Source organism: Peromyscus californicus, unplaced genomic scaffold (assembly GCF_007827085.1).
Source record: "Peromyscus californicus insignis strain IS unplaced genomic scaffold, ASM782708v3 Scaffold_12__1_contigs__length_115047231, whole genome shotgun sequence".
NCBI lineage: Eukaryota > Metazoa > Chordata > Mammalia > Rodentia > Cricetidae > Peromyscus > Peromyscus californicus.
Window position 1 is genome coordinate 135099 of NW_026294413.1, and position 984001 is coordinate 1119099.

Consider the following 984001-nt stretch of genomic DNA (forward strand, 5'->3'; position numbering starts at 1 on the left):
TAAAGAAAGCCAAGAAAATACAATCAAACAGATGAAAGAAACAGTTCAAGACTTGAAAATTGAAATAGAGGCAATGAAGAAAATACAAACCAAGGGAATTCTGGAAATGGAAAATCTGGGTTAACGATCAGGCACTATAGATGCAAGTACAACCAACAGAATACAAGAGACGGAAAAGAGAATCTCAGGCATTGAAGGTACAATAGAGGAAATAGATTCATCAGTCAAAGAAAATGTTAAATCCAACAAATTCTTAACACAAAACAACCAGGAAATCTGGGACACCATGAAAAGACCAAACCTAAAAATAAGAGGGATAGAAGAAGAAGAGTTCCAGCTCAAAGGCACAGAAAATATATTCAACAAAATCATAAAAGAAAACTTTCTCAACTTAAAGAAGGCTATGCCTATGAAAGTATGAGAAGCTTATAGAACACAAAATAGACTGGACCAAAAAAAAGTCCCCTTGCTATATAATAATCAAAACACTAAACATACAGAATAAAGAAAGACTATTAAGAGCTGCAAAGGAAAAAGACCAAGTAACATATAAAGGCAGACCTACCAGAATTACACCCAACTTATCAATGGAGATTCTGAAAGCCAGAAGGTCCTGGACAGACATTCTGCAGACATTAAGAGACTGTGGATGTCAGCCCAGACTACTATACCAGCAAAGCTTTCAATCATCATGGACAAAGCAAACAAGATATTCCATGACAAAACCAGATTTAAACAATACCTATCAACAAATCCAGCCTTACAGAAAGTACTAGAAGGAAAACTCCAACCCAAGGAAGTTAGTTGCACCCACAAAACACAGGCAATAGAAAACCTCACCCCAACAAACCCCAAAGAATGGAAACACACAAACACTACCACCACCACCAACAAAACAAAAAGTAACAGGAATTAACAATCACTGGTCATTAATATCTCTCAATATCAATGGACTCAATTCATGTATAAAAAGACACAGGCTAACAGAATGGGTATGAAAACAGGACTCATCCTCCTGCTACATATAAGAAACACACCTCAACTCAAAGACAGATATCACCTCAGAGTAAAGGGTTGGGAAGATTTTCCAATCAAATGTTCCTAAGAAACATTCTGGTGTAGCTATCCTAATATCTAACAAAATAGATTTCAAAATAAAATCAATCAAAAGAGATGGAGAAGGACATTTCATATTCGTCAGAGAAAAAATCCATCAAGATGAAGTCTCATTTCTGAAATCTATGTCTCAAATACAAGAACATGCACATTTGTAAAAGAAACATTACTAAAGCTTAAATCATGCATTAAACCCCACACACTAATAGTGGGAGACTTCAACACCCCACTCTCACCACTGGATAGGTATGCCAGACAGAAACTTAAAAGAGAAATAAAGGAACTAACAGATATTATGACTCAACTGAACTTAACAGACATCTATAGAATATTTCATCCAAACACAAAAGAATATACCTTCTTCTTAGCACCATGGAACCTCCTCTAAAACTGACCACATATTCAGTAACAAACAAAACCTCAACAGATAAAAAAAATTGGAATAAATCCCTGTATTTTATTGGATCACTGTGGCTTAAAGTTAGAATTCAACAACAACACTAATGGCAGAAAGCCTACAAACTCATGGAAATTGAACAATGCTCAACTGAATTACCACTGGGTCAAGGAAGAAATAAAGAAATTAAAGACTTCCTAGAATTCAACAAAAATTAATGCACAACATACCCAAACTTTTGGGACACAATAAAAACAGTGCTAAGAGGAAAGTTCATAGCACTAAGTGCCTACATAAAGAATGTGGAGAAATCTCACACTAGCAACTTAACAGCACATCTGAAAGCTCTAGAACAAAAAGAAGCAAACTCACCCAGAAGGAGTAGATGACAGGGAATAATCAAATTGAGGGCTGAAATCAATACAATTGAAACAAAGAGAACAATACAAAAAAATCAATGAAACAAAGAGTTGGTGTTTTGAGAAAATTGACAAGATGGACAAACACTTTTCCAAACTAACCAAAAGGCAGAGAGAGAATATCCAAATTAACAAAATTAGAAATGAAAAGGGGGACATAATAACAGACACTGAGGAAATCCAGAGAATAATTAGATCATACTTTGAAAACCTGTACTTCACAAAATTGGGAAATATAAATAAATGAACAATTTTCTGGATAGGTACCACACACCAAATCAAATCAAGACCAGATAAACAATTTAAATAGATCTATAACCCCTAAGGAAATAGAAGCAGTTATCAAAAATCCCCCCCCCCCCCAACAACAAAAAAAGTCCAGGACCAGATGGTTTCAGCATAGAATTCTACCAGAATTTCAAAGAAGAGCTAAGATTAATACTCCTCAAGTTGTTCCACACAATAGAAACAGAAGGGACATTGCCAAACTCTATTATGAGGCTACAGCTACCCTGATACTCAAACCACACAAAGATGCAGCTAAGAAAGAGAATTACAGACCAATCTCCCGCATGAACAGTGATGCAAAAATGCTCAACAAAATACTGGCAAGCTGAATCCAAGAACACAGCAGAAAAATCATCCACCATTATCAAGTAGGCTTCATCCCAGAGATTCAGGAAAGGTTCAACATACAAAAACCTGTCAATGTAATCCATCATAGAAACAAACTGAAAGAAAAAAAATCATTATCTCATTAGATGCTGAAAAAAGCCTTCAACAAAATCCAACATCCCTTCATGATAAGGTCTTGGAGAGATCAGGGATACAAGAAACATACCTAAACATAATAAAGGCAATATACAGCAAACCGACAGCCAACATCAAACTAAGTGGAGAGAAACTCAAAGAGATTCCACTAAAATCAGGAACAAGACAAGGCTATACACACTTTCCACAACTATTCAATATAATACTTAAAGTTCTAGCTAGAGCAATAAGACAACGAAAGGAGATCAAGGGAATACAAATTGGAAAGGAAGAAGTCAAACTTTCGATATTTGCAGATGATATGATAGCATACATAAGTGACTCTAAAAATTCTACCACAGAACTCCTACAGTTGATAAACACCTTCAGTAATGTGGCAGGATACAAGATTAACTAAAAAAAAATCAGTAGTCCTCCTATATACGCATGATAAATGGGCTGGGAAAGAAATCAGAGAAACATCACCCTTTACAGTAGCCACAAACAACAAAAGTATCTTGGGGATAACTCTAATCAAACAAGTGAAGACCTGTATGACAAGTACTTAAAGTCTTTAAAAAAAGAAATTGAAGAAGATATCAGAAAATGGAAAGATCTTCCATGCTCTTGGATAGGTAGGATCAACATAGTAAAAATGGCAATCGTACCAAAAGCAACCTACAGATTCAATGCAATCACCGTCAAAATCCCAACACAATTTTTCACAGACCTCGAAAGAACAATACTCAACTTCATATGGAAAAACAAACAAACAAACAAAAACCAGGATAGCCAAAATAATCCTGTACAATAAAGCAACCTCTGGAGGTATCACCATCCCTGACCTCAAGCTCTACTATGGAGCTATAGTAATAAAAACAGCTTGGTGTTGGCAGAAAAACAGACATGTGGATCAATGGAATTGAGTTGAAGACTCTGACATTGATCCAAATACCTATGAACACCTGATTTTTGACAAAGAAGCTAAAATTATACAATAGTAAGAAGAAAGCATCTTCAACAAATGGTGCTGGCATAACTGGGTGTCAACATGTAGAAGAATGTAAATAGATCTATATCTATCCCCATCATAAAACTCAAGTCCAAATGGATCAAAGACCTCAACGTAAATCCAGCTACACTGAACCTGATAGAAGAGAAAGTGGGAAGTAGCCTTGAATGAATTGGCACAGGAAACCACTTCCTAAAGTAGCACAGACACTGGTAGCAACAATTAATAAATGGGACTTCCTGAAACTGAGAAGCTTCTGTAAGGCAAAGGACATGGTCAACAAGACAAAATGGCAGCCTTCAGAATGGGAAAAGACCTTCACCAACCCCACATCTGACAGAGAGCTGATCTACAAAATATATAAAGAACTCAAGAAACTACGCATCAAAATACCAAATTATCCTATTAAAAAATGGGGAACAGAGCTAAACAGAGAATTCTGAACAGAAGAATCTCAAATGACTGAAAAACATTTAAGGAATTGCTCAACATCCTCAGCCATCAGGGAAATGTAAATCAAAACGACTCTGAGATACCATCTTACACTTGTAAGAATGACTAAGATCAAAACCACTGATGATATCTTATGTTGGAGAGGATGTGGAGTAAGAGGAACACTCCTCCACTGCTAGTGGGAGTGCAAACTTGTACAGCCACTTTGGAAATTAGTATGGCAGTTTATCAGAAAATTGGGAATCAACCTATCTCAAGACCCATCAATACCACTATTAGGCATATACCCAAAAGATGCTTAATCATACCACAAGGTCACATCCTCAACCATGCTCATTGCAGCATTATTTATAATTGCCAGAACCTGGAAACAACCTAGATGTCCCTCAACTGAAGAATGGATAAAGAAAATGTGATACACAATGGAGTATTACTTACTAGTAAAAAACAAAGACATGAAATTTGTAGGCAAATGGATGGAACAAGAGAGAATCATCCTGAGTGTGGTAACCTAGACCTAGAAAGACAAACACAGTATGTACTCACTCTTAAATGAATATTTAGATGCAAAGCAAAGGATAACCAGGCTAAAATCCACAACCACAGAGAAGCTAGGTAAAAAGGCGGACCCTGAGAGGGACACACATGAATGACCCTAGGAAGGGAAAATAGTTAAGATCTCTTAGATAAACCGGGATGGGGGTTAGAAGGGAAGGGATGGTGGATGGCAATAGGAGGAACTGTGATGGCTGAGTGGAAGGAGCTGCTGTGGAATGTTCTGTATGGCAAATGTGTTGCTAATTAGTTAATAAATAAAACACTGATTGGCCATTGGCTAGGCAGCAAGTGTAGGCGGGACAAGGAGGAGAATAAAGCTGGGAAGTGGAAGGCTGAGTCAGAGAGACACTGCCAGCTGCCACGATGAGAAACAGCAGGTGAAGATGCCGGTAAGCCACGAGCCATGTGGCAAGGTATAGATTAATGGAAATGGATTAATTTAAGCTGTAAGAACAGTTAGCAAGAAGCCTGCCACGGCCATACAGTTTGTAACCAATATAAGTCTCTGTGTTTACTTGGTTGGGTCTGAGTGGCTGTGGGACTGATGGGTGTCAGAGATTTGTCCTGACTGTGGGCCAGGCAGGAAAACTCCAACTACAAGGAGCGACAGAAAAGGTGAACAATTAAAGAGATATCTTGGGAGAGGGAACCATTAGGGGATTAGGGAGAAAAATGGTGCTAGGGAAATACCCAGTAACCCATAAGGATGACACCAGCTAGGACCCATAGCAATAATGGAGAGGGTGCCTGAACTTATCTTCCCCTATAATCGGATTAGTGACTACCCTAATTGATCATAGAACCTACATCCAGTAACTGATGGAAGCAGATGCAGTGATCCACAACCAAGCACTGGGCTGAACTCCTAGACTTCAGTTGAAGAGACGGAAGAGGGATCACAGGAGCAAGTGAGGTCAAGATCATGATGAGGGAAAGCACAGAGACAGTTGACCCAAGCTGGTGGGAGCCCATGGACTCTGACCTGTTAGCTAAGGAACATGCATGGGACTGAACTAGGCCCTCTGAACATGGGTGAGTTATGTGGCTAGATCTGTTTGGGGGAGCCCCTAGCAGTGGGACCAGGACTTATCCTGGGTGCATTAGATGGCTTTTTGGAACACATTCACTAGGGTGAGATACCTTGCTCATCCTTGACACAGTTGGGAAGGGCTTGGTCCTGCCTCAACTTGGTATACCAGACTTTGTTGACTCCCCAAGGGAAGCCTTACCCTCTCTGAGGAGTGGATGGAGGATGGGATGTGAAGAGGTGGGGGTATGGGAGAAGGGGAGGGATTCTAAGTTGGCCCATAAGAAAATTCATAAATGTTGACATAACCAGTCAGAAAAAAAAAATCTCTGTAAGAGATAAACAATGGTTCTCAAAGTAGACCAATTAGAAAAAGATTCTCTTCCTAGTGTAGGCTGATATTTTCTTACCAGAGTAGCAGTTTGGCAAGTGAGGGCCAACTGTACCTTCAGTTGTTTTTAACACCTAAGACCCTGGGTTAGCTGCTGCCTTTGCATTTTTATTATTCTGGGGTTACAGAATGATGTTTTGCTGAAATGCAACTATATTTTCCATAAAAGTTAATCCCATCTTTATTTCTCCTAAAATCTATTGATTCCTGCTGCTCTTAAAATTCACATTTAATTTGATCAAGATAGTGTAAGTTCTGTCACAAAGTCATGTTAAGTAAAAGTTTTATATGATACCATTCCATATGCAATTAGCAAGATGGCTTTCCAGCTTCCTCTACCTGAGCATATTTAAGCCTTATCTAAAAGTACTAGCTTAACAGATTAATATCAGATTAAATTTACTAATGGGCTTTTATCAGTTGTATCCAAAATCTTGGAAATGCCTGTATGAACATCCTTTTTTTAAATTTTTTATTTCTTTTTTTTCTTTTATAATTTAATTTTACATATCAGCCACGGATTCCCCTGTCCTCCCTCCTACAGCCCTCTCCCCAGCCCACCCCCCATTCCCATCTCCTCCAGGGCAAGGACTCCCTTGGGGATTTAACCCAGCCTGGTAGATTTAGTCCAGGCAGGTCCAGTCAAATTCTTATCTTAGGGTTTCTCACTAGAGAGAGCTAACCTGTTACCATACAGATAAGACATCTTGGGAAATCTACTTCTGAGCTTGGAATTGGTGATGTTCAGCTGGCCACAGGAAAGTCATTATATAGGGGAGCAGTCCACTTCTATGTAAGTACCTATACAGTAATGTTCTTATGCCCCAATTAAACCATCAAAAAAAATCCCCTAATATCCAGGTTAAATATGTTATTCTTAATTTTGGAACATATGTATCTCTCCACAAATAGCAAAATATTTAGGTATCTGTGTTGATGGCTCAGCTGATAAAGAGCTTGCAATACAAGAACGAAGATCTGAGTTAGGATCCCATGTTCCCAAGTACCCACATGAAAAGCTTTGTGTGCCTATAATACCAGCACTGCTGGGGAGATAGAGTCTTGGAAGATCTTCAGGGCTCCTTGGACAGCCAGTCAAACAAAATTAGCAAGTTATGAGAGACCCTGCCTCAAAGAATAAAGTAGAGACTATCAAAGAAGAAACATCATTATCTACCTCTTGCCTCCCCGTTCCCACAATCATGTGCACATACAACTACAAACAAAGAAAAACATACAAGAAATTGTGAACCAGGTGGTGGTGCACTCCTTTAATCCCAGAACTCAGAAGGCAGATGCAGGGGAATCTTTGTGAGTTCAAGGCCAGCCTAGTCTATACAGAGAATTTTAGGACAGTTAAAGATGTTACACAGAGAAACTTTTGTTTGAAAAACAAGCAACAAGCAAACAGAAAAACAAACAGAAAAACCAAAACAAAACAAATTGTGAAACTTCAATTCTCCTATAAATTTGAAGTGCTGGATCTAAAGTTGTTTCATTAAATAACCACAGAAATTAAGGAATTGATTCAATGTATGGAAAATGTCATTCCTTAGTCTACTTCAAATCTGGAGAATAATGTTTTTCAGCAGGGGACATTCTAATTTGAAAAAGATAAAACAAAATTGTGGGTTAATAGGGAGATAATAGTATAGCTTGAAGTATATAAAAGTTACCATTGTTTTGCTTTGTTCATTGTCAAGATATTTATATTATGTTGAAACTTACATAGAATTAAAGAAGGTTTAATGTATTTATTAATTTGAGGCATGGATTACAAAAGTTTACAGGCATTGATATGATAAACCATGTCTTATAGGTCTGAAGGTTGCTTAGGGCCAGTCCCATTAGTGAACAGTTATCTACAATCTACCTCAGTGGAAATGAAGTGGGGTCCTTGGGATTCTTGTTGAGACAGGTAGAGAATTCAGAGTTTGCTGTCAGTCACAGATATGTGGGACAGGATAACATACATTTTGGTAAGAAATGAAGCCTTGTGCCACATTGACAAAGGAAGCTCATATTTCTGAAGATTCATGAGATTCCTGCTTTCCTTTGTATCTCTTGACATGTTCTTCATGGTTTTATTAACGCAGTCTCTGAACATAATAGGACCAAAGAGAAAATTTTTCTTACATTATTTTCCAGTACTTATAAGTCAAAAAAAGTGATAATTAGTTCTGCCTCTCACCTTCCACATTCTGAGTTTAGATACAATTAAGGAAAATGGCCATTATGAGTGAGAAAGATGGAAATGAAACTATTGATTATTCTACTGATAAAATTATTTAAGGAATAGAAATGGCCTGTATAAAATAATTGACTTCCCTCAATCTGGAACTTACAGAGTTTGAATCTAGGGAACAGATAACATGAACCTAGACTCTAATGCCACATTCAGCCCTGTCTTGGCTTGGTTGTCACTAGAAAATTAAGAGTTTAAGGAAAACAGTTTACTTATGAAAAAGACAGAAGAGGAGACGTAAAGTAACATGGTGATAAGTCAGTTACTCCAGTGAGACACTATGTGTGGTGGTACTGTGTTCCCCAAAATATTGTGCACCCTAATAAACTTATCTGGGGTCAGAGACAGAACAGCCACAAAACTAAACATAGAGGATAGGCAGTGGTAGCACACGTCTTTAATCCTAGCATTCCAGAGGCAGAAATCCATCTATCTGTTCAAGGATACAGCCAAGTATGGTGACTCACATCTTTAATCCCAGAAAGCAAGCCTTTAATCCCAGGGAGTGATGGTAGAAAGCAGAAAGATATATAAGGCATGAGGACCAGAAACTAGAAGCATTTGGCTGGTTAAGCTTTTAGGTTTTGAGCAGCACAGTTCAGCTGAGAGCCATTCGGATATGAGGACACAGAGGCTTCCAGTCTGAGGAAACAAGATCAGCTGAGAAGTTGGCCAGGTGAGGTTAGCTGTGGCTTGTTTTGTCTCTCTGATCTTCCAGTTCACCCCAATACCTGGCTCAGGTTTGATTTTATTAATAAGAACTTTTAAGATTCATGCAACAACTGTGTCTTGGTCTCTCAAGGAAATTCTAGAAAGGATGTAAGATGCATGCTTTATCATTATCCCTCCCAAGAGTCAATGGAGCTGGAGTATTTAATGGTAGGGAAATTCTCCAAGGGAGAATTAATTCTGAGACTTTCCTGTGAGTGCCTAGGCAGAAGGAATGCCTGTGGTTTGGACAAAAAATACCTCAGGCTAAGAGGTGGAAATACTGGTGACTAAAGGTCAACTACAGGAGACAATGAAAAAGATGTGTTCAGGGACTGATGTCTACTACAGGCCCACAGAGTGTTTAGAGAGGGACTATTCTCCAGTCTAGCAATGGGCTGTGAGCTGGACCCACTACTTTCAGTATGAAGTAGAACAAGCATGAAGTCTTTAAACTTCTTAACAGATGTGTTACAGAAGGAGAAAAGAAAGGGGAGTCAGAACAAATTATTTGAGAGTCATTTCTTGGACAGTCTGGGAGGGGGCAAAGTATGTAGCTGAAGAGACCTTCCCAGAGTAGTCCTTTTAGGAGAGGAAAGTAAGTTTTGTTCTGAAAAGGATCAACATGAGAACATGAGGGGAGGAACCAGTTGTTTTTGGCTACAATTGGGATGTGAGATTTAGAGTTATTCATTAAATGTAATAATAATTGTTGGCACTGGTAATAATAAAGGAACAAGCACCCAAACAACAAAATTTTTCATGTTTTAAAAGGAAGTTTTCCTGATGAGCAGACCCCAAGATCTCTGTACACATGTTGATCATTTTATGTGACTAGTCTCTTCCAATCCCTTTCCTATGAGTTCTTCTTCCAGGAAGCAAGGTTTTGCCATTGTGCTTCAAAGTCCCAACCTGCCATAAGCCACAGTTAAAGGGCTTGGGAGCAGAACAGAGAAGGAAGTGGGGTGTGGTGATATTTTCTTTGTATACCTCAATAAAGTTTATCTGAGGATCAGAGGAAAAAACCAGCCACTATATTAAACATAAAAGTCAGGCAATGGTAGCATATGTCTTTAAACCTAGCATTTGGGAGGCAGAGATCCATCCAGATCTCTGTGAGTTCAGGCCACACTGGGAACAGAGCCAGGCATGGTAGCATACACCTTTAAATGCCAACACTAGTTAACCATAAAGGTCTGGAGGTCTGTACAGACAAACAGGAAGTGACAGAGCTGGGCAGAAAGAGGAAGTGATGTAGCTGGGTGGAGAGAAGAAGTTAGATGGCAGGGACAGAAAGGCATATAGGTGTGGATATATAGGAAGTAAGTAGTCTATATACTTTTTTTTTTTTTTTTTTTTTTTGGTTTTTCGAGACAGGGTTTCTCTGTGTAGCTTTGCGCCTCTCCTGGAACTCACTTGGTAGCCCAGGCTGGCCTCGAACTCACAGAGATCTGCCTGGCTCTGCCTCCCGAGTGCTGGGATTAAAGGCATGCGCCACCACCGCCCGACTTATATACCTTTTTTTACTTCTTACTCCATGGCTGGTTGTGTGGCTGGGTGGCTGGCCCCTAATGTCCTCTCTCCTTCTTTTCTTGCTCCTCTATTCCCTCTTCCTTCCTATTTATTCTCTCTGCCTGCCAGCCCTGCCTATTCCTCTCCTGCCTCTCTATTGGCCATTCATCTTTTTATTAGACCAATCAGGTGTTCTAAACAGGCAAAGTAACACAGCTTCACAGAGTTAAACAAATGCAACATAAAAGAATGCAACAAGTCTTTGCATCATTTAACAATTGTTCCATAGCATAAACAAACATAACACATCTTTAACTAATATTCTACAACACTGTTGTTTTTAACTTATCAGCTCATGATATTTTGTTATAGCAATGCAAAGAGATTAATATAGGCTCAATCAAGTTAAAAGTTCCTTTTTAACAGTTCAGAGGCAGACAAGTTGTCCAGGATGGCTGAATGACTCTGTTCAAGGTTCTAGGTTGAGTCTACCTTGTATTCCATTGTTTTCAGTATGTGATTCTATGCTTGTTGTCCCATCTGCTCCCACCATGCCTTCTAGCTCTCAGCAAGGATGGGACAAAGAAGTGGGAGCTACACAGATTCTTTTGAAGATTGTGAGGAGGAAATTGTCCACATCACTTCTCACATATCATAGGTCAGATGTGATCACGTGATCATGTTTAAAACTATAATGGGGGTTAGGAATTACGTTCTTTCTCAGACTACTTCTGTGTACTTTCAAAACTGTGGTGGCAAAATTATTACTAAAAGGCAAAATAGAAGAGCAACTATTGGGAACAAACAGAAAAAGCATGCCAAGATCTGCTTGCAGGGTTTTGTTGACTGATTTCATGAAAGTTCTGTCCCATCTTTAAGTAGAATATATTATGTCCTGAAGTCCTGATCATTATACTTTTATATTTGCTTACTATGACATACTGAGGGTAAGTTTAACTTCAAAGTGAATTTAATAATGAATACCACATAATTTTGCTATAGCCTCATGAAATATAGTAATATGATTTTTAAAGCAATTCATTGCAGATTTTACTGTCAATTTTACAGTTTTAGTATCTCATCTTTATTCATAAGCATTCAAGACCTGTATATCTTTTCATATTAGTTTTCATTTTTACTGAGTAATATTGACTTGAATTTAGTGTGACTGATCAAGCATTTGACTTTCTTCTAAAATGAAACTTAAATAAGAATCTGGAACTCAAGTCAACATGATACAAATTGTGGATCTTCCCAGATCTGAGATCCTAGACTTCCTTTGGTCTCTCTTCTGTCACTGGAAATCTGGTTCCATTTCATAACTTAGTATCCAACATTGTGCTCTCTATAGTCACTTTCAGAGTGGATGCTCAGTTGATACTGGTTGCATGACTGATTACTATGGCCAGAACCCATCAGAACTGTGTTAATCTTTTCCATCCTAGATAAAAATGAGCTTTTGCTGATGGTCATTCAACAATGTAATGGCTTATTTCAAATGAATAAATAATGTATTAGTAAATATGGTGGAGAAATATAACATATCAATTTTTAGATCTTCAGAAATATTTCCCTTTTTAAGCAAAACAGTGCCTAGTATAACAGAGTCTTAGAAAGTGGGACAAAGAAATACGTTTTTCACCAATAGGTAAGAAAGGACACCACTGACAATCATTCTTTATTTTAGTGTTAAATGACTTTATGGAAATATTTCTCTTTCATGATTCAGAGAAAACAGCAATGTGTAATTTCAAGAAATATTGGTTTGAGAAATACCATTTACACAGAGTTAATATATTAACATTTTTAATAATTACCCAATTGTTACTCTATTTTTGAACAGGTTACTCAATAAGCTTTTGCAGAACCTTACAGCCTGGTAAGTTTGCAGGACCTTCATAAACAGTGCTTTTTACTCAACTGTTTCTCTGGCTTTTGCCCAGTGGAACTCTATGGGGAATTCTGGAACCACCTGGAAAATAGTAAAGAATATTACAGATATAGCATAAAATATCTGTCTCTAATTAATGCAAAATTTAATCTACTTGTTTGACAGTGGTTATCTCATTCTTCCTCCTTCAAAAAGTAATTCCATTCTTCATTTTCCACAGGCTTCTTCATAGTAAGTCATTGGCAGTAGATGCATGTGTTCCTCTATCTCCCAAACATTTTAGACCATGTTTAATATTAGCAATTCATTTAAAATTAGCAATTTAATAACATGATTATTTTGACACATAAATCCATTGCCATTTGACCCCTAATTCTTTGCCTTTAATCGCATTTACACGTTTTAATTCTTCTATATTTTGTAAAATTCATTGATGTTTCCCAAAAGAATATTTGTAACAAATTTTAGCATTTGGAAATGCTTCTTAACTACTAGCTAGAATAGGCAGGAGTAGGGAAGATGTTTATTGTTTTTTTCTGGACAGATGATTAAAAAAAACCAGTCTCTTCAATCAGTCCCTAATTCCATAAAAATTTATCTACTTACACACCTACTATTTTAAAGAAAGTTTGATGATAAAGGTAATAGTTTTAATGTTTTTTTGACAATTAACTTGTAATTTCTAAACAAAGATTAGAGTTGGCTTTTTAATATTTTTTTCTGTTGAAATGGAATCAAACTGACACTAACATTAACATACTTACCTAAAGAGAGTGAGAGTGATCTGTTTCTCTGTTCCTCAATCCTCAGCTCACACATAGGAATTGGCACCAACTTTTATGAGTTGTAGGAATGCTGCAGTTATATTATTCTTTGTAACAATCTCTACTGCTTTGTACATTGTATTCCTCACTCTAACCTGGAAAAAAATCAACAGCTCTGCCGCAAATCCTTAGACTTTCTGGGTAAATAGAAGGCTGGATTAGATTGTGCCTGCTTTGCTGAATGATATGTTGTAGTCTGTGTGATAGGCATAGAGTATGGAAAAGGGTGAGTTTAATGCTGGTTCAATTGGAAGGCAGAAACAAGCCCTTGGTTAAAGCATGAAATTAGGATACTTTCTGTCCAGGAAAGTATTTCAAAGGAATGGACTATTTGTCTAGAAAAGGCATAAATGTCATTCTGTACATATGACCCTCTCCACAAAAAAATATGCTTTTCCATCTAGATTTTGGTGTTTGTCCTTTTTTGTTGTTTTTTTTTGTTTTTGTTTTTGCTTTTTGACAGGGCTTCTCTGTGTAGTCTTGGCTGTCCTGAAATTCACTCTATGGAACAGGCTGGCCTGGAATTCATAGAGATCCTCCTGCCTCTTCTCCTGAGTGCTAGGGTTAAAGGTGTGTGTCACCACTGCCCAGCTGGTGTTTGTCCTTTTAATAGGCTGTTTCTAGAAATGTGTATTGGCCATCCACCTGGTTTATATTTTTCCATGAACATGGTAAGTGGGAGTCACTTCCCAAGAAAGAAAGGGACTTGAATTTTCCTAATATCTAAGGTGCCTTAATGCTGCTTTTGAGGATGGAGAGTGGAGTTGGTTTTGGCTGTGTGCAATGCCATTAAACTCCTCCCCCGTGTATTTTCTAAGGTTTATTCATTATAATTGTTAATTGTACTTTTTAAATTTGCTTTTAACAGCAGGATATGAGGCTGACTCTAAGAGCCAGCAGCAAGCATATGAGCTGGCTGAGGAAGGGAGAGGGTCTCTGGGGTTGTGCTGAGCCTAGCTGGGGTTGGTGGAGGAGAGCACTCTGGAGGGGTGGCATACACTGCAGTGACAGTCCCTCCCAAGGCTGGTTGAGGCACCTCACTGGTGACGGGTCTGAAAGCACGTGGCTACGTCATGGAAAGCCAGTCTTTTCAATGCAAACTTCAACTCCTCCTCCTCCCTCTAATGCCTGTAACTCACAGCCAAGGCTGGGCGAGGAATACGGAGGAGAGATTTTCCTCATGCTCACGGTGCCTGGAGACTGGAAGGAAGAGTGTAAGGAAGGAGGAAGGAAATTTGTGGCGCTTCTACCTACTACGAGACTGACAAGGGGAGGGGGCATCTTCTCTTCGTGATTAAGAACTGCAGTTTCAGTCCGATCCCACGGAGCTCTGGTGATTGCTTATTTTTCAAAAAAAATTGACCGCGGGAGAAAGAAGGCTCAGTCTTTGGCGGCCAGACCAATCTAGGAGGTGGTATTGGTGTATGAGTGTGTGTGGTGGTGTTTTGTTTTTTTTTCTTTCTTTCTTTCTTTCTTTTTTCCTCCCCCCCCCCCTTTTTTCCCTTCTCTCCTAGGGGCTACACAATGGCAGTCTTCTCTCGCTAAGATGAAGCCGGTTTGCCTTCTGCAGATCCGCCCATCCTCAGTTCCATTGAGTAAAAGGCTATGATTTTCTCTTTGGGGATCTTTTGTGCATTCCTGTTCTTCCTGATTAGTTCTGGTCTCGGTTGGGATTTCTTTGCTTTTTTTGGTTTGGCTTCATGTGAAAAAGGATTTTTTTCTCTCCAACCCTTTGGTCATGATCCAGTGGTGATCAAGAGGGAATAAATCATTCACCCTGGCCGAGAAAAAACAATCGCTGAGAAGTCTCAAAGAGATATACCACGTGAGGGGAAAAAACTGGGAGAAGATTCGGAATATTAACGTTTTTCCTATGGTAAAACCGGTGCCCCTCTTCAGGAGAACTGATTTCAAGTTATTATTATGCAACCACAAGGGCCTCTTCTTTCTCAGGGTGTCTAAGCTGCTGGGTTGCTTTTCGCCCAAATCAATGTGGTTTCTTTGGAACATTTTCAGCAAAGGAACGCATATGCTGCAGTGTCTTTGTGGCAAGAGTCTTAAGAAAAACAAGAACCCAACTGGTAAGCAAAGCATGCATCATATTCTGTTTTTTCCTCGTAATATCCTGTCTGTTGCTCACTGAGCTAGGTCTGCAGTTTTGCTATGCAGGATGCCAGGGAACATGCAAGGAACCCGGACAGTGTTGCATACAGAGGTGTTGCATGAATAAACAAGTAGCCACCGCCGGATCTGCGTCCTCTCGACCCGAAAACCGTGATCAACAGCTCTTAGCTGTGACACAATCCATCACTAGGAGGAGGAAACTTTTTTTTTTAATCCCCCTACTAAATGGATTTGGTCTCCCGTGTCTGGTGGAATATTGAAGGGCTTATGGCTTATGGCTGTGCCAGGAGAAAGAGCAGAGAGCTTGCTTTACTTCTGCTCCTCCAGGGACATAGCTTTAGACTTTCTGATTAGCTTGCACAATATTCGCCATCCCATCACCTTTAGCAAAGTAAAAGCGCCCCCTCTCTCCTGGCCCGGCTCATCCGTCAGCCCCCGCCTCCCCCCCCCCCAGCCCCCCTCGTCTAGTGTTATTAACTCATTCCCTAGTCTGCCTCTGACACATCCAGCCTGCGAACAGTGAACACTGGAGCAGGGCTTGTACCTGGGGGAACCAGGACCCAGAGGACAAGCCCAGTCCCTCCAGTACATGCCATTTAAGTCCCTTCCCCTTTCAAAAACCGCGAAAGGAAACCCTGTGTGTAGGTCCCAGGACGACCAGCGGGTCCCTAGCTTATACCTCCTGGCGATCATGCGCCCCGATTTCAAAGGGCTCCAACAGGGAAACTTGCAGTATATTACATAAGAAATGCAAATGCAGGTGATTTGGGGAGCCGTTCCCAGGGGTTTACTTCCCTGTGTCTAGTCTGAGGCATTTCGGAGCAGTGGAGTCGTGGGCGAGCAGCCCTTAAACAGCCAGGCCTGAGGGCTGCCTGGTGGTGGCAGCTGTGGCAAAGGAGGCTGGGTTCAGTCTTTCCTGAAATCATTCCAAGAGTGTGCGGCATCCCTTGGCTGGGATAGGGTGGGAATTGACCTGGAGCGGTTTTCTTTTTTCTTTTCTTTCTTTTTTTTTGGTCTGTAGTTGTGCTTGAGGGGCGGGGGATCATTTGTCCTGCCGCGGCAGCAGGGCGACTAAGGCTGCTGAAGCTGGCACTGCGGTGCACTAGATCATGGCTCTCCGCGGCAGCCTTGACACCTGGAGCTCAGAGCCGGCCACGCTGGCATCCAGAACTCCCACGGCTGGGCAGCAAGTGGCTGCTCGCTCCCAGCCTCTGAGCCTAGCAAATGTAGCATCACAGAGATGACGCGAGCAGAGGGGGCTGCAGCCCAGTGGCTGCAGGGAGAACAGAGGAGCGTGGGTGGGCGGGGTTGGAGGCAGTGGGTGTGGAGGTCTAGGACATTTTGCAGCCACTACTTATGCAGCAAAAGGCAAGGTGCATGCGAGTTGTTAAGAGTGTCCAAAAGGGCTGATGTTCCTGTGCTCCGGCCAAGGGAAGTTGCTCCTAGCTGGGAAGCTTAGAGGACTGTGGAGGTTCTGAGAGGAGCCAGCTATTGGCTTCCAGGAGGGTTCCCTGCTGCAGTGGAGTTGTTGTCACTGTCCTACAGCCCTGGTCCCTGAGTTCTAGATCCACGCCCTGTCTAACCAGCCTCCTTCACTGTCTCCTGTCCTTTTACCCTTTTGTTCCTTAACTACTCAGCGTTTAGTGACTCTGGAATGGTGTTCTCATCCCGAGACTTGTCTAAGGGGACAGCAAACTGGACACCTTACTTAGCAGAGCATTACTGATACGGCTCAGGGTGTACTCCTGGTCCTTGGCATCCAGCCGAACACTACAGATGCTTGGTTCGATTACCCACCTACATCTGCAGCACCGGTTCATGTCCTGGGCATGAAATAGCTGTCTGTAGGACTTCCCAAAGTGGGACAGGTCAAAGGCTGTAAGCCTTCTTGGGTTATTCTGTGAAAAGATTTAGCTCTCTTCTGAGAAAGGAGCACATAAAAAGCCTTTCTTTTTTGAGACGTGGCCATTTGTCTAGGGACCTTGAAGCTAGCCCTTCCATAGTATTGGTGAGTGGGAAATAATTCAGCAGGAAGAAACAGTAAGTTTGTTCCAAGGCCTTTATGTTTTTATTGTAAATAATTTTTTACCGGAAATGCCAATCCCTCCACCACTAGGTTAAAGTTCTTTTTTTTACACTTCCCCCTCCCCACCCACTTTCATCTCTCTAGAATAGTTTTCTCTTTCCAAAGTGTTTTGGAAGGTGTTAAACAAATGGTTATTTATTTTAAGAGCAATTTATTTTGCAGCTTATATATGCTAATGTACTTGAGTGTTGAAGTGATGGGTTAATCCATGGGTTGTCTGACAACATCACCAAATACTCTAATAGGATAGTTATGTCTTAGATTGCCAGTGATTTGAGTCCAAATTGGGAGTCAGAGAATTTTGGAGATTAAAAAAATGGAACATTGATGTATCAAACTATGTAGCTGGCATTTAAAAGGCTTTGATCTTTTTAGTTGGACTCAAACCCGTGCCTGCCATTTCCTCTGGATATTGTACTTGGTGTGGTCTATTCTTCTGCTGTTAACACAAAGCCTATAATCATTTGCAGTTTTTGATCCCAAGATAGCAATACAACTAAGAATTTAATTGGGTAATTAAAATAAAACAAGGACTAAAATCCTCTTAACTGTTAAAAACAAAAAGAACAGATTGACTACTACCTATTATATTATCTTAAATCTAAAAGGAGGACAATTAACTGGTTTCAAATGAAAAAGTTTGACAGAATGCTGTCAAGTACTAGGGAATTGGTGCAAAGCATCCCTTATGATTTCAAAGACAGATTTTAGCCTGTGTTTTCTTCCTTATCTTTGCAAGTTATAAAATAATTTACTGATTTTTTTGGTTCTTGAAATCATCAACAAGTGTGGGGAGTTGGGCTACAGGTTCCTGGGCTAAAGGTTTTAGAGCAGGTTAGTGTAAAAATAAGCAGATAATAGAGGTATGGGTTTACTACTTTGTCCTGTAGTTGTGTTGTGTGATATCTAGTGAGAAAAGATCATGTAGCATGTGTTTGTGCTACATATTCTTTTAAAAACTGAATCACAGTGGTTTAAAATATTTGGATGTAAAGTAAAATCTACTAATTTCAAAAAAGTACTTAGTATTCCAAAGTACAGTGATTATCAGAGAACACATTCAGGTGCACATACATGCTCAAATGTCCTACTTTCTATTTCCCTAGCTGAGCAATAGCTGTGCATTTAGAAGAAATGTTACCTGCTGTAGCTTTTGCTGTATGAGTCATGAAAGGTGACTATATTTTAGGCAAATCAATTAAATAGGAATACTAAGTACAAGGTGCTCTTTTTGGGGGCCTGGAAAGGGCTTGGTATGTTTTTTTGAACCAGTATAACAGTTTAGAATGTCCAGTGTATATAATAGGCTGATTTAGAAAATAATCTAGGTCACTGCTTTTGAAGCAAAGAATGATAAGGTAAAAAGTATGATTGATAAGTACTAAGGTTGTGTTGTTGCTGTCTCTCCAGATTCGTAAAACAAGCAAAGGAAGTCAGGGACTCTTTCACATACTGTACCCAATACACCACAGACAAGACCCCCAAGCCTTCTCACAATGTATGAGAATCTTCTTGAGTACAGACGTCTATGGTGGGAAGATATATAGGAAGTGGATTACCTAGACATAATTCCACAGAGTGCACTGGAAACATTCCACAGATTCATGGCCTTTGGTGTTCCCATCATGGCCTTTTGAAATGAGAAAATAGGGAGATAGGGAAGGAAAAAAACACCAAGTGTGCAGCAAATGAAGATATCAAATTCAGATAGTGTAGACAGAATAAGAAACAGGTGGAAAGTTCTTCTTGTAATGTTCTTAAACTGAGTTGGGCCTGGTTTCCATCCAGGAAGGTTTTAGTTACTGAGGTAGTAAAGTGAGCTATACCAAGCAGTGCCACTTCATGAACCTTAGGTATTATTTTTAGCAAGACTTCCAAATACTGAATTGCTGGAAGAGTAGACTTTTTTAAATTTTCTTTAAGTTGACATCCAAGTTAACAAGTGTAAAACCAATGCATGATAATGTGAACTCTCCTTTAACAATGAAGATGATGTTTAAACAGTGCACCACTCTTCGAATGTGTTAAAGCTAACTCTATACTGTGCTTCACATTTCCCACAGTGAACTATTCCTTTACAATGGTTGAACCCAGCTTTCCATATTTTAGCAAGATACACATTGGAAACTTTTGTGTTTTCATACAAATGGTAACAAGGACAGTAGTCAATGCTTTTGCTCCTTTGCTCATTTTGACATCTTGTCTCATTCACCCTCACTCATAAGTTTTCTATAAATACTGTGTATATGTATTAAAATGGAAGCATTTATTCCAAATAGTTTCTTATGCTTTATGGGGAAACAGTTGAGACACTTGAAGAGTGTGGCAAAAATTCTGCCCCTGTGAAGTTTATCTAGCCATTGCATTATGCCTAGAGTTAAAAAACAAGCAAAAACCTTTGAACCCAACTTAGCCCTACCCTCAAGTCAATGTGGGTCAGGGATAGTCTATATTGTTCCTTAAGCTTTGGTTTATGCGCCATGCATTGAATCCAGGTGTGAGCTGAACCTGGGCATTGACTGGCTGGGCATTTTCTGAGGGAGATGGCTCAATTTCTTAATTTATTCCTGAGATGCAATTCCAGATTTTTGCTATTCTGTTTTGGAAGAGTCACTAACCCTGATGTTTTCCCTGTGTATTTCTCCAGTCACTACAAAATAATGCTTTTACTTTGGTCAAAGATATACAGTGATCAGGGAAGTCAAAAAGAGAAACTCCTAGGATTTTGTGAACATGGAGGTCAAAAGAAAGAACAAGGAACACATTTACAGAGAATCTGTTATATAGGGAACACTGACAGTGGTTTTAGACATTACTGCACTTCCTTTTTCCTGATAAAGCTTCTGCTTGAGTCAGACTAAACTTGACACACATTGACTTGAGGGTAGGGCTAAGTTGGGTTCAAAGGTTTTTGTTTGTTACTTAACCCTAGGCATAATGCAATAACTGGTTTAAAATTCACAGAGGCAGAATTTTTGCCACACTCTTCAAGTGTCCCAAGCTTAGCACATTTGTAAAACGTTACAGTAAGATGAATAGTGAAAAGCTGATAGTTCTAAAAGCTGAACCATGGAACTGTGTCATTGGCAGTATGATAGTTGGCCAAGTTTATTCAGCGTTCACTTCTGTTCTGAATTATGAAAACAAAAAGAAAGAAACGAAACACATAAACATAAATAGGTAAGCGAAAATGACAGCAGTGGCATCAATGTTTGGCTCTTTGCATACTTGAGTGATTTTACAGAAATGACCTGAATCCAAAACCTGAGGCCTGCAGTCTCTTCCTCATACCTAACCCTTCTCTAAAACCCAAGCCACGGGATTATTGTATACTCTCTGTAAGCTTACCCTTAAAATCACAAATGAAGGTTGGAAGCCCTCCCAGTTCCCTCTGTGGCAGGGTCGGCTTCATTTTTTTTCCTGGTCATTTTTTCTTTCCTTTTCTGCAAAAGTTGAGTGTTTTGTTCTTTTTCTCCTTGGAGCTCCTTTCTCCAAGGCAATATCTAGGACCCTCCTTTATGGCATTTATTTATTTATTTATTTATTTATTTATTTATTTATTTATTTATTTATTTATTTATTTATTTATTTTATTATTTATTTATTTATTATTTATTTATTTATTTATTTATTTGTTGTTGTTGAGTTGGCAGCTGTCTCTAAAGAAGCCTTCTCACTTCTAGTTTTTCTTTTGCAGTTTAAAAAGCAGGGATTTTCCAACTTTTTTTGCTCCATCTACTACCAACCACCAAACTAGTTTGCTTCGTTTTTCCAGGAGCCAGTTTAATAGCGTGGAGGATGCTAGGACACAGTGCCTTTGGAATGAGAGGCTTGGAGTTTGTGTCAGGCAGGGACGACAAAGCTTGGCAGAAGCTATGGCTTTGGGTGGAGGTCCCTGGCCTCCAGAGAACTGTTAACATTATTTGTTCTGTTCAAAGCCGTGAGTCGTGAGTCTTAAACTCTGCAGCTCTGATCTGTTCACAGCGTGGAAACCCCTTGGAGATGTGACTGAAGCTGGTGAAGGGAACAGGTTGAGAGGGGCAGGTTTCCTCCCAGCCTGGCCTGACCCAGCAGTCCCTTCCCTCCTAGGCTTTCAGGAAAGTGACTCGCAGTTTCCCGCCTCAGGGACTCTGCTTATCGGCGGCGGCGGCGCAATGCGGCAGAAGCAGCTCGCTGGAGCCACCTTCGCGTGGGAAGTTTCTGTTGCCACGGAGATGACGGAGATGACCTCTGACCCCGAGAGCACCTCCGGTGGCCCCTTTGCTGGTGCCGCGGTTGCTATGGGAACTTCAGTGGCCAGGATCCTGGGGCTGGAGCAACTAGTGAGCAAGGGCCAGGGCTCTGGCAGCCACTCTGCCCTCTTCCTCCTGGCGCGGGGCCATGGTTGCCCTGTGGACCCCAGTGGAGGAGAGTTCCACCTGCAGATGACAGCACAGGCAGGGAACCTTGGTCCCAGCCCACAGGTGGCCGCCTCTGCCTGTTCCTCTCCCAGGCTGCTTTATAGAGAGTGTGCTGCAGAAAGGAGCTGGGCTGTCTGCTGTGTGTGCAAACCAGAGACTGGGAGCCTTTTTTGGATCTCAATTCTGGGCTCAGTTTTCCCATTAACTTACAGGAGACTTGCATATATTCTTGAAGTTTTATGTGCTCCAGTCTCAGGTGCAATCCGAATGATTTTGATTGAGAATAATTTCAAGGCAGCACCACCTCGCATAGTTTTGATTTCTGAAATCTTTACATTTACTCTACTCTCTTCTCCCCTGTCCCCTTCCCTGTGTCTTTCCTGGTCTTTGTTGACTGCATTTAAGTTGGGTTTTAAAATTAGTATTTATCAGATGTGGGGCCACCTTCAAGCTCATGAATGGTTTGCTTCTTTTCCTAGTGTGCCAACTCTTCACTGGGAATACTAGTGACTGCTTGCAAAAGTTCATAACTGTAGGCACAAACACAGACAGCGACTCTCAGCCCTAAAAGAAGAAACTACAGAGAGCTACTCAAGCGTTTTCTAGAGCTGCGAGTTTGCTGTTGAGATGGTGTTCCACTTGACTCATTCTGTCTCTAGATCCTTTTCCTGGGGGACTGCTAAGCATTTTGAAGGATAGGATGTATACACTGCCTCCCTTTCCTCTTTGGGCTATTGGGAATAATCACTTTAAGTTTTAAATATCTCAGTTATAAGTTTAAAAAGAAGATTTCTCAGGTCTATCTCCAACACTGAAATTTATGAAGTTGTTCAGGACCACAGGCTCTTTGTCAAGTATATATTATCCCTCATCGCCATATATTTCAGGCTGACCTAGACTCACCATTCTCTTGCCTCAACATACAGAGTACTGGCATTAGAGGCAGGTGCCCAGCACATCTAGCTGTTTTCTTAACTTAATAGACTTAAGTTCTCCCATGTCTCAGGTGTTGTTGCAGGAGAAGCAAAATGAAGAGTTCTAGCATGAATAATTTTGGAGTAGACACAAAGAATTGGGTTAGCTCTGATGGTTCAATACTAGCTCAGAGCTGTAGGCAGAGGAAAATAAGCTAAGGGTCAACAAAGATGATACAGAAGGCTTGCCATAGTGAACAAAACTGAATTATGATGATTGGCTATGAGTTAGTCACTAGAGAAAGTGGGTTGGCATGGAAAAGTCAGCATGTTTTAAGCTTCAAGCATATGAGAGTAGTGCATACTAAGAACTAAGATGAAGAGAAGTTGTCAACAGGGAATGGCAAGCAGTGCAGCTAGAAGGTAAAGAAGAACAGATCATGTATCAATGTGGCAGCCTTTATGCCACAGTGTGGAAAACAGCTTTGAGTCAGGCAAGACTGAAGAAAGGGCATAGAGGAAGCAAATAATATTCTAAGAGATACTATGGTCCCAAAAAAGGCTCTAGAGAGGAAGTGGAATCAGTCTGAGTGAAAAGGTCAATTTGGAAAGGAAGTTAAAGGAGTCTAGAACTTTCTGCCAATAGGCTTTTAAGCCTTCAGCAGTTTGTCAGTAATACATTGCTTTTGCTTTGGAATCTGTAAAGCTGTCCAGAGTGCTCTGTTGAGGACCCAAGGAACTTAGTAACAAGTAAGAAACTTTGACAAGTTTCTTTTTATTTTATTATTAATATTTTTTTCATTTATTTTACAAACCGACCACAGTTCCCCATCCCCAACTCCACATCTACTCTGCTCCCCATCCACTCCTCCTCCATCTCCATTCAGAAAGAGGCAGGCCTACCATGGGCTTGAACAAAGCATGACACATCAATTTGAGGTAGGACTGAACTCCTCTGCTAGCATCAAGGCTGGGTGAGGTAATCCAGAATGGGGAACAGGTTTCCAAAAGCCAGCTAAGTGCCAGAGATAGGTCCTGATCTAACTGCTAGGAGCCTTACCAACAGACCAAGCTACACAACTGTCACACACATGCAGGTGGATCCCAAGCAGGCTTTGTAATTGTCGGTCTAGAGTCCATGTGCTCCCATGAGCTGTCTCTGCGGGTACCCTTCATGACCTTGACCTCCCGGGCTTATACAATCCCTCCTCCCAGAGCTTGGCTCAGTGGTTGGTTGTGGATCTCAGCATCTGCTTCCATAAGTTACTGGTTAAAGGCTCTCTGATGACAATTACGGTAGTCACCAATCTGATTACAGTAGATGGTCAGTTCAGGCACCCTCTTCACTATTGCTAAGAGTCTCAGCTAGGGTCATTTTTGTGGATTCCTGGGGGTTTCCCCAGCACCAGGTTTCTCTCTAACCCTGAAATGGGTCCCCCATCAAGACTTCTCTCTCATTACTCTGCCCCTTCATCTTACCCCCAACCTACCTCCTGCACCCAGCTTGCCCAACATGCCCCCTCAAGTTCCCATCCTCCCATCCCCCCAACTCCAGCTCCCAGTTTACCCAGGAGATCTCTTCTGTTTCCCCTTCCCAGGGAAATACATGCATCCCTCTTTTGACTTTTCTTGTTATCTAGCCTCTCTGAGGCTGTAGATTGTAGGTTGGTTATCCTATACTTTACTACTAATATCTATTTATGAGTGAATACATATCATGTTTGCTTTTCTGGGTCTGGGTTGCCTGCAAATTTCATGAGATCATTGTTTTTTACAGCTGAGTAATACTCCATTGTGTATATGTACCACATTTTCCTTATCCATTCTTTGGTTGAGGGGCATCTAGGTTGTATCCAGGTTCTGTCTATTATAAATAATGCTGCTATGAACATAGTTGAGCAAGTATCCTTGTGATATGATTGAGCATCCTTTAGATATATGTCCAAGATTGGTATAGCTGGGTCCTGAGGTAGATTGATTCCCAATTTTCTGAGAAACTGCCATACTGATTTCCAAAGTGGCTGTATCCTTTCCAACATAAGCTGTCCTCAGTGTTTTTGATCTTAGCTATTCTGACAGGTGTAAGATGGTATCTCAGAGTCGTTTTGATTTTCATTTCCCTGAAAACTAAGGATGTTAAACAATTCTTTAAGTGTATCTTGGCCATTTGAGATTCTTCTGTTGAGAATTCTCTGTTTAAATTTGTACCTCTTTTTAAAAATTGGATTATTTGGTATTTTGATATCTAGTTTCTTGAGTTCCTTATATATTTTGGAGATCAACCCTCTGTCAGATGTGGGGTTGGTAAAGATCTTTTCCCATTCTGTAGGCTGCTGTTTTGTCATATTGACCATGTCCTTTGCCTTACAGAAGCTTTTCAGTTTCAGGAGGTCACATTTATTTATTGTCAATCTCAGTGTCTGTGCTACTGGTGTTATATCTAAGAAGGGGTCTCCTGTTCTAATGTCTTCAAGGCTGCTTCCCACTTTCTCTTCTATCATGTTCAGTTTATCTGGATTTATGTTGAGGTCTTTGATCTATTTGGACTTAAGCTTTGTGCAGAGCTACAGATATGTATCTATTTGCATTCTTCTACATGTCAACATCCAATATGCCAGCACTATTTTTGAAGATGCTTTCTTTTTTCCATTGTATAATTTTAGCTTTTTTGTAAAAAATCAGGTGTTCACAGGTGTGTGGATTTGTGTCAGGGTCTTCAATTCGACTCCATTGGTCTGAGTGACTTTGACAGGTTTCTAAGTCAAAATTCAAATAATTCTGGGAATCTTTCTGTGGATAATGAGTTTCTTTTTCTTGATTTTACTCTGAAAATCATAAGGATGGAAATGCTTTATAATGATGACAAACCAAAGTGTCTTCTATGATTATGTACAGTTCTTCATCAATAGCAGGCATTTTTGCATATCTTTTGTTTAATTTGAGAAGCCAAGTAGTACAATTAAAAGTCAAGTTTTCAGATGATTGTTCCGGTCTGTTGGTAAAGGAGAAAGAAGCCCAAACCTTGCTGGATTTATATATGTAATGTATTCTTGCTTCCCAGATGCAAACGAAAGTGCTTGTAATTAAAATGTCTTTCCCCTTCCATAGCATTTTGTTGTCTGAGCAATTATAGTGGATCACTGAAGTGAGCCATAACCTTTTCTTCAAAACTGCCTCTTAGATAAAGTGTAGCTTGGAAGGATTCATCATCTCTGTTCTTCTCACTTTCTGTATGTAGTACAGTAATGTATTGTACTTTAAAAAAACACAAAAATAAAAAAGGCTAAAGACCAAAACAAAAATAATATTCCTTAATTGTGGGATTAAAATAAAAACAGTCTGGACCTAGTCTTCTCTCATTGTGTTCCTTTTGAACATTAAGTGTTATAAGTATTAAGCAATGAAAGGCTGTGTTTACTGGGAGATCTTGCTAAGTTTGCTAATTAAACATTCAGCAGTCATCATCGATCTGCATTACAGTTTTACTCTCACTTGAATTGAAAGCAGAAACCTAATATGCTAAATTTTTGCTTTTATGATTAATGTGATTTGGATTTTTTTCATTAACTTAAAGATATATTCCTATTTACATGGTAACTAAATGGAGTAAAATTCCTTGCATTTCACATATATGATAATAGATATCAAATAAAAGACTTAAAAAGTTAATTAAATAAAATATAAACATTATATGTTTTAAGTGGTACTGTGGGGGTATTTTGATGGATGAATACACTATGCGATAATATAGGAGATGCTTTGAATAAAATAGATGATGAATGGTAGAAATCGTTTTAGGGTACATTGACCAACTTAATGTGAGGTGGTAGCTTCTCTTCAATTGCTACAGCAATATCAGCCTGGTTAATTTGCTGAGGAGAAACTGTCAGTTGACAGCTATTTGGGGAGGGACTATCATTCATTTATGTTTTAGAGTGTAACCACTGATAATGCTCCAGTGGATGTCCCTCCACCTGTGTACATTTGGGGAGCATTAACTGGACTTAGTGGGATAGCAAAGAGAAAAAAATAGAAATGAAGTTGGGGAAGCATGTTGAGGGGAACAAAGGAGTTAGAAGCAGAAGACAGGGCTCAATACCATATCTTATTGTATAAATATATGAAATTCTCAAAGAATAAAAGTACAATAAAAATTATGAAGCCTAAGCATAAAGAGTTTAGGAGTCTCCAGGCTGGAAAGTGAAAAATCTGAGTGTACACCAAAGTGACCTAACTCTAGAGCAAATACCCTGAAGTTCCTATACTGAAGCTCTTTATAAAACCTGTTAGGCATATATGTAAAAGTCATCAATATTTGTCCTTGTGTTTTTGTGAATCATTTTGACCTGAAGCTAAAATGAACTACCACAAATTCAACTTTTAGAAACCTGAAGATTTTAATACTTTCTTTTTGTGATATGATTTAAATTAATCTAAATGTACATTATTTATAGCCTGATGGATTTTGACAGTTGTGGGTTATAGTGATAAACAATAATCTAATCAGGAATTAGACCATTACTGATCACTCCATAAAAAAATTTTCTCCTTTCTCTTTCAGAAGTGTTCTAATTTCTCCATCTAACTTAAGCTGTAGTTGAATCACAAAATCCTCACATTTCATAGATTGCTTCTTTTAGTCATCATAATGCTTTTGTTGAAGTAAAACATTGCCTTTGATCAAAAGGAACTGAGTGATATCTTCTTACCTAAATGTAAGTAATAAGGCCTAAGAACAGGGATTCTGATGACTCTAAATAACTTGTTAATCTGTGGAAAAGATTACATTATCTTTTATAGTCACAGAACAGAAGAAAATAACAAGTTAGCACATTTAACAAATACTGGGGTCAATGGGAGATAGCAGGTTTTGAATGTTATAACATTTTTAGCTTTAGGGCTGGTGAAAACTAGTGGATAGCTAAGAATACATTGTAAAAGTTTCACAGGTAACCACAAAGATGTTAGGTCAGATGCAAAGGTTGAAAGTAATTGGCTTTTAGATAGGATTGAAAGTAGCCAAAGACAACTTTGGCTCCATATGCTCCATAGGTCAACTGTCACAATGACCTATGACAAAAGTTCTAGGAGTTAATTTTCTGCAGGATCTTCATCAAAGAGTGGCTTCTTCAGAGAGTATCAGTTCATGTTTTTGAGATACATCTGTGTCGTTGGTGTTAGACCTGTAGGTTTTATGGGGCAGCTTTGGTTTTTAATTTGTAAACTGGAAACTTCTAACTGAATAAATTGAAGCTAACATCTATAAGTTGTCAGGGTATGGAATTTTCAAGCTTGTCACAGGTTACAAAGATGCTACTGCAAGAAAGGAGACTACTGGGACATGGAAAAGGGGCTTGATTACTCCAGAATAACAGGAAGACTGGGCTTCATGTCCTCATCACCTCATTGTGTCCAATATGTTGCCCAGTTCCTCAGAGGCAATGTCCAATAGTGCAGTAGACATATGTATAAAGGTGGATCTGTGTAGCAGCTAGAATATAAATTTAGAAAACCTCAGGCTTTTAAGAGGCTTCTAACAAAGTTGCCTATTAGAATATGAAGGCAATATACTCATTATCCTGGTCAGCAAACAAATATGTCCTCACATCATGGGTAGATACTGTCCCTTGATTACAAGATGTTTTGCTCATACATCTTTGCAATGATTGTCTGGTTCAGAAGTTGTTACAAGGCTTGGAGAGATAGGGTGGGTACCTTGTCTTTAAATCTACTTTCACAAAGGAACTCTTTCCTATGATTCTCATGACCTCCATGCCATTCCTCATAATTTCAAAGCATACATTGAGGCTATTTTCCAGTTGAAATCATGGATAATATGTTGAGCTTGTAAAGTGGGACCTGTAGCTAGTGGCTGAGTTCATGCCCTTCATAGTCATGAAGCTGAAAGATAGTTGTGCACATTCTGGCATAGTTTAGGGCCATATCTCTAGTTCTGGCAGCTTTGTAATTCTTCACATTGTGGAATGAACTACTATGTACTTACTTAGCCCTCTAGTAGCTACCTGCTAATTTTGCAAGATGATGTTTTCTACTGAAACATTCAACTGGGAAGGAGTAAAAATGTAAACAGGTTATTTGGACACAAGAACTCTTTCACCAATTCATATCACATTGTATTATATTATTTTCTCATTAGTGTGACCAAATATCTGAAAAGAAGCAACTTAAGGGGGAAAATGTTTATTGTGGCTCATAATTTAAAGGTATGGTTATCATAGTGGGGAGCATGAGGCTGTGGATCATATTATATTGACAGTCAGGAAGCACAGGATGCTAATGTTAAATGCTAATGCTCTTTATTCTTTTATTTCTACTTAATCTGGGACCCTACCCTGTTGCTGGAGTTTTCCTGCCTGGCCCACAGTCAGGACAAATCTCTGTCACCCCGCCAGTCCCACAGCCGCTAAGACCCGACCAAGTAAACACAGAGACTTATATTGCTTACAAACTGTATGGCAGGCTTCTTGCTAACTGTTCTTATAGCTTAAATTAATCCATTTCCATTAATCTATACCTTGCCACATGGCTTGTGGCTTACCGGCATCTTCACATGCTGTTTCTCATCATGGTGGCTGACAGTGTCTCTCTGACTCAGCCTTCCACTTCCCAGCTTTATTCTCCTCCTTGTCCCACCTATACTTCCTGCCTAGCCAATGGCCAATCAGTGTTTTGTTTATTGACTAATCAGCAACACATTTGCCATACAGAACATGCCACAGCACTACCCCCTGGGATGGTGCTGCCCACATTCACAGTGGAGCTTCTTTCCTCAGTTAAACCTCTCTGGAAACTTCCAGACACATTCAGAGATGTGTATCTTAGGTGATTCAAAAGTCTATCAACCTGACAATATTAACCATTACAGGAATCTTTTTCTTTCTTTCTCTCTCTCTCTCTCTCTTGTTTGTTTTGTTTGTTTATTTATTTATTTATTTATTTATTTTATTAAGACTTTTTTCATTCATTTTACACACCAATAAAAGGTCACCTCTTCCTTCCTCCCACCCCCAGCCTCTCCCCCCAACCCACCCCCCACTCCTCTGAACAAGAAGGCAAGGCCTCCCATGGGGAGGCACATCCAGTAGAGGCAAGTCCAAGCCCTCCCCCTGCCTCAAGACTGCATGAGGTGTCCCATCATAGGTAGTGGGCTCCAAAAAGCCCCCTCATGCACCCAGGATGGATTCTGATTTTACTGCCAGGGGTCCTCCCAAGCAGATCAAGCTACACAATTGTCTCACCATGCAGAGGGCCTAGTCCAGTCCCATGTGCTCAGTTGGTAGAGCATGAGACTCTTAATCTCAAGGTTGTGGGTTCGAGCCCCATGTTGGGTGCCAATTGTAGACAAATTTCTAAGTGGTCTTATTAAATAAAAAAACATGGAGCCAAATACAAGAGTGAAAACCTTAGAGATCAGGGAAATAGGAATAGCCACCAGATAACCTTACCTCACCTTGCTGCAGCTTACAAAGTGCCACGACTTCCTGTCTACCCAGGCTTTTATTGCCTTGCTGTTCTGCCCTCTCATTGGTGCTTAGCCCAGCTACCTCACTTCCTTGTCACTGCCTGTCTATACAGAACTCTGAGTCTCTATGGCTGGTACTAGGATTCAAGGCGTGTGTCACCATGATTGGCTCTGTTCCCTATTAAGGTCTTGAACACACACAGACTCTGCTGGCTAAGTGATAGGATTAAGGGCATGTGCTATCACTGCCTGATTTTTGTGTTTACCTAAAATGGCTTGCTATTACCTCTGATCTCCAGGCAAACTTTATATTAACATACAAATAAAATATCACCACACATGCAGGTTCCACAGCCATTGATCCAACTTTCATGAGTTCCCACTAGTTTGGTTTGGTCGTCTTTGCAGATTTCCCCATCATGATCCTGATGCACTTGCTTGTAGAATCCCTCCTCTCTCTCCTACTGGACTCCTGGAGCTCTGCCTGGTGTTTGGCTGTGGATCTCTGCATCTGCCTCCATCAGTCATTGGAGAAAATTTCTGTGATGAGAGTTAGGGTATTCACCGACCTGATCACTGGGGCAAGCTAGTTCAGTTCAAGAACCCTCTCCACTATTTCTGGTAGTCCAAGCTGGGTCATCCTTGGGGATTCCTGGCAACTTCCCTAGCCCTGGGTTTCTCTCTCTCCCCATGATGTCTCCCTCCATCATGGTATCTCGCTCATTGCTTCCCCACTCCATCCCTGTTCCATCTCATTCCCTTATGTTCTTTTTCTGCAGTGATTTATGGTGTTATTCTGGCTCCAACAGTGCTGACTATTGTTAGTGGAAATATACATTAAGGAACACTTTACTACAGGAACATTTTTGGGAATGAATATTTATTTTGTACTATTTTGGTTACAAAATTTCAATTGTGTGTTAGGATATCAGTATCTTTGTCTTAGATGTTTTAATTTTTGAAATGGTACAAATTTATAACATGAATATTTAAGAATGATAACCTATTAAAGAGGAAATCTTACAGGTAACTAACCAGTAAGTCCTTAAATTAGAAGTCACATGGTATACACATGGCCACATACATATAGGAATGGGAATATGTTTCTTTTAGATGGTGATGGTAGTAGATATAATGTTTTGGGAGTCAACACAACTTAAATCCAAATTCTGTGTTGGGTGGGTGAGTGAGTAGTGATTGAATCAAACCTTCTTTTTTTTTTTTTTGGTAAATTAGGGAGAGAGGAATAGACTAACTGCATAATGTCACAGGACTGGATGCTAAAGTATCAACCCTGACTAATTTATCTTAACATAATTCTGAATAAAAGGTGTAATGTACACTCTGCTCAAGTAAAGATGCCACATCAGAATCATGGTCCAATCTGTGTCATTTGGGTAAGTGCCCATCACTATATCCATCCCCTCAGGTACTGACTGACTTTTGAGAACCCACATAAGGATGTTTAGGGTCATTCAGTTAACAATGAGACTTACAGCTTTCTTCTTTCATGCTTCTTAGTCAATGAAGACAGAGGTGGTATCTATCACCCTTCATCTTGATATCAGTCTGACTATACTTTTCATTTTAGTATTAAAATTTTAATGTAAGACAAATCTTTGTACTTCTTTTATATTTCTTAACATTGCTAAATGGTAGAAATGCTTTGATACAAGTGTATATTTTGTTATGGATGATTTTATCTGTCTCAACTTTAGAATTATGAAAATATTATGGGAAACAATAGATGTTGATACTATATATATATATATATATATATATATATATATATATATATATACAGACTCAGTTACAGAAAGGTGATTTTCAGATAATAATACAATATGTTTATTTATTAATTGTTATATTACATTTTGACAAAGTGTCTATATTTATATAATGCATAGTGGCATGCTACTTTAACATAGCACCTCACAGGTTAAATTGTGGTTTGTAATTTTCTAAGTTTCAGGTAAACACTAAGTAGTTAAATATACTTATGGCTATGAATACATAGTAGATAATTCACTTGGACATTTGTGTCCTCACCCCATCTGTTGGACATCACAATATTTTACACAAGAGAGCCACAAAGACAGTGTTCATATTAACAATAATTTAAAAGAGACAAGTAAAAACTCAGATGTAGGTTGGTACAACTGTTGCTATTTCAGTTCTTAGACTTATGATCATGAAAAACAGTTTAATAGTTATACTAGACAGTTTGTGGGCTTTCATAGTGTTGTAGTTTGAAAGAAAATAGCCTGCAAAGGGGAGTGGCACTATTAAGAGGTGTGGCTTTGTTGGAGGAAGTGTGTCACTGTGAGGAGGGCTTTGAGTTCTTCTTGCTCAAACTACTCCCAGTGTCACAGACCACTTCCTGTTGCCTGTAAGATGTAGGACTCTCAGCTATCTCCAGTACCATGTCTGCCTGCACGTCACCATGTTCCATCATGATGATGATGAACTGAACCTCTGAACTGTAAGTGAGCCACCCCCAATTAAATATTTTCCTTTTTAAGAGTTGCTGTGGTCATGGTGTCTCTTCACAACAATAGAAACCCTAACTAAGATGCATAACTATTCCTGAATTTTGTTTGGTTTTAATGACATGGATTTAATTGTAGCCCAAGCTGGTCTTGAACTTAAAATCCTCTTGCCTCAGCTTCCTGGATGCTGAAATTATGAATATGTGCTACCAAGCCTGGCAATTTTTTTTGTCCTTTCAGGTAGTCTACCTGGAGTTCAATATGGGAATCCCTTGACAAAATGTCCCAAGTCCTCTAAACTTACTTTTCTGAGGGTCTTGTTTTGAAACAGATCATCCTATATTCTAATGAAGGGATAAACTGATCTTTTCTCCTTCTCTGCTCTTCCCTACTCTCCTTTTTCTCATGTCCTTAATATTAATGTCATGAGATCCTATTCATTGGATTAAATTAGCAAAGGATTTGAACTAAATCAAGAGCTCATTGCTCTTAAGATCTGAGAATAAATTCCTGTGTTAGCTTTCTCTACTGTAACAAATATCAAGATAATCAACTTATAAAAAGAAAGAGTTTATTCTTGCTCACTGTTTTGGAGTTTTCAGTCCATGGCTGGTCAGCCTCATTGCTTTTAGGCCTGTGGTGAGTCAACTGACTTGGGCAAAAGAGTAGGATGGCACACAAAGACTCACTTCAGTGTCAGGACACATACAAAAAAAAGAGGAAGGGGTTGGAGTCCTACTGTCTCCTCTTTTGGTATGGTCCAGTGACACAAAGACTACCTGTTAGTGCCCCCCCCTTAAAGGTTCCACTTCCTTCCAATTGTACCTTTCTGAAGACTGTCTTTACTACGTGGACCTTGGGGAAACGCTAAGTTTTAAACTACAACAGCTGGGCACATTCGAAAATGACAATGGATCAGTGAATAAATGTAAAACAGGTTGTGATCTGAAACTGACTTATATTCCACAAAGCTGACTGATGATATCTGTGGGGGCTGTTATTCATTGTAACTGATTCTGATGGAACCCAGGGCCTCACATGATAGGCGGGTGCTCTACCACTGAGCTACTTTTGCAGTTTTTTTGTTTTTTAAATTTGCTTGCCTAGAATGACATAATCTGAAAATTCTGTTTCTTCTACACCTTTGATGATATTTGTCACTGTCTTTTTTATTCTAGTCCTTCTAGCAGGTGTAAGTTCATATGTCTCTTTGGTTTTTGATTGTATTTTCCCAGTTACTAGTGATACTGAGTGCCTTTCCATGTTCTTATCGGCCTCTTGTGTATCTTCTCTAGAGAAATATGCACTTACATTCTTTGACACTTTGAATTGAGTCATTTATTCTTTTAGTTATGAATTGTAAGGAGCCAATTATATATTCTAGACACAGATTTATTATAAGGCTTATTATTTACAAATATTTTCTTCCATTCTGCTTATTTTACTCCCACATTCTTGATGGTATCCTTTAAAGTGTTTTCATTCTTTAGGTCTAATTTATCAATTTTTCATCAATCATATATATATATATATATATATATATATATATATACTATTTATATCTATGAAACCATTTCCTAACTCCACTTTACAAGGATGTATGTAGCCTTAATTTTTTTTTGGAGAGATGTAGTAATTACATTTAAGTCTAGGATCCATTGTGAGTTAATTTTTTCACATAGTATGAAATATGTGTATTTTTTTTACATGTTGGCATTTATTTGTTTAAGGAATGTTTGGAAAGCTTATTCTGAGTTGATATAAACCAAAGTAATGTTTCTTTATTTCTACAACCACTTTTAACTAATTTTATCAAAGAATGATCTAATATTGTCTCAGTATTTCAAAGAAATAAATTATATGTGTCTAATGGACCTACAGTAGAGATAAGGTGAATTTTTTTTATGGGAGTGCATGTCTACTTTTACTATATCTTATTTCAAAAGAGCTTTTACATCAATAGCTTCCTGCAACGTGCAAGCATTTTCAAGAAATCAAATAACATATTCTTAAAACCATTCAGGGCTCCAGAAGAACATACCTTAGTCTAGGTGTTTATAAACAATAGAAATTTATTTCTCATAGCTCTACAGGTGGGGAAAACCAAGGTTGAAGTGTCAAAGGGTGCAGTGTCTCCTGAAGGCTTGATCTTGGATTCAGAGATGGAACCATTTTGGCTGTATCATCATATGATGTAAGGAACGATGGAACATCCTTCCTTTTCTTTTACAAAGCTCTGTCCTGGAGGCACAAGACCTGATCATGACCTGATCGCTTCCTAAAAGTCCCACTTCTTCTTAATACTGAATTGGGGATTAGAATTTTGAGATAACATAAACACCAGTACTGTAAAAAGTGCTTAGACTACTTGTAGCAAGTAAGCAGGATGAACAATTTTTGTTGCCATATTTTATTCAAAATTGCTCTGATTGTTCTCAGTGATGTTTATTTTCAAGGCACAGACATTTCATTAGTATACTGACTATAGATACTATATTTACCCATAATTTTTCTAGTTGTAAAGGTGAAGACATGAAGGTCAGGATTCAATGAGATGCAAATTACATTTCCTGTATTTACATTTATTCTAATTCACTTATTAAGTATCTCATGCAAAACATATATTCCTTGATATGAGTGTCATCTGAGTTATAAGAGAATTACATCTTCCACTAGATTACTGTATTTTGTTAAAAGAAACTATCCTCTGCTGTGCAGGAGCTCCAAGCTGTGCCATCATTAAGAAGACTCTCCTGAATGGGTAGGCAGCTGAAGCATCAGTCAGTGAATGATGCAGATGTGAACATGAATCCTGAAAGATGTGATTAAACCAATAACAAAATGAACTTTCTGATTTTTCTGATGCTTGGATTTGGCTATTTAATGAGGCATTTGTGGGGTAGGCTGGGAACTGATTATGGGGGCATCCATGAATTGAGCTTTAAAGTACCTAAGCTTTATCAGGTTATCCAGTACCATATCATTATGTGTTGATTACTTTTGTACTATGTATAAAAATACTCAGTTGCTTTGGCTGTGCTCTGAGGATTAAGAGAAGGGACATTTACTGTTATTTGAGCCAGAATACTTAATTCAGAACCCCAATATTAGTGAGATATCCAAATGGGAAGATAATTTTTAGGAGATACACTGTGAGAAGCTTTGCTGACTTTGCAATGAAATTTTAGAGGATCTTAGTCTGATTTTCTTAAGGAGTATGGCATGTGATCTCTCAAAGGTAGACTTTTTGTTTTATGATGTCAAACTTTTTTCTTTTGAAATTACATCACTAAAGAAGAGTATCATGGTGTTAGATAACTTTCACTCACTTGCTCTGATTTACTCTCCTCCCCACTTGCTTTTCTTTCTAGTAATAGCTCACTTTATAGATTGGTCTGTCTTGGAAGGCACCATGTAATTTAGCCTCAAACTCATAATTTTTTGTCTTAGCTTCTTGATTGATGAGATAAGAAGTGGACACTTAACATCCTAATTTCCTTCTTAGACAGGTAAGAAATGTAGCTCCCCAATTTAGAATGGGATATATTAGACGAGTATGTTGACATGTTGTTGGTGTTTTATGTTAATCTGTATGTGCATTTAGCATCAAGAAACAGAGAGTGCACAATGTTGAACACTGAATTTGTGTGTGTGTGTGTGTGAGAGACAGAGACAGAGACAGAGAGAGAGACAGAGACAGAGAGAGAGAGTCCAGTTCATTTAAGTGCACAGGTAGATCAGAGAAGCAAATATGAGGATACCTCTCCTTTCTATTCCTATTTTTCCTGTGACAAACTTCCTGACATTGAGTGGATTTGCTTAATTAATAAACTAATTTTGATTTTCTTGAAATTAGTGGTGATATTTTTATTAATTTTACATACCTCCAAAATAAGCTTAGGAGCAGAGCTCAAGACCAAATAAGTGATTTAATGATGTTTTTGATGATACTCATATAATACTGAAGAATAAATCACTTAAAAATCTGAATTTTAAATTTGCATTAACAGAAAATATCCTGTAGACCAGATTAAAAAAACACTTTATTTCTCCTGTGCTACAGATAAGTCTTTTGGAGCAACTCCTACCTAGATGCTGTATATTTTATTGTCTTGCACTTACCCAAGTGTCCTCCAGCCCTCTTGATCTACATGGTCTAGTTTTGTCAGACCTTCATTTCAGGTCACTAAATGCCTGTTTACCGACTTCCTTAGATAATTATTGTTGGGTTGTATATATTTGAAAAATCAATTTTTATTCTTTTTATTCTCATCGATTAAAAAAAAGTCTTTGGCCGGGCGGTGGTGGCGCACGCCTTTAATCCCAGCACTCGGGAGGCCAGGCAGATCTCTGTGAGTTTGAGGCCAGCCTGGGCTACCAAGTGAGTTCCAGGAAAAAAAAAAAAAAAAAAAAAAAAAAAAAGGTCTTTGATGTTAGCATTTAAAATCTCATTTGTGATTTGCCTGTGCCTCGGGGTTTTTTGTTTTGTTTTGATTTTGATAGGAGAGAGGGTAAATACTACTTTTACCTCTTTGCAGTGATCAGAAAAGAATACATATACATAGAATAACTAATATAAATTCTAGCATGCAGATCTTTGTTTACTAGCTCATTTCTCCTAATTTTCTTGTCAGTAACAATGTTAGTTTCTTTCTTATATTCCCTGTTAAGATGAAAGACTATGCTAAAATTAGTACTAAATTCATATTTTGAAGATTTTCCTCTGTAATTAGTGCTATAGTAAGTAAATTGTGGTAGTAAATAAATTCTTTTGTTATGACTTGTTTTTGATTCTGGGAGGTTTAACCAAAATCTTTGTATATCTTAGAAAACATACCACTGAGCTATTAACACAACCCAGTAAATTTACTTTTAAAGAATTTTTTAAGAATAGTTTTATGCTCACAGCAAAGCTAAGAAGGACAGAGATGTTTTATATTCTCTGTGCCAACATATGTGTGGTTCATTATTGACATCCTTCACCAGAGTGGTCCATTTGTTACAAACAATAATGGGAAGTATCATCACTCACAGTCCAATACTTACATTTGAGTTCACTAATGGAATTGTGTGCTTTGTGGATTTAGACAAATACATAAAGTTCCCACCATTGTAATATATGTAGAGTCTTTGTCACTGCCTTAAAAATTCTTGTGCTTATAAAAATGTCTAAATAAAGGTTAATGGTAGACACATTTAGAGACTTAAGAAAGTCCATGTTCTCTCACTGAACCCCATTTTGTACTTTTTGGGCATAATTGGCTTTTTACTTATAAAGGTTTAGTGCTTAAGAAACCTAAAACATTTTGTGTTTGCTGATCCTAGTGGTATTTGGCTGCAAGCAGATAGTTTTTCTTATATTGTTCCTGACCTTTTAAAGAGCATAATAATATGTGTGCTGGAATATTAGTACATCTTCTCTTTTCTCATATATTTTCAAGATACTTATTAGTCATGTATGCATGCCAAAATGATGATTTATGAGGCTTCAAATAGGTGTCTATATACTCATACCTTTTCTATATTGTTGTCATCACCCATAATTCCATAATTACTTTGACTTAATAAAAATTACTGTAGCTGAAGTTTTCTTGTGTCCCACCTGGCCCATGGTCAGGACAAATCTCTTTCACCTGCCAGTCCTACAGCCACTTGGACCCAAGTAAACACACAGAGGCTTATATTAATTAAACTGCTCAGCCATTAGCTCAGGCCTACCACTGACTAGCTCTTACATTTAAATTTACCCATAACTCTTATTTATGTTTAGCCACATGTCTTGGTACCTTTTCTAAGTTCTGCCTTCACATCTTGCTTCCTTTGTGTCTGGCTGGTGACTCCTGACTCAGCCTTCCTGTTCCCAGAATTCTCCTCTCTACTTATCCTGTCTGTACTTCCTCCCTGGCTACTGGCCAATCAGCATTTTATTTATCAATCAGAGCAACAAATTTTTATAGCATACAAAAAGATATCCCTAGCACTTGCCCCTTTCTTTTTTTCAAAAAGGAAGGTTTTAACTTTGACATAGTAAAATTACATATGTCAAGCAAGAATTACAGTTACAATATCTAGTCTATTTGTATTTTGTAAAATCCATTTGTAGCTGAAGTTTTCCTGTTTTCTACTTGGCCCATGGTCAGGACAAATCTCTCTCACCCACCAGTTTTATAGCCAATTACCTCAAGTACTTTGAGGTAAAATTTGTGGCTACTTCACTTTTTCTGATGCCTTTTGTTTTAGTTACAAATGAATGAAGCAAACACCTTTAAAGAGACCTTTCTTATTATTTTTGCCCTCTGAGAGATTCCTGTTTCCTTTTTCCTTTGGATCAGAAGGAATTTCATTGTGGCTTTGAGTTCTTTTTTTATTTTCCATCATGGCTTATGTTTCTGCCTAACTCCTGCTATTAGTGATTTTGCTCATACCATCAGTTTTTTTCCAATTATTCATGTAATTTTTAGCCATTTCCTTTATACTTTGGGCTCTTCTATTTATTTATTTTCCTGGGAGGGTTAAGCTATCTAGATATGTGAAGTCTAGCTTACATTTGCTTGTTTCACAGCCTGTGTGGAAAATCTCTACTCCGTAAGTTAGCATCCCATCACTACAGGGGACAGGCTGGACCTTGTAAGTGTAGTTCTCATTTCAGCTTCAGACCACTGGGAATGTTTCTCACAGCTAGCACCTCTGGCCTCATGATGGGTGCTAAATGCTTAAGGATGACAATAGATAATAATAATAATAATAATAATAATAATATAGCAATATGCTCCTATCATTAGAAATATCATTGGAAGACATCCAATTAATTAGCCATTCATAATAAATATGATTTATAGACATGGAGATAGCTCAGTCAGTAAAGTAATGGCTTTGTGAACATGAGGACCTGAATTGGATCCCCATAGTTCACTTTAAAAAAAGCTGTGTATTGTGTGTATACTTGTAATCCCAAAGTGATAAGGTGGGTACAGGTGAATCCTGGGATTCTCTGCCAAATAGCCTAGTCTATTTGGTGAGTTCCAGTTCAGATAGTAACCCTGTCTCAAAGAACAATGTGGACTTATAATAGTTATAGGAGAAATGACTCTGCTGGTTTACTTCTGAACTCTACACACATGTTTGTGTATATCCCCTACCCACAAGCAAATATGGTTTAGAGGATACATGTCAAGATAGTCTGATTCAAGATGTTAATCAGTGGATTAAATAGTTGACTTAGGATATAATCTTATAATTTTTTTTTATTCTATTGGTACAGACTAGAGATAATAATCTAGGGGTCTGAATTGGGTTCATTTTCTCTGCCAGTAAAAGAATTAAAAGGCAAGAAAATTTGAAGTTCAACAGGTAATAGCCACAGAGAAATCTCAAGCACTGCAAATAAAATCAGCAGTTAGGAAAGTCATTTATTGTGGTTGAGGAAATGAACACATACAGCAGACACAATGAGAAAAAGACCTTCTGTGAAGCAGAAGGACAACTGAGGAAGCCAAAAAAATCTAGTCTCTTCTCCAATGCTGTGGATTTTAAAGCCTCTGAAAAGTTTTCCTCCCCTAATTTAAGGTTGGCCCGTTTGAAGAGAGCTAAGACAGTTTATTTGCCCAGAACCCTGTGTGACAAGTCCTGATCAGGCCTCAACAACTTGTTGAATGGGTATGGTGGTATTGTGTTCCCCAAAATATTGTGTGTCCTAATAAATTTATCTGGGGTCAGAGAACAGACAGCCACTAGATACAGAGGCTAGAAAATGGTGGCACTCACGCCTTTAATCCTAGCATTCCAGAGGCAGAAATCCATCTGCTCAAGGATACAGCCAAGCATGGTGACTCACACCTTTAATACCAGAAAGCCAGCCTTTAATCCCAGGGAGTGATGGCAAAAACAGAAAGATAGATAAGGTGTGGATACCAGAAACTAGAAGCATTTGGCTGGTTAAGCATTTGGCCTGGTTAAGCATTTGGCTGGTTAAGCTTTCAGGCTTTGGAGCAACACAGTTCAGCTGAGATTCATTCTGGATGAGGACTCAGAGGCTTCCAGTCTGAGGAAACAGGACCAGTTGAGAAACTGGAAAGGTGAGATAGCTGTGGCTTGTTCTGTCTCTCTGATTTTCCAGCATTTCACCCCAATAACTGGCCTCAGGTTTGATCTTATTAATAAGAACTGTTAAGATTCATGCTACATCATGGTGGGAAACAAAAACTGCCAGGCTGTGGTCTCAAGTCAAATGATTGAGGAAAAAAACTACCTGTCTTGGAAATTTGACACCTTTATTACAGAGCCATGGTTCCTATCCCTATCTGTTTGCCTGCTAGGGAGTCAATACAATCCTGGTCCCTCACTATTAAGTTTCATTCAAAGGTGCTTGTTACTTTCTTGACTATTGAACTGCTTTATTTAATGTAATTCTATAGTATTTGTTTCCTATAGATGCTATGATGAGAAAATACATTCTATGAGAGTGTTAGACTAGGTAGTTGTATGCCCAACTCAGTAGAGAGTTTGTGCTTCACAAAATAGGACAGAACTATCAGAAAGATTTTTTAGAAAGAATGGGCACACAGAGAAGAGAGCTGGAAAGGGAAAGAGCTCACAAGAGGGTACTAGAAATAGTTAATTGTATCCACAACAGCACCATCTGATTTATTTCTTAAAGTGTGGATATCATTGTGAGCAATGGACCCCCAACTCTATAGCTTCAAAATTAAGAGATTTAAACACAAATTCCAGTCAAATTTGAAGTCAGTAAAGTAAGAAAATAATTTAAACAAAACATACATTAGTATACTCTATTATTTTGATCATGATTTTTGGCTTTATGTATATGGTTTTAATCTGTTGTTGATCTTTGAAAGGAGAAAGATTGATTTTGATAAAAGGATAGACAGGGAATGGTGAGATGACTCAGTGTTTAGAAGTGCTTGCCTTGCAATCCTTACAACATGAGTTCCATCCCCTTGAGTGGAAGAAGGCCATGCACTCCAGAAATTTATTCTGTGACCTCCATAAGTGTGTGCCTGCACACACACACACACACACACACACACACACACACACACACACAGAGTAAATGACATTGGCATTTTGTTTGTTGATTTGAAGTTGGCTTTCCTCCAAACTAGCAACTGGACAAGTTTTAGGGAAGAAACTCAGGTTTATGTGAGTGGAATTTGGAAGACATAATCCTAAAATAGAAATGTGTTTATACTAATGAATGTGGCTTTCCAGATAAGTAGTCTTACTATCTTCAAGTATTTATTTGACTTCACTTAAAAGGTAGATCTATCTATCTATCATCTATCTATCTATCTATCTATCTATCTATCTATCTATCTATCATCTATCTATCTATCTATCTATCTATCTATCTATCTCAACATGCATATATAACATATATTAACACATATATTTTACTTATAAAGTCTTCTCTCATCTACATTATTACTTATTATTATTATATAATTATATATTGTTGACTCTGTAGACTTGAATGCCTCCAGCTAGCACAATTTGTTATCACACTGGACACTAGCTCTAATTTTATCACAGACGTGATTATGCATAGTGTTAGAATAATGGAACAAGGAACACAAAAATTTAATCCTGCTTCCAGAACAGTGTCTATCCTTAGATTGATCCTGAGCCCAGCAGTGGAGATTAACTAAATCAATCAATGGGTGTAGATTTTATTTGGGGGCATAAGCATGGCAGTGGGGCAGTAAGAGTGTTAGTTTTCAACAGCATAAGTGACCTTTTCCATCGTTCTGTATTTCTACTTCCATTTGGGTATTCTCAACTGAAATTGCTGACCATGTGTTGTGTCTCATTTAGCTAATCTTCCTTGAATTCTGGCTCTGTTTCATGGCTCTGCCTCTCTAGACTCTGTTTTATTTCTAGTAAACTAACAAAAAGTTTAGTTTCTTGAAGTAGAATTTAGCAAATGAATGCTTGTTAATTTTCTCATACCTCAAAAACTCCTTATCCCCATGGAATCAGCATAATTCACCAACAAGCTTTTATTTTGTGTAAATTAATACAAGTTACTAGAAATGTAATAAAAATTACATAAACTACCAATATATCTTGAGTCACTTTAAAACATTTCACTTTAGTGTTGGTGGAGGGGCTGACTGGCTCCTACATAAGATTCCTTTACAGTCCATATATTTGGATATGTATACATACATATGTCATACTTTAGAAATTTGAAATTTCAGTCATATTTATTTTTCTTAAGAAAATATGTGAGGATAGCAGGTGGTGATGGCTCACACCTATAATCCTAGCACTTGGGAGGCAGAGGCAGGTGGATCTCTGAATTTGAGGCCAGCCTGGTCTACAGAGTGAGTTCCAGCACAGGCTCCAAGGATACAGAGAAACTCTGTCTCAAAAAACCAAAAAAAAAAAAAAAAAAAAGTGAGGTACCGGCTTTTGCACCGAAATTAAAAAAAATATTAATTCTGCCTCCTGACCCCTTTTTTGTCAGTGGATGCAATCTCAGGCTTCAACCCTATATACCTATTAACCTGCAATTTCCAACAAGCTCTGAGGTTCTGGTTAATTCACTGAGCATTCAATGCCTATAAGAGTATAATAGAGGCTCAATAGAAAGTTAACAGTTGAACATATGTAAGTAATCAACTTTGATATCTCTTCAGTATATGACCAGAACCTAGGGAAGAAATGCAATTCATAGTGGCATTCTCTTTGTTTTTTGAAACTTCCTTTTGGAAAATAATATGACTGCAATAATATATTCCTAAATTGCATATCCAAAGAAACTTCAGGCTTGATCTAGTGAAAATTATACAAGGGCCACACAGATGACCTACTTTAGACTGAGTTAGAGGCATCTGAAATGCCATCAAGGCCAATTTAACCTCCTGTGCTTCCACAGCAGTGATCTTATCTTAGCCAAACATGAGAGTGACTTCCCATTTCTTAAGGATCAACAGGTGTGGAACTCAAGTAAATGCTGGCATTTTTTTTTCCAGAGCTGAGGACCAAACCCAGGGCTGGCATTTTTAAAAGCCCCTTTGGTGACACAGGTGATTCCAAAGTACAACCAAGTTTTGGAGGCACTGTTCTATTACATTTCTGTAGAATGTTTCCCAACTCTGATGAAAACCTTACTATCAAATCCAGTTTTGTGCTTATTTCATTTATTAAAATAGTAACTTTATAAGATTGTTTAATTATAAACTGGTTAAATGATACAATGCAAATCAGTTTCATCCATTTAAAGCTCAACTGTTGATAAATAGCACTGAATAGCAATATCTAAACCTTCTTTTAAGGCAGAAATTTTTGAATGTCTTTGAAAAGGTTGATCATCGTAACTGCTTCAATCATCTTCAAATTTGACACTAGCCCTAATCAAGTTATTTGGTATGACTCAGATGAAGATTTTGTTATACCTTAAAAAAAATCATTTCATTTTTCAGGACCTGGAGAAACAGAAAAATGACAGATCATTTTTGTTTTTACCTGTATCTTGGCTGAGTTAATTCATAATGTTTAATGTTTAGTAAGATTCTTTTGACAATGTGCTTGCTTCTTTGAAAAGTAACAATCTATATAGAAAAACAATCAAATATACTGGAAAGATTTAACAAGTGGTGAAGATTTAGTTGATATTTTTGTGTTTATTTTTATTTTGCATTTTATTATATTTATTGGTAACATATTCACAACTTTTATATATGTTGTATTACTACACACAATTTTTGATCCTAGTTATTAAAATGTCTCTCCCTATTCATCTCATATCTACAACAATATTCAATTTCAATTAGTTTGATCTTGATGTGTCATCTAGTAAGATGGAAAAACAAACATTGCAGGCTCTGGGCTAGATAATAAAGTATGTGTAAGTCTTTTGAATTCTTAGATTGATTAATATGAATAAAGGAACCAATTCTTGATGTTGTAAAAGAAATGTGTTCATCTCCAAAGATGGTTTTGAGTATAAGCCAGCCTACTTGGGCAGGAGGAGCAAGCCTAATCTTTGATAATTCCACGACTATCAGTTGCGGCTTTCCATTCATCCATCACACTGTTTTGTGCAGGACCTATTTTATCATGACATCATTTTTGGAAGTGCAGTTGTTGGTGTATCTCAATTTCCTCTAGGATGAGAACTCAAACCCTAGGAACTATAATTATAACCAAATTTATTTCCATGACCTACAGAGTAACACAGATAAAAGTCTCAGTCTATGGCCTGACTTTAGGAACCAAGCATACTGCCTTAGTCTGTTTCAGATAGTATAATGTTTAATTTCAGAGAAATTTTCTATAGAAGGTTTCATGTGACCACACAAACAAATGTATTCCTACATAGAAACTTACATATCTGGAGACGATCTGCCTACTTCTATGTCAACTCTTTTGAACACATTTTCATTTACTTTAGTCCTTTAGTAGATTTTGGCCACTAAAAGTCTGTATATAAGATCATTTAATGTGTGTGTTCTGAAGTCAGATTGAATTGGGTTTGTTTCACCTCCTCCTTCCTCTCTGTATGACTTTGAGTAAAGTATTATTTAGCTAAGCCCCAATTTCCTTTTAAATAGCAGAGGTGGTATTGTAGACCATGTAGGGATATTTAAAGGCAAATGGAATAATGGACAGAAAAATCTCATAATAGCTATATAGAATCAGGTTGTATATGAACGTGTGTTTCTGTATGCTATTTCATGAAGGCATTAAAGTCACTAAACATATGGACACTCTCCTCATAAAGAGCATTCAATAAATTGATTTAACATTCATTATTAGTGTTTTATATAACAATAATTGCTGTTATAGTACAATATTATAGTATATCAATAAATAAATTATTATTATCATTATTATTATATGTGTGTGTGTGTGTGTGTGTGTGTGTGTGTGTGTGCACATGATGTATATGGGTATGAGTGCCATGGAGTACCTGTGAATGTCAAAGGGCAATTTTGTGAAGTCAGTTCTGTCCTCTTACCTTTGTGTGGGTCTTGGGAATTGAACTCAAGTCACAAGGTTTGTATTGTAGTTGAGACTACTCGCTGAGCTGTCTTACTGGCCATATAAACTGTTAAGTTTAAATAAGAAACACACAAAATGTGTATTATGGGGCATGTATTTCTGTCTACACTTCATTGTTATTTTGATAAATCTGTTAGGTGTCACAGGAATAATACAGGATGTGTACTAACAAATCCATTTTTCATCTAATTTAGTATTAATCCAGGTATTTGTTACATATATTAAAATAACCTTCATCTTATGTAGCATCTATCTTGTAATTGTTACGATTTACTTTCAAGTATAATTATTTACTTTTGTGTGTGCATGTGTGTGGGTGTGTGTGTTTGTGTGTATGTAAGTAGAATTGATCTTTTCATTCTATAGTCAAGAAATTCTGTGCTAGGGAGGTCTGAGGTAGACTTCAAGTTCATGGTTGTAGCTTTGGTGCTCTATGCTTGAATCATAAAACCCAAGACAAAGAGATAGCAACCAGTGATTGTAATAGAAGGATTTTCACGCTCCAAAAGGAGGATGACTATGTACAGCACAATGATATAGTATGTATTGTCATATAAATTATATTCATGTACTTTCTTTTTAATGTATAATCTATCTTTAACTTCCATTTGAAGCTGATTTAAAATGTTGCTTGATTATGAGTTTAATTTATAAGTTCATTAAGTAAGGTACATCAGTTGGTAAGGTTTTGGTGAGATTCTGGAGCACAGTGCTTAACCTTGAACAGGTAACCACATTGCTAAAGTGAAGGGAGAATTTGACGTTCTGATATCTCCTTGGCTGCTGTTGGCAGTAGGGTGCTGTTTACCATGACTCAGCAACACTTATACATTGATTTCACAGCATGGGGGACATACAGGAGAGTGGGCTGGGATGTCACGTGACAACTCATTGGAAACAAACACCTATGTCCTCATTGGTTTATGGCTCTTACTTTCCTTCATCTGGATACAGCTAGGAACACAGAATAGATCTTAACAATTTATTTTCTCACCTGCACTGAAGAAAGGGAAAACAAGAAAATGCATGCTCTTCTACTAATTTGTTTTTTTTTTCATGTCAGAGCAGATGTGTTAGCTATTGCCAGGAGTCAGTCAATGAAGGACAGTGACTAAAGAACACTTGATTATCAGGATCCACCATGTGTCTGAAAAGTCATATTCCACTGACACCAGCCTCCTGTTGCTAGGCTGTGTAATCTGGGCAGGTGAATTGTGATAAGCTTTTCAATGAACTGTCGATGAGCTACGCTGATCTGCTAAGAGCCCATTACAAACCCATAATGGAATATCATGAGAGTGAAGAGTGTGATGACTATTGTCATGTGAAACAGTTGGATTCTTTTAAACAAAATGATTCCCACTATTGCCTTTTATTCACTTAATACATCTAGTTATATATCAGCCTTTTCAATTAATGGATTTAGAGACCACACAGGTCATTGCATCTTACACAGTTATTTTTGTGAAATGAAAGAGCTGATTGAAAAGAAGGGTAGCATTTGCAGACCTTAAATAACATTAAACAGGAGGCAAACATGAGTTAGAGAGATAGATGGCTTAGTGGATGAGTGCCTTCAGTGAAAGCAGGAGTGTTAGATCTCCCAGCACACATGTGAACAATTGAGCCCTGAGGCATTCTCCTGTTGTCTAGTGCTGGGTGGCAAAGACAGTTGGAACCTCAGGGGCTTGCTAGCCAGCCAGCCTAGTATAATTGGTGAGTTCAAGCTCAGTGAGAGAACCTGTTTCAAAAAATAAGATGGAGTAGTGGTTGAGGGAGACACTTAACATCTGATGCTTCTGGCTTCCATGCATGCATGTCTTGGAGAGCGTACTGGAATACACGTGCAAAAATACATTGTACACATACAAAAGACACCCCTCCTCCATACACAAAGAGGTGCAGTGCATTTCCTTTATTTGTAAACAAATCATGACTTAGGGTAATCCTGAAATGACATCATTGTCAGAATAGGTTAGTACTTTAATGAAATTGTCCTCATTACTGACACGCAGTTGTATTTTGTTATTAAATAGAAAACATGTTCTTTTTGCTGGAACTACCAAATAAGCCCGGTCTATCAGTTCCCAGGGATACTGAACTTGGGATGTAGAGGTAGCACAGTTTCAATGGGAGGAAAAACACTTTCTGCATTACTTATGGTCACAATTAAGTGGTGGTGGAGATAAAAACCCTGAATATTTATCAGGTTCTTACTATATAGTGAGAATTTTCATGACTTTTGTCTCCTTCACCTTTGAAAATGATTCTGTGAACTAAATTTGATTCTAGTTCCTTGCTAATGAGGAGATTGGTGGCATTCAGAAGATTCAGGCACCAATAATCACCTATCATGATCTATTATGTATTAGGTATTGTTAAAATCTTAACATATGTTTTCTAAATTTATTCTCAAAAGAGATATCATTACTTTATATTTGTGAGTTAGAATATGCTAGGTTATATTGTTACAACAAGCAGACCCCAAACCACCATGGCCTAGGAATAAGACAGTGATACCAAGATCACTAGGTGCCCATGACCTTCCACAACATTTCCTCTCTGTAATTACTTGGCAGTGGAGGCTATTGGAAGTGCCATGGCTCTGTAGTGGCAGCTGTGCTTCTCAGAACAGGGGCCCTGTGGATACTGTGCAAGCAAATGCAAACACAGGATATCATACGGGCTTTTAAAGCTTTACATGGTTATCTTCACAGCCTATTGCCTAAAGCTCTGCCTACAAGAAACCAGCTCTCCATCATTAGGATGGAAAACGTTAGAGACACATGTATAGAGATGAACATCACCAGGCCTGGCCTTTAAAGATGGGAAGGATGAATTCGAGATTTAGATTGTATACTATTTATATTTATTAACTGGTAAATTTTGTTGCTAAACATAGTTTTCTCTAAGCCTGAAGAGTTTTCAGGCCCTCCAGCCTACCATCATAGTAAATGTGTCTGTGGTAGCCAATCACCAATGTAGATCCTGTGATTTGGCCTCCTGTAGCTGAAGGGTAAAGTGTATAAGTTTGAAAGACATTGTAAGATAGTTTTCTGTTGTTAACACAAGTTAGGATAGAAAGTGAATTAGGTACATTTTGGACTCACCAAAATAAAATAGATAATGAAATATTTTCTCTAAATTTGTCAAATACAAATGGACTAGACATTGTTGATGTATTTATTGCTTGTATATATTATATATAGTTATTGTATTTATTGTATAGTTTATCTTATATTAGTTATAACTTTTTATTTTATTTAGACAAAAAAGGGGAAATGTGATATTTTATTTGTGCTGAAATGTGGTGATATTTTATTTGTATCTTAATAAATAAAGTTTGCCTGGAGATCAGAGGTAATAACAAGACATTAATACAAAAGTCAGGCAGTCGTAGCACATGCCCTTAATCCCGATCACGTGGCAGGCAGGGTCTCTGTGTTTTCAAGGACACACTAGGGAACAGCCAAGCATGGTAACACACGCCTTTAATCCCAGTACTAACCATAGAGACCTGGAGGTCTGTACAGACAGGTAATGACAAGGAAGTGAGGTAGTTGGGCTAAGAGCCAATGAGAGGGCAGAACAGCAAGGCAATAAAAGCTTGGGTAAATAGGAAGTAGCTCTCTTGGGCATGTTGAGTTAAGGCTAGCTGGTGGCTCTCACCATTTCCCTGATCTCTAAGACTTTCACCCCTATATTTGTCTCTATGTTTCTGATTTAATAAGACCATTTAGAAATTTGTCTACAGCCTCCTGTGAATTAAATGAAGTATTGCAGAAATGGTGGTGTGACTTTGGAGCCAGTCATGACAGACAGTGGCTTCACTTTGTTCTCTGTTGGATCACTCACATTGGAGAAGGCTAGCTGCAATCATAAAAGGATGCTAAGAGAAGCCCCGTGGAGCTCCCCCATGGCAAGAAATGTAGGCCTCCTGCCAGCAGGAAGAGCCAGCCTGTCATCTGTAACAGTGAATCATCTTGAAAGGAGAACCATCAACTTCATCATCTTTCAGATGACTGAGCTCAGACCAAGTCTTAAACAACCAAATCCCAAGAGCCAAGTTACATTCACTCTCCTAAGTTATTCCCAAATGTTTCTTGGCACACAGAACTGTATGAGATGACCAACACTTACTGCTGCTTTAAGTTGGAACTTTATGGAGTTATTTGTTCTGTGTAGTTGTGGTTTAGATCCTCAAGGTCCCGCTAAAGGCTCATGCATTGAAGAGTTGTGGTGTGGTTTGACTGTGAAATGCCCTTCACAGGCTGAATACCTGGTCTCTAGCTTATGCTGCTGTTTCAGAGGTTGTGGAACCTTTGAGATATGGAACCTAACTAGTGGAAGTAGGTCATGGTGGGCCTTTGAAGGAAAGATTCGCTTCTGGTCCTGGGCTGGGCTCTCTACTTCCTGGTCAATCACCACATGAATGAGTCTTTGCCACATGCTCCAGTCATCATGAACTGTGTTGTTTTCCCTGTAGTGATGGGACTGATTGAAGTCCTTTGGAAACTGGGAGTCAAAATATGTCTGTGCTACTGGAATACGGTGGAAACTTTGTGAGGTGGGATCCATGGGAACTCTTTGAGGCCATGCACTTGAAATAAAATGTAAGATCTTGGCCCTTCCTTTTCCTCTCTTGCCTCTTGGCCATGAGGCCATGATTTGCTGACTCATTAGAGGTCCCAAACCAGTAAGACCAGTGGATGAACTACCAAAAATCTTCAAATATATAAGCCAAACAAGTATTTTTAAGTTGATTTACTCAAGTGTTTGTTACAGTGACAGAAATCTGACTAACAAGTTTGGTGATGGATATTAATACCAACCCTTTTTGGACTGCTTACTGTGTGGTTTTTTTCTTCAGACTCTACTGCTTTATGACAGTGCATTTTCAAATCAGCAGAATTACAAAGTAGTACATTTCACAATGACTACTACACAACTCAAATATCTTTTGACCTGCAATTCAGTTTATGAATGCTCCAACAAATGCTTTATAAATTCAATATATCCTAAATTAAAAAAATCTATTATACTTAACCTACAAAACTTAGCTCAATCTTCTTCAAACATGCTCAGAACACTCGTATTAACTTATAATTGGGCAAAATAACCTAGTAACAAGTCCATTTTCTAGCAAAGTATTGCATACATATGTCAATTTATTAAACAGTATACTGAAAGTGAAAACACACTGGTTTCCATTCCATCCTAAAGTAATCATATCCTACGTGGAGGTACTACCAACAGGAGGTTACCAGAAGTATATTAGGAAATTTTAACTATGTCTTACTATCTGCCTTAGTAGTTGTAGACTAGTTCAATATGATAGTCTATATTAAAATATTTTATATTCTACTACTTCTGAAGAGAGAAATTTGAAAAATTTATTTTCTAACAAACACATACCTTTCTGCTTTGAGACATTGCCTGTTTGAGATTATTTTATATTTTAAATTACGTTGTTCATGAATATGAATAAGCCAAGGGCATTTTTGATAATAGTTTATTGTCAGCAGAAAGACAAAATATAGGAGTGTCTGGCTGTTTCTTGGTATGCAGAAATGTTTTCAATGCTTATCTCTGAGGCAGGAGAATGGACTGCATGAAAAACAAAATCCTGCAACAGAGAACAACAGTCTTATTACTACTGGTCCCATGGTGAATCAAAATATTTACCTCTTCCACTCTTGCGCCATAGACTTAACAACAGTGGTGTACCTCAGCATTATTATGTGTTGGTGTTATCGTTGGTACTAGAAGATTATATTTATAAACAGTTGTCTTCTGAAGTATTATAATTCAATTTCCCAAACACCAGTAGGATCATATTAATTTTTTAAAAAAATTAAAAATTTTAAACCATCCCAGCTTTATTCCTGAATGTGGTATAATCTTTCCAACATCCTGCTGGTTTAGGAGTCTTGCTTCCTAAGATAGCAGTGAAAGGAAGTAGGTTTGAGCCAGCTGTGGCCAGAGTCAATTGTGTATGTAAATGACAGTGGGAATGGGGTATTATTTCTGTTTCATATAATACTGGCTTACTATCTGTTTCAAAATGTTTGTTGTAATGAACAACATAGCATTTTCTTAATAAGAGTCTTTCATTGACTCTTTCTGCTCACGTGTTCCTTTTTCCCTTTAGTAAATGCTGTCTGTGTGGTATATGCTCCTGATTGTCCATCTTGGCTTCATTTTGTTGGAAGGATAAATGACAGAGAGAACATCATTTACATTGAGCAAATATTATTTGTAGAAAGATGATCATCTCATAGAAACATAGCCAACTCAGGATAGTGATGAAATTTACATCACATTCAAATACACAAATTTTATATGTTTACATGTGCAAAACCAAAAACATTGTAAATTTCCATTTATTCAGTGAAAGTTTATAACAGACCAGAGGTAGTAAGATCTCTAAAAACTGAGGCTTAGACCTAAGGAATTTAGCAAGGTAGGTATGACAGTGAGACTTGACTATCTGTATTAAAGGAACATCTAACAGATTTTAGAAGACTAAGAAACATAGACTCAAGGACAATTTCAAAGTTTGTAACTGTGTGTGTATGTGTGTGTGTGTGTGTGTGTGTGTGTGTGTGTGTGTGTGTATACATATATGTCTATCTATCTATCTATCTATCTATCTATCTATCTATCATCTGTCTATCATCTATTATCTATCTATCTATCTATCTATCTATCTATCTATCTATCTATCTATCTATCTATCATCTATCATCTATCTATTGATGGTTACAGCAGGAATTATGAACATCCTTTAAAATTATGTTTTTGAAATTATAATTATATCATCTCTCCCTTCCCTTTCTTCCCCCTAAGCTGTCCACATACCCTTCTTCGCTTTTTTTCAAGTCCATGGCCTCTTTTTTCATTAATTATGATTATATGCATATATGTATATACATATGCACATATGTTCCTATACATAAATATAACCTGCTTAGTTTGTATGTTACTCATGTACATGTTTTCAGGGCTGACCATTTGGTATTGGATAACTGATTTATGTAATATTCCCTAGAAAAGACTTTCTCCTTCTCTCAGCATTTTTTGGTTGACTGTAGTTCTTTTTGTAGGGGTTGAGATCTCATGAGCTTTCTGCCTTCCATGTTAGCATTTCTGTTAGTGTTGTCTATGTTCATGGTCATGTCTTCTTCAGAAAGTCATGTTGGTGAGACTTTATGGGTGTAGCTTCTAACATTTCTAGAAAATATACTTTCAGAGCCAAATCTGTATTTTTATAGTTTTTACAGTCTTTCTGCTCCCTCTCAGATTCAGGAGTTTTATTGTAGGTTTATCAATTGGGATTGTGCTCCACAACTCTGTGTTTTGATTAGCTATGTTTTTCTGCAGTGTTCTCTGTCTAATTGCAAAGAGAAAATTCTTTGTTGAGGGATAAACATCATCTTTAAATGAGAATTTTAATTGATTTGCTGAAGGTTACACCATTCATAAAGGACAAGACAGACTTAGAATCTGGAGGTTCTGATTTCAGATATGATTAGAGATTTCCCCAACTTTAGGGATTCTTTAATTGTTGGGTCCATACATTGACCATACAGGATCCATGTAATGCGGCCATGGACACAAGTGCTTATATGTGGTATTTTCTGACTAGAGGACCCATATGTATGTTCTTAAAGGGCTCAGGATTAACAGAGCCTAAGGGCTCTTTTCTTATTGATGCCTGCCAGATTCTTGTGACTTAAAAGATGATGATGTAGAAGGAAGGGAAGATCCTACTTAATACTCAGATAATGGAAAATTGCACCCAATGGGGTGAAGAATTCTGAATATGAAACCAAGAGCAAAAAAGCAAGAGTGTAGAATTTAGGTAACTTTGGAAGAATTTGGGATAGCTCTTTATCTTAATCCTAGTTAAGAAGGAGGCCAGATTTTAAGCCTTGGCCACACAGATGTTACAAATAAACAATAAGGCATTGGGCTTTACCACATAAACAGGGATTTTGGTTTATTTGGACAATTTTGGACAGAGAAAAGTGGAGAGTCTGTGGTTTCTGACCAATGCAGTTTCTGTAGAGCTGCTGTGGGTCTTAACATGGACAGGTGGCTTTTGATAAAAGCTAACTTTGTTATTAAGAACCCATCTCTGATGTTACATAATTAGAAGCCAGAGAGATCTATTTTTATTCTTTAAGTCATATATTATGTTTAAAAGGAACTATGTAGAAATATTAGTTGATTCCCTTTCTATCCACCAGAATAAATAGGACCCATTCTTAAGCATGATGTAATAGAACTAAAGCAGTGGGCTGAACTCTAAAACGTCATATAGAACTCTAGTTCTGTTGGACTTACCATGAATATTCTGAATTTTGTCCATTGTGAGGTTCTGTTCTGCTGACAAAGTTTTGAAACTGAAAACAATTGATATTGAAATGGTATAATGTACATCTCTGGTGACTCTTGACTTTGAACACAGTGCTCCAAAACCTGCTTCACAGCATGACTGACTTTGGCCATCTGAATGCTTACCAGGGAATGCAAGACTATATCATCCAATTACAAATGGGCACATTTGTGCTATTGACAATCAGTTTAACATGTTGATAGCAAAATCCAATGATATTTACCAACTTCTCTATTAGAACAGAGTAGCAATATAACATTTTCCTTTGAATTCTTTGTCATTGACTGGTCTACCCAAGTGGTCTAAAATTGCTTTCCTAGGTCTGCCTTCAGCTTCATTGGAAACAAAAAGATAGATGTGTATTTGGGGGCTGAGATAGTTACATGCAACCAAATCACAGTCAAGACCTTTCTTCAGGAAAACATTCACTGAGAGGCTATTATCAGGACTCTGCTGCAGGGTGTTGATCCCTTGTGCCCCCCCCCCAAAAAAGTGTAACTGGCTGCTTAACACTAAATACCCAGGTAATGAATCTTTCCTAAGAATCTGTGGTGATAAATACAGATAAAAATCCATCAAATTGTTCAAAATGGAAAGGAGACAAAGTGCCCTGATAGCTATCATAAATAGTTGAGAGACATCATGTTAAAAAATAAAAGTATAATGTGTTTCTCCTGCTCAAGAAAATGCCTTTTGCTTTTACTTTTGGAATAATGACAAACACTGATTTTAATAGTAGTCTACACTATGGAAAAGATATCATTTATGGCATGACATGGTATGTATTTGAACACGAGGCATTCTGATCAAGCAAGCATACCCTCTACATTTTTACAGCTCTTTACAGTTTACTAAACTCTGAATGCTTGTTATCTCATCCAAATAGGATGGACTCTAATCTCTGATTTCCCAGTTGACCATGCAAGATACAGAGCAACACAAACCTTTTCATAGGCACTTGCCTTCTGGCAAGTGAGAAAACCAGTGCTATCCAAAAGGAATACAAATATTTTCTATACAAAGAAATTAGCAACCATAATAACTGAAGGCCACAAATAATTGATCTAAATATTAATCCAATTAACCATTTAATCTGAAATTCACAGTGAGTTAATTTTGCTTGTCATTATGACAGCTTGGTGTACACTACACTGCAAGTTCTTTGAATATTTAATTTCATGTGTACACCTCTTAAAATAACTCTTTATTGTATTTAATGTTTTTACAGGGTGTATTATTAAAGTCAAAGCAAACTGCTATGTTAAAAAGTGTTATGGTTTAATTGTTTTCACTTTTCAAATCATGTTCATTGTTTTAAATTCACATCATATAAAGTAAATAATTTCTTTTCAACATTTCAAAGAGGTAATATTTTTCCACTTGGATTTAATCAACATATTTCCCTTTCTCTCATAAAGTAATTAAAAATAATTTAGTATTATTTTAGTATTTTTTTATAATTTTATCCAATATAGGTATTTAATTTTGGATTTTATTCTGTCCTTGAGTGTAGCTTAAAAATGAAACTCAAATTGAATTCCTTTCTATTCATTCTTTTGGCTGCAAATGAAACCTTGTGAAATTTGTCTTCTGAGGGGACTCATAATTTAATGAGAGAGATAGAAATAAACATATTTAGTGAGCACGTATTTTCTATGTTAATTACATGCTATGATACACAGAAAGAGAAGAATGAATTCTTTATGCAGACTAGATTCAACCCCCAAATCTCTTCTTTATAGTACAACTATATTTTGTCCATCTTTTTCCTGAACAAAGACTTGCCACATCACAGACAAGGTTTCCAATCTCTTAGGAAAAAGAACTTTTATTTATCTCAATATCTGTGGTTGCTTAATTTGTTGTTGTTATTATTTTGGATGTATGTTTGTATGCACATGTGTATATATGCTCCTATGTGTGTGCACATGTGTATACATATACCTGTGTGTAGAGGTACAGATCTTATAAGAGGTAGTTTTGGTCCAATGTGTTGGGTAAAAGTTAATCAATCATGAGTCACTATGGGGTAAGTATGTAGGTAGAGTTTTCCTGCCTGGCCCACAGTCAGGGCAAATCTCTCTCACCTGCCAGTCCCACAGCCTCTCAGACCCGACCAAGTAAACACAGAGACTTATATTGGTTACAAACTGCATGGCCGTGGCAGGCTTCTTGCTAACTGTTCTTACAGCTTAAATTAATCCATTTCTATTCATCTATACCTTGCCATGTGGCTCGTGGCTTACCGGCATCTTCACATGCTGTTTGTCATCATGGCGGCTGGCAGTGTCTCTCTGACTCAGCCTTCCACTTCCCAGCTTTATTCTCCTCCTTGTCCCGCCTACACTTCCTGCCTAGCCAATGGCCAATCAGTGTTTTATTTATTGACTAATCAGCAACACATTTGCCATACAGAACATCCCACAGCACTTCCCCCCCCCCTTTTTTTTTTCAAAAAGGAAGGTTTTAACCTTAACAAAGTAAAATTACATATAATTTGGGAATTTGGGTGTAGCTTCTCTTACTACTTCCTGCTGGAGGGGGGTGCTGTATCTTATGGGGACACAAAGAAAATTTTAGGATCATGGAGTAGTCCGTGAGGCTGTATCGTCTGAGCCAGTTGCCTTGAAACCATTCTGGATGTTGAATCATCTGGGCCATGGTGTCATCGGAGACCTTTCAGGGGGTCTTGGCTGGTCAAACCTGATGTATCTTAATCTGGAACAAATTCATAGCCTCTGGCTTTCTGTGGGAACAAAAGCAGAGCCTCCTTTCCAAAGCAACATATCCTTATATCCAAATTTTGAAGTCAAGGTACCTTTAAAATATACATTTTGGCATAACTCAACAGCTTTTACAATCAAATGTTTTTCTGCAGTTAAAAATCCCAAAGACAACACAATCCAGATTCTCTGTGTAATATTCATCTTTTTGTGGCTTATTTTTTTATATTAATTTTACTGTCTGTTTAAAGACTTTATTTTTTAAAACTATGTATTTGTTTATATAACTGTATATATCACCATATATCACCTTTTTTGTCTCTTTCAAGCCTACATATATTTTACACACATTGTAAACTATTACATCTGAATCTGTCTTATTGTGAATCTCTTGCTTTAAACTGCAGCAGCTGTGACTGCTGGCTCCACCCACCTCAGCTTCCCAACATGGTTAAGTTTACTGCCAGCTCTGGGAGCTATCATGGGTCTATGCTTTTATCCAAGCAGCGTGTAGCCCAGAAACCTCTTTTTTTGTTTTGTACTAACAAAGGCTAAATCCACCATGCAGCTTAATGTGCCACTTGCAGAGGCCTCATTCCCACCATACTGCAGGTTGAGCGTGCACGCTAGGAACCCACAAGTAGCTCAAACTGGCAGCTGCCGCTCATTTGAGAGAGACAATTAGGAAGCTGTTTTTAGCTCTGTTTTAGAATCTTTTCTCAGGTTTTAGGTGGAAACTCTTGCCACCACGTTGGACGCCATTTGTTGCTGGAGTTTTCCTGCCTGGCCCATAGTCAGGACAAATCTCTCTCTATTTTTTTTTTTTTTTTTGGTTGCAACTGTATGGCCTTGGCTAGGCAGGAAGTATAGGCGGGACAAGGAGGAGAAAAAAATGGGAAGTGGAAGGCTGAGTGAGAGAGACACTGCCAGCTGTCACGATGACAAACAGCATGTGAAGATGCCGGTAAGCCACGAGCCATGTGGCAAGGTATAAATTTATAGAAATGGATTAATTTAAGCTGTAAGAACAGTTAGCAAGAAGCCTGCCACGGCCATACAGTTTGTAACCAATATAAGTCTCTGTGTTTACTTGGTCGGGTCTGAGCGGTTGTGGGACTGGCAGGTGAGAGAGATTTGTCCTGACTGTGGGCCAGGCAGGAAAACTCCAGCTACATAAGTATGAAGTAAGAATTTTGATTTCAAAGAGAATAAACTTTATATTGTCAGAATTTTGGGCCATGGTAAGCAGAGGCAATATGAAGTCTTATCTTGGATCCTGGTTTGAACAAGCAATTGATAAAAGAAAATTTAGGGACAACCAAATGGAATTAGAATATGGAATAGGCATTAGATAATGCCAAGAACATGATTCATTTCTAGGAATGATAAAGTTAGTTTGGGATAAGGGGAAATATAATTATAAAGTTCATATTAAGTGATTCAGATGTGGAATAGTCTGGTGTCTGTAATTTATAATGATTCAACATACAAAAAATGAAGGGAAAAGATTGGAATATGACACAACTCTCACTCAGACCTCAAATCAGTCAGCTGTTCATTATATATAGCTACTTCTTAGTGATCTGTACCATCCTGTACCATAGAAAGAGTACCATCCTGTTCTACTCCTCTCACTGTACAAGATACTTTCTCTAAATAGGTCACGTGGTGGGGAAAAAAAAGCCTTATTGGCTGGTTGTCTTAAAGTTTCTTGTAATTTTGTAGATATGTCTAACTTCTTAGAGTTTTTTTTTTTTTAACCAAAAGGTTTACATAGTACAAAGCAAACCATGGGATCACAACTCCAGCCTGTCCTGTTCTATATTATTTTTATTTAATTATCTCAGGAGAAGAGGATCTGGGGGTTCAATTTAGGAATGCTGATACATTTCAAGTCCCAAAGAAGGGCTAAAAAACAACCCAAGGTGCATCTGACTCCATTGTCTTTTTCAGGAGAACCTTTGTATTTAGTTGAGGAGTGAACTGGAGTTGAATATCATCCTTTTCCATTTGCTCTTGTCCTTCACAGCTTCTGAAGCTGAGTTTGATGAAGGGTTTCATCATTCAGCCAGACCTCTCAGCCTTACCTTCTATCTCCCAGTAGAACCCTGACCCCAGTGTCTTAGAAATGGCTGCCACGATACCTGATGGTCCATCCATTCCCACTGTTTGTTTCTACTCTGCTTTCCCCTCGCTCTATTTGGTCTTTAGAATAAGGACTTCATCTTGGTTCTCATCTCTAGTCTATTCCACATTCTATGCTGAGTGCCTTTTACGAATCCCACCTGTCCTACTCTTACCTAATGTTAAGCTAAGTTCTTTTCAATTTCTCTTTACTATAGACTCAGCTACACATTCCTATTACATGTGCCTGCAGGTGTTATAGTAGAGAAAATTATACTCATTTCTGCTTCAGATTGAGACTTGCAATCTCTGTGGCTAGGCTGTGAATTCTGGCCCCATTTCTTAGCCCATTTTTTTATGCTTTGAACATTTTGGATATTTTTTAAAAGATAAGTCAGTTTCCTGCCTTCTCCATGCCACCTTTCCTAACTCTGTTTTAAAATTACCACAAGGTTTGACAGAAGGCAAGATCGAGACCTTTTTCAGTGAGAGTATCTTATACAGCTCATCTCATTTGTGTGAATGCTAAGACACAGTGTCAAGTATTATTAATGATTACCCAGAAAAGAAAACAGTCGGTAACCAATCAATATTTGCATGTGCTATGGCTGCTTCTGGTAACTTATAGCTCTTTTAATTTTGTTTTAGCAAGGTTTTAAAGATACCATAATATTTTTGGTCTGTATGATATTTTTACTCCAAATGCAGTCTACTCATTCTGTGTGTTTTCCATATATTATAACATTCTCTCCATTATATTTAAGTCCCAAGAAAAATGGTAAATATAGAAAGTAAATTGTTCTTCCTGAGGATGCCTTGTGTTTCTCAACATAAAGCTAATTTTGGTTTATTTCCCTTCTAAAGTACTGTAGCAGTTTCCAAAGGGTTTATGTTTAGGCTTTCAGAAATTGAACAAACAGAGACAGTGAATTTTCTTCCTCCCAGCCTACCTAATGCAGACATTTCATCTCATAGGAGAATTTCACCATGAAGAACTGAAAATGAAGCTTTTATAAGAAAAGGCAGTATGCAACTTTTAGCTACTTCTTTTTTCAGATGTATTTTAGCCAATTTATAACATCTTTTTTTTTTCTGCCTAAGGGAAACTGAGTGTCAACAAAGCTGGTTTTATCTAGTAATAGAGGGATATGCAAAAGTTAAAACTAGAAATGGTTATACAAATGAATTTCCATGGTTTACAGATCAAATGAAAATATAGAAACTGTGTCTTATAGCTATGTGAACACAGAGATGAAAGTTCAGGTCAAGGAGCAGGTTATTTTTGTTTTGTTTTGTTTTGTTTGTTTGTTTGTTTGTTTGTTTTTGGATCTATTCAAAGCACATTTAATGCTGTCTGGCATGTATCAGATGAAACAAATATTATCCAAATCTTATTAATTGTCTTGGTCAATGTTTGATTGCTGTGAAGAGACACCATGACCATGGCAACTCTTATAAAGGAAAGCATTTAATTAAGACTTGCTTACAGGTTCAAAGGTTTAGTACATTGTTATCATGGAAGGAAGTATGGGAGCATGCAGGCAGACATGGTGCTGTAGAGGCAGTTGAGAGTTTTAAATCTGCATGGGCAGGGAGCAGGAAGAAAGAGAGAGAGAGAGACTGGGTGTAGCTTGAGCATTTGAAACTCCAAAATCCAACCCCCAGTGACACACTTCTGTAGCAGGAATCTTAAAAGGTCTTATTAATTAAATCAAACCTAAGGCCAGGTATTGGGGTGAATGCTGGAAGATCAGAGAAGCAGAACAAGCCACAACTACCTCACCTTGCCAGTTCCTCAGCTGATCCTGTTTCCTCAGACTGGAAGGCTCTGAGTCCTCATCCAGAATGAATCTCAGCTGAACTGCTTCTCAAAAGCCTGAATGCTTAACCACCTAAAAGCTTCTATTTTCTGGTCTTCACGCCTTATATGCCTTTCTGCTTTCTGCCATCACTCCCTGGGATTAAAGGCTCACTTCTTGGGATTAAAGGCATGTGTCACCATGCCTGGCTGTTTCCAATGTGGCCTTGAACTCACAGAGATCCAGAGGGATTTCTGCTTCTGGAATGCTAGGATTAAAGGCGTGAGTGCCACCATTTTCTAGCCTCTGTATCTAGTGGCTGTTCTGTTCTCTGACCCCAGATAAGTTTACTAGGGTGCACAATATTTTGGGGAACACAATACCACAACACACTTCCTCCAACAAGGCCACATCTCCTTAGAGTACCACTCCATGATGACCACCAAGAATTCAAATCTATAAGCCTATGGGGGACATTCTTTTTCATACACCACATTCCACTCCCTGGCCCCCATAGTCTCATAATCATATCATAATGCAAAAATTCATTCAGTCCAATTTCAAAAGTCCCCATAGTCTATAATAGCCTCAACACTGTTAAAAGTCAAAAGTTAAAAATTTCTTTTGAGACTTATGGCAATCTCTTAACTATAACCTCCTGTAAAATCTAAATAAAAATGCAGATCATTTATTTCTAACATTCAATGGCACAGGATATACATGAAGGAAATGGAACACAGTGAAGAAATACTGGACCAAAGCAAAACCTAAATCCATTTCCATGTCTGATGTCAGAATGTCCTTCAGATTTCAAACTCCTTTCACCTCTAAGCCAATCCAGGCTTTACATTCACAGCTTCACAAATGGCCTTTCTGGGCCTCCACACAGGGATACCCCTGCCACATGCCTGATCTCAGCAGCTTTCCTTAACCATGGAGGTTTGACTCTAAAACCAGAACCATATGACTGATGTTGCCAAGTTCTTCTGTTTGCAGTGGCTGGAACAACATTTTCACCATCTTTCTGTTTTTGATGATTTTCTTCACTGCCTAAGCTAGGCTATCCTGGAACTTACTCTGTAGACCAGGCTGGCTTCTAACTCATAGATTCACCTGCCTCCTACCCTCAATTGCTGGGATTAAAGTTGTGTACCACCACACCCAGTTCAAAGATTTTCTTTAATTCCTTTTCATGAGTTGGAAGCTTAGCTAGGCGGGGACTCACCCTGAGGCCACCACTCCCTTTATTCCATTTAGGGTCAGGCTTTTCTTTAAACTATTTTTATCTCCTTGAACACTGGACTTAGCTCTATTATACTTCCTGGTGTTCCTTTTCTTATCAAGTTGTACATTTTATATTTTTCCTTTCTTAGCTTGCTCCATTTCATTATAGATTTGCATAAGAGTCACCACTAGTAACAACAGGCTTCCCTGAAATCTTCTCTGTCAGGGCTGTTAATCTGAGATTCTACCAATGGTGCAAATTCCTGTCCACTGTCTTTCATCCCCTAAGGGTTTCATTATCTCTCAATTATGCAATTGGCCAGGAGCTAAGCCTTCTCCACACTGACCTTTGGGAAACACTAGTTCAGATTGCAGTAAACAACTAATTTGTGTTAAGAGATATGTTTGTATGGCTATGCATAGATTGCTTTTGCATCACAGAAGTAAAAATTTGTACAAATATGCCTGCTGTGTGTAGCATGAATCTTAAATGGTCTTATTAGTAAAAACAAAGCCAGAGTCAGATATTGGGGTGAATGCTGGAAGATCAGAGAAGCAGAACAAGTCACAGCTTCCTCACCTCTCCAGTTCCTTAGCTGATCCTGTTTCCTCAGACTGGAAGCCTCTGAGTCCTCATCCAAATGGATCTTAGCTGAACTGCTGCCAACAGCCTAAAAGCTTAACCAGCCAAAAGCTTCTAATTTCTGGTCCTCACGCCTTATATAGCTTTCTGCTTTCTGCCATCACTTCCTGGGATTAAAGGCGTGTGTCACCATGCCTGGCTGTTTCCAGTGTGGCTTTGAACTCACAGAGATCCAGACAGACAGATCTCTACCTTCAGAATGCTAGGATTAAAGGTGTGTGTGCCACTATTTTCTGGCCTCTATATGTAGTGGCTGTTCTGTTCTCTGACTCCAGATAAGTTTATTAGGGTGCACAATATTTTGGGGAACACAATATCACCACAGCTGTGCTTTTAGGTGGAAGAGAGACAAGAACACACACACACACACACACACACACACACACACACACACACACACAATTATGACTGACTGATAATTCTAAATGAATTAGCATTGGCAGCTTACGCATAATCCTCACAGTGCCCCTTCACCTTTGATTGTCTGCTAGTACAACACTGCTTTGAACCTTCTAAGCAAGGTAACGCGTAGTTAAAGGCTATATTTGGAAATTGAGTAAGTTCTTTGGGGATATACATATGATTGAGATATAAAGTCCTTCTAATGGTGATGATTTTGATGTCTAATAAATACCAAACCTAATTTAAAGTGGTCCTCAGTAAAGATTATGGTGTAGATGGACTCTGAATCACAGAGGCTCCATTTCAAGATGTCATGGTTTTATCATTCTGTGAAACTGATAAATGCTAAGCAGTAACACCACTTAAATTTTTTGAATTTTGCTCTTTTCCTAGTCTGGTGACATATGGAGAAGCTGGGCAACTCCATGATTGAGGAAAGCAGCTATATTACTATGACATGCTATGATGCTAATCTATAATATTCCAGAAGTTAGTGGTGCTCAGTGTATATTTGGCTCGTGAAATGTAAGTGACCTACTCCAATTAAATATGTTCATTTATAAGAGTTGCCATAGTCATGGTGTTCCTTCACAGCAATTAAACCCTAACTAAGATAAAAGTTAGTACAAGAGAGTCGGGTATTGCTGTGTTAGGCCTGAACATGTTTTTGTTCAGAGGAATTTGGAGTTTGGTATTTTGGGTTAGGAAAGAAGTGGTACGCTTTAAGTGCTTAATGGGCCACACTGGTAGGAACATGGAAGACAGTGGTGCTAAGAATTGACCTGTCAGGGGCTGGCTCAAGAGGTTTCAGAGGAAAGGAATTTTAGTATGTGGCCTAGAGAATAGTCTTGTGATATTTTGATGAAGAATGTGACTGCTTTTTACCCTTGTCTGAATAGTCTGCCTGGGGCTAAAGTGAAGAGTTTTGGATTAATTCCCTTGGAACAGGAAATTGCAAAACAACCTAGGATAGACTCTGCTGTGTGGCTATTAGTGTTAACTCTAATAAAGATTTATAAAGAAAAGGAGCAAATGGAGCAAATAAAAATACAAAATGTACTGACTGTCAAAAGGGGCACCAGGAAGTAGAACAGAGTTAAATCCTGTGTTCAGGGAGATAAACAAATTAAGAAATGGAATAAAGGGAGTGGTGACCTTAGAGCAAGATCCTACCCAACTAAATTTCCAATTTGTGAGAAGAAACAACCACCACAACAAAAGCTTAGAGGCAAAGGACACAGTAAATAAGACAAAACGACAGTCTAGAGAATGGGAAAATATCTTCACCAACCCCACATCTGACAGAGGGTTGATCTCCAAAATTTATAAAGAATTCAAGAAACTAGACATCAAAATAACAAAGAATCAAATTAAAAAATGGGCTACAGAGCTAAACAGAATTCTTAACAGAAGAATTTCAAATGGCTGAAAGACATTTAAGGAATTGCTCAACATCCTTGGTTATCAGGGAAATGGAAATCAAAATGACTCTGAGATACCATCTTACACCTGTCAGAATGGCTAAGATCAAAAACACCGAAGATAGCTTATGTTGCAGAGAATATGGAGCAAGGGGAACACTCCTCCACTGTTGGTAGGAGTGCAAACTTACACAGCCACTTTGGAAATCAGTATAGCAATTTCTCAGAAAATTTGGGAATCAATCTTCCTCAAGACCCAGCTATACCATTGTGGAGAGGGTGCCTGAACTGGCTTACCCCAGTAATCAGATAGGCGAATACCCCAATTGTCATCACAGAGCCTTTCTCCAGTAACTAATGGAAGCTGATACAGAGATCCATAGCCAAACACCAGGCTGAGCTCCAGGAGTCTAGTCGAAGAGAGAAGAAGGATTCTATGAGTAAGAGCATCAAGATCATGATGGGGAAACCTACAGAGACAACCAAATCAAACTAGTGGGAACTCATGAAATTTAGATCAACAGCTGTGGAGCCTGCATGGGACTGAGCTAGGCCCTCTGCATAGCAAGACAGTTGTGCAGCTTGATCAGCTTAAGGGCCCCCTGGCAGTAGGATCAGAATTCATCCCTGGTGCATGAGCAGGCTTTTTGGAACCTACTACTACTACTATGATGAGACACCTACCACAGCCTTGAGGCAGCAGGAGGGGCTTGGACCTGCCTCTACTAAGAGTACTTCCCTATGGAGGCCTTACCTTCTTGTAGGAGGAAATAGGGGGTGGGTTGAGAGGGAAATGCTAGAGGGGTGGGAGGAGGGAAGAGGGTGATCTTTGACTGGTATGTAAAATGAATAAAAAGTTTTCTTAATAAAAAAAATCACCTAAAAAAAAAAAGCTTAGAGCCAGGTATGGTGGTACATATCTTTAGTTCCAGCACTTGGAAGGCAGAGGCTGGTAGATATTTGAGTTTGAGGCCAGCCTGGTCAAGAGATCCAGTTTCAGGATAGCCAATTTAGGCAATGAAAGACAGAACACTGGTGAAGGTGTATTGAACAAGGGGGCCATGTTTTAGGCCTAGTAAGCAACAGAATTTGGCAGTTTTGGCCACATGGTTCTGGAGTTAAGGATAGAAGAAAGGGGCTATGGAATTTGCCCAGAGACTAAGGAAAGCCACTGAAGCCAGGTATGTGTCAGGGATGTCCCTGAATGGGGGCTTAGAAATGCCATGTGTGAAGCTATGAAGTTGAAGCCTGCATTGCTTTGGAGACCCCAAGATATTAGAGATGCCAGTGTTGTGGGAGAGCTGCTGAGGAGAACTGCTAACAGAGAATGGAACCAAGAAAGAAGTGTGTTTCAGTCAACAAAGCTGAAAGGAGTTGAAGATTTGAAGAGCATTTTGACATCAGACATGGAGATGCAAAGTTTGGAGTTTGCCCAGCTGGCTTTTGGTCTCATGTTGGTCCATTATTTCCTCACTATGCTCCTTTCCCTACATTTGGAAAGGTAATGTATATCTTGTGCCATTATATGTTGAAAATATGTGATCTGTTTTTTTTTAAATTTTTATTTTATAGGGGATTACAGTAAAGAGATTGTATGAATCTCAGAAGCAACTTTGAACTTTAGATTTTAAATATTGTTGAGACTGTAATAGCCTATGGGGACTTTTGAAGTTGGACTGAATGCACTTTGCATTATGATATTGTTACAAACTTATGGAGGCCAGAGAGTGGAATGTAGCTGTTTGTATGCAATTGCCCCCCTCTAAGCTCATAGGGACTGGCACTATTAGGAGATGTGGCTTTGTTGGAGTAGGTATGGCCTTGTTCAAGGAAGTGTGTCACTGTGGTGGCAGACTTTGAGTTTTCCTATGTTCAAGATACCGCCCAGTGTCCGAGTCCACTTCTTTGTTGCCTGCAAGATGTAGGGCACTCAGCTCCTTCTCCAGCACCATGTCTGCCTGTATGCCACCATGTCCCACCATGATGATAATGTATTTAACCTCTGAACTGTAAACAAGCCACCCATTAAATATTTTTCCTTTATAAGAGTTGCCATGGTCATGGTGACTCTTCCCAGCAATAGAAACCTTACCTAAGACACCCAGAATCAGTGTCAATTCAGAACCAGTATCCAATAGACCCTGGGATTTCTAATTGTTTCCTTTTTACCAGTGTACAGTTACCCTTGTAAGAGGCCATAGATTACTCTGGTGAATAACTGGAGAAAGAATAACAGTAAAACTTTTAGATGTTTTATCAAAGTGTGTCACTGTGGGACACTTTCCTCAGGGGAACCTAGCTTATAGCTGGTGGGGCAAGATTTGACTTTAGGCAGTTTGACAACCAAAGTGCCATTTTGACTACTGTCCTGAGTTGCTTTCATTGCAGAAATAACAAGAACCCTTGAATCTTTCAGTATATATAGTTATTTCAGACCCTCGGTGGATGCTGATGATAGGGCCACTCAGAGCAGATCTCTGGGCTCCAGTGCAGAATGTTCTACCCTGGTGTGCACACCTGGCTGACTATTTGTGGTAAAAGTCTCACATGGCTACAGTGAAGGGCCATGTGGTATATGACTCTGGAGGCATGCACCTAACAGATAGCCTTGCTTGTATTCAAGGAGTTTTCTGTGATTAGGAGTTGGGTACACGACCTAAAAAAAAAATCATTTTTTAAAATTCATTTATCATCAAACAGTCCAGGTTTTGTGATTTAAAGTGTACACTTGTTCTTTTTCCTCTACTGCTTCCTGCAGAAAACTTTATTTTTAATAGTGATAAATGGAACTTTCCAGACATTCACAATCTATATAAGTGAATCTCTTCCTATCTCTTCACATATGTGTTATGCTTGTGGATACATAAATGGATTTTATAGTCTGAAGTCACATTTTACATTCACAATTATCTTTGTATTTTAGAAGTCTGTGTTGGCATATTGAGAAGTATCTCATTTTAGGAAGCAGTCACTGAGTAATCCACACAGAAATCTTTGAAATAGAAATAATAAATTCCATTTAAAGTAATAAATAATTTTAATGGATCTTGTCCAATTAGATATTGGATTGTGTCCTATCAGAATGACTCATTAGAACAGTGGGCAGTATCTACCTAGAATGCTTGGGTGAAGGAAAATGACCTTGTCTTTATGTGTTTGGATTTCATTTATCTTGCCTCATGTCATGCTAGACAGTTACCCATGTAGCAAATTCTTCAGGTTTACCCCTGATAACAGGTTTCTTTGTAATACATAAGCCTTTGATGGTTCAGCTTAATGAGTGTTATGTGGTTAATTGATTCATTATCCTACTATATTTTTGCCAATTACGAGTTGGGAATCAGCTTTTTAATTCTGTGTTTTTAAAGATCAGGAAATACAAAAGTTATAAATTTATGTCTAATTGCTTTATAATTAGTCTCACCTTTGAAGGAACTCTTCCACCTGCTGAAGGTTGTTTGATTGGGTCTTAAATGGTTTCGAGTTACACTGAGTTCGAGAGTTACACTGAGGTTTCGAAACACAGTGTTTCCTGTACCTGCATTTGCATTCAGCATAGATAGCCAAGGCAGTCTATAGCTTCTCAGCAAGGACTCATTAATGTTTTCTTTCTGTGTCTTTGGTTGATATATTCATCACTTTTTTCTCTCCATTTTGCTACTTAAACATTTGTTATGACCTATGGCCAGATAGTGAAATTATTCTGTAAAAGTTCTAAAAATAATAATCCTGAGTAAGTGACTTCCAATTGGCATTAATTGATGTGTTAGAGGGACGGAGGCCTATGGTAACACCATGGTCACTCTGACTGTAAAGCATCATGAAGCATTAACAACATGGATTGTATTTGAGAAGGAACAGAAATCTTGGGACTGAATTAGTCCCAACACAGTTCTCCACTGCATTATTTTGTTGATTTGGGATAAAAACTTTCTATAACCTTTATAAAAATATTAATATTAGTACAAATACAGTCACATATATTCAGTATTTTGCACAAGGCTTTCATATTATGAAAACATAAGTTATAACATGTTATCATAAAGTATGAGTATGTCAATAGAGTAGATCATGTATAGTTCTTTTCTTTCTACAGAATAATTCCTATGATTTGACTAAGGTAGTCACAAAGACAAGAAAAGAGAAAAGCACTGCACCAGTTATGAAACAATGGGACAGGAGGATACCCAGATAGGCAGGGTAACCTGAAAGATTTTATACATGTTGTTACTCTTGAGCTATGTCCTGAAGGATAAACATATTTTACAGACAAGTGAGAAGAAACGTTTTTTTTTTTTCTCTGCAAAACAGACACAGGAATATGTTCTACTCAGTAGGTTATGTCAGGGGAATGGCAAATTATTCTTTGCATACTAGTGGTGAATTGTGTACGTAACACATAACTTGGATGCTGCCCTATGGATGGGAATTTTCTTGGAGGGAAGAAAGTAAAATGACATCTAAGTAGAATAAAATACAAGTAACCCTCATGTAGTGATGAAAGTGAATTTATGCTCTGCCTGTTGGTGGAAGTGGAGCCCAAGAAGGGTTTGAAATAGATGACTTGCAGTCAGGAAAAAGATCCTGGTTGTAAGGTGAGAAAAGGAGCTGAGATGTCAATATAGGAAGGGAACAGTTAATTCAGAGCCATAACAAACAGTAGTCCAAGTGAGAGAGGACAAAGTCCAGGAAATAAAGGTGTGCTTTGCAAGATGAAAGGATAGGAGTGTACAGGTGACTGACTCAGTATGGGAACAGTGGAGGTGGGAATGGAAGATTGAACTTGATGTAATTGCGCCCAAAGGTGCTTGAGGAGAAACTGGAGAGGGACAGCACTTTTTGTCTAGGACACTTTGAATTTGAAGGACCTCTGAGGATTTGAGGTCAGAGTTTTCTATTAGATAACCAGACAGAGCCCAGGAGAGAAGCCTGGCCTGGGGCCCAGCACTGGAGTGATCACAACTGAAAAGACCACTCTGGAGAGTATTTCACAAGAGCAGAACAGGAGCATACACAGAAACTTTCTGATATCAAGAGAGAGGAGCTGCATGGTTAAGGGAAGCCAGCAAAGACATCAAAAAGAGTTTCGGGAAGATGGAACAAGCAGTGTGTTAGAGTCCTAACTCCCTCCTACTTTTCTGCTTTCATGGTTTGTACCTAATACACACACACACACACACACACACACACACACACACACACACACACAGGGATTAAATACACCTTTTTGCTAGATACGAAGAATTTATTTTCTTACTGTTATTATTGTTATTGTTGCTGTCGTTGTTGTTTTTGAGACAGTATATTGCTATATGGCCTTGGCTATTTGGTTACTTGCTATGTTCCTGGCTGGCCTTGTACTCACAGCATGCTTTTCCACAGCTAATAACTACTGAATTTTAAATGACATCTTTCAGTGCCTTGTGGTCTATGCACTAGATTCCAATTTTTTCAGATAAGATTCTTTAAAATGTGGGCTCAGCACTTCCATGTGGCATCAACATGGGAAAGAAAGAAATGAATCCTTTTTTTCAGGACAACAGAGACTCACAGAGGGAGTGGGAAGGAGAGGTGGGCTTTACAGTGATCTATTATGAGAGGATATTTTGAGAGGAAATTTTTACTTCCCAAAGATTCATTGTTCTTTCCCCGTATCTTAAAAGAAGCCCTATGGTGTGCAGCAACTGCTAGTGCTGGTGGGTTTGTCTTAGGTAAGAGTTGAAAGCCATTAAAATAACGTGTGTCCTTAGTAGCTAGAATTTCTCCCATGTTTTCATCAATAAGTCATCTGATTATGCTACTTTCTTTATAACCCTGAAGGTATTCTATGAATATTTAAAAATTCTAATTAGTTAGAGGTGTGAGAGTGTGAATGCATATTCATGTGTACGTACATGGATAGATTCTGCTTTTTTTATAATTGTAAAATCCTTAAATGTGTGGCTTTTAATAAATGCTGAAGTTGTAATAACATGCTAAAGTATTGGCCATATTTATACAATATTCCCTTACAGAAAAAAATGTATTTTGAACATTCACTTGTAGGTAGGGCATAGAACTGTTTTTCCCCCTATGGAAATGACATAACCAGAAATTACATTGCTTCCTACTGTGGTTTGAAACATTTGAGATTCTTAGTACATCCATCCTTCAAATGGTGAAGCAGATTCCCCTCCCTTCTTTGGCTGTAATGAGTTCTCACAAGCAGTAGAAGTGACTGAGTGGCCTTCAGAGACTAGATTACAAATGCCTCACCCCTGCTCTCTTTTCTTCCTTTTCCCTGAATCACTGGCACAAAAGGAGCCCTCCCTGTCCTGTTTGAAGTCACTAAGGGAATATGGGAAAGGGTCTACAAGGAGAGGATAAGAAGCTTCCTGTCAGAACCCTTGTGAATGAACTGCTGAGAGCCTCAGATGTCTGTCCCAGTGGATAATCTAGTAGCACCTTCATGGGGACTGAGTCAGAATCACTCAGCTTATCTGAGCCTGAGTTTCTAGCCCACCAAACATCACATTTTCTTCTTATCACCTGTGTTGCTGTAAGCCTCTGTAGGGAAATTTGAATTCTTTTTAAACATGGATTTAATTTTATCATACCTATGGCATGATGATGTCCTATCTTATCTAAAATTCTACCATTTGTGACTTCAGTCATCTAAGATCAAGTGAAATTTGAAAATGCTTAGTGAGAAATTCAATAGCCAGTCCACAAGATTTACATTGTGTGTTCTAAATCACTTTCTGTTTTTCTCTGTCCTGCCTGCAACATGAGTGAATTATCTCTTTGCTCAATGTATCCATATTGTATATACTATCTAGGCATTAGTTAATCCATAGTTATTTTAATTATGGGATCAACTACAGTTTTAGCATAATGCTTGTGTTCAAATTTCTATTATTTTACTTAATAATATCTGTACATCAAGGAGTTGTACTGAAGTTTGAGTATGACAATGAGAAGTTGTGAAGTGATTTCTTCAAGTGAAAAAGCAAAAGGACAACAAGATGTTTTGAAAGAGATATGAGGAAAGGGAGAGAGTGAGGAGAGGCCACCTTTATTAAACTTTTAGTACAGTATGTTATAATAATTTCTATTTTATTGTTAACTAGTAGGTCCTTGTTATATCTAAAATTTAACTTTGTAATAAGTATTTGTGTTTACAGTGTATATAAGAGTTGGTATTAGCTTTGGTTTCAGGTATCCACTAGGGGGTCTTGGCATATATCTCTGTAAAAAAGGGGGAAGTCACTTCTTATAAAAAGAGAGTTATTTTTATTTTTTTATTAAGAAATTTTTTTATTCATTTTACATACCAATCATAGATCCCCCTCTTCCCTCCTCCCACCCCTCCAGTCTCCTCCTCCCCTTCTTATTCCCTCCTACAAGAAGGTAAGGCCTCCCATGGGGAGTCAGCAGAGCCTGGTACATTCAGTAGAGGCAGGTCCAAGCCCCCTCCCCCCATCTCAATGCTGTGCAAGGTGTCCCACCATAGGTAGTGGGCTCCAAAAGCCAGTTCATGTACCAGGGATGGATCCTGATCCTACTGCCAGGGAGGTTTTTTTTTGTTTGTTTGTTTTTTGTTTTGAATTTCTATCATGAAGAAATACAATGACAGGCTGGAGAGTGAGAACAATGATTTTCCTGAGATGAGTGTTGAGCTCTGTGATGAAAATTTTGGAATGGTGCTATTTATAGCAGACAGTGAACATGGAGGTGGGTGGGATCATAGATGGCCCACTCTCTGAAAAGGAGTGAAGGTGGTATTGATGGAAAAGCGTCATCCTTAGGAGAGGAGAACATCTCTGAAAAAGAATGGGTTGGAAATGGGTTGAACTTAGGGTGGATGATATTATGGCATTAGCCTCTGGCTATTGGTGCACAGGGAGCTGAGCATGCTTCGGAGGAGGAATTGTATGAAAAATGGATGTAGCATAAACCAGTCCTTAATTTTCTCATATAAACTTTGATACCCCTGCCTTGTTTCTTTTCAGTTCCTGTGTCTTTGTTTTGTACCTGAGAACATGATGATGGCCAATAAATACTGGTCACCTGGCCAGCCTCTTCTGCTTGTTCTCTGAATAAAGTCCAGGGAAGGTAGCTTTATTTTGCTGCATTTATGATCTCCATAAGTTCTTGCTAAAAATGACATAAATTAATTACACAAGAAATAAAAGTATAGTTGATAAAATGAGCTGCATTCAGAATTCTCACTTGGTCATAGTACTTGGAAGGCTGAGGCAGGAGGATTGCTGCAAAGATGAGGCCATGCTGGCCCATGCAGTGAGTTCCTATGGTAGCCTGGGCTATAGAATGAGACCTTGTCCCAAGAAATACAGAAAATCAACAAGAAAATACTTCTACCTGACTTGGAAATATAGAGAGGCAAGCCTGCCTTTGTTCTAAGGATGACTTTTGAAATGTCTGGAGCTGATTTCTTCCTACCCTTTGGAGAGGTGAACTTTTGAGTATGGCTTTGGTGGCACTGGGAGCAACCAAACAATTATCCATGAATTAGACTGCCTGTTTTTCTCCATCACAGAACTCTGGTAAATATTGTATCAACTTATTACTAATGTTTTTCTACATATATGCTTCTAGCAAGTTATTGTAGCCCACAGTCACACTTGCCTTCTTTTGCTTTTCAGGTGCATGTCTGAAAATATCAGGAGGAAATTCAGTGTGTACATTTAATTTTTTATTTACTTACATCTGTTGGTTGGTTTTGATTTTGTTCTTCTCTTAGTAATAGTTTTGACTCTGAAGGAGACAAATGGAGTCTATCAACCTATAGAAAAACTGATTAGTGAAAGTAAGTCATTTGAAAATACTTGACATGTTTTCATCAAGTAATCAGAACCTGTCCTAGTTCCACTTAGACCTGTGCTTTCATAATGCATTGTATTTAAGAAAAGCCAGGAATCAAACATGTTCAAGATTTTAAAATGTCTCCCTAGAAAAAGCCATCTTTTAGCTTTCTAGCTTTGGAATTTTTACTGATACAAAAAAAAGAAAAGAGAAGGAGAAAGAGGAGGTGAAGGAGTAGAAAGAAAAGAAGGAAGGAAGAAAGAAAGGAAGGAAGGAAGGAAGGAAGGAAGGAAGGAAGGAAGGAAGGAAGGAAGAAAGAAAGGAAGGAAGGAAGGAAGAGAGAGAGGGAGAGAGGGAGGGAGGGAGGGAGGGAGAGGAGAGAGAGAGAGAGAGAGAGAGAGAGAGAGAGAGAGAGAGAGAGAGAGAGAGAGAGAGAGAGAGAGAGAGAGAGAGAGAGAGAGAGAGAGAGAGAGAGAGAGAGAGAAAGAAAGAAAGAAAGAAAGAAAGAAAGAAAGAAAGAAAGAAAGAAAGAAGAAAGAAAGGAAAGGGAAAGAACTGTTTCTGTAGAGATGTATTTTTATCATCTTGGCAGAACTAAAAATTTTCAGATGTGTGACTCCCCACTAAGTGACACTGTTATGTAAACTATATTATCATGTTTGTTCAACATATTCAAGTCAGGAAAGATGAGGGGACTTTGATATGGTATTGAGGGTTCACATGCAGAAAGCCTCTAAGAAGGATGGGTTATGTCTCTCATGAAGAATCAAGGAAATAAAACGTTCTGAGCATGAAGGGAAATTGACTTTATCACAACTACAATTTCACAAGTTCAGGTGCAACCTATTTTGTCTGGAGGTACCAAAGAACTATGCTAATATTTGATGTGCATCCTCATCCACCATTACAACAGACCTAGACTCAGGTTTCTTAGTAGTACTATTGACACTTTGATCTGGAAAGATCTCCAATGGAAGGGGATTTCCTGTGAATCCTAGAACATTTAACAGCATCCCTGCCTTCTACCCAGTAGCTACTAGATTGAGGCAGAATCCTGTCTTTAGGTTCACAGTGAGAGGCAATTGCTGAATGAGAGGTACTATTTGCTAAATCAGCAGTTCTCAACCTATGTACTGCATTTCCTTTGGGGGTCACATATCAGATATTCTGCATGTCAGATATTTACATTATGATTCATAATAGCAGTAAAATTACAGTTATGAAGTAGCAATGAAATAATTTTACAGTTAGGGGTCACCACACATGAGGAAATATATTAAAGGGTTGCAGCTTTAGAAAGGTTGAGAACCACTGTGCTAAAGGAATGCAAAAAAAAAAAAGAAAGAAAAAAGATGGAGAGAAATGAGACCTCTCAATGAGATCACCTACACAGACCCACCTTCAAGATATTATGTTTCTCAGTTCTTGGACATCTTCGTAAGTTTCATGGTATCTTTCTTCATGAATATCTTCAGGAGTGATGCTTTCTGAACTTGAATGGCATCAAAATCACTTGGAAGGTGCATGAAGCCATAGAGTACCAGCACTCAGTTTATGATTCCATAATCTGGCGGTGTGTTGCCTAAGAAAGATGACACATATCTACTTAGCTGCTATGTGAAGCTGAAGCTTGTCCAAGAGACCACATCTTGAGAATCACTGTTCTAGAACCATCTGTCCTTGGCACTATCTGACATTGGGCTTTCTTTATTACCTTTGTTTTTTCTTCATAACTTGGCTTGCTATACCTATGTGATCTGATCTTAGGAATGCTCCTTTTATGTAAGGTTTGTGTCACCTGCCACATATAGTTCCTTCATTCCAAGGGGAAATGCTTTCCCCCATTTTTCATTTCACATTGAGCGTATTTTTTCTTTATTTTAACATCTGTGAACATACTTCCACTCATGTTGATGTCTGTGCCATTTTTCATGACTGTCTGGTTTTTAGGAAACTTGTTCCCTAAGGGTGGGCTATCTCCAGACACCACAACCATCAATCATCTGGGGTTATTTAGCATTTTACATACTATTTTGTCTATGGTAATACATTTTAAAGGAGTATCTGACATGTAAGTGAGTATCTGAAAAGTAAGTGATTTCTTAGAACTGATTTTTCTGCAGGGGACATTTGAATTATTTTACATAAATGTATAATTTTACACTTGCCCACATCTAACTTATCTGTGAATTTCATGCCCACTCACACATCCTCATGTGACATCCTTATCAAACTGCATTTCATTGCCTGGGAAACAAAATTCAGATTGTATGTATTCTTAGAGATGCACTATAGCCTATTTTTTCATTAAAATTTTTTTAACAACTGTAGAATGACTCTTTGGAAGCCATCATTGTTTTGTCTTTGTGTGTGTGTGTGTGTGTGTGTGTGTGTGTGTGTGTGTGTGTGTGTGTGTGTGTGTGTGTACGTACCTGTATATGCATGAGTGTGGCTGTGGAAGCCAAAGGTTGATGTCAAGATTCTTCTTAAATCCCTCTCCACATTATTTTTTAAAATTTTATTAGTAGTGTGTGTGTGTGTGTGTGTGTGTGGGGTGTTGTTGTGAGTGTGCCACATGTCAGAGGACAACAGCCTTGTGGAATCTGCTTTCTCTCTCTCAACCTTTGTTGGATTCCAATGATTGAACTCAGATCACCATTGAATAAAATCATCTTACTGTTGAGCCAACTTGCCCACAACCTCCACCTTATGTTTGAGGCAGGGTTTATCACTGTTTCAATTCGACTGGACTGCTTGACTAATAATCCCCATAGATTCCCATGCTTCTGCCTCCCCACCTCTGGGATTACAGGTAACTGCTGTGGCAACTGGCTTTTTAAAAATGAATCCTGAGGATGGAATAGAGATTCTCATGCTTACATGCAAGCACTTTGCACAGTAAGCATCTTCCCAGCCTAGAATTGCTTTTGTGTTCATTCCCTTGGCTTCATGTTGCTGCAGAAATTCATGTCCATGACAAAACATATTCACATTCTATTTTTCTTCAAAAATAGACTGTTTGCTCCCTTTTGTCACCTGCTTTTCCTGGGCCTGATTCCTCTTAATGAGCCAAACCAGGTGTCTTACACTAAAGCTCCCAGTTCTCTTACTCTGGACCTTGCAGTGCAATAGTCTGAATTGTGTTTCATGGTCAGTTCCCATTGGATTGCAAGCAACCACTGGGGGGCAATTGCTTTTTATGCCGTATTAAGCGCAAAGTCATTGGTTTGTGCAGTGGTTCTAGCTCCTCCCACACCACTCACTTCTAAAGACTTCTTTTGTCTGTAAAGTCAGTACATGCCTTCTTTGCCAAACCAGCTCCTGGTACATCTTCATGTGTTTCCACTCTACCTCACCTCAGAGGGACTTCCATGGTACTCATGCTATGCTTCTGTGCTTGATCTTCAAGATGCTTCTTATGGTATAATTAATCATTTTTAATAATTTGATGACTCACTCGTCTCTGAGTTCTTTGAAGACAGTTACTATTTCTCAGGCTATTGTAAATCCTGGATGGACCTCAATAGCTAATCCTGTTTGCTATCTTCAGTAAGAACAATTACAAACAAACAAACAAAAAAACAATAATAACAAAAACACCTCTTCTAATTTTTCCCATTTTTACTGGCTGTGGTCAGGTGTAGCTGGAGAGTTTTCTCTCCGGGTCTGCCAAACCCCAGCAGTCCCTTAGCCCACTTATAAAATAAACATACAGACACTTATATTATTTAAACTGCTTGGCCATTAGCTCAGGCCTATCATTATCTAGCTCTTACTCTTATATTCAGCCCATTTCTGTTAATCTATACTTTGCCACGTGGCTCGTGACTTATTGGTACCTTACATCTTCCTTGTCCTGGCAGCGGCTGCAGTCTCCCCCTCTGCCTTTCTGTCCCTCAATTCTCCTCTCTGTTAGTCCTGCCTATACTTCCTGCCTGGCTACTGGCCAATCAGTGTCTTATTTATTAACCAATCAGAGCAACACATTTGCCATACAGAACATCCCACAGCAGTCAGGTCTACTTTTCATTTTCCTCCCCTGCTTGAATTCTCTGAAAACTCTCCCATTATTCTGATCATTCTTTTAGAACATGGTCTCCAGCCCTTTGCCCATCCTGGCTCTTCACTTTCAGATGTTACTTTCAAAACACTCTTCTAAGTATTAGCACAACCTGTGACAGTCTTCTCTTCTGTTATCACAATTTCTCTTCAGTATTCTTCAGGACTGTTTTAATTGCTTTAGCTCCCAAGTTACTCTGATGCATAGCTAAATGTCAAACACTAGAAGGTCCCAACTATTACATTTTCAGTAATACGCGGTTATTAGAAAGCTCTCAAAAAGTCAGGAGAAAATAGTATTTTTGTGTGTGGTATATGCATTTCTATGTACAAGTACTGTAGGGTCCATGTGCCCATATGTGTGTATGTATGTGCCTGTGAATATGTATGTAGAGAACAGAAGTTGTTACAGAGTGTTATCCTCTGTGTCTTTCTACCTCATCTTTTGAGTCATATTTTCTCACTCAATCTGGAGTTTATTGATTCAGCTAAGCTTGCTGACCACTGAACTTCTAGGACCTCCTGCCTCTGCCTCTCAAGGATGAAATTATAGGTAAGAGGCATTATGCCTTCTAAGGATACGAACCTAGGTCTTCTTGCATATGCAGCAAGCACTTTACCCAGTAAACCATCTTCCCAGCCACATAAAACAATTTAAAAATATCTAAATAATATACTCTGTCATCCACAAATATTTAGTATTCATTTATATATGGAACAACTTTAACTATGAACCATCTTCTCATGTGTGTATATGTATGCATGTATAATGCATGTGTAAATGTATCCTGAGTTGATGATTTCTTTCTATATGTGGCTTTGCATACTGTCTTATGATGTGACATTATGTCAACAAACATAGTTCTAGTCTTCTTTGGGAATCAATGAAACAGTGATAAGGAGTTCAGGACTTGGGTTCAGATGGACCTTGTCCCCACATCCCAATGCTTATTAGATGTTTTGCCTGGAATATATTGCTTACCAACTAAAACTGTAATTATACAGTTATTTACAGTTAAATAATTACTTCATACATAGTTATGCAACATTTAAACAGCTGTATAGTATCCCATTTTATGGGTATACCTATTTAAAGAATCTTTAAATTAGTTCTTCCCCATCATATAGTTTAATTTTTTGAATTTTAAAAGCTGATTTTATACTTTTATGATTGTTAAAATTTATTTCCAATATAAATTCAATTATTTCAGGCTTTGAATAATTTTGAATCATGTTTCAATCTTTGTCTCTTGGGTCTGTGTGATATACCCATCTGATAAGCAGAATTTTATTTTGTATGAGAGATCAGAGATTGTTTTTTGTTTGTTTGTTTGTTTTGTTTTTGTTTTTCGAGGCAGGGTTTCTCTGTGTAGCTTTGCACCTTTCCTGGAACTTTCTTTGTAGACCAGGCTGGCCTCAAACTCACAGAGATCTGCCTGCCTCTGCCTCCTGAGTGCTGGGATTAAAGGTGTGAGCCACCACCACCCGGCCAGAGATTGTTTTTAGATACCTCTACAGTCTGTCGTTATCACTACTAGAGTACTCCTTCCTCACTGTTCCTGTATGAACAATATGCTACTAACCAACACATTCGTTGCATTACTAATTATATAATCTACCGAATTGATTGCTACTCTCCTGATAAGATGCCTTGCTGGTTCCAATAAAGAAAAAAAAAATCACACAAGAAACCTGATGAAATGACAGTAACTTTATAATGTTTGCACAACATTTATCTCCAGTAGGTTTTGTAAAGGTAAAGTCTGGGCCAGCAAGACATCTCAGTGGGAGTGGTACTTGCCAATTTGTCTCATGACCCTAGTTTAATTCCTGGGACCCACACAGCAGGAGAGAACCAATTCTGGAAAGATGCCATCTGACCTCTACATTTACACTGTGCACATTCACCCCACTCTTCCCATTGACACCCACAAAAGATAAGTAAATGTAATAATTAAAAATATAATGATGAATTTTTAGTGAACTCACACTGGCTCCTTAAGATTTTAATGAATCATACACTTACATTTTCTTTCAGTAAACCTCCTTTGGTCCTAATGCGTAGACTGCCCAGTGCTTAACCTTGAAAGGCATTTAACTCTGAGCTTGATGTGGCATTGCTTTTTCCCCTCATGTGTCTCCATTACTTTGCTCTGTATATTTTGTATATCCAGATCCCAAGTTGTAGCAAGTACTATAATATGAAAGTGGGTTAAAGTAAGAAGTTGTGTCAAATGAGATTTGTGAGGAAACCTGAATCAATAACAGATAAAAGCTCTTGGGCAGAATCTCATTAAGGAGAAAATTATTTGTATTATCATATATTTAATTGTGTTTTTTTTATTTTTTAATTTTTGTTTTTGAGACAGAGTCATCTTATGTAGCCCTGACTTGACTGGAACCCTCAATGTAGACCAAGTCTACCCTAAATTCATAGAGATCCATCTCCCTTTGCCTCCCCAGAACTGAGATTAAGGGTGTGCCCCAACATGCCTGGCCAAATTATTAACATTCTTTATAAATGAGGTGTGTTACATTCTTACTGACTATTAGGTTTGGTAAGGTTCTTTAAGTAGGTGATTCTATTTGAATTCAAATTCCCTGGGGGACAAGGCTCTATCTCAGTTGGTAGAGTGCTTGCCCAGCATACATTAAGCCTTGGGTTTAATCCCCAGCACTGTGTAAAAAGGGCATAGTGTTGTTTGCCTATAATCCCAGCACCCAGGAGGCAAAGCAGGGGGAACAGAAGTTTAAGGTCATCCATAGCTACATTGTGAGTTTGAAATTAGCTTGGGATATATGAGAGCCTATCACACAAACAAGAAAAGATTAAAGGATTCCTTCAGAGATTGGAGCAATCTACCTACTTTGTTCTCCCCATTCTACTCTTAAGTTACTTGATTGATTTAGTTTTTAATACATATGAGGAATTTATAAAATAATATAGGTTATTTTTTTGTGGACGATCATTTACCACGATCTTTTGCTACACATAGAAAAAGGTATGTGGATTACTGCTGCTAGCTTAATAATTTTACTGGTAAGTAAGAACAGAACAGATCTTGCTGTTATATAACTAACTTAAAAAGCATTGCATAGCCTTTTTGTGACATAGTATGGAAAACACATGACAGAGAATGTGGTTATTAGACAAATTTTCCTTGCAAAAGTTTAATGGCATTGTATTTCACAGTGTAGTTAAAGATTTTGTTAGAATAGATAATTAAAACAACCACTCAAGAAATCTAACTTTACATTAATTTTGAGTACCCTTTCTTTTTCCTGATAAGAAAATCTAATAGAAAATTAAAAAAAAAATGTTAACCTTAAAACTATGTTTGGATTCTATTCTGCTTCTAAAGAAGCAATATGTCCATGAGAGCTATGTTTAGTAGAAAGTTTGACCCATAGACTTTGCAGAAAGAGGTCATTTAAATTTAGTTTGAAAGGAAACATTCCCATATGACAATCTTGAATATCATATCCTTAATCCATTCTCTACACAGCTGGTGCAATTACCATTCTAAAAGCAAATCTAATTATGTGATTGATCTGTTTAAAGCTCTGTAGTGGTAGAATGTAGATGTCTTACTTTGGTGGACCAGGTCATCCCTCAGCAGGGTCTGTACCATGTGCCCTAGAAATCTGTGTTGGAGCTCTAACACACCTCAGCCATTTGCTATTTGCTGTTATTTTCCAACCAGCTCTGCCTGCCTAGAGTGCATGGTCTCTTCCATCCCTGAGCAACTGAGCCCTCCTTTGTCTGTACCCACAATCTATGACAACATCACTGGTATGTCAAGTGACTTCCAGAAGTTTACATATTATTAGTCTTATCTCTCAGACTCCAAGCGTTTATTATCTCTGGGTGGTCCTTTTCTAATGAGATGTTCTGAGAGGCACTTAGTTGAGTCTAACTCATAAATGAATCCAGCGATATGTGACAGACTCTTGAATGTTTCTGTTCTCAAAAACAGTATCCTCCATCAAAATTTTGCAAGCAATTTAAAAATAAATTGTCTTCATTTTGAATATTCTTGAGCTTCCCTTGCTATATTTATGGATTTTATATGAATGCTATCATTGAAAACATTTAATATGAGTAGTGATGGTTTTAAACTTTTAACTCTTACTCAAATGTATTCAGAAAATCAGGCTAGTGAATAAATGTTTCAAATTCAATCTTAACATTTTAATTCATTGAAATGTGCCTTCCTGAACATGCCTTTTGGCCCACTGATGCTAGATGGGCTTGGGATTTTATGGAGAGGAAAGGCACCAACATTTTTAGCTGTATTATTTATAGCTAGGGTTGCCTATTTTCTATAGCAGTACTTCCCAACCTGTGGCTTGTGACCCCTTTAGGGTTTTAACAACTGTTTCACAGGGATTGCCTAAGACCATCAGAAAACACAGATATTTACATTATGATTCATGACAATAGCAAAATTCCAGTTATGAAGTAACAATGAAAATAATTTTATGGTTAGGGGTCATTAAAACATGAGGAACTATATTAAAGAGCTGCAGCTTTAGGAAGGTTGAGAACCACTATCTATAGGCTTAAGAGTAACCACTTAACTAGATGCTGTTCTTGGGATGTACACAGTATTGGAGAGTTAACTTTGTGTACCTTTCTCCTCTATTTTTTTCAAATGAAGAAAACTGAAGCCCAGAAATTTAAGCAGAATATAGAATTTCATATCATTTTCAAAGAGCAATAAGAAGCACCATATAAAAACTATTTCCAAAATATTTCCTTTGCTTTGTATATTTGGTTTCATTCTTGTGTACTTTAATATAAAGGCTCTCCAGGGTACATCAGACTTGTAGCTCTGTGAATTACACCATCACTTACTTTCCACCATATTTTATTATTTCCTTGCAGCAGAATACCATATGAATAGTTAATCTTCAAGGGCCTAAAAAACTGAGATGCACAACTACCTCATAAGTTTTAGGTAGAACCTTAAAGTATCAGAAACACCAAGTTTCTATTTGAAATAGCAAAGACTTTGACCACATGAGGGAAGATTCCAATATAGATACTTCTATTAACACGTAGAGCTATTGCCTTTCTTCAAATTTGTGAATATCCATGTAGAGTAAGATCAGTTAGAATTATAACATGGGATCATAGATAAAGTAACAACATAGGAAAGGGAGAGAATTGACTCAAAGAAAAATGCAAATAATCTTGGGAGTTTCTTCTAAATATATTCACACACCAGTCTCCACATAGCACCTACCTTACATTCTTTCCCAGTAGGTTAACTATTCTTGCTATATAATTTTACTTATTTTGCATTCATGTAAGAAACAGCAAAAACACTAATACCCCTATATTGATTGCTTTTCCGTCACTGTGATCACAGAACTGAATTAAGGAAGCAAATTTTTTTCTGGCTTATGATTTTTCTACTGTGGCAGAGAAAACATGGTTGGTCTTCAGGTTTCTAATGTTGGCCATGAGGATGATGTGCATCTTCATCCAGAGTCTTTCTGGGACACCTCCCAAAGTCTGCACCCCAGAATTTTTTAAGCCTCTATTATGGATTGTTTTTGATTTGACAAACAATTTCAACAACTTTCCAGTTTGAAATTTTTTTCTTCATGTGAGGGAAGCTGCTTGTATCATAGTGGATCAGGAATTAGAAATAGGCATTGGGGACCAAGGATAAACTTTACAGTCCTGTCTCTATTGACTTATTTCTTCAGCTAGACCACACCTCCTAAAGGATCCATAGCTCCATGAAACCTGAGCCTGTGGGGGGCATCTGCTGTGGGATGTTCTGTATGCTGTGAATGTGTTGCTCTGATTGGTTGATAAATAAAAAGCTGATTGGCCAGTAGCCAGGCAGGAAGTATAGGTGGGATAAACAGACAAGAAGAGTTCTGGGAAGAAGAAGGCTGAGTCAGAAGATGCCAGCCTGCTGTCCAGGGAGCAGCATCTAATGGCACACAGGTAAAGCCACAGAAAACATGGCGACATATAGATTAACAAAAATGGGCTGAGTTTAAGGGTAAGAGCTAGTCAGTGGTAGGCCTGAGCTAATGGCCGAGCAGTTTTAATTAGTATAAGGCTATGTGTGTTTATTTGGGTCCAAGCGGGTGAGAGAGATTTGTCCTGATCGCGGGCTAGGTGGGACACAGGGAAACTCCAGCTACAGGCATCTCAGATTTAAACCATAGCAACCACATCCATGTGTCAGCTTTGAATTTTATGTATATTTTATGCATAGTAAGAAGAAAATGAAAGGGCTGTATGAATGCTTTGTATTTCAAACAGCAACTTTGTCAGTTTTCTTGCTTGGAGCTCATCATGTGGAGAGTGGGAGGGTGGGAGAGGGGAAAGAACAGCTTTAAATTACATACCAGCAGCACTTTCAAGGAGAAACCATATGTATTTGTGTCCTTCAAAGCCTGTTATCATCTTACACATACAATTGATACATAACGTGCTTGTCAAATGTGTAGGTGATGGGAGGACATTGTACATCTGCTAAGTGTCTCTGTGAATGACACACGACCTTGACAATAAATTCATCTCCTTAAAAGTATGTCCTGTCTTCCCTTTCTATTTCTATAAATTAAATAATTGTCCTTTTATTATTCTTTAGTTTCACAAGAACCATTTGCTCTTCCCTTTGCTCTGGATTGTATTCCATTTTACTTCTTTGTGATTCTTACTCCAGCTCTCATTGTACTGGCCCCATGAGAGCTTCTATTCCGCCATGCTTCTTTTTTTGGATGCTCTGCTTCTTCAAGGTGTGGTGTGTGTGGGGGTGCCTGGTACTTTATTTCTTTCTTCCATTCTTTTTTTTTTTTTTTTTTTTTTGGTTTTTTGAGACAGGGTTTCTCTGTGTAGCTTTGCGCCTTTCCTGGAACTCACTTGGTAGCCCAGGCTGGCCTCTAACTCACAGAGATCTGCCTGGCTCTGCCTCCCGAGTGCTGGGATTAAAGGCGCCATTCTTAATGCTTTGTAGCTTAGCTTAAATCCTTTGAGGATGGTCACCTTCTTATATAAAACGGAAAAATATTCCACATCAAAATATCTTTGATTAGTCTCTTTTGAGCTGATATAATTGATGAGTCCTTTCTTCAAATATGGTGATTTTTCAGACAATTATCAGAAACAAATATTTTGTTTCTGTCAAGGCTTGAAGAATCTTTCTTTGTCATTTTTGCTTTTTAAAGTTTTGCATCAAGGTACAAGGAAAAGACAGTTCCCACTGGTCATCTACCTTATCTGTTTCTAATTATGCAAACTAATTTTCTTCTAGTAATTATAGGAAACAATGTAACAGCACATAACTGAGTACCTAGAAATTAGCTCATTAATTACTAGTAATCACTCATTAACTAATACATGATTCTTGATTGACCTAATTATTAGATGCATATGAAGTACACATGTTCCTTTGAGTCTGTCTGATTGCCATTTTATTAGACTCTAAATTCCCACAGACCTACATTCATCACAGTAATTTAATTGATTATCTTGTCTTTTTGAGGGGGGCTTCAGCTATGGTAATAAGAAACGCTTTACATCTTTATTATTAATTTCTTGACCTCTGTATTGATTTTAAGGTTTGTTTGTTGAGTGTTATACTTTATTCCTATTCTCAGACAATGGGTCATGCAATCTCCAAGTTACTATTTCAGAACTAGGAACCACAATTTTCAAATAGACCAATGTGATGATAGTGCATTATTGGTTTAAAATTCCAAGATATTTTGATGATATATTGCAAGATTCCAATATAAAGAACCTGCATATTTTGTGACACTTCTGGGATGAGATGATGGACCTCTTCTTTGATGTATGTGTGTGTGTGTGTATATATGTGTGTGTGTGTGTGTGTGTGTTTGTGTGTGTATATGTGTGTGTGTGTTTGTGTGTGTGTGTGTGTGTGTGTGTGTGTGTGTGTGTGTGTGTGAGAGAGAGAGAGAGAGAGAGAGAGAGAGAGAGAGAGAGAGAGAGAAAGAGAGAGAGAGACAGACAGACAGACAAACAGAGATAGAGCACTTACTCTTTGAGGATAAAGGTTAGATAACAATCCTAGCTGTAGTCCAAAGGAAAAGCAAAGTAATAAATATTAATATCTGCAATATATTTTATTTTCTTAGATTCTCTCAAAGAAAATTTCTGATATAGAACATGACTGCATCCAATCCCAAACCTCATGTTTCTTCTTTAATGGACCTGTCAAGATTTAGGAGGAAGTGGGCCTGGGTCAATTTGCATTAAAACCAATATAATTGACAAGAAACAACCTTCCCCTATTGGGTATAATTGCAAATGAACTGAGTTCCATGGAATCTCTCTAAGAGGAAAACATGCTTTGGAATTTGAAGACAGAGTTGTTTTAGATTTTTCTCCCCTAGTGAATTTTAGTGAATTATACAGATCCAAGTGCTTTTGGAAATCCATTAAAATTTTTAGGCAAGCCTACTTTTCCTTTGAGTATATCATTAACCTTTATTTCACTTCCAGAACCCCTGCCCCCCCCACTAACAAAAATGGAAAAGAACTTGAGATAGACATTCAATCAACTTTGTAGGGTGTGTCCTTTTTTTGTTCCTGCTTACTGTGAATCATGTAGCCCATGCTGGAAATTTCTTTCATGTTTTAAAACATGAATCCTTTTAGCTCCCAAGCCTCATGTGATTTCTGGAGAAAGCGAGGGGCAACTGAAGCAGTGTCTAAATGTGTGTCCTGAAAGTGGCAGGCTCAATTTCTCCGTAGAATGCCTCTGGCTTCACATGGATAATCAGAAAATATGTTATACTGAAGGGAGAGACACCAGAGGATAAATGTTTCTCAGTGAGACTCTCCAATTATACAGCTATTTTCAATCTTTTCACTCCACAGTGCTTTTATTTCACGGTTTACCTGAAGTTTTCAACTCCTGAGCTCTTTTGGGGCTCTTAACGACATATTGGACAGTATCTTACTGGTACTTCTTTTATGCCTACTTAGATCCTTTTTCAAACTGTATTTAAAATTATAAATATCATACTAGTTTTTAATTTTGTGTGTATGAATATTTTATCTGTATGCATTTATGTGTACCATGTGTGTACAGTGTTCATAGAAATCAGAAGAGGGCACTAGATCCCTTGGAACTTGCACCCATATGAGTGCTAGGAATCCAACCAAGGTCCTCTCTTAACCACCGACTCATCTCTCTGCTCCCAATTTAAAATTTTTTATTTCATTTCTGGTATCAAACTTGGGGCCTCGACCATGATAAGAATGCTCTACTGCATGGTTTCAACTGTGTGACAAGCTTCAGTTTTCTTCTGCTAGAACTGCTTGTTCTTCAAAGACTCCTTATTGAGAAATCTACAGTTGTATATAGATAAACTGTTGGATAGACACAGGTGTGCAGACAGTGCCATAGAAGAAAATAGTGAAATCTAAATCTAACAGGATTTTCAGCAGGAAAAACCAAACTACTGTTTATGGAAATTATCAAAAATGGTGAAATGAAGGTTAAGATGGTACATTAATGCATTTATGGTGAAGCTTTTTTCTCTTTCTAGTAGCTTCAGAGGTTGGGCCAAATAGAGCAGGGAACCTAAGAGTCCAGACAGATGTATAAATTGAGAGGTATTATTAAATTTTCATAAATTAGTTTACATGTTTAGAGGTTCAGAAAAGACTCAGAAGGAATGGACATGGGCACACACTGCCCAAGTGACCCTAGATTCTTGATGGACTTTTGTTATCATATGTATACTGTGAAAAACTCTAGGCTACCCTTCACATCATAATCTCAAAACTAATTATGAAAGGAAGACACATTTCAGGAACTAAAAGGCAAACTTTGGAATGTCTTCTAAAGCTAAGTCACCTCAATAGAGTTTATAAATAAATATTGTGCATACAACATGAAGTTAGAATTCTGTTTACAGAAACCTTATAGGAATGTTTGCTATGATTCTAATCTTCTGTTAGAAGGTCATGACTGGTCATTCTTTGCAACAGATCATAAATCATTGCACAACAGGCTAAACATCTCATTTGATTTTATTTCACCCTAGTAGAGATACGTGATTCTGCTGTTTCTAAAGGGTGTTGTCATTGGCATGTATTGCTGTAGACAGATAATTTTGAAGCAACACTAACATTTCATTAGAGAGGCACTGAGCATGATGTTGAGACAGGTTTCACTTGGCAGGTTTGTTTTGCAATGTGCATTTGCATTGACTCACTGGCTCTGTTTACCTCCATGACTATCAGAGGACAAAGCTAACAGGTTCAAATCAACTTAAGCTTTGCCTAGGAAAATCAACCTTAAAACAATTGTACCAACATCAATCCATGATATGATTAGCCCTGGCTGTTAAAAGAGCAGCTGAGTGGGTGGGCTGCTCTGCTGGGTCTTATGGTTCACCTCAGGTGGCTCTTTCCCAGGGCTAGAGCACACTCCTCTTGACATCATCTTTCTGCGTGTGTTTGGAGAGCATGGGGCCTGAACAGATGGCCTAGATATGGACTCCCATGACTACCAGGCATGCCAAGCAGGCAGATGAGTGATCTGGCTTGTTCTTTCTCTTTTGAATTGCTGTGAGCTGGGGGGAAAGTGGTGAAAATAAATCAACGGCTGCCTCCTTCAGACCCAGCATGTACCTTTCAGTAATCAAAATAAGCAACATTCTGAGGCAGCTGTTGGGTGTTTTCTCTGGTAGGAAGAGCCTTTCATACTCTGGAGAGTCATGTAACAAATGATCGAGTTATGCCTCAGAAAAGCTGCGGGTGTGCATGTTTTGCTAGGGACCAAATGTTGGCACTGGATGGACAGCAGCAGGCTTAGAGGAAGTGTTGTTTATTCACTTCTAGACGTTCTGCGTCCTTTATCACTGGGTTAAGTATTTTTGGTAACTGGTTGGTGACTGTTTACATCTCCCATCATGAGAACATAGGATATTATAAACAGAAACCTTGCTGAACATCTCTGGCAATGCCTTTGCATTCCAGCTGCATGTAAATCTCAGGATCCTCTTCTTGGGTGATACCCAGAGCTTTGATTCTTACAAAACAAAACTGGGGTTCAGCTTAAGAGGACAACATAAGCTTTAACACACATTTAATCTTCTGATGAGGAATTGACACCAGGCTGAACTGTTTCATGTTCCAGCTTCTTTTTGTTTGGAATAAAGGTCCCCTTCCTACCTTGCTTAGCAACCTATGGCTCATTCTCACAGATGCAAACTGACTTTCTGGTTATAAATCAGGGACATCTGACATGTTTTCAAACAGTAAACATACCACATATGTGAGAGCCATGTCATGTTAAGATGGAAGGAAAATTTTTATTTCATATATATATATATATATATATATATATATATATATATATCTGTATATTCCAAAGACTCTTCAATTTTGGAAGTCTCATATGGCCTGTGGGTGGCAGTTGGATATCCCAAGATTTACTTAGCACAGTATGGTAATCTAGTTCCCAAATTTTACATAGTTCAACATGTAGAATTTGTAATGTTTCTAGAAATATCATAGGTAGAAATATCTTCAGGAAGGGCTCCATGTTTTTCTTTATCTTTAGTTGACTTTCATTAGTTAACTAGACTCAACAGAGGACAGTCAGATTGAGGAACTGATAGACAGACATCTGGTCTCATTTGTGGTTTTGTCATGACTGAATCTTTTCTTTGAGAGATGTCATTTATCATAGCTCTCCACTGATGATTTAAAATATGCATGCAACACCAAGCAATCTAACTTATAAAGCTTCAGAGGGATTTCTTTCATAAACGTTAGTAAACATACAAGTCCAACTAGTTATTATTGACTGAAACACATAGACTCATTAAGAAAGATGGCAATGTTTCAACCAGCCCTGGAGAGATGACAGGTCTGCTGTGAGTTAGTCATCTTTGGTGGATAATATATTTGAGGATATGATGCACAGACATTGAATTTATAAAGAAATTGTTGGTAAAGTTCCTTTTAGAGGAATCATGGATTATAGCATCATATGCCAGGAAATGGAATTTTCCCTGAGGCTTATAAATATGACAGAAGAGAACCATAGTATTTTTATTTTTGAATTTTCATTAATGTTTATTTTATATACACAGAATCAGTGAAATCTATGATAGTTAAAAATGCTATGTAGATTTAAGATGCATTTAAAGTATCTACAATTAATGGCATCTTGAGGAAAAATATATTTCTTGTGTTTCAAATATGGCTTTCTTTTAGAGATGGACATTCAACTGCCTATTCACATTTTCCCTTTAAAAACCTGCTTTTGTTCTAGCTTTTGGATAGGATAGGACCCTTAAGCTCCAGTACCATAGAAAGCTTCCAGTACCCGGGAAATCTTAGCACAAAAATTTAAAAATTTGTCTTTTGCTAACCTTACAAATTATAATCAGCTACCTGGCATGGCTTAAATTGATGGGTTCTTTTGAGACTGACATTAAGTACAAAAGTGAGAAAAATGAGACCAAAGATGTGAAGTAACTAAGCATAGATGGAGCAGAACCAAAACCGGAGTTCAGGTCACTATACTACTATATTTGCTGTTCTAGGTCCTATGTTGAGGGCTACTTTGTGTCTTTTCTGTTATGACAAGCTGTCTATTTCCCTGTGGGAGCTTTGTTCTCAGTCGGGTACTTTCCTTCCTCAGGCAGCACTTCTCTAATGCCTAGTATTTTCCTATAAGCTCACTGTACTGCCCCAATTTCCTAATTTTTGTGGTAAAAATCTCCAGTTGACAAATCTAAACTTTGATGAGTCTGTCACCCTTTTATCAAGTAGGCTTGAAAAATGAACTTGAACCCTGAATATGTTTCTTTCTGTAATTCATGCAGCTCATGTTCATCCATCAAGTTGTGTTTAATTTGTTCATTTAGTTATTTTATCGGCTTACATTCATTATGCATAATATTGGGTATTATAAGGATATTTTCATACAAGTTTATAATATACTTTAACCATAGTCCCTCTCCCCTTTTCTTTCTTTTCTCTCCTCTCCCCTGTTAGACCCCTTTGTTTCTCTAGACAGTTTTACTACTACTTTCATGTCTTATATAAATACATTTTATGTACTTATATAAAATCAAGAATCCACCTTAAGAGAAAACTCCTGGTATCTGTCTTTCTGAGTCTGACTTATTTCCACATTTTACAATGGCCTCCATTTACATCCATTTGCCTCAAATTATAGGAGGTAAGGCTGTGAGGAAATTTCATGGAATGCCATGATGGTCAGAGCTTTAAAGAACAATAAGGCAGAGAAGGGAGGATGGGAGCTATAATTCTGGGTAGAGTGGTCAGAAAGGCCTGTTCAAGGTCACATTGTACCAAGTTGGTGTCTGAAGGCTGTGCTGCTACTGGGGCCAAGCCAATTTGAGTAGCCAGTGGTGCTACCTGGGGCCATGGTATAGTCCAGACCAGGGCTGCTGCCAAGGGCCATGTCTGAGTCTGTGGCCCTAATACAGCCAGGGTCTGTGCTGATGTGCAGAACTCCTGAGACCATTAAAAGCCAAACTGATTTGGAAGATCTGGGCCACCACCTGGGGCCATGTTGGTGTCCAAGGGCCACTTTACTTTGGGGACCATGGCAATCATAGTGGCCTGCACTGCTACCTGGGACCATGGTGACATCCAGGCCCAGACTGCTGCCTAGGACCATGTCTTCATCTGTGGCTTTACAGCAACCAGGGTCTGAGTTGATATTTGTGGTTTCCGTTAACACCGTGGGCCATTTGGATGACTGGGGTCTGTCTGATCAGTCACCTGAGACCATTCCAATGTCTGAGGACTATGCCACTGACGGGGCCATACTGATCTGAGTGGCCTGTGCTGCCATCTGGGGCCATGGAGACAACTGGGCATGGGCCATTGCCTAGGGACATGTCTGGGTCTGTGGTCCTGTTGCAGCTGGGATTTGTGATGATGTCTGTGGCCCACGTTAATGCAGGGGGTCATTGGAATCATGCTGTGCCGAGCCAGCACTGCCCTTCACTAGTGCTGGGATAGCTGGCCCTGCCCCTCTCTGCATACCTCCATACCTATGCATTCAGGAAAGATGGCTCCAGCCCTCAACACAGGCATGCACTTCACTTGGGCAACACACTAGAGTTGACCCTGATGCAGGTGAGGCAGGGCATGAGAGCAACAGAGCTGACCCTTCCCCCTTTTGTCTGCCACACAGTGCCATGGGTGAAGGAAAGAAGCTCTCCTCCCATTTGCCCTTTGTTACCTGCAGCAGGCAAGTGGGCTGGCCCCATGGTTATGAGAGTGAGAGAACTTCCCTGGCTCTCACTAGATGCAGCACACAGGAGAGCAGGCCCCAAATCCTGCCTGGGCAGCACACTAGAGCTGATCCTGTTGTTGGGGTATAGGTGAGCCAGCCTTAAGGGCATGAGAGCAGGAGAGCTGATCCTGTCACCTCCCTAGTATGCCCCCTACAGCAAATGGAAGAGAAAGCCCTATACCTCACCTGGGCAAAATAGTAGAGCTAGTCCTGGTGGTGTGTGAGTGACCCAAATCTGAGGACCTGAGAGCAGAACTGGCCCCTCTGCTTGCTGCAGTCTATGTTAGGTAAGCTAGCCAAGGCAGTGTTTGAGAGCTTGTATAGTGACAATTGAGGGAAAACTCACAGGCTGATCAAACCAGCTACCACCCAGGCCTGGAACCAGGACTATGCGTTGTCCCACCCCAATATCCACCTCATCTATGAACTGTTGGAACATGTGAAAGGAAAGAAACTATAGATCCAAAGCACAATATCCACAACACAGGACAAAACAGGATACCCAAGAGGAGGCCCAGTAAGAGTCCATTATCAGTGGTAGTGGTGTAACAGAAGTTAATTGGTAAATAGTCATTGTGTATTAGAGAAGGAAATGATGAGAGAAAGAGAGCAATAGAAGAAGGAGGAGGAAGAATAAGAGAAGAGAGGAGGTGTTGTGTGATATTTTGATTGTGTTCTGACAAATAATGCTTGCTTGGAGTCAGAGGGTGAAGATAGACACTAGTTGACCATAGAGGTTTGGAGGACTGTAGACAAAGAAGAGACAGGAAGTAGTAAGGTGGGGCTGAGAGAGGATCTCAGGCCCTTTTGGATGGAGGGATGGTAGAGGTATGAAGTGACTGGCAGTTGCTCCCTGCTTCTCTGATCTTTCATGTTATTACCCCAATGTTTGACTCCTGATTTTTATTCTTAAAGATTAATTAGATTAATGCTTTATCTGGCATCCAACTTTTGGGGCACAAATTCATGAGATAGTTGGTTGCCTGTGGCTTTGCAGCTGCTGGCACCTACCAGAGCTTCATGTGGAAGCTGCACCTGTTACTGGTTAACTTTTTGTCTTCTTTCCCAAGCCCTCTGAACAAGTCTGTGATATTCCTGTTGCAACCTCTCTACAGGAATCTCCACAAGCCCCAAACTCCACAAGCTCCTAGGATCCAAATGCCACTGGAGTTAACCCCTCACCACTGGCCAGTTCTGCCTTCAGGCAGCTCAATGCTCTCACTTCTTGCTTTGTCTGTTGACAGTTGCTGTCCTAATTGGACAAGCAGAACACAAAAGAAAGTGACTGCTGAACTTTGCCAAGATAAGTTGGGACAGTCCTTCAAGAATCCTGCTTCACAGAAAAGTCTGTCAGACATTTTAGACCTGTAGGCTGAAGATGGATACCCCAATGTTGCAGAGGAACCTTGGGTGACTGTCCAGTCAGCCAGCTGTTTTTGTCATTTCTTAGTTCTGGAAGTTGTTTTCTCTGCACTTCCTGTTTACTCCTTATATTATATCCTTCTCGGGTCTCTGATGGAGTTGAAGACTAGATAGTTATGATTATCCTTGTTACCAAATTCAGAAAAGAAACTCACAACAGAGATGTAAAGTGTATAAGGTTGAGAGGTAAAAAAAAGATAGTTTTGGTTTGGTAATATAAGTTAGGATAGAAAGTGAATTAGGTACAACACTTTGGACTCACCAAGATAGGATAGATAGTTGAGTATTTTCTATGAATTTGTTAAATGCAAATGGACTGGACATTGTTAATGTAATTTTTGCCTGTATATATTGTACTTACTGTATATAGTTTTACTATGTTAATTAAAATCTTTTCTTTTTATTTAGACAAAAAGGGGAAATGTGTGATGTTTTGATTCTGACAAATAAGACTTGCTTGGAGTCAGAGGACAGAGCTAGTCACTAGATGACCATAGAGGTTTGGAGGACTGTAGACAGAGAGAAGACAAGAAGTAGTAAGGCAGGGCTGAGAGAGGATCTTGGGCCCTTTTGGACATAGGAACAGTAGGGGCAGAAATTGACTGGTGGCTGCTCCCTGCTTCTCTGATCTTTTAGGTTCTTATCCCAATATTTGACTCCCAATTTTTTATTGTTGAAGATTAGTTAGATTAATGCTTCAAGGAGGATGGGAGGGAAAGAATGGTAATGGAGGAAAGGAGAGGGAAGAGGAGAGGAGAGGAGAAGAGAAGAAAAGAGAAGTCAAGTGTTTCAGCCATGTTCTTGATTAGGACAGGTAGAATGGGAACAGATACAAAGTGAAGGATATGTACATACAGAAGAACATAGAAAGCTTTGTAATAAGTAGGGGGAAAGCAGAAAGTCAGAGCACAGGTACTGGTATATGAAGAAAGGGCTTGTGGGCATTTATTCTGGTGGTTCCTATGTTCTCATTGAAAAATAATCTTGAGCTGTGCTTATAGGTGTAGGAGGATGTGTTTGAAAAATAAAGAGGAGCCGGGCAGTGGTGGCGCACACCTTTAATCCCAACACTCGGGAGGCAGAGCCAGGCGGATCTCTGTGAGTTCGAGGCCAGCCTGGGCTACCAAGTGAGTTCCAGGAAAGGTGCAAAGCTACACAGAGAAACCCTGTCTCAAAAAACCAAAAAAAAAAAAAAAAAAAAAAAAAAAAGAAAAATAAAGAAGAAATACAAAATTGAGTGTTTAGACATGTCTCTTATTTCTAGTCTGCCAGCATTGAGGGATCACTTGGGCAAGTGGACAAATATTTAAAATGAAAACAACAGATGTGCTTGTAGGTTTAAATTCAAGGGTGAGGACATTGTTCAATCAAGACCCAGTATTCACAAAGTAGATTTGGGAGAAGTTGAGTTTAATTGTGATCAGGATTTTGCAGGATGAGTGTAATAATGAGATGATAACCATAGAATTTGAGCTGGGGAGTTGAGGACTAAGGACATAAAAGGATATGTGAGTATTAACTATGGGAAGAGTAATGAGATCAATGGGTTACATGTCATGGCTGTGTCAAGAATGAGGGAGTAAGATGAGAACAAGAGATAATGGCCAGAGGGTGAGATATGCTTGACAATGAGGAAACTTAGGGGGCAGTGTTCTTTAGGATATAATCACAGGTAGAGAAGCTAGAAGGAAGATATGATACTTCATTGAAAGTAGGCTTCAAGGAGCTTCAAGACCTCTGTTATTTATTGAATAAGGAGATCACTGAGAATCATTTCAGTTAGTACAATTTTAAGGATTTTTTTAAAAATAGCATCTACATTCTCTCTCTCTCTCTCTCTCTCTCTCTCTCTCTCACTCACTTTTTTATATCTTTATTTTTATTGTATGAATATTTTTCTTTCATTTATGCCTGGTCTCTGTTGAGGTCAGAAGAGGACATCTGGATCCTGTGGAACAGGAGTTACAAATGGTTGTGATCTACTATGTGGGTGCTGGAAATCAAACCAGGTTCCTCTGTAAGAGCAGCCTGTGCTCTTAACTGGCAAGCCATCTCTCCAGCTCCTGGTTATCACCCCTTTTAAAAAGTGCTTTTTAAATTGGAGGTCTCATGTACCATGGGCTAGCTTCAAACTTTCAATATAGATGAGAATGACTTTGATGTCCTGATCCTCTCACCTCTACATCCTAAGTGTTAGGGTTATAGATAAGTACCACTGTGCTTGGTTTGTGAATGCTAGTGTTTGAACACATGGTTTCATGTATGTTAGGCAAGCACTCTACAAACCTCCAAACATGATGATTTTTGCCTATTGGAGAAGTCAACAATGAGTTAAAGATTAGAGAATTCCACTGAGGAAAAGGAGAGCTCAAGCCCAGCAGGTATTTATATATATATTGCAAATTGAATATAGATTTTATAGGGGTAGTCATGTTAAGACCACAATGAATTCCCCTTCACAGGCAGAACTGAGGAAATAGAGATCTTTCTAAGGGAGAAAGAAGGATGTTGTCAAAGAGGAGTGAGAAAAACATCTACTTTATTTTGAACATCATTTGGGTGGAATAGGGAGAATAGCAGCCCTCACTCATGGATTCAAGATGAATCGTCTGATTCCCCAAATGAAAGCACAAGAGTCTCAGCTTTGGAGAAGGAATATGAAGCCAAAAGTCTGGGAAGGGGAGCCATCTGTGGCATTTTATTGGTGGCTGTGAGCTTGATGGACACAGTAGAAGAGGCTGGAGAAGCTGAGACTTTGTAGATAGGGTCAAACAACTATGAAGAACCATAGAAGTTGCCACTCTCACAGTAAAGGAGTGAAGTAGAACTAACCCTGGGCTTCTAAAAAAAGGAAAAGTATGTGTTCCTGTTTGGAGCAGGGTGAGCTTATGGCTTAAGCTGATGAAAGAAAATGCTGGCTGTACTTTTGGGAGGGGAGGTTAAAATCTTTTTAGATTATGGTTTAGCCTATAGAAAAATGTCTGCCATAAATCAAACAGTGAAGGGGAAGATGAATAGGAATCTCACTTATACAACTTAAGTAAATCATAGCTCTCTGAACAGACAAAGATAGGTTTCTTCTATATCCCAGAATCTAATCAATATTTATATGTATAATTCAGCTATTATTTGGCTTAAAAGGGCTTATTGGGAAATGTTATCATTTTTACTATTTTCTACAGAGAAAATATTTTCCAGTTTCAAATAACCCTGGACTTTTGAATTATAACCTGTTTTTATGTTCAAAAATATAAAAATAAAAATAAAAAGAGAAAGAGAAAAAAAGAGTAGGAAATGCTCTTAATCACCTAAAAAACAAATAAAAAATAAAAAAGGAAAAGTAAATGTAATCTTAACTGTTTCTAGGCAGAAATTATGACAAAGCTGGGTGTGATGGGGGAGAGGGGTTGAGAAGCTTGTCAAGAGTAGAAAGGTTTCAGAATATTCCATCCTGTTGATGGTGGTGTGACGTTCACTAGGATTACCACGATATCTGGAAAGCTCATCTAAACCTGGAATATGAACCATGTGAAGTCTTAAATTATATAAGATATTTGTACTTAGGAACTTATTTTTTTATTTGGGGATGCTCAGCTATGGAACTAGGCTTTTTTTTTTCACTTTACCAGTCTGTTATTGTTGTTCTTTAGTGCATCATTCTGTATAGTTCTAGTCTAAGATTCATAATGTACCAGGCAGTGCATGAGCTCTTTAAGTGAAGGGTTGGATGAGATCCCCATAAATAGAATCATTTTTAGAGGAGTTTATGGGCTAAAAGGGGAAGAAAATATACTAGCAGATAACTATGACAGAGACAGACACCTATTATTGGAACAATAGAGTAAAGAACAAGTTTATTATTCAAAGAAAATGAGAATGACCTATAAAAAAGGGTATTGCTTATGTTTGTATATTTCACAAGGGCATGGGGTAAGAGGGGTGGTAGAAATAAAGGAGATGAGAAGGAAGGATCAATTTCCCTAGAAATATAGAAGATAGAACATTTTATCTGGTGGACAAATTTTTTAAATCTAATTTTTTATTTCTATATTTAAAAATAACTTTATGGAAGCATAATTGATGCAGGAAGGTTGATGTGTATTTATTATATGTACCACATGATGCATTTAGCCATAAGCTTTGACAGTACCATCACCACAGTCACCATCTTATAAAGGTCCTTTGCATTTGTTTATCTGACTTACTGTTTTAAAAATATTTTTATTAATTTTTTGAGAATTTCATACAAATTATTTTAATCATATTACTCCAAATCCTCTGCTTAACTCCTACCAAATCCATGCTTACCTCCTACCCTTCACTTTTATGTCCTTAAAAAATCCTTAATAATCCATCAACTCCAATGTGTACTGTTCATATACTTCTGGCTGTGGGGTTATTTACTGGAGAGTGGTTGACCTACTTGGAACCACACTCATAAATTAGCCTAAAACTCCCTCCTGCAGAAACCCTGAACTGTCCATAGATCCTCAGTTAGAGTGGTGGTTCATGAATCCCTTCCCACTCCATGTTAGAATGTTGACTGGCTTGATCTTGTGCAGAATTTATACAGTACCACAGCTGTTATGAGTTCATGAGTACAGTATTTCTGTCATATCTAGAAGATACTGTTTAGACCACTATTTGGTACTATTCCCTGAGCCTTGGAGAGGGTGTGTGATATAAATGTTATTTGTGGATCAGCACTCCACAGTTACTCATTCTTTGTGTTTTGATCAAATGCACTAACCATCACCCACTACACAAAAAATTTTCTTTAATGAGACCTATAATCTGTACTAATCAAGAGAGACAAATCTGATAGTATTTAACAGAATAATAGTAGTAGGTTCACCCCAGGGACTGTGAGCTTCCTAACCATGAGTTGATTTCACCAATCTTACCCAGCTCATTAGAAGAATTTTGTAGCTACTTATGAGAAACTTCAGGACAATTATATATCATTTATCCAGTGTATACTTATTTAAAACATATTCTAAAACAAAATGCATGAGTGGCTGGGTTGTAGCTGGAGAGTTTTCTCTCCAGTCCCGCCAAATCCCGGCAGTCCGACAGCCCACTTATAAAATAAACACACAGACACTTATATTATTTAAACTGTTTGGCCTAATGGCTCAGGCTTCTAGCTATCTAGTTCTTACATCTTAAATTAATCCATTTCTATAAATCTATACCTTGCCACGTGGCTCGTGGCTTACCGGCATCTTCACATGCTGTTTGTCATGGCGGTGGCTGGCAGTGTCTCTCTGATTCAGCCTTCCACTTCCCAGAATTCTCCTCTCTCCTTGTCCCGCCTATATTTCCTGCCTGGCCACTGGCCAATCAGTGTTTAATTTATACAGAATGATATCCACAGCACTGGGTAAATAAAAACTCCATTTATGAAGGACTTTGATCATAAAGCTGAATAAATTGCAGACAATTTTTACTTTTAAATTCTAAGGCTCAGGGAACTTTACAGAAGAGGGGTGGAAAGGGTTCAAGAGCCATAACTTAGGTAGAAGTTCTGCAAAATAGGATCTTCTGGGCAAAACACAGTCATTGAAGTTACGAACTCACAGCAGCTTCAGATGCCTGCACTGAGTGTGTAAAAGAAAGGGCCTGTCAATAACCAGGCCTGGTTGTCTCTGTAGGATTCCCCATCATGATCTTGATGCCCTTTGCTCATAGAATCCCTCTTCTCTCTTTTCGACTGGACTCCTAGAGCTTGGCTTTGTGCTTGGCTGTGGATCTCTACATCTTCTTCCATCAGTTACTGGATGAAGGCTCTATGATGACAGTTAGGGTATTGATCGATCTGATTACTGGGGTAAGCACCCTCCCCACTATTGCTAGTAGTCTAAGCTGGGGTCATCCTTGTGGATTCCTGGGAACTTCCCTATCACCCGGTTTCTCCCTATCCCCATGATGTCTCCCTCTATCATGGTTTCTCTTTCATTGCTCTCCGACTCCGTCCCTATTCCAGCTCAATGCTCCCATTCCCTTATATTCTTATCCCCCATTTCCTATCCTTTATTGCCCCCCACACTCAGTTTACTCATGGAGATCTCATATATTTCCCCTTACCAGGGTGATCCATACATCCCTCTTAGGGTCATCCTTGTTAGCTAGCTTCTCTGGAGCTGTGGGTTGTAGTCTGGTTATCCTTTGCTTTACATCTAGTATTGGCTTGTGAGTGAGTACATACCATGTTTGTCCTTCTGATTCTGGGTTACCTCACTCAGGATGATATTTTATAGTTCCATCCATTTGCCTGCAAACCAAACTAGTGAGAATTCATGAACTTTAGACCAAAAGCTGTGGATCCTCCATGGAACTGGACTAGGTCTTCTGCATAAGCAAGACAGTCGTGTAGCTTGATCTGCTTAAGAAGTCCCCTGGCAGTAGGATAAGGATCCATCCCTGGTGCATGAGCTGACTTTTTGGAGCCCACTGCCCATGGTAGTGGAGGTGTCCCATCATAGTAGTAGATGTAGGCTCCAAAAAGTCAGCTCATGCACCAGGGATGATGCACAGCCTTGATGCAGGGGGAGGGGCTTGGCCCTGCCTCAACTAAATGTACCAGGCTCTGCTGACCCCCATGGGAGGCTGTACCTTGTTGGAGGATGGAATGGGGGACACATTAGGGGGAAAGGCTGGGGGATGAGAAGAGAGAAGAGAGGGGGAATCTCTGGTTGGTATGTAATGTAAAATGAAAGAAAAATAAAAAAATAATCAGGCCTAGGTGAAAGTGGGGCTCAGGGGGCCTTCCTTATCCCTTACTGTTGAACTGTTAGCTACTGGTAGACTTAGAGAGTGGGAAAACCTCTGCTTTCAGTTGTGCTCTCACTAATGACCTACCTGGTTCCAATGGACACCTCAAATCCAATAGCCATGGTTAAACCAAACCATAAACCCAGTCAGAAGTTTGTTTTGATGATGGTGCCTTGAGCTGTGGAATCAAAAGCAGAGAGCTAGTCACTCATTTAACTCTCTTGTTTTGAGTTTTTGAGTTTATATTGCATTTGCTCTGGACCTAGTTGAACTATTTTTCTCATCTAACATGTGAACCAATATCTTCCTCCAGGTTCTTTTCTAAGTGTTATTGGGTTTTCTTGATTTTTTGTGCTATTCATAATTTCCTGGTGTGTAGTCTGTATTTTAGTCTTCATAGATCTTCTATTTCATTCAAAAAATCTCTAGAACCCTAGAGAGTTCCTTTTCTTCAGATGTATTTCTCTTCTCTGATTTATCTGTCTATTCAATAATATAGGCATGAAGTACCATATCAAATTTCAAAGTGCCAAATCATCATGGTCAACTCTTTTCTTTTGTGCATACCAGTCATAGCACCTCAACACTACCTCATAAGTAAAGAATAGATGTATTTTTCTGCTTCTGAAATGAGGCAGTGCTACATATTGATGTAATTCCCTGTGTATTTAGTAGTCTGTGGCAAGGGAAGAGTTTACTAGGCCAAAGAAATCATTAGCAGAGGTCAGCATCCTCTTGTTTTTAACTTATTTAAATTAAACATAGGCAATGGAATAATTCTCTGCTAAGCTTGGTCTAATTATCCTGACAGTCTTGTTTGGCATTGTGCAGTTTATACCTATGGGACATATGATGGCATTGAAGTATTTGGCTGTCATGTTTTAGTAGAGAGATTTCTTGTTTCTGGTTGCTTGCATTTGACTTTTAGTTATTGTTTTTGGGTTTCTTACTCTGCAGTTCCTTATTATTTAATATTAAGCTTTAAAATTTGAATACTGCTCATAGTGACAGTGATTTATTCCCATTTTCATCTCATATATAACATACACAATGAGCTTTTATTTTTCCCTTAAACATGTCTATTTAAAGAACAAATTATTTTTGTTATTTTGATATAGCTACCAAGAAACATTTTTGTTTTGTTTTTAATCACCTTGATCATGTGTGTCTATTAAAGTCTGAAAAAGTTATTGCTATTTTCAACTTCCAACACTTTTTGTTTGCTTGTATCAATGACTGTTTATAAATTCATTGATACATCAATGAACAACTGACAAAAATAAATAAAAGTCTATGCCTTCATTTAGATCATATTCAGTTTGGAGTACACAAAGGCAAATACACAAAATAATTAATAATAATAAGTATAATAGTTACCTCTAGTGCAATACTGGCTTGACTATTATAGGAATAGCCAACTGTTTCTGGTTGAAGACCTTTCCACAGGAAGGAACCCATACCTGGTTCTGTAAACCAGGTCAAGAGGTTTAGATCCCAAAGGAGAACCTATCACTGCTGATTTGCTAAATGGCTAATGTCAAACTGTCTTCTAAATAAGTGTATTTGTGCCAACCTTCATCAGAGATACTTCTTATTGTAGTAGGCAGCAGTTAATGCAGAAACATATAACTGACCATAATGCCAATCACTATATTAATTCCTTAAAGACTCCAGGAAACATCATGAATAAGGGAACGTGGAGCCAAGAAGACATGCTCAACAAAAAGACATCTGGACTTGATGTAACTCATGAACTTACTAAAGTTGTACACAATACCCGCACAAGATTGGGCCTGTAAACATTTTACTATAGTAGTAGAGGAACCCATGAAGTCCCACCCATTCCTATGGGACTGTTGACAGTTGGGGGAGGGAGTGTCATTTTTTTCAGTGGTATTGCCGTTGATAAATTGTCCTTGCTTTTGTGACTTACTTCCCACACAGTCTAGGAAAAGAAAGTCTAATTAAACCTGCTAGGGAGAGGGAGGGGAATGTAGGGTAAAAATGACGTTAATTCATTATTTAAATGTATAAAACTTTCAAAAATGAAAACATTAAAAATAAGTGTAATAGAGAAGATATTGAAAAGGTTGGTGGAATTAAGAGGGGGGGAAAGGAGGATGGCATCACCAGCAATGCTGGGTCAGGGGTGAGGTCAGAAATTCAACAATAGTTACTAAAGGAGGTAGTCTTCCCAAAAGAGGTGAGGATATTTCCTTAACATGGTCTTGAAAATTCACTCAGATGATTCCAGAGCAGGAAACAGGGCTCAGAGCCCTGTGAATCAGAATACGGTAGGAGATAAGATCACATAGACTAGAAATAGTTATTCAAGGAAGTTGCCCGCTTTTGAATGGTTCAACATGCTGTTGCAAGGGCTTCTGATATTGCTTCTTATCAATAATAAAGGAAGGATGTCACTTTTTTTAATTTTTAAAGCATTGTTTTCTTCAGATGATGAAATTAGTTTCTGATTGGATACTTGGATCCTTTTCAAAAGTCTTTGGGGGGAAATATACCTCCAAGTTTGATTAGAATCAGTCTATATGGCATCCTTTTACCATGGTCTTGTGGTATGATGTTTTGTAGCTGTTTGTGGAAATCTGGCCCCCTTTCTTCAATTTCCTTCCATCCCCTTTGAGAAGTTTCCCTGTGATATTCTGTCATTGAAAGATTAAAACCAAACAACAAAATAAAACATTATTATGTCATTTTATTCATTTTTATCAAATAGTATTGAGAATCACAGCAAAGTTTTGAAAAATTCACTTACACATTTCTAAAATCTCCAATACAAATGACAGATGCTCATGGATGGTCATCAGTCAGCATTGCACAGTGAAAGGAATGCTGTCTCTAGGTACAGTGTTCAGTGGGTTCAGCATTCAACAATTATTTGTGCAATGAATGAACAAAAATTCCAGGTCCTTAGATGAATAAATTAAGGCTTGGTGAGATTACATATGTGACCCAAGAGGATGCAGAGTACATTATGGATTATATCTGAAGCCAGGATGCAGAGCCCAGAGTCTAAGGTCTTGTTTTAGTTGTAAAATATGCAAAATATAAAATTTAGCATTTTAGACATCTTTGGTATATATTTATTATATGTCATGATTAGTGTCATAGAAACAATTAATTTTATGTATATTATACTGTGACTATATATACTCACAATATACCCTCTTCCTCCCCATCTTTTTTCCCTTCAACCCTCCTTTACATTAGTTTCACTTCTGCTATCAAGTCATATACATGAAATGCAATACACGCACACATAAATGCATGCATGCATAAATGCATCCATACATGCACTATGCACACTATCCAGGATATACAAATCACAAAGTACAGGAAATATCTGTCCTTATAAATCTGGTTTATTTTGCTTAATATGATCTCCTGTTGTGTCCATTTTCTTATTAGTGGCTGAATAAAGCACATTGTATGTTCGGGGCTGGAGAGAGGCTCAGTGGTTAAGAGCGCTGGCTGCTCTTCCAGAGGACCAGGGTTCAATTCCTAGCACCCATATGGCAGCTCACAACTGTCTGTAATTCAAGTTTCAGTAAATATGACAGCTTCATACAGATATAGATACAGGCAAAACACCAATGCAAATAAGTAAAAATTTTACAGAAGTACATTGTGTGTGTGTATGAAATATCATTTTTATCCATCCATGAACCACAACACTACTAGACTCTTATTAGCATTATTGTGGGGCACAAGAAGTTTTTCCTCCTCCATTCCTAAGGTTCACAGCTTCTCCTTAAATTAATTTCTTTTTCAGAGAATCAAATTATGTGCTATGAATTCCTTAGCTATAATTATTGTCCTTAGCTGTAAAAACAGTCATGCCTTGTTCTCCCTCCACAGCACCAGACAAGGAAACACATGGCAATGGTGAAAATGTGAGCATGTACACATATGGCAACATGTGTGTGTGGTTGATATATTGTGCACCCCAATAAACTTTCACTGAAAGATCAGAGAAACAGAACAAGCCACATCCAACCTCACCTTGCCAATTCTTTAGCTGATCTTGTTTCCTCACACTGAAAGCCTCTGAGTTCTCACCTGAATGGATATCAGCTGAACTGCTGCTAAAAGCTAAAAGCTTAAAAAGCCTCTAGTTCATGGTCCTCATGCCTTATATGCCTTTTTGCTTCCTGCCATCACTTCCTGGGATTAAAGGCATGTGTCTTTCCCAAGCAAGACATGAGATCTCAAGTGCTAAGATTAAAGGTGTGTGTCACCATGCCTGCCTATTTCCAATGTGGCCTTGAACTAACAGAGATCCAGATGGATCTCTGCCTCTGGAGTGCTAGGATTAAAGGCATGTGCTACTACTGCCTAACCTCTATGTTTAATATAGTGGCTGTTCTGTTCTCTGACCCCCAGATAAGTTTATTGGGGTGCACAATATATCAACCACATTGTAGATGGATTTCTAAATGGTCTTACTAAATAAAAAACATGGAGCCAAATATAGGGGTGAAAGCCTTAGAGAAAGAGCAGGGAAATAGGGAAAGCCACAGCGAAGCTTACCTCACCAACAGGGCAGCTTCCAAATGCGAGTTACTTCCTGTCTACCCACGCCTTTATTGCCTTGCTGTTCTGCCTCTCATTGGCTCTCTTAGCTCAGCTACCTCACTTCCTCTTCCTACACAGCTCTGTCACTTTCTGTCTGTCTGTACAGGTTGGTCTGTATGGTTGTTACTGGGATTAAAGGCATGTGTCACCACGCTTGACTCTGTTCCTTAGTGTGGCCTTGAACATATAGAGATCCTGCCTGCTAAGTGATAGGATTAAGGGTGTGTGCTACCGCTGACTAACTTCTTTGTTTACTTAAAGTGGCTTGCTATTTCCTCTGATCTCCAGGCAAACTTTATTTATTAAGGCACAAATAAAATATCACCACATGTGTGGATGTATGTACACACACATGCAAACCACTTGTATCTTCATTCATCTGATGCATCTTTCTTTAAATCCTGTTAAATACTAGTTTAAAGCTGAGGTAAATGTTTATTAATCTACACACAATTTCTAACAAGTGTGGGAGGAACATAGTGATTTCAAAACTGGAATTCAAATTCCTCTATTATCTGGCATTGTTTTGTCAATATTTCTTGGTAAAATGTTGGTTGTTGTAAGATGTGTATTTTTTCAAGACTCAAAGTTAAAAAATAGAAGAAATACTATTGAGACCTTACTATTTATAGTGACAAACCAATATATGTAAAAAAAAAACCCAAATCTTTTTGTAAATCAATTTAGATTTCTACATGAATAGTGCAATATCAATAGTATTGTAAGTATTCAATCTTTATCAATATTATGTTAATCAATGCCTTTTGAATGGATGACCAATCTTTTATCATTTTTCAGGTGACTTACCTGGCAGTTATGAAACTGGTTTTTCAGTGGTATTCACTTATGTTCTTCATCACTAACAAAGACAAGACAGCAGAAAAAATGGGTTTAATAAGCTATAAAAATATAATCTTCTAAATCTTTGTACCTACATACATGTAATCATGATCTAGCTTGTCAGAATTCCATGTGTTCTTGGTGATGTCTGTGGCCAGTGCAGCTCCAAACATCTCACAATGACACATATCTTTTTTTTCTTTTTAATATTTTCATATGTTGTGATGACACATCAAATGCTGATACTCTAGTAACAACAATTTAAAAACAGATATTTCATGACTTCTATTACCTTACACTGTGGCAAAAATCATGCAAAAAAGGAAGAAAAAGAAAGACAAAAGAATGAAAGAAAAGAAAAATAAAAAAGTCTATGGTCAATATTAATCAAGTTTATGTTATATTCAAAAACGTTGGGCTCTGAGCTTACTCTTACTCTGTTTGTCAGGTTAAGCAGTGGATCAGTCTAAAGTTATCAGTTTGTGAGAAAGCAAGAACGAAAGAATTCAATGCACACAATGCCTCTCCAACTTCTTTTCCTTTTGTTCTTAATATAGCAAGATGAAAATTACTTTCAAATATAATGCAATGGAAGGAGGTAGAGGTTAGTCAAGGTGAAAAAGGAGGAGGCAAGTCTATATCTTTAATGGGCACAGTGTGTCTCAGGAATTATTTATCTACACTTCAGTGTGAAATCAAATGTATTAAATCTTCTGAAGTAATCAGTGTTCCATGTTGGTATATGTTTGATACTACTTTTGTAAAGTCAATGATGATAATTTTACCAAAAGTAAGTTATTCAGAGAATAGAAAACTTTACTTATAAATATGAAAGGACTTCATATTCCAGGTAAAGTTTTAGGTAACATTTTTGTAAGATTCTGAGCATTTTGAGTCAATCAGGAGTCACAGAACAGTTCTATATTCATAAATACTGATGAGCCACTCCAGCCACTAAAAATGACAATTATAAGACTCTTTAAAGCCACATGAGTAAATTATACATTGGCATTGTGATGTATAGAGTGTTTGTCTTTTCCACCTACAGGGGTAAATGTATTATCCATTCCCTACAGCACCATGTAAGCTTCAATCCTGTGAGAGAGGCTGTCTCAGGCCATTGTAGCACAGTGCTGTTAAGTCAAGTATTAAGCCATTGAGTTAACTGCTCAAGTAGTTCAAGGTAATACTCTGCACATCACAGTGTGACACTGAAAAGCTACATGTAGGTGTGTTTAGTAAAGTACCACTTCAGCTCTACCCAGAAGACAGCTCCAGCAGATTAGGTTTTCATTTTAGTCAATGCTGGAGCAGAAGTGCTTAGCAAGTTTCTCTTTTTGTGTTCTAGTGTTTGGATGCTTCTCTCAGATCTAATTCTGTCTCCCAGGATCAATCCATGCCTGTCTAAGTCAGACCAGGATTGGGTTGGATCCACCTGATGAAAATTGGTCTGTTCTTTATATAGTTTACGAGGAAAAAAAAAAAAGATCATTTGAAGATGTGAGGTTGAAGAAAATGTGTGTGTGTGTGTGAAAACCTGGAAATAATTATGAATTTTATGCCTCTCTCTGTAAACCAGACATGGAATTTAACTATGTTGTGTTTTGATGCCCAGTCTAAATTTAGAAAACATATTAATGCTTAATTAAAATTAGTGAACTGTAAGCACATTTAGTCAGTTGCCCAAATGATCAGTCGCCATCAGTCATAATCAAGGTTGCATGTCCAAGTATACACTCAATGCACAGGAGAAGTCAGATCAGAAGAAATCATCAAAGAGTCTCACTAACTAATACTTTAAGAATCATCAGTAAATGAAAAATTTAGTTTATAATGAACTCAAGAGATATTCAATTTATTAAAAATTCATATTTGGTGTGATTACATTGTTAAATATTTTTGCATTGACTTTGAAATTGAAAATTAAACTAACCTAATATGTGAAGTTACCTGGTAACACCAAAACAAACACAAATACAAGAAAAAATTCTGGTATTGTCTGCCTTGTCTGTTCTGTGGAGATTAAAATAGTATGAAAAACTTGAATCATAACTTTAGGCTTTTTTTTCTGCCTTTTATATCTCTTGCTATGTATTTACACACATATGCTTATATAGTTAACTATCAGTCAAAATCAGTCTGCTTAACCAGCTAATTGACAGAGCCAAGGAATTAGGGCTATAGATTTCAGTTACGGTAGTTTTCAATTTTACTGGAGAAACACCCTGATCCACCACAATCAAAGGGCTTATTCAAGGATGGATGGCTGCTTGGCAGTTAAGAAGTGACTCCTAACTTGAAAATTGGTGTGCTTAGCTCTGCAGCTGTCTTACTGGAATCAGACATTCCAACAGTTTTGAGTAGCCTGCGTTTCTCTCTGTCTGAGCTGTGCCAAGTAACTAGGTTATAATGACTCTTTTAATTTTTTTCTTTTTTTAATCAATCAATTAATTAATTTTCCCCAGCCTGATCAGAATTTTCTCTCCTCTTAGTCCCTCCCTCAAATCTCCTGCCTCCCCCACCCCATCTGTTCCCTCTCCATTCCATTCAGAAAAGTGCCGGCCTTCCATGTATATCATCTAGCCATGGGATATCAAGTTGTAGCAAGACTAGGCACTTCCTCTCCTATTAAGACTGGAGGAAGCAACTCAACAGGAGGAAAGGTCCCAAAAGTAGGCAACAGAATCACAGACAATCCTGCTCACTCTGCCAGGAGTCCCACAAGAAGATCAAGCCACACAACTGCAACGTATGTGCAGAGGGCTCTGACAAGTCTCATGCAAGTTCTCTGGCTGGCGGTTCTGTCTCTGTGAGCCCTCAAGAACCCACATCAGTTGACTCTGTTTTCCCATGGTGTTCTTGGTCCCTCTGGCTCCCAAAATCCTTCCTCCCCTTCCTATACAGGATTCCCTGATGTCCGCCTAATATTTGTCTGTGGGACTCTGAATCTGTTTCCATCAGTTGCTCCATGAAGCCTCTATGATGACAATTGGGTTAGTCAAAGATATATGCGTATCGTGGAATATTATTAGGAATAATCCCTTCTATTTTTTCATTAATTACAAGAATAGAACTTAACTAGTTAACTAATAAATCACCATTCTTTATGTTTTCTGTAACTGCTTTGAAAATACCCACGTGCACGCGTGTATACACACACCCTACAAACACACATAGATACAAACATAAGCATACATTTTAAAAGCAGAAGTCATATAAATGTGTGTCTACACTTACACTTTGTTAGGTGCTCTCAAAAGCACCTAACAATAATATGCTTTGTAATACTGGAAGTTATATTTCAATGGCAATTGGAGCTATCATCAAAGTGGTTTTGATTAGTTTGTACATGCAGACTCATATATGTATGTGTTCACATAGCCTTTAGCTCATCTAAATTTATATTTACATCTCTGCCTGTGTCTGTATATATACAAACAGACAAAGGTACACACATGCACACACACACACACACACACACACACACACATATACATGCCAGTCACTATTTTCAGCTAGTGCACCAAGTATCTCCAGGAAATGGACAGTAATTCTGAAGCATAAGATTATGGAATGAATTGATTTAGAACTGAGGGAAGAGCAACATCACAATCTTGGTGCATATATAGAACTTTCCTGACTTTTAAGAAGCAATGAAAGCCCATCACAACCATGTTTGGCTTGTGGTAGTGACAGTAAAATTGTTATATCCCCTTATTTCGGGCTCCATGTGGTTGCCAATGGCCTTCATTCTGGTTGTGCTCATCTCAGAGATTCTCTGTTGTGTTATGTCTTTACATTGTGTGAGGGAGGCTGAGTCCCAGAGACTGAGTGACATACCAAGCTCTAGAGCTGAGGAGCCTTGGTGCATGCAGGATCCTATTCTCTATCTTATATTCATTCCCAGGTCCTGTGTGAGATTCCTGATGATGTCTGAGCACCTGATCCAGGCAGTAGGTATTCTTCTCAGTCTATGAGTGTAGTTTCCAACCTTTGCTGATTGTCATTAGACATGTAATTGTATAGCTAAATTTAGTCTGCCATTTGAATATGTGTTTAATTATAATAAGGTTAGTTCTCTTTAATCTTCTTTTTCTATAAATCAAATTACTCAGGGATTCTTACATGACACTAAAATCTTTTTATAAAGTGCATGTGACATTTTGAAGGATAAGACTAAGCACTATTTATAGCACTCCAATGTCAAATTCAAGCCTCCTGCTATGATCAGACAGCAAGGAGGGCCTCAATCTTTCAAGAAACAGTCTCAGAACAGTGTCTGCTGCATCAACTTCTCTTCCCAATAATGTTCCATGAAAATCATATCACCTCACACAAATTACTTCTTTAGAAAGATTACTCATTAATGTATTCATTTATTTAAGATATGTATTGAGTACTAGCTCCTATGTGACAGGCTCTCTCAGCTAAGCCTCAGATATCTGCAGATTCATTCCTGGTGTTGTGGGCTAAATCACATCCCTTCAAAATTCATATATTGAAGTCATAAGCCCCAATAATTCACAAGATGACTTTATGTGGAAATAGGGTTGCTGTAGATGAAATTATTTGAGATGAGGTCATGCTGGAGTAGGATAGACCATTTCCAGTGTGACTATGTCCTTACACAGAGACAGTATTTTGAGTTAGATACAGAAGGAAAATACTGCATATATATGAAAACAGAGATCTGGAGTTGCTTCTACAATCCAGGAAGTATCATAAGTTGTTAGCATTAATTAGAAGTTAGAAAGACATGGATCAAACCCTCTCTCTTAACCTTCAGAAAGAATCAATCTTGTTAACATCTTAATCTTGAGCTTCCAGCTATATAGCTGTGAGGTGATGTTTCTGTTTTCACAGCTACCATTTCATGATCCTCTGTTACAGAAGCTCTACCAAAATGACACATCTGGGTACTCAGTGTGGATGGGGTGAGCAACTCTAAGGTTGAGGTTTAGGTTAGGATGTTCTTTTTTTCACAGTTTACAGGGTATCCAGGAAGCTCTTTGTACATAGAGCCCGAGCTGCATTTTGACTCCTTCCAATGGTCTAATCCTCCTCTAGCTCTGAGTCCCAAATACTCATATGAGAGCTGAAGGGTTGATCTTATCAGCCTTCAAGCTATCTAGGAAGCCTCAAATTAACACAACTTTATCTGGCTCCATTTAGTGAAAACGCCAAGTTCTATTAACAATTTCTATGTAGGACAGATGGTAAAGTAATGGAGAAATATTTGAGCGTGATTATGTTAAATTTTTATTTCCAAGCACCCAGAGTGAAGACCAAGGCTCATTACAACATTAGACTTTTTTGAGGCCATGGTGTTCAGTTCCACAAGTGTTGCAGGGGACTAAATTTTGGAAAAAGAGGATTTATGTGAGTTGAGAAAGGGTACTGCAAATAGGGAAGTTTATTGGTAGGAACCAAGAAAGGCTGCACTGGATCAAACTGGGATTTAGAACCTGGCTGCTTTCCAGAAAATATGGAAGTGAGGCAGGAAATCAAGCAACAGGCAGAAGGACAAGCAGGCCAGTGGTCAGTCACGTTTGGTAGAAGATTGGTCTGTCCCCAAGAATGAACAGGAGTGCAAATCCTTAATAGGAAGAAAGCTGTATACAAGCTTCCTGTGGTGGCTCAAGCCTCAAGAGTACATAAGGGTGTGTTCCTATGGTAAGCATCTAGAAAAAAATCAAAGGAGGCTTAGAATGTCTCAAAGCTATGAATAAAAGGTTATTCACTTATTTAAGGTGAAATAACACGAAAAAATGTATAGGTAACTAGGAAAAAGTAGACATTCCGAAGTCCTCCTTAGGTGTGTATAATTGAGTAAATGTGTTTATTGACCCATAATACATATGTATGTATCTTAATCTCTTTTAATTTGGAGATTTTTTTATAATAATTATTCCCATGTTATTAAACACTGTTAGAAAGAGAAATAAAAACAACTGAATATAACTTGCTGAGTGCATGATGTGATGGTATATTCAAATACTTTACTTATAGGAAGATGTTAAGAGTCTCACTTACACCTTACTCTTGCTTTAGTCACAAAGTAATGAACTGCTTTGTGAAATCCCATGGCTTCTTGAAGTTTAGATATAGTAGGGGTTAGTATAAGGTAAACCATCAGAAAGGAGCTTTCGGCAATACACACTTCAAAAGGTAAATGATTGCATAGCATGTATTTATGAATGGGAAAGGTTCAAACATGATGCAAATCAACCATACAATGCACAGATGTGTGATGCACCCAGTCTTCACACACAAGAATTAGTCTTCAACATATTCATCATCTTGGAAGATGCTATGTAATCATAATAATTACCCTGGAGAAGGATCTCATTGTTTTTACTATAATCTTTTAAGTGCTTCAGAATATATATATATATATGTGTGTGTGTGTGTGTGTGTGTGTGTGTGTGTGTGTGTGTGTGTGTGTGTGTGTATGTGTGTGAAACACGAATCTTAAAAAGTCTTAATAAAAACAAACCCGGAGCCAGGTACTGGGGTGAATGCTGGAAGATCAGAGAAGCAGAACAAGCCACAGCTACCTCAACTTGCCAATTCCTCAGCTGATCCTGTTTCCTCAGACTGGAAGCCTCTGAGTCCTTAACCAAATGGATCTCAGCTGAACTGCTTCTTGAAAGCCTGAAAGCTTAACCAGCCTCTCGTTCCTGGTTTTCACGCCTTATATACCTTTCTGCTTTCTGCTATCACTTCCTGGGATTAAAGGCTCACTTCCTGGGATTAAAGGCATGAGTCACCATGCCTGGCTGTTTCCAGTGTGGCTTTAAACTCACAGAGACCCACATGGATCTCTGCCCTCTAAGTGATAGGATTAAAGGCATGTGTGCCACCATTTTCTGGCTTCTATATCTAGTGGCTGTTCTGTTGTCTGACCCCAGATAAGTTTATTAGGGTGCACAATATTTTTGGGAACACCACCCACACACACACACACACACACACACACACACACACACACACACACACACACATTATATATATATATATATATATATATATATATATATATATATATATATATATATATAATATAGCTTAAGGGGCTGAAGAGAGTTAAGAGCATTAGCTGCTCTTGTAGAGATTCACGTTTGGTTGCCAGCATCCACATAGTGGCTCACACCATCCATAACTCCATATCTAGGGAATCTGACTCTTTCTACTGACCTCTATAGACACCAGAAACACCCATGGTGCACATACATGCACATAGGCAAAACTCAAACACATAAAGTAAATATATATATGTGAGCCATATATATATATATATATATATATATATATATATATATGAACCAAATATACATCATAAATATATGTGAACCAAATATATATATATATATATATATATATATATATATATATATATATATATGAACCAAAAAGTAATATAAGGGATTGGAGAGATGTCCAGTGATTAAGAGTACTCACTATTCTTTCAAGGAATCTGAATTTGGTTTTCAATACCCACATTGGGTGGCTTACAACTGCTTATAACTCCAGCCCCAGAGGATGTAATGGCTTCTTCTAGCCTTCTGGTACCCACAAACATGTAAATGTACATGCACATGCACACATATATATACACAAATTAAATAAATAGTTAAAAATGATTTAAAATAAAAAAGTTCTGGGTCTGAAAATACAGCACAGTGGTAGAATGCTCACCTAGAATGGATGAGGCCCTAGATTCTGTCTCCTGCACTTCAAACATAACATAAATTAAAAAAAATTCTGTTTCTCCAGTTTTTCTCCAGAAAAAGTTCTGCTCCAAGCATTTGAACACCAAGGAGGCAAGAAATATAACACTATAGCTGAAAACTCACAAGGCAATATTTAAAGTATTTTATATATTCAAATAGTTCAAGGAGATTTAAGGTAACTAGTAAGTGTATCTTCATGTGTCATAAGTAGTTTTCTCTCTCCATATATAAATATTTATGATTTATATTATATTACTTTGTATTTTACATTATATATGTAAAATAAAATTTTCTTTGCAGCAGTGCCTCACCTATTACAGCTTTGAACTCACAATATAGATCAAGTTTGCCTTGAATTTGGGGTGTTTCTCCTGCCTCTGCCTCTTGAGTGTTGACACTACAGTTTTCCGTTTCCATACTTGGCTTTCAATGTTTTAATAGAGAACTGGAGTGATGCTCTGTCTTAGTTAGGGATTCTATTGCTGTGAAGAGATACCATGACCATAGCAACTCCTATAAAGGAACACATTTAATTGGGATGGCTTGCAGTTTCAGAAGTTTAATCCCTTATCATCATGGTGGGACACGGAAGCTTGCCGACAGACATGGTGTTGAAAAAGGAGCTGAGAGTTCTACATCTTGATCCACAGGTAGCAGAAGGAATCTGTGTTCATGATGGGAATAGCTTGAGCATAGGAGACCTTTAAACCCACCCCTACAGTGACACACTTCCTCCAAGACCACACCTCCTAATAGTGCCACTCCCTATGAGCTTATGGGGGCCAATTACATTCAAACTACCTTATGCTTGGTCATTGCATATAAAAGGCATCCCCTTTTGGATGTTTGGCCCTTGCTATTCTTTCTTCTATGCTAGAAACCTGCTGTGAAGCCATTGGCAGAAGTAAGGTTAGCAGCTAATACTGGAGTTGGTTTAACTTGTTGAAAACATATTATCTGCAAGTTTGAAAGTTTCGATATAATTGGTAGCATTGCTTTTGACATGTTCTACAACTGTCAATTACTCTTAAAATACAATGAAAATAATGACTGAACGTGGCTAAAGTATCAGGAGTTTCAGACTCAAGAGTAGGGGCTGTAGAGATGGTTCAGCAGTTAAAAGCACTTGCTCCTCCTGCAAAGGAACCCCTATAATGGCTCAAAATTTTTAGTGACTTTAGTTCCAGGAGTTCTGATGCTCTTTTCGGGCCTCTGTGATTACTGCAAATATGTGGTGCATATACATTCATGCAGGCACAATCTTATACACATAAAATAAAAATAAATCTTAAAAAATATTTGAAAGTCATTTTTTCTACAGACATAAAACTTATACATCTGCTAATTTTTTTATATACAGCAGTCCTGTGGGTTTAAATGGGACCGTAGGGGGGTCTTTTGTTCTAAATCCTTCCCCCTCAGCAGGGCCACTTTCCCTAACTTGACACACTGGCTGAAAGCTTGTTTTCTTTTCTGGAAAGTACAATTATGGAATGAATGATAGTTAATATGTACCCAAGTAGTTATGTCCTAGTTTCTGCTTTTTTACACAGTTGGTGTATTCGTGAAGGAGTTTAATGTAATATTCAACAGAGGTTCTTTTTTATAGTATCCTGGGATATTGGAGAAGGGAATAATTTGCTTGAAAATTAAGAAGAGGGAATTAAAAATTCAATAAATCTGTGTTAGACTCTCTGCCTTGCTGCATTTGAGATCTTACCTAGTTTAATTCAGGCCTAGGGTTCTCCCTAAGGAACACAAGACCCAAGCTAATGTACTTTAGTGGTATGGTATTTGGGGCAGGCATTTCCAACTGTAGTTTTTGTGATGTGCTGGAGGTTCCTCAACTATATCAAGAGGGATCACAAAATAGCTTAAAAGAAAACACATTTTCAATTACTTTAATAAACTAGCAGATCAGTTGAGCCCTCCTCTCTGCTGTGATGGCACTTCAGCTGGACTGTGCTAAGTCTCAGACATTTATGGAAAAAGGGCTCACAGTGACAGTTCCCATGCAGCATAGTCAAGTCAAACAGGTCTGAAAAACAGCAGCCATTACAGACTCTGCTTACAGTGAGGGTCTGATGATGTCGTTTCTTGACTCTTAGAATTGAGGGATTGTTCTAGTCGTTTGTACTCAGTCTGGACCAGGACTGGAAGTTGTTTCTTATGTATGTAAATGACTGACTCACAGCATTCTTTTGAAGACTCTTTGTCAAAGGAGGAATAGCAGGTCTTATACTACTTTCTCTTTGTTTGTTAAGAGAGGCACATGTGTATGTGTATGTGTGTGTGACATACAGTATCCACATAATACAAGAATATGTTATGTATATAAAATCACATAATCACATAAAACCTATATATGTGTACATATATGTTTGTATATATGTATATATGTGCATTGTAAAATTTGTTACATATTTTGTTGTTATATCTTATCAACAAAAGATATTTGTTAACATATAATAATACAGTATATGATGCATAAGCACAATACAATTTACATACATGTGGTATATTTTTAGCCTATGTATTTTTAAAGCTAAAGGTAACGGTAGTGAGATTATTAAAAACTACATTTACTTGAATGTCCAAAATGTCCACTTAAACTTTCTGATAGAGTTCACCAACTACATGCTTTCAGAGCCTCTAGTAAGAAATTCCTAGTCAACATATACAAGGCAATTCTTTTCCAATACTAAAACACACTTTCTGTGAAAATACCATAGTGAGATATAATACCTTGTATGCTAAATAAAGACAAATAAAAGACCCAAATGTTTATTCCCAGACACGAACACATGCACATATTTTAATTCACTTTCTTACCATAGACTCTAAATTTTAGACGTGCATAACCATGAAGCATCTGAATGTTACCTGGTTCATTGTCAATGTGGGAACCTGTGAGTGGCTCCTTTGGTTTAATAAATTAACCTACTAAAAGCAAAAACTAAAAGCAGTGCATAAACATTCAGAAAAAGAGTGCTAAGTATTCATTTATTGTATATCCATCATCTGTTTATTCACTAAGTATTTCTGAGTGCTTTTCATGAATAATTACCTTACAAATTACAGTGGTAATTCTAAATGTAGATTGCTAGTTCTCTGAGCATAGGGATAGTTTCCTATAAACTGGCAGATTCAAGCATAGTGACTGGACAATGTAGATGTTCATCTATTCTGGGTTTGGTGAACTGCTTTGTGCTATAAAGTCATGCAAATGGTACCTTTAGTTAAGGAGATCTGTGCAACACAATTCAGGAAATATTATATAGGTAAGATGTTAATATAGGTACCTGCTGCTTAATTGGTGTATGCAAAACACAGGAGAATTATTGTTCTCTCAGTAAAGCCCTTAATGGCTTCAGTTGTAAATGACTTTAATTTAATATAGATATTCTATTGATGCACAAGTTATAGAAAGGAATTTCTATTGCTAATATTTTTTTCAATTTACCTTTTAGAAAACAAATCATTTCTTATCAGATGATATTTCATGAAGCTGGCTGTCATGGCCCCAGAGTGCTTGCATATGTGTCTTTAAGTGGAATGAAGATCTTGGTAGTCTGTATGCTACCTGTGTCTTCTGGTCCATGCTACCTGATTGGTGAGATAATTGCTGCACTTTATATCCCAGTGATGGAAAACAAGTTTGGCAATTTAAGAAAATGTATTAGTTTGTGAGCCATTTGGGAAGGGTTGGGTGACATTTGGAGGTGCATGAAGAATAAGGTTTTTTTGTTTTGAACTTGAAGTGTTTTAGTGAATATTTGCCCACCACCGCTCCTGGACAGCTGGTATATTTTTTGAGAGAACCCAGAAGCTGTTTATTTGGGTCTTTAATTGTAGTTTCTACATTAACTTTCTTGTGATCTCTAAGCTCGTTCATGAGTAATGGCATACTTTTTTTAAATGAGCTTTCCATGGTTAAAGAGTCTTTTCACTAGTTCCGATGATACATTTTCTAACAATGCACTCTTCATCATTTGAGGTGAAGTAGAAATAGTACCTTCTAAGTTAACACAGGCAGTTTCTCTGCTTCTGCAGTCATTTATGAAGAACCTTAGTCTACAACTGAAATGCTATCCCTACCTCCCCATCTATGAGTTCTTCCAATTTCAGGATTGTGTTTTACATTCTATAATACTATTCAGAGCTGGGGGTTAACTCATTATGGAATAAGATGGGCTTGAACCTTGCTTGGTTTCTCCTCCTCACAGAACTATAAGTCTCTCAAGGCTCTGAAAAGGCCCTACTGTTCTTAAACTAGATTTCTTCCTATGGCTGAAGCTCAGGAAGGGCAGGTTGACCTACAAGCCTCCTGCCTGAGGAGGAAGACTCCTTTGCCTTTGTCCACTCTGAATTTCCTCTTCATTCCATTTGATTTCTTACAAAGCCCTGAGTGAACACAAGGAGATATCTGCACTAAAAAGACATGGAAAGGTGTAGTCAGACCAGAATTGGTCTGGGATGTAAGGACTTAGCTTCTTGATGTTCTGCGTATTCTGAGGATGTAACTTGCTGTGGATATCGTTCTGTATAAATAAAACACTGGCCAGTGGCCAGGCAGGAAGTATAGGTAGGACAAGGAGAGAGGAGAATTCTGGGAAGTGGAAGGCTGAGTGGGAGAGACACTGCCAGTCGCCACCATGACAAGCAGCATGTGAAGATGCCGGTAAGCCACGAGCCATGTGGAAAGGTATAGATTTATAGAAATGGATTAGTTTAAGATATAAGAACAGTTAGCAAGAAGCCTGCCACAGCCATACAGTTTGTAAGCAATATAAGTCTCTGTGTTTACTTGGTTGGGTCTGAGCGGCTATGGGACTGGCGGGTGACAGAGATTTGTCCTGACTGTGGGCCAGGTAGGAAAACTCTAGCTACAGTAACTGATGACACAAATTCATCAATAGGAGCTTATAGTTTATGAAGCTTCCAAACACATGCCTCCCAAAGAACAGTACAATTATTGTGTTATGTTTTCCCAGGGCTGGTATTGAGTGTTTTTATCCATTTAAGTAAGCCAAGAGGTGTCTGCTAATAGCTAGGTTGGGAGTGCATGTTGCCATTAGTATGTTTTCATGGGAAATAGAATTTCTAGTGAATTTGATTAATCATACAATATAGAAAGCTTAAGTTTTTGTTGTTGTTGTTGCTGTTCTGTTTGATTTTGTACAGGGCAATTGAACCTAGGGCCTCATGCTTGCTAGGCAAACAATCTACCATTTAGCTATATCTCTAGCAGAATATAGACATTTTGAACCAGTGGTTAGAGTTCCAATTCAATTTATCCTCTTTTTTTCTTTCTGAGAGATATTATATTTTTTGATGACTTTGAATAACCATTGTATTTCCCCATTGATAAAACACTGATGAATACGAGTCCCTGAAGTCTGTTGTTAGTATAGTAAATGATGCAGATGAAATTTTGAAAATAAGCCCTGAGTATTGGCCACACTGAGGTTTCAGATACAAATTCTTTCCAACTTGAGACATTCTTTTTTCTCTTCCATTCAAAAAACAAGCAACTTTATGGTTCTTTGTCCCAGTCTTGCACATTGATTTTGATATGGGAACTCTAGACTAGAAAAGATGGGACAGTAAATGTTTCAAAAATTATAGATAATCTCAAAGAGAATGGGATTCTTTATTTAGTGGATGAGAACTGAAAATCAGAGTACATAACTTATCAAAGTCTAAACAGTCCTTCACAGCATAGCCAAGCTAAAACTCAGGTTGCTTAGTTACTACATTCAAACTTCATTGACCTGTAAAAATTAAATACTATATTGTATGAATTAAGTCTCACAGAAAGTGGGACACACATAAGGTCCTAGTATCATCCAAATACTCATTTATGTAAGGCTTACCTCAATGTTTGTAAGAGATTTTCATGAAATAAAGCTTTCTACATACTGTTATTTTTATTTGGCAAATGTGGCATGCCTTTTGTAATTATAAGAAATACTCAGGGAAGGAGACAGCTTGTTCTGCTCTCACCTTCTCAAATCACAGAGATTTGACAAGACTGTAGTAGCTGTGCTTGAGGGTTGCACCATCTTTGTTTATTTAAAAAAAATGTCTCATTGTATACTGACATTTAAGGTCTTTATTAACTTTCAATCTCTCTGTTTATTTCCTGGCCCCCTGGTCCTTTATGTATCTCTGGTTTTGGCTATTGGTAGTGTGAAAGCACTTCTGGGACCACTGTACTTTTTTCTATGCATTTGGAAACTTTTGTTTTGAGACAGAGAATGGCTATAAGCTCAGGCTGGTCTTGAACCCATAGCAGTCACCTTGTTTGAGACTTCTGAATGCTAGAATTACAGACAGGATTTGTAATGCCTAGCTGTATTACAGTGTTTTTCCACAGCTCCAATCTGTCCCAAATACATGGAATAACTTTAAAATTTGCCAGACTCAGCTTTGCAGATGAGTGACTGAGGCATTGTTGCTCATGTTAAGGCACGATTGCACTGTTCCTTCTTCTGAGCATCATTGATAAAACCTAGTTTTGCTTTAAAGAGCTTACATAAAAATTGTTTTCTCCAACACTCTTCAGATAAGTGCACATTGTAGATCATACAGCTCAACTCTCCAGAGCCAAGAAACCAGGACACAAGTAACTTCTAATACAATGTGATCTGTTCATGACCTTCTTAGAAAAGAACACCTCATGCTCCCTGAGGATTGTGAATCCACACACATCCTGTCTCCCATCCTGCAGAAATATCGTCTCCCCTTGGGTTACATAGAGCCTAGTGATTAGAACAATGAATCAGAGTGCAGAGAAACAGCCTAATAAAGTAGCTGGCCATACCTCTTTAAAGTGTGTGTGTGTGTGTGTGTGTGTGTGTGTGTGTGTGTGTGTAAACCTGTGTGTATAAGTATAAGCAGAAGTCAACCATATGGGACACAGTTGGTAATATCAAAAGAGGAAATGCTGGCATCATGGAGGGACACAGGCTGGAATTAGGTCAAGCTCTGGGTGCAGCTCCAGCTCCTGAAGATGAGACCCTGGCAGTCTTGTTTTGCCCCCAAGGGGGAACAATCTGGCCTAGGATTTGGCTCCAAATGATCAGTTTTCTCCTCAGTTCATGGAAACCAGCTCTTTTGGAGATTAGGCAATTTAAGGACTTGAGTCTTGCTACCTCAGGTTTGTTACCTTATATTGAGGAAGGGGCATTTTCTGGTAGTTATACATACAGAGAAGTGAAGCTTTGTTATTTTTCTAATTTCTTAACCCAGAAGGATGTTTTTCAGCCCTTTACACCAACACTCTTCAAGAGGAAAGAATGTTTTAATTCAAAAGACCCATTCTTTTCTCCTTCAATATCCATCATCTCTACTCTGCCTGCTCTTCGAGGTTACTTCCACTTTGCACATTCTGGATTCTATCATAATCATTGACTTTAAATAGTTGTGATTTAAATACAGAAAAAATGAGAACACTAATAAGGAAAGGCCAAAAAATATTTTGTTTGTGGGCTGCAATTTAACAAATATTAAACAGGGCAAGTGTAAACCCCCACTTAGAATTAAAGTACTCCTAAAGTTTTCCCAGCTTAAAGCCACACCACTCTAAAGCAATTTGATCACAGAATCCCAGGGCTGACAGGAATCAAGCTTTCCCATCTTATACGGTAAGAAAACAAGGTCTAAGTTGTTGAAGTCACAGATTAGAGTAACCGAGGGATGTTTGTGAACAGAGAGAACACTATATACCTGTGAGATGTGTGTATGTGGGTATGACATATAAGACACCATGGAACCCCCAGCAGTGGTTTTTATTGAGTTTTTTAGATGTAAATTTAACTGGTTCAAGAATAATGGAGACTTAAAGACTCATCCAAAGGCAAAAGAAAGATTCAGAAAGATCCCCATCATCATATATGGAGAAGGGAAAGAAAAACTACCCAGGATACACTGGCTAAGGAGAAGTTTACCCCATTCTGTAGGATTTTCATTACCATAAGCCTGTCCACAGATGAATTTGTAACTGCACTCAATAGCATTAATTTTATCCCACCTTTTCCTGTATATTGTAGTGCTTGCCTGATTTCTGCAGTTCGTTATTGACTTTGTTTTCCTCTGATCCTGTGCTTTGTCACCAAACTTCATGGTCCTTTTATGTAAGAGACATCACTAATGAAAAACAAAAAGCAACTTTGTTGTTATTTTTAGCAGAATCTAGGCAGAATTTCCTCTGTTCCTCAATACTGCAATGCAGTCTGTGGCCCAGCCTTTCCGGGACCACCCAGTACAGGATGACACGCCTTCACTTCAGTCTGACCACAGCATCAGAGTTCAGAAGAGTTCCAGTGTCATGTTGGAGAGGAAATGGTAGTGTCTCCAGGCCTGCTATGAGCTTAGTGAGCCTGCTGCAGTGCAGCAAGCTTGTGTAATAGTGCCAGGTTGATGGACTCGATTCTCCACTGGAAGGAATGCAAGCTCTAGATCATAGATGTGCAAAGGGATGTATGCATATCATATGCATGTATGCGTTTGTGTGAATGCATGTTTACATTTCTTTAAATCTCATTAACTAAGTATCAAGCACATCTGCATTACTTACTTAGCAAGGTTACTATTTCTGGTGTTCCATTTAATTCACCACTTTTTTGCTGATATTTTAAAGTACGCTTTTTCAGGATCTGGTTTTATTTATATGTATAAGAAATATATATGACTATGTGAAAATCTATATGAATCTATCTATCATCTATCTATATCTCTATCATCTATCATCTGTCTACTTATCTATCTATCATCTCTATCATCTATCATCTATCTATCTGTCTATCATCTATCTATTTATCTATCTATCTATCATCAATCTATCTATTATCTACCTACCTATCTGAATAACTGGCCATAGGGCTTGAATATTTGCCATTTTCTGCACCTGGTACCAGCCCTTATACTAGGCCTCACACCAATTCTGCAAACATCTGTCGACCACACTGTCTGTAGCTAACATCTTCTTGGTGCAAAGGAAAATTGGCAAATTTCAAGGAACAGCAACATACAAATAAGACTAAGAAGATACTTGATATTTTGTGGTCCAATCTTTTTGTTTTACAAATGAGGAAATGGAAATCAACACAAGAAGATATTTATTCAGGTCACTCAGGATGAGCAGGTGCTACAAGGTGGATCTGTCCACTTTTGTTCTAAATTTTTTTGTTTATATCATTGTATTGAATTTTTTGAGACCAATGTAGATGTAACAGTCTTATTAAATAAGAAACACAGAGCCAAATGCAGAGTTAAAAGCCCAAGAGGTCAGAGTAGTAGCTGAGAGCTGAGACTAAAACCCTTTCTTACCCTTTGCTGCCACTGCCGTCCTTCCCCTCAGAAAGAGACCTACTTCCTGTGTGTCTATCTTTTTATTGACTTTCTCTTCTGCCTTTTTATTGGTTGTAAACCCATCCACATGACCTCCTCGCCACTGCCTGTCTATGCAGACTTCTAGGTCTCTATGGTTGGTATTGAGATAAAAGGTATGTGTCTCCATGATGGCTGTATCCTTGAACACACAGAGATCTCCCTGTCATGTGACCAGGATTAAAGGTGTGCGCCACCACCGCCTGGCTTCTGATATGCCTGGTTATTAGCTCTGACCCCCAGGCAACTTTATTTATTAATATACAAATAAAATCACATTTCAGTACATATGAAATATCACCATAGAACATCATGACAGGTCCATTGAATTTTTTTAATTCTAGCCCCTTTAAATTCCTCAAGTTTCTTAGAGTAATGGCTGATTTTATCAACTAGATGATTGAAGCTATTTTGTTTTCCCTTGAAGGTTACATTCAATATTCTCCTACCTGTTTTGATATTTGTATTTAGTATATTGATCTGCACATAATAGGTGTTTAATGAATGCTTAATTAGTCTTGTAATCAGGATTGTACTTGAAAAACAATAGATGATATTGGGTTTTTGTTGATGGAATACATACTCTGAGTTTCTAGTTGATATATGCAGCTCCTACTGCCAGAAAACAGGGTCTCCAATGTCCTTAGGGGGACATGTGGCTTGATCCAGTGAACTGAAACATGTATAAAACACAAACCTGTGAATTTCTGAAGAAGTCTAGCCTTCCTGGTCTTCTCTGGAACATACTAGATAGTAATGAATACCTGTTATGAAGTCAGTTCCAACTTTAGCTGTACTATGTGATTATTGTGAGATTCTGAGTAAGTCACTAACATCTCTAGGCTCATCTTCAAGATGAAGTGCTACTGAGCATTGGTGTGTTAGTGGGTGGGAAGTGCTTAGTACATTAACTGTAATGCTGTATGCTCCCCATAAATGCCTGTTTCTATGAGTCAACTGGTAGAGGATTAAGTGATTCCTATTTGTGAGACCTTGGCATTCCTCATCTCAGTCTCAGTTCCCTCATATTAAGAAATAGGGATAATAATAGATGTTACCTTATAAGATTTTGAAGATTAAATGAATACCTTTATGCAAAACTAGGAAGTGCCTATCAGATGCTAACATATTTTACATGTGCTCCAAATAGGAATTATTATTGCTGTTTGGAGCATTTGGTATAATAACTGGTAACGCTTCAAGAAAGAATAGCTTTTATGACTACTTTTATCCTTATTCCTTTGTGGAACTCATCTACAAATTAGTGGTGTTATTATAGCAGCATTTCTATATGTTATATAATCTTTAGTTTTCAGGTTTTTTTAAATTGAGTTTCAGTATACTTTTACAAATAAACTTTTTAGTATACAAGTACACAATAATTTCCTGCTACAAAAATTTTGTTGAACAGCAAGGATTCCTGAAAATGAAAATCTCTATGTATGGGCATAACAAGTTCCTTGAGACTAGATGTGAGTCTACTTTTGGGTACTAGGCTGTGCTCTGGTTTCTACTGCACACAAGAAAAGTAAGACAGTTTGATGTCATCTATGCAAATGGTTAGGCTCTGGCCCTGTCCTCAGGCCTGGATACCCAGACAGACAGAAGCTCCCTGCAGCTCAGTGGATTTGGAGGTACAAGCAATGTCATGTGATAGGAGATCCTCTTTCCCACCATGATTTGCTGAAGTCATACTCTGCTCTAAACCTGGCTAGGTAGGCAGCCTGTCACAATCCACCCTCCAGGCTCTGTGCAGCCTCTACTGGTGGAGGATTTAAGACTCACTGGCAAGTTTGACAACAGTGAGGCTCTTCCTGATGACTGGGCTGAGGCCACTGTGATGGTGGGGGTGAACCTGCTTGCCTCCTACCCATAGGAACAGCTCCAGCAGGCAGAGGTAGTCTACTCCCTGAGCTTTTCTATAAGAACTTTGAGACTAAAGGGTCTGGAGCTAATGTCCACAGAACAGCAATAGGTCTCTCTGGGAGGCAGTACAGCCCAGAAGGTGATAGGATATATTCCAGATAGTGCCTTTCTGCCCAAATGAAAGACATTTATTCTGAGATTCAAACTCAGGTCCTCTTAAGGAATAGCAAGTGTTCTTAACCACTAAGCCAAATATCCAGCCCCTGTATTTAGTGTTTTAAGTTCAAGTTTTCTCTGTTCAGTTTTGGTCTCATGGACCTTTGGAGACACATTTACTGTTGATTATTCCTTTGGCAGTGCTTCTTGTGTACAGTCTCATTTCATAGAAAAATATAAGTTTACAGTTTCAGGTTCTCTCTTACCTTATCTTTCAGATGACCAATTATTTAATGACTAAGATCAAAGGTCATTATTTTTCATGACAGCTTTCCAGATAACAGCCTGTTAGTTAGTCTGTCACTTACTTCTTTTCAGAGTATTCAGTTCTTCTCTGTCTTCTCTCAGTCATGGTAGCTTTCCCCATCCCACTATTGCCTTGTGCATTGGCTGACCACAAACTCCTCAAGCCAGAGTTATTGCTTAGCATTGTACATCCTTGGAGCCTAATTATTGTATTAAAGATGAATCTGGGATGGTGTTGGTTGTCTTTTAGTGTGTGGGCTAGAGAATGAGTATTTTTCTCCTCATCTAATTTGTCATTTAACAGGTATCTATCAGCCAACACAGGAAAAAAAATGTGGCCAAAGGCAGAGCCATAAATAGACATAGTTAGGCCCCTGGGAGTTTACAGCCTAATTTCTAGGGAAGGATCAAAGTGGTATATCTCTGACAAAATGAGTGTGCATCCCTTAGGAGGAGATAGATGCTAGGAGCTGTATTTGAGGGCAGGAAAGGCTATTGAAATTATTTAACTTTTACCTTCTAAGTGTTTCCCCCAGAGCTTCTAAAGAGAAGCCAAATATTATTCCAGTTCTTCTGTCTTCCACTTTGGATTTATAACCCTATTTCCTATAATGTGTAACACATCAAGAGCAAAACAAATGCTGATGACACTTAGGTACTTCTCTATGTTGGGCATGCAACCTTTCACTTCTTCTCTTGAAGATCTGAATACTGACAGATTTTCACTCTGGGCCTGTCTGGCTCACATTATTTTGCTTTTTAAAAATTTACTGTATGTGTGTACATGTGCACAAATGGGGGTATATATGAGTGTGTTACATGTGTACATGTAAGTGGAGACCAGAGGCCAACCTTTGGTGTCATCCTCAGTAACATCCTCTACCTCCTTTGAGTCAAGATCTCTCCCTGGCCTGGAGTCATTGATTGAACTGACTGGTCAGAAAGCCCCAGGAATTCTGAGGTCTCTTTCTCCCTATCTGTGTAATTACAAGCTGCTGCTATCACATCTGGCATTTCAGGTGAGTTCTGGGAGTCGACCACAGGTCCTCAAGCTGTGCTTGCCAGTAGATACTTTACTGACTAAACTGTCACCTCTGCTCTTGAGCTGATTTGTTTAAAACTACTTCTGGGAGAATGCTGCTAGCCAAAAAAGAAAAGGATTATCTGAGGGTGGTAAAAATCTCTCTGTAGAGGACTATTTACATTTCTAATTGGCTTCTTGGAGCAAACTTATAATCACATAAGAAAGTACGACACAGACCTCCTTACTGTGGTATCCCAGAATGAGCACCAAGATTTCAACCTTAAGGTGAATGTTTCTGTGGTGGTCTTGATGAGGCTGCTTTCCTTCACAGTTGTATCTTGACCTTCATTTTGCAGCTTCTGTATTCACACTTTATACCCTAGGCAACCCACGTTTAATTGATTAGCATTATATTTTAAATCATTGTTACTGTGTTAGCATCACTACCTCATGTTTCTTAATGATTTCCAGAGTTCAGAATTCTAAGTCTTAAGAAGCCTTTCTTCCCCCATAGCTTGGCTGTTTCACACACTTATTGAAATTCATCAGCTACCTGTGAGGAAACTCACATAAACATTATAGGCTTAATAGAAAAACCAATTCTTATTGATCTATCTTATATACCAAATCAATTTTCAATGCTATGTTGAAATTTTTTAAAATATTTATCCCCCCCCCCACCCCCCGCCACAGCTTCAGCCGTCAACTTCACATAGTCCAAGTTATCTAAGGAAAGTTCAGTGGTGATTGACTGGACCAGACTGGCTTGTGGGCATATCTTTGGGAGCATTTTCTTGCTTGCTTATTGATATAAGAGGGCCCAGCCCACTGAAGGGACTACCATCCATAGACAGGTGGGTCTGGACTGTGCCAGAAAGCTAACTGAACGTAAGTCTGAGAACAAGCCAGTAAACAGCTTTCGTCCATTTTTCCCTCTTCTGCTCCTTCTTGAATTCTGCATTTGCTTCCTCAATGATGGACAATGACCTGGAGGTTTAAGCTGAAATAAATCCTTTCCTCCCCAAGCTGCTTTTGATCATAATATTTATCACAGTAATGAAAACAAACTAGGACAAGTTGTTTCATTTCTCTCTCTCTCTCTCTCTCTCTCTCTCTCTCTCTCTCTCTCTCTCTCTCTCTCTGTGTGTGTGTGTGTGTGTGTGTGTGTGTGTGTGTGTATACCATGGCATATGGCTAGAGTTCAGAAGAACTTGCAGAAGTTAGTTCTTTCCTTCCACCCATTGGGTACCAGTGATTGTATTCAGATTGCTAAAGTTGACAGGATGGGTCTATACTTGTGAGACATCTTGCTGGCCTTGGGTTGAAATTTTTTTACATGATTTTCCTTGCTTTAAGACTCATGATCAGGCTGTTCATGTAGATCTCATTCCATTTCTCTGTCATTGGGCGATCCCCGTGTCTTTCTTGGGGTCCTGTTTTCCAGGTAGCCTCCCTGGTGATGTGAGTAGCAGACAAGTCATCCTTGTTCCACATCTAGTATCCTGCTATGAGTGAGTACATACCATGTTTGTCTTTCTGAGTCTGGGTTACCTCACTCAGGATGATTTTTTTCTAGATCCATCCATTTGTCTGCAAACCTCATGATGTCATTGTTTTTCTCTGCTGAGTAGTATTCCATTGTGTATATGTACCACATTTTGTTTATCCATTCTTCAGTTGAAGGGCATCTAGGTTGTTTCCATGTTCTGGCTATTAAAAACAATGCTGATATGAACATAGCTGAACAAGTGCTCTTATGGTGTGGTTGAGCATTCCTTGGGTATATGCCCAAGAGTGGTATAGCTGGATCTTGGGGGAGATGGATTCCCAATTTTCTAAGAAAGCGCCATATTGATTTCTAAAGTGGTTGTACAAGCTTGCATTCCCACCAGCAGTGGAGGAGAGTTCCCCTAGCTCCACATCCTCTCCAGCATAAGGTGTCTTCAGTGTTTTTGAACAGCCTGGACATGAGTGGGGGTAGTGAAAAGCAAGGGTCGAGGGAAAGAGAGCTTGGGGGAGCGGGAGATCACAGCTGGATCAACAACAGAGAGGGAGAACAAGGAATAGGAGACCATGGTAAATGAAGACCACATGAGAATAGGAAGAAGCAAAGTGCTAGAGAGGCCCACAGAAATCCACAAAGATAGCCACACAACAGACTGCTGGCAATGGTCGAGAGACTGCCCGAACTGACCTACTCTGGTGATGGGATGGCCAAACACCCTAATTGTCGTGCTAGAAACCTCATCCAACTACTGAGGGATCTGGATGCAGAGATCCAGGCCCTGGGTGGATCTCTGGGAGTCCAATTAGCGAGAATGAGGAGGGTTTATATGAGCCAGAATTGTTGAGACCAAGGTTGGATAAAGCACAGGGACAAATAGCCAAATGAATGAAAACACATGAACTATGAACCAATGGCTGAGGGGTCCCCACTGGATCAGGCCCTCTGAATGGGTGAGACAGTTGATTGGCTTGATCTGTTTGGGAGGCATCCAGGCAGTGGGACCGGGTCCTGTGCTCATTGCATGAGTTGGCTGTTTGAAACCTGGGGCCTATGCAGGATTGCTTGGCTCGACCTGGGAGGAGGGGACTGGACCTACCTGGACTGAGTCTACCAGGTTGATCTCAGTCTGTGGGGAAGGCTTTGCCCTGGAGGAGATGGGAATGGTGGGGGGGGGGGGCTGGAGGGAAGGTGAGGGGGATGGGAGGGGGGAGAACAAGGGAATCCGTGGCTGATATGTAGAACTGAATTGTATTGCAAAATAAAAAAAAATTTAAAAAAAGACTCATGATCTTTTAGATTTTTTTACCCTTACAATGGATTTTCTACCTGCCTTGCTTTAGTCATTTTTTTGGTGCCTCAAGTCATTTCCATCAAACTCAGTGGCATTACAGAAGAATAAACTCTTAACATTTCAAATAGTTTCTGTGGGTCAAGAAATCATGAGTATCTCAGGTTGCCAGTCTTACTCTTGATCATTCCTTATTTTGGAGTTCAAGTGCAAGCTGAAGGTATATCCTGCTGTACATTGCCTGTATGGAATCCACTTTCAGAGCAGCACCTGCCCCTGGGTATCAGGTCAGTGCTAGATGTTGGTAGGAGGTTTTAATTTCTTTTGTTAAGTGGACTTCTCAACAGGGATGGTTTGCCGATCTCATCACAGGCGAATGAAAGAACACAAGACAGCTACTGCAGTGTCCTATCTAGTTTTACTTCAACTTCAAGGCCTATCTTATTTAATAGAGGAGGGGACTATCAAATAATATGAATACCTGGAGGTGAAAATCCCTGCAGTGTCTCTGGAAGGTAGTGATCACCATTTAGTCATTTTCTTCTTAGGTCTATTCTGTATAATTCTAATTTTGCATACTTTGAAAATACGTTTAAGTTTTATTTAGGCTTGATGAGAGAGTCATTAGGTAAGATTCAGAGATATCAGCACATAGGGTTAACAATGCTGTAAATTGTAGTTCTGGATTTAGAATCAGAGCAGCAGCAGGAATCTGGGTCAGGAAGACAAGTCCAGAAAAGAGCAGGTACTGAACCACACAGTACGTCTGGCAGCTCCATCCTTTTAGCAAGGGTTTGCTAGGTTTGGGAAGAAGATAAACATGAGAATAGGTTACAGCTAAGAGGGCTGCTAATCAAAACCTTCTTCTTCTTTTTTCTTCGGAGATGCTATATAATCTTTCTTTTTCTGGTTGGTATAGTTAATGATGGTGGGCTAGATATGATAGTGCTTTGGCAAATAGATTTTAGCAACTTGAACATTAACCTCAGCATATGCCTATTACTTTTGTGGAGCTAAGACAGTGCTCATTCCACTGACAAGAGAGGTATCATCCACTTCTCAAGTAACAAAAGAGGATCAGTGAATATCTATGTTGGCAAATGTTGTGCCTAATAATCTCTATGGGCTTTTGGATTTGATCTTTCTTTCAGCTTTTACCTATTGTGTGAATTTTGATTTTTAATAATAATGATTGCAAATGCCTATTAAGTATTTAAAGTACATTAAGGTCATTATCTAGACTCATTGTAGTGGCAACAGTGAGATCTCCTGAGTCAGTTTAGCAAACCAATAGGCTACAGAGTGAAACTAACTGAAGTGTCTATTTCGAGACAGTCTCATGCTTACTGTGGCTGTTGGAAGTTGTGACTCCCATATTTTTCTCTTTGGTAAAGTTGAGGTTGGAAAGAAGTTGCTTCAATGATTACTGTGGGGGTTTAGTAAGATAATACATATAAAACATGTAGTGTGCTTTATGGTTACTAAGCACCTAATATGCGTTACTTTTTATTATTCCCAACAACTTCCTTCAAAGAGTTTTAACTTAATTACTTAATGATTATTTACTTATTTCTTTTTGCACTGGGCTTCTTTGGGCTTCATGGTAGTAGAAATGAAGAGTCAAATCCCCTCTGTCCTCCTGGTGCAATGTTTATGGCCATCAATTAAGCATCTATGGTAAGTAAGATGTTGATAAGTTCTATGAGGAAAATAAAACAGAGGAAATAGAGGCAACTGCTATATTTGTAGAATGAGTGGTCATTTCTGTAGACAGGTTAAGGAAGTCCTTGCTTTTAGCTTCCCAGAAAATTGGGAGGAATAAAGGGAAAGGGTATGACTGTGTCTGTGGAAGCTAAAAATATATTTAGAAAAAGGAACAAAGTATATCTCATCTGGGCAGAGATGCAGATCATTAGAAACTGTAGTTGTGGGAATGCATAGTGTTCATCTGATGGGTTCTTTATTCTCAGTAAAATTAGAGAAAAGGGGCTTGGTGGTGCATGAACCAAGGCTCCGAGAAGAAGAGAGGCATAAAATATTGAAATCTGCTGAAAGATTTCCTTCCAGCTGTAAAGACCTCTTGAAGATAGCAGACCTGGACTTTAAGGAAGGACCTAGAGACTCAAAGTGGTTTTCTCTAGTTTTATGTTCATTCCTGTGAATGTAGGTGTGAAGTAGGTTATACCAGAAAGTCAAAGTGAGTGAGGGGCTGAGTAAAACAATATAAGATGACCAGAGATAAGAGAGCTCAGAAATAAAAGCTTCTATTCTTTCATCTTGTCATAGATTAAGCCTACCTCTTCTATTAAATTATACCTGTCTTTGTTTTCCCCAGTTGCTATGAGCCTGTGTCTTATTCTTTTGATCATTTCAACACAGTCTATTGCAAGTTTTATTTTCTTGCAGAACAGGAAATCAATAACTGTCAATTGGTTGTGCATTCATATTTTCTCAAGTCATTCTACATCAGTTACATTATGTAAAGCTTTATTGAAACCACTTTTTAAAAAGTCAGCACCATGTAAATGCAAGGAGCTACTCTGTTCCAAAATGCTACTTTCAAATATAGATGTGTTCACAGAGTTGAGGTAAATTAAAATTTTAACAATGTGGTCAGTTTTCTTTTCACTTAAGTAGATGGATGAAACGAAAAATTCAATAGAAAATTTGGCTTGAACTATTTCATTTGAATGTTTCCATTTTGTCAAATTGAACTGGTGCTTGCCAATTTCCCATTTTATTCTGAGGAAAGCCCAAATGATGAAGAAAAGGACAATCACTTTTTTGTTTCTTTAAAATAATCTCTGTATGCTGACTATCACTTTAAACTTTTATGTAAATGAGGTATATGTTTGTGTGGAGGCATTACTAGGGTCAGGAAGGGAACATGGACTGTAATGAAAAGTCAAGTTATGAATCACTGATTGTCAAAGGTTCTCTAAAAATATCTTCTTGTGTAAGTATTGTAAATACAAAATCCTCAAAGAAATTAATTATCTTGAAGTATAGTAATAAATAAATAAAATCTAAAAGTATATTGTGTATCTCATTGTGACTAGTATTGCAGGTAATGGAAGAAAGATATTAGACACACAAATAAGCAAACTAAAGATCCTTGATATCATGGGGCTGAACCTCTGATGGCCATATGTGGTAGAATCCTTGCAGACAGAATGGGCAGATGTTAGTAACTGCATAGACACACAAAGTTAGGGAGGAAAGATTATAAGGATCTCAGGGAGTTAAGGAGATAATGGTTCAGTGGGTAAAAGCATTTGCTGAGCAAGCACGGGGACCTGAGTTCAAATCCCTCATCCCCATGCAAAAGCTGGGTGTGGTAGTGCATGTCTGAAATTCCCTTCTCAGGTGATTCTAGGCTATGTCAAGTTGACAATTAAAGATAATTGGGACAGAAGCAGAAATTTCCAGGTGAAAGTAAGGTAGGTTTGAAGAAATAACAAGAAGGTTGATCGAAGAGAGTAGTTGTGATTCAGGTTCTAAAGATAAAATGCTGGCAGTTGCTCATTAATGGAAGAATCATATTTCTTATTTTTGTGTGTAGTTGACTGTAATTTTTAAGTATGACTATTGAAAGTCTTTCATTCACACATCAGATTTGAAATTATAAAACTGTAGCAATAAATAGTATATGCTAACATTTCAGTTTCAATGACTAACACAAAAATTGATAAAACTTAGCTTCCAGTGTATGAATGTTGAATACATTTACAAACAGAGATTTGTTTAGGGATAATGTCAGTGAACTTCTAAAGACTCAACTCACTTACTTGTGGGTTTAGTGTACATATTTGCTTTTCTTCTTTATGTTCCTAAAATATAGCTGAAGGCCACTCACCTTCAGTGTCATCTAAGTTGCTGTATTCTCACTCTAACCTTCCTCCTAACTTAGAGAATTTTCACATGATCTCATCTCATCTTGTTTGTCTTTTCCTTCCTGCTGACATTTCAGCCTCATGGATAATGCCTGGGGAAGCAAAGCAGAGTAAGGAAGAAAGGGGGCATTGAAGTCTTGGGATTTTACCCGGGTGTCAGGACCCTTCTTCCCATTTCACAGTTATCCTCACCTATGCTGGTAGAAATGGGAAATGCCAGATGCCTGGAGAAATACAGCTAGTTCCAGTGCTTTCTGCCTTACTTGATTTTCATCTGCTCATTCCTGGTCATAGGCTGTTACTATGGAAAAATAAACAATCCAGTCAAACTATGCACACAACAAACACTCTCATTGCTTAATCCTAAAGCAGAATGATTTTGCATTATCTGTGCTGCTCTATATTCCCAAATGGAAAGTTAGCTTTCATTTTCACTACCTTGGAGTTATTTTTCAAGTATATTTTTATAAATGCCCTATTTAAAAAATTATCCCTCCTAAGTATATTCCAAACTAAAGCACACTATTTTATATGGACGTTTCTCCTCTTTTGGTAACACCAGTATTTGTAAGTAACCAGTTAAATCATTGTATTGCTAGAGATTCTTGCTGTTATTTTGGTTAGAAAATTTCAACCACTTAGTATTATTCAACTGAATAGGATGACTTTCTTTCACACAGAGAAACAAACAGCTTTGTCACCATCATTTAGAAAGATGGATTCTGTTAGGGAAGGCAAAGTGTGGGAGAGCATTTGCTTTTAACATGAAATAGGAAATAGATTCAAGTCTAGGATAATCTGTCGGGTACAGAATTTATTACTGAGAAAAAAATACATCACATGTATCTAGTTTTCATCTAGACTCCTTCTTAGAGTGTTTCAAAAATAGAGTCACTTAAATTTAAGGAAATAATGTTTTCTTAGACACTGAATTTAAAAATACCTTTCGGCTCCTTTGCTCCTTGGGAGTTTTCCTACAGCATCCACCTAACACACTCCACAGCTCTCTGAGAAGCCACTTTACAGAGTTCACTTCATAAGCAGCACAGCACAATTAGAAAATCATCCTTGTGTCTGGATCCACCATGGGAAGATGGTGACAGAATGGGTTTATTATAAAAGTACAAAATAAAAGTCTGAACTTGACAAATGAAAGGAAATTTCAAAAAGAATGTCTATAGAATTTTGATGCATGGAAGACAAAACTAAAAATCACCTCCAATGGTGTGTCTTGTTTTGTCCACTGGAATCACTAGTAATTTCTAAATTGAAAAGTTAAGAAAAGAAAATAAAACAGTGTAATTATTAAAAATTATACACATACACCAAAACATTTTATTTCATATTAAAAATATAAATGCACCTGTACTCTGAGGTAAGTCTATGGTGTATTCTTTGATACAGTTCAAATGATTTGAGTTCTTGAAGAAATCACACCTTTGGATGATCAATTATGATTCTAATGTCTTTAAATGAAATATAACTTAAATGAAGAAGGGAAGCTCAGTGTAAATCCTTCTTGATTTTCAAGGCATTTGCCCTTGTTTTTTTTTATGGAACAAGGACACACATATTCAAATTTTCCTTTATCAAATTTTTCTAAATCATTTAATATATTTTCAGTAAAAATAACAATGCCCCTTAGCACATATATTAGTTATTTCAAAAATAATTCAATTACATAATTTAAATTACAAGTGAGACATGTATAAATAAGACTAGGGGCATGTGTTGGTTAGAATAGAATTCTATCACGAATGGTCATGCAGATATCTTAGCCACCAGTCTGGCTTACTATGAGTACTTCCACACTGTTGTATAAAACAGATGTAGGAGTATAGTTTGATTGGTCAAACGATTATGACAAAACAGTAATTACAGTAATTATATAAATCAGTAGTATGGATAGAATTAATTCTCATTTTAAACTGATTTCTTATCTCAGAATACCTTTAGGTTTATACAAATATGCAAAGAGAGTGGAATGAGCTACAATTAGATCCCATTTTAATTTTACACAAGGTGTAAGATATATGATTTCTATAGTGTGATGGCTTCCTTTGTTAAACAAGGTGTCAGTTAATGAGCCAATAATAGATATATCATTATGAATGCATCTACACTTCCTTAGAATTCTCTCAGCTTTTACTCAATGTCCTGTTTCTTCTCCAGGAGGTCATATATATACTGCACTGCCTTTGTTTAGATAAAGTGCTATTTCCCACGTGTTAGTGATGTCTACTTTTGTACCAGCAGGTCTCGTGATACTATTACTGTTCTTTGTCATATGGCTGAAACCTCCCTCATGACATGGTGTCCTAATATTGGATGCTTTTCATTAGATGATTGTGGTGGGCACACCATACGGTGTGTACTGTCTTTACATGGTTTCTATAGTGTGATGGCTTACTTCACTGAACAAATGAATTCTTTTATCCATAGTGTCTTCATGATGGAAACCATAGTTTGGCTTCTTATGAGGATGTTATATAAAACTAAAAAGTCCTTTTTATCATCTTATTAAATTTCACTTTTCCTGTGTTGCTCCTGTTTCTTGAGTTGTAGAATCCAACAGAAGAAAACACATGCTCCAACACTGTCTAAGTTTGGAGGAAGCAGAGCACAGTGGTTATACTATGTATGGTTGTGTGATTTGGGATTAAAGTTCAAGACTATAGTATTCCTTGATTCAATTATATTTGAGTCTATTTTTGGTGGAATTTTTTTCTTATTATTCTTGAGTGTACTTGACAAAATTCATCGGATAATTCTCTTACAGAATACCATCAAGTGACTAAGGCCAGTCTGTATTACAAGTTCATTACTTTGTTCAGCAGATCATATCTCAGCTGGAATGTAACGCCAATATGATAAAACAAGGGATCTGTTTACTAATCTGAAAAATGACAGTTAGTAATCCTATACTTTATGGAAGAAGCTGCTGAGATCCTAAAGTCATTTTAATAAACAGTCAGACTCCTACACTATATGTGTCTATTGGAAAACATTTTAATATGGAACACAAAGAGATCTTTCTCAGAGACAGTCTGCTGACTTTTTGAGCCTAGGAAATGAAGATGCCACAAAAGCTTCCTTGTACCCAAATATCTGTGAAGAGAGAAATCAAAGAGAAACTATTTACCTTACTTAAATGATAGTGATTTTTCTAATTCCCACAAATGTACAGAAATAGACTTCTGATGGTTTAAACTGATACTACATAATTGATATAAAACAAAACAAGGGAGACCAAATCTTTTGGTTCTCATTTCTGTGTTCCAAATACATTTATTTTCTAGCCTACCTTAGATGAATATGAACTTCATCCATCTGTCTCCTCAGTATCTCTATCATGAAGGCAGTCTCAGTGTGAATTTAACATGGAGCTCCTGAATGGGGTAAATACCTTGGTGTCTGTTATGTATTATATACTGTTTTCTTGCAGATGTCTTTGGTTCTGTGTCCATTGAAACTTGTGTGAAGCAATGTGCTCTAGGGAGAGGCAGTGAGGAGCTGTGACGACTCTTGGAGAAGAAATCCTAGAGTCTGGGCTATGTGTCTCTCTAGCACTTATCATTCTGCAACCTCAGACAGAGTCCCTACCTTCCATCCTCATTATCTCAAAAGAGGATGATGGGACAGTTGTGACTACCTTGCCTACTTCTAGGAAGTCAGTTTTAGAATCTTGTATGTAACACTGTATGAATGTGTTCCAAACCATATGGTACTGAATAAGTCACAGAGATGACTTTGAGGCTACCAGAGGCGATAAAAATCTACAACAGTAAAGGATTCCTTTTGCATTCACAGGAGCTGTTAGTGTGGGGTAGGCTGAAGATCTATACTGTTCAATACAGTGGGTAAGAGGGACAGAAAAGAGATTGAGTGTCCAGAACATCATATTCCAAAGCTCACAAGAGGTGTTATCCACAAGCAGTGTGATCAACCATCAAATACTCAATGATGATTGCTGCATTGATGAAGAACATGGTATAGACATGTAGTCATTGCATAGTTTGATTTCTAGGGTTCTTTCTGTCTTTGAAGATAACTTGGAATAAATCAATTACTTAAGCTAAAGACATCTATAGATTAGTAAAGACAAAAGCTACAGGAGAATAGTATTTTAAAGACATTTTTAATGATATTATTTTCACACTTAAATCACTTTAGCTTTCAGGATGAAAACACAAAAACAAAGTTTGTTTTGTCCCAGTCATTGTTCTATGTGCTGTGGTGACATGTTTAATGGCCCCAGGATTTTTAGCAGATAGGTAAGAAAACTGAGACACAGGTGCCAGGCAGTGGTGGCACACGCCTTTAATCCCAGCACTCAAGAGGCAGAGGCAGGTGGATCTCTGTGAGTTCAAGGCCAGCCTGGTCTACAAAGTGAGTTCCAGGAAAGGCACAAAATTACACAGAGAAACCCTGTCTCGAAAATCCAAAAAAAAAAAAAAAAAAAAAGAAAGAAAGAAAGAAAACTGAGACACAGAAAGAAGATATCATTTGATAGAGGTTGTGCAGGCAGTTGTGAGACTGCCAGAAATTGGAAAAAAAAATCAGTGTAGAATGTACAACTTCAAAAATATTCTAGAGAAAGATTTATAGAAAGCAAAAAAATTAAACAGGGGCAAAGGGGCCTATTCTAGGAAAATTAATTACTGAAAATGAATAGGAAGGACAGTTGATAGTGTCTGAGTACATGCCTTTTACTGATTTGAGTATGTAATTTTGGCCAAATCCTTCATAGATTTTTGACTAAAAAAGGCACTTTTGTAATGATTACATAAAAACTGATTTGTTCCAATTCTTTTTTTTTAATTGCATGATGTTTATGGATGTTATGTGTTTACCTTTTCATAGCTCAGGTACCAACATGTACATTTTTACTCCCAAGTACTCATGAAAAATTATTGTACCTAAGACAGGCTGCATGATCCACCTCTCCTCAGTGCACCCAATTTGTGTGTTATTATATCTTGTGATATTTTTAATCAAGTGTTACTGATTCCAAGCTGCTACCAGCAGTGGATGCCAGAAATATTCATTATAACACATCTCAGCATGTGAGTGAAAGCACTTCCAATCACAAGGGCAGAATTGCAGCCATTGTCTTTTCTCTTTTGCATATTATGTAGCCAAAAGAATGCAAGACAGAGAAGGATTTACTAGAAAATAACATGGAGGGAGATGTGGCAAAACAAGATTGTTTTGTGACAGTTTCCAATAATTGAATTCTGAGTTGAAGTTACCTTCTCAGAAACTTTTGTTCTCTTTCTCTTAATGTTTTTCAAGCAGTTTTTTTTTTAAAGTCTTCAACTTTTTTTAAAAAGTCTTCAACAAAGAGAAAAGGAAAGATGAAGTCTGGAATACCTTATATTCAGCCTCTCTGTATTGCTATTCACAGAAGCACAGATGTAGTACTCATGGTAGCTAGGAGAACAAACGTTTTGTTTGTGACAAATTAATAAACAAGGTTTGTCATCTTTTAAGAGGGAAGAGTGTTGAGCCTGCAACTCTTGGCCACTTTAATATAAATCAGTTAAATTTACAATATAAGCTTAGACTTGGAGGCTAGCTGACAAGACATCAGGAAAAGTCTCACCAAAAGGGCCTCCAGTGACAATTTTGGACATTGAACTTTCACTCTTACCAGTTTTGTCTGGAGGAAAAAAAACGAAGAGCCTTTTTGTCTGGGACAGGGGTTAGGATGGATACCAAAGATGGTAAAATTAAGGCTAATGAGAAACAGACCACAATTTCTTTTTTTTCTGCCTGAAAATTTTGTGTTTTTAATAATATTGCTTCCTTTTTTCACTAATTCTGGAGATGCTGTGAGCAAAGGGCTCGAATTAGTCAAAGGATACACAGTGCTGTGACCTTTGTTACTTATGTCAATCAAAAGCGTGATCCCAGCTGTCCTCTCAGCTTGCCATCTTTGACCTCACCTGCCTGTTCTTGACTGTGTGGTTTGTCTCTGTCATTTTCAACAGTGTCCATATAGAGATATATTTATCCTGCTGGGTGTTAAGCCCATGGTGGTTGGTGAAGTGGCTCCTTGATTGGTAGATAATGTGTTGCTGACTTTGCCTTAGACCTCACAAAGTCTTACCAAAGCCTAAAGGAAATAGTTCTTGTTTATTAGGCTCTTAGTAGGTAGTTTTCAGTAAGTCCTTTTTGAATGAGACCCCAGAACAAGGCAAAGTATATACATAAATAATTTCATAAATTTATCCTTATAAATTTATATCATTCAGACTTCAGTTTCCAACAGCTCTTGAAATTCTAAAAGATAGTGTTCTAAAAGATTTACCATCAAGAAAATTACTGTATTAAATTATGTTGCTTTGAGAAATGCTCAGAAATTTCCATATTTATTTTTATTCTAGAGTATCATCCCATATTGTTTTAGAGTATTAGGAGAGGTTTGCCATGTAAACTGTGACTTCATTCTAAAGTCTATTGAGTTTCTACCATGGAATGTTAGTGAGACATTTTCAAAACAGACATTTCAAAAATGTCTGAAATGACATAAGAAAAAAGACAGGAACATTCTGTTGACCATTAATTCATGTGAAGTAATTAAGAGCAAGGCAGGAAGACAGAGCTGTGTAGTTTTGGTCAGCTGCCTGGCCCTTCTACAGAAACTTGGTTGAGCAGAGGGAGTCCAGATTGCAGAGAAGTCCATCCCAAAGTCAGGCAATTGTGTAGTCAACATGCTGACTCAAGGCAGCAGCTCTGAAGCATTTCTCTCATCTTTTAAATACTTCCAAATTTTGTATGCAGAGATGTGGAGACAGCACAGGGCACATCATACAGACAGGCAAGCAGGTCAGTGCAACTGTGGTTCCATTCCAGTGGTCAAAACAAGAATATCACCTTCCAGGGACCTGTTGTATGCTGTTAGAGGCCTGGTAGCTGTCAGTGTCTGAGCTATGACTCCCCCCACCCCCAGCCTCTTTCTTAGCATTATATTTTATTAATTTTAAATCTTTACAAACCCATTGCTTCCATGTGTAGCACTGCATCATGTAGCACATTTCAGCTTGGTGAATGGTGACTTTTTTGGTTCTGAAATATTTTATGTATCAATCCATCTATTTTAATTAATATGAATTTATTTATTTATGTTGGTGAACAGTGAAACCATGTATAAAATGGGGAAGAAATAAGCTTCTCTGAGCTTTCTCAATGTAGCCATGTAAACTTAAACACCTTTCCCCTTCCAAATCTTCCAAACATACTGACAAGTTACACTTTACATTTCATTGGGAACCTGAAATACAATTTCCTTGCTCTGAAAGCATATCAAACTCTGGGCAAGATAGGGTGATGTTGCTAAAGACAATTTAGAAAGAAGAACATATTTAGCTTTACTTTATGGATGATCCTTTACTTGGAACATGGATAATTTGACTGGTTATTTTGAGCTAATTAGTAAATAATTTTAAGTTTGTAGCTGAAAGAAAATCTGTATCAATTATGCTTTGTAGCAAAGCATTTTTTGCACTGCTTTTAGATGCTTGCACACACAAAAAATTACACAGCTCACTACTTACAAAATGACCATTACTCAATTTCAATGCTTTCTTTAATTTTGATTTCTTAACATAAAAGTGGTAAGTGAAAAGAGCTAACGGTTTTAAATGCTCTGCGTTTGGGCTGGGAAGATGACTCAGTGAGTAAGGTGCTTGCTGCACAAACATATGGATCTGAGTTCGGATGCCCAGAACTTATGTAAAGCCTGGCTCAGTATGGCATGCCTGTGATCCCAGTGGTCTTATTCCCATGAGATGGGAAACAGAGAAGACAGTCTCCAGGAATTTGTAGATCAGCTAGCCCTGCTTATGCAATGATGAACAAAGGACTTTGGTTGAAAAACAGGTGAATGATGAGGATCAACACCTGAGATTGTCTTTTGACCTCCATACATGCACCATGGCATGCTTGTGCCTGTACTTACACACACACACACACACACACACACACACACACACACGAGAGAGAGAGAGAGAGGGAGAGAGAGAGAGAGAGAGAGAGAGAGAGAGAGAGAGAGAGAGAGAGAGAGAGAGATTGAGATTTAAGGAGTACTCTGGATATTCTAGGTTCTACAAAATGTACAACACTGTATATTCCTCTAAAAGAACAAGGTCAAGCTATAGGTTTGCACAGGTTCATAATGTCACATTCACAAAAGGAGGGGAAGTCTCTGATGCAATATGGTATGCCAATTTGTATTTGTGCAGTAGAAGTAGCAAGCAGTGGTGATAACCACACAGGTTGAAAATAACTATGTGATTTAAATAAATGATTGTGGAGGTGGCCTTAGATATCTGCTCAAGGTTATAGCCTGTTATTCAGTCCAGACTTCATTTGGAGTCTGTAGCCAAATCTTACCAGTGTAGAGGCACACAGTATCCAGTGGAGATCTGGCTTCAGGCACAGTACTAGAATTTAATTGGGAAATTGGAAGTTGCCACCAGAACAAAGTAGCTCAGACTACAGACCCCAAACTAGTTGTTTCTCTCAACCACAGAGGCTGATGACACTTGTGGTCAGAGGCTTTGCTGGCCAGGGAGTGAGGACAATTTTAATAATGTGCTGTGGGGCATCTTTCCATTTGTCTTAGTCTGCTAGGGTTGCAATCAAAATATCATAAGCTGGATATTTTATAAAAAGAAAAGAAATTTACTTTTTACATTTCTGGATACCAAGACGTCAAAGATCAGTCAGGGCACCAGTAAAAAAGCTCCCTTGGGGCTCATAGAGGATGCCTTATTTTGTATTCTCATGTAGCCAAAGGAACCACTATTAGATAGCTTCCTAGCATTTCTTTTATATAAGACTAATCTTATTTATGAATCTCAATTCTCATGACCTAATCACTTTCCACAAGCTCCACCTTCTGATATCACCCCCTTGTTCATTTGGATTTTAACATGATTAGAGGGATATAAACATTGTTTCCATGTATCATTTAACTTATTTCTCTAGGTTTTCCTTTAACAACTAAGTTACTTTCTGAATATCCTGAAGTTAATAGAAATAAGCAACATTCTTTAAGGCTGGCATGCTTTTGATTTCACTATCATTTTGGAAATAGATAGGTAGATAGATAGATATGATATGATAGAGGATAGAAACATTAACAAATTCACTCAAACATAAGTAAGTAAACTTTGATATTAAGAGAACCATTAAGAGCAGTGTTTCATCTATTAAATATATTCTGGTACCTACAATGTGTATGGTACCATGGAAGGCTTGAGGCTCTGTTCCAGCAAAAGATGAAAAGAAACCTGTTCTATTGTGTCTCAGATGTGTTAGTGCAGGGATTAGCAAACTATTCCACCTGATACTGTATAGCCCAAAAGTCAAGCATGAAAAAATTGACTAATATTTTTGGTAGATAGCCAATTATATAAATTTAACTTAGATATATAGATACCAAGATTAAAAATTTTAGTAGAATGCATCCACGCTTCATTTGTGTGTATTGCCTGTGAGAATTCCATGTTATGGTGGCCAACTTAATTTCCACTATGGAACTGTTGTCATACAAAGAATATGATATTTAACATCAGCTGGTTTTCCTCAAAGAGTTTGCAATAGTTTTTTTTTATTGGTCTAGAAAGCTATTAAACAGATGGTCACACTTGGTAACTTGGTATGGGCTAAGTGCTGGGAAAGAAGGATGAGCAAAATGTGAACACATAGAACAAGACTGAGAAATGCTGTGTTTGGAAAGAGACTGCAGCACCATGACCACTAACATCTTATTTGTTTTATGTGGCTTCAAAGATAAAATACTCAAAAAGTGGAGAACAATTTGTAGCTGGCCATCCTGTGCATGTGTATCCTGTTGCTGAGGAGTTCTTCACTGACTCCAACTGCTCTGTTGTCAAAGATCATAATGTTTCATTACAGCAACAGAAACACTGACCAAAACAGTAGACATCACTATTAAAACTATGAAATCACAACTATTGTCAACCATGGATCAAAAACAGGAGGACTGACCAGTGTAAAAGGTGTTCTCACAAGGCTGGAGGGAAGAATCTCCTTGTCTTCTCTGAAAAATTCTGGGGATTATGCCCAAACTGTAGCCATGTCAGTCTTAAGAGGAAAGGAGGATTTTGTGGAAGAAGAAATACCTGATCAGTTCTCATGTGATAGGAAAGTTTTAAGTGGCAGGAAGTCTTTCCTAAGGGAGGACAGAGGTGCGGGAGAGTGATGCTAATGTGTAAGTGTTCTATGTCCAGTGATGAGAGTGGGTGAGGAATTTCCTGGGGGAACTATGCAGCAACTTAGTAGCAACCCAGGTCTCTCAAATCAAAAGTATCTGTGGATGAGATTAAATCTCCTGAGCTATGGGACCTATTTTGCTTTCAGTCAGAGCATATTTTTTGAATTTCAAATCAATGACTCAAAGACATAGGTTTGATGGGGGAGTATCTTTCTGTATGCTGCAAATATGTGTTGCTCTGATTGGTTGATAAATAAAGCCATTTGACCTATGGCAAAGCAGCTTAGCGGTAGGCAGGAAATTCAAAGAGAGAGACAGGAAGAAGGCAGGGAGAGATGCCAGCAAGCTGCTCCAAGGAGCAACAGGTAATGGGTCACAGGTAAAGCCACAGAACATGTGTTGATACATAGATTAACAGTTATGGGCTAATTTAAGATATAGAGCTGGCTATCTAAAAACTTGAGCCATGGCCATGAAATTATAGTTAATATAAGCCTCTGTGTTTACTTGGGTCTGAGTGGCTACGGACCAGGCAGGGACACAGAAAATCTTTCAGTTACATAGGTTCAAGTTAGTTTTCATAATTTCGATATTCTTTTGTCATGGGCCCCTGTTCCACAAAGGGCACTCTTTACTCAACACTTATCACTGGCCCCTTCCAAATTTTACTATAGTCTCTGCAACTATACCACCTTTTCTTTGAAGGGTCTGCTTTGGGTCTGTGCCTTTCACTACTAGCTGATTAAAATTGAGTGATACCTGTCTCTGCCTCCATTATAAATTTTCAGATTTGAGGAAAATAATGAGAGATGTGTTTAGGATATTTACAACAGTGTCAGATACTAATTAAGTGCTAAGAAATATTAAAAATGATCAAAGTATTTTTGGCTCATTTACAAGTATTTGACTTCTTTAAAAACTGACTCAGCAAGCTTAAAAGAATACAGTTTATGGAGGAAAATCATTAGAAAGACCAAGATAGTGTTCTCTCAAATGGTTTAATGCCAACTTAGAGAATAAAGATTAAGTGGTCTTTACTCTCTCTGTATCCTCCCAGGGCAGTGAAGAAGCAGGTTTAGTATTGGTGTGATAAAGGTCTAGCTGGCATTCATAATACCCATTGTTAAGTTCATTCTGGTTTCTTAAATCCACGTATGCAAATCATTGAAGTAAATTTATTTGCTTCATTTTTTTTTATCTCCAGAAACACAGCTACCTGCGATACATTTCATTCCACACAGAAACACTCTAGACTCTGTTCTTAATGTAGTAATGAAATCCTCCTAGACAGAACACACATAACCAAGAAAATATAACTAATATATATTCTAAGAACATCCATTAAATTACTATGGAACTATGAATGCCTCCATGTAGAATATTATTTTAAGATGTGTAAGATTTGTTTATGCTTTGGAACATTTGTTTAATGATACAAAGATGTGTTGCGTTCTTTTATGTTGCATTTGTATAACTCAGTGAAGTTGTGTTACTATGCCTGTCTAAAATACCTGATGGTTTAATAAAGAGCTGAATGACCAATAGTGAAGCAGAAGAAAGGATAGGTGAGGCTGGCAGGCAGAGAGAATAAATAGAAGGAGAAATCTGGAAGATAAAGGAAGAAAGAGCAAGAAAACAAGGAGAGGAGGATGTTAGGGGCTAGCCACCCAGCCACACAGCCAGTCATGGAGTAAGAATGAAAGTAAGGTATACAGAAGCAAGAAAAAGAAAAAGCCCAGAGGCAAAAGGTAGATGGGCTCATTTAGGTTAAGAAAAGCTGGCAAGAAACAGGCCAAGCTAAGGCTGGGCATCTATAATTAGGAATACGCCTCTGTGTATGATTTAGTTGGGAGCTGGATGTTGGGTCCCCCAAAAGAGCAAAACCAACCAACAACATTTTGACATTCCAATGTGGGGCCATAGAAAGCTGAACTATATTATCATGCCCAATGTGGGGCTAGAGTAAAAGAAAATCCAACAACATTTTGGCATCCAATGTGTGGCTGAAGTAGAAAATTCAACAAAACCTCTATGGCTCAAAATTCCCAGTATATGAGATCCATTTCTTTTCCCTTTCATTTTTGTGCCTTTGGCAACCCACTTTCCCTTCATTTTCATAAAATATTTGACAATATATAAGGCTCAAGCAAGGAGATATGTGAGAGGAATGGGGGAGTTTGAGAATCAGAAGGTGCAGACTCAAATGTTGATTTCTATGCCTTCATAAGCAATGGTTGTATTAGGGCTTGATTCACTAATAAGTTGGTGAGAGATCTAGTTATCTTGTGTAGCTTCATTTGCATTAAAACTATCAATAAGTGTGTGATATTTCAACTGCAATGATTCAGTTTGATGTTATTATTCTATAGATGACTCACTTAAATGTGTTTCTGTACTTGTACTCAATGGATGGAGTTGCATTTAATCTAAAAAGTGTTCACACTGAAATCAATATCAAAACTCAATTTCTTAAAATTTGAAAGCAAAACAAAGTATCTAGACCAGAGTTCACTGTTTCTGAGGAAACTGGAGCTAAATGTCACTGCTTGATCTTCCTTCTCATCTGCAAAGGTCATATTTAAGTCCAAACACAGTTTGCTCCTGGGTTTCCCTTTTAAGCCTGGTTGCATTCATAACCTCACTAGCTTCTGTCCTGTTAGTTAGCACATGAATTAAGGACTGAGTTCTCAGAGTTCTTCATGAAGAGGCTGTAAATAGACTCAAATGGTCCATATGATTATTCTTTCTATACATATTATTTTATTTTTAGTTCTCATCCTAATCAAGGGGTTTCATTATGACATTTTAATTCTCCCTCCTCCTTTCCTCCCTCTTTCTTTCTCTCTCTCTCTCACACACATACAAAATTGTACCTTATTTTTTTTCACTTCCCCCACTCCTATGTCCTACTCTCTCTCACCACCCTTTGCTGATCTTTCTAATGCCGTTTCCCCATCCATGTCATCTGTCCTTCTGATATCATGTCATACATATTCTATTATCACCTCTTATTCCTCTTTCCTCCTTCTTTAGACCTCTTTCTCCATCTCATACCTCCCATTCTACTTTAACGTTGAACATCTCCATATACACATAAATATATGTACATATACACATATAAATGCATGTATATATATACATATAAATGTATGTACATATAAACTTAAGTATATATTCTGCATATGAGAAAAAATAATGATTTTCCTCATGAGTCTATATTTTCCCTACAATATAATGCTATCAATTCCATCCATTTTTCTACAAGTAGCATAATTTAATTTTTCTTTGCAAGTGAATAAAATTTCATTGTGTAGATGTATTGCATTTCTTTATCTACTCATCAGCTGATAGACCTCTAGGTCTACTCCACATCTTGGATATTGCATGCTATGGGTAAGAACTGTAATTCCTGCAATGGGGAGGTTGAGGCAGGATGATGATTGAAAGTTTGAGGCCACCCTGAGCTATATATAGTGAGTTCTGAGCCAGCCTAAGTGTGGTTATATATTGTGTACCCTAATAACCTTGCTGAGGATCAGAGGACAGAGCCAGCCACTAGATTAGACATAGAGATCAGGCAGTTGTGGCACATACCCTTAATCCTGTCATTCAGGAGGCAGAGATCCCTCTGGATCTCTATGAGTTCAAGGCCACACTGGAAACAGAGCCAGGAAGTGGTGGCACACACCTTTAACCCAGTAATGGGAAGCACAGATGCCTTTAATCCCAGGAAGTAATGTCTGGGCAGAGAAAGGTATATACAATGTGAAGAAATGGGAACTCTCTGTCTTCAGACTGAGGATTTCATAGAGGTAAGAAGTAGTGGCTGACTGCTCTGCTTCTCTGATCTTTCAGCTTTCACTCTGATATCTGGCTCTGTTTTATTTATTATTATTAAAAGACCATCTAAGATTCAAACAACACCTAGACTACAAAGTGAGACTGTTAAAAATGAAAATGTAAAATGATGCAAATGACTATTCTTCGTCACTGATGTGAGATGTGGAGAGACTTTGTGTGACTGTACATCTGGGTTTATATGTGCAGATACTGGGGGTACAAGGGTTTACAAAAATATTTTTCCATAACCTGGCAACAAGCAAAGGAAATTATAAGGAAATGTCCTACTTGTTCTTTAAGCAATCAAACTCTACTACCATTGGGATGTAGCATAAAGGGTACTCAGAGGAATGAAATCTGGCGGATGGATGTTTTTCATTATTGAAATATGTACACTACACCATAATACCGATTTTAATGGGCAACTGCTCTGAGTTCTGAAAAGACTGATTCTGTAATCATGAATTTGCTAGAAGTTCTGACCATCATGGATATGCCTGTACAAATTAAAACTGACAATGCCCTACCATATGTCTCTGGTAAAATGAAACAGTTTTTTTTTTTTTTTTGCTTATTACAATATAGAGCACCTTACAGGTATACCACACATTCCTACAGGCCAAGCAGTCATAGAAAGATCAAATCAAACTCTAAAGGATATGCTAAATAAACAGAAAGGGGTAACAACCCTCCCCAGAAATAGATTACATAATGCTTTATTAACTTTGAATTTTCTCAGTGCTAATGAGAAAGGAATAACAGCTGCAGAGAGACATTGGATAATAGAAAAAACTACAGACTTAAATCAGCCTATATTCTTTAAAGTTGTGCTGACCTCAGAATGGAAACCAGGATATGTGTTATGTTGGGGACAAGGTTTTGCTTTTGTTTCTACAAGAGAAGAAAAGCTATGGATACCATCAAAATTGATAAAGGTTTGATTTGAACAAGAGAGACCTCTTAATTAGAAGGGGTGATAGTTCATCAACCAGCATGGCCATTCAATTACAATGTTTTTCATTTAATCAGATATAACTTTCCAAAAAGGAACCTCCCCAAAGTTAAGGTTGGGGAAGGGTTTTGTTTTTGTCTTTTAAGAGAATGAAGGCTAAGGAATCTCAAGAACACTGGACAAATGAGACATCTGAAGAAAAAGGACAAATCATCCAGAAAAAAAAATGTCCCAAGAAAAAGAATAAACTGGCCTATTGGTATATCACATATCTAACAGGATAAAATTTCATAAGTCTTCCTAAATGTTTGCTTCTGCTGTTCTCTACAGACACATAGCACAAATGGTCTTTGTGTAGTCCCAGTTCAATTAAAAATTAAAGCTGGCCAGGAGGTCCAAGCCCCTCCTCCCTGCACCAAGGCTGCGCAAAGTGTCCCACCATAGGCACTAGGCTACAAATAGCCGTCTCATGCACTAGGGACAGGTCCCATTCCCACTGCCTGGGGGCCCCCTAAACAGTTCAAGCTAACCAACTGTCTCACTTATCCAGAGGGCCATAAACAAACACATCTGTCTCACTTGTATGTGAATTTGCTTATATCTTTAATAAATGATAAAATGATATGCTATATATACATGAAATGATTGTTTTCAAAATAAATCATTTTGTGATTTGTTAAAAAAACAAAACAAAACAAAAAAAACAACTGGCCGGGTGGCAGAGCCAGGCAGATCTCTGTGAGTTTGAGGCCCGCCTGGTCTACAGAGTGAGATCCAGGACAGGCATCAAAACTACACAGAGAAACCCTGTCTCAAAAAACCCAAAAAACCCCAAAACCAAAAAAAAAAAAAAAAAAGAAAAGAAAAAAAGTTAAAGCTGGCTTTGAAGTTGGAGTGTGTCTCTCTCTTTCTCTAAACCCAAGAATGCTTGTTAAAAGAAAATGCAAAATCTCTGTATCATGTCAGAAGAGCCACCTGATATGGAACAGAAGAAAAACCAAAATTAAGGGATTATTCTATTGCTATTAATCTCATGATCCTTTGGTTTTATTTTGACTCTCTGAAACTTTTCTTAAGGTATGAATTTTATATCAAAATTTATAAAATTAACAGACATATTTTAAATTTTGTCATGATATTAATAGTCATATAAAGTACTAACTAATTTTAGAAAAAAGGCTTCATCTAGCTTCCTGTACATGATTTGGGGTTTGAGTCTATATCAGTTTTCTGCAGTGAACCATGACCATGCCTAACAGCAACTTTGAAGTCTTCAAGAAGATGATGGGACACCACAACGATGATTCCATCAGGACAATGATAATGCCACCAAGCTGACAATCACCATCCAGAGATCAGCTTTGGACTACAAACTGCTCAGGACAATATAGAGATGGCTAGCTAAGATGATACAGCCTCACAGACTACTCCAATCAGAACTTGACCACAATCCTAAATTTTCTCTGTGTCCTCATAAGACTACCAGCACCCCCAATCAGCAGGAAGTAGACTAGAAAACTATGGCCACATTTCCAAAAAATATTTTACATTGGGTTGGATTTTTGTATACGGTATATAAATTTTGTATATTGATACAAATTTGAGATTATTTTTGTTAGAACACAGTGTACATAACATTCCAACTCTTATTTAAGGTATTATACCTATACAGCTCATTTAACAATGTAATGAAATATCTAGTCCTTGAAAGTTATTACCAACTATTTAGGATAATAAAGAAATGCAGGTCAGTAGTTAGTCATTGCAATTGAACTTGTAGTCATATTAGGTATATTTTCAAGGTCAAACAGCGATATATCGTAGATATACAGGTCATCTTCAAACACTTCAGAGATCTACAGAATATGACATTTAAGATGTTTTAATAACATAGATTCTTTTTTTTTTTTTAATGATAATGAGTCATGTCTGCTCCTGGCAGCAGCAACCTATTTTGGAGAAGACGATGGGTACTGAAGAAACTCCATATGGAGTTTACTTTCTTTGTGGCCAAAGTTAGCCATTGGGCAAGAAAGTTCCCTTGACTCAACTGCTGACAGTATACTGTCCAAATGGGCAATCAGGACACAAAAGAAAGGTCTGCCGAACCTTGCTAAGATAAGGTAGGAAGGCCCTTTAGAAAATCCTGCTTCACAGATGAATCTGTCAGATATGCTAGGCCTGTAGACCAAAGATGGATGCCCCAACGTTGCAGAGGACCCTCGGGTGACTGTCCAGGCAGCCAGCTGTTTCTGTAATTTCTCACATTTTTTTGAAGTTGCTTGCTTGCACTTTCTGCTTACTTAGGTAATATTATTTCCTTCTTTGGTCTCTGAGGGAGTTGAAGACTAGATAGTTATAGTTTTCCTTGTTATCAAACTCAGAAAAGAAACTCACTGATGAGGTGTAAAGTGTGTAAGTTTGAAAGACATCAAAAGTCTTAGGTTGATAATACAAGTTAGGATAGAAAATGAATTAGGTACAACATTTTGGACTCATCAAAATAGGATAAATAATGGAATATTTTCTCTAAATCTGTCAAATGTTAATGGACTGGACATTGTTAATGTAATTCTTGACTGTACATATTGTATATACTTATTGTATATAGTTTTTCTTATATTAGTTATAACCTTCTTTTATTATTTTAGACAAAACGGGCAAATGTGGTGATATATTGTGTACCCTAATAAAGCTTGCCTGAGGATCAGAGGACAGAGCGAGCTACTAGATTAGACATAGAGGTCAGGCAGTGGTGGCACATACCTTTAATCCCAGCACTTGAGATCTCATGCCTTTGCTTGGGAAGCACACACACCTTTAATCCCAGGAAATAATATGACAGGGTGAAGAAAGGTATATAAGGCATGAGGAGACAGAAACTAAAGGCTCTTTTTGGCTGAGGCCTTTCAGGTGAGGACTCAGAGGATTTCAGTCTGAGGATCCGTGGAAACAGGATTGACTTAAGAGTTGGTGAGGTGATGTGGCTTGCTCTGCTTCTCTGATCTTTCAGCTTTTACCCTAATATTTGGTACTGGGTTTTTATTATAAGACCATTTATGATTCAAACAACACAATTTTCTTGGCCTTCAGAGACAGGAGGTGTATAAAATTGTCCTAGAACCCACTTACAACAACACTTTTCAACAATCCAGTGGCAGTTCTGTGTCCACAACACTCACCTTTTACTACATTTTCATCAAACATGTGGACATTGGTAAAGATCAGCTAATGTAATGCTACCTTCTTGCAGATAAAAATAAGGGCCAGCTATGAATGTCCACATACTGAATGCTGGCATTGCATTTTTCTGTGTAAACCCCACAACACCACTGCAAGGGACACCTGTTATTTGTATTTAACAGAGGGAAAGATATGTGGAAATTGAGATACAAAAAGATTAGATAATGTTATACAGCTGGTAAATAGCAGACCTGAGTTTAACGCTAAGAAATTAAATAAATAATTGAATACCATTAAGATTTTTCTTTTGAGGATACATATTAGTGAAAAGAAATTATAGTTGCATTTTCTCAATGTAGGGTGGTTGAATTGGTTTGGAGAACACATTGAGGTCAGAGAAATTGTTTGATGTCAGTCCTTGGAAATCTGTATTTTAAAATAAAATTTTAAAAATGCTTAGGTGATTGGAATCCATGCTTCTCTGAAAGATGCAGAAACAGAGGAAATAGGCAAGCCTTAGCAAGACTTTGCTTTTCTAATGTGAGCCTTGGAAGAAGCTTAATAAGGATGGTGAAGATATTTCCTTCTAGCTCACTTAATGTGTATCCTTCATAGTTGTATTCCCATTTATGAGGCTAAATGGGTATTGTGGCTATTAGAGAGGTAAGAAATTCTTCCCATTTCCCATTCACTTATTTTATATTAGTAGAGGATTTAAACTGAGCACAATATTTGCATTTTCCAATGTCTCTTGGAGCTAATCATGGCTGTGTAACCAAGTCACGGACAATAAGATATGCCTGCAAACAGTGTGAACAATGTACAGTACATTTGCTTCCAACAGAAGGTAGACTATTCTGTTCCCATTAAGTGAAATGTGAGTATGATGGCAAGAACTAAGGCAGTCATCTTTAGACAATGAATACAATTTATCTTGAAGACCTTAGAGTCACAAAATAGTAGGTGCCTAGTCCTCATGAGGAAACCATATGCTAGCCTTCCATGGTTTACATGTGCCCAGAGAAAGCAAACAGCATTCTGTTACTTAATGTATATAACATCTAATCTCACCCTTCATATCTATTAAAATATACAACTTAATAAAAAGGATCTGTGAATAAGAATATTTGACAATTCAAAATAATCAAAACCAGGCAATTTTATAGTGTTTTGTTTTAATTTCAGGGCTTCTCAGAACTTTTATTTCGAGAGAAAGTATGCAGAGTTTCTAGTATTTGAATATAAACATTGCTTTATAAATGAAGTACTTCTGGACTTGATTTGATAACATGCATTTTGAGAACAGTCTATTCAGAAAGTACAGTTTTAGGAAACTCCTGTGGTCTGAGCTTGAGATCAGTGTTGAGGGTTGGGCATGAACCTGAGGGATGTGGTCTAGGAAATCCAAGTAATATAGGATTATGAAGTACAAGTATCCTGCAAGTTAAGGTACATATCTTTAGATGGGAACATGAACACATTACATGTACCCAGTTAATTGTGATACTAAGATATGTTAAGTAATTTTGAAACAAAAGTGGGTTAGGTTGCTTATGTGATACCTACTTCCTGTGTGTATGTCTTTATATACTCTAGCTGTTCTGCCTTCTCATTGGTTGTAAACCCAAACATGTGACTGCCTCGTCACTGCCTGTATGTACCGCCCTCCAGGTCCTTAAAGGCATGCGCCACCGCCACCACGCACTTGCTATGGCTCTAATAGCTCTGACCCCCAGACAACTTTATTTATTAACATACAATTAAAAGCACATTTCAGTACAAGTAAAATACCACCACATAGGTTCCTTCTAAAACTCAACTGATGTGGATCAGGCTGAGCACCTAACCTTGTAAAAGGTTACAGATATGCTTATCCAGTTAATGTCCTTATGTTCTTCCAACTAGATGGTTGATTTTTGTTTGCTTGTGTTATTTTCTTCCTTGTCTGCCTGATGGAGCTACTATGTGTAGCCACTACACTGTCTACTCAATCATCTTTCTCCTCTCTTGGAGCCTTCTGTAAGTCTCTGGGCTTCATGAATGTGTGCCTCAGAGGCAGCCAGACTCTCTCTGGGTTTTCTAGTTTTCACAGGACATATCTCCTTGAGTCATACTGCTTTTGTTAAACGGTCTACACAGGTATTTTCTTAAACAAAGACAATTTTCCCTCCTCAGGGAAACTGGTACCAGCTGTGAAAGTGGCATTTTCTCTAACCTGCCTTTAAAGATAAATGTTATTTATTTTTCAGTGACTGACATTTCTGCAGAAATAATTGCCCATTTTTCCTACTGCATGTGGTCTAAGTTGGGACTATTATTTGAATGGAATGAAGAAAGGAAATAAAATGATTACTTAATATATTCAGGCCTGCATATATGTTATACTTAACTATGCTTGTAATACCATTTACCATGTACACACAGCGGTCTCCTGACATATTAAATCACACAATCTAAGGTGCCAAGCCTGCTCCTAAGCAGCATCATGACCCAAAGACATGTCGGCATTCACCAGGAAAGGGGATGCTGATAGCAGTCGTGGGGCCTACACACTAATCTCATGGAATTCCCAAAGGACCATTTCCTGCACAAAATATTAATAATTTTAAAGTCTCAGACTTTTAGACTATATTTGTTTAAGAGGCATTTGATCTTACTTTACTTATCTGTTTGTTTGAGAGAGCAAAACTGAGGCAAAAAATTACCAATTTGCACCCATTGGGGACCATTAAAGTTACTTTTTGTGTGTGTGGTATTTGACTTTATCTAGCATATAATGCTGAAAGATAGATCAATATTCTGATTTTCAGATTACAGCTGTAGCAGTGAGAAAAGTGAGCATGCATTATTCTGGGGTCACATCTGCAATGGATAACAGTTGCGTTCACTCTGATACCAGCACATTGCAATTCTCCATTATCCATTTCTTGAATATCTGACTGTGTGATGTACTATTTCCTTGAAAAATATGAGTAGAACTCTTTGCAGTTCCTTAAGAGGAGTAAGACAGATGTCTACTGGAGAAAGAGAGAGTGAAGCTGCTTCAGTGACAGTTGAGTAAAGATGATTACTTTCCTCTGTGGGACATTTTCCTGTTTGTTATCCAACTGTATCAATATTCCTATTCTTACATGCAGTTTAGAAGATGGGGCTTCTATTTAAATAGCATACTTAATAAATGTGGTAACATGTACTTTGAAAAATGATAATGCTTCAGTGATTCAGATCAGGGCCCAGGCAGTCAGGTTTTGATGCCCTGATCTAGACACCCTAGGAACATTGCAGTGGGTTTAGTTTTTTCTTCATTTTGAAGATGATAAAGGACAACAGTAGTTCTATACCATGAAATTATTGTGAAAAATGAAATATGGAATATGGAAAATTCTTAGAATAATAATTATTGTATAAGTATATAGTATATAAAATTGACCGTAGTATTATGGATGGATGGGGCACAATAGCACAATAGATATCAAGTGGAAACTCAACATTGGAACCTTGAGACAAAAAGGATGGCAACTGAACTGATGCAGCAAAAAATACACATTTTGAAAATTCTTTTTCCTAATTGTAGTGTTATTTTAGCAGCCAAAAAGGAAATTGGTATAAACTTCTGACAACAGATGAGTAATTAAATAGATGGGCTCATACTTGGTGGCATCTCCCAAACATGATGCTTTACCCAGTGTGTCCCCATCTAAATATAGCACATGGCAAGGATGAAAACATTTCATTAACCTATCTAAAGACATCATCTGTCTATCTGCTTGCTGTTCATCCATCCATCCATCCATCCATCCATCCATCCATCCATCCATCCATCTATCCATCCATCCACCCACCCACCTACCAACCCATGCATATATACAGGACCAAGAACAAATACTACTGGATATCAATCATAATATTTTGTTGGAATTTGCATACTTAAATATTATGCAGAATTTAAATTTAATTTTCTATCTTCTTTCACTTAGTTTCAGTCCATTTGAAATAATAAAAATCATTAAAATAAAACAAATGATATTGACTTCATCAATATATATCATGGAATAATAAATATTGTTTATTTGCATCGTGTCTGCCTTGTGCAAAACCATTGTGAAACAAAGGGCTTCAGATTTCATCCTTGCATTAAGCAGATAGTATTCAATCTTCTGTTATTAGGTGGATTCTAATTTCTTCCTTCACAGTTGCTATTAGCTTTTATCATTTAAAAACTTAAGAGCAATACACAATTTAGTAGGTGGGTTTTTTCTTACTATATATTTTATTCTAAGGTTTACTTTGTTGCTTATGTGTCTAAAACCCTAAGTTTTATAGTTAATTGACTTTCTGAAGGAATGATATACATTTAATCTGTATTAGGTATCTCCAGTTTAATGTACCTAATCAGCTGATTGAATGCATTAGCTCACTACAGTGGCTGTGGGGATGGCAGTGGCTGATGTTACTACCTATAACTGTGTCATTCTCTTTTATAAGAGAAGCTGCCTTTGTAAATGTCTTAGCTTGTCTTTGCCTATCAAATAATGGATAATCCTGAGCCTTAGAAGAGGGCTGCCACTTAATTTTGCACAATTCATTTCATCTCTCTGGATCTCTTTGTTTGTCATCTGAGAATACAGGTATTCTCTAGAACCCTTAGCCTATGACTCAGGTGGAATGTCTTTAGACTTTTGGTGGCAGTGAGATACTCTGAGAAATAACAAGTGTATGTTATGTCATTTTGTTATACTTGAACTGCAAAGCCTGGTTATAGAGCTGTTTCAGTTGATCCAGAGGCTCTTTCCTGGACTACATTTCCTAATGGACTATCCAAAGCACCCTCCACCCCAGCCCAACAGAAGCATTCCATTGAAGGTTTACATTTGGTTTGTGTCTAATCACTCTGAAAAAATAGTTTATCCCAAATGTACACAATTTGCAGTTATAGAGAGTCAATGACAAATGGCACAGGGATTTAAGGATGTAAACTGAATAAATTCATGCATTCAGTTAGATGAGACTCATAAATTAGGCATTCAGCACTTCTTGTAAGGTCAACATGAACAGAGGGAGTGAACTACCTGTAAGCTTAGTGGAAAAACAGTACAGAATTCAGACCTCTTCCCATTTTCCGTAGTGAGATACAGTAAATGACTGAATTGAGACAAGTCCTCCCTCTTCTGGCCTTCTCTTTCCATTGCTGGTTTTCCTCAGGATCAAGGAAGCTGGCGGAGTGGAACCTGAGGTAAATCTACAAGAACCCCCTCCCCCGGGGGACTGTAAGGGTTGACTAGCAAGGTGGGTGCATAAAGAACTTTCTCATTAACCCCAGTGGCTCACATGAGGCCACACAGCTATTCTCAAAAATTCAGAGACCTCTGTGTCCATGGGGCATTCCTGGAGGAGAGACAAGGATTTGATTGTAGTACATTTTTTTCCTTTAAGACAACAAGATGCTGTTTTTCTAAGTCCAGAATAACTTTCTCTTTTGGTAAAACTTGATGACTGATGAGAAATGTATAAACTTAAATGCAAGAGAATTGTTTATTTTATTTTAGATTATAATTATGTAATTCCCATGCCCTTTCCTCCCTTCTTATCCTTCCATATGCCTCTCTTTTCTCTCTTTCAAATACATGATCTCTTTTTTTTATCAATTTTTGCTACATACATATATGTATACAATAATACATGTAAGCCTGTGTATAAATATACATATATAGTTTAAATAAAAATTTTCCATTTAAGTTGACAATGCTTCCTCCAAAAGTCAAAGACCACCTAAGAAAAACTCAGTATTAGACATGAGAAGCACTTTTTTTTAGATGTTAGCCAAGATACTCACAAAACATTGCAAGCTATTACTATTGCCCTTTGTTGCTCCCCAGAAGTTGAAGATAAGTACCTGTTGCTGAAGACACTATGTACTTCGAAAACGGGGCCTAGATGCCCCTAAGCTGAAACTGACCTGAATTTCTCCTCCTTGAGGATGAGTTTTCATGGTACCAGAAGGCACCATATAAGCTTTCAAAGAAGGGAGGCAATCAACAGTTCTATTCAGTTATGACGCCTATGAACCACATCAATGACCCGCATGGCACAACAACCCTAAAGTTGCCATAGTATCATGCATACCTTGGCAGTAACCAACAGCTCTCTAATTGGACATAAGACCCATTTCATTATTTTAAATGAAATGTAAAGTCAATGGTGATTTCTAAAATAGGTTTTCTTTTTTCTTTTTCTTTTCTTTGGTTTTTTGAGAAAGGGTTTTTCTGTGTAGCTTTGTGCCTTTCCTGGATCTCACTCTGTAGCCCAGGAGGGCCTCGAACTCACAGAGATTCACCTGCTTCTGCCTCCCAAGTGCTGGAATTAAAGGCATGTGCTACCACCGCCCAGCTTAAAATAGGTTTTCTTGTCAATCGTTACAAATTAGATTTTTATCAGTCAACATCTTTTCAATGTCTATTTCCATTTATAAGTAAAGTAGGTAAATTTGCTGTACTCTGGGGATGTAGCAGTTGGCAAAATAAATGCATAACATATTTGAACAGATAAAATAATAGAAATAAAAATGGAAGAAATTATATTAAGCTATGTATCATTTTTAGGTGGTAATGCTTGTAGCTTGGCTTAATAGCAGTTACTTCTTTGTTTCAATCATCTTCATATTGGCAGTCAACACAGATGCCCATCAAAACTCTACTAAATTAGTCACAATCTTTTTATCCTATTATTTATGATGATACTAAGAACTTGCAATCTTTAGTTTTTTTGCATCATTTACTGTCAAATTTAAAATGTCGTGTTAGTAACAGAACACATCATTTATGTGCTTCTGCCTGCTTATATAAGATATTGCTTATATTAATTTTTTTTCCAAAAAACAAACAAAACAAAATCTTAAGATGTGTAAAATATACACATCTCTGCAGTGTTTCAGAAGGAAGATTGTTCTATGCTATGACAGTTATGTGGTTTTTAGGCCACTTGAATAATACACCAAATGCTTCAAAACTCTTCTTAAAAGGAAAAAGAATTCTTTGAACTGACAGTGAATAAGCAATGTTTTTCAGAGCTACAGAGTTTTTGTCTGATGGCCTGCATCAAATGCAATAAGCAATAAGGTGTCAGTACCTTGGATAAGATTCCTGGAGACACTTGTTAAGGTGCTTTTGGTTTCAGCAATGATGAACTAGTGGCATGTACATTAGCCTTTAAACTAGGCAGACAGAAATTTCTAGAATGCCCCAGTTAATAGTAGTCAGTAATTAAGTAGTTAAGACAGACCACAACTCTGCAATGCTGTTCACTTATTTTAGTGACCATTCTCTAAAGAATTTTTTATTAATCCTTATTAATGATGAAAACATCAGACAGAACAGTTTAAGAACATGCAGTGGGGTCAAATTCCGAAGTTGGTAGTCATTTTTCTCTCCTTTAGCAATTCAAAAGCATATGCCACTTTAATCTATGCATAGTAGAAAGATAGTAGCTTAAGATATACAGCAAAAGTTCTTTGTTATATTTTCCCTGTCTGTTGTTAATAGGTTGAATTTAAGGTTATTACAAATAAGCAGCATTCTCATTCTGCTTTGTTTCTCTATTTCCAAGTAATTCTCCTGTATGCTACTCTTGGAAAGATTTTGGAAATAATTAGATTGAAACCAGAGTAGTTTATTGGGCTGAGTAGACATAAAAACTGGAAAAGGATGTTTTCTTTGAGGATTTAGAATCCTGTAGACTCATGAAGATATAGAACAAGATTTAAGAATCATTGATGCTCTGAAGTCTGCAAGTTCATTAGAAATACAAGTCTGAGGTACAAATTCTTTTTTAAATGTATTATATTTTAATAAGTATGCATTTATGTGTGCATGTGGGTATATGCATGTGTGAGTGCAGCTACCTGTGGAATCCAGAAGAAGGCATTGGAACTCCTAAAGCTGGAGTTATAGGCAGTTATGAACAACTGCAATTGGTTCCTGGGAACCTAACTCCAGTTCTCTGCAAAGTACTCTTAACTGCTGAGCCATTTCTCACACTCTCTAGTCCTCAAGGACTTGAAATGTATTGGGTTTGAGGTCGTTATTTCCCAATGAATTCATGTGTGTGAATAATTAGCTCATTATAATGAAATTCATTTTAATGTGAAATTTCATAGAAGAACCCCTATAGGTTTAAATGAAAAATTTCAAAGGTTGTAAAAATAAACACCACCTACTGCAGACATCACGGTTTAAGTTTTTATTGGTATTTTTGCATATTTAAAATATACTGAAGACAGATTCTGAAATTCTAGAGTTTAAAAAGAGAGCTACTGTCTCAAAGAACAGGTGAGTGATGACTTTGTGCAGGTTAATATTGGAAATATTGTCCACATGTCAAACTAAGAAAGAAATCAGTTAATTCCAAGTATAATTGAATATACTAAGGAGAAAATGTTTTAAATTTGTAGAGGGATTTTGGAATAGGCAATATGTAATCTTAATATGTTCAAGTAAAATGATATACTTTTAATTATTGTGGATTTTGTGAATATTTGCAAGTTGAGTGGTATTGTTGTTTGAATAATCTATTAAATACTTATGAGCAAAACAAAAGCTCTGCATTGGGCTCAAGATAAATAGGTATAATTTTTCAAGTTCATGGCTAAGAATCAAAGACAGAGCATGCTGTGTGAGGCATAGCCAATATGCAGGTAAAATATCAGTGGCCTTAACATTTCTTCCATGAAGCACCAAGCAGCGCGCGCGTGCGTGCGTGCGTGTGTGTGTGTATGTGTGTGTGTGAATGTGTGTGTGTGTGTGTGTGTGTGTGTGTGTGTGTGTGTGTGTGTATGTGTGTGTGTGTGTGTGTGTGTGTGTGTGTGTGTGTGTGTGTACACCCTTGGTCAGACAAGCATTGCCTCTTAATAAGCTGCAGTCATGTGAAAGGATCTGTATCTGAGTTATTTTTTTCTCCTGGTGGGTGGTGGGCTCTCTCTTTAAACTTCCAACTACAAGGATCAGTTATACAAATCATTAAGAGTTAGTGGAAACTTCCAAGTAGCACTGTGAAATTGTCATTTTAGTCTTTTACTTAATTAATCCACCCAATCTTGCTAGAAGCATTCCTCAAAGATTGAAAATGCATGAACCTTGAGGTGAAGGGATTAATAAAGGCATTTCACTTAAGGCCGGTTGGTCCAAAGTCCCATATTCTCTGCACGTTGTTCAGTTGTGGGTTTCTGTGTTAGTTGCTATCTACTGTAGGAAGTTTCTCTGATGAGAACTGAGCAAGGCATTGATCTTTAGGTATAGTGTTATGTCTGTACAAGTCAATTCATTGCTATGCTTCTTTAGCAGAATAATAACAGTAGGTTTTCCCTTGGACCCATGACCTATCTAGATTAAGATGAACCTGATTTTTTTTTTTTTTTTTTTTTTGGTAAGGTTTCTACAGCACAGCCCTTGAAAATCTCACAGTGGGGTTTTTTTTCTGTTTTTTTTTTTTTGTTTTTTTTTGTTTTTTTGTTTTTTGTTTTTAACCATTTTTAATGAAGTCCATGAATGAGGTCATTCACAGAAGGTCACATAGATTTACTGGATTTGGATTCAAGTCAAGATGTCTAGGGAGTAGTAACTAGAATAGTTATGAATAAATGATTAAACTAAAAAATAGAGAAAAAACAAAGAAAGGAACACTTAGATAAAAAAGACATTAAAATGGACTTAGTTTTTTTTTTTTTAAAGAGTTGAAGACTTTAAAGAGGAGAAAAACATTTACTATGGAAAGCAGAATTGGTTATGAAGCAGCATGAGAAAGAACATTATTTTCTGCTTATTAAATTTTAAGTGTTCTAAGTTAGTACACACAAAATGTCTGTTGCTAAAACTAAGTTAGAAGCTGGGTGGTGGTGGGTGGGGGGGTGGCAGCGGGGGCAGCGGCGGCTGCGCACCTTTCATCCTAGCACTCGGTAGGCAGAGCCAGGCAGATCTCTGTGAGTTCGAGGCCAACCTGGTCTACAGAGCGAGCTGCAGGACAGGCACCAAAAAACTACACAGAGAAACCCTGTCTCAAAAAACAAAAAACAAAAAACAAAACAACAACAACAACAAAAACTAAGTTAGAGAATATAACTATTTTACCACTTCATTCCTAAGATCACAAAATTTAACTTTGCTTTAGCCCAGTTCTAATTTTTTTTTAACCATGTAACACACACAAATGCCACTGTCATTCTGGGTGTAGATCATACTAAATCAACCAGAAACAAAACCTCTGAACAGGTGGTGAGTCTTCAGGTTTCCTCTCAGAGAGGCTGTGCACAGGGAAGGAAATTATATGTTGTAGATTAATTCTCTCCCATGCTGCTATTTTTTATTCTTGCGATTTCTATTTCCTATAAACACCATTAGCTGACGGATCAGTAGCTGCCTATAATTAACTAGGTTGTGGGTATTTGTCAGTGACCCTGTCCAAAAGTCACTCAGCATGGCTTGAACCATGCCATATGTCCAGTGTTGGTACATTTTGGTCAAATGATGCAATTCTACAAGGTTCTGAATGTTTCTTCCTGTGGAAGGGAAAGAAAGTCTCTATTTTTTAACTGGAAAGGATCTCTTACTTAATTAGTTTTTGTTTGTGTCATGAGTGTTCCTAAAATACAGTGTCGACAGTGGCAACTTACACAGCTCTATTTGTAAAAATCCCCTTAGCATGTCCCATTGTGTTAAATGAATGTGCATTTATTCTAGGTTTTAAGATCTTGCTTAGTCAGGTATGCAAGGGGATGACAAGTCTAAGACCAGTCTAAGCTGCACACTAAGACACTCTCTTGAAATTGAATGATTAATTTTCCCGTACTACTTTAAAGTGGGAGGTATGTAGTCCAGTATATAGCCCAGAGGTATAGGTTATCAGTTATGGGAGACCTGATTCCTGCTTTTAGACTCATGCCCAGTCATCTACAGAGCCCTGGTCATGCCACAGGCAACACCACAAATATGTAGAATCTAAATGGATGGATTCTATTCATGTTTTGAACACTGTCGGATTGATAAACTAGATTTGCTGAAAAAATTCATTATCTTTCCTCCTGGTTTATAGTATAAGCTCATTTTTCCTAAATATTGCCTTCATAAGAGATGGAAAATGTTGATTCCATTGTTTTTTATAGTAATCCATCAAATTCATAAAGTATATTTGCATTTTCTGGTCTTCTCAGGATAACCTTTCATGTTGTCCATGCTTAGAGATGCTGTTGAAGCTAACAAAAAGGCCTTTGCTTTACAAGTTGTAGACTAGTGCTGATCACGCAGTCTCTGAGATATTTATGGGCATTTTCCCTGTTGCATCCACATATGTCCAGTTGGTCACCTCCTAGCATTTTTTTAATATGTTGCCTTTCATTTTTATGCACATTGGTACCTAATAAATCTCTTACAGCCTGTTCCTAGCTATATTTTCCTGTATTGACATAATTTTAGTCTTAAATTATGATTTTCTCATTTAAATGCCGTTTGAACACAAAATAAGAAGGTTTGAGTGTCCCAGATTGCTAATAATTAGGTGACACATTTAAAAAATCAAACACTTACCCTCCCAGTACAAATGGAATTTCTCTTCTCAATGACCTGTTGCACCATCTTCCTGAGACAGAAGATGAAATGGATTGCCATGGAGATTTTTTCATTAAACTTAACATGAGATGAGTCAGACTTCTGATGTAAATATTTTCCTTAATTTGTATCTATTTGAATAATGTAGCATGTGTTTTCCTATATATTTCAGAATACAAATTAAAGGTTCATGGCTGTAAATTTCCAGATGACATGGCTTTGCTTATTTTCAATTTAAATGATGTAAATTATAAAATGAACATACTACAAAAAATAAGACCTAACAAGCAGGTTAAAAATGAATCATAAAATTCTATTCTTTAATCATTTTGCATTTTATTCATTAAATCTTTACTGACCTCTCTGACTTAATTGTGTACATGTGTATATAGTAGAATATATAGATTTATATGTATGTATTTTTAATACTGTGTCTTTTATATGACATGAATATTTTGTTTTTATGCAATGATATCATAGACTAGAATTTTACTGTGTTTCTATTTAATAAAATATCATGCAGGACTTTTCATTTTAGACAATTTTGGGTCTTTATCATTTTCACAGCTGCATATTATTCCTTTGAATGAGTTACTATAAATTATTTCCACAGCTCACAAAGAATGAGCTTGTAAATTCCCACAACACATGGGAATAATATACAGAAGGCAGAGCTGGGGCCAATTTTCAGAGCATTCACACTTCTGTGACACTGGTGTATCACCCTGCAGGATGCCATTCAGTTCTTCACTATTACAACACTTCTTTTTATTAACAGTTGATTTTACAACACACACATTATTATGACCTCAGAAATATGTTTATTAATATTCTAATGTCATAGATGCTGTGGGGTAATGCTTTTGTACACTGGTTTAATAAAATGCTGATTGACCAGTAGCCAGGTAGGAAGTATAGGCAGGATAAACAGACAAAGAGAATTCTATAAAGAGGAAGGCTGAGTCAGGAGACACCAGCTCACCGTCCAGGGAGCAGCATGTAGTGGTACACAGGTAAAGCCACAGAACATGTGGCGACATACAAAATTAACAAAGATTAACAAAAATGGGCTGAGTTTAAGTGTAAGAGCTAGTCAGTAGGAAGCCTGAGCTAATGGCCAAGCAGTTTTAATTAATATAAGCCTCTGTGAGCTTACTTGGGTCTGAGCAGCTGCAGACCAGGCGGGACACAAGAAAACTTCAACTACACATAGATGGACAGAGTAGTTCAAGTTATTTTCATTTCCTTTTAGTCTGTTTTTGCCTAAATTGAGTGTGTTGTTTTGCACTTTTTGAGACACAAAATGATGTCATCTGAAATAGTCAGCTTTTTAAAATAGTTTTCTTAATATTTTTAGATAACATACCCAATAACCCTTTACAATTTCTGACTTCCTTAAAACTATGTCGTGTTTTGCCCTGATCTTTTTATAGTATTTAGAATTGTAATACTTGCATTCTTCTGGGATTATAATTCTCATGCCTTTTTAATCTAATTTTTCATTTATGATGACTCAGCACTAGTGGTCTACCTTGATTTATTGCACATTATTTGACTCAACATTTGATTTTTATATTATAGATATGTTTATATATATCAAATGCACATATATAATACATATATATGTGCACACACACACACACACACACATATATATATATATATATATATATATATATATTAGAGAATAGTCAGCCTATTCCACATGTCCTTAAATCAGTATAGATTTAAGACTCATGATTTTCTAATAGAATTTATCAAGTGTTTCTGTACTATTTTGGGCACTGGACATTGGTGCCACATGTCTAAGGCTACTCTTAAATGTTTGAATATGCTTTTCCTACCCCCGCCCCCAGGGTGCGAGGAAGAGTGCTAGGAACCAAAAGTGCAGGGTGGATGAATTTTAGGTCTCTTCACTGAGAAGTCCTCTTCTAGAAGGCCTCTACACTCCATCCTAATCATTGTCTTGTTTGTTATCTCAGTGGGAAACCAGGAGATGGTTCTTTTGTACCTTGTACCTTTTTGTCTCCCTCTTCTGGGAGGTAAGAATCAACCTTTGTCTGTTTCATCCCATTTAAAGGTTCACAAATCAAACTGGTTAGTCACTCTTCTATTGCTGTGAGGAGACACCATGACCAAGGCAACTCTTACGAAGTATTTAATTGGGGGCTTGCTTACAGTTTCAGAGGGTTAGTTCATTTCCATCATAGCAGGGAGCATAGTTGTAGCAGTAGAAAATAGCTATATTCTGATTTGCAGGCAGCAAAAAAGTGGCACTAAACCTGATGTGAGTCTTTGAAAGCCCCAAACCTACCCCCTGTGACACACTTCTTCCAACAAGGCCACACCTCCTAATTCTTCTATGACAGCTAGTATAGTGAGAACTAAACATGCAAATATATGAGCCTATGGGGTCATTCTCATTCAAATCACCACAGGTGGTTTGTTAACTTACCAGTCACTTAAAAAATAGTCACAATTTAAAAAATAATATTTAGTTATTATGGTGTATGAGCATGCATGGATGCCACAGCACATACGTGGAGGGCAGAAGAAAAATTTCAAGACCAATTCCTTTCTTCCACTGTGGAATCCAGTGAGTAAACTCAGGTCATCATCAGACTTGCAAGGCACATTCTGAGCCATCTTAAGAGATCCTGAATCTTGGTCAAGTTTAGAGAGATGAATTATCCACATTGCCTTCTCATTTCTGTACCAAGTGCCCTGTATACTCTTAGTTTTACTAATGACATTTTTATAGCTTCATAAAAGCAATTTTATCTTATTTCAAATTATTTTCATTAATTTTTAAAAATGGCAACATAGGAAGCAAGCAAATATTCTTCAGAGATCTTCATTAGTGGGCTTTAAAATAGAGCAATCAGTATTTGTACTGACTTTAAAAATATTTGTATTGATCAAAACACAATTTTTAACATTTCTAGTTAGCTCATAAGTAAAATGTTTTCAATCCATAGGGATAAATACATTTGTGTTAAAAATACTTTGGTTTCTTATTTTGACTTCTCCACTCACCAGCTGGGATTCTTAGTCATTTGATTTTTCACAGTCTTAGGGAACAAAAATTCCTACTTACTTACCAGGCTGTTTTATGAAACTCAAACACAACAACTCAAGAGTGTTGGAAATGCCACCAGCTTCAGTGCATGTGTCGGGCACAATCAATATTTACATTTTACAGTGCAAACCCAAGTCATGGCTCAGAAGAGGACTTTAATTTATAGATTTTAAATTGTGTTTTAAAAATAAATTAGACTTCTTTTCATGATTTCAAAAGACATAGTGATTAATTAGAACTATTCTAAACTGTTACTTTGGTTAGCATTTCCTTGCAGTACTGAATGACATCAGCCTTATGTGAGGCAAGCTTCTGTTTTCCCCCTTCAGTCTCCTCTTTGTTCTGTTCCATCCAGTGCCATGTCCTTGGAAGCTGACCTTGACTTTGACCATTGTATCAACAGAGAAAACTGAGGCTGAGGGCACAGTCTTCTTTTTTTCTGATTGATCCTCACTGCAGTTTATAGTTCTACAAGGGGATTTCTCTGATTCCAGGTTTGGGTAAACTTTCCCTCCATTTGGAACTTAGGAGTCTTGTGCCCCACCCTTGTCTGCATATGCACCTCCAGGGTGCTATTGTTGTCCCTATAAATCCTGTGTAACCACTAAAGACTCTTGCTAGTGATTTTTTTCAAGACTTTTCTTCCTAGGTTACCCATGTGAAATGTGTTGTCTCCTGCTAAATCCAAGGATGTTACAGGAATCTATACATCCTTTCCATTTACTCAGTTAACAAAAGTGTCTTGTTAATGTCTGGCATTCCCACAGAGAACATAGATGGCTTACTCATCATATAGCTCAATTAGCTTAAAAGAACATTTAGAGTTAGTGTTTGTAAATTACATGGACACTACCTTGAAATAGATTCAAGGTCAATAGTAGGTGCTAATTTTAGTGAATATGTAAAGTGTTTTAAGTATCCACTTTGTGTTTACTAACAGTGCCCAATACTTCATGACTGGCATAATCATGGTAAGAAGTTTATATTTTCCCTCATTTTAAGATGAGTGCCATGAGGATAAGGGAATCTGAAGTTGTTTGTCCAATGAGCACAATGAACTTTTGTCTGATTCTGGTATTTTTATTATCTTCAGCAGAAACCATGTATCAAAGAGTAAATTGCATTGCTAAGAATATTTATTATGATTTTTCTTTTTAGGTCATTTTTAAAAAAAGATTAAAAATTTTAGCAATTTTGCATGAATCAAAGACAATTAAAACTAAGTACTGAAAACCTTTTCTAGAAACATTGTATCTCTAACAATATTTATTAACTAAAAATATACTGTTGTTCACCATCTCATGAAAATACATAGAGACTAAATTACCAATACTGACAAAGTAAAAGCTGTTAGAGTGTTTAAAATAAAAGTTCATAGAAACAAGAGTGATAGCATTTAATAATCTTCTAAATTTTGTGCCACAATAGATAGTATATCTATTGTGGGTTGTTTCAGGTTTTTGGGATTGAAGCAAATTTTAGGCCCATAGGGTCTGTGAGTGGATCTTAGTTTTGTTCATCAAATCACAATACCACATAATTTTTCACTGTCCACTGTTCCATTTTACCATCTTCAAAGCAGCAAACATCTATCTGATTTAAGCCCAAAGGAGTATCTATCAAATTTTCTCATTAAAAATAATTCAATAATTTCTAACATGATATGAAATGAAGGCATCAATAAAATACAAGCAAAAATGAATTGTTTAGGGCCTTATTGAACTACCAATGACAAACATATTTTCTCCTCAGCAACTGAGATTTCCATGGCTTGTTATGCTTATGAGAAACTAGCACTAAGTTTGTCTTCACCTTGACTGTATGGATCATTATTGCATGTGGTACGTGAATGAGTGAGTTGTTTTGGACTATACATACATAGAATTCTGTCATGAATAATTGTTCCCAATAAGAGCTTCAGGAAGACTACCTGCCCATCCAAAAATAGCAGATCTGAAAGTGCCTCACTGATAAAAACTGTGGTGGCATCCTTTTTCATAAATCTCCTCTTAGGGACAGTGTGGGCATGAAACAAAAAGTAAACCGTATATTCCTAACTCTGGAAAAAATACTGGAACACTGAGTTTGGAAAAGGTAGTCAAGAAAGAGTGGATAGAAAACAATGGCTTGAAATTTTTGTTCCACTGCCAGCAGTCAATAATCAGAAAAACTTTCAAGTGTTTAACTTAATCTTTTCATCTTAAACACCTGCAATAAAGGATAAAGACATTAAAAAGTTTTATCTTCCACATTTACAATATTAGGAAATATGAAAGTATTTCTAGTAGGCACCATGGATAAAATGATTTTCTGCACTATGTGATACTGAAGTTTGCCCTCTGTTTTAGAAAGGCCATGTCTATTTTTCCATTGGAATCTTCCCAGGCCTTTGGCCACAGATGGTGCTGAATGAATGCATGAGCTTGAATATTCTATGGTGGATCATGTATCCAATCACCAGGGACCTGAAATGGTCTTCAACCTTTACATTCCTGACACCTTAGCTAATGAAATCACTTGGCTCATCTCTGAATCATTTTGGAGAGTCACACTAAAGAGGCAGTGAGTGAAAGACTCCTACATATCTACATCTCCATGAAATCCATGAGTTGCCTTCTATTTTTAGGGTGACAATCTCTTCTTTATTTGAAATGCAGTAGGAAAAATCACTTTGTCTCTTAAGCACTACAAAATTGAAGATAGAAGGTAGCCAAAGTGAATTCTAGGAATATGCAAAGCTGATAGCCTCTCTGTGCTAGGAATGAGCTTGCTATCATCTTTGAAGTCTGCTGTCATCTTCCCTTCATTAGTCTGAGAAAATGAGGGAAGTATAGCAGGTTATTTTGGAACATGCAAGACATGCTGATGAGTTATAATTACATAGCAGCATCTTGGAAGCTGCTATTTGGATAGTGCTTCCCAGCTGATTTATAATCCTTTAAAGATACTATATTCATGTAGCTGTGCATTTACTCTCACCTCCCCCCCCCCCATTTCTTTAAAACTGGGCACATTGCTGTTGGTTTAAATGCCACAAAGATTTTCTTCCACAAAATGCCACCAGCTGAATTAGTTCTTGAAAAGTACAGAAGCTAAAGGTAAATCTCCTTAAACATATCCTAAACTGGGTTGATTGTCTCTTCTAAACCTCTGCTTTGTTTTTGGTCCTTGGCTAGGTCCTACTGTGAGACAGTCAGGATGGATTTTGCCGAAGCTCTTGATGGAGGGCTGGCATCATTTTTCCAGATATTGGTCAAAAGGAAATAACACAATTTTGTTGAAATAAAACAGCTTGAATCCATTTCTCTGATATTTGATTTTTGTCTGCCAATAGGAAACTGAGAGTTTAGTGGGAAGAAACAAGGAAAGAACAGTCAACAGAGTAGTGCTATGGGAGCAGTTTGGGAGGGGGACTCTCACTCATTCATGAGGTGTTCTCTAGGAAAGTAAATTCTCTGCTGAAGCATATGGTGGGATGATACCTGTCTAAAAAAGAATGAACAGAGGGAACCATATGTCTAATAAGGAGTGATCTCTATGTAGGATAAAGGTTCCAAGGACTAATTCAGTCTATTTCCAGAATTTCTTAAAAGATAGGCCATATCTTTCTCTCAATACTAGGATTTATTTTGCTTTTGCCTCTTTTTTTTCTTAAGACAGGATCTTGCTATGTCTCCCAGGCAGATTTCAAACTTATGGTCTTTCTTCTTCTCCCTTTCCAGTATAGAATTATGGGCCACAAAGAGCCAAAGTCAATGTGATAGAGGGAATACTTTGTGTTTACACTTACCCTATTAGTATATTGTAGTGAACTGGAGAAGAGAAGTGACTGAAGGTTTGTATATAAAAACCAAAGCATGGCAGCTACTGATACTCCCTTTTGAATTATCCTGAAGACTCAGTGCAGAGTCTCAGGGGATGATGACAGGTGTCTTAACATGATACAAGGTCCCCCAGGTTGCCACTTCCATCTGCGCTTGCTCAGTCTTCCTCTGACATAGAAACTGATTTTGTTTCCCAGAAAATAAAGTCAGATGTCCAAGATACATAAAGTGCTTATATGATTTTCTGGTTTTGTTTTGTTTTCTTTTTTTATTTTCTTTGTTTCTTTAAAAATAATGTTTTATTAATTCTTTGAGACTTTCATACAATATATTTTGATCACATTCAACCACTTCCCCCAACACTTCCCAGATTTTTTTTTCTTTTTTTATTATTTTATTTTATTTTACAATATAATTTAATTCTACATATCAGCCACGGATTCCCTTGTGGTTGTTTTCTTTTTTAAAGTTGAGACAAATTGAGTTTAAGTTTTAATTTAAGCTATATGAATAATTGAGATAAATTGCCTTGAACTATACTTGAGAATTTACATAAAATTATCCTCATCTTTTTCTCCTTCCCCCTCCTTCTCTTCCTTCCATGCCTCACTCTCTGGCACCTCACATGCTCTGTCACATATTCACTCTTAACTAGTTTACAAATCGTGGATTTTATGAAAACAAAGAGTAATCCCACAGAATGTGGGAGAACTGATTCCTCTGTCCAGTGACATCCACAGAGTTAATATTTACACTCGTGTTTTAAAAGACACAAAGAAAAAATAAAAAAGAGAACAGAAAGGAAGAAAGCAGTTCTTTTTGCTGTTATTTCAGGGAAGTTGTAAAGAAATGACACAGAGAGAAGATCATTAGGACCAGAGGCAGGAGTCCATGTCTGTCCCTGTCCTCACTAGCTCTATGACATCCTAGCTGTACTTGTGTATCAATATCAGGACTATAGAAGCTATTTAGTTCTCTCCGTTATTGTCTCTTCAATGAGACTCTATCTCATAAGTGTTCCACAGCCTTCTGAAATCATACCACTAATTAGAGACTAAATGTTCAAACACATGAGCCTATGGGGGACATTACGTGTTCAAACCACAACTGGGCTCTGAGGAAGGTAAAGTTAGAAAAGTATGATTTTCTTAGATGAGCTCAGGGAGGTCAGAGCTCTTGCACGGAGGTTATGTATCCAAAGAGCAAACACGAGGCAACAGTGGAGATATAGATGAGATGATATACACCTGTAGCTATCAAGATAAAATATCACCTAACAGAGACTTGACCAGCAAGGCTGTATTGAGGGACATTTTTACAAGGGAAGAGATATTAGAGGGTCACACGGTGCATTAAAGTTATCTAGGTGAAGTGAAGAAGAAATATTCCCAAAGGGAAGTATGAACCATTTAGGAACTATGAGTAAATCAGCCAGCTGTACAGGACATGCTTGTCAATGCATGGTGAACATGGCACTAGAAAGTTAGCTGATGCCAGATCCTTCACTCCATTCTCATTCTGTCTATAATACTTTGGCTCTTGCCTGGTGCTGGTGGGAGCCACTGAAGTCTTTTTCTATAAAGGATGAGTTTGTTATACTTACATTTTGTGACTACCTCACTGTGCGTTAGCTGTCCTTTGTAGAAAATAAGCAGATGTTGGTCTTTAAGTTTTAGATTAGGCTTTCTTTAAAAATCTTACATGTGAGTAAAATTACATGTAAAGTTCACAGGGTTGTAAAAGCCTTCAACATCCAACTATGGATCACAGCTTAGTAACTTCCCAGTCATACTTCTTTATTTTTAGTCTTTTCTTAACTTCAGGTCAAGGATGTATGTCCCATTGCTGGGCTGATCCTGACAGTTTCACATCATTGTATGTTCATCCATTCAGATAATGCATTTGAGAGCTCATCATTCACCAGTCCATGTTTAGATGTTCTGGCGTTATCCACAGCACAAAATAAGCAGAATAAATAATTCATTGAGACAGCTGTCACTCTAGGGACCTCTATTCAGGGCACATGGTGTATCTTCCATCTGCTGCCACCTGCTACTATATTCTTCCCATATGGTTACAGTCCTCGTGAAGTAGGGATAGGGTAAGAGATGACCACTAAAGAAAGAGCTTGTCAAGACATATCTAACTGGACTGTGTCCAGGGCAGTGTGAAGAGGAAACTAAGACAGGGTATCTGAGCTGAGACGGACATAAAGAAAGGAAGAGTCAAGGCAAGAATTGTTCATGGCTACAACGCCTTTTAACCCCTGCGGAAAGGGCAATGTATTAGTTAGGGTATTTTAGAAAGACAGAAATTGTAGAATGAATCTTTCTAAATGCTTAGAAAGGGGACTTATTAGAATTATTCCCAGGATACTGTCCATCTAATCCAACAATGGCTGCTGTGGATGGAAAGACCAAGAATACAGTAGTCACTCCATCTATGAGTTTAGATGTCTCACCTTGGTCTTTAGTATATACTGGAATCCCAAAAAAGTAGGCTCTATTGCCAGTAAAAGAATGGACTTGCTAGCAAGGTGAGGCAGGCAGAGAGCAAAATCTTCCTTCTTCCATGTCCTCATATAGGCTTCCAGCAGGGGTGTGTCTTCCTGCTTCAAGATCCAGAGTAAAAGTGGATCTCCTTACTTCAAATTAAGCAAAATTCCCTCGCAGGTTTGTCCTCCATTTGGAGGTTTTACTTAATTCCAGATGTAGTCAAGTTGATGAAGAAGAGCTATCAGAGGCAGGCAAAATGGATAAGCCACTGTTAGCACTGGCAGTTGTTGCTGTTGCTCTATCATAGGTATTTCTAGCTGAGGAATGGTGACAGGGAAGGACACTGGTTATCTCAGCTTGAAGAACTTTGGGAAAGAATAGACAGAAGAGGACTCATTAATTTGAAATTAAAGCAGATCCTCCAGAAACACTGGAGAACATATAGCCTTGCAAAACTCTTCAATTCTTACAAGACATTTGCTTATCCTGTGGTTTGGTGGAAGCAATAGGCAAAATAGAAGTATTGATGAACTAAGGGCATAGCATTTTACTAAATAGAAATGTACTTATATACAAGTAGGTGGATAAAACACATGATACTAAGACTGTGGGCCTAAGAGAGGGCTAGAGATGTAGATCTGTGGTGGAGTACTTGCTTGGCATAACTAAGGCTCCAAGTTTAATCTCCAGCATACCCTCCTCTCTCCCAAAAGATTAAAAAGCCTATTTTCAGGGGACTGAAGGGGCAGCTCAGTGGTTAAGAGCACTGCTGCTCTTACAGAGGACTTAATTTCAGGTTCTCAGCACTCACATAGGACAGCTCACAATGCCAAATAACTCCACATCCAGGAAATCCAAAGACCTTCCTGCCTTTGTGGTCACCTACACTCATTTGGCATACACTTATGTAGATTCACATATGCACATAACAAAAATTCTATTTTTAGAAAAATGTTATTCTAAAGACTTATTCTATGAGGTAGTAAACTTTTGGGCATGTTATATACATTTTTTTTTGAAAAATAAGTTGTATCTGTCCACCATTACTTACTCTGGACACCATCATGAGAATAACATTAATTTTTGAGCCAGCTGATAGTCTTTTTTACAGCTATCTTATTACTTGTGTTAAACCAAATGTGCAAGTCCTCTGTTTTTGATACACCAATCAGTTTCAAAGTAAATTGCCATATGCAAATACATTTGCTAACTTCATTTGAAAATTGAAGGCAAAGGGAATTATTTTACTGTTTATAATAATTTTTTAAAGATTTATTTATTTACCATGTATATAGTATGCCTGTATACCAGAAGAAGGCACCAGATCTCATTATAGATGGTTGTGAGCCATCATGTGGGTGCTGGGAATTGAACTCAGGACCTCTGGAAGAGCAACCAGTGCTCTTAACCCCTCAGCCATCTCTCCAGCCCCCTGTTTATAATAAATTTTACAATAATTTAAATTACACGTATTTCCTTCTTTCTTTTTGTATGTGTGTATACATGTACTCTGGAACTAGCCAGCTCTGTAGACCAGGCAGGCCTTGAACTCATAGAGATCTGCCTGCCTCTGCCTCCTGAGTACTAGGATTAAAGGTCTAAGTCACCACTTTCCAGCATCATGTTTTAATCATATTCATCCCCACCTCTTTTCAAATGCCCCCATTTGTCTACCCATGCTACTTACAAAAATATTTAACCAATCAACACTAAATTATGCTACCTAAATATTCTTGGATGTATGGTTTTCCACTATAATATGAGGGACTGCCATGTAGTACCAGGGACTACATTCTTAGAGAAAATTGTCTTTACTTCAGCAGCTCACAACTGCCAAAACTCCTTGGCTAGAGTTAGGCCTTTTTGCCCAACTATTTTCCACATGCTGGGAATTGATCTGGCTTGTACTTGCACAGGTCTTGTGTATGCTGTCATAACTTCTATTAGTTAATATGTGCAGCTACGCTGCTGTGTCCAGAAGATACTGTTTCCTTATAGTCATCCACTGCCTTAGGATCTTACACTATTTCTACCCTATCTTCCACAGTGATTTCTGAGTCTTGGTTAAAAAAGGGTCTAATATATATTTTAGATATAAGGATGAACATTTTTGAAGTCTTTTTGTCTGTACCTTGGACAATTGTGTGTCTATGTGTTAATCAACATTAGCCACTAATAGAAGCTTCTGATTACAGTTGAAAGATGAATTGATCTATGAGTATAATGATAAGTCATTAGAAAACAGCTTAATATCACATCCATTTAGAAGAAAAATCTAGTGATAGGGTATCCTCTAGGGCCTACAACCTGTTTAGCCACAGGTTCAAGATCAGATAACGATGCAAGGTATGGATTTCATCTTGTGGAGCAGAACTTGGGCATTTCTTGCTAGGTCAGTCAAATGATATGCGTTGGGAAGATTTTTCAGTTAATATTCTGCTGTTTAATTCAAACTATCCAGATTTGATTTATAAACTTGGTCTTTGCTTGTCACACAACTTAAACTCAAACTATGTTCTAATAGACCCATATAGTGCATGATCCACATATATTCTTCCTTTTAAATTAGGTAATGCACACATTTACTATTTCTTTATGAACAATTGCTCATATCTGATATTTTAGGAAAAAATTTTAATAAGCATTTTAAAAGATTTTTATTTTATATATAAGAAGGTTTTACCTGCATGAGCATATGTGCACCACATGCATGCAGTGACCACAGAAGCCAAAAGAGGGCACCCAATCCTCTGGATCTGGAGTTACAGATGATTATGAGCTGCAGTGTAGGTGTAGGGAACTGAACTAGGTCCTCTGCAAGAGCAGGAAATGTCTTGATCTTTGATCTATCTCTCCAGTCCAAGGGCAGGTTTTTTAAGAATTAAATTCTACATAAGATGTGGGAAGTATCAGAAGATGTGTTAATTCTTTAGGACATCTAACTCAGTAGCTACAAAGAGACTTGGAACCATTCTAACAAATATGACCAGGTACTAGGTACTCCTTAGTTGGCTTTTTCATCATCTCATAGTATTTCTTGAATATATATTCTACAGTCTCAACATTATTTTAATTTTCACCCTCTTAAATAACTCATGTTTCAAAATCTAAGTACTACTCCATCCAAAATCTAAGTACTAAGTAGTACTCCATCCAAATGTAGAGTTTGAGTGAGTGTTGTGTTCACTTACTTATCAGAGATCAATGGGGAGTTTGGAATAATTTTCTTAAAATTTGAAAAATATATCTATTTCATTATTGCTAAATTCTAAAGTCATACTATAAAGATCTCTTGAGGTATCATAGTTAGAGAAGGTTGCAAAGAAATCTAAATGAATGGACCAAGGTTACAGTCTCAAATGAGTTTACTTGCTCACAGATTATCCTTGTAGAAATGAGGTGAAAGCAACTGTCATTTCCCTCCTCTGTCTGAATTCAAGTAGAAGGTTGGTAAGTCAAATGGTAATGGCCATTGGTCTCCCAACCTGAGTTCTGAAGCAGAATAAAGTCTGAGATAACTATTCAAGCCTACAATGAAAATTACACTACTTTTAAATCCTTTTCTTATTTACAAGCAAAGGAAATCTTTCACTGAATCTGTCTGACTGTATCTTGCCTATGAGTCATCATGACAACTGGTTGTATATGATAATTTGTATTCCTTCCTGGTTTAAAGTTAAAATTTATTTTGCTAAATAGATTGTTACATCCTCCAACCCTGCTCTCTCTTTCTGTTTCTCTTTCTCTCTGTCTCTTCTTCCTCTCTTTTCTGTACATGTGTGTATTGAATTAATGTAGCTAAATAAAGTTTTCTTATTACTAAATTTAATACTAAAGCATGACTGGACATAAGATTTGCTTTTGGTGTAGATTTTCCATTCAATTTCTTTCAAGCTCATTCACTTGAAATATTTTCTCATTCACTCAGAATAAATGGCCCTAAGAGTTAAAGGCTATGAAAGAAATAATTAGAACAAAAAAGGGAAATTTTGACATGACTTACTTTATAGTTATGATTGATAAGACCTAAATTATTCAGTTTTGATCAAGGTAATTCCCACTTTGAAAAAGGACCAGAATAAAGGCATTTAAATCTTTAATTCATTTTTGGTTACAGACATCATTACAGTGGATTGAAGTAGAACCATCTCAATTGGACGGTTCCTTATAGGTGTCATTTAGCTATTTTTCGGAACTGTTGTATTAACAATTAATAGAAAATGAAGCAAGTTGGTAAAAAGGAGTCAGTAGCATGCAATCTCTGTTACATTTTCTCTATGATTTAAGCTATACCAGTGACTCTCAGTGACAGCCCTTCTCCATCAGGAGATATTTGGTAATGTCTAGGAACATTTCTGGTGTTGTCATAATTGCAGGATGGTGAGAGAAGGCAGAGACAACTCTGAGCTTCTTCTCATGCTTAGAAAAATCACCCACCACAGAGAATTATCTAGCTCCAAATGTCAATAGTGCTACCACTGAAGATCCACAAGCTGTATCAAGAGCTATGGCCAGATGCTAGTGTTTTATTATCCTCCAAGAGAGAGGTCTTCTGGTGAGCTCAGAGCATACAAAATCTTAGGACTTTCTTCATATAGTATGAAACTGTTTCTGTGGGCCAACAAGGTGACTCAGCAGTTTAAGACACTTGAAACCAAGCCTGATAACCTGAGTTCTATTCTTGAGATCAACATGGTGGAAGGAGAGAACTAACTCATGAAAGTTGTTCTAAGACCTGCACTTGTGTGCCATGGCAGTCAAGCAGTCAAACAAACAGATAAGAAAAATAATGAAGGAAAGAAAGAAAGAAGGAGGGAGGAATGGAGGGAGAAAAGAAGAAAGGAAGGAAGGAAGGAAGGAAGGAAGGAAGGAAGGAAGGAAAGATAGGGGAAGAAATGAAGGAAGGAAGAAAATATAATTTTAAAACACCCTGATTCTGGCATGAGGTTATTTAGGGAGACAAAGAGGTCTCTGGCTCTCCTGGAAGGTCTTGCAAACCTGACTGAAGAACCTGATTAGGCCTTGGACTCTCCTATAGCTTATTTCCAGTTGTCTCCTTTGTATTAATATCGAGCTTTTGCACCCATCTCCCTAGTGTGACTTGCCTTCCTCCAGAATCTTGAAACAATTTTAGAGTGGTTGAAGACCTTGAATTTGAAGGATCCTAACTGTAGTCACCTACCATGATATTAGGGAAACTATTAACTGGAATGTGATGATGACTATTCATGGCATATTTTTGGCAGTTTGGAGTCATTAATGGAGTCAGCACTTTCTTACTGAGGATGCAAAGCTATGTTCCTGTTTGTTCTATTATCTGCTTTGAACCTGTTCTGTGCCAACATCACATGATGTGAGAAAGATAATCTGCATTTTACCAGGATGTGAGGAGGTAGTAGCAGGGTAGGGAACTGTGTCATTGCTATGGGCATTTTTCTGTCTTAGGTCACTGTAGCACAAATCTTAAAAGGTTGTATTACTAAAAACAAACCCAGTGCCAGTTATTGGGGTGAATGCTGTAAGATTAGAGAAGCAGAACAAGCCACAGCCACCTCACCTTACCAATTCCTCAGCTGATCCTGTTTCCTCAGACTGAAAGCCTCTGAGTCCTCATCCAAATGGATCTCAGCTGAACTGCTGCTCAAAGTCTAAAAGCTTAACCAGGATTTAGTTCCTGGTCCTCATGCCTTAAATACCTTTCTGCTTTCTGCCATCACTTCCTGGGATTAAAGGCGTGAGTCACCATGCCTGGCTGTTTCCAGTGTGCTTTGAACTCACAGAGATCCAGACGGATCTCTGCCTCTGGAATGCTAGGATTAAAGGTGTGTGCTACCACTGCCTAACCTTTATGTTTAATATTATGGCTGTTCTGTTCTCTGACCCCAGATAAGTTTATTAGCATGCACAATATTTTGGGGAACACAATATCACCACATTTCCCCTTTTTTGACTAAAATTTTAAAAAGCTTATAACTAATACAAAAAAGCTATATCCAATAAGTATATACAATATATACAGTAAAAAATTACATTAACAATGTCTAGTCCATTAACATTTGACAGATTCAGACAAAAAACTTCATTATATATATTAACAATGTCCAGTCCAATATCATTTGATAAACTCAGACAAAAAAACTTCATTACTTATCCTGTTTAAAACAAGCAGTTCCTTTGTAAAAGTAGATTCAATAATTGACTTTTTTTAATCTTATCATGTCCATATTCTCTCTTTTTTCTTTTCATAATAGAGTCAATAATCTACCTTTTGTCATTTTTATATCTTCCTTTTTTCTTTTTAGAGTAGATTCAATGATCTACCCTTTTCTATATCTTCTTTTTACTTTTTCTTTTTTTAAACCAAGAACTCTGTATCTAATCTCCTTTGTTTAGCTTTTTTTTGACCATTAACAATTAACAACCTATAACTAACCATCATAAACAATAACAATTATCCACAAGCTATTGAACAACCAAAAATCACCCACCCTACCTCTTGGGAATGTGGGCATCATTTTCTTAAAATTACTTCCTGCTTTCTGGGGGTGAAGACATCTTTAGGGAATCCTGAAAAGAAAATTTTTGGGTTAATTGTCAAGTCCTGGGAGAGGTAGCTGTTATCATTTGTTGTCCAGTCTCTGCATAACGGGAAAATGTTGGGCTTGTTTCAAGTCCTTGCTCTAGTTGTCTGTGAATCTGGACCATCTCAGTCAGCTAGCCATCTTGAAATTGTCCTGAGCAGTTTGTAGTCCAAAGCTTATTTTTCTATGATCTTTCTGTGGTGTTAATCAGCTTAATGGTTTTACCATAGTCCATGTGGAATCATTATTGTAGGATCCCATCATCCATTTGAAGATTTCAAAGTTGCTGTTAGGCATGGTCATGGTTCCTGCAGATTTTTTTTTTTTTTTTGTGTGCCTCCTCTGTGGTTTGGATCAATCACATTCTGATAAATGTCTGTCTCTCAGAACCATGAACATTCTTCCCTAGAAGAGAAAATCTTCACAGCAATTTCTCCCCACCATTTGTCTTGCCAAACTTTTCTAAACTGACCTTTGCCGATGCTTTCTTGTAACACGATGGTCCTGGCAATTCTTCTCGAACAAGCAGCAGTAAACCCTTCGTCCCAGGTAATAGCATCAGTGCAGTCACCAACACAATGAGAAGGAGCCAGCAACTTGGAGCAGCAGCCGCTGCCTCCATGGTCCCACCGAAACCGTTTGTGGCTCGGCCCAGGCTGAAGCTTCTCCTTAGCAAGCCTCCTAGGCCGGCCTCAAACTCAGGATCCTCCTGCCTCTGCCTCCTTCAGTAAATCCAACCAGCGTGCACCACCACAACTGGCAACATGTAGCTAAGGCCTGAGCTGGGGCCCACAAAGCCCCAAGCAAGTAGCTTTTTCTCAAATTCGTACCACAAACATTGGGCGCCAGATGTAGATATAATTCTAAATGGTCTTATTAAATAAGAAACACAGAGCCAAATAAAGAGTTAAAAGCCCAGAGACTGAGCAGTAGCCAAGAGCTAAGACCACCTTATCTTACCACTCACTGCTGTCCTTCCCCTGACAGAGAGAGACCTTCTTCCTGTGTCCTGTCTTTTTATAGCTTTTCTGTTCTACCTTCCCATTGGCTGTAAACCCAACCACATGACTTCCTCTTCACTGCCTGTCTATATAGACCTCCAGGTCTCTATGGTTCGTACTGAGATTAAAGGTTCAGGTCACCGCTTGGCTGTGTCCTTGAACACACAGAGATTCTGCTTGCCATGTGATCAGATTAAGGGAATGTGCCACCACCACCAGACTTCTGCTAAATGACTTGCTCTCAGCTCTGATCTCCAAGCAACTTTATTAACATACAAATAAAATCACAGTTCAGCACAAATAAAATATCACCATAGGTCACTTCTAATAACAAGGGCTCCAGGTTTAAGCTTGATGCTTATTCATATAATTTACAAAGATTTTTACCTCCACCATTTTAAGTAATCATTACTTTGTGAAGAAAGTCTCATCATCCTCACCATATTTCAATGATGAAGAAACTGAGCCCAGTGAAGCTCTCCAAACTTAATAGCAAAATCAGAAATGAAGAACTCATTTCCCCCAGAAATGAAGACTCACTTCCCCCAAGTGAGTCTCCAACTCAAGTTCTTCTTAATGTGACCTGACAGTTGTGTAACCTGATTTAGTTCTAAATACAACCTACATTTGCTAAGTGCCTTATCTGTTCTATTAGACTGCGGAATGTATGTAAGGCCCTCTACTTTCTTGCCATGGTCTAGACAGATTGGATTAATGCCCCCCAATTTTTTTTTTGCAAAAATATATTTGCAGGTGTTTGGAATAAGTTACAGGTTGTAACTGCCTGGTATAACATTATTTTGACTTAATTAATTTTTATCCATTTGTGGTTCATAGCCTATGTAGGCTGAGAGATAGAGAAAGAAATAAAATGCATTTTGTGTATTGATAAATTTAATTTCAAACTTATCAATGACATTTAAATAATGAAGCAATTTTGCCAATATAGGAAGTATAATTTGGGGATTAAATGAGTCTTAGTAGAAGAGTAGATTAGTATTAATATTTGGAAGAAAAGTCCAAAGATAGTCACACAAAGAAAATGGCATCTAATTTCTACTGAGGTGCCAAGACTACTGGGTTATCACCAGCTCTGACAGCTGAGAGAGTTTGGATAACTCTTCTAGATAGTAAATAAAAGTACATTTTGGAGTATAGAGACTCAGCAACATGTCAAATGTCTGCAATGTTGCTTTTCAAGACTTGTTCAGTAAAATATTAGATTGCTAGGATGCTAGTGCTCTCTGAAAAAAAAATCTGATAAATAGTTGAAAACTAGCAGTATTGCAAAAGTAATCAGATGTCTTTGTAGCAGGACTTCATAAGGGAAGTTTACTTGTTTTCATGAATGAGAGTTCCCCTACAGAGGAGTACCACATGCAGTGCCTGCCACAGTTATATGTAAATTCATGATTAACATTTCATTCTACTACATGGCCCTTTTACACATATAATGATGTGTTTTCCTTTTCCCTGTTTAGAGACTTGAATAGGGCCAAATCCAGAAAGCAAATACAACATATTGTATAGTAGTAAAAATCCTAAACAAACACATTAATGAAATATAGAATTTCTCCCAGAAAAGATGTGGCTCAGGTTAGAAACCCATGTCACAGGCGAGGTTGGGTATCCTTTTATTGCATGCTTCTCTTTTTTTGTAGCTGCCTCTGAAATTACTGAGTATGAGATATAAGTGGGATAAAGGGTGAGATAACTGACTCCACTTTGTTGTTCTGGTTCATCCTAATCAGTGTCAAAGCTTCCCTTTCTGTATATCTTAAACACCCCTCTCTCTTAGCAGTGTTTCAGAGGCTTCTTCTTCTGGATCATTGACAGGGAACACAAATCTCTTTAGCCACAATCATATTCTCTCCATGCCTTCTGACTTATTCAATGAAATTCCTTGTATATTTGACTTCCATGGACAGAACCAAATCAGTTAACCTCTCCTGAATGTCTCAAAACTGCTACAGGGAGAAGTCCCATACCTTCCTGCCCCTGTAGTTTACAAGTGCCAGCTGGTCTGTGTCTCCTTACAGAAAGGATTGTCATCCTAAAATCTATAGGTAATCTTGTTCTGATACTAGAGGCTATTTTTTTGCCTCTCCTATGTTTACCATCTACACAAGAGCACACTCATAGGCTCTAAGTGACATCTATGCTTTCATACTGAACATACTACAGTAAACTGAACATCCTCTCTTCTTACTGGAATATTTGCTCTCTCAAAGAAGGACTATGCACTCTAAACTTCTGTGAAATATTAATAATTCTATGTGCTGAAGAATGGACAATATTTTCTCTCTCACATATTCCATGATGCTTAATATAGTGCCTGGCCAATACATTTCATTATCCTGATGTTGACTGACTGAAACATGATAAAGCTGGCCATAAATTATCTGGCAATCTTTGATATGATGTTTCAAACAAAAGATACAGAGATTGATACTGAGGGGTGTCTGAATCAGGAGACTATGAAGATTGGTCCATTATTGGCAGTATCCTAGGATTTCAAATAAAACAAATTAAAGCTTCTATGAATACAATATAAGAGTATAGAGAAAAAAGCCAAAAATAAAACAAGATTTCATGTGTCTGAACCACAGAATGATATAACTTCATAATAATATCTCTTTGATAACGGAGCAGAAAAACTGCCAATTTATTCTGATTACATAAATTGTGGAAACTGCCAGCTTTCTCTGACCAGTTGTCTCCACTTAAGGAATGGCAGCAGAGATATATGGAGAGTTGAGAGAGAATAGTAGAGTACGTGGGCAAAATGTTAAGGCAGAAGTGCTATGGCCTAATCATGGAAGCAGCATCATTTTATTTTCCATCACTGCCAGTGACTTAGGCACATGGCTATGCCTAATTGCAAAGAAGGCTGAGGAATATATTATTCCACAGTGAACTAAGTGCCTGGTGCAAAAGCTTAGGTTGCTGAAATAACTAGCAGTCTATCATGCATTACATAAGAAAGTTGTTCTGAAAAGGTAGGGTTGAATAAATAAGTGGATTCACAAGCAAATTACCAAGAAAGAGACTAAATATGTGAAGTAGATGTGTGTAGAAGAGAAATATCATGCACTGTGTTTGAGTATTTGTTATGGAAAACATGGATTAGAAATACAATACTGGGTTGTGGAGTCTGTTGTGAGAAGTGCTTATACTATGAGATCTTTGTATTCATGTTATTATCAGGGAAGTAGCTATATTATAGCATAAGTGGAATCTTTTTCTCCCTCATATCTTATCTTTATTTTTCTATCACAAGATAGTGTAGCAAGAAGGCCGTTGAAAGATTATGACCCTAACTATTGACTCCTACCCTCCAGAAAGAGGAGTATATTTTTCTGTCTAATACAAATTATGCAGCCTGAGGTATTTTGTTATAGCACTACAAAGGAACTAAGGCACCGTTTTACTTCACGTCCTATCTAGGACTTGGACTTTGCTATGCATCAGATTCCTTTTGTCATAATTATAAACTTAAATACAATATAAATGGAACATTTTCTCAAATGCCTGAGGAATACTAGAAAATGGGAGTAGAGGTAGAATCAGCCAGGACCTCTTGGAGCTAATGACTTACTTATGCAGTTAAAAAATAATCTTTAACATGTGTTTTATTTCATTTTATCCTAACCAAGTATGTTATTGTGACATGCTCATTATACAATTGCACTGTATTTAAAATTCAGGTGGATGAGGGGAAAGAGGAGGGGTTGTAAATTTTCTATAATGAAAGGCCACTGTACCTTCCACTATCCTGACTTTGGGTAAACTCTTAAAGCCTGAAGTGGGTATTTAGTTTATTTTCCAATCTTAGGTTGCCAGGAGCAAAGATTCTTTAAGTCTCAACTAAATACAGAGCAAGGAGAACTTGCATGGCTTGTATAAAATCATTTCCTAACAAAAATAAGACTTCCTGGCAGGGACTATTTGCTGGATCAGAGCTTTAGGGCTTTTCATTGGCAAAACGGTCTCCAGTGGTTTGTCTCTTCTCATTGTGCTCTAAACAAATTTTTTCTTCATTAAGTGGATGTTTCTGTAGGTAATGAGATGGCAGGTTGCCTCATACTTATAGGAAAGATTTGTTTTTTAATAGTGGAAAAATAGATGATCTTGATGCTAAAGTTCTTGAGTGCAAATAAGCAAGGTAGGTAGAAGGATCATGATTCTCTGAAGTGTAACTCCTGGGGGGATTCTGAACTGTTTTTGGTAGTTGTCCTAGTTCCTTTTGACTCAGACTCAACAAAGAAATGTGAATCTTTTAACTTCATTGTTGTTTCTTCTGAAAGGCTATTTTACAGTGAGGGGGAAATAGCAGCTACTTATTTGTCTGTGCATGCTGTATAGGGCACAATTCCAGGACACCCTGAGAAGGTGAAGGTATCAAAGTGACCTTTAGAAGATGTTTATACTATTAGGACAAAGGGATATGTGTGACTTGGGCATGATGTCCCATTTTTCTCTTCCTTCCTTCCTTCCTTCCTTCCTTCCTCCCTCCCTCCCTCTCTCTCTCTCTCTCTCTTTCTTTCCTTTTACAATACATGATCAGGGCTCATCCTTTCTATGAAACACACACACACACACACACACACACACACACACACACACACACTTGATGTTGTTGACATAGACTTTTGTATTTAGGATGTTCCCCTTTCTCTGCAACCATCAAACCATGCAACTTTATCATCAAGCTGATATGAAATATGCATACCAATTATTTAAATTTGTGTTGTCCCAATCGTACTAGCAAAATTGGACCTCTTATATCTGTTGGACCTGCCTTTTTTCTTCACTGAGAATTCCTTTACTAGATTCCTGCTTGTTGTTATGTTTGATGTGTGGCTTTTGTTTGTTTGGGTTTTGGGTTTTCAAGGCAAGTTTTCCTGGAACTTGCTCTGTAAACCAGGCTGGCCTTGAACTTAGAGATTTGCCTGCCTCTGCCTCCAGAGTGCTGGAATTAAAAGGGTGTGCCATCACCTGGAAGGCATTTTTCTTTTCACTTAATGACTTGTAGAAGCACTGTATGTGTTTGATATTTTCCAAAAGAATCAGGTAAAAATGAATTTTCTATAGTGCCTCTCCTAATTTTATTTTTCCCATTACTGCTCACATTTTTTATTCGTTTTGAATTTATAGATGTTAGTCTGCAGAGCTTTTCGGCCTTCACTCCCTATAGCTATTTGCTCCAGCAACATTTACTCAACTGTGACAGTGGTTTTGGAATGTATAAACTATATTTTTCATGATTCTGCTCTGTACAAGAGGACAACTGTGACTCAGATACAGTGGAGAACATGAATCTGTTCATAATCTTTTAAAGACACATAGTCATCTCTCAAAAGTGTTGGAAATGTTAGCTATAGTTAGGTGCTGTTAAAGGAGAGTATGTAGAGGAAACATTCTCTATAAAGTGAAAAACATGCATTTTTATTATATGAAGTGTGAGTTGGAGAATAACATCATTTTATGAAGTAGAGAATAGCAGAAATAGCAAGAAAACCACATTTGGCCAACCACTGGTGTTCTTTGCTTGTGGGAGCCCGTTTTCAGGTTCCTCGTGGCTTTACCCAGCAGGTCCATATAGAGGATGATTAGGACCACAGGCCTGAGTGCAGGTGTCTGAGATGGTGTGCACTTGGCTGTGCTGGGGGAGGTCTTTTGCTCCACCCCTTGGCGTCTCTATAAATACCCTGAGGCAGAGACAGTCAGGGCCAGTTGGAATAGGTTCTAGGCCCTCTTGAGGTTATCTTTTATTTTCTATCTGTTTATTTCCACAATCTAAATCCTTCTAATATTTCCTGCTGCTCACACTCAAGAGAACTCTGGGAGCTGTGGGGTTGGTGAGTAAACGCCCCGCATTTGCTGCCTTGAATTGATTGATATAAATAGAGATATCTTATGTACAACTTTTAAGTTTTGGGTTCATAATCTTGATGAGGGTTAAATATGTTGTCTATAAAAAAGTATTTCTTCCTAGGATGCTGATTCTGGTAATACGATTGATCTGGGCTGTGCTGGGAAGTAGTAAAAGCTCTGTATGTTAAATTTCCATCATAAAATAGCATATTTGAGGAGATTTACTTTGAAAGAATGGGTCTTATTATCAGAATAAAATGCTGATATATCTTGCATTCACTCTGTGGAACTAAACTCTGGATTTGTTATACTAATTGACTTCTTCTGGTTGACTCCCAACTTGTTCTAACTATGTATTAAAGGTCTGTCTTCTTCATAAACTTTGTGTTGAAGGAAAAGGCTTACTTGTTTTTGTGAAAGGTGAAGTACTCTGAGGAGTTGATTAATATATCACTAAAAAATTCTTGTAAAGGTTCCAGGAGGAAAGGTAGAAACTAAATTATCAAATCCGGAGAAATGATATTGGGTTTCCTTGGTGACTCAGTGCCTTCACCCACTTGCAGTAGTTCCAGAAGCCAAAGGGACTTTCTTCTTCTTTTAAATTATTCTTGTTTTTTTGAGACAGGGTCTCTCTATGTAGTTCTGGATATCCTGGAACTTGCTGTGTAGACCAGGCTAGCCTGAAACTCAGAGAGATCTGCCTGCCTCTGCCTCCTGAGTACTGGGATTAAAGATGGGTTCCACAGTGCCCAGCAATTAAAGGGACATTTTTAGTCAGAAACTTCAGCATTAAAAACAAAACAAGAAACTTCCACTCCACCACTGCCTTAGGAGATGAGGAGGCAAGGCTATTAATACATAGATTCTGTTTAGAATTTTAGCCTACCCAATCCTGAAATAGAAAATAGGTCCCACCTTCCTCCTCATGGTTCAAGGACAGCACAAGCTGAGTACTTACTTGCTAGGCATGTCCCAACCTGAGTGAGAATCTGTGTTCTTTGAAGGATTCATGTTGAGAACCATTGTTCTGTGCTGCTAAAGCAGTAAACAGACCTGGACCTTCATTTCTGTCAACTGTTAGCTCAACCAAAAAATGGTTATTAGCTATTTACTTGAACAGAATTAAACAAGCAAAAACCAAACAGTACTCCCAGAAGCAAAAATCAAAACAACTTTCCAAGTCTGACTAACAAAATATAAAGAAAAGGAGACATCTAGGTAGTAACCAGGAAAGAGAAACTACAGTAAAGTTGGTGGTTTAGGACTTTGAGGTTGGCAGATTTGGACAGGAAGCTTGGATTTTCCGTGAACTAGCTTAGTTGCTAGCAAGTTATTTAATTGTCTTCTACCACAAATAAAGTAGGAGTTTTGATTCCCAGACCCACAGCCTCTGACTTCACTGCACTTTCTCCACACTGAGTTTATCAACAAAACAGTTTGTGGATGTAAACACTGATGCTCAGTCACGGTCTTATTATCAGTAACTTCTGTTTAGTTTTTTATAAACTGCCCTTTGAAGGGAAGACATGTAAATCAGACACATAAGAAAATAATTGAGCTAGAGGTAGGGGAAATTGAAGGGGCATTTAAAAGCCCTATAAGATTATTTTAATAATTATCATGAAAATGTCTCCAACTAATTGGTTGTTAAGATGAATCAATGGCCTTAGCTGTACTTTTATCTGACCTCTGGGTTATAGTAATATAGGAACATTGCTGCTGATGATATGATGCTCTGACAAAGAGACAAAATGTAGATATGTATATAATTCTGGTTGACATCCATAGACATATTTTAAGATGTGCAAAGAAAAGTTCAGTGTCTCTCTGAAAAGACATCTGTAGGAGATGTGGGACACATGCAGATGACTTTTAATTGAAAAAGATATAATGACATATGTTGGTGACATATGCATATTTTCTGTTTTTTGTTTGTTTTTTGAGACAGGGTTTCTCTGTGTAGCTTTGTGCCTTTTCCTGAAACTTACTCTGTAGCATATTTTATAATATGAAGTATTCCTGAATTATGCCTCTCTAAAAAATATAGCTGTGTTAAAGGTTCAGACAGAAACATCAGTGGTAGGACAGAGGATGGAAACACTTTTTTTTAAATTTTTGTCTGTCAGTATGTGTGTGCACTGCATAAGTTTATGTGTATAACATGCTTGCAGTGACCACAGATGTCAGAAAAGGGCATAGGATCCCCTGGAACTGGAGTTACAGTCAATTGTTAGCACCATTTTGATGTGGGGGACTGAACCTGAGTCCAGTACAATGTTAATACATGTTCTAATGGCTGAAACTATCTTTCTAGTCACACATTCCACACATTTTAAATCATCTCTGGAGAAATGTGTACAGAATGTTTTATCTTGAACTAAAGTTTTGTTAATCATTGCATTGTATTCTCCTAAAGGTGGTATTATAATTTCTCTTTTGCTAAGTAATTTCTTCAATAGATTTCAGCATACTTTAACTCAGAACAACCTTTACACATTTCTTATGTCCCAATTATTTCACTTAGTAAGCAAGCATGCCAATTTAGTTAAAAGACAAATTTAATGATGATCAAGAAAATGTAGCATATTAAGTTCATACTGGGTACATAAATGGTAATTAAGTAGATTTGGGAGGAGTGTAAATGACTGCATAATTAAAACTTAAGTAAATCTAAAACACAATTAATATGCAGCAGTAAGTGTCCCTAACACCAGCTTAAACTAGAAAGAATGTTGATTTCCTCCTTCAATGCCATCTGAAACTCCCCATGTGACTTCATGATAATATATCACATCACTTTTCTATTGAATTCACCATTTTTCTTTAGGGTGTGTTTTAGATTTGGTATTAGCATTAAGAATTGTCATTTTCAATTTGTAGAAGGAGATGCAGTTTGGGGAGTTACTTCTTAAGGTTTGCTTCCAAATACAGTCTCAATATTGACTTTCTTCATACCCCTACCTTGTAATCCACAGACCCCCAAGAAAAGGCTGACATGCTACCTTCCATCTATAGTACTCATTGTCTGTTCTCTGTGCCTATACGAACATCTGACTCATATTCCAGAGTTTCCTGCTTAGTGAGTGAAAAGGCACAGCTCTGGTGACAGGTGCCTTGCTTTGCTAATATCCTGAGGCCACCATGTTGAGGCTGGTTGAGGTTGCCAGTAAAGTTCTTCTTTCAGCATCCTGAAGTTCACAGACTGTGGCCCATTCCCAAGGAGATACATTATACTACATTTTGCCCCTGCTTGTCACATTTCTAACAGGGTTAGGCACTTTGTGGAGTTACCATAAAGATGGGAAAGGAATGACTGTCTGTTGAGACCTCCTTGTCTACATGGGTTATCAATCACTGTTATTATTCACTGCAGAATGACTGTTTTGGGATGTGGCAGAGGGATTTTCCTTCTGGAGGTGCCTGTCATTTTATGCCACCTCTAATTGTTATTACTAATCTCTTCTCTGAAAACTTACTTAAAGAAACCAGACAGGTAAGTCAATGTTCTGCCGTGATCTAATCCTGGTTGGTCATCAATTTGGAAAATATTTATTGCAAATTTTTGCATATTCACTCCTTCATAGTGCTTCTCAAACTTCAATGTGCATACAAGCTTTCAGGGATTATGATGTCTAGTGGAGTCTTTGAGATTCTATATCTAACAGTTCCCAGATGACCCTAGTCAGCTGGCCCATGAAGCAAACTTTGAGTAACAAAGACCAAAAGCAAAGAAATTTCAGTGAATAATTTCATTTAGTTATCTTGATAGCTGAGTAAGGATTAGATATATGAATTATTCATTATTTCTAATTTATTCATTTGTAAAACTTTAATGATATGCTGTAATTTAATATTACCCTAATGATTTATATTATTTGGTGGTTAAGCAGTTAAAGCATGACACTGAGGTATGGGGCCAGGTAAGGCCTATTAAGGAATGAAATCTATAAGGTACACTCACAACACAGAACAGAACTGAGATCCAGCTGCTGATTCAGCTGCTGCTGTGCTGCCATTCCACCCAAGGGTGATGGAACCAAACTGCAAGCCATGCTTCTCCGCCACTGGCTCCTGCTCCAATCAGACTAAGAAAGAGGGTGTGAACCTTGCTCCATAGTTTTTAAAGGGTCATATATCTTCAGAGAAGACCATGCCCATAAGGCCAAAAACAAACAAATAAACAAACAAACAAACAAAAAAGCTCCATTAAATTGGCCATTGGACTGAATGGCAGAATTCCCACAACTAGAAGTATAGAAAAATAGTCATAAATCCCAACATATAATTTCTGAAGCAATAAATGTCTTCAATAACTGTAGTATTTGTTTTGGTATTGGAAGTTCACTGACAGCATATGTAATAGTATTGGGAAATAAACCAAATTTATAGAGGTCATATTCCTCTGCTAGCAAAAATATATTTCTTTATTCCAACACACTTAAAGCTTTACCTATTACTACAGCTTTTTTTATATGCACTATTTTTCCATTTTCAGAATGTGAATGAGATTCTTAGTTCCAATCTATCAAATTCCCATTTATCATTGTGAGGTATAAAAAATGTTTAGCTTCTATGAACTCACATATAATTCATTAATAATGTACTTTTAATAGCTGATACAGACATACATGTATCAATAAAATGGGCATATAACTTGTAATAATTCTGAACTCATTGAAGATAATGCTATAACGTCTAGATAAATAAATAAAATTGTTCATAACTATGATTTTAAAATTGTGTCATTAAAAAAGTACCATTCTACTTAAAAGTCTACAGTCTTGTGTTAATATGATTTTTACATTGTTGTACAAACATCAACACTCTCCATCTCTAGAATTTTCTTTGTCATGCAAATCAAAGTTCTGTACCCATTTAATAGCTCCTTGTTTTCTCTTCCCTATCATCCCTGAAACTTACCATCTGACCATCTGTGTCCATGATTTGACAAGTCTATATACCACATACATGTGGGAAACAAAAGCCTACTCTCTGGAAGTCAGAAGCTGAAGAGCATAGTTAATTTAATATTTTATTCATTTAATTACTTGACAGGAAACCATGATGCACATACAAAAACACACTGATGCAGTCTCTCAAAGATCTTATTGTTTGTTGATGTTAACAACATTAAGCATTCTGTTGAAGCTGCTGGATTTCTATTAACTCAGAAATAGAGTGATATCTTAGGAAAATCATACTGGATCTCCCTTTAGCTAAGGGACTTCAGATCTTACTGTATAGGATGAGATTATGAGATTGGGCCAGAGGTGAACTTCCAAGGCCATTTGTTTTTTCAGCGATTTAATTTGAGTTTTTCCCAATGCTAATCTCTGTTACAGGTGGTGAGGATCCAACAGAGAAGAAAACTTTCATCCTAGTATAGAAATCAAGTATGATATTAAGTATGAGAGATGCTTGGATTTAAAAAAATTAAGTAAGAAAGGGAAAAAAAGAAGATGTGAGATGGGATGAGGGGGCTGCCTTGAGAAGTTGAAAGGGTGAAAACTTTAGGGCAGAAAGAGGGGCTGTGTGTCACTCTCACACAACAGGGATTATAGCTCTGACATGACATCTCCTTAGTATTTACTTTTACATTTTATACTAAGGTATAATTTTGTGAAAGCACTATTTCTTTTCATTTAGTATTTTTAAATGAAATACTATCAAGTAATATTTTTTTTATATTTATATATTTATAAATATATTTATATTATATTTTTCAGTATTTTCTAAAATTCATATATAAAGAAAAGTTTATTATTTTCATGGGGTATGCTTTGCAGCAGTATTTACTATTAAAGTGAGGGTAAGTAGAAATGTCAATTAGAAAGTTTAAAATGATAGAAGGTCAATGCTTTTGAGGATTGGTCTAATTTGCCCAATGTTTTTCATTAAGAAAGAGGTGAAGTCAAGGGTCGGAATTCAACCTCTTCTCCCAATGTCAGTGGACTGTTAAGAACTTCCATGTTTCCTTCTGGTTCTCATGAGTAATGAGTTAACTATTGGGCAGAGATCAAAAGAGAGGACACGGGTGTTCTATCTTTAGCTGGTTTTCTACTTGCTGAATCCATAATAAGCAACTTAATTCCAAAGCAGCATAATTGGGATGTTATGTCATGAGTATCAAGCAGCCTGCACTATAGTTCTCTGATTCTGTGTGTGGAGATATCTTTACTCATGAACACTGCCATCTGCTATGGCTTTGCATTTGTCTTTTCTAGCTCTAAACATTTCTAGCTCTTTCTTGCAGCCAGTTCTCCTGCTGCCACTGCTGTTCACAGGGGGTATTTCCCTGGGTTGACAAGGTATCCAAAAGTCAGTGAGATCACTTTAAAAAATAAACATAAAAATGCAAAAGCAGCTGCTTATGTTTTGTGACCTTGATAAGCTGTCAACTGCAAACTACTGCTTCATATGCAGTTCTTTTCCCATTTATTTAAAGTTCAGGATTTAAGAAATTATTGTATACTCTACTCCACAGTAAATCTACATCTGAGAGGGGAAAATGACACCAACTCCTTGGTTCATCAGATTAGCAGACATTGAAGTATGACATTACAGGAGAAGAGAGGGGACATAGTTCAGTGGAAAGAAGTTTTTTAATCAAGATGCTTAGGGTTGGATTCAGACTTCTGCACCTATTACCTCTGAGATTTTGCTTCCTCAGCAAATGCATAATGATATTTTGTTTTGTTATCACATTGACTTGAACATGAATATAATATATAAAAAATTTGCTGTAGGGCAGCAGTTCTCAACCTGTGGGTCATAACCCCATTGGGGGTAGCATGTCAGATATACTACATACCAGATATTTACATTATGACTCATACAGTAGCAAAATTACAGTTATGAAGTAGCAGTAAAATAATTTTGTGATTGAGGATCACCACAACATGAAGAACTATATTAAGGGTCACAGATTAGGAAGGTTGAGAACCATTGCTCTAGGATTGTCAAGATGGATCAGTGAGTAAATGCATTTGCCACCAAAGTTGGTGACCTGAATTCAAACCTCAGATCTCACATGATAGGAAAGAGAAAACCAACTACACAAGCTAACCTTCACACATGTGCTATGGCATGCATATACATGTATACACACACTAAATAAATGTAAAAATTTAAAATTAAGACTTTATGCAGTTAGCTATGCATTTATTTAGTGTGTTTGAGCTAGTATCATTTTGAAATAAGTATGATACTATATGCAAGAATGAAGGTGGCTTGCAAATAAATGCCTAGTTTAGTCCAAACTGTTCCCTGTCTCTTTTTTTTTAAATTGTAATTTTTTTATTGGAAAACAAATATACAACTTGGAATGGATTTGAGGCAAATTGTGCCATAAGCAGATTTTCTTTAAGTGGCTAAACAAAGTTTAAAAAGCAAGTAACAATAAAAGAAAATGTTTCTGGTACAACACCAGCAATACAAAAAAAGAGTGTACGAGTACCTGGATAAAACACCTGTTTTGCAGTAGTGCAACTTGAAGTACACATTGTTGACTGTCCACAGTCCATGCTTCAACAACAACATGCTGACAGTTCCTACAACGACTTTAAAAGGCAAAAACCCAGATGTTCCCTCACTTGACCAACTCCATCTAAGTTCAGATGTGCACATGGGCTTGGATATATCCAGAGTAAGCCACATGCAACATGTTACTTGTTTTCTAAAAGAAGGTTTAAGGACAATGACAGAAGATAAGGGAAGAAAACATGGAGGAATAAAGTCCTAATTACTATACATGCATATTCTTTTGACAGTAGGGGAATCTTTTACAGATAAGTTACAAACAAAGGCAAATAAACAATTTTGTACAAGAAATTTAACACATTCTGTACAATGTCTTCACTTTACTGTCATCATTTGTACAAACTCTTCATAGTTTACCTGACTGTCCCCATCGATATCTGCTTCCCTGATCATTTCATTCACCTCTTCATCTGTTAGCTTCTCTCCGAGGTTTGTCATCACATGGCGAAGCTCTGCTGCACTGATATACCCATTACCATCCTTATCAAACACGTGGAATGCTTCTCTAATTTCCTCTCCACTGTCTGTATCTTTCATTTTTCTTGCCATCATTGTCAGAAATTCAGGGAAGTCAATTGTGCCATTACCATCTGCATCTACTTCATTGATCATGTCCTGTAGCTCTGCTTCTGTGGGGTTCTGCCCCAGAGACCTCATCACAGTCCCCAGCTCCTTTGTTGCTATAGTCCCATCACCATCCTTGTCAAATAGTGAGAAGGTTTCTTTGAATTCTGCAATCTGCTCTTCAGTCAGTTGGTCAGCCATGCTGCAAGGGCTACCGGTTTCCGAGATGCGACCACACAAACGCTCGGTTCGCTCACTGTGCTCGGACTACTGTTCCCTGTCTCTTAAGCTTAGGTAATTCGGGGGCTTTCAGGAAGCAACCAACACTAGCCCTCTATGAACTAATGAAGGTCTAATACAAGGGCCTTTTAATTTTAGTTTACAGTGATTTAACTACCCAGTTATACTGTTCACTTTTTAAGGGCAGATTATATGCCATCTATCTTGCTACATCAGTGATTAGCACATGTTAGATAACTGAGTCTTCCTCCTATAATAATAGCTTCCACAGCACATTTTAAAAATTTTTACCTGAAGTTCATCTGTGATGTGTATGCTGTCATAGCCCAAAGTTCATCTGAAATTTAAGCTCTTCATTTTTAGTCTAAATCTTCAACCATGGCCACTGGGAACCATTTGTATGCCTATTGAAATAGCAAAACCTACTTTTCTTTCTTTCTTTCTTTCTTTCTTTCTTTCTTTCTTTCTTTCTTTCTTTCTTTCTTTCTTTCTTTCTTTTTTTTCTTTCTTTCCTTCATCTGTTTCTATCCTATCCATCATCTATCTATCATCTATCTATCTATCTATATATCTATCTATCTATCTATCTATCTATCTATCTATTTATTTTACATCTTGACCACAGTTTCCCCTCACTCTTCTCCATTTCCTTCCCCCACCTCCCCTTCACTCCCCACCATCCACTCCTCCTCTGTTTCTGTTCAGAAAAGGACAGACTGCTCATGGGTATCAACAAAGCATTGCATATTAAGTTATGGTAAGACTAGAGCATTTTTTCTTGTACCATGACTAGGTCTTGAGAAACTCTGAGGATGGAGTAAAAAAAGAAAAGAAAATTAAGAAAAGGAAGTTAATAAAAAAAATGGCAGCCTAGGAGAGTATCATATCCTAAACCAAGAGAGCAAGGTGTCCTAGGGAGGCTGCCCACAGTTTGCCAGTAAATCCAGATCAATTAAATATTTAGAATCTTTCTTGGTTGCCACCACCTGTAGCAAGACAACACATAAAGAAGGATCAATAGACTCTTAGCATGGGGCTTCCTATCCCCAGTCCATTACCTTTTGCTTCACTTTAATGAAACATTGTCAACCATAAGCTGGGGGCTTGTTGAAGGATAAAGTTGGGAAAATCGCATGGACTTGCCTGTGTAGAGACATGCTCATTAAAAGTGCTAAATGAACATCAGTCATCAGTTCTGTTGTTGACTGTGTGATCCCCACAAAGTTAAGAAAACAGAACATAATATCACTGCCTAAGATTCTTGTCGTTAGCAAAAAAGAACATCCATAAAACTCACAAAGCCTCCTGTGACTGAGAACTCCCACTTAGTGCTGGCTTCTTCCTGTCTTCTAAAGATGGACTCTGACATCTCCTGGGGGTAACAGCAGCTAAGAGAGGCAGTTTTTATTTTTTCCCTCAAAATAGAAAGGATTCAAGGTAGGAAACAGAAGATAGAGAAATGAAGTCAGTAGAAAAGCAAAAATAAATTTCAGTAGAATCTTGAGAAATTTGGGGTTAAATCAACCCAAAATGTATTTGAGACTGCTCTAAAAAGTACCTTTAAGCACAGGGAAAGATTTATACTTTAATGTTCATCTTAGGAAGGACAGAGGGTATGGTCTGAATGCAGTTTAACAAAGCTCCCAAGAACATGTTTCTCCACTCAGAAAAACCTGAATCAAATCCCAACACTAGTATTTACACATTGGGCAACAATAGATTTCTTAATTTATCCATGAATCGTTCCTCTTATTTGTAAAATGGGAATTATTGTAACTAACTCTCTGAGTTTACCATGGACAATGTTAATGAAGACTATACCAGAAGACCAGTCTGTAGCAAAGGTCAGAAAAGGTTGATATTATTGTGACAATATTAGAGATGGATAAGTATAAAGGCAGGTAGAGAGAGATGTAACTATTATTTTCAGCTCCAGTAAAATGTTTGTGAAGTGTGGATTAGGTTATTCTGATTTTAGAAGTCAGTCCTTGCTTGAGTTGAAGGGACAAAGCCATCATCAGTGTCAGAGTAGAAGGGAGCTATGACTAACTTAATATTTGTCAGTTTTGTGTTCAATGTTTTCTAAAAGGGAGTGGATGAGGGAAGATGAATAACAACATAGTGTGAACTAGGACTCTGTTGTTCCTGGCTTGGATTTTGAAAATTAAAATAAGTTCCCTGTACTAAGAGGAAAATCATAATGAGAAGGCAGTGAAGGGGTAGAGGAGTGAGGACAAGATATGTTGTTAAAACATAAATTTACAACTGGCTATTACTCATGACTTACTTCCTGCAGCCTGTACAGCACCTTCTAGTGTTATAAAAGTTAGCCAATGAGAGTCAGCTTCCTAGTCAGTACCACCTTTGTTTCTTTTTTTCCCATTTCCCTGTCTTTTTTTTTATGAAGAGAATTTCTATTCATTTTACATATCAACCACAACCACAGATTTCCCTGTCCTTCGCTCCCCCGCCCCCCAGCCTTCCTCGCTCCCAATCCACCTCCCATTCCCACCTCCTTCAAGGCAAGGTCTCCCATGGGGAGTCAGCAGAGCCTGATACATTCAGTTGAGACAGGTCCAAGCCCCTCCTCCCTGCACCAAGGCTGTGCAAAGTGTCTCACCATAAGCACTAGGTTCCAAAAAGCCAGCCCATGCCTTTGTTTCTTAATGTCATATGGTCAAAATATGTGGTAACATCAAGTTCAACTTGGAAACCAAGAACAATGGTAATGACCTGTATTGTTCATAGGTCTCTGAGACACTCCTGACAAAAACTCAAGGATAGATAACCCATTCCCTGCACTGGGATTTTTATTTGGAAACCTATGGCTTTTGAGAGGAGCATTATCATACCCTGTTCATGATAACTCCAATTAAATTCATATATATATGAAACTTATGTAAAATATTAGATTACCATAGAGCTTTTTTTTCAAACATCCTTAGTTTTAGTTACCACTCTCCACCCTCTCCCCCACTTACTCTCCCATATCTCTCATCACATAAACTTCCCCCACCCCAAGTATTTCCCCTTTGTCCTTCATATCATCTGTGCTATAATGACAGTCAAAGCAAGACAGGCCTATGGGTGCAATAGTGGATTTACTGTTATAAAAATAACACATGCCTGGCACTGCAAATCTAGCCAAGAACCCATGGTTGAGGAGCTTGTACCATAGAGTGAACCTATTATTATTTATCCTGGTGACTATCAATGAAGAAAGGTGCTGAAAAGTATCAGGAATGACATTTTGGTTTAAGGTTGAAGGCAGAGGTTTGATAATCATTGGAATCAAAGCAGTAATTGCAAGCATGGGAGTAGATGGTAATGCCTAGGTGTAGATGTAACCGTCTTATTAAATAAGAAACACAGAGCCAATGCAAAGATGAAAGCCCAAGAGGTCAGAACTAAGAGCCTTACCCTTCACTCCTGCAGCTATCCTCTTCAGCCAAGAGACCTACTTCCTGTGTTTTTGTCTTTATATAGACTTTCTGTTCTGCCTTCTCATTGGTTGTAAACCCAACCACATGACCTCCTCGTCACTGCCCATCTGTACTGACCTCCAGTTCTTCTATGGTTGGTGTTGAGATTAAAGACGTGTGTCTCCATGCTGGCTGTATCCTTGAACACACAGAGATCCGCCTAGCTCTGCCTCCCAAGAGCTGGGATTAAAGGCGTGTGCCACCAACGCCCTGCTCCGCTATGGCTTGCTATTAGCTCTGACCCCAAGGCAACTTTATTTATTAACATACAAATAAAATCACATTTCAGTACAAATAAAATATCATCATACCTAGGGAGATCAGATGCAGTGAGAACAAAAAGATAAAAACCTGAAAGAATAAGTAGATTTAAGTGATAAGAATAGACTTTATAATGGAGACTGAATAAGATTTAGAAACAGAAGAGGAAAACTGGGAAGAAGCATTGTTGTTGAAGTAATGAAGCTGAAATGTTGAAGAACATTTCAAAAATATTATGCTCTAAAACATTACCTACTGTCAAAAAAAACTTGAATAGGATAAGAAATGAGATAATATTGAAATAGACATTATCAGACAGTAATAAGAATAGCTTAAAACAGTAAGTGGGATAAGCTTAAGGGGAAAGTAGCTAGCTATTTTTATTGAGCCTTTTCTGTTTCATAATTTTTGTTCTTCAGAATTTCATACACATATACAAAAAAAAACCAGGATCATATACATTTCCATTTCCCCCTCCAACCACTTCTATATCTCCCTAGCATGTCTCCCTCTCAACATCATACCTTCTTTAAGAAACATTTTTTGATAACCTACTTAGTCCAATTAGTGTTGCACACATATGCATGGGGGTGGGGTCATCCATTTACACCTGGGAAATCACCAGTGGCCACATCTGGAGCCTCATCTTTGTGCTTCATATAGTCATTAAAATTCTCAAAATGCTCTAGTTATTAGGTAAGAAAAAGGTACAGAGAAGTTAAACAGCTCCTTCAAGAACATATAGCTAGAAGGCTTTCTTGGCATGCATGAGACCCTAGATTGTATCTATGGTACCACAGTAGAACTTAGATACCTGATAAATGACACAGAGTACAATTCTTTAAATACACAGAGACCAGTTCCTTAGCCACCTAGTGTAGCAACTTAGGATAAGTTAATTATGTTATTAGAAAGTGTGCTTCAATGAGAGGGCAGCTGTTTCCTCATGGACACAAAAATATTCTGGTATCGCAGACACAGTAGCAGTTGGATTGAATCAATAGCCTATACCCGGACTTCAAGTGGCTCTATCATAGCATGTCTAGCTGGATGTGGTGATTCATACCTGTAATCTAACACTCAGGAGTCTGATGCAGAGGACTGCTGAATGTTAGGGGCTATCTTTGGCTATAGAGTGTGTTCTAGGCTAGCTTGGGTGTAAAATCAAACAATGATAAATGAAAACCAAAACAGACCACTTCAAGTCATGCTTCTATAAATAAACAGAAAAATACAATGATGAGGCCATAGCCTTAACTCAGGGATTGTCTTAATGACAATTGCTACAGTGATTAGTTATAATTTATAAAATCTTAAAATAAAAAATATAAGGCAGAGCATTTCTTTATTAACAGAATAAAGAATTTACTTTATTAGCTGAATGTTCATTTCTTCAAGACACCTCCCAGTAGCAGTGTAGCTTACAAAATAAGAGAAAACAAAAAGATGTGTGGCTTGAAAGAATCATGTGATGATATCTTGTGTACTCTAGTAAAATTTAAACTTTTTTGACTAAAATAATAAAAGAAGGTTATAATGAATATATATTATTATATTATGAAAAATATATATTATGTATATATGAAAAACTATATACAATAAGTATATACAATATATACAGTCAAGAATAACATTAACAGTGTCCAGTCCATTAACATTTGGCAAATGCAGAGAAAATACTCCATTATTTATCCTATTTTGGTGAGTCTAAAATGTTGTACCTAATTCACTTTCTATCCTAACTTGTATTACCAACCAAAAACTTTCTTTTCATGTCTTTCAAACTTATATACTTTATACCTCTTTAGTGAGTTTCTTTTCTGAATTTGTAAGGAAAGCTATAACTATCTAATCTTCAACTCCCTCAAAGACCCAAGAAGGAAATAATATTACCTAAGTAAGCAGGAAGTGCAAATAAGCGACTTCCAAAATATATGAGAAATTACAGAAACAGTTGGCTACCTGGACAGTCACCCAAAGTGACCTCTACAACATTGGGGCATCTATTTTCAGCCTATAGGCTTAGCATATCTGACAGACTTATCTGTGAAGCAGAATATACTGAAGGGTCTTGTCTTGGAAAGGATCAGCAGTCCTTTCTTTTGTGTCTTGATTGTCCATTTGGACTTCATACTGTCAGCAGTTGAGGCAAGGATACTTTCTTGCCCAATGTATAACTTTTGCCACAAAGAAAGTAAACTCCATATGAAGTTTCTTCATTGCCCATCTTCTCTGAAGTAGATTGGTGCTGCCAGGAGCAGACATGTCTCACTGTCATAAAAAAAGAATCTATACTATTCAAACATCTTAAATGCCTTATTCTGTAGATCTCTGAAGTGTTTGAAGGTGACCTACTTATCTACAATATATCTGTTTGACCTTGAAAACATACCTAATATGACTACAAGTTTGGTTGTAATGACTAACTACTCACTTGTATTTCTTTATATCTAATTAGTTGGTAATAACTTTCAAGGATTAGAAAATTGCATTAGATTGTTAAATGAGCTGTATAGATACAATATCTTTTGAAGAAGATTAGACATGTATGTGCAGAACATTCTAACAAAAAAATCTCAAATTTTTATCAATATCCAAAATTTGTATACAATATACAAAAATCAAATCCAATGTAAAATATTTAAAACTAGTAGTTGCTTTTTAAAAGTAGATTCAGTAATCTACTTTTTATCTTATATCCATATACTCCCATTTTTCTTTTCTAAATAGATTCAATAATCTACCCTTTTATCCTATCATTCTATACCTTTTTTTCAGATTCAATAATCTATCTCTTATATATAGCCTTTTTTCTTTTTCTTTTTTTTCAAACAAGAACCCTGAATCTAATTCTTTCTTTTTTTTTCAAACAAGAACTCTGAATCTAATCTCCTGTGTTTAGCTTTTTTTCTTGACCATTATCAATTAACAACTTGTAACCAACCATCCTAAACAATGACAATTATCCATAACCCACTGAAAGGCCAAAATTCACCCACCCCACCTTTTGAGAATGTAGGTATGGTGTTCTTAAAATTACTTCCTGTACAGGCATCATTAGGGGATCCTAAAAAGAAAAATTTTGTGTTGTCAAGTCCTGGGTAAGGTAGCTGTATCATTTGTTGTCCAGTCTCTGCATAATGCTAAAGTACAGGGCTTATCTCAAGTCCTGGTTAAAGTGGTCTGTGAGGCTGTATCATCTTAGCTAGCCATCTCAATATTGTCCTGAGCAGTTTGTAGTTCAAAGCCAATCTTTGGGTGGTATTTGTCAGCTTGGTGGCATTATCATAATCCTGAAGGAATCATTGTTGTGGGATCCCATTGTTGTGGAGACTTCAAATTCACTGTTAGGCATGGTCATGGTTCTCTGCAGAAAACTGATACAGACTCAAACCCAAAATCATGTACAGGAAGCTAGATGAAGCCTTTTTTCTAGTATTAGTTAGTACTCTATATGGCTGTTAATATCATAACAAATGTTTAAAATATATATCTTATAAATTTTGATATAAAATTTATACCTTAAGCAAAGTTTTAAAGAGTCAAAATAAAACCAAAGGATCATGAGATTAATAGCAATAGAATAATCCCTTAATTTTGGTTTTTCTTCTGTTCCATATCAGGTGGCTCTTCTGACATGATACAGAGATTTTGCATTTTCTTTTAACAAGCATGCTTGGGTTTAGAGAAGGAGAGAGCCACACTCCAACTTCAAAGCCAGCTTTAACTTTTTTTTTTATTTTTATTTTTATTTTGCAATACAATTCAGTTCAACATATCAGCCATGGATTCCCTTGTTCTCCCCCCTCTGGCCCCCCTCACCTTCCCCCCAGCCCACCCCCAATTCCCACCTCCTCCAGGGCAAAGCCTCCCCCGCCGATTGAGATCAACCTGGTAGACTCAGTCCAGGTAGGTCCAGTCCCCTCCTCCCAGGCCGAGCCAAGTGATCCTGCATAGGCCCCAGGTTTCAAACAGCCAACTCATGCAATGAGCACAGGACCCGGTCCCACTACCTGGATGCAGCTTTAACTTTTAATTGAACTGGGAATACATAAAGACCATTTGCACTATGTTTGTAGAGAAGAGTAGAAACAAATATTTAGGAAGACTTAGGAAATTTTATATATGATATACCAGTAGGCCAATTTGTTCTTTTTCTTGGGACATTTTTTCTGGATGATTTGTCCCTTTTCTTCAGATGTCTCATTTGTCCAGTGTTCTTCAGATTCCTTAGCCTTCATTCTCCTGAAAGAAATAAAAACCCTTCCACAAGCCTAACTTTGGGGATGTTCCCTTTTGGCAAGTTATAGCTGATTAAATAAAAAGCATTTGTTAGTTGTATAAGTTAATTTAAATTGGATGATCATGCTGGTTGATGAACTATCACCTCTTCTAATTAAGAGGTCTCTCTTGTTCACATCAAATCTTTAGCAATTTTGATGGTATCCACAGCTTTTCTTCTCTTGTAGAAACAAAAGCAAAACCTTGTCCCCAACATAACACATATCCTGGTTTCCATTCTGAGGTCAGCACATCCTTAAAGTATATAGGCTGATTTAACTTGGCAGTTTTTTTTTCTGTTATCCAATGTCTCTCCACAGCTGTTGTTCCTTTCTCATTAGCATTGAGAAAATTCAAAGTTAATAAAGCATTATGTAATCCATTTCTGGGGGGGTTTGTTACCCTTTCTGTTTATTTAGCATATCCTTTAGAGTTTGATTTGATCTTTCTATGACTGCTTGGCCTGTAGGAATATGTGGTATACCTGTAATATGCTTTATATTGTAATAAGCAAAAAAACTGTTTCATTTTACCAGAGACACATGCTAGGGCATTGTCAGTTTTAATTTGTACAGGCATATCCATGATGGCCCTAACTTCTAGCAAATGCATGATTACAGAATCAACCTTTTCAGAACTCTGAGCGGTTGCCCATTGAAATCCTGAATAGATATCAATGGTGTGGTGTACTGTAGCATGAATCTCAACAGGTCTTACTAATAAAAACAAACCTGGGGCCAGGTATTGGGGTGAACGCTGAAAGATCAGAGAAGCAGAACAAGCCACAGCTACCTCACCTTGCCAATTCCTCAACTGATCCTGTTTCCTCAGACTGGATGCCTCTCAGCTGAACTGTGGTGCTCAAAAGCCTAAAAGCTTAACCAGCAAAAGCTTCTAGTTTCTGGTCTTCATGCCTTATATACTTTTATGCTTTCTGCCATCACTCCCTGGGATTAAAGGCTCACTTTCTTGGATTAAAGGCATGAGTCACCATGCTTGACTGTATCCTTGAACACACAGAGATCCAGGTAGATCTCTGCCTCTGGAATGCTAGGATTAAAGGCATGTGCTACCACTGCCTATCCTCTATGTTTAATATTGTGGCTGTTCTGTTCTCTGATCCTCAGATAAGTTTATTAGCATGCACAATATTTTGGGGAACACAATACCACCACAGTGTACATATTTCATTATTCTAATTTCTACAAAATGAAAAATATCTATCTGCCAGATTTCATTCCTCTGATTACCCTTTGGGTTACATCCAGCTGGTAGTTGAGTTTGATTGCATAAAGAACAAGTAGGACACTTTCTTGTAATTTCCTTTGCTTTTTGCCATCTTTTTTTAAACCCATACTATTGACACGATGGGTTTTTTTTTTAATGAAATTCTGAGACTTCCAGCAATTTCCTATCAATAATTGATCGATCTCCTCATTACCTTGTGCTAGAGGGCCTGGAAGACCCGTATGAGATTGGATGTGTGTTATCTATAAGGGATGATTCCTATTCCTGATTATTTCTTGTAACTGAGCAAATAATGAAGTTAATTCTGACTCATCAGGAATAAATTCAGCAGTTTCAATGTATAAGACCACTCTTGCTGCATACTGAAAGTCAGTAACTATGTTGAGAATTTCCAAAATATCCATTAATACCATTGGAATAGCATATATTTCCAATTTTTGGACAGAAGTATAAGAACTTTGAACCACTTTACTAAATTTTCTAGTTTGTAACCTGCCTTTCCTTTTGGTTTGCATAAGTATAAAATGTAGGGGCTCTAGATATTGGTGTTTCTGATACTATTCAAGGCAGGATCCATTGAGTTTTCTTTATAAGTTTAATTCTGTTGCTTTTGGAGTATTTGTTGTTAATCTCTCCAAAAAATTACTTCAAGCTCTTTGTCAAGGTTCACTTTCTGCCAATAATTTGTCAATTTTTTCATTAGTTAAAGGTACTACAATTTCTGCTGGGTTTATTGCTGCTAATTGACCAAGTCTCAATTTTCCTTTTAAAATCAACTCAGAGATCTTTTCACATAAGTTTTTAATTTTTTACTCTGTTTATTTGGTAGAAATATCCATTCCAATATAATATTTTCCCTCTGTATTAAATTTCCTGTAGGAGAATGCTTAGAGAGTAAAATAATCAAAATGTAATCAAGCTTTGAATCCAAGTGATCCACATGTATGTCCTGTATTTTCTTTTTCACCAAAGCCAATTCTCTCTCAGCTTCAGCTGATAATTCTCTTGGAATATTTAAGTCCTTGTCACCATCTAAAGTTTTGAACAAATTACTCAGTTCATCATTCTTTACCCCAATAGTGGTTCATAGATTGGAAATGTCTCCTAATAATCTATGAAAGTCATTAAGAGTCTGTAATTGATCTCTCTTAATTTGCACTTTTTGGGGTCTAATTTTTTGTAGACCTATTTTATATCCTAAATAATTAATAGAATCTCCTCTTTGTATCTTTTCAGGAGCAATTTGTAATCCCCAACAAAGCAAAATTTTCTTCACTTCTTCAAACATTTTTTCTAAATTATCTGCATTTGAATCAACTAGTAAAATGTTGTCCACATAATGGTAAACTATAGATTGAGAAAATTGTTTACATATTACTTTCAAAGGCTGTCATACAAAATATTGGCACAGGGTTGGGCTATTTAATATTCCCTGTGGGGGGAATCTTCCATTGATATCTCTTAACTGGCTGAGAATTATTATAATTAGGCACTGTGAAAGTAAATTTTTCTCTGTCTTTTTCTTGTAAGGATATTGAGAAGATATAGTCTTTTAATTGATAACTATAAGAGGCCATCTTTTAGGTAACAGAGAAGGCAAAAGAATTCCAGATTGTAGAGAACCTATTTGCTGAATTACCTTGTTAACAGCTCTTAGATCTGCTACCATTCTCCACTAACTGGACTTCATTTTAATAACAAGTACAGGAGAATTCCAAGGGTTGGTTGATTCTTCAATATGCTGAGCATTTACCTGCTCTTGTGACAGCTGTTCTAAGGCTTGTAGTTTCTCTGTTGTTAAAGGCCATTGCTGAATCCATACAGACTTGTCTCTTAACCATTTTAAAGGTAGGGCTGTTGGTATCTTTGAAAGATTTGCAGCTGTTATGCCCTGTTCTTGTGCAATCTGGATGGTCAGTGACTGTTCTCTATAATTACTTCTAATATTTTTTCCTAGAAACATATGTTAGTTTATAGTTTGTTTCTAAGATTGGAGGAATGTTAATTTGGTTATTCCATTGTTGTAATAAATCATATCCCCATAAATTCATAGCTATATTAGCTACATATGGCTTTAATTTTTCTCTCTGTCCTTCTGGACCTATACATTAGACCTATCTCAAGCTCTGTTTTACTTGGGATAATGTTCCAATCCCTAAAAGCTGAACTTTTACCTCCTGAAGAGACCAATTTAGATGCCAAGATTCTGGCGCAATTATTGTTACATCTACAACTGTGTCTACAAAACCTTCAATGACAATGTCATTTATTTGTGTTTTTAATTTTGGTCTGGGTTTGCTTATAGAAGTTTGTCAAAAAAATTGCTTTATGGTTTCTCCTGAATTTTTTTGTTCTCTCTATTATAACTGTTCTATCACTCCAAGCAGTATGGTCTTTTACTAGAGGCATTAGGTTCTTTAATTGCTCTTGGAAGGAGTTTCTTCCATGGTGACAGGAAAGGACTGAACCAAATTTGGTATGGGGATGTGTGAGAGGCCCCTCAGGGAGTTTCCTAATGGCAAAGCAAAGGATTACCTTGTCTGTCCTTTGTTGATCTACATTCATTAGTCTAATGTCTGTCTTTGTCACACCTTCTGCATAATCCAGAAGGGAGGGGCATTCTGTTGGAATTATTCCTTGAAAAAACATTATTTCTAGGAAAGTCCTATTTTCTGTCCCTTTTTAGTTGACCTTGTTTGCTAACATAACAATTTTTCTTCAAACCTCTGGAAATCACCTCTCCTATCCAAGCACCATCATGGCCATGAGATTCAATATTAATTATATCTCAGATCCATTCCTCCAAGGGTGCTGATGTTGCCTTTAACAGCCTAATTACCCTTTTGCATTATGCATTAATATTTTCAAAAGCCAGAGATTCAATTATTATCTGTCTAGCTTCTGAATTTGGTATCATTCTATATACTGCTGAAGTCAGTCTTTGTAAGAAATCAGTGAAGAGTTCTTTTGGGCTCTGTATAACTTTTATAAATGACTCAATTTTCTTTCCTACTTCTTCAATTCTGTCCCAAGCATTCAAGGCTGCCATTCATTATCATATAAAGATTGTTTTTGTATATCAGCATAATCTCCCTCTTCAAGAAGTTGTTCTTGGGAAATTTCCATTCCTCTAGCTCTGCTCCATCGTTCAATGGTCTTAGCTTCATCCTTCCACCAAGTCCTCCATTGTAATTGGCAACCAGCCTCTAAGACTGCTGTTACCAAATCTCTCCAGTCTTGAGGGATAATTCTATTACAAGTTGACCACAAGTTTAACATCTGTTTTACGAAACATGAGTCTATTGCTTCTTTGAATCTCCTCAAATCTAACATTTGCACAGGAGTCCAGTCAACTCTTACTTAGCCTTGAGGATATCAATCACTGGGTAGTTCCTGTAAGGTTACTGGATAGATTAAGGTTGGCTGTTTAAAAGCCTTAGACTGTTTCTCTGTAACCTTATAATGCAATGTTGAGGTTGGTTCTCCTTTAAATTCTTCTGTCTGGGTCTGAATATCTCTATGATCTGTTTTAACAGGTTTTTCTAAAACTTTTATCTTGGCACTCATATTAACCAACTTTTTAAGTGATAAAACAGAAATGATCAAACAAATAATATTTATAATTGACATTATATAAATCCCATCAACATTAATTAGCCTCTCATTTAATTGTTCCATTTTCAGACTATTCAATGTATAGTCAAACAGAGATCAAATACCTTCCATTGTAACAATGTTTCCCATTTTTTAACGTGGGAAAAAAACTTTCTTTTAACTAATTCTTCCTTTTAAGAAATCCCAATTGATTCACCAAATCTGCTGACAGTGACAATTCAGATGATGGTGTGGCAGCAGCCCAAGGAAGGGGGCCCAAAGAAAGCCAAAACCCACTGGAAGAGGAAAGAAGTGAAAGATCCAGCCATCTGCATAGGAGAAATGTGCAAAAGTGGCGAACTCCTGTGGTTTTGGAGTCCAAAACCTATGGAGTTTCCTGCAGAGAGGCAGTAATAAAAACTTAGCCAGTGGGGTAAAGACTCTGGTCCAGGCAGAATAGAGACTCTGGCCATGGTATAGTTCCAGCCTAAACCTGTTTTTTTTTGTTTTTTTGTTTTTTTGGTTTTTTTGTGAACTTGTGCCCTAAAAGAAGTTGGATGCCAGATGTAACACAAATGTTGAAAGGTCTTTTAATAAAAAAACAAAAACAAAAAACCTGGGAGCCTGATATGGGATAAATGCTAAAAAATCAGAAAAACAAAGGAACAAGCCATTGCCATGTCTAACCTTGCCAACTCCGTGAATCCTGACTGAAATCCTTTGATTCCTCACCAGAAAGGGTCTTAGCCAAAATGCCTTGAGTTCCTGTCTCCTCATACCTTATACATCTTTCTCTGCCAAGCCATTAAAGGCATGTGTGCTTCCCAAGTACTAGGTTTGAAGGTGTGTGCCATCACTGCCTGACTCTGTTTCTTTCCTAGACTGAATCAATCTCATGAAGTCCAGGGTGGCTTTGACCTCACAGAGATTCAGATAGATCTCTGCCTCCTAAGTGCTAGGATTAAAGATGTGTGCCACCACTGCCTGGCAACTATGTTTAATCTGGTGGCTTGTTCTGTCCTCTGATCTTCAGGCAAATTTTATTAGGGTACATAATATAACACCACAGAATCAAGATATTTTCTATAAACATTTTGAATTAGCCATTTAGCTTATTCTATAATTTTCATCCACCCTAAGTGTGTACACAGAGAGACTAATATTATCTTGTTAGAGGTGATTAGAAAGAGGTAGAATGAGAGTTGTAAATCAGCTAACTGTAGCAGGGCTCGGTATTTGAAATAACTCTTATTAAGAACTGACAGGTACATCCCATTCACATTCATAGAAGCTTGTTTTCTCTGCTGCATCATTAAATAAAGGAAAACAAAATAATGTTTTGTAAGGCTAGACATAATTAACCCATCTAGGGCGTCCATATGTCTAGTCTAGCCCTGAATGACTACAGTGAGACTGTATGTAAATATGTAACATAGTAAAGTGTGTGTGGACATGTTTCTAAGTATATGGGGGAAGCAAGATGAGAAGATTCTATGAAGCTCAGGGGCTTGTCTGTGGGGTGAGATAAGGGTCAGTAAAGATGAGAGACAAGGCCCGGTTTCCATTTTGGGAAGAGGTGGGATTCTCATGGAAGCAATGGGGACTCCTAGTGAGGAGGAAGATGGTGCTGGGATGCTGGCAAGGGTGTGCTCTTTGGGGAGGCTGGCGGAGCTACTCAATGCTGGGACTTTTTACCAGAGAAGTAACAGCAAACTCTCCCATGGAGAATTGGAACTAAATGTATGCATAAGGTCTGGAACATAATTTTCAGTGATGCTGTGAAGAAAGGGGATCAATTAGTCACTAAAATATAATTTCCTAGAGTTAAAGACCTGTTTACAATTCTAATGTACCAACTTATAACATGGTATGTTAATGAAATTTTTACTTTTCTGTGGCCAGTGAGAAACAGAATGGATGCTATGAATACTAATTTTTTAGTGATTGAAAACACTATGCATAAAATGCATAGTAGGATGTGGTAAACTTGTTAAAATTCAGCTAAAACATTAGATTTATCAGGTCATATTTTAAGATAGCTATAATTATTGAGTATTGATGTATTTCCTCCAAAAATCAAGCTACAGTTGCTGTTTGAGTGAGTGTAATGAATCTTAAGTCTGATGAGAATGTGTTCCATAGTGCAGTGGCTATACAGTGGAGAAACAAAGATATGTAAAGGCAGCTTTTCTGATGTTCTACAATCTATTTGGCATACAAAAAAACAATTTATGACAGTAAAAATACTACCTTTTGCAGTGCTTTGTAAAATTAATGCTTTGTCCAGTTTCATTGAAGAAGACCTTGAATATTGCCTATTCTTTGTCTTCTTTTAGCACCTGTAGAAATGATAAATGAGATCTATTAATTCAATATAGCAACAACCTACCCTGTCACATGCTGGCACACCAGAATCAACACCCCAGAAAATCTGAGCACAGTACAGTTAAAACACTTGATCATTTATAGAAAGAGCTCTCCTGTAGAAATAATGCTGAAATAATATTTAATCATAAATTTCTTTTCAAGCAGTCTGTTTCACCAAAATGATATAAGTGTTGATGTCCTTCAACCAGGGATTGTTGCAATGCTCAGAAATGCCCAAGAACATTTTGGATGTTCTTGGAGTGATGGCAGGGAGAGGGGAAGAACTGAAGGGGAAGGAATGGAGGGTGAGTTTGGTCAAAACAGACTGGCATGTATGAAATCTTCAAACAAACAAAGTTGTATGCAATGTGTGTGGGAATATGTGTCTGTGCACATGCACAAAGGAAAGAGGAGGACTTTGAGTACCCTGATCTATAATTTCCCCCCTTATTTCTTTGAGACATTGTCTCAAATTAGATCTGGAGCTATGCTAGTGACCAGAAATCCCCAATGATCTTCCTCTTCCACTTCCCCCTACCCCTGAAATGCTAGGGCTACAGGTATGCCTATGGGTATGCATGGCTTTTTATGTCTGTGCTGGAGATTTGAACCCAAGTCCTCATGTTTATACTGTAAGTGCTCTCTTCTGCTGATTGATCCCCCTGTCTCCTGGGTCCAAACTGGAATATGTTCTAAGTTATGCTTATGAACAATAGAAGTGGAATTCAGCATAGATATCAGTGGAGATTGAAACAGAATCCTTGTGAACTTTGGTGTTGCATTGAAAAATTGCTTAGCTTCTAATAACTTTTAAATATTTAAAGCAGTGTGAAACTTGTTTAAAAGTGATATTCCTCAACAGATGATTGTCACAGTACAGAGGGAAAAAGCAAAGTAAAATTGTTATTTCAAATTTAGATAAGAGCAAGCCTAACATATTTAGGCCCTTTGTTAATTCTGAAACCATAAACTGACTGGAGTTTTTGCTGGGGAAGCTGGTGCAGCACTAGAAACTGAATTCATTTGCAAAGTATAAAACTATACATACTTTAGTCCCTCAGTGAATCTCTAGTAGCTATGGCAATTTCCCCTCTTGTATTGATAAGCATTATGGATTGCTCCATGGTCCTAGACAAACATGTGTCCCCATGTCTGGTCACTTACATGATTTATAAATAATCTCCTAAAATATGGTTTCAATACACCATAGTTTAGGGAAGTATTTAGAGACCAGTTTCTGACAAGTCTTTTCTATTATCTGTAGGGTACTATCTGGGTCAGATAAACTGCTGTGAAGCATGTTACCTCTTATTTTATTTAAAATCTCATTTTCTACAGTTCCAAATATATATTTCAAATTATCTAGAGGAAAATCATCCTAGAAAATTGCTAAAACCAAAAGTCTACAACCTCATCAAAATTCAGAATTAACAAGGTACAAGAACATTTCTACTTTCCTAAAAATACGGCTGAGGACTATAAAAACAGCATCAGTGACCAGACATAGGGACACATGTTTGTCTGGGACCATGGGGCAATGCATATACTATACAACAACCACAAAGGGCAAGGATTCTATGTGTGTCTGCCTGTGAGTGTGTATGCAGGTGTGCATGACCATGTATGTGAGTAGAGGATGAAGGAGGATGTTCAGTGAGTTTTCTCCTATATTGCTGTCTACCTTATTTCCTTGGGGCAGGTCTCTCACTGAGTCCCAGCAATCCTCCTGTTTCTAATGTCCACCTCCACCCTGCCTTGTGGAATTATAGGCATGTATAACCATGCCCAACTTTTCATGTGGGTTGCAGAGATCTGAATTCAGAAACTGGTGCTTGCACAGCAGACACTTTACCCACTGAGTCATCTTCCAGGCCCTTAAAGGTAAGCATTCTTTAAGGAAGCATGCATTTCAACATAATTCTTTAAAAAAATACAGCAACAAATCCTAAAATCAATAAAAATTTGTACATAATCACAATATAATTTTACATTTTTTTGCTTGAACTTTGTATCTAACCTACTATCCCACCACTTTGTATATTATCTCTTAGTGCAAAAGTCTTGCAGTCGCATTGCATTTCACCATACATTTTCTCACTTTCCTGTGAGATTTCATGTCTGTCAGTCCCCTCTCAGATCTGTATTCCAAAGGCTGAAGTGGCTGTCAGTGTTACCTATCATGTGAAGGTTCCTTTCCACTCCGTTGTGCATTTTCTGTCTCTGCAAATGCTCAGCTCTTTGTGTATGTGTATTCTAGCTCATTTCTTTTGGATCCTTTTTGATGAAAAAGAGTTAGACAACAGGTTTAAAGTTATTGGCTTATCACATTAACTTGTTACTTTGCTCTACTTTAGCTTCATATGGTGGCCTTTTCACATAGAAAATGCAGAAGCACCAATGATGGAATTTTCTGATACGGATCTTTCTTTCCTTCAAGCTGAGCACAGTGACTCATAATTTTACAGAAGCATTGCTGCGACATAGCCAGCCTGGGTTACATAGTGAATTCCAAGATACACACACACACACACACACACACACACACACACACACACACACACATACTTCCAGGAGATCTGTACTCTCTAAAATTCAACTAAAAATGCTACTTAATCCAGTTATAACTTCATGATCAAGATTTATTTTATAATCTATAATTCTAGCTTCACATACCCAGATTTACTTGGCAGGTCATCTGTGAGCTGGCAGGGTGGGGAGTAGGAAGATGAGGGACACTCCTTCTCTGGTGAACCTACACTCCACATCTTGGTAATATTTACTGAATAATCCAGGAGAGAGGAATCTGCTTTGTGGTTGGTAGTTTCCATTCAAATAGAGCTCTGGTTTGGGAAGAAAAATGGGTATTTGATGAAAGGTCTCACTTTGAGGTGAGATTGATTTCCTCTTGGGATCAATACTGCATTTGCAGAGCTAAGAAAACTGAGCTGCTAAGGTTCCAAAAGCAGATTGTGTGAGTTAAAAGTGGATCATTGGATGCCAGGGAGCACTCTCTAGAGATAGGGTCAGGATTTTGTTTTAAAGGGGAATTTTAAAAGGATTTAAAATGCTAATTCTTTGGTGGTTTTGTGTTGCCTTTTATGGTTTTTATTTTTACTTTTGTACATATGCAGCCTTGGCTCCCTCTACACAACAGTAGGGATCCTGGGTTGGTCCTGAACTTCACTCTTCTTTGTGGTTCTCATAGGTAAGTGAGAACCAGTCCCTTCAGTCCACTTGATGGACTAACCTCAGTGAACCTCATTGACAGAGGATCTTGCAGTCCTTGAGGAGGGTTATATGTTGTTGTTTTTTTCCTGTGGAGCTGTATAAAGAGGAAAGGAATGACATGCTTATGAATTACCTTTGGCTTTTTGAGGCAATACATTCTTTCTGTGGATCTCATGTTTACCATCCTCCAAGGTGCTGCCATGCTAATTTTAAACTGACAGAGTAGGCTTTTATTTGATCCTCATCAATAAGATAAAACAATTTCTTGGCTACTCAAATGTCTATTCATCTCATTTTTAGCAAGTAATTATGTAACAAAAATTGTAGTTTTGCTAGTTATGAGAAAAAGTTTGGCCATGGAAGTTTCCAGATTACAATGTTTCTTAGAACTAATGTTTCCTGCTGTGAAGGTTTTTTTTCTTCTTTTTTTATTAAGATTTTTTTTTAAATTTTATAATGAATTTAATTTTACATATCAGCCACGGATTCCCCTGTCCTCCCTCCTCCCACCCCCCCCTCCAACCCACCCCCCATTCTCCCCTCCTCCAAGGCAAGGACTCCCCTGGGGATTCAGTTCAGCCTGGTAGATTCAGTTGAGGCAGGTCCAGTCCCCTCCTCCCTTCACCTAGACTGAACAAAGTGTCTCAGCATAGGCCCTAGGTTCCAAAAAGCCAGCTCATGCACTAAGGACAGGTCCTGGTCCTACTGCCTGGGGTCCTCCCAAACAGTTCAAGCTCATCAACTGTCTCACTTATCCAGAGGGCCTGGTCCAGTTCCATGGGGGCTGCTCAGCTACTGGTTCACAGTTCATGTGTTTCCACTAGTTTGACTATTTGTCCCTGTGCTTTTTCCAATCATGCTCTCAATATCTCTTGCTCATATAATCCCTCCTCTCTCTCGCCAATTGGACTCCTGGAGCTCCACCTGGGCCTTGGCCGTGGATCTCTGTATCTGCTTCCATCAGTCACTGGATGAGAGTTCTTTCATGACAGTTAGGGTGTTCGGCCATCCGATCACCAGAGTAGGTCAGTTCAGGCTTTCTCTAGACCATTGCCAGTAGTCTGTTGTGGAGGTATCTTTGTGGATTTCTGGGGACCTCTCTAGCACTTTGCTTCTTTATGCCCCGAACACAAGGGCACCCACATATGTAAAAGAAACATTACTAAAGCTTAAATCACATATGAAACCCCACACATTAATAGTGGGAGACTTCAGCACCCCACTCTCACCACTGGAGAGATCTGCCAAATCAAAACTTAACAGAGAAATAAAGGACTTAACTGATGTTATGACTCAAATGGACTTAATCGATATCTACAGAACATTCCATCCTAACAAAAAAGAATATACCTTCTTCTCAGCACCCCATGGAACCACATTCTTGGCCACAAAGCAAATCTCAACAAATACAAAAAAATTGGAATAACCTCCTGTGTTCTATCAGACTACCATGGTTTAAAGTTAGATTTCAGCAACAACAAAAACTACAGAAAGCCTACAATCTCATGGAAACTGAATAATGCTCAACTGAATCACCAATGGGTCAAAAAAGAAATAAAGAAAGAAATTAAAGACTTCCTAGAGATCAATGAAAATGAATATACCACATACCCAAACCTATGGGACACTATAAAAGCAGTGCTAAGAGGGAAATTCATAGCACTAAATGCCCACATAAAGAAGTTGGAGAAATCTCACACTAGTGACTTAACAGCACACCTGAAAGCTCTAGAACAAGAAGAAGCAAAGTCATCCAAGAGGAATAGACACCAGAAAATAATCAAATTGAGAGCTGAAATCAATGAAATAGAAACAAAGAGAACAATACAAAGAATCAGTGAAACAAAGAGTTGGTTCTTTGAGAAAATCAACAAGATAGACAAGCCCTTATCCAAACTAACCAAAAGGCAGAGAGAGAGCATCCAAATTAGCAAAATCAGAAATGAAAAGGGAGACAAAACAACTGACACTGAGGAAATCCAGAGAATCATCAGGTCATACTTCAAAAACCTGTACTCCACAAAACTGGAAAATCTGCTGTGAAGGTTTTAAGAATGTCTTTTCTCCTTATACTTAGATAACAATAAAACTAACCCTCTCTCTTCTCCTCTCTCCCTCCTTCATCCTCCCCACTTCAGCCTCCCCCCATGCTTTAATTTTCAAAGTTTTGGAGAATTGTATACTCTAAAATGTCCATAAGAGAATATTTTCACTCCAGAGAATTAGTAGATAGCTCACAAAGTTTTAAATTCCTTTTCAGTAAATATGCTCAGGGTTCAATCTTGGTACAATGCTTTGTTTCAACTATTTTGCTATTGCTAGTAAAATGCACATTGCTAGTAAACCTAATTCTTAGAACATATACCTCAGTCCAGTCATGAACTGATGAGTGTCCTTACTTCAAGGATGAGAAAATGGAGTTAGAGGAAAGCCAAATGACTTGTTAAGATTATGTGGCCAGTTCTTAGGGAGGCCAGGTATAGCCTGTTCTGTCTGGGTCAACAGTGCAGAATTCCAGAGACCTATCATTTCCCTTCTCAGAGCTCTGAGATTTAAGATGAGGCACATCCCCAACTTGGGCTGTGTGTGCATAGTGTGACACAGAACCTGGCTATATCTCCTAGCAACATAAACCCCCTTTCTTCTCTTCCCAGGCTTCTGCAGGCTTTATGACTTTTCTTCCTCCCACCACTTAACTTTATGCTCCATTTAGTATCCTGGATCATTTCTATATATAATCTCTTTTTTTTTGGTTACTTCATTTCACATTTTTTGGTTTATGTGGACTTCCATCTCTGACTTTTCTTTCTCTCACTCCATCTGTTCCAGGCACTTAAAAATTAGAGTGTCAAGTTCAAGTCAACATTGAGCAAGAACAGGAAGAAAGGAACAAAGAGACATGTACAAAATAACACTCAGAACATTATTATACTACTTCCACTCAGAGACAAGAGTCATCAGCCAAACTCAGAGGGATATTGTATATATGACCTGTGCCTGAAAAAGCAAAATTTGAAATGACTCTCTAACTCACAGTCTGCTTTTGAAGAGCATGTCATCTCAAGATCAATATACTGTTCTATTTTTATCACCAGCCTATCTACAAACACAGAAGCATGGGTGGTGAATGTGTTGCTGGGCAGAATGAAGGGACCTGGGGATGAGACACTTGTTCATTGGGTTGTTCTGGATATTGGGAACACACACACTTAGAAAGGCTTGAGGTGCGTGCACAGACTAGATGTGATCTGTATTTGGGAGTATTGGGTGTCTAGGAGAGTTCTTACCTTTTCTGAGTTCTGTGCCAAATTGCTTGAAACATATGTTGCATTTATATTTTAGTTTAAGAGGTATAGAGGGAAAAGAAGTAAAAAGAAGCACCAACATCTGCTCAGGAGCCTATTTTTAAAGATGGAATCAGATCAGTGAACCTCATGTACATGTGCTGTGCTGTCAGTCACTCTTACTCTACACTCAGGAGATAATAATGCACCATCCAGTGACAGGAGCAGGGTGACCTCAGGGACTCTTCCTGCCCTGTAATCTCCCAGTGTCAGGTCCCAACAGCTGGACCAGAGGAAAATTAGCTTGTCGGTGTTGTCCATTTTTGGTACATTATAATTTGCATCTAAACAAAAGGAGGTAAATTGTGAAGTTTTATACTTACTTTCCCTAGAAGAGTGAATAACTGAGCATCTTCTTCACAGAATGTGGGTGGTGACATTCAGTTGCCACCAACAAAGAATATCTGTTCCTGTTCCTTTGCTCTCAGGTGAGTTGTTCTCCAAGATTTAAGGGAATGCTTCAGGCTGATGAACACAGCGGTCTTTCAATCCCAAATGTGAACAAGAACATCTGGAATTATCTTCCTTACTCTTGACAGATGGCATCTAGGGATGGAAAATTCCTATGAAACTGTTCTATATATGGTCAGACATTTAGTGGTATTCCTTACCACATTACCATAGATAAAAATAGAACCTTTTGAGTTGTTGGCAACCAAAACCATCTCAACAGTAGAGAAGAGTCCCATGAAAGAAGGGTTAATGGTGAACAAGGAACCCAATAACAGCTCAGAGGAAGGGACCTCTGTAGATGGCTGTTGCACTTCAGCAGAGAGTGATGGGAGCTGGAACTCAGTTGAATCCAGGAACTGTGACTTTGCTTTTAAAGGGTGGACTTAATAAAAACCTTCTTGCCATCTTGGGTAATAACAGATCTGCTCACACAATTTCAGAAATTGTGAATTCATTGTCAGGCTACCCAGTGACTTATTGCTCTGAAGTAAAACTCTCTTTTTCTAGATTTTTATGTTTCTGAATCTTTTAAGGTCAGATCTTCAAACTAAAAACAAAATGGGACAATGAAATAGCTCACCACTATTGCTTAAACTAAACAGATTGTTTTTTCTTTCAAGTAGCATCTATTCACTATTTGGTTGTCAGTAACTAACAGCAGAAAAGGGGGATTACTGAAAAAGGTCAGAGTGGAAGAGTATGCCTCAGTGGTGAAAATATTAGTAGTATCATTAATCTTATCAGAGGTAGTAGAAGCTATTTAGTGTAATTCAGGACAGTGTCAGTAACTCACTAGTGAGCAGGTCTAATGCTGTTTTTACAACTTGTCCCACACTTCTGGACTTGAGTCCTACATTCTGTGTTGAACTTTCATCTGGAAGGTTTCTCAGATGAACAGTGCCTCAGTTTTCTTCCTTTCTGGGGCTGGAGCATTCTGGATAGTCCCTCAGCATCTTAGACTGAAATGCCACTTCACTAAAGGTAATGTGTTGCATGGTAGCTCTTCATTAGAACAATGTGGATTGTGACTATCCACAGAGGTCTCTGGTACTTGGGTATGAAAAGTGGTACTATCTACCTAGGCTTGGTCATTGGCAGAAGGAAACATTGCTGATCTCCTTGTCCGGGAAAGAGGATAAAAAATTATTCCATTTAAGTTATTGGGCCCATTTCCTCATACTCATCAGTGCCAGGCTTCTGATTTATTGCTTTTCTCATTAACATTGACAACAGCAATAATTATCTAAATAAGTACAACATTTCAGGGTTTACAGAGAACTTTCTCTCTAGACCTTGATTTACTGACAGTACTCCAACAGATTCTTAACTTTATAGACAGCTGAAAATTTTGCCATCCTCCTGAAAATTGGCTAGATTCTGATCCTCCAGGACAACTCTTTCACCATTTAAATGAGTCTTTGATCTGTCTCCAGTCTGGCCAAAACCTGAGAAATGCAGAGCTTGGACAATACAAGTGAAAAGATTTTCTAGAAAGGCTGATATTATTTTCCAAGTACAAGTTTCTAAATTATTTTCATTTTCATTTCCCTCAAGGGTGACTTATTATATTAATATATGATATCCCTTAATGGAAATGAATCAAAGATCTGCTTCTGTATATGCTCTTTATGAAGATGATGGCAGAAATCTTGAGGCAGTTCAGCAGGAATCTCTAGCTTGTGGGGCTGCTTCAGAGTCTAAGAATCTCCATATCTGTCACTGATTCAAGGTGCTGAATAATTTCAAAAGTGTTGGTTGCAAAATACGTTTGAAAAAAAATGGCACTGGTAGCTGGCAATATTCTACAGGTTTTTCTGTTCCTGTCCTGGGAAGATTTGCACTGTGGTGAGTGGAGCATCAGGTTTCATTTAGACATAGGTGTGTGGGACCTTCTATAGAATAAAGTTCTGGTGGAGACCCCTCTTGCCTCAGTTGCATTACTCTGTGTTGAGAGACCTGCACTTAACATGGATGTCTGATGTTTAGAAGGGGAAGACAAATTTCTTTTCCCTATGGTCCACCTAGTAACTAGTTTTTGTTAATGCCAGGATCATAGTTTCCTCTTTTTCTTTCTACCTTTCCCTTCCTTTATCCTCCCCTCCCCTGTCCTCCCTCCCAATCTTCCTCTTCTCTGTTGAGAGGGGCTTTACAACAGGTGCTCTTCAAAATCTTTCCCTATCCTACTGCTAACTCCCATTTGTATATCAAATTTATTTTAATTGATCATTTATATTATATGTATAAGTGTATGAGAGTTTACCCTGAATATATGCTATGTACTACATATATGTAATACTTATGGAAGCCCCAACAAGATGTTAGCTCTCCTGAAAGCTTAGTTATGGAAGGTTGTGAGCTGCCATGTGGGTGCTGGGAATTGAACACATTTCCTCTGGAAGAGCAGCTGCAGCTAGTGCTCTTAATTGTTGATCCATCTCTCCAGACTCTCTGCCTTACCAAAGAGTGGATAAGAAAAATCCTACATTTACACAATGGAGTATTACTCATCTGTTAAAAACAATAACCTCCTGAAATTTGCAGGAAATGGGTGGGACTAGAAAAAAATCATTCTGAGTGAAGAAAACCCAGATGCAGAAAGACAAACATGGTATGTACTCACTCATAAGTGGATATTAGGAGTAAAGTACAGGATAACCAATCTATAATCCACAGCCCCAGAGAGGCTAGATAACAAAGACAGACCAAGGAGGGATCCATGGAAAGGGGAAATAGAAGAGATCTCCTAGGTAAACTGGGGGTAGGGGAGGGGAGATGGGAGGAAGGGAACTGGAGGGAGCAGGTTGAACAGGCTGGGCTCAGTAGGTAGGTTGGGGGCAGGACTGAGGGGGAGAGTAATGAAAGAGACATCTTGATGGGGGGCCATTTAGGGTTTAGGAAGAAATCTGGTGCCAGGGAAACTTGCAGGAATCCACAAGGATGACACCAGCTAAGACTCCTAGCAATAGTGGAGAGGGTGCCTGAACTGGCCTTCTACTGTAATCAGATTGGTGATTACACTAATTGTCATCAGAGAGCCTTTACCCAATAACTGATGGAAGCAGATGCAGAGATCCACAGCCAAGCACTGGGTGGAGCTCCAGGAGTCCTCCTGAAGAAAGGGAGGGGGTATTGTAAGAGCCAGGGGGGTCAAGGTCATTATGGAAGAACCCACAGAGACAGCTGACCTGAACTCATGGGAGCACACGGACTCTGGACCAACAGTTAGGGAGGCTACATGGGACCGACCAAGGCCCTTTGTTTGTGTGTGACAGTTGTGTAGCTTGGTCTGTTTGTAAGGCTCCAGTGAGATCAGGACCTGTCCCTGGTGCTTAGCTGACTTTTGGGAACCTGTTCCCCATGCTGAATTACTTCACCCAACCTTTATGCTGTGGGAGGAGCTTGGTCCTACTATATTAACTTTGGAAAATAAAATTTAATAAAGTGCTAGTCCCAAGAGGAAAAAGTTAAACAGCCCACTCTGCTTCTCTGTGGTGATATTGTGTTCCCCAATATATTGTGCAACTTAATAAACTTATCTGGGGTCAGAGAACAGAACAGCCACTAGACATAGAGGCCAGAAAATGGTAGCACAGTCACCTTTAATCCTAGCATTCTGGAGGCAGAGATCCATCCAGATCTCTGTGAGTTAAAAGCCACACTGGAAACAGCCAGGCATGGTGACACATGCCTTTAATCCCAGGAAGTGATGGCAGGAAGCAGAAAGGTATATAAGGTGTGAAAACCAGGAACTAGGGGCTGGTCAAGCTTTTAGGTTTTTGAGCAGCAGTTCAGCTGAGATCCATTTGGATGAGGACATAGAGGCTTCCAGTTTGAGGAAACAAGATTGGCTGAGGAATTGGTGAAGTGAGGTTGGCTGTGGCTGGTTCTGTTCTCTGATCTTTCAGCGTTCATCCCAATACCTGGCCCCAGGTTTGTTTATATTAATAAGACCTTTTAAGATTCATGCTACACTTCTCCATAAACTAAAGGCATGATTCTAACAAAGGAAATTTGCCTGTGATTTATAGATTTTTCTGAGTTGATTTGGTGTAGTGAAGAGTTGTACAGATGGCTGCTTCTACCACAAGGTGAGAAAAAAGCCACCAGTTTAAGGTTGGTGTTATGAGCAGGTCATTTCACTTCTTATAAACAGAAGAATAAAAAGTTTGGGTGGGTGAATGTGGTGGATTGAATAGGAACGACCCTCATTACTTGGCCCATAGGGAGTGGCATTATTAAGAGGTATATGGCCAAAGTGTGTCACTGTGGAAGCAGGCTTTGAGGTCTTATATGCTCAAGCTAAACCCAGTGTGGCTCACAGTCTCCTTCTGCTTCCTATGAATCAAGATGTGGAACTCTAGGCTCCTTCTCTAGGCCTATGTCTGCCTGCATGCTGCCATGCTTCTCTCCATACGGATAATGGACTAAACCTCTGAAACTGTAAGCTAGCCCCAGTTAAATGTTTTTCTTTTTAAGAGTTGTTGTGGTCATGGTGTCTCTTCACAGCAATAGAAACCCTAACTATGACAGAAGTTGGTACCAAGTACTGGGATATTGCTGTGATAGCCCTGATTATGATTTTGTTTGTAAGGGTGTGGACTTTGGGAGTTTGAATTAGAAAAGTAATTGAAGGCCGGGCGGTGGTGGCGCACGCCTTTAATCCCAGCACTCGGGAGGCAGAGCCAGGCGGATCTCTGTGAGTTCGAGGCCAGCCTGGACTACCAAGTGAGTTCCAGGAAAGGCGCAAAGCTACACAGAGAAACCCTGTCTCGAAAAACCAAAAAAAAAAAAAAAAAAAAAAAAAAAAAAAAAAAAAAAAAAAAGAAAAGTAATTGAATGCTTTAAGTGAGCTTAATGGGCCATAATAGTATGGACATGGAAGACATTGGAGCTGAGGGTGATTTGAACTGTGAGGGCCTGGCTCAAGAGGTTTCAGAGGTGAAAAATATTAATATGTTGCCTAGAGATTGTTCTTGTGATATTTTGGTGGAGAATGTAGCTGCTTTATGTCCTTGTTCTAAGAGTCTGCCTGAGGCTACAGTGAAGACATTTGGATTAATTGCTTTGGCAAAGGAAATCTCAAAACAGCCTAGCATAGACACTGTCATGTGGTTACTAGTGTTCACTCTTATGGAGATTTATAATGAAAAATAGCAGACTGAGCAAGGGAAAATACAAAATGTACAGATTGAGGATAAAAGGAGTACCAGAAAGCAGAACAGAGATAAATCCTATCTTCAAGGAGATAAACAGATTATAAAAGAGCTGGATGTTAAATTCAATAAGGGGAGTGGTGACCTCTGGACCAGACCCTACCAGCTAACCTTCTAATCTGTGAAAAGTAATTAAAAGAAAAGCTTAGAGCTGGGTGTGGTGATGCACACCTTTAATCCCAGCACTTAGAAGGTAGAGACTGGCAGACTTCTGAGTTCAAGGCCAGCCTGATCTTAACTGTGAGTTCCAGGACAGTCAAGTTTAGGCAGTGAAGGAAACCATCAAAAACAGAAAGTTAATGAAGATGTAATTGAATGAGGGGGCCTTGTTCAAGCCTCAGCAAGCAGCAGAACTTGGTAGCTCTGGTTCTGGCTTTATAGTCGAAGAAGAACAAAGGGGTTATAGGATCTCCCTCAGCAACTAAGGAAAGCTACTGAGACCAGGCATGTGTCAGGGGTGTCCCTTAATGGATGACTAGAGAGAGATGTGATTTTACCTTCCAAACATTCATATAGGGTGGTCATTATTAATTTTTAGTAAACTTGACTCTCATTTCTAAAGGAAAATGTTATAAAAGTTAAGATTGCACACAGCCATCAGTATTTATGAAATGTTTTTAAAGCATTCTCTCAGTTAAAAAAATTATGAAATGATTTTTAACCTGCTTCTCTCCTATTTCTGGTAGGCCAGGTATGAAACCCTTTCAATTAGCTTTGTCAAAAATCCAAATTTCTTTGATGACTGTCTCTTGATGGGATTTAGATTTGTAAAGTAGTTTTTTAGAGAGTCTTTGCATTAAGTGAATTGAGAAAATGTTGACTTCATAGTGTGGTAGTGAATGATTTGTTTTGTCAAACACAGATTTATAGGTATTATTGACAGGTAGATAGTTAATGGTTTGACCTGAGATTACCTGTCGGGTGGATGCTGTTCCTTGTGGCTTCTCTACAGACTTGCTAGCTACTGTTTACCTCTTCCCACTTCTCATTTTGAATACATTTCCCCATGGTTTTTAATAGCATATGAGATATGAGAGGAGGTAAAGTTTCTAAAATCCTCCAACTTTACTTGGGAGGATTGAAATGTGCTTCATGTTTGTCTCCCTTTTCAATGGTAGTTAATAACTTGTTCATCCAGTGTTCTCCATTTTGAGGGACCCTTTCCATTTGAGAAAAACATTTCCATACCAGCAAAATTTACTATGCTATATAACCCCTCCATCTCTGGTCTATAATAGATTGAGATCAGAGACCAAGTGTTATAATTTGTATCAGTGATAATATAATCTATACTAAACATATGGCATCTCTGTTATAAATGTGACATCTCCAGGTATTTTTATTACCCAAGACAGTAGTAATATTCACTATTGAGAAGGGTCTTGTTAATGTGTGTACTCATATGTGCTTGTGCTTTCTTTTAAGTTCAGCATTTAGTGCTTACATCATTATATAACATCAGCAGTAGAAATAATTAAAATTTTCTGGGTGAGAGAATCAAAGTTTATGAAGGGAAGTAACTCTCTTGGGTTAGTGAACACCATTCAAAGGTAAACACACAGAAACTAATGCCATCTGCAAAAACCTTCCTTAGTCTGCTGGCTCTGTAAGCTGGCAAAAGAAAGTCATCCAAAAAGTCCTAAAAATGGTGCTAAGGATGTGTGTGTGGAGATGATGAGTACATCACTCAGATTGCACGAATCTCTCTGGAGTCCAAAATCAACCCAATTCTTACTTAGATGTCTCACCATGTTTTGTTTGTTTTTGTTGTTTGGGTTTTTGTTTTTGTTGTTGTTGAATGTAATTCAACTGTCTACATTATTTCTTCATAGTTTCATGACTGCAACAGTCATAGAATAATCTATGATTTTTATGGCAAAAATAGATCTGTCTGTTTTCTGTCCTAATTTTTATTATAATTATTTCCCACAATAAAAATAGTAGAAAATTTATAAGCTGTTAGCAGGTTGGCATGCCCCATTTTATCATGTTCCTGTGCCTCCATGACCATACAGTTATCAAGGAATCTTGAGGTAAGTTAGCCAAGTGACAGATGAAATTCTCAGTCCACTCAGTACAAATTTCAACTGACCTATTAGAGATGGGTTTTGGGGAGGAGTGGAGGGTTCTCATTCTCGGAAGATGGGACTATGGTATCTGTGGTTGAGACATTTCTGGAAATCTGTAACACTGTAAACAATCAGACATGGTTGGTTGAAGTGGGCAAGAGGTGAGAGTGCCAAACACAACGACACTCTCCTATTTTTACAATGGTAACCTAACATCTGACTGAATTTAAAAGCTAGATCAAATGACACTTCTGGATATTGTTGTCATTGATAAATTTACAGTATCTTAATGAAAATAATTTCCCCCATTATAGTACATAGATTTCATATCATTTTTAAACAATTAATCAATGGCAGTTATTACATTGTTATATTACTTTCTTACTAATCAGAAATTCCTAACCACTTCATAATAATAGAGCAATTTTGTGGAGTAAAGTGAGGTTGTAGATCTTCTGGTTAGGGTATCTCAGACATACCACCTATCTCAGAAGACATGTATGGAGCAGGCTGACTCTAATGACATGAAAAGGGGATGTTACTATGTTACCTTTCCTCAGGAGGGTATAGTGAGTGGAAACAATCTAGTTACAAATCAAGACTATCAAATTGATAGTGGCTCCAAAGCACCATTCTATGAAAGGAATGATCTCTATTATTTCTGTCTTCCCAGAACCCTTACTACTCTCAAGCTCTCTCCCTTCTTGTTGTAAAACATGTATGTGTAGTTTGGTTGTTGTTGACTCTTCTAGGGCCACAGAAGTGAGAAAGTGACCTAGGAAAACCATGTAATTCCACACCCACCCACCACATTGATTAATGAAGAAATGATCCACAGTCCTCACTGTACCAGAGCTCACTCAGGACTACTTGTAGTCAAAGCAGGCTAAAACAGGCTGCCATTGCTTTTTTGTATCATCAGAGTAGAACTTTAAAGAACTGAAATACCTTTTTTCTTCTGTGATTCATTATTTATCCCTTATTTACAGTGAAATGCTTGTTTCACCACAATTTGAAAAAAATAAGAATTGTTTATGTTGTTAGAAAATAAGAGAATACTTCCTGCCTCATCTAGGAAATGAAAGAAATAATAGGTTCCTTAAAAGTGCTAAAATGCACAACAGCTTAGGCATTTATCTCTTATGACTCTTCTTTTATTGAAAATAGCTTTTTCCCCATCTCAATAATATATCCTAATTATGGTTTCCCATCCCTCAATTCCTCCCAGTTCCTTCAAAACTCACCTCCCATTCACCCTTCTGTCTCTCATTAGAGAACAGCAAATTTCCAAAATAAAATAGTAAAATAAATATAATAAGATAAAACAAAAGCTAATACATCAGAAGAGGACAAAACAAACAAATAAAGGAAAAAAACTCAAGAAAAGGCATATGAAACAGACATAGACACATGTTATCACACTCAAGAATCCCATAAAAACACTAAACTGGATACCATAATATACCATATGTGCATATTATTTTGGTATAATAATATGCACATAAAGGACCTATAGGGTATTTAAAAAGTCCTTACAGAATATTAGGAGACAAGATATCTCCAATGATGCCCTTGAGTTCATTTTCTGTTGGCAATCTACTGCAGGAAATGCAGCCTACCCTTAAGAGTAGTTTGGTTCTGCTGTGAGACTCCCTAGGAGCAAGTTACATTTTCATTTGCAAGTGATTATCGATTGAAGATAGCTTCTGGGTTAGAGATGAATGCATGTATTTGCTTCCTTCAGTTCTAGGTCCCCATTTGGTGCAGACCCAGATCAGACTTGTGCAGGCCCTGTGCAAGTTGCCTCAGTTTCTGTGAGTTCATATGTATATTGAGAATGTTGATTTAGAGGGATTTGCTGTTTTGGGATCCTCCATTCCCTTTGGCTCTTGCACTCATCCTATCTTCTTTTCCACAGGGTTCCATGAGTCCTAAGGGGAGGAATCTGATGGAGACATCCCATTTAGGGATGAGTGTTCCAAGGTCTATCACTCTCTGTATATCGTATGGCTATGGTTCTCTGTATTTGTTTGCATCTTCCACAGAAGGAACCTTCTCTGATGACCAAGGCACTGATCTATGAGCATAGAAGAATGTCATTAGAAGTCATTTTATTGCTACTTTTCCCCACAGAACAGTAGTATTTGAGATTACCCTAGGACACTGGGTCATCTAGTCTCAGGTTCTTGGTCACCCAAGCAATGCTAGGTGTGGGTTCCATGTTGTGAGTGGGCCTTCAGTCAAAGACTTGGTTGGTTACTCCCACAAGCTTTGTGCAACCATTGCAGTAGCATATTTACAGGCAGGACACCATTGTAGATCAAAGGGTGGCTGGGTTTCTCCTTTGGTAACATGCAGAGTGTTTTCCTGTACCAAAGATGCTAACACATAAGGTTGAAGGCTCTATATAGGCACAAGCTTGACTTCTCCATGTTCCATGAGTTGTATATGTGCTATCTTCAGCAATGGGTCTTGCTATCAGTTTGTGGAGCTCAGAAACACACAAAATCTATTTCATTCTGTAAGTCTGGAAACTTCTGGTAACACAGTGGCTGACCACACAGCCTTCTCCACTGAGTATAGTCAGTCTCTATGTTCTAGAAGAAGTCACTACCCAATTAAGTGAAAAATGCACCCTAGGTAACAATTAAGCTTCAATTATCAGTCATTTCTAACTGAACAGCCAAATGTTAATAGAAGAGGGGTGAATGGTACTACTGAGTTAAATTGTATTTGCCATAATATAAATTGGTGTCAAAACTCGTGTTAAATTGGAGAAAAAGAAATAAGAAATTGCAACCTAATTATAAAAAGTATACATAAATAAATAATTATAGAAGGAGGATATGAATTTGGGAGAGAGATATGATGGGGTTCTGTGGTAGGGTTGAAGGCAGGGACTGAGGGGTAGATATGATCAAAATGTAACACAAACATGTGCACAATTTTCAAATAATAAAGTTAAAAATAAGAGCAAAACCAGAAATTGCAACCCCATTCCAAAATTAAACAGTTAGATTCCAGAAAGTACACTTAATAGCACAGAAGAAAAGTGTTGAACATATTTAAGCTTGTTTTTCTGAACATTAGTATCTCATATTTGAGACTGTTAGATTTTAAATATAATAAACACAATTGGATTCTGGTAATTTCTTCCTATTGAGTTATGAAAATCAATAAACCATGTAATTTACTTTCAAACAGGAATCAGACGGATCTCTTCATAGCTTGAATAGGGCCTCATCTGTGCCCTTGCTCATAGCTACTCAGTAACCAACTGCAGAGAAAACAACTCTATAGTTGTTTCAACACCATCCCAGAGTTATTCAGAATTCATTTTTTTCTTTTTAATTTTGTATAAAAATGCAAAAAACTGCATTGTACCACTATCAGATTTATTATTTATAAATTTGTCTTTAAGAAGTAGATCTCTTTGGCCACCACTACTCTGAAAGCTGCCTTACTTAATTTACTGCTGGTATGTACATGGCAAATACAAACTAGTTTTTGTAATATTTGCATGTTCAGAAGGAAACCATTCTCCATCAAAACAAATGAAAGTGCACTGTATACATAGTCTAACTGAAGTAGAGCACAACCCTCTCCCCAGAACCAATGCCTTGTAGCTCTTTATAACCATTCTGAATGGGGCTACAGTTTACATGCTTTCTATTTCTGATGGATACAAGTAAATTCTCACCTTGTACTTGTTTAATCTGCCCTGAAATTGAAGCAATTGGGAGATGGGACTGTGATAATCTGGGTCAGCATTGCCTTCAAAGCACCCACAGGAAGTCCCACTAGCTGATTCTCTGCCCCCTCATAGGTGATCCTGGATGGATTCTGGAAACTGCAGTATTCTAAATCCGGGCTCCCTTCTTGCTCTTGGTTAGAGCAATGCAGTGGAATTTAGAGATGGATATTCCCACTAACTCATCTACTATCAAAGAAGAGCTCTTCTCTGCAAAAATGTTTGCGATGAAGAGGAAGAAGAGTTATTCTAAGTATACCTGGTCATACCTTTTCTGAGATGAACTTTCCCTCAGCATGAAGGCTTGTCAATCAACAACAGATGCAGGGCTAGGAATATGATGTATTATTCTGTGAACCAGCTGAGTGAAATCCCCTCTTAATACAGCATCATATGATTTGACATCAGAAGAATGCTTTCTATGTATTATTAACATCAACTCATGGTGACTCAAAAGGCTCCATAGCTTCTTCTGTGTTGCCACCAGGCTAACTCATTGCATACTGTGTGTGTTGCACCACAACATTGGTTCTTACAAGTCTCCTTTCCTTCCATAGTAGAGCAAGCATGCAAATCCTCTCTACTGTCCTACTAATCTATGTCTGCAACATGATAGGCTCTTCACACTGAGTGACTTTTATGAGAACTATGATACATTCTTCCAGTACACTGGTTTATGGGAAGTACAGCTGTCCATTCTGTCCTCCATTTATAATTGCAGTGAGAACATAATAGTTTTTAGTCTCCAGTCCTTGTCTCTCAGTGGATAGTTGCATGTTCCTATTAATCTCAGGATAATTTTTTATCACATGAGCTTAACAATTTTTAAACACCTCATCTTTCCATCCCCTCCAGTGAATCTACCTGTCAGGTCTGTTCAGCAGCTAACTCCTGGGCCATCCAAGACTCAGCATCCTCTAAACTGTTGGTTAAGAAGCAGATACATGTATCCAAAAGATATTTTTATCATTTCTCTAGGAATGTTTTTCAATGAAGGAACAGAACAAGACTGCAGATTAGACACTGAAGAAAATTTTCAGCCAGTACCTAAAGAAATGAGTAAATATTTGGAGGGAAAGAGAGGGTGGTAGCATCTTTGCTTTGGACAGTGATGGATGCCATTGCATCCCCTTGTGCTGTGAATTGATCACAGGTAATATTTTACTAATACCTTCAGAGACTTTGGTATTCTCTCCAACTCTTATCATATTCTTATGCTCTCCAAAGTGAGGAATCTTAAGGTTGAGATGGCCTCAAAGAAATCTCAGTAATATTTATTAGCATAAAAAGATTGTACACCACATCTTACATTTCAGTGTTTTCACTTAAATGTTTTTCTGAGTAGACTTTGAATGGAGAATACATTAGACTTTTCCTTCTTACTCATTTGTGATCTTCTCAGTGATATTGTTTGTCTGCTTACATCTTCAAGTTGTCAGCACTGTTTTGAATTTCAGTGATACTCTGCAAATAAAGTTGAAACTCCATTCACCGGGTGCCATCCACAAATGATGAGTGCATTTTCTGAATGTCATTAGTTTAAAAAAATGAATTCCAATTCATTAAGGCATCAACCTGGTAGTATAGCCTGGTATAAAAAGTTCAAATGAGAACTAGAGATCTACATCTACGAATGACCAGGTACTTGGTCAGTCACAGGGTTCATTTCTTCAACCTTTACATTTTTCTGGTATATAATACAGAATAAAGGTTTTTCTCCAAGGACTCTTGGAAACATTTGTTGTAGTATTTGATGGACACTCTTAGTGTTTATAACACTGTGCTAGTACCCAAGAGGTATATTAATAGAAGAGCTAGTTAATCTATAAGAATACAAGATCTGATTGATAAAACAAATTACATGTAAATAAACCAATTAAGTAATAGACACGCTCTATAGACTCCATAAAGCATTTTATGGCTTGCAAATTTTGTGTATATATAAAATTATTTGTATCTAGAAATATATTTGTAAATAAATATTACATAAGGACTATATGAGCTGCATGTATGATATATATTAAGATTTCTTCTCACTTAGATTCCAAGCATTGTAGTCGTTCTCCTGGAGTAAGCATTCTTTTCTTATAAGAGTGTAGGCATGAGCCCCCACTGGGTAATAGAACTGGTAAGTGTAGTAGCATGGGTTTGTTTTTTTTGAGGAAGTGGGGTTTAAGAAGAACCTTGGAATATGATTTTGAGATGGGGAGAGAATTGTTTGTTAAGAGATGGAAGAAGAAAACACATCTAAAGTATCAACATGGAAATAGATATATATTGTTTAATTAAATACATGAGAATAGAAATGGGATATCCTCCATGGGATTGACACAGAGGATTTGTGAGTTGGGATAATTTTCCTGAAGGATTGGGCTATAAGAATGATGATATACAATCCAAGATAAAATCAACAAATGAGGGAGAATATGATGGAGACTCCATGAAACAACTATGAGGTCAAAATATATACTGTGGGACATGACACACAATGTGCTGAGAGGAAAACTTGGACCAAGAAATATGGATAGAAGAGTATGGTGATATTTTATTTGTACTAAAATGTGATTTGTATGTTAATAAATAAAGTTGCCTGGGGGTCAGAGCTAATAGCAAGCCTTAGCAGAAGCTGGGCGTTGGTGGCGCACACCTTTAATCCCAGCTCTTGGGAGGCAGAGCTAGGTGGATCTCTGTGTATTCAAGGATACAGCCAGCATAGAGACACATGCCTTTAATCTCAATACCAACCATAGAAGACCTGGAGGTCTGTACAGATGGGCAGTGACAAGGAGGTCATATGGTTGGGTTTACAACCAATGAGAAGGCAGAACAGAAAGTCTATATAAAGACAAACACACAGGAAGTAGGTCTTTCTTGGCTGAAGAGGATCACTGAAGCAAGAAGGGTAAGGCTCTTAGCTCTGACCTCTTGGGCTTTTATCTTTATATTGGCTCTGTGTTTCTTATTTAATAAGACGGTTACTTCTACAGAGAAGGCAGAACAGAAAGTCTATATAAAGACAAACACACAGGAAGTAGCTCTCTTGGCTGAAGAGGATAGCTGCAACAGTGAAGGGTAAGGCTCTTAGCTCTGACCTCTTGGGCTTTCATCTTTGCATTGGTTCTGTGTTTCTTATTTAATAAGACGGTTACTTCTACAGAAGAGCCCTCTGAAAGACTTGGTAATGAATCCATTTGGTCTAGTGTTAAGCACTGGGATTCTAACTTTGCCACTTACTAGCTTCATGGCCAGCTGAGTTACTTCGTTCTGTAGTTGTGAAAGTAGAACAGTCTACGCAAAGCTAGTCTTAACCCAACATTGAGCATTTTTCAAACACTCACTGAATTGTTAACAATTTTCGCAAGTATTGATAAAGATAAAGTGATAAGAGAGGATCCTTAGAAAGACTCTTTCTATGAAAATGCTTTAATTTCTTAGAAATGAAAATGATGCATTAAACCAAGGCATTAGGCTATTTCAACAAACAAGCACCTCAACACCTGCCTTCTTTGTGGATGAGATTTAGTCTAATTTGATGGTCCTTCATGCAATATTAGAGAACTATGGCAAATAGGAAAACACCTCTTTACATAGAGATCTCATAATACTGGAATGATGGTGTTTTGTGTTATGATTTGCATTGACTTGGGCCAATTCTTTTTGTGTTCCTGGGTAATTATCAGCACTTAGACATCAGAAGTTAAAGTGGGGCTTCACTGAGTGGGGTTTCAGATATAGAGTTTGTAAGAGTGAGGAACAAGTACCTGCTACTTATTTAGTGACTTGAACTGGTTAAGCCTCAGGAGGCAGAATATCTGATCCCTCCACATGCCTACAGGGAAGGCAGGGGTGGTAAACTTATCCCACAGGGCTGGTATTTTAATAATTCTTTAGTGTCTCTGAATAATCAGACCACTTTGGCATTTTCTTCCTAATATTTAAGTGACAGTTCATTCCAAGAGCAATATTTTAAAAGTCCAAAAGGAAATATATTTTTTCAGACTAAGCAGAAATCTCTGGCCACACAGGAGGGACTAAAATTACCATATCCTCTTTCCCCCACTCAAAAATATGTCCTTTTCAATTTTAGTGTAAATTTCCTGCCTGAAATCAGAGCCAAGCCTCCCATAATTCCTTATAGGTGTTGTCTGGAATAGGTGACTGCCATTACAATATGATTTTGGTGGAAGCAGAAAAACTCCACTCTTGGATTTTTCCACAGTGGTTAGTGATCCTCAATAGCTGGTTACAATTAAAATTAGAATATCTTATATTTGCCGTTGGTTGGAATTATGATGTTGGAACTCCCCTCAGGTACCAAGCAGGTAGAGTAGCCTAACTTCCTGATCCAAATTTCTTTGAATCCAAATTTCTTTGCAGTTGACATACTCCTTGCTCTTGTCCCTGTCCCTTCTCTCTCCATCAGCTTCCTTGGAGGAAATGGCAGAGTGTAGATTTTCAGCCAGTGCCAGCAGGCCTATAGGCCAGGACACTTAACTCAGTGTGATATTGTCAGTTTTGTTGCCAATTGAAATCAGAGTCAGTAGTATCTTAATTCTCTTGCCTAAACAATTATCATCATAATAGCTCTGACTAATTTCTAAAGGCCTTTGGAAAACACAACTTTCTAATCCTACAAACTTTGAACATGCTGTTTAGTTTACCCTAATTAATCTATTAAGAGACAAAATACTTATCTTGCTTCCTCCTCCCAAAGTGACATTTATAGATTCAATTTCTTGCTGGTTTCTAATGTTGTCTGTAATGCCACTACTTATTTAATTCTGTCTTCTGTCTGTCTGCAACTAATTTAATCAGAAGGAGCATTAAACAAATTTGATGTTCTTTTCCATGGCTGAGACAGAGGCTCTAGCTTCAATAGACTTTTAATATGATCTTACTTGAATAGCAACTGCTTATACACATTTGTGAAGGATAGGGATGGTAGTACATTGCCTAAGCTGTTACAAATATGTGCATGGGGGAAATTAGTCTTTTACCAAGAACTTGGAATTTTAAATGACCCCAGAATAGGCCTCTATACTTAAAGTCTAGGAAAAGGGGTGTCTAGACATTATCCTTGAACCAGGCTATGAAATAAGTTGACCTTAGAATGTGTGAGGCAGCTAGTTACCCAGTTACAAACTCATTAATACCTAGTCTGCATAAGCTGAGCTCTTGAGGGGATACAGACTGAGGAAACAAGTAAGTTTAAGACAACAGGGAACATGGGAGTGTAAGCAGATGCGTGAAAGGTTTGGGAAAATACCCCATACTCTTACCCTGGCAACCAGGCTTGATTATTTGGGGGAAGCCTTCATCAAGGTTTTCTCTGCTCCCTCCTCTGTGATCACCTCTCCCTGCACCAGTTCCCTTTGTCTGCCTATTTTTCTGCCAGCAAATGTATTCCTGGACTCTGGACATTATGGCTTCTTGTAACAAGGATTCAACAGACTTGAGTGGGTTTTACTTTTACTGTTCAGTTGTCCTAGGTAATGTTGGGCAGATGTCTTTGCATCTCTAGTCTTGCTTTCTAATCTCTCCAAACTGGGGGAAAGAATAGTGTCTCCTTCCCAGGGCTTTGTGAAAGTCAACTGATTTCAGTTACCATCAACCATCATGCTTATTGTCACACTTCCTGTGGCTGTGATAAAATATAGTATCTGTTTTCACCTGTTGCCAATCTTTCTGGTGTCATATCAAAGAAACTAGTCCACTGTCATATAGAATTACATTTATGATTTATTTTAGGTGTTTTGAATTTTGAGTTCTTATGATTGTTTTTGTTACATTTGGAATTAATTTTCATATATGATGTGAAGTAAGTGTCCAATGTCTTCCTTACTGAAAATCAATTGATCACAAAGGTTAGTGTTATTTCAGACATCAGATCCATTCTGGGTTTCTATCTGACTGGACATGGGCAAACACTCTACTACCATGATGACTTTAGCTTTTTAGTACATTCTGAAATCACAAAAGGCATTTCTCCATTTTTCGTGATTTTATTTTCTATTTTTGGTACCATGAATTTCAACATAAAATTGAGGATCAGCTTTCCAATTTCTTCAACAGAACCAGGTTGGATTTTGATGATGATAATTAGGCAAGTTGGGGAAATTATCAAGCTGTTAGTATTGTCTTCCGATTCTTAGAAGTTGACTCTTTCACCTTTAGTGTATTTAGTGTATAAGTTTTATGCTTTTCAAACCATATTCTTGAAGGATATCTTTTTTCTTTTTTTTTTTTGGAGATAGGGTCATACCATACATCCAGGCGGGCCTTGAACTCCCAAGCCTCTTGTCTTGGCTCAAGTGCTGAAATTGCAAGCTTATGGCACCTCTTCTGAGCTTAGTTAGTGTTACCTATATATGTTTGAGTGTGTGGCTATCAACTGGAGCATGGGCATCTTATCAATGACTATACCCCAAAGAATAACAGTTCCTTCTCCCACAATAGCTGCCAAGTGCCAATAGCTTCTCAGGGGTGAGACCTGTTGAGCTCCTCCCTGAACCATGTTGGAATTTTGGTTCTTTTGTTCATGTTGTGGGTTTTATGAAGGCAAATATTGTAGCTTACACTTTTGTGTTTTTATGGGATTTCTTAGTGTGTGAAAAAGTGTGTCTCTGTTTCTTGTGCATTCTCTTGGGCTCCTTTCTGTTTGTCCAATTCCAATATGCTAGTTTTGCTTTATCATTTTATATTATATTATATTTTATTATATTATATTAATATTATTATAACATTTAGAAGACTTCTTTTTTTAATGAGAAAGAAAGGAAATGGGTCTGGATGGGAGGGGAAATAGGGAGGAACTGGGAGTGGAAACCATAATCAGGATATATTATGTGAGAAAAAAATTCATTTTCAATAAAAGGAAAAACATAAAAATTATAATGCTACATTATAAAAATTTCAAAAGATTTTAGGAATAAGAAATAGATATAAATACAGAAGAAATATAATAATCAACATAATTATTTAGTGTTTGAATATATTGAATATAGGAGTAATATAAATGCTATGCTATGTGAATTTATAATGTACTTACTAAATACAAATCCAAAGATTAAAAAAAAAGTTATTTTATATGAGAGTACTCGCTTTCTTTACCTATCATTTTTTTATGTTACTAACATTCCTCTTCATGCTAAATTACTGTGAAGCAGCCCAACAGGTGGATGTACTCTGGCTTACTTAAGCATATGCCTAAGTTGTATGAGACCTTGTCTCAAAAAAAAAAAAAAAAGAACAACAGAACCTCGGATGAAACTCTATTTTGGTGTTTGTTTTAGTCATTGTTGTATTGCTGTGAAGAGATACTGTGACCAAGGCAAATTTTATAAGAGAAAGCATTTAATTAGGGTCTTGCTTACAGTTTCAGAAATTTAGTCCATCTATTATTAGCACAATAGGGAGCATGGCAACATGCAGGCAGGAGCTGGAACAGTAGCTAAAAGCTACTGCCTGATCTGTCGGCAGAGAGAAAAGGAAGCAGGGCCCTACTGTGAGTGTTTGAAACCTCCAAGCTCACCTCCAATGACATATTTCCTCTAACAAGGCCACACCTAGTACAACAAGGCCATATCTCCTAATCCTTCTCAAATAGTGCCATTCCTTGGTGACTAAGTATTCAAATATATGAGCTTATGGGGGCCATTCTTATTTAAACCACCACAGTTTATTGTTATTCTCAGTTGACACAGATATACACATAAGATTTACATAGAACTAGCATGGAATTCAATCCTTACCTTTGTTTCATGTTTGTCTGCTGTTCCATCCTCCCTGTTCACCTGTATATTCTCACTGTCCATAGAAATATGTCTAGGATTATATCATGGATACCATGACTAAAACACCAGGGTTTTCTGGTGATGCTTATACATCCATTTTTTATTTCATTTCCTCTTTAACTTTCCATTCTTCAAAATGAAGGCTCTAAACTCCCAGTAGAGCAATTAAGCTGAAGGTTTGAAGTTATCCAATTCACAATTAAATGGCAATTTGTTCAAATTGTTCAATTTAGCCTTACTGGATATCTGGTCAGAATTTCCAAATGCTAAAGAATTCTTTGAGAAATGGATTCTGTACACATATAAACACATCTCTTTGTAAAATATAAAATATTTATTTTCTCATTCTTTAATATTTCTACTAATACCCTGTGTCCTTAGGGTTACTATTGCTATAAAAAGACACCATGACCTTGGCAACCCTTATGAAGTAAAACATTTATATGGATGGGGGGCTCACTTACAGTTTCAGAGGTTCAGTCCATTATCATGGTGGTGTGCAGACAGACACAGCTGAGGGTCCTACATCTTGCAGGCAACAAGAAGTTGACTGACACTGGCAGTAGCTTGAGCAAAGGAGACCTCAAAGCCCACCCCCAGAGTGACACACTTTCTCCAACAAGGCCACACCTACTCCAACAAGTCCACACCTTCTATTGTCACTCCCTGTGAGATTATGAGGGCCAGTTACATTCAAACTACCACACTCTGGTTTTGATATAATGATGCACATATATACCCATGTTATGAAGCTATGGGTAGAATTTGATCCCTCTGTCTCCCTGAAGTAGGTGCTTCTCCATACTAATTTTAATACTGGGTTATATGATATTTCATTCCAATTGTGCAACATGCATGTGTTTACTGTTCCAGTTCTCCTGTGATAGTACACACAAACTAAACAAATGAAGTTCGGAGATTAATAAGTATAGTCACTGTCAAGATGGGTACCTTTATCTTAATTCTTTTTAAGAGCTCCACTATAAGCTTTACAATCAGTATGTTTTAATAAACATATCATTTTTACACAAAATATTCAGAGATAGAAGGTCATTTTAAACATTTTCATTCAACAGATTTAAAATTTTCTAGTATTTAAAACCATATGTCAAAGCACTTTGAGTCAGACAGCAAATATTTTAGGCTTTGTGGGTCAAGATGCAAAATTGAGGACATTATTTCAAGAGAACAATAATAATGACAACAACCAGGAGTAATTGCATTTTGTAATGCAAGCCTATCACATTAATTTTATAGTCTATCTACAACAAACTCACAAACAAAATACAAAATACAAATGTGTTGTCTTATTGTTTGATTCTAGGAGTTAAAAGATCAAAAGATTCCTCACTGGACTGAGGTTAAATATTGGTATTGACTGTTCAGGACTCGTTCCTAGAAGAAGATGTGAGAATAATCTGTTTCCATGTCTCATGTAGACTCCAGAGATAGCCTGAATTGTGTAGCTCTGGGCCCCTTCTTCTTTACCCAAGTATAGCAAATTCTGCTTCCATCATCATATGTCTTTGCTATAACCTGGAAAGGCACTCCTATTTTTTTTTTTTTTTTTTGCCTGATGTAATTGATTTTCTGGGACTCACTTGGAGTATCCAGGCTAATATTCATAACTCAGTTCCCAGACTACAAAAATGAAGAACCACCAATTTGATATTGAGACAGTAATCATTAATTTTCTTGTGTTTCTTTGGTCTAAAAATCTGAAATCAATGTCCCAAACAGATTCTAGATAGATTCTTTCTCTGTAGTTTCCGGTGGAATCCTCAGTCTCTAGAGGTCTGTTCTTCACTGCGTTGCTCCAGTCTTTACTTCTGCCTCTAAATGGCTTCCATCTCTTTTGTTTCTGTCACTTCTCCTTCACTGTGAACTGTAGCATGAATCTTAGAGAGTCTTATTAATAAAATCAAACCTGAGCCAGGTATTGGGTTGAACACTGGAAGATCAGAGAGACAGAACAAGCCACAGCTAACCTCACCTGGCCAACTTCTCAGCTGGTCTTGTTTCCTCAGAATGGAAACTTCTGTGTCCTCATCCCAATGGGTCTCAGCTGAACTGCTGCTCGAAAGCCTGAATGCTTAACCAGCCTAATGCATAACCAGCCAAATGCCTAACCAGCTAAAATGCTACTAGTTTCTGGTCCTCACGCCTTATAAACCTTTCTGCTTTCTACCACCACTCCCTGGGATTAAAGGCTGCTTTCTGGGATTAAAGGTGTGAGTCACCATGCCTGGCTGTTTCCAATGTGGCCTTGAACTCACAGAGATCCAGAGGGATTTTTGTCTCTGGAATGCTAGGATTAAAGGCGTGTGCTAACATTTTCTAGCCTAAGTATCTTGTGACTTTTCTGTTCTCTGACCCCAGATAAGTTTATTAAGGTACACAATATTTTGGGGAACACAATACCACCACAGTGAACAATTGTCACACCAAGTGAGGGCTCCTTTGATAGCCTCATCCTAATGGCAGTACATCTGCAAAAATGCTATCACCAGTTGGGCTGGGATATCTATGTGGGAGTCAATCACATGATTACAAGGACCTGTTGGGTAATTTGAGTATATTTTTCCAGATTTAGGGATCAATATTTATTGTTAATTTATTTCAAATGACTCCTAGTGTCCTATTATATGTGTTTGTTTCTTCAGGCTTACGAACACCAGAGTTATGAGATGTCATAAACTATATACATTTGTTTCAGATGATTCTCGACAAGCAGGGAAATATTGCTGGTCTTCACACTTCAGAAAATACAATTGTTGACAGTTTGTACCTTTTATATAAAGTTGCTCATTTTAATTGGTATTGAAAAATGTCAATGTTTGCATGGAATTGTAGTGTGGAAGTGGTACTAAATCATCCTAACTATTGACGTTTATACCGTCAAGAGAAAAACATCACCAATTTCAAGTAGCACATCCTTCAGAGAAGGAAACAGTATCTGTTGACATTTAACTGGTTAGACCACAGTCTTGTCTTAGAAATCAATATTAACCTTTCTCTTGATTGATTTTCACAGAGATTCTCATTACTTCAGAAAAAAAAATAACCAACAAAACAAACAAACAAAAAAAACTAGCAGTAAAGTATGAAGCTATGGCGGTCTAGTCAGGATAGAGTTTCCTGAGAGTTGTGACTGAAGATGGAGAGAATCATCATATCTTCATTTATCTTCATTATATGTGGTTGTGCCTGACTTACATAAATGACAAAACTATTTATATTTTAGTTTATTGGGTTCCAAGCAGTTGAAAATGAAACATATATCATTAAAAATCAGGAGACACTGGCATAGAAAACAGACGACTTTTATCTTTTGTCAGGATTTACAGAAAATGCTTCAAGGATAAAGATGTAATGTGCATGCAGTTTAAAGCCACGATTGAAGGTAATTTGAGTCATGTTGAAGTCAAGACTTGAACATGAGTGAGGCTTATTATTAATTAGGAACATGTCTCTCAGCTCTCAGTGACAACCATTTACTGACTTTTTATGAGACTGTTACCTTAAATAAACTAGCTATGTTAACCATGCCTAGTAACTAAAAACCATACTTTCTTTTCAGGGGAGAAAATCAAGTCTTAAGTTACAGGCATAGAACTAAACTGAGAAAGGACTTTTTAAAATGAATTTATTTTATTTTATTTTTTGTGCTTGACTATTTGCCTGCATGTTTGTATGTTCTTCACCAGCATATCTTGTGCCTATGAAAGTCAGAAGAGAGCATAAGATTTTCTGAAAAAATGGACTTACAAATGGTTGTGAGTCACCATGTGGGTGCCAGGAATATAAACCTTGCACTTTTTAAGAGAAACAGTGCTCTAGAACACTGAGCTATCTCTCCAACGTTGGATGCAGATCTGAAAGTGTGGCTGAAATGTGTAGAGATAGTAAAGAATTGGTATCTTTGCCTGGCTCTAATGTACAGATTCCTTTAATCTCCAGGAACTGTTCACAGGACAGCAGTGCCTGCTATCCTGTAATCAACAGCATTATGCAAACATAAGCCTTCATACTTAATGGAGAATAGTGGGGAAGTTCAGGATTTATTGTCCTCAGTTTGCATCATATGTTTCCTCTAGTCTATGTGAAAAAAATCAGAAATGTGTGGTTCATGTTTTTGAATCTGTTTTTGATATAATTGAATGTGGTTCAATGACTATATGTCTCCAAAGCCATGATAAAAAAGGAAAGGAAATTGAATTCAAAATTATGTATATGTGTAAATGTCTGGTTCCTTTTCTTTATTTATTGTTTTAATCCATTCCTTCATGGATGGTTATAACTGACCTTTTTTAAAACCTTGTAAGTTGAATCTTCCTTAAGTATATTGGGATCTTTCAAACCATGTGTTTATATGTCTAATATTCCATTACTACTACCTTAATAAGGGCCTCTAATGAAGTTTTCAAAGCTCAAGACTTCATGGAACTAAAATTTCATATGTAGACAGTTGTTGACTCAATGGGTTTAGTGAATTCCTTAGTTGTCAGACTTCTGGTTTACTATTTAGATAGAGAAAGGAGGTGAAAATTAATTCACAAAGAATTGTTCATGTAGAGACCCAGAAATTAGAACTTTAGTGTTAAGTATTTAAATTAAAGTTATTATTTTTATCTTTTGAATATGAGTGTTTTATCTATATATATGTCTGCACACCATATCCTCATTTGGTGCCCATGGAGAACAAAACAATGCACTGGATCCCTTAGAACTGGAATTATGAATGCTGTGAGCTACCAAATGGTGCTGGGAACTGAAAGAGTTCTTCCCTCTGGAAGAGTAGCCAGTGTACTTAATTATTGTGCCATCTCTCTAACCCCATAGATATTTATTTTATCCATTTGTAAACATATTACTTGAATTTTTCCAAGAGAGATGATGTAAAGAAAGTAGCCTGAGAATATGGAAGTATGTCGCAAATATATTTTCTATGATTCTGAGCAAATCTTATGTGAGAAAGAGGAGTTCTAGTTTGGATTTTGATCATGTTGTTCTGATATGTACTGTAGCTAGAGTTTTCCTGCCTGGCCCACAGTCAGGACAAATCTCTCTCACCCGCCAGTCCCACACCACAGCCACTCAGACCCAACCAAGTAAACACAGAGACTTATATTGGTTACAAACTGTATGGCCGTGACAGGCTTCTTGCTAACTGTTCCTACAGCTCAAATTAATCCATCTCCATAAATCTATACCTTGCCACATGGCTCGTGGCTTACCAATATCTTCACATGCTGTTTCTCATCATGGCGGCTGGCAGTGTCTCTCTGACTCAGCCTTCCAGTTCCCAGCTTCATTCTCCTCCTTGTCCCACCTATACTTCCTGCCTAGCCAATGGCCAATCAGTGTTTTATTTATTGACAAATCAGCAACACATTTGCATACAGAACATCCCACAGCAATGTACAAATGGTAGCAAACATTAATTTCTTTCATCTCTTTTCAGTCACTTTCTGCCTAGCTTCCATTAATTGCTCTCTGCAATGTCACTAGAGCACAGAGGATTCTCAATATTCGTGGGTTTGTAGCTTCTTAAGTCACCCACAGTGAGTTAGTAAATGCCTCAGGAGATACAGGGTTAGGTTCCTATGAGCTCTTGGTAACATTTTTCTTAAACACCTGGTTTCTGTTTAATACACAGTGTGAATCTGTTAATATTAAAGTCATGGTCAGCAACTCTATGATTCATGCCTTAACAAAACCGGTCTACTTCATGAGGAGCATCATAGTCATCTTGTACTTAGGCAAACCAGATAACAGGTTGGGTCATTTTAAACAGCAAAGCTACCAATAAAAATCAAGGCAAAGGCCGGGCGGTGGTGGCGCACGCCTTTAATCCCAGCACTCGGGAGGCAGAGCCAGGCGGATCGCTGTGAGTTCGAGGCCAGCCTGGACTACCAAGTGAGTTCCAGGAAAGGCGCAAAGCTACACAGAGAAACCCTGTCTCGAAAAACCAAAAAAAAAAAAAAAAAAAAAAAAAAAAAAAAAAAAAAAAAAAATCAAGGCAAAACAAACCAGCCTTCCTAAAAATGTGTAATTATGTAGATCACACAAGATCTATGAGTACAGTGTAAGAGCTACAAGAAAGCATAATGAGACATTGCTCAGTCTCAGAAGTAAGCATTCTAAACTGTATGTGTGTCTGTTAGTGAATGAGAAAACACAAGTATTAATTTGAGGGTAAAAATAAATTTTAGTGAACAGTAATATCTATAAACACAGAATTCACAGAACACAAGAATAACCTATATTCATGAGAGACACAGAAATTAGAACTTTTATACTAAGTATTTAAATTTAAAACATTTTATTGTTTTACTTTATGAGTACAACTGATTTGTCTACATATATGTCTGTGTACCATATGCCTGACTTGTGCCCATGGAGAACAGAAGAGGGTATTGGATCCCCTAGACCTAGAGTTATAGATAGTTGTTGAACTACTACATGGTGCTGGGAACTGAACCCATCTCCTCTGGAAGAGCAGCCAGTGTTCTTAACTGCTGTTAAGAACATCTCTTCAGCCCCTTTTCTCTGTTTGCAATGGACATTTTGAACTGGCACCATTCATTTCTGTGTGGATGCAAACATTCCTGACTGTTCTCTTCTAGCCTCATCCTCATAATGTTATGTTGATTCTTCCTTCTTGTTAACACTATTGTGCTTAATTGCTTTAATATTATTGTTACCCTTATATTTTCAACTTTTAAAATTCAATAAAAAAGTTTCCCAAAACTGTAGTGCTCTCTGGTCCTATAAATTTTCTCATCTTATATTTCTTTGCTCATTTTAACACTGTACAGTATAACATTTTGCAATGTTGGGAATGTTCTCCATTTGCCTATTAGGTCTATTGACTGCTAAGTGCTTAGATCAGGATTCTCTGGCTTAGGGACTGCAACAGCACCATTATTTTTTATGAAATAGACACTATTTACCTCATAAAACTACTCTATTCATCCTGTTCCTCAAAATATACAGAATTTTCTACTTTCTTTATTTTTTTGCAATAATAATAATAATAGTAATAAATAATAATAACATTATGTGTATGTGTGCTCCTTCCAGTGGCTACATCCTAAAATATGAGTGATTATCTTTCCCCAAGTAACTATCAACTGCAACTAGCTCCTCAGTAAGAGGTGGGGTCTGGATTTAATGCATCTTATCTATGTAGGAATTTTGGATGATTTGATCTTGTACAGGTAACCGTGGCTGTTGTTGAATTCTTGAATGTGATGACTATATCATGCTGTTGCATTTTATAAAATTCCTATCATCTGGCTTTCTTTCTGCCTCCTCTTCTGTGATGTTCCCCTAACCTTGGCGGTGGGGGGGTTAATATAGTTGTCACATTTAGGAATGAGCATGTAGTCTTTTATCCTTAGTAATTTGACCAGTTAAGTGTCTGTCTACTGACTGTTGTCCAATATAAGAAGAACATTTTCTGATAAAGATTGAGAACATCCCAGGTCTATGTGTATAAACATAAATATTTAGAAAACACTTTGACAACATTGGTACTTAGCAAAATATGAATAGCAGGTTCTGCCTTTGGAATTATGGTGTTTCCAGTCATGGGCTTTTGACAAAGACTAAGGTACAAGTCGTGAATTCCATCCTGTTGAATAGTCCTCAAATTCAATCAAAAAGTATTTAGTTACTCATGATGGTCATTCCACTATATATAGCGCTATTGGGTACATTTTGCCTGGCAGATTGGGATTGTAGCATACAGGGTACGGCATTGGATAAGACTATTGATTTGTTTTCTCCTCTAGCATCCTATATAGCACCTTCCAGCACTATGAAAGCTAGCCATCAGGAAGAAAGAATCCTGGCTAGTGTGAGATTCTCTATGTAATGAAGCCAAAGTATACCATATCTTCTGCAATAGAATCTTAGCAGATAGTTATCATGGGCAAACAAGGTCATTGACAATAGTCTGTACTGTTTAGGAGACCTCTGGAGATTATATGACCAATAACTCATAGGGAGGTGTCCCACACCTGGCAAAGATTTTCATGTAATAAGCCCTATGTTGCAGGAGTAACATGAATTTTTGATCTCATCATATTTGTATGGTTCTATGGCTGTTTTCCTTCTTGATAGAAACTTGTGAATTATCGAACCTTAATATTGCTTTGCCCATATTGACAACCTTAGAACCTGGCATCATGCCCCTGATATTGGTGTTTTGTGGGTCTTTTCTCTATTCAGGATGAAGATCAAGACTCCCCAAGGAGTGGAAATTTCACATTTGGTGTGCAATACCTCTTTTCCCAAAAACAACTTATATAATAAAAGTAGAGAGGCAGACTATAATACCCATAAGCTTTCTAGAAAGCTCTTATTACCACAGATAAATCTTTTTATGTAATATCATTGAGTTAGGCAGAAAACATTTAGAAGTATTTATATTTACAGACTATTTGCCTTGAACCTTGCACTGTACTTTAAAAAATGAAATCAAACATTTCAAACATTAGAGAAAACTTTTATAAATTATTCTGCATGAAATCTAGGAGTATATTTTTATAGCATATTGCTTATTGAGAGGCATTTTCTAGTTCATTGCCTCAATCACTAGGCCATGACTTATAGATCTTTACAGGCATTTTCAAGTCAGATGACTTTTCAGAAACTGGAGATACCATTCCTCTTTTTAATTGTCATTTTTCACTCATCCCTGGGTACTACAAACCACTGCTATTGACCAGAGGAGATTACCAAGACTTACAATCCCCTCACCTTTAAATAGCTACTAAGCATACAATAGGAAAATCTAGACACTTGTTATACAGAAAGACAAAATTTCAATGACCTCTACCCAGTGAACTCTTGTTTTGACTTCTTGGATAATTTCCTATCTCAATTATTTCAACATTAAGCCACAGATCACGTTCCCCCTTTTTGTAACCTAAGGTCTCATGAATGCAAAACAAGTGTTCCACCAGTGAGCTCTACCCCAAGGCCTGCAGTTCATTCACAGTTAACATATAATGGACTGTTTGGTATGAAGATTGGAGCACCTCTCCAAAAAGATGTAAAGTAATATTAATGAAAACTTTTGATTCACTACTTTGTGATGGTTTTAATGCTGCAAATATTCATTTGTATTCCTGGAAACTGATCCTCTTTTGCCTTGTATCTCATCAAGCATTTTTTTAAGCAGTGTTCACTTATATTAATGGCTTTAGAAACTTTCTCTATGGGCTTCATAATAACAAAGACTAGAATAGCTTGTAGTGACTTTTGCCAAAAAAATTGTTTTTCAAAGAGATTTCTCTTCAAAATGCTTTCCAGTAAATGTACTTCTGTGGTCCATTCTTATAATTTATTATGAAATGCTGGAAACAGCAGTCTTTCTTTGTTCAGCTTTGACCAAGAGAACCAAAACTTGCCAAAACTTCATTTTTGGCTGAAAAAGTATTGGTGAGAAGCCTCACTCCTGCCTGGCTTCAGTAATGAAATCTGTAATGGATTCCAATACCATATTCTGGGTATTTCTTAAAAGCCCAAGCTAGCATACCCCCATGAGCTTTTAAATTGATCAAATGTCTCCCACCCATCCAATTGGGCTGTTCTGTGTTTAGAATCTGTTACACGTTAATATTAGAGTATCATGAATGCTCATTCAGATATTCCTAAACCACTGATAGTGACCTAAGGATGCATGGCAGAAGGCAATAAAGGATATACATTTTTATAAGACTGTCAAAGCTATATCTGTAGGGAGCACTATCATTCATTCATTGACTCATTCCTCTTCTTTTTTGCAATGTCTTTTGGGTACAACATGGTGGAAATGCAATGATAAACCACACACTTCTATTACCTGCTTTTTCTTCTTTGGATAATAAGACTAGTGGGAAATTGGCTGTACAAAGAAAATTTATATTTATAATTAAAATATTATTTTTAAAGGGTTCCAGAAAGTGTTCCTTTTGATTCTTCCTTTCAGTCGCATGAACAACTTTACCTTGATCATAACTATTGCCTGTCATTTGCTTTCTGCATGTTCTGCTGTTTCCCATCTCTTCATCAGCAGACATGGTAGGCAGGGGTGACAATACAGTTACAACCAAACTAGTGGTGACTGATACAAGAGGATTAATTTTCTTTTAATAATCATGACAATTCTTGCTTATGGCGAGGAAATTTTTCATAAAACCTAGATACAGTGTTCTGGAGTCATCTCTTTTTACTTTTCCCTCTACCTTCATACTGGATTTTATTTCTTTTTTAATATTATTATAGCTTGACTTCTTCAAAATATTTGTTAAATGCCTAGTACATTGTACAAGACAATTTTACATTTTCAGTCATTTGAATTTTGTGGGGAACAAGATTGTACTTTACACCAAGTCTTCATCCTCTTTATTTATCACAGGAAAGCTGTATATTCTTCTTCAATGGTTTTTATTTGTCTCACTATCAGTATTATTTTAATATTATCCAAGCCTAAATGCACATATAATTTGAAAGGGCTCCAAGATTATCTAACTGAAGTGTTGATGATCACTTTTGTATTCCTTTGTTGAGTCAATTAATAAGGATTGGACTGCAGCTAGATGGGAAGATTGAATGAAAATCTAGTTTTACCAACTACAGCTACTTTTTTGGCACCCAAAGACAGGTGTGTATATCAATATTTATACATTCTAAGTCACAAAAAAATGACTGTCCAGCATCCCCAGGTTCAACTTGTCTCTACCCACCTCTAGGACCAAGGTTACAGGTACATGTTTCTCCTGAACCAACATTTTACATGGGAGCTGGTAACTCATGTCCACACAATAGTAAGGCAAAAATTTTTCCATCTTCATTTCATACCATTTGGAGCCATAGCTGAATGCCTAGAAAATTGAGAAAGGTGTGTGAGGGAGCAGAGCACCTTGGGCAGAAATACACCCACTTTGAAAAGGAGAGATTAGTAAAAAAAATTGCATGTGGGCCTACACCATTTGATTGTAATGGCAAATATTCTGCATAGCTTAAGAGGATTATGAAGCATAACTCATTTAGGAGTGTTGAAATAAAGCTGTGTCTGTAGTACATCTCATTAAGATGATATTAATAAACTGGTTATAAATGCTATTTTTCTTGGTATGTTACAGGAATAGCTTTTAATTATAAAATTTCTTCCAGGGAAAGTTTGAAAGAAGAAATAAAACATTAATAGAAATTCAGCTACCACTTACTATATGCTGTAATTTGTAACTTAATCAAATGTATACAGTATTCTAATATGGCTCTGACACAGGGTGCTTCATGTGCAAAAATGAATCAGACAGTCTTTCTTAAAGCACAGAGCACATAGTGCTGTTACAGTCTGGTAAGTGATAGCAGAGGAGGGAATGATGGGATGTGTTCTAAGTTTGTTGTGACAGGTCTTCTGAAAATCTAAACTTCTATGGTAGATGTGCTCACCCACAATCCCATTTAAATTAGAATTAAGATGGAGACCTGGAAGTCTTCACTCAGATCTACCATATCTACTGATGCCCAGTTCTGTCCTCTTTTCTGTTTATTTTGAGAAAAAGTAATCATCCTTGAAGGCCCACCAATGAGATCTCTCTGGACTGCTGTGTAGAATTAATGCATTTTTTGTCATTATAACATTTTGTTCATATTACTAATTACCTCACTCACCACATTTTATTATGATTTTTTTCATTTAAAAGATATAGGTAGATTCCTTGAAGTATGTTAACAATGGTAAATAACACAGTTTTGATTGTTAATTAACAATTTATAGTAGTTTCCCAATACACTTGCTCTGATTTCACAAATGAAAAGTTATGTATTGATTTGAAAACCTCCAAATCAAAATTTTGGAATCACCAAACTGGTGGTTCAAAAGTTCAAATTTAGCCTAACTTTGGGGTTGGGCTTATTGTTAAAATCCTGGCCTATTTGTTCATTATTTTAGACTGAATGAACATGGAAGAGAATCTCAAAGAAGGTGAGAAATTTGCTCAAGGCCATGCAAGAAACACATGGTAAGACTTGAAGATATAATCCAGACTTTGTGAGTTAAGACTCAGGGTCTTTCTTTCTTTTTTTGTGTGCATATGCAAGTATGTGTGTATGTGTGTATGCATGTAGAGGATAGAAGTAGACATCAAATGTTTTCTTCGTTAAGTCTCTTCCCTATATATATTGTGTCAGTGTGTCTCACTGCACAGACAACTTGCTGATTTGGCTGTTCTAACTAACCAGCTTACTCTGGAGATTGACTATCTCCATCTCTCACATGTTACCATTATAGTTAGCATTTTATTCCTGCTTAAAATTTATGTAGGTTCTCAGGATCCCAACTCTAGTCCTTATGCTTACATTTCAAGTGCTGTTAATGCTGAGTCATCTCCCCAAACCCCAAGTTTTCTATTTATATATATTTTTCATAGATCAGTTACTGTCAGCATCATTTCAAGAACAATACACATGACTATTGGGGATATATATATATATATATATATATATATATATATATATATATATATATGTGTGTGTGTGTGTGTGTGTGTGTGTGTGTGTGTGTGTGTGTGTGTGTGTATTTCTTTTCTGGTTCCTTCTTGTACCCCATCAGTAATACAGCAGCTAATTTTTAGATTAGTTCTCCTCTCCTCTCTGTGATGCTATTTCTTTCTCTTCAAGGCTATTTCCAACTTTAGAAAGTGTCAGACACATCTAGAAAAGCTTTGTCTTGTTTGAGATGACTGAATCAGTTAATCTTCATTTATAGGGAAATCTCAAGCTAATATATTTGTAATAAAAATGATCTGGGACCTTTCATCTCCCAGCAGTTGCACTAAAGCTTCACATTGTCTGATGTGAGCAGGAACCTGGGCCTGTCATCATGTGGGAGGAGAATAAAGTCATGTAGAAAGTCAAAAAGTAGCTTCCCAAGAAGCCAAAAACAGACTTCTGGCTCAGCCCCCTCACATTTTTAAAATTAAATGTTCAGCAGAACTTGAAACATTAGTAGATTAACATGTCAATAGATTTTCCACATCACTGCACAAAGGTAAGCTCCAAGAATAAAAAGTACTGTTTAAGCATTTTTAAAAGAGATATAAAAATTATAGGTAAAAGCAGAGGATGGCATAACTCTAAAATGAGCTATTTTGGAGCTGAGGTTTAGTTACTCACAGAGTCCAGATCTGAGCTCTAGCAAATTCCTTGACACCAGTATTATAGATTAGAATGGACACCACATCACATCCCCGAATTCATAGTTGAAGTTGTAATCCTTAGAATCCTAGACTGTAATTGTATTTATAGCTAAGAGCTGAAATTTTATTAAAGTGGGTCCTCAGAGTAGGCTTTCATTCAATGTGACCATTGGTCTTATGAGAACATGACCAATTCACGAAGAGGGGAAATGGTGTGGAGTAACAGAGACAAGATGATTAACTCAAAGCAGGAGATGATGCACACTCAGAAGGAGCCAATATTGATCTTGGGCTTGAATCTTTCAACTGTGAGAAAGTGAACCTTTGAGCTAATCACTATGTAGCATTTGGTTGTGGCAGGCTAGTGCAATTATTAAGGCTCAGATTAGTGTGATGACATTTGAACTTACTCCTCTGTGTAATTACCCTATCCCCAATTACAGAAACATTCTAGAGTTCTAACTGCTAGAGCATGAACCTATGGATTTAGGGTAACATCAGTATCAAGGGATTTGTTAGAGCTTAGATCTAGAATGCACAAGTAAAACCTGAAGTCCGAAAGAGGAGAGTCTTTACAGAATTATACTATGAAGCTTTCATATTGTTAAGAGCTTTCGTCAGGTCTTACATTTCCAGTGAAATGATGACACACTGTCATTAGCAACAGGGAACTAGACTTGGTAGATAAAACCACTTTCATTTTCAGAAGCAGGGAACCAATATCTCCATCCATGAGTATGGGGAATGATGGGCTACAAGCATCAGCCGTTTGCTTTATGTTGGGCAGTGTGAAAGTGGACAGTGAGAAGTCACAATTGGCTTGAATACTGAGAATCCTAGGAAATTATACTTCATGTGTAATGTTTCGTTAGTACAACAGGCTAATAATGTATTAGAAGATAGTACTGTGACACAGTGAGCTGACACTCATGAAAATAAGGTCATGTATTATCTGTATAAGTAATACAGATATAGGTCACTATTTTACTTTGCTCTTTCCCTTTTCTTGAAAGTAAAATGGCAGAATGTGGAGTCCGGCTCACCTTCCACATACAATTAAGCATTAGTAGGGCTTATCCTTAACTTTTCCCAGGAGGGGGGGGTGGCTTTTAAAATAAAGCTTAAGAAAGTGGAAGTTGCTTAGAGAAGATGAGAAAGTAGGGTGACAATTGTGTTTGCTTGTGCTGGACCTCTCAGCGTTATGCCATCAAATGATCCCACAACTGATATTTCTGTATGGGTTTAAAATTTCTTCATGATATGCAATAACTCATTAAAGCATGGAAAGAATCTAAGGGCTTGGAAATTAGTACTATGACGAGCTGTCCCTTGGTGCTATATCATAATAAAACTTCAAAAGCAATTGGATTTTGTAGTCACACTTCCTGCTCTTCTCTGTCACCTCATTTCAAAAAGAGTTTTAAAGTAATATAAGTTCACTGAAAAATCTTTTAAAATACAGAAGAGCCATGTTGTGGGATGTTCCATATGCTGTGAATGTGTTTCTCTGATTGGTTGATAAATAAAACACTGATTGACCAGTAGCCAGGTAGGAAGTATAGGTGGGATAAACAGACAAGGAGAATTCTGGGAAGTGGAAGGCTGAGTCAGGAGATGCTAACCTGCCATCCAGGGAGCAGCATGTAATGGCACACAGGTAAAGCCACGGAACACATGGCCACATGTAGATTAACAGAAAAGGGCTGAGTTTAAGTGTAAGAGCTAGTCAGTGGTAGGCCTGAGCTAATGGCCAAGCAGTTTTAATTAATATAACCTCTGTGTGTTTACTTGGGGGATGCGAGTGGGAGAGATTTGTCGCGACCACCAGTGGGCCAGGCAAGGCACAAGAAAACTTTCAGTTACAGAGCCAAAATAAATTTTGTTTTGCTTTATGAAGTATAGCACTCAAATCTTACTCCTGATTGTTAGTGTAGCTTTTCTTTATATTTTTCAGAACATCTTTGCTAAATTGTCAATGCCAAGCAGGTCAGAATTTCAGCAACCTCAGTACCAATATTAGGCTGTAGCTGAATAATTACTTGTGAGGTGTCCCTGTGCTTCCTGGAGACTTTTTGTTTTGTTTTGTTTGTTTGTTTTTTGTTTGTTTTTCGAGACAGGGTTTCTCTGTGTAGCTTTGCACCTTTCCTGGAACTCACTTGGTAGCCCAGGCTGGCCTCGAACTCACAGAGATCCACCGGCCTCTGCCTCCTGAGTGCTGGGATTAAAGGCGTGCGCCACCACCGCCCGGCTGTTTTGTTTGTTTTTTGAGACAGGGTTTCTCTGTGTGGTTTTGGTGACTGTCTTGGATCTCGCTCTGTAGACCAGGCTGGCCTCAAACTCACAGAGATCCACCTGCCTCTGCCTCCTGGGTGCTGGGATTAAAAGCATGTGCCACCACCGCCTGGCCTCTGGAGGCTTTTTAAGGAGCCCTTAGTCTCTACCTATAAGACACCTGTGCATCTCTCTCCCCTAAGTTGGAACCATCAAAAATTATTTCATGTTGTTAAATTTTCTTTAATGAAAAATTCACCCACAGTTAACAACCACAGACCTAGGTTGATGGAAAGATGCTTTGAAGACACCAGAGAAAAATGTGTGAATAAGTCAAGCAGCTTGCCATAAGAATGAGAAAAAAAAAAAACTATATTCACACTCAGGTTGCTACCATCCTTTCTTTCTTTCTTTCTTTCTTTCTTTCTTTCTTTCTTTCTTTCTTTCTTTGTATTTTGTTTTGTTTGTTTGTTTTGTTTTTTGAGACAGGGTTTCTCTGTGTAGCTTTGCACCTTTCCTGGATCTCACTCTGTAGCCCAGGCTGGCCTTGAACTCACAGAGATCTGCCTGCCTCTGCCTCCCACATGCTGGGATTAAAGGCATGTGCCACCACTGCCAGGCACCATCCAATTTCTTTACTCCTTGAGTTGTCATGTTCAAGAAAGCAGTATAATTAAGGATGGAGTGAATGTGCCCATACAGCATGGAGAGTGAGTTGTGATGTGAAGACTGCAAGAATGGTGGACACTTGGGAAACCCAGAGCCAAAGTTGTCGTGCTTAGAGAAGAAATGGGCCCATTACATTGATGTTAGTCTTTTACTTACATTAACGTCTCAAATCAGTCTTAACACTTCACATCACAACATTTTCTGCAGTTTTTGGAAGAAAACAAAAGGCAAACAAGAACCAGTCTAGAAAACCCAGACCCTGAGGGCTTTCTATTTGTCTCTTTTTGTATCATTGTGACAAAATACTACACATAGAAGGGTAAAAGGAGGAAGGACTTACTTTGTTTTATAGTTTAGATGGTTCATCTCACCATGGTGGGGAGAGCACAAGAATCTGTATAACAGTGGGCTAGGAAACAAAGAGAGAGGGGGCTATAAAGTGGCCAAGGACAATATACCAGTAAACCCAATCTCCACTGAACTACTTCCTCCAACTAGACTACACCTCCAAAATTACCAGAACCTTCCAAAATAGTACTAACTAGCTGAGACTCAAACATTCAATATGTGACCCACAGTAAACTTTTCAGATTTAACACACTCCATTGACTTTACCCACTTAACCACTCTCTATAGCTCTGTGAGATGCAGAGATGTTGTGGGACTTGCTTATATTTACAGATGGATTGAGAAAAAAATTGTTGATTCTCTGGTCAATGTTCTTTACTCTGTTTTGTGCTGCAGAAACTTCAGTAGCATTTTATAATATGTATGTATATTAGAAATTCTAATATATATACATATATATCTAAAATTCTAATAGATACATATATTATAAAATTTAAAAACATGTATAATATACATGATCCATCTGAGAACATATAGACTTTCTTTCTGAGATTGTATGACCTTGCTTAATATTATATATATATATATATATATATATATATATATATATATATTCTATACATATTCTAAAAGAACAACATTGACTCAAATTACAAGATGCTGAAAAGCACATAGAAGGTACAATATAATTTGGATTGAAAATTTTTTATAGTGAGCTTGCTAAGGAAATTTTACCAATTTTTTTACACAAAGTAATTCTGGTTGTTTACCAAATTCTAAGTACAAAATGTTAAAAATTATCTCTTCTCTAAGTTTTGTTTAACTTAAAAAATTCTAGAGTAACTGGAGAGAGGACAAATGAACATTCTAAATGAGATAAACCTTTTATTGTTTATGCAATGACTTTTGATATTATCTACTATAGTCTTTGTGCCTCTAAATTTGGAAAAATATTTTAAGTCATATTAGTAAGTGTGGTGATATTGTGTTCCCCAAAATATTGTGCACCCTAATAAACTTACCTGGGGTCAGAGAACAGAACAGCCACTAGATAAACACAGAGGCCAGAAAATGGTGGCACACACACCTTTAATCCTAGCATTCTGGAGGCAGAGATCCATCCAGATCTCTGTGAGTTCAAAGCCACACTGGAAACAGCCAGGCATGGTGACACGCCTTTAATCCCAGGAAGTAATGGCAGGAAGCAGAAAGGTATATAAGGTGTGAAAACCAGGAACTAGAGTCTAGTTAAGCTTTTAGGCTTTTAGCAGTAGTTCAGCTGAGATCCATTTGGATGAGGACATAGAGGCTTCCAGTCTGAAGAAACAGGATCAGCCAAGGGATTGGTGAGGTGAGGTCTGTGGCTGGTTCTGTTTCTCTGATCTTTCAGTGTTCATCCCAATACCTGGCTCTGGGTTTGTTTTTATTAATAAGACCTAACAATTTGTGCTACAAGTAAGCGACAAATTTTCTTAAAAAAAAATAAACATAAAAAGAAAAAGAAAAAAGCACTACATGATTTCCAGGTGTGAAGAATTTGCTGCATTTTGGGCTTTAGCCAAAGTTTGGAGAGTAATTATTCTTTATATTGTGCATACTTACATGAAATTATCTGTGTGACTTAGCACACAGAACAGACTGTATCAATTTTTGCCTGTTAAAATTTAATATGAGAACCAGGTTCCCAAGGGGGAAAGCACCAGACCGTTGCCCCAAAGGTAAATTAGTGAATTCTGGCTTTCCTGCCCTATTTGGTCTCCTGTTGATGATTTCTCTTTTCAGGGCTCCTCTAGAGCTGCTACCTTTCTGCCCAAGACTTGGGATCCTGTGCTCTATTATTTGAATTTCCAAAGTCTAGATAGGTAGTACAAAAAAGTGAGAGACATTTCTTTGTACATTGGCATGGTGTGTTCTGAAGTTCAGAATCCTAGGAGTTTAAGGATTTAAAACGGTTCTGATATTGTTACTAACATTTCAAGCTATGGCTTCAACTCATCAGGAATTACCATCTTTCATTGTGGTCTTTATTATTCTGTAATGCAGTCATAGAGGCAGTCTCTAAATCAGTTGGTGAATGAACAAGGGTATTATTTTACAGCATTTAAACTCTTTTGAATGTGCCATATATGAAACATAAAGGGCCCATGTTATCACATAGGTAGATCCCATGATTATGGTGTATGAGTCCCTGTCTTAGAATTATGTGGCTTTGGTTCTAATATCACACAATGTTTCTTCATCGTTAGCTTTCATCAAATAGTTGCTTAGAACACAACAGGTTACTAAGAACAACTGGATCCAGTTTAAAGCAACATGTGCTATGCACAAACTACAGGTGTGCCAGCAGATCTTGTTTGTTAACTTGACATGCCTGTAAAGAGGGACCCCCAATTAAGAAATTACTTCTGTCACATTGGCCTATGCTTTCTTAATATACAGTTCTTTTTACAGTTCTGTTCACAGTATAAACCAAGGGGTATTGAAAAATAAACAGGAACTATTTACAATATTGGTTTCTGGCTTGTTTCTTTTATAGTAAAGATATTTCATTTATCTTACATTCAAAGACAATAATATTTATATTCATCCCCACACACTTTCTCCCTTTTGGCAGAATTTCACATTCTGAGTGTGTCTTGGATAATAAGATACACTGGTTAGTATATTTATTAATGCTCATTAATTTCCTGAGGTGGTATTTGAATCCAATGTACCTCTTTGAAGGAAGTATTGTATATCATTGGTTATTCATGTAGAGCAAGAAAGCTACAGAGATGATTTACTATATAAAAACTGTTATTAAGTGGTTCCATTAAAGGAAAGTACATATTTACAATAAAGAAGGGTCATATTATTGACTATATATTTTTTTTTTTATTTTTAAAATATTTTTATTTTATAATTAACTTAATGTCACATATCAGCCACGAATTCCCCCGTCCTCCCTCCTCCCCCCCAATCCACCAGCCCTCCCCCACAATCCACCCCTATTCCCACCTCCTCCAAGGCAAGGTCTCCCCTGGGGAGTCAGCCCAGCCTAGTAGACTCAGCCAAGGCAGGTCCAGTCCCCTCCTCCCTACACCAAGGCTGAGCAAAGTGTCCTAGCATAGGCCTCAGGCTCCAAAAGCCAGCCTATGCACCAAGGACAGGTCCCAGCTCCTCCACTGCCTGGGGGCCTCCTAAACAGTTCAAGCTAATCAACTGTCTCACTTATCCAGAGGGCCTGGTCCAGTTCCATGGGGGGTCCTCAGCTATTGGTTCACAGTTCATGCGTTTTCACTAGTTTGGCTATTTGTCCCTGTGCTTTTTCTAATCATGGTCTCAATATCTCTTGCTCATACAATCCCTTCTCTCTCTCTCTCTCGCCAATTATTATTAATCGAACAGTGGTTCTCTGATGGTATCTTACATTAATATGATGTTAAAAAGTGTATAAAAATAAAGATTACTCAGCCCATACTGAACCAGAATTTAAAAGATATCCTCTGATGCTGTTGATAGCTTGCAAATGTATTTATGGGAAATACTGTTGCAAAATACTGACAACTATATGGCATAATTAATTAACTTTTCCAATATCTTCACCAAACTTGAGAACCCTCTGAGGAGAGATTTTTGCTTATTTGCACCTAACTTAAAGATAGGGGTGGAAACCCCAATCATGAGGAAATTTCCTCTCTGCAGCAAGAGTCACCTAGGCAAAATTGTCCTTAGATAAAATACTATGTTTCCTTTCTCCTGCATTGTGGTGTTTCCCTCCTGTCTTAATTACTTTTCCTCTGCTGTGTTAAAACATCATGGCCAATGCAATCAAACTTTCTTGTACTGACCGCCTCTTCCCAAATTCCTGGCAGCTGCTCCCCAAATTACCATACAGAGGCTTATCTTAATTATAGATGTTCAGCCAATAGCTCAGACTTAATACTACCTAGCTCTTAATATTTTATGTTAACCCATATTTCCTATTTACACTCTGCCATGTGGCAGTACCTTTATTAGCATGGCACATTCATCTCCTGCTCCCTCTGCATCTGGTGACTGCTGACTCTGCCCTTCTCCTTCTCATTATTCTTAGTTTGGTTGACCTGACTATACTTCCTGAGTGAATACTGGCCAATCAGCACTCTATTAAGCTAATTTGAGTGACAAATCTTTACAGTGTATAAGAGGATTTTCCACAGCATTTCCCCATTTTTGTCTAATTAAAAAGGAAGGTTGTAACTTTAACATAGTAAGATTATAAGGAAGTTATCAAGGAAGAATTGCAGTTATAATATCCAGTCTATTTGTATTTGAGAAAATCAGAGAAAACATTTAATTATCCATCTGATCTTGGCAAGTCCAAAGTTTTTTTTTTTTTTTTTTTTTTTTTTTTTGTTTAAATTTCAGATTGATTTTATTTTCTCAGCCAATGACAGTGAGAATGCAATACATGACACAGAATTGACAGTACTCAGTAAAGACTGCATGCATTTTCTCTCTGGAAACCACGAATTCTATAACATTTAACATTCTTATAAAATAAAGTTAATTGAGAATAATTCCTTAAATTACAATGAAAAGTTCATCTTCCATCGCAGTAAGCATGGCGGTAAGCACTGTCAGATGACAAATATTTTGAAAATTAAGATTCCCTTTGGAAAGATTTTTTAGGATTTAATACCAAATTTTTTTTTTTTTTTTTTTTTTTGTGTATCAATTCCTTGTTTTTATTGATACCTGTTATCATATATAAATATCACCATCAAAAGACATTTTGCATATCACATAATATGATAGGTTATTACGCACTATATGAAAATATTTTTCTCCCCAAGAAGCTCAAAATTTTACAAACTTTTCCAAATATTTGGTTATTACCTTCTTTTCTCTAGTACAGTAGGAAAAGTATTTGAAATTCAGTTTGCAGGTTGTATGTCTATCTAAAATTAAGACCTATTCTAGGTAGGGAAGCTTAATTAATTCTACAGACAGAACCAAACCTGTTCTATCCAGTTAAGAGTGGCGAGTTGCTGGGCCTAACTTCCACCCTCCCTCTGCATGCTTTTCTTCTTCAATAAACTGCTGATTACTGATACTTGAAGCCATTGTTCTAAGACACTGCTTTCTTTTCCATTCTTTTTTTTTTTTTTTTTTCCCCCTTTTCAGTTTTCCAAAAGGGAAGTCCGGAGCAAGACTATATTTTTATTATGAAAAACTTCACAAAACTGAACTAATTTTTTCTTAAAAATAAGTGAGGAGTCTGGAGGTAGGATAATTCTAGAGTTGGTTTACTCAGCAACTCAGTAATGGTCACACTATCTACCAACATGGGTAGTAGATTGGCTTCTGACCTCATGGTTATAAGATGGCTGCAGCAGATCTGCTTATCATCCAACAATGTTCAAGCACCTTTGGAAACTCTACCAGCCTGAACTGGGTTCCAGGCACATTCATAAATCATTAATTGACAAGGAAAAACATTGACCATGACTTTCAGGATTTAATTAGAGTCACATATTAGTGCTAAAGAGTACACCTTACACCAAATAGCATGATTCATAGTGCCACTGATAGTATTTCCAACAAAATTGAGGTTCTGTTAGAGTTTAAGAAGGGAGCTAATAACTGTTAAAAAAGCAAGGTCATCTATCATGATAATCAAATAGGATGCTTGTTTTGGAATTTATGTATCCATCATCACAAGGTAATTATATGGTAGAACTTATTCATTTAATTTGATTAAAATTGGTAGACCAGTAGATGCTAGAAGGGCAATAAATCACCCTTGAAATAATTTGACATAATATTTAGGTACTTTCCTCCCTTTTCTGTGTGTGCGCTATTCCTTCAGAGGAAAATTGCTGGAAGAACATTATGTGATGTTTGTGGCATAAACTTATCAAGAGGAATGGGCACATACTTCATAGAACATTTATAAGAATTAGAAAAAAACTATGAAGCTATGAATGCTTCATTCGTGACCCAAAAATATGGGCATGGAAATTGGCCTCATTCTTTGTTGATCACAAAAAGCAAAATTTATCATCTTACGCAGAGATTGTCCAAAGTAGGACTCAAGAAGTAACAAAAACTTGAAGGGATACTTTAGAGATCCTAAAAAGACAATATTTGAAATTATTATTTTATAATGTTTTTGACAATTTCATACATACATAAATAGAATATATCTTTATCTTATCCACTCCACTATTCCCCTAAAATGATCTTGACAACCCCAACATATCTCCCCCTTAACTTCATATTCTCAATTCAATTTTTATTAGTATTATAATTTTAAACCATTGAGTTTAACTGGTGCTTTCCATATTGGCATGGGTTTAGGATCATCCACTGTGGTACAGGAAACCTATCAGTGTACACATTCTCAAAGAAAGGTAATTTTCCTTCTCTCCATCAGCAACCATCAACTGCCAATAACTCTGCCACCTGGGGTTGGGCATTGGTGATTCTTCTCCCCTCCACACTGGCTTGATGATGGTAGGTGTTGTGCAGATTACCACTGTTTCTGTGAACTCATATATGCAACACTCATGTCATTCAGAAGACAGGGTTATTTTAAAGTGTGTCTTAAAATCTAAAATAAATAACATGTAGTAATATATAATAAACAACTTTAACAGATGGCAGATCATAAACTCGTGCTGCCAGTTATTATTCAGAGGAACAAATCTCAATGAACTATTCCACACATAGCTATAAAAGCTTAATTTTCTTGTAAACTCTGATGAATTATAGAAGTTATGATTCTATGCTGGGCTCACTCTTCTTAATTTAGGTTTGCACATGTTCATGTCTATAAAACTGCAAAGATTTTGTAACGTGTGGATGCCTCACTGTGCTTAATTTCAGGCAAGGATGAGGAACTCTGCAGTGTAGCAAAACCTATGTACACATCATGACAGTGTTGCCATTTAAATGGCTATGGATTTATTTAAGAGTTTAGGTATTAACTGTTCAGACTACAGTGAATACATGTCTGTGGAGTGCTTAGCCACAAATGGGACATATATATCATATCCTCTACACAAAGCTCAGGGGATATTGCCAAAGAGGGGGCCAGAATATTGTAAGAGCCAGAGGTCAGGGAGGACTAGAGTGAAGCAGTGTCTTCTGGACAGGATAGGACTACTACACTTGTAAATTTATAACAGGTATAAATGTATGTACAAGACCTGCACAAGATAAAGTCAGTCAGCATTGTAGCATGGAGGGAGAAGGGCTCAAAGTTTCCACCCCTGACTGAGGGACTATTGATAGTTGATGGATTCTCAGGGAGAGAGACTCAGTTTTCTTTGAAGGTGTAGCTTCTGCAGGGTCAACCATGCTCCAGGAGTGGCCCTGTACCCAAAAGCATAAGGAAAACACGAATTGTAGTCAATGGTTATTTAAAAAAAGACATGAAGTATGGGGTGGCAAAGTAGAAATGGATCTGAAAGAAGTTGAGAGTAAATATGATCAAAATACATTGTATAAAATTTGCAAAGAATTAATAAAAATATTAATTGCTATAGTCTAGGTGGACTAAACATTGGAAAGCTACTTTAAACAATTCTGTAGTTGAAGTTCAAGGTCAAGGTGCCAACTTTGTAAAAGGCTGCTTTCCTTTTGTGTTCTTACATGGTAAGGCGAAGAAAACAAATTCTTCATTATTTTATACAGGTGAATCCCATCTCCAGATACTATTCTGGTGGTTCTGTGTAGCCCTAATTGCCTCACAATGACTTGCCTCAAAATACAGCCTCCATGTTTCAGGGTTAGGGCTTCAACATGTGAGTACTGACGACTCAAACCTCTAGTCTGTTAGTAGATAGTAAAAGGTTTGATCAGAAAACAGATACTGTGATGGTTGAATTTTTATCCAAAAATAAACCACTGTTGGTTTTCTCTCACAATCCTGAGTCAGTGTAATTGACTTGTGTGGAAAACTATTAAAAAGCAGCTACCATTCACAACTACTTACTTCAGTGATTTTGGCTTTTTTCAAATTCTCTACAGTTGAGGTATAATATAAAAATTGACTGGAGTAACTGAGAGATGATTCATTACTTTCATTCTTTGTATAAATATGGGCTCACTCTCCTTGACTTACTCTGCAGTTTTCATATATAATGCATTTGTGTTAATAAAACATGACTTTAATAATTAATATACTCTTTTAATTTGTTATCTTTTGAATAAATTGTTCAGTGTAAAATTATGGATCTCATTAAATGTTTTAGGAGTTCAAGTATGGAAAAAACATCCATCTATGATAGAATAATTCAAGGAATAGGTGTTAGTGTACAACTGGTTTGGATTATTTTATTCCTTAATCACATTTTTGGTGTGTGATATTTTGGTTTTTAGGACTGAGAGCATTTCTCATGAAGACCTTATTTACAACTAGTTTTAGGATACTGCATAACAAGAACTACCATGGCAACAGATAAACCTTTTGGAATCTGCAAACTCATATTCTCCATGTGTGACAGATGAAATAACATGAGGGACTGCAAGCATCTGCCACCAGATACTAATGATCTGGAAGGAACTGTATTGTGCTCTCATAGGTGTTGCTGGAGTTATCTCCAGTCCCGCCTGGGAGTCACACATAGGTCACACTTTACAGGGACATCCTTGACATTTTCCACACCCCTGACCCTTTCTTCTCCTTCCCTGTGATTTGACTTTAAAATCTGGCATGAATCTCTTTCTTCCCTGTTCTTTCTAAAACGTCTACCTCAATGTGAGAGCCACACTGCCCTAGACAAGACCATTCTATTTTGCCTTTGATTTTTCTTTGCTTAAGTCTGAAACACATTTCTTTGTTACTAAAAAATAAATTTGAAATCAATTTAACTCTATCAGGTTCGTGGAAACATGGACTGAACTTTGAACTTTTAAAACTGATTCTCAAATCTAGGAACTGCTGGGCAAATATAAATGCCTCTTTATTTCCAATCAATTCATTGATTGTTGTATAATATTAATATGTAAAATGAAAATCAGGTGTTTTCTTTTTTCTTGGAAGAGAGTGAATTAACAGTATGTTATAGTTAATATCTGTGATTAAATTCAGAATTTTTATCATACCTCTCATAGTTTCACTTATGAAGTTTTTTGATACAATAATTTACTAGTTACTGAAACCAATATAAATACTAAAATACATATATCACATGGCATACATATGCAAATCAAAAGTTGAGAAAGGCTAATATTGATTCTGTACAGGGAAACAGTTCCCTCAGCTCCTGTGAAAGCCATCGATATTGAAAGATCCTATAGAAGATGGTATTTGACAGCATCAGAATGGAAAAAAATAGTTAAACCCTGGCTCAGGTCTCCGGAGCTATATATTTATTTAAAACAATACCCACTGTATGTAAATGCTCACAAATGGATAAATGACTATCAGTGTCCTAACTGCCATTTTCTGTGTAGTTTATAGATGGCCATAGACTCTGGTGGCATCTCAAGAGATAAAAACTAGATCAAGAAAGGAAGTACATTCTAAGTAAAAGGACTTTTGAAGATAGGGTCAGATTTATTGCCATGGAAGGCATACAAGCTTTAATAAATCATCTGTAAAAGATTTACAAAACATACATTTTAGGGGATGGAGAAATGGCCCAGTAGTTAAGTGCACATACTGTTTTTGTGGAGGACCTGGTTCAGTTTCCAGCACTCACCTTGTGTGGCTCACAAGAGTTAGTAACTCTAGCCCCAGGAAATTCAGTACCTCTGGCCTCCATGGGCAGTTCATTCATGTGTGCATACCACCACAATAGCAGACACAATCACACATAATTAAAAATAATAAAGATAAATTTTAACAATTTTTAAAGTGCTTTTTAAAAGAAGACATTGAAAGGGACTACATTGAGTGACAGAAAATCTAAAGCTTCTAGTGTATAATCTTCAAGATTTGAATTTTAGAAAAGTCTCAAAAAACCGAGGACAATTAATGTTGTGTTACATTCTTGACAATACTGTTCACTCCCCAGTAGCAGCTTGTTTGTTTGTTTGTTTGTTTTTCTTCTTTTTTCATTTTCATAGACACCTAAACTAAATCCAATTACATCATCTGAGTAGGCATCCTTCTCTGCCTTTAAGGGCATCTCAGTAAACTGTGTACTCTATTTTGGCTTTATTTTTGGTACAATTTTTGCCTCCAGATAGGGCTTTATAAAATAGCTGTAAACAAATCAAGGCAGAGAGCAAATTTGATTGCAGTTATGAGAGCTTGCCAGACACCCAGGCTGACAAGATTGAGAACCATTTGCTTATTAGGAAGAAGCTAGGCACTGCCCATCCCCCCTTTCCCCTCCTTTTTAAAAGCTAAAAGAGCTGTTGAAGCTAAAGGTACTCTCCAAGTGTAACTCGGGTGTATCTCTCTGTTAAGATAGTAACCAAACCATATCTTGTTTTTATCCACAATGCTGCATCTGATAAAGAATAGACACGATATATGAGCCTGATATCTACAAGATAATCGGTTTTGTGAAATAAAAACAAAAATGTTTCATGGTTTTTAAAGATATTGACGCTAAAGATTTTCACTATGGACCAGACAAATAGTAATATTTTTGCCAGGGAACTGTAGCTGGGACAGTATTTTATGTTTTCCTGTCTCTGATAATCACTTAACTTCAATCATTTTATGTATTCTGCATTCTTATGAGTAATTGGTGCTTCTTGTTCCTTTTGAACTTGAGTATTTTGTGAGAGTGAGACAGAGAAAAGAATCAATGGCACATGCTTCAGTATGACTGTTTGATTTTTCTTCTGACTTAAAGAAAACACACATGTCTAAGTATTCAAATTCAGTCTCTCAAATAGAAATTTTTCCATTTTCAAAGCCTGTTTTTCCCCAAACCAGCCTTATTTGTGCCCTCTAGTGGTAGAAGCATGAATGTGTTCAGTAAGTTCGAAAAAGCAGGCCAACTAACCCCCCCCCCCCCCCCCTTTTTGGTACATAATGATTCAGCATCCATGTACTTAAATAATAATGCCAACCATACACATGCATAAACAAAAAGCATATGTAATTTAGCTCAGTGTATTTTCCAAATGCATTGGATTGAAAAACTAAGTTTGACTCTTGCACAGTTGAAGTTCTTAGATAGCAAAGATATATATAATTTTAAAGACCCATTTGTCCAGCAACTTTCTTATAATTTTAGAGAAAAATGCTTCCATTTTCTGCAAATGTGTTTTCTCTTCCCAAAATCAGTTTCCTGGGAACTCTTAAATTGCTGCCATCAGTCAACAAATCATTTGCTTTGATTTGAGGAGTCTCATTACAAAGCTACATGGAACTGAAGATTATCTTCCTCAACACACCAGGGATTAGTTCTGATAAAAAATGTCCCAGGATTAGTGGATCTTGGCTTCAAAGCTACACTAGACATCAAGCTTGATACCCAGCTTTTTCTCCCTCCTAAAGTAACCACTGAATACATTGGGCACATATGTTTTCTTGTATGACCAAAGTTAAGTGGGCCAAGAATGGACTACTTGTCTAAAACAAAGCCAAGTAGAAAGTTCCTTTGGGACTTTTGAAACTGAAACTGAGAAAGAAAATAATCTGTTGTTAATATAGCAAACTTTAAAAGCTATGTCAGACTCTGTTTCCCTTAGCTCTATCTCCTTTTCTTTCTCTCTCCTTCTCCCTCCAACTGCAACTATTGGTGATCATGCTTATGGCCAGAAGCATTTAGTAAGATGTGTGACATCAAATAATGGAAGGTAGCTTTGGTCATCTAAGTCAATCTGCCTTGCATTTATGCTGACATTGTTTAAGCCATCTATGGATTTGGAGAACCAATACCTTCTGAGATTATTTAGGCTAATTTGAGTTTGAACTTTTTTTAAGATCATTTTTTAAACAAAACTATCATAAAAATATTTCATGCTATATTATCCATTATTGTTAAATCTTTTCACAGTCTAATTCATAGATGGAACATTATAAGAGAAGAGGCAGGGTGCCTGCTAACATCATAGGTGGTTCATGCCACAAAATTGGGACCTCTTTCATCTCCTTTCTGAAGGGTTCCTAAGTTTAGTTTCTGCTATTTCATCCCCATTTAGAAGCATCATCTCCTTATTTATACACCTTGTTTTGTTCTTTTTCCTCATTCTTTTATTATGGGAATCAGGTAATGTTACACTATAAAGAAACCAGAGCACACTCAAAATATTGTGTTTACACTTTCCAAGCAGTTTTCAACCCTTTATGACTAAAATTGTGAAACAATAAAATGTGTCTTCTTCTGTAGTGATTTTGAAATGAAAATGGGAGAGATAGATAAAGACCTCTGGTAAGGGGGGGCACATACTTCCTTTTCTCTGAAATGATACAACATTGAACAATAGACATAGAAGTCACTTAGCATTGATGAAATGTAAGTGAAATAAGTTAACATGAGCTGAAGCAATGACACAGCAGGTAAGAACACTTCCTGCTCTTGCAGAGTCCCTGAGTTTGGCTCCCAGAAATTATGTGGTAGCTGGCAACTGTCTGTAACTCAAGTTCCAGGGGATCCAATGCCTTCTTTTGACTTCCTCAAGCCTCAAGCATGTATGTGGTGCACATATGTGCATTCAGGAAAAACACAGGCATAAAAAGTTATCATTTATCATCTGGCATATGCAAGATTGGGTAGTCATTTAACTTATATCAAGTTTTCATGTACACAACTTTTAAAGATAAGCATTATTGTCTCTAACATAAATGAGCAAATTTAAGAGCTTGCCTAAGACCATACAGCTAATAAGAAGCTCTGCTGTCTGTAAATACCTCTGTTTTTTCATTTTCTATCAAAGTGCCAAGCATGGATAAGTGATAAGTTTGGGAGGTCTCAAGAACTTTGACCAAAAGCTGCCACCATGAACTATGTGATGTTTCAAGATTTGTATACAATGAAGTTTGTGTGAAACTTTCTCTCCACCACATTCAGTAAAACAGAAATGAATCAGAATGACAATGTGTCGTATGTTAGACACTGTTGAGAGACATATCATGCTTTTATGTCCTGGTTTGTATCAGTATAGAGGTGCCAAAATTTAATAAATGAAATAATGAATGAATGAGCTTTCACAGATAACATTTCCATTCTGACCACCAACTGTTTAAAATATTTTGAAACAAAACTTCCAGTCTTTTCTATCTTCTGGCATAGCTCACTATTGTCTGATTTCCTGCCTTCTACCATCCTCTCTCTGACTCTACAATGAAGGATCTGTTCTAGATCCTTCTCCTTCTACTAATAATATCTGCTTTCTTTTCTTTGGCAGTAATGAAATTTCCATCCATAAGGTTTCACCTTGGTGACATACAAGGCAATGAAAAGGCTAACCTTTCATTTTTAATAATTTTATTAACTACTCAATACTTTGTTCAACATTGTACATATTTTATTGCTATTTTTAAAGTCTACCTTGATAGTTTTGTGCTATTTCCCACTTCCCAGATGAGGAAACTAATATCCAAAGGAGTTAGAATTATTCAGCCTCCTCCAAACTCCAGTGTGGAGGAGCTAAGACTCACATTGAATCCACTGAACATTGGTATTATCTTGAAATTCTGTTTTCAAAAAGGCCACAAGAACACACAGACATATTGCATAACTGTAGCACACAGCCTGAAATGTCAAAGGAATTCTATATGTTTGGGGAAATAAGTATGATGTTCATCTTACAGTGTGTACAGCCATGAAAAATTTAGAAACAAACGGCACTCAGGAAAATTGTGTGTTTTAAATTTGGTCATAGTTTCCATAACATCTACATAGCGAGAGTCAATACAGGAACAGTTGTTTGACTATGTAGAAGACAATAGCAATTACTCATTTGTGTCAGCTGATAATCACTTAATAACTTTCATGTTGTACAATAAATGTTTAGCTAGTGTAATAAGCCATTCTTATATTCATGACCAGATTAGCACCCTTTGACATACCACAAGCTACTTCTCTTGAGAAACAAACAACATCCCATCCCTCTGTCCTGATCAGTGTACTGAAGGTCTGACTCAGATTTGAGTCATTGTTGAGTTCTTCTCACAAATCTGGCCCTCTCTAAAGACCACTTGTAGATGTAACCAACCATCTTATTAAATAAGAAACACAGAACCAATGCAAAGAAGAAAGCCAAGAGATCAGAGCTAAGAGCCTTACCTGCCTGCTGCAGCTAGCCTCTTGAGCCAAGAGACCTCTCCGAAAAAGACCTACTTCCTGTCTGTTTGTCTTTATATAGACTTTCTGTTCTGCCTTCTCATTGGTTGTAAACCCAAACACATGACTGCCTCATCACTGCCTGTATGTACAGCCCTCCAGGTCTTCTATGGTATTGAGATTAAAGGCGTGTGTCTCCAATGCTGGCTGTATCCTTGACCACACAGAGATCTACCTAGTTCTGCCTACCAAGTTCTGGGATTAAAGGCGTGCGCCACCACCGCCCAGCTTTTGCTATGGCTCTAATAGCTCTGACCCCCGGGCAACTTTATTTATTAACATACAATTAAAATCACATTTCAGTACAAATAAAATACCACCATAACCACTACCACTGTTGTCACTCCAGACTTTGAGAGCAGACATCAAACTACACTGTGCTTTCCGTGTAAATGTGGACTCTATCCTTGCCTTCCCATCACAAGAGCCAATGAGAAATTACAACTGACTTTGAAAATAATGGGGCAGAGTACCACAGAGAGGATAACACAGGTTTTTATTTTACTTTTCCCCTCACCTTATGCCTTAACTTTATCTGGCAAGGGACACTCCATTTTGCTCTAAAGATTTCAGTTCATCAGAGTCCAGTTCAAACTAAAATTACAAGGCTAGGACAATGTTTTTCTCTCCTATCACCTTAGACTAAAGCCACTCCCCTAGGCTACTATCTCCTACCTTAGGAGTCATATTTTCCATTGTTTGCAATGGGACCATCAAAACACCATTCTCTTGAAGAGTGTGACTTGTCTGATGGCCCTTATAAGACAATGACACAATAGTGTGCCACATATGTATTCCATAAGGATTGTGTAATCATACATAAATGGCATGTCCAAAATCAGGTCCATAATTTCTCATTGTTAGCTGTGATGTAGGAATTGCGAATAATCCATGCTCGCATGGACAGCACAGTGCAGATTTGGATGTCTGTTACCCAGTGGAAAAGACACAGCAGTAGAGATGAGTGGTTCTCAGGGAGGACTAGGTATGTGAGTGCACTCTACCTGAAATGCAGAGATGAATGATTAGAGAATATTGATTTATTAAACCAAGACATTCAGAGGGTTAATTGAGGAGCTATAAGTAATTATTCTGAAACAGTAAACAAAAACAGATGTGTGCTTCACCATGTACATCTGGGACATTAATATTGCAAAAGTAGCTTGGGTTGCAATAAGCTTAGGTTCATTATTTTCCATTGATGACTCATCTAGACTTAAAATATTGGTGTCTCATTATTTGAAGACACAGCAAACATGCAGCTAAATGCCTAGCTGCACCTTATTTGAGTATTATGAAAGAATCTAGCTTTGGTGTATATAGGCAGATTGTCTCCAGTTACTCCTTTTGTTCAAAATCTTTGTTTATCCAGAATATGTCTCCAGAGGATAATTAATTCTGTGGAAACAGTAAAGAGTGTTTAGTCATAGATTTTGGCATTTAACCTTTGTCAATTATCCAGATGAGGTTGCTGGAAATGGCTGAAGAGGGGTGACTGTAGTATAAATACACTGACAAAATAAATAAAAACTAACTTTTTAGGGCTGGAGAGATGGCTCAGAGGTTAAGAGCACTGCTTGCTCTTCCAAAGGTCCTGAGTTCAATTCCCAGCAACCACATGGTGGCTCACAACCATCTGTAATGAGATCTGGTGCCCTCTTCTGGCCTGCAGGGATATGTGCAGACAGAACACTGTATACTAAATAAATAAATCTTTAAAAAAAAAAAAAAACTAACTTTTTAAAAAAATGTGTCTGGCAGACAGCAGGTGCTGAAGTATCATGTGACTGTGTGATACCCAGTAGGACAGTGAGCACCAAGGCCACATTAGAACCCCAAAGTTGGCATAGTTTGGAACTGACCTCATTGCTGTTTCTAAAATATAATGGGCAGAGTGGCCTACTTTTGGATTCTTGTTATTATTTCAAATATTTTTAAGTGTTGACTACATTAATGAAATATTCCAGTTTCATTATTTTTTTGCTTCAAAGTGTATTTCTGGTCCACTAGGCAGACATGGCAGAAAGGAAGAGAAGGACTGGATTGTGTGTGTGTGTGTGTGTGTGTGTGTGTGTGTGTGTGTGTGTGTGTGTGTGTGTGTGTTTAATAAGCCACATGTCTGAGCTAGTTGAGATCATAGAGATCATAGATAAGGGGATAGGATGTTATAGTCTTTGCTGTCTAGAAGCAGTAAACATTCATGCTAGGATGAATTGTATTTACTTTGGAATATTTCATGTCGTGTATTCAAGCCTGCAGAATCACTTTATCAGTCTCTTAGCATTTTAAATTTATAATTTATGTATTTAATCTATGGACTTTTTTATGTCCAAGCATGTTGCCTATGTTAGTCCTAGGAGAACTATTTTTCTAAGAAGACCATTCTAGTTGCTATAGTGCTTTTTGCACTAAAATCATTTTGAATAGAGAACCCATTTTAAAAGAAATACTGTGGGTGGGTGTGTAGGAGCTAATTATTTTTTATTAGATTTTTGTTTTTGTTGTTGCTAATATGGGGACAAAACAGTAAAGCAGTTGTGAGCTTAAGCTTGTAAGAACAGCCAATCAGGTCACCTTAACCTTTCTGTGCCTCAGTTTCCTCAATACAAAATGATGATAATAATAATACTTCCTTCACAAAGTAGTTATGAGGATTATGTGACTTAAAACTTATATAATGTCTAAACCAGAACTTAATGTGTGTTAAATATGTGATAGATGTTAACTATCAGTTTTTGCATTCCAGATATGAATAACACTATTACTGCTAGGTGTAGAATGACATAATAAACTGGTAAGATGTCTCATTGGGTAAGGTTGCTTGCCACTAAGCCTGATACCTGAGTTGTATCTTCAGGAGCCGCATGGTGGAAGGAGAGTTGTCCTCTGACCTTCATATATATGCACCTCTCTCTGTCTCTCTTTCCCTCCCTCTTTCTCTCGGGATAAAATTTATGTCTTTTTAAACATAAGACATATAATGGCTCATTGAATTTAGAAGTCTACCATTGTCTAAAGAGTTCTGGGTAGAACGTATTTTCTCTTTGGAAATTTTGCTTCTTACTCTTGAAATATTCTCTATCTCAGCAAAGTAGACAAGCTGAGATGTCTAAAACATGTAAAGATACACAGGTTTATTTAAATTTCACTGAAATTAAGTTTGAAGTCCCACATGTGGACAAATTCTACTTATCAGCAGTCTTCTAAATATCATGCACTGGGTTCCAGAGCTGTCATCCAAAGTCCTGGTTTTAATGGTTTGCATGCTGCTTTTGCTAGAAACCCAATTTCAAGCTTTTCTAATAAAGCATTAGAACTAAACAAGATAACTTTTTTAAAAATACTTTCATTTCTACAAGTGTGGTATTTGCCAGTATGGAGGGAAAACTAACTTCTGCTGGGCTTCTTTGCAGTGCAAAGGACTTGGTTTTGGATCTCAGCTGGGTCCGAGGGAAATGCCAGGCTCATTAAAAAAAAAAAAACTGACATGTTTTTCTAATGTGTATGTGAAGACAGCTTCCAGGAATTCTCTCCTGTGAGTTGGTAGTTTAAATAAAAGAACCTAATCATACCTTAAAGAGGTTTCTTCTTAAAAATCCAGAAAATCACCATAAAAATTCATATTAATGGGAAACTTTGTTAAATTTAAATAAAAATTTAAAAAACCTTGATTTAAGACACTTAGTAAAAAATACAACCAATAAATAGTTTCTCTAGCTCAAGACGCCATTTCATCTGCCATTAATAGACAGTCAGCTCCAACAACCAGTTAGGCCACTGTGTCACTATCAGGAAACCTGTTTGTCAGTTTGCTCTGTGGAATTTTCCTTCAATTTCCATGCCAAGATGAATAAGATCATTAAGTTGTATGAAAAGATCTAAGGCCTAATAGACTAAAAACATATTTGTTACTCATACTTGTTTTTACCAAAAATATCCATGCATTTTACGTGATTGTTTGTGTGAGTGAGGCTGGATGCCAGTCATAACATTGAGTTTCCATAGAATAACTTGTAGAATATTATTTCAAGGTGTGTTACTTTTGTTTATGCTCTAGGACATTTGTTTAATGATGCAAAGATGTGTTTGATTAAATAAAATTCACCTGTGGTCAGGAGGCTGCGTCAGCAAATACTGACATGGAGTGATAGGAAGGAGCCAGGTGAGAAAGGGTTTATAAGGAGGATGAGGAGCAGTACAAGGGCTTTTTGGAGGATACGAGCAAGGAGAGGAGGTGAGCTATTGCTATTTGGCCTCTGAAGAGCAGAATTCCACCTTAACCTTTGAATCTTGAGTTCTTTAGAGGGTGAGAGATTTAGTTAAGTTCTCTTGGTAGCTTTGCAAGAGTTGGAGCTGGAGCGAACAGATCCCTGGCTACAGCCCTTGTGGCCTAAAAGTTGCTGTTAGCTGCAGAGTTGAAGTTGCTGATTCAAACAGCTGTGTCTTAAAAGGCTGCAACCATTTAAATAAAGGACACTAACTTCTCCTAATCCAAGGTTAGGAGGGCAGCAGCATGCCTGCTCTGCTCTCTTAAACACATTGAGGACGAGCTCACCCATCAGGTCAGGAAATGCTGCCTCCTTATCCCAGCATTAGGAAGGGCGTATGCTCAACTTGTCTATATTGCATAAAAGCTTTAAAAATAAACTTAAAAAGAAGTTCTAAGGAGGCCTGAAAGGCCTGTTCTTTACCAGGAACTGTGACCTTCTTTAGCATGCATGGCACCTGCATTTTGTTGTTTTTGCTGTTTAGTGCTAAGTGTCTTCAGCCTAGTGTCTTGCTCCAGACATACAGACGGTATATGTCTTTTAATATAATACATCCTTTGTAAGAGGATGATAGAGACAAAATAAATGGAAGCTCTTTTAGGTTATTGCTTTTGATTTCTGTTTCAGATATTTGATGAATTTGTGTGGTTTTATAAGAAAAAAAGTCAAAAGAATTGAAGTGTAGCAGTTTTACCAGAATAGACCACAATGAGACATGTCAACAGTCCTCTCCCCAAGCACACAGACTAGTCTCCTAATGTAGCATTGATCTCTACAGAACAGAGACCAGGGAGTTTAGAGCCATGCAGCCCATGGCCAATTCTGTTGTGTGACAAATAGAAGCTGAAAGCATGCTTTTAAGAAGTGCCAATAAGCTGCTCACTAAGCAATAAATACTCCTTGCTTAAGAACTAACTGATCAAAAGTGCTAGACCTGTATTAACTCAATTTTCATCTGAATGTGTTATGATTGACTGCAATGATTGGTTTCCACATTCTTAGGAAATGATACTTTCTCAATCTTCATGTGTAAATGCCTCTTGCTTCATGAATTATTTCTTGTAAAAGATATTTTCGTATAGTCTTTTAAAAAATACATATATATGATTTATCTAGGTCTGTATATCATATATCTTTACCATATAGATACCACACAAGCTGTATATATGTTAATATATATACATGGACAGTCACATATTATAAAGAACTGATGTGACAGTTGAATTACAGCCCATTCCAGTGAGACTTTTGAAAGGCTAATTTTCCTTTCTTTCTTACGACATAAACAACTGCTATATCTAGCTTTTTATGTATGTTCTTGTTTAATTAAGAAAAACAACTCTAACTTGGTCATAGTATTTTATATTTAAGTAAATTATGATCTAAGAGCTATTTGAAACAGCTTTCTAGATTATAAGCAGCAGAGACATAAAATCACAATAGTAAAAATGATCATTTTAGAATAACCCTTTCAGTAAAATATCATGGTTCTGTGTTGAGAACATGATGAGGATCAGGAATAATGGCCTGAAATCCATTCCAATTGTAATTGTAGGAGCTAGATAGAAAAGCTTTGGTTTTGGTGGACTTGGGGGCAGATATTTCAAAGTCCTCTGCTGTCTGTGTTTATAGGTATGAAGGTAGTTGCTGAGATGGAAATATTCAAGCTGACAAAACACCTGGAGATCTTTTTTTAATAATTTTACCAAATGTTACCTGGTCCATTTTAGATTTAAATAAAGGGGAAGTAATATTCTATAAAGTAAAACAAAACAAAACTAAACTAAAAACAAATAGCTTTTAAGAAACAAAAACTGCTTATTATTTTCTCTCTCTTTTTTATTATTTTATAATTTAATTTAATTTTACATATCAGCCATGGATTCCCCTGTCCCCCCCACCAACTCCCCCCCCATCTTCCCCCCCCCAGCCCACCCCCCATTCCCATCTCTTCCAGGGCCTGCACTAATCATACAAACTTAAAGGGTACTGTGTGGTTTTTCAATGCATCTAATGTGTCAGTATCAAGTCAGGGTATTTAAACAAAGATGCTCTCAGCATCTATGTACCCTCACCTGTTTTCCATTTGCTTACTTAGTTTAGATCTCCAATTGAGTTAATCATGCTTCCAATTGAATAGTATTATGCTATAAACAATCATTTTAAGGTTCCAAGTCTCAGTCTGTTTCTCGTTCTTATGCTTATTTTTTCCCATATACACCAAATAGCCTAAGATGTACCAGTACATAGTGTTTTGTATATTCCCTAAAATGATAAAGATCCTAAATTCTAAATGTTTTTAGAATCTAAATGATGAAGGTTTGTTGTTCCTTTTTCTTTGGTATTGTATATCTGTTGTCTCCATTTGCTGCATGCTCTCCTGCAGTGTATTTTCAGTATAATACATTCCGCTCCCCATCTCCATACCTTCTGGATTCTATCCAAGTAGGTGGTAAAGATTGCCTTGACAAATGTCCTTGTGATATGTCCTGGTAGATCTGTAGAGAATATCTCTATGATATATTCCTGGGGCTACTGTCTATCAGCTTTACAGTTCAATGTGTGAGCTGTTCATTTAAACAGAGCATTTAAGCTTTAAGGTTTCAGTGTCTGCTGCTTTGAGCACCAACTTAGGGAGAGGCAATGAGAGAATTCATAATTATGTGAGAACACCAGAATCACATTAGTTGGAGAATTTTGCTCTCAATTTCAATAGATTTTGAGTTACTCCCTAAGATGAGCTGACTCCACAGTCCATAGCTTTGCTATGTGTTTGTTCATTTAGCAGAAGCTCAGTCTAAGAAAACAGAAAAAGAAGCCATACATAATTCATTGCCATGAGGTCATATTTATCCTTCCCATAGACTTTCAGACAAAAACCTTTGAAGCATTTGCTCTGTAATTATAGCCTGTTGATATAGTGCATTTCATCTCTGTGGCTAATAGTTACCTTCATTTCATTATGGAAGCATAGATATTCAATATGCTCAGCTTTTTTCTTTCTTCTTCATTTCTATAACTTAGATCAGGGTAAATACACATGATATTTAAAGATGACATTTTGAGCACTTGATTTCTTTGCCTTGTTTCTTACATATGCTGTATAGAATAATAGCCCATCCAAATTTATGAGCCCAGGAGAGATTATATTTTGCCCACAGAATTAAGGTTGCTGATCTGCTGGAATGAAATAGGAAGTGTTATCTCCAGAAAGTCAGACAGATCCAATGTAATCATAAGGATGCTTGAATGTGAAGGAGGAGGCAGAATAGAACAGAGTGATGTCATGGTTAAGGGTTATATCCCACACATCATTTTGGAAAAGGTAGAGAAAAGAGACATAAGCTCCAAAATACAGGTAGTCTCTGGAAGCTAGAAAAGGTAAAGGAACCCAGGAGATGCTATGATGTTTAGCCCACTAAAGCCCATTTTATACTCCTATCTTGCCAAATGGTAAAACAATTATTTTAAATTTTAAACATAGATATATTTTCAATTGGATACATAATCTTTAAACACTTCAAAGACCTATAGAATATTGCATTTAAAATGTTTTAAGAACTTAGACTTTTCTGGACATTGAGACATGTCTACTCCTGACAGCACCGGTTACTTCAAAGAAGATGATGGGTATCAAAGAAACTCCATATGGAGTTTGCTTTTCTTTATGGCAAAAGTTAGCCATTTGGACAAGAAACTGCTCTTGCCTGGACTGCTTGACAGTATGTTGTATAAAATGGACATGCAGGATCCATAGGAAAGTGACCACTGAACTTTGCCAAATCAAGGCAAGTTGGTTTGCCTTCAGGTTCATGCTTCACAGAAGAAACTGCCAGACATTCTGCAGGACACAGAGGAAAGAAACTGATGAACTTTGCCAAAATAGGCAAATAGTTCTTCAAATTTCCTGCTTCACTGAAAAATCTGCCAGATACTCTAGGCCTGTAGACTGAAGATGGATGCCCCAACATTACAGAGGAAATTTGGGTCACTGTCCAGGCAGCCAGATATCTCTGTCATTTCTAGAATTTTGGAAGTTGCTTACAATGCACTTCCTGTTTACTCAGGTAATATTATATCCTTAATAGAGTAGCTATTGTAACTTTTATTCTTGCTTGATAACTTTTGTTATATGTAATTTTACTATGTTGAAATTAAAACCTTCCTTTTTGGTTAGACAGAAAAGCCAAAGTGCTGTGGGATGGTCTTTCTGTACTCTGTGAATATGTGTTGCTACCATTGGTTAATAAATAAGCTGCTTTGGCCTATGGCAAGGCAGCTTAGAGGCAGGCGGGAATCCAAGCAGAGATACAGAGAGGAGAAAGGAGGAGTCAGAGGAGAGAGACACTGGGAGCTACCAGGAAGCAAGATGTAATGTAGCACAGGTAAAGCCAGGAAAAAATGTGGCAATAAATACATAGATTAATAGAAATGGGTTGAGTTAAGTTGTAAGAGCTGGTTAATAATGAGCCTGAACCATAGGCCAAACAATTTGTAATTAATAAAAGTCTCTGAGTAATTATTTTATAAGCAGCTGTGGGAATGCAGGTGGGAGAGATTTGTCTGGACCATGGGGCCGGGCAGGACCAAGAAACTTCTGGCTATATCACTATGTTATGATTTTTATAGGAATTAGAGGAAATAAATACACACATTTGCATAACATACTTGATTGATTTTCAGGGTGAAGTAAAACATGTTTTATAATCCAATAGAACAAATGTAAAATGAGGATCTTTAATTTACAAGGCTATGGCTTAATTCTTCTACAATATTTTTGGGGGAGGGGCAGGTAAGACTATAGATTGAATCTAGGGCCTCATACATGCTTAAGCAACATTATACCATGGGACAATATTTCCAGCTCTTCATTTTAAATTTTGAAAACTATTTTGTACTAAATTTCCCAGGGTAAAATTTCAATTGCAATCCTTTTACCTCAGCCTCTGGAGTAGCTGGGACAATAGGTCTGTGCCAGTAGTCCTGGCTATTTACCCTTTTTGTACACATTACATTACTCTGCTATTTTTCCCAAAGAAAAATTAAAATGTATAACATTGAATAGGTTATAAAAGATTGAGGGATCAACATATTCATACAATATACATCCATTTTATATCAGAGATTAAAATCTATTCAAATAGTAAAATTTTAATATCAATACACTCTTTAGATTCCTATAAAAGGAGATAATCTATTTCAGGATCAGGGCTCTGCTACTCTATGAAATTTTTCAAGGAGATATAGAACCATACCATGATGCAATTATTAATGAACCTTTCTGCTTCAACATTTAATCAGTGTTCCCAGAAACCAGTCCAACGTGGAATGAATGAGTTCTTTAAGCTGGAGTTGCAATTTTCAAATTATAAGGGAACTTAGCATTTTTAAACAGTCTGTTTCTGACCAAAAAAGAGCCATTTCTTGGAAAATGAGCTGCTGGTTTTCAGCTCACACCTCAGGAATCCTGGAACCATCTTCTGGTTTCCTGTAAATCCCTTTCCTTTCTGATGCTATGATCTGGAGTTATCAAGTACTTACGGAAAAGTGAGATGAGGTTTCCCCAAATCTGCACCCACTGGGGTGAGTTATGTGGTTTATCTTTGTTTTTTTTTTTAAAAAAGCCTAGTTTGAACTGTTAAAGTTATGTTCAGCTTCTTTTTAGTAGAATATTGATGATAGTACAGACAGCCATGTGAGGATTAGGAAATTCACTTTGGCTTTGTTGCCATCAACATTGCTGGGAATACGGGTGTCTTCTACCTCTGTGTGGCCAGTCCTTTTGATAATAGTCCTATTTTTCCAGGTCCTTATAGAATCTGGGGTTCCTGAACAGATTGCCTTGTTTGTGAGATAGTATTGATGATGGTAATGATACTTGCTAACAACCACTAAGCTCTGAATATGGACCACCCTCTAGAGATATCCCCCTTTATCACTTAGGAGCTAAGTTCCCTGTTAGGAAATGGTGGCATCAGAATATAATGTATGATAGTGCAGAGTCAAGACTGCCCTTTACTGCTGAGCTGCCTGCCTCGGGGAGAATCTGAGGATACCCAGGCTTACAAAGGTCCTACTCTCCTGGTGTAAAGACAGATGTTTCTGCCTCAACAAAAGTGGGTGGGGGAATAAGCACCAGAAATATAGCAAGTGAGCTGTAGCTGCCTGTACTGTTATTCATAGGCACTCACTTGAAAGCTATCAATTAAGAAACCATTTAGCACGATAGAAAAATCATTCTGATTTATGGCATTGTTGATTATTGTAAACACCATTCATTATATTATTTTCCATTCAAGTCACTGACATTGTTATTGACATGTCCTATATTTTATACTTACAACAAGGAAACAATAGAACTTTGTGAGAAGTTAAGTGTTTTTTTAGAAATTGTGATGTCTTTTTTTTTCTTTCTTTGGATTTGTTTTTATTATTTTCTGTATATGAGTGTTTTGTCTACTTATATGTATGTGCTCTCAGAGGCCAGAAAAATCCATACGATCTCCTAAGAATGGTATTGTAGACAATTATTAGTTGGGTGTCTTTGTGAAAAAAAAAAGAATTTGCTTTATAATGCAATAGTTTTGTGACCTTGGGTAAAGTTCTATGATCTTCCTAAGACTTGATTTGTACTTGATCTTGAAAACTGAGCATGATGAGGTCAGATCTAAATTTTTGAGAAGTCAAATATGAGATAAAATGTATGATATCATTGGTCTGTTGCTTAGTACAGAAGTTTTATTTCATACATAATAGTCATTTAGCATTATTTTATTTGTGGTTCCCATTTTAATATATTTTGTCATGAAAACAATGTGAGTTTTAACTCAATAAATTACTATTTAAGGTTTTGGTGACATTGGCTATATCTAAAACACAAACTTCTTTACATTGTAGAGCAATGTAAAGGAAGGAAAACAATGAGAATGCTGGAAAACAGAAGGGCTAGAACTAGGGAGTTCAAAAGCTGCATATTGTTCTAATTTGGAAAATTGAGCCAGCCCTTGACCCCATTTGGTTTTTAAAATGCATATTAGTAAATCTTTGCCTATTTTTCTAATATTCTGAATGTTAATGTCCAGGCTGAGCTCTGGGAGTTCAGTTGAAGATAGGGAAGAGGGATTATATGAGCAAGGGTGGTCAAGATCATGATGGGGAAATCTACAGAGACAAGTGAACTCACAAACTTTAGACCAACAGCTGTGGAACCCGCATGGGACTGGACTAGGCCCTCTGCATATGGGAGACAGTTGTGTAGCTTGGTCTGTTTGAGGGGCCCCTGGCAGTGGGATCAGAATCTATCCCTGGTGCATGATCTGGCTTTCTTGAGCCTATTACCTATGGTGGGACACCTTGCTCAGACTTGATGCAGTGGGGAGGGCTTGATCCTACCTCAACTGAATGTACCAGGCTTTGCTGACTCCCCATGGGAGCCCTTACCCTTTTGGAGGAGGGGGTGGGGGATGGGTTGGGGAAGGAAGGCTGGAGCGGGAGCAGGAGAAGGGGTAAGAGGGGACCTGCAGTTGGTATGGAAAATGAATAAAACTTTTCTTGAATATATAAAAAAGAAAAAAATCAGTGTTTAGCTAATCTTTCTCTCTAGACTAAATTCCTATAGCAATAGCATTATATGCATCTTAATTAAATACTTTAATGCTTCTCCAATATCTTATCTTCTAGCTTAATTTAATTATTAATTAACCTTGAATTCTTTCCTACAGTCTTTGTAAATTTTACTTAGGAATACTTAGAAATACAGCTTCTTCTCAACAGAGTAGCAAGCATGACTAGCTCCATGTGACCTAGACTTTCTGTTGCAGATTTAAATTCATGATCATCACTAAGTTCTCTTACTTTTGCTTTGGTTTTGGTATAACCACTCACAACCTACATAATATGGATGCCTCTTCTTCAGTATATCTATCTATGTCTAGCTATCATCTACTGTCTATCCATCCCATCATCTCTCTACATAAATTATTCATAAATGCTCCCTAGCTTGAGCATAAATCCCAGTTAATCCTTTGTTTAAATAATTAGGTGTCTGACAAGATGAATTTTGTGGATGACTTGTTATCCTGTGTAGACAGAGGGTGGGCTCTGGAACCAGACAGTCTGATTTCAAGCACTTATCAGTTCAGAAGCCTTGAAAAATTTTGTTAAAATTTCTCTTTAGAGTCTATGAATGGAGAAGACATGAGTATCTGTATCATAGATTTTTTTTGTGACTTCAAATACTTTAATAAGCATGAGTCATATAAAATAGGCCTTGGGGCAATTAAGTCCTTAATCAATATTATTATTGTTGGGAGTAGCTAGAGTTTTCCTGCCTTGCCCACAGTCAGGACAAATCTTTGTCACCCGCCAGTCCCACAGCCGCTCAGACCCAACCAAGTAAACACAGAGACTTATGTTGCTTACAAACTGTATGGCCGTGGCAGGCTTCTTGCTAACTGTTCTTATAGCTTAAATTAATCCATTTCTATAAATCTATACCTTGCCACGTGGCTCATGGCTTACCGGCATCTTCACATGCGGCTTGTCCTGGTGGCGGCTGGCAGTGACTCCTTCTGCCTTCCTGTTCTTTCTTTTGTCCTCTCTGTTAGTCCCACCTATACTTCCTGCCTAGCCACTAGCCAATCGGTGATTTGTTTATTGACCAATCAGAGCAACACATTTGCCATACAGAACATCCCACAGCACTTCCCTTTTTTTTTTGCAGTCTTAATATGTAATACTACTCTTTCAGCAGTTGGGATTATTTGTTTTAGAGATTGGAGAGATGACTCAGAGGTTAAAAGCATTTTCTGCTCTTGGAAAGGACCTGGGTTTAGTTCCCAGCATCCATATCACTGATCACAAACCATTTCTAACCCAAGTTCCAAGGAAATCCAGTCTCTCATTTGGTTTCTGCAGAAACTGCATATATGTTGTACACATACATACATATAGACAAAACATATACATTAAATATGTAAAAATAGCTCTATCATGATCTAATTACTTATTTTAAAATATCTGTGTTTTAATTATCAGTAATGTAAAGTGCTGCCCAATAATCAAGCAGGTATAAGCTGAAAAATGCCCATTGTCTTGGAGGCTGTCCTTTCAGTAAAGGGTTTTTTGTTTTTTTTTTCAGAGAATGCCTGAAAAATTCAACATTCATTTCTTCTGCTAAAATTTCTACAAAAGGAAAAATGACAGATGCAGTGAGTGTGGTCTAGGGGCTTGCCTGAATGGAACCATGAAATAACAATTTTAAGATGCCAATGAGATTGAAGTAGCAGGCTGAATGCCATGCAGGCTCTAGGATAATGAAGTTTGAACAAACTTATATAGCAGAAGAGAACTACAGGGAGGTCCAGGGGCCCAGGCAGTTACATGTGGATAGTCCTCTGGCATGACAATATCAGCCTGATAGACACTGGGCAATTAGATAATTCCTGAGTAAATGGAAGTCCCAGTGTATTAGACAACATTTTGCTTGGATGTCTTCTCGAGAGAAATAATTTGCTTTTTAATTGGTCATTTTTAAATAATAAAAAAAACACCCAACCCTGAAGAATAAAACTCATGCTTCTAATGCCATCCTGTGGCTTGCTAGCAATTTTGAACATGAATGGCTTCTTATTTTATCTTGGTCAATTTGCATTTTTTTCACTAAATCGAAATGATACTTTTGAATGACAAAATGAGGTTCACTTAGCAGAAACAAGTTTTCTTAGGTAATTTTAAACTTATTTTTTATGCTGCTTCTCATGTTTAATTGCATTTACACCAAATTAAGTTTACCTCTGATTAGAAACATGATAATGGTGACACTCCATTAGCTGTGCTCCAAACACAAACATGCTTTGGCATTTTCACCCCAATTCAAAAAAACAGGATTAAGGCTGGACGGTGGTGGCCTTTAATCCCAGAACTCGCACTCGGGAGGCAGAGCCAGACAGATCTCTGTGAGTTCGAGGCCAGCCTGGTCTACAGAGCAAGATCCAGGACAGCACCAAAACTACACAGAGAAACCCTGTCTCACAAAACAAAAACAAACAAAAAAAGGATTAAAAAATTACTTGTGTATTCATAATTTATATTCTACTGTCTTATTTAGGGTTTTTATTGCTTTGATTAGATGTCATGACCAAAAGCGAGTTGAGAAGAAAAAGGTTTATTTGACTTACACTTCCCCATCATAGTCCATAACTAAAACAAGTCAAGACAGGAACTCAAGCAGGACTGAAACCTTAGGCAGGAGCTGAATGCAGAAGCCATGAGAAGGTACAGCTTACTGGCTTGCTAATCATGGTTTCCTCAGCTTGATTTCTTATAAAACCAGGGGCCATCAGCCTAGGGATGGCACCATCCTCAATTTGCCCTCCCTCATCAAAAATTATTTAAGAAATATTCTATAGGCATGCCTGTAGCCTGATCTTATTGAGGCATTTTGTTATTCGAGGTTTCCTCCTCTCAGATGACATTATTAGCTTGTGTCAAGTTGATGTAAAACTATCCAACACATTCTACAATATTTCAGATCAAAACAAAAGCATTGTTTTTATAGAATCAAATATTTTTACCCAGATACTTTAAAAGCTCTTCCCATTTTGGAATGCCAGCTGGCTTGATCTTGTGCAGTGAATCCCGGTTTCTATGAGTTCATGAGTACAGATATCCTGTCATTTCTAGAAGACAATGTTTTACTCCAGTCTTCCCCACACCCTGGCTCTTAAAATGTTTAGGCCTATTCTTCTGTGATGGTTCCTGGGCCTAAATTATTAGCTCCAGAAATTAGATTTTTTTAGATGTTTGTCATTTACTTAGTGAGATAAATGGATAAGTAATGAATTCCAAACACTTTAGCCTCTGTGTTAGGGGAGAATTTTGCCAACACCAGACATCTTCAGTTTTCCCCTGACAAGTTCTCACATGTATGCATTGCTCATATTATGATACATCAGTGTGAGGTGTTCCTTTCCATTGTCAAGGGGGAGAAACTCACTGGGGAGGTGACAGTGGCAAGGGGCTCAGAAAGAGCACAAGACCTCATCAGCAATGCTAATTCTAGAAAATCTGTGTCAGAAAAGACTTCACTATGAGGTAAGAACTAAGAATCTGATTCTTAAACCATTCTGAGTGCATTGGAAAGTGTTCATTTGTACTCCAGACTACATTTCCTAGTTGAAGGGCCTCTCTTGTAGAAAGCATGTGAGGTAAACCATCTAGGGCCTTGCACTCATGCAGCTTCCAAACTTCCCTTCTCTCCTGGTGATAGTATGTTATTTGTTGTTCCACTGAATTCCTAATAACATGAGTCGTCTCTTTGCAGTTCTGAGTCTTGTTACTCAGTTGACTACTGCTTCATTTTTTGCTTCAGATTACCATATCTGCTGGCTTTCTATTTCTTTTTCATATTTGTGCCTGGCAATTTTCCATGACACTGCTTTTCTTGCCAAATGTCTTACTGATAGGATTTCCCCCTGGGTATATTAAGAAGGACTTTGTAGTAAAGAAATGACTCCCCCATGAGAATATGGAGGTTTAAATCGTGGAGGGCCTAGACTGTTTAGGTTGCCAGAATTTAATGATGCTGGCTGGCTGGAGATGATGTGTGAATAGAAAAAGAATATACCACCCTGGATGTTCATCAATAGCACCTAGTGGTTCATAAGAGTACCAGTGCCCAGGCATCAGCCCAGTTAATTCTGAAGCTTTATTGGTGAGCCTGTTTATTTTTCTGGCTTTTAAAATAAAAATGTTCAAACATATAGAAGTGAATTAAAGCAATTAAACCTTATCCATTACCCTGTTTCAACAGTTACATTTTGTTATAGTTGGTATGTATACACTCAGGCATTGACGCACACTTATATATACATGTATTAAAACACATATTTGTGCTAATTTTAGTTCATGCATTGGTCACATGTCTCATCTGTCTCCAAATCTAAACAAGTGTCTCTGATTTCCCCACCTCTTCAACCAATGATATACCCAGCCACTTGTCTTGCAGAATATCTATTTTCAGTGTACAAGTGTTAACTAATTTCTAAGTACAAGTGTTAACTAATTTGTTTCTCTGTCTTATACAATGTCCAGAACAAGTACATTAAGGCTAAATTCTTGATTAGATTCAGCTTAAACCTTCTCAAGAAAGACCATACTTTATGCTGTGGACTGCATGTTATAACACAGCAGAGATCCACAATGTCATGATTATACATAATGAAGGCAATGATGGTATGATCTCTTTGGTTTAAGACTTTCACATCTAACCACAATGATTCCCTGGATGTACCTTCACTGATTTCATCAGGGATTGTAGAAGTTGATTTTTAATCATGATTATCTCCCTTCATTAACCTATAACAGACAGTATTTATTTCATAAACTATGGGAATAATTGTCTTCTTTGGTTACCAATTTTTAGGGCAAGGGTTAGCAATCAGCCACATTCAATGTTCCAAGTGAATGTTTTTATTTCTTTTGGAAAGGTATGGACAATAACTATATATGCATATTTTCTATTTAGACTGTAGTTTCAAAACCTTTTACTATTTAATTTTTTTCAAAGTTGGGGAGAAGTAGATTTTGGGTGTTCACTAATAGTCTTTCTGAAAATCTCTGGCAATGTTTAGTAAGGGAATAAGTGTTTTCTCTCTGGAAAAACATGTCTTTGGGTCCTCTAGAACTTTTGCTAATGTGGATGGAGTACCATTAATTATTCAAGAATCTTGGAACCCTGGGAGTACATAATATCATTTGTTAATTTACTTTATGATAAAGCCCATCATGGACACAGGAGTATTATTGATTCTAGACCCTTTCAATTATTAACATATACAACATTTGTTTTTAAACTATACTTATCATATGATGAAATTTTTTTAAATCATTTGTTTCTCTTACTGACATTATCAGTTTTAATTCTAAGCAATAACATTTTTAAACAAAACAACTCCAATACTAACATTAAGATTACTGATAGAATGGCATATTAGATTTTCTTTTGTCTTGAACATATACACAATTCTGTGTTAAAATTCACTTGAAATAATTATTTTGCATTAAGATTGCCTACAAATTTGGCATCATTTTAATAGTCATTCATTATGTTTTATGTTTCCAATATTTAAAACATATCCCTGGCACAAAGTCAAAATTATAAAAAAGACCCACCCTAAGAATTATTTCCTTATTTTCTTAACCCTACCCATGCTTTTCCAAAAGTAACTATCTATTTATTGATTTGAAAATCATTTTTATACTATATATTCTGAGAGAAAGAAAGAACTTATTAATATTTAAATAGCTTTACTGTCTCTGTTTCTTTATGTAAATGTAAACAAACACATCTACATAGCACACACATTTTTTCATCATTTTCTTTTTAACTCTATAAAAGGAATTTTATCTATTATCTATGTACATATCATCTATATATGTATACATATGACAAGTCATTCATCCTAAGGATCATTCCATCATAGTATCATTCTTCATTTCTATCTCTGCCTTTATAGTAGAGTAGATGTACATTCAGCCAGCACAGCAGGGATGATCATTTGAGTTATTTGCAGAGTTTTTTTTTTTCTTATTCCAGATAACTAACCATCTTCTTAGGTATATGCTATTTTGTATTTTTGGACCCTAGGTTCTTGTCTGTAAATTTTTACTTGAGCATAAGTTTTAAAAACTCACCAACTGGTTTCTAATATGAAACTATGTTAGGATTCCGGCAATAAACATTAAAAAAGTTATGAATTGGGTGACATGAAGGCTAGTGCTTAGAAATAAAGAGGTCTGTGTTCCAGGTATCAGAAACACAGAGCCTATTGTACATCAGGAAGAACAGGGATGTTCAAGGTAAAAAGCCATGGACTGATGAAAGGTAGACGCTAGTACATACACAAGAAGATACAAAAGTCCTGTGTGGACTTCCCACTGTGCCAATCACCAGCAACAGAATTAGGTACAGAAACAGAAAAGGCTGAGGTGGAAGGGAGGAAAAAATAATGGAGAGAGGAGTCAAACCAGCTGACCATGACCTTTGGCACCGAGTCAAAATTTTGGTTCTACTAGAAAGTTTTTTTACATTAAGAAAAGGCCTTTCACTCTGGCTAGTAATGGATCCCTAGACAAGATCAGTGACACTGTGTCCTTAACTTCCTGCTTTGCAAAATAAGGTGGTGGGTGAATGAGGACACATAGCTCCTGATTTTGTTTGTTTGTTTGGTTTTTTTTTTTTTTTTTTTTTTGGTTTTTTTTCGAGACAGGGTTTCTCTGTGTAGCTTTGCGCCTTTCCTGGAAGTTTGTTTGGTTTTTTAATCTCCTTTGGAGTCATGGATTTGAAATGCAGTTGTACAGCAGTATCCTCTACTGGACTTTAACAAATACAACAAAGAGATTCTGTATCAGTATGTCTAGTGATAGACTTAGATGGGTCTAATTTGGTGAAGTTCCTAAAAAAAGTTCTCAAACTTTGGCAGATTCGCTATAGAATAGTGATATGTCCACCACTGAAGTATAATCAAAATACTCTGCTAACAGTGGTCACCGACAGTAATTCCCAGAGTTCATTGTGGTTTTAGTAAGTTTTCCACACCATGGTCTGACCCTTCTGAGCTTTCTAAAAATTGATCAGTGTCCCATTCCTGAAATATGTACACTTACTGAAAAGGGGCAGGTTAACAGGTAGACAAAGAAAGCAATGAAAAAAAGTCCTAACCCAGGTTCCCAATGAACAAAGTATCCAAACCAAGTATGTTATGTGATATTTTGATTGTATTCTGACAAACAAAGCATGCTTAGAGTCAGAGAGTAGAGCCAGCCACTAGCTGACCAAAATTACCCACAGAGTTACTATGAGGGTCTGAAGCTAAAAGTATAGATTATCAAAACTGTTAATTATAAATTAATTTATTACTATCATTATGAAATATTTAATTAAAATTATGCAGCACCATTACTATTTTGTTATATCTATATTATGTCAATTTGACAAACAAATTTATTTAGTCCCAGCACCAATTCCCATAACCTCAGTACAAATTCTAATTCTGCACTGGGACCACAGGGACTTTTCAGAAGGGTGTGATGGTGATAATTCCTTGACACGTAGGGAACACCAGCAAGTTGAACTTCCTTGGCCACCAAAATACAGAAAACTGGCCTTTGAACATTAGCCATGAAATTGGAAAGTCAAATATATATATAAAGGCCCTTGTCATACTATCTCCCTCAATGTGAAAGGAAATGATAGGAAATATAACAATTTTTTAATAAAGGGAGTAAGCAAGTCATGGTGTTTTAGAAAAGGTAAAGTGTTCTCATGTAGAAAGAAATAGGAGTAAGAAAGCAGAAGAAAGGACTCTTAGTAACTAAGACACAGGAAGAAGGGGGCCTGACCTAGCAATGAAAAGAAGATGCTGCCATGTTGGAAAGTTTCCAGGAAGATAAAGGTGACTATGAAACAAGGGTACATGAGTTGAGGACCATAGTGACAAACATCTGTGATGAATGCTTGAGAAGTCAATGAAAGGCTAGATATGGATCCACACACTTGTTCTATTCATGGCAAATAATTAAATACCCTCAGCTTTGCAGGGCCATGTGGTTCACAGTTCTCTATAAAACACAGCCACAGACAGAGACTTAATAAAAATGTAAGGTCAAAGATTATTGATTCAGATCTCCCTCAGTGTATCTTTAATCTATTTATCCATCTCAAATATCTATTTACCTTGAGCATGTACTAATTGGAAAAGCAGTGTTTTGCATTCTCCAAAGAATACAGAGAAGAAATTTTAAGCTTCCTAAATTCAAAAAATTTTAAGACAATTAAATTTTTATATATTTTGGTGTAAAATATAGTATTTTGAAATGCATGCCGGGTGGTGGTGGCGCACACCTTTAATCCCAGCACTCAGAAGGCAGAGCCAGGTGGATCTCTGAGTTTGAGGCCAGCCTGGTCTACAGAGTGAGATCCAGGAAAGGTGCAAAGCTACACAGAGAAACCCTGTCTCGAAAAACCAAAAAAAAAAAAACTATAAAAAACTATATATAGTTTTATATATATATAGTGAAATTATTAAACCAAGCTAACATATATATATATATATATACATATATATATATATATATAATTTTATAGGGATATGATAGAAACAATTAAAATCTATTTCAAGAACATATCACAAGTCATCAGTACAGCATACTGTACAGTGATTTCTTGAATTGACTCCTTTTATCTAAAGGAAATTTGCATAATTCAATAAACATTTCCCCAGCATCACATCTCTACCTCCACAGCCTCAAGTTCTTTGTAACTACTGTTCTGCCATCTATTTCTATGGTGCTGCATCAAATCCTGATTTTAACTTTAGTTATCATTGAGTTTTAATACATTTATTTGGGGTTATTTATTGTGGATAGTTTTTTTTTTAATACTCTGATATTTCTGAGGCTACCATCTTCCTTAGAAAAATGTATGCACATGCATTAATATACATATGTAACATTAAATGTAGGTTTAAAGAATTTTAATTATGTGTATATGTCTTTATATGTGTGTATGTGTGTGGGTATGTGTGCTTGAGTACGGGTACCTGTAGAAGCCAGAAGATGATTCTGGATCTCCTGGAACTGGAATTATAGGTATTTGTGAGTTACCCAATACATATATTGGGAATTCTGTTACTTTGCAAGAGCAGCAAGATATTATAATCAATGAGACAGCTTCTACATGCATGTTTTTAAGAGATATTTTATTATTTTTAATTAATGTGTATGTATGTATGAGTATGTGCACATGAGTGCAGATGTCCTTGAAGACCTGAGGCATTGGATGCAGCTGAAGTCACAGGTGGTTGTGAGCTTCCTGATGTAGGTGCTGGAAACCAAACTTGGGCCCTCAAAGAGCTCTATGTGCTCTTAACCACATCTCCCAGCCTCTTGTATATTTTTAAATTAATTAATTAATTTTATAACTTTTGAGATTATAATATAATTATAACATTTCTCCCTTCTCTCCAAACCCTCCCATATATTGCTCTTCACTGTCCTTCAAATTCTTAGCCTCTTTTTTCACTAATTATTTTGCATATATATATATATATATATATATATATATATATATATATATACTCCTAAGTATAACATGTTCAGTCCATGTAATATTACTTGTATGTGTATTTTCAGAGCTGACAGTTTGTCATTGGACTATCAATTGGTGTCTCTTCCCTGGGAAAGACTGTCTGTCCTCCTCTCAGCTTTGTTTCTCATTTGCCTATACTTTTTGCAAGGGGTTGAAACTTCATGGCTATTCCATGTCTATTTGACATGTCCATTGGTATGATCCTTGTTCATACCATATTTGGGCAGTCAAGTTGGTAAGACTTTATGAGTATAGATTCTGTTATTACTAGGAAACACAATCTCACAGCAAATTCTGATTTTCTGGCTCTTACAGTCTTTCTTTCTACACCTTCTTCCACAATGTTCCCTGAGACTTAAGTGTAGAATTGTTTTCTAAATGTATCCATTGGGCCTGGGCTCCACAACTTAGAATTTTGATTGGTTGTAGGTTTTTGTAGTGGTCTCCATCTGTTACAATGTACATATGTAAGTATATGATATGTATACATGTAAGTATAGTTTCACAGATTTTACAACTACTCAAAATTCTGCTCAAGAGTCTGTTTAGACTTTGTCTTTCTGAATGATCTAAATGTTGAGTCACATGTAGATACCATTGGCATTGTGTACATCAAAGAAAGTAGGACTAATGTAAAACAATATTATGTTAGACTGAGAAACCTTATTGTGTTCTTATTCATATAAACTTTTTAAAGCCCAAATGAGACTCCCTTTGCAATCCTTTTGCCTTATATTTCTTGTTTTACTACACAAGTCAGAGTACAAAATAAATCATGTCCTTAAGAATGGAAAATCTCCTCATCTGTGAAGAAGGATTAGTCAATCAAATGTTTATAATTACATCTGTCCCCCTGTACATATTCATATACATATGTATCTATGCATATCCTTTGTGTAGATTTAAATATATACACAACCATCAGAGATCTTGAGACATACAACTGTTTTCAAGAGCTAAGAATCTTTGCAAAGAGCTATTGTAATGTCTCAGCCTGGTTCAGAGAAATCTAGCTGATGTTTGATTTGACTCCTTGAACAGAACCTTTTCTTTGTAAGCATTTCTAATCCATTGTATGCCTTATCTGGTACGCTCTTTCAGATAGTGTAGTAGGGATGCAAATGTATATAAAGCAAAGTCTCTTGGGGCAGATCATTGGAAGAAAATAGACAAGGCTAATTAGGAAGATTTGTGGTATTCATAAGGAGTGTAAATGAGTAACATAGAGTTAATAGCATGAATGGAAAATAAAGGCAATTGTACTGATTTATTACCATATTGATACAATAGATAAAAAGCAACATATAATATAGTTAATTTAAATCATTATCAAATACAAAATCACATAAGCAATGTAATCTATATATTTAATGACTCCATATTTAATTGATTTTACTAAATGTAACTTAATTTCATGTTATTGGGTTTTAAAATGCTAGAAAATGTAATCACATTGATGGATGATGTCACTCTGCATGTTGTGAATGTGTTGCTCTGATTGGTTGATAAATAAAATGCTGATTGGCCAGTAGCCAGGCAGGAAGTATAGGTGGGATAAGCAGACAAGGAGAATTCTGGGAGGAGGAAGACTGAGTCAGGAGTCACCAGCCAGCCAGAGAGGAAGCAAGATGTGAAGGCAGAGCTGAGAAAAGGTAACAAGCCATGTGGCTAAACATAAATAAGAATTATGGGTTAATTTAAGTGAAGGAGCTAGTCAGTAATAATGGCCATACGTTTGAGCTAATGGCCATACAGTTCGTAAATAATGTTAAGCCTCTGTGTGATTATTTTATAAGAAGCTGTGGGACTATCAGGTGAGAGAGATTTGTCCTGACCATGCAGGACACAGGAAAACTTCTGGCTACATCACATAATCCATTAAAATTATTGAGAATATCTTGCACACAGAATGAGTTTCAAATTATATTAATTCTTTCTGATACTCCTATAAAATAAAGCTGTATCTTCAAGCAAATCAAAAATATCTCCTTTCCTAGTTGTGTCAGTAACAGTTAAACCTATGACCTACCCTGTCATTTCTGTTGCTTGTGTCTTTGACAGGTAGTTATAGCCACCTGAAGTTCTTTTCTTTATTTATTAAACTTTAGAATCTTCTGATTTAAAGGAGTCCAACTGCCAGCTACTTTTGAAGACTTCCTTTTGTTCACAATCTTCAACAGCACATCTTTGAGATGATGAGTACCTTCCAGTGATCCTGTGAAATTTTCAGATTGACCCCAATCTGTGTGTGGGCCACCCAGTTTTTAAATCACTTGCAAAATGCATTTAGTTTAAGTCAAAATGAAAGAAGTTCAGAAGCCTGCCATGGCCATACAGTTTGTAAGCAATATAAGTCTCTGTGTTTACTTGGTCAGGTCTTAGCGGCTGTGGGACTGGCGGGTGACAGAGATTTGTCCTGACTGTGGGCCAGGCAGGAAAACTCTAGCTACAAATGGCATCCAACGTGGTGGCAAGAGTTTCCACCTAAAAACTGAGAAAAAAGGTTCTAAAACGGAGCTAAAAACAGTTCCTAATTGTCTCTCTCAAATGAGTGGAAGCTGCCGGTTTGAGCTACTTGTGGGTTCCTAGCGTGCACGCTCTACCTGCAGTATGACGGCAATGAGGCCTCTGCAAGTGGCACATTAAGCTGCATGGTGGATTTAGCCTTTGCTAGTACAAAACAAAAAAAGAGGTTTCTGGGCTACATGCTGCTTGAATAAAAGCATAGACCCATGATAGCTCCCAGAGCTGGTGGTAAACCACAGCCATGTTGGGAAGCTGAGGTGGGCGGAGCCAGCAGCCACAGCTGCTGCAGTTTAAGGCAATAGATTCACAATAGGACAGATTCAGATGTAATAGTTTACAATGTGTATAAAAGATACGTAGGCTTGAAAGAGACAAAAAAGGTGATATATAGAGTTATAGAAACAAATACATAGTTTTAAAAAATAAAGTCTTTAAAGAGACAGTAAAGGTAGTATAAAAAATAAGCCACATAAAAATGGATATTACACAGAGAATCTGGATTGTGTTGTCTTTGGGATTTTTAACTGCAGAAAAACATTTGATCATAAAAGATGTTGAGTTAAACCAATATGTATTTTTTAAAGATACCATGACTTCAAAATTTGGATATAAGGATATGTTGCTTTGGAAAGGAGACTCTGCTTTTTTTCCCACAGAAAGGCAAAGGCTATGGATTTGTTCCAGATTAAGATACATCAGGTTTGACCAGCCAAGACCCCCTGAAAGGTCTCTGATGACACCATGGCCCAGATGATCCAACATCCAGAATGGTTTGAAGGCAACTGGCTCAGATGATACAGCCTCACGGACTACTCTATGATCCTAAAATTTTCTTTGTGTCCCCATAAGATACAGCACCCCCCCTCCAGCAGGAAGTAGTAAGAGAAGCTACGCCCAAATTCCCGATTACATGTAATTTTACTTTATTAAGGTTAAAACCTTCCTTTTTGAAAAAAAAAAGGGGGAAGTGCTGTGGGATGGTCTGTATGTCAAGTGTGTTGCTGATTGGTCAGTAAATAAATCACTGATTGGCCAGTGGCTAGGCAGGAAGTGTAGGCGGGACAAGGAGGAGAATAAAGCTGGGAAGTAGAAGGCTGAGTCAGAGAGACACTGCCAGCCGCCATGATGACAAACAGCATGTAAAGATGCTGGTAAGCGACGAGCCATGTGGTAAGGTATAGATTAATGGAAATGGATTAATTTAAGCTGTAAGAACAGTTAGCAAGAAGCCTGCCACGGCCATACAGTTTGTAACCAATATAAGTCTCTGTGTTTACTTGGTCGGGTCATAGTGGCTGTGGGACTGGCGGGTGAGAGAGATTTGTCCTGACTGTGGGCCAGGCAGGAAAACTCTAGCTACAAAGTTCAGTAACAATTAACATTCAAAGTTAATTGTTACTTCCCCTATTTCTTCCAGAAAGCACGCAAATACATTTTTCTCTTAAGCCAATTTTGTCAGAAATATGTGAAGCTATAAAGATAGTCAGAAATGCTTGCCTTTTACCATGTGCCTTCTGATTGTGTTCTCTACAGCTAAAACTTTTGCAGTTATTAAAAGTTATTTGCTGTGAGATCTTTTATATTCTTAGCAGAACATTTAAATTCTTTTGGATAGTTTAGTATGAACTAGTCAGTGCTTTATTAGCTTACTGAAGATAAAAATATTCAAGCTAAATACTTTATAAAAAGAAATAAGCTTATCTTGGAAAAACAAAATTTGAAGTTTGAACCATTTTTTAAAGCTCCTTTTGTGGACTGTTATAAATTCTGTTGATTCATTTGGCTCTAAACTACTTGATTTTTTTTTACTTTTATTTGTGTATATGTATATATGTCTCTCTGTGTATGCCACATCAGTGCATGTTTCCACAGAGGCCAAAAGAAGCCATCAGATCCTCTAAAACTGGAGGTAAAGGCTCTTATGAGCTGGGAACCCATCTGAGCTATCTATCTCTTTGGATAAAACCTAAACTATTTCAAATCAACATTCAGTAATTAATGTATCATCTATAGTCTGAACCCATCACCATCATTGATGAATGAACATTGACTAGGAAAATATTATTTTTCATATTGCAATATAATAGCTACTACCTGATGGCATTGATTAGCTAGGATGAAATGCATTATGTGTTTAATTCACCATCTCATAAGATTCTGGGTGTCTATTTGTGGAGTTCACAGAGCATTCTGAAAATTAAGTTCACAGAGAACAGGTGACTCCTGAGTAATAGTTTTTACTTACAATGTTGCCGCTTCTGAATCACTAATGCACTGTAAGAACAGTGTGTCAGCCAGGCCCCCCACCCCTGCCAAAAAAAAAGTAATAATTGAAGTGGGCTTTCTGTCCCATTTAGTTCTATTTAACACTGCACTAGATTATGCCTTTGGGGACCCACTCCTTATCAGCACAAAGCCTCAGATGGAAACAGTGATGCTCAGTGATAAAGATGCCAGTGGTTTCTTAAAGTTTCCAGTAATGGGGAAATCATGAACATTTATGAACAAATTAAAATATTTTCATCATCTTTTCATTATTGGAAAAGATATAAAAATGGAATAAAACAGGTCAGTGGTTTCTCATAAAAATCTAGTTGTCTCTAATAAAGGTCAACCTTGGTCAATGAAATGGTTAGTGAAAAATATCTCATTATTTCTCTAGATCTACTTAATCCTGGCATCAATTTTCTCTTTTTCTCTCCAAAATATGAAGACATTGAAAGAAACAATGATAAAATACTCTACATTTTCAGTTAAAAAGTAAAATTCTAACTGTCCCTAGAAGATCACATACTGCCATCAGTACACAGTATTAGTTTTCTGATATTAACAAACAACTACGTAGCCTCAGGTTTTTGTTTTTGTTTTACCAAATTACCTAGTGAACTCCTCTCAGTGAAACCAGCAAGCAGTAGTGTACTGGTGCAGAGCCTCCTTGTATTATGAAATCAGTATTTTCTTTGTATATATATTATCTTGCCATACATTCTGGATTGGTTTTGGACACAGTCCTTGCTGTAACCTCATTTGGATTCTAAAAACACATGTGACCTTTGATTTAATCACTTAGTGCTGCATGTGTGCAGTTTGGGCACTGTCACAGAGCTTGTAATTTTCATGGCAGAGAGGTCTTGAAGTTCATGGCAGCTGCGATTTCACCTGGTAGCTCCCTTCTCTTAAGGATTACTAGCTTTCCAGAATGCAGATGATTTTGGCAGTTCTTAAACTGTTGATATCTGACAGTTGGGGGTAAGTAAATAGCTGTCAGTGACATGTGGCAGGTGATTTCCTGCCTTTAATTTTCTTATCTGCAAAATGGCATAATAAGAGAACTTCTGTGCGTGTGTGTGTGTGTATTTGTGTGTGTGTATGTTTGTAAGTTACTATTATTAAATTATTAAGAGGTTTGAATGGGGAGAGTGATTAACTCAGTGCCTATCACGAGACACATACTTGATGGATGTTACTTGTTATTTTCTTTTATTATTGAAAGTTCTTTGCAAGTTTGGTACAAACATAGAGCTTAGTTCATAACAAAAGCTTGCTGGTGAGTATGGGGTTTGATAGAAATATAGATGACTGGCTTAGGAGAAGGAGGAAAACTGGTAGGAAATACTGTTGGCAGCATTTTTTAAAATGATTTTAGGTCAACTTTTCTTGATGTCATTTTATTGGAGGGGGTATGGAATCCTGGGAAGGAACATCAGAAAATAACAAACAAGTGTGGTGGTACTGTGTTCCCCAAAATATTGTGCACTCTAAAAAACTTACCTGGGATCAGAGACAGAACAGCCACTAGATACAAAGGCTAGAAAATGGTGGCACTCACACCTTTAATCCTAGCATTCCAGAGGCAGAAATCCATGTGTTCAAGGATACAGCCAAGCATGGTGACTCACGCCTTTAATCCCAAAAAGTGATCCTTTAATCCCAGGGAGTGATGGTAGAAAGCAGAAAGGTATATAAGGCGTGAGAACCAGAAGCTAGAAGCATTTTTAGTTGGTTAAGCTTTCAGGCTTTTGAGCAGCAGTTCAGCTGAGATTCATTCTGAATGAGGACTCAGAGGCTTCCAGTCTAAGGAAACAGGACCAGCTGAGGAACTGGTGAGGTGAGGTAGCTGTGGCTTACTCTGTTTCTCTGATTTTCCAGCATTCACCCCAATACCTGGCTCCAGGTTTGTTTTTTTTTTTATTAATAAGACCTTCTAAGATTCCTGCTACAAACAAGCACTATGTGATAAGTGAAATGAATTCTGAAGGAAGGCATAATATAAATAATACAGGTTCTGCCTCTGTCTCTAACTTGACAGATTACTAGAGAGATGGTCCCAAGAGCTTGATAATGCAGAACAAGCCCTGCAAAATGATTAATGCTTAACTCCAAGATGGCTGGTGATTTGTATATTTCATGACTTGTAAATTATCCCCTAGCAGAGAAAGAGTATAAGGCAGAAGGACCAGAACCTAAAGTCATTAATATTCTACTATAATCCCAGAATAGTTTGTCAAACACTCGCTGTGCACATGTTTCATCTGGAGACCTGTTCCAATGTAGCTCCTCACTGAAGAGGTCTTATTGGGGTTCACTCTATCTATATTTTATGGGTCTCCAGGTAGTGCTGTGACTGCCTGCATGATGGTCACACATCCAGTGGCCAGGCATTTAAACCTTTTGATTTACTGTGAGCCAACTAAGTCTGGAAGGGAATAGAAAGATGATTTTATTTATAAAAGCTGAGGCACCTTGTACCTTTAGAAAACAAGAACATGGATGTAGTTATCAACCAGAAAAGTCCTATTGATGTGCTTGCAGAAGATAGTGCATATGTAACCATCTTATTAATTAAGAAACGCAGAGCCAATACAGAGATGAAAGCCAAGAGGTCAGAGCAATAGCTAAGAGCTAAAAACCTTACCCTTCACTGTTGCTGTTGTCCTACCTCACCAAAAGAGAGCTACTTCCTGTGTGTTTGTGCTTTTTATTGACTTTCTAGTCTGCCTTCTCATTGGTTGTAAACCCAACCACATGACCTCCTCAACACTGCCCGTCTGTACAGACCTCCAGATCTTCTATGGTTGGTATTGAGATTAAAGGCATGTGTCTCCATGCTGGCTGTATCCTTGACCACACAGAGATCCACCTAGCTCTGCCTCCCAAGAGCTGGGATTAAAGGTGTGTGCCACCAACACCAGGCTCTGTTATGGCTTGCTATTAGCTCTGACCCCCAGGCAACTTTATTTATTAACATACAAATAAAATCACATTTCAGTACAAAATAAAGCATCACCATATTTCCCCTTTTCTATTTTAATAAAAAGAAAAAAGGAAAAAGGTTATAACTAACATGAGAAAAAATATATGCAAAAGTACAATAACTATATACAATATATACAAGTAATAAATACCTAAACAATGTCTAGTCCATTTGTATTTGACAAATTCAGAGAAAATAATTCCATTATCTATCCTATGTTGGTAAGTCCAAAATGTCCCTAATTCACTTTCTATCCTAAGCTTCAACTATAACTAACTAATCTTCAACTATAACTAACTAATCTTCAACTCCCTCAGAGACCCAAAAAGGAAATAATATTACCTAATAAAAAATAAAAACAGGAAGTATATGCAAGCAGCTTCCAAAAAAAATGTGATTTGACAGAAGCAGCCAGCTGCCTGGACAGTCACCTGAGGTTTCTCCACAGTGTTGGGGCATCATCTTCAGCCTATAGGCTTAGCATATCTGACAGACTCATTTATGAAGTAGGATGTATACAAGGTCAATAGTTGGACTTCACATTGGGTGAGAGCAGTCCATGTACCAGAAACACCTGATTTCCACTAGTGTCATGTCATGATTCAGGATTTTAAATTCTGGAAATTGTTGATATTTATTGAATTCAGCTGTCCATTCTTCTTGGCTGTATATATATATGGCTTCATCTCGGCATCCCATTCTTCTCCACATCCCTCTATTAAATGCCAGTCTACTATTGAGAGGCATGAGCTTAGTTACTTTTCAAGAATAACTGTTTCAGCTGCTGTTCCATTGCACATCAGAAGCAATCGGCCCACTGCCTATTCAGCTGCCTTCAAAGAAAAGGGCACTGTACCTTTTCCAAATTGTGAAGGCCACTTCAGGGATGGTGCCATATTGTCCTGGCCTCAGAAGATGCCTTTTGATAAAGCCATAACCACACTTGTTTTGGCAAGAATCAGTAGTCCTTTGTTTCGTGTCCTGTCTGTCCATTTTGTCCTGTTGTCAGCAGTTGATTCGAGGATATTTTTGTTGTCCATTGGCTAACTTTTGCCACAGTGAAAGTTAACTCCAATATGCAGTTTCTTCAATGCCCATGTTCTCTCTGAAGTATATTGGTACTGCCAGGAGCCGACATGCCTCATAGTCATAACAAAAAGAAAAATTTTCTAAGTCATTCAAACATTTTAAATGCCATATTCTGTAGATCTCTAAAGGGTTTGAAGATGACCTGTCTATCTAAAATATATCCACTCAATCTTGAAAACATACCAAATATGACTACAAGTTCTATTATAATGTCTAACTACTAACATTCATTTCTTTATATCTTAATAGTTGGTGATAATAACATTCAAGGATCAGAAAATTGCATTACATTGTTAAATGAACGGTATAAGTACAATTAGAAATATACATATAGCATTTTCCAACAATATCAATTTCAATATATATATAATTTGTATATAATATAAAACAATCCAATCCAATGTAAAGTATTTAAAACTAGTAATTGTCTTTTTTCTTTTTCTTTTCTTTCTTTTTCTTTTTTTTTTTTTTGCTTAGCCCTTTTCCTAACCCTTGACAACAACTTGTAACCAACCCCCCTAAACAATGAAAATTATCCCAGACCAAAACCCATTAAAAGACCAAAAAACCACCTGCCCCACGCCACCTCTTTGGGAATGTGGGCATCATATTCTTAAAATTGCTTCCTGCTGGGTATCTTTATCCTGAAAAGAAAAATTTTAGGTTAATTGTCAAATTCTAGGAAAGGTAACTATATCCTTCATTGTCCAGTTTGTGTATAATGCCAAAGTTCAGGGTTTATCTCAAGTCCTTATTCAAGTAGTATTTGAGACTGGATCATCTCAGCTAGCCCTCTCAAAATTGCTCTGAGCACTTTGTAGTTCAAAGCTGATCTGTAGATGAGGTTTGACAGCTTAGTGATATTATTATTGTCCACGTGGAATTGTTGTTGTTGTGAGGTCCCATCTTCTTCCCAGAGACTTCAATTGATGTTAGGCCTGGCTGTGATTTCCTGCAGAAAACGGATAAAAGACTCGAACACAAAGACATGTATAGGCAGCTAATTGAAGCCTTTTTTCTTTCTAGAATTAGTACTCTATATGACCATTAATACCTTAACAAAGTTTAGAATGTGTGTGTATATATATATATATACATATACATTAATATATATTAATCTTGTAAATTTTGATATAAAATTCATACTTTAAGAAAAATTTAAAGAATCAGAATAAAATCAAAGAGTTGAAATTAGTAATAGAATAGTCCCTTAATTAATTTAGTTTTTCTTCTGTCCCATAGCAGAAGATGGCTCTTTTCTTCTGGCATGATACAGGGAGTTTGCATTTTCCTTTTAACAACATGCTTGAGTTTAAAGAAGGAGAGAACCATTCTCCAACTCCAAAGCCAGCTTTAAATTTTAATTGAACTGGGACTACAAGAAGACCAATAGTGTTAAATTTCTTAAGAGAAGACCAGAAACAAACATTTAGGAAGACTTATGAAATTTTTTAGATTATATACCCATAGGCCATTTCACTCTGTTTCCTGGGATAGATGATTTGTCCTTTTCCTTCAGTTGTCCAGTGTTCTTCAGATTCCTTAAACTTCATTATCCTAAAAGACAAAAACAAAAACCTTTCCCCAAGACTAATTTTGGGGAGGTTCCTTTTTGGCAAGTTATTATCTGATTAAATGAAAAGGCATGTGTTACTGGTATAAGTTAGTTTAAATTGGATGTTCATTCTGGTTGATGAACTATCACCTCCTCTAATTAAGAGGTCTCTCTTGTTCAAATCGAACCTTTATCAATTTTGATGATACCCACAGCTTATCTTCTCCTGTAGAAACAAAAGCAAAACCTCGTCTCCAATGTAACACATATCTTGGTTTTCATTCTGAGGTCAGCACATCCTTAAAGTATATAGGCTGATTTAGTTCTGTAGTTTTTTCTATTATCCAATGTCTCTCTGCAGCTGTTGTTCCTTTCTCATTGGCATTGAGAAAATTCAAAGTTAATAGAGCATTATGCAGTCTATTTCTGGGGGTTTTTGTTACCCCTTTCTGTTTATTTAGCATATACTTTAGAATTCTGTTTGATCTTTCTATAACTGCTTGACCTGTAGGATTATGTGGTATGCCTGTAATATGCTTTATATTGTAATAAGCAAAAAAACTGTTTCATTTTAACAGAGACATATGATGGAGCATTGTCAGTTTTAATTTGTGCAGGTATACCCATGATGGCCATAACTTCTAGCAAATGCATGATTACAGAATCAGCCTTTTCAGAACTCAAAGCAGTTGCCCATTTCAATCCTGAGTAAGTATCGATGGTATGGTGTACATATTTCAATTTTCCAAATTGTACAAAGTGAAACACATCCATCTGCCAGATTTCATTCCTTTGAGTACCCTTTGGGTTACATCCTGCTGGTAATGGCGTTTGACTGTAGAAGGAACAAGTAGGACATTTCTTTACTATTTCTTTGGCTTGTTGCCAGGTTATGGAAAAATCCTTTTTTAAACCTTTACTATTGACATGATGTTTTTTATGAAATTCTGAGACCTCAAGCACATTTCCTATCAATAATTTATCAATCTCATCATTGCCTTGTGCTAGAGGGCCTGGCAGACAAGTATGGGATCTGATGTGAGTTATATATAAAGGATGACTCCTTTTTCTGATTGTATCTTGTAATTGAATAAATAGTGAAGTTAATTCTGACACATCAGGGATAAATTCTGCAGTCTCAATATGTAATACCACTCTTTCAGAATACTGAGAGTCAGTTACTATGTTGAGAGGTTCTGAAAAATCCATTAATACCAACAGAATAGCATACAATTTCGATTTTTGAACTGAATTATAAGGACTTTGAACCACTTTACTTAAATTTTCTGATTTGTAACCTGCCTTTCCTTGTTTGTTTGTATCTGTATCAAATGTACAAACTCCAGATGTGGGTTTTTCCCATACAATTCGAGGCAAGATCCAATAAGCTCTCTTTATAAGATCAATTCTATCGCTTTGGGGATATTTGCTGTTAATTTCTCCCAAAAAAATTACTGCAAGCTCTTTGCCAAGGTTCATTTTCTGTCCATAATTTTTCAATGTCCTCTTTAGTTAAAGGTATGACAATTTCTGCTGGGTCTATTCCTGCTAATTGACAAAGTCTCAATTTTCCTTTAAAAATCAAGTCAGAGATTTTTTTCCACATAAGTTTTCAATTTTTTATTCCGTTTATTTTGTACAAATATCCATTCCAATATAATATCTTCCCTCTGTATTAATATTCCTGTAGGAGAATGTCTAGAAGGTAAAATAACCAAAATGCAATCTAGCTTTGGATCAATATGATCCACGTGTCCTTCATGTACTTTCTTTTCTACCAAGGCCAATTCTTTCACAGCAACTAATGATCTCCCAAATCAGGTGATAATTCTCTTGGACTATTTAAGTCCTTGTCACCTTCCAAGGTTTTGAACAAATTATGCAGTTCATCATTTTTTACCCCAACAATAGTTCGTAGATGAGAAATGTCTCCAAATAATCTTTGAAAGTCATTAAGAGTCTGTAGTCTGTCTCTCCTAATTTGCACCTTTTGGGGTCTAATTTTTTGTAATTCTATTTTATATCCTAAATAACTAATAGAATCTCCTCTTTGTATCTTTTCAGGAGCAATTTGTAATCCCCAGCAAGACAAAATTTTCTTTACTTCTTCAAACATTCTTTCTAAAGTATCTGTATTTGAGTCAGCTAGTAAAATATCATCCATATAATGATAAATTATAGATTTAGGAAATTTTTACATATCATTTCCACTGGCTGTTGTACAAAATATTGGCACAGAGTTGGGCTATTCAACATTCCCTGTGGGAGGACTCTCCATGGAAATCTTTTAACCAATTGAGAATTATTGTAAGTAGGCACCATGAAGGCAAATCTTTCTCTGTCTTTTTCTTGTAAGTTATTGAAAAGAAACAGTCTTTTAAATCAATAACTGTGAGAGGCCATCCTTTTTGTAACAGGGTAGGCAAAGGAATTCCAGATTGTAGAGAGCCCATTGGCTGAATTACTTTTTTAATTGCTCTAAGATCTGTTACCATTCTCCATTTACCAGATTTCTTTTTAATAACAAATACAGGAGAATTCCGAGGGCTGGTTGATTCTTCAATATGCTGAGCATTTAACTGTTCTTCTACCAGCTCTTCTAAAGCCTGGAGTTTCTCTGTTGTTAAAGGCCATTGCTGAACCCATACAGGCTTGTCTGTTAACCATTTTAAAGGTAGAGCTGTTGGTTTCTTTGGGAGATCATCAGTTGTTGTGCCCTGTTCTTGTATAATATGGATGGCTGGTAACCACTCATTAGAATAATATCTTCTAATATTTCTCTCAGAAACATGTGCTAGTTTATGATTTGTTTCTGAGGTTAGAGGGATGTTAATCTGAGTATTCCATTGTTGCAACAGGTCTGGACCCCACAGGTTCATAGGTATGTTAGCCACATATGGTTTTAATTTTCCTCTCTGTCCTTTTGGACCTATACATTCAAGCCATCTTGCACTCTGTTTCACTTGAGATAACATTCCAATTCCTAACAGTTGAATGTTTACCTCCTGAGGAGGCCAAGTTGAATGCCAAAATTCTGGTGCAATTATGGTAACATCAGCACCTGTGTCTACCAGACCAAACAACAAAACACCATTAATTTTTATTGTTAATTTTGGTTTTTGTTCATTTATAGAAGTTTGCCAAATAATTTTCTTTATGTTTTCTCCTGAATTTTCTATTCTCTCTGTTTCATCATCCCGAGCAGCATGATTTATTCCAATAGGCATTTGGTTATTTAATTGCTCTGAGTAGGGGTTTCCTCTATGACTGCAGGAAAGGTTTGAACTGGATTTGCTGTGGGGGCCTGCCTGAGGCCCCTCTGGGAGTTTCCCAAAGCCCGAGGCAAAGGATTACCTTGCCTGTCCCTTGTTGATCTACATTCGTTGGTCCAGTGTTTTCCCTTACCACACCTTCTGCATACTCCAGAAGGAAGGGGCATTCTGTTGCCATTGTTCCTTGAAGAAACATTGTTTCTAGGAATGACCTGTTTACAGTCCCTTTTCAAATGTCCTTGTTTTCCATATCCAAAACATCAAACATTCCTCAAACCTTTTGAAATTACTTCTCCTACCAACATGTCATCTTGGTCATGAGCCTCAACATTAAATGTGTCTCTAATCCAATCTTCCAAGGGTTCAGATCTTGCCTTTAACAGCCTGATTATTCTCTTGCATGCTGCATTTGCATTCTCAAAAGCCAAAGATTCAATTATTATCTGACTAGCTTCTGAATCTGGGACTATTCTCTTTACTGCTGAAGCCAGTCTTTGTGAAAAAATCTGTGAAAGATTCTTTTGGGCCCTGTATAACCTTTGTAAATGATTCAGTTTTCTTTCCTGGTTCCTCAACTCTGTCCAATGCATTCAAGGCTGCCATTCGACATAGAATTAAGGTTTGAATATCATATAAACATTGTGTTTGTACTGCAGCATATTGGCCTTCTCCAACAAGCTGATCCTGGAAGACTTATATTCCTTTATCCCTCCATTGTTTTTCTATGTTTTTAGCCTCTTCCTTGAACCACATTTGCCACTGAAACTGTTGTCCGGGTTCCAAAACAGCATGTGCCAGCTCCCACCAGTCCTGTGGTATAATCCTATTATAAGTTGACCAGATGTTTAACATTTGTTTTACATATGGGGAATGCATGCCATAAGATACTATTGCCTCCTTAAACCTTCATAAATCTAACATTTCAATTGGAGCCCAAATATTTTGTGTATTCACTTGATCAGGTAACTGCTTCATGGTTACTGGATAAATTAAGGGTGATTGTGTGAAAACAGGCTTTCTTTCTGTAACCTTATGATCCAATCTTGAAACAACTTCACTGTTAATTTCTTCTGTCTGAATTTGAATTTCTCTATAATTCATTTTAACAGGTTTTTCTAAAACTTTTATCCTGGCACTTAAATTGACTATCTTTTTAAATAGTAAAATGAGGATAAGAAAAGTAATAACATGCATAATTGGATCAATATTAATCTTCTCATATAGTTGTTCCATTGTCAGACTGCCTAAAATTTCAAACAAAGCCCAATTTTGTTCCAATGTACACATAAAACCCATTTTTTTTAATGTGGAAAAAAATTCTCTTTTAAATAGTTTCCTTTAAAATATCTGATATCTTAATTGACTTACCAAGTCTGCATAGAACGGTAGAAATCTGAGGAATTTCAAAACAGCCACCTAGTGTCCGAGGTGTGAAGAGAGAGAGAGAGAGAGAGAGAGAGAGAGAGAGAGAGAGAGAGAGAGAGAACGCAAGAAAGCATAGCCACAAGTTCTGGCTAAAAGCATAAATCCAGCCATGTGTTCCTGCTTGAACCGAGTCAAGCCTGGGCTCCAGCTTCCTTAAGCTCTGACCCCGTGAGTTGGCTTTACAGGCAGGGGCCCTGTTAGGCAGAGGCCCTGTTCGGCAGGGCAGGCCTGAGTTGTTTGTAGCACTGGCTTTAAGCAAGTAGCTTCAGCTGCGGGTAACCACTTGGAGCTACAGTCAGTCTGGTCTGAGACCTAAGCCAAGCTGGGCCCAAGCTAGGGAGCCAGGCCACCCAGGTGGGAAACCGGACCTGCTGCCAAGCCAAGCCAAGCGGTTTTTAATGGATTCTTGCCACATGGGCACCAAATGTAGATGTAACCATCTTATTAAATAAGAAACACAGAGTCAATACAGAGATGAAAGCCAAGAGATCAGAGCAATAGCTAAGAGCTAAAAACCTTACCCTTCACTGTCGCTGTTGTCCTACCTCACCAAAAGAGAGCTACTTCCTGTGTGTTTGTGCTTTTTATTGACTTTCTAGTCTGCCTTCTCATTGGTTGTAAACCCAACCACATGACCTGCTTGTCACTGCCCGTGTACAGACCTCCAGATCTTCTATGGTTGGTATTGAGATTAAAGGCATGTGTCTCCATGCTGGCTGTATCCTTGACCACACAGAGATCCACCTAGCTCTGCCTCCCAAGAGCTGGGATTAAAGGTGTGTGCCACCAACACCAGGCTCTGTTATGGCTTGCTATTAGCTCTGACCCCCAGGCAACTTTATTTATTAACATACAAATAAAATCACATTTCAGTACAAATAAAATATCACAAGATAGAGTACCAGTGTGTGACTTTCCCAAACAAACAAACAAAAACCCAAACCAGAAAACATCCACAATGCTTTGAGTACATTGTGAGTCAAGGCTTTTGCTCTCTTGCCGTAGGACTTCTGACCTGACTCCAGGTGACTATTTGCATAACTGACTTAGAATGCTGAGATTTCTATGCTTCTAGAACTTTCACCATCTTCCTGAGTAGAGATACTTTTAGCAGAACTAGAGCTGTGCACCCACGATTTGCATCTAGTATTCATGCATGACTTGATTTTTTTCATAGATAGTTTGACTGAATTCATCTACATATTCTTCCTGCCATTACCACCTATCCATGCCCTCTCCTTCTCAGCGAACCCTACAGTTTTAAGGATGGTAAGCTGTCAGAACTTCAAAGCTCATCAAATGAGCTTTCTGGAGCAATAATTGTCATACATATTTCACCGCAGTTCCCTTTTGAAATAGATCTTTCTCATTCTTCCTTCCTTCCTTCCTTCCTTTCTTCCTTCCTTCCTTTCCTCTCTCCCTCCCTCCTTTCTTCCTCCTTTTCTTTTCTTTGGCCATGTGTTGAAAATAGAGATTGCAGGCTTACAGCATGGCCTAAGTATCCCTAAAATGTAGCTGAAGTTTTCTCCTGTCCTGCCCAGCACCACAGACCCCACAACCACTTATAAAATAATCACTCAGAAGCTTATATTAATTAAACTGCTTGAGCATTAGCTTAAGCCTACCACTGACTAACTCTTATACTTAAACTCAGCCTATTTCTGTTAATCTATATGTTGCCACATGTTCCATGGCTTTACCTGTTACCTTTATATGCTGCTTCCTGGATGGCAGGCTGGTGTATCCTGACTCAGCCTTCCTGTTCCCAGAATTCTCTTCTCTGCTTGTCCCACCTATACTTCCTGCCTGGCTACTAGCCAAACAGCATTTTATTTGTACAGAGCGATATCCACAGCACTAAAATGGCAAGAAAAAAACATGGTATGACTGATACCCAAAGGTCTTTGGAGGTATAGTTGATGAGGATCCAGGGGCAATGAGACCAGGACATGAGGTGCTCCTTTGCTATTGTGTGACTCTCCATACAGGTCACCTCATGTACAAAATGATATAGTAATGCCTGTTTCACTTATATAATCATAGAAAAATGCTGTGATAAGTTCATTATGAACATTCCTTATTAGCTTGTATACCAATTTGTTTTGTGTGGTGAATCTGTCAGTCACTTACTTGCTGACTTGGATATTCAAGGGCAGGGTTAGGAATTCATAAGGTGTTGAGTGACCCTCAAGGCTGATGATATTGTTGGTAAAATACTGGCTGTCTCTCTTCAAGATTTCTCCTGTTGAGGGGACCAGGCAATAACTTCCACTTCTGAACTTTGATAATTACAATAACAAAAAATTTGTGCTTTCTTCTGTTGATATCAAGGTAAAATTCAATTATCTAAAATGGCACTTCCTTTATCTGATTTCTATTAGGTTGTATTAAACAGCAAATAAGTACTTCTCTGAAATGATGAAGAAAAATCATCTAACATATCTTGTTTACCTTTGGGCAGGAAAATAACACCTTGTTTTCTTAGAAGGCTGCCAGGGGATATTCTTTGGGAGTATGGCCACTGGTAGGTTTCTAGTGCCCCAGTGGATGACCTCAGGCCTGTGTGCCTATGAGCAGCATTAATTGGACTCAATGGATTAAACTAAATTAACTTAACTATAAAGTAATATATGGAGTTTGAAGGAAGATATGATTGGGTATCCTAGGGAGGATTGCAGGTGGGGAATGAGGAATGGATATAATCATTATACACTCAATATTTATATAAAATTTTCAAATAACTAAATAAATAATTAAAATACATAATACTCATTATGCAATGATTCTTGTGTTTGGAAGATAATAAGTATGTAAATAATAAGCTTGAAATATATCCCTTCTTGTGAAGTGTGCCACTCTGATTGCCATCTTTATCTTTGAGTTTCCACATTCAGAGGAAATTCTCTTGAACAAAATAATTAAAGAGAAAGACTAGCCATAGTTACATTCAGTGAAATATTTTATAGTGTTTGCATCCATACACACACACACATACACACACACACACACACACACACGTACACACACACATACACACACACACACACACACACACACACACACACACACACACACACATACACAGAGCTGTTCATCTTCTACCTGGATACACAAGTTAGCTTTAATTTTAGCCCTCGATCCCTAGTCTGGGACATAATGCTTCATTCTTCTTTACAATAAATTCTCTTCCATCAGATGAGTAAAACCTGGTTTTTAACCTTATGTTTTAGACCCTATTACAGATCATCAGGATTGTTTGTATTTGTCTGTATCTTGGTTTAAGATCTGAGTCAGGTTAGTTTTCCAGAAGACGTTAAAAGCTATCTAAATCCAAACCCATGAATAAATATTCTATGGAGAGATATTGCCTTGGAACCATCCTAGGTGTCCAAAAACAGAGGTATGATTAAAGAAAATGTGGGGTCTATAAGTAGTGAGATACTTTTAGCCATAAAGAGGAAGTTATGATGTTTATTTATTTATTTAGGAAAATGGGTGCAATTGGAGAGAATCAATTAAGAGACTCAAGCAAGTCTCAGAAAAACAAATATTGTATATCATATATTAGGTTCCTAGATTTCAGAAAAATACATAAAATCATATATGTGTACATGAAAAACTTGCATTACTAGGATCTTGTGAAAGATAATAGCTATGTGTCATCATTATTTTATTAATGACTCTATGAAAGACATTTTCAAGGATTTTAAATTCAAATGCAATTCCAATAAAGACATTAGTGAATTAATATATAACTTGATAACAAATAGGACATTTTGTTTAAAATATAAAGTTTCACTCTTGAGATATTTCTAATGAACTGGAAAGAGTGTGGGCTTGCAGCTTGGGAAAGCTGGGTTGAAATCGCTGCTGCCACTCTCTCAGATGATATTATTTTTCAATTGGGAGAAATGGTGATAGTGAGAATGTTGTAAGAATGTAAGGTATAATTCTGTAACATTCCTTGCAGGCTTTCTGTTTTATAATAATTAATGAGTTGCCCTCATCTTTGTCATGACAACCTAGTTCTAACCAGCCACAAGTAATTAAGATGCAGGAGGTTAAGGACAAGAGACAGTGAGTTAGAGAGAAACATTAAGGAAACAGTGACTAGCCATGCATGATTATTGTTTCTTTATTCATAAATACTGCATTTTCTAGCAGTCAACTATTTCTGCCCTCTTTCTCTTAACTCTAGTCCCTGTGAAATACACAACCCTTTTCCACTCATATTCTCCCTACAAAAATGACTTTTAGGACTATGTAAATATGATGTACAACTAGAAAAATTTTATCTGAGACTGGAGAAGGGAGAAATGACCTTACCTATGGCAAAGATATGGGGTAGTCACCTCCAGAAATGTACTCTCTGTGTTTTATTTTCTTTGAGTAGACATTTACTGTCAACCTGACTTAGCCTGTGATGGGTTCCTATAAGAAAATCAGTTTCTGTTTTTTTTTTTTATCTTAATTTTTACTCAAGCCAGTATGTGTCTCCACTTAAAGTGTTTATATTGTAGAGTCTGAGTTTAAATTGATGGGAAAGATTCTGTGCTTGCTGAACTCATTTTAGAAAGTAGGTGAATTGGAGGTAACCTTAACAGCAGGGTAGCTTTTACTGTCTTCAAAACACACTAAAGAATGTCCCTGGCAGGTGTCCTCCAAAATGAGGGCTGGCATATGCCAAGGGTACATACACCATGATTTAACTCACTAATGATTTCTGACCTCTACTGCTTTCTGAACTAATTTTTGCCATATCTTGGTGTATAAATCTAAAGTAGCCAATTATGGAGCAAACTAGTATAACTCTCTATATATTTCAATAGAATGAAGCAAGAATAAATTATTAATTGCTTTGTGTGGAATACCTTTCTAAACTGTCAGTAGCATATACTTTTGCATAAAAACAACATGAAATTTACATATGAAATCCTTAAAACAAATATACATAATCCTAAGAGTGGGCTTGGGAAAAAGAAATGAATATGCAGAGATTAGGAGATTATCTATTGTGGTAGTTTGAAAGAAAATAGCTCCCAAAAGGAATGGCACTATGAAGAGGTATGGTTTTGTTGGAGAAGATATGGCCTTGTTGGAGGAAGTATGTCACTCTGGAGGCAGGCTTTGAGATCTCATATATGCTCAAGTCACACCCAGTAGTTCAATTTACTTCCTGTTGCCTTTGAATCAATATATATGGTCACTAATTTTCTCAGGGCTGCTTCTTAACATGTTCAAAATTTTTCCCAAGCTCCAGAAACCAGCTTAAATCCATCTGGACAGGTCAGATCTACTTCAGGCTTTTTCTGTCTCACCAGCATCTTGTCAGACACAAAAGCGGACAGAGTGCCAAGTCAAGAGGGATAGACGGCTCCAGAGTAGCAGGATGGTCCACAATCCTAGGATGCCTGTCTACCTCAGAAGGTCCCCTTCCCAAACCCCCTAAGAGCCAACTAATGCCCACCAAATCAGCTGGAAGCAGTTTTTCTGGAAGAAACAACGTCCCTATTCCTATTCACTCGCTTTTTTTATAATAAGCAAAAAGTCTGGAATGTTATGATCCTGCCCTCACTTCGGCACATGTGCAGCTCATGGTCTTGCGTATGGGGGGGTGCTGGTGACTGTGCATGGCGTAGTCACCTTAAAAGTTGGATGCAGACCCCACCCTCTCTCTCTGCTCCCTGCTCTTCTCCCTCCTCCCAGGCCTGGCTCCCCTCTCTCTCCTCCTCCCTTTCCCCCTAATAAAGCTCTCTATAACTCTGTGGCCATGGCTCGTGACTTTTTTGCTGGTAACCAGCGCCACCACCAGCGCCGTTCATCCTTTCCTTTAGCTCTAGTATCGTGTGCATGCATGCTGCCTTGCTTCCTGCCATGAGGATAATGGACTAAATCTTGGAACTGTAAGCAAGCCACCCTAATTAAATGTTTTCCTTTATAAGAGTTGACATAGTCATGGTGTCTCTTCACAGCAATAGAAATTCTAAGACAGAAGTTTGTACCAGGGATTGTGATACTGTTGTAATAGGCCTAAACATGCTTTTGTTTGAAGGAATATGGACCTTGGGACTGTGGATTAGAAATCCAGTTGAAGGGTTTAAGTGCTGCTTAATGGGTCATACCAGTAGGATCATGGACATAGACAGTGGTGCTAAGAGTGGTTTGAACTGTGGTGGGTAGGCTCAAGATGTTTCAGAGGAGAAGGATTTTAGTATGTTGCCTAGAAATCATTCTTCTGATATTTTGGAGAAGAATGTGGCTGCTTTTTGCCCTTGTCTAAAAAGTTTGCCAGAGGCTAAAGAGTTTTGGATTAATTCCCTTGGCAGGGGGAATCTCAAAACAGCCTAGTATAGACTCTGTTGTGTGGTTACTAGTGTTAACTCTAATAAAGATATATAATTAAAAGGAATGATTCAGCAAGGAAAAATATTTGAGGAATAAAGGAGCATCAGGGAGTGGAATGGAAGAAAGTCCTGTATTCAAGGAAATAAACAGTTTAAGCAGTGGAGTAAAGGGAGTGGTGACCTCAGGGCAAGATCCCACCCAGCTAAGTCTATAATTTATGAAAAGGAATTAAAAAAAATTTAGAGCTGGGTGTGGTGGTGCATGCCTTTAATCCCAGAACACAAAAAGTAGAGGCTGGCAGATGTCTCTGAGTTGGAGGCCAGCCTGGTCTACAGATCCAGTTTCAGGACAACCAAGCTTAGGTGGAAAACAGAAAGATGGTGAAGATGTAATTGAACAAGGGGACCATGTTCCAGCCCAAGCAAGCAGCAAAACTTGGCAGCTTTGGCCATGTGGTTCTGACTTTAGAGTTAAGGATAGAAGAAAGGGGTTATGGAATTTGCCCCCGTGACTAAGGAAAGCAGTGGTGTCATGTGAATGAAGGCCTAGAGAGGGCATTTTGTGAAGTTGTGAAGGTGAAGCTGGTTTGCTTTGGAGACCCCAAGATGTTAGAGATGCCAGAGTCAGATGCCTGCTGAGGACAGCTGCTAACAGTGAGTTGAATCAGCCCAACAGAAAGAAGTATGTTATAGCCAACAAAGATGAAAGGAGTTGGAGATCTGAAGAGTGTTTCAACATCAGACATGTAGATGCAGAGTTTAGAGTTTACCTAGATAGCTTTCAGTCTTATTTTGGTCCAATATTTTCTCACTAAGCTTTCTTCCCTACATTTTGGAATAAGAATGTTTATCCTGTGCCATTATATGTTGAAAGTATGTGATCTGCTTTTTATTTTTATTTTATATGGGATTACAGTTAAGAGATTGTATGAATCTCAGAAGAGACTTTGAACTTCAAACTTTTAAATAAGTTTGAGACTGCAAAAGACTATGGGGACTTTTGAAGTTGGACGGAATGTATTTTTGCATTGTGCTATGGCTACAAGCCTTTGGGGACCAGTGAGGGCAATGTGGTGTTTGAAAGAAAATGGCCCCCAAAAGGAGTGGCACTATTAGGAGGTATGGCTTTGTTGGAGTAGGTATAGTTTTGTTGGAAGAGGTCTGTCACTGTGGAGGTGGACTTTGACATCTCATATATGCCCAGTGTCTCAGACTACTTCCTGTTGCTTGTACAAGATGTAGAACTCTCATCTATCCAGCACCATGTGTGCTTGCATATTGCCCTGTTCCTGTCATGATGATAATGGGACTAGACCTCTGAAATTGTAAGCAAGCCACCCTAATTAAATGTTTTCCTTTATAAGAGTTGCTGTGGTCATGTTGTCACTTCACAGGAATAGATACCCTAACTAAGAAATCTATACATTATATCCACCAGAAATATCATGCATGGGATCATTCTAAGTGTAAAAATCCAGGAAAAAACATTTTCTAGAAATGAGGTCCTAAATAAAAAAGAAAATTGGTGACATATTATAGATTCAGGGATCATGATGAGGGATGAATATTCTTGTTTATTGATAATGGTGAGATAATTTAGAGCTAGATGGTGGGATTTCCAGATAGCCTCAGCAAATGTACAATACAATGAAATATCTCTGGTCATGGGAATCTAAGTAACAATGAAAATGGAAACTAGCCAATTGCAGAAGACAGCAACATGTGACTCTAAAGATGTATTTAGGTTGCCCTGTGAGTTGATGATTCCCTTAGGCAACCATGTCCCAGTTCAGGCTAATACTGTTTTACTTCAGTGAATACTCACTGTGACAAATGACAGCAGAGTTTTTAACTCATGGTCTATGTGCCAGTGTGCTCTGAAGCACTGAGGAAAAGCATAACACATTTTTGACAGTTGCTTTCTGATCATCCTAGCTCTGTCCATGAAGAACAGCTTCAAGCACTCCTCAGAGTATTGTTTGACAGCTGTGCATTAGGACAAGAGCAATTTCTCTGTAAAGGAGGTAAGGCTGCTGATTTGGAATGAAAAAAAAAAAAAAAAAAAAAACAGGAAAGGCTTTCAATCATTTTGCATACCCAGGGACTCTTTGATGTCAATAGTTTGGTCCTCAATTCCAACACTACTTCTATGCATTGATGCTATTGTGTTGATCTAAGATTTTAGAATCTTAATCATTCAGACTGTACAGGATATATACCTGGGTGCCAACTATTGGTGAAATTATTAAGGCCACTCCACGTAGATAAAAGGAGATTTATTTAATGGCGTAACTTACAAAGTAAGGGATAGGTAGGTCGCGGAGTCTGGGGAAGGTGTATCGCAGTCCAGCGGTGTTCTCTGGAGCTCTGCTTGGTACACCTCTCCAGTCCAGGGTCCCGCAACAGAGAGAGCCCGCCGATCCAGATCTCAGGTCCCCAGGCGCCTCCTTTCGCCCCGCCTTGTAGGCGTGGCAGTTGCCGAAGTCTCAATGGGGGTTGGAACTTCCAGGTCAAAGCTGGAATGGCTACCCACTACATCTCCCCCTTTTTGTCTAAATAAGAAAGTTCTAACCTAATACAAGAGTATCCCCGCCTGTCACGCGGGAGACCGGGGTTCGATTCCCCGACGGGGAGCCAGGGGAGGGCCTCTTTCGTTGGTCTCGGGGCTAAGCTAGGGAGCTGAGACCGGACTAGCTGCTCCCTCTTTAGGGAATGGAACCCTGTAGGCGTTCCCTGGTTATATGGAACTTTGCAGGCGGGTTTAGGTACCCGCTAGCCGGGGAAGAGGCTGAGGGTGGGAGCCACCCAGGCCTTTGGAATTTGCCCCACGTTGGGCGCCAGATATTGGTGAAATTATTAAGGCCACTCCACGTAGATAAAAGGAGATTTATTTAATGGCGTAACTTACAAAGTAAGGGATAGGTAGGTCGCGGAGTCTGGGGAAGGTGTATCGCAGTCCAGCGGTGTTCTCTGGAGCTCTGCTTGGTACACCTCTCCAGTCCAGGGTCCCGCAACAGAGAGAGCCCGCCGATCCAGATCTCAGGTCCCCAGGCGCCTCCTTTCGCCCCGCCTTGTAGGCGTGACAGTTGCCGAAGTCTCAATGGGGGTTGGAACTTCCAGATCAAAGCTGGAATGGCTACCCACTACAGCCAACTCTACAGACACAACTACTGGGAGTATGATAAATATGTCTGATTTGGTACAAGGCTTATAGACAAACAATTTCATTAAAATGACTATAAATTAGTCTGAAAGCTTATTGGGAGTATATTTTTCCTTGAAGATTCATTGAGAACTGTAGGTTTCTAATAGTGTCTAAAGACAAATCCTTTAGTAAGTATGCCATCACTAGGAATTTGGAAAGATGTTGACTTCTGAATCTTCCTATATAAACTCAGTCATTTGGGGACTGCATGCAAGGCAATTTTAGGAGTTGGAGGGGACAGATATTAATCTGTTTTCAAAAATTCTAATGATAATTTCTTAGATATTGAATTTCTCATGACTATATGAAGGTCCTGGCATGTACCTGCCTCAGCCCTTCATGCCTGCCTGAAATGTCTGTGGTTCTTATTTACTTTCCTCAAAAAATGCAGTTACACAGTTTGGAATAAGGGTGTGAGGGATAAAATTGAGCATCCTTGAAAAGTCAATTATAGATGAATTTCTAAACAGTCTTATTAATTAAGAAACACAGAGCCAAATACACAGGTAATAGCTGAAGAGTTCAGAGAAATAGCAAAGAGCCACTGACTAACCTTAGTTTACCATGACGCCATAGCTTCCCAAGAAAGCTTCTTCCTATCTAACCTGTACTTTTATTGTCTTCCTGTTCTGCCTTCTCATTGGCTCTAAGCCCTGTCACATCACTTCCTCGTCATTGCCTGTCTGTAAAGATCTCCAGGTCTCTGTGGTTGGTACTGGGATTAAAGGCATGTGTCACTACACTTGGCTGTATCTTTGACCACACAGAGACTCTGCCTGCCATGTGATCAGATTAAGGGTGTGTGCTACTACTGCCTGACTTCTGTTTATGGCTCACTATGATCTCTAATCTCCAGGCAAACTTTATTTATTAACATACAAATAAAACATCACATTTCAGCACAAATAAAATATCACCACAGTCAAGCACCCTAGGTCTCTTAGACTTCCAAAGCATCAAATAGCTCCATTTCTTTTTACTTACACACTGAAATCATAAAATTTTATGTGAAGACTCAGGAGTAGAATATATGATGCAAATCATGTTTTCAAATTATGTTTTCAACTGTTTTGATTATTCTTATGAGGCATAATTTTCTCAATTGCTCATTGATCAACTGACTATTGTCCAAATTGTTTATTAGAATTAAGGAGGACAGACACTTTTAATAAATTCCAAAAGACAGAATTAAGTCTGGACTGCTCTTGGCATAGCAAGATACAGCTCATTATTTTTCAAGGTCTAATACTCAATTTTAATGCCTAAGTGAGGTCACAAATTCAATATGTAGTTGCTTGGCTCCTTATTTGGACAAAGTATAAATGATCATTATAGCATTTATAATTTTGTTTATTTATATTTGATCATCCTTGACCCATACAACTTGTCATTCATTCCTGATTTTACAAATACTTTTGAGATCACTTTTGCCACTGTCTAACCCAGTGGTTCTTCTTTGGCATTCTGGATATTCAAAATAATGTCTCCCAATCCTAACACAGATATTTAAGGTTGAAACAGATGATCTTTTATTTATACAAATGCAGTAAAGATAGTCATGCAATTTTTATTCATTTATGTATATGTCACTGTCTACAATAATAGTTTCCAAAGTGAAAACTCACATGTATATTGTACATATGTATTCTCTTCTTACTCCGGTTGCTTTCTAACCACTTCCCAATCCCTAACAAATGCTTTCTAGTCTCAAACCATCATTGTCTCTGGAGTAATTTGTCGAGGTCCTCCAGAGTAATTAGATTGATAATCATATTTACTCTTAGGGTCTAGTATAGTTCATTGCTTAAGGAATGGCATATTATGCTATTATTATATATGAATATGTATTGATATTAATCTGTGCATCAGATCTTAAAGTATGTTTACAGTGGCCTGGTGAAATAGCTCAATTTGTAAAGTGTTTGCCTTATAAAGCACCTTAGACTGATGTAAAAATTATGTGTGTTTGTAATTCTAGCACCAGTGAAGGTGAAACAGAGACAGGAGGGTCCCTGAGGTTTTCAGGACAACAGTTCTAGTTTAGTTGATGTGTTCCAGGCCAATGTCTCAAAGGAGGTAGATGATATTCCTAAGAAAGACAATCAAGATTATCCTTTGGCATCTATATGCATAGGTGCATTTGCACCTGAATATTCATGAACACATGCATAAACATATTTACAAGGGCTAATAATTTATTTTACTATATTAACTCTCAGAAAACATGTCTTCATTCCATCTCAGATCTTCAGATTTTTATCAAGTGATAAGAAATCCAAGGAAAGCCGGGCGGTGGTGGCGCACGCCTTTAATCCCAGCACTCAGGAGGCAGAGCCAGGTGGATCTCTGTGAGTTCGAGGCCAGCCTAGGCTACCAAGTGAGTTCCAGGACAGGCGCAAAGCTACACAGAGAAACCCTGTCTCGAAAAACCAAAAAAAAAAAAAAAAAAAAAAAAAAAAGAAATCCAAGGAAAAGCTCTGCCAGTATGGAAAGTCAGTGTGTGACCTGTTTCTTAGTTCATAAAACAAATGGTTCCTGTTGCTGTGGTCTTACTTGATTTAAAATGGATAAAACAACATATGTGTATCCAAAATCAGAGTATTCCAGATTTTGAATTTTTGGTCTGCTTTTGGATATTAGTAGTTGGGAATGGGACTGAACCCCAAACACAAAGTTTTGTTACTTTTAATACATATCTTTACATGTAGCCTGAAGGCTATTTAATACAATATTTTTGGAATATTTTTTAAATTATGTATATATAGGGGCGGTGATGTCCAGGTATGAGTGCAGGTATTCACAAAATTAATAAGAGGTCATTGAATCCCCTAGAGTTGAAGCTATAGGTGGCTTTGAGCAACCTGATATGGGTTCTGACAACTCTTCCAGAGTAACATGTGCCCCTAACTGCTGAGCTATCTCTCTAGCACTAATAACATATTTTTGTGTGCCTATGTTTTCACAATCTTCTCTGTGATAAAAACACATGGACTGTCCTATATAGGAAATCTTTACATGTCTTACTTGGTTGTCTGTTACATAAAATTACAAAGGTTTATTTCAGCAATTGAAAGACTTTACTGAAAACAAAACTATTCTATAAATAAGGGAAGACTGTGATTTATATTGTTCATTTCCCTGTTTTTGAAAATAGCTCTACCAAGTCACCAGTGACAATGCTGGTGCTGGCTTACTAAGTCACCAGTGTGCCATTGTTATGCATAGCTATTACACTTACAACAATTTCATGTGGATGTAAACAATCACTTCATCACTTCTTTTTTCACATATTCAAATTAGAAACAATAATGCTAGCAGTATTTAAGGTAATGCCAGAAACAGTGTTTTGGACACAAAAGCAATGAAAATGAGACCCAACTGAGTGTTACTAATACAGCCAAAGCATTGTTAGGGGTGGGAAGGGCTATAAATAGCAATTGGCTGCCCCCAGACAAAGGAAGAGAAAGTCTTTGTATTGGTTACTGGGGTGAGGTATGTTCTGGTAATTTCCTGGTGGTAATGAGCATGCCACTTTTAAAGAAATTTCTTCTTGAGTCAGGCATGAATCTTGGTCAATGGAGACATTGTGGCCCCATCCCAGTTGTTATGTTGTACCTGTCTTATCTGGTATGTGAGATAAGAGTGTGAGGATCCAGAAAGATACATAGCAGATACTGTTAGGAGAATGGGTAAGAAGGCCGGGACAAGAACTGGCTATGCTAAGGCCTTGGAGCTTGTCTGTTCTTTGACCTTATGGTGATATTTGACACTAGCAAGGGAACATAAATGACAGTGATCATTTGAAAGATATTTTAAATATTATAAGTCATTTAAAAATTACAAATTATTTAAAAGTACCCAGTTAGTAAATATGTAGGCTGGCTAGATGTAGCTGCACCTCTGAGCCGCCAAGGACTAGGATACATTGTATTGCCTCAGCTAGAAAGGGTTTCCCTGCTGTTGCAGTCTTCCTCCATGGTTGTCTTAAACTTTTCAGCCCTACTCTGCAGGCTTTAAAGACACACAGAGGAAGTTAACAGTCTCTACAGGTACTGTCTGCACTGTTTCCAAGGAGGAGGTTGGCGATCTATGTAACTGTTACAGACAAACCCTGGGCTTTTTATGAAAATCATATTCAGGAACACTGGTCAATACTGTTTAATTCTGCATCAACTATGCATTTGGAGAGGGGTCACAAATACAATGTACAAATGTATCTAAGCCTCCATTTAACATATGTAGTCCCTAACTGCAGAGACTCTGGCACTAACCTATGACCACAATAATAGCTAGTGAGAACACAACTCCACATTTTCTGCTTTTGTTTTCACATAATTCCCTATCACTCTGCCTTCAAAAGTAACATACACAAAAAAACCCTGATTTTTTTCTGCCAGATTATTCTTGTAATCATACAATTATCTGACAGTGATTTATGGAAAGAATCATTACATTACTCATGTAAATGTCTGGCATATATTAAAATCAACTGTTGTATGTTGGTAAGTGTATCCATAACAAATTTTTGTTATAATGGTAATTGTGAAGTTGATCCATTCTGATCTTGAATATGTTTACTAGTGTTTCTGTTGTATACACAGTAAAGCTACTTACTTAACTTTAGTTACTTGCTTTATTGCTGTGGCAAATATCTGATAAGCAACCTAAGGGGAGAGGGGTTTATTTTGGTTCACAGTTACAGAGGATATAACCCACCACAGTAGGGAAGATATGGCATGAGCACTGTAGCTGGCGTTTTCTCTCTAGGTCCTGCCGAGACCCGGCAGTCCGACAGCCCACTTATAAAATAAACACACAGATGCTTATATTATTTACAAACTGTATGGCCGTAGCAGGTTTCTTGCTAACTGTTCTTATATCTTAAATTAACCCAATTTCTATAAATCTATACCTTGCCACATGGCTTGTGGGTTACTGGCATCTTCACATGCTGCTTGTCCTGGCAGCGGCTGGCAGAGTCTCCCTCTGCCTTCCTGTTCCCTCAATTCTCGTCTCTGTTAGTCCTGCCTATACTTCCTGTCTGGCTACTGGCCAATCAGTGTTTATTTTATTTATTTTTTTTATTTTTTTGGTTTTTCGAGACAGGGTTTCTCTGTGTAGCTTTGCGCCTTTTCCTGGAACTCACTTGGTAGCCCAGGCTGGCCTCAAACTCACAGAGATCCGCCTGGCTCTGCCTCCCGAGTGCTGGGATTAAAGGCGTGCGCCACCACCGCCCGGCAATCAGTGTTTATTTATATAGAGGGATATCCACAGCAGAGCACCAAGCAGCTTGTCACATTGTATCCACAATCAAAAAACAAGAAAGAGTATTTAAGCTCCGTTTTATTCAATCCGGGATCCAGCACTCAGAATTCTCCTTCTCCTGACTTCATTCAGTATAGGACTTCCAACTTTAGTTAACTAATCCAGATAATCCTCCACAGACATGCTTCCTATGTGAAATGATGTTTATTCCTTGAACAGGCTTTCATAGCTCAGAGAAGAAGTACCTGGAAGATACAGTCAGAAGTAAAAGACTGGGAACACTTGTATTATGGATAAGTACTCATCTTATCAAAATCACCATTATTTTCTCTTTCTATGTCTTCTAAGATTTGATGAAGCAGATGGCTTTTGAAGACTTGATGTCACAGGGAACACTGTTTATTGCCACCTTACATAACCCATGCTCTTCTTAGCAGAACTTTTATAATCAAATGCTAAATGTAAATTTCCATAAATATAAATATTAAGGAAAGGTGGCATCTTTAGGTATTGATGCAGATTGGAAACACACTTTTAGGTGGGCTGCTAAAATTGGGAATCTGGGGGCTAGATAAACTTGCTGCTGCTCTAGCAGAGGGCCCAGGTTCAGCTCCCAGTACCAACCTCAGCAACAACCACTTGTAATTCCAGTCCCACTGGGATCCAACACCCTCTTCTGGTCTCCGTGGGCACCAGGCATGCATACAGTGTACACAAATATATACAAGCACACATACATAATAAATAAGTCTTTAAAAAGTTAGGAATAAAAAAAAAGTTAGGAATCTGCTAAAATACTAGTGATTTCAAACATCATTTTATTCAGCAATACTAATACATCTTATATCCACTTTACAAAGCATGAAAGAAAACACATTTTACTCCCCCAAATGCTGTTACATTATAGCTTGTTTTCCTTCTATCTGAAATAGAAGGAAGGTACCTAGGGAATATTCTGCAACAAATTTGTCAGTGATTGCTTTTCTCTCATGTACTTGCTTCAAGTTTCCTGCTTCTTCTGACTATATATAGCTCATACTATTAATACAGTGATAGTTACATCTCAATGTCATAGCAGAACTTAATTTTATGTCTTAAATAATCAGCAGATAGAGCATTAGGCATCTCAACGACCCATCTATAGCCAAGATTTCTTCTTGAATTTCTATTCAAACTGGAAATACGGAAGTTGAAATGTGTTGTTATTAGGGAATTTTAAGAAATAATATCAATGGGAAAATTAAGAGAAGTATAAAGGTATAAATAGTGGGAAAGTTAAATTGTTTCTCAAGTCATTGATAATTTTTCAACAAATATTTACAACCAAATAGTTTTGGTGCAAGGAAGAAATCCATGAATCCAAACAGAACAATATGAAATTTATATTCTAGCTGGGCAAGAAAAATTACAACAAATGATACCAGTATAGAATGTATTAAAAATAATGAGTATGAAGAAAAATGTAGATAGAGGTAGGTTTTTGAGAAGGGTGGAAGTAGTTACAATTTTACATTAGCTTCTTTGAGAAAATGATGTTTAAGTAAATACTTTGAGGCCAAGACGTTCACCTTGTGAGTGTGAGGAAAGAACTTTCTGGAATGTGAAGCTGTTTTGGGAGTGGCTGGGAATATGAGTCCCATGGAACAACAGCTAGTTCCTGGTGTGAAGAGAGGAAGAGAAGGAGATGAACTCTGAGAAGTCTGAGAGACAAATTGTGTAAGACCTCCAAGGCAACAACTAGGACCTTGATACTTGTATTGAATATGATGTGACATTGTTTTATTATTACATGACTTTGAACAAGGAGTTGACAGTCTGCTTTAACTTTTAAAGAACTTTACAATTCAGAATAGACTAAAGGAAAACAAGGTGTCAGGATAAGTCAACAGAAGTTCACTTGCTGGGCATGCTCCACTGTCCTTGTTTTCCTTCCCAGCTTGGGTAGGAGGCACCACTGCATAAGGACAAAGGCAAAAATAATACCTGAAGAAATCACAATGACAGTGCTCGTCACTTCAGTAATTGAAAAAAAAGATGAGAAAAGTGTGGCAGTGAGGCAATGGTAGTACTGACATGGGATGCTGGTGTGTTGGAAGACAGCTCGTCAAAGTTCCTGATGAATTTGGGGTGGTATTGAGAGACTGAAAATGACCAAAGATTAATCACAATTTCCTGATTGAAGGGATGAAATATTTATGAAAGAGGGTAAAGAAACTGAAATTTTGTATACAAATTTTGTATACAAATTATTATATATGAAAATGAGTTTCCTTGAGTTTTTTTTTAATGAGGTTTCTGAGGTAACCCTCAAGAGATAGCCCATTATTTTGAGTTTAGAGTATTCTACTTAACATTCAACCCACAAATATGTATCCAACTACTTGTTGAATGATGACATTGTTTTCTATATTTCTCTGTTTTGAATGGGCAAGGTTTTAAATCCACTGTGGAAATATCCTCTTAGTCATTTTGTTGTTGTTGTTACTGTATTGGGGGCCTCCTTGATTTTAATTCTGATTTCTTTGGTTAATTTAGTGACACCTACTTTGGGAGGAGATGAAAGAAAGTCGTTTTACAAAGGCTGTCTGTATTAATTTCTGTCACAGCATTCTTGTCAACAAGGAACATCCAATAATGAGGACATATGGCTTAAATTTTTTGTTATAATATTAAGATCAACTTTTGGAGGGCTTGCTAGTTCCCAGCTGAAGTAAATTATACTATAGGTGTTTCTTTTAACATCCTTCTCTGAGATAATAGAATTTCACAATGATTTTCACACTCCTTTGTATCACAATTTCTTAGGAAGTGTGGCTGAAAAAGTGTTCCACTCCTAATTTGTTCATTTTTCATTTTCAAGTTTCACCATAAAGTTTGGGGTGATAATTTTATATGTAGTTTTTATAGTAATAATATAATGCATAAATTCTAAACATCCTAGAATTTGAGATCTACTGTTTGTATTAGTTGTTTAAATAATTATAGCTATTTTTCTTAATTTTGGATTTCTTAAGTAAACAAGTACTATCTGTGAAGATTTCAGTTAAACAAAACTGGTTTTATTATTAATTCATTCATAGAAATTAAATTTGAAACACTAGAATTATACATTTGGAAACTCATTCAACTTTTACAATATTATCACTCATTTCCTTAATTAATATGTAGATCTGAGAACGTTAGTTGGAGGAACTCAACAATCAGATATTATCTCTAAGTATGAAAAGTTTATAGTTTTATATAGAAGACAAAGACACATATTCATCGTAATGTAAATGAATGAAAACATAGGTGGTGTATTTTGATATTTTTTGCCTCTGCTTCCTGCTCAGAGACAAATTTATATGGTTTTTAATTGACTTATATAATATGATAAATGTAGAAAATGCACCCTTTGAAAATACAGGTAATCATTATCCCTAGAACATAATGAATTCTTCTGGAGCCAAGCTGATTCCTCATTCTTGTCTGTACATTGAGAATTTGTTCTGGATAGAGTAAAGAGGCTATGCAGACATTTATCCTTTGGGTTTATAACTACCTAGCATAATTTTAAATGTAAATTAGACTACCCGGTAGTGATCTCTAATATGGGTACTGAGTACTGAACCTGGCTCCTCTGCAATTGATCTTAACCAATGAACAATCTTTCTAACCCCAGTGAATGATGTTTGTAATGTCCTCAATTCAGTTTGCTAGCATTTTGCTGAATGCTTTACATCTTATGTTTGTTAAAGAAGGAAGAAATTGGTCTCTATTTTTTTTTAAATTGCTATAGGCTGGTCCTTTGAATTGAGTCTGGAAGTATCTCTTCTTTTTTTTGTTTTTTGTTTTATAAATATTATTTTGAAGTTACAGAATAAATTTGTCTGGTTTATTGATCTGTTTTTAGTACCTAATATAGTTCCTACTTCACATTAGACTGTTAATTTTTGTTGAATAAAGGTTGCAGTTCTCTAGATGCCAATATTTGGAAGTCAGAATCTAGAATAATATTCCCCAACTAAGGAATTGAAAAAAAAGTAAGGCTTTTTCTTTTTTTCAGATGGAAACAAATATGTTGAACAGAGATTTGTGAACCAACATTTCCACTGACAAAACTTTTTCTTAGACTTTATTGGGTTAAGAGACAAAGATTAAATGCAAGAATAATATAAGTAATTGTTCTACCTTGGAAAATAACTTTCATCAGGATGTTTCCGTGGCTCTAGGAACACTCTCACTGCCCTTTGACCAGGTCTCTAATACTGCTCTGAGCAACAACAAGTAGTTTATTCAGCACTGACCATGAATCTGTGAGGAATAGCTCTGGCTAGAGTTTTCCTGCCTGGCCCACAGTCAGGACAAATCTCTCTCACCTGCCAGTCCCACAGTCACTCAGACCCAACCAAATAAACACAGAGACTTATATTGCTTACAAACTGTATGGCCGTGGCAGGCTTCTTGCTAACTGTTCTTATAGCTTAAGTTAATCCATTTCTATAAATCTATACCTTGCCACGTGGCTTGTGGCTTACTGGCATCTTCACATGCAGCTTGTCATGGTGGCGGTTGGCAGTGTCTCCCTCACTCAGCCTTCCACTTCCCAGAATTCTCCTCTCTCCTTGTCCCACCTACTTCCTGCCTGGCCACTGGCCAATCAGTGTTTTATTTATTGACCAATCAGAGCAATTTGACATACAGACCATCCCACAGCACTTCCCTTTTTCTTTTTCTTTCTTTCTTTCTTTCTTTCTTTCTTTCTTTCTTTCTTTCTTTCTTTCTTTCTTTCTTTTTAAAGGAAGGTTTTAACTTTTACACATCTCCAAAGTCAGCTTGGTATATTTGGGAATTTGGGCATAGCTTCTCTTACTACTTCCTGCTGGAGGGGGGTGCTGTATCTTATGAGGATACAAAGAAAATTTTAGGATTATGGAATAGTCCATGAGGGTGTATCGTCTGAGCCAGTTGCCTTCAAACCATTCTGGATGTTGGATCATCTGGGTCATGGTGTCATCGGAGACCTTTCAGGGGGTCTTGGCTGGTCAAACCTGATGTATCTTAATCTGGAACAAATCCATAGCCTCTGGCTTTTTGTGGAAACAAAAGCAGAGCCTCCTTTCCAAAGCAACATATCCTTACATCCAAATTTTGATGTCAAGGTACCTTTAAAATATACATTTTGGCATAACTCAACAGCTTTTGCAATCAAATGTTTTTCTTCAGTTATGAATATCAAAGAGAACATAATCCAGATTCTCTTTGTGGTAGTCATCTTTACGTGGCTTATTTTTTATATTACCTTGAGCCTGTTGCTTTAAACTGCAGGATTCTAAGACTGAAACGGCGCTGTGGTTGCTGGCTCTGCCCACTTCAGCTTCCCAACATGGTGGTAGTATGTTTTCTGCCAGCTCTGGGAGCCATCAACTCTCAGAAATAGTGAGTCTATGCTTCTATCAAAGCAGCCTATAGCCCAGAAACCTCTTTTTTTTTTTTGTACTAGCAAAGGCTAAATCCACCATGCAGGTTAATGTGCCACTTGCAGAGGCCTCATTCTCGCCATACTGCAGGTGGAGCGCAAACGCCAGGAACCTGCCAGTAGCTCAAACCCATGTGTTGCTGTGTCTAGCTACCTGTATGAGATGTGAAGCAGGAACCTGGTTTTGGCTCTGTTTAGAATTGCTTATTAAATATTCTCAAGTTTAAGGTGGAAACTCGAGCCATTTCACTTTGTTTTCTAGGATAGATGATTTGTCCCTTTTCTTCAGTTGTCTCATTTGTCCAGTGTTCTTCAGATTCCTTAAACTTCATGATCCTAAAAGACAAAAACAAAAACCTTTCCCCAAGACTAATTTTGGGGAGGTTCCTTTTTGGCAAGTTATTATCTGATTAAATGAAAAGGCATGTGTTATTGGTATAAGTTAGTTTAAATTGGATGTTCATTCTGGTTGATGAACTATCACCTCCTCTAATTAAGAGGTCTCTCTTATTCAAATTGTACCTTTATCAATTTTGATGGTACCCACAGCTTATCTTCTCCTGTAGAAACAAAACAAAACCTCGTCCCCAGTGTAACACATATCTCGGTTTCCATTCTGAGGTCATTTTTTAAGGCTGATTTAATTCTGTAGTTTTTTTCTATTATCCAAAGTGAGGCCAGTAGCAGTCCCCGGCGTGGCGGGCCCAGGTCTTCCCAGAGTCAGGTTGCTTGGGAATGCAGCCCAAAGCGGGTGGTAAACTCCATCTAAGGCTAAATACTGGCACGAGACCGATAGTCAACAAGTACTGTAACGGAAAGTTGAAAAAAACTTTGAAGAGAGAGTTCAAGGCCACATTGGAAATGGCCAGGCATGGTGACACATACCTTTAATCCCAGAAAGTGAGCCAGAGAGTGGTGGTAGAAAGCAGAAAGGTATATAAGGCATGAGGACCAGAAACTAGAAGCATTTGGCTGGTTAAGCTTTTAGCTGGTTAAGCTTCAGGCTTTCAAGCAGCAGTTCAGCTGAAAGCCATTGGGATGAGGACACAGAAGCTTCCAGTCTGAGGAAACAAGACCAGCTGAGAAGTTGGCCAGGTGAGGTTAGCTGTGGCTTGTTCTGTCTCTTTGACCATCCAGTATTTCACCCCAATAACTGGCCCCAGGTTTGATCTTATTAATAAGACCTTCTAAGATTTCTGCTACAAATAGCCTGTTTGAGGAGGTGTGAATGCTCTTGAGGGAATAAACGAGGGATAGGAAGCATCCCAGCACCATCAAAAGTTAGGAGCCTCCACAGCTTATGTCTGAAGAGTGCTGGTCCAAAGAGTCCAGTGAAAATTGGTGACATGGGTAGAGTTACCTTATGGACAGAATGACCATAGAAGAAATACTTCACTGTTGTAACATAAACAAGTAGGGTGCTAGAAAAGAAACTGCCTAGTCACTCCTTCTCAGTGTACTCTGGTCTTCTCCAACTAGAAATCAAGGGTAAGTTCTAGGTGGTACAGCCTACAAACAACATTGCATATTATACTCTGGCATACATAAAGACAAGAAAGAATGGTGGATGACATTGAGGGTTGTGGTGGTATTTTACTTGTACTGAAATGTGATTTTAATTGTATGTTAATAAATAAAGTTGTCTGGGGGTCAGAGCTATTGGAGCCATAGCAAGTGCGTGGTGGCAGTGGCGCACGCCTTTAAGGACCTGGAGGGCATACAGGCAGTGACGAGGCAGTCACATGTTTGGGTTTACAACCAATGAGAAGGCAGAACAGCAAGACTATAAAGACATACACACACAGGAAGTAGGTCCCTTTTCGGAGAGCTCTCTTGGCTGGAGAGGATCCCTGAATCAGGAAGGGTGAGGCTCTTAGCTCTGACCTCTTGGCTTTCTTCTCTGAATTGGCTCTGTGTTTCTTATTTAATAAGACCGTTGGTTACATCTACAGAGGGTGGATGAAGAGTTTAGAATAGACGAGCACCTGGATTCTCATGGAGAACTTAGGTGCATGCTTTATATCTCCTTCTGAGAAGATTCTTAGGATTAATCAGGCAACATATGTAACCTGTCTATGAGAACTGAACATGGTTTTCTACATTTCCTTTCAGGACCATCTTTTGTCTCCACCCTTCTTCCAGAACTTCTCTCCCCTATTTGTTATAAGTCATGACTTAAGTACAGTTCTTGTTCCTATAGGGGGTTCTTGGTCTGTCTAGACTATCAAGTAGAGCTGGTTCATAAGCAACAAGACAGTCCTGTACCCTGCTGAGCAGACATCATGCCCAGATAGGCTAGACTTTGCTTTCTTTTCTAGAGCATGCAGTATTTTTTCAGAGACTGAAGATAACAAATTTGTCAAATCCTGGAGTCACTGTCCACTGCTGCTTCCTACAACACTAAATATTTTGCCTATAGGGCAGGTAGGTGTAACTGACACAATTATGATTAAGTTCTCAAACATCTAGCATCAGAGATTCTTATCAAAGAGTTCCTTTTCAAGCCCTAGAGATGTTACCTTTATGGGATTGCTAGGTTATCATTGGGACACCCTAAAACTAGAAATGTTTCATTCTACATCTGGCATTTATCTTTGCATGTGTTCTATCTGTCCAGACTACTTATGGAGGAAACTCAGGAGATGATGTCACACCATGCTCTTTGGGTAACACTTTGTTAAGGTTTTGCTATATACAAGATGGGACGCCCATTCAGCAAGGTTACAGGACACACAGAGAAGGCCTTGCAACTTGTTCTTCCCTGCATGCTTATCAAGACATTCAAATAGGCAATTTCTATGGAAAGAAGTATACGATTATTAGTTGTGATTCAATTGTCAAGGTCACATTAAAAAAATGACCTAAATTGTAAATGTAAGCTACATGCTCACATATGTGAGTACCACAGTTTTCCCTCAAGGAACAGAATAAAGCCATTGAAAATTAAGGAGTTACACCAAGTCTGAGAAATGGGTCTCAGCCCTAGAAATACTTTAAGTCTCAATATTCCCCCATTGTGGGAGGAACTTCTGCCTGACCTCTGAAGAGCTCATTCTGGCAAAGCAGTGGAAGGCAGCTGGCAAGGACCTTTTATCTCCTCTGCGGCATGTCTTTTTTTAAGGAAGTTAATTTTATTAGAAGAAGAGACTAGCCAGACAACCAGTGTAAGACCTGTTTTGAGACCCCCTGAGAGAGTTCTTTCCAGGCCACTTTTTGTGACTCCTGGATATTTTCTAGTGACCTTCATTTTGGGCAATGAAAATTTTTAAATGAATGAAATCTCTTCAATCAGAGTTTCTTGTAACAACAACAATTTTTAAAATCAACTCAGTCAAAACAATGGCCTCCCACAGTGTGCTTAAAAGGGTCAATGAAAAAGAAAAGTTTTGTTTTAAGTGGATATTTAAAATATTCAAAGCGAGATCCATTTGTGCCATGTGCTATAACAAGAGTTAGCTCTCACTTGCTTTTATTACTGTGTGATATTTGAATGCATTCATATGTCAGAATGACAAGCCATATTCATATCATTCTTTTGACTGTCTCTCTGTCTCTGTCTTTCTCTGTATCTTTCTGTTTCTGTCTCTCTGCCTCTCCCTGTCTTCTCTCTCTCTCTCTCTCTCTCTCTCTCTCTCTCTCTCTCTCTCTCTCTCTCTCTCTCTCATAAACACACACACACACACACACACACACACACACACACACACACATGCACACACATGCCACTGGGAATTTAGTATTTCCCAAGATGATCTCAAGCTCCTTAACTCAAGCCACACTCCTAATTCAACCTTCCAATATTGCTGCTATATCCAGCTCGTTTTTTTAATTCCAGGTAAATTTTTTATAACTAAGATTGCTGATTTGTTAAATACCTAGACACAAAAGAGTGAACTTTGCACACAGAACTCATTGAATTCTGTTGTCAGTAAGCACCAAACAAGTATAAATTGAATAAATGAATGATAAGACTTATCTCATGAAAGAAGGTCTGCAATAGTGATGCTCATGGTAGGTTTTAAGAGCAGAAAAAAATGGATGTGCATATACTTCCCAGAGAAACTGTAATGGAGACCTTGTGACATTTGCTTATGTGGATGAACTCATATTATTATAACACTTTTCACGAACATTTTATTGTGAGGATTTCAAATTATTCAGTGTTTTTTTGGAAACACAATTTTGATGGCTATATGTCAATTTACAGGCTACTAGAATTAATTTAGTTATTATGCTATTCTATTGGGATTCAGTTTTTTAAATCTGTATATACAAATGCTCTGGACATCCTGGTTCATATATACAAATTATTTCCCGATTCTGACTGATGTTTTAATATAAACTCATTATTGTGGAATTGTTATATCAAGGCAATGTTAAAAAACCAGACTTTTTATGCTTTTTTTGTGAAAAATTTCTTCATTTCAATAAATTAGAAATTAATATCCCCATATACTTAGGATAAATAAACAATCCAAGTTTTTGCAATCTTTATTGATTTTCAGGGCAGTATTTTGAAAAGACTGAATTATTGTTTAATTTAATTTCTAATTGGTACATACACAAATTATATCCTATCCATGTTTTGCTATTGGAATGTGGATCATATGTTTCAGTAGAGACTTTAAGCTGGTAATAATAACAACATTTTTTACACATATTTTATTGGTACTTCCCCTTTTTATTCTTTTCTTTTATTTATTTTCTTTTACTTATTCATTTTATTTATTTCAGTTACAATGTGTGATTTGGCACATATATATTTACTGACATATCTTTTCTTAGAGTAATTTTTTTAACACTCACCATATTAACAAATCAGAATTTAGTATTGTAAAAAGGCTTTAGGAAAGTGCTACCTTTAATAGTCTATTTCACTAGTGGTTTTAAAAAATAATTTTGAACAAAATATCTTTCACTTTATTAGTTGCTTCCAAGGCTGGGGCTGCATATATCAAACCATTATTTCATTAATTCAGACCAATATATTATCAAAGTGCATGTTGAATGACAAGATTACAACTTTATTATATTATAATTTTATAATTGTTGTGAATAAATTATTTAAAAGATAACATTCCATAATGATTATTCACACTAACATAAATTTAGTACAATACTTAAAATATTAATTTGCTTTTATAAATAATGAAATGGCATATGCTTTATAGAAAAATTTTAAATAGTACATTCAATATAAATATGTATTAATCTTTGTATCAATAAAACATTGTGTTAAATAATGTATATTCAGTAAATATATATTCATTGTATTCTTCAGATCTCAGTAGTACAGATACATTCTCTATGATATAAACTTAAAAAGTAGGAATTTTACTTCTATGATTTTGTTTTCTATTTTTTTAATTTATTCTTCTCTCATATATTGAATTCCAACTACAGTTTCACCTCCCTTTACTCCTCTCAGACCTTCCCCCTGTCTCCCCTCTCCTCCAGATCCACTGTTCCTCCATTTCCCTTCAGAAAAGATCAGGCCTCCCAGAGATGTCAACCAAATACAGCATTACAAGTAACAGTAAGACTAGGCACATACCCTCATATCAAGACTGGTTGAAGCAACCCAGTAGAGGAAAGGGGTCCTAAGAACAGGCAAAAGAGTCAGAGACACACCTACTCCCACTGTTAGGAGTCCCACAAGAACACCAAGCTATACAACCATAACATATATGCAGAGGACCTAGCTCAGATCCATACAGAGTCTATGATTGTCACTTCAGTCTCTGTAAGCCCCTTTTAACCCTGCTCTAGTTGATTCTGTGGGCCATGTTCTTGTGGTGTCCTTGACCCCTCCTGCTTCAACAATCATTTGTCCCCCTCTTCCACATGGTTGCCCAAGTTCCACCTAATGTTTGGCTGTGGGTCTCTGCATCTGCTCCTGTCAGTTGCTGCATGAAGCCTCTCTGATGTCAATTGGGCTAACCTTTGATCTATGAGTATAGCAGAATATCATTAGAAATCATCTCATTGACTTTTTTTTCAGCCAGTAATCTTTGCTTCTATTCTAGGTCTCTGGACTCTTTCCCTCCATACCCACCCAATCCTACCTGATTCCTCCTGATCCCTTCCCCTCCAGCCCCAAGTTCACCTGTGAAATCTCTTCCATTTCCCTCTCCTAGGGAAATCCAAGCATCCACCTTGAGACTTCCTTGTTAGTTAGCCTCTCTGGGTCTGTGAACTGTAACATGATTAATTTTAAAATAAATATTACTATTAATAACTGAGAATTTCATATAATTAATGTTGATAATAATCACCCCCAACTCCTTCCTTAACTCTTGTAAGTTCCAATCCCACCTCCTTACCCCACAATTTAGTGTCCTACTTTTTGTTTTAATTTAATGATCCATCAACTCCAATTTGTACAATCCTTATAATTCTGAGTGTAGGATCATCCACTGGAGCATGGATGACCTACTAGGAGTCACATCTCTAAAGAAAACTGACTGTCCTTTATCAAAATCCATCAACTGTGCATATATAGAAAATCTGAAATGTATATTGTATTAATATCAAATATTTTGCTATTTAATGCAATGCCTTTCCAAAATTTTCCATAATGTTCTCCACTCTTATTTTTATTAACTTCATAAAAATATTTAAGACTCATCTAGAAAATACTGAAAGCAGAAGGAAGAAATATCATATCCATTTTAACAACAAATTGGCATAACATGTTGTCTTAATTAGGGTTCTATTGTTGTGAAGAGACACCATGACCACAACAACTTTTATAAAGGAAAACATTTTATTGAGGCTACCTTACAGTTCAGTGGTTTATCACATCATTGTCATGGTCAGTAGCATGACAGCATACAGGTAGACATGGTACTGGAGAAGGAGCTGAGAGTTCTACATCTTGATCTGTAAACTGCAGAAACAACTGTGTGTGATACTGAGCTTAGCTTGAGCATAGGAGACCTCAAAGCCCACCCCCACAGTGGCACAGTCAGTTCCTACAAGACCATATCTACTCCACCAAAGTCACACCTCATAATAGTGCCACTCCCTACTGGGGCCATTGTCTTTCAAACAACCACAAATGTATATAGCCTATCTATTTGTTTTTCTTTTATTTGAAAGAGATATTTCTTCTCATATATGTGTATCATATATATATATATATATATATATATATATATATATACACACACACACACACACACACACACACACACACACACACACACACATCCATTACAAGGTTTCCTCCTGTAGCATATGGCAATGAATATAGAAACCCACAGCCAAACAGTTTGCAACAGGATATCTCCATCAAATCCCTCCCCGCAGGACTCAGAGAATCTTGTGGAAGAGGAGGCAGAAACAGTGTCTAAATAGTTATAAGGAATGAAGGACACCAGGAAAACAAGCCCTCTAAATTAACATGACCAAAGCTCATATGAACTAACATTCTGAGGTAGCATTTATAGGCATTAAGTGGGTATCCACCAGATGGGGTCCTAGAGCAAAATGAGAAGTGGACACATGCCCCCATCCCTGACCCAGAAGCTTTCCCCAATATATAACCCTTTGCAAATGAAAACTTTGCTTTTTCCAAGGAAGTCACTGGGAAAACAAACTACTCTCAAAGGTAGGCCACCTGACCAGCAGTAGATGGCCAAAACAACAAATCAAACTTAATGATCTTTGGAGGTTCCTTGCCTCATGATGTTGTGTTAAGTCTTTTTATTTTTGTATTTTTTCTTTATCTTTTTAAAAAAATTTTAAATTTTACTTCATTTTTTTTTTTAAAAATTAGATTTATTTTGTTTTATATGTATGAGTGTTTTTGCCTGCATGTATGTTAAATGCATTCCATGAGTTCCTGGTGCCCCTAGAGTTAGTAAGAGCAGGGACATCTCTCAAGCCCTTTTTTTTGTAATTTAAAAGTATATTACTTTATTTATTATGTGTATACATGTATGTGTGTGAAGACAAACATGAACTATATTGTACTTTTGGAGGTCAAATGGCACCTTGTGGGAGTCAGTTCTCCTTACACCATGTGGGTCACAGTGATCAAGCTCAGATTGTCAGCCTTGGTGAAAGGCACCCTTAGTCATGAAGCCATCTTTCCAGCCCCTCAATTTAATTTTTATTATTAATTTTTTATTATTAAAGGTTTAAGTGTAAATATTAATTTTCCTTTATAGAATTTTAATGTAATTAATATTGCTATAAAAATATACAATGATATGAAATACTTTCTTGTATTGACTTAGTATGTTTTCATTAATATTAACACAATTTAAGTTCAAGTATAAATATGAATTTCTTTTTCCTGACACAAAGTCTTGCACGTACTCTAGGTTGGCCTTGAACTTCTTGTATAGTCCAGGCTGACTTCCAAACCACAGTCACCCTGCCTAAGTTTCCTGGGGTTTGTGATATGCTCCACCACCACACCTGGATATAAATATTTATTTTTTAAACATGATATAATCATAGGCCTTTTGTCGTAAGAATGATCACATGACAATAAGAATTCCTGCTTGAAAGCTATTGGTTTTGGCAATTGACATGAAAGATATATCCAATTAATAAATGACTCTGAAACAATAAATCACTGATTTTAAATGTATTAGTTTTTTTTTCCTGAAGTAAAGTTGGCAAAAAAAAAAAAAAAAAAATTACTTCCCTGTGCAGCTCACTAAGGGAAATAAGCTTGTGTTCAGTATCCCAATCCCAAAGCAAAAAGGCTTTGCTTGCTGGTACAGCAATACAATAGTATATAAATTGTGGTTGTTTTAGCTTACCACCAAGGCAGTGTTAAATTCATGGGAGGTGTATGGTAACATTTGTGGCTTGCTACATGGCAAATAAGGACAGGGCATAGCCACTGTAAAGCTGAGTGTTAGTCATGGACCTGAAGTCTACTTGATGATCCAAATAGCCTGCAGAGATTTAAAAGTGAACCTGAGCCGGGCGGTGGTGGTGCATGCCTTTAATCCCAGCACGTGGGAGGCAGAGGCAGGCGGATCTCTGTGAGTTTGAGGCCAGCCTGGGCTACCAAATAAGTTCCAGGAAAGGCGCAAAGCTACACAGAGAAACCTTGTCTCAAAAGACCAAAAAAAAAAATGAACCTGGGAAAGGGAAGTTAGAGTTCAAAACTTGCCACCCCTCTAGTGGTGAATAGGCAGCTGATGTGTTCCAGGCATTTTGCTCCTATGCCCCCAGATGGGTGTGAGCTCTCTGGTACCCACAGACAACCCTACTTTCTGTTCCTTTGCATCAATCAATTCATTTTGTATTACTAGTTTCTGCTAAAGGAATTTGATTTAGAGACCTCAGTTTACAACTTCAATCTCCCCATACTTTGTTTTTAATCTTTCTATTAGATTAGTGAAATTTGGAGTAATGTTTTCTCAGGAAATGTCAATGAATAATATGGAGGTCAGTCTTCCCATATGAAATATGTCTTTCTGTTTCCTCCCACAAAAAAAGACAACTTAGCTGGGGGTGAGGATTAATAAACTATATACAAACATACACACACACACATATATATGTATATGTGTGTGTATATATATATATATACTTAAAACATAAAAAGCTGGAAATAGACATTTTGAAGAGACGGAAACTATTTGGTGCCCAGCCCCTAAGAGTTATGTTCAGACCTACAGCATGGACAGGGGACTTGTACAGGACAAAGGACTTAACTTAAATTATATATATATATGTGTGTGTGTGTGTGTGTGTGTGTGTGTGTGTGTGTGTGTGTGTGTGTATGAATAGGTGAAATCTCCATGAGTAAACTGGGGATGAGGGGGTCAATGGAGGGTATGGGATGGGGGATGAGAACATAAGGGAACTGGATGGTCTATCTGGAACAGGGATGGAGCAAGGAAAGAGATACCATGATAGAGGGAGACATCATGAGGATAGAGAGAAACTGGGTGCTAGGGAAGTACCCAGGAATCCACAAGGATGACCCCAGCTTAGACTACTAACAGTAGTGGAGAGGGTTCCTGAACTGGCTTACCCCAGTAATGAGATAAGTGAATATCCTAACTGTCATCATAGAGCCTTCATCCATAATGATGGAAGCAGATGCAGAGATCCACAACCAAGCACCAGACTGAGCTCCAGGAGTCCAGTTAAAGAGAGAGAAGAGAGATTCTATGAGCAAGGGCATCAAGATCATGATGGGGAAACCTATAGAGACAACCAAACCAAATTAGTGGGAACTCATGAATTTTAAACCAACAGCTGTGGAACCTCCATGGGACTGGACTAGGCCTTCTGCATAAGTGAGACAGTTGTGTAGCTTGATCTGCTTAAGGTGCCCACTGGCAGTAGGATCCATTCCTGGTACATGAGCTGGTTTTTTGGAGCCTACTACCTATGGTAGGACATTTTGCACAGACTTGGTGCAAGGGGAGGGGCTCGGACCTGCCTCAACTGAATGTACCAGGCTCTGCTGACTCCCCATGGGAGGCCATACCTTGTTGGATGAGGGAATGGGGAGTAGGTTGGGGGGAAGGCTGGAGAGGCAGGAGGAAGTAAGAGAGGGGGCTCTGTGGTTGGTATGTAAAATAAATTTAAAAAAATCCTTAATAAAAAACAAAAATAAAAATGTTTATTTCCATAGCTTAATGACTGCCTCTGTTCTTGATCTTCATGATTCCTCCTTAGACCTTTAGTTCTTAGAGTGGCTTTCCCTGCCTCCTCCTACTTCTGATATTCTTTACTGTTACTATGTTTACAAGTGGATTTTTGTTTTTCTGTAGCTTTTATGGAAAGTGCTGAAGGTTTCCCTCCAAAAATCTGTGACAGAGTTTGCTCAGAGTTCATCCTACCCTGTGGCCTCAAATGAGGATGGAAAATTTTCACTCAGTATTCTCTTTTCTCTCTCTTTCATCTATATTTGCTTTATATTTGAGGTGGTTTGAATAGGGAGTGGCACTCTTAGGAGGTGTGGCTTTGCTGGAGAAAGGACATCTCTGTGAAGGTAGGCTTTGAGGTCTTATATGCTCAAGCAATGCCCCATATGGGACACATACTCCTTCTGCTGTCTGTGGACCAAGATGGAGAACTCTTAGCCTCTTCTCCAGCACCATGTCTGCCTGTATGCCACCATGTCCTGCCATGGTGATAATGGACTAAACCTCTGAAACTGTAAGCCACCCCCAATAAAATGTTTTCCTTTATAAGAGTTATCACGGTCATGGTGTCTTTTCACTGTAATGTAAACACTAAGACAGTATTTTTTGCTTTTGCATGAGGTTTTCCTCTAGAAAGTCTGTATACATTCTGTATAAAGTCATTTCCTCCTGTGAGGCTTTAGGGCAGCAGGGCACTCTACCTTTCAGTTTTAATGATTTCTGTCCAATTTTTGATGGAGATCTGTGGAGGCCATAGCATTCATAGTTTCCTCTTTGTTTGAAGTGGGATGTGATTTTAGACCCATTTTCACTTCTTTCTAAAAGCAAGTCTATTTACAATAGTAAATTATCCCATGACTCCCATAGCAGGATTTCATCTATTATTTTGGGGACTAAAATTGGACTTCCTTTCACCCTACTGCCCAGATTTCTCTAGTTTCATTTGGGCTAACAAAAATCAGAAACAAGAGCTGACATATTATTACCACATAGGTTTCTTCTAAGGAGAGATGAAGAACAAAGACAGATGGATGTGTCTAGTCTAGTTATCTACCATCAGAGTGGACGTAGCTTGGAGTGGATATCCTGTGTGTTACAGAAATGAAGAAAAAAATAAATGAGCCTCCTTCTAGAGCATCAGGGAAAATTTCTCATATCAATGCTTATAAGAAAGAATGATCTTTCTGGGTCTGGGTTACCTCACTTAGGATGACTTTTTCTAGTTGCCTTCAAATTTCCTGATGCCATTGTTTTTAACAGCTGAGTAATACTCCATTGTATAGATTTACCACATTTTCTTTATCCATTCATTGGTTGAGGGACATCTAAGTTGTTTCCACATTCTTGCTATTACAAATAAAATTGCTATGAACATAGTTAAGCAATTGTCCTTGTGGTATGATTGGTCATCCTTTGGATATATGCCCAAGAGTGGTATACTGGGTCTTGAGGTAGATTGATTCCCAATTTTCTGAGAAACAGCCATATTTATTTCCAAAGTGGCTGTACAAGTTTGCACTCCCACCAGCACTGGAAGAGTGCTCCCCTTGCTCCACATTCTCTCCAGTTTAAACTGTCATTTGTTGTTTTGATCTTAGCCATTCTAACAAGTGCAACATGGAATCTCAGAGTCGTTTTCATTTTTATTTCCCTAATGGCTAAGGATGTTGAACATTTCTTTAAGTGTTTCACTAATAAATGGATATTAACTGTAAAGTAAAGGATAACCATGCTAGACTCCACAGACCCAGAGAGGCTAGGTAACAAGGAAGGCCCAAGGAGGGATGTATAGATTTCCCTGGGAAGGGGAAATAGAGATCTACTTGTTGGACTAGGGGCATGTGGGCATGGGAACTGAAGGATCAGATTGGGGGGTGGGCAGAGGGGGACAATGCTAAGAGAGATGACTGGAAAGGGGGGCTCTATGGGGTTAGATAGAAGTCCAATGCAAGGGAAACTCCCATGAGTCCACAAGGATAGCACCAGCTAAGATTCCTGGCAGCAGTGGATGCATAACCTGAACTGGCCATCCCCTATGATCAGATTGGGAGCCATATGTAAAATGGTCTTATTACTAAAAAAACCCAGAGCCAGATATTGGGGTCAAAAACTGAGAGATCAGAGGAATAGGACAAGCCACAGCCACTCTCCTCTCACCAGACTACCATGGTTATCACCAGGGAGCCTTCATCCAAATAATGGGGGCAGACTCAGAGATCCAAGGCCAAACATTCGGTTAAGTTTCTGGAATCCTGCTGAGAAGAGAGAGGAGGTATAGTAGTCATCGGCATTGCAGGAAAACCCGCAGAAATGCCTAGCCTGGCTTATGGGAACTCACAGAGTCTGAACCAACAACCAGGGAGCCTGTATGGGACCAACCTAGGCCCTGTGCATATATGTGACAGTTGTGTAGATTGGTCTGTTTGTAGGACTCCTGGTAGTGGAAACAGGGGTTGTCCCAGGTGCTTTGCCTGGCTATGACTCTTGGGAACCTGTTCCTCATGTTGGATTGCCTTGCCCAGCCTGAATACAGGGGGAGGTGCTTGGTATCCCATGCTTTGCTGGTGCCAATGGGAAGCTTGCTCCTTTCTGAACAAATATGGAGGAGGGGTGGATTGACTGAGGGGGCGTTGTTCAGAGAGAAGGGATGAGGGAGAAGAAGGAGAGGAGGGAGGGACAGCTGCAATCTGGATGTAAAATAAATAAATAACTAAAAGATAAAAGAGTGATCAATCAGTATATTGTTCCTTTTGCTCTGTTGTTTAATCTTTACATAAATATTACAAAACACACAAAGGAAAAGTGGATAAAATAACAAAAGAAAAGAAGTAGAAAATGAGAGTGAGTCCTGCTGTGGGATGTATGGCAGGAATAAGGCCTCTGCAAGTGGCACATTAAGCTGCATGGTGGATTTAGCCTTTGCTAGTACAAAACAAAAAGAGGTTTCTGGGTTACATGCTGCTTGAATAAAAGCATAGAGACCCATGATAGCTCCCAGAGCTGGTGGTAAAACATACCACCGCCATGTTGGAAAGCCGAGGTGGGCAGAGCCAGCAGCCACAGCTGCTGCAGTTTAAAGCAATAGATTCACAATAAGATTCACATGTAATAGTTTACAATGTGTGTAAAATATATGTAGGCTTGAAAGAGACAAAAAAGGTGATATATGGTGATATATACAGTTATATAAACAAATATATAGTTTTAAAAAATAAAGTCTTTAAAGAGACAGTAAAATTAATATAAAAAAATAAGCCACATAAAGATGAATATTACACAGAGAATCTGGATTGTGTTGTCTTTGGGATTTTTAACTGCAGAAAAACGTTTGATTGTAAAAGCTGTTGAGTTAAACCAATATGTATATTTTAAAGATACCTTGACTTTAAAATTTGGATGTAAGGATGTGTTGCTTTGGAAAGGAGACTCTGCTTTTGTTTCCACAGAAAGCCAGAGGCTATGGATTTGTTCCAGATTAAGATACATCAGGTTTGACCAGCCAAGACCCCCTGAAAGGTCTCTGATGACACCATGGTCCAGATGATCCAACATCCAGAATGGTTTGAAGGCAACTGGCTCAGACGATACAGCCTCACGGACTACTCCATAATCCTAAAATTTTCTTTGTGTCCCCATAAGATACAGTGCCCCCCTCCAGCAGGAAGTAGTAAGAGAAGCTACGCCCAAATTCCCAAATTATTTGTAATTTTACTTTATTAAGGTTAAAACCTTCCTTTTTGAAGAAAAAAAGGGGGGGGAGTGCTGTGGGATGTTCTGTATGGCAAATGTGTTGCTCTGATTGGTCAATAAATAAATCACTGATTGGCCATTGGCTAGGCAGGAAGTATAGGCGGGACAAGGAGAATAAAGCTGGGAAGTGGAAGGCTGAGTCAGAGAGACACTGTCAGCCGCCACGATGACAAACAGCATGTGAAGATGCCAGTAACCCACGAGCCATAGAAATGGATTAATTTAAGCTGTAAGAACAGTTAGCAAGAAGCCTGCCACAGCCATACAGTTTGTAACCAATATAAGTCTCTGTGTTTACTTGGTTGGGTCTGAGCGGCTGTGGGACTGGCAGGTGAGAGAGATTTGTCCTGACTGTGGGCCAGGCAGGAAAACTCTAGCTACAGAGTCCAGTAACACATCAGATAGATTGCTTCTGTATAAAAGTAAATGTCTCTGAAGGTAGCAAGGGACTTCAAATGATCCATCCCACATCATCATCCTATGATGCTCCACAATGAACTATAATACAAAGGAAGCCCTCTAGTACATTTGTCTTTGCTTGTCTACAGTGACTTTATGGGTAATTTCTTACCTGCTTCTCTCTCTCTGACTGTTTTACTGTTATTTTGCTGAAGACTCTCAATACTTGGGGGCTTCAAAGGACAGAAATAGTTTTTGGTCGTTTTTATTTTTTTTCTCTTGTGATCTTTACCTGTGACTTGGAGAGGAAGTATAGATTGAATGATTTGAGTGCCTGTGTGTTCCCAGTCTTAGTTATTTGGATGCTGTCATTTCCCTTTGAGTAGGTTAGAAAAGCTTTTGAGGATTATCTTTGTCTGACCAGTAAGAACAGAGTCCTTAAAGCACCTTTTACCAGGGAGTGCTAACATATTCGTTGTCTTTGTAATATTATTATTCATGAGAACTGGGTGTGACTTCATACTTAGCTGGTATGTCATATTTATGTACATATTTTCTAGCCTAGCTCTGCTCCTTTGTCAAAATATTTCTGTTCGAATTTAAGCTGATCTGTTCTCTTTGTAGTTATTTAATTTGGAGCAAAAGGAGCAGATATTCAGAAGCCTTTCAATGGATAGTGAAAGTATCCTCTTGCATCCTTTTTTTTATCATTATCAGTGTTTCGTGATTATCAACAATAGTATAAAATTATTGAAAAAATCTATTTCTCATTTATTGATATCCTGCTGAGTGATTGTGTGCAAGCTCTTTAATTGACATTCCCTGCAACTGAATGCCTATATCAACAGAAATGAACTAGGCCATTTTCACATTTTATCTTCAGATAATGCTGTGACTTATAATAAATGTGAATCTTACATTCACAATGCTTGTTTGCACAAACTTCGGTTGGAGAAGAATTAACAGTAAAAATGGTTGCCTTTAAGTAAGTAAGTGTACTCTGGAGTTTGTGTTTGCAGTTTTGGGCAGAGAGACATGACAGAGCATTTGTTGGTAAGCAATTAGCATGTGGTAAGAGCCCCACTTGTATCATGCTGTGGAAAGCTTTGAATGAGGATTTTAATTTTTTTCCTGTAAGCCATAAAGAACCTCAGAGGAGGCACATTCCATCAACCAGGTGATAAGTTAGAGGTGATGTGGATGGGGATGGACTGAAGACACAGATCTAGGAGTTCTACACATCTAGAAATGAAACAAAGAACAGGAAGATGTAGAGGAGGCAGGGTTTGTGCTAAGGAGAGATTTAAAAATGTATTTATTCTTTATAATTGCATATGTTCATATAAATGCACACATATAAACACGTGCAATGTTCTTTTGTCAAAATCCCTCTCTTATCCTCTCCCATTTTGTTTATCCTCCCAAGAAATCCTGTCTTTTCAAGTCCCAGGCTCCCCTCCTACTTTCACATCATTTTTTTTTAAATTTTATGACCCATTGCATTCAGTTAGGGTTGCTGCATGAGCATGTGTTGGGGACGATTATTTACTTGAGCAGGGTCAATGTACCAGTAGGTATGTCCCAGAGTAATGTGAATTTTACTCCCTGCAGCCTTTAACTGTCTGTAGCTCCTCTGGGAGGCAGATGGGTCTTTGTGAGCCCCTCAATCATCCATGAAGGAGGACAAGTTCCAATAAGAACCGTTCCTTATTTAGAAAAAGACACCCAGACTCAGGATTTAAAATTCAAAGAGAGAATCTTCTTAAGCATATTTCCTGATAGAATCTTTGGAAATATTGAGTGTACAATTCAGAAATTCAGAAGCATATTGGAGAGAATATACCATATAGTATCTTACCATCATAATGTACTATAAAAGAGTTTTGTAAACATGAATTTATAGGAATAATCCATATTTGGCAGTAAAATGCTCATGTATGTAAGAATTGTTTCTGTTCACAGTCTTTAATAAAATAGTGTCCTTCCTGATACAGTAATTTCAGTGGTTCTCCTGTTTTTGAGTACCTAATTTGTTTCTAGTTGAAAATTAAGAACCTGATGTAAAATATGTCAGAAAAAGCAGTGGGTTTTTAAGTTGTTCTTGAATCACACACCAGTAACAGTGATGAAGAACTCTCAGCACTTACTAGACATCAAACAGAGATTTATTTCTCAAAATTACTATTATGAATTAGCCATCTATTTTAAAGTGGGAACATTCTACCAGGATAATTATGGACTTATAACATATTAATAACCTCCTGTTTAAAAATTAGGGTATACATTAAGTTGAATGTTATTATTAATGTATTATGTGTATTTTTATGTGCTGAGGTGCTTTACTTATTGTACATGAAACACAGTTAAACAGAACTGGAAGCTACATTATATTTAAGGTATGTATCTTGAAAATTACTCCTTTTTTATGTTGGAGGTAAAATTGCCTAAACTGTGTTATTCAGTATCCATAGTTAATGATTTAATGTTCTCAATACATATTATTTCAGGCCTGACTGATTAAGGAGCTTATCCCTGGGGAAGACTAATTCTCCTCTCAGCAGTCATTAGTTGTTAGTGGTTCTTAGTCTAGGGGTGGGATTCTGTGAGATTTTTCCCCTTCCACTTTAGTGTGTTTACTGATATTGTCCTTGTTCAAGTCTTAGTTAGGCATTCATATTGTTGAACTATCATGAATGGAAAGGGAAGGGGGGAAATGATGTAACTATATTTTAAAATAAGCAAAAATGTATCAATCCATTAAGTGTTAATATATGTATGTATGTGTATATCTCAAGTATGTGTTATTTCTTCTCACTATAGTCTTCCTGCCTCCCTTTTCTAAATGTGAGGATTATAGGAATGCACCACAATGCTAAAGCACTGTCTATATATTTTAAAAGAAACTATTCTCTTAGACCTTTGGAACTGATTTTCATAGTTGTAGAGAAGCTAATATAAGAAGGTGTTAAGCTGGATCACTCACTACTCACAGACTATCATTGCGAGTAAAGTAAGTGATGACTGCAAGATCAGATTCTGAGATCACTTCACCTCAGCTCCTAAAACAGAGTACAAGGAATGCTGCCTGAGTAGTCTGCCTCTAGACTTAGAGTAGTCTGCCTCTAGACTTAAGTTACACACACGGGTTTTCAGAGTAATGGTGCGTAGTTCTTTGGGAAAATTTCTGCTTCTTTATTTTTTTCCATTTTTTTTAAAGTGCTATTTCTATGCTGGAAACTTCTAAAAATCCTGTGTATGAAATGTACCCTGGCCGAACAGATAATGATGGACCTCTTAGCTTGAACACAGCCTGTATAATCATTTCAATAATGCATTCCTTGGAACAAAGGATAGTGCTTGAACTTTTGGAATTGTATTTCATGGAAAAGTTTTAATTTAAAAGAGAGCAACTAATGTCTCCAGACACATATGACAGAAATTGCATTCTGTTACCTTTTTCATCTTCCATATACTATAAGTAGACTCAATTGTACACATTTGAATTGTATGTTTTATAAAATGACTTGACTTTAAGGCAAGCTTTTTCGTAAATATTTACTTAACATGTTTACCTTTTTACAATTTTCATTATGAGGTAATATGTTTTCTTCTTTTGAATTCTTCAAAAACTATGTTGAAGTACTTCAATTTATTTTAAATGTGATGTAAGAAAATGCAACTTAGACATGATTGACTTTCTGATAATGGATTCTAAGAGTATATGTATAATAGTCTGGAAGTTAATCTAAGCAATAGAACACATTTAAAGCTTTCAAGAAATTTAAACATCTGCTGAGCCCATAGTTACAAAACAAATTGTCTTCATACTTTTGAAAAAAATAGGTGAGAGTTATTTTCTATATCCTACTTCAGCTATCTGTTGTTTTCTAAAATCATTATTTGTTCAGATAATACAATTGACTTTAATCCCAGAACTTGGAAGATAGAGACATGTGGACTTCTCTGAGCTTGAGACCAACCTCAACTACATACTGAGCTCCAGGAAAGCCAGGGCTATGTAAAGGGACTCTGTCTCATGAACAAAATATTACCAATCAGTAGTTACCAGTGAAATACTATTAAAGCTACATTGAAATGTGCTCTCACCCCAGTCAGAATGTCAGTCATCAAGGAAACAAATAGCAATACATTTTGGCAAAGTGTAAAGAAAATCAGACCTTTTATAAAGTGTTGATGAGAGCATAAACTAGCACAGCCATGATAAATGTCAATTTGAAGGCTGCTCAAAAGCTGAGAGAGAGAGCTCTGCTATAGACCCCAGTTATTCCACTCCTGGGTATTTACCTAAAAGACTTCAAGTTAAAATACCTCAGAGATTCTTGCATTAGCCTTTTGTAATAACTAAGTTATGGGACTTGTATAAGTGTCTATCAACAGGTATGAGTAAATAAAATGTAGTGTATATACAAAATGGAATTTTATTCATCCATAAATAATGAAATCATGCATCTTCAGGATAGTGGATGCAAGTAGAAATTATATTAATCTAGAAAGAAAAGTACCATATGTTTTCTTCATTTGTGGAATCTAGATTTTATATAGACACATACAACCTTGCATACATACATACATATGTACACACACACACACACACACACACACACACACACACACACACATATATACACAGGCTGTGAAGATGCAGCCTGAGAAAGTATGTGCCTACCTCTTTTGGGCAGAGATCATATTTTTATTTATTCAGATATTATTACATAAAACTACTATTTTGACAAATCTTAAGAGTCATTGATTTTAGGGAATAACTTGATCAGATTCCTGAGAAGAATTATAATAATTTAGCATGAAGTAAATATTTGTCTTTTTGTTAATATTTCTTAAAACTAGTTATCATTGGAATTATATCCCATAGTGGTTTGAGGGACTCATGGTGGAATACAGGCTTGGCAGTGAGATGTGAGCTGGTTGTTAATAGTATTTTACATTTCTTCTACTTGAATCAATTTGTCAATTTAAAAATATTCCCATATTACTTATTTCATTCAGAAACACTTATCCCCTTAAATTATGATGATTTTGAAAACACCTTGTATGTATTTGTTAATTACTTTATTTTTCATTGTGTTATTTTGTTACTTTCTAATTTTTTAGAGGTTAAGAGGGAGGCACTGTTGTATCCATTTTGCAAAACCCCCAGAGACCACCAAGGGGTCGGTTTCCATTGCAAGCACATAAGGGTCCTTTTATTCAGGTTCAACCTGGGCCGCCTCATGGTAGATGGAATGTGGCAAAAGCCAGGTGTAGAGGGCTTTTATAGGGAAAAACCACAAACCGGGAATTGGCAATTTGGGATTGGGTAGAAGGGGCAAGGTGATTTTTTGAAACTATTGGTCTAGACTTTTGGCGGGGAACCACAACCCCCTGAACAGGATTATCTGGATTGCTCAGCAGGATTATCTAGATATCTCCAAGGGCCATAAACCACAGAGAGGATCCTGTTAAACTTTCCTTTAAACATCAGACAGGATGTCTGCAGGAGTATCTGGATCCTGTTAGGCTTTCCTTTAAACAGCAGACAGGATGTCTGCAGGAGGATACTGCTCTGTATCCATTCGAGTTATGGCATATTCCTGAGCCTGTAATGCTCTTCCTTTGTGCGTTGATAGTTATATATTTTCTATTGCATTTACATTTGTTATGCTCATCTTGATGTTTTTCTTTCTTCATTAATTTACTGCATGATCTATTACTTTTCATTATTTTTGGCCTTTTGTAGTGATGTTTGAGGCAAATATGAGTAGCTGTTTAAATAGATTTTTTTTTACTATAAACAAATAAAAAAATATTGTCATGTTTACCTGGGTATTTAAAACATTTAAATTTATTGGCTCAATTCTATAATTGGTTATCATCATGATTTCTATGGTTTAGTTTCTTTGCCAATTCTTATCAGTTCATATTTTATGCAGAGAATTTTGGTAACCATTGCCTAATTATTTATTGCTACATAATAAATGGCTACACATTGTAAAGTGATAATAAACACTTTTTATGACTCACAAAGACGAAATAGCTAGATTCAGCAAGGAAGTTCTGGTTTTGAGTGTCTATGCAGTTACAGCCAATAAAGAGGTTTCATAAGCACCCTCAGATTCCTGAAGGGTGGTTGAGATGTCAGGAAGTTGAAGCAGAGTATCTAGTAACAAAACTTGTGTAGACATTTCATTTGAATTGAAACACTCCCTCCTAGAGTGTGGAGAAAAGTTATAAAACTTGCAAAGCTCAAGAAATTCAGGAACTTATAGGACTCACAGAATTTCCCCCTGCCAAGGTGATAGAAGGAATGATGATTGCTAGGGAGAGGCAATTTTGGGGTTGCTGTTATTGTGAGTTGTTGCAAAGTATCAAGACATGGGTGTGTGGGTTCACATGGATCTGTGGTAAGAAGACTCAGAGGCACCTTAAGAATGAATCTAGTTTTTTTGTGGTTGCAGAGTGATCCAGTCTTTAAGGACTGAAACACTTGCCCTTTGCCCAGGGCATTTTTATTTTTTTTTCAATATTTACATTTTATCCAGTTGATTTCCATATCTTCAAAACAACCTGAAAGAAGCTCCCCAAAATACCAATGTCAAATGCAAATTCCTCCATTTATTAGGTACCACAATTTTCTGGGTTTCTGAACCAAATTTTTGCATAGGCCATTGTATCCTTGGGAGACTCAGACAAGACTCACATAGAGGGCAACAAGAGAAACAAAAGGTATCTGCTAAACAAAAGATGGATTAGGGCTAGGTGCTACTCTCTGGAGTCAGGCCAGAAGGAGCCCGGTGGGAATGCTGCCACAGTGAGTCATCAGGTTTTTCTGTGAGACTGCTCATTCTCCTTTAAGTAATCCCTCACCCATGCTCCTGAAAATCACTCCAATAAATCCTAGAGTTGTGAGATTCTTTCTTTCATCTGATGTTGGTGCTTGTGTGGATAATAATGCACATTTGTTCATGTCTACACAGGAAATGTCATACAACATGACATGATCTTGCCATGTAGAACCAGTGTTCCAAAAGCAAGTCAGGTAAAATTCTGTTGTCTTGTTTTAGATGACCTAGCACTAAGGGTCACATAATGTCACTGTCACCTTGTTCTCTGTCATTGAAGTGATGTTAAAGACTCATCAGGTTCTAGAATGTGTGAAAAGGAAACACTGTTTTCTTATTTCCTCTTTCTTGTTTATTTAATTTAAACAATATTTTTATGAAAATAAAGACAATTATCAAAATTGTGAGGTAGCTAGCAATTTCATCACACTTTAAAACTTATGTTGGAACTTATTTCTATCTTTTAATTGATTTCCATCCTTAATAACTTGATTTATTTCTTCTGCTGAGTTTCCTTCATCTTTTGTCAGGCACCAGAAGTCTTCTTGCCTAAGTAATACAGTTTTTTAAGTCTTTGAATGTTTTAATGTTTACTGTTGTTTTCTACCCTTCTTTAAAATGACATGTCTCTTCATGAAATCTTTGAGTTCCAGAGCTTCACTTTAGGGGCATTTGCCTTTCACTTTAATTGGTGTGAATGTCATACCAGAAATGTGACTGATGTACTCGATATGAAGACTCTAGTGTGAAGATGACACACTGTGTTATCATTTTCCAGAAGACTTTTCTATGTCCAACTCCTGTAGGGGCATGGGACCTTAGATACTTCCACTTACCTTGTTGACAGTCTAGAGTTCTAAAAGACATTGCCTCTCTTTAATCCCATTCATAGTTCCCTCTGCCTATAACTGGTCCTGATATGTGAAGTAACATAATTTTAATGTTAGTTTTTAGTTAAGAGAGAAGAACTTCCTGACTTCCTTAGAAATTTGGTTTCCTAAGAAAAATACATGATTAAAAAGCATTGTCAAGGCCCAACAGTATATGATCGTTCATTGTTTCCCAGTTCAGGTAAATCAGCAGCAGTAGAAATTCTTGGGCAAATTGAGGCCATGTGTTGATGACATAAGAATTCATTGAAATGGAAAGTAAAGTCATTCTTAATTGAAAAACTTAAAAATCAATACAATATATTCTTTTGTTTTAAAGTAATGCATATATCTGTAAAATATATACATTTATATTGAGATTGATACTGTGAGAGGCAATGGTGACACTCTCAGAATGCAAAGAATATGATTTGTTTTCTGCTCTTTCCATATATTTCTACCTTTCTACAATGTGCACATGCTACCTTTTAAAATGCTGAAGTACAAGTTTGGGATTGTTTGTCTTTCAGATTTTGGGAATGGAACCCATGGCTGTGCCCATGCTGGGCAGGCTATATCATCAGATTCCATTTCAGTTTTTAAATGGGGAAACATAAACATTATTAACTTCATGGAACCATGGAGCTAGAGTTTTCCTTCCTGGCCCAAAGTCAGGACAAATCTCTCACCTGCCAGTCCCACAGCTGCTCAGACCCAACCAAGTAAACACAGAGACTTATATTGGTTACAAACTGTATGGCCATGGCAGGCTTCTTGCTAACTGTTCTTACAGCTTAAATTAATCCATTTCCATTAATCTATACCTTGTCACATGGCTCGTGGCTTACCGGCATCTTCACATGCTGTTTCTCATCATGGTGACTGGCAGTGTCTCTCTGACTCAGCCTTCCACTTCCCAGCTTTATTCTCCTCCTTGTCCCGCCTACACTTCCTGCCTAGCCACTGGCCAATCAGTGTTTTATTTATTGACTAATCAGCAACACATTTGCCATACAGAACATCTCACAGCACTTCCCCCCCCCTTTTTTTTTTTCAAAAAGGAAGGTTTTAACCTTAATAAAGTAAAATTACATATAATTTGGGAATTTGGGCGTAGCTTCTCTTACTACTTCCTGCTGGAGGGGGGCACTGTATCTTATGGGGAAACACAGAAAATTTTAGAATTACGGAATAGTCCATGAGGGTGTATCGTCTGAGCCAGTTGCCTTCAAACCATTCTGGATGTTGGATCATCTGGTCCATGGTGTCAACGGAGACCTTTCAGGGGGTCTTGGCTGGTCAAACCTGATGTATCTTAATCTGGAATAAATCCATAGCCTTTGGCTTTCTGTGGGAACAAAAGCAGAGACTCTTTTCCAAAGCAACATATCCTTATATCCAAATTTTGAAGTCAAGGTACCTTTAAAATATACATTTTGGCATAACTCAACAGCTTTTACAATCAAATGTTTTTCTGCAGTTAAAAATCCCAAAGACAACACAATCCAGATTCTCTGTGTAATATTCATCTTTTTGTGGCTTATTTTCTATATTAATTTTACTGTCTCTTTAAAGACTTTAGTTTTTAAAACTATGTATTTGTTTATATAACTGTATATATCACCATATATCACCTTTTTTGTCTCTTTCAAGCCTATATATATTTTACACACATTGTAAACTATTACATCTGAATCTGTCTTATTGTGAATCTATTGCCTTAAACTGCAGCAGCTGTGGCTGCTGGCTCTGCCCACCTCAGCTTCCCAACATGGCGGTTTACCACCAGCTCTGGGAGCTATCGTGGGTCTATGTTTTTAGCCAAGCAGCGTGTAGCCCAGAAACCTCGTTTTTTTTTTTTTTTTTTTTTTTTTTTTGTACTAGCAAAGTCTAAATCCACCATGCAGCTTAATGTGCCACTTGCAAAGGCCTCATTCCCGCCATACTGCAAGTCAAGCGCGCACACCAGGAACCCACCAGTAGCTTAAACCGGCAGCTGCCGCTCATTTGAGAGAGACAATTAGGAACTGTTTTTAGCTCCGTTTTAGAATCTTTTTTCTCAGTTTTTAGATGGAAACTCTTGCCACCACGTTGGACGCCATTTGTAGCTAGAGTTTTCCTGCCTGGCCCACAGTCAGGACAAATCTCTCTCACCTGCCAGTCCCACAGCCTCTCAGACCTGAGCAAGTAAACACAGAGACTTATATTGGTTACAAACTGTATGGCCGTGGCAGGCTTCTTGCTAACTGTTCTTTCAGCTTAAATTAATCCATTTCCATTAATCTATACCTTGCCACGTGGCTCGTGTCTTACCGGCATCTTTACATGCTGTTTCTCATCATGGTGACTGGCAGTGTCTCTCTGACTCAGCCTTCCACTTCCCAGCTTTATTCTCCTCCTTGTCCCGCCTACACTTCCTGCCTAGCCAATGGCCAATCAGTGTTTTATTTATTGACTAATCAGCAACACATTTGCCATACAGAGCATCTCACAGCAGAACCACCTAAAGAATCTTTGATACTTGTTAAACAACCAATTTTCTTCAAGAAAGACAGACAAGCAGACCTTCAGGTTGTTATGGAAATTGTAACAGGCATTTTTTAAGTGAGTACCACATTTCTAGACTTTATCTTCATGTCATGTTGTTTTCATAGTTTTTTTCATGAGAATCTTAGGAAATTAGGGAATTGTTAATTAGTCTTTTGTTTTCTTCTGTGTTTGACTAAAATCTTTGCTTGTGGGACTTGGAGGTAGCTCAGCTAGGGGCTTACTGCTAAGATTGAGTACCTCAAAAACCTAGAACCCACATTTTGAGAGAGAACCAACTTTCAGGTTTCCCCTGACGTCCACATGTACATTCACATATGACATACACACATAAGCATAATGCACACACAGAGAAATAAATTAATAAACAAATAAAAGTAATATTGGTACTTTGTTTTAAACAAATAAACAAATATAATTTCTGCTTATATTAATAATACCTAGATCACACAAGTAATATTTATGTGTGGTGACTGGTGATGTCAGAGGACCTTGAATTCCCAGTAGCAGTGCTTGATTATTGATTATGTACTTCAAAACACATGCTAACTATTATTAGCAAAAATGCCACAGATTTCATGTTCTACTTTGAACACACTCTTGGCAAATGAAATGATCCAAGTTAATAACTGAGACACATGTGCAATGGAGTGGTTTGGTTGTCGTTAGAGTATTACACAGGCTGCCACAAAAATGACTCAAAAATCTTCAGTGGTGAAGACAGTGACTCGAGATTCAGTGTAAAAAGAATCTTAGGCATTAAAATAATTAAGCCAAGCTTAAAATCTAAAATAAAATTAAATCTAAAATTCTCATTAAGTGAATTGAAAATGGTTTCTGCACATTAGACATTGTTTAATCATTTGCCTGGTTAAACAATTACTCACTCAAGAAATACTTTTTAACAAATATCGAATTAAGCAAGAAGGACTTACTATTTATCAAGAGGAATCCATGGCACCAGATAATTATGATAGATATTTTAATATATGCTCAACAAATAGGTTCTCATTGAAAATGTTCTTTTTTTCCTGTGTGTCTTAGTTGCTTTTCTATTGCTGCGATAAGACACCACAGCAAAGGTAACTTTTAAAAGTGAGTATTTAAATTGGGATTATAATTTCAGAGAGGTAGAGTCTATGATGGCAGAGCAAAGGGATGGTGGCAGAAACATCTGAAATCTCACATCTTGATCACAACTAGGAGATAGAGAGGACACTGAGAATGGCAGGAGTCTTTTGAAACCTCAAAGCTCATCCCCAACCTCCTCCAACAGGTCACACCTTCTAACCTTTCCCAAACAGTTCTATCAACTGGGGCCAAGCATTCAAATATGTGAGCCTTTAGGGGCCATTATCATTCAAAATTATATTTTCCATATACTTTAATGTTTACTGATAATGAAGCTTAAGCAATATATTCCTAACAATTCTAGTTGAGGGAGTCAGTTAATAAAATTATAAGAAAACAATACTACTATGAATAAGAAAATCAGTTCTTCCAGTTGTGGACCTAACATGACTATAAATTGAAACTCTTTAGAATACATCTAAAGAGTTAAAGTAATCAATCAAACTCATAAAGTATTGAATAAAGTAAGTACCTTAACAAATATGCCTTTACAATGAGGACATGTTAAAATATATATATAGAACTATGACACTTGTATAATTGAGTCAGCAGATTATTAAAATTGACAAAATTAGTTATTGTTCCTTATATTCCTATGTTCTATTAATGATCCAATGATCTCATATTAATAACAATTAAAATATTATATTTTGTAGAAAATTACAGCATTACTCTAATTTATTTTTCTTGCTTTTATTTAATCAAAGTCACTAAATGAATGAATAAAAAATATTCATAGAACTTATTTTGTTGGTAGCAATGATCTAAAGATTCAGAAACAGAGGTGTAATTGTTTCCAATTTACAGATTATCCAAGTATGTTTTTTTAAGCCTGAATTGAAAAGAAAGATTGAAAAATTATATTTCTATGGAATTTCCTAAACAATTTCTGTTTTAAAATATCGAATTTAAATTACCTATAATGTTAAAAGGGAAGATCAAAATTATAGTTTAAATGTAGACCTATTTTTATATATAAAATATACAATTTAATTTTGTGTCTAGATTTTATTTTATTATACAGATATATAGCTATTTATTGTTGAATATTTAATGAAGGTCAAGAACTAATATCACACTTCAGGTGTTACATCTTGACCTACTGATAGTAGCACAATCCTAATTAGTCTTAATAATAAAAACCCAGAGTCAGATATTAGTAAAAGCTGAAAGATCAGAGAAGCAAAGGAACAGCCACTGTCACTTCTTACATCTCCAACTCCTCAGACCAAAAAAGGGCCAAGCTCCTGTCTCTGCCCCACCTTGTCACTTCCTCTCTCCACCTAGCCATATCACTTCCTGTCTCCTGTCTGTACAAACCTCCGAACCTCTATGGTTAACTAGTGGCTAACTCCACCCTCTGATCTTCAGGCAAGCTTTATTTGTCAGAACACAAAATATCACAACATTTCCCCTTCTTTGTCTAAAATAAAAAGAGAAAGTTATAACTAACATAGTAAAATATATACAATAAGTACATATATAATAACTATATACAAATATATACAGGCAATAATTGCATCAACAACATCTAGTCCCTTAACATTTGACAAATTCGGAGAAAACACTCCATTATCTATCCTATCTTGGTGAGTCCAAAGGGTTGCACCTAATTCACCTTCTATTCTAATTTTCATTACCAACCCAAAACTATCTTTTGATGTCTCTCAATCCTATATACTTTACACCTCTTTAGTGAGTTTCTTTTCTGAATTTGTTAACAAGGAAAACTATAACTATATAGTCTTTAACTCCCTCAGAGACCCAAGAAGGAAATAATATTATCTGAGTGAGCAGGAAGTGCAAGCAAGCCACTTCCAAAAAAATGTGAGAAACGACAAAAACAGCTGGCTGACTGGACAGTCACCCGAGGTTCCTCTGTAACATTGAGTCATCCATCTCCAGCCTACAGGCCTAGAATATCTGACAGCCTTTTCTGTGAAGCAGAACATTCTAAAGGGCTGTCCTAATTTATCTTGGCAATGTTAGTCAGTCACTTTATTTTGTGTCTTGCTTGTCCATTTTGGACAGCATACTGTCAGCAGTTGAGGCAAGGGCACCTTCTTGCCCAGTGGCTAACTTTTGCCACAAAGAAAGTAAATTCCATATGGAGTTTCTTCAATGCCCATTATCTTCTCTGAAGTAGGCCAGGAGCAGACATGTCTCATTGTCATAAAAAAAACCTGTTATTAAAACATCTGAAATGCCATATTTTGTATATCTCTGAAGTGTGTGAAGACCATCTGTCTATCTAAAATATATGTTTGACCTAAAAATTATACCTAATATGACTACAAGTTTGATTGTAATAGGTGACTAACTACTAATCTGCATTTCTTTATTATCCTAAACAGTTTGTAATAATAACTTTCAAGGACTAGTAATTTGCATTACATTGTTAAATGAGTTGCACAGGCACAATACCTTGAACAAGAGTGGAAATGTATGTATAGTATGTTCTAACAAATATAACCTTAAATTTGTATCAATATACAAAAATCCATATCAATGTAAAATATTTAAAACTATAGTCACTTTTTTGGTTTAAAAGTAGATTCAATAAGCTAACTTTTTATCCTATCATTTCTATAACACATATACAATATAACAAAAATAACCTCACTGGTTAAAACATGAGACTCTCAATCTCAGGGTTCAAGCCCCACAATGGGTTGTCAGATGTAGTGTGATCCTAATCAGTCTTAATAATAAAAACCCAGAGTCAGATATTGAGATAAAAGCTGCAAAGGAGCAGCCACAGTCACCTTTTACCTCTCTGACTCCTCACCAAAAAGGGCCAAGATTCTGTCTCTGCCCTGCCTTATCACTTCCTCTCCCTGCCCAGCCATATCACTTCCTGTCTCCTGTCTGTACAGACCTCCAGACCTCTATGGTTAACTAGTGGCTAGCATAAGACAAGCTTTATTTGTTAGAATGCAAACAAAGTATCACAACAACTGATACATAAATTTGAGACTAAAATAAATGTTTTAGCTTACAAATGTTTCTTAGCAACCATTTACATGGTTGCTATGCCCAATGTACTCAATAGTATTTGAGTCACAAATGAGAACACTCAAAAAAATGAGCAAATAAACACTAAACATTCATGAGGAATGTGATTTTATTATTATACCTGTTTTTACTGCATCCATACTAAGAGGAAGGCTTTAAAATGGAAATTACTGTGTCATTTTTTATATCTAAAACACCTGATCTTCCCAGGACTCTAAAGAATTTCCATAACTCCTGTAGGTGATGTAATACTCAGAACAAAAGCTTATTTTCAGGATGAAAGAAAGTAATTTGGGCAATTTTTTTTGTTGTTGTTCTAGATAATCACAGTAGTTTAGTTTAGGAAGCAGAGTTACATCAAGGTCTGACAAGGCCAAGTATTTTTGCTCTCAGGGCTATAGTATTTACAAGAAACTTTGTCACTGCTGTGCAAAAACATCTTTATGGAATATGCAAATGAGTGGGTATGGCTATGTTCCAATAAAGCTTTATAAATGTGCAGGATGACTCTGATTGCAGCTGTGGTTTTACACACCCTGCCTGGGCCGTGCTGTCACCGATGGTGGATCTCACATGGGAGAGGCACAGTATTATCTCACATATTTGTTATGGGTGTTATGATTTATTATGTGAGGACCCCAAGGATATCCCGTGCATGCAAGGAACCATGCTGGCGTGCTGGGCAGATACAGTGGCGGGCTGGCAGGTGAACCACTTCATGCGGGCATGGCGGCGGCAGTAGCCAGAATACATAACCCAGACACTGCATCCACGTGGAAATGGTTTATTATAATAGAGAGATGAAGAGAAGATAAGAAAGAAGAGAGAAAGAGAGGGGTCGAGGGGTGCACACCTCGTGGGAGTAGAGGGAGAGTGAGAGAAAGGGGCAGACTTTTTCCTCAAGAAGAGGCTTCTACATCAGGATGCAGGGCAGCCCCAAGTGGCAGGATCAGAATAGTAACAGTGGGTCTCATTGGTTCCTATGTGGTGATGAGTGGGCACAAGAAGGAGGCCCCACTATATACTCTTAAAAGAAGCTTGGCTAGTAAGATGAGTAAATAGATTATATTTCAGTCTCAGCAGATCAACATCCCCCAGAGGGCATTCAAAAGGAAAACTTTTAGTAAAATTTAGTATTTGAACTTAGAGCAGTTTAAAAAATGAATAACATACTTAAACGGTGGGAAATGAGTTTAATCCTTCTGAGTGAAAGCAACACATGTTTAAGATGGCAGATGGTATTTGTTCTGGATCATGGAAGATTACTTGCACCTGGCCAGGCACTGAGTCAAGGAAATGTATTTCAAACATGGGGAATAGTATATATAGAACTAGAGATGCAGAAAGGACTAGCATATGTTGAAGGTGATTTTTAAAAACTCAAATTGAATAAAACTTGCATGAGATAAGTGAATGGAGATAAGACTTAGAAACTAAGTTTGATTCTTAACCAAATGGGGTACTGAAATGTAAGAAACAATCATGGAGCTAGCCAAGTATTTGAGTGGTAGAAGGGAGCTTTTATTATTAGCTAGAAAATAGGGGTGTTTGAGTAGGGAATGCTCTGTAATAGAAGGAACTGACCCTGGTTTTACAGTCATCCCAAAAAATAATGATAAAATGGAGACAAGGAAGTATAGTAGTAGGAAGGGAAGAGGGGAGCTGGTCTGAGAAGATACTGTGCACATAACACTGATGGGAGCTACTGATTGACTTTTATCTTTGAGACTCAGGTTAAAGGACGGATAATCTCAATGACTATTAGAGAATGCAAAAATAGTCCATTTTGTTGGAAGATAAAGTAGAGAAATATAATGACTATATTTAGAGACATATTTTGAACTTAGGTTGAGACTTTTAGGGCTAATGTCCAGTAAGATGTGGGAAATAAGAGATAGAGAAATATTTGGGAATCATTAGCAATAAGTTGTAACTGGGGCCTTGCAGAAGGCTGAGAACATCCAAGGGAAAAAACTTAAAGATCAGGAAAACAACAGAGAATGACAGGGTAGTTAGCACTAGCCAATAAACTGGGCAGAGAGGTGTGGAGGTGGGGCAGAGAAAGAGACAGACAAAGACATAGACAGAGAGACAGAGATAAAATAAAAGCCATAAAAGTGGGATGGGAGACTTTTTGAAGAGAATAAAGGGATTGATGGAAGTGGGAGGAAGATAGGATGATTTTGGATGAATATGATCAAATACATTGTGTATGAAATTATAAAGAATATACTAACTTATATACATAATAGCGTAGTCATACATTGAGGTTTATTATAAAGTCAGGGCCTTAGAGTATTGAATTTATTATTTCTCAAAATATAAACCTACTGGTTAAGTCACATCTTTAAAACGTCACTCTGTATTCCCTTACATAAGTTATAACAAATTGGGTTTTCTTGCCTTAGTTTAGCCATTAAATGAATGCTGCCTATAGGTCTGTGGTTTATAGGAATTTGAGCAATAAAATTTTTTTCCTTAATTCATTTAAGACAAAAGTTAGTACTATACTCTAGGTACTGTGCTGAGTACTTGGAACATGATGTGAATAGTGAAGGTGGTGAGTCTTTTCTCATGAGAACTGTGCTCCAGTAAAACCTGAAGAAACTAAAGCAAATACAATTTTGAAGTATTAATGTGCTTTGGCATAATGTTGTTAAATGGAATATGTTGGAAACCTCAACCTTAATGTACCTGGGTATCTATGTCTTTCCACAGATTTAGACAGTCTTTTGCTATTATTCATTTAATGAAAATTTCAGTACTTTATCTGTTTCTGAATTCCTATGACTTAAAGTTTCTTTCTTGTTGGATGCTGCCTTACAAATCTTGTGAACATTTTCCCCCATCCTACCCCATCCCTCAATTACATGGTTTCCAAACGTCTGTTTTTAAGGTCATAAATTTCTCCTGTTCCTTGATCATGTATACTATGGATCCATTCTATTGAATATTTAATTTCACTCATAGTATTCTGCAGTTCTAGAATTTCTGTTTGATGTTTTCCTTTCTTTATTTCTTTGTTTTTTTCTTTTTTCTTGAGTCCAAGATAGATTTTTATAGCATTTAAAATATTTACTTATTTATTTTACATCCTGGCCATAGTTTCCTCCCCCTTCTCTCCTCCCAGTCCCTCCCCAACCTCTCTCTGTTCCTACCCCTCAATCCACTTCTCCTCCATTTCTGTTTATAAAAGGGCAGGTCTCCTATGAGTATCAACAAAACATGACACATCAAGTTGCAGTAATACTCCCCATGTATTACGGCTATGCAAGTTGACCCATTATGAAAAGTAGGTTCCCAAAAGCTAGTAAAAGAATCAGAGACCGCCCCTGATCCCACTATTGAGAGTCCCACAAGAGGACATAGCTACATAACTGTAACATATATGCAGAGTGCATAGGTCAGTCCCATGCAGGCATCCTGGTTGTCGATTCAGTCTCTGTGAGCCCCTATGAACCCTGGTTAGTTGATTCTATGAGTTTTCTTGTGGTGTCCTTGACCAACCCCACTACTTCTGCAAGATTTCTGAACTCTGTCTAATGTTTGGCTGTGGGTTTGCCCTCTGTTTCTACCAGTTGCTATATGAAGCCTCTCTGATGACAACTGGGGTAGATACCAATCTGGTCATAGGAGATGGCCAGTTCAGGCTATGTATCTATATCCATATTGCTAGGAGTATTAGCTGGGGTCATCCTTGCAGATTCCTGGGAGATTCCCTTTGCAGCAGGTTTTTAACCTAACCCTGAAGTGCTCCTCCTCCCAATAGTCTCTTTCAGTAATGCCCCCACCTCGCAACCTGATTGCTCATGTTTCCATCCCCACCTGTCCTCAGTCCACTCACAAATCTCTTCTACTTTCCTTTCCTAGGGAGAACTGGGTGCCCCTCCCCCACGAACCCTCCTTGTTACCTAGTCTCTCTGGGTCTGTGGATTGTAGCATAGTTATCCTTTATTTTACAACTAATATCTACTTATGAATGAGTATATATCATGTTTGTCTTTCTCAGTCTGAGTTACCTCAAAAGGATGATTTTTTTCTAGTTTTATCTATTTGCCTTAAAATTTCCTGGTATCCTTGTTTTTAACAGCTGAGTATAGTCCATTTGTGTAAATGTACCACATTTTCTTTATCCATTCCTTGCTTGAGAGGCATCTGGAAATTTCAATGTTTCTTAGAATTCTGGGTTACTCAGTATTTTATAGGTTTCATCATTTTCTCTATCTTATTGATGTTTGCTTCAAATCCTGAAAAAAAAACTGCTGTGGATATCATTCTGTATAAACAAAACACTGATTGGCCAGTGGCCAGGCAGCAAGTATAGGCGGGACAAGGAGAGAGGAGAATTCTGGGAAGTGGAAGGCTGAGTGGGAGAGACACTGCCAGCTGCCACCATGGCAAGCAGCATGTGAAGATGCTGGTAAGCCATGAGCCACGTGGCAAGTTATAGATTTATAGAAATGGATTAATTTAAGATATAAGAACAGTTAGCAAGAAGCCTGCCACAGCCATACAGTTTGTAAGCAATATAAGTCTCTGTGTTTACTTGGTTGGGTCTGAGCGGCTGTGGGACTGGCAGGTGACAGAGATTTGTCCTGACTGTGGGCCAGGCAGGAAAACTCTAGCTACAAAAAACACTCATTTTGAATAATTTGTCAGATAGTCCATATAGTTCCATTTTCTTTGAAGTCAGCCTGTTAGCAATTCTGATCTTCCCTATGGGGTCAATTTGTGTTCTTGGTTTTTATATTTGCTGCTTTGCATTGATGTCTGTACATTTGATAACTCAGTCATCATTCCCAAACTCTATGGACATTTTTCATTATGAACAGAAATTCTCCTAGGATACCTGTGTATAGGAGAGTAGGATGCTTACTGTGCAGTTCTGGCACTAAAAAGCATGGCCAGTGACGTTGTCTTTGTGCAACTGAAATCAATGTTGAACTTCCTCAGCAGCCAACATTAGATGCCCAAAGAACTAGCCAATGTTTGTGTCTTTGGTGCTGATGACTGATAATGTCTTTTTGGTCTCTTTTACTTAGAGTAGAGAAGTAGTGGCCGAGACATTTTCTCTTGACAATTGATCTAGCTTGTAGGTTCCCTTCAGTGGCTGAAATACTGGTATTTGATAAGGGATACCCATGTAACGGGGGGCTTCTGGCTCAGCTGAAGCCTATATGCATGAATGGAATGACAATGGCTCTGGAATCTATAACAGAAAGGTACTAGTGCCTGTAGGGTGGCTACCCACCATCCCCACTGCTCCCTAGACTTTTCTTGAGTGAGAGTAGCAGGAAATATTAGAGGGATTTAGATTGTGGAGATAAACAGATAGAAAATACAAGATAGTCTCAAGAGGGCCTGGAACCTATTCCAATGGGCCCTGACTGTCTCTGTCCTAGGGTATTTATAGAAATGCCAAGGGGTGGAGCAAAAGACCTCCCCACAGCACAGCCAAGTGCAGACCATCCCAGATACCTGCATTCAGGCCTGTGGTCCTAATCATCCTCTCTATGCAGACCTGCTGGGTAAAGCCATCAGGAACCTGAAAATGGGCTCCCACAAGTGCCTGGATGCAAGTCACATTGTTGTCACCAACTGCTGTCAGTTACCAATGTAACTGAATTTGAGATATGGATGTTTGTGAAGTTGACAGAAGATCCAATAGTAGGAATGCAGATGCATTTATAGTCCAAGGTTGGGGCTGGGTCTAGCTCTATGATGGGAAGTTGTTCCTTGGAGCACTGGAACATGAAATTCACTTTTTTATAACTGACATGTGAAAAATACATGGACCCAATATAGCCATGGAGATTAGGTCTAGAGTGCAGCATTTACCTAGTGTCTTATCTTCATGATTTGGGCATGCAAAGGTTTAGTAGAGGTAGCAAATCCTCTCTTGAAGTGATTAAATAGAAGCTGCGTCTTAGGTTGGGGTAGGGTGGGAGCTACAATTGCATCTTTATGTCTGGAGTTTCCCAGTGGAATGACTGTTGGTTACCTCAGTAGCCAAAGAAGCCATGATCCAATTCAGAGCAGGAGTCTAGGGAGCATGCTAGTTCCTGATGTGTAATTTTTGGTGATATCTTAAATGTTCCTTTGTTCCTAGTGGCCTTCTGGTATCTGTCATCCTGGATGTACTAGTCATCCTGAGCAACTAGGTTTTTTTTTTTTCTGTTTCAGTGTGTTGCTGCAGTTTTTGTTATTGTTGTTTTTTGTTTGTTTCTTTGGTGTGTGTGTGTGTGTAGGATGAAATATCCTATTCTTGCAACTTAGTTGATTCCACAAATCTGCATTGACTTTCACGATAACAACTAGATGGAATTCTCAATTAATTTTATTTCTAAATCCTCCTTATCAGCTAGTATCTTGACATCTTTAAGATGACTATTTTTTTTTAATGTCTAGAACATTAGGTGTAAGTAAAGTTTCTGTTCATTTAAGTTCTATGATAATCTGTGAACATCAAATGTTATAGTGAGTGATGGAAGCTATAATAACCACAAAATATAAATCCAGAAAACTCATGTCTTTGTTTTCTCAAGACCCAAGGAGGCATGTGTTCAAGATCCAGAGGGCTTTCAGTGCTCTTAAGTTTATAAATCTCTTTACTTGCATAGCTTGCTACTGCAGAAGAAGTCAAGTACATCCCAGAAAATTCCCATCTAAGTTCCCCTTAAGATGTTGAATTGTCCACTTAGCCTCAAAGGTAACTAAGCTACTTTGGCCTTTGTATTGTTATTTCATTGTACTTTTACAGCTGCTTTCCCTGAGAAACATTGTACTGAATCTTGGGGCATGTTTCTGAGATGCCTGTGAATTAACTTACTAGGAAAGTGATTATACTAACAGTGCAGGATGCTAGAATTTGGAGGTTCTGAGGTCAGTGTGTCAACAAAAACATTTAGTTTTGGTGCTGTGAGACAGAATCTCTTCTTTGCTTATCATCTATATCCTAGTAGTTTTCTGGATTCTTCAGGATTTTTCACTTGCAGATGTCTCTTTAATGTCCCAATGGTGGTCTCTATGTCTTTCATGTTCTCTCTTTATATATACACATATATTCTATAGGGCACTGGACATATTGAATCAGTAAAACCTGCTGCCTCCCACAGTGTGATTTCAGCTTAATTTGACTAATTATATTTTCATTGTCCTCATTTCCCAATAAGGTCACATTCTTGGTTATGGAAGCTAGAAATTTAATGTATAAAGTGTAAGAGGACATAGAGAAAACATAATAGTCAAGCAAACCAACAATGCATCCTTAATGATGATCCACATTATTTTTTTTGTGCCTTTGTCTCCTAATTATTTGCTTATTTTTAGCTTGAAGCAGAACACACTAAGAGAAGACTCATTCAAAACAGAATTCTGGGTCTCATAGTGACACTAGACCTAGAGACAATGAGTATAGACTAGGGGCTCTGTTTTGGAGCAATGATTTTTAAAGTCAGTAAGAAATTGAATTTTTCAGATTCATTTAGGTAGAGAAAGAGTACATTTACTGGTTATTAAAATCAAGAATGTGAGCATAATAAAAAAGACATTTAATCATGTAAGTCAAATATTATGCCCTTCATTAAAAAATTATGTATGGCCTAAGGATATACTGATATGTTTATAACTAATGGCTTCACAAATTTATACTGAATGTATTTTCCTTCTGGAATGTTCTTTCTTATAATTGACAAGAATTTCTTTGACTATTGATTTTTAAACATTTTCTCAAAAATATTTTTAATTTTTATTTTATATTGTAACTTTTATTGCTTTATCTTTGGAAATTTAAGCTCCCATTATCAGCTTAAAGAAGGCAATATCAAAGACAAAACTAATCTTTTATGGAGGGATTTCATTCATATTTAAGCAATTAATAAGATGTATCTGTGTAATTAGAGTTTGAATCTAAGAAAATCCTGCTATCCCAACATAGCTAGTGATGCAAAGACTTAAAAATACTGTAAATCAGGGTGGAGAAGGGCCCATAAACCCCACATCTAGCTGAGGAGTGGCTGGCAATTGGTGGCTGATGGGGGAGAGTCAGTTTCCTTTAGATATGGTCCCTGATAGGCTGCTCTATAGGATGTCCCTTCCCACATATACATATAGACAGCACTAATTATATTCAATGTGTTTTTAAATGAGTGCATGAAGTTGGGAGGGAAAAGTGGTGGTGGGTATTGGAGCAGATGGATGAAAGTAATGAGGATGGATTTGATAAAAAACATGTACATGCATAATATTATCAAACAAAAATTTTAAGATACCTCTGTGAATCTCAGGACAATCTCTAATCTGGATGCAAGGTATGGTTTCTGGGAGTTTCGAAGGTCAGTGCCACTCTCTCGGCAAGGTTTACATGTAAAATTATTTAATTAAATAATATGAATCTATCCCCTATCACATGGTCCCTAGTTAACATTTGACTGCTATGTTTTTTGGCTTGTGGGTGGAATAAAATTTACAGGAATGGTAAATGGTTTGTAGGAAGGGATGAGACTGTGATAATTTTGTGGTTACTAAGAAGCCAGTGTTCAATTTTCTTTTTGCCATTACCTAACACGATGGTCTAATTTTGTACTCTTCTACATCAGTATCAATTTTAATTCTGTGATGTCTCCAAGTCACTACAGGAAGGCTGCCATAGAAGTCAAGGAACAAAGTTTGAAATACTTCAGTAATATTTATTAGCTCAATTTAAAAAGTGCAACCAGAGCCATTGTGAGGCAGATAGATATCCATTTTGCATAATTTAAACTGTATCTGAAATAAATTATTATTACTGAATGGAGACACATAATTTGATGCTCTTTCTTTTCCTGGATCACTGTGTCAAACATATGTCTTATATATCCCTGTTATCCTGCCCAGTGTGGCTATTTTCATTCTCCTCCAGCTTTTAAAGAAATTTCATGATGGTTATCACAGTTGGAGCATAATAATCACTATCAGAAAAATGAGTCATGCATCTTACCTGAGTTCTATCCCAGCCTTCTGTAATATTTAGAAAAATTTCATTACTATTCATGAAATTTTGAAGGCTTGTGGCTTGTGGAAATGACTTCTGTGTACTGTGGTCAAGCTTGTTTGTCTTGGTCTCTCACCTGCAAAAAAATTTTGCTTCCTATTGTGACATCCTCGGTCTATCTATGCTCTCATCTAGGTACTGAACTGAAAGTGTCTGAGTATATCTGACTTCCCTAAATTTAACCTCAACATCACCAGATGTATAGAAAACCCAACACAGTTTCTGACCATTAACTTTCTTACATAAATGAGGAATGTTAATGAAATTGTAGCCACAGATACTTGTCAGCTCACTGATTCTTATATAACATGATGATAAGACTCCTGACCATTGTAGGGTGTCTGAGCACCGTTTATATGGCAGATCTTGGAATTTTGTTTGATATACCCTACTAAAGTCTCCATTAGACTGAAAATAATCTACTTGTGTCTGATTAAATAATGGGCTTGAAATTTAGTGTGGAGAAAATGGAAAGGGGCAAACAAGGTGCTTTCTACCTTTTCTTTATTGCTGGAGGATGCTTTCAGATTGCATTCTTTTCATAAAAAGAACAATTGTATAGCTTTGTTGAAACATGTAATAGCAAATAATTTATGCAGTGCTCACTCAATAGAGCCTTTAAAAACTGAGTTTAGCTTGGTTTCCTCAAGTATACCCAGGCCATCTAAAAGCTAGAGAAGATGTTGTCCAGATGCATTTTATAAAAGGAGGGGAGTCCTTGATTTCATTTGCCATTCAAGAAGATTCATCTTTCAAGGACAATCTGTATTCTAGGATCTACCAATAGCACAGACATTTATGGACTTCTTTTTTCCATATTTATTTTCATGAAAAAACAAAACAGTTTTCATGTTGACAATTGGAAAAAGAAGGCAAAAAGTGTTTCGATTGGATAGTCTCTTAGATAACTAGCAATTATATCAACAGGGTCTGAGGGAGGGAGGCCTCTTTGGAAGTGGAAGAGCCATTAAAAGGCACTTAAGTGCAGCTCTTTGCAGAGCTTCAGGGATATCAAGTGCCTATCAGCTAGCTATTCTGAATGTAGCTTAGGTAAGGCTCACGGGGAACCACCATTGTTAAGGAAATGTTTCCCTAGCAAAAGAAAGGTTTCAAAATCATTCAGCACAATTGGCAGGAGTTAGCCTTGGAATTTGTCTTTCACTTGATAGTGCCCTTTCTATGAAGTTCATGCCTAGTATATTGGGTGACTTTGTGTGTCAATTTGACACAGCTAGAGTCATTAGAGGAAGGAGCCTGAGGAGGAAATGCCTAATTGAGATCCAGCTATAAGGCATTTTCTCTTTTATCAATCAATGGGGGAGGGCCCAGCCCATGGTGAGTGGTGCTATCCCTGGTCGTGAGTTCTATAAGAACATGGGCTGAGCAAGCTATGGGAAGCAAGTCAGTAAGCAGCATGCCTCCATGGCCTCTTCATCAGTCCCTGCTTCTGGGATCCTGCTCTGTTTGAGTTCCTGTCCTGACTTCTATCAGTAATGAACAGCAATGCTGAAGTGTAAGCCTCATAAACCCTTTCCTCCCGAGCTTGCTTTTTGGTCATGGTGTTTCATCACAACAATAGAAATCCTAATTAAGACATCTAGTATCCTAGAATCAAAGCTTAGCAGGACATGAGCATTGGAAGCTCAGAGATCTTTCTGCCTGCCATGTTCTGTCTACAAGAACAGTCTAGCAGTGAAATAAAACATGGCAGTTGTTCTGACATTGTATAGTGTTCATTTGTTTATCCATTAATTATAAGCTAAAATTCTTACTCTTTATACTTGGGATACATACTAGAGGAAACACTCTCCTCGAAAGCTATATGTCCTAAAGTGTTAGCAAGGATATCAGAACAAGAATGGGAGAGGGGAATTACATGCAAATAATCTGTTCAGAGAATCTGTGTGACCATGAAAGTTAAACATTAAAAGTTAAAATGTTAAGTTCTTAGTCCAGTTGCTATTTGCATAAGATTTTCCAAAGGGAGGCCCTAGCAAAGTGCTTCACAAACACATTACCTTCTGATTTATACTAGAGGAATATTCTTTAAATTTTTGGCTTATATTGAATAGCACAAAAGAGTGTGTCCATTTGAAAAACACAAGTTTGTGTTCTTTTTAACAAGGTTTTTCTTTCTTGAAGTTTGACAGGAATTTGAAAGTTGGAGGATGAGTGAGTTAGTTATTGGTGTGTAGAGCTCCATATTTAAAAGATATCTGTTTAATGGACAGTGCATACCAGACAAAGCACAAAATCCTTTTCTGTTTTCCTCTACAAGGGCCCAAACCTCCTCCAGGAGCATAGCTTTACTCAAGGAGCTATGCACTGAAGTGAAAACTCCCAATTTCTGCATGACTTCCTCACCTTTCATCAGCATCTGCAATAAAATTCTGATTTTCTCATTTCTTCCAAGTTCTATTACTTCATGACACATATACTGAGTCAGGAACTCATGACCAACAGCCCATAATGAATAGTAATAAATAAATAGAGCCACAGATGTGTGACATAGGGATCAAGTGTATTCTGGATCTTAGGTGTAGTTCCAGAAAGAGAAGTAATCTGAAGAAAACATTCTAGAACAAGCAATTTTGTTGGATTTGTAGATGGATGATAGAGGCCAGGAACCAAAGAATGCAGGAGACCTCAACACACAGGTGATTGGAGGGAAAAAGACTTTCTCTTGGTGACTCTGAAGAGTACACAGCCCTGCTGATACCTTCAGCTTATCTTGTAGAGAACTGTTGGACTTTGGGCCTCTAAAATTAATTATGAGATAGTAAAATTTAATAAAAACTTGTTAAGAGTAACACCCTTTATTTTGATTGATAATAGTAACTAATTACCAATAAATTCTACTGACCCAAGACTGATTCTTCCCAAATGCTGCTTGCTCAACATATCTGAATATAAACACACTCCTTTTGTATTTAGCTGTGGTCACTATCAGTTTTAGAGATTGCGAAGAAGAAAGGATATGGACATTGTATTCTCAAAATCCTTTCTGAAACCATTAAAGCATAACAATAAGCATAGTTATAACATGAGATATAGTTCAGTGGTACAGTGCTTTCATAACATTCATAAATCTCTGGAATCAATGTCTAATATGTCAGAATAAACACTGCATATCCTTTTCTTTATCCAAATTAATATTGTCCTTTGGTCTCATATATGTTTATGATACGGAAGTCTGCATTTCTTAGAAGCAAAATGTAGATGGCCGTAGCTTTGATCTGGGGACCATTTGTCATTACTTCTTGTCAAAGGAGAACCATGAGAAACTCTAATTCCTTCATCTCTCAGGAACTTAGGGTACATTCAGTAAACTGTAACATATGTGTACACACTGTTTCCACCATTGCCTCTCCTCACCACAGTCAGTCTGTGCAGAGCTCAGCCACCTTCCTTTCTGCCACTTTGAAAGCACTTTCAGTAGTCAGAAGTCAACTTTGTGTCTCCTTTTGCCTAGCAGAATCCAATCTTAGGACAAATAGTTCTGCATCATATACTTACCACATTCCTAGGGACATGGGAATTGGTGTGAAGGTAACTGTCACATCCTCATTTCCCAAATACTCCTGCTATGCTCCTACCTGTTCATAGAGTTGTTTGATTCCATTCTAGTCATTTTGTTGATGAGATAAATAATTTAGTAGAAACATCTTTAATGAAAAGCATGGATACTGCACTTTTAATCCAGTAGGTCTCAGACTTAAGAGAGGATCAGAATCATCTGAAGAATTTGTTGAAATGAATTTCCTGTGTCTGTCCTATGAGGGTTCATCTCAGCTGCCTTTTTAGGGCATCTTCCTAGACACACAGATGGAGGACTAGTGGTGACTATCAGGGAAGAGGATATGGTTATACACAAAAACATCAATTGCAGTCTAGCTTGGAACATGGGTAAAGAAGAGAGTACTATATCTATACTGACTCAAGAGGAAGATACTAGAGTAAAAGAACTTTTAACCTAAGTGCTAAGATGTTATTGTAACTATCTACCTTTCTTTTTTTGTGGGAATAATCAAAGATGCTAAGACTAGCTCCAGCAGTGAAAATGACAATTAGGAGTACAGTCTAAAATGTAGGTAGAAGTCTTAGGCAGATTTTGCTAAATTGACTGTTCTGGGTCAACCAGAGGGCCTGGTGCAATGGTCCCAAAGTAGTGGTAGTAAAATCAGCAGCCACTTAGTTAATAGCGGTCATATTTATTTTTAGGTCACAGATATGTCTTCAGCTATGGGCATTTGGAAAATCTAGAGATTAAGTTCAGAGAAACCTTGATCAAAATTGTTGTTCTGCATTGACAAGTATTTCAAGATATTAAGCTACTCCAGTAGTCATACAAATGAAGAATATTATTGGCCTGGAGCATCTAGTGTAGTCTATGATGTGGAGATCTTCTTTCTGACAGGTTCATGTAAGAAAAGAGCTACCTAGTGGACCAGTCTTCATAGAAACATGTGGCTTCAGGTAAATAAGTAAATAATATAAAAATAGGACATTGCATTCTCCTCTGCCTCTTCTTCCTGTGCCCAGTTCAGATGCCTATTTGATTATCATCAGAACCTTAATTTTGACATGAGTTTCACTGTCAGGCTCAAATTTTGTAACAAGAATTAAAAAAAAAGGAGCAACAATTGGTTGTTAAACTATCAGCTTAAGTATTGGAGAGCCCCATCTGACTTCTTTGCCATACTTCAGTTCCAGCAGTACACTGAAGGTTCAATACAGGTTCCATCATTAGGAGATGGAGTCAGATGCCTGGGTCTCAACTATCACTAAAGTTCTCAGCTTATGAGAATTTTACTTACTGCAAAATGAAAAAACAAATAATGTTTGCCTCAAAAGTTTCTGAGAATAAAACAAAATGGTGCTCAAAGATTCTGGCCAGCCTTGAACTTTACTCTTTCTCTGGGGCAGTGATGTTCTCTATTTATGAAGAAGCTTCAGGACTTTGAGGTAATGCTTCAACAGTCCTCTGAGGAACAGGACCAGGTATAGACAAGGCTGGTTAGCTGAATGGCTGTGGTACAAGTACAGGATTGTTTTTAATTAAAAAATTTTTTTGATTGACCCTTGTGGCACAGACCTATAACCCCAGCTATTTGGGAGACTGAGGTAAGAAGATCACAAGCCCAAGTCAGCTTGTGCAACTTAACTCATTTAAAAAAAAAAAAAAACATTTAAAAGTATGGGAGAGGGCTCATGGTAGGACACTTACCTAGAATGTGAAAGTCCCTGAGTTCTATCCCAAGAATTACACACACAGACACAAACACATACACAGAGAGAAGGGGATGGGTGAGTAGGTAGTTAGATAGAATGGATGGAGGGAGAGAAACTTTGTTCATGATAACCACTTTGGCATTAATACTTATTGTTATAAGCACTGTGTTGGAATTGTCTTATTAGCTTTTTCAGAACTATGCTAAGCCCTCCCTGCCGCACTGATGAAGGAGGAGCTAGAAGAAAGGTTTTCCTTATTTCACTATAGAAAGTATAGATGTTATGTGTAATGCTGCCACCACTCTTGTGCTTACCAAACAGCCAGCATTATGAAGATGGAAGCTATACAAATTGCCAGCCCCACCACTCAGCTTCTCTCTCTTCAGAGCCTTCCTAGTCATTACTCTCCCCTCAGCAAGGAAATACTATGTCTCCACTGACTTCTAAAGAGATGGCTTGTCATGCTCCACTAGTCAGATCTATCCCATTATGATGGATCCTAGGGCCTCTGATGTAATTGGGGGGACAATCCCTAGAGAAACTGAATTATAGCCTCTGCATTAACATTCTCTCCTTTTGTATCAGATGTCACATTACATGGTCTTCTCCTTTCCCACTGTTACATAGAACAGTGCTTAGTTCCCAGAAAGAAGGGAGGCACAGCTGTTGAAATCATGGCAAAAGCCATGCTTGCATTCCTCTGACATGTGATCCTCATGTTCCTAGATTCATTCTCCTGAAATATAGCATTGTACTATGAATGTCTTTTCAGGCAGATGGCATGCTGGCACTGTGCAATATACACAGTCCACTTTGCCACACCTCACATTTCTTTACTGGTGAACAGAGCTGATAGGAAGTGTTAATGTTGACTGCAATTCAATGAAGCTATTTCAATGTCTATGATTTGCTGAATCCACATAATTTTTAGAAAAAAATATTTCAAGTTGATATAAATACCTTAGAATCAGAGCAATATGTTGTGCTGAATAGACAATGTATATTTTTAGTATAGCTAAATGCTAGGTTCTGCTCTCCTTTCTGAGAATGTATTTCAGCATGCATTTCTCAGATCTTGTCCTAAGAGGAGTGTTATAAACCAGAAGAAGTTGATGCTTAGCTGATAAGCCTGAGTGTAGCTTCTAAGTCCTTCTGAACTTTATGATTGTGTGTATTCGTGTGTGTATGTGTGTGTGTGTGTGTGAACATGCACACATGTGCATGCATGTTTGTACACATGCATAGGTAAGATCAAACATTTATTTACATTAATATGTTAAACTTAATGATTTATTAAAACCCTTTCATAGTAAGAGCCCCTTAGCCTTTTACTTCTCATGATGATCCTATTACAGACTACCTCATTTCACTTGTATTTCATGATGAGACTTGCTACTGTTTGACACATTGTAGATTTTTTAACATGGTTAATTACAGCCAGATGTGATTTTAAATGTTCTATAAATTGCCATATACTTGAAATGCCTTTGGAGAGTAATGCTGATAGTAGAAAGTTTATAAATACTAGCATATATATTCATGAGATTTGATTCATGCTCCTGACTTTTAAAATCAATACAGATAGCATTCAAATATTTTTTGTGAAACATTTTGCTAGTGTTTGGAGAAATCTAGAAAGTAGTTACATATTTAGGATCAACTGCTGCTGCTGCTGCTGCTGCTGCCATTACGTTTATTCTTTTGAAGAGTTTTTGGGCCCAGTTTGGCTTCTATACGCTCATGATTATAATTTATTCCTTCCTGCATAAATTTTATAGAAAGAACTCTGATGGGATGAAATATTGGGTGGGTAGTGTAAGATAATACATGACTAGGATATGAGGTTTCTTCTTTTGGGACTTTTCCTCTGGGGAGCCATGGCATGATGCCTTCCTGATTTGGATATCACAATGTAACTGCAAGTGACAGCATTGCTCTTGGGGAGAGATAGATAATTTATGACGATCTGTGTCATGTATGGATCCTCATGCAACTGTGCAACACTTTATACACCTTAAATATATATGTATATACTACATGTGTACATGAATTTTTATGTATACATATGTGTATATACAAATAAACAGGCAGCACAGACAAACACACACACACACACACACACACACACACACACACACACACACACACACATACACACACACCACGTGAATGACCTGCATATCTCACCCCTAAAGCATTAAGGATTAAAAATGTAATGCAGCCATGTAACCAATATATTTCAAAATAACTCAAGATCTGTATAGAATCTTTTAGTTCCATGAAAGGAAAATACATAATTTCTCAAAGTATCTCACAGGCTTATCAGTTATCTCCCCCACACTCCTCCTTCCCACACTGAGGTTTCTGTCTCATTTTGCTTCTAAGTTTTTGATAATTTTTTTCCTGTAAAACTCCTTCAGCTCTGTCTCTTTGCCTCTTCTATTTTTTTTTCTCTTCATACTTCTTTCCAGTTCTCAATCACAGGAACTAGTCAGATCCAGAGGGTTCTCTGTGGTAGCATTGCGTTCCCCAAAATATTGTGCACCCTAATAAACTTATCTAGGATCAGAGACAGAACTGCCACTAGATACAAAGGCTAGAAAATGGTGGCACTCACACCTTTAATCCCAACATTCCAGAGGTAGAAATCCCTCTGGATCTCATTGAGTTCAAGGCCATATTGGAAACAGCCAGGCATGGTGACACACGCCTTTAATCCCAAGGAGTGGTGGTAGAAAGCAGAAAGGTATATAAGGCGTGAGGACCAGAAACTAGAAGCATTTGGCTGGTTAAGCTTTCAGGCTTCTAGCAGCACAGTTCAGCTGAGAGCCATTCGGATATGAGGACACAGAGGCTTCCAGTCTGAGGAACCAAGACCAGCTGAGAAGTTGGCCAGGTGAGGTTAGCTGTGGCTTGTTCTGTCTCTCTGACCATCCAGCATTTCACCTCAATAACTGGCCCCGGGTTTGATTTTATTAATAAGACTCTCTAAGATTCCTGCTACAGTTCTCCTTAGAGAGAAGGAAAGGGAAAGGACGAGGCAGTCAAACAGAATCCTATGTAGTTTGCTCTGTAGAAAGGCTGAAGAGAGCTAAGTTTCTAGGTGGTTTGTTTTGTTATTGCTTTAGGCTCCCAATGGGTAGGACCTTGGCTGTGCTTGCTTGATGTGAAGGGAGCTGTTGCCTTACAGGAGTTTTAGGGCTTAGAGATTACTAACTTCACTAAGAATTACAAGAACAGCATATCTATGACTTTCATGGTATAATTAGAAATTCAAGCTCCACCCTCATCATTTTATAATTCTATTTCCAGAAAGATAAGTAAGTAGATGTGTAGGTGTGTAATTTTAGAAACATTAATTATATTGTTACTATTTTAAAAATCAATGTACAGGTGGATGTAAACTTTGATCTTTAAAGTTTCACTACTTTATAAAAGGTTTCATCAAACACCACATGAACAGGTTTTTCTGTAGATTTTTGTCACGGGCTGTGCACAGTCTTTTGTCTTATAAAAATTTCTAAAGTTGCTGTGAGAGCCTTTCATGATTTTAAATTTATTGAAATAAATCCAAACAGACTCTTCTGATGTTTTATGGGATTTCAGCCATACCTAAATCAAATAAGAAAGCATAACTTTTCATTCCTTAACCTGGAGATGTTATTGTGATTTCATAGTGAGTTGAAGGTGTCAAAATTTGCAAACTGCTATTAAATAGACAAGAAGAAAAACTTTGAGTGAAGTGAGCATGGGCTTCCCAGCATCTGAGACCTGTGTACTAGCTATCAAGGATGAATAACTTGTCCTTTTTTAACTTCAAGTATCTAAAGTGCATAAGAATACTTTTCTTAATGTGCAAAATAAATTACCTGTAATATGCTACCCACTGTAAGCCTCATCCACCTCCTTCAAATAGACTATGATTTAACTTTCATTTCACTCTAGAAAGCATTTCTTACTTGAATATTTTTTGTTTCCTAGGACTCCAGTTAAAATGACCCAAAATGAATATGTTGAAGGGGAGGAAAATTAACCAGTTACACATTCCTTTGGGGTTTGTTACATAATATCTCAGTACACAAAGAACTTAGTAAAGTCTAAATATAAAACCTGAACATGAGTACTCCTTAGGATCTTATGTGACTATTTGGGAGACATAGAAACCAGTTTTATTTTGGCTCATGCTATAAAGCTATTGCCAGACATTTTGTGTTTAAGTCAGAATTCACCTAGAGATAGTAACAACTGGTCTATTTCTATGGAATGTGAGGGTCTCTGATTCTCTGTAAGATTATAATTACAACATAATGTCAGCCAGTTCACACAGGCCATTTTTTTTTAATTGAGAATTGCCTCAGGGTCCTGTGGGATTGTTGTAAGACTGAAGGTGAAACAGTCACTCAGGAGGAAGGGAAGTGGGTGGGGATGTTTATGGATGAGTTTTACACCTGCTTCTGCCATGGTCTTCTTTACTCCTGGCTTCTCTATATTCCTGGGGCTGGTCTCAGCGTAGTTTGTGGTTAAAGCTAGAAGCCACATGATCTTTGAAATGATTCTTTCTATTTTATGTCATTATCTGTAGCATTTATGTTCACCTTCCCCTGAATACTTTAATATGAGCCTGAGCTTACTGCCTGGTGACCATCCTTGTTAACTTCTCTCCACTATATCAGTTAACCCTTTCTGTTACAGGCAGCTTGGTTGCTGCTATATCACATGATGATGCCTGTAGCTGTGTCTACACAGGCTTCCTCTGTGGTTTCCTTATCCAATCACTGAATACATGTCAGGGCATAACCTAACAGGAACTCTGATTTTCTGAAATCTGGTCTAACATAAAATAGGAAAGTATATAAATTTTTACTGCTCCAAATGTTTTATAATGCCAAGTTTTATATTGTCTTCAACAAGTTTGTCCAAAAACAGTTTATACACAAAAATAATGGAACAAAAATGATAGTAGGCAGTTGTGGATTTATAGTTTAATGTTGCTTATGTTTGAGTTACTTGCAATTGCATAATTCATATCAAACACAATAAGTGGTATTTGAGTGACTCAAGTTTCATTTTTCAAAATGCACTGTTTTGTTTGATTAGATCTATTGAAGTTGAAATATCTTTGATGCAGTAACAATTATTAGAAGAATACTTCTCTTTCTGTTGCTTCTTGAATTGTTTTAAACAAATATTAAAAGAAATAATATATTTTGTATTTCCTCAAATTCATATGCTGTATAAAGAATGAGCAGTTTAAATCAAATACTTTCTCTCTAAGTCTCAGAGGTCATAACAACTCATAGTAACCAAGCTCTCTTTGTAGGTCCCAAGTGTTTCAGCAGTAAGCTCTGCTTTGCAACAGCTTAGGATGAAAGCCTATTTCATTTTGCCAGCTTATCCTACAGATGGATGAGTGTGGCCAGAGGAAACTCATACAAATAATAGTTCATAATTGTAGGTTCTAGTTAATGATGAGATCAAAAAATTTTGTATCCTAGATTATACTGTTAGTAAAGGAAAAGTAGTTGGTATTATGAAGGCAACTTTGAGTTAAGAATATCAGCTCTTTTGAGTTATGAGTATTCTAAGTACAGCTGGAACCTGATTTTGAAGAAAGATACCCACATACAAAGCAACACAAGAATCCTACTTTGCTCCCCCTACTTTAGTGTGTATGCTAGTTGACATTTGGATCATTTCCCAAACCAGTGATGTTACATGTGCTATGACAATCATATCACCATTGCTTATATATAAATCAGGCATGTTTATTTTCTGTGCTGCCAAGCTGTGCATTTCTACTGTGCACAAAATTATATAACACTGAGCCTTGTATTAAGCTGAGCCCTCCTTCCCCTGTGGAAAAAGAAGATAGATCCCTGCCTCTAAGCTCTCCAGTCTAACAAAGCACTGTGCTAACAAAGTCTGGGAGACCCAGTTGCTATGCATAAGATTAACCACCAAGCTGTTAAGTAAAATTATTACGTGAATTTTATTTACAGGTCCTAGTTTCTCCTTATCCAGTCTTTGTTTATTCTGAAAGAAAAATGAATAGTACTTAAAGCTTAAAAATGAACAGTAACAAAATCCCTTATTGTGAATACCAAAAGTCCATGCAATGACATACTTTTGCATTACCTTGCCAAATGTTTTAAATGGTTTATAACTATTAGATAAACGCTTGAAGAAATGTAAATATTTGATTAACAGTGAGCATTTGAAACATGTTTCAGTTAGTTCAGATTACTATAAAAAATGTCATGTACTGGATAGCTTATAAACATCCTAAATTTATTTTTTATAGTTCCAGAAGTTCAAAAATACAGTATCATATTATCAGGAGGTTTTCTGTCTGATGAAGGCTTACTTTATTATTCAAAGGCTGTGCCTTCACCCTGGGTCCTCACATGGTGGAAAGGGAAGAAGCTTCTCTGGGCCTCTATCATAAAGGCACCAACACCCTCAAGGCCTAATCACTATTCTCTAGTAATGCGGGGATTTATCAAGGTAACTCCATGTAGTTAAAAAGGAGGTTTATTTTGGGGTAACTTACAACCAGTAAGGGATTGGTTAGAGGACCCAGGAGAGGTGAGATGCAGTTCAGTGGGGGTTCTCTGGGGAACTCTGACTCGGTCTGTCTTCCAGCATCCAGGATCACCCAGAACCAAGAGGGCCACACATCCAGATCTCGGGTCTTAAGGGCTCCTGTCTTGGCCCCACCCCAGGGACAGGCCATAGGTAGGTGTGGCAGTTACCAGAAGCCTCACTAGGGATAGTACTTCCAGGTCAAAGCTGGAACAGCTACCCGTTACACTCTAGTCCCACCTCTTAGCCATATTTGTAATTTTAACATTTCAATATATGTGTGCATAGACTGTGTACACTTTCAGACCTTAGCAGCCAGGATAGAAAGAGGAGAGAAAAGGAATTTATGCTACCATCATTTGCTTCCTTCCTCTCTTCCTTTGGAGTGATCTAATAGGGACAGATGGCAGAGCTAAACTATACTATAGAAAATAGGTGGAGAGAAATTGAAGTTTGCTTAAATACATGAAGAAATGAGACCCAAAAAAGAAAGTGGGAAGACTTTAAGAGCCAGAGGTAGTAGATAGACATCTGCAGCTAAATAGTATTTGCTGGATCTCATAGCAGTTGCACATACAAACACATAGAAACAGCATGTATAAGACATGCACAAGATCAAGTCAGCTCAAATGCCAGCGAGGTAGAGGAAGACCTAATGGAATTCTACAACTACCCAAGGGTTTATTGGCAAGTGATCATTGTTGGAAGAAGGAATATCAGTTTCCTTCAGAGATTCTTCCCCTAGAGGCTACCCGTGCTGAAGTAGATGGTCCTATACCTATGCACACTTAGGAGACTCAGTGAGTTTTACAAAGAGGGCACATGAAGTTGGTAAGGAATAGTGATAGGAGGGATGAGTAGCGGTTAGAGGGAGGAAAAGCAGATTTTATCAAAATGCATTATGTGCATGTATGAAATTCTTAAACAATAACAAAAATGAGAGATAGAACTGGCCTTTCTCTTTGCCAAATAAAGTATGATGAGTCATCATACTTTATCAGCTCCTATTAGTTTTCAACTGATAGAAAAAGCATCTCTAAGAATTGTTTCCTGTTGGATAGAGTGCCCTAATAGCAACAGTCAAACATGGGTAACCTAGCCTATAAAGAACACATCAGTCTTGAGGTAGAGAACTCAATAGCATAGGTCAAGTGAAAACACACAGTAAAACTCACTCTCCAGGTTACCCTATTCCTTTCTCTAAAAGGCTTTAGATAGCAAATAAAATTATAGTAATCCAAGCAAAAGATTGATAGTTAAAAATGTGAGGTTACTCAAAAGCCAAACATTGCAGAAATTCTGGCACAGTTTTGACATTTTTCACATATCTATGAAAATATAATTACCATTTTGACTTTTAAGTATGTGTGGGATAGAGAAACTTAGAGGCTCAAAATAGTTGCAACCTGTGGAAGCAGATGTCATCAGTGGTAATCTGCTGTATATTTTATGTGAGTGATGTTGCATGTATGTTTGAAAATATCTCAGTGTTTATGTGGAACTTTGCCACCAGGCTATAAACTAAAGGGTTCCCTCCCTTTTTTTGCTAAAGAGCCTAGCACAGAGCTTCACAAAGGATAACTACCCTGATTTATTAGCAGATAAAAGCATTTACTTCCAGCATCATGGAAGTAGATGATCTTAGTGTGCATTGTGATATATAAGAGCATTGATTTTGAACCAAATTTTATGTCGAGGCTTTTAAAATGATTTTCCCCTTTTTGTAACTTAAAATGGAACTTACCATATATTTTATTTCATACTGTCTTACCCATGTAATTCTTCGCACTGTAATTAAATGACTTCTTTGCTATTCATTTGGTTATTAAATTGAGAAAATCATGGATATAAAGCTGAGACTGGGTCTTCTACTGATCTTCTCTGAGTTTCTGGCTATACATTTATACCTCTCCAGCAGTCTTCATGACAATTGAGGAAAGAGATATTTGACTCCTTATTGGTGAAATTATTAAGGCCACTCCATGTAGTTAAAAGGAGATTTATTTAATGGCATAACTTACAAATTAAGGGATAAGTAGGTCGAGGGGTCTGGGGAAGGTGTGTCGCAGTCCAGTGGTGTTCTCTGGAGCTCTGCTTGGTCCACGTCCACTGTTCAGGGTCCCAGAACAGAGAAAGCGCTGGTCCATCCAGATCTCAGGTCTCCAGGCGCCTCCCTTGGCCCCGCCTTGTAGGCGTGACAGTTGCCGAAGTCTCAATGGGGGTTGGAACTTCCAGATCAAAGCTGGAATGGCTACCCACTACAACTCCTATGGACAGATTCAGTGTGGGAAAAATCAAATGCCAACAACAATTAGGGGCTGATATCACCATCTTTTTAAGAGAGGCTCACTTGCCATGTTGATTGGCCGTGATTCCTTGCTCTTATGATCTGAAGTCAAACTCAGGAAGGCAAATATCACATTTTCTATTATTTGTGGATCCTATATTTTATAGTGAGTTCCAGGAAAGGCGCAAAGCTACACAGAGAAACCCTGTCTCGAAAAACCAAAAAAAAAAAAAAAATTGTATATGCATATATGACATAAAAGTAGAAATGAAACTATCTAGGGGAATGAAGGTCTAAAAGCAGAAGGGAGGGAAAAGGAAAAGTGTGGGAAGGGAGTGAGATTGGGAGTCTGGTCAAAATACAAAAATACAAAATATCAAAATGTTCCTATGAACCTCATGCAATGCACAACCAAGATACACCCATGAAAATCTTCCAGCTGCCCTTACTTTGCATTCTTTCCTCTCACTTTTATTTAAATCAGAGATGCATTCAGGCACTAAGAAAGAGTCATGCCTGTTTGCCATGCTTTAGAGTATTAGCAGAGATAACCTGTTATATGCTCTAAAGAACAGACCTTTTTCCTATTCTCATGTGGTCTTCATTTGCCATGGTCTCCTATTCCTTGTTCTCCCTCTCTGTTGTTGATCCAGCTGGGATCTCCCGCTCCCCCAAGCTCTCTTTCCCTCAACCCTCGCCTTTCATTACCCCCACTCATGTCCAGGCTGTTCATGTAGATCTCTTCCATTTCTCTGTCATTGGGTGATCCCTGTGTCTTTCTTGGGGTCCTGTTTTCCAGGTAGCCTCCCTGGTGATGTGAGAAGCAAAGTGCTAGAGAGGCCCACAGAAATCCACAAAGATACCCACACAACAGGCTGCTGGCAATGGTCGAGAGACAGCCCGAACTGACCTACTCTGGTGATGGGATGGCCAAACACCCTAATTGTTGTGCTAGAAACCTCATCCAACTACTGAGGGATCTGGATGCAGAGATCCATGACTAGGCCCCGGGTGGATCTCTGGGAGTCCAATTAGCGAGAATGAGGAGGGTTTATATGAGCGAGAATTGTTGAGACCAAGGTTGGATAAAGCACAGGGACAAATAGCCAAATGAATGGAAACACATGAACTATGAACCAATGGCTGAGGGGTCCCCACTGGATCAGGCCCTCCGAATGGGTGAGACAGTTGATTGGCTTGATCTGTTTGGGAGGCATCCAGGCAGTGGGACCAGATCTTGTGCTCATTGCATGAGTTGGCTGTTTGAAACCTGGGGCCTATGCAGGATTGTTTGGCTCGGCCTGGGAGGAGGGGACTAGACCTACCTGGACTGAGTCTACCAGGTTGACCTCAGTCTGTGGGGAAGGCTTTGCCCTGGAGGAGATGGGAATGGGGGGGGGTTGGGGGGAAGGTGAGGGGGATGGGAGGGGGGAGAACAAGGGAATCCGTGGCTGATATGTAGAACTGAATTGTATTGCAAAATAAATTAAAATAAATTAAAAAAAAAAAAAAAAGAACAGACCTTTTATATCTCAATGGGTAAAGCTGCTTGCCCCTGAGCCTAGGGTCTTGATACCTGAGTTTGAGCCTTGGAACCCACATGGTGAAAGAAAAGGAACCAACTTCTGCAAGTTGTCCTCTATGGAACATGTTTACCCTGACTCATACAAATAAATAAGTGCTAAAACAAAATTTTTAAAAAGAATAGAATTTTCCCCTCTTCCCTAAGTTTCTCATTGTTGGAAACTACTAATTCTAATATCTTGTTTATGGATCTACTTTCCCTCCAGACTTCTTAATTGTTTTCCTCCTGGGACCACAACTCAAGCCTGTTTAGAGCCCAATATTTTCTGAACATTCATTTCCTCATTTTCTTCTTATGTGCCATTCCAGTGGTCTTCATTGCTGATGCCCTAAAGCTAGCCTGACTTTGGGTACTCAATGTGTTCCTGCACTCTGGTGACTAAATGTTATTAGAGAAACTTATAAACATTCAGAAACATGAACTCATAACCTACCTGAACTGTACTCTTGGCACTACCCAAATCCCTGTGCCCAGTTATTTTCCTAAGTACCTGATCTGTCCCCTACTGTCTTTTTTACTATCTTCCTTCTGAGATACTTTCTTTCATTTCCTCACCATTCTGCTACTAAAACCACAATGTTAGGCCATATCTGAAGCCAGTCACACATTACCCCTGTAGCAAGCCCATTCTTCCATTTTTCCTTTCAAGTGACTAAGAAATGTCACTTGAGTAAAGTTCTAATTAGTTCAAGATGTATGCAATGACAAGGACAAGCTGCTTGTGGCAAAAACATGTTTCTCCATAGAGGCATATAAAGGATAGTTTAAACATTTAATTTATTAACAAAAGCAAGCAATAATGAGTAATCTGAAGTAAATTCCCTCCTATCTGCTACACACAAAAACATATTCCAAGAACAACTCTGTGTTTTGACAAAATTGAGGTCACAAGACTCTTGTCTTGTTTTCTTGGAATGTTCTCAAGCACTCAGAATTCTTCTCACATGACTCCATTCCTGTTCCATGTTCCAACAATTGTGTTTTCCTTAAATGTTTTTATATAACACAGTCTTTTTAAAAATGCTGAAGTGAAGTACTTAAAAAATGCACTTTCTCTCAAGGGACAGGCAGGGCCATAAGCCCCAGTGAAGGCTTGTCCAGGTGAAGATGCAGTGCTTAGGCACTATACAAATGGAAGACAGGCATCATTCTCTAGACTTGGAAACCAAGATTTTAGAAAGTCTTGATTAGCAGAGGAAGGAGGGTGGTCAGGTGTGTGGATACCATGCCCCTGTCTGGAGGAAGGGGCAGCAGAATCAGATTTACCAGGAAGACAGAGCATCAGAAAATGAATCATAAGCCATGTTAATTAATTAATTAATTAATTAATCTATCCATCTATCTATCTTTCTTTCTATTTATGTATTTATTTTGGTTTTTCAAGACAGGGTTTCTCTGTGTAGCTTTTGGAGCTTGTCCTAGAACTCACTTTGTAGACCAGGCTGGCCTCAAACTCAGAGATTCACTTGCCTCTGCCTCCCAAATGCTGGGATTAAAGGCGTGCATCACCACTGCCTGGCCTGTCATGTTAATTTTTAATATAAGAGACACTGATGTCCCTTCTGATGAATGTTGGAATGGATTCTAATTCACTAGAAGTTTCAACTGATGGGGTGGAATGGGTTAGAATGCAAGAATAACTATGAGCAACTAATTGTAAACTCAAAATTGTCCTGACTATGTTGGGTTGGCTCATTATATAGCTAAGCATATTATCAAAATAGTGTGAAATATTTTTTCAATGAGTTAAAGACTAGAGTTGGTCTCTTGTCATCCTGTGTAGAAGGTTGATGCATAGAAGATTGATGCATAAGGAGGAATTTGAATGTGGTACATTATGCTGAGACATTGCCTCCACTTAAGCTAAGCAGGAGTCTCATTAAAGATATCTGAAAAATGTTCATATTTGAGCCCTGTTCTTGGAAGATATGTTTCAGCAGATGTAGATGTTCTCTGGGAATCTATACCTCTATAATCTCCACAATGCTTGAGATATCCTGCAGTTACAAAGGTCTGACATATTTGATGCTGTGACTGTTTGGATTAAAAGCTCTCTGATATAGTTTATACAGACTTAGCCTGTGGGTTTACATAAGTCTGGTCCCAAAGCAAAAACTCTCAGCAAGGTCAGCAGTGACAATATAGACATTTCAGTTCTTCTACATTATTATTTGTTTCTTCTATGTGATCTTATCTTGTTTTTTAAAATGTCAAATATATGCTTTGCATTGTGGTTTGAATTCCCAATCAGTTTTAAAATGATCCTGATAGAGGGTCAGTTAAGTAATTCTACATGCATGTAGTTAAGCATATTGTACCATGGGAAGAGAATTAGCTGAACTTTCTAAACTTCTCTAAACCTTCATTTTCTCATATATAAAATTATGTAGATAAAACTGAAGGACTTTCTAGGATCACTTTCATCATTGAATTTTTTAAACATATTTTTAAATGACTTATCTTAGCCACTGAAAAATTAGTTGTTAATCATAGGAAAAGATGAATTTCATTTTTAACTGAAAAAAATATTATTTATGCCAAAATTCACATAACTGTCTTGCAGAGGACCTTTGGAGTTGGAACTAATGGGTCCATACCCTTCAGCTGAATTGTGATGACTAATGATCTATCAAATTTCATAGAATATTTCAGCATTTTTTGGAGATAATTTTAAAAACTTCTTGCTGAGAATGCTACTAAAGCTGTAAGGCTAAGCCTGAAACAAGACTGCTTCCATTGTCTACCTGGAAAAGGAATATAAGCTGTGAACGAGCAGATATTTTCCATCAGGGCAACAGTATCCATTAAACTCTTGGTCTTTTTTTTTTCTTTTTATTTATTCTTCTCTCATACAATACACCTGGACTGTAGCCTGCCCTCCCTCCATTCTTCCTATTCCCCCGATCTCACCTCACCCACAGATCCACAGCTCCTCCATTTCCCTTCAGAAAAGAGTAGGCTTCTCAGGGATATCAACCAAGCACAGCATAAGAAGATGAAGTAAGACTAGGCACAAACCCTCATATCAAGACTGGATGAGGCAACCTAGTAGAAGGAAAAAGATCTCCAAAGTAGATAAAAGAGTCAAAGATACCACCCACTCCCACTATTCCGAATGCCATAAGAACACCAAGCTACATAACTATAGCATATATGCAAAGAAACTAGCTCAGACCCATACAGAGTCCATGATTGTTGCTTCAGTCTCTGTGAGCCCTATGAGCCCGGCTTAGTTGATTCTGTGGGCTGTGTTTTTGTGGTGTCTTTGACCACTCTGGCTCCTCCAATCCTTCCCTCTCCTTCTTCCTCAAGTTTCCCTGAGTTCTGCTTAATGTTTGGTTGTGGATCTCTGCATCTGCTCCCATCACTTGCTTAAGGAAGCCTTTTTGGGCTAGGCTCTGTTCTATAAGTATAACAGATTATTAAGAATAATTTTGTTGCCATTTATTTAATTCTCTATCTATCATCTATCTATCTATCTATCTATCTATCTGTCTGTCTGTCTGTCTGTCTGTCTGTCTGTCTATTTATTTATTTCTGGCCAGTCATGTTCAGTTCTATCCTAGGTGTCTGGGCTATCCAGCCTCTGGATAACTATGGATCTATTTTCATTTTTCTGCATGCAAACATTCAGTTAGACCAGCACCATTTGTTGATGGCTTTTTTCCCATTGTGTATTTCTGGCTTTTTTAAAAATCAGAAATCAGGTTTCCATGGGTGTGTGAATTTATGTCTGGGTCTTTGATTTGATTCCATTGACCAATGTATCTGTTTTTATGCCAATACCATGATGTTTTTATTCCTATAGCCACATAGTACAGCTTCAAATCAGGGATATGATACCTCCAAAAGTTCTTTTATTTGTTCAGGATTGTTTTAGCTATCCTGGGGTTTTTGATTTTCCATTTGAAATTGGGTATTGTCCTTTCAAGGTCTGTTAAAATTGTGTTGGAATTTTGATGATGATTGCTTTGACTCTGTAGATTACTTTGGGTAGGATGGCCATTTTTACTATATTGATTCTCCTGAATCATGAGCATGAGATATCTTTCTGTCTTCTGATATCTTCTTCAATTTCTCTCTTCAAAGACTTGAAGCTTTTGTCTTACAAATCTTTCACTCACTTAGTTATGGTTACCCCAAGATATTGCATATTGTTCGTGGCTACTGTGAAGGGTATTATTTCCTTGATTTCTTCTCAGTCCATTTGTCATTTATATGGGGGGGGGGGCTACTGATTTTTTTTCATTCATCTTGTTTCTAGCCACATAGCTGAAGGTGTTTATCAGGCATAGGAGTTCTCTGGTAGAATTTTTTTTTGGTTGCTTGTATGTAATATCATATCATCTGCAAATAATGATGCTTTGACTTCTTCCTTTCCAATTTCTATCCCCTTGATCTCCTTTGTCTTATTGCTCTAGCTAGAACTTCAAGTACTATAATCCCTAAGGAAATAGAGGATGCTTTTAGCACAGACTTCTACCTGACTTTCAAAGAAGAATTATCCCCAGTACTACTCAAATTATTCCACAAAAGAGAAACAGAAGTAACATTGCCAAATTCACTGTATGAATTCACAGTCACCCTGATACTCAAACCACACAAAGACTCAACAGAGAAAGAGAATTATAGACAAATTTTTCTTATGAACATAGATTCAGAAATATTCAACTAAATACAAACTGAATCCTAAAACACACAAAAAAATCATCCACCATGTCAACTAGGCTTCATCCCAGACATAGAGAGATGGTTCAACATATGAAAATCAGTCAATGTAATGCACATATAAACAAACTGTAATGTCTAACTACTAACTTTCATTTCTTTATATCCTAATAGTTGGTATTAATAACATTCAAAGATTAGCAAATTGCATTATATTGTTAAATGTAAGTACAATATCCTGAACAAGATTAGAAAAAATACATACAGTATTTTCTAACAATGTCAATCTCAATATATATAATTTGTATACAATATATAAAAATCCAATCCAATGTAAAGTATTTAAAACTAGTAATTGTCTTTTAAAAGTAGATCCAATAATCTACTTTTTTATCTATATCATATCTATATCCTCTCTTTTATTTTCAGAGTAGACTCAATAATCTACCTCTATCATTTTTATATATCTTTTTTTTTTTCTGGCTGATATTGTCCATCTTGCCATAACTTCCCAAGAGAGCCTCTTCCTGTCTAACCTGCGCTTTTATTGCCTTCCTGTTCTGCCTTCTCATTGGCTCTAAGCCCAGCCACATCACTTCCTCATCACTGCCTGTCTATACAAACCTCCAGGTCTCTATGGTTGGTACTGGGATTAAAGGCATGTGTCACCACGCTTGGCTGTGTCCTTGAACACACAGAGAATCTGCCTGCCATGTGATTGGATTAAGGGTGTGTGCTACCACTGCCTGACTTCTGTTTATGGCTATGACCTCTGATCTCCAGGCAAACTTTATTTATTAACATACAAATAAAATATCACATTTTAGCACAAATAAAATATCACCACAACAAACTAAAAGAAACACATCATGATCATTTTATTAGGTGCAGAAAAAGCCTGTGACAAAAATCCAGCACTACTTCATCATAAAAGTCTTGGAGATATTAGTGATACAGGGGACATCCTAAACATAATAAAGCAATTTATAGCAAGCCTATAGCCAACATCAAATTAAATGGAGAGAAACTCAAAGCAATTCCAGCAAAATCAAGAACAAGACATAGTTGTCCCCTCTCTTCATATCTATAAAACTCTCAGTCTTATTAAGAGTGATGCCATAGGTTCTTTGGCATGTGTTGTGAGTGAAAAATCAATGATGAGCAGTCCAGAAACTATATCCAGGGACATAGGATTTAGAAACAGTTTATCTCAATTTCCCCTCAGAATTATTGTTTTCTTGATGTAGGGAGCCTCAGAGTTGGCATAAAATATACCCAGACATAAAATTTATAGCACACAGGAGATTTATTACCCTGGAGTGGACAAGTGATATGGGTACCTCTGTATTGGACAAAGGCAGCAGCAGGTATCTCTGCAGAAGTGGTTTTTAAAGGGAAAAACATGAAGTCTGTGTTAGGATGAGTTGGTAAGTTCTGATTTATATGATAGTCAATGTAGCCAAATAATTAATTTTGTTTTCTAGACCTTGGAGTTTTAGTCAGACATAAGGAAGTGGCCAAATAAGGGAATAGACCCTGTGGGCTAGCTTTAGGAATGTAATCTAATGGTTTAGCAAATGAGAGGGAAGTTCTCTATGCTCATGCCTATTAGAGAGCCTGTCATTTGATGCCTTCCATCCACACAAAGTATGGCAAATATGTTATTTAAGTGTAATTATTAGTGTATTCTTTCATTGATGGTCTTAAAGGTGAATGATGTTTGAACTTGTTCTTTGGTAACTCCCTGGTATCCAAAGACTTTGCTTTTACTGAGCATGTTTACAGAAGGTTAATAGACTGAAGTACTCTTTTGTTGAGATGAAAGGATAAATAGTCCTTTTGCCAGAGTAAAAAAAGAATGAAAATGTAATGAGTAAAGTGGCCATCACTGGAAACAAAGACTGAATTTAGCTGAAGACCTTTGTTATGACTTTTAGCAGGAGAAAATAATATTGAATGGAACTAGATAGCTCTAAACTATATCTCACATATATGACTTTCATTCATACCTATCTACTGTTTTCATTAAGAATGATTGCAATTATATTTTTGAAAGGGAATATTATATTTTATTTATTATGGCTTTTAGCTATTTTATGCATGGATATAATCATGTGCCTTGTAAAGTGAATTGTTACAGACTAAAAAATGGGAAACTTTTGGCTTTGAATCAACAATAACTTTGCACTTTAAAAATTCTAATTAGTCAATTAAATTTAATTTAATTTAAAAAAATTAAATTAGTGAATGAGACCGGAGCATATTTTGAATTACTTCAGTTATTCTGGGGTCCAAGTCATCGCATTTTATATGATATACAGTATGTGCACAGTCTTCATGATTTCTTGCCTATTTCTCACACTTAGCTAATTAGAGACTATTTTACTTAATTACATTCATTGCTAATGAAGGCATCTGGTTCTTTATGGGTGCTAGTTTGAAGGTTTAGAATTGATGTACACCATGCCAAGTTCTTATCTTGCTTCTCTCTCTCTCTCTCTCTCTCTCTCTCTCTCTCTCTCTCTCTCTCTCTCCCCTTCCTTACTTTCTTCTTCTCTCATTCCTTCTCTATTCCTCTTGTGCTCCCTAGTCATCTTTTTTCTTCTGTTAACTTAACTAACTATATCAGAGATTTAGAAATACCTTACAATTTAAAAAATAACCAGCTTAGTTGAAAGATGACATTTTAAGTGACTAGGGATTCTGGGTACAAATTATATATGATCTTCATATATTTTCTCCCTTACTCATGAAATATTGACAGTTTAATATCTTTAAAAGACAACATAACCATAGTTACAATTTCTGATATGAATTTCTCACCTACCAGAACATGTCCATTCAAAAGATATGTGTTCTTACAGTTCTTGTCTATTAGAGTTGGTTTTTACTGTGTCAGAGACTATGCTTAACATTGTAAGAGACCAGCTAAATACTAATAACAGTATTTTGTATTTTTTTTTTTGGGGGGGTTTTGAGACATGGTTTCTCTGTGTAGCTTTGCGCCTTTCCTGGAACTCACTTGGTAGCCCAGGCTGGCCTCGAACTTACAGAGATCTGCCTGGCTCTGCCTTCCTAGTGCTGGGATTAAAGGCATGTGCCATTACCGCCCGGCATTTTTTTTTTTTTTTTTGGTATTTTTGTATTTTTACTATATTATGGTTTTGAAAGCATGTGTAAGTACACATAACTGTTGAATGCATATGAATGGACACATATATGACTATTTACCACCTATCACTACCTACATCTAATCTCTCTATATACATATGTAAATGCTTAACTATATGCATACTTATATTGTCTTCTCAGCAACTTTGTGGTTTGTTGTTGCCCTGAAGAGAACACCAGTGCTCAGAGGACAACTAAGCATTAAAAAAGACTTTTCAGCTAGTGAGTGTTTAGATTAGTGGGAACACAGCACTTTCCAGCCCAGGGACTCTCACATGGTGCTTTTACAAAAGAGAGGTCTTGCTGCTGAATTACATTATCTCTCTCCCCTGATCCCTTCCATTAAAGAGGATGAATTTCTCCCAGAACTTTCAAGGTTAAAGTTTTTACATGCACTTTCCAAGTTATAATCAATTAGACGTATGTGACATTGCATTGGGTACCATAAAGTTGCTAAGCAAGGCAAATGACTTTTTACCATTTTAAAAATAACTATTACTTTCATTTTAACTATATCCATCAACAGAGAGAGAGAGAGAGAGAGAGAGAGAGAGAGAGAGAGAGAGAGAGAGAGCAAATGGGGGGCACTTTGAATGGGTAAACTGATCACATGATTAAAGCCATCAATATCTTGAATCAAATCAATCAAATCAGATGTGGAGAGGACTGTGCTCCTACTGAATTTTACACTCAGAATCCCCAGTTTGGATATGTCTTATCTTCTTTCTTTGTTCAACTTTTGAAGGCCCTTGACTTCAGTTTTGGTTTTAATATATTTGGTGACATTTATTGGAAGCTCCATGAGAAAAGGATGAAAGTAAGTTACCATAATAATTGTTTCCACATAATTTGGAAGAATATCATAGGATATTAGGCAATTAATAAAATGTTGTTTTAACAAAACCATCTTAAATTCTTTGATTCTCAAAGTAACAAAATATAACAAAGACAACATGTTTGCATTTTAAAAACATGTATCCATGGAAATAGGACTCCTGGAATCTCATAAAGGGTATATCATTAAAATAATACACTAACATGAACAATGGCATTATTAAAATAGAAAATGGAGACTAAGCACAGTCACTTCTTAAATTTAGCATTTTTACACATTCAGTGGTTACAACAAAATCCACTTTGATTTTCTTAAGTCAATTTTCTTCACATTCCCTTATTCTTTATATTTATATTCTTTAATAATGTATCATCATTTCTCATTTATCACCATTCTGCCCTGTGTTTACCCATTATCTGTAATACAGTGACCTGATGAGCAGAGTGCTACTATTATCTTTATTTTACAGAAGAAAAAGTTGAAATTAACAGAGATTAACCTGTCCTATTATCCAAGCTGATAAGTAGTGCAGCTGGATTTTGAACTTAATGCTTCTTGATTTGGGGGCTGGAGAGATTACTTAGTGGTTAGAAGCACTTGTTCCTCTTTCAGAGAGTTTAGTTTTCAGCACTTATATATTAGCTCACAACCATCCATACCTCCAATTTCATGGTATCTAAACCCTTCTTCTGACCTCATGCATGTGGTAAATATACATGAATGCAAGCAAAACACTCAAACACATAAAATAAATAAGTATATGAAAAATAAAGCATAGCTTTTGAATGAAACTGAGCTATGGTCATCTACCCAGAATTTATTTTCCATAGAAGGAAATACCATACCAAAAGAAAAGTTCTACTGTTGCTTATTTTGTAAATAAACACATATATTTGTCTTTTTTAAAACATCTTTTAGTTTTGAATTACATCATCCACTTTCCTTTTCTCCCCGAAATCCTCCCACATGCCCCTTCTTGCTCTCTTTCAAATTCATGACCTCTTTTTTCATGAATTGTTGTTATATACGTATATGCCTATGTCTTTTATTCTTTTTAATAAAACACTTTGCTTCACTTTGCTGTTTACACCCATGAGCAGGAAACAAATTTGAGGTTTGGTAGCTAGTCTTTTTTTTTTTTTTTTTGGTTTTTGGAGACAGGGTTTCTCTGTGTAGCTTTGCGCCTTTCCTGGGACTCACTTGGTAGCCCAGGCTGGTCTCGAACTCACAGAGATCCACCTGGCTCTGCCTCCCGAGTGCTGGGATTAAAGGCATGTGCCACCACCGCCCGGCCATTTTTTTTTTTTTTTTTGCTTGGTAGCTAGTCTTAGTTGTGTAACCTAACAGGCACATCTCTGCACGCTAAAGGGGGACTAAACTAGGTAACATTTTTTCTGAAGAGGCTTCTTCCCCCTCTCAGGAATATCCCCTTCTTCCTTTCCACTGGCACCATATGCTGCCATTTTAATGGTTTGACTTGATGACTTTACATCAGCTTTATTTTCTCCTTCAGACCAGTTACATAACACAAACCCACTGTGAGAGAATGTTCTGTTTCTAACGTGAAGTGAAGAGTTTTGCTATTTCAACCATGTACTTAGTAAAAAGAGAATGGTTTCTTTAAAGTGTGAAAGTAACTAAAAAGAGCCAAGGGTAGCAGCAGAATCCTCTCCTTTTCACTACTGGAAAAGTTTTTCTTCTATTTCTATTTTTTCTTTTCCCAGACAAACTTGGAAAGTTTGGGAATCATAAAATGTGGTCAATTTCAGCAGGGATTCTCTAGCGAAAGGGAGAGAATTGGTGAGCTTTGCCTCACCTCTGCTTGGCTCTAGAAAGTTTTGGGTAAGATGCCTTACTACAATACAGTGCTATCTGTGATGGGAAAGGATAGAAGGACATGTATGCACTATGCTACTTGATTTTGTTCAGAAACCTGGAATGTTAAGCAAGATAAAAACTTTGTGTCCACATACAATATCCAATAATTGTGAAGATAAGCAAAATAATAAACGTATAGTCTGGTGATTAGTGTTTAATTTAGTACACAATTATTAAAGGGAACTTTGGAAACCTCTTTAAAATATTTATGAAAATATGTACTTCTACTCAAACTTTCTTTTCCACAAGTCATATCCTAATAAACTAATCAATAACATGTGTACAGGTAAGGCATCTATGTTTGTTATAATTCAAAGTGAATCACAAACCCTTACACACCAAACTCAGAAACAAATAATTCTGACCAATTCACAATAAGAGACTGTTTAGAAAATTTAATAGAAAAAAAATTACCGTATAGCTAGCTGACATTATGTTATAAGCACTTCTCATCTCTATCAAATGTTTATAACATAATATTTAATAAAGGCTACTACAGATATAATTTAACTTAACTTATAAACATACAATATATAACATATATTGTAGCTAGAGTTTTCCTGCCTGGCCCACAGTCAGGACAAATCTTTGTCACCCGCCAGTCCCACAGCCCCTCAGACCCAACCAAGTAAACACAGAGACTTATATTGCTTCCAAACTGTATGGCCGTGGTAGGCTTCGTGCTAACTGTTCTTATAGCTTAAATTAATCCATTTCCATAAATCTATACCTTGCCACGTGGCTTGTGGCTTACTGGCATCTTCACATGCTGCTTGTCATGGCGGCAGCTGGCAGTGACTCCTTCTGCCTTCCTGTTCTTTCTTTTCTCCTCTCTGTTAGTCCCGCTTATACTTCCTGCCTAGTCACTGGCCAATCAGTGTTTTATTTATTGACCAATCAGAGCAATTTGACATACAGACCATTCCACAGCAATATATGCTCGTAATAAAGTCTGAGACAGCATACAAGGTATTAAAATAGCAAAACAATACATATTTTGAACATTTACAAAAACCATGTTGTGGTTATATTTTGTGTATGTACCCTAATAAAATTTGCCTGAAGATCAGAGGACAGAACAAGCCACTAGATTAAACATAGAGGCCAGACAGTGGTAGCACATGCCTTTAATCCTAGTACTTGGGACACAGAGATACATCTGGGTATCTGTGAGTTCAAAACCACCCTGGATTATATGAGATTGACCCAGTCTAGGAGTAAAACAGAGCCAGACATGGGTGGCATATACCTTTAATCCCAGTGCTTAGGAAGCTCACATGCCTTTAATGGGTGCATGAAGAAAACTATATAAGGCGTGAGGAGACAAGAACTGGAAGGCTTTTTGGCGGAAGTGTCCCTTTCAGCTGGAGGCTTTTTCAGGCTGAGGAGTCCTAGAGGTAAGACATGACTTGTTCCTTTGTCTCTCAGATCTTTCAGCATTTACCCCAATATCTGGCACTGGGATTTTTTATTAAAAGAACGTTAGAATTCATGCTACATCTGGCATACAACTTTTGGAGCATGGATTCATGAAAAAGCTGCTTGCTTGTGGCCTTGCAGTCCCCAGCTCAGGCCCGAGCTGCACGTGGCTAGAGTCTCTACCTTGCTGACTAAGTTTCTGTTGCAGCCTCTCTGAAGGAAACTCCATAGGTTTTTGGGCTCCAAAAACCACAGGAGTTACCCACTTTTGCACACTTCTCCCATACAGATGGCTGAATCTTTCACTTCTTTCCTTTACTGGTGGGTTTTGCCTTTCCTTGAGCTCCCTCCTCAGGCTGCTGCCACACCATCATCTGAATTGTCATTGTCAGAAGATTTGGTGAGTCAATTAAGATTTCTTAAAGGGAAAAATTAGTTAAAAAAAAGTTTTTTTTTCCCACATTAAAAAATGGACAACATTTTTACTATTTTTTTTTTTTTTTTTTGGTTTTTCGAGACAGGGTTTCTCCGTGTAGCTTTGCGCCTCTTCTGGAACTCACTTGGTAGCCCAGGCTGGCCTCGAACTCACAGAAATCTGCCTGGCTCTGGACAACATTTTTACAATTGAAGGTATTTGGTCTCTGTTTGACTATACATTAAACAGTCTGAAAATGGAACAATTAAATGAGAGGATAATTAATATTGATGGGGTTTATGTAATGTCAATTAGAAATATAATTTATTTGATCATTTCTGTTTTATCATTTAAAAAGTTGGTTAATATGAGTGCCAAAACCAAAGTTTTAGAAAAACCTGTTAAAACAGATCATAGAGATATTCAGACCCAGACAGAAGAATTTAAAGGAGAACCAATCTCAGCATTGCATTAACTCACATTTCAGCACAAATAAAATATCACCATAGGATTACAGAGAAACAGGCTACCTTTTTAAACAGCCAACCTTAATCTATCCAGTAACCTTACATGAACTACCCAGTGATAGATATCCTCAAGGCTGTGTAAGAGCTGACTGGACTCCTGTGCAAATATTAGATTTGAGGAGATTCAAAGAAGCAATAGTCTCATATGACATCCACTCATCTTTTGTGAAGCAGATGTTAAATTCATGGTCAACTTGTAATAGAATTATCCTTCAAGACTGGAGAGATTTGGTTACAGCAGTCTTAGAGGCTGATCCCCAATTACAATGGAGGACATGGTGGAAAGATGAGGATAAGACCATTGAACAGTGAAGTAGGGCTAGAGGTATTGAAATCTCCCAAGATCAACTTCTTGGAGAAGGTGATTATGCTGATATACAAAGACAATATTTATATGATGATGGCAACCTAGCTTTAAGCTGCATGGCAGCTTTGAATGCTTGGGACAGAATTGAAGAAGTAGGAAAGAATATTGAGTCATTTACAAAAGTTATACAGGGCCCAAAAGAACCCTTCACTGATTTCTTACAAAGATTGACTTCAGCAGTAAATAGAATGATACCAAATTCAGAAGCTAGATAGATAATAATTGAATCTCTGGCTTTTGAAAATGTATATTTGAAGAAGTGTATAAGTTTGAAAGATATCAAAGGATAGTTTTGGGTTGATAATACAAGTTAGGATAGAAAGTAAATTAGATACAACAATTTGGACTCACCAAAATAGGATAAATAATGGAGGATTTTCTCTGAATTTGTCAAATGTTTATGGGCTGAACATTGTTAATGTAATTCTTGACTATATATATTGCATATACTTGTACTTATTGTATATAGGTTTTCTTATAATACTTACAATCTTCTTTTATTATTTTAGACAAAAAAGAGGAAATGTGGTGATGTATTGTGGACCCTAATAAAATTTGCCTGAAGATCAGAGGACAGAATAAGCCACTAGATTAAACATAGAGGCCAGACAGTGGTGGCCCACACCTTTAATCCTAGTACTCCAGAGGCAGAGATCCCTCTGGATCTCTGTGAGTTCAAAGCCACCCTGGATTACATGAGATTGATCCAGTCTAGGAGTAAAACAGAGCCAGACACTGGTGGCACACACCTTTAATTCCAGTACTTGGGAAGCACACATGCCTTTAATGGGTGTGTGGAGAACTGTATATAAGGCATGAGAAGACAGGAACTAGAAGGCTTTTTGGCAGAAGTGTCCCTTTCAGCTGGAGGCTTTTTCAGTCTGAGGAGTCCTAGAGGTAAAATGTAGATTGTTCCTTGTCTCTTTGATCTTTCAGCATTTGCCCTAATATCTGGCACCAGGATTTTTTATTAGAAGACTGCTTAGAATTTTTGTTACACCATGTATGTTATCTCAAAGGATGATTTTTTTCTTCCCTCTCCTCACAAACAAAGAGTATATATATATATACACTATTTGGCCTAAAATTTTAATTTTCTGTGAATCATGGTAGTTATATTTAATACTCACTGCTGTAGGCATAGAAATGGTCAAATTAGTCCAAGAAGAGAACTGTCTATATAGTAACTGATAACTGTTTCTCAGTCTTTTCTGTTTAACAATGTTTAGGCTGGGGGAGGGTTTGGATTGGGTGTCAGTTTTACTGGTAATAAAGCATGTCCTCTGAGAATGTGATTGATTAATACTAGGTAGATGGACTCCAGTAACAAATTACAGAACATTAACCTTTATATCATATCCATATTGTCTCTGCTTAAGAAAAGACTCAAAACATCACATGAGGTCTTGGAGACACACATCCATCATCTTGCTGTTTAAAGATTCACTTACCTGAATGTCTGATCCAAAGAGAACAGGCAGATACATGAGTAAACAGCAGTATCACCATGTTTTCTGTGTACAGAATGTCAGCTCTTTCTACAACCTTCTATGAAACACACATTTTAACAGCAAGGACTCATGTAATCTCAAAACATCAAAATGTCTTAGTAAGTGAAAAACAACATTGTTCCTTTCTGAGATCTCTGCATCAAGTGGATGTCTGTGTAAGCCACTTTAATAATGATGGAATGATTTGGAGATGCCATGTACACTTGGAGAAGGTAAATTCAGGAAGTGTGGGCAGTATAGCATGGCTTAAAGTTTGGCAGGCAGATAAAAGACTATCCCAAGATTTTTATCTATGGAAGATTTGTACTGTCAGCAAGGGATACAAACACAGTAGTAATATTCCATCAATGAGGTGGCAATTGCTCATCTGGTATTTTTCACCTTTTGTCTTGGTGCTTAAAGAGAATTGCCTAAGAAAGTAGAATTAGAGGATATCTAAGTGCTTATAAAGCTTGTATTTGCCATTTTTTGTGATGATTTCTATCTGAATTACTAATAGAAATACAAGAGATACAATGACTTGCCATCTTCATCCCTTGTGCAATCAAAGGTTCCCTATTTTAAACTAAGATCCCCTGCTTTCATTTACTTCATCTTCTTTGCTCTGATATAGCACATAATGAATGTCTGGACACAGTAGAGCCCCATTTTAACTTTCCAATTATAACAACTTAAACCAGTTACTACAAAAAGTATGTTCTCAGAGCATGACAATACAGTAAGAATTCAGTAAACCAAATAGTTACACTATCCTGATGGAAAATAAAATAGGCATTGTTATGTCACTGGCCATATCCCAGTTTTCAGTAAGAATGAACTCTGCATTTCACCATGGCACAAAAGCTAATTGACAGGAAAAGTCTAATTTTTCTTGGGCAGAAAGAGAAATGGAGAGACTTACATAGTCAACAACATACCCATGATTTCTGATGGGTAGTATAAGGGCATCTGTCAGCCTCATATCTGTATCCCTTTCTTAATTGCTGGGGTTCAGAAACATACTGATAATTCTACACTCTTTATACTCTGAATTGTATCCCATTTTTGACATCAATATTGTAAATACATGAATGGATTTTGTGATTTTTAGTTTGTTTGTTTTGAGACAGGAACTAACTACCTAACCCTGTATGCAAGAGGGACTTCAAGTTTACAGTGGTCCTTAGGTATCTGCATCCTGAGTACTGAGTCTATAGGCCTGTGTTGTTACACCTGGATATCCCTGGAGTTTTGGATATTGAATATTTTAGCCTCAAAGTAAAACTTGTTAATAAGTTTATTTCATTTCATGTGCTATGTATTGCATCTGACCGTTTTATCACTGAACAGAATTAAATTCTGACATCTTTACTCATGAAATCCCCTGCTTTCTCCTCTCCTCTCCTCTCCTCTCCTCTCCTCAGCTCTCCTCTCCTCAGCTCTCCTCTCCTCTCCTCTTCCCTCCCTTCCTCTGCCCTCTCCTTCAGTTCTTTCTCATTCCAGTAAAACACATTTGGAAAGACACAGAATAAAAATAACTGCACTGACAATTATAACTAAACCTTTGGGGTTTTGTTTGTTTGTTTTTTCTTTATTATTATTATTAATTAAATGTATTCATTTATTGTATATTCTAAGGACAGTTTCCCCTCCCTCTTTTCCCATTCCCTACCCCAACTCCCCCCACTTCCCCTAATCCACTTCTTGTCTGTTTCTGTTTAGAAAGGAGTAGGCCTCCCATGGGTGTCAACAAAGCATAGCATATTAAGTTGAGGTAGGACTAAGCTCCTCCCCTTGTATTAAGGCTGGGCAAGGCAACTCAGTATGAGGAATAGGTTTCTGGAAGCTAGCCAAAGGGTCAGGGACAGGCCTTGCTTCCACCACTAGAAGTCTCACAACAGGAGGCGGGGTGGATGGGGAGAGTAATGAAAGAGACATCTTAATGGGTGTGCATTTTAGAGTCAGGTAGAAGCCTGGTACAAGAGAAATTCTCACAAATCTATAAGGATGACCCCAACCAACTAAGACTCCTAGCAATAGTGGATAGGTAGCCTGAACTGGCCATTAAAGTTAATGAACTGACCATTACAGTTAAAAATCCTGTAATCAGATTTTTAAGTATCCCAGTTGCCATCAGAGAGCCTTCATCCAGTGACTGATGGAAACAGAAGCATAGATACACAATTCTTTGTTTTTAAAATGACATTTCCCCCTGGAAAATAGACTTCTCATTGTCCTTTGATTAGCTACACAATGTAGATGGACATTTCCTGTTCTGACCACCCTGTCCCAAATAACTGACTCAGAGGCTGCATATGAATTATACATGTTTGGCTGATAGTTCAGGCTTATTATTAACTAGTTCTTACATTTTAAGTTAACCCATACTCCTTATATACATTCTGTCACCTGGTGGTGCCTTTATTAGCATGGCATGTTCATCTCCTGCTCCCTTTGCATCTTGCTGGCAACTCCTAACTCCACCATTCTCTTTTCTAGTGTTTTCAGTTTTCTAAGGTCATCCTGCCTATACTTTCTACCTGGCTACTGGCCGATAAGTGTTTTATTAAACCAATTTGAGTGACAAATCTTTATAGTGTAAAAGAGAATTATTCCACAGCACCATAATCAAGTTTTGAGATTCGTGGCTTAGACCTTGGCATTTTCCAAGGCTTTAGGCTGATGTACTTGACTTATTTCTGAGATGATTGATGTATTTCAAAGTTCAATGTTGATGTTTTTGGTTCATTTGTCTCTTTTGGCCTATAAAGAGAGTTACTTTTTGTAAAAAGTTAAAGATTTCTATGGTATCAATAGTACTTGTAAAATCAATTTGCCTTCAGTGTCATGCCAAATGATAACAATAGATGAAAATTAGGAAGTCTCACATTGAAGCATTCTCATCAAACCTACCTGGTGACTCCCTGCCAGTTTACATTGGGGTCCTCCAACTCTGTTAGTACTATTGATTATGATAATAATTTTCATTGTGAACTTGGCCAATTAAATGCCTAGAAGGGGGCTGGAGAGATGGCTCATTGGTTAAGAATACTGGATGCTCTTCCAGAGTTCCTGAGTTCAATTCCCAGCAACCACATGGTGGTTCACAACCAACCATAAAGTTGGATATGATACCCTCTTCTGGCATAAAGTCATACATGCAGATAGAGCACTCACCTATGTAAAATAAATAAATGAATAAAAATAAATGTCTAGAAGATCAACAAACCACCTGTGGTTATCTGTAAACACATTCCAAAGGTAGTTAGATAAATGAATCAACCACTTAATAAACTCACAATATAACTTAAGTCCTTGAGGCTTGTCTTTGAAGGGGTGTTTTGCACACATTCTTCCTGTATTCCATATTTCTGCTTCCTGTTTGCTATGATATGCATTAATATGCTCTGTCAGTCCTTAACTCTTCAGGTGTGCTAATGCCGCTAAAAACATGAGCCAAAATAACTGACTCCTTCTTTTGAGTTGATCCTGGAGGTTTGATGAGTCATAGCATTAAATTTAATTAAAAAATATATATCTTAATGTCATGTTAGGAAGAATTATGGAGCATTAATTTTAATTAATTTTTATCAACTGTCTTTCCTTATGGATCATCTCTATAATTATGTAGGGTTAAATTTTTACTAATATAGTTTATTATTAAAATTGTGTGTAGGATAATAATTTTAGAAAATTTGTTAATTTATAGAAAACCAGATAAGATAAAGCATGCACATAAGCAGAAGTTTCCCTCCCACCTGCCTGTTCCCAAATACTCAGCAGCTACTTCCCAAATAATTGACTTGAAGGCTTATTATTATTTATAAATCATTGGCCAGTAACTCAGGCTTATTACTAACTAGCTCTTACACTTAAATTAACCCATAATTCTCTTCTATGTTTAGCCACGTGGCTTGGTACCTTTTCTCAAAATGACATTCTCATCTTGCTTCCTCTGTATGTGGTTGGTGACTCTTGACTCTGCCCTTTCTCTTCCCAGAATTCTCCTAGTCTGATTGCCCCACCTATACTTCCTGCCTGGCTACTGGCCAATCAGAGTTTTATTAAACCAATTCGAGGGACAAATCTTTATAGTGTACAAGAGCATTATCCCACAGCATTCATACAGTTTCTGCATATATGCTCTTGACCTTCTTTATTGCTAACAGTTTCCCAATAAGACATTAAACTTCTTAATGACAATGTCCATTTGCCCCAGAGCTCCTTGTAGTATAAGAACTTTTTCCTGATCTAGCTAGTACTTACTCATTGGGTTGTAAGAAATTATGTATAACTGGTGACAGAGAAGATACTTTAGTGACATTTAGTATATATAATAGTTGTGTTTATTAGAAGTATGATGTACACACCCAGTGTGCTTGCAATTTCTATAACAAGCTATTATTTGTTTCCTCATGCTTATCCCCATAAATGACTATAATAGTGGCTTTAAATCTAAGATTTCACATGATTTAATCCAGAAATACAGGAGAGACCAAGTTGGTTTATCTCTACAAATTGATCACAAATTACTTAAACAATATAACTGCTGTTTACTTTATATATTAATGAGTTGCTTCATGTTGGTCTCTTTTACAAGCTAGTTTTATAAGATGAATTAACTTCATCTGGCTTTTCCACATTTGGTTAGCAATGAAGAGTCCTTGAATTATGTGTCCCCAAAATTTCTTTCTAAGATGACTTAGGAGTTCTTAGTAGTCATCTCTGAAAACAGTACATAGTATATGTATGATATACACTGAACTTCAAGACCTAATCAGAAAAAGAAAAACAGATACGGCACACTAAAGTCATCAATGTACTGACAGTCTTCTTTCTCTGCATAAAGAAAAAGTTGAAAGGCAATAAACTTTGAAGTCTAGGCCACATTGAGATGTACTGAATAGTGTTGGCATTGAGTAGAGAAAATTAAAAATTCAAAAACTTCTATTTTCATAATGTTGCAATTCAAAAGCAAAATAGACATCTTTTAGGATCATTTGCATGTGATTATCTTGTAAAGATTTTTTATAAGAGTATCACTGAAGGAATAGAAGAGCTAAGTTTTTTTCTTTGTACAAAATAGATACTAAAGTAAAATGATCACAGTTTGTATTAAGTTTTAGATTGCTTCTTAAGAAAAGATCCCAGGAGTAAGCTAAATGTCCAAATAACACCCATTGCCTAATATTCCTGATAGACTGTCTTCTGTGGAAGGAAGTTGGTGGTTCTGTGAGGATATTTGTTTCTCCACAGACAGGTTAGTCACAGTAGCTGAGGTGTGAGATAATCCCAAACACAAATCCTAGACTTAAACAGGTAGCAGTGACTGGGGGGTGCATGGTAAGAGGTACATGGAGAGAATTCCTCAAGCACCTGTTCTGTGGAGATTAGATTGCTTTGATACCTACAGAGAAAACTTACTCTAAAGAATCAATGGCCTAAAAGGAGCCATTCTGGTTTTAATATATAATGTTCCCCCATAGGAATGTTTGGTCTCAAGAGGGTGATGCTACTTTGAAAGATTGTAGAAGACAGGAGAGCTTGGTCAGTAGTTAGGAACACTTACTGCTCTTCCAGAGGATTCAACTTTGGTTTCCAACACCTACCTCTGGCTGCTCACAACTACCTGCAACTCCAACTCTGAGGAACCTGCCACCATCTTCTGACTTCTGCAGGTACCTGCACAATTGTGACATTTGCATACACACACACACACACACACACACACACACACAAACACACACACACACATACACACACACCACCATCACCACCACCACCACCATCAACAACAACATCAATAATAATAATAAGTAAATCTTAAAAAATTCAAAAAAAGTTGTGAAAACCTAGAAAGTGGGGCCCAGAGTAAGTAGTCACTGGGGACTGATCCTTGGGAATTTGTTCCCTCTTGATGTTTCCTGTCCTCTTCTCTTCTTCCATCTCACTCATCACATGAATAGCTCTCCTTCACCACACATCCTAGTACTATGATGTTCTGTCTAGGTACATGGAACCAAACAAGCAAGGACTGGTTCTCTGAAATAGCAAAACAAAACAAAACAAAAAAACCCACCCTGCCCTTAAGCTGTTTATGACAGGTATTTGATCCCCGCAAAATAAATGTAACAAACATAGAAGGCTTCAGATAAATTAGCTGGATCTTACTGAAAAAGAGAGGGAGCCTAGCATAGCACAGTTCACCTGATCCAACAGTTGTGCACTGTCCCTGCACAAACCCTGTGAACAAGGCATATTCTCTCTCTCTCTCTCTCTCTCTCTCTCTCTCTCTCTCTCTCCCTCCGCCTTTCTCTCTTTCTCAGAGGAAAAGTATCTGAAACGATTTCTTGTATTTTTTTCTTAAAACTATGCTAAATACATTGGATGTTTTATCTTCCATTTTGATGGAGCAAATAGTGTTTTGTTTTATTTTTTGTTCTTTTGTATGAATAACACTGGTGTGTAGAGGTGCATGGGATACCAGATCCACAATGAAACCATGGTCTTAAGTGGGCTCATAGCCTTGACAGCTCCTTTGTCAGAGTATTCCACTTAGCACTCTGGAAGAGCAGAGAGGTCATTTCTGACAAGACAGACTACACAATGAATTTAAGGTCTGGGATCTGTTCTATGTATGACCACTAAGTACATGGAAACTGCAATTTTCTAGGCCCATTTACCATTTATCTATCTGGCTCTGTATTTGAGCACTGCAAGTATTTAATTGATCCATTTTTCTATGTAGACATTATGACTTTTGAAAACAGAAGAGGGCTAGCAATTCAAAACTGAGCACTGCCCTTTGGACATTTTGTTCGTTCCTTTAAGACTCTGTAGTCCTATATGGCCTCAACCTTACTATGCAGACCAGATGACCTTGAGTTGTAGTAATTCTCCTGCCTCTGTCACAGTATTTTCTACATAAATTGAGTGCATGCCTATATTAAATAAAAAAGAATTCAAAAGAAAATAAAATTAACTCTTAAAAAAAGCCATGATGGAGACATCTTTGATTTGCTAAGCTTGCCTATGGTCTAAAAGTATGAATGTGTTCCCTGTGGCATTGTATTTATATAAAAATGGAGACATGGTTCTTGTGTCAGCTCAACTCCTAGACTAATCTGCCCCTTGTAAGACATACAAATGCCCACAACTATAAATCAATCACCTGTATCAACTCTTTTTCAACCTCTCAAAGAAAATCTGTCTTTTTGACATTCAGATTGTAGTTTTCTCATTGAAACTTAGTAGTAAGATGTATATTTGCAATCACACTCTGTCTTTTCTATCTTCATAAAAATCATTCTGTTCATTGTGTATTTGATGGTATTTTGGACTTATTCTAAGGAATACATTTGTTACCATAGTGCTTTCAATGAAGAAAAACTTATTCCTGGTAAACATGAACTCATCATACACAACACCAATTGCTGTGGGATGTTCTGTATGGCAAATGTGTTGCTGATTGGTCAATAAATAAAACACTGATTGGCCATTGGCTAGGCAGGAATTATAGGTGGGACAAGGAGGAGAATAAAGCTGGGAAGTGGAAGGCTGAGTCAGAGAGATACTGCCAGTCACCATGATGACAAACAGCATGTGAAGATGCTGGTAAGCCACAAGCCACGTGGCAAGGTATAGATTTATAGAAATGGATTAATTTAAGCTATAAGAACAGTTAGCAAGAAGCCTGCCACGGCCATACAGTTTGTAACCAATATAAGTGTCTGTGTTTGCTTGGTTGGGTCTGAGCGGCTGTGGGACTGGCAGGTGAGAGAGATTTGTCCTGACTGTGGGCCAGGCAGGAAAACTCCAGCAACAACCAATAATCTTGAGATGCAATATCACAGGGTTCAATTATTCTGTCCTTTACTACTATGGATAATTTAATTCCAGTAGATATTGTTAATATAATACACTAAAGCAAATGTTTATATTAAATTTGAAAATTTGCCATGAACCCATTCCAAGTCTTTAATTTTTCAGCTTTGTTATTTATTCCAAGAAATGACACCTTTTTTGTTGGGTTTATTAATTTAATGTGATTATCAACTTTATCTTCATCAAATTGAAAGTTTAATTTGATATACCCTAACAATAGCACTTTTTCACATTCTACATATCATAATTGACAAGGTTTTTAAAGATATTCAATAGGAAGATATGCTATAAGTGGCATACTTCCTATTCCCCTGGTAAGGATTGTGCAATTAAAAAAAATGGAGGATCTACCAGTCTTAGGCAATACAATGCACAATGGTAATAAGAAATATCTGGTTAACTTTAACAGGTACAATTACACTTTCAAGTTCTCATTAAGTGAATCAGTCAGCTCTTAATCTCCTCATCCCATCTGGGTGAACAGCATTCAGAGCTTTCATAAATCATTTTAGATTTTCCATCTAATTATACTTATTTTTGGTTGTAGAAAAGGTCACCTTGGTGTGACCATCATGGGAGATATCTTTCTTACACTTCTTTGAGAAACCTACTTGGATTCTACAATCAGATGTGGGTGACATGTATGCTGCAGAACAGTCCTTGTGCATGTGTGTAGCTAAAGTTTTCCTGCCTGGCCCACAGTCAGGACAAATCTCTGTCACCTGCCAGTCCCACAGCAGCTCAGACCTGACCAAGTAAACACAGAGACTTATATTGGTTACAAACTGTATGGCCATGGCAGGCTTCTTGCTAACTGTTCTTATAGCTTAAATTAATCTATTTCCATTAATCTATACCTTGCCACATGGCTCGTGGCTTACCAGCATCTTCACATGCTGTTTGTCATCATGGTGACTGGCAGTGTCTCTCTGACTCAGCCTTCCACTTCCCAGCTTTATTCTCCTCCTTGTCCCACCTATAATTCCTGCCTAGCCAATGGCCAATCAGTGTTTTATTTATTGACCAATCAGCAACACATTTGCCATACAGAACATCCCACAGCAGGTGTGTGTGGAGGGGTAGTATGTATATATGTGCAAATGGGCATACATGTGTGCACGTGCTTATGGAGACTTGAAGTTCACATCAAGTGTCTTTTCTCCATAATTCTACAACTGTTTTTGTTTGTTTGTTAGTTTTTTAGACAGGAGCTCTAACTGAACCAGAAACACATAGAGTCAGCTAGCCTGCCTGATCACTGACTGTTAGGGATCAAACCAATACCCCTTAACCAAGGATGGTATTGTAGGCATGTCCCTCTTTTTTAAGTGAGTTCTGAATCCAAGTCTAGATCCATGTGCTTGTTTGGAAGCCACTTTATTAACTGAGCCATTCCCTGCAGCCCCAATATATATGTCTTAAATATGAAGATAGACCCTTCAAGATGCAACAAATTGTTTATGTTAAAAATAATTCTGCTGTAAGATATTATTTAAAAGTCAGATTAGATTACATAGAATAGCATTTTAGCTTTACTAGAAGACAGTGATTTGACTACCTTTCATAATCCACAGCTCTTCAGAAAGTTTCAGACTGTGATGTTTGATTTTGTCAACTTGACTGGATTGAGAAGTACCTGGAAGATAAGTAAGGAATAAACCCGGGAACATCTGTGATAGCATCTCCATAGAGAATTAGATCATAAAGCCTCTGATGTAATGAATAATTGATCATTTTATGGATTCATAATATGATAAAACTTTTGGGATGTGGTGGAGACTGGATGTGATGCCTATTTGGAGACTGTGGACAGGTCCTGGGAAGAAGTAACTTACTCTGGACACTTTATTCCTTTTTTTATCTGTTTCCTGGCTGTCATAACATGGGCTTTCTGCTCTACTATACATTCCCTGCCATGGTACACTAATACTTCTGAAATCATGAGCCAAAATAAATAAATTTCCCTTAAGCTGTTTCTGTCAGGTATTTTGGTCACAGCTACACAAAAGTTACTAATGTACAGGACAAGACACAACAAGGGAGAGGGGCACAGAAAGGAATGCACACATAGTACAGAGAATGGAAAGAAGCCATTATTTATGACAATGGCAGTTGTAATTTCAACAGTGCTGGAGTCCTGCAGTGGGGAGACACAGAAAGAAGCTGACTGTTATCTTCTGTTATTAAGATTATGCTTTACAACATGAATTTGCACTGTAATCTCCATGATTAAATCTACTACTCATGCAAGTGTTTCAGATTTCCCCCAAAGCCTGTATTAGTCATGATTCTCTAGAAGAGCATGGAACATTTTACCTCTTTATTCTTACTGAGGGAAGTTAGACAATAGACAAGATTACATGTGTACATGTTGTATCAAGACTAGTACTGTAGAGTTGAGTAAAATAGGAGTGTGAGTAGGTTAAAGAACATCACTGATTCTGGTTGTAGAGGCTTCTCTGATCAGAGTCCACACAAATGAAGTGAAAGGCAATCTCTGAAGATAACCAGGTATCCTCAACAGAGGGGACTGAAAGTGGAAATGCTATTATTCAAGAAAATACTAGGCACTGGAAAATACTCTTACTGTGCTCATGTCATATTTCAAATGCTGGCAGACTATTAGTTTGTGTTGTTCCCTCTCTATGTTTAAGAAGTGGTAAATCAATTGTTCAATTCTATGAAAGTTTTATAAATCAGTCTTTAGTGATCACTCATTAATTTGGAAAGAAAATGGCGGAGCAGATATAACAGGAGATTTGCAAGGGGAACCTGAAGTGGTTTCAGATTACTCTCACATCTATTCTACACTGTTTGGACCAAGAGTAGGATCTCTAAAGTGCCAGAAACTTAAACTATCTCTGTCTTGTGCTTTCTTCATCTGCTTCCTCTACCTGAGTTGTTTTATCAATTATATACCTTAGAAATTCCTATGACTATGGCCTCTCTTCCCCTTTTCATTTTCTACCTCAAGAAGTCTAAAAGCTCCTTAACCATGGCCACCATTTTCAGTCTAAAAGTCATCTCTACCATGAAAAACTCAATGATGTTATGATGAAAGGGAATGGTTATTCTCTGTTGTACTGTGGGAAGTCAATTCTAGATAGAACTCAATCTTCCAGTACTTGATGATGACTGGACTAATGACCCCTGCCATTAAATCTAATTTATTTTTAAACAAATTAGAAGCAAATGAGACCTAATAAGTCCTAGGAATGAGTTAATCATATTTGTATCACTCCAGTTTTTTAAACAATGTGATGCACAAAACACTTGTGAAATTGTATTCAGTTAAATGATAAGCATTGGCCTAATTTGTGTTATAAATACATGAATTAGCTCTTCCTTATGCAGAGTGTGACTCATTGCCACACCTCTGTTATCATAAAACTGAAAACCATCGTTTTTATTTTGCAAAACCATATTTGTTTTCTATTTCTGAACTCTTAGAAGCTAGCAACATTTGTTCTCTCCCTAAGATATAATACTTTTGAATTAGGGCCATGCTGCTTAGAGAAATTCACACACACACACACACATCTTATATTGAGTAACACCACTCTCTCACTCTCTCTTTCTCTCACACACACACATACACAAACCCATGCACATGCAAATATAATTATTTCAAATGACACTGCAAAACCAAAAATTTCAATGTTGTTTTAGAAAATTGCTGCCCTTTGGATATTTTTGTGACCACTTATGACATTTGACTTGTTTTTCACTTTAACTAGCAGATGTTCTATTCAAATTGCTGTAATTATGTTTATCTTGTGATTGCTATGCCAATACAAAGCATATAAGTAAGGAAGACAGGTGTTTATCATGGCCCTGTGATTTGATTAGCCATACTAATGTCTAATTACATAACACAATTCATGGATTTCCATACAATTCTTTTTATTGTGTCTAGAATGTATTGTAGCAGGTTACTATATTCCACATAAGCAGAAGAATATCTCCAGGGACTCAGTTTTCCAATAAGTTATAGAATTAGATGCTATTGCTAATTTAGTAAAATGTGTTTATTGGTTCATTTTTAATTTCACCTCCTACTAATTTTATTTCCTGCAGTTCCCATGAATTTCAAATTACTTCTTGACATTCAATTATATTAACTTAAGAATTAAAATTACAATTTGACAATTATGATATATGATTTATAGGTTTAATACTAGCAGCTGATGGTTTTTTTCAGTATCTTGAGACCAAAATCCATTTATAATAACTTCTAGGAAATGGGAGTGAAAATCAGTATCCAACACAAAATTTAAATAAAGAATGGTTGTTAGTTGGCACATGCTTGACATCCTAGCTACTCAGGAGGATGTGGCAGAAGTAATGTAAGTTCAGACCTTCCTTGGCAACTTAGCAAGACCCTACCTTAAAATAAAACACTAAATTCATTCATAGAAAGGGCTGGGTGTGTAACTCAGTAGTAGCATGTTTATTTAGCACATCTATACATCAAGCTCAATCTCCAGTATTAAAAACCCAGAACACAGCAAACATATGGATAGATGTCATCCAGTTAGCTCATAAACAGCAACTTCTGCTTTAATGCCTTGAGACTCTTCAAAGGACAGTTTCAATATCAGCATGTAGATTTTCATTGACATCTTTACTGTGGGATAAGTGTTGCTAGTAGTTAATGAATTCACTTCTCCAATATTACTTTTTGATATGGGAGGAAGTTGGAGGAATTGCATGGTAAGCAGCATGCAGCCACTATCTATATTCAACAATTGTTTGAATATTGTTGCACTTGCTGTATCTTTTTCTTTGTATATAAGTAGACACACACACTAGTGAGTAATCTAAAGGTCAGTTTCACAAGATCTTTCTCGTGTCACTGTTACACCATTTTCATCACAGGTAACATGAGTTTATAATGTCCTAAATAACTATCCCCTATTTACATTTCTAGTTTTCCAACATCTCTAAGAGCACTTTAGACCTCTCTTTCTGGCCCCATTACTTCTCAGCCTTCACTGGTTTTAATGGAAAATTAGTTAATATCCCATTTTCCTTTCTATTTTAGATTGACAATTATATTGGTTTTCTAAAAACAAAACTGTATTGTTGTCTAGAAGTCTGCTGTACTTGTTTATAGTTAAGGTAAATCCTATTTCAAGTAGCATTGTAAAATGTGATTCATGTGCAATTAAGTCAGAGGGCTCACACTCTTCCCCTCCTGTTCCTATTGTACTACCACCATTCATGTCACCAAGTCCTGAGTTGTAAACACCTGACTTGTTTTTGAATGTATTTTGGACAGACTGTTCTCTTCTAGATCAATTAAGTTACAAAAAACAAAACAAAACAACAACAACAAAAAACAAAAACAAAAAAAAACACAACTAGTTTGTTTTGCTTTCAGTGTCTTCCTGTCTCTTCCTTTCTGTAGATTCAAGTTTTCTGGTTGCATTATTTTCCTTTTATCTTGAGAGGGATTGGTAGTTGTTGTTTTGACAATGTATCTCAAAAGGAAGGCTCACAGTCAGGGAATTCTGATAATTATAGTTATCTATTAGTCTCTTTATCCCTCACTGATGAAGGATAATTTTACAGGATTCAAAAATCTACTTGGTAGTTGTTTGGATTTTGCCAAAGGAAATATTTCATTCTACTCTTTTCTTGCTTGTGTGGTGTCTAAGAATAATTCTGATAAACGTGGATGCTTCCTGCTCTATACGTGTGTGTGTGTGTGTGTGTGTGTGTGTGTGTGTGTGTGTGTGTGTGTGTGTTTGTGTGTGTGTGTTTGTGTGTGTGTGTGTGTGTATGTGTGTGTGTGATTTCACTGTTACTTCTTTTAATATTTTATCTTTATTTGCTTTTCTGTTGTGTGAATATGACATGTAAAGGGCTAGAAATTTTACATTTTTTGTATTTACCCTACCTTCTGGTATTTTTTAAGATTAATTCTGGAAATTTCTCACTTATTCTTATGTCCCAGTGTTTAGAAAAACAATTGGCAATACAATGCCAGTTCACTGTTGGGTCTTAATAGAGTTACTGCTTCTAGCTTCTTTAATTTTTTCTTGTGATGAAGATGGGTGTAACAATGTCCAAACTCTTTATAAATCACACTGGAAATTGGAAGTCCATAGAGTTTCTGTTTTTAAACTAGGAACCAAACAAGGGTTATAAGAAATTCTGTGGTCATTATGCCCCTATGGTCTCCTTCATCTTAAAGAATCTAACTGAACTGAATTTTTTCCAAATTATCATTCCTATTTCAATGGAAAACTTTTGTTATTATGATTTTGCCAAACTGCTTTTCTGTGAAGGGGGTGTCCTTCAGGGGTTCTACAAGAGAAATTCAAAACTATATCTTCAAATGATGATAGTTGTACTACACTGTAATAAACTGTAAATAAGTCACTAAATAGAAACTAGGGAGATAGCTTATAGGTAATGATGCATGTAGTGCAAACAAGAGGACATATGTGAAAATCCTTATCATCTGCATAAAAATCCAAGCATGGCTGTGTGCTCCTGCAACCCCAGCAATATCTGAGAGAGAGAGACAGATGTGGGGGATCACCAGAGCTTTCTGGGTGCTACCCTAGCTTCAGGCTCAAAGTGAAACCCTGTCTCAAAAAACAAGTTGGAAAGTGACAGAAAGTGCAGTGGGCTACAAGAATATGTTACAGAGATTCAGCTGTATGTAATAAGCTATAACTTGACCGATCAAGGAGTCCTTCAAGAGGAAGCCATTTTTATCAAGGAATATTTGGTGTTATTTAGCTTTTAATATGTATCAGCTGTCTTCTGCTATAAAATTCTTGTGTGCCCATATACTACTAGGTCATGTGGCAAACAGTTTAGCTCCTCAGATCTACTGCTTATCCACTAAGTAACACCCCTGCAGGGCATAGGAAACAGGTAGGCTATAGATGCATAGCTTTGTTTTGTGCACAAATGAAGCTCAAACCATCCCTTGCCTTCAGGCCTAGTAGCATTGCAGAGCTATTGACTTAGGACAATAGGGCTTTTTTTCTTAACCAGGTACATTAAAGACTGGAGCAGAATTCCTGGTCAGAGAGTCGCATGGCCAGGAGAGAAAGAACAAGGCAGTTTCTGTAGATGGTAGACAGAGCCGTGTGGTCAAGGAGAAGAGAAGAAGGCAGTTTATCAGAGCAAAGGTAAGGAGCAAGGAAGGAAAGATGGTGGAAAAAGGAAAAGAGGATGAAGATGAGGTCGAAAGGATAGGAGCTTAGTTAGGACTATGACAGGGCAGGCCCGGCAGGTACACAGAGGACCTGAATGTGAGACAGAGCTGAAGCTGTATAGATAGAGTTTTGACTTAGAGAAATAAAGTAAATGCATGAAAGAGCATGGTGTACAGAGTCTTTTCCCTCAGATAACCTCCATCCAGGTGTAGCGTCTTCCCCAGAACCCTAGGAGGGATTTTCTCAGGGCAGGCCCTTGGGAAAATTCCACTAAGAAAGACTTTATATTCTCCCATGGTCTTCATGCCTATGCACCCTCACACATATGTGCATATGCCATAGATATATATCATATATGTATACCACATACATACATAGATGCACACACATAAATACACACATACACAAACACATACAGAAATACAAATTGGTGAAAAGTACATTATAAGTAAGAATTTTATAGTACATAAATTATTTAAATAAGTCATTCTTAAATATATTTTGGATATAGAAATAATCTTGAGTTGTCTTCTGCAAAATATGTAAAATAAATTTTAGGGTTAAGACTTGAATAAACATTAGTAGGAGTACTTTAGTATTATTTCTGTTTACTAAATTCACATTCTTTGGGTTGATGCTTAGCTGATTTTATTTAAGTCACTTCTATTGGTTATTATAACTTTGAGAAGGGAATTTGTTATAGCAAAACTATACCTGACAAACTGAGGCTTAAGAAATGGTATAAATAAGGTCACTAGGTTCTTAAATTTAGATAGATTTTTTTCTTATCATTTCTCCCATTTTGTCTATACTTGATTTAAAAAGTCACTCCTCTCTCACTCCTTAAATTCAAACTGACTATATCAGAATTTCCAGATTACTCAATATTATACAATACTGCCCCCCCCCAGAGCCCTACATGACTGCACTGAAAAAGAAGGCCAAAACCAATTATCTAACACCTATGAGGTGGTCAGGAAACAGCTAATAAGCAAAATTAGGCACAATTATGATTGAGCATTTAATTTTAAAGTAAACATATATGAGAGTTTGATTAACACTCATCCTAAATTACTGAAAACTGCATCCTTTCCTAATCACATGGATCTGTATCACTAAGCTCTTGGGGACAGCAAGCAGAATTCCCCTTTGTGGAATTCAGTCTATCAGTTTCTAGTGGTTGCTTGTAGTGATTCTGTGTGAAGGATTGTAAGACCACAGTAGGTTTGCAACTGATTAACTATTCTTGCCACATTTGGGGTCAGAAAGTAAGAGCACACAGGCCCTGTGCTTTCCAGCTGTATATAAATGAAGGCCATGTTTTGTAAAAAGTGGACAGTTTTAATTGGAGTGTTCTGAGCTTTGACTCAAAATATTTTTGTGACTGTCAGGACTCATATAATTTTGAAAAGTCATCCTTTTATAAAAAGCAGACAAAAATGTTTTAAAGATATTGTGACATGGTTTATGTATGGTAAGGTATTATACTTATAATAAACCTAGTTTTTATTTAATGTAAATAATAAGGAAAATTTGTCAAGAATTTATAGTTAGAGGTTCCCACAGTAATAACTTCATGATGTTGTCCAAAAGAATGTATACAGAGAGATATTTATTTAGTCACACAGAAGATGCCTATGTAGGAGAACCAATTATAATTATAGGAGTAATCATGTTTTCTTGCCTGTTTACCAAGAACCACAAGACTAAAACCTTTGTTAATTAAAAATTATAGAATCTATGAAATTAATTGGTATGTTTGGAATATTCATACAGTTTTTTGTTTAAGGATATAAAATCTATACATATACCCATATGGCAATCTAGATGAGATTTATCAAAGCAATAGCTGGGAAATTTCATTGACTTATTTATTAGCTCTGTCAATTGATTGAGGAAGTAGCCACTGTAAAATTGAATAAGAATATTCAATATTTGTGCAGTAGAAGGCTCATGTCATGCTATAGGAAACCAAATATACATCATCCTCCATTATCATCATTTTGGATTCTTTACAATCTTTCAGAAAAGTGAAAAACCCATAAATAATTAGTTTACATTCAAGATAGGAAGTTAAAGAGTACAAAGCTGTACTTGACAATTCATTTGTGAAGTAGATCATTATACAATTATTAAGATACTGAATGTCTGTATAAATTAATCATAAATAATATATCTCCATCAGAGGGGCTAGTATATTTACTAATTGCTGTAAAGACTATTAATTATCTCAGGCATTTACAGATCTTTAGAAAAAGTACTTTATAAGTGAAACAAGTTACCTGTCATGTTGTAAATCACTTAAAGCCATGCAGTTGAAGAACTAAAATGGGGAAGTTTTATGAAGAACATTTTTGGAGCAGTCACCTTTGGCTGACCCTAAAGAATCAGATCCAGTGTTTTAAATTCAGGTGGTTAAGGTCAATGTTTTATCTCAAGGGCTGACATTTTTAGGTATGAGCTGATTATACAGGAGCTAAAAAGTATGTTTTGCACTGCATTTGTGCTAGCAGCAAATATGGCGTTTTCTTCAGCTATGTCCATGGTAGTAGCATTTTCTTCATTCTATTGTCTGAGCTATTCTGGTCAGCAGTCATCATCTAGTGATGCATGTTATAAATTTCTACATATGCCCTCCTTGCTGTGGTTACCATCTCTGCAGTTCTGGTTTTATCTTAGTTATTTTTTTTTCTTAAAACCAAGACTAATCTGTTAGTTTGATTACTATTTTTTACCACTGTTGGTATAATTATCTAAGACTGTGGTTCATCTAACTTTGCAAATAACCTGTAACTTTTTCACCTTTCTAACTCTGTAAAATATTAATGTCTCTGAGATACTTGCTTCTGACTTATTATATAAGAAATATTGCTTTCTGAGCTGGGCAGTGGTGGTGCACACCTTTAATCCCAGCACTTGGGAGGCAGAGGCAGGTGGATCACTGTGAGTTTGAGGCCAGACTGGGCTACAGAGTGAGTTCCAGGACAGGCAACTACATGGAGAAATTCTGTCCTAAAAAAAAATAATAAAATAAAAAATAAAAAAAATTAAAAAAAAGAAATATTGCTTTCTGTGTGGTTCACAATAGGAAAGAAAGTAAATCCAATGTATTCTTTCAACATTAGACAAATGTGACAGTCATTTGAAGGAACCAGCAATAGATTTAGGAACATGAGAAACTTGGCTCTGTTCTACTGGTCCTATGCTATCTTGGAGGGAGATCATTTTACCAATGAATTCAGTGAAGTACACTATGCACTGTCCTTTAAATTACTACTGTGCACAGATTAAGGGACTTCCCTTGAAATATATTAAATTTTGTATAAACATTGGTTAATTGAATATCCAATTATGAATCTGTCCTCTAGGTCCAGATAACTGAAACATAAAAGCAGAGGGCATCATACTACCACAAGGCCAGTAATCTAGAGGAAGGACAAGAAAATTAGCTAATTAAAATAAAAATATGAAAATTAAATAAAAAATTCATTTTGAAAAAAATAGGGATCTAAAATCTTGTGAGAGAGCACACAGAGACAGATACTGAGGCAGAACTACTTGTTTAGTTGGTATGTATGTGAGGAACAGTAGGGGCCTAGCATGCTAAGGATAGAAGACAGAGTTGTGGAGAAGCCATTAGAGTCATGGTAAAAATATGGAATTTTCAACCTGGGTGGAATAGAAACACTTGGGGGATTTTTAGTTGGAAGGTAATATTATTAGAATTATATCATAAAAGGAAGCATATGCCCTATGAAGGTTAGAGTGTAGTGGACAGGAAATGAAGACAATAATTAGAGGTCTTCTTGATGTGTGCCAGAGGTGAGAATGTCTGAACTAAGTTGACAACAGGTGAAGTACTAAAAGTTACAAAGCTCTACACATGATGAAGATAAAACTAACAGAATTTCACAATAGATTGGAATGAGTGTGTGTGTGTGTGTGTGTGTGTGTGTGTGTGTGTGTGTGTGTGTGTATGTGTGTCCATATGTGTGTGCACATGTGTATATATGTTGATTGGGAAAGAGACCAAATGGGCAAAATGAGGTATTATTAAACTATTTACCTGGAATCTTCAAAAATAAAGATGTTGGTATCTACTGAGCTGAGGAAGATTTAGATATAGATGCATTTCAGAGGGTGAATTACCAGAGCTTAGATTTAGACAGGCTTTAACTTGTCTGTTAGACATTTGGTGAAGACTTCATGGATTTGCTAATTACTATTTTATACATTCATTAAAAATATCTACAAGATGCTACTTGCTTCTGAGCTCTGAACTAGAGTTCAGAATTCTTATGAAAATGTTTTCCAAGCTGCATCTTAAATGTTTTTAAAAAACAATAAAATGAAAGAAAAGACATTTTTAATTTCTGTTTGAATCTCTTTCCTATCTGAGGCAGAACACTTCTTTCCTTTGTGGACTCATAAGCATTTCATCAAATACTACCATTCTGTGGGGGTAAAAAAAGAATATAGTGAGTCAAAATATTCATGAAAATGGTAACTCCAGTTCTGGACTGCTGTACACTCAGGAAACTGTAGCTAGAGTTTTCCTGCCTTGCCCACAGTCAGGACAAATCTCTGTCACCTGCCAGTCCCACAGTCACTCAGACCCAACCAAGTAAACACAGAGACTTATATTGCTTATAAACTGTATGGCCATGGCAGGCTTCTTGCTAACTGTTCTTATAGCTTAAATTAATCCATTTCTATAAATCTATACCTTGCCACATGGATCGTGGCTTACCGGCATCTTCACATGCAGTGTCTCTCTGACTCAGCCTTTCACTTCCCAGCTTTATTCTCCTCCTTGTTCCGCCTATACTTCCTGCCTGGCCACTGGCCAATCAGTGATTTATTTATTGACCAATCAGAGCAACACGTTTGCCATACAGACCATCCCACAGCACTTCCCCTTTTCTTTTTTTTTTCAGAAAGGAAGGTTTTAACCTTAACAAAGTAAAATTACATATAATTTGGGAATTTGGGCATAGCTTCTCTTACTTCTTTCTGCTGGAGGGGGATGCTGTATCTTATGGGGAAACAAAGAAAATTTTAGGATTATGGAATAGTCCATGAGGGCGTATCGTCTGAGCCAGTTGCCTTCAAACCATTCTGGATGTTGGATCATCTGGACCATGGTGTCATCAGAGACCTTTCAGGGGGTCTTGGCTGGTCAAACCTGATATATCTTAATCTGGAACAAATCTATAGCCTCTGGCTTTCTGTGGGAACAAAAGCAGAGCCTCCTTTCCAAAGCAACATATCCTTACATCCAAATTTTGATGTCAAGGTACCTTTAAAATATACATTTTGGCATAACTCAACAGCTTTTGCAATCAAATGTTTTTCTTCAGTTACAAATATCAAAGAGAACATAATCCAGAGTCTCTGTGTGGTAGCCATCTTTACGTGGCTTATTTTTTATATTACCTTGAGCCTATTGCTTTAAACTGCAGCCTTCTAAGCCTGAAACAGTGCTGTGGCTGCTGGCTCCGCCCACTTCAGCTTCCCAACATGGCAGTGGTATGGTTTCCGCCAGCTCTGGGAGCCATCAACTCTCAGAAATAGTGGGTCTATGCTTCTGTCAAAGCAGCATGTAGTCCAGAAACCTGTTCTTTTTTTTTATACTAGCAAAGGCTAAATCCACCATGCAGCTTAATGTGCCACTTGCAGAGACCTCATTCCCGCCACACTGCAGGTCCAGTGCACACGCCAGGAACCCGCCATAGTAGCTCAAACAAGCAGGTTGCCCCTAACTTGAAAGAGACAACTAGGAACTGTTTTTAGCTTCATTTTAGACTCTCTTTTACTTAGGTTTTAGGTGAAAACTCTTGCCAACACGTTGGGCACCACTTGTAGCTAGAGTTTTCCTGCCTTGCCCACAGTCAAGACAAACCTCTGTCACCCACCAGTCCCACAGTTACTCAGACCCAACCAAGTAAACACAGAGACTTATATTGCTTATAAACTGTATGGCCGTGGCAGGCTTCTTGCTAACTGTTCTTATAGCTTAAATTAATTAATTTCTATAAATCTATACCTTGCCACATGACTTGTGGCTTACCAGCATCTTCACATGCTGCTTGTCATCTTGGCAGCTGGCAGTGTCTCTCTGACTCAGCCTTTACTTCCCAGCTTTATTCACCTCCTTGTCCCGCCTATACTTCCTGCCTGGCCACTGGCCAATCAGTGATTTATTTATTGACCAATCAGAGCAACACCTTTGCCATACAGACCATCCCACAGCAGGAAAAAAGAAATATTTGTTTTTATTACATCATAGATCTTGAGTAGGTGTTGATAAGATGTAGGACAGATCAGCAGAAAGATCAGAAAGAATCTTTCAGTTTTTTCATAAGAGAAATCCACAGAAATACAACTGAAAAAGCAATACCTTACTCACATCAAGGAAAATGCCTCAGGAAAAACTGGAGAGTAGGAAGGATGTCTACTACTGATTATGCTTTCTCTGGGTAATCATAGTTCATTATTCAGTTAATAGATCTAAATGATGGTTAACATTAAGTATCAAAATCAGTGTTTTCCTCCAGGTAAAATTAAGGTCATACTCTTAAAAATTGGTTTTTCTTTATTTCATCTGTCCTTCACACAAGTCAGTCACTAAGAATTGAGACGTAAACCAAAGCATTCTATGCATGTGAAGGTCTTACGACTGTTACCCACCTTGGGGCATGGGATGAAATTCGTCCAGTCTATTAAGTATCTGCTTTGGAAAAAAAATTTTTAAAAGGAAAAACTTACAATTTAATTTTTCTTCTAATTTGAAATATCTAAGGTACATCAAAGTCACTGTGCTTATTCAGCTTATATTTTGAGTAAGTTTTATTATCAACTGAATATTAGGGACTGTAAAAAAAAAAAACCCTAATACATAACATACTCTAGCATGAATCTTAAAAGTTCTTGTTAATAAAATCAAACCCGGAGCCAGGTATTGGGGTGAATACTGGAAGATCAGAGAAGCAGAACAAGCCACAGCTCCCTCACCTAGCCAATTACTCAGGTGATCCTGTTTCCTCAGACTGAATGCCTCTCAGCTGAACTGTGCTGCTCAAAAGCCTAAAAGCTTAACCAGCTCTAGTTCCTAGTCCTCACGCCTTATATACCTTTCTGCTTTCTGCCATCACTTCCTGGGATTAAAGGCTCACTTCCTGGGATTAAAGGCATGAGTTACCATGCCTGGCAATTTCCAGTGTGACTTTAAACTCACAGAGATCCAGATGGATCTCTGCCTTCAGAATGCTATGATTAAAGGTATGTGTGCCACTATTTTCTTGCCTCTATATCTAGTTGCTGTTCTGTTCTCTGACCCCAGATAAGTTTATTAGGGTGCACAATATTTTGGGGAACACAATACCACTACAACATACAGTATGTCATTTGGGGCTTCCAAAAACAGTGAGAAATGAAGACAAAAACAGTGTATTTTCAGGTTTCTTCATCTGAACCACAGACTTTTTTTTTTAATTCAACAGAGAACAGTGAGTCAGCTGGTAGATTCTCACTCCATGAAGGACAGCACTAATGCATTAGGAATGTGCCAACTATGATTAATGCTGATGACTTAGTGACACACAGCAAGACACTGAAATAATGAGACGTCTCTACATTAGAGATGTCATCATCTCAACACATGGTCCATAGGATAGTTTAATGTGTGTTAATTTATTTTTATTTTTTTAAAAGTCTTCTAAAATGATAACATAATGAACTCTGAGAATGATATCAGACACACATGTGCAATTCTTCTTTTTCTTTATGTGGACTCCAAGGGTCAAGTTCAGATCATTAGGCTGAGGCAGCTCAAGTGCTTTTACCTGCTGAGCCCTCTTACTGACCTCTGAAAATATTTTTAGATGTATCTATATTAAACATATGCTGACCTTTTTCTTATTATTCTTCTCTAAACAGTATACTACATCATCTACTTATGCAATGTTTATTAATATTAGGCATTTTAGTATTAGTGTTAGTAGTAATTTTAGTATTAGGCATTATAAGTGAGGGCCATTCATGGTGGCTCAGGCCTGTAATCCCAGCACTCAGGAGTCAGAGGCATGTGAATCTGTGAGTTTTAGGCCAGAGTGATTTATATAGCAAGTTCCAGGTCATTCAGGGCTATGTTGCAAGACTCTACACCAAAAAAAGAAAATGATACTGAATATAGCTTATATGTAACAGCCAAGACAATACTCCTGACACCATCCCCCAGGGATCCTAAGGGGCACTTGATTGATGAGTCTGGACACTAAGACACTCTTTCCTGTTTTTCCATATGCTTGCTGAAGCTTGACTCATGTGAAATAATTCAAGTACTTTAGAGCATATTTGTACAAGGGAAAGTTACTCCATCTGACACTAAAGGATTACTTTGTCCAGTTTGTCTTTGTGTTCTCAGATACAGACAAGGAAACTATAATTATAGGACACTCCAAAAAATGAATAAAGGACTCTGCATCTTTATAACACAGCTCCTTAGATTTTTCCCCCTGCTATCCACATGAACAGCTCCCAAGTATGCTTAAGATGCAAATTTGTACTTTAAGATAATTTATGAATTATTGTGATGTATTTTCAAAGCATATTCTGCAAACCAGACAAGCGTACAAAGGATGTCACTATTTAATTCATCACTTTTCAGAGTAGTGGAGTGTGAGTACTGCTTTCTTCTAGCATATTAAGGCACTCAGAGCCCTGCTGGTGGTCCTTTTTCATAATGCTATCTTATACTGTGGCACACTTATATGAAACTTCACAATCCTAGATATTCTAAAATATTCCACAGTGCCTGAATACTTAGAGAATGAACTGAATTCTGAAAACTTTTTAATCTGAACCCTGCTGTACATAGCAGGAATCATAATTTTAAAGTGTGTTAATTAGAAATACAAATTTCATGTATTCCATAGGACTATAGGCAATCAATGGCTACTAATGGAAGAAGAATCAGTTTTCTCCAGAGATCTGATAAATTGTCTAATTCAAGTTGGTCAGTTTTAAACACACACACACACACACAGCCTACTGAGTCCACTTAATGTTGCTCCTGTGTGTGTGTGTGTGTGTGTGTGTGTGTGTGTGTGTGAGAGAGAGAGAGAGAGAGAGAGAGAGAGAGAGAGAGAGAGAGAGAGAGAGAGAATTTGGTCTTGGAGGAGGCTTCCTACAGTGACACTCTAATTAGGACAAAGCTTGAGAATGAACATATTATATGCCCTCTACCACTTTCTCATAATTTTAGATTTTACCTTTTAAATGTGGTAATTTTTTCTACTATGATTTTCTTTTTGCTGTTGTTTTGAGATGGGGTCTCATTTGGCCCAGGCCTCCTATATAGATAGAGATTGTCTTAAACTCCTGTTCTGCCTGCCTGTGCCCCTCAATATTAAAATTACAAGTGTGCACCACATTACAAAGTTCACCTATGGTATCATCATCTTCTGATTTTTCTCCACCTACATACTAGCCTCCCAGTACCTGCTTGTCTTTGTACATTGTTTATTGACTTTTACTTCATGAATGTTTCTACTCTCTCTCCCATGAATAAAATAAAATGAAGTCATTTTACTTCATTTGAGCTGTTACAACAAAATACCACAGGTTAGGTAGCATGTAACAACATAAATTTATTTCTACTCTTCTTGAGACAAAGAAGACCAAAACCAACACCAAGATTGCAGCAGATTTGGGATATTGGGCAAACCCCCTTCTGGCTCATAGTAGGCATATTTCTTGCTGTGTCTCCTACAAGTTGGATGAGATAAGACAGTTTTCTGGGACCATTCTGTGAGAACACTGATAGCATGCTTGAGTCTTCTACCCTCCTGACTTAACCACTTCATAATGGCCTTTCCTCCTAACTTACTAAGTAATGTTACAACATGTGAATTTTTTGTTTGTTGTTTATTTGAGAAAGGGTCTTACTGTGTAGCCATGGGTACCTTAGAACTCACTATGTAGACCAAGCCTCAAATTCGTGATTCTCCTACCTTGTCACTAGGGTGCTAGCATCAGTGCTGTAAGCCACCATTCAGACCATAGCCTTGCTTATTGTAATGAATGTGTCTGGATGTTCTGGAGCTCCAGTGAGATATTTTGGAGTTTACCATTTCTTCAACACCATGAAACTTTTTGAAAAAATAAACATAAATCCACACAGAGGTATCATTTCTATCAACTACTTCCCAGTAGAAACTTTTCTAAAATCATGATCCTTCAGTATAAATTTTTATCACTTTTTCCATTTACTTATTTTGAATTTCTATATATGCAGACAATTTAAAGCATTCCATAAGTGAGACTCATATATTATCTCAACTCCAATTATTATTTTTAATTATATTTTATTAATTTATATTTGTTTTATCTCTGTGTATGGGGGGGTGTGAAGTGCAAGCACGGAAGAAGACCCCAGCTCCCTCAGAGCTTCAGACATTTGGGAGAAACATGGCATGTTATAATGGCCCTAAGATTGAAATCCAGTGCCCATGACTGTGTAGCAAGAGCTCCTTGCCACTCACCAACTCTAGAAAAGAGAGAGCCTGAGGTGCCTCAGCAAATTCACAATGAGGCCAGAATATATCTTCAAATGTTGAAGGAAGCAGGAATATGAAGCATCTGCTGATCACTGTAGTTTTTTGCACTCTGTAGCTGGGGTAGTTCATACTTTTATATGACCTCATGTTGTATGATTTTGAGTCTCAAAATTGAGCTGGGCTGTGGTGGTGCATGCCTTTAATCCCAGCACTCAGGAGGCAGAGCCAGGCGGATCTCTGTGAGTTCGAGGCCAGCCCAGACTACTAAGTGAGTTCCAGGAAAGGCACAAAGCTACACAGAGAAACCCTGTCTCAAAAGAAAAAAAATGAAAACCTGATTTTATATTTCTGCAAGTGCTATAATAAAAACTGAATGAGAAGTACAGATGGTACATCTAACATGGCTCTAAGGTTTAAGGAATTGTGCAGGACCCTCCAGGAACTGAAATCTTCTGGCAGTTATGCCTGTCAAGAAGGAAGTAAATAATGCTATCAGATTGATTTTGTTATGAACTGCTAAGTTGGGCATTATCCAGTTGCTTAGACATAATTATTTCTTACATGCAATTGTCATGTAGTCATTTGTTTTAGATCTAATGAGAAAGCTAGTGAGATACTGAATGCTATGAGCTAGTAGAATTTGGAAATAACTACATTACACTATTTTCTGATTGGTCAGTTTTGTACTATTATTTGATTCAGGTCAGAAGTTAAGAATTTAAGATTAAAAGAAATCAATGATGTACTTTGAAGTTCTTTGTCTTTAAAGAGCATGTTTAATGGATGAAATATTTTTATCATTATTCAATTTCATAGTTCTGAGCAGAGATGCTCAGAGTTCCAGGTGCTTCACTGAACAAACCACTGTACTTGGCAGACCTTAGGGATGACATGTAGCCTTATGGTGCAGCTATTATAAATATGTTTTGGAGTCATGTTAGCAGGTTTCCACTGTGTTCATCTGGCTTTTCTTTTCTTCTGTCAGAAAAACAGAAGAAAGGAAATGAAGGCCACTAGCTTTAGAACCTTGTACTAGGATTCTGGTCTCCACAATGACTTTTATGTTTTAAGAAGTCTGTCTTTATGAAGTTTATCATACTTGAGGCTAAGAAGACACATTTCAATGTGCGTGACTTGGAAGAAAACTTATCCCTCCATGAGCATTTTTAAACTCCCATCAACTTAACTATTTACAATGTAGCTACCCTGAGCCCCCTCTCTGCCTAAGGAGGCAAAAATTGCAAGGTGGATTTTATTTTCTTTAAGAAGCAGCAAGTATAAGAGGAACTTGGCCATAGCTCAGTAATAGACGCAGTAAAAAGAAGGTGTTGGAGATTTGAAATTCAATGTAAATAGAAAGGAACAGAAGTTATTTTTTTAAGGAAAGGACTAGATAATGCTTTTGGTGGAAATAACATCACCAGTGAGGCTTTATGTATGAGTGGTTGCACTAGGCAAAGGTGGAGTAGAACACACTTGAGATATAGGGAAGAGGCCCAGTGATGTCTTCTACCTGAGGATGGGCTACAGTGGGTGTCAGGCGGGTTCCTATACTGATGCTGAACAATGAGCAGCAGCCACAACAGAGGCAAGAAGGTAAAAGATTCTGGAATACAGCTTGAGTGGAATGGGGCTGACATTCATTATTTCCTGGAAGCTTATGTTTGTAGCTAGTTTTCCTGCCTGACCCACAGTCAGGACAAATCTCTCTCACCTGCCAGTCCCACAGCCGCTCAGACCCGACCAAGTAAACACAGAGACTTATATTGCTTACAAACTGTATGGCCATGGCAGGCTTCTTGCTAACTGTTCTTACAGCTTTAATTAATCCATTTCTATAAATCTATACCTTGCCACGTGGCTCATGGCTTACCGGCATCTTCACATGTTGTTTGTCATCATGGCGGCTGGCAGTGTCTCTGACTCAGCCTTCCACTTCCCAGCTTTATTCTCCTCCTTGTCCTGCCTATACTTCCTGCCTGGCCACTGGCCAATCAGTGATTTATTTATTGACCAATCAGCAACACACTTGACATACAGACCATCCCACAGCACTTCCCCTTTTCTTTTTCTTTTCTTTTCTTTTTTTTTTTTTCAAAAAGGAAGGTTTTAATCTTTTTTTTTTTTTTTTTTTTTTTTTTTTTTTTTTTTGGTTTTTCGAGACAGGGTTTCTCTGTGTAGCTTTGCGCCTTTCCTGGAACTCACTTGGTAGTCCAGGCTGGCCTCGAACTCACAGAGATCCTCCTGGCTCTGCCTCCCGAGTGCTGGGATTAAAGGCGTGCGCCACCACCGCCCGGCCGGAAGGTTTTAATCTTAACAAAGTAAAATTACATATAATTTGGGAATTTGGGCATAGCTTCTCTTACTACTTCCTGCTGGAGGGGGGCGCTGTATCTTATGCGGACACAAAGAAAATTTTAGGATTATGGAATAGTCCATGAGGGTGTATCGTCTGAGCCAGTTGCCTTCAAACCATTCTGGATGTTGGGTCATCTGGGCCATGGTGTCATTGGAGACCTTTCAGGGGGTCTTGGTTGGTCACACCTGATGTATCTTAATCTGGAACAAATCCATAGTCTTTGGCTTTCTGTGGGAACAAAAGCAGAGTCTCCTTTCCAAAGCAACACATCCTTACATCAAATTTTGAAGTCAAGGTACCTTTAAAATATACATATTGGTTTAACTCAACATCTTTTACAATCAAATGTTTTTCTGCAGTTAAAAATCCCAAAGACAACACAATCCAGATTCTCTGTGTAATATTCATCTTTACATGGCTTTTTTTAATATTAATTTTACTGTCTCTTTAAAGACTTTATTTTTTAAAACTATGTATTTGTTTCTATAACTGTATATATCACCTTTTTTGTCTCTTTCAAGCCTACATATATTTTACACACATTGTAAACTATTACATCTGAATCTGTCTTATTGTGAATCTATTGCTTTAAAATGCAGCAGCTGTGGCTGCTGGCTCTGCCCACTTCAGCTTCCCAACATGGAGGTGGTACGTTTTACCGCCAGCTCTGGGAGTTATCATGGGTCTATGCTTTTATCCAAGCAGCATGTAGCCCAGAAGCCTCTTTTTTTTTTGTACTAGCAAAGTCTAAATCCACCATGCAGCTTAATGTGCCACTTGCCAGCCTCATTCCTGCCATATGGCAGGTTGAGCGCACACACTAGGAACCCACCAGTAGCTCAAACCGGCAGCTGCCACTCATTTGAGAGAGACAATTAGGAACTGTTTTTAGCTCCGTTTTAGAATCTTTTTTCTCAGTTTTTAGGTGGAAACTCTTGCCACCACATTGGATGCCATTTGTAGCTAAAGTTTTCCTGCCTGGCCCACAGTCAGGACAAATCTCTCTCACCTGCCAGTCCCACAGCCGCTCAGACCTGACCAAGTAAACACAGAGATTTATATTGGTTACAAACTGTATGGCTGTGGCAGGCTTCTTGCTAACTGTTCTTACAGCTTTAATTAATCCATTTCTATAAATCTATACCTTGCCACGTGGCTCGCGGCTTACCGGCATCTTCACATGCTGTTTGTCATCATGGCGGCTGGCAGTGTCTCTGACTCAGCCTTCCACTTCCCAGCTTTATTCTCCTCCTTGTCCCACCTACACTTCCTGCCTAGCCAATGGTCAATCAGTGATTTATTTATTGACCAATCAGCAACACACTTGACATACAGACCATCCCACAGCATATGTTTTATTTTCTGGAAATTGAGCTAGATTCTGTAATTGAAGATTTTTAGCAGAGCCAGGGGAGGCTTCAGTAATCATGAAACATGAGCACCCAAAAGGGGCATTCCTGTATCTTACTCAGCCACTTTGTTATTTTATTCTTCTGCTACTTCTATGCTATAGGCTTGCCTCTCTGACACAAAGATTTCTCAGCCTTCACCTCAGAAGTTGTGGTCCTTTATACACCTTAGTTAACAAGCAACCTTTTATTTCTGGATGCACATTCTATATGAATTTAGTATGAAGCTATGTGGACATGAACTTGTGAATTATCCAAAGAAAATTTGGAAGGCTACTGTACATTGTTCACCATTATATTTTCACTTCCAGTGGGATTAATTCTTAGCTGGTGAGTCAAGGATACTTAATTCCAAAGACTATCTTGAAGGGTTGTGTAAGGTCCAGAATACCTGATTCTAAAAAGAACTTTTCCTACAGAATCTGGTGAAAATTTTGCACCTGGAGTGATGCAATGAGTTGGCTCTACTTCGCACAGCAGGGATAGATAATAATAGGGTATTTTATATTAAAAAGGTCATTATGTGACACTGAAGTTTCATATAATGATTCTTTTACAACTTTTAGAATTGTTTAATCCTATATTATCTGTGTGTAAGTTTAGAAGTTATTTGCCTGAGTAGGAGATGCTACATTATAGCAGGAAGGTTTCTCCCATCCCACCCAGCCTCGCGGTCCCATAGCCATTTATAAAATAATCACTCAGAGACTTAATATTGTTTATAAACTGTATGGACTATGGCAAGCTTCTTGCTAGCTAGCTCTTGTAACTTGACCCATTTCTATTAATCTATAAGTTGCCACATGGCAGTGGCATTACCGGTGTGCTGGCGTCTTGCTGTTCCTTTGGCAGCGGCTGGCGGCAACTCTCTCCTCTCCTTTCTTCTCTCTGTATATCTGCTTGGATTTCCCACCTGCCTCTAAGTTGCCTTGCCATAGGCCAATGCAGCTTTATTTATCAACTGATCAGAGCAACACATATTCACGGCACTCAGAAAGATATCCCATAGCACTACATCAAATTAAAACTTATAAAAATCACACACATTATTTCTTAGTTAAACTTTGGATTTATCAATAATGTACCATTCCATGGCTGGAGTGGATAAACCTGAAGCTGATCTTTTATACAAGTATGTGAAAATAAAAATTCAGACTTTTAAGAAAATGTATAAGGAAAGAAGTGAAACCATAGCCAGCAAGGACACTGAATAACTTCCAGTGCTTAATGGGGATTTCTTTATCAAATACAAAAGAGAAAGTGAAATAATTAACATACTTGATGTAACGTGGGAGAATATCTCCAAACTAACTTACATTATTTCATAAAATATTTATCTTTGTACACAGTGCTGTGCTGACAAAATGAATATATTTTATTTAAAATTACCAGAAGGTTTCCATGGCTATGGCCCCTGTAGGAAGGGGCTAACTTTTTTTTAAACATTCCTGTGTATTATTCAGTATCCTCTCTGTACCAGACCAGCTGGTTAAATGGTTTCTCAAGAACTTCAAACCCACAGACATAAAGTACAAATGAACCACATCTTCTGATATCTCTTTTCCTTGTCAAAACCCCCTTGTTTTCATTCTGAGACTAAAAGTAATATGTAGTTTAAAAGAAAAAATAAACTGAATTAAAACAATTTTCCATAGAGAATTTCTAAATGCCCCATTAGACAGCTATAGACACAGCCCATGAACTCTGAACAATCAATGCTGTGCTATTTTCTTATCTAGACTCCTAGAAATAACAAATTTGATTAATCTAAAATGGCACTCAAAGGATCTCATAGATAAAGCAAACTATATGATAAGAACACTTTTGGCCAAATGATAAAATATATTATGTTGAATCCTGGAATATAGATCAGCAATAGAGTGTATACTTAACCTGGACAAGGCCCCTGGTTTTGATCCCCCAATGAAGAGATAAAATATGCACAGAGGGGAACCTCTATTGATGAAAGTGAGCTGAAGATATATTTTCTGATTATGCCTAAGATAGGGATAGGATTGGAGTTAAGTCTTTATCTGCCAGGTATTGTAGCTAGAGTTTTTCTGCCTGGCCCACAGTCAGGATAAATCTCTGCCACCCGCCAGTCCTACAACCGCTCAGACCTGACCAAGTAAACACAGAGACTTATATAGGTTTCAAACTGTATGGCCATGGCAGGCTTCTGCTAACTGTTCTTACAGCTTAAATTAATCCATTTCCATTAATCTATACCTTGCCACATGGCTCGTGGCTTACCGGCATCTTTACATGCTGTTTCTCATCATGGTGGCTGGCAGTGTCTCCCTGACTCAGCCTTCCACTTCCCAGCTCTATTCTCCTCCTTGTCCCGCCTATACTTCCTGCCTGGCCACGGGCCAATCAGTGATTTATTTATTGACCAATCAGCAACACATTTGACATACAGATCATCCCACAGCAGGTATCCACAAGTATGTAGCTTCTGTGGACCTCAGCTTCATCATCTCCAATATGTGAGCCTACAGTGGTCTTTTATAGGATCCAATCAGCAGAGAAAATTAATAAACATCATCATTATTTATTTTGAATAGATTAAAAATGATCAGGAGAGTCCAAGTAGCAACAGAGGAAGGGGAAAAAAGACATCTAAAAAGTTCCAGTGCATGAACAATGAGTTTCTGACAAGCATGAATAATGAAGACTGTGTGTGGGCATTCCTGGGAGCATGCTTTGTTGAGATTTGGGGGTGTTTTGTTTAAAATAATGGAAAAACCTTCTCTCCAACCCTTACTTCCATCTTGAACCATCACAAACGCATTGTTTATCAAATAAGGGTTCATCTTTTCTTGTATATTTGGTATGACTTTTCTACTTCATGTAACATATAAAACAAAGCATCAGACCAAATTTAAATAAGTAGAAGTCTGCCAATTTTGAGTTTAATTTGGAATAATAAATAGTCATAAAACTGATCATATAACTGTAGTGTTTGTAGCCAGGTGGGAAATGAGGAGGGGACATTCTGATCTCCTTTTGTAAGATTCAATAAATAACTCTTTTGACTTTCCCTGTTTCTTCACTAAATTGAAACAATGTTTAAAAGGCACTAGGCATTTTCAAGGGCAGCAGTGGTTTAGATTTACACATATCCATTCAAATGAGAAAACCTTAGGCGCGCTGTGTTAGCCCATCTCTATGCCTCAATCCAGAGTCACAAGACCCAAATGAAATTGTTTGACTATTAACATATATTAATGTTTTGTATGAACTAATATTGAAGAAAAGAAAGACTTAGACAGTTCTTTACCACACAGCAGTGACACAATACTATTTCCAAGACATGGAGCTCATTGGCCATGTTTTTTCCATGGTCCTTTCTATCTGTAGTCTCACTTTCTAACAGGCTAGTTCTATGCTAACTTTTGGCTCTAAGCACATCCTTCCTTTCTGTCCAGACCAATGGACCCTTAAAGTCAAATTGTGGATGGAAAGAAACCTGTCTATAGAAATCTATCTTTCACATTAATTACTAGAAAAAAGGAGGATTTTTAAAAGTACTCTATTTACTTCCAGTCTCCTAGTTCTTTCTAACACAAACAATGCAAGTATCAAGAAGTCTGTGGATGGAATAAATAATTGAAATGAAAAAAGAATAAAAGACCTGTAGGGAAAACCATACTATGTGTGTTCTAACATTTCAGCCATTGTATTTAAATGTATTTCTAGTATTTAAATGCAAAGTACTAGAAATTTGAAAATATAGGATCAAGTAAAAATTGTCCAATGACTGTTACGACAGAAATAGATTTTATGTGGTCTATAGCCTACATATTTTATTGTTTGATGGATAGTAAAAACAAAGACATATTTTTCAGGTTTTAGTCAGGTTTATGATGACATGCTTAATAAATCAGACATCACCATTACGTCACAATTTCACCTTTTGTTTATTTACGTTAATTCATCTTCATCTAGGAGACAAGGTTTATTTTTTATTACTGCCATTTCACTTGAACAAAAGATTGGTTGTAGAATACAATCCATTATAGTTTCCCTTCCAAGTCATCAATTAAAAACTATAAAATCTAGTTAAGAACATGAAGACAGTTGTTTTAAAAACTAAGGCATTATCAGGCAGCTAAAATTTCACTAGATAACTATGGACTTAGTAACTCAGCTGCATTACAGTTGAAGATGACCATCTAGCTCAGCAAAATGATGTCTCCTGTCACCAGTGTGCTTAAACTATCACCACTTTTATCTTGAGTAGAGTATCCACACATCAGACTCTCCTCCCTTTAATGAGGCAATAAGAGTTTAATCAGGCTCTTAACATGTCTAAGAAGGTGAAATGTGTGGAGGATTTAAATAGAAAAAAAGACTTCAAGAGAAAAAACATATTCTCCAGCTAGCAAAGAGAGCTCCATGAGTAAAAGACACTTGCTGATAAGCCTGAGCTCTGTCCTTAGAACCCACATGGTGGACGAAGAGGATCAACTCCTGAAGTTGTCTTCTGACTTCCACAAGCGTGTTGTATTGCATGCACATACCAACACACACACACACACACACACACACACACACACCCCTACATAAGATAAACAGGCAGGCAGGCAGGAAGATGATATAAAGCATATTCTCAAAGAACCTTAGTGTCATAGGGGTAAAGCTCAAGAACATAAAAGATTCAATGTGCAAGGTTTAAATTTAGGAAAGTGATGAAAAGAAAGCATTTAAGGAGTAAAATTTCCTACCCAAGACCTATAGTGTTTCTCTTGTTTTTCTTGATATTTATGTTTCTTACTCATGAAAAGGAATAAGTGGTTCTTCCCACACAATGTAAATGTTCTCACCTTATGACCTCGAAATAGCCTCAAATTAACTATACTACAGAAGAAATTGATCCTGACACACACACAGGTAAGCAGTTTAAGTTAACCACAGTTAAAAAGGAAAACATTTTGAATACAGTCAAGTAAATATAAAAATGTTTTTCTCATGTTTAATGTATGAAAAGATTATCTTAGATTAGTTAAAAGTGATTTTATATATTTGGATTCAGTCTTCTACATCTTGTCTATTTTAGGTCTGAAAAGTTGGAAATTAAGGTTCATTCTAGTTGTTTTATACTCAGGAAGTCTAGTACCATACACTGAGTTATTGTGCTTGAGAGGAATCTACTGATGGCCACAGCAGTACTAAGCTAATACTGTTTCAGTATGCTGGAATTTATATAGCATTGTGTGAGTGCTTGGCCTGATTAGTTAAAGCCTGGGTGAGAGTGCTGTTGATCTGGCTTTAAACTGACCAATAAAACTCTTACATTGCTTGAGTAATTTTCCAAACATGCCTGTAAGTCTTTTTTTCTTATCTAATCCAAAATGCTGCCTCAACTTGATCCTTCTGAGTTTTCCTCTTAGGTCTGCTCTCAAAGTGTCAAAAAAACGTGTGTTTTAAATAATAAAAACATATTATCTCAATTTTGTCTGGTGAGAACTTCAAGGTTAAGTGTATCTTGAGTTTCCCTGCCTGGCCCACAGTCAGGACAAATCTCTATCACCCGCCAGTCCCACAGCCACTCAGACCCAACCAAGTAAACACAGAGACTTATATTGGTTACAAACTGTATGGCCGTGGCAGGCTTCTTGCTAACTGTTCTTACAGTTTAAATTAATCCATTTCCTAATAAAAAGGAATAAAAAGAAAAAGGTTATAACTAACAAAAGAAAAACTATATACAAAAGTACAATAACTATATACAATATATACAAGTAATAACTGTCTAAACAGGTCTAGTCCATTTGTATTTGACAAATTTAGAGACAATAATTTTATTATCTATCCTATTTTGTTAAGTCCAAAATGTATCTAATTTATTTTTTATCTTAATTAATCTTTAACTGTAACTAACTAACCTTCAACTATAACTAACTAATCTTTAACTCTCTCAGAGACCCAAGAAGGAAATAATATTAGCTAACAAAAATAAAAACAGAAAGTGCATGCAAGCAACTTCCAAAAAATTTGTGAGTTGACAGAAACAGCCAGCTCCCTGGACAGTCACCTGAGGTTTCTCCGCAGTGCTGGGGCATCATCTTTAGCCTATAGGCTTAGCGTATCTGACAGACTCATTTGTGAAGTAGGATGTACACAAGGTCAACAGTTCAACCTCACATTGGGTGAGAGCAGTCCATGTACCAGAAACACCTGAATTCCACTAGTGTCATGTTATGATTCAGGATTTTAAATTTTGGAAATTGTTGATGGTTTTTTAATTTAACTGTCCATTTTTTTTTGGCTGTGTATATATGGCTTTATCTCAGCATTCTGTTCTTCTCCACATCTGTCTATCAAATGTCAGTATTATTGAGAGGCGTGAGCTTAGTTACTCTTTAAGAATAACTGTTTCAACTGCTGTTCCATTGCACATCAGAAGCCATCGGCCCATTGCCTGTTCAGCTGCTTTTGAAGAAAAGGGCACTGTACCTTTTCCGAATTGTGAAGTCCACTTCAGGGATGGTGCCATATTGTCCTGGCCTCAGAAGATGCCTTTTGATAAAGCCATAACCACACTTGTTTTGGCAAGAATCAGTAGTCCTTTGTTTCATGTCCTATCTGTCCATTTTGTCAGCAGTTGATTCGAGGATATTTTGTTGTCCATTGGCTAACTTTTGCCACAATGAAAGTTAACTCCATATGCAGTTTCTTTAATGCCCATATTTTCTCTGAAGTAGATTGGTACTGCCAGGAGCCGACATGTCTCATAGTCATAACAAAAAAGAAAAATTTTCTAAGTTATTAAAACATTTTAAATGCCATATTCTGTAGCTCTCTGAAGGGTTTGAAGATGACCTGTCTAAAATATATCTGTTCAATTTTTAAAACATATCTAATATGACTACAAGTTCTATTGTAATGTCTAACTATTAACTTTTATTTTTTTATATCCTAATAGTTGGTAATAATAACATTCAAGGATCAGAAAATTGCATTGTTAAATGAATGGTATAAGTACAATTAGAAATATACATATAGCATTTTCTAACAATATCAATTTCAATATATATAATTTGTATACAATATAAAACAATCCAATCCAATGTAAAGTATTTAAAACTAGTAATTGTCTTTTTTTCTTTCTCTCTCTCTCTTTTTTTTAAAACAAGAACCTTAAATCTAATCTCCTTTGTTTAGCCTTTTTTCTAACCCTTGACAACAACTTGTAACCAACCCCCCTAAACAATGAAAATTATCCCAGACCCAAAACCCATTAAAAAGACCAAAAAACCACCCGCCCCACACCATCTCTTTGGGAATGTGGCCGTCGTATTTTTAAAATTGTTTCCTGCTGGGTATGGGTGAAGTTATCTTTATCCTGAAAGAAAAATTTTAGGTTAATTGTCAAATTCTAGGAAACGTAACTATGTCCTTCATTATCCAGTCTGTGTATAATGCCAAAGTTCAGGGTTTATCTCAAGTCCTTATTTAAGTAGTCTTTGAGACTGGATCATCTCAGCTAGTCATCTCAAAATTTCTCTGAGCACCTTGTAGTTCAAAGCTGATCTATAGATGATGTTTGTCAGCTTAGTGATGTTATTATTGTCCACGTGGAATTGTTGTTGTTGTGGGGCCCCAACTTCTTCCTGGAGACTTCAGTTGATGTTAGGCCTGGCCGTGATTTCCTGCAGAAAACTGATAAGAGACTCGAACACAAAGACATATATATGCAGCTAATTGAAGCCTTTTTTTTTAGAATTAATTAGTACTCTATATGACCATTTATATCTTAACAAAGTTTAAAATGTATATATCTATATATATATATTAATCTTGTAAATTTTGATATAAAATTTATATTTTAAGAAAAGTTTTAAAGAATCAGAATAGAATCAAAGAGTTGAGATTAGTAATAGAATAGTCCCTTAATTAATTTGGTTTCTCCTGTCCCATAGCAGAAGATGGCTCTTTTATTCTGGCATGATACAGGGAGTTTGCATTTTCCTTTTAACAACATGCTTGAGTTTAAAGAAGGAGAGAGCCATTCTCCAACTCCAAAGTCAGCTTTAAATTTTAATTGAACTGGGACTATTAGAAGACCAATGGTGTTAAATTTTTAGAGAAAAGCAGAAACAAATATTTAGGAAGACATAAAATTTTTTTAGATAATATATACCCATACACCGTTTCACTCTGTTTCCTGGGATAGATGATTTGTCCCTTTTCTTCGGTTGTCTCATTTGTCCAGTGTTCTTCAGATTCCTTAACCTTCATTCTCCTAAAAGACAAAAACAGAAACCTTTCCCAAGACTAATTTTGGGGATGTTCCTTTTTGGCAAGTTATTATCTGATTAAATGAAAAGACATGTGTTACTGGTATAAGTTAGTTTAAATTGGATGTTCATGCTGGTTGATGAACTATCACCTCCTCTAATTAAGAGGTTCTCTTGTTCAAATCGAACCTTTATCAATTTTGATGGTACCCACAACTTACCTTTTCCTGTAGAAACAAAAACAAAACCTCGTCCCCAACATAGCACATACCCTGGTTTCTATTCTGAGGTCAGCACATCCTTAAAGTATATAGGCTGATTTAATTTTGTAGTTTTTTTATTATCCAATGTCTCTCTGTAGCTGTTGTTCCTTTCTCATTGGCATTAAGAAAATTCAAAGTTAATAGAGCATTATGCAGTCTATTTTTGGGGGGTTTTGTTACCCCTTTCTGTTTATTTAGCATATACTTTAGAGTTTTGTTTGATCTTTCTATAACTGCTTGACCTGTAGGATTATGTGGTATTCCTGTAATATGTTTTATATTGTAATAAGCAAAAAACTGTTTCATTTTAACAGAGACATATGATGGAGCGTTGTCAGTTTTGATTTGTGCAGGTATACCCATGATGGCCATAACTTCTAGCAAATGAGTGATTACAGAATCAGCTTTTTCAGAACTCAAGCAGTTGCCCACTGAAATCCTGAATAAGTATCGATAGTGTGGTGTACATATTTCAGTTTTCCAAATTCTGTAAAGTGAAACACGTCCATCTGCCAGATTTCATTCCTTTGAGTACCCTTTGGGTTACATCCTGTTGGTAATGGCATCTGATTGCAGAAGGAACAAGTAGGACATTTTTTTACTATTTCTTTGACTTGTTGTCAGGTTATGGAAAAATCCCTTTTTAAACCTTTACTATTGACATGATGTTTTTTATGAAATTTTGAGGCCTCCAGCACATTTCCTATTAATAAGTTATCAATCTCATCATTGCCTTGTGCTAGAGGGCCTGGCAGACCAGTATGGGATCGAATGTGAGTTATATATAAAGGATGACTCCTTTTCCTGATTGTATCTTGTAATTGAATAAATAGTGAAGTTAATTCTGAGGCATCAGGGATAAATTCTGCAGTCTCAATACGTAATACTACTCTTTCAGCATACTGAGAGTCAGTTACTATGTTGAGAGGTTTTGAAAAATCCATTAATACCAACAGAATAGCATACAATTTTGATTTTTGAACTGAATTATAAGGACTTTGAACCATTTTACTTAAATTTTTTGATTTGTAACCTGCCTTTCCTTGTTTGTTGGCATCTGTATAAAATGTCCGAACTCCAGATATGGGTTTTTCCCATACAATTCGAGGCAAAATCCAATCAGCTCTCTTTATAAGATCAATTCTATTGCTTTTGGGATATTTGTTGTTAATTTCTCCCAAAAAATTACTGCAAGCTCTTTGTCAAGGTTTACTTTCTGTCCATAATTTTTTAATGTCCTCCTTAGTTAACAGTACAACAATTTCTGCTGGGTCTATTTCTGTTAATTGACGAAGTCTCAATTTTCTTTTCCAAATCAAGTTAGAGATTTTTTCCACATAAGTTTTTAATTTTTTATTTGGTTTATTTGGTAAAAATATCCATTTTAATATAATATATTCCCTCTGTATTAATATTCCTGTAGGAGAATGTCTAGAAGGTAAAATAACCAAAATGCAATCTAGCTTTGGATCAATACGATCCACGTGTCCTTCATGTACTTTCTTTTCTACCAAGGCCAATTCTTTCTCAGTTTCAGGTGATAATTCTCTTGGACTATTTAAGTCCTTGTCACCTTCTAAGGTTTTGAACAAATTATGCAGTTCATCATTTTTTATCCCAACAATAGTTCATAGATGAGAAATATCTCCAAATAATCTTTGAAAGTCATTAAGAGTCTGTAGTCTATCTCTCCTAATTTGTACCTTTTGGGGTCTAATTTTTTGTAGCTCTATTTTATATCCTTAATAATTAATAGAATCTCCTCTTTGTATCTTTTTAGGAGCAATTTGTAATCCCCAGGAAGGCAAAATTTTCTTCACTTTTTGAAACATTCTTTCTAAAGTATTTGCATTTGAGTCAGCTAGTAAAATATCATCCATATAATGATAAATTATAGATTTAGGAAATTTTTTACATATCGCTTCCAATGGCTGTTGTACAAAATATTGGCACAGAGTTGGGCTATTCAACATTCCCTGTGGGAGGATCCTCCACTGAAATCTTTTAACTGGTTGAGAATTATTATAAGTAGGCACTGTGAAAGCAAATCTTTCTCTGTCTTTTTCTTGTAAGGGTATTGAAAAGAAACAGTCTTTTAAATCAATAACTGTGAGAGGCCATCCTTTTGGTAACAGAGTAGGCAAAGGAATTCCAGATTGTAGAGAACCTATTGGCTGAATTACTTTGTTAATTGCTCTAAGGTCTGTTACCATTTTTCATTTACCAGATTTCTTCTTAATAACAAATACAGGAGAATTCCAAGGGCTGGTTGATTCCTCAATATGCTGAGCATTTAACTGTTCTTCTACCAGCTCTTTTAATGCCTGGAGTTTCTCTGTTGTTAAAGGCCATTGCTGGACCCATACAGGCTTGTCTGTTAACCATTTTAAAGGTAGAGCTGTTGTTGTTTTTGGAAGATCATCAGTTGTTGTGCCCTGTTCTTGTATAATATGGATGGCTGGTGACCACTCAGAATAATGTTTTTTAATATTTCTCTCAGAAACATTTGCTAGTTTATGATTTGTTTCTGAGATTGGAGGGATGTTAATTTGAGTATTCCATTGTTGTAACAAGTCTCGACCCACAGGTTCATAGCTATGTTAGCCACATATGGTTTTAATTTTGTTCTCTGTCCTTCTGGACCTATACATTTGAGCCATCTTGCACTCTGTTTCACCTGAGATAATGTCCCAATTCCTAACAGTTGAACGTTTACCTCCTGAAGAGGCCAAGTTGGATGCCAAAATTCTGGTGCAATTATGGTAACGTCCGCACCTGTGTCTACCAGACCAGACAACAAAACACCATTAATTTTTATCGATAATTTTGGTCTTTGTTTATTAATAGAAGTTTGCCAAAAAATTTTCTTTATGTTTTCTCCTGAATTTTTTATTCTCTCTTTTTTATCATTTGACCAGCATGACTTATTCCAATAGGCATTTGGTTATTTAATTGCTCTGAGTAGGGGTTTCCTCTATGACTGCAGGAAAGGTTTGAACTGAATTTGCTATTGGGGCCTGCATGAAGTCCCTCTGGGAGTTTCCCGAAGACTGAGGCAAAGGATTACCCTGTCTGTCCCTTGTTGATCTACATTCATTGATCCAGTGTTTTCCCTTACCACACCTTCTGCATACTCCAGAAGGAAAGGGCATTCTGTTGCCATTGTTGCTTGAAGAAACATTGTTTCTAGGAATGACCTGTGTACAATCCCTTTTCAAATGTCCTTGCTTTCCACATCTAAAACATCTAACATTCCTCAAACCTTTTGAAATTGCTTCTCATATCCACATATCATCATGCTCATGAGCTTCAACATTAACCGTGTCTCTAATCCAATCTTCCAAAGGTGCAGATCTTGTCTTTAACAGCCTGATTATTGTTTTTCATGCTGCATTCGCATTCTCAAAGGCCAAAGTTTCAATTATTATCTTACTAGCTTTTGAATCCGGGACCATTCTCTTTACTACTGAAGCCAGTCTTTGTAAAAAATCTGTGAAAGATTCTTTTGGGCCTTGTATAACCTTTGTAAATGACTCAGTTTTTTTTCCTGGTTCCTCAACTCTGTCCCATGCATTCAAGACTGCTGTTCGACATAAAATTAGGGTTTGGACATCATATAAACATTGTGCTTGTGTTGAAGCATATTGTCCTTCTCCAATAAGCTGATCCTGGCAGACTTGTATTCCTTTATCCCTCCACTGTTTTTCTATGTTTTTAGTTTCATCCTTGAACCAAGTTAGCCACTGAAGCCTTTGACTGGGTTCAAGAACAGCTTGTGCCAGCTCCCACCAGTCCTGTGGTACAATCCTATTATATGTTGACCAAGAGTTTAACATTTGCTTTACATATGGGGAATGCATGCCATAAGATACTATTGCCTCCTTAAACCTTCATAAATCTAACATTTCAATTGGAGCCCAAATATTTTGTGTAGTCATTTGATCAGGCAACTGCTGTATGGTTACTGGACAAACTAAGGGTGACTGTGTGAAAACAGGCTTTCTTTCTGTAACCCTATGATCCAATCTTGAAGCAACTTTACTGTTAGTTTCTTTTGTCTGAGTTTTTACAGGTTTAACAAGTTTTTCTAAAGCTGTCACCCTGGAACTTAAATTGACTATCTTTTTAAATAGTAAAATGAGGATAAGCATAGTAATAAAATGCATGATTCGATCAACATTAATCTTCTCATATAGCTGTTCCATTGTCAGACTGTCTAAAATTGCAAACAAAGCCCAATTTTTTTTAATGAACATAGAAAACCCATTTTTTTTAATGTGGAAAAAAATTCTCTTTTAAATAGTTTTCTTTAAAATATCTGATATGTTAAGTGACTTACCAAGTCCTCGTAGAACAGTACCAATCCGAGGGAATTTCAAAATAGCCACCTAGTGTCCAAGGTATGAATCCAGAGAGAGAGAGAGAGAGAGAGAGAGAGAGAGAGAGAGCACGCAAGAACTGTAGCCGCAAGTTCTGCCTAAGAGCTTGAATCCAGCCACGTGTTTGTGCTTGAGCCTAGTCAAGCCTTGACTCTGGCTACCTTAAGCTCCAACCACGTGCGTTGGCTTTACAGGCAGGGACCCTGTTCGGCAGGGCCGGCCTGAGTTGTTTGTAGCACTGGCTTTAAGCAAGTAGCTCAAGGTTAGTCCGGCCTGAGGCCAAGCCGACCTGGGCCCGGGCTAGGAAGCGGCCGCCCTGGCGGGAAACCGAACCTGCCAGCCGCCCTGGCAGGAAACCGGACCTGCCGTCAAGCCAAGTTAAGCGGTTTTTAATGGATTCTTGCCCCACATTGGGCGCCAAATGTAGATGTAGCCAACCGTCTTATTAAATAAGAAATACAGAGCCGATTCAGAGAAGAAAGCCAAGAGGTCAGAGCTAAGAGCCTCACCCTTCCTGATTCAGTGATCCTCTTCAGCCAAGAGAGCTCTCCGAAAAGGACCTACTTCCTGTGTGTATGTCTGTAGCTTAAGTTTTCCTGCCTGGCCCACAGTCAGAACAAATCTCTCACCTGCCAGTCCCACAGCCTCTCAAACCCGACCAAGTAAACACAGAGACTTATATTGGTTTCAAACTGTATGGCCGTGGCAGGCTTCTTGCTAACTGTTCTTACAGCTTAAATTAATCCATTTCCATTAATCTATACCTTGCCACATGGCTTGTGGCTTACCGGCATCTTCACATGCTGTTTCTCATCATGGCGGCTGGCAGTGTCTCTCTGACTCAGCCTTCCACTTCCCAGCTTTATTCTTCTCCTTGTCCCGCCTATACTTCCTGCCTAGCCAATGGCCAATCAGTGTTTTATTTATTGACTAATCAGCAACACATTTGCCATACAGAACATCCCACAGCACTTCCCCCCCCTTTTTTTTTCAAAAAGGAAGGTTTTAACCTTAACAAAGTAAAATTACATATAATTTGGGAATTTGGGCGTAGCTTCTCTTACTACTTCCTGCTGGAGGGGGGCGCTGTATCTTATGGGGACACAAAGAAAATTTTAGGATTATGGAGTAGTCCATGAGGGTGTATCGTCTGAGCCAGTTGCCTTCAAACCATTCTGGATGTTGGATCATCTGGGCCATGGTGTCATCAGAGACCTTTCAGGGGGTCTTGGCTGGTCAAACCTGATGTATCTTAATCTTGAACAAATCCATAGCCTCTGGCTTTCTGTGGAAACAAAAGCAGCGTCTCCTTTCCAAAGTAACATATCCTTATATTCAAATTTTGAAGTCAAGATACCTTTAAAATATACATTTTGGCGTAACTCAACAGCTTTTACAATGAAATGTTTTTCTGCAGTTAAAAGTCCCAAAGACAAGACAATGCAGATTCTCTGTGTAATATCCATTTTTACGTGGCTTATTTTTTATACTACCTTTACTGTCTCTTTAAAGACTTTATTTTTTAAAACTATGTATTTATTTCTATAACTCTATATATCATCTTTTTTGTCTCTTTCAAGCCTACGTATCTTTTACACACATTGTAAACTATTACATCTGAATCTGTCTTATTGTGAATCTATTGCCTTAAACTGCAGCAGCTGTGACTGCTGGCTCCTCCCACCTCTGCTTCCCAACATGGCTACGTTTACCACCAGCTCTGGGAGCTATCGTGGGTCTATGCTTTTATCCAAGCAGCGTGTAGTCCAGAAACCTTTTTGTTTTGTTTTGTTTTGTTTTGTATTAGCAAAGTCTAAATCCACCATGCAGCTTAATGTGCCACTTGCAGAGGCCTCATTCCTGCCATACAGCATGTCGAGCATGCACACCAGGAACCCACAAGTAGCTCAAACCAGCAGCTGCTGCTCATTTGAGAGAGACAATTAGGAACTGTTTTTAGCTCCATTTTAGAATCTTTTTTTCTCAGTTTTTAGGTGGAAACTCTTGCCACCACGTTGGACGCCATTTGTAGCTTAAGTTTTCCTGCCTGGCCCACAGTCAGAACAAATCTCTCACCTGCCAGTCCCACAGCCTCTCAAACCCGACCAAGTAAACACAGAGACTTATATTGGTTTCAAACTGTATGGCCGTGGCAGGCTTCTTGCTAACTGTTCTTACAGCTTAAATTAATCCATTTCCATTAATCTATACCTTGCCACATGGCTCGTGGCTTACCGGCATCTTCACATGCTGTTTCTCATCATGGCGGCTGGCAGTGTCTCTCTGACTCAGCCTTCCACTTCCCAGCTTTATTCTCCTCCTTGTCCCACCTACACTTCCTGCCTAGCCAATGGCCAATCAGTGTTTTATTTATTGACTAATCAGCAACACATTTGCCATACAGAACATCCCACAGCATATGTCTTTATATACTCTAGCTGTTCTGCCTTCTCATTGGTTGTAAACCCAAACATGTGACTGCCTCATCACTGCCTGTGTGTACCGCCCTCCAGGTCCTTAAAGGCATGCGCCACCGCCACCAAGCACTTGCTATGGCTCTAATAGCTCTGACCCCCAGGCAACTTTATTAACATACAATTAAAATCACATTTCAGTACAAGTAAAATATCACCACAGTCAAGCGTCTGTAGAACCCCAATCCTGCAAAAGCTGGCAGAGGAAAATCCTCCCTGGACAGCTCCAGGCTTCTGCTGGTCCTAGCTAATCCTTGGCAGTTCTTTGCATTTCTTGTTGTGCAAATTATCGCTTCCATGTCTCTCTTTTTTTCACACAGTATTCTCTGTGCATGCATGCCACTTTGCATTTGAACTTTCTACTTTTATAAGGAAAGCAGTTATATTGGTTAGAACCCACTCTTGTGACTTCATTTCCATTTGGTTATTGGATTGTAGGAGCTAGAGGGACTCTACAAGAACAAGCCCCACAAAATCAACTAAGCATGGTTGGTTCATAGGGGATCACAGACTCTGTATAGATTTGAGCTAGATCTTCTTCATATACTTATGGTTGAGTAGCTGGGTGTTCTTGTGGACTCCGAACAGTGGGAGTTGATGGTGTCTCTGACTCTTTTGCATGTTCTTAGGATTCTTTTCTTCTTACTGGGTTAACTCATCCAGCCTTGATATGGGTTTTGTGCTTAGTCTTACTGTAACTTGTTATGCTATGTTTGGTTGATATCCCTGGGAGGCATGCTCTTTTTCTATTTTTATTTCTATTTTTTGAAGGGAAACAGAGGAGGAGTAGATCTGGGAAAGAGGGGAGGTGGGGGAGGGCCTGGGAGGACTAGAGGGATGGGAAACTGCAGTCAAGATTTAATATATGAGAGAATAATAATTTAAAAAAATTACCAATAAAGGTAATTCTCATTAATGGGCTTCAAGAATTCAATATATTTTTCTGGTTTTATTTTTTTTTTGAGGTGGGGGCAAAAATAAAGGTGTTTATCCACAACACCTTTGTTTCCCTTTATTAGGTTGTGAATACATTGTAACACTTGGAAATTGATAGAATAATGAATTTAGTTATGCTTCTAATGACTGTGTGGGCATAACTCCTGACTACTAAAAAAAAAAAAATGAAAACAGCTATTACTTTTTGTCTGAGATGTGACTTTTCAACTCTTACTTTTAGAATGTGTTAGGACCAGGCTATATTAAATTTAAAAGACCTGGCTTAGGCTTCTGGATTCTCTTCTTAGGTCTGTTCTCAAAGTATTGTAAAATGTGTACTTTAAAAAAAATGTATTGCCTTGTTTTGGAGAATGAGAACTTCAAAGTCAAGTGGGTATAGAACCCTGTTCCTGCAAAATCCTGCAAAAGAGAATCTTTTCTGGCCTTCTAGACTCTAGACACAAAAATCAACCCTCTGAGATTGCTAATGTGTGGAGCATTCCTTCATTCCTTGAAAAAAATTGACATTTCTTTCCTTCTCTATATCTTATCTCTCTGGTATTGGTTTCTTTCTCTCACACTACTATAAAAAGTTCAACACAGAGTTCTTTGTAAGATTTTCCATTCACTCTAACGTTAGATTGTAGGAAATACTTTATTCTGTCCTTCTGTGTTTGGATTAAAATAAAATATGCCAAGTTATCAAGTGGTTATACTGTCGATTTTACTTAATCATTTGATTATTAAAATATTTTGAAACAAGTACAAGTAATAGTTTGGTCAGAAATTTAAAAATTTCCATAATTTTCTGTGGTTAAAAAAAACACTGTGATATTATTAGTCGATATAATCATGTAGCATGAAATGGTGAGTCTCATTGTAGCTGTAGAGTCTGTTCCAACTTCACTATGTACAAATAGAAGTTTTGAATGAGATAATATACACCAAAGCCACACTGTGAATGATATAGAACATGCAAAATATAAACAAAATACAAAAATAAGTATTAGTACCACATTTTCTTTTTCCATTCTTTGGTTGAGGGGCATCTAGGTTGTTTCCAAGTTATGTCTATTACAAATAATGCTGTTATGAGCAAGTATCCTTATGGTATGGTTGAGCATCTTTTGGGTATATGCCCAAGAGTGGTATTGCTGGGTTTTGAGGTAGGTTGATTCCCAATTTTCTGAGATACCGCCATACTGATTTCCAGAGTGTCTGTAAAAGATTGCACTCCCACAAGCAGGGGAGCCAGCATGGTACAAAACTAGGCCCTATGGATATGGGTGACAGTTGTGTGGCTTGATCTGTTTGTGGGGCCCCTGCCAGAGGGACCAGAACTCATCCCAGGTATATGAACTGGCTTTTTAAGAGCTCATTCCATATGGTGAGATACCTTGCTCAAGCTTGATCCAGGGGGGAGGGGCTTGGCCCTGCCCCAACTTGGTATGCCAGCCTGTGTTGACTACCCAAAGGAGGCCTTACCCCCTATGGGGAGTGGGTAGGGGGTGGCATTGGGGGGAGGTGGTGGGGGAGCCAGAGAAGGAGAAGGAGGGGGAAGTGTGGTTGATATGTAAAATGAAAAAGAATTTTTTTTTTTTTTTTTGGTTTTTCGAGACAGGGTTTCTCTGTGTAGCTTTGCGCCTTTCCTGGGACTCGCTTGGTAGCCCAGGCTGGCCTCGAACTCACAGAGATCCACCTGCCTCTGCCTCCCGAGTGCTGGGATTAAAGGCATGCACCACCACCGCCCGGCCGAAAAAGAATTTTTAAATAAAATAAAATGTAAAAAAAAAAAGTATTGATCTCTAAATCAGGGGGGAAATGATCAATTATCTATTGAACAAAGGGGAAACACTGACTTCTGAAGTAGACCTTTGGGAAGGAAAAGCATAGAAGTGGGAAAGGAATTAACAAAAAAGCTATTTTACTTGCTAGAAGAGAAAAGAGGAAAAGTACAAAATAGAAAGTACTGTTTGGTGGGTAATAACTGTGTTATTAAAGTACTTCTGGGACTTGAAGCCCATGAGTCATTGTGAATAGTTTCCTGTGAGTGGAGACATTCTGAGGACCATGACTTAGAGCACTGGACTTCTTTGCTCATGTTTTCTGTATTCTCTGGGATGAGGCTGGTTTCTGATTCATTTTTGTGTTTTGCTCAGAGAACAGGTGGCAAGCGGTGCTACAAGGCTGAATTGAAATCTCAAGCTGCTTATAAAACAAGTTGTACACGGGCTGATAGACTTGGTTTCCTGAATCACAGATTAGATCAGAAGCCATGCATCAAGATTCTGTCAGGCATCCTTGCTAGGAACATGATTATATTTTATATTTAGTTGTGTGACATACTTTTTTGAGTAGGAGCAACATGGTTTTGGTCAAATAAGACATTCAAACTTTTAAGTATCTATGCAGAATCAAAACAATCCCTAAAGATTAAGTCATTGAGTCAGCACAGTTTATCCAAGAAGAGAAAGTCATAATTTAATATTTCAAACAAATAACTAAATACTTCTTTCATAGTTATCAATTATCACTCAGAGGCTTGCAAATCAGTTATTAACTGTTTACCTCCAATTATCTTATTGATGAAACTGTGGGTTTTAAACCAGTTAAATATTTTTGGTAAACTCCCTTGCAATTTTTTTAAATTTAAAAATAAATCACATTCACTCAGCCATGATATACCTGAAGCATTGTCATCATATCCCATTCTTGCATTATACAAATTGTGCTAATTCTTCTTGACCAACACATTTTATTATCCTATTGTATAATGGAAATTATAATAATTTTGCTATGCACTATGTTAAAAGTTCCATATAATCTCAGATACTATTTTCAAAATTAGAAATTTTTGTGCATCCTGGTGACTAAAACAGTATGTGGAATATAATAGGTGAAAATTAAATAAGTTTGGCAATGCAACAAAAGCCAAAATGGCTGACAACAGATTCATTCACAGTGATGAAAGATGACCAAATTCATATTGTGGGCACCTGTGAATACCATGATTGTGAGTTCACACATTTTGTTGCAGAAATATGTACTTTTTAAAAATTTCATTGTATCTTATGTGAAATTTTAAAGAGTTATGGTAACTATTGTAGAAGAATGAGTTTATAACATAGATTAGAATATAAGGGATTATTAATAACAAAAAGAAAGACCTGAAGTTGTGGGGATGATGGGGTAGGGGAATTAGTGGGAGGCAATGGTAAATGGATATGATCAAAATATGTTTTGTACATCATACCCTGTCTGCCCAAGGCTCAGGGATCATTCCAGAAGAGGAATTAGATAAATTGTTAGAGCTAGACATGGTGGATGACTACAAGGAAACTATTTTCATGGGCAGAAAACAGGACAGTTGCACAAATGGACTTAGAATAGTAACAGCATACATAAGACCTGTGTAAGTTCAAGCAAGACAAAGTCCCAGCATGGAAAGGGAAGACAGACACAAATTTGAACCCTTAGCTGAAGAGTTATTAAAAATTAGTCGATACTATGACAGGGACAGTCAATTTTCTTTAAGGATATGGCTGTTGTTGAGTTGATCACATGCCAGTGGAAGGTCACACATTCAGGAGTATATGTGTTTAAAAACTGTACTTGATGGGTTTAGAAACAAAAGAGGGCACACAGTTGGGTAGGTAAGAAAGGGAAGGAAAATCTGGGAGGAGGTGAGGAAGGGAGTGGATATGATTAAAATACATAATACAAAATCCTCAATAATATAAAATGTGTAAAAATACATTGCATAAATGTATAAATTTGTCAAAGAATAAATACAAAATATAAGAAAGAAATAAAAGAGGCAAATGAGTGACCCAGAAACATCAGTGCTAGAAGCACAACTTGAAGGAAAGATGAAGGTGGAGAAAGAAGAGAATAGAGCAATTACTGCAACTAACACACTAAGACACAGTTAAGGACAACCTAAATCACAACACACAGTGGTGGGAAGACACGGCAGCACCTGGATGAATGCAATGGGGGAACTGACATCCTAGCATAGAAGTGTGAGCATGAAGACATAGCCATGTGGAACCTCTGCCACAAGGTCTGAGTTGGTTGGAACTAATATCAATCACAGTAAATCATATAGCAGCTAATAATGAATAGGATTAAATGGCTTGAACACCACCAGACTAAATCCTTCATGTATTTGATGAATGACTTTAAATACAAGAAACACCATCATATCTGAAGTAACCAAGTCAGGAGAAAAGTTAAGGAAGCTGTGAAAAAGACTGTAGAAATAATAGTTCAAATGTGTCTTTATTTCTTGTGTGTGGGTTGCTATTGTGCTTTGAATATGTTAATCTTCATAGGAAATAACATAATTAGGTACTGCTTTTACCACCACGTCTCAGATGAGGGAACTGGAATACAGGGAGGTTAAGATTTCTGCCCCAAATTATACAAGTAGAAGATGGTAGCCCCTAAGTCAAACAAAGGAGCCCAAGTCCAGCACTGTAAATAACTGTTCTATCTATTCTCCCAAAACCATACAGCAAGAAGCAAAAATGTTACAGAACTGTGATCATGAAGTCATCATTAATGTTGTGTTCACAATATGGCAGATTTGGGACTAGGAAGATAACTCAGTTGATAAAATGTTTGCCTTACAATTCTGAGAACATGAGTTTGATCCCCAGAACTCACATGGAAAAACTAAGGGCAGTGGTATACACTTGTGAGGCTAGTGCTAGAGAAACAGAAACAGGCAGATCCCTGGGCTTTCTGCCTAGCCAGGCTAGCCTGCTTGGTGAGCTCCAAACTAGTGAACACTCATGTCAAATGGAGGTTGATACTGCCTGGATAATAGCACCCAGTGTTGTCATTTGCCAACCCCCATGTGTATGTGTTTACTTGAACACACACACAGAGAGAGAGAGAGAGAGAGAGAGAGAGAGAGAGAGAGAGAGAGAGAGAGAGAGAGAGAGAGAGAGAAAGAGAGAACATGCACATGCATGTATACTCACACACATGTATACACAGAAAAACTTTTAAACCTCACACAAAATATGGGAAAATTTAACTGAAGCCATTTGAAACATATTATAGATCTGTATAATTTATATCACTATTTTGGGGAAATTAATCTTGTATTGTTTTCCAAATTGGTCTTTGATGAATGTACTTAAATTTCCCTGTTTTCAGTTGTTTTAGTTTTTTCTTAATTTACTCTCAAGAACTTTTGATTTCCATCACTGGTTTATTTAATTTACAACATATTGGGACATTCTCTATTTCTCATGTTTCTGTAAAAGTTTTACTCTGGTAAAGTAGAAAAAGCAAGTATTAATTTAAAAGAAATTCTCCAGTTCAATAAAACGTTTATTAAGTAATCAGTTTTAATATTTTTGAATTGAAATAATAAATATTGTAAGTTGAGGCAAGTGAAATTGAATTATGTCAATCAATAAATAGTCAATACCTTGGTATTTTAAGGCCAGTGAAGTTTCGTTTCAATGCTATAACACAGATTTAAAAGTTTTAACTGGTTCAGCTAAGATTAATAAATGAATTTACTTCTCAGAATTTTCAGTTTTAAAACACAAATTTGGAACTGAAGTTCCAAATATAATGCCACCAAAATTCAATTAAAATTTTATCACATGTAGTAGAGATCTACACAATTCCTATAGAAAAAAAGTGAAATTACTATAGAAAAGAGTGATAGATAAAACATAACTGGAATTCTCAATAAACTCCCCAGTTGATGAAGAAGGAGGTAAATGAAAGATAAAATAGAAGAAATGTTGAAAATGATGTCTAAGCAAATCACTAAGGAGATAGTGCTAGGGTCTGAGTATATAAATCTATGAAACTCACTAGTAGCATTTCACCTTGACTTTAAAAAATAAGTTGGCAGATAAAATAAAATGAGTGAACAGTTAACCCCTACACTACCCCCACACACACAAAAAAATCCAGAGCCCCTTGAAAGGATTGTAAGTCATTTAATGAGGGGGTGGGAGGCTGAAAACTGCAGCCTTGGGTCAAGGAGAACACTCAACATTGTACTAAAATTGTCAATGTCTTTTAGCCAGTGATCACCAGGAACACACCAAACATGAAGTGCCCCTCAGTAGTACACAATGCATTGAAAGAGAACATAGAACCTGGGAACTAATGCTATATCCATAGATGAGGGCTAGAAGGGATTTAGTAACGGGATTTAAATTCGATCCCACAATTTGAGCAAGGGTCTAAATTGGAATGTGACCTAGATCAGATGTTATCAGATATTCCTTTTTAAGTTTTGTTGTTCTCTTCTCTGTGTTTTGTTTGACATACAGTCTCTCTTTATTCTTTTCTCACTTTGTCTTCTTTTTCCCCAAAAAGAATTATCTTAGTAAATTCAGTTACTTGTGTCCTTTACTTTTAAAAACTATACCTAAGTTTTGAAATGAGGCCATAAAGTTGAAGCATTCAAGTGACAGAAGCCCATGTCTCTTTGTTTTAAATTGTCCTTTGCAATAGCATCTTCTGTGTAAATGTAAATCTTTGTACTTAAGATCCTGGAAATACAGGTCCTTCTTTAAGTTTGGTGTCTGCTTTATAGCTTGGAGCACATTTGAATTCATGGGGCTTATATTATATTCAATATTATTACATTTGATTATATTTCTATTCATTATATTTCTATTTCTATACATTCTCTGGATGATCTTGAATATTCTAATTACATTTATTTGTGGTCTCATTACTCTTCTAATTAATTGTCTTATCATAGCCAGGGATCAATGTTCTATATTTAAAATGAAATAATGAAATGACAGACTCAGCAGGATGTTGTTTTTTAGTCACCAAGGCTGCCACTAAATGTATTTTTCTCTTTTTATTTATTTTTTTCTCCTAGTACACTAAATAATAGATGGAGTTCACTAAAGATCCTCCCATTTAAATACTGCCAAACAGTTTGGCTCCTTTTGTGAATCAAATAATGGTTATAGAAGCTACTCTTTATTATGTTTCACCATTTAAATAGCTAAGGGAGTTTGCATCTTTGCCTGATCATCTCTGCAGACATTTAGGTTGGGCTTCTTTGTTTTATGTACATTACTGAGAATTGGAACTGAGAACTCATAGAAGGCATTTCTGTGACTATAGCAGATGAGAACAGACAGTAGCCATAATGCTGTCAGAGAATGGAATGACGAGTTCCTTATGGAAAATCCGGAAAACTATAGGCTTTCCTCTATTTGCTTCTAAATCAAATTATATTAGAAAGCAATTAACTAAAATTGGAAAGGTATTTGAGAACAATATGAAAGGCTACACATATGTAAATGTTACATCCAAGGTTCATATTAGCAAGACAATTTATGACATGAGTTCATTGAAGAAATGAGTCATTTGGTCGACCAGGGTAGATACTTTTGTTTTATGAATATTTCTTTTCTATTTCAGTAGTTAGTAGAATTGGCTTGCTTTCTTGGGGAGTTGCAGGGACTAAAGAAATGAAAAGTGAAGTATTAGGAGATGTAGGAAATGATGGACCTAATTTTTGGTTGTTTTTCTGAGACAGGGTTTCTTTATGTAGCCCTGATGGTCCTAGAACTCACTCTGTGCACCACACTGGCTTTGAACTCATAGAGATCCACCTGCCTCTGCCTCCCAAATGCTGGGATTAAGGATGTGAGCCATCACCACCCAGCTGATAAAGCTGCAATTCTATTACAAACTACTTGATTTTGTCCTATCTCCCTCTGAGTCTTCATCAGCAAGCATATTTGTCAAACACTTGAATGAAAAAACACAAAAGAAAATCTGAGACATGCTTGTTGGCCTACTGCGTTGTCTGGGTAGTATAAAACAACAATGTAACTGATCTAAATGATAATCTGAGATTGGTTTGTGTCTAAAATTCAGTTTAATCTGAGGTTTATTTTTGTGAAAGTTGAGTTAATGCCATGTCTGTGGTACTTACCTATGCAAATGTTTCTTTGCTTCTTTCTTTTTTTTTTTTAAGAGTTTGGTAATGTTCCTTCTGTTTCTGTGGTAGTAACAATTTGTTTTTGTTTTTTGTTTGTTTGTTTGCTTTTTGTATCTATTGGCTTTTTTCCCTTTTTTTCATTTTTCTTTATTAAAAAATTTTCTACTCACTCCACATACTATCCACAACCCCCCCTCCTCCCACCCCCAGTCCTCTTTCCCAAGAAACCCGGCAACCCCACATACCCCTAATCGAGGTCTCCCATGGGGAGTCAGCAGTGCCCAGCACACTGAGCCTAGGCAGGTCCAAGCCCCTTCCCACTGCACCAAGACTGTGCAAGGTGTAACACCATAGGCACCAGATTCCAGAAGCCTGCCCATAGACCAGGGACAGATCCCAATCTCCCTGCCTTGGTACCCCTCAAACAGTTTGAGCCAAACAACCATCTTCCGTATCCAGAGGGCCTAGTCCAGTCCCATGGGGGCTCCACAGCCACCAGTCCACAGTTAATGGGCTTCTACTAGTGTGTCCGGTCATCTCTGCATGTCCTCCCATCATGATCTTGATGTCCCTCACCTGCAGTATCTCTCCTCTCTCTCATCAGTTGGATTCCCGGAGCTCAGTCTGGTGCCTGGCCGTGGATCTCTGTATCTGCCTCCATCTGTCACTGGACAAAGGCTCTATGATGACAGCTAGGTTATTTGCTAGGCTGGTCACCAGAGTAGACCGGTCCAGGCACCCTCTGGACCACTGCCAGCAGACCAAGGTGGGGTCAACCTTGTGGATTCCTGAGAGCCTCCCCAGTACCCTGCCTCTTCCTATTCCCATGATGTCCTCATCTATCATGGTATCTTCTTCCCTGCCCTCCCACTCTGTCTCTGTTCCAGCTTGACCCTCCCATTTCCCTATGTTCTCTTCCCCCACTCCTCGCCCTCTGCCACCCTCCCACCCAGTTCACTCATGTAGATCTCATCCACTTCCACATCCATGTGTCCCTCCTAGGGTCTTTTCCTGTTAGCTAGCCTCTCTGGAGTTGTGGGTTGCAGTCTGGCCATCCCTTCCCTCCCATTTAGTATCCACTTATGAAAGAACTCAAAAAGCTAGACATCAAAACACTGAACAATCCAATTAAAAAATGGGCTACAGAGCTTAACAGAGAATTCTCAGCAGAAGAATCTCAAATGGCTGAAAGACATTTAAGGAATTGCTCAACATCCTTAGTCATCGGGGAAATGCAAATCAAAACAACTCTGAGATACCATCTTACACCTGTCAGAATGGCTAAGATCAAAAACACTGAAGACAGCTTATGGAGAGGATGTGGAGAAAGGGGAACACTCCTCCATTGTTGGTGGGAATGCAAACTTGTACAGCCACTTTGGAAATTAGTATGGCGGTTTCTCAGAAAATTTGGAATAAGTCTTCCTCAAGACCCAGTTATACCACTCTTGGGCATATACCAAAGGAATGCTCAATCTTACCACAAGGACACATGCTCAACTATGTTCATATCAGCATTATTCATAACAGCCAGAACCTGGAAACAACCTAAATGCCCCTCAACTGAAGAATGGATAAAGAAAATATGGCACATATACACAATGGAGTACTACTCAGCAGTAAAAAACAATGGTATCATGAAATTTGCAAGCAAATGGATGGATCTAGAAAATATCATCTTTTTTTCCTTTTTTTTAATTATTAAGAAATTTATTTCATTCATTTTGCACACTTCCCTCTTCCCTCCTCCTGCCCCACAAGAAGGCATTCAGTAGAGGCAAGTCCAAGCCCTTCCCCCTGCCTCAAGGTTGCACAAGGTGTCCCATCATAGGTAGTGGGCTCCACAAAACCACATGAATTCTGATCTTACTGCCAAGCAGATCAAGCTACACAACTGTCTCACCATGTAGAGGGCCTAGTCCAATCCCATGTAGGTTCCATAGCCATTGATCCAACTTTCATGAGTTCCCACTAGTTTGGTTTGGTCGTCCCTGCATGTTTCCCTATCAAGATCCTAATGCACTTGCTCATAGAATCCCTCTTCTCTCTCTTTGACTAGACTCTTGGAGCTCTGGCTAGTGACTGGCTGTGGATCTCTGCATCTGCTTCCGTCAGTCATTGGAGAAAAGTTGTGTGATGACAGTTAGGGTATTCACCAGTCTGATCTCTGGTGTGAGCCAGTTCAGTTCAAGCACCCTCTCCCCTATTGCTAGTAGCCCAGGCTGGGGTCATTCTTGGGGATTCCTGGCAACTTCCCTAGCACCAGGTTTCTCTCTATCCCCATGATGTCTCCCTCTATCATGGTATCTCTTTCATTGCTTTCCCACTCCCTCCCTGTTCCAGCTCAACCATCCCATTCCCTTATGTCCTCATCCCCTATCCCATACACTCCATTGTCCACCCCTCATCCCCAGTTTACTCATGGAGATCTCATCTATTTCTCCTTCCCAGGGTGGTCCATGCATCCCTCTTTGTGTCTTCCCTGTTAGTCAGCTTCTCTGGAGTTGTGGGTTGTTGCCCTTTGCTTTATATCTAGTATCCACTTATGAGTGGATACATACCATGTTTGTCTTTCTGAGTCTGGGTTATCTCACTCAGGATATTTTTCTAGTTCCATCCATTTGCCTGCAAATTTCATGATGTCATTGTTTTTCTCTGCTGAGCAGTACTCCATTGTGTATCTGTACCACATTTTCTTAATCCATTCTTTAGTTGAGGGGCATCTAGGTTGTTTCCAGGTTCTGGCTATTACAAGTAATACTGCTATGAACATAGTTGAGCATGTGTCTTTGTGGTATGATTGAGTATTCCTTTGATATATGACCAAGAGTGGTATAGCTGGGTCTTGAGGTAGATTGATTCCCATTTTTCTGAGAAACTGCCATACTGATTTCCAAAGTGGCTGTACCAGTTTGCACTCCCACCAACAGTGGAGGAGTGTTCTTCTTGCTCCACATCCTCTCCAACATGAGCTGTCTGCTGTGATTTTGATTTTAGCCATTCTGACAGGTGTAAGATGGTATCTCAGAGTTGTTTTGATTTGCATTTCCTTGATGACTAAGGATGTTGAGCAATTCCTTAAATGTCTTTCAGCCATTTGAAATTCTTCCTTTGAGAATTCTCTGTTTAGCTCTATAGCCCATTTTTTTTTAACTGAATTGTTTGTTATTTTGATGTCTAGTTTCTTGAGCTCTTTATACATTTTGGAGATCAGCCTCTGCCAGATGTGGGGTTGATGAAAATCTTTTCCCATTCTGTAGGCTGTCGTTTTGTCTTATTGACTGTGTCCTTTGCCTTACAGAAGCTTCTCAGTTTCAGGAGGTCCCATTTATTAATTGTTGTTCTCAGTGTCGGTGCTACTGGTGTTATATTTAGGAGGTGATCTTCTGTGCCAATGTGTTCAAGACTATTTCCTACTTTCTCTTCTATCAGATTCAATGTAACTGGTTTTATATTGAGGTCTTTGATCCACTTGAACTTGAGTTTTGTGGCTGGCAATAGCTATGGATCTATTTGCAATCTTATGAAACTGTTTCTTAAACCTTCATCTCTCCTGTCACATTGAACCAAAGGGTCCTGATTCTGCAGCAATAATTTGAGAAATGTATATATAATTAAAGTCAACCATAAAGAGTATTGTAAAAGGAGTAGTCTACATACTTCTGTTCAGTGTTACACATTCAGGTCCAATCCTTCACTGAGAAATCTTGAACTTGAAGGTAAGAGTACAATATACAACACTGCCCACTAACATAGCACACATATACCCCCATCTAAATAAAAATGCATTTTATAATATGTTAAGCCATTTTATAAATGATTGAAATGAAGTAAAAGGGTGGATTGCTTTGAACATTGATTTCTCCTGACTTTGTGTGCTTATTTCTGGGCCTTTGTAGTGTCACAAGAAACCATGTTATTCATAGTTGGGAAAGCAAAGCAACTAGAAAAACACAACTATGGTTATGAAGAAGGCTGTGGGCCCACTGTGTGAGAATAATTGAAGCTACCTTAGATTTGTAATTTAGAAGCTAAACCTATTTGCAGTGTAGTATGGTTTCTGGGCAATTGCCTTCCTGCTCCCAATGATCCTGAAAAGTGAGTCCCATGTGGAAAACAGCTTTGCAATATTGCTATAATCCTTAGACACCTAAATGAAAGTGGGCAACTACACTGAACTCTGAAATTGTTATTTCTGACTTGCCAGATTTACCACTATTCTCCAGTGGGATATACTCCAGTAGTATCATTTATAGCTAAAGGTCTCTGGGTAGGTTTTGTTCAAGTGAAGGAACTGAGAACACACAGTCACATTAGAATGTCTGTCATTTACTTTTATTTTGAAAGCAGACTACATTTCTTATTTAATTTTAAGAATAGGGGATGTCCATTGGGGACAAGTTTTTTTAATCTATTTCTCCAACCTAAAATACCTTTGTTCAGGCTAGATACATATTACAATTTTATATAACCAAATTTTAACAACCAAATTATAAAAATAGGTAAAAAATTAAGATGTTGGTGGATTCTAACCAATATTCATCAATCACTTTTTCAGTGTTTCTCCTGTGTGTGATAACTAAGATGTCTTCTCCAGTAAGAGATTATATTTGGCTTGAGAGGTAGTGCCATAGCTTTGTGGGCCATGGGACATGGCTCCCTTCAAATTCCTGCTAACTAAGCCATCACACATACTTGAACTAGACTTGGTGAACAAAACACTCAGGTTAGAAAGCAAAGTGAATGCAGAACTGCTGCAAAGTTATATTTCAGAACTTCAAGAGAGAATTAGAGCTGGCTAGTACCCTACCCCAGGAATGTTTGATGACTGCATGAATTTTAAAACCTTCACTGATGCAAATGCAGTGTGTTAAACTCTTCTTTTGTTTGCACCTTAAAATGGAATATAGCTCTCATTTTTCTTCTTTGTCATTAATGAGACTTGTGCATTGGGAACCTATTTAATATCGTTGTTAATGAGTTCATTTTAATATGTTCATTTGTAATTAAGCCAGTTTCCTTAGATAGACCTCTAAAGCCTGCTTGTTATAGTAAAAGTGTCGTGCAACTATTTCAAATATGACAGCTTTCTCCACAGCTCTTTCGTCTCATCTCTATCTTTGTATCTGTTTCTCTCCTCTTTTCTTTTCTTTTCAGTAGTTCTTGTAGAACTGTTGAGCATGTATCTTAACAGGTCTTATTAATAAAGTCAAACCTGAAGTCAGGTATTGGGGTGAATGCTGGAAGATCAGAGAAACAGAACAAGCCACAGCTAACCTCACCTGGCCAATTCCTCAGTTGATCTTGTTTCCTCAGACTGGAAGCCTCTGAGTCCTCATTCAAATGAATCTCAGCTGAACTGCTGCTCAAAAGCCTAAAAGCTTAGCCAGGCTCTAGTTCCTTGTCCTCATACCTTAAATACCTTTCTGCTTCCTGCCATCACTTCCTGGGATTAAAGGCTCTTGTTACCATGCCTGGCTTTTTCCAGTGTGGCCTTGAATTTACAGAGATCCAGACAGATCTCCATCTTTGGAATGCTAGGATTAAAGGCGTGTGTGCCACCATTTTCTAGCCTCTATATCTACTGTCTGTTTTGTTCTCTGACCCCAGATAAGTTTACTAGGGTGCACAATATTTTGGGGAACACAATATCACCACAGAACTGTTGAGCAGTTTGTATGGTGATTGCTGAGCAATAACAACTGAGATATTTTTTCAATACACTTCCATTGCTGATTAACAATTAATAAAGCATAAACTCCTGCGATAACATATACGGTATGCTTTGCAAAGACATGGCCCATGCTTCATCTTCACTTTTATTGGGTATACTTGCTAAATATTTTGCATATGTGAAACAATCTCTTGGATACAACTCTAAAAGCTAATAAATGACACAATGGTAGTAGAAATGCCTATAGTTTTTGTTTGGAAACCACTTTTTTTCATCAAAAAGTATTTTATTTTTTTCCTTTTAAAATGAACTTAATGTATTTGAAATAATTTTCTTTAATTGCCCTTAAGGGATTTTCCTGTTTAAAAATGTCTACTATTAATTTACTTCTTACATATTATTATTGTTATTGTCTTTTCCTTACTATTTTGAATTTTAAAGGCAATTTATTTTAAATAAGGAATAATTTCTAGGATTGTTTTAATTTAGAATTCAGTACTTATTGATTCAACACTCAGGCACCAGAGAGTTCTTCCCAGATATAATATATAATACTTCAGTTGTTGTAATAAAGAAAATATTTGTGAAGTTAACCTCCGGACAGTTTAGAAGCATCTGAACAATCATAAAATGATGGAATCTGCTGGCAATTGAATGTGGTCTGTCCAGGGAATTCTACCATAGAGCACTTCACAGTAGTGTAGCATTATTGCCCTAACCTGCAGTGATTCCCATTCTCTAACATTGCAACAAATTGCAACTTTGGGGCAATGAATGGAAATCAAAATAGAACAAGCACTCATGATTTTCTTAAGAACATACAATTCTATTGAATAACAGGGTAACTGGTTAACAACAATATATTGCATCAATGAAGAATGCTATGAAGGTGGCTATCAAATGTCTTCATTGCAATAGTAATGACTATATGAGGTAATGTATATGTTAATTGCCTAGATTAGTCATTTTGCAATGTTCATATTCTTCAATATACTATAAGTACAATTAATTTCATCTGTCAATTAAAACATTTTACTCAGAGAATGAATATTTTTTTAAAACCATAAAAATGTGAAGCACAAAAATTAAGGTATAATATAAGAATATATTGTCCAATGATATCTGAAGATTGATTTCAAATAACCATTCTGAATGTGGAGGATTCTAAAAAAGACAAAACCAATCTGGAGCTGTCAATCTTCCATGAAGGTGGCATTTGGCAGCTCCAGCCAGCTCTGGCAATCATTCAAAAAACTAAAGTAGCACAAAGGATAAACAACAAACAAACAAACCAAAAACCTTTCTAGAGGTAGCTGTGATATAATAAAGAGAAGACACTGATTCCATCATCTTTTAAATAAACATCAATTTGATTACAGAAGACCATCTTGAGGGTTAATAAAAGTCCTGGGGAGTTTGGGAAAGCCCATGTACTGAGGGAGTGATAAGAAATGGGGCAGGACAGATATCAATAATGGTAAAAGACTATTCCAAAGAGTATTGGTGTTATTTTGCAGCCTGGAAACTATTAATGTTCATAGGGTAGTGCTGTGGGATGGTCTGTATGTCAAGTGTGTTGCTGATTGGTCAATAAATAAATCACTGATTGGCCATTGGCTAGGCAGGAAGTGTAGGCGGGACAAGGAGGAGAATAAAGCTGGGAAGTGGAAGACTGAGTCAGAGAGACACTGCCAGCCGTCACGATGAGAAACAGCATGTGAAGATGCCAGTAAGCCACGAGCCATGTGGCAAGGTATAGGTTTATAGAAATGGATTAATTTAAGCTGTAAAAACAGTTAGCAAGAAGCCTGCCACGGCCATACAGTTTGTAAGCAATATAAGTCTCTGTGTTTACTTGGTTGGGTCTGAGAGGCTGTGGGACTAGTGCGGGTGAAAGAGATTTGTCCTGACTGTGGGCCAGGCAGGAAAACTCTAGCTACAGGGTAGAATGGTGAACTATAATTTAGAGAATCTACTCTCTCATATTGTAGCTGGAGAATTAGAAGTAGGAAGGGTATGTGAACAGCAAGAGCCATAGAAGGCCAACTAAAAGATTTGCCCATAATATATTAAAACTAGAATTCAGAAAAATATTTGTCTTAAAAGTCAGAGAATCAATACTCCAGGCTCCGTAGTCCATGAGGTATGGGTCATATCTGCACCTCCCATACTATGGTATATATAAATCTTTACAAGTTAATAAATGGTCAAGGCTGTGTTCTAATAAAACTTTATTAAAATGAACACTAGAGAAGACTTAAGCTGAAAATTATAGTTTTCCAAGCCATGACTTAGACTTTTAAATATCCATTGGGAATTTTAACCTAATTCCCACATGGAAAGTTGCTGTTGACAACCATTTTTACCATTCCATTATTCACAACAGCCAAAAGATAAAAGCCATCCAGGTAGCTGTGCTGTGTTGAGCAGCAACCCTGACTGGGAGCACTCATATCCCTTGGACCAATTCAAATGTTCCTGAAGCTTGCTAAATGACTCCTTTGGAGGGTGAAGGCACTTAATGCCATGAACCACTGTTCTGCATACATCTTTCTGCACCATAATGTTCTGAATTTTTACCCTAAAAGAGTTCAAAGTCTTCTGGGTGAGAACAGGCGTATATGGTCAAGTTCAGAGCAGGAAGGTATTGTACCAAGAGTCTAGTCCACAGAAACCCTGAAGAGATAACAGAATGACTTTACAGCTATAGTCAACTTGTGGGTCATGACCCCTTTGGGGAGAATTGAATGACTCTTTCACAGGGCTCGCATATCAGATATCTTGCATATCAGATATTTACATTAGAATTTATAACAGTAGCAAAATAACAGTTACGAAGTAGCAGTGAAATAATTTTATGGTTGAGGTCACCACAACATGAGGAACTATATTTAAGGGTCACAGCATTAGGAAGGTTAAGAACTATTGCTCTAAGATGTCTAGATTCAAGATTTCAATGCAACTCTTGCAAGCTGCCATTTATTGGCCCAATATTACTGTCCTATGCCTCAGTTTTTCTTTCTGTAAAATGAGAATAATAACACCTACTGGGCACAATGTAAATGCCATAACTAGGCATGCTGGGCCCTCCTGGTGTGCAGGATAATAGTGGTGAGGGGGTAGCATTTTATTTTGAGCCCACTCCCTGATTTTCATTAGCTCTGCAGAATATCGTCCTTATTGTTTGCCCTGAGGTTTTGAGCTTATGTTCTGGGCCTCATTAAGTATGGAAGAGCTCTTCTATGAGGTTGTTTCCTAGATGAGATTTAAATAAATAACACCATACCTGGTTGTACATGGGTAACCTAAGCTCTTGGGTTTTGTCTGTTCTGGGAGGGTCCTAGAAGCATATTTTCACTGAGGAGGGGGCCTTGAGACTGACTAGTTTATGTATCACCCTTACAAAGAAGGCTGATATCAGGGATGAGGGTGGTCTGCCCAGAACCACATCATAGGAAACCAGGCCTGAGGCCTTCAGTCATTCACCCACAGCTTAGAGTGTTTCTGAAACTGCATATCAGTCTTCTCCTGGGGAGACAATTTTTAGATGCATGAGATACATGTGAGTTTTTGGGTGACTGGATAGTTGACAGTTTATCCACTATTTTCTAAATACTGGACACAATCAAAAGAACAATGCATCTTAAGTTATAAATATAATCTGCTAATAATCTTTGGCACTCTAACAGCCATATTGACATTTTTCTAAAATTTGCTTCTCCAAGATAGTTGTGTATATTACCGTTGTCTGCTATATTTAAGGTAATAAAGAACAGGCATTTCTTGAGACCTGAAGCAGGCTTTTTCTTCTTTTTCATTTTAATAACTAGAGTAACAGTGGCCACTACTGTCAAGTCAGATAATTGCACTACACTCCTCTTGCTGTTCTGTGTGGTGGAAACATTAACCTTCACCTGGAACCATTTTCTGGAAGTTTTAAGATATGCCATCTGAATGAATACTACTATTGATTAAATAAGTACTCATTTTCTATTAGCCATCCATCTATCTGTTATTTATGAATAACCAATACTTCTCTAGAAACCAAGAATATAACATATTAATCATTCATATTATAAAATAATTGAGGTTTAAAATATTAAAAGCATAGAAAATATAGTTTTATACAGATAAGTTTTTAATTAGTAATATGTAAAAATTAATGATCAATGCAGAGTTTTATAACTGGTAGGTTTTTTTATCATTTCAAATATTAATATGCCAACATTTCCCTAGATTCATCGTTCTAAAAACATTCATCATAGGTTTGAGAGAGGAAGAACAGACTACTAGAACAGGGTTAGGATTTTTTCCCTGGATTTATTCAAAATATTTGAGAACATTTTAATTTATTAAAACATAGAAGCACATTTCTGTTATCTAAGAATTTATTATTTTATATTGGCTTTTGGACAGAAGCCTAACTAGAAATGTCTTCTCCAGGATTTCTTATGCCATAGGAAAGACTGCTGTTTTTCAGTGCCCAAAGCAGGCAGCAGAGGGCCCTGCAAATTTAACTGTACAGAGACTTGCTAAAACTGAGAACAGTTTTCTTTAAACATTTTGTGATCTCTCCTTGAAGTCTGTGCTTGTGAATGGCAAAGGCTAGAGTTTCCCTGAAATGAAAAAGAAATAAAGAAAGCTACGTGGGTGAAACTGTCTTATTGGGTTGGTATACTTTTGAGAAATCCACATGTAGGCATTTATTCCAATTATAGATTTCTAGCTAGGAAAGTCAAGAACTTGTGTGGCATTCCAGGGTTAATTAGCTTTGAGACTGGGTAATTACAGCTCCAGCCATGAGCATCCACTATAAGCAAAGTCTATGCATACTGATGAAGGTGGTAAATATATGGAAATACCTTGGCAGTCTGATCAGTTTGCTCTTTTGCTCTTGTGATCTGACCAATGTTCTTTCTTTCTTTCTTTCTTTCTTTCTTTCTTTCTTTCTTTCTTTCTTTCTTTCTTTCTTTCTTTCTTTCTTTCTTTCTTTCTTTCTTTCTTTCTTTTAGAGATCTGGAGCTGTAGGGTCCCTGAGGACTTTATCTGTCCTTGACATTTCCTGTTTCTAATCTCTGCTATCCAGTTCTCCCTACATGCACATTTCATTTGCAAGATTTCTTATGTACTCACTTTTTCTTTTTAACAAATATTTATTAAATTTTACTGGGTGCCAAATGATTTGGCCTCTACTCTTATGGAATTTGCTATCTAATATGGGGAGATAAATCATTAGATATATAAAGACAAAAATCAATAAAGAATGCCATGTGGAGAAAAGATCTGAGTAGACAAAGCATATCTGAAATGTTCAAGGCAATTACTTTAGATTGACAATTGCTTTAGATTGGCCTGTCAGGGAATGCCTCTCTGAAGAGGTGGGATTGGAGGAGGAAACTGAATGACAGAAAGCAGTCAACCCTGTGAGTATGATGATAGTTACAAGGAAATTTTTACAAAATTGCTTCAGGATTGCACATGTATTTCATGACTCAAGAATAGAAAGTAGGCCACTCTGTCTCCCTATGCTGTTTCCATTTCACCTTGAAAAGGAAAGGTGAGCTGGGGGATGTTTGTCTCCTCTGTCCCCTACTGGAAAATCATGGCTACACTGGGCACCTCTTCCTACCTTTTCGTTCCTTCACCACTGCCTTTCAGATCTTTCCAGAGGAAGAGGTAACCTTGTTTGGAATACTGACCAATTGCCCTTTAAAAATCTTCCCCTACACTTTACCCTATCAAAGCCTGTCTATTTAGAAACTACATGTAGTAGTTTCTCACTAGGCACCTAAGGCATAAGTGTGCCTCCCATTTGAAGGACTTTCATGGAGGTGACTCAAGTTGTCTGCTTTGCAGGTCCACTGATTGACCAAGGCTTCTTTTCTAAGTTGAAGAATAAGAAGCAAAAATGACGACACATTCTAGAGTTATGTAAATGACCTTGTTCTACCTGCACTACAAATTCCTCTGTACAGTTCCATTTTTACCTGCAAGACAATTTTCTCACCTATTCCCTTGGATTACTTGATTCTTTCACTTGCATTTACCCAACTTCTTTCTGGAGCATGTCTTTTATCATAAGAGGAATATTTTTACAGTCTTTGACTCCTCATTTTTGTTTATAAAAGATAGACAAAACACAAATATGAAGCTAGATCCATTATATCCTCTACATAGCAGGGCTGCTTTCCATGGGTAATGCTGTTATACAAAGCAGATCGGCATTTGCATCCTGTGAACAGAGGACAGGAAGAAGAGGGAAGCCTGTATGATTCCATGATTACAAGGCTTAGTGTTCAAGATGCAAAGCTAACCATGCTCAAGGGTACATCTCAGAGTTCTGACTTAACCAGGACCCTTCCTGTCTAATTACAACTTCATCTTTCAAGCTGACTCAAGATGGGAGTTGTGTTTATCATCAGGGTTAAAGGGTCTGCTTTGACTGCTGGGACCAAGGATATTCAGGCAAAAGTTAAGTAGGAAATAAAAATGTTACAGCTAACCAAAGCCGTTTCTAATCATCGTATAGATGATTGCATGTAATGGTACTGTTGATACATTTAAGTCAATTTCCAGGAGGGCTAAAAAAAGCCTGCTACCAATAAACAGGGACAAAGAGGCTTAACCCAGAACACATGTACAACTCACAGAGGTAGACCATAAGAAGAGTGAGAGAGCAACAGAAAACCTGAAACTTTTTTATTCATTCATCACACAATATTTTCCCAACTGCATCTTCAAGCAGTGTGCTTGCTCCAAGGTAGGGCCTCTCTAGCTTGGTTCTCTGTTTTGAGTTAGATATTTGTATTAATTTATTTTTTTGTAGAAGGCCTGTATAATGTATGTATAATGCTTAGTGCCATCTCAGGCCTCTGTCTACTAGATGCCAGTAGCACCCATCCACCCTCTGCTCCCATTTCTGATAACAAATCGGTCTCCAGGCATTGCCAAAGTTCCTCATGGGATCCAGATCACCGCACTGGAGAAATGCTGCTTGTGCTGAAGGTGTTTTTATTTTATCCTGAAGAATCAGACTGATTATTTGTGTCTTCTCAGTTCCATTGACAGATTCACAGAAGATTTAGGAGAAGATGCTATTTGATATGCTTATGAGATTACATAATAAAAGACAAAGACAATATAATAGTGAGTGAGATAAAAACACCAGACAGGCTGGGGGTAGCAATTGCATCTAAAGAAGACACTTAGTTTTGGCACTTCAAGGGGATCAGTTTTAAAAGAAAATGAATTACCTATTCTTATTAATTGAGTAATGCTTAAATGACATTGTGTCTTTCTTTCTTTGTTCAATGGAGAGAAGCCAGGGCTTTGTGCAAGTTAGGCAAACTCTACCACTGAGCTGCTTGCCTAGACCTGAATACCAGTTTTACAAGATTGAAAGTTTCTCTTTGACCTAGATTTTTATCAGGACAAATGTGGCACCATGGTGTTTTAATAGCAATTTTCATTAGTAATAAAATTAATATTCTTCCTCTATTCATTTCTACTCAGAACCCTAGAGATAAAAGCAGGTGAAATAATTATAAATACTAATTTCATGAAGATGCTTTTGTCAGATATTCATCTTAATTACATTTACCAGTATGAGGAGAAGAGAAGCCATATATATGCAAGGCCTTTCTCTCTGCATCTGTGTAATTCTTTCTTATATCATGACCAAATGATACTCTCTGCTTGCAAGTGGTGTCTACTTCTTATTTACAAGTGAGTTCAATCACTAAACCACACTGTGAAGTTGCTAGTAGAAGCTCAGAGAGTTGACTCTGGTTTACCCACCAGTATCCACACAGTAGGATGCTGTGGGGAAAATCCTTCAGGGAATTTGGCCTCAGTGGCTTCTTTTATGAGATCCTGTAGGAAGAAATGGCATACCTGAACAGTGTTTCAAGCATGAAGTCAGGATTTTTTTTAAATGACATTGCTTTAGAACAAAGACAAGTTCATTTTCAAATAATACATTAGTTTAGTCAGCTTGCTTTGATAAAATATAAAAAACTGAGTAACTTAAGCAACAGAAATAAATTTTCTCAAACGTTTAGTGTCTAGAAGGCCAAGATCAAGGTATTGTCAGGGCTGGGTTCTTTGAAGACTCATCTCCTTGGCTTATGGGTGACTGTTGTCGTCCTTTCTTTCCATGTGGTCTCCTTTATGTGGAAACATTTCTAACATCTCTCTTGTGTCTTGGTTTCTCCTGATCTGGATACCCAGTCAGATTAGGTTAGGGCCATCAAAACAGCCTCATTTTAACTTACCCTGATTCCAGTGAGAACATATTTTGAGGTGCTAGAGGTAGGAGGTCAACATGTAAAAAAGATTTGAAGGAGAATATAATTCAGCCTGTAGAATTCAATAAGTAGCCTGAATGTTAATGACAATACCAGAGGAACTCTGCTAACAGTTATTACTTCAAGTAGGCTCCATTAATCCAAATAAGATCATGGATATAGAGAGGGAATGCTATCCATATTGACAGTGGATTTGACTAGTTCTTAAATGCCTTTCATGGCTGAGTAGGCATTTTAGTGCAGTGACAGAATTAAAGTGCCACCGATTTACACACATTGCACAGAGATATGAATTCCATAAAACACAAGACTTCATTCTGCTTGTGTTTCAGCCACTCCTTTCAATCTGATGTCTTTGGAATGATTTGCTCCTATATATTCTATATATTTTTCTTTCTAGAAAAATAGTATCTGTAGAAAGCTAGATAGATAGATTCTGGAGGGTAAACTGGGGCTTTGTGGCCTCTGTTTTACTATTACTCTCTGTCATTCATATAATCTTTCATCTTCTTTCAACATTTATTTACATTTATAGCACATGCTAAGTATTGCAAAGATAACAGTGAACACACAAGACAGCTGACCTGGCTCTGGAAAGCTGGAGAAACAAGACAGGGGGCTGTCAATAGCAAATTGAGCTCCTAGAGTGTGTATTTCAGGTTTTGACTTGCAAAGCAGTATCCCTCTCCATTCTTAAAATTATGGATAAGACACTAATAAAAAATGTTTTATCCCATGATCTCTACAAACTTTTGAATATCCCTGGGGTACCAATACTTTAAAATGTATAATTACCCATATCTCAGAGATAGAGGGTTTATAACTAACTTGAGTCTTAGAGTTTGTGGGTTAGGCCTTTAGAGTCCTGGAGACTAGCAACAGTGTTTGATTGAGTACCCCTAAAACTCAACTCTACTCATGAGATATCTGAAAGATCTGTTGTGAAATTCTTCTCATTCCTTTAGCACATTGATTCCTAAAGCCTTCATGGTTTGAGCACTAAGAAGCATTTCAATCAGGCCTTAGTTGGTCTCAAACATCATGACCTTATAACATGTTCATTTCCCTTATCTTGGAACCAGAAGGAAGAATTTCTTTTGCTTGAGGTGTGGGTCTCAAAGATTAAATGAGTTCATGCTGGAAGACTACTTCTGTGACAGACACTCAGTAGATGGCAGATTATGTATGTGTTTGAGGTCTGAAACTACCACTGTCAATGTTCTCTTCCTTGGTAATCTGCAACAGGACTATTGATAATTCCTCTTCTGAGATTCACACTATGTTTACAAATATCTTGGTAAAAATTAAAGACATCTTACCTGAACAGGAAAAGCTACAACACATTGAACATATCCTTAGACTAATTGGCCACAACAGCTGCACAACTACTTAGAACAGTGGTTCTCAACCTGTGGATCATGGCCTTTTTAGAAAACCTCTATCTCCAAAAATATTCACATTACAATTCATAACCGTAGCAAAATTAAAGTAATGAAGTAGCAACAAAAATAATTTTATGGTTGGAGGTCACCATAACATGAGGAATAGTATTAAAGAGTTGTAGCATTAGTAAGGTTGAAAACCACTGACTTATGAGGTTTGTGGAAAAAGGATACAGTTTTCTGGGTTAATAGGACACTTCTGTGTGTTTTGTTCTGTTTTGTATGTGCATGCTAGAGTTGAGTGTGGGGTCAGTTAAAGAATGGGTATCAAGAGGCACCTGGGTGGTGGACTGTTGGTAGAATAGGAGCCTTGGTTGGCTGGTGAGCATTACTCAGTGGGTGACAGGGGCCCAAGACCTTCTGTTTCAGATGTGTCCCTGAAGGTGCTTCTTATCAGCTCACATGTAACTGTTTTAACCCATATTTATGAACTGATTGCCTTGATCATTTCAACTTTGATGTGAAATATTTTATTAAAAATACTCTTGTGGACTGCTCTCTTCTTTTATCTTTTACTTTCACTTGAATGTGCTGTAGCTATAGCTTCATAATCTCGATTTGGATTTTTGTGAACATAAAAGGCTAGATAAGAAGAGCAAGTTCTAGAAATCAGCAGTCCACAATTATGAATAGAGGTAACAATACTATAATTTTCTCTTGAAAATATACTTAAAAAAAGGCCTCATATTAAATGTTCTTTACTTGAACAATAAAGTCTTTTTAAAAGCTATTAAAATTAATTAAAAAAAAAAAACAAGCAACCTGAACCAAACTTCCTTTCTAATATGTCCAAGCACAGAGCTCTTAATGGCAGGACATTGCATTCCCCCAGATTCCATCAGCTATCAGAGTGGCTTTTGTGCAGATAATTGTGGCTCTTAAAGTGGACATCAACATTGTAACTTCCAGATCCTTGGCTGAAGCTGTACACAAGATGACCAGGACATTTGAGTTGATGCTTTTGGCATGGTGTTTATTTGAGATCACAATCTTATTTCTTTTCATTATAATTATAATTTGTGATATTAGATACATTAAAGTAAAATGCAACTTGAGATGTCAGTCTCAATTAATTTGTAGCAAATGTGTATATCTTGTTATCATTATTCAGGTCAGCAAATACTATTTCCAACATCAAGAAACTTCCATCTTGCTGCTCTCTGATTAGTATCCTCATTTCTGTGTCTGGCTTTGGAACTGTTCAAATTAATTCTTATGAGGTGTATTCTTGGTATTTTATATAACAGTGTTTTTTTTTCTTTAAAAACAAATAGTACCACTGCATATAGATATGTCATACATTCACTGACTTATGGGCATACAAGTTATTTCATTCTTTTGTATTTTGAGGGACCCTGCCACTTGGAAAAGTGCCAGGGTGTCACAATAACCACATTTATTCACTACTTCAAGGTCTTTCATCTTGTGAATCTCTGGATTGTTTAAAGTCTACTTCTTGCTCTTAGTGATGACTCTATAGGTTTGAAACTAACAAATACTTAAAATGTGTAATTGTAATATTTCTTCAATCCCACCAGGCCCCTGCAGACCCATGGCCTGCTTATAAAATAAGCACTCAGAAGCTTATCTTAATTATAACTGCTTGGCCATTAGCTCAGGCTTATTACTGACTATCTCTTACACTTAAATTAACCCATCATTCTTATCTATGTTTAGCCATGTAGCTTGGTACCTTTTCTCAGTTCTGCCTTGACATCATCTGGCTGGTGACTCCTGACTCAGCCTTCCTCTTCCCATTAATTCTCTTTGCTTATCCCGCCTATACTTCCTTCCTGGCTACTTGCCAATCAGCATTTTATTTATCAACAAATCAGAGCAACACACATTCATAGCATATAGAATGACATTCCACAGTACTTCCCCTTTTCTGTCTAATCAAAAAGGAAGGTATTAACTTTAACATAGTAAAATTACATATAACAAAACAGTTATCAAGCAAGAATTACAGTTGTAATATCTAGTCTATTTTTACTTGGCAAAATAAAAGAAAATATTCTATCTTTCCTATATTTGTGAGTCTAAAGTTTCATATCTAATTTATCTTTTATCATAGCCAAGGAAAATTACAACCATTTAGTCTTCAACTACATCGAAGATCTCAGAAGGATATAATATTACCTAAGTAAACAGGGAATGTATTGTAAGCAACTTCCAAAATTCTGTGAATGACAGAGATAGCTGCCTGCCTGGACAGTCATCCAAATTTCTCTGCAATGTTGGGGTATCCATCTTCAGCCTATATGCCTAGAGTGTTTTTAGTTGCTTTTCCAATTGTCTTGTAGAATGTCTGATAGTCTCCTCTGCAAAGCAGAAACCTGAAGGACTATCTCGCCTTGCAAATTTCAGTGGTCACCTTCCTATGGGTCCTGCATGTCCAGTTGATACAACATTTTGTCAAGCAGTCCAGGCAAGAACAATTTCTTGCCCAAATGGCTATTTTTGCCAAGAAGAAGATAAACTCCATATGAGATGTCTTTGATGCCCATCTTCCTCTTTGAATTAAATCGGTGCTGCTAGGAGCAGATGTGTCTTATTTTCCAGAAAAGTCTAAGTTCTTAAAACATTTTAAATGCCATATTCTGTAGATCTTTGAAGTGTCTGAAGATTATCTACCTAATTTAAATATACCTATGCACACCTAGAAAACTTAACTAACTTGACTATAAGTTTGATTATCATAGATAAGTAACTTTAATCTGTATTTCTCAATTATACACTGCAATTTCAAATGAGTTGCACAAACTAAATACTCTAAACAAGAGTAGAAATATGCACACAGTATAACAAAATTAACTTTAAATTTTATCGATAAACTAAAATCCATAGCAATGTAAAACGTTTTCAAACAAGTTGTTGTTCTTTAAAAGTAGGTTCAATAATCGACCCTTTTATCCTATCTATACTATCCCCTTTCTTCTTTAGAAAGAGGTTGTATTTATAATCAACCCCCTTTAAATAAAAATAAACATTCATAAACAATATTTTGGGAATTTGGGCATAGCTTCTCATACTACTTTCTGCTGGATGAGGATGCTGGCAATCTTCTGGGGATCCTGAAAAAATTAAGAATTATGGTCAAGTCCTGACTGGAATAGTCTGTGAGGCTGCATTGTCTGAGCCAGTTGCCTTGAAGCTGATCTGGATGTTGGAACATCTGGAGACATCTCAGGGGGTCTTCCTTGATCAAACCACATGAGCCTGGAAGCAATCCGCAGGTTCTCATCTTTTGTGGAAACAAAAGCAGAACCTCTTTTCCAAAGCAATACAAATTAGACACAAATTTTGAAATCAGGATGCCTTTAAAAATATACATATTGGCCGAGCAGTGGTGGCGCACGCCTTTAATCCCAGCACTCGGGAGGCAGAGCCAGGCGGATCTCTGTGAGTTCGAGGCCAGCCTGGACTACCAAGTGAGTCCCAGGAAAGGCGCAAAGCTACACAGAGAAACCCTGTCTCGAAAAACCAAAAAAAAAAAAAAAAATATGCATATTGATTTAACTCAGCAGTCTTCACAATCAAATGTCTTTCTGCAGTTAAAAATTCCAAAGGCAACACAATCCAGATTCTCTGTGTAATATCCATCTTTATGTGGCTTATTTTTATATTACCTTTACTGTCTCTTTAAAGACTTTATTTTTTAAAGCTATTTCTTTATGTAACTGTCTACATTTATTTTCTTCTCTCTTTCAAGCCTATGTACATTTTTCCACACACTGTAAACCATTTAAAGTCTTATTCCATCTGAATCTGCCTTATTGTGAATCTATTGCTTTTAAACTTCAGTGGCTAGTACTGAAGTGGAAGCCTTGGCTGCTGATTCTGCCCACTTCAGCTTCCCAATATGGTGGTGATATATTTACTGCCAGCGCTGGGAGCCATGTGCACCACCAACTCTTGGAAGCAGTGGGTCTATGCCTCCATGAAAGCAGCATGTAGTCCAGATATCACTTTTTTTTGAACTAGCAAAAGCTAAATCCATCATGCAGTGCACTGTATGGCTTGGAGAAACCTCTGTGTAACTTGGCAGGAATCCACCACACTCTAGCTCCAACCTGCCCGTTGTGAACCCACCACAACCAGGGGACACATCACTGTACCTCAGCCTGCCATGAGCGACATGTAGTAGGAAGGTGCTTTTAGCTATATTTATCATCTCTTCTAAAGCTCTCTCAGTTTATAGGTGGAAACTCTTGCCACCATGTCTGGGTGCCATTTGTAGCTGAAAGTTTTCCTGGTCCTGCAGCTGCTCAGACCCAAATGGACACACAGAGGCTTATATTAATTATGAACTGTATGGCCTACTGGCTCAGGCTTCTTGCTGGCTAGATCTTACATTTTAAATTAACCCATTTCTATAAATCTATACTTTGTCATGTGGCTCGTGGCTTACTGGTATCTTTACATCTTGCTCCTCACAGCAGCGGCTAGTAGTGTCTCCTTTGTTCTGTCTTTCCACTATTTCTGGTAATTAGAAAAGTTATCACTGGAGAACATTAGCAGAATTATATAGGGAATTTATATTTTTGTGTTCTGCTAATGAGTGTAAGCAAAAAGAAATTGTGAAATTAAAGTATGTCTCTTATCCTGGAAGTATTTGTATACATCAATAAAAGATGAGAACAAGTGATGAGAAATGCATCATTAGGTATCTTTGTGATTTTATAGAAATCATAGAAGCTATGTGCAGCAGCCATATTGCACAGGTTCCTGACCCCACATGGTCTTTTTATGTAGTCAAGAGATGAAGTCCTCAAGAAATGCAGGACACTTAAGCATGTGAAAAAGGGAAGAGTTCTTTCCAGTAAACAATAAATAGAATAAACAAATTAAAAATAAAGTATGCAAGACTCATAAACCAGTTCATACTGTTGGTCATTATTATCAAGCACTAAGTACTGTAGACAGCTTCACTGATGAACTATTACTTGATTAGCATTGCACAAGGTTTTGTTCTATACAGTCCAGTGAAAGATGAACAATAGCCTTACTTTCAGTTTTGAATGAGCAAGCTTATTAAGGATACACCAAGCCAAAGTAAAAGAATACATAGCAAGAGATAGCTGGGTGATAGATAGATGATAGATAGATAGATAGATAGATAGATAGATAGATAGATGGATAGATAGACAGATAGATAATAGATAGATAGACGATAGAGAGAGAGAGAGAGAGAGAGAGTGTGTGTGTGTGTGTGTGTGTGTGTGTGTGTGTGAGAGAGAGAGAGAGAGAGAGAGAGAGACAGAGAGAGAGAGAGACAGAGAGAGAGAGAGAGAGAGAGAGAGAGAGAGAGAGAGAGAGAGAGAGAGAGTGTAAAACACCAGAAATATCAGGTACTAAAAGTATCTGGAAAAATTTTGATATGGGTAGCACTTTTAAAGTAGCCAGATGGATTTCCTAATATAGTGCCCTCTCAGGTGAGGCTTCCAAGTAAAAGAACAAATAACAACATATAGAAATGACATCAGCAAATCAGGTGCTCACAACATCCATCAGAAACCAATTAGTGAAGCTGAGGAATCAGTTGAAGTTTCTGATTGAACCTTTTCTCCCTGGCTGAGTTTCCCTCAGATGAACTTCTGGTTTCTCTTTCCTACTATGGGCATTTTTCTACCATGGGTTGAACTATAATAATGCCTATTGGAAAAGACTGACCTTCTAGCTGTTTTCAAGAACATGATGATTTTACTCTTGAGCCCTTTTGTTCTTTTCTTCCCTCCCTGTCACAGCCTATCCTCAGACAAGGGGCCTTAGAAGACACTTTGAGAAAAACATACTTGGGTCTGAAACAGAAGGGAGATGACCCCAGTATCAGAGACAGCTCTCAGTGAGCTCAAATAGCACATGACAATTTACCAATATATTGTATATTATAGATTGTCTACACCAGTATCATAACAGACACATGATATGTGCCTTTCATTGAGAGGTTGGTGACAGCCACAGTGCTATCAGACATTAGAAACTTTTCAATGACATTAAGACCTTACAGAAACGTAAGAATATGTGGGCCATAATTGGCCAAATTATCTTCTTGTAGCAAAAGTCTCAAAATGTATATCAAATTCCATATACATGGATGTATGTGCATATTTTTGAATATAAAGACAACTGTATTTAAACTGTTATTCAATACTATCATTGGTTGTAAAAATCAATGAATATGTAAATTACATATTATTTTATGAAAATACACTGATGTGACATTAGTAACATTAATTCAATAAATATGTATTCACAAACAACAATATAAAATTCTTCTGAAGAATTTTTTTATTGATTGATGCTCAAATATTTTCTCTTTGAACAGAGAAAAGTGAGTAGTGGATAGATTGCAAACAAACATTCAAACTGACCAGGGAAAAGAGTATGAATAATTTTGGTTCATGTTAAGGTAGTTGTTGTCTATACATGTTGGGAGTTGTTAAAAATAACTCAGGTTTTAAGAGAATAGAAAACTTCATATAATATCATTGATGCTGCTGAAAGTAACTAGGTTACTTCTATATGTGATGCATAGCTGAAAACATTTCTAAATAAAATGATGTAAGACAATTGAGAGAAGAGAAGAGTTTCTCATATCACTATAGCTTCTATCTTCTTCTCACCAAGTTGGACTCCAATTATCCAACTGAGGTTTTCTCTTCCCTATTATTGTAAAGCTATGTTAAATGTTGAGCTCAAAAACAAGCAAACAAATACACACACACACACACACACACACACACACGCTAGCTAGTTGTAGCATAGGACTTTAGAACATGCTTCTTTCACCTGAAATTCTTCAAACTAAATATTTTTATTTTTAAAAGTTAAGTTTTAATGGTTGTAAAGGAAAGATAGTAAATGTGGGTTGGAACAAATGACTAACTATTTCACTTTAGAATACTTGCCTGCAGCCCTATCACGTTTGGCCCTAAAGCTGTAATTTCAGTCTTATTTTATGTTCTTGTGATTTCCTTTTAAGAAAAAGGGCTACACAGCTCTTTTCTCATTAGGCTCAAAGTAAGGGCAAGACTGTTTACCACTAAAGAACTTTGTTTTTCACATTCTGGGGGCTGTAATTGCAGAGCTAGGTTACAAATTAACACATGAAAGATGTATATTCCCATAAAATTCTCGTAATCATGTGATACCTTCAATTATTTATATGATATCTTAAAATTTGAAAGTGGTCTCAGTGATCTTTTTGAGGTTTTTATACTAGAAACACACACACACACACACACACACACACACACACACACAGAGAGACACAAATAGGTGTATTCTAGACTCAAAAAATAAACTAATTAATAATAGTAAATGATCAAAAGAGACTTGGGGGTGAAATAGGGCAAGTCTAGATTTGCTCAGTAGTGTTTCAGGTGTTTGGCACCCAGAGGACTCAGCCTTTCACAGTCATCCTGTATCTCTTTATCACGTTGCTTCTGTAGGGTGAGCATGATGCTATTCTCTGAGAGGATATTGTAATTAGCAGGGCAGGAAACAAAGTACCTGAGTCAGTGGAGCTGAAATTCTCCATTGTCTTTCAGACAGGGTACAGAAGAGAGAAGGCAGCAGAGTCCTGAGTTTTCAAGATGATCATAAGTGAAATTTCATTTTGATATCTTAGTGTTTGTGATTTAACTGAACATATAAATGTGGATTCTAGAATGCCAAAGACATAGAATGTGAACTACTGATTGAATTGTCTGTGAAGACAGCCTAGCGAAAAAGTGAAGGACATTCTGAGGATGCACATAAAGACCTGGGTAGTGAAAGACAAGGCAGAGATTGGAGGGCAAAATGAAAATCATTTAGATGCCAGAGACTAGTAGGACAGACTGGCAGATTTTGTATGTACTTGATGACAGCTCTAAGGGGTGGATCAATATCAGACATTGAAAAGCTCAGAAAACAGAAGGCCAGAAATTAACAGAGTATGATTTTCAGGAAAAAAAAATGTTTAAAGCTTTTCATGTGAATAAAGGAAAAATTATGTTCTAAAGGGAATTGTAAGATGGGAAAAATGACAGGGCCTTCTGGAAAATTGAATATTGGGCCATATTTTGTAAAAGGATAACTCAATCTGAAAAAGGGGAAGGGTTACTCTGTCTGGTGTTAAGTCATTGGAGTGTTCAAGTGGCAATCTGGCCAATCTTCATTTGGTTTCTGGAACAAAGCACAACTACTTCTGTGAATTTAACAACAGTGCCATTTAACAGTAGATGCCACTGTTATTGCCTTTGACAGAATCAGAGGGTTTAGCTTAATTGGTTTAATTCTCTCTGTGTGTATTTTAATTTATGCTGAGTGTAAAAAAAAGTGCTATAGTGTAAAATATTTTGCTTCTGTGATGTAAGTAAATTGCTGTGGCCGTTAACCAAGGAAGGAGGAGGGACACTCAGCAGGTGGCTCTTTCCAAGATGAAAAAACAAAACAAAACAAAACAAATGTTTTCCTGACCACACAAAGAATATTATCAAAGCTGGGCATCACAGAGATATAGGTTTATTTCTGTATTTGTACGAGAATATGGTGATATAAGTGCTACAGAAATAAAATGGAACTTGTTTACCTGGGAGATGAGGTACAATTATATGGAGAGTAATATTTTATCACAGGAAATTAATTTTGTACTTTCTGTAAATACCTCCAATCCCACCTTGTAAATACCTCCAATCCATTAATTATATTACTCATAATATTTATACGCAGCTAGGCTGAACTTTCTCTTAAATAATTGTGATTTTTTAAGGATAAAAGCTGTCCTGTCTTCTTTTTCCTTTAGTTTATTTTGAAGAACTATTTTGTTGAAACAGTCACTTTTACATCTGTGAAGGCAGAAAGGTCAAAAGAAGGATTCTGATATTTAAGAATTTTCAATGCAAAAATTTTGATAACATATAAGTGGAATACTGTCTCACATTAAGTAGGTAATACATTTATATAAAATTTAGATTTCTCATCAGCTATGAGTACGCACAGCTCACTGTGCATCAGTTACCTTCTTCAGACTCTTTTAAATCAACATCTTTGTTTTAAAAGATCAATATTTATGATTATATATAGGCAGTATACATTCCTTTAAAGAATCAGGGGAAGCATACAAAGAATAAAACAGAGAAAGCTACAGTTTACTACCCACTGATAAATACTATTCATACTTTCCATCCATCTTTATTTTGTTTATATATATCTATCTATATATAATTATGTTTAAAATGTATGTATATATAAACATGGATTAGACTTTGTACACTTAAATGCAACAAATGTATTTCAAATATTAACAGAAATGTATAGTGTAATATCATTCTGAGAACAGTGGGAGGCCTGAAAACAGGAGTTGAGTAAGTGAATCTCTTTGCTGAGACATGAGAACATTGGTAGGTGTTTCATGAATTATTACATTTGTTTTTGTTTTAGAAAACTGTGTGTATCATAACTTGGGATTTCACTTTTTTTTAGATTTATACTTTGAAGTTCTCATTTGGTATTGTTTCCTTGAGATATTTTCTGGGATGCAGCAGGCAGAAGTGGCATTCTTTATAGGATGACTTTCTGCTGCTTAGTCTCACTGTGCCATGTAGCTATCCTCTACATGATTTTCTTACTGTTCTTTGAATAGTCATGTAGCTAGAGTTTTCCTGCCTGACCCACAGTCAGGACAAATCTCTGTCACCTGCCAGTCCCACAGCTGCTCAGACCCAACCAAGTAAACACAGAGACTTATATTGTTTAAACTGTTTGACCTAATGGCTCTGGCTTCTAGCTATCTAGTTCTTACATCTTAAATTAATCCATTTTTATAAATCTATTCCTTGCCACGTGACTCGTTGCTTACCAGCATCTTCACATCTACTTGTCATGGCGGCAGCTGGCAGTGTCTCTCTCCATCTTCCTGTTCTCTCCTTTCTCCTCTCTGTTAGTTCCGCCTATATTTCCTGCCTGGCCACTGGCCAATCAGTGTTTTATTTATTGACCAATCCGAGCAATTTGACATAAAGACCATCCCACAGCACAGTCACACCAGTGATGGGAAATCAATACTCACTACATTGTATAACTGAGTGAATTAATGAATGAATGAGCAACAGGAAGATATATAAACAAGATGTTTGTTTATTTGAAAATTATCTTTTCATATTGATTGAAAGAGGGTTGCTTTGCAAATATCAGATGCAGTAATTCACCAACTGAAGTTGTTTAAGATTTAAAAGAAGGGTATCATGATAGCTATGTTCTAGAAGTGCTCTGGGAAGCTTACAATGGCCACTCTGCCTCAGTATAGCTGAAGTCTACTGAGAAGTACAGAGTTATGACGGGGAAGCGTGTATATACACAGGATATCAGTCCAGTAGAATTTAGGCCTATGACTGCTTCCAGTTAGTTTTGTGAACTTAGGAAATTAGTCACCCTCCACACATGGGTTTGTGGATCAGTAAGATTAGGCTGTTGGGCCAGATAATCCCTAAAGTTAGTTCCTGTCTTTATTTTTGAATAAGGAAGGATATTATAATGTAACAGATTAAGATTTTAATTCAGAACCTTAAATGACTAAAATTGAAAAATAAAACTGAATTAAGGTGCATGATAATTTTTCCATTTGCTGAAAGCATAAATTGTATGTAAACACACGGGCACTGAAACAAGAGCACCCAAGTTTAGGATGTTTTGGCTTTTATATTGTTTGCAACTTTTATTGGCTTTCAGTAATTTTAATAGAAAAATATCTCTCAATTATTATTCTTTTGTGATTAGGTAATGAGTTTTTTTAATTAGTTAATTTTATTAGGTAAATGAGTTTATTTTACATTCAGCCTCATTATTATCAATGAAGCAGAAAGCTCATGTTTGGGTGACATTTCCCACCCCTCTGTTCTTTGCATGTCACTCATTTTATTAAAAATATCAATTGGGCGCCTGGGTGGGTTGGGGCTGACGGCTGGCACCATGGCTGCGGGAGCTCCAGGAGCCAGAGAAGAAGACCTTTAAGCTCCTAGGAATTTTAGATGTTGAGAACATTCCATGTGCACGAGAATCTATACTCTATGGCTCATTAGGATCTGTTGTGGCTGGACTTGGACATTTCTTAGTGACCAGTAGAATTAGAAGATCATATGATGTTGGAGTAGGAGGATTTATCCTGGTGACTTTAGGATGCTGGTTCCATTGTAGGTATAATTTTGCTAAGCAAAGAATCCAAGAAAGAATTGCCAGAGAAGGAATTAAAAATAAGATTTTATATGAAAGCACCCACCTTGATCCTGAAAGAAAAATCAAGACCAATAACAGCAGCTGAGCAACCTTGAGCTTAGAAACCCAGAGAACTACTCCTTTGGATCAACCACAAATGTCTTATTGTATACAATAAAAATCTCTTAAATATGAAAAAAATATCAATTGGGATAGTCTCTAATTAAAGTACCCCAGCTTGAGGCTAAAAATTTCCCAAGCCACTACCTGTTGGGTTTCTGTTAACAACTGGATAGTATGATCACCTTATCTAAGAGAAGACCTATTTATCAAATATCTATCTCTTAAAGGCCTACTGCTTTATAGGGCTTTTGAAAATGAATTCTATTTCCTGATGTTAGGAGGAAAATGGAATTAAAAGCCTGTAGGTTTTACTTGCAGACGGAAACTCACAGGGATCTAAGTCCAGCACTTCAGCTTAGCATTATTTTCTTCCTTCCAGTGGTGGCAAAATAATGAACTTTCCCAGGCCCAGGAAAGCAGAGGCACTACAGTGGGGAGCTCTGAGCAGGAGAGGCTGGGAGCAGTTGGGACCAGAAAAATATCCTCAGAGACAGAAGAGCTGAGCACTCATTGGTGGGTATGAGTGTAGTGACAAAGGGTAAGAACAACCTTTTGGAATGTTTAAAAAGACACAAGATAGTCATGAAAAGCTAGGCCTGCAGGGCTGTGAAATTAAGATACTTGTATCTAAGTGTCTTCCCTGACTATTAGCTGAGTATGACTAACTTCTAAACTTTGCTGTGAAAAAGGTGTTATGCTGCTGTTTCCTGTTTGTAGTAAAATATTTCTGACATGAATTAGTCTGAAACTGGTCCTGCCAGAACTAAATGTCTTGAGAGCATCACTACGCCTATTCCATGAAGAAGAGAGCACAAGCTGGATGTAGCCAAGCTGGCTTAGCACAGCTGACTGAATCCATGAGGCATCTTGAAGAAAAGCTCTGTTTGAACAGTTTATCCCTGTTGGCTGGGAGAGATCCATTGACTGACATGTCTATAATTACAAATATTTTATGTATGCATGAAATTTATCTATGAAAGAACCAGAAAAAGGTGGCTGCTATTTCCAACTCACAGCCAAAGGCCTCTTTTGAAGCATTTGCTAATGTTATCTATGGAAGCCAGATTTAGATATATGTGGGCCTCAAAAGAAGGAACAAAGTAACACACAAAGGGCCAGAGATATAGGTACAGGTGAGCAAGAAAAATGTTAAAGCTGGACTTCTTTGAGGAACCTGTCTTAGATAGGGGTTCTATTACTGAGAAGGGATACCATGACCATGGCAACTCTTAAAAATTTGATTGGAGTGACTTACAGTTTAAGAAGTTTAATCCATTATCATCATAGCAGGACATGGAAGCATGCAGACAGACATGGCGTTGGAGAAAGAGTTGAGAGTTCTTCGTCTTGATCCACAGGCAACACGAAGTGAACTGTTTACCACACTGAGAGTAGCTTGAGCATAGGAGACCTCAAAGCCCATCCCCACAGTGACACACTTCTACAAGGTCACACCTACTCCAACAAAGCCATACCTCCTGATAGTGCCACTCCTTTTTGGGCCATTTTCTTTCAAAACACTACAGAACCTGAAGTTTTTTACTTTTGTTTTTATTTTATTTAAGGCCTCCTGTTGTGTTCTCTGCATAAAATTACAAGATTTCTACAGTTTACCCCCAACTCTGTACACACACACACACACACACACACACACACACACACACACACATACACATACACACATGCATACATGTGAATGAATACACACACATGCACACATACAAATGTATACAAACATTCATGCACAATCTAGGAAATAACTCTTGTTCCTTTATTATTCTCTCAAATGATAACTTTCAATTCTCTTCAAGTCCAAACTAGTTAAGGCAAATCCTTATCTAAGATGAAGTCTAAATTTCTGAGGAGGAAGGCTAACGGTCTACTACCATCCCTAAAGCTACATTAACAAGATATGAAAATGGAAAGGGGAGAAAGGACTTTCAGAATCAATATCTTTCATCTGATGATAGCCTTAGGCCCCAAATCTCATTTTGTAGAGCATCACATTTACCTTTAGTTTTATTTAGCTCAATTCTATGGCCATAAATCTTATGAAAACCATTTTATAAATTCAAGAAATTAAATTCTCCATGGATTGATTTCTGTGGAGCTCAGAAAAAAAATGTGTTCTTACAATCCACAGGAGAGCATAATGTTTCTGTTTCCACAACAGCAAAGAATAGCTGTGTTCTGCCCCTCTGTGCACCTTTTTCTCCTGAAATATTCAATAATAAAAATCCAAAGATATTCTAGTAATCAGGTATAACCAACGAGGTTATAGAAAATGATCACTTAGCCGGGCGGTGGTGGCGCACGCCTTTAATCCCAGCACTTGGGAGGCAGAGGCAGGCGGATCTCTGTGAGTTAGAGGCCAGCCTGGTCTCCAAAGCGAGTTCCAGGAAAGGCGCAAAGCCACAGAGAAACCCTGTCTCGAAAAAACCAAAAAAAAAAAAAAAAAAAAAAAAAAAAAGAAAAAAAGAAAATGATCACCAGACATTCTGGGCAGGGAGTAGATCATGCCGAAAGACAGGGGAAAGCAGTAATTAGAGATTGAATCAAATGAACAGCTGCTGTTTAAACAAATAATTGAGTAGATACAAAACAGGACTTCATTTTAAAAGGTGCTGAGGGCAGAGGTACTCTAAAGCTGTTCTTGGTAGTGGTTTACATGAGTGACTGCATAGTGCTCAGCCAAGTTATATGTTCCCATATGAGAGGAAGAGGGTGGATGAGACTGAATAACAATCTCTCAAATTTGTACACACCCTTTTCCCTGAAACCTATGAGCATGATAACTATTGGTAAAATGAACTTTATTAATGTAACCGTGTTAAAGTTCTTAAGATAGGCATTCTGGATTGAGCAACTGAGTCAAATGAAGCCATGAATGTACTTATAATGAAAGAAGCAATAGGATCAAAGTCAATAGCAGGGGATGTGACAACAGAACCAAGAAGGTGGAGTGACACAAAGAATGGTCCATGAGACACAGAATAATGATGCTCTTGGGAGGATTTTTCAGAAAGCAAGAACACATCAATCTCCCCTCATGGTTTTCAAAAGTCAAGGTCAATATCTTGATTTAGCCCAGTGAAACCGAATCAACACTCTGACCTCCCAGGACATTAAGAAAATAATTGCATTATTGTATAAGCAGCTAAGACTGTGAGACTCCTTTTACAGATTCTATGGGAAACTTGCACTGTAGATTACTAAAAAGAGAGACAGCTCCATGGTTAAGAGCACATACTGCTCTTTGGTTCTCATCAGCTATGGTAGACAGCTCACAATCTCTTGGAACTCCAGCTCCAGGGAATCAGATCACCTCTTCAGGCCCTCATGGGAAACTGCATTCATGTGCTTATACTTCCAAACAGACATAAGCATATACATATTTACTTAAAAATAAAAATAAAATAAAATCTTTTATAAAAATATGGGGATGGGATTGAAAGATAGATCCTTGTTTCTTGAGTGCTTGAAACAAGGTAGCAACTAGAATTAGGAGTAAGGGATCAATCAGTTCATGATTTGAACACATCCTGGGTGCATATACTTTGAAAGCTACTTTCACACATATCTTTCAGAAAATCTCATAAGATCAAGATAGATTAATAGCAACTTTACCAGAGTCCTGAGGCTTCTGGTATTTAGCTAGATTTTTAAAACCCTGTACACTAAGGTAAAGAATAGTTCTAGAGATTAGAGAAGACAGAATGTTACTTAGGGAAAGGGATCTTTGAGTAACAGAGATTTTAGAGACTGTATAGCACACTAGTCCTCCATGGACTTCCAGATCATATCCTTAAGGGTATGATCTTTCACTCTGTGATTTTTTTCCTCAACTGTAAATTTTTAGTTGTTAAATTGTGTCAAAAATGGGTTATAATAAGTTTGTAATCACTTTTACAAATACTAGAGAAATTGTAGTAAAACGTTTATTATTGAGATTATAGTATCTTGAATTTATCCTTGAATTATACATTTTCTCTTAATGAATATGTTTCACTTTCAGAGTAAGAAAGTATAGCATTAGATGTTATATGTTCATTTTTCTTTACCACCTGCCCTTAGAGTTTTCTTATCCTTATTTTGGTCAGAGATCTTTTAATAAATAAAATATGTAAATCTGATACTATAAAGATGCACATGAGCATTTTCATATAAAATTCAGAAGGGATCACATATTTATAATGCCAATCATAAGGATGCCAGGAGTATAAGCTTCTAGATGTAAGTCCCTATTCTGTACTTGATTCTATGACAGATGGTTTGATTTTCAAATAGCTGACTTCTGGATGACAGATATTGTAGGAGAGAAAACAAATGCTTCTGCTCTGTGACTTTCCAACAGAACAGATTTGATGATCATTTAACATCACTGAATTCTCTCTACTATTAAGCTGGGATCATGATATCCTCTTCACAAACTACAGCACAGGCATTATTTAGATGTTTTATGAATCTAGAGGCATAGTCTTAGTTAAAGTAAAATAATTGTAGCCGGTACTCTTCCTCTAATTTACTACTAATTTCCATTTAAGCATTATCTTCAAAAGATATGTTTTCCTTTTTAATTGTCGGACTATTTCTACATACTTGTGGAACACAATGATAATACAATACATGCAGACAGGGTGCTGTGATCTAGTCAGCATAATCAGGATCCTTGTCTCCTTTCTGCACTTGTGATTTCTCTGTGTTTGGAACTCTCGACCTCTCTTCAGTTCTTTGTAGAGAACATAACAGACTGCTGGAGCTTAAAATTACTCTACCATGCTGTAGAGCACTACTTTGAGGTCAGGGGTTTTAGCTTTCAGAGATGTTTGAGAGCATACATTATTTCTTTCTGTGCTTGACTTACTTCACTTCACACATTGTCTTCCAGTTCCATCAATTATGTCACAAATGACAAGATTTTATTTTAGATGGCATTAATATCCTATGTTGTATGTGTATATATGTGACTTATATATTCATCTCCTGATAAAAGTACATATGACACTTTTTAATGTAAATTTTCCACAGTTAAGTGATTATTATGAATAATGCCTAATGAACATGGGAGTGCAGTTATGTCCTTGGTGTGTTTATTTGATTTCCTTTTTGTATAAACCAAATATTTAGGTAGTTGCATGACATGATATCTCATTTTTAGTAGCTTCCATAATGTTTCTAAAATGGGTGTACTGGTGTTGTGTGCATCCAAGTTCCATTTTTCACCACTATTACCAGTATTGGTCATTATTTGATGTTTTGATAGTAGCCATCCTGCCTGTGCTGAGATCATATATCATTGTAGCTCTCTTTTACATTTCCCTGGTGACCATTGTTTCATATAGGTTTGTTAATTTGTGTATTTTGTTTTGAGAAATGTCTATTCATACCATATTCTCATTTTAAAACAAATTATTTGGAGTTTTTCTGCTGTACTTTTTGAGTTCCTTATATATTCCAGTTTTAAAAACAATGCCTCTATTCTTGAAGTAGTAACAGAAACATACTCATTAGTGTGGAACAGTAAGTTTGAAGATAATTTTTCTCCAGCAGTCACTAATGCTTCATAATTATCTTGAAAGTATCAGAAGTTTACTTGTATGCTTTAGTGTACAGATATAAGAAGGTGTTTGAGTATATTTCACCAAAACACGATGAATACAACAGAAACAATGTCAATCTAGAACACTTAATTACTATGAATGTGGCTTTAATTCTACTATTAATGAAAAAAGCTAGTTATAACAGTGACTATAAAGAAGAGTATATCATATGAACATATTAGTCATATTACTGGGGTTATACATATATATACATATTTCTTTTTATTTTTTGTGAAACTGAATAATTTTTCTCTGTTGAGATATTAAACATTTTTTGAAATCCAGTGATCTATCATTTAAAATTGGTGACATTAGTATCTCCACCAATGATTCAGAAGGATAGGAGTGTCAGCAATCCTAGCTCTGAGATGTATGCTATGCACCTTTCAAAGTCACTTTAATATACTGTAGATGATTTTTCAAACTTATTAACAAGATTTTAAAAACACAGTGGAATTGTAAAACTAACCATCTGCTAGTATCAATATGGTATTGCTTCCATAGGGAAAATGTTCACAGATTTTGAGCACCAATAGTTCTCCTTTTTCTTTATTTAATCAAAATATTAAACAATAAAACTTTCTTCCAGATTTTTTTAATAGAAGGAAATTTCTTACCTACTTGAAAAAAATGCATCCAGCAACTTTAATCAATGCAACTGTTACATTATTAATGTTACAAGTTAATTCCTAAAAATAAAAAAAATTCTTTGACAGTTTTTGTGTTTAATTCTTTGAATCCAAAATAATGAGCAAATATGCCATCACAGGGGAAAAAATGTGATACTGTAGTTTGTCACCAGGAGATAAGTATTCTTAATTAAGTAGTCAAATGTGGCCCCAAGTGCATATTAATAATACTTCTTGATGTGTTTTCTAATGCATAAAAACATACATCTATAGTCTCTACATTTCCAGAAGTATCTCAAACATTTTCAAGTAGAATTCATTTATCTGGAATGTGAAAACAAATTCCAATATATCATTTAAAACCCCGGTATACCTCACCTAGATTTAGTTGACTTTAATTTGATCATGAAAAAGCAATTCTGTATTCTATTTTGCTCACAATTTAGGAAATGCTTAAGAATTTGAAAAGTGATGAACACAAAGTCAATTATCATAGAGTAGAATGAGTCACTCACAGCATCATGTTGACCAAATATGTTCTCAAGAAGTATTTGGAGAATATTTGCTTATTGATACTCTTTGAATCTCTCAATTTCGAGCCATAGGAGATAAAAAAAAAATAGCCACAAAAAAGATAAATGATTGAAAACATTTTTTTTTACAGAAAGCTTTGCAAAATTTAAGCAAAATACATGGAATAAAAGGATTATCAAGGGTATGAGCACTATTTATGGCTTATCTGACACCACTTTCCTATGTTACATTAGCAGATGTATTATAATCTGTAGAATGACATGGCTTAATAACTTTTTGCTATGCAAAATAATGGTGAATTTTTATATTAATTGTTTTGGACCTCATTAATTAGTGGCAATTATAAAATGAAAGAATATTAGACATTTTGTTACTTTCTACAAGGTAACAAGTAAAAAAAAAATTCACATAGGCATTGTGGTGGTTTGAAAGAAAATGGCCCCCAAAGGGACTGGCACTATTAGGAGGTGTGGCCTTGTGGGAGGAAGTATGTCACTGTGGGGACAGGCGACAGGCTTTGAGGTCTCTTTTGCTCGAGCTTTCCTTAGTGTGACAGTCAGTTGACTCCTTGTTGCCTACAAGATGTAGCACTCTCAGCTCCAGCTGCACATCTGCCTGTATACCCCCATGCTCCCCATCTTGATGATAATGAACTAAATCATTAACTGTGAGCAAGCCACCCCAATTAAATGTTTTCTTTGTAAGAGTTGCCCTGGTCATGGTGTCTCTTCTTCACAGGAATGGAAAACCCTTACTAAGTCAGGCATAAGTGCAAAAATAAGTTCTTTGGATCATTTTTTTTTTAAAGAATTATCAACAAGTACTATTCAGTTTTTTTCATAAACCACAGAGAACCTTAATTGAAATTGAAGTCACTCATGCCCAGTCACATGCCTCAAACATCATAAAACTTAAAAGAACTTGTGAGAATTACTTAAACAGTGCAGTCAATATTGACAGGGTTGTTCTTATATCTATACACTTCTCCATTAAGATCCATTTACTTTTGTGTCTATAGATTTCATTAAAAAGTATGGTCATCTGGTTTAAAATTTTGTGACAAGTTGTATGTAGCAACTTTGTCAATATGCAGCCTGAAAGCAGGAAAGTACTCAGTGAGGGGGTAATGGTGGCTGTCAGAGTTTCTATTGCTGTGAAGAGACCCCATGATCATGGCAACTCTTATAAAGGAAAAAAAATTAATTGCAGTGGCTTACATATTCAGAGGTTTAGTACATTATCATCATGGTGCAACATAGTGTGTAGGCAGACATGGTCCTGGAGAAGTAGCTCAGAGTCCTACATCTTGATTCAGAGGACATAGGAAGTAGTTAGAGATGTAGCTACTAGGTGTAGCTTGAGCATAGGAAACATCAGAGCCTGTACCCACATTGATGCACTTCCTCCAACAAGGCCACACCTACTCTGAAAAAGCCACACCTCCTAATAGTGCCACTCCCTTTGGGAGCCATTTTCATTTAAATCACATTGCACTCCCTGGCTCCCAAATGCTTGTAGCCATATCATAATTCAAAAATTATGTCCAACTTCAAAAGTCCCCGTAGTCACTCACAGTCTCCAACTTATTTAAAAGTCTAAAGTTCAACCTCTCTTCTGAGAGTCATACAATCTCTTAATTGTAATCCCCTGTAAAATCAAAAGCAAAAAGCAAATCACACACTTCACCAACATATAATGGTACAGGATATATGTTACCATTCCAAAACATAGGAAAGAGAACATAGTGAGGAAATATGAGATCAAAGCAAGACCAAAAACAAGCTGGGCAAACTTGAAATTTTGCATTTCCATGTCTGATGTCAAAATGTTCTTAGATCTCTATCTACTTTCAGCTTTGTTGACTGCAATATACTTCTATCTCTTGGGCTTGTTCCACTCCCTCCTAACATCTTTTCTTGTCAGGTATCCCACGACTCTGGCATCTCCAACATCTTGGGGTCTCCAAGGCAATCCAGGCCTCAACTTCACAGCTTCACTCAATGACCTCTCTGTGTCTCTCCATTAAAGGAAACCCCTGACACATGCCTGGCCTCAGTGGCTTTCTTTAGTCACAGAGAAATATTTCATAACCTCTTTCTTCTATCCTTGACTCTAAAGCCAAAACCACATGGCTGAAACTGCCAAGTTCTGCTGCTTGTAGGCACTAGAACATGGTCTCTTCATTCAACTACATTGCCACCAACTTTCTGTTTTTGATGGTTTCCTTCACTGCCTAAGCTTGATTCTTCACTTTAGCCTCAGGCAGACTATTTGGACAAGGGCAAAAGGCAGCCACATTCTCCACCCGAATATCATAAGACAAGTCTTTAGGCCACATAATAACATTCTTTTGCTCTGAAACCTCTTGATCCAGGCACTCACAGTTCAAATCACACCCAGCACCACTGTCTTCCATGCTTCTACTGGGATGACCCATTAAGCAGCACTTAAAGCATTCAACTGGTTTTCTAATCCACAGTCCCAAGGTCCACATTCCTTCACACAAAAGCATGACCAGGCCTATCACAACAATACTACAGTTCCTGGTACCAACTTCTGTCTTAGGGCTTCTACTACTATGAAGAGACACTATGACCATGACAACTCTTCTAAAGAAAAAGAAAAAAATTAATTTTTTAAATTTAATTAGCCATATCATAATTCAAAAATTATGTCCAACTTCAAAAGTCCCCATAGTCATTCACAGTCTCCAACTTATTTAAAAGTCTAAAGTTCAACCTCTCTTCTGAAGGTGGTGGCTTACATTTTCAGAGTTTTAGTCCATTATTATCATGATGCAACATGGTGGTATGCAGGCAGATATGGTCCTGGAGAAGTAGCTCAGAGTCCTACATCTTGAGTCAGAGGCAATAGAAAGTAGTCTGAGACACTGGGTGTAGTTTGGGCATAGGAGACCTCAAAGCCCACCCCCACAGTGATATAATTCTTCTAAAAAGACCACACCTAATCCAACAAAGCCATGCCTCCTAATAGTCCTACTCTAACAAAGCCACACTACTAATAGTGCCACTCCCTATGAGATTATGGGGGCCAATTGCATTCAAACAACCATATTCCATTCCCTGACCCCCATAAACTTGTAAAAACATCATAATGCAAAATATATTTAGTCCAACTTCAAAAGTCCCCATAGTCTATCACAGTCTCAACAGTGTTTATGCATTACTGTTCTAAAATACAGGGAAGGGAGCATAGCAACAAAATACTGGACCAAACAAGACCAAAAACCAGGTGGGCAAACTCCAAACTCTGCATCTTTGTCTGTTGTCAAAAAACTATTCAGATCTCCAACTCTATTCAGCTCTGTTGATTGCAACATATTTCTTTCTCGTGAGCTGGTTCCATTCCCTGTTAGCAGCTCTCCTGGGCAGGCATTCCATGGCTCTGGGCATCTCTAATATCTTGGGGTCCCCAAGGCAATGCAGGCTTCAACTTCACAGCTTTATGCAATAGTATCTCTAAGCCTTCATTCAGGGACGCCCCTGACACAGGCCTGGCCTCAGCACCTTTCTTTAGGCATGTAGGCAAATTCTCTTTCTTCTATTCTTAACTCTAAAGCCAGAATCACATGGCTATTTGCAAAGTTCTGTGCTTACTGGGGTAGGAACATGGCCCCCTTGTTCCTTTACATCTCCACCAACTTTCTGTCCTTTACTGTCCAAGCTTGGCTGTCCTGAAACTTGATCTCTAGACCAGGCTGGCCTCAAACTCAGAGATCTGCCAGCCTCTGCCTCCCCGGTGCTGGGATTAAAGACATGTATCACTCTACCCAGCTCTAAGATTTTCTTTAGTTCCTTTTCACAAGTTGGAAACTTTGCTGGATAGGATCTTGCCCTGAGGTCATCACTCTCTTTATTACATTTCTTAATCTGTTTATCTCCTTGAATAGAGGATTTAGCTTTCCACTTCCTGGTGCTCTTTTTCTTCTTAAAATTTGTATTTTGTAATTTACCCTGCTCAGTTTACTCCTCTTTTCATTATAAATCTAACTTCATTAGAGTTGCCACAAATAACCACAAAAGAGGGTCTAACTAGATTGCTTTGAGATTTTCTCTGCCAATGGAATTAATCCAAAACTTTTCACTTTAGCCTTAGGCAGACTTTTCAGACAAGGGCAAAAAGCAGCCACTTCCTTCACCAAAATATCACAAGAATGATCTCCAGCCAACATACTAAAATTCTTCTCCTCTGTAACCTTTTGAGCAAGCCCCCCACAGCTCATCAAATCACTTTCTACATCATTGACTTCCATGCTCCTACTAGTATGGCCCATTAAGCAGTGCTTAAAGTATTCAATTGTTTTTCTGATCTAAACTCCCAAAGTCCATATTACTCCAAACAAAAACACAGTCAGTCCTATCATAGCAATACCCCAGTCCCTGTTACCAACTTCTGTCTTAGGGTTTCTGATGCTGTAAAGAAACACCATAACCATGGCAACTCTTATAAAGAAAACATTAAATTGGGGTTGCTCACTTACAGTTTCAGAGGTTCAGTCCATTATCATCATGACTGGGAGCATGGCTGTGTGCAGGCAGCCATGTTGCTGGAGTAGCTGAGAATCCTAGTTCTTTCAGGCAACAGGAAGTGGACTCAGGCACTGGGCAGTATCCTGAGCATAAGAAACCTCAAAGTCCTCCCCCACAGTGACATACTTCCTTCAACAAGGCCGTGCCCACTACAACAAAGCCACACCTCCTAATAGTGTCATTCCCTATGAGCTTGTAGGGACCAATTACATTTAAACTACTACACTGTCCATCTCACTTGGTTTCAACTATCTATCTACATCCATGTCCAACCTCTTCATCTTTAATAGTTACTTGTTAAGCACTGAGACAGTATGCATGTGACAATAAGTAGAGACACAGAATCTGTATTCTTCCGAGCTTATATTTAAAAGGGGTAAGTGGGCCAAATAAACAAAGGACTCTGTAGAGATTTTTTTAAGTGGTGCACACTCTATGGACCCATAAAACAAGAAGAGGTTGTTTGTATTTAAGGACTATGATTATAGATAGCATTGTGAAGAAACATAAATCTATGGAGATGAGCATCACATTGAATGCAGAGTATAAACGTGCCATGAGCACAAAAAGTGATGAGCAAAGGAAAATAGGATATCTGGAAACAAATGAAGGCAGAGGTGAAGTACAAGCTAAGATTTTGAACAAGATTGTGATATAATGTAAATTTCACCTCCATTGTTATGGCTACAGTGTTGAGGTATGCAAAGTAGAGCACAGTGAATCCCCAGGAACCCATTAGAGTACTATTTCATAAGTCTACTTGGTGGAATGGTGAGTGAAGTGACAATGCTGAGTGTGACAATATTGTGTGTATATTTTTAAAATAATTTGAGTAGTTCCAGCACCGGTATATATGGGGTTTACAGAAAGAATGAGTCTTATATTCTAAAGAGTTGGTCAGGAAAACAACAAAGGAGTTGTTTTTCTAGAGATGGGAAAGATTAAATGAAGACTAGCTTTAATTAGAAAAAATAGCAGTTCAGTGCTGGCCATACTAATGAGATACCAATTGCACATCTTTGTAGAGATAGAAATCTAGCTTACTCTTCAGCTAACAGAAGTTACATGTTAATGTCAACATTGTAGAAGTATTTACAAAGGCATGCATTGGTGCATTAATTGGAGATCATCATAGGATAAATAGTGAGGAATTTTTGGTTTGTTTGTTTTCTGTTTTGTTTTTCAGAAAAGAGGTCTATGTTGAGACCTATGCCAGACTGTAAGGTTTTGAGGGCAGAGCCCAAGTCTCTCTTTGTTTCTCTTTATCATTTAAAAATTTGTTGGCCAGAGAGGGAGAACAAGGAATAGGAGACCATGGTAAATGAAGACCACATGAGAATAGGAAGAAGCAAAGTGCTAGAGAGGCCCACAGAAATTCACAAAGATACCCACACAACAGACTGCTGGCAATGGTCGAGAGACAGCCCGAACTGACCTACTCTGGTGATGGGATGGCCAAACACCCTAATTGTTGTGCTAGAAACCTCATCCAACTACTGAGGGATCTGGATGCAGAGATCCATGACGAGGCCCCGGGTGGATCTCTGGGAGTCCAATTAGCGAGAATGAGGAGGGTTTATATGAGCGAGAATTGTTGAGACCAAGGTTGGATAAAGCACAGGGACAAATAGCCAAATGAATGGAAACACATGAACTATGAACCAATGGCTGAGGGGTCCCCACTGGATCAGGCCCTCCGAATGGGTGAGACAGTTGATTGGCTTGATCTGTTTGGGAGGCATCCAGGCAGTGGGACCAGATCTTGTGCTCATTGCATGAGTTGGCTGTTTGAAACCTGGGGCCTATGCAGGATTGTTTGGCTCGGCCTGGGAGGAGGGGACTAGACCTACCTGGACTGAGTCTACCAGGTTGACCTCAGTCTGTGGGGAAGGCTTTGCCCTGGAGGAGATGGGAATGGGGGGGGGGTTGGGGGGAAGGTGAGGGGGACGGGAGGGGGGAGAACAAGGGAATCCGTGGCTGATATGTAGAACTGAATTGTATTGCAAAATAAATTTAAAAAAATGTTTTAAATAAAAAACTAAACATTCAAAAAAAATTTGTTGGCTCTCAATCAGGACTGAATCAATTAAATAAGTGAATAACTAATGGTGACAAGTTAAGTGGTCATAAGTAGTTACTATTTATTGAATCCCAGTTGTGTGACAGACACTACTATAAGTGTTTAATATATGGGTCATCATTGAATTCCCACAATAACCTTATCGGTAATGACAATTGTGGGGATAAAACCATGCTGAGTATAAATGAAATGCTTAAGGATTCAAACAGTCAGTTTGCCTCACTCAAGTTGTGATTTTAGCCTGATGGGAATGTAGATAAATGGGAAACATGCATCTTCTAGAAACTTAAAGGACAGCAAATGATGGAACAATTCATTGCCTTCTGAGAGATAGGATAACATTTTTGAACAGCAGTTTGGAGGCATGGAAATCCAGGGGTAAGTTCACAAATCCACTCAATATTGACTAATGGAAAGTGAAGAAATGTACCTGAAAATACATGTTGTGGTATTAAAAATATTGAAATTGAAAAAGAATGCACAAAGTATGGGTTCATGGTCTAGAGGATGGTACTAAATAGATGGCATTTGTCGTGTACTTTAAGAGAGCCAGGCACTGTGATAGAGTCTGTACCTTGACCAGAATTGAATAGACTCTGCTATCTCTGTTTAAAAGATGCAAAAATTGAATCAGAAACTAAAATGATTTTGGACGTCACCATAAACTTAAGAAGTTGCAGACAAAATAAAGAACCAAGAGCACTTGAAATTGGGGTTTACACTCCTAAGAGCTTAGTCAGAATATCCCCTTCCTAAATCACCCCTCTCCTCTCTCCTCCCCTCCCCTCTTCTCTCCTGTCCTGTCCTCTCCTCTTTTCCATTCCTTATCCCTCCTTCCCATTTTTCTCTTTGCTTTATATAAAGTCAAAGGTGAAATCAATAACTCTGAAGTGACTCTGAGGTCCGACCTTGTCTGTATGGTCCTTAGGTTTGGGTTGCTGTGCACCTGCCCTAAACCATGTTTCTCTCCAGCTCTGTGCTGCCTTTTATCACAGCTTAAGACAGCAGATGGCTCTCTTGCGTTTTCTTTCACTTATCTCTATCTGTAAACAGCCAAGCAGCCTTTGGGAGAAGGAAGAGGCAAACGCCAGGATTGAGCTAAAAGATCTTGATTACCCAATCTTGCTTCAAGCTACTTTAAAATAGAAAGCAACATAGAATAGAAAGAACTGCTGGAGTTTCGATAAATTTCACTGTCTGAATAGACCCTGAGACTCAAGTCGCTGCTCCAGGCACTTCGCCAGGGGTCGGGACTGAAAAATCGAACAAGCAGGGTGCTTCTCCGGTATCAAACAGCTGAAAGGCTTCGGCCTTGAGGTGTGTTATTACTGTCAGTGGAAGCTGTGATGATTAATTTCCTTTCCATCTGAAAGAAAGAAAGGAAGAAAGAAAAGAATGAAGGAAGGAGGGAGGGAGAGAAGGAGAGAGGAGAGAGAGAGAGAGAGAGAGAAGAGAGAGAGAGAGGGAGAGAGGGAGGGAGGGAGAGAGAGAGAGAGAGAAAGGGAGAACTGCTTTGAAGGGAGGGGCTTTTCAGAGGTTGCTCTTCTAAAGCGCTGCTTTTTCAAGAAGGGCTGGGCAGAGTTCCTATCTGTGGTACTAAAGGGCAAACTCTCTGGACCTTGTGGAAAGGTCAAGAACGAAAGGGGTGACCTAGGAAGCCCCAAATCTTACTTCCCTGGGAAAGGCACCAGTCAAAGATTTGGGAGAAATCATTGCAACCTCACAAAGAAAGCAGTGAACACAGCTGCAATGACAAGAAGTTTAACCCTATTCAAGTTAATAAACAAACATGATAGTTGGTGGAGTTATAGTCAGTTTAAAAGGTCATTATATCTTTTATCTCATCTCGCTCTCTGAAAAAGATAACCCTACAAGGATCTTTAGGTAAATCTGTTTGTTTTAATTATGAAGTCATTCAGAAATTCCAAACCAGAACTTTTCAAATGTCCAAAAGGCTTCTTCGCAGTAATGGCTTTCAGTTGGATCCCTCCACCCACCCCTGCCACTGCGATTTAGCCAAAAGAAAAGCCATACTTCCATCCACATTTTACCAGAGTTGTTCATCAAGCTGCAGACCACCTTCTGTCTTTATGAGAAATGACATTGCTTCACAAATACACACACAAAATAAATTGGTATTCCCCCTTTCCTCGGTTCCCCACTTTAAACTCATGGGTGACAATGCAATGCAAATTTCTTACAAAGCACCTCTAAAATATTCCTCTTAGTAATTGTGGTGTTTGTAGATGTAACAGCCAAGTGATGGACATAAGCTTTTGGCATGCCTCTTAATATTAAAAAAAATGAGATCATTCTAAACTTGATATTACCTTCACTGGATCCAAATCTACACACTCTCACTACTGAGAGAATAGGACTCCTTACAAGGAAAGGATATGTGTGAGTTGTGGAGAGCATAAGTCCAGCTTCCCTGGAATACATCCTAGGCTGCACTTCCCTCATTTGCCTGTTGGTGTTGGTACTTTCTGACAACTCCCCAGACAAAGAAGAGGTACATTTTTGTTAAAAACTGCTCCAGATACTGCCTGTGTTCTGCACCCTTTCTTTCCGGTTCTCAAGTAGTCCCTAGAGATTTGTATAAGCCTACCAATGACTGCTGAAACATTTTTCCTCTGTGTCCACACTGGATGGTGAGAAGTTTGGTTTTTGCATTCCCTTCTCCTTACCTTCCTGGGATGATAGCAAGACAAAGGATGCATGCATGGAGGGGGAAGTCTAGCTCTAGTGCTTGGATCTGTCACTGGAATTCACCCTAGAAACTACATCCACAAACTGTCCAAAGCATGAAGAGCTTCTCCCCAGACTTCCTTTCCTTTCTTCACCCTTCCCATGTTTAATCATTTAAAACAGAATGCTGTCAGGTCACAGGCAAGACACTGAAGGAAGGAGATATCAAATATTATATTTGAATTTCCGATCCAGCTCAAAAGGCTTTGCTCTCTGACAGTGCTGTTCCATGCAGGCAAACCAAAAAAGGAAGGCAGCTCATGGTGGAGTGTCCTCAGTCTGGCTGTTTTTTGTTATCCAGAGTGCTGCTACAGACATCTCTCAACTCCACGCTAATCTTTGTGCTAAAACTTCTTCAGTATTCCCCCAGGCGGTTATCCTAATCCAGTCACTGTGTAGGACCTCTGCAGCAGCTGGCAGCTCCTCTTCCACCCGCTGGGGAACAGAACTGGAAGCTCTTTCCTCCATTCTTCATTAGAACAGATTATCTGTCTCCTCTCCTCTGATCCTTCTTTTTGCTCATTATTGCTGGTTCCAAACGATAAACCTATACTTCATAGCAGCAAAAGGGAGAGGATAGCAAGTTTGGATGACTAGGTGAAAAGTAGAGGTGCTTCTTTCCCCAGGGCTCACTCTCCTCTCGCCTCCTCCAAGGGGTGGGGATGCCTTGGTGCTGGAGGGATTAATCAGAGAGCAGAAACCATCTCAGCATTCAACTGCTGCTGAGAGTTTTCTGTGGACTCTAGAAGCCCTTAGCTTAGCTCTGGCAGCCTCGGAAACATTCGAGTTTCATCTGAACCAAAGCGCACCGATATTCCTTCAATTCCACCTCCTCAGACTCGTCAACGTCTTGGCATCCCACCCTTTGCCGTTCATTTAACTTTCTCTTTATAATTATTTTAAGTCATTACTGCATATAGTTTTTATTTTCTTTCTGAAGACACATCGGAGGGGGACCACATAGTTGGGAGGGGATTAGTGGAGTAAGAATGGAGCGCTTTGATTAGAGAGCACAGGGGAGAAGATTGCTCTCTCCAGATGCTGATTTCCAAAGCACTTGACAATCACAGGCAGAAGCCGAGAGCAGACGGCTGTGGCCGCACCTGCCCGAGGGCAGCTCGAGCTGGGCACTGAGACCTGCCCAACGCGCCCGGAGACCCACAAATGCGCTGAGGCATTGCCGCGACCTATCCTCCGCCCCTCCATTCTGTGGCCAGGAAGGAAGCCCTCAGATCCGCCAACATCTCACCCGGGAGGCGGGCAGGGCAAGAAAGCTGAGCTAGTGGTGGTGGCGACCCCGAGAGGGCTCCAGCGACACGAGGTGACCTACAGCCACAGCCCTCTGGATTCCGAAGCAGCCGAGACCTCCAGTTCCCAGGCTGGCCCTGCTGTGTCCTGGGAACATCTACGCGCCTAGTCCAAGCTCAGCAGACTGGGCGATGGGTCCTAGTGGGCACTGAGCAGCCTCACCTCTGTCCCCAGTCCCTCCAGACCGCCCCTCCCTCCGCTTCCCTCAGGGCGAGCAGCTGTCTGCACCGCCCCTTTCCTCTCCAGTGCCCTAGGCTCCCCTTGCTTCTGTCCCTCCCTCCCTGGGACCCATTCCCTGGGCCACCATGGCCGCGGCCATCGCCAGCGGCTTGATCCGCCAGAAGCGGCAGGCGCGGGAGCAGCACTGGGACCGGCCCTCTGCCAGCAGGAGGCGGAGCAGCCCCAGCAAGAACCGCGGGCTTTGCAATGGCAACCTGGTGGATATCTTCTCCAAAGTGCGCATCTTCGGCCTCAAGAAGCGCAGGTTACGGCGCCAAGGTCTGTGTGGGTCACTGTGGGGAGGTGCGCCTCGGCTGATATTTTACTGCCTGGATAGAAGCGCTTAGGGTTCCCCTTGATCCTTCCTTCCCTCATGTTTCTGTCCACCCTTCTCTAACCCTCTGATCTCCCTCCAGCTTGCCAGAGCGCCTTCCCCGGGTAGCTGTGAATCTACTGGTAGATTGCTCTCAGGCAACCTGTAGCCAGTCACTGGTAACTCAGGCCGCCCAGAGTCCTCAAATTTGCCATCTTCTGGCTGGCTCTTGCTTTCTGATTCTCCTACAAGCTGGACTTCAGAAATTCTGTCTGCACTCTTCCTCCAGACGTTGGGGCTCCCCCAGAGCACAGCATCCTCTCTAGAATGCAGGAATCTGCTCTTCCACAGTGCCTCAGGTCTTGCGCATTGTCCCCCCAGTCAGATAGGATGTCAGGAATTGGTGTGTGCCCGGCTTCATATGGTCTCTTTAGTCTCCTGCAAATCCCTTGGTTCACATCCCTTAGTGAAAGGGCCCCTCAGCTGGGACTAATGAGAAAGAAGTGAGCAATGGGGGTGGGGGTGGGGCGGCATGTGAACTAAGGGTTAGCTCAGTAGAGACCTAACAGAAAGCAAGGGGGGCTGTACCCACCCCCACCCCCAGACCTGTAGTCAAATTTTGAATGGGTACAGGGTCACCCTCAGAATGAATCTTACTGAGCCTGCTAGGGAAGTATGTATTCTTGTTCTGTCTGTTTAAACTGATAAGCTAGCAAATTATGTGAGGTACGAACAGTTACTACACAAAGATGGCCAGAAAAGAGCCCTTACTATGTGTGATATTAATTACTATTGTATTTTGAGAAACAGCTAGTGCCCCTCATTACCTTTCTGCTTCCTGTAACATGTCAGTCTTTACTCAAGAGATAGAGCCTGGTCATCTGCCCCCTCTCTACACCCAGTTACAAAGGGTGGCTGTTTTAGGAGTATGTGGGGTATTGTAACGGCAACATGGGGATTACTTACTCTACCTAACCAGGTGGGCAGGAAACAGAACATATGTACATTCATGGTTGTTGGTGTTTGCCCAGCACAACACATTCTCCCAGCCCAGCTGTGTTTGCTTTCAATGTCCTGTTGTTCTCAAGATGAGGAAGAGAAGCATTTGAAAAGCCTGGGTTTCTGTGTGGACTTGTGTGTCCACACCTTTACCAATCCACGACCAAAAATTTTTATGCATTTTAAGACTAATGTTAAATATGTAAAGGGTCAGTAATTGATTGCAGTGATAATAAATTGCAGATAACGGCTGTTTGTTGTCATCAAGCTGAAAAGAACACATGTAAGATATACCTCATGCACATTCTAAGAGAAATTCAGCTGTATACATGTAACAGGAGAAACTTCCTTATGGAGACAATGGGACAAGGAGTTTTCAGAGCAGAGTGGCAGCTATGAAGAATAATTAATTTGTCATTTATACTCTACAGAGGAACATAATCCAGGATACCTTTAAGTTCAGTGTTCTGGTCACTGTCCACACCAGTGCCCATTATTGCCAGGGTCTGCTTCTCACTTCTCAGGCAGATTATCCATTGGAACACAGCTTTCAGAACAGAGAGCTCTGAACTTGCCATCTAGTTAAACTGCAATGAATATATTCTTTCCTGAGTAAGATTATCTTAGTACAAACACTACTGAACAAGGCTAAAAAGTTAGAATGTACATTCTTGAAATAGGTAACAATTAGACTATTTTATAAACACAGTCAGCATGTCTTTTGCATTTGTATTGTATTGAGTGATGAGAGAGGTGTTACTTGACATGTGATGAATTTCAAGATAAAATCTACTTTTTTCTAGTTTAGAAAGATACTTGGGCTCTCTAATAGTCAATTTCTCTATTTTCAATGTTGATTGTTTCTTTAATATTCATAAGTCTAAGTATACACACACACACACACACACACACACACACACACACACACACACACCTCAATGTTCCACAAGAAAATACATTCAGGGCCATGTTGTCACCTTGTTTTTGCTGAGACAGTATAAGAAAAAATAAGATTAATTTAGACAGAATATTTTCTTTTGTTCCTGTTTCATTACCTAAGAAATACGTTATTTAGGGGAGAAAACCATAGACACGGATATTGAATATCAAACAAAAGTAAATTTACAAGTATTATTTTAAGCAAAAGAAACATTAAATTGTATACATGTATATATACATATATATAATGGCTATGATTAAATGTAGTGTATATTATTAATTTATTGCTTAAATACTATTTGGGGAAATATATACATATGCCTCTATTTTCCTATTCTTAACATAGAAATCACCCCCCAGGAAACTTAAAATCTGATTTGCTAATAGATAGGTATAACCTTTAAGTTTCTTATGTTCTTAATACTTGAAAATCAGTAATCTGACAAATGAGTATTGAAAGTTTACAACATGATAAGCCCTGCTATAGGTCTTATATATTCTGTTTGATAACTGGGTGAGTCTTCCCACATAGAGCTCACACACACAGGCTACACAGTTGCTATACATAGGAAGAACAAATGAATGAGAAACACATCCAGAGTTCTAGAAGATAGTAGAATAGAGAAGAAGAATGCAGGACTAGGGGGGAGGCTAGTTGAGAGCTGAATTTAGTGAAGATGAGGGAGGATGATGCTCACACTGAAACCTCCAGGGTGAGGACTATATGAGGGTATAGAGGCACAAGAGCCAGTAAAAGAAAAAAAAAGCCATGTAGGGAAAATCCTTAGTCCATAGGGAAAAACCCAAGAGGTATAGAAACTTAAAGTACATCCTCACGTAGAATATGCATTGACTCTTTAAACAAGATAAAACAATAGCTCTACCCTTTTTTGTTTGGCAGAATGACAATAAACATTTCTTAAGCTTGGGGATTTCATTTCTCCCCTTTAATATTTTTTTTAAGCTGGTTATGGTAACATATACCTTTAATGACAAAACTTGGGAGGTGGGGTCAGGAAGATCAAGTGTTCAAGGCCAACCCTAACTATATAAAATCTTCTCTCAAAAGCCGGGCGGTGGTGGCGGCACGCCTTTAATCCCAGCACTCGGGAGGCAGAGCCAGGTGGATCTCTGTGAGTTCGAGGCCAGCCTGGTCTCCAAAGCGAGTTCCAGGAAAGGCGCAAAGCTACACAGAGAAACCCTGTCTCGAAAAACCAAAAAAAAAAAAAAAAAAAAAAAAAAAAATCTTCTCTCAAAAGCAAAAAGCCAACACTTTATTAAGTAGTCACTTCTGTATTGTCAAATGTATTAAGCTAGAACTCCAGCTCCCAAACACTCATCATATGTTTTGATTTGCTCCTGAATAGTCTGTAGAATGGCTGTAGAATGATCGGTGCTGTGAGTGTTCCACCTTTCCAAATTTCTCTACTTTTGCCATTTCTTCATCCCCCTCACCTCCTTTGACTTAAACAGAAGTTATAATCCTACAAATTAGCCACTTGTATGTGTTTCACGTACATATATATGTTTATGTATATGTATGTATTTCTGTGTGCTTGTGTGTGTGGGGGGGGAACTTTCCTCTGTGCCTGAATCTTCTCTCGACCTCTAGACTTACATGCTAAAATTAATCTTATTCTTGAAAGCTCAGAGGAAATACCTTCTGAGAAAGCTCTACTCACTACATCCTATTAAAATAACCCTCAGTGGCATTTTATAACTGTTCATTGTTGTGCATACCTGATAATAACTGCTTAGCACACATCTTCAGTTTATTGTGCTTAAGAAGAAAAGTCCATTTTCTTCAGCTCTCAAATTTTGAGAGAGTGTTACATGGGCCCTGGGTCCTCATCTCTGCCATTTAACTTGAGGGAAAACATGGAATTCCAAGAGGCCCAAAGTGAAATGTCCCTGAACCTTAATGTTCTAACTAGATCATACTAAAATCAAAGCGCCTCTCAAATCTTCATGTTTTTCTACTTTCCCTTAAATGCATGAATAATCCATTCCTTGTAAATGAGCTTTTAGTGAGTTATTCACAAGAAATCAAGGATATCAATTACTTTGTTTTAATGCCTACATGAGAATACATTTAAAATATAGGTTAACTTTATATAAAGTAAGAGGAATATGCAGGAAACAACAGTTGACAAATAGTTTTACCCTTTGGAATCTTTACAGAAAAAGTAAAACAGAAAATGAAGATGATGACCTTATTTTAAAAGCATTACACTTTTGCTTTTAAATGTTAAAATAAGCAAGAATTTGTCTGTTTGTAGAATAATAGCCTTTCAAAAATCTTTGTGAGAGCTGTGTAATTGTTTCTTTCAGGTTATTTTTTTATTTGCACTTTTACCTAGGATCACAGAAGCCATTGAACTATACACTGTTTGTGTGTAGTAGTGGGTGTGGGTTTGCTAACAACACATCTTGCCTAAAATAAATTTCAGGATATCCTAAAAATTTAGAAATGAAAAGCATGCTACTTAAATTATGTTCATGTTTTCAAGTTAATCTGTGATCTAAAAATCAGAAATGCATGGATATCTATAGAAACAAAACTGGTAGCCTCCAGTATAATGGCGAAAACCCTCAATCTCTTAAGAAATAAGAAGAGGTCTTCTTCCTTACAAAGTATCCTCTCAGAAAATAATCAACAACAGACAATAACACAGGACCTCATAATTTATGCTACAATCTCAGAGCAGTGTCATGTGCACAGGCTTATGAAGCTAAAGTTAGAGAACCTTTCCCTGTGAAGTGTATTTCTTTCCTTTTGGAAATGTTTAAAAAGTATTTGTTGCTGTTTATGTTTTTTTTCTGAGACCACAGGAATCTTCCTACACATATTTTGATAAGGCTCGTTGCTCTTTTGATAACCAAAGTACATCTATCTTGTTAGTTGTATTATGATTACAAAAATCATGCTGTTTCTTAATTTAAATGTTTAGTTTTATCATTTAAAGATCTTATAGGAATATTAGTGAATTATGTCTCCCCAGTGACTTTCTTGTTTTGGTTTCAACAATTCGTGTTTACTGAAGGTTTCTAGGAGTAATCATTGCTTCAGTGGTACAATAAATTAAAGTGTAGTCTAATGAAGTAAAATTATTTACTAGATTAAGATAGATATAACTAACAGAATATGGTTTGTTCTGGAATGAATTATATTCATAGAGTTGAGCTTCTATATACTTAAGTAATTAGTTTTTCATGGCCATGTCTTTTGACTTTTTTTTTAACATAAAGTCCATGCAAAAATTAGCAGAACTCCTCCACCTGCACTCCCAGGGGTGGAAATTTCAGGATGATGTTAAATGAAGCTGCAGATTTCTGTGGGTTTTTTTGTTAATAATTCTACTTTCATACTTACATATTTTTCAAAATATTTGATTTTTATAACTGATGTACAAAATAAAATGTTCAGATTAATGGGAAACCATATTTTTCTTGGAGGCAGTGTGGCACCAGTTATTAAAACAGGGACATGCTGGGCAAGGAATCTATGCCTAACTTCATCTCTAGCACAACATCTGTGTTTTTAATTTGAGAGAAGTTCTCCCTAAGCTTCTCATTGGTTTTGAACTCACTCTTTATCTCTGGATCATTTTGGCCTTTCCATTTCCTATTTCAACTGACCAAGAACTAGGATTATAGGGCAGTGAAGCCATGTCTAGCCCATTTGATATTTCCATACATATAAGCATTGTGTAACTGTTTAAGTTATATTAAAATATTGAACGCCTCAAACATGTATTCTTCTTTATGGTGAAAATCTTAAAAATCCTTTCTGCAGCTCTGAATTTGCAGGACTTTATCACATAATCTATAGTCATCCTACTGTGCAATAGTTCACCTGAGTTCTTTTGTCTGACTGCAGCTTGGTACTCAGTGATCAGCCTATCTCTATCCCCACTCCTCATCTTCTCAGTCTTTAGGAAATAAGGTTTTCATATTGCTCATATGCTAAGATCCTATGAGAAATGACACCACACACACACACACACACACACGTGTGTGTGTGTGTGTGTGTGTGTGTGTGTGTGTGTGTGTGTGTGTGTTGAATTTACTAACCGTGTGTGTGTGTGTGTGTGTGTGTGTGTGTGTGTGTGTGTGTGTGTGTGGCTGTGTGCTAAATTTACTAACCATGTATCTATGGTTAGCTTACTGAGTTTAGCATAGTTATCTCCAGTTATAAGATGTCACAAATGAGAAAACATCCTCCATTTATGTGTGAATAGTTTTCCGTTTAGTATACATATTACATTTACATTTTATTTATCTATATCAGGTAATGCACATGGGTTGTTTTAGTTTCTGGTTTCTGTGGATAGAGCTACAATACATTATGGGAAAGTATATGTCTTCCACTTTTCCTAATCTCATTTTGAGAATATTGTTTTTTCAAACCAATCATAAACCTTCCCTTTTTCCATGCAAAATAACAATACTATATTTCATTTGCTTAATTCTTAAAATGGCATAAATTAAAAGTGGACTTTTTTCAGTACGACTTATCTATTTAGTTTTGAAATTGTTTTTCCGTTGGCTATACTCTTTATGTGCTTCTTCACAAATGATGAAAAACTTTCAGCTAAAAGTACTATGATAGTTGCATAATCTAAACTGCATATGCTAATCTCAATACTGTTATTTTAACACTCAGAAGCTAGAAAAATATAACAATGATAAGTTTAAATATGTAAGAAAGCATTTTAAACAGATTAATATAAAAGTAATCACAATGATATCTGGACCAGAAAGCCACTAATTGAGTGGCAGTATTTGCAATGACTACTGTCTTCATTAAGAAACTCAGGTCCCGGGCTGGAGAGATGGCTCAGAGGTTAAGAGCACTGGCTGCTCTTCCAGAGGTCCTGAGTTCAATTCCCAGCAACCACATGGTGACTCACAACCATCTATAATGAGATCTGGTGCCCTCTTCTGGCATTCAGGCATACATGCAGGCAGAACAGTGTATACGTAATAAATAAATCTTTAAAAAAAAAAAAAAAAAAAAGAAAGAAACTCAGGTCCCATGACTATGTCTTCATTTACTGCTCCTTGGGGTGAAAGATTGTAGGAAATGACAAAATATTAGATAACATTTCTAAGCTATTTTTATCAGAGTTACTTATTTCCGGTTAGGGGAAAATATCTCCATTCATAAGGTCATTCAATTTTGAGAAATACTTTTTGCAGAATGTGTTTTACCCTATGCTTCATATTTCTTTCATGTTGATAGATACTGCTGTAAGCATAGGAGATAGTCAGTCAGGAGTCAGGACTTCAATTGTGACCACCATACAACTTCCTGACTCTTCTACCTTCCCTAACTACTTACAGTCTTATATTCCTTTATGACATTTTAAGTTCTTTATTAATGGAAGTGACATTACTGCAATAACAGGAGACACAATATGTACATCTGTGAATGAGTTTAACTGTAATCCAGTTGCTGTTACTGCCATAGAAATCACAAATCATTCTAACACTGTATTATTACCTTTAAGACTGAGGCCAGAAGCAAATTTACCTTGAAGTAAAGATTACATTGTGAGCTTTGTAAAAAGAACAGAAAGAAAAAAGTTCTGTGATTTAACCAAGCCATTTTTGCCATAGGAATGCAACTTAGTTTTTTGCATAGCTGGATATTACATTCAATGATGCTGTGATAGTTAATAATTGTTAACTATTACCTAGGGATCAATCCTCTGGCCATGCCCATGAGGGATTATCTAATTTAGGCTAGCTTCTGAGCATGTCTGTGAGGTATTACATAGAATAGGTTGACTGAAGAGGAGAGACCCATCTTAACTGTGGTCTGGGATTCTTGACTGAATGCAAATGAGAACGTGAGCAGAGTGTGAGCATCTCTCATGCTTCCTGCTCTCTGCTTTAACTCTTCTACTCTGATTCCCCACAATGGTGACTGTACCTTTAGACCGTGAGCCTAAATAAACCTATCCTACCTTACGTTGTTTGTGTCAGGTATTTTGTTGTAGTAACAAGACAAATAACAAATAGAGGTGTGGTCTCCTTAATAGACTGAAGATTTTCCATTATCATGTAATGAACAATATGTTAAATGTTTTATTACCTATCATGAAAAGCATATTCTAAATATCTCATGTTCATTAAGACATGTTATTGATTATATTCTTCATTGGCCTTATTTTACATGATAAAATAAAGTTAAGCCTTTGAGGTTAGAGGATCACAAATTAATCATGAAAATTACAGATGGTTAGAAATTTACTATATTTTGCTGGTTATTAATCAGCTCCTTGGTTCATAGTCCTTTTCAAACAAATTTTGTATTTTATTCTTAATGCTGATTCTAGAAAATATAATGTAGTCAAGTCAGCTTACTTGAAAATTGTATTATACACTTTATAGACATTGCAAATAAGTGAACATTTAAGCCTGCAACTGCTTATGATTCTAATTATATATTTGATTGAAATATTCTCTGCCTCTTCTTGTTACCTTCCTGACATGGTAAAATTAACTGCTTAAGCTGATGGCCAATCCTCTTTATGCTTGCATTGACATGGATGATTTAGGCTGGAGAGAAAAATGTACATACATATGAATTGGTCCTATTTCAAGTTAGTAGTCAATAACCTCAAGAAAACCCTTGTTCATATTTTTAAAATTCTATTCCTATTTAGCTAAATAATATTTTTATCTTGTTTCTTTTCAGATATCTTCCAACTACTCCCTTTCTTCACCCTCAGTAATAGCTTAGCTTCTGTTTCTCTGAAAAAAAAAATATGAAAAGCAATAATATGTTTTCCCAGAGTCCCATGGCTTTGAAAAGCCAGTCTAGGGATTCACCCATTTGCTTCCTTCTTTTATACCTAACTAGGGATAAGCCTTAGTGCTCCAATCTTGTATGAAGACCTTAAATTGAATCACATATCTCCTTCTTATATAGACTTATTATTAGAATAATTTTTATCTCTTTTCTAAGCCACAATGTATTTATCAGCACATAATCTCATTGGCATGGAAGTATGTGATGATATGCCCCAATTTGAAAAGGAATCCACTCTCAGCCCTGTGTTTCTATGCAATTGTCTTTTGTTGAAAACTGGTTGAAGAGAAACCTCCTAGCACTCTCCTCAGATTATTTTTCAGTCTTTCCAATAGATTTTATTTTATTTTATTTTACAATACAATTCAGTTCTACATATCAGCCACGGATTCCCTTGTTCTCCCCGCTCCCGCCCTATATTAGTTTCCTTCACAGTGAAGCTGCTTTTGTCAGCATCACTTATGAGCTACAGATGCTCTGAGGACATGTTTTCTGATCTTATCCCACCTTCACAGCCTTGAACATTTAGATTTTCACAACAGATTTTTATTGTAAAGTATCTAACATTAGCACCAAAATAGAACATATCACTTATACTATCTTAAGCTTTCGTATGATTGTCTTTTCATTACTATAAGTGTTTTTTTTAAGGCAATGTCTTGCTATGTAGCTTTGGCTACATAATACTTGTGTGTAGCCCATGCTAGTCTCAAACTCATGGCAACCCTCCTGCCTCATCCTCTGGTGTGCTGGGATTACAGATATACACCATCAAGCCTGACTGTAGATGAGTGTGTTAATAAGTTAGCTATTGCCAGTGTGTGGCTGGATTCCTGTCAAACACTATTGCTATTTCACTTGTGCCATTAAAAGACAATGTTACTTCCTTATGTGGGAAAACTATTTTTTATAGCACATTGATGTGTGCATTGAATGACTTGTCTCCAAAACATGAAGAAAATTCTGAATGGGTCCTTTTAAGAATTAGCCCAAATTATTTGTTTTTATTTTCAAATATAAAAGTTTTATATTTAGCAGTAACTATTTTTAAAACTCCTTAATTACCAAAAAGAAAATAATTTGCAAATTAAAATGCTGTTTTATGTTTAATGAAACTATCACTCAGACTCAAGTTTCATGTAGAAGGAAAAAGGAGCTGAGGAAGGGTAAACTTTCTGTGGATTGTTTTCAAGGATGCATTTGTCACCTTTTGCATCCAAAGATTTCAAGTGCATACAGTTTCTTCTGGACCCAGTTATTACATACAGATCTATAATTATTAGCTCTGGTAAGAAAGTTATGGTGATAGGTTTGCTTGTGTTTTCCATTTTTATTTTACTTTCTGTCAGAATGACAAAGGACTCTTCAGGTATGAGAGATGGCACAAAGCTGCCCTTGGAGTATAGGAATGAATCTGCTGGCATTGTTCTGTTATGTATTCTTGCTAGATCCACCAACAGTGATAGGGGACCACATTGCTACTAGACAAATATAACATCTTTTCTCTGAGTACTTTGAATGTTGGATAAACAGTTGTTTACTCATTTAATTTCCCCAGAACCAACAATTCTCTCCTCCTTAAAAAGTTCTTTAAAACAGAATCCCATTGCTTAACATCTTTTTATTCCACCACATGCCTCATTTCATCTCTCTAAATTTCTGTAAATAATTCCTGCCCATCCTTGGATACATCTTGCCCTTTAAATATTTGTTCATGATTTTTTTTATCCTTTTTACCATTTGGTCAAGTTACAACTGTTTAACTCTACTTATCTTTCTGCATAAGTAAATGCCACCAGCACCTTAATCATTTCTGCAGCTCAGCGTGTTCAATAATTACCTCATCTTTATTCTAGCAAATGAGATGACTGCTGTTTTCATGAGCAGAATTTCATGTAAAGGCCTGACTTGGTGGGAGAAGTATGAAGGCAGATGTTTTCTCTTTTCTCTTTAAGGTGGGGCTGACTTCAATAGAAGGAAAAAGAAATCAGGCACATTTGTGCAAGACAGAAGTGCTTGATGTGGCTTTGCACCTGATAAATGTAAAGAAAATGTAGAGAAAGTAACCGAAACATCTTTGCTGCATCTGCCAGGATTAGAGGTGCTGGATGCTAATGTCTCCTACTTCAGAAAATATGTTATTTTCATTTTCCTGGATGAGGGGAAGTAAAGTACTTTTCCCAAGGACTCACTTGACAGAGGCAGTAGTGGAAAGTAGCTCCGCCCCATAAGGGATGCAGTTTGAGAATTAGCTTGTGGATGTTAGATGGTATCAGTGGCAGGCAACATATTCCACGTCTTTATAGATTCACTCTTGGCTTGGGCTTGAATGGCAACTAGAATGCTATCTGTTCATTATTACAAGTTCACTATGAGAAAACATGGGTACTAGTGTGGAAGCTGTGCCCAGTGAGGTGCTGGCACACACCTAAACACTACAGAAGAGTAATGTCTGCAACTCTCTATTGAGGTTTCCATTTCTTTCCAACACTTGGGACACCATGTTAACACATAACAGGGCAGCAGAGCCTCGACACAGATGTTCTGGCATCTCTCTGATTCATTTTTTGAGTGCACCATCAGAGAGCATGTGGGCAATATTGGAGTTTGCCTGTAAGGTGCATAGTATTTTATATTCATTAAACTTTTTAAAATTCATTCTAAGTCCTTTGTATTTTTTGAAAATTACAGAAGTTATAAAAAGCTGCTGAAATTCCAAGAATACAACACTAATGAGCAAAAGTTTCTTGTTCTCTCACTGATGTTGCTGAGCTGGTGCAATTCCATCATTAGAAATGTCTCTCGTGTCCAAACACTTTCATATAAGTTAGACTTTTTCTTTTCTGAGTGGTGTAATATTATTAGCTTACAGCATAAATATCCCTGATTATTTACATTAAACATCATAAATTTTAAATACTAATAGAAGTATCGCTGTCTGTAATAATGAGTAGATAATATTGTGGTTATTGTGGTTTATATTCTAGCCCAAATCAATTGTGAATCTACAAGGACATGGAATATGCTACTGATTACGGTTACTACCTAGCACCTAGAAAGTTAGTTCACAAAGTGCATCCTCTAGACTATTCACTGCTGCTCCTTTTGAAGTTTTGAATTTCCTAGAGAATTCTTATTGTCACCAACCTATGCAGGCTTATTGATTTTCTTCTTAAAAAGAGAATGTCCAACTCTCCTCTGCTTTTTCTTGCGTGTGGTCTTCTACCACATTACTGTTCTCCTTTGACAATCCAGCAATCTACGGGGCTGATAACTCTCCACAACGTTGTGGGTACTGGTTAGTGTTCTGGTTACAAACCTGAGAGATTCTGGATCTCACACAGCTATGAGCTGGCTGAAAACTTACTAATGTGCAGAGTATAGTCAGTGGGTAGGCTAAACAAGATGACATGGAAGATAAGCCAGTTCTCTTGTGTCCTTCTTTAGAATGTTTCTTAAGCTTAGCCCTAGAAAGTTGACATAGAACTGTTTATTTGCCACAAACAAGAAAATGTACATTAAAAGGCTGTTTACAAGGTAGAAGTATCCTTCATCAGTGCTCAGTGTCTGACATTTGTACCAGCACAAGACCCTACCTGCTCACATTTGCCTATTCCCCATAATTGGGATTAGGTAGGACTGTACATCCTGTTGGCTGCTGAACAAATGCAATCTGGAAGTCATTTATGAGAGAGAGAGAGAGAGAGAGAGAGAGAGAGAGAGAGAGAGAGAGAGAGAGAGAGAGAGTTAAATTTACAATGTGTCTTTCAGTTTTTATAATTGAAACACTTAGGGTCTCATCTACTACAATCTATCATGTGAGACATTTGTAGTTAATGCTTTACTTATCAGCATGTATGCTGTGTATGTGAATAAAAAAGTGAAACACACTATGTGGTGAAGATAAAACATGAGCCATGAAAGCCAACCAAGTCCTAAAATGTTCAGCTCCATATATTTATATTTGAGTTTGCTGCACCAAAGTTAGCCTTTTCCCCTTTAGCTGCCATGTGCTCTTTCTACTTAAAAAAGCAACAATTTGCCTATATGCACAAATATCAATAGTAAAAGTAGGAAATACAGAGATGCCTACTCATCAACCTCCCAAAAGATAAGTTAATGTCTCCCATTATTCATTATACTTGATTCTTCCATGTACCTTCATTTTTTTAAAAATTATCAAGCTTTGCTTTATTCTTCTAGGGTTTGAGTCTACACAAGACCCTTTTTTAAAATGAAAATTGTGAGTTGTATACATAAGATCCAGTAACACAAGGTGATAAACTCATACACACTCATATATATGACAATGACAAGATTTGGGAAAGAATAATCACACACATTATTAATTGTACTTCTGTTGGTGTGGTTAAAAAAAAAGCCACTAAAGAAAGTGTTTATTTGGGTTCACAGTTTGAGGATACAGAAGTAGCTAGCGTCTGTTGGAAGAGAGGAAGAAGCAGTACATCATGGTAGAGAAGTTACAGCAGCAAGAACTTGAGTCCAAGGGTTACATTAAAGCCACAATCAGGAAGTAGAAAGATATAAATGAATGTACTCATATTTCTTCTTTTTAGTGTAGCCCATGCAATAGTGCTGCTTTCATTAAAGGTGGGTCTTCACATCTAAATTAACTTAATCAAAATATCCCACACAGACATACCCAGAAGTTTGTCACCTAGTTAATTCCATAGCTTGTCACCTAGTTAAATCCATATTCTATTAAGTTGACAATCAATATTAGCCATTACCACAAATCTACATACCCATTCCTCATCACACACACACACACACACACACACACACACACACACACACACACACACACACACACATTCCTAAAAATGTAATGTGTGACTTCCATAAGTGCAGGTTGTCTCCTAGGAACTTAGTCTTCAGGTTTTATTCTCATTACGTATATTTAATGTATCCTCAAGAGCAGCACATAAACTCCTAAATATCTACTGAATGCATTTGAAGGGGGATGTTAGAGAAAATGAATGGTGTAGAAAACTGGCAAAATGTTATCTATATGGCAGCAGTAGATGAACCTGAAAGCCAGGACCATTGGATGATATCCAGTTGGACCTGGCTATAGCAACTAGCTTCTCCTGGAAGACAGGGAAATCAGTATGTGAGGTTCTCAATTTAATAAGTCATATTGAGCAAACAGAGGATTCGAGCTATGGGTTTTTTTTTTTTTTTAATTAAAAGTGATGCTTTAGAACAGAGGCCAGACTAATGCACTTCTGATTTGCAATCAGCCAGTCAAAACTTCACATTCTCAAAACCATGATAGGCTTGGAAAACATCCCTTGATAAAAGTCTCAAGAAATGGCAATTTTCCTAGTGAAGAAAATAATTATAAGTCAAGAGGAGTCTTTTATGGCTCTGGGGAATTCATTTGTATTGGCACTTGTATCCAAGCTGATTCCATTCAGAGTGCCTTACATATCTGTTTGTTAAATCTCTTTATTAACTAGCTGTAGCCATATTGGCTGCAAAGATATTGTTTCATGAGGAAACATATGGGTGGGCTACATATTAAATACCCTGACGATGTTTACAAATGAATTTGAGGTATTTATTTATTGTTCTTGAAAAATGTAGGAACCTCTGTGTACAAAAACAAAACAAAACACCACCACCAACAACAAAAAAAGTAAATTTCTTTATTAGGTCATCTTTTGTTTTTCTTCTACTCTGTTGTGCTGTGTATTAAAGAAGATGCTAATTCCACCTAATATTATTTCATAAATATGGCAGTTTCTATATTAAAAACTCTCTGCTTAAAATTACGCATGATTGGCTGGGTGGTGGTGGCGCACACCTTTAATCCCAGCACTCGGGAGGCAGAGCCAGGCGGATCTCTGTGAATTCGAGGCCAGCCTGGTCTACAGAGCGAGATCTAGGACAGGCACCAAAACTACACAAAGAAACCCTGTCTCAACCCCCCCCCAAAAAAAATTACATATGATTGAAGTGTAATGCCCACTCACAAGAGCAGAGGTAACCACATACAACCTAATGAATGTTGTCTTAGTTAGGGTTTCTATTGCTGCAACAAAACACCATGACCAAAAAGGAAGTTGGGGAGGAAAGAGTTTATTTGTCTTATACTTCCATATTGCTGTTCACCACCAACAGACAGGAACTCAAACAGGACAGGAACCTGAAGAGTCAGATTTATGGAGGCATTTTATCAACTGAGGTTGTCCCCTTTCAAATAGCTCTAGTTTGTATGTCAAGTTGGCATTAAGATTAGCCAGTACAAACATTTACAAAGTACACAGATACATTTATGTAAATACCACCTAGATGACTAGTAGGTTCTAAGAAACCTCACCCACAGTCACTAAATCCTAAAGGCAAGCACCCTCTTGATATCTAACACAGTAGATGAGTTTCTTCTGTCTGTAGATTTTATAAAGCAACTCATAGTATATATATTTTGCCCGGCTTTCTTACTTAGGATTATATTTAGGGATTCAGCCATGTTATCTCTGGTCATATTTCATTAAATTTGAAGTGATGTCCCTATTTTCCCTTATTTTCATAATTTCAGCTTTTCTCTTACATGATTCTGTGGAGATGTATTAAATGTTATTAGTCATTTTTTAAAGCTACTTTCAGCTTAGTTGATTTATTTTTTTTCTTGGGTTTTTATACTGTGTAAGTTTCTATTCTTTAATTTTATCATTCCCTACTCATATATGTGTGTGTGTATAACTTTTTTATTAAAAAAGATTTTCTTTCTTTTTACACATCAACCCCTTTCCCCTCCCTCCTCTTCTCCCACTCCCCCCACTTTCCCCTATGCCACCCCCATCCCTTCCTCATAGAGAGTAAGGCCTCCCTTGGGTAGTCAACACAGGCTGTTATACCATGTTGGGGCCAGACCTAGGCTCTGCTTCCTGCATCAAGGCTGAGTAAGGCATTGCACCATAGGGAATGAGGTTTAAAAAGCCACTTTGTGTACCCAGGGTAAGTACTGGTCCCATTGCCAGGGGACCCACAAACACATCAATTCACACAACTTTCACCCACATTCAGAGGGCCTAATTCGGTCCCATGCAGGCTCTCCAGCGGTCAGTCCAGAGTCCATGAGCTCCCATTAGCTTGGGTCAGCTATTTCTGTGGTTTTTCCCATCATGATTGTGATCCCCCTTGCTCTTATAATCCTTCCTCCCTCTCTTCAACTGAACTCCAGGATCTTGGCCAAGTACTTGACTGTGGGTCTCTGCATACGCTTCCATCAGTCACTGGACATTTGCTCAAACATGTTCATAGCAGCATTATTTGTAATAGCTAGAACCTAGAAACAATCTAGATGCTCTTCAACTGAAGAACGGATAAAGAAAATGTGGTACATTTACACAATGGAGTATTATGCAGCGGTAAAAGCAATGTCATGAAATTTGTAGGCAAATGGATAGAACTAGAAAAAACTCATCCTGAGAGAGGTAACCCAGACCCAGAAAGACAAACATGGTATGTACTCACTCAAAAGTGAATGTTATAATCAAAGCAAAGGATAACCAGGCTGCAATCCACAACCCCAGAAAAGCTAGGTAAAGAAGAGGACACTAAGAGGGACACACATGGATCACCCCAAGAAGGGGAAAGGGTTAAAATCTCTTAGGCAAACTGAAAGATGGGGATTGAGGGGAGGGGATGGAAGAGGAGGGGAGCTGGGAACATGGGGGAGAGACAGGGAGGCAGAGCAATGAAAGAGATATATTTATTTTCAACAATCCAATTTAAAAAATGGGCTACAGAGCTAAACAGAGAATTCTCAAAGGAAGAATTTCAAATGGCTGAAAGACTATTTGCTCTGCATCCTTAGTCAACAGGGAGATGCAAATCAAAATGACTCTGAGATACCATCTTACACCTGTCAGAATGGCTAAGATCAAAATCACTGCAGACAACTTATGTTGGAGAGGATGTGGAGAAAGGGGAACACTCCTCCACTGTTGGTGGGAGTGTAAACTTGTACAGCCACTTTGGAAATCAATGTGGCAGTTTCTCAGAAAATTGGGAATCAATCTTCCTCAAGACCAAGCTATACCAGTCTTGTGCATATATCCAAGGAATACTCAATCATGCCACAGAGACACATGCTCAACTGTGTTCATATCAGCATTATTTGTAATAGCCAGAACCTGGAAACAACCTAGATGCCCCCAACTGAAAAATGGATTAAGAAAATGTGGCACATATACACAATGGAGTACTACTCAGCAGAGAAAAACAATTACATCATGAAATTTGCAGGCAAATGGATGGAACTAGAAAATATCATCCTGAGTGAGGTAACCTAGACTCAGAAGGACAAACATAGTATGCACCCACTCATAAGTGGATACTAGATGTAAAGTAAAGGATAACCAGACAACAACCCACAACTCCAGAGAAGCTAGCTAACAAGGAAGACTCAAAGGAGGATGCATGGATCGCCCTTGGGAAGGGGAAATAGATGAGCTCTCCATGAGTAAACTGGGGATGAGGGGTGGGCAATGGAGGACAGGGGATAGGGGATAAGAACATAAGGGAATTGGATGGTTGAGTTGGAACAGGGAGGGAGTGGGAAAGCAATGAAAGAGATACCATGATAGAGGGAGACTTCATGGGGATAGAGAGAAACCCAGTGCTAGGGAAGTAGCCAGGAATCCCCAAGGATAACCCCAGCTTAGACTACTAGCAATAGTGGAGAGGGCGCCTGAACTGAACTGGATTACCCCAGTGATCAGATTGGGAATACCCTGTCATCACAGAGCTTTTCTCCAATGACTGATGGAAGCAGATGCAGTGATCCACAGCCAAACACCAGGCAGAGCTCCAGGAGTCCAGTCAAAGAGAGAGAAAAGGAATTCTATAAGGAAGTGAATCAAGATCATGATGGGGAAACCGGCAGAGATGACCAAACCAAACTAGTGGGAACTCATGAAAGTTAGATCAATGGCTGTGGAGCCAGCATGGGACTGGACTAGGTCCTCTGCTTGTTGAGACAGTTGTGTAGCTTGATCTGCTTGGGAGGCCCCCTGGCAGTAGGATCAGAATCCATTCCTGGTGTATGAGCTGGTTTTTTGGAGTCTACTACCTATGATTTGACACCTCATACAGCCTCGAAGCAGGGGGAAGTGCTTGGACTTGCTTCTACTTCTTGGGGAGGGGGGAGTGGGAGGGAGTTGGGAGGGGGAGGCTGAGGGGGTGGGAAGAGGGAAGAGGGGGATCTTTGTGTGTAAAATGAATGAAAAAATTTTCTTAATAAATAAATGAATAAAAGAGACATCTCGACAGAGTGTACCATTAAGGTGATTGGGAGAAATCTGCAGCTAGGGAAAACCCCAGGAACTCACAAGATTGTCCCCAGCTAAGACTCAGAGCAATGGTGGAGAGGGTTCTTGAGCTAGCCTTCCCCTGCACTCAGATTGGTGTCTACCCTTATTGTCATCATATTCCCTACTATTTTCTTTAGAGAAAACTCTGCCTTTTATATAAGCAGAACTCAGACTATAAAGTTATGTTCACTGGCTTTAGGGTTTTGAGGAATTTAAGTATGTATGCAGTTCAGCTGTAATTATGGCTTTGGTCAAATTGTGTAGCACTGCTGGGTTATAGTTTAATCAGCTATATAAATTATTTTTATTTCCCATTGTGATTCCTTCTTATAATCATGATTATTTAGAAGTGCTTGTTTATTTTAAATGTATCAAGGAACTTTCTAGTTATCTTTTCATAACAGTAAATTACTAAATTTCAAAGTGAATTCTAATATAATCAGTGAACAAATAAAATGTGACAATGAAAAAAATGTTTACTTTTCAGTGACTGGGAAAAGGTTTTCTTTATTAACTACATCAATTTTGTTAATTATATTAACAATATTTTCTATTTTTAAAACTTATTTTTTGCATGCGTGTGTGTGTGTGTGTGTGTGTGTGTGTGTGTGTGTGTGTGTGTGTGCATTTGGAAGTCAGAGTGGGGCATTAAGTGTCTTCCTCTGTTCTTATCCTCCTTATGACCCTTGTGTAGGGTCTCTCACAGAAACTAGTCATTTCAGCTAAGCTGCCTAGTTTGTTAGTTCTCAAGTTACACCCTCCTCTACTACCCAGACCAGGGTTGTGGGCATCTGCAGCCATGCCTGGATTTTTACCTAGATTTTCTAACTTAGGTCCTCAAGTTTGCACAACAAAGTACTCTTACATAATAAAGACCTAAATTTTTTTCTTATGTCCAATTTTGTCAGTTCTGAGATAAGTATAAAAATAAGAAATACAGTGACTTATTTTTTATTCAAGTATGACTAAATAATTCTTAAGTATATTTAAATAAAATGGAGACTTAGAAATAGTGATGTGTTAAGAAATATCAATGAAATTAGGATATTTTCTGTGTCTCATTTAGCTCTGACAGTTTTTGCTTTCACATTTTCTAAATTGTAATATCATTGAGTTACCAGTAGGAACACCTTATTTTAATGAACTTGCTTTTTGTTTTAAGGTGCACATTGCTATTAGCATAATATTAATTTCCCTTGATTTGATGTTTTTATGAATTCATCTTTCAAAATTTCAACTTTCTATATTTTCATATATGAAATAAACTCTGAAAATCTAATTACAATAATCTACTTACCACTTCACCAATTTACTAGTGTACTTGAATTTTAATCCTGCCATCTTAATAATTCATTTTCTCTGTCTTCAACTCTGCTCATTTGCTTTGTTTTTCTATATTTTTATTTATGAAGAATTTTTTTTTTTTTTGGTTTTTCGAGACAGGGTTTCTCTGTGTAGCTTTGCGCCTTTCCTGGAATTCACTTGGTAGCCCAAGCTGGCCTCGAACTCACAGATCCGCCTGCCTCTGCCTCCCGAGTGCTGGGATTAAAGGCGTGCGCCACCACTGCCTTTAAGAATATTGTTTTATCTTTCCATTTTCTACCATTACTAGCACGTGCTTAATTCAATATAAACTATTCTCAAAATTATCTTATGTGTCACCCCACCAAATACTCACTTATAGTCTACCTAAATGTAAATATATTTCACTTTCAAAACACTTGCAACCTAATACAGTTAATCTTAATCTCTTTAATTTTTATTTCTTATCATGCTTTATTTCTATCTTGAAACCTTAGAAATATTTTTTACTGTTTACTGCATTAAGCCTTTAGTTATTTCAATAAAGTCCACTTGTTATAAATTCTGTCAGTAGTGTATGGTGTGTGTGTGTGTGTGTGTATGTATATGAAGATGTGTCTTTTATGCTTTTCTTTTGAGGACTTTATACTAGGCTCACAATTCCAGGCTAGAAGCTGTTTTCTCTCACCACTTTAATGATGTCATTTTATTTTTTTCTCACTTCCATTAGTTTGTCTTGATATTTCAGCTGTAATCTCATTTCTGCTTATTTGAAGTTGATGTTTCTTTATCCTCTGGTTATTTTTCAGATTTCTTTTATCTTTATTTCAAGCATTTTATCCTATAGGCTAGGATTTTGTTTCAATATGTTTTACACATTGGTTTCAGCATCTGATAAAGGTCAGGTGACAGCTTTGGAACTCTTTATCTCACCATCTCTCACCTCTGCCTGTTTACATGTAAGTCATAAACACATTGTTCCAAGTTTCACATGTTCTTGGACCTTTTCTAACATTTCTTGTTCCTCCTCCTCCTCCTCCTCTTCTTCCTCTTTTCCTCCTCCTCCTCTACCACCTCCTCCTCCTTCTGCTCCTCCTGCTCCTCCTCCTCCTGCTCCTCCTGCTCCTGCTCCACCACCTCCTCCTGCTCCTCCTCCTCTTGTTTCTCCTCCTCCTTCATCTTGTCTGGTTATTTTCATTTGAGTTAGTTCCCATTTATTTACTGTTTTCTTTTGCTGTTGAGCTTAACAATGGAATTGTTTTCCCCTGGACAAGTTTCTTGTTCGGTTTTAGACCTTCTTTGTGAATAATTTTGTTCTTTGATTAGATCTCCAATTTCTCCTTTATTTTATTTATTTATTTATTTATTGGTTTTTTGAGACAGGGTTTCTCTGTGTAGCTTTGGAACCTGTCCTGGAACTCACTCTGTAGACCAGACTGGCCTCAAACTCACAGAGATCTACCTGGCTCTACCTCCCAAGTGCACCTGGCAGCCAATATCTCCTTGGTTTTAAAAATATATTCATTTTATCTGTGTGCTTTTAACATTTTCTTCTTCTCTCTACATTTGTGCTTTCTTTGGTAAACTTCCTAATTTTTATTGAATGTTGGTTATTTTGAACACAAAAACAAGATTTTATCTTTTGTAGAGAAGGATATATATATATATATATATGAGAATATGTACACACCCATATGTATGTAGGTAAAACTAGAATATAGTAAGGACATAAAACTCTAATTGTATCTAGTATGAAATATATTTAAAGTTGGTTTTTATTTGTGTGAATAATTCTCTCTCTTCCTCCCTCCCTCCCTGCCTCCCTCCCTCCCCCCACTGTGTTTGTGTGTGTGTGTGTGTGTGTGTGTGTGTGTGTGTGTGTGTGTGTGTATTAGCTTGACTCTTTCTCCTTGATTTTGGTTTGTGTATAGGTTTACAAACATTCTGACAAAGAGCTTTGGTATTTGTCATCATTACTTTAAACTCCAATTTTGGTCTCTTTAGTATTATATAGAACAAAATGCTCTAATCTAGATTTTTAACTTTCTTACACCTTTGATATAGGACATTCTGTAAAGAGTGATGTCCAGCACAGGGCACTGGGACTTCTCCTTCTGCCTGCTCACTTTTCCTTCTGAGGGCATTGGTCCGTCAAGTCCTTTGTGTCTGCCCACTCTCCTCAGGAAATCTGTTCCTTTTTCTTCCTAATTTCCTGGATACATAAAGGAAATCATTATAGTGGCAAAAATTGAGAATTTTATGTTATGTCAGTTATGATCAAGACTTCAGATCAAATTTCCAGAGCATTTTAAATTTTAGGAAGAAAGATCTTGGCCAGGTTTTGATCAAACACAATCTTTCCCAATACACCTATTGAATCTACATTCAGTTGTAATTTCTGGTGAAATCTGGGGCAAAGAGGGATATTTTTGTCAACAATTGTTTCTGAGTATATGTCTTTTATGTGTTGTGTGTTTCATGCTATTATGCTGCTGACATTGCCAAATGAGATTATTTTAAGTCTTTTGTGTTCTGTTGCAAAAATTAGGTTATACTTCAGCTCATTTCCTGTCAGTTGCTAAGAGCAACCATGTTGTAGATTATCAAACTACTTTCCAGAACATTGAAAGTCTGTGAATTCACCTGAAAAATTCAGTGTAAAGATTTGTGTGTAATCTAATTTAGTTTTAGCTCTTAATGTTTACAAGGAAGAGGGAATAAAAGATCTACTATCCGTCAGGGCAATAACGTTTTCAAAGTCCAAGCTCTCATGAGAAACTGCAATAGTTCTAACAAGAAACCTAAACATTTTCACTAGAACATTTTCAGTACATTTTCATGTGAATACTGGTTTAAGTCCCACCCCCAATGACCTGCATATCACAGAGTGTTTTCTTATTAGGGCTGTGTTATCTTACACATATGACTCGTTATTTTCCAAGTAATTTAATTTGCATCTCTGTATTAAACTTATCCCTGAAGGAAGTAGGACTCAAATGGAATAAAACATATGAGTGGGTTTTGTAAACCATCAGATTCTATGCTCATGTCAAGTGAGGAGCAACCACAGAATGGGACAAAAATGGACACTGTATTCAAACATGAATTACACAAACAACAATATAATCCCTTCACATCAAATTTTCTCTCCCACAAATATTAATATAATTCAGTTTGAAAATATGGGTTGGAAGAAAAACGTAAAGACTGTGGGATATTTACCTTTATATTTCTTAACTTTATTTGAACTATAATATAATTTATTATATTCTCCCTTGATAAAATTTCAAAAATCATCTATTTTCAATTTATTTTAAGCATACCTTAATCCCAAAATATAGATGAGACTACAAAAATGTCAAATTCCTATTATGCACTCATTGGTAATTGAGAGTCTAGATAAGAAAGAATTCTTGTTTCTTTTGATGACTTGATTTACAGTGATATGGTATAGCAGATGCCGTTTAAAATAACACACACACACACACACACACACACAGATATATGCCAGTGTGTCAACCCTCACACATTCCTAGACACACAAGAATAAAGACAACTTTCCTTGGGTTTCTAACAAAACATCGTTTTTCATCTCTTCATCTGAAAAGGAAATAAACATATTTCTTTGCCACTGAGATCTCCTTCCTTTGACTGTGGTGTTTAAGCTCCCTTGGGTGAGCACAGTTTTCTACACTATAGAATAAAATTCATAGACCTCTCGAGGAATGGTTTAGCAGCTAAGGGGTCACACTAGTTGAACTGGAATTTTGGCAAATACAGTTTTAAAACAGACAAGACCTAAGTATACTTTTGATAGTCATAAAATTTGTACTAAGGAGTTGTCCTAGTTTTCTTAATGTTGCTGTGATAAAACACTCTAAACAAAAGCAACTTAGGGGAGGAAAGGATATATTCCACTTACACTTCCAGATCACAATATGTCACCAAAGGAAGCCAAGGCAAGAACTTAAACAGTGTTGTATGACAGACTTTCTCTAGGTATAGACAAAACACAAACATACACACAGACACACACATACACATCTCATTCCAGAAAGGTAGCCCAAGACAGATCAAAGCAATGATTGCATCAACATTCCATTTGTTGAACTAATATTTTTAATGGGTTACCAGCAGGAGTATGGGTGAGGAGTTATGTAGAAGTAGCAGGGATCCTTCAAAAGCAGCTACATTACCAGAAATCCCACACCAACATGGGTGATAACCTAAAAACTGCAACCCAGAAGCCCTCTAGACAGCTCATAGGCAGATCCATATTCCCAGTGTCTTTCTTCCTTCTCTTCGCCTGGTCAGTCTCCACCTTCAGCAACTGTCTACTCCATTTTACTCTGTTGGTAAGGGCCTTTAAGAACCTTGCAATATTTTGCTCTCCCAGACTGTGAGCTTTTACTTATCTGCTGTTTACCAACAGAGTCTGGTGACCACCTCTTTTCTTCTTGGAGCAAATATTTCAGTCAAAAGAGAATACTGCAATTCAGAGGAATGTTTCTTACAACAAACAGAACCTGAAGCAGAAACCATGATGGGACACTGTTTGCTGGTTCATTCTCTGGCTCATAGTCAACTGACTTTCTTTAATAGCCAGGAACTACCTGTCTAGGGATGGTGCTATTCACTGTGGGCTCAGCCTTCTCAGGTCAATCATCAGATTTTTTTCTACTTCTTAATGTAAAATATAGGAACTTGCTTCTGTGAATTAATGCATTTCTATCCTGTACACTTAAATTTGCTAGTTGTTTATCTTGTAAAGTTGCATATGTGCCTCACTGTTAAGTGAATGAGAGTCATTATTTTTCATCCGTTATTAAAATATTTTGTCTTTTTGAACAAGTCTTTGGAAAAAATGAGAAAACATGGTTTATCAAGGAAAAAAGAAACAACTTTTTTCCTGTATAAAATCAACTTGGAACAAGTGAACTATAGTGTGAAATATAGGAGCAAAGAAAGAAGCAATAGGTAAATAGATACATTTGACAGGACTGCATGTTGGAGTGGATGCTTTGTAGCTAGAGTTTTCCTGCCTGGCCCACAGTCAGGACAAATCTCTGTCACCAGCCAGTCCCACAGCCGCTTAGACCCAACCAAGTAAACACAGAGACTTATATTGCTTACAAACTGTATGGCCGTGGTAGGCTTCTTGCTATCTAGTTCTTACATCTTAAATTAATCCATTTTTATAAATCTATACCTTGCCATGTGGCTTGTGGCTTACCGGCATCTTCACATGCTGCTTCTCATAGCAGAGGCTGGCAGTGTCTCCCTCCTTTGCCTTCCACTTCCCAGAATTCTCCTCTCTCCTTGTCCCGCCTATACTTCCTGCCTGGCCACTGGCCAATCAGTGTTTTATTTATACAGAATGATATCCACAGCAGGATGCCCTTATTATAAGAATGTAAGACGTTTTAAAGAAATTAAAGGATCACACTGGCTTCAAAAAGAACTGAAATCTCAAGGATTTTTTACAAATTGGACAACGGATTTGTAAAAAGTAATATATTTCTTAAGCATCAGATGATTAATTTTGTAAAAGATCTGTGATGCATATAATCACAACAAAAATACGACAACAGGAAGTTACTTAGACACTGGTTTCAGTATGAACTACTTAAAGTGAGGAAGGTTAGCTGAGTAGTAAGATGTATGTGTTCAGCTGCCTCTACCTTGTTTTTGCTCACCCTGTGTTCATGAGTATGTATATGGAGTGTGTATGTATGGAGAGGATTGTGTGTGCATGCTTATATGAATGTGGGCACACCTGTGTATATATGCACATGCATACAAGTAGAGACCCAAGGTTGTTTAGAATCATCTTCCATCACTCTGTCATGTTATTTAGTGAGGTAGGGTCTCTCAGTCAATCCCAGAACCCTTCAATATGGCTAGCCTTCCTATCCTGCTTGCTCTGAGAGAATCACTTATGAGGCTGGAATTACAGCTGATCATGACATCCACCCATTGTTTTTTATTTGGGTTCTAGGTATCTGAACCTGCAAGGCAATGCTTTAACCACTGAGCTCTCTCTCTAGCCCTTCTCTTTGCTCTTGGCTGTGTATGTGATATGACTAGCCACCAGTTCTTGCTACCCTGATTTCCTTGTTATATAATAGGCTGTAACTTGGAATTGTGAGCTAAAATTAACCCATTCTCTTAAGTTGCTTTTTGTAGGTTATTTTATCACAGCAACAGAAATGAAGCTAGTATACTCTGTTTCACTGTCTGTCAAATATCCTATAATTATCCTTGGGGAGACTCAATAGCCCATGATAATTTCATTAGCCTGGTCCTCCAATTTATCTGGTGAGACTCCTGGGCCTTGTAATGTCGCATGTTTACTAATATTGGGAATGAGGATATAGGCAGTTTTAGAGGACCTTTATTTTGACCGCTTATAACAAGACAATCCCAGAGAGAGGTAATCACAAGTAACAGGACACAGTTAATGCTGCAGTGACATTGAAATAAGGTGGACTGGCTGGTTTCATGCAGCTCCAGATGCAGGAGACAGGAAAGCTCCATGATAAAATAACAAATACATAGATGATTTAAGGCTGAAGAGGAAACAACCATTTGTGCCTAGTGGGTAGCTAATGTGATCAGCCAGCCTCTGTAAAACTCCATCCCATAATGTCTAGCTCCTATATAGCTCAGAGCTATGTATTTGCTACTGGCCCACTGTCCCCAATTCAGGGAGAGGCTGTACTACCTACAGTATGTTCACACATTTTAATGACATTCATAATATCCAACAGTGCAGCAGCTGGAAAACCAACATAAGCCAACTACATAGGACCCTGCCTCTTGCCTTCTTGAATTTATTGCCATACTATGTTCTTGGCATATTTTTAGATTCTGTTCTACTAGAACAAACCAGACTCCCAAGGTTTGGATACTTGCCCACTGTTTTTAGACTCATTCCTTGACAATGCTCCTCACTCCTTAAAGTATTGCGTGAGATTTCCTTAGCATCCTGTGACATTGGTTGGCAGGTATTTTATGTCCACTTTACAGAGGACTCTTGGAATCTATGACTTACCTCAAACCACCCAGCTGAGTGATTCAATTGAAGTGTTTTTCCCACTGTACTGCAGGGAGGAAGCCACAGCCAAATGTTAGGTTTTGTTCCTGGAGACTATAGGATGGGTCTGGGGACAGACTGCCTCCTAGTTTTCTGCAAATTCATTTCCCCTTAAACCAGTTAACACTGAAGTGGGGGTTTTCTGAGGCATGGTAGTGAGTCATAAGAAGCCTAATTCCTTGTGCTTCACATGTTCAATGGCCTATGTAATTATAAAGTACAGAGATTTCCTCTCTGCTTATAAGAGAATTACCGTGTTAAGAGTGTCTTTATCTTAATTAGGTTTTACCAGGCCTTTCTAACAGCCAAATGTGGTTAAACAGTAAATAAAGTGGAAAAGAACATTTTCTTTTGTTTCCAAAACATGCTAAAGACTTAGAAAGAAACCTTCATGTTAAGTGTCTTGCTGTAATATATGATACTTTGCTTTAGGAGAAAACTAAGAGTTTACATGAGGGGTATACTTTTTTAAGACAAATATCATGTGCACAAAATAAATGTACTTTTTTTTTTTTTTTTTTGGTTTTTCAAGACAGGGTTTCTCCATGTACTTTTGGTGCCTGTCCTGGATGTCACTCTGTAGACCAGGCTGGCCTCAAACTCACAGAGATCCGCCTGGCTCTGCCTCCCGAGTGCTGGGATTAAAGGCGTGCACCACTGCCGCCTGGCAAAGGTACTTCTTTTTAAGTTTGGCTTTGAGTTGTCCATTCCTTATTGTTTTCTTGTTATTCAAGCTCCATATGTCTTTAACCTTAGTCACTGATCCTCTTTTTTATAATACTGTCAAATAATTGTTTTTTTAATACTATGTGCCAGTCTCCTTACTTCTGACACACAGTACACTGACCTCACACATTAATCTCCCATCTCTCACCTTATTCCTGTTTATGATTTTCTTTGTCTGATTTCGTGACATTTTTCCTCAGTGCTACTATTTAAGAAGGGGATTTTCCTTATCTGACAGCTATCCTTTGGCAGGACAGTAATAAAATCATCATAGGACCCCAAACCTCTCAGAAAAGCTCTGGAATTGGCACATCAACATCTTCCTGACATGAATCAAATTATGTATCAGAACTTCAACATGGTATTTTACACCTGGAGGAACAATGCCTTTTCTCCTGTTTTTGCTTGTATATTTTATTGCCTAAAAATAATTTAATGCTAGAATATTAATGATGGCTTTTCAAATACATAAATGAGGGTCTGAGAAGAAGGCTCAGTTGGTTATTTGTTTCCCTTGAAAGTACAAGGGCATAAGTTGAATCCTTAACTCTCATATTAAAAAAAGGCACATATGCACTCACATGAACAAATGTACATTAATATTGTATATACATATAAACACGTACATGCATAGAAAATGAAAAGAAAAAGAAAACACTCCAAATGATACCTTTTTCCCTAACAAGGATGAAAAGTGACCATTGCATAAGAAGGAGATACTGAAACAGACCTTCGATGCAAAGTCATATTGTGGCAGGTGTGGAGACTTAGTTGATAATTTGAATAAAGAAGTGTCTAACAACTCTAAAGGCATGTTCACAAACACAAATCAGCATGGCAAAGCTGGGTAATTCCAGAGCTATAAACATCTGGAAATTAGAACACACCCACTCCTTTCTACCTGGGTAATCCCAGGCAAATCCTATGTGTTCTCAGATTCAGATTTTCTTTACGTTTCACCTGGTGAGAGCTGCAGAAGCAGATAGATATCATTCATCAGAAATTCTGAGGTCAAATGAGCACACAGGAAAGCCACCTTTTTTTTTTATCTAATGAAACATCACTTCATATTTAGCATTTGATTAGTGGTTTGCAACCTATTACCCAATGTGGGAAGAATATATGTCTTCAGAAACATTAGCAAGGTCTTTATATAATGAAAGAAACTGAACATGAAAAAGACATTGTATAATTCCCTAACACTAAAAATTTCTACAGAATGCATTGTGCTAATGTTGAGATAGAAAGTCAGGGATAAATTTGATTCTTCAAACATAATAACATAAAAGAAACATTGGGAAATGGGAGGTACAGAAAAAAAATTTTCTCCTCTTCAGCTACCTAGCTTAAAATTATTTATTTATGTTCACCTTCATTTTACTCATTATTAGTGTGTGTGTGAGGGTCAGAAGACAACTAGTTGAAGGTAGTTTTCTCCTTCTACCATGTGGCCTGGGGGATTGAACTCAGGTTGTCAGCAAGCACTTTTACCTACAGGCCTATCTTGCCAGCCTTACATAGTTTTGTTTGTTTGTTTTGGTTTGGGTTTTTTTCGAGACAAGGTTTCTCTGTGTAGCTTTGGAGCCTGTCCTGGATCTCGCTCTGTAGCCCAGGCTGGCCTCTAACTCACAGAGATCTCCCTGGCTTTGCCTTCCAAGTGCTAGGATTAAAGGCGTGTGCCACCACCGCCTGGCCCATAGTTTTTCAATATCTCTAAGTTGCCAACCATTGTAGTTAAGCCTTATTTTTCATTGGCACTATTTATATAAGTATGCTAGAGATATCTTAATGGAATGTCACAACCTGGGACTTACACAGAAATGCATTTTCTCACAGTTGTAGCTGCTGAAAGGCTGATGCCATGATCTTGACCGGGGTAGTTACTCCTGAGCATCTTCCCATTGCTTCTCCCTGTGTTCTCACACAGTCTCCCTCTGTGATACTTTGTGTCTTAATCTCATCTTATAAAGACATCAGTCCTACTGTAATCAAGCCTTTCCTAAGGTTCTCACATATAAATGAGATATTTAAATGTTGTGTTTCCAAATGCAGTCACATCATGAATTATTGGGGGCTTGGTACTGTTGTGTGTGATTTGGGCGGTCACACAATAAAGTTTCCATTTGAGGTTCACCTCGTCACATAGAAGTAAAAAAATTTACATTTTCTATGGAATGTTACTGTTCATTAGGAACACTTGAAAAACATTGGGTCTCAGAGGTTAAGAGCACTAGCTATTGTGGATGCTCCAAGTTTGGTTCTCACCATGAATTCCAAGGAATTACTCCCAACAACTTTTTACTTGGGCTCCAAGGAATCCAACACCATCTTCCAGTTCTTGCTGACACTTCCACACATTTAGCACATAAACCCCCACCCCCCAACATACACACATAATAAAAAATAAAATGAGAATAAATTTAAGTTCTTTACCTTTGAATATATCTGGAAACCTCTCCCACTCACATCCCCCAAGTAAACACACAGAGGCTTATATTAATTACAACTGCTCAGTCATTAGCTCAGGTTAACTGCTGACTAGCTCTTACACTTAAATTAACCCATCATTCTTATCTATGTTTAGCCATGTGGCTTGGTACCTTTTCTCAGTTCTGCTTTGTCATCTTGCTTCCTCTGTGTCTGGGTGGCGACTCCTGACTCAATCTTCTTCTTCCCAGCATTCTACTAGTCTGCTTATCCCGCCTATACTTCCTACCTGACTACTGGCCAATCAGAGTTTAATCAACCAATCGGAGCAACACACATTCACAGCATACAGAATGACATTCCACAGCAGCTGCTGGGCTTGGTTTCACCTTTTTACATAGTCTGGAATTCCAGCCTGTGGATTGGTGCAGGGTGGATCCCTCATTATCAGTTAAAACTGGAAATGTCCATACAGACACAGTCAGAGGTGGTGCCCTCTTGTGATTTTTTAGTCCCATCAAACTGTCAATCATGATTGGCCATTACATCTTAAAAATCTGACTTCACATAATTATTATTTTGGCTTAAATGGTCAACTGTAAAGACATGTGGGCAACGATAAAATGACAGCTCTTTATTGTCCTGCACATTTGTCATCTTCTGGGCTCCTTCAGACTCCTGTTGCTTTCCAGCTGTCCCTTTCCTTGTCCTAAGGGAGCTCCTGTAAAATTTCTTATACATAAGGTCTGCTGAAGAGATTCTGCTGTGTGGAAACATTCTCTTTACCTTTGATTTTTAAGTGACATTTTCATTGGGCTTAAAATCTTATGACACTTTTTTATTTCAATTAAAGGCTGCTCCATTGTCATCTTGTTTGAATTGTTATAAACAAGAAAACTCCTGACTTTTTCATCTTTGTTCTTTTGTAAGGCAGTCCCCTCCAGGCACCCCAGGAAGTAATAAGAACAAAAAACCCAAACAGATTGCCTCTTCATCAGATGGTTTCAACTACTTAATTTTGTGTTGTGGCTCAGTTTCCTCTCTTGTCTTATCTTTGGATTCATACAGTTATTCAAATCTTTCTGCTGATACTTTTCATTAGTTTGGAATTTTTCAAGCTATTATTCTCCCTCTCTTCCTCCCTTCCTTCATCCTTCCTTCCTTCCTTCCTTCCTTGCAGTCATACTGAGATCCTAATTAAATATATCAACTTTCTTGAAGTTGTTGCCAAAGTTCCCTGAAGCTCTGGTAATTTTTAATTTTCTAAACTTTTTTCCTCTGGATTTCATTCTGAACAATTGCTTCTGCTGTGCCTTAGGGTTCATTATTTTTTTATTATTCAATTACCAACTAGTTTTAATCTCAATACATACATTTTTATTCAATGTATTGTAGATGTTTAAAAATTATTTATTTATGTGTGTGGATGTTTTGTCTCAAGTATGTGTGTGCACTACATACATGCCTGGTACATGTGGACACCAGAAGAGGACATAGGATCCTCTGGGACTGAACTTAAACTTGGTTGTAAGCCACCATGTGGGTGCTGAGATATAGCTTGTATCCTCTGGAAGAGCATCCCGTGCCCTTAACCACTGAGTCACCACTCCACCCCCAGACACATTGTAGATTTTATCCCTAGAATCTCCTTTAAGGGTAGTTGTTTGTTGTTTGTTCGTTTGAGGTTGTTGTTGTTTTACTAAATCTTAATCATTTAATTTTACCAATAAAGACTTGAGAGTTAAATGTTGGAGTGAAAACCTGCTAGTTCACAAAGGCAGAGAAAGCACCCAGCTGACCTTTCTCCTCTGCTGACATCCTAGAAGGCACTTTGTCCTACATTATCTCAAATAAGACTCCTCCAACTCATTGTCCATCCATTCTACTTCCTGTGCATCTCTCTCTCTCTCTCCTATTCCTCCTGACTCCCTCTTACCCTACATTTTTTCTTGTTGACCTGTCAACTGGTTGCTTGCTCGGCCTTTTGACCTTTATTTAATCTTCTCTATAGTATTCAAGCAGAATGCTCCTGTATTAAAGGTATGTGCTATGGCTGAGCCATACCACAACTAGAAACAGGTTTTTCCAGTAAATAATGCAATCTCTGGACTCACAGTGTAATCAAATATCCTGCAATAGCTAGTTGTCTTTCTAATAAATATATGCAGAACTTTTCAATATAAGTTATTGTAGCTTAAGTTTTCCTGCCTGGCCCACAGTCAGGACAAATCTCTCTCACCTGCTAGTCCCACAGCCGCTCAGACCCGACCAAGTAAACACAGAGACTTATATTGCTTACAAACTGTATGGCCGTGGCAGGCTTCTTGCTAACTGTTCTTACAGCTTAAATTAATCCATTTCCATTAATCTATACCTTGCCACGTGGCTTGTGGCTTACCAGCATCTTCACATGCTGTTTGTCATCATGGCGGCTGGCAGTGTCTCTCTCACTCAGTCTTCCACTTCCCAGCTTTATTCTCCTCCTTGTCCCGCCTACACTTCCTGCCTAGTCAATGGCCAATCAGTGTTTTATTTATTGACTAATCAGCAACACATTTGCCATACAGAACATCCCACAGCAAGTTATAGTTATAACTCTTTGTGCACTTAGCTTAACATTCTAAATTTAACAACTTAATTGGTTCTAAGTAATTTTAAATTAACTAATTTTTCTGTGTTATTGATCATATCTATGTTTCTTTCCATGAATAGTTGTTTTTATTTTGTTGCTGATTTTTTATATGATTCTAAATATGTTGACCTCATCTTTTTGTGTACTGAATGCATCTTATGCTTGAACTTATTCTGAGACTGGTTGAGTCACTTAGATACAGTACATATGTGTGCTCATATGTGTGAGTATACATGTATATACAAATGAGTGTGTATAAGTGTACACATGCAGGTATGGAAGTCAGAGGACAATCTTAGGTGTTGTTCTCAGGTAATGTCTACCTTTGTTTTATTTAGATATGGTCTCTTGGTCTTTATTAATCCTCCTTGCCAAGTAGGCCAGCAAGGCCAGCTAGCAGACCAGCAAGCCTTGGTATCCACCTGTCTCCACCTGCACAGTGCAGGGATTACAAATACTGCCTGCTATATCCCCTTTCACTCCTTTATTTATTTTTAAACATGGATTCAGGGAATCACTTTCAGTCCTGATGCATTCATTTGGAGTATTTTACTAAGTTGCCCTGCTATTCTCAGCAATTTATACTCTTTAGATCTTGTTTTCAAGTTTTGTAACTTGAGACAGAATCAGGGCTGAAGCTTTTTTTTCCTCATAAAACTGAGGAAAGACAAGTATTTGTTCTTTGCTTAGAGCCCTGTGAATTGTGATAATTTTCAGTGTGGCCATGGTTCTCAGTCCTGTGCATCTATGTCACCAATACTTTTCATGCATTTGGATAGCTTCTTTTCCAACCTTATGTTCCTCCAATCATTTACCAGTCTTCAGCTGAGTGTTTGAGGGGATGCTCTGTGTCTTGGAAGTTTTCTCCTCTCTAGTACTCTGTGAGCTCCTCCAGTCTCCACAGATGCTCATCTTCAACTGCTCACCTTAAAAGGGGAGCCAAGCCCTTTATGGGTGTGCTTCTATCCAGCATGTCCTGGAATCTTCAAAAATGTTACATTCTGGAGAGAGGGCTCCCCTGCACTGCTTCTCCATTTCTTCAAGACCACTGACTTTCATTCCTAATGATCAGTGTGTTGTATCAGTCAACCTGTTGACTTTATATGTTTGTTGTGGGATAGCACTGCTGTTCTTTACCCTTTACCCCATCCTGTCCTCTGCCTATTCTCCTTTCTTACCTCTTCCTCTTTCACTTCCTCCTCCTCTTCTTCTTTCTACCTCCCTCCCTCCCCCCTGCCATCTCAATCCCTCCTCCCCTTTCTCTTCCTTCCTCCTGCCTGCATACTTTTATTATACATGGTATTGAATTTCATGGGCAAATTTTCATACACATACATAATATACTCTAAGCACATCCCCACATTTCTGTCCCAACTCCTCTGCTCTCCCTTTTCTCATCTCTTGCTTCACTTAGTCTCTTTGTTCCTCTAGAAAGTTTGTCTTATACTTTTATGTCATACACACATCCATTATTTAATATATCTCCATAAAAGCTAGGATACCTGATGACTTTCCTAATACAGCACCCTATAATTATAATGTAGAAAAAGGGTTGGTACCAATGTTTTTGAGGCACTGTTGAATACTTCATCCAAATTTTTACCTGAAAAGGACAATACAAGCACACATACTAAAGGGTATACCTAGAATTTTAAAATAGCAGGTAAATAGCAACTACAATGTCTTATGTTCTATTTATTTTTCATGATAGAATCATCAGGAAATTCAAGTAAAAATGTCTAGTTATTTGCTTAACCATCTGGGAGATATTTATACTCTTAATTAACCATAACATAGTTCTTAATACTTATGCTAGAATGAGCCAATATAAATGTTTCCTACAATAATCTTGAGTCTTTTAGGATGTGGTGTTGTTGATACACTAACAAGGATTCTTAGGGTGAATGCATCAGGACTGAAGGTTCCATGTCACATAAGGTTTCCATTAGATGATTTGTTATACTTTTCTCTTGTTATCCTGATTTTTGTTGTAGGGGTGCTGGCCTTGTCCTTTAAGATAGGAAAGAAAAGCTATTGCACCCTTCCATCTCTGTACTATGAATTGAACATAAAATAATCACCAGCAAATAGCTTTAAATTAATGTGTGCAATGAAACACTATAAATCCCTTGATATCTGTATATGCTACTCACAATTGCCTATCAGGATGATTTGAACAGGATAGATGCTCAGGGAATACTTAATGAATCAAGTATACTTTTGGTCCATTTTAAAAAATATCTATACAAACCCTAGCTAGCTCTCTGGGTAAAATATATTATTTTTAGCATCTTACTTAGGCATCTGAATAGAAAAGCCTATTTGATATAAAGATAAATGTGAAGATAGAAACAGTTACCCAGAAATATTGTGTTAATATAATCTCTTTTAGTAAAATATAGGATGATAATATTATTTGGACATAAGAACATTGTAGTGGGTGGATATTCTTGAGGAAGTCATTAGAGAAGGCAGAGAGCATGAATGCCACTTTAGGTGTATAAGAAAATTTTGTGTGCAAGCAGGAAGATGTGAGTTCAGTACCCCAGCACCTATATCAAAAGCTAGGTGGTGTGGTGATATTTTGTTGTACCCTAATAAAATTTGCCTGGAGATCAAAGAACAGAATAAGTCACTAGATTAGACATAGAGACCAGGCAGTGGTGGCACACACCTTTAATCCTAGCACTCTGAATGCAGAGATCTGTCTGGATCTCTTCAAGTTCAAAACCACTCTCAATTACATGAGATTGACTCAGTCTAGGAGAGAAAGAGAGCCAGGCAGTGCTGGCACACACCTTTAATCCAAGTACTTGGGAATCACATGCCTTTAATCCCAGCACTTGAGATCTCATGCCTCTGCTACCAGTATTTGGGAAGCACACATGCCTTTAATCCCAGCACTTGGAAGAAAGTAATATGGCTGGACGGAGAAAGGTATATAAGGCATGAGGAGATAGGAACTAAAACTCTTTTCAGCAGAAGCCCTTTTTTGGCTGAAGCCTTTTCAGCAGAAACTCTTTTTGGCTGGTCTTTTTGGTTGAAGCCCTTTTGGGCTGGACCTCTTTCAGCAGAGGACTCAGAGACATTCAGTCAGAGGATTTGTGGAGTTGGCGAGGTGAGAAGTAGTTGTGACTCGTTCCTTTGTCTCTCTGATCTTTCAGCATTTACCCCAATATCTGGCTCCTGTTATTTATTAAAAGACCTATTAGATTTCATGTTACAAGGTGGGGTGAGGCAAACCCCAGTCACCGAGTGAGGGTGGTCACGGGATTATCATTTGGGGTTTGCTAGCCACAAGTCTAGCAAAATATATGAAACTCCAGGCTCAGTGAGAGACTCTGATTTAAAGGAAGAAGGTGAAGAGTGACAGAGCTGAACACCTGCTTTTAATCTTTCACCTCAGCAAGCAAGGGAACTCATACCTGCACACACATTTGCATACCTACCTGCACATACTTGCACACACACCTGCATACATACTTTCATATACACACCAAGACATTAGGAAATCCTGCTCAACACCTGTTCCATATTTCCAAGAGACAACCCAAATTACTTCAAGGAGAGAGCTGTCCAAATATCTAGTACCTGATAGCTCGAAAGGGAAATAAATCTTTATATCTCTGCTAGAAAAACCATTTTCCAGCACTATTTCCTACCAAGATTCTATAATTGCAATATTCTAACATTCTAGAGACATATTAAAACTCTTACAGGCCTTAGCATCCTCTAGCTTAGACCACGTAATGGCCATAATGTGAGATTTTTTTTTTTTACATCTTACTTCACCCTTATAAACATGCAATAAAAAATGTGTTAAAGTATTTTGTGCTTTGACCCAGTGATTTATTTCTTGTGAATTACAGTTGCAAATTTGAAGGCATTAAATTATAAATATTGATTATCTAAGTGAAAATATCCAGCATTCTTGTGGCATAGTTAAGTAAATGATAACTTATTCCTCAGTGACAACACTGGAAAACCAGGTGATCCCATGAAGATGAGTGCATTTCAAGGGTGCTTTCCAGGTGTTGCACTGTGCCAGGAATTCCCAGTTTTTGAGTGATTCTATTAATGTCTTTCTTACACACTGGAGTACACAAGCAGAGAAGAGCAGAGCAGTGATACACTCTGCCTTTTTTAATGTGCTGATGCTTCACTCAGATGAACTGCAACAGTCACAGACAGGAGCATAATCATAGTCTTTGTTCATCAGGTTTAAACTTAAAATGCTAGAGAAATGTCACACAACTGCTTACCTCATCAGTTTAATAAAAATGTGAGCACCTGTACAACTGTTTGTTTCACACTAATGACATTTCCATTGTTTTGTATGTCAGGACATAATATATATTTAGGGTAAGCATTTGTTATCATAAAAATTTATGTCAATTATCTTAACATTTTCGAACCTTTGGCTAAGTGCATGATAGATTTGAGTAGAAAGCTTATTTTTTTATTTTTATTTTAAAACTATAATCCCTAGATGAGGAATTTAATCTGAGCTAAATATTTAACATTGCTAATTTTGTTTCTATTTTCAATCCACATTATATCTGTGTATTTCCCCCCTAAATTATCCAAATGTTAGTTAAAATACATGCTATAATATATACATCTGCTTCACTAGGAATACATAAATTTTAAAACATGGTGAAGTATTCATTGGAAACAATCAATTGAGAGTTAGTGTCCCTAGGACAGCCCCTCAGAATCACAGGATGTGTCTGTCCAACTGCTTTAAGTTACTTAAAGACCTGATGTAACATGTACCTGTCTGGAAATATCAATATAAATCTGTACATTAAATGATGAATAAATTCCAATTTACTTTTCATTTTTGGAGATGACAAAAAATGCAAAGGGCTTGCCATTGTGGCTTTGTACACTCCTAGATATCTTGCACACCATTACTTCATAGTGATATGCCTTTATATGGCTGCCTGATGGGTCCTGTCCCTGCTGGAAACTGTGAAAGGTTTTCTTGATCTCTCTTTAACAATTGTTCCTCTTTTTGTGACATGAAGAATCATGTAGGTGAGTGGTCCATGGAATGCTAGACTAAGACTTGTTGCAGTTATAGTGAAGGTCCTTATTTTCATTTTCATAGTCTAGGAACTCAGACTCTCTTTGCTTTACCAGACATGACTGATGTGGCTGTTTTTGTCATCTTTCCTTGCCTTGCTATCATCATTAATGGTGTATTTTGGCCTTAGAGGGAATGTTGTGTTTTAGTTTGGTTTGTGAGTGGGTGAAAGATGGACATTACATTAAACTTTAAGCAACCATATCAGCTATGGATAATTTTATAAGTAATGAAAGGAACAAGGTCATAAGGAACATTCTGTGCACCTTCCACTGTACAAAATCAGCCAACAAATGCTACCTTTAAAGATTTGGACCATTTAGCAACCAACAGTAGTATTTATATTTTTGGGTATATATGATTGTAATTTTAGTTGCAAATGTGTATGAAATATTATTTTTACTTGTATTCATCAGCCATTTATAGATGTTACTACAATTTCTATATTTCCATTATAAAATTGGCATGCCTTCATTATACAAAATTTAGCAAAAGTAAGAATGTTGATAAATACCCTCAAAATTCAGTATATTTAATATTTTGGTATGTTTCCTTTCCTATAATTTTTTCCCTAGGGGGTGCTAAGTTTTATTTTGCCATGTTCCTTTTTAAGCATTTATATTAGTGTGTATCTCGAATTTAGAGATCTGGAAAGCATAACTACATGAACAATGGGTGAGGACCCATCTAAAAATTTGCTAGCCATTGTCATTGTGGATTTTCATGCTGTTCAAATTTTGACTCCTGTTAGCCATCTATGAAATTATTGGATGTTTTACTAGCCCCTTGTAAGTATTTAATCAATAAACACTCACTTTAGATCCCATGAACAATGTCACACACTTCAACTTTCTTTATGTCACATATAGTCAACTTGGTGAGGTAGATACTACCATACAATTTTATCAATAAATGTGGAATTATGACTATGAATGATAAGACAAATTATCAGCATCTGTTTTAAGCACTGTTTGATACATAGATGTGGCTTGAACTGTTTTTGCATATTTTAATGTATTTTAAATGTTCAAAAGTGGGTAATTTCTATTTAAAAATATTTCCATTTAAAATTTTTAATTAAGAAGTTTTTAAAATTTCTATTTACAAATGTTTAAAAAATAATGATAAAGAACTTGAGAGATGTCTTTATTGGTTCAGTGCTTGCTGAAAAAGCCTGAGAAATCCTGTGCTGGTGAGGTATAGGGAGGAAAGGGTGTGCAGTGGAGAAGCACCCTGAGGAGGCAGGCAGCTCAGTGGGTGGACCATGCGAACAAAGCTGATGGGGTCGGCTGACGCTGTTCACATTACAGTCAAGTCAAGGTTAGAAATTCTTTTTGGCTGGAATGGAAAATGGTCCAATTACAGCAAACCTGGTGAGGGATTACAACTCTGGTGAGGAATTCGGGGGCGGGGCAGAAACTGGGAACTTGGGAACTTGTCCAACTACAAAGTGGGATGCGTAGACACTTCCAAGGACGTTGATACCCTCACAACTCTATTCTGGCTTTGCCTTTCACATTCACCTGTGAATGTATAGGATTGAGACACAGCTGGTGATGATCATAAAAATGGTATCACTTTTGTTTTCTTTCTTGTTTTTTTTTTATTAAGCAGTTTGACTTACACTAGGATTTGTAAGGCAATTTAATTTAATTGTTCCATTTGTAGAGGGCACATAGCCTAGCTATTAATAGAGCAGACTGAGTGTTCATACTCAACCTCCAGCCTTGTAAATTCTGTGCCTTTTGTAAAATTACTTAATTGTTCTCTTTCTTAATTTCCTCATTTTTGAATTGATTTCCTTCACTCACAGTGAAGATTCAATGAATCAGAGTTTTCTTAGAACAATGCCTGACACCTGAGGACACATGCAATTATCAGTTTTAAAAAATAAAAATATCAAGAATTGTGAAACCGGGTAAATTTAAATTAGATTGCCTTTTATTATTATAAGAACTCTAGACAATATAATTTTGCATTTTATTGTTATTCCCATAATAGAGATGAGTTATGGTTCATAAGAGCTTACTGTGTGAGTGCCAGGGAGACTGTGTGCAAGAATATAGGCTCTTCTTACCTTGACTGATCTAATTAACTAAATCCTGGAAGAACTAACGACTAGGATGTGGGGTTATTTTAAAACAAGTGATGACAGAACACACAGGTTTTTACAGAATAGTTGCCAGTCCATAAAATTCTTTTCATGTTTTCACAGAAGTTAAGAAATTCTTCCCTATTTTTAGTTGTGTTTTTGTTTGCTTGCTCCCTTGTTTGTTTGTTTTTGAGACAGCGTCTCACTATGGCTATTCTGGAACTCACTGTGTAGACCAAGCTGGCCTTGAACTCACAAAGATCCACCTGCCTCTGCTTCCTGAATGCTGGGATTACAGGCATGCATCACCACACCTGGTTTACTTATGCTCTTTTTCATGTTACCAATTTGAAAAGAAGAGTATAAAAAATGCAGCTCACTCTAGAAACAGGTCTGCAGTGGACAGAGGGTGTGTTGAAAAAAATGAATGTATAGTTGTATTTTTTTTTAACTAATGCACATTTCAGAATTGTGGGATTTGGGGAGGAGTTGGGGAAGGTGAAACCATGATTAGAATATATTGCATAAAAAATGTATTAAAAAACTAATACTCAAGCAATGTTTATCTTAATTTTCAACATGACTGGATTGACTTATTTAGAAACCTGGTGTGGAGGGCATGTCTCTGGTTGTATCTGTGAGTGGATTTCCAGAAAGAATTAACTGCAATGGAAGACATACTTTGGGTATAGGCAATATCATCCCATGGGTTGGAGTTCTGACAGAATGAAATGATGAGAGAGAGAGAGAGAGAGAGAGAGAGAGAGAGAGAGAGAGAGAGAGAGAGAGAGAGAGAATTATGTAATTTAGAAATTATTTGCTATGGAAGAGGGTATATACACAATATTGCCTTAATAATCACTTAGAGATCTCTTTTTACAATCTTAGCCTTTTAAACACACCTGTCTCCTGACATGCTTGTCACACTGATGTTATGATACTTCAAAGTTGGCTCACTTTCCAGAATGTTATTTATGTCCAATTAGTTTTCCTATCTATGAAGCCAAAGTGCTCAGTTCAGCAGTATTCATAGAAACAGTCATCTGGATTTGTTTTTTCATTTCTTAAAAGCTAATCACCAAAAACTCAGAGTTTCTGTTTGTGGACAAATCTGCCTGTTTGGCCTGTGTGCTATTCTGTTTGTCTGTTGCCTGGTCTGTAGTTATTAAAGACCATGTGTTGGATTGTTCAGTAGCTCCTATAATTTGGACAAAAAATCAAATTTGAATATCCCATTCAGCTGTTGTGGAGAGAACCTCTTGCCATGGTGAGAATTATGATGTATCAGATAAATTCCCAAAATGAGGATGGCCTTTGCAAAGCCACATGCAAATATTTATTACTTTAGATACAGCTAGCTTCTGGGGAAGCACTGAATTATCTTTTCTCAGTCATTAAATGAGAAATCCACAATACATGGTTTCCCATTTTTGTTACAGTAAGTTCCCACCTCCCTCTGCTTCCATGCCTGAAGTGCAAGAATCAGATGCCATTGTCTGTCCTTTCCAGTTGTATAAATGAAAAGCTTGCTTATTTCATTTGTATCTTAATCAAGCTGTTGTCCTAGAGCTGACCTTAGGGAGACTAGTGTATTGTTTGGTTTTGGTGCTGAGTGCTGCATAGGCAAAACACTCACCACAGCTCTGAGTCCAGTCTACCCATCCTGTATCTTTTGATGCCAAACTTCACTCTGAGTTCAGAAGTGAAATGTTAGACTCTCATGTGTATCATATGAGATTAGGGGTACAAACTGGTGATTTTACTAAAGATGTATAATCACATTTTAAGACAATTTTTAAAATACAGTTTTCTCACATATAAGGGCTGTCAATTTAAGAAAAATGAAAACTCTATTTAAAATCTTTAATGAAGTTTCTGAGTCAAAACTCTTGAACTGTCACCCTGAATGACAGAATTAGTTTATTATAATTACAAGCTAGAGTCATAATTAAACTAGTGATTTAATTAGTTTGACAGTCTAATAAATAATGTAAACACACATATTAGTTTCATAAAATAGCCTGTTTTCTGAAGCTTGTTATGATACCTCCTTTAACTGTGGTGGTTCATGTGGTCTGAATACCATGACACAGATAAGTCTGAGAGATACAAATGTACAAACTCTACAAAAGGTCTTCTTCTGAAAAATAAACATATTTTTTTTTTAAAAAAAAGAGGGGAAAATCATCTCTCCATTTCAGCATTGTGAAGCTGATGACCCCTGTGTTTGCCTTTCAGATCCCCAGCTCAAGGGCATAGTGACCAGGTTATATTGCAGGCAAGGCTACTACTTGCAGATGCACCCCGATGGAGCTCTCGATGGAACCAAGGATGACAGCACCAATTCCAGTAAGTGACCAACTGAGTTTGCTACTCAAATGGCTTTGTGAAATACATTTGTATATGATTGGTTCTGTTGGTTTGTTTCTAGTTGCCTACTAGAATGCATGTATCATTTCACTGAGACCACATGTATGAAGGTACTAATGCAGAAAGAGGTACCTATGGTGTTAAACTGAGTGTGTTTTCTTTTGCTCACACAATGGTTATGTCCAGAACATTACTTTTCATCTCCTGATCATAACAGTTAGGCACACTAATGCACTGGTATAAAAGTTAATGTCCTCATAGAGAGGATATTCAGGCTATGTACATATAAATACGCTGCACAAAACATTTAATTACCTTATTCAATAGAGTCTGTGATTATTAATTTAAAATCTATGTATCTTTTGTGATATTGATATTTCTCTTCCATTTGCCATTTTTTTATATTGAACTTGTTTACATTTTTCATGGGGTTTGTCCAAAACCCTCCCTTTTTGTTTTTTGACTGTTTTCTCTTTCATTTATACTCTGACCTCTGATTTCCTCTAATTTCACATGAATTCTAACACACACACACACACACACACACACACACACACACACACACACACACACTTCATTTACTGCTGGGCTCAGTAAAATGCAAAAACTGTACAGGACATACAACTCTTGAGTCATGAGCAAGGATGGTTGCCTATCCAGTTACCATTTCTGTTCATAAAATATTATTTTCCATTAAAAGAAAAAGACTTTATACATACAATAGAATCATCAGCTCTTCTTATTTTAGACTGACTCATCAAGTTCTCAGGCACAGACTCTTAGAACAATTAATGATGTGAAATAAGTTGTTTAACACATGATGTTTCTATATGAAATATTAGTATTTTTCTGTGTTTTTTAATCTGAAGTGAGCTGAAGTGTACAAATAGTGTGTTTATATTACTAGTTTGGAGGGAGTCTCTTCAATTCTTTCAAGTTATGTGTGTGTGTACATATATATACGTATACATTTATATAGGTATATGTGTGTGTATTTTCCTTTGTTAATCTTCCTTTTCTTGAAATAGTGAATCTTTTCTCTCTATTTTATCTTCCCTTTTACCTTAAAAATGTGCCCTAGAGTATTGCTCCTTAATTTATTTATGTCTTTCTTATTATTTGGGAAAAGAGAGAGAAAAATAATCCATCATGACAAAAATTTTCAAGGAAATATAAAGAAAAGCTGCAACGGAAGGAAAGAGCTGCCTCTTTGGACTGCTTTCTCCTTTCTTTGGCAAGGTGTGGGGGTGTGAGGTATACAGTATGTACATGTGTAGTTAGATCTGGTTGTCTGAAATATGTAAAAGTTGTCACATCACCCCAGAGGGTTTAGGATGGTAGTTCTTACGTGAACCACAGTCTAGACTCATTTGAGGAGCTCTTAGAAACTTTCCTTATGTTCTTAACCCAGTTCTAGGGATTCTGACTTGGTTGGTCTAGGGCTGAGTATGGTCATCTTATTTCATAAACACATCAATTTTCACATAAAGCAAGGGTTGAAATTCCCTGCTACCTGTAGACCTGAGTATTCCACAACAGAAACACAATCACAGTGACATCTTTATTTTTTATTCCCCTAGGCTTTGCCTCATTGTTTTGTAATTACATAAAATTCAAGAAGAGTGGAAAATAATTTATCTGTGTTTTTAGCTAGAACCACACATCATCTATGGTTAGCTCCACATTGTTAATTTGAAAATGATAATTGCTTGCATTTTTTCCTGCCAAAATCCCGAGGAAAGAAGGACAGTGCAATTTTATTATGGCTATTTAGGCTATATTTTAGAACTTTTTTTACTTCCCATATTATATTATTTATAATATTCATATTACTCTTGCCTTTGGGAATTATACTATCTAGTTGACATGATATATTCAGAAGCTACAATACTTTTTTAAAAAGCAGAATACAGAAATTAAAATAAATAGATTTGAAATCATTGGGTTAGATAGTTACATAGACAGACATAAGCTTATTTTCTTACCTTAAAATTATGCACAGAAGTTCAGGCTTATCCTACAGTGCCCATCCTTTCAAAGTTTAGAGAGATAATAAAAATACGAGTGACCGTAGCTTTCACACACAAAGAAGAGACACAGAGAATTGTCAGGACAAAGCTTAGTACCCAATGACACCACACCGTACTCAATATTAAATAACAAAAATGAAAAGGAGTAAACCCTTTTCCTTTTCTATATGCCATAACCCTCCAGAGTCCTGCAAAGGACAGTTCAATGTTACTTTGCATAATGAAAACAAAACTCAACTATTCCCAATTAGCCCCCAAATTAATCTCTGTGTAGTTATCAAGACCATGGCCTGCTGTTTTTCCTTTCATCATTAAATTGGTGCAGATATGTTATGACCTGGGGAACAGGTATTTGTAATTATTGCAAAAGAGGATGTAGTTTTCTCCATCCTGCATCGCATCCCCCTGAGAAGAAAAGCAGAACAACACTTGCTGCAGTTTTAGTTTGTAATTATGTACTGAGTAGCCCTAGAATGAAATCAAATTGTTCACCAATTTCAAGTGGCATGTATTCTGTAAAAGAGTTGAAGGCCTAAAGTTAAGACATTTTACTTACACATTTATGTCAAGAGCTGAGTACTTCCCATGTTGATTCCCATTGCTCAGAAATAAATTCAAGTTAAGGAGTTGAATGAGAGCAGATAATTAATTAATAGCTTTCTTGTTAATACCACTTGTACTAAAAGTATTGCTGGAGACCCACTAAACAGTCTATATATAGCAGAGATGTTATGGTTGACAATATTCAAGATGATGTTGAAAAGTACACTTTGTGAAAATATACTACATTAGAAGTGAAGAAAAATAGAAACTTAAATGTTTTTTAACATACTAGATATATAAAAATGAACATGGTCCACTTTTAGTTTTATATATAACTTTACAAAACATCAATAAATAAAATTATTTCTTGAAAATTTGCATGCCATTTTATTTTATTAGTACCTTCTAAGTTTATCCCATGAGCAGCTGCACATCTTTTCTTTTTTTCTTTTTTCTTTTTCTGGCATATGATGTTGCTCCTGCCAAAGCAATTTAGTTTGGGAATTACTTCTGAACTTCTGGCCTACACTGCACTGCAATGCCCAGTCACAGAGTATAGAAAATGACAGTCAACTTTCAAGTTGCACTTTTTAAATTCTGCTTCCTGAGAATACCCATAGATGATTTTTTTTCTGGAATCTAGTAGGGTCAGAGACTTTGATAGTAGAAGCATGTTTACAGGCTTGATTCTGTTCTGTCTCCCAAACCCTTCAGAATGGTACAGGTGAGCTTGCTAAGGAGAAGCCAAAGCTGAGATGCTCATTTTTCTATATGGCAGTAGCTTCCTCACCATAAAGAGAAACAAAATTTCGTTAGTTGATACTTGGAAAAATAGAAATACATATGATGCTTCTTACCAGAAAGAGAAGGGGAAGTGCTATGGAAATGCTTTGTCTATTGCTTGGTGACAGATCACCTTTCTCTTCAACAGCACTGTTCAACCTCATCCCAGTGGGACTGCGTGTCGTTGCCATCCAGGGAGTGAAGACAGGGTTGTACATAGCCATGAATGGAGAAGGTTACCTCTACCCATCAGTAAGTGACATGCCAATGACATCAGCCCTCAGTGTGTTGTTAGTAAAATAGGAAAAGCAGTAATAGGGGCCAAAGATGTGTGTGCATGGACTCTGCCATGTTGACTTTGGAACTTGGTCATTATAGGGCTATTGCAGGAGCTACTTATAAATTATTCATCAGTGTTTGGTGATAGGAGCACTTCTGAAGGAACAATAATCTTCATCTTAAAATGTGTTTGCCATATTTTAAAAGATGACATAGTTCATAGAATCAAAAAATTTCTCTTAGTATGATCTTTTTATTTCTCTTTATAAATGCACTTGGTTTGGAGACTTTCAAAGAAGTGCCATTGGCACACATTTTCTCTTACTAATTTATTTTTACTCAGTTTAATAACTGAGTGTTTACCTGGGTCAATATGCTGTGTCAATCTTTTTTTACCTGGAGACTCAGTCAAGGTTATTAATATGCCTGTCACTTCACCAGCATAGTTTTTTTTTTTATTTAAAATGTTTAAATGTGTTTTCAACTTTGGAATATACAAAATATTCACTGTACTCATCATACATGTGGTGACCACTAGGACTTACTTTTATTTGATCAGTGTCTCCTCTTTACCCATCACTCTGTTGGAAAACAGTGGTGTGGTTTCTGTTTCAATGAGATTTTTTTCATTTCCAAATATGGTACATAATCACATTTACACTTGGAATCCAAAAGCTTGTGTTTCTAAAAAGGAAACAATATGAGTTTTGAAAGAGAAAGAAGCATAGTCACCCCTCAGTCTCTGTAGGCAGTGCTTCCAAGATCCTCTGTGGATACTACAATCTGGGGACACAAAATCATCTTTATGAAATGGTACAACATTTGTGTGTTGACTACATTTCCTCATGCATACCATATCTACATTTTTGATGATACTTATATGATATGAATAATAAGGAGATGGCTGCTTTATGTATTGCTTAGGGAATAATCACATGAAAAAGCTATATATATGTGTTCAGCACAGACACAAGTTTTTATAATGCTTTGATTGGTTAGTTTGAAGGTATAAATACTAAACCAGTGGCTAAAGAAGGAAAACTATATTTATTTTAATAGGAATTCCAATAATGAAAATATTTTAGTAGAAAAATATTTCTAATAATGAGGTGTGTATCTCACACAAATCTAAGCACAAGTTTCTAGTTTTTTGTCGATATTTACTAGAAATTGACAAGTTTTCCTAATGCATAGCCTTCACTGAATTTTTTTCATTAACTTAGTTTCCACCAGGTATGCTGTGCTTATGCACTATAATACAGCTAGAATCTCCTCCTATTGACGGCTAGAGAAATACATATTTGATTCCACTATTCCTTTAGCATAAATCAATAGATTAAAATGTAAATACCTTAAAATACATTCTCCTTTGAGTTTGCTTTCCATTTTCATATAAATTCTTAGAATGTTTGTTGTCATTCAGTCTTACCACCAAACAACTGTAATAATAAGTTATGATATTATCTTATGTTTATGTATCAATAATATATGACTTTGATTTTATGCATATATTATATATAATAAACACTCTTCTCAGCCTTCCAGGAAAAAAATCTATTTTTCTGGAAAATCTGGAACCTCTGTTAAAGGGAACTGTAATGTAGCACCAGAGTCCCTCTTATCTAATCTCACCCAAGGGTATTCCAAAGCACAGAACTGAGTATTATATTATGCAAATTGTGTACTGCTGCAGGAGATGAATATGCAGCATGCTGTGAGCAAGATCAAGACAGAATTCCTTACAGCTTGTCTAGGAAAACATATACAAAAAGAGATCATTTCTAGAGATGACTCATTTCAGATACAACTCAATTTTACTGATTTGACATTTGTCCTGTTATTTTTGTTTATTTTTCCCCAAGTAATGTCTTTGAATAATCTAAATATTGCTAGATGTACTGCCAACCACTGTAACTAGAGTTTTCCTGCCTTGCCCATAGTCAGGACAAATCTGTCACCCGCCAGTCCCACAGCCGCTCAGACCCAACCAAGTAAACACAGAGACTTATATTGCTTACAAACTGTATGGCTGTGGCAGGCTTCTTGCTAACTGTTCTTATAGCTTAAATTAATCCATTTCTATAAATCTATACCTTGCCACGTGGCTTATGGCTTACCGGCATCTTCACATGCTTCTTGTCGGGTGGCGGTTGGCAGTGTCTCCTCCCACCTTCCTGTTCTCTCTATTCTCCTCTCTGTTAGTCCCGCCTATACTTCCTGCCTGGCCACTGGCCAATCAGTGTTTTATTTATTGACCAATCAGAGCAATTTGACATACAGACCATCCCACAGCAAACCACAGCATCTAATTCGTCCTTTCTGTTGCAAATTTTACCACATGATTGTTCTCTCATCATAATATGCTATTATCAGACATTTATGTTTCTTTTATCTTTTTGCTACTATGGGTGATACATTTAATTATTGCTTATTTTGAGTCAGATTATAATTGTAATATATTCTCCTCTAAAGATAGATTATATCCTCTTGGACATGAGTTTTGGTCTAGAACAAATTCTAGTATGTTTAGAGCAATCTAGCAGTACAGTAACCATAAAAGCAAGGCAATTACCTCAAGTCCAACCACAAGCATCTTAAACATGGTTTCCTTGTTCAGGATTCAGAACTTATGAAGTTGTTGTGGGGAATAGTATTTGTACCTCTAAGTATTGAAGGATCTTGATATATTGTCTTCTTCAGGTTTTGTGGGTGGTTGGCTTCTGGACATCCCCTGTAATAGCTTGAGTCTCTGACTTACAGATTTTGGCTTCATTTCTTCCCATCTTTTGGTACCATGAACCCAGGCTATGTCCTAGCCGAAGCTCTCTCCCTAGCCCAGTTGTTGGGGGAGAGCCTAACATCATTTCCATCTTCTGAAAAACAGACTTTGAGAGAAACTCAATGCAATTTCAAGTCTTTGCTCATATTCCATAGTTAAAATACTCCACTGACTTTAACTAAATACAGTTTGAACTTTAAATATTTTAGTGGCAATAATGTTTTTCCATAATTACTAATTGTATAAGTCACCAAACACCTACTAAGAGAGTGACATAGAAATGATGTACAAATTATTTTACTTTATAATAAAACTTAAATTATAATAATTGTAGTAGTATTTGTTCACTGTGAAGTATTCCAATCATGAATTAATTTACCTTATCTTATTAACAACCTTTAATATAATAAGCATAACTAATGTATCACAATATAATATAAAAAAAATAGACACTGATATTCAAACTGCATAAAAGTTTGCTGTAAATCCCTGTAGTAGACACAAGCAACAAAAATCTGTGTGTAGTCTGATTCACTACTTTACACTTCTAGATAGTTTACTATGCTGTCTCCATTTTAGATATTTTTTATTATATGGCCTGGCATCTGTTACAACAAGAACCTAAAAATGCATGATGGTGCAACTAAAATCTTGGGAAGAAAAAAACTTCATTTTGAGACACTCAGTAAGAAATAATTTGAGGAGCTGACAAGGTTGCTCAGTGGTTAAGACTGACTGCTCTTCCAGGGGACCTAGGCTCAGTTATTATAACACACTTTATTTGGCTCATGATCACCTCTAACTCTAGCTCCCAGACAAAGGACCTTCTCTTCTGGCCTCAGAGGCGCGCACGCGCGCGCACACACACACACACACACACACACACACACACACACACACACACACACACGCATGCACGTGGCATGCATGCGTGCTACTGCACATGCACACACAAATAAATCTTATAAAAAGGAAATTTAACTTATTACCATTCAGTGTATTATATGAAACTTATTTTATCAAGGATCTATTTTTGTGGGGGGTGTAGGTAATAAAATAGGCCATTTCAAGTGAATTATGTTCCTTGACCTAACACCAGTGGTGGTCTCTAGGCATGTATTTCTCTATTTCAGGAAAACTCTTGCAATCCCTTGTTATCTAAAGATATTCAATGTGTTCAATAATGATAGTTCTACCTTGTGGGGATAAAAATGTTTCTTGACTAAGATATGAACATCCCCAGTCTTGGAGGCAGTTGTTGCCTGGGAAGCTTTTCTTCCACATGACAACAGCTATTTTTGTGATTATAATGATTATAGTATGTCACTTGCTATGTGTCTCAAGAGATTTAATGTCATATGAACGGTTTGCTTGGAGGTATAATACAAGCTCTCAGGTCAGAGAACAAAATCATCAAATATTTTATACAGGAATTAAACAGGTTAAAATACTGCTTAAGAAAAAAGTCTGTTTAAGCTTACTAAAAACTACCTATTGTACTAAGAGAAACAATTAGGTGTTTTGTTTTGCTTTACCAATCAACTTACTTTTGAAAGACTAAGCAATCTCCTGTGGGGTTGGAGAGACGGCTCAGCAGTTAAAAGCATTTACTGCTTTTGAAGAGGACCTGGGTTTTATTCCAAGGACCCACATGTAGCTCACAAGCATCTGTGCCTACAGTTCCAGGATTTCTGATGCCCTTTTCTGGGCCCTGTGGGCACTACATACATGTCCTTAAATAGTACAGCTGTATCATCCTGCTCTCTATCCAAGGCTCAGGGAACGTTGTGAAAGAAGTAATATCAAAAATGTCAGAGTGAGAGGATAGGGAGAAGTGAGATCTACAGCCCACCAACATTTCATTATGGATAGAGCAGGGGCTCATGGGACCCCATCCCTAACTGGGAATTATTGGTGGTTAGTGGCTGATGGAGGAGAGAGAATAATTTTATTCAGTAGTGTGTACACTGGTAATATACAGGCTCATACAGGCAACCCTAATGAAAATCAGTGGGTTTTTTCACACAAAAAAATATGAAAGTAGTAGGGGAAGACCACTTGGGAAGAAGTGGGTCTTCCAGAGTTGGGGGTGTGTAAAAGATGGTGATGTGGGTGAAAACAATCATAAAACATTACATACATTTATGAAATTGTCAAATAATAAATTTCATAATAGAAGCACGTGAAGATAGAACTGTTATGTGACAGATGGTGTTTCTTTTCCTTTTATTTATACTCATGTGACAAAGATTTAGAAATGAAATCAATAGCCTTATAATGGTAAAGGAAGAAAGTAGATAGAACCTTAATAAACCATCTTACTTATTAAGAAGGCTTTCCAGTATATTTTACTTAATTCATAGAATCCATTTTAGATAAGAAAGCAGAGAGACAGTGAATTTAAATTCATAACTTGAGTTTTCATAGAAACAATTCTGATGTGTAAAAGGGAAATCTCAGGTATTCACACAATGTTTCACAGATTTCAACCTGAATAAGACTTATGTAGAATGTCTCATATATATCCAGACCTCAAAATATTGACCCAGCAGATTTTGATACTCCAGTTCAGTAAGTTCACATTGCTTTAAGAATCACAAGTCTGAATATGTATCATGAGCCTTTCTAGAGCTAGTGCCCCCAAAACACACTGAAAACACAGGTCTCCATCACATCTAACCTACCATGACTCTAATATTCCATGCTTTGTTACTTGTCATTGATTTTGATGAAAATGGACAAATGGCTATGGACTGTAGATTTATGCCTTGGTCTAAGTCAGTGAAGTGAAGTGAAGAAGAGAAAGTGTCTATAAGTAGTGTTCATTTTCTTGTTAGCCAAATGAGTTGGCCTTAAAGAAGGCTACAGATATAGTTGTGATCATTCCACTCAATCTGAGGAGGGAACTTAACAAAGAATGTGACCCTCAGCTCTAAGATAACATGAGGAAAGACAAAGACATTACGTGGACTAGAGAAAAAGATGAGACAGAGAATTCAAATAATGATTAGTGGGTTTATGATCCTGCAAATGCTGTAAACTCTACAACACACAAAGACTAAGAAGAAACTCAGTCTGTGACACCAGATATATATTTAATCTTCCTGGTACCTGCAGATATACTGGGAAGAATGTTGACAGTATCAACAAACCTGAGTTGATTTTGAAGTTGTTGTATTTCAGATTTAAACAAATGAAAATAAAATTACATAGGTATATTTTATAAATTATATTTTATAGCTCTTTATTTTCTAAAAGACTAAATTTTATCTGTAGCTAAGCAGGACAGCCCCACCCAAGTCCCATTTTTGGGGTTGGGGAATAAACTTCCTTCTCCTTTTTATATGACAAGGTGTGGACTGTTCTCTAAAGTACATTTCCAAGTATCCACAGGATTTGATTCCATGAGGGCCCATCTGTGGTGGTTTGTGTGAGAAATGTATCCCCCTGTATACTAAGGTACTTGTGGTATTGTATTCCCCCAAATATTGTGCATGCTAATAAATTTATCTGGGGTCAGAGAACAGACAGCCACTAGATACAGAGGCTAGAAAATGGTGGCACTCACGCCTTTAATCCTAGCATTCCAGAGGGAGAAATCCATCTGGGATCTCTGTGAGTTCAAGGCCACATTGGAAATAGCCAGGCATGGTGATACATGCCTTTAATCCCAGAAAGCGAGCCTTTAATCCCAGGGAGTGGTGGTAGAAGGCAAAAAGGTATATAAGGCTTGAGGACCAGAAACTAGAAGCATTTTGGCCTGGTTAAGCATTTGACTGGTTAAGCATTGGGCTGGTTAAGCTTTTAGGTTTTGAGCAGCACAACTCAGCTGAGATCCATTCTGGATGAGGACTCGAGGCCTCTAGTCTGAGGAAGCAAGACCAGCTGAGGATCCGGCAAGGTGAGGTAGCTGTGGCTTGTTCTGGCATCTGATCTACCAGCATTCACCCCAATACCTGGGTCAGGTTTGATTTTATTAGTAAGAACTTTTAAGATTCCTGTTACAGGTACTTAGTCTTTTATGAGTGCCAGTGTTTGGGGAGGTGGTGTATCCTTGCTAGAGAAAGCAGATTGTGTCACTGGGGGTGGGCTTTGAGAACTTATAGCCTTGATCCACTTCCAGCTCTCTTGCTCTCTGCTTCCTGCTTGTGGTTAAGGATGTGATCTCTCAGCATCCTGCTTCAGTTGACATACTGTCATTTCCTGCCATGCTTCCCTGCCCTGTAGAATCATCTCTCTGAAACCAAATAAGTTCCTTCTATAAGTTGCCTTTGCCATAGTATTTTACCACAGCAGAAGAAAACTAACTAATATGCTACCTTTACAAATTTCTTACCCAAACCTCAAGCCAAAATATCTACTTGAGATAGGTTAGACACAAAATACATACAAAACTATTTTAATAATCACTTAAAATATAGGCTAATTCCACATTCTTGGTGTGGATTGTTTAATTCGTTTACTGGCTCATTCACCAAATATTTATTGTACTCATACCATTGAGCATGTACTGAAACTATAAGGATAAATGAAAATATAATAGTTTTCAAACACATCAAAAATACCCATTAGTCTAAGGAAAGGGAAATAACCAAATTGGCTGTTGTTCTCTGCATTTTATGCTAAACACAGGCAAAATCATCCCTTTGGTAATTTCAAGTTATCCATCTGTGTGCTTTTCTGTCTCTTCTCACTGATCTTTTTTTTTTTTTTTTTGGTTTTTTCGAGACAGGGTTTCTCTGTGTAGCTTTGCACCTTTCCGGGAACTCACTTGGTAGCCCAGGTTGGCCTCGAACTCACAGAGATCCGCCTGGCTCTGCCTCCCGAGTGCTGGGATTAAAGGCATGCGCCACCACCGCCCGGCCTCACTGATCTTTAAATTATAATTTTCTTGAAAGAACAGTGACCATTTACTTTACTGGAACATTGCCTGTTAACTAGCATGAACCCAGCACACAGTTGGATACAGAGAAATGATAAAAATGTGGCCTCATGGAACCTTCAGTTTCTATAGACATGAATTCTATGTACTGTACAAATTAACAGAATTATTTATCTACAGTACAGAAGTTTTGCAGTGCCCTGAACTATTTAGAGTTGCACTAAATGTTCATTGTTGGTTGTAAAATAATTTACTCAATAAGAAATGCAATTTCATGGGATGGTACACGTTGCACTTCTGAGCAGGCTGTTTTGGAGCCTGTAAGAAAGAGTATTATCTGAGGTTAGATACTGGCCTTAAGACCCAACCACTGTATTAAACAAAGAGAGATGAGTCACACTTATTAGGCATTCCCCAACCCATGTTAAGGCCTCATAATTGGTGGCTATTTGTTGTTCCAATAACAGTAGAGACCAGAAGGGAACAAGATATTCTCATGTAGCCTTAGAATCACTGTTCTTGTCCTCTGAGAAGATAGAAGTATTTTATTTGATCATTTATCTTGGCTCCTGGCCATTATTTAGCAGAAATTTCCCTGTGGGCAAATAAGAAATATTATTTGACTTTACTTTTAAGCTGGTACATCTAGTACCTAATGGTACCAACCTGACAAATGATGAGTTTTAGTTTACACACTGAGAAAAGCATTTACTGATACTGTGTAATAAATTAAATTGTACATGCTATCAATGAGGGTATAATAGCACAGGTTTAAAAATTGATTGATCTTCCATTAATATAAATTTCTACAATTAATTCATCTGTCTTTCACCTGTAGATCCATGATAACATGGTATCAACCTCCTCTACCTTAAACAGCTCCCTTCACACCAAGTTTTCTCTTATAATAGATTTTTTCTCTTATAATTTAAGGGTGTCGGCTTCCTGGGCTGCAAATTACTCACAGATCTTAGAAAAACAATGTGTCCCTTGCTAAGAGACAATAAAGAATAAATTAGGCACATGTTGATATATCCCTTGAGAACTGCATATTATTATGGCCTGAGAAACACTATATTATATTAGAAGCCACATAAAGTGCTCACACGACAAACACTCAATTTAATTTGCAAGTATTTTCCCTGTAATTAAGATTTATGCTTATACTAACTTTACCATGTTAAATTATAACACCATATTAAATTATAAAATGATGGCTGAAATATATAACTCTAAGATGATACCTTCATATCTACTACGATATTACTATTTAAATATTGATATTTAATATATTTTCTATTTTAAGACCACATGTTATTAAGAGTTTAAAAAAAGGAAATTCTTCTGGTTTTAATATTTTGGGAAATAATGCCTCATGTAGCCCAGACTGGCAGAGAACTCACTATGTAAAAAGACTAGATTGAGCTCCTGATATTCCTGCCCCCACATCCTACAAGCTGGAATTACAGGTGTGTGCCTCATGCTTGGCTGCAAAGTTTGATATTAAGAATTATCACCTGTTATTACTATAAAATAATTGTCTCAATGTATGGTAACAAATAGATATACTACAAATTAGATAACACAATTCTTGTTTTTTCTTCCAGTATCAAGCTAGATATCTGTATATTTTATAATAAGAATAGTAGAAAAAAATCAACTTTTAAATTGCTCAAAAGTCTCAAGATAAAGGTTAGCTGGGAAATAAGAAAGAAGCTTTAAAAAAATATTCATGAAGAAATAAGTGGTAAAGTAAAAAAATTGTTAAACTGAAGGAGGAAATATTTAAGAAATTATTTCACAGGTGCCATAAATGGTTTAGGTATTTTCCTAGTGAAATTTGAGCCACTTGAAAGATAGTTTTATAGAGTTAGCAGAGCCAAATGGCTATCTGGGAGAAATAGCAGTAAACCCTTTCTTTAATTTAAGATTACACTACAAAAGAAGGTTTGAACATTGAAACTGACAGAAGAATCACCTTGAACAAAAGCTCTTATGTATTTACTTCAAAAACTCAATTGCCATGTAGTATTTGGGATGAAGACAAAGTTTGTATTAATTTTATGCATCATTTATCCAAAAAATATCAATCAGAAAAAAATAGAAAAGAAAACGGTACTAATAGGTGACAGTTGTGTAGTTCACAGGATGTACCATCACACTTTGGTTTTCTGAGCCACAAAAGCCACTCCTGAAGGTATTTAGGAATAATAACTTCATTAGACAATATGTTCCTAATAGTGGTTAAAGGAAATATAAAATGGAATATAATATCAAACTTAATTTTAATGGTCAGATATTCCAGTCATTTCCTTTACAAGTCACTTAAGTAAGAAACTGTTGTAACCCTGGATATCTAGATTCCTGTGTGATAATTATTATGATAACCACACACTAACTATTCTGTCACATTTTCTGTTGGTGTTACATTTCACCTAAAAAACATTGGATGCTTCAAAATAATTTTTGAGTTTGTGAGAAGTGATATTAGAAGTGATTGACTGATATTGACTACTTAAGGTGATTTTACATTTGAGCAATGGTAAGAACAGCTACATAAATGTAAATAAAATATGCCTGAATTGCCAATACATAGAATCTAAAGCCTTCAAATAATTTTTAATGTATTTTTGGATTATTCTTGTTAATTAACCTCCAAAGTGAGCTTGTTAATCATAGTTCCATAACTTAAAGAGGGAAATGTCTAATCATTTTATTACATACGTTTGTGTTTATGTGTATCAGTTTTATAATCTCAAGCTAGTAAGACATATTTTTTCTTCAGAGTGAAAAAAGATACACTAAGCACGAGTTTCTCACAGATATATGTAGGTATTTTTCCTTTTCTCATATGTGAATTGCTGTGAAAATAAAATCCACTTTCAGCAATATGGAGTAATACTTGTACCTCACAGGTCATGCTATTTGTAGTTCCTCAAATGCAAAGGATGAAGAATTAATTTTCTGGAGCTTGAATAGTAGAATTGGTTGGGGGAGAAGTATAATGGAGAAAAGGCTCAATTCAGATGACTGAATAATAAGCATGATGTGTTGTATAAATAGGATGAAGACCAAATACCTAAGATATTTGCAATAGTTGCAGAGACATTTGGTAGAACACAACCCATTTTGTGATTTAAAAAATGCTACACAAATTAAGTGCAGAAGGGTTACCTGTCAACATAATAGGAACCAAATATAATAAGACAACAGCTGATATTATACAACAGGGGAAAAGGTCAAAGTTTGCTCACACACGCACACACACACAAAAAAAGTCAAGTTTGCCCACATCAATTAGTTTGTTCAATGTAACACCAGAAGTTTCTCCATAGAGGGCTAGGAACACAGCTCAAGCCAGTAGAATGACACCCGGCATTCCTGTTAAGGTCTGAGATCAATCCCTAGCACCACATAAAACCTGGTGTGACCTTGCACACCTGCAATTCCTATACTTGAGAAGTAAAGACAGAAATATCAGAAGGTAAATGTCATTCTTGGCCACCTAGCAAGTTTCAGTCCAGCGTAGTCAACATAAGATCCTGTCTTAAAATAAGAAAACAAATAACTAAGTGAACAAACAAATGATTAAACCACAAAATTCTTCCAAAACTGCATGATAATTGATAAACAAACAAGAAAGTTTCAGAGCATCAATTCATCATGTAAAAGTCAGTGTTATAATTTTACGCCTATTAGAAATTATATGAATCAGATACCAAGAAAATAATTACATTGACAAAGGCTATAGAAAAAAAATAAGATAGTTAGGAGGAAATTTAACTGAAGATGCAAAAGAATTCTCCAAAGAAAGCAATAAAATATTGATATAAAGAATTGAAGATGACCCCCACACAGAAAGACATCTTATGCTCATAGATCAGAATTGTTGTTATCATAGATTAGAATTGGTATTGTTAAATTGCCTTACTCCTCAAAGTGATCTACAGATTCAGTACATCCCAATCAAAATACTTAGGGCATAAATAGAAAAAAATCTAAAATTTATATGGAATCATAGAAAACCTTTCACAGCTGAAGCAATCTTAGAAAAAAGTGAAAAAAATGAAAATAACAAAAACAAAACCAGAGCAAGAAGCATTATGTTACTTAACTTCAAAATATACTACCAACCTGCAACCTTCCAACCAGCATAAACTAGCATAAAATAAACAGGAAGACTTAAGGAACCTTATAGAGATATCCCAGAAGTAACCTTACACATCTATTGCCAAGTTCCTTCCAGAAATGGTGTGAAGGTTAAGAATTGGAGAGAGGATGGTTTCCAGTAACTGATACAAGGAAGACTGGATATCCACATGCAGGAGATAGACGTTTGTTTTTCACCAGTTACAAAAATCTACCCAAAATGGATTAAAGTCTCAAATGTAAAACCTAAAACTATGAAACTACAAGAAAAAAAAAAAACATGATAGAGAAATTCTAAGACATTTACAGAGAGCATGGCTGGTTGTTGGGCTGTGTGGTGCTCAGCAATTAGAATGTCCACAACAGATTTGTCTTTCAAATAGGTTTGCTTTATTCACACAAACATTCCTTACAGTACCATACTATTATAAACGTTATGGTAATCTCATGTAAACAGACATCTCACACAGCAGGAAAGCTCCACCAGGCAGAAAATGCTGCAGGTTTCCACTGGGAAATCTGCTCTGGTGAAAACACTTTGGGAGAAAGCACAATTTATGCCTATCATGAGGTCCTTCGGCTGTAGCAGGCTGGGAATGTGGCACTGTTGCACAAGTTCCAAAAGACCCCTTGAGAACAATGGTCAAAGTCGTGACTGATGGTTATATGTGAACTCAGCAAAGACGCTGACAACTGCCAATCTCTGAAGCCAGAGCCACACAGTGGCCAGCCTCAAAGTCACCTTGCCAAAAAAAAAAAAAAAAAAAAAATCAGCAAAGACTAGAGATGCCTTGTCTCAGGAGCAAGGCAGTAGGTCCTAGGGTCACCTCCAAATTTCTAGTTTTTTAAGTTGTCCAGTGTGCATTAGTTTGATTCTATCAGAGTTCACAGTTTAGTACTAGTTCACAAACATATGAATGCCACGTTGGGGTATGTTTTTAGCATATCAAAGCCTGCCTTTGGCTTGGCTCATATTGGAGCTGCCTTATGGATGGTTCCTATCTTTCAGGCATTACATTATTTCAAGTCACATAAAATTATTTTCAAGTTATCTGAAATAGTTTCACTTAGGTTGCTAACAACATTGGAATTGACAAGGTTATTTTAGACAGTATCTTCAAAACACAGTATCAGGAAAACTAAAAATAAAGAAATGAGATTGTGTGTTTTTAAAAAGCTGCATACCAAAGTCAACAGCACATAAAAGTGGCAGCCTGTAGAATATAGAATATTTTCACAAGCTATCATGTTGACAAGGGTTAATATCTATAGTACATAAAGAAATTCAATAGTCCAAGGCCAAATAACTACTGAAATATGAGGAACAGGGTCAGGAAGATGAATCAGTGGGTAAACAGACTTTCTTTTGCTAGCCGGGTGATCTGAGTTTGATCCTCTGGAACCCCTGTGAAGGAAAAGACTGATTCCATCAAATTTTCTTCCTGCCTCAACACACACACAAAGAAATATTAAAAATAAATGACTAAAATAAAAATGAGCAATATACATCTTTTAGAAGAGATGATAATGCCCAATAGGTACATGAAAAATTATCAGCAAAAAAAAAAAATGTTGGTTAATGCAAATCAAAATCACAATGAGACAACAGTTGACTCTAGTAAGAATGATTATTATAAAGAACAAAGATAACAAGTACAATAGCCAGGTGTAGTGGCACACGCCTTTAATCCTATCCCTCAGGAATCTGTGAGTTTGAGGCCATCCTGGTCTGCATAGTGAGTTCTAGGACAGCCAGAGCTACATAGTGAGACCCTGTTTTGAAAACAACAAAAAGATGACAAGTACCAAAGAGGATGTGGTGGAAAAGAATTCATGCACACTTCTGTTAAGAATGAAAATTAGTACAGTCATTATGGAAAACAATGTGGAGTTAACCTCAAAAACTAAAAATACAACTATAGTATGATTTAACTATCTCACTATTGGATTTATATGCAGAGAAATGAAATAGTCTGACAAAGACATCTCTACCCTAATGTTTGCTGCAACACTGTTTACAATAGCCAAGAAATAGAAACAACTAAAGTGATCTAGAGACAAATGGGAAAAGCAAATACAGTGCATGAACACAGTAGATAATTATTCATCTATTACAAAAGATTAAATCCTGTCATTTGAGAGAACATGGATGTTATTTAATATAATTATATTCAATAAAATAAGGCAGGCATCAAAACACAAATGTAGGAGGTGACTCATGGGTAAAATGCTTGCTACACAAATGTAAGAACCCGAGCTTATAGCCTCAGAATCCACATGGAGACAGGAGCAGTATCATACATCTGGAATCCCAGTACCCTGTGATGAGCTAGGAAGCAGAGAAGAGAATTCCCAGAAGCTCCTGGGCCATCTAGCCTGATTTTAAAGCAGCAAACAGCAAGAGAGTCTGTCTCAAATAAGGTGAAAGACAAGGACTTACATCCAAGATTGTCTGCTAACTTCTAACTTCTAATACACACAGCATGGCACACACACAACATGGCACACACACATGACAGAGACAGAGACAGAGAATAGAGAAATAAAATATGATTTCACTCAATGGAACATCAAAAAGGTGACTTCATAGAACCTGAGAATAGACTAGTGATTATCAGAGGCAAGGGCAAGATAAAGATTGAAAACCCTAGCCAGTGAATGTATCCTGGTAGCATAAAGTCAGAAGTTCTAGAATTTTTTGGATAGTAAGATGACCACAGGTTCTGATAATGTGCTACATACTTTAAAAATAACTAGAAAGAATAATTTTGAATATTTGTTCCTAAAGAATAGATCAAAGTTCAAGGAGGCAGACACATTTAAACTTATTTAAACACGAACAGAATTCATGTATGGAAACACCATATGATGCCTTATTAGCAGATGTAATTTTTATGTTAATATATTTCAATTAGAATGACAAATGATTAGGAAATATGCAAATTTATTTTAAAACAAGCAACTCAACAGGCTGAATGATGGCTGGTAGTGCTACTAGCATTGAATTAATTATTTGGGATTTTTGAATGATCCTAAGAACTCTGAATGGCTTTTTTACAACATGACCATAGCATTTGCTTGTTTTGTGTAATCTTCAAATACTGTGATTATGTTCTGGCAAAATGGTGACAATGAGTTTCCTTAGGTCAGCAAACATTGTCATGTCTGTTGCATCCATGAGCAGAACTTCTCAAATGCTCCCCAGTTGTACAGTTAGCCTGGTGGGCAGCCTGCCTGTTGCTTCTTTGTTATAGAAAGAGCTTAGTGAAGAAACACTGGTTTAGTGGAGATGAATGGAGGGTGTTCTTACTTTCCTTGTATTATATTCCAGTACCACTAAAAGGAAATTTTAGGGAAATTGCAATGATGATAACTGTACCAGCATTTACATTGAGGCATGAGTGTGTGGACATGGTTTATAATCTTAAATAAAAATTATATTCATATACATGATTTTAATAAAAAGTGTTCACTCAACTAAAATATTTGCTAGAGAACGACCAGTGCAGCCAAGAGCAATAACTTCTAATATTACATTTGTTTTCCTAAGAAACACTCCTCAAATTAGTGAATTGCAATGGTTTAATACTGAAATTTGTCTTATATCATGAAACAGTGATTCTGGTTATTCTTTGAAAACAACACATATTATTTTAAAACAACACACATAGTACAGAGATGATTGATACTGAATTTTGAGTCATCAGTGTACAAATGCTGTGACCATTTGAAGTAGTCTAATGAATTTAAAAGAGAATTATAGAAGGGTCATTTTCTTTTGGTAAGGGATTAAAGTACATATAGAAACATTTGAACAAAGGATCTAAAAACGTGTAGTCAAATTACACAATTATGGATTAGGAGGTGAGGCTTTGTTGGAGCAGTTGTGTCACTGGGGGTTGGCTTTGAGGTTTCAAAAGCCCATGCCAGTACCAGTTAGCTCTCTCTGCTTCATGTTTATGGATCAAGATATAAGATCTCGATATAGATCTCAGATACTGCTTCAGTGTCATGCCTGCCTACCTACTGCCATGCTCTTGGCCATGACAGCCATGGATTCTAGTCCTCTGAAACTATAAGCCCTGAAATAAACTCTTTTGTAAGTTGTCTGGGTAATAGTGTTCCTTCAGAGCAATAGAAAAGAAATTGAGCCAAGCCAAGCCTGGGAAGAGGGGACTGGACCTGCCTGGATTGAGTCTACCAGGTTGATTTCAGTCCGCGGGGGAGGCTTTGCCCTGAAGGAGGTGGGAATAGGGGGTGGGCTGGGGAGAAGGTGAGGGGGGCAGGAGGGGGGAGAACAAGGGAATCCGTGGCTGATAAGTAGAACTGAACTGTATTGCGAAATAAAAAAAAAGAAAAGAAATTGAAATAGCCATGTTTTGTACAACAGTTAAATTTGATCCTATTTATCCATATGTTGCCTTATAGTTAGGCCAGAAGTAGTATTTAAATAGTGGTTAAGGTATTGGTTATAGCTACTGCAGATCCTCCACAAGCATATGCATAGTACAGCTCATAGATCAGAGACCTTCATGGTCACCTCTGTTCCTACTTACTTGTTCACTGAAATTATTTTATCACCTCCATGATTTGTATGTTATTAAGTCTTTCTACAAATATATTCAATAATATAAATGATAAAATGCAGCTGAATCTTAATTTCAATGAGAAAGAAGGGAAGGTTTAGGTGGGTTTAGGCATAAATGCAGTGAGTGAGCCAAGAGTGCAGTTGCTGGTCAAAAGAATGCATTCTGTTCCAGAGAGGGACTAGGTAGGAAATGCCTGCACTTTTAGTGGCTCTTGTTTTGCTCACATATTACTGAATAATTCACAAAAATTTGTTTTTCTAACTTTGATACAGTCTAATGAGTTTAAAGAGGGCTGAAATAACCTTTCTTATGTAAAATTCCAATTACCAAAGTGACAAACCCCATAGGAAAGAAAATCTTGGTCTTTTGGGTCAAAATCCCTCTTTTCTTTTCTTTCTTTTTTTAAGATTTTCAATTTAGTTCACTTCAGTCCTAGAACTGATTTCATTGTCTCAGGTCTGCAACTAATTATTCTTAGTATCTTTCTGTTACCATAAAATTATTATCACACTGTCATTGAAATGACCTCTAAAACATCTCTGAAGCAGGTTCCATGAAACTCACATTTTCAGTGTTACAAAACTACATAAAATACATACATAGTAAAAATATTTGATAAAACTGAAAAATTTGATGCTCACATTTAAGGAAACATAATGGCATTTTCATGTCTGTTATCATAATATCTATTAAGCAGGCCAAGAATTACAGAATGTTTTTGACTTTTAAGTTTTACTACTTCAGAAATGTACTTTGCAAAACTGCAGCTGTGTCTAGCTTACTTTCTGTTGCTGTGATGAAATACCTGGATAAAAAGCAGAAAGAAATGAATGCATACATACTTGCTTGTATTGCTCAGCTTGATTTTGCCATTCTAATATAGTTCAAACTGATCTGCCTAAGGAATGGTACTATCCACAGTGGGATGGGTCTTCTCACATCAATTAGCTTAATTAAGAGAATCCCCCATAGGCATGTCCACTGACTAACCTAATGCAGACAATCCTTCATTGAGACTCTCTTTCCAGGTGATTCTAGGTTGTACCAAATTGACAATTAAAGCTATCACAGGCTACCATAGACTGTGACTCATGGTAACATAAACTGAAAACTTTTTGTAGAAGATATATTACTGCAGATGCCAATAAGAAGAACACCTGTGATTTCTGGGAGAGGGTCAAGATACCAATAGGAACAGGAACATGAAAGAATTGGATTCTTCCAACCTCCCTAGATGATGTTGAGTATTCCAATATTTTAGTGAAGAAAGTACCTGCAGATGTGGTGGCAACAGCAAGTGACTGAGAATCAAAAGTGGGGTGTGAAGGTGTGGCTGGATTGCTGAACAGTTACAGTAAAAATTACAGGTGAGGAGTTGCTCCTATGGATGAGCTTTTTGAAAATTGTTTCCTGCGTTAATCTACTCATGGGAAGGATGCTGTGAATGTGATTAGATGATAATGAAGAATATAGAAACTACATAAACTCAGTTGATAAGGCAGCTTCAGGGACTGGGAACACTGACTCCAACTTGGAAAGACAGAATTTGGATAAGGTGTCATCAAATAGTATCTTGAGATACAGAAAAAAATCACATTTTATGAAAGGAAGATTTGGTAGATAAAGAAAGCCTCATAATTTTCTTAATTTTAAGAAAACCTCAGGAAAACCACCTATATTAGTAGGAGCCATCAACGTCAAGACAAGATGTTATACTGGCAGAAGTATCATAACTTCCTAGAGGCCAAGATTCTCATTGGCATTTTAGTAATACTCTTAATCAAGGTATGCATGTATATTTTAGAACTTGGCTTTTGCACATACCAAGAAACGTTCTCCTCACCCAGCTCTTGCAACTAAGGGAATTGTTTTCATATCAGATCAGAACTGTTGCTTGTTTTTCCAGTTCTGCATAAAAGAAGATATATTCAGAAAACAATCCATGGTCTGTGACTGGATATGTTTACAACATGCAGACAAAGACTGTGGTAGTTTGTGATGATTACTGAAATCTCCAACAAATATTTAGATTTCATCTAATTTAAAATCTGTTAAGAGGCTGCTATCACAGTGAAGGCATACATGCTAGTTACAAGTAACATGGCCATCTTTCTTAGCCTTGGTAGTCATCAATATTCCTAAACTCAATGTGATCATATGTATTATTAAATAAGGATTTTCCTTTAATTAATTGCACACTCTTTTATAGTTTTCTGTAATTTTGCTAATATATGAAATTATATATAATGTACTCATGATAGATTGAATATCTTGTAAGAAAATTCCTTCCTTCCAAGCTACATTAATTTCAAGTAGGTCATGAGGATTTACAATGATTTTACTGAGGACCGGAGAGAATCAGTCCAAATCCGATTGGGTCTAAATCTGTCCCTGAAAGTTTTTATAGTGCCAAAAGATGTGAGAGTATGGGACACTGACACAGTACTGTTCTGTAGTGTATCCCCTTGTGTAGTAATTTTGGGTTGACCAGATTATGTCTCACCACAAAAATATTTCTGAAGCAAATAGCTATATATAATATAGGTCCTTAAAACAAATGTCAGTAAGAATAGACACTAATAAGGTTTTAATTATTAGATTTGATCTCAATATTTGGAAATCATTTTCATGTTGTGTCTGCATGTGTATGTATGTGTGCATGTACATATATATGAATACACATGTACATGTGTGAGCTAGGGGTCAGTGTCTGGTGTCTTCCTTATTCACTACCCACCTTAATTTCTGAGACAAGGTTTCTCACTGACCGTAGTAATTACTGTTTGGGTAAGTTAACTGATCAGTGAGCCCCAGAGGTTCACCTTCTCAGCACTAGGATTAAAGCCATGTGTTCTGTCACATCCAGCTATTAGATCGTGCTGAAACTGCAAACACAGGTTCACATGTTTGTGTGGCAAGCACTTTAATTGTTAGGCCATCATCCCATACCAATATCTAATAATTATAAAATTCAGAAAGCACAACTGGTGCCTATGTTAAGTCAGAAATACTCTATTTTATAACACGAGTGGTTAGATTCTGTCATAAAACAAAGAATTAAAACTCAGGTGAAGCTTAACCATACTGAAGAGATACATGAACTATGATTAAACATATGCTTAAATAAAAATTACAAAGCTTTTAATATTTGTCTGTTGTGATAAATAGATTTTGAACTGTGTACTTTATTTAGTGGAACTCTAAAAATCCATGGTCTCTATGGAAGGTGATATTCTTATATGTGGTCTTGAATCCAATTTCAAGCAATTATGTCTTTTAAAAGAGACAGAAGTGCAAGACATTAATGTTTGAGGACACAAAATCTATTGATAAGTGATTAGTGTGAGAACAATCACTGAGAACACTAGTTTTATCATGCCTGCTCCTCTGTATGTTAACATACTTCTAAAACTGCCAGCAACACAGACATCACTTTCTGTGTCTCACTGTGATTTGAACTATGTTTAAGGGACTCAGTTTGGATTCTGATAATTTTAGTAATAAAAAACAAACAGAGCTCATTTATAGTTGAAAAAGTCCATCTTTGTAATTGACCATGTCCCTTAGTATTCATTTAATTTAAATTATTTTCCTGCAGTATGAATAACATATTTTTACAATATGATGCTGTATACAAGTCTTATTGCTCATATTAAGGATATAGATTTTATAATAACTAAAAACTAAAAGGTATCAGTAACTTGTTTTTGTCTTATTCTTGCATTATGCATGTTTATAGACCACATGGAGTTTGAGAGAGCCCATTTTACATGTGATTAAAAGTCTCCTTGATTCTCTTCTCTCTGGAATCCATCCATTTTTCTGTCTTTTCTTTCTTCATTCCTGACCATGCCTTCTCCTTAAGAATCTCCCCTTCTTCTTCACCTCCATTACATGCCTTCTTTTTGTTGTTGTTATTATTTTAGAAGACACTATCCCACAAGAACTGTCTTGGTCCTCTAGCTCCTACAGTCTTTCTGCACTTCTTCTGCAATGTCCCCTGAGCCTTAAGTATGGTAGTTGTGTTTTAGATGCATTAATTGGTGATAGACACCTCATGGTTAGTTGATCTCTGCATTTTGATCAGGTGAGATTTCTGTAATGATCTTCATCTACTGCAAAAAGAAATTTCTTTAATGAAGGTTCTATCTCCCTTAGAAGGGAATTTCAGTTTTGTTAATGAAATGCAGAGATATCACACACACACACACACACACACACACACACACACACACACACACACATACACACACACATACACACACACATATTTTTTCATACACTATACTTTCATCATACTCATTCCCCTCCCCCAACTCCTTCCAGTTACTGCCTCCCACCTAAGAACCCAATATTTTTACTCTCACTCAAAAACAAAACAAAACAAACAAACATATAAAAACACAGAATCATGGACTCCATTTTGTGCCGGTCAACTACTCTTGAATGTGAGGTCTGCCCAAGAGTGTGGTAGATAGATGAAGCAGTGTCACTCTATTGAAGAACTGATTTTCCCTTTCCCAACAGCCATTAACTGCAAATAGCTTCTTAGACATGGGTGAGGCTTTGTGTGCACTTTCCTTTCTCTGTGCTGGGATTTTTTTTCTCCAATGAGCTTGTACAAGTCTGTGCATGCTATCGCAGTCTCTGTGAGTTCATATGTGCATCAGCCTTGTTGTATCTGGATGATTCTATTTCCTTGGAGTCATCTACCATCTCTGGCTCTTAAAATCTTTCTGCCTCATTTTCTACATAGATCCCTGAGACTTCAGAAGAGGGGTTTGATAAAGGCATACAACTTATGGTTGAGTACTCCAAAGACTCTCTCTCTCTCTCTCTCTCTCTCTCTCTCTCTCTCTCTCTCTCTCTCAACATTGTCTAGTTGTGGGTCCCTGTGTTAATTACCATTTATTGCAAGAAAAAAGTTTTTCCAATAGGAGTTGAGTGATGTACTAATCTATAAGTTTAGCATTATGTCATTAAGATTTATTTTATTGCTATTTCCATTTATCAGAATAATAGTGATATGTTTAGCCCTAAGGCCCATGACCTCAGTAAAATCAGTGGCTCCTTAGGTTGTCTCTTGGTAAACTACTATCCCTAGATGTCATGTTTACAGTGTATTTTCAGTGAATATTGGAAAACTATGTAATGAAAAATTTAAATAGTCTTTTAATCATTGTCTCCATGTTGTATATGATGTGCACATACAATAATTTTTAAAACCAAACTACCACCAATAGCAGAGACCCCAATTTTCACTCTTGGTGTAGTGGGCTTACATATCTCCATATATTGTCTGGACTTCTCTCATTTAAGAGGGTTGTTTCATACAATGAATATAATTAACCATTATATTAATTCAAGGGAACTTTTCTCATTAACTTCTGAATTGAAATTAAAAATAACCCCCCTAGTTAACAGTTCAGACTTTTCTTGTAAGAAAACCAACGAGATGATTGTCTCAGTAATCATGTTAGTTTTCGAGCCTATATTTTATATAAGGAAGGAAATTAAAACTACTCTTCTTAGAATACCTATTAAACCATTGTAAAAGTACAGGTTCTTTGGGAGTTTGTTTGCATTTTGTTTTTGAGTCAGGGTCTCATGTAGTCCAGGCTACCCTTGAACTTGCTATATAGATGAGGATGATCTGGAACTCCTTATCCTCTTGTCTCTAACTTCTGAGTGCTAGAATTAGAGTCATGCAGTATCACACCCAGTTTATGCAATGCTGGGCATTGAACCTAGGGCCTCCAATGTGCTAGGCAAGCACTTTTACCAAATGAGCTAAACTCCAAAGCCTTATCTTCTTGATTTTATTTGACACTGATGACAGATTTCAATCATTAAGGTGTAAGAGAAATACTTAAGCCATTTTAGCCAAAACAAATGCTCTGTTGTGTGCATAAAATTCCTGTTGCGTTATATCTATTTATTATGTATGTGCAAAATACTACATTTGCATGAAATATTTAAATACTTTCCTCTTATTATTTGAATAATAGTCTTTGTGTTCTTTAGAATATTAGCTTATAAGTGTACATATTGTAACCAAAAATTTATCTAATGAAGGTGTAGCTGGAGTTTCTCCAGTCCCACCCGGGCCCACAGCCACTCAGACCCAAGTAAACACACAGAGACTTATATTACTTATAAACTGTTTGGCCATGGCAGGCTCCTTACTATCCAGTTCTTATATCTTAAATTAACCCATTTCTATCAATCTATAAGTTGCCACGTGGCTTGTGGCTTACCGGTACTTTTGCATCTCACTTCCTCTATGTCTGGCTAGTGACTCCTGACCCAGCCTTCCTGTTCCCAAAATCCTCTTCTCTATTTATCCCACCTATGCTATATGTCCTGTCTGGCTGCTGACCAATCAGTGTTTTATTTATCAATCAATCAGAGCAACACATTCATAGCTTCCCCAGCATGAAGGTCAGTACATTAGTAAAAATATACCATTACATTATTAATGGCATTCATAAATACATTAGAATAATAAAGCAAATAAAATAATTGATGCTTAAGATGAATATTTAACATAATTGAAGAATAAGAACAAGTTGTCTTCAAATAATAGATTGTGAAAAATAAAAAATTGGTTTTCTATAGTACACATAAGCATGAGGGAACAAATGACATTTACTAAGATGATGTTAATTCACAGTGAACTGAATAGACTGGATGAGGAGAACTGTACATCATTTCATAATCTCAAACAAAACTAGAATCCTTTTAAAATAGAAATAGCACTTCTTCTGGATGAGCAAATTGAAACAGCAGCAGGGATCCACTTTACACTGGAATTAATTGAACTGGCATTTAAGCTTCAAGCCATTTCTTCTCATTTGACAAAGAAAGATTGGGGCCTGGCTTTTCTCCAATAATGACTTCACTGGACACTGAATTATAAGAAATTGTTAAACTGCCAATGTTAAGAATATAAACAGAGAGTGTATGCACATGTGACAGGGAGAGAGAAAGAGAGAGAGACAGAGAGATTTGGGCAATGCACTAGACAAACCCTATGGCAAAACTGTATATGCAAATTAGGTTTTGGAAATCTACCCCACCCTTATTCCTGTTTTCTGTGCCTTTAAAAAGATGGCAGCAACAAAAGCTCAATTTTATTCTTTGATAAAAGTCATAATTGGCCAAAAAATTATGACATTTAATGCTATATTCAAATAGTGGATTTTTCCATTTCTTTAGAGTCAAAGTCTGGGGTTGGGAAATGGCTTAGTGAATAAAATGCCTGTCACTCAAGCATGAGGACCAGAGTTAAGAACTCCAGCACCCACATAAATGCCAGACAGACATGGCAGACACATGTAATCCCAGTGTTTGGGAGGTGGAGACTGGGGATCCCCTGGGGAAGCTGGCTAGTTAGTACAGCCGAATATGGAGCTCTGGAAATCAGCAAACTCCAAGTTACACACATGCATGGGCAAACAAAAGCTGAAGTCTAAAGTGTTTCTCAGGTTCATCCTTTTATAGATAGTCCTTAGATTTAATTTTGCATGCTATTTCACGACAATTATTGAAAAAAGGGATCAAGGAAGCTAACTTTTCATTTCAGTTAAAAGCACAGGATCTTTGAGTAGACCATAAGAACATTGTAAGTTTCATCAGCTGTGAAGCCTTGCAGTGAAATGGGCCAGTCTTGAAATTATTGGCTTTTAGTAATTAAAAGATATACACAGTGCTCACAGTAGTATCATATCTGTCATATTATTTTAAAACAGTGAATCTGAACCTGAAGTATGCTGTAGGCATGGTCTCTGATATGTTGATGTCTCTGATTCTGACATAATGGTCTGGAATGAGGAATGGATGCCTGTGTCAAATATTTTGAAAATTCCCTAGGCAATTGTGTTTCAGTGGTTCCAATAAAAGGGGAAAATTTTTTTGTAAATGAGTGGAAAATACAAATTTGTGCCATGTTAATCAGTATTACCCCCTGTAAATATCATTTGGGCTTTGTTCATTGATTTCCTTGTAATTTGAAAGCATTAACTAGGAAAAGTCAAGTGTGCTTTTGCTGCTTTTCTTGAAAACTGTCTTTTTAGGTCAAGTTCATGTTCTACCAAAGTTTATTTATGCAATGATTTTATTTTGTATCTGTTTTACACAGTGCCCAAACTTCTCTTGCTTGTTTACTTTAGATTGTTATAAGAAGAGAAGGGCAAAAAGTACATCTTTCTCAGAACAGTTCTTATGAAAGTTATTGCCAGGTGACCATAATTCTTTGTATAAGCACTCATTATTTCTTCCAGCAGTTCTCCTTCAAATATAAATTTTAATCTTTGAATAGAAATTTTCATGCATGTTTTGGCTTCAGGTTTTAGGATGAATAGCTCTGCCTGGAGCAAGAGCATTGTCAAGGATGGAGCTGAGAATCCAAAGGAGCAGCAGAGTTATCGCAGCTCTCTGTCCCTAGGTCAGGTCTTAGGGAAAGGATAATACAACAGAGACGAGAACTCTGAGAGCTGCGAGAAGTTAGAGTCAAAGATGACCCTTCTTTTCCAACAACACCATTTTCATTTCATCTTATTTTAATTTCTTAAATTGAACAGTCAGGAGGCAAATTTTGTTGAACATGACAATATATTTCAGAACAAACTGAAGATTGTGAAAGTTATGGGGCTCCAATTTTGTGTTTTACTTTCTTAAAAAAAAAGTTTGACTTGAGAGCTTCTTGTTCATAAACTTGGGAACTCTATGTGAGGAATTTTGGAATTTATAAAGCCATGATTTTTGGAAGAGGGATCATTCAAAGATTAATATAAAGGTGTTTTAGCAACAGATGTTATGCATTCTTTCATCCTTCTATTGAAATAATTAACAGTGGTTTCAATGGACAGCAGCTGTAATGCACATAGCACTCTCACTGGGGCTCCATATGCATTTTCCCACTTGTTCTCACCATACAGGAATCTGGGACTTGCAGGAGTGCGGCCTTTCCCCACATTCATGTACAAACAATAAGTGGCAGATCAGAGCCAGTTTCTTTCTTCAACTAAGAAATCCTATAGATGGTTAGAAAATAACTGAAAAACTGTTAAAAATAGGCACACTTATACTAAACCATGTCCAAAATGGTGTGCACGCGTGCACACACACACACACACACACACACACACACACACACACACACACACACCAGACAGGCTACACTTAAGCATATGAATTAGCTGTAGTAATTTATTGAATAGTTAAAATAGCATGTGTAATGTGGGATTTATTTCCACTTAGTAGATCAATATTATATTTTAAAACATAAAGAATAAAGGTCCATCATTATGTCAACTATTTAGGATATAAATAAATGCAAGTTAGTATTTAGTCACCTATTACAATCAAACTTGTAGTCATATTAGGTATGTTTTCAAGGTCAAACAGAAATATATTTTAGATAAACAGGCCATCTTCAAATACTTCAGAGATCTACAGAATATGGCATTTAAGATGTTTTAATGACATAGATTCTTATTTTTTTATGACTATGAGACATGTCTGCTCCTGGCAGCACCAATATACTTCAGAGAAAATTATGGGCCTTGAAGAAATGCCATATGGAACTTACTTTCATTGTGGCAATTTAGCCACTGGGCAAGAAAATGCCCTTGCCCTGACTTCTGACAGTAGACTATCCAAGATGGACTAGCAGGAAACAAGAGAAAGGACTATCAAACCTTGCCAAGACAAGGTAGGAAGGCCCTTTAGAAAATCCTGCTTCAGACAGATGAGTCTGTCAGATATTCTAGGCCCGTAGGCCAAAGATGGATGCCCCAATGTTGCAGAGGAACCTAGGGGTGACTATCCAGGAAGTCAGCTATTTCTGTCATTTCTCACACGTTTTTGGAAGTCATTTGTTTGCACTTCCTGCTTACTCAGTTAATGTTATTTCCTTCTTGGGTCTCTGAGAGAGTTGAGGATTAGATAGTTATAGTTTTCTTTGTTAACAAATTCAAAAAAGAAACTCACTAAAGATGTGTAAAGTATGTAAGTGTGTAAAGTATATAAGTTTGAAAGATATCAAAAGATAGTTTTCAGTTGGTAATACAAGTTAACATAGAAAGTGAATTTGGTACAACATTTTGGACTCACCCAAATAGGATAAATAATAGAGTATTTTCTCTGAATCTGTCAAATGTTAATGGACTGATCATTGTTAATATAATTCTTGACTCATATATTATATATACTTATTGTACTTATTGTATATACTTTTTTTTATATTAGTTATAACCTTTTATTATTTTAGACAAAAAGGGGAAGTGTGGTGATTTATTTTGTACCCTAATAAACTTGCCTGAGGATCAGACAGAACCAGCCACTAGATGTAGAGGTCAGGCAGTGGTGGCACACACTTTTAATTATATCACTTGAGATCTCATGCCTTTGCTTGGGAAACACACACACCTTTAATCCCAGGAAGTAATATGACAGGGCAGAGAAAGGTATATAAGGTGTGATGAAGCAGGAACTCACTGTCTTTAGGCTGAGGATTTCATAGAGGTAAGAACTAGTGTCTGCTGCTCTGCTTCTCTGATCTTTCAGCTTTCACCCTGATATCTAACTCTGGGTTTTTTTTTTTTAATTATAAGACCATCTAAGACTAAAACAACATGTTACTAAATGAGTATGTCTAACAAATGTCAGCCATTATTTATCATAAATAACCATAGGTGTCATACCATCCTCAAGACTTCACACAACCATTGCAATCATGGAAAAGACTGGCCTTGTATATAATCACTATGGACAGCAGATGGCTTACAGAGCTACTAAACTACTAGCTATTGGTAGGTTCTGGGAACGAGACAGTCATTGTCTTCAGTTGTGCCCTGTGCTGAGCCCAGTGGTGAAATAGATAGCTTCAAACCCATAGTCACACAGATGGTCCTGGTTAAACTCAGTGCGACATACACACACACACACACACACACACACACACACACACACACACACATACACACACACACACGCGCGCACACACACACACACACACACACACACACACACACTATGAAAGAGAGTTTTGTGGAAAAATGGAGGATAGAGGTAGTAGTGAGATGGGAAAAGGTAGGAGGTGAGAGTAATGTAAATGTAAAATGTACATGTATATAAACAACAGATTTAATTAATCAAAAGTGAAAATTAAAGTTAAGATACAGACATGATAACATGACACTTATCTACAGCAATATTAAAATTAAATATTTGAAAAATATTTGCAGCCATGCAGTGACCACAGTTTATGGCTCTGTCTCACACAATTTTTCTTAAAATGTAAACTGATATTTGGAAAGCATTTTGACAATTTCATTTAAAGTATAGATATCTTTCACTTAACCTCTCTTTTTTCTTTTACATTGATTGATTGAGTGAATGAGTGAATGAATGAATGAGTAGGTGAGTGATTGCATGTGGAGGAAATGGGAGGTACATGCATGCTATTGTACATGTGGAGGTCAGGAGTTGTTTTTCCAGGCACTTTTTCCGAGTTGTTAGGCTTGGTGGCAAGCTGTGGAGTCATCTTGCCTGCCCCAGCAAACTCAGTTCTTGAATTAATTGCAAAGAACAAAACTGAAAACAAATGTACTAGTTATTACAACACTGACTTTTCTATGTCTGAGTATCAGTAAAGCAATGGTTAATGTCCATATATACAATGTTACATAGATTGTATTTGACTTGGGAAAGTCAAAAACATAAAATTAACTACATAGTAATCATCCCTAAAATTCTCTTTATTTTTTATTCAAAACAAGACATTTATATATCAGTTCTGGGTCAATACTTTAAAAAATGTTGTTGCTTGCTTCCTATACTTCAACATTCTGATATAGCTACTTTGTGGTATAGTCTAATCATTTGGATTTTTAAATTTTAATTTTAATTAAATTTGATCCATAAGTACATTCCATTATGCTGAAATGAGGGTAAAAATGAAAATCACCGGATAATGCTTACATATAAAAATATTTGGTGGATTTATGTTTTACCTCAGCCTCTTGAATTGAGACCTTTAAATACATATGAATCTTGCATTTTAATAGTATGCTAGGTGATCTTTACACACAACAACCTTAGGCAACCACTAGATTTGCTATGTGGCATTTTTCTTCTAAGAGCATTTGGTTCTCTTATTAGACAACACTGTCCAAATTTTCACAGTTTTGTTTGCAGTAAATTCATATATCTGGAGCTATTTTTTCATATTTAAAAGCATCTGTATGTAGCCTCCATGTGTTAGTCTGACGTATACTAGATATGCTTGTTGACTGTGATTCCACCACTGGATAAAGACAACATGACAGAGCACAGTGCTTTGTCTTTTTTACCTGCTTTTAAATAGCATGGCAGGGCTTAGTTACTTACTGAGAAGCTGTGGTGAGTCTCTTGGATTTGACCAGAAAGTTTGTCTCAGAGGTTCCTTATGAAGTAGCCTTGGGTAGCTTTTCCAACTAAGTTTTATTTGTATGTTAAAATGAGAATTTGTTTTTTCACAGTCTAGATAAGCATACCATTCTGGCCTTGAGCTTTGATTCCCTTGCCTCAGCCTCTACAATGCTAGACTTATAGGTGGTTACAGTTATACACCCCCATATGCATCATGAATCCTAATTGGTATTAAAAACCCAGAGCCAGATATCAGGGTGAAAACTAAAATATCAGAGAAGTAAAGCAAGCCACAGCCACCACCCCTTACCTCACCAACTCCTCAGCCTGAAAGAGCTCGAGTTCCTGTCTCCTTGTGCCTTATATTCCTTTCTCTGTCCAGCCATATCACTTCCTGTCTCAACCGTCCTAGTGCTGGGTTTAAAGGTGTGTGATCCCAAGTGCTGGAATTAAAGGTGTGAGCCACCACTGCCTGGCTCTGTTTCTCTTTTAGATTGCATTAATCTTGTGTAGCCCCTTATGGCCTTGAACTCACTGAGATCAGAGGGATCTCTGCCTCTGCCTCCCAAGTGCTAGGATTAAAGGTGTGTGCCACCACTGTATGGCCTCTATGTTTAATCTATTGGCTTGTTCTATCCTCCGATCTTCAGGCAAATTTTATTCGTTCAAAATATCACCGCAACCATGCCTGGCTAAATGATTTTTCATAGCTGTCTCTAAGATGTGTTTTGAATGCGGCGGCGGCGGCGGCGGCAGCGGTGGCATAAACTACTACCCTGCAAATTGAAATGCTGTCTAGCTTCCATGTGCCATTGCATCTGGATTTGCAGAGTGACGAAGGTTGCTACCCAGAAATCTCTGGATTTATGTCAGGATGTGTCCAGCATACTCATAAATCCCAAATGATTTATATTTGGAAGGTGTTGACCTGTGTTCTTTCTTGATTCTATAATTGAAAATGACTAAATACTTCAGGAAAACAAAGAAATTTGAAATCAAGAGAATGATTTATAGTCCTTTTGTACTTCCTTATTTTTGTATTGTTTTTGTGTGCATAATATGTGTTGTCTTATTTATTTCATTATTGTTTTTATGAAGATAATAAAATTGTTTATTATTATTTTTTTGTTCACCTTCCTGTTAGTTAGGCTGTTACATCTGGTAAAGAAAAAACCTATTTTGAAAGCACTGGGTACTTTGAAACTAATTCTTATTATAATGGGTATTTTTTAAAACTGGGTAGTTGGTAAAAAGGGAGAGTTTGTACCAATGTATGTTTTACATAATATCACCAATAAATTTTTACTTTAGAGCATGCAGTGGTGAAATGATCTGGTTTTCTTGTAAAATGTGTTAAAGATCAATAATATTGACTTTCACAAAGAACATTGGCAAGCTTTATAAGGCTGAAAATTTGCTATAAACTTCTCTGAAATGTGAGACTGAACCGTGTTTAGAACCTGCAAGCAATTACTGGCCTCAGTTGACAGTCACAGATGACCCCTTAGGTCTCACATTATTCTTGTGTTTTGTATACTCAAAGTTTGTGTTGACATCCTCTACATGTTTTAAATACACACTGTGATCTTTTTTGATAAAGAATCTATGCTTAGATGTCTTTACATCTTTACATATATATTATGGCTTCAGGGTTTTTTAATGGAATTACTATGAGAATGAACATGCATGTCTCTACATCTGGATGTGTTTCTTGCTATTTTTCTTCTGTTTGTTTTGTCCTAATCCAATTTGTTTGTTTTTGTTGTTTCATTTTATTATTACTTTTAGATGTCTGTTTGTTTTCTAAGAAGAGACAGAAGGGGTGTGGATTCAGGTGAGATGGGGAATCTTGGAGGTCTTGGAAGACAGGAAACCATAATCAGAAGATATTGTATGAAAAAAATCTATTTTCAATAAAAGAAATATAGAAGAAAAATGTTACAAACTTTACTGGAAGTTTATGGGTTAGTATGGTTATATTTTATTTGTATTAAAATGTTATTTGTATGTTAATAAATAAAGTTGCCCAGGGTCAGAGCTATTAGCAAGCCATAGGAAAGCAGGGCAGTGGTGGCGTACACTTGTAATCCCAGTACTTGGTAGGCAGAGCTAGTTAAGTCTCTGTGTGTTCAGGGATACAGCCAGTATTGGATATACATGCCTTTAATCTCAATACCAATCATAGAAAACCTGGAGGCCTTTACAGACAGGCCGTGACGAGGCAGTCATGTGGTTGGGTTTACAACCAATGAGAAGGCAGAACAGAAACAATATATAAAGACTTTAACACAGGGGTAGCTCTGGTTCGGAGAGCTAGGACCACCGCAGGAGGAAGGGTAAGGTTTTAGCTCTTAGCTCTGACCTTTTGGCTTTCTTCTTTGCATTGGTTCTGTGTTTCTTATTTAATAAGAAGGTTGGATACATCTACAGGCTAGTATTTCCAAAATAAAATAAGCCTTTGTTATAAAGCACATAAAAGTTCACACAGTCCTTGCAAATTCAGCCTACCAGTATTTCACAGGAGAGCTGTATGATGTGCCACATGGATTCAATGTGAATGAATAGGTAAGTAGAATAAAGAGATTGTGTGTGTGGGTGCATGTTAGAGAACATTTAATTTAGTTAATAATTAAGACTGAGTTAAGATAACAGGGAGGATATAATTGAGTAACCAAAACATCCATAGGATTTCCAAATGTGTTTAGTAGCAAATATTGTACTTAGAAAGTAGCAGCATATACTGGTACAAGTAATGAGAACATAAAACAAAAGATGAATAAGAAGATAGAATTGAGGAGTATCTGCTGAGAGAGAAAATAAAGAAGAAGGGGGAAGGAGAAAAGAATGGAAGCGGGAGGGGGAGAGATTAAAATAGATCAACAGAATCAAGATTTGAATTATGTGTCTTTGTAAATGACTGAGTGGGTAACATTCATGTAAATATAGTTTCAAATTTTTTTGCATTTATTTATCTTATGTGTTTCTCTTTGTGCACATGCATGAATTACATATGTATGTATATATGTATGTATGGGTACAGGCATGTCACAGCACATATGTAGAAATCAAAGGATATCTTACGGAAGTCAGTTCTCTCCTTCCATTATGTTGGTTCTTGGAATCAAACATAAGTCATTGGGATTCAAGCAACCTCTCCATTGAACCATCTCACTAGCCATAAAAATAATTTTAAGAAAAAATTTCATTAACTACATAAAATCAAAAAAAAAATTTAGACTTCTTTTATGTCCTATTCATGGGAATTTAAGAAAGTCAGGATAAATAATATTAATAGAATATATATTTCTGAAAGTAAATCATATAATTTGCATTTTAAACCTATCAGTTCATGCATTCATTAATATACTGAATATTGAGGGTTTGCCTTATGTCTAGCACTGTTGATGACACTAGAGATATATGAAGGAACATGTGCACATGTCATTGTTCTTATAACCCTTAAGCATTAGTAATGGCTTATCAGTACACACTGAAAGAAAGGGTAGATGTAAATACAAAGGAACAAAGGAAGATTTGAATGGAATCAGTTTTCACAGCAACACAAGTAGCATTAGAAAGAGGAAAATAGTGTTTATTTTCTTTACTTTGCTAATAGTCTAATGCATGTAATGTTGGGGAGAGGTGAGATACTTTATGGTTATCTTGGGCAGAAGTGTTTGTTGTCTAAAATTGATCTGACTTGGTTAAGAAGAAATTTCTTTAAATATTGAAAACACTGAAAAAGAAATTTTGTGTGTGTCTCCAACCCTCTTTTTGTCTCTCTGTCTATCTCTGTCTCTCTTACTAATGTACACATACACACACAGACACATACACACACACACACACACACACACACACACACACACACACACACACACACACATGAGACACACACACACTCCCAAAAATTCAAAAGGAGGCAACAGTCATTTTCAGAAATGTTTATTACCAGTCACAAAATGAAACACACACCAATAAAAAAAACTGAGGTTTTCTTGCATTGAAATGATAAGAGTCTTAATATGATTTATCATAAATTATTTTGAGTGAAATAAAATTTTGTAACAATTTACAAAAATTTTTCTTTTGCTTCTAGATTTCTATGTTCCTTCATAGATATTCCTTCTCCCCATCAAATTATCCTTAAATATTTTAAAATATTTTCTTTCTAATTCATTCATGGCTTTGTAAATTAATATGAATACTTTCTTTGAAATGATGCATATTTATTTTGTCTTGATCAAGAAAAGTAATGAACATATGGTAACCAGCAAGTAAAGGGCTCTTGGGAATCCAAAATGTATGGTTTTGGTTTTAATCTATGAAATGTCACATCCACTCACTTACCACAAATGGCATTGTCACAATTTTTTTTCTGTTGTGACATTATTCAGTGCCAAGGAAACTTAAAGAAGAATGGACTTATTCTGGCTCAATTCAAGTGTATAGTTTATCAAGGTGTGGTAGTCATGACCTTAGGAGACTGAGGCAGTAAGTCACATTACATCTGCATTCAAGAAGCAGAGAACAATGACTCACTTTGTCTTTTTTATACAGTCCAGGATACCAGTTTAGAGGATGGTATTCCAACCTACACAGAATGGGCAGGATTAATTTCCTCAATTAACCTAATCAGATTAACTAGAGGCAATGCCAGAGGCCTGACTCCCAGGTTATTCTAGACTCACCAAATTGACAGCTGAGATTAGTCATCACAGCTCCACCCTTTGTCAGCTTAACACCCAGCACATTACTTTAAATTGCCATCTTCTACCTTTTATCCCTAAAATTCTCATGTTCAGTTTATAATTCAAAATAAATTCTAGCTTCAAATGTCTCAGTGATCTTTAACAATCTCAATAGTTTAAAAGTCCAATTTCTCATATCATCTGAGACTGAAAGTGATCTCTTATCTGTGAGCTCCTAAAAATAAAAAATAAGTTACATATTCCCAACATAGCATAAACACTCCTATTCTAAAATGGAAAAGCCAGGACATAGCAAGGAAGGATCAAATCATAGTGAGATCAAAACCCAGCAGGTCCTTAGGTCCATGTCCATGTCTAGCATCTGGAACTCCTGATGAAAGTGACTAGGACACAAAGGACTTAGATAGCCTCACTCTCCAGCTCTGCCATCTTCAGCTGGGGTAGCCTATCTCTTAAGTCTGCTTCACTCCATGCCTTAAGATTTCCTTGGTAGATATCTCACGATCCTGCCATCTTCAGTATCCTTTGGTTTTCATTACAACTAAGATACTTGACTGCTTTTTGAAACTATAAAACAGGACTGCATAACCCCTTCTATCTTGTATCTTCCATGTTGCGGTGCCAGTACCATATGGACACCAACACCAAATTCTGGGGCCAGTTTAGAATGTAGTCTGGCCCAGTTGAATCATAACAGCATCAGCTTCTTTGTTGGTGCTGGAGAAACTCTTATCTAGGAAGTTCCTTTAGAAACATGAACTCCCTCAGTTTAGACTTTCTTTTTCCAAGTGGATCTTCATAAGATGGAACCTTTGATGATTGCAGTTTCCTATTGTCCCAGTGACATGCATGAGGTTTCTCTTCAGTGGTGCTGATAACATTCACAATTAAGTTGATTTCTCAGCATCAAAGTGAATGTTCTCCTGAAATTCCCTCTGCAGACAAATTAGTCCATTACCTTTAAATTCAACTTCACTCAAATTCTTGGGACATGAGTAGAATAAAAACAGATTCTTAACCAAAATATCAGATTGGTCTTATTCCAGTTTCTGACAGTATTTTTTTTACCTCTAAACCCACAGAAGTTGTTTTCCCACTGTCCACACTTCTCTGTGCCTTCTAGTATTCAAGCTTTCACAAGAATGGCCTATTACTTACAACACTTCAGGACTTTTCTAGTCCAACATTCTAAACTCATCCACATTTCTCAGTTCCAAAATGCCTACAACCACATTCTCAGGTTCATCACAGTAATGGCCCCAATCTCAGTATCATTTTTTTGGCTGAATTACTGCTGCTGTGATAAAATACTCTGACAAAATAACTTAAGGATGAAATGGTTTATTTTGCTCTACAATTCAAGGTACATCCCATCATGTCAAGAAAATTAAAATATTAAGAGTTTGAGAAGGCAGCTGGTCACATTACACATGTAGAAAGAAGCACAGAGAAATGAATGTTTGTAGTAGGCTCATTTTCTCCTTCTTGCACAGTGCAGGGTTCCATCTCAAGGAGTGGAACCACCCACAATGGGCAGGTTTTCCTACCTTAATCAATCTAATTATAGTAATCTCCCACAGTCATGCTCAGAAGCCCATCTCCCATCTTCTAGACTTCCTTGGGTTGATAATTGAGACTAACCATCACAGGCATCTAGGAAATGCTAAGTGACCAAGTCCCATCAGCAATATATTTCCTGTCTGGTTTTCTCCTGAGTTGTCAGATATGGAATTGTTCTATTGAGAATGGAAGGTCTCTGTTTTTTTTTTTTTTTAATCTTGGAAGTCCCAGATTTTTATAAACAATAACCACCTTTTGTTTTGTTTTTGTTTTTTGTTTATAAGAGAAAGGGTTTCTCTGTGTAACTGTCTGAAACTAGCTCTGTAAACCAGGCTGGCCTCAAACTCACAAAGATCTACCTTCCTCTGCTTCCCAAGTGCTGGGATTAAAGGCATGTGCCAACACTGTCCAACAGCTTTGTTATTGTTATGTTAAATGTAGTGGTTCACATAACCTGCCACATAGATGATAAAAGTGAGAGACTCAGGCAGATGATAAAATAATAATAAATAAATATAAAAAAAATTTAAAGTGGAACACTCTTTTGATATTACTTGATGAAACAATGGTGAATGGATGAGAAGCTTCCTTTTTGCTGGTAGTTAACTGTGGAATTTTATGTAGTAGCCATCCTCAAGCTTATGGCTTCACAGAGAAATTCTCATTTTATGTGTAAAAGGAAATATATTTGTGTTACCCACATTCCCCAGTACTCTGGCTCTAGTGACCCTTGGTTGTAAATGTGGGAGATTTCCAGAAATCACTGGTTTGATATGACATGCAAAACTCTGTTGTAACAAGGAATCAATGGAGTTCAAGAAACGAGTCTATATCAGATTAATATGTTCTCTAAGATCAAAATCCACAAGGAACATTTTAGCTTTTCATTTTAAGGTTTTCAGCATGTATTGTACTCTCACATGGAGGCAACTGTCTGAACTCTCAGAGAATGTAATAGTGTCAGTTTGAGAACAGAAACAGCTGTGACATTCTCTTATGAATGGCACAAGGTATGAAGTAGGACAATGATCTTGTTTGGATGGAACATTCCATTAGATTTCTTTAATTTGTGTCAGGATATAACAATGTGCATTCACCAGCTTGGAAACTTTACTGAGCTTCAGAATTCAGCATAACTTACTCCACTACTACAACTAAGCAACAAGTTGACAGGTTTTGGGATTTTAATAGAAATTGGCAATGTAATGGATTGTGATTAAAGTGAAGAATTATAGATGAACAGGGTTGTAAAGTTACCTTTGTTTGACTAAAGCATAGTGTTTATTAGTTTAAAAATCCCAGAAACTTCTATTAATCATATGAACTTCATTAAAAAGAACATCTAGAGATGGGCAAAGTGCTCATTTATTTGTTTCAAGAATTAAAAACGATGGTGGGTTAAATATTTGTCTCTTGATAGAAGTTAAATGAATGCTAATGACTATTGCCATCACTATTGAATTTGGGTAAAGTTGGTTTACTTTGCATTTCAGAGAGTGCCATTTAGCCAAGGAAGTTATTTTTGAAATCCTTCCATCCCCAGTTGACCCAGAAATTGTGGTTTCATTTCTCTATAGTTTCAGTTACTATGTTCAATCATTGCTGAAATTAAGTGGAAATTTCCAGATCTAACAAGCATAAGGTTTAAATGGTACAGCATTCTGAGAAGCCTGACAAGAGGTCATGTCAACCCTTCAAGGGTATATAAGATCATCCTTTGTGCAATGGTTCACCCTGTCTAATTGTCTGTCAGTCAATTAGAAGTCATTTAGATATCAGATCTACCACTGAGCTACCACAGAACTTGTGTTCATGTAGTCCTCTTTTTACTTAATTATGACAAAACACAAAGTAGTAATGGTAGGAATTCAGATATACCAGAGGGAAGCCATAAAGTTTTTTATTGAATGAAAAGAGTAAGAATAAAAGATACTATTGTATGCTGAAATTGCTAAGATGTACAGCAGAATGAACCTTCTGTTGACAAAAAGTATGAATAAGTACAAAGAAATTCATGCTGGCCTCGATGTGGAAGATATGGCCACTGGGGGTGATATGAATTTAAACAGGAAAGATTTTGCATTATAGAATCTGGTGCTGTCAGAAGGTTCAAACATCCACTGTGGATTTCAAAATAAATTCACTGTGGGTAAGTAGGAACACAGTGGTATTTAATTTAGAGCTGGGTCATCAATTTCTCTAATTAACCATGGAATTATTTTAAAGATGATGCTAAAAATAGATTTTAAGTGGGGTGGGTTCTTATTTGTTCTTCAGCTGGAAAGCAAATGTTTTGAAGATTTTCCTGTTGCTGACTGGCTTGCACATTCTTTGATGAAACAAAGGAAATCTATTTACCCCCCCTTTAGTCACCGTTAAAATTCCTTTCAGGTACTCTTGATTGTAATTACGTAGTGTTTTTCTTTCTGTCTTGTGTGGTAGTTGGTGCTTCTTTGTAAATTAGACATCCAAAACCTGTATGACACTTTAGGATTCTGCATAGGACTGTTTTCACCAATTTATTCCTGGCTATCATTCTGACACCTGTACTTTCTTCTTTGAGACATGAGAGCACAAGGCTGCCTATGAACCAGCTAGTTTCTTTTCCATTTTGTTTTATTTGTACTTCCAAAAGGACTCTAGGTTAGTCATAGTATCATTCCTCAATTCTAGATTTGCTTCCCTGGATGTCAATGCACATAAGCATGAGATTCATCTCCCAGCCTGAAGATAAACAGAAAAACTCAGAATTGGAAGCAACAGGAACCCAGCATGCAGACAGTGAGAGACAGAGCTCACAAATGTGTTCCCTGACCTTGAGGTGTAGATGACCACAAAGAGTTCCGATTACCTAGTGAGACTCCTGTAATGAGTTTCTAATGAGCTAACACAGAAAGAATAGTGAGAAAGAACTAAGCTGTTCTCTCTGCTTTCTCTTCTTGAATACATACATTTTTAAAAATGAATGCAAGAAAAGCAGAAAGCAGGAAGATTTATTTTTTAATACATTCTTTCTGTTTTAAATCCAGAGATATTTTTCTTTTTATTAAAATAGATTCTTTCCTGATACCATGTATCCTGATTATAGTTTCTCCTAAAATCCAGAGATATTTTTGTCACAACACAGTAAGAATAATTAGAATAAAATTACAGTGTGTAAATAATTAAATTAATCCATGGATTAAGCCCGTAATAGACTGGTTACTGTGGTCTCATAATAGAATGGCTATTGTGGGTCTACTCTAAACATCAGTGTTGGCCAGGGTCATTTATGGAATTCATACCATATGAATAGTAAAGATGCAGGATGCCCTTTGGGCCCTCAATTTGGAAACATCTTTCTGATAAATTGATTAACAGAGTAACTAAAAAAGTTACCATGTGCCATATTTTCCCTTATCTCCTTGCCTAGTAGTGGTAGTAGTAGTAGTAGTAGTAGTAGTAGTAGTAGTAGTAGTAACAATAATAGTAATAATAATAATAATACATTTTATTATTAAAACCTTTAAAATGACCTCATGAAATGTTTGACATCAGTATCCCAGGGGAATAGGAACAGTTGCCAAAGATGCCTTTTGAAAGTCATGGAGGCAGGCTACACCAAATGAAGTCAATATTTAATGAGTAGGTGTACACAACTGATTCTTTGAACTGAATCATAATCAGCTGTGGTCCCATCATTTTATTTTTTATTACTTTCTTTTATTATTTGAGATTATAATGTTATATATAATTTCCCCCTTCCCTTGTCTCCCTCCAAACCCTCCCATATTACCTCTCCTTTTTCTGTCTCAAATTAATGGCCTCTTTTTTTATTAATTATTCTTACATGCATATATATCATTTGAAAGTGTCAGAATTGTATGTGTATATAAGATATATAGATGTATATGTACATATAAGATATATGTATATGAGAAAGATGTGTGTGTGTGTGTGTGTGTGTGTGTGTGTGTGTGTGTGTGTGTGTGTGTGTGTTTTTCCTGGAGCAGAGGGCCGAACCCAGGGCCTTGTGCTTGCTAGGCAAGCGCTCTACCACTGAGCTAAATCCCCAACCCCAAATGTGTGTTTTAATTGTAATATATAAGCTATGAATTTAAATGAGTTGTTCTTATGATGCAAGAAAGAGATGGTCGATTTTATAATTTGGAAATACAAATACAATCTGAATGTTGATTTTCTTTTCTCTTTTTCTAATAGATTCTTCTCTCATACAATGAATCCCAACCACAGGTTCCCTTCCCTCCATTCATCCTAGCTCCCCCCCACACTCCTCCTCACTAGATATACTCCCTAGATACACTCCCATTTCCTCTTCAGAAAAGAGCAAACCTCCAAGAGAAGACAGCCAAATAGGACAAAACAATATAAAATAAGAAAAGGGGAAAGCCCTTATATTGAGACTGGACAAGGCAACCCAATAGGAAGAAAAGTGTCTCAAGAGCAGGCAAAAGAATCAAAAGAAATACCTGCTTTCACTGTTAGGAGTCCCACAAAAACACTAAGCTAAAGTCATAATATCTGCTCAGAGGACCTAATGCAGACCCCTTGTTTGCTGTTTTGATCTCTGTGAGCCCTGATTAGTTGATTGAATGGCCATGTTCTCCTGATGTGTTGGTATTTTTAAAGTATATTAGATTTCCAATGTTCTCTGTAAATAATATCTAGAATATTATGTGCATCCTATTATCTTAAACTCAGTAGTTGAAGATATTATATACAGCTCTATATTGGTGTGTTTCCTTCAATGACACTAAAGCAAGAGTTGAAAGGAGTTGAATGAGTCTCTTTGCCTTCTCTTCTTGGTCACATATATAAAATAAATATTTTAGATTCAGTGAGTCTATGAAGAATCATGTTTCTTAGTTCACCTTTTATGGTTAAGACTTTTTCCTATAGATGCTTCTAGGCTCATATACAGTTAGAGCTTTGTGGAAAAGCCTAGGTGGAAAAACACTAGGTTTTGCTTATTTGTTTTGTTTGAGACAGAGTCTCCTGCAGCTTAGGCTAGCCTCCATCTCACTGTATATCTGAGAATGATCTTGAATTCCTCATCCTCCTGCCTCTACTTCCTGCATGGTTGTGTTGCAGGCATGTGCCATGACCCCCAGAAACTCAACAGTTAACTTGTTAAATATTGCTTCACATTCAAACCAGAAAAGTATTTTGAATGATGAATGTCAATACATGCATTCTTATGTTTTTTGTTTGTTTTTTATTTTTTGTTTTCTGAAACAGAGTTTCTCTGTGTAGCTTTGTGCCTTTCCTGAAACTCACTCTGTAGCCAAGGCTGTCCTCGAACTCCCAGAGATCCACCTGCCTCTGCCTCCCGAGTGCTGGGATAAAAGGCGTGCGCCACCACTGCCAGACTTCATATGTATTTTTCACATATATTTTATGAATAGATTCATTTTTAAAGTACTTGAAAGAGAATTTATAGAAAATAAATCATAGACAGCTTCTGAAGAACACTAGCTGTTCTTCCAGAGAACCTGGGTTCAATTCAAAGCACCCACATGGCAGTTCACAACTGTCTGCAACTCCGGTTCTAGGGCATCTAAAACTCTCACACAGACATACATGCAAGCAAAACACCAATGCACATAAGATAAAAAATAAAATCATCTTTAAAAATTAAATAAATTAACATAACCATCAATTCTCTAAAAGTTAATGTTTAAAATATGGATTCTTATTTTGATTTTATTATGTATAGATACAAAGCTTGAAATTTCATTGCCTTTAACTAGAATGGGAATGACCATATAATATATAAATATGTTATTTTGCTTTTTCTAATAAGATTTATTGTTTAATAGATATCCATAATACAGACTACCTCTGCATCTGTGACAGCAATAGAGAAAATTGGTTATTACATAGCTAAGTACTTTGAGGTGCTACATGTTAGAAAATCTGGGACATGAATTTTGCTCTGTACCTGCCAATGAGACTCTCACTAAACTAAACTCATATATATTGTAGGAATATTTTCAGATATTTCTGATAACTTAAATTTTCATATGTATTTTTACATGTAGACTAAATCTGCAATAATTAAATAAGAATTATTTAAATTACCAAGTGTACTTATTTACAACAAATTATGCATACTGTTACAGCTCAAAACTACCAATGAATAGAAGTGGTATATAAGAAAATGAGACAATCCTATTAATTTTCTTTTGAAATAAATATAACATTTTTGGTGTTATTTCAATATTGTATATATTACATTTTATGAAAAAAAAACCTTTCATGTAGCATATGGGAATCTTGAGGTATTTTAAATATCAGTTAACTAGTGAAAGCTTTGAAGATAGGTTGGAAACATAGTTCACTGGTTATCTGCTTATGGTTTGGCCAAGCAAAATTTGGTTCATGACAAATGAAGCTAATTGGATCTAGCCTACTCAATTCTTAAAGGGTGATTTTCAGGATAAAATTTCGTCATTGGGTATTCCCAGAAGATAGGGAGAATTTAGAGATTATGGAATATTAAATTATTAGAAACCTGAAAGGATGAAAAATGTGCACTGAGAGATGAGTGTTTTCATGACTGCATGTCTTAACTGTGAACAAGAAAAATTTCTGTCTCATATACAGATATAATTGTGTATTTTTCTAAAAGAGAATGGAAGCATCTAAAAATGACAGGTTTAATTTGCATATATGTGTATAACTGAATTATGACTGGAAAACAGCGTGTGTATTACAAATGTATCTTGAAATGGGGCCTAGAGATTTGGCTCAGTGGTTTAGAGCATTATTGTTCTCACAAAGGACTCGGGTTTGGTTCCTAGAACCCACATAGTAGCTCACAACCATCTGTAACTGAGGCTCTTGTGTCAGATTCTACAGATTCAGGGTTTAGTCACACAGGATTGCTCCCAATTCAAGTGTTAAAGGTCTCCAGAGCTTTTGACCAACTGCCTAATAAATGTGGGTCCACATGCTTCTCCTGGATTTCAGCACTATACTTGAGTACTGACAGACTTCAGATAAGCATTTTATTTATTACTGATGATTTAGTATTAGAAAATTCAAAAAATACAAATGAACATCCAGGTGAAGATATATACATAAACATATGCATCTGTAGGCAGTCCTAAGTAGGAGTTTCTGTCTCTGTGGAGTTGAGTGGTGTGTGTGTGTGTGTGTGTGTGTGTGTGTCTGTCCTTCTGAATATAGGCATGACTTAAAAAAATCAATGAACCATGATCAACATAACATTCTCCTCTCTCCTCTCCTTAGAGATTGGGGTAAGGCTGAAGCTATAACTATTTGTCCCACAGTTCATTCCCATAGCAACCAACCATGTTCAAAGATTGTTAAGTATCTCCCCAAATCAGTCATTTTAGTTACATACACAAAATTAGACTCATCACTTTGGGGACTCAAAGCATTTAGCAACTGTGTGCCAAGAAATTGAAACTAAACCAAATATATTTCTTATTGTAAATCACAGTACTAAAATTATTTATATGATATTTATATCAAGCATTTATTTACTGTAAAATAATGTGGCATTAATAATATGAGGTCAAAGTAGAGAAAGGATGACAGAATCACCAGGAAGGAGACTGGCTAAGGAAACTCAGACTTGAGATTAGAAAGGATTGCTCTAAGAAGCTCAGAGCAAAACAAGAAGCATAAATCCAGTGACTCATGTACAGACTGTCAAAAGCAGAGTAAAGATGAACTTAAGGGGACCTGGAAAAGAGAGAGTTGGAAAGGAGACTTAAGATGATTCCAAAGGATAAAGGTGATTCTTCAGGTGATTCCTGATGATAAAGAAATGAAGTGTGAAAAGATTAACCTAAAATTCCCAAATGAGAAAAAAACTCTCAAAAATTAAGTTTTAAATATCTTGTGCAAATAATCCATAAAAAAAATTACCAGCAAATTTGTACTGAAAGAATAGTATAAAAATTCTTCAAGGTCAAGGAAAATTACCAACAAATGAAGTAAAAAATAGGAGCAAGGTATACAGAAAAACAGTTATGGGGGACAATGTATGGCAAATATGAGTGTAATGTAATACAGACTATGTAAATCTGAGAGTAATAATGCCTCCTGGGATTTGTGATTTGCATCTATACATTCAAATTTGTTCATTAATAAAATAAGCATAAATTTTAGAATCTACTTATAAATTTCTGCAAAACCACACTCTTAACAGAGAAAAGTAGCAGCTTTTTGTAGAAAGTTTATAAGGAGCAATACTTTGTAGAAATTTTGTTATAAATAATATGTGGATATTTGTTAGAGAGGGGAGAGACAGAAGTGAGCAATAACATGAACAGCTGCTTTCAAACCATCTGTCAGTTCCTCAAATAATTAAATGTAAAATTACCATATGATGCAGTTATTCTACTCCCTAGGCATTTTCCCAAGAGAACTTCAAACATATGTCCACACACAAAATAATTGTATATGAGTATTTGTAAACAGCTTTATTTCTAATCACCAAAAGGTGGAAACCACCCAAATGTTCATAAAGAGATGAATGGATAAGTACAATGTTAGATTTATATACAATGGAATATTATTGAGCAATCAAGAAGAATTGGAATACTGAGGCAAGTTGCAACAATGAAACCTAGAAACATTAAGCTAAGTGAAACATTAAGCAGCAAATTGCAAAGCTTACTCATTATATTATTCTATTCATATTAAATCCCAGAGCTGGGAGTTCAGATACAAAGGAAATGGACTGTGGTTGCTTAAGGGTGGAAGGAGGGAATAGAGAATGCTAGCTGAAAAGTGTATGACTTTCAATCTGAGTCTAAAGTTGATTGCTACAATGATTATGCATATCTTAAAACAATAAAAATCCACCTGAATTCTAAGTGGGAGAGTTGTATGGAATATGCATTTATCTAAAAGCTGTTTGAAAAAGTCAAAGGAATGAAAAACACATATAGGACAAAATAATAACCAAGACACATTTATAACAAAAGTTACAAGAGAACTAAAACTAATTATTTTCATATGATAAAAATCTACATGCTGAAACATAACTACTAATATCCTATGAATAAAGCACTCAATGCTTTATTTTGAGATAGGAAAAAGACAAATTTTCCTAATGCTATCAATTGTATTCAGTTCTGTACTATGTGTGAAAGAAATAAAAAACAAATTAAGATTATATAGATTGGTCACCAGAAATAAGGTTGCTCCTGCTTGCAGATGATATTATTTTTAACATAGAAAATTAAAGATTTTAAAAACATTTCACTAGAATTAATAAGTAAATCAAAGAAAGTTGCTAATTGGATATCATGACACAAACTAATTTATTTCTTATTTTAAAGCATTGAAAGAATAAATACTGAATATTTTAAAATGTCAATCCAATATTAACAAACTACATCAAATATATGAAACTAGATTTAATTATAATTATAATTGTTAAAACCTTAATACCAAATATTTAAAGCCTGTCAGAGAAAATACTTGATAAAGTTCCAAATGAGTGGAAGGATATACTGTGGCCACTAATGGAAGGCTCAACACTGTGAGATGGGACACTTCCTCAAAATGACCCGAAGACCCATTAGAAGCTATGTTGAAATTCTAGTGGGATTTTTCATTAGGAATTCACAAGCTGATTCTAAAATTTATTGAAAATCAACTATATAAAAGAAGAAATTTGAAGGATATAGAATAAAAGAGATTTGAAGACTACCTATGAACATCCTGGACTCTGTTACCCTAGCTCAGAAACTGACCCAGGTGCAAGTTCAAGACCTGCCTAAGCTACAGAAAGTTTGTGCTTTTAGTATTAGACAGACTAATTTAATAGTGCAATAAGACTATTGACATTTAAAACAAATATGTGGTTTCTGGAATCAGGATAAAGGCATCACCAGTTCTGCAGGAATGGAACCATCTTCAATGCAAAGATGATTGATCCATCAACAGTCTTATCCCTATAGGGAAGGGATCATGATCCTGTGGGTGGTTTGTGATATGTACATACAAACATAAACACCAACATGTAAGTACTAATATGGCATGGAATCATGCAACTGAAAGCAAAATGTAAAGCACAAAACAATACATGGGTCCAAGATGATGTCTCAGAGGGTAAAGGTGATTGCCACCAAACCTGAAAACCTAAGTTTGATTCCTGATACCCACACAGGGAAAGAAGAGAATTGATTTCTAGGTGTTGTCTTCTGATTTCCACATGATCTCCCTAGCTTACACATATATACCCTAAAATATATTAAATGCCATGAAGTTTTTTAAAAGCAAAACATTACCAAAAGCCACCATCAGGAAATATCCTAGTGAACTTTGAGTTGACTGCTGGCTTTCAAGTGACAGGACATCACCACTGCTAGCAGTGAAGTTCAACAAAGCACAAGAAAAAAGTCTAGGTATGACTCAGACGTGGATCAGGAATACTTTTTTCAAGATTTCTAATGCTACACCTACAAGCAAGCACATTAAAACATAGCATGTCCAATCATGGGTAGATAAACAAGAGAAATGAATATCAGTTTCTACCAAAAAAGGACACATTCATGATTGTTAATAACTTCATTGCAAATAATGACACCAAACTGGAGCACCTCAAATACCCATCAATAATCAGATAGATAAATATATATTTTTCCTTTTTTATTATTAAGAAATTTTCTATTCACTTTACATACCAATCACAGATTCCTCCCTCTTCCCTCCTCCCGCCCCCCAGCCTTTCCCCACAACCCACCCCCCCCATCTCCACATTTCCCAAGTCAAGGTCTCCCATGGGGAGACAGCAGAGCCTGGCACACTCAGCTGAGGCAGATCCAAGCCCCTCCCCCCTGCATTAAGGCTGTGCAAGGTGTCACACCCTAGGCACTGGGCTCCAAAAAGCCTGCCCATGCACCAGGGATGGATCCCAATCCCCCTGTCTGGGAGTCCCCCAAAAAGTTAAGGCTAAACAACTGTCTCTCTATCCAGAGGGCCTAATCCAAATATATTATAATATGCTCATACATATGCACATAGTACTTGATAGTAGAACCAGCCTTATTGTTGATATACACAGGAACAGACATTATATATATATATATATATATATATATAATATATATATATATATATATATATATATATATATCAGCCATGGTATGGGACAAAAGAAGCCAGAGCCTGGAGAGTATGTGCTGAATAATCCTGTGTGTGAAAAAGCTAGAAAATAGACAAATATAACCCTTGATGATAGAGGTCAAATATTTGATGCCTTTAGTGGTAGTTCTAACCTTCCTAAAGCTGCTAACATTTAATATAGTTTCTCATGTTGTGGAACCCCCAACCATAAAATTACTTCATTGCTACTTCAGAACTATATATTTTGCTACTATTATGAATGGTAATGTACATATCTGATATGCAGGAGATCATCAGAGACCTTTCAGGGGGTTTTCCTTGATGGAACCATAATAATCTAGAAGTAATCCATGTGTTCTCATCTTCTGTGGAAACAAAAGCAGAGCTTCTTTTCCAAAGCAAGGTATCCTTAGACACAAATTTTGAAGTCAAGATACCTTTAAAATATACCTATTAGTTTAATTCAGCAGCCTTTACAATTAAATATCTCTCCAGTTAAAAATCCCAAAGACAACACAATCCAGACTCTGTGTGATTTCCATCTTCATGTGGCTTACCTTTTATATTACTTTTACTGTCTCTTTAAAGACTTTATATTAAAAACTATTTCTTTATATAACTGCATGTACTCCTTTTTCTCTCTGTTCCAAGCCTACATATATTTTTACATACATTGCAAACCATTTAGAGTTTCATTCCATCTGAATTTGTCATATTGTGAATCTGTAATCCTTCTTTGACCAGGAGAGATTTTAAATTGTTAAACTGTGTGGCTAGGATGAAAAACAGCAGCTTTGCCTGCTGACTCCACCCATCTCAGCTTTCCAACATGGTAGAGGTATGTTTACTGTTAGCTCTGGGAGAGAGCCATGCTCACTGCAGACTCCATCCAGCAGAGCATGTAGCCCAGAAACAACCTCCTCCTCCTCCTCCTCCTCCTCCTCCTCCTCCTCCTCCTCCTCCTCCTCTTCTTCTTCTTCTTCTTCTTCTTCTTCTTCTTCTTCTTCTATTTTTTACTAGCAAAAGCTAAATCCATCATGCAGTGTGCTGTGTGGCTTGGAGACACCACTATTACCATGGCGGGAATCCACAATGCTGCTTAGCTTATAACAGCTGGTGGCCAGTTCCATCTCACAGGCAGCTGTTGGGAGACAATTCTCTATGCTGCTACTAGCATTAGACTGTGAGACTAGGAAGCCTAGTGTGGCTCCGTTTCTGTGCATTCATAATCTTTAAGCTTTCTTAGGTCTATGTGGATCAATGCCCAACAGTGAGTGCCAAATGTAGCCAGAAGTTTCTTGGGTCCCACCCAGCCCCAAGGTCCTGCAGCTGCTTATAAAATAATCACTCAGAAGCTTAATATTATTTATAACTGCTCAGACATTAGCTCAGGCTTATTACTAACTAGCTCTTATAATTAAATTAACTCATAATTCTTATCTATGTTTAGCCACATGGCTTGGTACCTTTTCTCAGTTCTGCCTTGTCATCTTGCTTCCTCTGTGTCTGGCTGGTGACTCCTCACTCCACCCTTCCTCTTCCCAGCATTCTACTAATCTGCTGTCCCCTCCTATACTTCCTGCCTGGCTACTGGCCAATCAGTGTTTTATTAAACCAGTGTGCAAGAGCATTATCACACAGCATGTGACCCCACCCTCAGGTTGAGAACCACTGCTTTAGGAAGAGATGACTGGGATGGGGTACAAGTGGATAAAATGCTATAATGGTTTTATAGATATATCAGCATATGCACAGTAGTCATAGCTGTAAACTTAATATGAATAAATGTTAATATGTGCCAAGTTATACCTCAATAGAACAGAAGTGGTGGAGACAACCATTGAAAAGCACCCTCCATATTCTTTTCCACAATCACATTTACATTTTCATAGATACTTTCTTTGTAAGAATCAGAATGCATGACATGTTTTGAGAAACATTGTATGTAAATCCCAGGGTTTTCCCATTTCAAATTTAATTTTTATTCTTATATGTCCATCATGAATTGACTGCACTTGCCCAACTTAGGATCACAAACTGTCAGTAAGGTTTAGAATTCCCCTTGGATGTAACACAAATTGCTAAATGGTCTTATAAAACACACACACACACACACACACACACACACACACACATAAACCTGAGCCAGATATTGGGGTGAAAACTATTCTTTGATGTCTTTCAAACTTATACACTTTACACCTCTTAGTGAGTTTCCTTTCTGAATTTGTTAACAAGGAAAACTATAACTATAACTAATCTTCAAGTCCCTCAGAGACCTGAGAAGGAAATAATATTACCTAGTTAAACAGGAAGTGCAAACAAGAGACTTCCAAAAAATTGAGAAAAAAAAAATGATAAAAACAGCTGGCTTCCTGGACAGTCTCTCAAGGTTGCTCTGCAATGTTGGGCATCCATCTTCACCCTACAGACCTATCATGTCTGACAGACTCATCTGTGAAGCAGGATTTTCTAAAGGGCCTTCCTATTTTGTCTTAGCAAGGATCAGCAGTCCTTTCTTTTGTGTCCTGCTTGTCCATTTTGGACAGCATAGTGTCAGCAGTGGATGTAAGGGAACTTTCTTGCCAAGTGGCTAACTTTTGCAACAAAGATCGTAAACTCCATATGAAGTTTCTTCAATGCCCATGTTCTTCTTTGCAATAGATTGGTGCTGCCAGGAGCAGCATAGTCATAAAACAGGGAAAATATGCTATTAAAACATCTTAAATGCCATATTCTGTAGATCTCTGAAGTGTTTGAAGATGACCTGTCTATCTAAAATATATTTCTATTTAACCTTGAAAGCATACTTAATATGACTTCAAGTTTGATTGTAATATGTGACTAAACACTAACTTTCATTTCTTTATATCCTAATTAGTTGGTAATAATAACTTCCAAAAACTAGCAATTTGTATTACATTGTTAAATGAGCTGTATAGGTACAATACCTTGAACAAGATTAGAAATATATATACAGTATTTTCTGACAAGATCAATCTCAAATTTGTATCAATATACAAAATTTGTATACATTATACAAAAATCCAATCCAATGTAAAAATTTAAAACTAGTAGTTCCTTTTAAAAAGTAGATTCAATAATCTACTTTTTTAATCTCATCATATCTATTTCCTCTCTTTTTTCTTTTCAGAGTAGATTCAATAATATACCTCTTATCTATATCCTCTTTTTTTCTTTCCTTTTTTTCAAACAAGAACCCCAAAACTAATCTCCTGTTTAACTCTTTTTTCTGATCATTGTTAATTAACAACTTGTAACCAACCATCCTAAACAATGATAATTATGTATAACCCACTGAAAGACCAAAAACCACCCATTCTACCTCTTGGAAATGTGGGCATTGTGTTCTTAAAGTTACTTCCTGCTGTCTTGGGGTAAAGTTATCTTTAGGGGATTCCGGAAAAAAAAAATGGGTTAATTGTCCAGTCCTGTGAGAGTTTGCTGTATCATTTGTCTTGTCTCTGCCTAACGGGAAAGTGCAGAGCTTGTCTCAAGTCCTTGCTCCAGTAGTCTGTGAGGCTGGATCATCTCAGCTAGCTATCTTAAAGTTGTTCTGAGCAGTTTGTAGTCCAAAGCCAATCTTTGGGTGGTGTTTGTCAGCCTAGTGGTATTATCATCATCCTTATGGGACTGTCATTGTAGGGTTCCATCATTCATTTGGAAACTTCAAAGTCTGCATTACGTCAGATTATTCCTTTTCTTGGTAATTTTTTTCTGAGTAGTTCTCTCTTCTTCTTTGAAGGTTTACTTGCCCAAAAATCTTTAAATTCCTCAATATAGTTGTTTTTATTTCCCAGGAATGACAAAAACAAAACCCTTCTCCAACCCTAACTTTGGGGAATTTACAAATCTAATCTTTGTCAATTTTGATTTATGGTTTCTCCTGAATTTTTTGTTCTCTCTTCTATAGCTGTTCTATCACCCCAAGCAGTATGTTTTTTACAATACACATTAGGTTCTTTAATTGCTCTGAGAAGGAGTTTCTTCCATGATTGCAGGAAAGGACTGAACTGAATTTGTCATGGGGGCCTGCAAGAGGCCCCTCAGGGAGTTTCCTGATGGAAAAGGATTACCTTGACTAGCCCTTGTTGATCTACATTCCTTAAGCCAATATCTTCCTCTACCACACCTTCTGTATAATCCACAAGGGAGGGGCATTCTGCCATTGTTCCTTCAAAAAACATTGTTCTAGGAACTCCCTGTTTACAGTCCCTTTTTAGGTGACCTTGTTTACCACAATTGAAACATCTGACATTACCATTTGTTCGTCAAACCTCTGGAAATCACATCTCCTATCCAAGTATCATCATGGTCATGAGATTCAATATTACTTGTGTCTCATACTCATTCCTTCAAGGGTGCTGATCTTGCTTTTAATGGCCTAATTATCCTTTTGCATTGTGCATTAGCATTTTCAAAAGCAAGAGAGTATTTGTCTAGCTTTTGAATTTGGTATCATTCTATTTACTGCTGAAGACAGTCTTTGTAAGAAATCCATGAAGATTTCTTTTGATCCCTGTATAACTTTTGTAAATGACTCAATTTTCTTTCCTATGTCTTCAATTCTGTCCCAAGCATTCAAGGCTGCCATTTGGCATAAAATTAGGGAGTGGTCATCATATAAAGATTGTTTTTGTATATCAGCATAATTACCTTCTCAAAGAAGTTGAGCCTGGGAAATTTCCATACCTCTAGCCCTACATTGTTGTTCAATAATCTTAGCCTCAACTTTCCACCAGGTCTTCCATTGTAACTGTGGACCAGCTTCTAGGACAGTGGTAAGCAAATATTTCCAGTCTTGTGAGATAATTCTATTACAAGTTGACCATGAGTTTACCATCTCCTTTACAAATGGAGAATGCATATCATATGAGATTATAGCTTCCTTGAATCTCCTCAAATCTAACATCTGCAAAGCAGTCTAATCAGCTCATCCATAGCCTTGAGCTTTTGGCAGTTTCTGTAAGGTTACTGGATAGATTAAGGTTGGCTCTTTGAAAGCCTTAGGTTGTTTCTCTGTAACCATATAATACAATGCTGAGATTGGTTTACCTTTAAATTCTTCTGTCTGGGTCTGAATTTCTCTATGATTTATTTTAACAATTTTTTCTCAAATTTTTTTATCTTGGCACTCACATTAACCTACTTTTTTAATGATAAAACAAAATATGATGATCAACAAATAATTGACATTTTGTAAATCCCATCATCATTAATTATCCTCTCATTAAATTGTTCCATTTTCAGACTGCTTAATGTGTTATCAAACAGAGACCAAATTTCCTCCATTGTAAAAATGTTTCCCTCTTTTTAATGTGTGAAAAAAGTTCTTTTTTAACTAATTCCTCCCTTTAAGAAATCTTAATTGACTCACAAAATTTGCTGACAATGATGATTCAGATGTGAGGCTGACTGCTTCTGCGTAGAGCAATAGAAGCCTGAGAGAGCTGTTATAGAAAGTCTATAGCCATACTATCATACTTTCTTTTGTTGATAATATAGACTATTTTTTTATTTAAAGAGAAGTTCCAAAGAAATAATTAGCATTTGCATTGTACATCAGATTTTGTATTTAAGGCTTATTTGGGGTTCCCTTTCTTTTTTCTTTCTTTCTGTTTGAAGCCATTCAAGTTTTCTTTTATTAATTAGTTAAAAGTTTCACATCTAATTATTGGAGTGATGAGACATGAGGAAAAGAAAGGTAGTGAGGGGAGTAGGGCTTGAATGCCACTATTGCAGTGGCTCACTCAGAAACTAGACTTTGAGTCCAGAGGTCAGCTCATGTTACTTTTTGGAAGTAATTACATAAACAAGTTCCCAAAACCCTGTGGAAAAAAATGTTCTTTGTCTTCTCTCAAAATTTTAAATAACATTTTTATTGTTCATGAATTCCATGCATGCATATAATTTATTCTGATCATACTCACCTCCTACTACCCGCTTCCAATTCCTCCTAGATACCCGCAAGGTCCCTCTCCCAATTTCATGTCCTCTTCTCTTTTTTATTACCTACTGAGTCCAATTAGAGCTGCCCATATGTACATGGATGTGGGGCAATTCACTGGAGTATGGTCAAACTGCCAAAGATAGGCTTTGGCTCCAGAATGTCTCTTGCTACTGCTGTGCCTTTACATGTTTACTGCTGCCATATTTCTCTGTTATCTGGCCTGGTGTGAATGGGTGTGAGGGGATCCCCACTGCCTTTAATGTAATGTGATTATTTCATGGAAATGAAGATGATTTCCTTTTAAATTATACCATTTAAAGTGTCACCCCTGCCCCTAATAAGGCAGAGGGTGCAGAGAAAATAGGAACAAAGAAGTGTCACATAGCTAGGACTTACAAGAGGTTCACTTAAGGAGTCCATTAGACTGTGGTTTAGGTTAATGTTTAAGAAAAATAATTGAGTTTCAGGAGCTAGCTCAAGTTCTTTTCAATATTGGGAAATGTGTTCATGGGTTTCATTGTGCACCATGGCTAAAACAAAGCTTTAATCAATTGACTTCATGTAATTAGCAAACAAATAAGTGGATGGTTCGTTAAGATAATTGGACAGGACCCTAAATTAGGAAAAGTGAAACTAGTAGTCTGATTTTCTGGCAATTATAAAAACTACTGCCTATGTAAATGGCTATGGGTGAAAGACTCCTGATCTGTGAGAAGTCTAAATGATAAATGTTTAACTGTACAAAGGATTTTGTTGCTCCCTGCCCAGAAAAATTGTAAGGATGCTGCCACCTCTTTTCTCTGAAAGCTAGAATCATTTTGACCTGAACCTTACTTCTTGCAGTATGGTGAAGTCTCTGACTTCAACATTTATAGGAAAAAAAGGCACATAAAAAAGGATTAATTTTTTCTACTAAGGAAAGAGATTATTTTGCAATACAGTTTTCAAAAAGCAATTTAAAAAAATATAGTGAGACCAGAGAGGTAGCACGATAGATAAAGGCACTTGATATCAGAGCATGATGACTGAAATTCACATGCCCAGAACCACAAAGAGCTGGATATTGTCACATGTAACTGTAATCCCAGTGCTGTGAGGAACTGAAACAGGGGGATTGCTGGAGCTTTTTGGCCACTATCCTAGTTTCAAATTAAGTGAGAGATGTTGTCTCAAGGGAATAAGGTGGGGAACATCCTGCATGATAGAGCAGGACACATACTGTCTTCCTTTGTGATATCTTCATCTCGCCTCTGCAAAAGTGAACAGATGTTCATACCTCCACACACAAGTACTCATATACCACACACACACACACACACACACACACACACACACACACACACACACACACAAAGATAGAGTTATATGTGTTTGTGTATTTTTTAAGTAACACATTAAATAAGATGCAGCAAATCTAAAATGCTTAATATTGATATGCATAAATACTTTGGGAAGTTTGTAACAATCAAATATAATGCAAAGATATATGTAATTTAAAGGAGAGCAAAATATTATATAGTCACGGTGCCACTGCAGTTTGACGCTCATTTTCATAACTGAAGGAACTGTGGAAGTTCAGTAGGATATTGATGAAATATTTACTTCCTTTTGAGTTTGCTGATGCTCTGGATCCCACTGATTGATAGCTTAAGAGTCACTAGCCTCTAGATTAAGATCAGCTCCACCAGAAACTCCCCAAGATGAAATTTTGAGCAGCTAAGTGGCGATGATTGCAGTAATAATCTTGAGTTCCCAAGAATATGAAGTCTTTAAGCAATTAGCGAATATGGCATACTTCCTCATATTACCCAACTAGAGAAGAACAGTGTCTTTTAGTCTCTTTTATCATAGAAGAGGGAACTTAGAATTGAAGTGGTTCAACAGAAGTTAGATAATTGATTATTGATAAATGCTTAGAACCAGACATGATGGTTTCTGAGACTCCTTTTCATATTATCCTCCAGTTTAGGAAAATACTGAAATTTGCTTATCCATCTTCTCTACATAACTCAAATATTAACAAAATTACTTGCTTGAGATTTATTTAAACCTAAGTCCAAAAAGACAAGCTTCAATGTTTTAGCCAATTGTTTCCTTATACACATTCTTTAAAGAAAGAAAACAAATGCTTTGGCTCAAAGTTGCAGAGGTTTTGGTCCATCAAGGTGGTGAGGATGTGATACAGTGGAACAGCTCTCCTCTTGGTGACCAGAAAAGAAAAGGGAGTAGAAAAGAGGAGGGACAGAGGGGTGAATGGTAGAGAGCACTGTTCTGTAAAGAGTGAGTAACATTAACATGACAAGATTCCAGCACATACTCTTAGGACATCAAAATCTAGAATACAGGAAGCCTCAAGTGTTGGTATGATTGTGCAACAATGGGATCTCTCATTCACTGCTGATGAAAGTGCAGAAATGTTATAACCACTTAGGAAGACAATGTGACAGTTTCTTATGAAACTAAGTATAGACACTTCCCATTTGATCCAGTGACCTTGGTGTTGGACATTCTTTGGGTTTCAACAGATGTATGAGAATGTGTCTTCATATTAACCCAAAGGGGTTGAAAACATATGTCCATAAAATCTGCACAAAGATATATTTGGTACCTTTATTCATAATTACATAAAACATGGTAGCACTTACATATCCTTCAGTGAGAGAGTAGATGAGCAAAATGAATGTGGTATATCCAGATAATGGATAATATTTATTGCTAAAAGAGACTGAGTTACTGAGTCCTCAAAAAACATGGAGGAATTTTAAGTGGACACTATTAAGTTAAAGAAGCCATTTTGAAAAACTACTCAACTCCAACCATATGACATTCTAGAAAAGACAAAATTATTGGGACAGAAAAGGCATCAAGGGTAGTGGTAACCAGAATTATTAAAGAAAAAGAACAGATGAAGCATGGAGGATTTATAGATAGGGACAATTCTGTATGGTGCAGTAATAGTGGACAGACATCTTCATACACCTGTGCAAACCCAAAGAATGTCCAAGACCAAGAGTGAACCCTTATGTAACTTTGTATTCTGGATGACAATGATGTGTCAATGTAGGTTGTGGATGATTTTGATAGTAGGAACAGCAGCACCAGCAACAACACCAACATCATCAACACACACACACACACACACACACACACACACACACACACACACACACACACAAGGAAATGGAAATCTCTGCACCTTTCCCTCAGTTATGAGTAAAAGTACCTGTGGTGGTTTGAATAAAAATGGCTACCATAGGCACATAAGGAATGGCACTATTAGGAGGTGTGTCCTATTCCTTGTTGGAGTAGGTATGGCTTATTTGGAGGAGGAGTGTCACTAGGAAGTAAATTTTGAGGTCTCAGACGCTCAAGCCAGTTCACTTCCTGCTGCCTGTGGACCCAGATATAGAACTTTCAGCTACCTCTCCAGTACCATGTCTGCCTGCATACCACCATGCTTCCTGTCATGATGATAATGAATTAAACCTCTGAACTGTAAGGCAATCCCAATTAAATGTTTTCCTTTATCAGAGTTGCTATGGTCATGGTTTCTCTTCATAGTAATAGAACCCTAACCAAGACAGAAGTTGGTACCAGGTATTGGGGTATTGCTGTGAAGCCTAACCATGCATTTGTTTGGAGGAATGTGAATTTTGGGAGTTTGGATTAGAAAAGCTCTTGAATGCTTTAAGCAGGGCTTAATGGGCCAGCCTAGTAGGAACATGAAAGACAGTGGCACAGAGGATGGTTAGAACTTTGAGGGCCTGGCTCAAGAGATTTTCAGGGGGAAAGACAGTTAGTATGTGGCCGAAAGGCTATTCTTACTATATTTTGCTTAAGAATGTGGCTGCTTTTGCCATTGTCCAAAAAGTCTGCCTGAGGCTAAATTGAAGAGTGTTGGATTAACTGCTTTGGCAGAGGAAATTTCATAAATGCCTAGTGTGAACTCTGTCATGTGGTTACTAATGGTCACTCTTTTTATGATCTATAATGAAAAGGAGCAAGCCGAGCAACGAAAGTTACAAAATGTACAATTTGAAGAGAAAAGGGGCACCAGGGAGTGGAATGGAGCTAAGTCCTGTGTTCAAGGAGATAAACAGATTAAAGAAAATCAAGATGTTAAATGGAATAACGGGAGTGGTGACTTCAGGGCAAGATCCTACTCAGCTAAGCTTCCAACTTGTGAAAAGGAATTAAAGAAAATCTTAGAGCCAGGTGTGGTAGTACACACCTCTAACCTTAGCACTCTGGAAGCAAAGGCAGGCAGATCTCTGAGTTCAAGGCCAGCCTGGTCTATAGATCAAGTTTCAGGACAACCAACCTTAGGCAGTGGAGGAAACCATCAAAAACAGAAAGCTGGTGAAGATACAACTGAACAAGGGTGCCATGCTCTAGCCTGAGCATGCAGCAGAACTTGGCAGCTTCAGCCACGTGATTCTGGGTTTAGAATCAAGGATAGAAGAATGGGATTATGGAATCTCCCTCCACAACTAAGGAAAGTCACTGAGACCAGGATTATGTCAGGAATACTCCTTCATGGAGGCCTAGAGAGGTCACTGTGTGAAGCTGTGAATGTGAAGCCTGGATTGCCTCTGAGATCCCCAAATGTTGGAGATGCTAAAGCAGTGGGATACCTGCCCAGGAGAGCTGCTAATAAGGAGTGGAACTAGATAAAGAGAAAGAAGTTTGTTGTAGCTCAAAGGAGTTGAATATTTGAAAGGCACTTTGATTACAGAAAAGGAGATGTAGAGTTTAGAGTTTGCCCAGTTAGTTTTTGGTCTTGTTTGGTCCAGTGTTTCCTTATTGTGCTATCTTTTGGAATTGTAATATATATCCTGTGGCATTATATGTTGGAAGTATGTGATCTGCTTTTTCATTTTAATTTTATAGAAGATTGTAGTATGAATCTTAAAAGTTCTTATTAATAAAAACAAACCTGAAGCCAGGTATTGGGGTCAACACTGGAAGATCAGAGAGGCAGAACAAGCCACAGCTTCCTCACCTCAACAATTCCTCAGCTGATCCTGTTTCCTCAGACTGGAAGCTTCTGAGTCCTCATCTAAATGGGTCTCAGTTGAATTGCTGCTAAAAGCCTAAAAGCTTGACCAGCTCTAGTTCCTGGTCCTCATGCCTTATATACCTTTCTGCTTTCTGCCATCACTTCCTGGGATTAAAGGCATGAGTCACCATGCCTGGCTGTTTCCAATGTGGCTTTGAACTCACAGAAATCCAGATGGATCTCTGCCTCTGGAATGCTAGGATTAAAGGTGTGTGCTACCACTGCCTAACCTCTATGTTTAATATTATAGCTGTTCTGTTCTCTGACCCCCAGATAAGTTTATTGGGGTGCACAATATATCAACCACAGAAGATTACAGTTAAGAGACTGCAGAAGAGCAGGCCCTATAACTCAACAGGGCAGCACAATAGAGCTGACCCTGTTTGTAGGGGTGCAAGTGAGCAGGCTCTGAGTGCACGAGAACAGGAGAGCTGACCCTACCCCCCTCACCTGTCATGTGGTGGCATGTGTAAGGGAAAGATGCTCCCCTTACCTCTTGCCACCTGCAGCAGGCAGGAGAGATGGCCCCAGGGGAGTGGGAGAGCTAATCTTGCCCATCATAGGCTGCAGCACATGGGAGAAAAGGCCCTACACCTCACCTGGGCAGTGCACTAGAGATGATCCTGTTGGTAGGGATACAGGTGAGCTGGCACTGAAGATGTGATAAGGAGAACTAATCCCACCCCCAACCCTTGTAAACCCCATAGAGCAATCAGAAGAGTGGGCCCTGTTCCTTGCATAGTCAGAAAAGCAGAACTGGCCCTGATGGTGTAGATACAGCTTGAGAGCACAAATGGCCCCACTCCTTGCTGCCTGAATATTGGGTGAGCTATCCAGGGTAGTACTGGAGAGCCTGCCCAGGTGGTAAGGATGAGTGAAAGCTATAGGCTGACCAATCCAGCTACCACTCAGGCCCAGAACCAGGACTATGAGTTAGCCCACTCAGCATCCACCTCCTCTATGAACTGTGGGAACATGTTAAGGGGCCAGACCTACAGTTCCAAAACTGCAGGATCTCCATAACACAAGATAACAGCAGGATGTCTAAAAGGAGTCCCAGTGAGGGCCCATTATCAATAGTACAGAAGAAGCCAAAGACCTCAAACCAGACCAATGACTCATAACAATGAACACTTACAAGTAAATATGTATGGACTAAAGGGTGCACTATATGACTCACTGGGCTACACTACAGCTTCCACTATGAGAATTTTGTTTTGTTTTGGCTTGGTTTGGTTTTTAGTTGTGCTTGTAAATTTTGTTTTGTTTTGGGGCGGGGAGATTGAAAGGGCAGAGGGTATATATGAGGGGACAGAGAGATGAATGGGATTGGAATTCATAATGTGAAATCCACAAAAAACATTTTAAAAAGGTTGTTTTTACAAAAAATTGCATGTGTCTCAGAAAAGACTTTGAACTCTGGACTTATTTTTTTTAATTTTTGAGATTATATATTTTTTTCTTTTTTATCATTAAGAATTTTTCTATTCATTTTACATACCAACCATAGATCCTTGTTAATTCCTAATATTTTTTGGTGATAGTGTTGTGTGTTTCCCTTCTTTGGTATTTGTTGGTGTGGGACACTATCTATTGCCTGTGTTTTCATGGGTGTATCTAACTTCCTTAGGTTGGATTTTTTTTCCTTCTAGTGCTTTTTGTAGGGCTGGATTTGTGGAAAGATATTGTGTAAATCTGGTTTTATCACAGAATATTTTGTTTAGTCCATCTATGGCAACTGAGATTTTTGCTGGGTATAATAATAGTCTGGGTTGACATCCAAGGTCTCTTAGTGTCTGCATACATCTGTCTAGGACCTTCTGGCTTTTAGAGTCTCCATTGAGAAGTCAGGTATTATTCTGCTGAGTCTGTCTTTATATGTTACTTGACCTTTTTCCTTTGCAGCTCTTAACATTAGTTTCTTCATTTTGTATGTTTATTGGTTTGATTATTATGTAGCGAGGGGATTTTTTTTATTGTTATTTGATCCAGTGTATTTGGTGTTCTGTAACCTTCATGTATCTTTACAGACATTTCCTTTTTTTAGGTTGGAAAAGTTTTCTTCTATGATTTTGTTGAATGTATTTTCTGTGCCTTTGAGTTGGTATTCTTCTCCTTCTATCCCTACTATTCTTAGGTTTGGTCTTTTCATGGTGTCTCAAATTTCCTGGATATTTTGTGTTATGGCTTTGTTGGCTTCAGTGTTTTCTGTGACTGACAAATCTATTTCCTCTATCATATCTTCAAAGCCAGAGAGTTTCTCTTCCATCTCTTGCGTTCTGTTGGTTGCATTATGCTTGCATCTGTAGTTCCTGTTCATTTACTCAGATTTTCCATTTCCAGCATTCCTTCAGTTTGTGTATTTTTCATTTCCTCTTTAAAGACCTCTATCACCTTTTTAAAAGTCATTTTAAGATCAATTTCTTCTGTTTCTTCTTTGTTGGGATGTTTAGGTCTTGCTGATGTAGAACCGCTAGGTTCTGATGGAACCATATTGGTCTTTATGTTATGGACTGTAATTTTGCACTGGTGTCTAGCCATCTCTTTCTCTACTTGGTGCAAGCAGTGTCTGTGTCTGAGGAAGCCTCTCTTAGTCTGATTGATACTCTTGGTCCAGTGGGAGCACTTGGTCTAGTCGGGACTCTTGGTCTAGTCAGTGCTGATGGACTCTTTGTCTCAGGGAACAGCTCTTAGTACAGTGGGTGCTGGTGGGCTCTGTCTCAGGGAGTAACTACAGTCTCAGAGGTTGGGTGGGTTTGGGAAGGGTGGGGCTTGTGGGTTACAGGGTCTAGTGGGGGCTGGTCATAGTCCGACCTGTCTGTAGGAGGCTAAACTGGACTGCAATGGGTGGTGGTGTGGAGGCTCGGGCTTGTGCCTCTGGGTGTTCTGTTATGAGGCTTTGGTGTTCTGCTATGAGGACAGTCTCACCTTTTAGTCCAATTAGCATTTGGCAGAGTCTGTCTCAGGGGGGCAGTTGCAGTCTCAGAAGGTGGATGGGGTTGGGGGGAGGTGGGGATTGTAGGTTACAGGGTCTAGTGGGAGCTGATCGTAGTCCAACCTGTCTGCAGGAGGCCTGCCTACTATCCTAAACCTGGGAATACAGTGGGTGGTGGTGTGGGGATGGAGGTTTGTGCCCCTGGGTCCAAAGCCTAGAGGCTGGGGTGTTTGGCTATGAGGACAAAGACTCACCTCTTAGTCCAATTAGCACTGGTGGGGTCTGTCTCAGGGGGCAGTTGCAGTCTTGGAGGGTGGATGGGGATCTGAAATTTGGACTTTTAAACAGGTTTGAGACTGCTAGAGACTATGGGGAATTTGGAAGTTGGACTAAATGCATTATGATATGGCTACAAGCCTATAATGACCAGGGAGAGAATGTGCTAGTTTGAATAAAAATGGGTGCCATCAGCATATAGGGAGTGACACTATCAGGAAGTGTGGCCTACTCCTTGTTGAAGTAGGTATGGCTTTGCTGGAGGAGGTATGCCACTAGACAGTGGTCTTTGAGGTCTCAGAAGCTCAAGCCAGTTCACTTCCTGCTGCCTGTGGTTCCAGATGTAGAACTTTTAGCTACCTCTCCAGCACCATGTCTGCCTGCATACCACCATGCTTCCTGCCATGATGACAATGGACTAAACTTCTGAACTATAAGCCAGTCCCAATTAAATGTTTTCCTTTAACAGAGTTGCCACAGTCATGGTGTCTCTTCACAACAATAAAACCCTAACCAATATAGTATCAAGCACATCATTTGTCACTGTTGTACATACATTGGGAGTTAATGACAAAATAAGATTTTTTTAAATTTTATTATGTTTGTGTTTATACAATGGGTATGCAATGGCACATGTGTGGAATTCAGAGAAAAGCTTATTGGGAGTCAGTTTTTTTTCTTCCACCATGGACTTTCCTGCAATAAACCCAGGTAGTCAGGCTTGGCAGCAAACTCCCTTATCTAATGAGTCATCTCCCTGGGCCAAATGGGGATTTTGAAATCATGACTTAGTACAATTATGTACAGTGACTAGAGGTCATGAACCTGTAGATATTATAGAAAAAATGATCAAAGCATACATTCTGTTTACATGAAGCTGACAACTTTGGGGGGAAATCAGAAATACAACAGTTAAATTATATTCCAGGTCTTGAAGTGCAACCCACAGCTTTTCATAGCTTAAACATTTGTTTTTTTACTATAACAACCACTATTAGAAAATTTATCTATAATTTATTAGACATACAGCTTCCTGATGATAAAAAGTGTAGTTAACATAGCCTAGCACTCAAGGACCTCTGCTGAAACTACCACTGAGAGAACTGATTGCTCTCTGCTGTGAATAGATCTCAGCCCTCCCAGGCTCATATCCCCTGAGACAGCAAATGGTTAAGATACGGCTCAGTTGCCTTTAGCCTACTGGCTATGGGTGGGTTAGGACTTCTGTTGGTCTTTTCTGTGTCAAACACACAGATTGCAAGCCCAGCACCACTTTGAGGTCTTTGGCAGCAGTTAACTCTGCAGCTCACACAAGATTGAGCCTGTATGATTATGAGTATTCAGAGACAGATAATACCTGGGGGGCACTCACCAACTTAAAACAGAGTGCCTGGGCAGGCGTCTCCATGACGGGTAAGGTGACCTGCTGATGTCTCACGCAACCTAAGTCAGAAGCTCATTTTTTAGTAAAAGGGGGACCTGTAAGACCCTGGCCCTGTTTTGGGTAACTGTTGCCTTGCTTGCTGACCTTGACCTTGATATCCTCCCTATGCTAATTCCCTGCCAGGTTCCACCCTCCTGAATGCTTAAGGGAAGATCCTTGTCTGTGTATCCTGCATAATGGGCATTAACAGCTTAGATGCAAGATTATAAAACATCATAGGGAACTTCTGCCCTCTGGGGTTCTCCCATTGTGCTGTAAGCCTGTATTTAAGACCTCCTCCCTCCTTCAATAAACGGCATTCAGCATTAAATAAATAAATTAAGATTTTCCCAAGTAATTTGATGATATTCTTCCACAGAGAAAGTATTAAAGAAGAGTGATTTCAAATTTAAAATATATTTATTTTAAGGTGTAACTTCTCAGGAGTACCCACAGAAAAGATATACTGGATGTTTCTATCAAAGGTAAAATCACTATTAATGTCACTCTTGTGAATACAGATTGAGGTAGGCATGCTCATGTGAGTATGCAGGTCCATTAGTGTACATACTATCAAAGATAGGATTTTCTTAAATACTAAATAATGTTTGATAACAGTTGAATAAGAAAAGAGATGACAGTTCTTTACTTTGAACAGTAATTGCACTCTATAAGAATTTGTATGTATAGTATATGTTAATGTGAGATGTCTATAAAGTATGTATGTGTATTATCTGACATATATATATATATATATGTATAAAATACAGTTGCAAGTTAAGTCTTGTCTATTTTAATGTGCTTATTGCACAGCACATATGTGTATAATACTCATAGGTATCAGATGGAATTGTCTTTTATATGAAGATTGGCATAAACAATTTTCTCTCCTACATGTATATCCCATTCACTGAAACTGCATAGGGGGCAAAGCTGTCTTTTCTTATGTATCAGAATCTCAGTTACTTTGGAGCACAACATTCTATGATTTCTGCAGCAAATACCAATAGCATCTATACTTATATGCCAACAAATGTTCAAAATGCCTCTAGAAATCACTGTTGTTCCTCTCAGTGCTCACTGCCGCTGTTGTTTATGACCTCCTGTCATTTCCTGTGTAATCTAAAATTTACTTTTACCTGGCTTCCACTCTTCCATCACCACTTGATATGAGCTTGAATAGAAACTATTGAAATCATTCTTACAAAGCCTTCTAAGGACTGCAAGTTATTAAATGCTCACCATATCTGATTTTTAAAGCAGCCTTAGACATACATTACCCACTCACACAATTATAAGGGCACCTTAGCAGGTGGTGGTGGCACACACCTTTAATCCCAGCACTTGGGAGGCAGAGCCAGGCAGATCTCTGTGAGTTCGAGGCCAGCCTGGTCTACAGAGTGAGATCCAGGGCAGGCACCAAAACTACACAGAGAAACCCTGTCTTGAAAAAAAAGGCACCTTCCTAACACATCCTTCTGATGTTTCTCCATACTCTCTATCCCTTTTGCTGAGGCCCCCTTTAAGGCATCTTTAAATATTGTAGTTCTTGAGACTTATTCAAATCTTATTCACCTGTACCCATAGTTAAAATTTGCAACTTAAATGAAAATCACTTCTGTATTTGTAATTCTAGCTTAGATCTCTCCTCTGAGCTCCAAACTTGAATATTATTTGATTTCCTATTCAAAAAAATCTATATCCATGTACCATGTATATCCAAAATACAGTAAATCTGAGACTGAATCCCCGTCTTTCTCCCCAAAATTGGCCTCTTCTGATATTTCCTGGTTTTAAAAATGCAGCAACATTTTCCTATATCCTCGTGTCTGAAGCATGAGTGTTAACCCAAGGCACATCCACTCTGTAGTAGTTTCCCACTCTCACCCATCCACCACTCTCTATTCCATAAGCAGCATAGTAGTAGTCTTTAAAACTCATAATCCATTATTATTGCCTGAGCAGTCAACTTAACATGTTTCTAATTACACACCGTAAATAGATCACTCAGTTTTGCAATAAACACCCAAATCTTGTCAGGTTTCCATCTTTTTGATCCATTACAACAAAAATCTGCATGTTATGATCCTAGCCCCAAATCTGGACATCACCATAGATTTGTAAATAAATTTCTACTGGAATACAGCCACACTCAATGGTTCATGTTTTGTCCGTGGCTACTTCCAACTTACAGTGTCAGAACCGAGTAGCTACAAAAGGTATTTTAATTCTTCTAAAGCCTAAGATGCTGTCTTCCATATTAAAGGAAAAATCTATGCCTTCCTGAATTGAGCACATATTAAATATTGAATGGATGTGCGATGGATTGCTTTACATTATGTTTTCTAAGTAATGCATGTCCCTATATGCTGTATGGATCCTGTGATTGTATATGACCTTTTATAAGTTTCCTTGGTGACAAAGACCTATTGCTTCACTCAGACATTATGGTATGTTCAGAATTCAATGGTCTGAAGAAAAGAATTGTGCATTTAATGTCAATGATAAAAGAAAACCCCTAAAAAGAGATATTTAAGGAAGCTTTCAAGTATACAGTCTTTGAGAGCCAACTTCTAACTGTCCCTCACTAGGTCGCTCACTTACTGCCTTCCAACTTTGACATTCTTTTCATAAAGATGCCAAGGATTGTCTCAGAATTTCTAGAACAATGTAGTAATTCAGTCTTCATTATTAATTAATATTCCTGAATATTTGGGATGTTCTGTGTGGTTGTGGTTGAGCAATATGTTCTACTAAGGATCACCCAAAGCTCTCTAGAAGCTAGAGAAAACCCCATCCACAAAGTGAAGCTGCATCTGGTCGAGTTGCTATGCTGTCAACTTCACCATATCTACCAGTTGGCAATACAGACATTCAGAATGCAGAGACTGTGCATTTATCTGATTATATTTTGAAAGTGGATACTTATTTTCAGATGGAACATGTTTTTCTATTATGGTCAGAAGAAATAAGATTGTCAGTTGCTGTCTTTGGATAACTGAGGACCAATGTTCAGATGAAAACAAACATCAGAAGGCTAACGCTCTTTTGGTTTGGTATATTTTGTGGTACTTTTAACATGTGTTGTTATTGCTGTTATTTGATGAATGTGTTATTATACATGTATATCATAGTTAGCTATTAATCCTATGGAATAGATATAAATTATTGTACTTTCTATTGCTGAATAATTTTTGAGATGATGAAATAGTTCAAATAGAAATTATCTGATAATGATTTGCTTTGAAACTGATTACCTCACCTAGGGAAAAAACAGTCTTAATAGGAAGGAAAAAAATGAATAATCAACACATGGTACTTTTTCAGATAATTGGCCTTTTAATTCAAGACACTTTTTGAGCCTAAGAGTTTTCAAATTTTATTCATTCAAGGAAAACATTTCTTTTATGTCAAATTTATCTGGAAGGCCATCTGCTTCCCTGCAATAGGCTTCAGACTGATAGTCTGTGTGCAGCCTTCTGTATGCTACCATATTGACACCACTGCACATTCCATGAAACCATACCTGTGGGCCATGCTGAAGACCACTCTTAGGCATCTACTTCCCTTTCAGTTACTCTTTTTAAAGCATTTTTATAGAAGTTTATCTCTTCATGCTTAATTATGTCACTGTCCTCTCACTGACTTTTTTTTCTTTTGACTTTTAGTAGTCATCCTAAGAATAGTTAGAATTATTCTAAGAATAGTTCACCTAGTGAAGAGTATGGGAAGCATTCTGCTACTTTCAGTAGAATTAACATGCTTAGATCCAGACATTAGACAAAAAACAGTGATTATTATAGAATAGAACTTATTTATAAGTTTTCTGCCAGCAGGCGACTGTCCTGTGTTTCTAACAGTGACATATGTTATTTAAGTTGACCTAAAGCCAGGTTTTTCTGATTTGAATTCTTTTCTTTTCCTAGTACTAGACTATACAGCTAGATCCTTTATGGCAAAAATCTACCAGCAGTGCAGCTGTCTTCTATGCTTGAAGGCACCCTTTACTTATCAGGAGAATAGCTACAGAGTCTGTTGAGAAGAGAGGAAAGCCTCTGAGATATCACATCAGTGTCACAGGAATGCATTGATGTGATTTCTCAATCCTTTGGGCTCCTAGATATTATAAAATTTCAGATTTGAAAGCCAAAATAGTATCAGGGAGAACAGCATGAATTTGAAATGATCAGATAGTAAAAATTCTCCCCAGCCTTTCTTCCTCAAGTGGACTCAAGTTAAACAGAAAGCCAGATGACTGGGATTTGAAGAGGTGCAGACAAATTCTGTACTCTCAAGTTTCTCTAAACATCCTCACAAACTGATTGTGTATATCAAATAGTTATTTTATTTGTACTGTGTTTGTTCAAGATAATTGTCCCTTTGGGTCAATCCAATGTCTATGACTAATGTTCTATTGGGAACCTCTCTAATAGAATACTGAATACAGTTTTAGGAAACATACTTTAAAATTGAAGTTGATTCATCATTTTGCAATTATCAAACCATGGTCCATGATGCTTTCTTTCTGTCTTCTACAACCCACAGTCCTAATTCAGACACACACATATTTCTATATAGACCCATATTTCAGTAACTTATAAAGGCACACATATGCGTAATCTTCCTTTAGACTAAAAGAATCTATGTTCCCACACAATATTTAAAATTGTAATTCACAGCTGGATGGTAGTGACTCAAGTCTTTAATCACAGCACTTGGGAGGCAGAAGCAAGTGGATCTCTGAGTTCAATTTCAGCCTAATTTACAGACAGAATTCGAGGACAGCCCGTGCTACATAGAAAAATCCCATCTTGATAAAACCAAAATAAAATAAAATTGTAATTCACAAGAAGTAGACAATTTAAAAACTATACTAACCTGTTCTTAGGAAGATTTTTCATTTAGTAACAAGTCAATTCTACCCCATCTCCCCCCCCCACTCTCCTTCTGTGAGTGTGTGTGTGTATGTGTGTATGTATATGTGTGTGTGTGTCTGAAAAAGAACAATTAAACACGTGAAATATGGAATAGAGGTAAACAAAATTCAGCTTAGTTTTTCCTCACTTATTATTGTCTGGCCCAATTGTCATAGAAGCTATAATGTCAGTAAAGCCAGTGTTCATGTGTCAATAGAACTGAATTATTTTAATGTAAAATTAGTTCATCATAGGATATTTTTTCAGATCAAGGGCTGAGATTAAAACCAACAAATTTTTCTGGAATTTTTCTGAAGCATACATCATTATTAAAAGAAAAACAAAAAACAGATCCTTAACCCCTTGTTGCTTGGTGTTCTATAATAGCCTCGTGTCGATGTGGAATTAAATTGTTCACTGCATGCTTTTTTTGTGTTTTATTCTCATTATAACTCCAGGAGAAACTGTGGAAAATATGTTAAAATTGGGAATATTTTGTTGTTCTTCAGTAGAAAAAGATAGGCTTTTTTCTTCATTGTTATAAACTGTTCTTTAAATACTAAATATGGGGGGCGTCATTTGAAAGCACTGAGAAAAGATAAAAAGCAAAATATTTCAGACCATAATTTTTCTAAGAGCAGCAAATTCTGTTAGAAAGTATTTTCATAATTTAAGTATCTTACCATTTACTGACAATCAGGATTCTTTCTCATCCTCCTTTTTTATTTTTATTTTATTTATTTATTTATTTTACCTTTTTAGAGCTTTATTGAGGGAGAGAGAGAGAGAGAGAGAGAGAGAGAGAGAGAGAGAGAGAGAGAGAGAGAGAGACACAGAGACAGAGAGACAGAGAGACATGGGGGGCTCACCTCCTTTTTTAAATAGTTCTATCTTTGAATAAAAATAATCTCTGTTTTTTAAAATGACTTCAAGACAACGAGGAGACTACTAACTTTTTGAAGAATCCTAGTTTTCAAAAATATTTTTTTTGTTTTTGTTTTTTGTTTGTTTTACTTACTAACATGACTTCATTCTTTTTCTTTTATTAAATTTGCTGTTTGATAATTTCATATACACACAATCCATTATGATTTTGTCACCTTCTTTTGGGTGCATGCCACCATTATTAATCCCTTTTATAATTCCCTTTTCCACATTCATATTTTGTTTCATGAACTATTGAGTTTAGCAATGGCTGTCTGTGGTACCATGGATTTGCTACTATTCATTGAAGCATGGTTTGCTTTCAGTGGTTATACAACTGAATGGAATGTCTGCCTTTACTCTAGAATCTACCAGTAGCTCATAGTTGAGCAGGGAGATACAGAGCCTCGTTGTTCTCTCCCCAATCTATGATTGACAGGCCCAGTCTTGTGCAGGCTTTTGTTGCTCTCAGCTGCTACTTTTGTGAAATCATGATTGTAATGTCTATGTATTACCCACATAATAGCACTTCACAACTCTTCTTTTTCATCTTTTACATCCTTTATACTCATCTTAATTCCTTTTCTATTGCTATAAGATACCACAACTAAGAGAACTTATAAAAGAAAGTGTCTATTGAGAGTTTACAGTTCAGAGAGTTATTGTCCATGCCATAACAGCAGGGAGCATTACAACAGGCAAGGCAGACACGTGACTGGAAGACTAGCTAAGAGCTTACATATTGATTCATAAGAACCAGGCAGAGAAAAAACTAACCAAGAGGAGATATAGGCTTTTCAAACCTCAAAGCTCACCCCAGTGACATACCTTCTACAAGAAAGCCATACCTTTTAATTTTCCCCAGTTCCATCAAGTGGGGGCCAAGTATTCAAACATACAAGCCTATGGGGGTAGCATTCTCATTTAAGCAACCACACTCTCTCTACTTTTATGTTGTTCCTCAATGTCTTGTTGAGGGCTAAACACTCAACCATCAGCATCTTGAACAGTCATGTATCTCTGCATTTGATACCTTTCACTGTGAAGAGAATTTTCTCTAATTAAGTTTGAGAGTAACATTTGTTTATAGGTAAAAATGTATTTATAAGACAAGTTGGCACTGTGTCAATTCAGCTGAACAATAGCAGTAAATTATAATAGGGCCTAAGACCTCCTCAGCCATGGGTTTTTTTAACTGGGTTTTCAGTACCAGATATGGACTCTCTTGTTTATCATGTCTCGCAGAGATCTCTTGATTGAACCCATAATTGTTATACCACTATTACATCAGTGGGCACATCTTGCCTGGAATGTTGGTATATTGGTTTGTAGGGCTCTCCACTGGTAAGACCACTGATGCCTTTATTCCCTCAGCAGCAGGCATTGTACATTCCATTTCTCCCAGTGGGGGAGATGTTTCCAGTTCAGTTCAAGCTTGATTTCTCTGTATCTTGCATCCTAAGTATATTGTATTTCCAGGAATAGGATCCTAATAATTTGTTCTGGTGGGTAGCCAAAAGGAATGGCAAGAACCTATATTATTTGGGGAGCCTTTAGAGGCTTCCCTGACCAACAAGTCATAGGGAGGTAGCCCATCCCTAGCCTGGGATTTGGCTTACTAACCCATGGGTGTTGAGTGCAGAATTATTCAGCCATGCATGTTATCATCCTCCTAACTCTCATATTTTTCAGTTAAGTTTCAAAGTAGGAGGTTTCCTAATGGCTTTTTCCTGTACCTTTAAATTTTTGGTTAACTCTCCATTCTTGTTCTCTTACTTCTTGCATTTCCTATCTCTGCTTTCCTTCCACCCCAAACACTAGTGTCCACCCAATTTTTAAAACCAGTATATGACACTGAAGAGCAGAAGCTGGGATAAATGCTGGGTTGTCTGTGAATGTAATGCATTTTCTCCTGATTAATCAATTACTAATACATATTTGTTCAGTTAGCTATCATTGTAATTCTTTCCCATCTCCCAGCCCCACCATTTATGGTCTATGGCTATAGTGTAGAAGGAAACCTGACTTACTGAAGTGTGTAATTCAAATCACTAAACGAGTTCACAAATTTGTCACATTCCATGTGACAAATGCATTGGTCATTTCATGGTTTCTCATCTGTCAAATAATCATTGAGAACCTTTAAGGCAAAGGCTGTTCTAGAAGCCCAGAAAGATGAGGAACTATGAGATTTGCATTCCAGTACTTTACACTAGAAGAATAAATGGACCTGTAAACATTAACACAAAAGCTGGTAGTGAGTAGGCTGCAAATTAAGAAAAATATATTCAATTGGCTTTATATATGAACAACAAGAAACTGCTTCATGTTATGAGATATGAATACTTATTCAACTGTATAGATGAAAAGTCTAAGGCTTGGGAGGATAGCTATTTCCCAGAGGTCACTGGGCTGATAAGCAGCAGAGCTGGTGATGATATCCAATTTTCATGATTCTAAATCCAAACTCTGCTTCACTTGAGAGGAGAGGAATCATCCAGGTCCTGTGAGAGTAAGGTTTAGGAAGACTTAATAAGGAGACTTTGGTAAAGCTAGATCCAGAAGGTGCAGCAAAATCTTCAATATTCTTGGAGTAGGAGAATGGGTAGAAGAATATATTAATCTGAAACACCTGTGGTAAGTGACTTGAATAGCAGAAATTTATTATCTCAGGATTTCGTAGGTTGAAAGTCTAAAGGGTTAGCAGGGTTCATTTCCTCTGAGGCCTCACTCCTTGGCTTACAAATGGCTGACTTCTCTATGGTCCTCACATGGTCTTCCTTCTCTGTATGTATCTGTATCTGAATTTTTCTTTTGAATGACACCAGTCGTTTAAGATTAAGGTCCATCAACATATCATCCTATCTCCACAGTGAGCTCTTTAATGATTCTAGTGTAATAACATTCTGAGGTACTATAAATTAGGAATCAATAAAGAATATGGAATGGGAAGGAATAATAGCTAAGCTCATTACTGATGGTTAAGTTCACAGGAGCACAGTGTGGCACATGAACACTCTAAAATCTAGGCCGAGAAAACTTAAGACCAACTAGGAGGTGATCCCTGAGGAAGAAAAGATTTGGAGGGATCCCAGAAAAAGGGTCTTACTGCTTTAGAAAGACATTTGTCCCCAAAATTCTTAGGCTTTCACTTGGGAATGATAATAGAGTTAAAATGAGTTTGGAGAAGAGTTTTATATATTCAAAGCATTAATTTAAAGCTACATATTTTTTTTAAAAATCACCACTTAGTATAACTTTATACTTTTCCATTTTTAAAAATATGATTATTTATCTAGGAATTGTAATTATTTTTAGTCACCTATTGCCCTTAGAAAACTTATAATGAGACTTTACACTTGCGTTCAATGTCTACATGAAAGCTATTTAAGCTAAAGTATGTCAAATGACTTTTTTCCTAAGTCTAGTAATACTTTACAACAAAAATCATGTCATGAGCAAAAGTTAACAAGCAATACAAGGAAATGGATAAAGGAAGTCCTTACAAACTCTTGTAAAGATGTAAATCAGCGCATCCACTATGGAAATTGGTGTGGAGGTTCCTCAAAACACTGAAAGTAATACTATCATATGATCTAGCCACCATATGCCTGAGCTCACTTCCAAAGGAAATGTAATCAATATGCTAGAGACATTTGCACTCTCATTGACTGAAGAATTGTAAAACTACTTCTATGTTTATAAAAATGCTTTCCAACAATTTGTGTATATAGAAAAATCTAATTTTATGGGCTACCTGTTTATCACACATTAAATGTGAACAAATTTATTGCCCTGTATTACATGAGCTTTATCTAGCTCACATTGCCTGAAGTGATTGTGTGTACATCCTAAGAAATAATTCCTGCTTGGTCCACATTGCTGAGTGAGCATCCTGGTGGCTTTGCCTCTCTAGTCAGCTTCGTGCTTAATTTCATGAAACTGTTTGCTGGTATCTAAGCTGCAATGGCTATTTTCAATCTCTACTTCTGGTGGCTTGGTGGCATTCCTCAGGGACAAGGAGTCAGAGTTGGGGAAGCCAGCAAAACAAACCCCACAGACTCACAAGGTTTCTTTTCCCACCCACCACAACCCTGAAAAATCTTAGTTATGAGCTAAGTAAAATAAAATACATAATTCTAAAATGGTGAAGGTTTTAACAGAAAGAAGTTTCTTTTTATTTTCCTTTTATTTTCACTGCACTCCTTGTATTGAGTCCCGGGTATTCTGTCCTCGTAGTTCAACCATCAATAACAATTCAGAGACCTAACACTAGGTACCTGATTTGATCAGTGAATTTTGTATGCATAAATTGAACTATCACATTGCATCTTATAAATATGTAAAGATTTTACATGCTCATCATTTTTATTTAAAAGTAGCAGAATACTACATGACCTTGATTAAATGAGAACACTAGCAGCTAAAATAATAAAGCAGCCTTGGGCAAACTCTGGCTACTGGCTAGCTCTGGCCAGTCTCTTGATTGAAGGTTAACTAAAATGCAGTCATATCATTCATATTTTTGCCTATTGCCCATGCCTCCTCTGGGAGTGTAGGAGCCATGGTGAAGAATACATGGAGGCTACTTGACTTCAGACCTTCAAGTACTGATACTCTGTACCTGATTACGTAACATAGTTTTAACTGTACATATTATTGTATATGAGCTAACATATGCCTCTAGAGGTTCTACTGCATCATAATGTACAATTTTTCAATTTAAAAAAAGTAGGATAGCTTTAACTCTAAATGCTTTCACATCTTGCAGATTTTTAGGTAATTTGTTATATAAATGAAGTCACTATTTTTATTAGGTTTTTGGCATTGTGGTAAGTACTTAGAAAAAGCAACTTCAAGGAAAAAAGATTTATTTCATCTTACGGTTTCAATCTATAGTCAACTTGCTTCATAGATTATAGCCTTTGGTGAGGTAGACAAGTGGCTATGTGAGTACAGCAGAGCAAAGCGGGGCCCCTTTTCCCTAGTCCTCAAAATAACACTATCAGACGTGGAGCAAACTTTTACTTTCTGAGTCTCTGGTAGATATTTCACATTCAATACATAACTGTTTTTGTAGTCTAAAATGTTGGAAATGCTTTGAAGATTACAAAAATAGCGTAAGTTTTTTCTTTTAGTAAATTTCCTGTAATAAAGCCATATCTTCAACTCATGCTACTGTGGGTTAGACAACTCTTCATCTCAACAGTTGTACTGGATTACTAAAACACCTTAATAAAAGGAGTTAGAATAGTCAAGAGAGCATAGGTGAATTTGTTTTATATTTTATTTTGTTTCTTGAGTTCTTTCTGCTTAAATTTCTGTGGACTAAAAGATGAGGAACAGAATAGAAATTCCTGGCTTTGAACAGTTGATAAAACTTTGAAACATTGTTCATGTGTCAAAATGCTGCTGGGCACCAGAGAAACAACCCACAGGTGCTTGTTTGACGTGATCTGTTTGTACTTTGTAGGTATTTATCTCTGTCACTTCTGTTCGGGACCAAGACTTGGTAGCTGAGTTTATAGCTCAGTGCTCCACATCAGTGTCTCACATGAGCATTCTCTTTTTGTGAACTGCTAGCCTTACGTGGTGGATTAAGAACTGGGACAAGAGGGAAAGCAGACTACATAGAGGCAGAGGAGTCAATTACTAAAGATAGGAAGAGAGCACAGGTGCTCAGGGGCTTAGGAGTTGTTAGTAGGAAATAGAAATAGAGGAAGAGGACAGGGGAAAAGAGGAAATATAAGAATTGTAAAGGAGACATGAGAGATGGGAGGAGAAATGGGAAAGAAGAAAGAGAAGGGGAGCAGAAGAAGAAGGAAGGAGGAAAAAATCTAGTAGAAACAAGAAGCAAGGAAAAAAACTGAGTCAGAACAACGATTGGGTGCCTATAATAAGAACTCCCTTTCACTCACTGCCAGTGATGTAACTAACCACTTGAGTGACATTGAGGCATATGTTAATTCTTCTGAAATCATCTACCTATCTCTCATATATCCCCATACACCATTGTAAGGAAACTTCTTACCCACAACAGAGACCCAAATGTGAGAGATCCACTATGAAGCATTGCTAATTGATGGGTATAATAATAAAAAAACAAAGGCAATGAATCACAAAACAATGCTATTCATAGCTTTGCAAATGCTGTCACATGTCTGAAGCCAGACAAGTGGATGACATGTGAGTCTGAGCATGGACTGCAATAGAAAGTGATGATAAACAGAAAGGGCATGACCTCTATGCCTGACTTTTCAAGTAGTTGCTAGGGATTTGAATTCAGGTCATCATGCTTGTAAAGCAAGTGCTTTTACTCAATGAGCCACCTCTACAACCCCAAGAGGCTGATTTCTGACAGCCCTATCATAATGACACTTTCCTCGGGACATACACCATTAATCCTTTTCAGTGATTTTTTTAAATTTATTTTTGAGATGGTAATTTATTTACAACCTTCTGTTTCATTCCTTCAAACTCTCCCATCTACCTTTCCCCAATCTCCTTGAAATTCATGTCCCCTTTTCTCATTATTTGTTATTGTGTGTATGTATGTATATATATATATATAATATGCATATATATATGCATTTATTATACATAGATATTTTCAAATATATCCTATTGAGTCTATATACTTGTTATTTATGTATATGTTCTTGGAGATGACCAATTTTCCCTTCACAAAAATTGTCCTGGATTTTAGCTCATCACTTATAATGAGATTTCATCGTCATTTAGCCTTTTATTTTTTCTTCTCTGTAAACTTCCAAGGCCTAAATCTGTAATGTAGCCAGTGATGAGTTCTGATATGCAGTCTGCCCATCAGCTGTCAACCTGAGTGAAGAGTTGTCACTTTCTACCCCAAACCTCTTTGTTTTTTTTCCTGTTGTTTTAGCAATCTGAGTTGGTGGTGGTAATTGAGTATGGATCAGGAATCAGGGCTCTACTTCACATGTGAGGATTTCATTTGACAATAGAAAAATCTTTACACTTCAGCAGAATTTCTAAGCCTGATGCCACACTCCTCAATTTTTTTTCTTCTCTTACTTACTCTAGAAGAATTCTTCTTAACTCTATAACATTGTTAAGATAGTTTCCTGACTGAATGTTACTCTCTGGGTAAAGTGGTTTTACTAAGACTGTTTCATTTTATGCTGTATTTTCTTACATGTCCCAAAGAATAAATTTTTAATATTTTATTATATTCATCACATTTGCTAAATAATACAATTAATATATTCATTTTGGTAGGGAAAACCAGTATTATCCTGATTTTTGTGTTTAAACACAAATATATGAAAACATGAAATTGATATTCTTTTAGAATTGATATGCTTCTAGAACAGCATCTCCTAATGAGAGACGGTCACCTCATTTTCTTAGTTCACACAAATTTCAAATTCAGTGTGAGTCTAGTGTATATTTAACTTTACTTGAAGTTGACCATGACAGTGTTGAAAATGGATGATAATGGATAGAAGAGAGGTAGTAAGTCTAAGGTCTTTGGCCAAATCTTAGTCTTAGAATTCTGACATTTTCCCATGCCACTTATATCACCTTATTCTAAGGGCCACAGAAGTTTCTCACACTACTGATGACTCCCTTGCTACCTAGGAGAGATTGGGAAAGGGGTTGGGAACAATAGGAATCATAAAATGTTATAGAAGAGTAGATACGCTTGTAAAACCACTCACCTAAATTATTGGACAACTTTTCTTAGACTGCTAAATTTAGGGAGTTGTGAAGAAGTAAGATGAAGTTTCTGAACTTAATAAAAATTTCAATTTAGAGGTAATGGAAGGTCTTAAGAATCATAAGACTGTCCAGGCCATGGTGGCACATGCCTTTAATCCCAGCACTCAGGTGGCAGAGACAGTCATATCTTTGTGAGTTTGAGGCCAGCCTGGTCTACAAAGTGAGTTCCAAGACAGCCAGAGCTGGTAAGAATCAGAAGATTGTAAAATTGACAGTGCCTTAGTGCCTGAACATCTGATTCATTCTGGTAGGTTTCAGTGCTTCACCTTCTAAAATAGGAATATCAGCTAATTTCTGTTCCTCACAGCACCCAGTAGAACATTCTCACTTGATCCTCACAATTGCTTCAAGTAGTATCATTTCCACATTTTACTCATAGGGAACATTTTCAAGAGGTTTCATGTTCATCAAATGGTGCCAGCTAGGAACAGCCAGAAATGAACCTTAGAATTGCTTTGCACATCTCTAGAATATTCCAAGCTAGATGCAAGAGTAGATAGCCCCATGTTGCTCCTAGCAAATATTTTTACCAACACTTTTTAAAGATTTCATTTTTTGAATGTATTTGTTTGTTTGCTTGTATATGTGTGTTCACGCATAAGGACACATATTGTGGAAGGCAGAAAACAACTAGCCATTTGGATCCTGTGCTCTAACTCAGGTTCTCAGACTTGACAGCAAGTACCTTTATCTGCTGAACTGTCTTGACTTCTCCTCTTAAAAAAATGGCTCATGAATTAAACAAAGAAAAAAACGTTCACGTGCTTTCTAACACAAGCATGTATATGTACTTTGGCACAAATATCAATACCATACGTACATTATAACTTGTACATATTAAAACAAAGTAGACACTCTAAAGATTTAGAACTAACTGCTCTTATCTAATCCTTTAACAGTTTTTATCACAGTCTGATTCAAGTTCAAGTTGTGTCAAAACCACCTTGGATCCTTATAAAAAATGCTAATTCTAGACCCCAAAACTGTTTAACCAATGTCTCTGTAGTAGGACATTGGAATATCCTTTTTAACATTTTTGCAAAAGATACAGTGGAATTTACTAGTATATATCTGAAAACAAGGGTTTGATAATGAATAGTGTATATTTTATAATTTTATGTTTAATTCTGGAGTAGAAGTGAGAGATAAAAGGAAGGTGAATAAAGCCAGATAAGACCTCTCCCAAATTCTAATATCCTTCATAAAAATGCAGTTGACTGTGTTGCAGAAATTAGGAATTACTCCATTTTTACATGTTTATTGCTGTTATTCTTTTTTTTTTTTTTTTGATTTTTGAGACAGGATTTCTCTGTGTAGCTTTGTGCCTTTCCTGGATCTCGCTCTGTAGACCAGGCTGGCCTTGAACTCACAAAGATCTGCCTGGCTCTGCCTCCCGAGTGCTGGTTCTTATTGAATATAATTTAAAAAATTATATTCTTATTAAATATAATTAAAATTATAATTAAAGGAACTCATGGGTTATAAATTTAAAAAATCAGAGTTAAAGACAATAGCAGAGTGAAAGAATGTTAATATTAAACAAACAAAACTTGGTAAAAATAACATTAGAGGAAACTAAAGGAACCAGAATATTTAAATTAATCCCTTATATTAGGAACAAGTTGAAATAATTATAAGACTTGATCACAAAGACAGATTCTAGGAAGTAAAATATAAGCTTCATAAAATTGGCTGACAGCCAAAAACAGGAAGAATGTGTTGGTTTTAAGAATTTATATTATTTGCAGTAAAGAAAAAGCAAAGCAGTGTTTGGGAAGATTGCTCAATTTAGGCAAATAAGGAAGGAAATCCAGGTCCAGTGAGAGACCTTGTCAAAAAAAAAAACCAAAAAACAAAAAACAAAACAAAAAACCCTACAGTGGAGCAGAATTGAAAAAGACACCTGATATCAACATCTTGCCTCTGTTTACATTTACCACATAGCCGGGGAAGAGTGCCTGCATACGGATATGTGCACATACATAAACAAATACACACATATGTACAAAAAACAAACAGGAAAAGAGAAGTAAATGCATTTCATTGAAATGCTAAGAGGAGATTCTGAAAATCAATGTTCAAAAAGCGACAAATCTTATCATATAGTTCTTACATATGGATGGATGAATGGATGGCTAGATAATAGATGATAGATAGACAGAGATGTCATTTTCATTTAACATTTCATTTCATCTTAGGAAACCAATAGTATTTCCAATGACAGTTATGTATGAATTGCAAACAAAACAGTCTTCTTGCTAGTGTTTACTGCAAAAGCTTGTATCTGAAAGTTTTTTTAACTTACTAGAATTCAGGGGGTTGAGTGAAGTCCAGGTGCATGATAGGTAATACTCAAAGTCTGAATTATCCTGATGACCAAAGCAAAGTTTTCTATGCTAATATGAATATGCACTGTTATAGTTGAGGGATCTTTAAGAGAGTTTAAAAAGAGACAATCTTATTAGACAATAAAGAAAAAATAATGATTTATTCAGCAAGCAGCAAGTTAAGGTCTGAGGGGAGAAGTGGGGATCACACCTGACAAGACCCTTTTAGAGACCAGATATTGTGGCTAAGAACTCTGAGAAAGCCCTGAAAAGGGAATAATATTTGCTACTTAGGATCTGTATTAGTAAATATTTGTTGATGTAGTAAGATAGCATGTAACTCAAATTCCCAGAGCCAGATATTGGGGTAAATGCTATAAGATCAGAGAGACAAAGGACAAGCCACAACCACTACCTTTTACCTCACCAACTCCTCAACCTGAAAAAGCCTCAGCCGATAGGCCTCTACCGGAATGAGCTTCCTCAGTCAAAAAGGCTTCAGATGAAAAAGCCTCTAGCTGAAAGGGACGCTTCTGCCAAAAAGCCTTTAGTTCCTGTCTCCTCATGCCTTATATGTCTTTCTCCACCCAGCCATCACTTCCTGGGATTAAAGGCGTGTGTGCCTCCCAGTACTGAGATTAAAGGATGGTGCCACCACTGCCTGACATCTATGTTTAATCTAGTGGCTTCTTCTGTTCTCTGATCTTCAGGCAAATTTTATTAGGGTACACAATATACCACCACAATACCATGACCAAAAACAACTTACGGAAAAAAGAATTTGTTGTGGCTTACATTTCCCGAGGGGATGCATAGCAGCAGGTGTCCAGAGCATGAGCTGAGATAGCATATTTCTGTCCATAAGCAGGAAGCAAAGAGAGAGTGAGGGTCTCAACTCTCTAAGCCCACCCCTAGTGCCATACATCCTCCAGCAAGGCTACACTTCCTGAAGTTCCCATAGTTTTCCCAAACAGTACCAACAACTGGAGACCAAGTGTTTAAAAACTTAGGTCTATAAAGGACATTGCTCATTCAAACCACCACAGTGAACTATAAGATAGAGAACATCAGTGTGTTTCATGATTGTTCATCTGGAAAAGAATGCCAATAATGGAAAGATTAAAGGAAGAAAAGTGATTTCTTAAGGAAAAGACTTATATTCCAGACACTTAGTTCTTGTAACTAAAATTATTCACATTCTGCACATGACCAAATATAACACCATGTGAATTAGGAAAGTTAGAAACCACAGAGATCTGTGATTTGTGGTGACTGTAAACCCAGTAGAATATATATGTCAGATAAAAAGAAAATTAGACACAAGTCCTCCTGTAGGGGAAAGAAGAGCACCTCATAATAAATAGCTAGAGAAATGCTTACAGTTAAACTGCACTGTCAACAATAGTGGAATCAGACCTCCTCATATCAGGAAGTGTCCTAAGCAAAAAAGAGTAAGGCAGTATCCCAGAATAGCCTAGGTAGGGTGGCTGGTACTTCCAGAGCTGGAGCACACAATCTTCTGCTCAGTGTGGCCAGCACACAGCAAAATTACAAGGAAGTATGCTTTAAAGAAATCAAAGTAAATGCCTGCCTGACCTCTACTTATCTCTCTGATAAACTACATGCTTTAGGTTTCTAATAAGTTACCACAGGTCACAGATTTCTGTAGTTTCTAACTCTGTTACTTCACACTGTTATATTTGATTTTGGTTTTAGGTTTTGAACTTGATCAAATTCAAAGTAAAGAAAGGAGGCAAGTAAATAACGTTCAAGTCACATTTAAGGAATTGATTTTGTCTCTCTGATAACATGCTTTGGGTTCCTAATAAGTAAACTAATCCAGAGTTCAGTCTTTTTTTTTTTTCCAAGAAATTTTTTTCATTCATTTTACACACCAATCAAAATTCCCCTCTTCCCTCCTTCCACCTCCCCCAGCCTCCCCCCCCAAGAAGGCAAGGCCTCCCATGTGGAGGCACATACAGTAGAGGCAAGTCCAAGCCCTTCTTAAGATGGCTGCTGGCTGCTTTTTCTTTCAGTTCAGACAGTTCAGAATTTTCCTTGGAGTTTCTTTATACATGTGCATTAATTTACAGAAGGGAGGATGATGATTATAGCCCTCTCCCCAATTAATTTTCCCATTCAGAGTCCTAATTACCGGCTAATTGCTCTAATCTGACAGAGGTATTCAGGGCAGTAAATCAGAAGGCAGACATTTTAACAACTTCAAATTAGCTGGGTGGCTTCCAGAAATCAGGGAAGTGCAGGGGCCCTGCACTCTGTCAGGCTAACAGAACCACCCTAGTGATCTGAAAAGAAGAAAAATCAACTAGTCACAACTATCTATTTCTGTGTTTAAACTTCTTGGTGTGAAAAAGTGAGTAATGGAGTAAAAAGAAACAGAAAACCCATTAACAGTCCCACACAGTGTGGGGTTACAGTGTAAGGGTAGTGGAAGTCTGCATGGATTGACACTGTGAGCTATCTGGGGACAGCAGACAGAAGAAAGGGCATCCTGTCTCAGTTTGAAAAGCAGACTGACACACTCTGAGAAGCAGTCAGACATCTGAAAGCACAATTTGTTTCTACTGAGGTCCACATCCAGGAACTGGAGCTGCTTACAGATATCATTCTGTTCTTCATGGGATATAACTCAATAGGAAAGCAGATGAGTAAATCTGCAATTAAAATTCAGTATACTGGGGCCAGAAGATAGCTCTGTTGGTAAGGTGCTTGCTACCAAGCCTGACAACATGAATTCAATGCCTGAAACTCACATGGTGAAAGGAGAAAAATGATTTGCAGTTATTTTCTGACTTCTATATGCATGCTGTGGCACAGATACCCCCTTCTGCCGCTAAGTAAATGAACAAATGTGAAAAAATAATGCAGTTTAATGAATTCAATAAATAAAGTAAATGCACAGAGTTATAGTAGTTCATGCGAAGGACACTGAGGCATAAGCAGTGTGTCATACATTGATATGCTAATAATCACAGATATGGATGACTATAGAACTATGTGTTTTTCAGAGTAACTTCATAGAGATGCTAACTTCTTTTAATGAATGGTCTTAGAAAGTTGAAATATCACTTAGATAGGTTTGCTGTATATTCACAGACAGTATGTTGAAGAATGTATCATCAACTAGAATCATGATTTTCCTGGATTTGGTTCCATGCTACTTCCAGAATTCTTGTTCTGCATTTTAAGTAATCATGTGAAATAGTGATTAAAATTACCCTTAAAGCCAGGCGGTGGTGGCACATGCCTTTAATCCCAGCACTCTGAAGGCAGAACCAGGTGGATCTCTGTGAGTTTGAGGCCAAGCTTGGTCTACAGATCAAGATCTAGGACAAGCACCAAAACTACACAGAGAAATCCTGTCTTGAAAAACCAAAAAAAAAAAAAAAATTACCCTTAGATTCTTTAGATAATATATAACATGGTATAATTGAAAAGACAGAACAGATTGTCTTATAGTAAGGATAGTAAGCATCATATGATATATGATTATTGACCTCCCTAACTTCTGTATTCATGAAATCCATGAAAGGACAGTTGATCCTTTTTGTTTTGAGGTTTCTAAAAGAAATTAACACCATCATCAGCCTTCCAGAAAGCTTACATAATTGTTATTTGGTTTAATATCAATTGTTGGAAGAAACCTAAAAATAAGACAAATTGCAAAATATCCATGTTTAAGTTGACATGGATTTGAAATATGAGATTGGCAGTGAGAATAGAAAAGACAAGAAGAGTACAATATATACATAATTTAAGTAAGAATTAATAGCACAAAATGACTTTCTAAATAAGTAGTAAAACATTGCTAATCCTTAATGTCTAAACTAAGACTGTCATTCCAAAATTCAGAACAAAGAGAAAATTCAGGACAAAAAGCCAGCTGAGAACACAGAAAAATGCTGACTTTATGTGGAGACAAAATGACAAGAAACCCAAATGAAGGTGTTCACTACACATTGAAAAACAAGACGGGACTTCAATTGGAAGCACCATCACAGAAACAGAATAAAGGGTGCAAAGCCATGTGAAGAAATTGGTGCTCTATGACACAAAGGAATACTGCACGAATCCTTGAGGGTACCTATATTCCAGGCAAGCTATAAAAATAAACAACACCAAACAAACAAAAACAACCAGGGAAGCTAGAGTAGAATGAAATTATTATGTTTCTGAAAGTGTTGGCTCATGCCTATAATCCTAGCTGAAGTCTGAGTTGAGAGCAGGCTAGGCTGCCTAGTAAGCTCCAGGAAGCAAGCCTGACCTACAGAGTGAGTCCTTATCTAAGTAAATGAGGGCATGGCAGGGCAGAATAAAATGGACGGGGAATGGAGGAGAGCAGGAAGAAATGTTAGGTGATTTGATAGCTAGTTTTCTTACACAGATACCCATTTTATTAGCTATCATATCACTGTTTTTCATTCAGGTACTTTCTAATATGAAACACTTAACTAAAATTTAAGAAAATGTAAAACTCTCTAAGTTTCTTTATAACTTATTTCATATGTATATCAGCTACAGATAAAATAACATCAAATTTGGAAGGTTTTTTAGACTTTTTTAAATTGATTCTTTTTGATTTCACATCATGCATCCCTATCCCATTCATCTTCCCTTCCCTTTATATCTACCCTCTGCAACTTCCCCTCCCCAAATGAAATAAAATTTAAAACAAAAACAAAAACAAAAACAAAAAAACTAACAAAAAATTCTCATTGTGGAACCTTTAGTGTGACACAGTGAGTCACACAGTATACCCCTTAGTCCATACATCTTTACTTGTGTTTATATAATGAGTTATTGGTCTAGTTTGAGGCCTCTGGCTTCTGCTACACTCTCAATAATGGGCTCTCACTGGGACTCCTCTGAATATCCTGTTGTTGCCTTGTATCATGGAGATATTGCAGCTTTGGGTCTGCAGGTTCTGCCTCTTCACATACTCCAGCAGTTCATCTGCAGTGGATGCTGGGTGGGCCAATTCATAGCTCTGGTTCTGAGCCTATGTGGTAGCTGAGTTGGTCATCATGCTAATGTTCCCTCATTGACACACCAGGCCTAGCTCTCTAGCAGAGCTTGCTTCCTGAGTGCTGCAGTTGGTGGGGTTCAGGGCCAGTTCTCCCTAGTGTTGCAGCCAGGAAGGGTGGGGCCAGCTCTGCAGCCTATCCTCACTGCTTTCAGTACTAACATGAGCCAGGGACATCACCACAGACTGAGGCTGTGCCAGGGCCATGGACCCAGACATGGCCCTTGGCAGCAGCCCAGGCCCAAAGGACAACATGACCCTGGTGGCAGTGCAGCAGTGGCACAGCCCTTAGACACTAATATAGACCTAGGTGACAGCCCAGACCCCTGTCATTCCTGTGGCCCTTGGTGGCAACACAGGCCATGGATATCATCACAGACCACAACTGCAGTTGAACCACAGCAGATTTGGAGTTTAAAAGCAGACTTAACTCCTGGGAACCACTTGCTAGACACTGGACTTTAATTGGAATGAGTTCTTTAGATTCTAATATGAGAGGGCTCTGAGATAAGAAGGTAGAGGATCCTCCATAGTGTTTTGTTTTGATAATGTAATGTGAAAATACAGATAAAATGTCCATGTCAGATCCCTGACATTTCAGTAAATGTTTGTCTCTGATGCTTCTCTACTTTGCCTACTGAAAACTGACTGCTAAGTATTGACATATATACTTGTATATTTATGAAGTCTTAGAAGTTGTTCAGACACAGTTCCTGATGCCTAGGATATGGCAGTAAAAGAATCAGTCTTGTCTTGAAGCCACTGGCTAGTACAGAGAAGGGGAGGGTGTGAAATGTGTATCTTTGGGAATTGACAAACACAATTTCAAGAAAAGCAAAGAGAGATCAAATAGGATTATGGGAACAGTGATATTTTACACAGACACTTAAGGTGGTGATGGAAGAAGAGGAGTTGGAGAATTGAATGTGTGTGGGAGTCAGAGAATGCACAGGAGAGGGCTGTGGTGGTAGGCCAACCACACTGGTTCCAGAGAGGGGAAGTCCCTGGGAAGTTCAAAGCATAGGATAGCATTCCTGCTCTGAAGGAATCTTTATGGTAAGGAGAGAAATAGAGAGACCTCTACATGGTACATTCCTCCTCCTTTGGTTTCCTCCTTTACCCTAGGGCCTGAACATACATTCTGTGCTATGATGAACTGCAGTAAGAACTCTTCAGTGTCTAAAGGGAGGAAAACAAAAACAAACAACAATAAAAGGATGAATGATAGAGATGGAGGTACTATCTTAAAGGGTTTAGGAAAGTTTTTTTGCTTAAAAAATAAAGTAAATTGAAATCTATAAGCCTAGCACAGCACACGTGCTAGACTCTTCTGACAGACACAAAAGGAAAATGTGCTATGTGCACTCCATTATTTGGATCCAGCCATGACCACTGCAAGTCTGGGACTGAGACTCTGCCTTCCTGTTAAGCAGAAAAGCAGTGAAGACTTTATGTGGCACATAGGCCTCAGAGTAATATACCCATTTTAAAAGCCATTGTTTGACTTGCTTGCACAAAACTCAGGGGATGGGGACTTCACAAGCTCTGATAGGAAAATCATAAACTTAGCAGCAATATTTCCAGCTGCTGAGGCACTGTGAGCAATAGCCTGTAGGTAGAGGGAAGCAAAGGCATTGGGAAAGTCTGTAACTCCACATAGTTTACCCTATTCACCCATGATATAATTGGCCCTACCTGAGCGTCAAAAAACAAGTATGGTAACATCATTCCCCATCTATTACAGATGTAGAAACTAATAATCAAAGAGACTCAATTGACTTGCCCCTCACCACTCAGGGAACAAGTGCCAGGATAAAAATTCAAAGACAGATGAGATGCACTGGCTTCCACAGACTATGCCCTTGATTTCTTACCATACAGAAACAGAGCACAGAAACACATACAACCAAGATACTTTACTTACGGATATATTACTTTAGATTCCTCTAAAATATTTTTAGAAGTTTAGCTCTTATAGTTTATCTTATTACTATTCACAGGCCAAGCATTACTGGAAGACAAAGTGTTGATTCTTCTTTCCTAAATATAGCAGCCAAATCAACTGCCATAGGAACACATCAGATAAGCCAAATTACCTGTGGACAATAAATATGAGCACATTAAAGATGCTTTTGGTATGGTGTTAAGATTATCTCTTTAAACACAAAGGATTTATACTTTCAGACTAGAAACTCACAAATTCACTAATTTATATCTTTTATGTTGAGTATTTTTTTTAATTCTAAGAAACAACTGAGAAGTATTTCTAAATAGAATTTATATTAATTTGGGCACTTTCTTCTCAAAGTGTCTCAGAGGCACATTTTACCATTAATTCTGTTTTCTCTAAGGTGATTCTTAGTCCCTGAGATAGACTGACAGAGGAAGACTGTGGCCTCCTAAATCTCTGTGTTTGCGTGTTTGTTACCGTAGCAAAGCTATGTTCTGATTTCTAAATGAGAAAGGAGCTGTGTTACGATCAATACATACAAATGGCATATTTGTCTATCTGAACCTCAAGTTTCAGTCTCACCTACAGCCTTTGTACTTTCCAACAATCTTTTAAATATGATATAAAGAGGAAATGAGGTAATCAGGGGAGCTACTTCAGATTTAAGGGACAGGGAACAAAGCCTAGAGAGATGCTCAATAGATACAGTGTTCACTGTACAAGTAATTGTGAAATTCCAAATTTGGAGCCTCACCCTCCTTACAAAAAATGTGATGTGGTAGTACACATACATAACCCCAGAGCTGGAATAACACAAAAACAGATGGATCCTAGGAGCCTACTGGTCAGACAGCATAGCTGACCCAGTGAGGTCAAGGTTTAGAGACAGACTCTATCTCAAGAAATAAAATGAGAACAACTGAGGATGACACCTGATGTCATCATCTGGCCTCTACATGTGTGCAAGTACATATGTGTATGTACATGAATTATATATATATATATAAACAGGAAGAGGTAAGGGGCTTTAGGTCTGAAGATGCTTTGACATCTATGGAATTTTAAATCATCTATTTTGATGATTGACAGTGTCACTAGAAACAAAATAGAATATAGTTAATCTGTAGTTGTTGAACATATTTTATGAAGACAGAAATTCACAAAACTTTCTCGATATTTAAGAACAATAGAAGCTTTTTTATTTCACAAATTAAAATCACCATCTGTGTATAACACACATGTTGTCACATACATGCAAATGTACATCACTGTATTCACAAACCTTGAGAGGGTCCCTGACACTATGGGTCTGTGAAAGCTAGGATTCATTGATGGAGAAGAAATTAACAGGACCTTTAGGAGGATAAGCATTTCATATTAGAACAAAAAGATTGTTTCACATAGGATCGTAGCCTGGGGTAAAAGCAATAACATAGGAGTCAGTTATATGTGCTGGCCCCCAAAAAAGTCACTGTGACAGAAAGAGACTACATGAGGGCTGAGAAATCTGTACAAGCAAGAAAACCTGATCCCAGGTAAAAAGCAGGCTGGGGACACACACACACACACACACACACACACACACACACACACACACTCACAAAGAGGACAAGAGGTTTCATGATAAGAGTACAAGAGAGTACAGACAAGGAAGTAAGGCAAGCTGCTGGACTAGACTCACTCTATGAAGCCATCCTCACCAGAATATCATCATGAAAGGGACACTACAATGTTCCCATGGTATGGGTAGTCTGAGCAAGAGAAGAGTGCTTGGGTGATGACATGATTAGATGAGAAAAGGGAAAGTAACATTTCAAAGGGAGGTTCAACATAACTGAACTCTATCTAAGCACTGATACAGGTAGACAATTTCAATTAGATAGAAAACATGATAAACACTTCTCTGAAAATCATCCAGCAGCCTGGACTTTGCTTCATTTACCAAAACAAGAATCATAGCTTCCTGATTATTTTGCTACTCTCAACATGTAGCTCAAGGACATGCTTCCCTCCACATGTCTAATCAGAATTTCATGTATCAGACATGAAGAGATTTACCTTCTGGTGGCTTAAAAGGTGTTTGAGGACAGAAGGAAATTTAAAATTCTCTCTCTGTGTCTCTGTGTTGTAGCAGGAATCTTAAAGAATCTTATTAATAAAATCAAACCTGAGCCAGGTATTGGGGTGAACTGGAAGATCAGAGAACAGAACAAGCCACAGCTAACTTCACCTGGCCAACTTCTCAGCTGGTCTTGTTTCCTCAGACTGGAAGCCTCTGTGTCCTCATATCTAAATGGCTCTCAGCTGAACTGTGCTGCTAGAAGCCTGAAAGCTTAATCAGCCAAATGCTTCTAGTTTCTGGTCCTCACGCCTTATATACCTTTCTGCTTTCTACCACCACTCCCTGGGATTAAAGGCTCGCTTTCTGGGATTAAAGGCATGTATCACCATGCCTGGCTGTTTCCAATGTGACCTTGAACTCACAGAGATCCAGAGGAATTTCTACCTCTGGAGTGCTAGGATTAAAGGTGTGAGTGCCACCATTTTCTAGCCTTTGTATCTAGTGGCTGTTCTGTCTCTGACCCCAGATAAGTTCATTAGGGTGCACAATATTTTGGGGAACACAATATCACCACACTGTGTCTCTGTGTCTCTCTCTCCTCCTTTCACCTTGAGATTACCTAAAGTTGTTTTAGATTCAAAACTTTCTCCTGCACAAATAAGATAATTAATGTAATTGAAAGAGATTTGAGTCCCAGATGTTTATACATTTGTGATTCCAAAGGCATCCCTGGGGGAGCCATTCTCATTTTCAGTTAGAGACACAATGGAAAGGCAGCCTCAGAGCGAGCAAACAGTGTCACTTAAATTCAGATGTCAATCCAGGCTTTTTGGTAACAGCCCTGGAGTATAACATGGTTACACTATGTCTCACATCAATTTCTCAGTTTTGCTAATTATTATGTTACAAAGACTGTCTTACAAAGGCTGGCATCTTAATGAATAGCCAATCTTAATGACTTTCCTTCCCTTTTCAGTGGTGGCAGAACAAAACTTTTTTATTATAACAAAGGGAATTTCCATTACCTGCAGTATAGGGAAGCTTAGGGTGAAACAGGATGCTAAATAAGGATACTGAACCATAAATTTGGAAGTTAAAGAAAGGGGTAGGACAAACACTGAATATGTTGTTAGTGTCTCAACTCCTAATGCCATCATCACGAGGAATGAAGACTTCCACAAATTAATTTTAGGAGAACAAAGACATTCAGACCACAGTATTCAACAAAACCTGGAAATGCACATATCTCCTCCTTTGGAAATGTGTGTAAACAGAGGCTAAAGAATTAACGTCTTTGGTATGGGTTTAGGTGGTGAAGGTGGAGTCTTCATAAATATTAATGATCTTACAATGGAGGCTTGAGAAACATCTCTTGTATCTCCCTTTCGTGATGGTCTATGAACCAGAAACTGCCACCCAAAACTGAGCCCTTCAAGTGCTTTGATCTTAGACTTCTCAGCCCCAAGACTTGTAAGAAATTATTTCTGTTGTTTATAAGCTACTAACCTAAAGTACTTTTTTATAGTTGTATAGAACAAGACAGCATATCAGGAGTGATCAAAGGATCCCCAAAATAGTATCTTTAGAACTATTAGTATCTTTAGAACTACTGCATGTGTTTTGTACAGGGCAATAAATAAAGATCTATTTGTATTCCTCTACATGCTGACATCCAGTTATGCCAGCACCATTTGTTGAGGATGTTCTCTTTTTTCCATTGTATAATTTTGGCTTCTTTGTCAAAAACCAGGTGTTCTTAGGTGTGTGGATTTACATCAGGGTCTTCATTTTGATTCCATTGATACATCTGTCTGTTTTTATGGAAGTTCAAATGTATCAAAGCCCTCAACATAAATCAAGTTACACTGAACCTGATAGAAGAGAAAGTGGGAAATAGCCTTGAACACATTGGCAAAGGAGACAACATCCTGAACAAAACACCAGTAGCACAGACACTAAGATTAATGATTAGTAAATAGGATCTCATGAAACTGAAAATCTCCTTAAAGGCAAAGGACACTGTCAATAAGACAAAATGGTAGCCTACAGAAAGGGAAAAGATCTTCACTAAGACCACCTCTGACTTAGAAATAATCTCCAAAATATATTAAGAACTTAAGAAACTAGTCATCAAAAAAGCAAATAACCCAATTAATAAGTGGGGTACAGATCTAAACAGAGAATTCTCAACAGAAGAATCTCAAATGGCAGAGATACACTAAAAGAGTTGTTCAACATCCTTAGTCATAAAGAAATGACAAAAAAAAAAAAAAGATTCTGAGATACCATCTTACACCAGTCAGAATGTTGTAAGATCAAAAACCCTAATAACAGCTTAAGCTGAAAACGATATGGAGTAAGGGGAACACTTCTCCATTGATGGTGGGAGTGCAAACTTGTATAACTACTTTAAAAATTCAATATGGTGGTTTCTCAGAACATTGGGAATCAATGTACCTCAAGAACCAGCTATTCTACTCTTGGACATATGCCCAAAGGAAGCTCAATTATACCACAAGGACACTTACTTAACTATGTTCATAGCAGTGTTATTCGTACAGCTAGAACCTAGAAATGACATAGATGCCCCTCAACCAAAGAATGGATAAAGAAAATGTGGTATACTTACACAATGGAATATTACTCAGCTGTTAAAAACAATAACATCATGAAATTTGCAGGCAAATGGATAGAACTAGAAAAAATCATCCTGAGTGAGGTAAACCAGACCCAGAAAGATAAGCATAATATATAGTTACTCATAAGTGAATATTAGCTGTAAAGTAAAGGATAACCATGCTATAATCCATAGCCCCAAAGAAACTACATGACAAGGAGAGCCCAAAAAGGGATGCATGGATTTCCCTGGGAAGGGGATATAGAGGAGATCTCCTGATAGACTGGGGGTGGGTAGGGAAGGGAATATGAGGCATCATGTTGAGGGGTGGATGGAGGGGGAGAGTAAAGAAAGAGATGACTTGTTAGAGGGGGCATTTCAGGGCCAGGTAGAAACCTGATGCAAGAGAAACTCCCAGGAATCTACAAGGATGATGCCAGCTAAGACTCCTAGCATTAGTGGATAGGTGGCCAGAACTGGCCATCTTCTGTAATCAGGTTAGTTAACTACCCCAATTGTCATCTGAGAGCCTTCATCCAGTAACTGATTGAAACAGATGCAGAGATCCATAGCCAAGTACTGGGTGAACCCAGGGAATCCTGTTGCAGAGAGGGAGGAAGAATTATACAAGCCAGGGGGGCAGGGTTATCACAAGGGAAGTCACAGAAGCAATAGGCCTACTCATGGGATCTCACAGACTATGGACCAACACTTAGGGATCCTACATGGGACCAGCTTAGGCCCTCTGTATATGTATGACAGTTGTGTGGCTTGGTCTATTTGTGGGACTCCTGGCAGTGGAAGTAGGGCCTGTCCCTAATGCTTTGACTGACTTTGGAGAATCTGTTCCTAATGGTGGGTTGCCTTGCCAAGCCTTAATACAAGGAGAGGAGCTTAGGCCTACCTCAACTTGATATGCTATGCTTTGTTGGCACCCAAGGGAGGCCTGCCCCTTTCTGAAAAGAGGTGGAGGAGAGGTAGATTAGGGAGAGGGGCAGAGAGAAAGTGGGGGGAGGAAATGGAGAGGGAAGCTGTAGTTAGGCTATAAAATAAATGAAAAATTTAATTCATAAAAAAATATTATATGTGACCAGATCACACACAGAACTGTGTTGTTGGAGGTATGGATTTTGTTCAATGGCAGAAATTTTCCCATAACTCCAACCCAGGCTGAAGAGATTAGCCCAGCTTATGTTACCAGCTTTGAAACATTTACCTAAAATTTTCTATTATTAATAAAAAACTCAGGAATCAGATACATGGGTACAAACCTGATAGATCAAGAAAGCAGTCGAGGAACAAATAGTTGACCCTCTTTACCTTTCCAGATCAAAAAGGCTGCAAATTTTTCCAAGCCCTTTCCTATCTCTCCCTGTGCCTCTCTATCTGGATGGTTCAAACTCTCTATGGCTAATTCTAGTCAGCTAGTCATGGACTCTGCCCCTTGATTAAAGGCTTAACTTTATTAATAGTCTCAAAGTGTCACAGTGCAATGCCAATCAAATATCCTCCAACATTTTTCCTCTTTTGTCTAAATAAAAAAGAAAGGTTTTAACTAGAGCATAGAAAATTTCATATATATATATAATATATATATATTATATATATATATATAATGAGAATAATTATCAGGTAAGAATGACATTTACAATTTCCAATTCATTTGTATTTGGCAAGTTCAGAGAAATTATTCGATTATCTATCCTATCTTGATGACTCCAATGTTTTATACCTAAACTACTTTCTATCATAACTTGTATTACCATCCTAAATATCTTTTTATACCTTAAAACATTTTCTTAGATTAAACAACTTAAGCTTTTATGTCTGTCAACCTTATAAACTTTACATCTGTTTTGAAAGTTTCTTTTCTGAATTTAGTAACAACAACAACAAAATGGTATCACTATCTAGTCTTCAACTCTATCAGAGATCCAAGAAGGATAAAATATTACCTGAGTAAACAGAAAGTGGAAAGCAAATGACTTTCCAAGCTATGGAAATAGCAGAGACATCTGGCTGCCTGGACAGTTACCTAAGGTTGTTCTGGAATGTCTTTGGCCTAAAGGCCTAAAATAACCTACCTTTTCTGATTTTATTTGCATCAATATAAAACATAAGTGCTGCATAAACTGGTGTTCCATATACCATGTGAGAAAAAGTTCAATTAGTTCTTTTTATAAACTGAAATCTCTTGCTTTTGGGATTTTTGTTGCTAATCTCTCCCCAAAAATTACTGCAAGCTGTTTTCCAATGTTCATTTTCTGCCCAAAATGAGAAATTTTCAGCATTAGTAAAAGGTACTACAATTTCTGCTGGGTCTACTCTTGTTAATTGATGAATTCTCACTTTTCCTTTCAGAATCAATTAAGAAAGCTTTTCTACATAGGTCTTTAACTTTTTATTTCATTTCTGTGCAAAAATATCAATAAAAATATTATCTTCATTCTGCATATGAATTCCTGTGGGAGAATATATAGAATATGAAATAAACAGAATACAAACAAACCCTGGATCTAAGTGATGTACATGTGCATCTTGTAATTTCTTTTCTACCAGAGCCAATTCCCTCTCAGATTCAGCTGATAATTTTCTTGAACTATTTAAATACTTATCACCTTGTAAGGTTTGAAATAAATTACTTAGCTCTTGAGTTGTTAATCTAATTGTAGGCTTTAACAAGCTAATATCTTCCAGCATTTTAAAAATTTAAAAATCATTAAGAGTTGGTGATTGATCTCACCTGACTTGTACTATCTGTGGTTGAATTTTCTGTAAAACTCTCCTATATCCTAGATAATTGATAGAATCTCCTCTTTAAAATTTTTTAGGAAGAATTTGTAATTCTCAACAAGGCAAAATTCTGTTTACTTCACCAAACATTTTTTCTAAAGTATCTGCGACTGGATCAGTTAGTAAGATATCATCCAGAAAATGGTAAATTGGAGATTGGGGAAACTGTTTACAAATTATTTCTAATAGCTGTTGTACAAAATATTGACACAACGTGGGGCTGTTTAACATTCCCTGTGGAAGAATTTTCCACTGATACTTTTGACAGGCTGGGAATAAGTAGGCTCTGTGAAGGCAAATTTTCCTCTATCTTGTTCTTGTAAAGGTATGTAAAAAGCAGTCTTTTAAATCAATCACTGTAATAGATCATCCTTTAGGTAATAAAGAAGGCAAGGGAATTCCAGGCTATAAAGAGCCCATTGGTGGGATCATCTTATTAATAACTCTCAAATCTTTTACTATTCTCCATTTTCTAGATTTCTTTTTAATGACAAATATAGGAGAATTACAAGGACAATCAATTTTTAAATATGTTGAGCATTTAGTTGCCCCTGTACCAGCTGTTCTAGTGCCTGTAATTTTTCTAATGTCAGAGGCCATTGTTCTACCAACACAGGCTTGTCAGTTAACCGTTTCAAAGCTAGGGCTCTTAGTATCTTTGAAAGATCAACAGCTGTTGTGCCCTGCTTATGTTCAACCTGAACAGTCTGTGACTGTTCTTGATAACACCTTTGAATATTTCTCTCATATTATGGTCTGTTTCTGAGATTGGAGGAATGTTAATCTGTGTTTTCCATTGCTGTAACAAATCCTGTCCCTGTAAATCCATTGTTATATTAGCCCTATATGACTTTAATTTTCCCATCTGTCCTTTTGGCCCTATATACTAACCCATCTTGTACTTTGTTTTACCTGAGATAAAGTTCCAATCCCTAGAAGCTGAATATTTTCCTCCTGAAAAGGCCAATCTAGATGCCAAGATTTTGGTGAAATTATTGTTGCACCCATGCCTGTGTCCAGTAAACCTTCAATAACAATGCCATTTTTTCCATAATTTTAGCTTTGGTGTTTGGTCATTTGTAGAAATTTGCAAAAATACTTGTTTTATAGTCTCTCTTGAAAATTTTGTTTTATCTACTGAAGCTGTTGTATCATCCAGAGCAGTATGGTTTTTAACTATAGGCATTATGTCTTTTAATTGCTCATCTTCACAGTGGATGAGTTTCTCCAATGTTGACAGGGAATGATTGAATCAAATTTGATATTGGGGCTGTTAGAGGTGGGCATTGTAGTACAAATGAGCTTCCTGTGGTAGGTGCCTGTGGTGTTAGCCTGAGGAGAAAAGAGAGACCAAGGTAGGAAAAGTCAGAGACCCACAGTGGCACAGAGAAGTGGCAGCTTTCTTGTATCACATGTTGGACACCAGATGAAGTGTTTACCTAAATTGTTCTATTATTAATAAAAACTCAGGAGTCACATATTGGGATGTAAACCTGATAGATCAAGAAAGCAGTGGAGGAATGAATAGCTGACCCTCTTTCTCTACCTTCCCAGATCAAAAGGGCCTTGAATCTCTCCAAGCTCCTCCCTGTCTCTTCCTGTGCCTCTCTATCTGGATCCTCCAAAATATCTATGGCTAATTCTGTAGTCAGATGATTTGCTGTGTCCCGGCCTGCCAGCGGTTAGGACAAATCTTTCCCTCTTGCATCCCCCAAGTAAACACACAGAGGTTTATATTAATTATAACAGGATGGCCATGGCTCAAGCCTTTTGCTAGCTAGCTCTTAGGTCTTAAATTTGTCCATAACTATTAATCTATGTATCACCACATGTTCCATGGCTTTACCTGTGTCCTATCACATGTTGCTCCTTGGGCAACTGGCTGGCATCTTGCCCTGCCTTCTTCCTATCTCTCTCTTTGAATTTTCCTCCTGCCTCTAAGCTGCCTTGCCATAGGCCAAACAGCTTTATTTATCAACCAATCAGAGCAACAAATATTCACAGCATACAGAAAGACATTCCCCCATCAAATTCTGATCAGCTAGTCATTGATTTCACTCCTTGTTTCTAGGTTTAGTTATAATAACAGTCTCAGAGTTTCACAGTGCAATCAAATATCCCACAACAGATTTTCAAAAGAAATGGTAGAGGATTCATTTATTATTCTGGAATAGGAAACTGATACCCAGAATGGCAGACATTGGGATAAATTGAGTCTTGTTATTCCCCAGGGTTCTCTTGAGATTACCCTTGACTTAAGGTCTAAGAAGACTATGATCATAACACTGACCAACTTTCATCTTGCTGTTTTAGAAACAAGTGCTTCTCCAGATACCTATTCTAAGCTTTCATATCCTTACATACTGGCTGATTCACTACAAATGTAGTTAGATAATAATAAACTTTCACTCAGAGAGGGAGAAAAAAAGCAATAAAGAAATGCTGCCCTTGGATATTCATGCTGGCGATAAAGGAAGGGCCAAAAGGCCCAAATCACTTTCTCCAGGTCCCTGTGGATAATTTTCATCAACATAAACAGAACCATTAAAAGTGTCCTTTGAATTAGAAAATAGAATTCCAGAAGGTAGTTCCTGTAGACTCTGCTACATACTGATTTTTAGGAAGTTGTTTAATGCCTTCCTGAATGTTCATTCCTCTTGGAAAACCATTGGCATGAAACAAATTTCATAATTGCTTTTAGAAGTACAGTGTTTCAGCCAGGTAGTGATGGCACACACCTTTAATCCCAGCACTCATGAGGCAGAGGCAGGTGGATCTCTGTGAATTTGAGGCCAGTCTGGTCTACAGAGCAATTTCTATGATAGCCAGAGCTTCACAAAGAAGTCCTGTCTTGGAAGGAGAGAAAGAAACAGAGAGAGAGAGAGAGAGAGAGAGAGAGAGAGAGAGAGAGAGAGAGAGAGAGAGAGAGAGAGAGAGAAGAAGGAAGGGAGGGAAGAAGAAAGGAAGGAAGGGAGAGAGGGAGGGAGGGAAGAAGGAAGGGGAGAGAGAGAGGGAGAGAGGGGGAAAGAAGGAAGGAAGGAAGGAGGGAGGGAGGGAAGGTGGGAGGCAGGGAAGGTGGGAGGCAGGGAAGGAAGGAGGTAGGGAGGGAAGAAGGGAGGGCGGAAGAAAGGAAGGAAGGGTTTCAAATTGAGATATTTATAAGCATTATGTGGATGTTTCCTTGGATTTTCTAACTCACATAAATAATTGGTAGTAATAAATTGGAAGGGTAAAGTTGCATTTAACTCTTGGCTAAGTAACTGATCCTATCAAATGAAAGCACATTTGCATCAAGGGAACTTCAGCATCCTTGCATTTCCAGTTTCTTTCCACATTACCCATTGTCTTCTTTGTAAAGCTTGAGGTACAATTGTACTTTCTCAAGGAGCTCCATCATTCCCTAAGACATTCACTCTTTGATCTCCTTGTGCACACAGAGACAGAGATATGACTCTGAAAGAGTTTGTGTATGTTCCTAAGATTTATTGCTTAAAAACAAGAGTAAAAGTACATGGCAACATACACATGGCTCAGAATCTCTGAATTTCTCAGCTCTTCAGGGGAGTATATTTTCACCTTATGTAGAATTTGATATGAGTCCATTTATAAAAATAGCAGCTATTTAAATGGGAAGAGCTTTCCCTACATCATCTTGGAGCCAAATGTTTTTCTAAAAACATTCACTTCTTTTCCCCAGCACAGAAGTCAGATTCCAAATGAATTTAAAGTTCACAAAATCTCTGAAAGTTATATTTGAGTTATAGCAATAAGTTCATACAAGTGCCAAAATGAAAATAAATGAATTGAGAACTGCCTTGGGAATCCCCTCTACAACTGTCTATTTTTCTCCATGCATAAACTATATATGCAAACTGGTGATACATTCACTGCTGAACCTGTTTCCTATTCAGAATTTTATAGATGACATTTGAGGAAAGTGGGATGTGTAGACAATATGAATTGTTGCTTAAATTCTGTTTTCTGATTTTTAGATTTGAAAGGAGAAACAAACACTCACCTTTCCAATCCTTATTTAAACTAAAATATGGCTGTGTATGTAGCAATAGACTTTATTATAGCCTTTTCATGTGTGCTTTTCATTGATTCTCATCTCCCACTCTTCTCTCCATCTTCTTCCTCCCCTCACTTGCACCTTTTCCTCTGTTCACTTTCATATCACATGTATTTTATCACTCTCTTAAAAAATCTTTCGGCACTTCCATAAGAGCTCCTTTTTACCTCCCATGTTCCCCTTTCTTGTTTAAAAACTCCTCCTTCTCTGTCTGTCATTCAGTTATGTACATACTAGTCCTATTTAAGATGTTCTTTATTTATTAGAATCTTTAAAAGTCTTAGTCTACCCATTTGATAATTATAGACTTGTATTTGGATGTTACCTTGATGTTTAAAGATCCAGTGCTATGTGATACAATACCCCTCTGTTATCAGTGTTGCTGTGAATAGACATTTTCATCAGTAACAATTCCATTGTGGGAAGGAGTAGGCTTGTAGCAGGCAGAGCTTTAGAACCAGAATATTCTTCTTCAGCCCTGTCAGCTGTGCTAAATACAAACTTAAGTAACAGCACTGAGCTTGCTATGTATGTGATGAATGTCCAATCTTTCAGTGCTTGCCTGACTTTCTAACCAAGCTGCCACAACTTCCTAACCCCTCTGATGAGAAATTCTAGTTTCAACTGCTTTCTAAAATTAGAGAAATACAGAGTGTGTTCTAATACCAACAAGAACTGCCCTCACAATGAGACGCTGTTTCCTAGTCTGCTCCTTTGGAACACTATGGTAGTCATTACTCTTTAAATAGAATATTTTTTCAAATATTTATAGATAGCTATAATATTTCACTAATTTTAATTTCCCAGGCTAAGTTGCTTCTATTTATTTATTATTGCATGCTTTATTATTGACAGTGGCAATATATCACTATATGAATCTATATGAATTTATATTGATTAATTGTATGAATTTATATGAATCTACAGTACTTTGGCATTTCTAATGCATTTCTGTGTATGTCATTGTTTCTTTCCTTTGGTTGTTGTTATTGTTGTTTCCTGTTTTGCAGTGCTAGGATTGAACCTTGGGCAAGCATTTTCTACTGAGATAAACTACATTTTTGGCTTTTTCATGCTTTATTATTTTTTAAGATTTATTTTTTAATTACATGTATGTGCATGTGTCTGTGTATGTACACATGAATACAAGTGCCCATGGAGGCCAAAGGCATAGGATCCCCTGGAACTGAAATTATAAGCTGTTGTGAGCTGTCTAATGTGGGTGGTAGAAATCAAAACTCAATTCCTCTGTAAATGCAGTGTGTACTCTTAACTACTGAGCCATCTTTCTAGAACCTCACTTTTTATTATTGAGGCAGTCTCACTAAGCTGTCAATGCTAGCCTCATAGCATTGTGATCTATGCCACCTGTCTTAGGGTTTCTACTGCTGTGAAGAAACACTGTGGCCACAGCAACTCTTATAAAGGAAAACATTTAATTGGGGGTGGTTTACAGTTTCAGAGGCGTAGTCCATTATCATCATTATGAGAAGCATGGCAGCATGCAGGCAGACGTGATGCTAAAAAAGGAGCTGAGAGTTCTATATTTTGATATGCAAGCAACAGGAAGCAACTTGTATCACTCTGGATGTACCCTGGGCATAGGAGACTTTACCCTCCCACACACACACCATGACAAGCTTCCTCTAACAAGGCCACACCTACTCCAAGGCCTCTCCTCCTGATAGCGCTGATAGTGCCACTTCCTATGAGGGCCATTTCTTCCAAACTCCCACACTACTCTTCAGTAGGATTCCTTGGAATGGGAATTACAAGCCTGGCAATTTCTTTTTTTCTTAAGTGTGTGTGTGTGTGTGTGTGTGTGTGTGTGTGTGTGTGTGTGTGTCTGTGTCTGTGTCTGTGTATGTGTGTGTCTGTTTGTGTAAACACACATCTTTATGTATGCATATGGTCATGTGTATACCACTACCCTTCATATGGAGGTCAGAGGACAACTGTGGGTGTCAGTCCTGACTGTCCACCTTAATTGAGACAGAGTTTCTCTGCTATTGGCTGCTGTGTCTGTCAGGTTACCTTGCCATAAGAATATAGGATTCTCCTTTCTCTGCCTCCCACACAATAGGAGCACTGGGATTTCAGATGCACTACTATGTCTTGCTTTCCATGATTTAGGGAAATTCAAACTCAGGTCCTCATTGCTGCAATTTCCATGTACTTACACAATAACAACTATGGGTATTTGATTTTCTAAATGAAGAAACTGAGGCTCAGGCAAGAGAAGACACATGACCTAATAATAAATTCAACCAGGAATTATTAGATAATAGGTGCAAAGCAAAATCTTTGGATATAGGAAAAAAATCAATAAAAATGATGCTGCTCTCATTTACAAGCTGATGAGAGGCATGAGCTGTTTTTAATCATGATACATATTATTCAACTAAATACAGCTGTCCCTAATTTCATAGTATTAATTTGTCAATATGTGATTAATATTCTCCCATGTTCTGTTCTTTTAGAAACCCTATAATTTTTATATAGGAGTATACTTTATCTTATTAATAATTTAATTTTATTTAAATTATTAATAATTTAATAATTAATAACTCTCAACTCTGAGATTTGACAGTATGGATAAGAAAATGACTACAGGATATACTTTTCAGGATGTAACAGATGAGAAGAGAACAAATTCTAAACAAGAATAATTAGAAAATAAAATAGGAATTTGGATTTCAAATATATATATATATATTAACATTGTGGGAAAAGCAACATGCCTCTGGCAGACACATATGATTAAAATTACCAGTTTGCCCTTCATGATTAATTTTGTACTCTACAGAATCTTGCCCAAAAGAATAGAATGTCAATTCCTATTTTTTTTTTTTTTTTTTTGCCTTTAAATTCTTACCACCTCACTTAGACCATTTCAGCTGGGCCACTCTGTCTGTTACCCAGCATTGCTCTGCCCTGTCCCAGATCAGTAAGATCCTGCTCTTGTTCTGTTATAGGTCCGTTTCATCTTTGCCAATATTCCCCCAATTTCCATTATAATCATAACATGGCAAAATATTGCATACCTTTGTAAGACAGAAGCACAAATTTAGAGCTGACTTTTGAATTTTATCTGTTTTGTCTGTCCTTATTTGTTCTATCATGCCTTTAGAAGGTACTTCACACTCTGCATTCTGTAAAGTTTTGCTCTGTATCAGTAAATTTCAATCTGGGCTACATTTGTGCATCTCTAGAGAGTTTTTTTTTTAAGGGGAATATGGTCTAAGATCAATCCAGACCAATTAAATAGGGATCTCTAGAGGTTGGTGTTCTGGCATCATTACTTGAAACGGCTCCCTGGGGGATTCTCAAAGGCACCAAAGGTTGCTAGCTGAACCTTAATACAGCGGAGGGGACTGCTCCATTATGAATATTAATCACAGTGAATATTAATTGAAAATCAATTAATATGTGAGTTGAAGAAATCTTGGAATAAGTGGATAAAATGCCTGCAATAACTTAGACTACTAGAGGAGAGTTGTAATTGTATATTTACTGTTATTTTATCTCAATAATACATATAGAGAGAATAAATGCTTGATAATTATAGTAGAATAATAAATTTTATTGATAGCCTTGTTAAGCACTGTTATGTACAGGAAAATTATCCTTTTATGGATGATGTGCTTATGTAGGATGACTAGAATGATATTCTGATGAGTCCTTACTAGTCCTTACATCAGTTCTCCTGCACTGTTACAAAGAAATTACTACAATCTTGGTATCTTATCAGCAATTCTCCTGGAAGGTTCTCAGGAAGAATCTATCCTGTGTTTCTCCCAGGTTCCAGTTGGTTGTTGCTGGCAGTCTATGGTTTTTAGATAAGTGATCTAGATCCTGCCTCTGGCTTCTCTTCTGTGTTTCTGTAACTCCATTCACCTTCTTTTCTTTCCATAAAGACACCAGTCTTGAAATTTAGGAACTATCCTAACCAAGATGGTATTTTAACTTAACTAATTACAGCTGCAAAACACACTCCTAAAAAAAGACATATTCTGAGTTCCATGTAGACATGGATTTCAGGAGTACACTATTGAATCCAATGTTACTAGAAATTTGGGCATTCCTGCTACAGTCACCAGATGACATGTAGGAAATAAGATTTCCCTCTTGGGGTTCTTAGTTTCATTGATAAAAGAATTTAAGAGCAGACTCAAATAAAAGCTTGAGGATAATTTTGTTAGAGTTTAAAAGGAGAAAACTCCAGAGTGGGCAAGCTATAAATTTCAACAGCTGCCTAGAGGAAGAGATGGAGGAGAGAAGGAAAAACAGGCCAAACTACTTGAGTTAACTGAGCATTAATGTCAGCCACTTGGTTGCAGGAGACATATTAGGCAGTGGTAGCTTTAGAAAAGAAATAAATAAAACCAAAGGTATTAAGGAAACCATGCTTGAAAAGAGATAGAAAAGAGACAGGTGGTGGTGGCACACGCCTTTAATCTCAGCAGTCAGGAGGCAGATGGAGGCAGATATCTATGAGTTAGAGCCCAGCCTCATCTACAGAGTGAGTTCTAGGATAGCCAAAGCTACAAAGAGAAACTCTGTCTTAAAAAAAAAAAAAACAGAGAGAGAGAGAGAGAGAGAGAGAGAGAGAGAGAAAGCAAAGTTACATTTTTTTAATTCAAACAAGTTGACATATTTACACAGCAGCAAGGATGTGCTCTTGTAAAAGACTGCCTTAGGGAGGTGGGAATTCTGGGAAGGAAATTACATTATTTCACTAAAAGGCTAATTATCCTTTCTGTCTCTTTAGCATAGCCTACTGTGAGCCTACCTTTCTAGGGGTCATCCCTTGGCCAGGTGATTGACTTGATTCAACTGGAATGTTAGGTTCTCAAAAAAACAGAGATTTTATCCTCTTGATTAGGAGTTTCCCTTAATGGGCTTTTTTTTTTTTTTTTTTGCCATTTAATACCAGTACCTTAGATATATCACTGAATCACTGAATTTCTCCTCAGCTTTGAATTTTATTCAGTAGATGATCTGCATGTATATATTATTTGCTGTATTTGGTGTATACTTTATAGGCTTTGCTTACTTCTGTCTTTATGTCCCTAAGCATATATTACAAAAGTCTGTTATTCTGCTGTTTCCTCATATAACCTATGAAATTCTAGAGGGCAGAAGATTGACTTTGCCAGGTTGTTGTGTGAACACCTAGAATGGTTTCTGACTCATGTAAGCCTTCATTAAGCACTGTAAGAAGGGAGGAAGAGGAGGAGGAAAAGGGTGAAAAAAGTATGGATATCCATTTGTACACTGCAACAAAACCTCCCTGAACATCTTTAGGAATACACAAACCTGAGCTTGATAGACTTCTACAACTCACTTTTCAAATATTGCTACTCCTTATTCATTATTGAACACCTCACATGAAAATACTGTGCCAGCTAGTACAGTTTCTATTTCTGAAACTATTGTTCAAATCATTGATTATAGGGTCATTGTTTCAAAATTATTGGGTCTCAATGTTTGAAAATGAAATCTTGAAATCTCTGTAAGTTTGTTCAAGAAATAAAAGGTTTCTACATATGAACAGAAATATTTGTTTTATGTGTTGATTCACCAGTGTGATCTTCAATTCCACAAGATACGATTCTGAATGCTGAAATATTTATATGACAGATAGAGATTTTTTTTTTTTTTTTGGTTTTTCGAGACAGGGTTTCTCTGTGTAGCTTTGCGCCTTTCCTGGAACTCACTTGGTAGTCCAGGCTGGCCTCGAACTCACAGAGATCCGCCTGGCTCTGCCTCCCGAGTGCTGGGATTAAAGGCGTGCGCCACCACCGCCCGGCCAGATAGAGATTTTATGAGGAGAAAAGTAGAAAGTTGTACCTTGGGCCAATTCTTAGACTTCACCTAAAGAAATAACTCACCTCTCTGATGATGGTTATGCTAGGCTCTGGCCATCATTAGGAATCCTTTCATTGACTTTTTTTTTTTTTTTTTTTTGCTGGTGGTGCTTGTTTCTATTCTCAGTCTCTGAGCTATCCAGACTACTTTCTGGCAATCCAGGCAGTGTCAGGTATGGACCCCCTCTCGTGGCATGGGTCTCAATTTGGACCAGTTACTGGTTGGCCATTCCCAAACTCCCAGGTCTTCAGACTTGGGGAAAACTATTTTAAGCCAAAGAAGTTAGGAAATGCCAGAGACTTTCAAATATCCCCCACATTTGTAGACTCACATTGGAGACAATCAGGGATTTAACTCCCAAAGTTTGCTTGACAATCATAGACACTTTCTTACCAATTATCATCTTTGAACTTCACAATTGTGTAAAGTTGAATGGACCAGTGATGAAATTGTCATATGCAAAATAGGGTGATGAAGCTAAGAATCAGATCAGTTAGAGACCTTAAGTGGATTGGGAAGGGTGTTGGCAGGGGTGGTCAGGTTGTGGTAACAAAAGGAAAGGATGTATTGACTATGAAATGTTACATAATAACGATACCATATTGACTAAAAGATACTGTGTTTCTTTTTCCTTCTTTCTGCCAATACTAAACAGTGTCAATGTTGAAGCACTATGCTACCAGGGATAAACTTCAATTAACTCTTCCCACCCTGGTTGGTCACATGTCTGGGACACAGGTCTTGCCTTCAAATTAAAATGAGAGAAGAAAGATCACATGGGTGTATCCTGAGCTTCCTTTTATGGGTCTCTATACAAAGCTCTTTTCCAGTTCCAGTCCCAATGTTACCATTTAAATATTGTGCCATTTACAGAAAAGAAATAGGTCCTTAAAGAATGCTCTTAAATCCCATTATTTTGGCAGACTCCATACTCACAATGCTTCATCCTGCCAGCTGAGGTTACTGTCTTGACCTATCATTAACACAAAAAGGTTTTCCTGCTGTCTTGAGCACTGGTGGGGAGAATGGGCTGGAGAACTTCACATGCCTTTGATTTTATGAGAGGTAAGATGTTCACACCATAATCACAGGTACTGTCTACTTCACTCTTGATTCTAGTCTGAAACCTACCAGATCCATTAGGATGGATGTTCTATTAATACAGAAGACACAGCTTCCAAGTCAAAAGGGATAAGGCATAGTTCATTCTGAGTCCATGAGCAGACATGTACTTAGAACACAGATTTGGGTTACCCTAAATGCCACATTCCAATTTGACAACAATGTCATAGAGTTTTTATGGTAACAAAATGAAGACAATCATAAACCAAGATACTTTTCCATCACATTGGTGGAAATAACCTATAGTTAGGTTACAGTATTGTTGGGAAAGCTCTGCTGTAGGCTTCAAAAACTGTCAGATGACAGTCTTAGCTTTTGGGTTGTTGGAAGCTAGATGTCTGTTTATGCATTCCAAAAGGATTTACCTTATAGTCAGAAGGATGTTAGGCAATAAACAATGTTAGTCAATAAGTGACTATTTAGAGGGCCAAGGTAACTTAAGATAATTTTGGCTCTTAACATATAACAAACATTCCAGCTCTCTGCAATCGGCCTTTCCCACCAATATCATCCTGCCAGGAGCCTCAGTTCACAGTTCTTATTTCCTGCACATTACAGGCTTCTGCATACCCTTATTTTGACTTCCCATATAATGAAAAGTAGAAATGACAGTTGATAGTCTGAAAGAGGCCCATGACCTTTCTGTGATGGGATTGATGGCTTGAGGCTGAGGCTCAGTGTGTGTTTGGTACAGAACTAAAAGATATTACCTATGGCTGTGTCAGAGAATGCTAGAGAATGACTTGGTGACTCGTATGACAGCTTAGCTCAGGGCAAGAGGAAAAACATGACCTGGCAGGAGGCAGGGTTGATATGAGACTGATTTAGTAAAAACAAAATGTGACAATTGCTGAGACCATTCAGTTCAGTGAGAATGGCTGTACTTCAAGTTTACAACAGGTATTTAATAATGACCTTTGTAAAGGGGTGGTAATTCAACTACTGGCTACCTCTGACCTTACACACACACACACACACACACACACACACACACACACACACACACACACACACACACATATATATATATATATATATATATATATATATATACAGGGTGGTCATGGCTTTGAAACTATACTTATTATGCTATGCTTCCTGTGTTTAACTAGAGGAACATAAATAACAGTCTCTCTTTGGCCTACTGGTTCTATTTTGCTATATTGTTTTATTTCTTGTTATTGCTTATTTTTTTACCAGTGTTGTGTAATCACACAGAAGACCAGAATGGCCTGAACTTTGCTTATATTTTCTGTTTCCCAAGATTATCTTTCTAGTAGTTTTTCAATGGATAACCACAAGTAGAGACAAAAGAAGGGACAATTACAGGGATACTTGCTTTACTTGAACAAAATGACCCTAACAAAATTTGTTTTGCTATTCTAAATATGTGAGCTTTTTGTTATTGGCATAACAAACTTAGCCTGAATGTGTATATTTTATACAACATAGTTAGAAGAGTACACTGGGAAAAATGATCTGTGTGCAAGAGATGACACTGCTTTAGAATTTCAAGCATGTTACTTCATAATGTTATATTACTGGGTAAGATTTAATGTGAGTCTCTGTGACTTAGCCTTCTTTTTCATAAGCACACAGCCTTGTAAAGGTTTCTCAAGGCATGTCAAACAGTGTTATCATTGAGTTTTGACTTCTCCAAGTTTGTTTAAATCCTTTTCCTAGGGAAAAGCTGAAATAATATACACCATCATGTCTGGCAGTCTTTTCTACACAGGTCATCCACTCATGCTGTTTTTTTGTTCAAAATGTCAGTTGAAGTCAGCAGAATCCAGAAGCATTGGTTTGATTTACCCTCAGTTTTCACTCCTGAGCAATCTTTCTCTCATTGGATCTTCTGTGGATTTATTTTTCCAGAGATGGGACCTTCTGACCAATTTCAAGGCTTGAGAATATGAACTGAGTACTGAGAGAGGAATGCCTACCTGTTTGCTGAGAGTGAGACACACAGGAGCTTTTTCACTTCTGTGAACTTGACCAGAAAAATCTTGATAAGCATTTATCTGTGTTCAGGCTTCACACAGGCATTGGAATTTTAACATTTGCTGTCCAGGCTCATGCGCAAGGGTGTTCAACATTCTGAGCTTTCTCTTGACTGAAGAAAATAGTTATCTCAGTTTTCCAAAACCATCATCAACTTCCACACATCTACAAAAGTCTGGCAGTATCTATGTTCCTGTGAAACAAGAAACTGTTGACATTAAACACTTGGATTTGGTAGATTTTAACCCTTCCAGAAACCTTAAAGAATGTGATAGTGTGGAGAGAAGGGGTTATATTCTTAAGATACAATGTGAAATTAAACGTAGTCTTGTCAGTTGTTACTATTAGGGGTAAGACTTTGAAGACTTATAAGTTTTCTTCAGCCAGTTGTTATGCTAAAAGTAAATTAAAGCAGCAGTGTATACATGTATCTTTGGCTTCTTATTTTTGTGTCTTTATTTTCTAAAATAGTATGCTTGAATGGCAGTCATGACTTTTCTGAAATAAATTTATAGGAATTGGGTTTATAGTTCCCTTTATCACATTTATATTAATGAATGAAGAAATATCAGGAGAAAAGGCTATATTGAGAGCATAGAGAGAATTAGGTGCCAAGAAATTGCATATTTGACTCTATAGCTTATGTAACTCTTGCCTCAAGGGACATGATTGTTTAAAGGTACTGACAATGAAATAGAATTTGCAAGTACTGTGCAAAGTCTAGACATTCTCTTTGCAAATTAAGGTTGATAATGATTCAGAGATTTTAAAAAAATGTATGTAGCAAATATGACACCATTCATAATACAGGTAATTTTATTATAATGTAGCCATAAACATCTACATTTCAAAACAAGTGTTCATGATGGTTAAGATATTATAGGGAGGTTCATGGAATCAGTGACATTAAAGATAAAAAGAATGAGATCATGTTTTCAGTGAAGGGAAAGATGGTAATGAGAAAGCACTTGTGCTGTAGAGTACATATAAATTTGGAAGAATTTACAACATAATAAATAGTACCAGACAAGTCACCGACAATAGATAATCAATAAGTTCCTCCTGGAATTTAGATGAACAACTGGATGGATGCAGTGGTTGATTAAGGCAATTTCAACGTATTACATGTCATACATATCAAAAGACATTTAAAGTGTCTTTGAATCACTAATGAGTTTTGGTCAAGGGACCAATATACATAGTGTGCTAATCAGCTAAAACACTGAAAAGCATTCTAAAACTCCACTTTCTCCTTATGTTTCATCCATTTTATTTAGCTCTCCCCATGACAGCCTGTGACTTTGGAAATTGTCATGTGATTAGGCAACATCCAACCGTAGGCATTGATAAGGTGATCACCATTAATTCATCAAAAAAATGAAAGTCAAAGACAAAAGCCTTTTGATAAAGAGTAGAGGCCAAATTTTGGGGGCAATAGGGAAACCTAGTGCAATGGTGACTCCCTGAAATCTACAAAGGTGACCCCAGTGAAGAGATACAGAGTCTGAACTACCCATCTTCTGTAACCAGACAAGGCTTCCAGTGGTGAAACTGAGTCATCAACCTAGCCACAAAGACTACAATTTGTCCTGCTTGCGAGATGGGCCGGGATAAAGGTGGCACAGAAGTTGTGGGAGTGGCCAATCAATGACTGGTCCAACTTGAAGCCCATGCCATGAGAGTGAGCCCATGCCTGACACTGCCTGAATTGTCAGGAACCAGAGGCTGGATAGCCCAGAGACCTAGGATAAAACCAAACAGGACTAGTTTTAAAAAAAAAAAGTCAATGAAGTGATTCCTAATGGTATTTTGCTATACTCAAAAATCTGAGCTTATCCCAAAAGTCATCAGAGAGGCTTCATCCAGCAACTGATGGGAGCAGATGTGGAGACCCACAGCCAAACATTAGGTGGAGCTTGGGGAACCTTCCAGAAGGGGGTTCAGAAAGACTGTAGGAGCCAAAGCAGTCAAGGACACCAGGAGAACGTGGCCCATAAATATGGTGATATTTTATTTGTACTGAAATGTGATTTTAATTGTATGTTAATAAATAAAGTTGCCCGGGGGTCAGAGCTACTAGAGTCATAGCAAAAGCTGAGCAATGGTGGTGCACGCCTTTAATCCCAGCACTTGGTAGGCAGAGATAGGTAGATCTCTGTGTAGTCAAGGATACAGCCAGCATTGGAGACACACACTCCAATGTGTGTCTGGAGGTCTGTACAGACAGGCAGTGACGAGGAGGTCATGTGGTTGGGTTTACAACCAATGAGAAGGCAGAACAGAAAGTGTATATAAAGACAAACAGACAGGAAGTAGGTCTCTTTTGGAGAGGTCTCTTGGCTGAAGAGGCTAGCTGCAGCAGATGGGTAAGGCTCTTAGCTCTGATCTCTTGGCTTTCTTCTTTGCATTGGTTCTGTGTTTCTTATTTAATAAGACAGTCAGTTACGTCTACACATAATCAACTAAGCAAGGCTCATAGGGGCTCACAAAGACTGAAGTGACTAACAGGGAGCCCGTATGGGTATATATGATATAAGAGCATGTGCCTAGTCTTTTTTGTAACTTGTTATGTCATGTTTGGTTCATATCCCTGGGAGGCATGCTCTTTTTTGAAGGGAAACAGAGGAGGAGTGGATCTGGGGAAAAGGGGAGGAATTGGAAGGAGTGAAGGGAGGGGAAACTGTGGCTGGAGCACAACATATGAAAATAGAATATTTTTTAAAAATTAAAAAAAGAGTGGAAGCCAAGCAAGAAGCAGTGAACACATTGCCTCAAATACATATACTTGATTTTCCAGACTCTAGGAGGATAAAAAGCTTCTGAAGAATTTAATAGGAATGGCCTCACTTTCATATTTAGTCACTGGTTCATATTTCACCTAATTTTATTACTGTCAAAAGTAGTCCCTGTGAGGACACATTATTACTCAACATGGTCTCAAAATGCAGATTTTCTTTTTAGGCACTAGTACTGGATTTAAAGGAAAAAAATGGAGGCACCCTAAGTTTTAGGCTAAGGGGTTTATATTGGATGAAGAAACATGCGATTTTTCTGTCAACTTGGAAATCCTTTTTCCTGTAGAAGTTTATTAATTTATTTAACTGCTGCTAAATTTAGCTTAGAGAAAAGATGTGGTAGTATTGTGTTCCCCAAAATATTGTGCACCCTAATAAACTTATCTGGGGTCAGAGAACAGAACAGTCACTAGATATAGAGGCCAGAAAATAGTGGCACACACGCCTTTAATCCTAGCATTCCAGAGGCAGAGATTTACCTGGATCTCTGTGTGTTCAAGGATACAGCCAAGCATGGTGACTCACATCTTTAATCCCAGAAAGTGAGCCTTTAATCCCAGGGAGTGATGGCAGAAAGCACAAAGGTATATAAGGTGTGAAGACCAGAAACTAGAACCTTTTAGCTGGTTAAGCTTTCAGTCTTTTGAGAAGCAGTTCAGCTGAGAGCCATTTGGATATGAGGACACAGAGGCTGCTCTGAGGAAACAAGATCAGCTGAGAAAATGAGGTTAGCTGTGACTTGTTCTGCTTCTCTGATCTTCCAGCATTCACCCCAATAACTGGCCTCAGGTTTGATTTTATTAATAAGTATCTTTACGATTCATGCTACAAAAAGAGAAATGCAAAGCTTCTGAAACTTCTAGGCTGGTCACTTTATTTATCTAAATTTCATTTCTGCCCCTGTAGAGAAGGATAGGTGATAAATCCAGTCCTCTTTCCTCCACAGTTACAGCTCTTTCCCAAGGGCAAATCTACAGTTAAATAGGTTAGGACTGGGGGTATAGAAGAAATAGTTGCATCTTCCCTCTTAATTTTACATCTAAGCTGAGTTGCCCTCTACCAAATTAAATAATTTTCTCAGAGGTAAAGCCAAAAGAAAGCCATATATAAAGTTGAAACACTTTTTCATTGACTGATGGGAACCATCCTTACAAGATGGGGGTCTGGAGAGCTGGCTCAGCTATTAAGAACACTTACTGCTCTTGCAGGGGACTCAGATTCAGTTTCCACCACACAGCTCACAACCATTTAAAACTCCAGTTCCAGGAGCTCTGGGGTTCTTATATGGCCTTTATTTGCACAATACACACACATGGTGCACAAACATGCCAAAAAAAATGCTCATACAGATTTAAAAAATGTTTTGTTTTTAATTATAGGGATGTGCTATGGAGGTTAGTGGGCATTTAGAGAATCTGTACAAAAACTTGAGTAGCATGTTATATACAGAGACAAGACAAGCCTGATCCACCCAGATGCAGTGAGTGTGTGTCATTTCTGCTAATTGTAGTCCACTGTTACCATTACTGTCCTTCACCATTCCTATTGCTCTTAAATTCATATTTTAAGTGTTCAGCCCAGTCCATGACCCACAATCCATTGTGTGTGCTTCTCTTTCTTAAAATTCAGACTCTCAGTGGAAGCATCTAGTGGTCACATCACATCATGAGTGCTATAGTGGCTGAGATATGGTGGAAGTGGACAGGGTGATAAGGATACTGTCTTGAATCTCACCTTCCTTGAAATTCTCTGAGTCAATAGTAAGTTTGGATGACAAGTACTCAGTACAGTTCTATACACTTTCTCTCTGTTTTGCTCTGATATGTTTTGAATGGGTTAGCTAGAAATCAGGCCCTTAATAGAAAAGGACCTTTTGTTGTGATTTCAGTATTTCCATTTTTGTAAATCAAGAAGCAACCGAAAATGTTGAAGCCTTAAGTCAGAGCCTCCCAAGGCACGTGGGAGCACCCCTGATTCAGAGTTGTGATGTGTGATGGTAGAAGTGCCTACCTCTTACCCCCACCCCCAGCCAAAAACTGCCTGGCAAATATCCTTGGGGCCTGAACAGAGATGCACACTGAATTTTAGGAACCATTGTCATGACATATCTCTGTAGGGCATTGCATCTTTTTAACAAATCCTCCACCTTACTTCTTGCCACACAGAGAAGTAGTGTTAGATCCTGGGCTCAAATCCTCTGCTCTTCTTTAGCTATCATGTCTTTATAGTCACTGTGTGTAGATGTAACCAACCGTCTTATTAAATAAGAAACAGAGCCAATGCAAAGACGAAAGCCAAGAGATCAGAGCTAAGAGCCTTACCCGCCTGCTGCAGCTAGCCTCTTCAGCTAAGAGACCTCTCTGAAAGAGACCTACTTCCTGTCTGTTTGTCTTTATATACACTTTCTGTTCTGCCTTCTCATTGGTTGTAAAACCAACCACATGACTGCCTCGTCACTGTCTGTTGGCTGTATCCTTGAACACACAGAGATCTACCTAGCTCTGCCTACCAAGTGTTGCGATTAAAGGCGTGCACCACCACCGCCCAGCTTTTGCTATGACTCTAATAGATCTGACCTCCAAGCAACTTTATTTATTAACATACAATTAAAATCACATTTCAGTACAAATAAAATATCACCATAACTGTGTCTTTGTGATACTGATTTATCTGTGTATTGCTCTGTCATGACTATGAAAGCAGAAAAGATCAATATGCTAAACTGAGTCTATGGCCCTATCAGATCTGTTCTAAAGGAATTCATTCACCTTACTCCGTTCATAGATACAAGCTTCAGCTTCCATTTCATGGGTGTCTGGTGCCTAGTGAAGTTTAAAAACTGTCATTATGAGCATCCATTTCCTTGTCTATCATGTAATAATAATAACTTCTACCTCATATTAATTCTTTAATGCTCATTTCCATCCTCATTACAAAACTGAGTTTTTATACAAGAATATACATTGACCAAGGTAAGTGTTCAGCAGATGTTAAGAATGTAAATGAATCTGTGTTTGATTTTAAAGGCTGCTGACTTTCTAATTGCTTAATGTCAGTGACTCAAAGCGTTGCCTATAATACAAGAAATCATGTTAAAAGTTTCATTTGAAGGTTCTAGAAGGGATTCAACTGAAAAATTGTGATGACTGACTGGGGAAAGACAGCTTCTTTTTATGTTCTGTTCTTACAGGTAGAGCCAGGTTATCTAATTTTCTAGTCTCTTAGATGACCTTAACATGACATTAATGAGCTTAGTGGATCTTTAAATTTCATCATCTAGGTTTTTGGGGACTGAGTAGAATAATCTAGACCTCTTAATCTTCTACACTCAGATTTTTTTTTTAATCACTGAATGTGGGTCTTGTATTTGGTTTTTAAAAATCATCTCTCTCTCTCTCTCTCTCTCTCTCTCTCTCTCTCTCTCTCTCTGTCTCTCTCTCTCTCTCTGTGTGTGTGTGTGTGTGTGTGTGTGTGTGTGTGTGTGTGTGTGCCACTCAAAGGCATAGCAAGTGCTATTTCTTTTCTAGCAGACTGAATTGAGTCTGAAGTATGTATCACCCCACTACAGGGTGAACTTTATCTAAGTGTAGAAAACTAAGGCATCCTCACATCCATCTTAGGATTGCAGATAACTAAAAACATCCCCACAGCCATCTCAGGATTGGATTATGTTGTATTTATTAAAGGTGTAGGGGAGCTGTGGAGTGATTCACACCTGAACACCTTCCTACTTTCAAATAACTTGGTTGTCTTGTAGGACCACTTCTATATGGCATCATCTCTTTGGGGTGAAACCATTGATAATTAAATGCAAATCTGAATTGTAGAAATTATTATGTTTTATTCTCAAATGTATTTATTTTCCTCTCATAAAACAACCAACTCACAAGAAGCTTACACAATTGAATTTTATTTATAAAAAAAGAAAAGGAATTGGACAAATACTATTTTTAAGAAAAATAATCATAACATATGCTAGTGTCAACTTTATAAAAATAAATGTAGACTCTGCTGATTTGTTATTCTTTTCTGACCCTATTTAAAAGATGTTTCTAGAGCATGGAGTAGCTATCCCACTAAGAAGAAAATCAATTAACCTCAAGCAAAGTAAAACTTCAGTAATTAAATTTGAGTTCTTACATACAAATGATTTCCTTTTATATTGATGCCTTTAAACCAGGGAAATTTACATTGTGAAATACATTTATATTAACATGCAAAGAAAGGTTTAACTTAGTCTAATTTTGGCATAGTTTAGTATAACTTAGTTTTGAAGATGTCTCCAAGTTCATGAAAAGAGATTGCCTTTGGGAAGGAGTGATGGTTTTATCATCATATTCTCAGAGGATCAGATCCCAGCCTGGATTGAGGCCTCTCTTCCCCTAAAAGCTAACTCTCTGCTTTTGGATAACAGTCTCTATGTGTGAACTGTATGTGTTTTTGCATGTTTGGTCACAACCACAACACATACTACTCTTTCATTTGTAATTCATTCATTATTTAAGCAAGAACATTTATGTTTAAGATTAGCTTTTTTTCTTTTCATGAGATATCCATTTTAAAGTAACAGAAGACAGTCTTTTAAATGGTGAGTTCTATGTAAGCAGCCATGTATAATCATACCAACACATGGGTGATATTGAGCTAAACTCCCTTTTGTAAATTAGAGTGAAGAGAGAAGTCACAGTTTAATTATTTTCTGAGGCAGCCACTCATACTTTCACTCAAAATTTAAACTACACATAGGACTAAAATTTCTAACTGTCCTCTCTACTCAGGGGTGGGAAAACTGTGCACATATAAAATACCCCCAACACAGTGTCTTCAACTCTCTTCCAAAATTAAGATAAATGTACCTCAGTTTTCCTGTATTCCTCTAATGTTGTAGTCTCCTTTACTTTCCATTACCAATAGTACTGACTCTTCATTTCCAAGATGAGTTTAAGTGGAAAATAGCAGGCATCGAGGGAGATAGAAGAGAATGCAAAGGGTTAGAAGGGCCCTGGGTCTCAAGGGGTGAGAAAGGCCAAATATTTTTATGACAACTCCATTCATCTTCATGAGAAAAGGGAAATAATTTCAGTTTATTATTATTTATTTATATTTAAATTTTATATTTAACTATCACAAGGATGTTTTCCTTCATGTTTATCAAAAGCATCCTAAAACAAACTAAAAGTATTGTTAACCTAACCATTTATATTCCCAGGAACTGTAATGAATTCTATATTGATATTTGATAATGCTTTTGTAGTGTTTGTTGATGTAGGGTAACATGCACATAGGTAGAAATTTGTTTTTGTCCTTTCTTTTCTTCCAACATAGACCATATGGTTTATACATAGTCTTGGGTGGGAGAACACCATTTCGTTTCACTTCAGTTTCTTTTGGGCAATGTATTCTACTTATTATTTCAGCATTAGTTTATGGTTTAATTGGCTCTTCATTTTTCTCAAAGTTTAAGAGCTATGATTTTCCGTTATGGTTAATAATATTTTGGAGTTTTCAGTTTCTCCATTTGTAAAATGCAAATTGCAGGCCATGTCATATTATTTTTGTAATAAGAAAAACAACTTTAAAAATATAGGGATAAAATTTTCTATAGTGTACTAGGCTTAGATACACTGAAACAGAGAAGACAACTATTCAAGGAACCCTCTGGGAGGACACTATTTGATTCTTTACCATAAAGAAGAATCAAGTTCTTCTCTGTTTATGTGTTTTACCTTACAAATGGCCAGCATTAAGCAGGAAGATGTTGCTCAAATCTTAAACGGTGTTATAATTAAAAACAAAAACAACAACAACAAAAAACCCAGAGCCACATATTGGGGTTAAAGCTGAAAGATCAGAGAAGCAGAGCAAGCCACAGCCAACCTTACTTCACCAACTCCTCAGCTGATCTTGTTTCTACAAATCCTTAGACTGAAATCCTTTGAGTCCTCACACAAAAGGGTCTCAGCTGAACTGCTTTAGTTCCTGTTTCCTCACGCCTTATATACCTTTCTCCACCCTGCTGTCATTTCCTGGGATTAAAGGCATGTGTGCTTCCCAGTACTGGGATTAAAGGTATGTGCCACCCCTGCTGGCTGTTTCCAGTTTGGCCTTGAACTCACAGAGATCCAGACAGATCTCTGCCTCAGGAGTGATAGGATTAAAGGTGTGTGCCACCACTGTCTGGCCTCTATGTCTAATCTAGTGGATGGCTCTGTCTTCTGATCCTCAGACAAGCTTTATTAGGGTACACAGTATATCACCACAGGAAGAGGTGCACATATGTGCCAATTGACCTTGGTCACCAGTTATTTGAACTGAAACACTGATCCTACAGCTCCTGGACCAGCCCCTGAGAGCTGCGGTGTTCTCTGTCTATAAAGACTTTATGCTCAGGGAAGTAGAGAATTACCCCGGAGAAACTTAACCCATCTCTAAGTCAATCAGAATATGGCATTTGTCCTTCAGTGGAGTCATTTTTAAGGGCATTAGAAATCTAGTTTTTTCAGGTGATATGATATATATGGTCACAAGCTTCAACTCCTTTTTCCAAGCATGGATCCCTGTCTGATATTGAGAGGAATGCCTAGAACTCCTCTGCACACTTGTAATACATCAAGGGCAAAAACAAAGCTGCTACCCATATGGAGATTTCATGACACTAGGAAACAAGTAAAAACTTTATATACAATAACTCCTACATCTTACTATAAAATAAATAAAAAAGAGAGCAGGGTGAGGGTTTGAGGTGTGTTGGAAGAGTGCTTGGATAACTATATTAAAAGAAGGCAGAGAATAAGCAGAATGGAAAAACATAGTAGAAAAACCTCTCTGCTTATTGTTGTTGTTGTACATAACAAAACATGTTTAATTTGTCTTTGGTGTATTAGTCAGGGTTCTCTAGAGAAAAGGAGCTTAAAGAATAATATTATATAGAGGGGATTTACTGGAATGACTTATATGCCTCAGTCCAGCCAATCTAACAGTGACTAGGAACACGAAGTCCAAGAATCAAATAGTTGCTCAGTCCCTAAAGCTGGATGTCTCAGCTGGACTTCAGTACATACTGGAGTCCTGAAGAAGTAGGCTCTAATGACATTGGAGGAATGGATGTGCTAGCAAGGTGAGGACAAATAGGCAAAGAGCAAAAGCTTCCTTCTTCTGTCCTTATACAGACTTCAAGAAGGTGTGGCCCAGATTAAAGGGGTGTCTTCCAAACTTAAGATCTGGATCAAAGATGTTTGTCTTCATGTCTCAAAGGTCTGGACTAGAAGTGAATTCATCCACTTGAAACCAAGAAAAAAATTCCTCTCACAGGCGTGCCCTCCATTTATGGATTGTAGTTCATTTCAGATGTAGTCAAACTGACAACTAAGAATAGACATCATACTTAGTTTGGCTTCATTTCCACCCCTCACTTGAAATAGTTAATTTTGCTCAGTCTTGCGCTTTAGAGTGATATTTTCATTTTACTAACTGTTACCTCTTCTGAACTGCCACTTCTGTCTCTTAAGTTGTACACTGAGACTCAACTCATATTCTCTTTAGTGATATGACTTTGAGAAAAATTCTTGTCTAGTTAAGGGTAAAGGATAAAATAAAATCAAATATCAGAAACTAATTTAAAAACCCATAAAGCTGGGCGGTGGTGGTGTATACCTTTAATCCCAGCACTTGGGAGGCAGAGCCAGGTCGATCTCTGTGAGTTCCAGGCCAGCCTGGGCTACAGAGCAAGATCCAGGACAGGCACCAAAACTGCACAGAGAAACCCTGTCTCAAAAAACAAACAAACAAACAAAAATGTAAAAAAAAATAAACTTTGTTTTGGAATATTGACCCTTTACCTGAAACACCCAGGGAGGCTTGTCTGTTGCTTGTGTTTACATAGGTAGATGCTGATACCTGTATGTCTGCCCTGAACATTTCTAGAAGAAACGGAAGTAGTGAAGAGGGGGCACTACCAAGCATCTTCTCTGAAGTAGAAAACTGTCGGATATGTATACATCCATGTACATTGCAAACCCAAATTATTGACATGTTAATTCCTTCTACGTGAAATACTTAGTTGGATGAGGGGCCAGTAAACTATGGCCCACTGTTTGCCTGCACACATCTTAAGAGCTAATACTACTCTTAAAGTTTGGAATTGTGGCAAAATTTAAAAAAATAATGCTTGTGTGTCACCTAAGAATGCTAAGTGGCACATTTCAATGAGGCTAAATACGGGCTTATTAGAACATAGCCTGCCTATTCATGGAAGGTTTGTCTGTGACAGTTTTTCTGCCATGGCAGAGCTGAATTACTCTAGCAGATATCATGTGGCACACAAAGCTTAAAATACCTTTCTGGGCCAGAAAGGATAGGAAGATAGACAATAAACCTACATGACTCCCATAACTTTTCCTCATTTTTGTGTTTGTCTCTCACTTCTCGGGTTAAACATAATGACTCTCCTAAAGACTTCTATGCATTACATGGTATCATTCTATTCCAATGGCTATTGATGCAAAAGCACTCTAAATACATAAATAGTTTATTAGAAATATGTACCAGGGAACTATTTATAAAGAAGAATCAAAATTAATTATGTGGCTGAATGAGTGTCTCTCTAGAAACTTTGTTGTGGAGCTCTTGAGATAACAAACACTCTCTCCAGAATACTGACAAGTCCGTTTGTGTAGAATTATTTCTCATCTAGTCCATGGCCATAGCTTTCAGCCTCCAAAGTATGTTTCATTGCTGTTGAGAGCAAAAAGTAATTTTCACATAAATAATTATATATACACATATTTTATAGAAGGATAGAATGCACCAGATAAAATTTGTGTTATGTGTTTCAGCCTTATTTTGCCCACAAATAAAAGGCTTGAGTATTTGACCTTTCAGAAACAGTGGTGAGTACATACATTTCAAATGTCATCCAGTCCCCAAAGCAAGGACCCTGTGCACAGTGCCTGAATCCCCAGCCCCACCCGCAACCCACTGCAGCAGCATGCAACATGCATTCATAGCACTGACTGACATCTCAGATCTTTCTGCAACCTTGTAAATGTTTTTGCCAGTCCAGCATTTCTCTCTGTCTCCTCCCTGTCTCCAATGATGATGCCTGACTCACACAACAGTATTTCCTGCCTGGGGTTGCACAAGCCTCGCCCAAATCCTTGTATCCAGTTGGATTTCCTCTGTTCTTCATGGCTAGTAAGAAGCTGATTTTGAAACTTGCATTTGATTTTTTAAATGCTCCTATCCTTGTAGCACGAATCTTAAAAGGTCTTATTAATAAAAAAAAACTCGAGAGCCAGGTATTGGGGTGAATGCTGGAAAATCAGAGAAGCGGAACAAGCCACAGCCACCTCACCTTGCCAATTCTTCAGCTGATCCTGTTTCCTCAGACTGGAAGCCTCTGAGTCCTCATCCAAATGGATCTCAGCTGAACTGCTACTAAAAGCCTAAAAGCTTAACCAGGCCCTAGTTCCTAATCCTCATGCCTTATATACCTTTCTGCTTCCTGCCATCACTTCCTGGGATTAAAGGCCTGGCTGTTTCCAGTGTGGCTTTGAACTCACAAAGATGCAGACAGATATCTGCCTTTGGAATGCTAGGATTAAAGGTGTGTGTGCCACCATTTTCTGGCCTCTATATCTAGTGGCTGCTCTGTTCTCTGACTCCAGATAAGGTTATCAGAGTACACACTATATTGGGGAACACAATATCACCACATATCCTACAACTTTTAACATCTTTTTCTCATTACTAGGAAAATACCCAAACTCTTTAACTCTTGTTTAGCTCATGACTAACACCTAAATCCTAGCTTCAAGATCCCCAGCTTCATGCTTTTGCTTTCTGTTTTTACTCTTCGTGGTTTGTATTTCAAATGTTTTGCTCTACCTCAGGATCTTTGCACAAGCTGTTACCTTTTTCAGCAATATTCTTCACCCTGCTCTTAATCTAGCTAAAACACACTTTTGTTTCGAGTTACCCCTCAGAGTTTAATGCTTTGTTTACCAATCCATGTTGGATTGAGTTTAACTGATGTCACTGAAATCATTACATTTTAGGAAGACCTTGTGACAGTAAGATCCATATTGTAAACATTTGCCCCACCCTTCTATATTCTGTATTCTCTAAGAGAAGATAGACTACGCTAGTTTATGCTTACTGAGGTATCTCCAGGTCGAATGCAGGAAGTGGTACATGCTAGGAGTTTGCTAAATATTTATTGGATAAATAAATGCATGGATTTTATGTCATTAAATACAAAATAAGGGAAATCTGTCTACACCAGTTCACTTATTCAGATTTTTCCAATTTGTTATCTAATATTTGGGACTAAAAGAAATGGGAAGTTTGGGGATATTTCTACCTTTCTTGAAATCTCACAGTTTCAACCACAACCTGGAAAATAAGAAAATTGTCTATTCTTTTAAAATATCACACTGTGCCACACTGATTTAGAGGGAACTGAATCTCCAGCAAAGCAAGCCCCAGGCTTTTCTCACTCTGAGTCGATTGCTTTAACCAAGGATTCAACATTCCTCCTTCTCAGGGCTAGGTTTCCTCAGGGGGTGTTGTCTCCCTAATTTCCTGACTTCACTCTTCATTATTTGATGTTTGCCTTTTGTGTTAACTTTTGAAATGATCAAATTGTTACTAGTATTTGGAAGATTTTGGCCAAGGTGTTCCTGGTTAATAAAGCAAAATGAGAGGGAAAAATAACCCTCAGCATTTTTTCTTTCCTGCAGTAGATAGACTTCATCTGTTTTCCATACCCTCAGGTTGGCACTTATCATTAGACACTTAGAGCTCTAGTCATGAGTGAGATGCTTTATTTGACACTGAACAAAATTAATCCCCTTTATTTCCTTTATGGATCCAATGTTATCATTACAAATAAATATTTACTAAATAGTATAGCCAATGAGAGATGAAGAAATAGATCAACCATTAAAAGTTTTTCTGCTATTGCAGATGACCAGAGTTCAGTTCCCAGCACCCACATTGGATAGTTCGAAATGTCCCATAACTCCAGGGGAATCTGGCACGAACTTCTGACCTCTATGGGCAACTGCACACACATGGCATACCCTCAGACATACACAGACATTCACATAAACAAAAATAAAAATAAATCTTTAAGTAATAGAATGGTGCAGGCACAATAGCACATGAATAGAAATAGAAGTGTCTCCGTCTACTGCTTAATTCACTATTGCCCTCTGGGATGCAAATCACCACCCAGGGCATTGGACAGTGCTTTGCTTCCTACATGATCCTAACAGCATTGTTGGCTGGAATGAAACAAATGTGAATAGTCTTTAAGAATCTGACACTTAAATAGAAATCACTACTATTTAATGAGTATTGAATTTTAGGAGTATTGCAGAACCTATGTACCCTTTCCCCCTTTACATGAAAATTTCAGTTGTAAAGCAAGTATTTTTGATCCATTTACTTGTATGACTCATTTATTATTTGTACATGTACTTTGTTTCATCTGGGTGTGATTTTCATTGGGAAAAAAATCCACAAAACATCTACACACAACAAAGTCTTATGTAGAAATTTAATTGAAAATGAGGTTTAGAAAAAGAAAGGTAGAAAAGAAAACCCTGTGGATATACATAGAAACAAATGTTAGAGCAGTAGATAGGGATTAGATGAAATATGAATCTGGGAGGGGAGTGGAGGGAAATAATGGATGAAAACAGCCCACATTCATTCCAAGAATCTGGCAGCCAAAGTCATGGAGCTGTGATTTTCAACCCTTTCCCCCAAAATACTCCATTCTGAAAATTTCAAAATGTACCACTTTATATTCAGATACTTAAAGTGATGAACCAGCCTAACTCCATTTTAGGCTTGAAAGTCATCTTATAATGAAGACAAACTAGGTTCATTCCTGTTTATGATTAATCCTCAGGGATAAAATTTCTAAAACAACAACAACAACAACAAAAATAAAACATCCGGGGTCAGGGTCACTACTGGGCTCTGGGAGGGAAGGGGTTGTGTGTTTTGATGACTCTGGAAATGGATGTAATGCATTAATAGCTGGTATTGTTAGCATAACAGTGAAGGGAAAACTATTTTCTTCTGGAATCTCTGGTCTTTGTGGAAATAAATGTTCCAGCTGAGTAGGTCAGTCTCCTGATAAAGGGACCATAGCTCAGGAAGGCAGATCCACCCTAAGCCATGCTGAAGAAATGAAAGGAATAATTATCCCTTTAATGAGATAGCTTCCTTTTCTGCTAGGAATCCTGTCCTCTGTGCAGACACTGCAGAGTGACTCACTGAGGTCCTTTCTCCACTCTTGTATCCTCCTTTTGGATGCTGGTCATAAGCCTCCTCCAGTCTTCTGGGGTCTTCACTTTCTTTACCACCCTCCTGTCTACTGTGTGACCACCTGCAGAGGGCCCCTGCCTCTCTCTGTTACTCTCCTTTGTCTCCTCTTCCAGGCAGCTGCCAAGATTTACAGCCTGTTGCTCTGGGTTTTTTCTTTTAATACCTAATGAAACTGTCCTCAAGCCTTTTTTTGAGTCCTCTTTTAAATTATTTTACTAATGAAACTAAGAACTGTAAAATAGGAAACCCAGATTTCCCCTGTAACATGTACTGTCTCAGGTGTGGCTCCTTAAAATTTCTGGTAATAATATTTATCATGACTGTATGATATGCTCTTTGGTACTGTATACCTAGTATAATCCCTTTATTCTCTCTTTTTTAATTGATTTTAGAATTCCCTTTTATTTTAAGAAATGCAAATTTATCAGAATACTTCTATTTTGATTTTTCCCCTTGAAATGGTGGTGATAGACAAAATTGCTATGAATAAAGAAATGAAATAAAAGGAGGAAATCATGACTACTCCTAAAGTATGGAGAAGATTTCCACTGTGGATATAAGGGAGAAAGCAGGCAGAGGGAAGAATTCAAGCTGAACATGGCCAGCAGACTATACCAGACCATGAGAGGAGAGAGGGGGAGGGAGAGCAAAAGAGGTAGCCAGGGCCAAGAGGCCAAGAGACTGGAGTAGCCAAAATTGCTATTATACAGAGACCAAGTTGGGGGAAGGAAGTGGAAGCCCCTGGGAGGGAGAGTTTTAGAGTGGGGGTGGAGTGGGATGAGAGGTGCTGGGAGGAGCCACAGGTACTAAGTGGGAGAGCTGGCCAGCAGCCATGTTAATGTGCTAATAGGCACCTCAGTTAGCCATTTGTTTTGGGTTCCTGAGACCTAACATCCTACATGAGCAAAATGTTAGATTCTACCATGTTACACAGCATGTGGAATCTGTGGGCTGTGGAGCATTCTTATAGGAAGCCCACACTCATGGGGAAAGACATTTAGGTTTTCCTAAAATCAAACTTGGATGAAAAATTTTTATTCAAATTATATATATTTATATACATGGATATGTACAATATAAAATGAAAATACATGCAATCTAAATTTAACTTGGGAACACTAATCCCTTAGGAGTTTGATATTAAACAGTTCATCCCTCAGTTATCTAGACTGTAAAAATCTTCAAATTTTACTTTAAACCAGAGTTGGCAAATTTATTTTGGTAAAAAGACCGCATAGTAAACACTTTAGGGTCTGTGGAACAAGCAATCTTTATCTCAGCTCCCCAGATTTGAAATTTGAAGTTTCTTGAAAAAGTCACACCTATGCTAGAGTTTGTAAAGATTGAACAATTTATAACTTTGTGGAAAGTCAAAATGTTACAAATATTGAGCCAAACAAACCTGGGTTACCTTTAGCTCTGTTAGTAGGGATGAAGCTCTTACCTCAGAATATATTAACATGCTAGACTATCAGTTTCTAAAAGAGCAACTTCACCAGATAGCATCTAAAATCTGTAACAGAGACCCCCCACCCTCACCTTTTTTCCTGTACCTACCTACACGATGTCTCTACCAATGTTTTTGGCAAACGCATTTATTACTGGAAGTGCTGGCTTCCTCTTCGGTCCCTGGTTCCTGTGATCTCTATGCATAAAAAGCAGAGGAGATATGTGGAATGCAGTACAAAAGACAGATATATTGCCAAGTGGAATGCAGCAGTTTCAAAGGATGATAGTGGGCCAAGGGCTAAGGGACCACTAAGAAGGAGCACACTTTCGCAAGGGGCAGTGGCCAGTGCCAGAGACACCATTGTACTGGCATGCATGTTTAGGGATGATTCTCTTTACAGTAGACAGGTTGGGGGGATAGAAAAGATGATTTGCATGAACTCCTAATGGAGAGACAACGCTAGTATTAGGTGACTAGACAGATATCAGCAAGCTGCCCTGGAGGTCCTAGGGAACAGACCTCTCCCTCACAGACAGTGAACCCCACCTCTTTTTCTTTCCAGGAAATGAGTGCCTTAATGGGCTTTTTGAGACCCATTAAGATCAAAAGACTAGAACCTGAGCTATTGTCTAGCCCTGGATGGAGATGTGATATTCCAAGCTACATAAGGGGCAAGGGCATTTATTATTCTGATTAGATAACATGTTTTTCTTTTTCCAGCAGCCCTTACCCTAATAGTGCAGACATAGAAAACACTGTGGTGCCGGTCAGTCCACTTCCTGAGTCCTAACACAGAAAAAACATAACACTTTGTGGACCTTCTACCTATCTTTTTCTTTTGTAGTAGAATTTTTCTGATGATCTGGGCTTCTCACTTTGCTTCTCTAAGGTCAGTTCCCCACTCTTTCTGCCATACAGCATCTTGCTGAACTCCGTTGCTGAACATACAGTCTTTCTCAGACCCTAACTTAAAATATCATGGCTTTCTTTTTCCTCTCTTCATCATCCCTGAGCATGTAGCTAACAAGGTTTAAAGTTTAGCTGGCATGTTTTTCTCTCAAACATTAGCAATTTTTTTCTCAACATTCCTTTTATGTCTGCTTTAAAATTCTTTTACTGATTAGCAAAAGGAGTCCTAGATTTTTGTAAGTAGAATATGGCACCCAATATGGGAATCCCTGAATTTCTCTGGTATAATACATCTTTAGTCTTTATCAAAAGGCTTTCTGCTGAATTATCTTATGATCTTTTCATGTATGCGGTAACCTGCAGCTTCAAGTGCCCACCAGCTGGGGAGGAAGCTGAGGGTGAGAGCCACCCAGGCCTTTGGAATTTGCCCCACGTGAGCGCCAGATATTGGTGAAATTATTAAGGCCACTCCACGTAGTTAAAAGGAAAGTTTATTAGTGGCGCAACTTACAAATGAAGGGATAGGTAGGTCGCAGGGTCTGGGGAAGGTGTATCACAGTCCAGTGATGTTCTCTGGAGCTCTGCTTGGTCAACCTCCACCGTCCAGGGTCCAGGAACAAGAGAGAGCCTGCATCCCGATCTCAGGTCTTCAGGGCCCTCCCTTGGCCCCGCCTTGTAGGCATGATAGTTACTGAAGCCTCAATGGGGGTTGGAACTTCCAGACCAAAGCTGGAATGGCTACCCACTACAGTTAAGTCCCCAGGGCCTGAGGTTCTCTGCTCATTCCTGAATAGTTTCAGAACATGTTGTTTATGCCTGTTTTTTGTTCTGTGGCTCCAGAAGTTCATTTAACTGATTTAATGCTATAACTTTTCTTTCAGGGCAACCTGAATCCATGTTTCATTTCATTCAATCCAACCATGATCAATAACATTTGGTTCAAAATAAATGTTCTTATTTTCTTTGGCTATGAAGCTATATTTGTTTCACAAGAGTTGGATTTGATCTTGTGAAAAAATTTTTCTGGAAAAAAAATTGCACTTTGCATAGAACTTTCTACAAGACTTATTAATTGATAAGAACTTCCAAGAAGGTGGAGAGATTGGAATGCTGTAGATCCAGACAATAATTATAATTTATCTTGGGCTGTCTTTAGGCACCTAACCAGCCATTCCTTATTCACCTCTGTGTCTGTTCTAACATCCTTGTGACTAACAGATAAAACCTTTTGGAATGTATTTGTTATGAATTTACATGGGGGACCCTGAGGATATCCTGCGTGTGCAGGGAAACATGCTGGCGTGCTGGTCAGATGCAGTGGCAGGCTGGCAGTGGGGTGGCAGTGGACAGTCATTCATGACCCAGATGCTGCATCTGAGCAGAAATGGTTTATTATAATAGAAAGACAAAGAGAAAGATAGGAAAGAGGGAGAGAAGAGAGAGAACGAGAGAGGATGCACACCTGATAGAGGGTGCACACTTCAAGGGAGGAAAAGGCAGAAGGGAGAGAAGAGGAGGGGTTTTTCCTTAAAGTGAGACTTTTAGGTCAGGATGCAGGGCAATGCCAACAGGTGGGATTTCAAGGGGTGGGTCAGAATATTAACAGTATTAACTTAATAGAACTTGTTTCCACCAATCAAAAGGCTAAAAATGTCATCAGATAGCATCCCAGGCATAAAGCTGAGGATTCTTTTACTTTTCTGTAATCCACCTGCACCTGTTGTCACCACCAATGTATTTGAAATCTGTCTCAATTTATGACTTTCTTCTGTTACTGTAAAATCTTCATAAAATTGCTACTGTACTAGGATATGGAATTTGGGGTAACCTAAATGTGAGTTTCCAGGCTGTGGTCACTCATGGATTTAGAATAAACTATCTTTTTCCAATTTGAGGTGAAATTCACCTTTTTTGAGTTGACAGTCTGAAGACAGTAGCCTACAGATTACATCTCAAGGTCACTTCATTGCTGACATTATGTTTCTTTGTTTATGCCAAATCTTTGAGATGGTAGATAATTCATTCCTCCTGAGTTGTAGAACATGACCCATTTCTTCCCTGCATCCTCCCCTTTCATCCACAGTCCAGAAAACTATTTTTGTACATACAAATAGCCTATCAGGGTATTTTCCTGAATAAAGAGAGGGATTCTGCTGCTACTGTCAAGATAATAAGCATACTGCAGATGGTGCTTTTATTCCAGAACAACCACAACAGAAAAGGAGATATGAAACTTCTGTCTCCATTGTGGTTGCTTTTTTCCTAGTCTGTAATTTGACAGTTTAGTTTGGCATTGGCACAAATTAATACTTTAGCTTCTGCTGGAACTCAACTGCTGGGTTTGTTGTCAAGGTGGTGGTTCTAAATATAGGTAAGTGAGAGGAGAAAAAGACACATCAAATTCCTTATCTATCTCGTTTTGGCACTTTCAAAGAGTTTATATTTAAGTTTAAATTTAAATAAGCATTCTTGTATTATCACTGCCAGCATTCTGTCACAGTAGTCCTTTTAGTTGACTGAATAAGAAATGTAAATTAGAGCTTCAGAGATAGCCTAGAGTCCCTGCCTTTTCAGTCCATTGAAGATATCAAAGTGGAGGTATACAGGGTCTCTCCCAGCCCTTGGCCAATTCCATGTTGAGATATATATTGAGGAACCAGTCACAATGAAGAGGTCTTATGTCAAACAAAAAGAACAAAACTGTTGTTCTTTTTCTTTCATTTGAAAACTCAGATCTTCTCAAGAGGTAAGTTTTTCATTTCCCATGCAAATGCACAGCTTCTTTAGTTTGTTCCCACCACTGTTTCCCCGTGCAGGGCCTGGATTAAAGATTTATTCTCATCAGCAAGCCTTGTTTGACAGATTGCTTCACTCGTGCTCACTACAGTCTCAGATGCCCACATGATCCCTGATCTCATCAATTACAATTATTTTGTGTTCTACTTACTAAATTTCCCAATACATCTGTCTCTCTAAAGCATCCAGAGAACTCAAATACTAAACTACAGTTGTGTCTATGATCAAGAACATTTTTTCTTTGTGTTGATGGGTGTCACTTTTATAGATCTCTTTACAAGTTAGAATCAAGGAAAAGATTTTATCTCCTGAATAATTTGCATAACATGTTTTCTTTCTTCTTCTTAGATATCACAAAGTTCAGAATTCAATGTTGTTGCTTGTAATTCTGATAACATTTGTCAATTTGCCATACATTACACTAATATTCACTACTGAAATGAACACAAATATACATCTTTGACAGGCAGCTTCCTGAAATGTTTCACCTGTTAGGTTCAAGTGCCAAGTGCAACACTGAGAAAGACTGTCTTTTTAGTAAGAGTGTTATTAAAAGTTATTAAATCCATCAACAGATGGCAGCATGGTAGGGAGAGAGTGTATAGTTCAGGCTCACATGGCAAGTGAGAGTCCATTTTAATGCGTTTTAGAGGAATGGAGAGGGCAAGTCGATTGTAAAGTTTTGTTTGTGGTCTGCAGTTAGCAGGTAACCAGTGAGTACTTAGGTAAAGAATGTTAGGTGTCTAATAGATAAACTGCTTTCCTGGCTGGTCATGATTTGAGGCTGATTGGGTAGGAAAAACAAGAACCTAGAGAAACAATTGATTTAGTTCTAGAAACAAAAGTGCCTTAGTTTCTATAATTATAATTTTAGGAAAAATGAAAGAGCTTCACAAAATGCCTAACACCTTCTAGTACATTCCACCAAAGATTAGGAATCAACACTCTAGTGTTGGAATGTAACTTATGTTCTAAAATCGTCTTGCACACTGACAGTCACTTTGTATTTTTATAATTATTCTCTTGCTTGTCCAAGAGTGCCATGTTACTCACAAAAGGTTTCATCACTCTGACAGCATATAAAACTCTTTATCACATTTCTTCAGCCTGCTTTTCCATCTACATCACTCACTGTTCCCAGAAATGCGTATCTCTCAGTGCAAACTGCTCATGGTTCTCCAAATGTACCATGGTATTTCCTGTCTCTAGTCTGTCATAGTGCTATTTACTCCACCTATAATCCCTCTATCATCTAAGATACCAGTGTACCATAAATAGTATATACTTCTATGGTCTTATAAAAAGTAAAATGAATGACTAATTTTATTCATTTTGTCATATCTGGCAGTGAGTTCAATACTTGATGTAAAGCCATGTTTATTGACTAATAGTGTAATTGAATTTGAATTTGTAAGTGGAATTTGATAGAATTGAAATAATCGATACATAAAAGTTTTACTATATACAATGAATATTTCATAACAATTAGTGAGTGCTTATTACATTCTGAATGTTCTAAAATGAGTTAATTCACACCATTTCTCCCAGGCTGTTTTTTATACCTCTGTGTAACTTCAACTTCATTTTAGAAATGTATGCTGAAACTCAGGAAGATAAAATATCTTCCCAAGAACACTCAGCTAAACAAAAATCAAGCTCTGATTGAACCTTGGCTGTCTGGTTACACAGATCATAATCTTCTGTTCCATTGGCTTCTATTTACATATTAAAAGTATATTTATAACAAATGACACTATTACATAATAAATAGCCCCACCTATGTGTAGTTCCAGCAGTTCTCCTGAGAATGTTGACATTGCTTTGGACTGTAACATTTGAAGAATAGGTCAAGTTCTTCAAAAACTCTTAAAAAAACTATATAAGATAAAAAAAAATCTTGGAATGTTGTTTGTGTGTGTATTCGCTTTTATTATTTAGCCAGGAATAAAATGACCAAAAATGTACCAACCCGTGTTTAACAGCATTATATATTTCTCTCTTGTTGTTTTTATTTGTTGGGTTTTGCTCTGTTTTTTTTTGAGACAGGATCTGCCTGGCTGTCCTGGAACTCACAATGTAGACCAAGCTGACCTTGAACTCAGAGAGATCCACCTGCCTTTGCCTCCCAAGTGCTGAGATTAAAGGCAGAAGATGTTTGTGTCTCTGAAGTCACAGGCAAAGCTCACAAAAGTAATGCAAACAGAGGCTACAGAAAAAGTTTAATGAGCAGAGTACTAACCATGCAAGTGTGAGGATCTGAATTCAGATCCCTGGCACCCATGTAAACAGCCAGCCATGGCAATGTGGGTCTGTTACTTTATTGCTAGGTAGGGACAGAGATAGGGAGATCTTGCAGGCTCCCTGGCAGCCTGTGTAGCCACGAGAGTGAGCTATAGGTTCAGTGAAGACTCTGTCTTTAAAAATAGGTTGAAGAATCATAGAGGAAGAAACCTGATGTAGACGTATGGCTTATACACACATGTATACACACCAACATGTACGCGCACACACACACACACACACACACACACACAAGTTTCTAACATACCTGAAAAGTAGTGCATGAAGCCATAAGGTGTCCACTGAATAAGTTACTTCTTCCACATTGAAAATGTCATTTTCTTTCATGTTTATGTCCATCAATTTAGAGCAGTGACAGTAGGGACCCTCCTTACTAATGGTGTGTAGGCATCCTATGCCATATTTTGGATATTTTGGCAGAGGTAATGAAATAGGAATGAGGAGTGACCTACATTCTCAGTGCAGGAGACAGAGAAACTGTACATAAATACAGACATCAGTGAGCCATGCTCTGGCTAAAGATCCAATGTCCCCAAAGGCAAGCATCAGCTACTTTAACTCACACTGGGTGCCCTAGAAAACAGCTATTCAAATTCTATTCCTTGATGGATTCGAGGTGGGCTTTTACTAGCAGATAATATGCTTTGGTGCCATGGAGTATCTCAATAATACAAGTGACACGCAAAAGTCTAATCTCTTTATCCTAGAAGAATTAGTTTCAACAAATACGACAGATTTATTGTTCTATTGGGAGCCCTTCAAGATTTATTGTGTTGCTGTTATACCCAGATCACAGGGACCCCCAAAAGACCACCACGAAGATTGAAACCCATACGTAAAAGCAAAGAGCCTTTATTGTCAAACTCAGAGCTTGGACTCTCTGTCCAAGCAACAGTGGTGAGAGCAGAGAACCCAGAGCCCAGGCGGGGTAGGGTTTTTATCATAGCAGAGTGAGGAGATTCCTAGGGTTCAGGACCCTGATTGGCTGACATTTGTCTAGGGATATCAGTAAAAGGAAAATGGGTGTGTGCTCAGGGACATCTATTGATCTTATCTAATCTTATCTAATGGTTGGAATGTTTGAGAGGTCAGGTACTTCCCCTTAGAGGCTGGCTCATTCCTGGGTGGATCCCTGGGTGGTATTAGCTTCTGGCTTTTCCCGGATCTGTGGATCTGCATGTTGCCTATCAGCAAGCCTGTCACAGCAGCTGTGTCTGGGCACCTAAGCCTGTCATGGCCGCTGTGTGGTCAAACTGTTTTGGGTACCCCCACATTGCTGTGATGAAATAACCCAGCTAAAAGCAACTTAGAGAAATGAAGGCTTCATCTTACAGTTCCAGGTTAAAGTGGAGAAATCAAAACAGGAACTTTGAATAACTAGTCATATCACACACAGAGTCAAGACCAGAGAGAAATGAGCACATGCAAGTTCACTTGCTTGTGCTCAGCTTCATTTCTCTAATTTCTCCAACCTAATACAGTTCTGGACAACATTAAGGAATGTTGCCACCCACAGTGGGCTGGGCCTACACACATCAACTAACTTAATTAACACAATCATGCTCACAGACATGCCCACAGGATATCCCTAATTAAGAGCTGTCTTCCTAAATAAACTGCAGTTGCTTGATGTAGTCAATGAAAGCTAACCATCACAGGGGATGATTTAGAACACTCCATTTTGCTTTCCTTACGGCTTCACCCACTTTCCTCTGTGACACCTCTGAGACCCTGACTCAGTGAGGCTCAGCTTATTAATGACAGAACTAAAAGGAGGGTATTTAGAGAACAGAAATTTGGTACAAAGCCTGGACATCTATTTGGGAAAGATCTTATTAAAACCTGAGGTAGTATCATGTTGGAGATCTGCAGACATCCCCATGGGAGGGGCTCATCCTGCCTTTTGTTTTGCTAATGTCTTCTATTGATCACTGCATCTGTCATCTTTGTCATGAAAAGCATCTGAATTAATGAAATTCATTTCTCCTTGGAAAATTAACTTCTGGTAAAACAAATTTATGGAGCATACCAAATAAACTTATACTGCAGAAGATATTGCTTGATAACTCACATTTTTTTTTTACTTTTTTCTTCAATGTGTCTTTCACATTATGCACCTTGATCCCTTCCATTTCTCTGTCCTGTCTCATCCACCTTCTGCCTCTGAACACCCCCCCCCCAAATAAAACATAATTTAAGAGGAAAAAAGGGGAAAAATTAAAAATTCTCACCATGGAAGCTGCAGTGTGGCACAATGAGTCACGCAGTAAAGCCCTTTGTCCATACACCTTTGCTTGCAAGTGTTCATTGCAGTTATTGGTCTGGTTCGAGGCCTCTGGTTCCTACTACACTACTGATGCTGGGCCCTCACTAGGACTCTTCCTGGATATCCTGTTGTTGCCCTGTGTTGTGGAGATCTTGCAACTATGGGTTCTGCAGGTCAAGCCCCTTCACATGCTCCAGCAGATCATAGATGGTGTGGATGTTGAGGCAGGCCAAGTCGTTACCCTGGTTCTGGGCATGGGCAACTACAGGGTTGGTCAACCTGCCAGCTCTGCCCTGTCCTCACCACGAGTGTGGATCACTCACACTCTTTTGGGAAATATAGAGAAGCATTTCCATATGCAATTATGACACATTTCTTGTGATAATTAACATAAATTCAACTCTTAGAGATTTTCTCTTTTACTTCTCAAAGAATGTGTATTGATTTCTAAAAGGTATTTATTTCTAAAAGATAAACAAAAGTTATTTTCTTTAAAAGCAAAATCTGTTCAGGTGAAACAAAAATTGAGTGCATTTTTTTAGTACAGTGATGTTGCAAAAATGTAAGTGGCAGTAGATATGTTTTTGAATATTTGTTTTCCATATTGTACAAAATAGCACATAGCCTATTTATAACTCCTACAAAAACAACTTAAGTGTCTTCCATAGTTTGCCACTGGGAGGTTAGAGTTTAAAGTTCTATTTAATTGGGTGCTGTCAAAAAATACTTATGTTGCATTATTATGCATTTTATAAATAAGCATGCAAATTATATTCATTGTTATTTATTTCAAAATAAGAGTTTCACAAAGTTATAAAATCATCTGTGAATATTTGTGATATTTATAATAGTACTAAAGCTTTGTGCTGCTCACTAATGAATGAGGATGGTAGCATTGAGCCTAAATCTGTTTAACACACTGTACTCTTTCCAAAATTGTTGGGTGGTTTTAGTCAGGGCCAGGTTTTGCTATTCACCATCAAGAGTTTCAATAGGACTCCAAACCATAAAATTAGGTAATTATTTCTAGCTTCCATCAGTCAGCATGATACCTAGCCTCAGCTTCTCACACATCAATAGCTCTGGTGGCTAACTTCTATGCCATCTGATTGTCATGAATTCAGGTTGTGGTTTCAGTCTATTCCTCAGTGGCATAAATTTGTTACCCTGTAACACTAGTGATCCAAGTGACAACTGTCTACTTACTATTGCAGTTTTGCAAAGGTATTTCTATGGAAATAATGTAAAATATGTAGTATTTTAAATATTGTTGTAAACTTTATCAGGAATAGGTGATGGTACACTAATGTGGTAAGTGGTTAGACACTGAATTGGGCTCTGGTTAAGTGAAAATACTGTATGGTTCATTTTTATTTTTGTTTTTGTGATTTGAAATAGAATCTTGTTACATAGGTGGGGCTGTCCTGGAACTTACTGTGTTCAAGCTGTCCTCAAAGTCATAGCAATCCATCTCTCTCATCCCTCATCCTTCTGCAAGTTCAAATTACAGGCGTGAGCTACTATACCTGTCTTACATTTTATTTCCTTATTAAAGGAGATCTGTCCTTGCATATATATGCCCACCAATTGCAGACTTTCCAAATTCCTTTGGTATGAAAATTATGTATAGAGCTCCTGCATGCAGGCGCACTCAATCCAGTCACCCCTAGGCATGGTCACTGGATCAGAAGAATTCATGCAGAATGAGTAAACACCTGGAGCTTCTGCTTTCTACTTTAACTTTCCTCTCTTCTTTCTCCTAATAGGAACTTTTTACCCCTGAATGCAAGTTTAAAGAGTCTGTTTTTGAAAACTATTATGTAATCTACTCATCCATGCTGTACAGGCAACAGGAATCTGGCAGAGCCTGGTTTTTGGGATTAAATAAGGAAGGGCAAGTTATGAAAGGGAACAGAGTAAAGAAAACCAAACCAGCAGCTCATTTTCTACCCAAGCCATTGGAAGGTGAGTATACCACACACATTATCCTCTTGGAAGCTGTCGTGTACATTAATTTTTACAGGGATGAATCTGACGTGGCCACAGGAAACTTCCAAAGGCTGATAGAAATGTCCTATGTTGGAGTGCTGTTTGCACAGATTTCTCCTTGTGTTCTTGGCTCAGCTTTATGGGCTCCAAGTGTATGTTTAGGGTAGAACAGGAGCTTAACATTTGCCAGAGCCAGGGTTTTCAGTTCTAAACACCAAAGCTGGAGTAAAAGAAAAGGAAAAATAAAAATGTCCTCTCTCTCTCTCTCTCTCTCTCTCTCTCTCTCTCTCTCTCTCTCTCTCTCTTTCTCTCTCCCTCCCTCTGTGTGTGTATGTGTGTGCAGCAGAAAACTTCTTTCAATTTTGCAAATCCTTACTATCCTGAATGTTCTAAGTACTTCATGATTTTTAGTTAATTTTTTAAAAATAAAAATGAACTATGTTCTTACAAACATATAATGATAAGTTTATAAGAAAAATGTTTTTACATGGAATTTCAAGTATTTGCCTATTTTCAGATTATCTGGGTAAAATTTCTTTTGAATTATTATAATTCTTGAAAATGATCCTGAAAGAATTCTGTAAAGTTCCATATCTCCTCCCATGCCACATAAATTAATTCCCTATGGTAAAGGAACTTACCTATCTTTAACTCTAAATAGCAGCTCCTTCACATTTGTTTTTATCAAATCCCAAGGCTCAAGCTACCATGCTCTATTAATTAATTAGAAATATATGTACTTTTTTCATTAATTATTCTGCCAGAAGGACCATTTACTGTTGTTTATGTTAAATTTTAGAACTGAAAAAAAAGTGACTTTGAGGCTATTACAAAGTTTTCTTAAGAATCAAAAATGAGGAAAATAACAAATCAAGCAAGCTTACACAGGTGGCCCAGCTTCTTGGGATAAAAGAAAAAGCCACCAGGCCCCTCTAGGGCCATCTTGTAGGTTGTAGTCCTGAAATCTACAGAATTTCTAAGTCTGTAGGACTCTTCACGCTTGATGCTTTGAAGTTCCTCAGTATTACCTCTAACCACTGAGCTGACCCAGCCCTTCTCCTATAGATAGGTCATGGTTAAGATGTATAGTAAAAGTATGAGGGCCACAGAAAATATCAGAGACTCTCCTGCTGTGGCATAACAGTATTATCACAAATAATCCTATTACTTGGTATTCTAGCCTTAAGTTGAACTGTTGTGTGAGCATGGTATGTACATATGAGGAGAGAAAAATACTATTATATCATGTTTTAAAATAATTTCTGGACTGAGGTACTCTAGCCAAAACAAGGGAGTATGCTCTACTATTCCTTTAAAATATTACTTCTGAAACACAAGATTTAACAGTGGAGATTACTAGAAGGATATCAATTTCCTTTATAAGCCCAAATATGGTATAGATTGTATAATTGAAAATTTAGGGCAATTTCCACTGGGGTATGATTGTTTCTGGATGTTCTAGGGCAAGTCAGATCTCCCACCTAACCTTACTTCATAGATGGTATAAGTCAAAACTTTGATACTGTTGGGTCCTAACTTAATTAGAGTACAAGTGAGAAATTGGAGATGCTTCAAGAATGAAGACAGCTTTCTTTCTTTTTCCTATTTGTTTAAATTAAAAATAGATTTTCAGTACAACATATTCTGATTATACTTTCCCTTCCGCTAAGGATCCTTCCAGATCCTCTCTACTTCCCCATCCAACCAAGTCCACACTCTTTCTTTCTCTCTGTCATTAGAATAAAATCTGGCATCTAAAAAATAAATTAGATAAAATAAAAATAAATAAACCAAAATAGGAGAAAACAAATAAACAAAAAAGAAAGAAGCCAAAGAAAAAGCTCAAGAAACATATACAGATGCAGAGATACACAGATTAACACAAATAGAAATCCCATAAAAACATAAAATGGGAAAACATAGCATACGAAGAACCTGTAAGGAAACAAAACAAAATAAAACAACAAAAAGCCTAAAGTCCTAACAAAGCATTATGAGACAAAGTACCTCAAAAAAAGCCATTAAGTTCATTTTGTGTTGGCCATCAACAGCTGAGCATGAGGTTAAGCCTTAAGAGTGGTTTGTATACCCAGTTAGACTTCCCTGGAAAAAACTAATTTCTCATTTGTGAGAGGTTAGCATTTAGAGACAGCTCTTGGGTTAGAGACTGGCTTCTTTTACATGATTTTCAAGTAATTTAGCTCAGTGTATATTTACCTTTGTAAGTGTGCTAAGAAAAAACATGTGATACGTTGTTGCAAATGTAAGATACCTCCACTGTACTCCTGGCACTGATCCTGACTCCACCCAGGGTCTCTTTTCTGAAATACCTAAGCTTTCAAAATCCAAGCAGCATGCTGGGAAGACTGACTGTAATTACATTGCTGCTGGCAGACGAGTTTAAGTCAACTAATTTTCCCACATGTCAGATACTTTTAAATATCCTTTCCTGAGACTCTGTAAAAACATTTTCTAAAAAGTGACATGAACTATGGTGCTCATGTCACAAAGCACAACTCAGACAATTCCTCAATTTTCTTGCAGGCATTAGTCTCAGCTGCTGTTACTGTTCAAAGCCTCTGTCCTACCAATACCAATTATTTGATTTTTAAAATAATGCATCAGAAAAATAGATACAGAAATATAAATGTTATGTAGTTTCCTCCAGTTGTATAAAGGCCCTTCCTATGATGGTGGGAAAGGAAATAGAAGTAATTATTCACAGAAAGCTCTGGTTTAAGCAAAAGGAAGCCTTTATTACTAACACTGTGTGTAGCTTTCAAGTGGAACCCAGTGTGACTGTGTGGCTTTTAAACCACTAAAGAGAAAAATAGCTTAGTGATCTCAGGTGAAAATAGAATTAGGTCAAATGCTTTTCTTCAGAGAGAAAGAGAGAGGGGAGGGGGAGAGAAAGAGTCTGTGTATATATGTGAGTGCTCATGCACCACACATTCTTGAGTAGTTATGTATGCTTTTCTTTACAGGTTTACATAGAGTCCATAGCTCTCATTTAAACTTTATTAGAAAAAAATCTATGTACATATGCATGCACATATTTTAGTATATAAATTAGAAAATACATTGAAAGTTATATCTTAATTTATGAATTAGAAATGACTGCCTTAAAACTGCTGTGCTCATTATCAATGGGATTGGGTTCATCCACCAAAAATAGATACAGACTGGATGAGGTCTGTGCAAAAAGTGGTATGCCATTCTTGCATGATAACCAGATAACCTCTTTCTTTCTTCTCCCTTTCTTCACATCTCTAGTTGCCATGTACCGAGAACCATCTTTGCATGATGTTGGAGAAACGGTTCCAAAAGCTGGGGTGACGCCAAGCAAAAGTACAAGTGCATCTGCAATAATGAATGGAGGCAAACCAGTCAACAAGTGCAAGACCACATAGCCAGATCCTCAGGTGTCCTGACTCACTTGTCCAGAGCACAGTGGAGCGATTTATCCTTACTAGACATTCCTGCTCCTGTGGTTGAAGAGCCCCAGCAAGCAAGCTGATGCTTGTGCTATGCTCTCTCAGACCTCCTTCGTTGCAAGTGGATAAATCTCAACCTGTGGTCCCCCCACACCAAGAAGACACCAGGACAAACCAGCTAAACTCAGACCATGGAATGCCCTACCAGATATGGAATGCCTTTTTAATATCTTTTCTGTGACTGTGACACTTCATGTGAATGACATACTTCACAAGTACACTCAATACCTTGCCTGCTGACAGCTACCCATAATCCTTTTTGAGTCCTGTTTCAGCGAAATCCATGTGTTTAAGTTCAATTTTGTAGCACACAAATAATATTGAGTAATTTCTAGTTAGATGCTGTAAACCTGTGCTATCATGGATTTCTATTCTTCCCATTTTTACAGGGCTGCTTGCTCCACTGTCTGTGACCTTTAGCAGGATTGTGTTCCTCTGAATCTTCAGTGTTGCAGTTGGTTTAGTTTAGAGACCAATCAGGGAATCAGGAAGCCTTCTAAACCTATTAATACAAATTGTATCTATAAAGATTAAGGTTGTCTTTGGCTCACATTACCGATTAAACACACATATATGCTCTATCCAGTAGGAGACACTATGCTCCCAAGGTGGACATGCCTGGGTGGAGCAAGGGTCAAACACAATCCGTGGGAAGCTCTCTATGATAGGTGTTTGGCACCCCCTCTAAGTTTCTTTCTGTGTGTATGTGTGTGTGTGTTTTATACATATCACAAGCTTACTGGTGATGGTAACATTTGCCTTGCCCAGCGAGCAAGACCCACTTGGTTTTTGAGAAAGTGGGTCCAAAGAATTTTGTAGGCCTTGTAGGCCTGATTAAGGTTCATTTTTTTCATCTACTAATCCTGGTTATTGGGAAAAAGGAAAAATAAAAAAAAAAACAAATCATCACAACCTATAAGAAATATGCTACCTAAATCCATTTCCCACCCACTCCTTCCTGTTTTTAATGAAGATAACTCAATGCTGCCCCTGATTTGGGCTGCATTCCAGTTATCCTCAGTAGAGCATGGGCAAGGCGGCTGTTGTGTTCTTTCTACAGCAGCAATGCACACGTTAGTATACATTAGAGTTTAATATTTTTGGTGTTTAATTATAAGTTTTTAAACTGGACATACTAAGGAAAATTCCTTTTTTTCCAGCTTAGCATCCTGGGTCTGGTACTGTGTGTCACCAGTGCACACCTCTAACTCAGCTCTGTGGGGTCCAACAGGCTGGGTTTGAGGTGACTTGCCAAGATATCAGAATGTGGTCTGTTGAGTACCATAGATAAAACTAAAGGTAAACCAACACACTCAAGCATTGGGGTTTGGGCCATTAATTGATTTGATTTTGTTTTCTTTTGCTTTTGTAATTTCATTTTGAATTGAATTTTGTTGAACTCTAAGAAAGGCTGTGAATTGATGGAGACACAGTTTGAAGACTCCATACAAAATACTCAATATCGGATATAAAGAGCTTCAAAATGTTTAATACTGAACTGTTTGAAAGTATATTTGTTAACTGTGTGTACACAATAAAATTCCATGTTTTCTTCTCAGAAAAGCTCATTGAGACCAAACTGAACCTCTTTTATAGAAAACAATCTATGTGGGATCAATGTACTGGCCTCTTGTTATTATTTCCATGTGGCAGAATGACCTAGATGCCATTTGCCCCCATCTGCACTGTGCTTACTGGGAAATTATTTTCTCATTGATTTCATGAATCTCCATGACAGCCCTTGCTCAACATAGAAAAATTTTGGCCTGCTTAGCTGATTAAAGATTCAGTATAAATTTAACTGTTTATGCTTATTTCATTTTCATATTGGATTCAATTTTAATAAACAACCATTAGCATAATGTTTGAGTAGATTTATTGTCAATAATGCTAAATTGCAAATACAAAAAAAAATGACTCCTTTGACCACTATTGATTTGGTGTTATGCATAATTAGACAAAACCCATTAACTGATTATTTAGGGAAGACATACATACCATAATATGTGGTAAAGTGTGAATAACTTGTAATTCCTATTTATTAGTTGGCCTTATAGACACAGGTTATACCCATCCACATGTACACACCCCCTAACCTAGCCTACCTTTCTGGTTTTGGTAATCAACATTACTTGAGATTTCTGTTCTCAAGACCTGGCTAGTGCTTAAAATTAAGGCAAGATTTATATTTGTAAATGATTGAAATTTATGTTATTGCTTCCCTCTGTTTTGTTTTCCAAGAGTTGTCAGTTGTCCATGAGAGAATGTATTATTGTAAGTTGATATCCAAGTGGCTTCTTCTAATACATGTTTAGATATATCACAGAGGGGTCCTTGTTATATTCTTGATTTAGTTAGGCCATTTCCTTTGTGTCTGGTCTCACTTGTTGCATGGGAAGAGGAAAGCATCAAATGAACTGCATGTACTAGGACCCATGTATCCAGAAGCACTGGTATGTATTTTTTGATTTATATACAGAGAGCTTGTCTGTATTGTACAATTTGTGTTTCTTACCATTTGTTGTATTTACAGATACAACATATCAAATAAAATACTCATATGAAAGCATATGGAAACCATCAAATAACTTTATGTAACAAAATGGCATTGTATCACCCCAAATATAGAGAACTCTCTGTAAATAAGATGATAAACTCAGTTTTCCCCTTTACCATGCCAAAGAAAATTTTAGCTCTCTGATGATACCTCTCTTGCTAATTTTCTGGAATAAGATCATCATTCCTTCCCTCAGAAATTAAGTTTGCTATTATTAAGTACAATCTGTCATCACTGATGTTCTGTATAGTAAATCTGATGGAACACATTTGTATTTATAGACTGTGTGTTTTATATCTCCCTGTATGTATATCCATTGTATCATGTCTCTAGAAGACCCATTCCTTCTGCATGCATATCTGGTGGGGGAGAGATAGTTCTACCACCTTGTTATGGTAGCTGATTGCTTTGCCTATCCATCAATCGTGCTCATTAATATTAGTCCTTTACATAATTCAAGTGACACAATTTTTGTTTCCAATAAGTTTACTTCCTGAAATTTCTTATTATTTTCCCAGGAAATAATTATGGAAGACACTCAAACAGTCTGTCCTGTGTGAAGAGTAAAAGGGAATTGGGAACACTTTATGTATTTTGGAGAATTTGAAATCTTGTTTTAAGTGTTTGCTTGTCCTGGGTGCTTTGCGGGTGAGGACTAGCTTCATAAACGATCCCACGACTTTTGCTCTAGTCTTTCTAATTATTGACTTTCTAGCAAGTAAGCAGAATGTATCATACATAACCACTTAATTAATTATTAAACTACTAAACCATCTTTTTTTTTTTCTCCCTAGAGTGACCAATATCAGATTTGGTACTTTAAGCAAAAACTAAAACAACAAAAAGTCCTTTGTTGCTCCTTAAAGTGAATATGTATTATTTTGTTAAAAAGTTCTTCCAAATATTTCAAGGATAATAGATGTTTGATATCCCTCAAAGAAGGAATGTGAGACTAGAGTAGTCAAGTTTCAATTTAGAATAAACTTAAAATAGTGAGAAATGACTTTGATTTTATTTTAGGAAACAGCTATATCATAGGGAAACAATTAGGCTAAATGCCCAATTATTTTCTGAAGTATAAACTTAGTCAAATCCAGAATGTAAATTGTGTTGTTCTAAAATAAAGGACATAGGTAGTTAAGGGTTTGGCTTAAAAAGTGACACACAGTGCTATGTGAGTATCTAGAATACTGTGTCAGTTTCAAAGTTGTGACAGTTGAGTTTGCAAATTAAGACTGTGTTGTATTTTTGTTTCCCTTTGTTTGTGGTTCTCATTCAGTCTAATTCTGATATCTCCTGGTGAGGTTGAGTTTGTACTTGAGCTGATAGAGGTAAGTCATTCCTTCCCTGGTGCTGCTGGAATCCAAATGAATTCAGGATTCCTTAAAGGCAGTAGGAACAATGGTTCTCTTCATATCTTGAGGACTTTTGTTGACTTTTATAACTCCCCTGGAGGGATCTTCAATCATGGTTTGTTAAACAAGTAGGGTGAGGATCATCACCACTGGTGAACTTAATGCCAACCTTTCAATTATCATGGGTCCCAGTGTAATTTTTGAAAGCCAGAAGCAAGCCAAAGAGATTTGCTTATTTTCTCCTATTCATTACAAATTTGTCCTTGCTCAGCACTTTCAATGAGGTAGTTTCTATTTTGGATTCAAAGTATAGAATCGTATTTAGGTAGGGGATAGATTATGTCTTTGCCTGTCACTATTTTTTTTATTTTTGTTTTTAAACAAAAGTGTGTGGAATTTTCACACACATATTTATATACTGATGTTGGCATGACAAGAGCCAAACACAGGCAGACAGACAGATAGACAGACAGACACACACACACACACACACACACACACACACACACACACACACACACACTATAGTAAATTGATTAAAGCTTTTTTTAAAGTCTGTTTTCCAAGAAAAAAAATCTGACTAGAGACATACACTACATTTTCTTTTCATAATCTGTAACAAGGCACTCCAGAACATGGTAAACTACAACATATTTTCATGTTGTCCAAAATTTAAGACATCACATTTTGATCTCCATGGAATAATCATTTCTCCAATGTCATAAATCTATTCTGAGAAAACTTATATACTAAGGATATTTCAACACTTTTTCTTGTAAAGATATAAGAAGAGCAACACATTCTTTTGTAGTAGATACTACTTATAGAAATGATAAAAACTAAAGAGAGAATCATAGTAATTAAAAAAGACACACCTGAGGTGATAAAAGGGAACTGAAGGTTCCAGGGGAGAAAAGTCTGGCAAACTACCACACAGTTATGATTAAAGCCAGCCCACAACCTCTTTACATATGGCCTGAGAGCTCAGGATGGATTTTTATTTATTTATTACAATTTTAAAATATTAAACAATTAAAGAAGAAAATTCTACAGTAGTTTATCTAATACACATTGTTCACACCTTTATATAGAAGGCCAAGTCCTGCAGTAGGGAAATCTGAGGTCATTGTACCATGATGGGAAGGTCACTGACTCTCAATGTTTGGATGTCACCAAACATATTATCAGAACTGCTACTGAATTATTATAATTGCTTTGTTTCTGGCTTAAGATGTATATAGAGAAGAGGAAAATACAGAGAAGAGGAAAGAAAGCAATCATACCTTAACTCCTTATATTGCCCTCATTTTATAAAACTGATGTTAATTGTCAGCTCAGTAATAGAACCTATATGGCTGGGTCCCCTAATCTCAGGATAGAGGCAACAATTTTATAAATAGGTTAAATTCTCAGAACCTTATTGTTACTATAAAACCAGCACCAGTGAAATTGACTCTTCAAATACTTTTCAGTATTTAGTTTTTTTAAGTAATACAGTGGAGGCATGTTTTCTTTACTTTTGGTGACTTGACTGATAAAGTCCAAGCCATGACTTTAGAATATTTACATTATTAATATAAAATTTGCAAGTAAAAGTTTCATCTTAAAACAATACAGAAATGATTTTGCTATGTTATTTTAGGATTTTACAAATAATTTACATTTAGGAAAAAGGTATTTTTTTAGCTATAAATAATGGTTGCTTCAACTATGTGTATAAGTAGATCTAACTGTATATATGCAAGGAAACCCCAAATATTGTACATTTTCATAATTTAATGTGAGTTTCATAAACAGCAAAATTTCACCAAGAAAATAAACATTTTGTTCCTATCACTGAGTGAATATTTGTAATTTTGATTTAAGGTATTTCTATATTTTGGGGTCTACTTCTGAGCTTCTGAAATAGGTGTCGTTCTTGTTGACCCTACCATTTCTTTGAAAAAACATCTTTTAAGAGCTATGAGTGCAGTATGAGGATCCTTGTGTTTCCAACTAGACACTATCTTCTTCAGAGGACAATATTACATGAACTAATTTAAATAAAAAGTCAGATGTCTAATACATGTAACCCATGCCTAGTCTTAAAAACATGGTCTGTCAATTCTTGGGATCTAAAGTGGGTATTCCAATTCATTTTTTCTGTTGTGTTTGTTTTCAGTGGTTAGATAGATATTGACACAGAATATAAACAACTTATGTCACTATTTATTAAATTGTCAAGTTGTACATTTTTTATTTCTTCCTGTAAGAGATACTTGTGAAATTATAGCCCTTTTGATCTGGTAAACCCACTCCCATCATCACACGTCATATGTGTCTATCATCATTGTCCCAATATGCAAATTCAGATTCATATGAAATCCTGGAAAAATCCAACTGATCAGTTTATGTGAGAATAAATATCCTTATATTCTGATATAGTGTTTCTGGTGTCGGAATGTGGAGTCCTAAATACCATGTGATTTAGCATTTTTCTACTACATATTGGCAAACATTGGATTGCTGTGAGGGCCCTTCAATGTTCTATAGGGTGTTCAGCATTGTCTGTGACCACTACCTCTAAAATGCCCATAGCACAAGCACCCCTACCCTACCCAGTCTGACAACGAAATTCTCTTTAGACATTGTCAAATGTCTTGTGGGTGCAAAATTGCCCTCCTCGGTTATAAAACACTGATGTTAATTATGGGAAAACAATTCTTTGTGGTGTAAATTACATCAGTTTGCTGAAGTCATTTCTAATGAAGACCCATGTTTCACTCAGGCAGTCAGAAATAGAAAAACACATAAGAGTCTGTCCTAGTACTGTCTACACATGCATTCCTCTAAATTTCTAAAATGGCCTAGAAATGTGAATCCAGTTGTCGCCCATGGAATCATTAAGGATATTCAGTGCCAAGCCAGATTTCACATGCATTCCCGTTCCATCCATCCCAGCATTCACAGCTTCCACAGCTACATATTCCATTCCCTGCAATAAAATAAACATGGGAACTATAGTTATGATCAGAAAGCACTACTAGAATATGTGACTGTGAATCATAACTGTTCATGAGAAAACCATTCATTTATCCTCTCTAGAATGTCTTATAATAAAATGATGTCATTATGTTATTAAATACCTGAAATTCACATTTAAGATAATTAATGACATCTCTTTGATTCCATAATCTATAATGAAACAGTACCCACCTTGTATCACTCAGCTGGGCTCTCATATCACAATTCTATTTTCTGTTAGTGGGCAAACCATGTTTGACTTACAAATAAGCATTGAAAAGCATAAAGCCCCTTGATAAGAAATTAGGCAGGCCAGAGAGCTGGAAAAAATATCCTTGTGTAGTAAGGTGAACAGAAAAAGTGATTTCTAATTTAATGTCATGTCAAAATAGTTATCTTTAACCTTATTAAAATATTTGATTACAAAAATATTTTGAGTTACTGAGAAAGAATTTTATTAATGGTATATTGAATCAGCTAGAACTCTATGAAGTGTGAGTACATTTTATAATTAAAACAATACCTTCAGGAGAACACATACACGTGCTATTATTTCACTTGGTTCAGTATTTTTATACCTAATTATTATAACTCAATTAATTAAGTTTGTGATGGCCATCACACAGTCAAACCTTTTGTATATGCTTTTGCTATTGTTCCCACCACACACATATCTATACGTATACACAGCTCCCTAAAAACAGCCAATATACCAACTTGTGGCATCTGAGTGCTGCTTAAAACAGCAGCCCTGGCCTGTAACATGTTAAAATAAAATTATTTTCAAGAGAATTCTGCATTTGTATAATTGCTCTTATGCAAATTCATAGGGCAGGTTATCTTGTAGAAGTTTCCAAACAATCATATAATCTGGCTGCATCCTTTTAAACTCTTCTAGGGAAAATGTTAGTGAGTATTACAGGTGATCATTCATCCTTTTAGAATTACTACACATGTGCATTGTTCACTGGATTATATGGGAGCTGCCTTCTCTGGCTATCTAAAGCAGCATGTAGTGGATGCCATTTGGCTCTATTGTCATCTGTGGCACAAAACAATTAGTGTAGTTTAATACCTGTGCAAATGAGACCATCGTGTTTGTCACAGTCTCTATCATCGCAGTCACAAAACTCCCCTGAAATATACCACTCTTCTGCAGAACAAATGCACTTTCCACAATGGCAAGAACCTGAAATCACAATTGATATTACTGTCACCAGAGAAATAAAGGCTTCCATCGAGAAGAGAGTGTCGTTGTTACAAGCCTATTGTCAGTGTGTTACAAGTTTATTGAATAGCTGCTTTCTCAGAGAAGAGCTTTACGTACTCAGATACATAAAGGTCATTCAGGAAAGCCTTCATTATAGATCTAGACAGTCGTAATTAGCCTGGAGCAAATGTTCTTTGGCCCAGTCTGGCTGAAATGTCAATGGAACAGGATATGGCTCATCCTTAGAGATACTCTCCCCAAAAGATATTCAAAATAGATGTTTTGTTTCTTTCTTTTTAAATTTAATTGCATTTTAAGTCCTTGTTATCTAAAGGAATCCAATACTAAATTACATTAAATGAAGATTCATTTTGTAATTTAGTAACAACTAAATTATTGAGCTCATCATCTTAGAATTTTATTTATATGAATTTTTGAAATAGGAACACACCAACGTCATACTGAGTGGCAAAGTGAAGTGTTAAAAATGCAGATACAATCTCTCATGTCTGATTGATGTCTCAGACCTGCCCTTCAGGATTTTATCCATAATCAGGAAGAGTCCTAATGAACCCCAAATGAGGTCAAGTCAATTTTGCTACCCCTTATCAACTTTTTTTCTGGTTATTTTAATCTAATTTTAAAACAACAACAAAAAATTATTTAGTTATTAAAATATTTTAGGTAACTGAGGATTTTACTAATGAATATTTAAGATAAAAATAAATTTTATGTTATTTCAAAGAGAAGAAATTTCTCTTTGTGCAAATGTCTTTCAAGACGGGCTTGAAAATCGTGGGGAAAGCTGCTTTTGCCACAGCGAGAAGGACAACTGCAGAATTCAAAAGGACCTTTTCCATTTCCTTGCTTGGCCTTTCTTTCTGGACACAATTTCCTTTTACTAAAAGATACTGATAGTTAACGCAAAGTTACTCAAGTCACCAATCACTTCAAGAAAATGTGAAAAGTAAAAGTTTTCAATGCAGTTAGCAAAACTCCAAACTCATTAAGCTCTAAATTCACAGAGGAGACTTGGCAGTGTTCTGAGTACTTCTCCTGTAATAGAGTAACTGACTAATGATTAACAACCTAGGGGCACAGAGAGCAGAAAACCTAGATTTGGGGAAATGGACTGACATGATACTGTCATGCATATCATGAAAGAATTATAGTTAAAGTGTCCCAAGCATTAAGTGCTATGTTAGTTCATGACAAGGTTATATGCATTTTAGGTGGAAGAATCTCCCACAACCAAATTTCATTTTGGCCTTTCTCGTCACACATCTCAAGGCAAGTCAGAACCAGTTGTAATGTGAGAATTGTATTTATATTTATTTTTACTTATTTGTTAAGTGCAGCACAATGTCACTTAGTCTTGACTTGTTTGACTGAGAGTCTGGGTTGACTTGCAGACTATTTAGGGCAATATATGGAGATCTTCTATTTTTGTGAAGTGATTGACAGTGTGGTGGTTGCCTCGGATCTTACCTGCTGGTCTAGTGGGAAAGACATAAGGCCCCCCTCAAATTCTCACCTAAGCAGAGGGTATCTTCATTTTAGAATTAACTTTTTCTTAAATTTAAATATTTTATTTAAAATTTATAGACATAGAAATGTTGAACAATCAATTGCTTATTTAACAAATGCTAATGAAATATCTACATGGGCACTCTATTGTCTATCACAGAGATGTCCCCCAAAGGAACATCATGTTTAGTGGCTTATTTCCACCAGAGAAGAAGATTAACTATTTGAGGAATTAAGTATTTTTTGATTCTTATATAGTATCTCTTACATCAGGAAGTTATTTACACAATAGAAATAAATGATTTTATACACTTAAGATATTAATATAGTCACACCTAGGATGCCTTTTCATGTGTACCATAATTCCTACAAAGAGTTTACACTTCATCTTTGAACTTATCTCTTGCCTGGAACTGATTCTTGTTACTTCTTTTGTTTCTGGAATGCTTAGCTGCAAAGTATAGCAAAGTATTTTCCTGAAATGAGCACGCTCAGCTAAAGTCAATGTGGTATATGTAGACTGAATATTTGACAAGTAAATTATAGCTCCAAATATAGTAGATGTCATAAAATGTTTAGAATAAAACTGGGGTTTGATTTTGTGTATGCTATGGAAGTAATTCGTGGTCACCATAATCCAAGGTTTGTTGTTTCTCTGTTGATGATTGGTAGGAAATTCTTCTACTCCCTCCAAAAATAGGAACAGCATAGTATGTAGTATTAACACAGTGTACATAGTCCTTAGAACCTATTATAGACTTTTATTGTAGAGAGCTCTGGCTGTTCTCATAAATAACCAATAATAGGGGTGGATTATCAATATCTAGAAAGGGGAAAGCATGAGAAGATTCTAACAAGTATAAGCTTACTGAACACCTCAAAGTGAGCAGCTGTTCAACTCAGCAGGTTAGGACCCATTCCCACTAGAGACCCAGCCCAGCCATAGGCTGCAGCTGGCCCATCCTGTCTGGAACCATAGAGTGATAAACTTGCAACCACAACACCACTAACCCGTTTGTTTTCATTCTCCAAAAGGACTCTTAACAATGTCCCTATTTTTATTTATGTTTTTTGCTGGCTTTCATTATTGGGAAAATTTTTCATCTATCTGTAGAACATTTCAAAGACCTAAGGAGGAGAAAGAAACAAACTTCCTTCGAAGAAGATAATGGAATAGCAGAAAGGATGGGGTAATTACCTCAGAACCCTTTTGAAAACAGTTAACAGACTATCTCAATCTGATTCAATCCACCAGTTAGCCATCTATCTGTGATGATCGTCACAGCAAAGGTATCCATGTAATTTAATAAATGAGCAGTTCTTGCCTGCAGATATGACTAGCAGCCATACTGGGCATGACAACTAGGATAAGCTTGCTCTTGGAAGTATAACCTTTTCTCATTCTCTTTTCTGAGGATACAGAACAGGGGTAGCTGAGAAACAGATGGATGAATGAGGGTACCTGAACTTATTAATCATGTGGGTGCAGCAATATCACTGTGACAGTTTAAGTATATATTTAAAGACTTGTCCCATAATGGTACCTCTGACTATTGGAGTGATTACTTGAATCTAAGGTAATGTTATTAAGACAAACATTATTGTGCCACCATGGAACCAAATAAATAAATAAATCCCCAAGCCAAACAGCAAGAAAAAAGCCCTATAAATCTCACCATATATTCTGCAAAGGTAGCTAAACTTAGGGGCGACATGGCCACTAAGCACATCTCTCTTGGTCATTTACAAAAACAATTTCAGTCTGGGGGCAAGGCCCCATTTCATTACTGACTTTCTTTTTCATACATCAAGCCTGACAAAATGCTGCAACCTGACACCCCAGCAGGCAGTTTTCACTATTGTACTAATGACACCATCTGTTATGAAGGTCACAACAATGTATCTTGTTTTAAATTTTTCTATGGAGTGATTTATTGTCTTGGCTATAAATTTGTAAGAAATAAAATGCTATTTCTTCATCGTCTCCTGAAGTGAAGGCTTTATTCACAGTTCCTAGCAAATGCATAGTTCAAGCTTGTCATTTTGGTGGGGGTGGGTTACAAAGTACCATGGCATGCAGCCACAGGCCAGTCCCTGGCTCACATCTGTCCCATAAAAGGAAAAAAAAGTGTCTATATTCTTTGAGATCACCAGAATGAGGTTTCTCCTACATGAATTTTGGAAAATTATACATGTCAAGGAGATACAGAGTGAAAGGATGTGAGAAAATTTCCTTTCTCATTTATCATGTTGAAATCCCCCAGTCTCTCACATGCTGTACTTTTACTGTGGTTCTTGGAGGCAGGGTATGGGACAATTTCTCCATGGAGACCAGGAATAACATCCTTGTTATCCTCTGTAACAAAGATTAATTACAGTTGCAAGAGCTCAGCCTCAGCCCCTTTCTTCTATACCCATCATGATGCCTCCAGAAAGGAGAAAAAGCATTTCAACCACTTACTCCCATCGTTAATGTGAACCATGAAACTCAAAATGGAAAGCCTTGGGCGGATTTTACATTCCTTTTTGAATTTATCCATGACAAAACATCCTATACAGTGGAGGATGAATATGTGAACATCTAGGCTTTCAATTGTCAGTGACCTGTGATTGTACTCCCACTTCCCAAAGCAAGTAACTGGAAAAGCATTACGTAGGAACTGTGTTTGGTTTAGTTGTGAAGAAATACCTTTAGGTCAATATCTAATCAAATTTTGAATCTTTTTCTTTTTAAAAAGATTTATTTCATTAAAAAAATATGTATGTGTAGGTTCAGCGAGCATGAGAGCAAGTGCCATGAAGGTCAGAAGAGGGTATCTGATCCCCTGGATGGAGTGTTACAGGGTATTTAGGAACCAAACTCCGGTTGTCTGCAAAAGCAGCAAGCGCTCTTATCTGCTGAGCCCTCTCCCCAGCATTCCTCAACTTTTTGTGTTTCCTATATGCAAATTGCCTAGATGAAAATTCTGAAACTCTAATGAGGACTCAATACAACTACTTATATATTTTAGGGAATAATTTTGCATAAAAGTCAGGTTAGGGAGTACATGAACTGTAACTCATTGCATTGGTGAGTATAGCTTTCTGGGTCCATATGGAATTTGCAACTGGACATGACTCAGCAAAAGACTATTTATGATAAGGTTGTAAACATAAATATGAAAAATCATATCTATGTTTTAATATAAGTGAAATCTTCTTTTGGTAAAGCATGTGTGAAAACTTAGGAAGTTTTCCATCTTTTGCATAGACAAAAAGGACATTACCCCCTTAGTTCCCACACCTCCTGTCGCTGATGCTCAGCTTTCAGGGTTCACATAGGCTGAATGGCTTTTCTCAGGCAAAGTTCATTCTTGAGGGACTGCTTGCTACCTGCTGTTCTGAGGGACCATGTGTCTCAGCAGGGATCCAGCTCCAGCAGTGGTACTCACCCTTCCCTGAGCACAATGTGCCATCTGCTGACTCACACAAACTCTTGCTTTGCTCTTCTGTCATGTTACACTTCCGTGGGTGTTGGCAGAGCTTGCCAAACCATCCTTTCTCACAAACACAACGACCACAGGAGCATGTGCCATGGCCTGTGAAACAACCATAGGATGAGGATGAGGAGAAGATGTGACTAAATAGGCAGAAAGATCAGTTTGTAAGACAGTGTAAATTGTAGGGTATCATCTCCCATCAGACATTTCTCTTCATGAACAAGAGCAGATAAAGCATAAATACTCACGACTTTTATTGGTGTATAAAAGTTAAAAATTGCACAAGGCTTGTGTTCACATTTGACTTTTGGTTTTGGTCTTTTTGTTTCTGATATCTATTCCTGTTTTTTGAGATGTTTACCCTTTACTATGAAACACTGTGTTTGTGACAGTTATACAGGGGTATATAGTCCTGTTCACTTGTGTGCAAATAGCCATCTACTAGACTTCTGAATTTTTCAATTTAGTTTCTTATTTCTAGTGCTTTGTTTCTTTCCTGATAGTTACACTTTCTTACAGCCAGATACTCTCTGATGCAATTATTTGCCTGGAAAGGATTTTTCACATATCTATTATAAACAAAATATATTGCCAGGAACCAGAGCATACGAAATGAAAGATAATGGGTACAGTGATTCTGCTATGTGCACAAGGGCATGTATCATTGTCATCTATACTGACCAGTGCTTCTGGTAGTGTAGTCACCATTCCTTCTTAACCATGTGTTCTGTGACACTCATCTCTACATAGAAAGATTAATGGACAAGATTCTTTTGTTGAGAATTCATTATTATGATTAATTTAACATAACCACCCTTGTATCCAGGTAGTGATCTTCTATAACATGACAACCTGGAAGTTAATGGAAAGCAGATGAAAGACCAATTTAAAATAAATCTGAACAAAGGCATCTATTCCCAGAAGCCTTTCCTCATGCATTAAATGATGTGTTGTCATAGCCCGTGAAGTCAGATGTTGTCCCCATTTTACAGACAGGAAGCTGAACCTCTGAGGGCTGTGCTTTTATGTTTCAAGTTGCACTTCAAATCCTGTAGTTCAGTCACACAGCACCAGAACTTGGTTCTAGTTCCTCTGATTTCAAGGTCCATACACCTTCCATGGAAGCACAGCACCTTTCTCTTTAGGAAAAGGGCTACGTAGTCATGCTTTCTTAACATGTGTCTGTTTAACTTCTGTATCATCTGCAGGCCTGTAAGTGGCTCTTTCCCCTTTCAAGTCTCACCACAACTAGTTTACTCATGCCCTCTGATAAGATACCTTGATGTTATCCTCACATTTGCTTTTGTGATCTAATAGACAACCCCACTGCAGAGCAAGCAACTTCCAAAACTATAGAAATGATAGAGACATCTGGCTGCTTAGACAGTCATCCCGCGGTGTTGTGGGATATTTGTACTGTGAACAGGTATTGGTGTGATTGTTGTAATAAAGAGCTGAATAGCCAATAACTAGGCAGGACTTCCAGGCACACAGAGGACTCTGGGAAGAAGAAAAGAGGAGACATCAGAAGACTCAGAGCAGGTCACACATGATATACTGAAGTGGGAATTGAGTCATGTTGCAGAACATAGATTAAAATCATGAGTTAATTAAGTTATAAGAACTAGTTAGAAAAAAGTCTAAGCTAAGGCCAAACTTTCTTAATTAATAAGTCCCCATGTCATTATTTGCAGGCTGGCAGTCCCAATGAGAAAGATTATTATATATGGCATCCAACATGGAGGCTCAAATATCCAAACATAGGGCCTGAGAAAGCTAAAAAACAGTTCTGGACAAGGAGCCAGATGTGGTTTCCCAGTCCCGTGGTCTCTCAAGCAAGCCCAAGCCGATGCTCACAGCATACAAAGGTGTGGCTCCCAGTCCCTGCCTGGGGGCTTGAGCCAGCAGCCAATGCCTTGTGCTAAGCAAAACCACACAGTGGACACACTGGTCCTTTAAGGCTTGACTCAGGTGGTCAGAGAACATTGCAGACACACAGAAAGCCAGGTCCAGAGACAAAAAAAAATCCTGTAAAAAGGTACAGTATGCTTAAAAGGGGCTTAGGTGCTAAGGGAAAAAAAAAGAAAAAAGAAAGAAAGAAAGAAAATGAGTCTATACTCATACAATCATAAAAACGTTTAAAAATAATAAAATCTTTAAAGAGATAGTAAAGTAATTATAATACAGGAAGTTTAGACCTTACATGGTGCTTTGTTAATTTTGAATTTTTGAATGCTAATGAGCAGAGAAAGACAGGTGTGGGGAGACACTGGATTGTGGAAGGAGCTGCTGAATTAAACCAGCCTGTATACTTTAGGGATGTCTTGGCTTCAAAATGAAAGTTGGACATTGTGTTGTATTGGGGGAGAAGTTGTGCTTTTGTTTTCACAGAAAACAAAAATCTACGGATTCCTTCAAAGTTAATTGAGATCAAATTTGACAAAGGGAAACCTCCTGAGGATCTTAGGTACAGGTATGAGGGACAAAGCCAGGAAATACTACAAGACAGGTGATATGTATGCTGATCCCTCTGCATGGAAACAGCTCTGAGACTGGATGAGACATGATAAATCTTGTTGGCTACAGAATTCTCATGACTTATTATTACATGCCATCATTTCATATGGCATGGATAGAGGTTTGGTCATACAGTCCAAATAGACTTATAAAGTTCACAGATGCCTTTTGCCTGCCCAAACAAAAAACAGAAAATCATCTTTATCTGACTTGTGTACACTTCACATTCTATACTTAAGTTAATGCAAGATATATATGTTACCTTTAAAAGGTTGTGCATTTTTAGAGCAAAAGGACCAGACACCAATAAAGATAAGTAGCCCAGGTGATCCAGCTTCCCAGAAAGCCTCTGTAGTTTCCTCAAATGTCTGCATTCAGAACAATTTCAAAGCTGCTAGTTGAGATGGTCCAGTCTCACAGACTATTCAGTCAAGACTTTAGATAAGCTCTACACTTCCCATCATTTGTAGAGATTAAACAACAACAAAAAAAGACAGTTAGCTCTCCCAGGACTTGATCATTATCTCAATTTTTTCAGAGTCCCCTAAAGATGTTGTCACCACCAGACAACAGGAAGCAGTCTAGAGATCATGACTAAAGAGGTGGGATGGGTGGTTTCTGGTCACTCAATGGATGTTTATCAATTTTGGGGGGTTTGGTTATAAGTTGTTATTGGTCATGGTCATGGATGAAACTAAGCTAAGGAGATTAGATTCAGGGATCTTGTTCTGAAAAGAAAAGGGAGGATACATAAATGATAAGATAAAAGGGTAGCCGGGCGGTGGTGGCGCACGCCTTTAATCCCAGCACTCGGGAGGCAGAGCCAGGCGGATCTCTGTGAGTTCGAGGCCAGCCTGGTCTCCAAAGCGAGTTCCAGGAAAGGCGCAAAGCTACACAGAGAAACCCTGTCTCGAAAAACCAAAAAAAAAAAAAAAAAAAAAAAGATAAAAGGGTAGATTATTAAATCTACTTTAAAACTAAAAAGCAACTATTAATCTCAAATATTTTACATTGGTATGAATTTTTGTATATTGATACAAATTTAGGGTTATTTTTGTTAGAACATACTCTATATATGTTTCTACTCTTGTTTAAGGTATTATACCTATACAACTCATTTAAAAATGTAATGTATAATTAAGAAATACAGGTTAGTAGTTATTCATCTATAATAATAAAACTTGTAGTCAGGTTAAGTATGTTTTCAAGGTTAAACAGATGTATATTTTAAATAAATAGAAGGTCTTCAAACACTTCAGAGATTTACAGAATATGATATTTAAGATGTTTTAATAACATAAGGTTTTTCAATTCAATTGGGTCCTCTGGAAGAAAAGTCAGTACTCTTAACTACTGACCCATCCCTCCAGCCTTCATCATTTTACACTGTCATTTGAATTTACTTAAAATATGTTCAACCTACCTGTATTCAGTAGGGCAGACATATGGAGCTGTTTACATTTCAATTTAGGCTGTGTCATTTTGTTGTAATAAACTATTAACTGTGAGTATTAAAAAAAACACATAAGGCTTTTCATAACAGTGAGACATGGATGGTCCTGGCAGCACTAATACTTCAAAAAAGGATGATGAGCATCAAAGAACTTCCATATATAGTTCACTTTTATTATGGCAGAGTAAGTCACTGGGCAAGAAACTACCTTTTCCTCAATTGCTGACAGAACATTGTCCAAACTGGAGAAACAGTACACAAAAGAAGGTTTGGTTTAATAAAGAGCTGAATGGCCAACAGCTAGGCAGGAAGAGGTTAGGTAGGAGTTCCAGGGATGCAGAGAACTCTGCAAAGAAGAAAGGTGAGGATGCCAGCAGACTCAGAGCATGCCAGACATGCCGTATTGAAGAGAGGCAATCAAGCCACGGTGCAGAACATAAGTTAATATATGAGATAGTTAAGTTATAAGAACTACTTAGAAAAAATCAAAGCTAAGGCCAAGCTTTCATAATTAATAAGAAAGCTGCATGTTATTATTTGCAGGCTGGCAGTCCTGATGAGGAAGCTTACTACACCCCACTGCCTTTCTTTAATCATCTTTACTTATCTGTTTATAGTCTTCCTTGACAATTAATCAAACTATGGAATTTCTGTGTCTCTGTCTCTTTGTCTCTGTTTCTTTCTCCTCTCTCTCTCTCTCTCTCTCTCTCTCTCTCTCTCTCTCTCTCTCTCTCTCTTTTCTGTGTGTGTGTGTGTGTGTGTGTGTGTGTGTGTGTGTGTGTGTGTGTGTGTGTGTGTGCTGTGCCTGAAAAAGCTGGCAAAGTTATTTATGAAGTGCTGAAAACAGAATCTGGTCCCCTAGAAGAGTACCAAGTGCTTTAAACTGGTGAGCCATTGCTCTGTCACCTATACTGCATGTTAATTTTTGAGACAGAATTTCCCTTGGACCCAGGAGAATATTGACTTGGATAGTCTGCTGGCCTGGATGCCATAGGGATACTTCTTTCTTTACCTTGCAAGAAGTGATAGATGCCACTGCCCTGCCTTTGACATGGGATTTAGAGATCAGACACAGGTTATCATGTTTCTGCTGCAAGTGCTTGACCAGCAGAGCCATGCCCCCAACCCAAATCACAAGATTTCTGTTGATTATAGAGATTTCAGGAATGTGCCTTTAGGCACAAAAATCTCCAGAGGCCCTATTCCTGTGATTCCCTACTTGATTTTCTGTTACCATGGTAATTAGAACCCTCTTGCTCTCCCTACATAATTTTCTTTCCAAAAGTGATCCTTCAGTATTTTCCATTCCCTTTAAATGCACAACTGTTCTAATCACTCAGTTCAAAATGTTTTGAATATGATTGAATATCTTTAATTCCCTTCATAAATGGAGCTGTCAAGCCTGTTAGTAGTACCTACAACAGAACATCATAAAACTTTGAGATAACTCCCTACCAGGTTTCACATTCTTGCTCAGAGTACCCTAGCCCATAGTTCTCATATCACAGCTTCCCTGCTAGTCCTGGAGGATTCCCTGTTGTTCAACTAAGAGGTCGTTTGTGTGCTTTAGATTCCTAAAAATCAGAGCTCTAAGCTACTTCTCTAATCTTACTCTGTCTCTCCTCCCTTTAACTCAATGACCCAAGTTTCCTATGCATTTCTCACACTTGGAGTAGGAATGCCTTCCTCTCTCAATATATATTGCCTAATCTAAAAATCTCAGCAAATGATTGACTACACTTTCATAAAGAATTCTCTGAAATCTGCAAGTAGATCTCATTTAATGCCCTCTAAGATTATTTTCTATTTGAACGTGTGTGTGTGTGTGTGTGTGTGTGTGTGTGTGTGTGTGTGTGTGTGTGTTTACTTGGGTTCACATCCAAGGCCTGTGCATATTTTTTCAGCATTTTACTCTACTCTGAGCTACATCTTAAGTCTCTCTTTGAAACTTCTATACAAATTTTGTTTCTCACTTTGCATGGAAATCTCTAGCATTGAAGGAGGCATTCTGCTATTAACTAGGATATCTCTGAGAAAAGGTCAATCGCTCCTCATAGAGAAAAATAAAATATAAAATTTGTATGTTAGGAAAAAGGACCATATTTGCCATTTATTAGCTCTTTTGTCATATCCTTTTACAAAATAAAATTGGCAAGTATACCAGACAGTCATCAAAATGCATCAGCATTTAAATTTTGGTTTGTCATTTATGTGCAACTTCCCTTAGTTAAAATATTAATCAATTTTGAAAGCATATTCTTTATGTGACTATAATTTAGTCATCAATTCAAAGAAATGTATGCACTGGGCATTATAATAACAGTGAGAAATATAGTAGAATAAAGCAGGCTTTGGCCCATTTTTCATGGCATTTACAGTCTGCTAGGGGTAAACACAAGTCACAGTCAAATATACACTTGGGTTACTGGACCTTAAGAAAGCTATTAATACGCAACAGTGAGAACAGGGCAAACAAGGGTATTCAGAGAAATATTCAGCAAAACCAGGCATGAGAAGGAGATAGGCAGTCAATGTTCTAGGAACAGAGCCTAGAAATCCTTGGGACAAGAAAGAGCTGGGTACGTTTCAGGCAGTGAAGGCCAATGGTTTGAAGAAAAATGACTAAATGATTAGTCAAATGGGAGTGAAGTTCATAGTAAGTTTTTTATTTTTGTTAAAGAATTCAAATATGTCCTGAGAGGAATGGAAAAATGACAGAAGACATTAGGCCAGATGATGTGGCATAATTAACAACTTGCAACTTCACTTAAGTAACAGAGTGGGGTTGGGTGTGTTGGGGCATGTGAATTTGGAGAAAGTGGAAGTCTACTGACGTCAAGTGTAAGTGGAAATGAGGAGAAACAAAGCTGTTTGATTTCTCTCTTGATGGTAGAACATGGGCCAATGGGATAAACTGTGAGACTGGAGGTAACATGTATGGGAAAAATAAAACCAGAATAAAAATGCGCTTTATCAAATAAAGTTATAGGAGGTTTAAGGAAGAAGATTGGCTCTTTGTTGAATCTCCTGAGTTTAAGGACACTGAAATACAAAATCAGATAACTAGGTGCATTCAGCTTGGAGCTCAGAGAACAGACTGGGGCTGGTGCCTGGCAAACACATGCTAAAGTTTACAATATGAGTTTTAGAAGTGAATGAGCCTACCCGGGGGAATAAGTTCTGACAAACTCTAAGTTTTAAGGCAAGGATACAAAAAGAAAAGCCAGATGTGGTGGTATTTTACTTGTATTGAAATGTGATTTTAATTGTATGTTAATAAATAAAGTTGCCCAGGGGTCAGAGCTATTAGAGCCATAGCAAGTGCGTAGCGGTGGTGGTGCACGCCTTTAATCTCAATACCATAGAGGAACTGGAGGGCTGTACATGCAGGCAGTGATGAGGCAGTCACGTGTTTGGGTTTACAAACAATGAGAAGGCAGAACAGCTAGACTATATAAAGACACACACAGGAAGTAGGTCCCTTTCGGAAAGCTCTCTTGACTGAAGAGGATCCCTGAAGCAGGAAGGGTGAGGCTCTTAGCTCTGACCTCTTGGCTTTCTTCTCTGAATCGGCTCTGTGTTTCTTATTTAATAAGACGGTTGGATACATCTACATTTGGCGCCCAACATGACAAGAATCCATTAAAAACCGCTTAACTTGGCTTGGCAGCAGGTCCGGTTTCCCCGCCTGGGTGGCCGGTAGGTCCGGTTTCCCGCTCGGGCGGCTGGCTCCCTGGGCCCAGGCTGGCTTGGCCTCAGGCCAGAATAACTTTGAGCTACTTGCTTAAAGCCGGTGCTACAAACAACTCAGGCTGGCCCTGCCGAACAGGGCCCCTGCCTGTAAAGCCAATGCACATGGTTGGAGCTTAAGGTAGCCAGAGCCAAGGCTTGACTAGGCTCAAGGCGGAACACGTGGCTGGATTCAAGCTCTTAGGCAGAACTTGCGGCTACGGTTCTTGCGTGTTCTCTCTTTCTCTCTCTCTCTCTCTCTCTCTCTCTCTCTCTCTCTCTCTCTCTCTCTCTCTCTCTCTCTGGATTCACACCTCGGACACTAGGTGGCTGTTTTGAAATTCCCTCGGATTGGTACTGTTCTACGAGGACTTGGTAAGTCACTTAACATATCAGATATTTTAAAGGAAACTATTTAAAAGAAAAATTTTTTTCCACATTAAAAAAAATGGGTTTTCTGTGTTCATTGGAAGAAAATTGGGCTTTGTTCACAATTTTAGGCAGTCTGACAATGGAACAACTATATGAGAAGATTAATGTTGATCGAATTATGCAGTTTATTACTATGCTTATCCTCATTTTACTATTTAAAAAGATAGTCAATTTAAGTGCCAGGGTGACAGCTTTAGAAAAACTTGTTAAACCTGTAAAAACTCAGACAGAAGAAATTAACAGTGAAGTTGCTTCAAGATGGGATCATAAGGTTACAGAAAGAAAGCCTGTTTTCACACAGTCACCCTTAATTTGTCCAGTAACTGTACAGCAGTTGCCTGATCAAATGACTACACAAAACATTTAGGCTCCAATTGAAATGTTAGATTTATGAAGGTTTAAAGAGGCAATAGTATCTTATGGCATGCATATATAAAGCAAATGTTAAACTCTTGGTCAACATATGATAGAATTGTACCACAGGACTGGCAGGAGCTGGCACAAGCTGTTCTTGAACCCAGTCAAAGGCTTCAGTGGCTAACTTGGTTCAAGGATGAAGCTAAAAACATAGAAAAACAATGGAGGGATAAAGGAATACAAGTCTGCCAGGATCAGCTTATTGGAGAAGGACAATATGCTTCAACACAAACACAATGTTTATATGATGTCCAAACCCCAATTTTATGTTGAATAGCAGCCTTGAATGTATGGGACAGAGTTGAGGAACCAGGAAAAAAAAAAACTGAGTCATTTACAAAGGTTATACAAGGCCCAAAAGAATCTTTCACAGATTTTTTACAAAGACTGCCTTCAGCAGTAAAGAGAATGGTCCCGGATTCAGAAGCTAGTAAGATAATAATTGAATCTTTGGCCTTTGAGAATGCGAATGCAGCATGCAAAACAATAATCAGGCCATTAAAGGCAAGATCTGCACCTTTGGAAGATTGGATTAGAGACACGGTTAATGTTGAAGCTCATGAGCGTGATGATACATGGGTAGGAGAAGCAATTTTAAAAGGTTTGAGGAATGATAGATGTTTTGGATGTGGAAAGCAAGGACATTTGAAAAGGGACTGGAAACAGGTCATTCCTAGAAACAATGCTTCTTCAAGGAACAATGGCAACAGAATGCCCCTTCCTTCTGGAGTATGCAGAAGGTGTGGTAAGGGAAAACACTGGACCAATGAGTGTAGATCAACAAGGGACAGACAGGGTAATCCTTTGCCTCAGTCTTCGGGAAACTCCCAGAGGGGCCTCATGCAGGCCCCAATAGCAAATCCAGTTAAAACCTTTCCTGCAGTCATAGAGGAAACCCCTACTCAGAGCAATTAAATAACCAAATGCCTATAGTAATAAATCATGCTGGTCAGGATGATGAAACAGAGAGAATAGAAAATTCAGGAGAAAACATAAAGAAAATTTTTTGGCAAACTTCTATTAATGAACAAAGACCAAAATTATCGATAAAAATAAATGGTGTTTTGTTGTCTGGTCTGGTAGACACAGGTGCGGATGTTACCATAATTGCACCAGAATTTTGGCATCCAACTTGGCCTCTTCAGGAGGTAAATGTTCAACTGTTAGGAATTGGGACATTATCTCAGGTGAAACAGAGTGCAAGATGGCCCGAATGTATAGGTCCAGAAGGACAGAGAGGAAAATTAAAACCATATGTGGCTAACATAGCTATGAACCTGTGGGGTCGAGACTTGTTGCAACAATGGAATACTCAGATTAACATCCCTCCAATTTCAGAAACAAATCATAAACTAGCACATGTTTCTGAAAGAAATATTAGAAGGCATTATTCTAAGTGGTCACCAGCCATCCATATTATACAAGAACAGGGCACAACAACTGGTGATCTTCCAAAAACACCAACAGTTCTACCTTTAAAATGGTTAACAGACAAGCCTGTATGGGTCCAGCAATGGCCTTTAACAACAGAGAAACTCCAGGCTTTAGAAGAACTGGTAGAAGAACAGTTAAATGCTCAGCATATTGAAGAATCAACCAGCCCTTGGAATTCTCCTGTATTTGTTATTAAAAAGAAATCTGGTAAATGGAGAATGGTAACACACCTTAGAGCAATTAACAAAGTAATTCAGCCAAAGGGCTCTCTACAGTCTGGAATTCCTTTGCCTACTCTGTTACCAAAAGGATGGCCTCTCATAGTTATTGATTTAAAAGACTGTTTCTTTTCAATACCCTTACAAGAAAAAGACAGAGAAAGATTTGCTTTCACAGTGCCTACTTATAATAATTCTCAACCGGTTAAAAGATTTCAATGGAGGGTCCTCCCACAGGGAATGTTGAATAGCCCAACTCTGTGCCAATATTTTGTACAATAGCCATTGGAAGTGATACGTAAAAAATGTCCTAAATCTATAATTTATCATTATATGGATGATATTTTACTAGCCGACTCAAATGCAGATACTTTAGAAAGAGTGTTTGAAGAAGTAAAGAAAATTTTGTCTTGCTGGGCATTACAAATTGCTCCTGAAAAGATACAAAGAGGAAATTGTATTGATTATTTAGGATATAAAATAGAGCTACCAAAAATTAGACCCCAAAAGGTGCAAATTAGGAGACATAGACTACACACTCTTAATGACTTTCAAAGATTATTTGGAGATAATCTATTATCATCTACGAACTATTGTTGGTGTAAAAAATGAGGAACTGTATAATTTGTTCAAAACCCTGGAAGATGACAAGGACTTAAACAGTCCAAGAGAATTATCACCTGAAGCTGAGAAAGAATTGGCCTCGGTAGAAAAGAAAGTACTTGAAGGGCACGTGGATCGTATTGATCCAAAGCTAGATTGCATTTTGGTTATTTTACCCTCTAGGCATTCTCCTACAGGAATATTAATGCAGAGGGAAGATATTATATTGGAATGGATATTTTTATCAAATAAACCAAATAAAAAATTAAAAACTTATGTGGAAAAAATCTCTGACTTGATTTGGAAAGGAAAATTGAGACTTCGTCAATTAGCAGGAATAGACCCAGCAGAAATTGTCGTACCTTTAACTAAGGAGGACATTGAAAAATTATGGACAGAAAGTGAACCTTAGCAAAGAGCTTGCAGTAATTTTTTTGGAGAAATTAATAGCAAATATCCCAAAAGCTATAGAATTGATCTTATAAAGAGAGTTGATTGGATCTTGCCTCAAATTGTACGGGAAAAACCCATATCTGGAGTTCGTACATTTTATACAGATGCCAACAAACAAGGAAAGGCAGGTTACAAATCAGAAAATTTAAGTAAAGTGGTTCAAAGTCCTTATAATTCAGTTCAAAAATCAGAATTATATGCTATTCTGTTGGTATTAATGGATTTTTCAGAACCTCTCAATATAGTAACTCTCAGTATGCTGAAAGAGTAGTATTACATATTGAGACTGCAGAATTTATCCCTGATGCTTCAGAATTAACTTCACTGTTTATTCAATTACAAGACACAATCAGGAAAAGGAGTCATCCTTTATATATAACTCACATCCAATCCCATACTGGTCTGCCTGGCCCTCTAGCACAAGGCAATGATGAGATTGATAAATTATTGATAGGAAATGTGCTGGAGGCCTCAGAATTTCATAAAAAAAAATCATGTCAATAGTAAAGGTTTAAAAAAGGATTTTTCCATAACCTGGCAACAAGCCAAAGAAATAGTAAAGAAATGTCCTACTTGTTCCTTCTACAATCAAATGCCATTACCAGCAGGATGTAACCCAAAGGGTACTCAAAAGAATGAAATCTGGCAGATGGACGTGTTTCATTTTGCAGAATTTGGAAAATTGAAATATGTACACCACACTATCGATACTTATTCAGGATTTCAGTGGGCAACTGCTTTGAGTTCTGAAAAAGCTGATTCTGTAATCACTCATTTGCTAGAAGTTATGGCCATCATGGGTATACCTGCACAAATCAAAACTGATAATGTTCCATCATATGTCTCTGTTAAAATGAAACAGTTTTTTTGCTTATTACAATATAAAGCATATTACAGGCATATTACATAATCCTACAGGTCAAGCAGTTATAGAAAGATCAAACAGAACTCTAAAGGATATGCTAAATAAACAGAAAGGGGTAACAAAAACCCCCAGAAATAGACTGCATAATGCTCTATTAACTTTGAATTTTCTTAATGCCAATGAGAAAGGAACAACAGCTGCAGAGACACATTGGATAATAGAAAAAACTACAGAATTAAATCAGCCTATATACTTTAAGGATGTGCTGACCTCAGAATGGAAACCAGGGTATGTGTTACGTTGGGGACAAGGTTTTGCTTTTGTTTCTACAGGAGAAGATAAGCTGTGGGTACCATCAAAATTGATAAAGGTTCGATTTGAACAAGAGAAACCTCTTAATTAGAGGAGGTGATAGTTCATCAACCAGCATGAACATCCAATTTAAACTAAGTTATACCAGTAACACATGTCTTTTCATTTAATCAGACAATAACGTGCCAAAAAGGAACATCCCCAAAATTAGTCTTGGGGAAAGGTTTCTGTTTTTGTCTTTTAGGAGAATGAAGGTTAAGGAATCTGAAGAACACTGGACAAATGAGACAACTGAAGAAAAGTGACAAATCATCTATCCCAGGAAACAGAGTGAAATGGCATATGGGTATATATTATCTAAAAAATTTTATGTCTTCCTAAATGTTTGTTTCTGCTTTTCTCTAAAGATTTAACACTATTGGTCTTCTAATAGTCCCAGTTTAATTAAAATTTAAAGCTGACTTTGGAGTTGGAGAATGACTCTCTCCTTCTTTAAACTCAAGCATGTTGTTAAAAGGAAAATGCAAACTCCCTGTATCATGCCAGAATAAAAGAGCCATCTTCTGCTATGGGACAGGAGAAACCAAATTAATTAAGGGACTATTCTATTACTAATTTCAACTCTTTGATTCTATTCTGATTCTTTAAACTTTTCTTAAAGTATAAATTTTATATCAAAATTTACAAGATTAATATATATAGATATATAGATAAATATACATTTTAAACTTTGTTAAGATATGAATGGTCATATAGAGTACTAATTAATTCTAGAAAAAAGGCTTCAATTAGCTGCATATCTTTGTGTTCGAGTCTCTTATCAGTTTCCCGCAGGAAATCATGGCCAGGCCTAACATCAACTGAAGTCTCCAGGAAGAAGTTGGGGCCCCACAACAACAGCAATTCCACGTGGATAATAATAACATCACTAAGCTGACAAACATCATCTCCAGATCAGCTTTGAACTACAAGGTGCTCAGAGCAATTTTGAGATGGCTAGCTGAGATGATCCAGTCTCAAAGACTACTTGAATAAACCCTGAACTTTGGCATTATACACAGACTGGATAATAAAGGATATAGTTACCTTTCCTAGAATTTGACAATTAACCTAAAATTTTTCTTTTAGGATAAAGATAACTTCTCCCATACCCAGCAGGAAGCAATTTTAAGAATACGACGCCCACATTCCCAAAGAGGTGGTGTGGGGTGGGTGGTTTTTTGGTCTTTTTAATGGGTTTTGGGTCTAGGATAATTTTCATTGTTTAGCGGGGTTGGTTACAAGTTGTTGTCAAGGGTTAGGAAAAAGGCTAAGCAAAGGAGATTAGATTTAAGGTTCTTGTTTAAAAAAAAGAGAGAAAGAAAGAAAGAAGAAAAAGACAATTACTAGTTTTAAATACTTTACATTGGATTGGATTGTTTTATATTGTATACAAATTATATATATTGAAATTGATATTGTTAGAAAATGCTATATGTATATTTCTAATTGTACTTATACCGTTCATTTAACAATGCAATTTTCTGATCCTTGAATGTTATTATTACCAACTATTAGGATATAAAGAAATGAAAGTTAGTAGCTAGACATTACAATAGAACTTATAATCATATTAGATATGTTTTAAAAATTGAGCAGATATATTTTAGACAGGTCATCTTCAAACCCTTCAGAGAGCTACAGAATATGGCATTTAAAATGTTTTAATAACTTAGAAAATTTTTCTTTTTTGAGACATGTCGGCTCCTGGCAGTACCAATCTACTTCAGAGAAAATATGGGCATTGAAGAAACTGCATATGGAGTTAACTTTCATTGTGGACAACAAAGTATCCTCGAATCAACTGCTGACAAAATGGACAGACAGGACACGAAACAAAGGACTACTGATTCTTGCCAAAACAAGTGTGGCTATGGCTTTATCAAAAGGCATCTTCTGAGGCCAGGACAATATGGCACCATCCCTGAAGTGGCCTTCACAATTCGGAAAAGGTACAGTGCCCTTTTCTTCGAAGGCAGCTGAACAGGCAGTGAGCCGATGTCTTCTGATGTGCTATGGAACAGCAGCTGAAACAGTTATTCTTGAAGAGTAACTAAGCTCACGCCTCTCAATAGTAGACTGGCATTTGATAGAGGGATGTGGAGAAGAACAGGATGCTGAGATGAAGCCATATATACACAGCCAAGAAGAATGGACAGTTGAATTAAAAAACCATCAACAATTTCCAGAATTTAAAATCCTGAATCATGACATGACACTAGTGGAATTCAGGTGTTTCTGGTACATGGACTGCTCTCACCCAATGTGAGGTTGAACTGTGTTGATCTTGTGTACATCCTACTTCACAAATGAGTCTGTCAGATACACTAAGCCTATAGGCTGAAGATGATGCCCCAGCACTGCGGAGAAACCTCAGGTGACTGTCCAGGCAGCTGGCTGTTTCTGTCAACTCACAAATTTTTTGGAAGTTGCTTGCATGTATTTCCTGTTTTTATTTTTGTTAGCTAATATTATTTCCTTCTTGGGTCTCTGAGGGAGTTGAAGATTAGTTAGTTATAGTTGAAGGTTAGTTAGTTATAGTTGAAGATTAATTAGGATAGAAAGTGAATTAGATACATTTTGGACTTAACAAAATAGGATGGATAATGAAATTATTACCTCTGAATTTGTCAAATACAAATGGACTAGACATTGTTTAGACATTTATTACTTGTATATATTGTATATAGTTATTGTACTTTTGTATATAGTTTTTCTTTTGTTAGTTATAACCTTTTTTTTTCCTTTTTATTAAAATAGAAAAGGGGAAATGTGGTATTTTACTTGTACTGAAATGTGATTTTAATTGTATATTAATAAATCAAGTTGCCCAGGGGTCAGAGCTATTAGAGCCATAGCAAGTGCGTGGCGGCGGTGGCGCATGCCTTTAAGGACCTGGAGGGCGGTACATTCACGCAGTGATGAGGCAGTCACATGTTTGGGTTTACAACCAATGAGAAGGCAGAACAGCTAGACTATATAAAGACACACACAGGAAGTAGGTCCCTTTCAGAGAGCTCTCTTGACTGAAGAGGATCGCTGAAGCAGGAAGAGTGAGGCTCTTAGCTCTGACCTCTTGGCTTTCTTCTCTGAATCGGCTCTGTGTTTCTTATTTAATAAGACGTTTGGATACATCTACAGCCAGATAAGGAAACCCAATAAAATTCAGCAAAGGAGGAAAATACCATAACAAAAAAAAAGGGTGTCTTAAAAATGAAGCCTACTGAGCATAATGTTACTGAAAATTTGAGTTAAAAAAAAAAGGAACGCATATAAGCAGGTAATTAGTTTCAAGTCAGCTTTTCTCTAACAAGCACTACTGCATCACCACTGAAAGTTATAGAGTAAAGCAGCCAGGGCCAGCCGAACTCTGAAATAAGAAATAACCTGTACTGAGAACAACCTCACTGCTAGTGGTAGAAATAGCAGTGATGTCACCTTCATAGGATAGAGCATTATGGGATTATCTCTAGAGTTTGAGTTTAATGAACTATTTCCAAGACCGTGACCCTGCCTTTGCCTGGCTTCCTTAGTCTTTGTACAGATGATCAACTTTTCACAGGCAAAACTCCGTTCCTCTTGTTTACCTTGTCTCATTGCCTACCCTTCCCTCGCACAAAAATATCCACTAAGAATGTTCGACACTTCATTGTGTAGTGTAGTACTCACCATAGGTGGGTATTTACATTTAGTTAACCTAGATAATATTTCTAAAAATTAGTTTCTTAATGTTGTTAAACATAGGACAATTACTCAATAGCCACATAAGTAGGTTGGTATTATAAATAATTCAGATATAGGAAACTTCTGCCAACTGTGTAAGATCTATTAAATGTGTCAACTGCAGATAATGACCTTTCCCAATGCAACTCAATTTGCTAACTCTGTTAGACTGTTCCTTAAACCATTGTGATTATGTTCTAATAACCCATTTTATCTTTTAATGATTAAACACTACACACCACTTGTCCAATATCATCCTCCCTTTCTTAATATTAAGAGAACCCTTAATATTTTTTGTTTGTTTCAGAGAGGTGAAATCTGTCCAACTTAGAGAGTACCTGATCTACAATGGTCATATGATCTGGCTCTAATAAATGAGACATAAAAGAAAATCTCTTGGTGAAGTTTCCAGGAAACGTGTTCCTTAAGGGGAATGAGACAAACAGGCAACCTGCATCCATTTTTTTTTTAATCTTTTCCTTCTCTTTTCTTTTTCCCCAGATGATGGACACATTAAAGGCTGTCTATGAGAATGAGAATAAAACTCATGCTTTGAGAACAGAGCACAAGTAAATACAGAAAAGGTTTAGGACATGGGTGGGACTCTGACACCCATCTCCCATCCATTTGTGGAGTGCCACCATACAGAATTATAGTGTGGACATCTTTGTCTAAGCACAGTCCCCAGTGATATGTAATTTTAAGATATAACTGGTATCACTCCCATAACTGTTATGCTGCTCATCTTAGGAAGCCTTCCTCTTCTTCAGAATAGGAACCCAGCAGTTCCTGGCATTGCTGAATTTGTAATTGCAGACTGTATGATTTCCTTCAAATTGCATCCATGAGCTGGAGAAGTCCCAGAAGAAATGGGAACTGATTGTGTAATTAAGAGGTGGCTCTTCATTATCTTTTCTTGCTTCTTAAATTGGACCCCTGGGCAGCTATTCTAGGAGCAAGGGGTGATAAAAAAAAACAATAAGCAGTCTATTTCTCATTCTCACCCTGGGTATAGGGCATGCAGGAGAGAAGCCTCTGATTAAGCTTATACTCACTAAAATAATTACACACACATGTGAACCAGCATCTGAATATATTCTCTTTATGGAATCTGAAATTATGCATTGCTGAAAATGAACACTTTAGGAACTATCAGTCAGACAAAGCATTTTTAAAGAGTGACTTATTTGAAAAGAAATCCATGCCAATTGCCAGTTATATCCATTTTATTTGTTATAAAATATTTAGAGAAAATCTACATAACCTGTATGGTGATGAAACATGATTCACACACAAGCTAAGTAAATGAAGAAAATTCCTACTTCACACTGATTTTTTTAGCCATTATTATGACTCTTTGTGAGGTTTCAATTTTAGTTTAATTGAAACTGAACCATTGAAAATTATGAAATTAGTTACATTCACTTTTGAGTACAATTGATAAATTATCTTAACCTGCCAGAGTGGCTTTAGTCATCTTTAGTTTTATTGTTAGGAGGGTGGATTAACAATGTTGTCTCTTGGTTTTTACATGCTTGCTGATTAAGTAGACATGTGGATGTTTGAGATTTACATATTTGTTGGCTAATATTCTCAAATAGTCCCTGCTTTGAGTTAGAAGCTATATTTAGCTTTCTGGCCAAACCCTGAATATGCAGAGTTCTAAAAAAAAATGTCAAAGTGAACCCATGGATCAGTCTGGTGGTAAATTGAGCAAATGGTGCAAACTCAAAAATTTCAATTTATTCTATGAGCCCAACCTAGAAGAATAGTGTCCAAATGTTTCATACTTAAGTGAGAGCCCTGGGAGCCAGACCAGAACCATGACAGGTTTCTAATAGCCCTGCTAGGGACCAAGCCTTAGTTTCAGTTTGCTGGAACTGGCTGGAGCTGAGCAAGCCACAGCTCAGGGGAAAGCAATCAGCAGGTACCCCACAGCCTTCTGCTGACTCAGGAGAACCCCAACCCTGCCCCAAGGCTTCTGCTAGCTAAAGAAAGCTTTCCCTACCCTGCAGCTGGAAAGTCCCTAACCACTAGAGCCTCCCACCAATCAGCCCCCAGATTAATCTTTCCTCCACCAATCAGCACCAGATTAATCCCTCCTCCCTGGAATTTCCTTAACTCCACTTAAAAGGAGCTTTCATTATCTCCCTTTAGGGTCACCATTTGCCACCCCAACATGTTGGAAATAATAAATGCTCTTGTTGATTGCATATATGACTGATGGTGTTTCTTGGGGGCTTCTCTCAGACCCTAACACTTAGTAATGGTATACCCACCACTGGCTGGCTCTAACAGGAAGAACACTACCTTCCTCGTTAACTTTAACTTTCAACTGGACACAGCCTACAGTCACCTGAGAAGGGAGTCTCAAATAAGTGATTGTCTCCATCAGACTGTTCCATGGGCATGTCTGCCGGTGTTGTCTTGATTGTTAATTGATGTAAGAGGTACCAGCTGTATAATCAATGCAGTTTAATGTGCTGGAGAATTTGGACTTTCACTAATCATATTACCAAAATATTTCAATAGGGCTAATGGACTTAGATTTGAAAAGAGTTCTCCCTCTTAAAGGACACCTAGAAAGAAATACAATAAAATGTCATTAGATATTATTTTGAGTGATATGTTTATTAATGAATTTCATTTTGATCTTTGCTGTGTTCTTTATTTAAGTGTTTCAAAGGAAAATACTTATTTAAAAATAATTTTTCATATTCCATTATTTGTTGGAAAAATGAATCATAAAATGTATAGGCAACAGATGGAACCAAAATATGATATAAATTGAAGTAACCCAGGATCAGAAAGATAAATAATATGGTTTATTTTTTCTTTTATCCCGTTAGCTTTTAACTTTTATGGAAGTGTATTTTTGTGAGAGTGAGTGTGGGTATAGGCTCAGGAACAACTAGAAAGGCATCCACAAGAGGGGGAAGATGTTATTTAGCGGATGATTTGGGAATAATAAAATAACGTATATGGAGTAAGAAAAAAAGTAAAGAAAAAAAGAAGTAGGAATACTGAGGGTGAAAGGATGAAACAGAATGGATCAAAACAAAGTATGTATGAAAATGTTTAAGGAATTTTGTTAATTTGCATGCTGATTAAAAAATGAATCAAGGCCGGGTGGTGGTGGCGCACGCCTTTAATCCCAGCACTCGGGAGGCAGAGCCAGGAGGATCTCTGTGAGTTCGAGGCCAGCCTGGGCTACCAAGTGAGTTCCAGGAAAAGGCGCAAAGCTACACAGAGAAACCCTGTCTCGAAAAACCAAAAAAAAAAAAAATGAATCAAAAAAAATAAAAACATCCTTTACTCTGTTAAAAAAGTAGTATCTAAGACAATGTATAACAAATAGAGGCAAAATACTTTTTATTGTAAATAATAACTGGCTAGAGAGTGCCTAACAAAGCATTTCCAAGGACATGTTCAAAGTCAACTAAGAATGAGTTAAAGTTGCAAGAAAATGTGGCTGGAAGGATGGCTAAGCAGTTAAGAGCACTCACTGCTCTTGCAGAGGCCCGAGGTTTGGTTCACAGCACCCATGTCAAACAGCTCATAACAACCTGCTACTCTGGCCCCAAGGAATCTAATGCTGTCTTCTGGTAGCTGTGGGTACCTGCATGCACTTGGTACAAATGCATATCCTTAGGCATACTCACTATGCATAAAATAAAATGAATAAATATTTTTTAGAAGACACCAGAAAATGAAATCTTTCCTCAAAATAACAAATACGTTTTAATCTTTATGATTTTTCTTAGCCTTCTCAAACCTAGATACTTTCATATAAAACACCACAATCCAAATATTAGCTGTTATAAATCCAATCCAAGTCTGCTGCAACTCAGAGAATTCTATGCTCCAAAATTAGTAAAAGCTTTCATTTTCTCTTTAGTGTATCTGTGCTTCCCTGAACTTCTAATTTATTTGAAGGATATTCTTTTATGATAAGTTTGAAAATAACTTGAATTGGGGGAGAGATGAAGGGGAAGGGGGAGAAGACAGGAAGGAAGTTTGACTGTATCCATACTCACAACACTCCACTGAGTTATGTGTCTTGTGGAGGCATTGCACACAGAAGAAAAGTAAAATAGTTTCCTGAAGGAGGTTGTTTGGAAGCAGGACTGGTGCCTTTATTCAGAAGAATTCAAGAGGATAAGAAGCAGAATGTCAGGTAAAGGGGCAGAATCATGATATATCCCAGCTTCTCCATCCCAGTTAACCTCAAATGAAGAACCCATCTTTTCAATAAAGAGACAACTGACAAGTGTAATGTAAAGCATAAGCTCCTCCTCCATCTAACATGGCAAAGAACCCAGGAGTCAATGGGGTTTACCCTGGCTCTCACTGATACCGTTGAACCAGGAACATTTGTAAATACTGCTTATCCTCTGGAATTACATCTCTCCTCAGGTTCAATTAAATATTCAGATTCTTGTTTCAAACCAGTCTCCTTTTAAGAAGAGCTCTTCATTGAACAGATATTGATGCTTCTATCTCAGAAGATGAACTCCACCTCTGTAGGAGCCCAAGTCTCATTCTATGATTCTTCAGACAAAGGTTTAGGTACCCCTCACGCAGAACATGCATGTTGTTAGTTATAAAAATCATGAGAATTTGTGACTTCCTTATGGACTGCTTGCTTTATTACCAAAATTGCTTCAGGTTTAAACATCTTCCACAATGGAAGTCCTCTTGTATTTTAGGAATAGCTGAGAAATAGAAGCAAATCATGACATTAAGACAACCAAGGCTCATATAGTTTCATCCATAAAGCAATAATCAGAAAATAGAGAAATTAAAACAGCAGCATTTTTACTCACTGCCTTAATAAAATCAAGTAGAAAGCACCGTTCACCTTTCCAGTGGCATTTAAAATGAACTATAGCTGATTGTCATTAATCCTAGGTTTGTATTTGCAGATTCACTTATTTCTAAATTTATTTGCAACTCCAATCTCACTTCTCACAGAGTGATGAGAGCATATATGTGAAACAATGGAAAACACTGTGGTTCAGATTCATATGCCTGGCTAGGGTAAAAAAAAAAATCATGTTTTCCTTCATTTTTAGCTTTCAAATCCTAAACCAGTATTTCTTACCTGGTCACTTCAATGCCACATTTTGTTCTTTTTTTTGTTCCCATTTTGATGATTCAAAGTGTCTGGTACTGTATTGAAAAGCGTTCTTGTTTTCGTGAGTACAAGAAGGCCACGATATGTCTTATACAAAAATATATATGTTAGGTGAGGTTCGATCAGACATGATCAGGTCTTGAGTTCAATATTAATTAATCAATTATATTTAAATGAAGTATGCATGAACAAAATAAAACAAAATTATGCGTTGAGCAGTCATTTAAAATATTGTGACCAAAAGCAAGAATCTAATCTCACATTTCTCTTGGGTCTAATGACTCTGCACTTACTAATTTAGTGTTCAAAATGGTCCTCCAGAACATAAGTAACACAAATACGAAAGATTGAGTATATATTGGCCTTTATTGTTGGGGAATATTATTAGACAGAACACCATGGATGACTAGTAAGTTATAGGTAGTGTTTCTGACTTTTTATTCTTACTTATAACATGACCAGGGCATGGTGAGAAGATCCCTCCCAGCAGGAACTGTCCCTAACTGAGCAATAAAACTCAGTGGTATGTATACAGATGTGGGATATATTTGCCCTGGAGGGAAGACTGTGACAGAGAATCAGGCTCTGAACCGTGAGCTGGGCTGCTCATAGGTGAGAGATGAAGAGGCAGGTGTTGTTATCTATTTAAACCACATTTAAATTTCTCAAGACATAATTTAAACATCAAAGTAAATTTTAATAATAAAAACATAATATTTTCAAGAGGAACTTCTAAGACTTATTTTATGTACAAACCTGATAGGTACTCAGAGATTATTTGATCAATACAATGCTTGTAATAAGTATCAAAATAGGAAATTAGATGAGTATGCAATTTCTTAGTCAATAAAGTTCTAGAAAAATGGACTAGGAATTAAATTTGATGATAATGACTAAATATGCTCTTGCTATCTGCTTATGGTTTCTTTAGCACTGGCAGGAAGTGTATCATGGTGTATTTAGACATCAGCAAAGTCTTGGTCAAACTTGAAAATGCATGAAAAATACAATCTTCTGATCACTAAGTTTCTTGGTGTCTTAGTCACTGTTCTGTTGTTATGAATAAACAACATGACCAAAGAACTCAAATAAAAGAAAGCATTTCATTGGGGACTTGCTTACATTTTCAGAGGGTTAATACATTTCCATCATGGTATGAAGCATGGTGGAAAGCAGGCGGGCTAACATGGGACTGAAAGCTTGCATTCTGATCTACAGGTAGCAAGCAGAGTGACCATGGGTCTAGCCTTAAAGCCTACTTCCAACTACCAATAAGGCCACACTTCCTCTAAGAAGTCCACACCTCCCAATCCTTTCCAAATAGGAGGCCTTTCCAACTGGGGACTAAACATGCATATTTATGAGACTGTGGGGGCCATTTTCATTCAAACCACCACACTTGGCATTACCTACACCGAGCAGAGCAGAGGAACCAATGTGAAATCTAAGTGTGTATAAGGGTCTCCTGGAGTGAATCACAGTTGTAAAAGGATAGGGTTATTGTCTATTTGATTGTTAAACACTGGACAAGGAATGATGGACTGAATAGTTAGCAAATCTAGAGAGTATTCAAAGAGTAAAAACATGCTGAGGTATCTTTTGCAGTCCTCAGAGAAGAAACCTGAATCATCTCACATAAGAGTTGAGTTCTTTTGAAGAGTATTATGGTAGCTATAATAGGTATCCACTGATATTCTTTCATCCTTGTTGCTTTTGTTGAGTTCCACTACCTGAAGGTTTCTGTCAGACACGGGAGCTGATCACACACCTGAGAGTCATGCTGATGCAGCAAGGAAATAAATGCCCAGAAGTGGGCATTAGGGAACGATTGATGGATATATGAGAATTTTGTTTTGCATGATTTTAGAACTTCATCTCTTGTGCTGGAATGAAGTTGTAATTTAACTTACACGTACTTCTAATCACAGTTTTTTAACAAATGCCTTTCCTTTCTTAATACATCTTCCACTTCTCCCTGCCATTTCCAATAAACAACAGCCCAATCTATGTCTCAGAACATGATTCCTATAGGTCTCTTACAAAAAGTTCTAAGCTCTGGTGGCCAACTCAGTTTCTCTTTGCACATGGAAGGATTGCTGCTCAAGTTTATACATGGGCATTTTACTAATTTGGGTTATGGAAGTCTGTTCTCTCAGGGACAAAGTCAGCTTCATGCAGACAGACAATATAAAAGGGTGTTCACATCTAATTCTGAGAACCTTTCAAGCAAAATCCTTCCATGAGATATCTCACAGGTAAACAGTCTATTTTCATTTTTGATAAAGATGTTTATGGAGGAAAATATACAATTTAATATCCATAGAGATTTAATAGATTTCTACCAAATTAAACACTTCAAATAAGACACCCAATTATGCTGGGCAAGGAAGCTCATGTTAGATAAACACTGGATGCCAGAGAGGAAAAGAACAGCAAACAATACCAGGCCACTATGAGAAGATCCCTCTCTGCAGACACCATCTCTAACTGAGCAATAAAAATAGAAAGGTACATATTGGACTTTCCAGATCCCCACTAAGCATCATCTATATACTGTTATCAGAATTAAATGGTAACACAATAACAATAATCTCCTTGGATAACTCTGGCAACTAGCAACTAATATTAATGAACTAATATTAACCCAGCCTAAAAGCAATAGGCAATACGGAAACAATTTGATGCCACTCGAGGAGCTCCACAGTGTAAGGAAAGATCTGTGAACTGAGTGTGGAGGCTCAAGTCCCGGTCTGTCACTTGTAAGTTATTGGATGCTAACCGTCAACCTCCCTCCAATTCCCACCATTAAAACGAAGAAAGCAGCCGGGCGGTGGTGGCGCATGCCTTTAATCCCAGCACTCGGGAGGCAGAGGCCGGCGGATCTCTGTGAGTTCGAGGCCAGCCTGGGCTACCAAGTGAGTTCCAGGAAAGGCGCAAAGCTACACAGAGAAACCCTGTCTCGAAAACCAAAAAAAAAGAAAAAAAAAAAAAAAAAACGAAGAAAGCAGAAATTCTGTTTTAGGGTAGCTTCCATGATTACAGCACAAGAAACCACCAGAAACTGTGGTTACTTCAAAGAACTTTCCTCCATGGTTCAAATTATAAGTGACTCAGAGTATACTACAGAGCAACGTACATAAGAAGGTAAATACGAACTTATAATGATAGACAGTCTGAGAAGAGAGCTACCAAATGAAGGTCAGAAGATACAAGCAACATCAGTCTTGTTAATATAAAGTATTTCAAGATTGAGAGAACTAGAATAATTCAGATACATATTCCTTCTCCTGCATAATGCTCATGTCAGCATTCCATCTCTCAGACTTTCATCTACTCATTTTACTTTGCAGATTACCCTGTGTTGCCTTATTCTTTATCTGGATAATTGATTATTTTTCTGGGGGGTGGCTTTTGGGATCCAAAAGCAAGGCAGAAATACTGAGTTTCTATCTCTTCTAATTCTGTAGTCAACTTGGACTATAATTTTACAGTTTCTTCCCGAAGTTTCTGGGTGACACTTTCTTCCATCAGTATTTCTGAATGAAATAATAGAAATATGACCAAATGTCAGATTGCATGGAAACATTTTAATTACCACCAACTAGCATAGAACTTAGAAATTGATTTAAATTAGACAGTCTTTTCGCATATCCCCAAGATTTCTTGCTTATAAAAGTGGCAATAAAGCTATATTGCTTTAAGGTGTAATGGTATATTTCTTAACTTCTTTTGAACAGAAATTTTAAATGAGATAAACAATGAAAAAGGGCAGGCAAAATAATCTGCATGCAGAAGATATAAGGCTGACAGATTGGTTACCACCTCCGCAGACCACACCCTCCAGGTCTTCACAGCGGCGGTCATCACACTCGCAGGTCTTTCCATACACCCTGCTGTCCCCTGGAGGGTAACAAGTGCATCTGCCACATTCACATTTGCCTACAAGGTATCCAAAGAGAGCAGGGTTAGGAGTGTCAGTCTCAGAAGGGCCTTCAGAGAATCAAGCATGTTCAAAACTCAAATCTCCTGAAGTATCCAATCAATGCTTTTTCCACCTTCTCTACAACACGCTGAAGGTCAAACACAAATGCTACGAAACCTGGGAGTGCAAAGGACAGTGGCTGGCTCAGAAGTTGGCCACACTTGTTAGGCTACTTTTGTTTCAGTTAACCGTGAGGGATAATTCCATGATGAAACTATTTAATACTTAATTGAGTTTGAATGTACTTCAAATTAAAATGATTAAAAATGATTGCAACAAAGTATATATAATATACATAAAATATTCATATATCATCAGTATATATTTCACTTAATTTAACATAATTTGGTTATTTAAAAATTCTTTTGCCGGGCGGTGGTGGCGCACGCCTTTAATCCCAGCATTCGAGAGGCAGAGCCAGGCGGAACTCTGTGAGTTCGAGGCCAGCCTGGTCTCCAAAGTGAGTTCCAGGAAAGGCTCAAAGCTACACAGAGAAACCCTGTCTCGAAAAACCAAAAAAAAAAAAAAAAAAATCTTTTAATTGGATGTGGAGCTTCTCATGAGAAAAAAAAATCATGTTTATATTTTCATTTGGTAACTTAGTGATTATTTATGGCCAATTCCCTAGTTCATAAAATTCTTTTAATATGGAACAAACATTAAAACCCATTACCTCCAAAGTTGTATTGTATTTAGCCTAAAACCTCAAAGCACAAACATTTTACAGAATGAGTTTGGTTCATGTTTACGGAAGACCTCAGCTAGTGAGATGATATTTGCTATAATTGTTTTTTCAGTTGTACCTAGATGCCAAACACCTATTCTTTGTATTGTCCCCCTCCTCCGTTTTTTTAATAGTACCACGCATTTACTAGTACATTATACCTTTCTGACAAGACAAGAAAAATCATTGAAGTTAAGTAGTTGTTCATGGTGAACCAACTAGTTAAGATTAGAATCAAATTTACATCCATTCTCACTAACCTTAAAGCTTTTTCACCTGTCTATTAAGTTATATTATATCTTAATATAGCATCATGAGACCACATGGGAAGAAATTTCCTTTTGTCTGAAAAATTGAAACAATTTGCCAGAAATTCATCTGAGTGACAGTGCTTCAAGACATCTGTTACTCCCAGTCATTAGTCCAACCATCATAATTACACTCCCACTGACATGATCCTATGATGCTTCAGCACTGGCCCTGCAAATGCTGTTACTGCACTTGTATCTTGTTAAAGAAATTTGGCATTGGTGATGATGGAGGGAAGAAAAATAGTATTTAGAGTCATAAAGTCTCAGAGCTGAAATTACAGATGATCTAATGCAGTGATTCAGTCTCTCTGGCAGGAAGGATGGGACCAGTGTCCCCTTAGAATACTCTGAATAATGAGGTACTTTCAATACAGTGTTTTTTCTGGCTTTCAAACAACTCTTTCTGCTTGAGGATAGCTCCAACTTCAGCAACAGAGAAGGGTCTCTTCCTGAATGACAGTCCTTCCTCTTGGCCCTTGTGGCCAGAATGGAGAATGGAAATGCAGAAAACCTCTGGCTAGAGTTCTGATTCTGAAGGATGAAAGCAAAGGTTTAGGCTCCTAGAAGAAACAGAGCTCAGCACAGATCACAGCACCAGCAACTTCTATCCTGGCTGTTACGGCCTTCCCAGGTTGTTGCAGAGACTGATGATTCAAGTAAATTCTGACCCAGAACTCTTTATAAAATATCTTTTGTCCCATTAATGAAGCACATGGTCAATGGAGGCTGTGCCCTGAAGACACAGAGACCACTAGTGTACCTTACTTTTTCCTACTCTTGTACTTTCTGCCATCACCTCTGTAGAATTCCACCAATGGCAAGAAGTCAGTGGAAATCTGAGCTCTATGAAACCATCTTTCCTTTTTTTTTTTTTTTTTTTTTTCTGAGACAGGGTTTTTCTGTGTAGCTTTGTGCCTTTCCTGGAACTCACTCTGTAGCCCAGGCTGGCCTTGAACCCACAGAGATCCTCCTGCCTCTGCTTCCCACCCAAGTGGTGGGATTAAAGGCGTGCACCACCACTGCCCGGCCAAAACCATCTTTTTGCTCATGCTTGATTACACGGCAGAATTGCTCCTTGTCTCTCATCTATTATCACTTCACTACTAAAGCACCAAGTAGAATTTTTTACTAGATAATTAGTGCCTAAATCCTATCAAAACAGTGAGGATCTTCCCAGTTCAAACTACCAGTGAGTTTTTGATGCTGTTGGGAGTTAGAAAAGATCTCAGCTACTGAAGTAGAAAGACAATGATATGTCAATTCATTGTCTTAATTGAAAAAGAAGTTGAATTTAATCTACTTCTTTTATTTAAGAAATTATATAATTTTATGCATTGTTCTAAATTTTTGAAGATATGAATGTGGTTTCACAAATTACTAGAAAAGGAGAATGATAGCATATATTTATAGTGCTAATGCATTCTATTTTGTGATATATGGTCAGTGAAAATCAATTCTCGTTTCTTATCTCTATCCAAAAATGTCCCTTCTGTCTTTCTTGATGTTTTCATTTTAACTCTCTCTTTATTCTTAGTATTTTTTTCTACTTCTATCTTTATTCTTTCTTATTCTCTCATTCTTGTTAGTTTCTTTCTTCTCTGTCTGTTTTCCCTTTCAGCTTATATACCCAGCAAAATCTTTCAAGCAATATAAAAATTACAATATGTGGTTACATTCTATTTTTCAAGTGAATGATTACAATGAATACAAGTAAAAAAAAAAACAGCATGCTATCCTTATCCCTTATATGATTAAACATTTTACATATTACAGCTGAAAAACAAATTATCCCCAAGAGTCCACATACATTCCAACCCAAGCAACTTGTTATAGATTAACAGAGTGTAAGCAAGCAAGTTGTTTTTCTCAGTCAGTTCTTTTGCTGGCAGGCTGCGTACTGCCATTACAAATAAAGAATCAATCACTTTATTACTTATCTTGAAAGGTAATCTTATAAGGAATCTTAAAGGAATCACAAAGCAAAACTTGAGCTGGAGAGATGACTCAGCCATTAAAGGCTGGGTTCACAAACCTAAACTTCTATACAGGAAAAACAATCAGTGGGCTTTACTTTAAATCTTTAGTGTGCTTACTCACTCATCAATAGTATTACATATCAGGAGATTGAGGGCAGAAATGGGTACAAGGAATTAATAATTTTCTTTGATCACTAGCCAATTCTACTAAGGAAAGTATGTTAACTAGTGACAATTGGGCTGCTTTGTATTTTTTACCATACCCTAATTAATTTATAACTCAACTGTGCATTCTTGTGAACTTTAGATCATTTTTTAGGGTTTTTCATCTCAAAGCTATTATCAAAATATCTGATCTAACCTGTAGTTATTTTAGGGCTTTGTTTTAGCTATGATGCACTCCAAAACCTGTTTAAGCTAGCTAGGCTACTGGAACTCAATTGTTTTTCTTAATCATTAACCTAAGCCACAGATTATATGGCTCCTCAATAGAAACTCATGTGTTCTATCTGTGTGACACTTCTTTTTTATATTTAGTCTCTACTTTTTCAGACAGGGGCAACATTTTATTCTACCTTTACCTATGCTAATTTTTCCATTAAACTAACCTCTATCATAATCCATTACTATGTTTATTAAAAACACTCAATCACCAAAATCCTGTTTAAACTAACAATATTATTGTATAAAATCATTGCTTCAGTTAACCAGTACAGCTAAGGAGGAAATCATCTTCATAATAATCCACGGGCAAAAATGTTCAGTAGAACAGGATATTTCCATGAGATAAACACACTACATTATATGCTGTGGGATGGTCTGTATGTCAAATGTGTTGCTGATTGGTCAATGAATAAATCACTGATTGGTCAGTGGCCAGGCAGGAAGTATAGGCGGGACTAACAGAGAGGAGAATTGAGAGAACAGGAAGCTGGGTGAGGGAGACACTGCCAGCCGCCATCAGGACAAGGAAGATGTAAAGTACCGGTAAGCCACAAGCCACGTGGCAAGGTATAGATTAATAGAAATGGATTAATTTAAGCTGTAAGAACAGTTAGCAAGAAGCCTGCCACAGCCATACAGTTTGTAACCAATACAAGTCTCTGTGTTTACTTGGTCGGGTCTGAGTGGCTGTGGGACTGGCAGGTGAGAGAGTTTGTCCTGACTGTGGGCCAGGCAGGAAAACATTAGCAACAATTATAGGCAGTAGGGGTCTTCCCACACCCATTCACACCATGCCAAATACCAGAGAAAGATGGTAGCAGCAAACATGTGAAGGCACAGCAGAAGCAAAGGACATTCTGGAGTCTGTGGTCTCAGGACCTTGCCTGTCTGAGAATCACCCATCAGGAATTTTCCTTCTGGTGGGCTGACACCTCCAACTTTCATTGCCATCTGCTGCTCCTCTGACATGGCCACCAGCAGGCATCATAAATGCTAAGCTGTCTTTCTAGGATACAGTACCATAAAAACCTTCAAAGCAAGAAGTCGCCTGTAAAATCACACATACAGTTTGACGTTATCTTTTCCAAACCAACAAGTCTGAACACTGCAGTACTTAAGAACATAGACTTAGGAGGAAAACTTGAAGGAAACCACACATGTGATTACTGTGAAGGAAAGAATATCATTTTCACAGGGGAAGAAGTATGCTCCTAGGGAGCAGAGGGAAGAGACTCACTAGCATGGAGGCACTATTTATTTCTAGACCTAAGTATATAATTATAATAATTCACAATGCCTTAAGTAAATATCATATATATAATGGCCTTAAGATGTCATTTTAAAATTCAAAACACTTTTATTTTATGCATATGACTGTTTGCCTGCATGTATGTATGTTTAAAACATGTGGACTTGGTGCCTATGGATGCCAGAAAAGGCCATCAGATCTTCTGGAGCTAGATATATAGATGGTTGTGATCTGCCATGCAGGAGCTCAGAACCAAACACAGATCCTCTGTATGAATAACAAGTGATATTAACCATTAACCATAGATCCATTTCTCTAGCCCTTAGTAGGTTATTTAAAAGTAAGTTTGATATAACATGAGTCATTAAAAAAAACATTGTTTCTTTTTTAAATTTATCATTTTTTATTTATTTTACATACTAACCACAGTTTTCCTTCTCCCTCTCTTCCCTTTCCCTCCTTCTATGTCTCATTTACCCACCTCCATCCACTCCTCCTCCATTCAGAAAGGGGCAGGACTCCATGGGAGTCAACAAAGCATGGCATATAAAGTTGAGGTAAGACCAAGCTCCTCCCCCTGCATCAAGGCTAGGGGAGGCATCCCAGTATGGGGAATAGGTTACAAAAGGCCAACTCATAGATGAGGGACAGGTCCTGATCCCACTGCTAGGGGCTCCACAAGCAGATCAAGCTACACAACTGTCATTCACATGCAGAGGGCCTAGGTTGGTGGCATGCAGGCTCCCTAGCTGTGGCCTAGGTTGGTGGCATGCAGGCTCCCTAGCTGTTGCTCCAGAGTCCATGAGCTCCCACTAGCTCAGATCAGCTTTCTCTGTGGGTTCCCCCATCATGATCGTGACCCCTCTTTCTCTTACAATCCCTTCTCCCTCTCTTCAACAGGACTCCCAGAGCTCAGCCCAGTGCTTGGTCGTGGATATCTGCACCTGATTCCATCAGTTACTGGATGAAGACTCTCTGATGACAATTAGAGTAGTCACCAATCTGATTACAGAAGAAGACCTGTTCAAGCACCCTTTCCACTAAATTTATCTGGTACCAGGTTTCTCCCTAACCCCCAAATGGTCCCCTCTCTCATGTCATCTCTCTTATTACTCTCCCACTCTGTTCCCTTTATGTTCCCATCCCTCCATCCACTCTCCTCTATTCCCCCTCAAGTTTACCCAGTAGATATCATCTATTTACCCTTCCCAGGGAAATCCATGCATCCTTCTTAGAGTCCTCCTTGTTACTTAGCTTTTCTGGTGCTGTGTATTGTTGCCTGATTATCTTTATTGAACATCCTTTAACTAAATCAATTAATCCAGTAGATTCAGCATTTAAATTTAAAAGTTTGAATCACAAAATATTGAAAGAAGAATATGATGGAGTTTGCCTAAATATTAGATGGAAAAGGCTCTTCCAAACATGATGCCCAAAACAGAAATGTAAAGTATTGATAAATTTGATTTTTTTTAAAAGCAAGGCAGTCGTGGTGCACACCTTTCATCCCAGTGCTTGGGAGGCAGAGGCAAGTGGATCCCTATGAGTTCAAGGCCATCCTGGTCTACAAAGAGAGTTCCAGGACAGCTAAGGCTATGCAGAGAAATTCTGTGTGGTGGCGCACGCCTTTAATCCCAGCACTCGGGAGGCAGAGCCAGGCGGATCTCTGTGAGTTCGAGGCCAGCCTGGGCTACCAAGTGAGTTTCAGGAAAGGCGCAAAGCTACACAGAGAAACCCTGTCTCGAAAAACCAAAAAAAAAACCAACCAACCAAACAAACAAACAAACAAACAAAAAGTCACTACTTAATTTATGTAAAGCAAAACATAGCATAAGCAAATAAGTTGCCAAAGCACACACTAAATAAACACCCTTCTAGGTAAACATTAAGTATATTAATTCTATAAATGTACATATATTTATATATGTGTGTGCACATATATATAATACATGATTTCGTGAATATATATATATATATATATATATATATATATATATATATATATATATATATGACCAAATATAAATGATGACTGGTTAACAAAAAGGAACATTCACAACAGATACAAGTCACGCTGATTAAAATGGAGAATAAAGGGCTGTCTGGAAATATTGTTCTTGAAAAGTTCATCTCTGGTAGAAGTTAATAGTCTAAAACTTGCATTAGGCTATATGAAATTATGATGGCAATTTTTGTTTCTTGGGCTATATGTCCCTCATCTTTTCTTCCTTCTCTGTGACTCCCTTTTATTCTCTGTTTCCTTCCTTGCTCTTGTCCAGCAATTGTCCCCTGCACCCACACACCTGTGCATCCAAACCCCAACACAACATCTACTCCACTTTTCACATGGCGATGTTTGTGTGTTGAATAGTAACTTCCTTAAAACACTATGACATGCATATTCTTATTCAACAGTAGGCTCAACAAGACTCAATACTCTTGAATATCAGTATGTATGTAATCAGCTCTGTAGCTGAAAGTTTTCCTTTATGATAAGAGATAAGATAGATATAAAACCTTAGACTCACAAATACAGGATAGATAGAATATTTTCTTGAATTTTGACAAATACAAATAGACTAGGTATTGTAACTGTAATTCTTGCTTGATAACTGCTTGCTATATGAGTTTTACTATATTAAAGTTAAAACCTTCCTTTTTGAAAAAAAGAAAAGAAAAGGAGAAGTGCTGTGGATATCGCTCTGTATGCGGTGAATGTGTTGCTCTGATTGGTTAATAAATAAAATGTTGATTGGCCGGTAGCCAGGCAGGAAGTATAGGTGGGATAAGCAGAGAAGGAGAATTCTGGGAAGAGGAAGGCTGAATGAGCAGACACCAGCCCACCATCCAGGCAGCAGCATGTAATGGCACAGAGGTAAAGCCACAAAAAATGTGGCGACATACAGATTAACAGAAATGGGCTGAGTTTAAGTGTAGGAGCTAGTCAGTTGTAGGACTGAGCTAACAGCTGAGCAGTTTTAATTAATATAAACCTCGGTGTGTTTACTTGGGTCCCAGCAGTTGTGGGACTGGCAGATGAGAAAGATTTGTCCTGACCATGGGGCCATGAGAGACGGGCAGAACTAGAAAAATTTCAGCTACACAGCTCTGTTGTTCAGTCAACATACAGTAGAAATACTAATTATCATCCTGGCTATTGAAGACACAATATTAAGAAGTATGTTTAAGTGCCATTAATAACCAGAGAATAAAGGTAAAAATATATGAATAAGCATAATCTACAGAGATAGCAAAAGATTCTGGTAATGCAGGGTTGAGCTCTACAGTGTTGAGCTTTACAGTGTCCCCTACAGCAGGAGTTTACAGGCACTTGTGAGTCCACCAACATGGGAACTGGAACTTAGGTCCTCTGAAAGAACAGTCACACTCTTAACTTTAAGTAGGGCTGAATTTTGATCTTGACATATCTGCCAGGAAATATAGTTGTATAGAAGAATAAGGTAAACCTCATTCATCATCATTTCCATAATGGGGATAATACTAATGCACATTGCCCAGAAATATTGTAAAAGCTAAAAGGTATAATGGAAACAAAGGGCATTTCCAAGTATCCGTGTCCAACAGATGTTACACAAACATCACACATTATCATTATATTACAATATCATTATCATTGCATATATCTTTAATAATAAAACATTTGGGGGCATATATTTCAATTACTTGAATAAAATTTGTTCACTTCCTTTCTCACTTAATTCTTCAATTGAACCAACCAAAATGTGTACTTTCCTGCTCTAGAATGAGATTATTTAAGAAGAACCCCTTTATACCGACTGCACCTGCCACGATGGTCACAGCAGGCACACTGTCTATGACCTTATTTTTTCTCCTTTTATAAAATTGTGTAAACTGTGCTTGCAGTACATGTTCAATGGTTGGAGAGTAATTAGAGACTCACATAAAACAGAAAAGAGATTAGCAGTTTACTAACACAGTCCTGCTTTGCCTAAAATAATAGGTTTACCATAGCAACCTGATTGCACTAGAAAAAAAGTGCCTGCCAAATGCATCCTAAGTTCCCCTGAAATTTCTATGGGAAGAAATTAAGCATTTGAGAACTATAATATTCTGTACTGTTTCATCTAAGTACAATTTTTTTTTCTGGGAGAATGAAATAGTCCTGCCTCAGAGATTTGAAGATGAAACAGTACCTTTGCCTTCCATTTCAAAACAAGAAGAAGAAGAAAAAAATACTATTTGAATACCACCCACATTGACATCAATTTTTACACAAGGAAAATCACTCCTGATTTTAAAGTACAAATAATGCCAGTCCTTCTATTTGGACATTCATTCTTAGAACAAGATAAATGAAGTTGCCATGGAATCGTGTGAAGAAATTAGATATCTGAATAAATGTTGTACTAATAGGATATTCTCTGTCTTCCCTACAGTCTCTAAAATTGAAAAGTGGAAAAGGAGTAACAAGCCTTACTCATGTCTAATGGTTTTCCAAGGCATCAAGAAAAACATCACAGGAGTATCATCTAGCCCTCCAAAGGATTTTATCTCATTATTTCAACCTTACATAGTTTCTAAAACTAAAATAAAATATTATTCAAGCCTCATTTTCTTTCTAATACAAACCTTAGCTATTGGATAGAAATATCTCACTCATACAAAGGTACCTCGAAATTTGCAAATGCAAGGTTAAAATGTTAGGGAATGATTAAGTCAGGAAATATTTAATCAGGAAGTATAGCTCACGATGATGTAACCCATAAAATTAAAATTAGAACTCTTATTGCCCAGAAGCAGTGCTCTGCTCTCCATAGGACAGATGCCACTTTGTCAGTCGAGATGCAAGGCAGTGGTAGAGAAGAGCCTTTTCACAATAGTCTGGCTATGTGGAAGACAGCTAGAATTTAAGGGTTGTTTATGTAAAAGATGGATGAATGCCAATGCCGGGTGGAGGAGGATGTCCCACAGGTGGTGATGTGTAACCAAATGACATGTATATGATCCTAGTCACAATGCCATGAGATGTTCCTCAGTTTTGTTAATTTCTAGAACAAACATAGTTTGCCCATGTGTGATATCTGACAAGTTACACATACTAAAGAATGGACAGGCTGGAGGGTTTCAGATTGCAGAGAACCCTTTGCTGATTACCAAACTCATCAGAATGAAAATTGCACAATTAAGACAAAAACAAAACAAAACAAAAAAAACAAAAACAACAACAACAACAAAAAACATGCCTCAGCCATTTATTATGAAAGGCATAAATCAAAGCAGGCAAATCATTGTCATGTACAGTGTCTGGTCTATATCAATGCTCAGGCTCAGCATACTCTTCTTAGTTGGTACAGACCTTTGGAGAATGACTCTTTTCAGGGTTAAGGTTTTAGGTGTCAACACACAGGAGTTGTTTGTAATTCCTGACTTCTCTTTGACACCAGTGATTCAGCACACACAAGTGTAGTTTAGCATAACTACAAGTCTGTAGGGTGAATACCAAAGGAAGGACACAAGGAACAAATGCTGTTGCCTAGTGGAAGAGGCCGCAGCAACGGAAACGGTAGACAGATGCTTCCGTGGAGAGTGTTTCTTTCAGATCAATTGATTTGTGCAAAAGGAGTGGAGTGAACTCAGGCCTGGGTCACTTTCAATTTGTGATTTTTGACACAAAAAAGGTAAAAAGTGTGAATGAATGTATCACCCCTTAATATACATCTCTGTAGTGCTCAAATAACCAGATTCAGAGCAAGCATGGACTTTCCACCTCAGAGGTGACTAGCAAGCATATATTTTTTAACAGATGAGACATCATAAAGCAGCATGTTCTAAGAATCTTATTGTAGATGTAATCAACTGTCTTATTAAATAAGAAACACAGAGCCGATTCAGAGAAGAAAACCAAGAGGTCAGAGCTAAGAGACTTACCCTTCCTGCTTCAGCCAAGAGAGCTCTCCGAAAGGGGCCTACTTCCTGTCTGTTCATCTTTATATAGACTGTCTGTTCTGTCTTCTTATTGGTTGTAAACCCAAACACATGACTGCTTCGTCACTGCCTGTATGTACAGCCCTCCAGGCCCTCTATGGTATTGAGATTAAAGGCGTGTGTCTCCAATGTTGGCTGTATCCTTGAACACACAGAGATCTACCTAGCTCTGTCTACCAAGTGCTAGGATTAAAGGCGTGCGCCACCACCACCACGCTCTTGCTATGGCTCTAATAGCTCTGACCCCCAGGCAACTTTATTTATTAACATACAATTAAAATCACATGTCAGTACAAGTAAAATACCACCACATCTTATGCTATATTTTAGGGTCTATCTTTTGGGCTTTAAATTTAAATATTTCAAAAGATTTATTTTTATTATTTTTAATTCTGTATAGGTGTGTATGGCAGCAGCTAGGTATTAGTATGTGTGCTGGTATCTGCAGAAGCCAGAGACTGGAGTACAGATGGTTGTGGGACATAGGACATCAGTTCTAGGACCTAAACTTGGGCCCACTGGAAGAGCAAATGCTCTTATCTGCTGAACCATTTCTTTGGCCCCTATTTTAAGAATTTATTTTTTAAATCACAAATTAAAAGTATAAAGGTAAAGTCTTACACATATTTTGTCTAGTATCTAAATAGTATTTAAGATGTGATCATATCAATAACTACGTTCATAACATACATGTGTAGTTTATGTCCAATTTTGAGAAATTACCCTTAGCATCAACTCCAAGATGAAGGCTGGCTTTTGTTATTATTCTTGTTCTTTTAAAAATGCCATCAATCACATCTCAAACCCAGGAATTGTGATCTTGGAAATGTCAGAAACCTGATAATCTTAAATTTAAGGATGTGGTCAACTTGCTTTCAGGACTTCAGATGACAGACAGAGTTGGCACAGTGTCTGATGGGGGACTTGCTCTCCTTAACGTAAGTTCTCACATGTCCCTCATAATAGAACGTATATGACCATTTTTCTGGAAATACAAGTGGAACTTAGTTAGGATCCCACCATATTATGATATTAACTGTACTACGTGCCTCATTCACATCCTCTAAAAATCACAGGACTTAGTATCAGAAAATAAAAACAAAGCAAAACAGAACAAATTACATGGAAACACAGTTTCTCCTAAGCTCCTATGTCATTGTTTGAAGAGTAACATATTCTTTGAAGTGACAGCAAGTCAGAAGTAAATTATGATGTTGGCTCCTGGGTGAAAAGACTTGCTTTCACCTGATGCTTATTGACAGGAATAGACCAATGACTCTAAACAATGACACTGGCATCATCCTGGAAAAGAATTCAGAAAATGAAATGAAAGTATTAAAGGAGAACAAGGGCTAAATGCTCACATGCTTCACACAGTGATAACTCTGTATCATACAAAGCACGGTGCTGGGTGAAGCGTGATTACTTTTATTTCAGTTAAGCACATTTGATTGCCTAAGAGTCCCAGAATGTACTGCTTACCCACAGCATGTTAGCAATGAGTCACTGCAATAACTCCAGTGGGAAATTTAATTAGCAGATTCACTTCTTTCCGTCTCAAAACAGCAACTGCTTTATGGGAAGAATAATTTAATAAACATTCTAAACATATTCTCTTGTAAGTTTCTTATCTTCTAATTCAGTTTATTATTTTTCTCTAGGAAGGTGAATTTTTGTTGTTTCAATTGTTGTTGACCTTGTAGGATGACTTTGAATTTACAATTTTTATGACTCAACCTCCCAGTGCTTGGCCACCATACTCAAAGAACTGTGACTTTATATGTAAGTTTTAAATAATTACTGCTTGTTAAAATAGCATAATAATGAAGATAGATTATAACAAAGTATACAATATTCATGTTTTAGCTTTTAGCAGCATAAAACTGAAATAATATGTTACATCTAAAATACTTTCATTACTATTCTTATGGGAAATAATGCAATTCTTCAGAACACCCAAACACAAAAACTGTGAGTTGGAACAAGAGCAAGAAACTGCAAACTCTTGAAAAAGTTTCCCTGAAGGTAAAAGCCTGCATGGGAACTTCAGGCACTGAGAGTGGAAAAGATGAAGCTATTTCTACTTGGATAACCTGAGTCCAGGAGAAAGAGGCCTAAAACCACGAATTTTGCTCTCAAATTTTAAATATAATAATTGAAGAAAGAAGACTGATTCTGTGCCCTAAGAGCATTTAGCATTGAGTAGAAATCATATGCAGGCATAAGTAAAAGACTAACAGATGCATACAAGGAAACATGTCACTGAAAGTTGAAGTCAGCAAAAACAGCATCCTTTTAGCTCTCCAGTATTACAGAGTATTGTTTAATAGTCCATCTTGTCAAATTTCTCTTGATAATGTTTGTTATAGCTATTTATGCATTCTTAATAAACAAAGTCTTGATCATTTCTAACCTGTAGGAATCTGTCTGTTGTATCTTTAGTCCTATTTATTATTTCTTTATTGGATCTCAGAAATAGTACAAGAAACAATCATCAGGCTTTTGTATGATAATCTTTCCCCTAAAATGTTTCTCTTATGAAAAGCAGGCAGAGCAATGTTTCTGAATCAGAGATGAGCCTCACTGCCTAGGAATCTTTGTCAACGTCTGTAGACACTGTTGGATACAGCAAAGAGGAGAGATATGCCACTTCTATGCAATAGGTGAATGTCACTCAGCATTCAACATTAAACAGGGCAGTTCATTAATAGTAACTACCAGGCCCAAATATTAACCATTCTGCTATTGAGAAACCCTGAGACAAGTGAGCATAGAGTGCCTTAATTCATCCAGTAAGTGTTTAATAGGGCAGAATTATGTTTACCCTCTCTTTAACCCCTTACCCAGAGGCCCCAAACAGGAGAAATGTGAACATGCACTTGCTCATGTGAAAACTACTTCACCAAATCACTTTGTCCTTTGAGATCAATCATTTTCACATCCTCTAATAAGCACATTCTCTATCCCTCTACTAAATCACCACTTTAGTGATAGGGTAGTCATATTTATGAGGTTTAAGGTAGAAATTTGGTAGTCTAGTCTATGAATATTGATACATCTAAAATGTGTTTCATGATTTAAAAGTTTAATTTAATTTAATTATTTAATTTAATTTAATATAAAATATTTATTATATACTCACATGTTAAATACACACATATATACTCACATGTTAAATATATATATTAATCTAGATTTCCCATTTGTGGTTTGAAATCAATGATTATACCAGTAACCAACAATTTTATGTTATTCCCCAAGAGTTCCATCCATTATATACTCACACACACACACACACACACACACACACACACATACACACACACACACACACAATCTTCCTATTACTATACAAAACATTACTTGTCAAATAAAAAATTAAAAAGATCTACCAAATATACACACAAACATATGTGCTCTAAAATTACTGAATGTTTTTTAGTTTCATAAGTTATTATTTTTATTGTTTTCATTATATTTTTGTTATTTAAAACAACTTTCAAATTTAAATACATTTTGATCATATTATTACCTTCCCCCAAGTCCTTCCAGATCCTCTCCCTCTCCCTACCCATCCAAATTTAAACTTTAAGTTCCTTTCAAAAAATGTAATTCCAATAAAACAACAAAGTCCCCAAAACTAGGAAAACAAAATAAAACCAGATCCTACCCCCAAACACCCAAAACACCAAGTTGTAATATATAACAAATAAAAGTATACACAAAACAAAAGAAAAACAAAAAAGAAAATAACAAAAACTGTGGAGTTCATTATTTGTTGTTTAACTACTTGTGACCAAGAGGCCTGCTCTGGAATGGTTGTTAAACTGAGTGTCACTCCGTTGAAGAAAACTGATTTTCCCTCTCCCAGCAGATATAAATGACAGTTCAGTTTACAAATTATTATAACTCAATATATAAACAATACTAAAGCAATAAAAGATCACTATAAATAAAAAAATACAAAAGGACAAGGCAGAAAATTCCCCCAATTAAATTCAGACAAAAGTATGGCTAATGTGTCAATTAATTTCTTTCTCGTCTTTTTATCTAGAGCTACATATACATTTATTAGTAAATAATGAATTATAATTTTACCTAAACTTGTAAAAACTATTTTATGAGAGCTTTGAAGATCAAGTTTAATCAATTCTTCCACTATTCCTTTTTATAACTAGAATTGTGGCTGGAGTTCACCTTCAAATATGGAATTGTTTCATGAAAGGAGCAAGTAATTCTAATTGCAGTCCCAATACTGCTTGCCAACAGAATTTTGAGTACACATTAATTTACTTAAAGCTTGATTAATTGGCCATTCTTTCTCAGTGGAGAAAGTATGCTGGTTTATTCACTTATATCAAAGGTTTTGTCTCTGGGAGTAAAAAATAAATCATTCCACAGTAGTCTATCAAAACTTCCATGGACTCTTATAACTTGCTATCATGTTTTTGTACCATACAAGGGCTGAGGCATCCATGGGTCAGGTGACATTGGCTTTGCCCCTGCACTCAGGCTTGTATAAAAGCTAGGATAAAAGTGAAACATTGTGTTATTTTGTTATTTGCAGCAGCTCAGTATTCACCTATCCATTCTAGTTATTTCAGAACACAAGGGAAGAGTGTCTAAAATTTAAACTCAGGAAAGTAACACTAGAGAATTTCACCATGTAGTGATTGTTGATGATAAGGATTTTTTTCTTAATTATATCTTCTTTACTACTAAAAATGTCTTATGTGAAACAAAACCATATTCACCCTTATTTCACTGGTCAAGTTTCCTCTATCTCCCTGTGGTGGTTTGAAGAAAAATATTTACCATAGGTCCAGATATTTGAACCATTAGTCTCTATTGGGGTGGTTGTTTGGGGGCAGTTATCAAACCTTTAGGAGGTGTTACCTTGCTGGAGGAAGTATGTCACTAAGGGTGGCTTTGAGTGTTTGAGCCTTGCCCAACTTCCTGTTTACTCTCTCTGCTTCCTGCATGTGGAAAAAAGATGTGGCCTCTCAGCTTCCTGCTGCCATGCCTACCCTATCATTATGGAATGTTCATTTGGAGCCTCAAATCAAAATAAACTCTTCCATGGGTCATGGTGTTTATCACAATAACAAAAAATGAGCTAATGTACTTCCTAGCATGTCCCCATCCCAACAACATGTCTTCTTTTTGTTGCTGTTATGGTTGTTGTTTGGTTGAATGTTTTTACTTCATAATATACTACTCTCTTAAGTGTCATTAAATAGATAAGATATAATCTGAACTTACTTATAGTAAAGGAAATGAAGGTTGGATTTATAGACATAGAAATATTAATAAGCAGAAGAAAGAGGATGTTGAAGTCAACAATGCTTCTTTTGCTTATACCAAGTGGCTCTTGGTTTAGTTCTATGGTTTTGCTCTATTACCAATGTGCTTACATATGTGAGAAAGAATTACAACAGGAATTTGCATCTCCTGAGGAGAAATTATTAGTGCATTAATTTGACTAAATTTATCTTGTCTACCACCTAGATAGTTGCTGTATTTACATAGGCAAGTCTAGCAACTGTTTTTTGCACTGTATCCACTCTTCCCACACAAGAAATCAAATAAGAGAAAGCAAACACCTGTTTTATGCCACCAGTACAGCTGGGATACAGCAATGTGCTCATATTTCACAGGCAGGGGAGCTTTGGTAAACTTTCTCCTCTTTTCCAAGAACCCCAACGTCTTTGCTTTTGAGCAAGCCCATCATTCTCTGAATCACTTTCACCAAATTTTTTCACCAAATCTTGAAGAAATCCAAGTTCAAAGGTCACATGACAGGAAGGAAAATCCACATATATGTTCTACGCTGCACATCATGCTTCCATCTTACTGGAACCCTCAAGACACTTCTGGAATTAAACCTTTGTTTGACAGTTCACATCTAGCCATATGCTCTTCTCTAAGCCTTGCTTTTCTTCTTACTCTAAATACAATCCAGTTGCTCTGCAGAATTCATATGATCACCTCCTGTCCCCACACCCTCCCCTTCTACTCCCTACCCCCCAGTGTCCTTGGTCCTCTCAAATTATTGCCTTTTACCAAGGTTTACTTATAACTTATACATTCTTTGATCTCTTCCAATCTCCGTAATTTCAATCTGTCAACAAAAACTGCATGAACTCAAATTTCCCTGCTTCCAGACTTGTGCATGAGTTGTCATACCAATTTATTTCACAAGGAACTAAACCTTAATACTATGCACTCACTCACTCTACTATTTAAACTGGCCCTCATAGCCTTTCTTTCCTTTATAATTATACAAATACAAACATAATAACTCACACTAAGCAACCTCTATTCTTCTCTTTCACTCACATTGCCAAGTCATACTTTTATCAAAATAGAACCCAGGAAAAAAAGTATACCATTTGTACAACTCCCCATTTAAGGCACCATCTTCTCATCTCCTTCCTGAAACCCCATTATATTCCTCTTCTGGTCCTCTTTCCCACTTTTGTATCATACACCACTATAGTCAGTAATCTTTCAAAGGAAAGAAAAATAGCCTTACCCCCTCACTGCTTTAAACCTTCTAGTAACCTTCTTTAATTTATAAAATGAATTAAAATTTGTTATTCAATTCCCCATTTGGTCTGTCTGAGAGCAAAGTCTGAACGTATGCTTCTCCATCCCCTTGACCTCAGCTTTTATGATCCGTGTGATTCCTTAACCTATACTATGGATTGGCGCTTTGTAGCCCATGTTACACCTTTTAAAATTTAGACACACTAAACATTACTGGTATATATCTAATAAAACATAAAATGTTGTTCAGGGCTTAAGGTACATTTACTTTAACCAAAAACATCTGGGCACTTGACAGTATCATGAGAAATTTGATACTTGGCTATGTTTATAAATCAGAGGACATGCAATTTTAGAAAAACACTCAAAAATTTCTCCCTAGCACTCTCATTTGTAGTCTCACTCTTCCTGGGGCAACCAATACTCACTGAGCACAACAAACAAATCGTCCTTCCTGTTAGGGCACAGTTTGATAAGAGGGAAATCAATGAAAGTATAGAACAGAGCTCTGAGTACTGAGCTCTCAGCTTCTTGTAAGAAAGATCTCTTAATAAGTTGAAGATAATTAAAGTGTGTGTGGCAGAGAACTGAAATATGCAATTATCCTTAAGTCTTCATAAACCTTAAGCTGAAAGTTTATAAAACTGAATTTGGATTTTGGAAAGATAATCTTGGAAGCAATTTGAAGAACATATAGATCATAACAGACAGGAGGTGCAGTGGGAAGATTGACCTTGAGGACAAATGATGAGGTTCTTAGAGCTATGAGACTGAGAAGCAATGATCTTCAATGAGGATGTGGCAGAGGTGGGCAGCAGATCAGACATTACCTCATTCAACTGCAAAAGACGGTATCTAAACAAGTGCAGGTTCCCATGAGAAATATCATCTGCAAGGCCATAACCTTGAAAATACGTTTTTAAAATTCTAACAGTAACCAAGATAGTCACTCTTAAATTTCTGCAATCATTTATTTGCAGACTTTACTTATATGAATCCCATAGTTAAATTGAGAAAAAAATTAAGGAAAAAATTAAATATTTCATATAATTTCTTACATATACAAGCACCAATATGTGATTCTGATTTCAGGACTTTAATGAACTCTTTCTATAAAAGAAACAAAGAAAACTCCCTTGAGTTCTGAATTGTCTCTCAGTTCACAATGAAAACATGGATCAGAAAAATAGATGTTTTCAGATTTTGAATTTAAATAAAAATAAGAAAACTTATAAAAAAAGAAATGTGCAGTTGTTCAAAAGCCAATAGAATCCTAACATTGAAATTACCAACTGCTTGACTGTGTATATGTGCCTCTTTATTAAGAGGAAAACTATGTAAATTATAATTTTAATCATGGTTAATCTTCAAATCTTTAAATTTTAGGTAGCTGTCTCATTTCTAGTATATTAATCTGAACACATACATTTATAATACTCTCTCAGGTAAATAATTCTAACTACATTTAGTGGGCCACACACAAAAACAAGACAAGAAAGTATGAGCAGGACTAATTGGGAAGGGTATCAGAGGGAGGGAAATGAGAGATGAAGTAGCTAAGTTCACTGTATAAAGGTATGAAAAATGTGGAAATTATGAATTAGGTCTCAGTGAACTTTAATAAGCAATCAGAGCCATGTGTCTCCTGAGTAAAAAATTGAGAGGTTAAGAGACTCAGCAAATGTTCATATTCTACTCCCCATAAACTCTAAAAGGTAACCAACCACCAAGCTATCTTTTATTGTTATAAATCACTTTTAAACTCCATGGAAATGGAAATGTATAGAATGCACTATCTGAGGACTAGCATTCTTATTACAATAAGCTATACAAATGTTTTTACTTGTACTTTTTCTAGGAATATTCTAGAATTGTTTAGTGATTTTAATGGCTTTCCTGGATGTTCCAGAGGTGTATAATAATGACTTTTCCCCTTGCATTCCTTGGAACTTCTCAAATCTCCTAGCCTTTATATTCAAAACAGTAAGGAACAGAGGTGGAACTATCAGGCACCTTTGCCTCTTTTTTCTAATTTTTGTCTTGCTCCATTTCTTGTAGGAAAGTTATTTTAGTATTTATCATTAAATATGGTATCTATTACTTTTTATGAGTTCTTTCCCAATGTGATTAATCTGCTATAAAATCTACTCCTTTAGTTCTCAGTGAATCACCCAAGTCCTGTCCTCTTCATATTGATTGTAAATATCTGTTGAAATTCTACAACTGACCATTTGTTTGGTCAAATATTAACTGTGCACATCTGATAATTACAACATTTTAGACACCCATGTACCTGTTTCTACAATCTGTACATCTTAACAGTCTTAGCAGTTTTCACCTTGTTGGTTTTTTTTTTTAAACTTGCATTTACTGTTATTGAATGTAGGATACTGTAAAGACTCTGGATGGTCCTATGATTCTCTTGTAATAATTGGCCCCAGTCTATGGTAAAAACTAAATTTAAGTCTACATCTCCCCTCTGCCATCAACATGCATACAACTGTAGCTAGACTGTTGTCTTCACCAGGATTGATCTCTGATTAGGAACATATCTCCAACTTCTGTGAACAATGGAATCCATACTTTAAAATTCAAATTGAATAGTCAATTTGGCTTCCAGGCTCACCAGCTTCCATAAAGTTCTAACGAACATATTAGTTACTTCTTATGAGGAGTCCCTTTCAGTCCTCATGATGTTTTACCCTTGGAAAAAAAAAAGATAACATATTTGACTCTTTTCTATACCTCTCATGTCTGTGGATATGCCATCTCAAGTACTGGTAGTATAGGCAGCCTTTCCCTTGACGGTCTTTACTCTGGACAGAGGAAGAGGGTGAGAAATCTAATATGGAATCTAGAAGTAATGACAGAAGCTGTGCAAAGTGCCTGGGGTTTTACAATGATGGACTGAAAATGTAGAACATGTTAGCATGAGTGTTGCTCATTTCTTTCACTGTCCATTGGAAAGTTATTTTGTTTCATTTTAGGGTAGCTCAGCACTAATTTTATTTGTAATCCAATAATATTTCCACTGTTGGAATTGGAACAAAAAGATGAGGTATAAAATATTTGCATTTTAATATTTGATTAGTTACAAGAAATTTATCTACTGGTTCACATGGTATAGATTTTTTTATAAATATTTAGTTCACACTGACACAAACAAAATAATAAAGTAGATTGTGTTCTTCATGGTGAATATTCATTAACATTAAACAATCATAAATGTTATTCACCTAATTAATATCTGAAAGTTTAAACTGACCATGTCTGAGACTGAGGCAGGAGGATGACTAGTTCCAGGCTAGCCTAGGCTAAATAATAAGACCACTTCTCAAACAAGCAAGCATTGATTTTCAATCCTTTAAAATTTCAAATAAATGAGATTTTCATATAAATATTAACTTTCACCTTGAGTTGGTCATTTGTTAAAGTTCCCCAGCCATTCGTACTAATGTGTATCTTCCATACAATTTATAGATGTTTTCATATTAAAAAATTTTTAATGAAAAATCACAAAGTAAAACAATTATACTTAAGAAGAGTGTCACCTTAGAGCTTTCTTCATGGAGAAACTCAGTGAGGAGGTAGAAAGCAGGGAACCCAGTACATTGACCCACAAAGCATTCTGTTCATGACAGTGCCAATGGCTAATACTGTGGCAAATACAAAGAAACAGTAGAGGGTCCATGCTGGGGTGACACGTCAGGCTTGTGGACAGTGGAGGCCACTATGGAGCCAACTATGTTCATCTTCATCATGCACACTCAGTTTCCATTACTTAATTATATTACAATAAAAAGAAATTATCTCAGCAAACAAAGTAAGAGAAATACAGGATTTGTTTATTATACTTTTCAGAACTCTTTGTCTTTAGGCATTGTGTCAGGAAAAACAGTTGTGCTCTATACATCAAGAATTGAGCATTCTATTGTACATCATTGACCTATTCTACTTCACCTCAAAGTGCCTAGGTCCAAATTCCATGATACACTTATATAGTGGCTTTCAGGCTCTACACTGATGCAGTTCACAGAATAGCCTATAACATCAAGGGATTGTTGCAGATAATTCTGTCTGCGAGAGAGAAAAATGTCTCCAGCACAACTAAACAGTCCCTTTATTTCTTAGTGACCAAACTTCTGTTTCATTCTAGCTCAAAATATAAACAAATAAAAGCTGTAGTTCAAACCTTGAGCACAGGTGAGGGGATTACTATCTTACTGAACACAGAAAAAGTCAATGAGAAGAATGGGCACACTGAGGTGGCACCTGTAAATTTTCTTTAAAGAAGTTAATTCTTTCCATACAAGGCAAGTGAATGTTGCTTACTCATAGTATTTCATTTTTTCTCCCCTGAGACATGCATGTGAATCTAGGGGCCCAGTAATATTCTGAGAATATGAGGGTAAATGTGTCCTCTGTTCTCCACAGGGCCACAATGGAACACACATGCCTCACCAACACACACAAACACAACACATTTTTTTTTTAAAAAAATGTTGCTACACACATTAATTTTTCACCTTATTTGTTACAGTTACTATAAATCTAGTGTACTTATTTCACAACCATCTTTAGGTGTTTTTTATGAACTCAGATGTATTTTCATCACTCCATTGTTGCATCTAAAAGTACTAAAGTTCTGATATGTGTCAGCCATCATAAAATTAAAAGGATGGTGACATGTGACATCCTGCTATTATTACACTCTACTTGAGAGGCAGAGATCCCTCTGGATCTCTATGAGTTCAAGGCCATACAGGAAATAGAGCCACGCAGTGGTGGCACATGCCTTTAATCCCAGTACTGGGAAGCGCACAGTCCTTTAATCCCAGGAAGTGACATGGCTGGTTGGAGAAAGGTTTATAAGGTGTGAGGAAACAGGAACTAAGGCAGTTCAGCTGAGATCCTTTTGGGTGAGGACTCAGAGGCTTTTGGTCTGAGGAAATAGGATTTGCTGAGGAGTTGGCAAGGTGAGGTTGGCTGTGGTTTGCTCTGCTTTTCTGATATTTCAGCTTTCACCCCAGTATCTGGCTCTGGGTTTTTTATTAAAAGACCGTCTAGAGTCTAACAAAAGTGCCTTGCGCCATCATCAGAGAAGCTTCTTACTGAAGAATATGGGAACAGATACAGAGACCCATAGCCAGACATTATAAAAAGAGTGTGAGACCCTAGAAGTGGCTGTCTCCATCAAATCCCTCCCCTCCGAGCTCCTGGAACCCTACAGAAAAGATTGTGGAAGGAGTGTAAGAGTCAGAGGAGATGGAAGACACCAAGAAAACAAGGCCCTCTAAGGCAACATAATCAAAGCACCTACAAACTCATACAGACTGAAGCAGCTTGCACAGAGCCTGCACAGGTTTGCACCAGATGTTGTCCTAGAGCCAAAGTAGAGAAGTGTACGTGTGCCCTTACTCCTAGCCCAGAAGCAATCTCCAATTGCTAACCACTTGCGAATAAAAATTTAGTTTACTCCATGGGAGTCTCACTGGGAAAACAAACTTCTCTCAAGGGTAGGCTGCATGCCTAGCAGTAGATGGTCAACAGAAAAGGAACTCAAGGGCATCTTCGGAGGTCCCTTGTCTCATAATGTCCTGTCAGGGCTTTCTCTGCCTTTTTAAAATCAATTTTATCTTAATATATTATTTTGTAATATTTTAATATATTATGTTTATATATTTATATGATATATATTTGTATATATTATATTTAAAGCATACATATATTTCTCTTTTTACTTTATAGGTCTTTTGAGCATTTTATGGCTTCTACTTTAGTGTTTTTATGGGATTCCTGAAGGTGTGAATGAGTGCATCTCTGTTCTTGGGTAATTTCCTTAAGATTGTTTGTTTTGTCTTATTCCGATATGTTAGATTTGTTAGGGTGATATTTTATTTGTGCTTAAATGTGATTATATCTGTATATTAATAAATAAAGTTGCCTGGGGATCAGAGCTAAAAGAGAGCCATTTAGCAGAAGTCCGGCAGTGGTGGCATATGCCCTTAATCCAATCACATGGCAGGCAGAGTCTCTGTGTGGTCAAGGACACAGCCAAGCGTGGTGATCCGAACTTTTAATCCCAGTACCAACCATAGAGACCTGGAGGTCTGTATAGACAGGCAGTGACAAGGAAGTCATGTGGTTGGGTTTAGAGCCAAAGAGAAGGCAGAACAGAAAGGCAATAAAAAGATAGTCACACAGGAAGAAGGTCTCTCTCTCTCTGGGAAGCAACAGTAGCGAGTGGTAAGCTAAAGGCTATTTGCTAGTGATCTGATTTCCTGGGGTTTTAACTCTGTATTTGGCTCTGTGTTTTTTATTTTAAAAGACCATTTAGAATTTTGTCTACAATTTGTTTTATTTATCGTCCCTGAGAAGTCTGCTTATTTTCTAATTAGATACAGAAAGAGGGTGGATCCAGATAGGTTGGGGGAGGACTGGGAGGAGTAGAGAGAAAAGAAACCATAATCAGGATATACTATGCAAGAAAGAAATTTATACTCAATAAAAGGTATAAAAAATTAAAAAGAAATGAAAATATCTTTACTGACAAAAAGATTTATAGTGGAAAGTCCTGTAGTGATTTTCAAACTTTTGATAAGAAATACCACACATGAAATGTGTTTGGTGGCAACATAAGTGTGAAACTAAACAAAGTAAATTTATTTCATTCAATCAGCCAGTCATCAACTATTCATTATGATATCAGAGTATTTCATACACAATAGGGCATAAGCTCATAGAGACAAATAGTAAAATTGCACTTTATTCTACAATTTTTTTTTTTTGGTTTTTTTCGAGACAGGGTTTCTCTGTGTAGCTTTGCGCCTTTCCTGGAACTCGCTTTGGAGACCAGGCTGGCCTCGAACTCACAGAGATCCGCCTGGCTCTGCCTCCCGAGTGCTGGGATTAAAGGCGTGCGCCACCACCACCCGGCAACAATTTTTATTTAAGAGATGAAACAGGTATCTAGAAGTTAAAACATAAATTTTAGGAAATAAAAATGCAGCAAACACTAATATAACAGGCCAAGCAATAAATTGAGTGAGGGCTTGATGCAATCAAATGGAGCATGTGGTAATTTACATTCTTCTCCTATGGTTTTTCCCTCAATAGATTTAAGTCAGATTTAAAATAGATTCCCTAACACTTTAAGATAGACCTGAGAAAATTTGAGTGAGTAAAACATCTTTGCACAAATGATTGACGCTATATAGTTTATTCTTTTTTATTAAGAAAATGTTTTCATTCATTTTACACACCAAAGATCCCCTCTTCCCTCCTCCTGACACCCAGCCTCCCTCTCCCCACCAACCCCCACTCCCCCCACAAGAAGGCAAGGCCTCCCATACTGAGGCACATCTAGTAGAGGCAAGTCCATGCCCTTCCCCCTGCCTCAAGGCTGCATGAGGTGTCCCATCATAGGTAGTGGGCTCCAAAAAGCCTGCTCATGCACCAGGGATGGATTCTGCTCTTACTGCCAGGGGGCCCCCAAGCAGATCAAAGTACACAACCGTCTAGCCATGCAGAGGGACTAGTCCAGTCCCATGTAGGCTCCACAGCCATTGATCCAACTTTCATGAGTTCTCACTAGTTTGGTTTGGTCATCTCTGTAGGCTTCCCCATCATTATTTTGATGTATTTGCTCATAGAATCCCTCTTCTCTCTCTTTGACTGGACTCCTGGAGCTCTGCCTGATGTTTGGCTGTGGATCTCTGCATCTGCTTCTATCAGTCATTGGAGAAAACTCTGTGATAACAGTTAGGGTATTCACCAGTCTGATCTCTGAGGTAAGACAATTCAGTTTAGGCACCCTCTCTACTATTGCTAGTAGCCCAGGCTGGGGTCATCCTTGGGGATTCTTGGCAACTTCCCTAGCACTGGGTTTCTATCTATCTCCATGATGTCTCTCTCTATCATGGTATCTCTTTCATTGCTTTCCCACTCCATCCCTGTTCCAGCTCAACCATCCCAGTCCCTTATGTTCTCATCCCCTATCCCCTACCCTCCATTGCCCACCCCTCATCCCCAGTTTACTCATGGAGATCTCATCTATTTCCCCTTCCCAGGGCAATCCATGCATCCCTCTTTGGGTTTTCCTTGTTAGCTAGCTTCTCTGGAGTTGTAGGTTGTTGTCTGGTTATCCTTCTTCAGGTATTGACAAGCAATGGGTTTATCCTTGCATTCTGAAAGCTTTATTCTCTAAGTTTTTTTAAGGAATAGAGTGCATTGATTTGCTCAGATTTGTTGTTTTTCTGAAAGCTGATTCAAAAATTAGTGTGTAAAGTTCCTGCCTGCAAGTATACTCATTTTCACTTGTGAATATGAGTGAGAAGATTATAAGCTGTCAAGAATTTTCAGAGTTCCTGCCCATGACAGAATGACGGGTCCACATGCTGTATTTAAAACCCAGCTGAATGGATAAAAATAGTATTTAACTTTTATAGTCATTATGAGCTGAAGCAATTTATTGAACCCTTCAATCAGGAAAGGAAACAAAAGACAGTAAACGGACAGATGACTCATTTTTTCATGTGTTGTCTACATAGTGCTATTCTGGTAATTGGATGATCTGAAGTTTAAAGGAAATTGCATTAATGCATTTTAGAGAAAAGACAACCACAGAACATTTCAGAAATGAAAACAAAATGCTGCAAAAGGCTGAAGAATGAAAAAATGACACCATGTAATTAGAAACATGGGCTTTGAGCACGACAATGAAGACTAAGGCATGCTAAAACACATTTATCATGAAAGAGAGAAGGCTTTCTTATACTTCAAAACCCCAATTGAAATCTTGCATCTATAGTAAAACAGTTTGTTTTAGAAAAAAACCTTAAAAGTAAATATTTGATTCCTTTTAAAAATATTTGAAAGTATAGTGATTGCAGGAATTTTTGTGGGCTGTAATTTAAATAAATGAAATCATTTAAAGATGACTCGCCCAACTCCAAATGACAATGGCATTTGTGTATTTTTGATTCTTTTGAAACATTTATTATATATTCAAATAGTATTTGCTCAATTCACTTCATCCCATAAATTTCAGAACAAAAACATTTGCTGTTAAGGTTCTGTTGAATACATGTAGAAAATATAGAATATAAAAATCTATGAGATGTCAAAATTCATTTAAAATGTATATCCTTTCCATTTTTTATATCATCTTTAAAGTGAATACTTAAAATACTGTCTTTCTAATGTAAACACTCATTTGAGGTCTTAACTAGAGGAAGGACAATGCTTATATATGTGCCCCTGGGAATTTAGAGGCAACCCTTTCCTAGAAACAGACCACCAATTTGCATAGAACATGGTGTTCAGGCATTTTCTTCTTCTTCACATTTATTAGTATTTTTCAATGTTCCAATGGACTAATGAAGACTGCAAATCAGGTGCTGAAGAGATTACTCAGAGAGTAAAATCTCTTGCATCAAAGTACAAGGACATCAGTTCAATGCCAGGAACACACATTGGGGAAGAAATAATGAATCCCACAGATTGTCTTCTTATCTCTACACATATACTGTGGCATGTACACACACACACACACACACACACACACACACACACACACACACACGCACACACACACACACACACTCAGTAAAAGAGACAAAAAATACAAATCACTTATCTAAATTAGGCAATATTAGAATCTCAGTTGATTGTGAAAAGAAAAATAATACTACTTCTTCAATGCAAATGGATAAGTGATCTTGACTTCTACTTCTCTTTTGTGTTTGATAGTAAATATCCCAAATTGTTGGGGACCACTCTCAGCCTTAACCCCCTCAAGATTCATAGCCTGCAGGGGGCTGATCTGTGGGAGGTGAAGAATGAAACTCAGTCTAGTGCCATCTTTGCAAGAACTAGATCATATGTTGAGAGTCTGACCTCACAGTTTAATTTTCTTACATATTTAAACATAGTAGAACTTTTAACCTATGATCTTTACAATAAGAATAAATTCTATTGGCTAATAAACAGAGCCCAGGGCTAGGGCCTAGAGGAAGGACTTGTGATACACATAAAAATAGATTCTGTTGGTGGAGGATGAGAAGCACATGAGACCTCTTTCATATGGATGTGTTCTATCCACTGAAGGATTAGGTCCTAAACAATGTTCAAGGTCTTGGGTGAATTTAGGTGGAGGGTAGCTTCTAATAGAATAGCAAAAAATAACCAGTTTGATTGACCACTTTTCACTCTGGCAATCCAGGTGACTAGGTGTCATTTATTTCCTAAGATTAAATGTGTAAGGAAAATAAACTACCAGGTCAGACTCTGGAAGTATGACTCAGTGCCTGCAAAGATGGCACTGTCCTAAGTTTCATTCTTCACCTTCCTCAGATCATCCCCCCTGCAGGGTAGGACACTTGCAGGGGCAGGGTTGAGGTGGTCCCCAACAATTCAAAATATTTATTATCAAACACAAAAGAGAAATAGAAGTCAAGATCATCCAGCCATTAGTTGAAGAAAATAGGCTGGTGCAGTTGACAATACTGGTTTCTCCAATGTAGGATAAAAGGTTTGAGCTCACTTCCAGGTTTGAAAACCTAACAAACCCCACTAGTCTCTGAGCTCAAAAACCTATCCATCCCTGAGCCTGAAAATTCACTAATCCCTGGGCCTAAAAATCTACCAATCCCTGAGCTCAAAATCCCAACAATCTTTGAGTTTATCTTGAAATCCAACCAATCACCACCATGGAAATCTCCAACCTGGAAAACTCCACCCCCAAGAAACTCTATATATAGCTTGTCTCCTGCTCAGTTCCCTGCTGCTTCTTGCCCAAGAAGAGGCAGCCACCCTCTTGTGTCTCTCCCAATAAATCTCTTTTGTGAGGTTTGTGTGGTGTGACTTTGTGGTATTCTTTGACTCCCAGCTGCCAGGACAAATTTCCCTTCAGATCTTTAACACTTGCACTGGAGAAACCTTTCCCCTCTCAGCTACAGAACCTGTATTGTGTAGACGAATTTCTAAACAGTCTTATTAAATAAGAAACACAGAGCCAAATACAGGGGTAATAGCCGAAGTGATCAGAGAAATAGTGAATAGCCACGACTAGCCTTAGCTTACCACTATGCCGTAGCTTCCCCAGAGAGAGACCTTCTTCCTGTCTAACCTGTGCTTTTATTGCCTTCCTGTTCTTCCTTCTCATTGGCTCTAAACCCAGCCACATCACTTCTTTGTCACTGCCTGTCTATACAGACCTCCTGGTCTCTATGGTTGGTACTGGGATTAAAAATTCAGATTACCACACTTGTCTGTGTCCCTGACCACACAGAGACTCTGCCTGCCATGTGATTGGATTAAGGGCATGTGCTACCACTACCTGACTCTGTTTATTGCTTGCTATGTGACCTCTGATCTTCAGGCAAACTTTATTTATTAACATACAAATAAAATATCACATTTCAGTACAAATAAAATATCACCACAGTATTGGGAAAGCCCTTTCTCTGAGAGCTCTAACACTTACATTCAATTCTTTTTTGTGCTTTCTACACCAAATAATAACTGAAGATTTTATTTTCAGAGAAGAAAATTAAAAATATTGAAATCCTGGAATATGCTAAGCATTTAATCCTCAGGTCACATCTAAATGTAGTAAGATGAATCTTCCCCTTGATTTCAAATGCTGTCACTTAAGGCTAACATCAACTTGCAGCATAAACCATATGCAGTGATCATAAATATGATGCCTAGCTTTTATAAGGATATAAATTATTACATTTTTTAAAATTGAATTTCATTTTGTTTCTGTAAATCCATTTAAAGATAAGGTCATCAATTTTCTTTTAACAGAAGAAAACAGTGAGTGGCACATTTCCATCAGACACTCAAAATACTTTAAAGCTGTGTTTAATGACAAATAAATGCTGTTCTGGAATATTCCTATAGAAATATACTTCCTTTCTTTTACCTTAATGTTAATATATTTTACAGTTTTCGAGGAATACTCCTTCCAGATAAGTCCTAATTCTATTTTTGACCCAAAAATGAAAACACCATTTGACATGCCAACGTGTATGAGGGAAATCTCATGAGGTCCCAAACCTAGATAAAGAGTTTTTTGTAGTTAATGGTTGCTGAGACTAGGAGATTAAGCTTTCTTTAGTGAGAAGCTCCCTGATAAGTAAGCACAGTCTAAATCCATCAGCCCAAATACATAAACATATGAACAACACTAAATGAACTCAGCAAGCTGTATTTGTAAATTTACACACCAATCCCCCCCACATATATATATAATGATAATAATTAAAAAAATAAGACTCCAGGAATTTGAGATGGAGTAGAAAGTAGGAAAGAGTTGGTAGGAGGAAAGGGGGAGAGAAAATTATGCAAGTATATATTCACATATGAAATTCTCAAAAAACAAATTTAAAAATTGTTAAATGAAAAAGGATTTACATTTAAACAATATGCTAATAAATAAAGACAACACAAGTGAAGATTTAATTTTGATCTAGATCTACAGCTTTCTGCGTAAAATCAAGTCAGTTATGAACCATTGATTGGTATCAGATTAGTCAAAAATGTGTGCAGTGTTGTAAAAAGTGCACTACTGAGTCTTGGAAACATGTTGCCTATAACGACTAGCCAGATAGCCAGATAGCCAGATATAAGTCTTCTATGTACACCAAGGATAACGAGATACTTGCTTACACAATGATGAAAGTATTCTTTCTGCATGTGTGATTTGGTCACAGTAACCAAAAGCAATCACCTTTGAGTTGTTGTGCTGATTACTTTCATTTCACTGACTCATAATTGATTTGATTTCAAAGAAATGAATGTTTTGCCAAGTGAACCTGTGCTTATAAGCAAATACATTTGTAAGTATAAATCCAATGCCCATTGGGTTGACATGATTTTATATTATTTACATTACTGAAAATGCCTACTATACAATATTGAAAATTCAGACCTAGTAAAGTGTGTTCTGTGTAACTTCTATTTTGTTGTTTTGGGTGATAACTACAGAAACTATGACTATGAAGATGCAGTTAAATAAATACTGCCATAGATTCTCTAGATTTAGTAGAGTTAAACAAGTCTTAGCAAAGAGTAAATCATAATTAGGTGGATATGATTATCTGATTGTATCACAACATGAAATTTATCTAATCAAATTCTCTCAAAAATACTTTTGATATAATAATCTAGGACAAAAATTATCAAAGCAATAGGCAAAGTCTTGGGGAGTTAAAAACATAGCATACTTTCAATATATGATATATCAATTCAACATTGGAAAATTCAGAGGTACCAAGTACACACTGCAGAACTGAGAAGCATAGTAAACACTTTGTAACACCCTGAGAGTAAGAGACAGTCATCTTCCCTGGCATACATTTTTCATTTCTGTGAGGGACAAGTTGAGGCTATTTTTAAGTAAGGGAAGATCCTTAAGAACCCTAATCTATGACTAGAACTCAGCACCTTCAAACAAAGTCATTAAAAGATTCTAATTAATTTAAAATAATTCAGTCTTATAAAATAATTCCAAGAAAATATCAATAACAAACTTATAAGTAAATAATTTGTAGATATTTGAAAAGGCTTTTAACAAATATAAAGACTGTATACTTAGTAAAAGTACCCCATTAGTCCTGGTGAAAGAATAAGTCATGTAATTTTCTGATGCAGTCTGCTTGAAATGAATCATAACATTAATTGATAATACGTTCCCGTTCTTTGCTGTGTTTCTGATGACTAAAGGCACAGGTGAGTCTCCTGGATTCTTGCCACTGTCTAATTAGAAAGAAGCATTACTCTCCAAAAACTGTCTTCACAAGATTGCTCAAAATCATATTTCTAGACCCCAGTATTATTCTATTCTGGGTGGCCATTGTCAATTTCATGGCTGACATTTAGGACAAACTGAAAAAGCAGAACACATCCTGACATTTTCAAAATCTATTGTGAACAAGAATAAAGTGGAAGGAATGCATCAAAGATCATCTCTTGAACACAGAGAGTTTTTGTCAATTTTAACTCTTCATGGTTTGTGTTTTCTAATAGTACATTGGAAAACAAGCATTTAAATCACAGATAGGTACATTTTGTGGTTCTGGTCAGGTAAATAATCTTTTTTGTTTCTTTCATTCCCCTGTGTTTTCTTTAGACATTTGTTGAGTTATACCATAATTGACCTATAGTAGATATACAGTCTGAATTTTCAGTTCCACAAAAGAGAGAAAATTTACCTCCAGGAACAACTTAATCTGCATACCAAAACAGATATACACATAGTTAAGGATATCATTAGCTGCTGGAACTGAGTATTTAGCCTTCTTTAATCACATTCAGATTTAAAACTATCATCTTTCCCCACCACATTTACTACACATCTCTTCTGAAACAGGGCCACATTATATATAAGTCTAACCCTTTGAACAAATGACAAATTTGTATCCCATTTGATGCACTTTGAGACTGATTTTTTTACCCCATTATGCAACATATATGGACTATTGTTAGGATTCACATGACCTATTTGTTTATAAATAAGTTGGAGTTTCACTTTGAAGAGACCATATGTTTATTTATTCTCTTGAAATGGATGCTGTTTTGATTGTTTTATTTGCTTATTTAATGTATTCAAATAGTGAACGTGTTTTATTTTCTTTTGTTTGGGTCTTTTTAGTTGATAGGGGGAACAGGGGTGAAAATAAGCTGGTGACTAATATTTTCCTCTGATGTGGGATGGTCTATATGTCAAATGTGTTGCTGATTGGTCAATGAATAAATCACTGATTGACAGTGGCTAGGCAGGAAGTATAGGCGGGACTAAGAGAGGAGAAGAGGGAGAACAAGAAGCTGGGTGAGAGAGACACTGCCAGCCGCCATCAGGACAAGGAAGATGTAAAGTACCGGTAAGCCACAAGCCACGTGGCAAGGTATAGATTAATAGAAATGGATTAATTTAAGCTGTAAGAACAGTTAGCAAGAAGCCTGCCACGGCCATACAGTTTGTAACCAAAATAAGTCTCTGTGTTTACTTGATTGGGTTTGAGCGGCTTGGGACTGGCGGGTGAGAGAGATTTGCCCTGACTGTGGGCCAGGCAGGAAAACTCTAGCAACATTCCTCCATAAAATATTGTATGTCATGAAAGCTTAAGAAATGCTTAAATGTGGTGGGAGCATAGATAATTTAGATAAACAAAAAATTTCATCAAAAATTCCACAAAGTTTGTATGATATACCTCAGGTTATTTTATGTTTCCATTTTATTCTGACTACATAATGTTTTAATAGTATATCTGGTTAAATTAAACTAAAATAATGAATAGAAATTAAAATGAGGCATACCTGTGTATCAAGCTTATTATATAAAAGCAGCACAACAGAAACACACACTCCTCTTCTTATGTTCCAAAGAATATTTGTGTATTTTTAGATTATGATGATCTCCTGTCAAACATAAGGTACTCACCAGATGTTTTCTGATCATCTCATCTGCCCCTCCCTCTAACACCCACCACTTCTGCTTGCTTCAGGTCACCAACACTCAAGCTCTTCTTACCATCTATCTTCTGATGAACTAGCCTGCCTCCATCTTAGGCTTAAAAGCCATCTTATAGTAAAGACAAACTATGTTCGTTCCTGTTTATGATTAAACCTCTGTTTCTCAAGAATTGGGCTGTGCCCCACCTGTAGTCTTAACTCCAAATGGCTCTCTACTGCCTATCCCAGGAAAAAACAGCAATGCCTTTGTTTGAAAACGTTATTTTGGCCACCTTTTGTTATGACCACCTGTTGTTATGAATACCTTAGGACCACCTTATAATGTGTCTTTCTTTCAAAAAGTTGTAATAACCATCTTGCAAGCATATCTTTGTTTCAAAAGTTTGTTATGACTACTTTGTTATGACCATCTTGTTATGTTCTGCCTCTGTAACCCCATCTATTTTGCTTACCAAATCCCCCATTTGGAAACCGCTATCCTTGATCTATAAAAACCTTGTCTTCCCCATGTCTAATGCTGATGTCTCAAACCCTGTCTTAGGAGAAGGCAGTCAGTGTACAGGAATAAAAAAGCTTCCTTTAATTAATTGCTTACTTTAATTAATTTGGCCATGATGATTTGGGTCAGTGGTCTTCCCCACCCCACCCCCCATCTTTGGGATTAAAATTTCCTCCCTGCATTCATGGTTTTCAAAAGGTGATCCTCTTTTTCACTTTTTGTTTCCCACAGTGAAACACAAGCAGTTTCTAAGAGGAGTCTCATTTACTGTTTTCTGCCTACACCTCCATCTGAAACTTGGTATAGATCAAGAGCTGATAAATACTTGTTAAGGAAAGAATGAATAAAGTATTTGAGGTAAATATCCTAAATGACTATTAAAGGACTTTATAAATTTTCTTCTTATAACAATTTTAGTGTGACCTTTCTAATCTTAATGGGAAATTATCTTATTTTGTGTGTCCCTCAATTTATTCTCTTTCTTCAAGCAAACCTCTTCATTCCAAACCTCAAATATGAAGCATTAATCTTGCCTCCTGTATATCTTTCATTAACAGCATCATTAGAAACCCAAATACCAGTGATCTACCAAACTATCATGGTGAGTTACTGAATGAACATTTCTTTAATAGGTACAAACTTATCCATCACCCTCATCTCCCCACTGAAGTCTATCATTTTCTTTTTTTTTTTTTTTTTTTTTTTTTTTTTTTTTTTTTTTTGGTTTTTTCGAGACAGGGTTTCTCTGTAGCTTTGCGCCTTTCCTGGAACTCACTTTGGAGACCAGGCTGGCCTCGAACTCACAGAGATCCGCCTGGCTCTGCCTCCCGAGTGCTGGGATTAAAGGCGTGCGCCACCACCGCCCGGCAAGTCTATCATTTTCTAATTTCAAACACCAAAAATGGATCCCATCTAATCCAATAAATTTAGTCAAATTATACCCAGAATTGCACATAGGAGGACTTTTTACCTGGAAGTTTTTGCTTTCTATAAAGATATATTCAGCTCTAGGACCTAGACCCCTGAGGCACAACCCACATTCCCTTACCCCCACTGCCCCAAGTTCAGGCCAGCAGGGAAGACTCCTGTGGGCAGGCAGTTCCACCAACACCCCCCGTAGGACCCTGTTTGTGGGGCACCCAGGCAGGGGCATCAGGATCCATCCCTGGTGCATGGGCAGGTTTTTGGGAATCTGGTGCCTGTGGTGTGATGCCTTGAGCAGCCTTGGTGCAGTGGGAAGGGGCTTGGACCTGCCTAGGCTCAGTGTGCCGGGCTCTGCTGACTCCCTATGGGAGGCCTTGATTTGAGAGATGTGGGGATGTGGGATGGCTTAGGAGAGAGGGCTGGGGGGTGGGAGGAGGGAAGAGGTGGGATCTGTTGGGATCTGTGGGTGGTATGTAGAGTGAGTAGAAAATTTCTTAATAAAGAAAAATGAAAAAAGGAGAGAGAGAGAGAGATGAGTGTCTCCTCTCCCAGCCTAAGAGTTCTATCTCTTGGACCTAGCCCGTGGGGCACAACCCCTGTTCCCCTACCCCCACACATTGTTGCCTCAGGTGCACTCCATCAGGGAAGACTCTTGTGGGTAGGCATTCCCACAACACCCCTCAATGGACACTTCAATCTATAAGACCCAACCCCTGTCCCAAACCTATCCCCCTTCCCCCGCCCCGAGACCTCAGAGGCTCCCTGAGACACAGAATCTACCAACTCTGATTGGACCAAGAGGTGCAGGCAAGCAGGGAAGATTCCTGTGGGCAGGCATCCCCATCAACATCCCTCATTGGACAAGACCCTGAAATCTATAAGACCCACTTCCTGCCCCAAACCCACTAATCCTCGTGTGACCTCAGTGGCTGCATGAGACACAGAATCTTCCAGCTCTAATTGGACCAAGAGCTCTGATTGGACCAAGAGTGGATCCCTGAGACACAGAATCTGTGAGCTCTGATTAGACCAAGAGTGGATCCCTGAGACACAGAATCCACCAACTCTGATTGGACCAAGAGTGCTAACTGGACAAAGAGTGACCCCCTGAGACACAGACACAGCCAGCACAGATTGGATCAAGAGCAGCTCCCTCAGACACAGACACCTCTTGCACCAGTTGGAGGAAGAGATGGGGAGAAGGCAGTGCAAAAATACATACAACACAAAGAGTGGTATGGCACCATCAGAACCTAATTGTTCTTCAACAGCAAGACCTGAACATCACAACATAGAAGCAGAAGAAATGACCTTAAAAATAACTTTACGAAGATGACAGAGGCCATTAAAGAGGAAATGAAAAATTCTCTTATACAAATTGGGGAAAAGACAAATGAAAAAAATGGAAGAAATAAAAAATCCCTTAAAGAAAACCAATAAAAACAATCAAATAGGTAAAGGAAACAGTTCAAGACCTAAAAATGAAACAGAAGCAATGAAGAAGACACAAAAGAGGGAATGCTGGAAATGGAAAATCTGAGGAAACAAATAGTAACTACAGATGCAAGAATAACCAACAGAATGCAAGAGATGGAAGAGATAATTTCCACCATGAAAAATACAATAGAGGAAATAGATTCATCAGTCAAAAAAACACCAAAGCTAAAAAAGTCATAACACAAAACATCCAGGAAATCTGGGACACCATGAAAAGGACAAACCTAAGAATAATAGGGATAAAAGAAGGATAATAATACCAACTCAAGGTATAGAAAATACATTCAACAAAATCATAGAAGAAAACTTTCCCAACCTAAAGAAGGAAATGTCTATGAAGATACAAGGAGCTTACATAACACTAAATAGACTAGACCCCCCTAAAAGTCCCCATACCACATAATAATCAAACACTAAACATACAGAATAAAGAAAGAATATTAAGAGCAGCAAAGGAAAAGGGCCAAGTGATTTATAAAGGCAGACTCATCAGAATAACACCCAACTTCTCAATGGAGACTCTGAAAGCCAGAAGGTCCTGGACAGACATTAGGCAGACACTAAGAAACCATGGATGCCAGCCCAGACTACCATACCCAGCAAAACTTCAATTACTATAGATGGAATGCACAAAATATTCCAAAACAAAACCAGATTTAAACAATACCTATCCACAAATCCAGCCCCACAAGAAGCACTAGAAGGAAAATTCCAACCTAAGGAAGTTAGATGCACCCATGAAAATATAGGCAATAGATAACCTTCCAGCAGCAAATCCCAAGGAAGGGAAATACACACTACCATCAAAAAAAAAAAACCCAGGAATTAACAGTCACTGGTCATTAATATCTCTCCATATCAATGGACTCAATTCACCTATAAAAAGACACAGGCTAACAGAATGGATATGAAAACATGATCCATCCTTCTGCTGCATACAAGAAACACACCTCAACTCTGAAGACAGAAACTACCTCACAGTAAAAGGTTGGGAAAAGACTTTCCAGTCAAATGGACTTAAGAAACAAGCTGGTGTAGCTATCCTAATATCTAACAAAATAGACTTCAAACTAAAATCAATCAAAAGAGATCAGGAAGGACATTACATAATTATCACAGGAAAAATCCATCAAGATAAAGTGTCAGTTCTGAACATTTATGCCCCCAAATACAAGGGCACCCACATATGTAAAAGAAACTTTACTAAGCTTAAATTACACCTCAAACCCACACACTAATAGTGGGAGACTTCAACACCCCACTCTCACCAATAGACACATCTTCCAGATAGAAATTTAACAGAGAAACATGGGATCTAACAGATCTTATGACTCAAATGGACTTAACAGATGTCTACGGAACATTCCACTCTAAAACAAATGAATATACCTTCTCAGCACCCATTGGAACCTTCTCTAAAATTGACCACTTATAGGTCACAAAGCAGCTGCACAGGGTGAACTAGCCAGGGCAATGCTGGAAAGCTCACACTGGTGGTGAGGATGGGGAGAGATGACCAACCCTACAACTAACCAGGACCAGAACCAGGGCTATGAGTTGACTCACCCCAATATCCACACCATCTTTGATCTGCTGGAGCATGTGAAGGGGCTGGTCCTACAAATTCAAAGCTATAGGATCTCCATGACAGAGGACAACAACAGGATATCCAAGAGGAGTCCCAGTGAGGACCCAAGATAGATAGTGCAGCAGAAACCAGAGGCCTCGAATCCAATTAATGACTCTTTGCAATGAACACCTTCAAATAAAGATATATGAACTAAAGTGTATACTGTGTGGCTCCTGTGTCATACTATAGCTTCCCCAATGACATTTTTCTTTCTTTTTTATCCTTTTCTTTTTTTCTTTTTTCTTAAATTTTATTTTGTTTTATTTTGAGGGGAGGCTGCAAGAGCAAATGGTGGATACAAAGCAATGGAGAGATGAATGGGATTGAGATGCAAAATGCGGAAGACACAAAGAATAAATAGATAGATAGATAGATAAGTTATTATATATATATATATATATATATATATATATATATAGAGAGAGAGAGAGAGAGAGAGAGAGAGAGTTTTAAAAAATAGCATAGTCCAGATATGATATTACATCCTTTTAAAAATTCTCTCATACATTATATCCTGACAAGAGTTTCCCCTCCCTCCACATCTCCCAGTCCTCCTCCCTGCAAGATCCACTCCTCCATTTCCCTTCAAAAAAGAGCAGACCTCTTAGGAATATCAACTGAACACAGCCTAACAAGTTACATACAATTAGGCTAGGCACAAACCCTCATTTCAAGGCTACATGAGGCAATCCAACAGGAGTAAAATAGTCCCATGAGCAGTCAAAAGCATCAGAGATGCCCCTCTCCACTCCCACTGTTTAAGTATCCCACAAGAATATGAAGTCTCATAGCAATAACATATATGCAGAGGATCTAGCTCAGGCACATTCAGGGTCCCTGACTGCCAATTCAGTCTCTGTGAGCTCCTATGAGCCCCGCTTAATTGATTCTGTGGACTTTCTTCTCCTTGTGTCCTTGACCCCTCTGGCTCCTACAGTCCTTCTTCCCCCTTTTTGTGGGCTTCCCTGAGCTCCGCCTAGTGTTAAGTTGTGAGTCTCTGCACCTGCTCACATCAGTTGCTAGCTAACACCTCTCTGATGACAATTGGGCTAGGCAGCAATCTATGAGTATAGCAGAATATCATTAGGAATCATTTCATTGAGGGTTTTTGTTGTTGCTGCTATTGTTGTTCTATCCTAGTCTCTGGGATATTCAGCATCAGGTGTGGACTCCTAGTGGCATGGGCCTCAAATTGGAGCAGTCATTGGTTGGCCACTCCCACAAGTTCTGTGCCACCAAAACTCCAGCACATCTTGCAGGCAGGACAGAGTGTAGGTTGAAGGTATTATGGCTGGGTTGATTGATGTTCCAATCTCACTGCTAGAAGAAGCTTTGCCTGGTTATCAAAGATAGCCAGTTCAGGCTCCATATCCCCCATTACTAGGAGTCTTCACTAGGGTCAATCTCATAGGTTCCAGGGAGTTTCCACTGCACTAGGTTTCCACCCCCTCATGCCCTCCCCCCAATTCTAGTAGTCTCTCCCAATACTCTCTCCCTTCACTCACCCCCGCTGCCTGATCTCTCCTTTTCCCATCCCTACTTTGCAGTCCACCTGCAAAATATATTCCATTTCCTCTTCACAGGAGATCAATGCACTACCCCCCTTGATCCCTCCTTGTTACTTAGTTTCTCTGGATCTGTGGATTGTAATATGATTATCCTTTACTTAACAGTTAATATTTGCCAATAAGAGAGTATATACAATGTTTGTCTTTCTGGGTTTAGGTTACCTCACTTAGAATTATTTTTTCTAGTTCCATCCATCTGCCTGAAAATTTCATGATGTCATGTTTTTTGAGAGCTGAATAATACTCCATTGTGCAAATGTACGTTTTTTTTTTAAAATCCATTCTTTTGTTTAAGAACATCTAGGTTGTTTCCAGTTTCTGCCTAGTATGAATAAAGCTTGCATGAACATAGTTGAGCAAGTGTCCTTGTGGTAGAATGGAGCATCCTTTGGGTATATGCCCAAGAGTGATAGAGCTAGATCTAGATAGATTCTCAATTTTCTGAGGAACTGCCATATTGATTTCCATAGTGATTGTACAAGTTTGCACTCTAACCAGCAATGGAAGAAGAGTATTCCTCTTGCTCCACATCCTCACCAGCATGAACTGTCACTAGTATTTTTTGTCTGAGTCATTGTGACAGGTGTAAAATGGAATGTCAAAGTAGTTTTGATTTGCACTTCCTTGATGGCTAAGAATGTTGAACATTTCTTTAAGTATCTCTCTGCCATTTGAGATTCTTCTGTTGAGAATAGTAAATAGAGATATTTAGATCTGTACTCCATTTTTCAAATTGGATTATTTGGTTTGTTGATGTCCAGTTTCTTGAGTTTTTATATATATTTTGGATGTTAGCTTTCTATCAAATTGTGAAGTTAGTGAAAATCTTTTCCCATTTTCTAGGCTGCTGCTTTGTCCTACTGACTGTGTCCTTTGCCTTATAGATGCTTTTCGGTTTCATGAGGTTCCATTCATTAACTGTCAGTCTCAGTGTCTGTGCTTTGGTGTTCTGCTCAGGAAGTTGTCTCCTGTGCCAATGCATTCAGGACTTTTCTCCACTATCTCTTCTATAGGGTTTAATGTATCTGGCTTTATGTTGAAGTCTTTGATCCACTTGGACTTAAGTTTTGTTCAGGGTGATAGATATGGATCTATTTACATTCTTCTACATGCAGACATCTATCTAGGCCAGAACCATTTGCTAGAGATGCTTTCTTTTTTCCATCGTGTATTTTTGGCTTTTCTTTCCTTAATCAGAGATCAGATGTCCATAAGTGTGTGGATTTATGTCTGTGTCTTTAATTCAATTCCATTGATCAACATATCTGTTTTTATGCCAATATCATGTGGTTTTTAATACTATAGCTCTGTAGTAGAGCTTGAAATAAGGAATGGTAATACTTCTGGATGTTCTTTTATTGTACAAGATTGTTTTAGCTATCCTGGGTTTTTGTTTTTCATATGAAGTTGAATGCTATCCTTTCAAGGTCTGTATAGAATTGTTGTGGAATTTTTATAGATGTTGCATTGAATCTATGAATTATTTTTATTAGATAGCTGTAATTCAAATACTTGTACTCTGGAAGCAGAGGCAAGAAGATCTCTGTAAGTTCTAGGCCAGTCAGACTACATAGTGAGGCCCTGTTTCAAAATAAAATAACTTAAGATAAACCTTAGTGTTAAGAAAAAAGATATGTTTATTTTTAAAGTGTTTAAGAGAAAATTTTACATAGTGTTCTTTTATATAAGAATTTCAAAAATTACAGAAAAATTGTCATGAAGAAAGGATAAAAGAAGTTGGCAGAAATAAAATTAATGGTGTCAGTTATTGTAAACTTAAATAGATTAATCTCACCATCCCACCTCATTGTAAAAGTCAGACTAGAATAAAAAACAAAACCATAAGTTGAACTATGATATTCAATAGATAAATTGCACCCAGAAGAATGAAGAATAATAAAGGTGATATATCAAAGAAACAGTATAGTGAAAGGTATGGCAGAGAAGCATAGAGAAGAATTAATCACATAAATTCCAGACTCCACAGAACTTAATTAAAGTTTCAACTTTATTAACATAGTGTGCATTTAGATTTTCATTTAAATTCATAACCTTGTTTTGTATTTAAGATGTTTTTACAAAGTATGGAAACTCAAAATGATTGTGATATTGCAGGGCCATTGTCACAAAAATAATTGTCCCAAGCAGAGTGGTGAGGTAAAGATAAATGAAATGACCAGGCTTCCTGGAATATGAGGTCCATTTAATTCATCATGAGCTTTTTGTTTGATCCTGTTTTGTCTTGTTTTTGCAAAGAAGGAATTAAAGCCAGGGTCTTAAGTATGTGAAGGACATGATGTGCCACACTGAGTTATGCCTCCAGACATGGTGCTCTCAAAGATAGGTGAGCTTTACATGACTGATTCTTCACTATGGTTCACTGCAATACAACTGTTATATACGAATAAACTAGTCTCTATTGCAGTTTTTGTTTTCTTCCTTATTGTTTGTGGCACTGAGAATAGATATCTCCTATCACTGTACTACATTTCCCAGCCCTCTTTTTACTTTTTATTTTGAAATGAGGTCCATTGTCTAGGTAGGATTGAAACTCACTGATTTCCATCTCAGCCCCCTGGGCCTGTATCAGAGGTCCATGTGTAGAAGACTTGGTCCTCAAAGCAGCACTACTGGGAGGTGGGGCCTAGTGGGATGTCATTAGATCATAGGTATGCACCCTCAGGGAGGCCTGTGGAATCTGCCTCTTGATTTTTTCTTTCACTTCCATGCTACAAGGTAAGCTTTCTTTTGCCAAATTATCCTTGATGTTGCACTACCAGAGGCCTAAACCCAATGGAACTAACTTATTATAGAACCCCATAAACATGGGCCAAAATAGTCTTTTTCTCATCAGAAGTAGAAAATAATACAAGCTTCTATCATAGTCATGTGAAGTTAACTACATGTCTACCTCTCTCCGAAGTCTGTCATTACTTGGCCAAATACTCTAGTTCAAATTAACTTTTTTTAGGTTAGTGTTATTAAAGCTGACAGACATCATTCAGCTTCATTTACACTCATAAGTAAATAATTTGACAATTAAAGTAATATATAAAGCATGATAAAAGTGATTTGTTCTGTTTTCAGGATTTGAGTTTTTGTTACCTACGTGTGTTTCAAGCGCATTATGTAACTTCTAGGGTCTGTCATAAATACCAATGTGAAATACTATCCAATGACAGAAAGTTGTCTATAATACATGTCCTGATCCCTCTGATAATGAATACAATTGTTCAAACAAAAGGTAATTTCTTTTTAAATGTTAAATTGTCAAATACACAACTGCCAACTTTATTATTTAGTGTTAAGAAAACATTTCAGAACTTGTCAACATTAAGTTGTATCACTTATGTATTTGGCAGGAAGCAGAAAGGTATTTAAGGCATGAGGATCAGGAACTAGAAGCGCTTTTAAGCTTTTAGGCTTTTAGCAGCAGTTCAGCTGAGATCCATTCAGATGAGGACTCAGAGGCTTCCAATTTGAGGAAACAGGATCTGCTGAAAAGTTGGCGAGATGAGGTTAGCTGTGGCTTGTTCTGTCTCTCTGATTTTTCAGAGTTTACCGGAATACCTGGCTCCCGAGTTTTTTTTTATTAGTAAGACCATTTGAAATCCACATTATAGTCCTCTATCAGATATGATGATTAAATCTACAACCTTTTCTTTGGTAAAACAGGAAAAGTCACCACCAGGCTATGATGGCATCACCAGAAGAGGTTTCTTGCTTTAAAAATAAATATGCTGCCTTTCCCTTTGTGTTTATCTCCTAGCAGGGACCCATTAGGCACTGACAATGTTCTGTTTCAGAAGCATCATCTTTGAATAATCAGTTGCTTCTTCTCTCCTTGGGATACTATGCATGCAGAACTTTCATTAGCAAGGTATATAGGGTTAACATATACACATTATTAATGTAAAAATACCTTTATCCACATGCAAAAATACAAACAGCCTTGTCCTGATCTAAGCTCACAGTTCAGTTCACTTGAAGCCTTCTGATAAGGAGCCTTCCTTCCCTTCTAAACGCATATTCTCAAAGGGAATCTGGCGCCCAATGTGGTGGCAAGAGTTTCCACCTAAAAATTGAGAAAAGATTCTAAAATGGAGCTAAAAACAGCTTCCTAATTGTCTCTCTCAAATGAGCAGCAGCTGCTGGTTTGAGCTACTGGCAGGTTCCTAGCGTGCCATGCTCGACCTGCAGTATGGCGGGAATGAGGCCTCTGCAAGTGGCACATTAAGCTGTATGGTGGATTTAGCCTTTGCTAGTACAAAACAAAACAAAACAAAACAAAAAAAGAGGTTTCTGGGCTACACGCTGCTTTGATAGAAGCATAGACCCACTATTTCTGAGAGTTGATGGCTCCCAGAGCTGGCGGAAAACGTATCACCGCCATGTTGGGAAGCTGAAGTGGGTGGAGCCAGCAGCGCCAGCGCCCTTTCAGGCTTAGAATGCTGCAGTTTAAAGCAATAGGCTCAAGCTAATATAAAAAAAATAAGCCACATAAAGATGGCTACCACACAGAGAATCTGGATTATGTTCTCTTTGATATTCGTAACTAAAGAAAAACATTTGATTGCAAAAGCTGTTGAGTTATGCCAAAATGTATATTTTAAAGGTACCTTGACTTCAAAATTTGGATGTAAGGATATGTTGCTTTGGAAAGGAGGCTCTGCTTTTGTTTCCACAGAAAGCCAGAGGCTATGGATTTGTTCCAGATTAAGATACATCAGGTTTGACCAGCCAAGACCCCCTGAAAGGTCTCCCTCCGATGACACCATGGCCCAGATAATCCAACATCCAGAACCGTTTCAAGGCAACTGGCTCAGACGATACACCCTCATGGACTACTCCATAATCCTAAAATATTCTTTGTGTCCCCATAAGATACAGTGCCCCCCTCCAGCAGGAAGTAGTAAGAGAAGCTACACCCAAATTCCCAAATATACCAAGCTGACTTTGGAGATGTGTAAAGGTTAAAACCTTCCTTTTTAAGAAAAGAAAAGGGGAAGTGCTGTGGGATGGTCTGTATGTCAAATGTGTTGCTGATTGGTCAATAAATAAATCACTGATTGGCCCGTGGCCAGGCAGGAAGTATAGGCGGGACAAGGAGGAGAATAGAGCTGGGAAGTGGAAGGCTGAGTGAGGGAGACACTGCCAGCCGCCATCAGGACAAGGAAGATGTAAAGTATCGGTAAGCCACAAGTCACGTGGCAAGGTATAGATTAATAGAAATGGATTAATTTAAGCTGTAAGAACAGTTAGCAAGAAGCCTGCCACGGCCATACGGTTTGAAACCAATATAAGTCTCTGTGTTTACTTGGTCGGGTCTGAGTGGCTGTGGGACTGGCGGGTGACAGAGATTTGTCCTGACTGTGGGCCAGTCAGGAAAACTCAAGCTACAGGAAACTGTGGGTGACGACAGCTGACTGTGGAGACCAAAACTGGAAATTGAAAAAAGTCTCTGATACTAGGCTCTCCCAATTAACTGAGTAAAAACACTGATTCCACAGAAGTGAAATACAGAGGTACCGTGAGTGTTGAGTGGGCATTGGGCTGGGGAAAAGCACAGATGTGCACTGACTCCCTCTTACACTCAGCGAATTTACACTCAACCAAAGATCACCAGGTAAATCTGTAAACAAGACCCCTTCATCCTTTTCTTTGAATGATCATTTCACTTCATTTAGAGTTATGGGCTTTTAAAATGCTTTCAGGTGAACATTTTAAGGCTCAGAGCTGGGGAAACAAATAGAACTGTAGTTACTGGAGCATAGACTACAAATGCTCATCTAGGGAGGAGTTGTTAGCCAGAGTATGTGATCTGGGAAGTAATGGTGTCTGCCTTTACCAAGGGAAGTTGATACAGCTGGATAATTAGGAAAAATAACTAAATCTCTTATTTAAAAATGAAATATTCATAGATTCTTGCTAGTTAAAACGTAGCTAAGTGAAATCTGCCTATAGGGAGCAGAGACCCAGGCAGATGGGTTTTAACAAGGCCATTTTGTTTTCACTCTGCAAAACCACCTCTAAGATGCTTTCAAGGCTGAATTACCCTGTAAAGTCATTACCATGAACAGATGTATAATGGACTGTCATTTTGTTATTTTAAATAGATGTGGGAATTTTTTTACTTAAAAATAAGATTGAAACACATAAGGAAAACTTGGGTATATTTTCCAACTAATATTTAACTTATTCAAAATATTTATAATCAGCATATTCACTGCAGTGCTAGGATAACAAAATACCTAACCAAATGAAAGAAAGTTTGTATGTTAGTTATCCACATCCAAATCACACATTGTCCTTTCAGTCTTTATGTGTGGATATCAGGTTAATCTGTAAGTGATATCTTTTGGTGACCTTATTACCCCTCCTCAGATGACAGTCAACAACACAATGACATTTATAATTTTACAGAATTACCCTGTATCTATATGTGAGCCACCACAAAAGTATAGCTTCATTTACCTGCCTTTCTTAAAATAACCACAAAATATATAGCTACAAGTGGAGAGAAAAGAAAGGTAACTGAATACTATGTGTATTAGTGGGAACAGAAAGTAATTTGAGCATAAGAAAATACAAGGTGTGTGTGGTAGTATGGTTGTAACCCTAATGCTTGGATGTGGGAGGCACGGGAGTACAGAGTTCAAGGCCAGCCCCAAAATAATGAGTTTTAAGCTAGCCTAGGCTATGAACCATGTCTCCAAAATTATATAAATATAAATAAATAAATAAATTTGTAAATCAGAGACTTTAAAATGTAAGGTATGATTAGTCTAGAAAAAACTATATATATATATATATATATATATATATATATATATATAATATAGAAGTAACCTTTCTATATTCTCATTAGTTATTGATTATATACTCAGTGTTGTCTTGTTTTGTCATAAGATCAAGTAGAAATAATTAACAATAGATTGCATTACTGTCTTCATTTTTATTTCTTTTCTGAATTTGTGGTGAATTATATTGGAGAAAAAATTAAACACAATTTAAGTGGAGAATAATATCCACTTTAATGATAGTAACAACTATTAGTGATTTACAAAATTACATATTACTAATAAATGAAAGCTTTGTTTATCTGAAAAATGTGAGTATAATATATTGTCAATTATAGGAAAGTAGTATAAATAATAAAAATGACCATATTATCTGTAGTTACTTTTGGCATTAGGCCACAAATTTGGAGAACACACACACACCTCAATCTCATTTCAGATTCAATTTTCTTTTTCCTTTACAGATTCCTGCCACAGAACCTAGAATTTAACTCATGGGATGACTCCCAAGAGTGAATGAAAAAATATTTTCCACTCAAAGATCTGGAACCAGCTAAGAATTCATGCTATAAACCAGGTCTTGGATTCTAGGCACGTGATCTTTAGTTAAAAGCGACTGGTCTTGCATGGAATCTAATATCATGAGAGCTAGGCCTTCTCCAAAAAAGAACACACCAATTTTTTGTTCAACGCCAAACAGCCTTTAAATATAGGTAGCACTGTACATTCTGAACAGGTTATAAATGTACACATATATAAATATATGTTATGTATTGGTTATTTATATATAGCTATACATGGATTATAAATATGGGTCATTGCACCCAAATATACATACATATATGTGTGTATATGTGTGTGTATTTGTGTGAAATAACAGTGAAAAAAAGATGCCATCCATGAATTTGTAGGAGAGCCAGCAAGGATATACGGGAATGTTTGGAGAAACAAAAAGGAAGGGAGAAATGTTATAATCAAATTATAATTTCAATAATAATAATAAATAAATAAATAAATAATTTATCTGCACATGCATGTGATCACCTGTTGAAGGGTTAAAACTCTTGACTCTGAGAGAAGTGTTTTCTAGGTCCTTAATTCTAGAATTACAAATAGAAGCATAACTACTAATGGGATGAACCCCAAGAGGGACAAATGTAAGTAATGGTGGTAAAGTAGTGTGTGTATGCAAAAATTAAGTGTTCATAGGTTTGGTGGCATAATGAATTTGTGTCCTAACACCAAAAGTAATCACAATGATTCATCATCATGAATGTGATTATACATTCATCTGAAGTTATTTATTTGTATGTATGTGTACACATTCACATGTATACATCTCAATACCTCTCTGTTTTCTGAGACAGAGTCATACACTGAACTTGGAGATTATTGATTGGCTAGATAGTCTGGCTAGCCAACCCTAGGAGTCCTCTTCTCTCTACCTCTTTAGCACTGGGATTACAGACCCACTCCACCATGCCAGCCTATTAGATAATGGATCTGACTGAGTTCTTTATACTTGCTTAGCAAGCACTTTACAGATTGAACCAGCTCATTATCTTTGTGAAATTTAACATCAATGAATACCGACAAGATTATAGGGGATATTTTATGTAGAAAGAAGTGTACACTAATGAACTTAGTATTGATAAAAATAGAAATAAATGGTTGGATTTAGATAGAAAGATAGATAATTGTTACAATTAGTTGTTGAGGGATGTTCATGATACCACTATCATGAAATTGGTAAGTATTAAATGAGGCTTTAGCACAGTGACTAGCACCAAATAAGTACTCCTTAAATATTAAGTATGATTACTTATGAAATCTTAAATCTAATAGAAAAAGCATTACACAAGAAAAAATTTAAGCATATAACTTCTTATAATGTATATGAGGAAAGACTAACTCAATCAACAATAAGCATCTAATAAACACCTAGGAATTGTACAAGCAAATTGAATACAAGAAGAAGAAAACACAAGCTCTGCCTGTTTGTTTGTATGCCACAGTTATCAACAAATGAAAACATCCCCTCCCATTTCTTTGTCCTATCTCTTTGCTTCCATCTACTCTCAGCCCTTGACCTGAGGGCACACATCTACACTGACGACTATGCTGCCTCTGTCTTATTTTTGTCTGATCCAGGATTTGGGGATAAGCTACTTAACTTTCCAACTTCCTTATTTCAATTATCCCCTTCAAACCTTAATTTGTCATTGCTGACACACTCATTCCCTCTGGCTAAGATAAAGATCCACCTTTTCCCAAGAGAAGTCCAGAGAGTTTTAAAGAATTGAAGCAGCTTTCTTTTTTGAATTATCTTTATTTCAGAGCACGAAGTCTGGAAGCCTCTTGTTGCCAAGGTCTTATGAAGAGATGGACAAGAGCATTTTAAAAGTTGGAAGGAAGATGTTCAAATGTGGGAACTCATTTCAATGAGTATGCAAGGCTCGCTTCAGGCTTAGCAAAGATCCTGGCTGGATCAGCTTCCTTATCCCTTTTTAAGTGAGAAAAAAATCTTTGGGAGTTCCTAGCACTGTATTTTTAAACTAAAAGTTTATCTTTTGTAGATTGTGAATCTAAGACTCAAATTTATGGCCTTATCTTGGTGGGGGATCTGCAAGGGATTCAGCTAAGAAGAAACATTCTGTATAACCAACAAAACAGACATGCTGAAGCCCAAGGTTAAATACTTCCGGGCTTAAAAAATGTTTTTGGAAGCTGACAATGTGATAAATATCTCCACTCCTATACTGTTCATGGTGTGGAAAGATGCCTGGGCTGTAGACACTCACCTGGACAGAGGTATCAGAGATAATTTGCTCTCAAAAGCTCAGCCTTGTGCTTGATAATAACATCACCATTATGTAAGGTATTCACATCTACAGATGTATCTCAGCTGGAACAGAGACAAAGAAAGTTTGACGCATATCACCTGTCCCACCCTGACAGATGTTTGTCTCACTGTTCTGTTGGGAGATCAGCGATGGTCAAGATAAAGAAAGTCACTCTTCTATACTTTGGGTACAGCCCCAGGAATAGTTCAGCATTTAAAAAGACAAAGTCACTTTTGCCATGAGGCTGATAACAATATATCTATATTTCTTCAGTGATGGAGGTCACTCCCATGGTACTGGAGAACCCTGACAAGTCAAAAATATTTTCAAAAACAGGAATATTTTACTAAGCTGATTATGACCACTGTCTCTTTCCACTACACTATTTCAACTTCCCTTTACTGTATTTCTCTTCAACCAGGGTAGTTTGGGATCAAAGGAACATGGAATCGAGGGCATATTTCTAAGATTAGTAAATTCGACTAATTTCCTTAGCTTTTTAGGATGTGGGGATGACTTTGGGAATATTTGCATAGCCTTTTTAAGTTGTGAGAAAGTTAGACTGTGTATCAAATCAAATATCATTTACACTGTACAATGTCTAGCACACTTTTGGAGAGTTGACAAGAAACAAATTTTTGAAGTATATAGAGCCATTGACAACAAATGCATAAACCAAAGTTATTCTATATTATGGTTCCTGTGACCTCTCTGGCAGTGTTTGCTTCACAAACTGTAGAGACTATTGCTCATCTTCTCGTTGGTATTTACCTTAACTTTGCTTGTGATTTTGAATGTGCTTTATTTAAAAAGATTCCTGAATTGTAGGCCTAAAAATATATGAACCTACTTGTCTTGCCTGTGAAGTAGGCTTCTCATCATTGTAACCAAATACCCAACAGTAGAAAATTTTAGGAGGGTCAAGTTATTTTGACTCATAGTTTCAGACCATCATTGTGGAGAAAGCTTAGTAGAGTTTCTTAGCAGCTGGAGTATATAGTAGAAGCCCCCACATATTAGTAGATCAGGAAAACAGGTTCAAATGTAAGTATGGCTGGGCTATAACCCTTAAAACCATGTCCAGTGGGAGTAGGGGATGTCTCTGGCTCCTGCCTTTTCTTCCTAGTGGGTTGCCTCGTCCAGCCTGGATAGGAGGATTTGTGCCTAGTTTTACTGTAACTTGTTAAGCCATGTTCACTGGATATCCCTGGGAGGCCTACTATTTTTTTTTAAGGGAACTAGAAGAGGAATTGATCTGGAGGAGAGGAGAGGTAGCGGGAGGGACTGAGAGAAGTGGAGGGAGGGGAAACTGCAGTTGGGATGCAATGTATGGAGGAATAAAAGGGAGAAAATTGTCCAGAAACCTGCCTTTGCCAGCCGTGCATCATGCCCGCAGAGTTCTACACCAAACAGCATCACCAGTCTGAAACTGGTGTTCAAGCACAGAGCCAGTGGAATAAATTCCACATTCATTCAACCCATAGCACATAGTAGAGAGAAAGATGTGCACTCAGCTATGCGCAACACAAACTTAGAGAAACAGGAAAAACTCAGACAGTACTGAAATCTTGTAATTATGTTCATGGGTAATTTAAATAAAATAATGGTTCCAATGATGGTAATAATGTATATTATGCTTGGGCAAAATTAGAAACAAAGTATCATGATTATATTACAACATCCAATAAACGAAAATGTAGGATATAAAGTAGTGTTTAAAAATTAGTTTCCATTATTTTAAAATAACTCAAGGAGAAAATCAAGATGAAATTTACACCCCAGTTAATCTCTATATGTATCCCTGAATGTTTAATATTAATAGTAAAATGAATCATCTTTTCAGCACCAGTCTTCTCCACATTTCTGTAAAAGAATTTTTAAAAAACATAACATACTATTTATTAAGAAAAAATCCTGTTTATGGTCTGACGATTGTATCAAAGATGGGTTCCAGTGCTCGCTGTACTTGTTTCCTACTACAATCACAAGTTACTATAATCTTCGTGACAAAGCAATACAAATGAATTGTCTTAAGTTCTCCAAATTGGAAGACTAAACTGGTCTCAGAGGACAAAGTACCTAGTGAGACCTGTATCTGCTCTGGAGATCAAGGGGTGAATCTGACTCCTTATTTTTATTTTATCAATTAATTGTGTGGTGAGTAGGGTTCCATACACTCTGGATGTGCAGAAGTCAGAGGAGGCTTGCTGCTGTCTCCCTCTATCATGGCTTGCCTTACTCCTTCAATTCAGGGTCTCTCACTGAATCTGGGACAACAAGACTAGCTGCCAGAAAACCCCAACTATCCTCCTGTCCACCCACCCCTGCAGCTCTTCATATGGTGGCAGGAAGCAGCAAGCATTCTTACTCTTCAAGCCATCTCTCTAGCCTTTGATTTCTTGCTTTTTTTTTTTTTTTGGTTTTTCGAGACAGGGTTTCTCTGTGTAGCTTTGCGCCTTTCCTGGAACTTGCTTTGGAGACCAGGCTGGCCTCGAACTCACAGAGATCCGCCTGCCTCTGCCTCCCGAGTGCTGGGATTAAAGGCGTGCGCCACCACCGCCCGGCTGATTTCTTGCTTTTTAAAAGCACAGGGACAAATAGCCAAACGAATGGAAACACATGAACTATGAACCAATGGCTGAGGGGTCCCCAACTGGATCGGGCCTTCTGAATGGGTGAGATAGTCGATTGGTTTGATATGTTTGGGAGGCATTCAGGCAGTGGGACTGGGTCCTGTGCTCAGTGCATGAGTTGGCTGTTTGAAACCTGGGCCTTATACAGGGTCTTTTGGCTCAGACTGGGAGGAGGGGACTGGACCTGCCTGGACTGAGTCTACCAGGTTGATTTCAGTCCGCGGGGGAGGCTTTGCCCTGGAGGAGGTGGGAATGGAGGGTATGCTGGGGGGAAGGGGAGGAGGGCGGGAGGGAGGAGAACAAGGGAATCCGTGGCTGATATGTAGAACTGAATTGTATTGTAAAATAAAATAAAGTAAAATTTAAAAAAAAGAAAAGATTTGAGAGCATATTAATGTGTAAAACATGAAAAGAAATTAAAATTCCATTAAAAATGGAATATGCTAACAGAAATTGCAGTTATTTAATAGATTAATGAACAGTACAGAGAGATCTTGTTAGATGAAAAACAAGACTAAAAGGAAAAAATAAAAGCAAAATTGAAACACACACACACAAAAAAGAAAAAAAACGTACTGACATTTCTGGCTTCCTCAGTTCCTCTTCTGTCTTTAAAGTCAGCAAGAGAAGGTTAAGATCCCTTCATGTTGTAACTCTGATTCACCTCTTCTCCTTTTCCATATACATAGACCCTTGTGATTATATTGGATCCATTTAGTAACCCAGTCTAACCTCTTGATGACAATCACAGTTGTTCCTTGTCATGTAATCCAATATATTACAGATATAGAGAGTGGGACACAGGTGTCTTTGGAGGGCTATTATTCTGTCTACCACAATCATTGAAGTTTGAACTTTGATTACTTAATTGGTTAAAATTCTCCTCTGCTTATAAATCTGATAACAAGGTACAAATCATCCTCCTTATACCAAAGGAAGATGAGTACTACATGTGATCAAAGATTTTCAAGAACAGTACAATTCCTATGTACTCTCCACGAGTACAAACCATTTTTCTGCTCAGAAGGATTCTTTGAAATCACATGATCTTACAACTAAGTGCTCTTACCTAATAGCCAGGGATAGTGAGTTTAGGACTTTACTTAGCCTAGACATAATTTATTAATTCAAAATTGATTATTTTGTCCAAGTTTTTCAAATCAGTGTTTTGTACTAATTCATTTCAGTTTTTGTTTTCCTTTTTTGAGCTTCCAGGGAAGAACACCTTATTTGTCTTAGAAAACATAACCTGAAGCTTGGCTAAATTCCACCTCCTCCTTAGAGAAATGTCCATATGTAGCAGGCCAGAGTAAAATCAAACTTCTGACAGAGTAGAAACATCTGTGCCAGGCACGACTGAGTGTATGGAGTAGGCATATGTGCATGATGGAAAGGACTGGAGAAAATGATTGGAAGTTATTTATATCCCTCTCTGTTCATGTGTTTGATGAATAACATAAATCATTCTCTTGTTTATGGTTACCTCAATTGGAATTCTGTCACTTTCATTCTGAATTAAAATAGATGCTGTGTAATTTTGTATGTGCTGAGCATTGTAATTAACGACAATTAAAAATACAACCAAGGAAGGCAGTTCCTTTAGGTCATAATAAAATAACATTTCTTTAGATGTCCAAAACTGGGCTTCCTAATAGAATAATCTGGTACCATCAAAACTTCAGCATTTAATTACTTTTAGTATTAACCTCCTGGATGCTTTCTATAGCTATCAGGCACAAAATATCATTTCTCTTGCTATAACTAGTTTATAGCATAGAAACCAAACCCTTGGCTTCAACTAGAACGTATAAGCAGTATATGCAAAGAGGTAAAATAATAACCACTCAAATTATATATCCAAGATAATTGCAGAGAGTTCCTCTTGACTTTTATTGCTGTTGTGATTAATTGTATCAAATGAATGAATAAGTAAATGAAAACATGTTGAAGAAATAAGTATAATCCCAGAAAATAACAACACAACAAGCTACTAATGCAGGTTCATATCCCATGAGTCCATCTACACTACTATTTCCTGAGGTGATGTGCCTACCAGAAATTTTATTTAATTTAGTCGTGTTTCACCTATTCCAAAGATCTTTGGGACATTCAATAGCCAAAGATAAACACTAATAATGTGGCTTAGTTTTGATTGGAAATGAATTTATAGACTAGGTAATTCTATAGTTATATATATATGTATCAAAACAGTAATTATTTGATTACTGAGTATATTTTTAACAAAATACTTTATTTTTAGCATAGAAATTTAATCTCAGTCTCTTCTTGTTCTTATTTTCTTAGTATCTTTAAAAATCAGGGTTATAATCATATGAGTATCCAGAACTTAAACTTTTATTAATGAAAAACTCAGCCCTTCTCATAGGTAACATTAACACCCAAAGCCATAGAGAACAGTGAACTTCCTTCTCCAAAAACAGAGCAGCAATGGACTTTTTCCTTCTGCCTGAACTTTTATGGTATTTACAATTATCTGAATAAAGAAAAAACCTTAGTGACAAAGTCTCAGGACATATAATTTAATGATCTGGGACTTACTCTGTTTTCAATCTAACATCGAATCTTGTGCAGATATTTTTAAAAGACAGGATCAAAATATATATACAAAGCTAGATTTTTACAGGGTATTTCTAAAATTGACTGTTATTTGTACAATTTACTAATTTAATCTATAAATTATATGAGGAATAATTAGAACTTGCCTATCTCAAAATATGTCCCTTCATTATTTGATATGATACTCAGAGAGGCATCTCTATGTTCATGTTGTGCTCTCAAAATCACTGCCACCTTTGACTGATATTACGGGGTACTTTCAGAATCAGTAAAAAGGAACCATGGGTTCTTTCTCCATAAAAATACTGTAAAGCATGTGTGATATATTTGTCGAATGTTTAAGGGACTTTTCATTCCTGATGTGTGGGAGCCCGTTTTTGGATTCCTCGTGGCTTTACCCAGCATGTCCTCATAGAGGATGATTAGGACCACAGGCCTGAGTGCAGGTGTCTGAGATGGTTTGCACTTGGCTGTGCTGAGGAAGGAGGTCTTTTGCTCCACCCCTTGGCGTCTCTATAAAAACCCTGGGGCAGAGACAGTCGGGGCCCATTGGAAAAGGTTCCAGGCCCTTTCAAGGCTATCCTTTATTTTCTGTTTATCTCTGCAAGATTCTCCGCAAAAAATCCTTCTATCTAATATTTCCTGCTGCTCACACTCAAGAAAACTCTGGGAAGCTGTGGGGTTGGTGGGTAAACGCCCCACACTGATGCACATTCTCTAATGTTTCATGAATTCCAAGTTAAGAATCTTTGATATAGGATATAAAAAATTCTTTATTACAATACAAATTATTGGGGTCAAGGAATCGTATCACAGATCAGCAGTGAGGAAGATGTTCATGAAGGTTTAAATCATATATAAAGGTTTGAGCAATTAAAGACAATGAAAGGGCAATTTCATGAAACATTTACTTTCATCATGGACTGGAGGTCTGTTTAAAAATGCAGAATTCTACTCTCACCTTAGCTTGTGTTGAGAATTGAATGTGAAATGTCTCCCCTAGATTCATGTGTTGGAATACTTGGTTCGTAGTGGGCCGTGCTGTTTGATAAGGTTGTAAAAAACCTTCAAAAATTAGAGGTCTGACTGGAGGAAGTATGTCACCAGCCTACTTCCTGTTCTCTCTACTTCTAGACTGGCCACACAATATGATACCCCAACTTCATGTTCCCTGCCACCATGCCTTCTCTGTCATAATGAGCTGTATTGCCCCAGAATTATAAACCAAAATACACCTTTCACCATTGTAGGTTGTTGAATATATTTCCCATAAGTTGTATGCCCACTCAATACAAATTTCCAAATCTTATTTGGAAATTGTGTTTGAAGGTATAATTGGTTAAGGACTTGAAGATTGACAATCCTGGATTTAGGATGGTCTAAATCCTATGATAGTGTGTTTATAATAAGAAGGGATTGGGACAAAGGTTTGTAATAAGATAGGCGTGGAAACTAACCCAGTAACAACAAAAGTCAAAGTTGGAGTAATTCTGCCATCCATCTTGGAACACTAGGAACCAATTAAAGCTAGAAAAAAAAAGGAAAAGAAAAAAGGCAGGAATTTTCCTTCTACTCTGTGGAAGGAGTGTGATCTCTTAATTCACAATCTCTAGAATTATGAGACAACAAATTTTATTACTGCTATCAAATTTGTTTCTCATAATTTCAGCCTCCATAGGAATCTCATGTATAGGTGAGCTGGGGTATACCAGAAGCAGTCCACTACAACTAAGAGGGAAGAGGGTACTTGGAGATAGACAAATCCAGGAGACCATGAGCACGGAGAGGGACTCTGGGAAGGCATCTGAGGACAAGCAGGGCTCCTCTAGGACATTTTCTTCTGTGCACTGGTTCCAGATAGCCTTTGAACAATGTACACTGATACCACTGTGATCCCTAAGTAGGCTAACTGCTCCCATAAGCATGAGGATCACTTTGCAGTAGTGTCTCATGGTGTCTACAAAAACCACACACACACACACACACACACACACACACACACACACACACACACACACACACACACCCATAGTTAAAAAGCTGACATACCCTGAAGCAAGCAGTTAACTAAATACAAAGGGTGGGCAGGGAACATCCCTAGGTGGATTATTATAGTCAGCTGGTCACATCTTTGATTAAATAATGGAGAATGTGTTCAAAGTAGGCTTTACTCAGAATTATCCACAAAATCTTAGTTTTATTAACAAAGAGAAATCATGTCCCTATTCATAGCTTGAGAAAATATATAGGGAAGAAAAACAATACAGAAACAGACATGAGCTTGTGTGTACAGAAGCAAACAAAATATTACTAATAAATATTCCCATGCCTATTCCACAGAAGGAACAGTTAAACACATTCCTCCACATACTTCTTCAGTTCTAAAATTACCACTGGCAAAAAATCCAAAGTGTCTTTCTGGAAAACAAAAGCAAAACCTGTCAGCCCAATTATCTTCTCTATTAAGCAAAGTATCATCACTGTATGTTTGTTGTCAGAATTAGAATGTGTCTGGCTGTTCATCATTCAAAGTTCTCTCTGTGTTGCTCTGTCTCTGCTCTCTCTCTCTCTCTCTCTCTCTCTCTCTCTCTCTCTCTCTCTCTCTCTCTCGCTCTCGCTCTCGCTCTCGCTCTCGCTCTCTCTCCCATTCTCCTGACTCATTTTTCCTACATATTCAATGGAGCATGAGAAAAAGTCCCCACAACCCCCACAAGATATTAAATCCTATGCAACATTTACTCAACCCTTTAATCCCCACCGGCTCAATAGGAAGTAGGGCAAACAATTCAGCACCATCCCTGTGCAGCCAGCTTGTGCCCACTACACAACTCTGCAGAACCATGAATCAATAGAGGGGCATAGTACAGTCGCCCAGGGAACTTTAAAAGTCTTCGGTGTTAAGGCAGCACAGCAGACCTAGTAAACCAGTTGAGACTTGGCCCTGATAGCTTAAGAATATTTCCTAAAGACTGAGTCCTCACATCCTTTATGAATTGTTTTCAGACAAAGTCCACATCACTTAGAAATCTTCCAGCAAGTTTCCATCACTTGAGTATGAAATTTTTGCAAAACATGTTTTGATTCATCCTCTGGCCACCTTCCCTTGGTTCTCCTTTGGTTCCCTTCAGTTAGGGTCTGCAGAGAGGTTCTCTGGTAACCCTTTCTAGAGCAATTTCGTAATTCTACTATGTCCACTCTGTCATGTGATCTAGATTTCCTTCAATTACTTGTTTTCTATTTGAGTTTCCTTGCACAACGCACACTAAAAGGTCTATGGCATCAGTTACCATACATATTTTTCTAAAACCTCATCACCTAGTAGGACACTAATAAACATATCATAGCAGAAAGATGAAAGAGTGAATGAAAGAACATTTATCGTCTTTATGCTGTTGAATTCTGTCCTTGAGATCACGGGTATTTCATGTACCTGCACCCTTGTAATTCCTTACAATTGCAGTACTGATTTGAAGTTTGCAGATAAATTCCATAGGCATTATTTAAATTGTAGTTGTAACAACATCTTAAAGGAAAGTAAACACCAGTTCATAGAATAATCTTTTGAAAGAGACCAAGATTGAGGCCTCCCCCAAAAGTCAAAAATTGAAAAGAAAATGTCTATGGTCACACACGCAGTAGGTGGTACTCTCAGAGGGCACCATAGAGCCCAGAATCCTTCTCCCTTGTTCCTGCCTCCTCTGAAGGAAACACCATTAGAACTGCAAGCTGGTTGACTAGGTTATACGATTCTCATGTAGCAAAGATGTAGTAGCGGCAATATGATGCAGGTTCCTTTTTGTTTGTTTGTTTTGTTTTGTCTTGTTTTTTTTTGTTTGTTTGTTTTTTTGTTTTTTCGAGACAGGGTTTCTCTGTGTAGCTTTGCGCCTTTCCTGGGACTCACTTGGTAGCCCAGGCTGGCCTCGAACTCACAAAGATCCGGTGGCTCTGCCTCCCGAGTGCTGGGATTAAAGGCGTGCGCCACCACCGCCCGGCCGTTTTGTCTTGTTTTTTACCTAAACTGGTAATTGAGGCCTACAGACAATGTTTTCAGGGATCCCCAGTGAGAACCTGAAGTCACTACCACTAGTGAGCAGAATAGGGCACTGTAAGCATGCACTGCATCACACTCTATGCAGATCTATAATCCTTCCAAAACCTTATTTGCTAGTATGACCTTAAGACTGAAATCCCTCTGGACTTCTCTCTTTAGGTAATAAAATTATCTGGAAGAAAGTGTCTGGGCAGGAGCACAAATTAGGTCACTTGAGTTTGTGTCTGTCTCTTCTATAATTACAATAAACTACACTCAAGAGTATAAGTCCTTAAATTCTGTCTCCTCATCACAATGGGAATGCTCACTCACATTAACCACACACAGTCTTCCTGCAGTATATACAGAGGCAGCAGCCTGAAAGGCTTTTCAAGGTAGTAGTGCAGAATACATTTTTTGTTTTCATTTCACATCCCTATGTCTTTTGGATAATTATCATACAATGAGACTTTTAAGTAGAAAACTTGGCAAAGCTGTTAATGTGCTTGTCAAACTGCAAGGGACCTTGGGATATTTGCTGTTTCATCTCTGGAACTATCCAAGCTTTACAAGTCTGGCTGATGCATTATGCCAGGCCATTTACTATTATTTGCCAGAACCTACATGGCATGAATATTCTGAATGGTAAAGAAGCTAAAATTGCCGGGCAGTGGTGGCACATGCCTTTAATCCCAGCACTTGGGAGGCAGAGGCAGGCGGATCTCTATGAGTTCCAGGCCAGCCTGGGCTACCAAGTGAGTTCCAGGAAAGGCGCAAAGCTACACAGAGAAACCCTGTCTTGAAAAAAAAAAAGGCTAAAATTATTTAAAAATCTTAGATAGGAAGCCAAAGAATCCTGCCTTCCTCCAAATAAAAGGCAACACATATGAAATAAATATTTATGGAAAAGCTAAGTCTCATCTGTCTTAACTGTTATATTTCAAATAAAAGGGTGTCACACAAAAGAATTCATTACTCTCAACCCAAAACAAATACTTGGTAAGAAGCAGAGAGTAGATGCACATGAGGCTCAGACACATGATCCCAAGGCAGAGAGGTGGAGGATGGGAGGGTGGTTGGGAGCCCTCAGTCCCTCTAGCTATGCAAGTCTAGGCTTGGAGCTGACTCTGAAGATAAATAAGAAGTAACAAGCAGAGGACCAAGGTGAGCAGGCACACAGTCTAGGGGTCCAAAGGCCAAAACACAGAGCCAAGCTCACACACTGCACAGAGAGGTGAAAGAGAAGGAAGGCCAGCATGCAGGCCAACATAAGCTACTTTAGTTACTTTAGTTTAGGGCATGACAGGCTTTGCATTTCTCTCATGGAGGATCCAGATTGAATTAAAGTCAGATCAATCTCATACTAGTGCCCCATTATTTTACACAAATACTATGTTAATCTCCAATATGGAGATACAACTCTCAAAATACAAATCTGACTTCTAATAAAGAGTTCTTTCTCTCTTCCATCCTCCTCTGTGTATGTGTGTGTGTGTGTGTGTGTGTGTATAAAATTATTGTTTGAATTTAAGGCCTTATATGTTCTAAGCAAGTATTCTCCACTGAACCACATTCTCAGTTCCTTTCTTAAAAATTATTTTTAATTTACTTATATTTTAAAATCAGGCTCTCACCAAGTTGCTCAGGAAGGCCTTCAAGTTACTGTACAGTTCAGATGAGTCTTGAACTTGGGATCCTGTGGTGATATTTTATTTGTGCACTCCAATAACGCTTATCTGGGGATCAGAGGAAAAAGCTAGCCACTATATTAAGCATAGAGGTCAGGTAGTGGCAGCATATGCTTTTAATCCTAGCATTCAGGAGACAGAGATCCCGGATCTCTGTAAGTTCAAGGCCACACTGGGAACAGAGCCAGGTGTGGTGGCACATGTCTTTAATCCTAGTGCTAGGTAACCATAGAGGTCTGGAGGTCTGGACAGACAGACAGGAAGTGATAGAGCTGGGTGGAAAGAGGAAGTGATGAAGCTGGGTGGAAATAAGATGGCAGGGCACAGAAAAGTATATAGGTATGAGTATACAGGAAGTAGATCTCTGAAGGCTGAGAAGTCGGTAAGGTGAGGTTGGCTGTGACTTGTCCTATTCTTCTGATCTTTCAGTTTTCACCCCAATATCTGGCTCCAAGTTTTGTTTTGTTTTTTAATTAATAAGACCATTTAACAATTCGTCTTACAGGATCCTGCCTCAGTCTGTCAAGGAGCTGGGATTAATAGACCTGCACCACCAGACCCAGATAACAGTTATTATATTAATAAACTGCTTAGGTGAATGATTTTCAAGAAAATAATTTTGTATGTGCTTTTTTCATACATTCTGTCAACAGGAAGGCAGCTATGATTTGAGATGTAAGAAGAAGAAAGAGGAGCTAATTACCTGTGGTTTTTTTTTGTGGATGAATTTGGACATTGAAGATCTGAGTAACATTTGGTATTTTAGTAACAATGTAATGGTTGGGAATCTTGGTGTTTCCATGACAACATTAGACCAAAATCACTATGGGCATTTTTCTTACTGGCAAGGCCCTAAGAGATTTACCAGACCCCTAGATTGTATGTCTGTTCTAATAGATTCAATGCTTATTACTTCCAATTCATCTTAAAAGTTAGCTTCAAGCCTGGATTTACACAGCTAACCAGAGGGAGCAAAGGACTTAACACACTACACACACACACACACACACACACACACACACACACACACACACACACACACAGGAGAGAGAGGGGGAGGGATGGAGAAGAGAGAGAGAGAGAAAGAGGGAGAAGTATGTGCTGTGGATATCATTCTGTATAAATAGAACACTAATTGGCCAGTGGCCAGGCAGGAAGTATAGGCAGAACAAGGAGAGAGGAGAATTCTGGGAAGTGGAAGGCTGAGTCAGGGAGACACTGCCAGCTGCCACCATGACAAGCAGCATGTGAAGATGCTGGTAAGCCACGAACCATGTGGCAAGGTATAGATTTATAAAAATGGATTAATTTAAGTTATAAGAACAGTTAGCAAGAAGCCTGCCACGGCCATACAGTTTGTAAGCAATATAAGTCTCTGTGTTTACTTGGTTGGGTCTGAGCGGCTGTGGGACTGGCGGGTGACAGAGATTTGTCCTGACTGTGGGCCAGGCAGGAAAACTCTAGCTACGAGTATGTAAAGAAAGCTTTGTTTTCTTTGCCTCCAATCTGTCAGAACAGGTCATATTCTCCCTTTTATCTGATCAAATGGAAGTTGGATTTCTGCTTTTTCTTTATTTGTTTGTTTGTTTGTTGGTTGGTTGGTTTCACATGTATTTCTTTATATTGTGTGTTTGAGTATTTCTGTACAGAGGTCCGAGGACAATCCGCTAAAGTAAGATCTCTTTGCATTTCGGCCTTCTGGCAATTGATGGCTGCTTGGGGTAGGAGTGTGAGTTTTCTTCAGGGATGCAGCCCCTGAGAGGCTATCCACATTCCCCAAGGTAGTCCCAAATCAAGCATACCAGAGTGTTTAAAAAGATAGAGAGCCAGCATATGATATCTCGAGGAAAAATAAAGAGGAAATAAGAGAAGGCAAGATGGGGAGGGGGAAATCAAAACACATGATATGCATGTATGAATACTAAAATATTTAAAGACTGTAATTTCATTCAATACTTTGTATTTGTCATTTATCACAAAAGCTTAACACAGGGCACTGTGAATTTGTCCTATACAAGTCTTAAGAGGAATTATTTCAGAACTTATGAATTATATGTTTTCTGTGCCAGTTTACCATTATAGCAATGATTCTCACCCTTTCTAATGCTGCAACTTTTAACACAGTTCCTAATGTTATAGTGATCCCAATCAAAACATTATTTCCTTAGCTACTTCATAACTGTAATTTTGCTACAGTTATAAACTGTTAGATAAATATTTGATATATAGGATAGTCTTAGGTGACCTCTGTGAAATGGTTGTTCCACCCACAGAAGGATCATCACCCACAGGTTGAGAAACCCTACCTTATAGCAAAGAGGTAGCAGCCATATGTAAACAAGACAAGGATTCTTTTCAATAAAACTTACTTTACAAAACAGAATATGAACCTACTAGGCCTCAATGCCTCACTTCTGGTTTAGTATAGAAATAAAAGGTCAAGTGATCAATAAATGCTAGTTTGGCTCGACATGGCAAGCAGCGAAACTGTGAACATATGATTCATCTGTTGTCTGTACTATAGAATACATGGTCTATTGAATTTCTGAATTCATTTTGCAAACCCAACACAGTGACTGGGCTATTAATTTTTAATAACATTGTGGGTAGCCAAGGAAGGGAATCACAGGGTCCTGACCAGCTGGCTGACCTAAAACTTAGACAAAGAGATGGTACACGCTGCCTCATTGACTTTCTATTAAAGAGAACATCTAATGAGGCTGGGATGTTCTCAAGACCATGACTGATAATCAGATGAAATTTTTTACCCACTGAAAATAATTAGCTTGCCCATTTATACTAAATAAAATATCAAAAACAACTGCCAGAGAACTATAATCCAGCCCCCACTATGATTTTAGTGTTTTCATACAAATAAATATGTAAATATAGTAAGAGTGGTCGTGGTTGTCACACATTTCATTTTAAGCTTGCTTAAAGAAATTGGAATAAAATTACTGTCCAATTTTCTATTTTCATTTCAATAAAGTTTTGACATTATTTGCTGCAATCTTTCCTAGAAATTTTATGAGTCAAAGAATTTCACAGGTTTTCAATTTACCATATAAAAATGATTTGATTGTTCATGTAGATTTCATCCATTTCTCTGTCATTGGGCGATCCCTGTGTCTTTCTTGGGGTCCTGTTTTCTAGGTAGCCTCCCTGGAGTTGTGAGCAGCAGTCTAGTCATCTTTGTTTTACATCTAGTATCCTCCTATGAGTGAGTACATACCATGTTTGTCTTTCTGAGTCTGGGTCACCTCACTCAGGATGATTTTTTCTAGATCCATCCATTTGCCTGCAAACCTCATGATGTCATTGTTTTTCTCTGCTGAGTAGTATTCCATTGTGTATATGTACCACATTTTATTTATCCATTCTTCAGTTGAAGGGCATCTAGGTTGTTTCCAGGTTCTGGCTATTACAAACAATGCTGGTATGAACATAGCTGAGCAAATGCTCTTGTGGTATGATTGAGCATTCCTTGGGTATATGCCCAAGAGTGGTATCACCCAATGACAGAGAAATGGATGAGATCTACATGAACAACCTGGATGTGAGTGGGGGTAGTGAAGGGCAAGGGTCAAGGGAAAGAGAGCTTAGGGGAGTGGGAAATCCCAGCTGGATCAAGAACAGAGAGGGAGAACAAGGAATAAGAGACAATGATAAATGAAGACCACATGAGAATAGGAAGAAGCGAAATGCTAGAGAGGTCCACAGAAATCCACAAAGATACCTCCACAATAGACTACTGGCAATGGTCGAGAGACAGCCTGAACTGACCTATTCTGGTGATAGGATGACCAAACACCCTAACTGTCGTGCTAGAAACCTCATCCAATGACTGAGGGAACCAGATGCAGAGATCCATGGCCAGGCCCCAGGTGGAGCTCCAGGAATCCAATTGGGGAGAAAGAGGAGGGTTTATATGAGCGAGAATTGTTGAGACCAAGGTTGGAAAAAGCACAGGGACAAAAAAAAAAAAGATTTGAAATGTAATAAAAATCTAATTATTTGGATCAATTTCTATCTTTGATACAAATATTCTGTTGTGATAAATAAAACATTTAAGCAAAGATAGTGACTAGAACACTTACAAAAAATGTTCACTGTTTTACTTGGTAGTGGTATAATTTTAGGATCTATGGATTAAGAAAACCTCAGGTAATTAAAACTATTAGGTTTGATATTTGGCTACTAAAGTATTTGAGATGGTTAATCTTCATTATCCAGATTACTCCTAGAATTATCTGGGAGATTGATGATCCACACTGACAGATATGTTTATGAGGGTATTTCCAGGGAAAACTAATAGGGAAGACGTCCCAAATATCACCATTCTGTAGGCTGAGGTCCCAATAAAAGGGAGAAAGAATAAAAGCTGTCTTGGCCACAGCATTCACTTCCCACTTCCTGGCCACCATGCAGTACACTGCTTGGATCCACCATGGCATCTCTCTATGATGGATGGAGCTCTAAGAATAAACCCCTCCCTTAAATTCTTTCTGTCTGACATTCTTGTCATAGCAATGAAACCTAATACAGTGTTTTACACTATAGTTAAAACCATGAAAATATGTTTCCTAATATCTTATTTTCCTCTCTGTTGTTTAATATTAAAATAGAGAAAAAAGCAGGGCAAAAGAAAAGACAGAGAATAAAGAATATAAATAATTATCAGCTGAGGATGGGAGTTACTAGATAAACACTTTGTCTTATATTTTACGTGGATCCTTTCTAATCTTTTTAGCACTCCACGTTCAGGTACATATATCATGCCTTCATTTTAGTAAACAATGGTTTATCAAATGACTGAGAGATTCAATAGTGGATTTATCAGATCTTGCAGGTGACTACCAGTTCTGAGTCCTACTTTTGTCCATCTTTTTGAGATTATACAACATCTTAAAAGAGGAGTCCAAGTGCTTTATAAAAATGTAGGAAGGAGACTGAACACACCTTCTATAGTTCTTGTTAGGTCTTAATTTTTTCCTTTTTGAATTGTCTTTAATAATGTTACAATAAATAACAATTATATTCGCAGAGTTTCATAAAATATAGGACACATGCATAGCTTAAAGCTTGCTAATGAGTTCTTCTGGGTACAAAGAAAGAAAGAATAAGTAGGCTTCTCTCTGCCTGGATACCACCGAATAGATCACTGCACAGTAACTGAGCATATAAAACACAAAATATTACTATGATTTCACTGCACTCAGCATTGTGCAGAATCTTCCTAGGTGGTCCAAAACTGATTTGTTATCATTATTGGGTTTGTTATGATATGACAGAATCCAGATTTTGTCTTCTAACCACTGTCAGCACTTCCTTTTCATTTCTTACCTACTAACTAATACTGAAAGTGTTAACCATTTCTCCTGGTAAAATAACTAAGAAATTTGTTTACCAGATTGTTTCTTCTTCATCTTTGACTACAGTTCCTAGAGACTACATTTGAAATGGCACAGTTTAGTGTATGTTTGCCATTCCAGTGTCCTTCAGCACTTACTTGTATTGCACATCAATCCTCCAGGGAACTCAAATAGAGTAAACTGGATCCTATTTGCTCTCTCTAGGTGTTCTGGCAGGAACACACACAAGCCCCTGTCACTTGGCCACTCAGTAAACTTCCTACTGCTGTTAACTTACAGCATTACTGTTAATTAAGCCACAGAGTAAATATAATCAAAGTCACTACATGTGGTATGGTGCTTAATTGAAAACATTTGGAGGATGTTTTCTTCTAATTTCTTCTAATATTGTAACTTTCTTTTCCAAATAATTTACACATCTCTAAACAAGAATTTCAAAAGGAATGATTCAATGCTCCCCAAACAACATAATATATAAATCACATAGGAAAACAAAAACAAACAAACAAAAAAGTGCCAGGTGGTGGTGGTGTACACCTTTAATCCCAGCATTAGGGAGGCAGAGGCAGTGGATCTCTGAGATCTAGGCCAGCCTGGTTTCCAGGACAGCCAGGGCTATAGAGAGACCCTTTCTTGAAAACAGTAACAGCAACAACAACAAAATAGTAATGTTGCATGGATGCAACTCTGATAAATGAAGCAAGAAAATTTGAAGCTATGGTTTGCTGGTAAAAGAGATAAATTATGACTTCAGTTGAAAAAAATCTACAGATGGTGAGTATGTGGCATGTTATTATTCTTTGAAAGTGTGTTCCCAGGGTAAGGGAAACTTGATTAATTCATTAATTAAAGCATACTAATTGATAAAAATGAGGATACCATTTCCATTTTCTAGATTGCAGAATATGAAATAAAATAACTACTTTCAATGTACCATTTTTCTTACATTTTCACCATTTCACATAGAGGTACGTATTTATGAATGTTTGAGTAGCCAAGGTAGGCAAAGTTTTAACAGTTCTAATGAAAGAGAATGAAGGGGCAAGGAAGCCAGGCAGGAAGCACAGGGGACTGAGACACAAGGATGATGTGTTATTGATGATCAAAAGACAGCAGACACTGCATACACACTGAATAATAAGGCCTACAGATAGATGATGTATTTTCATGGTTATAGAAGTCAATGCAAGGAATTTGATAAATGACAGAAATTTATAACACAAACAGCAAAAATGTATAAGAAAGAGCTATCTAAAGAAGCGCGATTGGTGGGGAAGAAGAGCCTTTCTTATGCTCCCCGCAGGAGGGCCTGGTAGTACAATTTTTCTAGAGAACAAAAATCCCTTATTCAAGGGATTTTACTCAAAGCATTTATTTTCAATCATTCATATTTCTTTATCCCACAGTTAAGAAGTAGAACTAAAGATTCATATGCACATTCTGCTCCAAGAGTGTAATTTATGGCACAAAATAGAATAAACAGCCACATGTATTTCTAAGGAAAGATTATTTATTTTGCTACAACTAAAAATCATAATTGGTGGAGAACCAGAAGGATACTACTATATAGCCAGACAATAATTTTCAAGATTATCACTGTAACAAACAAACCACATTTAGAACATATTGTTTAACAAATTAACATGGTAAGGGATTAAGCTATTTTAAACAACAGCTCTGGAGTCCAGAGCACTGTATTAAGAAGTTACATGACTCTTCCCCACCCCTCACTTCCCATTTTCCCCAGGAGATCTTATATGGGGGTGGGTAGAGGGGCAGGGATGGGGATGAGAACATGAGAGAACCAGGAAGGTCAAGTAGGGGGAGAGCAATGACAGCGATACCTTGGTAGAAAGAACCATTATGGGATTAGAGAGAAACCTGGTGCCAGGGAAATTCCCAAAAATCCACAAGAATGACCCCAGCTAAGACTCCTAGAAATAGTGGAGAGAGTTCCTGAACTGGCAGGCCTTCCCCTGTGATGAGATTCATGACTACTCTAATTGTCATCATAGAGTCTTCATCCAGTGACTGATGGAAGCAGATACAGAAATCCACAGCTAGGCCTAGCACCTGGAGTCCAGCTGAAGAGAGGGAAGATGGATTGTATGAGCAGGGGGGTCAAGATCATGATGAGGAAACTCACATAGACAGCTGACCAGGGCTAGGGGGAGCACATGAACTCTGGATGGATGGATGGATGGATGGATGGATGGATGGATGGATGCGGAACCTGCAGGGAACTGAACCAGAGGAACGTGGGTAACATTTGACTGGCTTGGTCTGCTTGTGGGGTTCCTGACAGTGGGACTTGGATTTATCCCTGGTGCATGAACTGGCCTTTTGGAGTCCACTCTCTATGGTGGGATACCTTGCTCAGCCTTGATACAGTGGGAAGGGGCTTGGGCCTGCCTCAACTTGATGTGCCAGACTGGCACAGCCATAACTAAATGGAATGGCAGAAGTCATAAAGCCAGCACAGCTGCTTGACAAAGATCCAGCAAAGCTGAGCCACATGATGGCTGCCATGTCACCTTTGGTTTTCATTTCTATCTGTTACATACTTGGGGCACTTTTCATATTTGTACAATTTGAGGATATTGGGTTGATGGAAAATTCCTTATGAATCAGTTATGCCTTCTCCAAGGAATGCTGCTTCTAAGCTTACCCAGAAAAGTCCTGAACACACTATTCCCCCACACACACTTTGAGGGAGATATCCTTATCTACTTGAAGGTCTTCGTTACGCCTTGGAGGTTGTGACACATAAAGGTCTCTTTATGAGGCTATGAGACATTCTTGAAACATCTGTCCCTCTACTTACACAGGAAAAAGATATTAAAAACAAAGCAAAATCAAAAAGGTCAACAAGATTAGGTGGGCTAGAGGAATTGTCCGCAGTTAAGATTACAAGCCTCTTCCCACTGTACACTCAGACAATTACGTGGCATACAACTCTGCCCTACATAGAAACATATTGATAAGTAAAGTATGGAGTGAAAAGATGATAAAAGTATGAGATGTTAGGACCTCCCTCTCTTAGAAGTTAGCTCATTGTAGAACCACTATAATGTCATATGACCAAGGAACAACAGAATGCCAGGATCAGACATATAGACAAATTCTACAAGGATATAAATGTGAATATTGATTGTATTATGTCAGAATTTGAATAATAACTGCAGCAGCTTTAGCCTGAGGACTTTTCCTGGGCACTCTGACCACTAAGAGTTAATAAGAAATTGTTTGAGACAAGGCAAAATGCCTAGAGTGGTTGAAGATTTTTGTTTTGGTCTAGTGTCCTTGAAGCAACCAAAGCAACCAGCCTGAGCACAGGCTGTCATATGCCTCTAGATTCTCAAAAATTGGGTTATGGGGTTTATGAGTAAAAATGATAACTCTGTTTATTAATGATGCCAAAACTTGAGGGCAATGATTGGAAATGATAACTCTGTTCTTTCATAGTTTATTAATGATGACTAAAAGATGAGCAAAAGGAAGTGAAACACATGTCCAAAAACAAAAATGATATGATCTATGTTTTGGAACATCATGAATGTATCCCTGCTAACTAAATTCTGTATAAATAAAGAAACACTCTGGCTGCTAGCTAGTCAGTCAGGCTGCAAGATTCTCCCGACTACCACGGCCTGGCTCACTTCCTTCTCCTGCTGACTCCTTACACCCTCTACAGAACCCATCCATGGCTTGGAATGGCTCCCTGCACAAGACCGTATTGACACCCCATGGGAGGCCTTACCTTCTCTGAGGAGTGGGTGGGAGGGGTGGAGGGAGGTGGGGAGAGGAGGAGAGGGAGGGAGAAGTGTGGTTGGTATGTAAAATGAAAAAAATTAAAATAAAATAATATATAAAAAAGAACAGAGTTTTGTATGAAAAATATAAAATTGTCTTGCAAAAGAAATAAAGATACATCTTGATTAAAAAAAGAAGAAGTTATATGATACCCACAAGCTTGGAACTTACTATATAGTTTTACTCCACTCATTGTGAAATAGAATAGCTATATTTTTTCCTATTTCTTTGTGTTTTAGGAAATTACAATGAAAAATGTATTCAATAGTTTTTAGCACTTTCTTTGTTTAAGGAAGTTCACATAACTGATTATAGAATAGCATAAATATTTAATTTCTAAGATACATACATGATAATTGTATTTATTTTGTTTTAAAGTTGCTATTGATAACACATAGAGTTATAAACCTTAAGCATTTGAATACCTATGTATTTAAGTGTATGTGAAATTTTGTTCTGATTATTTATTTATTTTGACCAAGTTGTACTTCCTAAAGTTTGACTGGGGAAAACTATGATGGATAGGAGTTTAGATACAATAATAAACATGCCCCAAATATCAGTTACTTAAACAACCCAAGTTTTCATCCATGTTACACACCATGGGAGGATTAGCAGAGCTGACTGCTAACCACCCTCACTCTGAGACCCAAGCTGAGGGACCAGCACCTGTCTCCAGCACATCTTAGGGGAGAGGGGAAATGGCAAATCCTTCCACACCTCTCAAAGCTTATGCTTGGAAGGAAAAAGCATTAATTTTCCTCTTAGTTTTTGAATAAAGTCAGAATCACACACACGAGGATCTCAATAAAGATAAAAATGCATTTTCAACAAAAGGAAAATTTTAAACTAATGTGTAGCCTATCTTAAACTACTTTTAGTTTTTATAAAGAATATAGATAAAATAAATGAAAAGTGACTCCTCGCTGCTACCGAGATGCACAAACCAAGATGAATAAGCTTATGGATAGATACATCAACTAAGGGAATACATCTACTTGAATGAAATGGCATCTAGAGGCAATGGAGAATAGAAATCAAGAAATTTGCAAACTGCGTAAGAATTTGAAGATCCTGTGAGACATTCAATCCTTAGACAGAATGACTCAGCTTACTAATCACCATCAAAAGCAAGAAATATCTGCCCCTATGCGATGTTCTACTGGGAGCAGTTTCTCCCAGGTGGTGGGCCAAAGAGGCTCTCAAGCTTGAGAGCTGGTGGTGCTTGTAATTGTTTTCTTCACTCTTGTAACTACAGCTGTGGTGGATATTCATTCAAAACTGCAAAGCCAACCCTGTAAAAGCTTTCATATGAGATGTTTGCTTCAGAGATCCCAGTAGCAATGACATGGCTCACAGACGTAGCCTGACAGGAAAGTACAGTGACCACTGATTCAAGCTATTGAATAGCATGGGCTATTGCTTCTTAGTTTTTGTTCTCAAACTTCCATGGGGAACAGTTCATTCACCAATACCTCCATCACGCTTAAGGAAACTAGTGATGTGTATTATTTATTTATACAGTACTTCTAGAAGCTTAGGTGAATTTATGGTTTAGTCAGATTGTACTTACAAATTCAACATCCTTTTGATACAAAATATTTTAACTATATTCTGTTCCTCTAAAATTGTAGCTAAGCAGTGATCCTCGAGAAAGATGGAAAGTCAGTATGTATTTGAAATCAAACCTACTCAAGTTTATTAAAGATTAACATATAATTCCACAATAACTTTCTTGTACTTGTCCTATGTATTAGAGTCTAGACAAATAAAAACACATGTATAAATTTAAAGTAAATTTTAGGGAGTGAAAAATAATTTAGGAAGTTTTCTTTTTCCTATTATATAATTGGTCATTTTAATATCAAAAATTGATAAATTAATAATTATCCAGGTATTTGTTTGTTCATGTTCTATTTACTTCTACTAGTAAAAAATTATTTGATATTTTGATGATCTTACATAATGTACACTCTTGACTTAAAACAATTCTTTAAGTTCTCAATACAAATACATACCCTTGTCCCTTGTTTGGGACCTTAGGGCAATAGTAAAACTCACCTTAAGTTTCTAGAGTGAAAACACCTGGAAAATGGTTCTCAGAAATAAAATCTATTTTGATATAAAGTTATTTTTTATTTCTTTCAAGATTTACCTTTGAATTCATCTCCATTATTATAATAAAGTGATAAAAATATAAACATTTAAAAATAAATAACAGGAATGTTACATGGGTTAGCCTCCCACACTCAATCCTGTCACAGATTTCAATGATGAAACTTGCACAAGAGAAGATGGTGAGGTCATGTAAGTCCCTGGCTGCAGACTGAACGTGTGGGTGACAGTTGTCTGAGGGATAGCACAGTTTCAACCCTTGAGACTCCACAAGCTTGACAGAGTACTCATCTGCACCTGAAAATATTTTAAATTGGATGGAGCAGAGTCTCCTGTCTGGGTTATTGCTAGAAAATACCTCAATAGCCTATGCATAAAATGTGTAGAATTAGTATTCATATTGCATCATTCCATGATTATATAAAATGCAGGGCTTTAAATACTAAAAAGTTAAACTTCATGTTATATGAATTACATATTAATAAAAAATCACATTAAAAAAGAATATAACAGAAAATCACATTTTTCTTCTAAAATTCAAATCCCTTTCCACGTTCTATACTGAACCAAATTTCTGGTATCCTTTACAACCAGTTCCTCTAAAAGCATGTGTCAGATTGACTTTGTTATTCTCAAGTGAGGAATGAATTCATAGCTCTTAGTTTGATGGATTAAAAAGAATGCTCTTCCAGATGAGTTTTTCCTTATCCTGGATTTTTTTCCTGATCTGAGAGCAAAAGCACACCCAAGGCTAAATGTCTTCTAAAAGAGCAACTTATTCATGCATGTTTATACAATGCTTTTCCAAGTGAACAATACCCAACAAATAATGGTATTGAATTTCATGTCACTGGGCAATTAGACACTCAAGTTCAGAAAGCTTTAAGAAAACATCTCAACTGTGTTTTTGTTGTTTTTAATTTATTGAACTGAATAAAGCTAAATTGGAATTGAACAGCCTGAAATACAGAAAACAACGTGTGTGTGTGTGTGTGTGTGTGTGTGTGTGTGTGTGTGTGTGTGTGTACCCACATGAAGAGAGAGAAAGAGAAAGAGAGAGACAGATTGTCTTTGTCCAGAACTTTCACTGATCTGAGTGGAGTTTACCAGTTTTGAAAAAGCAACAATCTTTCTTCTTTCAGTGATCTCAGCCACCTTCTTCCTAAGTCCATGTGGATGGCATTCATTTGCCTCACACTATTAGAAAGTAATGACAAGACATGGCAATTGACTTCACTCACCCCTTCCAGAACAAAGCAGGTCAGAGCCACTCTGGCACTTCCTGGTGCTCTCCTCAGCTGACAATGGGCAGGACCGTGGGTGCTCACAATTCTTCCCATACCAGCCTGCTCTGCAGTCACATCGTCCACAGTTACACTGTCCATGACCTTCATAGTAAGGGGGGAGGAGACCACATGAAGATTATGTAACCAGAGATAGTTTATAGCTTTTATTCTAGCAGTGACTTTTATTCTAGCAGTAAGTCAGGATCTTAATTTATACACCACTAACCATTAAGTCAAAGGAACATTTTTTCTCAAATATTTAAACAACTGATGTACATTAATAGATCGAAAAGAACAAAGAAAAGCAACAAGTATGGATAAAATAAATGGTTTAATAAGGCTTTAAATTTGAGTCTATCAGATTCTAGATAAATGTGATTGTATTGGTCTACTGGGAAGTAAGTGACATATTTGATGGATTTGCCAGTTAATTCATGTGAAGGAGAACTATAGGAAATAGAACACAATCATTTTTTGAAGTAGTTCTTTTTTCTTTCTAATGAATCATTCAACTGATCTGTATCTACTTAAAAGAAATAAGGAGCCACAAACTGACAACAAAGCCATGAAATCTAGAATTAGGGAGAAGTTGAGATCCCCATTCATGAGCTTTACTAAGCTATTATATATATATATATATATCATTCATCCATTGATCTAGCCACAGCCCCTTGTTTCTAAACCTTGGCTATTATGAAAAACAGCACACAAGCAGGTAATGAAGATTTCACTTTAAGATAATGATTCCATTTCTTTTGGAAATGTACTCAGAAACTTTTTTCTTCTGTTTCCTCCCTCCAAAGTCGCACATACACCTGTCTCTGCTCTCTTTTGAATTCATGGCCTCTTCTTTCCTTAGAAATTATAAAATTCACATTGTGGAAGTTTTTTAACCATATACTGGCCTGGTTCTTTACAATGATAATATTATGGGTCAGAGTTAAATGGTATAATAGTGAATATTAATTTATTAATTAATGATTAATAATAATCATTAAATGTAAATATTTTAAATAATAAATTGAATTCAGTGAACATTTCTTGAGTTCCTGTTACATGATAATCTGTTCAACAATGTGCTTTCATCACTAATTCTCTATAATTGAAAAATATGTTGTTGACAAATACTTATGATTTGTGAGTATTTAGTATTTTGATCATTTAGATCTTCCAACACAAGAATTTTACTTACTTTTTTTTGTACTTATTGAAAGTTACATTTCAAAAATCATTTAGTTCTGTGGCATTTTTGCAGTTTATCTCAGCTTAAGAAATTAGTTTTAGTTCTTAGTTTTAACTGTCAACTTTATTAAGTCTAGGGTCACCTACGAAAGAAGTCTCAGTTGAAGGATTCTCTAAACAGATTGTCTCGTGGGCATGTCTGTGGGGGGACTGTCTTGATTTTTAATTGATATAGGAGGTCTTACCCCACTGTGGGCAGCACCATTCCCTGGGCAAATTTGACCCTGAGCCAAATAAAAAGATAGCTAAGTGTCTCTCTGTGAGAGAGCTGGCAAGAACCCTTCCTCTATGATTTCTATCCAAGTTCCTGCTTGAGTTACCACCATGATTCCCCTCAATGGTGGACTATGACCTGGAAGTGTAAGCCAAACAAATCCTTCCCATCCCTAAGATGCTTTTATCATGGAATTCGTCACAGCAATCTAATGAAACTAGAATACCATCCTTCTTCTATGCCCTCCTAAAAATAAGAACAATCAGAAATGTATGTATAAATAATTACTTTTGAAACAAAAAGCTTGAACACTTAAAGTACAATTTATTCTGCTGTTTTATAGGAGCAAGTGGCTTTGAAATACTTGGACACAGGCAAGAGATTCAGCTCAGGGACTGTTAGATCTATAAGGACACAATACAGGACATACTGCCATTCCTAGGATATTTGACATTTTTAGCAGTAAAATTGAAGGAATGGTTAGATTGGAAGAGAAGTCTTACTTATTCTTGGAAGTTTTAAAACGGTAAATGTCTGAGCAAAATATCTAGTAAAGGAAAATGTCATTATATTCCTAACTTACCCAAGAGGGTACCACCTGCTGCTGTGACCTACAGGAATCACAGTCAGGGAGAATCCTCCCCTATCACACACAGAGGAAGATCCTATCCAACCCAGAAAGGACAAAAAGAAGCAGACACCTTGGAAACAGGCACAGAGAAAAAACAAGGACTGCAGAGCGATAACATTGTCTAGCTGAAGTCAGAACACATGCTTAAATTTTGTAATGGTTATTTTCTGTCTGAAGTTCATTTGTATGGCAACATTAACAAAGAAGATCCAGATATGATAGCACACACCATTAATCCCAACACTGGAGAGGCAGAAGCACAGGCAGGCAGATCTCTGAGTACAAAGCCGGCTTGATCTTCATAGTGAGTTCTGGATCAACTAGAGCTACAGAAAGACCCTGTCTTGAGTGGGGGAAAGTGGCATAAAAGAGCCTAAAGATGACTGTAAGTTACTAAGAAGAGATTTTTAGAATACAAATCTGATCCAACTACTAACAAAAGAAATTAGATTAATTATGGAGGGATTAATGTTATTTTTATTCATATTTTAAATTACATTTATTTAGTGGGGGGCAGGTGCACACATGGAGGTCAGAGACCAACTTGAAAGGAATCTATGTTTTTCTTCCTTAATATGGGTCCCAGGAATTAAACTAATATAAGGCTTGGTGGCAAGTGCCATTTCCCACAGAGTTATGTTGATGGCCCCTCAACGTCATTTAATAAATTGCATATGCTCCTCACCTAGAAAAAAATCACCTTGGAAATTTTGCCATTAAGCCCTCATATTCACTTTCTGTTTCTTACTGGGTCTGTTTTATTCAGTTAGTTTTAATCCTTTAAGCCTTTTCTACCTTTGTGTGATGGCAGTGCCATCTTTCCATGCCATTGTTATTTCTATGTCCTTTTCAGGGCAGAGGAGAGTACAGACTGTGATCTGCACCACAATTCCTGGTGTACCTGCAATGCTTGGTATCACAAAGTTCTTGAGGATGACTCCTATGAATTTAGATTTCACCTCCAGGCATGTCAACCCTAGCTTTTAGGTATTCAAAAGCCTCTACAATCAGTCATTTACTCATCCATATGGGTTAAAAGACTGTGTCATGGGTGTGACTGGCTCTGAGGTCACAGGCATTGCCCTTCAACAGGAAGTGCCAAGGTGGGAGAACACTGTCTGGCTCAAGATGACTGCTCACTCTCCTGAACCATCTGGGTAAGTATATGTGTTTTCTCTTTCATTTTCTCAAAAAGGATTCAGTATTAGCCAAAAATGTTTAATCTGGGAGACATTAAACAGGAGAGCAGTACCTAAGTCATATAAGATGTATGAAGTTCTCCAGAGCTGGTGAACACACAGCAGCTGGTATAAATGATGAAATCTTACAGTGGCATATTTTCTCTTTTATTAATGTGGGGGAAGCAATATATCCTAAGTCAAATATACCAATGAGGAGCACACAAGAAGCAAATACAGAATCATAGGGAAGTTTTTGTAAATCCCATCTACAATAATGAAAGATGGAGTTAACACAGCAGTGCTAAACTGGGTGTGTTGCTTCGGTCTGTAACCCCAGCACTCCAGAGGCTGACACAAGATGACTTTTTCTAGCTTAATGTCAAACTGGGCTGCACAAAGAGTTTCAAGCCAGACCTGCCCATGGAATAAGACTAAATCTCAAAATAAATAAATAAATAAATAAATAAATAAATAAATAAATAAACAAGCAAACAAGAGTACCCTTGACTGATTTAAACATTTATTTAAGATTAACTGTTATACTTTTCAAACATGATTTTTACTTCTCAGTAGTAAAAGATCTTCTCATGTCTTGATTTTAAGAAGTATGTTCTATGCTGTCAAAATAAATTTAGAATGTTAGCGATTTCATTCTAAATAAAACTGTGCATTTCCTACAAAAGATTTTTAATCCATATAGTCAGAAACTCATTTAGAAGTGTAAAGTATTGACACCAGATTGCCAGGAAGTGGTTGAGTCAGAAAAGTACTTGGAAGAACAAGGTATTAGTACTGAGTCCTAAAGAGGAAACTACGAAATAACACTGTGGTCTCTTTTCTGGAGTTAATAGTTCCTCAATTCCAATCAAAAAGCCCAGCTAAAGAGAAAGGGATCATAGAGCAGAAATAAATTCAGGAAGACAAAGGTTTGGTTTTGATAAAAAAGAATTTGAAGTAAAAAATAAGTTTGTCATGAGAACCAGTTAGTCTAACACACTACAACATACTATTAGTTTTTTTTAAAGGCAAATATGGGAGAAAAGGCTTACCATAAATAAAAATAGGTGTTTTACACTTGACTGAGATGTGCCACTGTCCTTTCCTAGGCCTCATCAGAATTTAACCTGTCTTTCAAGTAGACAGAACCAAAAAGGACTCTTACCACACTGATCAGAACATAATGCTTCCAGGAGAGTTTGTCAAATCTGTGTATGTTTAAGCCTGTAGGAGTTAGTCTCATTTCTTCTAACAAATGTTCTTTAAACTGTGTAGGCAGATCAACAAAATTGAGATGAAAGATGGAGGATGTTGTTGTTTATCCCTGATCTCAGCATCATAAGTATTAAAATAAGAAATCCATTCTCAGATACCCTGTACACATGTGTGCATGGACACATAAACACACACATACCTGCACACATATACATGTACACACATGCATGGACACACACACATGAATACACACATATGCATGTATGCAAACACATTCACACAGAGATGAGTTTGAGTATAATCTACCTACTCCAAATGTAACTGCTGCCCAGGCTGTTGCACATGGTCAAGAAGGTTCACAGAATGATTCCTAATCCAGCAGCATGATGGCCATTCAAGGAAGGTACCATAAAGGCTATTCTAGGATGAGTGTGACAGACAAACCCAAATTTCAATTGTGGATTATGTTCTCTTGAGTTACAACATTTAATTCTAAAATTCAAACAAACAAACAAACAAACAAAATCAATATAAATTTAGCTAAATATATTTTAAACATTTTTTGTCCTGGAGAAAATATTTCTTTTCTTTTTTTTGTTTTGTTTTGTTTTTTGAGACAGGGTTTCTCTGTGTAGCTTTGTGCCTTTCCTGGATCTCGTGCTGTAGACCAGGCTGGCCTCGAACTCACAAAGATCTGCCTGCCTCTACCTCCCGAGTGCTGGGATTAAAGGCGTGTGCCACCACCACCTGGCCTCTTTCTTTTTTTTAATCTAAAATAAAATTTATTTATTCTGTGTTTTACACATCATGTATCTTGATCCCATACATTCCCCATCCCTTCACATCTGTCTTCTGCCCTGCACACCTCCCCCCCAAATAAAACAAAATTCAAGAGAAAAAAATGAAGAAAACAAAATGAGAAAAATTTTAAAAAGGGAAGGAATTAAAAAATCTCGTCATGGAAGCTGCAGTGCAAACCAAGTCGACTCATATACCCCTTGTCCATACATTTCCACTGCAAGTATTCATCACAGTTGTCGGTCTGGTTTGAGGCCCCTGGCCTCCACTACATGTTCGCTGCTGGGGCCCGACTAGGACTCTTCCTGGACATCCTGCTGCCACCCTGTGTGAGGAGATCCTGCAGCTTTGGGTCTGTGGGTCTGGTCCCTTTGTGTGCTCCAGCAGATCATAAATGAGGTGAATGTTGGGGCAGGCCAAGTCAGAACCCCAGGTCTGGGCCTGAGCAGCTGTAGGGTTGGTCTGCCACATAGAAAATGGGATAGCTCTCTCAAATACACATGGATATAAACCTTGATGGTTACAAGTAGCTACTTAAAATTGACACAAAGGCCATCAACAGGGAAAAATTTAAGGGAATAAGGTATGTATAGCTAATTATTTATATAACTTTTATTTTTTAAATCTATTTCTGTATTAATTTTTTCCATTCAAGACAAGGTAAAATGCTATATTTAGTAATTTCCTTCTATGTTTTTTCTTGATGCTTTAGTAATCTACCTTTACAAATTTTCCCAAATAATATAGTTTTATCATACTATCCCATTTTCTAAACTAATGCAGCCCACCTTATGCTTCCATCAATGTGGTATATTGAACAAGGATAAAGGTTAAGGACACCCTGGAGTATACTGTTCTAACTCAGGGGTTTGGGAAATAGAATGGTGAGAAGTCATTCAGAATATTGGAGGTGGAGAGGTGACTCAGTAGTTCAGAGAAATTGTTGTGTTTTGAGATGACCCAAGTTCAATTCGTAGCACCCATGTTGGGCAATTCATAACTGCATGCAACTCCCAGAGGATACAATGCTCTATTTTGGCCTCCAAGTACACTTGTACACACATCTCTCACACACACACACACACACACACACACACACACACACACACACACACACACACGAGAGAGAGAGAGAGAGAGAGAGAGAGAGAGAGAGACAGAGACAGAGACAGAGACAGAGACAGAGAGAGACAGACAGACAGACAGATAGACAGAGAGAGAGAATAAAACAAAAGTTAAAAAAACTATTTCAAAATCAGGAAAGATACTGAGTAAAGCAAATAGTGTAGACAGTACTAATATTGACATTTGGTTACACCCTTGTCAGTTCAGTCATATTCTCACATTCTTACCTTGAAGAAATCTCGGGAGCATGTTGCTGCTGGGTTCTTTCTGTGTCATCTCACAAAGGTATTGACATACTTGAAAATCAAATGTATACCATTCTTCCTACACTATGGTTGAAAGAGGTAATTAGGAAAACTGCAGAATCTACTGGTACTCAGCATAATACAAAGAATTCAACAGGTACAGAGAGAATTCAGAAATCCTCCAGCAACTGATGCCTACCCTAGGTCATGATGAAGTTTAGAAAAAAAATGTAAATACTTTACATTGGATTGGATTGTTTTATATTGTATACAAATTATATATATTGAAATTGATATTGTTAGAAAATGTTATATATATTTTTCTAATTGTACCGTTCATCTAACAATGTAATGCAATTTTCTGATCCTTGAATGTTATTACCAACTATTAGGATATAAAGAAATGAAAGTTAGTAGTTAGACATTATAATAGAACTTGTAGTTATATTAGGTATGTTTTCAAGATTGAGTAGATATATTTTAGATAGACAGGTTATCTTCAAACCCTTCAGAGATCTACAGAATATGGCATTTAAAATGTTTTAATAACTTAGAAAATTTTTCTTTTTTGTTATGACTATGAGACATGTCGGCTCCTGGCAGTACCAGTCCACTTCAGAGAAAATATGGGCATTGAAGAAACTGCATATGGAGTTAACTTTCATTGTGGCAAAAGTTAGCCACTGGACAACAAAGTATCCTCAAATCAATAGGACAAAATGGACAGACAGGACATAAAACAAAGGACTACTGATTCTTGCCAAAACAAGTGTGGTTATGGCTTTATCAAAAGGCATCTTCAGAGGCCAGGACAATATGGCACCATCCCTGAAGTGGCCTTCGCAATTCGGAAAAGGTACAGTGCCCTTTTCTTCGAAGGCAGCTGAACAGGCAGTGGGCCGATGGCCTCTGATGTGCAATGGAACAACAGCTGAAACAGTTATTCTTGAAGAGTAACTAAGCTCACGCCTCTCAATAGTAGACTGGCATTTGATAGAGGGATATGGAGAAGAATGGGATGCTGAGATGAAGCCATATATACACAGCCAAGAAGAATGGACAGCTGAATTAAAAAACCATCAACAATTTCCAGAATTTAAAATCCTGAATCATGACATGACACTAGTGGAATTCAGATGTTTCTGGTACATGGACTACTCTCACTCAATGTGAGGTTGAACTGTTGACCTTATGTACATCCTACTTCACAAATGAGTCTGTCAGATATGCTAAGCCTATAGGCTAAAGATGATGCCCCAGCACTGTGGAGAAACCTCAGGTGACTGTCCAGACACCTGGCTGTTTCTGTCAACTCACAAATTTTTTGGAAGTTGCTTGCATGCACTTCCTGTTTTTATTTTTGTTAGCTAATATTATTTCCTTCTTGGGTCTCTGAGGGAGTTGAAGATTAGTTAGTTATAGTTGAAGGTTAGTTAGTTATAGTTAAAGATTAATTAGGATACATTTTGGACTTACCAAAATAGGATTATTACCGGCTAGCTCAGTCGGTAGAGCATGAGACTCTTAATCTCAGGGTTGTGGGTTCGAGCCCCACGTTGGGCGCCAAATGTAGATGTATCCAACCTTCTTATTAAATAAGAAACACAGAACCAATACAAAAAAGAAAGCCAAGAGGTCAGAGCTAAGAGCTAAAACCTTACCCTTCCTCCTGCGGTGGTCCTACCTCTCTGAACCAGAGCTACCCCTGTGTTAAAGTCTTTATATAGAGTTCCTGTCCTGCCTTCTCATTGGTTGTAAACCCAACCACATGACCGCCTCCTCACGGCCTGTCTGTATAGGCCTCCAGGTTTTCCATGATTGGTATTAAGATTAAAGGCATGTGTATCCAATAATGGCTGTATCCCTGAACACACAGAGACTTACCCAGCTCTGCCTACCAAGTGCTGGAATTACAAGTGTACGCCACCACTGCCCTGCTTTCCTATGGCTTGCTAATAGCTCTGACCCCCAGACAACTTTAATTATTAACATACAAATAACATTTTAATACAAATAAAATATCACCATAGAGCTTTACAAGAACTTGGGCATCCATAGTATAGTTCCTCCTCACACAGTAAAAATTTAATAACAGCATTTGCATCTGCTACAGACTAAAATTACATGAGTGCTTGGGCTACATGCATTTTTAGATGACAATGTCAGGGTGAATACTGTCAAAGTACTTAATTCCCATGAAATTATTTCCTTTTCTGTTAAAATGTAGGTAATGTCTCCCTTCCTGAGTTGGTGCAAAAATCAAATGTAATGAGCTGTAATTGCAGAACTCTGTAAGTGTCTGACCAAGAAAGGATCTCTGCTCATGTGAGTTTCTACTTTTCAAATTTCTTTTTTTAAGTGGAAGCCACACTGGCCATTGCTGTGGGATGTTCTGTATGGCAAATATGTTAATAAATAAAACACTGATTGGCCAGTAGCCAGACAGGAAGTATAGGTGGAACTAACAGAGAGGAGAATTAAGGGAACAGGAAGGGAAGGAGGAGACTGCCTGCAGCCACCGCCAGGACAAGGAAGATGTAAGGTACCAGTAAGTCACGAGCCACGTGGCAAAGTATAGATTAATAGAAATGGGCTGAATATAAGAGTAAGAGCTAGACAATTATAGGCCTGAGCTAATGGCCAAGCAGTTTAAATAATATAAGTATCTGTATGTTTATTTTATAAGTGGGCTAAGGGACTGCTGGGGCTTTGCAGGTCCTGGAGAGAAAACTCCAGCTACAGGCCATGTTCAAACCACTTCAGCCAAAAAAAGAGAAAACACAATTACACACTGATGTCTTGTTGGTCACATCACAGCGAACCACTATCACTTCTTCCTACCTCTGTCTGCACCCACAACATGAGGCCACATATGAAGGATGGATTATTCTCTCTCTCCCACTTCCAATCCCACCAGCCATGGAGCCATAAGTATTCAACCACCTTTCCCTGGAATCTACTGGTTAGAAATGAGTGGAAAATGGGAAGAAAAAGGAAATGAGGCAGAAGGGAGTAAAGAGGTTAAGTAAGAAAACATGAATTTCTGGAGACACTCCACCTGCTTAGCTTAGGAGAGTATCTCTAAGTCTGAGCAACATACCATAGGAACTGAGTTTATGAAAGGCTAAAAGGGTCAACTATGGAATCATTTCTCACCTTCACCTATTGATCCATCTCCACAGAGTGTGGGGTGGACTAGCTCACAGTACAATGAATGATCACTACAATGCAGTAATTATGAATGACCAAGCCCATTCAGATATCAGGATCAAGATCTTATGGATCTAACAAGGGAGAGTGAATTCATGAAAAAAGAAGAGTGACCATCATATTAGCATGTCACAAACTTTCTCTCTCTCTCTCTCTCTCTCTCTCTCTCTCTCTCTCTCTCTCTCTCACACACACACACACACACACACACACACACACACACACACATACACACACACACACACACATATCTTATTTAATCATTTGATTTGTCTTCTCATTTTATATAGTCTATAATTAGTGTTTGCCTCCAGAAAGCATTAAAAACTCAATGGTGTTTCATGAACCCCATTATAATTTAACTTCCAACTCAATGTTCACAACCTTAAATTCTCAATTTTAGCCTCTTCCACATTCAGTAGGATTTAAAAAATTAACACCTTTGGCTTGCTGTTAGTCTCACAATGTCCCAAAACAAATGTGAAAATTTCTTTCTATAAACAAACAATGTAAATGGCACCAACATTTGCTCAGATAACCAAGCTATAAATGAGATGATGGTGGCAGCCTTCTGTCTACATACATCACAAGCTCTCCATTGACTATATAACATTATCATTCTACAGCAAGTCAGCTTTCCCCTTAGGAATCTACTTCCTTCCTCCTACATTCTCGTCATTTCACTTTTGTCCCAAGTGAGTATTATATTCCTCCCCTCTTCCTGTCCAGGATGCCCTCTTTATATTTCATTATCTGAAGGCCTACATTTAAAACAGAATTCCACATCTGTGATCCAGTAGCACCTTGCCATGCATGCCTACCTCTGTGAATAGACATATCTCCATAATTAGACTACTAAACAAGCTCTTGTCCCCACAGCCTCCATGTATGCTTAGCATATAAAAAGTACTCAGTAACTGTTATCTACTTAAAATAACCAATGTAGTGACACTGATAATACAGGAAAGCACTCACATTATATAAAAAGTAACAGAAAAATTCTCAAAACACTATGAGTAAAATGTGCTCTGATGCTTGAGGGGTTTTCAGAGGAGGGAGTCCTGCAGGAGAAAGTTCTGGAAGCAGGCTTTCCCCAGCCTGTGAAGTTATACAGTCATGATTATGTAGGACAGCTTTTTTATCTCCCTTTGCTGGCAAACATTCCAGAAACCAGAGGAGCTTTCTTTTTACCTGCATGTACCAACCAAGCAGTCAGGTTAAAGAAGCACACATACATAAAATATCTCTGTCTTCCAGATTATTAAGCAAAAGAGCTTGGAATCTTCAACTTCACTCCAGAAGAGTGCATACATGTATATGGGTGCACACTCCTGTTCTTGTATGCATGATGACCAGAAGAGGACATCAATTATCCTCTGTAGCTCTCTGCCTTATTCTTTGAGATGGGGTCTCTCTAATGAACCTGGAACTAGGCTGAAGTTACAGGCATGCAGATAGCCATGTCTAGCTTTTTTTTTTTTTTTTTTTTTTTTTTTTTTTGCATGCGAGGGGCGGGGGGGGGGGGGGGGTTGTTCTGGGACCTAAACTCAGGGTCTCTTGTTTATATGGTAAGTGCTGCTACGCACTGAGTCATCTCTCTAGTCCCCAGATATTTTCTTCCTCTTGGTCTGTATTTTGTGAACTCTGTGAAGTCCCAAGATGCGTTTACTCCCTTCACTGCTGGACTCAGTATCCGAGACACAACTCACAAACTGGAATACAGTATTTGGTCCATAAATGTTTAAAATATAAAACGTTTGGGTCATTAACACATATTCAATTCTACATTTCACAATAGAGTAATTTTAGTAAAATTCTATCAGTTTATGAATATATCATCCCCAAGACTGTATTGTCCTAACTTCTGGCATGTGATTCTCTTGCTGTCTCTTGCTGATGGACAGCAGGTCTGCTAGTTCTGCAGTCTCAGAGTTGAATGGAACAAATATTTGGAGCTAATGGATCTCCTCAGCAAGGGATCAGGCTAATTTTAAGAGTGTAGGTGGGTTTCATCTTGAGCCTTTGCAGAATGTCTGAAATCTCTAGAGGTTGCATGCATCACTGAAAGGAGCACGGCAAAATACAGAAAGCCTAGAGATCCAAGTTCAGCTTCTCTGTATAGGTGAGATTCAGGATTCTGTGAGATGAGAATCAGGAGCTACCTTACCTGAACAGAAATCATCAGAATACCGATCATAAACGGCTCTGCAGTCCCTTTCATCGCACTCGCACGTGTCCCCATGAATGTCTCCCCAGTCCCCAGTTGGATCAACATCATGGCAAGAACATTCACCACAAACACATGTTCCTAGATGAGAAAAAAATTAATTTTATGGCAATCCAGACAAAACAAAAAGTATAAAGAAAGCATCTTCCATAATTATTATTTAAAATGTTGATTCTTTTATATTTCAAAATAAATACACTTAGATAAAAATATTCTAAGAAGGGGAAAACCATCTAAAGTTGATGGCAAAGGTTTCTTAAGTAAAAGTTATTTATAATTATGTGATATTATTTGATATGCCATTAGCATTGTGTTAATTTCTCTCAAAGTTAATATTAAAACAATTCATATTTTTGTCTGCAAGAAACTTAGAAACAATTTGACAAAAAAGTGAAGGTAAAAGCAACAGAAGAACTAGCAAACTCAAAAATCATTATCACCAACATGTTGTGAAGCAAGATGCAAATGACTTAAGAGTTTGAGAAGTGGTATGTGAATGAAGTATTAGGAGTAGGAAGTGTGGATATACCCAGAAGGGGAAATGCTTTAGCCAGCCCTAGAAGTAGAATCTAAGGAAACTGTGTATGGTGACAGATCAGGATGGTAGGGTCCTGGGCGCCTATGAAGGAAGACTATGCAACTTTGTTAAGTCAGATGAGGCTGGATTAGAGAAGTAGCTTGAGACAGAACTGAGAGGTGTCACCGTGCAGGTGGGAGATTTTGTGTAGAAAGTATTTAATTGCCAATAATATTTTCTTTACATAGATTGTTAGTGGTCAGTCTTTAGGTAGGTAACAGGTAAATTATTTGGGACTAAAAGAAGTAAATTTCTTCATTGCTTCTTTAAATAAAAATAAGTAGCAATTTGACTAAAACTTTAAATTACAAAATAAAGTCATAAGATATGAACAAATTTGTTCTTATCCAAAATATCTGAAACACAATTATTAAAAGAAAAAATGAAATATATTTAACTACATGCAAGTCTGAAATTTGTATTGGAACCAAAACCGCCTAGAAATGCCCAAAAGACTAAAAGAGTGGAAGCAAGTTATCCATATGTATGCACGTAGAAAGCAAAAGTTTACCCAAAAACATATAATCAGTTCTTAGGCATCAAGTCATAAAGTGTAAATATACCTAACATAAGAGAGGTAAAGACAGAGAACAAAAAATATCATAGAGAATTAATGATAAACATGACAAGGCTGACCATGCAAACAAATATTCAAACAAATATTACTAAGAGCTGGGGGTGAGACCATAAAAGTGAGTTAAAATTATTTTGGATGTTAGATTATCACTGACAATGAAGTATGCATAATTTGGAGGCTTTGACAATGTGGGTAGATATACTACAAATGTTGGATATGAAGCCAATCAGATACAAAGGATTTAGGCAGAAGAGACATGCTTATGAACACAAAGTGAGTTAGTGAGATTTGTAGTGGGAAGCAATTCATTCACATAAACAGTGTTTCCCTTGCTTTTTTTTTCTTATTTGTGGTAAGCCCAGGAATTTTGACTTCCATCTTCTATAGACTCTTAACTCTTTCTCTATTTATCAATATATAAGACACTGTGTCAAGGATTTCCCTATGAACATATGAACATAGTTTATTAAAATGACTTGCGCCTTATAGAAATTGAAAAGAAAGCTTATAGCTATTTTAGTGGTTTTAAAGAAAGCAAAAAAAAGCCACTTGTTTATCACCAGGTAGACAATGAAAAACTAGCATGGCTCTCTTTTATCAGCCTCCACAGTGAAGGAAAAATATCAGGTATTTGCAATAAACAAACAAATGACCCCACTTAAACTGTGCTGATGAGAAGGTTCAGTGAGTAAAGGCATATACAGCCATGTGTGACACCTGAGTCTGATTGCAGGGCCCACATGGTAGGAGAAAACAGATTGTCACAATTTGTTCTCTGGCCTTCAGAGGCATGCCATGACAAACGTACACCCCCACACATATATACACAGGCACAAAAAATACATTAATAAAATGTTTTTATTTTTATTTTATGCCAGTAATTAATAACTATAAATTATATTTGATATGCATAAGTATTTCTGCTTTAGGTCAGTCTACATTTCATGGAGCTATTTGTTACAAGGTTTCTATTATCTATTGTGTTCAATACATTTTTAGTATTGCACTCAGAAGTTAAGTTCATTTATACAAATTCTGCATTTCAGCCAAACCTTCCATTACCAATAATTAAGACAGGAGGATTGTCTGACAATCCTCTGGATAATCAAACACTCATGCTGTAGATAGTTCTGTTAGTCAAGAAACATTAACACAGCATCTCCAGGAATTGCCTTTTAGCTGTGCTGTACCAGTTTTGGACAGATGCCAAAGAAATTCCAGTCCTCATGCTATTTCCTCAGAAAATCTTAAAGTATGACAGCAAATTTATTTTTCCTTATCTATTCAGTAAAGAATAAAAACAAAAAGACTGTTGGTGTCAATGTGGATTTCTAGCAAAGAAAGTGATTATGGATAATGATGCTCCCACACTGAAGGATATATATCGAGATGAGGTCTTAACAGTGATGAGCTTTGTTTACCACCCAGTCACGTAGTAACATGTATGAGTGACACACCTCTGTTGCTGCAGATTTTGCCATCTGGAGATGTGCATCTTCGCTTGCTTTCCCAGGGGGTGATGTCACACTGGAATTCACATTTATCTCCATGCCAACCAGCCTCGCAGTAACAGTTTCCACAGTAACACTTCCCATGGCCTTTACCCAAAAAGAATTTTATACAGTGAGGAAAAAAGCAACTTTTCAAAGCAGCATTAACTTTCAAAATCATTATTTGCCTTTGAAAATAACAAGGGCTCCCAGATCCTTACTGAAAATAATCAACTTATGTATTTTTCTCTCCCAGTTGATCTTATATATGTATAATTATACAAATAAAGGCAGCCAATGTATCTTTGCCTTGGCCTACAAGGAAAGTGATTTAAGAGAAAAGCATTTGTAAAGAAATGACAAGAATGACTCCGGAAGTCCTTTACTGCACCATTTGAAGTACATGCATTACTTGGATGTATGCTAGCCTTATTGTATGGATGTTTCTTGAAACAGTCATGAAAATTGTTCATTTGAAATCAGCCACTAAGAAAGTAGTAGTGCATATTTACTTAGATATTCTTTTTTCATGGCTGAAGCATTCTCAAACTAGAGAAAATATTTCATCTCTTCATTCTACAGTGTCCCACAAGCTATTGTGTTGTGGAATATTATTTAACTAGGGAAAGATGTGTTTAATTTGTTCATGCTGCAGAATATTACTTTATCTGTGTAAAAGTGTGTTGCTTTTGTTTATGCTGCATTTGTTTAATTATGTAAAGATGTGTTGCATTTGTTTCACCTTGCCTGCCTACGGCACATTATTGGTCTAATAGCTGAATAGCAAATAGCAAATGGCAGGAGAAAAGATAGGCAGTGCTGGCAAGAAGAGAGAATAAATAAGAGGAGAAATCTAGGTTCAAGAAGAATGAGAGAAGAAGGTGGAGACAGGGAGATACTAGGGGCCAGCCACCCTGCCACCCATACAGCCATGGAGTAAGAAGGAAAGACATATAGAATAAAGAAAGGCAAAAAGCCCCAACGCAACATATAGGTAAACAGAAAGAGGTTAAGGTAAAAGAGCTAGCCAGAAATGAGCCTAAGCTAAGCCAAGCATTCAAAAAGAAAAAAAAAAAAGTCTCCGTGTCATGATTTGGGACCTGTTTGGTGGCCCAAAAGAAAAAGCCTGGTACACACACTATTGTGTTCCACCATGTAGAAAGTTCCAAAATACATCAATAAAATACAATGCATTCTTGGCTTCACAATCAAACTCCCACTCTGGTGTCAAGAGAATACAAATGAGAGCTAAGAATGTGCCAAAATGCCACACTACAATGGCCACCTTGCTATAATCTTACATGTTCTCTTGTACATCTCACCAAGCCATCTGCAACGAACTGCCATCACTACATTTCTGTCCTAAATGTCTATCTGACCCTCTCCAAATGGCTCCAAAATAATTACTTACCTTCCAGTTCATTTTCTATGTGCTCCTCGCTTTATAGTTATCCCACTCAAACATGGATGAGTGTTCTCTTTATTTTCGATTATAGACTTTCTTAATCATAAAAGTTTGTATTTTGTGAGACTCTGACTAAAGTATTTATTCTTCATTTTCCTTCTTCCAGGGCCATAATTCTGGGATAGCCATGGAAACATATCTACTTGGCTACTTTTTAATTGCTTACTGGTATATTTTTTTTACTGTAATATTATATGGTATCCTTTATTAATGATTTATTAGTATAATAAATGTCCATACTTTATATGGAGGTTCTTAGAATATTTATGAAATTCAATATTCAAAAAGGGGTTGTATAAAAATAATCATTAAGATAAGGGGTTAATTGTGAAAAGAAACAGAGTGGGGGTAGGCCTAGGGAAGAGGGGAAGTGAGGGGAGCTGGGAGAGTGGAGAGAGAGGAAACTGTGGTCAGGATGCATTGTATGAGAGAAGAATCTATTTTCAAAAAAAAAAGACAAGAGGTTAAGTAGGAAAGAAAACTCATGTAAATCTACACTTTAATGAAGATACGGAAAATAATTCAAATGAAGGGTGAGAAAAGACTTTAAGACAACAGAAGAATCTTAAAATAAAATGTAAGCTTCAGGATAACGCATATCCTAGGCAAAAAACATAACTTTATACTGTATATAAACGGATAGAGGAAAATCTCTTTTTTCTGTGTAGTATCAATGATAGACTATAAAATCCTTTCTCAACAGATTGTTTTTATGAGAATGACACATGGAAAACTTTAGGATTCTGAGCAGCATCACTCCCACAGAGTGTTACTGGATGCTGGCAACTGTGGTTAGAGATGCTGCATGATGAAATTCCAAACAAGTGGAAACACCAAGTAGCAAAGTTGAAAGTTAAATATATCCCATTGTATTGTTTCAAGTTATTTTTTAATTTGCATATACAAATAAGCTTTGCCTCAGAGATGTATATCAAAACTCATTGGTCCCAAAACATTTTCTCTTATACTTTTCTGATAATCAGCTGAAAATAAAACATCCAGATCATAAATACATCATGTCTGTAGATAATTTTACTGCAAAACCTTTTCAAAAATGTTTTAAGTAGAGTCTGGCCTAGAACAGTGGCTCAGAAGAGTTTCCTTTGCATTTGTTTTAGCCTGGTTGTGCATGCAGGTGACCAGAGACAAAGGTCATTCCAGTTTAAAATAAGGCCATTTAGATAACACTACAAGACTATCTGGAAGACACAATGGTGTTAAGAAATTGGCAACCTGTCTTATGGCTGTGATGGCTTCTCAAAGCTCTCTGATACCTCTGGGTTTTAGTATCCCTGATCTTGCTAGGATATGCCAGACCAGATTAAGTAGGATAGAATCCTTTTGGAAACAGCAGAGAAGAGTTAATTTAGTTAGTGACACTCACTGCTCTCTACTACCATTTCATTGTGCCAGCCCAAACTGCAGATGGACATTCTGGGCAAGAGCTTACCATGAGAGGAGCAGAAAGGAAGCTAAAAGATAGGTGGTGAGAAGTCACTCTTCTCAGGGAGCTGGAAACTCTAGGGCAGGTATACAGTATGAATGGTAAAGGGTCAGAAACACAGTTCTAGTGTCGACAGACACCAATTGGGAGGCTATCATACAGGTGGGATGGCCCTGGACATGTTGATCATGTTACCTATGTCTCTGTTCCCACAGTTTGAGTAGATACAATTGCAGAGTGATTCTTTTGGGTATCATAAGACATAATATATTGCATATAAAGTGTATGTTACAGTCCTTAACAATAAGGAATGGGCAAGAATTAATTCAAGAGAAAAAAATTACTGAATGATGGTGACACAGAAAATGTCAGGGGAGTATTATCTACATGTAGTGGATGCTAAGAGAGGAGCTAAAATAGGGCATGGAACTGTCTAAAGACTTTTGATTTAGAAAGAGAATGAAGTTAATACAGTTAAGAGATAAGGAAAAAATAAGACACAAAACAATAACAGCTAATGTGAGCAAAAGAAACGCTGTTCTAACAGAACTACTTCAGAGTTGTGCCACTGGCTTGTTGCATCACTAATGCTATTCACCTCTGGAGGCAATCTAGTTTTGCATTTAAATAGTTCTAGAATACTCTGAAGGCCTTTGTTTAACTCTTCTTACATGACAGGTTTTCCAAACACAGGTTCAAACCAAATTGGAGGAGAAGTTTATATAAAGGAAAGTATACAATGAAACAGTTGAAAAACATGGGCTTTTACTTTGCACACTTAACATACATACCTCCACATACTTCTTCCGTTTCATCATCTATGCATTCTCTATCATCACACTCACAAAATTTGCCATAGATGAGTCCATTTCCATCTGAATTATCACACTTGCACCTGCCACAGTGACATGTACCTAAAGCAATAAAACAATGAGAAGAATGTTACACACTAGAAATGATAAGTAACGATGCTTTCCCATATTTCTTTCAAGTAGATAAAGAACTCAAACCAATTTAATGTTGCAATTAAACATTTCTGTGACTACGGTGAGGTAGAGGGCAAGCTACTTATTTTTAGATTATTGTGGCACAGAAATTATAATTTGTACTTCACAGTTATTACTGTTGACCTCCAGTAGTTTAATGAGCATCAGTGTGACCCCCTCAAAACATGGAGGTCTTTATATGTGTCTTTTGAAACAAGTAGTGAATGAATATTTTCTAATCACCTGTGCCCAAGGGAACTAGAACACTTTAAGCTTCTTACCAAAGGAATCTTTCTCATCTTCTCCACCAGTATTTGTTCAATGTTTTGCCTTATTTTAGAGCATATTGTTTATAAAATAAATACTTAGATAAATATTAAATAATAAATATTAACAAATGTGCAAATGAAAAAATTATGTACCCTGATAATGTCACATCTCAGCATTAGCTGACAGTTTTGTTCTGACGATGACAGGACCACAGTGGGTTTTCTTAGGCACAGATTCTTGGGACCTCAACAGAATCTCAAAGCAGTTCAGAGAATGTTAGAGGTCCTGGAAACATTATCTCTACCACAAGCCACATACTCACCCTACCAGAGTGTTTAGCTACATCCCATAAGATTGATTTTACTGAAAGTAACATTTAAATGAAACAATATTAACAAGTCAGATGTCTAACTGTTCTAATAAATAGTTTTCCATTTTGAATTGAGCCTCACAACAATTGACATATGAAAGCTAAGAATTTATGATTTATCAGGATGGCTCTAATCTCTGGAAATTCAACTGACAATCAAGTCATCCATAGGTAATAAGTGTGGTAAAATAAATAGGGAAGTGCAAATGCTGCAAAAGTGCATAGCAAGGAAATTCAGCTGGGAGCTGGAGGTCAGAGAGAGGGTCCTGAGGAAGTAGTTGAGAACTGAGAGCTTAGCTAAGACAAATAAATAAATAGATGGATAATAAATAAATAAATAAATAAATAAATAAATAAATAAGACACAAAAGCAAAGCCTCGGTGGTTAAAGAACAAATACAATAGGACTGAAAAGTGGCATCAAATGAACAAAATTACTAGATAGAAACTTCTAGAAACTATGTAGCTGATGCTAAGGATCTCCAACACCTGTGTTTTCACAAGGACCACAAGAAAAGATATACATCTGGATGAGGTAATTCTTGTTGTCACATGGAACATGAACTGAAACTGGGAAAAATGGGTGCTGAGAAGCAAATGACAGAATTTTTATTTTCATGCCTTCCACATGTTTCTGCTAACCAAATCACCTGCAATTTGCTATTGTCTATAAGGCCCCCTCTCATAAAATCACAAATGAACAGTGATTTTGCATAATCTGACTTTGTTGTTTTGTACCTTGAGGGAACGCCTATGAATCTGACATATATTAAACTCAATTTTCTTGTACTATTTTTTCCTGAAACCTATTTTAATTTATAAATATTACTTAAAATACAGTGTTATAATTTTTGGTACTGCTTCATTTGTTTTTTCCCTCATTATCACCTTTCTCTTTTACTTTCACATCTCTCCTTTCTGTTTCTCTGCCACCCACATATTTAGTCATTAAGCTTTCTTGTGACCTATTATGCTTCTGTCAAAGTACTATAGGAGATAATAAGATAAAGAAAATTACATAAATCAAAGACCAGAAAGAAAAATGCAGATGATATAAATGTACACCTCCATATTTTATAAACATACTATACAAACATATGAAACCAGAAACTACACAACAGAAACACATTCATAACAGTTCCAAAGTACGTGTTGTACAAAAATGATTGATTCAGCAAGAGGAGAAAGGCATTAGGAAGAAGTTAACTCTTAAGTTATTGCTGATAAATGGAAAAAATTCCAATAAGTGAATTGAAAGGTCAAGAAGATTTATGATGATAAGAAAAATTAGTAGATAATTATGGTGAAAAATAAAAGAATAGGTAAGAGTCTGATGGGTTTGGATATAAGGGCATAATGAGTACATGTGGCAGAGATAAAGAATTGAAGAATATTGGCTAAGAATTTTAGATTGTCCTGGAATACCAGGAGCCTGCCATGGTTTGGCAGCAGAGAATAGCTTGGTGAGAGATGCAAACGCACAAGTCATTTTCCGTCCAGAAAGATGGGCAGGAACTGATACTGCCTCCAAGTTTCATGACGCCTCACTGATGTCTTTTACTGGCAGGCTCATTCCCATCCACACATGTGAACCATTCTTCACCAGAGTGGGAAGTCTCCAACAGCTTAGAGACTTCCTGTCTCACCATCCAGCAGAAATCACATCTGAGCCTCCAAGAAATGGCAGATGGGAGCCCAAACAGAAGTGCCAGACTCCTGTGTTCCTGCTGTGTCATCCTACATCTCACTTTTGGTTGCCAGTCAATCACACTCTAGGAATGGTAGATTTGTACTTGAATATTTTAGCTCTAGTTTTTCCTGCTGCCTAACAAAGCTGGTTCTCTCTATGATGACTTACCACATTTGAATACCAATCTTCCCTCTGTTCTAAGGTGCTGAGGCTTCACCTTGCTCAGCACATTGTCACCTTTCTGGCTCTGATACAGAGAAAGCTTCTGGAAGTTTTGTTCTTGGTTCCTTCTAAGCATGCCTTTCAGTTTATGACCCACAAGAGTTACCTCCCCTTCCTCTTCTATACCCAAGCTGCTTCCAGAGAATCAAATTATAAGGAAAGACAGAATTACTAAGGGAGATGTCTTAGTTAAGGTTTCTATCTGCATGATGAAGCACCATGACCAAAAGTTGGGGAGAAAAGGGTTTATTTGTCTTATACTTCCACATCATAGTTCATCATCAAAAGGAGGTCCGGGACAGGAACTTAAGCAAGGCAGGAACCTGGACACAGGAGGTCATGCAGAGGTATGGAGAACTGCTGCTTACTGGCTTGCTCCTCATGGCTTGCTCATCCTGCCTTCTTATAGAACCCAATATCACCAGCCCAGGGGTGGCACTGCCTGCAATAAGCAGGAACCTCCCCCACCAATCACTAATTAAGAAAATGCCTTACAGCCAGATCTTACAGAAGAATTTTTTCAATTGAAGTTCCCTCTGTTCTAGCATGTCAAAACTAGCCAGCACAGGGAAGTATACAATCTGGAGTGGCTGGTAATGAAATAGGCTGGTGAAAATTATTATTAAAGGAGAAGTGGTTGAGATCAAGATTGGCAAAGGAAACCAAAGGACTTATACATTAAGACAAAATGTGAAGGCAAGGATTAAATGTAAATTTGAGTACAACTTTTCCCTTTGACCTATGAATCTCCCTCCTGATATTTATCCTGATAGTAAGATCTCCAAAAGAAGGAAAAAGCCAAATAATGCTATGGATTATTATTTATAACTTCCAAATAATAGAAGCTATAAATGCCTAAGTATAGGAGGCAAACTGAGTAAATAGCATTGCACAGAAAAACTCAGCACTAAGCTGTTGAGAAAAGAATAGAAAAGACTCTCAAATACTCAACTCTCGTGGAGTTGAGTGGCAGAGGCTGACTGCTGAATAGCATAGTAGTTTTGCTGCCTTGTATGTGAAGGATAAAGAAAAATTCTGGTTCTGGAGAGATGGCTCAGTGGGTAAGTGTGCTTGCTCTACAGGATGAGGGCCTGAGTTCAAATCCCCAGCACTTATGTAAAAAGCCAGACAAAGTTCTGCATGTTTATTCCTTCAGCACTGGGAGAGAGAGAGAGGTGGTCCTAGGAGCTTACTGGACAGACAGCATGGTGTTATTGGTAATCTTCCCAGTCAGAGAAAGATCCTGTTAAGGCACTAAGGCAAGATATCCAGCATATTGTTCTGGGTTCTATATACCTGCATAGGCACATACACTTGCATACTCCTGTGCACACACTGCCTGCACAAAACTCAACATCAAAAAAATAATACTTAAATGGAAGGGGGGAGAAAGCCCAATTAGTTTCTTACAAAGCTAACACTTCCCAGGTGTGAGAGATTCTCTTTTGCTAAAGACTGTGATGAATCTCTGAGTATACTCTCTCCATAGTGTTGACTTTGGACCCCTCTTCATCCTCTATATTATAAACTTATTAGTAATAAATGGAAAAGAGGTTAACAAAAAGTCCTAAAATAAAAGTAAACAAAGAATAATCTTGATTGTATTTCAAATAAGTGACATGAGCACCCTAAAACAAGATTAAAAGGAAGCCATGTAACATGAATATAGCTTTGACTAGACCCCTAACCTGAGGCATGGTTGGGGGGAGTTAGGGTGGGTGGACATGAAGTTTAACCAAGTCCATTTTTATTTTTGTACATTTATTTTGTATAGTTATGTCTTTGAACAATTCTTAAAAAACAATTTTAGATGTATGTAGTATAGAATTGGGCAAATAAATAAATATACTGATACTGTGAGAAGGCATCACAAAGGTCAAATTGAGCAACATTTCATTAAAGAAAATAGATAAATGGACAGTGAGTATGGTGGTTTGAAAGAAAATGGCCCCCAAAAGAAGTGGCACTATTAAGAGGTGTGATCTTTTGGAGTAGGTGTGGTCTTGTTGGAGAAAATATATTACTGTGGAGGCAGGCTTGAGTTCTCTTTTATGCTCAAGTCATGCCCAATGAGACAGTCCACTTCCTGTTGCCTTCTGATCAAGATGTAGCCAGCACCATGTCTGCCTGCACACCATCATGCTCCCTGCCATGAAGATAATGAACTAATACCAAGCACCCCAATTAAATGCTTTCCTTTATAAGAGTTGCTGTGGTCACAGTGTATTTTCACAGCAATAGAAACTCTAACTAAGATAGTGAGCATAATGGTCCATTACATGACCCCAGTACTAGGGACAGAGGCAGGAAGACCACACTAAGTTTGAATCTAATCAGGATTGTAGAGAGAGTTAAACCAGCCTGAGCTACACAATGAAATCTTGCCTCAAAAAATTCAAAACAGCAACAACAACATTAACACACAAACACACACACACACACACACACACACACACACACACACACACACACACCTTAAAAAGAAAAAGAAGAGGATGGCTGTAGTATAGGAATGTGCCAGGAATGTTAATGCACACCTTTAATCCCAGCACTTGCAAAGCAAAAGCAGGCTGATCCCAGGCTAACTGAAACTAGCTTGGTCTGTATAGTGAGTTCCAGACCACCGAAAGAGTAAGACTTTGCCTCAAGGCAGGTGGGGGGGACAATTCTGCATATTTTCTCTTTCATGTAATATTAATGTGCTAAGTCACATTCCCTAAAATATCTTCAGATTCAATAGCATTCATTTGTGTATATGTGTTTGTGTATATGTGTTTGTATGTGTATTTATGTGTGTGTGTGTGTGTGTTTGTATGTATGTTTTATTTGTGTGTGTGTGTGTGTGTGTGTGTGTGTGTGTGTGTGTGTGCTGGTGGGTGATTATGAGTCAAAAAATTACTATGAGCAAAGAAAAGACTGCAGTAGGCAGAGAGCTGAAGAGACTGTCTTGAACACAGTCTGATCTAACTGCTCAGTTTGCTCATTCTGACCTAATAGATGCTAACAGCCCTCGCTCTGCATACAACCCTGATTCCATTATCAAAATAACCTTGCTGAGCTTAATCTACACTAAGCAATTTGTCACAATCAAACTGTGGAAAAGTCCCCGCTCTGCTTACAATAATGCAAGCTTCAGGGGTGGGATGTATGTCTAAATAGTCAAAGGCTTGCCTTTACCATGTGGAACAAATCTTGTACCTCTGGATCTGACCACACAGATGGCCTCAAAACCCAAGCCAACAAGTAAAGTAAGGACGATAGGCAAATAGCTGCTCTTCATAGTTGGTTATGCATATTTGCTTGCTGTGGAGTTGCTGAAAAAGCTTTCTGATTTGCAATACTTTCTCACTAGTTTGAGTTTCTCCCTCTCTTGCTGGTGTAGAAACAAGAAAAGGCCATCAGAACAGAATATCAAACAAACTGATAGCAAACAACTCTCTACTAAGTGAATGAAGATGATTCACGCACTCACAGTCACTGAAAAATAAGTCCTCTAGCTCTGAAAAAAACAAAACAAAACAACAACAACAACCAAAGCTCACACTATATCAAAATAGTTGAAGCTGAACCTCCAGGGCAGCACATGAGCACTGAAATTTTAGTACTTTCCTTTGGATGTTCAGGTTCAATGTAGTTGAGAAAAAGTGACTTTGAGGTTCCATGTGCGCACATGCTGAGGCAATTTAGTTACAATTACAGCATCTAACTACCACTTCACTCTAAACTGCAACTGTTCTTTTTATGAGGTTTTGCTAATTAATTTTAACAGCTTCTCTCTAACTTCTAAGCAATATTTCTATGTAACTCCTATGAAATACACAAATATTTAGCAAAACAAAAAACCAAAATCAAAACAAACAAAAAACTTTGCTATCATTATATCCTCAAGGAGGTTCATACTCAGTATGTGAAACTTCCATCAAATTGAAAATTCTAGCTCCATTGCTGCTAAGGTGTAAATTCTAAGCACTCTTGATCTCTAATATAAAATAATTAAGTCGGTCATGTAAGTGTTAATCAACACTTTAATCCAGCACTCAACATCACTGCTTTCCATTCACACAAAACATCAACCAGCTTCATTTCTGGTGAATACCTTGCTTGAAGGATGCATCATAAACAGCTGGAGAGTATCAAACTAGTGAGACTCAGCAAGCAAGATCTAAATTTCGCTTTTAAAATGCATACTCAAAAGTAGTCTCATTCAGATGTTTACCATTTCTACATCTATAAAATTCCATTAAAATCCAAATTTTGATTATTTTAATGAAGAACTGTACAGGGATTCAGCTCTTACCTGCATTGGAGCAGATGACATCTTGAGAGTTCCTGCACATCTGGTTGCTGATTTTTTTTGTCAGGTCACACTTGGTTGGGTACTGGCAAGCTTCCCCAGACCAACCCACGTCACACTTGCACTTGCCGCAGTCACAAGTACCATGGCCTGAGAAATCAACAACATCTGGTGAGACTCAGATTTTTTTTTTTTTAACCAAGGAAGGGATTATCATAACAAGAACTTTTAAGGGTGGTGTTGCTTCTGCTATACTATATACTAGGACCTCACTGGGATTCCTCTTGGATATCCTACTGTTGCCCTACATCATGGAAATTTTGTAGCTTTGGATCTGCAGGACCAGCCCCTTCACATACTTCATCAGGTCACAGATGAGATGGATGTTGAGGTGAGTCAACTCATAGCCCTATTTCTGGGCCTGGATGGTAACTAGGTTGGTCAACTCACCAGCTCTCCATCATCCTTAACACCAGTGCAAGCTCTCCAGCACTGCTCCTAGCTAGTTTACCCAATGCTGCCCTCAGCAAGGGGTGGGGCCAGTTCTCCTGCTCTCACACCCTCCATTAGCTTACCTGCACCCACACCACCAGGGCCAGCTCTACTGTTTTACCCAGGCAAGGTGCAGGACCCACTCTCCTGAGTGTGGCAGCTGGTAAGAGGCAGGACCAGGTCTCCCATCCTCACGTCCATAAGGCCAGCTCTCCCACTTGCCACAATGGTGAGAGGAGGTGGGTAAGGCGTCTCTCCCTCACCCATGCCACCACAAGGCAGATGAGAGCAAAACCAGCTCTCTCTCTTTTTTTTTTTTTAAGTTTTATTTTGCAATACAATTCCTTTCTACATATCAGCCACGGATTCCCCTGTTCTCCCACCTCCGGCCCCCCTCACCTTCCCCCCACCCCACCCCCTATTCCCACCTCCTCCAGGGCAAAGCCTCCCCGCGGACTGAGATCAACCTGGTAGACTCAGTCCAGGTAGGTCCAGTCCCCTCCTCCCAGGCTGAGGCAAGTGATCCTGCATAGGCCCCAGGTTTCAAACAGCCAACTCATGCACTGAGCACAGGACCCGGTCCCACTGCCTGGATGCCTCCCAAACAGATCAAGCCAATCAACTGTCTCACCCATTCAGAGGGCCTGATCCAGTTGGGGACCCCTTAGCCATTGGTTCATAGTTTATGTGTTTCCATTCGTTTGGCCATTTGTCCCTGCGCTTTATCCAACCTTGGTCTCAACAATTCTCGCTCATATAAACCCTCCTCATTCTCCCAGAGCTCCACCCGGGGCCTAGCCATGGATCTCTGCATCTAGATCCCTCAGTAGCTGGATGGGGTTTCTAGCACGACAATTAGGGTGTTTGGCCATCCCATCCCCAGAGTAGGTCAGTTCGGGCTGTCTCTCGACCATTGCCAGCAGTCCGTGGTGGGGGCATCTCTGTGGATTTCTGTGGGCCTCTCTAGCACTTCCCATCCTCCTGTTCTCATGTAAGACCAGCTCTCTTATGCTGACGTTCTTGGGGCCAGTCCACCACCACCACCACTCCTGTCAACAGGGTCAGCTCTATTGTGCTGCCCAGGCAAGGTCCAGGACCTGCTTTACAGAATCCTGCAGCCAGTGAAGTGGGGGCCAATTCTGTGCAGCCCCATTCTAAAAATAGTCTTTGGTGATAACAGGAGTCATGGACATCAACCAGACATGGCCCTTGGCAGCAGCCCAGGCCCAGACATCATCATGGTCCCAGGTGGTAGGCAGGCCTTATCAGCCCTTTCCCCACTACCTTCACCTCTTCAGATCTACCTCTCTCAACAGGACATGAACCATTCCGCCCCCTCTCTCTCCCACACTCCACCATATATTTGCACACCATAATGGTGCCCAACCTACTGGCACCAGAAGGTGTTGGGCAGACCCATGGTTTCTTCTACTCACCCAGGGCAAGCAGCCCCAGGCAAGCACGTGGGTGTCCTTCACCCCCCTAGTTCCAATCCTGATATTTCTTTTATGCACATATTAATTATCACCATGGAATGGCATAGACATTAAAGTGTCCATTGTGATTCTTTTTTTAATTAAGAATTTTTTATTCAGTTTTACATACCAACCACAGATACCCCTCTCTTCCCTCCTCCCACCCCCCAGCATTTCCCCCCCATTCCCTCCTCAGACAAGAGGAGTCAGCAGAGCCTAGTATATTCAACTGAGGCAGGTCCAAGCCCCTCCCCCTGCATCAAGGCGTCCCACCACAGGTAGTGGGCTGCAATGCATTGTGTTTCTTAATGAAGACATTTGGATCCATAATCAAAAAGAGAACAGCCACATCCTCATTTGCTGTGGGATGGTCTGTATGTCAAATGTGTTGCTGATTGGTCAATGAATAAATCACTGATTGGTCAGTGGCCAGGCAGGAAGTATAGGCGGGACTAACAGAGAGGAGAATTGAGAGAACAGGAAGCTGGGTGAGAGAGACACTGCCAGCCGCCATCAGGACAAGGAAGATGTAAAGTACCGGTAAGCCACAAGCCACGTGGCAAGGTATAGATTAATAGAAATGGATTAATTTAAGCTATAAGAACAGTTAGCAAGAAGCCTGCCACGGCCATACAGTTTGTAACCAATATAAGTGTCTGTGTTTACTTGGTCGGGTCTGAGTGACTGTGGGACTGGCAGGTGAGAGAGTTTGTCCTGACTGTGGGCCAGGCAGAAAAACTCCAACTACACTCATTAGTTTGTCTCAGTCCTCCCTGTTCTCAATTATCATTTTGCTTTTAGGCTGTGCTATTTAAATGGTTATGAATACAGGCTTTATTAAGTCCTATTTGAGAAAGCATATTAATGTTTTTGTTGTCTGTTCATCAGTCAGCCCTAAATTCAAATCACATAAAATTCTTTGTCCAAGAATTTACAGATTTCAAACTCAAGCAGATATGATGGAAGTTACTGAGGTACTCATCCACCAATGTTTGTCATCTTGTGTGGAGGACTATAGTTTATAACTTCTGGGAATAAATTATGACACTTTCTGACCTCCCTTGACCTTTAACTGGGCCTGGGAAGTTGAGTAGTTTTGATGGGTTGTAGGGAGCACATTCCTACATACTCAAGATAATAATAGCACTATGTCTTAATGTCTGAAATTATATAACCTCATATCAACAATCTTTTGATGTGGTAGGAGAGCATCCAGAAGGTCATTCAGAATGCATGGACCGGGGGCTGCCCATTGTGTTCATCAGACTGTGAACCTATGACTGGCTGAAGATTAAAATTCCTCTTCACGGGATCCAGTCTATGTACATGTTTCTGTTTCTATCTATAAGTTTCTGAACTTATCCAAAATAATCTTCAGAAGAACTCTAATTAAGTTCATTTTATTCACATGTATCACTTTGTGTTTTTTTTTCTTTTTGTTGTATTTTTCTTTTTCTTTCTTTGGGGGGTGGTGGTGGTGGTATGCAAGGGTGGGAGGGTAGACCTGGGAGGAGTGGGAATCGAGTGTAATTGGTGTGCATTGTACAAAATTCCCAAATAATTAACAAAAGTATTATGTTGGGGAAAATTGTAATGAATCATCTTTCCAACTCAGAGTGGTTCCTAGCAGAGTCATTTCCTCTGCTATTGATGCTCAGAGCTTGTGTGTTTTTTCTGTTTAGAATAAGAATTGCTTTCATATTGCCTTTGGATTTTAGTTGAACATTTTAGTTTTATTTAAGAAAATCTAACTTGTATCTACATTTAAGATAGTATTTATTTAGTTATTTAGTTATTTATTATTTATTTGTGTGTGTGTGTGTGTGTGTGTGTTCTTACAAGCATAAGAACCTGTCCAACATCCAGTCTACTTATAAAACTATTTGTTAGGTTTTAAATCTGGGACAAACTGCTGAGGTGGCTATTTAACATATCAAAGTGGACCTGGCTGCTGGTCCTCCCTACATCCCTCAGTCCCCACCTATAGTGGTATTGTGTTCCCCAAAATATTGTGCACCCTAATAAACTTATCTGGGGTCAGAGACAGAACAGCCACTAGATACAAAAGCTAGAAAATAGTGGCACTCGCACCTTTAATCCTAGCATTCCAGAGGCAGAAATCCATCTGTTCAAGAATACAGCTAAACATGGTGACTCACGCCTTTAATCCCAGAAAGCGAGCCTTTAATCCCAGGGAATGGTGGTAGAAAGCAGAAAGGTATATAAGGCGTGAGGACCAGAAACTAGCAGCATTTGGCTGGTTAAGCTTTCAGGCTTTCGAGCAGCAGTTCAGCTGAGTTTCATTCTGGATGAGGACTCAAAGGCTTCCAGTCTGAGGAAACAGGATCAGCTGAGGAACTGGCAAGGTGAGGTTAGCTGTGGCTTGTTCTGTCTCTCTGATCTTCCAGAGTTCACCCCAATACCTGGCTCAGGTTTGATTTTATTAATAAGAACTTTTAAGATTCCTGTTACACCCACCTGTTACAGGGTCCTCCTGGCTAGCATACAACCCTACCCTAACCTTCACCAGCCCAGGAGCTGGGCTGACCTTCCACCAACTGCTCTTCTCTGTACAATTCAACTATTTTGGTTTCTTGGTCCCTTTCACCTACTCTCTTTAGGCCTCCTAGCTGCTACAACTGCTTTCCTCTTTTCTCTCTTCCCTCACCTCCCCCATCTCCTCAGAGGGCTCAAGGATATATCCAGGGACTCTCCCAGATGTCCCTGATTCTGTCTATGCCCTTCTATCTATAAATAATCTTTCTCCTCCACAATATCTAGGAACAATCATATTCCTTTCCTTTTAATTTTTTTTTTCATTCATCAAGTGCTGAAACCCAGAACCAATCACGCCCTTTCCTTTCCTTTTACTTTCTTTTTTCTCATTCACTGTTAAGCTAAATTCTTGAAGTGGACAAGATTCTTTCAGTTGGTAAAGAATCTTATCATTGTATTGATCCTTTATTGGTACTAATGTGTTAGGTGAACTGTGTGTATTTCCGCTCTTCCAGTTTCATTTGAGCCATTTCTGATGGTTAATCACAATAAAAAAAATGGTGCATATCAACAGCAAAGGATGTAGAATTTACTCAGAAGCTAAGCTAAATAACTATGGAATTAGTGATTGATTCAAGAATAAAATGACTAACCCGTGATTCTTTTACATTGCATGGAACACCTTATATCCTAATTTAAAGATGTGTATGTGTGTTAGAGATAGCCAACATTTGATAGTTTTTGTGAGTTAAAGATTACAAAATTTTAAAGAAGGATATTAAAAACAGAGAGAAATAAAAGAAACTTATACAGAATAGGAAGATATAATCTATGCCAAACTGACCCCAAGGGTCATCAGTGGAAGCAAAGTTCTAAGGAGTTTATTCCTCACAGTGGTCCTGGGAGACTCAAGTTCTATTACAGCATGATTTCTTCTTACCAAATTCCATCTTGAAGACATTATTTCCAAGCAAGAGCATGTCACGTTTATAGAAGCAAATGTTAGGACTTCATGTATTACATTGTTCAGAGAATCACCTCCAAACTTCTTTCCCATCATAACACATTTCTGTGAGTCAGAGTGTGACCCCCTAATCCATGTGACCTAGAACCAGGTACACATTTCTCAGGTCTAAAGGTGATTTTAGATAGCCCATGGCTACATCAAGTCCTAGCCAGAAAAGTAGCCTTCAAGCCTGACTCTACGGAATGGACAGTTCTGTTGTTTCTTTTCTAAAACTTAAATTTCCATAACTCTAAAATTCAGTATTTAAATAAATAATTCAGCATATTTGAGAACAAGTCTATTGACCTTCAAATAAGTTCTAAAAGTCAAGAGAAATCAAACACACAAAACAAAAATGTCAGAGAAGAGCAAAATAAGACCCAGCTAATGCAGTAGGGACAACATATGCAAAGTTCCTTTCATTCTTTGCAGGCTCAGCCATGGTGATGTCAGTTACAGAGAAAGAAGACAGGCTGCAGTGAAATATGAAATCAATACTTCTGTCCTGAGGAAGAACTCTGAGACCTAGTCTCCTGAGTGAGTTAACTCTTTACTCCTATGGTGATACAGAAAGGATTTTGTGAAAGAGTAATCAAGCCACTGTCACTGGCTCATCACTTCCTGATGGATTTTAGGAGAGCAATGTGAAGGGATTATCCTCTCCCTGAACTGCTGGTGAGTTCCTTAGAAGGTATGATAGTTTGAACATAATTGACCCCCATAAGCTCATGGGGAGTAGTACTATTTGGAGGTGTTGATTGTTGGAGTAGCTATAGCCTTGTTGGAGGAAGTATGTGACTGTTGTGGGGTGGATTGAGGTCTCATATATGCCCAGAACACATCCTGTGTGGTGGTTTGAAAGAAAATGCCCCCCAAAGGGAATGGCACTGTTAGGAGGTGTGGCCTTCTTGGAGGAAGTATATCACTGTGAGGGTAGGCTTTGAGATCTCTTGCTCCAGCTTCCCTCAGTGTGACTGTCAGTTGACTTCCTGTTGCCTGTAAGATGTAGGACTCTCAGCTACTCCAGCACCATGTCTGCCTTCATACAACCATGCTCCCTGCCCTGATGATAATGAACTGAACCTCTGAAACTGTAAACAAGCCACCCAGTTAAATATTCTCCTTATAAAAGTTGCCATGGCCATGGTGTCTGTTCACAGCAATAAAATCCCTCACTAAGATAGAAGTTGGTACCAAGGACTGTGGTATTGCTGTGATAGGCCTGACCATGTTTTTGTTTGGAGGAATTTGGATTTTGGGAGTTTGTTTTGGGAAAGCAGTAAAGTGCTCTAAGCTCTGCTTATTGAGAAATACCAGTAGGAGCTTGGACGACAGTGGTGCTAAGAGTGATTTGAACTGTGAGGAGATGGCTCAAGAGTTTCAGAGGAGAAGAATTTTTTTTTTTTTTTTTTTTGGTTTTTCGAGACAGGGTTTCTCTGTGTAGCTTTGTGCCTTTCCTGGAACTCACTTGGTAGCCCAGGCTGGCCTCGAACTCACAGAGATCCACCGGCCTCTGCCTCCCGAGTGCTGGGATTAAAGGCGTGCGCCACCACGTTACCTAGAGATTATTCTTGTGATATTTTGGTGAAGAAAGTGGCTGCTTTTTGCCCTTGTCCAAAGAGTCTGCCTGGGTTAAAGTGAAGAGCTTTGGATTAATTCTTTTGACAGAGGAAATTTCAAAACAGCATAGTAGTATATAGACTCTGTGGTGTGGTTATTAGTGTCAACTCTAATGGGGATTTATAATGAAAAGGAACAAGCTGAGCAAGGAAAAATATAAAATGTGTAATTCTTGCTTGATAACTGTTTTGTTATAGGTAATTTTACTATGTTAAAGTTAAAACCTTCCTTTTTGATTAGACAGAAAAGGGGAAATGATATGGGACATCTTTCTGTACGCTATGAATATGTGTTGCTCCCATTGGTTAATAAATAAAGCTGCTTTGGTCTATGGCAAGGCAGACTATAGCTAGGCAGGAAAGCCAAACTGAATACAGGAAGAAAGAAGGACGAAGTCCAGAGAGACTCCATCCAGCCACTCAAGGAGCAAATGCCAGCAGACCAGTAATACCACAGCAGCTTGGCAATACATAAATTAATAGAAATGGATTAATTTCAGTTGTAAGAGCTAGCTAGTAATAAGCCTGAGCCATCAGCCAAACAATTATAATAAAAAAAAAAATGAGGAGAAAAGGAGCACCAGGAAGTGGAATGGAGCTAAGTCCTGTATTCAAGGAGATAAACAGATTAAGAAGTGGAATAAAGGAAGTGGTGACTTCAGGTCAAAATTGCACCTAGCTAAGGAATTAAAGAGAAGTTTAGAGCCTGGTGTGGTGATGTACACCTTTAGTTCCAGGACTCGGAAGACAGAGGCTGGAGAATTTCTGAGTTTGAGCCCAGCCTGGTATGTAGAGCAAGTTCCAGGACAGCCAAGCTTAGGCAGTGAAGGTAACCATCAAGAACAAAAAGCTGGTGAAGATGTAACTGAATGAGGGGAGCATGTCCCAGCCCCAGTAAGCAGCAGAACTTGGCAACTTCAGCCACATGGTTCTGGATTTAAGGACAGAAGAAAGAGGTTATATAATTTCCCTCAGTGACTAAAGAAAATTGCTAAGTTCAGCCATGTGTCAGGGGTGTCTATGAATTGAGACCTAGAGATGCCAATGTTCGAAGCTATGAATGTGAAGACTGGATTTCACTGGAGACCCCAAGATATTGGAGATGACAGAGATGGATAGAGATAGGATAACTTCCCAGGAAAGCAGCTAGCAGGGAATGGAAACAGCCCAACAGAGAGAAAACTGAAAGAAGTTGGAGTTTTGAAAAGCATTTTGACATCAGACATGGAGATGTATTGTGGTGATATTTTATGTGTGCTTTGATAAATAAATCTTGCCTGGAGATCAGGGAAGAAGGCCAGCCACTTTAAGTAAACAAAGTCAGGTAGTACACACCCTTAATCTGATCACTTATCAGACAGGGTCTCTCTGTGTGTTCAAGGCCATACTAGGGAACAGAGACAAGTATGAAGACATATGCCTTTATTACCAGTACCAACCATAGAGACCTGGAGGTCTGTACAGACAGGCAGTGACAAGGAAGTGAGGTAGCTGGGCTAAAAGCCAATGAGAGGGCAGAAAAGCAAGGCATATAAAGGCATGAATAGACAGGAAGTAGCTCGCATTTGGAAGCTGCAGAGTTGGTGAGGTAAGGTTGGCTGGTGGCTTTCCCTATTTCCCTGATCTCTAAGGCTTTCACCCCTATATTTGGCTCCGTATTTTTTATTTAATAAGACCATTTAGAAATTCGTCTACAATGCATAGAGTTTGGAATTTGCCCAGATGGTTTTTGGTCTTGCTTTGGTCCAGTATTTCCTCACTAAGCTCTCTTCCCTACGTTTTTGAATGGTAATGTGGTAATGTATATTCTATGCCATTATATGTTGGAAGTATGTGATTTGGTTTTTTTTATTATTATTTTGATTTTCTAGGGGATTACAGTTTAAAGATTGCATGAATCTCAGAAGAGACTTTGAACTCTGGACTTTAAAACATTGTTGAGACTGTGATAAACTATGGAGACTTTTGAAGTTGGACTAAATACATTTTGCATTATGATATAGTTACAAGCTTATTATAGGCCAGGGAGTGGAATGTGGTAGTTTGAATATAATTGGCCCCCATAAGCTCATGAGCAGTGATACTATTAGGAGGTATGGCTTTGTTGGATGTGGGGCGTTTACCCACCACCCCCACAGTTCCCCAGAGTTTTCTTGAGTGCGAGCAGCAGGAAATATTAGATAGAAGGATTTATTGTGGAGAATCTTGCAGAGATAAACAGATAGAAAATAAAGGATAGCCTCGAGAGGGCCTGGAACCTATTCCAATGGGCCCCGACTGTCTCTGCCCCAGGGTTTTTATAGAGACGCCAAGGGGTGGAGCAAAAGACCTCCTCCCCCAGCACAACCAAGTGCAGACCATCTCAGACACCTGCACTCAGGCCCGTGGTCCTAATCATCCTCTATGTGGACCTGCTGGGTAAAACCACGAGGAACCCGAGAATATGCTCCCACAGTTGGAGTAGGTATGGCCTTGTTGAAGAAAGCACTATGGGGATGGGCTTTGAGGTTTTGTATATGTTCAAGCCACACCTTGTGTCTCAGACCACTTCCTATTGCTTTCAGGATCAAGATGTAGCTCCTTTTCCACTCTCAGCTCCTTCTCCAGCACTGTCTGCCTGCATGCTGCCATGTCCCACCATGACAATGATGGATTAAATCTCTGAAATTGCAAGCCATCCAATTAAATTTTTTCCTTTATAAGAGTTGTCATGGAAGGGCCAGGCAGTGGTGGCACACACCTTTAATCCCAGCACTCTGGAGGCAGAGCCAGGCAGATCTCTGTGAGTTCGAGGCCAGCCTGGTCTACAGAGCAAGATCCAGGACAGACACCAAAAACTACACAGAGAAACCCTGTCTCGGGAAAAAAAAAAAAAAGAATTGCCATGGTCATGATGTCTCTTCACAGCAATAGAAACCCTAAGACAGAAGGCATCCTAGAGCAATTCAGAAATTGGATGCATTTATATGTACGGTAACTGTTTCCAACTGAAAATAAAAATGTTTTCAGTATTGAAAATATTTCTAAATCAATTAGGCATTTGTGTATATCAATGAAAAATTATTATACTTTCCTCTGCTGAACAAAAGGAGGGAAAATGAGGAAAAGATAGCACTTTTCTTTCTTTCAAATCTCTTATCTTGTAGAGAAATTGAATCCCAAGATATATACCACAAGGATCATGTTTACTGATAAGCAAGTCTACCACACATAGACCCAGGACTACGAACAATGACGCTGTGGCTTAGGACCCATGCAGCAATTGGGCTAAAGTGCCACAAAGAAGGCCCTAAAGAAGTACATCGTAAGTAAATATGTGTTCTGACAAATAAAGCTTGCCTGGAGATCAGAGGGTGGAGCTAGCTACTAGTTGATAATAGAGGGTGGGCAATGGTGGCTTACACTTTAATCCCAACACTTGGGAGACTCACACCTTTGATCCCAGCACTTAGAAGGCTCAAGCCTTTAATCCCAGCACACTCTGGAGGTGGGGACAAGAATATAAGGCAGATGGAGACAGGATCCTGCCCCCTTTTGGTCGGAGGATCCAGAGGTGTAAAAAGTCACTAGTGGCTGCTCCTTTGTTTCTCTGATCTTTCAGGCTATTACGCTGATATTTGACACATGGTTTTTACTGATAAGACTAATTAGGATCACATTTCATTCCTCTCAATAAATGTAGTGAAAAAACACATGCTTACATATTAATACACATGTATGAATATGCATTTTCTGTGTGTATTATTACTCAACACATACAAATACTCATAAGCATCAACAAAAAGTTCACACTGACTGTTTATTTCCCATGAGGCATCAATTACTTCTACAGTAGTGAGAACCTTTGTTATATTTATCTCCAAAATACTTACAGATTTGTCCATTCTACATTTCAAATATTTTCAGAATTGCCTTCAAACAGATCTTCTAGAACAAATGCTTGTACACAAATCTATTTTTCCCCTCTGTAAAATGCTGTTTCGAAGGCTGCTTAAACAAGCTCTCTCTTTCCTCCTCCCTTAGTGTGGTCATGGAACTACAACTAGATTCATTTGTCACACTTTAAATTCTTCTTGAATTCTACCTACATCCTGGGTGATTTGTTTTAATTTTACTTACAGCAAACTTACTTTTTGTGGGTTACAGCTCAGTGGATTTTGACAAAGAATAGAGATTCATAAACACAGTTTCTATATAGCAATACCAACACTCCATAGAGTGCTTCATAGTTCCTGCTAAAGAACCCTCTTCCTATCCCATGGCAATGGCTAGGCAAGTCTGCATTTCTGACCTCCAGGCTAAGCCTTCTTTTCAACACTGGGTGAGTAGAATTGCTTCCTAAATATATTTCTAAGTTGAGATTCTTCTGCTTGCAAGATGCATTTAAGCTAATCTTGTATAAGTATGAATCACTATTCATCAGAGCTTATTTTTTTCTTTTAAAATTGCTGACTAATATTCCAATGTATGGATTTAAAAGAGTTTGTCCATTTTCAGGTTGAAGGGCATGTGTATTGGCTTGAAATTCATAACCATTGTCAATTAAACTGATTTATATATTTGAGTCCAGTTATTTATGGCTACACATTTTTTTGGAATAGGACTGCAATATCCAATAACAAATAGAAACATAATTGCATTTTAAAAGTCATAAAACTGTTTTCCAATGTGACTGTAATATTTCTTTTAAGTATGTGTATATACAGTGTGGTTTTGGAGACAGAATCCAAGGCTTCTTGAATTTTAGCCAAACTCTTAACTATGGAGTTGCATCTACAACCTTCTTAAATCATGCATTTATCAAGAGTATGTGACCCAGTTTGTCCATATCCCACAACCACTAAGTCCTTGGAATAGTCCTTCTATTCTTCTGCTCTTATCTCTCTTCCATTTTCTTTTAGATTTCAATAATTCTATTAGATTTGTAGTAAAACATCATTGTGGTTTAATTTGCATTTCTCCAATTATTCTGATATTGGGTATTTTTAAATGTGCTTTATTTGTAATGCATATATCTTCTTTAGTTCATTTTTGGGTTGTTTTTCTTTGGTATTAAAATTTGAAATTTTCAGATCTTAGGCACAAGTTTTCTGTCATAAATATGATTTGCAAATATTTTCCCCAAATTTTAGTTTATTTTCATTCTCCTTAACAGATTCAAATAAACACAAAATGGATTTGATTTCATTTAAATGAATTTATCAAGTTTTCTCTTTAACAACTACTTAGAATCTGTCTACAAATTCTGCTTAATACCAAGTTTATTCTCTTATTATCCATAAAAAAAATCTTGGGCCCTTGTGGTGATATATTGTGTACCCTAATAAACTTACATGAGGACCAGAGGACAGAGCCAACCATTAGATTAGACATAGAAGTGAGGCAGTTGTGACACACACCTTTAATCCTATCACTCGGGAGGCAGAAATCCACCTGTATCTCTGTGAGTTCAAGGTCACACTGGAAAAAGAACCAGGCAGTTGTGGCACACATCTTTAATACCAGTACTGGGAAGCATACATGCCTTTAATCCCAGGAAATGATGTCTGGGCAGAGAAAGGAATATAAGGTGTGAGGAAACAGGAACGCACTCTCTTTAGACTGAGGATTTCATAGAGGTAAGAACTAGTGGCTGGCTATTCTTTTTCTCTGATCTTTCAGCTTTTACCCTAATATCTGGCTCTGGGGTTTTTATTAAAAGACCATCTAAGATTCAAACAACAGGCCCCAGAACTTGCAGAATTATAAAAAAAAATTGATTTTTTGAGACCCCCATCTATGTTCTTAAAAAACATTTTGGCTGCAGAACATAATTGCTTTGATTTTCTATGTAAAATATAGAATTGCACTGTTGAAACATAAAAAAAATGCTCTCAGGGATATTACTGGAATTTCACAGAACTTATGGACATGAAATATCTTACTATTACCCAGCATATAAATATAATAAAATACTTTTGAGTTTTGAATATTGTACCAGTCTGTATTTTGAGACACATTCCATTTTGTTCTCAGAAACCATATTTTGGCATATTCTCTTATAGCATGTATCTGGTAATATTCACTGATGATTTCTGTGTCTATATTCTTTTTTATTTTATTTTATTTACTTTGTTTTTTAAAGACAGGGTGTCTCTGTGTAAGAGCTCTAGTGTCCTGGAACTTGCTTTTTAGACCTGGTCTTGAACTCACAAAGATCAACCTGCCTCTGCTTCCCAATTGCATTGGTATTCTTCAGTTGAGAGGCATCTAAGTAGTTTCCAGGTTCTGGCTATTACGAATAATGCTGCTATGAACATAGCTGAGCATGTGTCCTTGTGGTGTGATGTGAGTAATACTTGGGTAGAAATGTGGTACATATATACAAAGGAGTACTACTCAGCAGAGAAAAAAAATGACATCATGAAATTTGCAGACAAATGAATGGAACTAGACAATATCATTCTGACTGAGGTAACCCGGACTCAGAAGGACAAACATGGTATGCATTCACTCATTAGTGGATACTAGATATAAAACAAAGGGTAATCAGGCAACAATCCACAACTCCAGAGAACCTAACTAACAGGGAAGACCCAAAGAAGGATGCATGGACCGCCCTGGGAAGGGGAAAGAGATGTGATCTCCATGAGTAAACTGGGGGTGAGGGGTGGGCAATGGAGGGTGAGGGATAGGGGATGAGAGCATAAGGGAATGGGATGGTTGAGCTGGAACAGGGAGGGAGGGGGAATGCAATGAAAGAGATACCATGATAGAGAGAGACATCATGGAGATAGAGAGAAACCCGGTGCTAGGGAAGTTGCCAGGAATCCCCAAGGATGACCCCAGCCTGGGCTACTAGCAATAGTGGAGAGGGTGCCTGAACTGAATTGTCTTACCTCAGAGATCAGACTGGTGAATACCCTAACTGTCGTCACAGAGCTTTTCTCCAATGACTGATGGAAGCAGATGCAGAGATCCACAGTCAATCACTAGACAGAGCTCCAGGAGTCCAGTCAAAGAGAGAGAAGAGGGATTCTATAAGTAAGTGCATCAGAAACATGATGGGGAAACATGCAGGAATGACCACACCAAACTAGTGGGAACTCAGGAAAGTTGGATCAATGGCTGTGGAGCCTGCATGGGACTGAACTAGGCCCTTTGCATGGCAAGACAGTTGTGTACTTTGATCTGCTTGGGAAGCCCCCTAGTGGTAGGATCAGAATCCATCTCTGGTACATGAGCAGGCTTTGTGGAGCTTACTACCTATGATGGGACACCTTGTGCAGCCTTGAGGAAGGAGGAAGGGGCTGGACTTGCCTCAGCATGGGAGACTTTGGCTTCTTGTGGGTGGGAGTGAGGGGTGGGTTGGGGGGGAGACTGGGGGTGGGAGGAGGGAAGAGGGGAATCTTTGATTATGTGTAAAATGAATGAAAAAAATTCTTAATAAAAAAAGTTAATTTTTTTAAAAAATTACATTGGTATGAAGTTCTCTTTGATATAACAATGTTGTCTACTTTTAGTTTACAGGAAATCTTGACAAAATGATTTGAGATGTGTTTTTCAATTTTCCATTTGGGGGATAGAGGTTGTATGAATAATAAGTATTATATTATCCACATGGTTATGGTAGACTTTTCTAATGAAACCATTTGTTTATACTGTCTTTTGGTGGTGGTGGGGGGGGTGTGTTGTCAATGTTTTTTCCAGACAGAGTTTCTCTGTGTTGCCCTGGCTGTCCTGGAGCTATCTCTGTAGGCCAGGCTTTCCTCAAAATCAGAGATCTGCCTGCCTCTGCTTCCCAAGTGCTGGGACTATAGGCCTGCACCAGCACCACCATGCAAATATCTTTTTCCCCAAAATGTTTATTATTTAATATCTTTATTCTGTAATGGGGCAATAAGGGCATCTTTTTCATTTTTTTTATCATTTTGTAGATTGTACCTTTCATCAAATCAGCCCATTTCATTTAAGCTGTTGAATTTGTGTTTATAACAAAGTAGATCACCCTCTTAACACTAGTAATACTAGATATTAACCACCTTATTTTATGTGACGCTCACATTGACTGTCTTCCTGGACTTATTTGCTCTGTCAAGAATTCTATCAATCTTATTGATATTTTCAAAGAATTACCTTTTGATATTTTTAAGATTTTTCCTTTTTTAATTTCATTAATTCTCCATGAATGTATTATCATCTCATCAGTTTTCCACTCTGAGCTTAATTAGATCATCCTTTCTTTGTGCTCAAAATTGTGACAATTAATTTTAAATATTTCAAAATAAAATTTTCATGCTGCAATTTTTTCTATAAGTATTCTTCCTGTACCTCACAAAATTTGCCATATGGAATTTTTGTTTTCACTTAGGTTAAGATTTTAACACCCTATGAGGATTCCTCTTTGACCTATGGGTGACATAAAAATGTACTATGTATGCTGCAGATTTTTTAAGGGATTTTTCAGAAATGTTTCTGTGACTTTTATTCATTCCAGTATGATACAATACTGTAGTGTCTCTATTAAGTTTCTAGGGGCTTATTTTATGGCTCAGAGTTCCCATCATATTCAATTTCTCTTATGCGCTTCATCCTATGATGTAAACTAGATCAAATTGGTAAGGGTTTCATTTAGGCTTTCTATTTATCCATCAATCTTTAGTCTGTTTGCTCTGTCGATTGCTGAGCAGGGAGTGTTCACATCTCCAACTGTGATTATTGATTCCCAATCTCCATTTCGGTTGTGTCATTTTATTCTTGACATCTTTTAAGCACCACCCTAAGTGCACATACTTTGGCTTGCTTGACTTGCTACAGAATCATAGCTGGTTCATTATGTGATGTCCTTACCTGAATGTTAAGCCCTGCCTTAGAGCCCACATTCTCCAAATCAGTAAGACTGTTGAATCTTTGACTACACAAATATTTAAATAAAATATATTGTTTTCATTCATTTACTTTTGACCTATCCATATCTTACATTTTAACTTGTTTCTTACATGTGACATGTACTTGGATCTTACTTCTTAACTGACATTCTCCATCTTTTAATTAGCATTCCCTGATCACAGTTCAGAGTAGTTTTATACTGTTGTATTCATATTTATATCTTTTCATAGTTTCCATTAACATTCTCTGTTCATATTTCCCTTTTTCACTCCCTTCTCTTTTGTTAGTTGAGCATTATTTATGATTCTAAGTTTTCCTCTATTAACTAATTCTTCATTGTAGTTTATAGTGGATTTCCTGGATGTACACTATAATCCTTTAATTAATCAGAGTTTACTTTCAAAGACTTTAGGAACATAATAGGGCAGTTACTTAATTCCTCCCTTTCCTTCTCTATGCCATTTTGCTTTTTCATAAACATAACTCACATTAACTGTGAAATAGAGTATGCTGTTCCTTAGCTTTGCATTAGACAGCTGTCTTCCATTTAGATCAAGTAAAATGAGGTGAATGTGAGTGCTGTTTCATGGTAATTTATTTAATTTCTAGCCATCTTCGTCTCTTTGGTAGCCCAGGTAATTTCCAGTGTCACATCTTTTTGTCCGATGAACTTTATATGTCCTTAGAGTAAAGCTGCTATGATAAATATCCTTATATGTAAAGTTCTTCATTTTGATTAAAAAATATTTTTGCTAGATACAGTCAATGTTGCCTTTTCATTCCTTTCAGTGCTTTAAAAATGTCACTCCATTCTGCTCTGGCTCACATGATTTCTGACAAAAAGTCTCCAATGATTATCGTCTTTGTTCTTCTGCATTTAATGTATCTGTATTCCCCTGTCATTCCAAGATTTTCTGTCTCTACTTTGAGCAAATTGAGTACGATAGAGCTTCCTTTTAGGAGTGTGTTCTTTATTTCTGTACTTTCCCTCAGGTGCCATGGGTGCCCTAGAAAATAGCATTTTTTGTCTTTCACCAAAGAGAGATGAAGGCTTTTGTTCTATAGGGAAATCAGGACCATGCATATGGAAATTCTCATAATCATAGAAGTTTGCTGGTCTTCCTGAGGTCTCTAGTTCATAAATCACCTTGAAAAGCAATTTCCAATCTCTTCTGTAAGCACTCAGTGGGATTTTATTGGAAAAAAAAAGTGAGAGGATAGTGTGGATACCCCGCCCCACACACATACACATACACACTACCACAGCATCAAATCTTAGGCCTTCCTACATATTTTCAGGGCACACCTGCCTTCCACTGATGTCCCATGAAAGCCTGGTTGTGACCCCCAGGAACGTTAGTGCTCACTCCTTGTCTCCCCCCAGCTGCTCATCTCTTCCCATAATTGGACCTAGCTGCTTGTCTTGTGATCCAGAGGAATTTGAGAACACATAGGAATCAGCAGTTTGTCCACTTTTCTCCAGTGCCAGGGTATAAACTACACTTTCTAGCTCTCTACATCTCAGATGGAAATTAAAATCATAATTTGCTTTGAGGGTAAGCTCATCAAAAGAACATAGTAATTGGAGCTTGCTTTCCCAACTTTAACAAGGCTTTGTAGCTCATGTTTAAATGGAGATTATAAATATGAACAAAGATAACATGAGTCACTTCAGTAATTCAGTCATTCTTTTTTTCTTTTTCTTTTTTTTAAGAAAATTTTTTTTATTCAGTTCAGTCATTCTTAACCATTGTTGGTAATACTTGCTTGTTTTAAATTTGAAAAATCACACAACAGGTATATAATGAATAATTTGAAAGTATTTGCTCATGTGTAAGTTTTTTTAACTGGAATAAATTTAAAAAACTAAAATATCTGTTTACTTAAATTTGTAAAACACTTTCTATGATTTCTATTAAAAATGATCTTATCATAAGACTAGCTATAAACCAGATGCTCCTTAGGTGTTGAATAAATGAGGTATTGCTACAGCCTCAGAGCAACCTTGAAGAAGATGTTTTAATATGAATGCAGCAGATTCAAACATGCTTCCTTAATAATGGACATGCTCAATTTCTTCCTAGTGTTTTTGAGATACTGTTGCTTCCCTGGCCTTCTGTGCTTTAAAAACTTCAAGGATTAACTAACACTATAAAAAGGTTCATTTTCTAATATAACAATTATTTCATAATTTGAAAGAGAAACTTGGCTGTTTTCAGCATAGGGTCACCAGCCATGGTAAGCTTCTCAGGCTAACAAAAGACGACCTTTTAGATATTTTTGCTTTTCATTTCTGAGAACATTTCAATGAAAACAATGGAAAAACTCCATATAAAGTTTTTTGTCTCAAAATTAAATGGTTGTAGTTTTAGTCTTGCCATGACATTAATAAGCCGCATAATCTTGATGAGGAAAATGGAATAGCAAAGGAAAATGGAAGCGATAATTATTGCCTTCTGACACTGTGGCAAGTACTTTATGCAGGCTAGTCCATTTAATTGTCATAATGAGCCAATAAGATAGATTTCATTACTCGGTTTTACAAGTGAGGGGAACAAAAGCCAGTGTTAATGTAGCTCCTGAGCTCAAAATGCCTTTCTTCTCACTGCAGTCAATACCCTCTGCTTAGAAAGCAGAAGTGAGTGGGCTGAAGTGAGCCATTGTTCCTGGAAAGGTGGTGTGAGGCTGAACACCACAGGCTCTGTTTTCCCTGGCATCATGCATAATCTTTCTGAAAAAAAAAAACTATTCAGAGTATACTATTTACAATTAGGCTACACTAAAACAGGTAGAAATTTAGGAGGCTTGTCATACAATTTCTCTAGATCTTGTTAGGCTCATCTGCAAAAATAAGAGATTAGACTTAATAACTCAATGCATTTGGAAAATCTGACTCTATAGATAATATAATTTTCTTTTCCTCATAACAAAACAAATCGGACTCTTCAAAGCAAAAACTAAACAAAAACAAACAAACAAAAATCAGGCAGTAGTTGACATTGAAATAACAAATAATTGTTACTAAGTCATATTTGATACTCAAACAATTATGAAAAGGTTAAAATTCTATTTTGTAGTCAAAGCACATATTACATATTTACAGTGGATTTGTATTAATCCTGATAAAATTGGGGCTTAAAAATGGGAATTTTGGTAACTTGAGATTGAGAGATAAATATGTATTATAGTAAAGAGAGTATTTGGGCAGATCTTAGGTAATGTTTCACAAAGTCAAACATATTCATACATTAAATTCATTTATAAAACACAAATTCATGAGCATTACTTTAATAAGGATTCAGAAAACCTCCAGGTATTGGTGCAAATTCTGTTACAGTTAATGGTGAACTTCAGTGGGTTATATAATTAACCTTTTCATGTCATTGGGGGAAGAGTCTAGTAAAATAAAAATAATGTATGTGTTCCTTATTTATTACAACATGCAGGGAATGTATATTTGTGACTGTGTTAGAATTATTCCCTGGCTCTGCTTAATCTTTCTAAACCCCAAGAAGTGTGGTCCTTTTCCTACCTGGGAATCTATTGGAATAAGAAAGTGTTGCTTGTGTCTCAGTATTAAAGATAGGAGACAGAGAGAGGAAGACCCAGGGATCTGGAGGTCACAGATCTCTGTCCCTTCTAACTTCATCAGAAAAATCTAAGATTCAATGCATTTGGAAAATCTGACACTATAGATAAGATAATTTTCTTTTCCTCATAACAAAGCAAAGCAGACTCTTAAAAGCAAGAACTAAACAAAAACAAACAAAAAAACCAAGCAGTGGTTGACATCAGAAAACACATATGTTTTTTGTATGTCAAGAATAAGTACTTTTATAAACCTTTTTTAAATGAAATAAAGTACAAACATATTCACTGTCAATTTTTCCTCTTTGTGTTAGGGCACACACAAAAGTATACCTATACAATTGGTAATAGTGTATGTGGTAGGCAATTTTTCTAGAGATGTTTATATTCCACAAATCTAAAAATCCCAGAATGGTCTGAAGAGATGGCTCAGTGGGTAAATTGAAAGTCACACAAGCCTGAAAACCTGAGTTCAGGTCCCCAGAATCCACACAAAGCAAGACATGAAAGCGTGTGTCTGTCATTTCAACACTCCCACCACATGACAGAAGGCAGAGATAGGAGACTCTTTGGAAATTTATGAGCTACCTAGCCTGGTGTGTACCATGGTACAAAAGAGACCCTTTTAAGCCAAATGGAAGATGAGAAAGGTATCTGAGGTTGTCCTCTGATCCTAACAGAATGCAGGTGCCATGACGTGAATGCATAAATATGTATATATCAATACGAATACATATCTCAGAATGTTGAACCTGAAAGAAATGAAATGAAATTTAATGGAACTGATGAAGCCCTGTAAGCATGCCTAGCTCCCTTTCCACTTTACATAAACAGATGTGCCAAGGAACCTAGGTGAAGTGAAATGTTTCTGTATGATGCCTGTGTTTATGTAATCATATATGTATTTTAAATGTACATCTGTATTCACATGTATGAGAGCTTGTAAGACTAGTAAGACACTCTGGATGATGCAATAGTATACAGCATCTACCTATACCCAATACTTTAAAAAGCAGGCATTCTAACACAGCTGACCTGATAAACATGATTCTAAGCCTAAGAGAATAAGTACTTTTCTTTTTTTTTTTTTTTCCCCTTTGGTTTTTCAAGACAGGGTTTCTCTGTGTAGCTTTGTGCCTTTCCTGAAACTCACTCTGTAGCCCAGGCTGGTCTTGAACTCACAGAGATCCTCTTGGCTCTGCCTTCCGAGTGCTGAGATTAAAGGCATGTGCCACCACCACCCGGCGAGAATAAGTACTTTTATAAACCTTTTTTAAATGAAATAAAGTACAAACATATTCACTGTCAATTTTTCCTCTTTGTGTTAGGGCACACACAAAAGTATACCTATACAATTGGTAATAGTGTATGTGGTAGGCAATTTTTCTAGAGATGTTTATATTCCACAAAACTAATGGGACAGCCTACAAAAAAATTAAGCCATTAACCAATTCGATCTGGGTAACCACTTAAATATGTATACAGGTATACATCGAATTGAAGAACCTGACATTAATCTACATACCTATGAACACCTGATTTTTGACAAAGAAGCCAAAGTTGTACAATGGAAAAAAGAAAGCATCTTGAACAAATGGTGTTGGCATAACTGGATGCCAACATGTAGAAAAATGCAAAGATCTATATCATCACCATGCACAAAACTCAAGTTCAAATGGATCAAAGACCTCAATATAAATCCAGTTATTCTGAACCTGATAGAACAGAAAGTGGGAAGTAGCCTTGAACACATTGGCACAGGAGACCAGTATCACAGACCCTGAGAGAAACACTTAATAAATGGGATTTTCTGAAACTGAGAATCTTCTGTAAGTCAAAGGACATGGTAAAGAAGACAAAAATGGCAGCCTACAGAATAGGAAAAGATCTTCACCAAGCCCACATCTGACAGAGGGTTGATTCAAAAATATATAAAGAACTCAAGAAACTAGACATCAAAACACCAAATAATCCAATTAAAAAAATGGTGTGCAGATCTAAACAGAGAATTCTCAACAGAAGAATCTCAAATGGCCAAAGACATTTAAGGAAGTGCTCAACATCCTTAGCCATCAGGGAAATGCAAATCAAAAGACTCTGAGATACTATCTTGTTCCTGTCAAAATGGGTAAGATCAAAAACACTGATGACAGCTTATGCTGGAGAAGATGTGGAGCAAGGGGAACACTCCTCCACTGTGGGTGGGAATACAATCTTGTACAACCACTTTGGAAATCAGTATCTCAGAAAATTGGGAATTAGCCTGCCTCAAGACCCAATGATACCACTCTTGGGCATATACCCAAAAGATGCTCAACCACACCGCAAGGACACTTGCTCAACTGTGTTCATAGCAGCATAATTTGTAATAGCCAGAACGTGGAAACAACCTAGATGCCCCTAAACTGAAGAATGGATAAAGAAAATGTGGTACATTTGCACAATGGAATATTACACAGTGGTAAAAAAAAAATGACATCATGAAATTTGTAGACAAATGGATAGAAGGAGAAAAAAATCATCCTGAGTGAGGTAACCCAGACCCAGAAGGACAAACATGGTATGTATTCATTCATAAGTGGATATTGACTCTGGTACATCCTTCTAATCATTCTACTTAAGATTCCTCCAATCCCCAAACCTTGTTGTTGTTTTGTTTTTGGTTTGTTTGTTTGGGGTTTGTTTGTTTGTTTGTTTGTTTTATAGAAAATAAGATCTTTGTTTGGCTTGAAAACCAAGCCAAGTCTCTCCCACCAATTCTATAACACTTCCACTTTCAATGGAGTTTTGCCGTTCCCTTCTGCAAACACAGCCTACAAATTGAGCCTATGAGGTAGGCTTGCAATACAACTTTCTTATTGCTGCCTAAGTTATGCCTCTATTAGGGGAAAGTCAAATGCCATCATTACCTTAAAATGATCAGTCAACTCTTTATAATGATATTTTCTCCATCCACAACTACAAAAGAGCATATAACAACAATTCCTTTTTCTTTTCCTCTTCAGTTAAAAAAATTAAGCATTTATAATTTTTCATTAAATATATTGTTAATCCTCTAATTGTAATGTCATTTTTACTAACTCTAGCTCCCTAAGTGATGTCTACTATAAGCCTGCATGAATTTGGCAGCTAATGAAAGCAATCAACAGCTTGGCTGCCTTGACTTTAAAAGAAAAGGAAAAATCATTCCTTCCATGTTGGTAAGAGGACTTGAAGGAATAACTGTTTCTGCAGTACAAAATCAGCCATCAGGAAAATATATGTCTGCAGTTGTCATGGAAACTAATTTGAGCTGGTTCTCATTCATTCTTAAAACTTGTTAATCACTTAAAAAATATTTCATAGAATTTAAGAAAGAACTCATGGATGAGATAAAGTATATTAAAAATAAAGTGTCACTTTTGATTTTCTTTTTGAAAAGATAAGACTTCCAGATCAGTAGACAGAAAAATTAAATTAGAAATAAATCCACATGGCAAGCAATGTGTTTTAGGATACAACATTCCCCCTGTTCTGATACACCCACCTACTTTCTTGAAGAGTAAAATCGGGATATAGGTCACTCAACAAGTAGAGTTCTAGAAATCACATGGAGTGGCAGTAAGAGGAGTAGTCACACGTGTATTCAGGGGATGGAAAAGGAAAGCGCAGGTTGCCATAGTAGCTGGGGCACTCTGTAGAAATTATTGAAAGCCAGGGCTCTTGGATATTGAAGAAAGTACATAGGAGAAGTGGAGATGATGCTCCAATAATATGGACAAGTGGCGATATGATCAGTTTTCAACCACCCTAGCCCTGTCTAAGATTCCCCCAACCCTGTTCAACTCCTGAGCTGTACTTTACTGTTCTGACAGCCCATACTTATAATGCTTATAGTTTATGTTAGAGAACTTTCCCCTATTTTTCCATTTAAATAAATCTCATGTTTTATATATTCTAGATGATAGATTTTTAACTTCCACTTTGCCCCAGCATACTGATATTTCCTTTGGAAAATAGCTGTACCAAGTTTATAATGTGTGAAATAACACAAATGCATACCAAGCTGCAAATAACTTGGATTCTTGAAGTGGTGTGCAAAATGAAAACCCACTTAACAGAAGAGGAAATGCTTCGAGACAGTCTAGAAGTGACTCAAGCAAATGCTTGAGCTCATTGCTGTCACTCAACGAATGGAGGAGAGTGAGGAGTGAAGTCCTTCACCACTATCCTTCCTTCCTGTTTCCTTCTTCACATCTCATGCCCAGAGTCCATGCCTAGGTCTTTTCTTTTGCAAAGATCTAGATTTCTTTGTCTCTGGTTCTTAGAGTGTCTCAATTCCTACCTCCCCCTGGTGTTTTTATTAGTGTCTTTGCTTTACAACATGAAGCTAAGCAAAAGCCTCCTGTTCTTTCCTCAATGTGATCAAAAGCCTCTCTGTAAACACGATCCTTGCTTTTAGTCTCTATCTCAATTTAGTCCTAACTTTTCTGTTCAGAAAGGCAGTTTTGACTCTGAATTTTGCCTATGAATTACAATCAAGATTGAATATTGCCTTTCCACTGATGTTCTTCTGAGATGACTAATATGCTTTTTTGTGGTGATATTGTGTTCCCCAAAATATTGTGCACTCTAATAAATTTATCTGGGGTCAGAAAACAGAACAGCCACAATATTAAACATAGAGGTTAGGCAGTGGTAGCACATGCCTTTAATCCTGTCACTTGGGAGGCAGAGATTCATCCAGATCTCTGTGAGTTTAAAGCCACACTGGAAACAGCCAGGCATGGTGACTCATGCCTTTAATCCCAGGAAGTGATGGCAGAAAACAGAAAGGTATACAAGGCCTGAGGACCAGGAACTAGAGCTGGTTAAGCTTTTCAGCTCTTAGCAGCAGTTCAGCTGAGATCCATTTGGATGAGAACACAGAGATTTCCAATCTGAGGAAATAGGATCAGCTGAGGAATTGGCAAGATGAGGTGGCTGTGGCTTGTTCTGCTTCTCTGATCTTCCAGCATTCACCCCAATACCTGGCTCCATGTTTGTTTTTTATTAATAAGACTCTTTTAAGATTCGTGTTACACTTTTTATCACTTGATTCCATTGATATTTAGATCCTTACCTGATAGGCTGCTTCTTACTCTGACATCCCCTCCTGTTTATCCTACCGCTCCCACCCTTCTCTGTATCCTCACCCTCCTCCATCATGCCTGCACAAAGAGTACAGCAAACTCAGACACCCCACTGCATCTCAGAAAGGGTGAAGTCAATCAAAGCAGTAAGACAGACTATGAAATTCATTTGGGAGTTTATTAAATCAAATGACAGCCTTTACACTACTGTACCACATTAGACTACAAACAGCCAGAGCTTAAGTTCTATTTGTTTGTTTGTTCACTAGGTATGTACCAGCAACTGAAGCATAGAAAGCTCATGCATATCCAGGGATTTTTTTTAATTAAAAGCCTATTTCCTTTGTCTATACTCAGTTTCAAGAAAAACAATATTTAGTCTGTCACATACACATATATACTATTTTTCATAATTTTACTAATATACCACGCACTCCATTCTGAGCCATGGTTCATTTTCCCCCTTAAAAGACATTTTTAGAAGATTTTGCCAAGAACTGTAAAGGAAGACTGAAGTTATATTTTTATCCTACTTTTAAGCTAACAATTTTCACCTGATCCATAGTCATCACAGAGAACAAGAGATGATCACGGAGAGCAAGAGAATCTGGGACCAAAGTCAAAGGTACTAATTACACTCAGCAAGAATCAGAGCCAGGCTACACTTGTACAAGGACTTGGTTGTGTTACAGAACAGGAACCCCAGATCAGGGGTCCCAACCCCTCTCAGTGGGAAAGGAGTATTCTGAATCTTGACACAGAAGGAAACAGTATTTTGTTATGTTAGGTGACATGCATGCTTTGTTTCAAGGGAAGGTGATTGTAGAAGGAACAAGTAGGACATTTCTTTACTATTTCTTTGGCTTGTTGCCAGGTTATGGAAAAATCCTTTTTTAAACCTTTACTATTGACATGATGTTTTTTATGAAATTCTGAGGCCTCCAACACATTTCCTATCAATAATTTATCAATCTCATCATTGCCTTGTGCTAGAGGGCCTGGCAGACCAGTATGCTATCAGATGTGAGTTATATATAAAGGATGACTCCTTTTCCTGATTGTATCTTGTAATTAAATAAATAGTGAAGTTAATTCTGAAGCATCAGGAATAAATTCTACAGTCTCAATATGTAATACTACTCTTTCAGCATACTGAGAGTCAGTTACTATGTTGAGAGGTTCTGAAAAATCCATTAATACCAACAGAATAGCATAAAATTCTGATTTTTGAACTGAATTATAAGGACTTTGAACCACTTTACTTAAATTTTCGGATTTGTAGCCAGCCTTTCCTTGTTTTTGGCATCTGTATAAAATGTACTAACTCCAAATATGGGTTTTTCCCATACAATTCAAGGCAAGATCCAATCAGCTCTCTTTATAAGATCAATTCTATAGCTTTTGGGATATTTGCTGTTAATTTCTCCTAAAAAATTACTGCAAGCTCTTTGCCAAGGTTTACTTTCTGTCCATAATTTTTCAATGTCCTCCTTAGTTAAAAGTATGACAATTTCTGCTGGGTCTATTCCTACTAATTGACGAAGTCTCAATTTTCCTTTCCAAATCAAGTCAGAGATTTTTTCCACATAAATTTTTAATTTTTTATTTGGTTTATTTGGTAAAAATATCCATTCCAATATAATATCTTCCCTCTGCATTAATATTCCTGTAGGAAAATGCCTAGAAGGTAAAATAACCAAAATGCAATCCAGCTTTGGATCAATACAATCCACGTGCCCTTCATGTACTTTCTTTTCTACCAAGGCCAATTCTTTCTCAGCTTCAGGTGATAATTCTCTTGGACTATTTAAGTCTTTGTCACCTTCTAAGGTTTTGAACAAATTATTCAGTTCATCATTTTTTACCCCAACAATAGTTTGTAGATGAGAAATGTCTCCAGATTATCTTTGAAAGTCATTAAGTGTCTGTAGTCAATTTCTCCTAATTTGTACCTTTTGGGGTCTAATCTTTTGTAGCTCTATTTTATATCCTAAATAATTAATAGAATCTCCTCTTTGTATCTTTTCAGGAGCAATTTGTAATCCCCAGCAAGACAAAATTTTCTTTACTTCTTCAAACATTCTTTCTAAAGTATCTGCATTTGAGTAAGCTAGTAAAATATCATCCTTATAATGATAAATTATAGATTTAGGAAATTTTTTATGTATCACTTCCAATGGCTGTTGTACAAAATATTGGCACAGAGTTGGGCTGTTCAACATTCCCTGTGGGAGGACCCTCCATTGAAATCTTTTAACTGGTTGAGAATTATTATAAGTAGGCACTGTGAAAGCAAATCTTTCTCTGTCTTTTTCTTGTAAGGGTATTGAAAAGAAACAGTCTTTTAAATCAATAACTATGAGAGGCCATCCTTTTGGTAACAGAGTAGGCAAAGGAATTCCAGATTGTAGAGAATCCATTGGCTGAATTACTTTGTTAATTGCTCTAAGGTCTGTTACCATTCTCCATTTACCAGATTTCTTTTTGATAACAAATACAGGAGAATTCCAAGGGCTGGTTGATTCTTCAATATGCTGAGCATTTAACTGTTCTTCTACCAGTTCTTCCAAAGCCTGGAGTTTCTCTGTTGTTAAAGGCCATTGCTGAACCCATACAGGCTTGTCTGTTAACCATTTTAAAGGTAGAGCTGTTGGTGTCTTTGGGAGATCACCAGTTGTTGTGCCCTGTTCTTGTATAATATGGATGGCTGGTGACCACTCAGAATAATGCCTTCTAATATTTCTCTCAGAAACATGTGCTAGTTTATGATTTGTTTCTGAGATTGGAGGGATGTTAATCTGAGTATTCCATTGTTGCAACAAGTCTCGACCCCAGAGGTTCATAGCTATGTTAGCCATATATGGTTTTAATTTTCCTCTCTGTTCTTCTGGACCTATACATTTGAGCCATCTTGCACTCTGTTTCACTCGAGATAATGTCCCAATTCCTAACAGTTGAATGTTTACCTCCTAAAGAGGCCAAGTTGGATGCCAAAATTCTGGTGCAATTATGGTAGCGTCCACACCTGTGTCTACCAGACCAGACAACAAAACACCATTTATTTTTATTGTTAATTTTGGTCTTTGTTCATTAATAGAAGTTTGCCAAAATTTTTCTTTATGTTTTTATCTGAATTTTCTATTCTCTCTGTTTCATCATCCTGACCAGCATGATTTACTCCAATAGGCATTTGGTTATTTAATTGTTCTGAGTAGGGGTTTCCTCTACAACTGCAGGAAAGGTTTGAACTGGATTTACTGTGGGGGCCTGCCTGAGGCCCCTCTGGGAGTTTCCCGAAGCCCGAGGCAAAGGGTTACCTTGTCTGTCCCTTGTTGATGTACATTCATTGGTCCAGTGTTTTCCCTTACCATACCTTCTGCATACTCCAGAAGGAAGGGGCATTCTGTTACCAGTGTTCCTTGAAGAAACATTGTTTCTAGGAATGACCTGTCTACAGTCCTTTTTCAAATGTCCTTGTTTTCCACATCCAAAACATCTAACATTCCTCAAACCTTTTGAAATTGTTTCTCCTACCCACATATCATCATGGCCATGAGCCTCAACATTAACTGAGTCTCTAATCCAATCTTCCAAGGGTGCAGATCTTGCCTTTAATGGCCTGATTATTCTCTTGCTTGCTGCATTTGCGTTCTCAAAAGCCAAAGATTCAATTATTATCTGACTGGCTTCTGAATTTGGGGCCGTTATCTTTACTGCTGAAGTCAATCTTTGTAAGAAATCTGTGAAAGATTCTTTTGGGCCCTGTATAACCTTTGTAAATGACTCAGTTTTTTTTTCCTGGTTCCTCAACTCTGTCCCATGCATTCAAGGCTGCCGTTCAACATAGAATTAGGGTTTGGACATCATATAAACATTGTGTTTGTACTGAAGCATATTGGCCTTCTCCAATAAGTTGATCCTGGCAGACTTGTGTTCCGTTATCCCTCCATTGTTTTTCTATATTTTTAGCCTCATTCTTGAACCACATTTTCCACTGGAGGTTTTGTCCGGGTTCTAGAACAGCCTGTGCCAGCTCCCATCAGTCCTTTGGTAGAATCCTATTATAAGTTGACCAAGTGTTTAACATTTGCTTTACATATGGGGAATGCATGCCATAAGATGCTATTGCCTCCTTAAATCTTTGTAAGTCTAACATTTCAATTGGAATTCAAGTAGTTTGTCTATTCTCTTCACCAGGTAGCTGCTCTATGGCTACCGGATAAATTAAGGGTGATTGTGTGAAAACAGGCTTTCTTTCTGTAACCTATGATCCAATCTTGAAACAACTTCACTGTTAATTTCTTCTGTCTGAATTTGAATTTCTCTATAATTCATTTTTACAGGTTTAACAGGTTTTTCTAAAACTGTTATCCTGGCACTTAAATTGACTATCTTTTTGAATAGTAAAATGAGGATAAGAAAAGTAATAAACTGTATAATTCGATCAATATTAATCTTCTCATATAGTTGTTCCATTGTCAGACTGCCTAAAATTGCAAACAAAGCCCAATTTTCTTCCAGTGTACACATAAAACCCATTTTTTTTAATGTGGAAAAAATTCTCTTTTAAAGTTTCCTTTAAAATATTTGATATCTTATTTGACTAACCAAGTCTGCGTAGAACAGTAGAAATCGGAGGGAATTTCAAAACAGTCACCTAGTGTCCGAGGTATGAATCCAGAGAGAGAGAGAGAGAGAGAGAGAGAGAGAGAGAGAGAGCAAGAAAGCATAGCCACAAGTTCTGGCTAAGAGCTTAAATCCAGCCACATGTTCAAGGCTTGGTTCTGGCTTCCTTAAGCTCCGACCACGTGCGTTGGCTTTATAGGCAGGGGCCCTGTTTGGCAGGGCAGGCCTGAGTTGTTTGTAGTACCAGCTTTAAGCAAGTAGCTCCAGCTGCGTGCAACCACTTGGGGCTACAGTCAGTCCAGCTTGAGGCCAAGCCGACCTGGGCCCGAGCTAGGGAGCCAGGCCACTCAGGCCGGAAACCGGACCTGCTGCCAAGCCAAGCAGTTTTTAATGGAGTCTTGTCACATTGGGCGCCAAATGTAGCATGAATCTTAAAAGTTCTTATTAATAAAATCAAACCTGAGGCCAGTTATTGGGCTCAATGCTGGTAGATCAGAGAGACAGAACAAGCCACAGCTACCTCACCTCACTGGATCCTCAGCTGGTCTTGTCTCCTCAGACTGGAGGCTTCTGAGTCCTCATCCAGAATGGGTCTCAGCTGAATTGCTGCTCAAAAGCCTGAATGCTTAACCAGCCAAATGCTTAACCAGGGCAAATGCTTCTAATTTCTGGTCCTCATGCCTCATATACCTTTCTGCTTTCTACCATCACTCCCTAGGATTAAAGGCTTGCTTTCTGGGATTAAAGGCGTGAGTCACCATACCTGGGTGTTTCCAATGTGGCCTTGAACTTACAGAGCTCCCAGATGGATTTTTGCCTCTGGAATGCTAGGATTAAAGGCGTGTGCTATCACTGTCTAACTTAAGTATCCAGTGGCTTTTCTGTTCTCTGACCCCAGATAAGTTTAAGGTTCCCAATATTTTGGGGAACACAATACCACCACATTTCCTCTCTTTTTGTCTAAAATTTAAAAAGCTTATAACTAATACAAGAAAAACTATCCAATAAGTATATACAATATATACAGCAAAAATTACATTAATGATGTCTAGTCCATTAACATTTGACAGATTCAGATAAAAACTCCATTATATATATTAACAATATCCAGTTCAGTAACAGGAAAGACTTTTAATGTTCCAAGATTGCTACATGCATAAGACAGCATGGGGACAGAAGATCAGAGCCTGTGTTGCCAATCATTATGGAAACCTAAGAGATCCATGGAGAATTTTATCCTATTATTGGCTCATAGCAATGTCATAAGCCATGAAGATCTGCTTCACACTGTTACACATTGATGATGCTCCACAATACAAAGCTGCCATACATGAGCTGTCCTTCATTGATGTGCACTTATCTAGGTTCGGATTACTTATAGCTACAAACGATGCTGTCATGAGTTATCTGTTTGCTTCTTTGCTTGCATCACTGGGGATTGAAATGAGGACTTGAACATGATAGTCTAGTATTTTACCACTGAGCTACAATCCCTAGCCTTTTTACTTTTCCTTTGAGACAGAATTTTAATAAGTTGCCAAGTTGACCTTGAACTAACTCTGTAGCTCAGGCAGGCCTTGAAATCTCAATCTTCCTGTCTCAGCCTCTACCTAGTTGAGACTACAGGTCTGTACCACCAGACTTAGCAAGCATCACTCTTTACAAAGTGCATCTTTGCAAAAGTGTGAATGGATCTGTGTGGTCAGTTAATGAAATGTACAGATTAAAAGAATGTGTAGCAATGCAAACTCATTGCCATAGGCAAATTTGTTGGCCAAGTTGCATTAAATACACTTTGCTGAACAATGAATAAGGACATGCTTGCCAATGCAGAGCAGAACCTTATCAAACAACCTGAGTCCTTCTGAGTACTGAAAACAATACTGGATGGTCTCTATGGCATGTGTCCACTGTGAAGAAGACTCAACATCTTTTCATAGCAATCACCTTGAATAATAAGACAAATAATTTTCATTTTATATTCTTGAAATTTTCTGCTCATTTCATGCCTATGTTTCTATTATCTTAATATTTGCATTGACCTGAGTACTGAACAAGATACTGGACATTCTCACTGGCTTGTGTTCACTATCATATCTTACTGCATTTATCTTATTACTATTTCAGGCAGAAATGATCATAAATTATTTTCAAATGTCTCTTAGAGCTCATTGCATACTTTTCCTAATTAGCCTTTCAATATGATAAAGGATATTAGAGTACACTAAGGTTAAGTCACTGTCCTAGTCTGCAGACACCAGGAATCATGAATCATACTCTTCTGCATGGCCTTCATCCCAATACTCATATATTATTTAACAGTTTTGTGATCCAGTGAGTGTGATACCTAGTTTTAAGTGCCATAATTTGGTACAATGTTAAAGTTTTTCAGCTTTTAAGAATAAATTTTGAATTTTGGTTTGCTTTCTACAGTTTAAAATAAGGAAATGGACCTATCTTTAAAAGTTCTATTTTTCTCTGTGAAAGATTTTGTCTTTTTTAAGTACTCAAAAATGATAAAACATTAAAACATTTAGATTTTAAGTATAGCTAATGCAGTTTGCTTCATCTCTTCTTGTATTTTTAGAAAATCTTCCATTTTATCCAGGATTTAAAGTTTATATGCATAAATATTATTTTGTTCAATATTATCAGATCCTAATGGCAGTAAAGGGAAAGTATGTCTTCTTAAATATGTTTTAAAATAAACAAAGCATAAAATAATGTTTCTTAGTAAAGATACATTTTAGACAAATCTAAAAAATTAATAACTGGAAAGCAATTATACAAAAACATGAGCCTAAAAAATATACCTAATAAAATGGGTGACATTAGCTATCATACTACCTGAAGATAAATGAAGATAGATGTTTACAAGAAAGGAAAATTCAGTAATTAGAGAAAATCATGAGATAGATGAATGGTACATTACTAAATAAGTTACATATGCATATACAGATATCTGATACTACTAATCTCCATGCTCTTGGTGCCCTGTAGTTTGAATTTCCTGTTTCTGTCAGAGTTCTGAGAAAATTTCAAAGCTTATGGTATGTAGGATATTGTTTTGGTTCTATTCTATCTAATAGACAGCTCTTACCTTTGAAACAACAGAAAACTATAATACAATAGTGTATTATTAGATAATCAATTTTTATCAAATTTTTATAATATTTTAGCTTCCCTTGGTAGCATCTTTGGTAAAATATTTAATAAAGCTGATAACCCTTGTTTCTCATGCAATTGCATCAACTACGTTGAATCCTGACTCATTTACTTAATTCATATCACATCACATTTTTTTAATGCACAATAAACAGTTTAACTTCACATATGATTCTGAACTTTTCAAACAAGTTGTATGGAATACCCTCTGCCACTCCATTAAAAACCAATGCTTACTTCATCATCACATTTCATACAGTGTTAACTTGATAAGATCCATGTAGCCTGCTACTTTTCAATGCTTCTCAACCATTTTCATTTTAATATGTCTTGTACACTCATCTTAAAATATGTGCCAAGTATGGTAGCTTACATCTATATGCTCTGCATTTGGGAGGCTGATTGCCATGAGGTACAGACCAGCTTAAGCCACAAACTGAGATAATGCATCAAAAAATGGTATAAAAGTTTGTTTCTTCTGATGGTAGAATTTGGGGACATATCTAGTGGTTGTGAATATAAAAAATATGAATTTTAGACAGAGGTGCAATTAGAAATATTTATGAAATTGAAACAATCTATCAGAACACATGCTGGCCTACACTCTCACTGATGTTCTCTATCTTCACATTTTAGTTATTAGACAGATCCCTAGGCTCAAGAACAGAAAGGTTTGATGATCTTGGAAAACTTGAGGCAAATCTTATACCAGTCATTTGGGAAGTCTTCCAATGTTAACAGCTGATGTAATTCAGTCAGCATATGCCAGCTGGATATGACCCAGTCAATACATGATTTTGAATGCTTTCTAGAGTTTATTGCTGATTTACTTTTCTATAAAGCATTCTAGCTAGAGTTCCAATACAATTAGAACCAAGACAGTTGTGCCCTATTAACTACACCTAGATGCTTGTTAAACATACCCATGTGTATGTAACCTCTCTAGTAGTTTCTCCAAGGGGTGCTTCAAATAACATAACACACAACCTTTTACATGTGAAAACACCTCCCTTGTGAGAGTATCTAGTGAGGGGTAAGGATCTCCCTAAGTAAGTTGATCCTCTCTTTCAAGCTCACCAAATTTTACCACATTCGATTTTACTACTGGTTGATCTGCATTTGGGTGGCAATTTTTTTTTTTTTTTTGCTTTCAATAGATTAAACTGCATATATTTTAAACAAAGTAATTAAAACAAACATCTCCAGAAATCATTATGTCCCATGTTTTCTTGTCTATACTATAAGCATACCAGTTATGTTTACTTTAACGTTTTTCTCCAGATACCATTCTTTTTTTAAATTCTTTTCGCACATATTACATCTGGACCACAATTTCTCCTCCATCCTCTCTTCTCAGACCCTCCCCACTATCTCTCCTCTCTTGCATATTCACTCCTCCTTTCCCTTCACAAATGGGAAATCCTCCCAGGGATATCAACCAAACATAGCGTATCAATTTATAATAAGACTAGGCACATCCCCTCATATTAAGCCTGGGTGAAGCAGTCCAGCATGAGGAAAAGGCTCACAAAAGCAGGCAAAAGAGTTAGAGACAGGTCCTGCTTCCACTGTTAGAAGTCCCCACAAGAATACCCAGTTACACAACCATAACGTAGATGCAGAAGACCCATATAGGTTGTCATTCAGTCTCGGAGACCCTATGAGCCCTGGTTAGTTGATTCTATGGGTTTTCATGTGGTGTCCTTTACCTTTCTGGCTCCCATAATCCTTCTTCACCCTCTTCTGCAAGATTCCCCAAACCATGTTAATAGTTGGCTGTGGGTCTCTACATCTGCTCCCATCATTTGATGGATGAAGCCTCTGGTGAGGATTATGCTAGGCTCTAGTATACAAGTATAACAGAATATCATTAGGAATCATTTCATTGTCTTTTATTTCTCTTTTTTTTTTGGTGGGGGGGGTTCAGGTGTAATGAGTCTTTCTCTGTCTGAACAGTTCTCAAATAATGACATGGAGATTTCTTATTAATTATGAAAGCTTTGCCTTAGCTTAAACTTGTTTCCAACTAGCTCTTATAACTTAAATTAACCCAATTATATTAATCTACATTCTACCATGTGGCTGTACCCTCTCCTCCTGTATGTCCTGCTTGTTCTGTGTCTGTTGGCATCTCTCTCTTGCACTTAGATTCATCCTCCTCTTCCCTTCTTTCCCTGGAAATCCTGCCTATATCTCCTGCCTAGCTATTGACAATTCAAGTCTTTATTAAACCAATCAGAAGGCAACTTGACAAAGACACATCTTTACAGTATAAACAAATATTCTACAACAGCCAGGTGTGTTTTGTTCTATCCTAGGTCTGTGGGCTGTTCAAACTCTAGTTTGTGGCCCTCCAGGCAGTGTCAGGTATGGGCTTTCTCTCATAGCATGGCTTTCAATTTGGACTAGTCATTGGTTGACCACTCTTACAAGTTCTATTTGATTAAATAATTCCATTTTCTTTTATTCTAATTATTTTCAAACCAATGTTCTATATTTCTGGTTGACTTTAGAAAATCTACTTTTCTATATCATTTGTACTAATTTTATTATTCTCCTGTGTCCCTCACCCCAAATATTAGAAGGTTGTTTTACCTAGTTTCTGTAACTACTATTGTTGTGCATATGCCCACCATGTGGCTTTAGGATGGGAAATTAGGCAGTTAATTTAACCTGTCTATCTCAGAATGCTCTTGTGCTTAATACAAGGAATACTTTTGCATTATGAGTATTTTGTAAGAATTAAATCAGGTTATAAATATATGGTGTTTGAAGGTATCTGCCACATGATAACAATGATGTACATGTTCAGTAAATCATTTTATTAAAATATAATTTCTTGGCTGACAAGGTAGCTAAAGTAATAAAGGGCTTACTGCCAAGCCTGATGCCCAGATTTGACCACTGAACCCACATGGCAAAAGGAGAGAACTGATTCCAGTAGGTTCTTGTAGCTTGAGTTTTCCTGCCTGGCCCACAGTCAGGACAAATCTCTCTCGCCTGCCAGTCCCACAGCTTCTCAGACCCAACCAAGTAAACACAGAGACTTATATTGGTTACAAACTGTATGGCCGTGGCAGGCTTCTTGCTAACTGTTCTTACAGCTTAAATTAATCCATTTCCATTAATCTATACCTTGCCACATGGCTCATGGCTTACCGCCATCTTCACATGCTGTTTGTCATCATGGCAGCTGGCAGTGTCTCTCTGCCTCAGCCTTCCACTTCCCAGCTTTATTCTCCTCCTTGTCCCGCCTACACTTCCTGCCTAGCCAATGGCCAATCAGTGTTTTATTTATTGACTAATTAGCAACACATTTGCCATACAGAACATCCCACAGCACTTCCCCCTTTTTTTTCAAAAAGGAAGGTTTTAACCTTAACAAAGTAAAATTACATATAATTTGGGAATTTGGGCGTAGCTTCTCTTACTACTTCCTGCTGGAGGGGGGCGCTGTATCTTATGGGGAAACAAAGAAAATTTTAGGATTATGGAATAGTCCATGAGGCTGCATCGTCTGAGCCAGATGCCTTCAAACTGTTCTGGATGTTGGATCATCTGGGCCTTGGTGTCACCTTTCAGGGGGTCTTGGCTGGTCAAACCTGATGTATCTTAATCTGTAACAAATCCATAGCCTTTGGCTTTCTGTTGAAACAAAAGCAGAGTCTCCTTTCCAAAGCAACATATCCTTATATCCAAATTTTGAAGTCAAGGTACCTTTAAAATATACATTTTGGCATAACTCAACAGCTTTTACAATCAAATGTTTTTCTGCAGTTAAAAGTCCCAAAGACAACACAATGCAGATTCTCTGTGTAATATCCATTTTTACGTAGCTTATTTTTTATACTACCTTTACTGTCTCTTTAAAGACTTTATTTTTTAAAACTATGTATTTGTTTCTATAACTCTATATATCATCTTTTTTGTCTCTTTCAAGCCTATGTATCTTTTATACACATTTTAAACTATTACATCTGAATCTGTCTTATTGTGAATCTATTGCCTTAAACTGCAGCAGCTGTGGCTGCTGGCTCCACCCACCTCAGCTTCCCAACATGGCGGTGTTACCTTTTCCACCAGCTCTGGGAGCTATCATGGGTCTATGCTTTTAGCCAAGCAGCGTGTAGTCCAGAAACCTCTTTTTTTTTGTTTTGTACTAGCAAAGTCTAAATCCACCATGCAGCTTAATTTGCCACTTGCAGGGGCCTCATTCCTGCCATACTGCAGGTCGAGCGCACACACCAGAAACCCACCAGTAGCTCAAACCGGCAGCTGCCGCTCATTTGAGAGAGACAATTAGGAAGCTGTTTTTAGCTCTGTTTTAGAATCTTTTTTCTCAGTTTTTAGGTGGAAACTCTTGCCACCACGTTGGACGCCATTTCTAGCTTGAGTTTTCCTGCCTGGCCCACAGTCAGGACAAATCTCTCTCGCCTGCCAGTCCCACAGCTTCTCAGACCCAACCAAGTAAACACAGAGACTTATATTGGTTACAAACTGTATGGCCGTGGCAGGCTTCTTGCTAACTGTTCTTACAGCTTAAATTAATCCATTTCCATTAATCTATACCTTGCCACATGGCTCATGGCTTACCGCCATCTTCACATGCTGTTTGTCATCGTGGCAGCTGGCAGTGTCTCTCTGACTCAGCCTTCCATTTCCCAGCTTTATTCTCCTCCTTGTCCCGCCTACACTTCCTGCCTAGCCAATGGCCAATCAGTGTTTTATTTATTGACTAATTAGCAACACATTTGCCATACAGAACATCCCACAGCAGGTTCTCTCCTGGTACCAGCATAGCCTAAACAGCTAGTCCTTGGACCCAGTGAGAGATTCTATATCTAAAAATAAGGTAGATGACCCCAAAAGAACAATTAACCAAGGTTGACATTTAGCCTTCGTATGCATGCTCTCACACATGTGGCCATACACATGTACCTATATCCACATGAATAATACACAGAAAGAAAAATACATATATATATAATTTTTTTCTTAATTATTGCAATTTCTTTGTTGGCACTTGACATCACTTATCTAATCTCTTATCTTATGGAAGCAATATATCCATGAGTTTCACATGAAAGAACTTTTTAAAAATTTTTCACATCAAAAATTGGTACATAATTGTAATTGCTTCCTCAGTAGGATATGGGGCTTTGAATTTATCTGAGTTTAGCTTGTTGGATTCATGTTCTAGATTCTTTCTTGTATTACATTGTTATAGTAATTTTTCTAATTTTATAATTAGTATTTATTACTAGGTGGCCATGATTTTTCCTGAAACAATTATTTCTGAAACTATAATGTGGTGTATGACCAGATGAGCTAACCTCTTCTGAATTCTATTTTCCACATATGTATAAATATTATCCCACCAGTTTGTAAAGTTGATCTTATTTCTTAAATGTCATTTGTAAGTTTCCTAGATTTGGCTGTAATAGATTCTAAAATGTCTGTGAGAAATTTTCCTTTCTACCAACAACCACATCTGCTTCCTGACTCTCTTCTGTTTATACTTCCCATCTATTCAAACATCCTAGACTCTCAGTATATCACATGAAAATTCATCTCTATTCATCCACAATCATGTCTTTGCCTGGCTCCCCCCTCACTAACCTGGTAACCTCTTTAGGTTGGAGACTGTGTCTTCTTTTATTATATCCTTAGTATCTGTCTGTATTTTGGAATATGGTAATTGACAAGAAGAAGAAATACATTTGACAAATATAGGAATAAGAAAGCAATTTAAAATTGCTTGCCTATGGCTACGCTGATGGCAAGTGGTCAAAGTAGAATCAAAATCCATTTTTTTATCAACAAATCATACTTTTGCAATACTTAGTTACAGCAATATAAACTGAAAGATTCAAGTCTAGGTCAAAAATCTGTTTTACATACTTTAAATTATAATTATCCTACAAATGACTTTTGCAAATAACTCTTATTCATCTTAGTACTGGGAAAATTGCAGTGTAGGGTTTGCATAGACATTAATAATAAGGTTTAATTCATGTGAAATTTTAAAGCTTGACTCAAATACAGTATATATCTATGTAACCTGTAGCTAGAGTTTTCCTGCCTGGCCCACAGTCAGGACAAATCTCTCTCACCTGCCAGTCCCACAGCAGCTCAGACCCGACCAAGTAAACACAGAGACTTATATTGGTTACAAACTGTATAGCCGTGGCAGGCTTCTTGCTAACTGTTCTTACAGCTTAAATTAATCCATTTCCATAAATCTATACATTGCCATGTGGCTCGTGGCTTATCGGCATCTTCACATGCTGTTTCTCATTGTGGTGGCTGGCAGTGTCTCTCTGACTCAGCCTTCCACTTCCCAGCTTTATTCTCCTCTTTGTCCTGCCTATACTTCCTGCCTAGCCAATGGCCAATCAGTGTTTTATTTATTGACCAATCAGAGCAACACATTTGCCATACAGACCATCCCACAGCAGTAACCAAAATTTGACACAGGATTAATAAATTCTCTTCAAAGTATTGAATAATTATCTGACTAGTTGATTAAGCTGCACCTTACAAATTATAAATGATTAGGACTAAAATCCAATCACTCTTCATGCAAATAACTCATTGGTTTTGCCCTCAAATGGAGAAATAAGCAGTCTTTGGAGGTTAAGGTGAACATGACTGAGAATTGATTACAGTAATTTCATGGGGATATACATGAAAACTTTCATTCTCTAGGAAAGAAGAGGGCAGTTTCTACTTTATGTGAAAAATATGTATGTTTAAAAATTAATAATTTATCTTAATTAGGATTACTAAATCAACCTTGGTTGTAGAAAATTTAGTGATTTTAGACTGTTCTGTAGGCTAAGGAAAATAAATCTCTGGTCCACAGAGTTTATATTTTCCTGTTGTATTAGTTATTTTTCTGTTGTCATGAAAAACACCTAGACAAAATGACTTATGGGCAAGTTTATTTTGGCTTATCGTTAAAGAGGAATAGAGTCCATCATGATGGGGAGGCATGGTTGCAGGATCAAAAAGCTAATAACTACATCTCAATCACAAACATGGATTACACAGAGAGAGAGTGAACCAGAAGTAAGGCACGGCTGCATACTCTCAAAACCTGCCCCCAGTGACTTACTTCCTCCAGCAAGGCCTGCAACTTCTGGAAACAGCCACCAACTGGAGGTTGAATGCTCAAATGCCTGAGCCTATGGAGAACATGTCATTCAACTGGCATACCTATCAACTTAACTCTTGCCAACTACACAGAACAGAAGCATCCCAGACTGCTGTGTATCACCAGGCTTAACAACTGGGTCCAGAGCTTTAATTTGAAATGTTGTTTCTCTAAAGACTAAATTTTATGTAAAAACTATTTTAATTTCATGTATTTCTTTCACTGGAGACATACATCATGTTATAAATATTGTCTGAAATCTCTGGCCAAAGTTCATTTCAGTTCTTGATCTTCCATACAAATGTCAGAATGGACCAAAATGTTCATGTCTGATGGCCAATATGTGTCTTGGGGTAGTCCAAAGTGATTTCATTTTCATGTTTCAGGTTGGACCATGCACAATTTGACAAGAATATTATGAATTTCATATACCTCAGCAGTCTCATCACAGAATGAAGGAAATCATCCTTGTCTTACATTGTTACTTCTAAATCCTTCTACTTATTAAACTGAGATAAACAATAAGTGTCAAGGTAGGTTTACAAAATAAGTTATTATGTTTTTCTATATGTACCAGCTCAATGGTGCTGGTACAAAGATATACTAACAAAGTAGTAAGAAACCACTACCATATGTCCTTTTAGAAATCATATTCTTAATCATTTTTTCAGGTTGGCATTCAAAGGAATAGGTATTGTTATGATATTTTCAAATAAATGTATTATAGTTTATTCTCATTAGTTTTCTACCACACAAATTATTTTAAAATAAAATTGTCATGGTGCACAGAAGCATCCTCATTTAAATGAAGATAAACAAAGAATATCTATGTATTAATAACATATATTATATAAATTTTCAATGTTTTTTGTACCAGGTAAAACATACTTAATTTTAAAAGTACAGTGTAGTAAATATGAGTGATTAAAATTAAATAGTCAAATGTCATTTTTGGGTTCTTAAATGTGTACAAATATCATTTGTCCTCTATATTTTCTGTGGAACAGTTACTGCATTAACAGGAGATTATGATAAAATAATCCAACTAGAATTCATCAACTAAGTTCAAGATATTAGTCAATGGGACATCCATACTAGAATAGGATTTGTATCAATTTATTGAAAAGTTTATGTAAAGCAAATAAGGGTTTAAAGCAATGACATTAAGAAAGGAAGATATTAATGTTCAGTTAGTGCCTATTAAGGCCATGGCATTCACTATCACAACTAATTGTTAACTACAACCTTGTGTGTTGTAAAAGACAAAGCAACATTTAGACTAGAGAGACAAATTGAATTCTCTCAAGTTGCATAGTTTGGATTGAATTGTAACATTCATGACATCTCTTCTGGCACACATCTCAGTATTAGCAGCCTCTCTCAATTTTACTTCTTTCTGACATAAATTTCAAGAAAGTACATGGCTGTCTAGTTAGTTATCTTAGATTTTCTATCTGTTTGGATGTGATGTTAAATACTCTTTCCTAGATTATTTATCCTAAAAAATCTAGATGTCGTCTCCTTTTTGTCCTCTTCTGGAACCTTAATGCCTCTAGAATTTGAAAAAGAATTCTTTTTCTGATAGTAAGCGTGACTTTGGTGAGGATATGCAGCTGATAATGTTTTTGAAGAAACAAATACAGTCCAGTCTTCTGATTATTTGCCAGACAATCCTTTTAGATCAAGAACCACCAACATCCCCATGTATATATAATGGGACAAGTGAAAAATCAAATACAAAATGCTAAAGTGCAGATTTAACCATAAGAAAAATCTTTTGAAACCCTAAGTGAGCTGTCAATGTCTGGCTTATAATTCCCAAACCGACTGAAAATATTCACCTGGAACTTTTAGTAGGTTGATTATGAAGAAGGCATTTGAATCAAGAAATCACATGGAAAAAAATGTTTTTGTAAGGCTCTATGAAAGTTCTGAGGAATTAAATCATCTCTGAGAAGCTTAAAGACATACTACTGTCCCTGTTTATAGCACCAATGACAACTAGTCTTTACACATTTATAGTTCTGGGAAAAAATATTAGGTGTTGGCAGAGGAGATGACTGAGTTAGTAAAGTGCTTGCCTCATGATAATTAGGATCTGATTTCAATTCCCAGAACCAATGTGAAAATGCCAGTCGTGTTCGTAATAATGGGAAGGCCAAGGTGGGAAGATTCCTGTAGTTTGCTGGCCACACAGTCTAGCCTAATTGGTGACTTATAGGACAATAATTCTGTCTTTATGAATGTGTTTATGGATGACATTCCTTAACTTGATACTCAAACCACCTTTTGTTCTCTATATGACATGTATGTGCATTCATGTGCATGTATACCCATACAAACATGAACACACACATACATGTGTCTGTATACAGCTTTTTTTTTTATTTTTAAGTGGTCAGGAAAATGTCTGGCTCTGGATAAAATTTCAAGAAAATTTACACAGACTCATGCTCCAAATCAGTCTAAATGTCAGCAGGTCAAATGAAGACTAGAAATTTTTCACCAGTCTTGACTCTTAGGGATTCCAAGATGTTTAGACAGAAGCTAAACATTTAAGCTAAAGCTCCCAAATGAAGATGTCTTTGCCAGGTGTCATTTTGTTTTCTGACTACACTATGATACTAACTCTAAGCATTCTCTTGATGGTAGGGCCTCACCAAATTGTGAGAGTTGATGGAGCCTCACCATAAAATGTGTGGTATAGCAAGGCATACTTCTCAACTCTTCTGCTGTGTTACATGGGAATCACTCCACAGGTTAAAAAACAATATGTACTGAAGTTTCTCAAACACACTTGGAATTTATCTTTAATCATTAGCACTTGCTTTAAATATGGCATGATATGTCCTCTACAGGCTCATGCATTGAGTGTTTGGTGCTAGGTATTTGGGGAGATTCTAAAAATACCAGAAAGTGGGGTATAGCTGGAGAGGTTGGGTAACTGAAGGAAAGCCTTGGAAGTCTACATCTAGTCCCTGGCCATTTCTTCTATCTCTGCTTCCTGACCACCATGAGTTAAAGAATCTCCTTTATTATATGATCATCTACTATGGCCAATTGAGGAAAACAATCCCAAGTGAAGCAAAAGCAATGATATATCTAGTGAGGAAACTGTAAAGGCAAAAGGAATAGTACAAGCAAAGTTACCAGATCAGGACAATAATCATGATGGTAATAATATCTTCAACAGTGCCCATCTACCCTCACTGAAAAAACCCACCAGGACATTTGTTACACCTCTATATTAAGCTCACAATAAATATCACAATCCAGTGTATCTATTTGGACAATAATTACTTTTGGGGAAGTCTAAATGCAGACTTATTGGACTCTACGCTCATAGTCTCTGGCTCTTCAACACTACTTAACAAGCTTTTAATTTTCTTCTTGAAATCTGATGTCTTCGATCACCTTTATGATCTTTCCCAGCTTCTCAAATGTTCTTCCTAATCTATATCTCTTTCATTCATAAGAGACTGCATTATTTTTCCAAAGGACAGAAGTCAAAAGATCTAAGATCCCATCTTAATGATCCTGTGAGTTATAATGTTCATCCTCTGCACCAACCCTTCCCTGCACATTTCAACGCTCATGGGAAGTGGGAAGTTTCCTGCTTACTGTTGATGAAGCCTTCTGCTTCCACCCTGTCTCCTCATGGATTGCTAATCCCAAACTATCCTATCTTTTGATGTTTTCTAATAACCTAAAAGCACTCCTGATTATTATCTTTCTAAGATAATCCAAGATAAAAACAAAAGTCTCTCAAGTCTGAGACAGATGTAAATATTTCTCATGTCTTTCTTACTAAACAGAGCTTCTTGAAAGAATGTCTTATACCTGCTTCTTTCCCCCTGTCTATATGTAGTTCAGCAATGATTCCATCTCTTTTACCCACTACTCTAAGCACCAGATCTTTGCAACATTTATGGTGGCATCTGTGTTACACGTAGAAGCAAGTACTACACTTTTGTATGATTGCAAAGTTCCAAGTAGGATCTTGTCTATCAGTTGTCTATTTTTCTTAAATAAATAAAAAATAAGTAAATAAATAAATAAAGTGCTCTCCCTGACACAATGGATCCTGAATAGTCTCCTATCTCTGACTGTTTCTCTCCTGATGTTTTAGTTTCTTACTCTTTAAACCTAGAAAATAAGCCACAAAACTTGATTTATGTGTTGTTGGGGATTCAACGGTGACCTCATCCATACTAAGTAAACACTCTATCAAATAAGCAACATCCTCTCCTCTGTTATTGAAGATCAGCTTTGAGGTGAGAACATTGAAGTGAGTACTGCCAATTATCCAATCCCTTCCTAAATGCTTCCACAATGCCAAATGTTAACATGGTACTCCTTCAGTTTGAGGGTCAGTAATATGAATAAGACTTGGGGCTTCTGTTTCTTTTTTATTTCAAATCAAAGGTCATAATGCATTTAACATTTATTTACCAATAAATAAAAGGAAGAAATCAGACATTAAGATGTATGTTTCTCAAATTTTTGAGGAAAATACCAAAGCCTTCACAGAAAATTTAAGAAATCATGAAATAATTTTAAGTCTGCTTTATATGGGAACAGAGTCTCAAACTCCAGAGTTGACAAGGAAATATCACTTGAACCTTTTTATTTCCTTTGAGAAAGGAAGAAAATCTTAGCAACCTTTTTAGAATCAGCCTGATAACGGTAATGGACACCAGCAGAGATGGGGCTGGCTTCTCTATGGGTGAAAGGTGAAATCCAGCATCTCTTCAGAACGGTAGATGTGTGTCAGAGCCATGTCAGAATCAGCTAGATCAGTGATAAGAAATCACTACTCCTGCATTGCTACATTGAGAGTTTAATGTTGGACTACAAAAATTTTAGCACTAAAATTAATATCCTAGTCAGCTTCCAGAAGATGCAGTCTTATAACTAGAAATGTGTCTATGAGAAAACACGTCTCTAACAAATCCAAGATGTGATGGTGGTGGCCTAAGATCAGCTGGATGTTGATTTTGACACCTGGCCAGTAGGAAATGATACCCAATTATGTAGTAATTATTTTGCATTCAATTGGAGTTTCTTTTTTTATTCCAAATAATCCTAGGTCAATTACATAATATGCATTTAAATAACCATGTAATAAAAGTACATAATGCTTGTGAAATGCTATTATTTGGACACACAATTTTAGTTAGTCCTTTTACTAAACCAAAACAGAGATCTAGAAAACATAACCTTTTGCAAAGATAAGGTTTAAATTTATTTTTCATGTGCTACATTCACATTATAAGTTCATGTTCAGACAAGAATTTTATTTGTACAACTGCTTTCCTTTTTCTCATTATTATCTTAAGTCCTAAGGGCTGAAAAGACCACCAACAGAAACACTATTCACCAAACCCACAGTCAGCTTGCTGCTTATGATCTGTGGAGTTCTCATTATAGAAACAATAATATGCAATTATCATCTGCAAACATGGGTACCTAATTCCAAAGATATGTGTTAAGATATATTTTGAATCGGCTAAAATTTATTGACATAGCTATTAAGCAAAAACATTTCTGAACTTCATTTTTTAAACTTACAATGAATTAAACAAACCTTGTGTCAGATGATGTATTGCATATTATTAAAGTGATGACTCATGTACCCATGGTAACTGTCTCTATATCCCATATATTCTAGTACAGAAAATAAATATTAAACAAAGAATGATACAAAGTGCAGTGATACTTCATTTGTACTCTAATGAATAAAGCTTGAATGGAGATTGGAGGAAAAAGCCAGCCATTATATTAAACATAGAGGCCAGGCAGTGGTAGCACACACCTTTAATCCTTGCATTCAGGAGGCAGAGATTCATCAGGATCTCTGTGAGTTCAAGGCCACACTGGGAGCAGAGTCAGGTATGGTGGCACATGCCTTTAATTCTCAGCACTAGTTAACCATAGAGGTGTGGAGATCTGTACAGACAGACAGGAAGTGAGAGAGCTGGGCAGAAAGAGGATGTGATATAGCTGGGCGGAGAGAGGAAGTAAGATGGCAGGGCAGAGAAAGGCTATAGTATACAGGAAGTAGCTCTTTCTTTGGATGAGGATTTCCTAGTGGTAAGAATGTGGCTGGATTCTTTCTACTTCTCTGATCTCTCAGTTTTTACCCCAATATCTGGCTTCTGGTTTTTTATTAATAAGACTATTTAAGATTCATCTTACAACAAAGTATATTTATATGAGTTGTAGTAGCTATTAAAAAATCAATCTGTTTAATAATATTTTTTCTGAAAGTTTGACAGAGTCTATTCTAAGTATCTAGCCTTGGAATCATGTTTCAGATACTTTAATAACAATTTTTGCTTAAAAAATAAGGGTGAATGCTGGGCAGTGGTGACTCACACCTTTAATCCCAGCACTTGGGAGGCAGAGACAGGTGGATCTCTATGAGTTCAAAACCAGCCTGGTCTACAGAGCAAGTTCCATGACAGCCAGGCCTCCACAAAGAAAACCTGTCTCCCACTCGCCCCCTAAGTAAAAGAGGCTGCATTGAGTTATGTAATCTATCTCTCATCAATAAAAAGAACTGAAATGGTGGTAAGGAGATGGCTCAGTTGATCAAGTACCTGCTATACAAACATGAATTATGATATTGGAACCCCAGCCCTGACCTGAGAGCCAGGCAATGTAACACATCTATACATTGGTAATCCAGTGCTGAGGGAGCAGAGACTGATAGACCCTGAAACTCACTGGTCAGCTGGTCTAGCCAAATATATAAGTTCCAGATTCAGGGAAAACCCTGTCTCAAAAACAGAAGGTGGACAGCAATTAAAGAAGACACCAGGAGTCAGTCTCTGGTCCTCACACATGCACATATGTTCATAAACACACGTGTTCATAAAATGAACACACACATACACACAAAAGGAGTAAATTATTTCCTTTATAAAATAATTCTTAATAGGGCAATGTGAGCTAATTGCATATAAACTGAGACATATCAATGACATTAATTATACTTTGAAGGCTAGCCTTAGGAAGTATTTTCATTAGAGGCAGAACACAGTTGTTCCCATCTTTAAAGCACATGTAGGACAGGTCATTTAACTCGCAGTGCAGAAGAGAGCTGGTTTTAAGATGAAAACTGTTTTCCCCCTTAATCGTATTAGCAAGGCATATATTAATCACACTTAGCAGCAGTGAAAATGGTTCTGTCACCTTCTCTCTTTCGCCCACACTAGACCAGGGAATAACAGCTCATTTGGCTATCCTCCATAGCCCTCACAGCCATCATGCTCTGCCCTGCCACAACAGACTTGGTCTGAGGAGCAGCCAGTGAATCTGATAGAAGAACCATTGTGGTCCACACAACAGTTGCTAAGGGCAGCCTGTCCTTCCTACCAGCTGGTCCTGAATCACTGGAAGTGACACAGTGATTCTGCAACAAAATTGGGGATTGCTATAATGAAGCAATGCGTGAACACATGATGTTATTTTCTTCTGACAGTTACAAACCTTCTAGAAATTGTCTGATGCTCTGTTTTAAGTTCCAAGTATTGTTAAGAGAATAAATTAAGCAATCTTAAATGTGACGAACACATAATCCACTAGTGAATAAGCAGTCTTAGTTTGACATTTTAGAGGTCAACTGCATTAATAGGAAGCCAGTGATTTTCTAACATGAAAAACAAGCAGTGTTGGATTAGCATGACTCCAGAGTAGAAGACTCACTGTCACTAAAGGTACATAGTATTTTAGTCACAATATGTCACCTAGAGACTAAAAGCTCATTAATGTGACATTCACTTAGCAAAAACATTTTCAGCTTCCAATACTGTGGGTGGTAAGCTACACTTCAGGACATCATCTGAGCCAACACCAAGCTGAGTTCTTTATAAGAGGATTTGGCTGTTGAGCCAAGGAGAAGAGGAAGTCTTAGGAATAATGAAAATGCTACTTTGTCATCCATGCCTGGCTTTCTCACTTAGAAATAGGTAACTTAAGAGAACTGACAGATGGCTGAAAACTCTTCAGCTGTAAAATCATTTCACCAAGAAATCTTAGATACAGCACCACCTATTTATTTCAAGGAAAGGGGAGCCAGGATAGGCCATGAGTTTTGTTTCATAGGACAGGTGTGTTCTAAGCAAGGGAGCTAGAGTGAGTATGCAGAGAACAGTATCATTTCCATTGAGTGCACATTTTTAGCTTGCACAAAAGGGAAAACATCCCTGGATGACCTGAGATAAAACTAATGAAGGAAAAGGAAGAAAATGCACAAAGAGATGAAGGTCACCCCACAATTTCATCTGTAACTACATAAACAAGACTCCTCTCCTTTTAATATTTCACCTTTCCCTCACTCTAGATGCCACTATTCTTTGTTGCTCCTCTTTTCCACTTACCCTGCATCAATAACAGATAAATCTTTCTGTGTCTGTAGTTATGGCTTCTCCAATCTGACTTTACATAATTTTTGTCTAATACCAACATCATGAGTGCAAGAACCCTTATTTGCTCCTGACTTTCACAACTATACAACTACATAGATAAGGCACAGCAAACACTGGCAAATAACAGATGTTCAAGAGGAACTATTGCTCATTTAATACAACTCTATTTATGTCCCACTGGAGAGAATCATCATTTGCAGAATTCTCTAAAACCCAGATGATTGGTCCCTCTGCTACAAATCTTCCTGCTCCTCACAAAGCAGTTGCCTCTGTTTAGTTTTCTTAAATCATGATGAAATGCATGTCTTCACAAAAGGATCCAGTTGCTCCTTGCAGCTAAATTCACTCTTCCATAATTCCTGTTGGGAGTACAGAAATCATAATCTCCAGAGTGAGGATGATGGAAGCAAATCAGACTAAACAGTACAAATACTCTTCCTCTTCGCTTTTATGCTACCCTCCCCCACTGCCTCTTCCTCTTCCTCTTCCTCTTATGCTGTTTCCTCCCTGGAAAATAACTAGTCTGTGAGGTCTTTATCAGCATAATACAGATGTTTTCATGCTACAAATTTGGTTGCCATGGACTGCACTGAGTATCCCTACTATCTATTTGTGGAAGACCACCCCTCAGTATGGCTGTCTCTGAAGACAGGCTTTCTTATGGAAAGTAAGATTAAATGAGGTCACAAGTCAGATTCTGATCTGAAAGAACTGGTGTCCTTAAAAGAGAAGGAAGACATCAGAGTTCTTTTTCTCTTCACATCATACAGAAGTGAGCAGGTGAGGATGCAGAGAAAAAGTACCATCTGCAAGACAATGAGAGAAGCCTCACCAGAAACCAACTCAGACAACACTGTAGTCTTCACCTCAAGCCCCAGAGCCAAGAGAAATGATTTTAAGTCACATATTTTAGAAGAAAAAGTAACAAGTGTGGGAGGGCAACTGCCATGAACACAGCATCTGATTTGGGGGATTGTATTTGAAAGCTCATCACAGATAAATAAAGTCTGGGAAAGAAGCTCCTACTTGTCCCTGTGGGGTGACAAAAAGAAGACTTCTGAATACTATCCGCAGAGATGTGAAGTCTTCTGATAGACTTCTGTGAGACTCTGTTACCTTCATAACCCTGCACACTGCTAACTTGACTTCATCTGCTCTCTCCTTCTCCCTCCAGCCCAGTACCAGCACTCTTTGTTTTGTTTTTTTCTATGACAGAAGCAAGGTCCTTAGCATCTGCAAGTCTGCAGGCATCTTCTGCCCACCTTGCTTACAGTGTAACTCCCATGACAGCAGTCCCTATTCTCCTTGCAATGTAACTTTTCTGTTTTGTTTGTAACCATCTAAAACATACATTACTTTTGGCTTCTTTTTAATTTATTGACTGCTTGCCACATTGTAATGAAAGCTTTCCAGATGAGGAAAGGATTTTAACAGTTGATTTGCTACTACCTCTTTTCCTAGAATAGTGCCTTGGAATGAATGAATGGAAGAATTAAAGAGTAGATAAATGAGGAACAGCTTTGCAATGATATCTCCAACCTGCCAGAGACTACCCTTATTGGATCAAGTTCTGTATTTTAGAGTCTACTTGAAATTTATAAATATACTATATAATATTTCATTCTATCATGCATTATTATTCCTTCATTTAATGAAAGATTATTTCTTCCATTTTTATCTATGTGAACACTGGGTTTTTCTATAACTCACTACTATTGCACCAAATTCAAGGACTTGGTCTGAACTCTTCCAACTGCACAATTACACACACAGAAAAAAAATGCTGCTCTGTTAGAAATGCTTCTCACAGGAGTGTAAAAAAAAGAAAGCAATAATAGCTTCTGGAATACTTATATTAGTCAAACATATATGAATCCAACATATTATTGGCTTATTTAATAAGAAAATGTTATAATGGTTCTACCACAAAGTTCTACCACAAAGTACTTAAATTATTGTATTTAGGTTTTTCATATTATTAATGTAGAATTTATGCAGAAAAAGAAGTAGACATAAAACGAAAGTTAGATTTGGTGTGTAAATTCTGGGCAGTCTTGAGCAAATCCTTTTTTCACTGGGTTTTGATATAAGCTTAATACTTAAGTTCTGTCCACAATAATCATATGCACACACAAATGCTCAAGCCATTGCTTGTGTTCATAGACTATGGTCTACACTTGTGACTTTAGTAACAGCCTGTGAAGTGTTACTACAGCAGTGAGTAAACAGAGATAGGGCACATGCAACATTGATGTGAAAATGAAGTCTCCCTTGCATCCCATTTGCTAAATCAGTTCACCATCATCATAACCATTATCCTCATCAACAGATCATCACTTAAAGCAGGTACTCTGCTAGATGCTTTTCATAGATTGTCTCATTAGTCCTAAAAATATCCAAAAGTACCTACTCACACATGTCCCATCAATCCTAAAATAAGCAACCAAATAAAGGAGCTGATATCATGTACTCCTTGCATTTAGAAAGAGAAAACTCAACGTGTTTCCAGATTGATATTATCAAGAATTGAGGCCGGGCGGGTGGTGGCGCACGCCTTTAATCCCAGCACTCGGGAGGCAGAGCCAGGCGGATCTCTGTGAGTTCGAGGCCAGCCTGGGCTACCAAGTGAGTTCCAGGAAAGGCGCAAAGCTACACAGAGAAACCCTGTCTCGAAAAACCAAAAAAAAAAAAAAAAAAAAAAAAAAGAATTGAACTTTCATGTGTCTAATTCCAAAATTTGTATTTTTTTAATTCAGAGAGAAAGAGAGGTCAGTCTATACTGTATAATAAAACAACAATTCTTCATGTTTTGCTAGTTGAGTTTAAATTAATTGATATAATAAAAATTAAAACTTCAATTACTTATTTGCTGTGTCTTCATTCTGAGTGCTCCCAAAGCTTCCATCCTATACATTACAATTAAGAATATTCCCATCACTCAGAGTTCTAGCAAGCAGTCCTAGGTTAGAATATGATCAGATTAGCACAGTGCCCTGTCTCTAAGGTATCAAAACCTTTGTATAGAGACCTGGCAACTTCTTTTCATATCCCTCTCAAGTTATTTGCTTCCAAAATGTTTTCAAGTTTCTTCTACTTTTCTATTATGAATCCAAACACTTATTTTGAGTGCATAACACTCATTTTATTTCATCAGTTTAATGCCCATTAGGCAATGGGATATTGTACCTCATGTGAGCATGTGTGCATGTGTGTGTGTGTGTGTGTGTGTGTGTGTGTGTGTGTGTGAGAGAGAGAGAGAGAGAGAGAGAGAGAGTATGTGTATATTCACAATCACCAGTTTCAACCACTGAGAACTAATAACTGCTTTCAACTCACAAGGCTTGTTATAGTGATCAAGCATTTCATGCAAGTCTTAACTGCAGATTACAAGCTAAATAAATTGGGGCAAGTTATTTGAGCAGCTTCTCCCATTTGTAAAATGGAAATGAAATAGCAAAACCCCTGTAAGTTTACTGGTTTACAAAAGCCAGTGTTAAGACTGGGGATATAGCTTGGTGTCAAAATGCTTGTCTAACATGTATAAAGTTCTAGGTTCAATCCACAGTACTGGAAAAACAAAACAAATTTTAAAAGCCAAAAGATAGTAGGCAATACTTGCACCTAGTATGTTACATAACATATAATAACTATGCAAATAGCACCATAAATGCTGTTATTTGACTTGGACTTTGTAAAGTAAGGCAAAGTTATACAAAGCCTGAGAATCCTTAAGTTAAACAAACTGAAAAGATACATTGAGTATTGGTACTAATCAGCAAACTTTTTCTTCCCTTGAATTGGCTTCACATGTTCACTAAAATGAAGTAATTAATCCAAACCAATAATTAAGGAAAGGTTCAGAATGGCAAGAACGATAGCAGTAACAGGATTAAAGTGACACATTGGAGGTGGCATCAGTGGGTACAATTTTGTGTGATTCATACTGCTTAGACAGATGACAAAAGAACCTGGAGAAGACAGAGACAAATTACATCTACCCAGAAAAACAATTGGGAGCTGAACAATTAGATTAATATACTTTTTAGTGATAAATGTGTAATCAAGCCACTTCATGCTGAAGAAAAGTTGATTCAAGACCAAAGACATTACTCCATGGTTCTTTACAAATTTAAAGGGAATGTGAAAAGTTTCTAACAAAGAAGAGCAAGCACCAATTTTGCTGATTTCTAGCCTCTATCAAAGGACCAGATCTGTTTATCAATACTGGGGTCACACTAGGTATCTCAGAACAGCAAACATGTATCCATATGTTTTCCAAGAGTGGAGACAATGAGAGACAAGAAAATATTTAGCAAAAAGATTCTTCAAGGTCAGGTCAGTAGAAGGGCAGAGCTGTATGGAGACAGAGGAGCAGTGCCCCACCATGGAATCCATGTGTTGTTTAGCAGATTGGCTGACTTAAAACGTAGAGACCTGAGACAGAGTTGTCTCCAATCTCTGCCTGAATCCAAAATACTAGACCCTATAACTTCTTGGAATTTGTGATATTAGGGAAAATCTTTCAGACATTGGAACATATAACTAATAACTACTGATAATAGCTAATAATAACTGAATGAACACATAATATCTTATACACAAAGAGACTTTCATACATTATCCATGCCATATGTAGGTCCAGAGTTGAACCAGAAACCTTTGAGTCTTATGTCACTTTGCATGAAATTGTTTATAAATATCAATTTAAACATTTTAGAGTGTTGGTCCTAAGTAATATAAGTTTTAAAATAGTGTGAAAATCAGAAAATATTTCCCTGAATGATATTTATCCACTCCAGAAATTTTTCTTTTGAAGACTTCTTTTTAATTTACTTTTATTTTTAAATTGTGAGTATGTGTATATGTCTCTGTGTATATATGCATAGAGACCAGAGGGTTCCCCTGGAGTTGGAGTTACAAAGGGTTGTGTGTGGGCATGTAGACTCTGGGAATCCAGCTTGTATCCTCTGCAAGAACAGTATGCACTCTTAACTGTTAAGCTATAAGTCTATCCACAGATTTTGAAGACTTCTACATGAAGCATAAAATAAAACACAACTTGTGATATGGTATATAATCTGAGCACTACTAAAATTGTTGTTTTTTTAGTCATTTATGCCACTGTACATGTTTTGAACTAAACATTAGGCATCATCTTTAAAAGTACTTAGTTGATAATTGAAATGCTTTGTGTTTCCTTTGAGCAGAAATGGAATTCATTTCTTGGTGAACATTTTTAAATCAAAATCCCAGAGAATCACATGCTTTTTCCCATGTGACTATGGATAAACAAACAATTTGAGTACAAAAACCAACTTAACAGTATGATTTTATATTCATGTTTACATCAAGTATGGCAATGTGAAATGAAGGACTGGAGTATGTCTTAATTGCTATTGTCTGTGAAAGTGAAAGTTGGGCAAAAAGAGAATTTTAAACAGAGAAAGCCTTCAGGAGAAACACCACTTGAAAAACCCAGTTTAAAATGAATTAAAATATTGCTTTAAAATGATTTAGATGAATACAAGATGCATGGTAATATACTCTAACTCTATTGTCTTTGTCGAAAGAAAAGCACAATCGTAATTTTCAGACCAGGAAAGCATAACAGATAAAAGGGAGAACAGGGTGTTTTATTTTCTCCTAAACTACAATGTCTCAGTCTTATAGTCAAGAAGGCAACATCTAGGTGTGGGTGTATAATTGAGTTAATAGAGTCCTCCATATTGCTACTCTCCTTGATACACATTTAAGTGCAGAAATAATAATGTATTTTAGAAGAATGATAATTTGAAAAGGTAGAACAGCTAAATAACATCTTCAATTGCAGTAACAAATGAATACAGCTTAAAGCTCATCTCAGAGATCAATCTGATGCTCCTTTGAGGAACTTCACTGGATTTTAAATGTTCCTAAAGAATCTTCTTTTCAAAATGTGGTCTGAGAAATGTACATTTCTCTTTGTTGTGATGCCTACTTTCTTCATCATGGCAGAATTGCACCATGTATAAAACACTACAGAAGATATCTGGGTTGTCAAGGTCAGACAAAATTCCATCCATTAAAAAAAACAAATGGCAGGTGCCCTTGCTGTTTCTAGAGTTTTTCTTGTAACTGGGACTGTATTAACTCATCAAGAACTAGTGAGAAGAACCACAAAAGCAAAGTTGCTGTTGATCTCTAGCGTAGATCTTAATTTGTGGCATCACTCCTCTTATGATCAATATGCCCACACAAGAAAAGTTTATAGTCTTGTTCTATGAAGCTGTATGCCATACCTCCTCTCCCCCAGAGTAGGCTGGGGATTGCAGAAACACCTAGCATTATAATGAAGAATTTCCTCCACACTTGTGACTGAAAAATAAATGCAACTACATTCCTCTAACCACAATCAGTTCTACTTCACATCATTTGTTTATAAGTTATAGAATATGGATGCAGATTAACTTTTACTTACATCAATAATTAAAATATGGCAATAAGCAATTAAGTATAGTAGCTACAATAGCTCACAGAAACAAGATAAAATCAGCCACACAATTTAATTGCTTTATTTTAATAAAATAGTGTAGTTTCTTAAGCTTGTTATCTAAAAGTGTTTTTGCATAAGGACAGTGTGGTTTTAGAAAAATTTCCCACAATTAGATCTATACCATAAATTACAATAATTCCCATTCAATGGAGAACTTTCTAATAGCTGTACCTGTAGTTTGATACTTAGATGGAAGGGTTATGAGAGCCCTCTGGTGGCCAGTATTAATTTGCTTGTTAGCACAGGCCAAATTTTCCTAACCTGTGGGCCTAGGAACAAAGATAGATGGAAAGAATGGATGTCTTCTGAGACAGGTAAGGGAGTGTATATACCATACCTCCTTCTTCCATCTCTCAGTAAATTTACTCAGCACTTAGGTCAAGATCAGAGTAATTTAAATTCATATCTTAAATAAGATGTTAAAAAGAGATAGCAAAAGAATTAAAATTTAGGTACTAAACAGGGTGAGTTTTAAACAAGAATAAGGGTGTAAAAATAGAACTTTCACAGTAATAGCAGACTTAATTATCAATAGATATAGTTGTTTTTATATGCATCATAAATCTTTTGTGACAGGGTCTCACTGTGGAGTCCTGACTGGCCTGGAACTCACAGAGATTTGCCTACCTCTGTCTCTACCTCACACCCAAGTGCTGGGCTTAAAGGTGTGCTCCATCATACCCAGCAGTGCCATCATAATTTTTGAATATTTTTATTATCTCTCAAAGGGTAACGAGGGTGAATAAAGTCCTACCTCACACTTATACGTGTGTGAGAACATCATAATAAAATCCATTATTTGTATGATCAACATATGCAAATAAAATAAAATAAAAATAGAATTTAAAAAATAAAAACCCATGACACAAAAAAGGCATAAAGGAAATAATCAGATTACTTCATTAAATAACACCTTCCTGACCTGGACAATTTCATGCAATTTTAGAAGTGATTATTTTGTCCATGGGAGATATTTACATGCCCTGGGTTATTAAGTAGCAGCATTTTAAGGATGAAATCTAACAGAATTTGAACAGATGCTGACATTTGGAACATCTTCAAATCCAAGTTCTTCCACCTTCACTCCAGCAATGAATATAATTACTAAGCTTGTAAACAACCAACCATCTCCTCATGTGATGATAACATATATGATGGAACACTTAAGTTATAAATCATTTGTCTCTAATTATATATTACCACATGAAAACAGAGTATCTGTTAAATATTAAAAATTCTTGAATCTCATCACACAAAGCATTAACAAATAATGTAAAAAAGTTCCAAGTTAAAGCATTAATTTCATGTGATTAAATTCACATCGAAAAGATGAATACTATATATAGTATTATACAGTATATTAAAAATGTGTGTGATATATGTTTTTATATATCATCCTTAGTTGTAGTAGAAAAATCAATTATTTCTACATTATTCATTAATACATTGTGCTTCAAGAACAGAACTATTTATTATATATAAGATATTTTCCAACATCATCTAACATAGAATATTATTAGCCCCAAATAATGACCACAGACATGAGTAATATATCCTTAGTAAGAACTCATTACTGTAGGTCAATTTGAGAACGTGATTCCACAGGGTCAATGGTTCTTCATTAATTTGAAGTATAATTATGAATGACCATATTAAAAGGTTTAGACTTACAAGAGAATTATAAAGGCAGAGGGATTCTAATTACTCTCTGCATGCTAATTTTGATAATAAAAACAATTTTGAGGAGCCTATGTTTTCTATTTTTAAAATGTGTTTTTCTTTTTAAATTATAAGAAACTTGGAAGAAATGTTTAGTATCTTTTTGTGAACAATGTTATCTTGAAACCAGGTAATAATGTCCTCAAATTTTGGCATGCACAAAAATGACTGGAGAGGCTTACTGAATTCCTATGTTATATACACATGATTCTAATTGAGTTCTTATGTCTAAAACAGTTGTGAACCCACCCAACTCAACAGCTTCACCTTCACAGCAAGCCTCTCTTTGCTGTCTGGGAGGCTCTGGCTATACATTGTGAAGGAAACTCTTCATTTTGTCTTTGTACCCACCCATATCCTTCTGTACATTATCTGCGATATCATAATTATTCACCAAATATGTATTAAGTAAAAGAATGCAAGAGCTTAAATGAAAGAAGTCTTAGACAAAACAATTTCACCAGAACAAATAAAAGTATTTCCTACCACATAAGTGGGCAGAACACCAAACCATTTCTACACCCTGGTTCAGGAAATGCTCAACAATCTTTGCTCTGTGGTCTCATGTAACACAGTCTGAATCCAAGCTTTGGAGAGATGGCACAGATGTTGGAGTCTGTTTGATCTGCTTAAAGAAAGGTCCTCATTGATTAGTAGCCATGTATTCTTCAGCATAGTAGAGAAGATGTCCATTGGCCAAGAACATAAGATTTTTCCATGCAATAGCCTTGCTCATAACAAAGCATTGCTCATTTCCCAGGAGGGACCCTCATGGTTATTCACAGCCTTTAAGAACTAGCCCCACAATCCTCTGACTTGGATAATACAATTATATGTGATCTGTATTTAGTGATGAACATTTCATTTCCCTCCAAAGTTACAAATCAATTTGTTCACTCAAGCAAAACAAACATGAACCCCACAAAGGAAGAGAACAAAACCCCGTTTTTGTTTTTGTTTTGTTTTTTCATTTGAAACTTGAAAAGCCTAACATGGAACTTTTTAAGAATTTTCTCTTAAGGGAAATTAAAGTAGCTACTTGGATGCTGAGTTAAAGGGGGAAGATGCAGCAATGGAGGATCAAAAGTGATCCTGAATGGGAATGAATGGGGAAGTACAAGCTGAAATAAGCAAGAAGTGGACAAGTACAGAATAGGCCAGGCAAAGACCAGGAGCAAACAGCACAAAGGACAGATCAGACATTGTGTGCAATTCAAGTGGAAGAAGTGGTATCCACTTGAGTGTGGCTGTGAAATGACTGTGATTAAAATAAGAAGAAAAATAGAATCATAAGGAATATAAGATTCATAAGAGTACATACTAATATTAATCAAAAAGAATATTATTTTAAATTTTCTTTTGCATTTTCTTTTTATTTACAATTCTTATATAATATACTGAAACATGCTTTCCCTACCCCCAACTCCTCCTAGATCCTCTTACCACCTTCCTACCCACCCAACTCCACATTTTCTCTAGCTCTTAAAAAAATAAAAAAAACAAAAAAACAAAAACAAAAAAAACAGTGAAACAAAAAATGCCAAAGCAAAACAAACAAACAGAAAGAAAGAAACAAAAAAGCCCACCAAAAAGCCATCAAGTTTGTTTAGTTATGGCATGGATCACATGTCCACATCCCCCTTTCAAGGCTGGGACTCCATCTGGCTTAAATCTATTCAGGTCTTGTGTGTGCTACCACAGACTCTGAGTTCATATGTGCATCAGTTCTGTTATATCTGATAGACTGCTTCCTTGGGCTTATCCATCTCCTCTGGCTCTTACAATCTTTCTAGATCCTCTACCACATAGCTGTCTGAGTCTTGAGGGGAAGGTTTTTTATGAAGTCATCCCATTTAGGACTAGGTGCTCCCAGGTCTCTCACTCTCTGCACATTGTCCAGTTGTAGGTTTCTATATTAAATCCTCATATACTGCAAGACGAAGCTTCTTGGATGAGGGATGAGTAAGGCATCAAACTATATATAGCAGTATGTCAACAGGAGGTATCTTATTGCTAAATTCCTTTAATACTTTTATCGGCATCCTAAGATTTAAAAGTGCAATAGTGAATGAATATTATGGAACCAACCACTCTCTGAATGATTGTAAAGCATGATCCACATGACAGAACTCTTAAGTGGTACCATAAACTGGGCCAAATATCCACATCTTGCTAGGTCATAGACCCTAGAGGAGAGCCACAGCAGTAAACTGTCCCTTAAGTTCTCACCATATCCCCATAGATCAGTGAATCTCTCAACCCTCATCAGAGATGCTTCTTTCTGCAGTATATGATAATTAATATAGATAGCTTCTATATTAATTGGTAGATAAGCAAAGAATAAGTGACAGCATATTATTCAGCTCTAAATCAGACATTCATATCACACCATTTCCTCCAAAGTTCGAGCATCATCAAGGAAGTGGGGGCAAAGGTAAGAACTAGAGGAAGTAGATGTCTATAACAAAACAGTATTTGCCAGACATGACAACAGTTGTACACATGAACTCACAGAAGCTGTTGCTGCATGCACAAGACTTGTACAACATTAAAGACAGTCCAAATACCAGGAGAGAGTGCTGTGGGATGGTCTGTATGTCAAGTGTGTTGCTGATTGGTCAATAAATAAATCACTGATTGGCCAGTGGCCAGGCAGGAAGTTTAGGCGGGACAAGGAGGAGAATAAAGCTGGGAAGTGGAACGCTGAGTCAGAGACACTGCCAGCCGCCACGATGACAAACAGCATGTGAAGATGCCGGTAAACCACGAGCTACATGGCAAGGTATAGATTTATAGAAATGGATTAATTTAAGCTGTAAGAACAGTTAGCAAGAAGCCTGCCATGGCCATACAGTTTGTAAGCAATATAAGTCTCTGTGTTTACTTGGTCGAGCGGCTGTGGGACTGGCAGGTGAGAGAGATTTGTCCTGACTATGGGCCAAGCAGGAAAACTCTAGCTACAAGAGAGGCTAATGATGTCTCAAACTTATCTGAAGATATATCTGAAATCAATGGCTGCTGGGGTAGGAACGAGGGCCCTGAGATGCTTCCCATCCTCCAGAAAATGGTCCTACACTCATGGGCATACAGGCAGCCCAAAATGGATTCAAAAGAAGAGCACAATCTGGAAGGGAAAAGTGGAGTGAGATTGTGAGATAGGGAAAGAATTGGAAGGCAAGGAACAGGGGATGGATTTAATAAAAACACATTATATATGTATGTGTGTGTACAGATAGATAGAGAGAGAGATAGAGAGAGAGACAGATGATAGATAGAGAGATTAGATAGATGTTAGATAATAAATATTTCCAAAATTTACAAAGAAAGAAGTAAAGGAAATATAGCAGTTCTTCAGAATGAATATAGTGTACATTAGAAAGGCAATATACATAATGATGGCAGGCTGAGATGGGAACTACTATTTGGGCATGTCTGAGAGAAGGAATCCACCTTTCCACCACTGAGGCCTTCAAGGGAACAGCTTGATTTATTTTCTATTGTAGCAAAACAAATCATTTAAAATGCTAATGCTTAAAATAGCATTCATCGTGTATCTCACAGTCTTATGAATCAGAAGACAGGACACAGCACAGCTGGGCTCTTTGCTCAGTGCTAATACCTGACTATATTCTCAATGGGAGGTTCATACAGAGATGGAGTCCTGGCCAAGCCTTGGTCTCACTTCCTTGTGGCTGTAAGGTTCATGGAACTCATGTCTTCTAATCCAGGAAAAGAGGGGAAAGGTCTCATCTGCTTTGAAGCCTAATTTCAGGAAAGGTATGGGAGCATTTCTCCAAAGGAACTGCCTGCTTAGAAATGCCCTGATTGGTGCCTTCTCTCCTCCAACAATCTGAAAAATGATAACCAAGTTTACATATAAACCTGATAAGTATTTGTGAGAGAAAAATAACCTCTAAACGTCCATGGGAAAATCAACAGATTTAAACATGTAAGTGCTAGTGATAAGATCAGAGTTCTCACAAACCTCAGGCAGGAAAATGAGCAAGAGCAGTGTTCTTATAAGGCAGTTTGGAAAATTCAGGACAGAAGAGAGCCCATACCTCTTCACCTAGGAACTCTTTGCTTGTCATCTTTCCTGGGAAAATTGTCAGAAATACAAACAAAAGAAAAGAACATCATATTCTTTGGTGGCAGTTAATGCTGTAATTCACGCTATGTGAGTATTGGGAACAATAGCGGAGACCTCTGCGAGAGCAGCAAGAATTCTTAATCATTCATCCATTTCTCAAGCCCAAGAGATGACTTTTGTACTTAACTTGAAGCATGTCAGTAGGTCAGTTTTATGGCCAACTTTAGGAAGAGTCTTCTTAAGGAGAGGAAATAAAAATACAGAAAATACACAGGAAAAAGTTCTAGATGCCAAATGTCTTGTCCAAGATTCCTTTGCAAGCAATACTCCAGGCAATGTGTATTAGATAAAACAAGTTTGGAACCAGAGCAGGATCAATGTGAAATTCATTCCCAAAACCCTTTCTTTTAGCTGTACCAGTGACTTTGTGAATTCAGTATGTCTGTCCTGTCTTGAAACATTAGCTAGAGGCAATGATAATAATTGTAGTTAATGGTAGCTACATAAAAATCCCTATGACTACTAAAGAACTAAACTATAAAAGAACTAGTGGATTCTTTAGAAAAAGAAATTGTGGCTATTTTTCTGCCACAAATTTCTCTACTTTTAAATATATCTATGAGTGATTTTTATTTTTTTATAATTATTAAAAGTAAAAGGTATCCAAAATAGATCATATGTAGGTAGAGTTTTCCTGCCTGGCCCACAGTCAGGGCAAATCTCTCTCACCTGCCAGTCCCACAGCCGTCAGACCTGACCAAGTAAACACAGAGACTTGTATTGGTTTCAAACTGTATGGCCATGGCAGGCTTCTTGCTAACTGTTCTTTCAGCTTAAATTAATCCATTTTTATAAATCTATACCTTGCCACATGGCTCGTGGCTTACCGGCATCTTCACATGCTGTTTCTCATCGTGGCGGCTGGCAGTGTCTCTCTGACTCAGCCTTCCACTTCCCAGCTTTATTCTCCTCCTTGTCCCGCCTACACTTCCTGCCTAGCCAATGGCCAATCAGTGTTTTATTTATTGACTAATTAGCAACACATTTGCCATACAGAACATCCCACAGCACTTCCCCCCCCCCTTTTTTTTTTTTTTTCAAAAAGGAAGGTTTTAACCTTAACAAAGTACAATTACATATAATTTGGGAATTTGGGCGTAGCTTCTCTTACTACTTCCTGCTGGAGGGGGGCACTGTAACTTATGGGGATACAAAGAAAATTTTAGGATTATGGAATAGTCCGTGAGGCTGTATCGTCTGAGCCAGTTGCCTTGAAACCATTCTGGATGTTGGATCATCTGGGCCATGGTGTCATCGGAGACTTTCAGGGGGTCTTGGCTGGTCAAACCTGATGTATCTTAATCTTGAACAAATCCATAGCCTCTGGCTTTCTGTGGAAACAAAAGAGACTCTTTTCCAAAGCAACATATCCTTATATCCAAATTTTGAAGTCAAGGTACCTTTAAAGTATACATTTTGACATAACTCAACAGCTTTTACAATCAAATGTTTTTCTGCAGTTAAAAGTCCCAAAGACAACACAATCCAGATTCTCTGTGTAATATCCATTTTTACGTGGCTTATTTTTTACACTACCTTTACTGTCTCTTTAAAGACTTTATTTTTTAAAACTATGTATTTGTTTCTATAACTCTATATATCATCTTTTTTGTCTCTTTCAAGCCTACGTATCTTTTACACACATTGTAAACTATTACATCTGAATCTGTCTTATTGTGAATCTATTGCTTTAAACTGCAGCAGCTGTGGCTGCTGGCTCCGTCCACCTCAGCTTCCCAACATGGCTACGTTTACCACCAGCTCTGGGAGCTATCGTGGGTCTATGCTTTTATCCAAGCAGCGTGTAGTCCAGAAACCTCTTTTTTTGTTTTGTACCTGCAAAGTCTAAATCCACCATGCAGCTTAATGTGCCACTTGCAGAGGTCTCATTCCCGACAAACTGCAGGTTGAGCGCGCACACCAGAAACCCACAAGGAGCTCAAACCAGTAGCTGCTTCTCATTTGAGAGAGACAATTAGGAAGCTGTTTTTAGCTCCGTATTAGAATCTTTTTTCTCAGTTTTTAGGTGGAAACTCTTGCCACCACGTTGGACGCCATTTGTAGGTAGAGTTTTCCTGCCTGGCCCACAGTCAGGGCAAATCTCTCTCACCTGCCAGTCCCACAGCCGTCAGACCTGACCAAGTAAACACAGAGACTTGTATTGGTTTCAAACTGTATGGCCATGGCAGGCTTCTTGCTAACTGTTCTTTCAGCTTAAATTAATCCATTTTTATAAATCTATACCTTGCCACATGGCTCGTGGCTTACCGGCATCTTCACATGCTGTTTCTCATCGTGGCGGCTGGCAGTGTCTCTCTGACTCAGCCTTCCACTTCCCAGCTTTATTCTCCTCCTTGTCCCGCCTACACTTCCTGCCTAGCCAATGGCCAATCAGTGTTTTATTTATTGACTAATTAGCAACACATTTGCCATACAGAACATCCCACAGCACTTTAAGGTGGGATAAGAAAGGAAAATTATTTATTTGCTCAGTAGAACCATAAAACTAAAACCACTTATTTGAAAGTAAGTTATCTGTTCACAAATTTTCTAGGTGTCCAGCCTGCTGAGCAGGGTCCTTCCTGTTGCAGTTAAAGCTGAAAACAAACACATTATCTTCCTTTCCTTCAGGAACTTCTGTGGTAAAGGTGGAGAATAAATTTAAGTAGGTCTAATTTCACAATAGACAAAAGAGAAGCTGTAGCCCACCCCCCTGAAGATTTCACTCTGTGTTATATAGAAATACTTTACTGTGGAGAGGCATGGAGAGAAAATATTCTTTAATATAGTCTCTCTTCACCAGTAATCTTTGCTTCTTCTTTATATACCCTTGGTAGTGTGGAAAGACCTTCCCACTGTCCTTGCACTTGCCCTTCCTGTGGAGGAAATCTTGTCTTACATTTACATCTTTAAACCCACTGTCTCTACTTTACTAATGACTTGTTAGAATCCACAGTCCTTAGAAATTGGAAGAATTTCACTTTTTCATGTTGTACTGGGTAGGCAGTTCAGAGTCAGAGCCTCAGGAGACAAGAATCTTGTATGTTACAAAAGTCAAAGAAAATCAAATGCAAGACATAAGAAACAAGAGAAAGACACTTTTATGCTGAAGCAAATTTGATCTCAGTTAATGTCTCCCAAGCACATCCTCCAAGGTCAGGAACTACTTCTACCTTAGAAATGTTCTGTATAGCCTTAAGGTCAAGATTGAGTGAAGGGTGTGAAAGCCAGCCCGGGTCACATCCTGGCACTGTCTGAGCATGTCCGTTTTGTGCATTTATTCATATCCTATTTCACCCTGAATATTTAAAACATCTTCCACAGATGGTTGTTTGGCTCGAACTGTGTGGGAGGCACCCAGGCATGGGCATCGGGATCGTCCCTGGTGCATGGGCAGGCTTTGGGGAGCCCGGTGCCTGTGGTGTGATGCCTTGTACAGCCTTGGTGCAGTGGGGAGGGGCTTGAACCTGCCTAGGCTCAGTGTGTCAGACTCCCCTGACTCCCCATGGGAGACCTTGATTTGGAGGATGTGGGCATGTGGGGTGGCTTGGGAGGGAGGGCTGGAGGGTCTGAGGAGGGAGGAGGGGGGAATCTGTGGGTGGTATGTAGAGTGAGTAAGTAGAAAATTTCTTAATAAAGAAAAATGAAAAGAAAAAAATTAAACATCTTCCACATATTTCAGTATCTTGTTGTGAGTGATCTTTTACAATTACAATGGAAGGGCTGGGGCTATAGCTCAGTGATAAATCATTTGTCTAGCATCCTCAAGGTTCAAGGTTTCATCCCCAACATTGAAGTGATGGTGATGGGGAGTTGCTATGAGAAGAAAAATTTTACATTCAAAACCCTATTGCCACACACACACATCTAGAAATTCATCGTATAATGAAGAAAATGAAAAAGTTAGCTCATGGTGATTGACATTTTATCTTTAATCATCTTATTTAACATTTCCCTTCTCTTCAATGCCACACATACAATGAAAAGGTAGAAAGCTGTGCCTCCTGGTATTTTGTCCTGAAAGAAACCAAAGTCTAAAATTCAGCACATCAGGGCTTCTTGTTTAGCTCAGCAGTACACTGTCACACTTTAGGACAACTGAAGTGTATTCAAATGTCCTTAGGATAGTTCAACATTGAGCACATTGTAGTAGGCCAAGCATCAAAGGAAATTCACTTGGTGGGAAATCTCACCTTCAGAGTCCCTTGCTAATAGATCTCTTTCTCACGTCACTGCAGTACTGTCATGCCTTACAGATGCTGTTGTTCAGTCACCTGAGCCTGTCTCTAATCCACAAGCCCCTGTTTTCTTCTGTTGCTAGTTGAATTACTTCCTAAAAATAGAAAACCTGTTCCCCAAAGCTACCTATCCAGTTGTTTGGTGATCCACTCAAGTCACGTTGTTTTTGCTTTGTGAGCATTTACAGGCATAAGAACAATTACGTTCAAATGCTGACCTTTCTTTTGCCCAGGAAAACTCAGAACTAATTAAGGGGAAATTCTTAAACCCTTCTCAGTTCTTGACACTGTTGTGCTTCATCAATGCACGCCCAATGCCAATTGCCTGGCAAATATTAAAACACTTGGAGAATTTGCTTATTGACTTTGTTGCTCTTGTTAGTCCTCTCATCTCCCTTGCGGAACTAGCTACAACCTGTTTTTAGTGCCCAGGGCAAATACATCACCCTTCTTCCAAATATTTCATTGCATCCTATAGAAGATACACATTTAGTTATTTTTATATCCTGTTAGACCATGAACTCTTCAAGACATAGATATTGAGTACACAATGGTACTTAAGGAATTATAATAAAATGGGCCAAAAAAAAAAAAAGTCATGTAAGTGCACTCTTCTACTACAGGGGTCTTCCTGTTCATGAGTGCCAAGGACAAATGCCTTTCATAGAGGCACAAAGATCCTTTCCGACAATTCTACTGAGTCCATCTCATGGTACAGAAACCCAAGACAAATATATTTTCTTTGTGTGAATGCATTCACTGTTAATTTTGGCCTTTTGTGAAGGTCTCAGCTTTAAATGTTTATAATAAATAAGTCAGCAAACTAGAGAGTGGATAACAGCTTAGAACACAGCATGGGTACCCCCAAATGCCTCAGCATTAAATACTTCATGGAGAGATGACCCACTGAACATTCTCTTTTGCCCTTATCTTCTTCCTCTTAGGCAGAATTATCTCTAATTGTGCAAAACAGTTGTGAGATGGGAGGTTGTTTTTTTTTTCCTTTGACATTATATGAGTGTGTCATTTTCTCTGAGTACAGTACAATATATATTAGAAGAATCTGTCAGGTCTGTTTTCTTGATAAAACAAACAAGAAGGAGCAAGAATCAAGGCAAATGAGTCAGCCAGTCATCATTTTCCAGGCACTATTTCAGCTTCTTTCAAGTACAGTACAAAAGGCTTCCAGATAATACAGGAATCTCATATAATACTGCTGCTTCATTGTTTATGTTAATGCTTCCATTTAATGTAATATGTGTGTTACACTTACATAAAACTCACACACAGACATGTACACACCCACACATACATGCACTCACATGCAAACATTAGTTTTGTAAGGTAATAGCACCTTGCGTTCTTTGTTTTTGTTTTTTAGTTTTTTTGAGACAGAGTTTCTCTGGGTAACCCTGGTTATTCTAGAACTCACTCTGTAGACCAGGGTGGCCTCTCCTTCTCGAGTGCTGGGATTAAAGGTATGCACCACCACCAAACACACCTTGGGATCTTGATGAGTACTTTAACAAAGATATTTAAGAAAATTCATAGAGCATTTGTTTTAGTATTAGGTAATGCTGTTCTACCTGTGTGTGAAGTGACAGCACACACATTATCTTATTTAATCTGCAAAGCAAATGTGAGTTGCATGATGTAGAGAGTCAAATTACTTTCCGACCTCTCACTGGATTATGACTCAGTAAGAAGATACAACTCTTTTCCATCTACTTTGTGTGTCTAAAACCATGTATAAAACAGGAAGTATGAAGTGCAATCATAAAGGTGGGATTTCTAAAATGTATCTATCCTAATCATGATGTGTCTGATACCTCCTAGGCATACAGGTGCAGTGGAGATTTAAAAATTATTATAGTGCTTAGCAAAATTATATTTTCTTTCATAGTATATTTTGTAATTTCACCTATCATTTACAGGTAATGGGAGTTCCCATATTTCATCAGGGATATACATGGTTCAAGTAATCCATCCTTTATCAGATTACGTTAGCATGAGATTTACAGATTCATATACTCCAGTCTAATCCCTCTTCCAGTGACCATAGACTCCAACTTATCATGCACTGCTTTTTATTGGCTAGATTCTCTGGCACCCATAGAGGCTGTTCCTTCATTTTAAAGAAGACAATCTCAGCTCTACTGTCGATCACTTCACTAGCTTTAGTTGCCAAGACTGAGGAAAAATTCTTTCCTTCCAGGGACTACAGATGCCCTAAAAAAAATAATGCTCTCAATTTTAGTGGTTATTTAATTTTTAGAATTCTGGATTGCCTGCTCCAGGGGCTGTGTTGGAGGTCATTTCAGAGCTGTCCATCAGCATCACATTCAAAGACAAACATGGTGCTAACCAAGATGAACATAGCACAGATCTAGCCCAAGGGTGAGGTCCTGACTCACCCAGCCATACTTTTTTGTTCTTAGCCTAAAGGTAGGAGTGTGCTATGTTTTCCTTTGTTAATTCAGAATGCTATGCCCTGTCCCCTAAGCTGGATTCTCAGCTCTTGTTTTTTTCACCATTTCTTCTACAGGTACAGGTGCCCCAGGATGTTCGATGTGGTCCCATAGATAAGCACCTCTGCTGTAACTGTATTTCAAATAGCCTTAAGAAAGCTGCCCATGTCCACTATTCATATAAATATTTAGATATTTGGTAATACATGCAACTAGATGTGTTGGTTGGTTTTATTTGTCAATTTGACACAATCTAAAATCACCTAAGAAGAGAACCTGGAGGGAGGGCTGCCTAGATCATGTTGGTTTGTGGGCATGTCTTTGAGCAACTGTCTTGATTATATTAGTGGATATGGAAAGGCACAGCCAAAAAGTGGGCTGCATCATTCCTTGGGCTTTAGTTCTGAATTCTGCCAGAATGGAGAAGGCAAGCTAAGTAGACATGCATGCATTCACTTCTCTCTGCTTTTGTCTGTGGATGTGACATGACTAGTTGTTTCAGGTTCTACCCTTGACTTTCTCACAATGATGGAGTGTAACCTGGAATCGTGAGCTAGAGCAAACCCTTTCCCTCTTAAGTTGTTTTATATCAGGATATTTATTACAGCAACAGAAATGAAATCAGAACACCAGATTTCTTCAGGTATCCCATATTCTTCTGCCTACATACTAATCTTAACTTTTCACAGAACAGAAAGACCTAGAGGGCTTTTAAATCAATCATCTCACTTTTTTATTACCTCTGGCTGATGAAAAATGTAACTTACTTCAAATTTTGTGCATTTTGAAAACAACACAATCATGTTATGGTTGTTTTATTGGGTACATACAAGATAAGTTCCCAGGAGCACTTCTTTTGAATTAGTTAGAAGGCACAGCTGTAGATTCAAGGTGTAATGTGAAAAGACTGTAGAAAAATTCAATTCATTTTGCTGCATTCTTTCTTTTCTCTGAGGAAAAGAAATATCCAGATCATTTCCTCTCTTATCTCAATCACTAATAACATATAACCAGACATAAAAGAACTGAGGGAAACATAGCCTTTGAGATTGTTAACTAATGACATTTCTACTGCATCATGTATTCACAAAATACAAACATTGTAGACTGACTTGTTTACATCCGTGTCTTTCCTAATTACCAACATAAAACATTACAAATTCTTAATAATAAACTAAATACATGAATGAGGCCTATCTGCTTCATGACAATCAGAACGTCCATAGAACAGAAGTTTTAGAGAATGAATTTGTAAATGACAAGATTCAAAGTTATTTAGAATGATGCCTTGTTAATTAAGATCCAATCATAAATATGTCAGATGCAAGAGAAAAGACTTGTCTAGGCTAATCATTCTAGAATGCATGCCAAGTAAGTGAATTAGTGAATAAAAAGACAAGTACTTGTTATGGGAAAGGTTAGGGTCAGATTTGAGAAGGAACATGTGACTTCTAGAATGGCTTGACACAGACTTCAATTTCTTGGTCCTGAACAATGGACACAAGAAAGAGTTAAATATTTTTACTGTTTGTACAATAATGAGTCTATTATTATAAACCCAACCCCAATATCTGTTTGATTTAACAACATACAATTTTAGAGGATAAAATTTAAATGTACCTATACTAATAACTATTGCTACCTTTAAAATGTTTTATACATAAACACTAGGTTTAAAAACAATTTAAATAGGCATATTATCCCTAAGGAAATAGAAGCAATCATTAAAAGTCCCACAACCAAAAAATGCCCAGGTCCAAATGGTTTCACCACAGAAATCTATCAGAATTTCAAAGAAGAGCTAATACCAATACTCCTCAAATTGTTTTACACAATAGAAACTGAAGGAATATTGTCAAATTCTTTTTATGAAGCTACAGTTACCCTGATACACAAACCACATGAAGACTCAACAAAAAAAAAAAAAAAAAAAAAGAGAATTACAGCCAAATCTCTCTCATGAACATTGATCCCAAAATACTCAATAAAATACTGGCAAACCGAATCCAAGAACACATCAAAAAAATCATCCACCATGATCAAGTAGGCTTCATCCCAGAGATATAGGGGTGGTTCAATATATGAAAATCTGTCAATGTAATCCACCATATAAACAAGCTGAAATAAAAAAAAAATCCACATGACCATCTCATTAGATGCTGAATACGCCTTTGACAAAATCCAATACCCCTTCATACAAAGTTCTTGGAGAGATCAGGGATACAAGGCACATACCTAAACATGTTAAAAAGCAATATACAGCTAGCCAACAGCCAACACCAAATTTAATGGAGAGAAACTCAAAGCAATTCCCTAAAATTGGGAATAAGATAAGGTTGTCCACTCTCTATATATCTATTCAATATAGTATAATTGTAGCTAGAGCAATAAAACAACAAAAGGAGATCAAAGGGATAAAATTGGAAAGAAAGAAGTCAAACTTTCAGTATTTTCAGATGATGTGATAGTATATATAAGTAACCACAAAAATTCTATCAGGGAACTCCTACAGCTGATAAACACCTTCAGTAATGTGGCAGGATACAAGATTAACTAGAAAAAAATCAGTAGCCCTCCTGTATACAAGTAATAAATAGACTGAGAAAGAAATCAGAAAAACAACACCCTTTACAATAGCCACAAATAGGATAAAATATCTTGGGGTAACTCTAACCAAACAAGTGAAAGACTTGTATGACAAGAACTTTAAGTCTTTGAAGAAAGAAATTGAAGAAGATATCAGAAAATGGGAGATCTCCCATGCTCTTGGATAGGTAGAATTAACATAGTAAAAAATGTAATCTTACCAAAGGCAATCTACAGATTCAATGTAATCCCCATTAAAATCCCAACACAATTCTTCATAAGAACAATATTCAACTTCATATGGAAAAACAAAAACCCAGGATAGCTAAAACAATTCTATACAAATAATGAACTTCCAGAGGCATCACCATCCCTGACTTCAAGCTCTACTATAGAGCTATAATAACAAAAATAACTTGATATTGGCCTAAAAACAGACATGTGGATCAATGGAACAAATTGAAGACATTGACATAAATCCACACACATATGAACACCAGATTTTTGACAAAGAAGCCAAAATTATACAATGGGAAAAAGAAAGCATCTTCAACAAATGATGGTTCATGGCATGTAGAAGAATTCAAAGAGATCCAAATCTATCACCATGCACAAAACTCAAGTCCAAGTGGATCAAAGATCTCAATGTAAATTCAGTTACCCTGAACCTGAAAGAAGAGAAAGTGGAAAGTAACCTTGAATGCATTGGCACGGGAGAGTATATAACACCAGGAGCACAGACACTGAGACTGGCAATTAATAAATGGGACTTTCTGAAACTGAAATGCTTCTGTAAGGCAAAGGATACTGTCAATAAGACAAAACAACAGCCTAAAGAATGGGAAAAGATCTTCACCAACCCCTCATCTGACAGAAGGTTGATCTCCAAAATATATAAAGAATTCAAGAAACTAGACAGCAAAATAGCAAATAATCCAATTAAAAATGGGGTGCAGATCTAAACAGAGAATTCTCAACAGAAGAATCTTAAATGGCCAAAAGACATTTAAAGAATTGTTCAACATCCTTAGTCATCACAGAAATGCAAATCAAAGTGACTCTGAGATATAATCTTACACCTGTCATCATGGCTAAGACAAAAAATACTGATGATGGCTTATGTTGGAGAGGATGTGAAGTAAGGGGAACACTCCTCCATTGTGGGTAGGAGTGCAATTTTGTACAGCCACATTGGAAATCAATATGGCAATTCCTCAGAATATTGGGAATTAATATACAACAAGACCAAGACATAATACTCTTAGGCATATACCCAAAGGATGCTCAATCATACTGCAAGTGCTCAATCACACTTGCTCAATTATGTTCATAGTAGCATTATTTGTAATAGCCAGAACCTGGAAACAACCTAGATGACCCTCACCTGAAGAATGGATAAAGAAAATGTGGTACATTTACACAATGGATTATTACTCAGCAGTTTAAAAAAATGACATCATGAAGTTTGCAGGCAAATGGTTTGAATTAGAAAAAAACCATCCTGAGTGAGGTAACCCAGACCCAGAAAGAGGAACAAGGTATGTACTCACTCATAAGTGGATAGTAGATGTAAAGTAAGGGATAATCAGGCTACAATCCACAGCCCTACAGAAACTAGGTAATAAGGAAGACCCTAAGAGGGATACATCGATTGCTCTGGGAAGGAGAAATAAATGATATCTCCTGGGTAAACTTGGGGTGAGGGGAGGAGTGGAGGGGAGGGTTTGGGTGATAAGAACATGGAGGATTGGTATGGTTAAGTTGGGGGAGGGATTGAGAGAGAAAGCAACAAAAGAGATATCTTGGTAGAGGGGGGCATTCTGGGGTTAAGAAGAAACCTGGTGCTAAGGATATTCCCAGAAATCCACAAGGATGGCCCCAGCTAAGACTCCTAGCAGTAGTGGAGAGGATGCATGAACTGGCCTTCTCTTGTAATCAGATTTGTGACTACCCTAATTGTCATCATAAAACCTTCATCCTATAACTGATGGAAGCAGATGCAGACATCCACAGCCAAGCACTGGCTCAAGTTCCAGGAGTCCAGTTGAAGAGAGAAAGGAGGGAATATATGAGCAAGGGGGGGGGGGTTCAAGATCATGGTGGGGAAACCTACAGAGATAGCTAACCCAAGCTCATGGGAGCTCATGGACTTTAGACTGACAGCTGTAAAGTCTCCAAAGGACTGATCTAGGTCCTCTGCATGTGGGTGACAGTTGTGTAGCTTGATCTGTTTGTGGGGCCCCTAACAGTGAGAACAGCATTCATCCCTGGCACATGAGCTGGCTTTTGGGAACCTATTCCCTATGGTGGGAAGCCTTGCTCAGCCTTGATGCAGGAGAGAGGAGCTTGGTCCTGCCTCAACTTGATGTGCCATGTTTTGTTGACTCCCATAGGAGGCCTTACCCTTTCTGAGGAGTGGATGGGCAGTGGTAGAAAGGAGGTGGGGGGAAGGGAGCCAGAGGAGAAGAAGAAGGGGAAACTGTGGTTGGTATGTAAAATAAATAATGGATACCACCGATGAAGCTAACCCAGGTACCCCTTTCTGGCTGTTTGGGGGGAAAGGAATATATTTAGAGTATGAATGTACTGGATCATATTTGAACATCTGGCCCTCAGGTTTTTCATCTTTATGACATGAGATTTACAAATATTAATAACAATATATGTGAGGAAGTTGATTGGGCACCAAATGTCTCATCAGCTATGGTTTGTTCACTACTGGTCCAAATGTTTATCCATCAGGACAGACTTTGGAGAAATCTGGACTTTATGGGAACATAATGACAACACAATGTATAATGTTTGGAAGAAGCTTACTTCACTGGCACAGGGAGACTTTGAGGATATGTCAACCAGAAACATCTACGGCTGAGGAACTTTAAGAGCTATTGTGGTACATTGTGACTCTCTGGAATCATAATCTAATATTGTTTGTCCTCTGGGTAATATCAAGGATACATTTTTATATGATTTCATTTTGATCTACTGAAACCAATATATTTCAAACAAGAATGTTATCATCAGACAGCTGAACCCTTATTGGAAAAGCTTTCCCTAGAAGAGTAAGGGTACAACATGCCATGACTGTGCACCTCAGGCCACCAAGAACTAAGGGATAAGCTGGAGGAATAAATCAACAGCAGTGGAGACAGATCACTGTCTGACAGCAGCCTGCCACTCTATAAGCATGCTGTAGGGAGCTGTGGTTCAGGAGATCCCCAATGGTTGGTCCACCACACAAAGACCAGAAGTCATGGGGAAATTCTCTACCATTTGCTCATTTTGTCCTTCCTTTCTCCAGAAGCAGAGACACTTTAACTTATTCAGATTCTCAGGGACAAATAATAGAACTTTTGGCCATATAGGGTCAAGCCTAGCACATCAGACACCAAATCAAGCCAAGCTACACAGTCAGGAATTAAACATCAAGTCAAAAACAAACCAACAAATATTCCCAAACAACCAAGCAGAGCCCTCTACCCACTGTTCAACGGAGCAAAAAGATATGACATAAGACTTGGCATGTGTGGTAATTCAAATGTAATTGGCCCTCATAAGCTCATAGAAAGTGGCACTACTAGCAGTTTTGGCCTTGTTGGAGTTGGTATGGCCTTGTGAGAGGAAGTGTGAGGTTTCCTATGCTCAAAATACCAACAAATGTCTCAGTCGACTTCCTGTTGCCTGTGATGTAGCAAGAATTGTTAGAAGGTCTTATTAATAGAAACTAACCTGGAGCTGGGTATTGGAGTGAACGCTGGAAGATCAGAGAAGCAGAACAAGCCACAGCTTCCTCACCTCGAAATTCCTCAGCTGTTCCTATTTCCTGAGACTGGAAGCCTGAGTCCTCATCCAGAATGAATCTCAGCTGACCTGCTGCTCAAAAGCCTAAAAGGTTAACCAGTCAAATGCTTCTAGTTTCTGGTCCTCACACCTTATATATCTTTCTGCTTTCTGCCATCACTCCCTGGGATTAAAGGCTCACTTTCTGGGATTAAAGGTGTGAGTCACCATTCCTGGCTATTTCCAATGTGGCCTTGAACTCACAGAGATCCAGAGGGATTTCTGCCTCTGGAATACTAGGATTAAAGGTGTGAGTGCCACCATTTTTCTAGCCTCTGTATCTAGTGGCTGTTCTGTTCTCTGACCCCAGATAAGTTTATTAAGGTACACAATATTTTGGGGAACACAATACTACCACATTTCCCCTTTTTTGTCTAAAATTAAAAAAGCTTATAACTAATACAAGAAAAACTATCCAATAAGTATATACAATATATATAGTCAAGAATTACATTAACGATGTCAAGTCCGTTAACGTTTGACAGATTCATATCAAAACTCCATTATATATATTAACAATGCCCAGTCCAGTAACACTGTGAGATCTAAGACTCTTAGCTACTATTCCAGCACCACAGCTTCCTGCACACCACCATGCTCAGTCATGATGATAATTGACTGACCCTCTGAAACTGTAAGCAAGCCACCCAATTAAATATTTTATCTATAAGACTTGCCATGGTCATGGTGTCTCTTCACAGCAATAAAAATCCTAAGACAGAAGTTGATACTAGGGACTGGGTTGTTGCTCTGATAGGCTGGTCATAGGCTTTAGGAGTTTGGTTTAGGAAAGCAGTGGAATGCTTTAAACACTGCCTAATGAGCCATACTAGTGGGAGCATGGGAGACAGTTGTGCTGAATGGGATTTGATGAACTATGGGGACTTCCTCAAGAGGTTACAGAGGAGAAGAATTTTAGTGTGTTGCCTAGAGATCATTTTCAGTTCTTGTGATATTTTAGTGAAGAATGTGGCTGCTTTTTGCCCTTGTTTGAAGAGTCTGCCTGAGGCTAAAATAAAGATTTTTGGATTAATTCCATTGGCAGAGGAAATCTCAAAACAGTCTAGAATAGACTCTGTTTGTGGTTATTAGTGGTAACTCTAATAATGACTTATAATAAAAAAGAGTAAGCTGATCTGGGTAGATTACAAGATGTAAAATTTAAGGAGAAAAAGAGCACAAGGAGCTAAATCCTCTGTTCAAGGAGATAGCAGATTAAGAAATGGAATAAAGGGAGTAGTAACCTCAGGATAAGATACCACCTGGTTAAGTTTCCAATTTGTGGAAAGGAACTAAAGAAAAGCTTAGATCATGGTGTGGTAGTGTATGTGCTTAATCTCAGCACTGGGAAGACAGAGTTTATCAGATCTCTGAGTTTGAGGCCAATCTGCTCCACAGAGCAAGTTTTAGGACAGCCAAGCATAGGCAATGAAAGCTGGTGAAGATGTAATTGAACAAGGGGGCACGCTCCAGCCCCAGTAAGCAGCAGAACTTGGCAGCTTTGGCCACATGGTTCTGGCTTTAGAGTTAAGGATAGAAGAAACGGGTTATTGAATTTGACTCCAAGCCTAAAGAAAGCCACTAAGGCCAGGCATGTATCCCTGAATGGAGGCCTAGTAGAGAGGTCATTGAGTGAAGCCATGAAGTTGAAGCCTGAATGGCACTGGAGAAACCAAGGTTAACATGATGCCAGAATCCTGAGATACCTGCCAAGGACAGATGCTAACAGGGAGTGGAAACAGCCCAAGAGAAAAGAGTGTGTTGTATTCAATAAAGCTGAACTGAGTTGGAGATTTGTGGAGCATTTTGTTTCACATGAGACATAGAAATGCAGGATTTGGAGTTTGCCCAACTGGCTTTTGGTATTGCTTTGATCCAGTATTTCCTTGCTATGCTCCCTTCCCTGAATTTTGGAATGCATATCCGGTGCCATTACATGTTGGAAGTATGTGATATGCTTTTTTTATTTTGATTTTTACTGATGATTATAGTCAAGAGATTGCATGAATGTCAGAAGAGACTTTGAACTTTGGACTTTTAAACATTGTTGAGATTGTGATAGACTATGGGGACATTTGAAGTTGGAATAAATGAATTTTGCATTGTGATATTGTTACAAGTTTATGAGGGCCAGGGAGTGGGATGTGGTAGTTTGAATGTAATTGACACCCATAATCTCATAGAGAGTGGCACTATTAGAAGGTATGGCCTTATTGGAGGAAGTGTGTCACTGTGAGAGTGGGCTTTGAGGATTCCTATGCTCAGGATACCACCCAATGTCTCAGTCAACTTCTTGTTGCCTGCAAGATATAGGACTCACAGCTACTACTCCAGCACCATGTCTGCCTGAATGCCACCATGCTCCCCATCATGATGATAATGAACTGAACCTCTGAAACTGTAAGTGAGCCACCCCAATTAAATGTTTCTTTATAAGATTTAATATGGTCATGACGTCTCCTCACAACAAAAAATAATAATAATAAAAAGATAGCATGAGAGTGGCAATCATTAAGAAATAGGTATTTATATGTATGTATGTGTGCTGTACATGTGTTTGTTTATGTACTCTGCATGTGCATATGTAGATTCCGATGACTGATGTCAAATCTCCTCTTCAATAGCTCTCCACCTTGGTCTTTGAGATGTTTTCTCAGTGAACTTAAAACTCACTGATTCAGTTGGACTAGATAGCTAGGAAGCTCCAAATATCTCCCTATCTCATCCCTCCAGCAACAAGAATACAATTGTATGCTGCTGTGTTTCAGGATATTTGAATACACTATGAACCCTGAGATTGCATTATTTACTGGAAAAAAAATGCTTCTAACTATGGTGTGGCTCAGCCCTAGCACATACCTTTAATTCAGGAGTTTTCTGCTTGAATATTGTACACAGGATTAAATAAAATCAACCATATGTCAAGAGTCAGAGCAAGCAACCAGTTGACAGGAAATAACCATAGAGAGTAAGAGGAAGTCAGAGGATGGAGAGAGAGACACACAAGAAGCAGAAGGGAGGGGCATCCAGTTGGAGGAGATTTTTTGTGAGATGGCATAGGAGTAAGTGCTTTTTCTGGGATAAGAGCAGAAGAGGAAGCAGCTGGGTGCATTCTCTGCCTCTCTGTGCTAGCAGGCTTTCACTCCATGTTCTGACTCCTGATTCTTTATTGATAAAATTGAATAATAGAGACTTAATTAAAAACAACAGCCATGCACAGCTGGAAATCTGAACTCATGTCCTCATTAATGCACAAGTACTCTACCCACTGAGCAATCTCCCATTCCAGAAACATAAGGTTTTACTGTTAAGAAATAACTTTTCAATGTCATTTTATTTATTGTCAAGAGAAATTTGGAAGAATAATGAAGTTAGATACGTTGCCTGTTACTCCAATGGGTAATAAAATTGGAGTAGGATTCCAAGTATAATGCCTTTTTGCCCTAGAAGGGTTTAAGGCATTTCAACTAGATACTCAAGATGACTCTGATATTTCTGCTAGATGCTATACACAAAGGACTTAGCATGTGTACCACAAGAGTTTTCATTATTACTCAACAGGAAAAACCTGCTTGAAGCCTGTAAAATGTTATTTCCTGTTAAGATGCCTCAAGTGGTTAATCTTGATTGTCAGCTTGACAGAATTTAGAAATCACCTACAATACAAACCTCTGGGCATATATATTTGTGTAGGTCACTGCATAGACATTTAAATGATAATGATAACCCACCTTAGATATGGATGGTACCATTCCAAGAACTAGATTTCCAGAGTGAATTAAAAAGAGAAAATCAATTGAGCATCAACATCCACTTCTTGACTACAGGTGCAATGTGATCAGTCTCATATTACTGCTATAATACCATCTAATAATGATGGATTGTACCCTCAAACCAAACAAAAATAAACCTGTGATCCTTACATTGCTTTTCTTTGGTAGTTTGGTCACAGAAATGAGGAAAGAAACTAATACAATGTTTTTGTGCACCCATGACCTATTTACATATCAGTTAGTATGAGAAAATGTAATTGAGTGGTTAATAACCAACCTACTGTTGGAGAGGAGATGTATTCTTTACCAGTGGCTATATAGTTCAGGTTATCCCTACTTCTAAGAAATTAAGAGGTTCAATTAACAATTGATTGTTAAATTTGATGTAATTTAGAAAATCATAACCTTATAAATATTTTATAGCAGTTGGTTAATATTCAAAAGGAACACCAAGTTCCTTTGAAGAAAAGATCCACATAAATATGAGGATAGATCAAAATAAGCCTCCCTGACAAAGAGCAACATGACATTTTTAACATAGCAGACTTTAATTGCATCCCTATATAAGATGCTTTTATTTCCAACATTATTCAGCAGGATTTCTACTACATTAATTCCAATATTATAAAAAGGACCCAGTGGAGGCTGCTCATAACTCTTCAGGAATACTGTTTAAAAATACTTTGTGACACACCTTATCAGACTTTTTGCTAACTTACTGAAATAGGCAACTATCAAAAATAGTCCTAACTGTAAGACATAAAATAAAGGGTATTTTGAATATGCAGGGGATTGGTTCCAAGACCTCCCCACCTGAGAATTTGAAGACACACAGATACTAGTCCCTTATGTGAAACGGCACAGTGTTTGTCTATAATGTGTGAGTATTCTCCTGTATACTTTCAATCATCTCCAGATTATGTACAATAGTAATCCAATGTTGATGCTACATGTGTAGTTCTTCTATTGTTGCACAGGGATTAATGAGAAGGGGAGGAGAATATGTATATTCAGTACAAAGTTAGTATTTCTTTCAAATATTTTCTATCTTGGATGGATCCACAGATATTTAACCAATGGATATGGAGGGCTGGCTGTACTGCACAATTCTGATGACAGAGAGAATGTAAGAAACAAGGGTGACAGTTTTGCTAAGCCACACTTGTACAACACTGCAGCCTATAGAGGCAGTGAGAGATGGGACTGAAGGGTGACTGCTGTGACAGGGTGATAGGACTTTGAACCAAGTGGTGACCAGTCCAAGAAACCAAATTGAGAGGAACAGGGATGAAGTGTCAAGTGAAAGAAATTGAAGTTGCAGATTTGGGAGTGTGTTCCAGACTTCCAGCTCATTCTCAGGATCAAATAAGGAGACACAGTAATCCAAGCCATGACCTACATCTTTGGGGGGCACCCCCACCTTTTACAGGGTTCCTATGAGGAAGAGAGAGGAATAAGGAACTTGTAGATAGAATGATAGGCCTAGTCGAGAAGAAAAAAAGGACAGAAACACAGGACAGCTTCAGGAGCACCTGGATCAAAATCCATTGGCCCCTTCTGTCTCTTCTAAAGGGCTTTTTAGAGAATGCCAAGGGGTGGTGCAAAATACTTCCCCCTTGCTAGATCAAAGCATACTGCACATCCAAGTGCAGACCCTGCCAAACCTTCCAAACACCTACTAACTGTGCACTTGGTCAGTCCATCCCCTTATTAAATCAAGCTCAGATCTCACTAGGAAACCTCTGTGGGCTCCCACCCATCTTGTTCCTTTTTTATTTTATTTTTCACTCTTTCCTCCATTATTATTTTAATAATTCAGATATAGGAATATTTTTTCCATTTAAAAGAGTCATCAAGCTTTGCTGTCTATGGAGTTATCTGATTGCTAGTGAAAGTAAAGTGTCAAAGTCTATTCATTTCTAAGTGACCCACATAGAGGGGACAGGGAAAACATGAGGAATGTCTTGCCCTAGCCAAAACTGGCAACTCCATACTTTTCTTGTTACTTTGATCCTATTCCAAAATTGAGCCCAGGCAATTTCACAGTGGAAGTTAGGGAAAATTAACATAATAAGAAATAATTGGATGCTACCACATAGTCTCCTTTTTCTGAGAGTAAACAAAAGTTCTGTAATGTTTTCTACAGTAAGACACTCAGAATTGCACCAATCTAAGATGCTGGCACAATATATTTTACAGCAAATACATTTTTCTAATTATGCATATATAGATATGAGACAAGACTCGACAGAGTTAAACAGAAAAGTGAGAATCTAAGAAATATCCTTTCCCCATGGCTGAGAAAAAGTTCTCATTCACAAAAGCAATATATGGCAAAGGCTGATGTATGAAGCTCCTTGTAACAGATATCCAGTTGTATTTGTGAGTTTCCTGGTGCTGTGATAAAACACTGTGACAAATGCACCTTCAGAAAGAGACGGTTTATTATGGCTTAAGGTTCCAGAGGACTAAGAGTCCATCGTGGTGGGGTAGAACATGGCATGGTAGGCATGATGGCAGGAACAGGAAGCTGAGAGATCACATCTTTAACCATAAGCATGAAGCAGATGGCAAACAGAAAGTGGCATAAGCCTATAACATCCCAAAGCCAACTCCCAGTAATACACTTCCTCCAAAAAAGCTGCATCACTTCCCTAAACAGTGCCACCAACTAGGGACTAAGTGTTCATATGCCTAAACCTACAGTGGACATTTCTCATTCAAACTACCACACCAGGGAACAACTTACATGAAATTACAGACAAAGATAACAAAAGTAAGGTGGTATTGGAGGAGAACAACTAGAAACCACGGAGAGACCCCTACCTATGGCTTTCTTGCTACTGGTTCAACAAGGCAAGATTAGAGGTGCAATAAGCTAACTTTTAGAACACACTCTTATATACCAGTACATACCTAACTGCCTGTGTATTTTGAACACTAAGTGATATTTTACAATGTATTAACTGATTGTTTCATTTGTTATATAATCTGAAAGCCTTAATGAACCAATTTTTTTTTGAAAACTGAAGGAATCCCATTATAGATTTCTAGGCACATGCCATACACAAGTGGTACTGCTTCCCAAAATTCCTAAGCAGGCAAATCAATCTGTGGAAGGTGTTCCACACCTATATGCAAACAAATCATTGTAATTCATGTTTCTATGGGAAAATACGTCAAAATTTCTACCCTAAAACATGACATAATGTATAAGATTATTCTAATAGCTTCAGATATGCACCCTTCTTGAGACATTAAAAATAAAAAGCTCATTCATATTTGTCAAGGAAAAGCAATAATTAGGCATGAAACAAGGCCATTCCCATTATCCCTCATGGAAACCTGGGCCGGCTACTGTGATTTCCAGGGAAGTATAAGTTGACAGTGAAGATAGCCCCCAAAGAAACTGTACGGTCCCAGCAGAGAGAAATTAAAAGGGAAAAAAGAAGTGCAACACAAATCTGAAGTGTCAGATGTGTTGAATTCCTACATTCCCAGAGTGCCCACTCATCAGACTGACCGGACTGGAAAACCTTACAAACTGTAACCTTGGAAGAATCTCAGGACCTCCCTGCTGTTGGACAATTGCTGACCAGAAGCTGGCATCAAAACCTTTCTCCACTCCCTTGGAAAATGTCAAGGTATTAAATCTCACAGAAGGAAGACTTGTGTTTGAACCTGACAACAGGGGATTTTGTGCTTACCCAGAAGAAAAAACGATTTCAGCTGAATTCCCTAGGGGAAAGAAAGAGATGCTATTTGTTTCAATGGCTCCCCATCCTTAGAATCAATTTACAGGTGATTTCTAGAGACCACTTTGTTACCACAGATGGATTTCCCTGAAGGAGAGCTGCATGGCCACTCAGGAAATAGAGACACAATGAGGCTCTAACTCCTGAGGAAAAGAATCAGGCCTCTTCAGAAACTGAGCTCTTGTTTACAGAAATCCCACATGACTATTTTAAGTTCATACACATCAAGTGAAATCAGTTTGTCTTTCTGACTTCACTTTTTGATTAGCTTGCCCAACTAGAAAAGACTTTCAAAGTCTCAGTGCCTTCCTATATGAAGTGTCTGGGCCCTCTAGAACAGGAAAAGATTGCATGTGATCGCATATTTTTAGGGATGAAGTAAGTATAAGGGGAAAGAAAATTTTTATCTGTACTTAAAGCTGGCGTGTACACTGATACCTACATCATTGGGAGCAAGTCTCTAATTTTAGGTGTAAGATATATGGACATAAATCATTTGCCTCTGAGGAATCAAGTAAGGAGTAAAACAATCCAATAGCCATTTGCTATTAACATAAATAAGAAATATGTTGACTGTACTGTCAGGTTAGATCCCTAGAGAGCCAGTAGGGTGCTAATCTAGCTTCTCCCACCCATAAACCTATGGTCTTTTTCTCTTCTGTCTCACACAATCACCACTGTTGGCAAGGTATCCCCATAGCCTTTCTCACTGTGGAATTTTCCCTCAGCTGTGGTCCCTAATCTGCCTGGTCCTAGACTTCCCTTAACCATGAGCTAGGTACCTGATATTATAACCATACCTGGCTGCCTTCAAACTTCTGGTTTTTAGATACCCCAATTCTTGTCTTTGGATTTTTTTAAGGATACCTTTGTTCAGGATATAATAGTGCACTCTCACTAATAAGACAATTGTTATAATAGAGTAAGTGTCTCTCAAAGGTCTGTGTGTTACAAATTTGTACTAGTGGTAGATCCTTAAGCACTCTGAATATAAACTTGAAGGGGATTGTAGGAATATAGTTTCTGCTTCTCATTTTCTGTGGCTTCCTGGCAATGAAGTGTGTGGCTTCATCCAATCACATGTTCTGTCTATATGCTGTCTACTGTAGACATAAAACAGTGACATCAACCAATCAGGGACTGAAACTCCAAGAATACGAGCAATACCAACTCATATAACATCAGATATTTGATACACTAATGAAAAGCTGCCTAATGCAGTAGTTCATCCTCATGTCAAAACAAGGAATGTTCAGATGAGTGGGGATTAAGATTCAATATTATAGTATTTACTTTGTGGATTTGTTCATATGGCCCTGCAATAAGAGAGAACAATGACAAGAAGAAAGTATAAGATGCTGTCAATAAAAGAATTTAAGCTTTCAAGGGAAAATCAAAGGCCATTTATACTGATTATGGATATAATAAGTAAATTATAAAAAAAACTTAAAATATATATTTTCTTTGTAGAAGTAAAATCAAGTACAGATATTCACATCAAGCCACTTGTCATTCACACTTAATTATCATGCAGAAAAGCACAATTATGCATATTGTTAAACATCAAAATCACAGAACCAGAAGAAACTTCAGAGAACACATCAGTTAGGGCACTCCTGCTACTGATGCTCTAACAGAAGGAATGCCAGCCCAGGCCTCCTGACTGCCACCCCAAAGGGCAGTCCCTATGGACATGCTATTCCACCTGTGAGTTAAATTACACTCTGAACAATGCCTGCTCTTTTGAAGCATAAATAAGCTTTAATCCCAACTCTGTGTGTGTGTGTGTGTGTGTGTGTGTGTGTGTGTGTGTGTGTGTGTGTGCACGTGCTCATGAATTTTCAGATGTTAGCAGATTCCCTCAAGTAAACACACTCTGAGAAATGCAAACTCTGTGTAATGTAGATTGGAAAATAAATGTGAGCTGAGAGAAATGGAGAAGACCAAGGAAGTAAGAAGGTGTCTCTGTGTAAGTCAATCACAGAAATTGAGATGGGTGAGTAAATAAAATGGTTTTTAAAAAGCTAACATAAGATAAAGATATGAAAATAGCAGTCACATTTATTATGTAATATATAATGTAAGATACATGACAATAACGTTTATCTCAGTGAGTTATTGTTACCTAGAATCATTGCATTCCTTCTATTGTATGGCAAAAAGCATGGTGAGGCTATCATGGTATCTCAATATAAAGACCTGTCATGATAAAGAGAAACTATGCTGATCACACGAACTCTGAGTTCACCAGCTAAAATGAGAAAGACTAAACATGTGCCATTCAGACAACATGAACTTGCATATATCTTCTTGGCATCTCCCAGAAAAACACTTCTTGATCCTCTCCTATCTTTTATCCAAGTGCTTTCATATAAGGTTAGGTACTATACACTATTGTATAGTTTGAGACAACCACAAAACAAGTTTGAAAAAAAACTCTTCACACTGCTACTTCTGCCTCGTGAGAATAAGTGGGTCTGTGAAATATTGTTATACACACTGAAATCTCACTGTGGAGAAGCAGTACCCAGGACAGAGACTCAGTCCTGGGAGTTAGTCCTCTCTTGAGAGGATGAGATGAGGACAGGATATTCCAACTCTAAGATGAACTCTAGAATGGCAACAGAAAGCATGCTTGTGTTTCTGTCTCTGGGATGGTGTGCTGGCTAGTTTTGTGTCAACTTGACACAAGCTGAAATCATCTGAGAGAAGGGAACCTCAATTGAGAAAATGCCTCCACAAGACTGGGCTGTAGGCAAGCCTGTAGGGCATTTTCTTAATTAGATTGATGGGGACGGTCCAGCCTACTGCGGGTGGTACCATCCATGGGATGCTGGTCCTGGGTTCTATAATAAAGCAGGTGGAGCAATCCACCAGGAGCAAGCCAGTAAAGAGCACTATCCATGGCCTCTGCATCAGCTCCTTCCTCCAGGCTCCTGATCTGTGTGAGTTCTTGTCCTGACTTCCTTTGACACTGAATAGTAATGTGGAAGTGTAAGCCAAATAAACCCTTCCCTCCCCAAGTTGCTTTAGTCATGAAGTTTCCTCACAGCAATAGTGAATAGTGTTTCCTAACTGAAACAGATGGAGATTGAACATCATTCATCTAGGGACTGGAAAACAGAAGTGACCTTCTCAGTGACAGCAAGGGCAAACTACTGCCAACATCCCCACCACTTCCATCTCACATATTTCTCAGTGACACATACTAGAATTTTCTATCAGTTATCATTCTTTCCATAGATGTATCTAAGAGAAATTAATTTGGACTTTATAAAGAACTTTACCATAAAAACTTAAAATGGTAAGCACTTCTTACGCTGTTACTGGTCAACTTACTGACCTGAAGGGTCAGCAGAGAAATATTGAAAACCCTCTCTGACTGGTTAGGAATTCCCATAATGAGAAGCAGAGAAGGACCCCCTGAGTTACGTAATCACCACCCCACTTCAGCTAATGTACCCCTGCTTCCTCACAGTATAGACCACACTGCTACAATCATGGTGTATTGGGAAACTGATATTAATTTACAAAAGGAATTGAGTACAAAAAGCACTTATAATTTCACCAATGTTACAGCATTTCACAGAGGCTTTCACTGTACTCTGTTACATGCTATTTTATAGTATAGAGTGGGTATACAGCAGGGTTTGGCGATTTTAAAACTTGATTATATATATTTCCATATACTAAATCATTGTGCATGTTTCAAGTTAATGTATTATAATTATTTATTGTACTGCACAAATAATTTGCCTACAACATTTTTCTCTTTAAAAAATGTCATATGGGTTTTGGGGAAATGGCACATGGTTAAGAGTATTGGCTGTTCTTCAAAAGGATCAGACTTCAGTTCCCAGAACCTACATTGGGCAATTTATGGCAACCTGTAACTCCAATTTCAGAAGGTGCAACATCTCTACTGATCTCCATAGGCAACTACACTCACATGCACAGATATACACACACATATAACATTTATTTAAAGTCTTAAAAATCCCTTACATTCCCTTACATGTGCAGTATTTTTCTCCTCTTAAATTATTTACAACAAGAATGATTTGAGAATAAAGCTGTATATAAAAATGTATATGAATATGAAATAATATATTATACATTCAATACAGATTCACTTTATGGAGATGTGCATGTACACAGTTCTGTGTGGTTACACATTCTGATTTCAGTGTTATATTTTTAATTCTTTTCAAATTCTTAAATTTTAAATATTTTGTAGTAATATTTTTGAGATTATATTACTAGAAATTAATTTATCTGCTACTCACATCACCAGGGAGGCTACCTGGAAAACAGGACCCCAAGAAAGACACAGGGATCGCCCAATGACAGAGAAATGGAATGAGATCTACATGAACAGCCTGGACATGAGTGGGGGTAGTGAAAGGCGAGGGTGGAGGGAAAGAGAGCTTGGGGGAGCAGGAGATCACAGCTGGATCAACAACAGAGAGGGAGAACAAGGAATAGGAGACCATGGTAAATGAAGACCACATGAGAATAGGAAGAAGCAAAGTGCTAGAGAGGCCCACAGAAATCCACAAAGATACCCCCACAACAGACTGCTGGCAATGGTCGAGAGACAGCCCGAATTGACCTACTCTGGTGATGGGATGGCCAAACACCCTAATTGTTGTGCTAGAAACCTCATCCAACTACTGAGGGATCTGGATGCAGAGACCCATGACTAGGCCCTGGGTGGATCTCTGGGAGTCAAATTAGCGAGAATGAGGAGGGTTTATATGAGCGAGAATTGTTGAGACCAAGGTTGGATAAAGCACAGGGACAAATAGCCAAATGAATGGAAACACATGAACTATGAACCAATGGCTGAGGGGTCCCCACTGGATCAGGCCCTCCGAATGGGTGAGACAGTTGATTGGCTTGATCTGTTTGGGAGGCATCCAGGCAGTGGGACCAGGTACTGTGCTCATTGCATGAGTTGGCTGTTTGAAACCTGGGGCCTATGCAGGATTGTTTGGTTCGGCCTGGGAGGAGGGGACTAGACCTACCTGGACTGAATCTACCAGGTTGACCTCAGTCTGTGGGGAAGGCTTTGCCCTGGAGGAGATGGGAATGGGGGCGGGGCTTGGGGGGAAGGTGAGGGGGATGAGAGGGGGCAGAACAAGGGAATCCGTGGCTGATATGTAGAACTGAATTGTATTGCAAAATAAATTAAAATAAATAAAAAAAAAGAAAAAAGAAAAAAAAATTATCATTTTAAAAGAATCATTTATGAACACAGAAGTTATAAAGAGTATCTAGAGAATAAATTACCATCAAAAGTTTAGTGCTATAATTGATCTAAAAATTGAAAGCAAATTTCACCTGAAATGTTAGCCAATTTTGAGAATTTTTTTAAGAAAAAACACACCTCCTTTAGATTTCAATAAAACAAAGGGGGTCTCTAAACGGCTGCCGGCTCCATTGCTCTCTATTATATGTGATATGATTTCACAGCACCTAATAAAGACATGTTGGATATTGTGGCATCACAATAAAGGCCATGTGAACAGCATGTCCCTTCAAAATGGCTGATTAGAGAGATATTTGTGTAAGAAAAAAATGGAAGAACAAATTTAAATATGTATTCTTGGGTCAAGTTCAAAGAAATGCAATTAGTTTTAATGTCTATATAAATGAACCTGGAAAATCTAGTAAATGGATCTGAGATTAGAAACTAAGCAACAGATGGCAACACACTTTGCTCAAGGCCAAGTTTCTCATAACCTTGAAATTCTGAAAGGTCTCCAAAGAAGAAAAATAAGATGGGCTTTTAGCCTGGATTGTCCTCAAGACAGATGAAGCTAATGGACTTGTGTCAAAAGAGAGAAAATGAGATCGATGTTTACAGGCTTGGGTCCCCAGGGGAAGGACATTTTGCCATCAGGTCTGTGGAATAAATCTTCAGACAAAGAATGGCAGATGTGGAGAGTGTCTGGGCGAGAAGCACGGGTAATATGGGTACAGGGCACATCACTCAGGAATGGAGCATGGTGCAGCTGAAGCATGCCAAGGACAAGGTAGTTCTTGAGAGGTACGATTTTCCCGCCACAGATCACTCATTCCAGATTATGACAGAGAATGACAAATGCCACCTGACTCACACTCTCAAATAGGATTGACTGCAATACTACGGATCTAAACGAGTATGGGACATGAGGATGATTGGAAATGTTTAATGAGACTGGGAAATTAACTCAATGGGTAAAAATGCCTTTTGACAAATCTGGTGGCTTAAATTCAATCCCAGGATCCCATGTGGTTGATGGAAGAACTGATTTTACAAGTTGTCCTCTGACCTCCACATATATATCCAGGTATAACATGAATCTTAAAAGATCTTATTAATAAAAACAAACCTGGGAGCCAGGTATTGGGGTAAATTCTGAACGATCAGAGAGACAGAACCAGCCACAGCTAACCTCACCTCACTTTGCCAACTGCCGTGGGATGTTCTGTATGTTAAATGTGTTGCTCTGATTGGTTAATAAATAAAATACTGATTGGCCAGTAGCCAGGCAGGAAGTATAGGCAGTACAAGGAGAGAGGAGAATTCTGGGAAGTGAAAGGTTGAGGCAGAGAGACACTGCCAGCCACATCCATGACAAGCCACCGCCATGACAAGGTACTGGTAAGCCATGAGCCACATGGCAACTTATAGACTAATAGAAATGGGTTAATTTAAGATATAAGAACAGCTAGCAAGAAGCCTGAGCCATTAGGCTAAACAGTTTAAATAATATAAGTCTCTGTGTGTTTACTTGGTTGGATCTAAGCAGCTGCGGGACTGGTGGGTGAGAGAGATTTGTCCTGACCGTGGACCAGGCAGGACTGAAGAAAACTCCAGCTACAGCCAACTTCTCAGCTGATCCTGTTTCCTCAGACTGGAAGCCTCTGAGTCCTTATCCAAATGGATCTCACATCATGGCATAAGTATATGCACATATGTATATACAAACACACGTATACACATAATAAATAAATAATAAAATGGGGGCTTTTTTGTTTATTTGTTCTGAGACAGCGTCTCACTATGCAGCCCTGGCTGACTGCAACTCCCTCAAACTCACAGAGATTCATCTGCCTCTGTGTCCCAAGTCCCAAGTGCATTAAAGTCTTGTACCCCACTATGCCTTACTAAATAAAATATATTTTAAATGTATGATGAAAATAGCTTTATTTCCTACAGGAAGTAACACTGATGATATCTCACAAGAGTTTCTTCTGCTTTTCTGTAGTTCATTGTCCTTAAATAAATCTTTGGGCCAAAAGTGAAAGATAGAAAGCAAATCACTCTGTTCTGCCAAGGAAGGAAGTCTTCCCGCTTGGCTGCCCTTATAGCTGAATTCCTAGAAGTTTCTCACCACCTCTTATATCAACTCCAATTAATATAATCCTGTAAATACCACTGATGACTTGAAATATCTCATATCACAAAAATCTACAATTGCTAAATCCTGTTCCAACCATTCACCTGTTTGTTTGCCTCTATCTATCTATCTATCTATCTATCTATCTATCTATCTATCTCTATCATCTATCATCTATCTATCTATCTATCTATCTATCTACCTATCATCATCTATCTACCTATTATCTATTTATCTACCTATCATCTATCTATCTATCTATCTATCTATCTATCTATCTATCTATCTCTATCTCTCTCTATCTATCTCTCTCATCTATCTATCTCTATCTATCTATCTATCTATCATCTATCATCTACCTATCTGTGTAAATGTACTTTTTTAATTTATAATATATTTATACTGCCTTAGAAGATTCTTCATAAACTCTTCATAAATATGTTTGTCTACCAGAAGCTTGAGGCATCTTCTCTTGAACTTGGAAGAAGACAGCATAGAAGGCTATAATTATTACAGATACAAGGCAAAGGTAAAGAAAGAGCTGATACTCGGCTTCTAAAATTCAAAATAGGACTACAAAGGAAGAAACTGAATATATTGAAGTGCCAGGCATTGTGGAAAGGGTAAGGACCTTCTAAATTCCTCTCATAGCCACTAGTTAACCCAATAACAGTCAAGGGTGATGAATTACATCCCAATGAGTCATCTAATTGAATTCTTAGGAGAATCAGAAGAAATAAAATGGCATTATACCATTTCAAACACTGGAGATTTGGGGAAGAAGAAAGACCAAGGATAGAAAGGACTAAGATAGGCAGGACAGAGACCCACAGAAGGGAGACTAATCGTCCTCTCTGGGACCCCACAGGATGCTGCCCCGTCTGTCTCATTTCAAATTCAATACTAGCTACCATAAGAAACCTGAGCAGGAAATTCGCATCCACTGAAATTATAAAGAGGCCCTAAAAGCTGCAATAATGTGTCAGCTCCATGGAGCCAAATGGCTTCCTAGATTCTAAAAGTATATTCTCTTACTCCATTTCCCTCTCAAAAATAGCAACATCAGCTCCTAAGTGGGTAACTATTGAGCATGTCATAAACACAGTCATGTTTTTATCTGAGGCACCTAAAATTCCAAAAGAAGGAACAATCCATATTCAAATTCTTTTCTGTGAAAAACAATGTCCATTTGGATTACAGGTAACTCACAATTTTTGTTCTAATAAATCAGCCTAATAAAAAAATGAAATATTTGATATCATCCAAGAAAGATGTACTGAATGGCACACAATAATAAAACACGCACCATAGACTGCTAGGGGAAGAATGCCATAGCTCTGATGGCTAAAACAAAGGATACTTCTTTCTTCAGGTTTTGAAGACTGGGAAATCAGTGGATTGGGTTCTGGGTAAAGAATTGCTTCCTAGCTAGGTAGTGGTGGTGCACACCTTTAATCCTAGCACTCTGAAGGCAGAGGCAAGTGATCTTGATGAGTTCAGTGGCCAGCCTGGTGTGCAGAGGAAGTTCCAGGACATCCAGAGCTATACAGAGAAACCCTGTCTTGAAAAAAAAAAAATTGCTTCCTATCCTGCCAATAGCTACCTTTTTTGATGTTTTCACATGGCAAAGAGGCATTTCTGCATCCCTCCTCCCTGTCCCCATCCTTCTTCTCCTCCTCTGCTTCCTTCTTTTCCTCCTCCTCCTTTTCTCCATTTCACAATCATGACCTTACCTCATCTGAATCTAGTCATCTTTCAAAAGCTACATCTACAAACACCATCCAGAAGGGGTGAGGGCTTCTGCACAGGATTCTTGAGAGGACAGAACTCAGCAGTTACAGAGTGCCGGCTGAATTGAATACTAAGGCTGCTGCTCCTTAAGTGGTTCCATCCCTACAATTAAGCTTCTGAGACAAAGTTAAAACGAAAACATTTTGCTTTTTACTTGTTCTGAAAGCTAGCAATCATCACACCAAGACTTTGGTCCACTTCTCAATCATTTCTATTTTTTTCAGCATGAATCAGACAGACTGTAGGCTGTGTTTTCCCTGTGCATAAGTATTACAATGTTCTTTGATATCAGTGACCTCATCCCTAGCAGGACATTAGATGTTTTTCCTCAAATGTGAGAATTTTTAAAGTTCCACTACTTGTGGCTTTTAGAATGTGTCTTAACAGGAAAAAAAGTATGCAGCCCTAACATTCACATACTACAGAAAATTAACTTTCTTTGCTACAAATTCTATGATAATGAACTACATTTACAAAGAATTAGTTGGTACATTGTCATTCAGGTAGAACTTTCTCTTAAAATGCTTTTCAGTTGAGGCAAAGTAACATAGGCTTGGTCAGCTTGAACAGCTTTATGCCCTGAATGTCTCTAAAAGACAAAGTTAAGTGTTGGTGAAGCCCATCCTGGTTCCAAAGTCTGTGACCTCCAAACCCTTTCAGTGCCAGCATTATTCCCATCAGAACAATGAGCATGGGTAAAATAAGCAGTTACTTATCTGAAATAAAAGGAAAGCAATGACCCTGAGAGCGACACATCCTCTGGGCCACTGTAAGAAGCCAGTTAAATGTATATGTCAAACTAAAAATTATATTCCCATTAAATTTACAATAAAGAATGCAGTTTGGGCCAGAAAAGTGGCTCAGAAGGTAAAAACACTTGCCTCCAAATGTGATGTTCATTCCCCAGGACCCACATGGTAAAGAGAACAGACTCCTGCAAGTTGTCCTCTGACCTCCACATGTACTCTGTAGCACACATGCCTGTTCCCAAATAAACAAATGTTAAAAAAAATATAAAATATGGGTCATGCTCTGAAACAGGCATGTCCCTGAAACAAAAAGAACATTCCCATTTGACTCCAGCTTCATTCAATACTGTGTATATGTTCCCAGATGTCAGACATTCTCTAGAAAATATACATGTATCCAGTATGGATACCCAACCATGTCTCTGTTCCCATCACAAGAGAGAATCACTGCTCTCTTCCTCCTGAGAATCCTAAGATTTTTATTACCAATGCCTCTTCAGTCTTTGCCCCTGCATAACTGTGTGCAGCCAGACCCTCTGTACCAATTTCATACTAGCACCAAATCTAGTTAAAGTTAAATTCTTCACCTATTTTCCTATTAGGGAAGTTAATCTTCCTTCTGACTTTAAGAAACTATGGTACTAAAACCTACATGATGAGACTGGGTATAATCAAATGATGACCCCATATCCAGTTCCTGAAACTGTAAGAATTCCTTATTTGAGGCCAGTATGTTGACATATACCTGTACATGGGAAGTACTGGAGACCCTAGTTATACATATGCATCTTCAGATGTACTTCTCCACAGTCCAGAAAAACCAAGGCAATTCCTAAGATCACTTAATCTTGGAATACTATGTTCTAGACCATCACTGGAGAATCTCTCTCCCTGATACAATTTATTATACACCAAATAGGCTTATTTTTTAATTGTATTTGGGGGATACAATTTCAATTCCAATTGCATCTCAGTTTATGCTGCCAGTATATCAACAAAACAACCATTGTCTTTAATTATAACTTTCCCTTCTTAGTGACATCAATGTAAGTCTCCAATATAACCCATACATTCTTATATCAGGGATGGTAATTGGTCAAATTGGTTTTATTTTATGTCACCATCAAGGATGAGTTGTTAACAGCAGTCTCTCTCTCTCTCTCTCTCTCTCTCTCTCTCTCTCTCTCTCTCTATATATATATATATATATATATATATATATATACACACATATATATATATATACATATATATTTCCTGTATGTATGTCTGTTTCAGCAACTGACCTGATGTGACTTAAAAACAATCAGATAAAATCATAGTAGCTCTCTCTTGTGAAATGTCAGATACTCAGCTAATCCACCAAGCATAGGCATGTGTACCTAAACATGTAGCAATGAGAATAATACAGGTTATCAAGACCACTGTGAGAACATACAGGCAATAAACTGCTTTCAAGGTTTAAGGGATAGTAAGAAGAATCTGTTACAGAATAGTGAGCTGTATTAGTCTAGGTTCTGAGCTAATCACAGATCCAATCAAGTTGACAACTGAAATTAACTATCACAAATCTGGGGAATGTATTCGTTATTCCTTCACATACTTTTAGAATATTTTTCTCATTTTAGTGATGATGCTAAGAATAAATTTTTAAAAAATCTCATGTATAATAGTTATAAGATAGTATTTTCTATATAAACTCAAACCAACTAAAATGGGTATAATTTAGACCTACCTTTATATTGCTTGAAGTATTATTAAACACACATGCACTTACTGAATAAATGAATGACACCCACAAGAATAACAATTAACACTAATGATTAAAATTGCTGTGATTTACAATGCTAAATATGATATTCAAATAGCTTCATAAACTTCAGTGTTGTTAAGAGTTCTAGATTTAAAATATGATAGCTGCATTGCATGCTTGCACAACTTACCACCTCTGCTCTCGGTCTATTCCCCTAGTGACTGCCTGTCCTGAATTTTCTCCAATATATCTACATTTTTAGTCACGATTAAATCCTGTCCTTCCCCTCTGACCTATTTAAACAGATGTGACATGAAAGACAGTTTGTAGCCCACGTACCCACCCATATATTTATTACGCCTGCTCCTTTATGTTACCTGTGTAAACCAATCCATCTTAAGTCAACTAGTGAATTTTTAGCCTTTGTTAAGCCTAAAAAACATTTTAATTCATATTTATCTTTTAAAGATACTTCACCAAGGACCAGCAGTGATGTCTTAGTGCTTCCAAATGTTTGTTCTGCAACTCTGACAACCTGAGTTTGATCTCAAGAACATCACGTGGAAGGAAAGAACCAATTCCTGAAAGTTGTCCTCTGAATTCTACATGGGTGTTATGGAACATGCATTCTTACCTACACTTAAAAACATCATAAACACACACACATACACATACAATATACTAATGATAATGTTAATGATAATAATAATAATAATAATAATAATAATAATAATAATAATAAAATTCTATTTAATTTTAAAAATAAAGACATTACTGCTTCACTGAGTACAAAACCCAGGTCTGTGCTACTTTGTTTCTTTATTGTATCTTTTGACACTTTGAAGTGCACTTTAACTGTCTTCTGACAAAGAAATCTGCTGTTACCTCATCTGTGTCCTCTGTATGTGAAACACACTTTTGCTCTGAATAATGTTAAGACTTACTCCTTATTATTGATCTCTTGTGATTTAGTTATGGTGTGTATCCATGGAGTTTTCTTCAGATTTGCTTTGCTTTTAGATTTATTGTGATTTATGTTTGTGAGCATGCTGTTTTCATCAAGTTTGAAATGTTTTCAGCCATTATTTATTCAAATACTTCATCTACTGCCCACTAAATCAGACACTTGTAAGCCTGTGAGGTAATTTAAAATTGCTTTACAGATAACTATTGTTTTAATCTTTCTTTTTAAAAAGTACAATTTTTAATTTAGACTGTTTCTGATGCTCTAACTTCAAATTCACTAACTTTATTTTTCTGTGATTTAATCTGCTATTAATTTCTTGATCTATTTTTTAATTTATGACAGATGTTTTGGTTTCCATGTCTAGAAATGCAACTTGAGCCAACTGGCAGCATTAGCAAACCAAAACGGCTAAAATTTTTTAGAAATTAAAGAAAACATGACTCTTGAGTTAATACCCCTACAAATACTAAGTCCACAGCATGGAGTATGTGAAACAAGAGATTATTGTCTGATTCCTTTCATATTTTCCTTGAACATTAAAGACAATTTAATTTGTATGTATTTTTACTTATCTACTTTTCCATAAAAAAAGAAAAATAAAGTTCAGAAAAATACTTGAAGCAAATTAGTTAAAATATTCCTTAGGAAATCCTGCAAATTTCTTTGTTTATTTGCTTTTACACTTGCAAAAATATCCATAAGTGGCACATAACTGGACAAAAAGAAGGTAACAATAAACAGAAATGTGCCATTTCAGTAAAGAATAGTGATTGATGAAGACAGTCACAGGGAAGCTCCTCAGAACTGCAATCCACTGTCCATTCAGAAAGTCTTGCCAGGTGAGGCTGGACTATGGAGGACATAAAGTTTCTCATTTATCCCAGCTCTCTTTTGAAAAGGAGATGATGAGGAAATGGAATTATGATAAAGTGGGCAGTTACCACAAGGACCTTCTCATTTTCTCATTTACCTGCATTTCTAATTTCCCACTTCTTCAAGAAATCATCTGGGTAAAATAATCACTTACTATCTTAAGAACATCAGCATTATTCTACTTAAAGGAATATGTAAGAGGAATGACTTTGGTTTTCAAAATATGTAATATTAATAAGTATAGTGTGAATTCTAATTGGTCTTAATAATAAAAACCCAGAGTCAGATATCAGAGTAAAAGCTGAAATATCAGAGAAGCAGAACAGCTAGCCACTAGAAAGACTTCTTACCTCTAGGAATCCTCAGACTGAAAGGGGCTGAGCTCCTGTCTCCACCCTGCCTTATCACTTCCTCTTTCTGCCCAGCCATATCACTTCCTGTTTCCTCCTCCCAAGTGCTGGGATTAAAGGCATGAGATTCCCAAGTGCTGGGATTAAAGGTGTGTGCCACCATAGCCTCTAGTGGCTAGCTCCACACTCTGATCTTCAGGCAAGCTTTATTTGTTAGAACACTGTAAGATGAATTACTAAACAGTCTTATAAATAAAAAACCCAAAGCCAGATATTGGGGTTAAAACCAAGAGATCAGAGGAATAAGACAAGCCATAGCCAACCTTACCTTACCAGCCCTCAGCCTTCAAAATAACCTACTTCCGGTATATCCGCGCCTATATGCCTTTCTGTCCCTGCCATCTTACTTCCTCTTCCCACCCAGCTACATCACTTCCTCTTTCTGCCCAGCTCTGTCACATCCTGTCTGTCTCTACAGACATCCAGACCTTTATGGTTAGTGCTGGGATTAAGAACGTGTGTCACCATGTCTGGCTCTGTTCCCCAGTGTGGCCTTGAACTCACAGAGATCCAGATGGATCTCTGCCTCCCAAATTTAGGATTAAAGGTGTGTGCTAACATTGCCTTATTTCTATATTTAATATAGTGGCTATCTTTTTCCTCTGGTCCTCAGATAAGCTTTATTAGGGTGCACAATATACTGGGGGACACAATACATCACCACAGAGCACAAACAAAATATCACCACAGATAAGAAAGAGGAACCCCCATGGAAGTGGACCAGGCCCTCTGGATAAGTGAGACAGTAGATTAGCTTGAACTGTTTGGGAGGCCCCCAGGCAGTGGAGCCAGGACCTGTCCTTGGTGCATGGGCTGACTTTTGGAGCCTGGGGCCTATGCTGAGACACTTTGCTCAGCCTTGGTGTAGGGAGGAGGGGACTGGACCTGCCTGGCTAAGTCTGCCAGGCTGGGCTGACTCCCCAGGGGAGACCTTGCCTTGGAGGAAGTGGGAGTGGAGCGTGGATTGACTGGGGGGGAGAGCTGGGGGGTGGGAGGAGGGAGGATGGGGGAATCCGTTGCTGATATGTGAAATTAAGTTAATTATAAAATAAAATACTATAAAAAAGAAAGTGAAAATGTCATCTTTAAAGAAGGAAAATAATAATAGAAAAAATACATAAATTAATTTCTCATTTTGACCATCAAGCCTCTCCTCCTTGCTAGTCTGTATTGTCACAGTATTGAAATAGTTGAAACTATGAAACTAAGATTTTTTTCTGGGTGGTAGGGGCCTATAAGGTAAGGTATATGCTTTATGTGAAAGTGAGCATTTTCTTAGTCTTTTAGCAAGTAATTGGCTCCTATATCATCTTCAAATTTTTGTCTCTTCAACATTTTCAAATAAAGAATCCAGCCTTGAGCTTCTCTCTTGGAATAAGAGACACTTGTGTTATATTTGTGACCCACTACCTGAACATAACCCACTTTGCTCCTAGGTCTTGTCCTTATCTTGACAATGTGCCTATATTAAAACACTTCAGTCTTGGGATCTATATGTTGGTGATATGACTAGAGCAAGCCAATTAGAACATTTTATTTATTCAATATTGTGACTGGCTCAGAACAGAGATGGTCTTTGAATAACACTACTCAGGGGCAATCAAATGATTCTAATGAACATCATTTTGCCATCAACTGAACAAGGTATTAATATCTAAAGCTGTATTAGTCAACAGGTGAGAGCCAGAAATGAAGCTACCCCAATATTTAGTAGAGCTTGGATCCTGGTACTGCTTGAGCCTTAAGTTGATAAGCAAAGACAAATATGAATGTGTGTGTGTGTGTGTGTGTGTGTGTGTGTGTGTGTGTGTGTGTGTGTATTAATACTCATATGGACTTCCAATCAAAATGTATTTAAAAGCTCAAAATCAATCAAAATGTATGTAAAAACTAATCACCAAAGGATCTTCTTGTTCTTTGCAAAAACAGAGTTTACATTATGTGAGTGAAAGCTATGATACCAACTAGTTTTTACAAGGATTAACCTGCCAACCAATGGTTTGATGACATTTTTTCTTAAGGAATATGAAAACTGTTGTTCAAAAATCTGAAAAACAGAAATCTACATATTACTTCATAGAATAACTGATTCCAGTGTTTTTGAAGCCTTCAGAAGAAAGCTTAAAAATAACTTATTCAAGGAACTAAACACATTTTTCCCCATAAAATATTCATTTAAGGTAGAAAACATGTGAAAATTCAACACTTTATTAAGAAGGAATACATGATTTACTAAATGGCATCTAGAAACAGGCAAATATTGAACCTGTGTCTGACATGTGCCAGTAATTAGTATGATCGCTGCTATACTTTTTTTTTTTTTTTTTTTTTTTTTTGGTTTTTTTCGAGACAGGGTTTCTCTGTGTAGCTTTGCGCCTTTCCTGGAACTCGCTTTGGAGACCAGGCTGGCCTCGAACTCACAGAGATCCGCCTGGCTCTGCCTCCCGAGTGCTGGGATTAAAGGCGTGCGCCACCACCGCCCGGCTCGCTGCTATACTTTGTGGGATCTTCAGCACATTTGCAGAAGGATTATTTAGAAGGTACATAAATGAGAGACTGGGTATATCTAAGCATAGTTCTGTTGAATTACAAAACCTTTTTTCTCCTCCAACTTCTGTCTTGCCTACCCCCATCTCCATGTCAAACACATGACCTCATCTATAATTAATATTGTTTCACACACACACACACACACACACACACACACACACACACACACACTACAGAGTCCATTTAATGTTGCTGACCACTTAGGATTGGATAAACCTGTTGCTGGATAAGTCTATTTCTCCCTGTTTAAATAGCCATCAATTGCCAGTATCACTTTATCTAAGTGTGAATGATGTAATACTTACTTGAGCCATGTTCCTAGGCAGAGTACAGGTGTCTGGATTTACCTTTGCCCACAGATATGACGTTGTACAGTGAAGGTTAGGAGTTCGGATTCAAAGGTCTGAGACACCACACATATTTCTTCTGGCTTTGGACTTCCAGTCAACTGGCATGACAAAAGCAAGCTGTGCAGAACATGGAAATCACATAGTACAAACCCGAACCAGCCTGAAGCCTGGACTCTGGCTTTATTATAGTTACACTGCATTTTCAACACTGAGAAATAAATGTTTATTAGAAACCACTGAATTGGGAGTGGTTTGTAACGCAGCATTCTTTCAGCAATAAAGTTATAGTCCTCAAGCACAATGCTATAGAAAATATTACTGTGGTCAATGAGTATACAACATAATTGGATATGAGAATGAGTTTATAAAACTGACAGCAAAAGTAGCTTCTGTTGAGCCCTCATTTCACGCCAGGGATTTTTTCCTATGTCCTTATACTCACAACAACAATATGAGGAGGAGATAGATGCACAAGAAAGTCAGTTTCCTTCCTCAAATCACATAGTTCAAAATAAACAGAACCAACTTTTCAGCCCAGACAGTTCTCTTTCCATTTCTTCACTATTCTGCCTCTTAAACTTTCACACATGAAAACAGTATTTAATAATTGTAGCTTAATACTACATTTTGTTGTAGTGGGTAGCCATTCCAGCTTTGATCTGGAAGTTCCAACCCCCATTGAGACCCGAGATCTGGATCGGCGGGCGCTCTCTCTGTTGCGGGACCCTGGACTGGAGAGGTGGACCTAGCAGAGCTCCAGAGAACACCGCTGGACTGTGATACACCTTCCCCAGACTCTGCGACCTACCTATTCCTTAATTTGTAAGTTACGCCATTAAATAAATCTCCTTTTAACTACATGGAGTGGCCTTAATAATTTCACCAATATTTTGTCATTCAAATTACAGAGAAAAGATTTAATATCATCAGGTAGATCCAGATACCTGTGCCACATCTCCTAATCCTTCCCAAATAATTCCACCAACTTGGGACCAAATATTCAAACATACAAGTCCATTCTTATTCAAACCACCACACTCCATATGAGGCTGTCTTTTAACAAATGTTGGCATACAATACCCTTTGTCTCTTGCTCTTCAAGTTCAGGGTTCCCATGTTCTTCCCCTTAGTTGTCCCTTCCATGCAATGAGGAACGCAGGCTATTTAGTTTTTGATAACCACATGGTTACAAGGTAAATTTTGTTGTGTTGCCAATGGGCCATCTGTGAGTTGTTGGGAAATTAAGGACCCAATCTTATAAAACAGTGTTGCTTCTGTTACAATAAAATGTAGGCACTGGCAAGTAATTAAATATAGTCTTCCTTGGCATCTGTCAGAAGTTTTTCCAAGAGCTTCTGTGGACACAAATAACTGAATGCTCAAATCTACACATGATGTGCACAGCATCTGCATATAACATATACATATCCTTTCATAAACTTTAAATTCTCTCTATATTGCATATATCATTATACAATAAAATAAATGCAAATGATACATAAATAGTGATTGGATTGGATTGCTCAGAGAACAATAACAAAATTCAGTACAGGCATGCCTTTTTCCTGAATACTTTTTGGATCCTTGGTTGGCTAGATTCACAGGGAGAAAATTGAAAGACACAGAAAGTAGTAATTATTTATGGAAGAAAAGTTCTTAAAACCTTCAAGGAAAATAGAGCTTTCAATATAAGCTGAAGGTCACAGGATCTCCCTCTTCAACACTCAGCTGCAGAAGAGTAAGCACTTCACACTCCTCTATGAAAACCAGGGTCACTGGAATCAGCCATCCTCAAATAGCTCCGTCTCCAACAATGCTCAGTCCAAACCTAAGCTACTCCTGTCCTTCTCTAGATAACCCATGATAAACATTTAATAAATTCTTCATTATTTGAACTCAAATGAGGCTCAAAGAAGTTAAGTGACTTCTAAAAGACCCACAGTAAGGAACAAATGTGGTGGAAAGAGAAAGAGTGTTTATTTCATGTTCCTGGGCCTTATCCAGTGCAGTCTGCTTTGACATTTCTGTCCCACCCAAACCAGCCCTTCAGCTTCCCAAAGGAGGGAGATCTTACTCAACTCAGTGAAGTTTGTGCTATGCTAGGTCAGTATTCTGCCACTCATGTCTTAAAATATTATGTCACCTATCAGCAGAACAATCTGAAACGCAGGAATATAATTTCAGGAATCCATGGCAGGCTGATAAGTGAATGTCCTCATAGCCTTCATATCAAGACCCAAAGTCCTTTACATCCATCTAAGGGATAAATCAAACCCCCATGATGAGTCAGTGTTCAGTTTTCTGTGGATGTCCCTCACTCTGCATTTCTCTGGGTTCACATTGCTTTCATCTCAAAAGGAACATACATATATTTAAAATGGTGTAATTAGATTTTTAGAGTTCCCTTTATGATTGTTTTAATATTGTAAAAGCAAAAAAAGACAGGTTTTCTATTGTGACATCCAAAAACCCAGCACTGACAAAATAAGGAAAAATGTTCATGAGAACACCCTGTCTACATTTTATTTTATTATAATTTTTCATTTTACTTTTATAGACAAGAAGAACTGCAGATTGCAAGGTTTTTCCCATTGCTGACTCAAGAGAGTTTTCTTATTTGGATAACAGTTAATGCAGAATGCATTCCCTTGAGGGACTTAAATTATGACTAAGAAGAAAGCATTCTGTCTTGATATGCCACATAATTGTGTACCAGTAATATCTGTTATTGCGACTTCTTTGAACATTATTTCCAGAAGGTATTCCTTCTCCAATATTTAAGCTTTCATGTACATTGACTAACTATGGGCAGAAATGAGAATCAACATTTGATTTTCTAAGAAACAAGGAAACATTTTATCTTAAAATGAAAAACGAGGCCCCTTGAAAATTATCTATTTCAGTTCTTCAAAAATCTATGAAAATATTTTCCAAAAAAATGTAATTTCACTTTAATATTATGCTTCAAGATAATCCTCATATTGACTTTAAGAAGGGCAAATTTCTACTCAGGATTTCTCGGTGTGACTGACAGAGAATTATATCCATTAATTCTTAAAAGTTATGAAAATTGAATTCATATATATGAAAATATTTCCAACAAAGCATATGGAAATGTAAGTTGATTATTCTCACTGTTCTTTTGTGTTAGTAACTAAGCATTAAATCTAAGGCTCCAATCCATCCAAGCAGGCAATTGAGAGAACTTTTTCCACTATATCAAATATTTTCTTTCTTGAAACAAATGAATTTTTTTCAGGTCAAAACAGCTGTTAGAGCTTATGTAACTACTGGTGTTGACTAAGAAAATAAAAGTCTATAACTTGTGCTTTGTATTTTGTGGAGTAAAAGACTTCAATGTCCAAGTCATTTTCCTTGGAAAAATAACTGGTTCTGTGTAACTGTTCTGCACAGCAGATAATGGTAGCTTTGAGGGCACATTAATGATCAATTAGGAAATACACTTACTGTGTTTCAATTTTCTGATTTTGGCTTCTCACTCTTCCTCATGAACTTAGTAACAAATGTTTCATTACCACTTCGACATAAGAGAAATGTGAAGTAATACCCAGACTCATCAATTTCTTAATATTTTTTAGCCTATCTTTCCCTAAGAAATTTCCTGATAAAATAATGGATCAGGAAATTCAGGTGGGTAACTATCTACTTAGAATAATTTGGCATTTGGACTAGAAACTGTTCATAGACACTTACTATCTTATTTTACAGCACAAGCAAAGACTGGGGTAGAGCAAGGTCAGACCACTACTCTTATAAAGTCCTTATTCTTCTCTTCCTTTTATAAAGCCGTCATTCTTCTATCCAACCCTAAGTAAGATGATTTGGAATAGATGGAAGAGTGAGTTCTATTACAAGATACAGTTTCTTATTTGCCAGGAAATGTGATTCTTGAAAAGACAAAGTACTCTTTTTCCAGAGAAAATGAGATTTGTAACCTTCTTCCAGCTCTCTATCTTTATCAATTTAAGAGTTAATGGAAAATAGCTTGAGAATCCACCTGTGCAGAGGCCTAAAATCACCACAGAAAACCCCTTTGGCACACCCAGTCTCAAAAGCACAAAACTTTATTTTCTCAGGTGTGATCCGAGCACTTGAATCTCACACTAACCTCGGGAACTGAATTTCCCAAAAGGACAAAGGCTATTGCTCTGCTAGTTCCACTGATCTGAAGATCCTTTTTGCCAAGATCAGAAAATTAGGAAGGCAGCTTTGCTATCACTTCCTTGTAGCTTGGAATTCCCTTGTGCATATCTGCAAAAACAACTCATGCTAGTGGAAATGTCAGGCATGGATGTGCAAAAGCCAGTGTTCCAGAAAGCTGTGTGTACCTCTGTATAGAGAAGCTTCAACTTGGGGGTGTGGATAATTTTTACTGGAGCCCAGAATGCAGAGTTATATATAAAAACAAAACACATAAGAAGACAAAATAATATCACCATGATGTAAACCCTCTAATAGTCTGATAAATAAGCCAAGCTACTATTCAGTGAAATTCTTTTACTAATATAAAGTGAGGGTCATAAGAAGATTATTAAGAAATTAAGAAGTAAGGAGGGAAAGAGACTTGTGTATGTGTTTGCAATGACAAAGGGAAAGGAATGTAAATAGTAACATAAATAGCATGGAGAGTTTGTCATTACATTCAGTGGACAGAGGTCCTAGGTGGGATGTGGGTAGAGAAGACCAATGCTTTTATGAGATTCCTGGCGTATGTTTCCTAGTGCAAGCAAGTCACTAGCCTGAGTGACTACAAAGAAAAATCCAAGCCGGGCGGTGGTGACGCACGCCTTTAATCCCAGCACTCGGGAGGCAGAGCCAGGCGGATCTCTGTGAGTTCGAGGCCAGCCTGGGCTACCAAGTGAGTTCCAGGAGAGGCGCAAAGCTACACAGAGAAACCGTGTCTCGAAAAACAAAAACAAAAAAAAAAAAACCAAAAAAAAAAAAAGAATAATCCAAACAAAATTCATCTCAAGCTCAGAAATTTAAAAAAAAACCTAACATCAACAACAAGCAAACAAACAAACAAAATCATCAAAGTTGTCTTTGTGCCATGGGAAGAACACTTAGGATTGAGTTGATTTAATAAATTTCAGCATTAAGTTTTTCCTAGAGACATTACAGAATGATGCTGAACTTCAAAAGGTTTGAACCTCAGTTGGAACCTGTTCTCTACATGAAATATAATAGCCTCTATTGATTGTTTCTTTATCTGTTTAAATTTACAGATACATGGCATGTTTCACTGTATATAACATTATATATTATATTTTGTTATACATATGATATACATATATATGTGTATACACTATATTATAGGTAATAGTTAGCATATTATACCTTACATGGTTATCATTTCTGTGGTGAGAACACAACACTTACACACACTGTCTACACTGATCCTTTCATAACAAATATGCATTGTTTTAATAAAACTTTGGTAATCAGATAAATTGAGGATTTTTAAGATTTAACTAATTTTTCATTTATCTTCCCCAGAGTGAAAATTGTGTCTGTTTCAGAAATAATCAAACTGATTCTTCCAGGGCTTGTCCAAGCTGATAATGGCTATAAATCAGGTGAACTAACATGGAAATGGGTCTTCCAGGTCTCCTGAGATTAAGGTCATCATTGCATCTGTCCTATACATTCTTCTGTTCTGACAAACTTAAACTTTTTTAATACAACCATCATTTAACAAGGGTATAAATAAGATAAAACTTTATTCCTAGGGCTAGAGATACACCTAAATGGTTAAGATTTATTTATTTTTACATTATGTGTGTGAGTGTTTTGCTTGCACATAGGTCTTTGTACCATATGTGTTCCTGGTGTCCATGGAAACTAGAACCCCCTAGAACTGGAGTTTCAGGTGGTTGTGAGCCACCATGTGGGTACTAGTAATTGAAATGGATCCTCTACAAAAAAAAGTGTTCTTAATCACTTAGCTATATCTCTAGCCCAAGGAATAAAAGTTAATCTTATTTATACCCTTATTAAATGATACTTGTATTAAAAAAGTACAAGTTTGTCAGAATAGGAGAAAGTATAGGACAGATGTGGTGGGATGCCTTGATAAGCCTTGATGCAATGGGAAGGGGCTTGGTCCTGCCTCAACTGAATATACCAGGCTTTGTTGACTCCCCATGGGAAGCCATATCCTTTTGGAGGAGTTGATGGGGAGGGGAGGGCAGGAGGAGGAATGGGAAGAGGAACTGTGGTTGGTATGTAAAATGAAAAATAAATAAATAAAAAAGAACTGCCTCTCAAAAAAAAGAAATAAAAAGAAAAGAAAAGAAAGAATTTCCTTCGTTATATAAACAAAAGCAGTCCTGAGTCATACCACCCAGGTACAGAGGGGCTGATCAATAGAGCCTCTGAGATACTAGATCCTGTGTCTTATAGGTATCACATTGCCACATGTGGCCACCTTGTGCATTTCTTGATTCAAAGTGTATTCTCCAGGCAATATAAGAGATGCACAGTACAAAACAGCTCCCTCCACATCGTCCCCTGTTGATCCACTCACACCTCTCCCTACATATCTTCAGCCAGAGTAGTAGAGGAATATCCATCAGCACATGTTTCCTGCTGTTATACTCACTTTGTACCATCATTGACTCCTTTGCACAGGTAAGGAAACAAAATTTATGACTGAGTTACAATGGCCAAGTGAGGACACTAAATATTGAAAACAGCAACTGCATTAAAAACACAAACTTCTAGTTTTCTTCAGATCTGTACTAGAAGCTTTGTGCTATTCTATAGAGGTTAGAGAAACTGAATCATGTTGCTAGCTCTGGGAAAGAAATAGAGGCTCAGCAGTGCTATTCAGGACTGAACTGAATAGCAGTAGGTGTTGATAGACATGGAACCTCTCCATTGCCATTCACATGCACAGCAATTTACAGTAGGGTAATCACCTACTATAGACCAGAAAGTCCTCCGAAGTATCCACTTCCTTGTTACTGGGACTTTAGATTACCATACATGACAACAGGAACTCCTGTGGTTTGGTTAAGGGAATGTATCTGGAGATGAAAAGTTCACCTTGGGTTATTAAAGTGGGTCTGGCCTAATGGTCCTTAAAAGCAGAGAACTGGCTCAGCATAAAGAGGAAAGAAGAGTGACAACAGAAGACACTCAGAAATGGCAGCATGAGAAGGACTAGGTGTCCTTGTGATGATTCTCAGACATTGCCAGGAGTAAGCATAAAGACTAGAGAACAGACTCTCAGACACAAAGTGGACTAGTTGCAGAAAAGCAGGCAACTTAGTCACAAAAGCAAAGGGAACTAAATTCTCTCAACACCAAATAACCAGGAAGCAGATTATCTACAGAGCTTCCATAAAGGGAGAGTCTGTCCATAACTCATCCCTGGCAAGTCCTGGCCAGCCCTCTAACCTGCAGAACTATGAGAAAATCCACTTATGTTGTTAAAGCCATGAGACTTGTGAAATTTGTTAGGACCACAAGAGAAAACAGATACAAGGAGATGACATGGGATGTAGAAATATGTCCTGTTTTCCATTATAAATCCTCAGAAAGAATTTTCTAGGAAAAGAAGGCATACAAATGAGGGACACAGGGAGCTCTGCTCCTGTGGTATTGGTATTGGTTACTCATCTCAAGAACGTGAACATTGTGGCTCAAGAGGTGTCACATAAGCGTATTTTTCTTTTCTTGTTTTGGGGGAAATTATGTAAAAAAAAAAAGCAGACCTTGTCATAATTTATATTATTTGATTTAGGTACCCTAAGATTATAAATATGATCTTCTAAGTTTTCAACAGCAAGTAATAAGCACAGCCAATGTGTTGGGGTCTCCGTGGTAGAACTTCAGAGTGCTATCCACCTCAGCTGGTAAAACTGAGAAAAATGATCTGAGTGACTGGTACTTTGTATAAGAGAAAAACCTTTAACTTTTTTATATCACTGGGGTCATATGAAGTGCATTTGCCTAAAACAGATAAGTCTAAGAGAGCAGAATTCTCCCAGATGCTCATGTAAAATGAGCAAGCTAGTACTGGTAACTCCTAATCCAAAATTACAAGCAATTCCAAGACCATGAAGGAAAGGCATAAAAGGTAGCAATGTACAGAGACTGGCTAGTATGGTACTTCAGTGGAGAGGAAGATTAAAGACTGGCAGTGATCTTAGGTCCTCCATGCCTTTGACTTGAATTCACAGAGGGTAAGAGGAAGTTAAGCACAAATGTGTGGTGATATTTTATTTGTGCGTTAATAATTAAAGCTTGCCTGGAGATCAGGGGGGAAAGGCCAGCCATTTTTAGTAAAAAGGAAGTCAGGCAGCACATGCCCTTAATCCCTTAGCAGACAGGATCTCTGTGTGTTCAAGGCCACACTAGGGAACAGAGCCAATCTTGGTGACACACGCCTTTAATCCCAGTACCAACCATAGAGACCTGGTGATCTGTACAGACAGACAGAAAGTGACAGAGCTGTGTAGGAAGAGGAAGTGAGGTAGCTGGGCTAAGATAGCCAATGAGAGGGCAGAACAGCAAGGCAATAACGTCGTGGGTAGACAGGAAGTAGCTCTCATTTGGAAGCTGCAGAGTTGGTGAGGTGAGGTTGGCTGGTGGCTTTCCCTATTTCCCTGATTTAAGGCTTTTACCCCATATTTGGCTAGGTGGTTTTTATTTAATAAGACCATTTAGAAATTCATCTACACAAATGGGGCTAGACAAAGACAAAATAAGGCTTGAAGAAAGGAAATGGAGAATAGAAAAGGACTAAGAGAGGAAAAAATTTGTTAGAAAGAAGAAACAATTGAGTAAAACTTTAAGGATAGGGAATTGCTAGTTAAAAAAATAAAGACTTGGAATTAAAAGAACTCAGGCACCATTTGAGATTTGGGGAGGCCTGAGTTTTCGTAATTCCAAGTCTTTCTAACAAAATTTTAACCATAATGTTTAATACCTGGCTCAATGGAATCCCCACTGGAATTATACCCCATACTGCATTATAGGTACTTGGTAGTTCTGGTAACCTCATATCCCATAGTTGGCCACCACACAGCCCTAGCTTCCCAAGCACTTCAACAGTAGCGAGACTACCAAACACACAGTACTTAGTGTTACCTAAATTGAAATCAGTAGTTGTTCCCGATTATGAATACTACTTAAAAAAAAAAAAACTGGAGCTTGAGTTACAAGATGATGTGAGTCATTTGCCATGGGTTCTGGGGATTGAATTTGGGTCCTCTATAAGAGCAACAAGTGCTCTTACTCATGAACCACCTCTCTAGCCCCATTTTATTTTTATTATATTTATGTGGGGCGGGGGTTCTGTGCCCATGAGAGCAACACTGAATTTTTGTGTGTGTGTGTGTGTGTGTGTGTGGCTTTTTCAAGACAAGGTTTCTCTGTGTAGCTCTGGTTATCCTGGATCTCAGTCTGTAGATTAGGCTGGCCTCCAACTCACAGAGATCTACCTGTCTCTGTTTCCTGACTGCTAGGATTAAAGGCATGTGCCACAACCACCTGGCTAACACTGATTAATTTTAAGTGACACATTTCAAAATCAACTCTAAAATCTTTTTAGGAAACCAATGTTTTCTTTTAAGTGCAGCATTGCTGTTTATGGATTTTATCCAGGGATACTTTAAAAATATCAATCTAAAGTTTGTTTTCATGCAAAGAAACATGCTGCTGTTCTCACAGATACAATTTACCAAAATTAGTTTATCCCACAATAAACCATCACATCACACCCCCAAGAAACAGTCACTGGCCAGATCTGTATGCTGCAGAAGTGAGAGATAGATTCAAGTACCACTGGAAGAAACATACTTGTGATAGTGTGGACATTTTCAACCAGCTCAAATTAAAATAAGTACAGTTCTTATGATTCACAGGGTAAAAATCCTAAATGACTACACTTTAAAAGGGCACAGTGTGCATAATGCAGATGTTTTGAGGCTAGGCCAAAATTGCTGTCCTTGCTTGACATTTTGAGCCTCAAATCAGTAACAGGCCCCAAATACATGAAGAAAATTAAATTGATCTCACAGTCACAACATAAGGCCAGGCTACTTACTTATCTTTCTACCTGTGCACCCATACATACATACATCCATACATAATAATGTTAGACACATCAATACATTAGTACGCATTGAGTACTCACTTCATGTCAGATATCACATGACATATTTTACACATATTAAACCTCACAACAATTCTATAAGGCTGTTACTGTTAAGATGTCCATTTGGGGGCGCTGGAGAGATGGCTCTACAGTTGAAAGCAGTTATTACTCTTGCAGATGACCTGGATTGGTCCCCAGGATCACATATGGTAGCTCACAACCATCTATAACTGTGGTTCCAAGGGATTGGACTCCTGCCTCTGAGCTGTACAGGAACCAGGCACACATGTAGTACACATGATACATGCAGGAAAAAATTATATATAAAATAAAATAAATAATAATTGTTTAAATATTTCTATTTTTTCAGATGAAGAAATGCTTAGAAGTTTAAGTAACTGTGCCAGTTCAAATAGCCAGATGGACTAGGATTTGAAGTCTGAAATTTTCTGACAGATTCTATACCCTAACTAGTTTGTGGTATAGGAGGGCAGGATTTGTTTTCTTCAAAATGGAAAGGCAGTCTCTGGCAATTACTGTGTTTCCACAAAAGATTTACTGGGGTTTATCAAGGCAAATGTCAGATGATTCACAAAACAAACAAAAAAGAACAAATAAAAATCATCTTGCTATATTTTCCTAGTAGTTGTGAAATTGAAAATAGGATGGAAAAGCTAAATCTGAAGCACAGAACAGGAGGGTGAGCTGGCAAGGCCACTCTGTGCTCCCTGTGAGGACTCCTCCTGAGCCTGGCAAACATGCTCACAGTAGTGTCAGGGGCAGATACCAAAGAAGACCCGAAAGGGAAATCTCAGTGGCCACAGGTCAATGTACATGCTCCAAGTAAAAGTGTCAGATGAGCACAAATATTCCACTCAGCTGTGAACAAACAGATATAGAAAGGCAAAAAAAAAAAAAATGTGACTTGGTCCTGCATTTAGTATCAAGAAGGAAGGAATTCAGAAGGAGAAAGGACTCCAAAGCCCACAGCATCACAAAGCCAGATTCACAGCAAGGGACCAGCCAAGGCCCTTAGCAGGAAAGCTTATGGGATGGCACTCAGTCATCGCTGCTAGTTTTACTAGCTAAAGGCTATATCTCACCACTTTATTTTCTAATCAAATAAGAACACTAAAAGCCCTGAAAATATTTCTCAAAACTCATACCATTGTGGAGATCTTGCCAGAGACAGTAAAGCCAAAGAGACTGGGTGATAGCTGAATTTGGAATGAAATAGCAGATAAAAGATTGCTTTCATTCCAAGCAGCTACCCCAATAATTCAAGTTTGAAACTAATGTAGTTAAAATAACAAGGGTTGAGTCAGAGTCCTCACAGGCTTCAGAGACAAACCACCTAGAAGCACCTGTGCCCCTCTGAGTTACCTCTAGGACTATTTTTTCCATATCACACAACCTAAATATTAGAGCTGCCCTAGTGGACTCTTGGGCCCAGGTACTAAGGAAAAACATTGTTATTGTAAGTTTGGTTTTGATCTCTTGATGTTATTGTTGGACAACTTAGTCTTAGCAGCCTCAAGGGTAAAATAACTTGCTTTGTTTTCCTGCTTGGCACATACCACACTGGCTTTTGCTGGTGGAGTTCCTGCACTGGTCAGTGTAAATTAACTGAGGCTCCTAGCCAAAGACACAGTTACTTGAAATTGTTAAAGAAGTTAAAGGTTCTGACTTTTTCCAATATTAGAAGTTGAATTATGCTTTCAAGTGTGCAAGGGAAGCAAATATACTTTCACTCCACCCTTACAAGATAGTACATTTTACTGCAGCTCAGAATTTCAAGCAGTTAAAACAAAATGCATCCAAGTAAATATGTGCTTTTTTATTCCTTTCCCTACCATGATTTTAGATAGGTACCTCTCTGTGAAAAACACCGTAAGAGTAAAAAGGTAATTTCAAGCTCAAAAATATTGCCTCCTTGATTTTGCAGAAAATAGCACCCCTCCATATTACCTATAAAATGAGGATCACAATCTTCAGATTTGATGATGGGCATGATAGGGGTCAGGGAGACCCTCAAGGTAACTCCATTTGTGAGACTCTGAAGAATCTAGTTCACGATAAAGAGCCACAGGAGAGGAAGTGAAATTTATTATGAGGTCAATGAAATATCTATATACACAAACATACATATATATTTATAATTTCCACTTAAGTGAGGGCCAAACAGGAGGAGAAATATTGTAATAATGCCAAAATTGCATAGAAGCATGGCCTTCTCTGATTGCAGCAACTTAACCCAGTACCTGTGACCTGGAGGCGGGTGACCCCACAAGGGAGACAGCGCCTGTGCCTTACCTGCGCAAGTTTTCCCGTCGTAGGTCTCGCACACCCACTCGTGGCACTCACACAGCGGCCCGAAATAGGTGCCAGGTTCGGTCACTTGACAGATGCAGACCCCGCACTCGCACCGGCCACGGTCATGACACAGGGCGCCCCCTGGGGGCTGCCCAGGTGCACGACATCTGCGCTCGGACTCGGCCCTGGACAGCCTGCAGGGGGCGCCGGACAAGCTTCTGCATGAGATAAGAAAGGCCACAGGCAGGCCACGGTCAGACACAGGCCCCGCCCCTTCTTCTCCCAGCCCACTCTCACCCTCCACGCTGGAAAAGAGACCTCCAGCCTCATTGTTTTGTGGGCCAAGCACGCCTCTGAAGAGCTGGGTTTTAACCATGACTCGAAACAGACCTTCCAAGTAGACAGAGGCGATGGCCCCTTGCTCCTTGATGGAATGCCACTTAATCTTAAATGCACATTTTGATTAAATGCAAACTAGTCTGAAGTATGATACTTGGCTGGCTTTTTGTTCCTTCTTTTTAAAAATGCCCCGTTATTATCTGATAGCTTGATGGAGATCATTTCGTGAAAAAGAAGAAACGAAGGATGAATGTATAGAAAAAGTTTTATGTATCATGTATAAGATAGGGAGAGATGCTTTTAAATTGTGTTTGAAACGGGCCTTAAGAATTCTACTTTTCAAAAGTTGAAATGGAATTCGTTGTCTCTTTCAAAATGCAATACAAGATGTGGCAGGGTCATCCAGCATGTTAGAAAGTGCTATAATAGAAATTGGAAATGAAGCAGCTTTACAGGCTAGGGGGTGACACGGGTGTGCATAAGCACATCTTTGACTTGAGGTAGAAAATCTCCCCCCTTACACATTTTTGCAGAGGGGGAAATGATATTTTATTCAATGAGTATTTTTCCAAAGAAAAAGTGAAAGAACAGATATGAAGCAACACCAAGGCTAGATAGAAGGGGGAGAAAATGCAGAACAGGTTGAAAACAGTTTATCCCGGGTCCAACTTGGTAACTGCTCTTGACTTAGGACAGTCAGTCATCCACAAGCTTGAGTTCTGCCACGTACAGCACAGCAGGTCTGTCTCAGAGCATAATAAACCAGACTTACCTCAGAGACGGTGAGAAGCTTTGAGGAGCAGCTGACAGCCCAAGGACTAGAAGGGAGGACACCAGCAACAAGAAGTTCCTGAAGCCTGGGGGATGCATGCTGAGCTGCGGGGCTGTGCAGGCAGGAGGGCAGACCAGCTGCTTGGCCTGCCGCAAGGTGGGGTTTTCGCAGGAGGCAACAGGAGTGGGAAGTGTCACCAGCAGATGTCCAGGCAGAAGGACTTGGGACACCCGAACTCGCAGGTTCTGGGCTCCTCCTGGAGGCTCAGTTGCCTGCGAGGACTTGGGCAGTGGAACCGCTCTGGGCGGGGTGCAAGTGCCAAACTCCTCCAGTGGAGAGTCTAGGAGGGAAGTAATTAGAAACAGTTGTACAAGCAGATGGTTTATTTTGACATTTTAAAAAAGTGTCCTGTTCACAGATTTGAAAAAAAAAAAAAATCACTTCTTTCTTCAAGTACAGGGCCCAGAAATATTTAACAAGAGGATATTTGGGTTAGCTGATTAAAAAAAAAAAAAAGGCACCGTTAAAGTAATTCCTGAATTGTGAAAATGAGGGAGGGGGGAGGACGGGCTATGGGTGAACACAGCAGGGAACTGCTTTCACCAGCTTTATAAAAGATGCCCAGTGGCAGTGTGAGTGATGCAGGCAAACAAAGCTAGCAAACACAATTCTGTGTACTTATTAAGCTTTGTTTTTAACCACCACGGGGATTTTGTTCCTTAAGTATCTAAAAAGTGCATTTTTCTTCCAGTTATTCAAGCCAGTTTCTTATCACAGCCACATTTTTTTCCCTAACTTGGACAGTCCAAATTAAGATCGTTCCAAATTCACTCCATTTTCTCCTGTGATATCAGTATGCAGAAACAAAATAAAATATCTGACTACAATGTGATTTGCATGAAAAAGAAAACAATCAGTGGCATTTCTTAGTCACCTACTCAGTGCCAGCCTCTAATATTAATTCTGATTGTGAGAATGATCACACATTGTTTGCTAATTACACTTCTACCAGGCACCAGTCTCTGTGCCAGATGGAAGAAACATGCAAAGGGCAAAGGGGCATACTCCTTTCTGGGAAGGCAGAGGACTAGTAAGTTGTCAATCAAAACAAAAACACCAATTCCAAAGGACCAGAGATTGCCATGGAAAGTTACTTCCTGATTAGATACAAGTGCCAATCACAACAAAGAGGGCAGGAGTTGGGTTGAAGTCTGAAGGGAAAAGAATTACCTCGATATTGACATTGGGGTGGAAGAGACTAGAGATGTAATTTTATTTTATTCCTACTTTAAAAATAAAAGGATGAGATCAAAGAAATAAACTGATTCACTGAAACTCAGGGAAGTTACAGTGGGATTTCAGTTGAAAACTGTGGGACCCCTCAGTGGTTCACACATGGTCATCCACATTGTATGGCCAGCTGGAAGGGTATGTAGATAGAAGAAAGTCTTCATTCACCCTATAAAGAGCACTTTATGTATAATGGCTCCTCCTGATACTGATGATCCCTAGAAGCATCCATGGCTTTGTAAAGCTTAAAGTTAGGCACAAGCTCCTGCAGGTTAGAATTTCCCCTGGCATCTATACAGGTGGATAAAAGGACAACACATCCCAACCCTTGTAGCTAAAAGTTTTCTTGTGTACTGCCCAGTTCACAGCCGCTCAGACCCAAGTAAATACACAGAGGCTTATATTAATTAAAACTGCTCAACCATTAGCTCAGGCCTACCACTGACTAGCTCTTACACTTAAACTCAGCCCATTTCTGTTAATCTGTATGTTGCCACATGTTCCATGAGTTTACCTGTGTGCCATTACATGCTGCTTCCTGGACAGCAGGCTGGCATCTCCTGACTCTCCCTTCCTCTTCTCAGAATTCTCTTTGTCTGCTTATCCCACCTACACTTCCTGCCTGGCTACTGGCCAATCAGCTTTTTATTAAACCAGTGTACAAAAGCATTATTCCACAGCAAACCCTGCCCCCTGGAGCAAGAAGGAATAGAAATGCCCTTTAATCCCTTGTCTATTTCCCCCTCTGCTTCTATCTGTACGCAGAGGAGCTTTGCATGGATATCTGCAAACAGCTGACTTTTGTCAGTCCTTAGGTCCATTGAGGGACAGACTTGGAATAGGTGTGCACTACAGGGAGTGGTATTGGAGGCTTTCTGAGGAGAGAATTCTGAGATATTGGTACCCGAGTGTGACACAGGAAGAAGAGCCTGGGTTCCAAGTTGACAGGTTTCCTGGATAACTGCTCATCCTGTAGAGAGGGGTTTGTTTGAAACAGAGGCTCATGTGAGTTCAGTGGTTGAGAGACAGAATGAGAATCTGGTTCTAAAGTGTGTGGTCCAAAGACCAGAAGAATCAGCACCACTGGAGAACTAGAAATGTGCATCTTCAAACCTGCTGAATCACAGAGTATGTTTCAGTGGTACCCCCAAAAATCTACTTTCACAAAATGAATAGAGAAGCCTTGCAAAGCGTAGGACCCAAGGCTGAGGCTAAGGGTGTCTAGATATAGGAGTGGTCTTCATTCTCCTAGTATAAGCTTTAGCATTGCATTCCTTCCCACAGCAATGGAGACATGTGGATAGGCTTTCCAGCAAACATCAAAGAACCTTGGGGATGAAGGGAAGATGGAAATAGTAGAAGATAAGCTTCTATCTCAAAGCCCTGGTAGGAAATTGCAGTGAAACATGAAGCTTAATATTATTAGTTAATTATAAAATTAATTAATCATGTATTAATTACCTTTTCTGCATTTTTTCCTGAGGGACAAGACTTGCTGTAGAATGGAGAACTGATGCTTGAACATTTTGAATATTTATTTTGTGGATAAAATGGTGTTTTGAGGCTATAGTTTTCTCACTCTCATTTGGTGTAAAATTCAATTGTGTGTGTGTATGTGTGTGTGTGTGTGTGTGTGTGTGTGAATTATTATAAATATAAATTTCCAGGTTCTTCTCCCACTTCAGTGAAACCATTAAGTAAATTTAAATGATATCCCAAGAAATTTACTTGCACCTAATAATGAGAATACATGTGATTGAACTTAGAGCCTTAAACATACTATGCAAAACCTCTGCTCCTGGGTTACATTTCCAGCCCTCTTGTTTTGAGACAGGTTCGCAAGAAATTGTCCTGGCTGAATTCATTTTACAACCCTGACAGGCTATAGGAGGAAGACGGCTGATAGGCCCAACTGGGCTGTAGCCATTCAAGCTCCATTGAGCATGTGCTATAGTAACTTCCCCCTTGGGCCAATCAGGAGTCTGCCATGATGGCTTGATTGACAGAGCCAATGGAGAAAGGACAACACATCTCTAGAGGCTTAGAGGATCAATGGGGTGCAGGGAGGGGGATATAAAAGCAAGCCTGATTTCTGCAATAAACGAGTCTGCAGCATGCTCTGCTACTCACCTGACTCACAGAGTCTGTGTCATTGACTCCGAGCTCCTAGCCCCCTCCCCCAAGGGGTGTCTATATAAGGCCACCCAAAACACCACAGTAACAGGCCTTACATGTGATGCTTCTGCATTAGCTCTGATGTAGCTGGAATGCAGGCTGGCGTCGTTGGACCCAACCAGTTTTTCAGAGTGTACAGCTGTGTAGTAAAGACAGTATGTACTAGGTGACTGAGAAGATTTAGACTTGGATCATCACATAACAGGGCTTCAAAAATTATATTACCTCTAAGTTGAAAAGCTATTTTATGGTTGACTAGGTGACTCAGTAAAACGTCTTAGAACCACAGAAACTTGGTCAAAGTAAGTTTAAGTTTGCTTTTGGTTTTAAGCAAATTTACTTTTCCTTTTTCTTACTCAAGTATTAAATGCCTACTTCCTTGCCCTTTTTATTTTGTACAAATGTTCTGTGTTTCTCAATTTTTTGAGACATGAAGAAAGACCCTGAGTCAGCTAGGGGATAAAGCAATAAAGATGGACAATAAACTCACTCATGTGCAACCACATTCAAAGAGGTTGAAAGCTTCTCAGTGCTTGCCTGTTGCTCTTAAATCTTTGGGTCATAAAACTATAGACTTTAGAATTTCTTAAATTCTATAGAATTTAAGGAATCTGTAATTTTCTTAAGACTATTTGCTTCAAAATTAAATGTGCTGACAACCTATTTGCCAAAGAATTAAGCTGAATTGGCAAGAAGACAAAAAGCTAGCAGAGCATGCCTTTGACTGAAAGCTGCTCCTGAGCCTTTACCCTTTAATTCCAGGTCATTTGAAGAGGTCATTAAAACAATGCCCTGACTGACAGGCTGGGTTCAAATATTTGAACTTATTAAGAAGTCCTTCCCTTGGCCACTACCTACACATTTATTCCCCCAATAGTTATACACTTCTTGAAAACAAGTATTCCCGTTTCTTTCATATCTTTCTTGCATATTACAGCTTCAGGGCATTAATACTCTAACTTCTATGAATAAAACTGAAGACCACTCAACTCTTTTGATAGTCATAATCCTTCTACTTTTGCTTGGGTACCGTATATTCCACAAACACACTTACTTTTTAAAAAATTTTACTAGTCTCAGTTCTTTACCCAAACAGTAAAAATCACTGTGGACATTAGTTTCATATTTTTCTCACCCTTCCTGAAGTATAAAGAACACACCTGTGCATCACTTTACAAATAATTGATAAAATTGCTGGGGGATGTCTTTTTGCACACTGTGAATATATGTTGTTCTTGCTGGCTAATAAATAAGCTGCTTTGGCCCTTGGCAAGGCAGCTTAGAGGCAGATGGGCAATGCAAGGAGAGAGATAGCAAAGAGAAAGGCAGAGTGGAGAGATGCCAGACTGCCATCCTAAGAACAACATGTAATGGGATGCGGTTAAAGCCATGGAACACGTGGTGATACGGAGATTCATAGTTATAGGTTGAGTTAAACTAAAAGATCTAGCCAGCAAGAAGCCTGTCATAGACTATACAGTTCGTAAATCATATTAAACCTCTGAATGATTATAAGCAATTTTATAAGTGGCTGTGGGACCATGGGGCTAGGCATGACTGAAGAAACTTCTGACTACATTTTGGTGCCCAGACATGGTAGCAAGAATTTCCACCCAAAACCTGAGAAAGCTTTAAAAGAAGATTCTAAAATGGAGCTAAAAACCACTTCCTAGTTGTATCTCTTAGGCAAGCGGTGATACAGAGATGCCACAGTATGTGGTCTTGACCTACGCCATGGCATGGCATATTTCCACCATGGTAAACAGAGGTATTTCCAAGCCACACTGCACACTGCAAGGTGAAATTAGCTTTTGCTAGTACAGATAAATAAATAAATAAATAAATAAATAAATAAATAAATAAATAAATAAATAAATATTTGTGGGCTACATGTTTCTTGATGGAGGCATAGACCCACCACTTCCCAGAGTCAGCAATGAGCAGGACTCCCAGAGCTGGCAGTAAACGTACCTCTGCCATACTGAGAACCTAAGCAGGAGTGCAGTCAACAGTCAGGGCTGTGGATTTCATCTTAGCCATGCAGCTTAATGGTTTAAAAATCTCTCCTGGCCAGAAAAGAATTATAGATTCACAGTAAGGCAGATTCAGATGGAATAAAACTTTAAATGATTTACAATGTGTGTAAAAATATACATAGGCTTGGAAGAGAGAGAAAAATGAATATAGACAGTTATATAAAGAAATAAACAGTTTTAAAAAATGAAATCTTTAAAGAGCCAATAAGAATAATATAAAAGTTAAGCCACATAAGGATGGAAATTACACAAAGAATCTGGATAGTGCATATTATTAAATTGTCTTCAGGATTTTTAACTGGAGAGAGACATTTGATTGTAAAGACTGCTGAATTAAACCAATATATATTAAAGGTACTTGACTTCAAAATTTTTGTCTAAGGGTACATTGCTTTGGAAAAGAGGTCCTGCTGTTGTTTCCACAGAAGATGAGAAACTGGATTGCTTCCAGGCTAATATGGTTTGATCAGCCAAGACACCCTGAAAGGTCTCCAATGACACCATGCCCCAGATGAGCCAACATCCAAAATCAGCTTCAAAGCAACTGGCTGAAATGATCCATCCTCACAGACTACTACCGTCAAGATTTAACTATAATTCATAATTTTCTCAGGATCCACATAAGATTGCCAGCGCCCCCAACCAGCAGGAAGTAGTAGGAGAAGCTGCACCCAAACTCCCAAAATATTGTTTATAAATGTTTACTTTTATTTAAAGGAGGTTGATTATAAATGCAATTTCTTTCTAAAAAAGAAAAGGGGATATTATAGATATGCTAGGATAAAAGGATAGATTATTGAATCTACTTTTAAAGAGCAACAACTTGGTTGAAATATTTTACATTGCTATGGATTTCAGTTTATTGATACAAATTTAAAGTTAATTTTCTTAAACTGTATGTTTATTTTTACTCTTTAAGGTATTATATTTATGCAACTCATTTAAAAATATAATGTATAGTTAAGAAATACAAATTAATAGTCAAATTTTAGTCATATTAGTTAAATTTTTTAGGTATACAAAGATACATTTCAATTAGGTAGGTAATCTTCAAACACTTCAAAGACTTACAGAATATGACATTTAAAATGTTTTAAAAACTGACTTTCTAGACAAGGAGACATGTCTGCTCCTGGCAGCACCAATTTACTTCAAAGAGGAAGATGGGCATCGAAGACATTCCATATGGAGTTTATCTTCTTCTTGGCACAAAATGGCCTGCTGGGCAAAGAACTGTCTTGCCTGGACTGCTTGACAGTATGTTATATAGACTGGACATGCAGGACCCATGGAAAAATGACCACTAAATTTTGCCAAAACAAGGTGAGACGGTCCTTCAGGTTCCTGTTTCACAAAGGAGACTGCCAGATATTCTACAAGACACAGAGAGAAGTGACTAAAAAACTCTAGATCTATAGGCTGAAGGAGAATGCTTCAACATTGCAGAGGAATTTTGAGTGACTGTCTAGGCAGCCAGCTGTCTCTGTCATTCTAGATTTTTGGAAGATGCTTACAATACACTTCTTGTTTACTTAGGTAATATTATATTCTTCTGGGGTCTTTGGTGTAGTTGAAGACTAAATAGCTATAATCATAATTTTCTTTGGTTATGACAAAAGATAAATTAGAGATACAACCTTTGACTCACAAATACTGGATAGATGATAAAATATTTTCTTTAATTTTGCCAAATACAAATAGACTACATATTGTAACTGTAATTCTTGCTTGATAACTGTTCTATTATATGAAATTTTACTATATTAAAGCTAAAACTTTCCTTTTTTATTAGATAGATGGGGGATGTCTTTCTGTATGCTGTGAACATATGTTGTTCCCATTTTTTAATAAATAAGCTGCTTTGGCCCTTGGCAAGGCAGCTTAGAGGCAGGTGGGAAATCCAAGGAGAGAGACAGCAAAAAGAAAGACAGAATGGGGAGACACCAAACTCATCCAAGGAACAACATGTAATGGAATGCAGGTAAAGCCATGGAACATGTGGTAATACATACATTAATAGTTATGGATTGAGTTAAACTATAAGATCTAGCTAGCAAGAAGCCTGTCATAGGCCATAGAGTTTGTAAATCATAATAAGCCTCTGAATGGTTATTTTATAAGCAGCTATGGGACCATGGGGTTGGGCAGGACTGGAGAAACTTCTGACTACATAAAATAGTTGGAGAAGTTGGTGGGATGGCCACACTTAGATGATCTCTTCTTTCAGATCAACAGTGGCCTTCAAATAGCATACATTAAATGAGAGTCTCTCCAGTTACTTGTATACTGACTTAATTTTGATCAGTCTATTTCTTTTAATAAGAATTTTCTTTAAAATCTATTACTTATCATGCCATTTTTATTTTAGCAGATAAAACTTGTTTTTCCACACCTTTATTACCATCATAAAAACAATTTCCCAATATGCATTATATATCCAATATGCAATTAGTGCACAAATACATTAAATATACATGATTTGACTAGTAGATTTGATAATTTAGGATGAGGCAATAGTGTTGATTCTGGCTCATGACATGAAGAGTGGGAATGCCATAAGCAGAGAGCATACAACTTAGGGCTGTGTGTCCTAGAGTTCCTCTAGGGACCTGCACCCAGGTATAGATGGGAGTTTTTATTTGGTTGGTTGTTTTGTTTTGTACATTTTTGTTTCTAATTAAAACAATTTTGTACAATATGCTTGATCATGTTTTCCCCTCCCCACCTCCTCTCAGATCCTCCCTACCTCTGTACCCACCCAACCCCATGTACTCTTCTCTCTCTCTCCCCTCACTCTCCTTAACAAAAACAAGTAAGAAATTGTAACATTACAAAAATTAACATCAAACAAACATGCAAAAGACCAATAAGACAAAAGATGTCAAAATAAAACAAAAGTCCACAATGTCACGGAGTTTGTTTAGTGTTAACCAATCACTCCTGGGTATGGTACCTGCCCTTGGAGTCGATATTACCTAATTATTCCATTAGAGAAAAACTGATATTCCCTTTGACTGCAGATATCAATTCCAGATACCACCACCACCACTACCTCCTCCTCCTCCTCCTCCTCCTCCTCCTCCTCCTCCTCCTCCTCCTCCTCCTCCTTCTTTTTGTTTGTTTTCTGAAACAAGGTTTCTATGTGTAGCCCCATCTTGTTGTCCTGGAACTCACTTTATAGACCAAGCTAGCCTTGAACTCAGAAACTGCCTCTGCCTCCCAAGTGCTGGTATTAAAAGGCATCTGTTCAGCTTGCAGATAGCTTCTTGACTAGGAGTAGGGTCATATGTCCACTGCTCCATTTCAGTGCTGGGACTCCATCTAGCTTTTGTGTAAAATGCTACAATCTCTGTGAGTTCATATGCACAGTAGTTCTGATGTGTTTGGAAAACACTGTTTTCTTGGAGTTATCTAGTACCTCTAGCTCCTGGTTTTTCCTCTTCCTTTCCCCTACAGATTCTTGAGTCTTGAGGGGTGGGCTTTGAGGGAGACATCCCATTTAGGAATAAGTTATTCAAAGTCTTTCACTCTCTGTACATTGTCCAGTGGCTGGGCTTGTGTTAACTTCCATCTACTGTAAGAAGAAGCTTCTCTGATGAGGATTGAATGAGGCACTGATATATGGGTATAGTAGTATATGATTATGAGTCATTTTATTGTTATGTTCCTTTAGCAGAAGAGTAGTATTAAGTTTTCTCCTAGACCCATGACCTATCTAGTCTGGGGTTCTTGACCATGTTAGCAGTGCCAAGTATGGATTCCATCTCATGGAGTAGGCCTTAAGTCCAACCAAAAAGGAAGTTGATCACTCCTATAACAACTACGACACTATTGCACCAGTATATCTTGTAGGCAGGTCACTGTTGTAAGTTGCAGGGCTTGTAGCTGGGTGATAATAATGATTATCTTTCTCTTCCAGTGTGCAAAGTACCTTTCAGAATCATGAATGCTAGTCAAAAGGGAGTGAAGCTTGTAGTTAGTGACATAAATAAATATTGTCTTTAGGTTGTGGAGAGCTAACAATAGCCTCAGCAATATCCTATGATGTTTTGGACACTCCACAGGACCCTTTAGGCCAACAACTCAATAAGATCCAGTCCTTTCCTGTCACTGAGCATTTTACTTGTGGCATAAGATTTCAAACTGGAACATTTGTAGATGTAATTGTCTTATTAAATAATAAACACAGAGCCAAATGCAGAGTTAAAAGCCCAAGAGGTCAGAGCAGTAGCTAAGAGCTGAGACTAAAACCACCTTCTTATCATCCGCTGCAGTCGCTGTCCTTCCCCTGAGAAAGTGAGCTACTTCCTGTGTATCTGTCTTTTTATTGACTTTTTGTTCTGCCTTCTCATTGATTGTAAACTCAACCACATGACCTTCTCATCACTGCCTGTCTATGCAGACCTCCAGGCCTTCTATGGTTGGTATTGAGATTAAAGGCATGGGTTTCCATGTTGGTGGTGTCATTGAACACACAGAGATCTGCCTGTCATGTGATAAGGATTAAGGGTGTGTGCTACCACTGCCAGACTTCTGTTATGGCTTCCTATTAGCTCTGACCCCCAGGCACTTTTATTTATTAACATACAAATAAAATCACATTTCAGCACAAGTAAAATATCACCATAAATGTATCCCCTATTGTTTTGTGACACCATTTAGACCACATATGTATTTTCTTTTCATATAGATACATATATTTATGAGTACACATATATAATTTGTGAACCTTCTGTATTAGTAGATTTCCAAATGGTTTTCAGATAGTCTTTAGTGTTAATGGTCTCTTGCCACATTCCTTCATTTACCCTTTTATCACACACTTCCTTATTAATTATTCTATTGTAATTCTCACTTTATCTCACCATAACATTACATTCTATTTCTACTTTCTAGGGAGATCCACTCTTCCCACCTGTCCCTTACTAGATACCTAACCTCTATGATTATTTGGATTATAGATACATATCAAAAGTTTAAAAGCTATATCCACAGATAAGAAAAGTACAGTATTTGTCTTTTGAGGTCTGAGCTATTTCACTCAGGATGATTTTTTTCTAGTTCTGTACATTTATCTACAAATCTCATTTTTATAACAGCAGGATAATAGTCCATCATGTAAATGTACCTCATTTTCATTATCCATTCATCATCAGTTGGTGAAATTGCCAACACACCTGAAAGCTCTAGAACAACAAGAAAAAGTAATACCCAAAAAGAGTATATAGAAAGAAATAATAAAAGTAGGGAATAAAATCAATAAAATAGAAACAAAATTTTCTTTTACAAATTCAATATAATGAAAAATTGATTCTTTGAGATAATCATCAAATTTACAAATCATAACCAAATTAAACAAAAGATGGAAAGAAAGGATTCAAGTAAATAACATTAGAGATGAAGGGGGGCATTACAACAGACACAGAGGAAATTCAGAAATTCAGAGAATTAGAAGGACATACTTTAAAAATCTATACTCCACCCAACTGGGAAACCTAAAAGAAATGAATAAATTTTAAAAAATATTACTGAAAGAAATTTTTTTCATATAATATTTTGATCATGTTTTCCCTTCCCCCAATTCCTTCCAGATTCTCCTGCCCTCCCCACCCACCTTTACCTTCTTTGTCTCTTTCACTCTCCTAAAAAACAGACAAAAGCAACATAAATAACAAGACAACACAATGACAATAAAAACAGGAAACACAAATTCCAATAACAATAAAAATTATAACAAGCAGAAGACTGATGAGACAAAATATGCCCAAACAAAGAAAATGAGGCAAAATGTCTATAAAACGACCATTGAGCTTATTTTGTGTTGGCCAACTGCTCCTGGGTTTGGAGACTGCCTGAATGTGTGGTTAATATACCTAGTGAAACTCCACTGGAGAAAACTTATCTTTCCTTTTGCCACCAGATATCATTTGAAGGTAGCTTCTATGTTAGTAGTATAAAGCCATGTCTACTTCCCCTCTCAGTGATAGGATCCATTCTGACTTGGACCTATGCAAGTCTTGGGCATGCTGCCAGTCTCTATGAGTTCATATGTACATTTGTTCTGATGTGTCTGGAAGACACTGTTTTCTTAGAGCCATCCATTACCTCTGGCTCTTACAGTCTCTCCTCCTCCTCAAGTATCTCTGATCCTTGAAGGGAAGGCTTTGATGAAGATAACCCATTTAGAACTAAGTGTTCTAAATTCTCTCACTCTGTAACATTGTCCAGCTACGGGTCTCTGTTCCAAGAAGAAGCTTCTCTGATGAGGGTTGAGTGAAGCACTGATCTATAGGTATACCAAAGTGTCATTAGGAGTCATTTTATTGCTATATTCCTTTAACAAAATAACAGTATTTAATTTTCCCCTAGGCTAATGACCTATCTAGTCTCAGATTAACAGTGTCAGATAATGGGTTTGATCTCATGAAGGGGGTCTAAAATCTACACATCTGACCTACCAAAGTAAATTCAAGATAAAACTAGCAATTTAAACAAACCCATAACTCCTAATGAAATAAAGCAATAATTAAAAGTCTCCCAACCAAAAAAATTCCAAGGAAGACAGATTCAGTACAGAATTCTACTAGATATCCAAAGCAGAATTAACACTAACGTTTCTCAGATTATTCCACAAAATACAAACTGAAGGAACAGTACCTAATTCTTTTCAGGAATCCACTATTAACCTGATACCAAATATGCAGATAGAAAGAAGGAAAGAAAGAAAGAAAGAAAGAAAGAAAGAAAGAAAGAAAGAAAGGAAGGAAGGAAGGAAGGAAGGAAGGAAGGAAGGAAGGAAGAAGAAAGAAGAAAGAAAGAAAGAAAGAAAGAAAGAAAGAAAGAAAGAAAGAAAGAAAGAAAGAAAGAAAGGAAGAAAGGAAGAAAGGAAGGAAGAAAGGAAGAAAGGAAGGAAGAAGAGGAGAGGAGAGGAGAGGAGAGGAGGAGGAGGAAGGAGAAAGAAAATTAGAGAACAATTTCTCTCTCGAAGACAGACGGGATCTTGACTTATGCAGCAGAAAAGGATTTCAACATGAATCAAGTTAAAATCAAATTCAAGTTTATTAAGAAAAGGATGGCAGTGTACAGTTAAGGCATAGGTTCAGACTTCTTAAGGAAGGGGAGTTTAGCTGTGTATTGCCTGTGTGGCAGGGGCATGAGTCATATAAATGTTTTGTATTGATATTTTTTGTTTCTTTACAAAACCCATATTTGATACTAGAAGAGCTTCAACTTAAAATCAATGATTTTAAGGCTTTTTATTGTAGACTGTTAGAGAACATAAGTAAATAGTTAGGCATTTTATAAATATTCAAGTTCTTTAATTGTAGCCATGCTAAGTACTGATGTAATTAATTACAGGAATAAGCTTTACTCCGTCCCTTGCATATGTTTTTAGGGTTGAGCTTAAAACAAGTAACTAGAAACAAAGTTTGTTTATTCATATATACCTGGATAGCCATCATACTTCAGAAATCTGCAGAATATGACATTTAAATTTTTGATCTAAAAGCTTATTATATCACACAGACTCGCAGATCCTAGCAGTGACCCAAAGTCTCCAAAGAAGATTATATATGGGGCACCACAATATCTCTGCCTGGATTATGGCAATGCTAACCACAGAGCAAGATGCCCCCAATGTGATGCCTGCTGCCAGGACCTAGCCCAGACTGTGGACAAGCAGCAGGACACAGGGCAAATTGATTGCTCCCCTTTTGCTTAGACACACTAATGTCAGTCTTTCCTGTGCCCCTCTTCCACAGGAAAACATCTCCCTTATGTGCCTGATGGCCAAAGAAGATTGATGCTGTTCTGATACTTGTGCCTCCAGTGCAATGGAGACCTGGGTGTGGACTGGCCCTTGTCATTTATAGAATTGGAGCTACTTGGTCTGTACTCAGATATAATTTATCCTTCTCAGTTCTCTGATAGTACAGACAGCTGGGCTAGTTATAACTTCATCAGCTTGGCAGCATCAGACAATCAGTTCCTTCCACAAGGCTATATAGCTAGCTTGTTAGCTTATTTTTAAGAAAATGTTTTAAGATATATAAAGGGCTGAGGACATGAAAGCTTATAAGCTTTGAGGATATCAGAAAATGATTTAAGATATAAATGCAAGTTATAAAGAGTTAAATAAATGATTTAGATTATGAGAAATGTTTCAGATTTCTCTCTCCTTTTATGATATAACAGTTCAGAGCTTAATATTTAGTAGAGTTCTGATAAGCTGGTAGAGCAATGACTATTTACTGTTCAATAACAAGCTCAAGCTCAACATTTTAGATTTATTTTGGTTGTCATCTAAATATAAACTTAAAAGTGCTTCTCATCAGGCTGAAAAAACTCTGTCCAATTTATACCCAGCTCTCTGAACAGAAGAAAAATGCACATGCTTTTAACCAAAATCTGTAGTTCTTGCTAGGACTCGAAAGTATGAGTCCACTGTAGCAGGAATCTTAAAAGTTCTTATTAATAAAATCAAACCTGAGCCAGGTATTGGGGTGAACACTGGAAGAGCAGAGAGACAGAACAAGCCACAGCTAATTTCACCTGGTCAACTTCTCAGCTGGTCTTGTTTCCTCAGACTGGAAGCTTCTGTGTCCTCATCCCAATGGTTCTCAGCTGAACTGCTGCTCAAAAGCCTAAAAGCTTAACCAGTCAAATGCTTCTAGTTCCTGGTCCTCATGCCTTATATAATTTTCTGCTTTCTACCACCACTCCCTGGGATTAAAGGCGTGAGTCACCATGCTTGGCTGTATCCTTGAACACATGGATTTCTGCCTCTGGAATGCTAGGATTAAAGGCGTGTGCTACCACTGCCTATCCTCTATGTTTAATATTGTGGCTGTCCTGTTCTCTGACCCCAGATAAATTTATTAGCATGCACAATATTTTGGGGAACACAATACCACCAAATTTCCCCTTATTTTTTCTAAAATTAAAAAAAAGCTTATAACTAGTACAAGAAAAATTATATCCAATAAGGATATACAATATACAGTCAAAAATTACATTGACAATGTCTAGTCCATTTACATTTGACAAATTCAGACAAAAAAACTCCATTATATATATATTAACAATGTCCAGTCCAGTAACATTTGATAAACTCAGACAAAAAATTTTCATTACTTATCCTATTTAAAACAAGTAGTTCCTTTTTAAAAGTAGATTCAAAAATTGACCTTTTTATCTTATCATATTCATATTCTCTGTTTTTTCTTTTCATAATAGATTCAGTAATCTTCCTTTTTGTCATTTTTATATCTTCCCCTTTTTCTTTTTAGAGTAGATTCAGTTTTCTACCCATTTATCTTATTATTTATCTTTTTACCTCAGAGTAGATTCAAAGATCTACCTCATATCTATATTCTATTTTTCTTTTTCTTTTTTTTAAACAAAACTCTGAATCTAATCTCTTTGCTCAGTTTTTTCCTAACCATTAACAATTAACAACTTGTAACCAGCCATCATAAACAATGACAATATCCATAAATCATTAAGTAACCAAAAATCACCCACCCCACCTCTTGGGAATGTGGGTGTCATTTTCTCAAAATTACTTTCTGCTTTCTAGGGGTGAAGACATCTTTAGGGAATTCTGAAAAGAAAATTTTTGGGTTAATTGTCAAGTCCTGTATCATTTGTCCAGTCTCTGCATAATGGGAAAGTGCAGGGCTTGTCACAAGTCCTTTTCAAGTAGTCTGTCAGGCTGGATCATCTCAGCTAGCTATCTCAAAATTGTCCTGAGTAGTTTCTAGTTCAGAGTCAATCTTCCCGTGGTATTAATCAGCTTAATGGCTTTACCACAGTCCATGTGGAATCATCTTTGTGGGATCCCGTCATCTGTTTGAAGATTTCAAAGTCACTGTTAGGTGTGGTCATGGTTCCCTGTAGACTTTTTTTTTCCTCCTCTGTGGTTTGGAGCAATCACAGTCTGATAAATGTCTGTCTCTTGGAACCATGAATGTTCTTCCCTAGAAGAGAAAATCTTCACAGCAATTTCTCCCCACCATTTGTCTTGCCAAACTTTTCCAAACTGACCTTTGTGGGTGCTTTCTTGTAACACGATGGTCCTGGCAATTCTTCTCTGAACAAACAACAGTAAACCCTTTGTCCCACATAGAAGCATCATTGCAGCCACCAACATGATGAGAAGCCAGCAACTCAGAGTAGCAGCCACTGCCTCCATGATCCTACCACTGTTTGTGGCTCAGCCGCAGCCGAAGCTCCTCCTAGGTTGGCCTCAAACTCAGAATCCTCCTGCCTCTGCCTAATCCTACCAGCATGCACTACCACAACCGGCCAAGTGTAGCTCGGGTCTGAGCTGGGGCCCACAAGGCCACAGGCAAGAGGCTTTTTTCGTGAATTCATACCACAAACATTGGGCGGCACCAGATGTAGCAGGAATCTTAAAAGTTCTTATTAATAAAATCAAACCTGAGCCAGGTATTGGGGTGAACACTGGAAGAGCAGAGAGACAGAACAAGCCACAGCTAATCTCACCTGGTCAACTTCTCAGCCGGTCTTGTTTCCTCAGATTGGAAGCTTCTGTGTCCTCATCCCAATGACTCTCAGCTGAACTGCTGCTCAAAAGCCTAAAAGCTTAACCAGCCAAATGCTTAACCAGCCAAATAATTCTAGTACCTGGTCCTCATGCCTTATATACCTTTCTGTTTCTACCACCACTCCCTGGGATTAAAGGCTCGCTTTCTGGGATTAAAGGCGTGAGTCACCATGCTTGGCTGTATCCTTGAACACATGGATTTCTGCCTCTAGAATACTAGGATTAAAGGTGTGTGCTACCACTGCCTATCCTCTATGTTTAATATTGTGGCTGTCCTGTTCTCTGACCCCAGATAAATTTATTAGCATGCACAATATTTTGGGGAACACAATACCACCACAGTCCACTTCTGCTGTTTTACAGATACCCATCACCTGCTGTGTCTATGATGCAGATTTCATTACAGATTGGTAATACTAATTTATCTAAAACTCTTATGTCATTTTTAAAAATAGTTTGTGTAGGCCTCAGAGGATTAAAAGAGTCAAAAAACCAGGATCTACTTCACAGGGATCAGAAGGACTCCAGATAAGTACAGCTTAAGTTTTCCCCACTTGTCTATTCTTAAGGGTGGTATTTTTTTCTCTTCTGGTCTTGGGACTCCTGCTTTTCCCAATTACTAAAAATGTGTGCCTAAGAATTCCAAATAAGTTCATAAATTTTAACTTCTGTTCCAAGTTTAAATTTGTCTCAACAGGTTTCCACTTGGCAGACATCTCTAAGCTTTGGTTGCTGACTACACTGCTCTGGACGACTATGAGCTCTGGACTTACTAAAAGCTGACAGGGACCAGCCCAACCAATATGATATGTTCCCTGTCTCTACAGCTGGGTCAGATAGCCACATATTTCAGACAGATGCCCCATTGCCCAACCTTTGACTAGCCTTTATTCTTGTTGGGATCCTGACAATAGCACCCAAATGTCAGCTTGAAGCAGTTCCAGAACTGTCATCCCATGTTCCCTGCCCAAAATAGGTTGAAATCCTGGGTCAAAAGGAAACTCCCTGGCATAAGGGCAAGATGGTCAAGTATAATGCCCATTGACATACCAGGAAAATAGGTTCAGAATTGTCAATTGATAAACTGAAATGGTTCTCCAGTAAGATAAGACATGAACTTCTTTGTGCAGAACCAAAGAGGTATTATATAAGATTATAATCTGGTTATACTCAAAGATTCGAGCTACAGTGCCTTAAGAATGGTAGTAGATACAGTTGTTACTGCCCTAGAAAAATCTGTTAGCTAATGGTTCTTAGGTCCCAATACCCATGAACCCCTGAACAGGTAGGACTCATGATTGAGTCCTGTCATTGATACTTGTGATGAGGGAATGGGGGGGGGGGCAAAACTGCTGACATCACAGCTGCCAAGACAGACTTAGAGGCCCAGACACAGCTTCTGACAGGCAACACCTGGACCCAAAAAAAGCCATAAGCTGACCTCACCCAGTGGTGCCTGCATCTAAGAGGAAATACCAAACATTTCCTATACCCCTAGACAAATGTCAGCCAATCAGGGTCCTGATCCCTGGAAATCCCCTCACCCCAACCTCTGCTATGATAAAAACCCCACCCTGCCTGGGCTCTGGGCTCTCTGCTCTCACTTACCTCTGCAACAGACAGAAAGTCCAAGCTCTGAGCTTGAAAATAAAGGCTCTTTGCCTTTACATACAGGATTCGGTCTTCATTGTGGTCTTTTGGGGATCCCTGTGATCTTGGCATAACAGAATCAACAATGATGACCCCAGTTAAGACTATTAACAATAGTGGAGAGGGTACCTGAACTGACCTTCCCTTTTAACCATATTGGTGAATACCCTAACTGTCATCATAGAGCCTTTATCCAGTAACTGATGAAAGCAGATACAAAGATCCATAGCCAAGCACTAGGCAGAGCTCCAGGAGTCCAATCAAAGAGAGGGAGGAGGGATTATATGAGCAAGAGGGGTCAAGATCATGATGGGGAAATCTACAGAGACAACTGAACCAAGCTCGTAGGAACTCACAAACTCTAAACCAACAGCTGTGGAGCCTGCATGGGATTGAACTAGGCCCTCTGCATATGGGAGACAGTTGTGTAGCTTGGTCTATTGGAGGGGCCCCTGACAGTGGGATCAGGATCTATCCCTAGTACATGAGCTGGCTTTTTGGAGCCCATTCCCTAAGGTGGGATGCCTTGCTGAGCCTTGATGCAGCGGGGAGGGTCATGGTCCGGCCTCAACTGAATGTACCAGGGAGACTCCCCATGGAAGGCCATACCCTTTTGGAGGAGAGGCTGGGGGTGGGCCTGGGAGGGAGCTGAGGGGAGGAGTAGGAGGAGGGATGAAAGGGGGAGCTGTGGTTGGTACGTAAAATGAACAAAATTTTTTTAAAAGGATTGAGTAAAAAATGTTTTAATACATATACTTTTATCTAAAGAACTTTTCTTTAGCAAGAGATCTAGTGGGATTTTCAGGTTTACATGACAATAAGATAAATATAGGTACAAAAGACTCAAAGGGTTCTTACTGCACATAGGTCTCAATGAAGTCCAGGCATGTGTTTTGACATAAAGTTTTACTCATAGTCCCATTTGTAAGATTTTTCTCAGAAAAGGAAATACAGATTGTCCTTTGCAAACTGCTTCCAAACTCCTGACTCAGCTGGTGAGAATGTTATACCATATCCAAGGGAGAAAGTAGTCTTCTATTTTCTTTCTCCCCCAGATACCTTTAATTTCCCCAATCTTTCTGTTTCAGGACAAAGAACTTCAACATAAGTCTGATGGTATTGTGCCATTTGATTTTTAGAAACTGTTTTAAAACTCATGAACTGAATCCACTAAGTACTGCCAATATGTGCTTGGGCACAGAACCATATACTAGATTACAGACACAGCCACAACACCCAGTTTCATTTTTTGTTTTGTTTTTAATCTTAAAGTGACAAACACCAATCTATTTGGTCATTTAGAAGGTTTCTGGGTGACATCAGCAGCAGCAAGTGGCTCAGACATGAGGAAAGAGAATGCTGTGCTTCGTTGACATGGAGAGTGCCTCAGATCTGAGATGATATAAACAGCAGCCACGGCATTTCAGCAAGCACTAGAGATAGTCATAAAACCCACTTGCACTTTCCTCATTTTCTGTGTTTCTTTTCCCTTCCTCCTCCCCTATCTCTGATATTTACACCAACCTGAGACTTACATAGATGGTTCCCTCTGAGTCCTCTGAATCATATTCAGTAGCTCTAGGCCACTCCTACTTTTGGTAAATCTGTGGTCACCCAGTGAAGATGGAAAGGGCCCACAGCCTCCAGACCTCACACATATCAAAGTTGCTTGTACATTTTACTTATTTGGGAACATCACTCCAAGCCAAATTCTTATCTGAAACACCATTACATCCCACCAATTAGAAACAGCAACTAGTATTGTTATATTAATAAAGCACAGCCAAGTCATGATGCAGTGAAATGTGAGCTGATTTACACATGAACCTGCTACACATGCTGGGGTGGCTCATCCTGAGTGTAACTGAATTACTTTCCAGCTGCTGACCATAATATTACCAATATGGTTCTGGACCGATCATGGTACAGCATGCTCTGATTAAGCTTATACTAGACTGTGATATCACAGTCTAGTTCAGTTCTAGGAACTGCCCTGTAACTTCCCTTCAAAATCTGAGTCTGTGTCATTCTAAAGCCTTTTCCTAGACTCCTTCTTTCCTCTCTTCTCTTATTTCTTCATTCTTCTACCTCTCCTTCCTCCTGCTATTGCATTTCTTCACAAATTTCTTTTAACTCCTTACTTTCCAAGTCCTATAAAGCACTGTATAGAGAGCCCTTTGCTGACCAGAGTCTAAAAACATAGCCTATCCTAGCATATTTTATCCAATTCAGTTTTCAAAAGCACTTGCCTAAGATCTAACATTATTATTTGTGTTTCTTTGTCTGCTTCAATGTAGTCCACCACCCTCTATTTCAATACAAGTTTCATGAGATTTGAGGATTTTTTTTTCTTTCTTATCCTATGCTGAAACCCCAGGATCTTGACTAAAGAATCCAAAAAAAGATTTGCTCAGAGAATGAGTTCTAAATTTTTAATGTACCTTGATAAAAATCAGCAGTTTACACTAAAGCATAGTTAGTGGAAAAAAGACACACACACACACACACACACACATGAATAAGACGAATTCAGATAACTATAATTTTAAAAAACCAGTAAGAAAATTCTACCATGCAAACATCAAGAAAGCCCATCTCAAGTTTAATTGTGTGTGTGTGTGTGTGTGTGTAAAACTTCTTTTCTTTTTTCCCCCTTTTATTCTTCTCTCATACATTGCATCCTGGTGGCAGTCTTCTCTCCCTCTACTCCACCCTTCCCAGTCCTCCCCACCAACTCCCCTCTCCCCCAGATCCATACCTCCTCCATTTCCCTTAAAAAAAAAAAAAAAGAGCAGGCCTACCAGGAATATCAACTGAACATGGCATAACATGTTACAATAAGGCTAGATACAAACCCTCTTTTCAAGGCAGGATGAGGCAATCCTGCAGGAAGTAAAGAGAAGAGTCAGAGACATGCCCAATCCCACTGTTAAGAGTCACACAAGAACATCAAACATCACAACTGTCACATATATGCAGAGGACCTTACTCAGACCCATACAGGGTCTGTGATTGTTGCTTCAGTCTCTGTAATTCCCTATAATCAGGTTTAAAATTTTAAAAGTACTGATTGACCTTCCTGTGCATGTGCAGCCCAAAGAACCATTCCCATCCCTTAATGTAAAGTTCAAAATTGATGAAAAGAATTTTGATTTTATTCAAAGCCCACTTGGATAATATTTTTAACTGAAGGCACCTTTCAAATTTTCAAGTAGTGGATTATATACAGGAGCATTCAAAAAGGCTAAATATTCCCAAGCAGCAATAAAAATAAACTTGCAATTCCAAGAAAAAGTAGAACTTTGTACCAGGCCAGAACTGTGGAATAAAAAAAGGTGTGTGGTTAATATCTTTTCCAGATGTAAGCCCGAGACTGGAGGGTAATTTTTCCCTCCCACATGGGAAAAGCACCTGGAAATATTAGTAGTCTCTGGGATAAGAAATATTCTTTTACTCTTGTGAGTACTTTTACAGTTCTACTTTATACTGAAGGGAGATCTTAGAGAAAATAATTTAGAAGTCATTTTCTCTAATTTCATAAGGCATATCACTAAATATGATTTTTATCCCAAATAATAGATTTTTATTTCTTAGCTGACAAAAGTTGGCCAACCAGGAACAGGCAAAGGGTAGATAGAGGACCGTTTACCCAGTGATGGAGGCTGGTTTAGGATATTTACCTGATAGGTTATGATCTTGTCAAGTCTCCTTCCTTCCCTGGATCTCAGCTTTCACAATAGCAGAATGAAAGGAGTCTTAGTTCATTATAATTCTAAACTTCTATGATTACAATGTGCAGTTAAAATGAGTGGGGGTGGTACAGATAAATATGAGTAATGGAAACATATTAGAGGTTTAAATGGTAGAAGTAGCATTTAGTCTACTGGCTGTAGGCATCATATAGAGCCCTTTTATAAATTCCCAGAAGTGAAACAGTTACCCATTCATGCCTATTTCTCTTTAAACTCTGAGCCAAGGCTTTCCACACTATGGAGCCTTATCCACTAAAGCTACACTCAGAAAGTGCAGCCCTCAACTCCCTCCACTTCGTAGCTTTTCTGGGGGTGGTTATACAGTGCACCACACACTGCCATGGTTGACGTTTTCCATTCATTGTTATTTTGGTGGTTTCTACTATCATCCCAGTTGTGAATAAGATCCACTCTATCAAATCAGGCTGTGAAACACACTATAAAGACAGGTTATATTGTGGAACAGAAGCCAGGCAGGTTGTGTGTCATTGCTCCTTGGCTGCTTTGTCCTAATTATATAGTCTGTCTGAGACACAAGACATATATGTAAGAATTTACTACTGTGGTGATATATTATTTGTGCACCCCAGTAAAACTTATCTGGAGATCAGAGAAAAGAATCAGCCACTATATTAAATGTAGAAGTCAGGCAATGGTAGCACATGCCTTTAATCCTAGCATTCAGGATGCAAGGATTCATCCGGATCTCTGTGAGTTCAAGGCCACACTGGGAACAGAGCCAGGCATGGTCGCACATGCCTTTAATTCCCAGCACTAACTAGTTAACCATAGAGGTCTGGAGGTCTGTACAGACAGACAGGAAGTGATAGAGCTAGGCAGAATGGTGAAGTGATGTAGCTGGGTGGAGAGGGGAAGTGAGATGGCAGGGCACAGAAAGGATATAGGCATGAGTATACAGGAAGTAGCTTTCTTATTGGCTGAAGACTTCCTAGCAGTAAGAACATGGCTGGCTTCTTTCTGCTTCTCTGATCTCTCAGTTTTCACCATAATATCTGACTCCAGGTTTGTTTGTTTTTTTATTAATAAGACCATTTAGCAATTCATCTTACAGTTTGCTTCAAAACCAAACAATACTACATAAAAAACATGTGCTATAAACTGAAAAAAAATGCCAGTTCAGAGGCATTTTCTGAGCTTGGATGGAATGGGTTTGGCTAGACAACATTGCCTTACACATTGTCTCATCACAAAGAAGATTGCCAGCAAAACACAAGCTTTCACCTAATATAACAAGATTATAGCCTCTTCTTTCTCCTTCTGCTTCTCTAAGATGAGCAACACCACAAATCACATTCACCTTTCAAGCTTTGGCTGAAATGCTCAGATGATGTGCTCCTTTCCCAAACTCCAGATTAACACGTTCATCTGTTTCCCAAAATTCACTCCATTCCTGTCATGGAAACTGTCTTTCAACTTCTTGATCCTACTGCAGGTCTCAAGGTCAATGATTTGACTGCTTTGTCACAACTGTAACCACCTCACCCAACTCAGACTGCAGCACGTGGTTGGTTGTACTGATGCAACTTTGGCTTTGTTAAAAATGTGAGCCAAATAACTGCCCCTTAGAACCAAAAAGATGTGTGACATTTTTGTGTTATTCAGCCTTGACAATGGGGCCAAAATGTAATATTTACTAAAGGCAGATGAATAAGCTATAAAACAAAAATGACAATAAGGATCTATCAAGTCAAAAAGAAATAATTTGTACATAAATTTGATTGCTTCTTTTGGAACAGAATTGGCTTTAGGTCCATTGATGAAGGAAAATTGCATTCTGTACCTGGTCCTTTTCAATTTCAGTTACTCTTTCTCCTTCTTCATCTCGTTTCAGGCAAGATTCCTTTAGTTGAACTTGAGCATCAAATCTTCTCTATTTCATTCCTTTGGCAACATGTATCTGACTGAAATAATTCAGTTGTTTGGTTATAAAACTATTTATAACTTTTGTAATTGACATGTGTCCAAAGCTGTTGTCCAGAACAGGTGTTTAACTCCAAAGAGAAATGGTCACAAATCTAAAGAGTGCTTCTCACTAACTATGATATTACTCATGATCACAAAGGCTGTTCCTATTCTATTCCTATTATAAATGACACCATCTCCATGTCTTTGTAAGCTCAATATTGCATTTATTCATGTATGAGAACCATATCACTTAAAATCACCTTCAAGAAAGCACTTGTCAACCAGTCAGGAAATTAGAAGTGTAAAAGCCATCAGCTACTGTTCTTTTCAAACACTTAGATTTCAAATCATGGTCATTTTCCAAGCAATCTGCTAATCAAAAGATAAGACAATGGTATGAAGATCCAGCAAGCTCTGCTTGACATAGTGTCTAACTGTAAAAAACATGATTCAAGAGCTTCCACCGAGGCTTGCAGAGAGGCAAAGCCAGTACGCACAAGAGGCTGGTAAAGTCCCCCCCCCCCCCCCCCCCCCCCCCGATCCTACCTTTCTCCTTTTCCCTTTCCCAGGGATTTATTCCAAGCAACCCTTCAGTGCTTTTCTGTAGCCATAAGTTGCTCCAGTCCCACCTGTATCTGAAGTCTAGTGTTTCTCCAGTCCTGCCTAGCCCCAAAGTCCCACAGCCACTTATAAAATAATCACTCAGAGACTTGATATTAATTGCAAATTTTATGGCCCATTGGTTCAGGCTTCTTGCTAGCTAGCTCTTACAACTTAATTCAATACATTTCTATTAATCTATGCATTGCTATGTGGCTTTGTAGCTCACTGGGACTTTCACATCTTGTTTCTCCTGGTGGTGGCTCATAGTGTCTCCTGACTCTGCCCTTCCTCTTTCCATCATTCTTAGTTTGCTCGTTCCACCTATACTTCCTGCCTGGCTACTGGCCAATACGGGTTTTATTAAAATCTTTACAATGTACAAGAGCATTATCCCACAGCATTTCCCCTTTTTGTTCAATGAAAAAGGAAGGTTTTAACCTTAATATAGCAAAACAAAAACAGTTATTAAATAATAATTTTAGTAACAATATCCAATCCATTTGTATTTCACAAAATTAGAGAAAATACTTGATTATTTATTTTATCTTGGTGAGTCTAAAGTTTTGTATCTAATTTGTCTTTTATTATAACTAAAGCAAACTATAACTATCTAGTATTCAACTACATCAAAGACCCTAGAAGGATATATTACCTGAGTAAACAGGAAGTACATTGCAAGCAACTTCCATAATTCTAGAAGTGACAGAGACAGTTGCCTGTCTGGACAATCACCCAGAGTTCCTCTGCAATGTTGGGGTATCCATCCTATAGGCCTAGAGTCTCTCAGTCACTTTTCCCTGTGTCCTGTAGAATGTCTGGCAGTCTGCTTTGTGAAGCAGGAAACTGAAGGACCTTCTTGCCTTGCTTTGGCAAAATTCAGTGGTCATTTTCCTATGAGTTCTGTATGTCCAGTATATACAACATATTATCAAGCAGTCCAGGCAAGAGCAATTTCTGCCCAAATGTCTATTTTTTGCCATAAAGAAAGCAAACTGAATATGGAGTTTCCTCAATGCCCATCATCTTCTTTGCAGTAATTGGTGCTGCCAGGAGCAAATGAGTCTCATTGTCCAGAAAAGTCTAAGTTCTTAAAACATTTTAAGTGCCGTATTCTATAAGTCTTTGAGTGTTTGAAGATTATCTCCCTAATTGAAATATATCTTTTACACCTAAAAACTTAACATGACTATAAATTTGACTGTTAATTTGTACTTCTTAACTATACATTACATTTTTAAATGAGTTGCATAAACATAATATCTTAAACAAGAGTAAAAATATACATATAGTATAACAAAATTAAATTTAAGTTTGTATCAATAAGCCAAAATCCATAGCAGAGTAAAACATTTCAACCAAGTTGTTGCTCTTTAAAAGTAGATTCAATAATCTACCCTTCCTATCATATCTATATCTTCCTTTTCTTCTTCAGAAAGAGATTGCATTTATAATCAACCTCCTTTAAATAAAAGTAAACATTTATAAACAATATTTTGGGAATTTGGGTGTAGCTTCTCCTACTACTTCCTTCTTGTTGGGGGTGCTGGCAATTTTATGGGGATCCTGAGAAAATTAGAATTATAGTCTATGAGGCTGTATTGACCTTCCAGAGGGCCTTGGCTGATCAAACCATATTAGCTGGAAGCAATCCACAGGTTCTTATCTTCTGTGGAAACAAAAGCATATCATTTTTTCCAAAGCACTGTACCCTTAGACACAAATTTTGAAGTCAAAACACCTTTAACATATACATATTGGTTTAACTGAGTAGCCTTTACAATCAAATGTCTCTCTCCGGTTAAATATCCCCAAAACAGTACAATCCAGATTCTGCGTAATTTCCATCTTTACATGGCTCAACTTTTATATTACTTTTACTGTCTCTTTAGAGACTTTATTTTTTTAAAACTATTCCTTTATATAACTGCATATGCTCCTCTTCCTCTCTCTTCCAAGCCTACGTACATTTTTACACACACTGTAAACTGTGTAGAGTTTTACTCCATCTGAATCTGTCTTATTGTGAATCTATAATCCTTCTCTGACCAGGAGAGCTTTTAAACTTCTAAGCTGTATGACTAGGACTAACATAGCAGCTATGGCTCCTGACTCTGCCCACCTCAGTTTCCCACCATGGTGGAGGTATGGCTTTTGCCAACTCCAGGAAGCAGTGGGTCTATGCCTCCAACAAGCAATGTGTAGCCCAGAAACGTTTTTTTTCCTGTTCTAGCAAAGGCTAAATCTGCAATACAGCTTTCTGCATGGCTTGGAAACACCTTTGAGTACCTTGGTGGGAATCCACCATCCTGTAGATCAAGCCCACATGCCGTGAACCTGCCATACTGTAGCTCAAGCCTGAATGCCACAGCATCTCTGTGTCACAGCTTGCCTGAGAGACACAACTAGAAAGCTATTTTTAGCTCCATTTTAGAACTTTTTTAAGCTTTCTTGGGTTTGGGGTATAAATTCTTGCTACCATGACTGGGTGCCAAAATGCAGTCATAAGTTTCTCTGGTCCCACCCAGCCCCACAGTCCCATGTTTCACTGGTCCTGCCTGGCCCTGCAGTCCCACAGCTACTTATCAAATAATCACTAAGAGGTTTAATATTAACTTCAAATTCTATGGCCTATTGATTCAGGTTTCTTGCTAGCTAGCTCTTACAACTTAACTCAATCCATTTCTATTAATCTATGCATTCCCATGTGGCTTCATGTCTTACTAGTACTTGCATATCTTGCTTCTCCTGGTGGTGGCTCACAGTGTTTCCTGACTCTGTCCTTCTTCTTTCCAGCATTCTTAGCTTGCTTGCCCTGCTTATACTTCCTGCCTGTCTACTGGTCAATCAGCATTTTATTAAACCAATTTGAATGACAAATCTTTACAGTGTACATGACCATTATCCCACAGCACTTTTCAATCTATCCCAACCATTTTTTTTGTGTGCCCTGCAAAATCTTACTTTTTAATCTGCTTCAAATGGCATAACTTCTTCTCATAGTTAAGCCTTCACATCTTTAAAGACCAAGTTAAGTTTAATGACTTCCATAGATCTCTTCAGTGACCTTCAGTCCAACAATCTCAACTTACTCTGCTTTTAAAATGGCAACACTTTAATCATTGTATTCTGCTCCAACTGCTTTATTGCTGTTGGCTATGCTTTCCCCTGATTTGAAGGCATGTCCCAATAGGGGGTAGACATCAGTGTAACCCTTATCCAGTTCCTTCAAATTCATGGTTTCCCTTAGTGTAGATGGAGCAATGGCCTTCAATGTACTTTCAAAAGCCATCTCCTGCAAATCTCCAGTCTCCAGGACACTGTCCTCAGACTTGTGGGGCTGCTTTGGCATCCTAGATATTACTTCTATTCTTAGACCCTTACCTTCCCTCCCCATTCACTTGATCTGCTAAGCAAGGGCAGTTTGATAAAACCCAGCAACTTGTCTGAGACTTACAGAACTCCATAATGTAAATTATAATCCAAAAGTCCCCTACATGTTGTCCTAAGCCTGTTGAGAATTATGTGCCATCTGAAATTGCATAATTGTTTATCATCTTCATCTCTGTCATTTCGCTGCTTCTGTGTTAGTCTTTCTTGGAAACACATATTTTAATATTAATTGCAAAGATGAAGAGAAATATTTATCTCTGAGTTTGATTCTGGGGATTCTAAACTATGAGAGCATATCAAATAAGAAAACTATTACCTGTTTCCAAAAATGTAGTTATAAAGATTCACTGAATCAAGTGTTTTACAAAAATAACAAACAAAAAACAAATCATGTATATGTTTTTATTTTGTTATAGAGCACATAAAAGTTTACAGATAAAACATCTTAGGAATAATTTTATTTAAAAAAAGACAACTATTTCTGGCTAATTCAGGATATTTCTTGGAAGTCAATCCAGTGTTCTTTTGAGACTTTTGCCAACCTTCCTATGTGAGAATGTTTTGAAGACTAACGAGGACATTCTTATTCAACGTCATCTTCCATTTCATTTTCACACTAAAATTGGAATCCTTAGTCTCCTGGTGGTTTAGTAATTAGACATTATCATAGCTGTGTTTTGAAACTGAGTTTTGGCCTGGAAATGGAAAATTTTCAGTTCCCAATATAAAAATATTTGTTTGCCTCACTAAAAATGTCCATTTTCTCAAAAGGATGTAATGTTCACGCAAAGTGTTTAAATCTTAGTATTAAATAATTGAAGTTTTGAACTAATTAATGTTATTTAATTTATTAAATAAATACTAATTGAATAGCTTTCTATATAAAAAGAATAAGATACAACAATGTATATGAATACAAGATTAGGTAACTTCAAAGGATTCAAAATCTGAATAAAATATATATTCATAAACAATTACTAAGAGATAGTACTGAATGAAAAAGCCAGATTTTCCCCATATGAAAATGTTAATGTGAAATAATATCTGAGGTGAATAGTTTCCATATCTTCTAGAAGTTTCTTCTCAGATATTTGTATTCTCCAACAGTTTTAGTTTTTGTTTATGCTTGATTCTACCTATAATCCAATTGTGCATCACAAAACCAGTTGTGCATATTACCATTCATATTACTAGAGTTAAAGAGCTGTGTAAAACACACACACACACACACACACACACACACACACACACACACACACACACACACACTGTATTTCTTGAGGAATCCACAAAGAGGCTGAACAGTCCTTCAAACAGTCTGCTTGCTTTTCCCCTTTTATGATACATTTACTCTTTACTGTTTTTTCTCACAGACCACATCCTATCTCTCAACAAATCCTGGAAGATTCTGAATACATTTCACCATTTCTGTTGTTGTCACTCCACATCAAACTTTTCTCTTGCCAGGACTGCAAAAGGCAGTAAGTCAGGCTTCCTTGGTTCTTCCCTTATTTAATGCACCTTAGCCAACACCTTAGCCAGAGCAATCATTAAAGCACAAATGGTTTATTTCACTCTGCTGCTGAAAAATTTCATATTTCAATAACCCACAAGCTCTTACATGATCCACATGCACCTGCTCATGTGCCTCATCCTTTTCTCTTCTCTCATCTGCTCGCTCTCATTTCCAGACACATTGAACTCTTTGTTCTTCCGTAAGGTTGCCATGTGTAATTCACTTAAATTCCTGGTCGTGCTAAGCTCTTACCATCCAGTATATTCTTCTGCCACATGTTATTTTTAAAGAATATAAAACATACAAAATTATTTTATATAGTGCACCAGACTATTTACTTAATTTAGCTTAACATGAACTTCTAAAACTCCTTTGCAGCAATGGACTCACAGTATGCATGCATCCTGTGTTAGTAACTGGAAATCTAATAACAGGTCATATAAACATTAATGCAGAGCATGCTAACTCTCCAGGTTGGGAAATTTAAGGTCATTTCAGAACTCACTAATGGCATCTTGAATCCACAAGTCTTCCTTTGTTTTTGCTTCATAATCCTCATGATGTTGACTATAGACTTGTCCTATGTCAAGTGCAAACTGCAACAACCTTGTTTACAAGTGTTTTGTTGGGCAGGAAGCTGTTCATACCTTTGCCTAGGCAACTACTAGACAAGGGAATGGAATTAGTCCTTTGCCAACTGGAGTGTGTGATTGGCCCTCATGTGGAGTATATATATGCCCAAGATGAGAGAGAACATGTACAATGAAAAAGTAGACATTATTGGCATTTGCTAATAGAGAAATTTGGATAAGTCTAATTCTAAGGTCTACAAATTTATTTGCTTTGACATTAGTTTACTTTTCTCTCACAGATAAATGTATCTCTGCAGTTTTTGTTTTATTTAATAGCAATCAAACATATTTGCTAGGTGTTGCCATTTGGCAATCTTATTTTAGGTTCTGAGGATACAAAAATGAACAAAACAATCCTTAATGCCTTCCCCTTAGAAACTAACACAAAATAAATTAAAAACTTGTTTTTTCTGAAGTTCAGTTTATTTCTGATAACCTTTCTAGGTTAGAGAACTGAAATCTTACACAATTTCTTCAGTGGAAACAGTTCACTAAAACTTCCTTTTTTTGTTTTTGTTTTGTTTGCTTGTTTGTTTTGCTTTTCAAAACAGGGTTTCTCTGTGTAATTTTGGTGCCTGTCCTGGATCTTGCTCTGAAGACCAGGCCGGCATCGAACTCACAGAGATCCACCAGCCTCTGCCTCCCAAGTGCTGGGATTAAAGGCATGCACCACCACTGCCCGGCTTAAAACTTCCTTTTTGATAATCCTCAGTTGAGTTAATTTATAACAGACAAGAAGATGGTAACATAGTTTCTGTCAATCATTCCAAATTCCAGGTACATGGAAGTCTAGGAAAAACTAATGTGGAATACTTTTTTTACCTGAATTACATTGAGTTAGTATCACTTGAAAGGAACAAATAATTGTTCTTTTGTGTATCAAATTAAGTTTGTAAAAATAATAACATATGTGAAGGCATTAATATTTAAAGAATTAAATGTTAATGTAATCAGTGAAAATTCAGAAATATAGCTGTATATGAGGGAGCATTTCAAAACCAGACAATTTTTCCTATGAATAATGATAATGAACTTAGACATAAATAATAGGAACACTCATAAAACCAATATTATCCAATAAATTTAAAATTCTTAAGAATGGACTCTGCATGAAATGGCGTGAAAGCTATTTCAGAAAAGAATCCATAAATTTAGTGCTAACCATTAAATTAGACATCAATGAAAAAGCCTGTGTCACACTCCTGGATAAAAAGATGAAATATCACAAAGATGTCAGCTGCTCACACAGTAACACCAAAGCTTAATGGAATGCCACTCAAAATCTTCATGTGCTACATTTTTGGACAACATAAAATGGTACTAAAATTAATTATCAAAAAATAGAAAAGGGCGTTAATAATTGAAGTTAGCAGATGGACTTTTTCTTCCAACTATTTGGCATGTTTTATAAGGAAAATAGTTAAAATAGGATGGATTTTATCCAAGAGTAGACATTTTTGTCATACCAAAGAAATGATAGCACCAAATGAGAACTTCCATTCAAATTTCAGTCCATTTTAGTGTAAAGCTGAATATTTTGTCAACTATTTCTAAAAATAAGAGAAAATGACCTTACATCATTTCAAAAATCTAAAATCAAGTCAGTGAATTCTTCATTTGATAACTAACTAAATTCTAGCTGGAACAAAGACAAATATAAATTTATAAAGATGGCTAATGTGAGAAAATTCACAAGAGGAAGGCAGATTATGGATAGGATTCATTTAGCCTTTTTTCCCTTGAGATAGGGTCTGTTATGTAGAGTGACACCGAATTTATTATTCTCCTGCCTCAGCCTCAGCCTCCCAGTGTAGGGATTATAGATATATGTCACCAGGCCTGGTTTCATTTCATTTTGATACATCACTAACAATAAAGTACTGGGAAAAATATATAATTTATGAAAAAAATTATTAATAATCTCTTAAGATTTTTTAATTTTGGAAATAGTTCCATTATAAGAACCTACAAGTGTTAGAATCATTAAAGGCAAAAGTTATGTATTCTTATGTTCATTATATTCAACTCCTCAAAACCATCATATACTATAGCCACATACATCTCATCAAGATTTACAAATCAATAAACAAATGCTAATATCCAACAAAATTGTACAAATTGTAGCAAGAGAAAAGTCTTAAGACATTTAATAAGAACTATACAAAGATAGCTTATGGGTATAAGACTGCTAAGTGAGGTAAGAAGCTAAAACAAAGTGGCATGACTTCCCATCATTTGGTTTGGAAAACTCTGTAGACAGTGATGGGATGGGGCAGGTGCATCTGTACACTATTAGTGAGTATACACTCTAAAATTCTAGGAAGCAGCCTACACCCGTGACCCCATGTGTGATAGTGCACACTGTGTTCTTTCTGCACAAGACTCCTGGCTGACAGAATCGTGGAGCTGACTGACATTCAGACCTCACTCTCAGAAGCATCCCTGAAGAGTACTGAGTCATAATTCTATAAAAAGGATGTTATATTCGTCACAGAAAATTTAAACTAGGAGTGGCTCTATCCAAACACATATCAAATATCTTTTTGCCACATTGTGTGATATGTGGGGACTTTTTCCAAATTATCACAGAGACACAAAGTCTCAGGGATGTTTATATCAGCAGCAGCTTTTACATTGACACCCAAATCAGTTTTTCTATATGTTCTGTTCATTGATGGTTGATTTTAGCCACCTATGGGATATCCAGCTAGATCATAGATTTCTGCTGACTAGCTCACAAAAAGATTTTGCTGAGTAAGCCATGCTTTTATTGATACCATAACCATATCCATCATCTAATTCAACAACAGTAGCACTGTCATATTCATCATCTTATTTATTAAAAATATAAACATTGAGTATAATAGTAACAGGCTCTATTTGGAGACAAGGGATACAGCAATGAACTAAGAAGGGAGAAATGTGTGATTTCAAATACATTTTATATTAAAAAAACTAAGAAGTAGAGGATAAATGTGTTGTTGTTTGCTTTTGTTCTTTTTGGGAGGCCTGTCACCCAGCTCAAAAATAAATTACACAGTCATACATGAAGCATATTTTTTTCGTTTTTTCAAGACAGGGTTTCTCTGTGTTGTGTTGATGCTTGTCCTGGATCTAGCTCTGTAGATCAAGCTGGCCTCAAACTCACAGAGATCCTCCTGGCTCTGCTTCCCCAGTGCTGGGATTAAAGGCAAGTGCCACCACCATCTGGCCAGAAGCTTATTCTTAATTGCAAATGCCTGGTCATAGCTTGGTTTGTTTCTTGCCAGCTTTCCTTAACTAAAATTATCCCATCTATCTTTGACTTTAGACTTTTCCAGTTCTCTTCTGTAAATCTTACTCTTACTCTGTGGCTTGCTGTGTAGCTGGGTGGCTGACCTGTGGTGTCCTCCTCCTTCCCTGGCTACTTCTTTTTCCTAGATCTCACTTTCTATTCATTCTCTCTGCCTGCCAGCCCCACCTATCCTTTCTTCTGCCCTGTTATTGGCCATTAAGTTCTTCATTAGACCATCAGGTATTTTAGACAGGCACAGTAACACAGCTTCAGAGAGTTAAACAAATGCAACATAAACAAAAATAACACACCTTAAAATAATATTCTATAACATTTCTCTCTTTATGTCTAAAAAGAAAAGTTTAACTCTAACATCTTATAACTTCATACAACAAAAACAGTTATCAAGTAAGAACTAATTTATAATATTCAGTCCATTTACATTTAGCAAATTCAGAGAAAGCACTCCACCACCCATATATCTTAGTGACTCCAACTCTGATCTTTCAGCTTTCACCCTGATATCTGGCTCTGGGTTTTTTATTAAAAGACCATCATCTACATGTTGACATCCAGTTATGCCAGCACTATTTGATAAAGATGCTTTCTTTTTTCCATTGTACAGTTTTGGCTTCTTTGTCAAAAATCATATGTTCATAGGTGTGCAGATTAATGTCAGGGTCTTCAGTTCGGTTCCATTGGTCCACATGTCATTTTTTATGCTAGTACCAGGCTGTTTTTATTACTGTAGCTCTAGAGTAGAGCTTGAAGTCTGCTGTGGATATTGCTCTGTATAAATAAAATGTTGATTGGCCAGTAGCCAGACAGGAAGTATAGGCAGGACAAGCAAAGAAAAAAATTCTGGGAACAGGAAGGCTAAGTCAGGGAGACACTGCCAGCCACTGCCATGAGTACCAACATGTAAGATACTGGTAAGCCACGAGCCATGTGACAAGGTATAGATTTATAAAAATGGGTTAATTTAAGATGTAAGAACTAGATAGCTAAAAGCCTGAGCCATGAGGCCAAAGTGTTTAAATAATATAAGAGTCTGTGTGTTTATTTTATAAGTGGACTGCAGGACTGCCGGGGATTGGCGGGAGCTAGAGAGAAACTCTCCAGCTACAGAAGTCGGGGATCGTGATGTCTCCAGAGGTTGTTTTATTGAACAGGATTCTTTTGGCTATCCGGGGTTTTTTGTTTTTCCATATGAAGTTGAGTATTGTTCTTTCAAGGTCTGTGAAGAATTGTGTTGGGATTTTGATGGGAATTGCATTGAATCTGTAGATTGCTTTTGGTAAGATTGCCATTTTTACTATGTTAATCCTACCTATCCATGAGTATGGGAGATCTTTCCATTTTCTGACAGCTTCTTCAATTTCTTTCTTCAGGGACTTAAAGTTCTTGTCATACAGGTCCTTAGCTTGCTTAGTTGCCCTTCAACTGAAGAATGGATAAATAAAATGTGGTACATATACACAATGGAGTACTACTCAGCAGAGAAAAACTGACATCATGAGGTTTGCAGGCAAATGGATGGAATAGAAAATATCATCCTGAGTGAGGTAACCCAGACTCAGAAAGACAAACATGGTATGTACTCACTCATAAGTGGATACTAGATGTAAAGCAAAGGATAACCAGACTGCAACTAACAACTCCAGGGAGGCTACCTAATAAAGAAGACCCTAAGAAAGACACAGAGATCACCCAGCAACAGAGAAATGGATGAGTTCTACATGAGCAAACTGGGGGTAAAGGGGGTGGGTAATGGAGGGCAAGGGTTGGGGGAAAGAGAGCTTAGAGGAGCAGGAGATCCCAGCTGGATCAGGAACAGAGTGGGAGAACAAGGAAAGAGGTACCATGATAAATGAAGATTCCACAGGAATAGGAAGAAGCAGAGTGCTAGAGAGGTCCCCAGAAATCCACAAAGATGATTCCACTATAGAGTACTGGCAATGGTCAAGAGAGTGCCTGAGCTGACCTACTCTGGTGATCAGATGGCTGAACACCCTAACTGTCATGATAGAACTTTCATCCAGTGACTGATGGAAGCAGATACAGAGATCCATGACCAAGCCCCAGGTGGAGCTCCAGGAGTTCAATCAACGAGAGAGAGGAGGGATTATATGAGCAAGAGATATCAAGACCATGATTGGAAAAAGCACAGGGACAAATAGCCAAACTAGCAGAAACACATGAACTAAGAACCAATAGCTGAGGAACCCCCATGGAACTGGACTAGGCCCTCTGGATAAGAGAGACAGTTGATTAGCTTGAACTGTTTAGGAGGCCCCCAGTCAGTGGGACCAGGACCTGTCCTTGGTACATGAACTGGCTTTTTGGAACCTAGGGCCTATGTTAAGACACTTTGCACAGCCTTGGTGCAGGGAGGAGCAGCTTGGACTTGCCTCAGCTGAATGTACCAGGCTAGGCTGACTCCCCAGGGGAGACTTTGCCTTGGAGGAGGTGGGAATGGGGGTGGATTGGGGGGGGAGGGTTGGGGGGTGGGAGGAGGAAGGACAGGGGAATCTGTGGCTGATATGTAAAATGACTAGAAAATCTCTTATATAAATTTTTTTTTAAAAAAAGAAAGACATGGGGCATTAAAAAAAAGATCATCTAAGAGCTAAACAACATAAATAAATCATATAATACCAATGTTTTTGGATAAGGCTTTTCAGCATCTTGGGAAGATTCAGATATGTTGCATATACCAGTAATTAATTGTTTTAAGTGCATCTCCAATTTCTTAGACTAGACTAACTCATTTAGTAGAGAATTCTTATTTCCCAAGCAGATTTGGTACAACTGGTTGGCATATGTGAAGCTGTTCATTGTTTTCTAAAAACAAAAACTTGGAGTTGAGATTTGGATCAGTCATCACTTATGAAATTATACCTCAGGTTTTACAGCATTAATTTATATCCTTCTGATGTCTTAACAAAGAGCACACAGCATTTACTAAACCATAGCTCTAGTTTGTTACCCTGTTGAGCATTATCTTCATTGTTTGGTCGGCTATTTTATTTCTAGTAATCTTTTTTGTTTTGCATGTGTATGTATGTGCTATGTGTGTGTTTGCATGTGAGTCTATGCATAAATGTGAAGGTGCATGTGGACATGTATATGTATGTATCTCAGAGGTCTAAGGTTGGCTTTGGGAGTATCTTCATTGGTCAATTTCTACCTTTATATATTGAAGCAAGGTCTCCCACTTGAACCCAGAGCTAGGTTTAACCAGCCAGCTTTTCCCAGGAACCCTCTATCTCTGCTTCCTGAACACTGAGATTACATCGATTTTGGAAATAAAAACTTAGTCCTCATATTTGAGCAACAAGTGCTTTATTCTTTAAGCCCTCTCACTAGCCTCTCCAATATTATTTTTCTTAAAAGGAGAGAAAGAGAGGAAGAAGTAGATGCAATCTTGAAAACAGCACAAAGTTTAGGAGTCCCTTGAGAGCAAGGATCGGGTCCTATTTTCCAGTGAATTTTCCCATTCTAAGTAACTGCAGGAACTGATATAAAAAGGCTTCTTTTTGATTGTCCTTCTCTAACTCTTCAGTTTTAAAGACAATGAATTGTTTGACAAACTTTTGACTGCAAATACTTGAAAATGATAATGAATTAACACTTGCACTCAGAAGGTTACCTCAATATTAGGACATGACTGTGCCAAGGCTTGCCCCTTTCTCTAGGTCTGGGTGTTCTTTGAATACATTTCAGGGAATCAGAAAAAACAAAGAACAAAGTCAAGATGTCCCAATTTCAGGTTCTATGATGAAGATTCTAATGTCTACAGAGAAGCAGCTAATACACATACAAGTTGAAAAGTGATACATAAGCAACAACCTATTCTAAAAATTGTCTTCTAGTGTCTCCAGATTGATTTCTTTTTCCTGAACACAAACACTTTACTTCAGATGACTCTGTGCACATCACTATACATGATAATTACTCTTAATAAACTAATCAGAGGATTTTATCTTTAAAATAAAAGGCATGATATCATGTTTTGATCCAGATAAGTACTTGCTGGTCATTGTGAAGAAAGTTCTTTTTAAGCTTGTTTTCTCTAGCTGTCTATCTGCACTTCCTTGGGTAACAAAGTTTAATATGAAACTAATATCTTTTAAAAAACAAATCAGTCATTTGGGGCTTAGCAAGCATAAGTTTGCTAAGATGGATACATAGACACATGGACCATAAAGTGCTTCATTACAGGAGAATAAAATCCAGACTGAATGCAGCACAATTGACTATGAAATTCTATTCACTATTGTCTTTTCTTGTAAAAAAAAGAAACTTAATTTTTAACTAATAAAATTTTTAACTATCTGAATATAACTGAATTACAAACACATTTTATTTTTATTTCGTAGTGTACAAATCATGGATTTTGCTTTTAAACACGTACTGTGTCACTAATATGAAAGGAATTTTCAACATCTGAATATATTTTGATTGGCCCGGTCCATAGGAACATTAAATACACATACTGCTTAGAATGAAAGAATCAATTTAGGATATTAGAAACATGTTCAAGGACTATAGTTTGCTGTTTCTGGTGATAAGATGGCTGTGATGGCTATTCTCAGTTGTCAACTATATCTGGAATGAACTATAATCCACAAATGGAGGGCACACTTGTGATTCCGATCTTGAGGCAAGAAGACAACATGCCTTTGATCCAGATCTGGAGGCTGGAAGGTACACCTTAAATCTGGGCCACACCTTCTGCTGGAAGCCTATATTAGGACAATGGAAGAAGGAAGGGTTCCTTCTTCCCCTGCTTGCCCTTGCCTCATCAGCACATCCATTCTGTTTCTGGCATTGGAACCTACTTCTTCGGGATTCCAGCACATACAGAAGACCAGCTGAGATACCCAGCCTCATGGAATGAGCAGCTACTAGATTCCTGGACTTTCATTCACAATAAATTCCCGTGTGTGTGTGTGTGTGTGTGTGTGTGTGTGTGTGTGTGTGTGTGTGTGTGCAGAAAGAGAGAGAGAGGTGTAGTCATTCCATAAATTCTGTTACTCTAGAGAATCCTGACTAATACAATGGCATAGATTTTGTTTGTTTTGTTTCTGCTGAAGCATTTTTTAAAAGGGCCTTTTTATTGGCACAGAAAATATTTACACATCCATGAGTATAGCACAGTATTTTAATACATGGATACATCTATACATATTGTATGGTTCAAATCAAGATAATATTACCCTCTCCTTACCAGGATTCTAGAGTTGCCTCCTGATTATTCACAAATACATGAGATATATATATATATATATATATATATATATATATATATATATATAGATAGATAGATAGATAGATAGATAGATAGATATATTCCCCTCTTCTATATATATAAATGATAGACTCATGTTTTAGGGTTTCTATTGCTGCAGTGAAACACCATGACCAAAAAGAAAGTTGGAGAGGAAAGAGTTTATTTGACTTACATTTCAGCATTGCTGCTTATAACTGAAGGAAGTCAGGACAGGAACTCAAATAGGGCAGGATCCCAGAGGCAGGAACTAATGTAGAGGGGAGCTGCTTACTGGCTTGCTCCCCATGGCTTGTTCAGCTCACCTTCTTAGAGAATCCAGGACCAGCAGCCCAGAGATGGCACCACCCACCCTGGGCTGGGCCATCACTCATTGATCATTAAATGAGAAAACATCTTACAACTGGATCTCAAGGAGGCATTTCCTCAAATGAGACTCCTTCCTCTGATGACTCTAGCTTGTGTCAAGTTGACACACAAAACATGCAGTAAAACTCAGTAATTTTTTTTTTTTTTTTTTTTTTTTTTGGTTTTTCGAGACAGGGTTTCTCTGTGTAGCTTTGCGCCTTTCCTGGGACTCACTTGGTAGCCCAGGCTGGCCTCGAACTCACAGAGATCCGCCTGGCTCTGCCTCCCGAGTGCTGGGATTAAAGGCGTGCGCCACCACCGCCCGGCTCTCAGTAATTTTTAATTAGAGTAAATTCTTCATAAAAGTCTCAAATACCTTACATGATAGTAAGCAAATAAAGGACAAGAAAGAACTCAGAGATTCGAACACCCATGGAAGGCATCTGTCAAATCCAGGTGAGTGTAAACTGTGCTTTCACAGCTTGGGAGGGAAGCAGAAGAGCTGCCATGGATCCATTAAAGTCCACAACCTGGGGAGTCAGAGGCTGTAGGGAAATCTGCCCAGGAGCTGGATAAGAGAGCTTATACCCTGAGCTAGCACTGATAAAGGCTTCTAGACAAAACTCTCTCAGGAAGTCAGAAGAAAGTGGAAACCATTAATTAGTCAGACTTGAACTATAAATTTTTACTGTCTTTAGATGCTGCATACTATCTAGAAAAATCATTTTGATCTTAAGCCCCCAACAATTTTGTGAAGAGTTTTTTTTTTAGAGATTTCCCAAAGAGAGGAGAAGGGAAAAAAAAAAAAAAAAAACAGTCCAAGAAAAATAAAAGACACTTTTTGTGACAATATACAGGAGGGATAACAATAAAAGATAACAAAACCAAAGTCTTCAGATACTGGAAATACCAAATGTTAATATTCAAACCCTGGACAAAAGGCTGAAGCGCCTATTTGACATATCAAAGCTGGATCTGACTGCTAGGTTCTCCCAGCATCCCTCAGTCCCTACCTGTTACTGGGTATGGCTTGAATACCCTGCCCTCTACCCTGAATTCTCCAGCCCAGGGGATGGGTTGCCCTTCCCCCAGAGGCTCTTCCCTACATAATCCAGACATTTTGGTTACCTACCCCTTTTTGGACCGTTGGTCGCCTGACTGCTCTTCCCTCTCTTCCCTCTCCCTCTTTCCTTCTCTCCACATGGCCCCCAGCTCAGCCTGGTCATGAACACTCTATGCTTTCCCATATAACTACAGTAAGTTTTCTCCTCCACCATCCCTAGCAGCAGTCATGTCCTTTCCTTTCCTTTTTATTACTTTTTTTCATTCTTCTGGTGCTGAAACCACCAGAATGGCTTAAATGTTAGTTAGTTCCCTCTGTTAGTATTCTGACCTGCCCCTTGGAGACCCACCCATAAAGTCCCCTTTAAAAATAAAAAACTACCCCCCTCCATTTCCACAAGTTGTACACCCTCGTCCCCTCTCTCCCCTCTTCTCTCTTTCCCTCTCCCCCTTTCTTCCCCCTACCAAAATAAAACTATTCACTGAGCCCTGCCTGCATGGTGTCTCTGTCTCTCACCCCCTAAGGGGCACCTTGGCTCTACCAGCCAAAGCCTCCCACATAACTCCTCCGAACCAAACTGCCGTTCATTATATGGGTCATTTGCATCTGCTGACTTTTGCCACCCACCAAATTTGACTCTAGAGTCCCCCTCTTCAGCCACTTTTCCCCTCCACCTTAACTAACCATCCATCTCTCCTCGCCTACTCAGGAAGTGTCTTCTCTCCCAGCTACACCCTTTTGGGCTCCCCAACACATGGGCAAATACTTCTACACCCCTGTAGGCCTCCCTCCAAATTGGCATATTGTAGCAGGAATCTTAAAAGTTCTTATTAATAAAAACAAACCTGAAGCCAGTTATTGGGGTGAATGCTGGAAGGTCAGAGAAGCAGAACAAGCCACAGCTAACCTCAGCTGGCCAATTCCTCAGCTGGTCCTGTTTCTTCAGACTAGAAGCCTCTGAGTCCTCATCCAGAATGAATCTCAGTTGAACTGCTGCTCGAAAGCCTGAAGCTTAACCAGCTAAAAGCTTAACTAGCCAAATGCTTAACCAGCCAAATGCTTCTAGTTCCTGGTCTTCACACCTTATATACTTTTCTGCTATCTGCCATCACTCCCTGGGATTAAAGGCTTGCTTTCTGGGATTAAAGGCGTGAGTCACCATGCTTGGCTGTATCCTTGAACACATGGATTTCTGCCTCTGGAATGCTAGGATTAAAGGTGTGTGCTACCACTGCCAATCCTAAATATCTAGTGGCTTTTCTGTTCTCTCACCCCAGATAAGATTATTAGGGTACACAATATTTTGGGGAACACAATACCACCACAGCATTTCCCTGCTATGTCCTTTGGGCTCCCCACCACATGAGCATATGCCCTGCAAGGTCCTTTGGAGCCCCACCACATGGGAAATTCTACTTACTAAGACACTTGGACTTCTCAAGATGTTTTCTCCTCTGCCTGCTCTAACCATTTGTCTCCCCCTTTCTCCTGGGTAAGTGTCACTGTGGGGCTCCCTGCTTTGTCTGCTTTTACTAAGAAAGCCACACTGGTGTGCCAAGAAGCTTCCTCTAGCCCTATTGGGCCCCCATCATGTGGAAAAGGATGCCTCTCCTCTGTGATTTGGGACATTTCTCTCTGACAAGTCTCTCAGTCCACTTGGGGACGCCCCAGATTTAAAATCTTGTTACCATGACACTTCCTCTTTGCTTCCTGATGTCTCTTCTCAGCTCCTTCCTGGAACTTCCTCACCTCCCCCTAGGAGCTGACTACAAACTCCAGGTTCTATGACCTTTTCCTTGACCCCTTTTCCCTCAGAGCTATCTGTTCTATCTCTCCTAGTGCCCTTCTGGGCCTATAGTTTGGGAGTGTTTTGCCTCCCCATAGGAACTGCCTGCTAAGTTCCAAAGCTCCTCTATGCTCTTGTGGCTTCTCCAATATTGGAATCCTCCCTCAGGTGGAGTTCCGACTTGTTCCTGCTTGTTCCTCCTTGTCCTGTATGGCTACACTGTTCTCTGTCTCTTAGCTGCCTAACCCTCCCTATGGTAGGGTTCTTTTTCTTTTGTGGCCCTTCCTCCTTTTCTCCTTAGACTCAATTTCTTTCTCAGACTCACAGATCTTCTTAAAGCCTTGCTCTCCTCCTAAAAACTGCTTGCCCTCATCATATCTTGATGGCCAAAGACAACAGACTCAAAGTTGGAAATTCTCAGATTGTAACACCTTGTGCCACTGCACAAGCAGTTGACCCCAAACTCTCTTATCTCAAAGGTTTTACAACTTCCTACTCCTAAATCTTTTATCTCTATGATATGTCTGTGCTCTGTTCAAGAATTCCTTTAAACAGTCTTTATCTCCAAATTGATTAGTAAGTTCACTGGGTGTGATTAAAGAATATGCAAAAACTGTAACAAAATTTGGCTTAAAACTTCTATCAAAATCTTATAATTAAAACCTGTATAAAGGACTGGAGGCCAGGCTGGTCCTTGAGGTGGTATTGTGTTCCCCGAAATATTGTGCACCCTAATAATCTTATCTGGGGTCAGAGACAGAACAGCCACAATATTAAACATAGAGGATAGGCAGTGGTAGCACACGCCTTTAATCCTAGCATTCCAGAGGCAGAAATCCATGTGTTCAAGGATACAGCCAAGCATGGTGACTCAAAAGCAGAAAGGTATATAAGGCATGAGGACCACAAAATAGAAGCATTTGGCTGGTTAAGCATTTGGCTGGTTAAGCTTTTAGGTTTTGAGCAGCACAGTTCAGCTGAGAGCCATTTGGATATGAGGACACAGAGGCTTCCAGTCTGAGGAAAGAAGATCAGCTGAGAAGTTGGCCAGGTGAGGTTAGCTGTGGCTTGTTCTGTCTCTCTGATCTTCCAGTGTTCACCCCAATAACTGGCCACAGGTTTGATTTTATTAATAAGAACTTTTAAGATTCATGCTACAGGTCCTAGTTGTTATGAATGATGCACAAATGAAAAAAAAAAAACCAGCTGGCAAGACCAGGGTATCTCACTCATGCAGGGAACCATGCTGGCATGCTGGGCAGAGGCAGCAATGCAGCAGCGAGCTGGGCAGATGCACACCATGTGGGCATGGCAGGGCAGTGGCCAGTAATTCACAACTCAGGTACTGTATCCACATGAAGAGTTTATTATAATAGATGAAGAGAAAGATAGGAAAGAGAGAGACAGAGAGAAAGAGAAAGAGGGGGTTTGAAGGGTGCATACCTCGTGGGAGGAAAATTGAAAGAGAGAGAGAGAAAGGGACAGAGTTTTTCCCTTTCTGTGGTCCCTAGATCTGGTCTGGCCCATGGTAAAGCAGAAGTCTTTTTCTGAAGTTGTAGGCCAGGATATGGAGCCCAGGGGAGGGAGTGATGTTTGGGTGTGTTGGGTGGGCTGGGGTCCCTAAATTGGCTTGGCCTCTGGGGACACTAGTGTTAATACTCTGACTTGCCCCCTTGAAATCCCGCCCCTTGAGGCCTCCATATGTCCTGATGTAAAAGCCTCTTTTTAAGGAAAAACTCTGTCCCTTTCTCTCTCTCTTTCAATTTTCCTCCCACGAGGTATGCACCCTTCAAACCCCCTCTTTCTCTTTCTCTCTGTCTCTCTCTTTCCTATCTTTCTCTTCATCTATTATAATAAACTCTTCATGTGGATACAGTACCTGAGTTGTGAATTACTGGCCACTGCCCTGCCATGCCCACATGGTGTGCATCTGCCCAGCTCGCTGCTGCATTGCTGCCTCTGCCCAGCATGCCAGCATGGTTCCCTGCATGAGTGAGATACCCTGGTCTTGCCAGCTGGGTTTTTTTTCATTTGTGCATCATTCATAATAACTAGGACCTGTAGCATGTAACATGGCCTATGATCTACTAAACCCCTTTAAGCCTGCCCAACAACCCCAGGCTTTGCCCCTACAGTGGTTTGAAAGGAAATGGCCCCCAAAGGGAGTGGCACTATTAGGAGGTATGTTCTTGTTGGAGGAAGGTAGGTCCTGTGGGGGTAGGTTTTGAGGTCTCATTTTTCAAGCTTCACTCAATATGACCGTCAGTTGACTTCCTGATGCCTTCTGATCAAAAAGTAGCCCGCTCCATGTCTGCCTGCATGCTGCCATGCTCCCCATCACGATGATTGTAAGGATTCTGTCCTTAATTACATCATCAGCCTGCAATGGCATCCCAGCCTAAAAAGCGGGTGGGCCCTTTGTGCGTCCCTCTCTTTCCTTTCCGCTCCTTCTTCTCTTTCCTCTCTCTCTCCCTCTCTCTCTCCCTCTCCCTCTCCCTCTCCCTCTCCCTCTCTCTCTCTCCCTCTCTCCCTCTCTCCCTCTCTCCACTCCCCTCCCAATAAAGCTCTAAAAAGTTAAATACGGCTCGTGACTCTCCTCCAGCACTCGCTTGTGGTGGCCAGCCAGGAGCAGTGCCGATTTAACCAACACTGGTGTCGTGACTCGGATACACCACCAAGCACTGAGGACCTGCTGACTGCTGCCGCTTGCCGCCTCCTCCCCCATCCAGCGAGACTGTGAGACCACAAGCGCGCGCTGGACCCCCACACAGCTACCACTACTGATACTGCCATGATTCTTCACCACAGTGTGTGAGTCCACAGTTCTCGCGGCTGTAGTCTGAGCTATATTCTTTGCGGCGGACACCCCAGGGATTGTCCTCGGGCTGTGCTGGCAATGGGAGGCACATTTTTGCTCCTGATGAGGGAGTCAATGCTGTCTAGGGTCCAACGGTGGACCAACTGCAATGCAGCCACAGTCCTTCTCATCCCTTGATGAAGAGGATGGTGAACTTGAGTTGATTCTTAGATCTCTTTTCACTCTCAGGGATGCCCAAGATTGGAGTCTGATCCCCGTTTGTTATTTTAATTTTTTTAATTTTTCTCTCAGCTACAGCCATGAGACAAAGGGGTTGACATATTTACTACCTACATTGGCAGATAGGGGCAGGCACAGCATAAACCTGGCCACATAACAGCATAAACCTGGCCGCATAAGAGCGTCACGGGAACTTCTGCCAGTGAACAGGCAAATAAGAGTTACTTTATCTCCAAGCTTTCTGCTAAAGCTCTAAACCCTTCCCCTTCCCCACTTCTGCGTCTGCCACGTGCAACCTTTTCTGTCTGACTTCCACTGGCAGTGGGCGGGCTCAAATGGGCAGGCTTGGGCAGTTTCTACAACTCACCCTAACTCACCTTCACTCCACTCACTCATTACAAGCTTTTCTCTGCCCAGTTCCCTGTTCTAACTCACTGTTCAGCTAATGGTACAGGACCACCACAGAACTGGAGTCCAGAGATCATCAACATCTTGTCAAACAGAAAGTTCCCAGCCATAGCCAAGAGGGATACATGTCTCCAGAGCAAACAGATGACAGACAGCATTCCACAATGCCTATCTACCTCAGAAAACTCCCCTTCTCCATTCCCCCCAGAGCCAACCAACATCCAAAAGTCAGCTGGAAGAAGTTTTTGAGAGGAACGACACCCATATTCCCACCTACCTGCTTTTTTTTATAATAAGCGAAAGTCTGGGATGTAAAGATTCTGTCCTTAATTACATCATCAGCCAGCAACAGTGTCCCAGCCTAAAAAGTGGGTGGGCCCTTTGTGCATCCCTCTCTTTCCTTTCTGCTCCTTCTTCTCTTTCCTCTCTCTCTCTCTCTCTCTCTCTCTCTCTCTCTCTCTCTCTCCCTCCCTCTCCCTCTCTCTCTCTCTCTCCCTCTCTTCCTCTCTCCATGCCCCCCAATGAAGCTCTAAAGAATTAACTATGGCTTGTGACTCTCCTCCAGCACTCTCTTCCATTGGCATGGCCGCCGCAGGCAGCGGCCAGCCAGGAGCAGTGCCGATTTAACCAACAATGATAATGGACTGAATCTCTGAAACTGTAATCTACCACCTCAATTAAATGTTTTCTTTGTGAGAGTTACTGTGGTTGTGGTGTCTTTTCACAGCAATAAAAACCCTAACTAAGACAGCCCCCTTCCCTGGGCTCCATATCCCTGCCTACAACTTCAGAAGAAGATTTCAGCTTTACCAGAGGCCAGGCTAAATCTAGGGATCCCAGGTAAGGCATGGACCACTGCCCACTAACACTCCTTAAATCCTGCCCAACAACCCCAGACTGCACCCCCTCTCCTGGGCTCTACATACTAGCCCCCACAATCCTGACAGCTTTTCTGGAGGCCAGGCTGGTCCTAGGGATTCCAGATAAGACATCACCCACCACCCACTAAACCCCTTTAAGCTCATCCAACGCCCCCAGATTTGACCTCCTCCTCTGGGCTCCATATACTGGTCTGCAATTTCAGAAGACGACTTAGGCATTACAGGAGGCCAGGCCAAATCTAGGGAGCCCAGGCTCCAAAATCACCAAAGAAGACACACTACTGCACCTGAAGACTTGCTAGTCACCAGAATCCTTGACCTTTTAGGCCAGAAGACAAGAGAGGAAAAAGAAACCAAGGAAACCCATACAACAAAGACAAACACAGGAAACTGTTAAAGACCTGAAAACAGAAATAGAAGCAATAAAGAAAACACAAATGAGGGACTCCTGGAAATGGAAAGGTGAACAAGAACTACAGATAAAAGCATCACCAACAGAATATAAGAGATGGAAGAGAGAATCTCAGGCACTGAAAGCATGATTGAGGGAATAGATTCATCAGTCAAAGAAAATGTTAAATCTAAAAAATTCTTAACACAAAACCTCCAGGAAATCTGAGACACTATGAAAATACCAAACCCAAGTGTAGAGAGCCGTGCACGGCCGTGCCTCAAAGATGGCGCCGGCGTCCAGCTTCTGCCTTCCTGATGGCAGGTGCTCCTTATTTGGCTAAAGCTAGGATCTGGCTTGCTTCCGCGCACCTAGACCTAATCTGGCTTGCTTGCGTATGTCTGACCCTATCGGCATTGTCCACGTGGCACTATGGGGTTGATTGCCCAGTGGCTATAAAGGGTGTGGGCTGACTTTCCCAGAAAAGATCGGAGGAGGAGAAGAAGAAGATGGCTCCCCCCGGGGTCAGAAGATTGTCTCAAGGTTCCTGAATAAACTGCTTGGAGAAGAGCCTGGCGTCGCATCTTCCTTGCTGGTCGAGGCAGCTGCGACACCCAAGAATAATAGGAATAGAAGGAGAAGAAACCCAGCTCAAAAATTCAGAGAATATATGTAACAAAATCATAGAAGAAATTTTTCCACACCTAAAGAAAGACATGCCTATAAAGGTACAAGATGTTTACAGAACACCAAATTGATTAACACAAGAAAGTTAACTATACCCATGAAAACATAGGAAATAATCTCACACTATCAAAATCCAAAGAAGGGAAACACACACACACACTGCCAACAACAACAATAAAAAAATAACAGGAATTAACAATCATTGGTCATTAATATCCCTTAATATCAATGGACTCAATTTGCCAATAAAATGACACAAACTAACAGAATGGATACAAAAACAGGATCTATCACTCTGTTGCATACAAGAAACACACTTTGACATCAAAGACAGACATTACCTCAGAGTAAATGGTTGGAAAAAGATTTTCCAATCAAAAGGACCTAAGAAGCAAGCAATTCTAATATCTAACAAAATAGACTTCCAACCAAAATCAATCAAAAGAGATGATGGAGAAGGATATTTTATACTCATCAAATGACAAATCCACCAAGGTGATGTCTCAATTCTGAACATCTATGCCCTAATGCAAGGGCATCTACATTTGTAAAAGAAACATTACTAAAGCTTAAATCACAGATCAAACCCCACATAACAATAGTGAGAAACTTCAAGACACCATTCTCTCCAATGTACAGGTCATCCAGACAGAAACTAAATGGTGAAATAACAGAACTAACAGAAGATATGACTCAAGTGGACTAACAGTTATCTACAGAACATTTCACCCAAACACTAAAGAATATACCTTCTTCTTGGCACCTCATGGAACTTTCTCAAAAATTGACCATATACTCAGCCACAAAGCAAGTCTCATTTGTTTAGATATAACCTGCCAAAAAAGGGAATTCCCCAAAGACAAGGTTGGGACAGGATATTGTTTTGTCTTTCCAGGAGAATAAAAGCATCCAACTAAGGAATCTGAAGACCACTGGACAAATGAGACACCAGAAGAAGGATGAATCATTAAGAGAAAATGTCCCAAGAAAAAGAATAAATTAGCCTAATTATATAGTACACTTCCAACAGGCTAGAATTTCATAAATCTTCTCAAATGTTTCTCCCTGCTTTTCTCTATAGACATATAAGGCAAATGATCTTTTTGTAGTCTCAATTCAATTAAAAATCAAAGCTATTTTGGAGTTGGAACATGGCTCTCTCCTTCTCTAAACACAAGTATGATTGCTAAAGGAAAATCCAAGATTTCGGTCTCATATCAGGAGAGCCACCTTGTATGGGACAAAAGAAAAAAATTAAGGGACTATTCTATTGCCATTAATCTCATCATTCTTTTATTTCCATTTGATTCTTTAATACTTTTCTTAAGGTATAAATATTTTCTCCAAATTTATAAGATAGATAGATAGATATATTTAAACTTTTTGTCATGATATTAATGATCATATAGTGTACTAACTAATTTTATAAATAAACTTCATCTAGCTTCTTGTATGTGATTTAGGACTTGAGTCTGAAGCAGGTAATTAGGAAGTAAGTTTCTGTACCTTGGATGTATTTAACAGAATGTGGTCCTTTAACCTCTCAGAGATCGAACGCATATGACATTTAAAACATTTGTTTTCTGCAGTGAATTATGATTATTCCTGGCAGTGAATTTTTTTATCATCTTTGAGGTCTCCAAGATGATATTGGGGCCCTGCAATAATGAATCCATTTAGATTGTGGTAATACCACTAAGCTGACAAATACCACCCAAAGGTCAACTTTGGAATACAAACTGCTCAGAACAACTTCAAAGTGGTTGGTTAAGATGGTGCAGCATCATAAACTACTCCAATTGGGACTTCAGATAAGTCCTGCACTTACCCCTCACACCAGACTGGATAACATCTACCTCTCCCAAGACTTGACCATTATCTCAATTTTTTTCAGGATTCCTAAAGATGCCATCACCCCCAGATGGCAGGAAGTAATCTTAAGACCATAATGCCCACATTCCCAAGAGGTAGGATGGGTGGGTTTGGTCATTTGAAGGTTTATGAATGTTTATCATCATTTAGGGGGATTGGTTGAAAGTTGGTATTGGTCATGGTCAGGGAGGAAACTAAGCAAATGAGAGTAGATTCAGGGATCTCATTCTGAAAAGAAAAAAGGGAGGATATAGGAATGATAAGATAAAAGGGTAGGTTACTGAATATACTTTTAAAATGAAAAGCAACTACTAGTCTCAAATATTTTACATTGGTATAGATTTTTGTATATTGATACAAATTTAAGGTTATTTTTATTCAAACATATTGTATATATGTTTCTACTGTTGTTTAAGGGATTGTACCTATGCAGCTCATTTGAAAATGTAATGTAAATCTCTAGTCCTTAAAAACTGTTATTACAAACTATTTAGGATAATAAAGAAATGGAGGTTAGTAGTTAGTCATCTGTAACAATAAAGCTTAGAGTTATGTTAGGTGTGTTTTCAAGGTCAAACAGAGATATATTTTAAATAGATGGTCTTCAAACACTTTCAAGATATAGAGAATATGGTATTTAAGATGTTTTAGTAACATAAGGCTTTTCATGACAGTGAGATATATCAGCACCAAATTACTTTATGATGGGAATCAAACAACCTCCATATAGAATTTGCTTTTATTTGTGGCAAATTTAGCCATTGGACAAGAAACTATCCTTACCTCAACTGATGACAGTATATTGTCCAAACTGGACAAGCAGGACACAAAAGAAGGCAACTGCCAAACTTTGCCAAGACAAGTGAGACAGTCCTTCAAAATTTCTGTTTCACAGAAAAGTCTGTCAGGCATTTTAGGCCTATAGGCCAAAGATGAATACCCCAACATTGCAGAGGAACCTCAGGTGACTGTCCAGGCAGTCAGATGTCTCTGTCATTTCTACAGTTTTGGAAGTTGCTTGCTCTGCACTTCCTGTTTACTCAGCTAATATTTTAACCATCTTGTGTCTCTAATGGAGTTAAAGACTATAGTTATATAATTTCTTTGTTGCTAAATTCAGAAAAGAAACTTAGAAAAAGAAATGTAAATTTTATATGGTTGAGAGACATAAAAGCTTAAGTTGTTTATCTAAGAAAATGTTTTAAGATCTAAAAATATATGATTAGGATGGTAATACAAGTTATGATAGAAAGTGGTTTAAGTATAAAAATTTGGACTCATCAAGTAGAATAGATAATAGAGTATTTTTTCTGAATTTGCCAAATACAATGGATTGGACATTGAAAATATAATTCTTACCTGGTGATTGTTCTTATTGTATATAGTTTTACCATATTATAGTTGAAACCTTTCCTTTTTATTTAGACAAAAAAGAAGAAACATTGTGGGATATTTGGTCACACTATGAGTGCTAATGAAGTTAACCTTGAATCAGAGGGTGGAGTCAAGTACAAGCTGATCTAGAATTAGTCATAGAGATTTTGGAGGACGCATTATATAATAGAGAGTCACAGTAAGGATGAGGGAGGGGCTTGGAGAGATTCATGGCTCCTTTGATCTGAAAATCATGGAGAGGGTCAGCTGATTTTTCCTCCACCACACTCTTGATCTATCAGGATTTTATCCCAATATCTGACTCCTGAGCTTGTATTGGTAATATAATAATTAACATAAACATTTTATTCAGGAATCTACAAGGGTGACCCCAGCTAAGACTTCTAGCAACAATGGATACATAGCCTGAATTGGTCAGCTCCTATGACCAGGTAGAACTTCAAGTGGAGGGAATGGGAAACCAACCCAGCTACTTAACATTTGACCTAGAGCCTCTCTAGCCTATGTGGTGTGCTGAGGTAAAGGTGACCTAGAGATTGAGGGAGTGACCAACCAATGATTGGTCTAACCTAAAACCCATACCAGCAGTGTAAGTCCACACCTAACACTGCCTCAAGTTCAAGGACCCACAGGCTGAATGACTCAGGCACACAGGATATAACCAAACATGATGGGAGAAAAAAAATCAATGTAATGATGGCTAATGATATTCTGCCATACTTTTAGATTGGTGCCTAGGCCAATTGTCATCAGGGAGGCTTCATCTAGCTACTGATGGAAACTGATGCAGAACCACAGCCAAATATTAGTTGGAGTTAGGGGAATTGTCCCTCAATACTGGAGAGATTTGGTTACAGAAGTCTTGGAGACTGGTCTTCAATTACAATGGAGGACCTAGTAGAACAATGAAGCTAAAACCATTTAACAATGGAGTAGGGCTAGAGGTATTGAAATTTCCCAAGATCAACTTCTTGGAGAGGGCAACTATGCTGATATACAAAGACAATCTTCACATGATGACCAAACCCTGGCTTTATGCTATGTGCAGTCTTGAATGCTTGGAACAGAATTAAAGAAGTAGGAAAGAAAATTGAGTCATTTACTAAAGTTATGCAAGGCCCAAAAGAAACCTTCACTGATTTCTTACAAAGATTAACTTTAGCAGTAAATAGAATGATACCAAATTCAGAAGCTAGAGAAATAATAATTGAATCTCTGGCTTTTGAATATGTTAATGCACAATGCAAGGGGGTAATTAGGCCATTAAGGGCAAGGGCACCACCCTTGGAGGAATAGATCTGAGATACAATCAATATTGAATCTCATAACCATGATGATGCTTGGCTAGGAGAGGTTATTTCCAAAGGTTGAAGAAAAATAGTAATGTCAATAGTAATAGTATTTCAATTGTGGTAAACAAGATCACCTAAAAAGGGATTGTAAACAGAGTGTTCCTAAAAGCAATGTTTTTTCTAAGAATAATCCCAATAGAACTCCCCTCCCTTCTGAAGTATAGAGGTGCGTCAAAGGCAAACACTGAACTAATGAATGTAGATCAACAAGTAATAGTCCAGGTAACCCTTTGCCATCAAGAAATGTCCTGAAAGGCCTCTCATAGTCCCCATGTCAAATTCAGTTCAGTCATTTTTTGTCATTGTGAAGGAAACTCCTTCCCAGAGCAATTAAAGAACCTAATGCCTATTGTAAGAAACCATACTGCTCTGCATGATAGAACAGCTATAGAAGATAGAAAAAAGTCTCAGAAGAAATCATAAAGTGAATATTTTGTCAAACTTCTATAAATGAACAAAGACCAAAATTTAAAATATGAATAAATGATGTCTTGTAGAGATAGGTGCAGATGTAACAATAATTGCACCAGAATTATGGCATCCAAATTGGCCTCTTCAGGAGGTAAATGTTCAGCTGTTAGGGATTGGAATGTTATATCAGGTAAAACAGAGAGCAAGATGGGTCAAATGTATAAGGCCAGACAGACAGAGAGGAAAATTAAAGCCATATGTGGCTAATATAGCAATGAACTTATTGGGACATGATTTGTTACAGCAATGGAATACTCAGATTAACGTTCCTCCAATCTCAGAAACAAACTATAAATTAAGATATATTTCTCAAAAAAATATTAGAAGGTATTATAAAGAACAGTCACTGACATTCAGTTGTACAAGAATAAGGCCCAACAGCTGCTGATCTTTCAAAGGCACCAACAGCCCTACCTTTAAAATGGTTGATGGACAAAGCTGTACGGGTTGAGCAATGACCTTTAACATCAGAGAAACTGCACGCCTTAGAACAGCTGGTATGGAGCAGCTAAATGCTCCATATATTGCTCTTAGAATTCTCCTGTATTTGTTATTAAAAAGAAATCTGTAAAATAGAAAATGGTAACTGATCTACCAGTTGTTAATAAGGTGATCCAGCCAATGGGCTGTTGGCAGCCTGGAATTCCTTTGTCTTTTGCCTAAAGGATGGCCTCTTATAGTTATCAATTTAAAAGAGTGTTTCTTCGCAATGCCTTTACAAGAAAAAGAGAAAAATTTGCCTTCATGGTGCCTACTTATAATAATTCTCAGCCTGTTAAGAGATATCAATGGAAATTTCTCCCATTGGGAATGTTCCACCCTGTGTCAATATTTTGTATGACCAACATTTGAAATGATATTAAAGCATTTTCCTCAATCTAAAATTTACCATTATATGGGTAATATTTTACCAGATGATTCAAATGTAGATACTTTAGAAAGAATGTTTGTAGAAGTAAAGAAAATTTTGCCTTGTTGAGAATTACAAATTGCTTCTGAAAAATATCCAAAGAGGAGATTCTATTAATTATTTGGGATATAAAATAAGTCTACAAAAAATTCCACCCCAAAAGGTGCAAATTGGGAGAGATCAATTGCAGACTTTTAACAACTTTCAGAAATTACTAGGAGACATTTCTCATCAATGGTCCACTATTGGAGTAACAAATCCAGAACTCAGTAATTTGTTCCAAATCTTAAATGGTGACAAGGGCTTAAATAGTCTGAGGGAGTTATCAGCTGAAACTGAGAGAGAATTGGATTTGATGGAAAAGAAATTACAGGATGCACATGTGGATCATATGGTTCCAGAGCTTGGTTGCATTCTGATTATTTTACCCTCTACATGCAAAATTAATGCAGAGGGAAGATATTATCTTAGCATAAACCTTTTTGCCACATAAACAGAGTAAAAAATCAAAAACTTATGTGGTAAAGGTCTCTGAGTTGATTCTAAAAGGAAAATTGAGACTTTATCAATTAGCAGGAATAATCCCAGCAGAAATTGTAGTACCTTTTACTAATGATGAAACTGACAAATTATGGGTAGAAAAATTTTTTTAGGCAAGATTAACAATAAATATCCCAGCCGGGTGGTGGTGGCACATGCCTTTAATCCCAGCACTCGGGAGGCAGAGCCAGGCGGATCTCTGTGAGTTCGAGGCCAGCCTGGGCTACCAAGTGAGTTCCAGGAAAAGGCACAAAGCTACACAGAGAAACCCTGTCTCGAAAAAGCCAAAAAAAAAAAAAACAATAAATATCCCAAGAGCAAGATAATTAAATTTATAAAGGGAACTAACTGGATCCTTCCTTGCATTGTATGGGGAACACCAATATCTAAAGTCCCTACATTCTACACTGATGCAAATATATAGGAAAGGCAGGTTATAAATCACAAAGCCCTTATGATTCTGTCTAAAAGCCAGAATTATATGCTATTCTGATGGTATTAATGGATTTTACAGAAGCTCTTGACAGAGTTACTGACTCTCAGTATACAGAAAGAGTTGTTTTACACATTGAAACTGCTGAATTATTCCTGATGAGTCACAATTAACTTTGCTATTTATTCAGTTACAAGAAATAATCAGGAATAAGAATCATCCCTAATATATAATACATCCAAACCCGTACAGGCCTGCCAAGCCCCCTAGCACAAGGTAATGATAAAATTGATCAACTATTGATAGGAAATGTGCTGGAGGCCTCAGAGTTTCCTAAAAACACCCTGTCAATAGCAAGGGTTTGAAAAAGGATTTTTCCATCACTTGGCAACAAGCCAAGGAAATTATAAGGAAATGTCCTAATTGTTCTTTGTACAACAAAACTCCACTACCTGCAGGAAGTAACCCAACAGGTACTCAAAGTAATGAAATCTGCCAGATGGGTGTGTTTCATTTTGTAGAATTTGGAAAATTAAAATATTTATACCAAACCATTGATACCTATTCAGGATTTCAGTGGGAAACTGCTTCGAGTTGAGAAGGCTGATTCTGTAGTCACAATTTGCTAGAAGTTACAGCCATCATGGGTATGCCTGTCCAAGTTAAGACTGACAATTCTCCAGCATATGTCTCTAGTAAAATGAAACAGTTTTTTGCTTATTACAATATAAAGCATATTACAGATATATCACACAATCCTACAGGCCAAGCAGTTATAGAAAGATCAAATCAAACTCTAAAGGATATACTAAATAAACAAGAAGGAGTGATTAAGACCCCCAGAAATAGATTGTATACTGCTTTATTAACTTTGAATTTTCTAAATGCTAATGAGAAAGGAATAACAGCTCTGGAGAGACATTGGATAATAGAAAAAACTACAGAGTTAAATCAGCCTGTATACTTTAAAGATGTGCTGACCTCAGAATGGAAACCAAGATATGTGTTACATTGGGAAAGAGGTTTTTGCTTTTGTTTCCTAAGGAGAAGAAAAACCGTGGATACCATCAAAATTGATAAAGGTTTGATTTGAACAAGAGACCTCTTAATTGGAAGAGATGATAGTTCATTAAACACCATGGCCGTTCAATCTAAACTAACTTTAAGACTAGCAAATGCTTTTCATATGATCAAATATAACTTGCCAAAAGGGAAACTCCCCAAAATTAAGGTTGGGGAAGGATTTTGTTTTTCTCTTTTCAATAGAATAAAGACATTCAGCTAAGGAATCTGAAGACCACTGGAAAAATTAGACATATGAAGAAAAAAGACAAATTATCCAGAAAAAAAAATGTCCCAAGAAAAAGTGTAAGTTGGCCTATTGATATATGACATTTACTACAAGATAAAATTTCATAAATCTTCCTAAATGTTTGTTTCTGCTGTCCTCTACAGATGCATAATGCAAATAGTCTTTTTGTAGTCCTAGTTCAATTGAAAATTAAAGCTGGCTTTGGGGATAGATTGTGGGTTTCTTCATCTCTGAACCCAAGTATGCTTGTTAAAGTAAAATCCAAAATATCTGTCTCATGTCAGAAGAGCCACCTAATATGGGACAGAAGAAAATCCAAAATTCGAGACTATTTTATTGCCACTAAAACCATAAACCTTTTGTTTTATTTTGACTTTTAAAAAATTTTCTTGAGGTGAAAATATTATCTCAAAGTTTATAAGATAGATAGACAGATAGATAAGTTTAAACTTTTTGTCATGTTATTAATTGTCATATAGAGTACCAACTAATTCTAAAAAAAGAGGCTTCATCTAGCTTCCTGTACATGATTTCAGGTTTGAGTCTCTATCAGTTTTCAGCAGTGAATCATTACCATGCCTAACAGTGACCTTTGAAGTCTCCAAAAGGATGATGGGGCCCCACAATGATGATTCCACATGGACTATGATAATGCCATTAAACTGACAAACACCACCCAAAGATTGGTTTTGAACTACAAACTGCTCAGGACAATTTTGAGGTAGCTAGCTGAGATGATCCAGCCTCACAGACTACTCTAGCCAGGACTTGAGACTGGACAACAAATGATACAACTACCTCTTCCAGGACTTGACAATTAACCCAAATTTTTCTTTTCAGGTTCCCCTAAAGATGACTTTTCCCCCAGACAGCAGGAAGTAATTTTAAGAACATGATGCCCACATTCCCAAGAAGTGGGGTGGGTGGTTTTTTTTTTTTTTTTTTTTTTTTTGGTTGTTCAATGAGTTATGGATATTTGTCATTATTTAAGGGATTGGTAACAAGTTGTTATTGGTAATGTTCAGGGGAAAAAAGCTGAACAAAGGAGTTTAGATTCAGGGTTCTTGTTTTGACAAGAAAAGGGGGGATATAAAAATGATAGGATAAAGCGTAGATTATTGAATCTACTCTGAAAAGAAGAAAAAGGGGGACATAAGCACAGGAAAAAGGGGTAGATTGTTGAATCTATTTTTAAAAAGCAACTACTTGTTTTAAATATTTTACATTGATATGGATCTTGATACAAAGTTGAGATTATGTTTGTTATATGCATTTCTAATCTTGTTCAAAGTATTGTATCTATACATTTAATTTAACAATGTAATGCAAATTGTTAGTTCTTGAAAGTTATTATTACAAACTAGGAAATGTAGGTTGAGCCAGATGTTTCTGTCATTTCTCACATTTTTTTGGAAGTCGCTTGTTTGCACTTCCTGCTTACTCAGGTAATATTATTTCCTTCTCGGGTCTCTGATGGAGTTGAAGATTTTATAGTTATAGTTTTCTTTTTACTAGATTCAGAAAAGAAATTCACTAAAGAGGTATAAAGCATATAAAGTTGAGAGACATTAAAAGATAGTTTGGGTAATGCAAGTTAGGATAGAAACTGAATTAGGTGTAACTTTCTGGATTCACCAAGATGGGATAGCTATGGAGTATTTTCTCCGAATTTGTCAATTGTTAATGGACTAGAGATTGTAAATGTAATTATTGCTTGTATATATTGTATATAGTTATTTTACTTATATATAGCTCCTCTTATATTAGTTATAACCTTTTTTATTTTAGACAAAAAAAAGAAAAATGTGGTGATATTTTGTTTGTGCTTTAATAAATAAATCTTGCCTGAAGATCAGAGTGTGGAGCTAGCCACTAGAGGCCAGGCAGTAGTGGCATACACCTTTAATCCCAGCACTTGGGAGAAAGAAACAGGAAGTGAGAAGGTGGGGTTGAGACACGAGCTTGGACCTTTCAGGCTGAAGATTCTGTAGAGATAAGAAGTCTCTCTAGTGATTGGATGCTTTGCTTCTCTGATCTTTCAGCATTTACCCCTATATCTGACTCTGGGTTTTTATTAATAAGACCAATTAGGATACATGCTAAAACTATGACTTAAAGGAGTGAGTCTACTGCCTATTCTATAATATGGATTTCAGTACAGACTACAAAGAATGGTAATGCTAACATATCTAAAACTTTTACCTCTGTTTATCAACTTACAAGTAATTCTTGTAAGCTTCAGGTTATCAACTTAGATCCATCTCAGATCAAATGGACTTCAGATAAGTACTGTCAATCAATAACCTGTTTTCCCACTTACTTGAGGATGAGACTTCTTCCCCTTTCCCTGGTTTTGGGACTACCCTCACCCAACTACCAGGACCATGGGCCTAGAAGTTTCAAATGTACACCTAACAAAAGATTTTCCTACTAATCTCCTTAACTTTAACTTCTGCCCTAATATATATATATATATTATATATATATATATATATATATATAATATATATATATCTGTTGCAGCATATTTCTAATCAATTAAAGACTGAAAACTGCTCCAACTGCTGCCTGCAGGTCCCTAACCCCAGATGATTCTGCAGAGCCTTGACAGTAAGTGAAATAGCCTGATCTTCCTGGACCTGGCCAACATTCCAGCTTTTTGGTTCCCCAACTACAACACTTCAATATCAACATGAAGTAGTCATAGATTATTACATCACCCCTTATCATTCATTTGTTATGAACAAAAATGCCAGGATGTTAAGTTTCAAACCTGGGACAGAAGACTGAAGTGCCTATTGAACATATCAAAGTGGGACCTGACTGCTTGGTTCTCCCAGTGTCCCTCAGTCCCTACTGTTACAGGGTATGGCTTGAATACTCTACCCTCTACCCTGAATTCTCCAGCCCAGGGGCTGAGCTTCCCTTACTCCAGAGGCTCTTCCCTATATAATACAGACATTTTGGTTACCCAACCCTTTTTGGACCATTGACCTCATGGTTGCTGAACCTGGTCCCCCTGTCTCCTCTTTTCCCCTAGCCCTCTCTCTACATGGCCCAACTCAGCCTGGTCATGACCATACTATGCTCTCTCACATATCTACAGACTTTCTCCTTTACCATACCTAGGAGCAATTGTGTCCTTTCCTTTCTTTTTTATTTTTTCATTCACCAAATATATTATAAATTAACATTTATTATATTTAGAGCATACAAAATGAAAACCAAGCTAAAATTTCTATAAACATTAGGAAATAGTAACAGCTTAGTAATCATATTTAAAAATCAAATAGCAGTCCAAAGAACATAATTGAAATTAAGAACTGAAAAGATTATTATAAGAACTGATGATGAGGTAGATAAGAGAGCTGAGAGACATGGCACATCATGGGAGGAAGAACATATATAACAGTAAATTCAGAGGTGTCCATTGTATTCAGACATTTTTGTAAGGACTGTCAGCTCTCTACTAATGACACAGAGACTTACTAATTATGAAAGCTTAGCCAATAGCTTAGGCTTGTTTCTAACTAGCTCTTATAACTTAAATTAACCCATATTTTTTTACGTGGCTCAATTACTTTTACTCTCTATTGCCCATGCTGCTTCCTCCACACCTCCTTATGTCTCTGCCCTTATTCTTCCCAGCACCCTCTGTGCCCAGAAATCCTGCCTAGCTATTGGTCACTCAGCTTTTTACTAAGCCAATGAGAGTGGCACATCTTCACAGTGTACAAAAAAATTATCCTACAACATATCCTCCCTTTTTTTCTAAGTAGAAAGGAAAGGTTTTACTAACACAGTAAAACTGTATGCAATAAGAACAATTATCAGGTACTATCTAAATAGAAAGAAAAGGTATTAATTTAACAAATGTAACTATATACAATAAGAACAATTACCAAGTAAGAACTACATTCACAATGTCCAGTACATTTTTATTTAGAGTATTCAGAGAAAATTTTATCTATCTTATCTTGATGAATTTAAAGTTTTATACCTAAACCATTTTCTATTATAACTTGTATTGCCATCTTGAAACTGTCTTTTTAGACCTCAAAACATTTTTTAAATAAACAATTTAAGCTTTTACATCTCTCAACCTTGTAAAATTTGCATCTCATGTGTAAGGTTTTTTTCTGAATTTGGTAATAAGGAAAACTGTAGAACAATAACTATCTAGTCTTCAGTATCTATCAGAGAACCAAGAAGAATAAATATTACTTAGTGCACAATTAATGCTGAGCAAACAGCTTCCAAAACTTTACAAATGACAGAAACAGCTGGTTGCCTAGATAATCACCCCAAGAGTCCTCTGTAATCTTGGGGCATCCATCTTCAGCCTAGAATGTCTGACAGACATTTCTGTGAAGCAGGAATTTTGAAGGACTGTCTCACCTTGTCTTGGCAAAGTTCAGCAGTTCCTCTCATTTGTGTCCTGCTTGTCCTATTTGGACAACATACTGTCAGCAGTTGAGGCAAGGGAAATTTCTTGCCCAATGGCTAACTTTTGCCACAAAGAAAGCAAACTCCATCAAAGGTTCTTTGATGTCCATCATCCTCTCTGAAGTAGATTGTTGTTGCCAAGAATAGATGTGTCTTAATGTTATGAAAAACCCTATGTTATTAAAACATTAAAATGCCATATTCTTTAGGTATCTGAAGTATTTGAAGACCATCTATCAATTCAAAATCTGTCTCTGACTGACCTTGAAAATAGACCTAACATGCCTATAAGTTTGATTTTTATAGATCACTAACTACTAACCTGTATTTCTTTATTATCCGAAATAGCTTCCAAAGACTAGAACTTTACATTATATTTTTAAATGAGCTGTATAAATACAATATCTTAAACTTAAGAAATAGAAACATCTAATACAGTATAATAAAAGTGACTTTATATTTGTATCAATACACAAAAATATCTTAAGAGTAGAAACACATATACAGTATAACAAAAATAACCTTAACTTCATATCAATATACAAAAATCCATACCAATGTACACTGTTTGAGAGTAGTATTTACCTTTTGAGTTTAAAAGTAGATTTATTCTATTAATCGTATATTTGTAATACAAATTTCTAAACAGTCTTATTAAATAAAAAACTCAGAGGAGCCAGGTATTGGGGTGAATTTTGAAAGGTCAGAGAAGCAGAACAAGCCACAGCTAACCTCACCTCACCAACTTCTCAGCTGATCTTGTTTCCTCAAACTGAAAGCCTCTGAGTCCTCATCTAAATGAATCTCAACTAAACTGCTGCTAAAAGTTTAAAAGCCTAAAAGCCTCTAGGTCCTGGTCCTCACTCCTTATATACCTTTTTGCTTCCTCCCATCACTTCCTGGGATTAAAGGTGTATGCCACTATGCCTGGCTCTGTTTTCAATGTGGTCTTGAACTCACAGAGATCTGGATGGATTTCTGCCTCTGGAATGCTAGGATTAAAGGCGTGTGCTACCACTGCCTAACCTCTATGTTTAATATAGTGGTTGTTCTGTTCTCTGATCCCAGATAAGTTTATTGGGGTGCATAATATATCAACCACATATATCCCCCTTTTTTCATTTCAGAATGAGATCCTAGAATCAAACCCCTTTTGCTTAGTTTCCTCCCTGACAATGACCAATAACAACTTGTAACCAACACCTTTAAAAAATAATAAACATTCATAACCAACTGAATGACCAAAAAGCACCACCGCACCTCTTGAGAATGTGGGCATTGTGTTCTCTAGACTGCTTCCTGTTGTCTGGGTGCAATGACATATTTAGGGGAGCCTGAGAAAATTGGAATCAAGCCCTGGGAAAGCTAACTATCATTTGTTGTCCAGTCTCTGTGTTATGGGAAAGTGCGGGGCTTATCTGAAGTCTTGACTGGAGTAGTGTGTGAAAGGCTGGACCATCTCAGCTAGCAGCTTTGAAGTTGTTCTCAATGCAGAATTTTTAGGAAACAGCAACAGAGGCATTTTGAGAGGCTGAGTCACCTGGGCAACTTCTTTATTGGTGTTTGGTCCTTTTTTTTCTTTCTGAAAACACATGAACTTTTAAAGGTAGCATATATATCTGCACTAATATAAGTATGGAATGTGTGGTGTGCATAAGTCAGCCAAAGATGATTTTTTGTTCTATGTTTGAGCAGGTAAAAGGCATCTATCTACTTTATAAGTACATTTGGTCTGTATAACCAAACTGTAATATAAATCTCTATTCATGTCATATGAAAGGAGGACATGTAATAATGTCATGAGGACTCTGTAGTCAACAAGATTTATCATGTCTTAGCCTGTCTCAGAGCTGTTCCCATGTCAAGGAATCAGCTTATATGTCATCTGTCTTGTAGTTTTTTCTGGACTTTTTCCCACATGTCTGAAGTCAAGATCTTTAGGAGGTCTCCCTTGTCAAATCTGAGCTCTCTGCTTATCATTATATCTCCTTTTAGACTAAGGCAACAACAAATCTCCAAAATATTTTGGATTAGATTGGATTTTTGTGTGATGCTAAATTCCTATGATTATAAAGTATATTCAGATTAACATAAACTGGCTTTTGTATAACTATTATGTCTTTGTTAACTGCTCAACACCAGGCTTCTAGCTATATTTGATAAATAAAGTTTATAAATTCCTAAGGTCTACCCATGTTAACAGTAACTGACTTGAAGATATGTGTCTTAAAACAATCAGAAAAAAAAGATAAGGAAACTTGGAAGAGAAAGGGGTAAAAAATATTATTAAATCTAGAGGATCAGGGAGTTTGCTGTGAGATTGTGTCTCCTAGTAAAATCAGAAGCAACACTCATAAAGTCTCACCAACATGACTCCTAAACATGAGCTGAACAAGGATGATACTAATGAACATATTAAAGTGGTCAGGGGAAAGCTTGTTAGGCCTCTACCCTACACAAAGAGCTACAGACAACTAAGGAATACTGAGAGCAGGAGAAAGAGTCTTCTAGGGAAAAGCAGACTAAGTGATTATCCAATATCAAATGGTCATATACATGAATATACATACATCAAATATTATAGAGACTAAGAAGATTGTACTTATGTATTTAGGAATATATATATGATATACATCAACAACATTAATTATATATATATATATATATATATATATATATATATTATACAATTAATGAAAAACAGAGGCCAAGAATTTGAAAGAGAGCAAGAAAGCAGTTTAGCTGTCATTTTTGTTGGTTCTCATTACTTGGAAATTTATAATACTATAATTGACAAGTGGCCATCCCCACTGTTCCCTGTTACCTGTTCTAGATCCCTTCCTTTAGAGTGTGGCCTTAGAGTGTGTCATCTTTTGTCTAAAAGCATATAAGAACATAGTTATCATATACTTATTTAGACACCTTATACAATAAGTTGGATGTTTAAAGCTATTTGAGGACATCAAAGTTTTGTTTCTATCTGGTAGCATCTTCTATTAAATAATCAAAACATGCACTCTTTAATTTCTCAATGATGCATTGAAAATGTGAATTTTGTTTTCAGAATGCATGGGTTCCTTGGGTGGTGGCCTCTGAGGGTGCTCAGGACAGAGAAACTTCTATTTTGCTCCCCTCATGAGAATGTACTTGATATTACTATTTATTTATTTATAATTTTTCAGGCAACCTATTTATCTAAAACCTCCTTTCTTCTGAAAATACAATTCTAAAATGAAACAAAATGATGTTTTTGCTTTTTGTTTTGTTTTTTGATTTTTGTGAACTAGTAACATGATAGTGTTACAGGGAGCTCACCAGAGATGACCACTCAGTGTATAGCGGAATGAAAGTCTTTATTCTAGCTGGGACCACACCCAAGTTTTTGGGGACCTATGTATGATACAAAGTATCCAGAACATGGGGTTTTTCAAGGTAGAAAACACATCCTGGCATTTCCTTCAGGCAGCTGTGGTGTGTATTGGTGGGGTGAAGGGACTTCATAGAATAACTAGTTTGAAGCAAGCAGTTTAACAGAAACTAAGTTAAGTGGTTAGCTGGAGGAATGGGTTCCACAAGACAGCACAGAGGTTATATGTAGATGTAATTCTAAATGGTCTTATTAATAAGAAACACAGAGCCAAAAAAAAGAGTTAAAAGCCCAGAGATCAAGCAGTAGCCAAGAGCTAAGACAACCTTATCTTATCACTCTCTGCTGTCCTTCCCCTGAGAGAGATACCTTCTTCCTGTGTCCTGTCTTTTTATTGCCTTTCTGTTCTGCCTTCTCTTTGGCTGTAAACCCAACCACATGACTTCCTCATCACTGCCTTTCTCTATGGATTGTACTGAGATTAAAGGTTTGGGTCACTGCTTGACTGTGTCCTTGAACACACAGAGATCTGCCTGTCATGTGATTGTAACTAAGAGCATGTGCCACCACCGCAGGACTTCTGCTAAATGGCTTGCTCTTAGCTCTAATCCCCAGGCAACTTTATTAACATACAAGCAAAATCACATTTCAGCACAAATAAAATATCACCATAGTTATACCATCTTATATTCTAGCTGAGGTCATTTTAAGTTTGACTAGAATTTGATCTCCTTGATGGAAAGTCCTATATATAATTATTCAACTCTATTCTAGAAACCTGAGGTCAAGATGCTCCAGCTAACTTATCTTTGTTCTGTTAAACTACCTACTTGTGCAAAATCTCTCCCTAAGATAAAGAAGTTTATTTTAGCTTCTGTTAAACTGCTTGCTTGCACAGCCCCCCTACATCTACTGAGTGAGATAGCCTCAGTGAGGCTGTGGTTTTTGTGAGATAGTGAGATGTGGTTTTTGCTTTTAAAAGGCACTTACCCTTAACACTTGGTGCTACACATGGGTTCCAAATACCTGAGTATATTCTTAGCAGGCTAGAACAGACTTTCAATTAGCTATAATCTGTGTCTAAGTAGTCCTCTCTGGTGGGCTCCCCATAATAGTGAACTGCTGTGGAATAATCCTTTTATATACTGTGAAGATGTTTTGCTCTCATTTATTTAATAAAGAATCAACTGGCCAATAGCTAGGCAGAAAGAGGTTAGGCAGGAGAGCCAGACTGATTGAACACTGGGGAGAAGGAGGATAGAGTCCACAACCAGACACAAAGGAAGCAGGAGATGAACATGCCATGCTGAAAAAAGGTACTGCCACATGGTAAGAGTGTAGATAAGAAATAAGGGTTAATTTAATTTGAAAGAGCTAGTTAGTAACAAACCTCAGCTCTTGGCTGATCATTTATAATTAATAATAAGTCTCTGTGTGGTTATTTGGGAGCTGGCTGGTGTGACAGAGAAAGTCCACCTACAAATGGTGTCCAACATGGGGCCACATAATCCACATAAAGGTTGAGAAAATTTTTTAAAAACGTTTGGAACAAAGAATCAAATGCGGCTTCCTAGTGACTGCCTGCTTTAAGGTAGGCTTGGTGCTAGCAGCAAACAGAGGCATGTCTCTTTTAAGAGGCCTTGCTACTGAGTACTTGTATAGGGTTTATGAGCACAGGGTGGCACACTACCTGATGGCTTGAGACTAGGTAAAAAGGCCTACAGCAGTGTGAAACCAAAAACTTCCCAGAGCTGGGGCAATAAATACAGCTCCTGCCAGTTCCTCCACCATGTGGCTAGGCTCTTAGGGTCATATGGATTTATCTCTGATCCAGGTTCATTTTAATGCAAGTAGGAAACAAAAGGACTTTATGACAACCTTGTAGAGCCTCAACTCTGACAGCTGATGGTACTTTACCACCTCGTTACACTTACATGTTTTCAGTGCTTTAGATAAAACAACTACAACTTAAGTACAACAGAGTATATAGAGACTCTAGAACTGATCCAGTACCATTATGATGATGCAGACATGTGAGACTTGCAGAGAGGAAAGGGTGCTGTGATAAAATACAATAACCAAAGCAACTTCAAGAAGAGAGATTACAGATTACAGTCCCTCATTGCAGGAAAGCCAAGGAGGCAGGAGTTTGAGACACCTGGCCACATCACATCCATAGTCAAAGGCAGAGAGAAATGAATGCACCCCTGACTCCTGCTGGCTGCTGATGCTTATGCTCAGCTAGCTTTTTTCATTCCTCCACAGTTCCTGGCCTAGCCCATGACATGGCGATACCTTCATTCTGAGTGGATCATCCTACCTCAATTAACAATCAAAGCAATTCCCCATAGATATGTGTGGTGATATTGTGTTCCCCAAAATATTGTGCACCCTAATAAACTTATCTGGGGTCAGAGAACAGAACAGCCCCTAGATATAGAGGCCAGGGTGGCACACATGCCTTTAATCCTAGCATTCCAGAGGCAGAAATCCATCTGGATCTCTGTGAGTTCAAGGCCACACTGGAAACAGCCAGGCATGGTTACTCACGCCTTTAATCCCAGGAAGTAATGGCAGAAAACAGAAAGGTATTTAAGGCATGAGGACAAGGAACTAGAGCCTGCTTAAGCTTGTAAGCTTTTAGCAACAGTTCAGCTGAGATTCATTTTGGATGAGGACTCAGAGGCTTCCAGTTTGAGAAAACAGGATCAGCTGAGGAATTGGCAAGGTGAGATGGCTGTGGCTTGTTCTGTTTCTCTGATCATTCAACATTCACCCCAATACCTGGCTCAGGTTTGTTTTTATTAATAAGACTCTTTAAGATTCGTGCTACAGATATGCCCACAGGCTAGCTTAGTATAGCTATTCCTCATTAAGATTCTCTTTGCATGTGATTTAAGATGTTGACAGTTAAAAATAACCAGCACAACCAGAAACCATAATTTTTTCCCCAGTAGAAACTCTTTGTATTGATTCCCTAAAGATCCAAGATAGACTTTGATGATCACTGGAACTACACAAATTAGCAATATGTCTGTATGTCTGTCCTCTTGCTCCAGCTGTTATCAGTCCTTCCTGCTGTACATTGGGTTAGCTTCCCTAAGCCCTTCTCACTGCTCATTAAGACATCTTTTCTGCCTAGACTAACTTCTGTATCCAAGAAACCAAGTCAAGTTAACAAACACAAACCACTTCCCTCTTTATATTTTTAAGCAGGTATATTTAAACTTTATTTTCCCACCCCAAGAGTCTTTAATAGAAAAATCAAGTATGTCTTGAAATCATATCACACAAATAAGTGTGTACTGATTTAGACCAGTTCGAAAAGGAGACTTTAAAAGATCCTTGGACAATTATCTAAGCATAAGATATCTATAAAGCAAATCAAATTGAGCTGCATTGGTCTAGAATTCTCTTCCAGTAGAATTAGGTGGCTTTATTTCCATAACTCACACAGCATCCCTCCCAAGGATTCAAAACTTTCTCTATTATCATGGTTATTGTTTTCTTGGTAATTCACTGTGAGT

At 37.6% G+C, this 984001-nt stretch overlaps 4 protein-coding genes across 8 annotated transcripts; 2 read left to right on the forward strand and 2 right to left on the reverse strand.

Annotated features, from left to right (window-relative positions):
- Window positions 1–14369: 14369 nt before the first annotated feature.
- Window positions 14370–676047, forward strand: Fgf14 (fibroblast growth factor 14). 5 transcript variants are annotated; one of them, XM_052732367.1, is made up of 6 exons: window positions 15271–15384; window positions 246565–246634; window positions 530878–530988; window positions 534514–534617; window positions 666586–666784; window positions 670082–676047. In XM_052732367.1, the coding sequence occupies exons 2-6, from the start codon at window positions 246619–246621 to the stop codon at window positions 670216–670218; spliced, it is 567 nt and encodes a 188-aa protein (XP_052588327.1). In that variant the 5' UTR covers window positions 15271–15384; window positions 246565–246618; the 3' UTR covers window positions 670219–676047. The 5 variants fall into 5 exon arrangements, with proteins under 5 accessions (XP_052588322.1, XP_052588327.1, XP_052588326.1 ...); XM_052732362.1 differs by lacking the exon at window positions 246565–246634 and having other exon boundaries at window positions 14370–15384; XM_052732366.1 differs by lacking the exons at window positions 15271–15384; window positions 246565–246634 and adding an exon at window positions 471712–471730.
- LOC128107007 (calmodulin-alpha-like) lies at window positions 192458–193554 on the reverse strand. Its single transcript, XM_052732369.1, has one exon. It carries the CDS (start codon window positions 193486–193488, stop codon window positions 193039–193041), a length of 450 nt encoding a protein of 149 aa, XP_052588329.1. The 5' UTR covers window positions 193489–193554; the 3' UTR covers window positions 192458–193038.
- LOC128107791 (cytochrome c oxidase assembly protein COX20, mitochondrial-like) lies at window positions 470828–471274 on the forward strand (the record flags this gene model as incomplete). The annotated part of the gene is made up of 1 exon (XM_052734199.1): window positions 470828–471274. A coding segment is annotated over one exon (348 nt), but the record flags the coding sequence as incomplete, so codon positions are not given.
- Itgbl1 (integrin subunit beta like 1) lies at window positions 675179–917949 on the reverse strand. Its single transcript, XM_052732361.1, has 11 exons — window positions 917669–917949; window positions 916558–916775; window positions 806196–806342; window positions 799152–799274; window positions 795419–795559; window positions 792748–792888; window positions 780678–780824; window positions 708588–708704; window positions 683386–683532; window positions 678293–678406; window positions 675179–677188 (listed from the first exon to the last, which is right to left on the reverse strand). The coding sequence occupies exons 1-11, from the start codon at window positions 917764–917766 to the stop codon at window positions 677097–677099; spliced, it is 1485 nt and encodes a 494-aa protein (XP_052588321.1). The 5' UTR covers window positions 917767–917949; the 3' UTR covers window positions 675179–677096.
- Between the last annotated feature and the right edge of the window lie 66052 nt (window positions 917950–984001).

Excerpts from the sequence above, each read along its gene's own strand:
- Fgf14 (XM_052732362.1), top strand. The coding sequence starts at position 15,177 with ATGGTAAAACCGGTGCCCCTCTTCAGGAGAACTGATTTCAAGTTATTA. Across the intron at positions 15,385-530,877 it reads GAAAAACAAGAACCCAACTG|ATCCCCAGCTCAAGGGCATA; the intron begins GTAAGCAAAGCA and ends TTTGCCTTTCAG. Across the intron at positions 534,618-666,585 it reads AAGGTTACCTCTACCCATCA|GAACTTTTTACCCCTGAATG; the intron begins GTAAGTGACATG and ends TTCTCCTAATAG.
- LOC128107007 (XM_052732369.1), bottom strand. The coding sequence starts at position 193,488 with ATGGCTGACCAACTGACTGAAGAGCAGATTGCAGAATTCAAAGAAACC.
- Itgbl1 (XM_052732361.1), bottom strand. The coding sequence starts at position 917,766 with ATGCATCCCCCAGGCTTCAGGAACTTCTTGTTGCTGGTGTCCTCCCTT. Across the intron at positions 799,275-806,195 it reads TGTCATCTGCTCCAATGCAG|GTACATGTCACTGTGGCAGG; the intron begins GTAAGAGCTGAA and ends TTATTGCTTTAG. Across the intron at positions 795,560-799,151 it reads AACGGAAGAAGTATGTGGAG|GCCATGGGAAGTGTTACTGT; the intron begins GTATGTATGTTA and ends TTTTGGGTAAAG.